At 39.0% G+C, this 890,498-nt stretch overlaps 3 protein-coding genes, 3 long non-coding RNA genes and 1 other non-coding gene across 34 annotated transcripts; 2 read left to right on the top strand and 5 right to left on the bottom strand.

Moving 5' to 3' along the window:
* Positions 1 to 124,422: 124,422 nt before the first annotated feature.
* Positions 124,423 to 649,268, top strand: DLC1 (DLC1 Rho GTPase activating protein). 7 transcript variants are annotated; one of them, XM_054561211.2, is made up of 18 exons: positions 124,423 to 124,506; positions 229,007 to 230,154; positions 326,805 to 326,954; positions 334,681 to 334,821; positions 424,202 to 424,235; positions 616,991 to 617,062; positions 621,824 to 621,905; positions 629,767 to 629,830; positions 631,849 to 633,272; positions 634,039 to 634,215; positions 637,358 to 637,517; positions 637,646 to 637,844; positions 639,781 to 639,994; positions 641,173 to 641,287; positions 642,136 to 642,354; positions 643,931 to 644,148; positions 646,167 to 646,340; positions 646,699 to 649,268. In XM_054561211.2, exons 2-18 carry the CDS (start codon positions 229,132 to 229,134, stop codon positions 646,817 to 646,819), a joined length of 4,587 nt encoding a protein of 1,528 aa, XP_054417186.2. In that variant the 5' UTR covers positions 124,423 to 124,506; positions 229,007 to 229,131; the 3' UTR covers positions 646,820 to 649,268. The 7 variants fall into 7 exon arrangements, with proteins under 7 accessions (XP_054417186.2, XP_024106753.3, XP_024106752.3 ...); XM_024250985.3 differs by lacking the exon at positions 124,423 to 124,506 and adding an exon at positions 213,608 to 213,806; XM_024250984.3 differs by lacking the exon at positions 124,423 to 124,506 and adding an exon at positions 214,327 to 214,665.
* C7H8orf48 (chromosome 7 C8orf48 homolog) lies at positions 160,809 to 162,304 on the bottom strand. The gene has a single exon (XM_063726513.1). It carries the CDS (start codon positions 162,103 to 162,105, stop codon positions 161,146 to 161,148), a length of 960 nt encoding a protein of 319 aa, XP_063582583.1. The 5' UTR covers positions 162,106 to 162,304; the 3' UTR covers positions 160,809 to 161,145.
* On the bottom strand, positions 414,293 to 419,606 carry LOC129060894 (uncharacterized). Its single transcript, XR_008527766.2, has 3 exons — positions 419,426 to 419,606; positions 418,940 to 419,087; positions 414,293 to 414,526 (listed from the first exon to the last, which is right to left on the bottom strand). It is a non-coding gene; the product is annotated as an uncharacterized LOC129060894 (long non-coding RNA).
* Positions 649,269 to 681,496: 32,228 nt separating the features above from the next.
* On the bottom strand, positions 681,497 to 693,945 carry LOC129060892 (uncharacterized). Its single transcript, XR_008527765.2, has 4 exons — positions 693,792 to 693,945; positions 690,599 to 690,748; positions 689,482 to 689,626; positions 681,497 to 682,750 (listed from the first exon to the last, which is right to left on the bottom strand). It is a non-coding gene; the product is annotated as an uncharacterized LOC129060892 (long non-coding RNA).
* Positions 687,600 to 687,706, bottom strand: LOC112134862 (U6 spliceosomal RNA). Its single transcript, XR_002916194.1, has one exon. It is a non-coding gene; the product is annotated as a U6 spliceosomal RNA (small nuclear RNA).
* On the top strand, positions 693,925 to 746,838 carry LOC129060891 (uncharacterized). 12 transcript variants are annotated; one of them, XR_010141050.1, is made up of 6 exons: positions 693,971 to 694,284; positions 694,377 to 695,313; positions 698,572 to 701,432; positions 701,913 to 701,967; positions 743,500 to 743,622; positions 746,058 to 746,838. It is a non-coding gene; the product is annotated as an uncharacterized LOC129060891 (long non-coding RNA). The 12 variants fall into 12 exon arrangements; XR_008527756.2 differs by lacking the exon at positions 698,572 to 701,432 and having other exon boundaries at positions 693,925 to 694,284; positions 701,910 to 701,967; positions 746,058 to 746,803; XR_008527758.2 differs by lacking the exon at positions 698,572 to 701,432 and having other exon boundaries at positions 693,995 to 694,284; positions 746,058 to 746,803.
* TRMT9B (tRNA methyltransferase 9B (putative)) lies at positions 707,935 to 780,815 on the bottom strand. Of its 11 annotated transcripts, XM_054561204.2 has the most exons (6): positions 779,635 to 779,762; positions 779,293 to 779,424; positions 740,414 to 740,580; positions 725,099 to 725,253; positions 718,947 to 719,120; positions 707,935 to 710,883 (listed from the first exon to the last, which is right to left on the bottom strand). In XM_054561204.2, the coding sequence occupies exons 2-6, from the start codon at positions 779,329 to 779,331 to the stop codon at positions 709,847 to 709,849; spliced, it is 1,572 nt and encodes a 523-aa protein (XP_054417179.1). In that variant the 5' UTR covers positions 779,332 to 779,424; positions 779,635 to 779,762; the 3' UTR covers positions 707,935 to 709,846. The 11 variants fall into 11 exon arrangements, with proteins under 11 accessions (XP_054417179.1, XP_054417176.1, XP_054417178.1 ...); XM_054561201.2 differs by lacking the exons at positions 740,414 to 740,580; positions 779,293 to 779,424 and adding an exon at positions 780,304 to 780,815 and having other exon boundaries at positions 779,635 to 779,930; XM_054561203.2 differs by lacking the exons at positions 740,414 to 740,580; positions 779,293 to 779,424 and adding an exon at positions 780,583 to 780,815 and having other exon boundaries at positions 779,635 to 779,930.
* Positions 780,816 to 890,498: the final 109,683 nt, after the last annotated feature.

Raw genomic sequence — 890,498 nt, 5'->3', positions numbered from 1 at the left:
TCCACCCATCCTGTAAATGTCATTTCACAGCATTCTAGATGTTAATACACACAGGCTAACTTTTCATTTTCTGAAATTCAACCATCATCTACATACTAAGAATTCTCACATCTATATCACAAGCCTAAAACTCACTCCCTATAGGTCTAAACCCAAGTTTCCAATGTTTCCCTCCATTTAAATGTCTCCAGCACATGTCGAATTTTACATTTCCAAAACTGAACTTTTTCTTTCACAAAACTTGTCCTTTCTTTGTGCCATGTTTCAGTAAGTGGCACATTTAGTTGCTCAAGCAAGAAACCTTTGTATAATACTTGACTCTCTCATCTTTCTTCACTTGCCAGCATAGTCCACATTTCTCAAATCCACAAACTTTTATCCTTACCATTGCTGTGCTACAACCTTAAGGTAAAATCTAAATTATGTCGATAGCCTTCTAACTTGCATCTTTGCCTCCAATACTATTCCAGGTCAATTCATTATCCACACTACAGCAAGACTAGTATTTTAAAAATCATGTAACTCTCATATTTAAGATGTTGCAAATTCAAAACCCTTTTGTAGTTCATAAAGCATCTTTTAATCTAGGTCCTGATTATTTTCCCAGGGTCCTCACTCTTTTCTAGCTCTACTTTATGCTACAGCTATTTCAATGCATTCTGTTCTCAATTTTGAGATGCTTCTGCTTTCTGTGGGGTCTTTATTTGTATCACTGCTCTCCGCCTCCCAAAGCCCTCTACTTCCCGTTGTGTCATTAGTCATTGCCCCTGATTTTTAATTCACTCATTATTATTTTTATTAATATTAAAGATGGGGTCTCGCTATGTTGCCCAGGCTGGACTCAAACTCCTGGACTCAACTGATCCTCCTGCCTCAGCCTCCCAAAGCACTAGGATTACAGGCACGAGCCACCACACCAGCCTATTTTTGCTTTCCAAAAAGGAAATTCCTTCAAAAAGTTTAAATTTTGAATTCCTGTCAAAATTAAGAGTGTGGATTTCTTTCAGATTTTGTGTCAGATTTGTATTGTTCCTATGACAAATTTCCACTAACTTAGCTCCTTAAAACAACATAAATTTGTTAGAGTGTTGGAGGTCAGTAGCCTGACCAGGTCTCACTGGTCTAAAGTCAGTGTCTACAGTGCTGTGTTTCTTTCTATAGTCTCTAAGAGAGAACCCATTTCTTGGCCTTTTATAGATGCTAGAAGCTACCTACGTTCTTTGACTTGGGTTCCCCCTTCCTCCATCTTCAAAGCTAACAGAAACTGATGGTATCTTTCTCACATTATATCACGTGACCTTGCTTCTGCCCTCACATCTCCTTCTCAGACTCTGACTTTTATGCATCTATCTTTCACTTTTAAGGAGTTTGAGATTACACTGAATCACCTGAATAATCCAGGATAATCTCTCATTTTAAGCCCTTTCCTTAAAATATCTATAAGGTAACATATTTACATGTTCTCAGAATTATACTGTGGACACTTTCAGAGCCATTACCATGCTTACTATAGATCTTCATCTCTTCTCTTACCAAAGTTCTGGGTGTTCAGTGTACATTCATGAATATTCAATGATGTGTTTTCCCACATCACTCAAGATGAAACCCTGCAAACAGCTCTGCATGTGTTTTAAGTACCTAGGGATATTAGCAGAGACTCAAAGTATCACAATTCATCATTTTAAAGAGAAATATTTATTAAGCAAACTTCTGTTTATGGCTTTATCTTTTATACTAAGATATATGGGCCCAAGCATTCTTGAGCAACCTTATATTCTGTATTTCAAATGTTCTATGTCATGATACTAACTGTACTTATTATTTGAAATTATGATCAATGAAAATTTAGGCCAAAAAATTTTAACTCCCAAATTTAAATATGTTAATTAGGATGTTGGAATTTTTTTGAAGGGCATGGTAGACCCACCTTCTCTAGCAAACTGTAAATGATATGAAGAAATTGAATACCATTATGAAAACAAAGCACTTTTGTATTACAGTCCGTTAGTTACCAGTATATTATAATGTGAAGACCAAAAATATCTTTAGGACATAACACAAAAATACATCCAGGTCCTCAATAAAAGTTAGCTTAATCTGAAAACATGCTAAGTACATAAAGTTCTGAATTTATAGGAAAATGTGATGCAAATAAATAACATTTTTGCTGCTGGTAATGTTTCATGATACAAATATATTTAACTTAGAAAAGAAATGCCCAGGAGATATCAACAATGGCATTCTTATATCTACCCATAGTATTTCACTGTCTGAAAATGACACAGGCTGTCATAGTTATAACTAGATTCAAACCTGAGTCCTCATTGGGACAATGTCTATCACTAGAAAAATAAAATACATAAACATTTAGAAACATAATTTATCACTGATAAGGGAATATGCAAAGAAAACAGTTCCCCTCTTCATGGTTTCATAACCCATAATCTTCTAAAATGGATTTTGCAAACAACTGTAATGTGTGAGGTTTTGTATAATCCATATAGGGCCTGAGCAGGATGGCTGCTAGAAACAGTTCTGCCCTCAAAATATGTTTTCCTTTGGTCAGCTGACCAATGCCAGTTATCTTCCACTTTAATTAGTCATTTATTTTTTGAAATATAGAATTTCTAGGCCGGGCACAGTGGCTCACGCCTGTAATCTCAGCACTTTGGGAGGCCGAGACAGGCGGATCACCTGAGGTCAGCAGTTTAAGACCAGCTTGGCCAACATGGTGAAACCCCGTCTCTACAAAAAATACAAAAATTAGCCACACGTGGTGGCGGACGCCTGTAATCTCAGCTACTCAGGAAGCTGAGGCAGGAGAATCACTTGAACCTGGGAGGCAGAGGTTGCAGTGAGTCGAGATCACACACTATTGCACTCCAGCCTGGGCGACAGGAGTGATACTCTGTCTCAAAATAAAAAAGAAATACAGAATTTCTAAATGCCTTCTTTATCACAATGGAGTAACACAATAACCACTCTTGCCTTTACTTATTTATTTTCCTGTTAATACTCAGCTCTCTAGGAAGGCATGCAAGGGACAATGAGATTTTCTAAGAATGATAAGTTGGGGAGGGCAGTGGAGTGAAGGGAGAGCTGGGCGATGAGGCTACCAAGTGAGGTCCTGGACACTTCAAGGGCACAGAAATTTCAGAAAAGAAGGTGAAGAGAGCTTGCCTACTTTGCAGTTTTACCTAGAGCTAGCCATGCCAGAGACCATTGTATTTGCTTTACTTTTTTTAACACAGGGTATTAAAAACAGAGAAGCTGGCCTGGACAGATCTCTTTAGATCAGGTTCCTTTTAATAGGACCCAGTACAGGTAGAGCAGCCACACCCATAGCAAGCCAGAATGATGTCCACCGGGTGGAGTCTGCTCAGGGCTGCCCCATCTGTGCTTGCCTGGACTGGCCAGAGAACTCAAGAAATTTCCTCTGATCATCTTTTACAATGGACAAATTTTAATCTGCTTACTGTGACTCAATAATGAAGCTACCAACCTTATAATTCTAATATTTAAATGGCACTTTCTTCCTAGACAGTATTAAAAAAATTAATATAAGATTACATTTTAGTGATTTTTCAAAATCAGGATCCAAATGTTCATGCATAAGATTCTTATGTTTGTGCTATGTCTTCTATATTAGTAACTCCTAAATTTGATTAAAGAGCAGTTATAGGCAGCTATATTTTATCTTAATAGAAATGTGTATTAAAATGCTCTAGTGACTTCAATGTGTATGGAATTCTAAAAATGCTTTTATATCTTCTTCTCCTAGAAGGAAGTACTTCAACAGTTACTCTTGAATGTCACTAAAATGTTTTTAGAGTTTATTTCAACACTCCTCAGCCTCAAAAAAAAAAAGACTTTTAAAACAGCTTGGAAAAAATATATAGTTTGGAAAAAGTTGTATGATACTGAAATGAAGAACAGTAGCTATGAAATATTGACACACTTGATGCATGCTTTTTTTCAAATTGCCTCAAGGCAGATGTGGTGCTTCAAACAAACAGAGTCTGGAGGTAATCTGAGTGGGGTGACTGAGTTATTGTCCTTGTTAAGAAAAGTGAATAAATTTACATCACTGTAAAATATTCAGCTTTATTCCAATGACTATCTTTCATATTCCCTTATCAATGATAAATTTTATTTCTAAGTGTTTGTGTTGTCTATGTATTTTTCTTTTCCGGCAATAGAAATTGTCTCAATGAGAACTCAAGTTTGAATCTAGCTGTAAATATGACAGCCTACATCAGCTACAGACAGTGAAATACAACAGGTAGATATAAGAATGCCAGTGTTCGTATCTCTTGGGCAGGCTTTCTTTTCCTTAAGTTAAATATATTTGTATCATGAAATATTACAAACAAAAATGTTATACAATGGATACCCATATGCACATGTTCAAAAGGTTACTAAATCTCATGCATTGCTATAATTATTTCATACTTTAAGTTACATAATGGAGGAAAAGAGTAGAATAGTGGTTAGCAAGGCTGGCAAGGATAGTAGGATGGTTGGATGGAGAGAGGTTGGTTAATAAGCACAAAAATACAGTTAGATAGGAGTAACAAATTACAGTGTTTGATAGTACAGTCTGATGAATATAGTTAACAATTTTTTCTGCTTTTTGTCTTTAAAGGTGCAAATTTTAGGATAAATGACCTAAATAAAGACATCACCTCTGTACTTAAACTGGACTGCATAATATTCGTTTAAATAGTCACACAGCTGAGAATTCTGTAATATTATCAAGAAGATGTGTTTCAAGATTCAGGAAATGATAAAGTAAAAATGCAAATCTAAAGTTACAAGAAAATATTATGGACTGTAAAAATGTGCAATGTTAACACTTTCAATTCATTGTTTCAATTCATCTGTAAAATGGCAATATTAAATTTTGGTAAATTTAGTATTTAACAAAATTGTTTTATAGAAACAAGAAAGCGCCACAATTTTTGACTCCATTTGATGAGAATAGCTTGAGGGCTTTATTTTTTACTGAATCTTGCAGTTTCTAGTTTGTGATTTTTCCTCATGTTATAAAACACTAATGATTTTTACAAGCACTACTTGAAAAACTATGAAGTTCTCTAATATTTAAAAAGCTTAAGTGTCTGAATTTCCAATTACATAGCTATCTTAGTTATTACATGAGATGTTTCTAAGTAAAATCATGATGGAAACAAGTTGAGAATTAACCATATGATTCCAGCATGGCCTGATGGCAACATCTGATACAAAGTGTTGAGAGCAAAATATTTCAATGGATAGCATTCTTTAAGTCTCCCCAAACAGAATTATATCCCCTTGTTTCTAAAATAATCTTTGGAATTAATGAGGTATAAGTGTGTACATATCTCCCAGAAATTGGAAAGGATGCTTAATGGCAAATTTTCAAATAAAGAAATCTTTATTTTGCATCTTTCTCCCTTCATGAAGTGTGAAGACCAATTGGAAACATAATACCACCTGAAATATCAAGATACAGATAGTAGGATATAATTTGGAGAGCAAAATTGGAGTTAGAGGGAAGATAGAGCAAGATGGCCAGATAGAAGCCTCCACCTGCAGGAACACCAAATTGAACAACTATCCACACGCACACCAGAAAAATGTTAATAAGAACCAAAAATCAGGTGAGCAATCACAGTACCTAGTTTTCTGATTCATATCACTAAAAGAGGCAGTGAATAGGGTAAGAAATATAGTCTTGAATTGCTGATGCCTCCCCTCCCCAACACCATGGAGGTAGCAACCGCGTGCCACGGAGAAGGAATCTGTACAATTGGCGGAGAGAGAGAGCAGTGATTATGGGAATTTTCATTGGAACTCAGTGCCACCCTGTCATAGCAGAAAGCAACACCAGGCCGTACTCAGCCGATGCCCATGGAGGGAGCATTTAGACCAGCACTAGCCAGCAGCAAATTGGGCATCCCAATAGTTGGAAGCTGAGTTCCATTAAATCTTACCACTGTGCGCTAAAGGGCTCTGGGGTCCTAAATAAACTTGAAAGGCAGTCTAGGCCTGCAGTTCCTGGGTTAAGTCCTGGTGTTGTGATGAGCTTGGAGCCAGTGGAGTTGGAGGCACATGACATAGTGAGAAACCAGCTGGGGCAGCCAAGGGAGTATGTGCCTCCCTTCTCCCAACCCCAGGGAGCACAGCCTTTAGCACCTGGAGAGACCCCTTCCCTCTGTTGAGGAGAGGAGATGGAAAAGTAAAGAGAATTTTGTCTTGCAACTTGGATACCAGCTCAGCCACAGTAGGATATGGCACCAGGCAAAGTCCTGAGGTCCTCAGTTCAGACCTTTGCTCCTGGATGACATTTCTAGACAGACCCTGTGCCAGAAGGGAATGCTTGAGGGGAAGGATCCAGCCCTGAAAGGATTCATCACCTGCTGACTAGAGAGCCCATGGGCCCTGAATAGTCATCAGTACCCAGGCAGTGCTCACAATGGGCTCTGGATGAGACTCAGTGATGTGCTGGCTCCAGATGAAACTCAGCACATTCCCAGCTGTGGTGGCTACAGGGAGGGACTCTTTCTGTTTGAGAAGAGGGAAGAGTAAAGGGGACTTTGCCTCGTAGTTTTAGTACTAGCTTGGCAACAGTGCAGTAGGGCACCAAGCAGGCCCTTGGGGCCCTGATTCCAGGCCTTGGCTCTTGGACAGCATTCCCGGACCTGCCCTGGGCAATAAGGGAGCTCACTGCACTAAAGGGTAAGTACCAGGTCTGGCAGCATTCACCTTAAGATGACTGAAGACCCCTTGGGCCTTGGGTGACCATAGGCAGTAGTCAGGCCATACTTGCTATGAGCCTGGGGTAGTGGTGTCCATGGAGAAAGACTCCTCTGCTTATGGAAAGGACATGGGAGAGTGGCAAGGACTTTGTCTTATGGCTTGGGTGCCAGCTCAGCTGCAGTGAATAAAGCACCAGATAGATCCCTAAGGTTTCTTACTCCAGGTCCTGGCTCCCAGACAGTACCTATGGACCTACCTGAGACTGGGGGAAACTCATCACCCTGAAAGGAAGGATACAAGGCTAGCTGGCTTCACTCCCTGCTGATTGTAGAGCCCTAGGGCCTATTATTATAGGCAGTATCCAGTCAGTGATTACAGTAGTCCCTGGGTGAGACCCATAGCTGTGATGGCCTCAAGTCTGGCCCAGCACAGTCCCAGTGGTGATGGCCACAGATGTGCTTGTGTCACCCCTCCCTCAGTTCCAGGAAGCTCAGCACAGAAATGACTCCATTTGTTTGGGGGAAAGTAAAGGAAGGGAAAGAGTCTCTGGTAATCTGGAGAATTCTTCCAGATTTCATCCAAGACCACCAAGGTGGCACCTCCCTAAGTCTGCAAGAGCCACAGGGTTACTGGGCTTGGGATGTTCCCTAATGTAGATATGGCTGCACTAACAAAAACCAGGTTACACTACCCATGTCCCTTCAAATACCTGGAAAGCCCTGGAAAGACTTCCCAAGAAGAATGGGTACAAACAAGTCCAGATTATGAAGATTATAATAAATACCTAATTCTTCAATGCCCAGACACAAACATACATCCACAATCACCAAGCCCATCCAGGAAAATATGACCTCACCAAATGAATTAAGTAAGGCACCAAGGAGCAATCATAGAGATACAGAGATATGTAACCTTTCAGACAGATAATTCAAATAGCTGTCTTGAAAACACTCAGTGAAATTCAAGATAAAACAGAGTAGGGATTTGGAATCCTATCATATGAATTTAACAAAAAGATTGAAATAATTTAAAACAATCAATAAGAAATTCTCAAGTTGAAAATACAATTGACACACTGAAGGATGCACCCAGTCTCTTAATAGCAGAACTGATCAAGCAGAAGAATTCGTGAGCTTTAGCATAAGCTATTTGAAAGTACACAGTGAAAAGAGACAAAAGAGAAATAACACAAAATAATGAAACACATTTACAAGAGCTAGAAAATAGCCTTAAATGGACAAATCTAAGAATAATTAGTCTAAAAGAGGAAGTAGAGAAAGACATAGGTGTAAAAAGCTCATTCAAAAGAATTACAACAGAGAACTTACCAAACCTACAGAACAATATCAATATTCAAATACAAGAAGGTTATAGAACAGTTAGCCAATTTATCCTAAGAGTAAGACTACTTTAAAACATTTAATAATCAAACTTTCAAGGGTCAAGGATAAAGAAAAGATCCTAAAAGCAGCAAGAGAAAAGAAACAAATAACATACAGTGTAGCTCCGATGCCTGGCAGTAGACTTTACAGTGGAAATCTTACAGGCCAGGAGAGAGTGTCATGACATAAAGTGTTGAAGGAAAAAATAATTTATCCTATCCTAATATATCCAGTGAAAATATCCTTCAAACATGAAGGAGAAATAAAGCCTTTCCCAGATAAACAAAAGCCGAGGAATTTCATCAACAGTATACATGTCCTAAAAGAAATACTAAAGGGAATTCTTTAGTCTGAAAGAAAAAGACATTAATGAGCAATAAGAAATCATCTGCAGGTACAAACCTCACTGGTCATAGTAAATGCACTGAAAAGCACGGAATACTATAACACTGTGATTGTGGTATGTAAATGGCTCATTTGTTGAGCAGAAAGACTGAAAGATGAACATACCAGAAATAACTATGACAACTTTTCAAGGCATAAACAGTAAAAAAAAGATTAATAAACAACAGCAAGTTAAACATGAGAACAAAGTTAAAGGGTAGAGGTTTTACTAGTTTTCTATATTTTGTTAGCTTGTTTGCTTGTTTATGCAATGAGAGTTAAGTTGTTATCAGTTTAAAATAATAGGTTATAAGATATTATTTACAAGCCTCACAGTAACCTCAAATCAAAACACATGCACAACAAATACACAGAATACAAAAAGCAATAAATTAAAATACACCACCAGAAAAAAATTGCCCTCACAAGAAAGAAAAAAAAGATAAGATCAAAAAAAAAAAAAAACAAGAACCAGAAAACAAAATGGCAGGAGTAAGTCCTTATTAATAACATTGAATGTAAATGGACTAAATTCTCCAGTCAAAAGATGTAGAGTGGTTGAATAAAGAAAAACAAAAGCCAATGATCTACAAAAAATATATGTCACCTATAAATACACACACAAACTGAAAATGAAGCAATGAAAAGATATTCCATGCAAATGAAAACACAAAAAAAGATGGGTAGCTATACTTATACAAATAGATTTCAGGACAAAAACTATAAACAGAGACAAAGAAGGCCATTATATACTGATAAAGGGTCAATTCGGTAAGAGGATATAACAATTATAATTATATATGCTCCCAACAGTGGAGCACCCATATATACAAAGCAAATACTGTTAGAGCTAGAGAGATAGACTCCAATACCATAACAGCAGGTGACTCCAACACCCTAATTTCAGAATTGGACAGATCATGAAGACAGAAAATCAACAAAGTAATATTGGACTGAATCTGCACTATAGACCAAATGGACCTCATTGATATTTACAGAACATTTCATCCCATGGCTGCAGACTACACATTCTTGTCAAGACCACATGTTTCATTCTCAAAGATAGACTATATGTTATGCCACAAAACAAGTCTTAAAAAAATTCAATATTATTGAAAATTATATCAAATGCCTTCTCTAACCACATTGGAATAAAACTGTAAATAACAACAAGAATTTTGGAAACTAAAACACATGGAAATTAAATAATACGCTCCTGAACATCCACTGGGTCAATGAAGAAATTAAGAAGGAATGTTAAAAATTTACTGAAACAAATGCTAATGGAAACACAACTTACTAAAACCTATGGAATACAATGAAAGCAGTACTAAGAGGAAAGCTTACAGCTATAAGCATCTACATCAAGAAAATAGAAAAACCTCAAATAACCTACCAATCAATTTTTAAAAACTAGAAAAAGAGCAAACGAAATCCCAAATTAGCAGAAGAAAGGAAATAAAAGATCAGAGCAGAAATAGATGAAATTGAAATAAAGAAAGATCAATGAAACTAAAAGTAGGTTTTACAAAAAGATTAATATAATCAACAAACATTAAGAGAGAAGATCCAAATGAATAAAATCAGAGATGAAAAAGGAGACATTACAACTCACACTGCAGAAATTCAAAGGATCATTAGAGGCTATCATGAGGAACAATAAAGTGGAAAACCCAGGAGAAATCCATAAATTCCTAGAAACACATAACATACCAAGATTGAATCATGAAGAAATCTAAATCCTGAATAGAACAATAACAGGTAATGACATTGAAGACTTATTGAAAAGTCTTCCAGTAAATAAAAGCCCAGGATCTGATGGCTTCCATGCTAAATTTTACAAAACATTTAAAGAAGAACTAATATCATTTCTATTCAAACTATTTTGAAATACGGAGTAGGAGGGAATACTTCCAGATTTATCCTACAGGGCCAATATTACCCTGATACCAAAACCAGGCAAAGACATATCAAAATAAATAAATCAGAAAATTACACATCAATATATCTGATGAAAACTGATGCCGAACTTAAAATATTAGCAAAACAAATTTCAACAACACACTGAAAACATCATTCATCATGGCCAAGTGAGATTTATGCCAGGAATGCAAGGATGGTTCAACAGACACAATCAATGTGACACATCATATCAACAGAATGAAGGATAAAAAACATATGATCATTTCAATTGATGTTGGAAAGCATTTGAAAAAATTCCACACTTTTTTGTGATTAAAAACCCTGAAAGACTCGGGTATATAAAAAACATACCACATCACGATAAAAACCATATATAATAGACCCACAACTAATATCATACTGAATGGGAAAAAACTGAAAGTCTTTCCTCTAAGGTCTGGAACACGAAAGGATGTCCACTTTCACCACTGTTATTCAGCGTTGTACCTGACATTCTAGCTAAAGCAATCAGGTAAGTGAAAGACATAAAGGGCATCTAAGTTAGAAAGGAAGAAGTCAAATTATCCTTGTTTACAAATGAAATAATCTTATATTTAGAAAAACTTAAGACACTACCAAAAAGGCTCTTGGAATTTAAATTCAGAGAAGTTGCATGATATAAAGTCAACAAACAAAAATCAATAACACTTCTTTATGACAATAGCAAACCATTTGAAAAAGAATTCAAGAAAGCAATCCCATTTATAATAGCTACAAATAAAATATCTATCAATTAGCCAGACAAGAAAGCCAGTATAAAAACTATAAAATACTGATGCAATAAGTTGAAGAGGACACAAAAATGGAAAGATATGCTGTATTCATGGATTTTAAGAATCAATATTGCTAAAATGTCCATGTTACCTAAAGCAAAGTACACATTAAATGCAATCTCCATGACCATACCAATGACAGTCTTCACGGGAGAAAAAAAACCTTAAAATTTATATGGTACCATAAAAGACCCAGAATAGCCAAAGTTATCCTAAGCAAAAAGAACAAAACTGGAAAATCGCATTACCGGACCTCACATTGTACTACAGAGCTATAGTAACCAAAACAGCATGGCACTAAAATAAAAAACCCATAGACCAATGGAATAAAGACTCCAGAAACAAACCCATACATTTACAGTGAACTCATTTCTGACAAGGTGCCAAGAACATACACTGGGGAAAGGACAGTCTCTACAATAAATGTGCTGGGTAAACTGGATGTCCATATACAGAAGAAAGAAACTAGACTCCTATCTCTCACCATAAACAAAAGTCAAATCAAAATGTATCAGACTTAAATCTAAGACCTCAAACTATAAAATACTAAAAGAAAACATTAAGAAAACTCTCTAGGACATCAGATTGGGCAAAGATTTCTTGACTAGTACCCTATAAGCACAAGTAACCAAATCAAAAATGGACAAATGGAATCACATCAAGTTATAAAGCTTCTCCACAGCAAAGGAAACAATCGACAAAGTGAACAGGCAACCCACAGAATGGGAGAAAATATTTGCAAACTACCAATCTGACAAGTAATTAATAACCAGGATATATAAGGAGCTCAAACAATTCTATAGGAAAATATCTAATAAGCCAATTTAAAATGGACAAAAATCTGAATAGACATTTCTTTAAAGACATGCAAATAGCAAACAGGAATATGAAAATGTCCTCAATATCACTGAAAATCAGAGAAATGCTAATAAACCCCAGTTATAATGGCTTTTATTCAAAAGACAAGCAATGCTGGTGAGGATGTGGAGAAAAGGGAACCCTGTACACTGTTGGCAAATAATGTAAAATTTTAATGCAAAATTTAATGGAAAAAAAGTGAGAACAAAGTGGATGAAAAAGAACAAAAACAAATCAATGAATGAAGGACTAAATGAATTAACAAGTGAAGCAATTTTAGAAAAGCATGTTAACGTAACAGATTAGCAAGCCACACTTCCCTCAGGCCTCTTATCCAGTAATATGATCCCCACTTAACAGGGAGCCCACATATATACATACATAAACATATATGCAGTCTGTATGCACATTTATAAAACCCACCTAGACCAGATTACCCATAACTAAGGAGACCATATATTCTGGTTTGCCTGGGACAGTTCTGGTTTATGCCTGTTGACCTAGTATAATTACTAATAGCATCCCTTTCTCAATAGTCCCAGTTTAGGCAATAAAACATATGGTGACTTTTCTATCCCAAACCAACATGGTTTATGAAAGACATGATGGTAAATGCCCATGTGAGCCTATAAGACAGCCCTAATAATGCCAACAATGACAAAGGAAAAAAAAGGGTAACGAGATCCTACAGACAGGGTCACATTCCATGAAGGGTATCTTGTTAAATAAAGGCAAGTTTTAAGCTCACCTTGTACACCAAGGATTAATTTGTCCTCAGCTAAAGATGACAAAATTCCAAACACAAACAGCAGGGGAAGAGGTGAGGCTTGCTAGAGCTAATGGGACCTGGGGAGGCAGCTCAGACCCTAGAAAATACAAATCTGTCAAGCCTCTCCAAAGATGCTGGGAAGGCTTAGGCCCACAGGCAGGCAAGCAACCACAATTATGGCCTTCCAGTATGTCTGGGGTGCAACCCACAGGCTGCAGTGGACAAGTGGCACATCTGCCCACTGTAGAGTCCCAGATTGGCCCCTGAACCAGGATTTCTTATTTCTTGTACAGCCAATGAACCTGCTGGGTCATCATGGCTCATCTTCAGAAATACATTAGCTGAAAGAGGCTTTATTAAAGGTCATACTTTGACCCAACTGAATACACTTTCAGACATGCCCTAGAGATGAGCCACTTGCAGCCTATATTTGCCTTAGATATGCCAGTTTTCCTTTGTAGATACCTATATTGAAGCATCAGTTTTCAGATGCAACCAGAGTTGGACTTTTTGTGAAGCTAATGAACCTTAATCTTCAGGGCCATTTCCAAGACCCTATACCTAGTTTTATATTCATATTCTTTTTATTGAAACATCTTTCTGAACAGGTGAGGCTTCCACCCACAAAATCTGGATCCACCCTTGGTCATGGCATAAACACTTGGAGAATTGTCACTAGAATCTGCCCTACTCCTGGTATGTGGAGAACCTCACATGTAAAGGCTGAGTTTTCCTGGCTGTGCCTCAGTGGACACAAATAGCTTACCCAGCCGCCTCTCCCTGAGCAGAATATCATCTCAGGGAGGTAGAAGGAAGCCAGGACTTGGTGCTGGAAATGCATAAAGCAAGCCAGGAAGAAAGGGGGAAGTGGTAATGGGAAGGAAGAAAGAAGAAAGGCGACATGAAAAGCAAACTATTTAGCAATAAATTAGCACAGCTTCCTACTGCTGTTAGTCAGGCAGTATGCTAGACTGCGAGCCCCTTGAGGGGAGCGCGGTGCATTCCTTTGGGTATTTCCAGTGCCCAGCACAGTGCTTCATCAACACTAAACGATACCCTTCCTTTCATCTAGTCATTTTTCATCTCCCATTTTACCAGGTAATATTCTCACGTTCTCAGAGGCTTGTAAACCAACAGAAGCATAGAACAATCAATGCTGCTAGTGCTTCCATAAATGTTCCCCTTTAGAGTGCAGCTGAAGGGGAAAAGCTCCTTTGCTGCTCATTTTTTCTTAAATCGTCCGTATACATCAGATACCTTCATTTCTTCACCCTATGACCCAGCCAGGAAAGCAGCAGCAACGACTTTGCAGTAACAACCTTCTCCCAACTGAGCACTCTCCATTCGGAATATGCAGGGTTGGCTTGGAAGTCTTTGTTTTTATTATTTTCTTATTTTTTTTTTCCTATTCCCCAGGATAGAGTCTCACTCTGTCACCCAGGCTGGAGTGCAGTGGCACAGTCTCAGCTCACTACAATCTCCACCTCCGAAGTTCAAGCGATTCTTGTGCCTCAGTCTCCCGAGGAGCTGGGATTACAGGCATGCACCACCACACCCAACTAATTTTTGTATTCCTAATAGAGAGGGGGTTTCACCTTGTTGGCAAGGCTGGTCTAGAACCCCTGGCCTCAAGTGATCCACCTGCCTTAGCCTCCCAAACTGCCAGGATTACAGGCATGAGCCACCACACCCAGCCTACTTGGGATCCCGCCTTAATTGGAGTCAAACACTCAACATATTAACATAGACACATGGAATTTGTCCCTTTTTACAGGTAGCACCTCTGGGGCACAGACTGCTTCAGGCTGCTATTCTGTTTACATTCACAGTAAAAACAGTAGACATGGGTTTGTTCAGGTTCTACTTCCATCAGTAAAGAAATGTCAAATGCACATGCCTGTGGTCCCAGCTACTTAGGGGAATGAGATGGGAGGATCATTTGAGCCCAGGAGGTGGAGGCTGCAGTGAGCCATCATCCCACCATTGCACTATAGCTTGGGCATATAGCGAGACCTTACCTAAAAAAGAAAAAAAGAAAAGCCGAACACTGTCATTATGGGAAGTTTATTACCCATTTCTCACTCTCTATTATAGGGATGCTTTATACGTTAGAAAAGTTTAGTGATTTTTTTTAGTTTTTAAAAATCAGTGAATATGTGTTACTTATGAAAATAATAGGAGAGGATATTCGTCTTTACACTGATGCCAAAATAAACATTTAGAAGTGTTTTAAAGCTTAAAGTTGTTAATAAAATTGAGCTCTAGGTAGGTTTGGAAAATTAAAATGAGTAACTATGAACACATTTTGCAGCAAGCCCACCAGACCAGCAGCTGCACCTATGGCACCACATGAGCTGCTGTGGCCACACTGATCAGTTAGGCCCAGCATCATGGGCTGGGGTCTTTGCTAGAGTCACACCTAACCCCTCCATGAAGCAGTAGTGACACTGTAAATGGAAGAACAAACACTGTTCTGAAAAAGAAACCTCATCAGTTTTGCATTCCAGCATTTATGGCTTTTATGTGTTTGCATAGAGACGGGTGACCCGCCAGGCCCAGGGAAACCTAGACCTGGGGTGGGGTAGGGGAAAGCAAGGCTGTTAAACACTGGAATCTGTACCGGCTCCCAGTCTGTCCTCACACCGTGTTATGAGAGAAGAGTCACAAGGTGTAACTCAAGCAACTGAACACATGAAAGTCTACAGCCCTCTCTTGGCATGTAAGTGCGCATGTGTTGATTCTTGTCCTTGCCTTCCACAGGGGCTTCTGCAAGGTGATATTGCAAAGCCTGTGACTGCAAGGCCTCTACCGCGGCCTTCAGTCAGCTGAAAGCATTGGTCTTCTCCTTCTCCAGTTCCTAGTGGTTTTCCACCACCTTGCACTTCTCCTCCTGGTGGACCCACTTCAGGTGTTCAATCTCCTCGTGGAGCTCCCTTTCCTTCTCTTTCAGCTCCAGCTCTGTGGGGAGGAGTGGTGTCGGGGAAAGGGGTGTTCAAAAAGGATAAAAAGCAAATAAAATAATGAAAGTGAGAATTTTCATCACTCTGAAAAAGAAACGCCATCAGTTTCGCATTCCAGTATTCATGGCTTTTACGTGTTTGTATAGAGAGAGGTGGTCCACCAGGCCCGGGGAAGCCTGGACCTGGGGTGGGGTGGGGGAAAGTAAGGCTGTTAAACACTGGAGTCTGTACCAGCTCCCAGTTTGTGAATTTTTATTAAAATAAATATTGAAAATGGGAGTTTTCATTATTTATTTGACCACAAATCATAGAAGCAAGAATGTCCAGAAAAGAAGTGGCTATTAGGTACCCACGTAGAAATATGGAAACAGAAACACAGCAATAGTGAGATATCTGTATTACACGGATGGCAGGCAATCAGCGAATGACCTCCAGGAGAGATCTTGTTCAGGGACTATGCTGTCCCACAGGAATAGAGACAGGGCTCATGAACTACCCAAACTTTATGCAAGTGAGCTCCTTCCTGTGGCTCATAGAACAAATAATTCTCTTTATTATTATCTACAGAAGAGAGTCATTTATCAGCAGCCAGCACTGCAAAGCATTCAGCCAGAAACAGTTGACATCCATAAGTGTTTCAAACTGCTGCATGCTTCTCATCTGAATTTCCTCCTGTGGGCACCTTTCCTCTCCAAGATTAAGGCTTATTGTAAGCCAAGAGGAGTCACAGTGGTACACTTAAGACCTAGTTGGCAGGTGGTGAGACTACAGAAACAAACTGAACCAGCTTGAGACTGTGTTGAGACTCTTTAACAATATACCCATTATATAACCACCGTGGGAATATATACCTCCAGGTGAGCACAGCTATTTATTCAGAGGTAGGAAAAGTCATAGGTGAAAATCACTGCTAAACATCTATATCTTCCTGGAGCAAAAATTTTAAGAACTTTGAAGAAAATATTAAACTATTTAATAGTGATAAAACACCAAATATTACCGCAGGTGCTTTCAAATTCGGCCTCGACTCTCCCTTTCCCTTTGGATTTTAGCTGCTGCTTCTCTGATAAAAGGATTCTTTAGTAAGAAAGTCTGGGCCAGGTGCCGTGGCTCATGCCTGTAATCCCAACACTTTGGGAGGCCGAGGCGGGTGGATCACAAGGTCAAGAGATCAAGTCTATCCTGGTGAACACGGTAAAACTCCGTCTCTACAAAAAATACAAAAATTAGCTGAGCGTGGTGGTGCTTGCCTGTAATCCCAGCTACTCGGGAGGCTGAGACAGAGAATAGCTTGAACCTGGGAGGTGGAGGTTGCAGTGAGCCAAGATCGCGCCACTGCACTCAAGCCTGGTGACAGAGAGAGATTATCTCAAAAAAAAAAAAAAAAAAAGGAAGTCTGAAAAATGACACTACATAGTAACAAATTGTGAGTCTTTATAGTATTCTTAATTGTCAGAAAAAATCGTTTTCAAAGTAGATGATCATGATGACGTATACCATAAAATAAACCTTGAGAGACTGTAAATATTTATATACATGTGAAACATTTATATAAATATGAAGCAGCATTTTATATTTTTAAGTGGAAAGTTACACCCTTTACCTTCCTGATTTAGGTAAAAGCCTAATAAAATGTAATCTGTATCAATGAGAGATCCGTTAGGAGACAGAAACCATACCAGTAATCCGAAGAGTGAAAACAGAATATAAGGAAATATGAATTCACAACAGGGGATTAGCCAATAAGAACAAAGGGAATCTAAAAAATATAGCCAAGGTGGGTGGATCACGGAGGTCAGGAGTTTGAGACCAGCCTGAACAACATGGTGAAACACGATCTCTACTAAGAATATAAAAATTAGCTGGGTTTGGTGATGGGCACCAGTAATCCCAGCTACTCAGGAGGCTGAGGCAGGATAATCACTTGAATCCGGGAGGCGGAGGTTGCAGTGAGCCGAGATTGCACCACTGCACTCCAGCCTGGGTGACAGAGCAAGACTCCATCTCAAAAAAAAAAAAAAAAAAATTATACAACTAGCAGATATAAGTGGCAGCCACTACCTCTAGGGCTAGAGAAAAGTATCCAAAAAAGAGATGATCTTAGAAGACGACCCTGGTAAAGTTGATATTTTGAACTGGTTAGAGAAGGTGCAGTTGTCACCCACAGGATGTCTGAGAATTCCACCGAAATGATGCACACCAAGCCTGGAAAACAGGAACCTGACCCCAAAAATTCCATTGACACTCACTGTGAAACCAACAGCTTCACCAGCCTCACCAGCTAGGGGGCACCGAAACTTAATGGGAAGCTACTTCTGGGATGAGAAATCTCACTAGAAAGCTGTTTCTGTGGTGCTGGCTGGCAAAACTCACTAAGAAGGCACTCACTGGGGTACACACTACTGGTGACCCTGACCAATGACAGCTCAGCTGCATGTCACTAAAGCAAAAGAGAAAAGCAGGACACCAGATTCAGAAAGAGAAAAACTCTTCCAGATCCCTCTACTACAAAGCTTAGCAGTATACTAACTATTAAAGGAGAAATGTTTACAGGATCCAGCTCCAGTATTACAAAGTAGGGCAAAAAAGGATAGTGTGGGCATGAGAAGCAATATAGTGATACCAAGCACAAGGTGCTTCCAAATAACTTGAGTTATTCTCTAGCCATAAAGAAATACCAGCATTCATCTAGAAACTCTGCATACCCTTCTATCATTTGTATATACGTTTCTGTGTGTGTGTGTGTGTAATTAACATCAAGAGTGTAAGCTTCTGGTAACCTCATTTCTTGGAGGAAGCTGCATGCCAATAAATTGAAGTGGATAGCATAGGAGCTTTGATAAAAATTTATTAAAATTGAGGTAAAAGGATGACTACATGCTGTTTTTATGTGATCCTGGAGCACCTTTTAACAAGTCCACTTAAGAGTCATCTACGTCTCTAGCAAAATCATTCTATGTACTGTTAATTTTGTTTCATTAAGTCAGAGCTCAGACTATACAATTAGACATTTAATTGAAAAAAATATAAAAGTGATGGTTGTCTAATAGATATGAGTATGGTAAAAAAGATAAACTCAAAACTTTATGGTTTTATTATCCTGCATAAGACATTATACCAGTGTGGCATGTAACTAAGCAAGTTGATTCTAGCCTATTTTATTTATCTCTATATCTCATATTAAATATTTTTATGGGAATATTTTTTAACATATTCAGAATTTTACTTTGACAGAAATAAGGCAAAATATGCTTATTTTTGGTAACAGTTTTATTGAGTATAATACAAATACTACTTTTGAATGTAATATAAATACTACCTATTGAGTGTAATACAAATACCCATTTGAGGGGCACAATTCACAGGTGTTTAGTATATTCACTAGCTTGTACAAACCATGAGTTAATTCCAGAACATTTCAATTACCTCAAACAGAAACCCTGTAACTTTAGGCTGTCACCTTTCAACATTCCCATTCCCTCCCCATGTCTTGGCAAACAGTAATCTTCTCTGTTTCTATAGATTTGCCTATTTTGGACATTTCATATAAATGGGATCACACAATATACAATACATGGCTTTTTATAACGGGCTTATTTCATTTAGCATATTTTCATGTATCAGTACTTCATTACTGTTATGGCTCAATAATATTCCATTGTATGGATATAAAATACTTTGTTTATCCATTTGTTAGTAGATATTTGGGTTGTTTCTGCCATTTGGCTATGAGAAATAATACTGCCGTAAACAGCAATGTTCAGCCTTTTATATGAACATATGTTTTCATTTCTAATAAGTAAATGCGCAAGAATTAAATTGTTTAGTCAAATGGTAAATGGACACATTTTTGAGGAACCAGCAGACTGTTTTCCAAAGTGGCTGCACCATTTCCCATTCCCAACAGAAGCACTGTATAAGGGTTCTGACTTCCCAGTATCTTTACCCAAACTGGTTATTATCTACCTTTTTATGGTAACCATCCTAGTGGATGTGAAGTATATCTCATTGTAATATCATTTGCATTTCTCTGATGACCAGTGACATTGAGCATCTCTATATGCTTATGGGATATTTGTGTATTTTCTTTGGAGACATTTCTATTTAAGGCCTGTTATATTTTTAGTTGGATTAGTTGTCTATTGTTGAGCTGCAAACATTATTCATGTATTCTAGATAAAAATCATTTATCAAATATATGATTTGCAATTTTTTCTCCCCACTTTGTGGCTATCTTTTCACTTTATTGATAGTGTTCTTTGAAGCACAAAGGTTTTTATATGTTGATTAAACCTGATTTATCCAATTTGTTTATTTTTGTGCTTTTGAGGTCATATAAAAAACAATGCCAAATCCAAAAGCATGAAAGGTTTACATATATGTCTTCTAAGAGTGTTACAATTTTAGCTCTTAAATTTAGATTTTTAATCCATCTTAATCTTTATGTATGGTGTGAGGTTGGGACAGATGGTGATTCAAAAGAAAATATGCAAGTGTCTTCTACATTTGCCCTCAGATCACAAAACAAATTACAATTTAAATGAGTTAATGAGTCATGCACAGCTAATATTTCCTGTTTTTTTAAAAAACTCCTGTATTCTAAAGGCCCAGTGACTTAGACATACTTAAAAGCCTAAATTAGTAAGTTCACAATGTTGTATGTTGAAAAAGCAGCAGTTGATATTGATGCAACAGAACAATATAGAAAGATTGCAGACCCATGTTCCTGGCTGATTTAACAGCAAGTTTATTTGACAATGAAGAAGTGAAATAAATGCCCTTTTAATGTATCATCCCAACATGCATTTCTGTTATTTCAATAGTCACAAACGTTGTTACTCTATTTCTCCAGTTTTATTATTTTTTACTTAGATATAAAAATCAAATACTATGTGGAAAAAAACAAAGCTTTTATGGAAAGCTAAAAATAGGTTTTATCTGAATTAAGCACCACTTCTCCTTTTACAACCATGATATCAAAAGCGATTTACACCCTGACCTTGCATTTGAAAGAATTCTGTATGTAGTGAGATAAAAAATCATCGAAGAATTTAGCAGACTTGTAAGTTCAGGCACTAGGGTCCAAAGGTAAAGATGCAAAAGCAAAAATGGAAAAAAAAAAAAAAAAAAACTACCAAGGCAGAATGACTCTTTCCCTCTGGCAAAATCATTGCCTCCCACAAATAAAATTTAACACTCCGATTCTTTCAAGTAAGACCCTCTGATTTTTTTCTTCCCATAGCCCTGGGGCCATACCAAAAGTCATCCTGTTCTTAATAAGGTATCAAGGTTACAATGAATATAAGAAATACATAAGGAACTGAAATATAAATGGGCATTCCTCTAAGCTAGAAAAGAGTAGTGAGAAGGACTAAAAAGTCAAGCTTAAAAACACAAAGAAGGAAATGTTGTGTAACTTATAAAGACTAAATTCAATATACCAGAAAAATTAGTTCTTTTTATTTTTGACACTTTGTAACCTAAAGCTAAAAGGAATCTGGGAGCTCATCTAATCCAACTTGCTGGTCTTCCAAATAAAGAAATTGAAGCTTGGAAAGGTGAGTACTTTTCCCAGTACGTTATTTTAAATTCTTCTGAACCTACATTTTTAGAAAGAATAGTGAACTATCACTGCACTCCAGCCTGGGCGACAGAGCAAGACTCCATCTCAAATAAAAAAAAAAAAAAAAGAAGAAGAAAAAGAATAAAGAATAGTGAACTAAGGAAAGAAAGTTAACACAGTTGAAATGGTGGAAACAAGTTTAAGAAAAGGAATTATAATAAAATTTAAAAGCTAAATTTAAATGTATATTACTTTGTAGGTATATCCTTACGTATTGAAAGAAAATTATTGAAGTGCCATTTTTAGACATTCATGATGGCTTATAAGAGTGTTTGTAGATTACAAAAGATGATATATCTTTGGAAAAGACTAATTGAGAAATGTAAAAATACTACATTTTGTTTTTTGACATGGCATTTATGGATAGTACCAGAACATTTTCACTAAGAAAGGATTAATTTTGAGTATCTTTTAAAAATTGAGCAAATAGTAAATGCTTATCTCTAACAGCTAAAATTGAAGAGGCTCATGAAGATTGTGAAGAAGATTCAACAATCTAAATGGCAGAAAATTGTTGCGGGAAGTCAGGGACCCCAAACGGAGGGACCGGCTGAAGCCATGGCAGAAGAACGTGGATTGTGAAGATTTCATGGACATTTATTAGTTCCCCAAATTAATACTTTTATAATTTCTTATGCTTGTCTTTACTGCAGTGTGTAAACATAAATTATGAAGATTTCATGGACACTTATCACTTCCCCTTGTAATTTCCTATGCCTGTCTTTACTTTAATCTCTTAATCTTGCCATCTCTTAAGCCGAGGTGGATGTAAGTTGCCTCAGGACCATGTGATAATTGCGTTAATGGCACAAATTGTAGAGCATGTGTGTTTGAACAATATGAAATCTGGGCTCCTTGAAAAAAGAACAGGATAACAGCAATGTTCAGGGAATAAGAAAGATAACCTTAAACTCTGACCGCCAGTAAGCCAGGTCAAACAGAGCCATATTTCTCTTCTTTAAAAAGCAAATGGGAGAAATATCGCTGAAATCTTTTTCTCAGCAAGGAACATCCCTGAGAAAGAGAATGCGCCCCTGAGGGTGGGCCTGTGAAGTGGCCCCCTTGGGTGTGTCGTCTTCTATGGTCGAGACTGCAGGGATGAAATAAGCCCTGGTCTCCCATAGCACTCCCAGGCTTATTAGGATGAGGAAATTCCTACCTAATAAATTTTGGTCAGACTGGTTGCTCTCAAACCCTGTCTCCTGATAAGATGTTATCAATGACAATGGTGCCCGAAACTTCATTAGCAATTTTAATTTTGCCCCAGTCCTGTGGTCCTGTGATCTCGCCCTGCCTCCATTTGCCTTGTGATATTCTTGTGATATTCACCTTGCGAAGCTCGTGATGTCTGTGACCCACACCCTATTTGTACACTTCCTCCCCTTTTCAAAATCCCTAATAAAAACTTGCTGGTTTTATGGCTCGGGGGGCATCACGGAACCTACCGATATGTGACACCTCCCCCGGACACCCAGCTTTAAAATTTCTCTCTTTTGTACTATGTCCCTTTATTTCTCAAACCAGCCAACGCTTAGGGAAAACAGAAAAGAAGCTACGTGAAATATTGGGGGTGAATTTTGCCCGATATCTGGCTGAATTTACCCCAATAGAAAATAATATATACTAAGATGGATAAGCCTAAGAAGATTATTAACGATAAAGGAAAAACAGTCCTCAATCGCATAGAAGACTTCACAGAGAGAATGAGTTAGTATCTCTTTACCATCAAAAAAAAAAAATACTACAGAATAGTTATTTGCAACAGAATAGAAAATACAGGTATCTGTGAAGCATTTACTAAAAGGCTTACATCCTCTACTTCATATAATTATTATGGAAATTTTAATTGAAAGAAATGAACAATTCATGCAAGTACACAGACATAGCCAGGTATATTATATTTTTGCATACCCTAAAAAAAACTTACAGTCTAAATCATTATTTTCCCTGAGGTATATACTGAGGCTACCTCAATAGAAATCAGATTGTGGTTATATTTTCCAGAATAGATATTAAGGGCATAGAGTAATTATAATAAATTATTTAAGCGCAGAGGAGCAAACCTCAAAAGCATCATTTACTATACCTATAGGTGGATTTTTCTACCCTCTCAGTTGTATCTTGAAAGTATGAAATTCTTTTGAAAATCAATGGGAATTTACTCACATTTAAAAAATCTGACCTGGCACACCATCTTCTAGATAGATTATAATTATCACATACCAGAAGTTCAGTAATATTAAATGAAGTCTAGGGCAAAGCAAGATTATTTATTTCCTATTTTGAAGGGTTAAAAGGCCCCACTTAGCTACAAGGAATGCTGAAAATGTGTTGAAACTGCACAAAATTTCTACAAAAAATGGAGTTCAGTTAGTAAATAAAAAGACAATGAATACTAGATAGGCATCTAGCATTCTTTGACACACACCTCATTGCAAAACAGCAGAATAGTCAACGCACTTTTTCACTAGCATCACTGCCTAAATTGTATCATTCTTTTATATTTTTATTATTCATATGAAATTATATCTAGTTCGCTGTTATCTGAAATGTTACAATTTTTCAATTGCTGCACTATAATCCACTTCACTATGGTAAACATCTGCATTTTATTAATTTTTCTCTAAGAACAAATTCCAACGTAATGACTCTATGTTGAATCATACTAGGTTCTTAAACTATTAAGTTATAATGCTCTGTGATTTAGAAAGATATCTCTTTATGGACCTAAAAGGAAGCATTAAGGACATAAGAAATCAGAGTCATTTGATTTGTTTATAAATACTTATAATTAATTCATTTCTACTTTTGCAACCACCACAAACAAAAAATTTACTGTTACTCACAGAAACATACATGTTACTGTGTACGTCACCAAATTTTCACAGAAAAACTATAGGATTAGGGTTAGATCAGCTTATATTCTAGCTTTATTGGTTATTGGGCAAACAGGCACTAGATTCTCAGAGCTTTACTTCTAGTATCTCAACAGATAAAATATTTGGGGCAATTTTTTTTTTTTTAGATGGAGTTTCACTCTTTTGGCCCAGGCTGGAGTGCAATGGTGTGATCTTGGCTCACTGCAACCTCCGCCTCCCGGGTTCAAGCAATTCTCCTGCCTCAGCCTCCCCAGTAGCTGGGATTACAGGCATATGCCACCACGTCTGGCTAATTTTGTATTTTTAGTAGAGACAGGGTTTCTCCATGTTGGTCAGGCTGGTCTCAAACTCCTGACCTCAGGTGATCTGCCCCCGTCAGCCTCCCAAAGTGCTGGGATTACAGACATGAGCCACTGTGCCCAGCCTGGGGCAGTCAATTTAATATGCACTAGTATGCCCATACATGTTGTTTACAGTCTGTATTACCTCTGGTCAGTGTTCATGCCATTTATACTGCTACATATTTTGAATTCTAATAGCTATATCAGGTTTTCTTTGATGAACTAGGCAGATTTTTTAAAAGTTTCAATAATTTCCTTCCTTGATCTATTATCACTATGTAATATACAACATACACAAACATGAGCTTTTTAAAGAAAACTGCATATTCTTTAACATAAAAATATTGGCTTCTTTCGATCAAGATGGCTGACTAGAGGTGCCCAACACTAGCCTCCTCCACAAGCAAGAATCAAAACAACAGACAGATACCCACACATTAAACAGAGCATCTAAGGGAGAATATTGGAATTCAGCAGCAAAATGACACTCTGAGGCAGAGAAACTTGAAATGTCAGCCTAGAAACAGAAATGAAGCAGCCAGCGGGATTGGCTTAGTATCAAGTGAGATTCTCCATTACAGGGAAAAAGTGAGAGACCTTCAGCACTCCACATTTCCACCCCAGGCGCCTGTAGTTCTATCTCAGGAGAGCCCCTTATTCCTCACAGGCCATGAACCTTCTGTAAGGAGCTGCCTGGAGTGCATGTGACTGCATTATTCCAGAAAGGATATTTACACTAAATCCCTGTCATTCCCCAGGACTCAAACTGATCTAACCTTAATCCTATGGTTTTTTCTGTGAAAACGCAGAAGTATACATAATACCATGTACATCTCCATATGCAACAGTGAATTTTTTTGTTGTGGTGATAGCAACCAAAATATAGCATAGAACCTTTTTGAGACCAGAGCCACCACAAGAGTATCACACTCTAAGGCTCAATAGGCCCAGAGTATCCACATTACTGAGGCCCCACCAGCATCCCTCCACATCCACCCATAGCATCACGGCATCTGCTGGACGCAAGGTGCAACAGTGTCCTTAGCACCCGAGCCCATATAGCACCCTACACTTCAGAGAATAGGCACTTCAGTATATCAGGGAGGCTGCCCCCAAAACATAGAGAGCTAAGGCACTCATTCACCAAAACCTGACAGCCACCCACCTAGAGTTTCAGCACCGCCAGCAACCCTGACCCTTCAGTGATGGGGCTCCCACACATTCCCCAGTGGCCCAAGGATTAGCCTGCCTGGCATTGCCCTCCACAATAAAGCCATGGCATAGCCTCCACAAACCACTACAACGTCACTTACTGAGAAACTTGCAGACACTGGTGATATGGATTACAGCCAAAGATATTGTGTGGAGACTATTATGTCCACTCAAAACCAAAGCCAAATCTACCTAATCAACACTACAAATATATCTACAGGGGAAAAAAGTATTTCCTGATATAAGAAATGTATGGTGGAACCAAGATGGCCAAATAGGAACAGCTCGGGTCTACAGCTCCCAGCGTGAGTGATGCAGAAGACGGGTGATTTCTATATTTTCCATCTGAGGTACTGGGTTCATCTCACTAGGGAGTGCCAGACAGTGGGTGCAGGACAGTGGGTGCAGTACAACATGCGTGAGCCAAAGCAGGGTAAGGCATTGCCTCACTCCAGAAGCACAAGGGGTCAGGGAATTCCCTTTCCTAGTCAAAGAAAGGGGTGACAGACAGCACCCGGAAAATCGGGTCACTCCCACCCTAATACTGCGCTTTTCCAAGGGGCTTAAAAAACGGCACACCAGGAGATTATATCCTGCACCTGGCTCAGAGGGTCCTACACCCACGGAGTCTCGCTGATTGCTAGCACAGCAGTCTGAGATCAAACTGCAAGGTGGCAGCGAGGCTGGGGGAGGGGCGCCCGCCATTGCCCAGGCTTGATAAGGTAAACAAAGCGGCCGGAAAGCTTGAACTGGGTGGAACCCACCACAGCTCAAGGAGGCCTGCCTGCCTCTGTAGGCTCCAGCTCTGGGGGCAGGGCACAGACAAACAAAAAGACAGTAGTAACCTCTGCAGACTTACATGTCCCTGTCTGACAGTTTTGAAGAGAGTAGTGGTTCTCCTAGCATGCCACTGGAGATCTCAGAATGGGCAGACTGCCTCCTCAAGTGGGTTCCTGACTCCCGAGCAGCCTAACTTGGAGGCATTCCCCAGTAGGGGCAGACTGACACCTCACACAGCTGGGTACTCCTCTGAGACAAAACTTCCAGAGGAAGGATCACGCAGCAGCATCTGGGGTTCACCAAAATCCGCTGTTCTACAGCCACCTCTGTTCTGCAGCCACTGCTGCTGATACCCAGGCAGAGTCTGGAGTGGACCTCTAGCAAACTCCAACAGACCTGCAGCTGAGAGTCCTGTCTGTTAGAAGGAAAACTAACAAACAGAAAGGACATCCACACCAAAAACCCATCTGTATGTCACCATCATCAAAGACCAAAAGTAGATAAAACCACAAAGATGGGGAAAAAACAGAGCAGAAAAACTGGAAACTCTAAAAAGCAGAGCACCTCTCCTTCTCCAAAGGCAGGCAGCTCTAAAGGAACAAAGCTGGACAGAGAATGACTTTGACAAGTTGAGAGAAGGTTTCAGATGATCAAACTACTCTGACCTACAGGAGGAAATTCAAACCAATGGCAAAGAAGTGAAAAACTTTGAAAAAAATTAGATGAATGTATAACTAGAATAACCAATACAGAGAAGTCCTTAAAGGAGCTGATGGAGCTGAAAGCCAAGGCTCAAGAACTACGTGAAGAATGCAGAAGCCTCAGGAGCCAATGCGATCAACTGGAAGAAAGGGTTATCAGTGATGGAAGATGAAATGAATGAAATGAAGCAAGAAGGGAAGTTTAGAGAAAAAAGAATAAAAAGAAATGAACAAAGCCTCCAAGAAATATGGGACTATGTGAAAAGACCAAATCTACGTCTGATTGGTGTACCTGAAAGTGACGGGGAGAATGGAACCAAGTTGGAAAACACTCTGCAGGATATTATCCAGGAGAACTTCCCCAATCTAGCAAGGCAGGCCAACATTCAGATTCAGGAAATACAGAGAAGGCCACACAGATACTCCTCAAGAAAAGCAACTCCAAGACACATAATTGTCAGATTCACCAAAGTTGAAATGAAGGAAAAAATGTTAAGGGCAGCCAGAGAGAAAGGTCGGGTTACCCACAAAGGGAAGCCCGTCAGACTAACAGCGGATCTCTCGGCAGAAACTCTACAAGCCAGAAGAGAGTGGGGGCCAATATTCAACATTCTTAAAGAAAAGAATTTTCAACCCAGAATTTCATATCCAGCCAAACTCAGCTTCATAAGTGAAGGAGAAATAAAATACTTTACAGATAAGCAAATGCTGAGAGATTTTGTCACCACCAGGCCTGCCCTAAAAGAGCTCCTGAAGGAAGCATTAAACATGGAAAGGCACAACCGGTACCAGCCACTGCAAAAACATGTCAAATTGTAAAGACCATCAAGGCTAGGAAGAAACTGCATCAAATAATGAGCAAAATAACCAGCTAACATCATAATGACAGGATCGAATTCACACATAACAATATTAACTTTAAATGTAAATGGACTAAATGCTCCAATTAAAAGACACAGACTGGCAAATTGGATAAAGATCCATCAGTGTGGTGTATTCAGGAAACACATCTCATGTGCAGAGACACACATAGGCTCAAAATAAAGGGATGGAGGAAGATCTACCAAGCAAATGGAAAACAAAAAAAGGCAGGGGTTGCAATCCTAGTCTCTGATAAAACAGACTTTAAACCAACAAAGATCAAAAGAGACAAAGAAGGCCATTACATAATGGTAAAGGGATCGATTCATCAAGAAGAGCTAACTATCCTAAATATATATGCACTCAATACAGGAGCACCCAGATTCATAAAGCAAGTCCTGAGTGACCTACAAAGAGACTTAGACTCCCACACAATAATAATGGGAGACTTTAACACCCCACTGTCAACATTAGACAGACCAACGAGACAAAGTTAACAAGGATACCCAGGAATTGAACTCAGCTCTGCACCAAGTGGACCTAATAGACATCTACAGAACTCTCCACCCCAAATCAACAGAATATACATTTTTTTCAGCACCACACCACACCTATACCAAAATTGACCACATAGTTGGAAGTAAAGCACTCCTCAGCAAATGTAAAAGAACAGAAATTATAACAAACTGTCTCTCAGACCACAGTGCAATCAAACTAGAACTCAGGATTAAGAAACTCACTCAAAACAGCTCTACTACATGGAAACTGAACAACCTGCTCCTGAATGACTACTGGGTACATAACGAAATGAAGGCAGAAATAAAGATGTTCTTTGAAACCAATGAGTACCAAGACACAACATACCAGAATCTCTGGGATGCATTCAAAGCAGTGTGTAGAGGGAAATTTATAGCACTAAATGCTCACAAGAGAAAGCAGGAAAGATCTAAAATTGACACCCTAACATCACAATTAAAAGAACTAGAAAAGCAAGAGCAAACACATTCAAAAGTTAGCAGAAGGCAAGAAATAACTAAAATCAGAATAGTACTGAAGGAAATAGAGACACAAAAAACCCTTCAAAAAATTAATGAATCCAGGAGCTGGTTTTTTGAAACGATCAACAAAATTGATAGACCACTAGCAAGACTAATAAAGAAGAAAAGAGAGAAGAATCAAATAGATGCAATAAAAAATGATAAAGGGGATATCACCACCAATCCCACAGAAATACAAACTACCATCAGAGAATACTAAAAACACATCTATGCAAATAAACTAGAAAATCTAGAAGAAATGGATAAATTCCTCAACACATACACCCTCCCAAGACTAAACCAGGAAGAAGTTGAATCTCTGAATAGACCAATAACAGGCTCTGAAATTGTGGCAATAATCAATAGCTTACCAACCAAAAAGAGTCCAGGACCAGATGGATTCACAGCCGAATTATACCAGAGGCACAAAGAGGAGCTGGTACCATTCCTTCTGAAACTATTCCAATCAACAGAAAAAGAGGGACTCCTCCCTAACTCATTTTATGAGGCCAGCATCATCCTCATACCAAAGCCTGGCAGAGACACAACAAAAAAAGAGAATTTTAGACCAATATCCTTGATGAACATTGATGCAAAAATCCTCAATAAAATACTGGCAAACCGAACCCAGCAGCACATCAAAAAGCTTATGTACCATGATCAAGTGGGCTTCATCCTCGGGATGCAAGGCTGGTTCAACATACGAAAATCAAAAAATGTAATCCAGTATATAAACAGAACCAAAGACAAAAACCACATGATTATCTCAATAGATGCAGAAAACGCCTTTGACAAAATTCAACAACTCTTGATGCTAAAAACTCAATAAATTAGGTATTGATGGGACATATCTCAAAATAATAAGAGCTATCTATGACAAACCCACAGCCAATATCATACTGAATGGGCAAAAACTGGAAGCATTCCCTTTGAAAACTGGCACAAGACAGGGATGCCCTATCTCACCACACCTATTCAACATAGTGTTGGAAGTTCTGGCCAGGGCAATTAGGCAGGAGAAAGAAATAAAGGGTATTCAATTAGGAAAAGAGGAAGTCAAATTGTCCCTGTTTGCAGATGACATGAGTATATCTAGAAAACCCCATTGTCTCAGCCCAAAATCTCCTTAAGCTGATAAGCAACTTCAGCAAAGTCTCAGGATACAAAATCAATGTACAAAAATCACAAGCATTCTTATACATCAATAACAGACAAACAGAGAGCCAAATCATGAGTGAACTCCCATTTACAATTGCTTCAAAGAGAATAAAATACCTAGGAATCCAACTTACAAGGGATGTGAAGGAACTCTTCAAGAAGAACTACAAACCACTGCTCAAGGAAATAAAAGAGGACACAAACAAATGGAAGAACATTCCATGCTCATGGGTAGGAAAAATCAATATCATGAAAATGGCCATACTGCCCAAGGTAATTTATAGATTCAATGCCATCCCCATCAAGCTACCAATGACTTTCTTCACAGAATTGGAAAAAGCTACTTTAAAGTTCATATGGAACCAAAAAAGAGCCTGCATTGCCAAGTCAATCCTAAGCCAAAAGAAGAAAGCCGGAGGCATCACACCACCTGATTTCAAACTATACTACGAGGCTACAGTAACCAAAACAGCATGGTACTGGTACCAAAACAGAGATATAGACCAATGGAACAGAACAGAGCCCTCAGAAATAATGCCACTTATCAAAAACCATCTGATCTTTGACAAACCTGACAAAAACAAGCAATGGGGAAAGGATTCCCTATTTAATAAATGGTGCTGGGAAAACTGGCTAGCCATATGGAGAAAGCTGAAACTGGATCCCTTCCTTACACCTTGTACAAAAATTAATTAAAGATGGATTAAAGACTTAAATGTTAGACCTAAAACCATAAAAACCCTAGAAGAAAACCCAGACAATACCATTCAGGACATAGTCATGGGCAAGGACTTCACGTCTAAAACACCAAAAGCAAAGGCAACAGAAGCCAAAATTGGCAAATGGGATCTAATTAAACTAAAGAGCTTCTGCACAGCAAAAGAAACTATCATCAGAGTGAACAGGCAACCTACAAAATGGGAGAAAATGTTTGCAACCTACTCATCTGACAAAGTGCTAATATCCAGAATCTACAATGAACTCAACAAATTTACAAGAAAAAAAACAAACAACCCCCATCAAAAAGTGGGTAAAGGATATGAACAGACACTTCTCAAAAGAAGACATTTGTGCAGCCAAAAAACACATGAAAAAATGCTCATCATCACTGGCCATCAGAGAAATGCAAATCAAAACCACAATGAGATACCATCTCACACCAGTTAGAATGGCAATCATTAAAAAGTCAGGAAAAAACAGGTGCTGGAGAGGATGTGGAGAAATAGGAACACTTTTACACTGTTGGTGGGACTGTAAACAAGTTTAACCGTTGTGGAAGTCGGTGTGGCGATTCCTCAGGGATCTAGAATTAGAAATACCATTTGACCCAGCCATCCCATTACTGGGTATATACCCAAAGGACTATAAATCATGCTGCTATAAAGACACATGAACACGTATGTTTATTGCGGCACTATTCACAACAGCAAAGACTTGGAACCAACCCAAATGTCCAACAATGATAGACTGGATTAAGAAAATGTGGCATATATACACCATGGAATACTGTGCAGCCATAAAAACTGATGAGTTCATGTCCTTTGTAGGGACATGGATGAAACCGGAAACCATCATTCTCAGCAAACTATCGCAAGGAAACAAAACCAAACACTGCATGTTCTCACTCATAGGTGGGAATTGAACAATGAGAACACATGGACACAGGAAGGGGAACATCACACTCCGGGAACTGTTGTGGGGTGGGGGGAAGGGGGAGGGATAGCATTAGGAGATATACCTAATGCTAAATGACGAGTTAATGGGTGCAGCACACCAACATGGCACATGTATACATATGTAACAAACCTGCACATTGTGCACATGTACCCTAAAACTTAAAGTATAATCATAATAAAATTTTTTTAAAAAAGAAATATGTAAGTCAAAAAAAAAAGTATTTCCTCATGAAAGCTATTCCACAATATTAGAATAAGTGACTGTTACGCCAGATGTATGGATATGAATGTATGGACACAAGAAATGGGAAGAAGCTATAAGATGACTCCTCCAAAGGAACACAGTAATTTTCCAGTAGCAGACTCTAAACAAAAGAAACCCTATGAAATGCCTGAAAAGAAATGCAAAAAAAAAAAAAATGCCCTAAAGGAAAGTCAGTGAGATACAAGAGAACACAAGTAGACAATTCAAAGAAACCAGGAAAGCCATCTATGATCTGAATAAGAAATTCAGCATAGAGATAGATATCATTAGAAAAAATTAGAAATGTTGAGACTGAAGAATTCAGTTAGTGAAATACAAAAATACAGTCGAGATCTTCAATATGCTAAATCAAACAGAAAAAAAAAAAATTCTGAACTTGCAGATAGGTCTTTTGAAGTAACCTAGACAAAAATAAAGAATGAAAAAGAATGAAGAAAGATTGCATAACATATGGGATGCCATTAAGTGAAAAGGTGTTCACATTTGGGGAGTTCCAGGAGAAGAGATGGGAACAAGGCATAGAACACTGATTTAATAACCTAATAGCTGAAAACTGACTAAATCTTGGGAAAGATATACACATTTAGATATAGTAAGCTCAAAGATGCTCAAATAGAATCAAACCAAAAAAGTCCTTCCTGAGACATATCATAGTCAAACTGTCAAAAGTCAAAGACATAATTCTAATAACAGCAAGAGAAAAGTGACAAGTCACATATAATGGAATTGTCATCAGACTAACAGATTTCTAAGCAGTAACTTTATAGGCCAGGAGAGATGGAATTCTATATTCAACGTGCTGAAACAAAAAAAAACTTCTGCTGAGAATACTGTACACAGCAAAGCTGCCCTTCAGAAATTAAGGATAAATAAAGCCTTTCCCAGACAAACAAAAGCTGAGGGAATCTATCACCACTAGATCTGCCCTACAGGAAATGCCTAAGGGAGTTCCACATCTCAGAGCAGAAGGATGATACCTGCCATTGTGAAAACATATAAAAATATAAAATTCACTGGTAAAGCTAACACATAAATGACAAAGAGAAAGGAATCAAATGTTTTTACTACAAACACTAACTACCTAACTGAAAAAATAAGAGAGTAAAAAAGGAACAAAGGATATACAAAACAATCTAAAAATTATCAAGAAAAATAACAGAAATAAGTCCTCACCTGTCAATAACCTTGAATGTAAACAGTTTAAATTCTTCAATTAAAAGATATAAACTAAATAAGTAAAAACAGAAGACCCAACTACATGCTGCCTGCAAGAAACCCACTTCATGTATAAAGACCCACATAAAGTGAAAGTAAAATGATGGGAAAAGATTCTACATAGAAAAGAAAAACATGCAGCAGAAAGTAGAAAGATTTCAGATATACAACCTAATTATGCACCTCTAGGAACTAGAAAAGGAAGAACAACCCAAACCCAAATTTAGTAGAAGAAAATAAATAATGATTGGAACAGAATTAAAAATAGAGACAAAAGATACAAAAGATCAACAAAGCAAAAAGTTGCTTTTTAAAAAGATAAAATTGATAAATCATTACCTAGACTAAGAAAAAGAGGAAAGACCCAAATAAAATCAAAAATGAAAACAGGAAACTTACCACTGATACCACAGAAATAACAAAGGATCGTTAGAGACTATTATGAGCAACTACATACCAACCACCTGGAAAGCCTAGAGGAAGTGGATAAATTCTTAAATATGTATAAACTATAAGATTGAACCAGAAAGAAAGAGAATACTTTGACCATAATAATTAAGGAGATTGAACCAGTAATAAAAATACTCTTGACAAAGAAAAGCCCAGGACTGTATAGATTTACTGCTAAATTCTACCAAACTTTTAAATAACACCAATTATTCTCAGACTATTCCAAAAGAAGAGGAATAAATTTTCCCTAACTTATTCTATGAGGCCAGCATTACCCTAATACCAAAGGAGACGAGGTCACAACAAAAAAAGAAAACTACAAGCCTATATCCTTGATGCACACAGATGCAAAACTCCTATACCAAATGCTAACAAACCAATTCCAACAGCACTTCAAAAAGATAATACACCATAATCATGTGGGATTCATTCCAGGGATGTAAGGATGGTTTAATATTAATAAATAAATACGATAAGTCACATCAACAGAATGAAGAACAAAAATTATATGATCATCTCAATAGATGCTGAAAAAGCATTTGATATAATTCACCTTCCCTTCATAAGAACTCTCAACAAATTAGGTACAGAAGAACATGCATTAACACAAGACAGGTCAAATACACAAATCCACAGCTAACATGTTGTTAACTTCTCCCTAAGAAATGGAACAGGACAAAGATACCTACTTTCACCACTGTCATTCAACATAGTACTGAAAGTCCTAGGCAGAGAAATTAAGCAAGAACAGGTAAAAATGCATTTAAATTGAAAAGAGAGAAAATGTGTTTGCAGATGTTAACCTAATATAAGGTGTTGCATTAAAGTGAAACTTAATTGCAGTGATTTGTAAAAAGATAGGCATATTAGAAGACAGTCATATTGCTTTAAGTATCTGAAAGCAATAACCACATTCTTACTAGCATATAAGATTTTTAAGATTAAAATTAATGTCAGTGGCTTTTCTAAAGCAACAATGTAAGTGGTTACTACTATGAAAAGAAAAATATATAAAAATATATTTTTACTTGAGAGTTAAGTAAAATTGACTTTTTGTACTCTACATATTAAATTACTTTAAATGGCTTGATAAGTCATAACAAAAACATAACAAATGTATTTTTCTAATTCAATTGATGGAGAAGTACTAACCTATTACATATCATACTTATTTCTAACTTTCAGAAAGTTTTATATGGTACCTCTTACATAAATGAATGTGTAGAAGAAATTTAAAAACGCAGATGTGTTGGAAATAGCAGCAAAGAAGGAATTTTAAAGTGTTGTTTGTCTTTTTAAAACTCAATGTATGTTGCAAGGATAGCAATTAACTGTAACAAGCAGAAAACTTAATTCATTATTTAGAGTTTGACTGCCACCTACAGAGGCTTTTTTAGTCTTTTTTTCTACCACTTCCAAATAATCAATATGACTAAATTTTCACTAACTTGATGAAATTTTGGGAAAAAAAGGGACCCGTGAATCATTTGATCCCATTAAAGACTTCTTTTAAGAAAATGTGGGCTGGGCACGGTGGCTCATGCCTGTAATCCCCACAGTTTGGGAGGCTGAGACAGGTGGATCACCTAAGGTCGTGAGTTCAAGACTAGCCTAGCCAACATGGAGAAACCCCCACTCTACCAAAAATACAAAAATTAGCTGGGTGTGGTGGCACATGCCTGTAATCCCAGCTACTTGGGAGGCTGAGGCAGGAGAATCGCGCTTGAACCTGGGAGGTGGAGGTTGCAGTGAGCTGAGATCATACCATTGTACTCTAGCCTGGGCAACAAGAGGAAAACTCCATCTTAAAAAGAAGAAAGAAAATGTGGATGATCACTCTTGAAATTCTATGTGTGATAGTGTACATTGATGTAGTGTACTGTGAAGATACAGACTAATCACTCTCCTGCATGGTAAAATGCTTAAAAGCTCATTTTAGGGCCACAGTATAAACCTATACATAAAGCAATCATAATTTAATGAAATAATTCCTATGAATGTTGAAAATCTTAATTTTAATAAAATTTCAAAATGCTTTAACTAAGGTTATTGCTACGTAGTGCATGAAACAAACATATGTTGTGCAAGAAATCAGCAGTGGTTTAAAAAAGAACAATAAAATTTTTCTTCGGAAATACAACAGTACTACTAAGACCAGGAGCTTAAAATTAATTTACCATAAACCAAATCAATTATACATACATTTGTCTAGGCACAGACAATCTAAGGTCACTGTGCAAACCACAAAAACATCAAACATCCTTCTGCACTGGTTAATGTGAGTGATAGCTGTTTCTTTACCAATTATAACTGTAGTATTTTTCTACTCTTCCCTTCTCCTAAATAAGATTAAGATACTCAGAATAATCCCTACTTCCTGGTAGCTCCGATCCAAAGCAAAATATAGCATAAGGTTCTTTAACCTACATACTATTCATGCCACAAAATGACTTTTTTCATGGCTTCATAAGCTTGCAAATGTTTTAAAAAACCTTTTCTTAAAAACCTGTACCCTTATATTTTTTGAAATATCCCTATCACTAGTAATATGGCTTACATAACTGCTATAAAAAGGAATATGGTTGCATTATCTTCTATGACATTTTCAATTAAACTCTAAGTTTGGTATAAAAGGTTACATTGATTTATATAATAAGGAAACAGGAACAATTTTTCAAAAAATCTTCATTGAAAGAAATTTGACAGACTCAAGTTATTCTCTTTTCTACAACTAATTTTTCTCCATTAGCTACCATATAGATTTCAACTTAGTGTTCTATATACACTATGACATAAACATCACTCAACAAGTTTAAGGGGATAATTTAGCTCAGAAACACATTCTGAGCTAAATAAATTATAGCTTAGCTTAACTTGAAGTTACAAAACAACAAACTTGGGAGGAACTTCATAGTTCAGCTAGACCACACAATTTTATGAAAAGTAAAACGAAGCCAATGGTAACACCAGAGAGCTAATATCCAGGGCATCTTGTTCAATATACCATTATGTTCCACTAAATACCCTGTCCTTTCCAAAAGCAATAGATAAGCAACAACCTAGAGAAGGGTCAAATGGCTATGTAGAATGGATACAGCTTCCCAAGTGGCTCCTCAGAACTGAGGCTCATGAAGCCATCTTGTAAAACATTCCCAGCTACTGCTGTCACAAAGAAAAATAATAATAAAAAAAAAATCTGTTTAACACACAAAATCTAAATGGGCATGTTATCCTCCCAGTCTCAATTTTAATTGAGGTGCCAAGAAGACGTAAAACAGCACATAAAAGAGAGGTTAAGAAAATGCAAGCATGTGCAGATTTATAAAGAAAATGGCCCTGAGAACAGGTCCATGTATCTTAGATACCTCAGTAAGATGAAGAATACAAACCCCTAATGGAGGAACACACAGAAGTTTCTGTCAGGAGAGTTTTAAAGAGATACCCTGGGAAGAACTGGGGGCCATAAATATTCCTTACACACATATACTCCTTTTCCAATCTGTCTCCTTGATCCTCTGTTAGGACAAGTGAGAAAATGTTACCAAACTCCAAGCTTTAGGGGGTTAACAATGAAGTTGAAAAATGCAGTGAACTAGTGTGTTTTGATATCTGAGAGAGTGTTAGTCCATTTTGCATTGCTATAAAGAAATATCTGAGGCTAGGTAATTTATAAAGAAAAGCGGTTTCTTTGGCTCACAGTTCTGCAGGCTGTACGAGCATGGCACCAGCATCGGCTCAGCTTCTGGTGAGGTCTCGGGAAGCTTTTACTCATGGTGGAAAGCAAAGAGAGAATACGTAGGTCACACGGACAGAGAGTAACCAAAAGAGAGGGAGAAGGTCCCAGACCTTTTTGACAATCAGATCATGTGATAACTCATTAACCACAGAGAGGGCAGCAAACCATTCATGAGGGATCCATCTGACTCAAACACCTCCCACCAGGCCCCACATCCAGGTTTGGGGATCACATTTCACCCTGAAATTTAGAGGGGGGACACAACCAAACTATGTCAAAGTGGAAGTGGAACTCTGACTGTGGACTATCCCGACTAAGCACTTTTGTGTTGAAGCAGGAAGTGCAGTGTTGCTTCGGGATCAATCCATCCTCCCAGAAGATGCTGGTACACGTGATGTGTGAGGATATCAAGTTAACAAGATGTAAGCTACACTGCAGAGGTGGGAGTCTTAACGTGAGGTCATCTCATGTCCTGAGCAATATAGGCTGTCTGCAAGAGCAAGAACACTTTAAAATAGAGTGGTTGGACGCACACTTCCACCTGTCCATGGGATCCGAAGAGTAACAAATGTCCACCTAGATTTATCTGCCCAGGTTAAAGGAAACTTTAGGACGGTGGGTCCTAGCCAGATACACTGCCAGAGTACACCAACTCTTTGTGAAAATAATAAAAATATATATATCAAAAGACACCTCTGTGGGATGTAGTCTTACATGATTCTTAGCAATTAAATGACATTTTTTAAAGTACCTTCATTGTCTGAGTGTGTGCAACTTTCAAACCAACAAATACTGTCAAGTGAGCAGATGTGGCCTGGAATTATGTTTCAAACTGCTCTTTCTGCTTAGCTCCTTTGTCTGCTCAAAATGAACAGTCAAAAGTGGGCACCCTGGGCCTGGCAGGGGATTGTAGAAAAGTACACAAAAATGGCATGCTTGTGAGAGAAAGATTTAGCTTGAATAAAAGAGGCCAGCCTTAAACATCTTCTAGGCCCAGGAAGCTGAAGCTAGCTTATGATTGCACTCCTTTACATAAAAAATGCAATCCCTCTGCCTATTGCATGGATTCAATTGTGTCTTCCCAATATTCAGATGTTGCAGTTCTAACTCCCAGTACTTCAGAAGATGACCTTCTTTGGAAACAGAGTTGTCGCACATGTAATTGGTTAAGCTAATGTAATCCTGGGGTAGAGTGGGCCCAGTATCCAATATGACTGATGTCCTTATTAAATAGTGCCATGTGAAGATACAAACAGAACACAAGGAAATGCCACGTGAATATGAATGCAGAGATCTAGGTAGTACATCTACAAGACAAGGAAAATCAAAGATCGCCAGAAAATCTCTGCATGGGAAAAACTCTCCCTTGTAGCTCTTAGGAGGAATTAACCCTGCCAACAGTTTGATCTTGAACTTCTAGTATCCAAAACTGTGAGATGGTAAATATTTGTTTAGGCCCCTCAGTTACAGTAATTAGTTATGGCAGCTATAGCACACAAATACACCTGTCCTCCCAAGTTACCCCTTAGACCTGGGCAGCTAGCTAGCAAGAGAGGAGGTGAGTGTGAAGAAAGTAGACAGCAGAGGATGATGCCCCTATCCCACTACAGCCTTCATCTCCAGCTGAAGGATGACAGCAGCTTTATATTAAGTTTAGAGTTTGATTGCCTGGACATTTTAATGATTGAATTGAGACTACATCTGTTTAAAGTGTCAATAGGTCTTAATCAAGAGTAAGCAGAAAAGCCATTGGATCTTCCAGAGATTTATCAAAAAGCAAGGGGAGATTAGTACCACTGGATAAAGCATAAAGAAACAGTAGGAGACAAAAATGAAGTCTCAGTGTGGTCAGAATCATACACGCTAGGTCATATTTGGTCCACATCCCCCAAGACAAAATAAACACTATGTCCTAAACTCCCCATAAGTGACTAAGCTAACTCCAAATCCGAGGGTGTTTTTTTTCCTTCAATAAATTACATTATCTGGTATTTCAAAAAGTGAAATAGTCTTTTTCCTTCAGTACATCTCCTACGGTCTTATTTCCATTGCCTTTTCTCTTGATCATTTCTAATTATTATACTATAATTGTTCTTTTGATTAATATTTCAGTGTGGTAGATTTTTGCAAAAATAGCTGAAGTTATTCATCTTCTTGTATACAAGCTCCTTTGTAATGGGACTTTTCAGCTCTTCCCATTCAGAGGTAGTTTTTTTTTTTCTCCTTCTTACCTGTTAACTGTCAGCTGTCCTTGTGACTTGCTTTGACCAGTGGTCATGTGCCATTCTCTAGTGTAAGTGTTAACAGATGTTGCACACTCCTGTCCTTTCTCTTGGAACCCTGCCATTGTCATGTGATCAAACTCTGGCTTAGGGGAGAATCAAAGACCACAGGGGGCAGACAAACCAGCCAGGCAGCAACCAGCCAAACTAGCAGCTAACGGCAGACACGTGAATGAGCTCAACCTAGACCACAAGAACAAAAGCAGAGGAATTCAACCCAAAATTCCACCCCCAAACCTTTGAGATAAAGGGTTGCTTTTAAAAACTAATTTTTATGATGTGTTACATAACAAAGTTAATTGATACATTCTGCAAATAACCAGCCGTATTTTACCACGATTATCATTTTACTTTTGATAAATTCATAATTTTATGTTTACTTATGTGGTAGTATATTATTCCTAAGTTAAGACAGAAGCTAATAATAGTGAACAGGTTGTACAATATATACTGCATGCTCATTAGTTGCCTTTGAATTAAATGATCACTATGAGAAGACAAAATGAACACACTTCCAAAGAAGAAGAATAGCTATCTGGAAAGTGTTTCAATAGCACAGGAAATAGACAATTAATATACGTGGCCACTGGCAGCAATCGACTCACTTGATTGCTTACTATTACCCCTGTTTCCTTTTGGTGAACTGCTGTGGTTTTCACTGTCTTATTTTCGGCATAGGATTTTAACATGTCAATAGAAATAAGTGGGCTGTAAATATTAATAAGTAAAATGATACATAAATAACATGGCAACACTTCTTTTATTCTCGAATGTCTTGGTTAACCTGGAATTGTCAAGCTATATTTCAAAAATCTTTAAACTTTTGAAACATAATATTTACATCATGATTATGACAACAACTCACACAGGCTTCTACAACCCACTGTGAAACCTAGACTATACAAAATGTGATGCAGAAATAATAATTATTCCTTGTTCTCTGCTGAGCAGATGGAGATAATTCAGGATGGGAAATATAAAATCTAAATGTTAAAGTATATCTGAAATAAATAAGAATTCTTGAGTTTAAAGCTAGTGATTCAATGAAATCTGTTCTTTTAGTATTATATGAATAAAAATAATGTATTTATTTTAGGAAGACAAGTTTATCTATTTGAGAGAATCAACCAAATGTTCCACTCTGTTTAGGCTCTGGCTCTCTCCTCACATATCCAACACCTCTTCTCCTACCGCCACTCTCAGATAATGTAATAGATTATAATAGACCTTATACTCTATTACATCTAGAAAATTGAAGCAATCAGAAGGGAACTTACACAAGGTCCCACTATCACATGTAATATCTCCTGTAACTGTGACCAAATGCCTTGCCTTCTCTTCTATTACTATGGATGAAGTCCTATTCCAAGCCAATTCTCCCAATTTCCCCTATAATCCTGCGGGCCCCTGTGAATTTCTGCTACATTTTCTTCTTTATCCAGAGTGAAGTCCTCTGACGTATGTGTGTATATATATATATACACACATATACGTATATAAATATACATATATACGTATGTGTATATACATACGTGTACACATATATATACACATATATACATATATACACATATATACATATATACACGTATATACACGTATATACACGTATATATACGTATATATTCGTATATACACATATATACGTATATACACATATATACATATATACGTATATACACATATATACATATATACGTATATACACATATATACATATATATATAGAGAGAGAGAGAGAGAGAGAAATTGGGCAAGGATATGGTTTTAGCACAGTAGTTATCAAACCACAAACCAACAGCAGCAACAGCACTTAGCAACTTGATAGGAACGCAAATTCCCAGGCCTTAGACCATGTCTACGAATCAAAACTTCCATGAGGGAGCCCAGTAATCTGTATTTTAACAAGCCTTCCAGGTGATTCTGCTGCACAGTAAGGTCGGAGAAACACTGCACTAGCAATTGCCCCCCATCTGTCCAGTGACCACAATTTTTCTTTCTCAGTTAGGTCTTACAATTAGCACATAATTATGTTTTATTTCCTAGCTTCATATCAAATAAAATCATTCTTGACCCTATGTGATTCTCCTTCTATACCATTATCATTGTTTTTCTTCTTCTCATAGAAGAATGTCATTCAATTTATTTATACTTGCTAGAACCAATTTTTCTTCTTTCCTTGCTACTGATTCCACTCCAGCAAGACTTCTATCAGTCTCAATCCATTGAAATAACATTTGTGAAGATCTCCACTGACCACTAGGTGACCAAACCTAGTGTGCAATTCTAAGTTCTCACCTTATTTGGACTACAACAAGATTTGACCTCGTTGTATATTCCCTCCTTCTTGAAACACTTTTTCCCCACACTGGGTTCATAGGACATCTCTCCTTGTTCTTTTCATAAATCATTGTCCACTATATCTGGTTTCTTTGCTGTTTCCACATCAACTCATCAACCACAGAATGTCCAAATGTTCCAGGGCTCAATTCTAGAATCTCTTTTTATATATACTCACTTCCCAAGTGACTGTATTCTGTTTTATGCCTTTAAAAGTTAGCTCTATGCTAACATCTCCCAAACTGTATTTCACAGACTTGAATGCTAACTTTTGAATGACAGAAAATATGATTAAATATACAATACACATTCTAGTTAAAAATGTTTATTTTCTCTAATTAGGAAATTTTAAAAAATTGTTTACTGACTTAAAATATTAAGGGGACTGACTTCTGACATAATGAATTGAATTCAATGAAACTGCTCCCCAATAACATACTAAGTATAGTTGGTATATTATCTAACTATAAAGCTAGATAACAGTGTCAAAACAAGTGTTTTTAACACTTCAAAAACAAACTTTTCAAAATAGTGCATTTATTCATGAAAACTACTGATCCTCAGGTAAGAATAGCATTAGTTAATGCAGTTCAGACCTAGGGCTCCAAAACCTCCTGCCCCCAGCTTTTGCCAGAGCAGTAGTTCTGTTAGGACAGGGAAGGTTACAAAAACCAAAAGCTTTGCTACCTCTGCAGAGAGAGATCACTTGATTTAGAATGTCACTGTTGAAGTGGCAATCTCAGTGACCAGTGAAGAGGAAAATCTAGTTTCAAACAAAAAACTAACTGGTGGACTAGCCTGATATTTAACAGAAATTATCTTGGGGGAAGACATCCACACAAGGCTTGATAAGCCCTCTGTATATTGCCAGTTGTCCAGGGGTTATACAAGTAAGCATCATCACAGACTGGAGTAGACTCAAACCTTCTATACATCTCTACCACGTGTGTGAAAAAGAAATACCAGCATTAACTAAAAGTCAAGGAGGACTTGAAAATGCCCTGTAGTTTGTGTTCCTCGCCAATATCGATCTATCAAAATAGCATGGAAGCCTTAGTGGTTTGAGGTATTTAAACACAGTCTCTGACTAATCTTTGGCAGAATATTATTTTGTGCAGACAAGGGGGAAATCCCAGGACATCGAAGCTCATAAATAAAACATTTTAAATTGAGCAGGAACATAAGTATTCACACTGTGGTGAAGACAGACATCAGAGATTTAATCCATGCAAGTTACTAAATAAACAAGCAAACACCAACGACTCAGAAAACCTTCAGAATCTAAAGTTGCTGCAATATATTATTTAATATGTTCAGTATTCAACAAAAATAATTACAAGAGTGCAAAAAAAACAGCTGGGTGTGATGGCTCATGATTGTAATCCCAGCACTTTGGGAGGCGGAAGCGGGTGAATCACTTGAGCTCAGGAGTTGGAGACCAGCTTGTCCTACATGGTGAAACCCGTCTCTACTAAAAGTACAAAAATTAGCAGGGCATGGTGGGGCAGACTTGTAATCCAAACTACTCAGTAGGCTGAGGCACAAGAATCATTTGAACCCAGGAGTCAGAGGCTGCAGTGAGCCAAGATCGCAACCACTGCACTCCAGCCTGAGTGACAAGGTGAGACTCTGTCTCAAAAAACAAAACAAAACAAAACTGCGAAACAACAAGTCAAACCAATATTCAGGGAAAAGAGGAGTCAATCAAAACTGTCCCTCAGTGTTCCTATATGGTTAACTTAGTTAACAAAGACTGCAAAAATGCTATTACAAACATGGACGTAGAGAAAAGAAACTATATCTAAAGAATTAAAGTATTATGACAATGACTCAGTAGAGAATATTAATATGGAAATTCAGATTATAACCAAAAAGCAAATGGAAATTATAGAATTAAAAAGCAAAATAAGTGAAATAATTCAACAAAGGACTCAAAGCAGATTTGAAATAGCAAAACAAAAAATCATGAATGTATTTAAAAGGATGAACAAATTTACATTCATTGAATTTTTGAAGACATTTTAGTATAGAAATAGTTTGTATAACTCCTATGTCTCTGCTGTCAAACTAACAACCTATCTGGAACAATAGTACCTACATATACGGACACATAACATAGTAAGTAGGCAATATTTGGAAATGTAAGATTTTCATATGAATATAATTGCATTACTTTAAATCATGGCAAAACAAGAACTATTGCAGGTATGCTCTGGCAATGCAACAAAACTTTTCTAAAACATTAATATATATAAATTTTAGAACTATAAAAGAGCTAAGAGATTATTTAGTCCACTGACTTGTGAAAAGTAAGCCTCTGAAATTTGATCTTTTGATACCCACCACCTAAATCAGCCACTAATAATCCTTTTGTATAATTTCCATTTCTTGAGTTATCTGATGCTGCAGGCATCGTCGTCTCATGTTTTATTTTGTATCTAACAGACTAATTAAATATTCAATTTTGGAATTTTGAATCTGAGACCTGTTGACAGAGATCATCAAATGCGGTAGCAAATGAAGAAGGTGTAACAGAGAAAGAAGCCAACAAGGAGAAGATGAGTTGTGAAGAAGTCTAAATTGCCATGTCACAAGTCACTGAAGTTGTGCTTGAGCCTCTAGGATTTCTGCTATACCCTGAGTCAAGCCTGACCCTATTGTTCTTCCTTGAAATCAAATGCACTTTGAGAGACAGGAATACTAGATCTCAGAGACAGTCAGTGACTTTGCCAACTTTTCCAAGGAATTAGAGTCTACATTAGAACTCAAATTATCTGGCTGGTAGTTCGGCCATTTTTTACCCATCACTAATTTACTTCTAATCATTTACTTTAAAAATTTTTATTTACTTATAATCATCTATCCATAAAATTACTTGATACTACAAAAACTTTATATCTCTGTTATCAAGAAGACTTCTCCTACCTTCATTTCTTAACACAGCAGCTATTTCTAACTGTTGCCTCTATGAAGTTTATTTTACTTTTCTATGGACTTAGAAAGATTGTTCTTAAAGCTTCTTCTCCTGGCTCTCCCCTGCCCCTAATGCTGATGAAATCTCATTACCCTTTACTGGTTTTCCAGGATTGTTTTGCAGATTATAATGTTAGGTTTTTGATTTTCATTTTTTTAACTGTGAGTTACTTAATTTTTAAGTGCAGCAATAAAATTAATGACAAGTGTTCACTGTCAGGATTTTAAGGTCTCTTGAGTATGTGCTCTCCTTAAGAAAGTGAATAAGTCTTAGTTTTTTATTCTTGTACTTGTTAGAAAGGCAGAAATGAAATGCATATAATGCTATGTTTCTGAATTCACAAAAGATAGGGATAATATTCATGTAGATTTTAGAAGACAAGCACAAGCATTCCTTAGCTCAGTGGTCTTCCAAATGTACTCTATTTTTCTCCTAAAAGAGTTTTGGAGCACCTTACACCCCATCATACAACTTAATATTTACAATTCTTCATTATTAATTTAAATCACTTCAAAAGTCTGAACTTCATGGATAGGGTAAATATTGGCATTTAAAACTAAAACTGATGCATTTCTTTAAACTTTATAGAAAAGACACTAAATTCATTTTAACTATGCATTTGACAGAATGAGACCACCACATCAACAGCTCAAAGAGAAAAATTAAATCCCATTAAGTGAAAAAGTTTTCTAAAGTTCAGGAATATTATGCTTGAAATTGTATGGGATGACATTTTGTCCTGTATCTGTTCACAAGTGGCAGTTCTGATTTTATGAATAAAGTTTATTTTGTCAAAATAAACAGCAAAACAACTGAAAGCCTTAGGACATGAGTTGGTGAGGGGCTAGCAACGTGCTAAATATGTTAGTTAAATATTGCTGGACATGATGGCTTATGCCTGTAATCCCAGCACTTTGGAAGGCTGAGGTGGGCGGATCACCTGAGGTCAGGAGTTCAAGACCAGCCTAGTCAACATGGTGAAACCCCATCTCTACTAATCACACAAAAATCAGCCGGGTGTGGTGGCCGGTGCCTGTAAATCCCAGCTACTCGGGAGGCTGAGGCACAATAATCGCTTGAACCCAGGAGGCAGAGGTTGCAGTGAGCTGAGATCACACCGCTACACTCCAGCCTGGCAAGAGAGCGAGACTGTCTCAAAAATAAAAAATAAAATTATATATATATGTATATATATTAGAATATGTATTATCTGAAGGTTAATACAAATCTATTAAGTACATGGAAGGAGTTCATGACTACGCAGAGTAATAGTTTTTGTTTGACAGCAAGCAGGAAGCATGCACCTAAAAAACTAAAAGTGGGTTTATTGTCTTCAGTAACCTATTAGAAAGATTAATAAAGAAATATTTCCACAAACTGAATATGTTTTTAAGAATAAAATTGATTTACTTCTATTATATGTTTCTTCTATTTCAAGAAGTAACACTGATCTGTTAATAACATGGGTATTTCCCCCCTCTCTACTTCTTGATAAGATGCTGTCTACAACTGAGATACAGATTAAGACTCACTAAATGCTTCCTTATGAGAATAAAAATGCACGGTATATTTTGTAGAAGATTAGTGTTTTGCATCATGACTTTAATAAATTTTAAGTGTTCCAGGATAGATATGTAGATAATGCATGGCAGCTTGCAATGAGCTTGCTTTCTGGTAGAAACAAGGAGCTTCTACTCTCTTTACTATTTCTTGGTAGTATTCTCCATTTTACTCCCATGAAACTTTTCCTCAGGAAGCCTGCATTCTTTACAGTAGTGGACAATAGAAGAGAATGGCTCATTAAATGAATATTGTTACCAAATATTGTTACCAGGACTTCCACTCCACTCTACCACATACCCCAGCCAAAATATCTCATTCTGTGAACTGATAGATGAGGGACAGACAAAATTTTGCTTTTTAAATTTTTTAATTTACTTCTAACCATTTACCATTTGACATTACAAAAACTCTACATGTGTCATCACCATAATCCTATGTAAAAGGACTTTTGTAAAGCCCTGTTATGTAGGATTATAGTGATGACTCCTATATTTCAAATTGGCCCTTTTTTCAAGCCCTACAGTTTCTTTTTTTTTTTTCCCCCTCACAGTATTGTTTATTACGCTATAGAGTAGTATTTTATACATTAGCTCATTTTATAGTAAAAACATCTATGTACAACTATAGAGAAACTGCTGCACAGATAGCTCCGACTTAAATTAGAAAATATTTTCTCTGTAGAAAATAGTAAAAATTATAACATTTACCAAGCTAGCCGAACAAGTTCATTTAAACCAAATAGTAGCTAAATACATTACACATTTATAAATACAGGTTGAATTCTGCAATCCAGGAGAAACTTCAGTTTCATTTATTGAAACAGCCATGTTTTAAGTTATGTGAAGTGAAATTTCTATTAATCTTCCCTTTTACTCTTAATGTATGCCCGATTGTTTTTCTTTATGCTAAATCCATAATCCACAACCAGGTTTTAGCTTTTCTCTTCTAAAGGACAGGTAACATATCCTTTTAATCTGCTTGATAAGGTACCCATGGCTATTCAAATAATGAAATTGTTCGATTGTTCTTAAAGCAGCCCCAGTATTTGGGCAAAACCAGAATCTAATAAATTACACTGTCACCTAATACCCATGGCTTGATGGGAAGCCATGAGGAACAAGGGTAAAGTGATAAAACCGCAAGTGGATCAAAGAATAAAAGCCAAGAGAATTCTGAGAGCAGAGGGCAAGAAACATCTAGTCATGACTGAAGGACAGAACTGAAGTTCAAATAGAAGAAGGATGTTACCTCAAGGATCAGGAGCTGAGCTGGCTGTCAGAGCCCCTACCACATGTTGATCAAATAAGGGGCAGTTAGAGATAAAGACTGGATTAAGCAAGAGAAACCAGGACCTAGAAAGATTCTAGGTGTTCACAATAATTAAATGAAAATGAGACAGACAATGTGGCTTTAAATATCCTAGCATAGTATGTTCCAGGATTCCCAATACAGAAAGAATCTCTGGAAATTAAGGCGAGAAGATAATGCCTCTCTTAAGCTCTTGAGCTATGTATAATGTTTCCCAGATAAATAATATCTGAGAAATCAGGCAGAGTTGTCTGGCCAGGAAGCCTTACAGTTTCTTACCCTCTAGAATAATGACCCAGTGAGAATCAGAATGGGTGAGAGATGTGTGAAAATGAAGAAAAGTATGGCTGCCCAACCACAGGTGCACTTTCAGGGAGATCAATGTAAGAAAAATACACATATCAAGTTCCAATAAGACTATCATTACAAGGTTGAGTTCTCTCAAAAAACAACTTTGAGATGAAGTTTGCGGTATTAGAAGTTTATTAGCAAATGTAATCAAAATCAGTGTGGGGAAATGGAAAGACACCAGATGGGGCATAGGGAAACACAGAGCTGTGATGTCAATTAGGCAACAGCCTCAGGCGACCATGCAGAGAACACTGGAGATCAAGTTCTTGCCAGTCCTAGGAAGGGTATGGCCCCGAGTAAGAGGGTTGCTTCCCAGAAGACAGGAAAACAAGCCTTTCCTCGACTGCAGATGTGGATGATCATGCTATGCCTGGAGCCCTTAAGAAAGTTGTTGGTCCCTATAGAACATGCATACTATAGTTGTGAATGCTACTGATAGCTCAACCTGCTAGAGAAAGAGGTATTTCATATTCCATCTGAGTATGAATTTAGGTTTCCTGGATTTAGTGAGTGACAAGACTAAATATATGTGGTACAAAAAGCAGGACCAATGTTGTGAAGAGGATAGCTTTGAACTGCAATTTCTTCTTTCTTTCTCTCCCTCCCTCCGTCTCTCCCCTCATCATCTTCAGTTTGACAACCATAAATCTGGCCTTAGAGCTAGGCAAAGACTAGAGTGGAAGACTACAGTATGGGGCCTTGAATGTAAGACAAAGGGTTAGCTTGACTTGAGAAAGTGGTTCAAGAGGAGGCGTAAGCATCAAGAATTGCTGAGGACAAGGATGTCCCCATAGGATTTTATACACAGGAGAAGAGGTAAATTTTAAAGACCTCAGGATTTATGTTCAGAATATAGTTATTTGAAGATTTTATCCTCACTATGACCTTATATGATATTTTTAACACATCTCCCAATGGTATGTAATATGGACTGAAAAAGATAAGTAAAGGCTGAGAAATTATGTGGCTATCAGCACTGGATCCAGATGAGCTGACAATAATTAGGACAGACAAGAGGATGTATTTGAATCAATAAAACTCAGTGACCTTTTGGAAATGGGTGGATAAATGACATGAGAAGTCAAAAAAAGATCTAAACTTGCAAACTAAACAGGAACAAAAATGTGGGAAAAAACACCCATTTTGAGGGAAATGTCATATGCCTACTTTCAGACACATTACACATTCAATGTAAGAATCAAGTCAAATGTTTACTAGGCATACAACAGGACACAGAAGAATATAAGACTGGAAAGACAGATTTCAATATAGTCATATTAAAGAATACACTATGTTTTTAAAATATTCTATTTTCAGATTATTTGATTTTACTCAGTTTATTTTTTTAAAAAATAATGAACCCATAAAGATGCCATTAATACTTTTTTTAAAATAGCTGTGCCCAACCTAATTTTACTTAGTCTTTCAATCCTTACATTTAAGCTAATTATTTAATTCATTATTTCATATTAGTATTAGCCACATTTTATCACAATTATACCCTCATATGTCATAAATCAGGATACATGTAAAATACATTAACATAAATTTGGTTGTATTACAAAGGGGGAATATAAGACTTTTGATTTTTACCAAGTGATGAAAGGTTTTAATATGATTGCAACTGAGTATATTTTTTGATAGCACTATAAATTTGCTCTCACCATGCATCTTAGTCCATTTTGTGTTGCTATAACAGAATATCTGAGGATGGGAATTTATAAAGAAAAGAAGTTTATTTAGCTCATGGTTCTGTAGACTGGGAAGTTCAAAGAGCCTGGTGTCAGCATCTTCTCAGCTTCTGATGAGAGCCACATACTGTGTAAAAACACAATGGAGATGGCCAAAGGGGAAGCAAACACTTGGGAAGAGGCAAAACCATCAGGGGGCCTTGTTGCAGGAAGTCAGGGACCCCAAACAGAGGCACTGGCTGGAGCCCTGGCAGAGGAACATAAATTGTTAAGATTTCATGGACATTTATCAGTTCCCAAGTATTATTTGGGAACTGATAATAACTTATAATTTCTTATGCCTGTCTTTAATCTCTTACTCCTGTTATCTTCATAAGCTGAGGATGTAAGCTCAGGACCACTGTGGTAATTGTGTTAACTGTACAAACTGATTGTAAAACATGTGCGTTTGAACAATATGAAATCAGTGCACCTTGAAAAAGAACAGAATAACAGGGATTTTTAGGGAACAATGGAAGACAACCATAATGTCTGACTGCCTGCAGGGTCAGGCAAAAAGAGCCATATTTTTCTTCTTGCAGAGAGCCTATAAACAGACGTGTAAGTAGGAGAGATATCACTAAATTATTTTCCTAGCAAGGAATATTAATACCCTGGGAAAGGAATGCATTCCTGGGGGGTCTATAAATGGCCACTCTGGGAATGTCTGCCTTATGTCATTGAGATAAGGACTGAGATATGTCCTGGTCTCCTGCAGTACCCTCAGGCTTACTAGGGTGGGGAAAAACTCCGCCCTGGTAAATTTTGGTCAGATGGGTTCTCTGCTCTCAAACCCCGTTTTCTGATGTTTAAGATGTTTATCAAGACAACACCTGCACCGCTGAACATAGAACCTTATCAGTAGTTCTGCTTTTGCCCTTTGCCTTGTAATCTTTGTTGGACCCTTTTCAGTAGTTCTGCTTTTGCCCTTTGCCTTGTGATCTTTGTTGGACCCTTATTAGTAGTTCTGCTTTTTGCCTTTTGAATCATGTGATCTTTGTACCTACTCCCTGTTTTACACCCCCTCCCCTTTTGAAACCCTTAATAAAAAACCTGCTGGTTTGAGGCTCAGATGGGCATCATGGTCCTACCGATATGTGATGTCACCCCCGGTGGCCCAGCTGTAAAATTCCTCTCTTTATACTGTCTCTATTTCTCAGCCGGCTGACACTTATGGAAAATAGAAAGAACCTACATTGAAATATTGGGGGCGGGTTCCCCTGATAGGGCCTGTTTATAACAACTCGCTGTCTTGGGAATAATCCATTTCCAAAAGAAATAACCCATTCTGTTGCAAGCATGAACTCACTCACTACTGTGAAAAAGGCAGCAGGCTATTTATGAGGGAGCCACCCCATAACCCAAACACCTCCCACTAGGCCCCATCTCCAATACCACTGCACTGGCAACCAAAGTTCAGCATGAGTTTTGGGAGAGTAAAGTATATTCAAACCATGATACCATGTCTTTTACCAAATTAATAAACAATGACTGAAATGAGTTTAGCTATAGCAATTTTTTTGGAATATTTGTATGAAATAATGACTAGAACCACCTATTAAAATATTCTGTATTATGAATGTAAAACAAATACTTTTCATTTTTTAAAAAAGGTATGGTTCTCTATATGTAGCTTACACATTTGATTAGACTATAAGAATATTTAGGGGTTCTAAACATTCTCACGGGTAAAATAATTTTAATTAAAAAGGTAATGTAATTTGTTGTCTTATAAGTCAAATTGTTCTTGATTGAAATAACGTATGATTCAGTAATGTAAAAATATATATTATTTATGAAGATGTAGAAAGTGTTTTTTGAGGGAAAAAAACTAAATAGTCATCAACATCCAAAAGTGGATTTACTGAGTCCAATATAACTTATATAGTGCAGAACTGGTATTGTTAGTCAGAACACACTTTTATGGCCTTATCTAAAGAAAGTTGAGTTAAGGAGAGAGAATTTTAGCTACTCTTCTGTCACTTTTCTCATCTCCTTTGACTCTGCAAAGCAAAGTTTTGCTAAGTCTGACCAGTTAAAAAATGAGAACTACATACAAACTCATAAAATATGACTGCTATATTCCAACGCAAGGGAAATAATATAGAGATGGATGTGTAGTATCAATGAATGAGAAGCTTAAGAGGAAACTGAGACTTCTGTAATCTGTATATCCATTCAGAAAAAGATGAAACTTCCCATTAAATTATGCAGCTCATTCCAGATGACCTGTAGCTCTAAGAAAAACAATACAACTTCCAGATGATAATACAGGAAAATAAGTTCTTTGTCTTGCCATAAGGAGAGATGTTTTAAAACAAATACAAAAAGCATTAACCTTAAAGGAAAAGACAAATAACAAGAACTACATTAAAAATATTAATGTCTGCTTATCAAAATATGCTATACAAAATACCCTATGCAACACATAACCAAGAAAAGCCTCACAACCAGAGTGTTTAAAAAATAACATATGAATCAATAAGAATATGTAGAGTCAACACAGTAGAAAAATGGGCAAGAGTTATGAAGAAATCAACAAGTGAAAATCTGTTCAAACTTCATTAGTCATCAGGATAATTCAAGTTAAATTTTTAATGAGATGTTACTACATAATATACCAGCAGGGCCAAAGTGGAAAGAATGGTACACCAAGTGCTGTCAAGAACATGGAGCAACAGGAACTGTTATACTCCTCGTAGGAGAATAGATGGGCAGAACTATTTGGAGAAAAACATTTTATTCACTACTAATTTGAACAGGTGCATGGACAAAGATCCCAGAATTCTACTCCTAAATTAGCAACAGAAATGTGCATATCTATCTATCCATACACACACACCCACATAATGATTCAAATTAAATATATTTCCAAGGCAAGGAAAAATAAAATATTATGTTAGAAGTCAAGATACTATCTACATTCAGGACTAAAGAGGGGCTTAGTATTTGGGAGAAGTCACAAGAGGTGCTTCTCAATGAAGTCAGCATTCTATTTTGACTAGGACATTTGCTACACAGGTATTCAGTTTATGAGAATTTATTAAGCTGTACATTTAGATTCCTGTTCATTTTTCTATTTTTCACAATAAAAATAAAATAAAATCCTGGGGGAAAGTATTTCCAAACTTGGAAGTTTGTTTACATTTTAACAACTTTGCATTTTAAAGAAATATGTTTTTTTCCTGTTTCCCAAATGAAGAGGATTTCTTGTTACCTGAGCAGGCAGATACTTCAGGTTTACAAAATATAGAACTCTTTTAGTACTCTATGTGGAATACAGAAACCCATGTCACTCCACAAAACCAAGCTCTATCAACTGAATTTCATTGGTTAAAAACTAAGTATAAGTGTTACTCATCAACAAAACAGTTGAAAACAATGTCATGCTGCGTGGAAGACATCTATGCCCTGATCTATATCATATCTTCTTTATAGAAATGTGTTTAATGTGAATTAAGGGTTGAATTAATATGAACTGAGGTTGACTTAAGAGAGTTCAATCTCAATGCTGCTTTGTTTTAGTAATTTATACTTGGAAAACCGTTGTGTGTACCTTGTATTATATGATGGAAATTCTCTTCTGAAAAAAAAAAAAAAGTCAGGTCTTAGGTAGAGTAAAGTTCCCTTGAGAAATACAAATGATTATTTTTAGAGGCCAAATTCCATTTATGTCAGAGCATAATGATAATAAGCATCATATAGGCAGCCTGAAACTTTGTACTTAGCAGATGAATCCGAGTCCTCAAAAGAGCCACACACCTCTGATGCTACTCCTGAACTGAATGCTGCTAGGATTCCAGGAAAGCAATTGGATGCACTGGGAACTAGACTTGTCTCTGAAGTAAGACCAAAGACTGAATTCTGCTCTGAGCAAAGAAAATCAATGTGAAAACAGTCTCTTTATTTTTTTATATCCCATGGGTAATGATAAAGTGTTGAGTGAAAGAAATGATGAAAACCTTTCTAGGTTATTAAACTACTTATATTGCCCTTGAAACACAGGAGCCAAAGTCAGTTATTTCTGTTGAAAAGAAAGTAAGAGTCTGGGCTTTGAATTCTGGGCTTAATAGAGCACTGCGAAATAACAAGGTAAGTGAAGAGCCAGCCAGTCATTGAGCATGTGCCAAGAGGGTTATTGGAAGAAATCAAACCTTGTCCATAGGAAGCACTGAAACCAAGATGAAACCAAATTGACTATCTGGAATGGCCCAGCATTGCAAAGAAGCAGAATTCATTGTACTTTGCTGTAGAGGCCCTAATAGCAAATCAATGAGTAAATTCCATGACCTTTCTTTTTTGCCCATAAAATGTAGCCTGCTGTGGTGCAGAACAGCATAAAACATAGAGAGAAATCGATTTCAATTGAAGAAAACCCTGAAGTGGAGTAAGAGAACCCTTGCTGTGGTTCATAATTCCATTCTGAGTTATCACCATGTTGCCTGTTCAACGTAGGAATGGAAAGAAAGGATGTATAACTTGGAAAAGCAGCATCTCTTGGGACAGCTCCCAAATAATCTGGGAAATGCAACTCCTCAGTCTCTCAGCCCATGTGGGCTTTATAGGGTTTCACTTTCCTTTAGGGATGGTAGGATAAGACAACTCTGCAAATTATAAGGTACTTGTCTGGATTCAACAAATTTCATGTGATTTTTTTCCCCTGAATTACCATCCCACTCATGATTGCCTTAAATTTCTACTATGGAAATACAAGCCTAGCCTATGTGCATGAACTGTTAAACACCAACTGTAGTTCTTACAATACATTAAAACTTTATTTAGTACACTACAGTAGACACCTCCCAAATTATATGTCATTGCTGTTCAAGACTTAAAAATCTACCCATTTAACTCTACAAATTAGATGTATCATTGTCAATTTATGTCTGATACTAGTCTAGGCTTAGCCACAGTTCTATTATTTTCTGGACTATTTGTCTGGCTTCTTAGAACTTTTTTCAAGGATTGTTTTTCCTTGACCACATTCATTAAAAATGCCTTTAGTATAGTCTGTTTAGTAATGAATTTTCTCAGTTTTTATTTGTCGGAATCTGGCTTTATTTCACTCCAATTCTTGAAATATTTTTCCCAAGTCTCCCACTCTAAGTTGATACTTATATTCTCTCACTCTTTTAAATTATTCTACAATCTTCTAGCTTCCTTTGTTGCCATTAAAAAGAAACATATCTAACTGCTCTTTATTTATGTATAATCTATTTTATACTCTAACAGCTTTTAAGATCTTTTCTTTTTCATTCTTTTGTTCAGTGCCTGTTATATGAAAATTGAATTTATCTTTATTTATACTGTTTAGTATTCATTTTCCTTCACATATCTGAGAATTATTATCTTTTGTGAGTTCTGGGTATTTATCAGTTTTTATGTGTTTGTATTTTTATGTATATTTTTCATTGTGTTTTCCCCTCATTTTCTCACAGAATTCCAGTTATACCCATATTAGACTGTCTCACTCTACCTTTCATTTCTCTTTATACTAATAGAAAACAAATAATTGTCATATTCAGATTAGACAAATTCAGAGAGATTTTGCATAAATATTAAAAGCTGGACAAATGAAAGGGAACCATGAGGCATACAGCAACCAATCTAGCAGCAGTGAATCTGTTACCATTACTAGGCCCTAAAGAATGAGGGGATGGAGTGGTTCCCAGAACTCAAAAGGAGAGTTATGTATTGCAGACCACATTGAGATAAGCAGTGACCTTCTATGGAAAGACAAAGCTAGACTAAGGCAATTTGCAGAGAGGTAGGAAGAAGATTAACTATCCTTACTTTATTCTTTTTCCCCCCTCCAGTCCTCTATCAGGGCTCTTATTAATTGCTCCCAACCAGAAGTGTAGGGCATGGGATAAGGTTCATAAAAGTCAGCAGACTGGAACAGAGACACGGGTGGAGTAGGACAAAAATGCATACAGAAAGGAGATAAAGTATCTCTCAGTACTTTCTCATTTTACATCTTTGTGTCTTTATGCTGGGTTCCACGTTATTTTCTTAGTTTATTGCCCAGGTCATCGGTTCTCTCTTGAGTTGTATCTAATCTTCTTTAAACATGTCCACTGAGATTCTGACTTCAGTTTTTATTGTTTTACTTTTGTAGTTCTACATGATTTTTAAAATCCTTTATCTTTATGTTTTAACTATGTAAAATACAATGGCTTTACATATCTGTTTTTGATCGTTCCAATATATAAAGTCTTTGCAGATTGTGATTCTGCTTTTTTTGACTGTCTTGTGATTGTGATTTTTATTGCGGGCTTGTGGTTTTTGAAATCCTGACTGTAGGAATTGTTGAAGCCTGTGTTTAAATTGCTTTCTTTTAGATAACACTTGCAGTTGTTTCACCTAGGTGACAATCTTTTTGGGAGGGAGACCTACCAATCTAGCTTGAGTGTGTTTAGCCCATATAAGACTTGTGAAATTTGATCCCCAAAACGCATACGGTTGGAAATTCTCAATGAATATATTTATTTTTTACTGCTTCATTAGAGACTAGGCTGAGACATACAACTACTCCACGATCTTCCTCTGCAAAGCAGGTTTTCTCCAAGTTAACCACATGGTCGTGTTCCCTTTTGGGGACTCAAGCTTTATTTTCAGGTCCCTGAGATCTCCTCCCACTCCACTGTACCTCAGGCTTAGTCTCCTTTGCTCTGTTCAGACCAAGGAAGTTTTAACAGATTTTCTCAGGGCTAAAGCTATATTCCATGGTTGGTAACATCTTAGAGTTTGTAATTTCTTATTTCTGACCTATAAGGAATTCCATTACATTCCTGCCCTTCTCATCTAGGCACTTATTTATCGTTTTAATATTTGTATTCAACATTTTTAGGGACACTAAAACGTCTCTGGGCATCCAGTCTGTCCTACCAGCAGAAATGGAAGTCCATATTTACTTTTTAAAACTCTAAGTGTATTTGTTAAAGATTAAAAAAAAAGAGAAATGGCTTAACACCCATCTCTACAATAAAAACTATATATTATACAAAATGGCCAGAAAATCTTTTAGTCCATAGTTTGTCACATTGGTCTTGTTCCATCAGGTCTGGTCTATCCTGATGAAGTATCACGAATAGTCACAGTTCCTGCTTGTTAGCCTCAATCACACAGGTGCTGCAACTCTTATTTTCAATCAAATGGCTGTAGCTGTGGCTTTTCTAACTATCCCACTCTCTCGTTGATGGTGGCCTCTAAAATGTGATCAGGAAATCATCTAAACCAACATAACCTGGGGACTCTCACAAAAAATGCAAATTGCATGGCACATGTATACATATGTAACTAACCTGCACATTGTGCACATGTACCCTAAAACTGAAAGCATAATAATAATAAAATAAAATTTTAAAAATGCAAATTGTAAGTTTATTTGGATTATGTTTAAGTATTGGGTCTAGAAATCTTCCAATTAATTAGGCCTGTGATCAAGATTCACCAATTTATAAGACAAAAATTTGATACTAGAATCTTCATTCTCTTTCCTAGTAGGTCCCTTGGGAAAGTCAAAGTAATCATGACTTCCTCCTATATGAAGCAGAAACTTTTAAGAGCCCTGTGATTTTACTGTTTAAAGTGATTAAATATTTCAGAGCAACTCTAAATTTATTTCTTTTAATCAAACATGTGGTTATTAGCTACAGTCTAAAATTTAAAAGCTACAAAAATATCAATTATATTATGTGATACGCCACTTGTTCATTTTTAAAAACATACAAATCACTGTAAGGTAGAATAGTGGGAAAGATTTCAGCAGGGTATTAGTCCATTTTCACACTGCTATAAAGAAGTGCCTGAGACCGGGTAATTTATAAAGGAAAAAGGCTCAACTGACTCACAGTTCCACATGGCTGGGGAGGCCTCAAGAAACTTAAAATCATGGCGGAAGGCGAAGGAGAAGCAGGCACATTCCCCACAGAGCAACAGGCGAGCGAGGGAAAAGCAAGCACTGCTGAAACTGCCCTTTATAAAACCATCAAATCTCGTGAGATTTACTCACTATCAGGAGAACAGCATGGGCAGACCGCCCCCATGATCCCATCATCACCTCCCACCAAGTCCCTCCCTCAACACCTGGGGATTACAAATCAGATTGCAATTCAATATGAGATTTAGGTGGGGACACAGAGCCAAATCATTTCAAGCAGGTAGTGAAGAATAAATGATAAGAAGTGAGGATGCGTGGGAAAATATATCAAGGAAAGGATCAGACGTGTGCAGCAGAGGCAAGGATGCTTGTGCAGAATCAGAAGGACTCCAGTTGGAGAAAAGAATCCCTGTTAGATTAAATAGAAGTATAGAAGTCAGGACTAGAAAGGTAAGTCAGGGCTAGACTGTGGAGAGACTTCTAGACTCGCTGGACCACTTTGGAATTTCAGGGTATGGAAGATACTGTGGATCAGCTGAACCACTCCTAATCTCAACCCCCTTCTCACTTGTCTTATTTCCACTAACACCTATAAAGAAGATAAATACTGACTATCCCAGCATCACAGTTAGATGTGGTCAGGTGAAACAGTTCTTGAAAATGAGACAAAAGTGAGAATCTCTGGGAAGTTTCAGGAAAAGCTTTTGCTTTCCTATGAAGTGAGCAGATGGAAGTACTACAGCCCCTTTTTGCTCCTTTTTCTTGTCCTGAGCTTTATACAACCTCTTTATCTGTCACGGCCCATCTTGTGGCCATAAGACTTAAACACTCAACAGGAGAGTAGAGTCAGCATGCTAAGTTGGTGGGAGACATTGCAGATCAGCTGAACCAGTGCCAGCGGCTAATCTCTAACCTTGATGCCTCTCATGTGAGAAAAATACATGCTTGTTGTTTAAACTGCTGTTGGTTGAGATTCCTGCTATTTGTAGCCAGACATGTTATTAATTATACCTAATGAATCTAGACAGTGTAGCTTTTTTTTTTTCTTGAGACAGAGTCTCACTTTGTTGCCTAGACTGGCGTGCAGTGACACGATCATGGCTCACTGCAGCCTCGGCCTCCCAGTACTCAAGTGATTCTCCCACCTCAGCCTCCCAATTAGCTGGCACCACAGACACGCACCACCACGCCTGGCTTGCCATTTATTTGTTCATTTTTTGTAGAGTTGGGATCTCCACTGTGTTGTCTAGGCTGGTCTCGAACTTCTGGGCTCAAGCGTTTTTCCCTCCTTGGCTTCCCAAAGTGCTGGGATTACAGGTGTGAGCCACCGCACCCAGCCTAAATGGTGTGACTTTTAATCACAACATTAGTATGAAAGAAATACCATTTTCCCTTTATTTTTGCAAATGGATATAAATGTTTCAATGCCTCAGATGTCTAACCGGTGGAGAATTCTACTTCAGTCTTGTTTGGGGGATGCCCTACTTCCACCTTTAGGATAATGCAAAACGTTTGGTGTTTTAAATAGTGACAAACATTAGAGGAAAGGACCTCATACATGCTTTGCTTAGTAGCTCCCAATGATACACCTCTGTCCATACTTCATTGTGAAACTCGGCCTTGAAATCTTTTGCCGTGGCTCCCACAGTTCTTACCGTTCAACCCTCTCTGACATTCTTCAACACACCATCCCGTGTGTGATCAGGAACAGCTCTGCATGGGATCAGACAGCTGAACTTAGAGTTTCAAAATCCATAGGTGTCTTGTCCGACTTTTAGGCATGAGATAAGGCCTCTAAATATTTCTAGGCCCAGCTACTTCAGGTCCCCAACCAAATAACTCCTGCCTCTAAACCATTCCTTCTGAAACAATTCTCCCTAAAACCTCTCAGTATGCATAAGCTTTGAAAATTTAGATATTAGTATAGCTTGCCTGGAAACTTCACATTTCGGCTCTATAACATAAAATCCCCTAAGGCAGAGGGCAAAAGCAGCTTTAGTTACCTTCTTGGGATGAGGGAATTGGTGATAGGAAAATTATACAGAGCAAAGAGAAGAAAACACATCATATCATTTTAAAAGGTTATTGTATCCCACCCAGGTTGTAGTGAGTCATCAAAGATTTTTAAGCAAATCAGTAGCATTTTTTAAATGATTAATCAGTGGTAGTAACGGTATGAATTAGGAAGGCTGACTCTTGTTTAAAGCCAAAAATAAGGTATCATTTAAAAGCGAATAATCTAAAATGATTTTGTAAATATGTTTCTTTCAGAGCAAAAAAAATGTTAAATGCATGCAAAAGACATACCAAAATATTATCACAGATGGGTGTTCTGATATACCATAGTTAAAAACTAGAAACATGTACAGGTGAATGGATGAACAAAATGTAAAATATTCACATAATGCACTGTTAGCAATAAAAAGGAATCATCTATCGATACTTGCACTAACATGCATGGATTTTAAAATAAGAGTGTTGAGGCTGGGTGCAGTGGCTGACACCTGTAATCCCAGCAGTTTGGGAGGCCGAGGCAGGTGGATCACGTGAGGTCTGGAGTTTGAGACCAGCCTGTCCAACATAGTGAAACCCTGTCTCTACTGAAAATACAAAAAATTTGCCAGGTGTGGTGGTGGGCGCCTGTAATCCTAGCTACTCGGGAGGCTGAGGCAGGAGAATCGCTTGCACCCGGGAAGCAGAGGTTGCAGTGAGCCGAGATCGTGCCATTGCACTCCAGCCTGGGCAACAAGAGCCAAACTCCATCTCAAAAACAAAAATAAATAAATAAATAAATAAATAATAAATAAATAAATGTGTTGAATGAAGAAAGGCCAATAAAGCATGCATACTGTATGATCCCATACACACACATGCATCACTTAACAACAGGGACATATTCTGAAAAATGTGTCCCTATGCGATTTCATCATTGTGCAAACATCATAGAGTGTACTCATACACCTAGATGATTGAGCTTTCTACACATCTAGACTGTATGGTATAGCCTGTTGTTTCTAGGTTACAGATCTGTGCAGCACATCACTGTACTGAATACCATTGTGTTACCAAGGTAAGTACTTGTGTATCTAAACACATCTAGGCATAGAAAAGTTACAGTAAAAATATGGTATAAAAGGTAAAAAAGTGGTTTACCTGTATAGGGCACTTACCACAAATGGAGCTTGCAGGACTAGCAGTTATTCTGGGTGAGTCAGTGAGTATCGAGTGAGTGTTAAGGAGTAGGACATTACTGTACACTACAATAAACCATAAACACTGGACACTTGGGCTGCACTAAATGAGTTAAAAAATGTTTCTTTCTTCAATAATAAATTAACCTTCACTTACTGTAACTTTTTTATTAAAAGTTATAATGTTAAATCTTTAAATGTTAAAATCTTTTTGACACTTTTGTAGTAACGCTTAGCCTGAAACATAAACACGTTGTACAACTGTACAAAATATTTTCTTTCTTTATACCCTTACTCTGTAAGCTTTCTTCTTTTTTTGTTTACTTTTTAAACTTTTGTTGTTAAAAACTAAGGCAAACACACACACATTAGTCTAGGCCTACAGAGGGTTAAAATCATCAGCATCACTACCTTCCACCTCCACATTTTGTCGCAGTGGGAGGCCTTTGGAGGCAGTAACATACATGGAACTGTCATCTCCTGTGATAAAAATGCCTTCTTCCAAAATGTCTCCTGAAGGACCTGCGTGAAGCTGTTTCGCAGTTAACTTCTTTTTTTAATAATTAGGAGGATATTGTAAAACAACAATAAAAAGTATAGTAAATACATAAACCAGTAACATACTCATTTGTTATCATGATCAAGTATTATGTATTGTGCATAATTATATGTGCTAGATTTTTATAAGACTAGCAGCACAGCAGATTTGTCTACACCAGTGTCACCACAAACACACGAGCAATGCATTCTGCTACAAAGTTAGGATGGCCATACGTCACTAGACAATAGGAATTTTTCAGCTCCATTGTAATCTCACGGGACCCCCATCCTATATGCAGTTCATCATTGACTAAAATGTCATTATAGGGTGCATGACTGTAAATATAAAATTCTAGACAATGCAGGCTAAGTGACAGTGACAAAAAGCACACCAGTTGATTGTGTGGGGCAATGGGAAAGTGTGAGAAGGATAAAATAAGAGCACAGGGAAACCTTCAGGGGTGACAGATGTGTTCCCCATTTTGATTATGATGATGATTTATTAAGTGTACACTCACGTCAAAATTTATCAAATTGTATACCTTCAAAGTATACAATATATTTGGATGTCAACTACCTCATTACAGCTGTTTAAAAGAGTATTTTGTTTGTTCATTTTTTTATAATCCGCACATAAGCTTTATAAACATTAACCATGTAAAACTTATAACAATACAAATAACAAATTTTAGAAAGTGGAGAGAGGGAGGAAGTCAGGAGGTCACGTGGCTGTACTAATTTATCTTTCACAATAGGAAGTAAATTGATTCTGTCCAGAATTAAAACAAGCAGTAAGAAAAAAAAAGAGAGCCCCAGAGTGACCAATGTCTTTTCTTTATTGCACTCAACATTATTTCACAGGGCCTCTGTTGTCTCGCCTTAATTTGTTAATACATTTCCACTTACAGCCAACCTATATGTTTTAAATAAGCATTTAATACAAAGCTTTTCCTTCCTTAGTACTTCTAGGATTTTGTTCCCTAATTCATAGACTAAAGTTGACCCAATTCCTGCTTTATTTTCTCATGACCTCTTTTATGTCCCTTCATTTTAAGTTAATTTGATTTCTTAATGTATCAGCAGAAAGGAAAAGGGGAGTTTTAGAAAACTTTGAAGACACAAGTCATTGTTGTTAATAATTACACACAAATGAAATGCTTCAATTCCGATCACTCTGCTAAAAGTTAGGCTGTAAAGGTGAATAAACCAGTCCCTACTGTGGACGTTATCGTTTAGTTAAACTGTTACATCTAAAACTGGTGTTTATTTTTCCTCTACTTTTGGATATACTTCCCTGTTGTGTTCATAGGTGCTGAAAGCAATATACACACTGTTGGAAGGATTATAACAATTATTTAGAAAAAATAAAACCACAAATAAAAACTTAAAAACATTAGTCGAAATATTTCTTACGTAGAAAGATACCTGGGGTCCCAAATTCACATTTTGAAAAGGATCACTTTCACATCCTAGTGTGACTTGATACTTAGAACTTGTACTTCGTTCTTGTAATTCTTTCCTAAGTCATTAAAAAATTAATTCAAAAAGTGTTATTACTAACATGTCTAAGGCATTTTGCTGGCTCTTGAGGCTATGAGGATGAATACTATATGTTCCAGGCTTCAAGAGCTCTCAAACAAGTGAGTGACGCAAATATAACCATCCTAAAAGATAGATAATAGGCCAAGCTCAGTGGCTCACATCTGTAATCCCAACACTTTGGGCAGTTAAGGCGGGAGGATCACTTGAGGCCAGGAGTTTGAGACCAGCTTGGCCAACCCGGTCTTCACTACAAATACCAAAAAATTAGCCAGTCATTGTGGCATGCCTGTAGTCTCAGATACTACAGAGGCTAAGGTGGGAAGATTGCTCGAACCCAGGAGGTGGAGGATGCAGTGAGCTGAGATCTCATCACTGCACTCCAGCCTGGAAGACAAAAAAAAAAAAAAGATAGATAACATTGTCTTCCTTATACAGATAAGAAACTGAGACACAGAGAAGTTAAGTAACTTTTCCAGAGCTCACACAGCTAGTAGTAAAGCCTTTTACTATGAGCTACTTACTATAATTATAAGAAAGAGACTTCATAGTATAAAATGTAGACCTGTAATTATTAGGAACCAAAGGCCAGAATATTTGAAACCAGCTTTATTCTGGAAAACTAGGGTTTATTGATATAGTAACTATACTAGAACCAAATTAACATCATTACTATAAAAAATAGACAAAATGTTATGGGGCATGAAGAAAGCAGTTAATAATACTTTAAAAACACATTTATTAACAATTTTTAAACATAGGCAAATGTAAATGCAAAACAAATGGCTCTAAAATCTCAGTATACAAATAATCTCAACTGACATTCAAAAATAAGGTAAAACAAAATAAAAGTAATATATGTGCATGATTAGAAACTCAAACAATGTGGATAGAAATAAATTTTAAAAAGACTCTCACCTTCACTAACTTTGTTCCAAAGTAAACACTGTTAAGAGTTAAAATGTCAACATGTACAATATCTTCTATGAAGAGTATGTAAATATATGCACCTACATACATATTATATTAGAATGAAAGCAATAATACAATTATATACATCGCTCTGCACCCTGATTCCTAGATGTTTTAATGAATCTTGGAACTACATGTATTTCAGGACTATTTCATTGCTTTAAATACCACATAGTATTTTGTTTCATGGATATATCATAATATATGAAAGAAGTGAGTCATAATTTCAAACAAAGTTTATGGTGATTTGTACCTAAGACTTAAATCATGTTTAATTGTCTAAGAAGAATTTTTGCTATGCTTCTTGGTTTTCAGTGACACCCTGCTGATCTTCCAGCAGATGGCGACATAACAACATGCCAGGAAATGCAAAGTAGAAAACAGGATGCTAAGGGGTATAAAGTCAGTAACAGGGCTGTCTCCTTTCCATAGAGAAAAAAAAAAATCAGAAATGACCATTTTTTCGTGGTTTAAATATGATTCCAGACAACATAAGTTTATATGTGCTTCCGTAGTTGAAGTGTTACTTAAAAGTCTTGCAGAAAAGCAGGCACCGTGGGAAATGGGTCAGAGGAAGGACCTGGGCACTTGTAGTGAAAACAGCAGCATTTTTTTGTTTGTTTTTTGTTTTCTTGAGACAAGTCTTGCTCTGCCGCCAGGCTGGAGCATAGTGGTGCAATCTCAGCTCACTGCAACCTCCGCCTACCGGGTTCAAGCGATTCTCCTAGCATCCCAACAGATCCTCAAAATGATTTTATGAGGTCAGACAGTCTAAGTTATCCTCAGTTACATTTAAGAAAACTGAAGTGTTCATGCATTGCAAAGGCTTAATGTAGAAAGAGAATAGGTCTTCTCACTCCAAAATATTGAGTTATTAATCCACCAATTTATTTTCTGGGTGGACTATTGCTTTTGTTGTTGGTTTTTCTTACGTGCTCATGCATGCAAACTATAATATGTTTAAGTTAAGAAGAGGTAATACATCAGTATTCAATCAACCCAACCCATATTAAATCTCACCCAATTGAGACAAGAGGAAAGGAAAGAAAAAAAAGGAGACATAAAGGAGAATTCAAAGGGACTACAAGGAAAGGAAAAGGTAATGAAGATGGAGGAGGCAGGAAAAATGGAAGGACTGAGATGCAAATACATTTGGACAGACTTTCAATTGGGTTTAGAATCACTGCTAAATACTGATTACACACTCTACATATTGAACTTGTTATTCATACTCCAGAAAAATATTTTACCTGCTCTAATTCTTGAATGTCTTTATGTAGGGAATATATGAGATGTGTGCCTGTGTAAAATGTTTGAAAGATACATATTACCGTATTTGAAGTTAATGTCACCCTGAAATGGACATGTCGAACTCCATTCTTCACCAGGTTTTGAATCCTATTTCTTATCTGCAAAACTGGTAATTTAAAAATGCAGCATTACTATGAGCCTTAAATACAATTGTCACATGGGAGATGCACAAATTGTTAATTTCATTTCAGCTGGTACCCAACGCCTGTATACCATGGAATTAAAAGCCCTGCCTGTGTGATCTGACTCAAGTGTATTTTCTCCAGCCTTCCACTGTTTCTTATTCTTCCTTCAGCAACAGCAACACGCTTCCAAGTCTTTGTTTTTTTTGTTGTTTTGTTTTGTTTTGTGGGTGTGTTTTTTATTTCACTTTGCTCTTTTCCTCATTAAACCTCTTTTTATGTGATTGGATTTTTTTTTGTTACACCTCATCTTCCTGCTAAACTGTAAACACCAAGAAGTTAGGAACCATTCTTGGTTCACCCCATCCTTGGGTGCACAGCTCAGAGCTCAGACACTAATATATTGCAACTAAACTGTGTGATGTACATTATGCTAGGAAAATTAGTATGGCTCATTTGGTCAAGGGAATAGTTATCCAATAGTTGAATTTTGTGTGGGAAATAAGGTGACAGCTTCAAAGTGAAAATGTTTTCTAATCCCTTTTATCACCCTCTCTTAGAGCAGAAATTTTAGGTGCAGAGTGTCATCTGCCCACTTTACTCTCAGCTTAAAGCAGGTTAAAAGAGGACATCCAATCACACACTAATTTGAGGCACTAAATAGGCAGGATTTTCTTTAGATACCCACAAAACAAAGCAGAATAATTTGCAGACAAAGAAGCTTGAAAAAAGAGATTCTTCAACTATACCAGTTTCCTCCTCAACATTATTTCTTCTTGGAAATGATGTTCACACATTTTGATGCATCTTAGATGAGCATAATTGACAAGTGTCATAATTGGATCATTCCAACTCTCCCACAAGAAAAGATACCTTTTAAAGAATATCACTGGGTAGATGTCAAAGTATTCATTTCTGTAAGAGGAGACTGGACTAAGCATCTCTCATAACTAATTTGGTTGAATTTTAGAAAAATCCTTGAGCTTGCTTCAATAAATGAGAAAGTCACTTTGTAATTAGATTCTTATTTCTATTCAATATGAGGGTCATGCCATGTTCCCTGACCTGGGATGGAGAACAAATGAGCAAAAGGAATAAACCTCCATCTTAATTGCAATTATCTTCTGCATCTCAATCATCTCCCTAAATTTATTCATTTTGATTCCAATGTTTTCAAACAAAAGAGAAATCATAGGGCTTATCTGCCTTACCTTCCCATAAATTAAACCAAAAAATTAATGAACACACACTGAGGTACAGGATGGTAGATTTTTTTGCTCTAAAATATGATGAAATTCTGGCGGGGCATGGTGGCTCACGCCTGTAATCCCAGCACTTTGGGAGGCCAAGGCAGCCAGATCACCTGAGGTCGGGAGTTCAAGAGCAGCCTGACCAACATGGAGAAACCTCGTCTCTACTAAATATACAAAATTCGCCAGTCATGGTGGTGCGTGCCTGTAATCCCAGCTAGTCAGGAGGCTGAGGCAGGAGAATCTCTTGAACCTGGGAGGTGGAGGTTGAGGTGAGCAGAGATTGCACCACTGCACTCCAGCCTGGGCAACAAGAGTGAAACTGTCTCAAAAAAAAAAAAAAAAAAAGGAAATTAATACTTAGGTTATAATTACCATTCCAAGACTGTAGTTGTTTTCTCTATCTTTAATAGAATGTTATTATAAGTTGTATATTTACAAATTTCAAAGATACACAGTGATTAAAATGCAAATTCATTAGGACACTTATGAAACCTTTAAAAGAACGCTGGGTTGCACTTGGCATAAAAAAAAAAGCCACAAGGTGGCACTCCTTCTTAATGTTAAACTCTTTAAAAACATAGATTATTCAAAATATGTTAGATTTCCAGACTAAGACTGATGTTTCACCATATTATTCTAATCTCCAATCATTGCATTAGCTTGGTGTTTTGTGAGGTTAGTTGATTCATTTTAAGTGACTGAAAGCAGTTATTGTACCACAAGTTTTAATAAATGCTTTTCATGGCAATGATGCTACCAGGCGTTTCTGAACATGAAGCACATTGGTTAAGGAAACATCTCAATAGACAAAGCACAGGCTCTGGAGCCAGAAGTCTCCAGTTTGGGTTTCATCTTTTTTAATTTATTCTCTGAATAAACTGAAAACATGCTAAACTTATTGAGTCAGAATTTACTCATCTAGAAAATGATTATCATTGAGCATTCCTCATCATTGCACATTGCCCTCTTCATTAAATTACATAATGTACAGAAACACTGAACATAATAGGCTTTTTGAAAGCTGTACCCTCATGCACACATACCCTAAAATGCTAATACTTGTGTAATGTGTCTTTACAAATTTTGTATATATTATCTGAAATAAATATTTTACAATGATTCATGTAAGGCTTTTTCTTTGAGCTGCCTGTGGTGTTGCATGCCTATAATCCCAGCTACTTGAGAGGCGGAGGTGGAAAGATGGCTTGAACCCAAGAATTTGAGACCAGCCTGGGTATCACATCAAGTGCTCATCTCTAAACAACAACAAAAAATAAAAATAAAAATAACACAAAGAAAACCTTTTCTTTGAATTATTAAACCAAGAAAAATATCTATATCATATTTAGGATATTATGAAAATCGACATGATATGTAGCCAAATTTTTGAGTGCCTACTATATGCCGGGCACCTGTACTCCAGGTGCTCAAGACAGTGAACAGAGAGCAACATCTGCCTAGCAGGAAGTAGTCAATAAATGGAAATGGAAATAGAAGACAAAGTCGTGTGATAGGCAGTGAAGTAGCGTAGGATGGCCAAGAAGGCTTCCTGAGAGACGATATTTGCACCAAAATCTCAATGCTGAGAAAATGACAACCTTGCTAAAATTAAGAGAAAGAGAAATTGAGGAACAAGTTGCTGCAAAGGTCCTGACAATGCAATTGTCTTTCACTGACAACAGGAAGAAAAGAAAGCTTGAATGTGGAAAGAGTCGCGAATCAATCAAAGAGTGGAGAGAGAAAAGCTGGAAATGTGGATAAGAACCAGGTCATACAGGCTGTTGAAGGCCTTATGAGCAGCTTAGATTGTATTCTGACATTAGATAGCTCTGGAGTTTTAAACTGAAGAGTGATTTAATTGTATTATTGTATGTGTATTTCGGATTCATAAACATGAACATGATATAAACAAATAATGATGAATTGATGATGAACTGCATTGCTTAGTTATATTGCTTAATAATTCCCAAACTGAGCTTGTTTATAACTAAAAACATTTTACTTTCTGAACATTGAAGAATAAACATTTGGTCTTGTGGTTTCATCATATTTTAACAGTTGCTTATAAGGGAACACACATCAGACCACATGGCACTAATGTCCATGTACTAATATGTATTTTCTCGTGTCTCAAAAATAATACCTAAAATGTAAAAATGTGTGCTTTCCCTTCCAGAAGGTGGAGGCCTTGGCCCAACCTATGTTGAATCCAGGTAAACCCATGTGACAAGTACTCACAAGAGAATGTGAACGGAAGTGACGTTTGTTTCTTTTGGGTTAGGGCCTTAAAGATGCTGACAAGTTTCCTTCATTCTCTTTTTCCCCTTCTTCCACCAGAGAGTAAAGGCCAATCAATTCTGTATTTGTCAAGCAATACAAGCATTTACAGGCCATTTTCCAATTATCCAATGATTGGCTATGTTTCAGAAATTATTTTATGTGGTTTTGGAAGCATATTTTTCTTTTGAAAGACAGCTATTCTTGGTAGAAAGTCATGCGCCAATTTATTTGTCCTAAAATTGTACTGAAATACTGAATATATCTAGTGGAAGAGATAAGGAATACAATATTAATACATAGATGGTATGCAGCTATTCAAACCAGAGGGGACAGGGAAGCTACAAAATGGAATGACTCAGTTCCCTAAACTGCTGGCTAGAAGAACGCAGCTCGGCAAACTGAAGCACCCTCTTTACAGGTCCTTTTCTTCCATGAAGTTCTATTCAATTCCCTCAATTGCTGGGTAGAAGAACGCAGCCCGGCGAACTGAAACACCCTCTTTACGGGTCCTTTTCTTCCATGAAGTTCTATTCAATTCCTGCCAGAAAACTACTGCCCTCAATGAGCCACTGCTCAAGACCACCCTTCTCTGTCAAACCTGTCTCCTGCATTCTATCTTTCCCCACAGAGAACCCATTGCCTCCCTTTACTGCCTGGAGAATTGGGACTGAGACATTGGAGATGGGGGAGAATGAAAATTTTAGTGATCATTTTCTCTGAGGGATTTTTCCCCCCCACACTCAGTTCTTACTTATTAAATGGATTTTGTATATCCTAGGAATAAAAAGCCATTCTTCCTGGGTGTCTTCTTCCTACTAGCAATGGAGCCCTAGCTGGTCTCATCAGCAATGAAGTCATTAAATCTGACGGGCAAGTTGCAGATTATGGTGGGGCCGAGAGACAACAGGTCAAGTTTTCGAGGGTATGTCCTCTGAAACTCAGGCAGGAGGTCAGGTAGTGACAATCCAAAAGCTATCAAAACCAGAAGTGGGCATTCTCCTTCTTGCTGAACGAGCTACTCATTCAGGAAAGCCAGTGTTGGTCAGAGATTTAATAAGGGCATGGAACAAGTAGCTGAAAATTTAGGAAGGTAACAAAGCCACTTCCTGAAGAAACCAAGCATTGGCAACAAACTGAGCAGGTGGAGGGAAACTGTTCAGATCTCATAAAGATGCTGTCAGTGTAGATTAGGTTAGAGCTCCCATTTTTAAAAGATTTCTCAGATTTCTGTCATATCCTCACTGAACGGTTTCTATCCTAATCTCAAAGGGCCTAACATGTTCAAGGAAAAAAAGATCAGGAAAGAGAAAGGAAGACATTAAAAGGGCATAGGGCAGGGACAATATCTCACCAGGGATTAATAATACCAGGTGATAAAACGTATAGGGTATTAATCCCTGCCACCAGGTTTAATATTAGATTTCACATAGTGTCTGGCACATAATGGTTGCTGAAACCATGAGTGTTGTGTGAGTGAATAAATGGGTGAGTGGGTGACGACTGAATGAATTAGTAAATCAAAGTATAAATATTTAGCTTCCTGGTTATGAATTTTAGGCAGAAAAGTGAAGATGGAAGTATCCAGATTCATCTGATGATCCTCACTCAAAGACTTGTCTTCCTGCACCATCCTCCTCCATTTAAGAGTGATTATTCGAGAAGCACCTTGCGATGTTGAAAAATAAGAGTTGAACACTGACAAGCTAAAGATTACTGGAGATTAAGGAAAGTGCGTGGAGTAAGATTTCAAGTCACCTGGAGCCAAGGATATAGTGAACCAATTGAGTACTAAGACATACAGCAAGAAAAAAAATCTACTTTTATCTTCAGGGAGATGAAAGAAAGAAGAAGGAAGTCTTGGGACAAAAACAATCAAATACTAGATTTGATGTTAAATAAAAGTCTCTTTGTAATTCAATGCCCACCCCACACTCACATTCTCAACCCTACTTTTTGGTTACCATCAATGCATCAATACTGTATTCCTTTTTCTCCATGAGAAATACTCAATATTTCCAGACAATTGCGTGATAAATAAATTGGCCTATGACTTCTTATTAAGAATAGCTGTGTTTCAAAGAGAACTATGCTCCCATAATCACTTAATCTCTTGGAGCATAGCAAATCACCACATCATTGAAATATGGCTGTAAAGACTTGTGTTTGCTTAATAAACACAAAATTGATTGGCCTAAATGGATTTTGTACTTATTTTAGGGAAAAACGGCAAAGGACAAAAAGTGAACGTTTTAAAAAGAAAGAACAATGTACAATTTTTGAAAATGTATGGAGAACCAGAGTATTTTAAAGATATTTTTACTGCTTTTGCTAATAGCAAATTTAAAGGGATATTGGAAACACCTATAAGCAATTTAACTGATATATGTTAAATACAATGGTGTTCTTAAAGTATGTTTTTAATTTACTTTATTGTCTCGCCTGAATCTAGATCTTGGCCAGGTCAGTTCTCTTAGAAGACCTCTAGAGGGCAATGTCTCATTTAAATTATAACTGAAGGCACTCTAAGGTTCTATAGGCAGTGGACCTTAACAAGTGAATCCTATTGAATTAAAGCGCCAGATAAGTAACCACTGCATATACAACTTGGCTTTTAGCAAACTGAAAAAAAAAAAAATCTACCTAACCAGCAAAGTCAAAATGAAATGCTTCCTTTGAGCCTGCATCGAACCACTTTGATGGTTTATACACCTTCAACAAATTCTCAGTCATTAGTTTAACCACTCTTAGACGCACCCGGCTGAGTTGGATGAAAACTTCAGTTTTGTGTTCTTTTCTTTTCAAGCTGCATGTCTATTCTCAGCATCATGCTTGTTATTTTTTCTTTTTTCCATTCTTACCAGTATGTCCTCATTTACAAAACAAAAACAATAATAATCAGAAATAGTCCTATAAAAATGTTAATTTTGTTTAGCCATTGACTGGTCTTGCTCTAACCTTAACATTTTGTGATTATTGACCTTTGTTGCACTTAACACCCCCCAATTATCTAGCCATTTCGAATATCAACATTATCCCAGTGTAATTCATTTTTTAATACATCATTCTATGTTATTGTTTTATGCCTTCATATTAGCAAAATATGAATTTCTGTAAAAAAAAAAAAACCCCTCTGATCATCTAAAAAATCCCTCTGCAGCAAAACACAATTTTTTTTTTTTTTTTTTGTAGAGACGGAGCCTCGCTCTGCTGCCCAGGCTGGAGTGCAGTAGCGCGATCTCGGCTCACTGCAACCTCCCTCCACCTCCCAGGTTCAAGCAATTTTCCTGCCTCAGCCTCCTAAGTAGCTGGGACTACAGGCAAATGCCGCTACATCTGGCTAATTTTTTTTTTTTTTTTTTTTTTTTTTTTAGTAGAGATGGTGGTTTCACCGTGTTGCCCAGGCTGGTCTCGAACTCCTGAGCTCAGGCAATCCAACTGCCTCGGGCTCCCAAAGTGCTAGGATTACAGGCGTAAGCCTCGAGACTGGTTTTAGAATTTCTAGTAATCTCAAAACTGCATAGCTGGACCGAATGTTGTCATTGATTACAGGGACTCAGACAAATATGGATTCACATTTGTGTGACCTTAAGCTAATTACTTAACCTCTCTAAGTTTGGTTTCCTCATTATTAAAATGAGAATAACATCTAACTCGAAATAGTTGTGGTGGAAATTAATGAGATGATGCAGTAAAGCAGTAAGCACAGTGTCTGACACAGTCAAAGCTAAATGGCAGCTACTATGACATCTCTTTCTGATTTTAAGTGTGAGCCCTGACAAGTTGCCACCCAAGAACTAATCTAACGCAACACCTTGAAATGCTCCTCTCTTCTCTCCTTCATTTCACCTGTTCCTTTGCAGTCTACATATATTCTATATGTATATGCAGTCTACATATATTCTTCAGGAGCCACCTAGAGTTTTTCTGTTGAAGAATTTTCCAAATTTCATGATCAATTTGAGTTGTCCATTCCCTTTGCTCCAAACAAACTCTATTGATCGTTCTGTTAGAGCTTTGATGTATTTTTATGTACCTGCACATCAGCATCTTCCAATAGGCCATGAAATTTGCAAAGTCAGAAACTGCATTTTATGCACTTTTGCCTTCCCAAAAGCAAAAGCATGACACGTAGTCTGTACTCCGTAAAGGTTTGCATGAAGGAATGAATGAATGACCCATGACTGACCTCACCTTGACCATGTTTCCAATCTCATGATTCCCACAGTCCCTTCTGAGTAGATTGCAAAATCAATCTGCTCTGCACTTTTCCCAGGGTGATGGGAGGAACTGCTTATCTAGTACCCTTTGATTTGGGGCCAGAAGGAATTGCTTTTGGGAAGATTGCCCTGCTGAAAACAGTTAAACCTTTTACTCTGTTATTTTTTCTTGATTTCCTTTTTCAAACTTTCTTTGTTATAGCAGGCTAATAAAGATTTAAGCCACGTTTCTGTGCCCACTAAATGCTTCTGCCAAAGGTCGGAAAGGAGATGCAAAACTGGAAATAGCCTTGCTAGATTTCTGGCATTATGGATAATTAAATTTTTACGGTGTTATTTAAATTTTACAATAAAGAAACAGAAAAGAACTGCCCATGGCTGAAAAAAAAAAAAAGTCCCAGGACTCTATTAAACCCTATTTTTCCACTATAGCAAAAACAATCTGACCAATGTGTTTAAAAGAAAAGTCATAAAAGATAACGGCAGTTACATAGCATTTTGAAGATTAAAGGACAGATTGATTTCTATTTTTGTTTTTGTGTTTTTACTTTTCAAATGAAAGTTGTGTGCTTTAGTTGATAAGATTCAATTATTTAGCTAAATAAAAAACATAATCTCTACATTCCTGTGTTCAAATAAAATCTTGAGTCACACTTTTTAAACAATTGAGATAATAATTACCTCTTATACCTCGGACCTACCCTGAATGAAATTCAAATCTATTATTTGATGGAATCGGTCACATTGAAGTACATCTTGGCCAAAATTTAATGGTGGCTTAGAGATACTGGAGAAGTTCTATGGGAATTTCAGGTGTCTAAAAGGTCTGAAAAAATAACGTATTCAAGGAAATTTCAAAAATTGGGATTATCAAGCAGAAGAGAATTTTGTAAGAGTAGGATAATAAGACATAATAGGATACCCTCAATACATAAAGTGTCACTAATATATAAGGCTTTCTCACCAGCTGTCTTCACTACTATAGAGAGGGGCACATGCTTGCCTGCCATCTTGGCCCAGGCAGAAGCCCAGGGAGCACCTTCTCCTATAAGGATCTAGTAAAGCTTATTGATTGTCTCAGCGTGTGCTTGCAAATGGACACTCCATAATGAGCAACGATTTAATCTTCTATAGATTTGGTTCTAAGTTTAAAAAATAATTTTGAGTTAAGGCGCTTTGGGGGCACCTCACCATTAACCCACACACTGCCAGCACCTTCTAACTCTAATTTGCAATCCTAGATGTCATACATGGAAAACATCTTATGAAGAATTAGCTTCATCTTCAAATAAGGAGTAAAGTTCTTGGCACATTCTCTACAGATTTCAGAAGCTAACTGCACTCTCAGATGGTTTGTTTGGGCCATATTTAATAATTCAAGCAGATTATCTTCATTAGCATAGTCTTTTCTTCTCTCCTTTTCTCTTCTTTCCTTCTCTTTTACCAATTCTCAATGTTTTCTCTTGTTTCTCTTAACCTCAAATCTTACGATTTGAGGTTATTAGTACCTAGTTATGTGGAAAAGGCTACAAATTCCACAGTAATTGGCTCTCATTTATATTACTTCAAATTGTGTTTCTCCATAGCACACAAAGATTGGGAATTTGATACAACTGAACTAAAAGAAACACAAAAATGCAGTTAATAAGTGTTAGTCTAGACTAGCTTCCTAGAGCACTCCCTATTTTTCCCATGCTCCAACCATCTAGTGTTTATGTGACATTCACAGATTTGGGGCCATTTACAATTATCTTCTATGTAATAAAAGTGGGTTACATTAAACATGCTAAAGCAAATTAAAAGGATCAGAATCAGAAAGTACCCTTGAGTAAACACTGGATAGTATGCATTTGGTAGTTGCCTGTTAAGAAAATTATTTGAGATTTGCATAAGTTTTCCATAGAGAGGGCAAAAATGGAAATTGTGTGACCAGCCAAAAACAAGGAAGTCAAATAGAAGAAATTAAGAGGGGACTCAGGACTACATAATGGCTTACCACGGCACGTTAACCAAAATCAATTTCAATATGCAACATCTTGATTCAAGGGCACATTTAAAATGCCTAGAAACTCAAAGTCAAAATTTAACACAAATCTACTTTTTTTAATGAAAAAGTAAATATATCTACTAAGAGTCTGCATGTTCCTTCACTTGGTCCCTCAGAGATGTAGAAGTTCTTGGGTTCTTTTCAAGCTCATGTCTCTAGAGTGACATGCTGTGAAAGTTATTATTAGCCAAGCAATACAAATGTGCCAATTCATTTTGCGTAATATTAGCGTTCTAGAATATAAAGATTGCCAAAAATATTAACAAATTGCTACAAATAATCTTGAATAATAAACATCATATTTCTTTAACTTTTATACAAGTTATTTCAACAAAAATTACTCAGAGGTTAACAGATAATCTGACATTAAGAAATGACAATAATGGTATGTGATTTATCACTTAAATCCACTGAATATTCCCAAAATGAAGTGAATTGAAACCTCACAATATTGAATAATTATTTAATGTTAACAAAGAACAGAGTATATTCAGATCTTGTGCAATTTATGGTGCATGTGATATTTATTAGTATTTGGCTGGCTAAGTCTATAATTCTTCCAATTTTTGTTTAACTAAAATTGTTCTGAATTGAGTTTAGCGAGCAAGATGAGTTCTGATTTTATTAACAAAGTTTCCAGCACTTAATAATAAAAATTTGTGATGTAATTTTAAAAATATCTTTATTGCCTAGCAATGAGAAAGAACATGCAACTAAGATAAATAAATATCGACTGAGGCACACTCCAGAAAATTACCACAATGTTTTCCTTTCATCAATTCTAAATCCATTACTCTTTTTTTAATAATCAAAGGTAACAGCACTATTTCTTTTTTTAAATTTTTTAAAATTATACTTTAAGTTCTAGGGTACATGTGCACAACACGCAGGTTTGTTACATATGTATACATGTGCCATGTTGGTGTGCTGCACCCGTTAACTCATCACTTACATTAGGTATATCTCCTAATGCTATCCCTCCCCACTCCCCCGACCCCATGACAGGCCCCAGTGTGCGATGTTCCCCACCCTGTGTCCGAGTGTTCTCATTGTTCAGTTCCCACCTATGAGTGAGAACATGTGGTGTTTCGTTTTCTGTCCTTGCACTGGTTTGCTGAGAATGATGGTTTCCAGCTTCATTCATGTCCCTACAAAGGACATGAACTCATCCTTTTTTATGGCTGCATGGTATTCCATGGTGTATATGTGCCACATTTTCTTAATCCAGTCTATCATTGATGGACATTTGGATTGGTTCCAAGTCTTTGCTATTGTGAATAGTGCCACAATAAACATACGTGTGCATGTGTCCATGTGTCTTTATAGCAGCATGATTTATAATCCTTTGAGTATATACCCACAATGAGATACCATCTCACACAAGTTAGAATGGCGATCATTAAAAAGTCAGGAAACAACAGGTGCTGGAGAGGGTGTGGAGAAATAGGAACACTTTTACACTGTTGGTGGGACTGTAAACTAGTTCAACCATTGTGGAAGACAGTGTGGCGATTCCTCAAGGATCTAGAACTAGAAATACCATTTGACCCAGCCATACCGTTACTGGGTATAATAGCACTATTTCTACACATTTGGATACAAGTATACTTTTCATCATGTTTATATTTTTTAATATTACTTAGCAGAAGTTAGGTGTATTAAAAATATGTCTGTATTAAATAAATTCATAATAATTAAAAGATTTCCAACACATCTAATATTTAAGAAATTCTATTCCTAGTTAGTAGTATTTGATCTTTACTTTTTAAGTTTATCAACGAGATACATAAAACATATATGACTTTTAAAAATTAAATATTTGTGAAAAACATCATTACTTTTCTCCACTTCTGCTTTCACAAGCAAAAACCATTTACCGTTCTGAATTCCTCCAGTAGTCATCTCCATAATTCTGAATCATGTGTTTATATTGATTTTTATTGGCTTATTGGATGAAGATATCACTTATTGACTTTGAGATATGATAGGGGAGAATTTACCTCACTGAAGCTACATTTTTTTGCTCTTTATTCCCAATGATTATTTCATTGTTTATGGATGCTCCCCCGGTTACCATTACAAATTTAATTAACTGACATAAACCATCTATTTTTGATTCCTTAGTGATAGTATCTCTTTTACTTTTGGCTGAAGAGTAAAAGAGATCCTATCCTTTCCTCCTTTCTCTTACATCTTCCATATACAATATGTCATCTATGGATTTACTTTTATATCATCAGATTTGGTAATATTTATATTCTGTTTTGGGTTGATTTGCAGAGACTCAAAAATTTTAAAATTATTATATTATTGTTGATAATGTTCACTCTGGAGCCATATAGTGTGTTGATAAGGCTTTCCTCCTTTGCAGGCCAAATGTCAAGACTTTTGTGCTTCTTAATAGCACACATATTATACTTTTTTGGGGTAAGCTTCATTTACCTTTATCTTCTAATCAAGTTTTCTAAAGTTTCATCTTTTTTCCCCCCCAGAAAGGTGCTTCCAGATGATTCCATCAGCTTTCTTCATTTTGGTGCTCTGAGCCTATGTGTAACATTATCTAGGATGTCCCATTATTTCCTCTTTGGGTTAGATCCACCCACTGTTTCCTGAATCACTTGTCTTTCTCTTACTTGGTTTCCTAAAGCTTTTCTCAAAAAACCTCAAAGAGAAAGTGTGCGCAGTATAAACATTCTGAGACTATGAATTTCTGAAAATGACTTTATTCTACCCTCAAACTTGATTAGTAGTTTGGCTGGGTATAGAATTCTAGGCTAGAGGGTGTGGTGGCAGGTGCCTGTAGTCCCAGCTACTTGGGACGCTGAGGCAGGAGAATGGTGTCAACCCGAGAGGTGGAGCTTGCAGTGAGCCAAGATCGCACCAATGCACTCCAGCCTGGGTGACAGAGCGAGACTCTGTCTCAAAAAAAAAAAAAAAAAAAAAAACAAAAAAAAAAAAAAAAAGAATTCTAGGCTAGAAGTAATTTTCTGTTCAGATTTTTAAAGGCACCGTTGCATTGACATTTAATAATCAATGTTGCTAATGAGCAGTTGGGCTGATATTGCCTGGTGCTTGCTCCCTTCAAAGTTATCTGCTTTTTCTCCCACTAAACTTTATACAACATCATTTTATGTAACTATGTTCTTCACTTTAAAAATATTTTTCATAGTTTGAAATTGGAATGATCCTCTACATCTCTGATATGGACTGAATGTTGTGTCCCCCCAAAATTCACAACCTTGAAATCCTAATCCTTAATGTAATAATACTAGGGGGTGGGGCTTTGGGGAGGTTATTAAGATGGAGCCCTTAGAAATGGGATTACTGCCCTCATAACAAGAGATACAATGGGATCATTTTCAGAACTATAAGAAATCAATGTTTAAACCACCCAGTCTATGGGCTCTGTTATAGCAGCCCAAGCTAAGATAATCTTTTATCTTTTCTGTCAATATTTCTAAGTCTCTATGTCTCTTTGTCCTACATTCTGAGAGGTTACCCTCATTTATTTCCCAAGACATCATTTTAGCTTGTAAATTACAGTATTTTTATTCATGAGCTCTTTCTTATCCCTTGATTATGCTCCCTAAAAAGTACTTAAGGATACATTATGTGTCAAAGCACATGGAACTTAAAAGGCTTGTACTTTATTGCATGCAAATTATACCTCAATAAAGTTGATTTGATAGCTAGAAACTATCTATTTATCTCTCCATCTACACTTTCAAACTCTCTCACTTTCTATTTATTCTGAAAAATGTTTCCTGGTGATCTTTTTCTTCTATCTGTATCAATCTTTCACTTATTCTCTCATCCAGTATTGATCAACTTTTAACACATAACCCAAATTATACTAGATGTCCCCAAGAATCAGATCTACACACCTGGCTATAGAGCAGAAGTTCTATTTATCGTCTGTCTTTTTTTTTTTTTTTTTGAGATGGAGTCTCGCTCTGTTGTCCAGGCTGGAGTGCAGTGGCACGATCTCAGCTCACTACAAGCTCCGCCTCCCGGGTTCACGCCATTCTCCCACCTCAGCCTCCCAAGTAGCTGGGACTACAGGCGCCCGCCACCACACCTGGCTAATTTTTTTCTATTTTTAGTAGAGACGGGGTTTCACTGTGTTAGCCAGGATGGTCTCGATCTCCTGACCTCGTGATCCACCTGCCTCGGCCTCCCAAAGTGCTGGGATTATAGGCGTGAGCCACCGTGCCCGGCCTATTGTCTTTCTCCCTGACCATCTTCATGAATTATGTCTCTTATTCATCAAGTTTTAATAATACATTTTTTTTGTTTTTGTTTTTGTAGAGTTTTGAAAGTGCCAATCCCTACCCTGCCCTCCTGCCTCAAGACTTTCTGCTACTTCTGCCTGGAACTCATTTGCTCTGGCTGTCTCCCACCTGACTATGACCTATACCTCATCCCTTCAAAGGGTCCTGTGTCAAGCCGTTTTTGCCTTGCTATAAAGATATACCTGAAGCTGGGTAACTTACAAAGAAAGGAGGTTTAACTGGCTCACAGTTCCACAGGCTGTATAAGCATGGCACTAGCATCCGCTTGGTTTTGAAGGAGGCCTCAATGAGCTTTTACTCATGGTAGAGAGCAAAGCAGAAGCAGGCACATCACATGGTGAGAGCAGAAGCAAGAGAGAGAGAAGAAAGATGCCACACACTTTTAAACAGCCAGATCTTGCTAAACCATTAATGAAAAATCTACCCCCACGATCCAATCACCTCTCACCAGGCTCCACCTCCAACACAGTGGATTACAATTCCTCATGAGATTTAGGGGGGACAATGTCCAAACTATATCAAGTCCTAACATGACACATTATGTAAAGATCTCGATTTACGTCTCTACTTTTACATGTTCCATATAGCACTTAGCACTATCTAAAATAATCTTGGCTGGTTGTGGTGGCTCATGCCTGTAATCCTGGCACTTTGGGAGGCCAAGGCAGATGGATCACCTGAGGTCAGGAGTTCAAGTCCAGCCTGGTCAACATGGTGAAACCCCATCTCTACTAAAATACAAAGATTGTCTGGGCATGGTGGCACTCACCTGTAGTCCCGGCTGCTTGGGAGACTGAGGCATGAGAATTGCTTGAACCCGGGAGGCAGAGGTTGCAGTGAGCTGCAATCATGCCACTGCATTCTGACCTGGGTGACAGACTGAGACTCCATCTCAAATAAATGAATAAATAAATAAACAAAATAAAATAATCTTATTGCATTTTCTGTTTCCCCTCAGCAGAAAAAAAGCCTCTATCAGTTGGGTTTTCTTTATTGACACACATAATATTTTGTAACATCCTTGTATATCTGCATTTTATCAGCTTCCACCCCAATAATATCTATATTAAACAACAGATTGCACAATCTTGATCTAAAAAAAAATCTAGACAGGCATGAATAGGTTTTGAAATCAGAAAATCGGAAAGACCTTTGGAAGAATTCTGGCTCCACATTTACTGAGCATCAGTGGTCTAATCAGTAAGATAAAGATTACAATATTTCCTGTGAACAAGACTCTTTAAAGAAATGATATGAGAGTTTTCCTGGAAGAGAAACATAGTAGATGCTCAATAAATTTAAAGCATCTTTCCTATCATCATGTATTCATTCCAAAAATATCGACAGAACACTTGCTCTCCATCATATTCTTGACAATTTTGAATCTCCATGAATGTTCCTAATGCAGGAAACTTAAAACCCTCCAAGAAAATCCATTCCATTGTGAATCAACACTAATGTTAGGATGTTTCATTTATGTTAATGGGGTATTTATCCTCTTGTCTTCACAGAGTCTTCTATATGGCAAGTTTGTGACAACGCTTCATCTCTTCCTCTTTGCTCCAGCTTAACTGTCCCCACTTGTCATAAGCAGTCCGCATATGACACAGCTGTTATTTTCTGGTTGAATTTCTGTTTGTCAGTTTTCCATGTAGTGCTTATGGCATAGAACGCCATGCAATTCCCCACGTGTTTTCACACCGGGGCATACTGGAAAAAGACAGTCATCTCCTGAGTTTATTTTACTCATCATCACATTAACTTGTATTTTTTCAAGTCGCATCATATGAAGATTCATGTTGAGGCCCCTTAATCTTACCACATATGTTTCTGTTAAATAATATTGCCTTCATATTGAACTTTTGCAGATGATTTTTTAGCTTAATTCAAGACTACAATGATTCTTAATACATTTCAGGCACAAATAATTTACCTATATCCTATGCCATCAATTTTTTAATGATTTTTTTAATGGGCACCAACTTGTAACAGTAGGGAATATTCTCAACTTTTTCCCTGGAATTTTAATAGTGTGAAATGCTAACCATTATGTAATTCATGTTTGCTTTCATCTCTGCTCATTAAAAATGAAGTTTTAAAAATATTGACATCTGGGCTTTATGCATGTATACTTGTACCATCTGGTGGATGTTATTTCCTTGTGGAATAAAAGAATTACATAGTATTTTAGGAAGGCAAATTTGGCACAGATAGCCATAAATATGGAAGAAAATGAAAATAACAAATTGGTCAGTTAATTCTAAATCTGAATTTATTAACAAGCAAGTCATAGATGTAAACATCTGGAATGTATAACCACTGGAGCAAATTTAAATCTAATTATTAAAAACATCTTAATTTCATGTCCATTAGAATTAATATCTTGGCAGAATAGACTCTCATATTTTGTATCTATATAACAAATTCAAATTATTTTATCAGGATAATTTTATGTTCCAACTAGACCATTCTCAACATTCAGCATCTTATAGGACAGAATTTGTTCTAAGAAGAGGAGGACTATGTCAGTTTTTAACTGAATCAAATTTTGTAAGGATAAGTATCCCTAGAGAGAGATTGAAGTCACCTTAATAATATGTTTTTCTGCTTTTCCTTAGCCCCTCAACCAAAGCATCCATATATAATGATTTTGCAACACAGTCACCTAAATTCTATTTGGAAAACTTTGAAAAATAAATTTATTAAATTACGGTAGATAATTTTTGTTCAGCCATTATGCACTCCCTCAGTTTCTGGTAGGAGAGTTTGATTTTCCTTAGGCTAACTGTATCTGCCTCACTTTTACTCCACATTCCATATCTCCAAAACATGGGAATGTAATGCTTGCCAGACTGAGGAGTTTATCTCTTCCTTACAGCCTTCAGGCACACAGAATGGCATTGATTTAAGTTAGAACAATGCATGTTATCCCTACCACCACTTTTACCGAAACAACAGAGAAAAAAAGACTTTTATGTTTACTGAGCTTACTTGATCAAATAGGATATAAGCCCAAAAGTATGGAAGATTATTTTTGAAATTACTTGGAAATAGTTACCTTAAAAGTGAAAGACTACATGCTATGAACTGAATGCTTGCAGCTCCAGACAATTCATAGGCTGAAATCTTAACCCTCAGTGTGATGGTATTTGGAGATGGGGTCTTTGGGAGTTTATGAGATCATGAGGAGGGAGCCCTTAAGATAGGATTAGTGCCCTTATTAGAAGAGACATCAGAGACCTTGCTTCATCTCTCTGTGCTCTCTGCCATGTAAGGACACAGCAAGAAGACAGCTATCTATAAGCCAGGAAGAAGGCCCTCACCAGAAGCAAGCCACGCTGTCATCTTGATCTCAGACACCCCAGCCTCCAGAACCGGGAGAAATAAGTTTCTGTCATTTGTTTTTGTTTGTTTTTTGTTGTTGTTGGGTTTTTTTGTTTTTTGGTTTTTTTTTTTGAAACAGAGTCCCGCTCTGTCGCCCAGGCTGGAGTGCAGTGGCGCAATCTCGGCTCACTGCAAGCTCTGCCTCCAGGGTTCACGCCACTCTCCTGCCTCAGCCTCCCAAGTAGCTGGGACTACAGGCACCCGCCACCACGCCCAGCTAATTTGTGTGTGTGTGTGTGTGTGTGTATATTGTTTTAGTAGAGACAGGGTTTCACCATGTTAGCAAGGATGGTCTCAATCTCCTGATCTCATGATCCACCCACCTCAGCCTCCCAAAGTGCTGGGATTACAAGCTTGAGCCACTGCACCTGGCCATAAGTTTCTGTCATTTAAGCCACCCAGACTATAGTATTCTGTTATTGCAGCCTGAACCTAAGATACCACATTCAGAAAATGATAGCAGACAGATAGACAGAGACACATTTATAGAAATATTGTTTAATCATCTGGATCTCGCTCTGCCTGAAAATCTATTTCTGGTCTTTTCAGTTATACGAGCCAATAGAAGCTCTTTTTTCCTTATACCATTTTTTAAATTGAGATTCTGCCCATTTACAATAGAAAGATAGTGATTAAAGCACATTTTGAGTTCTCAAACACTCCTGCCATTTCTCTCAAGCCCTAGACTCACATTGGAACAACATTTCAAGGGCAAGCAACTAGATGGCCATAATAGTTGTATATAGTTTTCACCCTTCTCAAAAAATATACATAGTAAAGATATGTCAATATGAGTGCTAATTTAACTACATTCAACTAATTACCATAGCAATGGAAAAAAAGCTATGGTACTTGTAAGAAAAAGACAATATAAGCAATCTATAAATGACTATTTCAGGGGGAGGAGCCAAGATGGCTGAATAGGAACAGCTCCGGTCTACAGCTCCCAGCATGAGCGATGCAGAAGACGGGTGATTTCTGCATTTCCATCTGAGGTACCGGTTTCATCTCACCAGGGAGTGCCAGACAGTGGGCGCAGGACAGTGGGTGCAGCGCACCGTGCACCAGCCGAAGCAGGGCGAGGCATTGCCTCACTTGGGAAGTGCAAGGGGTCAGGGAGTTCCCTTTCCTGGTCAAGGAAAGGGGTGACAGACAGCACCTGGAAAATCGGGCCACTCCCACCCGAATACTGCGCTTTTCCGACTGGCTTAGGAAACGGTGCACCAGGAGATTATATCCCGCACCTGGCTCAGAGGGTCCTACGCCCACGGAGTCTCGCTGATTGCTAGCACAGCAGTCTGAGATCAAACTGCAAGGCGGCAGCGAGGCTGGGGGAGGGGCGCCCGCCATTGCCCAGGCTCGCTTAGGTAAACAAAGCAGCCAGAAAGCTCGAACTGGGTGGAGCCCACCACAGCTCAAGGAGGCCTGCCTGCCTCTGTAGGCTCCACCTCTGGGGGCAGGGCACAGACAAACAAAAAGACAGCAGTAACCTCTGCAAACTTAAATATCCCTGTCTGACAGCTTTGAAGAGAGCAGTGGTTCTCCCAGCTCGCAGCTGAAGATCTGAGAAAGGGCAGACTGCCTCCTCAAGTGAGTCCCTGACCCCTGACCCCTGAGCAGCCTAACTGGGAGGCACCCCACAGTAGGGGCAGACTGACACCTCACACGGCCAGGTACTCCTCTGAGACAAAACTTCCAGAGGAACGATCACACAGCAGCATTCGCGGATCACGAAAATCCGTGGCTCTGCAGACACCACTGCTGATACCCAGGCAAACAGGGTCTGGAGTGGACCTCTAGCAAACCCCAACAGACCTGCAGCTGAGGGTCCTGTCTGTTAGAAGGAAAACTAACAAACAGAAAGGACATCCACACCAAAAACCCATCTGTATATCAGCATCATCAAAGACCAAAAGTAGATAAAACCACAAAATGGGGAAAAAACAGAGCAGAAAAACTGGAAACTCTAAAAAGCAGAGCGCCTCTCCTCCTCCAAAGGAACGCAGTTCCTCACCAGCAACAGAACAAAGCTGGATGGAGAATGACTTTGATGAGTTGAGAGAAGAAGGCTTCAGACGATCAAACTACTCCGAGCTACAAAAGGAAATTCAAACCAAAGGCAAAGAAGTTGAAAACTTTGAAAAAAATTTAGACGAACGTATAACTAGAATAACCAATACAGAGAAGTGCTTAAAGGAGCTGATGGAGCTGAAAGCCAAGGCTCGAGAACTACGTGAAGAATGCAGAAGCCTCCGGAGCCAATGCGATCAACTGGAAGACAGGGTATCAGTGATGGAAGATGAAATGAATGAAATGAAGCGAGAAGGGAAGTTTAGAGAAAAAAGAATAAAAAGAAACGAACAAAGCCTCCAAGAAATATGGGACTATGTGAAAAGACCAAACCTACGTCTGATTGGTGTACCTGAAAGTGACGGGGAGAATGGAACCAAGTTGGAAAACACTCTGCAAGATATTATCCAGGAGAACTTCCCCAATCTAGCAAGGCAGGCCAACATTCAGATTTAGGAAATACAGAGAACACCACAAAGATACTCCTCGAGAAGAGCTACTCCAAGACACATAATTGTCAGATTCACTAAAGTTGAAATGAAGGAAAAAATGTTAAGGGCAGCCAGAGAGAAAGGTTGGGTTACCCACAAAGGGAAGCCCATCAGACTAACAGCGTATCTTTTGGCAGAAACTCTACAAGCCAGAAGAGAGTGGGGGCCAACATTCAACATTCTTAAAGAAAAGAATTTTCAACCCAGAATTTATCCAGCCAAACTAAGCTTCATAAGTGAAGGAGAAATAAAATACTTTACAGACAAGCAAATGCTGAGAGATTTTGTCACCACCAGGAGTGCCCTAAAAGAGCTCTTGAAGGAAGCATTAAACATGGAAAGGCACAACCAGTACCAGCCGCTGCAAAATCATGCCAAAATGTAAAGACCATTGAGACTAGAAAGAAATTGCATCAACTAACAAGCAAAATAACCAGCTAACATCATAATGACAGGATCAAATTCACACATAACAATATTAACTTTAAATGTAAATGGACTAAATGCTCCAATTAAAAGACACAGACTGGCAAATTGGATAAAGAGTCAAGACCCATCAGTGTGCTATATTCAGGAAACCCATCTCATGTGCAGAGACATACATAGGCTCAAAATAAAAGGATGGAGGAAGCTCTACCAAGCAAATGGAAAACAAAAAAAGGCAGGGGTTGCAATCTTAGTCTCTGACAAAACAGACTTTAAAACAACAAAGATCAAAAGAGACAAAGAAGGCCATTACATAATGGTAAAGGGATCAATTAATCAAGAAGAGCTAACTATCCTAAATACATATGCACCCAATACAGGAGCACCCAGATTCATAAAGCAAGTCCTGAGTGACCTACAAAGAGACTTAGACTCCCACACAATAATAATGGGAGACTTTAACACCCCACTGTCAACATTAGACAGATCAATGAGACAGAAAGTTAAAAAGGATACCCAGGAATTGAACTCAGCTCGGCACCAAGTGGACCTAATAGACATCTACAGAACTCTCCACCCCAAATCAACAGAATATACATTTTTTTCAGCACCACACCACACCTATTCCAAAATTGACCACATAGTTGGAAGTAAAGCTCTCCTCAGCAAATGTAAAAGAACAGAAATTATAACAAACGGTCTCTCAGACCACAGTGCAATGAAACAAGAACTCAGGATTAAGAAACTCACTCAAAACCGCTCAACTACATGGAAACTGGACAACCTGCTCCTGAATGACTACTGGGTACATAATGAAATGGAGGCAGAAATAAAGATGTTCTTTGAAACCAATGAGAACAAAGACATAACATACCAGAATCTCTGGGACATATTCAAAGCAGTGTGTAGAGGGAAATTTATAGCACTAAATACCCACAAAAGAAAGCAGGAAAGATCCAAAATTGACACCCTAACATCACAATTAAAAGAACTAGAAAAGCAAGAACAAGCACATTCAAAAGCTAGCAGAAGGCAAGAAATAACTAAAATCAGAGCAGAACTGAAGGAAATAGAGACCAAAAAAAAACCCTTCAAAAAATTAATGAATCCAGGAGCTGGTTTTTTGAAAGGATCAACAAAACTGATAGACTGCTAGCAAGATTAATAAAGAAAAAAAGAGAGAAGAATCAAATAGATGCAATAAAAAATGATAAAGGGGATATCATCACCTATCCCACAGAAATACAAACTACCATCAGAGAATACTACAAACACCTCTATGCAAATAAACTAGAAAATCTAGAAGAAATGGATAAATTCCTTGACACATACACTCTCCCAAGACTAAACCAGGAAGAAGTTGAATCTCTGAATAGACCAATAACAGGAGCTGAAATTGTGGCAATAATCAATAGCTTACCAACCAAAAAGAGTACAGGACCAGATGGATTCACAGCCGAATTCTACCAGAGGTACAAGGAGGAACTGGTACCATTCCTTCTGAAACTATTCCAATCAATAGAAAAAGAGGGAATCCTCCCTAACTCATTTTATGAGGCCAGCATCATCCTGATACCAAAGCCAGGCAGAGACACAACCAAAAAAGAGAATTTTAGACCAATATCCTTGATAAACATTGATGCAAAAATCCTCAATAAAATACTGGCAAACCGAATCCAGCAGCACATCAAAAAGCTTATCCACCATGATCAAGTGGGCTTCATCCCTGGGATGCAAGGCTGGTTCAATATCCACAAATCAATAAATGTAATCCAGCATATAAACAGAACCAAAGACAAAAACCACATGATTATCTCAATAGTTGCAGAAAAGGCCTTTGACAAAATTCAACAACCCTTCATGCTAAAAACTCTCAATAAATTAGGTATTGATGGGACGTATCTCAAAATAATAAGCGCTATCTATGACAAACCCACAGCCAATATCATACTCAATGAGCAAAAACTGGAAGCATTCCCTTTGAAAACTGGCACAAGACAGGGATGTACTCTCTCACCTCTCCTATTCAACACAGTGTTGGAAGTTCTGGCCAGGGCAATTAGGCAGAAGAAGGAAATCAAGGGTATTCAATTAGGAAAAGAGGAAGTCAAATTGTCCCTGTTTGCAGATGACATGATTGTATATCTAGAAAACTCCATTGTCTCAGCCCAAAATCTCCTTAAGCTGATAAGCAACTTCAGCAAAGTCTCAGGATACAAAATCAATGTACAAAAATCACAAGCATTCTTATACACCAATAACAGACAAGCAGAGAGCCAAATCATGAGTGAACTCCCATTCACAATTGCTTCAAAGAGAATAAAATACCTAGGAATCCAACTTACAAGGGACGTGAAGGACCTCTTCAAGGAGAACTACAAACCACTGCTCAACGAAATAAAAGAGGATACAAACAAATGGAAGAACATTCCATGTTCATGGGAAGGAAGAATCAATATCCTGAAAATGGCCATACTGCCCAAGGTAATTTATAGATTCAGTGCCATCCCCATCAAGCTACCAATGACTTTCTTCACAGAATTGGAAAAAACTACTTTAAAGTTCATATGGAACCAAAAAGGAGCCCGCATCACCAAGTCAATCCTAAGCCAAAAGAAGAAAGCCGGAGGCATCACGCTATCTGACTTCAAACTATACTACAAGGCTACAGTAACCAAAACAGCATGGTACTGGTACCAAAACAGAGATATAGATCAATGGAACAGAACAGAGTCCTCAGAAATAACGCCACATATCTACAACTATCTGATCTTTGACAAACCTGAGAAAAACAAGCAATGGGGAAAGGATTCCCTATTTAATAAATGGTGCTGGGAAAACTGGCTAGCCATATGTAGAAAGCTGAAACTGGATCCCTTCCTTACACCTTATACAAGAATTAATTCAAGATGGATTAAAGACTTAAACGTTAGACCTAAAACCATAAAAATCCTAGAAGAAAACCTAGGCATTACCATTCAGGACATAGGCATGGGCAAGGACTTCATGTCTAAAACACCAAAAGCAATGGCAACAAAAGCCAAAATTGACAAATGAGATCTAATTAAACTCAAGAGCTTCTGCACAGCAAAAGAAACTACCATCAGAGTGAACAGGCAACCTACAAAATGGGAGAAAATGTTTGCAACCTACTCATCTGACAAAGGGCTAGTATCCAGAATCTACAATGAACTCCAACAAATTTACAAGAAAAAAACAAACAACCCCATCAAAAAGTGGGCGAAGGATATGAACAGACACTTCTCAAAAGAAGACATTTATGCAGCCAAAAGACACATGAAAAAATGCTCATCATCACTGGCCATCAGAGAAATGCAAATCAAAACCACAATGAGATACCATCTCACACCAGTTAGAATGGCAATCATTCAAAAGTCAGGAAACAACAGGTGCTGGAGAGGATGTGGAGAAATAGGAACACTTTTACACTGTTGGTGGGACTGTAAACTAGTTCAACCATTGTGGAAGTCAGTGTGGCGATTCCTCAGGGATCTAGAACTAGAAATACCATTTGACCCAGCCATCCCATTACTGGGTATATACCCAAAGGACTATAAATCATGCTGCTATAAAGACACATGAACACGTATGTTTATTGCGGCACTATTCACAATAGCAAAGGCTTGGAACCAACCCAAATGTCCAACAATGATAGACTGGATTAAGAAAATGTGGCACATATACACCATGGAATACTATGCAGCCATAAAAAATGATGAGTTCGTGTCCTTTGTAGGGACATGGATGAAACTGGAAATCATCATTCTCAGTAAACTATCGCAAGGACAAAAAACCAAACACCACATGTTCTCACTCATAGATGGGAATTGAACAACGAGAACACATGGACACAGGAAGGGGAACATCACACTCTGGGGACTGTTGTGGGGTGGGGGGAAGGGGGAGGGATAGCATTAGGAGATATACCTAATGCTAAATGACGAGTTAATGGGTGCAGCACACCAGCATGGCACATGGATACATACGTAACTAACCTGCACATTGTGCACATGTACCCTAAAAGTTAAAGTATAATAATAATTTTTTAAAAATGACTCTTTCAACTACAGCGGTAGTCAACAAACTATGGTTCATGGAACAAATCCAGCTTACCTCCTGTTTTTGTAAATAGTGTTTGTGTAATATAGCCCGACCCACTCATACTGCCTGTTTTGGTGTTACAGTGTTGGAGTTGAGTGGTAGAGACAAAGACTCTATGACCTGCAGTGTCTACAGTATTTACTATCTGGCCCTTTACACAAAAGATTGCAGACTCTGCTACTGTGCACCACCAATTAATGTGTGCACTGTAAAAGTGATCAAATGTATCCATTATAAGCCCATAAGTAGCATTTGCCTGATCTCTGGATCCCATAAATCAAAACTAGATTGAAAGTGTGAGCTTTTACAGCGTCCAAATCTGTCATACAAACATTCAGAGCCAGCCAGCTATTAGCAATGTGGATAACTCTTCACCTGTATGTTTTTGCACACACAATTTAACTATTTCTCAATGTTCCTTCTAGTTAGGTGTGGCCATGGGACTGAGTTCTGGCAATAAAATGTGATGAGTAGTGATGTGCACTGCTTAACCCTTCAAGATTGGCCCATAAACCCTTCTCACTGATGGGACTGTCATCTTCTACCAGCTTGTTGCAAAATGATTGCAGGGAACTTGTAAGCAACATATTTAATAAGGTACAACCATAATGTAGAAGGAACATGGACTCCTACATCCCCAGTTGAAGGAGAGTTATCTAGATTAGGAACAACCATTTGGGACTTTACATGTGAGATAAATAAATTTTTCTCATCTTTGAAACATTCTACATTTTTAAATTTCTTAACAATTAGTGTCATGTTAACTAATAGAGAGTAGTATTCAGGCTCTTAATTTTTTTTCTCCTGCATCTTTGCAAATATTATTGTTGTGCTCTCTGCACTAGGATGGAAAACTTTGCAAGATAAATGAATGAATAAATAAATAAACAATCAAAATGTTTTAATATTTACCTTCAAGTGAAGAGTAAAGTTAACCTGGTAGGTTTTATCTTTATGTTTGTTTATAAAATGTATATCTCACCTAAAAATTAAGAACACTTAATTTAAGACATCTATTTTTGTTTATGCTTGGTAAGCTATTAGGCATTAGTATCATGGAAAGTACATTTTCCTACAGGTACTATGGAAAGTAAATTTATGATTACAAAAAATTAATTAATATTACATTTTAAAACATTCTATGACTACACAGTTATTATTTCAGATTATTCTCTGTGATCCCAGTGTTTCCTCTATATATTGACTAATCTTTTACCTTTTTCTTATTATTATATAACAAACAAAACACTTTGGAATTAAGAAATAGAAACAAAAGAAAGAAACATCACTGCCTGTTTTTCCATTCACTTCTCCTGGGAACTTATTTTACAGGCAGCCAGGTTTGGAAAACAGGTTTCCATACTGTAACATAAAGCCATAAGACTATACATGTAGAACAATTTTCTGTCTCAGAAATATTGACCTCTTAGCAATATTTATTTGTAGGTTAAACATCACAGGTACATGTATGTTGAACACTAGGATGGTTAATTTTATATGTCAAATTGACTGGACCACGAGGTGCCCAGATATTTGCTTAAACATTCTTGGTGCATCTGGGAAGGTGTTTCTGGATGAGATTGACACTTGAATCGTAGACTGAACAAAGCAGATTGCCTTCCCAGTGTGGATGGGCTTCATTCAATTCTTTGAAAGCCTAATTAGAACAGAAAGGTTGAGTAAAGGAGAGTTTGCTCTCTCTGCCTGACTGTCTTCAAGCTGAGACACTGGGCTTCTTCTAGGTCTTGGAATGGAACCTACACCGTCAGCTTTCTTTGGTCTCCAGCTCACTGACTACAGATATTGGGACTTTTCAGCTTCCACAACTGCATGAGCCAATTTCTTACAGTAAATTAATCTCTCTTCCCCCTTTTGGTTATGTTTCTATGGAGAACATTGACTAATATAACAGCTAAAACAATGGTCATTTACTTAAATTTGTATTTTAATAATCACATCAAAATTTGTTAATCATAAAACTAATGGGATGGAAAAGTTTTACTGATATTTCAAGATATAAAAGTGCAATACTGTATGTTATTTAGCAATTGAATCCAGGACATCATATAGCACACAGTCAGAAAAATGTAAACTTTCATGGTGTCCAAATCCACCATATGAACATTTAGTGCCAGCCATTTCAAATGAGTTTTATAAACTCCAAAACCAGAAAAAAAGGAAATTTGCTTTTTTTTGAGGTTATATGTATGGTTATACAATCTAGAACTCCCCACATTTTTTGTATGTGGGGGAAAAAAGACTGAAAATTACTTATTATATAAAGGGTTTGAGAAACATAGATCACTGAGAGTTTCATCCCAGGACTTAATTCTTTTTACTTATATAATTTTGACAGTAAATCTGTCTATGGTGCAAAGATACATCATGACTCTCAAACACATTGTTTACAGAACAGACACAGATGCATTCATGAGCAGACCATGAAAATTTGTGTATGGTTGTTTTTTTCTGACTCTTATGCTTACTCTACTTGTGGGAATCTAGCTTAAGAAAGTGTCCAAACATGTCCCATTGATAGTTCTCTTGGGAAATTTTCTGCTGTCACCACTTAGGGGAGAAGAAGAAGTATCTTCTCCCCTAGGAGATTGAGCCCATAGACAATCAATCTTCTAATTTTAAGGTATATAATAATTACAATGATATTAAATATTTTCTCCCACATACCCATTTTCAGATAACCTTTTCCCAAATATTTTGATTCAGTGAGTCTCAGATATGACTTAGCCCTCTACATTCTAACAAACACAATAAAATGGTTCTGACAACAGGAGGTGGACAGCCTACGTTTTGAGGAATCCACCGCACAAACTTTCCTGCTTTCAATGTGACGAGTTTTCTTATCTGTTTATATCAGTTAGCTTTTTCTGGGTAACAACAACAACAAAAAAAATCTAAGTAGCATATAAAAATAAGCATTTGTTGATCACACGGCTGAAATCAACTGCGGTCTACTAAGCAGCTCTGCAGATAAAGACTGGGTTTGCCTTCCTGTCTAGGGGTAGGTTGGCTGATCTGCTCCTCCAGGCTGGACTCAGCTGAGTCACTCAGACACGTCCCCAGGATGATGGTGGAAATGCAGAAAAGCACGTGGAACAGCCTGGGTCTCTAGAGGCCTAGGCTCAGAACAGACCTGCTGCCACCTCCATCTAACTCTATTGGAAAAAGCCAAGTCATGTCGTCAAACTCAGAGTTACAAGCTCAAAAAATATTTTCTGCCATTTTAGTGGGAGGAACTGCAAAGTAACCTAGTGAAGGGTGTGGACACAAGGAGAGGTTACCAATTAAGGCTATTATTGCAATCAGCCCTTAGAAAGTACTGAAAGGCAAGTACAGAAAGTGAGCAGTATCCCCATGAACTTTATTGGGGAGAATATGGCCTGTGAATATGCTGATTCAAGGCCATTTCTAGAATTTACATCCAGTAGGAATAGTGCATTATACTTTATTCTGTCAAGATACTTATTTCAAGCCTGTGCTGTGTCTCCTTCTACACAGTGAAGTATGTATAAATTGCCGTGCAAGCTCACGAGTGCCATTTGAAAACTGATAACTTCTCATATGGAAAATATTCTTGATTAAGATTACACATTTCAGAATGCATGATATTCTCAGATAAAGTGTGCTCAAGCTTAACACAGCTATAACTACGATAAAACACAATTTTGGGTAGAGAGAACATACATTTTCACAGCAGGATTTGCAATGCTCATAAAACATAATTTTAGAATCTTTCCTTGATTGATAATAAGGTTATAGATGATATAACTATAGCTCATCTTTGCTTATTTATGAAATACATTATATAAAGACTTTGATCAGTAACAATCACACTCATATATATACATATATATATACATATATATATGAATGTGGAAGTAATAAAACTGGCTTTCTTCAAGCGTCAGAAATTGACACATCTTCAATTCAGCCTGATTTTTGTTAATTAATGTAGATCAGTGCAGTTTTATATTACAGAAATACCAATATATCTTTCTTTTAACAAATTACTACAGTGCTCTAAAAATTGAGACTTCTATATATATAACATGGAAATATTTAGCAGAAATAATTTTTGGCACATACATAAATCAGTGCTGGAAGAGTTACTGTTCTCAAAGTAAATACAGAGTGAAAAGATAAATTATTAGTCTTGTGCTTGCTCCTGTCATGGGAGAACATAAAAGGCCTCACTATAATAAATAGACCACTCTTTCTTTTAAACTCACATGATCTCAGACATTTATAAAAATAGAAATTTCTGTTGATAAATACTCTTGACTTGGAATGCCACAGAGACATCCTGCTTGGGTTTTTTTTTTTTCCAAAGTCCTTACTAAATCCTAGTATTCAAGGAAGTTTCTAAGGAACAAACTTGAGAAAGGCTGATAGAACTGGGGTCTTAAAAATAAAGGCGCTTATTTTTTATTATTATTATTATACTTTAAGTTTTAGGGTACATGTGCACAATGTGCAGGTTAGTTACATATGTATACATGTGCCATGTTGGTGTACTGCACCCATTAACTCGTCATTTAGCATTAGGTATATCTCCTAATGCTATCCCTCCCCCCTCCCCCCACCCCACAACAGTCCCCAGAGTGTGATGTTCCCCTTCCTGTGTCCATGTGTTCTCGTTGTTCAATTCCCACCTATGAGTGAGAACATGCGGTGTTTGGTTTTTTGTCCTTGAGACAGTTTGCCGAGAATGATGATTTCCAGTTTCATCCATGTCCCTACAAAGGACAAGAACTCATCATTTTTTATGGCTGCATAGTATTCCATGGTGTATATGTGCCACATTTTCTTAATCCAGTCTATCATTGTTGGACATTTGGGTTGGTTCCAAGTCTTTGCTATTGTGAATAGTGTAAAGGCGCTCATTTTAACAACATGTTCATTGTTAATAAGAATGAAGCGTTATTTGCTCTTTTTGTTGTTGTTGTTGTTTGTGTTAACCTAGCTGGAGTTTCTATCAACCTTCCAAAAATGCCAAAGGCATCTTCCAGTGATACAATAAAAAATGCTGATAGATGTTTGGACTCAGTCACATCAAAGCAAAATAAGCATTGTGAGAAGACCCCCGCTCATATTTAACTAAGCAGGGTTAAATGATGATTTAACTAAGGCAAGTCCTTATATCAAAAATATCAACACAAACTCCCTGTCAAATTGACATCTTACTTTACGTCTTGTGACTTTGAAAGGCTTACAATTTTTATTGTTTTTTTGAGACATTATTTTTAATATATAGTAACTCCAGAAGTGTCTCCTTTAAGCTGTTTTCCATGAGTAACAGTAATACTTAAGTTAACATGGTGGTACAGGATAGATTCCAGATTGGAAGGGAGGAGCTTCCAAGAAAGTGAGGTGGGCATACTCATCAGACAGAGGTGAACCAACAAAGATAAACTTTTCCTACATCCAATGCTAACTATAAAAAAGCGCTGATTCTATAGAAGGAGGCTTTTTTGCTGTTCATACCATAAACGACTAAGCTCTACTTATGTGCCATTTACCTTGGATATCCTTGAGGTATATCTGAAAGGGTGTGTTTTCCCACTGGCTGTATTACTAAGCAGTAAATGGCAAGTTTCATGAAGACAGGGAATTTGCTTGTTCACTTCTGTATAAACAGGAACGCAAACCCTTCTGGCACATGGGTTGTGCACCATTAAAAATTGAATAAGTAAATTATAAATTTTAGATAGTTTTAAAGTTCCTTGTAAAAATTGGCAGTTCTATTACAAAGGTAAGTTTCTCATTTAGGTGTGTGATATGATTGCATAAATATTGGTTTGAGACAAAGATCTAAGACACCCATAGTAGAACCTTTTGGCAACAGAGTTTGCATTTAATCTTGACAACAGTGAATATCTACACCTAATTCACTCCCTATTCTACCAAAAAAAGTTTTCAAATTCTTTTTCCATAATTATTGATTAGAAGATAAATCAAGTCCATCTTATTTGTTAAATAACAAGTTGCCTAAAATGTTATCTACCAACTCAATCCATATGTGGATGTCAGTAATGAAGTTTCTAAGTGTAAACATATCCTGCAATTGATACCTCATGTATTATTCCACTTTCACACTGCTATAAAGAACTGCCTGAGATTGGGTAATTTATAGAGGAAAGAGGTTTAATTGACTCACAGTTCTGCATGGCTGGGGAGGCCTCGCACAACTTACAAACATTGCGGAAGGCAAAGGAGAAGCATGCACCTTCTTCACAAGGCAGCCAGAGAGACAGAGAGCAAAGCAGGAGGTGCTACTTTTAAGTCATTAGATCTCGTGAGAACTCAGTCACTATCACGAGAACAGCATGGAGGAAACCACCTCCATGATCCAATCACCTCCTACCATGTCTGTCCATTCACACGTGGGCCACAGAGCCAAACCATATCACCTCATTAAAGCAATGTTAAGCTTATTTTGAGAGCTAAGGCTGCCCAGAGAAAATTTTCACAAATATGCAGATTAGGGCAGAAATCAACACTCCTAGAAATTCATTTATACTTCTAAACTATACCACAAAGGGCAATTGGCAACTTTTTAGAAAAGCCATTGGCAGATGGAGCAGCGTCAGTGGCTGCTTCCAAATGAAATCCCTCTGGGGATCACTTCTGCTCTTCTTTCATCAGTCTAGGGGCCAGAATCCGTGTATCCTTCCCTGCGCCTCCTGAAGGGCTCTGTCTTCCAGTGTTAAGTGCGCTAAAGGCCACTAAGGGCTCCATAGGCTTCCCAGGGCTCTCTCCAAACCTCCCTTTCACATCTTCCCTCTTTCTATACACCCTAGGCTTTTTTTTCTCAAGGTAAACTAAGGCTGGAAGAGGAAAACACAGTAAACCGCTTTGGAAAGAATTCACCTGCTTCTTCTTTTTTTTCAGTTTGTCCCCAAAAAGCTCCAAGCCAAATACATCTGTCACTAAACAACGACAAATAAGTAACTTTAAGAATTTCAAAATCAAATTCACAATAACTGATTTTTATTAAATCTCTTATACGACTCTGGGATGATTTTAAGTGAAAAAACTGCAATGAAGAATATAATAATTGCTTGTCTTCATGCCTGGACAATATTGGCCTATTTTGATTCTCTTTCTGATTCGGTTCTTTCTTCAAGACCAAAAATGCGTACTAATTTAGGCAGGAAATTTGATCTGTGGAGGAAATGCATAAGGATGCTGAGGGAAAAATGAGCCAGGCACTTGGATTAGCAAAATCTAGAAAATCTGTAGTGTGGGAAAACTAACAAGCAAAGAAAAACACATGATCCAAATATTTTGCAAGTTTAAGAGCCAATTGTTGACTGTGAAGAAATTCAGTCCTGGTAAATCTCCAAGCTTCTCTGCTTTCCATTTCTTCAGACCAAAAACAAACAAAACAAAACAAAAAACAAAAAACCCACAAAACAAAGAGGCAATTGGCAAACGTAAAACTCTAACACTATGTGTTTTTTTCTATAATCTACTATCATAATCGACATATTATTAAGAATGTACAGTCTCTGGTGCATTTTACTATATCATAGATTGTTCATTTCCCTGAATCTTTCTAAGATTATAAATTGAAAGTAGGTTTATAGTTTTCATAGTCATAGGAATATTTGTCATTCTTCACAGAGCAAATTATTTATTTCTGTTGTTTAGAAAGCTGACCGATCCCATCAGTTTTACTTGGATGGAGGAAATTCTCTTTACATAGGAGAGACGAAAAGAGCCCAGGTCCCCTGTGGCATTAAACAGTGTCTCCATTGCACTGCATCTTCTATTTGTCCCTGCAGATCCACTCTGCATTCTTCTCCTTCTGCTCTGAATGGACTACATCAAAGGATCCTTTGCCTTCTAACTTCAATTTAGTTTGAATGGAGAATACCAAAAAAAGAATAAAGGAAGGAAGGAGTGCGGGATCAGGTATTTAATGTCCCTTTTCTCTTCCTGGAGGATCATCTGGAGAATCCTGGAGGATATACAGATTAACTAAATCTTTCAACCAAAGGGATCATAGCTAATGTCAGGCCACCCTCTTAACACAAATCAATAAATCTCTATCTCTTTCTCCTCCTGTTTTCCTCCCCCTTCCTCCATTTCTGTATCTCTCTCTCTCTCTTTCTCTATCTCTCTCTCTCTCTTTCTCTATCTCTCTCTCTCTCATGACCATAATCTTAACAGCCTTGGGGTCTGATATGGTTTGGCTGTGTCTCCACCCAACTCTCACCTTGAATTGTAGCTCCTGTAATTCCCACGTGTGGTAGGGGAGACCCTGTGGGAGGTAACTGAATCATGGGGGTGGGTCTTTCCTGTGCTATTCTCGTGATGATGAATAAGTCTCATGAGAGCTGGTGGTTTTATAAAGGGGAATTCCCTTGTATACACTCTCTTGCCTGCCGCCATATAAGACACATCTTTGCTTCTCATTTGCCTTCCACCACGACTGTGAGTCCTCCCTAGCCATGTGGAACTCTGAGTCAATTAAACCTCTTTCCTTTATAAATTACCCAGTCTCAGGTATGTCCTTATAGCAGTGTGAGAATGGACCAATACAGGGTCCTTGCATGGCCTGCCTTTCACCTAATTTATACCTTTAAAAGTTGTCTTTTACTGAACTTGCCTCTAATTAGTCAATTTGAGTATGCCATCTCCTCCCTGCCAGGACCCTAAATGATACATTCACCTCTACTCCAATGATCTCTTCCTTAGCTCCCCAATTATTACTGCTTTCTTAGTTTTAGCAATCAATACGAGAAATTTATTTATTGAAAAAGTAATCTACCTGGTTTATCTACAAGCCCTCACTACCTGTCACTCCACTGACCCTGCTGTCACTCACTGAAGTCACTGACAGGCACAGTGCCAAATCCCTTACAAATAGCCTTCCTTATACTGCTGGTGCTCTTCAAAGCACGGGAGACTATTACTCACTGAATATTTTAGGTTCAGCTTCTTCTATGCCATTTTCTGCTTCTGTTTTCTTAAAAGCTCTTTTTGGTACTCCTGACTGAAATGATGTTGTTCTTCAAGTTTCTGTATTCAGTGTTCTAACTGTATGCAATTTCAGCAATAAGTATGACTTCAACTGCCATTTACAGGCTGAAGTTTCCTAAATCTATAATTCCAGATCTCTCTGTTAATTCAAGGCCCCTATATCTAATAAATTTATTATCAACTCTAATGTGTTGATCAAATCAAACGGGTCCATTTATTAACACATCTTTATTAACACATCTGTCTCTTCTTCTGAACTCTTTTGTTTTAACACATGTTAAAATCACCAGCCTGAACACGGAAGACAAGAACAGTGTGTTCAGGGCTGTGCAAGCTGAATCTCACCCCTAAGACTGAGGCCTGCATTTCCCCAGGTGCTACAGGAATGCTGACAACTCATTAATGTGTACTTCCCCAGGAAGTGCCCTTAGCTAAAGGAATCTCTTTTACCCAAGCTTGTATCCCCTTCCTGGGGTAGCCGACATCCAGTGATTACTAAATATGGAGAACAAAGGCTCACCCTCATTGTCTCTACTTGGGGCCACTCTTATGGGCCATTGCAACTCCAGAGCTCCATGCCGCCTCCAGTGCCATTACATCACACTTCCACATCTCCCTTTGCCCAATTCCACTTCTTCCCTCACCCTCTTATAGGTGTTATTCCTGAGTTGTCCTCTATAAACTCCCTGCACAAAAATCTCTGCCGCTGTGTCTGCTTCCTGGGAGACCCAACCTCAGCTAGTGAGAACTTAGGGTCATTCTTGATGAATCCATCTTCCTCATCTCCTTCCTCCAATGGATCACCCAGCCTGTGAATTCTCTTTTCTAAATAATCACCCTTTCTTTAAATCTCCACAGTCACTACCTTAATTCTGGTCTCCATTTAGTATCACAATTACGACAATTATCTGCTAATGGTCTGCTTCACTCTGGCTTTTCTTTCCTCCATCTTATAAGAATTCTGCTGCTACAATGATCTTTGCAAATACATTCCATTACATCATTCTCCCGATAAATTCCATCAGAACTTTGACAATCACCTTCAACTCTTCATAACTAAATTCTTGCCCATGTCTCTAGCTTCTCTTACTATGATGACTCCTGCTGCCACTATTCCTAGCGTTAATGCTGCTACTGCTACCACTCACACAGGCACTTATTAGGATATGTGAAGAAAAAAAGGGACCTCCAGCTAAAATTTTCCTAATAGTTATGCTTATTTATGTTTCCCTGTCTTTAAATATGTTATTTCTCTTATCCAATGTGTCTCCTCTAGCATACCCTATATTCCATCCACACGTCACACGTATTCCCTCTAGATCATCAATTCTCCTTTTTTTTTTTTTTTTTTTTTTTTTTTTTTTTTTTTTTTGAGAAGGAGTCTCTCACTGTCACCCAGGCTGGACTGCAGTTGCACGATGTCAGCTCACTGCAACCTCCGCCTGCCAGGTTAAAGTGATTCTCCTTGCCTCAGCCTCCCAAGTAGCTGGGATTACAGGCGCCTGCCACCATGCCTGGCTAAGTTTTTGTATTTTTAATAGAGACATGGTTTCACTATGTACTCCTGACCTCATGATCTGCCCGCCTCGGCCTCCCAAAATGCTGGGATTATAGGCATGAGCCACCGCGCCAGGCCACCAATTCTCAAACTATAACGTGGGGATCTTGTTAAAATGCAGGTTTCGATTTAGTAGAGCTGGGGCTGCAAAGCTGATGTTGTTAGTCCGGGGACTACACTTGTCACATCAAGGCTCAAGTTACCCCCTACTTAGTTGTCAGAAAACAGATATGGAGAGTATTAGTCATTATAGTGATATCTGAGTAGGGGGTGTTTACCCCTGCTACAATGTCTTACTGGATACTGTTTGCATTCTATTTGCCCAATAACACAGAACTTACACAGCCAGCGGGAAATATATCCAGGGTCTGGGAGGTACTTCATGGTAGCTGGTAATAGTTACTATTCTCCCAGATGGCAGTCCCACTCACTGTAAATTATTTTACAGTGACCGTGGTCCCTAAGAGATCATCCATCCTGTCTAACAAAAAAGCAAATAAATACACTAGGAAAATAAACACAGAATTAAGAATATCCCAGGGTAGAGTAGAGAAATATGCTTACTGCTTTCTTAAGTTGAGAAAGCAGTAAGTATATTTCTTGCTTATGTTTACTTCTTGTCACAGTTAAGCAACTTGTCAGAGCTAAGACATAGCAGTCATAAGAGATATCACGCCACATCTCTTCCAGAAATTAATGACCATTATCTGTAATTGTTTGAGTCTTACTAATATACCATCAGGCAAGCTTCTAGACTAATGTCATTCTTGGAAGCCAGTGAAATTCATGTTACAGATTTAAGGTCCTTTGATATAGTACCAATAACCCCTATATACTTCATCTTATTAAAACCATTATATATATTTCCCATTGAGGCTTTTATAATAGTTCTTCTATGTAAAAGAAAAAAGATCAGGAAAAGAATAAATCAAGAATATTATAATAATTGTCAAAGATGAAAATAATAAATGGTATTATCAAAAATAGTAACTACATTATAGTGAAATAAATAATTCACCAGAATATGAGAAAATTTTGAATCTGTATGCATCTCAAAACATATATCTATGATATACAAAATAGAAATGTATATACCCATCACGAGAAATTCAAAAATTGATTGTTATAGCATATTTATTAATGAAGCAAATGTGGGAATGATAAATACTAACTTCCAAACAATGTTTACTTAGGAAAAAGGTGGAAAAAATGTATTTTTAAAAATATTTCCTTAAAAATGCAAAGACATCTATTGCAAATAGTAGATGTTGGCATCTGTTTAATCTCAATGAAAGGTAAAGTAGATTTCTGTTATATCATTTTTTGAATACTTAAAATGTTTTATTAATTTTTGGAAGGAATGTATGTAAGGTGCTTTTGAATGGTAATATTAAAGCATTAACATTGCTAACTGTGTTTAGATTATCATTATCTAGATAGGACATCACAACTAGTCTTAAGAATCTGTAAGTATAGTAAGGCAATATCGTTTGGTAGTTAGTTGAGAATATTAGCAAGTTCTTATAATTCATTTTAAGCCAGAGATGGGTGTCAGTATCTTTGAGCCATGCCTTATTAAATTCCCCTCTTTTGTTGACACTATAGTGATGTGACAATTAGTCAGGGTTGATTACAGAATCCCAAGGCCCCTGGAGTGAGTCTGCCTGTTGGTGGTAGGCCTAAAGAGTTAGTTTTTTTGGTTGATGTTTTGAATAAAACCATCTGTAACTTTAGCTGGGGCCCCGCTGTGTGCATCTGGACTTCTGCCTTTTAATATAACCATTAAATGTTTTTCCAGTTTATTTTTGGTTAACTTATTCCCTGGCTTTGACTGGACTTTGTCTTTTTTTTTTTTTTTTTTTTTTTTTTTTTTTTTTTTTTTTTTTTAAATCCAAAGGCTGTTCTTTTTAGAGTGGCATAGAGAATAATTGCTGTGAGTCAGGAATGGATAGAGCAGATTGCTTTACAAATAATGGTTTCCTCTGCTTCCTGGGTGGGACTCAGGGGCTCAGAGGCTGCAACTAATTGGGGCCTTGATATTCTCTCTTTTCTTAAGCTTCTGTCAAATTAAGGGATCAATGAAAAGTGTCCTTCCTACAGGATGCTCTTGGTTCCTGTCCCACTACTCTCATCAACTCTACCATAAGGCCCTAGACAGACCCCTGACAGGTTCCCAGGGAAGAGGAAGCTTCTTGTGGAGTAAGGGAACATCTACCCACTCTCCTCTTTATATTCATACCACCCTGTTCCATAAGAATCGTCAGTGTTCCCATCGAAAGTTTCAGGGCACTCTCCCTTGAGTAGAGCTGCACTCATATTTTTATTGGAGATCCCACAACTACTGCTGCTTACGTGGTCTTTGTATATCACCACTCTATACTTTTCTCTATCACACTAAGCCAGGTATGTGGATTTTTAGTATTAATTCTGTCGTTAACTAGTTAGAACACATTGATTCAGTTATTTTGTCCCTCCATGGGAGGGAGAACTGCTCAGTTACTACTCAGGAATAGAAATAAAAACATCAGATTAGACTTTCACTACCTGCAACTTTTTGAGAAAAAAAGCTATAAAATAGTTCTGACATATTTCTATGGTTCATTTCATTATCTGTATCTTTTTGAGATAAAAAGCTATGAATAGTTTTAACGTACAAAAATGCATAAATAATAACATTATTAACAATTTTGTGTGCAACACCCAATGTTACAAATATGGTTGAAACTTCTCATATTCTATTTTCTCCATATAGTAGTAAGAACCTGAGGGAAAATTGGTTATGTTGTTCCTATGTTTGTTGTGTTGATTCCAGAAATCCTGCTAGATTTACTAATTTTGTTGGGTTTGAATTTCTTTTAATTCTAAAGATTTCTATATAATTTCTTCTATACCTATAAATTTGCCTGAGAGCTTCTTAGAACACCTAAACAGGTGCGTTTATTACCCATCTATCTCCATTTCTAGTTAACAAAACAAAAGAAGGTAAATTAGCTCAGCTGACATGGGGGAAGAAGGGCGATCCCTCAGATACCAAGACAAATCTTAGAATTAATAGATTTGTAAGGAGATGAGAAAGAAGCTGGATTTTGTCTCAGTAATTAAGTGAAAAGAATCTTGGTGAAATTTTTCTGCTCCTGAAGGTTTCATTCTCTCAGCTGGAAATTGTCTAATATATAAAATGATAGGTGGTGTACTATGGACACCACCTGATAGGTACAAATCCACAACAGGAGACCATTCTCTCATTTATCTGGGGGTCATACTGTCCCCTCTTTGGAATTTTGACCTCTGCCTTGACAGATGGATTTTACTTAAACAGGTTGCCAACACCCCCCCACCAACATATTTAAGACCCATAAAGTTGAATATTTGCAGCTAATGCCCTTTTCTGTCATCAACTTAAAAAAAAATTTGTGTGTGCAAACACAGACATAGTTTTCACTAATATGTGTCATCTAATTCATACATGCCTAGTACATAACACATGAACAACAAAAATACGTGTACAGCTCTTCTGAACTGAACGTGAACTGTTTAATTCCATGGGTAAAAAGATTTCCCCCTAAGCCTTTCTATCATTGGCAAAGGGAAACAATATATCAGAATCAGCCAGTGGCCATTTTCAATCAGGTAACTTCCTTCTGGGAACTTGAATATATCACGCTTGCCTTTACCCAAGTTTATGAAATCACAGCCATTTGAGCCACTTTTGCTGACAAATCTTTTTATTGACTATGTCAGGATAGAAAAAAAAGCTGATCTATTTTCTGATTCTGCTTTAATTGTAAGCAGTCAATTAAACTTCCTTCAGACTCAATTTTCCTAACTGCAAAAGGGGCTAAATGATCTTATTCTTTAACGTTCCTTAGCAATAGGAAATATTAAATCAGTGGAGTTTGAGTCAGATCCATGGTTTTTCATCCTAATTCTGTCATTAACTAGATAGCATTGATTAAATTATTTTCTCTCCCCAGGACTCAGTTACTGCTCAATAAATAAATAAATATATACATAAAAACATCAGATTAGACTTTTCTACAGCTCATTTCACTATCTGTATTTTCTTGATAATAAAAGCTATGAAGTAGTTTTGACATACAAAAAGGCATAAATAATAGTATTATAAACAACTGTGTATGCAGCACCCAAAGTCACAAATGCTGTTGAAACCTCTCTTGTAGGTTTCCTAAGTGTATGCCCCAATTTCCATCAGGGTTACCCTACAATGAGTTTAGTTTTCTCATTCCTATGCATTTCCTTGTCCTTTACTGCATGTGTTTGTATCTTAAAGCATATGTAGTACACTCTTTCATGCTATTAAATGTTCCCTAAATTATGGCATTCTGGAAAATTTATGGACAATTTTCTGTTCCCTTCATAATATTTGTGACAATCATAAGATTTGTGAGATTCATCCAAGACTATATACTAATGCTTGATGACTCATTTTTTATTCATATTTGTATTACTTTTAGTGTATATGCCCCAGTTTATCCACTCATTCTCCTATTGAAAACATTTCATTTTCCAGTTGTTTGCTATAACACACAATGCTATTATACTCATTCTTGTACATGCCTTCTTAATATGTATAATATATGATTAGGAGTGGAATTGCTGGAACAAAAATTATACACAACTCATATATGCCAGATTTTAACAAACTGTTTTCCATTTTGATTAAAACAATTTACATTTCCTTAGCAGTGACAAGAAGTCCTGTTTGCTGCTCCATATCCTCACCTGCATTTGTGAGTGTTGGACGGTTTACATTTTTCTCTATTTTAGGACTAACACGCTGTATCTGTTTGTGACTTTAATTTGCATTTAACTGTCTTCTAGAGTGGTTGGACATTTTTTCATATGTTTATTGGCCATTTGTATTTCCTATTCTGTGAATTGCCTTTTTATATATTTTTCCATTTTTCCACTGAGTTTTCTTTTTCTTTTTGATTTATAGTTTCAAACCTCTGTTTGGAATACTGACTTCGTTAATTTTTCACATTCCAAATATTGTTCCGTAAACTATCCTGGGTTTTTGTTTTGTTTACATTTAAAGTCTCTTGCTGCGCAGGCATTTGGAGTTAGGACACAGTCAAATTTGTTAATCATTTTCTTTAGACTTTGTTCTTTATTTCTCTTGTTTAAGAAATTCCTCCTCTTATCTGCAATATTTAAATACTCTCTTAATACTCTCTTTTATTTTATTCTGAATAACTTAAAAGTTTTACTTTTTTAAAACTTTTTTCTTTTCTTATCTGAAAAGACAACATTGTCATTTATTAACTTTCTGTAAGTCTGTGAGTCAATTCTTGGACTCATTCCTTTACTGTTGTTCTATTTTTCTGTCTCTTGTTCCATACTGTCTTCTTAAAATAAAGCTTTATAAGTCTTAACACCTAGTACAATGAGCACACCCACCTGACTTTTCTTATTCAAAATTTTCTCACTTCTTTAGTTATCTTTTCTGTGCATTTTTAGACTCTTGTCAAATGCTGATTAAACCCTAACAAGATTTTTATTAAAATTGCATTATGTTTATGAATAGATTTTATTTTAAAAATTGACAGTATTATTTTGTTGATATTTCTTTTGCATGAACATAAAACATGTCTCTGTTAATTTTAAGTTTTTATAAATTAATTTTCTGTAATATCCTTTAGTAAAATATACTTTTTTTCAAATACTTTCTCTGCACCTTATGATTTATTCCTAGGTACTTTATATTTTTGTTGCTATTATGAATAGTATATTTTGAAGTTTATATTTTCAAAATATTTTTACTGGGGTGTAGTAAATTAAATTATTTTTAGATTATTTTTTTCTTTTGAGATGGAATTTTGCTCTTGTCGCCCTGGCTAGGGTGAAGTGGTGCGATCTCGGCTCACTGCAACCCCCACCTCCTGGGTTCAAGCGATTCTCCTGCCTCAGCCTCCTGAGTAGCTGGGATTACAGGCGCCTGCCACCATGCCCAGCTAATTTTTTTGTATTTTTAGTAGAAATGGGGTTTCGTTGGCCAGGCTGGTCTCGAACACCTGACCTCAAGTGATCCGCCCACCTCAGCCTCCCAAAGTGTATTTTTAGATTTTGTACAAATCTGATGAACTTTTTATTTCTGGTAATATGGCTACAGATTCTCTGACAAATACTGTGGACAGATAAGTTTGTTTCTTCTTTTCCATGATCTATTCTTGTATCCTTTCTTGGTATTTTACTTACAAAGATCCTCAATAAAATCTACATGGGAGCAATAGTAGCAGACATCCTGGGTTGAAATGATTTCAGATGAAGTCATTTTAATATTTCATCATCAAGCATGATATTTGCATTAGGTTTTGCTAAATAGGCCTTAGGTTAAGAAGTTAAGAAAGTTTCTTATTTTAGTTTAGTTTGCTAAGATCTGTTGGTCAAGATATATAGATATATATATTATATATATCTTTATTATATATATACATATTATATATAATATAGATATATAATGAATGCCATATCACTAATTACATTTCTTTTTATTTCTGATATTAGTTACTTGTTCATTTTCTTCCTTTTTTTCCTTGCAAAACCTTCCAGAATTGACTACTGTATTAGTATTTTCAAAGAACCAACTCTGGCTTTGCTGCTTTTCTCTGTTGTAACTTCGTGTCCTATTTCATTAATGTCACACTTATTTTTTCTTATTATCTTTTTGTCTGTGGTCTTCAGTTCTATTTTGTTTCTTCTTATAACTTGTTGGCTTAAATTTCTAATTTAAAGTAAATCATTAGTCAACTCAACGATCTCTATCTCATAACCAACAAATTTAGTCCATTTATATTTATGAAGATTGTTGATGTTTTTGGATTTATTTCTACTACCATTACTTCTGGCCTAGGTTTTTTCTCTGATCTCTTTTATCTTTCCTGCCATATTTGCTGTTGGTTGGGTTTTCTTATTTCGGTTTTCTATATTTATTTACAAGTATGTTCCATTTCTTTTCTCTAGGACACCCCTCCTTTAGCCTTATAAACATTACCCACTTTATAGCTCTTAGAGATTTGTCTTACTTTTTTTGTGTGAAATCGGCTTTGCATTTAACTTTTTAATTTTTAATTTTATTTATCATATATGTGTTTTTCCTCACATTTGGGAGGGATTTTTCTCTTTACCAATTCATAATATTTGCAGAAATAAAAATCTCCACTATGTACTGTCCTTTCTTGTTTACTTCCCCTTCAAACTGATTAGCTGAAGAACAAGGAAGATACCTTCCACTGATGGATAATGGAAATGTTTAACTATTACTAAAAGACAGAAAGGAGAAACCCATCATTTCCTTCTTTCTGACTGTCAGTACTGATTTGATAAAGTTTATGTAAAGTATTTGTCTAAAATGTGTTCTACTCAGCTTCTACTGATTAAGTCAGTCACAGTGCCGTCTTGTAGACCTGGATTCTCTGTGGTCAATACGGATAATGTCCCACATTAATTTAAAAAGTTGCCAACCTCTCAATTATATTAAGCTGAAACAGAAAGTAGAATAATTGTATGTATTTTTCTGAGAAATCATCCTTAAAAACCATCGCCAGACTCCAGGTCATAGGTAGATGGCATTTTCTCGACTTTGCTACCGCCTGCTATATACTGACCTTCCCATTCTTCCTTCTCAGCTGTCATTCTAACAGTTTAGAGCTATGCTTAGAGGGCTGATTAGGGTGGCAGAGGCAGTTTACCACCAAAGTTTCAAGTTTCTCTTCCACAGTATATAATCATTTCAGCCTTGAGCAACTGGGGACTACATATCCGAATACCGTCTCCTTTACTTGCAGGTCGGGACCATACGTCTATTTCTTGCCAGTGGAATATGAGTGTAAGTGATACACATCCACCTCTTGGCTGAAGGAGTTATGTACCAAGTGTGTGAGGTTCCTCGCTCACTTTCTGCTTTTAGAAACTTGGTGAGGCAGGGTTTATCTTGAAACTACAAGATGGCAGGCTCAAAAGACGGAAATGTCCTGGAATTCTGTGTCGTTGGTTGGAAGAGCACTACCTAACTCACTCTAGACTGTGATATGAGCAAAAAGTATATTTTTTAATTATAAATCTACTGAGATTTGGGAGTTGTTTATAATATCTGTTGCCTTGTCCAGCTTATCCAGTGGCACTCCTTTTCTTTTCTTTTTCTTTCTTTTTTTTTTTTGAGACGGAGTCTCGCTCTGTCTCCCAGGCTGGAGTGCAGTGGCGCGATCTCGGCTCACTGCAGGCTCCGCCTCCCGGGTTCACGCCATTCTCCTGCCTCAGCCTCCCAAGTAGCTGGGACTACAGGCGCCCGCCACCACGCCTGGTTAATTTTTTTTTTTTTTTTTTTTTTTTTTTTTTGTATTTTTAGTAGACACAGGGTTTCACCATGTTGGCTAAGATGGTCTCGATCTCCTGATCTCGTGATCCACCCGCCTCGGCCTCCCAAAGAGCTGGGATTACAGGCGTGAGACACCGCGCCCGGCCCGGCACTCCTTTTCAATAGGCATCTTGTAGCTTAATTCTCTAAAATTTGTTTTCATTAGCGATTGCTTTCATATCTCTGTGCAGTACTTTTAATAGTGGAGATGTGTTCTCTATGATTTATTTCATATTATTTTGGCTTTTTAATTTTTATTTTTCTGGTGAACTCTACTCAAGTTTGACACAACTATGAACATACATTTTGTCAGAGGAAGCTGTGTTTGGCGTTGGACGTATTTTGTAGTGTGTTTGACTGTCTAGGAGAATAAATTCGTTATTTACATTAACATTCCCACTAGTCATCAATAGAGTGAATTAAATTATGGTTCAACACAGTGGTAAATAGAGCCAATTTCATTATTTTAAGTGGTACTTAAAATGCTTTTAAGTCTTCAATAATTTATTATCTTAAGGCATTAGATGAAAAATTTGTTAGTTCCTCATTTTCCTGTAAATTATGGTAAAAGTGAAGGAAAACTGTAAAAAATCAACTTTAAAATACCTGGTCTAATTAATTGTTAACTTTCTTCTTAACAGCTAGACAAAAATTAACTTCACCTTTAAGTAAACACTTCAAAATGTATACAGTTATCTCATGTCCAATCCGTAATTAGAATTTTATCTAATTGGAAAAAAAGACAATTTCAGGATCTGGGAAAAATATGGGGAACATCACACATGGCAGCCTGTCAGGAGATGAGGGGCTGGGAGAGGGATAGCATTAGAACAAATACCTAATGTAAATGATGAGTTGATGGGTGCAGCAAGCCAGCACGGCACATGTATATGCCTATGTAACAAACCTGCACGTTGTGCACATGTACCCTAGAACTTGAAGTATGATTTAAAAAAAAAAAAAACATTTTAAAAGGAAAACAGAAAATAAGAAAAAAAGATATTTCTGAAAAAAAAAAAAAAAAAAAAGGTAATTTAGTCCAGTAAGCTACTGATGTAAACATGGAACATCTGAGCTTTTCTCCAGTCCTGGGTGAAATGAGGGTGCAGGTTACATCACAGAGTACTCAAAATGAAACTGTTTACTTTTCTATCAATGTCATGACCAGATGCTATAATTTTCTACCAAATTTGTGCTCTGTTTTACAGAGCAGGATAAATCTCTGTAGCACTTAATCCACTGATACTTTGTAAATGAACCTGCAAAGAAGGAGCATGTGACAGTTGCTTAGAAATAGTACTTTTTGTAGCAAACAAGTACAGTGTACAGTTAGCCTAGTAATACACCTGATAACCTCATCTAAGTGAGGATTCATCTGTAAAAATCCATACATTTCCTAGATGGAACATGTTCACCCTTAGAAATATGTAAGAACATAGGTTTTTGTTATAATAAAGTGGATATATTAGGGCCTATATTATGATATTTGCTACCATTTATTAGGCTGTTGGTATGTGCCAAAAATTGTGATAACTACTTTTTATACATAATCTCATTTAATGTTCACAGCATTCTGCAAGTTGCAATCCTATTTTATTTAAGTAAACGGAGTCTCTAAAAGGATAAATAAATCCCCCAAGTTAACATGGCTACTTAATGGCAGAACTCAAATTTAAATACCGCTTCTAAAACAGGTGCATTTTCCACAGAAACTCACTGCCTGGTTTGCCACCTATTTGATAGATTTCTACTGTAAATGACATATTATATCTTTTATTTACACATAATTGAAGTACTTGTGAATGCACTGATCCTATTCCAAACCAGTGGAAAAGAAAAATACCATTATTGCTATTGTTGTTTCAGGAGCTGGAAGCTATGGTTTTCTGGGAGGATTATACATTAAACTACCACAAGAAAAAAACAAGTCTGCCTCTGAGCAGAAAGAATCCTAAGCAAGGAGTCTTATACAAATCTGCCTCTGAGCAGAAAGAATCCTAAGCAAGGAGTCCTATCTAATGTGACAGACCTTGACACTGGCTACTGCTTATTTAACAATAGCCTCCCTCCTTCCCTGCTCACAGCACCTGTGGCAGAGATTTTTTATTCTTGGAGATAGAAATGAACAGTACCCTTCCTCCAGGGGATGACTCATGAGAAGTGTAAACCAATTCTAGCAACTTCTTTCCCCTTTCACAAGTGGTTGGAGCTAAACCAGGTCTTCTGGATGGGGCTTTTAGAAAGCCTTTAGCTTTCCTAAAGCAGATGTGATTTTCTGAGATGCTCCAGTCTTATTATGGGTGTGAGGATGAAAGAAACCATGCTAAGGATGTGTATGCACAGAGGGTTAAAAAACCAGCTTTTAAAGCTGCTTGTTTAATTTTTTTCAGCTCCGGTTTTCTAGTAAATAGGTTAAAAAATTGTAATACCGGATTATCTTAAATGTACAGACACCATATACGCCTAGGGCTCTTTAGAAGATAAAATGAGAAAATACATAGACTAGTATACTTAGAGTTTATGTTTCATTATTCATTCAATATTTCAAACAAAATGTCCTTTGTATTGGTTTAATTTTCATTATTCTTTCAATGCCTCAAACAAAAAAACTGTAAAATTAAACAAGATTTCCCTGTGCCGTTTTAGAATACTAGGATTAAAAGCAAAATTTTGTATTCATTCTGCTTGCTTGGGGCTTTCCAAATAGGTCCCTCTAGGTCCTCAATAAATTGAGTTTAGGTTATTTTCACACATAATGGCTACATTCTATTGTCATTTGTCCCCTCTCTTCTATACCCATCTTTGCTCCCTCTACCTAGGGAGGCCACACAAGCATTAAGAATTAAATGATGAGTAGACAGTGAGTAAAGAGAGAGGAATTTTAACACACAGGGAATAGAAACTGAGGTAAGAAAAAATACTTTTAACATGCAGTTAACTCTTTAAATCCAATATTTTTTTTAAGTCATTAATCCTGCAGCTTAGTCTGGAAGGGGCACAGAAGACCACTGGAATAATAGGCTTTACTCCAACCTTTGGGCATAGAGGGCTTCCAGCAAACCCAGCACCATTTGCAAATGCTCTTGATGTTCTGTCTCATGAACAAAAGCCAAAGATGCAGTAACATGTTTGTGAATTTGGAGCTCTTTAGAATAAAGACGCCACGAAGTACTGATTGCCATTTCTAATTTTACAGTGCTCAGAGAAAAGGGCTTGACTTCAGACTTCCAGAAAATGTTCATTTGCCAAATATAAAGTGAGCCTTTTTCTAGGTGTATAAATGACAGGGGTTTCTTCTGGGATTCTGTTTTGTTTCTGAAATACTCTTTTCTTTCCTACCACTCTGCATATTGCATCATAAATTAGAATGACAGCTGCTAACCATGCAGAAAGGTTTTCCATTTTCAAGGAAAAAGGATTATTTTAATCCACCTCCAAAATGGAATAACATAATTTCATTAACATCTAACTATACCTTGTCCACTAATGGTAATGGATATCATGCTCCTTAACCAGGGTAAAGCACAGAAAATACTGCTGCCAGATTAAATCTCCCTAAAGGAGCAATGAGAAAAAATATATATCTAATCCATTTATATGAGGAAAAATGACCTGGGGCAGTAATGTTATTTTCTATTAAGGTAATCTGGAAAGTGGATGGAAACCAGTTAGACAGTAATTTAATATAAGCACAACACAGAACTCAGAAATGAACAAATTTATTCCCATACTGAGAACAGTTAAATGTTATCTTAAGCTTGTATTTGATCTGAGAAAATGATTTCCAAAGCCTGGAATATAGTGATCTTATAAACACCACTTCAAAGGTTATTTGAAAATACTTTCCAAAACAAAAATATGGGACATAGTCCTTTGTTAGTAATTCCAAAAGTCTTTAGAATGTCATCTCCTTAACTTCTAAATTTATAGTTAAAAAAAAAAGACCAAGTAAGTTTTTAAACCTTTACTTCTTCAATGAAATATCTGTACATCATATAAGTAACATTGTAGATCTCAGCATAGAAAGTTTCCCAACAGACTTTTTATATATTTACGTTTTTATATTATTCCATATTTATATTTAATCCTTTTCTTAGAAAACAAATGTGTTGTCCTCATAAAGGTGATTTTTAAAAGACGCATACGTCTATTTATAAAACTTGTGTTATTGGTGGTGTTTTGTTCATGTTCAAAGGTCCTTCTAGATCTAATGTTTATACAGGAGCTGTTCTCGCTTTAAGTGTCATTTCTCTGCACTCCAGCTAGTTTCTTCATTTGTAACTCAGAAAGGACTGAAGAAGCAGCAAACACAGCATGGGCTGGGCAGTAAAATGGACAAGAAAACTAGTCAACTTCTAGCTGAGCGTGTTTTAAGAGTGCTCTGTAGATATTCAAGAGTTGACCTTCAAAGCCCCAAATATTCCAATATTGAGTCCTTATCATGAGGCAAGTAAAACATTCTTTAAAATATTTATTGGCTGGCCAAAGTGACTCACGCCTGTAATCCCAGCACTTTGGGAGGCCGAGACAGGTGGATCACAAGGTCAGGAGTTTGAGACCACCTTGGCCAACATGGTGAAACCCTGTCTCTACTAAAAATACAAAAATTAGCTAGGCGTGGTGGCGGGTGCCTGTAATCCCAGCTACTTGGGAGGCTGAGGCAGGAAAATCCTTTGAACCCGGGAGGCGGAGTTTGCAGTGAGCTGATATCATGCCACCGCACTCCAGCCTGGGACACAGGGCAAGACTCCGTCTCAAAAAAAAAAAAAAAAAAGTACACATTGTTGCAATTGGAACACAAATTCAGTAAGTGTAAAATACATTTTTAATAAGCTCTTTAAAAGAGAAAAAGAAGCATATTATATATCCAGTTTTAACCAATCAAAAATAGCTTATAACTGCATTTCATCCATCTTAGTAATTCAAAGTATTTTTCAGTATCAGAATGAACATTTGCATATAAGCCTTCTCCAAATCGAGAGACTGGATTTGTCCAAATTGCTTTCCTTCTTTAGCAGCTACACCTGGTTGCAAAATTGCATTTTGCTCTATTGATAGGCTTTGCTCGTGATCTTGACCTCTTGAGCATACAGTGCTCCCTGCTTATCCACAGTTTCACTTTCCATGATTTTGGTTACTTATGGTCAATCGTCGTCCAAAAATACTAAATGGAAAATCCCAGAAATAAACAATTCGTAAGTTATAAATTGTACACCATTCTGAGTAGCATGATGAAATCTCTCCCTGCCCTGCTACAAATCATGCGGAATCATAAATCATCTTTTTCTAGCGTGTCAACACTGTAGACACTCCCTGTCCTTTAGTCACTTAGTTGCCATCTTGATTATTAGATCAACATTTGCGGCATCTCAATGTTTGTGTTCAAATAATCCCTATTTTCCTTCATAATGGTCCCAAAGCACAAGAGTACTATGCCATATTTGTATATTTATCATACATTTGTCATAGGTGTATATATAGGAAAAAACATAGTATGTAGAGAGTTTGGTACTATCCCAGGTTTCAGGCATTTGCTGGGAGTCTGGAAATATATTCTCAGCAAATAAAGGGGGACTACTGAGGGATTTTCCAATGTTTCCTATGGCTAAACTCATGGTTTTACTTTTTCTTTAATTAATTTATGGACCTCCAAAAATTAAACAACTTTCATTAGTAAGTTGATTCGTAAGCTTTTGATATGGAAATATTAAGTGTTTGTTTGACAGTTAATAAGGATGCATCAATTTGCCACATCAACCTTTTCTGTTTTCTGGAAAATAGGATGATGTACTCTAATCGATTTGGCAATTTCTGCTTTAAAATTGTTAAATTATTTAATTTCATAAACATAAGTGCCTTGTCATCATACATGATTCAAATAATGCAGGTATTTTTATAGCAAAATGTGATACTTCCCTACCACCCAACAGTTGTATTTTCCTCCTCTATATACTTGATGATTTCTACTGTTTGTCTCTGCTGCCTTTCTCGCTAGTATGATAGGAGATTTCTGCATGAACATTAACTTCTTATGGCAGTGCTGAGTCCTATAATTCTCCTTCAAAGAAAACTGAAGCTACAACTATGAATCCACATTTAAGTTAAAACTGTATGATACTAACATCTGGGAGGTAAAACTAAATTTGCACATGCACCAGTTGTGAAAACTCTACCTAACATGTGATCCATCTGTCTGTTGGGTGGCAAGTTTCTCCTGAGAGCAAGGATAAGATATTTCACAATTTCATTACAATGTTAATATAAAACATTGAGTCTATTTTATTGAGGTTATTGTGGAATTGAGGAAAGTAAGGTTACTTATTAAGCCCTCATAAATAGGTGGCATTATCACCATTTTATGCTTTAAGAAATAAAACTTTGGAATTTAAGCAACACATGCGTGATCTGACAGTAAGTGCCAGAGCTGGAGTTTCAACTATGCTGTTGTCTAATTGCAAATTACATTTTTCTTTCTACTGTTTGAAGCTATCTTATGGCAGTGGACAAAGGGTCTCATAATTTTATCTTTATTTGATGCTTTGCCTTATTTCCTTCCCCTCTATTTTGACCAAGTTTACATCTCTTTCCTCCATGGTAATTGCTGGTATTCTTTCCCAGATCAAATAACCCTGATGTCCTGCCCTAGTGTGTTCATTTTTCACCTCTTGAATAAATCCACTTCCCACATGCTCCCTGGAAGGTGCATCCATTTAATCATTGTTCAAACAGGAGCTGGGTTGTGCCACAGAAATAAACATGATGGAGTTTGCCCTCAGGGTGCTCACAGTGACCTATGAAGAGGTTCAAAATAAAGATAGAAGAATGCTAAATGCACAAAAGTTACCCAATTAAACTTGAGTAATTAGATTGCTTGCCAAATAGGTAACTCTTATGTTGAGCCCTAATGAAAGAATAAGAGTTAGCTAGGAAACCTAGGTGAGATTATCAGTATTCTTCTTTTATGTTTTATTGGTGATACCATAAAAATTCCTTCAGGAGATTTTTTCTCTGCCTCCTTAATTTGAGAGGAGCAAGATATTTTGAGAGTGGCAAGAGTTGAAGTTAGTGAAGGCAGGAATGAGACCTTCAGGATCTCGTATGACATGTAAAGGAATTTTCATGTTAGAAGTAGCAAACATTTTATATGTAGAAAGATTTGGGTTGAATTATTATGTCCCCACAAATAAAAAAATATGTTGGAGTTCTAAGCCCCTATACCTCAGAATCTGACTCCATTTGAAGATAGAGTCTTTACAGAAGTAATCAAGTTTAAGTGAGATCATTAGGGCAAGCTTTAATCTACTGTGACTGGTGTCTTCATAAAAGGAGAAAATTTGGAGACAGACATGGATACAGGGACAGCATCACGTGAAGATGGGGCAGAGATACTGGTGATGTACCCAAAGCCAAGGAACATGAAAGATTCCCAGCAGAGCAGCAGAAGGTGAGAGAGAGGCCTGAAACCAATTCTCCCTCAGAGGCCTCAGAAGGAAGCAACCCTGCTGACACCTTCATGTCAGTCTTCCAGCCTCCATAACTGTGAGACAATACATTTATATGATTTAAGCCATCCATTTTGTGGTACTTTGCTCCAGTAGCCCTAGTAAACTCACATAAGTGCTAAGCAGAAACAAGAGATAATTGGAACTGGCTTTTAAGAAAGATCTAACTATAGCTACTGAGTGGAGAATGGACTTGAGAGGTGAAAAATTAGAGGTGAGGCTATAATAATCAATCTTTACCACATCACTGCTGAGTGCCTGATTTAGCAGAGTAAATCATAGAGGATATGGGGTGGGGGCAGACAAAGAATAGGAGAGAATGAAGACAAGACAGATTTAGGAAGTAAAATTAATCCATCCAGTTTTAGCAGTGACTTACAGCTTATAAAATCAATATGAAGGCCAGGCGTGGTGGCTCATGCCTGTAATCCCAGCATTTTGGGAGGCCGAGGCGGGCGGTTCACGAGGTGACGAGATCAAGAACAACCTGACTGACATGGTGAAATCCCATCTCTACTAAAAAATACAGAAATTAGCTGGGCATGGTGGCATGCACCTGTAATCCCAGCTACTCAGGAGGCTGAGGCAGGAGAATTGCTTGAACCCGGGAAGCAGAGGTTGCAGTGAGCCGAGATCCCGCCACTGTACTCTAGCCTGGTGAAGGAGCGAGACTCTGTCTTAAAAAAAAAAAAAATCAATATGAAGTACAGTCTTTGCCGATAAATAGTAAAGGAAGGAGTCTCAGATCCAAAACCGCAAATGGTAGTGAGAAAAGTGAATGGAAAGGAAAAAAATGAGCAATTTGGAAACATGCTTGAGTTACATATGGTTAAATGAATTCCCATGCTGAAGAGTTTTCATGCCAACATATGGTGATTGTCCTCAAGTTTTGTTTTCAAATACTGGGAAATAAAGTATGCAGTATTTCCCAATATTGTTGATAATGAAATCCTACTTTTTATTACACGACTGTCTCCAAGAACTAGCATTATAAAGAAGAACAATGCAGAATGAATTACCCAGTGAGAAAAGATATACAATTGAAAGGTCATTTGTGGCCTAAAGAGAGGGCTTTCCAGGAATGGAAAGTAGAAGACTTACCACATTGGGTTGGAAGTACATCAGAAAAGAGGACAAGTACAGATAACTTTCACTATAATAAAACAGTGATCTGAAGTCGGAGGAAGAGAATGGGGATAGTGATTGACATTGGTGTAGAGATATTAGAGTTATACACAGAAGTGGAGGACTACGTTGAATGGGGATTATTTGTTCATTTGTTTTAAAAAGGGAAATACATGTTTGACAACAGGAAAGTCAGATGGAATAGAACCCAGTGCTCAGGTAATTTTAAGTACAGAGAACTTCCTTCTACGTGATAGTGTGATTTATCTCAATTTGTTTGAAGTTTATGTTGACAACACTTTCTCCTGGAATTTAGACCTTGTCTCAATATGATGAGTGGGTACTGAGTACTGGTAACTTTTTCAATATTGAGTATTTCACAGGTGCACACCTTAGTTTTGAAAGGTTTCATAGATAAAAGAAAAATGAAAATAGGACTCATATTTCATTTCCTGGTCTTCTTCTAATAGACACACACACACACACACACACACACACACACACACATTTATTTATTTATTTACCATAAATCATTGTTTGCCACTATCAGATCACAACTATTGCAATGACTATTATGCCTTCATAGGCAACTTAAAGGCATTCCAAGTCTATTTACAAATAATCCTGCACTGATATTTAATAAAACAATTCAACTACAAGGACCACTGAAAATTACCAAATGCTTTAATAATGTATGTTAGAATTTTCTTCTTCATTTCTCTTTCTTAATTGTGAAAGAACCAGACCCTATTTTGGAGTCTGTGTTACCTATACCACTTATTCACTACTTAAACTGATTTGACTGTATTTATCATTTGACAGTTTCTGCCAGGTTTCCCAACAGAACTGAAGATCTTTTGATGGCAAGTACATATTTATATCTGTAAATATCACCAGTAGCTCCCACTAAACTTGGCAAAGAACAATAAAAATTTATTCAAGAAATGATCATTAAGAGATATCTAAAACCAAAGATTTATGAAGTTTAGGGGATATAGCAATGAATAAAATGACTCTTTTTGTGAGGAGTTCTTTATCTGATTTAGGGATTTCAAATTTACCACGCGCAAGAGTTACACCAGGACCTTCTTAAAAATGACAATTTCCTATCCTTATCCCAAAAGAACAGTCTAGTAGCCAAAACAGGAAGGCATCACGGGAAATAATCACATGCAATGTAATAAGGGCTTCAAGAGTGGTATGAACAAAGTTCTAATGGAGCAGAGAAGAGCAATTTATTTCCAGATGATAGCTAGATTTCTATATTCCTCTACATTCTCTGTACTGATCTTAGCAGTCAACTACCTTCTATATATGTATTGTAATGATAAAAATAATAACACAAACAGAAACAGCAATAGGAAATTGGTAGAGTTGACTATTTCCCTTCTATTACATCCCCTTCATCAGCCAAATTACAAAGTAAAATCTGACAAGAAGTCAGACAAAAAGTTTTTTTTTTTTTTTTGAAACATGAGCTTTTATCCACTAATGTTCATAAGCAACCTTGCTCCCAGAGTTATTGTGGCTCAAAATATTATACAGACACTACAGTTTTTGCTTCAGCTTTATTTCACCTTTGAAATTTACTTATGTGTGTGTAATTTATAAATGTGGAGTTTAAATAATTTAACCAGCCATAATTCTTGTTAGATATGTTAAATATCCAAACACTTCACTGCCCATTGGTCATTAGCTACTGCCTCAAGTCCTCTGAGTACCGTGGTGCAGCTGAGCACCTGCCTGTGACTTCATTTCCCTGTAATCCAACAAATAAAATGAATGCTTGGCAAAGTAAGGAGCTCCAGAACTCTGTGTAAAGGATTTATTTCTCCAACTAAACCTGCTGTTAAATATTCTGTTTATGTAAGTATGATAAAATATGAATGGAAGTTGGACAGATGGATGGATGATGAACGAATGGATGGATGGATGGATGGATAGATGGATGGATAGATAAATACAAACACGGAGACAAACAGACTGATCTTCCTAGAATCCTAATAATATGCAACCAAAAACAAATGGGAACTGTTTTCAAACAATTACGACCTTGGTACTGTTCAATCTTTGATTGAATTACTGCTTTAATAGTTATTTAACTGTACTTGCAGATATATATGTTTACTTTGAAAAAGTCAGCTTAATAAAACATCTGAACATTTCAACTATTCTTAAACTACCCCAATCCTACATATACAACTCCCCTGCATTTGAACATAATAGCTCTCATATCACTTCCCATATCTTAAACCTATGACTTCCCAGAACCTTTAAAACTTTTAGAAATTGATAGAGGTCAAAAAGTGGGCAAAGGATATGAACAGACACTTCTCAAAAGAAGACATTTATGCAGCCAATTGTAGGGTCCAGCCCTACGGGGCTTAGCAGGTGGTCTCCCCGCATGTGGAGACTAGAGATTGTAAGAAATAAAGACACAAGACAGAGATAAAGAGAAAACAGCTTGGCCCGGGGGACCGCTACCACCAAGACGCGGAGACTGGTAGTGGCCCAGAATGGCTGGGCGCCCTGATATTTATTGCATACAAGACAAGGGGGACAGGGTAAGGAGGGTGAGTCATCCAAGTGATTGATAAAGTCAAGCAAGTCACTTGATCGTGGGAGGGGGGGCCCTTCCCTTTTAGGTAGCCGAAGCAGAGAGGGAAGGCAGCATACGTCAGCGTTTTCTTCTATGCACTTATAAGAAACATCAAAGATTTTAAGACTTTCATTATTCCTTCTACCGCTATCTACTACGAACTTCAAAGAGGAACCAGGAGTACGGGAGGAACATGAAAGTGGACAAGGAGCGTGAGCATTGAAGCACAGCACCACAGGGAGGGGTTTAGGCCTCCGGATGACTGCGGGCAGGCCTGGATAATATCCAGCCTCGCACGAGAAGCTGGTAGAGCAGAGTGTTCCCTGACCCCTCCAAGGAAAGGAGACTCCCTTTCCCGGTCTGCTAAGTAACAGGTGCCTTCCCAGACACTGGCATTACCGCTTGACCAAGGAGAAGCCCTTATGTGGGCGTGACAGAGGGCTCACCTCTTGCCTTCTAGGTCACTTCTCACAATGTCCCTTCAGCACCTGACCCTATACTCGCCGGTTATTCCTAGGTTATATTAGTAATGCAACAAAGAGTAATACTAAAATTGATAATTGTTCATGATCATCTCTATATCTAATTTGTATTATGACTATTCTTATTCTATTTTCTTTATTATACTGAAACAGTTTGTGCCTTCAGTCTCCTGCCTCGGCACTTAGGTAATCCTTCACCCACACCAACTATATGAAAAAAAGCTAATAATCACTGGTCATTAGAGAAATGCAAATCAAAACCACATGTCATACCACCTCATGCCAGTTAGAATGGAGAGTATTAAAAAGTTAGGAAACAATAGATGCTGGTGAGGCTGTGGATAAATAGGAATGCTTTTACACTGTTGGTGAGAATGTACATTAGCTCAACCATTGTGGAAGACAGTGTGGTGATTCCTCAAGGACCTAGAAGCAGAAATATCATTTGACCCAGCAAGCCCATTACTGGGTATATACCCAAAGGACTATAAATCATTCTACTATAAAGACACATGCACATGTATGTTTATTGCAGCACTACTTACAATAGCAAAGACTTGGAACCAACCCAAATGCCCATCAATGATAGACTGGATAAAGAAAATGTGGCACATATACACCATGGAATACTATGCAGCCATAAAAAAGAATGAGTTCATGTCCTTTGCAGGGACATGGATGAAGCTGGAAGCCATCGTTCTCAGCAAACTGACACAGGAACAGAAAACCAAATACTGCATGTTCTCACTCATAAGTGGGAGCTGAACAATAAGAACGCATGGACACAGGGAGAGAACATCACACACAAGATCCTGTCAGTGGGTGGGGAACAAGGGGAGGGAGAGTATCAGGACAAATACCTAATGCATGCTGGACTGAAAACCTGGATGACAGGTTGATAGGTGCAGCAAAGTACCATGGCAAATGTATACCTATGTAACAAACCTGCACGTTCTGTTCATGTATCCCAGAACTTAAAGTAAAAAACAAACAACAACAACAAAACGATAGAGGTCTCGGAAAAATGAGAGTTATGTATTGGTTTAACCATTTTCCGTCCCATCACCTGGAAATAAGCATTGGCTTTAATTAGATATGGAATTGAAAAGTGAAGTCTTGCTTTCAACAGAGGCAAATACTTTTTTTGTGCATGTTATTTCATTAAATTGACACTTCGTTTAAAGTCTTAAGCTTTTAATAGAGATGCAGAAGGTTTGTCGAAATGAACAGGGAGATAAAATTTTATAGTTAAAGAGACATAAATTAAGACCTGTAGGAAATTAGTGCTTCAGAGAAAGTTTGGCATATTTTAAGGAAGAAAACAGAGGGTTATTCAGAGTCTTGCAGAAACTTCCAAGAGATTATTTGAGGAAAGAAACCAGTTTTTATGCAGAGTATATTTTCTTATAATAAGGGTAATTAAGCCAATTGAATGGGTATAAATGGAGATCAAGAAAAAAATTTTCCATAGGGTCAATGCATTCTAGGATGGTAATAGACAGTTAATCATGGTGAATGTTAGAGGTCTTCAGGCTTTAAGATTTAAAATTAACTATGCTAATTAATGCAGTCAATAAGCCATTGTTAGAATAGACTGATACTTCTTTACCATTAGATTGGACTGATAATTCTACTCCATTAGATAGTCTGATACTTCTTTCCATTAGATAGACTAATACTTATACTCCATTAATGGATACTTCTATCCATTAGATAGACTGATACTTCTATCCGTTACATAGACTGATACTTCTTTTCCATTAGATTGGACTGATACTTCTTTTCCGTTATATTGGACTGATACTTCTTTCCCTTAGATGGACTGTTACTTCTATTTCATTAGATTCCGTTGGTTAGAATAGTCTATAAAATGGGGAAGAAAAGTAAAGCTTAAGCTTAATTAGTCATTAATTAAAAAAATATTTATTGAACTCCTATTCATCACAAAGCCCTGTCCTGGGTGTTAAGGTAAATCAGCAAATAAAGTATCCTTTCTCATGGAGTTTCCATACTATTGGTGAGATAAATAGTAAGCAAATAAACACTTAGATAAATAAATGTTGTAACAACATAAAGCAAAGTAAGGAGAATGTGGTAAAGAGGACGTCTGTTCTTTCTACAAGTAGTCAGTGAAGATCTCACAGTTGAACTGACATTTGAATGGAGATCTAAACACAGAGAAATTTACTCACAAAAGTGTATTTCAGGAGAGTAATCAGCAGGTCCCACTTTCTGAGGGAGGCGTGCACTGGACACCCTTGAGGAATGGCAAGAGGTCCCATGTACCTGGAGTACAGAGAGTGTGGAGGTAAGAGGAGGGAGGAAAAGTAAGTGTTAATTAAAGTTAGAGAGATGGGGTGAGGGGCCAGCTATGATAGGGAATTATAATTCTGCATTAGGTTATTAGGGGATTTTTGAGATCACGCTTAGGATGGATCTTACTGGAAGAGTGGAAGAATGACATGAGCTGACTCGTGTTTTCATAGAATCAGCCAGGCTGCCTTATGTAGTGTGGACTACAGGGCAGTGGTGAAAAGGACGGGAAGTTGATTAGGAGGATGAGCTGCAGATCTGTTATGCTAAGGCAGCGGTGTTCATAGTGGTGCAAAGTTGTTGTATTCTAGTTATACACTTAACACAGATGGACAGAATTGAGTGAGGAATGTGTCCAAACAAGTAAGGAGAAGTGTTTAGAGGAAAAATATCCTTCTGGAAAATGTATGTTTTAGACAGATAATCAACAAAATTATCTGATTTGTAATACAGAAATGAGATATACGAGTTTATATACAATTTGGGGGAAAATACAACGCAGGGATAACCATAAGATAAAGAGATGTCTAATAGGTAACACCGTCTGTCCCGCGTTCAATAAAGTGACTCCCAAAATAGTGAGCTCCACTCCCATCATCCACATTTCTAAGGCAGAGGCTCCATTATCCAGCTTCCTTCAGAGGACTTCCCTGTTTCATAAGGTAGGGGACTGAACTGCTTAGAGTTAAGCCTTTTTCCAATTTTCATCCCAATTGGGGAAAAAATTAAAAGGCATAAATACATTGTGGAAAAACTTCAAAGCAATTAAAGATCAATGTTGTTTTCATGTAATCCTTGTTTCAAAATATTCTTCATACCATAAACCTCAGTGAAATATATGGCAATTCCTTCCCTGAGGCATGAATACACCCACAGCTGATTGTAAACACAAAACCAGGGTCAACAAATGGAGAATGGTTTCATTGTCTGGAATTGCATTCTCTGATTGGAAATAGTCCCTTGGGAATTCATTACTGAGGACAAGTCCCACCCCTTGAAATTGCTGCTGAGCTCACTCATGATTATCAGACAAGACATTGGCAGTGAGTTCATCTGCTGTACTCTGCTTTAGAACAACACATGTGATTAACCAGGTAAAACTCTTTTCCTTCTCCTTTATACTTTGTGTCATATAACAATATACTATTTGCATTATTATGTTAGTAGTTTGCATGTTAAAGTCTTTCTAAAAATATTGTCACAATATTTTATTCATGAAATGAAGTTATAGAAGGAAAGAAAAATGTCTGTGACTAAATACACATAAAAGAAGTTGAGATGCTCAGTGTCACTGTCTGACATTGATTGAAACTATATTCATCCAAAAATGTGTAATGCTTTCTCATGGAAATATGACATATTAACAATAATTGATCATTGTAATGCTCTGTCACATAATTTTTTGGAAAGATGATTTCTGCTACATAGTTCAAAGTGAAAATATTTGTTAAATTTAAAGCAGATGATAATGTGTTGGGGTTTTCAATTTTACTTTTGTTTCTACCTCTATTATTTTATTGAATAATTTCAGCATATCATAAGATTATCAGTGCACTTTGGAATAATTTTATGTATGTTTACAGTTATGTTGATTAGAAAAAATATTTTTATATTTTCTTATAAACTTTTTCATAGAGTTTGATCAAAACCTATTAAGTACATCATTTACTTGTTCTGACAATTAGCTAATGTACCAAACAGACTCACGCAATCCAAGAGAAACATATTACCAAGGTTATATTCTCAAAAGGCATAGCTTTTTAAAAATTCAGAGCCGCTTAATCAACAAGGTTACAAATGAAATGATCGGTTGCCTTTGAGGTTGGGAGTTAATTGAATGAACAGATACCATGGCTTTCCTTACAGCAACCTATAACACTAATGGATAAGCTAATTTTTTCTTCCCTAAAGTAATTGCACAGTCATCTTTAATTTAAAATCACTTGCATTTACTCAGTTAGTTGGTTCCTAACAGGGCAAGGGTCTTGAACGTTTATACTGGGGAGATTTAAATTGCCAATATGATGTAGAGAGCGAAGACATTTTAGTAAAAGTAATTAAAATTTAACATGCACCTTTTTTGTTATATTGAATATGTTATCAGAGTTTGCAAGGAAGGTAATATCGGCACAAAATTAATCTTACAATACCCTAATTTTAATATTATTACATTTCTGTTGATTCAAGGACTTCTGTTTCCATATCAGCTAGGAAATTCTAAATAAAATATTAAAGTAAAAAATTAGTGATTCCCATTAATCAAACTCTGTCTGTATCAGTGAATTGTGTGTAAGAATTACCATTTTAATATTACCAAGACTCATAATGAATGATGATGTTAACATAATGAATATTATGTTAGAATATACTCAGAATGAACTGATATTAATCATAGTTAATGATGTCTAACATCATGATGTTAGAAACACTACATAGAAATGGATGACAGTAAAACCCAGCATTATTATTCCATGTGACTTAAGAGTTTTTTTTATTTTCAGAAAAAGATAATATTCTAAATTTTATTAAACAAAACAGCATGTTTGTGAACAATTTATTTATATCTTGATTATTTTTGTCATATCAACAGTTGGGTTATCTAAGGTATTGCCACCTAAAATCCCTAAAGAATTTTATTATCTGACATCTAAAATAAGTTTTCAACCCAGCAGAAAGACCTGTCCCTTAAAAATTCAATTATTTTATCACTACATGTTGAAAATTGTCCGATAACAAATAGAAATGTATTATCTGAAGATACTTTTATCTCAATAAATTCTTTTTAAGTAACAGGGAATAAAAAGTCTTTTCCTTAAAATCTTCACAGTATTGGAAAATACGAAAAGCCAAAATTCTGGGAAATATGATTTTGAAAAAAATATATGTTATTTTATTTTGTTTTGTTTTAGCAACTTGGGAAAAAATTATCTTGCCATAACTTTTTAAGATACATAAAGAATTCTGAACATATACAAAAAATGTACAGAGCAGTATAGTGAACTTCTAGGTACTCAGGACTGTTTTGACAATTAACACATAGAGTCATTCTTGTTTCATATACAGCCACTTCAACTTGTCCTAATTTCCATGTATTTTGATGTAAACCCTAGACATCATCTCATTTTATTTGTAAATATTTTAGTATTTACAAATCAATATTGTATACATCTCTAAAAGGTAAGCTCTCTTCTTTAAATTACTGGGATGCAATGATCACAGTTTAAAAAATAAATAACCTTAATGTCATAAAAATAGTAAGTGGATAACCATCTTATAGTTTCCTATGTGTCTTTTTTGGTATTTATTTAAATCAGCATCCAAATAAGGCCTACACATGGCGGTTGATTGATTCTTTGAGATTCTTTTAGTCTAAAAGTTCTTCTTCTATCTCTTTTCCTTCACACATCATTGAAAATAATCTAAATTTTTGTCTTATACACTTTTTCTTTCTGGATTTTGCTGATTGCAATACCACGGTATTGTTTAACATGTTCCTCTGATTTCCCTGTTTTTGCAAACTGCTATTTGAGGCTAGAGAATTGCTCAGATTCATGATTTATGTTTGGCTGGGTACTTTATAGCTGGCCTTGTGTTCATCCATCAGGAGGCACTTAATATGTAGTTGTTTTCCTTTTTATGATGTCGGTAGCCATTGGAGCTCAATGCCATATATTTTAATTGGAAATGTGAAAGCGTAGAATTAATTCTGAAAAATAGTGGACACATTAAAACAACTTATGGAAAAATGACCCAAAATGAAATATAAATATTGCATCTGGGTTATATAGCCAGCAAAATCACCAAAGAAGGGTGTTTTGCTGTTGCTGTTGTTGTTGTTGTTGTTATATATGACTGCATTTTCTAGAATTTGAAATTATATATAGTAAAAATTAATTGTCTCAGGTGTTTTAGAAAAGGCACACTCCAGTTGTTCCCCCACCCCTTTCTTCTGTTTTCCTTTTTTGTTGTCGTCGTTGTTTTGTTTTGTTTTTTTGTCTATTATCCTGGGTCTTTACTGGACTCTTTGACAAGTTAGCCAAGTTACCATCTCATATCCCAGCTTCGTATTGTAAGTCTAATTACTCTAACAAGTGCTTTCCAATGAATAGTAATGTGATGATAGCAATGATGTTTCCAGAAATCAAAAATAAGGCACATAGTCTGAAAAATCCTTTTTGACCCATCTCTAACAATCCAGGAACTATGGCTTGCATGCTGTAATACTGGCATTTCTTTAGAAGTTCTATTATTTATGGGACCAAATGGGTAGACTACTTTAAATCATAATTTTCTCAGACAGGGCCCTATACACTGAAGTATAAGATAGCATGTCTTTACTGGAAGACTGGAATTTGAGCTCAAGAGCTAGTCAGAAATCTGATTATGGAAATTAAAACATCACAGACAAGACCTAGAGAAAAGCTAACTTATTGGTAAGCTGACTGAGCATTATTGTATTAGAACTGCTTGACACTGCAGACTGAGTATTATGTTAGAACTGCTTGACACTGCCACACCTAAAATAATATTAATGGGGACGAAGGTGTGTCTTTAGGAGGGCTTTATATGACTTTACAAGATGGGATCAAAGTAGATACCCATTTTTAAAAAGTATATGAGACTCAAAATAAATGAATATGCGTGTGTTAAGAAGTACTGAATAAACAAATAATAAAATATAAATTAAATTGGGAAAATACTCATGATTTGGTAAAATGAATATTACATATAAAATGAGTATATGCCATTTGAAGTAGTAAATGACTCTACATTACAAATAGGCAAATATATACAAATAAATGCCCTGATCAGTTATGCTTATAAATCTATATTTGTATATTTCTGAAAATAACACTAATGAGAAGGAATTTCACTGTAGATAAGGTTCATGAACATCCCATTGCTTAATGCTAAAAAAATAAGATTTACTTTAAATAAAAATTAATTCTTCAAATACTAAGATTTTGAAAGGCATCAAAGTAAAATAAAATCTTTTCATTAGAAAGAAAATAGTCATGTACAGGAATGCAATGATCTATTTTTACATTGCCACTTTTTCTTTTTTCAACTGCATCTGTACCACATTGTGATTTGGGTGAAGAGGACTGCTGGAGAATAGTGCTAGTAACTGACAGAAAATGCAAAATGTCTTTGATGTTGCATTATTTTAAAGTTTCCTTGGACACTTTTCGGTTGTAACTAATTTTCTGGGGTCCAAATAACATGAATAACCATACATTTCTTTTAATGAAAATAACTAAAATAACAGCCTTACTGAGAAACTTTAATTACTTCAGGCCCTTATTTCCCCCAGAAATTCATTAATTGGTTTCTTCTTACTTAAAGTTTTGATCATTGAATTCTATATAGTCCATGCCTTGGAATAATTTATAAGTTAAATAAAAGACTATCTGAGAAACAGGTATGTCTCTTCATAGTGCACTAGCTTAAATCAAGATTCACAAAGAAATAATTGAGAATTACATAATTTGGGGCCCCTTATACCCAGAATTTTTGGTACAACTCCTAAAAGAAGGGAACCATGTTTCCTATTGCTTTCTAATGACACAGTTTAGGGTTCTTGAGATACCTCCATTCATGTCAACTTCTCCAGCTAACGAAAGTAAGTAGTGCTTCTGATTTCAGGCAAGGCTCATTTGATAATGGTGAAGGTGGTGAAGATGCTAAACCTGAATGATACTGTTCAATAGGTCCATACCTCATGCAGACTGATACATATATACTAAGTTTGACATTTTTTTCCCCTCTCAACTATATATTTTAGTTAGTTATCATACAAAAATTTGTATGTTTTTTCTTTCTTAAGAATTGCCTTGGCTACTAAAGGACCTTTGCATTTCCCTATTGAGAATCAACTTGTCCATTCCACACCAATGAGAGGTTTATATATACATTTGGATAGAGTTGACATCATTACAATATTGAGTCTTCCAATCCATATGCAAGGTATATGTGACCATTTATTTAGACCTTTGTTAATATCTCTCATTGTTTTACAATTTTCTTGATAAATGACTTCTCCAACTTCCGTAGTTTATTTCTAGATATTTAGGTTCTTGGTTTGTTCTTTGTTCATGCCTTCTTCATTGGGATTTGGTAATAAACTTACAAAAGAAATTAGGGCACTCTGTCTTTTTATTCATCTGGAATATTTTAACTAACACAAAAATGTTAGAAAGAACCACTTCATCCTAACATCCATTTTAATGACAAATCATTCATTAAAAATTTCCCATAGATATTGATTTGTACAGGTTTTCTTTCTTTATTAAAACAATTTTTAATAATTTATTATTGTTCTATGGCACATGCATTTTATCCGACTGTACATTATTGACACGGCTGGCATAATGATCTTTATAATTCCTTAGTATCTTCTATAATTGTGAATATATTTGCTTTACAAATTCCAAAATCATGTTTTTTTCTTCCCTTTGTCTTATTCACACATGTCAGGGGTATATTTTTATTCTGTGTCTTCCCATATAAGCAGACTTTTTTTCAATCAGAATGCTAGTTTGTTTCATAATTCATAATTTTCAGATTTTATCTTATTAATTTAGTTCTGCTACTTCCTTTTGCCTTCTTCTTTGGTACCTTAGTTAAATGTTTAAGTTACAGAAACAATTAATGCCATTATTTTTCTCAGAGTATCACTATAGGTTATTTTAGACTGTATATTACATATACAATTTCATTTTTTATTTAGAATAATGAAAATATTAGTTTTGAAATTTTAACATGCCTCAACAGCCAAAAAAAAGTTTTAAATTATTTTTCAGAATTTCAGTTCATTTATGGAATGAGGCAGAGTTGGTGTAACAATATGTACTAGGGAGTTGACTTGGAGTTGCTTTGCCACATTCTAAGGCCAATGCATAAATTGATTAATTAAATATTAATTATTAAAGCAAAGTTACAAAAGTAGTAATGCAATAATAGTAAGTATTACATTGAGTTATGTAAGAAAAATAGTGCATGCAAATGTAAATGTGTTAATCAGCTTATGGATTGAAATAAAACTTTCAAAGGATGGTAACTCTTTTGAGGTAATTTTACCATGTTTTCAAGATCGTAAGAGTAATAGATTACTAAAATAGTAGATTTTTCTAAAAGGGACATAAGGAATCATTTGTCAGTCACTCCTATATCCTATTTAACCAAGAAATTCTTTCCTCAAAGCAAACGTTTGTTGGCTGTGTAAACAATGAAACTGACAAAGCCTCAGCTTTTGTCTAAGTGGTCCCCACAGAGACAGGTAGAGACACCCTTGTTCTGTTTCCTCCCTGTCCCAGCCTGCTCAGCACAGGGCAACCCTAGAGAAGCCTCTGACTAGCAGCAGGCACTAGATGCTACTCTTACATATTTACGAAAATGAGACAAATTAAGAAAGAGATGATGAAATTTTATTTATATCTCATTTTATTTTCATACTCTTCAAAAATCTTTTTTACTTTACATTTTAATAATTTTAATTGTTTGTAAAGATTTGTACTATTAATTCAAAATCTCTAGAAAATAAACTTCTCTGCTGGATGAGAAAACTGAAGCCTAGTGGCGTTTACTTAGAAACAGGACAGACCACTACCAGTGGCGGAGCAAAATTAGTAATCAGACTCTTGATACCGATTTTATTTTCTGTGTAAACGTCTTCAATCCCAATAATTTATTCACGTCTGCATTCCATACAGAGGTGACTAAATTTAGTTGTTGCATAGATCCCTTATTCTATATATAATACAATTGCAAATCTTCCATGTAGCAATTCAAATTGAAAATAGATCAGCATGTGTCTATAAGTTTGTTTGTTTGTTACTCAGTCCTTCTGTGCAGTTATGAAATGTATTTTGAGTAGGGATTTGCAAGATAGTGAGATATTGACTTTAAATTAAAACAACTTCATTAAATATACACACATTTTCTATATCACAATGTCATCTGTTATTATGGTCAGTGCCTCCCATGTGTGTGCATCCCATAATTCCATTTAAGCATTTATCCTCCATGATATATACACACACGCTACAATGTAAAACACACTATGATCTTTATCTTATTGTAATTATACAAAATAAGACTTGCTAGCTTTAATTTAACTCAAAAGGGTAAAATACGCAAAGTTACTATTATGCTGACAAACATAGCTCAAGAAACGAGATGGTGTTTCAGGCTATTTTTTTTATATGCGTTTTAACATGCTATTAGAACTAACTCAAGTGGCCAAAGTAGCAGTCTGAACAAAGATTAGATGGTAAACTGTCGTAAGAAATGGGAGAAGCAATACGGATCATGTCTTCTGAAGGCCTAATCATGTCTTCTGTCATTCTTCTAGCTTCAAAATTGTCCAATGTCAGTTGCAATAAAATGTGAGATATAAGCTGACAAATCTGTCCATCTTTCATTTATTTTACAGATTAAGTGTGGGCATTCTGATTCTGAATGTTAGAATTATATCAATAAATTTGATAAGAATTTTGGCTCCTAAAGTGCAAATGTAATAGCATTAAATATATGGCCAGTAATGAGATGAAAAATATGAATTTTCTCGTCCTTGCTGCACTATGTTTTTTTTTTTTTTTTTTTTAGAGATAATATACTTTTATTACAGATTTTTATAGCAGAAATGAATATAACAGTTATGTGGCTCTCCAGATCATAAGATACTGAATTGTGCATTGTTGTCTTGTGCGTATTTTTCTTTTCTTTTTTTTTCTTTTATTATTATTATTATTATTATTATGCACTATGTTAAATGAGGAACAAGATGACACCAGAGTGCCAATCTCTCCTTCAAATAAACGAACATTGAAAAAACAAAAGAGTGTATCTATATCACAAGAACTTCCAGAGTTCTGAAAGCATTCTGATCCATGCTCCACAGGCATTTAATAATATAGAACAATTGTATGATTCTAAAATAATTACTTCTATCAAAATTTACATTATTAAGACATTGACTATGACAAGTGTTTTTGCTAAGAAGAATTTCTTGAGCTTCAACTTCTTAGCTCAACCCAGATTTGTGTGAAGTGTTATGTGTGATCATTTTTAGGCCCATAATGCCAGGGTTTTAGTTGGAGCCTGGAGGTTCCTAGGAAAATTTATAAAGTACAGAACTTTCATTTGAAAGACTCCCAAATTTATCTCAATAAGCATATCCATTCTCCTTTCTGCCTCCTTTCTAAGCTCACATGCTCTCATTCAAAGCACAAGCACTCTTTAAAAAACTAGTATTGTTACTCTGCTAATTTCTTAAAGAGTTAAAGAACTATCTTTTCCATGAAGTCATCAGTTACCTTTAAGAAAGGCCTCTAAGGAATCTGATTTTCAATATTCATAAACAGGACTGGAAAAGTTCCATAGACCCTCTATAGAAGAACCTAAAATAAAACACTTGAGGCTGAAGGCTGTTTCTTCAAGATGTTTAGAATCACAGGACTGAGGGGCTCTGCCAAGAAAAGCTACTTTTCCCTCCTTAAACTGTCTCCAACCTCGCCATTCTATTAATTCCTTCCAGAAGGCAATATAATAATAAAATGGAAAGCCATTTTTAAAGGTTCCTAACATCTTTCTATAAAGAACAAAATTTTGTGCTAAGACAGGCACCCAACAATTGACTATAAGATGTGATACCATTGAGATTAATATATTTAGCGTGTTAATTCTCTCTACATCACTCTTATCATTTTCATCTCAAAAGCACAAATCCAACTGAAACTTAGTTTAAAACTTATTTAATTCATAGAAATATTTAACTCATCATAAAAAAGTGTAGAAGATATATGTATATATGTTTGTGGGGATTGCATGTATAAAAGGAGGAGATTTCCTAATATGTTATTTTGTATAGATTGCTTTTGTGTGATATATTTAGAAATGAAAATTCTGATGTGGTAACGTGCAATTATCATAGGCTGCCTACAAGATTTATTGGAAACATTTTATTTAGGTTGATAACATTTGTGAGTCTACAAGAAAAAATAATGTACTGTTCTATTTAAAGATGTTCTTTAAGATAATGCAATGCAATAAACCCCAGGCAATTTTTGGCATTGTGTTAAAAATACATATTTTCACAATCAGTAATCTTTCTCTGTTTGAGAGAATGTTTATGTTTAAATATGTATCTCTAGTAGTTACCAGCATATCTTTCACCCAGATTTCTTTAACTCAATAAGAGTCGAAACTGTTCAACATATTCAGCATACGTTCCTCACTTTTTCCCTTAATCATAAAGACCTCAAGATTAAAGATAAATTTTAACTTTTATCTGGTTTTTATCTCATTAATGCCTAGAATATTCAAACAACACATGTGGGGCACATTGTCAAATTTCTTTTTATTCAAAATTCTGAACACAAAATCACTTTTAAATACTAAAAGATATATAATTTCTGTTTGCATACTATTATTTCCATCATGCAAAGATGCTATACTCACTGATGTTGGTAAGATAGTTCACACATTTTCATGAAAATGAACACATTTATAATAGCACAGTGGGAAGAATTGTCACCTGACATCTAAAACACTACTGTCTTTCAAAAAAAAATCCTTGTGATTTTTGTTGGCAAAAAAAATTAAATGTGCCTTTCATTTGAGAACAGGAGTAAGGGCCATTGCTGCCATTATTTTTAGTAATCTTAATGCTTGTGACTGTAGTAAAACAATAATTATTATAATTTCACAAGTGATCATTGGTCATTACATTCAGATTCTCTGGCGATCTGAAGAGAAAACTGCGGTGTGTGATCTAGGCTATTCCACTTTTTTTTCTCACAACAAGTGAAGAAGTCTATACAGAAATATATAGAAATTCACAAGAAAATAGGAATCAAAGATTAAGAATCAATCAATAGTCACATTCAACATCAACTTCCACAATCTCCAAAACCTGAAAGGTATGGTGAAATAAATTGTAACTTATACATGCCTTGCATAAAAATTAAAAATAAAATAAAAGCACCCTGAAATTAGATCATTTCTTCTAACTTGCTTGAAAAAAAACCTCTGCAACAATCTCCATATTGTAAGTATGGGTTTTAAAGGTGTTCAGTTGCTCTGTCTGTGAAGTAGCCATTCTTTTGTTTCTTTACTTCTCTAATAAATGTGCTTTCACTTTAAAAAAGAAAAAAGGTTTTCAGGATGTTGTCTTGAAAAGACGGTAAAGTCAGGAAGTTTAGGAGGAAAAGAAATGTAAAATGAAAAATTAAAATTAGGGTTACAGACATGAAGGAGAAGACTTATGCAGAAAATCGAAGAACTGATACAAAGCCCAGACTTGTGGTATTGTCTCAGAATGCAGAGGAGGGAAAAGAGATGAAAGTAATGTGGGAGAATCCGATAAAATGAAGATAGTTAGTAGTAATAGAAGCAAGGAATTACGTTGCCTCTGAAAAATCAATCAGAACAATGGCCATAGCAACAACAATTACAGAAAACTCTTCTGAACTGATACAGAGCTAAGTTGGCTGCATTGAAAGGTCTGTCATTGTCTCAGGCAAAATCAATAAAAAGGCCTATACTTCAGAAGGTCATGAGGTTTTCTGTTTGTTGGAATCAGACAGTCTTATATTTGTTTATTCTTATTCAGGTTTTATCATTATCATATAAAAAGAGGATCATTTTTCCTTCTTTTGAGACCAGGTCTCGCTCTGTTGCCCAGGCTGGAGTGCAGTTACAAGATCATGATTCACTGCAGCCTCAACTTCCTGGACTCAAGCGATCCTCCCACCTCAGCACCCCTGAGTAGCTAGGACCACAGGTGTGCACCACCATGTCCAGCTAACTTTTTATTTTTTTGTAGAGACAGGGTCTCACTAAGTTGCCCAGGCTGGTTTTGAGAAGATCTTTGCATTAGCATTTTCTTTTCATTTTCTTGGCCTGTGCTTTATCACAGTATTCTAATTTTACCTTGGTGTTCAACAATGCAGCCAGCATGAGAACACCCACGTAGATGAAATCTTTGTCCACACCACCTCAAGGATGTGCGAAATTGATTTCCTAATTTCCTGATTAATTTTCATTGTTTCACTTCTGAGTATAACTAATAACCATATGTCTTTCCTCTTCAAAATAAGTTTTCAAATAAGGTTGTTTCCATAGTAACCCACTTTCAGGTACCAATTCTGTATGAATCAGGCAGGGTTCCATTGCACTCTAATAATGAACAGTTTCTTAAGCTAGGTGACTCAATACAACAAAGGTTTCTTTGTCATTCAAGGAACACATCTCTTCACTCTTTCACATTAGCCTGTCTTTGGCATCCAGGTTATCTAGAACTGGCAGGTTGCTGAGTCAGAGCTGGTGAAGCGTGAATTTAATCTTAAGATTTCATCTAGAAGTAACACATATAATGTCCACTCAACATTTCACTGATCAGTGCAAATTGAATGGTTACACTCAGCTTCTGGGGAGCAAAGAATTGCAATCCTACTTTGTGCCCAGAAGAACTGGAAATATTTGCTGGGCAAAACCAATGGCTACCACATATTCCCAGTGGAACTGTAACAGTTAATTTCTCTGATACTCCTAAAATTGGTATGCTGATAAAGAAACCAAAGGATCCAGGCATTTGGAATTAGGGATGCTAGATTTCTTCTCCACAACACCTCTTAGCCTGCTGCTAATAAAATGGGTGATGGCTCTTATTAAAATTATCAACTGGAACATAGATTGGGTGGGGTGAGCTGAGGAGTATTGCAGTGTAACTTCAGAAGAAATTTGAGCAGCCTTGCTACTTCAGACTATAATATCTTATTCATACGCCAAAGCTAAATTCCTTAAACAGAAACTAGAGAAATTGCACTCAGGCTTGGAAATATTTGGAAGAAAAAAGGAAAGAGGGACATAAGGGTGTGACCCTGTTTGAAGAGCATGACTCAGTAAGATTTCTGGGATTAATTATAAGTAATAGAATCAAATAGAATAAATGGGACGCTAACATGGCAAAATGTGTTTAACAGAGATAAATCATTGCTTAGCCACAAAACAAAACAAAACAAAATCCTAGGGCTTTATAAACTGCACCAGAAAGAAACTGTTGGCTTAAGCACTGGTGTTCTCTGCTGAACACTGCTTCCAATGCCTTCCTTAAGGGCAGGACTCAGAATACCAAACACTGGAAATCCTCTTACTGGGGAGACCTTGGCAGGCACCAGATTAGCTATCCAAGACTTATCGTACAGTTTCAACAAATGGCTGCTCAGTTACCAAAATACATTTTGGATTAATTAAAGAGCTAAAGTTTTTTAAAAAAGGAATTTCTAAAATAGAAATATATTGGTCAATGTTAGGTTTTGGATGGACAAGAACACGTAAAGCAAAAAGTAAGTTAATAAGCTATATAGAACATTAAAAGATCAATACATTTGCTACAAAAAATGAGAGAAATATAAAACTATAAATCAAACAAATAAAAGACAAATAAAAATATAAACGAAACAACAAAATACAAATTTAAATATAACACAGAGGCTATGTCACTGATGTATAGTAAGATCTTATAGTTCAATAAAAAATCAAATATCTCACTAGAAAATATAGGGGAAGGAGGCAGAATACTTGAATCGAAAATTTCTAGAAGACATTCTAAAAGTTGATAAATATAAGAACTTTTACCCTTTACCCAATAAAGCTGCTCTTCTTCTACTTGCTCAGGCCTTTTGCTCTGTTTAAATTCTAAACGCTGGACTGTCCTGGGGCCCTATGTTCAAACTCTTTCTCTATCCACAGGTTTTCCCTAGGACCTTACCCAGTTCCAAGCCTTTAATTATGTCAGTGAATCCATATCTGATTGCAACCTCCAAACTCCAGATACTTGTAACCAAGTGCTGATTTTAAAACTCCACAAGAATATCCAAGGTACGCTGAACTTGACAAGGTCAAGCAAAACCATAGGTTTCTCTCTCCATTCCCCACATCTAATCCTTGTTTAATTTCCTCCATCTCAGTGTATTTCTATACAATTTGTTCCAAGTTGTTGAAGTCAAAATCTATTCATCACTGTGGATCCACTTTCTCTCAAATTTCATATCTGACATATCCATGAATTCTATCAGTTCTACCTCTAAAATATATCCCAAATATTTCCAATATTTCTAACTTTACTGTTACCAATAAGTCCAAGCCAACATCATTGCTTGCCTAGATTAAAAAAAAAAACAACTCCTAATGGTTATCCCCCTGTGTTAGTCTGTTCTCATGCTGCTATGAAGAGATACCTAAGACTGGGTAATTTATGAAGAAAAGAGGTTTAATTGACTCACAGTTCTGCATGGCTGGGGAGGCCTCAGGAAACTTACAATCACGTTGGAAGGGGAAGCAAACACGTCCTTCTTCATGAGGCGGCAGGAGAGAGAAGGAGTGCCAGCAGGGGAAATGCCAGATGCTTGTAAAACCATCAGATCTCATGATAACTCACTCACTATCACAAGAACAGCATGAGGGAAACTGCCCCCATGATTTAATTACCTCCCACTGGGTCCCTCCCATGATATGTGGGGATTATGGGATTACAACTCAAGATGAGATTTGGGTGAGGACACAAAGCCAAACCATATCACCCTCCTTGCAATAAAAAATGAGTGTGATAATCATTTTTCAAAGTACTTAAGATTGCTTCCATTCTATTTTTAATATCTCCCTAAAATTTCTCATCATACTTTGAGGAAAAATTCACCTCCTCACCATGACTTAAAAACCCCACACTCTGTGACCTGTTTCTTTTTCTCTAATCTCATCTTATATAAATTTCCTTCATCCATTATGTTCAATGTTAATTGAAAGTACCTCCATTTTACTGCTGCCTGGGAATTATAATGAAGAAAATATTGGCCAAATTTGTAAAAGCAAAAATATAAAATATTTTGATTTTGTCATTCCTTTTCTGGGAGTATCATTTTTAGAAAAAGAAAGGTAAACATATTTGTATTTGTGCTTAAGTAGTAAATGCAGCATTTTTAATTATATTGATAGAAAACAAACTAAATATTCTATGAATTGCATGGAGTAAATAAATTATAGAACTTTTAAATAATGGCATAATTAGCCATGAAGCTATTTAAAATCACTGCTACAATGAAATAGAGAAAACAAATATAAACTGCAAATTTTTGGACAACGCAAATACAGAGCCCACTCTGATTATTTTATTACCAAAGAATATTTTGAAGCTCCCAGAGTATTTTGGAAGGCTAGAAAAGCAAAATTCTGGAACTGAACAACAAAATCCATTGGCCAAGCATATTATGAGGGATTTTCTATTGAAAACACTGGTGTCTTCCTCTCAGCACCCAAGATGCTCAGAACTAGATATCCACCATTGAAGTGTCCAAAGAACCAGCTGTTTTCATGACCATAATTATGAGAATATTGATTTCTGCATATATGACCACCTTCTCACTCTGCTCACTTCTAAATACAATGTTCCTTCCAAAGATTCCACTTGGTGGAACCTAGGTGATATATCTATACAATAGCTGCAAAAGAAACTGGGGATGTGGGTTTTATGGCTTCTACCTTAGAAAGGGAGGACTCATAATGAGGGAAATCACCAAAATGTTGGAAAGATATTCAAAGATGTTGAGAGGCCACAAATGAAAAATGTCCTTAATACTGTAAATATAGGATTGGTGCCAATCCAAACATATATGGAAAAATATATGCATAGGAAAATAAACTTCAGGAGAAAATAAAACAAAATACAAGCGTATGCGTGGAGATTATATATATATATATGTATGTTGAGTTTCTCCTAAACTTTGGTAAGTTTTCCATAACATTTTACAATAATGCATGTTCATTGTTGAAATTTTGAAAGTAACATAGATATACAAAGAGGAAAAATAATCCTATAATACACAGATAGCAGCTGTGAACATATTTGGTGCAGTTTCTTTGCCTTTTTTTCCAAAACACTATGTTTATACATATATTTTTAGAATTTAGATGAGTATGTATTTCTTTTGTTTTATTAAAATATCTCTTTTTACCATTTATATTTTAATATTCTTTAAATTTAAAAAATTTACACAATCTCTGTTTGAAAAAAGATAACTGTTCCCACTGGTATATGAAAGCTTCCTAAATCTGTGAAAAAAAATACAGCATTCTATATAGAGCTGGGCAGAAAGGATGAACATAACAATTCACCAAATAAGAAATGTGTAAATAGCTAATCAACATGAAAAAAAATCCTCGAAGTTATTAAATAAGATAATTGCAAATTAAAGATGATTCTCTATGATATCATAGTTGAATTTTCGGTGGATTCGGCATTGCAAAATGAGCTCAACACAAGCCAACATTCCCCTGAATGTCACTTTCAGAGGGCTCATGTGATCTATCCACAAAGTGCCTATCTCAAAGCTGTCAGAAAGGTCTACTAGAATTTTCTCAGAAGAAATAGACAGTCATTGTGCCTTGCTGTTGTAACAGTGAATATTCCTTTAGTTTTTGCAAACATTCTTAGAAAGATTTTATTTTGTTTTTTGTTTTTCTAATAGCATTTTCAATAATTTTATAAAATACAAAGATCTCAATTCTATTATAACATTAAAGAAGCATACGTAAGCATCTCTGGGCTAAGAATGGTTAAGTTGTATAAACTGACGACAGCCTGTTGTTTGGACAGATGAAGGATAGCCTAATGAAGAATATGGATCGTGTGGTTAAAATACAAAGAAAAACTTGGCAAGAACTGGCTTTGGTATTTGACTTCTCACTGTGCACTAGCAACCCATAATTATTATCAGATTCTGTTTTATGTTGAATGGATATGGTCCAGAACTGTGAAAAATATCTTCTCTTATAGGAATGTGAGGGCAATGTGACTCCATCTGTCACCCATTTGACTGCCGTGGGGTAATGTAGCTTGTTAAACAGGTGACCTTCTCCCTCCTCACTTACCCCAAAACTATGCGCTTTGTTACAAAACAAAAGAACTCCCATAAACATAGAGCAGAAGAGTAGCCATGACCTCTCCCAGCCCCTATGCTTCTCCTAGTCTAATAAGTATCACTTAACCATGCATCCCAAGTCTATATCTTTAGTCTTTGAGAAGACAGCTGCTGAGATAGTCAAGTAGCCATAATTTCTGAATTGTCTTATATTGAGCCAAAAGTTAGAGGTAAATTGTACCAAGATTTTTATTTGAACTTTCATTTAAGATGATTTTCTGTCACTTTTATGGAATATACTTTAATTTTATTGCTGTATTATCCAGTAAAAATGGGAGTTTTAAATATGCTGTACCCCCAGGTTATAATTCTTGCAGTAGAATGAATTTATATTCAGTGTTGGATGAGCATGGCAATGATAATATTCTGCTGCCTCCTAAGTTTTTATCGGGCCTGTGCTCTCTTTCTCTGGCTCTCAACTACTGTGGAATGAATATATTCACCTAAATGTCATACACCAAATTCAAAATAATGACTCCCTCCTCATTCTGACAAACCTCTCCTTTTCCTGGATTCTCTCTCTTTGGTAATCCACCCAGTAGGCTAATATAGGTATCATGCTTCCTACCATTTTCTCTCTTCTAATCAACTGGGCACCAAGGTTTGTCTATTTTTTTAACCCCGTTCTTTTTCCATTGTTCATCTGTTTTCTCTGCCATTATGTAATTTCGGGCCTTCAAAAGTAATCAGTTGAACTAGAACCATGAATCCTTGCAGACTGTGCTTCCATTTGGAAGAACCGGGATTGGAACTGAAGACGGTCTGACTTTTAAAACCTGGGCTCTTAACCTCTGGTGTAAGCTGAAGTAGGGCCTATATAATAAAGGTCAAGGATTTTGGAATTTGATCTGTATACAATGGGAGTGATGTTATCCAAGAAGTTTTAAATGTTTTGTTTGTTTGTTTGTTTTGTTTTGTTTTGTTTAACATAATTTTCATATCGGATGTATTGCTGTAAAATCATACTGCCACAAGGGGAAGGGTGAGAAAGTTATAGTAATTGGGGCATGATATGATACAGGAGAAATTTAGAGAAAAGTGTGAATCTGAGAGTAGAGTACTGATAGAAACTTGAAAGATTGACTAGCACATTATTGTAGTTCTCTAATTGCTCTACTCAAATATCAACATATAATAAAAGACTTCATTTTTACTTCCCAGGTAAACAGAACTTATGGATTAAAGAGCCAATATTGTAGTTAACAACATTGCCCAAATATATATGTGTGTGTGTGTGTATGTATACTCTCTCTCTCTCTCATATATATATAGTCACATTTGTGCTGTTCAAAGGTTTATTTTTATGTTTGGAAAACACACCAGTGGTTCGGATTCTATAAAGCTCTTCAAACAAAAAGAGAATCGTACATGTAATGCATGTCTCCTCTACATTTATCATTTTGTCCAACAGAGGTTTGTTTGGAAAATGTCTGTGATATCCTAAAACAAAGTTCCAGATGGAGGAGGTGAAAACAGACATATGTTCCAGCTGTTTTTAATCTCTCTCTCTCTCTCTTTTATTTCTTGGCTATGGTTACACTAAAAGCACACCCTTTAAAAGACAGAATAATCACTCTCTTCAAATGTGAGGGGTTCATCTAATGGCCACTCACAAAATTTTATCTATTCTAATAAAATTTGCATCTGTGCATGTACAAGCTTGTGGTGTATATGTGCCACCATCTGTGGATAGGCACATGCGTTTGTGTGTGTGTGTGTGTGTGTGTAAACTATTTTCCCAACTAGAGCTTGTTTTATAGGTGGATTCGCTACCTACATATATTTCCAACTCTCTACTAGACATGTGTTGCATAAAACCCTAAGTTTAAAAAGTTCCTCAATGTCCATGTATTATTATATTGAGGTACCTGATGCAGGTGGGTCTTACTCAGTTGTTGCACATTTCTGGTACCTTAGAATGATCAAAACTAGGTAAAGAGCATGTCTTACAGAATGCCACTATAACAAGTCTTGCTTGAATACTATCTACAGGCACTTCAAACTTCATATATCCTTGTGGTGATGGAACTGTTCTGTATTTTGACTGGATTGATGTCAACATTCTGGTTGTGATATTGTACTACATAGTTTTGCAAGACGTTGCCTTTCAAAAAACTAGAGAAGCGTACAGTTGGCTCTCTGTATTATTTCTTACATGTATCATTTAACATGCAGATGTGTGTGTGTGTGTGTGCATGTGCATCTGCATTATTCTCTAAATATTTAAAAATGTCTAATTAAAAGAAACTCAATTCATTCAGTTACTAAGCTATCTCCCAAAAGAAATTACTATGCTCTCCCCAACGACAACACATTTCTTTTATCTTTACCATCTGCTGATGACACCAGCATGTACGTAATGAGAACGTATGAGCCATCTTTGACTCTTCCCTGCTCCCCTCCACCGTTCAATCGGTCATCAAGTCTTACTGATTTACTTCCTGTTTCTAGAAATCATCTATCTCCTCTTCTCCTTTCCTACTGCTGATGGCCAAGTTTCAGAGCCTCATTCTCTCTGTCTTGGTTAATGAAGCCATATCCAAATTGCCCTTCCTGCCTCAAGCCTTGCCACCTTAAAACAGTCATCATAAATGCAGCTGCATATTACAATCACTTGAGAAGCTTTTATACAACAATACTGCCAAGATCTCTATCTTAGGAAAATTAGCAGAGATAGACTATGAGTAGGGCCTGGTCATCGGTGTATTTTCAAAGCTTCCAAGATAATTATAATGTGCAGCCATGGTTGAGAATCATTCCCTTGAATGTCTGTTTTCAGCTATAACTCTACAATGATTTCACTAAAAATGAAAGGCTAAGCATTATATTTCTCTGCTTTATCCTCCCTCTCTATTACAGTTTGAATTATATCTCTCCAAAATTAATACATTGAAAAAGTACCTCAGAATGTGACTGTATTTGGAGACAAGATGTTTACAGTGGTAATCAAGTTGTTTAATACACCCAGTGTCCTTATAAAGAGGGAAAATTTGGATAGGGACCTGAACATAGGTAGAATAAAATATGAATGTGAAAGAAGAAATCAGGGTGATGTTCCTACAAGCCAAGGAACACCAAAAATTGTCAGCAAACCACCAGAAACTAGAAGAGAGGCATGGAACAGATTCTCCCTCACAGCCCTCACAAGGAACAAACCCTGCTGATACCTTGATTTTGGACTTCCAGCCTTCGGAACTCAGAGACAATACACATATGTTGTTTTGACATCCAGTTGGTGGACTTTGTTACAGCAGCCCTAGCAAACTAACACACCTTTACAAATTACAAAGTACAACTTAAGCTCATAGGGTTGCTACCCTATGGTTTGTTCTATAGGCATGTATCTGTTTTTAATTTCTTCATTCCTTTTTTTTAAATTTTTTATAGAGATGAGAGTCTTGCTATGTTTCCTAGTCTGGTCTTGATCTTCTAGCCTCAAGCAATCCTTTGGCCTCAACCTCTCAAAGTGCTGGGATTACAGGTGTAAGCCACCACGCTAGGCCTATTTCTTCGTTCTTTATGTTCCAGAAACACATCCATGAAGACTTTGCTCAGGGGTCACCTTGTCTTGAATAAATTCTCCTATACCTGCCAAGATCTCTGATTATATGCAGAATATTTTTGCTACTATATTGACCACATTGTATTACACATATTTGTTAAATATTTTTGCAATCTAAAAAGATGCTAAGTTCATTGAAGGCAGTGCCACATCTTAGTACTTAAATTCCTAGTATTTAGAGTTCCAGAAGTTCCTCAAGAATATCTTCATTGAGTGAATAAATGAATTATTTTACAGAGTGTACTGCATAGTTTGGGTACACCAAAATGCAGAAGCTAAAATGGGATTAGAGGTGCAAGAGATTTATTAAGAGGGGAGGAAAATAATAGACAGTGGGGAAAGGTTTCAGATTACAATGTGGTTTTGAGGCCTATTGCAGGAGAAAGAAAAGGGAGGATTGGGTAGGAAGAGCCTGGGTGTGTGCACAGTTCCAAGAAAGTTTCTGTTGAACCAACGAAAAGTTTTTGAGCAAAAGGTGCCCTTTGGAATATTCCCACATCTGAATGTGCCTACCTCTGCACTCCAGCTAAGCTACGGTATATACACCGGCAACAATTGCAGTTCTCTCATCAGGAATCTTGCACCCATAAAGCATGACTTCTACCAGCTTGAAGGGTAAATCTTTGTTCCATGCTGTTTTGCAATGTGTTTTTATTGTGCCAGGTACATATCCCAGAATCTCTCAGAGGAAAACAAGTGCCAAATTCTATAGTCAAATGATACCATCATGACAATTACAAAATGTGGTCAGTATAATTTTTTCGTTGATACTTTCCAAGAAATGATCAAGACTGCCATAGATGAGGGGCAGCTGCACCAATCTGGGCCTCCCACTGAGTCCATCAAGTACAATTTCACCCTGGTTCAGTAGCCCACCCCTGTCCAGGCCCACAGGCAGCAGCAAGACTAGCAGACCACCAGCGCCATGACCACCATCTGGCTCAGGCAGATCTTTACAGTGCAGCCTCAGAAGAGCCAAACACGGAAGCTGCAGGTTGGATAAGTTCAGCAGTTCGCACTGTCTAGATCCAGCCACAGGAGCAAATCCAGCAGACCCAGAATGGCCCAGGACAGAACATGCAGCTGATGCAGTAGAACAGTACCAACACAGCAAAGAACCTGCTGAAGCAAGACACCTGCTTGTCCCTGCTGGTATCAGGCACTCAGACACTTTCTACCAGTGCTCAACAGAACACACAGACAGAAGTCCAACCAGAACAGCAATCATTCAGCCAGCTCCTAGATGAACGGCAGCTCTCTTGGACCCTGTGAGTGACCATGATAGCTGTCCAGGATGTCATCCAGTGCATGTTTATCCAATAAGCCAGCCAGTTTTGCCAGGGCAAGCTCCTCGAGCGGGTGGTTACTGAGGGCCTGTACTGAAAAAGCCAAGGACACTCAAGACAATTTTCATCATGCAGCCTCAGGCATTGAGCACAGTCTCCATCTCCAAATACATTGAACTCAGAGCCACCAACTCTCTAACAGAAAGATGCAATGGTGTTTACTTCTTTTTTAATAAATATTTCGCTGAAGAATTAATAGGTTTGTCTTTGTTGTCCATCCTCTGACATGAAAATATTAAATAAAAGCATATCTTGTTTTATAGTGCTTCAATTTATTGTGCCTCACATATATTGCACTTTTTTACATATTGGAAAAAGTTGATTCCAACCCTCCTGGATGACTTTGAGGGGTTTAAGACTTCAGTATAGGAAGTTGTTGCAGATATGATATAAATAGCAAGAGAACTAGAATTACAAGTGGAACCTGAGGATGTGATTGACTTGCTGCAATCTTGTGATAAAACCTGAACCAACAAGAGTTGCTTCTTATGGACGAGCAAAGAAAGTGGCTTCTTGAGATGAAATCTACTCCTGATGAAGATGCTGTGAAAATTGTTGTGATGACATCAATGGATTTGGAATATTCCATAAACTTAGTTGATAAACAGCTGCACGGTTTGAGAGAATTGACTCCAATTTTGAAAAAAGTTCCCCTTTGGGTAAAATGCTATCAAACAGCATCACATGCTACAGGGAAATCTTTCATAAAAGGAAGAATCAATTATTGATGCAGCAAATTTCATTACTGTCTTATTTTAAGAAACTGTCACAGTCACCTCAACTTTCAGCCACCGCCACCCTGATCAGTCAGCAGCCATCAACATCAAGGCAGGACCCTCCACAGGCAAAAAATTACAACTCACTGAAGACTTAGATGACCATTAGCATTTTCAGCAATAAAGTATTTTTAATTAAGGTATGTACATTTTTAGACATAATGCTATTACACCACATATATATAGACCACAATATATTGTAAATATAACTTTCATATGCACTGGGAAACAAAAAAATTTGTATGACTCACTTTATTGAGATATTAGCATTACTGAAGTATTATAGAACCGAATCCACAAAATCTGTGAGTTCCTGTACTGTATTAGTCAGGGTTCTTTAGAGGGACAGAATTAATGGAAAATATATATATATATATATATATATATATGGAAGTTTATTAAGTATTAACTCACACAATCACAAGATCCCACAATAGGCCGCTTGCAGGCTAAAGAGCAAGGAGAAGCAGTTCGAGTTCTAAAATTGATGAACTTGGAGTCTGATGTTCAAGGGTAGGAAGCATCCAGCATGGGAGAAATATGTAGGCTGGGAGCCCAGGCCAGTCTAACCTTTTCACATTTTTCTGCCTGCTTTATATTCGCTGGCAGCTGATTAAATGGTGCCCATTCAGATTAAGTTTGGATCTGCCTTCCCCAGTCCACTGACTCAAATGTTAATCTCCTTTGGCAACACCCTCACAAACACACCCAGGATTAATACTTTGCATCCTTCAATCCAATCAAGTTGACATTTAGTATTAACCATCACATGTACCTATACCATATTAGTATAGTGGTGTTTTCTTGAAGAGAGTGTTTTCAAAATGTTTCATTTTGTTTTGTTTTTTCTCACTCCCACTTCCTTAAAAGAGAAAATCTCTGCAGGGATGTGCATTACCATATCCTGACCATTGGAAAAAGAGCTTAGAAGCTCTTTTTGATGACCTCCAGAGGCCATAGAAAAAAATGCATTTAAGAGATGAATTTATTATTCTCTAGGGGGAGTGGACTTTGTTTTTCCTCCAATCCCTTCTCTTGCAGAGACCCCATGGGACTAGAACTTTGTGTATCCATTCCTACCCCCTTCACACACCCACACACACACTCACACACAGAGTTTTTCTAACATTTTTTAAATGCATTAAATTTTTTTTCCTAGCTGCCTTTGATGTGTGGACTTCAGATTGCATGAACTACAGTAAGTCTTTTTTAGATAGGAAAACAAAACTGAAAACATGAAGAGAGTGAGGAGAAGTGAGGGAGAGAGAAGAAGGCAGAGGACAAATCACGGAGGACCTTGCATGGCCTGATAAAGAAGTTGGGTGTTATTCTATGGGAAGCGATAGAATAGATTCTGCCCAGTAATCTGATGCACATCTTTGAAAGATTACCCTACCTTCATTATGTAGACTGGATTACAGGGTGATGAACAGAAGCAGGAAGACCAGTTAGACATGTAATGCAATAATTTAAGCCTGAAATAAGGTGGGTGACAGTGGATATAAAGACCCTTAAATGGGGCTGGGCGTGGTGGCTCACGCCTGTAATCCCAGCACTTTGGGAGGCCGAGGCGGGCGGATCACGAGGTCAGAAGATCGAGACCATCCTGGCTAACGTGGTGAAACCCCGTCTCTACTAAAAATACAAAAAATTAGCCGGGGGTGGTGGCGGGCGCCTGTTAGTCCCAGCTACTCTGGAGGCTGAGGCAAGAGAATCACTTGAACCCGGGAGGTGGAGCTTGCAGTGAGCCAAGATCGTGCCATTTCACTCCAGCCTGGGTGACAGAGCGAGACTCCGTCTCAAAAAAAAAAAAAGACCCTTAAATGGATTGGATTAGATAAATCTTGGACGAAGAAAATACAGGGTTAGCTGTTGGATTGGACATGGTACCTCAGAGAAAGAAAAGCAGTGAAATTTAGTACCAAGATTGGTGCCTTGACTAAATGGATGGATAGATATTAGTTCTATCTACTGAAATGGGGAAGGCTGGAACAGAGACAGGATTGGGGGAACAGCAAGAGTTTTGTTTGGGACAGACTAACTTTAAGGTACCTATTTAAGAAGCAAATGGTTCCATTTTTTCCTCTGAATGATGTCATTTGTGTATGTATGTTTATTCAAAGTGCACTGATATTGAACAAATGGAAATTTAAGGAGAAAATGTGTGGTTAGCTGAGAGCAATTATGAGCTAAAACTGAAAGTGAGGGATAAAATTTGACCCTGACTGAATGAGATCTCCCAGGCATGCAGATGTCTTAATTCCTTGCAAAGAGTTGAGAGATTAGTAAATACTTAGCAACAGAGTCTGACTCCATTTTTGATGTTTGACTACTGGCAACTTTAAAGTTTCACCTCTTTCTCTTCTCCCACCCTACATGGGGGAAAGCTGATAAGAAAGCCGGGGTACCCCTTAGTTCAGTACTGGTGGGAAGCTCAAATCATGCAAGACTCAGTGCATGCTGGGAAGGCCTCACCCATCCTCACCCCCTCATCACAATAGAAAACAATCCATTCTCTTGCCATTTTTAGAGCCTGTCCTGCTTTTTCTCAGAAAGCCTGATTATGTGCATAGTAAACCTTTTCATACCCTCTTGGTGTGTGGGGGCTTCCACCTCTACTTTCCAGTTAAAATAGTTAATACTGCCTAATGTAATTAAAATAGGGTCTTAAAAGTTTGAAACCCATTATGCAAGACCTATTTAGAGAAGAGACGTTTATCCTTTCTGGTCTTCCATGAGCATGAATCATCAGTGTTGTCATCTCAACTATATTTTGCATGGGAGTCCATCTCACCTCTGCAAGATGACTTCTGGGATGGGCACAGTGAGCAGGAAGTCCAGGCAATGACCACCACCACTGAGGACTCTTGCTCTGCCTGCTAACTGGCTGTGCCCCCTTCTGACAAGCCTGTGCTTTCAACTGTGCTGCTTTGTGTAACCTTCAGTTAAAAATGTAACCAATCTGCCGGGTGCGGTGGCTCACGCCTGTAATCTCAGCACTTTGGGGGGCCGAGGTGGGCGGATCACGAGGTCACGAGATTGAGACCATCCTGGTTAACACGGTGAAACCCCGTCTCTACTGAAAAATGCAAAAAATTAGCCAGGTGTGGTGGTGGCGGGCGCCTGTAGTCACAGCTACTCGGGAGGCTGAGGCCGGAGAATGGTGTGAACCAGGGAGGCAGAGGTTGCAGTGAGCCGAGATCGCGCCAATGCACTCCAGCCTGGGCAACAGAGCGAGACTCCATCTCAAAAAATAAATAAAATGTAACCAACTTAAATTAGAAGCTGATAATTGGCATATGGGAATATGGGATGGGGGCCCTCCTTAAAGTGATCCTGGGTCATGTGTCTCAGCCTAGACCATGTGTCTAACATTAACTCATGTGTCTGGAGCCCAGCATAGTCCATGACTATGCTGATACTAGGCTCAGAGGAATAACTCCTATCCTGTCACCATTGTTGTTTGTCTCAACCAGGCACTGGCCACCGTTCTAGAAAGTGCTTATGGAATCACTGATACAACATGTAATATATGGGCATACTGGGTACTCACCTGGAGCACTCACAATGTGCTATGTTGAGGGCCACACTTCTAAAAGCAGTGGGCTCACTAGGACACTACAAAATGTTTTTGCTGCTGCTGCTACCTAAGCCGCTATTGCCCCAAAACAATCTCTAACATTGTGATATAATAAGATATATAAATATGTGTATATATTTTATATAATATATTAGATATATTATAAATATGTAATATATTATAATACACTATATTAAAAATATATAATATATTATAATGCATTATATTATAAATGTATTATAATGCATTATAAATGCATTATAATATTAATGTATTATAATACATTAATAAATATATAATGTATTATAATACATTAAATATATTATAAATATATAATATATTATAATACATTAAATATATTATAAATATATAATATATTATAATACATTAAATATATTATAAATATATAATATATTATAATACATTAAATATATTATAAATATATAATATATTATAATACAGTAAATATATTATAAATATATCATATAATACAGTAAATATATTATAAATATATCATATAATATATAAATATATAATATGATATATTTATATATATATTTATACATATTTATATATATATAAAATCAGACCTGTGGGATCTGACTTTAAGTCCAGGTATATATGTGTATATGTATATATGCTCCCAGTTCCTCAATTAGAGCTCCTTACACCTTTTACGTGGTGGTGCTAGGAGACTCTTTTGTTCTAATATTTGTTCTTTGACCCCTGGTTTCTAGCACAAAGCTCCTAAGACTGTTGTAATTTAATGAGTGATAGGAGAGTCTGGCACAGAGCTCCTAAATCCCTTAAAATGTCCTAGGCAATAGGAGTCTCTTTTGTTCTAGTGCAGTGACTCCTTGTGGGCTTCTGGATAACCTCGGAATGGGAGCTGGTTGCCAGAGGAGCCAACCTGTAATAAAAGGTTGGAACTTTCAGCCCCATCCCCTCAACCTCTGGGGAGGGGAGTAGGGCCGAAGGTTGAGTCAGTCACCAATGGCCAATGATTTACTTAATCATGCCTACGTGATGAAGTCTCCACAGAAAACCTAAAGGACAGGGTTTGGAGGGCTTCTGGGTTGTTGAACACATGGGGGTACCTAGAGGGTGGTACACCTGGAGAGGCCATGGAAGCTCCACACTCCTTCCTCCACACCGTGCCCTATGCATCCCTTCATCTATTCCTTTTGTAATATCCTTTATAATAAACCAGCAAATGTGTTTCTCTAAGCTCTGTGAGCTGCTCTAACAAATTAATCGAACCTGAGGAGAGGGTCATGGCAACCCTGGATTTATAGCAGGTCAGTCAGAAGTGTAGGTGACAAGCTATTAATATTACCTGCTATAGGAATCTGCAGTGGGGGCAGCCTTGTAGGACTAAGCTCTTAACCTGTGGGATCTGACTTTAACTCCAGATAGATATGTCAGAATTGAATGAATTCTAGGACACCCAGTTTGTATCCACTGCAGAATTGCTTGGTGTAGCAGGGAAAACCCCACACATATGGTGTCGTAAGTGTTGAGTGACTGTGTAAGAGAGTGTGAAAACAGTTTGTTTTTTCCTTCAGAATTGGTGTCAGTGAAGTGAGATTTGCTGGAATGGCTCTGACTTACTGAAACATGTGGCTTGGGATGAAAAAGGATAGCCTTTGATTAGAGAAAGGAGAAGTCATTGATTCCTGGGTGGCCATGTGGTCATCCTTGGTACGGAGCAGCAGCTGTGCTGAGTTACTGAAGGTCAAAGTGACCAATGAATTTGAGAAAAGGAGCCAACTCCCAAGGAGTTGGTTCACTGGACGCACAAAGAAATGCAAACTAATTTTTAAAAAACAAATTGTTGAGTGTGTGAGAGTAGGAATTACACTTTTTTTTTTTTTTTTTTTACTATTTCTATAGAACCTGATCCTTAGTGTTACAGGAATAAACATTCATGCTTCCACCCCCCATGTCCCCACCTCCTGTGGCACATCCAAGGACTTAATTTTAATCAACTGGCATCCTTAAATCCAATAAAACAACAATTGTCATGGGTGAAGCCCCTAACCTTAAAGATAATAATCTGAGACTCTCTAACAGGAAGAAGCTTAAAAATATGAGCAGGGCAAATATAACTCTCTCCCAACAAATTATATCCTATAACCAAATACACACATATATAAATCCTAGATACAAAGGAGGAAACAAAAACCCAAAACAGTGGTCATAATTTGACTCAATCAGGAATGAAAAATTTATTCAAATAATTTATATAACAAAAACATAAAAGTATTTGTTTTTCCCCTATACAATGTAGGTTCTAAATTAATTTAGCATCTAGTGAGATAGAACAATTGGCAAAATTTTATGATACTAATTAATACTGAATTCAAATTACAGTTATACTCAAGGATCCCATTAAATTTAACCAAGATATACCTAAAATCTGAAGAGAATTATTGAACATAAAAGAGAAATGCTTCACGGTAACCACTGCAAAAAATACATTGCCTAAATTCTTCATAATCATAGAACCCATTACTGTAAAACATGATCTGTGGACACGTACACTGACCCATCGCATAATAAGCTGTAATTAGATGGAGTCCTTGTCATGTATAATAGGCTTGGTAAGTTGGGGCTGTATAGACCTGCCTCCCTACTGTCCAGCTAAAATACTTAATACAAACTGATATAAATTAAAGCACAGTCTTTGAGGAGTGAAACCTATTAAAAAGTCCAATGTCGGAAGATGTTTATCCCCACCGTTTCTCCAGTAACAACCCAGTTAGGACTGTTCTTAAACCTAGAAAGAATTAATGGTGCCCCATGGTGGATTACCACAACCTTAATGCCATCGTCTCACCTGTGAAGGCCCCTAAGCCCAATATAAAGTCAGTAGATTACATCCAATCAGCAAGTGGTAAGCACTTTGCAGTCAGAGATATTACTAATATGTTCCTCTGTTCAGTGCCATTTTCAACAGCCACGCTTGGCCTTCACCTTCAAAGGGACACAATATGTCTTTACCAAGCTACTCATAGGGCACTTGCACAGCACTATCTTTGCACACAGTCCTTGCAGCCTAGGCTTTAACCACATCCAACTTTCTCCAGCAGCACAGATACAGCACTGTACTGATCATACCCTCCACTGGGGAGATTCATTTGACACACTCACTGAGGACATGCAAATGCTCCCAAAAAGAAGATAGGCATTTTTCTGCACATACCACAAGGCCCTGGACACCAGTTAAATTTGCGAAAATTATTGGGTAAGCTGAGGACTTCTCTATCTGTAAGAAATAGCAATCGACTCTCTCAGAACCCACAATGTTAAAAGAAGTTCAACTTTTAGAACTTTTCAGGATCTGGAGGCAACATATTTCTATGTTTACATTTTTTATATATTTTGATGTTTACATTCTCATTATAAATTTTACTGATGCCTATTTATGCTGTTTCAAATTGTTCCTTCTGGAATTGTGTCCTCTAAACCAAAGAACTCTAGAATCTGGTCAAATTGCAATACAATAGGCACCCCCATTGGTGATCCCTCTCCCCGCCCCAGAAAAATTCTTCACTGTAGAGGCTTTAGCGATCTCTTCTCAAACCTTCAAACCGCTTAACTACCTGGGAATCCCTTGGGATTTAATGAATGAACAGCAGTGGGGGTTACTACACTTTACATAGAGTATTAAAACTATACATGATGTGTCTTACTGAGGAGGTGCTGCTTTTCATCCCTTAATCCAGACATCCTTGATAAAGAGTGGGATCCAAGGGCCAGCATATTTAGCTGAACTTTAGGCACTCAATTTGGGCAACAATTGGCTCCATCTATGCACTTTTACAGGCCATTTCCAATGGTCTAGTCCTCTGGTTCTACCAATGGTAGCAACAACAACTAGTTATCCAAGATTTGCTCCTTTGAGGAAAATAACTGTGGGAATCTCTTGCCACATAGATACTCAAAATATGTTAAGGTTACACGTGTCTTAGTGCATACTAAAGCCACAATACAAAGTCTTCCTTTATACCCTTCAGAATTCCAGATATTGTTCGTAACGACCAAGGCACTCATTTTACTTCTCAAAAAACACAATGCTGGGCTCTCAAACAAGGTGTTCAGTGAACTTTCACTGCCCTTACCAGTTTCAGGTGACAGGCCTGAGAGAGCACTATTATGGTACACTGAAGCTAAAATTTAATTAAATGAAACATGATGTATTTCAGTCATCAGTCAAGCATCAGGGATAAATTGTAATAAAAATTAGGACTGCATTCTTTTTTTATGTTTAACAGCTGAAAGCTTTCAAGCCCCACTCTTCTGCCCCATACCTGTGCTAGCTGATAAGAAAGCCCATATGCTCCCTTATTTGGTGTGGCAGGACATTCAAAACATCCAAGCCCCAGCCCAGATGTGGGAATCCTCCCCTCAGCCCCACCCCCTAATTATAATAAAAGCCATGCTAGTCTCTTTCCTCACCTTCAAGCCATTTTCAGATCTGCTTGAAAGACTGCCCCTCGTACCCCACTCCTAACCCTCATTGCATGAGTAAATAAACCTTCATACTCTCTCGGTGCATATGTGGCACCATTAGTCCTGACATCCAGAGCAAATTTTGAGTGGGATAACTAAAACAAATTTTCTCCTAAATGTGTAATACGTCAACAAACAGCGGGCTCACCAAAATCAGGCCTTATGATTGCATAAGACACTTTGATGGAAGTTTGCAATTTTCACTGTAATTTGAGTCGACTGCAAGTTGAAAAATTTCTGAATTCTCTATTCCAAAGGGTAATTATCAATTAAGAACAGAAATTCAACTATGTTTTCGTTTTGTGTTTCTCAAATTAACTATTTGTGTATTTATTTTTCATCTGTCACTTTCAGGCAAAATTGAGGAAGAGCTCACACCTAGTCACAATCCTACTTCTTTTCAACCTGTTTACTATGCTGCTGCAGAATGAGCTAAGATTACACCAGGCTTCATCATGAAATAAACTAACATGTTTAAAATTGAAGGTATTCTAAGCTGGGTGTCCCAAACATTCCTAAACAGTTCTGAGACTGGAATTTGAATGACTCAGATGTTCAGAATTGAGCTTACTTTTCTCTCAGTCTGGCATCACCACTTACTTCTGTCTCAAGAGTTTCATTACTATAATGCTGTTCAATAAACAGAATTGTTTTTAGGCACAGAATTTTAGTCTATTTGATAATAAATCTAGAGGACAAAACATGAAATAAATATTTGTATGATTTGTATATTATAATCATATAAATTATACATTTGTATAATTATGTACTAGGTGGCTAGTACATCTTTAGTGTTGTGGCAACAATTAGGAAAATATGTGACTTCTTAGCACCTCATCTGATGAACTTTCTATTTCACCTGTATTAGAATCTCTTGGGTGCAGCTATGAAGTATTTGGAGAAAAGATATCCAACCCCCTTCGAATATATTCAAGGGCAAAAAATATATATCAAGTTTGAGCGTTAACAATTTTTATCCCATTTCAAAATTTCAGGTAGTCATCAAATATGTCTAAAATTAATAATAGATAACTTTCTACTTGAAACTGTGTATTGCCTAGAAATATATTTTTATATTAATTGTTTAAAGTGAAAAATGCATGCTTCCTGGAAGGATCTCTTATCAAAAAGCTTTACGCTAATTTGCCACTGAGGAAAAGAATGTGTATATATACATGCTGAAAGGGAATGCAACCCCTGGAGAGGTAAGAGTAAAATTACAGAAAACAGCTACTCAGAACACTGACAGATAACAGTATTCTAGAAGATTATTTTCTTCTTTTGGTGGAGAAGATACAATCAGTTTCATTGTTTGGAAGCACTTCTTTGTTATCCATGAAATTTTTATTGAGCACCATCACGTGTGAGGCACTATGCTAAACACCAAGGATATGATGAATGATGGAGGGAGTCTCTACACTTGAGTTGCTCACAAGTCAGAAAGAAAAGCATATTAATTAAGCCACAAGTGTCATAAAATGAACTTTTATATTAATGTCATATGTAAATTTTATATTAATGTCATAGAGCATACAGACTACTGACTTTAATTCTGAATAGTAAGTGCTTAAAGATCATGAGTGCAAAGGTGAGGTTATGAGCACAAATGTTGGATTTAAGCATATGCCAAACTACAAGATTATTTCAATGGATGCAGGAAAAAACTGACAAAATACCAAACACTTTTATGATACAAACATTCAATAAACTAAGAATTACAGAAAACTTTCCCAACATGAAAATGCCATATATGAAAACCCATAAGTAAAATCATCTCCAATGGTGAAAGACTACAAGTTCTTCCCTAAGATCAGGAACAAAACAAAGATTCCACTTTCACACCTTCTATTCAATATAGCACTGGAAGTGATAGCCAGAGCAATTATGCAAAGATAAAAAGGCATCCAAATTTGAAAGGAACACATAAAATTTTCTCTGTTGTAGGCACACTCTTATACCTAGAAAACCCTAAAGAATCTGTTTCTTTTCATTGTTAGAGCTAATAAATGAATTCAGCAAGGTTGCAGGATACAAAATCAGCACGCAAAAATCAACTGTATGTTTATACACTAGAAATGAACAATCCAAAAAGAATTTTTTTAAAAAATTTTATTTACGATGGCAACCAAAAGAATAAAATACTTACGAATACATTGAACAAAGGAAGCACAAAACTTACATGGTAAAGATCACAAAACACTGATGAAATAAATTTTTAAAAGACGTAAAGACATCAATGGGCATGAATTGGAATGCTCAATATTGTTGAGATGACAATATTACCCAAACATATATACAGATTAAATGCAATCCCTATCAAAAGTCCAATGACATTTTTTACAGAAATAGAAAAACCTATCCTAAAATTCATATGGAATCCCAAGGAACCATGAATAGCCAAAACAGTCTTGAACAAAAAGGATAGAGATTCCTTCCATGTTTCATGATTTCAAAACTTACTCAAAGCACAGTAATAAAAATATTATAGCACTGGAGTAAGGATAGACACAGAGACCAATGGAACAGAATTTAGAGTTCAGAAATAAACTCTTATTTCTATGATCAACTGATTTTTCACAAGGGTGCTAAAATCATTCAATGAGGGGAAAGAACAGTATCTTCAACAATGGTATGGGAAAGACTGTATCACCACGTACAAAAGAATAAAATTAGACCCTTAAACCATAAACCAAAGACTAACTCAAAATGGATTAAATACATAACTATAAGATGTATGACTAAAAACTCTTAGAAGAAAATATATGGGCAAACTTGCATGATCTTAGATTTGGTGATGATTTCTTACATATGACACCAAAAGCATAGGCAACAAAAGAAGAAACAGATAAATCGAACTTCATGAAAGTTAAAAACTTGTGTGTATAAAAGGACACTATCAAGAGACTGAAAAACCCACAGAACAAGAGAAAATACTTGCAAATCATATATCTGATAAGAATTTACTATCCAAAATATAAAAATAATTCCTCCAGCACTTTGGGACACCAAGGCAGGTGGATCACAAGGTCAGGAGATCGAGACCATCCTGGCTAACATGGTGAAACCCCGTCTCTACTAAAAATATAAAAAATTAGCCGGGCGTGGTGGCGGGCGCCTGCAGTCCCAGCTACTCGGGAGGCTGAGGCAGGAGAGTGGTGTGAACCTGGGAGGTGGAGCTTGAGTGAGGTGAGATCGTGCCACTGCACTCCAGCCTGGGTGACAGAGTGAGACTCCGTCTCAAAAAAAAAATAAAATAATAAAATAATAATAATAATAATAATCCTGAAACTCAATAAAATAGACAACTCAATTTAAAAATGGGCAGAGGATTTGAATAGACATTTTGCTAAATGAGATACACAAATGACCATTAATCACATGAAAAAGTGTTTAGCATCATTAGGCATTTGGAAAATATAAGTCAAAGTACAATGAGATGCCACTTCACAACTACCAAAATGGCTATAACTTTTGAAGTGGAAAATAGAAAGTGTTGGCAAGGACATGAAGAAATCCGAATCCTTGTAGCTTGCTGGTGGAAATGTAAAATGCCGCAACTGCTGTAGAAATAATGTGTCACTGCCTCAAAAAGCTAAACATAGAATTACCATGTGATCCAGCAATTCTACTTCTAAGTATAGACCCAAAGGAATCAAAAGCAGGTGCACACACAAATACTTGTATGCCAGTGTTCATAGCAGCATTATGCACAATAGCCAAAAAGTGGAAGCAATGCAAGTGTCTCTCAGCAGATGAATACACATACACGTTACACATACATGTTACATATACATACAATGGAATATTACTCAGCTATAAAAATGAGGTTCTGATACATGCTACAACTTGCATGAACCTTGACACTAAGCCAGACACGAAATGACAAAGACTGCATGATTCCACTGATATGAAGTATCTCAAATAAGCAAATTTATAGCAATAGAAAGTACATTTGAGGTGACCGGGTACTGGGGGGAGGGGAGAATGGGGAGTTATTGCTGAACGGGTTCAGAGTTTCTGTTTGAGGTGACAAAAAATTCTGAAAACAGTGGTGATGGTCGTACAACAATATGGATGTCATGCTACTGAATGGTACTATTAATAACGGTTCAAGTGGCAAATTTCTGTTATGTAGATTTTACCCCAAGAAAAACAAAAGGAAAAAAAAGCAAGGTGCTGAAGAGAGCACATAATAAACTATCTTTGGTGTTTGTATTTGCATAAAACAGCACTGGAAGAATACACAAAGAATTAAAGTAAGTGGTTATTTATAGGTAACATCAATATTCAGCCCCTACCCAATAATAAGGTTGTATTGGTTAAAGTACAGAAATACTTCTGGTGGGTAAATGTCCACTCCCTGATTCCGTGAGTTCTCTCCTCCTGTGCTCTCATCCCAAGATACCTGTCTGCACCATCGCCCAGCAAGTAAAGAGTTAACCCTGGCAGGACAGGGGTCTGGTAGGTTAGTCTAGAATGAGGTTGGATGGTTACAGGGTAGAGGGGAGACTCTACAAACTACACTTTCCAATATTCTTTCAACTTTCGAGTCATAAAGACAGGACAATAAAATTTGAGAGCTGAAGGAAGACGATGAAGAAGCGGGAGAGTATGCCAGGTGAAAAGGGAAGTTAAGAGAATTTAGGCGAAACAAATGTGCACATAGAAACCATAGTGACACAAAAGAGCTCAGGAAAGTACTGTAGAGAGGCTTGAATATAGGGGGGAGGGATTACATGAGAATAGAAAGGTAAAGTTGGGCCAGATGTTAAAGAACCACTGTGTGACCTTAATTCGTTTGAAATATTTCCATAGCAGAGATAAACGACTTAGAATTTTGTTTTGTTTTAAATCAACAGAATTACTTGAACAGATTTGTGTGTTAGAAAAATAATTCTGGGCTGCTGGGCACGGTGGCTCATGCCTGCAATCCCAGCACTTGGGAAGTCTGAGACAGGAGGATTGCTTGAGCTCAGGAGTTCCAGACCAGTCTGGGCAACATAGCAAAACTTCTCTACTGAAAATACAAATAAAAAAATTTAGCCAGGCGTGGTGGCATGCACCTGCAGTCCCAGCTGCTGGGGAGGCTGAGGTGACAGGATCACCTGAATCCTAGAGGTCGAGGCTGCAGTGAGCAGTAATTGCACCACTGCATTCCAGCCTGGGTGATAGAGCCAGATCCTGTCTCAATAATAAATAAGTAACAAATTTAAAAAATAATAATTCTGAGAACTGTATGCTGACATTTGGGAACTGTATGCTGAAAGCCTTGCTGAAAAATAGCTAGGGGTTGAGTTGAAAAATAAAAACGAAGAACAAAAGATGACTCAGATTTCTAGCTTGGTTGACTAAAAGGGTGGAGCATGACCTTTAATGGGGGAATTCTAAAGGGAAAATTATTCAGAATTTTGATTATGTAAAACATGAATATATTGAGATGTCAAAGATAAAGCATGACATAATATGGATTTCAAATAAAAGGTTATTATGAAAGTGGTAATGGTTATTTTCCATTTAGAATGACTTACTAAGAGGAAATATGCTAAATTTTATGGGGAAAAAATAGTATCTTGATACATAAACGAAGATCTTAACTCAAAGAGTAATAGTGAAGTGCAATACTAAAACTCTTCTGTGCTGATTTTTGCAAACAAATTTCTTTTTCACTGAGATAATTCAGGTGTTAGACACGTAGAAAAGTGACCTCCAGGTAATGCCACTAATTCTATGGTTTTATATTTTTATAGAGGAAATAGATAATAAATGGCTTCTCAGAATGCCATCTAACATTTTTCTCCATACATGTGTTTTCAAAATGCCATGGTATTCCTTGGGGAAAAATACTGTTCCCTCATTACATAAATTTGGATGAACAACAGAAGTTTCATAAAATCTTCACAACCAAAATGGCTATCTAGATAATTTGTTCAAGCGTTCTTCTCTCAAAACTCAACACCTACCCCCAGCTTTATTTCTTTTTCCCCCTACAGCTAAATTTTTCAAGGAGTACTCTATATCCATTCATTATTTACTTACATTTTTCCTCAACCTACTTTGTCTACCCCATTTGTATAAGTGAAATGGCATTTGCTAAGGTCAACAGTGCCCAATACATGACTAAATCATCTTTACATGGCCTATCTGCAGATTGACGTGGTTAGATAACCATCCTTCTTTAAATATTCATTCCTTAGCATCTATGACACCATACATTCCTGATTTCCTTCATCCACTTGATAATTTTTTTCACAATCTTTTCTGGTTTATTTTCCTCTACTTAGCCATTAATTGGCATTTCTCAGGAGTTGGCATCAACCCTGCTTCTCTTCTTATTCTAGTCGCTTCCAAAAAAGCTTGACAATCTATGGCTTCAATTTCCAGCTATATGCCATTGATCCCCACCCTTCCCCCAGCCCTCGCCAATTTATTTTTCACCTCTAGGCTATACCTTTCCTCTGAACTGCAAAAACAAATAATCAAATGTTTCCTCAAACTGTCAATGTATATGTCCCAAATGCACCTTATATGTCCAAATAATCATACTCTTCATCACTCCCATCAAACACAGTCCTCTTCTGGTGTTCCTATCTTAATGAAATTCATGATCATTCATCCGGGCGCACAAGTCAGAGCCTTAGTAATATTTCAAACATCTACTATTTATTAATTCCCCATAGCCATTTGATCGCCAAAGACAGTTATTACGTTTTAAATTTCTCTTACATCCCCACACTACTTTGCTTCTGCTCCATCAACATCCTGGCCCAAACTACCAACATAGCTCTCTTGGATTTTTGTAAAAGTTTTTGTAACTATTCCAACTACAACAGTGCCTTCTATAATCAGGGAAAAAAAGTGAAAGTTCTTAGTCCTCAAATCTGTGAAGGAAGCATAGTAAAGTCTTAAGTTAGTTTCCCAAGTGCCTGTAGAAATTATAGTAATTACTCAAATACACAACAAAGACATCTATCCACATTACACATTATCATTAACAATCACCAGCTCTGGTTTGATTAGAGTAAGTCGCTTGAGAAGTGGCAGAGAAAAGGGTAAATGGCATGCACTATTTCCATCTCGCTGCATCTCCTGCTCTGTCTCTGATCTTTCAAAACCAGAGTATCTGATATGACTTTTCTCAGTCAGTCTTTTCCAGATTATTCTGGGGTCATCTGAAAGCCTGGGAAAGTCTTGATGTGCTTCTCCAATACGGGTGAGAAAGTCTTTGGTATGAAGATGTTCATCTATTTTCTCTTGGAGTAGAAATGACTGCAGTAAAGTCTTCTTTTGTTTCAGAAAGGCAGATAGGGCCAGCTCCGCTCTTTTCCTGTTACAATCGGGACACTGAGAAGATATGTGTTGCTTAGCTGCTGCCTCCTGTTTTGGCGTTGTCCTCATGTTTTTAAAGTAGATTCTGTTCAAAAGTTCATCGGGTACAGTACAACTTAAGGCATCTCTCTCTGAAGCCTCTACATCCAATCCAAGATGCAGCTTTTTATGTCTGCTGCTCGTCTTCTTCTTAGAATCCCCTCTACGATGAATCAAATTTATCCTCATGGTGCAATAAGACTGCAAGGCATTCAATTCTTCATCGGATATCCGAGTGATTTCTGCTGGAAGTTTGGTGTCTGGTTGGTGCTGCTCAAAGTTAGAGTCTTTGCGCTTGAGGTAGTTGATCCATTTTTTACTCAACTTCTTTTCATAATTTTTGAAGACCAAAAGCTCAGATTGTGTGTCTCCTTGTTCCAAGCTTGGAGTCTGCTTCTCCCTCTCCAGTTTGCTCCCAGAGGTCAGGGGCGAGGGCTGCCGTCCTCCAGAGGAGCTGAATGAACTAGAAGTCTGTACCTCATGAGTAAAGTTCTTCAAAGTCTCAGTCTCATCAGAAAGGTTTGCCAGAGCACTTTTGTCCGTTTGGGCCAATTCTGGGCAGATGGCCATCACAATGCATCAGGCTCGGCTACTCATCTCCTTTGCCCAAGTTAAGACTGGCTCAGGAACCCGTCAGGAGCTGACCCCTCCGGGAATGGATCTCAAGGCCATCAGCTCTGCGGAGCTCGTCTTCCGGGAGACGCCTTCCCAGCTGCCTTGGCAACGCCGGCCGCTCATGCGCAGTGACTGGCCACCGTGCGGCGTCCCGCCTTTTCCTCCGCCCTCCCCAGCGTCCACTGCGCCTGCGCTGCTTGCTGTGGGTTGGCGATTTTGCCCTTTCTTCTGCACTCCTTCTTCTCTTTCGTGCTAAAGTCGAGTAGTCAAGGGGCAAACCATGCAAACTCTGTTTCCCAGGGGTCAGACCGGTGGCACACGTGTGTGAGACCAATAGAGTTAGGTGGCCTGTGACAAATCCGAACGTCTACGCCCGCCTAAATGCATCTAGATTTAAAAATCAAGCAAAATGCGCTGGACAAGATGCACAAGCAAAAACTTATCTGCAGTGTTTATAGCCAAGAGACACCTCCTTGTAGACTATATCTTTGGGGAAAAGTCAAAATACAGAAACCATTCTGTAAGAAGTAATGTTCTGTCCTCCAGCATTCTGACGACCTCGAAGTTTGGGCGGGGTCGGGGGGTGGGGAGCAGGGGCGGGGGAGGACCTGAATTTTCCAAATCAGTTTCTCTGGCCTTTTGTCCATACAGGTCCCCTCTGGCTGGCATATCCACGCCCGTCCTTACTCTTAATATGGTTAATCTATCCTCCTCCTCCGAGTCCCATTTCCTCAGGAAGGGCTTAATACCCACCCCTGCCCTAAACTCTTTCCAGCATTTTTTTTTTTTTAAATAGTGTCCAACAATGTGATTGTATGAGTATCTGATTATGAAGGCTGAAGGCAGAAATCATCTCGGTGTTGCCGACTAGTACTTGCCCAGCAACCAGCAGACACATAGCAGGTGTTCAAGAAATCTCTGTTGAGTGAATGGCTATGGAACAAATAAATCTTACCTTACACAGGTCCAGAGGATTTGGGGAAATAAGTACAATCAGCTCAGGGAAATCTAACCTTTTTTCTAACTGAATCCCCAAACTTAGGCTACTACTCAGGATATATTTTTTATTAATGAGTTTACTTAAAAAACACAGTAGAGTTTTATTAATTATTGTGAGAAATTATAAAATGTTAACTCTAGAGATGGACTTTTCCTAGGTCATAATAGTTCTTGAGTCTAGGTCTTAGTCAATGTGTAGGATAATTTTAAGAGCCCAGACACCCTTCTTTCTCAGTTTTGTCTCTCTCTCTTTCTTCCTGTGTTTGTTGGGGATTGGGGGATGTTATTCAGGTCTAGCCAGATATATTCCCCAAATGTTCATTTTGGCAAAAAGTGAAAGTCAAATATTCAAAAAGCATCTCTCAAGTATATGAGCCAGCTTCCTGTTGAAGATAAGGAGACTCCAACTTCATTTATTCAACCCAAATTTTATTTTATCATATAATGGTAGTCTTTAAAAAAGAGGTGGCATGTAATTTGTGATTAATTCCAAATAATTTCCAGTAGGGCTCAATATTTTCATTATTTATTATTTCAAATCTCTGCCTCATTCTCTGAATATTTACACATTCATATTTACACTATTCATGTTTTATCTATACCTTATCCATAACATTGAACAAGGGAGCTATACTTAAAATCTGTCTGTGTCTTCTAACATGCCAAATGTCTGGGGTAATCTGCCTTTTTTATAATAGTGTCTTAAATTTCTCTTGATTTTTAAAAATAACTTTATCCTAGAAGGAGATATATGTGGGTGGGAAATTCTATAATTAATTTCCTTGTAATATTCAGCGTGACCCAGTGGACAGTTTTACATTCTAGTAAGTGTGTTATCTAAGGAAGAAAATATCTCAATAGTACTATATTTATCAAATAAGATTCATGAAAACACAGGTCAAAGTTTGATTTTAAACAAATATGAAGAGTAATAGTTTTCCTTTGGAAATCCCAAGCTTCTTGCCATCTCTCAGGGGCTGTTGGGAATGTCAAAATGCTTTATTGACCAAGCTGTGGCAGAAGGCTGCTTGTGGTGGGGATTGGGAGATATGAAGAATAGAAGACAGAGTCCAGTCAGGCTCTCTTGGCCTAAACTTGCTATGCCCTTCCTGTTACTGTTCTGCAGCTACTTTCTCTTCTTCGTAGTTCCCATCAGACAGCAGGGCCAAGGCTCTTCTTCCAGCTTTTTCCTTAATGATCAAGAATGCTTTGCAGCTATAAGGCCAACCCCAGAAAGAAGAAGTCAAAACAAATTCGTGATTCCCCTTCTCTCTTGCTTTCCTTTCCTATGGAGGGAGAAAAGCAAACTTTCAGCATCTGTCACTCTGGCAAGCAATTCTCCTCCCAGATATCAGAACCGTTTCCTTGATGAGTTGGCATTTGGCAGGTACCTCTTCCGAGTGGTGTGCAGGGTACAAAGTGGGAATCTAGTTTAAGTATAAGAGAGACTACGATGACAGAGCCTTCAAAAATATTCCACCCTTTACATCAACTTCTCAAGTAACACTGTGCTTGGTTCTGTAGATCCAGCACGATGAAATGTTTAGCTGTTCTCCTAGGGGGCTAAGTTGAATGTGACAGGAATCCCACTGTAAGGGCCATTTTTGTGAAGAAAAGAATCTTATATCACTCAAGATGAAAAACGATGTTATTTATAGTTGTTCAATTTTTTTGTGTGGTTCAGTGGTTGTTCTTTATCTTTACAATGTTTTTACCTCACAATTATCTCAATCTTTCTATTCTGTTTTCTGCATCTTTGGTGTTACTATCTTTTTTTCTGAAATTGATCAATTGCCTTGTGAATAGCTGCCTTCTACTTTAATAGCTATATTTTGCAAAAGTAATAATATAGGTTTACTGCAGATTTTTAAAAAAGAAAATGATAAGCCACAAATACTGATTTTAAGCAAAAGCTACCTATATTCTGACTTCCCAGAGATAATTACTATAAACATTGATAAAGTGTTGTAATATTTTTCTTGAATTTCTTAATTAAAATCTAGATTATGTTGAATTTTGGTTTTATGAACAATTTTTTCCAGTTAGTAATAAAATGAACCTTTCCATTCATCATAAAAATTATTTTCAACATAATTTTAAAGGTGGTTTTGCATTATTTGATTCATTTAACAAATATATTCAGATACAAGGTATTTCTAGTTTTTTTGCTATGAAAAATTATTCCTTTAGCTAAATCTTTGTATACATTTGTAGCTATATGTTTAGGATAAATTCCAGAAATCATAATTCGTGGGTCAAAATGTATGCACATTTTTAATGCTTTTGAGATATGTTTCTCCTCTATAGATTAAATTGACAGATCCTTCAAAAATATGCTACCCTTTACACCAATTTTGCAAGTGCCACTGTGCAAGGTTCTGTGAATCAAGCAAGATGAAATGTTTAGCTCTTCTCCTAACAGACTAAGTTAAGGATGCCAGGACTCTCACTATGAGGAGCTGATTCTTTCTGGAGGAAAGAATGTTATATCACTCATGATTTTTAAAAAATTATTTTAATTTATGGTTTCTGTACATCATTTTTTCTAGGATATGATGTTCTTTTGTCCATAAATACTTCGTTTTATATCTCTTACAAGTTAGGCCTTTTTAAAAACAGCCACATTATGATCACATCTAGCACAAAACGATAAATCCTTAATATAATCTAATCATTATTCTGTGTTCAAATTTATCTGACTGCCTCAAGAATGGCTTTTTGCAAGTTGAAGTATTAGAATCAGGATCCAAACAAGGTCCACTGACTGCATTTGGCTAACGCAGTCCTCAAAGGTTTTACTTCCTAACAGTTCCAAAATATAAATAATTTTTATAAATGAAAAAGTAAAAAGGACCAGGAAGAGAAGTTTAGTTTTCTTCTCTGTTCTTGCCATTACGTTCTCTATAGATAATCATAACTTTAGAGTTTGTATCTTTCAAAAATGTTTTGAAAATATAAATATGTCTCTCATACATATGTGTTCCTCTCTTCTCATAAAAACAAATTGACATACTCTACACATTGCTTTATAGCATTTTTTTCTTAAAAATATATTCTAGATGCTACTTCACAACAGCATATAGACATCATTCTCATTTATTTCTAAGATTGCATAGTACTTCACTGTAGAAATGTATTTTATTCACACATTTTGATGGGCATTTTGCTATTATAAGAAATCAAAATTTGCTTTGTATCTGTGGAGATATATTTTCAATATGAATTTTAGGAGTGAGATTACTATTTCAAAGATGAAGACATATGTAGTTTTCTACTTACTTCCAAATCCCCCTCCACAGGCGGTACACATATTACATTTCTGCCAGCAATGTGTGGGAGCATCTGTTCCCAAAAGCCTGGCCAGCAGGGTATGTTCTCAAATGTATGGATTCTTGCCAATCTAAAGGATAAGAAATGATATCTCAGCGTAATTTTAAATTGAATTCTTCTTATTAGCAGTAAGAATGAACACCATTTCATGTGTATAAAGGCCACTTACATTTCTTTTTCTTTTTATGTGTACCATATATTCTTTTACCTATTTTTATATAAATTTTGTTCTTTTCTTTTCAATTCTCAAGGATCACTTCATATGTTGGAAATATTATTTATTTGTCTGTGACTTGGTTCCAAATAGCTCTTCTCAGTTTGTCTATTTGTCTATGCTGTGTTTTGCCATGTAAAAGTTTGATTTTTCTCTCATATATCAAATGTATCAATCTTTTTCCTACTTGCCCTTGGATTGTTTACACTAGCTTTTATTTTATTTTGTTAAAGTTATTTTTTATTTAAATTGACCCAATTATTTCTTTTAGTGTACAGCTCTGTGAATTTTAACACATATATAGGTTCTGTAACCACCACCAAAATCAAGGTGCAGAATCCCCTGTTCTATCTCCTTTTTTGGCACACCCTCAACCTACCCGTAACTCCTGTCTTTAGTACTTTTTCCATTGATTTTTTTCCTGTTTTCCAAATATATAATCATATTATCTATAAGTTAAGATAGCCTCTTGCTTTCTAATTTTTATGTCAGTAATTGCTTTGTCTTTGATATCTAATTTCTTTGACTAATACCTCCCACACAGTTTGAACTAGTAGTAGAGTTAATAACCTTACCTATTTTTAAAATTGGATATTTATCTTTGTCTTGGATTTATGAAACATATATAAAATTTATCATAGTTCTGTAATGTTTTGAACTTAAAAATTCAAGCAGTCAGAATTACCTGCGTGATATAAAATTGTCCTGTAAACTGCTATTATTGCAAAGCTCTGGTAGGTAGATAAGCAGGTAAATGAATAGACAGATGAAGAAATAAATAAATTAATAAAGAACAAACTTTCCAATTAAAGATTTTAAATAAATTTGCCATCTATGTTCCTTCAATATTGCCAGAATATTGTTTACTTTACCCAGTTTTGCATTAAAAAAATAAGTTTAAGCAAAATTAAATCCTGCACGTGTAGTGGCTTTTCATTTTTAAATAATTTCGACTTTAGGAGGATGAAGCAGGAGGATCTTTAAGAATAGGAGTTCAAGACCAGCCTGGGCAACACAGTGAGACCCCTTCCCAAACTTGTTTCTACAAAATGAAAAACTGAGCCTGGTGTGGCTGTAGTTGCACCAGGTGTGGCTGTAGTTGCATGGCTGTAGTTACTTAGCCAGGTGTGCACCTCTAGTCCTAGCTACTGAGGAGGCTGAGGCAGGAGGATTGCTGGTCAGAAGTACGAGGCTGCAGTGAGCTATGATTGCACCAGTGCACTCCAGCCTGGGTGACAGACAGAGCAATACTTCTGTCTCAAAAAAAAAAAAAAAAAAAAAAACAAGGAAAAACACTTTAAATATACAATATTTATCTAAATGTTAGACAAATTGATTTTTGTGTAACTGTTGAAATATGAACTAGCACACAAAGTTTGAGCCTAGACACTCCAAATGTCCCCATTTAAACCAACAATTTTTTTAATTAAAAAAATATATATAATCTCAGTGACCTTTTTGTAAAGGATATTATCACTGAAATCAAGGCATCAGTAGGGTTGGTTCCTTCTGAGGGTTGTGAGGGGAGGATCTGTTTCAGGCCTCTCTCCTTGACTGGTAGATGGCTGTCTTCATGTTCTCCTGATATTCTCCCTCCATGCATGTCTCTGTGCCCAAATTTCCTTTTTTTCCCCCCCACAGGGACACTAGCCATATTAGATTAACACCCATTAAAATGGCTTCATTTCAACCTGATTTTCTCTTTAAAGACTCTATCTCCAATAAGGCCACATTCTCAGATACTGGAGGTTAGGACTTCAACTTAAGAATGGTGGGGGAGGAGGAGTACAATTTAACCCATGATGTGTAGTTTATATGAAAACCAGACTAAACTCTAATTACACAATCTGCTTTTGGGGTCGACTTTTAGTATGAAAACTGCTGGTGATTTTCTAAGTGAGAAAAATAAAATTGTTAAATATGGGAACCTACCTGTTCATTAAGAAGTATCTTTATTTTAGGTGAACATCTGTGGGGGCCTTGTGAGGACAAGTTATATTCTCTGACCCTATCCCAAACCTGTCTGGCCAGGCTGTAGAGTGATTGCTCACATCACACACTTATGTAAGAAATTATTTTAAGAAAGTATTATTTTTATTTGAAAATAAGTGAAAGTTTTTTTTAAATTCTTTTCAGATTGGTATATTTCAGGATTTTTTAATGTTTTTAAGCACTAGGCAATGATTTCCTACTATTCCATCTGAGTATCCGGTAAAACTCAAAACAAATGTAGGTTCTACATTACTCAGCTATATTCAAAATGAATATGCCCAATATATTTAAGAGTAGCAATGCAACTTAACAGCAAATAATGTTAAATATGAATTTGAATTGTATGATCTCTTTTGCTACTTTGTCTTGGAAATTCTATGATAACAACATAATATCTAGGTTTTCTGACACTAGCCCAATAGACAGCTGCCTTATTTACATTCCCTTTATTGTAGTCCAGTTTCAGAATGGTTCTGGGCATCTTTATGCAATTTTATAAAGTTAAGTCCCTCAGCCTTTGGGCAGTACTATTGAAAGCTGACCTTGGAATCTAGGAAATGAATATAAATGAGATTCTAAATATAATGTGTTTCCTTTCATAGCACAGATGATGTATAAAATGAACACAGAAATGTGCCATTAATTTGAATTTGAGTTACATACTTTCGTGTTTTCCTTGGGTAGAAGGGTCTGTGATTACAGATGACAGAATTGGAATTCACAATGATTTTCCTGAAAACTACTACATAGAATTATTTTTCCACTACTCAGCATCTTTGCAAAGCATTTTATTGTAATTTTCCTACTTACAATGTAAGCTTTCACTGTAAAACGAATATTAATATAATTACATAGTGTTGAATGACATGGAAATTGCAAATTATTTTATTTGAGATGAATCTTTCAGTAAAACTATTTTATTAAAGTGTTCAAAGTAAGCATAAAAATATCACCCTGCCCTGGAAAAGACAGCTAATGTCATAAATGGAGCTCACAGGCTAAACTCATTTTATCTCCTTATTTTAGATAGGCATTTTCCAAAAACAAACTATGTCACTGAAGAATGCAAGACTGTTTCTTTAGAGCCTTCCATGCTTAACTTGAAAGCTGTCAACCCAGGAGGCTGAAACAGAGCAAGATTATGAATCCTGAGTGAATGGCTCATTCTTTGCGCCCATGCTTTTGCTGCATGCTGCCATGTGGTACAAGGCGGAGAGGTATGCACTATGATAGCTAATGAAGCACTTCCTTTATACCGCACTGACCAGAACTCTTATTTGAAGCCTGTATATTATGCCACTGAAATCTCACAATGTTAGCTTTTGTTCTGGCTAGCAGAGGCAGTTGCTTGTCCTTTCTGTAGCTAAATTTCATGCACTAAAGTTGTTAGACCCTTTACTAATATGTGTAGGTCTAAGTCATAAAACCAGCTTCCGCTATGTTTGCAAGAATGTTTTGTTTTGTCTGCCTTTTCAATGACAGCATCCCCTAAAGCCAATCATTTGTGACTTTGAGGCCATTGAGAGATAAAAGGCTTGAAGTAAAAGTCATTGGCCCTCCTGAAGTCACTCATCTATGTCAAATATAGTGATACAATTAACATTCTAAGAACAGAAATTGAGATGAAACTTAATTTAGGATGAAAAGAATGGCATCACAAAAAACACATGAAAAAATGCTCACCATCACTGGCTATCAGAGAAATGCAAATCAAAACCACAATGAGATACCATCTCACACCAGTTAGAATGGCAATCATTAAAAAGTCAGGAAACAACAGGTGCTGGAGAGGATGTGGAGAAATAGGAACACTTTGACACTGTTGGTGGGACTGTAAACTACTTCAACCATTGTGGAAGTCAGTGTGGCGATTCCTCAGGGATCTAGAACTAGAAATACCATTTGACCCAGCCATCCCATTACTGGGTATATACCCAAAGGACTATAAATCATGCTGCTATAAAGACAAACGCACACGTATGTTTATTGCGGCACTATTCACAATAGCAAAGACTTGGAACCAACCCAAATGTCCAACAATGATAGACTGGATTAAGAAAATGTGGCACATATACACCATGGAATACTATGCAGCCATAAAAACTGATGAGTTCGTGTCCTTTGTAGGGACATGGATGAAATTGGAAATCATCATTTTCAGTAAACTATTGCAAGAACAAAAAAACACCGCATATTCTCACTCATAGGTGGGAATTGAACAGTGAGAACACATGGACACAGGAAGGGGAACATCACACTCTGGGGACTGTTGTGGGGTGGGGGAAGGGTGGAGGGATAGCTTTAGGAGATATACCTAATGCTAAATGACAAGTTAATGGGTGCAGCACACCAGCAAGTCACGTGTATACATATGTAACTAACCGGCACATTGTGCACATGTACCCTAAAACTTAAAGTATAATAATAATTTTTTAAAAAATTAAAAAATAAATAAATAAATAAATAAAGGGAGATATTTGAAGAAAAAAAAAAAGAATGGCATCAGATGGACCAAAATTAATTACACTGTGTAATCCTCAATGTAACTGAGAAATATTCAGTGTGACCCATTTGTTATATTTAAACATATTATTATCATAAGGTATTATGTGATTAGGGCCTCCTTTCCTGGACTATGATTAGATTTTGTGTCTCACTGCATGCTTTCAGAAAGTGACCTAAAGAAAAATACATAGTGACTGTCATAACAATCTATGAAATATAGGCTTCGGTTAACCTAAATGCAAATAAGAAATATTTAAAAGTTCCTCAAAACTTATAAATTTTTAAATGAAAAAATTATGAACCACATTCTCAAACTTGAGGTGTATCAAGTCCTTCAGGGAGTCCTCCCTGGTTCCTTCCTCTCCCGCATTGACCACATCCCATCAGTCACAAAATCATCGTTCTCAGTAAACTATCGCAAGGACAAAAAACCAAACACCGCATGTTCTCACTCATAGGTGGGAATTGAACAATGAGAACACATGGACACAGGAAGGAGAACATCACACTCTGGGGACTGTTGTGGGGTGGGGGGAGGGGGAGGGATAGCTTTAGGAGATATACCTAATGCTAAATGGCGAGTTAATGGGTGCAGCACACCAGCATGGCACATGTATACATATGTAACTAACCTGCACATTGTGCACATGTACCCTAAAACTTAAAGTATAATAATAATAATTTAAAAAAAGAAAAAAAATACCATAACTACACATGCCAAAACTGGCGGCTGCTGTTCAATCCCTTCTCCAAGCCCTTGGTATAAGTAGCCACCATTTTTCACTGTGTGAAAGTTGATTGTACAAGTTGGGTCATTCTTGTAATATTCAGCTAAATCAGAATAGAAGAACCAGGGAAGAAGCACTCAGGACATATAGCACCTGCTCCAAGAATTAAATCTACCACAAGCCCAGCTGCTGAAACTGCCTGTTGGATCCTGAAACCAGTTTTTCTCTCATAGCTACTGAAACAACCTGCTATGAGCCTAAGGCCAGTTTTACCCACCACTGTTACTCATGAATCAGAGCTTGCCAGCTCCCCAGAATTTTACTAGTGCCAATGAACAAAACAATATGTAACATTTTTCCTTTTTAGAAAACCTCCAACCTTCTCCTTGTGCTTCAGACATACCAAAGATCATCTGGTTTGTGTGTATGCCCCGAGTTGCAATTCTTGCTTCCCAAATAAAATTTAGAGATTTGTGTCTAGATTGCATTTAACTTAGACACCTGGCTCTAACACACCTGTTATTTTAGCTTGTTTTCAGACTGCTATAAAGACATACCCAAGACTGGGTAATTTTAAAGGAAAGAAGTTTAATTGACTCACAGTTCCACCTGGCTGGGGAGGCCTCAGGAAACTTACAATCATGGCAGAAGGTGAAGGGGTAACGGGCACCTTCTTCACAAGGTGACAGGACGAAGTAAGTGTGAGAACGAGGAAGTGCCACACTTTAAAACCATCAGATCTCCTGAGAACTCACTGTCATAAGAACAGCAAGGGAAAACCACCCCCATGATCCAATCACATCCACCTGGAACCTCCCTTGACACATGGGGATTACAATTCAAGATGAGATTTGGGTGGGGACAAAGAGCCAAACCATATCACCTGCCTTCGGGCTGGCCTCACAACCTCCAGACTCTTCTCACATCCTTTACTTCCTTTCTTTCACTTAACCTGTTTTCCAAATAATTACCCAGACTGTAACCACAATGAAGCACAGCTGAGACACTGGCCCTCACCTGTTCCATGTCTGTTGCTGCATCTCACCATTTGGTCTTGTTAGAAAAAATTAACTAGGTGGGTTGGCTTTTTCAGACTACAAATAAAAAAAAGTGAAAGAGTCAGCATAACACAGTTACTAAAGGTTTTATGTAAAAGCACTTGAGGAAGAAGGAGAGAGGAAATTGATTAAGCCACTGAAATTCCCTAGAAATAGAATAACATTCAGAGTTCCCCAGCAGCTTTCCCCTGTCTCATATTCAGTTATCCTCGCTGACTTCTCACCCTTCAGACCCCTGAATATGCATATGACAATTACTACATTATAAATAAATTAACACTTGTAAAATAAATTGCTTACTGTCTGTCATAACTGATAGACTTTCAGCCCTACCAGGGCTGGAAAAAGTCTGTCTTCTCCACTAAGCTATGTGTCTTGCACATATCAGACTGTCAGTAAATTGTGAAAATAATAAATGAATTAAATAATGGATTTGATAGTCTAGCAACAGATCTGGCCACTCAGCAGTGTCTCTGAGAGCATCCACTTTAGAAACAGGCATATGTTTTCCCCACTTTCGCATTGTGTATCACTGTGATGCAAGTCCTTAAAGCAATTGACCAGCTAGGTCTCATTCAGAAAAGAGCAGTCCTGTCAGGCGCCCAGCCTATGTCTGTATCAGGTCCCACTACTTGGTACATAGTCTGTCCTGAGAAGCAGTATAATTTGGTCCATGCTTATGACCTCTGCCCAGAATCTCTTGAAAAGGAGACTGCAGGAAGCAGGCATCATGAAGGAGTCTTCAGAAGAGGCAGTGTACCAGGAAGGCACCTCGTCTGGACCCCCTGCAGGGTATTCAAATTTTGCTATACATTAGAATCACTTTTCAAAACCCCAGTGGCCAGATGAATCCCAATATGTTTTAAATCAGAATTTTTGGAAGTCAGATGCAGACATCAATATTTTCTAGTATTTCCAGGTGATTCCAGCATGTAGCCAAGTTACAGATGCCACACTCTAGGATTTTGTGACCAGTGATCCAGGACCAGGGACATTGGCATCTCCTGGGAGTGTTTTAGGAGGGCAAAATCATAGCTCTGTCCCAGATCTATGAAATCAGAATTTGCATCATAAAGCAAATCCCTTGTGTAGAGTTGTTTGAGCTCCTTATACATTCTGATAATCAATCCTCCTTGGTTACTATGCATGTTGAGGTGTGAGAAGCACTGCCCTAGCACAGAGAGCAGTTTCACACCACTAACTTACTCCTGGCCATTTTCTTTCTCTTTTGTCCTTCTCTCTTCCACTTGTCTCTTCAGTCTATATACCAGCCATCTAGAACTCCAATTACCTGGAATGCCATCTCTTTCTTTCTTAATAAAGTGCTTTTATTACAAAACCTTTAAACATTTAGAAAGTTCAGGGGAAAATGTGATGAAAACCTATGTATGCACCATTAATATGTAACAAAAATAAACTTACTATCATTGAGTCCTTTCTTATTAAAAAAAAAAAAATGCTACAAGGCCAGGCCCAGTGGCTCATGCCTGTAATCCTAGCACTTTGGGAGGCCAAGGGGAGAGGATCACTTGAGACCAGGAGTTTGAGAACAGCCTGGCCAACATGGTGAAATCCTGTCTCTGCTAAAAATACAAAAAAAAAAAAAAAAAAAAAAAAGATAGCTGGGCATGGTGGTGGGCACCTGTAGTCCCAGCTATTTGGGAGGCAGAGGCAGGAGAATCGCTTGAACCCAGGAGGAGGAGGTTGCAGTGAGCCGAGGTCATGCCACTGCCCTCCAGCCTGGGCAACAGAGTGAGACTCCATCTCAAAAAAAATAAAAAATTTTAAAAAATTAAAAAGCTACAAACATAAAACGAAAGCCACCTATTCATTTCTGTCTAATTTCACTCTGTTCCTCCACAAATGTGTCCATTATCCTGAAGTTGCTATGGCTATGTTGTCTTTTCCACCATTTTTTTTTCCATTTGAAATACCTTATTAAAAAAAAATACAAGAAAGCCTGTCCTCATGGAGCTTATATTCTGGTGTGTGGGCAGAAAACAAGCACAATGAGTAAGTAATTTACACTAGAAGATGGTATGTGATATGTAGAAAAATAAGCAGCAGAGAGTTCAATGGAGTTCTGAGGAGCGTTGTCATTTTAACTTCAGTGGTCAAGGAAGGCGTGCCTGAAGAGTTTATATTTAAACAAAGGAGTGAAGGAAGTAAGGGAATGAATCGTGAGGTTATTGAGCAAAAGTGTTACAGACTGAGAGAACAGCCAATGAGAAGAGCAAGTGTTATGAGACTGAGAGAACAGAAAGAGACGTGCTTGACATGCTTAAAGAAAAGCAAAGATGCTTTGCGGGCGGGAGCAGATTAATAAAACTGGAGGTTAACAGCAGAGAATGAGTGAAAACCCAATCATGCAGGACCTTGCAGGCAGTTGTAAGATCTTTGGAGTTTTCTTTGAATAAAATCAATAACTATTAGAATATTTGAGCAGACATCTTAACAGATATCTCTGGCTGCTGTGATAGACTTCAGATTGTGAGTGGGGAGGTGGAATGACAACCAGAGCATAAAGGCAGAAGCAAAAGTCCAAGCAAGAGATCAGGTTCTTGAACCAGACTGGTAGCAGTAGAGGTGGTGAGAAAGGACCATATTTCAGAGACATTTTGAAGTTTCAGGTTGAAAGATTTCTTAGAGGGTTTGGGAATGAGGTGTGAGAAAGAGAAAAGTTAAGGATGAGAAACTGAAAGGATTGAGTCAACATAAGTGGAAATAGAAAATAATTCAAGAAAAACAGTTGGAGGGAAAACCTGGAAGTGCAGCTTTTGGAAATTTTACCTCTGAGATGGCTTTTAAACACTGAAGTGGAGATGTAAAACAGGTATTTCAGTACATAAGTCTCAGACCAAGGGGAGGAACCTAGAAGGCACTATAGGAGTTTGAAAGTGATGAGCATATAGCCAGATGCAGTGGCTCATGCCTGTAATCCCAGCACTTTGGGAGGCCGAGGCAGGCGGATCACTTGAGGTCAGAAGTTCAAGACCAGCCTGCCAACATGGCGAAACCCCATCTCTACTAAAAGTACAAAAATTAGCAGGGTGTGCTGGTGGGCGCCTGTAATCCCAGCTACTCGGGAGGCTGAGGCAGGAGAATGGCGTGAACCCGGGAGGCAGAGGTTGCAGTGAGCGGAGATTGTGCCATTGCACTCCAGCCTGGGCCACAGAGTGAGACTCTGTCTCAAAAAAACAAAACAAGCAAACAAAAAGTGATGAGCATATAGCCATGGGAGGAAATGACGAGAGAAGTGTTTACAGATTATTAGAAAAACAAGAAGCCCCGCATACTAACGTCAAGGTGGCAGGGATGTTAGAAAGATCCAGCAAAGGGCACAGACAAAGAGTAGCAAGGGAGACATAAGAAAAATATTTTGAAGAGAAGAAAGTGTTCAAATATATCAAATGTCCTCAAGTAAGATAAGGGCTAAGAATTAACTACTAGAATTTTTAATGCGGAGGACTTGGGTGACCTTGACAAGAATCGTTTTGAAGGTGTAGAGATGAAAGACTGATGGGCATTTGTTCTAAAGAGAATCAGAGGACAGAAAATGGAGACAATAAGTGTAGAGAACTCTTTTAAAAATTTTGCCACGAAGGGGGACAGAAAAATGGAAAGGATGGGAGCAGTGGCTCATGCCTGTAATCCCAGTACTTTGGGAGGCTGAGGTGAGAGGACTTGTCAGAGCCCAGGAGTTTGAGACCAGCTTGGGCAACATAGTGAGACTCTGTCTCCACAAGTTTATTTTTAATTTAAAAATTAAAAACCAGGAAGAAAATGGAAAAATAGCTGGAGAAGCAAGTGTAATCACAAGAGGATTGTGTTTAATATAAGAAAAAACACTATGCTGGTATGCTGATGAGAAACTCAATGAAATGAAGATGAAATAGGATGAAAAATATAGAAGTGATACTCTACAACACATGAGAGAGAAAGGGATATAGTACATGCATGGAGAAATTGGCCTTATATAGGAGCACAGAAAGTTCATCTAAAACAGTAAGAAGAAAGGTGATATATATGTACATGACAGCTGATACGTATTTAATTTGTCAATATAATGACTTATAAATGTTACTTTATTGATCATTAGTAATCAATAGCACACTAGTGACCAACGCCGTCAATGTTTAGGTGTGTTTGCAGTCTGTGGGTGTTGATAACTATTGCATTAATGCAACTAATATTTTGTAAGCTGAAGTAACAAGCTTTTAGTATAATATTCCTATTCCTAATTCTGTGATTAACCAATGAAAGCTAAATTTCTTCAAAACATACTGCTTTTCCATAAAATTAAATAATTTATTCTAATGTACCAAATAAGAAGCCTCATTGTGAAATACATATTAATGCTCTCTAGAAAAGATTTAGTTTATGTGTTTTCTGTGATCATTTTCTTTCACTTAGACTTTGTACTTTCTTTTAATAAGAGAATATGACAATACATGTGAGTTTTTCAAAAAATAAAAATACAAAGTTCAATCTCATTTTCTTGCATTTAAAAAATATGACAAAACCCTTTAAAAAACATTTTCCTGTAGTAATTTTTTTGTTGCTTTTCTCTTATTCCATTGTTAATATTCTCAGAAATTAATACTCTATGAACATATTTCTAGTACATAGTATAGAACAGTGGTCTTTAATTAGTCGTTTATATAACTGCCCAACAGAACTTTGGAAAAATATATATTCACTCATATGTTTTTAAGGTTATAGCTGATACTTCTATCATAAGATTAAATAGTTGTGAATGATAGAATTTCTAGTTTTTTATTGTATATATGTTTTGATTTATTTTCATCAAAATATTGAATCTGAAAATTTTGCTTATTCAATTTATTAAAACTTTGTCCATAAATAATTTACTGGCAAATCCAATCTTCATTATTAACCAATCAGATCCAATAAACATGCTAATATGTTTCCTTTACAATTATTTCACTTCCAAGTTCTACCTCGTATATAGGTATATATCTAGACAGGTATGGGGGTATATATATATTTATATATACATATATCTATATATACATATATATCTGTCTAGACACCTATATACACCTGTCTAGAGGTACATATATACAGGTATGTATATACACCTGTCTAGAGGTACATATATACCTATATACTGTCTACAGGTACATATATATACCTATATACTGTCTAGGGGTATATATATATATATACACACACACACACACACATATACACCTGTCTATAGGTATATATATATATATATATATATATATATATATATACACACACACACACACCTGTCTATAGGTGTGTGTATATATATATATATATATTATATATATATACTTGTCTAGAGGTACATATATATACCTGTCATACACACATATACCTGTCTAGATATATACCTAGATATAGATACATATGTTTGATAGATACATATGTTTGATAGATATAACTACATATGTTTGATAGATACATATGTTTGCCTTGCCAAAAGTTTTTCATCTAGATAAAATAAGATGTCTCACCTTCAATCATTTCATACTGAACCTCTCTTTGATTTGTTCTCAAAGGACCTTAATATGCCTTATGTAGCACTCCAGAAGTTTTACAGTTGAGAGCAATGCACCTTAGCAACTGCAGATGAATGAGAGGTTATTTGTTAAGTGGGGAAAATGCTATTGTGAAGGAGGTTGGAGGGAAAGAGAGAGTAATCCTTTTCCCATGATCAACCCATAGACTTGTTCTTAGGCAAATTAGTTTTAGGAAACAGAGATATGGAAACTCAAAATCAAAATTCAAAATCTAGAACTAGATCCCTTAAAACTATCTGAACCCACATATATCTGGAAAATTTTTATGTACTCCCAGAGATATGTGTGCACATACTGAAGACTGTGATTTAGAACAATGCATGCTAGATTGAACATCTAAAACTACATTCTTTGTTTTGGCTGACTACAACGGACTTTTCTGTGTAAATCATTTAACTCACCAAGTATTAATTATAGTTTTGCAAAGTAAGGGATTTTGGCTAAGGTAATGTTTTCCAAAGAGTTTTCAAATGAATATTCCTCACAAAGTGTTCTTTGAAAAAAAAAAAAAGTGTGTGTGTGTGTGTGTGTATGTGTGTGTGTGTTTAAAGAAATCTGGGGAGTGCTGTTAAATGTGCTTTTTGTGGAAAGTAAAATACACATTGGTAGAGTAAATTCACTGAGAATTCTTGCAGGAGAAAAACATATTTAACTTCATTTAACCCATTGATTTCTAGGCTATTTGACCATACATGATTATTCTTTTTTATCATAGGTAATAGCACCATTAAGGGCTACTGTTCTAAGGAAGATACTTCAAGAATCTGAGCCAGAGTTTTCCGAGACTCTTTCTAGCCATACAGCTCCGTGATTTAATATGGAACATGTAGCTTGATTCCAGTAGTAACTGCAGTCACTGGTCTTCTTAAATGACTCATCCATTCAATAGTGTTTAAGCTTTAATTAAAGATAACACAAGCTGCTCTGGAAAGAGCTAAAATAATATACATAATAAAATTTTGTTTTAAGATTCTATTATTTTATTTCTTTTCTACTTATACAAAATGCTCCTGCAGAAAACCATATGCCTCCATATATACTTCTTTACTATGGGGTATGAGTGAGACTTATCTTCCTTTTGACTTTTAAAATTCAAATTGCCTATGTATAGCTCAAGAAAACCATGCAAAAATTCTGTATTAGTCTTCTCACATTGCTACAAAGATACGATTAAGACTGGATAATTCATAAAGAAGAGAAGTACAATTGACTCACAGTTCCTCATGGCTGGGGAGGCCTCAGAAAACTTACAATTATGACAGAAGACAAAGGGGAAGCAAGGACCTTCTTCACATGGCAGCAGGGAAGAGAAGCGCAGTGTGAGCAGGAAAAAAACTGCCATTTTTAAAACCATCAGATCTTTCGAGACTCCCTCCCTATCACAAGTACAGCAGGGGGGAACTGCCCCCCATAATCCAATCACCTCCCCTCAGGTTCCTCCCTTGACACATGAGCATTACAGTTTAAGATGAGATTTGGGTGGGGACCCAGAGCCAAACCATATCAATGTCTCTCTAGCCTATTGTAAGGATAGTTGCCTGTTTCTCAGACTAGAGTCTGGCAGTCTCAAGGATGAAGATACTTCACTGGTTTCTTCAATTTCAGTACCTGCCTTTCACATATAAGCACAACAAATATTTCCTAAATGACTTTAACTGTTTCTGCCTACTCACATGTATTTCGTAAACAAGCCAGAGAGCCACTTTCAAAAACAATGGAAAGGATACAAATAAAGGATAACATGTTGCTAGACCATCTCTTTAAGCTCTAGAATTTTCATGTGATCCTTAAAAATCCAAATGCATGACATGCCTGAGCACTTTGTCTTTTTTGGCAGCAACACCCTCAGAGTTCTTCTGGAGATTAGTTTAGCATGACCTTCCTATTTTGAAGCCAGGCAGGCCTATTTCAATCAACCTGTTCTTCTCCAGATGTTTTTCCTACCACATCCTTTAACAGGGTTTAAAAATTTAATTCCTCTGCTGTTTAATGTATCAGCTTTTTTTGGATTCGTTGTGTCACATACATGAGTTATGTGTGTTAGTTACACAGCAATGTTTCTGTGTCATATCACTGGGGTATTTCATGAAAATGTGGAAGCACAGATGGTGAAAATGTAATTGGAGGGTCGAAGCAGTTAAATTTGCTTACCTCATCTAGTGCCTTATAGAGTGTTTTGAAATACTTTTCAACTCAAATGGAAGTGCTTTCTAATACAGCTTGTAGTTTTCCTTGGGATAATGAGCTCCTAAAGAAAATACTTTTTTAAAAGTATTAAGTTTCTTTTCATACAATTGTTTTACTTGCCATTTAGTGATTTCTTCTATTACTCATGGACTTATCACCTCACTAAGACTGATTATTCAGCAGTGAATACTGCCTCCTAACTGACTTGAGCAACCTGACTTAAAGTAATTTCTACTTAAGATGTTATTTCCTTCCTGTGTTTTCACTGCTAAGTTTTGCCAGCCCCAGAGTAAGAAAATAAGTCATCTGTAGGTGGAGACTCATTTCCTGACTTTTAATGTAGTTGGTCAGTTATGGCTAAATGTAATGGAAGGAAAAATGTTTAAAAATAAGATAAATGTCTTATATTTTATAAATTGAGGGGACAAAGTACAAAAGAGAGAAGAATCCTTTCACTGAAATTCAGTAATTATAATTGATCTTCCACTGAATTCATGCCAACATTTTTCTGGAGCCCAGAAAAGTATTTTCTAAAAAGAGAAATTCTGTTATCAGAAACGTAAGTGATCTTCCGCATGGCTCAGCTAAGAAATTAATCAACAATAATACCCAAATAAACTTGATTTTGTTTCTTTACTGGTTATCTTGATGTTTATTAACCGGTGGTTTTAGAGATATATCTCTATGTTATCAAAAGGAGGTGTGCTCTTAAGTTATGATGTCAATTAAAGCCGTAGAATTGCCAAATCCATATGAGAGCTGATCAGGGTAAGGATAGTCTCCTAAAGTCTATTAAAGGTCCCACCTCTTAACAACGTAGTGGCAATTAAATTTCAGCATAATTTTCAAACATTCAAACCATAGCAATATTCCTTGTAGCTTTATTCATTTATTTAAAAATTATTATTGTTATTTATCATCTGCATACCTACTTCAGTATTCCAGACCCATGGCATATCTCTCCAAGTCCCACCTCTGTTTGACCTCTTGAAACTAATTCATTAATTCAATTTAATACTGGGTGTGTAGTACACATCAATGAACAAGATATAAAACAAAAGATAAATATTAGTCAAGTTTGTGAGTGTTACAAATGGACAATATACAAGTACATAATGCTATAGAAACATGTATCATTCAGCTAACCTAGTGAGGTGTAGGGTCGGGTAGGCGTGGGATTGTTAAGTTTAACATGAAGTACTAACAATAGCAACAAGATATTGAACTTTCCCTATGTGCTAGAACAAACATACTACATTCTTACTATGTTCTCGGCATTAGGCACTATATATTCCTTCAACAACATAACTCTTGCATTCAAATAACTCACGGTTTGAAAAGAGATTCTGATAGATACAGAGATAATTACAATATTTTAAGTGCTAATTTTAAATTCATCCATGTAGAATTATAGGTGGTTGAGAATAATTTTTAAAGGTGTTAAACTTGAACAGAATTTTGAGATGAAGCGATTTCATCCAGAAGACAAGAAAGAAAGAGAGATTCCAAGAAAGGAAACGCGTAAAATGGGTGCAAGATAAGTGTGTTTTAGAGAACTGAAAGTATTTCAAAATGATTCAACAAAGTCTCTGTAGAGAAAGGAGTTGGGAGAAGAGATTAGAAAGACAGTAGGCAGGGATATGAAGTTAGGGATTGATAGATGAGTACAGATAGAGGTTAAATATTTTGTTATTAGTCAAGCTAACAAATAGCTAGATAAAATGATGTTGTATTTTCTAACCTTGACAAATTTGTGTTCTTAATGCATAAACTGTGTTTGTCTCTGCTGCCGACAGAGGCAAAACCCATACACCTTTATAACATTGAGAGCAATAGGATATACTCACCTTTTGTTTGAGGACAGAGAACAAGAAGTGTAGAGAAGCATTATCCTGGGGCCTGAAGAGCATCCCTCAAGACAGTGACATTTCTGGTTACAGACTGTGTTGGGTGAGTAACAGAGGCAGTCATTTTCTTCTTTAATAAATGTATTAAATGTGATTCGTGATATGAGTGGCCCTCTGTGTTTTGAGTCCATTACAAGAGAACCCCTCTTACACGAGTCTATATGAAGGTCATTTGATATAATGCTAAAGGCTTTGAGTTTTATGCAAAAAGCTATGAAAATATTAATAATTGGTCAGTGATAACTACTAAAAATATTCAGAAGGTCATAAAAAATGTGTTCAGTTGTTTATTATAAGTTCTAAATTGAAAATACTATTGTTTCCCAATAAATTAAACTGTTCTTCATACAAGGTAATTCTTCCATCATTTCATAAGCTTTCCATCATATAGTGTGAAATTTTCCACATCATTTAAATCAAGCAGTCGCATGCAATAAAAATAGTTGATTTATCAAAATATTTTCAGGAATTTTATATCATAGACATTTAACATATGATTGTAATTAAACTAAGTCTATGTTTTTTATATATACAACTTAATTCAAGAAGAAAGAACTTCTCCAAAGACTTCTTCACTCTAGGATACATAAAATGTCTACTTCAGGAAATGTAGGATTGTTTTAACAATATACAGCATTCTAGAGACTCTTGCCAAGTTATGACAGAAACCACGATTGATGAGTAAAATACAGAAAATGGAAAGAAGTCTAAATCTGGGATTTAATATTCCAGAATGCTTAGAGCCAATTACTAAGACATTGAGTGTGTTGCAAGCATGGCCTGTCCTCTAACGCTGGTTTTCACCATCACTCACTATGGACTGAGTGAATTCTGGAATAAAAGGCCCAAGAGAGCAGAGGGCCCTAGTTTTTCCTTCATTTACATAAAACTTCAATGCTGAAACAGAATGACATGTTGGTGATTCATGGATAAACCAGTCATATTCTATAAATAAGACATCTGGAAGATGACTTCAAGTTGCACCTAAAATACAATCTTGTAAAATTTGTAGATAAATATGCTTTTTTAAAGAAAAATTTCCTCTGTTAAGTTCAACATAAAGCATGTAATCCAACCCTTTATGGCTTTTTAAAGGGTTCTAAAATATTTCATCATATTAAAACAGTTTTTCAAGATTGCGATTCATAAACATTTGACATTGCAACTGATTAAAAGAAAACAAATTCCTGAAATCTTGGTCTATTTTTAATGCTTGGACATTAAATTGAAGAACAATTTCAGACCATAAAATTCCATGTGTATTTAGAATTTATAGTGGTCTGTGATTATTGCTGAAACAAAGATTAATGACCAATATGAGAAAACCATCACATCCAGCAAGCTGACCATGAGCCCTATAAATAGCATATCCCTTACAAGATTTTAGAAACTATTTTTGACTTTATAATAGATAAGAATTCCAAGACAGCAAAAAAGATTGTTTTCTTAATCCACTTCCCCATTCTCTTTAACATATCCTGGAAGCCAATGCACACATCTAATAACTTGTGAATTATTCTGCTTGGCTGGTATCCCAGTGGGCTTTAAAATATTAATATGTTTAAGGCTGCAAAAATAGTTAATTTTTAATGTGTTTGATAGGGTTCTTAGCGTTTTATACATCATCATAAAATATGAAAACATTGGATTCCAAATTGTTTAATTGCTATCCATAATGATATAATAATTCTAAGATTCCTTTAAACATCGCAAACAAAAGACAGCAGGAAAATAGAAAGTCTTGTTTTTTTCAACTATGTCATTTATCTTAGCACAAACGGTTCAGCCAGGTGGAGAATTCTAATGTTCAGATTCCAAATTCAACACTTTGTCATTATTAGTATCATCATCTGGCTAAATGTTCTCTTTATATGGTATTAAACTAGAACTGACAAAGTATATTAAACAAATAGAGTTCAACAACACCACAAATTCAATTTACAATTGACTGAGCAGAGAGTAAGAAGAGTAAACCTTGTCATACAATGCATCATGATCCAATTTGGGTATGGAAAAAGCTACTCTGGGGCCCAATTTGGCCAGGAAAGAAAAGGTGAATATTGTCCGGCAAAGATGACTTAGGGGAAACAACCTAAGTTTTCCTGCATGACATTTATGCAGCTGGAGCTTTCCAACTTCTCTTCGTATATATATAGTAGCATATATATATATATAGTATAAGATCTTTACATTAAAGACCTCTCCCTATTACCTTTCCATAAAATATTATGCTCTAATTTGAGCAGGATATCCATGTTTTGTTCATATTAAAAATGAAAATTTTAAATGCAATGTTAGTTCTTTTGTGAACTCAAATATTTTGTTCATAAATGTTGCAGTTTAAATTTATTTACATATGTATTTATTCATAGTTAATTTTAAACTTTTATTAAATGCCTACTATGTGCCATGTACTGTTCTAGCACTGAGGATAGAACGAAAATATAAACAAAATCCCAGCCCCCGTGGACAGGGCTGCAGTACTGCACAGTTCCGGGGGGGTGGTATTAAACTTGGAGTCTATGTGAATAGTGTCCCCCGCCAAAGTTGGCAGAGTACTCACTGTGGCTCTTAAGTGGTAACTGTTCATGGATAGATCAAATTCTTTATTTAAGCAGCATTATAGAACAAAGAGACATTGAAGCATATTTTGAAGTGAATTTCCCAAAAGAAATGAAGCTTACTCCCAAAATTTACAAAATATTTTTAGCTTTTTTAACGGACAGTTGTGTAAAATGGATTGTACACTTTCATGCCTTGTTAAACAGAATATACTGATCAGACTTAACTTATTCTTAATGACTACATTTCTTCATCTCGAACACAGGCTATTAGACTGTGCTAAAGTTCTATGATTACTCTCAAGAGTAATCATATATATATATATATATATATCATTTTCTTGGTGTTATTTATAGATATATATCACATTTTCTTTATCCACTCAGTGGTTGATGGGCACTTAGGTTGGTTCCATATCTCTGCAATTGTGAATTGTGTTGAAATAAACATACATGTGCAGGTGTCCAAAGAACTAAAAATCGATCTACAATTTGATCCAACAATCCTCCTACTGGATATCTACCCAAAGGAAAAGAAGTCATTATATCAAAACGACACATTTTAAAATTCTTTACCTGATGACTGCACTAGCTATTAGGTCTAAACTATCTATTTCTGAACTTCAGGAAATTGACAATTCAAATATCACAATTCTATCACAAGGCACTACTTCACGAAAGACTACAAAGTTGTATTATTTTTATGGCTAACAATTCAAAAAAATATTTCCTACTTTGCACTATTTTTGTGAATTTGACTAAATTGAATATTTTAAATTGAATATTTATCTTAAAATAAATATTTACTAAATACCAACCACATGCAAGGTTTACTAATCACTGGAACAAGCAAAATTGACCTTTTCATAGTTGATTTATAAAATCATTGTCAAATACAGTTTGTCCATATGCAAAGCTAATTTATAATTAGAAAATAAATCAATGTGACTTATAACAGTGATAAAAATAAGACAAATCATATCATAATTTCAGTAGGTTCAGAAAAAGCATTTGCCAAAATATTGAAATAAAACTATCTTCAGTAATAGACTACGTAATTATCTAGGTAGAAAACTTATAGGAAATCAACAAAAAAGTTATTAGAACTAATAACTGATTTAACCATCTCTCAAATTACAATATAAATATAAAAAACTCAATTCGGATTTCTACATACAACCAAAAACACTTGAAATTAAGAAAAGCATCAAAAATATAAAACGTTTATGGATAAATTTAACAAAAATTATGTAAGGCCTACAAACTGAAAACTATAAAACATCGCTAAATGTTTAAAAAGATCTAAATAAATGTGGAGCTATCCCATGTATATTGATCAGAAGATCAATAGTGTTGAGGTGACATTTGATCTATCTCGATCAAAATCCAAGACTTTCTTTCGAAGAAACTGATGAAGTGTTTCTGAAATTTATATGGAAATTCAAAGGACCTAGATTAGCCAAAACAATTTTTGAAAAAAAAAATTCAGATTTAATATACAGTTACAATAGTCGAGACATTGTGGGTATATTTGAAAAGACAGATCTATAGACCAATGGAACAGAATAGCATGCCCAGAAATAGACCTAGGCATATGGTCAATTTAATGTCAGCAAAATGCAAAGGCAATCCAATGAAGAAAGAATTGTCCTTTCAACAATTGCTACTGAAAAATTTGTACATACATACGCATAAAAAAATCTTGGCTCTTCATATCATAGACAATCTGTAAATAGAACATAGGCCAAAATATAAGAGCTAAAGCTACACAACTTCTGAAAGGAAACAAACAAAAAATAATGTGGTCTTGAATTAAGTAAACATTTATTAGACAGCACAGAAAAATTCCAATCCAAAAAAGATAAAAAACGTTAAACTGGACTGCAACATGATTAGAAACAGTTGCCCCTCAAAAGATATTCTAAAGAAAATGAAAGAAAAACCACAGGCTGGGAGAAAATATTTGCAAAATACATACTGATCAAGGACTTATATCCAGTGAGTTGTAAGAACTCACCGGGAAAACACAAAACCCAAGTAGAAAATTGGGTAAAATATTTGATTGACATTGCATCAAAGAATATACATAAATTTCAAATAAATCAGCTGGGTGCGGTGGTTCATGTGTGTAATCCCAGCACTTTGGAAGGCCGAGGCGGGTGGATCACGTGGTCAGGAGATCAAGATCATCCTGGCTAATACGGTGAAACCCCATCTCTACTAAAAATACAAAAAATTAGCCAGGCTTGGTGGCGGGCATCTGTAGTCCCAGCTACTCAGGAGGCTGAGGCAGGAGAATGGTGTGAACCCGGGAGGCGGAGCTTGCAGTGAGCCAAGATCAGGCCACTGCACTCCAGCCTGGGCGACAGAGCGAGACTCCACAACAGAGCAAGACTCCGTCTCAATAAATAAATAAATAAATAAGTAAATAAATCCATAAAAAGATTCCCAACATCATTAGAAAAATGAAAATTAAAACCCCAATTAGATACCACTACACATTTACTAGGGTGACTACAATTAAAAGTATTTCCAGTATGTAGAGCAAGTGGATCTCTCAGAGATTGTTGTTGCTGGGTGTGAAAAATAGTTGAGCCACATTGGAACAGTCTGGCCGTGTCTTATGTAATTAAATATGCACTTATCATATAACCTGGGAGTTCCATTTCTAGGTATTTACTTAAGAGAAAGAAAACACATCTTTGTATGTGAATGTTCATACCAGCTTTATTTGTTATAACCAAAAACTAGAAACAAGCAAAATGCCTGCCAACCTGTGAGTGGATAAACAGGTTGTGGTAGACACACAAGGGAATACTACTCAGCAATAAAAAGTCTGAACAACTTCCATGCACAATGATCTGGACAGACGTCAAAAACAAATTGTACACCTAAAATTGGTTAATTTTCTTGTATGTAAATTATAACACAATAGAGCTAATGAAGAAATAGAAATAGCTGGTTAAATAGTTCCTATGACAGCAAAGTAGTGTGGAATATCAGCTACATGTCTCTCAAAGAGAATTGTGGTATGGCATAACAGTCAAGAACCTGCATTTATTATGTAAAAACTAATAGCACGAATTTTGCTAGTCTTGAGAGGACAATCTGAACTCCTGTTCTGGTGTCCTTCTGTGACCAGTGTCCATCCTGACGTTCAAAACCATGCTTGCAGATTGCTACTTGAACAAATCCCCAGATGAGTGATTGCCATGTCGAAGGCTTCAGTGACCAACGGGTTGGGGTTTTTATCTTGTCTTCATAGCCTCATTACTAATCTCAGAAATAATTAGTGCCATACTTCAGATCCAATAAGCATTTTGGTGATAATAGGAAATTGATTGATCTGAATGCATGCTTTTTGAACAATACTTGTAGGAAACATGTGATATAACCAAAGCCTACAGTTTGTACAGACACATCTTGTAAGAGATGGCACTTGTCTGGTTTATTCAGTTCAAGAACTGGAATTCTGAGTGGGGATTTTCTGTTTAATATCGGACGTTAATAACCTCTCCTTAATAATATCTAAAGAGGTTCATTAAAACTGGAATTTCATAAAGACCACAAAAATAATCCATTTTAAGAAGGATTAAAATTTTACTGTGGGATAGAAAATATGAACGGTTAGTTTAAATTTAAACCCATTTTTAAACATAACAGTACTTTACTAAAGTCGGAGTGAAATGCTTAACTGAGACCATGGAAATGATCATAGTGAATTTTGACCAGATCTTCACCAGCCATTGCTGGTTTGTGGACCACCTATTTATTGACTTATTTCTGATACCCGTGTTTTTTAATATCCCATACTTGCCATCCCATTATAATTCCCTTTCATCAGGACTGATAGAGTATCAGCACATTCTCAGAATCTGTGTGATTACTTGAAATTCAAAGTCTTTTGTGACTAGGTTTGTAAAGCTCTATTTATTTCTATTTTGTGCTGCACACATCTCTGTGAAATGTCTCCAGAGTTTTTAAAATATGCCTGTGTCTCAATTTGATAACATCTCCCTTCTCTTCACTGCTGCATTGAAAAAGTTTTGTAGCTTATTCTAGAATTGGTCAAGAAAAGTAAAATAATTGAATCAGCACTTCCTGGAGTGTTTTTTCTGTCCTCCACCCACCCTTCTCAATATTTAGAAATCATTTACTCAACATTGAAATTTTCTCAACATTCAAACTAAAATGTACACACACACACACACACACACACATTTCTTAATGCCTCATCTTCAGGAACAAAAACAGAATAAAAGCTACCAACATGCCCACGTGCACAGGTTATAATCTTAACCAGAAACATTTTCCCTGGGCAACTCCTGGCATCAGTTGCTGGTGAGGGACAGAAGCTCCTGGCCTCAAGGGGTAGATTGGAAAAAGGCCACTGCTCCTCCTCTTCTTAAAGGAGCTCTCAGCTTGCTGGTCTTCTCTAAGCTTTCACCAAAATATAATTTGCGGCCAGGTGCAGTGGCTCACACCTGTAATCCCAGCACTTTGGGAGGCCGAGGCGGGCAGATCACGAGGTCAGGAGATCGAGACCATCCTGGCTAACACGATGAAACCCCGTCTCTACTAAAAATACAAAAAAATTAGCCAGGCGTGGTGGCATGCACCTGTAGTCCCAACTACTCAGGTGGCTGAGGCAGGAGAATGGTGTTAACTCAGGAGGCAGATCTTGCAGTGAGCCGAGATCGCACCACTGCACTCCAGCCTGGGCAACAGAGCGAGACTCTGTGTCAAAAATAAATAAATAAATACATACATACATACATACACACAATTTGCAGATCTACTGAAAAAAGCAGAATTAAATATTGCCAATAATCAAGATAAAAAATGGATTATGACCAAATGTGATAGAAGGATGTGAAATTATTCAAAATAATAATATTTTACAAAGATTTAAGGATTCAGTCTTATCTATGAAGATGAAAAGAATTTAAGTGACTAAATAGAAAAATGATGACAGGTATTTAATCTACCAGATATTTTAAGAGTGAGAGAAAAATGCAAAGATAGAAAAAATTGTATTAGATGAACTTTTATTGGCAAAAGTAAAAAGATACTGATGACATTGTTATCTGCAGAACTGTGGGACAGTAGAGAGAACTATTTCTTCAAGCAATATTTTGCTCATATACGGTGAGGTTATTATAAGTGAAGAGTTGGAGTCAGCAGTCTGAGCTTGAAATCGGCTTCTACCACTTATTACCTGAGTGACTTTGGGCAAGATACATAGCGACACTAAGTCCACCTGTTTCTCCATCTTTAAAACAGGAATATTCATCTCACCCCACTATAGTGTTTCAGGAGGATTACTGGCTGAAATGAAGCCACACCCACTGATACGCCACACATACCCAGATAGAGTAAACTCCTCACTTAACTGGGTAAGGGCTCACAACGAAAATTCTGAAGCCAAAGAGCCAAGCCACACAGAACAAGAGGAGACACAGCTTATCTCAGCATCATATCTGCTTGTCTTCAAAGTTCCTAGGAGGAGCGCACAGCTGTTGTTGACACCATCTGTAAAGAATACAGTCTCACCAGATCTGAAATATTCGAGATGCCATTTTTTTTTTTATACTCAGTGCTGGCACCACTATTTTGGGAGGGACTACCCAAAATAAATGTTTTCCCATTTACACGGAAGTTTATAAACATTGGATTCTCCAAGTTCTTGAACCACACTCAATATCAGAGGGTCCCCTTGCTCACCTAGAGGAAAAAAACAGCATGAAAGCTCAGATGGTCCTCATATTATCTCTGCTGCCACTTTCCAGTATTTAAGAAGGCCTGTTTCTCCACAGAACCTCAGATAGTTTGTAAAAATTAAATGAGATAATTCTGTAAAGTTTCAACACAAAGTAAATATTCAATAGTAATTATTTTTATTATTACTTCATGGAGACTTTGTGAGGTTTACATAAAGTAATTGATGTAATTTGCTTAGCCCAAAGCGTGGAACGTGTTAACCTCTCAAGAGTTAGCTGTTGTTGGCTGGGCGCGGTGGCTCACGCCTGCAATCCCAGCACTTTGGGAGGCCGAGTGGGCGGATCACGAGGTCAGGAGATCGTAGACTATCCTGGCTAACACAGTGAAACCCTGTCTCCACTAAAAATACAAAAAATTAGCCGGGCATGGTGGTGGGCGCCTGTAGTCCCAGCTACTTCAGAGGCTGAGGCAAGAGAATGGTGTGAACCCGGTAGATGGAGCTTGCAGTGAGCTGAGATTGCACTCCTACACTCCAGCCTGGGTGACAGAGCGAGACTCCATCTCAAAAAATAAATAAATAAATAAAGAGTTAGCTGTTGTTACTATTACCATTAGTATTCTTATCATCCTAGTTATTATCACTGTCATCAGCAGTTACCGTCACTCTGCACTGATCCTTTACCTGTGTCTCTGTCTCGTAGCCCATGTCAGCTTTTACACTGAAACCTTAAGACTTGACATTGATTCATAGCATAAAACAACTTATACTTTTTTGGATAAATTATGTGGGATTCTCAGCTGCATTTCAGACATTTTCAGTGTTTCATCATGCTACAGAAATGATGAAAGAACACTCAGTGAGATTCATACGATATGTGCTAGAATGATTAAGTCTAGCAAACATGCAATGTCCCACATGATCACAGTTTATTGTGGAGGGCCTGAATGGCAGAAGCTGAGCACAACTACAAAACGTGATTCTTGATCTGTTAATAGAAAGACAGAGCTTTTATCTCTTTGATTTTATTTTCTTGATCTGAAAACAAGTAAGACCTTTTCTAGCACGAATTTCTGCTAATATAATAGCAAACCAGTGGGTTTTTTTAATGTACTGTTATGGTTTTTTACTACATATTTAATGTGCTTAAAGACAAAGATTCAGAAATATACAACCTTATTAATTTCATCACGCCCAGTTTTTACAGATCCTAAACAATATATTGGCTACTTAACAAGAAATATGTTAATGATTTGCAGATTTTAACATAAAATGCCCTGATCTCTAACAATATGCAATAGTGATATGTTTTCCAAAAATATAGTAATTTTGGAACAGATTATTGGATGCTCTGAGACAATTTTTAAAGTGCAGATGGCCTGGTACTTCATAGTTACAAAGGATTAAAAGGAAGGAGATTGAAGATTCTTTAAATACTTGTGTTATTTCAACATGTCATGTGGATACACAATATCTCTTTTCAAAAAAACACCATTGGCTAATGGTTCTAGATCACTGTACAAGGCTGGCCTATTACTTTGAAATCAAGAGACTGCTTGGGGCAGGAAGGAGCCTGTGACCAGGGGGAAAGTAACTCAGTTCAAATATTGCCCTGTAACTCATGAACACCCTGCCAGGGTAAAGATTATTTAACCTCTCAGAGCCTCACTCTAATCATTTCTAAAATAGGAGATGAGAGCAATTGCCTTCTTACTGGCATAATGAGAGGTTCCAATTAAATACTGAATATGAAGAAGCTTGTTTCTTATGACTTTCATTCCTCCTGCATAGTAACCACTTCTAAAAATATACACATCTTTCACCTACCACTCTGAGCTGCATTAAACCAATGCTTTGAACTCTGTAATTCAGCTCCATGATTATAACCTTGTGATTATCTAACCTTAGATTTCCCCACTCCCTTTCTCCAACTTTACCTTGTCACCTTTCATAGTGGAATCTCCTACTGTTATTTGTCTCTCCGCGGAACCTTTCATAGTGGAATCTCCTACTGTTATTTGTCTCTCCGCGGAATCAGATCAGACCTTCCTTCACTTTGTGTTGTGTATGAAGTGTGCCTCTCACTCTTCATTCATTATGACGTACAGCTTATCCTTAGCTTGATGTCATCAGTATACAAGGGGGAGCTGCTGTTCACCATTCTTTGCTGTTCTCCCATCCAAGTACTAACCAGGCTCAATCCTGCTTAGCTTCCAAGATCTGGCACGTTCAGGGTGGTATGGCCGTAGACTGTTGTTCTCCTTGGTGTTAAGATGAATCTCCTTTCCCCAAAGCTACGTTATAAACTACATGAGAGCCAGGATCACACCTGCCACCTCTGTACAACATCCAATACAGACATAGCATCCTGAATGTGTTAAGAGCTTAAAAAATTCTTGCTAACACTGACATAATTCTGTACCTCCACCCACAAATAAATGCATGGCTGGTTCCATTAGGCTGAAAAGGAACTATATAGGATACTGATTGGTCAAAATCTATTAAGTAGATAATCAGAGTTATAAATATCAATAGACATTTTATAAATATTAATATACTTCAAAATATAGCATAATGACTTCCATGATAATCTCTGATTTTTGAATCATTGTGAATAAAATTTTGAGGGGGGTTGTTGTTTTCTTTTTTTTTTTAATGAGCAATGACCCCCACGCCCTCACTTAAATCTTGCTACCATCCAGTTTGGCAGTTTCAGGAGACAGATGGGTCTTTCCAACAGTTATGTCCCTGAGGCTCACTTTATGAAGAGAATAATTGTTCAGAATGTAGTTTAATTTTTAGGTGTTAAAATTTGCCCTTGTCAACATTTTCTGGAGATACCTATTCAATTTCTTTATATACTACTATAGTAAACAAGGTAGAGCAGGAGATTCCATTTGTGCCTAACGTGTGTTAATCATAAGTTGCAGGAAGATCTAGATAAGCTTGTCTCACAAGATCTATAATTGCTTCTTTCTGGTTGTAACACTCCTGTCCCCACACTTTCATTCAAATATTGCTTTCTCATAGAGGCCTTCCTTCCTGACAACCTATCAAAAATAGCACACACACTCGCATCCACAGAGATGTACACATAACTATTTAGACCGTTGTCCCGACTTATTTTTCTTTATAGCAACTATCATCTTAATTAGTATATATGTTTTTTCTTAATGTCTGCTGTTAATTTAATACAATAAAGGTATCAACTGCAAAGGGGAAGGAACTTTGCCTCATTTTTGATCTGTGATCAAAACGTTGGTCAGTGTCTGGTGTATAAAGAACTCTCAACAAATATGTGCTGAAAAATTGAATTAGTGATTAGCAAGAGATAAGGACTCTCCTATATGTTAGCAGAAGGTGAGTGAGAGTCAGCTGTACTAGGTCAGTTAGAGGAGTGTGGGCCAGTGTTGCAAAGGGCAGATGTGATGTTCAGCAAAACACCTCTCAGATTTTTTTCCATTCCATTCCTCAAAGACTCATGAAGTGGCGCAAGAGTAAAACTTTTAAAAAATGTAAAGCAAACTCTTTATAGAAGCCTAACAACAAAATATTGCTGGTGTCAGTCCTGTGGATTCAGCAACTCAGAAGGTAGTGGCTTCAGAATTGACAGCAGCTGGCTCTGGCCATGCGAATGACAGGCAAACACCACCCAGTGAATATTCAGTGCCTGGTCAGCAGGAGCAGTGGCGCTTTTCCTGGAGATCAGTACTTTAACTTCCACTTAGGGTCTGTAGAGCAAAGAGGTATCTCTGCCTCTTATGAAGCAGAGAAGAAGGAAAATTGTCCCTGCCATATGGGAGCTGAGAGTCTGCAGGACACACACACCACACTGTGGGACTTCCAGAACAGTATGTTCCAGTTTTTATCCCTCAAACTGATGTAACTTGAAAAACCCAAATTACAATGTTCTGAGCCTTCTATTGAATTACAGTTAGTGAGGGGTGTGTGTGTACTTAAGGGGAAAAAAGAAAAATACAATATTAACAGAAAATACGATTCTTATTATTAATGAAGTAAAAGGTAGTGAGAACATGGGAAGCTTTAACATTCCTGCTGCATGGGTATCAGAAATGGGGAGGAGGTACAGTCAACTGGGTTGTTCAAGGAAAAGTCTTTGCAGAAATAAGTAAAATATTCCAGAAATTGCTGGCATAAATTTGACACTTCATAAGTGTCAAATGAACGATACCTAAACAGATTGGAGGGAAATTAGAGATAATATTCAAGAATATGACATAAAGAAAGGGAGACTTAGATAATCAGAATTATTTAGACATAGCACGTATTAGTCCATTTTCACACTGCTATAAAGAAATACCCAAGACTGGGTAATTTATAAACAAAAGAGGTTTAACTGACTGCCAGTGCCACACGGCTGGGGATGCTTCAGGAAACTTACAGTCATGGTGGAATGCAAAGGAGAAGCAAGTACCTTCTTCACAAGGCAGTGAGAAAGAGAGAGAGCAGGAAAAACTGCCACTTATAAAACCATCAGATCTTGTGAGAACTCGCTCACTACAGTGAGAACCCCACTATCCAATCACCTCCAACCAAGTCCCTCCCTCCACACATGGGGATTACAGTTTGAGATGAGATTTGGGTGGGGACACAGAGTCAAACCATATCATAGCATATAAAATAATTATGATGGAGGGGGTTTTAAGCATCTTGTTTGGAAATAAATGACTTTGATTCTTGGTCCTCAGCACCTGTCTGTTTCCCAAGGACTCAGAAACTCAACTTCCTCATCCAGAAAAAGTGAGCTAATATTGTCTACTTCTCATGATTATGGAGTAGATTTCAAAAGTTAATGTAAGTGAAAATTACAACATGCTACATATGAGTTGTAGTTCATATTGAGTCCCTCCCACTCTTTTAAGATGAGGGAACTGGGGTCCAAATAAGTTATTTTGTCTGAAACCACAGATATATTTGTTGACTGGGGCTTCAAAATATCTTAATTACTTTAGAATATACTATATGTCAAATATATTTTGTCTTTCCATTTTTGGAATATTGTCTTCTCACAATGAAAAATTCAGGAAATACTCAAAATTAGAAAACACAAAAAAACACGAAGATTATTCTACTCAATATATAACATTGTTCATGGTTATATTTTGATATATTTACCCAGTGTTTCTCTCTATGGATTGATTTTTTTGACTGTTTGTTTTACTTCATGGTGGTTTTATTGCCTCCAGCATATGTTAATTAGTATTTTAATGTAAGCATTACTAATGACACATAGCATTTCAACTAATAATACTCCCATTTTATCTAACAATTATTCCACAGGTTAGTTCCAAATTTTTTAATTGGGTTATGCTATCAAAAACAACTTGAATATAATTAGAAAATAATTAAAATTTAAAGTATGTATTCCTTTTATTCACTTTTATGCCTTTTAACTTATATCATTGGAACACTTGGGGTTAATGTGAAGAATTTTGCAAATGGCCAAGTACAGTAGGTTAGAGATGGGGGGATGAGGGTCTACAGGGTGAGAAATTATAATGAGAAGTATTACACAAACATACCAAAAGGCAGTGGTTAAGAGCTTTGTGCTTTAGCCTGGTGGCTCACACCTGTAGTCCCAGCACTTTGGGAGGCCGAAGTGGGAGGTTACTTGAGCCCAAGAGTTCAAGATCACAGTGAGCAATAAATGATTGCACCACTGTACACCAGCCTTGTGGCAGAGTGAGAATCCACTCCCATATCTGAGAGAAAGAGAGAGAGAGAGAGAGAGAGACTGTGCTTTGAAGTCTGACACACTTTCCCATGTGGGGACTTTGACAAATGAGTTAAGCATTCAGCCTCAGTTACTTCATCTGTACATGGAATATGTTAATAGTTCGTTCCTCTCAGAATTCTTATCAAGCTTAACAACAACATTTGCTGTGTTTTGCCATTCATGTTCTTATTCTTATCCCACCTTATGAAGCTATGTAACTCAGGGCCTATTTTCTCCCAGGAAGAGATGGGTAGAAGAAAGCAGGGAAAGCAAGCCTCTTCTAGCATTTGTGGGGTTTTGTTGTTGTTGTTGTTGTTGTTGTTTTTAGACAGGATCTCACTCTGTCACCCAGGCTGGAGTGCAGTGGTATGGTCACAGCTCACTGCAGCCTCAACCTCCTAGGCTCAAGCTATCCCCCTGCCTCAGGCTCCCAAAGTGTTGGAATTACAGGCATGAGCCACTGAGCCCGGCCTCTTCTGGCTTTTGAAATAAACCTCTTTTGGCTCTAACCTAGCCTTAATAAATTCAAGGTATATACAAAAGATTTTGGAGAAAAATATCATAAGCTAGACTTAGGCTTCTGCCTGGAGACTAGAAAACCTTTCCTTGTGCTGGGAGGGGGGAGTCTTGCCCCTAACTAGCTGAGTGACATAAGCAAGTTAAAGTTCTGTAACTGGATGCATTTTTAAAGTGGGAGAAATAAGTAGGTTTTTTTTTTCCTTTTGTAATATATGGTAAGCCTTTCCAAAAATAAGTATGCAAAATGTTTTGATTCATCTTGCTTAGAGATAGCTGAGCTGAGGATGGCTCGTGTTTTCATCAAACATAGCACTGATATTTATTTGGAAGGATAAGATTTCAGCCCCCATCTTAATTGACTTTCCCCCAGGAATTTTATTAGCAAGAGAGAAGAAATCAGTCCTCAAATTCCACCTATTATTCATGTTATTACTATTATTCATAAACATTGAGTTGCTAGTATTAAGGGTTTTTTGGTTTGTTTGTTTTTAGACAGTCTCACTCTGTCGCCCAGCCTGGAATGCAGTGGTGTGATCTTGGCTCACTGCAACCTCCACCTCCCAGGTTCAAGTGATTCTCCTGCCTCAGCCACTGGAGTAACTGGGATTATAGGCCCCCATCAACATGCTCAGCTAATTTTTGTATTTTTAGTAGAGACAGGGTTTCACCATGTTGGCCAGGCTGGTCTTGAACTCCTGACCTCAGGTGATCTGCCCACCTTGGCCTCCCAAATTCCTGGGATTACAGGCGTGAGCCACCATGCCTGGGACTAGCATTAAGTTTTACTGTAAATGTAACTCAATATAAAATGCTGTAGTAGCCTGTTCAGGCTGCTATAGCAAAGTATTATACACTGGGTGGTTTACAGGGCAGACATTTATTTCTCACAGTTCTGAGGCAAGAAAATTCAAGATCAAGATGGTGAGCAATTCAGTTCCAGGTGACAACCCTCTTGCTGAGTTGCAGCCTGCCACCTTCTTCCCATGTCTTCACCTGGCAGAGTGAGAACTCTGGGGTCTCCTCCTCTTCACATGAAGCCACTAAGCCTATCATGAGAGTCACTCTTTCCTAACTCATTTCAATCTAATTGTCTCCCAAATGCATCATCTCCAAATACCATCACATTGGGGATTAAAGCTTCAGCATGTGAATTTTGCAGGGAACACAATTTAGCTCATAGCAAATGGTAAAGTATTTGTATATAAAGAGTTTTTCACTTGTTTTTAACCAAGTAAGCTATATTTCATGACTCCGAAATTAAATGCTGTAATAGTCTGGATTTGTAACTAGATTTTGTTTGTATTCAAAAAAATCTTGACAGAACACACTCTTCCTTTTCTTATTAAAATATGAGTACTAATGTAAAATTGGAACAATATGTCATCTGATTTACTATACTCTAGGTCAAGTGGTGAAAGAACTATTCAGACAACCTGCCAGGTTCTGTTAGGTTACACCCAGAGTTTCATGGTTTAAGACAAATGCAGGCTGAAGTTTTGACTCACAGGCATGTGGTCTGGCTCAAGGATATACTACACATGTATCTGGAAACACACATACAGATGCACACACACAGCAAAGCCAAGAAACACAGAGATGTCTTTAGAGAATGAAAGCAAAAACCAGAAACTGAGTATCTTGTCCTACAAATTTCCCCCACCTCTTAGAGAAGCAACTTGGCATTTCCTTTGTGGTTTGCATTTCAAGGAATTTTTTAAAACTCAGCAGTAAATTTATTTCTGAATCTCATTATTCTATTTACCTTAAGAAATGGCTGTACTAATGGACATATTCGCAAGACCAGAAATTTGGTAGGCAAGCATAGAGGACTTACAGAAAAAGCATCTAAACAGATATGGGAAGAGAAAAGTAATATACTGGTCAGCTACAGAGAAGGTTGCAAAGCATCCCTCATTTTTAACTTTTGCCTTCCATCCCTCAGGTGACATCATGTTTCACTCCAGTTTCCCATAACTCCCAAAAGTCATTACAGACCTTCTTGCACAGACGTGCCCCTTGCTCTAAATTACACTCTGTTTTTCCCCCAACCCTCTTCACATCCTCCACTACTCAAAATTCTGGTTCCTTCCAGGATAGGGATAGAATCTAATTAAACTAATGCTTACATGTAATTTCCTAGTAGCCTTTCATCCCTTCTTACCATAGCTCTTCACAGTATAGTGTTAGGAATAGAAATAAACATGGCCTTGAGCTCACAATAGAAAAAATATATATTGTTATTCAACTTAGTATGCAGGAGAGCAACAAATATTTGTATTACAGGAAAAACTAAGATTTTGACTGTGACTTCCCCATTGATTTCTAGAACATAGTAGTCTTATCTTTCTGGAAGGATAGGTGCTCCCTTTTTTCTTATCTATTTGCTTTCTTCCATTCAGAGGCTCTCTCTCAGTTGCAAGGAATGACTTTCTTAAATATAAGAGATCAGTCTTTAGATACAACTGTTGAAATTCTCTCCTACAATATTTTCTAAGTATTCTCCTTTACAATATTTCCTAAATATGAGTCATGTTGAATAGAGGTATGAATTAAGTGTTAAGAGGATATACAAAAGAGAGTAATTAAGTATAACTTTTGGATCATCTGGGAAGGAATTTACAGAAAAGCAGACATTAGAGTTAGACCTTAGGATAGGAAGGTTTGGGGGAAAATGTTGAAATGACTTGTACTTAAAATGGAAAATAAAACAATCTCAAATTATTGTAGGGTATAATGCATGTCTAATTATTTATAGAAATTATCAGGTGACAAGTTAATTTTTATAATTATCTTTAAAATCCCTAATTACACTGTCTTACACATAGTAGGTGCCCAAAAACATCTGCTGTATTTAATTGGTCTGTTTTTTTCTTTTCTAATCAGCATTTGAACAGCAAGTAGCTTAATGGTAATAAAACTATTTGGCCCATTTTATTTTAAGAAAAACATTTCTTCTAATTCACTTATTCTATTCACTTACACATCGTATGTTCTTTGGTTTCTATCTTCTTCTCGTTAAGTAATAAATGTCACTGCTGTTACTTCCTTCGTCTGGAAGAGAAGGAAATAATCATCTTGGCATAGCTATTCAGACATAAGCTAAGGAAAGTGTTTAAGCATGCATGGTGGTGATAGAACAGTCTTAAGAACTTCAGCCTCATCAGATTGGCTTCACTGTTGTACAACCCAAAGAAAACAGTTATGGAGACCATCACCCAGGGGATTCTATCTCCAAGTTCAATGGGTCTGTTGCTCAAACTGACTTTGCATGTGGAGTTGTTTTTGTCCTAAACTTTAAAGTCAAATGTCTGTGTTTTTGATAGTTCACACCTTCTACTCAAGACCCAAAATATTATTTTAACTCATTAAAAAACTTGCAGCTCAGCAAGGCCCCAAATAAAATAGCTACTGTGTTTCTGTGATTCATTTGTCTACATAAGAACTTGGCAAATATAATCCACACTCTACTTTGGCCCACAAATAACTAATATAAGTAGAGGAAATTCTGTTATATTTTATTCCACAATAGGATTATTTTGGTAGTGAAATTCAACCTTCCAACATAAGGATAAAAGAAACCTTTTATAACACATGTTTTACAAACTCTTTCAAACAATTTTTCTAACATTTGAATTTTGGCAATGTTTTTGCTACTTGCTGCCCAACATATTTTTCTTCAACTTACAATGAGATATGTAAATTTACAAAATGTTAAATTTTAAAGTTTTTTAAATTTTCATTTTTATACTAAATGAAAACCTAGTCATTGAAATTCATGAAAGAAAACACTGTTGGTGTATTGTTTTATCCAAGATAATAATTAAGACCAGGCTGTAGAAGTAATATTGTATAAATGTGAATATGTTCAGTGAAATACTGAGAACACTGAACTTTTTAAGTGTTTCATAAAGCATTGTTTATGCTTTTTCAGTTATCATTGTATTCTTTAGTTCTTATGGTTAAGATGTTACTTCCACAGAGGAGAAAATAAATCATTATTTATCTATCAATAATGAGTTTTTTGGATGTCCATGTGTAAACCAACATGTTTACACTTAAAAATTGGCTGAATTCACTTGTCAGAAATGTGGCTAATAACTACTTAATACTTTTAAAATATAAATGATTATCCTACTGGTATATAGCGTTAAAACTGGATAATGCTTAAAATGGCAGAAGCAAGGAGACCTCTATTCCAAGAAAATATAAGGTTGCTTAGCGAGCATCCATTAAAGCTAAGGGTTCTCTAAAGAAATGCCCCCAGTTTATGTATAATAGATGCTGTTTCATACCTATTTGACAAAATAGTTGTGAAAACATTTCATTTCTCTGGACCTTGACCAGATACCTCATCTATAAAAACATTACAGGAAAATGTAATATTCATTCTTTTCTAGTGCATTTACCAAAATAACAGTATGATTGGCCATAAAACAAGACTCAACAGATTTAAAATAATTCAAATCATCCATAGTATGTTCTCCAACCATAATGGAAGTAAATTAGAAATCAATAACAAAGAGAAGAATAAAACAACAGACAGTTATCCCCTTTGAACATACATAGTTTTCCTTAATATCAGCAAATTAAATTCAATAATATATAAAAGATAATATAACAACGGATGGTTTATCCCAGGAATGCAATATTTGTCTAACATTCAAAAATTAATCAATGAAATTTGACATATTAACAAACTAAAAAAGACAAAAAAGCTTCATGCTGGCTGAAAGAGAAAAATCATTGAGAAAAGCATTTTTCAAATTTTCATATATTTTCCAATAAAAATTCTTAGCATACTAGGAATACAGCAGGATTTCTCAACTTCAACATCATCTACATTTTGGGTCTGATAATTTGTTATGAAAGCTGTTGCTCAACATTGTAATGTAGATTGTATCCTATGGAGTAAAGCAACAACAACAATCAGTCACTCAATCGATCAGTGGCTTTAAGTTATAAAATAAATAAAACTGCCTATTCACATACAATATGATCACCTATGTAGATCTTAAGAATCTTTGAAGTTCCTGGAACTAGTTAGCTTTGCAAGTCAGCAGCATACTAGTCAATGTTCCAAAATGAAATCTATTTCTACACAATAGAATAAACATTTAGAGGAATTTTTTAATGTAAACTTTTTTTTTAATTTTACTTTAAGTTCTAACGTACATGTGCACAACGTGCAGGTTTGTTACATAGGTATACATGTGCCATGTTGGTGTGCTGCACCCATTAACTCGTCATTTACATTAGGTATATCTCCTAATGCTATCCCTCCCCACTCCCCCAACCCCCTGGCAGGCCCTGGTGTGTGATGTTCCCCACTCTGTGTCCAAGTGTTCTCATTGTTCAATTCCCACCTATGAGTGAGAACATGCGGTGTTTGGTTTTCTGTCCTTGCGATAGTTTGCTCAGAATGATGGTTTCCAGCTTCATCCATGTCCCTATAAAGGACATGAACTCATCCTTTTTTATGGCTGCACAGAATTTTTAAAAATACATTTACAATAGTCTTCAAAATATAAAGTACTAGAGATAATTCTGACAAAGAATATACAGTATTCTTACAGTAAAAAGCAGGAAACACTACTGAGAAACTAGAAAACTCAATAAAAGAAAATACATTATGCTCATGGAATAGAAGACTCAATATTATCAAGATGTCAGTTTTCCTGCAATTGATCCAAATAATAAATTGATCAAAATCCCAACAGTCTTTTTTATAGAAATGGACAAGCTGATTCTTAAAGTCATGCAGAATTACAATGGCCCTAGATTATCCAAAACTACTTTAAAAAGGAATAACAAACTTGAATACTTAAAATACTTGGTGTAAAACTTATTGTAAAGCTATAATAGTTAATGCAGTGTGGTATTGTATGTGATAGACAAATAGATTAAGAGAATGGAATAGAGAGTTCAGAAACAGGATGACACATAGTTGGTCAATTGATTTTTGTTAAAGGTGCACAGAAAATTCCATGGGAAAAGAGTTGTCACAAATGGTTTTGGAACAATTGCATGTCCATACTTACAAAGAAAAAACTTTGATCCATACTTTCACCATATAAAAAATTATCTCTAAATATGTCATAGAACCTAGGTGTAAAACCTAATACTATAAAACTTCTAGCATATAGTGTAGGAGAAATCTTTGTGATCTTATATTAGGCAAAGATCTTTTTGCCATGAGACCAGAAACATGATCCATAAAAGAAAAAAAATACTTGAGAGTTATTTCATTTATCAAAATTAAAAATTTCTACTCTTCAAAAGGCATTTTCAAAAGAAAACTAAAAGACAAGCTAGACTAGAAGAAATATTTGCAAATCACCTACATGATAAAGAGCTTGTATGCAGAATATATGATCTCCCATAACTCAAAATAAGGAAACCAACAAACCAATTTTGGAAAATGGACAAAACACATGAAGAGATCCTTGATCAAATATATGCTGACAAATAAGCATGTGAAAAGATTCTCAACATTATTAATCATTAGGAAATGCAAGTTAAAACCACAATGAGAAATTACCATACATCTATTAGAATGGCTAAAACTAAAAAGACTCATCATACCAACTGTTGGCATGCATGCGTGACAATAAAAATTCTTAGAAATCGTTGGTGGTAATATACAATGGTATATCCACCTTAGAAAACAGTTTGAGAGTTAAAGGTAAAAATATGCCTACCAAATGGTCCTACCACTTACTACTAGGTATTTACACAAGGAAATTAAAGAATGTATACATACAATGACTTGTACATGAATATTCATAGCAGCTTGATTTGTAATGACCAAATAACAATATCCCAATGTTATTGCCCCAAATGTCCATCACCAGATGACTGGATAAATAAATCGTGATATATTCCTCCAATGAAATACTAATCAACACTAAAAAGGATAGATACATGCAACAACATGGATGGATCTCAAAATAATTATGCTAAGTGAAGAAGCCACAAAAGACACATACATATGATTTCATATACATAAACTTCTAGAAAATGTAAACCAATCTGCAGTGACAGAAAGCAGATCAGTGGTTGCCTTGGGAGCAGAAGAAGGGAGAAAGGAGCAAGAGGGAGAGATGGCAAAGAGGCAGGAGGAAACTCGACAGTAATGGATATGTTCATTATTTTGTTTGTGGCAATGATATCACAGGCATATGAATTTGTCAAAAACTATCAGATTGTTCACTTTAAATATGTAGAGTTTATTGTGTCAGTTAACTCTCAATAAAGCTGTTAAAATACATAAGAGAAATGCCAAAAGCAACTGAAGTCTGGAAGAACTGAGAGATGAGTTGAAAAAATGAAAAAGAAAAATTGGCAAAAGAGCTCAGAGATTAAAAAAAACAACAACAGCAAAAATATACTACCTGAAAATGAGAGTATACAAAAACAATGCCTTTCTTTGCAACTTTAAGAGATGGAACTGTTCTCCTGCACCCAGATGTATCATGTTTCATTGAGAGAAATACAGGAGCTGGTATTAGATAAAAAATCATGCAGATGAGCATTTGCCAAATTGTAAAACAATTTTTTGTTTCATAGATATCATGTAACCAATAGACTATTACGGTACAAATTTTAACATACATAGCGAAGAACAACAACAAAAACAATTTGTTTTAATAGAATAGATAGCTTACCCCTGTAATACCAGCACTTTGGGAGGTCGAGGCGGGTAGATCACTTGAAGTCAGGAGCTGGAGATCAGCCTGGCCAAGATGGCAAAATCCCATCTCTACTAAAAATACAAAAATTAGCTTGGTATGGTGGTGGGTACCTGTAATCCCAGCTACTCAGGAGGCTGAGGCAGGAGAATTGCTTGAACCCAGAAGGCGGAGGTTGCAGTGAGCCCAGGTCACGCCACTGCACTCCACCCTGGGCAACAGACTGAGATTCTGACTCAATAATAATAATAATAATAACAATAATAAATAGAATAGGTAACAACTGTGATGGTGGCTAGCTGAGATTAGCTGAGTGACTGAATCATGATATGTAATATCCACTAACATTTTCACATACATCACACTCCCATCTGAAATCAGTCCCTTTGCATTAGATCCCATCCCCTCTCTCCTACTTAATAATGCACTTCAACATTTCTATACTCTCCTCACTCTTCAACATCTCTATACTTTCTCCCCTCCCCCTTGGGAAGATACCATATTAATTAAAAAAAAAAACAGAACAGAACAAAATTTTGCAAATATACTGTTATTCTTCCATCCTAATAAAAGCATCTCATGGTCCCAGACAGTTACCAAGCCATGTATTTTCTCTCCTTTATTTGTGTCTCCAATCTTGGCTTTCAATTTTCTTCTAAACCATGCTAATTTTTTCCATATCATTCTTTGAACTTGTTCCTTTCAATATCAACAGGGACCTCTGCTTTCTTAAATCTAACAGCCAATTAGGTATTTGTCCTCATTTTACTTACACACGCTCTCTTGTCAATCTCATCTAATTTTGTACTTTAAATTGCAAATATGTTCGAGATTCCCAAATGTATTTGTCTAGCCCAGATCTCTTTTCCAAACTTGAATTCATATGTCCAACTGCCTCTTTAACACTTCTAGAAATTTCTAATAGACATCTCAAACACAGCATGCCCAAAACTAAAATTATGAACTCTGTCTCACAAGAATTGCTTTATCTCTAGGATTTCCTTTTTCAATTGATGATGACTCCATCTTTCAGTTGCTCAAAAAGCATTTTTGACTCTTCTTTTCTTCTTATATAGCAAATTTAATTCTTCAAAAAATATTGGTAGCATGAACTACAATAACAGCTTCAAACCTGATATTTCTGATTACCTTCACATGAGCCACTATCCATCATCTCTCACCTGGATTACCACAGTGACCTCGTCTCCCGGCTTTGGCTTTAAATTCTTTTCAAGTAATTTTATTAAAATCTAAAGTAGATCTTGCCACATCTCTGATCAAAATCTTTGCAGGGCTCTACTTTTCACTCAATGACATTGAAACTACTTACTTACAAGACACTACCTAACCTTCCTTCCTTAACAACTTGAGATATTTTTCTAGTTCTCTCCCTCTCTCTCCTTCCATTCTAGCCACATTAATTCCCTTGCTATTTCTGGAAACTGCCAGGCACACGCTTCCTTAGGACTGTGCACTATCTGTTCATTCTATCTGGAACTCTGTGATCCAAGATATCTATATTGTCATCTCCCTCACCTTTCCTTAAGTCATTACTGATAGGCCACCTTTGCAGTGAGGCTTACTCTAGTGTTTCTTATTTAATTATATAACATGATTGCCCCTCAACCCTCATTCCGCACCTTCCTTAGCATGCTCTGCATTTTCTGTTTTCACTAGCAATTGTCCATACAGTACATAATACTACATAATTTACTTATTTATTTTTATTTTTATTGATTGATTGATTGATTTTTTGAGACTGAACTTTGCTCTTGTCACCCAGGCTGGAGTACAATGGCACAATCTTGGCTCACTTCAACCTCCGTCTCCCGGGTTCAAGCGATTCTCCTGCCTCAGCCTCCAGAGTAACAGGGATTACAGGCACCCACCACCACAACCAGCTAATTTTTGCATGTTTAATAGAGACAGGGTTTCACCATGTTGGCCAGGCTGGTCTTAAATTCCTAACCTCAGGTGATCTTCCCACCTCAGCCTCCCAAAGTGCTGGGATTACAGGCCTGAACTACCGCGCCCAGACTTATGTTTATTCTTGATTACCAATTCCTTACCCCCCATTTAAGCTACATGAGGCCAAAGTCATTCCATTGTTGGTAAGATCGTGTTTAATGAGGCATCTCAGATTTCTTCTCCATTGTAAAAGCTCTTTTCTGGTTAAATCTCTGCCCTTTGAGATTCATTCTCAGCAGCTCCTGATGCCATACCCCACCATGCAGTACCAGGAAACATTCTCATCCCACCTTTTGGAGGTGGTGGAAGTAGCAGGTATAAAGTTCTGACAAAGGCTCGTAACCTTGAAAAAATATTTATTCCAATTTCTGTTAAAGTCCAAATTTACCCTTTTCCATCTTTTCTTTCAAATGGAACTATTTGAGGGCCTCACTTGGGAAAAAAAGGTGCAGCTGTGATATGACACATGTTGAATGTGGGTACTGAATTGACAATACACAAAAACTGGTGCTATGCACATAGTAAACACACAGTTAATATCACTTGAATGTGTGGATGGATATGAAGTATTTTTACTTGGTACGTATACTGAGGTTCTCAAATGGTTCCATTTGAAAGGGAAAGACAGAAAAGGCATATTTGTACTTTAACAGAATTTGGAACAAATATTGTTTCAAGGACACGAGCCTTTGTCACATTTCATACCTGCCTCACTCCCCCAAATGGTGGGCTGAGAATGTTGCACAGTGCTGCATTGTGAAGTATGGGATGAGGAACTAGTTAGAATGAATCTCAGAAGGCAGAGATTTAACCAGAGCAGAGCTTTTACTGAGGAGTAGGAATCTGGACACACATTTTGAGGGGACTGAAGAGAGGCAGTTGCACCTTCTATCCCAGGGGAGCAGAGGGTGTAGGAGAGAATGCATGGCCCCATTTGAAAGAGTTATAAAAGAAGCTGAAGACTGTGGGCTCTAAGCCAACCACGGCAAGGGAGCTTTTTTTTTTTTTTAATTTTAAGTTCTGGGATACATGTGCAGAATGTGTAGGTTTGTTACATAGGTAAATGTGTGCCACGGTGGTTTGTCACACCTGTCTACCCATAACCTAGGTATTAAGCCCCACGTGCATTAGCTATTTACGCTGATGCTCTCCCCCAGCCCCTCCAACAGGCCCCAGTGTGTGATGTTCCCCTCCCTGTCTCCATGTTTTTTCATTGTTCAGCTCCCTTTTATAAGTAAGAACATGCAGTGTTTGGTTTCCTGTTCCTGTGTTAGTTTGCTGACGATGATGGCTTCCAGCTCCATCCATGTCCCTGCAGTGGACATGATCTTGTTCCTTTTTATGGCTGCAAAGTATTCCATGGTGTATATGGACCATATTTTCTTTAACTGGTCTATCAATGATGGGCTGGGCAATCAGGCAAGAGACGGGAACATTTCTTCAACAGACTAAAGATATATGGACCCTTTTTTTGGCCATAAATTGAGGATTTCAGAGAATATTATGGTGTAATGTAACAAGGGTGGTGACTGGTGGATGGTACATGGTGATGTCAGCTTAAGTATTCACATAAAAAGGAAGCTTTGACAGAGGAAGAGACTCAGCCTCTACAGGCAGGGCACACACAGACCTCTAAACAAAATCTTGCATGGCTTGGAATCTTTGTGTTTCTGATGGTACCCTAGCCGTATGGGACAGGCAGGCAGACTCATTTCTTCTAAGACATATATGCCCTCTTGTCTGTGTCAATATTTTTTTTTATTTGCTAAGTTTCTTTTTTCTTTTTTTTATTATACTTTAAGCTCTGGGTTACATTTGCAGAACGTGCAGTTTTGTTACATAGGTATACACGTGCCATGGTGGTTTGCTGCACCCATCAATCCATCACCTATGTTAGGTATTTCTCCTAATGTTCTCCCTCCCTTAGCCCCCACCCCCCTACAGGCTCCAGTGTGTGATGTTCCCCTCCCTGTGTCTGTGAGTTCTCATTGTTCAACTCCCACTTACGGGTGAGAACATGTGATATTTGGTTTTCTGATCTTGTAATAGTTTGCTGAGAATGATGGTTTCCAGCTTCATCCATGTCCCTGCAAAGGGCATGAACTCTTCTCTTTTTATGGCTGCATAGTATTCTATGGTGTATATGTTCCACATTTTCTTAATCCAGTCTATCATTGACGGACATTTGGGTTGGTTCTAAGTCTCTGCTATTGTGAATAGTGTCACAATAAACATATGTGTGCATGTGTCTTTATCATAGAATGATTTGTAATCCTTCGGGTATATGCCCAGTAATGGGACTGCGGGGTCAAATGGTATTTCTAGTTCTAGATTCTTGAGGAATCGCCACACTGTCTTACACAATGGTTGAACTAATTCACACTCCCACCAACAGTGTAAAAGTGTTCCTATTTCTCCACATCCTCTCCAGCATCTGTTGTTTCCTGACATTTTAATGATCGCCATTCTAACTGGCGTGAGATGGTATCTCATTGTGGTTTTGATTTGCATTTCTCTAATGACCAGTGATGATGAGCATTTTTTTCATATGTCTGTTGGCACATAAACATCTTCTTTTGAGAAGTGTCTGTTCATATCCTTTGCCCATTTCTTGATGGGGTTGTTTCTTTCTTATAGATTTATCAAGATAATTTTGTTTTCATATCTATTCTTGGACTGTAATAATTTTCAATGAAGTGGGATAATGAACATCAGTAGTCCAAAAAGCAGGAATCAATGGTTTTGGAGAGCTTATATGATTTTGCTACTTTTGATAATTTAAGACCAAACTTAAGTGTGTTCCTTTAACGTGTGCTTTCAGGTAAATACTACATGGTTACCAAAGGTGGGTGTCAAAATTGTGACAAAATTGATCAAAAAACTAATAATGGGCATGATGCTTATTGAATATAAACTACAAATTATATGTGTTTTTTCTTGGTCTGGATATGTCTATCAAAGTGAACTTATTTAAAGAAAACACATGGGCCAGGCGCGATGTGGCTCACGCCTGTAATCCCAGCACTTTGGGAGGCCAAGGTGGGCGGATCACGGGGTCAGATGGAGACCATCCTGGCTAACACGGTGAAACCCCGTCTCTACTAAAAATGCAAAAAAATTAGCTGGGCATGGTGGCGGGTGCCAGTAGTCCCAGCTACTTGGGAGGCTGAGGCAGGAGAATGGAGTGAACCCAGGAGGTGGAGCTTGCAGTGAGCCGAGATTGCACCACTGCACTCCAGCCTGTGCGACAGAGCGAGACTCCATCTGGGAAGGGGGGAGGGATAGCATTAGGAGATATACCTAATGTAAATAACGAGTTAATGGGTGCAGCACACCAACATGGCACATGTATACATATGTAACAAACCTGCACATTGTGCACATGTACCCTAGAACTTAAAGTATAATAAAAAAAGTAAATAATAAAAAAATTCTTGATAACATATTTTAAAAATAGAAAACACATGTAAAACTTACTGAAAAAATAAATTTGAAAATCTGATAAATTCTACCTTTATTGCTTCCCATATAGTAACTTCAGTAAATTATAAGCAAATTGTTAGCGATTTTTAGAGGAATAATTTTCATGGACAAAGTGTTCTTACATTTATTACACTAACTGTATGCATGTAGATATTTCAAAATACTTTAAAGGCATTTATTCTCTTTATATATTAATTTCAAGTTCATTGCTATTATAAACCTATTCATTAACAGAAATGGAAAACATAAAAGCTGACTTCCACTCATAATATCACAAATGTCTAATGTGGGTACTGAATTAATGATGTTGCTACTTATTTCATAAAAGAGTAAAACACTATTTTCAAAGGATAGATCTTGCTTTACATAAAGTGTTCTTGAACTGCATTAGAGACACTGAATAATTCTGTACAGAAATCCAGATTAAACTTTCCTGAAAATGATTGGGGAATGACTAGATAAATGATCATAGCTAATGTTTATTGTTTAGGTAAAAGTACCTAAGTAGAAAAGTGATTTTTAGGCCAGGCACAGTGGCTCATGCCTCTAAACCTAGCACTTTGGGAGGCCGAGGCAGCCAGATCACTTGAGGTCAGGAGTTCAAGACCAGCCTAGCCAACAAGATGAAACCCTGTCTCTACTAAAAATACAGAAATCAGCCGAGTGTGCTGGTGTGCATCTGTAATCCCAGCTAGTCAGGAGACGGAGGCAGGAGATTTGCTTGAACCTAGGAGGCGGAGGTTGCCTTGAGCCAAGATCACCACCACTGCACTCCAGCCTGGGCAATAGAGCCAGACTCTGTCTCAAAAACAAAAACAAAAACAAAAACAAAAAAAAAAGAAAAAAGAAAAGAAAGAAAAGTGATCTTTAAAATAACATTTAATCCTCCCCCTGCTATTCTTCTTTCCACAGAGTACATAATTGTTCCACCACTATAATGGTTTCACATGTATACATTTAACTTGGAGTTCAATAGAAGAGAGAGAAAGATTCTAAAAATACCTGAAAGAGAGATGTAAACAATTAAAAAGGCAATAATTTAAGTGGTAAAAATAATTCTAGCTAATGTCTTTATAAGGACTAGCTTTTTGCATTGTGACAATTCTTAGTTATGGAAGCTAAGACATCCTTACCCCGGTTAGATAACTCACACAGGTCACAAAGGCTGTTAGTTTTGGAGCAGACTCCTATCCTGATACTTTGTTTTCAAGTTCTTAACTGTCTCTGTGCCTTTATTTGATTAGCTGATCCAGTGCAGAGTAATAGTCAAACATTTAAGGAAGTTGGTATTTAGATTTGCAAGTAGAAAGAAGGGGACAAATATTTTGAACTCCTTCAATGTTCCTGACACAATATTAAGTACTTAGGAAGTTTTCTCACTATCTTTATACTCATATTTGGTAAAGCCTTTATAAGACTATAAGATCTGAGATTTGTTTGGAATCAAGCAACTGAACAACGAAAAATAAATGTAAGTAATTACAGATTTGGGAAGTAATCCTATTAATAGAAGAAAACATAATGTATTTTTTGTGTAGAAAAGGGTACGTTTATGAGAAACTTACTAATAAGAGTTTCTAGATATCTAAAAGGCATTTGTGAACAGAGTTTTCTTGTTTTCCCAAGCCAATAGAAATAGAAACAAAGCTAAATTATATGGCGCAGGGTACAGTATTCATGAGTAAAATGTAGCTAAGAATTAGCACGATGCTGATATAATATTGAGTAACCACTGTATATCAGTACTAAAGGCAGAGACAGAGATAGAGATATCAAGTTATATTAGGAAAGATATAATATCAATTCTCATTCCTTTCTTCTCCACTGTTTTTCTTAGGGAAATAAACATAAATACACAAATATTTATGTATATAAATTTCATCCTGCTTTCCAATCTATAAGTTATGTGAAATTGTCTCTATTTTTAAAGAGAAACTATTAGAGTTTAAGAAGTCTTTCCAATTTCATAAAGAAATTAAGTGGAAGTCAAGGGAGGCAGTTTATGGAGAAAAAAATTAAAGCACAAAGCTTGGAGTTAGAATATCTGAGTTCCAGTGTGGACCTGGGCACTTTCTATCATTTGACTGTGAAAAAATTACTTCTCAATACTTTATTTGTAAAATAAAATGTAAGAATACACACAAAATTGTTGGAAAGATTAAATAGGCATAGCGTCAGCAGAAACACTTTGAATATGAATATAAATACTTTTTAAAGAATTTATGGAAGAACAGACTTCTTTCTTGGCCTATGGTTGAAGATTAAATTAAAGAAACCTAAATGCTCACGATTTTAGTCAATAAGACTTTGATCTAAACTTTTAAAACTGCTTCTGACCAAATGTTTTTATGTGACTACTTCTCATCTTCAAACTCATGCACAGTATAAGTCATTCTTGCCGTCTAACATGTGTCTAATATGGTTCATGATTTGCATTAACTTTGAGAGATTTTAGTTAACTAATAAGGAAAAAAATAGTAGTTAGAACACTGTGCATCTTTGAGTTATCACCTACCCAATATTATCAGAAAGTACTACAAGATGGCCCTTGTGATATACAGGGATGGAGAATAACAGTGAACAATGAAAACTACTGACGATTTCAGAGAAGAACAGGATGAATCTTAGGGCCAACAAGTTTAAAATGTCTTTTACCTCTTTCTATATTACTCATCACGTCCAACTGTAATTATTCTTGCACTTCTTATTATTGAAAGCTTCTAGAAATTTGCAAGAAGCACATAGACCCAATAATTAATCTGATCATCAGTCACCGAAAAAAAAAATGCTTGAGTCATAAATAGCAGCAGAATCCATTGATTGTAAATAAAGTAGAAAGGAGACATTACTGAGCCATTTCCACCAAGCAAGATAATTAAAGTCAGAGATGCTGTTTCCTGCTTCCCTGGTATAAACAATGAAGCTGCTCTACTGGCCTTTCCACAGCCTGGATGTCCCAAAGCCACCTCCCTCTTCTTTCCTTCCACATTCTCTAAAGAGGATTCTGGGTCATAAAGGAAGGAAAATTGGTGTAACTTCTTTCCTGAAACGACTTCAGCTTCCTCTGTGTTTGTATTTGTGACATCTTATTATAAGACGAGCTAACATCTATTATTAATTGATGCACTAATTAAAGCCATACTTGCAGTTTCCATTAGCTTATTCCCTAAATTCTCCAGAGTTGGCTGTCTGGTTTTAATCAAAACCAAATGGTAGTCCAAATTCCCAGCCTGGAGCAGCTAGGAGGAAGTCATTCAAGGGAGGCACAAGAAAGCAGAAAAGATAAACAGATGATAGTTCACAAAATTTGTGACGGACGAAGGATGCAGATACCATGAGCAGCTTTAGAGATGTGATTCAGGAACGCTGCCATGCTAGATGGAAGCAGTTGTAAGTGTTTAATGTCAGCAAGACTCTAATACGATCAAGATGGAGCCTGTCTTCTGCTCCAGCACTGGATTTTTGTAACTGGAGGATTCTGACTAGAGGTAATGCGCTGCTGCATTTGCCATAACACAAACTACTCTAATTCTGTGAAGGATTCTTGTGATCAGAGAGATCTGGAAGAAATCGTTCTATTAACTGGATGCTTGGGATTTTACTTACAGATGGTCTCAGGGACAGAATGAAAAGCTGCAGCATTTCCAATTTTAAGTCATGTTCAAAAAAGGTTTTACCATTTAGAAGAATTATGGTATTAAGGCTAAATTCATCTTGCTTTCTTAAAAGATCTTTTGAAATGAGAGCAAGCACGGGCATTTTGATTAAGCTGTGCATATACATTTAATATAGTGGAAAGGTTGTGGATAGAGAGAGAACTATGTTTTCTTTCTTTCTTTCTTTCTTTTTTTTCATAAGCAGTGTGGGATAGAAAAAGCTCTAGGACTTTATGACTCTCCAGCTAATCACCTCAAGAGCTTTGACAAAACTCACTTGAGTTCTGTGTAAAATCAGAACTCCTAAAACGCCCAGGCGGCTGGGCTCTCCCCTCCTCCCCTCTCTTCGTACAGCCTTTCTCGCATGCACACTCCTCAGAGGCAGGAAATACTTTCCAGGCAATCTGGGCCTGGTTGTGGAGGCCCCTTTTGCAAAACCTCAGTCTGAATTTAGTAGACAGAAGTCACTAGGAATGCCTTGACAGGATCCTGCCTTAGCTAAGGCTCCCTCCAGCTGCAGAGGGTGTTTTTGTTAGAATCACACACTGCGTGAAACTGCTCAGAATAGAGCCATGATCTCAACCACGAAATGGGAACTTAGATTTTGGAGAAACTAACGGGGACGGACTTCTTTCCTAGCCTGAGTGTTGAGCAGTGTCATGCCTTGGCGTTTCAGCTCCTCGTTGTCTAGGTAAGACGCTATGGACTATCTTTATGCTTTGAGGCGGTCTTTGAAGAGGCAGAAAGATTGAGATAAATGTTAGCATCTTGCACTGAGTTGGTGACTTCCTAGGTTTTAGAGCAAAGCCATAAAATCAGAAGTGGAAAATGTTTGATAAGTAGAAAATTGTGAGTCAATTCATTTTAGCAAACTGTCAGTTCTAAAGCAGGCTCCATATAGATTTAACTCTTTTCCTCCATAAAGTAAGATTTTATTTTTAACCCTTTTTATGTTTAACTTATTTATTAATTGAGCTGTCAGCCCAGTTTTCCTATTTCTTGGCATAACGTGAAACAAATACATTTTCTCACACATCAGTGTGAGGTGTAAATGAATTCCTCCCCTACCTTCCTTTGCCAACAGGGAGAGTAGAAAGCACCCGAGTGACTTTTGCTTAATAATCAGTCTCCAAAGAGTATTTTGTGTCTCATTTAAAACTACGAAGATTGAATTTCTTATTATTTTACGCAAGCCAGTTTCAACCATATGTCAAGCTTCTCCTGTACAGCTTAAAAGGCTCATTTTAAAAAAAAAAGGAAACACGTGAAATTTCAGGAATTATTTCTGTCCTAAATAGTATTTAATCTGAGTTTTGGAAATTTAAATGTCGGAATCGAATTTAGTTTATATTAATTTTCCTGGATTCACTGCTTGCTCCGGTCACATTTTGTGTAATATTTTGAATAACTGAAGTCAATCTCAATGACAGACACTCATTACAACTCTTTTAAGGCAGCCAGAAATCACTCCAGTCATATGGAAACTGTTTGTGTCCTTACTTTATGTAATCGTAAAATTACATTTCCACCTGACTGTAGTCTCTTTAAGGTAATCTTAAATGTTTAAATGTACAATATATTAGAAAAGAAGTTTAGTAATGACTGAAAAAGTATGGACTTATAATGCATAAAATACTGTTATATTTCTGAATGTTTATAATAAAATTCATCATTTTATAGAAATAAACTGGTACATAAAGGGAAGAAATATTCATGTACATTTTCAAATCTATTAGATGAATACAAAATATACTAAGTGAAAGATGGAGAGCTATTTTGACAGTTGGATCATAAGAAATGAAGTAAATGTTTTCATTATAAGTTTTTATATAGTACAAGGTGACCATCTGCTATATTAGCTATTCTCAAATTTTATGCTAGAATAACTTATACTGATAAATTTTAACTATTCACTGACAATTTGTGTTAAAACTTCTTAAATATGAGAAAAAGAATCTACTTTTATATATGTGGAAGATAAAATACTGACTGATCTAAATTATGATTTAATTAAAATCTCCAAATGGAATTTCAGAGAAGAAAAGAACATAAGAGTTCGTCTCCTCTAACAATGTCTTGAGGTTGTCTACAAGAAGCTGAGAAATGGGATTTAAAAGTGACCTGTCCAAGGTCACACCTCTAGCTAGTAGAAGAGATGACAGCAGAAGCACAGTGCCCTGATTCGTAACTCAGATACCTTTTTATCCCATCATCCTGCCCTCCCATAATAATTATGCATAATGAAGTATGAACATGTCCAGTAGAAGGGTGCTTTGCAGACAGAAATTTGGAGTTCCTCTAATTAAAAAAAAAAAGGGGGGTAAAACTGTCACCAATGTTACTTATGTGGGAAAAAAAAAATAACTTTAAAAAAAATCAAATTAGTATGCCTTCAATAAACACTTTACAGTAGTAACTTGCTTTATGACTATTTTATTATATTTGAGGTTTATGTCAAGAAAATCAATCCATATGCTAATAATTATATTAATTTTAATCTGGTGTTTCTTTAAAAATAGGGCTAGAAGAGAGGTTTTCTAATTTATATCCTTGTACTCAAATGATCATAATGAAACTAATCCAACCAATGACTTTCAGAGGCAATTTTACAGCAACCCCCCCAGACATCCTTTCTTCTGTCTGGCCTAAATCATTGTTGCTGTAGCTTATTTCAAGTTCTATGTGGGTTTTTTCACTAAATACATAAAAAGCCTAAGTTGACATATAAAAAATATGTTTACAATTCTCCAGCATGTTTGCAATCCCTTAATTGATTTGTACGTCTGCTCTAAGCCTTCTACAAAGTCATTTAATTGTAGAATGCAGAATTTTTACAGTATATAAATAAGTGTCTAATCAATGTGGTATAAAATGGGAGTGTTGGCTATTTCATCTGTATCATACTTCATACATGACAATATTTGTTGCTGTGTGTGCTGAAGCAGTATACCTTCTCAGACAAGACCCTTTCTCATAAACGTAACACATTCCATTTCTAGTAGCTGCCATTTCTTTAGAGAGAATGTGTCATGATGCTTTTTATTTTCCATTTTCATGACCAGATTGAGTTTCCTGATGTTATTACTACTTAAAAGAGACACCATTCAACACTTCCTTTCAATGTCACCACACTCTACATTATTGGAATGAGAAATAAGTGCAGTAAAGTGGTGGCCCTTATAGCTGACTGCATGATTCCTAGAAGGCCTAGTAAAAGAGAGCACATCACTTCATTTTCTTCACAAGGACATTATAATTTTAAAAAAAGAATTTTTTCTGTCTCTGTCTATACCTACCCATACCATATAACTCACTACAAATACTTATGGGATGGTTTAATCTTATTCATAGAGTTTTAGGTCTTACAGGCTTAAAATAGGTCAAAAATGGATCATCTGAAATTTGTCTTTTGTTTGTATTTTACTTGTTTCCTCTTGAAAAAATGAGTGATGTCAGTGTTATAAAATGAGAATCACTCTTCAAAAACTATTACAGTATGGCAAAGTTCCAAATGACCAAGATCTAGATCAGGGATTTTATTATCAAAATACAGACATGTCAAGAATTGCACATGAGAATCGGAAGAGGACAAGGGAACACTGAAAACTTTCAAATTTGAGGGAAGTAGTGTGAATATTGGGCCTGCTTTCCCCACACGAAAGATAAGCCCCTTGCATAAACAACATAGACCAAACAGAGTTACAGAGAAGAATGACTCTTGATTGACTTTGGTGTGATAGAGAAATACAGTGTTTACTTCTATGGTTCTGTTTTGGCTTTCAACTGATAGTTTACAGAGTTTTGATAAATAAATGGGCTAATTTTTAAGAAAGTTAAACAGGATAATAATGAATAAACTAGGATCTTGAGACCCAGTTAAAAAAGATTGTTAATTTTGATTCAGTGGATTAGAGTATATAAATGAACTTTAAAAGATTAAACAGTGACTCAAATGCCAAAAAAAAAAAGCTGAAAGACAATGTAAACAGCATGCATATGAACTTGCTCATTAATTGAGATAAATGGGTGGAAAAGACAATTGTATGTGTGAAAAGGTTGTTTCTGCATTAGCTTGAAATAACAAAGTGTTTTAGCAATGCAATTCAAATAATTCAAAGAGAAAATCAGTCCTGTTAATGGAAATGAGATAGAAAAGAAGTAGGAAGATCAAACAGCAAGTTTAGATACTCAATTAGTGTTTCTTTTATTCCCAGCAATTAGCAAAATACCTAGCATGTCAGGAATTATCAACACTTATTTGTCAATAAATGTTTGTGAAATGAATGGAAGGAAAAGCGAAGGAAAAAAAAAAAAAGAAAGGAAAACCAGGGTTGAGGAATGGTAATGTGTGGGAGTTGGACTTCTTTCTTATTTTCCAGACATCCTGTAATAATAGAATAATAATTTCTAAAGGGGAAAGAAAATAAGAGGTTGGCAAGAGTCATCAGAGCCTGGGGCCAGAGGTTAACAACACTCTCATTAGATGACATTTCATGTTCATTAAGCACCAGAAGGAAGCATAGGCATCCAGAAATGGTTTGAAATTAAAAGTTACATGAGGCCAGTGAGAACAGAGCACTAGTGAATTTTCCACAATTTAAATGGGGTGGTGTACCGAAAAAAACAATGGGCAAAGTTAGAAAACTGGCTCTGATTTCCTCTTTACCACTTGACGCTCTGTGATTTGATGCTTGCCCCGTAACTACTTTGAGTTTCTGCTTTTTATTAGTAAAGTATGGGATTTCCAGGTCATGTTGAGCATTAGATGAGATTTGATGTGTGCAAATTGTTTTGCATACAGTATAATCAACAAGTCCTTGTTTAAAAAGGCATAAGTCAATTAATCAAGAAAGAATATGGGAGGCCGAGGCAGTCAGATCACCTGAGGTCAAGAATTCGAGACCAGCCTGACCAACATGGTGAAACCCCATCTCTACTGAAAATACAAAAAACTATAGCTGGGCATGGTAGCAGGCACCTGTAATCCCAGCTACTCAGGAGGCTGAGGCAGGAGATCACTTGAATCTCGGAGGCAGAGGTTGCAGTGAGCTGAAATTGCGCCATTGCACTCCAGACTGGGCAACAAGAGCAAAGCTTCGTCTCAGGAAAAAAAAAAAAAAAAGAATAAAGAATAATTGCGTTTCACTCACATTTTGTTCTAAACACTCACCTATATTGAAATATCATGGACATAGAAGAGATAGTTTCAGCTCATACTCAGCCCTGGATTCTGCAGCTAAGATCAGTTGAAAGCTAAAGGAGTCATCATCATCATCACCATCATCGTAATCAAGTCACTTTACATCTAGTGAGTGCTTGAAATGTGCCATGGACTAAGTATTTTACATATATTATAATCTCATTATTATTAACTCATTATCATTTTCCCCTCAACAGTTTTTTCATTATTCCCATTATAGAACTGAGAAAACTGAGGTACATAGGATTTAGGTAACTAACCCTAATCACCAGGAAAAAAAGTTATTTCACCGACATCCTCACAAAAATGGGAGAGAATTCCTGCCTACCAGCGTGTATTTCACACTGAGCTAGTTACTCAGTCCTGCCAAAGTTCTTCCCTGTCAAATTAGAGCAAAAATGGTATTTGTTTCATACAATATTTATATTACTGCTAAAGGAGATAGCTTCTAAGTAACACACCAAATACAGTACTTGGCCCATAATAAGTGCTTAATTAATTGAAGGGTTTTTTTTTACTATAATTATCATTGTAAGTTTCTAATGCACTTAATATTTCTTAGGTAATAAGAAAAACACTTGGTGATAAAAATAAGCTGAAACATTTATAGGTAGATGACAAAATTAAGATGAGATGATAGAGATGTATGGAAGACAAAAGTTGATAGCAGAGACATTGACCCCAGGTAGGACACCAAGCTAATAGAAGTAATTAAGTTCCTAATGACATCTTGTTCCTGATTTCAGTGAAAATTGTGCTTACGGAATGACTAAAAATGTAATTCCCTACTGTCAACTAAGCTATCTGAGCACCTGTGTTGATGTAGCTATATCTGTTATTTACACTTAGTGATTACTCTGTCTACTGTTGGAGTGTTCTTAGAAATGATAGCAAAGCTAAAAATAAAGTGACCACTTAAAGCAAAACCACATCTCACCATGATGATGATAAAACATTATAATCTGTGTTCCTGGTTGAATAAAAATATCTTTTTATAATAAGGCAAACCACATTTCAATCATACTGCTTTGCCATCAGTAATAAAAAGGTCAGCCACACGTTTAATATCAACTTTAACCCTAGGCTATTTCCTGTTACATGAAAAATTTCAAGTGAAACAAGCTCGGAGGAAAGGCAATACTTTTCTTTATTGTAAGAGATTCTACAGAAAAGAGATATTAAGGCAAAGAAGATAATTATTCATTAATGAATTTATTTGCAGAATTAATCTAAGGTACAATGTATTAGTAAATGCCCAAATTATTCTGCATAGGATCAAACACTACTATTAAGAAGATTGCATACTTTAAAAAAATAATAAAACATGGAGATCCAAATAAAACATAGATACTTAGAAATTACTACATCCGGCCGGGCGCGGTGGCTCACGCCTGTAATCCCAGCACTTTGGGAGGCCGAGGTGGGCAGATCACGAGGTCAGGAAATCAAGACCATCCTGGCTAACATGGTGAAACCCCGTCTCTACTAAAAATACAAAAAAATTAGCCGGGCTTGGTGGCGGGCACCTGTAGTCCCAGCTACTCAGGAGGCTGAAGCAGGAGAATGGCGTGAACCCGGGAGGCGGAGCTTGCAGTGAGCTGAGATCCTGCCACTGCACTCCAGCCTAGGCGACAGAGCGAGACTCCGTCTCAAAAAAAGAAAAGAAAAAGAAAAAGAAATTACTACATCCATAAAGCAATATTGTCCCTCATAGCTGTGTTAATTCTGGGATCTCCTAGAAACCAATATCCCCAGAAAGATCTCAGTGATATCAGGGAAATATCATAAAGTATTCCTAGTTTCCTCAAATTACATGTGGGTTGCTTAAGAAAATGTTAAGAGAAAACTCCAAATCTGGCTGACTTGAGCCATAAAGTGGGTGTTAAGTCAAACGCTGCCAGTATCTGGTCTCCTTTCTGCAAGAAAATTAGACACTACTGGAAGCGACATTAAATAGCAGCAACCTGGACGTAAAAATAGAGCACCACTGAAATAATAGCTTGCAGTTTTGCAACACTCTGCTCTTTTCTCATGAGCTGACTTCTAGTGGATTGAAAGAGTTAACTTTCAAATTTGCCCGAATCACTGAGGGATAAGAATGAGAAAAAAAAATATTTTAAGTTGAGTAAAAACTCAGATATACCTAACAATGGGTTAACAATAAAATAATATTTTTCAGTTGGGTACCTATGCATTTTTCTTCTAAAGACTAAAACTGATGGAAGGTTGGATGTGTCTTTTGGAAAAAGTGATGCACTACTTATTCTCCTTATTTGGCTCATTATAGATGACTTATTCTTTAATTTGGTAAAGTTTTTGATGCTTTCCAGACAGCCTAAAGACATGGAAGCTACTTCGTATATAATATTTTAATCTCCATTAAGCAATTTGCCAATAAAAGTTTTAACAGGGATTCATGTTTTCCACCAACATGTAATGAGGTATAACAAGTACATTCCAGCATTAAACAAAGTATGTAAAAGTAGAGGAATAATGATTTTGTGTGAGATTAAGACACATATTGCTACTAAAGAAAGGGAATCTGCATGAAATCATATGGAGGTAAATTCTTGCATCATGTTATTAAAGGTTTATCCGCCCACAGTCTAATTCTAGTCTTTTCTAATTTAGATTAGATAACATGAATATTTTAAAGGAAAAACACTAATTGTTTTTTACTGAAAGTTGGCTGTCTGGACTAGACTCATAGAGATGCTTTTTAAAAATGTGCTCTTACGGTTTTTGCTATTTGTTTGTGTATTTACATAAAGGAATTAAGAAACATAATATCTTCCCTGGGCTTTCTGGCTGCTCCTAAGCATATGTCAATTCAGTTTGGCCGTAAAGAGCATTCCTCTTCATTTATCATTGAGCTGTGTGGCAGTGGGAAGGCGCCCAAATGTACACAATTTAGTTTGCTAGGTAATTTGTTCTTTGACATTATCATTAAGAAAATGGGTTTCATTTTGGCTTCCACAAATGCTCTTTGTAATGAAGATTTACTTTGACATGAGTTGAAGAACTATATTAAGTTGTGCTCCTGTGATCATGTCTGTTTCCAGGTTGTTGATTGTCTTTTCTAGTTGCCTAATTCAATTCAGTAAGTGTTTTGGGGACACATACGATGAACAAGTGTGACTCCCCAAGAGTAGGCTAAGATACAGTAAGATTTCATATCATTACCGGATGTTCAGGTTTCCAACGTATGCATCTTACCAAGGTGACCCTCACCACGTAGCAACAAAATGTGCCAAATGTAGAGGTGTCTTCTTCTTGGTTCATATGTCGAGAGAGCATTTTAGAAAGTGTAAGTTACGTTTAATTAACATGAGATTATTTCCCTTACATCTTCTCTTCCTTCCCACAGTGTCTAAGCACGTGCTATGTGATAGCTGTTTTATATATGTGTGTGTGTATATTTATATACATACATATGCACACATACATATTTGTGTGTATGTGTCTCTCTGTGTGTATATATGTATATATATATACACACACACGTGTGTATGTGTCTGTGTGTGTGTTTCCGTGTGTGTGTATGTGTATAAAGCAGTAGGTGGAGGAGAACATGACCTAGAAATTTAACATGGGATGGCTAATCAGGACGAAAAACTCTAAGGGAAACCAGAAGTAATTCTACCTATCTAAGGAAGAAGTAAGAAAAGAAAAGTAAAATGGCAGTACTGTTATGTCTTTATTTTCCCTTCCATTAAATATTCAGGATATTTAATAGAATATCCTAGAGTCAATCATGTGTTCATTTATTTATATCGATATATATGTGTGTACACACACACACTCACAACCCAGAAGTCAATAGCACGTTCATTTATATATGTATGTGTGTTTACATATACATATTTATGTGTGCGTGTATGTGTATACATATGTGTATATATGTGTGTGTATACACACATATATATCACATGTATTCTCAAAGGACTGCTTTATATATACACACATATATATATATCACATGTATTCTCAAAGGACAAAATAAGATACCTGCATTTGATGGGATGAATGCAAAAGTTGCCATCTTTCCAAGTACTGTGAGTGAGGTATTCAGGAAAAGTGGGAATTTGAGTGAGAATTCCCCATTTATGTGCATTTACTAATGTAATGCTATTTATATTTTATTTTATGTATCTTAAACTTCTGTTCAGATAACATTTTAGGAAAACTATGGCTTAGACAATTCCTAAGAATACTTGTTCCAAATTTCAGGAATTCCCCAGGAGAGTTGTGGAAGGAAAGGACACTCTGAAAGAACTGACCTAAGAATCTCATAGAAATTGTGCTGACATTGGTGACATAAGATAAATATCTAAACTGGCACCTTTTCTTTGCTACGTACATGAGACTGGTGTTTGTGTAATTGTGAGGGGATGGTGTGGTGAGGGGGAAGGGGCAAAAAGAATGGTTTGGTCCCACCAGACATACTGTAGAAGAACTGCAGTCGTGTTTATGCATCATCTTAACCTTAAAATTACTGCTGTAGAACATTTTAAAATTTAAATTATTTTTAGCATGAATTCTGAAATCCAGAGATAAGACTTTCTTAGCAAATGGCACACAATATCATAATACTTTAAATTATTTTTAGCTATGTCTTCTGATATTTATCTCTGTATTTCTAAACAATATGATTGTACTATGATTTTTTTCTATTTTAAACATTATCTGTTAACTTCCTGCTACAGAAAGTGACTATCTCCCTTAAATTATTTTCCCTGCTCTCCCTAATCTCACTCCTCACAGAATCCTATGCACTGAAAATCATTATTTCATATGTTTTGGTTAATTTAATGTTTACTGTTTGCATTATTTTGACTACATGAAAAAAATTAGCCACAGCTTACGGAGTGTGCTATAATTATATTTTCCTTCTTGGAAAACTATTTTTCCTGTGGTTGATAATTGATATCCCTAGTGTTCTCTATAACTATTAATAATTCTTCCATCCAAATTGCTTGACTTTATCATAAAATTTCTCTCAATAGGTCATATATAATTTATTATTTCCCTTTTTTTAGAGACATCTCCCAGAGAGAACTTTAGGATTTATGTGAAATGATTGACCACTGGACTTGCTACACAACTTCTATCCTGAAAATTCTATACCTTCCTCACTTGTGCTGAATCCTTGGCTTCCTTTTGCCATGTCTTTCCCACAGTGTTTACTTTTTAATTTGTGGGTAGCTATCTCTCCAGTAGATTTGAGAAGTGGTTAAAAAAAAAAAGTAAAACTTTTCATATAATTTTAAGGCAGACATAATTTCCCATCCAAATTTTGAAGTCGTATTTGTCTGTCATCTTCTCTGCACTGTTACTTTTGAGAAATCTGATACCATTGATTCTCAGCTCCTAATACATCATCTCTTTTTCTCTTTCTTCGATTACATTTAGAACCATTTGCTTATCTCCTATGTTCTGAAAATTCACAACGATATTTCTTACGTGGTCTATTTTTCTTTCTAGTACCATTGCATCCTCATGAGTTTCCTTCAATCGGAAGACTTGAATCATTTGTTCTGGGACACATGCTAAAATTGTTTTCTTTGAAAAATTTCTTCTCTTAATGTTCTCTGAAGGCTGGGCGCGGTGGCTCACGCCTGTAATCCCAGCACTTTGGGAGGCCAAGGTGGGCGGATCACCTGAGGTCAGGAGTTCGAGACCAGCCTCACCAACATGAAGAAACCTGTCTCTAGTAAAAACAAAAAAAATCCTGGCATTGTGGCACATGCCTGTAATCCCAGCTACTCGGGAGGCTGAGGCAGGAGAATCACTTGAACCCGGGAGGCAGAGGTTGCAGTGAGCCGAGATCACGCCATTGCACTCCAGCCCGGGCAACAAGAGTGAAACTTCCTGTAAAAAAAAAAAAAAAAAAAAAAAAAAAAAGTTCTCTGAAATGTTTCTGATAAATGTTCCCCTCCAAGGTAACCAGTGAGTTTTCGAGTTGCAAGCAATTCTCTGGAGTTTATTGTTACCTCTGCTATATTTTCCAAAGAGGTAATTCTAGAATAGTAGAAATCTGAAGCCAGAAAGAAAGGAAGATTTCTTCTATCCAGTAGGAAACTGTACCTCAAATACCATTTGACTTGAACGTCCTGGAGGCAGAAAATTTACCACAGATAGATAGATATTTACCACAGATAGATATCCATGATAGAACTTTAACTTTGGAACTATTATCCTTGTCTACAGGAGATTCTCCCACAAAATTGTAAGCTTCAGTAGCAAAGGTAGAATATATAATTTAGGTTTATATTCTTAATGTTTAGCCAAGTTTCTGCCACTCACTGGGTACTAAATAAATGCTTGATGAATAGTGATTATGATCTAACTACTGTCAGTTCTACAGACTGAACACTCGATTTCAGCCAGTGGTACTTCATCTGCACCTTGCTCTCTCAGGCTGTAGAATCAGCAATAGTAATTATTATCAAGCTCTTCTTTTCTAAGAACAATTGGCAGGCCAAATTATAAGGTGGTCTTCTATTTCAGAGACAAGTGCAAAAATAGAGCATGATCGTTTGATATCAAATATAGATCAGTGATTTTCAAACTAGAATGTCTCCAATTGTTAAATACGGTAGCATTTAATTTGTTTAATTTATTATTATTATTTTTTGCTCTATCACCCAGGCAAGAGTGCAGTGGTGCGATCATGGCTCACTGCAGTCTTGACCTCCTGGGCTCAAGCAATCCTCCCACCTCAGCCTCCCAAGTTGCTGGGTCTACAGGTGCACGCTACCACTCCTGGCTAATTTTTGCATTTTTTGTAGAAACATCATCTCCTGTGTTACCCAGGCTGGTCTGAAACTCCTGGCTCAAGTGATCCACACACCTCAGCCTCCCAAAGTGCTAGGATTACAGGCGTGAACCATCATGCCCAGTAATTTTGTTCAACTTTAATGTATATATTGTATGCTACAAAACTCTTATGTTAAGGCATGGTAAGTGTTACAAAATTAACCCAAACAATGAATTCAAAATCATGCACTAATATCACAAATTTGGAAATTTCACAAGTATTTTCCAGAATCATTGCATCATTAGAAGTACATACAGTCTCTTGTAATGTTAATGTCACAGTGCTTGAACACATGAATTTAAGAAGTGAAAAATCCCCATGGAAACTCACTTCATAAAACCAACATCCTGAAATGACCTACACTTTTCCAGATCCTCCATCCAAATCCTCAGCAACTGAGCTCATTCTGAATGAAACTACATGAATAGGATTACAAAAGAAATGTAATAGAAATCTGAAAAATAAGTGGTCAGTTTTTTGAAATGTAATTTTAAATAAGGCAGCTCAGTGAGGAGGCTCACAGGAGAAGTCAGTCTTTTACCAAGACTTCTCTCTATTAGGGGATAGATTATAATCAATTCAGATGATTTAGGAAATGAGACCTATAAACTCAGATGTGATTGACAATAATCTAATGCCCCTATTTATTAATAATCTGGTCTTTAAATCATAGAGGCAGATTTAACTATAAATCTTACAAATCAAAATTTAAATAGAAACTGTGGATAGGAGAGCTTGCAGACATTCATTTTTTTAAAAAAAACTATCAGACCACATGACATGGAATGAATGAAGATGCCAAATGTAATAATGATAGTTATGATAATTGAGAAAGTGTATATCTTAAAAATAAAAGTGTACACTTACAGAAATGATTTGGAAATGTTCAAAGCACCTAGATTAGAAATGAAAGCAAGAAGAGTTAATGTTTTATTGGATTTATCTTATTTATAGTCTCTCTTTGCAGTTAGATTGTCTCAGAACTTGTTGAACTATCTTCCTTTGATTTGACAGAAATACTTGTCAAGGTTGAGTGACAGAAATTAATGAATATTATTGTCAAGTCTTAAAGGCAAAATTTTTGTGTAATTCTCTTTTCCTAAAAAGTTAATAAAACTATATTTCTTCTTAGTAAAAGAAATGAAACCAGAATTCAGACTCAACTTAAAATATAAATGTGGCTTAGGAGTGACATCGTAATACCACCTGGCATTTCTTGAGTGAGCCTGCTCTTTCTACACTGGATAAAAATAAAGAGAGAAAAGTATCTAAAACCCTATTACATCCCAAATGTGCCCTTGAAAGCAGAAATTTTCTGGCTTGCATCTATGCGTTCTTTCCACTTTCCGTAGCCTCCCACGTTATAATGACTTATGCATGGAATTCAGAGACTTTATATTTTCTTTTGAGTGCAGAGTGAACGTCAACATGGAAAATGTGAAGGCTGACCACTTTTCAACATGGCCACAGACCTTTGAGGGAACCAAATAGTATCCAAAAAGATACTTGGTCAGGCTGGGATACTAAAATTCTAGCACATGTCAATTTCACCAGTTTTTACAGGGTGGAAGTGTTTACCTCTCAGGCATGTGCTTAGTCAGAATAGCTCGAAATTTCTGTTGGAGAGTCAAGGCCCTTTACAATAGAATAGACTAAAGAGATCCAAAATCAGCATAGCAGTTAATCTTGTTTATAGCAGAAATGAGTAACTCAACCCTTGTTGTGTGCTGACAGTTCTTGTGTGGAGTAAAAACTAAAAGTGTCTGCTCTGTGAATGGGATTTTTCTTTTACAGTCCAATAATATACTTTCATTGTGGGGCAAAATTTGGGTTAGTCATTTTTACAAGGTTGAGTTTACACTGGTACTATTTCTTTCCTTTAACTAAGGGTTTGAAGAATTCAAGGCAAAAAGTTGGATACCTGATATGTGTTTATATTCTGAGCTTATCTTATGCATGATTTTCTTGTTTACTTAAATTTTATGGCCATATTCTAACAGAAATATGCAAACTAAACTTCTTATAAGCCAAACAGAATGAGACTGAAGTTTCTGAAGAAGAGTCCCAATCGTCTTATAGTAATATCTTCCTTTATGTTCACTTTAATTCTTGCATAAAATATTTAGAGTTTACACATACTAAAGTTATGTGGGAAGAAGGGATGAAGGTAGAATCTCATAATTCCATGGAGACAATGAAGTTTGTTGACTATCTCAGTCTGGGCCTTAGAAGCAGGACCCAGTTTGAATCTAGGCTCACTTCCTACATGTATAACTTTAGTAAATTATTTAATTTCCATTAAGCTTCAAAAATACCAGCTTGCAAGCTAGGAGTAGCAGTAATAGGATGCATGTACAGATGTATCTGTCCTAAGGCATTGTAAATGGTATGTGTTATACTTTCTAATCCATGCATTGTGTGTTAATATGTGCTAAACTGGATTATTCCATGTTTCTTAGTCACTCCCTGGAGTAACCACGTACTGGTCATTTGGGTTCGGTGTTAGCTCCTTCACACACTAATACATTACACATGCTGTCTCTATAGCCCAAGTTTTGCATGAACAGTTCCCTGGTGGCTTTCGCTGTGATTCAAACCAAACAGTGAATAGATTTATTTAACAACTTGTGTTCTCAAAAGTAAATCAGGAAAGCATGCAAAGCTAGAACAACATGTTTCTTCCAGTGATTTTTATTAAGTATTGCATTTCACATATTTTCTTAACGGAGTTTTAAATGTTCAGTATTTGTATCTTTGTTCATTAATGGACCAATCCAACTGCCTTTAAATTCCTTTAAAAGTATTGCTGATGATTTTTATCAGAAATATTCAATGTAAAATTTCCTTCTAGTATTAGGCTTCTTAAAGAAATGACGTTATTAAAGCTACTAAACAGAAGCTTTATAAAATCTCTTAACTTTAATAGCATAGATTAAGTTTTCTCTTTTCTAAGATATATTTTGACTTTAGAAATGTATCTGTGACTACATATTTTTTTGAATTTTTTAATAGGTGGTGAAATGACAGAACTCATTCCCTTCTTTGATTGGTGATTTTGAAATAATCTTTCATCAAGTTCCATCTCCTTTACCCTCATATGGAGTATATCTCTCTGTCTGTTGTTAAACTATGATGACATGTCTGTAGCTATCAGAAAGAGAAGCTGGGAAGAACATGTGACCCACTGGATGGGACAGCCTTTTAATTCTGATGATTGTAACACAGCATGTCATCATGGACTAGTAGCTGACAGCTTGCAGGCAAGTATGGAAAAAGATGCAACTCTAAATGTGGACCGCAAAGAAAAGTGTGTTTCACTACCTGACTGCTGTCATGGATCAGAGCTGAGAGATTTTCCTGGGAGGCCAATGGGTCATCTTTCAAAGGATGTGGACGAAAATGACAGCCATGAAGGTGAAGATCAGTTTCTTTCTTTGGAAGCCAGCACAGAAACACTAGTGCATGTTTCTGATGAGGATACCAATTCTGATTTATGCCTTACAGATGATAAACAGGTTTTAAATACCCAAGGGCAGAAAACATCAGGCCAACATATGATTGAAGGAGCAGGCTCCTTAGAAAAGGCACTGCCCATCTTACAAAGTAACCAAGTTTCTTATAACTCCTGGGGAATAGCTGGTGAAACTGAATTAACACTGGTAAAAGAAAGTGGGGAGAGAAAAGTTACTGGCTCTATAAGTAAAAGCCTGGAGCTTTGCAATGCAATAAGCTTAAGTGAAATAAAAGATGCAACCAAAGTAGATGCAGTTGATACTTTGAATGTGAAAGATATTGCACCTGAGAAACAATTGCTTAATTCTGCTGTAATTGCTCAGCAACGAAGGAAACCTGACCCCCCTAAAGATGAAAATGAAAGAAGCACCTGCAATGTACTACAAGATGAGTTCTTGGATATTCCTTGTACAAACAGAGGACTGCCATTATTAAAAACAGATTTTGGAAGCTGCCTTCTGCAGCCTCCTTCCTGCCTCAATGGAATGTCAGCTGAAAATGGCCTGGAGAAGGGTGGTTTTTCACAACATCAAAACAAAAGTCCACCAAAGGTCAAGGCAGAAGATGGCATGCAGTGTTTACACTTAAAGGAGACCCTGGCCACCCAGGAACCCACAGATAACCAAGTCAGACTTCGTAAGAGAAAGGTAAGACGTATGCACAGATTCTCTGGCTTTTGAAATTTTGTAAATATCCTTGGATTCATCAGGTATCATTTTGCTTGGATTAAAAAGATATGAAGATGGTTCTTTTGCCCTGTTATGCAGATGCATAATTCAAAGACTAATCCACTTAGTCAAACCATCAAAATATGTAAAAATTAAAGAATAATAATCTATCCGTTTCACTAATAATACGTATAATGGTTTATGAATATTCTATTTCAGAATTGTGTTGAAAACAGGATTGGTATCCCTTTCTTTAGTTGGAATTAAATAGCCACCAGATAGCTCATAAACATGCAGTTCAAGGCATTCTGTAGAGCGATTTCCAATTTTTATAAAGAAAGTCATGGTACTGTTATAGCATTTATTTGGGCATATTTCTTTTTCTCTTCAAAAAGAGTATGTTTTCATAAGAAAAAAAGGGTGGTATAAATCACATATTTAAAATAATCCCTTCACATATACAAAGGCTAAACTACTCTCACTCCCAAAATGTGCTGATGCCATTGTAAGTGATACCCTGGTACAGTCACCATCAATAGATATATCATAGTCTCTGTTTCTTGCCACAACTGTTACTTAACTGCTGACCAGAAAGGGCTAATAACTGCAACTATGTTTTATGCTACAGCCCCTTTGACTAATTCTAAAGATGCCATCCTCCCGAGAAGCTTTCAGGTGAGAGAAGCAAGGGCTCAGACTGTGCTACCTGAATTATGGCTTAGCAAGTGAACCCTTGACCAAAACCTGTCTTTTCTATAGAATTTCCCCACATTTTTCCAAAAACTGTAGTGAGTTATAGTCCTGATGTAAGTCCAAGGACAGTTTCTTCTTCTATAAACCCCACATGGCCAGTGGCATGGAAGAAACCCTGCATTTTTGACACCGGTATGCACTGATTAAAACATACATCCTTGCCCCTCTCTTGATACATTCATCCATAACTGCAATTCTCCTAAACACAAAACTAATGTTCTTTGTTCTGTTAAACTGGGGCTATCTACCATAAGAAAAAAAAAATCTCGTACTTTCTTTGTAGTGAAGAAATCTGGTTTTCATAGACTGTGGTTTTGCTAACAAACTAGATCAGTAATGTGTCGTGAGTTAGTTTTAATGAAGTCAAAGACTTTACAGCAAAAATCAGTGTCCACAAGCTATATGCCAACAGAGCAATATTGTGCTTCTGGCAGACTCTGCCTTCCTTACATAAGTTTTATGAAAATGTTAATGCTCCATAAAGTTGTTATGATTAAAATGTTTAGGTCACTTTTTCAGAAACTTTCACATATCCTATCAAATCTGTTTGAGGGAATGCTGTAATGACATAAGACAGTATTAACTGACCAATGGCATAGCTCCCCTAAAATAAAACAAACTCCACCCAACTTCCAATGGAAACATTAAACATTCCAGAAACATATACTCACCACTTGAACATTTATATCAATACGAAGAATGCTGGAAAGAATTTACTCTTGGACATGTCACTATAGCATGGTTGCCTTTTGAGAGTTATAATTATATCTCATTAACAAGTTCTAACTTAAATATTCTATTTTAAGCATTCTGTCATTCTAAAGTGTTGTGACATTGCCTGATGGAATATTTACTTTAACTCTACAACCCATTTAGGATGCCTTCTAATAAATAGATTAAATGAAAACTTTTAGGTTGGGAATGTATCCTAGAAAACTACAATTATGGGAGAAGCCCTTAGAACTAAAATGTGTAAGAATTTTTGTTTTATGCATTATTGGATGAGTGTTAAAATACCATTGAATTGGCAATTCGCCATTTTTAGAAATTTACCAGAAGAAACAATAGAGCATATTCATAGAAAGATATGTATGAAGGTGTTCATCATTATATTGGATGTTACTGAAAGAGAAATGAAACAGTCTACATTTGCATCAATAAAGAATTTGTTTAGGCCAGGCGTGGTGGCTCACGCCTGTAATCCCAGCACTTTGGGAGGCCGAGGTGGGCGGATCATGAGGTCAGGAGATCAAGACCATCCTGGCTAACACGGTGAAACCCTGTCTCTACTAAAAATACAAAAAATTAGACTGGTGTGGTGGTGGGCAGTTGTAGTCCCAGCTCCTCAGGAGGCTGAGGCAGGAAAATGGCATGAACCCGGGAGGCAGAGCTTGCAGTGAGCCGAGATTGCACCACTGCACTCCAGCCTGGGCGACAGAGCGAGACTCTGTCTCAAAAAAAAAAAAAAAAAAAGAAAGAAAGAAATGGTCTAAGAATTTGTTTATTATTTATCTATTGTACGGAATACTATGCTGCCATTAAAAAGATAAGAGTGAGATCCAAGCACACTAACTTTTAAAGAGGCTCATAATATAGTATATCTGAAAAACAACAGTAGCAGACCAATATGTATAGATAGCCAAACCTTAATGTCAAAATGTGTATGTGTCTGTGCATGTGTGTGTGTGTGTGTATGTGTGTGTGTGTATATATATATACATACATATATATATGAATGTAGACAGTAATATAAACCTCTCTGTATGACTGAATAATATGTGAAATCCTGGCTAAATAGGCACAAAATTGTTAACAGCAATTACATTGGATGAGTGGAATTAAAAGAACAGAAGGACGGGTTTTCACTTTTTACCCCATATAATTTCTATAAAAGATCACAGAATTATGTATGAAATGCATATGCTGAACAGAAATACAAAAATAAAATAATATTTAGTATAAAAACTGAGGCATTTTCTGCATGGCACAAAACAACCTTTTATCTGCATTATTATGATGATTCTTACTGCTTTTATAAATTATAAACAAATATTTATAAAGTTTTTCACACTATTAACAAGAGTTCTAATCTAGCTGATGCCTAGTACTAGTGCAACTGGTTTAGAAGAGGTAAGTTTTTTGGAGGCACACATGTGCCACATTTTCATGTCTGTAGGGAATGTGGTGGCAAATGGTCAAGGGGTAGAAAGAGTTTGCTAATTGTCTATATATTTAAAACTGTTTGTCAGCCATAGTAATACCTGTAAGATAAGAACTTGGAAAAGTGAAATCGATTAAGGCTAATATCATTTTAGTTATGGAATTGGAATCAGCTCATTATCTGATAATCATGTGATTGAATCAAATCCTTCAAGAAATTTGTGCACATTGATTTCTTTTGTCAAGATAACATCAAGTTTCTAAGACTTGAAGAAAAAAATAAAAAAGCTTATAAGGGTGATCTTCAAAATGTATTGAAATAGTGATCTAGAGATATCATTGTACTTTTGATAAAAATTATCCTTCCTTGAAGCCCATAAATCTTGGCAGGCATTCATCGTTTTGCAAAGCTTAGTTTTACTTAGTTTCCGATGATATTTCAGACTATCAGAGTTTAGTCACACACATATTTATTAGGAGTCTCAATTGGATGGGATTACATTTGTAGTATACGTACAAGTATATACTATTATTTGTAGTATGTATGTAGTATATAGGGGATCACAAATATCGACCTTTTAAGCCAATAATTCCTCTAAATAGGATGAAATATATAATGAAATTGAAGCCACTGATATCAAAGGAAAACCAAACAAATTGTGAGCAAATGTAAGGGAATGCGCCATAAGGTTGGGTGACATATGACCAGCACTCACAGGGCCTGGCTGGTCTCTGGGGTGAGGCGGCTGGTTAAAAGCAATTCTGAGACAAATTCCAAAGTAGTCTGGAGGAGGGAGACAGTCTAAGAAGTGGTCTCTTTAAACCAGACGAGATGTGAAGATGGAAAACATTTAGGGAAAGACTTGAGGTTAGACATTTTTTCTTAAAGAAGTGGTTTACTAATTAGAGAGAGTCCAAAATTCAGTCTTCTGTAAAGACTACTTAAATAGTTCTGAATTTTTTGAATAACCATAATAAGTATATAAATGTCTGAATATATGTTTATTTGCTCACATAAGACAAGAAATAATCCATATTACAAAGCAAAATAAACTCAAAAAAAGATGCAAAGATAATCTGAACTTTAAGAAGACACCTAATTCTACATTCCAACAAAAGCCTCATATTCCAAAAACAAATTAAATGAATGTTAGGGTCTTAGTTTATCCCTCAGGTTTGTGTGTGTTTGTTTATTTCTTTGAGATGGAGTCTTGCTTCCTCACCCTGGCTGGAGTGCAGTGGTGTGATCTCTGCCCATTGCAACTTCTGCCTCCTGGGTTCAAACAATTCTCCTGCCTCAGCCTCCTTAGTAGCTGGGATTACAGGTGTGCACCCCCACATCCGGCTAATTTTTATATTTTTAGTAGAGATGGGGTTTCACCATGTTGGCCAGGCTGATCTCAAACTCCTGACCTCAAGTGATCCACCTACCTCAGCTTCCCAAAGTGTTGGGATTACAGGTGTGAGCCATTGTGCCCGGCCTATATCTCAGTATTAATTAGGCTATAGATTTGGCTGCTATCTCAGAAAGCATAATAGTGGTTCAAATGACATATTTCTCTCACACACATAAAATAGGGATAAGAAGTTCTGAACTAATATGTAGGCTCTATGCCTTCAGAATCCACACCCCTTTTATCTACCCTCTCTGCTCTCGAGTCCTCATCTGTATTCAAGTCAGTGGGAAGGCAAAAGGCTACAGGGGTGATCACACCCCTGTGTACAGGCAGTACCCAGCTCGTCGGCTTCACTGCAATTTCATGGGCTAGAATTTAGTTGTATGGGCACATCTAGCAATAAAGGAACTGACCATTGGAATCTGCTTTCTGGACAAGCATATGTTCGCTAAAAGTTCTATTATCAAAGAAGAATGGGACAATTTATATTGAGAGATAACTCATAACATAAATATTGAGGAATACACTCTAACATAAATATATTCCACTATATCGTGACATGTTGTGAAAGAAATAACCAAGCTGCATATACGTTCTGTGGTATTCTGTATAAATACTAGGTGCTTTAATTTCATACAACAGAATACCTTTCCTCATTATGAAACTATTTGATATATTAAGTGATGTTTATCAAATGCTATATCATTTCTCATAGAAAAACTGTCCAGGAATAAAACGTTATATTGTACATACTGTACTTTAAATCTCTGGAAAATATAATACATTGTCTATGCCTGATAAAAATCAAATATTTTCTCCTTATTCTATATTTAAAATATGCAAACATTTGGTAAAAGAACCCCCATAGCTGAAATGATACTTTCTTTCCTTTCTATCCCCTGAATGCTGATGGGGGAGACTTGTAGCAAGGGGGGGATAACATTGACCAATGGGTGACATAAAGAAGATAGTAAATTGTGCAGAAAATGGAATGAACCAAAGCAGGAGGCTGGCTGGGACAACATAAAAGGAAAGGAACTATTCTAAGAAAATAAGTTCTAGTGCTCTATACCTCTTTACGTTGTAAAGAGGTATAGAATGCATTGTAATTATATTTAACAATATAACAAGTATTGTAACTGTAGTTAACAATAATATATAGTTTCAAATAGCTAGAAGAAGGATGTTGAACGTTCTCAGCACATATGTTCTCAGACATGATCAATGTTTGGAATGATGGCTCTGCTAATTACCCGGATCTGATCACTAAACATTGTATGTATCACAACATCATCTATGTGCCCCATAAGTTTATAAACAATGTTTATGTATCAACTGAAAAATTTTTAATTAAAAAAATAAAGATTAAAACAAGAAAGGAAAACCTAAAAGATAGTTAAGCCAAGCCTCCAGACTAATGTAGCAAGATATGTGGAATGAAAGCAAGGACAATGAAGGAATTAGCTTGTGAATAAGCTTAGTATCAGCCAACAAGGAGGGAAGGAATGTAAAGCAGGGTAGGTATATATAGCTCTGCAGATAAGTTCATAATAATAGTATTATTTTACACTAAGCTAGCACTGGTTTCAATGACACAGGCCTGTTGAGAAGATTGTGCTTCCTAAATCCCCTTGTTTTGACACTTGTTTCCCTAGGCTAAAGATTGGAGCTGGCAATGAAAGCTTATTTCCAAGTGGTTAGTTTGTGTGTAAGTTCATAACAAGTTCCTGTGACAGTTCTTATCCAACATGTTCTAAGTGAGTTTTGTGTCCCAGGTAAAGCCAATAGCTTTGTAAATAGCTTATTTTGTGCTTCATTGGGCCACTGAAAACTATCAAATAATTTCATGCTTTTTAAACTGGTTTTTGCCTTATAAATAACCAGAAAGCCAAAAATATATTTGCAGATATTTGGGGCTCAAATAGATTGTCTCATGACAAATAAATATAAGTCTCCTAAAACCAACTCAAAATGCAAAAACATTTAATTGTAAGATAAAGGAAAACACTAGGTATAGCGTCTGGTAAAATCAATCAATAAATATTGAGCATTTTCAATATCCCAGGTGCTATTCTATGTGCTTGGTCCACCACCATGAGCCAGGTAGCAGAGTTTATTCCATTGCAAAGCATCTAGTCACTGAAATCCCACTGGAGATTCCAAGTAGGGCTTCCGTTTGACTGACTTATAGGGCTGGCACTGAAGAGAGGAGAGAGTAGTGAGAGAGGTGGAGGGAGAGAGAAAACAGAGAGAGAGAGAGAGAGAGAGAAATTGATAGAAAAAAAGGACAGGCTAAAATAGGATACCAAAAATAGCACTGGTCATTTGTAAAGAAAAAAATAAATACAAGTCTTTGACAAAAAGTGAATATGTAGCAGGCTGGAATCAGATTCAACTCTAACAGGATGATGTGGTTATCACAAGCAGGAGTTAGCAAAGAGACAAGGAACATGAACTTGACTCCAGGGATTATAGAGCTGATGGAGCTAAATCATTGCTATTTTTTTACATCAGGTGATGACCAGAGCCAGCCTTATGGGCTGCATCTCCAACAGGCTAGAGGTGGAACCCTCAGATAAGCTCATATTTCAAGATCCTCAAATGTTTTACTTTTTTTGGGGTGTTTACTTTCCCCAGTTTTCTCAGTCAAGTTAGTTGCTCAATTCTCTCTATACCCATAGAAGACTTATTACTGACATGATGTATATATTCCTACTATAATCCTATGTATAATGTATAATAAACAAATTCATTGGAATCCAGTTGATTCCACCACTGCTAACTAAAATGTAGCTCACTGAGCGCAATTATTCAACCTTGTGTCCACAGTGCTTAGAACCTGTTCATAAATGCTAGAATGAATGAATGTCTTCATTGTGGTAAGATATGTATTTTCAGAGGATAATGCCAAGTGTCATGAGCCCAAGTTATAAAGATGCAGAAGAACTTAAGTCATACAACCACCACCATTGGCCACATATCCCCTCTCTGTTTTGCCTGCTAGTTCCATGCTAAATCAGGATGTGAGGGAAGAAGAGGGACAAGGGAATCATGTAAAATCTGGATCTCTGAGGAAACCTTCAAGACTGAGATCATTATTACGCTGTGCCACAAAAGAACTCACTAATCATAACTAGTCAATAGCAAACGATGAGTACTAAATGTTATCCCGAAGATACTTAGCTGTATCCAGAGAGGAGTGGACAAGGATGAGTGTAGAAAAGGAAACTGTTAGAATATCCATTCACGTATATTTTATCATTTAATTTTATGTATGTTCTATAACATACATATTAATACACAAGTGTATGTGTTATTGTTTATAAGTAAGTAACATACACATGCTTGCAGAGGAGTCCATATCAAAAATGGCAGAGGCCACTGGTCTAGAAATTCCATAGTCTTCTGGTTAATGTCACTATAAGGAAGTTGGGGGTGGAGTGGAGAGAAGATGACAAGAAGAATAGAATAAGAGATTGAAAGACAAATGATTGGGGAGATTGAGAAGCATTTGTTTACAGAGTGTCAAACATTGACAAATTCTTTTTTAATTTTCATTGTGAAAATGACATAAAGTTGGGAGATTTGCTGCCAGATGCCTTTAAGGCTATATATATAAAAAATATTAAATCTGAATATATATATATAAAATATTAAATCTGAATATATATATATATTCAGATTTAATTACCCTCACTCAGAATATATATATATTCTGAATTTATATATATATATTCTGAATTTATATATATATATATTCTGAATATATATATATATGTGCATGTGTGTGCGTATATATATTTATATAAATTCTGAATGAGGGTAATTAAACCTGAACATTCCTTGTTCCAGATATTATTGGGAAAAAAAAGTAGTTACGATGTATGAGGGGCCTCTGATCTAATCAGTGATTGGGACCAAAATCGCACATTTACATCAGTTGTTAACAGGATCATTAATGAGTTCGCATTAACCCAACATCAGCTTTTATTGGAGAAAGAATTAATACACTTTTATGATATTATTTTAAATAATGAATGGTTATTTCAGAGCCATTTGTGCATTGGAGGCTATCATAATAGTGAAACTGATTTAGCTTGTTCCTCATGGATTTCTGTTACTATAAACCATGACCAATTTATTAATCTTTTAATACCAACAAAACCACCATAGGTTTTGGCTGTCTCCCTCGAAGAAATGCCAATATCCACACAAGTTGGGATAACTCACATAACCTATGTAACAGAGTCCTGCCTCTTATCTGGGCACCAGACACAATGGTGCCAACAGGATCTGTTTGTTTTCTGGCTCATGTTCTTACAAATAATGTACTTATCCCTTGCTGCCAACAAGATCTCTATTCCACAGATAATTTTCTAACTGTAAAGAAAATTATAGTGCTTTTTAAAGATAACCTCACCAATTTCAAAGGAAATATAAGCAACTGGGAAAAATAAACTTTTACTCTTTTCTTAGTTCTAGTTCTATATTGACATAGGAATAAAACTAGTGATTAACGAACTTCTTCAATTTTTTCACTTCTATTTTTTGAGCCAATGAAACTTCAAAAGGGTTTACAGCTTTTTATGCACATTAAAAATTAACCCAGAGGTTTTTGAAAATATTGAAAGAGCATCATTATTTGGTCTAGAAAATGAATGGCTTGGACTGAACTTGATTTTCCAGCCAAAAGAGTAAGCTGTGATGAGGAAAAAAAGCGCAACCTAAAGTGGGGGGTGTTATTTAACCTTTGTGAGCCTTTCATGCCCCTGGAAAATGGAGAAAACAGTCTCGGCCTTACAAGGTTGTTAGGAACATTAAGTAAAATGGAAAATCTGATTAAACATCTACATAGTACAGCACCTAGAACAATGGTATTTTTTAACCAGAATTCGAGATGAGGATCTGACAGCCAAACAAATGAAGTGCAGAATTATTATATCCGAAAATAATGCAAATTCTAGTAGAATCTATATTCACAGCATATATAACCAGCCAGCGTAAGCAGCTTCTTCAGTGGGAAATTTCTGGAGTCCTGCACTGCCCAGGGTTAAGTGTCCACAGATTCTTCACTATGCCTAGGACAAAATAAAGAAGCCAACAGCCTCTGAAGCCAAACTGCCTGGGTTTCAGTCTGCTTCCCTCACACGTATCTTTCTAATCTTGTAAGTTATTTAATCTCTCTATGGCACGGTTTTTTTTTTTCATTTGTATAACAGGATTCTCCATCTGTTGTTAGAAAGATTAAATGAGTTAATATATACAAAGTAGTTAAAAGTGTCTGTGTACACATAGTAAACACCTTGTGACTTCAGCTATTATTAATAGTAGCAGCATTTTGTGTGTGTGTGTGTGTGTGTGTGTGTATGGTGTATGCGTTTTACTAAATTGCCCTAATTATAGATCTGAGAGTTTCTTAGAAAAATCTCGGGGCCGGGGGCGGGGACTGACAAATTTCGAGAGAGAACTGAGAAAGTATGTCAACCCACATGGACATCTGAGCTATCAAATTTTATCATTAAATAGTAGAGCTGGCCAGGAATAGTGGCTCACGCCTGTAATCCCAGCACTTTGGGGAGCCAAAGCAGGCAGATCGCCTGAGGTCAGGAGTTCGACACCAGCCTGACCAATATGATGAAACCCTGTATATATTAAAATACAAAAATTAGCCGGGCACGGTGGCATGCACCTGTAATGCCAGCTGCTCGGGAGACTGAGACAAGAGAGTCACTTGAACCCAGGAGGCAGAGGTTGCAGTGAGCCAAGATCATGCCATTGCACTCCAGCCTGGGCAACAAGAGCAAAACTGCATCTCAAAAAAAAAAAAAAAAAAGTGAGCCTAGAATATGCATTCATTGGCTAAATAAATATTTATTAGCTTCTCTTTCCCATGCACTTTGCTATGTGTGGTGTAGAATAGGGATAAGAATATATATGCCTTCTTACCTAAAGGTGTTTACACATTAGTAGGAACAATGTAACACACAAATAACTAACTTTCATATTAAGTGTAATTAACTTCAGTTAGTTTTGAACTACAAGTAAAGTTATATCTTAATTAGGTTCCAACATAATTAAAGTTAGAAAGTATTCAGATCGTCAGAGATCGGGGTAAGGGAGGATCCCTTTCCAGATGGGGAGGTCAGAAAAGTGTTCGCTCAGATGGTGTCTGGACTGAGCTTTAAAGGATACGCTTTAGATTTTGCACTTGTGGGAATAAATGAGGGAAAGGGATCTCTTTGTGGCATTTTAACTGTTCTGTTTTCTGTTTCTGTCTTCAAACTTCTATTTTTTAGCTAAGTAATTTCTGGGCTCACCATATTTTAAAAAATTACCTAGATTTCAATATACTAATGAGTCCTGAAAATGATGCTGGCTTTATAGCTAATTTATAGTTAATTTGCTCCCTAGCTAGTATTTGATTAATTAATAAAAAGCTAAACGAAGATTGTGGAAATGTGCTTCGTGACTAAGGCATTAGCAGGAGATATATTAACAAAATGATTCAACTATGAAATACTGATATTAGGTATTCATTCCCACTAATTCTCAGTTCCCTCACTGATACATAAGAATCATGTACGGAATGTTTTTAATACATTGTTTTATATAGTTTTGACCAGTTATAACAAGGTGATTTATCAGCATAATTGACTGAAAGTATGAGAAGTAAAAAGGCATGAGAATAATTCCTCATTCATTAAAACTTCAATGTTGATCATATTTCATATTCTACTGACATACTGGCCTTAGGCATAATTAGAAATTTTCTGTAGTATCACTTTGAAGAGGTACCCAAAGGTATTTCAGTCAGAGTGTAAAGCAGACAAGAAATGTACTTCATAAATACCTGATAAAATGTAAAATTTCAATGGTCACCTTCTCTAAGTGTAAAAGAAGAGATTTTCAGGCCTGGTGCAGTGGCTCACGCCTGTAATCCCAGCACTTTGGGAGGCTGAGGCGGGTGGATCACAAGGTCAGGAGTTCAAGACCAGCCTGGCCAAGATGGTGAAACTCTGTCTCTACTAAAAATACAAAAATTAGCTGGGCATGGTGGTGGGCACCTGTCATCCCAGCCACTCAGGAGGCTGAGGCAGAGAATTGCTTGAACCCGGGAGGCGGAGGTTGCAGTGAGCCGAAATCATGCCATTGCACTCCAGCCTGGGCAACAGAGTGAGACTCCGTTTCAAAAAAAAAAAAAAAAATTTCTAACTCTAAGAACAGAAAATGGGAGCCTGCAGACCCTGTGAGTTCAACAACTCTGCTGTTCATCTTCTTTTGTTACAGGATAAACTTGGAGTGGGAAAGATTAGTGCTGAGGTTCAGCGTACTGTCTTAATTTTTACCATTATTGTATAAATTTTGAGATTGAACGTCAATTTAGGGCATACAATTCATTGATGAATCTCTGAATGAGATAAACTTTTTCTTAAGAGAATTATGACATGTAGATAGCCCAAACCTACGGCAGGAATATTAAGAATAAAGTAAATTTACTTAACAAAAATATTATGGATGTCCATTCATTTTCAGTACCTGTCATAATCATCCACAACTGGAAATGCAATATTTTGCTTCTTGCAAAAGTATACTCTTTATTGAAACCTGGAGTAGAAGAGGTGACAAGCACAAAAGAACCAAGTGGTCACTACCGCAGGGACTACATTAGTAAGTCGACTAATTGTGCTCTGATCCCACATTTCCAAAGGACTTCCAAAAGGAAACCGCAGCAGGCTTCCCTTAGAGGGCCTGTGGATAATTTGCCTCACCCCATCCACAAAAGCACAGGGAGATGGGACTTTGAGTCAGTATCACAGCTGACCAGTACCTACATTAAGAAACAATCTGCCAAGTTCTTGTGTACAGAATGATTATTTCTCACCCTAGGTATTTGCTGTTGTGTAGTTGGGACTTTAATTTCCAGTCCATTCATCAATCACGTCCCTTGCATTTTGCCTTCATTTTGTTGTACGATAATCACAAGATCTTGAATATCCTGTCCTATGTTCATTTATCCAACAAGCAGGTAATTGCTCAGTTGACTAGACCATGCTAGGTGTCATCTTACAAACAAATAAGGATGAAACACCCAGAATTTGCATTTCATAGGTTCATGGAATGTTTCAATTGGAAAAAAACTAAATACCCTTGCATTTCATTTGAACTAAAATAAAATGTGTGGGTATTGACAAGACTAAGGAGCTGTAACTTAGAATGTTAACAGTGGTATGTCATGGTACCAATGTGAAGTTGCTGCCCCACAGAGAAAATGCTGAGTTGAACATTATTATGGAAACTCTATAATTTAAAAGTAATCAGAAAGAATTGGCCAACATCGAATGTAACACAAACCTAATATTAAGGTTTTTTTTAATGATGAAAGGAAATGTTTCATGCCTCTTTCAGACATTTGTCTACTTTGTGTGCAGGGGGAAAAAAACATCTGAGAATTTAACTGCCATTTCAGGTATACGCTGACAAAAACATAAAATGGATTTTTTAAAGCAAAATGGAATGGAGTCTAAAATGAGCTTTGTTTTTTCTATGTTTCTCCTGGTTTCTAGTTGTGTAATAAAAATTTGCTTTTTCCTAAGGCATGAATTTTCATTTCATTCGATTATTCTGTACTCTTTCCCCATGGTCAACATAGACTTTTATCATAAATGTGATCTCTGTCCACTTAAAAGTTACAAAGTGCTTTCTCTCAGATGTTCACAGTGTTTGGATTGAGGCATGATAAATCTTAAACAAGCTGAAAAGTATTTCAAACAAGTCCCATGCCATGAGCAATTGTCAAGAGGGCAGAGGATAAAGGAAGTTAGCTAGCGGATTTCTGTGTACTCATCATGCAAATTTTTCTTTTAAACATGTCAATGATCACACAAAGCACTAAATTTTTATAGTTCAAATTCTGCTTAGACTGGAAACAAAAAGCATGCTAAGTTGTGCATCAGCCTTTCCTGGGCAACTCAAAATGGAAATAAATCTATTTTTGACATTTCATGCCTGATAGTTATTGGAATCCTAAATCTTCAAGCCTGACCATTGAGAGAATGTATCTTCTGATAGAGAATAAGGGAACAATAGTTTTGTGGGTTATGTGAAGTCTGTAGATTACGAGATTTAATTTCTAACTTTCACATACGGCTTTCCATTTTTAAGAGGACGAGATTTACTCAGGAGATGTCAGTAGATACGTTACTACATTGATACAGTGAGTGATGCATACAAACTGCTGCCCAAGATTTGCACCTCCAGTATTCCCTTCTAAAAACATAGCTGTGCAGTGCCAAGCTAGAGTTCCAGTTACTGCACAGAATGTCACAGCAAAATGTGGTGTACATAAGGTCATTTGAGAGAGCAGAAAATAGGGTAGGGTGGCAAGTAGCAACAAGAAGTGCATGTTCAAACAAGGACAATGCTACTGTCTCTTTTCAAGCTATGTTGAAGTCATTTTAAGCCTATTGTTTGTTTATGTTGAGAGAATAAAACCGAATATTGTGGCTAACAAAAATGGCTACACTATGGTTTTCTATACAGCATCAGGACTTGGGAAAGAAAAATAAAAGTCAGTCTCTATGTAGGAGAAAATAGTAGAATTGTGTTAATAGAATTCCAAAATCCCTGCTATTAAAAGAAAGTGTAAAGGGGCTACGAAGCCATGTTTAAAGTACCAAAGATTTAAAATAGCCACCGCACTTAAGGTGAATCATAACCTTGTCTAGGGATTTTTATTGTTGTTCTATGTTTCAAATCCTGGAGAGCTGTACTTGACATAGCATTTTCAAGTAATGGGTACCATTTCAACCACTTCATGAGTGCTTAATTCTGGAAAAATTATTAGCAAATAAGCAAATATTTTGTCCTAAGTTTCCTGGTCCAACCACTGTGAGTCCCAGGGTAATCTCTCTTCTGCTTGCTAGTCATAGCGCACATCCCTGTCACAGTCAGTAGGTACCCAGGTGAGAAGGACGAGATGGACTTTTTCTGTATATACAACAGATGGCCTCTAGGGACTGTTTATGTTCAAAGTGACATATTTACCTTCCCCACTGTTGCTGCCATTAGTTCCTTCTGGGCAGAATTTCATTGCCACTCTGATAACACCCTTCTGGATTTTAACAAGGATGTTGCGAAACTATGAAACCAAGAAAACTAAACAGATACATAGAATCAAGAGTGAGTTGTAAGCAATAGCCATCACTCATGTGTTCAGTTCCATCCTTTCCTTAAGGAAGGAGTTTAAAAGTCAATTTACTTTGAAGCAAAGCAAATTAAAGTGTATCCATCGCTCCAAAAACTAAAGAAAATCAGTCCAGGCATACAAGACTTATTTCAGAAATTAAACATGTTTATTGAGAATGGCTGCTAGATTCATATTGTTATCTGTGCATATGTACCTGTGGGCTAGTCATCGGTAGAGAAAGTTAAGCTAAAAAACAGAGACTGAGAATGAATCTTCACTTTAGAAACACTGTAAAAATGCATCTGCAAGCTTAGTCTTATTTAATAATTCTAATGAACATAATAATTTTATATCTTCACGATCTCGTACCCATTTCCTTTACCGTCTACCATCTTTTCCTCAAATTACTGCTACATTTTCTTAACTGTCCTCTTGGCCTTTGGTCCTAACCCCTTCCAATCCATATTCCATACTGCAGCTCAGATTGTCTTTATTTCATTATTTACTTTTTTATTTATTTTGAGATGGAGTCTCGCTCTGTTGCCCAGGCTGGAGTGCAATGGCGTGATCTGGGTTCACTGCAACCTCTGCCTCCCAGGTTCAAACAATTCTCTTGCCTCAGCCTCCCTAGTAGCTAGGACTACAGGCGATGCTACCACGCCTGACTTTTTTTCGTACTTTTAGTAGAGATTGGGTTTCACCCTGTTGGCCAGGCTGATCTCGAACTCCTGACCTCAAGTGATCCAACAGCCTCGGCCTCCCAAAATGCTGGGATATTACAGGTGTGAGCCACCACACCCCGCCCGAGATTATCTTTAAACAATGCAAATCTGTACTTCTCCCTTCTATTGATTCAAAATTCCAATATGGAAGACATGGTTTTCAAGGACAGTCACAATCTGGGCCCTGTTCACCTATGCCATCTCATCTTGAACTTCTCCTCATCCTACACTTTACAGCAAACTTAAACTTTTTCCAGTTACCTCTCACACACTCTCTCTCCCTGAAAGCTCTCCCAGCTCACCTCCCTGCCCTTGCCTAAATGGTTTTTGGTCATTCTTCAAGTTTCTTCTTACATGATACTTCACTTAAAATGTCTTCCCTGAACCCCTCAAAAACTGAATTGGGGCCACCTTCTAGGTGTCTCTGTGCATCCTGCAATTACGTGCCCTAGCATAGCCCCTGTCACACTGGATTGGAATCATCTATTCACTTATCCATACTGTAGTGATTGAATTGTGGCCCCTCAAAAGGTACATGCACATTGTAACCCCTGGAACCTGCAAATATGATCTTGTTTGGAAAAAAGGTCTTTGCAGATGTAATCAAGTTAAGAATCTCAAGGTGAGATCATCCTGGATATCCCAGGTGGACCCTCAATCTAATGACAAGCGTCCTTATAAGAGACAGAAGAGGACCAGACATGGACACACAGAGAAGGCCATGTGAAAACAGAAGCAGAGATTGGACCGATGCAGCCATAAGTAGAGGAGCGCCCAAAGCCACTAGAAGCCGGAAGAGGGAAGGAAAGATTCTACCCTAGAGCCTTCTGAGAAAAGCACAGCCCTGCCAACACACTTTGACTTTTGGCCCCTAGAATTGTGAAAAAAATTCCTGTTGTTTTAGAACACTTAAGTTTGTGGTGATTTGTTAGAGCAGCCTCAGGAAACTAGTATACAAACCTACAATTCAAACTGTAAATTCCTTGAAGACAGGGACCATCACACTCATTACTTAGTCACCATTCTCTCCTTAGCGCCTAGCATATGCCCGGTGTACAGCATGCATTTATTAAATTTCTGTTGAATGAGTGACTGAGTGAAGACAAGCACGGCACTTCAAGCATTATCTTATGTCACAATAATCATTAATCCTATTCTCTCTCTGTCTGTCTATTCCAGTTAAATCGCGTAATCACGTCAGGCTATATTGACTCATCTTAAGTTCTACCTAATATCTCTCAAGAAAATGCTAATAAAGGATAACTATGACCTATAGTTAATTACATGGGGACATCTCTACATTAAATGCACCTTATTTGGCTTGATAGAAAACATGATTTCTATAGCTATAATTATAAGAATCCAAGATTCCTGAATCAATTCCAAGCTTTAAATTATTTCACTGCTTAACCTGAATAAAGACACTTCTAGTCAGACAGCAGTGCTCTATTCATCGACTACCTATTTTTATCTTTTTAATATGTAAATGATACATGCACATGGCAAAAGAAATTATAAAATGAAAAGTTGAACTCTCTCTCTCTGACTTGTCCCATTCTTGCAGACACCATGATTAACTATCTCCAATCTGTGCATTAGCTATATAACTATAAATACATGCTTCCATTTATATACATACATATTAATTAATGACATTACATCAAATTTATTATGTCCACCTGTGAAAGATGGGGTATTTCCTTTGTTCATTTAACAAATATTCTTTGACTGTTGTATTCATTTTCTTGGGCTGTTGTAACAAAGCACCTTAAATTGCATGCTTAAAAGAACAGAAAGTCGTCATAATTGTGAAGTCCAGAAGTCTCAGATCAAGGTGTGGGCAGGGTTAGCTCCTTCAGTTGGCTCTGAAGGAGAATTGGTTCCTTTACGCTCCCCTAGCTTCTGGTGGTTTGCTGCTAATCTTTGGCATTCTTTGGCTTGAAGACTTGTAGGCATATTATCCTTCTATAGGCCTTTATGTTTACATGGGTTTCTTTGTGTGTGTGTGTGTGTGTGTGTGTGTGTGTGTGTGTGTGTGTGTGTATGTCCAAATTTCCCCCTTTTTTTTCTTTTTGAGACAGAGTCTCTCTCTGTCGCCCAGGCTGGAGTGCAATGGCGCTATCTCGGCTCACTGCAAGCTCCGCCTCCTGGGTTCACACCATTCTCCTGCCTCAGCCTCCCAAGTAGCTGGGACTACAGGCGCCCGCCACCACGCCCGGCTAATTTTTTGTATTTTTAGTAGAGACGGGGTTTCACTGTGTTAGCCAGGATGGTCTTGATCTCCTGACCTCATGATCCGCCCGCCTCAGCCTCCCAAAGTGCTGGGACTACAGGTGTGAGCCACCACGCCCGGCCCAAATTTCTCCTTTTTTTAAGGACATCAGTTGACTTGGAATACTGGCCTGTCCACCTCTAATATGACCTAATCACAACATGACTAGTTACATCTACAAAAACCCTATTTCCAAATAAAGTCACATTGTGAGGTACTGGGGATGACATTTCAACATATGAATTGGGAGAGGGGTCCAGTTCAACCTATAACCAGTGCTTATGTTTTGTGCCAAGCACAGTTCCATATAACAGAACAATGGGGCTGTAAATTTTCTATCAGAAACTTACATTCTAATGGAGTCTGGTATTCTCATACTTGCTCAAAACTTCTCCTTTGTAACAACGGACTTTTATTATTATGTCTGTTTTCTTCTTCCAGTATTTAGCTTTATGAATGTCAGTTATTTATTTTATTTGAAATGCTTATTCTTCTGTTTGTTTGTTTTATTTATTTATTTACTTTTTGAGACAAGGTCTCACTCCTATCACCCAGGCTGCAGTGAGTGGCACAATCATGGCTCACTGCAGCCTCAACTTCCCAGACTCAGGTGATTCTCCCACCTAAGTCTTTCAAGTAGCTAAAACTACAGGCATGCACCACCATGCCTGGTTAAGATTTTGTATTTTTTTGAGGAGATGGGGTTTTGTCATGTTGCCCAGGCTGGTCTCAAACTCTTGAGCTCAAGTGATCCAGCTGCCTCGGCCTCCCAAATTGCTGGGATTACAGGCGTGAGCGACTGTACCCAGCCTATTTGTTGATTTATTCATTTTTAATATTTTAGTTAAATTCATTGTCTTTCCATTTCAAAAGTGTAGAGAATCATGATCTCTCATACCCATTTCCTTTATTCTCTACCATCTTTTCCTCAAATTACTGCTACATTTTCTTAACTGGCCTCTTGGCCTTTGGTCCTAACCCCTTTCAATCCATATTCTACACTGTAGCTCAGATTATCTTTACTTACTTACATATTTATTTATTTATGTATTTTGAGACAGAGTCTTGCTCTGTCGCCCAGGCTGCAGTGCAATGGCATGATCTCAACTCATTGCAACCTCCGCCTCCCAAGTTCAAGCGATTCTCCTGCCTCAGCCTCTCTGGTAGCTAGGACTACAGGCAATGCTACCACGCCTGGCAAATTTTTTATACTTTTAGTAGAAATTGGGTTTCACCCTGTTGGCCAGGCTGGTCTCAAACTCCTGACCACAAGTGATCCCCTTGGTCCATCTCTCTTCTCCTTCCTACTTTGTATCTTAATTTTTGTTGGTTGTATGAATTTTGCATTTTTATGATTTTAGCATATGTATTCTATCTAATGACTATTATCATTCTGTGCTTCATCTATAGGATAAAGATTCAAAGACCACAGCAGTCTTTATGATACATAAATATTCACTCCAGAACAAAGCAGTAAAATTGGACCCACAGGAAGCAGATATAGCCTCTATCTTTAAAAGGGAGATCAGGCAGGCATCAAGTTCTAACAGATTTTCTTTTATGTTCTTTCTATTTTGTTCCTGTTTTCTATGTTATGCATCTTTCCCATGTCCATGTTCTTTATCTTTCTTCTTATTTTTCTGGTTTACATATCTCCCGGAATAACTTAATCACATTGTTGTGCATATATTTTTAAGCTTTTATGGGTCCTTGTTTGGCTCATATTTCAACCAATAATCAAACAAATTTAACTGTCTATGCTCTATTTTTTCCCTTGAGAAACTTGATGATATTTTTCAACTCTCCTGTGACCCAGTATTCTATATTAGAAGATCTATATGTCACACTGATGCCTGTCTTTTGTAAATAAGTTGTTTGTTTTTGAGACAGGGTTTTGCCCTGTCACCCAGGTTGGACTGCAAGTGGCGTGATCATAGCTCACTACAGTCCCTACCTCCTGGGCCCAAGTGATCCTCGTGCCTCAGCCTCTGAAGTGTCTGGGTCTACAGACATGCACCACCACACAGGCTGATATGTATACTTTTCTTCTTTCTTTCTTTTTCTTTCTTTCTCTCTTTCTCTGTTTCTCTCTTTCTCTCTTTCTTCTTTCTTTCTTCTTTTTTCTTTCTTTCTTCTCTTTCTCTTCTTCTTTTCTTTCTTTCTTTTCTTTTCTTTTCTTTTCTTTCTTTCTTTCTGAGACAGAGTCTTGCTATGTTGCTGGGACTGGTCTCAAGTCTCAATCAATCCTCCTGCCTCAGCCTCCCAAACTGCTGGGATTACAGGTGTGAGCCACCTTGCCCAACCAGTAGCTTGTTTTTAATTCTCTAGATAGTCAAGATATTTTTCCTCCTTGGAGTTATAAAAGTTATCAAAGAGCAGCTTTGTTTCTTTTGGATGCAACCTAATGTTAACTAAAATCTTTCAATCTGAGAAGCTATAATTTTTATCAGCTTAAAAAATATTCCTTCCAATATTTTATGAGCGTTGCCACCTCCCATTGTTTCTGTTGTTTCAGCCTAAAATTCCTATTAGAGGTTTTTTTTTTAATAACTTGTATCTATGTCTCTTAACTTCCACCCATTATGCGACTTTTTTTTTTGTATTTTTGCTTTACTTATTGTGAGATCTTCTTGACTCCCTGGACCAGATCAGCAGCTTGGTCTTCAGATATACCCATTTTATTATTCACTGTCCTTTGAAATATTTGTTGTTGGAGTCATATTTTTAACTTTCTTATTTTCCTTCAGTTACCTAGTCAACAAATAAATCTTAAGCGCTTAAAATGTACTGAGCACTCTTCCAGATGGAAGGGATACAAAATAACATCTTTTCTCCAAAGGACCTACTTTCTACAGGAGGGAAGCATAAAATACAACAGTAAACCAACTAAGGGGTGGAGTGAACTAATGAGAGAAAAGAATCAGAGTGGAATCCTAGAAGCTGGGTGAAAAAGCTGTTTCTGAAAGGAAAGTAAGATCAAATGTCTCAAATGCTATGGACAGACCCAAGTAGACCAGAAGAAAACTGGCATTTGATAGCAGGAGGCCCACAGGCCAGCTTGTTTAGGCAAGTTTTTGTGGGAGCATCTGCTTATTTTCAGAGGGTTCAAGAACAAAAAGGAGAACAAGAATTGAAGAAAGTGAGCAAAATTATGTATTAAAAATTCAATAATTGCTATAAAAGAAAACAAAGAAAGCCAGAGAGGTATTTTTTAATAATTTTATTGGGAGACATTTGAACATTATATTTGGAAGCTGATAGAAATGATTCAGTAGAGGAAATATTATTGATACCTGAGGAGAGACAGTTCTAGCAGTGATAGCCTTGAACTGATAAGAGGGGATGGGATCCAGTGCTCAGAGGAAAGATTGGGCTTAGACTTTAGCTAAGAGTTCATCCCTTAACAGGAGGTCTTGCATTTTTTAGCTATGAGTTCATCTTTGAACAGGAGGGCTAGACTTTAGCTAAAAGTTCATCCCTGAACAGGAGAGAAGGTGAAGAATATGGACTGACGTAGATTGAATATGTGTCCCTGTCCAAATCTCATGTTGAATTGTAATCGCCAATGCCAGAGTTGGGACCTGGTGGGAGGTTTTTGGTCATGGGAATGGATCCCTAAGGCTTGGTGATGCCTTGGTGATAGTGAGTGAGTCCTTGTGAGCTCTGATCATTTAAAAGTGTGTGGCACCTCCACCCACCCTTTCTCTCTCTCACTCACTCCTGCTTTCATCACGTGATGTGCCTGCTCCCCCTTTGCTTTCCACCATGATTGTAAGCTTCCTAAGGCCTCCCTAGAAGCTGAGCAGATGCCTATACCATGCCTCCTGTATAACCTGCAGAACCATGAGCCAGTTAAACCGCTCTCCTTTATAAATTACCCAGTCTCAGGTATTTCTTTATAGCAATGCGAGAACAACCTAATACATGGACGGTGTTCTCTGCCTGGTTTTCCCTAGTACCATGTTCATGTTTTACAGAGGTAATATTTTCTCAAATCTCTCTGAAAATACTAATTACAGGGATTCTCTTAGAGGTTTTTTAATATGTTATTGGTATTACCTGAATCATTTCTTTTTGTGTAGCAGTCTGTTTCTCTACTATTGATGTTTTTTTCTAATGATTTAGTGATCTTGGTTGATATTTCCTAGTTATGACTAAAGAAAATTGGTTGGTTGGTTAGGATATGATTTCTCCACGATTGGTGTAGGAATATATTATTTATGTGTCTTCCTTTCTCGTCTCCATCCCATCCAAATCCTCATCTCAGCATGTGGAGGTGATATAATAAATTGTTTGCCATCTCTCTGGATCCAGTATTCTCTCTTATACAAGCTCATTCTACACAGTCTAATCAGATTTAATCTTCCTAAGAAAGCATCATCACTGGATTATTTCCTTTTGTAAAAGCACTAACCTATGTCTTGGTTTTTTATCAAATGAAGATCATATTTCCCAGACTGCATTTTTTAATCCTCTGTGATTAGTCCTTGTTAAAATTTGAAGCCCTACTCTCACTACTATAGCAAAGTGTTATAGAAATACAATGTACATCCATGCTCCTGGTCTTCCACGGGCTCTTACTGCCTCTCAGTAGTGGTTCTACATACCTGATTACCTCACACCAGCACTTACCGCGCAACTGTTTCTGTGTCTTCCGCTTTCTTTAAATTACCAAAGCTACATCTTCCACGCTGTCTCCTTGAAGATATGCTCACTGAGGAAGGAAGAAAAATGAATGGGGATTAGTATTTTTTTTCATCTTGTTTGAGAATAAACCTGAGGCCCTGATTTGGGGTTACTACATGCTCATTGAGGGCAGAGAGCACGTGCTTCCTCTGTGTAGCTTCAGTAACTGACATGGAATAGTAAGAAATAGGAAGTTGTCTAGCAGAGAGATGGGTGAATAGATGTACAAATGAGTGAGTCCATATTCCCTAAGCCACAATCCACAATACAACTCTCTATTTTCAGTAAGGTTGATGTAGGAGAAAAGCACAACTTCCCTTGCTATGTGCCCAGAAAAAGAGAAAAAAATTCGCTTACTGTGCTGTCTTCTTATGTCCTTGGCACTGATGTTTTAATCATCTTCTTTGATTTCACATACATGAAAAGGTGTATCCTACAATAAAATTATGATAATTTGCATAAATATGTACATTTGTTAATTCAATCACTAATTCATTAATTCAGTGGTTTTTTTTTTACCATTGAACATTTGTCATTCTGTTCAAAGATGAACAAGATATTCAAAGATGAATAAATGATTGTCATTCTCCTCAAGAAACTAAAAAAAAAACTTGTAAGAAAAACATTCATAACTCTAACATCTTATGGCACATGCTCCTTTCTATTCATTCTGGTTTGTCTGGACCACTCTGGTCTGTGTCTGTTGTTTCCACATCCTGCCTGGTTAGCTCCCCACTTCCCTCTCTGGAATGTCCCAGTTAGGTGATAAATTACATGGTTGACTATGTATTAACCATACTAAAAAAAAAAAAAAAACTGTACCGTATGTGGATGTGAAAATGAAAATTTGTCTCATCTCCTCTTCAAACTTTAAACTTCTTAAGGGCATAAGAAAATTATGTTGGAATTACTGAAATACACTTGCTTATGTTTTCAATCTTCCTAATATTTTCAAAACCTCAATCTAGATTTTTTAAGAGAGATTAAACTTTGGATAATTAGCATAATGATTTAAAATATCACAAAACAAAGCTATTATCATTGGATGTTCACAGAAAGCCATTAAAAACTTTTATAAAGCAATGAGTGATGCTAATCAGGGTTCTGAAGCAGTATTATAAGCGCTTCTTATTTATTCTATCTAAAGCACAAAAAGTGTAAAATGCTTTTTGCTTACAACTGGATGTATTTCCCTCATCAAAATTAACCCCTGCAGTTTCTTTCTGCTTCATGAGGCAACCTACTTACTTTTCCTATGCCCTAGGAAATGGTAAACATTATCTTGTGGAAGTTTAGTTTCACAGGTTCAGTATTCAGTGGATAACTGGTTGTGAAATAATGACCCAAGTATGTGGGAACTACAGAAAATACCAGATTGAAGGGAGTGATGGCAGTTTAGGTTCATTCTCGTCTTAGAGTCTGCATAATTTCACTCTAGTTTTCCAAGATGGCATGCATAGTCTCCTTCCCATCACAAGTTCAGTTCTTGACCCCACACAGCCAACACTTGACACTCACTGCAGCCTCACTTTTAGCCTCATGTACCTCAGTCCTTAGTATGTTCTTCTAGGGATTTGAGTACCAGCCTCAGGGTTTGTATTTTCCCCAGTTCACCTCCAAGCTGGAATACACTGAGGAATCTCCTCTGGAAGAGTTTGTGGTGACAGCTATGTTCTTTTCGTTGTGAAACTACTACTGTTTATAATCTATATTTTCTATGGTCACTATTCAGAATAGGGTATTTTATTCACTTTCTTTCTCTAATTCACTAAGTAAGTCCAAAAATCTCCATGGCTTCTGGGCATATGCTAAGAATAACAGGAAATTTATTATTTTAACCACTGTGCTTACCCAGAAACCAAATATAAAAGATGACCCTTTACTAGGCCCTCAAAATCAGAAGACTAATGTCCTTTCGAACCAGAATGGAAAATCAATATTTTCTTCAAAGTAAAGATTTTTTGGAAACAAACTTTAATAATTAAGATATCTGTGCTATATCATAGGGAACACCTTTTTTTAAAGGCTGTTTTAACAAAATTCAACCCTGATATAAATGTTTGAGGCATGAAAGAAAAAACAGCAATCAATATTTAGAAACTTATTTTCTTTTTAAACTGAAATTATGGTCTGAGCCCTTTGGCTTATTTTTTTTTTAAATGTCATTTTGCTGGATGCAGTGGCTCACATCTGTAATCCTGGCACTTAGGAAGGCTGAAGTGGATGGATCGCTTGAGTCCAGGAGTTCAAGACCAGCCTGGGCAATATGGCAAAACTCTGTCACAACAACAACAATGAAAAATGCAAAAATTAGCTGAGCGTGGTGGAGCATTAACCCAAAAGTCCACAATCCTAAGTATCATCTGAGACAAGGCAAGTCCCTTCTGCCTACGAGCCTGTAAAATCAAAAGCAAGTTAGTTACTTCCTAGATAGAGTGAGGGTTCAGGCATTGGGTAAATTCAGCCATTCCAAATGGGAGAAATTGGCCAAAACAAAGGGGCTACAGGCCCCTTGCAAGTCTGAAATCCAATGGAGCAGTCACATCTTAAAACTCCAAAATGATCTCCTTTGACTGTATGTCTCACATCCAGATCAGGCTGATGCAAGAGGTGTGTTCCTATGATCTTGAGTGGCTCTGCCCGTGTGGCTCTGCCCATGTGGCTTTGCAGATTTTAGCCCTGCTCCCAGCTGCTTTCACAGGCTGGTGTTGAGTGCAGCTTCTCCAGGCACATGATGCAAGCTGTGGGTGGATCTACCATTCTGGGATCTGGAGGACAGTGGCCCTTTTGTCACAGCTCCACTAGGCAGTGCCCCAGTAGGGACTCTACATGGGGGTTCTGACCCCACATTTTCCCTCTGCACTGCCCTAGCAGAAGTTCTCCGTGAGGGCCTCACCCCTGCAGCAAACTTCTTCCTGGATATCCAGATGTTTCCATACATCCTCTGAAATCTAGGCAGAGGTTTCCAAACCCCAATTTTTGACTTCTGCACACCCACAGACTCAACACCACATGGAAGCTGCCAAGGCTTGGGTCTTGTACCCTCTGAAGCCATGGCCCAAGCTGTACCTTGGCTCCTCTTATTCATGGCTGGAGCAGCTGGCATGCAGGGCACCAAGTCCCTAGACTGCATACAGCATGAGGACTCTGGGCCTGGCCCACAAAACCATTTTTTCCTCCTAGGCCTCTGGGCCATTGATGGGAGGGACTGCTGTGAAGACCTGTGACGTGCCCTGGAGACATTTCCCCCATTGTCTTGGGGATTAACATTCGGCTCCTCGTTAGTTATGCAAATTTATGCAGCTGGCTTGAATTTCTCCTCAGAAAATGGGATTTTCTTTTCTATCACATTGTCAGGCTGCAAATTTTCCAAACTTTTATACTCTGCTTTCTTTATAAAACTGAATGCCTTTAACAGCACCCAAGACACCTCTTGAATACTTTGCTGCTTAGAAATTTCTTCCACCAGATAACCTAAATCATCTCTCTCAAGTTCAAAGTTCCACAAATCTCTAGAGAAGGGGCAAAATGCTACCAGTCTCTTTGCTAAAACACAACAAGAGTCACCTCTGCTCCAGTTCCCAACAAGTTCCTCATTTCCATCCGAGACCACTTCAGCCTGGACTTTATTGTCTGTATTACTATCAGCATTTTGGGCAAAGCCATTCAACAAGTCTCTAGAAAGTTCCAAACTTTTCCACATTTTCCTGTCTTCTTCTAAGCCTTCCAAACTGTTCCAACCCCTGCCTGTTACCCAGTTCCAAATATGTTTCCACATTTTTGGGTATATACAGCAGCACCCCGCTCTACTGGTACCAATTTACTGTATCATGACAGAAGGAAGAAGAAGCAAGTCACATCTTAGATGGATAGCAGCAGGCAAAACAAGAGAGCCTGTGCAGGGAAACCCCCGTTTTTAAAACCATCAGACCTCATGAGACTTATTCACTATCATGGGAACAGCATGGGAAAGACCTGCCCCCATGATTCAGTGACCTCCCACCAGGTCCTTCCCACAACATGTGGGAATTAAACATGAGATTTGGGTGGGGACACAGCCAAATCATATCAGTCACTAAAGGACTTCAAGAATTCTCTACTGAAAACCTGTCTTCCTGTTTCCATGCAGATGGTATACTCATAAATAGTACCTGAACATTGGGTGTCTCTTCCTGCACATCAAGTCTGCTTATCACCCCCTGACCTGCATAATAATAGTCAGCACCACAAACAGTTTAGTCCTTGGTGGTTCTCTAATTCCTTCTGTGTCTCTTCAACTATAACTTCTTAGTTCAAAGGTAGATATTTCTTTTTTTTCCTTACTCTTATTATGACTAGTATTCAGGTGCTCAGTAAATATTTATTTGTTAATTGATAGATTATCTGTAGTGCTGAGTGAAATGTTTACCCTACCCAAAAATAAAGAGGAAGAAGAAAGAAAATAAATTTATAATGGCTATATACTTACATAGCACTTGCAGTAATACCCTCATTAAAATGATTAGTGGTTATAACACAGTTTAATTATTTGATAGTCAATTCCTACATTTCTTCTGAATAGGGAATCCCTCCTACTAGAAGGAACATTTGAATCACTCTGATTTGGCAAATGGCATAGTTTTGTTTAAGACACTAGCATTCCCTGCCAATTGAGGCCCAAGGCTGTTCTCCCCAGTGAAACATGAACCAGCAGAGCATGAGGGGGTTTCAACTATGTCCTAGGGGACTACTACTGAAGATTTCTGGGGACACAGGCCAATTCTCACAGTGTGTCAAGGATTCTGAAAGATTAATGGTCATTTGTCCAAGATATGGAATGAATTTCTAAGCAAGAATATGAATCAATTTCAAACAGTTTGGAGTTAAGTTATAGAAAACTAAACATTGGATAAAAACATAAATATAACTGCAAAATTTCCACCTTCTCATTCCCTCACTTATTCCCCTCCCCCAAGAAAATGAATGAACCAACACTCCCTTCATTTAATGTACATATGTGTGTATACACGCATGTAAGTCTGTAGTGAGAACAGCAATCGTTTCTTCTGGAAGGAGACTCAGATTCCTAAGGGGAAGGATACTGCTCTCAGTCTCTCAATCATTCCCTGGGAAAGTTAAAAATAAGTCCCGCTGAAAAAAATAAGTTGGCGCTTGTTATTTGAGAAAATTGCTTTATTCCAGGAACTGCCTCATGTAGCAGAAATTTATTTACCATCTGTGTGGACTTTAAAAATTTTCCATCTTAACTGATACACAACTGAAATAGAAACAGACTTTCCGTGCGTAGGTTTTCCACAGGCCTCAATTTTTTGAAGGGTGTTAGCTCAGAAACTTTTGGGATTTTTGTGGTCCCCAGAGTGGGAGAGCTCCATGGCTGCTCCTCGGCCTTGAGATCTCCTTCTGGGGAAGAGCCCAGGCTGATGTCACCCAGTGAGCTTGGGAGTGGCTTCAGCGTGGGGATGGAAGGGAGTGAGATAGGATTTGCCAGGAAGCATTCCAGGGACTTTGCTAAAAGGCTTCTTTTCTTTTTTTCTCTTTCTCTCTTTCTCCTTTCCTCCCTTTCACCCTGCCCTTTCTCTCTCCTTTCTTTTTTTAACTTTTATTTTAAGTTCAGGGGTACAAGGGCATGTTTGTTACATAGGTAAACTCATGTCATGGGATTTTGTTGTGCAGATTATTTCATCACCCAGGTATTGGGCCTAGTACCCATTTGCTATTTTTCCTTCTCTTTCTATCTTTCCCTCCCTTCTTCCCTCCCTCCCTCCCTCCTTTCCCTCCCTCCCTCCCTTCCTTCCTTCCATCCATACTTCATTCCTTCCTTCCTCACTCTTTTTTCCACAACATACATTGTATATACCTAGGGTATATGACAGTGTTTTGCTCTATGAATACATTGTGGAATAATGGCCACAATCAATCTAATTAATATATCCATCACTTTATATAGTTACCATTTTCTCTTTTTTTTGGTGAGAACACTTAAGACCTATCCTCTTAGCAAATTTCAAGTATACAATTCAGTATCGTTAACTATTTTCACATGGCTGTACATTAGGTCTCCAGAATAATATTCATCCAGACTAATTAAAACTTTGTACCCCTTGACCAGTGCCTCCCCATTTCTCCCTCTCCCCAGCCCCTGACAACTACCATTCTAGCTACCATTCTACTCACTATTTCTACGAATTTGACTATTGTAGACTCTAAAAATAATTGAGAACATGCAGTATCTGTCTGTGTGTGGCTTATTTCATTTGCATATTATCTTCCAGATTCATCCATGTTGTAGCATGTCAGGATTTCCTCCTATTTTTGGCTAAATAATATTCCATTGTGTGCATACGCGTGTGTGTGTGTGTGTGTGTATACCAAGTTATCTTTATCCTCTTGTCCATTCATTCATTGATGGACACTTAGGTGTCACTTGGCTACTGTGAATAATGCTGCAGTGAACACGGGGTGCTGACATCTTTTCAAGGTACTGATTTCATTTCCTTTGTATATATACACAGTAGTGGGATTGCTGGCTCATGCAGTTCTATTATCCATTTTTTAGGACCTCCATACTGTTTTCCATATGGCTATATGGCTATACTTTTTTCCATATGGCTATACTAATTTACATTCCCACCAACAGTGTGCAAAAGTTTCCTTTTCTTCACACTTTCACCAACACTTATTCTAATAACCATCCCAACAGGTGGGGGGTGATATTTCATTGTGCTTTTAATTTGCATTTCCTTGATGATTAGTGATGGCAAACACCTCTTAATATACCTGTTGACCATTTATATGTCTTCTTTGGAGAAATGTCTATTCATGTCCTTTGTCCATTTTTTAATGAGGTTATTAGGAGGGGTTTGGCTCTTTGGGGCTTTCTGTTGTTGTTTGGTTGTTTTTTATTTTTATTGAGTTATATGAACTCCTTATATGTTTAGATAGTAATCTCCTAACAGATAAGATATATGGTTTGCAAGTATTTTCTCCCAATCTGTTATAGTTAGCTAGTACATTGTGCTTAAAAGATAAAATAAAAATAAAACCCCTTTGAGAAATAAATTACCTTATTTCTGAAGTGCTTTTAACTTATGTAGTCAGATAAGACAAATGTGCTTTCTTCCTTTCCAGCTGTATCAAAGGATTATTTTATTCAAATGTTTTATTAAAATATTCCACAAGAGGAAGTAATGGTTCACCGAGGGGGAAAAAAAATAAGGTTGAATGGGTGGCTGAGCACAAGGGAATTTATTGTTAGATGGTACTTTATATAAATGAAAGATAAATTGGGGGAAATCCAATTGCCACTTTCTATACAAAATAAGCTGCCCTGCCTGACTATTTTCTCACAATATTGAGTTATAATACCATTATTCTGGAGGGCAGAAACTAGAATTTCTTATATATTTAATTTTCTTCAAAATATGTGCTTTCCCTTCAGAAAAACTCAGAATTCTTGGGGCATTTGCATATCCACATAGACTTTCAGCAAAACAACATCATGTTTTTCTAGAAAGGCATTGTTAACAACTATTAGAAGGTCAAAATCATATCAAATTATGTAGTCTATATATCTCAATAATATCTTTCAATCATTCATTATTGCACATTTTTATGCTCATCTTAACATTCAAATATAGATTTCAATAAAACTTTTAGGGAATGAAAAATTATACAATGTATCTATAATTTACCTTTGTGAATATCTGTAATTCCTGTGATTTGAATATTTACTATATGTCAGCCCCAAGCCTAGACTCTTTATGTACAGTTTTGTATTTAATGGCCACAATGTATAAACTGGTACAAATTGATGAAAAACCTGAAGCCATGACAAATAAGCAACCTTTTCCAGGCCACAGAGCAATTCAGTTACAGCTATTACTAAGAGCTCAGGGAGTCAGAGCTCCAAAGACCATTATTCTGGCCATGGTACAGACCTCTGGAACAGTCACTAATGTGAAAACCCAATCTTAATGGCATATATAGAATTTATTTTTCAAAGCAGTATTGATCTCAGTTTTTAAGTCTTTATTTAAACATAGAAAAATTTAGAGCTTTATAATAAGAAAAATTTCCACCTTGAGCTAGAAAAGGAATGATACAAACTCAATTAAAATGAAGAAAGAAAATAATTAAGATACAAGCAAAAATCTGGGAATAAAAAGCAGACATAGGCTGGGCGTGGTGGCTCACGCCTGTAATCCCAGCACTTTGGGAGGCTGAGGTGGGCGGATCACGAGGTCAGGCGTTCAAGACCACCCTGGCCAACATTGTGAAACCCCATCTCCACTAAAATTACAAAAATTAGCTGGGTGTGATGGCACATGCCTGTAGTCCCAGCTATTTGGGAGGCTGAGGCAGGAGAATCACTTGAACCTGGGAGGCGGAGGTTGCAGTGAGCTGAGATTGCACCACTGCACTCCAGCCTGGCAACAGAGTAAGACTCTGTCTCAAAAAAAAAAAAAAAAGAAAAGAAAAGAAAAAGCAGACATAAAATTGGGAGAATCAACAACAACTAAAAAGCCAATTTTCTGATTTGAAAACTCTACAAATGAATGAATATATCAACTTCTATCAAGGTAAGAAAGAAAGAAGAAACAAATAATATTAGAAATAAAAAGTGGCAGACTGGCATGCTGATGCACATCTGTAATCTTAGCATTTTGGGAGGCTGAGGTGGGAGGAGTGCTTGAAGCCAGGAGTTTAAGACCAGCCTGGGCAACATAGTAAGACCCCATCTCTGCAAAAAATTTGTTAAATTAGCCAAGCATGGTGGTGCACATCTGTAGTCCTAGCTACCTGGCAGGCTGAGGGTGGTGGACTGTTAGAGACCAGGTGTTCAAGGCCACAGTGAGCTATGATCATAACACCATACTCCAGCCTGGGATCATACTACAAGACTCCAGCCTGGGCCTCAGAGCAAGACAGAAAAGGAGAGGGGAAGGGAGGGGAGGGGAGGGGAGGAGAGGAGAGGGGAAGGGAGGGGAGGGGAGGGGAGGAGAGGAGAGGGGAAGGGAGGGGAGGGGAGGGGAGGAGAGGAGAGGGGAAGGGAGGGGAAGGGAAAGAGAGAAAAGAAAGAAAAAAATGAACTATTATCACTGATGAAGTAAAGATTAAGAAGATAATAAGAGAACACGATGTAAATGTTTAGGTTAATAAATTTGAAAATTTAAATGAATTGGACAAATTACTGGAAAAGTATAACTTAGCTAAATGGAATTGAGGAAAATTATAATCTTCCAATACATTTTTCAAAAGTGTTTCATATTCTTCTATAAATAAAATGCCAAGCCCGGATGATTTTACAAGTGAATTTTAACCAGCTTTGAAGAAACAGATTCTTTCAATTTCTTGTAAACTCTTCTAGAGATAGAAAAGAACGAATGTCACTCATAAACATAGGTGCAAAAAACAAAATCTAAGCAAAATATTAAACAGATTCAGCTGTATAAAACCATTTAAACACCTTAACCAAATTGGGTTTATCCCAGGAATAAATGGGCATTTTACTATTAGAATAATCTATATATGTTATTTTAAAATTTGTATTATACTTATTAACAGATTAAAGGAGAACAAAATTATGATCATATCAAGAGATGCAGAAAAAGTATTTGGAAAAGGTTGACATCTATTGATTGATTAATTGATTTGGGACAGGAGCTGTCTGTGTCACCCAGGCTGGAATGCAGTAGCACAGTCACAGCTCACTGTAGCCTCAACCTCTTGGGCTCAAGCAATCCTCTCACCTCAACCTCCCAGGTAGCTGGGACCATAGGCACATATCATCACACTTGGCTGAGTTTTTGTAAAGACAGGGTCCCCCTATGATGGACTCAAGCAATCCTCCCACTTTGGCCTCCCAAAGTGCTAGGATTACAGGTGTGAGCCACCATATCCAGTCCAACATCCATTAAAAAAAAAAAAAAAAAAAAAGAATACAAGAAGAGACTAGAACTACCTTAACCTAACAAAGTGATAGCTAGAGAAAAAGGAGAGGGGAGGGGAGGGGAAGGGAGAGAAGGGGAGGGGAGGGGAGGGGAGGAAGAGAAAACTCTAACAAATAGCATTCCAAATGAGAACATACCATCATTGTCTCTCTTCAACTTGAATTGGAACTACATTCCAACAGGGGCAGGTGAAAAATCAAATTTTTGAAGATGATTGTCTACTAAGTAAGTCCTCTAAGAATAATCGGACAATTCTTTGGAACTAAGAAAAGGATTTAGCAAACCTGTGAAAGTTTAGGAAATGTACATTTTTAAGATTGTCATTTTCAAAAACAACAGGAACTGTAAGTTACAAAGGAGTAAATCTTTATGTGTTCTACGTTTGCATGTTATTTGTTGGTGTAGGAAACTAATGAAACATGAGTGAAACATATTAAAGAAGATCTAAAATAAGTAGAGGGATATATCTTGCTCACATATAGAGTCAATAATGTGGAGGGTTTTTTTTTTGTGAAGTAGTAGACAACCACTGTTAACTGACTCTGACATTTGATGTATTAGACTTTTCAGTTATTGCCAGTCTACGGGGCGTAAAACGGTACCTCATTATGACTTTAATTTGCATTTCTCTAATTTCCAGTAAGTTTGAGTTTTTAATGATTAAAAAACAAAGCCTGAAAAAATCTAATGTACATAGAACTTTGGTGTATGATAAAGGTATCCAGGAAGATCAGTGAGGAAAGAGACATCTTTTTTACCTCTAATTTGGTGTCGTAATTTCTCTTAGTAGAGTGGCAATAAACTCTAGCCCTGCTCTGATGGGGCTCCAGGGAAGATGGTTGTGGATGTTTACAATGTGCCTCCATGGGATACTTCATTAGGTAGACGGCCTAGTATCTAAGTATCTGACCTGTGACCAAGTATCTCTCCCACAGGAAATGTTGATACTGGCAGATATTCTTCTGGTTCTTGTCTAACGTGTGTTCTCTTTATTTCTACCAAGATGTGACTCTGTAGGAGAGCTCTGGCCAGGAGGAGAGTTAGGTTCGAGTGTGTCAAGTGAGACACAGAGGAGGCAACTCAACAAAACACATGAAACAACAGAAGTGTTTTATTACTCACAGATCACAGAGAAAGAGGGCAGCACCCTCGCAGGGCCAACAGGAAGTGGGGGGATTGCATCCAGAACACGCAGGCTCAACGAGCAGGTAGGTAGCAAGAGAGAGAGGAAGTGACCTGTGGATCATGGCCTTTATTGGGGCCCAGGGTGTTACCTCAGCAGGATTCCCATGGGGGTTCTAACTGGTAGGTTTAGAACAAGCAGGTGTGAGCTCTGTGGAGTCACACTGTGGTTGTGTGCTTGTCATTGCAGTATATCTGCCCCGTCTATGCCCAGTGAGGACATCAGTGGGGTGAGTCAAGTAGGTTGCGTCTAGCTGCCCCCTAGAGAGGAGGTCACCAGGAGGTGGTTGTATAATCTGTATAAAGGCAGATATCTGGATTGATCACCTTGAGGAAATGGAAGGTTGCAGAAACTGGAAACTGTGTCAAGGGTGACAAAGTCCTGATTCTAACTAACCCTGGTTCTGGTATGAGAACCAGGAAATTGGTTCTCATAGAACCAATGAGAGGCATTGGAGGGGCATATTGTAAGGAGTTAATAAATAACATAGAAAGAATACTAAAAAGTTATTTCTTAGGAAAGATGGATGTATTTGAATATCTTAAAATTTAGAAAACCTGTTTAGAGAAACACAGTATAAGGAAAGAATTTTTAAAAATAAAATGAGAGTAGAAATTAGCAACATTTAGAAACAAAGAATAGTATTCAAATACTATTGAGAATGTCCTTTAAAACAATAAAAAAATACAAATAACCCAGAAGAAGAAGGGGCAAAAAAAAATGGATATTTTATAGAACAGGAAACCCATATTGTCAATAAATAAATAAAAAGAATATCAAACTCTTGAAATCAGAGAAATGCAAATTAAAGTCATAGTGATGTACCATTTCACACTCTCTAGATTGGCACAATTAAAATGTCAACTACACCAAGTGCCAGAGTCGGGATCAACAGGAACTCCCTATACATTCTAGGTATCAATATAACTGATACCATAATATTAGGAAAAAAATTTGGCATTATCTCTTAAATGTAACCATTCACATACTCCAAAAATTAGGAACTTCACTCCTAGAAGTGTGTCCTAGAAACACTCGATTTTGTTCTCCAGGAAAGGTGGACAAGAATATTAACTGCATTTCTGCTCATACTAATTAAATACTACCAATAATCCAAAAGACCACAGACAACAGAATGGACAAATACTCTGTAGCATATCAATACAATGGCATATCATACAGATATGAGCTCACTTAAGTTATTCAACCTACAACACTAGAATTTTGTAAAGTAACATTGCAGGGAGCTATGCATGGTGGCATGCACCTGTAGTTCAAGCTACTCAGGAGGCTGAGGTGGGAAGATCAGCCCAGGATTACTAATAGCCTGAGCAACATAGTGACTCCCTGTTTTTAAATAATATTTATATAAATAGTAGTAGTAGTCGTGGTAATGATGCTGGGAATAACGGGGTGAGTTTCCAAGTATTATACATTTATATAGCTCTAAAACAGCACTAACTAAAACCTTATTTAAGCATAAATATATATATAAAAAACTTAAAATTCTATATTGTTTTAAAAAGCAAGTAATAAAAAACAGAACCAAAAAAATTAGTGGAGGGTTATTCCATGGAGGGAGGTGGGGACAGGAGAGGAGAGGAGCACATAGGTAAATGGAAGTCATTGGTAATGTTCCATTTCCATGGTGGGGTGGTGGATTCACAGGGGATCATTGTAATATTATAGGTTATAATTTACATATATGGGACATATGTTTCATGCATCAACTGATGTATTAAAAGCCAAAAATAGAAACATTTAATGTGATAACAAATGTGAATGTGTTTAACCATAAAGATTTAGGCAGTTTTTTATTGCTGTTCTTTAAATTGTTATTTTTGAGATTTAGGTTTCCTGATTAGATTGCAAACTGCTCAAAGGCAAGGATAATGACTTATAATTCTAAGTAACACGTGGTGAAGAGGATACATGAATGCATTAAGTCAGTGAAAGAAATAAAGAGTGGCTACTGTTGCTTTTGTGTAAATCTCAATTACCTCTGACCCTGGGCACTTGGCCTTCTTCACCACACATCTAGCCCTCCAGATTAAGAAGACAAAGATCCATCTGCCTAAAAAGCCCAGGGTTTTAAGAAGCTTCATTTCTCTGTGTCCTCCAAGAAATCCAACAACAACCCTGCTTGTTTCCCCCTGGCCTCAGCCCACATCAATGTGCCCTGAAATTTTTTCCTTGCTTTTTGCCTATATCTTGAGTCTTTCCTAACTCTGAGAAAACTTTTCACTGTGCTCAAATTTCAACTTTTTTTCTCTTCTTTTATTTCAGTTTATCTCCTTCACTTATTTCATCCCTGGGGCTGCAGACGAGAAAATAGGTTAGCTCCATTTTTCCTTCTGGCTCTTTCTGAGCTCTTTCGTGTCCCCTTGAAAAGAACTGCCACTCTCTCCCCAGATGGTCCTCTTTCCCTAACAGAAACTCTCTAGGGAAGGATGATAATCCCAGTCTTTAAAGACATAGGTCCTGGGAATCCGGCAAAAAGTCAGGTTCCTGTTTCTTCATCAGAGAATAATAAGCTAAAAATAATAACTATGAGTGGCTATTAGAACAATGTCCTTTCCCCATGACCAGAAATGACTAGCCCCAATTTGGAGCAAAGCAAGCACAAAAAAATTCCTGTGTCTATTTTATGAGAAATCTTTACCAAATTCACTATATTCAACAGGCCTATTTCAAAGGTAAACACAAGTAAAGCCTTTTCATGAACAAACATCCATAAGAAATCAATGGGAAAAACACCGTAGGAAATATTCTCTTAGTCTGAATATGTATCAGACTTTTATGTATCTTTTATTCCTTAAATCGGACCTGAAGAAAGGAATCCATGTCCTAACAGGTCTTATTTTTAAAATATTCTCTTTCAATGATTACTGTTACCTTACAGCAAAGCTGTTACAATCACCCAAGTATTATTCTCCTTTGCAGCTAATAGAATCTGAATCACTTGATCATAATCGAGATACAAATTTCGTAATTATATTCCCACAAGAACTGCAAATCTGATAGATATTCAGTCACACCTAGTTACTATGATAGGTAAGTCTGTTGTGTAGTTCCCTAAATGCCGGCAACCAGATAAAAAAAATAAAATAAATAAATAAAACCACTCATAAACTCCCTTTGCTTGTTTTTTGTTTGTTTGTTTGTTTGTTTTTTAAGAATATGTAAGAGGCTATGTTGGATAGTCAATATATTTCAGTTCGAAATTGCCAGATGCATGCTGCCTGTGATTCCAAAGTTTTAAGGCCAGTTACTTCTGATTTATTTTTATTCTTTGTGCTAATGATACCTATGCATCATCATAAGCAACGATAAAACCATAGGAGTAGCTATAGCAACCGATACACTATGCATTCAACAGTCTTTTTTAAACACTGCTGGAAGAGAGTGAGCTCTTCACTACCTTGTAGTTACCTTGATTCCAATCTGGTAAATGTCTTCTGTTTTCCAAAAGGTGTTTAACTTAGATATCAAGAACAGACACATCTGCAATAAGAACAATTTACCAAGAATAAGAATAGTAGTCCAGGTGTGGTGGCTCACGCCTGTAATTCCAGCACTTTGGGAGGCTGAGGTGGGCAGATAATGAGGTCAGGAGATCGAGACCATCTGGCTAACACGGTGAAACCCCATCTCTACTGAAAAATACAAAAAATTAGCTGGGCGTGGTGGCGGGCGCCTGTAGTCCCACCTACTCGGGAGGCTGAGGCAGGAGAATGGCGTGAACCCAGGAGGCGGAGCTTGCAGTGAGCCAAGATCCCGCCACTGCACTCCAGCCTGGGTGACAGAGCGAGACTCCATCTCAAAAAAAAGAAAAAGAATAGTAATGGTATTTTATTCCTCTTGTTCAGGAAACATTGTCAGCCAAGTTACGAAAGAAAAGTTTCCAGGTGGATTTAGGGGTTTTCAGACATCCTTGGGTCATATGGCATATGTTATTAGACACTACAGGATAAAATGACAAATGAAAAATTGGTAAATTTTCAATAAAAATTTTCTTGAATGAGTTTGGATAGAATTTGTACAAAATAAGTTGAAAATATATTTGGTGAACCATGAGGCATCTATGGCCTTGCAGCAGTAATTCTGTATCCTCCTAGAAAAAGGCTGGAGTTGAGCAACAGTAAGTCTCATTCTGCCCCTACTATTCCTATAATGTGCCCATCCCATTTGTAATACAAAGATGGAGCATAGAGGAACAAGAAGAAAGATTCTAAAACGGGGCTTTCTCTCCACTACTGCTAAGGTGAGAGGAGCAAGATATTACCAGAGATAAATGCCTCACTAATATTGTTGCTGGTAGATCCATGGAAGCATCACACAGCATGTCACAGGCTGCATCCTCAAATACTGTGCGTATTAGCTTACTTATCAATGAGGAAGATAGTACGGGGTAACAAAGAGCACTGGCATCAGAGAGGAGAGATGAGGCTCCCTCTGCCATTACTCAGCTCTGAGATCCTGGGTGGGTAAGTCATTGAATCTGTTCCCTACCCTGTAGAAAAAAGAGAGGGAATGGAACACTTTGCAGAGAGGATGGGTATGGCCTGGGACTATGTATAATTTGAAACTGATAATAAATAATAATAAACCAATAATAAATAAATAAACCAATAATAATTTTATGTCTCAGAAAAGGACAAAAACTATCATCATCATCATCATCATCATCATCATCATTATTAAAAACTATGGAAGATAAACTCAACAAAAATCTTGTCTGATGGAAGTTGATAGACTCCACAGTGTTTATCACCTAAAGGCAGAGGCCTGCCCTTGGCAGGGCAAGGACAGAAGGGGTCAGGCAGGGAGAGGCAAATACATTAGTGTTCATAAAGGGGTGGAGGGAAGCTCCTGTACATGTGTGTAAATGTTCAGACATATTGTGTGGATTGAAGTACCGAATTTTCATGTAAAGAAATGGAGAAATCACCATAAGACACATTGGTATGGGATAAAAATCCCCTGGCATGGTAGCTTCCCTCCGTATGTTATTCCTACACATATTTTGTTGTCATTGCTGTTGAAACAGGGTCTTGCTCTGTCCCCCAGGCTGGAGTACACTGGCACCATCATAGCTCACTGCAGCCTTGAACTCCCGGGCTCAAGCAAACCTTTTGCCTCGGCCTCTAGAGTAACTGGGACCACAGATGTGCACCACCATGCCCAGCTAATTTATTTTTTTGTAAAGACAGGGTCTTGCTCTGTTGCCCAGGCTCATCTCAAATTCCTGGGCTCAAGTGATCCTCCTGCCTTGGCCTCCCCAAATGCTGGGATTACAGGGATGAGCACTTGCACCCAGCCCTACATATGTTTTTACATCCATAGGACCCTGTTTTTCCCCTCACACTGTGAAATAAGCCACTATAACTCCATAGAGGAAAGAAATCTGTTTCCACAATCAATGCACAGAGCACAGGAGCTTATTGCACGCATTGCAATTCCTAAGAATGCCTGGCTGTAATATTAGACATAAGCCCCATATGTATAGTAACTCCTTTTACCTTTGCAAAGGCAGGAGAGCGCTATCAGGAAAGATCAGAAGAAGTGTCTATCTGCGTCCCTTTATTTTGATCCACAGCATCATTTCCCCCAAGAGTATCTCCTTGTCTTTTCTCTTGTCCTTTCCTGGAACCCTATACTACCACAGCTTCACTCTCATACCCTTTAGGGTGACACTTGTGGCCTTGGACTGTAAATGCTTCTTTACTTTGATCCTACCCTAGGAGATATTCCAGGATGGAGATCGATTTTTATTTGCCTTTGCAAAGCCCACGCACAATCAGGTCTAAATATCTTTTATGATGACTGAATGAATGAACGCCCAGAACACGAGCAGTGAGCTTACGGTGAATCTGTACAGAAGTCTTTTAGTAAGACAGTCAATGTTCATGGAGCTGTTGTAAAAAAGGAAGACATTTTGCAAGGAGCCATAGGAGATGAAAATTTGTACGCAGAGGAGAAACATAGTCTTTTAAATGCTGTGAGGCAATCAGAGAGATGGGCCTTTTCCAATGAGGACAAGCAGTGTATTTTAAAATCCCCCAAATGATACAGACAATACACATCAGGATAAGGCATATCAGGTAAGGATTCATGTGCTCATGTGCTCAACCGTTCTACTATTCTTGATGGAGAGCTTTATTGAGTTCCTAGCACTGCCTTAGATGCCAGTCCTGCAACAGTGAGCAGAATCACATGGGGAAGTTTCAGAGGGGGCAAGATGAAATAATTCAATTGAACTGAAGGGTAGGTAGATTCAGACACAGGCAGAGAAGAACCAGGAGGTCCTTCCAGGCACAATACACATAAAGCGATATTCGGCGAGATGAGGGCATGTCACCAGGCCACCCTCCTACTCATAAAATTATAAAAAGAGTTGTGCACAGAAACCTTTTTATAGCGTGTGTTACGTGGCATTTGTATTCTTCAAGTTTTATTATGCTTATTCACAGGAAGCAGTTTTTCCATAACATTTCCTTTTTTTTCTAAAAATCAAAGGGGTCACTATTTAGACCGGATGGGAAAGGGAAATCATAACAGCAGCCCTTCTGGAACTTGGCTGTGCCGGAGAAGTTGGCCAGAGAATTAGCATAGAGCATGCTGGAGTGGCAGAGCTGGGGGTCCTGGGGCCCAGGGCTCACCACTGTGCACTCCCAGCCCCTGTCCCCATTGGAACACAGCACAGTTCCAATGAACAGAGAGACAATACTTATTTCTCTAACAGAAAAACTGAAAAGCCTGGTAATTATCCTCAAAAGAGTTACTTGGTCATTATACAGCTATGAGGAAGGAGAGGGAAAAAACCTTTCTTTCACAACTTATTTATTGACACAATTATCTGAAAAATAAAATCAGGAAGAAAGCCATGGCTTGGAATCTTTTTGAAAAGACCACCTTCTGACATTGGGATAGATCCAGAGAAGGTCAACACCCTCCACTTCCTGTCCCAGAGAAAGAGAAAAAAGACTCAGAATGAAAGAGGGGGAGGGAAAGGAAGAAATCAGAAAAACACAGAACTTCACAGAGCTTAGAAATTCTCTAGAGATTAAGAAAAAAAGGAACTTTCAAGAGAACTAATTTTTAGCAGTTCTCTAAAAGTTCAAGAGAATTTTTAGAAGTGCTGCTTTTAGAAAATCAAACTATGGTTCATTGGGTTATTTAAAAATCATATTTCATTATTAAATATTATTCATTAGCTGGATGCAAGAAATTGATGTGTGGTCATAGAACTGAATCAAAATTTTTAGCTGGTTAGTGAGTTGGGCTTTAATCTACAAAAAATGCTGTTTATATCACATGAGGATTTATCTTTCATATGCTATTGGGCATAACTAATTTCCAAATTAAGAGTAAGTAAACTTTTTAAGATTTTTAACAATAGTCATAAGCGCCCCTTTTTTTTTTTCCAAATGAAGAAAGACTGTGGGCTTGGTTTTTTAGATTATTTTAGATTACACATATGGAGGTAGGATAGTAGTGACAGTGTCCCCAAATCTGGTTTGAGGGAAAGAAATTATAATTATGGATTTAGCCCTTATTTCAAAAGTTCATTTGAAGTATTTTCAACTACTGACATATGAAGTGACAGCAACATTTGTGATTTCATAATTGTAGTAGTGACTTACTATCAGATGACTGTTTTTAGACGTTGCACAGTGTGATCGCTGTGGTAACAGAGAACAAAGTATTATTTTGGAGTTTTTTCAAATGCCAACTTAGCATTTCAAATAACAAGGAAATTATTTAATGAGCTCACTCTATGTTAGAACATTTTGCTGACTGTATCTTATCAAGGCTCCAAAAAAATCAAAACTTCAACTAGTAGAAATATCAAAGGGCTGGGAGTTAAGAATTCTGCGCTTTAATTCTTACTCAGTTTAATTCCGGGAAAGTCACCTCATTTTTTGTGTCTCTTATTTATAAAGCAAGGTTAAAGTTTCTTCCAACTCTAAAATTATGGATCTTGCCAAAATTGCTCCATCAAAGTTACACAACTAACGGTAATAAACATAACATTCAAACTTTGGCTAGAATTAAAAATTTTTAACTCAGATAATTTGGCTGTTAAACTTCATGTATGACTTAAACATTGTGTTCTATAGTGTCTAGACTCGTTCTACTTTCTTTTATATAATGGATTGCCTACTGATTGCTTTAGATTCTAGCACTGACAGCCTTTAACTCTCACATACTCTATCAGTTTTTCAACTATTACTTTACTGTCCAACTTCGTGGTCTGTGTTGGTCCTTCTTGAACCCATTCTATACTTTAATAAAATATTTCAAAAAAGATAATAAATGAGAGTAATTTGGATCAATGATAAATAACTTCTCTTTTCAGCTATTCCCACACTACCATAATACAAAGGCAAAAAGTAAAGGTTAAAGAAATTCATGTTTCTCTTCCTTCTATGCAAGAAAAATGTGATGCTACTTTGGTGGGGCAGGGATCATGAGGAATGAGGGTTGCTAAATTGCATCATTGAACTAAACCACCTGACTCCAAACAAGGGATTGTGTGTCCTGTTTTTATTTCTTTTTCTTTTTCTTTCTTTTTTTTTTTTTTTGAGATGGAGTCTTGCTCTGTTGCCCAGGCTGGAGTGCAGTGGCGCCATCTCAGCTCACTGCAAGCTCCGCCTCCTGGGTTCACGTCATTCTCCTGCCTCAGCCTCCCGGGTAGCTGGGACTACAGGCGCCCACCACCGTGCCCGGCTAATTTTTTTGTATTTTTTTTTTTTTAGTAGTGGTGGGGTTTTACTGTATTAGCCAGGATGATCTCGATTTCCCGACCTCGTGATTCGCCCGCCTCAGCCTCCCAAAGTGCTGGGATTACAGGCTTCAGCCACCGCGGCCAGCCTGTTTTTATTTCTTTGTATCTTGGCTTGTTCTAGAAAACTACAGTTGTTTTTTATTCCTCTTAGTGTCCTTAGCATTGCCTGTAACACTAAATTATTAATATTTAAATTAACTGAATTGCCTTACTCTCTTAAAAATATATATTAGTTTTTTTTCATTTTTTCTCTCATGATTGATATATTTACCAAATAATTCCTACTTCATTTTATGTCTTTTATACGAAACACCATCTAACCTTTTTTTTTTTTTTGGAGTCTCATTCTGTCACCAGGCTGGAGTGCAATGGCACCATCTCGGCTCACTGCAACCTCTGCCTCCTGGGTTCAAGCAATTCTCCTGCCTCAGCCTCCCGAGTAGCTGGGACTACAGGCACACATCACCACACCCGGCTAATTTTTGTAGTTTTAGTAGAGGCAGGGTTTCACCATGTTGGCCAGGATGGTCTTGATTTCTTAACCTCATGATCTGCCTGCCTCGGCCTCTCAAAGTGCTGGGATTACAGGCATGAGCCACCGCACCCAGCAACATCATCTAACTTTATCTCTTCTGATTTTGTTTCTAAGAATTTTCCAGACATTATCAATAATATAACATAACATGACAGGAGCATATTTTATAATATATAGTAACATTTACTAAACAGAAGCATATTTTATATAATTCAACAAAATAGACAGTGGCTTTTAAAATAATTTGTCTTCATTCTTCCATTCAGTAAACATTTGTCAAACACTCATTTTGAGCACGGTATAGAACTAGTTTTAGGGAAAGTTCGCAATATTCTGACAAAGACAGACACATCTGAGAAAAATACTAAGTGCAACCAAAAGGCCGACCCACAGAAATAGAACTGAATCAAAAACAAAGAGCTGTAAATCCAATTTGTCAATGTAATACAGATTATCTAAGTGGTAATTAAGGTTGTGTTCTACAACTGGACGTTTTCTGTGATCACAACTACAAAAACAAGAGGGCACCATCTGACCACATTGATAACCCTGCCGATATAACTGATTTTCTCCAGCTTGATATACAGCTGGACCAGTCTTTGTCAGCTCCTGGAAAGAGTACTATAATCACAGCTCAGTCAATGGTAGTAGAATTTGTCTTTGGAGCTGATCTCAGCATTCAAACCAAAGGCCCTGCAAAGCAGTATATTATTGAGGGGGACACGGTGGCTCATGCCTGTAATTCCAGCACTTTGGGAAGCTGAGGCAGGTGGATCATTTGAAGTCAGGAGTTCAAAACCAGCCTGGCCCACATGGTGAAACCCCATCTCTACTAAAAATACAAAAATTACCCAGGCGTAGTGGAGCATGCCTGTAATCCCAGCTACTCAGGAGGCTGAGGCAGGAGAATTGCTTGAGCCTGGGAGGCAGGAGTTGCAGTGAGCTGGGATCCAGCCCTGCGCTCCACTCTGGGTGACAGAGTGAGATGCTCTCTCAAAAAATAAAAATTAAAAAAAAAAAAAGGAAGTAGAAGTATGTTATTGGAGATCTACCACCTGTCAACTCCCACAAAAAGAAATGTAGCACATAATTCCTGCTTTCAAGGGCAATATAGGCAAGGCAAAAAAAACTTTCACATATGAAACTACTGGCTGGCACCCAACACTCTGTGATGCTGATTGTGAAAGCAAAAATAATTGAGAAGAAAAAGGGCAGAATACAGAGAAATAGTAGAGCAATGCAACATTCAGTAAACATCTATAGATGCAAAGGCCAAAATGTTTAGAAACTAAACTGAAATTATTAGGGATCCATGGACCCCAGAGTAAGAAGCCCTAATCTAAGATTTTGCTGTTACAGGAAACTCTCTGCAAATCTCGAAAAGAAATGATGCTTTTCCCCTTTGACACAAAGCTTTTTAATTCTTTAGAACACTCTTTGGAAGACACCACTTGTTGAATTAGCAAATGAACAAATGAATGAATCAACAAAATTAACACAAATTTGGGGCTTTTTGACTGAACTTTGTTATCTACATTGTTTCAGTTCCATATTTGTATTTATTTTTCTTGTATTTATTTATTTTTTGAGACATAGGGTCTTACTCTGCTGTCACCCAGGCCAGAGTGCAGTGGCACGGTCATAGCTCATTGCAGACTTCAATCTCTGGGTTCAAGTGCTCCTCCAGCCTTGGCCTCTCAAAGTGCTGGGATTACAGGCGTGAGCCACCTTGCCTATCCTCGAATTTTTAGAAGATGCAACTTGACTGAAATGACAACTATTAAGTGAAATGACAACTGTTAAAAAGAGAAAAACTAATTTTAGGCACAGGGTGGCCAGAGAAGGATTCCCTGAGAGGTGATTTTGGAGAAAAGACTGAAAGAGATAAGGGAGACAGCCAATTTTCCAGGTGGGGGTGAAGGAGCTGTAGAGTCTTCCCGAATAGCTTGCAGGAGTTGCTTGAGATGGAAGCTGGAGATGCAGGTGTGTCTGGAGCAGAGGGAGGTAGATGAAGCCTGGAGGAGTTAAGGCCAGGAGATGAGCCAGCTGCAGCGATGTTAGGCTTTGGAGAATCTTTGGCTCTTGCTCTGAATGTCATGGGACCCTTGGAGGGCTTTGAGTAGAGGAAGTATATAATCTAACACATGCATTTTAACAGACCGGCCAAGGATGTTTCTGTGTAGGCAATTGTGTACAATGGATATATAATTGTGTGCATCTGTACATGTAAGAGTCTGCTTAAATGATACGTTACCTTTGTCCCTTTATCAAAGGCAAATATTTTCAATTCATTTGTAATATTTGCTTTAACAAATAAAAAAGAATCATTTTGTTTGATTTATACGAAAAGTGTCAGTTATGAACAATGGAGTCATTTCACACCTCTTATCTAACTAATTTATTTACTCATTAAATCATTCAACAAACATTTGTTGCAAGTCTACTGTGTATCAGGCACTTGGCACATGGAGATTCAGTGAGCAACAAAAAAAACCAAGATCTCAGATTTCATAGAAGTCCCAAACATGCTTATCTATCCTCCAAAATCTTTACCACCTATATACCCCACAACAAATGGTCCCAATACTGCATGTTCTACAAATATTACAAAACTCTTGGCCAGGCACAATGGCTCACACCCTAATCCCAATGCTCTGAGAGGCCAAAGCAAGAGGATCACTTGAGGACAGGAGTTTGAGACCAACCTGGGCAACATAAGGAGACCCTGTCTCTACAAAAATTAAAAAATTAGCTAGGCATGGTGACTCACACCTATAGTTCCAGCTTCTTGGCCAGCTGAGGCAGGATGATCACTTGAGCCCAGAGGTCAACGTTGCAGTAAGCTATGGTCACACCACTGCAGTCCAGCCTGGATGACAGAGCAAGACCCTATCTCTGAAGAGAAAAAACTAAACAAGAAACTCTTATATACCTCCTTCTTTATTATGTACCCATCAGGCACATTTGTTCCAAGTCTAACTCCTTCTTTCTCTGCAGTATTGTTGAAATTTAAATATTACTTTTTGCCTTATTAGGAACTTCGTGGAAATGATCTTTTAAGAAAATAATGTACTTTGTGAATATGTTTTATATATGAATTATAGTATTTTAGGAAGACAGGAACTTTTTTTTTTTCCCTAAGAGTTGTTTCAACCAAAAAAACCATTTTTTTTTCCAACTGCGTCTTCATTTTCTCATATTACATGCTGGTTTTCTTTACAAGATTTTTTTTAATGCTCATGAAACTATGACCTTGTATAAGTTTCCCAGGAGACATGATTCTCAGCATTTTGTTGAACAAACATTTGTTTTTTGTAACTACATGAACAAGCCAAATTGCACGTAGTCCAAAAAACAATTCTGGCCTTTTTCACTACACTCTTTTTCTTTTTAATGCCATATTCAAGGAATCCTAGTACAGTGGCAATTAAAACATTCTAATTTTGCCATTTAACCATGAGGAGGATTTACAGCCTTGGCACATATAGTAAGATAACACTCTGAGGAAGCTTTCACAGTATATTCTCATTTTAGTTGTCAGTTGAGTGGACATGAAGAAGGCATTTCTGTTTTACAACTTCAAATACATGTATTTACTTAAACAATATGCATAAATCAGAAACATTTACATCCTAATACATATAGTAGCAACTCATAAAGAAGACATTGTTATAATGAAATTTAACTGTAAAATAGTAGTTCTACAATTATAACAAAGTACTATTGAGTTTCAAATTATAGGACGTTGAATAAAAGGAAACCTAGCCAGGCTAACGTCATTTCTATAAATTCTTTTGAGGATAGTCATGAGATTTCCAATGAGAGATTGCTTCCTTAAGCCAGACAAATGAATTGGCTGCTCAACTTAGCCTCAGTAAACATTTCTATCTTAAAAAAAAAAAAAAAAAAAAAAATATATATATATATATATATATATATATATATATATATATATCCTGGGCCATCTTATTCTATTAGTAAACATCTAACGAATTTCTCTATTTTAATAATTATTACCAAAAACACTTCCTAAGGAATATCTATAAATGACTTGCCACTTTATTAATTTTTTGATAAAATGAATCTTTAGTCTTCTTAATGCTTATGTATCATTACATTACATTCTTCTTTAATTTTGTAAATAACTATATATTGTTGGAATTATTTAGAATAATTATATGTTTTTAGAATATTTTATTTTTTTGAGCCTGATGAAAATGCTGAAGATACTTATTCTGTCTTGGGCCAGTCACTTACCTATTTCTCATTTCTTCTATAAAATGAGGATTAAATTGCCTGATAGAGTTTTGTGAGGAAAAAATGAGGTTGTGACTATGAACTCATTCTGAAAGATTAAAACAACAACAAGAAACTGTGAGCTACTATTGTTATTTAATTACAATTACTCATATCATGGCCATTCTCATCCGGAAATTAGAGTCAGCACAGCTGTGGAGGTAGCTGAGCAAACAAGGGAATGTTAGAATATTTTGATGTTACAGTATCCCCTCGTGGAAAGTCAACAGTCCCAAAATGACCAAGCGTGTATGATTGTATGCTTAAACTAACCCTGAAACTAAAAATTTCATCAAGTGAGATCAGCATGGTCTGGATTAATCAGAGGGGTAGCAAAATTGCAAGTTTTGGTTACTATTTTTGCTATATGTGAGGTACCAGCAAAAACATATTTTAATTCTAAGACCATCTGAGATCATCATAATGTACTGAAGGAGATCAAGTCAGAAAACAAAGCAATACTTTCCATTAGCCACTCTATTTTCTTCTGATAGTTCTATGATAGTTATTTGTACCTATCACTTTAGCAAATGGTTGAAAAGTAAATACCTTAGTAGTTACAGCGATCTCATTGTAGATTTGGGCATGAGGATGTCTGAATATTTTGATGTAAAGTAGAAATTGTTTCAGTCTCTCCTCTAGCCATAGATAGGATAACATAAATTGAGTTACTTTTTTACTCTCACTGTGTGTTTAATTTATACAACAGATGTAACTATTGAGGTCAGTGGAGCTATAGGCAAGTATAGAAATAACCATGACTGAGTACAGTTTTTAAAAATGTTAGGTTTTCACCAAAAGCAATGGCAACAAAAGCCAAAATTGACAAATGGGATCTAATTAAACTAAAGAGCTTCTGCACAGCAAAGGAAACTACCGTCAGAGTGAACAGGCAACCTACAAAATGGGAGAAAATTTTCGCAACCTACTCATCTGACAAAGGGCTAATATCCAGAATCTACAATGAACTCCAACAAATTTATAAGAAAAAAACAAACAACCCCATCAAAAAGTGGGCGAAGGACATGAACAGACACTTCTCAAAAGAAGACATTTATGCAGCCAAAAAACACATGAAAAAATGCTCACCATCACTGGCCATCAGAGAAATGCAAATCAAAACCACAATGAGATACCATCTCACACCAGTTAGAATGGCAATCATTAAAAAGTCAGGAAACAACAGGTGCTGGAGAGGATGTGGAGAAATAGGAACACTTTTACACTGTTGGTGGGACTGTAAACTAGTTCAACCCTTGTGGAAGTCAGTGTGGTGATTCCTCAGGGATCTAGAACTAGAAATTCCATTTGACCCAGCCATCCCATTACTGGGTATATACCCGAAGGACTATAAATCATGCTGCTATAAAGACACATGCACACGTATGTTTATTGCGGCATTATTCACAATAGCAAAGACTTGGAACCAACCCAAATGTCCAACAATGATAGACTGGATTAAGAAAATGTGGCACATATACACCATGGAATACTATGCAGCCATAAAAAATGATGAGTTCACGTCCTTTGTAGGGACATGGATGAAATTGGAAATCATCATTCTCAGTAAACTATCGCAAGAACAAAAAACCAAACACCGCATATTCTCACTCATAGGTGGGAATTGAACAACGAGAACACGTGGACACAGGAAGGGGAACATCACACTTCGGGGTCTGTTGTGGGGTGGGGGGAGGGGGGAGGGATGGCATTGGGAGATATACCTAATGCTAGATGACGAGTTGGTGGGGGCAGCGCACCAGCATGGCACATGTATACATATGTAACTTACCTGCACGTTGCGCACATGTACCATAGAGCCTAAAGTATAATAATAATAATAATAATAATAATAATAAAGAAAAAAAGTTAGTTTTTTATAAATGTTAATTTTAGTGCATATTCATAAAGATATATAATTATAAAATAATTTTTATTTATTTTAATTATTAAATTAACAAACATTTTTCATTAGATAACTCTTCAAATGTTGCTAGTTTTATTGCATCTTTTATATAAGATTTTAAAAGACTATCTCTCAAATGAAATTGGATGTCAAGTGCAGCTAAAACAAGCCAGACTTAACGGCAATAAAGTCTGATTTAAAAAAATAGCCAATAGAACCCTCATACTCCGTTGGTGTTCATGGAAATTAGTACAACCACTATGGAGAACAGTTTGGAAGTTCCTCAAAAACTAAAAATAGAGCTACCATATGATCCAGCAATCCTACTGCTGGGTATATACCCTCCCAAAAAAAGAAATTAATGTATCAAACAGATATCTGCACTCCCATATTTGTTGCAGCACTGTTCACAATGGTCAAGATTTGGAAGCAACCTAAGTGTCCGTCAACACGTGAATGAATAAAGAACATGCGCTCCATATACACAATGGAGTACTATTCAGCCATTTAAAAAAAGAATGTGATCCTGTCATTTTCAACATGGATGGAACTGGAGGCCATTATGTTAAGTGAAATAAGCCAGGCACAGAAAGACAAGCATTACATGTTCTCACTTATTTGTCAGATCTGAAAATCAAAGCCATTGAATTCATGGACACAGAGTATAGAAGGCTGGTTACCAGAGGCTGGGAAGGGTAACGTCGGGGTGGGGGACTGTGGGGATGGTTAAGGAGTATAAAAAATAGAATGAACAAGACCTAGTATTTCATAGCACAACAGGGAGACTACAGTCAATAATAATTTAATTATACGTTTTAAAATAACTAAAAGAGTGTAATTGGATTGTCTATAACACAAAGGGTAGATGCGTGAGGGAATGGACGCCCAATTTTCCAGTATGTGATTATGAAGCATTGCATGCCTGTACCAAAATATCTCATGTACCTCATAAATATATACACCTACTATATATACACAAAAATTAACAGTTAAAAAATTTTAAAAATAGTCAATAAATGACTTTAATGTGGTCTAAGCCAGGCAAAAGACCTTTATACATCTTTGTTTTTTCAAACATATTTACTCTTCCTTTATCTCATTGTTATTTTAAGAAAATTTGACCTATATCTATCCTTTTCCTTTTTTTTTTTTTTTGAGACGGAGTCTCACTCTATCACCAGGCTGGAGTGCAGTGACAGGATCTTGGCTCACTGCAACCTCTGCCTCCTGGTTTCAAGTGATTCTCCTGCCTCAGCCTCCCGAGAAGCTGGGAATACAGGCACAGGCCACCATGCCCAGCTAATTTTTGTATTTTTAGTAGAAACGGGGTTTCACCATGTTGGCCAGGATAGTCTTAATATCTTGACCTCCTGATCCTCCCGCCTCGGCCTCCCAAAGTGCTGGGATTACAGGCGTGAACCACCGCGCCTGGCCTCTATCCTTTATTTTTATTGGGATGACAATTTTATTTGGAGAACTATGCTGATGGCTGTTAATTTTGCAAGACTTATTCATGAAAACTTTTCACTCTTAAAATATGAAGTCATCAAAATATCATTAAGTTATATTCTAACAAAATTTAAAAGTTCAGAAAATAAAGAGTACAATTTCAAGTAAAAATATAGTTTTCAATTCAAATATTGTTTTCAAAATAAACTTTCTAAGTTTGACTACCCCTAATTTTAAAAAGGTGTAACTGCAGAATTTCTCCTCGGTTTTTTTTTTGTTGTTTTTTTTTTTTTTTTGAGACAGTCTCACTCTGTTGCCCAGGCTGGAGTACAGTGGCACCATCTTGGCTCACTGAAACCCCCACCTTCCGGGTTCAAGTGATTCTCGTGCCTCAGCCTCCCAAGTAGCTAGGATTACAGTCACCCACCACCATGCCCAGCTAATTTTTATATTTTTAGTAGAGACAAGGTTTCACCATGTTGGCCAGACTGGTCTCAAACTCCTGACCTCAGGTGATCCACCTGCCTCAGCCCCCCAAAGTACTGGGATCACCACCCAGGCCACCATGCCCGGCCTCTCCTTGGTTCTTTAAAATAATTATGATCTATTTTACTCAATAAATTTATTTTACTTAATTTATTTGATTTATTTTAGTAAAATGATTTATTTTACTAAATTAAAAATTGATTTATTTTACTAAATAAGGAGCTAAAAACTGGTAATTTTAATGGTGCATACTACAACTGACTGCCACAATAATACAGAGTTGGGGAAGCCTGTAATCTAGTATTATAAAGTTATAGCTATCACCTAATTGAAAGTTTTCCTCAATTAGATAAGAACCCCACTGCTGTGTTCTTGATACAGATTTTGATTCTTCTTCACATTGCGTCACAGCCTGCCACCAACACGCAAAATGGAAACACAGGATTTTTTTTATTATACTTTAAGTTTTAGGGTACATGTGCACAACGTGCAGGTTTGTTACATATGTATACATGTGCCATGTTGGTGTGCTGCACCCATTACCTTGTCATTTACATTAGGTATATCTCCTAATGCTATCCCTCCCCCCTCCCCCCACCCCACAACAGGTCTCGGTGTGTGATGTTCCCCTTCCCGTGTCCAAGTGTTCTCATTGTTCAATTCCCACCTATGAGTGAGAACATGCAGTGTTTGGTTTTTTGTCCTTGCGATAGTTTGCTGAGAATGATGGGGGAAACAGGATTCTTTCCATCTGTGTCAGGTTCCTAAATCCTGTCTTATGTTTGCCAATGATGCATCCTATAGCCAGTACATAATAGATAAAAGTTTGCAAATTGCACTTTTTGAGTTAAAACAAACATCAACACAATCTTCTCTTTGAAACAGGTAATTATCCCTCATTTGACACTGGGAAATATTGCCCCACGCTTTCCAAAATGACCTTGCCTCATTCTTGTTTCAGAGACAAAGGTTCCCTCCATTTCTCTCTATTATATCAACTCTATGGGAGCTGAGCTGTGTGCCAATCTCCACATCTCCAAAGACTATTATTTACTCAAGTCCAACAATATATTTAGCTTTCTACATAAAAGGGGTCTTTGTCAAGCCCAGCGATCTTTGAATCTAGGTCATTTCACAATACTAGGATGATTTTTCTTAATTGCTTCATAAGGTTAACCTCTGGAATGATTGTGGCTTGTAAGGTATATAATATGCTCATTAAATTGTTTTTTTCAGTAATCCATGAAATGCCTGAAAACAGGCATCAGCTGACAGAGTTTCTCCTGTTCTCTAAACAAAAATGTCTAAAGAAACCCATAGCGGGAAAGAACAGATGCTCCAAAACCTCCTGAAACTGCCAGAAAATGATCCCGAAAACTGGTGTTTCCTTTGCTGCGAAATCTGCTAGTGTATAATACATTTGTGGCCGTATATTAGAAATGACCTAATCTGTACCAAAACTGTTCTAAAAGATTGTTTCTGAAATTAAAAGGCAAAGTTAAACACTGAACGCTACAGAGAAAGGAGAAACATGGAATTCATTTTTAAAAGGATAATGTAGACACTATTCTTAAAAGAAATTTTAGGAGGCTGGGTGCGGTGGCTCACGCCTGTAATCCCAGCACTTTGGAAAACTGAGGTGGATCAACTGAGGTCAGGAGTTTGAGATCAGCCTGGCCAACATGGCAAAACCCCATCTCTACTAAAAATACAAAAATTAGCCTGGTGTAGTGGTGCACACGTGTAATCCTAGCTACTTGGGAGGCTGAGGCAGGAGGATCACTTGAACCAGGAGCTGGAGGTTGCAGTGAGCCGAGATCGCACAACTGCACCCCAGCCTGGGTGACAGAGCGAGACTCTGTCTCAAAAAAAAAAAAAAAAGAAGAAGAAGAAGACGAAATTTTAGAAGATACAGCAAAGAAGCTATGCTTTCAGTCCTAGGAAATCCCATGACTATTGCTCGAAAATATACTTCTATTCCAGGGTTTCATGATTCATTCCCAACCTTTTTTCCATGTGAGTGTAAGCGGATACGCACAGGGACATCCCATGAACAGAACAAATGGCAGTGAGTCACCTGGGGAGACGCTTTCCCAACCGTAATCACTGATGTTGCCCAACTTGACTAAAAGTAGTTTCCAAGATGAGTTACAGTACACTCAAAAATTATACTCTTCAGCGTAGTAAACTCATTAACATTTAGTTATCCATGCTTCCAAATATTCTAGGCCTTGAGTGTTTCAGAGATTTTGTTGTACTGTGGACAGATTTCAGGAGGATTTGCACACACACGTCATCCTAAATTTTTCAGAGCCTCATTGAATGTGCATATGTGTTTCCTAAAAATGTTAAATTTAGAGTCAGGATATTTTCATGTTTTAGAATAGTTTGCAAAACAGTCTCAAAAACTCAGGAAAACTAATTTAGCTAATCTGGTAGGAAAAAAACACAAAGAACAAACAATAAAAATAAAGAACAACAGTAATAACACCTCCTACTCCAGCATAGAAGCAAATATTAGAAAAAAGTTTTCTTATATGACCTTGTACATTTAATCTTCACCTACCCTCTTTGTAAACCCAAGCTGACAAAATCTTTTCAGAAATATTTTATTATAACGTTTATTACCTAGAAGAACTAAAGACCTAATATCTAATGAACATTTTTTTCTTTTCTAAAATAGTATTGAGATGTAGATAAGTACAAAGCTCTAGAGGCAGAGAGGCTGAAGAAAAATCCCATCTCCCTTACTTACTAGCTGAGTGAATCTGGTTAATAACAATAAAATATTTGATAATGTGTGGCAAAGCAAGTCCCCACAGCCACATATTTGCCTGAACAAAACCTGGTTTATGCCAAATAGGTATTACTCAATGTCACATAAAGGGTTAGTGTCATAAATCATATGCCTTAATAAGAAAATATAAGAATCATGTAATATTAACAGTGAATGCACAAAAAATATTTAGTAAAAATCAGCATATATTTTAGTCTCAGTAAGGGAAATGAGTAGACTGCCAAGGTAAACATTTTGTAACCATAGAAAAATTAACTATATTCTCATTCCAAAAATCAACATTTGGAAAACAAGCTGTTAATAAATGGAGACTCATAGCATACATGTTAGCTAATGCAATGAAGGCTTTAGAGCTCTATACACAGGGAAAGTTTAGAGAAATTTTTTAAAATCACAAGAAACATAAGAACTGAGTACTAGATTTTCCTTTCTTTTCTTCCTTACTTCCACCCTTCTTCCCTTCCTTCTTCCTTTGTCTTTCCTTCCTTCCTTCTTTTTTTTTTTTTTTTTTTTTTTTTTTGAGATGGAGTTTCACTTTTGTTACCCAGGCTGATGTACAATGGCACGATCTTAGCTCACTGCAACCTCCGCCTCCCAGGTTCAAGCGATTCTTCTGCCTCAGCCTCCCGAGTAGCTGGGTTTACAGGCACCCACCACCACGCCTGGCTAATTTTTTGTATTTTTAGTAAAGACAGGGTTTCACCATGTTGGCCAGGCTGGTCTCGAACTCCTGACCTCAGGTGATCTGCCCACCTTGGCCTCCGAAAGTGCTGGGATTACAGGCGTGAACCACTGTTCCTTTTCTTATTTCCTTTCTTTTCTTCTTCCCTTCCCTTCCCCCTCCTCCTCCCCTTCCCTCCATTCCTTCCTTGTTTCTTTCTCTTTCTTCCTTCCTTCCCTTCTTTTTTCTTTTCTTCTCTCCTTCTTTCTATGTACACAAAGCCAAAGTTTACTGGCTCCAGTGTATGATGATATAAAACTTAGTCATGACTAAATAACAAGCCCAGGCCCATGTCTGCAATAACAGTCTTGCTCAGTGAGAAAGGTTTGTGGAACTCAAAAGGAAAACAAGAAATGAGTGTTATTTACATTTATCACAATCTGAAAATGGCAGAGAAAGAACAAGAATAGACTTCTTTAAATGCCCCAAAGTAGTATATTACACACGAGGTACATTTTGCAACAATTTTGCTAAAAGACATTATGTCATATACTTTCCATCCCCAAGGGATGTTGCCTGAGTGATACAATAAGAGCCCGATGAGCAAAGTCAAAAGTTCTTTGTTTTCTGGAAATTATATGACCTAGTTAGAGAAAGGAACACAGAGCGGGGGAAAGTTCTTTGTCTTGATGTGATTTTTCTGAAACGTAATTGGTATGTTACTAAATCTCTGCCCACACTGTTCAGGTAGTAACCGTGTATAGAAAGGATTTTGCCCGTGAGCTGATCACTATTTCAGTCACCAACTGTATGACCAAGTAAGGACTTAAGCCACTCCCTTACCCCTTTCTTAGGGTTATCGAAGTTTTTTCCTTAAAGATGAAGTATATTAGATTTGGGCCCAAGGGTCTAAAATGTCTGTTTCTTTGTATCTCTCAATAGCACATAGATATGCTTAAGCTTGGCTCCTTGGAGAAATTTCAGGTGCTAAGTATGCAGATTCTTCAGGTTTTAAGCTAATAACCTGGAAAGAAGAGAGATGTCTGGGTTACTTTTGTTTTGTTTTTCTTTCTCCTACAGCTGTTGTACTTCAGGGTAGGATGATATCACTCAAAAACTTGGGCCTCCCTATAATAAAGTTCAGTTAAGTCTGTAGTCACTGGTCTGTCATAGATACTAATTTTGTCCTCACTCATTACTGTGGCTTTTGTGGAATTGACCAAGTGCTCTGCTCTTTTTGGTTATTCTAATTGACAGCTTTAATCATTGGTGGTTCCTTACCTTGTGCCTATGCATATACCTTTGAGTTGAGGGTGGAATGTTGGATACTACAGCCTCTGAAGCTGTTGTTCCATTCTCTGACTTATAAGCTCTGTGAGGATTTAAACTATGTATCTGTGCTTTTCTCTCTGAAGTACAGACTTCTGTTTGTTAGTGCCTAGAGTTTCCTGCTTCCTTCCTCAGGTCATTCGTTTATCCTCCCACATCTCCTCCAAAACAATTCTGCTTTCTGTTCCCTGGTTAAAGATGTGATGAATAACAGCCATCTGTGGCCAACTGCCCACTGACTTTTGAACAGAAATTGAGACACCAAGAGCATGCAACAAGATAAAACCATGAAACCATTAAGTTTTTCTCTCTCTTTCTCTCTCCCTCCCTCCCTCTGTGCTCTCTCTTCCTTCCTCCCTCTCTCTCACACACTTTCTCTTTCTCACTCTCTTTCCCTCTCTCTGCTTCTCTCTCTCCCCTGCTGTGCCTCTCTGTTTCCCTCTCTCCTTCCCTTCTCTCAATCTCTGTCTCTCCTACCTTTCTCTTGTCTGCTATCATCCTGCCTTCTTCATTCTCTCCTTCCCTCCCTCCTTTCTTTCCTACATCTTCATTCATTCAAAAATGAACTTTGAAGAATACATGACTTCTTTATACATGAACGTTTTAGCACTTACACGTTTTTGTGGAATTTGTGGAGTCAGTGAAATGAAACAAAATCACTATTTTTCAAATTGCATAAAAAATTTCCTTGAACTATTATTGTCACTAATACTGAAAATCATCATTCTGAATCTCTTCTAACATGGAATGATATTTACTTCTATTCTTGTAATGTTAAAAGACAGCGCAGTGTGATAATATTTTGTATGAAAAATAACTGTCTCAAGACAAATTTGGGAAAAGAGTAGTACTGTAGCTTATATTTAAAAATTCAATATTATTTTGGTCTCAAAAATAATTAAAGATTTTTTAAAATTATACTAATGTTCTTTGTTCCTTTGGTAGTGTAGAATGTACCTAAACTTGCCACTTCGATCACTGAAAACTTCTCTTTGTCGCTCATTTAATGCGACCTTCTTAAAACCAGGAATTCTTTTTTTTTATTATTATTATACTTTAAGTTCTAGGGTACATGTGCACAATGTGCAGGTTTGTTACATATGTATACATGTGTCATGTTGGTTTGCTGCACCGATCGACTTGTCATCTACATTAGACATTTCTCCTAATGCTATCCCTCCCCCAAACCCCACTCCCAGACAGGCCCCAGTGTGTGGTGTTCCTTGCTCTGTGTCCAAGTGTTCTCATTGTTCAACTCCCATCCATGAGTGAGAACATGAGGTGTCTGGTTTTCTGTCAATGGGAGAAAACTTTTGCAATCTACCCAGCTGACAAAGGGTTAATATACAGAATCTACAAAGAACTTAAACAAATTTACAAGAAAAAAACAGACCAGGAATTCTAAACTTATCCTCTGAGCTTATGATTCTGAAATATTTTTGCTTTGCTTTTTGAGAAGAATACATCCACTTAGAGTTTAAGATATTGTTTTATTTACATCATAGCCATGATTCATACAATGCTTTGTGGATTTCAGCTCCAGGATATATTGCTGGCTAAATGCATACCTAAATAATGTCAGTAAATCCTGGATAATAGGGATGGGGAGAAACGCCAAATATGTGACATTTGTTTTAGGAACACAGCCACCTAATAGCAAAGACATGCCATAAAAATGCAATATAACCTCTGTGTTTTTGGATATTCATTATGCTACTTATCATGAAAAGCCTGGGGAAAGTATTATAACAGAGAAATCTGTTTGCCTGTGTGTAACATAATGCTTCCCTAATTATTTTTCTTTCTCTTTTTTTTTTTTTTTTTTGAGACAGAGTCTTGCTCTGTCGCCCAGGCTGGAGCGCAGTGGTGCGATCTCGGCTCACTGCAAGCTCCGCCTCCCGGGTTCACGCCATTCTCCTGCCTCAGCCTCCCGAGTAGCTGGGACTACAGGCGCCCACCACCACGCCTGGCTAATTTTGTGTATATTTAGTAGAGACGGGGTTTCACCGTGTTAGCCAGGATGGTCTTGATTTCCTGACCTCGTGATCCGCCCGCCTCGGCCTCCCAAAGTACTGGGATTACAGGCATGAGCCACCGCGCCCAGCCTCATTTGGGCAGTTTTAAATGTATTGACGATGAATGAAATTCTTCATAGTGGTAGTTTAGTAGACTTATCCCAGGTTATATTACAAGTATGAACTGTTTGGCTGTTAAAATCACATATCATTATTAAAGTTTGCTATCCAAGAAAGTGTGAATAAAACAGTGCTCATGAAAATAGTATTTCTAAGAATATATGCAAATCTAATAAATACTAAGTAAAGGCAGTTCAACATAAGAGTACTAAGTAGTAAAGTAAAAAGTTATTGCTGAAACAAAGTAGTATTGCTGTATTTGTCTTTTACATTTTATTTCCTTCTACTAGTTGCTGTATTATTTTGTTGTACTTTCTCAAGTTCTATGACCATTACTTTCTTTTTAAGCTTTTATTTATTTTCTTATTTATATATATTGCATACATGTGTAATTTTACATACATAAGCTGCATAGTGATTAAGTCAGAGCTTTTAGGGTATCCATCGCCTGAATAATGTACATTGTACCCATTGAGTAATTTTGCATCATCTTCCCCCATCACATCCTCTCCCTTCTGAGTCTCCATTATCTATCATTGCATTCTGTATGTCCATGTGAACACATTTTTTTAGCACCCGTATGTGACCGAGAACATACAACATTTTTCTTTCTGTGCTTGGTTTGTTTCATTTAAGATCATGACCTCCAGTTCCATTCATGTTGCTGAAAAAGACATAATTTCATTCCTTTTTTATGGCTGAGTAATATTCCATTATTACAATATAATTGAATATTCCAGTAACATGCAGTTGTATACACATACACACACACATATATACATATGTGCACACACATACATTTTCTTTATCCATTTATTCATTGATGGACACATAAGTTGATACCTTATCTTTGCTATTGTGAATTGTGCTACAATAAATATGAGTGCAGGTATCTTTGACATATTTATTTCTGTTCCTTTGGGTAGATATCCAGTACTGCGATTGCTGAATCAAATGGTAGTTCTATGTTTAGTTCTTTGAGAAGTCTCTGTACTGTTTACCATGGAGGCTTTTATTTCTTAAAATTCACTACTGTATTAGTCCGTTTTCATGCTGCTGATAAAGACGTATGCAAGACCGGGAAGAAAAGGAGGTTTAATTGGATTTACAGTTCCATGTGCCTGGGGAGGCCTCAAAATCATGGTGGAAGGCAAAAGGCACTTCTTACATGGCACTGGCAAGAGAACATGAGGAAGAAGCAAATGCAGAATCCCCTGATAAACCCATCAGATCTCCTGAGACTTATTCACTTTCACAAGAATAGCATGGGAAAGACTGTCCGCCATGATTCAATTACCTCCCCCTAGATCCCTCCCACAATAAGTGGGAGTTCTGGGAGAAATAATTCAAGTTGAGATTTGAGTGGTGACACAGCCAACCATATCAACTACCACGGCCTACTCTGAAATATTCCTATGTTGCATGGAAAGAGAATTGGATGTTTCATCTCAGAAAAAAAAAATGAGCAAAATATCTTCATATCTTTACCAAAATTTTAAATATGTAAAAGCAGTGTCACTCTTTCTAGACATTTCATTGACACATGTAGCTAATAAAGGAGAGCTGGGACAGGAAATTTGAGATTTTTATAGGCAAACTCTATGTCTATTTACGTTTGTTAACATGTTTTCAAATAATAATAATAAAAGCAGCTTGTATTAGTAGCATTTGTGAAACTTGGTAATACAACACCAACGAAGTCTCCAGAGACCATTAAATCATTTTTAGAGGGCATAGGACTTCACTGTTTCTCTCAACATGGATTTCACAGAACCCTATTTCTACAAGATACACTGCAGATAAAACAGGCTTCTATGATCAACATGAGAAACCTATGCGTACTCTATCTCCTTATTGAAAATTCATAATAAAGGAAGTATGAATGTCCTAAAAATCCTGCAGTAAAGAAACAGTATTTCCCAAATGTATTTGACCAGAAGACTTTTTCCCCTCCTAATACCTATTACCGTCTCACAGATTGAATGTTCAGTGAATAGGCTTTGAGGAACACTTAACTATTTTTATGGTCATTTCATTCTTCTGCTGGGAAGATGCTCTAAGCTTTTTCTTCTGCTGAAAAAGCTGATGATGATCAGAAAAAAAAAAATTTCACTTCTGTGAGGCGATTGTGTTTAAAACTATCAAAATTTTTCTCATCACAGATGAGTAGTGAAGGAAGCCATTGTTTCCTATGATGAGCAGGTTTAGGAAATATAGGCAGCGAGGGTTTTCTGGAAGCTGGTAGTTCATAGGACTCAGAAGGTGACATAATGCTTCTCTGTGGAAGTCTCGACCAACTAGTTGTGGTCCTTTGATGTCAGATTTGCTCTAAATCTCCAAAGTAATAGAGAATAATAACTGGTCTAGATTTTATCCGTGAAAGGATTGTTGACTACCAAAGAAAATACAGGTGTTATGTTTCCATTAGGATTCGAAAAACACAAGGATTGGTCCAAATACTAATTACATTTGAAATTTGCTAATTTATACTTGGTACCTTATTCATTAGGGATTAAAAAAAAAAAAAGAAAAGAAAAACAGAGAAAGTTGTATGAATAAAAGAAAATGGAGTGCTCAAACTTAAATATGTGGAAGAACCTCACTTACATAGCAGAGGTCAGTAAACTACTGCCTGTGGGACCAAATCGACCCTCTGCCTGTTTTTGTTTTTCTTTTTGTTTTTCTGACACGGACTCTCACTCTGTCGCCCAGGCTGGAGTGCAGTGGCACAATCTCTGCTCACTGCAACCTCCGCCTCCCAGGTTCAAGCGATTCTCCTGCCTCAGCCTCCTGAGTACCTGGGACTATAGGTGCACGCCACCACGCCCAGCAAATTTTTGTATTTTTAGTAGAGACAGGGATTCACCATGTTTGCCAGGATGGTCTCGATCTCTTGACCTTGTGATCTGCCCGCCTTGGCCTCCCAAAGTGTTGGGATTACAGGCGTGAGCCACTGCGCTCGGCCTCTGCCTGTTTTTGTAAATAAAGATTTATTGGAATACAGGCACAATTATTTGTATACATATTGTCTATGGCTGTTTTTGCACCATAACAGCAGAGCTGACTAGTCACAACAGAGTTCATATGGCACACAAAGCCTAAAATACGTACTCTTCAGTCCTTTATAGAAAAAGTTTGCTGACCCCTGGTTTGCAAAGGATATTGTGTTTCTCTTGATAAGCGCAGTGAATCAGAGTGGATGGAGAGTAATCATGGAAAGGAGGTGGCTGTTTTGGACAGAGAAGTTTCCACACAGAGATGACATTTGAGCAAAGAGAGAGAACTCAAAAAATTGGGGAAGTGAGCCTGCGAAAATCAGAGGATTAGGGGAGGCGTTTCCTAGGCAGAAGGACTCAATGTGGCAAGTTTGGAAAACAGCTGTGAATCCAGGGTAAGGAAAGTGACGTGAGTGTTGCGTGGGTGGTAGGAGATGAGGTCTTAGGGATATGGCCAGATCGCAACAACTTCTCAGCTACAGTAAATCAGGATTTGGAGTGATAGGAAGGTGTTGAATTATTCTGAGTGAGAGAAGTAATGTGAACTGACTGGTTTTACAGCGATCATTCTGGCTATTTTTTTCAAAACTGATTGCAGAGAAACAAAACAGAATGCAAAGGACAATTCCAAATTTAAAAAGAAACACGGTATTTATCCTGTCATTGGCTTACAAAAATATTATTGATTAAGCACCTGTTCATCAGCAAGGGCCATAAGACAAAGCAATCATTTCAACTCTGGCTGCTCATTAAAAATCTCCTGGACACATTTTTAAATATACCTGTGCTAGAGCCCACAAAGAGATTCTGATTTAATTTAATTGAGATGAGGCTTGAGCATCAGTTGATGGATTGTTTGTTTAAAAGTTCTCCAAATCTCTCTAATGGGCAACTGGAATTGGGAACCATTGCTTTAGAGAAAAGTATTGAAAGAGAGAAATATTAATTTTATATGATAACTAATAATATGGTACGGTAAAAACAAAAAGAGGCAGATCATAAACAACATGAATTATACAAGATTTCATTCTTCCTGGGGACCCTTATAACCATCTCAATTTTTCTTTTAGTTTCCTGGACAGTTTTAAAAATCAAATCAGGGACCCATTAGTCTGAAGCAGGCACAACTCTGCTTAGAAGCTGTGTCAGCATCAAATGGCCTTTAGAGATCTCAAGCAGCCTTTTGATTGTGTTATTTGAATCAATTTGTACTACAATTATGACCTGATGGTGTTTGCTGGCAGGGAATTTCACAGGTTGGGAGTTTTAAACACATTATCTGCACCCAGATCGTGGACTGAAAGATAGGCTCAGAGGCCCCTGCAGATCTGCCTACACAGTTGTCCCTAGGAGCCAGTTTCCAGAGAAATACAACAATATTATTCTCCATTCGTAAGCATGTGGACCGACCTTCATAGCCTCAGGCATAGCCATTACATGAGGTCATGTGTGCTGATGTGATTTGTTGAAAGACATAAACATAGAATTAATCAGGAGAAAGGAGACCTTATTACTTAATGCGAACATGATTCACTTGGCTTAGATCATGCATAAGATCGAATTCTATGTTTTGACTGTAGGAAAATAAAAGACATATTTCCACTCTCAAAAGATGCTCAATTGACTACAATGTTCACCAGCATGTCCTAGGAATAGAAGAAATCAACATACACCTAAAAGAAGGCTAAAAGAAGGCTAGCAGCATGTCTAGTGAAAATCAGGCAGCAGGCCTTAAATACACTGTCCCATCATCTCCTTCCCCTATTTGCACTTTACTTTGATTTATGTTTTCATTCAAGAGAAAACTAAGCCTGTTTTCTAGAGCCTTCACTTCTCAACTTGTCAACTTGAGAAACAGTAGGAATGGCGTAGACGGAGGAAGACGGCAAAATGAGGTAGCAACTATGTAAATATTGAGGAGAAAGTAGAAGTTCATTGGGCCATCAGATTTTTAGAAAATATTTGAGAGATGACTGAGAACTATTTTAATGTTTTAGGGTAGATGACAATATCAAAACCAAAGGTGTTAAATAAGCATAGATATTTATAAATTCATTTTTTCCCATTCCTCTTAGAAACGAAAAATAAGATTGATGGAGTCCCAGAGAGAAGAAAAATTCCATTGTTACAAATTAGACAGGGCATCATATTTAAGACCTGAAATGTGTGAGTACCCAGTAGTCAAATATTTGCATTTTAACATTATGTGATTTTAAAAAAAAAGAAAGAAATTCTATGCATTTTGGAAATATGCCAGATAAATGAATCATTATAGCATCAAGTATCTTTTATATGGCACCAGATCTTAAAACACAAGGAAGTAGAGCAGAGAGAGCTCTGGGAAAATACAATTTCCTCCTCCATTTGTCTGTTTTCTGCATTGTCCAGTTGCTGTGTGTTAAAATGCTGCTTAAAAAAATAAAAAACTGTTTTAGTTACTCCTAAAGGAACTTTTAAATTTGTAAAGCCCAATTGTCCAGACAATGACATTTTTTAAAAAAATCTAAGAACCTGTTTTATAGACAAGTCTGGAAAAGTGAAAATAATGAAGATTGAAAACGGTTCAGTCCTTTTGGTCCACTAACAAGGTTTCTCGTTTCAGGGATTAACTCTTGATAGGTAATTGAATACTGGACAGTAAAATTTGATATGATGTCATTTTCAAGAAAAGTGTAAAACCTGCTGGACTAATAATAAAGGAAAACCAAGGTGTAGAATTAGTCTCTTTTACCAATTTATCTCTACAGAGCAAAACATGTTTCCTACGCACATTCAGGCAGTAGGAAAATAATGATAGAATGTGAAGCAAGATGCAGGCATGTTTTGCAGATATTGTAGGTTCCATTCCAGACCACTGCAATAAAGCAAATGTCCCAGTAAGTGACTCACACAAGTATTTTGGTTTCCCAGTGCATATAAAAGTTATGTTTACACTATACTGTAGTCAAGTATGCAACAGCATTCTGTCTTTTAAAAAGTGCATATCTTAATTTAAAAATACTTTATTCCTAAAAAATGTTAACAATCATCTGAACTTTCAGCAGCTCAATCTTTTTGCTGGTGGAGGGTCTTGCCTTGATATTGATGCAGCTGACTGATGGGAGTAATAGTTGGGATGGCCATGGCAATTTCTTAAAATAAGTCAACAATAAAGTTTGCTGCATCGATAGACTCTTCCTTTCACAAAAGGTTTCTCTGTAGCTTGCAGTGCTGTTTGACAGCATTTTCCCCAGAGCAGCATATCTTTCAGAATTACAGTCAATTGTCCCACTCCTTTATCAACTAAATTTTTGTAATATTCAAAGTTCTTTGTTGTCATTTCAACAATGTGCACAGTATCTTCATCAGGAGTAGATGCCATCTCAAAGAACCATTTTATTTGTTTATCCATAAGAAACAACTCCTCGCAGGGCACAGTGGCTCACTCTTGTAATCCCAGCACTTTGGGAGGCCGAGGTGGGCGGATCACCTCAGGTCAGGAGTTCAAGACCAGCCTGACCAACATGGAGAAACGCCATCTCTACTTAAAATACAAAAATTAGGTGTGGAGGCACATGCCTGTAATCCCAGCTACTCAGGAGGCTGAGGCAGGAGAATTGCTTGAACCCGGCAGGCGGAGTTTGCAGTGAGCCGAGATCACGCCATTGCATTCCAGCCTGGGCAACAAGAGTGAAACTCCGTCTCAAAAAAGAAAAAAAAAAAAAAAACTCCTCATCCATTCAGGTTTTATCATGAGATTGCAGCCATTCAGCCACATCTTTAAGCCCCACTTCTAATTCTAGTTGTAGGGATATTTTCCACTAAAGTCTTGGACCCCTCAAAGTCATCCACGAGGATTGGAATCAACTTTTCCCAAATGCCTGTTCATGTTGATATTTTTACCTCCTTCCATGAATCATGAATTCTTCTAATGGTATCTAGAATACTGAATTCTTTCCAGAAGGCTTTTAATGTATTTTACCTAGATCTATCAAAGAAATTCTATCCATGGCAGCTATAGCCTTACAAAATGTATTTCTTAAATAATAAGACTTGAGGGTGAGCACGGGGCTCACGCCTGTAATCCCAGCATTTTGGAAGGCCAAGGCGGGTGGATCGCTTGAGCTCAGGAGTTCAAGACCAACCTGAGCAACATGACGAAACACCGTCTCTACAAAAAATACAAAAATTCACCAGGTGTGTTGGAGCAGGGCCTGTAGTCCCAGCTACTCAGGAGGCTGAGGTGAGAAGATTGCCTGAGCCTGGGAGTTTGAGGCTGCAGTAAGCCATGAGACTGCAAGTGCACTCCAGCCTGGGCTGCAGAGTGAGACCCTGTCTCAAAAAATACTACTAATAATAAAACTCGGAAGTGGAAATTACTTCTTGAAGCATCGGCTGCACAGTGAATGTGGTGTTAGCAGGCATAAAACAATGTGAATTTCCTTGTAAGTCACCTTGCCAAAACTTAACCTAGGTCCCCAGCCAAATCATCCTTCTTTGTGCCTCTTGCTTTCCCTCTTAAACATACATACACACATGTGCATGCACACACACACACACACACACACATTCTCAATACTAACTGTCATGCCTGCACGTTTTTATAGCTCCAAAGAAAACACTAATAAACTTTGTGAATTGAGATGGAGAAACTCAAATTACTGGTTTTCTTTATACAGCGTATGTTTAAAATCTAGAGCAGTGACATCTTGGGTTATAGAGAGTTATCTGATAAAAAGAGCAGTGGTTTAGAACTCACTGTTCTATCTCACTTCTATTGTTAGCTACTTATGACATCATCCTTATTTGTAAAAGTATGGCATTAAATAGTTTAATGGAGTTTGTTCTATTGCCATCAAACCATGATTGTGGCTGGGCGCAGTGGCTCACGCCTGTAATCCCAGCACTTTAGGAGGCCGAGGCAGGTGGATCACCTGATGTCAGAAGTTCGAGACAAGCCTGTCCAACATGGTGAAACCCCAACTCAATTAAAAAGACCAAAAAAAAAAAAAACAAAAACAAAAACGAAAAAAACAAAATTAGCCAACACATGCCTGTAATCTCAGCTGCTCGGGAGGCTGAGGCAGAAGAATCGCTTGAACCCAGGAGGCGGAGATTGCAGTGAGCCGAGATCATGCCATTGCACTCTAGCCTGGGCAATAAGAGTGAAACTCCGTCTCAAGAAAAACAAAAACAAAACAAAAGAAACCAAAACATGATTCTATAGGAACATCCACTTTTTGTTTTCCTCTGGAATGAACACAGTGTATTTGGAAAAAATTGTTGCCATTTTTTTCAGTATGTGTTCCCAAAAGAGAGATATAGTTGAGTCAACAGAACATGTCAAAATTTATAGGACAAAAATACCTGACAGTGTACATAATTAAAGACACCAGCCTACCTATAATTGCATGATCTCATTTCAGTCTGTGAGTTTCAGAAATTTCTTTTAAAAATCTGTTCCTTGCCACTTTGAGGAAGAAAGTTAAGAGACTTGTGGAACTTATAGTTGGATTTATCACTTTTTAAACATTTGACTGACCATTAATTAGAAAAGCCCACTTGGTTGCTAACTTTTTACATATGAGACAGGCATTTGTGATTGGTTTAGGTAAGTTTAGCTCTTAATCCATGCTTTTTCTTGATCTGTAACTACCTTAATAGAAGTTTCCACTATGGAAATGTAACAGTCCCCAACCCGTATTCCAAAGATTTCTTTCATCCTGTCCATTAAGCCTCACTGAGCCCCAGAACACCCTTACACATTTTCAGTAAGAGCCTCGCCATTTTTATCAAAGAGAAACTAGAGTCATGGGTCAAAAAACTCCTTCAAGTCCCTGTCCTCTCCTTACAAATGTGCACATTTTTTTCATAAATTCTTCTTCATGGAATAGGAATGCCTGTTCTCTTCAATAGCTAACACCTCCTGTACTTTGCATCTCATCTCATCCTACAGTTTTCAGTGGCTTTACTCCATCGTTCTTTTCAAATGTCTTTGCTATCAATAACTGTTCCTTCCAAACTGACTCTTTTCTTCAACTTACAAGTTAGATTCTGTCTCCCCTATGTTTGAAAAAGGAAAAAAAAAAAAAAAAAAGAAGAGAGGAACCTCCTCCAGCAGGACAGCACCCTTCCCCAGCAGTAGAGCACCACACAGCCACTACTCTTGAATGTGTTTCCCTTCTCAGGCCAGCTCCTTGTCAGCGCAGTCTAATGTCACTGTCTTCATTTTCTCACCTCCTGAGTAGACTTCATGTGACTCTGTCTTATATCTTCACCACTCTACTGGAACTACACTTAAAAATGTCACTAGTCGTCTCCTAGTTGCCAAAACTGAATAACATTTGAGTCTTTTTCTCACCTGCTTTTTCACTGAAGGCACTTTACACGTTCCCTACTCCTCTTCCTATGGGCAAAAGAGATTTTCCAGCCTCCATGGGTGTAAAGCAAAAATCAACCTTAAAATTGATTTAGAGTATTGCCTTTCTTAGTGCAAAGAATTTAATATTTCTCCAATGATGTTCAATAAAATATAAATAAACCTGTTATGTGTATATGAGTTATAATATTGTAGGATTAAAATGAGAATTCGAATGTCTCTATTAGCATGAGTGCATATAAGATATATTGTATCATTTAGTGCTTAATGATATATTGTTTTATCACTGTTCACATTTTGATTTTTCTTAGGTGCATGTTTTGCTCCCAAATTAGATCACCATTCCCATGTCTACCATTTATTTAGGATATCTCTCATTAGTATTTTGCATAGTCAAGGACATGCAATAAATATCTGTTCTGAAGTTGCCTATAGTTAGGTCTCATTTTCAATATAATACATTATTGAGTTCATGATGATACTTTGTGTGAAAATAGATATATTTTGGTTAGGATGTTGAAATTGTGTGATTATAGATTTTGTTTGATTTGCTCCATCATTTTCAAATATCAACCAAAGAATACCTTCCAATAAATAGATATTTTGTTCTTTTCAACAGATTTGATAGAGAAGCAGAAAACCACTGGCATAAATATAAACAAATACAAGAGTTGTGATAAAATGTCACTTACGAATTTCTAAGATCTGGTAGAAAAATATTTCTTTGGACTTATTTTCTATATTAATTACTGTAAGAAAACGATTACCTTTTATCTGTCCTGAATCTTTTTATGTCTCCATCTGCTCTACTTGGTTTTAGGAGGCTGTCACTTACATGGCCCCTATCCTCCACTCGCCACCCCACTTCCCCACCCATGTTCCCTTTCCCAAGCCCTAGAGAGAGGTAAGCACATCACCCATTCCAACCCATCAGTCCGTATCCCCCTGACCACAATTATACAGGGTTTTTTTTTTCTTTTTTCTGAGAACATTCTTTCTAAAGCAGGTAGATGTCTTGAATTTCAGGTAGCCATATTTGCCATGGCATTGAGAAATCTTACCTGGAAACAAAGTCATCACAAAGACGAGAGAGACAGAGATGTGATATCAATGCTTGATTCTTTTTTTTTTTTTTTTTTTGAGACGGAGTCTCACTCTTTCGCCCAGGCCGGACTGCAGTGGCGCTATCTTGGCTCGCTGCAAGCTCCGCCTCCCGGGTTCACGCCATTCTCCTGCCTCAGCCTCCCGAGTAGCTGGGACTACAGGCGCCTGCCACCATGCCCGGCTAATTTTTTGTATTTTTAGTAGAGATGGGGTTTCACCGTGTTATTCAAGATGGTCTCCATCTCCTGACCTTGTGATCCACCTACCTCGGCCTCCCAAAGTGCTGGGATTACAGGCGTAAGCCACCGTGCCTGGCCAATGCTTGATTCTTGAACACATCTGTGCCTCAGTCATCCTCTTGGACTTCTCAGTTATGTCACCAATACATTTTCTTTTTTGCTTAAGCTACTTTGAATAGTGTTTCCGGGAAGGACAACCTAAAGAGCTCACTCATGCCATAGCTTAATAAACCCTCAGTTGACTGACATGGAAGAAGCACTTATGCATTTTATAGATTATTCTCATTTATTGTTTTTAATTTTTCAATATGTTTCATGCAACTTCATAGGATAGCAATTAGCCATACATGCCATGTTATAACTCTTTTAAACTTCAAAATGTATTGTGAATATATTTCTACCTCAGTAATTATTCATGCATAATATAATCCATTATTAGAAATTTAGCAGCAATAAAATGCACTTTACAAATCTAGTAGTTTGTAAAATTCTGTGATTTATAAATATTTTGCTTTTAGATTTAGAATTTTAACCAAGAAATAAATGTTGATTCTTCTCAGACTTCCCATTGTCTAGATTTTTAAATTAATTACCAAATTTCCTAAACCAATACTTTTCAGGTAAATGTTCCAATCTTTTTATTCAATGGAGAAACTATGTTTTCAAGTTGAAAGTGTGTTCCCTTTTCACCTTCAAAAGTACAGCAGAGAAAAGGAAGACAGTGAGCACTACCTCAAAATATAACCCAAAAATCATTTTTTTCAAAAGAATGAAAATCAGGACAATAGATTTACTGAATTCAGGAGCTTCTTAGACTCTAATATATAATCATCACCTGACAACCATCATAGATCAAAGGTCTCCAATAACCATATTTACTAGTAAATGGTAATTAAGCAGCATTGGAAATAATGATCACATATTTACTTCTTGTACCATTTACTTTTGGATTTCTTTTTAGGATCTATTTGATTTTTTTCAAAGGCTTTTGTTTCTCAAAGGCCACTAATGGCAGAATCACATGCAAAATTCAGATAAACCTATTGGATCAGAATCTCAGTTGCAGTGGGGAAGGAAATTTGCCTTTGAATAAATTCCCAGAAGACTCATGCACTCTCCAATTTGAGAACTGTTGATCTAAGCAGGAACCTTGGCTTTACTTTGGACTTACTTAGAGAATTTTATAAAATACTGATGCCTATATCCCATTCCCACAGATTCTGACATACTATAATTGTTCTGGGGTGTGGCCTAGGTACCATAATTTTTTAAAAGGATTTCTTAAGGTGATTCGAGGTGAATCTAATATTTAGTCATGGTTAAGAGCCACTTATATGCTCACTCAAACATCAGATAGCATTTAAATATGATATGAATAACTTAAAGATATCAAAAACAAATGTGGATTTAACCTTTGAATTTTCTGTTACTCAGTAACTACATTAAAGTATGCATTATTAAATATCAGCATGTTTTCCGAACAAATATTTTGGCATTCTTTAAGTTATACGTAGCTGAAAATTTGTTTGTGTGTCTTTCTGAGCAAGAAGAATTATTTAAAATCTAGAGATTCTATCCAAATAGATACTAAGAAGAAATGCAGGGTTGCTTCCAATAAATAAAAATATACTTACTATCACTATGTTCCCTGCACTGAGAAGGGCATGGCAAAAGATACATAGGATAAAACTTGCCCTTTTTTGCTTTCACTACTAGGAAGCTCAATGCCAAACTTGCTGCTGCATGATGATAGTAGCTGTACATCTAAGCTTTTTGTATTTTACTTCTCCCTACACTATATCTGTGGTTTTCAACCACTACAAATCACTACAAAAAGTTTTTTGTTTGTTTTTAAGTATGGATGCCTAGACTTTATCCCAAATTTATTAAATCAGATCTTATGGGGTTAGTGGCCAGATACTTACATTGCATAAAACTCAATAGTTTATCCTTATATGCACTTCTATTTTAAATCACTGCTCTACATCACTGGTTTTCAAACTTTAATATTTGTAAGAATCATCTAAGGGATTTGATAAACTGCAAATGTCCAGGTCTTTTCCACTACAATTTGGTAGGCCTTGGAGAAGACCTATGATCTGTATTGCAAAAAAGCACCGCAGTGTTTCTGATACAGGTGTTGGTAAACCACACCTTAAACACCATTGAGGAATGTAGATTTTATCTTATAATTGTATTTCTAGGTCATGTTTTGTTCATCCCTTTAATCATAAACCATCAAAGTTTATCTAATAATTAAGGTCAATGTCTTTAGAGTCATAAAAGACCCTAGAGACCATTGAATCCAGTGGTTTTCAAATGATTCTATGGAACTTATTTAGGCAGAGATTCTGCCTTCCCTCACCCCACCAGGTTGCCCTGTAGCCTGACCAGAATCCACTTAGGTCTCTTCCATAATTGGGTTACTGTGTAAATATTCTTTGGAGAATTGGTTCTACATCTTCAAGAACACCCTCAGATCACCTAAAATGGCATACATTGAGAAAAACACAAAGGAGTCATAGCAAGCATGTAGTTCCATCATCACCCATCACATTAAATGGCAAAAAATCCATCTTGGATAGGTTAACTTTTAAACTCTTAGAAACTCAACAGATGGAGAGAGTGTACCCTACAATCTCCCAAGGCATATCTTTTCTTCTGAACTCAAGTACCTGGAGTAGTTGGGTCACCCTGGAGTAGTTGGGTCACCATTTCCCAAACTAGTGTTCTGTGAAATAAAAAAAAAAAAATAGATAAAAGGATCTTATGCTCAGATATGTTCGAGAAATGAAGGGTTAAATCAAACTAAATGTTCTTCTTTAGGATCTCTCAAAGCTTTCAGTTTGCTAACAGATATCATAATGATTCAGTAAAAACTTATAAAAGTTAAAAATCATAGAAAACAGAATGTTTGAAAATTTATTTGATTATTCAAACATTCTTCTCAAGTCATGCCTATTAAAATTAAAGTGAAAATCCTCTACTAACATCCTCACAATAACCTTTTTTAAAACATTAATATAAACCCACATGTATGCTTGAAATGAATTTATGATTGTATCAGAGCACACAGCGTCTCTTGCCATGCCATGATGTCTGTGGACCCAGTGAAGGTAATTGCACCTCCCATTCCTCTGTTCTCTTTTGCCACCTTATCTTTTTACACTAGTACAACACACACCCATACAAAAGCCTAGAAAGACTGAGATTAAGACTCCCAAGAAAAACAAAATGCCTTTCATTCCCGAGCCCTAAACTTTCATCATAGCCCTTCCCCTGCTCCCCGAAGCCATCTGCACAGAGGATGTTGTCTCTCTGAAAGCAAACTGGAACACCGTAACTGGATTTCTAGCCAGATGGTCAAGCAGTCAGAGTATTGAATGACCACTATATGCCTAACATTTTATTTCGTTCTGTGAGGGGTACAAAGGCAGAAGAAGATATTATTCCTGCATCCCAGAGCTTCAGTCTAATAAAGAAGTGAGGCAGAAATTGTAGAAGACTCAGAATAAAAGCATGCAATGTAAAGGTTTAAGATTCATTTTTTAATCTCAAGGACCTCACATTTTGGGGTGAAAATAGACATATATGACTATAATTGCCATGAGAACAAGGGGCCCAAGGTACAGTACAAAAGACTGGGTAATTCCAGGGGAAGTGGGATTGAGAAAGAAGTCATAGAGAGAGGGGGACCCATTATCCCCTGGAGAATGAATCAAATATTTCGAGGTAGAGTAGGAAGAGGTGACTGCTGAGCTGAAAAGCAGCATAGAGTTGAAGCTAACATAGACAGAAACAGATCCAGGGATGCTTTTAAATCTTCACCTATGTTAAGAAAAGGTAATTCTGTACAATGGGGAAGAATTGGTGTGAAATTATATGGCTCTCACTAGAATGATGATGCAGGGTCAAGGAAAGGAGAAATGAGTGGAGACTAGGGGGGAGCCTCAGGAGTGAAGCTGCTGTCCTGGAGCCATCCAGGAGGACCAAATAGAATAAGCCAGTGTCAAGACAGAGCCCCATGAGCCAGGAGCTGGACAGAGAACTGTGGGAAAAACTTGGAGGCACGGGGCAAGGCACTGATAGTCAATGACAGTTTGGGAAAACAACTGCAAACCTGGGGCATTAACCCTCCAGAGGGGCATGGAACTGGGTAGGCAGGGAGAGAGCCAAGAGCCCCTCCCACATTTGTATGAAGACAAATGTGTAAAAGACACATTTCTAAAAAGACAAAACAAAACAAGGCAAGGAGTGTGGAATCAGCAAACAGCAGGAACTCCCAAAATACAGGTTGAAAAACGGGCCACACCTGCATCAGACAAAAGCCAGGGGGATTCATACTTAAGCACGGCAAGTTATAGGCTTAAACTTGACAACATTAAGAAAAACTTGTGATATGACAAATTTTTCCAGTAGAGCATCACTGTAAGTAAACTTGAGGTAAGCTCTAATGATTGCAGCAAAAACTGGAGGAAATCCCAGGATGAGAGACAAATGTAGGCAATTTTAAAGAAGAGAAGGAAAAATATATATATAAGAACGAGACAATGGGACTATAAACACAGGAACCCTGAGGAAATATGAAGAACATAGAAAAATGGAAAGAACACAGATCTGCGAGGAAGAAGGACTGATTTCTAAAGCTATGCTGCCCCTACTAAGTCTCAATTGTCATATTTGCTTAAAGACGAGGATACTTTTAATGGTGTCAATTCTCACTTGAGCTTGAAATTCTGGGATCTTCTAAGAAAAGATGGCACAGGGTGAGAAAGGAGGCAAACAGACTAAAACTGAGGTTCATTTGAATTTAGAGTGTCAAGAGTTTTATCTGAGTTAAAAAGAAGGTATTTATTAAAATACAGAGGTAACTATTCAGATAACTAAAAGATATTGGTATTCAATTACTACTACAATGGTAGCTGCTACTACTAGTAATAAAACGTGTGCATCTATATAGGACAAGTGTGTGATTTAGAGAATACTATTAAGGCTTAGAAAATAAAGGAGAAGAAAAGTATTTGTGGGGTATCTACCACTTGCCAACTTTGATGTCAGATGTTTATATTCATAATGACTATAATTTCTCTATATAAAAAGAAAACTGACTGTCATTTAACCGACAATACTTGGAATATTAAGCGTGGACATCTTCTCAATTTGTATCCAATCAGATTCTTCCTTGCCAAAAAAATAATAATAATAATTGCCATGCGGAGTGGCTCACACCTGTAATTCCAGCACTTTGAGAGGGCAAGGCAGAAGGATTGCCTGAACCTAGGAGTTCGAGACCAGCCTGGGCAACATACCCAGACCCTGTCTCTACAACAAATAAAAAGACTAGCCAGGTGTGGTGGTGCACGTCTGTGGTCCCACCTACTCAGGAGGCTGAGGCCTTCAGTCCTTTCTTTAAATTGTTCTAAATAGAGGACAATCACTTGAGCCTGAGCCCAGGAGGTCGAGGCTACAGTGAGCCATGATTGTGCCACTGCACTGCAGCCCGGGCAACAGTGAGACCCCATCCCCCCAAAAATGCAAATTTTACATTTTAAAAACAGAAAAATAGTTTTTAGTGGGGAGGAGGAAGTTGGTTTTACTTTATATACATTAAACTACAATCAGTTTGACCATGATAATGTGATTTTTTTTTTTGCTGTGACACAGTATAATAATGATATTGACTCAATACTTCAAAAATGTCCACAAAATGCAACAGTCTCACTTATCAGGTAGGCTTTGTAACATCCCTCTCCCTGTCTGCCAAATACAGTCTCTCTGCCTCCCAGGGATTTCGTTAAATGAGACTGATAGAGAAAGCGAACCATTCTATCACCATACATTAGTCTTGAAGATGTCAGACAGTGAGTGTTAGCAGCATTATTCCCACTGCTGTTTGTTTTCTAAGTTTTCCTTTTCGTCTAAATACAAATACTCAGTCCTATGAACTCTGAGAGCAAGATGTGCCATTTTCTTGCCCTGCCACATGGCTCCATCAATATTGATATGAAACTAACCCTGCAGGGCTGTCTGTGTTCCTGGCAACGTTTCAACACTAACATGTGGTTAATTTTCTAGAGGATTTTTCTTCCCATCCTGTGCTCAAGAGGAGCCGAAGAGTTTGTGGGAAACAGCCGCTTGACTTGTGCATCTATGGAGCTTGCATATTTCCCTCAGAGATAATGACCCTTCTTTTTTTCACTGCACATTGTGTTCTAGGAACTTAGAAAGAGAAGCATATCCTAAATACTTAGCAGGCTTTCAAAACAATATTCCTGGACACATGGCATGTGGAAAAAAAAAAGTCATAGAATTCTCAGCATTTACTTCCTGTCAATATTTAGCAATAAATGCATATGATTATATTTATAGCCATTTATATTCCATATGCATTGGTACATTATAAACTAAGCACAGAGGTTGTGAGAAATACTGAAAGTAGGTTCATCTTATCAAATTACTAATTTTGTCATGCCTGTAATCCCAGCACTTTAGGAGGCCGAGGCGGGTGGATCACGAGGTCAGGAGATCGAGACCATCCTGGCTAACACGGTGAAACCCTGTCTCTATTAACAATACAAAAAAATTAGCCGGGCATGGTGGCGGGTGCCTGTAGTCCAAGCTACATGGGAGGCTGAGGCAGGAGAATGGCGTGAACCCGGGAGGCGAAGCTTGCAGTGAGCCAAGATCGCGCCACTGCACTCTAGCCTGGGTGACAGAGCGAGACTCCATCTCAAAAAAAAAAAAAAAATTACTAATTTTGGACAAAGAGCACAAGGAAGATCTTAAGGCAAATACTGGAGATCTGATTTTTATTTTATTTTATTATTAATTTTTTTGAGACAGAGTCTCTCTCTGTCGCCCAGGCTGGAGTGAAGTGGCGTGATCTCCGCTCACTGCAACCTCTGCTTCCCGGGTTCAAGGAATTCTCCTCTCTCAGCCCCCGGAGTACCTGGGATTACAGGCATGCACCACCACACTTGGCTAATTTTTGTATTTGTAGGAGAGATGGGGTTTCACCATGTTGGCCAGGCTGATCTTGAACTCCTGACCTCAGGTGATTGGCCTCCCAAAGTGCTGGGATTATAGGCGTGAGCCACCAAACCCGGCCATGATTTTTATTTTTATCATTACTTCAATTTTTTCCAGGTAGGACAATGAGTTATTTTGTTTTGTTTTAATTTCCGAAGTTCGTGAGACAGTCTGCCAGAACAGCATTGCTGTGTTTTTATTTTCAATAGCATAAGAAAATATCCCCTTAAAATTCTACTAAATAGAATAAAGACATTTCTTAGGATTGTTTAATTTACTTTCTATTTTTATAGCTGTAGTAAAATGCACATTTGGATTCTGTTTTGCTGAGCAAATAACAGAATCTTAAAAATAATAAGATCATAATTCTTATTTTCCCCTCGGATGGGCCTTCTAAGTCTGTAATGGATCGGAGCTTTCAGTCCACAAGGAAACGTTTAGAATAAAAATATTCAGCCTTTTCTTTAACTTGCTCTACAGAGAAGAATACGGATTTTGAATTATTTTATTACTAATGGTGACAGGGTCTGTTAAAAGATCTATACTTTCTCATGTATTTGTCCTTTTAGTCATCAGTAAACATCTGTGTTTGAATAAAATTTAAATAAGAATTTTATCAAATTGAACAATGGCACACATCAGAGCAGAAATCCGATTTCTGTTTAAATGGTCACAGAATGTTTAGGAAATGCCTAGAAATTAATCATAGTATTAATACTCCTTAGTACTGAAGATACTAATACTTCTTATAATTAGTATCATAATTCATTCTTTCTTCAATACTAAGAATCAAGGGTTACCCACAAATAACAGAGAGATGAAACTATACCAACCTAGCAAAGATCCCTCCCCATCAGCTTATAAAACATGTCTACTTCTCCAAATCACTTAAATGGCAAATTTAGGTTCACCTTGAACCAAATAAGGGCAATACTATGCCAGTACATGCCTCCTATAGAGATGGCCCTGTGAGGTAGTAGGGATCAGAGGAAGAGCAGAAAACGTTCATTTTATTTTTCCACTTTCAATATAATTTTACAAAAATGCATTTATTTCCTTCTACAAATACAATAATGAAGACCTGGAAAAAAGACATGGTGAGTGAAGAGAAAAATAGAAAGACATGCATGCCAAACTTGGCAGACAGGGCAAACCTGTGAAAATCAATTCAATTCAGTGACTCTTTGTGTGTTTAGTTGTGCCTTTCACTGTGCTTTGCATAAGAACTCAGCCAGAGCTAGAGTCTCACATCACCCCCCAACTCCTTCAGAATTCTACACCTATTTTGTTAATATGTCTATGTCCTATGATTTCTCATCACACTATGCGCTTCCATGACTTCCATCCTTCCATCTTACTCAAATTCAAGGCTCAATGTCATTGTCTTCTCTATGAAGCTGACCCTGGGCCATATCACCCAATCAGAATCTTTTTGTTTTGTTCGCTTTAATAGCACTTTGCTCAAACACTGGACTCATTCCATTTTTTTTAGCTAGTTGTTTGCATGTTGATCTACCAGATGTAGTATCAACTCCTTAAGAGAGGATTTATTTATCTCGTGTACACTCTATTATTGATCTAATAGTTGCTCGATATAGAAAGAAAAAATAAAATAAACCCCAGCACCCTCCCTTTAACCAGAACTAATGAAAGAAGTGACAAATTCGCTCCAAGGTTAGCTAAAACATTCAAAAAGAAGAGATTTATGCTGGCAAAACATCCATTTGTCAACTAATGTATGCAGTAAACGTGCAGAGTTTTCCAGGATATGTTTTAACCTTCCCTCCAGCTCCCTGCTCCTGCAGTCAAAACCTAGGAAGCCAATCATTTATTAATATTACTATATTATATAGACGACATACTCATTGGTAAAAAAAAAATGCAATCTCTGAATTCCTTTCTAGTTTTGAAATACTACTTTATGATCTGTTTCTCTCATATGAAAATAACATAGTTTTATCACTAAACACCATTTCATCTACCATGGGCTTCTGAGAACCGTAATACTGTATTGTCTTAAACGTCTTTTGAAAACACAGAAAGATTACTTTTAGGTATTAGTTTAAACCTCATTAAAATATATGTTATATATACCCTTCAAAACATAATATTTTAAGGAATCCTGAATCCCAAACTCATTTTAAAAGTCTGTTTAATATTTTTCTTAAGCTCTCTAACTCAAAAGACTTATCAGTCATAGTTTTATTTGTGCTTATACAACTGATAACCAAAGAATTACTACTCATGATGGGAAACAGGGACAAGTCAACTCCACAGAAGACTCATATATTAGTGACTATGACCATTTGAATTAAAAACCACAGAAACATATGGGTCCCTTTCATGGGTACATAGTTCATATGGAGAACAAGTTAGATACATATATAAATAAAGAAAAATTTCTCCTCCCTGTGCCAGAGAGATTCCCTAGGCAGAAATTAGGGTTAAGAGTTATTACCATATTGGGAAAGAAGAAGCCATTGTTTGGTTTCCTTATGCACAAGGAAAAGGCAAACAAACAGGTCTTAATGATCTCAGGGAATTGGAGGATGAGTAACCTCAATATTTTGGAAGCAAAAGACTATTTTTCAAATGTCCCTTTCCCTCAGAAATATTATACCACAAAGACGTTTTTGAGTTTTGACTAAGTCCTGCAAGGACACAAACAATGAACCAGTCTACTGCCAACACATTTTCTAATCAGTGCATCTGAAAAGTTATCTTCCATTAAAGAGAAAATGTCCTCATAGCTGTCTATGCTTTTTCTGTAGAAACTTTGACTTTTTTTAATCTCACCCATGGACTCAGGTCAGACTTTGACTTTTAGAGATTGCCAGATATATGTAGATGGTTATTAAAGATTAGGACTTGCTAGATAATTGCTAATTAATTAAAAAATATTTTTGAATCCTACTCTGTGCATAGATGCTACTGGGTACTTTAGGGGTTGCAGAGACACATGAGCCCAGTCTTGTCTCAGGCAGACTTTAAAAATTGCTTGAGGAGATAATATATGCATGAAAAGCTTAATAATATAAGGCAGCTATACTGACTACTTATCATCAAAAAGAGCTCAATGAAAGAAATAGTTATGTTAAAAATAAATGACATGTATCTGGATTTGTCATCGAGTTTTGGAAAAGTTACAAATGATGTCTTTTTCATGGTTAAGGAAAAGATTAACGAGGAATTACAGCTATGATGCTAACTCCCTTAACTTTTTAGTCAGAAATATGGGCAGTTATCTGTCCATACAGGAGAGACCCAACCAAGTTTCTCAGTATTATCTGTAAGGCGTTTAGAGAAAGCACCCAAGAGCTCAAATTGATGTTTCTCCTATAAACAGAATATAGTGGTCTCTCTGCCACATGGGGCTTACTGCATAGAAACTAGTCATTCGCATGGCCTAAAATTAAGCAGGTTAGTCTGTATTTGCCACTCCATTTATTATACGGAGCCACTTTAAAGGTCAAAAATGGTCAGGAAAATGTGGCACATATACACCATGGAATACTATGCAGCCATAAAAAAGAATGCATTCATGTCCTTTGCAGGGACATGGATGAAGCTGGAAGCCATCATTCTCAGCAAACTAACACAGGAACAGAAAACCAAATACCGCATGTTCTCACTCATAAGTGAGAGTTGAACAATGAGGGGAACACAAGGAGGGGAACATCACATACCTGGGCCTGTCAGGGGTTGAGGGGTTAAGAGAAGGGAGAGCATTAGGACAAATACCTAATGCATGCGAGACTTAAAATCTAAATGATGGGTTGATGGGTGCAGAAAACCACCACGGCACATGTATACCTATGTAACAAACCTGCAAGTTTGCACATGTATCCCAGAATTTAAGCTTAAAAAAAATAGTCAGATATTGGCAATTTCCTATAATTGAACTTAATTACTGTAGCCTAAGTCTCTACCAATTTCCTCCCTACTTTCTCCTTTCATGCTATTATGAGGACATGAGAAAATCCTTGGAGACACACACTACATTCTAGCATCAATGGAAAGACCCTACAATAAAAGTAGGTACTCATAAGTGCCCATCAGTCTGTTCCCCCATTTTTCCTTTCCTAAAAATCCCATCATGTTGCTTTAGTCTAGTACAGCTTGATCTATTTAAAATCATCTGATTAGAAATAATTGTTGACATGTTTCTGTTTTTTACTGATCAGTGATTTTAACTAGCCCGACTGCCCTCAAGAAATCCTCGGACTTATCTACCGATTTGAAATCAATCATATTCTTTACCAGCACAATACGAGTACTTTAACAAAGGCAGAAAACAGACTTCAATATGTGAAGGCATAAAGGACGGATAGAGGCAGTGAAAAAAAATGTTTTTTCTCACTATGTTCTTCATGGAGTTCCTTTATCAAAATCACCTGGGGTATTTACAAAGGGCAGGTTCCCAGGCCCCAGCCAAAAATTGTCAAACCAGAATCTCTCAAGTGTAAGCCAGGAATCTACATTTAAGTAATTAATTGTTCTAATAAGGTATTCACTATACTAGAATATACAAAGTATAAGATGACAAAACCCTATGTACCCATCACCTGGGTTTATGAATCTGAACATTTTCCTATTTGTTAGAGATTTTGTTTATACTATTTTGGTCTGTTTTATTTCTATTTGATTCTGAAATGAAACATTTCAGAGATGGTGCAGCACAGGTGGGAATCTCTCTGCTTCCACTTCCCTCCTTAAGTTCATAGGTAACCACCATCCTGAATCATCCAAAGTGGCCATATTTTGTATGTCTGCACTCAATAAAATATATATCTTTTATACGTTTTTTATATATATATATCTTTTATATGCATGTTTTATATGTTTAAATTTTATATCAAATCACATCACATGGTATTCATCATTTTGCAACTTCCTTTTGTGTTCAATATTAGGTTATGGAGATTGTTTTCATTGTTGATAATTTTAACTCAAGGCCAATTTTGTAAATTGCTATAAAGTGATATTTGCATATATAACAAGTTCTATGAGCAAATTTTATACACATTAAACTTAGGATGTACGAAGACAGTGAATCAGGACCAAAGTGATGAGTATAGAGAAGAATAACATGGAAGCCCGTAGATGCCAGCATCAGGGTACATGGGTACACCTGTCACTGAACATGTGAACAGTCAAAAAGAAATGACCCTCAACTGAGCACTGTCTAGGTAGAAAGCATACTGAAAGGCTTTTTCCCTTTTCACAAATAAGAAACTTATTTTAGGGCACACCAGTCCCAAGCCATATCCTAACTTTGGCATAGTTGTTTGAAACTTCCCAGGGGAAATTTTGAGAAGACATACAAGAACATTGGTTGGACTTCCTGGGGTGAAATTACATAATGCTACTTTTCAGAAATATTTTTTATACCTGTATACATTAAATAGTTCCATATTTATCAGTTTTTGTATATGTAGAGAAAAAAATCATGAACATACTATCCAGAACTTCTTCTTCAAGTTATTTAAAGGCTCTTAATGGTAAAAAAGAAATAATGTTAATAATAAGATAAAAATTAAATCAGCCGGGCGCGGTGGCTCACGCCTGTAATCCTAGCACTTTGAGAGGCCAAGGCAGGCAGATCATGAGGTCAGGTGATTGAGACCATCCTGGCTAATACGGTGAAACCCTGTCTCTACTAAAAATACAAAAAATTAGCCGGGCATGGTGGCGGGCGCCTGTAGTCCCAGCTACTCAGTAGGCTGAGGAAGGAGAATGGTGTGAACCCAGGAGGTGGAGCTTGCAGTGAGCCATGATCGCACCACTACACTCTAGCCTAGGTGACAGAGCAAGACTCTGTCTCAAAAAAACAAAAAAATTAAATATTTTACCCTGTTTAAAATATCATTGAGAAGATGAAGGAGAAAATTAAACATATCCTTATATGCTTATGCTTAAAGAAATAGTTTTTCACAACAAGTGACTAATAATATTTTTAAATTTCAAAATGTATTTACTTAAATCACTAGCAAATAGTGATTTATTTAATTTATTTAAATACTAGTAAATCACTTAAATCACTAAATAAAATCACTAAAGTGTTTTAAATTACATCAAATCACATTGTATGGCACTAGTTGCCATTGACTTAAAAAAAATAACATCATGACCAGGCGCAGTGGCTCACGCCCATAATCCCAGCATTTTTGGAGGCCAAGGTGGGCGGATCACAAGGTCAGGAGTTCGAGACCAGCCTGATCAACATGGTGAAACCATGTCTCTACTAAAAATACCAAAAAAATTAGCCAGGCATGGTGGCGCATGCCTGTAATCCCAGCTACTCAGGAGGCTGAGGCAGGAAAATCGCTTGAACCTGGGAGGTGGAGGTTGCAGTGGGCCGAGATTGAGCCATTGCACTCCAGCCTGGGTGACAGAACAAGTCTCTGTCCCTGGCCCCCCCGCCTCAAAAAAAAAAAAAAAAAACATCGTGTCAAATAAGGATATTTTTCCTAGTTTACTGCATGTATTGTATAAGCTAATTCACTGAATGTTTGCTTTAAATTACATATGCAGAATCTTCTAACTATATTTTATCTGCTCACTTATAAAGTCTCTTTGAATCTTATCTTTTCCATATAGAGTCCCATTATGTCACTTCTTAGAAAACGTCAGTTTAGGTTTATGGTAGAAAGCCAAGGTCATAATGCTATTCTTTTCTATCTTTGAGCTAAAAGAAACAGTGCAAATATTCAGGAATTTGTGCAATCTATGAGAAGAAAACTGTAATGCCGATGAGTCATAGGAAGAACAGATCATACATTAAATTGGTCAAGCCAGGGTTCAACATAGTGAGAGTGACGGTCACAAAAGGAGATCATCAACAAGTTCTCAACAAAATTAGCTGTGGGTTAGTTGTACTGGCAAAGATAAATTGTCTATACACATAAAGATGGAAATTATCTTAGGTATACTTTAGTAACCATATTTATTGAATATATGGACATCTTTTCATACCAATAATAAGGATACTCAGTCATTATGTTAAAGGCTTCAGCATATGTCAATATATGAACATACCAAAAAATGTTTAATCCCTCATAATTCAACAAAGTTAAAAAGATAGTATATGAAAAATATATTATAAAGTGTGTTATGCAGTTAAGGAATAAAATTTGTGGGGAGCTTTTTCGTGTTTGTGGTGTCAGCTTTTTACAGATTGTAATTTTTTGTGTTTTTGTTTTCAATAAGCATTTATTTTTATATCACTGATATAATTCACCATCATGTGCTTGTTGAAGTAATTTCAAACTGTAACATGTAAGTTTCTTTGCCCCTCTCCCAGCTCCATATTCAGCTCCCAGGGATGAATGCTGTATTAGTCTGTTCTCACACTGCTATAAAGATACTACTCGAGACTGGGTAATTTATAAAGAAAGGGGCTTTAATTGACTCAGAGTTCCGCATGGCTGGGAGGCCTCAGGAAACTTACAATCATGGTGGAAGGCTAAGGAGAAGCAAGTACCTTCTTTACTAGGTGGCAGGAGACAGCAATAGAGCAGGGGAAAACATCACGCATAAAACCATCAGATCGTGTGAGAACTCACGCACTATCATGAGAACAGCATGGGGGAACCTCCTCCATGATCCAATTACCTCCCAACAGGTCCGTCCCTCAACACCTGGAAAGATGAGATTTGGGTGGGGCACAAAGCCAAACCATATCAGATATCCTTCCAGATTTTTTTTGCGCATATATGTGTATATATATATATGTGTGCACACACACACACAGAGAAATAATTTTGCATTGGATGTGTCTGTATGTGTGCTCGTGTGTGTGTGGGGGGGGGAGAGAGAGAGAAAGAGAGAAATATATTAAGGATTTTATGCTGTAGAGCAGGGGTGTTCAATGTTTTGGCTTCCCTGGGCCACATTGGAAGAATTATCTTGGGCCACACACAAAATACACTAACGCTAAGGATAGTTGATGAGCTAAAAAAAAAAAAAAGAAAAAAGAAAAATCGCAAAAAAATCTCACAATGTTTTAAGAAAGTTTATGAATTTGTGTTGGGCCATATTCAAAGCTGTCCTGGGCTGCGGGTTGGAAAAGCTTGGTGTAGAGTGTTCTTTACCTTTATTTCTCTACTTAGCAAACTCTCTATAGAGCACTTTCCTTATGAGTAGCAGGGTCCCAAGTACTGTTGGGCAGGTTATGCCCCGCACAAGGACACCACACTAAAGTGCTGAGTGGGGGCTGATAAGCAACCTGTGTTTTGCTCATTAAACATGAACCCTAGCACATGGCTGCATCCATTCAAACGAGCATTTTATTTATTTATTTTTTTTTTTTGAGATGGAGTCTCGCTCTGTCGCCCAGACTGGAGTGCAGTGGCACGATCTCAGCTCACTGCAAGCTCCGCCTCCTGGGTTCACGCCATTCTCCTGCCTCAGCCTCCCGAGTAGCTGGTACTACAGGCTCCCGCCACCACACCCGGCTAATTTTTTGTATTTTTAGTAGAGACGGGGTTTCAACATGTTAGCCAGGAGGTCTCGATCTCCTGACCTCGTGATCCGCCCACCTCGGCCTCCCAAAGTGCTGGGATTACAGGCGTGAGCCCCCGCACAAGGGGACATTTTTCTAACTCGCATTGAAGCATTACGTAGGTTACTCATGGCCCTGTCAGTGCACGTGGATCTGCGTCATCGTATGCAACTACTGCATTGTGACCCAAGAAATAATGGTGCCATAACTCATTCAGTTAAAATTTTCTATTGATAGTAAGTTATTTCCAGTTCTTTGGCTACTAGCAAAAAATGCTACAATGAAGAGAGTATTGATTATACTATCTTTGCATGTGTGCAAGTAATTTTCTAAGACAGGTATCTAAAATTAAATTACCAGGTTGAAGAATATGTTCTACCTTATTTTCGATAGAGACTCCCAAGCTACTCTCCAAAGGGGAAAAAAATTCTATTTCCAAAATATTGTCAAACTTGAGTGTGGTCATGATTTCTTTTTTATGAAAAAAATAATAATTCTCATTCATAATTAATTAGTATTGTTTTAATTACCAGTGATGCTTTGAGGTTTTAAGTCATTAGGAATTCTTCTATTAATAGACTCTTTATATGCTTTGACCAATTTTATTTGGTTGTCTTTTTATAACTTCTTCATTCATTGTCATACATATGCTCTAAATATTTTCTCCCAGTCTATAATTGTATTTTAACTTTTATCAGTCTTTTCTTTGTGGACACTTTATACAGTGTGTTGTTTCATAGAACATTTGGATTTTTAAAAAAGATTTTACAATTTTGACTCCTTTTCTCTTGCAGATGAAATTTAAAATCAACTTATACCTAAGCATTTGTGGATGAAATTATATGGTCTCTGGGATTTACCTAAAACACTGATAAAAATGTGAAGAGGGATAAATGAGCAAAATATTGGTCATTTTTAATCTGACAGATAAATCAAAATTTATTATTTTTCTGTATTTTGTGTGTATTTAAAGATATCCACACTAAAAATTTTCTAGTCTCTTTCCATTTTCTTTATTTTGTTTCATATTTTTAATGGCCTTTTTAAAAAGCAGTTTTAGGTTTCCAGCAAAATTGAGTGGAAGGTACAGAATATTTTATATGCCCTCTGCCAATAGCCACCATCAACATCCAGCACCAAAGTAGTACATTTGTAACAATCAATGACTCTACAATGACATGTCAGTATCACTCAAAGTTCATAGTTTACATCAGTGTCCACTCTTGGTGTACATTCTATGGGTTTGGATTAATGTATAATGACAGGTATCTACTAACATATAATCATTCAGAATAGTTTCACTGCCCTAAAACTCCTCTATGATCTGGATTTTCATCCCTTCCTTCTTGGTAGTCTTTTTACCGTCTCCATAGTTTTGCCTCTCCAGAATATCATATAACTGGAATTATTCAGTAGATAGCTCATCAGACTGACTTCTTTCACTTAGTAATATGCATTTAAGTTTCCTCCATATTTTTCCATGGCGTGATAGCTCATTTGTTTTTACTGTTGAATAATGTTTTTTGTCTAAATGTACCACTGTTTATCCATTCACCTACTGAAGGGTATCTTCGTTAGTTCAAGCTTTAGCAAGTATGAATAAAGTTGCTATAAACATCTGTATGCAGGTGTTTATGTGGACATACATTTTCAACTCATTTGAATAAAAATACCAACAGGTATGACTGCTGGATAATATGTTTCTTGGTCTTCATTTTCGTTTTTGAAGAATCAGCTCTGCAGGTGGGTTCATTTTTTAAAAACCCGTAAAACCCATGAGGGTTTCATTTAGACTCCTTTGAGTTTTTAAATTAATTCAAACAGAATATTTTACTCATTCATTCATTCATTCAACAAGCATTTATTATGTGATGATTATGTGCCACTGCTGTAGATTCTTTGTTTGCATCAGTGAACAAAACAAACCGTGATTACCCTTGTGGGGCTGACAACCTAGTGGGGAAACAGAGAGTACACATAACAAATTAGTTGTACAGTATGTTGGAACTTTCCTCTCCAGAGCAAGTATATATCTTTCCATTTATTCAGTCTTTTACATTCTTTGGTGACATTTTTGGGTTTTTTTTCATAATGGTATTATTTCTTTTTTTAGTTACTTCTAGGTATTTTATAGTCTTTTTTGCTACTGTGATATGAGGGTTTTTTCCTCCTATTCCATTTTTTAAATGATTAATGGGAGAGGACAAGAGTAGTCTTGTGTTTTTCTTTGTTAAGCCAAATTCTTTGATTTGTTTAAATTATCAGATTGTCAGATTATTCTCTTGGATTTTTGAGGTACACATTTTCTTCCTTTGTAATATAATCATCTCTGTTTTGTTGTTGTTTTTTTTGTTGCGTTGGGCAGAACCTCAAGTGTAATGTTGAGTAGAATATGTGATAACAAGCATTCTTACTTTTTCCTAGTTGTATAGAAATATTTCCAGTGTTTCCTCATTATCCTCAACGCTTGCTCTAAGTGTCTTAGACTCATAATCAGGTGAAGAACATTGCCTTCTAAGTCCTTGCCACTTAAAAGAGGTTTTTTTTATTTTAATTTATTTTGTTGTTTGTAATCACTATCGAAAGATTTCAAATCAGTTTGAAATGTTATAAATGCCCTTTTTGATATTTATTTGTCGTATTTTTTTCTTAAATCTGTTAATATAGGAGATTAATGAAGTTCTTCTTGTGGAATTACACTAGGTGAGACTCTAATTCTTGTCACCCTAATTTTCATCAGAAACCATGTAATGGTTTTCTCTGCAATCTATTAAAATGTTCCTCAAACCTAGCTGTGCTATGAATACATCAGTGGAACTTTTTAAAAACACATAGCTTAGCCTCCCCATATGCCTACCAAATCAGAATTTGGTCAGGGGAACCTTAGCATGTAGAAGTGTCCAAAGCTATACAAGTATACTGATAATCTGCCGCTATTGAAAACTACTACTCACCGAAGCTGTAAAATTAAACATAAAGAGACAAATACTATTTATTAATTCAAAGAAACAAGCCTTTGAGAGACCCCTCCATTGGAGTCACATTGCCCTTGAAGCCAAGGGTTTCCTCTGATATACCCAGCAAGAAGCGTGTTAAGCGAAAAGAACATTATGACATGAATGAAAACTACAGTTGCCAGATAAAACATAAAATACCCAGTTACATTTTAATTTCAGATAAAAATGTTTAGCCACAGTATGTCCAATGCAATATTGTCTTATGCAATATTTGGATCTACTTATACTAAAAAATTATTTTTTGTTTATCTGAAATTCAAATATAACTAGACATCCTACAGTTTTATTTTCTAAATCTGCAAATTCAAATTGCAAATGAGGGAGAAGATGACATACTTGAGAAACCAAAAGAAGCTTTCTACTTGTAGTAAAGCATTTCCTACAACATAGTATGGCTTAATTGAGATTACATCAGATAGCATAAAGAATCTCTATTTTGATAATTTTGTAGTCTCATATGTGTTAGAAATATAGCAGATTACATATTATATAGCATGTATATATAATATTAAAAATGCAGCTATAAAGTATTAAGGAAGATACAGTGGTAAAAATAATAAATACAAATTATTGAGGAAAATATAGTTGTTGGACTCAGGATGATTGACATTTGCGGGCCACTGGGCTGAATCAGAGAGTTACAACAGTGCCGGCAGAAAAGTAGACAGAAGTCAGGTCAATACAAGACTTTAAAAAAAAAAAAAAAAAAAAAGGGCTACTTTTTATGAAAAAGGAATACATGTTTACTTATGTCTTTTTTTTGTTGTTCATGGCAAAGCAAGGATCATCATAATATTCCTAAAAACAATTTATGGAATTTCAGTGTTAAATAGATATTTTTCTTATGTTTTCAAAGCAAGAAAAGTCTTGTCTGCTTTAAAACCTGAGCCAAAGCAAAGAGTTACTGAGTATTGTAAAAAATAAAAATAAAAAAGAGTCACAGGAATTGGCAGATACCACATAAGCATGATAGTATGGAATACATATCAGCTCAACAAGACTATACTATATTCTATAATGTATTTAGTGACCTGAACGCCAATCTTTAATTTTAGCACTTAACATGAAGACTGGTTCCCACATGCTTACGAAATGATTTAGGTAGAAATTATATCCCAGTCCCCAAAATGGGCCTTTGAAGTGCATGGAGGAAGCCATGCGCAGATTTCCCTGGGAGAGGGAGGAGCTGCTGCCCACCCAGTTCTCCCCCTGCTTCACACCTGCCACTTCTGAACACTTCTCAGGACGAGCTATATCAATATCCTTTGAAACTATTTGGACGAGCTATATCAATATCCTTTGAAACTATTTAGGAAACTGTGCAGGCAAGTTACAAAAGTTCTGGCTAATCAGTGCTCTGTTTGAAGCCTAGTTGGAGTTTAAAAATCTAGCAAAAGAGAAACCAATTTTCTTCACCATGTCTTAATAAGTGGAAGCAAATTAATAGCAGATACATTTAAACAGATAATATAAAGCCATGATCGCTAACTAATGATTACATGTCAGTTAAAAGATTGCTTGTTGCAACTTTAAATAACAATATTATCTATCCATCGTCATGACCTAATATTATAGTCATAGTGGCACATGTTATTAATAGAAGATAATATGCCTATAACTTGGAGTTGAACGGAATATATCTAGCAAACAGGAAATAGTTGTTGTTTTCCTTCCTGCTAGTCTACCTAAGTTTCAAATTGAAACACAGTGGAATAAAAATTAAGACTGACTTATTTAACTTGCCTAGAAATTCTGACTTAGGATAATTACATTATCATTAGCTTCTTAGTGTCAATTTACATGAAAATCTTCACTGCTCTAAAAAAAGAGATTTAATAACTTTCTGGTTTTTAAAACAAGATATTATTTTAAGAAAGGAAAGTCTAGAATGAGAAATTTATTGTCAAATGAAACATATAACGCTAATATGAGATTTTTACACTAGTCCAGCTGGCCAAAGATCAAATACTTCAGGATGAAACTAAGCCAAGTCTTTTGCTAAAAGGTCCCTTTCTTTCACGGGTGAGCAAGGAGTATTACCAGCCCAGAATAACCAGTAAGACACATATGGAATTGAAGACAGCACAGGGGCCAGAACCTTGTGTCAGGAAGTTTCAGTTCTATTCCCGGTTTAGCATTTAATTTATCATGACTATGTGATGCCACCGTTCATTGACAAGCAAAGTGTTCAAGCAATGCTATATTTGCCAAACCAATCGTCCACTATTTGGAAGCGTCTGGGTATTTTACTGAACTTTTTGGTTCTCTTCCAAATGCTGGCATTAGGAAAACAGAGCCTGTGTCTCTCTAGAAGAGGCACACTCTTTTCTGGACTTTGTATTTCTCCAGTCTGCAAAATGTCCAGTAATTTGCACCTCCTCCCCAACTGCCTTGTGTGTGTCTGCTGTGTTTGTGCTGTTCAATTAAGAGCATTTGTAGAAAGAGGGGTGTTGGGATTATCTTTCCCAGATGGAAGGAAAGAAGCAGAGAGGAGACTCCTGTTGTTTAAGCCTCACAGAATCTGACACTTTCAGGAAAGAATGATTCTCTAAAAACCCTATTCATCTTCCCCAGATACCACTGCAATCAAAGAGGCTTCTCTGCCCAGGAACTAAATAGCTCTTCCAAGTAAATTAGGAGCTTCTTTCAGATTTCCAGGTTACCACCATGGGCTTGGACATCTTAGGTTTCTGACAGTAAATCAAATTGAATTGAAATTTCTCTCCTAATTTGCCTCGTATCTATTGATCTATGTCTGAAAGAGATACAACTGCAAATTTCTTCCACAGCAGCTACATATATTATCTAAACTTTGACAGCAGCTGGTTGCGGTCCCAAAGCAACAGGATGTTTCTGTTCTTAGCACTACACAGGCACATAATGGGAAAAAGAGACATACATCACAGCATTGACTCAAGTTCAGCTCACAGTCAACTAAATACGTTTTCCTCATTAAAAAAGCAGACTGTGGCTATTCCGTTAAGAATAGCCTGTTCATGTTCTAAACAGGCACAAAATTCTTAGGCTGCTTTAAAGAGGGTATATAGAACACAGAAGCACTTGCCTTGTCTGCCCTGGTCAGAGAACACATAGAGTAATATATTTAATTCTGGGCACCAACAGTTAATTGAGTCATTGACAGAATTATATCATATCCAGAGAAGAGTAAACATAATTACCGAGGATTTGAAAACATGTCATATGAGAAATAATTAAAGGAACTGAGGATGATTCACCCAAAAATGAAAGAACATGGGCACCACATCATTCTTCAAATATTTGAAAGGCTGTTTCATGGAATACAGACACTGCTATTTCTGTCTGGTTCTTGTGGGACAAGCTGAGAAGTTAGAGGAAGGCAGAATTGGACACTATAAACTTTTTAAAAATTTATACCTGTACAAATATGAAATAGGTTGCTTCCTCTGAAACAGTGTATAGCACATAGTGGTCAATAAACATACCTTAAATGATTGCTAAATAAAAGTTTAAAGAACTGGGCAAGGTCAGGCGCAGTGGCTCACGCCTGTAATCCCAGCACTTCAGGAGGCCGAGGTGGGCGGATCACGAGGTCAGGAGTTCAAGACCAGCCTGGCCAACACAGTGAAATCCCGTCTCTACTGAAAAAAAAAAAAAAAATTAGCTGGGGATGGTGGCGAGTGCCTATAATCCCAGCTACTTGGGAGGCTGAGGCAGGAGAATCGCTTGAACCTGGGAGGCAGAGGTTGAAGTGAGCCAAGATTGTGCCAATGCACTCCAGCCTGGGAAACAGAGTTGGACTCCATCTCCAAAAAAAAAAAAAAAGAAAGAGAGAGGAAGGAGGGAGGGAGGAAGGGAGGGAGGGAAGGAAGGAAGGAAAGAGAAAAGAAAAGAAAACAAAAGAGAAAAGAAAAGAGGGCAAGACGACTTCACAAGTTTCTTGCAATTAGTGTTGTAGTAATTGGTGTTCTTCAAAAACACAGTTTCTGTATATTGACAGGAAGAAAAACCAGGATGCAGAAGTTGAGGAGAGAATTCATGATACCCAAGTGGGCATAAAATTTAAAATATTTAACATGGAGGGAAACCAACATGTAGAACTGGAAAGCTAACAGGAAGGGGAGTGGGAAGAGCCAGGCTCTAGTCTCGACTTTACCAATGGATTTTAAAAACTCCCTGGAGTTCAGTTTTCTCATCTGTAAAATCAAGGCACTGGAACCTTGAACTTTTATATTTCCTAATTATTTGGTGTTGAGTGAAGTATCCAAATGACCTATCAGTAACTTAAAGAATTGTGTTTTGACTTAAGTATAAATGTCAATATAAAAATATGTTAATTGTTGGATACTCATAGACATAAAGATGGGAACAATAGACACTGGGGACCACAGAGGGGAGAAGGAGGGAGGGAGGCAAGGGTTGAAAAACTACCTCTTAGGTATTATGCTCACTACCTGGGTGACGGAATCAATCATACCCCCAGACCTCAGCATCACACAATATACCCATGTAACAAGTCTGCACATGCAGTTCTGAGTCTGAAAGTTGAAATAAAAAATATGTTAATTATAATAAATTTTAAAGAAGTTTACAAACATAAATAATAAATAGAGCAAGGAAGAGAGCTAAAGGAGCCACTACTAAAAAAAAAAAAAATCCTCCAGAAGTACACAAAATTAATTAATTAATTAATTAATTTATTTATTTATTTATTTATCTATCTGAGATGGAGTTTCACTCTCGTTGCCCATGCTGGAGTACAATGGCACGATCTCGGCTCACTGCAGCCTCCACCTCCCAGGTTCAAGCGATTCTCCTGCCTCAGACCTCCCAAGTAGCTAGGATTACAGGTGCCCGCCACCATGCCTGTCTATTTTTTAAAAAATTGTATTTTTAGCAGAGATGGGGTTTCACCATGTTGGCCAGGCTGGTTTCCAACTTCTCACCTCAAGTGATCCACCCACCTCTGCCTCCCAAAATGCTAGGATTACAGGCGTGAGCCACCATGCCTGGCCCAGAAGTACACAGACTTGAAATCTACAATTCATACTAAAATTTACCTGGGCAACAAGGTAAATTCCTTGTTGCTCACGTAATTCCTTAGTAATGTTAATCCCTGTTGCCCAGGGAGTTCCTTCCAATATTAAGGAAAATAAATGTATTTAAAAAATAAAATGTGTTATTTTAATATGTTATTATGTTGACTAAACCATAATTATAACTATATATGTAACTATCAATGTTTCTGTTCAAGTCAAAATCTAAGAAGAATTCTCCATCCTTCTGGCCCCTACCCCAGTGTGCTTTGGAGTCACCATATGCCAGCTGACACTGGTTCACACCAGCTCGAATGGGCCAATTATGCACATTTCTTCCAACCCTGAAGTCAGTAACATCTTGTTGGCAGCTTGAAATGGGTCAGGGGAATATTTACACCACAGAAATCCACAAATGCTCCAAATAAGGACTTTCATTTTATTTGGAGATTCAGTTGCTAAACATTTACCAACATGCCATGGCCCACCCATTTCCTGCTTCTAAGAAATATGCTCCCCAAACAGTACCTTTTCCTATTCCACTTTGATCTTAAAATGTATGAGGCCTTGTAATAAAATAACCTGGTATTTCTTTACAATCACTGAATATGTGTTCAATTTAGACTTCAGCATAACAAGACCAAAACTAGAAAAAATAACCTTAGGATAAAGAGCACGCATTAGTCATGGGGCATTGCCGGGTGGAAACTATTGTAAGGTTTCAAAAATGTTTGATTCACAATATGTATTAAGAAACCTAGGCCGGATGCAATGGCTTACACCTGTAATCCCAGCACTTTGGGAAGCCGAGATGAGAGTATCTCTTGAGTTCAGGAGTTTGAGACCAGCCTGGGCAAATCCTGTCTCTACAAAATCCCGTCTCTACAAAAAATCCTGTCTCTACAAAAAATGACAACAACAACAACAACAAAAAAGCCAGACCTGGTGGCACGTGCCTATAGTACCAGCTACTTGGGAGGCTGGGATAGAAGGATCACTTGGATCCCTAGAGATCCAGGCTGCAGTGAGCCAAGATCGTGCCACTGCACTGCACTACAGCCTGGGCAACAGAGTGAGACTTTGTTTCAAAAAGGGAAAAAAGGAAGGAGGGAGAAAGAAAGAAATCTAAAAGTTTATAAAATGTACTAAACCACTCCTTTGCTTACATCTTGACAGTGGCCTCCATTACACAAAGAATGAAACTTACCACTTTATAGCGACCTTTAAAACAAAAAATGGTGTCTCCTATTTAAATCCAGCCTCATTTTGCACTAGCACTCACTCCTTCTCCCTCTCACTTCCTCTCATTCAACTTTTGTATTCTTTTTTCTGATTCTTTTATTAACCAAACCCATTTCCTCCTTAACATCACTGTGTTACTCTTCACTCTGCTAGAACAGTTTTCCCACTTTTCCTCATCTTTTTGACTTCTTTGCAATCACTGCTCCCTTCCTCCCCCACTTCTCCTCTTCTTCCTTTTCCTCCTCCTTATTCTCTCTCTTTTCTATCTTTATCTCTGCCTCTCTCTCTCTATCATCTCCTCCATCTCATCCTCCATCTCTCCCTCAGCATGGTTTAACTACTCACTTCTGCAAAGAGCTCTTTGCGACCAGGCTACAACCTTGCAGTTACTGTGTATCTCATTACCCTACTTATTTTCTTCTTAATTTGTTCCCATTTCAAACTATATACGTAAGACTCTGTTGATTTTCCTTATCTTCCCATGGTTGACTATAATATTCAGGAAAACAGAGATTTTATCTGTCTTTCTTGCTGATAAATATTCAGTCCCTTGGACTAGTGACTGAAGGGAAGAAAGAAGAAAAGATGGGAGGGAAGAGAATTTAGCATCTTGGTCTTGATTTACAGAGGTTAAGTTACTGAAATACTAATTTCATTAGTAGGCAGCTTCACTTGTTAAGAAGTTTTTCTTCCTGGACTATAGTGACAGGGAGTTTTTTAAGTACACTGTAGATGTCAACTTAGACAAAATCTGCAAATATGCTGCTCTGTTTTCAGGCATGAAAACATTTGCTGGAGTATAGCCATCAACATATGAAAGGTTAAAACTTTGTGAAATATTAATACTGGGGCTTTGAAAATGAGAGCAATAGTGTTTATCCAAAGCATCAGGTTTGCAGTCATTCTATTTTGTGAAGTTTTTTTTTTTGAATGTGTAATATATGATACTGGTCTGTGTACTTGACCCTTCAGGCTAAATGTAATGGATGGTGAATAAGGATGCATCCAGGAAGAAAAAGGAATCAAAATAGGCTTATTTATCTAAGGGAATATCATAGAGTAAGAATGTTTGGTTTCAATCCTTTTGGCAGATCATTTGAAATAATTTGATCTTCATCCCATGGATTTGAAGATGTTTTTAAAGCACAATGTCAGCATCCAGTTAATTCAAAGACAAATTGTTTCTGAGACTACTGCTGATCTGTCTAGGATGGCTGCAGGATATACTGCTTTATCCAACATTAACGTAGTAGCTGGAAAATATCAAGAAATATTTTCTAAGGCTTTGGGAGGTGTTATTTCAGTGGCTCCAATTGATTTCATTATTATTATTCCTGAAAATGGATTGCATGAGCAGTATATAACTTAACTCTATGCCTACCGGGCAGTTAAAAAATCGAATCTTTGTCTTTGAGGACATAACTGAGAAAGGAAAGACAATCACACAAAATCATATGTGGACATAGAGATGCAAAGATCATCATCTTGTCAAACACAACTTTGGTTTAAAAGAAAAAGAAATTATATAATGAAGCCCATGGGAAGAGTGATTACTGGGATTTAATTACTATTTAATCAGATTTTTCCATTATCTGGAATACTCGGGAATTAACCTAAATAAGTTATAAGCACAATCATACTATCAATAACACTTCTTTGAATGTAACAAAGCTCTGTGGCAGTGAGGGATAGGATACATGGAAAAGATCAGGTCTGTTTCTTTGCAAATATCATGGACCCCTTTATAAGAATAGTTTATAATGACAAAAAAATGTAGTTTTCTGTCCCAGTCTTGTTTCAAACAGCAGGGACAATAGGAGGAGACTGAAGTAATAACAACAGCATAGTATTCTGAAGGAATTAGCATACCTCAAAAAATTCTTAACATATTCTCAAAATTAATCTGTCTTTGTGAAAACAGGGCTAGCTGTTTCAATTTGCATTCATCTGTTAAACCATGCACAAGTTCTGTTTACTTAAGTAACATATCCAATGTTAGCTTAATTGATTGTCTGAAAAATTTAATCTGATTAACCAATTATCTGACATGTGAAAGATAATGCCTCTGTAATATTAACAATCTGCTCTTGCTGTTTAAGATATACAAAGTTCTATAAAATTAGATTAACCCACAAAATTATCCTAGACCCTGTTCTTTGGGGGTGCCTTTTAATGGTGGCTGGGGGAATTTAGAAGGATTAAAATAGATGGCAAAAAATTTTAAAAATGAAGTTGTGATTCAGGCCATCATCAATTTCATCTCACAAGGAACCATCACCAAAGTGAACCCTCAATCTGCCACCATTGTATCGATAGCCCTCAGGCTTCTGTCAAGATGTATGTTTCCACTGTTGGTCAGCCACTGTTGGTCCTTTTAAAGCTGATTTCACCCAGATCAATATAATCTGATTTCACCCAGATCAATACAATCAGATAGATGGAGAGGATGGCAACATAAGTCACAAATGATGACTTGCCTCAAAAGAGCCGACCCTGCGTGCATGATATTTCTCTGTAGATGTTGCTTTTGAAGAACCTAACTGTGCTTTCTACGGTTTTTTGTTTTTTTTTTTTTTGTTTTTTTTTTTTTTTTTGGCCAATACCTTACCCTATCCTAATACCTTGCACAACACAGGGAATCTGGAAGATTCCTAGAACTACTTGACTTGACTTAAACACACCAGAATGGTTGCGTCATGCCCAAGTAACTCTATATGCTCAATGAGAAGCTTTAGCTACTCCTATGACTAAAAATATTTCTATCAACATATGTCTGTAGTATAGAGAACTGAGAATAAGTAATTATACTCATTTACAAAAATACAAATTGTTGCAGGAGCTGTTTTATAAAAGTGTGTAAAATAAAAGAAACTCAAGAGAAGAGATTTTAGTAAGGATATAGCTTTAAGTAGCAGTGGCTAAACGGCCCCATGCCAGGAAAACTGTTCCCCTGCACAAACTGAAAACTTGCCTCACTTAATTCTTTTCCAGTGTTTTTACTATACTGCAAAAGAGTCTTCCAAAAATATAATCTCATATGCATCCCTAAATGTCTAGCCACAAATAATTATTAGTACCTTTTAAATAATCAATTTGTACTGTGAAAAAAGAAGAAAAATATATAACCCTTCCCAAAAATAAGTAGTGGGAAAATAGTAAATACATGCCATTACGCATTGTTGTTATACTTCTTTTTTCATTGCACTTAGCTTTACAAGACATATATTTAATATTCATGTAAAATGCTTTCTTGGCACTAACTCAGTATCTTCCCAATGAAGAGCCCATTGATGATACAGAATGGAACTTCTCTTCTAATTAAAGACTGCCTATTATCCAGTGTCCCTTTTGTCACATTGAAGAACAGGGAACTTTTTATTCTTATTAAGAAATGGCCTTTCAGATTCAGTAACAACATGTTCTGTTTCTCAGGAAATAAGAGAAGATCGAGATAGGGCGCGGCTGGACTCCATGGTGCTGCTGATTATGAAACTGGACCAGCTTGATCAGGACATAGAAAATGCCCTCAGCACCAGCTCCTCTCCGTCGGGCACACCAACAAACCTGCGGCGGCACGTTCCTGTGAGCTTTCCACTTTCTACTTCTTTTCCCATAGGAGTCGTATCTCTTAACCTTATACAGTCCCTCTTGCAAAGGAAACACCCTTGTTAATGGCATCTAACAACCTATAACCCCAGTACAGTACCATAAAAATAACCAAAATACTTCTATGCCTCATGCATACATTCTATGCAGAGTCCACAGAGAAATGGGTGATACAAAAGAACATGTTTATCATTAAACAGGAAGGAAAGTCACCTTGGGAAATTATGCTTTGTAGTGATCCAACCTTCCTTAATTGTCAGTCTTCTCTGATATGAGAGAGACTCTGTTAGCAAGCACTATGTCTATGACTGTCCCACAAATCTGTATCGCATATAGAAGAATCTTACTATAGGTTTGCTACATGAGTAAATGGATGGATGGATGGATGGATGCCAGTTGAACTAACCCAGCACACTACAAGAAGGAATTTAGATGAGATTAACTTGAGAAAACTCTAAAATTCACTTAGTGAAATACAGTGAAAGAGACAGAGCTGAGAATTTTATTTTATTATGCGTCAATTTTACATAATATAGACACTCCCTTAAGAGTCAAACACTCAAAATTTGGAAGACAGATTCTAGGATCAACTATACGCTTTACATATTTACTATCAGCATCATATTAAAGGCCTTAGTTTGTGCAGATCTAGGATGGTTGAGTTTACTTATAATTAAGCTATGAATCACTTTTCAACTCATCTATTATTTGTGTTATTCAATAATAAACATATTAAGTCAAGAAATTTGTATTTACCTGAGATCAAAGCAGTAGAAAATCATATATATAAATTTAAGCACCTACTGAAATATAACTGTGGCATATCAAATTATTTGATACAAATTCTGCCTTTATTTAAATTGTAAACTGGGTTTTATATTGCACACATTAGCTCATGGAATATCACAATTGTTAGCTCTGTAAATAGAGATGTATTCAGAATAGGCAAAATAATACAGTGGAAACATTATGAACTTTGTAGTGTAAAGGTCTGAGTTCAAATGCCAGCATTATACCTGACTTTCTGGGAACATCAAGTTATTTAATTTCTCAACTGCAGGTTCATGTGAAAAATGGAGATATTATTTCCTAACGAATGGCTCGTTGGGAGGCGTAAATAAAAAAATGTATGTAAGAAGTACCGCACGGATCAAGCACAGAGTACATATTTAGTGATGGTCAGTTCTCATTCCTTCCCCTTATACTAGATTCACTCACACCAGGCCTTGAGCTAGAGATGAATAAGACATACCCCAAAACCCTCAAAGCTCCTTTTTGATCTTTATGATATTCTAGGTCACCTCTTGTTCTTTATTTATGTTCCTTGGAATTTAAAGCTAATTTTAACATTCTTTCACCATCAAATTTTTTTCCACAGAACTTTCCACTCCTTTTGATAACTGTGTGGTGGAATAAGAGGATTATAATGGCAGAATTAGGACCCGGACCATCTACCAAGGAGCACTGACCCAGATACAGAGGACAAACTGCCTCTGCCCCACCCTCACACTTCACTGTGAATTTATAGATCAGCAGGAAGAACAAGACACACAGTGAAACACTCACCACCCCCCAACCCCACCCCAGTTTGAGAATATTTATGAGAAAATGCCAGAATAAGTTCTGCATATAATAAAAATTATCAAGAATAATATAGTCTTTAAGGATGTCTTTAACATAAAAATAAATTAAAGCACAGGTAGAGATAAAGGTTTAAGGAGGCTGCATAGATAAAACCTTATAGATTGGCTATGGCCTGATGAATCAACACAGCCCAGGATCCGGTGGTTTTATCCAGGCACTCAGAGTGTGCCAGTCTCTTAGGGCTTGCTGAGATAGCCAATCTCATAGGATGAATGCGGGTAGGGGATGAGATCAAGACTAAGTATTTAGTGAGTGCTAACCTTTATGTAAGTTACTTCATTTAACCTCTTGACAGTCCTACCATGAGAAATCTGAGCTTCAGAGACAGAGGATGAATAATTTCCCTGTGTTCACACTGACAGAGAGTGGTGAGTTATTTACCAAAGGTCACCCAGCAGGTGAGATTTGTTTGCATCCACATCTGTCAGACTCCAAAGCCTATGCTCATTCTGCTATATTAGAAACCTTCCCAACATGCCGATTTTTTTTTACAATGAGATAAGTACCATTTCCAGAACCAGAATTCCCTGGTTGTCAGACAGTCAGAGCATTTTCTTCATCATAGTGACGTATTTTTTAAGTTTGAATTAGGAATAGTCTTCTAGTCAATGTGTAATTAAGGGAATGCTGACGGTCTCTTGGGATATTTCATTGATAACATAGGGAAGTTCAGACACACACAGGCCAGAACCACTCTACCACCTTTGATTGGGCCTCCCCTGCTATTCTGCAGTATCTTTTGGTCTCCTTGGATTTTCTCCCACATTTCAAGATGGCTATTCAACAATTTTACTTGCACTTATCTCTTAGCATCCTTACCTCTTAACACCCTTGCGTTCCTCTTCTCATAGAAAATTGAGACCATTGAGAGATGTCCGGGCATCACACCTGCAAATAGCTATAGGTGCCTCTTTGCTTCTTTCTCTCCTCCAACATCAATGAAAGATGTGTTGCTCCTGTCATCTAATACTGATCTGTCTCCATCCTCATCTCCATTCCTTCCCACCTCCTGCTTTGCTCTACCAGTTTTTCACACTCTCACTTAGGTTCAAATTCCATTGCTCTGTTCCTACTAGTCCTCACCCTTTTTCTCTTTAGCAAGTATAGTTGGAATTACAGGCATGCATCACCATGCCTGGCTAATTTTTTTTTTTTTTGGTAGAGATGGGGTTTCTCTATGTTGCCCAGCTCTATGTTCTAGGGCTCCTGGCCTCAAGCAATCTTCCCACCTCGGCCTCCCAATGTGTTGGGATTACAGGCATGAGCCATCACACTCAGCCTCTTTCTTGATTTAATTATTGGCTATTGCTCCATCATTTCTCCCCACACTTTCTCTTATCTGACAGATCCAGCAGTGCCAGTGCAGTCTCTCACCACAGCATTCTGTATTTTCTCCACCACCTACCTATTCAATAAATCCTTCCTTAGTTTGACTCTGCTGTTAGTGGATAGGGAGAAAAGATGTGGATGGGGAAGAGTGAATTGTTTTTTTTCTCTTGACACTCTTTCAGGTATTGCCCTAGCTCATCCCTTCCTTTATAAGCCAAACTTTAATCTCCTCTTTGTCTTATATTTCTTTCTTGATTTATAATTTATTTTTATTTTTTAGAGACGAGGTCTTGTTCTTTTTTTTGAGATGGAGTCTCGCTCTGTCACCAGGCCAGAGTGCAGTGGCGCAATCTCGGCTCACTTCAACCTCTGCCTCCCAGGTTCAAGCGATTCTCCTGCCTCAGCCTCCCAAGTAGCTGTGATTAAAAGCATGCACTACCATGCCAAGCTAATTTTTGAATTTTTAGTAGAGACAGGGTTTCACCATGTTGGCCAGGATGGTCTCGATCTCTTCACCTCGTGATCCGCTCACCTTGGCCTCCAGAAGTGCTGGGATTACAGGCGTGAGCCACCACGCCTGGCCAGGCTCCTGTTCTTTTAATTTGCATGCTTAATATTTGTTGCTCAGGCTGGAGTGCACTGGCACAATAACTCACTGCGGCCTCAAACTCCTGGGCTCAAGCAATCCTTCTGCCTCAGCCTCCTGAGTTTCTGGGAATACAAGCACACATTACCATGCCTGGCTAATTTTTTTTTTTTTAATTTTTGTAGAGATGGGGTTTCTCTATGTTGCCCAGGCTGGTCTAGAGCTCCTGGCCTCAAGCAATCTTCCCACCTCAGCCTCCCAATGTATTGAGATTACAGGCATGAGTCATCATACCCAGTCTCTTTCTTAATTTAATTATTGGTTATTGCTCCATCATTTTTCCCCACTCCTTCTCTTGTCTGACAAATCCAGTAGTGCCAGTGCTGTCTCTCACCACAGCATCAGATGCGATTGAACTGCTTCTCTTCCTTGACTTTCACTCTGCTCCTGGCTTCTGGCTGCCCTCCTGTTTTTCCTTCTATTCTTCAACAGTTGTTTCCAGACCCTTCAATGGCTCCTCTTCCTATATCTGCCCCTGAAATCTTATATCTAGATTCTAGACTCAATTCTCCCTTTGTCTGGCTTTGAATATTCTCCCTGGGAATCACCACGGCTTCCATTCCCTTCTCTATATTGAAGGTCACCAGTGAGACCTTTTCTTGTGATCTCCAAATCAGAACAACCAATGGATCACAAGATGCACCCTTCCCTGGGCCAGAGTTGAGTGGTATAAGCACTTCTTGCACACATCACACTGGAGTCCCTGCCATGATAAAAACCTCACAGAGAGCTCTATATTCCCAAAGACTGGCATAATTGGAGGCATAGGGTAAAACTGATAGATGGAGTCTTGCAAGAAGATGGCCTGTAGGATTAATTACACAAAGAAAGGTGAGGTGGGGGGTCAGGTAACAGGAAAATTATGAGTGGCAGTTGTAATGATTACCCAGGGTTTATTCACTGCTTGGTTTTCTTATGGTAGCAGTAGAAAATTAAAGGAGGGAGCAGATGTGAGAGATCTTGGGAGAGCTTTTGGGTAATTTCTCAAATTGAACAGAGGACAGAAGAGAAAATAATAAAGATTTGTACTAAACTACACATTGATGGTCCTATTAAAATTACTTATTTAGTTGTGTTTGCGGCCTCTGCAGAATATCATGGTGGTTACTTTAAAAAGTTGAATTCTGGGGTCAGGCAGACCTGAGCTCTAACGCCAGCTCTATCTTGGGATATGACTTTGGTCAAGTTATTTACCTTAAGCCTTGGCTTCACCCACCATCTCTCGTGTGATGATGGTACCTTCCACATAGAGTTGATGAACACTGAAGCAGATAATGGTTGTAAAGCCTTGTCTATGAAAGGTAAAAATGCAATAAATAGTAGTTTTTAAAAGTTATTATTTCACCTTGGAAGCATTATATGGTTCAAAAGATACAAGATTACTCTGTTATTTATCTAATCAAATCACAAACAGGAAATTAATGCAAGGCCGGGTGCGGTGGCTCACGCCTGTAATCCCAGCACTTTGGGAGGCCGAGGTGGGCACATCACGAGGTCAGGAGATTGAGACCATCCTGGCTAACACGATGAAACCCCATCTTTACTAAAAATACAAAAATTTAGCCAGGCGTGGTGGTGGGCACCAGTAATCCCAGCTACTCAGGAGGCTGAGGCAGGAGAATGGTGTGAACCTGGGAGGCGGAACTTGCAGTGAACAGAGATGGCGCCACTGCACTCCAGCCTGGGCAACAGAGCAAGACTCCATCTCAAAAAAAAAAAAAAAAAGAAAAAAGAAATTAATGCAAAATATTTCTGATATACCTAAAGGTCAAATATAAATGGCTTATAAATTACCTGCTACTTATGATTATGCATTTAATTTTTATAAATTATCTGCTATTTAAGACTACTTGATGTTGATCCAATTTGAAATTCTAATGAATCATATTCTTAAGGTAAAATGTTGTTTGTCTTTTCTATGCCAAAAGAAAAAAAAAATAAAAGAACACATGGCCCTGATCCGAAATCATTCCAGGCATCAGAAATTTAGTCGGAGTTATGTCTTCTACACACATGCACACACACACGTGCACATACATTTAAAGAGTGTAACATTACTTTTTGCCGCATATGTCTTTTGTACCCTTCCAACTGGAGAAAATTTAGTTTCAATGCTTTTGATCACATAATTTTATAGCAGAAACTATAAAATTACTTCTATTGTGAGAATTAAGAAAGGAAAGGTATTAATATTTGTCAGTCTAGTTGTTTCTTCATAAAACTGTATTTATTGATCATGTTCTATCTGCCAGGCACTGTTCTAACACCTGGGGACACATCAGTAAACAAGACAGGTTAAGTCCCTGCTCTTGCGATGCATAGATTCTAATAGAGGAAGACAGACAAGAATTATAAAGAGGCCGGGCGTGGTGGCTCACGTCTGTAATCCCAGCACTTTGGGAGGCCGAGATGGGTGGATCACGAGGTCAGGAGTTTGAGACCAGTCTGGCCAACATAGTGAAAGCCCGTCTCTGCTAAAAATACAAAAAATTAGCTGGGTGTGGTGCTGTGCACCTGTAATCCCAGCTACCCAAGGAGGCTGAGGCAGGAGAATCGCATGAACCCGGGAGGTGGAGGTTGCAGTGAGCCGAGATTGTGCCATTGCACTCCAGCCCAGGCAACCGTGTGAGACTCCATCTCAAAAAAAAAAAAAAAAAAAAAAAAAAAAAAAAGGATTATAAAGAGAGATGGATGCATAGATGGATAGGTAGGTAGATAATTTCATAGATTATAGATAGATAGATAGATAGATAGATAGATAGATAGATAGATAGAATATGTAGTAGATTAACAAGCAAACAGGATAGCAAAATAGAGAATGATATGTTATAGAGGTTGAAGGGAGTCAAGTTCTTTGGTTTGAAATGTCAACGGATGCTTCTCTGAGGTAGTAAGATTCAAACTGAGACCGGAGTGACAAGAAGGGGCCAGCAAAGGGAAATACTGGGACAAGAGACAGGAAAGAGCACAGGGCCTAGTCCCTCCTGTAGACACCAGCTTACTGTATTAAAAGACATCATCAAGAGCAGGTAGGACCAAGAAACAAGAGAATGGCAAAGCTAAGACCGGAGAGTTGGGATGTGGGACATGATATTTGACCATGTGAACCACGGCAAAGTTGAGATGTATAAAGAGGACACATAGAGATATTTAACTCATAGTTTTCTCAGATTAAAAGCCTAGAGTGATAGGTGCCTTTGCTCCATCCCCTCTGCAATTTCCCCCTCCCACCTTTCCTCTGTGCAATCAAACCATCTATAACTCAAAGAAAGCATATGATATTTTAAATGCACAGCATTTGCAGAGGTTACCAGGTAATTCTATCCACTCAACAGACATGTCTTGACCTCACACTATGTAGTAGTTGCTAAGAAAACATAACAATAATAACAAATTTATGGGAGTAGCTAGCATTTAATGAAAATTATTAGGAGCCAATTACAAGCACTTTATGCTCATGAAACTCCATGAGTGTCTACTTTCATTATACCCATTTTTAAACAAGGGAATTGAAGGACACATGACAAAACATAATTCCTGCCCTCAGTTTATTAGATAGACATTTGAGCTCAACTATTCCAGGCCACCGTAATAGCTGTCACCATAGAGGTTGAACAGGAACATAGAAGAGACTGAGGTAAGGAGAAATGAGAACTCTCTTTGTATTTGAAATCCAGTGGCCTTGTGAGGAACTCTGGGTAGCACTGTATAGTCACAGGACTGTCAGTGAGTGATTCAAGGTCACACAGTAAGGAAGGTATGGCTGTGGGCTTCTGCCTTCTAACTTCTCTGCAGGGCCCTAGCTAGCCACACTCCTGGCCTTTCCAATGCACACTAAGCTGTTAAATTACCAAATAGTATGTTACCTCTTTCTCAAGTATTTGCAGACCCTCTGATGAGTACAATGGTTCTTACAAAATAATGCACGGTTATGTGTGACACATCAGTGTCAGTTGTCAGCAACTTTTTAGTGTATCAGTGTGCATTGGGAGAAAGAAGAAGTGAAAAAGTGTTGGTAGTAGGAAGAAGGACATTTGGGAACATTCACATGTCCTTCATACCAGTGCATTTGTTTTTTAATAGGATCTGGAATCAGGATCTGAAAGTGGAGCAGATACCATTTCAGTAAATCAGACACGAGTAAATTTGTCTTCTGACACTGAGTCCATGGACCTTCCACCTTCCACCCCAGTGGCCAATTCTGGAACCAAACCCAAGACTATGGTGAGTTCTAAATAATAACACAGTCTCTACGTGTAAATGTTGATGATCATCAGGTAAGAGTTGATATGCATTCAATATAGAAGAAATACTGTTGGAATCTTAGCCGTAGTGACTTAATAATATTTAATTTATGTAATTAAGTACAACCCTAGAAACATGTTGTTTGTTTTATAAATGATAACACAAGTACTTCACTGAAACAGGTCATGAATCAAGAATTATTCGAAACATGCTAATTAAATATCATTGCTGGATACTCAGAGCTTTAAAGAGCCAAGAATGCAAAATCTGGAGATGCCTTTCCCTACACTATTATCCTGACAGCATTGCTTACCAGTTAGAAAATTGTTTCTCTAAGATGTGATGAATGATAGACGACAGATGATGATGAATGGATGGATGGATGGATGGATGGACAGAATGATTGATAAGGAGAAAGAGATGATAGAGATAGATGTAGATGGATAGATAGATAATAATTAAAGATATTTAGATTGATATAGACAGACATAGATAGATAGATAATAGGTTTATATACAGAGATATATAAAATCATCCACAACAAAAATTTTCTGTGGGAATTAAATGAAAGAGCACATATAAAAAGTGCTTAGTGAAATGATCAGTGCAGAATAAGTACTGAATAAATGTAAGGTACTATCATTATTATTATGATACGTAGTAGACTTTACAATGTTATTAAAACAAATTATTCCACATGGAATAATACACCATGAAAGGAGGAAACTGCTTTGGTTTGAAATGCTTCATGTGTAGATTGTGAATAAAAGACATTTTCCTTTAAGGAAAGAGTTGAACTGCAACAGGAAAATACTATTTGACTCTAAAAGGTAACACTTATGGAGGAAGTAATTACTACTTCAAATATCTAAAATCCCAGTAGTTCCAAAATAACCTTTCCTAGTTTAGTGAAAACCATAGTGTCGTATTATTTTTTATGCCCATGTTAGCTTAACACAAAGAAACAAGTTTGGATTGCTTGTTCACTGCATTTAAAATAAAAGTCAAGTCTAAAATAGGACTCAAAAGATAATACTCTGATTTTAAAACATGACAGATTTGCTGCAATTGCAAGAATGAAAATATGTCATTTAAATGACAGATATGCATGGTTTAAATATTTACATGGAAATTATGTTCCCTGTGTTATTTATATCTAAAACATTTTTATGGAATAAATATTTATTGAACATCTACTATATGCCATGCACTAGGCTACATGAAAAAGAGTTGGGGAGGAATAAAACATATTCCCTGTCTTTAAACAGCTTACATTCCAGCAAAAGGAGGTAAGAATGTAAACAGTGAAATGCAATGAAATGCTATGCAGGCTATGATAATACTGCATATATTGGGAATAGGAGGAACTGGAAAGATACTGCACAATGATCTTTTGAGGTAAACTGAAAAATCAACAGTAATGTGTGCCAACAGGCATACTGAAATGGAATGTTGCTCTTCGTTTTCATAATGGGTAAGGAAGGTTGAGATGCAAAATTAAGATAAGAAAATGGAAGATCTCATTTTACCATATTCTGATTAAAGAAAATGTTTTTCTTAAAAAACCTTCTCAACAGTTTTGACTTGAAGGTTTTGTGAATCATTGACGCATTGGCTTTTTTTTTTTTTTTTTAACATTGGGGACAGGTGTGGGGCTCACTTTTTGAAGGTATGTATTATTTAATTCACTTTTTAAAGCACCTGTTAGTATCCTGCAAGGCAGTTCTTTTCTCCCTGATATAATTACCAGTGGTATCCACTTTCTCTCCTGAAACATACACATTTCAGTGAGTGAGTGTCTTGTAATTCATAACAATGAGTTGAAGAATGTGTGCAGTTGCTTACTCTTTCTTCAGTTACCCATGTGTTTATAAATGTGGTCAATATAGTTACACAGAAGTGCGTATACATTTTTATGGTAACCATTTTGGGTAAAAGTTTTTTATGAGAAACATAAACTCATCAGTTTTCGCAGTGTTTTAATTTGTTAGAGTGATGGAATCTTTCTTCAATTTTTTTTTATTTTGCCATCAATTGACCACCCCACAATCGCAATTAAGAAATATTGAAATCAATTATTGAACAGAAAAATATTTGTATATACTCCAAATCAAATATTTTCTGAAAATAATGTTAACTTTGAAGCAAATTGGATGCGAGTAGTATCCAGCTGTTCAGGTGTGACTTGTCATCTGGGAATACAAGCAGAGCTTTCTAGTCATGCCACAACTCATCAGCCAGTGAGCAATGAGAATCGTCATGCAGTTGACTCAGCCTTCAAAACAATATTCCTCTTCAAGACCACCAAACACTGCAAAATAATCTTGACCAGCAGCACAGGTGGACTTAGACAACTACACATGCAGCTCTGTCCAGCTACTGGACTATAATTTAATAAAGTTCTCTAGCACGCCATGAGAAGTACCCAGAAAGAAATACTCCACCATCAAAGACAATCGACTTTTAGGAAATTTCTTTTTTTAAAATGGCCAATAATAAGAGTAACTTGAAAAACAGGCTATTTTTTCTTTTTTTTTTTTTTTTTCCGAGACGGAGTCTCGCTATGTCGCACAGGCTGGAGTGCAGTGGCGCGATCTCAGCTCACTGCAAGCTCCGCCTCCCGGGTTCACGCCATTCTCCTGCCTCAGCCTCCCGAGTAGCTGGGACTACAAGCGCCCGCTGCCACGCCCGGCTAATTTTTTGTATTTTTAGTAGAGACGGGTTTTCACTGTGTTAGCCAGGATGGTCTTGATCTCCTGACCTCCTGACCCGCCCGCCTCGGCCTCCCAAAGTGCTGGGATTACAGGCATAAGACACCACACCCAGCCTATTTTTTTTAAGTTCCGGGCTACATGTGCAGAACGTTGCAGGTTTGTTACATAGGTATGCATACGTGTGCCATGGTGGTTTGCTGCACCTATCTACCCACCATCTAGGTTTAAGGTGGGAATGTAAATTAGTTCAACCATGGTGGAAGACAGTGTGTTAATTCCTCAAGGACCGAGAATCAGAAATATGATTTGACCCAGCAATCCCATTACTGAGTATATATCCAAAGGAATATAAATCATTCTACTATAAAGACACATGTATATGTATGTTTATTAAAGCACTGTTTACAGTAGCAAAGACATGGAACCAACCCAAATGCCCACCAATGATAGACTGGATAAAGAAAAGGTGGTACATATACACCATGGAATACTATGCAGCCATAAAAAGGAATGAGACCATGCCCTTTGCAGGGACATGGATGAAGCTACACTTTTGTTTTGAGGGGAATAATTGTTTCAATTTGTGTGTGGGCATGTTATTTTTTCTTGTTATTGGTGTTGTTATTCTTTTAGGTACACTCTTTTCACTACAGTTCAAAAGTAATTCTTGGGCCATGGATCAATTTTACGGTTGGAATATCAGAATGAAGAATTTTGTCTATCAGAGATTAAACAGATACTTTCTCCCACAATTTGGAGCTTAAGGAATAAATGATATGTAATAACAGTCTAGATACTTTATGAAGGGAGAGAAAACTGTAATATCCTACAGAGCTGTTCTTTTTACCATGAACAAAAGTTTTAATTTTAAGTAGAAATATGAAATTCTAAGAACACCTACCTAATACATCCAACTATAATGAAATAACCCTCTGCTCTGTAATGACACAATTTGACAGCATGCCTACCTTCATTCCATAATTAAGGTTACCTTTGATTTGCTGCTATGAAATCTATTTATAGTGGTGACCACAGTAACAACCACAGAAATTTGGCTTTCCTTTTGTGTGTAAGGTCTCTGGGTTCCTAAGTGCCTATTTTTCAATAAGATTATTTTTCTTTTAAACTTATTCTTAGAATAGGACCAATGAGTCATCGTCAGATTTTTCATTAATTCTATGTATAGATCATGCTGAAAATTAAGCATTAATATAGATTTCTGAGATGTATTTCATAAAAAACTGAAAAAGTTAAAATGTAGAGGTTATCCACTGTCAAAAAACACATCAGAAAAAAGAAGAGGCCTTTTGTGTCATGTTACCAAGCTCATTAATTTCTCTCCTAAATTCTGTTTTGTTCTTTTGACACAGTCTCACAACGACTTTCATACTAGACTCTTCCATAAACAACCCATGAGCCCCTGTATCATGTTATGTAAAGTGCTTTGATTCACTGTACAGCAGTACACTGATATGACTCTTCAGTGGCTTGAGTTGTTCCTGGTATTAATTAATATAGGATTGTTTCACGAAAAGTTTTAAAGCTGAACATTAAAATCTCTGAGGTTTTGTTGTGGTTGTTTTTCCTAAAGATACTTTACTTATAAGTGCAGATATTCATTAAATCTCTATTAATCTAATATTTATGAAGAAAAGAGCCAAGCCCCAGATAACAAGAAAAATTCCTATTTGTAAAATAAGAAACTGAAGGAACAAGGAGAGACTAGCATCCTACTGTGTAGAATAACCAAGAACGTCACCAAGAGTACACAGGATATGGCACCCAGATCCTCAATGCTCCTGAACACTGTACTATACAGTGATTCACAGGCTCAGCACCTGGATTCAGAACTAATATAAATTGGCTTGAGCTGTTATTATATCAGAAACAAAATGTCACTAATATCTGAATGCTCAATGTGCACAAGAAAAGTTTTACTGAACAATAAAAAAAATGGCTGGCTCCTCAAAGCATAGTGTAGGTTACATGCTTCTAACATCATTTTCTAAATCATACATCCACCACAGATTTTATAGATATGTTTACATATGTGTATGTGTAAGAATGAATGTGTATATATGTATACATATAAAATAGATTATGTATGCATATATTTGTGTCCTTGTGTGTGTATATATATTCACATCAGATGTTATTTTTCAAAAATAGCGTGATATTATTTTCTGAAGTGTTATTTTGACGTTATTTTCAAAAAGCCTGTGTTGAATAATTCTTAACTATACAGTAGAATTTTTAAAGGGAACCAAATTAGTAATTATTAAGTTCTTATGTAGTCATACAATCTTTCAGTATAAATTATATTTATTAATTATGTATAAAACTTGCTCAGGATAAACACAGAAACCATAAATGCTGATTTATTGTTACCAATGTATAGTGTGGTTTTTTTTGTATCTGGGATAGGAGTTTCAGCTCTGGAATGATCTGAGAAATAGTTTCAAAACAGAAAAGCTCCTAAGGTAGAAGAACAAAGGTTAATGGGCACCTTTTACAAACAATAATCAACTTGTTCATTATTGCCACTGAAAAAGTAATGGTGGCACTACTTAAAAATAAAAATTATAATCCCAATAAAATACTATTTCAGTGGAGAGTTATTTATTAAAGATGTCTAAGACAGTCTGATTGGGAGTATGACATTAATCCATGATGAATTAGCCACAAGGGATTAGGAAAAACAATTCTTATTTTAGAATTTATTAATCAACTAAATTCCTGAACCTGTAAAATTATATTTTAAATTATGTATGCATAATTTATGTATGCATGCTTTTACATATTTTATCATAATTTTAAAATGTATACATTTACACATTTCTGGGAAGACTGTCAAGAACTCCATCAGACTTTCAAAGACTGTGCAAATCCCCATGAAGAAATGCTACATTTGAGTTTTCATGGTTCAGTCAGTTATTCAGTGAAGGAACCCAGTGTTGAACACGTGAACGTCTTTGCTACAAATAATAAATATGCTGCAGGTACATTGACATTTGGGTTTATTTCCTAATGGATCGTTGCACGGTATTACCTTTGCAATAAATTAGGCTATACTTTAGGTACATGTGAAAACAGATTCTTCCATGAAACTATAAAATGTCATTTGCATTTGTTCCAACTATACTACATATAAGCAAAAATAAAACTGATCCAAAAACAAAAGAAAAACCACCAAGGTTTTCCCTTAGTAATTTCAATGTAAACCAGGTTTTATATTTCTAAATCCAATCACATATCCCATACATATGATCATTAAACTGAAGTCACTGTGCTTGTGATATATTAGTGAAAGGTAATAAAATTGAAAAAAAAATCTTGAAATTCTACCTTTCACATCATTTTAAAGTATCATTTAAAATTAAATTTAAAGGCAAAATTTTAGTGATAGCTTTATTTTGTTTTACCATGTTATGATATACTATATGTTTGCTTAAATGGTTATCGGATGAATTTTTTAAGAAGACTGGTGATTTTCCCCAATGCTGTTCAATACTTAAAACAAAACAGAAGGATAAGGTACTGTCTTTTACAAGTAGAAACTGGAAATGTTTATTTTCACTGAAGTCTTGGGGAAAGAATTCAAGGTATTATATAAAATTGGCTAGAATTTAAATAGTTTTTTATGTCACATATGTTATTATTAGCTTTCATATCCTGAGGAAAGAAACAGTCAACATACTAAAGGAAAAAATGATATACATGGAATTTTTGAGGGAAGTTTAGACAACTTCTTCAGAAACATCAAAAAATTTGAATACAGTTTTTAATTAAAACATTTAAATACAAATGTAATAGTCTTAGAAAGAATGTCTTTTGATGTCATGCTTTTGAATATGGCAATTTTATTTTGACACGACAAAGCAATCACATTAAAGTATGTGAATTTTTAAAGAAAGATTTGCTTCTGTTGGTAAGATCCTCATTGTTTATTACAAAGAAAAATAGGCAAAATTTATAGCTTTTTAAAGAAGAAATGAGTCACCAGAGAGCTGGAAAAAATGTTTCTAAAAAGGAAATTGTTCAATGATTATTATGTGATATTTCTTAGAATTCTATGATTTAAAAGCACAGAGGATTTCATTCACCTAGTCTGGATTTTGAAATAATAAATAAGTGTGCAATTCATTAATTTTGGACTTTGAAAAATAGAAATATTTCCACAGCCATTTACTTTTATATTTAAAATAAATTCAAAATTCTCTCATTTCTTGTTGTTTTCAGATACTGACGTCTGTTTCCAATCCATTTACATGTTAACTCAAGACAGTCTTGTCTGCGATGGGTTATTCCATCTTCACAGTCACCTCCTCATATGCATCTTTCCACTTTGAATCTTGGAATTTCATTCTGTCGAGAATAACTTGTATCTTGATATATATAATACTTAGAACTGAACACATGATACTTAAATAATTTTGGGGGCTGGCAAACTTGTTTTTCTCCCTTGTGTTTAGTTTGTAGTAATCTGGTTAATTAAGTGTCTGGAGCACAATTTATAAAACCAAAAGAAATATGGAAAAAAATGAACACATATGAATGATAGGTTAGAATTGAATAGATTAATAGCATAAGAAATAATATTTAAAAATCATTCCTGCAACCTAAGACTTTAGTCATATGAACAGTACTTTGCATGTTATCATCATTACAATGAGAAAAATTTAGTTTTTCCGTGGACCAATGTGACTTCTTGAATTCAACTCATATTTTCGTCCAAGAGAAATAACAACTGCCAGTTACTTCTGGGCAATATAAAATGGCAAGCCAACAGCATGCCACATCACAGCAACCAAGAGTATAATTCATAGCACTGAGGAATAATAATAAGTGGTAAGCCATTTTCACAGTCTTCACTTTATTCATTTCAAACCTAGTTGTCTCCAAGCTCTAATTACATGTTAAATATTTTCCCATATTTTTCTACCTTCTTGCTAACAGATTGATAATTAAGTCTGTCCCAGGCATTTGATGGCCTCTGTGCTCACGTCTTAAAGACAGTTGAAGTCATTTAAAGGTTTAAGCAAGGATTTCATGTGAACATACAAAGTTTACACACAGGGCCTTCTTAACTATAGTTTTGAGCTGAATCAACCACATACCAAATTTCAAAATGAAATAATAAAAACATAAGCCAACCATCTGAGTAGTCTGAAAATCACATATATAAATACTTGGAATCATGTAACAGAAATCTGAAAGTAAAAGAATTGTTTACTCTGTATCCTCATGGAGTCCTAAGACACCATCACTTGAAAACCTCCTTTATCCTTGACTGTTTTGGTTATTTAATGAATACTTTATGTGCTCGTTTCATTTATTTTTAAATCAATCATCTATACTCCTTAGATTTTTGTTGTCATTGTTCGGTTTTAGCAATTCTCTAGTCTTTCTACTTTAGCCAGCTGGTATAATCCAGATGACCTCCTGAATCAGCAGATTCCTTCAAAGGAAAATCCACTGATGTTATGAAATTGACTCTAATTGTTTCCTCTTTACTGTAGATTGCTTTATACACGTTCTGTTGTTCTTGTTTTGTTTATTCATTTTGAAGTCCTTATCTTTGTATCAGGACTGTAGTAATTTACTAGATAAGTATTTACCAAATTAGTTATGATATGAAATGCAGACAATGATGCAAACAAGCACTAATAACCAAATAAATCAGGGCTGCTCCCACCATGCACTCTCAGGCACCCCCAAAAACTGCCTTCCTCTACCTGTCCCAGCCAAGCTGACAGGGCTTTATCTCTTTTATATATTGGCCTTCTTTATAAGATGTTCTTTGAGTAATCCATGACACAAATCTCATTTAAATTCTAGACTAAACGAATTATAAGAGAGAGGAAAATGTTGACAAATATTTTTTTTTTATGTCCAGGCAGCCTCTAGGATAAGCCTGTTTCATTTCCAGGAGCATCCCCACGAAGTTGCCGCCAGTACTTCCCTGTCAATAAGGCATTGCATTGATTTCTAAGGTTTCTTCATCAGTGAGTTCTGAACCCTGGACTGGACGGACAATAAGAAACAAAAACAGAATGTAAAAGACAGCAGACTCCAGATTAGAGCAACTTAACTTAGCCCGGGTCTAGGGTTCTGCTGGCCCAAATCATTGAGGTCTTAATGTAGAACAAATACAATACTTTAGAACACAGGGTTTTAGATAGATCATTGGACATTATTTTTTACATTTTTTCTTTTGTGGAATTAAGTCAGAATATTAAATGATTTTTTAGAAGACGAACTTTAGAATTGAAAACTAGTAGAATTTCCATTTAAAGATATTTCCCAAGTAAATATTAACCAAATATTTAATTTCACATTTAGCATTTTGTGGATATATCAAAGTTGTGAGATCATTCTCCTACTTAATGTATTTGTAGTTTTCTTTTTTGTATTTTGTATTAAGTCCAATGCTACATAAACACACACAGACACAGACACACACACACACACTATGGCAGGAGGTTCTACATACTTTGTGATCTGCATTTCTAATATTCCCTTATGTACTGATGTGGAACCAAAAATGAATTGCATGTTTGTTAAAGGACCTTTTTTATTACTAGAGATGTCAAATGTTTCTTATACTTATTAGATAATTGAACTCCTTATTTTAAGGTAAGATAATCCAAAGGTAAAGAACAAAATTATAAGACATGTATAATATGGCTCTTTAATCTCTTTATGTCTTTATATTATTCTACATTTTTAATTAAACAGAGCCTTCTCAATTTATAATGTAGTTGAACTCAAACACTATTAAGGTTTTGAACATTATCATTATTAGATTATGAGACCTAATCCACTTTTTAAAAAAACGTTATAAAGAACCAATTAGGGTTATGCATAAGCCGCTGTGCCAGGTATTGAGATAGAATTTTCAAAATATAAAAAGGGGGCATGACGTGATTGGAATTCCTGGAATCAGACTGTAAAACCAAGAATTTCCTGGAAAGGTGTATTGGTGAGTGTTCTCAAGAGATATACATGAGTGAATGTAAGGAAGGTAGACCGAGGGGGAACAGAGTTGGACTGAGCTGCCATGCATTGACAGTTGCAGCCTGTATGTATTCCTTGGAAAGCTCTGAAACCTGGGTGACCTTTCAGAGTTGTTGCAAATTAAGGCGAGGAGGCTGGACCTCTGCATCCTGCACCAGCCAACCATGACCTTAGGCTGATCCTAGAAAGTGCTGGAATGTTGAGTGGGGCAGTTATTTGAGGCCCAGAGCCTTTCCCAACAGGGAAAGCAGCCACAGCCATTGGCATCCACTGTTCCCAGCTGCTGGGGAATTGGTTCCCTGGTCCTGAGAGGAGCCTGGGAATAGCTCTGCAGGCTCCACCACACAAGCCAGGACTTCACCTTCATGGGCCACATGCTGTGACACGAGCAGCAGATACCCAAACACATGGTTATGAAATGGCATTACAGTGAGTACCAAATTAAACTTATTACCAAATGATTAAATGTTAAAGACATGTATACATTATGTTAGAGACAGTGGGAGCCTGTAGTCCCAAACACTCAGGAGGCTGAGGCAGGAGAATTCCTAAGGTCTGGAATTCAAGGCTGTAGTGTGCCATAATCATGCTTGTGAATAGCCACTGTACTCTAGCCTGGGAAACACAGGGAGACCCTGTCCAAAAAAAAAGAAGAAGAAAGAAAAGAAAAGAAAAGAAAGGAAAAGAAAAAGGAATGGGAAAGAAGGAAGGGAGGGAGGAAGGGAGGGAGGGAGGAAGGAAGGAAGGAGGGAGGGAGGGAGGGAAGGAGGGAAGGAGGGAGGGAAGGAAGAAGGGAAATAAGGAAAAGAAAAAATGAAAAACAAGAAAGGAAAAGGTGAAAACCCTCAGGTGGTAAGATATCCCAGAGAAAATGACAATGAAATGTGACCTTCAACAGGAGTTTCACAGGTGAAGAAAGGGGAAGAGGAAGAACATGTAAAAACATCAGAGAGCAAAAAAAGTAGTCGGTTCCTGGGATATTGGGTAACCTAATTTGAATAAAGTATGCTGCACATAGCTCCAACTGGCAGAAAATGTAGCTAGAATAGCTTTTGGGAGAGTTTGTGGAGAACTTTCAATGTTTTGTTAAAATAAAAATACACCTTAAGGGAAATGTGGAGATGGCTTTTCAACAAGAAAACAAAATGATTTTATTTATATTTTGAAAAAACTAGAATTCTACAAGTAGAGTGGAAAAATGGACTCAGATTGTGGAGGAGAGAAGAGATCGAAGGGCAATAAAAAGATAGGATGTTTGGCAATGATGGAAGGAAAGACAAAGGCTAGCAAAAAGCTTTATTGAGGGAAGTTTGATCATCCTTTCCATTGTTTCGTTGTTCTTCTAGAAATGTAGCCTTATGTTAATTGTGCATCACTTAATGGAATGCAATCACAAAGAAAATTTATTTTTTTCTTACACCTACCACTAGGAACATCCCATGTCAGCTAGTTTGTCCCTCCCACTTAGACAAAAACTCAGGAACTCCCATGATTCTTACCAGGTATTCTTCCCGAACACAAATATTTTAAATTTCAAAATATTATAGTCTCAATTCAGAAACTAATATGTTCAATATCTATAATAATCAATAGTTCAGTCTTCCTTTACCTGTAAGACTTCCCAAGCAAATATTAACCAAGTATTTAATTTCACATTTAGCATTTCGTGGATATATCAAAGTTGTGAGATCATTCTCCCACTTGTATTTGTAGTTTTCTTTTTGTGTTAAGTCCAAAGATACACACACGCACACATACACACACACCCACACACACACACACACACACACAGAGTTTTGTCTTCCTTAAGGTAGGTGTCTACCTGCATCCAGGGAAGATTGTGGGGTGGGAGTGTTCTGCTTCCTTTTCCTTTCTAGCTCATTCTATACATCACTTGCTAGTAGCTTTGTGATGGGGAGCAGAGGCCTGGCAAGAACAGGAAAGTTCTCACTGGATGAAAATATGCAATCTGTAGGTCTACAAGATATTAATCTCTTCTCTGCTATATCAATTATCTGTTGTTGTATAATAAATTATACTTAAACTTAGTGGCTTAAAGTAACAATAACGCAACCTCATGAAAGACCTTGCCTGAACAAACCACTCCTGAATTTCTGATACATGCACACCATGGAAGATAATTGATGATTAGTACTGCTTTAAGCCATTAAATTAAGAGGGGGTTGTTATGCAGCAAATCTCACGGTTCCTAGTATGTCAGAAATTTGAGAGCAACTTAGTTGTATGGCTCTTTCATGAGGTTGCAGTCAGTTGTCTGCTGGAATGCAGTCCTCTAAAGGTTTTACCAGGGCTACAAGATCTACTTCCAAATTGGCTTATTCGTGTGGCTGAAATATTGGTGTTCGAGCATTGGCTCTTCTCTATGTCATTCTTCTCAATGGGGATGCTTGAGCGTTCTCATGTGGTGGCACCTGACTTCCACCCATGCAAGTGAAAGAAATCAAGGAAGTCAAACTGTCTTATCTTCTGTACTGTATTGATCACACAGACTAGCCCTGTTCAATGTTGGAAAAGCTCTAAACAAGGGCATGTTTATAAAAAGAATTATTGAGTGCCAACTTGGAGGCTGCTTACCACAATGTGCCATGTCTCTAATGCATGCAAAAGCACTGAGCTGCTCCAAATGGCCCCCAAAAGATAGCATCTGTTCAAAGTTCAAGATTTTGTTAAATAAATCAGATCCAGGGGCAGATGAGACTCTGCAGGTCTCAGGTGCACTTCCTGAAGCACAGCCCCTCAGGTATAGTTCCTCTTTCTCTGAAGATATGCAAACACACCCAACATACAGTGGTATGGCAGATACGGAATAACAACTGTAGACCCTCTCATTCAATAAAAGGAGGAAACAGAAGGCACGTAAGTGTCACTGGTCTGTAGAAATCCTGAAAAACAACAGGGCACATATTTGAAGGTCTTTGGCTGGAATCATTCATACCACTTCCTGGGTTTGATCCACCAGTTCCTTCCTGTGAGATGTGCCCTTTGAGTCATTCTTCCTTTTTCTAATAAAATGCCCCATGTTTGCAAGTGAGATGATTTCTCATCTTGTTTTCTGACTGTGATAATTTGGTGGTCCAAAGGCCTCTTTTAATTTTTCACTATCTCTGAACCTTTTGAGCCAAGCTAGAGGTGTTTCTGCTAATATGATCTCTTTAAACTTTATGTATTTGTTATGTATCTTATTAGGGCTCACTCCATTACACAAAAGTCACAGTTACAAAATTCTTCAAGATATGTCTTTCTCTATCTCAGGCATCTATTAAGGCTTCTGAAAGACATTGTCTTCATAATTGTTTTAAGCCCTGCTTTCTAATATACGGGATCTGTGAAGTATCTTTCAAAAATTCTAGAGGACTTAGAACTGCTTGAATAGTTCTCTGAAGTATCATCTCAGGTATTTCTGAGGTCTTGGCAAAGGATTTTATTTTGAGACCATATTTTCTTGAGTGTGATCTAGATTTGTTCTTAATTATTTTTTATTGTAGTATCATTTGCTGTCAGAAAGGCTGTGAAGAAACAAAGTTTTATTTTTGAATCCAACAAATTCTGGCACCTTTATATTTTAACACTCCTTTAGCTTATCTCTCTCCTCTTTCATTTCAGTATACGTAATAAGAAGTCAGAAATTACCTTTAACCAAACCTGGAAATCTTCTTATCTAGATCGTTATGTTCTTTAGGTACATTATTTACTTTCTCCATTACCACAACAATATTGCTAAACTTTTTTCCTCTAAATAGGAAGGATTCCGTTTTTCTAATAACACTTTCTTCATTTTTCTTTAAGCTTTCACTGAAAGCCCCCTCAAAAGCTACCTGGCCTATGCTAACAGTATGTTTGATGTCCTTTCAATAGTACTCTGTTTCCATCTGTCTAGCATCCACCTGCCCCCCAATCTCAAAGTCCCTATCATATTTTGTCAGTTTTTAGTTTTTCTGTTATGGTGGCCTAAAAATCCATCCCAGCCATCTATTGCTGCATAACAAATCCCCCTTAATTTAATGGCTGAAAACAGTACTGATCATCTATTATGTCCCATGGTTTGCATGTATTGAGAATTCAGTAGTGTTTTGTTCAAGCAGTTTTAGGACAGGGTCTCTCATGAGGCTGCAGTTGGGGGTTGACTGGCTCATTTCCAAAACAGTATACTCATGTGGTTACAAATTGGCTCCTCTCCACCTGGATCTCTCTGTGAAGCAACCAAAATGTTCTCACATCATAGCAGCTGTGTTCCTCCAGAGTGAACAATCTAAGAGACAAAGACAGAAACTGCCATGCCTTTTATGAACTAGCTTTCAAAGTCACACACCAAGATGTCTCTTGTATTCTACTGGTCATATGAACCTATCCTAATCAATGTGAGAGCAGACTCTACCAGACACATCTACCAGGACACGCAGATCACTGGAGGACGTATTGGAGATTAGCTACCACACCTGTAATTTCCTTAACGTGGCCTTTGCAAGTCTTTTTTTGCAGGTCAGTTTCTTTTTCCACAACCCGTAGAGATACGTGAACACTTTCATCTTCTCCCGGCTGAGGCTTCTTTATATCTCTAGTCAACCCTAGGGATAGACCCTTACGTGATGCCATGTGATACATCTCTGGTCTGTGAGAAACACAAGCACTGCCAGTTTCCAGCCAAATTTAAGAATCCAGCTCATACTAATACAGCCATACCTCCTCTGGCTTGTCACCAGCTAGACACCCCAACAAGCCAGGTCAGGCTCCTTTGTCTCCCACACTGCAGGGACTCATGTCAAGCCCTCTATGTCTATAAGGTCCCTTTGAAGTCCCTTTCATCAGCCTTGAAATGAGGGCAGGCACCATATTAACCCTTCCCTAGAGGGCAAAGTGTGTTGGAGGTGGATGTTTTCATTGCATACAAAAATCCCAAATCACTTTTTCCCAAATCGTTTGATTCTTGATCCTATTATAACCTCCAAGAAGGCAGGAGAATTGAGTTCTTGAATGCATTCTCCTCCAAATGCTTCTTGCAAGCTCTGCAGCTTGGTCTATCTCACTACTTACTTTGATATCGAATTTGTCCCCTTAGGGTTTGGGTCAAAATTTTAATTTTAACATCCAATCACAGGGAGCTGTGTCCTGGGCTGTGATTATGAATACCAGGAGCACATTTCATCTCTGCTCCCATCTGAGAGATAAGAACACTTTCAGGAAGGTAAAACTGCAGAATCAAGGTTATAGTGGTACTTTTGTCATTCACTAATACTATATTTAAATAGGACTAACGATGGGCACATACAACCCAAAGGGGGATGACTACCACCCTATGGTTCCCTAATTGGTCCTGATAAAAGCAGAGTTTATATCCACAAAAAGGTGGAGGAAGGGGAATATTAAACAACTGGTTTTCTTTAAAACATTAAATTAGAACACATAAAATGGTCAGATGACATGTTAAAACACTACAAAATAGTTTGAGTGTTGACTTACAATGGAAACAAATACAAATAAATTTGAACACAATAAAAAAGTGATGACGACTCTGCTTTAAAATGGGTCCAAGTAGTTTTCCGGGGAGAATAACATGTAAGTGTTTATTAGTTTGCCTAGACTCTAACTCGTTTCTTATTTGTGGTCTTTATGACATAATTTTCTATTATGGAGCTTGATTCCTTCCTCAGTTCTAACAAGTGCTAATGAAACTTCTTCATCCCAGTCAAACTTTTATGGGAATGGTGGTGAGGAAGAGATCCAATGACAAGGAATGAATGGTGCCTGGCCAGAAAGGTTTTGTAAAGTTCAGTTTGCTGCTGAGATCCAGAAACTTCAGCAGCTTTCTGGGATTAAGAAGGATGGATTTCTCCTCCCTGTGTCTATGTGTTCTCATTGTTCGGCTCCCACATATGAGTGAGAACATGCAGTGTTTCGTTTTCTGTTCCTGTGTTAGTTTGCTGAGAATGATGGTTTCCAGCTTCATCGATGTCCCTGCAAAGAACATGAACTCAATCTTTTTTGAGGATGCATAGTATTCTGTGGTAAGCATTAGGACAAATACCTAATGCCTGAGGGGCTTAAAACCTAGATGATGGGTTGATGGGTACAGCAAACCACCATGGCACATGTATACCTATGTAACAAGCCTGCACGTTCTGCACATATACCCCAGAACTTGAAGCAAAATAAAATAAAATAAAATAAGGATGGATTTCAGCAATAAGTAAAGAGGGTCCCCAATGATTTGACTTAGAATTTTTTGACATGCGCATGATGTAAAAGCAATAAGTTTTCAGTATAGTATTCAATAAATTACGTGGGATATTCGACACTTACAAAATAGGCTTTGTGTTAGATCTCTTTGCCCAACTGTAGGTTAATGTAAGTGTTATAAGCACATTTAAGACAGGCTAGGTTAAGCTAGGTTGTTCAATAGGTTAGGTGTATTAAGTGCATTTTTGACTTAAGATTCTTTTCAACTTACAATGGATTCATTGGAACATAACCCCATTGTAAGTCGAGGAGCATCTGCACTGTTGTGGGGTCTCAAACGGTCAGATCAGGAATGGGTGAAGGGAATTAGGCCAGGCTGACTCCAGGGAAGTAAAAAGAACAAATTCTGACTTTTCAGCTGCATGGACACAGGAACAGGCCCCAAGGATACCTATTTTTATTCAGATTTAGACTAAAGGACTATTTTTCTTGACATTTCAGAAATATTAGAATACTAAATGCAATTTTTCTGACCAAATACCTGTGAAAACTTTCATTAAAATGTTATCATCAAACCAGAAAACATTTATTGCATCTCTGATGCCATTTAAAAGCTTGAGGCAAAAACTTAAAATTATTTCAATATCTTTCATTACTGTTAACATTATATATTTATTATTTATCCTGATTCCTAGCATATCTCTGAGTTACACAGAGTAAACAACATAACCCATTAATTGGTTTAAGAATATTGTCAGAGTGGATTATTTGTAATTATATTTGCTGTATGAATTGGAAGGGACATCACAAGGACATGAACTATATGCTCTTTTCTGCATCTCTAGAACTAAATTAAATCAAAGTTTTAATAAGTTAGGCACATAACGGAAGTTCTGTTCATCTTTCAGGCTGATGAAAGACTCTCCATATTGTTACAAACAAAAGGAATACATGTAATCAGGTGTCTGAATTTAAAATAGTTTTAAGATAAAAATATATAGTTTTGAAAGGTTTGTAAATAAGTGAAATAATTCAATAAATATGTGTATAATATCTGTAGAAGAATCTTTTCAGGTTTTTTTAATTGCATTTTTATACAATGTATTTTATAGTGCACAAGAATGTTACTCCACCCAATACAGATATTTTAGGGAAAACTCTAACATACTTAATCTCTTCTTGGATCACAAATTTGATTGTCAAATGTAGTCTTTTCAAACATTATATTTGAATCCTAGAGAGAATTAATACATCACTAACTTAAAATTCTATCGCCTTTAGATAACTGTGGGGCCTTTCAAAGGACTTTCTTCTCTGATGAGAAATAGGACAGGTAGACTTTTACAATTACTAAGATTTTTTTCCTGGAATTAGGACATCTTACACCTTGAAAAGAACTTTAAGTTTTAGGGTACATGTGCACAATGTGCAGGTTTGTTACATATGTATGGCACATGTATACATATGTAACAAACCTGCACATTGTACACATGTACCCTAAAACTTAAAGTATAAGAATAATAAAATAAAATTACAAAAAAAAGGATAATGTCCAAAAAAAGATCAATGCTAATTAAAATAGTAAAATCATTAACACTTAAAAGAGTACTATACTTCAAAGGTACTACTACACTTAACATGTTTTTATTCTTTGATAAAAACATGTTAAGTGTAGTAGTACCTTGCTTTTTGTTTTCCTGTTTTTGTTTTTTCTTTCAGAATGCTGCCATCTTCTGGTCAAATTATATCACTTCACAAACACAAGACTAGAAATAGGAGGCCAATAGATTTACACAAATTTCCCTTTTATCATTAGGCGCCACCTATTTAAGATTTGTGCCTCCAATGTTCCAAAACAAGAGACCTTTAAACTATCGTTAAAAATTTTTCAGAGGTTAAATCCACAGAAGACGTTTCATGACTTGTAATGTTATGAAAATATATACATTTCAGGGCTTATAATGTTATGAAAATGTGTATCGCACAGTAAATGCATAGGAAAGTATACATAAGGGAATATTTGACTTTGTTCTATGTCTATAAAAATTGATGTCTTAGGATAAGGAAGCAGTTTTGACGTATATTTGCTGTTTTCATTTCTACAAACTTAATTTTCAAGGTAACTCACCTTGAAAGAGTATGTTTATAGTAGTTTATGAAAGCCCTTATTGAATAACTGTCCTCCTTACAACAAAGCAGACACTTGTGGCTGGCAAATTTCTTCTTGTCATAGAATTGTTCATATTTGTGACCACCTTTAGATTATTTATCAAAGGATATGTAATTTAAAGGGCTAGTTTTTATATACATATGCACGATTACTTGCAAATTCCACACTTCTAAACTCATTCCTTTTCATTCACTCATTCATTGAACAAACATTGGGAATCTTATATGTGTCAGTCTTTATGCTAACCACTAAATTCAAACAGAAATAAGATGCTGCCTTTGGACTTGAGAATTCACAACTGAGTGGATTCCTTTAGCCAAGCCCTAGAAATCCTCACTGAAACACACTGTTCTTAACTTACTCCACCAAAGAGATTTTAATCTACCCAAACCAAGAACTAGTAAATCACAGTGCAAAAGTGTGAAGCATCCAAACGATTCATTAGCTACTGCTTTTTGTCACTGGTTTCTACCAGATTTTTTTCTTTCCCCTCTTTATATTTACAATCTGCAGACATATATAATCTACACCAAATAGCCATGAAATCTGCCACAGTAACCAATATTGAACAGGTGAAGAATCCTGACCCAGAGAGACCCATGGACTAGAGTCACTCATCAAGAGCTAGGATTAAATGTTGGCTCAAAAGAGCCATCTGATCTTGCTTCAGTCACCTCTAACAAGGGTGAAAGCAGGAATTTACTTTTCCAAAACTTTGAAATGTTACCTGAAACAGAATTCTACAGAAAGACAGAAAGTATACTGATAATTCTAAATTTCAACTCCCCCTTTGCTACTTATAAATCCAAAAAATCAAATCACTCCTCCTGAGCTACCTACCTGCCTTATTTCTTAACATTTCTAACTCTCCGTTCAACAAAATCACACATTCTACTCTAACCATATTGCCTTTCCCATATTCAAAATTGCCTGATCGAAAGGGTCGGTTGCATGCAGGGAGAAGAGGAGGGGTTTCTATGCCTCATAGATGGGTGGGATTCTGGGAGTCAACCATGTTTCTTATAGCACCAAGTCACGCAGAAGATTTGGTCACCAGAGTGCTTATTTAGAGGAATAGAGGAAGGAGAATGTTTGTCATTAGCAAATCCTTCCCGTTTGGACTTATTTCACTTGCAGCACCCTGCTGTTTTTCCCATTATTCAAAGAAAGCAAGTAAATAACTGCATGCATTGCTGTATGGTGTTGACTGGACAATGAGAAAATGGGAGCCAGTACACAGACATGAAGCATAAGAATTCATGTGATCAGTTTTTCATGGCCAAACCATTTTCTTCAGCTAGTGGATGCTACGAAGGCAATGTGGGAACACGTTTTCCTCTTTTTGGTGATTTTTCTTGGAACAGTAATTGGAGCAGCATGATTTAAACTCTTTTCGGTTCGTGCATGTGAAAATATTAGGAGAAAATTTGAAAATCTTACAAGTCACTCTCACAAGTATCCTAGATCTCCTTATTCCTTGATATTTTGTAGCCGATGTTGACTATATAGAGCAATATATGTTTTTTTCTCCTGTATTCTTTTAACAAAAGCATAATACTCTGCCAAATATTACTCCATAAAGTGGCACCTGTAGTTTATGTTCTTCTTTGAATTCGAATGATGGCTAAGCTTTGACAAATATAAATGATTCCTTTCTCATCTCACGGCAAAAAAAAACAAAAAACAAAAAAAAAAGTCATCAGTGAAAATATCCAATTTAGATAGAAGATACGTATCTCAAAATAATAAGAGCTATTTATGACAAAAATATCATACTGAATGGGCAAAATCTGGAAGCATTCCCTTTGAAAACTGGCACAAGACAGGGATGCCCTCTCTCACCACTCCTATTCAACACAGTGTTGGAAGTTCTGGCCAGGGCATTCAGGCAGGAGAAAAAAATAAAGGGCATTCAATTAGGAAAAGAGGAAGTCAAATTGTCCCTGTTTGCAGATGACATGAATGTATATTTAGAAAACCCCATCGTCTCAGCCCAAAATCTCCTTAAGCTGATAAGCAATTTCAGCAAAGTCTCAGGATACAAAATCAATGTGCAAAAATCACAAGCATTCTTATACACCCATAACAAACAGAGAGCCAAATCATAGTGAACTCCCATTCACAACTGCTTCAAAGAAAATAAAATACCTAGGAATCCTACTTACAAGGGATGTGAAGGACCTCTTCAAGGAGAACTACAAACCACTGCTCAACAAAATAGAAGAGGACACAAACAAATGAAAGAACATTCCATGCTCATGGATAGGAAGAATCAATATCGTGAAAATGGCCATACTGCCCAAGACGGAGTCTCGCTCTGTCACCCAGACTGGAGTGCAATGGCACTATCTTGACTCACTGCAAGCTTCGCCTTCCAGGCTCAAGCGATTCTCCTGCCTCAGCCTCCTGAGGACCCAGGATTACAGGCGCGTACTACTGCTCCTGACTCATTTTTGTATTTTTAGTAGAGATGGGGGTTTCACCATGTTGGCCAGGCGGGTCTCGAACTCCTGACCTCATGATCCACCCACCTCAGCCTCCCACAGTGCTGGGATTACAGGCATGAGCCACTGTACCCAGCCTGGGGTGACATCCTTATAAAAGATGATTTTGGCCCCCTTCCCTCACTCATATACACTCTCTTGCCATGTAATGCCTTCCACGATACTATAAAACAGCAAAAAGGCCCTCACCAGGTGCAATGCTTGATCTTGAACTGCTTAGCCTTCAGAAATGTGACCTAAGTAAAATTCTATTGTTTATAAATAAAAAAAAAAAAAAAAAGAATTTGAGATAGATTTGGCATGACCCTTGACCTCCTTTGTCAGAAGATAAGTCGAAGCTTGGATTCGGAGAGCTCCACTGTAGCAGATTTGAATCCGTAGCAAACTAAACAACCATTGACATTGCATTTTTATGCTAAGACCTATTTCAGGAGGCTCAGATTAAATATCAAAAATTATACATTAAATGCAGATACAGTTCTTTCACTTATAGCATTTCCACACATGCTTCCTAAGCAGAAAATATCACATTATGAGCCCCTATAATTTGTCCTTCATTCACACTTTTTCTGCTTTATTAAATGCTTTTGGAAAACAATCAAACTTAGATGACATCTTTGCAAATCTGGAAATTATGCCAAATTGTCCATAAAATGAAATAATACCGGATTATAACATTATGAATATTTTATGAAGTAGAACATGCTTTATATATGAATGCAAAGCTTATAAGTTTTTCTCTTTTTTATTTGTACTAAGCCAGCTTTAAAATATTTATATTTTAATTAAATAATTGAACTAGCCCCTTTTAACGGCGTTCATGAAGATTCAGTGAGGTTATGGAAGTAAATCTCTTAGCAGAATATTCAAGGCACAGGGAGCCCTCTCCCAGTGACCATCATTTTTATATCTCAATTTATATAATAGATGTACTTTCTGAAAGTCATATGTACAATTATTTTTGGAGAATTGAATAAAATTTTCAATAATGTTATTTGCATGTTGTGTAAATCCTATGGCAAACTGTTTATTGAGCTGAATCAAATTCTGATATTTTCTGTACTAGGGTGTATTAAACAGACACATATATAATTGAGAAAGGGAACAGATCAGGACAACTGGGTTTAACAAGATGAGGAGATCACCAGCCCAGAAAGGACAACTTTGTCCTGTACATCCTAGAATAAGATAAAGAATGATTTATAATCAAGTATTCAGAAAGCCTAAAATATTCAACCTCAGGGAAAACCAAAAGTTGAAGAAGGCTTTTATCATCAGGGAAAAGCCGACAACACACTTTTGTATTCAAAATGACACTAATGAGTGTGGTCATTATCTGGGAAGACAAGGATTATGAAAAAGATTCATAATTCAGTCACCCGTTTGCACCCATCTTAAAAATTCTCATTTGGGGCCAGGCTCACCCTTGTAATCCCTGCACTTTGGGACACCTAGGCAGGAGGAATGCTTGAGCTTAGGAGTTTGCAGCTGTAGTGAGCTGTGATCAAACCATGGCACTCTAGTCTGAGCAACAGAATGAGACCCTGTCTCAAAAATAAAAAATAAAAATAAATTGTAATTTGGGTTTAGGCTCAGCCATGTCTGCTGCTTTCTGTAGCTGCTTCCTAGCTGCTGTTCTCTGAGCCAACCCCTGGTGGATGCTGGGCATGGTGTTTGATGGCATTCAACTCTGTTGCCTTATTAGGAATATTCCAAAGAAAATTTATTATAAATTATAAAGATATATATTTCTGGCAAATTTGTTTCCCTGCATTCTAAATAACTTATCATATAGGCCCTTTTCTATATAAATAAAACTCTTGTGCTAAACAGAATATTAAGATGAGTTAATATAACTATTTCTTTTTAAATGGGATGCCTTGAACTTTCCTCTATCAATGACATGTTCCTTTCTACTCACGAAGATGAGGAAATAGTTCAGCTCTTAGTTAGAATATGACAGACAGTTCATGAACTGTATCTGATAACTGTAGTAACTCAGATGTCAGCAAGTCAGCCCCAGTGTTTCATCAGTGATGAATGCAAACACTTAAAGGAAGGATTTCTGCACTGTGTTGGCGTCTCTGAAGAACTAATGTTCTTCCATGTCAACACAGAAGAATTTGTTTGGACATTTTCTTGGAGTGCTAGTGAACTGACCACCAATCCTCAAACAGTTCTTCTGTTTGTGTACAAAATGGTTGTAAACAGGCTACTCATGGAAATGATCCTTTTTATTGATTGCAGTTCTCTCTATAAGTGTTTGATCCTTATGAGCAATTAGTAAGAAAAGCATGATTTTGAACCTTTGGCTTGGGATTTTCTGGGACTTTTAGAATAACCTCTATATAAAACTAAATTATATCTATTTGGCCCCATTTTTTCCAGACATTTAGTATTCTATTTCCCACTGTCAAAGCCACACACACACACAATTTTTTTTAAGAAATAACAAGTGAAATGTAAATGGTAACGAGTTGTGACTATTTCCTAATAAGCAAAATCTCATTTGCAAGTCACATGCACGATGCCCCGATCTATTTTAATGTGTTTGGTGAATGCATTTTCAAGAGGATCTGGCTCTTGAGAAGGTACCATTATAGAACCACAGTTTTTATTTTATCTTTTTATGATATACTTCCTCAGTAGTGAACATGCTTTCAAATGCCCAATATTACCTTCTGGTCTGTATATTACATTTACTCATTCAATAATTATTGAGTGAGTGCCTACTGTGTGCCATGCATTGTGCTGGATAGTGGAGCTACAATAGGCTTCCTCAAGGAGCTCACAGTTAAACAGGAAACACACTAATGCACAGCCAACTCTAACTCAGGAAAGCCTGGAGTGGGACAGCACCATTCGTTTTGAGGGAATCAGCTGAAGGTGTTCTACAATGGGTGCTCAAAAAATATTTATTGGATATTTAAGGACAGATGGATCTTTCCTGATGTAGAATGCCAAGGAAATAACTCTCCAGGCAAAAAAGAAAAAGTCATTGTGAGCCAAGGCGTGAAGGTGCAAAAGTCCACCGCACGTTTGAGGACTAGCAGTCAGCTCCAATTGGCAAAGGTGCACGGACTTACATGTTCAGAGCTGGGGAGCAGAGGCTGGTTGGAATCAGATCCAAAAGTGTCTTCTACACCGTGACAAAGAGGAACTTTAAGAGAGAGAGAGAGACAGAGACAGAGAGATAGAAACAGAAAGAGAAAAACATATGTGCATTTTTGGAAAATCTCTTTTGAATGGGGACAGAATACGTCGAAATGACTCCAGAGAAGGAGACGATTTTGAAGGATATTCTAGAAATCCAGGGGCAAAAGTATGACGCTGGAACTGTGGTAATAGCAAAGAGGAAGAGGAGGCATACATGGATTCAAGATACACATTAAGGAAATAATAAAGTAACTTATTGGATATACAGAGTAAAGAAAAGGAAAGAAACAAGACCACAGAATCACTGAGCAACTAGGAAAATGATGGTGCTTACCTTTGTCATCCATTTTTCCTTGATCTGAAAACAACCCAAATTTCCATTTGAGGATTCCCCCAATAACACTTAGTTCGTATGGTGTGGCAGGGCTACCCTCAAGAAGAGAGTACGTCACCCACATCAGAGCCAGTAAACTCTGCAGTTCCCTCGGCCAGGATCATGTGTCAATGTGACTGTGTGGCTGTGTTGTGGTGGGGAATGGGGAAGGCAGGGATCCACTCGTCCTAAGCTAGTCCAATGAGGGTTTGAACATCAGAAACTGCGTGAGAGGCTGTCTCCCTTGCATTGGATTTAGAGCAACAAGAATATGAGGCTTGGGATGCTGTACACATCTTGCCACCCCAGAAAGAAAACCCAAGAATGTAGCCAAAAGAAAAGCAGAGCTTAGTGACAGAACAAAAAGGAGCACATTTTGGTGACGTTAGCTGAGCCCTGATTTCAGCCACACCTGAAGCCAGCCCTACAACTGGACTTTTCAGTTATGCACATTAATATGCTTAGGCCCTTTATAGGAGGAAGAGCCCTCACTCACAGGAACATCAAGGATAATTCCTGGGAAGCAATTTAAATATCTCTGTGTGGAGCTCCAAGAAGAAATCTGCCGTGGAGTGTAACCCACAGACAGGTGGTTTTAGACATGAGATGATCACACAAGTGGCACGAATAAAACACTGAGAGAAAACTTAATGGGGAGCACCAGCATTCAGTCAGTCGGTCACTCAACAAATGCTCATCAAACACCTGCTCTATGTCAAGTACTGGATCCGTGAACAGAATGGACATTAATTATGCAAAATCATCATTTTTAAATCCCTGTTTTGTTAGAGCTTATAGTATATTGAAGAAAAAACAAACAAAATATAAGTAAAATATTCAGTGCCTTTACTAACGATATGCTCTAGGAAGAATGGGTGAGCTGTGGCCTTTAGACAGAGTGATCAAGGCAGGATTTACTAAGAAGTTGACATTAGGTTTTTGAGTAAAGATTGGAAGGAAGTGAGAAAACAAACAATGTACATACCTGGAGAAGGGCATACCGGATGTTCCGGGAAAAGCCACAGGAGGTCATTCTTCTGGGGCCAAGTGAGTGAGGAGGAGTGACCAGTCACAAAGACCTCAGAGGCCTTGTAGGGACTTTGACTTTTTTTCCTTTTTTTTTTTTTTAAGTTTTAAATCTGACTTTGACTTCTATTCTGAGTGAGATGAGAAGCCAGGGGAGGGCTCTCAGGAGAGGTTAGGAGAGCCAACTTGGGCTTCAGGTGGACCACTTGGGTTGTGTGTTGAGAACAGCCTATGGGCACAAGAAGGGGGATATGGGAAACCAGGCAGGAGGCAAGTGTGACCCTCCAGGCCAGAAAGGATGGTGTCTGGACCAAGGAAGTAGCTAGCAGCAGTGCTGGTAAAATTGTTCTTATTCTAGATGTATTTTTAAGGGAGAAAAAAACAGGGGTTCTGGTGAGTTGAACATGGCCCATAAGAGAAAGAAAGAAGCGAGGGATGACTTCAGGGCTTCTGCCCGAGCTACTAGAAGAATGAGAGAACTCATCAAAGGAAACTGAATTGGAGTGCCCAAAAAATTAGGAGAGAGTACTGTTGCAGAAAACAATCATTTTGATGAGGAGATGAGAACCAAAAATTGCCCATGTGATTTAACAACAACAGAAAAAGCAGCTCTCTGATGACTTTGGTGAGAACATTTGTAATCTTTTTTTTTTTTTGACCAAGCCAAAAATACTGGATGTGCTAGACTATGAAAGGAGGTATCAATAGGTTAAATAGAAAAAATGAATCTATTAGAAGTTCAACCAAGTTCCACAAATCCACTCTATGGCATGACAGGAGAGAGACAGAAGGTTAAGACACAGCACACGTTCTCTAGGCCTGTAGGCACTTACAGACTATGGAGGATGCAGGATGGACATATGAATGGAAATAAGGTGAACCGTGTAATCATAGCACTGCCCTGAATGTTCTTATTCTCTAAACATCATCAGAGGCTAAGGCAATCAGATCATTTGAGGTCTGGAGTTTGAAACAAGCCTGACCAACATGGTGAAACCGCGTCTCTACTAAATATAAAAATTAGCCGGGCATGGTGGTGAGCACCTGTAATCTCAGCTACTTGGGAGGCTGAGGCAGGGGAATTGCTTGAAACCAGGAGGCAGAGGTAGCAGTGAGCCAAGATCGCACCGCTGCCCTCCAGCCTGGGCAACAGAGTGAGACTCTCTCTTAAAATAAATAAATAACCACCATCAGAAATGGATTGAGCAGGAAGAACATCACTAACATCCATATCACTTATCCTTACTTGGAAGAAACTTGTTTATTCTAGAAACTGGAAACCATAAACATCCTTCCCTTCCGCGAGGACTCTCACCTAACAACTCAGAGTATCTGTGTTTGCACCAGGCTGCCAAGGTTAACCTATTAGGAATGATGCATGTCAACTTGATACAAATAAGTGTGGCTCAAATGGAAAATGCTCTCTGGCAGAACATTGACATTCTGTAAGAACTTTTTTCTCTATGCAGAAAAAAAAAAAAAAAAAAAAAACTTAACTGCCTTGCCTTGCATTTTCCCTTGGGTAATATCTCACTGCAGCAACCTCAAGTCCTTCATGATTTCCCTGCGGCAAATGAGAACTTGACCTTCTTGTTGTGCTGCTGCCTGAGGTGCAAGGCAATGCTTTAATCAACAACAGACATCTTTACTATGAAGAAGATGCCAAGTCTCCAGAAAGAAGGATGGAAAGCGGGGGAAGGGAAGAAAGGAACGTATGAATTTGAGTTTGGTAATGGAAAATATACTGTCCTAGGAGATAGAAGACATGGTGTCTGAGGGCCCTTTATCAAGTTTGAGACATCAATCTCTTGACTTAAAGTGGGGGTCAAATCTAATCTGTTTAAAAATTCCCAGTGATGTCTTTCAACAGAAGAGCTCTAACTTTCTTTTCCACTTTACATATTACTGGATTAAATTCAGCTGTTTGGAACACAACGGCCTCTTGAAGCCAGGGTCAAAGATGTAGTCACTGCTTTAAACACAGAACTTCACCATTCCAGAAACCATTCCCAGCTCCAGAGGTATAGACACTCTTCCAAACCCCACACAATTATTGGTCATAATCGGGATTTGAAGAGTCTATGTTTATTTCTGTGAAATTCCTGCCTAAGCCGAAAAACTTCTCAAGGCTCTTGTCCTAATCTTACTATATCATCCTCATTTGCAAATGTAACTTGAAGAATCTCTTGAAACCTCTCCTGTCTCCCTTCCTTGCCCTGGTGCTGGCAGACTGGCCAAGCCTGCTGAATTCATCCTGAAATTGCCCCATTTCAGATGAAACAAAACACTAAAGAGAATAAACCGCAGAGTACTTCACTTCTACTACAGAGTATTTCACTAAACATCACAAAGTGGCCGATATGACGACTTCAAAGGATACAGGAAAGATTCAGTGTGCTAGACTATGTAAAGAAAACACACCCTTCTCAAAAACAAATAAGCACATCTTTGTCTTATTTTGTTTTGTTGTTGTTGTTGTTGTAATCAAGAAACAAGGTTGTACAAAAAAAAACAATTCATGGGAGGATCTTCGGTAGGTGGGGGCTGCTTTTTGCTTTTCTTCTATTGGGCCCCCTAATGACGATTGAGATATGCAAGCTAACATGTAGGCAGCACCCAAGAACAGGAGGCTGTCTGTACTACAGGATCTTTAAGGACAGTGTAGAATCACTGCCAGCAGTTCTCTGTGTCACGCTTCCTCACAGTTCATGATCTGGATGGATTGAGTGAGACGCATTCCACGTCCTGAGTTACAAACCCTGCAGGTCCCCTTCTCCTTGTAAATCTGATCAGATCTAGCCTTGCAAGACCCAAGGGATGACAGCAGCCAGAGCGAGTGACCAGGACTAAAGTAGAAACCCAAAATTAGAAAAGAGTAAAGGATTTTAAGGAGAGAGAGACAAATATACTGAGTGTTATCTGGCCTCTATTCTCATTTTTAGCATTATAAAATACAGAATACAGCCTCCAGGGAGACATGGAGAGGAAAGGGAAAGGAGGCAAAGCTCGTGGTTGGGAGAGTGAGTAGACAGGAATGAGGGTTGAAAAGTGTGCCCCACGCACACAAGACAGGAAGGAAGGAAGTGATGCAACACATCGAGGAATGCAAGAGCCCAGCAATTCCACAGAGATGAGTGTGTGTGGGAGAACCCGGCCGGAAGGGAGAATGACTGATGGGAAAGCTTCTGGAACAAAGTACAGCTGGGTGGCCTTCGACCCAGAGGGAAAAGGGAGACCTTGGTCTGGAAAGATCTTTCCTGTGTCTGAGGATGAGCATAGAGCCTTCACTGAGTCCTGAGAGGGCATCCGAAAGTAGAGAAATGGAGAGAAGACCTAGTCAGGGGAAGTTTCTGGCCTGAAATTTATATCTGCTCTAACCGAGCAGATTTCTAAATTTTTTGTTGTTTGAATTTCTTGTCTGAACTTGGGAAAAAGAACACTGAAGTATAAGTCAAGACCTCTGGGCTCTATCCCCAGCTCTTCTGTTAATTCGTTGTGGGGCTTTAACTTGTTGGATTTATTTATCCTCAAAGGCTAGAATACCACTCACAGTGTTAGCCATAGAACCTCCCCATTCACATACCTACCATGTGCCCACAAAGAACCTTCCATAGACTGCAAGTTTCATGGGGCCACGGGCCATGTCCATCTTGATCACTATGACATCATCATACTTAGGACAGCACCAGGCATGTAGTGGATGCTCAAAAGACATTTTCTCGATGAATTAAAGTAGATTACAATCCAGAAAGCAGATGAAAGCAGAGTTGTCCTGGCAGAAGCAATAGGAAGCCCTATCACATTCACTGCCCCTTCAGCCCTGGGCTCCCTATAGGAATTCCAGGACTAGGAGGAACCCAGTGTTGAACAGCTAGCTGGACGAGCCGTAGAGGCTTCTCTTCGAGTCTATAATACGGTGGTCTCTATGCAGCACTTGTTGAGCTGAAAGCGTAGAAATTAATCTTGTTTGGTCCAAAATCACCTGACTGAAGGATCACTTTTCCCACTTCACCTTCTAAAGTCCTAGTCTTTAAACCTTCTGGCTGGTACATTTTCCCCTCTCTTTGTGGAAGATGAAAGCATTTTTCCAGACAGGCCTGCTGTGAGTGACTTCATGGAAATGAATATCTTGGGTCACTTAGGTGCCTCTCATATGGGAAACTCCTTGTATATATTTATTTTTAAGAATAGGGCTGAGAGGTTGACATTTCCATTAGCAGTTGAGTGATTTTTTTTTTAAATAAAAACCCTATTCCTCGGTGAGACATGCCTCACATTCCGCTCTCCCCACTGTAGGCAGTTATGTGCTGCTAAATATGCAGTGGAAATGACACATGTCTGGAAACCCAGAAGGAGCACCGTCTCACCACGGCTCGCTCAGTGGCGCACAATGAAAGTGTTGTAAGTGCTTCATTAAGCAAGGTGGACTCCAACGTTCTCAAAAGAGAAATTGGTAACATCTCATGCATCTGGCATTTGTCCTTCCAATGCATTCACAGGTGTCTTCTGTTTGAACTCTGGTCACATCTAGAGTAGGATAAAGGCACAGGGTCACCTGACTTTCCAGAATATCCTGGAACTATCATAGTATCTGCAAGTGAATTGAGGCCAGGAATTCCTCCTTCAAGGAAGGGGAGCTGTGCAGTCACTTACCACTAAAGGCGTGGATCAGCTCCACATGCACCTTAGATAATAGGAAGCCCTGTGAACATCTGACTCACTGCATTCAATAGGCTAGCATGCTTTTATTCTAAAGGATAGATATAATCAGTCTAACTCAAAGTATTTTTCTCCTACTTTATGTCCACAAAGGGATCCCTACAGGGTATTCTCTTGACCTGTGCAAAGTCCAGTAACAGGATAGAGGTTGTGATGTGGAAATTTAAAATGGAATTGGATTTCTAAGGATTATACTACTGGAATACAAATTGGATTAAATGTAAATGAAGTATTAGAACAGGAAGACATGTGTCCCAGTTGAAGAAAGTGTTGCAAGTCTGTGGGCACAGATTTACCATGCAATCTCAAACACACCAAGAATTTAATCCTTGGCAAAAGATGAGGGTCCTTTTAAGGACAGAAAAAAAACATTGCAATTACATTTTAATAAACTCAAATGAGTTTCTTACTTGGCAATTTATTTTTATTGTTTTGATGGTTTGTGGGTAAATGAGTTAGAAATATGAGACAACTTTCCTTAAAATATACATGTTTTTACTAAGTTAGGGGAAAAGTTTGGTTTCGATTGGTCTTTGAAAGGCTGACAAAGATGTCTATAGTATGTGATAATTTTAAAAATCACCTATTTGTAGTCCAAAAAAGGGAATCCATGTGAGCTTATGTGCTTGCATGGTTCATGTACCAGTATGTAGGGTCAGTAAACAAAAAGGGAGATAGAAGTGTCATTACGCAGGCCGGGTGTGGTGGCTCACGCCTGTAATCCCAGTACTTTGGAAGGCCGAGGCGGGAGGATCACCTGAGGTCAGGAGTTCGAGACCAGCCTGAGCAACATGGAGAAAGCTGTCTCTGCTAAAAATACAAAATGAGCCTGGCGTGGTGGCACATGCCTGTAATCCCAGCTACTCGGGAGGCTGAGGCAGGAGAATCGCTTGAACCTGGGAGGTGGAGGTTGCAGTGAGCTAAGATCATGCTACTGCACTCCAGCCTAGGCAACAGAGCAAGACTCCATCTTAAAAAAAAAAAAAAAAAGTGTCATTACCCAGAGACCTGGAAACTTAAAAATAGCTTTAATTGTGAAGAGGGAGCAAACTACGTAAGCAGATCTGAAGAGGAAGATGATGGGCTGACATTCTATGTAGAGTTCAGTGTGTCACCGAAGAATCTGGACAAGAAACCTCTTGTTAGTTGTTCTCTGGCTTTCCTTGAACTCCTTTCTCTCTTTCATTCTCCTGCCTCTTTTCTCTGAAGCTGAAGTCACATGCATGTGTGTGCATGTGCACACACACACACACACACACACCTACCTCTCCCTGCTATCACTCAAGTTATAAGAGACAAAGAAACCACTGTAAGAATTTCACATTTCAAAGAGCTTCTTAGAGCGCAGAAAGAGTTAAGGGAGTGTGTACCTTTATACCTGGTTTTCTTTAGCCAAGTAAAGCAAATGCCACACAAGCATACAGCTTTTCTTCTTGATGGTTCAAGTTATCATTTTGGTGCCAAATCTAAGATCCAAATGAAATCCAGTTTTGCAATCACCAAATACTGAGAAATGTTTCAGCATGCTTGGCGACCTTAGATTTTGCTGGACCTACAATGGAAAATAAAGCTGTAGGAAATTTTTGCATGCTGGTGATTTTTTTCATTTCGTTTTTTTGTTTGTTTGTTTGTTTTTAATTTTATGGGGAGAACATGTGAAAATACCTTAACCAATGACTTTAGGTTCTATATTATTGTAAAACAATCTACAATAATTTGCTCTTCACCTCTCTCATGCCTTCTGTGTAATAGAAAGAACAATAACTGTTGGAATAAGAGCTAGGTTCAGTTTCCACTTCTGTCACCAGCTTTATGACCTGAGACCACTTTCTTATCTGTGCTTCAATGTTGTTAATCAATTAAACAGGCATAATGCTAGGTTCTCATGGACAGCATGAAGTTTAAGAAAAAAAAAAAAAAAAAACACTGCAAATGCTTAGCATTCACGTATTCAATGACATATACTAAGTCTCCACAATATGCGTGCTCTGAGAACACAGTGCAGAAACAGACAGAAAGCAATGACTCTGCCCTCAGGGAGCAAACACACAAGTGGGAGACAGATAACAAACTACAAAGAAATCCAAATTAAAACACAGAAATACTTGCAGGTTAGTTCCATGGGATCTCATGTGTAGACATTAACAGAATTAGTAATTTACAAATATTTGTGTGATGATTATCTCATTAATGTTTACATCGCCCACAAAGTGTAGGCTCTGTGAGGGCAAAGACCAATATTGTATGCCCATATCTTGCACACAGTAGAAGGGTAATGCACAATTACTGAATAAATGAATGCGCACATTGTGATAAGGAAATAGAAAGATGTAATCGAGAAAACAGAGATGTGGGGAGTAACATTGGTAGGATGGTCTAGAAAGGCCTGTCTAGGATGCTGGAACACTTAAGTGATGAGAAGAAGCCAGCCATGTGGTTGAAAAAAAACAAAACAAAACAGAAGAGAATTCTAAACAGGAAATATCCGGGGCAAAGGCCCTGAGACAGGAAAGACGGTAGGATGCTTAGAGAACAGGAAAGGGCCGGCGTGGCTGATGCAGAGACCAGAGACAGAGATTATGGTAAATTTGAGTTTTATTGTAAATATAATGCAAGTTCCCTTTCCCTCTTCCACACCCCCCTTGTTTATAGTTTTGTTTCAGTAACAAGATTAACATCCATTTAAAAATTAGGCAACAATACTAGATAATAGACCATTAATTATGAATTGCAAGAAACAGATGTCCACATTCAGGAGTGGAAGGGATGTGAGCTAATACACGCAGGAAAGGTTAACCGAGATAAGAGTTTCACTCGAATTCCAGGTATGGCCTCAAAATCATTCCGCTATTGGGCACTTGGATCCCCACCATACAGAGTGCCCGGGAATCTAACTGCAACCAGACAAATGTCCTAATTTCACGCTTTGCTGCCTCCACATTGGCAGATGTCAAAGAAATTTTTCCAAGCCAGACTTTATGATGCCCCAAAAACACTGGGCTCTTTCTCCTGTTTTACTGGTGAACTTCCAGTAAGTCATCTAAGCTGTATTGCTCAGCTTCCACATCCTATGAAGTGTCATCGAGGTCATCTTCCCTGCAGATGTTGTCTTCAGCTTCCCAGACTCACTCTGTAGACCATTATGTGCCAACTCATCTCTGCCTTGCAAAATGATTCCAATTAAGCCACTGCTCCTACTTTCCTCCTTCAGAGACTGAGGCTGGAAAGTTCTGCTGTTTTCTCAGAAGTTTAGTGGTTGACATCTATTGTGTCTGGCCACTCTTTGACTCCACTTTTGAATTTATTTCTTTGGTTTTGGGAAATTCTGTCCTTCCTCTTCTTGCTGCCTTGACTGTGTGGGAAATCTGTCTCAGCTTGGCCTAGCATTCAGATCACTATTTAGCCCAGTGCCCAGCACCTAATGTCATGACTTACTTATAGAAGATTATTGATATATGTGCTAAATAAGAAGTTAGGCAGCAATGCCTACTGTCAGCCCTTCCGAGTTCTTCCTTGAGCAAGAAGCTTGATTCTACTTTTCCTTACCCTAACGGAAGGGACATTAGATCTTGGTAGGGAAAACTTGCCTAAAAGTTCATAAATATCTTGTCCAGACCTATCTTTGAAATATAGGAAATAATATGTAAAGGGGACTTTTTAAACATATTCTACTTATTTAAAATGATACCTAAAATGTCCATTAAGTAACATTGAAAATACCTGCACTGGAGCAGGGCGTGGTGGCTCACCCCTGTAATCCCAGCTACTTGAAAGGCTGAAGCAAGAGGATAGCTTGAGAACAGCAGTGCAAGACCAGCCTGAGTAACATAGAGAGACCTTGTCTCAAAAGATAAAGAAATAAAAAAAAAAATTAGTAGAGAATGATAGCATGCCCCTGTAGTCCCAGCTACTCAGGAGGTTGACTCACGAGGATTGCTTGAGGCCAGGAGTTCAAGGCTACAGTGAGCTATTAGTATGACTGCACCATTTCACTCCAGCCTGCGCAACAGGGTAAAACTCTGTTTCTTTCTCTCTCTCTTTCTCTCGTTTTGTTTTGTTTTTCCGAGACAAAGTCTCACTCCATCACCCAGGCTGGAGTGCAGTGGTGTAATTAAGGCTCACTGCAGCCTCAACTTCCCTGGCTCAGGTGATCCTCCTACCTCAGCCTCCTGAGCAGTTGGTACTACAGGCACATGCCACCACACCCAGCTACTTTTTGTATTTTTTTGTAGAGACAGGGTTTTGCCATGTTGCCCAGCCTGGACTTGAATGCCTGAGCTCAAATGATCTGCCCGCCTCAACCTCCCGAAGTACTGAGATTACAGGCATGAGCCACTGCACCCAGCCAATCCTGTCTCTTTAAAAAAAGGAAAATACTTGTTTTCTAATATTAAAGTGAAAAAGAAAAAAAATAATGTGTATAAAACATAAGCCCAGCCATGCAAAACAATTAGCATTGAAAGAAGGAAACAAACCAAACTGTTGACAATGTTTGTATCTGGGTAGTAAGATTATGAATTTTATTTTTTATTTTTTTCATTGTTTTCTACATTTAATATTTTCTAAGACATGGATAACTTGTATGATCAGAAAATTACATTATTTATAAAAGAAAAAGAAATCACACTATGCAACCAAAAAACACAGAGTAAGTGTTTTCTTGCTGATTCTCAGTGGTTCTCAACCTCCAGCATATTAGGATTAACTGGAGAGTTTGTAACAATCCCAATGCCGAAGCCCAGCGCTGTATCAATTAAATCAGAAACAGAAACCCAGGCATCAGTATTTTAAGTTCCCCAGGTGATGTCAATGTGCAGCCACGGTTAAGAACTACTAGTAGACAAATTGGGTAGCTTAGATCAATGGTTTGCAATCCTGGCTACAGTGATAATCTCATGGGGGGCTTTTATAATACCAATACATGGTCCCTAATACATTTCTGATTTCAATTGGTTTGAGGCGAGGCCCTGGCACTGGTAGATTTTAAATTTCTCCATGTGATTCTAATGTGCAGGATGGTCTATTGAGAGTTCATTCTGTGCAGAGCTCTGGACTGTTTTATGTACATTACCTTATTTAATTCTCAAAATAGTACAACCAGGTGGGAATTATCTTCATTTTACAGAAGAGGAAACTAGAACTCAGACACATGAAATTAATGTCTCAAGGCAACTCAGCTTGCTCGAACCCAGCTTGTCTGTCTCCTGTGGGGATAGGCAAAGGACGAATTCTACCCAGTTGTGTGGAAAGCTTTATAACTACTATAATGCGGAATCCAACGTACTCACTTTTAAAATGTCGATGGAGTAGCTCTCTATAAATCTTCCAATTAACAAGTGTCCCATTTCTGTCAAACCCTGTCAAGTGTAAATGCATCTGCAATATCCTCAACATTTATGATTTTCATTCCATAATGGCCTGAATAGCATGAGAATTTAAATAACTTCCAACTTGTTCAAAGTTACAATCACATCTCATTGCTTAACTTTACAACACCACCCAACTTCTCTAGTGAAATCACAGCATGGTTCCTATTCATTTTATTTTATATCATTTTATATCATTATTATATATAACAAGCAATTAAGTATACTTTGAAAATTCCTTAAATGATTTTGCAAGATTTCTTAAATAACTGGAAGCATTCTTGGATATCACGAAACCACCCTTATGATTGCTGTTGCAGACAAATGTCACATCACTGGATTTGTAGTTTCCTCTCCAATGCATCATTTAGATTGAACTGTACTTTGCTAAACCAGCTTAAAGTAAACCTCACCTCTTCCGATAGTCAAGATTCCCACTAACCTCAAGCAGAGCTGCAGGTGCATATTATTAGCAGAACTAGACTCTTTTCACTTATAATTTGAGTCCCAAGTCTTTTGAAGTAAGACCCATTTGCCCAGATTTGTATAGCATTACCTGAGTGTAACATTACCCAATAAAGCCAAATTGATGGGTTAAGGATACAAATAAGGAATTCCAAATCAGCTTATGAGGCAGGTTTTGTGAGAGAGGAGAGAGAACAAATACTGCTTAGAAAAAAAAGTCTGTAGGCCGGGCGTGGTGGCTCACGCCTGTAATCCCAGCACTTTGGGAGGCCAAGGCGAGTGGATCACGAGGTCAGGAGATCGAGACCATCCTGGCTAACACGGTGAAAACCCATCTCTACTAAAAATAAAAAAAATTAGCTGGGCGTGGTGGTGGGCACCTGTAGTCTCAGCTACTTGGGAGGCTGAGGCAGGAGAATGGCGTGAACCCAGGAGGCGGAGCTTGCAGTGAGCCAAGATCGCGCCACTGCACTCCAGCCTGGGCGACAGAGCGAGACTCCATCTCAAAGAAAAAAAAAGTTAGTAACTGTCTTGCTTTTGCAGAATAAAATAGGCATTACTTCTCAAATAGTGTTGCCTAGGGATACCTTCCAGCATTCACAAACATGCTATGTAACATAGTCTGATTTTTAATAACTTTGTCACTGAGTATAAACCTAAAGAGAAAGTAAAGAAAATGGCCATCTCAAGTGCTTGGGTTCAAGTAACAGGACAATTTTTTCTACACACCTCTTCTTTTCCATTTCCTTTATCTTTGTTAGCATTTTTTTTTTTTGGCTCTTAGCAGAAATATATATTTTTTTTAGGGTACTAGAAAACTTTTGTGATGGGATTATTTAAGACAAACTTTAATAGATAAAATGGGAAAATACTTTAATGTATATTTTTTAAAAGAAAAAAAAACTTTTCTTACATTTCCTTCCCCTACTGTAGACTAGAAAAATACTAGGTGGCAAATTAATAATCGCCTATGCAGTTAAGCAGCACAAAACCGAAAATACTTACCCAGAGTAATCAAGCACTTTTTTTGGACAAATGCAAGTCAAAGGCCATCCTTCACTCTTCTACCCAGAGAGCGTATACCCTTTGCAGTCTCACTAACCTGGGGGTGACAAAACTAGTATTTTGAAATCAACATCCAATTTAGTGCTTTCATGGTTCTTCAAGTTGCTTGTTCATAAAAGAAAACTTTTTTGTATGTGTATTTTTCTCCATGTTTGTAGGATGGAAAAGAGGCTTGCTATGATATAATTTGCTTCAGTTAATTAAGTTAGAATCTCTGACTTACGAGCTCTTTTTTTTCCAGAAAAACTTAAGGTGAATAGGAAAATATTTGTTATAAAGCAAAATAGAATAGCAGGATTAGCCTTTCAGGTTTTTATCTGCAGGTTTTCAGAAAATTTTCATCTCTTTTTAAGATCATACCTAATTTTATACAGTTTTATCTATCAATTTAAAATTTAAATCAAATGAATAAAGACAATACCTAATTTATGAGAACATATATACAGGCATTTTTGTAAAATCTATACCATAGGCAGAATTTATATTTTTTGTGATCCAGAGGCTCTCTTCTAATTTCTTCCAAGAAATTTTACGTATTCAGAAAACTGCAAAATTTCTAATATGTTATTAATTCTGGATATTCACACAGCATTGAAAAAATTAGGTGTCTTCATCCATCTGGATTTTCATAAGAGTTCAACATATCTATTGCAAACATATCTCAACTATTGTCATTCTCAAGGAAGAAAATCTGAAGATGAAAAGAATTGGGATTTGACTCATGAAAGGAGAATTCACCACTCTTCTTGTAATTTCTTGAAACTGTGTTCAGAATTTCACAACCCTTGCTAAACCAAAAACAAAGGGTCACATGCAGTAAAACAGCAGAAACCCAATAAGAATGTGCCAGAGTTCAGAGAACAATTACCCCAGGCTTAACTTCACTGACCTTTAATCTGTTTGGGTCATCAGTGCTCTTCTATATAAAGCATCTCACAACGTGCTGGGGCTCAGGCCTTGCACAGCTCTGCAAGCTGGAGTCCTAGCAGCAAAAGTCAAACTGGGGTAAATGTGTCCAAAGACATATAAAACAGTTTTCTCTGACATGGTGCATTTGAAACACATAGGTGTCAAACAGTGAATTTGGATGTAATCTCTGGACCCAGGGCAGGACTTTTCTTTCAGTTTGTTTGTTTGTTTGTTGTTTTGTTTTTGAGACAGACTCTTACTCTGTTGCCCAGGCTGGAGGGCAGTGGTACAATCTCGGCTCACTGCAGCCTCTACCTCCCAGGTTCAAGCGATTCCTGTGCCTCGGCCTCCCGAGTAGCTGAGATTACAGGCACACATCACCATGCCCAACTAATTTTTTTGTATTTTTAGTAGAAATGGGGTTTCGTTATATGGGCTAGGCTGGTCTCAAACTCCTGGCGTGAAGTGATCCGCCTGCCTCAGCCCCCCTAAGTGTTGGGATTACAGGCGTGAATCACCTCGCCAGCAGGGCAGGACTTTCCTGAGGCTTCTCTGAATTCGTACTTGTAAATCCTCTACCCTACAAGACTTTCTGCAACCCTAACACTAACATCTTAAGAGTGAAGTAAAAAAAAAATAACAAATAAATAAATAATAAAAAATAAAAAAATAATTTAAAAAAAAGAGTGAAGTGTGGTCCAGGAATAGAAACAGCATTGATCAGGAATTAAGCAGACCCCAATTCCTGTTATTGATGTGTAATTTAGTTCATGACCAGGTCTAAAAGTCTAAGTAAGATTACATTCAAAGTTCAAGGGGAAATGCCTTATATAAAAGTTGGCCAAATGCTATCAATTCCTGTAAAGATAATGCCAAGTCAGTCGTTATTATTCGAATTAAACTCCCCTGCATCATCAAAAAAGTACTTAAATAAAAATAGAAAATAAGATTTTTTTTTTTTTGAGATAGAGTCTTGCTCTGTCACTCAGGCTGGAGTGCAGTGGCACGATCTCGGCTCACTGCAACCTCCGCCTTCCGAGTTCACGCCATTTTCCTGCCTCTGCCTGCTGAGTAGCTGGGACTACAGGTGCCCGCCACCATGCCTGGCTAATTTTTTTGTATTTTTTTTTAGTAGAGATGGGGTTTCACCATGTTAGCCAAGATGATCTCGATCTCCTGACCTCATGATCTGCCCACCTTGGCCTCCCAAATGCTGGGATTACAGGTGTGAGCCACCACGCTGAGCCAAAAATAAGATTTTTAAAACTGAATCAATACAACTTTGTGTTAGAGATGCCAAAAAATACACTTTCCAGGACTTCAAGATGAATTACTTCAAATGTTATTCTACAGTGATTGTGCAATGGAATGAATTGGGTCCTTGCAAAATTCATACATTGAAGCCCTAACCCCAAATGTAATTGTTTTTGCTGTAAGGAAGTAATTCATATTAAATGAGCTCATAGGGCGGGGTCCTGATCTGATAGGATTCTTGTCCTTCTAAGAAGAGCCACCAGAGAGGGGCCACCTGCAAGCCAGGAGGAGAACCCTCATGAGAAGCAGAACCCTGCCAGACCTTGATATGAAACTTCCAGTTTCCAGAACTGTGAGAAAAAAATTTCTGTTGTTTTAGCCACATAGTGCTTGTTATTTTGTCATGGCAGCCTGAACTGGTGTGAGATTACAGGCGCACATCACCATGCCTGGCTAATTTGTTTGTATTTTTAGTAGAAATAAGGTTTCGCTATATTGGCTAGGCTGGTCTCAAAGTCCTGGCCTCAAGTGATCCACCTGCCTTAGCCCCCCTAAGTGTTGAGATTACAGGCGTGAATCCCAACTGAGCTGACTAATACAGATAATAAGTTTTAGTTTAAGTATCAAAGTCTATTAAAAATTTGATCGTAATATTTAGACTATTTGAATTATTAATTCTTTATGGTATATATTGTGCTCTAAAATGATGTATTTTTTAATTGATAGTGCAGCAAGATGATTATGACTATAACTCTCCCAATAATGTTTCATTATTTCATTAGAAATGAGAACATTCATTGATTTAAACTTTTTTTCTTCCTTTTTTTTTTTTTTTGAGCCAGTGTCTCACTCTGTCACCCAGGCTGGAGTGCAGTGGTATGATCTCGGCTCGCTGCAGCCTCAATATCAATATCCCAGGCTCAAGCGATCCTCCCATCTCAGCTTCCCCAACAGCTGGGATTACAGGCACGTGCCACCATGCCCAGCTAATTTTTTTTTAATTTTATTTTTTGTAGAGATGGGGTTTCACCATGTTGCTCAGGCTGGTCTTGAACTCCTGTGCTCAAGCAATCCACCTGCTTCAGCCTCCCAAAGTGCTGGGATTACAGGTGTGAGCCACCACACCTGGCCCGATTTAAAATTTTCATTTTTGCACATAGCTGAACTTTATGAGTGAGCTAAGTATTAGTGGCATTCAAAAAAGTGAAATGTGCTAATGAGCTTGATGCATGAATGGATTTTAACCAAACAAGTTCAGTTATTTTTTAACTTCTAAAGGGATTCTATTTATTTGCATACCCATACTAAAATATTTTATAATTATTTTGTCATCCACTCTACATAAATCCTCTCAGCACCTAGTCGTTGCCAGACACTGTTAGGCCCTGGAAATAACTAAGGTGAGGAGGATAGTCTCATTCCCCACTTTCACCAAGCTCGAAGTCAAGCCTGTAAGACAGTAAAACTAGAAGTCACGGACAATAAAGTATATTACAGATTAAGACAGAAGTACAAATTTCTGCAGGAGCTTTGGCTAGTTAGAAGGCCATGAAAGTCTTCCTAGAAAAAGTCATTTTAGCAAAGCCTAGAAAAAGGTTGGCATATGTAAGATCTTAGCAACTATGTGAAATGAACAAATATTGATCAATAGGAATGAGCCAAGCAAAGACATGGGGTAGAGTAAACATTATGCTTGAAGGTCTGAAGTGCAAAAGCACAGCTGATTACAGGAAAAGAAAAAAAAAAAAAAGTTCAATACGTCTGGATGGCAGAGTCCCAAGGGGTGGAAATGTGAAGAAAGTCAGTGGACCCACAGAAGGAACCCATCAGCCTCTTTCGCTTTCAACCATCATTGAATAAATCAAGAACTATGCCATTGACTCATAGTGTGGCACATTAGAAAGTATTTGAGAAAAAAATTTTTTTTTTTTTTCCAGATCAAGTCTCACTCTTGTCCCGCAAGCTGGAGTGCAGTGGCACAATCTCAACTCACTGCAACCTCCATCTCCTGGGTTCAAGCAATTCTCCTGTCTCAGCCTCCCGAGTAGCTGGGATTATAGGCACCTGCCACCACGTCCGGCTAATTTTTGTGTTTTAAGTAGAGACAGGGTTTCACCATGTTGGCCAGGCTGGTCTTGAACTCCTGACCTCAGGTGAGCCGCCCGTCTCTGCCTCCCAAAGTGCTGGGATTACAGACATGAGCCACCGCGCACGGCCTGTTGTTGTTTTAAGAACACAAACAGCGAAGTCTTTTACAGATATTACAGGAATTCAAACACATTTTCCTCTTCTGACTCAGAAGAAATGCCACATATGTAGTTGAGGAAAAAAAATCTTTAGATGATCTAAAACTTTTGATCAAAATGTCCACCTCCATTTCCTCTCCCTGGGTATTCGTCTTGCAAGAAATGGGCAGGGCAGGCCTCACCTGGGTTTAACTTCTCTAACCTGCCTCAGTTGCAGACAAGAGGAAAGCCACCTATAGCCACCTTTCAGCCACTTTTCAGGTTAATTATGTTACTAAGAAAAACTAAGGAAGCAGAGTAACATCATCTGGGACTATATATATATGGTATTTTAAAATCAAAAGGGCTAAGATTCATAAAAAATTCATTTACGGTAGGGCTTTGTTTGTTAGTGTTTTACTAAGATGGATTTTTTTAAGTATATTTCCACATTGTAATTTCAGATTTTGTTTATCCTCTCCACAGAATGAGGTTATTACTTGGGTATTTTAAAATACTCATGTTCCTGGTAGGTGTGCATTCAGTATTGTAAATGTTTTGATCACTAGTTTAATTTATATTTTCCTTAATCACTGTTCTCACAGTTGCTTAACGATTCTTCCTCTCCAAAAAAACACTGTATTATGCATATTAACATAATAATGACTGAGTTAATCTATTATTTTTATACCTTAAAAGTAAATTCAGGAAGGTAAGTAGCCCCCTCTGTAGTCCCAGTTACTAAGGAAGCTGAGGTGGGAAGATCACTTGAGCTAGGAGTTTGAGGCCAGCCTGGGCAACATAGGGAGGCCCCGTCTCTACAAAAAACAAAAAATGAGTCCGGCATGGTGGTGCATGCCTGTAGTCCCAGCTACTTTCGAGGCCGAGGTGGGAGGACTGCTTGAGCCCAGGAGGTCAAGGCTACAGTGAGCTGTGATCACCCCACTGCACTCCAGCTGAGTGACAGAGAAAGACCCTGTCTCAAGAGAAAGAAAGACCCCATCTCTTAAAAAAATACAAAATAAAATAATAAATTTAAATTTAAAAAATAAAAGCAAATACACTTATGAAGCTAAATGGATCAAAGCCTCTCCCTTTACTTTCTGTTGCTTTTGCTGACTTTCTAGGCATGTGCATGTGACGATGAGGCTGAGAGGGCTGTGCCTGTGTTCGGCACAAGCGCATACATGCTCACCATGTGGCCGCCAACAGCGATCACAATGACTGATGCTTTCATTGAAGAGTGTCTTGTAAACAGTTGTCTTAACTCAGAAGCTACCCCCAAAAGCTACATTTTTAAAATAAATGAATGTAAACAAGACATAAACGTTATTTTAAATAGAGACATATGGCTGGGCACCGTGGCTCATGCCTGTAATCCCAGCACTTTGGGAGGCCAAGGTGGGCAGATCACCTGAGGTCAGGAGTTCGAGACCAGCCTGGCCAACATGGTGAAACACCATCTCTACGTTACTGCATTAATGGATATGTTATTATATTCATGACAATTAATTTCATTTTAAAAAATCAAATTGTTATGATAGAAACCATTGAAATTGGTTTCCTTTGGAATTTCTTTTGAGAAGTGTGTCAGAACATAGACATCCCGGGAGTTACTATTTTTCTTAATCAGGACTTGGCAGACTTTTTCTATAAAGAGCCAGATAGTAAATATTTTAGATTTGTGGGCTCTCCAGCCTCTGTCCCAAGTATTCAATTCTGCTGTTGTAGTGCAGAAGCCACATAAACAATACATAAACAAACCAATGTACATGGATGTGTTCCAGTAAAACTTTACTTGTGGACACTATGATTTCTATTTTGTGTAATTTTTATGGGTCACAACATATTCTGTCACTTTTTTTTTCCAAACATCCAAAAAATGTAGTTCACAAGAGATATCAAAACTGGGGAAATGGCAGATTTAGCTGAAGGCATGTTTGCAATCCTTCTCTAAGTAATTATGTAGGAAAACTAACATTGCAATGACAGTGTGGCATATCACCAGTGTGAAGTCCGTAAACTTCGGACTGAATCCCAACTCTATTTCCTAGTTTGTGACATTAGTTACTTAAATTCTTTGTGCTTTAGTTTCTTCATCTATAACATGAGGATAATAATCCTTTTCTCCTTGGTCTATTGTAGGGATAAATGAATCAATTCATATAAAGCACTTAGGAATGAGCTTGTATAGAACAGATACTATACACGTTTGCTGAATAAATAGCCTCGTTATTTGAAAATATTTAGAAAGAATTTTGAAGCCAATTTACAAACCATGGAAGAAAACCTTATTACCTGAGAGCCATCTACCTTATTCAAGAAAACTGTCCCTAAATTAGGCTATTTCAAAAATCCAAATCAAAACCAGGCATCTGTATCAAAAGTCTACTTCAGAAAGTCTACTTCAGGAAATTCATCAGAGATTTGAGGTTTAAAAATATAAATGTATTCAAAAGGACAAATATTTCAAAACAAGATCTCAAAAGAGTGAGTATTATGCTTGAAAACAAATTTGAAGAGAGGCTTCTATGCAAGGTGTGAGCAATAGAATCATTAAAGGCGACCACCATCTAAGCTGACTATTCTAATATCAACAATTTCCATTTAGAAACAAACCTTCTGGTGTTTCTCTTTATAGTTATTTATTTATTTATTAAGATGGAGTCTTGCTCCATGGCCCAGGCTGGAGTGCAGTGGTACCATCTAGGCGAACTGCAACCTCTGCCTCCCTGGTTCAAGCAATTCTCCTGCCTCAGCCTCCCGAGTACCTGTCATTACAGGTGGCCACCACCATGCCCGGCTAATTTTTGTATTTTTAGTAGAGACAGGATTTGGCCATGTTGGCCTGGCTGGTTTCAAACTCGTGACCTCAAGCAATCCACCTGCCTCGGCTTCCCAAAGTGCTGAGATTACAGGCGCAAGCCACCGCGCCTGGCCTGGTGTTTTTCTTTATAGTTAGCACTTCATACTTTCACATAAGGAGCTTACAGTCTTGGAAAGGAGATAGAGCAAATACACAAAAAAACTTCAACCACTTGCAGTAAATGATAAAGAACAAAAAAAAAATGATAAACCTGAGGTGTTATGGAAGAACACTAAATGATATCTAGATAAGGGAGTTATAAAAATCTATCGTTAGCGTACATTTGAAAGTGGGCCTTAAAAGAAGGAAATAAATTTTGTAAGAAGAAGGAATAGCTGTGGCATGTATTATTTTTGTCCTCTAAGCACTTCAGGTAACAGATCCAGCCTCTGGCCACAGAGGGGTCATTTGATCTGGCCAGGATCATCTTAATGTCACTAAAATTCTTCAGACTCATCAAGCAAGACTATTTTAGTTTCTGATCACAGACTAAAGGACTTAATTCCCAATATGTCTCCAGCCATATCCCCCACTGTATGGAAAAGCTGGTCTCAGAGACTAACGTCAGAGGAAAAAGAGAAAATCCATATGCAGCTGGATCCAATCATCCTGTGGCCACATTCACCCCCAAACCCATGATATCTAAAGTGCAACTCACTTTATTTTTCCTCCTCATGTCTCCCCACAAGATACTTGCCGCTTTTCTAGATTCTCCTTCCTGTTGCCTAATCTAATAATTCACTTGGATTGATCATTTATACTAGAATTTGTTCAGCTTTCCTTTACCCTCCTCACCTCACCAAACACCATCAGCAACAAATCCTTTCATGTTAGGGACTTTCCTTATATACCTGGTGAGCTCTGGCTATGTGTTTCTACATAAAGATAAGTCATTGAAAATTGACTGATGCTTGTGTTGAAGTGAGGCTGGAAGGGAACACTCTAAAACGTGATCCCTGGTGGCTAGTGATCTGGTTGAGACCCAGGTCTGTTTGAGAAGTTTCTCAAATGCTGACATCTATTGGTCTTTTCTCTTTGGCTGATGAGTTTCCCTAGAAAGGAACCCTCCAGAAGCGCTTGCTAGATAATAGGGGAGGTTAATATCTGGCTGTAGAAATTCAAGGAGCTGAGCTGGAGAATGGAGTGTGGTGATTTTCACTTGCTCTGTGAAAGAGCAATTGAAAGGTTTGTGTTACTTCTGTGTCTTCCTGTTACCTTTGCTTCCATTTTTTACTTTGTGTATTCCATTTTTTTCTTTCTTTCTTCCATTTTCACTATAATGTGTTTTGAGAGGGCTCTAAGATAGGAGAATCTGCTTACTCTGTGATTTCTAACCAGAAGGATCTAAACACTTTTTACATCTAAAGCCATGCCCTCCATTCCTATTAATATCTAATGATGGTCTTCAAAAGGTCTTCTTCATCTTTCTTAGGGACTCCTGCAACAACTCTCTTAATGGTATTGCACTGGTATTTCCCCCGTTGCACCTCATCCGGCCTTCAGCTCTGCCCAACATCCTTGGGTCCACAACCTGTCTGATTAGGGTCTCCAGAAAGTAAACTTCCTGTCTCCTGTGGAATTGGCGGACAGGAAATTGACTGTGCAGGCTGGGGTTGGAGATCTAGGAATCTTAGTGCTACATATAAAGTCACTTCTCTTTTCATCTCCCTATGCCTGTCGCCACCTTCCAGAGCGGCTGCTGCCTCCAATTTCTGAGCACTTTCCGTTTTCCAGCTCAAAGAATATGCTTCCCTCTTACTGACTTCCCATCCCCACTGCCCTCCTCAAGAAGGTTGAGAATACAGCTCTCTGCAGCCTATAGCATAGCTGCCAACGGCCCACCTACTTTCCAGAGAAATAATGCTATTGGTATGGTTTGCATTACATCTGTGTCTTCCTGTTACCTTTGCTTCCATTTTTTCCTTGTGTATTCATTTTCTTTCTTTCTTCCTTCTTCACTATAATGTGTTTTGAGAGGGCTTTAAGATAGGTGAATCTGCTTATTCTGTGATTTTTTAAACAGAAGGAACTAAACACTTTACATTTAAAACCATGCCTTCCATTCCTATTAATATTCTAAAGGTGGTCTTCAAAAAGTCTTCATCATCTTTCTTATGGACTCTTGCAACAACCTTCTAACTGGTATCCTTTCCAGTTTCTCATCCCTAAATCTACTTCCAACACATTTCCCAAGTCATCCATCCAAAACGCAAATCTCTCACTGTTACATGTTTAAATTTCAATAGGACCCTGTCCTCTAAAGAATAATATTTACCTTCTGTGTGGCTCATGGCCCTGAATGAGCTGGCAGCGCCTATATCACTAGTTTAGTTTTTCACCACTTGCCACATAGTGTATCTGAAACTCCAGCAACATGGAACTTCTCAAGCCCAACCTTCAACCACACACATATTACTCACACGGAAGCCAGGCTGTATCCCACCTCCTGGCACAAATACCGTTTTTCTCTCCCTCCACATATACACAAGATGATAAAATCCCCTGCAAGTGGTATCTTCTCCAGGAAGCATGTTTTAATGCCCTTTCCCTGGAAGACTAAGGGCCTCTACTCTGTATTCTTATAAAAAGCACCTTACCTATACTTACTTCATAAGCTGAAATGAGTTCTTCATGCTTCTTTGCCCATATAGGGGAGTGACTGTGACGTGTCCATCTTTCTCAATTTGTTTATGGCCCAGACATCCTGGAAATGACTAGAGAAAAACTACAGCCACTTTTCTTTATCTTTCAACTCCACCTTCTGGTGCCTAGGACTATCCTCTAACCCTCAAACTAATTTAAGTGTTAAATATACACAGGAAGAATGGTCAGTATATGGAATGGGCTGTATGTGGCAGAGGAGAGGTTAAATTCCCAAGCCTGCCCCTCTCTCATGCCCCATCCCCGACACCACTACTCAAGGAGTGTCCAGCCCTGTTGCTCCCATCCCCCAGCACCTGCACATGCTTGAGCTCTAGCGATGACATATTTAGGGCTCTCTGTGTCAGGTGTTCCTCAAAAATGTAGATAAAACTTTATTCGTCACCATTATTACTGAATGTGGTTTTGTTTTTCAAAAAGCAAGATAGAGATATGGACTAGAAAGATTGATTTGATAGCCACATAATTGTTTCTCTCTGTTTTCCAAACTGATTAGAAAATACCCAAAATAGTATACATTAGTCCCCCATTCTCCAAAGGGGAACATATTCCACGATCCACAGTGGGTGCCTTAAACTACGGATAGTACCAAACCCTGTGTATACTATGTTTCCTCCTATACATACATCATATGATAAAGTTTCTAATTAGGCACAGCAAGAGATTAACAATAGTAACTAATAATAAAACAATTATAACAATATGCTGTAATAAAAGTTATAGGAATGTGGACTCTCTCTCAAAATATCTTGACTGTACTCACTATTTTCAGACCACGGTTGACCACAGGTAACTGAAACCGGAGAAAGTGAAACCATGGATAAATGGGGACTGCTGTTGTCTGGGTTTTCATATATATCCTCTTGTTTTGGATCCAAGAAGAGGTAGAACCTTGTCAGAAATATCTGCTACTGTGGGAAAAGGGAAGAAAGAGAGCCAATAACAGGGGCTTGAAATAAAAAGGAGAGTGAGAAAGGGGGGTTTTCATTGGCAAGCCCACCCCAGCCCTCTGTCACTTTCTCTAGACACATCCCTGGCCTGGACAATGGGATGTGTTCCTTTACATTCGAGGAACTACGCTCGCTGTGCCATCAAGCTCTTGTGGCATCTGTCACTCAAGTTACAAAGAACTAGAACAATTAAACTTTACATACGTGATGGCTTAAAATAGATTTTGTGAACAGACTTGGCAATCTAGCTACCATGGTAGTTTTTGTCGTCTATGAGAAAATGATTTCAGAGTTCCAAAGAGCAGATTTGAAAGTGAACATTCAGATGACAGCTTGTTTGCAAATTCACACTAGCCTACTTTTTGTTCCTGGTGCTAACTGAAAAATATTAGACTACAATTATGAACAAATGTTTTTCCCTCCAAATTAGCAGACTTGAAATATGGTTAATAACCTCAGCTGAATGGAGAAAGCCTCTTCTGATACAATTGTGAATCCCTTTACACCAAAAAATTGTGTATACTCAAACTGTAACCAAGTTGTAGAGACAGGTAACATAATATTAACCAAGGGTAAGGCTATCTAATCCCAAAGTGCAAAACTCAAGTAAGTAATAATTTCTGAAGAGCTTTTCTCATATCTGAAATTCTTATAAAGTCATTTCCTAATGTATTGACAAGTATCTAGCTTATGAAACCTGAAACGACAAATGCACAGTGCAAAACTTACAAATCACAAAGTTGCTTACAAAACTCCCAGTAACAAAGTTTTCTAATTTTTGTATGAACAATGCCTTCAACACAACCACCAAAGGATTATGAGCCTTCCTAAGATAAAATAAAAACTACCTTTTTTATGCTAAATTGTTCTTGCATTCAAAAGTGTGAATGGCCAGATGCGGTGGCTCACGCCTGTAACCTCAGCACTTTCAGAGGCCACAGAGAGTGGATCACTTCAGGTCAGGAGTTTAAGACCAGCCTGGCCAACATGGTGAAACCCCATCTCTACCAAAAACATAAAAAATTAGCCGGGCGTGGTGGCAGGTGCCTGTAATCCCAGCTACTCGGGAGGCTGAGGCAGGAGGACCGCTTGAAGCCAGGAGGCAGAGGTTGCAGTGAACTGAGATGGTGCCACTGCACTCCAACCTGGGTGACACAGCAAGACTCTGTCTCCAAAAAAAAAAAAAAAAAAAAAAGTGTGAATGAAAAATTTCAGATAATCCTCGATTAACCACATATGCTCAGCATCTCTTCCAAGAGATCCCTGGGACTCCCTCAGCCCCAACTGAACTGGCTCCTGGCTCCTTCCCTCCCTCATTGCCACTCCCAGGTAACCTTTATCTATTGATTCAAGGAGAATCATTTTCTTTACGTTCACTGCAATGGTGACTCTCTGTTTTCACTATAGGGGAATTGAATCAACTCTCTCCTTAATTCTCAAGTTGCTTGTTATCACAATAACTCCTGACATTTTAGGTACAATACATGACAGTTGGGGAAGGAGAAACAGGTTTACAAGTCCCATCCCTAAAGCTTCCTCTATATTCCTCATATAGAATTCAATTCTATATGAATTTCTTCCACCAGCCAACCATATCACACACGGACAAATGAGTCTCCTGCCAGAGTATTACAATCCTCGTCTGCAAAATAAGTGTGTGTGTGGCAGGGCCAGGGAAGGGACTGGACGCTAAAATTCATTTTCTACTTCACTATTCTGGAATTATATGATTCTACGTGCATCTTCAGTCTTCCAGAATAACTTGTTTTTATTGTTCCCCTTTATCCCCTCATTATCCAATTTGATTAAATAATCAAACAATTAGAAATTGACTAAACTTATTAGGTTAAAAGTGTACACACAATTAGTTTTTTTTTCCTTTCACACTACATGCAAATTATAGTTAATTACAAAGTGAAACCCACTGTGGTTATTGCTCTCTTTCCTTTCATTCTGACCCACAAGGAAAAAAATCTAAATATTGTTATACACACATGCTTTCCTAATAGTTCATTCTATCTTGTGTTATAATCACTGTCATCATCATAATAGTGATAGACACCTTGTGGTTAGCCTTATGCACCACTTCATCAGTAACCATTCCTACCAGCTTTTTTAGAGAACTCATTTGCGGGTGTTGCTTTGTGGCAAAACACCAAAAGCCACTTGTCACTCTCTACTCTGTATTCTACTTATTTAGTAGAACTTTCCCTGTAGATTGAAAGTATTTTGTTTTGTTTTGTTTTGTTTTTTTGAGATGGAGTTTCGCTCTTGTTGCCCAGGCTGGAGTGCAACGACGTGATCTTGGCTCACCGGAACCTCCACCTCCCGGGTTCAAGCTATTCTCCTGTCTCAGCCTCCCAAGTAGCTGGGATTACAGGAATGTGCTACCACGCCCGGCTAATTTTGTATTTTTAGTAGGGGCAAAGTTTCACCATGTTGGTCAGGCTGGTCTCGAACTCCTGACCTCAGGTGATCCGCCTGCCTCAGCCTCCCAAAGTGCGGGGATTACAGGTATGAACCACCACGGCCAGGCTGATTGAAAGTATTTTAAAGGTAGGAACTATAGCTAATTCATCTTTGTACTTTCTTCAGCACAAGATACAGAATTTTGGTGTAAGCACTGAATATGTATTGAATGAAAGAAAAAGGAGCAAATAAATGAATAGTTTGTAGGACAATAACATAGGTTCAGAGAATATCAAGTCAAAAGAAATCCCAAGATTCTGAGAAATCCTTGCCAGTTTCTCAAAGCAAATGATACTAACCTAGTAACTTGATGGATTGGACCACTGATGCCTTGATTCTGGAAACTTAAGCAACTAAGTATTTCAGATTTGGGTCCCTAAAGACGTCAAAATGATAGGAAATGTTAGAGTCACCTACTGTAGGCTTATTTTCAGACCAATGGCCAGAAAAGGTGCCAACTGTGAAAAATCAGGATCACCTTTCCATCAATTGAACCAAAGGCCTTAAAACTATGTTTAGGCTTTTAGAATGCTGACTTTAACCAAGAGGCGATCCAGTGTAGGAAAAGAGGACAGGCTTTGGAATAAAATATGACTTAAATCCACATTCCTCCATTTACTCACAGCTTGACTTTGGCAGGTCACTTAATATCCTGGACCCTCTTTTTCTTGTAGAGAAAATGGGGATAACAACAATATCTGCCGTACAAACATGTTTAAAAATCAAATAAGATTATATAACCAAATTACCTAGCATAGTACATTCTTGCACAGAGTAGACACTCAATACATTTCTTTCCCATCTTGTAACTTTTATTTCAGCACATTAGCTCCCAGTGTAAAGAGACATGTAATTTTAATGCTTTTTTCCATTCAGTTATAACTGATTGAGGACACAACACTGCACAATCTCAGGAGTTATGCAGAATGACAGCCCCTGTACATGCTGTTCCTGTCTCAGGACTATGAGCCATCACTTTCTGCTCAGAATAATTACTTGGTGTATCTACACTTAAGGCTGCAAACAACACGAACTGGAGGAAGCCGGGTATTCATGGATGACCCAATCTCTGACTCAAATAAATCAAATCACTGAAGAATCATAAATTCACTTTTCTTTGTAGCTTCCAAGCCAAAGGAATTATAGAAGTCACAAGTGCGCCTGTTTCACAAAAATATCAGCAGTATATAGCAAATAAGTATCTCTGCTTTTCAATAAGTAAAGGGTGGAGATGATTAACGTTAACGGGAAAATTAAATTACTCTCAAGCAGTCAGAAATTACTGTTTGGTTCACCAAGTCACACAAAAAACAGTCTGAAGTCAAACAACTGCAGCTAATTCATCTTGTCATTGATGTATGTTGTATTAGTCAGGATTCTCCAGAGAAACAGAACGAATGGATATGTTGGAGGCAAAGAGAGAGAGAGACAGAGAGAAACAGAATCAATGGATATGTTGTAGGCAAAGCGAGAGAAACAGAACCGATGGATATGTTGGAGGCAAACAGAGAGAGAGACAGAAAGAGAAAGAGAGATTTTAATTTGGCTTACATAATTGTGGGGCTGGCAAGTCCAAAATCCATAAAGCAAGCAGTCAGCCTGGAAGTTCAGGTAAGAGTTGATCTTGCAGTCTTTACCCCATTCCTTGAATTTCCAAGCAGGATTTCTATGTTGCGGTCTTAGGGCAGAATTCCTTCCTCTTCAGGAAATCTCAGTCTTTCCTCTTAAGGCCTTCAACTGATTGGATGAGATTCACCTGCATTACAAAGCCTACTCTGCCTTACACAGAATCTACTGATTCAAATACTAATCACATCTGAAAAATACTTTCACAGCAATATCTAGACTGGTCAAACAACTGTGCACCATAGCCTTGCCAAGTTGACACATAAAATTAACCATCATATATCTCTTGCTTGTCCAAACGGTTTGCTTTTCTTGCTATTCTAATCATATAGATATTTTTTTCAGAGCTTTCTCCAAATTTTCTACATATTTGAAACATTTTTTTCTAAAATAGGAGGTGACTGTTTTTTAGTGTAAGCATTAAATAGTTTGTAAATAAAGTAGTTCCTATTACCTGTCATGTAGTTCATATTTATTACACAGAAGAAAATGCAGAACTTTAATTTCTTGATACCTCATTGGTCATGGTTAGATTCTTCAAGATCCGAAATAGTTTTTATTTTGGAATTCACAGAGTGAATGCATATAAACTCTTTTAATTCACACTGGCCAAATGTAGCCTCTTGATCTGATGCATTTTAATTTAAGGAGCATCTTTATTACTAAAATAAATACTACCTAGCTTGTAGAATAGAAAGCAGTTTAGGCATTTTGTTATTTTTACTTACTGAAAGATTCTTCAGCTGATTTGCCTGATTTCATGTTCACCGGTGATTAGAGAATCTCATGGATGACATTTTATCTCCTACACCGTGGCCACAGATACAATCAATCTGCTCTTGGCTAGCCTTGATGGGGCCTGTTCTTCCCTGGGGCACCAATCTAAGAGCTGCACAACGTTTAAAAAGCACCTTGCATCTCAGTAGCTGCATACCAGGAAGATGAACCTGCCTGTTTTGCCTACCAGAGTCACAACCTGGCCACTTTGCTTTCAAGGCTTTCTGCAACGTGTCCTTACAATATTCTAACTGCTGGGACATCCTCTGAAGCCCAGCAGCGGTTCTCCCATCTGGGTTACCTGGGAATTCTCCAAGGCACCCTTTCTCAAAACAGACTCCGGCAGCAGCAGCATCTCCGAGGAACTGTCAGAAATAAAAAATTCCCAGGCCCGTCCCCAAACCTAGTGAATCAGAAACCTTGTGTAGGGCCTAGTAACCTGCATTTTAACAGGCCCTCCTAGTGAGTCTGACGCACTCTGGAGTTCAAGAACTGCTCAAAGCTGAAGGCATAGCACATGTCCATACCCAAAGCTCCAAGTGACACTCATAGCTGCATTCCTGTGTCATGATTTTCATTTCTAGACTGGACAATTCCCAGTGGTTCTTTTATATATGGTAGGATCATCAAGCTTTGCAGTTTCGTGAGGGCTTTCTTTTCTCTTCTTTTTGTGTTTGTTATGCATTTGTTACTGGTGTTTTTTGCTCAGTGTTGTGGTTATAAGCTAAAGAAATTAGTTCAATGGGAAAAACAGTACTTTTGCTGAAAACTGATCCTCAGCGCATTATTTTAAATCCTCCCTTCAAATCCTACTGAACACACGTTTCTCCCCACCATGAGTCTCAGTATTGACCCTGAATATCCCCATAGCTCGATGTGAATATGCCTTTGTCAGCACCATGACATGGGAAATCTAAATCTTCAGACCGACTTAGATGCTGGTAAAACTACCCCAAGGAATAGGAATAATTCCCTTGCAATTGGGCGCAGCCATAGAGCATGGCTGAACTTTCCAAGCATTATATATCTGTTAGATTTTTAAGTTCTTCCAAAGCCAGGGCATATATTTTACTGTTTTGTGAAAATTTAGTGGATGAATTAGGGAATTTATGGCATAGGCCAGACTGTTACTGAGTTTGGGAGAGCTTTGAAACCTGTGAAGTTTATAACAATAAAACAATAGCCACTACACATGTTAACGTTTTGAAGAATCAGCTAGTCAAACATCCTTGTTTAGGGGAAAGGAAATTAGGAGCAGAAATTTACATCCATTGGGCCTGTGAAAGAAAAATTGTTTGTTTGTTTTTAAGTAGCAACAAAAAGTAAGCAAGACCATATGCAAGAGAAAAGTCAGCATTAAAAAAATTAAAGATGAGGCCAGGTGCAGTGGCTCACGCCTGTAATCCCAGCACTTTAGGAGGCTGAAGCAGGTGGATCACTTGAGGTCAGGAGTTCAAGACCAGCCTGGCCAACGTGATGAAACCCCATCTCTACTAAAAATACAAAACTTAGTGGGGCATGGTGGCAGGCACCTGTAATCCCAGCAACTCAGGAGGCTGAGGCAGGAGAATCGCTTGAACCCGGGAGGCAGAGGTTGCAGTGAGCCAAGATGGTTCCCCTGCACTCCAGCCTGGGCAACAGAGTGAGATTCCATCTCAAAAAAAAAATAAAAATAAAAAATGAAACCAAGCTTCAAATAGTGCCTGCAATGCCCTTCACCCAGATATGAGAGTGGCTTTCTCCTGGACTTCATTCCAGCCTGTTCCCCAGGACCGCCTTCCCTGATCTCCTGTCTGAAGCCCTAAGCCCACCCCACTCAGAACGCTCCACTCAGAAGGGATCTGCTTCATATCCCTTCCTCACTTTTACTGCTACCTGATTTTCTACTTCAGTCAGTTGCTTATTTGCCTGTCTCCCGATGAGTATGGCAGGAATTTTATGTTTTATTTATTGCTGGATTTTCCCTGCTTTTAGCACATAGCAGACATTCAACCAATATTTGCTAAGTGAGTGGATGAAAGAAAGAAGAAAGAAATGAATACAAGTCCTTGAGCCATGAGTGAAAAACTTTGTAAACTGTCTAATTGTTATAGGCTTTCTATACAAGTAATTTTAATTTGGAGAGAATCACAATCTCTTTGTGTATTTTATGAAAGCCAGGGATTATTTTCTTAACAAAAAAAATACATATGCACAAATAAACTTGGCATGCAATTTTAGAGGTTCTGATTTTTAAGTAAATTTTCTGAAGATGAAAGACATCTACTCTCCTTATTTCAAAACAGGCGACATAATGACAGGGCATCTCTGCCCTGTGTCCTGCCAGAGACCAAATGTGATTTTAAAACAGCAAACTAGTATCAACAAAATATCTAAAATACTCACCTGTAATCTGTTGCCTGGTGTGATGATTCCTAGAAATGTAGTCTCTAAAAGGAAAATATGGTAAATTAAAGCTAGAGAAGTGAAAGATGATGCTGTATTTATTGAGCACTAGCTATTTGCCTGGCACCCTGCTAATTGCTTCACAAGCCTCCTCTTGTTATTACAAATACCCTAGAAGGTTGTCGCTGGCAGCCAGAAAAATCACATATTGTGCCTTGTCCTCCGTGAGTTGGAAGCCAATTACTCTATGACTTGCATAGTTGTTTTTAACTTTGAAACTTTTTCTTACGTGCATCATTTCAGTGTCTTTTAATCTCATGGCAACTCATGACAAAAGTAGTTTGGTTTGCAAAATTCGTATTTGACAAGGAAGGGAATGATTCAGTTAATTAATTCATTACCAATCATTCTGCAAACATTTACTGAGCCCGTATTCATAGAAATTACCTTTTCTTGTTACCAGATACATGCATTGTTATATATGAAGTGCTTCTGGTTTAAAAATTCAAATCAGTATGTGTGTTTTATTTAATTGCTTGGTTAACCTACACATATTTTGTGTGCAAAATAATTAAAGGGTACAAAAGTAAAATTATCTATGTTTCTAACAATTACTGATTTCTGTGAAATTCTTTGATTTCTGCATGCAAAAGACAAAGGCTATTTATTGTTACTCGATTATTTCAATAATTGTGTAAGCTGAAGATTCCAGGTTGCTAGTTGGGCAGGTAGCTCACCTCCTGTGACCTGGGTGTGGAACCACTGGTTTTTGGGATGGGGTGAGCCCTTCAAGACCATCTGGCTTATCTTCATGTACAGATGAGGTGTGGGGACACGGGAAATAGACTTCTCAGAGTCAGGAATCAGGGCTTGTTCAACTTTGTGTCTTCACAAAAAGAGTCATTGGTAAAGAATAAATAAATGCTCACTAAATATTTATTTGCTTAATTAGTATCTAAACTTGGTTTTTATAATATGTAATATGTTCCAGTACAGTAAGGAGAGTTTCTCTATTTTGTAGCAGTAATTGCAGAATGATTTATTCTTTTCTAATAAAAATCAAGCAAGGGCCCAATGCAGCAGCTCTTAACTTCAGGATTTGAGCTCAGCTAAGGTGCCAGCTACAGCTTCAACCACAATTATTTCCAGTTAAACTAAAATAGTGTTTTTTTCAAACCATGGCTTTGTGACTCTAATTTATTTTTAACCACCTGTAACATAAATTGTCTCACTTGATTTTCCCACAAGGCTGTGATTGGTTGAGACTATCATCCCAGTCCCCGAGAGGTGGATTCTAAGGGAAAGACCAACCAAGTGTCCCATCTAAGGTCAAAAGCAAGTGGGGGCAAAATTGCAGCAAGTCCAGGTCCTTTCAATTGCACCGAACTATTTGCAAAGCAATGTTATGGCAACTTAGAGGAAAACTCTCCATTTAACTACCATATTAAGTTCCTCTAGCTATACTATCTGGCTAGGAACACTGAAGTATACTACTCAACGTATGATAGGGGATCAGTAAATATTGGTAGAAAGAATAAATCAATGAAGCGTAATAAATTGCATATACAATTCATATATGGGGATTTTTTTTCATGGAGTTTATATCACTAGCAGTACAAAGAGTGGAATTACTCACTTCTTTACACTCTTGTTTAATTATTTAGTTAATATGGTATTATACTTTCTTTGTTGCTCAGAATCTATCCCTGTTAAACAACAGTAATGGTATATTTTCCAGCTTTATTGTACCAAAACGGATGGGAAAGATGCTCTGTAGGTAAAATTACATATGTACATATCCTCACATATACATTATCTTGGAAATTTAGATTTCTTATAAGTTGTCTTTCCTACAATTTTGTCTTATCCTCCTAAATTCTCTGATATACACACAGAAAATTGAGCAGTGTGGATAGGCGTCAGAATCTGTGCCCTAATTTTTCCATCTATTTACAATTCATGATGTTAATGTGATTGTCAAATCAAATCAAGGCATTAAAAATAACTACAAAATACATATTTCCTAGAATATGTTGTCATTCTGCAACATGACCTTTGAAAATATTGGACTAATTATTTTTTTGTAGCGATGAGTAAATTCATCCTTAATTACAAATTAGGTAATCCATTATTCTGATATCGGACAGATAATGAGTAATTTCATTTAAAAGTAATTGTAATTGAATCAGAAATATCTTTACTAACTCAGAAAACATACTGCCAAATCTAATGTGTGTTATGGAAATGATATCCACATTCTACATTTTTCATATAGGCCACCTTTTGTGTGCTGCATGATCAAGATTTTAATAGAGCAGAACTGTAGAGAAATTAAATGCTCTTGTAACAATCTGGAATTTAAGTCTATGCTAAAGGCATTGTCAAGCAAGTATTTGAACACATCTTCCTTCTATTTCTATTTTCACCCCAGGAAGGAAGTTATACTTTTCCTTTTGCCTTTGACCAGAAACAATTGATTTTGTTTTACTTGGTTTATATTTTTCATTTCATCTGCTTTAGCTAACTATTAGTAAGTCATTTACTTCTTAATTATTTCTATATCTTAACAATATTAGGAAAAAAATGACAAATTTGACATCAGTCTTAATGTGTTAATTTTGTTTCCCTGGGTTACCATCAATGTCACATAGCAATAATATCCGTTTATATTTGGGTGGCATACATTATATTATTAATATATTATGTACATTATTAATTGACTAATTAACACTATTTTGTACTAATCATCACAACAACCCCACATGTACTATTCTTATACTCATTTTATAGATAAAGAAGGGGAGGTTGAAGGCAGGAGCATGTAGCTAGTACATGACAGAGCTTATATTCAAACCCAATCTTCTGATCTTTCCAGTTTTTTCTACCACACAATGGATGCCATGATAAAACACATGGCTGAGTTGTGTGGGCCACCACAATTGTTTAACCTTGATGGCTTTATCTTGGTTTAGTCTCAGTAGCTACAAACTTAACAATAAAAAACAAGCTAATCTCATGCTTTGAGAAAAATAATACTTCTTTGTTTGAGAGTTGAAAAACTTTTTTTTTTAAGTGGAACAAAGTTCTTTATTATAACAGAGTTTTCTAATTATTATTGGGATATAATAAAAAGGCTATTTTTATGTATTGTTTTTGGGCATTATTGAACTTATATTCTAATACTTTTTGAGTATTGGATTTTCTAGATAGTGATTTCATTTATAATTGATCATTTTGTCTCATTTCTAATATTTATATCACCTTTTTTGTTATGTAGCAGACTATCTCCTTTAGAACATTATTAAATAATAAATAGCAGGCTTTTCCTATTCTTAAGTTAATAGGAATGCCTCTGGTGCTTTATCATTATTCATATGTTATTTTATGTTGCTAATTTTTGTTTAAACATGTTTCCTTTTAGCTTTTATGTTTAAATTAAACTTTTTTTATTATTATTATACTTTAAGGGAATTGTGACTTTTCGTAGTCTGAAAAATTAATATAGTTTAACAAATATTATTTTATGACATATATTGATACATTAGAATTTCTACCATTGTAATTCTACCTTTGATCTCAATAATAAACCATAGTATCTCGGGGTCGAGCAATTTCACCTTAGGACTGGGTTTATGTTAGAAAAAAAACTTTATTAAAGGTTCTACTTTCCTAGACTTCAGCAAATAATGGAATATGCTTCAAAGACTTAGATGAATGATCTTCAGCTCATATTGGAAGATTTACAAGGAAAATAATTAATTCAATTATATTTTCAAAAGAAAGATGAGCCTTTAGAAATATGCCTTCTGCCCAGTTTTTGTAAAGATTCTGAATATCAAATCTTTTCCCAGTTAAAATTCCAGTACAATATGTAATAAATAGTACCTTCATAAGTGAAAATATTATATAAATTAATGTTTTATAATTTGTAAAAAACAATTTTTATGAAAGAAAACTTATTCCTTGCAAAAAAATCATGTTTTGAAATTTACAAGTCATGATTATACATGACTTAGTGTAGGTACAATAAATAATAGTTGATTAATTTTGCTTTTTATAATGTCAAGCATAGAATCCTGGCAGACTTTATATACCCATGCTATATATACCCATGCTATATAAAGTCTGCCATGATTCTGTGGAACAATAGATCCAGGTTTGGCTTGAGCATTTTGTTTGTTATCAATATTTTCTATAGGGCATAATATGTAATATACATTATCCTGCACTTCTTGGAGATCTATTCTTATGAAGGACAGGGGCTTCCATCAGCTTGCCCATAGGATGACTTTACCATGAGGAAAATGAGGATGTTAGTTTCATATATGCTTTGAGAAACTTCAGTCGAGGTTTAGAGAACCCTCCCTTAATTGTCTTCCACTCTGCATCAGGAAGTCTCATGCCTTGACAATAAATATGAGCTGATCTAGAAAAGACTTTTTGTGTGCTCACATTGATTTCTCTACAAATATTAGTATTCCATAGAGAAAAGTGTTGATCAGCATGTCCTTGGTTTCTATACCCTCTGAATATAAGTCCCTTTCTTAAAATTTAAAAAAGTAGTTTATAGTTGAACTCTACTGTACTTTAGTCAAGTTCTCTACCCATTTGCCTGATTTCCTTCAATCCTGTTAGCTGTTATTTCTCACACTCCTTTGCTCTTCCTCCTCCAAGAGGCTTCTAAATTGTGGCAGACCCCAAGGCATTATCTCCAGCCATCCTTTCTTCCTGTCTCTTTTCTCTTTGGAAGATCTCATCCTGCCCCCATGGTCTTAAAAAGACCTTGTAGGCTGATGATTCTAAAATGTATACCTGCAGCTTGGACCTCTTCCCTGAGTCCAGACTTATCTCTCCCTCCTTGGCTTAGCACAGTGACAACGAGCTAGAGCCTCTGAGCCAGATTTTCTGTGGGCTAATTCAGACTCTGCCATTTATTACAGCCTTAACAGTCACCATAGCAGTCCCTATTTCCAGATAAAGTTAAGAGGCATAAATGAGCTATTGCCCCTAAAAGGGCTTAGAGCAGGGCCTGCCACATAATAGGCATTGATAAATAATAGCTATGATTATGACTTAAATCTCTACTTTGGACATCTAACAAGCATCTCATTTTTAACATGACAAAACCAGGACAACTGGTGTCTTCCCTCCATACCTTCTGACACACCAGATTTTCAGCCAAGATCAAACACCCAGAAGGAATTTTTGGTTCTTCTCTTTTCTTCAAATGACTCATCCAGTCCATGCATTAGTAAGTCCTGCCCACTTTATCTACAAAATAACTCCTGATGTTTTCCTCTTGCCTTGTCCTTGCCCAGAGACAATTGATGTCTGTCTTCCACAAACCTGGTTTGCTCCCCATTGTTTCCTAGCGGGTCTCATGCCTTCTCCCCTGCCTGCGCAGTCTACCCTGTGTGCACAGTGATCTTTCTGCATATTAATCCACTCATGATACTCTACTTGCTTAAAACTTCCAGATGCTCCCCATTGCTGCCAACATAAAACTCCTCCAGGCGGGCTCACAGATCTGGCCTGTCCCTGCTCCCTGACCTCTTTTCCCTCTCTTCTCCCCCATCTTCCACTGTGCTAGCAGTGTCACTAGCCTTGTCTCTGTCCTTTGAGCACACCAAGCTCCTTTCCCTCCCAAGGGCCCCACATCTGCCACTCCCCCTGCTTCTCTCCTCCGTGTCAGTCTTTGCAATGCTATCTCCTGGTTATTCAGGGTGCAACTCAAATGTCACCACCATGAGAGCTGACGTCCCTGGTAAACTTGGCTAAAGCCACTTCTCACCCCCTCTCCAAGCATCCCTCACTCTCCACCATATGGCCTTATTTTCTCTTCTTCCTAACAGTTACCTCAATATGACATTGACTTATTTGTTTTCCATGTCGTTAGGCAATCTTCCCTACTGGAAGGTCAGCCTCATGAGCAAAGGGGCTTTTCAAGTTCTGTTCATCACTGTTTTCCCAGTACGTATAAGGTGCCTGGCACACAGAGAAGACACTTGAAAATTTTCTGTGTCTGAATAACTCTGGGTTTGCTAAGATCTTTTAATGCTGTCTACTGTATTGTAAAGCCTCATAAAATAAACATGTTTGTAGATATCTAACAAAGTGATGTTAGGTAAAGAAGGAGAATGTGTCATTTGAAACCATTTAGGGAACGCATTTAGTTTGAGTTACTATAAATTTTGTTGTTTTGTTGTACACATTCTAAATGAAACTATACTTTAAATAAGGGAGTGGGGTGAGAACACATGAAAAGCACTTCTATAACAAGCAGGAGAGCCATTTCCCACTGCATCTTGAAATGCCCTTGTTAAGCAGTTTCAGTCTTAGAAAATGTTTATTTTTGCCAGGCATGATGGTTTACACCTGTTAATCCCCACATATTGGGAGTCTAAAGCAGGAAGATCACTTGAGTGCAGGAGTTCAAGGCCAACCTGGACAAAACAATGAGACCCTCATCTCTACCAAAAAAAAAAAAAAGAGAAAAAAAATCAGCCGGGCACAGTGGTGCTCACCTGTAGTCTCAGCTACTCGGGAGGCTGAGGTGGGAGGATGGCTTGAGCCCAGGTGTTCCAAGCTGCAGTGAGCTATGATTGTGCCACCGCACTCCAGTCTGGGCAATAAAGGAACACCCTGTCTCTAAGAAAAGAAAAAATAAAGAATGAAAATTTTTATTCTGTATCTCAAAGAAAATCTTGTATAACATTGATAGGTAGGGAATATTTTACAAAAATGTATTCATGCATGCAATAAGGACAAAGAAAAAATAATTTAAACAATTTATATAAGTAGTAAGTGCAATATGAAAAAACTGTAATATATTTTTTAATTAAATTCAGTTAGTTTTTCTAGAATCATAGTGTTGCCACAATTCTAGAGAGGTAATTTAATCCATTCCTCTGCCTTTACGGAGGATAAACATAAATTTTATTTTCTTTAAATATTTGGGCAGGAGATTTTAGCATCCAAGAACCACTCTTAAGAATCCATTTCAGCAGTGACTCAGTAAAATACAAAAAAAAAATCACATTTTAATATATTGTTCCAAATAAACTATATTAATTCTGTAAAATATCAATTAACCTAGGTTAATTAATGGGTTAATCAAGTAACCCATAATTTACTTCTTAAAGAAAAAGCAAACTCAAGAAAATCAGTCAATAGTGGGCCAGACATGGTGGCTCACATCTCTGGGAGGCCAAGGCGGGCGTTTCACTTGAGGTCAGGAGCTCGAGATCAGCCCAGCCAGGCCAACATGGAAAAACATACAAAAATTAGCAGGGCATGGTGGTGGGCATCTGTAATCCCAACTACTCAGGAGGCTGAAGCAGGAGAATCGCTTGAACCCCAGAGGTGGAGGTTGCAATGAGCCGAGATCGTGCCACTGCACTCCAGTCTGGGCAAAAGAGCGAGACTCCATCTTAAAAAAAAAAAAAAAAAAGAGAGAGAGAAAAGAAAATCAGCCAATAGTGAACATTCAGTGTTTCCAGCAGCTCCCAGGGTATGCTACGTGTGCTCTGGCCATTCTCTGACTCTCAGGTATACTTCTTGAAACCAAGGAATGAACAGTGTAGCTCAGATAATTTGGAGCTGGAGGCACTGCAGGAACCAATCTTTATAGAAAGATTGCATTGTGTTCATTATGCTTTATTCGCTAAGGCAGGAAAATATGCTAATGCACTTTGCAATGATTTTCAAATGGTTGAAATAAGGTGTTTTGTGTTTTGTTTTTAATTTAAAGGGGCATTAAGAAAAATAAGCAATTTACATTCCATGTCCAATCAAGGTTTTACTGTATGTGACTTAGAGGTCATTAAAAATGCTGAAGCTAATGTATCAGTTTAAAAATAATAGTTTGTCATTTTGTGGAAGCTGACATCAACCTAACATGGTTTGAGTCTTTGTGTGCAGAAGTTACATACATTGTCCCCTGGTCACCTTCTCAACGTGTTATGTCAAGAAAAAGCCTAAGAAAAAGAAAGAAGGCACAGAAAGGATCATATTAATGCCACTTAAAACAAGGAGCGAGGACTGACTCAGTGCCAATATCAATATTTTATTCCGTTTGGTAGGCAAAAATTTTTGTGCTTCTGAAATCTTAGAAACTTCAAAAAATAGGTTGTACTTTTAAACAGAAAGTAGAAAATATAGAGTTTCAGGTTTTATGAAAAGTTTCTTGGATTTGGTGGGGATTTTTTTTATATTTTTTGGTTTTGGGTTAGTTGGGGGTTTCTTCTGATGTTTCTGTCTCCATCATTTCTGAATTTGATCACAGACATTTTAAATTTGAGAGCATTATATGGTGAACAGAACTCAGCTATGTGACAAAATTACACATACTGATTCTTTCCCTTTTTTGATCCTCTGTAGCAATAGCTATTTTAACAAAACACTATTTATCCTCATAATAACCAGTCCTCAACTTGGAAGTTCTTTACTCAGTCTTCTTTGGAGTGTTGCCTTTTATTGAGCCAGACTTATTAAAATACTATTCGGCTTAGAATTTGTTCTCTATACTTTTAAGCCATGGATTCATAGCCTCAGATCTCTGAGCAAAAAAGAATCCTACCAACTGGAATTGCCACCCAAAAGAATACCACGTTTACTCCTATCAATCATTATTTTCCAAAGTAGCCAATGTGGTGCTTACAAAATAGCAAAAATTAAAAATTGAATTAAAAGTTTGGGCTTGTTTACAAACCACCAATCTGTATAGTGTCCCAGTAAAACCACTGTGACCATTTATTTACTAGAAGGCTGCAATAAGAGACCAGGAATCCACCCAAAGGAATCAGAGGAACCCGGCTCCGGGGGAATCATGAAGAAGGTAGTGAGATTTTCTCCTCCTGGTTTGGGTAACCTTGGTGCTCATTGTGAGCTTTCTGAATTTATTCTTTGCTTTATTTTTTTTCCTCTTCATGTCTATCCATTATGTTTATTTTAACCTAATTTCAAGTGTGTAAACATTTTGCAGAGGGTGGAACACCTACTTGTAAGGCTAACCTGTTTTCAGGCTCGTGAAAATGAGCCTTGTAAGGAGAGGTATTTTGAGTCATGTTGGGTTTGTAGAGGCACAGAGAGTCTGAAGAAAAGTTTAACAAGTAAACAAGATTAAAAAATTCAAAAGGAAGGTAGTGAGGAAAGACAGATGTAGTAATCCTAACCCCTGGTCACCTCATCACCTCTCACTGTGTGTTTTTTGTCTATACCTGTGACCTGGGGCCTTGAAACATGATGCAGAGACCACAGCTTTATGATAGGAAGGCCTTGATTAGCAAAGAAGACGTAGAGGAAGGTAGCTAGTGACTGGTTTGAATGTGCTGGCCTATATAATTATCTAGAATTAATATTTGCTCAGAGCTCACAGAATACACAACATTCTGCTAAAGGAGGGTGGCATGGAAAAAGAGGCAGAGATCAACAGACCTGTAACCTAGCTCAGCAAGGTAGACCTTTGTGTTCAGTCAAAAGTTCATGAGGATTCCATTGAATACTCAAAACATGTGTGTACACAGTTTGCTAACGTTCCACCTCTGCCAGGTTGTGCTGGGTTCTTTTGATATCAGATGAGTCAACCAGCCAAAGGCAAAAAATTGGTCTTGTTTTTGAACACTGGATAATAGGCTGGGTGCGGTGGTTTATTCCTGCAATCCCAGCACTTTGGGAGGCCGAGAAAGGGGGATCACTTGAAGACCATCTTGGGCAACATAGCAAGATTCTGTCTCTACAAAAAAAGTTAAAATTATCCAGACATGGTGGTGTGCATCGGTAGTCCCAGCTACTGAGGAAGTTGAGGTGGGAGGGTCACTTAAGCTAAGAGTTAGAGGCTGCAGTGAGCTATGATCGTGCCACTGCACTCCAGCCTGGGCAACAGAGCAAGATTCTGTCTCTAAATGTAAAAATAAAAATAAAAAATAAACACTGGATAATGAAGCAAATGTTCTTTTCTCAAACTCTACAACAAATAAAACCTGAGCATTAAACATGGACTTCAAGTACTTGTGTATATATAAATCAATAACCATTACTTACTACATGAAAGATACCACACTGGCATAGAGAGGACAAAAAGAAAGAAAATATATACACAGCTCCTGTTCTTAAGGATCCTAAAAGTTTTGCTGGAGAAACAGGGCATGACATTCTAATGTATATATAAGGATATGCAGAAAGATTTTAAATCATAATATATGTCAGAAAAATTCTACATTAGTGGTGAAAATATTTCCTAATCATAGGACAGATGAGGAGTTTAAAATAGCCCTAAACCAAGTCACCCCACAATTTAGTACAAGGAAGTCAATATTTCTAGAAGTCATTTCTTTCTTCTAGCTTCCCTGAACTGTAGTCGCGATGGGAAGAAGGTAGCTATTGATAGAATTTACCATATATAGATTAGGTGATGACTGGGGTTAAACCAGTCTGGGGATGACTAGATTCCATTTATCCCACAGGCGAGAAGCAACAACTGGGATATATCCTAGTAAATTCTAGGATACAACTTCAACCTTGACCCCCCTTCTATGCATCCCCACGATCTGGACCAATATTATCATTTTCTATGAATGTATGTATTGACGTGAAAAAATTGGAAAGCTCTATAGGACCAGCAGATAGTCATAAATCCAGAAAGTAATACTTGTTTTCAAAATCAATTTGGGAGAGGGGATGAGGAAAATGTATTTACTCATTTGGTCTCCCCATCTAGACCGTGATGAGCCACTCCAAGGCAGGACTTGATTCTTCATCTTTTTCCCAGAGCTGAGTCGCTGCTCCTGTGATATTTGTTCAAATAATGAATTGGATGAATCAATGTCTGGATCAGTGATTCAATGAATAAATGTCTTTGCTTCCTACCCTCCAACTTGCTCTTCAACTCACTCTGATCCAGCTTCCCATCCCCCTCACATTTCCATATCTACCCTTGTTGATTTTTTTCAGTGACTTCCACATTGCAGGATGAAATGATCACATTTGCATTCTCATCTTACCTGATCCCAGATCACTCCAGCCTGTTGACTGTCCAGCTCATTTTGGAAGAGTCAGTTCCTTCTGCTACTGTGACATCACACTCTTCTGGTCTTCCCCTTTCACCTCTGGCTGGTCCTCATCACTTCACTCTGCTGGCTCCTCCTCAGTTGGGCCCTTGAATACCTGCATCCAGTCTCAAGCCCACTCCCATCCCATGTCAAAGTCTCCAACTATAAGGTCCTCATCTTCCCAGCTTCAGATACCCTCACACTTATATTTCAGCCCAGACCTCTATTCTCACCTCCAGACTCCTAAAACCAGTGGTTTAAAAGTTTCACAATTCTCTCTAGTTGAGCTCGTCCAAAAACAAATTCAGCTCCTGTGACCACCTAGTCCACTTCAGCTGCAGTCTTCTCTACCTATATAGATGGTACTTTCATCTTCTCAGCTTCACAGGGCAAGAATCTGAGAGTCTTCTTCGACTGAGACGTCTTCTACACTCCCGCAATCAACCCAGTACCAAAATATACCTCTCTCTTCAAAATATAACTGAGGCGTGAATACTTCTCCTCATATGCATCACTAGCAGCCCAGCCTAATCAGCAGTCGGTTCTTTCTTGAGCTGTTACCACTTACCTGTCAATGCCATCTCTACTCTCATCCCCTTCTTCCAGATATATCCTCCTCATGGCAGCCACAGAGATCTTTTGAAACCACAAATCACATCATTTATCTACTTAAAACCCATGTATAGATGCTCAGTGCTTATTAGCATCAACTACAAGGGCTTGCATGATCTAGTGACTGCCTCAGCAGCATCATCTCGTGCTCTCCTTTCCATCACTCACCAGATTCCAGCTACTCCTTTCTATTTTAAGATCCTACCTTGGAACTCTTGCCAAGATTTTTACCTAGAACTTTTGCACATGTATTTCCCAGTCTGAGGAGTGCTCTTCCACCTATACTTTGCCTAGTTCATGTTTAGGTGTCAAATCAAATGTTAGTTCCTCAGAAAAGCTAAATGAAGTTACCCTCTCTGAACTTTTCTTTGTAACACTCTCCACGGTGTTTAATTAATTGCCATTCGTTTAATTATTTGTTTAACATTGACTTCCCCCACTATGCTGTGAGCTTCATAAGGCCAGAGACAATGTCTACCTTTGTTCACTGCTAATATCTCTAGTGCTTGGCACAGTGCCTGATACAGAGTAGAGGCTCAGTACATTTTTGTCAAGTGGGTGGATGGATACTATGCAGTGGATATAGGAAACAGAAAATAGGTTTCAGCTGAGGACAGTGGCTTAAGCCTATAATCCTAACAATGAGAACCTGAGGCAGGAGGATCACTTGAACCCAGGAGTTCAAGACCAGCCAGGGCAACATAACGAGAACCACCTGCCCCCACCCACTCTACAAGGAAAAAAAAATGCCAGAAATAAAAAATTAAAAAATAAAATGTTTTATGCTTTAATAAGTATGGGCACAAAACACTAGCAAAATGTAATTGCATTATTTGTAAATCCAGCAATTTCTATCTGAATTCTAGAAATAGTCTTTCTTGGTCAGATCCCATTCGGGGCATTATTCTTTGATGCCTACTCTACACTACCTAAAACTGTAAGTGTGGCCGGGCATGGTGGCTCACGCCTGTAATCCCAGCACTTTGGGAGGCCAAGGCAGGTGGATCACGAGGTCAGGAGATCGAGACCATCCTGACTAACACAGTGAAACCCCGTCTCTGCTAAAAGTACAAAAAAAAAAAAAAATAGCTGGACATGGTTGCAGGCACCTGTAGTCCCAACTACTCAGGAGGCTGAGGCAGGAGAGTGGCATGAACCTGGGAGGCAGAGCTTGCAGTGAGCCGAGATCATGCCACTGCATCCCAGCCTGGGCAACAGAGCGAGACTCCATCTCAAAAAAACGAAACTGCAAGCGGTCTCTGTTTCTACTGATCACAAAATCACCTTGGGTGCAGCCATATGCCACAACAGTTCATTCAATCACACCGGCGTGTTCTCCTAGCTCAGTACTCAAAATATGATTCCTAGAGCTGCAGCAGTGCTGCCTGAGAACTTGAAGAAAATATAACTTCTTCAGCCCCACCCTTGATCTAGTTACCTAAAGAATCAGAAAACTTTGAGAGCAGGCCCAGTAGATGATTCCAATGCACGCTGAAGTTTGAGAACCACTGTGCTAACTAATCTGGAAAGGGAATACCTAGGAGTCCCAGGTTTACCATTTTACAACTTAGACATTCCTGATTTGTCAGGCTCTTTTGGCAAACTTGGTGAAGAAAAGATAATTTGGAGCCAATGTTGGTGTCCAACTTAATAAGCTGGCTCCAGTTGAGGTACGGAAAGTAGTAGGCAGCTTTTGAGTTATGAGTGGCAAGATTATATGCACAATTATATGTCCTTTTCTTAAAAAAATTATAAATACGTAATAGTTGTATATGTATTCTTTTTGGTCAGCCTTCAGATGTTCTACTATACCATGTCCCCAACTCTTAAGTAGAGGTCAGCTGATGTATATAGGTCTATGCTATAAATGCAAGCCTTCCATAAGTAAAAAGCTAGATCCTCTTATGGTCAAATGTTTCTCTCTTGAATCTTTAGTGAAATTTGCATGTGGATTAGTTTTCTGTCTCTTAGATCTCATTTTTCATAATTTTTAATATCCTCATCATTGCCTTGCAATATAGTCATGCATCCACTTGACAGCAGGGATGCTGTCTGAGAATTGCATCATTAGGCAATGCACATCCTTGTGCAGACATCACAGAGTGGACTTACACAAACCTATATGGTGTTTTTTTATTTATTTTTTTATAAGAAAAACCAAATAGCCCAGCACCATTACTGAATGTCAATCATTTCCTCTACTATGCAATGCCAATATCAAGTGTCATATATCAGGTTTCTATATATGCTCCTTTATAATCATATGGGACCAACATCGTGTATACAAAATCGTCGTTACAGTGCATGACTGTACTAAGTCTTTATTATACATTGGATGACTGATTAAAAGAGCTATTTTCTTACTTTAATTGGAAATAAACATAAAGCGCTACATGTTTTAACATGTGATGCAAGAAGACAATCTTTTCTCTTAATGCCCATTTTTCCCAGAGAATATTCCGTCCTGAACTTCATCGGTGATAATGCCAAACATTCTTTATTCTGTATAAGTTCTTAAATCGTTATAGCATTTTCCAAATGCTTTCAGAGGTTGGTCTTTACATGAAAGACCCATGGAGACTTGTTCTTGGACAGCATGCTTTGTTTATGTCTCTACCTTAGGATCAGTCTTCAGAAACCACCCACCCATCAACCACCTTTTATATTTTACACCAGCATATATGGCCCTGTGAGATTTTCTGTGTGTGTGTGTGTGTGTGTGTACAGAATTATTGTCCCAGAACATGTTTACCTGTTTGGGAAGTGTTGTAGTGTTGTGCAATTTAGTAGGAATATGGGAAGCAAGAAAAAAATTTCTTGTACGTATCACATTATCCCTTTTAGCCATCCGTGAAATAATCGAACAGTTTCCTCAACGGACTGGCTCTGTTCTGAAAACCAAAAGCTCATTAGTCTCACTCCTACTTCCTTTCCAGGCCTCCAGAGCTCTGAATAAACCATACTAGCAAACAGCCTACACTGACCAACTTCTGAGATTTCTCTTTTCCTCTTTTTGTTTTTACCTAGTTGTTTTATACATTGCCACAAGTTACAGAATGCTAAAAAGAAACCTTTCTGTTGTGAGCTTTACCTCCAGTACCTTTGTTATATCTGTTTTCTATGTGATGCATTTCAAAAAGTGTGTAATTTTAAGAAACTTGGGATGTATTTTAGCATTCAGTGTTTAAAAACACAAACAAAGTAATCATTTGGATTATTTTATGGTACATGATTTTTGCACAGTATCACCAAAGTGTTGTCAAAAGTCTATTTAATCTCCAATAGTCACCCTAGAAATACAGACAGACAGACACACACACATGAAACGCCTTCAAGATTCATTAAGGAAAATACAATTGCATTTTGGTTGGCTTAAATCCAACATTTTCAAGTTTAGTAAAGACTCTTCAACTGCTTGGTATGCAATAAGACTCTAATCTTAAAAAGTATATTTTATATTTCATAAGTAAAAGTACATGGTTTATATTTAATGTGGAAGCTGAGCTTATGAAGGTTAGCACAAAGAAGAAAAAGTAAAATAAAACTATATCATGTTGATAAAGTTAGATCTTAAAATCTTTTTTTTTTTTTTTTTTGAGACGGAGTCTCGCTTTGTTGCCCAGGCTGGATGGAGTGTGCAGTGGCGCGATCTGGGCTCACTGCAAGCTCCACTCCCGGGTTCACGCCATTCTCCTGCCTCAGCCTCCCGAGTAGCTGGGACTACAGGTGCCCGCCACCACGCCCGGCTAATTTTTTGTATTTTTACTGGAGACAGGGTTTCACCATGTTAACCAGGATGGTCTCGATCTCCTGACCTCGCAATCCACCCGCCTCGGCCTCCCAAAGCGCTGGGATTATAGGCGTGAGCCACCACGCCTGGCCGATTTTAAAGAATTGCACTAGAGACATGTCTACTACATATGCCTCAATAATATGAACTACCAAAAACCTTGAGTTTGCTTTTTAGTGGTATTTCTGGAAATTCTTCTGTTAGCACATTTGAAAAAAATCTGCAGCAACAACAACAAAAAAATTAAAAACACCTTCAGATCTCTTTCTGATGCAAGACTCAAAAACAATCAGTCTGATTGGTCAATTCTCAAGTAACAGATCTGTCCCCAGCAGGCTCAGTGGCACCTCCTGGCAGGCTGTAATTCAGCCAGGGCATTGGGGACATTGGGACACATTAGCTGTCTCACGTAATTCATAAGCCAGTTTGCTGAACTGATTTACACTAACTCCTTGCTGGAGCATCTTTCCAAATTCTCACTCTTTAAAATACTTTTATTTTAGAATCAGAAAAATATTTATTTTCAAAAGAAATAATACCACTAATTAACAAAATGCTACTTTATGTTTCATAGGATTGCTGTGAGGATTAAATATGTAAATATTCCAAACAATAAGGTATTCATTTTGCTGGATTCTTTTATGTCTATGTATATATAAAAAGGGCACGAATACCACATGCCTGACTATGCATGCTCACCTTAATATTTATTGTAAAATCTAAGTTCCTTAATGTTAGAAATCAATTTTTATTATTCTGTATATAGTTCCTATTTTCACTTAAAATATACAAGAGAGCTCAACAAATATAAATTAATAAAGGATGACCATCAACCCAAGCAAAATACTTAACTCCAAAGAATGATGGAAGAGAATAATAATAAAGAATAGAGGCCCACTTTCTGCCTATTTACATTTTGTCTACTATGAAAGAAAATGTAATGTAACTGTAGCAGGACAAATTTTTAATTTTTATATTGTCTTTGAACACAAAACCATCTTCTAAAGGAGCTTTAAGAAAACCTAATTCCCTAGGGAATAAGATGCACTTTTAGTTGAGTCATAGTTTTACAGATGTATATAAAATATAGTCATAAGTTCCTCATTTAAATATATAGGCAAATGCTTTTGTTATTTTTTGCTGCATAGCAAATTTCCCCATAATTTAGCAACTTGAAACCATCATGAACATTTATAGTCTCACACAGTTGCCATGGGCCAGAAATTCAGGAACAGAGCTTAGTTGAGTAGATGTAGCTGAGCCTATGTCATAGGGTTTTCCACAGACTTGACTAGGCCTGGAGGGTCTGTCTTCAGTATGGCTCACTCACCTGGTTGTTGGAGGCCTCGCTTCCTTGCCATGTGACCCACATGGAGCTGCTTGCATATCCTCATGACATGGCTGCTAGCTTTCCCCAGTACAAACCTTCCAAAAGACAGAGCAAGAGGGAATCTGCAGTGCCTTATGGAATAGTGTCAGAAGTCGCATACCATCACTTCTGCCATAGTCTATTAAAGAACGGAACTAGGCTTCACCTTTTAAAAGGGATGGTGTTAAAGAATTTGTGGACACATTTAAAACTCATCATAGCAAGCTCTATGAGAATTGCCATCCCCACACAGTAAAGAAATATTACTTCTTAGAACTGATTCTAGTTTGACTCAGCTTTTTACTGACACACTTTTCCAAAAGAAACATAGCATATTTCAGCACAGATTAAAAATTATTTAAAATTTGGGACTTTAAAGATAAGCTAAAACTTGGTAACTAAGAAAACTGTGATCTAAAGTGTTTAACCTTCTTAAGGTTATAGGACTAGATCTGAGGTCTCTAGATACCCAGTTTAAATTCTCAGCTGAGTTGAATTATATGTTATAATGTCAGATGTATATGAAATCCAAGGTTATAAGTAAAATTCAATGTAATAATTTGTGTCCAACAAAGTAAAAAAGGGTTTATGGGGGTACAAACAAATATAAATGCTATCGTACTTGCCCCCAACACACTTGTACTTGAAATAGAGTTAGAAGCTTTCAAACAAGTAACTAAAACAATTAAGATTATATTATTTGTTTATTTTAGCAACTGATATATTGTTCTTTCAAAGCTAAAATGATCAAAGATATTCAACAGCAGTGGGTACTCATCAAAATAACCAATAGATAATATTATAAATGTTTTAAGAAATTAACACATTTAATAAAAGCAATTTTGAAGTATTTTCTATTCTAAATTTTTCTTGTTATGAAGGAAAATTTATTACAGTTCTTAAAAGAAAAGTACATGTAAAACACCAATGTAAATAATGCATTTGAATAGAAATATTTTTCAGGTCTACTTCAATAAATCTTTAATTTTCTATTATTTAGGGTTCTCCAAATAGAGGATCTATGAAAATGCAGCATTTGTTAATGGAATTTTGACCCAGATACTAAAAAAAAGATTTGCAGGAATTAAAAATAGACAACATAGAATGTAGCACATTTATTGAATTCCAGTAACAGACACATAAAAAATAGGTCAGCTCTCTCATCTGGCCTATGTTGATTTGGTGTGAATTATTATCAAGACAGCCTGCAAATAACAGCCAATTTTACAAGTATATTTGGATCTCATTTTACAAAATGATAGAAAATTGAGAAAACCAGTTTTCCTTAGAACTGGATGAATTATCCTCCTGATTCAAGGCTTGTATGATGGTGACTTCCTGCAGAAAAGAATGCTGCTGACTGGAAAGAGGACAAGGCCTCATTACATTGGGGACATTCTCTTTGCTACTAAAATGCTCTAAACTGTTTAGGTTTCTTTTTTTTTTTTTTTTTGAGACTGAGTCTCGCTCTGTCGCTAGGCTGGAGTGCAGTCGTGCGATCTCAGCTCACTGCAAGCAACTTCTGCCTCCTGGGTTCAAGTGATTCTCCTGCCTCAGCCTCCCAAGTAGCTGAGACTACAGGCATGCACCACCACATGTGGCTAATTTTTGCATTTTTAGTAGAGATGGGGTTTTACCATGTTGACCAGGATGGTCTCCATCTCCTGACCTTGTGACCTGCCCGCTACAGCCTTGCAAAGTGCTGAGATTACAGTCATGAGCCATTGCGCCGGGCCAGTATCTCATTTTTGATTCACTTAATACTCTCCAGTTTTTCTATAGACTACTTCTCTGTTTAGCACATAGGTGAATAAACGTAAGTATTTTTTTAAAAGTTCTTTCCTGATACTAGATTTTGTATTTTAAGTAATTGGGATCTGCTTAGTCCATTTGTGTCGCTATAAAGAATACCTGAGGGTGAGTAATTTATACAGAAAATTGGTTTATTTGGCTCATGGTTCTGCGGGCTGTACAAGAAGCATGGTGCTGGCATCTGCATCTGGTAAGGGCCTCAGGCTTTTCCACTCGTGGCAGAAGGGAAGGGGAGCCAGTGTGTGCAGAGATCACATGGCTAGAGAGGAAGCAAAAGACAGCTGGGGAGAAAGGTTCCAGGCTCTTTTTCAAAAATTGATTAATTTATTTGTAGAGATGGTGTCTCTCTCTCTTACTCAGGCTGGTCTAGAACTCTTGGCCTCAAGCAGTCCTCCTGCCTTGGACTCCTGAAGTTCTGGAATTACAGGCATGTGTCACCACGACCAGCCTAAGTTCTTTTCAGCAACCCGTTCTCACAGGAACTAATAGAACCAGACCTCACCCCACCCACCCCCAAGGAGAGCCTTAATCTATTCATGAGAGATCACCCGATGACCCAAACACCTCCTATTAGACCCCACCTCCAACATCGGGGATCCAATTTCCACATGAGATTTGGAGGGGACAACATCCAAACCATATAGCAGGAGTATAGTAGTTGTGTGACTTTGAGACCCTGCTCTATTATAATCCTTGAAAAAGAAAAAAAGACATTGTTTTCATGTTTTTATTTTTAAATATGCTACAAATACTTTCTTTTGTTAATTCCAAAAGATAGATAATTAGATGAAGTTGTAACAAAGTTTAGAGTTATGCAAAGAGGATCTGAACTTCTCTTAATGAAGAGTTAACAGGCAAGTTTTTAACCCATTTCATAGAGAGCAGAAATCATAAGACCAAATATCCCAAATGGATATTAGCAAGAAATTTAAGATAATAAAGCAGCATTTTATTCTAGTGCTCATATTTGAAACTAGAATTCATTTGCATAGTGCCAATTTAATAACTTAAAACCCAAACCAGCCTTTTGTCAGCCCTAATAATAAGGTTATAGAATTAAATAATGGGCCAGGCATGGTGGCCCACACCTATAATCCCAGCACTTTGGGAGGCCAAGGCCGGCAGATCATGAGGTCAGGATCCTGGCCAGCATGGTGAAACCCCATTTCTATTAAAAATGCAAAAAATTAGCTGGGCGTGGTGGCGTGCACCTGTAACCCCAGCTACTTGGGAGGCTGAGGCAGGACAATTGCTTGAACCTGGGAGGTGGAGGGTGCAGTGAACCGAGATTACACCACTGCACTGCAGCCTGGGCAACAGAGCGAGACTCCACCTCAAAAAAAAAAAAAAGAGAATTAAACAATCGTTGGAGAAGGATACTGAAAAAAGTTGGTGTATTAATCCGCTCTTGCATTGCTATAAAGAACTACCCAATACTGGGTAATTTATAAAGAAAAGAGGTTTAATTGGCTCACGATTCCACACACTGAACAGGAAGCATGGCTGGCGAGGTCTCAAGAAACTTACAATCATGTCAGAAGGCAAAGGGGAAACAGGCACATCCTACATGGCTGGAGCTGGAGGAAGAGGGCAAGGGGAAAGGTGCTACACACTTTTAAACAACGCGATTTTGTAAGAACTCACTCACTATCAGGAGAACAGCAAGGGGGAAATCCACCCCCATGATCCAATCACCCCCAGCAGGCCCCTCCTCCAACACTGGGGATTACAATTCGAGATGAAATTTGAGTGGGGACACACATCCAAACCATATCACTTGGGTGGGAAGAAACAGATGATAATGGAAAAGTTGTGGAGAGAATGATGTTTGCAAGCATTCTTTGCCAGTGGAGGGCGGGGCAGGGAAGGGAGGCGAAAATGGGATCTTAATTATAATGCAAAATTTATCTTTAAGACCAGGTGTCTTTTACATGCTTACAATATGTTACTTTCACTTTTTTGAGTGTTTTTTATTTTGTTGATGTGCTTCTAATCAGAAACAGTTTTATAAACTACACAGCTACTAAACCAATTACGTTTGAGTCTGATGAAAGGTATCCCCATTATAGGTATAAATAGACCCGTTAGCCTCACTGCTGATTGATGAAGAATTCCAGGTCTGCAAAAGCCAGCTCTATTTTAAGTGCTCCTTGTCAGCACCCAGCTTCGGAGTTAACCTCACTCAATTGTGCTTCTTTGCAGGAGAGAGATTACATGAGGCTAAACCACAGAGCATTCAATCTGTCTTGTGAAAGTATATAAACACTTTCTAGTGTGGTCATAAAAACTATGATTTCTCCCTTTATTCTGTTAAGTGCACTCTTAGCTAGCAAAGGTATTCAGAAAGAAGAGAGGGAAGGTTCAGCCGGCCAAGGACTGACATGTAGAAAGGGAAAATGTGTCCATGGCTTACCTTTGTGTTAATGTTTCCTGCTCCCTTAATATTAATCATTAGGCATCTCAAGGATGATCAGTGTTCAATTACTTCTTTAAGCCCATGTTCCAACTAGGAGTTTTGTTTGTTTGTTACTAGTAATTAAAAACCATACCAATATCTTTAGTTTCTAACTTCCTTTTTTCCTACTGTTTTCTATGGTAAAGGGTATGTACAGAAAAGCGAAAATGTGAGCCCTAAAGAGTCTGTGTAGAAGAGAAGGGGAGAACATGAACTTAACTAAGTTAAAACCCTCGGTTCATAACTTGACATGGACGCTTACTGATGGTGAGATCTTGGTCAATTAGATGACCTTGTCTCTATTTGACTTCATTTCCTCACACATAGAATGATATAGTAACATTATCCCTTTGGTAGTTATTAAGATTATATTAGTTGGCCAAGCACAATGGCTCATTCCAGTAATCCCAGCACTTTGGGAGGCCAAGGCAAGAGGATCACTTGAGGCCAGCAGTTTCACACCAGCCTGGAAAACATAGCAAGACCCCTTCTCTGAAAAAAAAAAAAAAAAAAAAAAAAAATTTAATTAGCTGAATGGCTGAGTGTAGTGGTGCACGCTAGTCTTAGCTACTCAGGAGGCTGAGGCAAGAGGATCACTTGAGCTCAGGAGGTTGAGGTTACAGTGAGCTATGATCACACCACTGCACTCCAACCTGGGTGACACAAAAAGACCCTGTCTCTAAAAATGAATAAACCTAATTTAATTTAAAAAGATTATTAATAAGTTAATAAGTGCCAAGTACTTAGAAAACTGCCTGGCATAGAGCAAGTGCAGAGTTACAGTGACTGCTAAGTAAGTGTTCCTATTCCCCAATGTCACAGAAGCAACTTACCATCACTTTTCCTAGTTAGTCACAAAATGCTGGCCACTTTGAGGACTATAACTGGACTCTTGACTACAAGTTATTTCTCTGACTTTGCCTTCTCAATCCTCTTTCCACTCTCCTCAACTTCTGCCTGCCCTTGAAAATACAATCCTCTTAAAGGTCCTAATTTGAACTTCTCCCTTTCCTTCTGTACTTTCTCCCTATTTATCACCTCCCAGTGCCTTTAATTCAGGCCCTCCCTACCCCTCATTCCCCTCACCACACACCAGACACAGCCCAATACAGATGCGATCTTTATGCCTCAGTGATATTGGTCAAAAAAGTACTGACCATAGCCATTTCATCTCTATCTTTTCTCCCAGAATTCGAATTTATTTCCTTCTCCCTTCATCTCCTATCTTCTACCCAGGTTTTGATAAATAATTTTGAAAATATGTTTTGTAAAATGTTTAGTTAGCAAAGCAATCTCATCTAACTTCTAAAGTTGTATGTAAATTTCAGTTAACCATGCTACGTCTATAAAGTCTATGCTTTTATGTTGAATGTTCAAATTATTTAATGGGTTTTCTAGAGAAAATTAGTATTGAAGCAATTCAGTCTGGACACTAATGTTTTCATACTTGCTAGTTAATTATCCTCCCATCTATGTTTACAAACAAAAATGCGGCGTATTGCTAATGTTATTACTTAACCTTCCTTATACTTGATTTGAATCTTTTGAGCATTAGTCTAAATTGAAAATATGTCAGTGCTACAAACTACACCTCACAGAAAGCTCAGAATTCATTGACCCATTTTGAAATATAGTTTTCTGGAGCCAAGATAGACTTTAATCATACATAAATGATTTGTAAGACTTTCTTCACTTATTACAGTCTATGCCTCACATAACTCTCCGCATAGGAAGAGAGTGGGGAGAGAAAGGAAATTTCAATGCTCATTCATAGAAGAAAAAAAAGGAATAGATTCAATTAAGAATCCAATAGAAAATACAAGAAACCCTTAACATAAGATTATTTGAGAAGGGATTAGTTATACAGGGACTATTTGCAAAGTTGTATGATAGGAGAAACACAAGGGATACTACAGTCACTGGGGGGTTAGTAGCAGCTGAGCTGATCACCCAAGGCCCAAACGACCAGAGAAGGAAGCAAGTAACAAAATGCAGAGAGGAGAAAGTCTGCAAAGTCAGCTGCCCTAAGAAAACCAATGACCTTAGGTGAAAAGTCACAACCAGTTCCAGGCAATCGTGCCAGATGGGATCCAGAGGAGTAGATAATCCAACCTTACTCTCCTCCCCTTCTGTCTCCTTCTACGGCTTGCCATGGGCCAACCTACCTGGAAGCCAAGAGGAATAAGGACCCTGTTGATGGAATCCATATAAAGCATTCTCATATAAATTATCATCCAGACTGGGACACTTTTGAGGGTTAAGAAAGTTGTTAAAATTAATTACCATTATTGCAAAAAAAAGAAACATGCTACTCAACAATTGTCTAACTATATAACTGTAGCTTTATACAATACAAAAAATGGCAAAACCACGATAGCAAGAACTCACCTATGACTCTGTATATACTAGGACAAAACTGCTGTACCTCTGTTTGTCCTGCATATCTCACATCCACCTAACCCACATTGCCCTTCCATCTTGTCAGACTCTGTGAGTCCTACAGGCTGCTGCAGGCACCAGACCACACTGGCTGGTAGATCAAGTGGCTGGTAGGGAGGCATTGTTGGACACTTCCATCACCAGCAGAAATCAGAAAGGGTTAGCTGTCCCCAACCACTTGTGTCTGAGAGCACTTTGTTAAGCCAGCGGGCAACCTGCGTGCTGTTCTTGAAAGGGAGGTGTTGGCTAGATTACATACGAAGGGGGTCAGGGAAGGAGAGGTTGTTTACCACTTAGTAGTCTTTCAGATTTAACCCCATATTAAAGCGAGAACTTTGTTCTCTGCACATGCATCTCATAAATACTAGACAAGACTATAGAAGCTGGAAATACAAACCCACTCTGAATAATTTTGATGTAACTATTAACAACTTTGTCATCAAAAATGAACATTTTGAGACAAATGTTAAACTGATCAAGAGATCTGTTAAACCAAGATTATCCCAGGCAAACCTGAGCATATGACTCCCTGTCTCCATCCGGGTCACCCTTCCTGCACAGAGGATGGGATAGAAAGGAAATCTGGGTGAGGGGGATGGGCAGCAAATGGAAATTAACAAACAAAATACGGGGACTTACGTCATCAGTGGAGTAGAAGAAACTGAGTTGGGCTCCTGTGATTTAAGGAGAGAGGTCACAGAAGTTACCATGTTACCAAGCGCAGGCAATTGAAAGGCCCCAACATCAAGTTCATCTCTAAATTACCCTTTCTGACACCATAGAGCAGCCTCCTCTTACATTTTATAGATAGATTCAGACATGTACCTCAGAGGTGCCAACAAGGACATCTCTTCTGCCCAAGCATTTGTCCTCAAAGAGCAGAATGTTTATAGACATCTCAATGTTAACACAATTTACCACTTTGAAAGCACCAAATGTTTGGCTATTATTTGATTATCATCCTGATTCCAAAAACCTCTCGTGAAATTTTTGATCAGTTTCTTTTTATTATTAACATTTATGTATATATGTATGTATGTGGAGACAGGGTCTCACCATCTTGTTCATGCTGGTCTCGAACGCATGGGCTCAAGGGATGCTTCTGCCTCAGCCTCCCAAAGCACTGGGATTCCAGGCATCAGCTACTGCACCAGGCCATTCATCAGGTTCTGTTAGTCTTCTGTGTCATAAACTTCTTCCTTAGTTTCCAATCACTTACAGTAGATTCTGCACACCCGCAGGCCTGGAGTGATGAGTTTCATTAGAGCTGCAGAACATTAGAATACCTTTACTTTCAGCCAAAATAAAACCTATATTTTACTGATCCTGGTATCATGGTGTACATTTTAGGTTAGACCACGCATAATATATATCAAATTTGTGGGTGGTTACCACTACAATAAATATCTCCCTGTAATAAAAATGTTTCTGGGCTCCAGCCAAGAGCCCACTTTATGAAGTCATATTTGATAAGAATAAATTCCAATTCAGTGAACAAGATTACGGTTTGTCATAAAGAGATTTACGTATATCATTTAAGCAGTTTTAATCTGTATTCTTTTTGTGGTTCTGATCTAATGGTTTATGTTTTGAGCTTCTACCGGAAGCCTGGATCTACCAAAAGTTTTTAAGTTGGATGTTATGAAATGGTAAGAATATCAGCAAATGTTTGGTAATACAGATGAACATGCAGGCATTGAATTATTAAAATGAAACTAAGCTTATATTTGAATATAATTGGTAGTAATTAACCTGACCAAGATGGATATGAGTAAATGCTTTATCTCTCAGCTAAGAGACTAAGTGAAAATACACAAAACAAATAGATTGACAATATATGTTATTTTGTTTCTTAGCTAGACATTATATGCTATTCTGTTAAACTGTAAACCAATATGTTACCTCTATTTTTATCCAAGTCTATTGACCAATATTATATGTATATTACACATATATTTATAATATACATATTATATTCTGATTAAATGTGAATATACATATATACATATATAATATGTATACACATGTATATTATAAATATATGTGTAATATATGTATATCTATATATGTATATTATATGTATAATTATATGAATATATTTCAATAATTTATGAATAGTGCATGGAATTCATTTTAATTTGGGGAAACTTCAGTAAGTGATAAATCTCATGAAGAGTTCTGATTAAATGCGAATGGTGGTCCCAGGGATCTCCTACAATTCAGAAGTCACCCAAAGGTCACATGAGTGCAGAATATAAATGTTCCACATTTTCTGGTACAGGGATCACTTCCACTTATGCCCTCAGGTCCTGCTGCTCCAAGACATACAGAACTGGGAGCCTGCTCCTCTGTATGGAGACCCAAGTAGAATATCATCACTGGCTTACCTAAAAGGACAAAGAATAGGCCCACCTAGTAATAGCTAGTTTGGGGTGACAAACCTCAAATAAAAGGTGAGGGAGAAGGATTATATCCTCCACACTGAGCTTTATAAAACTTAGGGAAAATAGCTGAAAAAAAAGAAAAATGTTTTTCAAAATCTCACGGAAAATAATTTAAAATTGTTCAAAATAAATAAAGGAGAAATAAACATGCGGAAACAAGTTAATCAGACTGGAGGAAGAGGAGGACTCAGAGGCAGACAACCTATACTTGTTTTGCATTATTTCCTAATAAATATATACAGTAGTTGCTTTTTAATCTCATATTAACAAATACCACAGTAGGAACAGTTCACAATCATGGAGCTGTGTGATAATCCCTTCCCATGCAGCAATTTCATTTAACCCTCACAAATAGCCCCAGGATGTAGATACTATATCTACCCCTATCTCACTGAGCTCAGAGAGTTCTAGAAAAGTGCCAAAAATCATCACGCTAATTAATGGCAGTAAGAAACCTTGTACGTGTTCATATTCACCTCTAATTTTTTGTTTCAGTCTTCAGTGTGGATTCACAATTAGATTACTTCTTTTCACAGCATGTCTTCAATTTCTTTTCTGCAATTACTGCACTTAGCAAAAGACTGTGTAGGTAGTGAGTACTTTGCATGAGTCTTAATGATTAACTAGACCTAGGCACAAGAGGATGAGGTTCTCAGAGCACATTACTACAGAATGAGCATACTAGGAAGAAGAAAGAGAATCACTAAAGCATTTTAAGGAAAACAGTGCTGTGAGTAAAAATCTTCAGCAGGGACGCTGCCTTAGTAATGCCCAGGAAATCCTGTGAGAAGGAGCATTTCGCACCAGCAAAAAGCTACGATTCAGACTTCGTGGACAAAATGAATCATTATGAGGAGTGTAACATTGAAGGGGAGATAAATTGCTGGTTGACATCATCCAACAAAAAGGATAAACAGCCATTTTGAGTCAATTGCTCTCTGAATAAGTTAATTATCTTGAGTATCATCTTCACTGGAAATAAGCCAACATGTCTACATTACTCCTTAATTGTGAACTTTCATAGATCAGACTTAAAAAACAAAAACTACCATGAATAGTCAGTATTTCTAAGTGGCTACCACAGGCAAATCATTATACAGAACAATAAAATAATAATTTTGAAGAATTTGCAAATTTAAGGAGATATATATAATATAGAGACAATGAATATATTAATATGCAGTACTTAAATATATTCATTAATTTTAATAGGCATTTTTTCTATTAGCAATGTTCAATTGGAATAAACTTTAATAGTAACATAAAGACATGATTTATTAAATTCTGAAAAGAATTCATAAGATGAAAATATATCTGAAGGATATGTCATGAATAAGTCATCAATTGTAAATTTCTTACAGATACAAAATATTATCATTAAAAATTCAATAAAGACAGAGAAGAGTTAAGTTAATGTGGCCCAGTCATGGGGCTCTTTCTGTTTATCTAACTTGCTAAAGAAATTATTTTAAAAAAAACTTCGAATAATGATTAGTATTTATTTTAGACCATATTTCCAAATAAAAGTGGCCTCAACCAGAGCTTTGTCAGTCTGAAATTCAACATTTAGCTATCTGAAGACAGCTTAGAGTAACATATTCTGCCAGATTTGTTGAAGACAGAGTCACCAGCTTTAAATACAGTAAATGTCAGTGTTTTGAGAAGGAAAAGAAAAAATTTTCAAGGTCAGAATCCCAACTTTCATTCTTATTTAGTGGAGGGTCATCTCATCTCTGCTAAAGATAAACTACAGACATACCTGTGAGCAGCACCAAAGTATCTCTTAAGAATCCGGGCGCGGTGGCTCACGCCTGTAATCCCGGCACTTTGGGAGGCCGAGGCGGGCGGATCACGAGGTCAGGAGATCGAGACCATCCTGGCTAACACGGTGAAACCCCGTCTCTACTAAAAATACAAAAAAAATTAGCCGGGCGTGGTGGCGGGCGCCTGTAGTCCCAGCTACTCGGGAGGCTGAGGCAGGAGAATGGCGTGAACCCGGGAGGCGGAGCTTGCAGTGAGCCAAGATAGCGCCACTGCACTCCAGCCTGGGCGACAGAGCGAGACTCCGCCTCAAAACAAAACAAAATAAAAAGAATCAACTTTGCCTTTGTTCAAACGTTCAAACAACTATTTAAGCTGAGACCCCAAATTTCTACACCGTATAGTATAAATAAAGTCATAATTTCAGTCTACAAAAACTGAAAGACAGTTGTTAAAGCCAGCGATTTTAGGGGGGGAATAAATCTCAATATTGCTGATAACTTTTATTAAATAAGATGTGTCCTTTTTTTGGAAATAAGGATACACAGCATGAATGACATTTCTCAGATAATTGTTCATGCATTTATTAATATTTCACTTTGGTTATAGATATTTGTTCCTTGAAGGCAATCCTTACGCCAGCACATCATCTCTTCTTTCTGAAACTGAATTTCCATTGTCTTCTATGATCTGGTTAAGAAACTAAGTTAAGTTGGAATCATGAACACTAGGAGGGATGAAGCCATGAGGACCTTTGGCTTCATCAGTCTTATGAAGAATGGTATAGTAGACAGGGTTATAAAGCCACATTCTAGTCTAGTTTCCATCTGGCTACAAAAAGCCCTGTAGTATTGGGCAAGTCACTTAACCTGTCTGGGTCTCAACGTCCTCATAAGCAAAATGACAGACAAAGAGCTAAATCAGTGTTTTGCAAAATATAGTACATACAGTACTAATGGTATATCAGCTGATACTGGGGTAAACATTCTGAATTTTTATAATTATGTATCCTAGTGTGTATTATGAGTAATACAACCCACAAATCAAACCCATAAATGTATGCATTTCTATTATTTAGAACAAGTAAAAAATAGAAAATGTATTTAAATTTGATTTTATTAAATTATTAAGTAAATAATTTATAGATGATACATGTATATAGTAAAAATTCTGAAGGTGGTATTTGAAGAACTGAAGATTGGGAAACACAAATGAATGATCTCTAAATCCCTCTTCATCAAGAAGAGACTATATTTTTAATGAAAGAATGATGACCGTCAAAGCTAGAGAATTACTTTGTAAACCAAAATAGATGATATCAGATTGCCAATCAGACACAGCTTTTCAATAAAATTCTTTGTTCAAATGAAAGCAGACTGAAATCATTGACTGGCTAACAATATTGCAGAATGGCATGATTTCAAAAGACTCTTTAAAGGAAGAAGAGACGAAAACAAACTCATTTTCCCATGTACCTTATTTTCTTTCATGCTGTCTTTCATGTCTTCCCAAAAAATGTGAATCCCAAAACCCTTCCTGTTGCCCACGTGCCCATGATGGGCTCTTGCGCTCTCATCTGAGACAGAGGCTGTTCCATCACCGAAGGATATTTTCTTGCAATTCCTAAGGACAGAATTACTTATTTTGGAATTTCTCTGCAATTATTTTTCTGTGGAACATATTTTTGTGGGCAGAAAAGTGAATGTTTTAAAGGGAAAGGAGTAAATTACTCTGTCACTGATTTTTCTATGAATTAAGCCACTTTTTAAAAGGCAAATAAATAAAATTTCTATAGACTTAAACAGTACTCCAAACACTTCTGTGTGAACATCTTGAATATTTGAAATCAAGTAAAAGAAAGCTCTGACTATAAAAAGAGAAAGCACAAAATAGATAGCACTCGTTTGTGTACTGCAGGACAAAAAAAATAAATTTGCTTCATGGAACATAGGAGAACTTACATACTATCATAGCTGCCAGTTGTCTGAAGAGACTGGCCTATATGGTCCTTCTTGATGTTAGTATTCTATGTTCCTGATTCTAAAGAACTAAGAGGAAAATATTTCATACAAGTGAGGAAAATGGCGTAATAAAAATGACATGTTAAAGAAAATTAATAGAAATATTTCATTTCATTTCTAAAATAGAAAAACGTATTCCTAAAATCAGAGAAAATAGAAAAAAAGCGTATTCCTAAAATCATCACGAAGAAACTGGTTCAATTAGAATGTTTCAATTGACAAGACATTCAGATTGTCAATTGTCATGGATTCAGATATGATGTCTATTATTTATGATGCTATTTACGTTAGCAGCTTCTGTGCGGTTGGTGTGAGTTCCTAAAAGGTGTCCATCTGAGGTTCTCCTGGAAGTGCAGAAAGCCATTTCTGCAGCAGACCAAAAGAATCAACATATGTTTAGAACATTTCCATGTGGCATGTCAAAATCAGCATTTCCCCAACCATCTTCCACATCCAAAAACACAAACAGGCATGCACACAGTCTAAGCTCCCACATACAGCTTTAAAAGGTCTCATTAGAAGAAAGCAAATTGTTTCCTTCTCTTTTGCTAAAAAAGCTTTCTTAAATGGCTTTTTAAAAATTTGATTGTATTAATAAAACACCTTAATTGGCCGACTTCAATGAAAATCTTTACATGTGGAGAACTATTAAAGGGTCTCAGTATAGGGGGTCGGAGTGGTTGGGAGCCATAGAAAAGGTTGCTATCTTATTATTTAAATATCCTAGAGAAGAAAAGTAAAAGACTATGGATGATTTTTCTCCCCTTTCATTTGGAAGTCATTTGTAGACTTTCCTTTGTTCCATTGAGAAATAAGAGAAAAAAATATATAAGTTACAGTGAACCCATATGGCCAGCAGGAAAATCCTGTTTAATTGCTTTATTGCAAGAAATGTTAAATCACTTCCTGAGGATGCAGTTTAAATGAAACATATGGCAACTATTAGCAACAGCCCCTAATGAATTCAAAAATATGCCTTTTATTGAAGCTTTCTCATAAGCATCAATCATACATGTTATTTAAATTGTATATACAAATAGGCATTTGGTGTCTTAGTTCCACAAATGTGGATGAACACCTACTCTGTACCATACTATACAGTCAGCTTGTGTGAAATGTAATTTCTGAGCCCAGAAATAGATATGACGTGATGGGACCTCAGGACATGGACCCAAATCTATCCAGGTCTCTTCTCAGAAACCAACGACAAGAAGAATCCCCCAATCAATGCCTCCTGCTTAAGGGTTTCATGCCCAAGAAAACCATTCCATTTCTACTTGGATGGTTCTAATGATCTATATTCTTTGCACTCTTTTTAATGCCACACCAATGATGTGACTAATCATTCGCGTTCAGCATCCATTCTTTGCCTTTTTTGTAACTTCTTTGATTAGATTGTGAATTCCACAAAGAAGAAAACTTTGCTAAGAGTTTTTTTATCTAGGATAATGTGAGGCATGTAATTAAGAATTAACAATCAGCTTTAACTAACTGTGGAGCAAGTGTCAGCATTTTTTAATTGTTTCTAATGTCGTTCATCTCTGGAAAATTTCAGAATTTAACAATTTAATATATTCACAAACAACTTTCTAGAGAGACAATTCTCCCTCAAATTCAAAGATAAATCATTGGAGGAATATCCACCTGTTATCACTATGTGGCTTTACTCTTAAAAAGAAGTTATAAAATTCTAGGAATACTACACTTTGACTATCCTTTCTCTACATTGTAATATAGTCTTTGAAGTTATGTAATGGAAGTGAGCTTTGGTAGCTTAAAAATCACGCAGAGTGTGGTGAGATTCTAAAGTAATTGGCATTGGCTACATGAAATATGGCCATTGGCCATAAGGAGGCTAAAATGTATTTTTGCTTGATACCCCAACTCACTGATTATCATTTTTATTAAATATTTCCTTACACATGCTTGGTTATATACTTTTGAAATCAAATAAAATATAGAAAAGGCTTGTTTTTGTCACTGGTCAACTTGTGATTTGGGGCAAAGCATTCAACTTGACTTAAATGCGTTTGCCATGAAAAGAGAGGGCTTCTTTAGACAATGTCTAAATGTCCCAAACAAAATATTCCTGTACAGGTATTTTGTGTTCTAAGTAAATGTCTTATCATAAGACCAATCCAAACTTTTTTCCTCCTTCATTTCAAAATAATTCTGTTTAGTGTGGCTCAGAGGCCAGCATGCCTGTGTTGTGCCTTGCTTCCGTTAGTGACAGTATGACCTCACAAAAGTTACTTTACCTTCCAGGATTTTACAGGGTGTTCTAAAGATGTGGTGAATTTCTGCAGGCAAAAGCTTAAAACTGGGTCGTACACATACTAAGCACCCAGTAAGCACTAGCTATTTTTATCCTGAGGAACTTTCTCCAGGAACATTCTTTAATTACCTGTCACCAACTTTTCCAGTCTTGTTGATAAAAGAAGGGTTTCTGTTTTATTTTTCTGTTCATTTGCTTTTCACAAAAGAGAGAATGTATTTTAAAACCCCCAATCAGGGGTAGATTTAGGGGCTAGACTTAACATTTAATACATAGTTTGGATTTAATTCTATTTTTAAATATGTTTTAAGAGACACATAGAAAGTAAACAAACATTACCAAAACTGTAGGATCACTTGTAAAAGGAGGAAATTGCTTTCCTCTAGTATCGAATCAGAGAAGTTCTTGAAGAAGAAGAAAAGTCAGATGACTTTTTAATAAATGAAAGAATGCCCAGGAAATGCTGGCAGCCTATGCCATTTGTTGGAAGCCCTGATCTCTGGGTCTAATCCCCCAAGCTGCCATTTAATCTATACGTCTGCATCTTTGGAAGCAAGCGGAGACACGGTTCACACCCAGAGAACAGTGCTGAACAACTAAATGTAGATTGAGATTGAGTCAAAATATGCTTTCAGTATAAATTAATCTTGCCAAAGTAACCCCCCCATCTCTACTTTTTTTTTTTTTTTTTTCTTGACAGAGTCTCGCTCTGTCACCCTGGATGGAGTGCAATGGTGTGGTCTCAGCTCACTGCAACCCCTATCTCCCAGGTTCAAGAGGTTCTCCTGCCTCAGCCTCCTGAGTAGCTAGGATTACAGGCACCTGCCACTATGCCCAGCTAATTTTTGTATTTTTAGTAGAGGCTGGGTTTCACCATGTTAGTCAGGCTGGTCTCGATCTCCTGACCTCAGGTGATCCACCAGCCTCGGCCTCCCAAAGTGCTGGGATTACAGGGGTGAGCCACCGTGCCCAGCCTCTACTCTTTATCCATAAGGAAATCTTTACCTTAGTTGAATAATTGCATCAGTCACCAAATCCCCTAAATCCCAAAGGTGAAGATCTCAGCAGTAATCAATATTTCACAAGGATATAGACGTCTTGATATTTGCTATTTCTAGAAATGAAGATTGATACTCTTTTCTTGGGCTGATCCAAAACAGAGGTGCACTTGGGCCTCTCTCTCTCTCTCTCTCTCACACATACCCATTTGAGTGTGCTTTTCTTACTTCAACTCTGAGGATGTTGTCCCTGAAGAAATGAAGAAATACCACCTTTGGATCTATCCTGTGGTCAGTGGTTATGGAGTAGAAGGCATCAAATCCCAATGGGTCAGTTAATACATCCTCAACTATATTTTATACTTGAGTAACTGAGATGAATGAGAACCAGAAAGCCAACTTGCTTCATTTGTTTAGGGGTATCCACAAACAGTAGAACTAGACAGTTAAGCTTTAAGTTCTTGGAAAGATCTCATTCTGAACCCTATTTTTAAAAATCATAATAGTGATAAATGCTGGGGATTGAGCTTCTAAATCTTTCACATCAGTCAACTAACCCACTGGACCAAGGTCCATTTTAATAAATAGTAAGAGTGGCTTTTCCCTGAATATCTGGTACGCTTTATAGAGGCTGCTTCCTTTAGTTCTTTCAGCAATCCTCTGAAGTAGATGTGATTATCTAGATGCGATTAATAAAGAAGGAACCTGAGCCTTGAGAGGTAAGATACCTCACTCACGTGCACAGAAAAAATAAGCAACAGGGAAGAGATTTGAAATGCCCGGAAACTAACCAATTTGCTTCTGTCTCCCAAGAATAGGACCAGAAAATTTTAACTACAAAAATTCTACCCTAATTCAAAGTGTTTTTAGATTCATTTATTGCCAATGTTGTTTGTTCGTTTGTTTGAGATGGGGTCTGACTCTGTTGCCCAGGCTGGAGTCTGTAGCATGATCATAGCTCACTGCAGCTTTGAACTCCCTGGGCTCAGGTGATTCTGCTACCTCAGTCTTCCAAGTAGCTGGGACTACAGGTGCATCACCATGCCCAGCCAAGTTTTGTATTTTTTGTAGAGATGGAGTTTCACCATGTTGTCCTGGCTGGTCTCAAACTCCTGGGCTCAACCATCCACCTGCCTCTGCCTCCCAAAGTTCTGGGATTACAGGTGTGAACCACCATGCCCAGCCTATTGCCAGTGTTAAAGATAATATGGATGTGCATTCGTTTGGGTCTGTCTTCAGACAAGAAAATAATTAGAAGATGATTTACAGTTATCAAAGACATATCTAGTGATTTTACTGATAGTTCCAAAATGCTAATTTTTCTATTGGCAGGCTCTATTTAATTTTTGCTTCATTAATTGTACCTCATTTTATTTCTAATGATGCTTTTTGATGTTTCTTCCTAATAATACCACAATTTTTGTGTCTTTTTTTTTTTTTCAGGCTATTCCAGGTATTTCAGAGAAGGAAAAGGCTGGTAAGTTGACATTTTGGTTATGTTTTCTTGCCAATCTATTTTAGAATAAATTTCACCTTAAAATAGGCATTTTATTAAATATATAAAATGTATACATCTCATGAATATCTGGGAAAATGTTGTTTAAATTCTGTAAAAGGAACTTGTTTTGCTCAATATATAAGAAAAATATATGTGGTTTTCTGACATAATGATATTGTGTTAGAATAAGATATGTGTTTCTTGGGGTCTTCCTTGTAACTGCAACCACAATTTTTTTCTTAAGTAAAAGAATTAGATGTTGATCAATGTTCTGGGGAATGAGTTTGGAAATTAGTTGTTAATAATTACCAAGGTTTATTTTTACTCTTAATGACTTAGTAGCCACAGAAAAAGATGTAATTGATGCTTAAAGTTGATGCTATACTATCAAAAATATAGTGATGTAGCAATGTGAATAATTGTATTGAAGAAAAAAATTACAATATTTTTCTATGTTCTGTGCTTTAATTATAATTATTTAACAGTATTATGGGAAATGGACAAGGACTGATGAGAAATGAAAATATGAAAAATTAGACTTGGATTGGTAGATCTATGTGTTTTTAAAAAATCATACTGTCTTATGTGTTCTGTGTAATGAAAACAAAAACAGATTAAACGTATATTATCTAACTTGAAGTACATCACTTAGTTTGTTGACATTTGTGATTTTTAAGAGCTATATTAAAAGTTTACAGTCTCATCTTAGAAAAAATATTAAAATTTCAAGTGCCTTTACACTAAAGCATTAGAGTTTGTCTGGCGGGGGTGTTTGCTGTCTATGTCAGTGACCTTATTTTTGCTGCTAGGTAGTTTTTACACAGAATTTTCCTAGTTTGTGTCCTTCTGTCAGCTCAACTTTTCTCTCGTGTTTAGGCTGTATCTCGTTTTTTCACTTTAATAATGTTGAAAAGTATCTCTTCAGAATAGGGGGAAAATATTGAAATATTGAACTGGCATCATATGTCAGCTCAAGAGAAAAATCACACAACATAACAATGTACTAATATCATAAGGATTAATATCAGGTTGGTGCAAAAGTAATTGTGGTTTTGGCCATCGAAAATAATTGCGGTTTTGGCCATTACTTTCAATGGCAAAACTGTAACTATTTTTGCACCAATATATTTACCATATATTGAATGGATTTAAAGTTTTAAATCTCCAGTATCTTAAATAGCTGTCCCCATGATTCGCTGCAATTTAAACAAAGTATATAACAGAACAAAGTTGTCATCCTATTCCAGAATGTCAGCAAGTTTTTTCACACCCCAAGAAGAAAATGAGGATGTGAGTTGTTGGCTGGTCAGGAGAGGAAAGAAGGAATGGAAATGCCGTGGCTGGAGGAGACAGGAAGGCAGAGAGTTCTCTTTCTCCTCTTCCGGTTAAATGGCTTAAGTTTGACAGGGAGAAGTGCTTCATTCTGTCAAGCTTCTCAAATATTTTGAAAATATTTTTATTTTTATTTTTATTATTTTTTTTGAGATGGAGTCTCACTCTGTTGCCCAGGCTGGAGCACAGTGGTGTGATCTTGGCTCACTGCAACCTCCACCTCCCAGATTCAAGCCATTCTCCTGCCTCGGCCTCCTGAGTAGCTGGGATTACATGCCTGCGCCACCACACCCGGCTAACTTTCGTATTCTTAGTAGAGATGGGGTTTCGCCATGTTGGCCAGGCCGGTCTCAAACTCCTGAGCTCAGGTGATCCACTCGCCTCGGCCTCCCAAAGTGTTGGGATTACAGGCGTGAGCCACCGCACCTGGCCTGAAAATATTTTTAAAACAAAGAACTAATTAGAGAACATAAATATAATGTAACCACTACTTCTTATCATAATCCTGGAAATTTTCCTCCTTAAGAACAACAATTTTTTTTAATGAAATCCACTGTCCCTCCTTACATAATCTTTTTGAGTCATTTCTATATGGCTGAGGCACACATAAAAGAGTCAAGAGATTAAATTTTCAGAGGTTCCATAAGATGACATATATGATCTCCACAGGCCCCAGGCACCTGGATGCCCCATCTCAGATACCTAGCAACTCAGGACGGACTGAATTGAGCAAAATCTGACTTCTGCTCTTTATGAAAATATTAGAATGATTGGAATTTACTCCAGAATGAATTTCTATTTAGATTTCTGGAGGATATGCTGATATATTTAAGAGAAAATGCAATTTTGTTTGATCATTTAAGTATAAGACAGAAAGGATTTTTTTTTTCAAGGCAGTGAATTTACCTGTCAAGACAAATGCTCATGTTTGAATATTTTATGAATCATGGTAACAAATATGACAATTCAAAAGAGAATGTGATTTATTTCAAAAGTTTTAAGTACCATAACAGTCTAAGCAATCTAATTCTTGTATTTCTAAACTTTATTATTTGAAGCGTTAAAAATATTTTGAGTGTTCTATATACAAATATAAATCTTGTTTCTTTCATGTCTTTTTGAATCTCTGTTTGTAAGCTTCCACTAGACAGAGGAATGGCCGTGAAAGCAGGAGACCCACTCAATCTTCTCGGGGTTAATTGAGTTCTTAAATAGGATTAAGCTTCATACCCGCCCCTAAGGCCTTTTTTTTTTTTTTTTTTTTTGTATCTTTCTAAATGAATGTAGCCTATTGTTCTTTATTAAGAAAGTCTATTTTTAATCTGTGTGACCTCTCATCCAAGCTAACTGGAACCAACTCTACCAGGCTTTGTGAAGCTCTAAATGAAATCATTTGGGACACATTCCATTAATCATCCTTGAATTGCAGTTGTGTGATTGCTCTGTGTGTGCTGTAAGTAGCTATCTTCTATTCTGATCCATGTTGCTATGATAATACAGCTCAGTGGGATCATTTCTGCTGCTTGTCTCCTGCCCTGTGATGATAAAAATCTTCAAAGGGAGGCAAGTTTGAAACAGCTTTTTATGGATTCAGTCATTTCACAAATACTTACTGAACAGCAACATGTTCTAGGCATTCTATTAGGTTCTATTGAGGAAGCAATTATGAATAAGGCATGGCCTCTGCCCCGTAGGAACTCAAACTCTAGTTGGAGGATATCCCATCAGGCAGGCATCCCTCCTTCTCCTCTTCTCAATTGAGAATTTCTTAACTCTGCTTATTCAAAAAGCTTCCCAGGCAAGGAATCAAATCAAAGTACTGTCTTCAGGAAACTCTGGATGAGAATGAGCCTTCTTAGGATCTGAGACAGAATCCAACCAACTTCTTTTTTAAATAATCAGAACTGATCACACAAGTATCGATATGTATAATTGTATCCAATAAATATCATTTTCATATAACTTCCATCATGTCGCTGGAGTCTGTATGCCTCAGCCTTTTTTGGCACCAGGAACCAGTTTCGTGGAGAACAATTTTTCCACGGAGTTGGGTCGGGGATGGTTTCAGGATGAAATTGTTCCACCTCAGACCTTAGATCATCATAAGGAGTGCACAGCCTAGATCCCTCACATGTGCAGTTCACAACCGGGTTCATGCTTCTCTGAGAATCTAATGCTGCCACTGATCTCATCAGAGCCAGAGCTCAGGCAGTAATGTTTGCTTGCCCACCGCCCATCTCCTGCTGTGCAGCCCGGTTGCCAACAGATCACAGACCGGTACTGGTCCAGGGCTTGGGGGTTGGGGACCCCTGCTCTAAAGAGTGTACCAGTCCCATTGGAATATCCTCCAGCACATCTGCTTCCTATCTGTATGGCCTTGAGCAAGTCACTTAATTTCCTCATCTCCCTCATTTCCAGAACACAAATCAAGAATCTGCCATGTTGTTGATGTAAGGCAACAATGCTTAGTACAAACTAAGTCCCGAAAAGTGGTAGCTGTTTTTTATGATAATTAGTTGGTGCTTACAGGACAAACAGACACTGGCTGCATCACTGATGTCCTTGTGTGTTCCACAAGTCCTAAAATGCTTACTCATGGTACTAACAGCTGAACAGCTGTCCATGTGGAAGAAGATGATCACTTTCTCCATGAGTCTTCCGAATGAATTAATTCAAAGATTGTCACCGTATAGACAGAGGTGATCACATTTTAACCTCCCTTTAGAGATTTTTTTTGTCTATTAGACTGAAATTCTCTCTTGGAAACAGATATTTGATTTTCAAAAAAAAGATTAGTTTCAGAGACATGTTTATGCTGTGTGCCATTTTCCCGTGACTCCATTATCCTCCCGTATCCACAGTCCCTGAGGTCATCAGATCTTATCTACCAAGCAAGCCAGCTAGGCGCCTGGGTTCTCCTGCTGCTCCCACGTTCCTCCACCTTCTGCAAGCGGTGCTGTCAGCACCACCCTCTCATCATCCTTGTCCATTCCTCTGGCCACTGCTTTCATGCAGGGCTTCACTTTCCGCTGGACTTTCACAAAAGCTTCCAGAACTGGTTTCTCTGACTTAACCGATTATTACACCAGTCTATTATCTGCACTGTCACCAGAGTTATCTTTGAAAACATATAACCTGATCATGTCAGTTCCTGTGCCAACATTTTATCTGTCTCTCTGTTAGCCACAGAGTAAAATTAAACTGTCCTGGCTGGCCATTTGTCCATTCAGGAGTGACCTGTCCATACATGGCCATTTGTCATTCAGATGCAGTATCATTCATTGGAGCGGATACATGTCTGTGTTGCCCCTCAGGTCCACCCTCTGCCCTACTTCTCCCTGCCTCTGTGCCCTGGGAGGCGGACCAATGTGAACTAAATCAAAGGACTTCCCTCCTTTCTGTCTTCCCCATTAAGCCATAAAGAGGACGAGAAGCTCTAGCAGGAGACTGGGGGAGGGGGATGGTGGGACAATGAGGTTGGAGAGTTTGTTTTTAAATTTAATGTAGTTTTACTCTATTTTATTATGTGCTGCGATACATGTGCAGGATGTGCAAATTTGTTAATAGGTAAACGTGTGTCATGATGGTTTGCTGCACCTATCAACCCATCACCTAAGTATTAAGCCTAGCATCCATTAGCTCTTTTCTCTAATGCTCTTCCCACACCATCCTCCCCCAAAAAGGCCCAGTGACTGTTGTTCCCTCCCTGCGTCCATGTGTTCTCATTGTTCAGCTCCCACTTATAAGTGAGAACATGAGGTGTTTGGTTTTCTGTTCCTGCTTTAGTTTGCTGAAGATAATGGCTTTCAGCTTTATCCATGTCCCTGCAAAGAACATGATCTCCTTCCTTTTTTTGGCTACATCGCATTCCATGGTGTATATGTATCACATTTTCTTTATCCAGTCTATCACTGATGGGCATTTGGGTTGATTCCATGTCTTTGCTATTGTGAATAGTGCTGCAGTGAACATATGTGTGCATGTATCTTTATAACAGAATGATTTATACTCCTTTGAATATATACCCAGTAATGCAATTGCTGAGTCAATGGTATTTCTGGTTCAAAATCTCTGAGGAATCGCCACTGTGTCTTCTCCAGCTTCTGGGAGTCACTGTTGACTTCTCTTACTTAGGCTGCCATTTGCGCTAAGCTTCCAAATTCTGACAGCCATTCTCTCCTCTGGCCCTGTGGTTTCCCCTTATAAATGGTCCTGTTATTAAACTCCCCTCAATGTGCCTAATGTGCATTTGTTTCCCGCAAGGAGCCTCACTGATATACTTCCAATATTTTCTATTTTTTCTTTTTCTTCATTTTGTTTGTTGGTTGCTCAAACTATAATTACCATAGAATCCCTTCTAGCTCTCTGCTTTCGTCTTCTGCCTAGATCTGTGGCATGCAACTGGCACATGATGATAGGTGGAGATAGAGAGAGGCAGAGTGAAAGATGGCTTATCCAGAAAAAAAAAAAAAGATGAGGAGCTTTTTTTTGTTTTTCATTTTTTGAGACGGAGTTTTGCTCTTGTTGCCCAGGCTGGAGTGCAATTACACAGTCTCGACTCACTGCAACCTCCACCTCCTGGGTTCCAGCGATTCTCCTGCCTCAGCCTCCCAAGTAGCTGGGATTACAGGCACCCACCACCACACCTGGCTAATTTTTTTTGTATTTTTAGTAGAGATGGGGTTTCACTATGTTGGCCGGGCTGGTCTTGAACACCTGGCCTCAAGTGATCCACCCGCCTTGGCCTCCCAAAGTGCTGGGATTACAGGCATGAGCCACCCCACCCATCCACATCTTTTTTTTTTTTTTTTTTCCAAAGTAAATGAAAATAGTTTCATTTAATCCCATGGGGAAGAAATATAGCCTTATGACTTATAATGTGTTCTCTCTTGGAAAAGTAACACTGCATTTTAGTCACTAAAATGTCACTTTGAGAATATTTGAGAACTATTAATATGGAGTAACATGAAATCTGTCATTCTAAAATTAAATCAAAGAACACTTCACAAATTTTGTCAGGCTATATAGCAGCCCATGCAAAACAAAGCATTATCATTAGCTAAAAATGGCTTAAAAAAATAGTTTCAACCGTTTTTTTATTCAGGGGGTACAAGTGCAGATTTGTTGCATGTGTATATTGCTTGATGCAGAGGTTTGGGGTCCAGCTTTCCCCATCACTCAAGTAGTGAGCATAGTGCCTAATAGGTTGTTTTTATCACGTCTTGAAAATCCTACTTGCTTCATTAGAACCAACAATAATATCACTTCCTTAATGACTTGTTTCCCAGGCAGAGCTAATCTTAGAGCTTATTCTGTGCTCCTAAAAAGCTACGTCTTTTCTGTTACAGTTTTATTATCTTGCTTAGCTGTGTGTCTTCTCTAGATCACGAACTTTTCTAGGTTAAGAATATTGTCTGTGTGTGTCCTGCAATTAAAATAGCTATTAAAATATAGATGTTCTGTAAAACAGGTGTTAATCAAGAAATTGTAATTATAAAAATGCTCTGGCTACAATCGTACTGACTTAGAGTTAATACAATTCTAAAGCTTTTTATTTAACCTTCTCCATTACTCCTACTACTCAACGCAACGGCCAAATATGTCAGCCAGGTCTTGAATTAATGGTACTATTTGGGGATCTGTGCCACATAAATGTGTAAAGGGGGCCATTGAAAAAGATGACTTAGAGCCTGACTTTGGTTGCTTTCCTTGGTCATTTTTCTCAGAATGTTTATTCTCCTGCCTGGAGGTTATTTGGTTGGCCATAAAACGTTAAAAATCAAGATAATGAATAATTATAGCCTGAAATTCTTGTGAAAGATAGCTTTCAGAAGCATATACCAGAGTCACAGTCTCTCCAAACTTTGTGTTGTGGTCATAAGACAGAAAATAGAAATCAAACACTTCTTTGTGACAAATGTGTAAGGGAAAAATCAGAATTTTCATAATTTTATTCCAAGCTCCTTATAAACATACTAAATAACAAAGCCCAGACTTGATGCATTTTGGTATTAATTTTCTTGGCTGCTTTTCATCCCTGAGAAAGGAAATGCAAATGAACAACAACAACAACCAAAAAAAAAAACTAAAATGGAAAGACACTTCCACTTTGTCCAGTCTGATCATCATTGCTTGGATCCAGAGAATGATTAATGTGATATATCCACTCTGAGCCATGCTCCAAGATCTACAAATCCAAGAGATTTGCTGAAAAAATTAAAACAGGACTGCTCTATTTCAGACTTCTCTTTGGAAAGACTCTGCTCTATTTTGTGTCTTCATTTTAGTATGGATCCGATTGGTTTTACTGCTGTCTCTCCCACTAGGCTGTGAACACGTTAAAAACATAATTTTGTTTCCTTCATCTCAGTACTCCCAATGCCTGGTATTATGGTAAAAATCAGCAAATGTTTTGCTCTATTTGCATGATACTCCCAAAGCCAAATGTAGAGTCTTATCTTTCTATTCTAAAGGAAGCTCTTCTTGTAACAGCAAAGACCCCCAAGCTGTTTTATGGGGTTTAGCAAGATGTGAAAATTGTCTTTATCTGGACAGCCTGGGCCTTGACCAACATTCCAAATTCTTTATTCTCTTTCACTCTCAGAAAGTGAATTTCATTATTTTTACACTAATGGCTTATAAATACTTGCTTCAGTTTTTTTTTGTTTTTTTTGTTTTGTTTTGTTTTTTTGTATGAAGGTCTCTGCTTGCCTGCTTCTTTATGAGGAAAGAATTTAGGGTATGCCCACACATAACTTCTCAGTGTTTCTAAAACTTAATGTAAACTAATCCATGAAAAGTTGGCTGTGGTTGACTAGGCTGTTGAAAGAAAACACATTAGCTTTCAGGTATCAAGGAATTCATGAAAAATATAAGTGATCTATTCTTCAATGCCAAAGACCTTGAACTCATAGGATTTTTAAAATACAGATAATTTTCCAAATATTTCTTCATTTTCTGTTGGTATTTTTGCTATTGCTAATTAGGTGAGACAAATCTACTGTATTACCAGACCCAACAGTACATATTTTCTTTTCCTCTCAATTATATTTTAAGCAACACAGATAGATGATAATTTCTCTTTTAATACGTTCTGATTCAAATGTTTCCTCCCACATTTGAAGTGGTCTTCCCAAGTCTCTGCAGCTGAAAGTGGCACTTTGTTGGTATATTTATTATGGCATTTCACGTTTTCTATGATGCATTTCTGTTCATGAATTTTATGCTATATCAGGCTAAGCGCTCCTTGAAGGCAGAAACCTCCCGTTTTGTTTTTTGTCACCCCGCATGCAATGTGATATCTTGCACAAAGGAGGTGCTCAAGAAATAGTTTTGAATCAATCTGTTTATTTGGAAGATGAAACAACTCATACAGGCATTCAGCTAACCTCAGGTCTATCCATGTCCAGGACTTTTCACAATATTTGATGGACTTTTAATTTCTCCTTCTAAAATGTCTTATGCACATTTTGCTCCTCCCATTATTTCTTGGAAAGAATGGCTATCAGCAGCATGAAGAGGTGGCTATGAACTGCCAGTATGGGCCAATAAGACAGATTTGCATTTCAGTGCTTGAATTGCCATTGACCTCTTATCAGTAGAAAAATTAATTTGTTATTTTCAATCTTCTCTGAAGAAAGACAATTTATGAAAGGGCCCTTTTGTGTCCATTTTATCAAGAAAGCAACTAAAGATCTTCCATTTAGTTCAAAATCTGGCTGGGCATGGTGTTTCATGACTATAATTCCAGCACTTTGGGAGGCCAAGGTGAGCGAATCACTTGAGGTCAAGAGCTCGAGACCAGCCTGGCCAACATGGTGAAACTCTGTCTCTACTAAATATACAAAAATCAGCTGGGCATGGTGGTGCACGCCTATGATCCCAGCTACTCAGGAGGCTGAGGCACGAGAATTTCTTGAACCTGGGAGGTGGCGGAGGGTGCAGTGAGCCAAGATCGCTCCACTGCACTCCAGCCTGGGCAACAGAATGAGACTCTGTCTCAAAAAAAAAAAAAAAGAAATCTTATCTGATCATCTCTTAGATGTCTTCAAATTTTTACCTCTATTGAGTTTCCAGTACACAGTTTGCAGTTTAATTTTATTAATAATGTGAATATATACACAGATACATACCCACAAGAAAAGTGTTGATTGATCCTAGTTTCTTTGGAGAGGTATGTTTACTTTGGAAAGTTACATGTAACAAGGTATTATTACTTTGACCTCACTGAGTATTCTGCTGGCATGACCATACTTCTCGTATTGACCCTCCATTGGCTTGAAGCACTTTGATTTGTTTTCTATAGGCAAGTTCAACATCTCTTTCAATAGATTCCATAGACATTTCTATTATAGAATTAAGACATAATTTTTTAGATGTGTTTTATCAAAGTAGGAAACCTAAAGAGTTATTAACAACCATAACAAATTCACCAATGCCCAATAAAAGGCTGCTGCCCATCTTCTTGTCTGCAGGCTGTGCAGAAATCTAATCTAATTCAGGAGAAGTGTGGATCATGGATTTAAGAAACTATTTTGTCCTGACTACTGTAATGAGGTAGAAAAGTTCTCACAGAGTTCTTAAATTTCTACTTAACTGAAATACTCACTAAAGAGTGCTGATGCACACATAATAGGGTATTATATTTGTTTTTAAAATTTCCCAGCCACGTTTCTGTGACTCACACCTGCTAATGTTATAAACTTCTTGTTAATGTAAATGTTAAATCAGTTCTTTTCTATGGATTTAAGGAAATAGATAAATGGGGAAAATAACAGTACAGTTCATCACTTTTTAAAATTTCCCCTTTCTCTTTAAGTCTGTGATCCTCTTGGATATATTTATCTCAAAATTTTCCCCACTGAGCTGTGATTTCCTAAAAGGCAGATCTTCCCCACACCTTGGTAATGCCAGCCTCTTAACAGATGTTTCGGTTGAAGTTTGTGGAATTAATAACTGAATTGGTAATAATAACAAGAATTTACTCTGTGCCTGCACTTTTCCAAGCACTTTATAGACATGAACTCAATTAATCCCCTAGCGACCCTATGAGGTAGGTGCTATTGTTATCTACATTATACAGGTGAAGAACCTGAGACTCAGAGAGGCTCCCTAAGATATCCAAAGACACACTGTGGCCAAATCAGGATTCAAAGCCAGCAATGCAGACAACAGTGCATGCTCTTAGCCGCTGTGCTATATGTAGTGGTTAAATGCCAAGACTTCTCGGGCTGATGAATAAATTTTTTCCGTAATCTGGCGTTACCCTTCCTTTTCACCCTTATTTTCCATCCTCTTCTAGCATGCACCTTCCGCTGTAGCCACGGTAACAACCTCACTTTTCTCCTGAAGTTGCTTCTGCATAACTTGACCTTTGCTCCTCCTGTTTCCCTTCCAGAAATTATCTACCCCAACCCCCAATGACTCATTTGTGTCCTGGCTTCCCAGTGAAGGTGAAGTCTTCTACGATAACTCCTGCTCACATTAATGTCATACTTTCTGAAATGATATAACTACAGCACATCGAGTCTGAACTAGTCATTTTTGTACTTGATCACTGATGGACTGTCATTGTCTTCTGAGTGTTCCATTTATCTCAGCAATGCTTTCCAACAGCTTTTAACAATCTTTTAAAACATCATGTAGCACAGTATGGTGCACCTAAAAGATGTTTATTTCATGAATAATTAGGCTTTATTTTTAGAGCAATTTTAAGTTCATGGCAAAACTAACCAGAAAGTATAGTGCAAACTGTATGATATTCTGGTAAAGGCAAACTATGGAAACAGTCAAAAGATCATTGGTGGTCAGTGGTTTGCGGAGACAGAGGAATGAATGGGCAGAGCACAGGGAGTTTTCCGCATAGTGAAACTATTCGGTATGACACTATAATATTAATAGTACAGTATTGGTTTTACTCCGTAAAGCCTTGCTAGAACTAGGTATATCCCGAGTGTTAGATAAAATTATAATTTTTCACAACATTACCCTTTTTGGCTATAGAACTATATTATTTTATAATTCTGTTGGAGCCCAGAGAACATCTTTCACCCCGTCTCTTTCAGCCTCACTCATATAAATCAGTGCCATCGTAGCTGACATTTTTAAGATTCATGGATTTTCTTTTTCCCCTTGACTAAATAAATTATCTCCTTTTTAAAACCACTGAGTTTATCCTGAACATGTCATTTGGCTATTAATTCATTTTTAATTAATTTATTGTTTTAGAGACAGGTTCACGCTCTGTTGCCCAAGCTGGAATGTAGTAGTGCAATCATGTCTCACGGCAGCCTGGAACTCCTCGGCTTAAGCAATCTTCCTGCCTCAGCCTCCCCAGTAAGTGGGACTATAGGCATGCACCACCATGACCAACTAATTTTTAAAAATGTTTTTTAACATAGAGACAGGATCTCACCATATTGCCCAGGCTGGTCTCGAACTCCTGGCTCCAAGAGATCCTCCCACCTCAGCCTCTCAAAGTGCTGGGGTTACAGGTGTAAGACGCCATGACTGGCCTGCAATTTGGTTTTGAATTTGCATTATAATTTGTTTGGGTCACATGCTGCTGCTCTTAACAATTTGATATTTTCAATAGACTATATTCACATCCCCTCATGTTTAAATAAACATTTGTTTATTTGAAAAGGAATATAAAAACAAAAAAAGTGACACAATTGATGCATTTTTAAAAATGAAGACTCTTAAAGAGAAGAAAATGTCAGAATTCTGTTAGACTTAACTTGAATTCTATCACTTAGCTTTTTTCTATTTAAAAAAATACACTTGTATGTAGGGCGTGGGGGGCGTGTCCATGGTTTTTTTAAAATTATTATTTCTAAGGCCTCTGATGGCTGTATCCCAGCTGCAATGATGAACACAATAGCGTCCATCTATGCAAAACAAAGATCAGCCAGGTTACTCAAAGGGGGACATTAAGGCCTTCTTCTTTTATGACTTTAGCAAAGTGGAGAGCTGGATTATTACATCCAGAAAACATTATTTTGTAATATTTTCGAGCACCAAAATTTAGGGCCTTAAAAAAGAGTGACCTGGGTCTAACTTGTGACCTTGACTCTGAGATGGTACTCATCGTTCCACAGCTAATCAGGAGCCATTCTCCTAAATGGTCCATGACAACAGAATATAAACAGAGCAGTGACCGCTCATCGCCACATGTAGGGAGAGGCCTGTCCTTTCTACAATGTGGACAAGAGGACTGTGGGGTGGAGACACATTCAAAATGTCTTTCCAAAAGGAGATACTCCAACACTCATACAAATTCCTTCAGGCATTCCAACAGCATTCCCATTTATAATGGAAGCCAGCTTTTTACAAAAAGAAAACAAAACAAAACAAAACAAAAAAACTGCAGATCACAAATATCAAGACATTTTCCTGAAGAAAACAAAATGTAAAATTTCAGCAAAGTCGGTTTAGTTAGATTACAGACAGAAGATAGAAAAAAAAAAAAAAGAAAACATTGCATTTTTTGTTTGTCTGTTTCCTGGTAGAACCTGAGCGAGGCAAAATAACAGCATTAATGTGTAGAAAGAATTCCACATCTGGAAAACCTTTGCTTCGTCTATGGTAGCTTTTCAGCCGCTTCCTCTGTCTCTATTATTTCCCATGACTTCAGCTTACCTTGCTTTTGTTTTCTTTAGTGAAATTATTTAACCCTTAGGGGTTTCAGGCTTGGTCTGGTTTGGTTGGTTTGGTTTTTAAGGGAAAGAGCACACTACATAATATTTTTGTGATTTTCTAGAATTTACCTTATTTATATTTATTACTGTCTATGTCACTTACATTTACTAAATGTAAGTGATATGTCTGCATATGGCCAGGCGCAGTGGCTCATGCCTGTAATCCCAGCACTTTGGGAGGCTGAGGCGGGCAGATCACTTGAGGCCTGGTTAGGCCAGGAGTTCAAGACAAGCCTGGCCCACATGGTGAAACCCTGTCTCTACTAAAAATACAAAAAATTAGCCAGGCGTGGTGGCACATACTTGTAATCACAGCTACTTGGGAGGCTGAGGCAGGAGAATCCTTGAACCCGGGAGACAGAGGTTGCAGTGAGCCGAGATCACGCCATTGAACTCCAGCCTGGGCAGTGAGAATGAAACTCCAACTCAAAGAAAAAAAAATATGTCTGCACAGTCTCCAGCTCTGGCCACTCTACCAAACTACACATCTCATTCCAGTTGCCCCCTAGTGCCATCACAGGAATGCTCACGTTCTCCACAACCTGCACTTTCCTCCTCAGTGTTTCTGCTAATATTGTTACCTTTTCCTGAAATTTCCTTTTATATCATCTCCAGATGTCCATATTTACTTTGCCTTTGAAGATTTCCAGGATATCCACTATTCAGCAATTGGCACTTTTCCCCCAAACACTCCAGTACTCTATCTGAACTTCTTATAAGGCTGGTATCCTTTTATACTCTTTATTATTATTATTAAGACTTTTTTCCCCATTATATAATAAAAACTATGTGTGAATTATCTTTGCATTTCTTGCACATAAAGGACACTCAATAATTTTTTTCAAAAATTAAAAAATTCAAAGAAAGGGAAATGACATTTTTAATTAAGAAAAAAGGCATATCCTTTAATGCACTGTTTGCTAAAATGTGCCCCATAATTTTCTAGAAAACTTGTTCAAAAATTCAGATTCCTGGATGCCTCCAGGCCTGCTGAACCAAAATCTCTTAGGCTCAGTAACCATAAATATTAACATACTCTCCAGGGACTTGTTACGAATACTAAGTTTGAAGACCACTGGTTAATATCAGTGGAAATTTCACATCTATTACTCTTCCTCTACATGCATTTCATTGCAATTGGTACTTCAAAGTGCGTACAGCAAAACAACATCTTAAGGCTTAAGACAGATTATCATGGCACTGAATGACTACCAAAAAGTCATATTTTATTTTAAATATAACCAAAACTATTTTTAAATATGTATTATTGCCATACAATGCACTAGGCTCATAAAACTATTGAAGACACTACCTGTACAGAACTTATAGTCATGGTAAAAGAAAAGACACAAAAATATGAAGTGTATTGAACAAGCAAAATACTAAAAGATACCCAAAGTGTCATATGGTTGCACATATTTGCCATTAGCCAACCTACTCATTATCCAGTCTCCCAAGGACAACAACCTTTTAAGGTAATGAAAATAATTCCATATGCAGACATGGCAGGGAGAGAAAAAGAGAACGGGGCTGTGCAGCGAGAAGCTGGGTGTCACACCACTCACATTCAATAAGTAGATGTTTATTGGATCAAGGTTCTTATTTTATTTACAAAATTCTGTAGAGTTGTACACCCCCTTCTCCTCCCCAGGGCTAAATTTTATTCACATCTTGGAATAGCCTAGCAGGTGTTACCAAGCACCCACATAAAAGGAATTTTTGTCTGGCCACAGTGGCTCATGCCTGTAATCCCAACAATTTGGGAGGCCAAGGCAGGAGGATTGCTTGAGGCCAGGAGCTCAAAGCCAGGCTGGGCAACATAGTGAGAGCTTGTCTCTACAAAAAAAAAATTTGAACGATTAGCTGGGCATGGTGACACCTGTCTGTAATCCCAGCTACTCAGGGGCTGAGGTAGGAGGATCGCTTGAGGCCATGAGTTTGATACCTGCCTGGGCGAAATAGAGAGACTCCAACTCTATGAAAAAAAAATTAATTTAACCAGGTGCAAAGGCACACCCCCGTAGTCCTAGCTACTCTGGAGGCTGAGGCAAGAAGATAGCTTGAACTCAGGAGTTGGAGCTATGATCACACCACTGCACGCCAGCCTGGGTGACAGAACGAAACAATGTCTCTAAATAATAATAATAATAATAAAAGAAATTGTAACTCTATGAGATGGAGGGTATTTGGGGGTGAAGGAATTATAGAGCACTGGGTATTTGGAGGTGAAGGAATTATAGAGCACTGAGTATTTGGAGGTGAAGGAATTATAGAGCACTGGGTATTTGGAGGTGAAGGAATTATAGAGCACGGGGTATTTGGGGGTGAAGGAATTATAGAGCACTGGGTATTTGGGGGTGAAGGAATTATAGAGCACTGGGTATTTGGAGGTAAAGGAATTATAGAGCACTGGGCATTTGGAGGTGAAGGAATTATAGAGCACTGGGTATTTGGGGGTGAAGGAATTATAGAGCACTGGGTATTTGGGGGTGAAGGAATTATAGAGCACTGGGTATTTGGGGGTGAAGGAATTATAGAGCACTGGGTATTTGGGGGTGAAGGAATTATAGAGCACTGGGTATTTGGGGGTGAAGGAATTATAGAGCACTGGGTATTTGGGGGTGAAGGAATTATAGAGCACTGGGTATTTGGGGGTGAAGGAATTATAGAGCACTGGGTATTTGGGGGTGAAGGAATTATAGAGCACTGGGTATTTGGGGGTGAAGGAATTATAGAGCACTGGGTATTTGGGGGTGAAGGAATTATAGAGCACTGGGTATTTGGGGGTGAAGGAATTATAGAGCACTGGGTATTTGGGGGTGAAGGAATTATAGAGCACTGGGTATTTGGAGGTGAAGGAATTATAGAGCACTGGGTATTTGGAGGTGAAGGAATTATAGAGCACTGGGTATTTGGGGGTGAAGGAATTATAGAGCACTGGGTATTTGGGGGTGAAGGAATTATAGAGCACTGGGTATTTGGGGGTGAAGGAATTATAGAGCACTGGGTATTTGGAGGTGAAGGAATTATAGAGCACTGGGTATTTGGGGGTGAAGGAATTATAGAGCACTGGGTATTTGGGGGTGAAGGAATTATAGAGCACTGGGTATTTGGGGGTGAAGGAATTATAGAGCACTGGGTATTTGGGGGTGAAGGAATTATAGAGCACTGGGTATTTGGGGGTGAAGGAATTATAGAGCACTGGGTATTTGGAGGTGAAGGAATTATAGAGCACTGGGTATTTGGGGGTGAAGGAATTATAGAGCACTGGGTATTTGGGGGTGAAGGAATTATAGAGCACTGGGTATTTGGGGGTGAAGGAATTATAGAGCACTGGGTATTTGGGGGTGAAGGAATTATAGAGCACTGGGTATTTGGGGGTGAAGGAATTATAGAGCACTGGGTATTTGGAGGTGAAGGAATTATAGAGCACTGGGTATTTGAGGTGAAGGAATTATAGAGCACTGGGTATTTGGGGGTGAAGGAATTGTAGAGCACTGGGTATTTGGGGGTGAAGGAATTGTAGAGCACTGGGTATTTGGGGGTGAAGGAATTATAGAGCACTGGGTATTTGGGGGTGAAGGAATTATAGAGCACTGGGTATTTGGGGGTGAAGGAATTATAGAGCACTGGGTATTTGGGGGTGAAGGAATTATAGAGCACTGGGTATTTGGGGGTGAAGGAATTATAGAGCACTGGGTATTTGGGGGTGAAGGAATTATAGAGCACTGGGTATTTGGGGGTGAAGGAATTATAGAGCACTGGGTATTTGGGGGTGAAGGAATTATAGAGCACTGGGTATTTGGGGGTGAAGGAATTATAGAGCACTGGGTATTTGGGGGTGAAGGAATTATAGAGCACTGGGTATTTGGGGGTGAAGGAATTATAGAGCACTGGGTATTTGGGGGTGAAGGAATTATAGAGCACTGGGTATTTGGGGGTGAAGGAATTATAGAGCACTGGGTATTTGGGGGTGAAGGAATTATAGAGCACTGGGTATTTGGGGGTGAAGGAATTATAGAGCACTGGGTATTTGGGGGTGAAGGAATTATAGAGCACTGGGTATTTGGGGGTGAAGGAATTATAGAGCACTGGGTATTTGGAGGTGAAGGAATTATAGAGCACTGGGTATTTGGGGGTGAAGGAATTATAGAGCACTGGGTATTTGGGGGTGAAGGAATTATAGAGCACTGGGTATTTGGGGGTGAAGGAATTATAGAGCACTGGGTATTTGGGGGTGAAGGAATTATAGAGCACTGGGTATTTGGGGGTGAAGGAATTATAGAGCACTGGGTATTTGGGCGTGAAGGGATTATAGAGCACTGGGTATTTGGGGGTGAAGGGATTATAGAGCACTGGGTATTTGGGGGTGAAGGAATTATAGAGCACTGGGTATTTGGGGGTGAAGGAATTATAGAGCACTGGGTATTTGGGGGTGAAGGAATTATAGAGCACTGGGTATTTGGGGGTGAAGGAATTATAGAGCACTGGGTATTTGGGGGTGAAGGAATTATAGAGCACTGGGTATTTGGGGGTGAAGGAATTATAGAGCACTGGGTATTTGGGGGTGACGGAATTATAGAGCACTGGGTATTTGGGGGTGAAGGAATTATAGAGCACTGAGTATTTGGGGGTGAAGGAATTATAGAGCACTGGGTATTTGGGGGTGAAGGAATTATAGAGCACTGGGTATTTGGGGGTGAAGGAATTATAGAGCACTGGGTATTTGGGGGTGAAGGAATTATAGAGCACTGGGTATTTGGGGGTGAAGGAATTATAGAGCACTGGGTATTTGGGGGTGAAGGAATTATAGAGCACTGGGTATTTGGGGGTGAAGGAATTATAGAGCACTGGGTATTTGGGGGTGAAGGAATTATAGAGCACTGTGGAGTGGTGGCCCTGGGAAGCCAGATGGCATGAGCACTGAATGCCTTAGGAAAAAGGAACAGGTTACAGGAGTGAAGTTGGTGAGAGAATGAAAGTGGAGAATGGTGTCACACACACAGCACCTAATTTGCAGTTTTGTAATTCCTAAAAATGGCCCAAGTAACACTGCAAAAATCACTGCCATATAAAAGGCCATATATAAATTGCCACATAAAAACTGATATAAACTTTGGTTAAGTCCACAACCTTTAGCTTCCCCTAAGTGGAATCTATGATCCCTACGCTGGGTTAATGCAAGTCCTTCCAAATGTCAGCCCATACAAGTCTCTTCCTTATCCACTTCTTACTTCTTCTTTCCTCCCCTAGAAAGTTGCAGGCCAGCAATAAAGGGGGAAAGGGGCAGGAGCTAGTGATGTTGATAGGGGCTGCCTCTCCAGTTTAGTTGTCTGAGGATCTCCTTATTCTAGACCTGGATGGCACATCCTTTGAGGATGCTGATAGCCTGCTGAGCAAGATAAGCAGTAACAGCTAAGTGGTAAGATACTCAAGAGTCTCTGGACATTTAGCTGAGGAGGGAAAGAAAGCGTTGAAATACTGGAAAGGAAGATCTGAGGCATTTCTAGGCAAGGAAAATAGTGTTGGCAAAATTAGAAGACTGGGAAATGCACGAGGCACAGTGATGCAACTGAGCATCCCAGCCAGCTGGAGCCTAGAGTTTGAGTTTCGAAGGAGAGAACATTGGAAAAATGGGATGGGTCCAGACTCCAACAGGCCTCAAAGAGTGATTATAATTTTTACAAAGAATACTAATTCTTATTAATCAGTTACATCACCCCATCTGCAAAGATCTAGACATCCTTATTCTTAATTCTGTATTAAAGGAAGACAAAAACAGTTATTTTTAAATGATACACTATAATACCAGAAACTCTTTAGATAACAACTGAGATCACTATTGACAACAAACTTTTAATAAGTATACACTTCATGGGATTTAGTGACTAGGTTAGAAAAAGAGTCAAAATATTTTGAGGTAGGCTTTTGGTTTTGGTGACACACTTTTAAAAACTGAGCTCTGATTTATTATAATTCAACCATTGCTCATGATAATAAATAACAAGTGACACCATCATTATAAAGATAACATATGAATTTAAAGAACTAAGAAAATAGTTGTTTCTAAAGATCTCCAATTTTCCAACTGATTTCTGAGCAAATAGTCTCCTAAGAAATTCTATTTCCTAAAAAAAAAAAAAAGCTAGATAAAAGGAAACTCTACTCTATAATAATTATATTTTACACTTAATTGGCAAAATTGCCTGTTTTATTTCCTGTCTCCATGTATCCTTTCTTTTTCTTCGAATATTTCACTTTTCGATATTCTTGCATCACTGGCGATCTAGTCTTGGTGCCAGATGTGAACCACTCAATGTGCACAAAATTACAAAGGCAAAAATACCTCTGTTTCCTTTGGAGGTTTGTTTTCCGATTTCTAATTGAAATGTTAATGATGTTTACTACTGCTGCTTTTCCATGTATATAACAAATAATGAGAGATGTACAAATACCAACAAGGGTTTAATTCAGAGGCTGATTTTAAAACTTCACAAAACAGTGGCCTTTTCTCTCCATCTAGAGCTACTCTTATACTTTATACTTATACTTCAGAGCAGGGTTTTCCAAACTACTTATGGTGATTGATTTCTTTAACCCATACCATTTTAAAATATAATGAGAATAAAGTATTAGAAAAATAAAATTGGAAAAGAAAACATAAAATAGAAGCCAAAGTTTTTTTATCGTTAGATTCAACAGACATAAAATTAAGAAGTTTCTGAATGCTTCCTTTCCATTTCTGCACTCATCTCTGACCATCTATCTAGACCCTGACCAGCCATACACTGAACTGGCCACACATTGATTAGTTTCAGAGGCCAGAAAGCCCAAGCCAGTAAGAAGTGGGAGGGAAAGTTAGAGTCGGAGTTTCCCAACTGTCTAGTTGAAGAGATTAGGAAATCAATGAAGGTCTCAGGTTTCTTTGATTCCCACCACATTTCTTAAATTTATTAACGAGAGTCCCCCAACACATATACACACAAAAGAATCTGTACAAAAGAAGCATTTGCTAAAAATCTCCACGGCCTTTCACCATCTGCATTTGTGCTTCAGTCTCTACAGTGCTAAACCTTCACCTCAGATCCCCTCTTTCCCGTGAAGTTTGCAGACTGTCATCTCCCGTACAGTTTCAAGTCATGCAAACACATCATGAGGTTCCATCTCCCACAATTCTATTTTTCCTTTTATCAAAGGCTTTTTTTCCTTCTTCTCCTCACTTGTCTTTCTTTAGCATTTTTATGCCAATCAAAAGAGTAAGAGTTTCACTTTTTTCATGTGTTTTTTTTTTTCTATTTTGTTTCCTATTTCAAAATAGTTAAGAAAAGGTTTTTGGCTATCAGAGAGACTGTGAAAATTTACATTCTTTTGCTGCTAATATTAGCAAAATGCCTGCTCACTTTAATAAGTATTTTTTCAGGTTGCATTCTGTGCCTTGAAAAGGAATATATATCCATACAAACAGCATATTCTCATATAATAATGTGGTACAATAGAAACATCATTATTGAGTTGACATGTTTTTATACTTTTATAATGAATGAATTGGTACTAATAATGATTCAATATAAAGTGACCCTTTCATGAAACCACTAAAATACATTTTATTATTGACATTTAAACCACTTTATTGTAATAAAATTTAATCCACTTAACACAACACTGGGTATGTCATTTTGATATACGCATACTCCAAGCCAGTGATCATTCCTTAAAAAGCAATTTTTTTCTCTGGTGATAGAAAAACCACCACCTCTCCACCTCCCTGTGAAGTCATACATCTAATTTTCAGAGATTGAAGGTTCTGATGGTTTGCTTTGGTTAGGGAATTTTTGCTGATATCAGATTTTGAACACTGAGCTTCTTTTACCCAATTCTATCACTTCTATATGTTCTGTGAAATCTTATTCATAAATCCATTGATTTTTCAATTGGATTGTTTCTATTTTGCTTTTTGATTTACAGAAGTGCTTTATTTATTACAGATAATAACACTGTATTGCATATTTATGGTGCAAATATTTCCCCAGTTTATCACTTTGCTTTTCATCATCACGCCTAAAAATTCTCTCATGTACCAAGTAGTTAATCTCATCCCACATTTACCCCATTCGCAGACTCTGGCAAGAACTGAGCTTATCTCTGTCACTATAGCTTTGCCTTTTGTAGAATTATCTATAAGTGGAAAAAGGCATTTGTACAAACATACATTTTTATATATCTTTAGTAATTCCTAGGAGTGGAATTCATTGGTAGGGTACGTTTAACTTTGTAAGAAACTTCCAAACTGTTTCCAAATTGCTTAAACCATTTTACATTCCCACCATCAATGTGTAAGAATTCCAGTTGCTCCATATTCTCTCCAACACTTAGTATGGTCAGTCTTTTTAATTTTAGTACATAATGGTGTCTCAATATGGCTTTAATTTGCATTTCCCTAATGACTTATGAGGTTGGGCATTTTTTCATGTACTTATTGGCCATTCATATATCTTCTTTTGTGATGTATAGGTTTAAACTTTTTGCCCATTCGTTAAAATGTGGTTGGAGGAAGATGATCAGAAAACTTCCACAAGTCTTACAGTTTTACTCCTACATTTAGCTCTCTGGTCTACGTTCTATCTAAAGTTAATGCTTGTTTTAGGCGTGAGGTAAAGCTCAAGGTTTCTTTTTTCCATATGGTTATCCAACTGCCCCAGCACCCCAGTTGTTGATAACCTATTTCAGGTAGATTATCTCCCCTCCATTAGCTAACTTTAGCACCATTATAAAAAAAAATCAACTGACCATATAGTATAGATCTATTTCTGGAATCTTGGTTCTGTTCCATTAGTCTAATTTCTGTTGTTAAATCAATACCACCCTGTCTTGATTACTGTAGCTTTTATAGTAAATCTTGGAATCAGGTAGTGTAAATCCTCCAACATCACTCTTCACTTTCAAAATTGTTTTGTCTCCTTTAGGTCTTTTGTATTTCCATATAAATTAGAATCAACTTGTCAGTTAAACAAACAGACAAACAAAAAACCTGCTGGAATTTTTATTGGTTTTGTGTTGAATCTATAGTTTGGAAGAACTAACAACCTAGCAATATTGTCTTCAAATGCATGAACGGTACATCTCTATTTATTTAGATCTTCTTCAATTTCTCTTAGCAATATTTTGTAGTTTTTCAGTGTACAAATTTTTGTACAAATATTTTATTAAATGTATCTCTAAGTATTTCATACTTTTAATAATGCATGGTATTGTCTTGTTTTAACTGTGAAATGTTCATTTCTAGTATATGAAAATACAATTGATTTTGTATATTAATCTTCAATCCTGTGATCTTGCTAAACTCACTTTTTACTTTTAGTTGATCTGACTAGAGATTAAGCAATTGTATTGATCTCTTCAAAGAACCAGCTTTTGTTCTTCTAAACTGTTTATTGGTTTTTAATTTCATTGCTTTCTGTTGTTATTTTTATTTATTTTTATTTTTATTTTATTTTATTTTTTTTTTGAGACGGAGTCTCGCTCTGTCGCCCAGGCTGGAGTGCAGTGGCGCGATCTCTGCTCACTGCAGGCTCCGCCCCCTGGGGTTCACGCCATTCTCCTGCCTCAGCCTCCCAAGTAGCTGGGACTACAGGCGCCCACCACCTCGCCCGGCTAATTTTTTGTATTTTTAGTAGAAACGGGGTTTCACCGTGTTAGCCAGGATGGCCTCGATATCCTGACCTCGTGATCTGCCCGCCTCAGCCTCCCAAAGTGCTGGGATTACAGGCGTGAGCTACCGCACCCGGCCTATTTTTATTTTTTATTTATTTATTTTTTTTGAGATGGAATCTTGCTCTGTCACCCAGGCTGGAGTGCAATGGTGCGATCTCAGCTCACTGCAACCTCTGCCTCCCGGGTTTAAGCAATTCTCCTACCTCAGCCTTCTGAGTAGCTGGGATTACAGGCGCCCGCCACCACACCCAGCTAATTTTTGTATTTTTAGTAGAGACGGGGTTTCACCATGTTGGTTAGGCTGGTCTCAAACTCCTGACGTTAGGTGATCCACCCGCCTTGGCCTCCCAAAGTGCTGGGATTACAGGCATGAGCCACTGTGCCAGGCCGTTATCTTTATTATTTTTTTCTTTCTTCTGCTAACAGGTCCAAAGCAGTCTTTATTTTAGGACTAATTTAGCCCTGCTACTGAGGCATGACTCTTCTGGGGATTATACCTAATGCTCCGTATTTCCTGAGGTCTCTTCATACTCACTGGTAAGAACACAAACTAATGCCAGCCTTGTGTGTGCTCCAGGAAGTGACTGCATTTCTACTGGACTGGAAGTGACTCTAGTCCACCCATTCCCAGGGTTTCTTTCTTAGCCTTGGAGAGTTCCTTCCCATGCTGGCGGCAATCCGTATTCAGCCAAAGGCTTGGGAAGACCCCTCTGCAGATCTCACTCTTTGTTCTGCTCCATCTTCTTTGATACTCTGTCCTACAAATTCTAGCTGCCTCCATTCCCCTAAACTCTGATCTCTGTCACCTCAACACTGCTAGGCCATGCTGAGTGGCTCACATCTGTAATCCCAACACTTTGGGAGGCAGAGGCAGGAGAATTGTTTGAGCCCATGAGTTTGAGGCCACCCTGGGCAATATAGGGAGATCTGATCTCTACAAAACCTTAGAAAATTAGCCAGGCATAGTGGTGGGCACCTGTAGTCCTGGCTACTCAGGAGGCTGCAGTGAGAGGATTGCTTGAGCTCAGGACGCAGAAGTTGCAGTGAGCCGAGATCACACCACTACACTCCTGCCTGGGCAACAGAGTGAGACCTTGTCTCAAAAAAAAGAGAGAAAGAAAAAGAAAAAGAAAAAGAACTGCCAGGTTATATTTGGTTTTCCTCTCTCTACTCTGTAGCTCCAAAATTGCCCATATGCAGAGTTGGTATCAGAACAGTGGTCGGGCTTATCTATTTTTTTTTTAAACCTTCTCTCAGAGATTACAGTACTTCACAATGTATTGTATACTTTCTGAAAAAAAAAAAAGTTGATTCTTTTTCTTTGTGTGTGTGTGTGTGTTTCAGTAGGATCCCTTGGTACACAGAAGTCGACCTGCAAATACCTTTCTACGGAAACATTCAAGCTAGTTGATATTGCAATGTTTTGAGTCCTATCATAATATATAACATTTATTAATACTATGGTCAAAAAAGTATAATCAACAAGTTATGTTAACATAGAGAAATATTTGGGTTCCTGTTTGGTCTGACTTTTAAATCATCCCTGAATGTATATGCCTGAGTATATTATGCAGCCATTATCCAAAACTGCTTTTCATCTTATTATTAGTGTAGGTATGTTATTTGAGATGGTTGATAATTGTTATAATCCAAAAGTAACAACGTCTGTCATTCTTTATGGACTTTTATGGCAATGACTGTATATGAAGGTAAAATAATATGTGAGTTTTTTGGATTTTTTCTCAGAAGGAAGTCTTCTAATTTAGAAACAGCAAGGGGTTAATACTTTTATTTCAATCTCAACAAAAAGATACATAAAACAGCTAGTATGAATTGCAATAACCACAATTTAAAAGCAGTTCAAGTAATCATAATATACTTTAAATCTGAGTGAGCAGAGAAATTATAACTCTGGTTCTACGCTGCAATGCTGAGCTTCTTTACTAACACTGTAATTTTACATGGTGAAAAATGAAAGGATAAAAGAAAAAATTAAAATATAATAGGAATAAAATAAAATGAAGAACAAAATAGGGAAATTATTTCACCCAGAAGTTTTAACTGTATCTAAAATTATTTTACTATTAGATATTCTGTTCTTGCTAAGGTAATATAAGTTATAGATTTTTTGCATTATTTTTGGTATACCATTATTGTTGATTTTTCTATAGAAGTTGCAAATGTTTAACCTTTTGAAATTACAACATAAAAGAAAACCTGAAATCATGACATAGAAAAGAAGTTCCTGAGGGTATCTCTACGTCCTCTTTCCTTTTTCCAGTATGTTTTATTTCCTGCCTCTCTGCTAAATATTTTCACCTCGAAAACTATAGTCAACTACAGAGAGTGGAAAAGAAATGATCGAGAGGATTAAACCCAAACAAACAGCTCCAGAGAGAGATGTTCAAAGCAACTTGAAATAGCTTGAGGAAAGCATTAAAATGGCCAATTATATATACTAATAGCTAGAATTCTGCTGAGGTATTTTTCTGAAGTGGAATGAGACCATCCAGCCCAGTAGAGTTGTTTAAACTTTTCACTCCACTTTAACAGGAGGTATGAGTCCCCACCCTATGTAATTCTGATATCCTCTTCTCTCACCCTCGAATCTCAACCAGAATAAATGATCTAGTCAATACCCTCATTAGCAAATGAGAAAACAAAATGCTGTCCCAAGATCACAAAGCTGTCTGGCAAGGGGCAGAATTGAAATTAAGTCCTCTTTTTCACAGGCAAGGTGACTTTTCATAGCCCAGGTAGAGATCTTTGCTTCAGAAAGCATAAATATTTACTGAAATTCAGCAGTCAAAAAGAAATAAGATATTGTTACATGACTCAAGAAGAAAAGGAAGTCCTTCTCTCTTCCCTAACATTCAGTTCTTGTTTTATTGCAGCCTCTTCCCGTATAGATATATTCAACACTACGCCCTCCAACAAGTTGATTTTACTCTGAGAGATAGTGTGATTTTGGTATATATCAGAAGTTGTAGAGCAAGTCTCTGAACCTTGATCACCAGGCCTATCAGTAAAGCTTTCTGAGCATAGAAACCCAGTGTATACATTTATTTATGTATAAATTATATCTATAAATCATGGTACTTATGTGCTTTGTACATTATACAAAAATTGAAATATTTAAAGAACTATATGCGTAGATAAAGATATAGATACCAAGATTTTCTCCCTGCCTTCCAAGAATAATTTTGTTTGCCCCCAGGTCAGAGATAATCAATTTGAAGAAAATCATCATTGTAGTTTGTTGGTCTATCAAACATCAATATACACCTAATAGTGCAAGCCACCTTGATTTGAGCCCTTTGGTCAAGAACATTTCATAGAGTTTATCACAAAGAAGATTCTCAACCAAATTCAGTGGAATCCTTAGGGTTCCAAATGTAGAAGCAGATTAACAAGTAAAATTGCCAGTTGCCAGAGCAAATGCACTAAAGATGATTATATTAACTAAACATTTCGAAACCAAAGCAGTCCTCCACGGCATGTAACCCACATGCTAGATGCCAGTTATCACAATGAACAGAAACCATTTAGACATCCTTCAGAGTTACAGAGGCTTCATTCTACGAATACTCCTTGTCACGGACTATTGGATACCTACACAGTGGAGAACATCTTCTGTGGAGTTACAGAATTTTAGGCAGATATATTATGCTGGGACAGGCACTGCCATTCATTAAGCCTGCCGTCCTGTTTCAAGGGCTGGATCACTCATAGGACTTAACCAATGGGGTTATAATCATTTTCTTTCTGTGCCAAAGACCCAGATCCAAACATGGTATTAACTCTTAATAAGCTTTTCATTTCCCATCATCATTCACATTCTTTTGAAAGGATCTTCCAGCACTTTAGGTAGTCCTAAATGTTCTCATTGGTCCAAAGAAGGCTTAAATGAGTTTCATCAGCAACAGTGGCCATAAGACCAAAGTGGATTTATGTTACACAGACTTGGAAAAGAAGAGGTCCCTAATATTAAATCAGAGAAGATGGAACCTAGAAACACTATAGAATTAAAAATTTTGTTTGCAGTAAGATAAAATGTATAAATCAGACAAAATTAAATCAGTAATACATTAGCAAAGCAGGATGATTTTCTTATATGGAAATATTAGGGACTTACTTAAACCAGAATCTCTAGCTTAGGATACAGACTAGAACCTCTGTTCTCTAGGGATCTGGAAGAGTTTACACAGCTTCCCTGGTCAAACAGCACCTCCACCAATGGCTGAGACTAACCCTTTATCACAGAAATAAGAAACTGCAAACCTATCAAAGCATAATGTCGTTATTCTCATTTTTCTTTTTTTTTTTTTTTTTTTTTTTTTGAGTCGGACTCTCTATTGCCCAGGCTGGAGTGCAGTGGCACGATCTCAGCTTACTGCAAGCTCCGCCTCCTGGCTTCATGCCATTCTCCTGCCTCAGCCTCCTGAGTAGCTGGGACTACAGGCGCCCGCAACCACGCCAGGCTAATTTTTGTGTGTGTGTGTGTGTATTTTTAGTAGAGACGGGGTTTCACCGTGTTAGCCAGGATGGTCTCGATCTCCCGACCTCGTGATCCGTGCACCTCGGCCTCCCAAAGTGCTGAGATTACAGGTGTGGGCCACCACATCCAGCCTATTCTCATTTTTCTTATGATTCCCAGTGGGATCTTGAAAAACCAATGAACTCATATTTCCACTTGTTCTACCTGCGAAACTGAGACAACACTAATTATCACGAACTATTCTCACCTCTCAGAGTCATAGAAAACTGGGATAGTTTGAAGTTTGTGGAAATACAACTTGAGAAATTATTGTACAAGTGGCAGATTCTAAGCAGCACCTTTTCTGTGTGTAGCATTTCTAGTGGCCTACAAAGAAAGCAAAATGTAAGAATAATTTAAAATTGGTTGTGTATTAGAATGGTCTTTACACTATGCCCATAAAATGTAGCTGAGATTCATCCATAAGCGGTTGAAATACACTCACAGTAAAATTCGGACTTAATGAGTTGTCAGAAATGAGAGGGCAAGTTGTCAGCTCTACGTTGGCCTATGGTAAAACCTATAATTAAAGTTTGCCTTGCTCAAAAATGCTCAGCTGCACTTCCCCTCCTGAAATACTCTGCCAAGAAAATTTACATTTATGCCATGAGGTTTCCTTTGAAAAAGACAAACAAAACATAAAATCCTCTTAGATAGGTGAAGTCTGTGGGTCATTCTACCTAATGCAACCTGCACTAGGAATGGGCAGGTGTTTCTAACACCTACTGAGATGAGCTTCACTGAAGAACTGTTAAGTATTGTCCTAGAGAAAGTGTGTTGCTAAGAGGAGGAGGGTTGTTTTATAACACTTTGGTGATTAGACCTGCGTGCTCTACTGTTAAACAGTGTGTGTTGAACTAGACCTTGGTTCTCTTGGCTCATTGCCTTTAATTTCCATAGTCGGGATCACCTCAAACCCATCTGCAGACTCAGGATTCTGCCACACCCTAGGTCCTGTTGGTTATTTTATTTTGGCTAAGATTAAAGAGCATTAGCTCATAGCTTAGTATCGACTGAGCTAGATAACACTAATGGGTCACTGTCATTACTATTGTCATTAATTTAAGACCAACCAAGTTGATTAGGAAGCTAATGAGTTTTTGAGGCAGACAGCTCTGGGTATGAATCCTGGTTATGCCACTTACTATCTAACCTTTTCAAATTTTTTATTCCTAAGCTTCAAGTTTCCTCATCTCTAAAAAAGTGATAATAATACCTATACTGGATCTCTGATGATTTGCTAGTCTATATACAACACTAGAAGACTTTATCATACATTGTAAGGACTTAATGAATGCTTATTTCCCTTTACTGCTCCCCTTCCCTTCTGTGTTTAGGTATAGAAAAGCTTCCTACCATTATAGTCAGTCACTTTGCATGACTCAGACAATCAGCTGTTGATATTCATGCTGGCAGTGATTGTGTGTCCCTAACTTTATCATAGATCTAGATTGGAAACTCAGGTGAGGTCAGTGCCTAGGAGGAGTTAGGAATCCAGGCTGCATTTTCCTCTGCGTTCCTATAACATTTTGCATAACACTTTGAACATGCTTCTACCTTGAAACGTATCACATTATTTTGGAATCATTTTTGGTCGATGTGATATTTCCTCCTCAAAGACAGAGTTGAGGTCTTATTCATCCTAAAGTTCGCAGGCCTAAAACAGCATCTGGTGACGGGCACTACCCATGCCATGGGTACTTCATGCCATTCCTCTGCAAAACAGGTCCAGATGACATGATTCAACATGCTTCAAGGTGCCCAGACCTCTTTGAAGGAGAAACACACACAAACTTTGGGGACATTGTTTTAGAATGGAACAAGGTATTAGGCAATGATATTTTCTGAAAATCTTTAATAGAGGATTTTCATTTGGAATCGGCCCCTGCAGGCACAGAGGTCTATCTACTTCAGCAGTTAGCATGCATTCTCTCCTAATCTATGTCCAGTCCAGTGATAAGGCAAAGACGTAGATATCTACCATGAAGTACATTCCCAATGGGGGACATTTATGAGCTTTAACAGTTTGGGAACAATACAGTTTAGGACATATGGGTTATTAATAAGCATTGGTACTAATGTTAGTTATAATTCAGGAGCACAATCTCACTATTTTCATAATCATCCTTTGTATAATTAAGTTGTTAAAGATATATGTGAAAATAATGCACGTTGTAGAAATTAGAAGACTCAGGAGATCAGTGTGGGTTGAAAATGACTTTGTGTGTAAAAATAATTATGGTAATAATCAGCATTTGCATGGCTTCTTGCAATTTACAAAGTGTTTTTACAACATATCTCATCTTGCAAAGGTTATGAACTGGCCTTTAGATGTCTTATGCCAATATTAAGCTTCCCTGCCAAACCTTGTGCATTATAAGGTAGGATTTGGTAGACAGAAAAAAAAAGAGGATTAATAATGCATTTAAAAGGCAAAAAAATCTGCCAAATTTATTGGCGTAGAAATAGATTTATTTGGCACTTTAGAAACTAAGGCGCATATCTTGTAAAAGAAGCAGTTGGCTCATATTTTGATTTCACAGTGCTTGGCACTTTTTTTACATTTTGGGGGATGAGTTTTTGATGTGCAATTGTAATGAGGAAGTTCACTTACTTGGAACTAGAAGATTCATAAAATCAGGGGATATTTGAAACTTTTTAAGGGGCAAAACCTAGAGTGACTTGATTAAACCACTGTAAGTAGAAGTATGGTTAGAGAGAAAATGTGAGGAGCTGATCAGTATTTTGTTTAAAACTCAGGTGTCCATTTCCTTATTTTATTTATTTTAGAGACAGGGTCTTGCTCTGTCCCCCAGGCTGGAGTGCAGTGGGGGTGACCACGGGTCACTGCAGCCTGGAACTCCTGGGCTCAAGCGATTTTTCCCTCTCAGCCTCCCAGGTAGCTGGGACCACAGGTGCATGCCACCACACCCGCCTGATTTCTTGTAGGGGTGGGGTGTTGTTTGCTGCCCAAGCTGTTCTCAAGCTCCTGGCCTCAAGTGATCCTCCAGCCTCAGCCTTTCCAGGTACTGGGATTACAGGCGTGAGCCACAGTGCCTGGCCTCTCAGGTCTCCATTTCTTAGAGGGAATCCGGATCGATCTGTAAAATGCTCCTTCCAGCCATATCTTCCTTCCCACAACCACAACTAAAGGTTGAACTTCCTATCTCATCAACTGCCTAATCTAAAACCATGAGTTAATGAGATAAAAATGAGTTACTAAAATGCAAACGTTCTTGAGAATCAACCTTGAAAGTTGAAGACAAGGCCACCTGCCAGCCCCACCCTCCCACCTCCCCTGCTTCCTTGCCTGCGGCGCTGCGTTTCCCTTTGAAAACGCGAGGTCACCTGGACTGCCCCTGAAGGGAAGACCTGCTATGTGACCGAGGAGCAGCCCGGCGCGGACCCAGGTGAGTCATTGGATTACACAGGAAGCGAGACGCCTCCGGATAGCTGGGCTGCAGCTCGCGCGCCCCGCGAGGGTGTCGCCGGCGCAGGGTAAGCCTTTCCAGATGTGGCCGCCGCGCGCGCTTGGCCGCGGGCCAGGAGGCCGCCTGCAGTCGGCGCTTCCCGGGGCCGCAGTGCCAGCCGCAATGCCGGCCTCCTGAAGGCAGGCGACAGCCTGCGGCCGGGAGCACAGCGCGGGGCGGAGGACGGAGGCATGGTCGCGGCGCCCGGGCTGCGCTGAAGGCGTCTGCGAGCGGATGGGGGAACCCAAGGCCCACGTGATGGCGCGCCCCCTGCGAGCCCCTCTCCGGAGGTCCTTTAGCGATCACATCAGGGACTCCACGGCCAGAGCCCTGGATGTCATTTGGAAAAACACCAGAGACAGACGGCTGGCAGGTGAGAGGCGGAGGGCGATTGGAGACCGGGGTTGAGGGGTATTAAAAAGAAAACAATTTACTGCGAAGACGCCGTGATGAGCTTGGATCGTGAATGATCTCATCAGCTGGGTGAAGTTTCATTCTTGTCATGGCAGTGTGTTCGGTCTCCCTTTCTCTAGTATTTAACGTTGATGGAGTGTTGAGATTTTTGTGTGTTTGTTTTGTGTAACGCCGCTGTGGTTACTGGTCTGATTATTTCTAGATAAGGAATTATGAGAGTTGTGGGGTTTTTTAACCTTGAAAAGAGAAGCAAGGTCCCTGTGACTGTCAGGAAATCGGTAGTAATGAACAACTGCCGCAAAAGCCCTGAGCTCCGCGGGGCTGTCTCGGGTCAGCTTTGGAGCTCAAGCTGATCAGGTGTGAGGTGCCCTGGCGTGTGCGCAGGAGAGGGGCCTGGCAGGTCTGTGTGTCAGTGGAGTGATGGGTGCTGCCCAGTGAAAGCCTGCTGGTATTTCCTCTGGCAGCCTGGAGCTACTCTCGGTTCCAAGACGGTGTCACGTATGCCAGAGGCAGGCGTTTGAAATATAATAAAACAAATACAGTGGTGCAATTCAAGTGCTCTAGGGCTCATGTGACAGCCACCAAATGGTAGACTGTGTTTGCAGGGGTCCAGTGAGGAGACAGGGACTTCTGTCCGATTCTTACGTTGGGATAAAATAGCATCTCACTACGATATGAAAAAACTCTCCGAATTCGGGTAGGGTTTCCCAATAGCGTTTATGGTGCCTTCTTGTTTGCTCTCTAAGTCTGTGTTCCTATGCCATCTACATGGATGGGTCAAAGACTATGTTTTCTTAACCTTTTTGGTCAATCCAGTTGTTTTCCATATACTGAAGGAAGGTCTGAATTTACAAATATTAGAGGTGGCCTCTAAGAGTCAATGCAGAGTTCTGTGCTGTGTTCTTAATAAAAGGTCTTTTGATTTTCACATAATTGTCCTGATATGACTTGAAGAGGGGAAGTTTAAAGTGTACGATTGTGATAAAGCAGATTGTGAAGATAACATCCTAGTTTCATGCCCTCATAGACTCTAATTTGTTCTGAATGCACATGAAAACCTATCTGTCTGTTACACTAAACAATATTCCCCAGGACTGACGGAGAAAGTAAACAATGTCTAGTCGAACAATTAGGTAGCGGAGGAAGCAAAATATTTTAAATTTAACCATTTTATTATTGTTTAGAGGAAAATGTGGCACCCTAAAGAAATACAACTTTCCAATATGATTTTTTATTTAATTCTTCAAAGTGTATGATCTCATTTGCAATTAACCAGAAGAAGTTTAAGATGTGAGATTTGGGAGTAAAAAATTCACAACTATAATTGGTTGACAATGTAAAAGAAAAGGTAGTTGCTTCATAGTTGTCTTGTTTAATAAACAATGCTGCAAATGAAAAGATTCTATAAATAATATCTTACTAAAGATAATGCAAAAATATCTTGTGGTTTAACATTTTAATTTGAAAGTAAGACTAATTCAAATATTTATGCTTCTGAGATTTCCTCTTACATTTTCATAAATAGCCTTTGACAGCTGATGAGAATAATAATATCCTCCAAGAATAAGAATATTATCCCTGGAAAGTTGTTCTCTTTCTTCTTATTTGTCTGTTATATATTAATACTATGTTTGGAGTCAAAACATAACAGCAAGTGTAAATGAATGAAAACACTTAGAGAAAAACGGTTACTTTTTATGTGTGATGAAAAATCAAATGTTTTCACAACTCTAGCAGCAAATAGGATTTTTACTGCTCTAGGTCCATTGAGAGAAATAATTCTTTATGTTGCCCAGGTTTTCTAAGAGCAGTATGGACCTCTGAAGTAATTCACACAGTAGAGAATCCAGATACCGTGCCTGAAAGCAAAAGACTTTGGCTATGACAACTGACTCTGATTTTGGGGGACCTGGACACTTTTGGTGTCCTCCTCACTCTTGGCTCATGGCTGGAAGCTCAATTAGTCAAATGAAGATTGACTTGGTGCACAGCCAAACCTCAAGAGCACTTGCTTCCATCCCTTTCCCTCAAGCTTCTCCTCTGCACTCAACCCTTCCACTCACCAAACGTTAACTAATGGCTGCTAATGATCCACAAAAAGTCACTTCTCTGAACACCAGAGAAAATCTTTGTTATATGTCATACCACCTTGCCTTCATGTGCAGAATGGAGGGTAGTAGAAAGTCCAAACCCTTTTCTTTATGTTGTGAAATTAATGAGGTAACAGGTAAAAAGTGTTTTTTAAGTCTCTGGAAGAGAATACTTCTGTTAATAGTACCTAGAATGTTATTTCAGTGACGATTATTGCCTTCCTGCTTTTCATCAGGTTTCTCAAAAACTAATCTGAGATTTTAGTTTCTTTCACCTAACCAAAGGGTTTGGTCGTGGGATAACATTTTAAGTTTCCTTGTTAGGTATATTCTCATTCATTCTCTCTCTCTCTCTCTCTCTCTCTCTGTCTCTCCCTCCCTTCCTCTCTCCCTCCCTCTCCCCTTCCCCCTTACACACACACACACACAGACACAGTTCTGCTATCCCAAATGATGTCATGTACAAAAATCATCATTTACATCTCCTTGTCTTAAACTCCCTTCTACATGAAACAGGGAGTCTGTCTGTTATTTTTAAGCATCTGCAGCCTTTTATAAACAATATACAGAATTGTTGCTAGGAAAAGGCCTTCAGTTTGTGAGGAAAGACAGATCAGATTGTCTTACTTGCATTCCCCTTTGTATATGATCCACTTTTTCTGCCCAATTACATCCCACAGGAGTTTCTCTTAATCCTATTCTCTACAACCATTATTCCCAACCCCAAGGTACTCTGTCTTCTTTGCTAAAAGCAGAGGATGGTGGTATCGAGTTTTCAGTGAATTAGAACTTTGAGGATGACAGTGGTTGAGTGATGCAGGGGACAGCTTTTTGCTGGATGAACAGTGCTTCCTTCTTAAAGCTCCTCTGTGCTCTCACCCCCTCCACTTTGATTCATGGACATCTTGTCAGCAGAGCACATCACATTCCTGAAGGGCAGTTGCCTCTTAATCCTTCCACAGAGGGCCTTGTAGCCTGCTTTTGTGCCCATGGATCTCTTTATCATTCCTGTGAAACCTATGGATCACTTCTCAGAATAATCTTTTTAAATGCGTAAATAAAATATATAGAATTATAGAGGAAACCAATTATAGTGAAATATAGTTATCAAAGTATTCAAAATATAAAATTATGATGTACTAGTATACCGTGAATGAATTATATAAAAGGATAATGCCTTTAAAATATGGAGAAGTAAGTATAAGTTAAAAGCTATTTTTGTTTGTTTTGTTTTTTGTTTTGTGACGGAGTCTCGCTCTGTCGCCCAGGCTGGAGTGCAGTGGCGCGATCTCGGCTCACTGCAAGCTCTGCCTCCCGGGTTCATGCCATTCTCTTGCCTCAGCCTCCCAAGCAGCTGGGACTACAGGCGCCTGCCACCAAGCCCGGCTATTTTTTTTTTTTTCTATTTTTTGTATTTTTAGTAGAGATGGGGTTTCACCGTATTAGCCAGGATGGTCTCGATCTCTTGACCTAGTGATCTGACCGCCTTGGCCTCCCAAAGTGCTGGGATTACAGGCATGAGCCAGGGCACCCGGCCAGTTAAAAGCTATTTTTAAAGGTATCGTGAACACACTGTTGTAATTTAACTCAACTAAGAATGTCAAGTTGTGCATTAACCTGGTCTTTGACTCATCTCCTTGTCACTCACCATTATAGACAGGGAATCCTGGGAGGCAATGTCCACAGCTAGGTCACAAATTTGTGAACCTACAATTTGACTGCTTGGTGGCTGAATGACCACAAGGCACAGATCCGCCCAGTAGCTGGCCAGTAAGGTCACGTGAACACCTTAAATGTGTTATTCACCCAGACCAGCCTGGGTAAACACTTGTGGACAGAAAAATGCCAATCATGTACGATCTGGAGTAGGTCTAATAGTGACCATCACTGTGGAGTAGGGATGAATGTAAGTGATATTCTATGATATCTACAACAACTGTAAACTGATATGCAAATGTCCAGTTTCTATTGGTGGCAAAGTCACAGAGACAACTAAGACCATTGAAGGGGGGCAGGATAATTTGCCAACATTTATAATTGGAGGAAATGCTAAATTTCAGTTAGAGCTTAGTGACAATGCAAACATGTTTCTTCATCCAAGTTCATAGGCCCCTGAATCTCTGTTTAATACTTGCTGTGGCTTTTAAATACCTGTAGTCAAAAATTCTCAGACTGAGATGCTAGGCTCTCCTATATGAGCTGGCTGAAATTCCTTGATGTACGTTTGACAAAGCTCCACAAACAAGTTTGGACTGATAGACTGATAAGACTGCCTATAAGGAAAAATAAAAGAAATTAAAATTGAGGCTAGAAAGAGTTAGAGAGCCTGGAAGTCAGGCAAAGCCAAGACTACACATGCACAGCTTTCTTCAGTTTAGACAGTGGAATGAACAAATAAGCTGAAAGAAATTAAATACTAGTCTTTTTTGTTTGTTTGTTTGTTTGTTTGTTTTTTGAGACAGAGTTTCACTCTGTCACCCAGGCTGGAGTGCAGTAGCGTGATCTCGGCTTACTGCAGCCTCCACCTCCCTGGTTCAAGAGATTCTCCTGCCTCAGCCTCTCGAGTAGCTGAGATTACAGGCAACCACCACCTCACCTGGCTAATTTTTGTGTTTTTAGCAGAGGCAGGGTTTCACCATGTTGGCCAGGCTGGTCTTGAATTCCTGACTTCAAATGATCCACCCACTTTGGCCTTGCACATTGCCGAGATTACAGGCATGAGCCACTGGGCCTGGCCAATGCTAGTCTTTATTTAACAACATCTAATAAAGTAAGAGCTACTAAATAGTATCAATGACACTGACTTTTTAAAAGAAGTGATTTCTTCTCTCAATTTGGGGAACATGACATATAAGGGAAAAAGTCTAAATGCCTCCACCTGATTATGTGGTGTCACATTATTTCCATAGCTAAACATTTAAGAGTCTGGGTCCAGTGGCTCACGCCTGTAATCCCAACAATTTGGAGGCCCAGCAGGAGGACTGCTTGAGGCCTGGAATCCAAGACCAGCCTGGGTAACAGAGCAAGACCTTGTCTCTACAAAAAATTTAAAAATTTAGCCAGGCGTGGTGTTGCCCACCTGTAGTCCCAGGAGCTGAGTCAGGAGAACCACTGGAGCCCAGCAGTTCAAAGTTACAGTGAGCTATGATCATGCCACTGCACTCCAGCTTGAGTGATACAGCAAGACCTCATCTTCTAAAAAAGAAAGTAAAACAAACAAAAATATTTAAGAGAAAAAAGAAAAAAACGAATTGCCTATGAAGAGGGCAAGAAAATTTAGGCAAACCTCTATGCAAGTGAGAGTCAATAGACATAAAATAAATTCTTCAAGTAACTACATTAGGTTGAAATCCCCTGAGGTATTTTGTGGTGTGTTCAGGATCATATGTCTTCTGCAAAATAGATTTTTACATTGCAGCTGATCAGTCCTCCAATTCACTAGCAAAATGAGTGCTGGACACACTCTGTGGTACGTTGACTCTCAGTTCAGTGGGGCATCGGGAATTCTGGCCCACTTCCAAGGAAGGGCAACCACAAACGTTGACTCCTGTGAACTGTTCTCTGCTCCTTTGGTTCACAGTGAAAAGCAAGTAAGGGCATATGTAATGCCTTTTAACCATGAGTGATGTAGGCCTCAAAATATGCAGCCTCCTCTAGTAAACAAAGACTTTTCCAATCATAGGCAACACCAGAGATTTTTAAAGACAGACAACCATTAGGGAAGCTTCATGAGATATTCCAATGTGAACATGTATCTAGATTAAGTTAAATGATACTGTTTCGATAAAAAGAGGAGCATGTTGATGTCAAGGGTGGCTTTGATGAGAGAATATATTATATAGTGGCTTAGAGAGTTGCCTGCAACCTCAGGCTGCCTGGGGCTGAGTCCTGGCTCTTGCACCGGGTAGTATTAGGCAAGTCAGCGTTCCTTGCCAATACAAAGAGGATAACAGTACCTATGTCATGAAATGGTTTTAAGGATTAAATGAGCTACTCTGCAAAGTGCTTAGAAGAGTCATTGACATATACTAAGCATTCCATCAGTTTCAGTTCTTGATACCCTACTTCCTGAGGGTCTTCGCCTTGTTAGCATGACACCTCTATAATTGGCTTAGGGCTTTCGGGCAAAAGTGGTTCAACCAGTCCAAAAAAAAAAAAAAAAAAAAGAAAAGAAAAGGCAAAATGTCAATGGCAAATGGAATAGATTTCTGTATTTCTGGAGAGAAACAAAGAAGGATCTACTGGAGGTGATTTTTGTGCAGTTCTTTGTGGACTCCAAAAGGAAATGACTGGAGAATAACTGATTCCACACATTGAGGAGGGAATCAGTCCTTGCATATGAGCTTGTCAAGCTAGATATACAATATCTGAAAGTTTTCCTAAGCACGTTGGGACCTGCTTTGAAAATTGCTGTATAGATGGAGCCAAACATGGAAAAGAGCAGCAGCACCAGCAGGCCTGGGCTTTCAAGCACGTGGCTCAGCTCTGGTACAGGAAAAAATATGCTAAATGTCAAGGCTGCCACTTGAAAGGGATGTTTCACACACCTCCCTTTCTGCAACAAGACTTCTGTGACTTTTTTTATTTAAAGTAGTATGCATGCACGGTCTGCACATTTTAGCAAAGGCCACTGTAATTACAATACCTAGATATGTCCAAAATCAAAGGCCTGGTAGGAGGGTCATATTAATTCGTCACACATCTACTTAAGGATCTGAGGCTATCTCATAAAGCAAAGACTGGATTTAAAAGAACATTCCTCTGGAAGTTCTCTATTCCAAATGAATTATTTAGGTATAGTTGGAAGTTAAACTTCAATGTTTTTTAATTTCTTTTTTTTTTTTTTTTTTTTGAGACGAGGTCTCTCTCTGTCGCCCAGGCTGGAGTGCAGTGACACGATCTTGGCTTACTGCAAGCTCCGCCTCCCGGGTTCACGCCATTCTCCTGTCTCAGCCTTCTGAGTAGCTGGGACTACAGGTGCCCGCCGCCATGCCCAGCTAATTTTTTTTTTTTTTTTGTATTTTTAGTAGAGACGGGGTTTCACCGTGTTAGCCAGGATGGTCTCAATCTCCTGACCTCATGATCCACCTGCCTCAGCCTCCCAAAGTGCTGGGATTACAAGCATGAGCCACTGCGCCTGGCCATGTTTTTAAATTCCTTATTCTAATTACTTAGTTTTAATAATAATGTGTCTTTTTTTTTTTTTTTTTTTTGACAGAGTCTTGCTTTGTTTCCCAGGTTGGAGTGCAGTAGTATCATCATAGCTCACTGCAGCCTTGAACTCCTGAACTCAGCAATCCTCCTGCCTCAGCCTCCCCTCAGCAGCTAGGACTATAGGGTTGTGGCTAATCTTTTGATTTTTGTAGAGGTAGGGTCTTGCTCTATCACCCAGGGTGGTCTCAAACTGCTGGCCTCAAGTGATCCTCCCAGCTGGGATTACAGGCACAAGCGACTGTGCCCAGCTTGTCACTCTTGAAGAAAGAGGATATGCCATTCAGCTGGCATGTGCTGGAGTTGTTTGTGTGTGATGATGATGGATTTGCATTGATCCCTCTGTGCTCTTCCCTGTAGCTCAAGGACAACCACTGACATTTCTGAAGCTGTAGTTATTAATGAAGACCTAGCCATGGAAACGAACACAGTTATTCAGCCCCACAATTGTCAAACTCACGACTATACTACTGCTTTTACTCTTCTTAGGCACAGCCAAAGACAAGGCATGTGCTTTCTTAGAATATGAATGAGGCCGGGCGCGGTGGCTCACACCTGTAATCACAGCACTTTGGGAGGCTGAGGCGGGTGGATCACGAGGTCAGGAGATTGAGACCATCCTGGCTAACACGGTGAAACCCCATCTCTACTAAAAATACAAAAAATTAGCTGGGCGTGGTGGCGGGCACCTGTAGTCCCAGCTACTCGGGAGGCTGAGGCAGGAGAATGGCGTGAACTCGGGAGGCGGAGCTTGCAGTGAGCCAAGATTGCACCACTGCACTCCAGCCTGGGCGACAGAGCAAGACTTCGTCTCAAAAAAAAAGAATATAAATGAAATGTGGAACCCAGCAGTAGGTGGCTGTCATCATTTGGACATGCTCTTCTTGATGAGTGTCTAAGTGCCAGAACCTGTGTTAAAAGCTCCAGAGGCATTTTCTCATTTAATCTTCAAAATAATTTGAAGAAATAGGTACTATTTGAGTCCCACTTAAGTTAGGACATTTTTTGCTACCTTAAAATTCCATTAGTAAATGTCCGTGGAGAAAGATCAGAAACTTCCAAGCTTCTCAATCGTCACTATGTAATCCCACAAGGATTTATTGAGCATCTTTTGTATGTAGAACACTGTGCTAGGCACTGAATGGCGAACACAACAGACACAACCGTTGCCCACTGGCCACAAGTGTGACCCGTCGGCACTAACTTGGAACTCTAGGGAGCAATAGCTTTTTATTAAGGAAGAATTGTACAATGTCTCTTGGTCACTGAGAGGCATCTGAGACTCATCACTGAGTTAAATCAGCGATTCTCAGCTTGCAAGGGGGCAATATCAGAAAGGGGCATAGGTAGCTTTTAAAAATATATTCAATCAGCATATTGTATTAATAGCACATGCTGCACCTTGCAAAATGCTGAAGATAAAGAAAGGAAGCGGCCAGGCGCAGTGGCTCATGCCTGTAATCCTGGCACTTTGGGAGGCCGAGGCGGGCAAATCACGAGGTCAGGAGATCAAGACCATCCTGGCTAACACGGTGAATCCCCGTCTCTACTAAAAACACAAAAAAAAATTAGCTGGGCGTGGTGGCGGGCGCCTGTAGTCCCAGGTACTCGGTAGGCTGAGGCAGGAGAATGGCGTGAACCCGGGAGGCAGAGCTTGCAGTGAGCTGAGATCGTGCCACTGCACTCTAGCCTGGGTGACAGAATGAGACTCCGTCTCAAAAAAAAAAAAAGGAAGGAAGCACAGATGGGAGGGGTAGAACATGAGTACAAAGGTTGAAAAACAAGGGTTTAAATTTACCTGAAGATGCTTATGGGCCCCACTTCCCCTCGTGGAGCCAAGAGTATCCTATAAACACACAAAAAGAAGTCAGAAGTTCTGGATGCCCCCATACAGCCAAGGAAAATTTTCTCTGCAAACAAGGCTGGGCCAGGTGGCTTATACCTGTAATCCCAGCACTTTTGGAGACCAAGGTGGAAGGATCACTTGAAGCCATGAGTTCAAGACACCTGGGCAACATAGCAAGACTCCGTCATTACAAATAATTTAAAAATTAGCCAGCTACGGTGGCATGCACCTGTAGCCCCAAATACTCGGGAAGCTGAGGTGGGAGGGTTACTTCAGCCCAGGTGTTTGAGGCTGCGCGCCTGTAGTCCCAGCTACACGGGAGACTGAGGCAGGAGAATGGCGTGAACCCGGGAGGCTGAGCTTGCAGTGAGCCCAGATCGCGCCACTGCACTCCAGCCTGGACAACAGTATGAGCCTCTCTCTAAAACAAAAAGAGTCAGGCAAGTCAGTGCATCATCCTTAATGAACTGGCCATTCTCCTCTTTATAAGACAGAAAGACTTGTTATTCCAAAGTGCTATAAGGTTATATTTTTAATCATATTTTTTAAAATGACATACTGACTTGTTTTCAAAGTTTAAAAGTACTAAAGTCTAAAATATGCCACTATCTAAGATAGAGTGATCTCAACTGATTTAGAAATCAGAATGAACTAAAATTGGAAGTTATACTTTAAATATTTCAATTTACACATGAGATTACCCTGAGAGTTTAGCACATATGGGCTGTAGAACTGAAACACATTGTCCTAAGTCATTGTTGATTCCACAGAATTTCAGCCAACAACAGAAACACTCTTAATAAAAACAAATTATCAACTTCTGACAATCAAAATCACCAAGATATAGTGAAAAGACATGGCATATTATTGCTTGGTGAAATCTTGGTTGGTGATTTTTGAAAGCCCTGATACCGTAATGTAACCCTTCTCTCTTGGTTCTTTATTTACACGAGCACATCTAGGCAATCGCACACATATACATGCACACACACTCCTCAGGAATCACATGACTTCAAAGAACTTTTCTTTATAAAAGATTGACGATTCCTAAGTTATAGGTTGCTGGTGTAAAAGTCATAATATAACATCTGATTGTTGACACTAGGCAGTGGGGGGAACAGCACATTTTACGGTGTCTAGACTTTGTTTTATCTGGTTGATTTTTGGTGACATATTTAGCTTTTTGTAGACAATTCTCAAATTACTGACTCAGCATTCAGTGTGGTTCAGTTTATCATGATCCATCATCTCTAATCTAGTTTTGAATAGCAGGATGTTGTAGGTCCAGATTGAAGTGTGACCTTTGAATGTTTTTCATTCATGGTTGATTACTATATCCTAGAGGTCTAGACAGTGTTATTGGTTTCTCACCAACATAAACATCTGGCAGAAAAAAAAAGAGCTAAACTAGATGAGTAAGAACATTCCTAATCTACCTTTACGATATGCTATATTTAAAATATAACTTTTTGCAAAATGAAGCCCATCTCAGGTCTAAAAGTATGCCATCAAACATACTGTTTTTCAGCTCTGATAAGACTGTCTTTGGACTCTAATGTTTCACTGATGAAAATAAGTTTGAACATGTAATTTCAGGCTGCACTAGAAACATCTTTCTTTTGTGATGTTACAAGAAGCTAGAATTTCATTTAGTGAATTCCAGCCAAGTGAAATTAGCACGTGCATGTCAACTCATATGTAGCTCATGGCTGGACAAATGGGTTGGTAAACCAATGAAGATGAGGAAGACTGGTGATGAGGCCAAACCCAAAGCACATGGGCATTAGTTATCAGGCCTTCTAATGTTATTATCAGGCCTTCTAAATTTTATTTCACCTAAGTTGACTTTAAGATTCTAACAGTTTTTTGTTGTATTAGAACTATGCAAAGGGCTTTCTTTTTTTTGTTGTTGTTTTTTTAATACTAAGTCTTGCTCTATTGCCCAGGCTGGAGTGCAGTGGCAGGATCTCAGCTCACAGCAACTTCTGCCTCCCAGATTCAAGTGATTCTTGTGCCTCAGCCTCCCAAGTAGCTGGGACTACAGGCACCTGCCACCATATCTGGCTTATTTTTGTATTTTTAGTAGAGATGGGGTTTCACCATGTTGGCCAGGCTGGTCTTGAACTCCTAACCTCAAATGATCCTCCTGCCTCAGCCTCCCAAAGTGCTGGAATTACAGGTGTGAACTACCACACCCAACCCAAAGAGCTTTCTTAACAGCCAGAACTTCCCAGGATAGAGTAATATGCTACTGAGACAAAGGGAGAAACTAGGCCTTTTTCTTTATGTTGGGGCTACCAACCCCATCCAACCAAACAACATGCAAAACATGACCAGAGTCATGAGTACCAGGTAAGAGAATGTGGATGATAACATCACAACCCAGAATGCTTCCCTTGTAGATGGAACACACATCAACATCATGACACTAACACTGGAAATTTTATAATTAGAATATTATAAGTTTATAAAATATGCATTCAGCAATTAATTCCAATTTATGTACAAGAGTTACCTCATAGTATTTTTTTCTTCCTTTTTTGTTTGCTAAAGAAAGAAAGACAGAGAAAGGTTTCCTTTAGTCCTTCAGTGATTATGTGTATAAATTGATGACTTAGAACTTAAGACTATGTTTCCAGCAAAGCTCTTTGGCTCCGCATAATCATTGCACAACTGAAGATAAACATAGAGGGTAAACAGCAGAATAATTATATCAAAGCCGTGCCTGAAAATCCATTGTAAATGCCCTTTGCACTATTTTAGACAATCACAATATTGTGTGACCAGCCACCCTGTGTATAACCCAAGGATTAGCATATCATAGCCAAGTGTTAATAAACTGGAAGACAGAAAAATTAATTTAAATTAAAACATTTAACAAGGAAGGAGGGAAGGAGGGAGGGAGGAAAGGAAAGGAGGGAAGGGGAGGGGAGGAGAGGGGAGAGGAGAGAAGAGGAGAGGAGAGGAAGGGAGGGAAGAGGAGGGGAGGGGAGGGGAGGGGAGATAAGAGGAGAGGAGGGAAGGAAGAAGAGAAGGAAGAAGGGAAGGAAAAAAACTCCACAGCCTATGAAGGACATTTGCAGGAAGATGATGGTAAATGGCTGCATGCTGTCTTGGAGACTATGACAAATGGATCAAAACTGGACACCCACTTTCTCAGCCACTACCACACACATTCCGAGCTCCCATTCTTGTGAGGCCAGTTCACAGAAAATGTTTTTATTTCTGTGACCCTGAGCGCGACTCCCACTTTGCTGCATAAAGTATTTTCTGAGTGAACCTTCGTGGCCTTCCATCCTCATTAATCTCTACCACCTACCCACACATACTCCCACTCTCAAACTTCTTTTGTGATTGCCTACTATTTTTCTTTACCTATTTTTTATTTAAAGTAAGATATCGAGTGTAATAAGCTCATAATGTATAATTTGTCCTTGTGTGTAAATGCTTTCTTTGCCCTGTTCCATATTTCTCTCCCTATTCAAACTTAAAAATACTTTAGTGAATTTAAAAAAGACCATAATTTAAGCTATCTCCCTGTCTCAAAATAAAGTCCATGTTTTTAAACCACATTAAGTAATGTCTCTGTATTTAAATGGAGCTTAGGAAAATAGCATTTGACAACTTTTATTACTATAGGAAAAAACTGACCCATACCTTGTACAAATTGAGCTCTGAGGGTCAGAAGCCAAGTGCTTTTAATAACTTTTGAAGAGTAGGTAATCTCTGTTCACTTTGAAGACTGAAGTGTGTACTAATTGCTTTTGTAAAGTGAAGGTGATGTTGCTCTAGTTAATGGGCCATGCAGTTGTATCCCGGGACATTTAATCCCAGTGTCTCATGTGGCTTAAGTTGCTGTTTTCATAACATACTCATTGTTTTTTTGATTCAATATCATTTGGTTAACACTTGGAATTGTTATCTTTGCTTCCCAAAAATCTTTTCTCAAAAAATATCTTTAGATGGTTTATCAATTAACTAATACCAAGACTATTTTACTAAATATTTTAAACATCCAAGATTCTCATGTATCTACCACTAACTTAAGTAATAAAACATTGCAGTTGCTGTTACAGCCCCACATGTGCCCCTCCTGGGTCACATTTCCCTCCTTCCCTCCTCTCCCACTCCCCCTGAAGTTCTCCAGTCCTGAACTTGGTGTTTAATCACTCTTATACTGGCTTTATACTCGTTACACATTTAAGTGTCCCCAAACAATATTATTTTGCACATTTAAAAGTTTTAAGTGGCACCATACTGTAAATATCTTTCTGCAGCTGTCTTTGCTCAGAATTATATTTTTGAGATTATTCGTGTTTGAACATAAAGTTCCTTATTCTGGGCTGGGTACAGTAGCTGACACCTGTAATCCCAGCACTTTGGGAGGCCGAGGTAGGTGGATGACCTGAGGTCAGGAGTTCGACACCAGCCTGGGCAACATGGTGAAACCCCGTCTCTACTAAAAACACACACAAAAAAAATTAGCCAGGTATGGTAACTGCTGCCTATAATCCCATCTACTCGGGAGGCTGAGGCAGCAGAATGGCTTGAACCCGGGAGGCAGAGGTTGCAGTGAGCCAAGATGGTGCCACTGCACTCCAGCCTGGGTGACAGAGCAAGACTCTATCTCAATAAATGAATAAATAAATAAATAAATAGTTTCTTATTCTTATTGCTGTCATGTAAATATGCCATAATTTACTTATTCATTATCCTGTTGAAAGGCATCTATGTTGTTTCCAACTATGTGCTTACATAAGTATTTGCTGTTATGAATATTATTGTCAATATCTCTGTGTGCACATGGGTAGAAATTTTTCTGTGGTAGACTAATTCATCTGAAGATGGAATTTCATAGTCTAAGATATGTACATTTTATATGGCCAAAGTTCAACATATATTACACATCCACCAATGGTATATTAGAATGCTAATCATTACAGAAAAGATAATTTTTCAAATGCTGTAAAAGTGGTAGAATATTTTCTTTAAAAAAACATAAAAATAAAAATGGTATGAATAAGATATTAACAAAGTCAAGTTTACATATTTTTATCTATTATATATACATATAAATTTATATATACATGCACATATATATTTATATATACATATGTACAGATATAAATTTGTGTTATATATCATATATAAATATATGATGAATAGTTTTTGAATTACTATTTGAATTCAGCAAAGACTGATGAATAAAGTTTGAAATGAAACACAAATAAGTAATAAGTAATATTTCTCTCATCTTACTGTGGTTTCTTATACAGATCAAGCTAAAATGTAACTAAGTGTCTATTTAAAGATGATAATAACATAAAGTTCATTACTTGGGTATAAACACAGCTGAGGTAGGTGCTGAGGATAGGAAATGGAAGGAGAGACCATCTGAGAATTAGAAAAAGAAAAAAATGTAATTCAGAGATAACCACTTCACAGTAACTTATATTAAGTAACACTGATAATAATACCTAACACAATATTTCCTCCCTCCCAAAAAACTCTTGCAGGCTTCCATGGAGACAAAGGGTTCCCTTGAACAAGTGGACAAACCTGCCATAGGGGACCGACTATTTGAATATCATTGAAAAAGCAATCTTTTCCCCAAATATTGGATAAATTATCAAGTGGAGGAAGCATTAATTTGCCAAAATCAACATAGAATATATATTTTTATTCTACTCTATTAAATGCCCTAGTAACACTTCATTTTTAAAATGTCTTCCATAAGCAAACCATCATGTCTTAGAATAACACGCATGTTAAAACCCAGTGTCTCTATCTCAGCATCTACAAAGAGAGATTCATAACTAGTGATGGTTATTCTGTTTTGAAGTTCAAACTACTGCCTGTGGAGACGATGACCTCTGTACTTGCATTTGTCATCCATCAAGTAATCTTTCTTCTGATCATATTGGTAAGTTGGGAGCAATACACTTCATTATGTTTGAATGTCATCTTAAAAATGGTGGTTCATGAGCCAGGCGCAGTGGCTCACGCCTGTAATCCCAGCACCTTGGGAGGCTGAGGCAGGAGGATCACTTGAGCCCAGGAGCTCGAGGCTGCAAGTGAGTTATGATTGTGCCACTGCACTCCTGCCTGAGTGCCAGAACAAGGCCTCATCTCTGCATAAAAATAAACAAAAGATAAAAATATGGTTCAATCAACTCCACATAGTTTCCTGGCAATATTGGTGAATTTGCAATTTTCTTAGTTAAATGACCTCTTTTCATTTTACTAAGTTGTCCATATATCATTGCTTTAGAATGTCAAGTCCAGGAGGACACAAGTCATACTTTGTAAAAAAAAAAAAAAAAAAGGGAGTTTCCCTCAGGATCACGTGATTATCAATTTTCCTCCTAATTTTAATGGCTTTTATCATTTCTTATGAAATATGTTCCCCTTGAGCAAGTCTTTAAAATTGTTCTCTTCTTCAAAATATAAACCCCTATCTTTTTTTTAAGTCTCCTAAGTTCAGTTAGAACTTCTCTCTAATAATTACCCCATTTGTATCCTTCATTTACATATTCAGTCACAACCAATACAGAAATTATTTTATTTTTAGCACACACCATAATTTGACATTTAGAACTAACACTGTCCCTTACTACACCGTAGCACTCTACCCCAAGAGAGGGGTCAAAGAAGAAAATATAACAAGCGTTTTTAAGCTGATTTTTTTAAGACTCAGAAAGAAGGTGAGATTGACATTTTGCCTCAACTTCTTGATATCTAAGCTAAACACCTATTAGACACATTCAATGCGTTAGAGCTTTTCCTGAATTATTATTTAATGCTTAATAACTCTGAAGTAGATTCTGTTATCATCCTTGTTTTACAAATGCTGAAACATGTCCTGAAAGTTTAAGTATCTTGCTCCAAATCACATAACATGTCAAAAATTGAGCTTTTTGTCTTTTCAACAAAATTTGTGTTTTTCATCTCCATTCACAGCAGTTAGTTTTGTCTCCTCTCTTCTTTCATACCCCACATTTCTTCCATCAGCCAATCCTATCATCTGTACCTGCAAATGCATCTAGACGCTGACCACTTGGCACCACCCTCACTGCCACCACCCTGGGCCAAGCCACGGTTGCCTCACACCTGTGTTCTTACAGTCACTCCTCAACTGGCCTCCCCACCTCCAGCCTTGCCCCACCTTCTGTAATTCATTCCAAACATGGCAACCAGAGTGATATTTATAAACATAAACTATATCCTGTCACTCCTCAACTCAAAACCCTCCAATATCTTTCCCTCACACAATAAAATCCCTTCTATGGCCAAGAAGTCTCTGCCTGACCTGGGGCCTGCCTACTCTTCCCACTTCACCTTTTTCTATCCTTTCCCCTGTTCACTCCATTCTATACACTCTGGCCTCTTTGCTGTTCATGACAATTGCTGTTCCCTCATCTTGAAAAACTCTTTTCCCAGACAGTCACATGGCTCTCTCCCTTACTTCGTTCAGGTCTCTGCAAAAATGTTACCTCTACTGAGAGGCCAGTCAGGACCACTCTATTAAAATGGCATTCTCCTCTGAACCAATTAAGATCCACTTCTGGCATGTTACATATGTTCGTTTAGTGTCTCTCTGTCCTTTCAGAATGTAAGTTCCCCTGTGAGGCCAGGAACTTAGTATTGTGCGTCTTCATATTCCTTGTGCTTAGAAACGTGCCTGACACATTAACCTTTGTTGAATGACTTAATCAGTGGACACGTATATAAACCAAAAGGCATACACACAGATTGCCAAATGCAAGAATGCCTATATTAACATTATATGGTAAATTATGCAAGCACACCTTCTAGAGAACCAACTAAAAGATAAAATAGATATTGGGAATTTGAGGCAAAGCATCTATCTCACATTTTTTCTGAATCAATCAAAATACCCAGAAGCTGTTTGAATCAGTTACCCCTCCCTTATATATCACATACATTTTTTTCTTAAGCTATCTCTAAATTATGTTCTTTCTTCTATGTTGCTAATTGCTGAAACTCAAAGTACCATATATATAAATGATATAATAGTTACACTTTTATCCTTCCAGCATCAGTTGGATATTTCTTCCTTCCTTCTTCTTTCCTCCTATCTTGTCCTATCCTCACCTTTAAACTCTATTTCTATATTTCCAACTGTCTATTGGACATTTTCCAGTAGATGGGTATCATGCAACTTCACATTAAAATGGAATTAACTTCATTATCTCCACAATTAACTTCATTATCTATTCTTTCGTATCCGTTCATCTTCTACAGGGGGCCTTACCTCTCCTTCATCCCTCATGTGAAGTCAATCACAAAATCCTGTCCTGTCCACCTTCTGTATGTCTCTGCGTCTGCCTTTCCTTTCTAGTTCTACGTCCACTGCGAAGGCACAAACTGCCATCATTCTTACCTAAAGTTAGGATCTTCTGAGCTTGTCTCTATGACCTTAACACCTGCCACTTCAATCCATCATTCATTCCACTGCCCTCTTCACTGTTTCACTGTTTTTGCTCAGAAACGATCAAGATCATGCAATTTCCAGGCATATCAAACCAAAGCACCTCTACCCGCTTGGGAAGATTTTCTGTTATCTGGAAACGTTCTATTTAGCCATTCCTGTCTCCTTGCTGTTCCGCTAAAGCACTGTGTTCATTCCTCCTCTGCTGTTTGTGTGTTTTCCTTAACAAATGTACCATGATCCCCTTCATCCGAATTCCTTCTGCTTTTCATTTCTTTTGCTCTTGGAATGTCTAGAACAATGTCAACCTTTACTGATGTCCATTTCATCTGAAGTCTTGTAGCACTTACTGATTTTTTAAAGTTTGTAATTAATTACATGCTTATTTTTATTTCTATTTTTGGCTGCTATTTCATATTTTAGCCTTCTTCACCTAAGTAGATAGGAATATATTTAAACAGAAAAAAAAAAACCCATCTGTTGTACTTGTATATAGTGCTGGTATGCACCCTCATAGCCACCAGTATTGTTTTTTTTCAGGTTGCATAACACACTCCAGTTCAAATAAGCCAACATTTCTATTGCTTTCTCAGATGAAACAAGTCTACATTTCTTAGAAGAACCAAGCCTACAATTTAAGTAGGGCAGGTAGAAAAGAAATGAAGGAAATAAGACAGATATGGAGAAGCTGTGAAAATTTAAAAGACTATAGTATCTTTATTGTAAAAAAATGTTAATAATAAAGCACTTCTTCCCCACACCCCATAGACAGAGGTGGATTTATCATACAGCTGATGGACTTTCAGGATCTATCACTTGCATTGACTCTTCCAAGGCCCTAAGGGAGCCTTAGCACTCTGTTCAGGTGTTTCTGTAAAATCTGTAAAATTAAGATCGTGTAAAATTTTAAGTGATTAAAATTCAAATCACTGTGGTTCATTATGATTCACAGCACTAGATAGTCTGTGGGCAATTTTGCATTTATAATTTATTGTGTTGGATGGCCTTGGGGCGGCCAAGTCCTTTTGTATTTATTTTTCATGTCAGGTGCCACTGGAGTGATGGAGTGGGTATTTCATAATTGTAATTTTTAATCTTTTGATTTTCTCTTTTTTTTTTTTTTTTTTTTGAGACGGAGTTTCGCTGTGTTGCCCAAGCTGGAGTGCAGTGGTGTAATCTTGGCTCACTGCAAGCTCTGCCTCCCGGGTTCACGCCATTCTCCTGCCTCAGCCTCCAGAGTAGCTGGGAGTACAGGCACCTGCCACTACGCACAGCTAATTTTTTGTATTTTTAGTAGAGACAGGGTTTCACCGTGTTAGCCAGAATGATCTCAATCTCCTGACCTTGTGATCCACCCGCCTCGGCCTCCCAAAGTGCTGGGATTACAGGCGTGAGCCACCGCGCCCGGCCTAATTTTCTGTTTTCTTACTTGAAAATGAAATTGAGTATTCTAGAGTCTAGCTTTAGACAGTCTCCCACCCATATGAGAAATAACAGACCCCTGTACAAACAGGAAATGAAATACAAAGATAGAAACTAATTTTCATGGAGGACATACTATGTTCCACAGGCTACATAGGCCATTGATACCTTTGAGTGCTGTAACAACCAACTTACAGCAGATTTCATCTTCCGCATTTACAAAAGAGAAAACTCAAGCTCAAAATAATAGGTAACTGGTCAAAAGTCACATAACTAATAACTTAAATGTGGACGTGAGCTTAATTCCCCCGAATCCAAAGTCCATTGTGTTCTTGTAACCTTACAGGGCTTAAGTGAAAATCAGGAAGCAGATATTATAAGTAAATAGGGATATATATGGGTAACTATTTTTAGAAACAAAAATCTAAATTCTTTCTTATCTTCCTATGTTTTTCAGAGCCTATTCTTAAACAAATAGTAAAAATATGATTACTTTCCTGTACTTCTCTGTATTCTGTTGATCTATTACTTCAAGAGATTCAGAGTAAAGCCGCAGTTTCCTTAGTGAAGTCGAGGATTTATAATTTGTCAGTCCCTAAAGAAGAATGTGAAGGAGGGGGTATTTGAAAGATCTGAAGAGTTCCGAGTGTGACGCTTAGACTGTTAATCTTCAGGGACTGGAATGTTTTGTTTCTCTCACCCTTGCACTTGTGATTTGCTGGGTGATTCAAGTTGAGATAGCAGCCATTCTAAAACACTATAAGGATTGAAACTTGCTGTGTTTAAGTAGTTACTTAATTGTGGCTTCTTGCCACTTTATAGCCTTGGAGAAGTCCGCTGTTGGTACTTACATGTATTTTATTTCAAGTTGGCTTTTGATGACTTCCCGCTTATATTTTCCTAGGCACTTTTGTAGCTAGAAAACAGCTTTTTCATTGCTTCGGTAAAATGCATACAAAGCTTGCTCCTGACTAAAGACGTTATGAGAGAGAGAGATTGCTGTTAAGTTCCCATGCACTCCAGCAAGGACAGCTGGTTAGGATTAGAACATTCTACCGTCAGCACGCTGCTTTCCCACAGCCTTTATTGTGTTTATGGTTTTTTCTTCTTCTTTTCCATAGCTGACATAAACAAAGCCGACATCATATACTGAGTAGAGTTAGCACTCTTGATGTAATCAGGAAATTCCACTAAATAATTTTTAATGTTGAATACAACAAACATTTTATTATTCGAGAATCTGCATTTTAATGAACACATACATTCTCATGATGACTGACATGTATAAAAAATAGATTATATTGGTCAAGATCATCTCTACCAATAGCTATAGTGCTATTCACTTGTTCAATGCACATGTCAGAATTGTTGCTTTTTTTTTTTTTTTTCCTGAGACAGGGTATTGCTCTGTCACCCAGGCTAGAGTGCAGTGATATGATCATGGCTCATTGCAGTCTTGAACTCTGGGGTCAAGTGATCCACCTAAATCAGCCTCCTGAGTAGCTAGGATTACAGGTATGCACCACCTTGCTCAGCTAGTTTTTTAACTTTTTTGTAGAGACAGGGTCTCATTATGTTGCCCAGGTTGGTTTCAAATGCTTTTTTTTAATGATAAGCATATGTAGTCCTGGGAACTGTGTGAAATTCTAGTAAAGAACATGATTTTGTGACACAAGTCATGACCACCATGGACAAATATGTGTGGCATCCTGATTGCAGTGCTACAGAAGTTTAGGGTGGAACTTGGTCTCGATCATATCTTCCAATAAAAACAAGACAGTGCACAGATTGCAAATAAAAAAGAGGGTCAGAGGCTGCAAAATGCATATAAAGAATAGCCTTCACTCTGCACACTAATAGTATGTACTGGTAGTTACAATTACTCCAAGGCAGTTCTGCCTATCTCCCAAGATCCTGCCTCTGCCTTTTTATTTATTTTTTTTTTTGAAGTTCTGGGATACATGTGCAGAACATGCAGGTTTGTTACGTAGGTATACATGTGCCATGGTAGTTTGCTGCACCCATCAACCAATCATCTAGGGTTTAAGATCTGCATACGTTAGGTATTTATCCTAATGCTCTCCCTTCCCTTGCTCTCCACCCCTCAACAGGCCCCAGTGTATGATGTTCACCTCCCTGTGTCCATGTGTTCTCATTGTTCAACTCCCACTTATGAGTGAGAACATGCAGTGTTTGGTTTTCTGTTCCTGTGTTAGTTTGCTGAGAATGATGGTTTCCAGCTTCATTCATGTCCCTGCAAAGGACATGAACTCATTCCTTTTTACAGCTGCGTAGTATTCCATGGTGTATATGTGCCACATTTTCTTTATCCAGTCTATCACCGATGGACATTTGGATTGGTTCCAAGTCTTTGCTATTGTGAAAAGTGTTGCAATAAACATACGTGTGCATGTGTCTTTATAGTAGAATGATTTATAATCCTTTGGGTATATACCCAGTAATGGGATTGCTGAGTCAATAACTAGTTCAACCATTTTAAAAATCAGTGACAAGAAAAGTCATTGTTCTTGCAATAATTTAGTCTATGTAAGACCTTGTTTGAGTTCCTAGAAAGTTTGAAAGCTTGAGTTACATAGTAACAACTACTGTACATTTCATAACTTATAAACCTCCTTTAGGATTTTTTTGGCCATATACTTATTGCATTCATTCAATTGAAAATCATGAGTCCAGAAGTCTACCTTATAAACCTTAGTCTGGGTCTCAACTACCTCTTGAGACCTTGGGAAAGTCAGTAATAATCTACATCATCTTTTTGTTCCTCATCTGTAGACATGGGGTTAAATTATGTTATCTCTAAATTTTCTTCAAACCCAAATATGCTATGTGCCTAGATATTTGTTCATTACTATGCTGTGTTGTAGCAAAATGATATAGCATACAGGCCCTGCTTTCAAGACAGGTACATTAAACAATAAAAAGGGCAATGGACAATATTCTTTCATTTAACAAATATTAAGTGTGTACTTCTTATGTGTTAGGCACTCTTCCAATTGCTGCAAAGACGAGCGTGGATAGTAACTGCTGTGGGCATTACAAAGAGGCTATACTGGTATTGGATGGAAAGTATCATGATAGAGGTGGGATGAGATTGGGTTAATAAATTCAGGCAAAAGTAGGAGAGAAGGGAACAGCATGAATCCTGGTGCAGGGTGAAGAGACAGTGAAAGCTGGCCATGCAAGGTCAACAAATCCAGAGTCATCTTGCTTGGCTAAAGTAGAAAGCTGTTGTTTTCAACCCTCACATCTGTTCATTTACTATTTTTTTCTTTCATTCCATTCATTTCATTCATTCATATATTCAAAAACTATTTGCTGAGTACTTAAGTTAGTGGATATGAGGATACAGAGATGTGCAATACTTATCCCTGCCTTTTAAATGACAATAATGTCACATATGGAGTTCCTTTTATATAGCAGACACTGCTATAGGCTTTTATAAATTTATTAGTGATTTGCACAAATTGCAATGAGGTATAGGTCTTACTATCCCCATTTGATAATTAACAAAATTGACACTTAAGAGTACCTTAGGCATGGCTCAGTGGCTCATGCCTGTAATCCCAGCACTTTGGGAGGCCTAGGTGGGCAGATCACTTGAGGTCAGGAGTTCGAGACCAACCTGGCAAACATGGCAAAAATCCATCTCTACTTAAAAAAAAAAAAAAAAAAAAGTTAGCTGGGCGTCGTGGTACATACCTGTAATCCCAGCTACTGGGGAGGCTGAGGCAGGAGAATCACTTGAACCCAGGAGGCAGAGGTTGCAGTGAGCCGAGATTGCGCCACTGCACTCAAGCCTGGGCAACAGAGTGGGACTCCATCTCAAAAAAAAAGAAAAAAAAAGAGTACTTTAAATAACTCTTCCAAGATCATATAGTAACTCAAGGAGTCAGAATTAAAATCCAGATCCCCAATTTCCAGGATCGGTGCCCTTAACCATCACTATTGTGCCTTCTGAGTATTTGTTAAACTAAATCTTATGTTAAATGCTAAATGATTTTTAATCATATCACACACCAACACATGGAACATGTACTATGCATGAAACTTTTATCTACTGAGTAAGTCAGAAATCTATACTCTTTCCCTACTCTCAGATATCCTTTTTTTAACTGTCATTTGGATCTTTCTATCATTCTTCAGTTAGTAGTTTCCAATAATATCTGACAACTGGGGATGGGGGTGGGTTAGGATAGAGATAATGAAATTTTGTTCCTTTTTATTTCAGTCATCAAAGATAAGCCCTGTGGCATTAGCTTGGTTAATTATGCAACTGTGGAAGATCTAGATGGCATCAATTGCATTCATGCAATATAATGATCAAAAGTGGAAAGATATAGGTTATAGTTTGTTTCCAACTGCATTTTAATAAATTTTCTCTTGTTCTTCAACGATCTAGAAGATGTGAAAGGGTATACATAGAAAACAGAAACCCAGAAGTTCATCCTTGCAGGCTACAACTGGGAAAGGCAGCTGACCCCTGAATGGGTAGGAGGCGTGTTCTGGCCTATGTCCCTATATTTCTTAAAGCTCAAGACTAGTTACTTCTCATTTTTATAGTCACAGTTTTCCCCATTGCTATTCTTTTCAAGTGCTTTTTGTTCTTTTCTTCTCTTTTTTTTAAATTTTATTTAGGGGGTCGGGTTGGGGTGGGGGAAAGGAAGGAGAAGGATTTCCAAGGAGATGACCACAACATTCCGAGAAGATGAATACACCTATAACCCTAAAGCAGGTCTTCTAAATATTTGGTAGACTACTTATATCCCTAAGCTGTTATGTCTTCAAGGATTTTTGCAAAAAGGATTTTGCCAATTAAAAGAGACCACATCCACCCAAATGTTAGATGGTTACTCTAGTTAACATCTGGGCTGCGTCCTGATGTCAGGGCTGTGGTGATGAAGTCCAGATGTTATAACTTAACAGTGTTTTTGTTACTCCTAAGCATTTGCTGCCTTTGTGTTTTTTTCCCCAGACTCTAAGTTACTAATACATGAAGGTTATTAAAAAAGAGGGGGAAATGAAATTAGCATATGGCATTGACTCAGACTAACTGAATTCCTCCTCTTCCTAAGCCCACTCTCCAGCCATCACAGGATGTGCAGCCTGGGGAAAGCAGGCTCCAGGACTTGCTAAGATTAAGATGTTTGCATTCAATTGCTATTTTCGGTTAAAACAGGTGAGATGATTTACTAAGTCTTTTCAGTTTAGTATGATATGGTAAGGAAACAGAAAAAGGAATAAAATCAGTGGTAAATATTCCACATTTTTGATAGTTGTTTTCCTTTTAATCTGAATTTTGTGTCATATGTCCATGTGCATACACCTATGCACATATCTAAACACCACACATAAAATCACACACACACACACACAATATGTATTTTTTCTAGAGGAGAACCACCACTTACACAAGAAGCCATGTTAAAGCAAGTCCTCTCACAATGAACGAGGACATCCAATGACAATTTTTAAAAAGGCATTGTTACTCTCTGACATCTGTGCAAGAAGCAAATTACCAAGAACAGCTTCTTCCTTCAAATCCCATTTTAGATCTATGTCTATTAATTTATCTAAAAAATTTGCATGACTATTCTTCTTTTTAACTGATTTCACTTCTTATGCTAAGGAATTCCATATGAACTTTATTACTTGATATTAATGGCTCAACTTTAGTTCTTACACCAGTCTAAGAGTTAACCCAAATTCCGTTTATGTTATTGCAAGTTTTGGGGACTTGATCATACGATGGCTTCTCATTTCCCTTAATCCACTGGATTGCTGTTTGTGAACCTGTTCTAGCTTCATTATAATGTATTTTAAGATACATGATACTTTAAAAGTGAACACAGAAGGGTAGGGTTAGCTTTCTTGTTTGGGTTCTTGATAAAACTTAATGTTTTCTATAAATAAGTTCTGAGCCAATTTAATAGATGTGGCTATAGGTCAAGACACTCTTCTTACTTCCTTTCCTGTGTCATTACTATTTGGTCAGAGACCTTAAGAGGGCATGTGTAATGGAACAGTTCTTTGGAGCATCATGTAAATCTTTTGCTCATTTTTCCACATGATGATCTTTCAAATATTTGAAAGCAAGCAAGAGAGATATCCTCTTAAACTCCAGGTTATATATCCATTATTGCAACATTTTCTTACTGAGAAAGATTTCTAAACAGTCCCTTCTAGATACTTTCTAGTATTTTAATAGCCCTTAGTAAATAAGACACTATACATCTGCTCTGAGCAAGGTAGAATACGGTAAGATTTTTTCTTCCCTTATTCTAAACCATATGACCATATTAATAGTCTATAACAGCAACATATCTGTTGTCTTTGTATCACCTATACCGCACTGATGGTTCATGTTAAGCTTCTTAACAATGAACAAGAGTTCTTAGACCTTCCCTCTTGTGCAGCAGGGTTTGGAGGTCTTTCTAAAGCCTAAACGTGAGTTGCCCTTTGTCCCAGTTATATCTAATGCTGCTCATTTTACATACTCTTCTCCTTACCCATCACTGGAGACTACTGAGATAATTCTGAGTCCTTCTCTCTTCATATATTTGTTCTTTGTCTTAGTTTTGTGACACCCATAGACTTTATAAGCATGTCACTTGGGACTTTTAATCAAGGACTTTTTATTTAATTTAATCAAAATGTTACTTAGGACAAGTTCAGTGACAAAATTAGAGAATTTTCTCCAGGCACACATCCATATCCAGTCAATAATCAACAGTCTTAAAGGTCACTTGCTCAATAAAAATATGACTTTATTCAATGTCCCAGCATCAGTCCTGTGTAAAAGAACATCACTAAAGCTTAGTAAAATGGTTTGCTGGGATCCCATTTCCCTTATGTAACTTTATAAAAATGTATATTATTAAGAAATTATTTTTCATCTAATTCATTCATGTTTCAGTACTTTGAACCCAACTATGTTGTCTCTAATAATTATTATTATAGCTTATATTTGTTTAGTGCTTAAACATAAATCACCCTCATGGAATACTTTCAAACAGATTAGGGAAACATATGGGATTATCCCCCATTTTAAAGATGAAGAAACTTTGGTTCAGAGAGGTGACTAGAATTTAGATCTCATGATTTTGAGCTCAGTTATTTTTATTTCCGTGACACCACAGCTGACAAAATTCAACTGTATTTTACTCACATAGTTAGGTACTCAATGAATATTTTTGAATAGTTGGATAAATTTATCCAAAAGGTCCTGTATCCAAGGACCTTGCCTCAATGCATTTTGTCATGTAAAAGAGGTGGAAAGTTGTTGCCAGAATAAAAATTAAAATTATAAATAAAATACATAATTTTTAGAGACTTTATATATGGCACATACAATGATTAGGGCTATATTTCCCAAATCCCAAATTGATACCAGATTGGTATCAATCGAGTATGAAATGGCCAATAATCAGCAGCAAAATGAGAAAAACAAGGGCAATTGTTACGGGCTGAATTGTGATTTCCCACCCTGTCCCCTCAGCCTGCAGTTCATGTGTTAAAGCTCTAACCCCAATGTTACTGTGTTAGGAGATAATTGGGGTAAGTGGAAGGTATAAGGAGGTAAGTGAGGTTAAATGAGGTCATAAGGGTGGGGCCCTAAGCCAATAAGGATAGTGTCCTCACAAGAAGAGAAAGAGCCAGTAGGAGAGTGCACATACAAAGGAAAGGCCATGTGAGAAGACAAGAAGGTGGCCGTCTATAAGCCAGGGAGAGAGGCCTCACCAGATACCAACCTTCAGGATAACTTGATCTTGGACTTTCAGGTCCAGCACTGTGAAAAAACCACTAAATCTGTGGCATTCTGTTATGGCAGCCCCAGTAGACTTACACAGCAATGCACTGAATTTTCTTTTAGTATTAAATGTAGTCAACTTAAAGCCTTGTCCATTATTCTATCCTTCTTGCTTTTGTATTATTAGAATATCCTCACTCTTATGAAATTATGGTAATAATAGAAGCTTGTTTGGGATGATGTGGACTAAAGTAAGTACTTTATTTTTTCTTTCTCTCTCTCTCTTTCTTTTTTTCTCATTAACAGCAACTTCCCCTCTGCTTAAATACGTGCTTAAATCTCTTCTATCCTGGCATTCTGTTATTGGAGCCCCAATAGACTTACACAGCAATGCACTGAACTTTCTTATAGTATTAAATTTATTCAACTTAAAGCCTTATCGTTATTCCATCCTTATTGCTTTGGTATTATTAAAATATCCTCAGTCTTATGAAACTATGGTGACAATAGAAGCTTACGATAACAAAAATTACCCATCTAATCCTGTGCCTTTAAGGGTTTATAAATTTTATGAGTCTAGGACATCCAGAAGTCTAGAAGTCATTGGAGAAGAGCATGGGAGTGAAGAAATGATATTGTGTGGGCCAGCTGACTTCAACCATGAGAACCCTTTGAACTGTAGGGAACTCTCCAAGGTCTTTGCAGAAGCTTAGTGGAGTAGATGGGGACAATATCGTTCTATCAGAAAGCGGCAATATGTTGGTTAAAAAGTAATCAAATTATATGAAAGCAATAAAGAGGCAATATGAATGGAGAGTCATTTGGTAGACGTTTATATGGAAATATTTATTTAACAAGTATGTATTGATCCTATTCCATGTTCCAAGGATTGTGCCAGGCAATGGGGAAACAACAATGAATGAGATCCATTCCACACCCTGAAGGGTCTCACTGTCCAGTACTGGAATAGAGCAAGGGGACGTCAGTGATGGAAGTGGCCACAATATCCCGAAGCACTTCAAGGGAGAGGCCCCCCAAGCCATCCTGAAGGGTTCTGGCAGGCAAAAACACTTCAGGAAGAGTGGATGACAGGTGGAAAGACAAGATATGGGCAAGTGTGTGAAGGAAGTGGTAACCTGGGTGGAGACTTGTCACATGGAGACATTCTCCTGAGAATGAAAAAGAAGGATCAATGGAGAAAATTTAGGATGGGAAAGGATGGGTTTATGGTATGCTGTGGTTTTCTGTTCATTGTTGTTCTTGTGATTTTGGTTTGGGTTGTTTCTTAATCAGGATGGAAGAGACTTTAGCATGTATTTAAGCAGAGGGGATGTTGCTGTAAAAGAGAAGACAGAAAGAGAAAGAGAGAGAAAGGAAGAAACAGGTTGGAAGTCTGAGAAAGGAATAAGAAAATCGTTGAATCACTAATTCAGAAGACTGGGTGAAAGGCACAAGTGAAGAGAGCCTTGGCTAGGAGGAGGAACCACCCTGAGACTGATAGAAATGGGATCATGGTGGCAGTGGGTACTGTGACAAGCAGTGCCTGGAAGCTGAGATAGAGGATACCAATAGTCTCAACTCTCTTAATGCAGTGGAGACAATACAGTCTGCTGAAAATGAGTCAGAGTGGCCGGACGTGGTGGCTCACACCTGTAATCCCAGCACTTTGAGAGGCTGAGGAGGGTGGATCGCCTGAAGTCAGGAGTTCGAGACCAGCCTGGCCGACATGGTGAAACCCGTCTTTACTAAAAATACAAAACAATTAGTCAGGTGTGGTTGCAGGTGCCTGTAATCCCAGCTACTCAGGAGGCTGAGGCAGGAGAATCACTTGAACCCAGGAGGCAGAGATTGCAGTGAGTGAAGATTGCGCCATTGCACTCTAGCCTGGGCGACAAGAGCGAGACTTTGTCTCAAAGGAAAAAAAAGAAAAATAAAGGTTTGAGATGTGTGGGGAAAGTTTAGAGGCATCACTGAGGAATGGAAAGAGAGGAGTCTAAGAATGAGTAAAATAGCCCCTCTGAGATTGGAGAGTAAATGAGTAAAATAGCCCCTCTGAGGTTAGGGAGTTCCAATTGGTAATGATTTCTATCTGCAAAGCTGTGGGAGTTTCCACAGTGGTAATTAGTCATCCCAGGGAGGGGAAAAAAGGGTGAATTGCAGCTTTAATTCAATGTGGAGGTTTTCCTGGTTGAAGATATCAAGGAGCCAGGATACCAGGGAATGGAGAGTGCGCGATCAAGAGTAAAAGACTGGCTCCACCCAGCTATGGAGAGGGAAACATGGGATGGAAGGATGAGATCAGAATGCGTTTTCAGGGTTGAGGACTTCTGAAGGAAGCACCTCAGGGGATAAAAAGATCCAGACTGCTGCTCAGTGATGGTGCTGGAATTGCAGGGTTACACCAAGTGGGGGATGTCTGCAGAGACGTTGCCTTCCGCGGTGAGGCTGCCAAGGTTGGAGTTAAAGGGAAGTATGTGAACAAAGGCTAGAATCTTTAATAAATAAGGGGGAGTAACTGGGGATTGGATTGACATGAACTTGATGGCCTCACTTCAAAAGAGTTGGGAGAATAAGGATTGGGAAGCAGCTCAGAGTCAGAGAATCTTTCTTCCTGCAACTCTGCAACTAACCTAATAGAATATGGAAGCAAAATGAGGCTTCAAGGAAAGAGGTGTGCTAAGGGGGAAGTCAAGTCTCCAATAGGACCAGCAGGTGCAGAAGCTGCTGCAAAAACTGTGGATATAAGAGAGTGTGTTATCAATTAAATATGATGTCAACGATACAGAGAAAGGGGCTGGGAAGAGAAGGGGAGCAAAGAAACAGAAGCAAAGTAGTGCTGGACAACATCACAAGGAGGTGGTTCATTTAACAACTGGGCAGCTTCTCTGTGCAAAAGCACACTGAAGACCAAGACTAACCAGGTCCCTGCTTTCCTGGAGCTTCAGTTCCAAATGACTTGCACTTTGTTTTGTAACTAAAGATTATAGAGAGTCGATGCATGGTTTCAAGCAACTGTAAAACTACAGCTAATCATTTACATATTATTTATTAGACTCACTGTAAACAACATCCCGTTAAAATGAATATAGAACTGAAAATGCTTTTAACTTTGAGCAGTTATGGGTAGTACTATGGGGCCAGCTATAATATTAGTAAAATAACACATGGTTTGGTTAGGAAATTCTTGTAGCACGATGGTGAGCCTCAAGTCCGTGATAATCAGCCTGGAAGATAAAGCAGTTCTATTTTTTGCACTTGTTTGATCATATTTTCCACATATCTTCAAAGACAGGCATTTGCATGGTGTTAGGGCAGTTAAGCATAGTGGTTATGGGAAACGGTATCATGCGACAATTGAGAGCATGGATCTTGGAAATAAACCTGTGGGATTTAGATCCCTGTTCTGTGCTTAGAATGTAGGGAATTATGGGCGGGATACTTAACCTCTCTGGGCTTTGGGGTCCTCACCTGTAAAATGGAAATGATATGAATACATCTGTCTCATGAGGTTGCTGCAAGAATCAAATGAGTCACTAAAAATAAAGCACTTAGAATGCTGCCTGGCACATTGGAAGTCCTAAATAATTGTTAACAGCTACTGTAATTGCATATAGCTTGCCTCTCTTTGAAAGGTATGTGTCTTCTATAGTTGATACTGCTTTGCAAAGTGTTGGCTGTACTAGTTTTGCAATTGTACTTCTGACCTAGTAACAACTGTGCCAAATTGCACAAGCAGATAGTAATGTCTGGCAGTGTCTGAAGTTTTCACTGCTAATGGAGCAACTGGAACTGACTTTTACTTGGCATCCAACCAATGAATTCTTGCCATCATTTCAGCAATATTTTTGCCTTTTGTCTCTAATATTTTCAGTGGCCATGCACTAAATACTTATAAAAAGCAACTTATTTCTTTCTGGGCAATAGGCGAAGCTCCTTACAATGTGGTTGAGGGCAGAGGATGGCATTCTTGTTAACAGAGGAGTCTGTTTCTTCCTGTATTTAAGAGAGACACTCAGTCTGGGTTTTGCTCATTACAGTTTTGCAATCCAGGGTTACTTCTAGGTGGGGCATTCTACTGACAACAAAACAAGAATGAACAGTATTTAAGATCTAAATGATGGGGTGCATTGGCCTTATGATACTGCTCTATTCATTCAACAAATATTAAAAATATGTCTCAGACCCTCTGCTAGATCCTGGGTGACAGCCCTACTCTGTAGACTATCTCCAGATATTTAAATAGGAACTCAGATAAATGTGATAAAGATGTTAGTGAAGCAATGACATGCAAGTGGGTGTCAGGTGATGGAATGTGGTCACATAGGAAAAAAAGAAAGCATTTGTTGTACTATACCTTTGTAGGTATCTTTATTATGAACCTGATGAGAAACTGCATTGATATGAATTGCTGTGAACTCTTCATTTTCAAATGCTTTCTGAGCATCAAATTCTATTTCAGATGATCACACATACACACACACACACACACACACTCTCCCTCTCTCTCTGTAAGACTGCCACATAAGTGAATCTACCCAGAAAAAAGAAAAACACTCTATATGTTGAAACATTAATAACTTCACACTACACTAATGGTATCATCATTGACACCTTAATGCCTAATTTTCTTTTGGGCAAATCAATCTCTTCTGAACACCTGGCAATCTTATAAAATAAAAGAAGTGGAAGATATTTAAAAGACATGCTTTCCGACTTTTAAAATCAAAGTTATTTTCCTCCAAATGAAAAATATTCCATAAATAAAAATGTGTATTTAATTCAATTCCTTCCTGCCTTTAACTCACCATTATTGCAAACAGCCTCTAAAACTCTTCTCAGTTCTCTGTGGAAGTGTTGCTGCACTCTCTAAGTCAGCCCCATTGCCTTCTGTAATATTATGTTGTCTCAGGACCACCACCGTGGTTCATGTTTTATCCTTCTCTTCAGCTTGTTTAAAGTGTTCTTGTTTAAAGCATTTTAAAATAGTTTGTGGTGGAGCACGGTGTCTAACACTTGTAATCCCAGCACTTTGAGGGGTTGATGTGGGTGGATCGCTTAAGGTCAGGAGTTCAAGACCAGCCTGGCCAACATGGTGAAACCGCATCTCTACTAAAAATACAAAAAATTAGCCGGGCATGGTGGTGGGCACCTGTAATCCCAGCTACATGGGAGGCTGAGGCAAGAGAATCGCTTGAACCCAGGAAGCTGAGGTTGTAGTGAGCTGAGATCATGCCACTGTACTCCAGCCTGGGTGACAAGAGTGAGCTCTGTCTCAAAAAACAAAGAAAAATAAAATAAAAAATAATAAAATAATAAAAAATTTGTAAAAGTTTGCATTTATCTAAACAATTTCTGATGATGGGAGTGGTACAGTATCTTAACGTGGATTTCCCTAAAGAAAAGTCCCTGAGACAAAGATTCAGGTGGCGGTAGCTCATTTAGAATGTGTTCCCAGGAGGCACAAGGAAGAATGAGAGGGTGAGAGGAAGAGCCAATAAAGGGTTAATGAGCAGATTTCTGCTGCGGCTGTGCCTGTTTCACTATTGCTGCAAAACCACCTCAAAACCTAGTGATGTAAAACAACCACTTATTGTGCTCACAGCTTCTGTGGGTCAGAATTGGGATAGGCACGGAGTGCCTCTGCTACACAATGTCTGGGATATTGGCCAGGAGAGTTTCAAAGGCTAGGGTTGCAAGACAGCTAGAGGCCAGAATCACATAGAGGTGTCTTTAGTGCCCACTGGTTGATGCAGACACCTCAGTGGGGCCTCAACGGAGCACCTACACCTGGCCTCTTCCGATAGCCTGGGCTTCCTCACAGTGTGGCCACCTCAGGGCAGTCAGACCTCTTAGAACAGGGCCCCCAAAACAAATGTTCCAGGGAACAAGAAAAAGTGGCATCACTTCTTCAACCTAACCTTAGAAATCACACAGCTGCATTCTGTTGGTTACAAGCAAGTGATACTCCTGCCTTAACATAAGGGGTGGAAAAAATAAAGCTCAACTGTTGAAGGAAGTTATGTCAAAGAATTTCCAGCATTTGTTCTAGAAACAAAAACAAGAACAACAAAATGTTGGCATAGTATAAGCAACCGTCTTCCTTCTTGCCTGGAATGGTTAAAGTGAGTGAAGAGGTGTGAGAGGGAATATGAATTAACAGATAATTACAATATACTATAACATACAGGTGATAAGAAACAAATATGCCCAAACTATAATTGGATCACAGAAGAGAGGCATGTTTATCTTGGCCATGCGATTCAGGAAAGGTGGGTGAGAGTCAATCAGATGAAGAAATGTAGGGAGGAGATTTTTAAGTGGAAGGAATAAAAGCAATCTCTTGGTGTGTGCAATTTGGTAAAGTGGGCGGAGGAGAGTGGCAGATAAATGTGGAAAGGAGGCCAAGAGTGGTGGCTCGTGCCTGTAATCCCAGCACTTTGGGAGGCTGAAGTGGGAGGATCACTTTAGGCCAGGAGTTTGAGACCAGCCTGTGCAACATAACAAGACCCCATCTCTATAAAACAATTAAAAAGGTAGCCAGGCATAGTGCTGCACGCCTGTAGTCCCAGCCACTCTGGAGGTTGAGAAGAGAGGATCACTTGAGTCCCAGAGTTCGAGGCTGCAGTGAACTATGATCGCACCACTGCACTCCAATCTGAACAACAGAGTGAGACCCTGTCTCAAAAAAAAAAAAAAAAAAAAAAAAATGGAAAGGGAAGATCATAAAAAATCTTGAATATCATATTGACAGGCAGAGATCTGATTTTTAGGCAATGGAGGGTCCTTAAAAGTCACTGTGAGTATCTAAGAGAAAGATTATGATAGCCTGAAGGAAGGAAGTATAGCTGAACAGTAGGGAATGGGTTTGAAAAATATTTGGAAAGTAAAATAATTAGTGCCTGGGGATCAGTCGAGTGTGTGAAGCACAGGAAAGGGAGAAGTCAAGCTTCACACCAGGTTCCTACCTTGGGAAGGAATAGTGGTTCCCCCAGGTGAGGAATTTCCTAAGGGAAGCAGGTTACAGAGGAAAAGAGTGGGTATGAGGTGCCTGCGACCTCCACAGGCACACAACCCCAGGACAGGTGCATATATGAGTCTAAACTTCAGAGAGAGGGCCAGTCAAGAGATACCAATTATGGAGTCATCAACAAATAGGAAAAGAATGAGACTGTCCAAGAATATATGGAAAGACAGAGAGCAGCTCTTTTGGCCTTTAGAATGCAGATGTTGCTAGTAACTTGATGTTCGCAGCCGATGACCTCAATTTTCTTGATGATAAGGAAGACTAAGTTACCTCTTGAGAGAAAGTGGAACCCAAATACTGATGATAATTTTTAGTACAACAGTGATAAAGAGAAACAACACATACAGCTCACAATTTAGAAAAAAAAGAAGAAAATGTGTTCTATTAGTATTGTGCAAGTCTTTATAATTGTTCCTATTGTTAACAGGCCCTTTCCTTGTACTCTAAAATTCTAACCCTAGGTCTCTGTATTAATTTTTCTCACATGGCTGTACAAAACTACCTGAGACTGGACATTTTAAAGAAAAGACTCAGTTTCACAGGCTGTACAGGAGGCATGGCTGGGGAGGCCTCAGGAAACTTACAATCGTGGCAGAAGGTGAGGGAGAAGCACATCTTCACGTGGTGGCAGGAGAGAGAGAAAGAGTGAAATGCTACACACTTTTTTTTTTGAGACAGAGTCTCGCTCTTGTCACCCAGGCTGAAGTGCTGGAGTGTAATGGTGTGATCTTGGCTCACTGTAACCTCCAACTCCTGGGTTCAAGTGATTTTCCTGCCTCAGCCTCAAGAGTACCTGGGATTACAGGCATGTGCCACCATGCCGGGCTAATTTTTATATTTTTAGTAGGGATGGGTTTTTGCCATGTTGGCCAGGGTGGTCTTGAACTCCTGACCTCAAGTGATCTGCCCACCTCGGCCTCCCAAAGTGCTACACACTTTTAAACAACCAGATCTCATGAGAACTCACTCACCATCACGAGAACAACAAGGGGGAAATCCACCCCATGATCCAATCACATCCCACCAGGTCCCTCTTCTAACATGTGGGGATTACAATTCGACGTGACATTTGGGACACAGCATCAAACCATATCGGTCCTACTCACTAAACTGGTAAAAAAAAATTGCTAAAAATGTTAAAGTCATATTTTCCACAACCTTGGGCACCCTCATAGTTGATTTCAATTCCTTCCGATTTACACACACATTGAATCATCACTAAGCAAGAAAGTATAAGCCTTCTCCAATGGCAATACTTATATAAACCTATTGAGGAGACCAGGCACAATGGCTCACACCTGTAATCCCAGCACTTTAGCAGGCTAAGGTAGGAGAATCGCTTGAGCCCAGGAGTTCAAGATCAGCCTGGGCAAACAGCAAAACTCTGTCTCTACAAAAAATAAAAAAAAATTACAGATGTGGTGGCATGCACTTGTAGTCTCAACTACTTGGGAAAGTGAGGTGGGAGGATCCATTGAGCCTGGGAGGTCAAGGCTGCAGTGAGCTGTGGTCATGCCACTGCACTCCAGCCTGGGCAACAGAGAGAGACCCTGTCTCCAAGGAGAAAAAAGAAAAAAAAAAACTGGTGGGGAGATATTTTCTTTTTTCTTTTCCTTTGATGTTTAGCATTCATTATTCCAAAACATCTCAACAATCTATGTGTGTCAGGAATGGTTTCCAACAGACAATAGATATAGACTCCTCCTATCAACCTTCATTACCACAAGAAATTCAGACTATTAATGCTCTAGGAAAGATGCCTTCCCAAGAGAAATTGGCAGAGGAACAGAATGAGGACTAAGAAGACAAGATGAACAACCTGTTTATATGAGGACAACATTGCCTTACTCAACAGATACTAGCAGTGTAACTATGGTTATGTTGGAGTGCATGAGTGTTTTACCTGTAAAAGAGATCCTCCTAGTTAAAAAGAGTTGAAAAGCCACTGAGTTAGATAATCCTAATCCATGGATAATCCCCACGTCTTCTTTTAATGGCTTCATTTGCCACCCCCAAGAAAGCTTCCATCCGAGCTCTGAACGTGAGCCAAATGGGTAGATCTGAGTTTTGCCCCCTCTTAATGAAGCATGGTAAATGACCAAAAGGCAAGCTGCTAAGAGGGGAAATGAAAGGACCCCAGGGTCTGGATATACCAAACTGGCTAATTGGCCCCTGAAAGATAGTGAGCAGAGTGTTAATGCCTCTTGCGTCCTAACAGCACAGCAGGATCTCCATGGAAGAATACCTCTCCAACTGGGAGGTCACCATAAAAGCAACATTCTCAACCGGCATCCTTTGTCCCTGTTGAAAGCCCTGAAAACATTTCTGCACAGTGTTACTTTGCCATTTAGAGGACTTGGATGCAGGGTGCAGAGAAGGAAAGGGAAGGCTTTTCATATGTTTTCTCCGCTACATTCAGAGACTCTTACTGAAATATTAGTTTTAAGATCTTCTTTTTATAATCTACCTTTGAACCTGACCTAGAATACCAAACGCATAAAAAAGGTATAAGGGGGATGGAAAACCAGAAACTGAGGAAAAGGAAACCAGAGGGAAAAAAATGTACCCCAAATCAGGTTGGAAATGTTAGCGTGGGAAAACTCGTATACATGTGTGATGTTGCCTCACATTTGCCCACACTAAAGAGTTTACAGTATGTATTTGCATAATATTATCTCCCTAAGTGGCCTTTTCTTAATGCTTAATTGAAAGCACTTCTCACCTCTGGATAATTTCTAAGCATCTACTTTTATTCCAAGTGAGTAGATCAAAGTGTACATATAGGGATGTTATGAATCCACAGTTTGGCCTCCAAAGCCTCCTTATTGAAGCGCGGTATTCTTCAGCTAGACCTTGAGTCCATGCAAGAATGTAACTTAAGTGTAGAATGATGTGACTGCAGCAAAGCTCAGCTGCTCCCCTTCTTTTCTCCCTGGCTGTCTCCCTTTCTGTCTTCAGGATTTATTCCCCTTCTCTCTCAACCCCTTCTTTGGCCTTCCTTGCTCTCTCCTTCTTAGCCTCCTGAATCTAGTTAGAACAAAGAGCCAAATAGTGTCCAAACACTATTCATAGTTAAATACACATATCACCAGGAAAGGCTCAGATTTTATACATTTAGATATTTTCCTCATTTAGAGCAAAGATATTTCTAATTAAAGAAAATATCTATATTTCCATTTGAATAGAAATTGGCCATCACCAGCTTAGCCAGTGAAAGTTACTTTAAGAAAACATTGGCCAGGCCAGATGCAGTGGCTCACGCCTATAATCCCAGCACTTTGGGAGGTCTAGGTGGAAGGATTGCTTGAGTTCAGAAGTTTGAGACCAGCCTGGGCAACACAGGGAAGCCTTGTCTCTACAAAAATCAAAAAATACAAAAATTAGAGGGGCATGGTGGCGTGTGCCTGTAGTCCCAGCTACTCGCGAGGCTGATGTGGGAGGATCCCTTGAGCCAGGGAGATGGAGGCTGCAGTGAGCTGAACTGTGATCATATCACTGGACTCCAGCCTGGGCAAGAAAGACACCCTGTCTCAAAAAGAAAATGGACATAAATGTGTATATTAGTTGAGTGATGATTGCATTCTTTTTCTCCACCAAAGTTAAAAACATCTTGAGGAAGACATATGAGGCAGATGAAGGTTATTGTCACGTTTCATTGTTATGTTCCTTTGAACTACCAGCCCTTTCTTCACCTTTGAATCCGGGCTAAATCTCTTGCTTCTACAGCTTCTTCTGTGGTTTAAAGGAGGACACTCCTGCAGGAAAAGAGCAAGTCCATCCTGGTAAACTGCACAGAGATATGCCCAGGTCTCCAGAGACAGCTACTTGAGGTGTAACTTCCACAGTACGCTGAAGTTTGTTCCTGTGGAAGTTTCCATAAGGGGCTAAAAAAAAAAGTTCCCCTAATCTTGTTCCCACGTGTCTACTGTGCATTTGAAGATGAAGATTATTTATGTTTAGAGAGCACTGTAGCCACTTAGATACCTCTCCAGCGGGCAGAGGTCTGAAGGGTGCGCTAATGTTTATCACTGGCACCAGAACAAGCATTAGAGAAATGCAAGCTCCTTGGCTTAACTCCCAAATTCTGCTTTCCCTTCTGATGGACTTCAAGCCACTTTGTAAATTGCTTTGTTGTTTGAGGAGTGCATTTCTCTCTGGGTTACAATTCTGCTGGAGTCAATATTTTGACAGTCTTCTTCTGGAAAACTCCCCATTTCTAATACTTCACCCCATTGGATTCTCCTTTGAAGTTGGAGAACACAGCCCAGGCCTGAGATTACATATCAGGATTATTTCCCTCTTGAGGTCTGTGCCCCTGTATGAGTGTGCATATGTGTATATCTGAGCTGGTTAATTTTTTCGTTGGTTGCTTAGAGCATGGTTTAATGTTGGCCTGGATCCTAGACTCAGTCCCTGAACATTACACAGTGAAAAAAGTTGATCATAGCCACAGATCTAACTCACCCGTGACCACTCACTTGGCAATTATGTACCTGTGATCAGTCGAAAGGATGGAATGACGAACCCTAGTCCAGGCTTGCCTACCTGTCTGGCCCTTTGTAACCCAACTCAACACCCTGTCTCAATTATCCTGGACTTTTCACTATGCCCCACATATCTTGTACCAATTCCTATCTTTGTGTTTTGAACTACACAGCATCCCACTACTGTATTATTTGCCCCGTTCTTCCCTGAGGATTTAATACTATGCGATATACAGTCAAGCTCTTACTCTAAGAAGCCCCCCCAGCTATTTGCACCTAACAACCGCTCTTGTTGATTCTCCACAGTAAGCGCTAGATATAACATATTGCCAGTTGTTCTTCATAGACTGGAGATAAGAAACCTATGACCCCAGATAGGCACAGTCAAACTCTTTTTACCCAATCTCCTTTTTATATAAAGCAAGAAAGACAAAAACCAAGTGATTGTATATTCAGAACCTGACTTCCAAATCACATCACGCTGCCAAGTTTTGTTTCAGCTTTCCAGCTAGACTGTGTGCCCTGACGCCAGGGACTGTGCACTTTCCCCCTATACCCCCCCCACGCCATCTGGCAGAGTCAGTGCACACAGTAGGCTCAGCAAATGCTTGCTCAGCCTCTGATTGTTCCCAGGTAAGCCCATGCCCCTCCTGGAAGCACGCCTCAGAGAGCATACACATCACTTCAGAGGAATGATTTTTACAGCTTTCAGGGAATCAGAGTAATTCCAGTTGCTTACTGTGTAACCCAGGGCCACAGTTGGGCAGGATCTGCCCCACTCAGTGACTCCCAGCCTAGGGGAGACCTGGGAGTGGAAATCTAGGCTGGTCCTCAGATCGCCAAGTCCTGGAGGGGAGCTGATTAAGGAAGAGAGGCCTTTTTCTAATTGTTAAAGGGTACTGATACTTCCCTAAGGCACACACCCACAGGGCAAAGGCTCCTGAGAGAGCACTTTTTTTTTTCCTTATTTCTTTTTTCTTTCTTTTTTTGAGACAGGGTTTTGCTCTGTCACTCAGGCTGGAGTGCAGAGGTGTGAACGTGGTTCACTGCAGCCTCCACCTCTTGAGCTCAAATGATTCTCCCGCCTCACCTCCTCTGTAGCTGGGACCACAGGTGTGTGTCACCATGCCCAGCTATTTTTTGTATTTATTTTTAGAGACGAGATTTCAGCCATATTGCCCAGGCTGGTCTTGAACATTTGAAGAGGAAGGATGACCAAAATTAGTTTGTTGAGCTAATAGGCTTTAGTTTTATATTGTTGCAGAGTCTAGGGAGGGATTTATATTTTAAATTTCCCTTAAAATCATGAAATACATGCCTTCAAAATACATACATATGCTAACATACGCATATATGTACACATGCATATGCAGGCACACACCAACATACACACATGAGGAACTTGATTTAGGATAACAATGGGGATAAATGCAAAGCTAAATGTTTAAAAACATAGAGCTACCAATATTTGTTAATTTACTCCAAAGGATGTTAGGATGGCATTTTTACCTGTTCGTTTCTTTCCTTCTTTTCTTTCTTTTTCTTTCTTTCTTGCTCTCGCTCTCTCTCTTTCCTTCTTTCTTTCTTTTCTTTCTTTCTTTCAATATATGTATTAGGTAAGTACTGTTTTTAAATGATCTGTTATAACCCAGGAAGAGATATGAGACTTCATATTCTCTGGTCTAGAGATACTACAAACATTTCCGCAGTGTGGTTAGAAAAGCCAACAGCATACTAGGAAACCTGAACAATGGAAAAAGCGTGACCGTCTCCCGGAATAGCATACGTGCATCCTCTCGTAAGTGGGAGCTAAGCTATGAGGACGTAGAAACATGCACAGTGATATAATGGACTTTGGGGACTCAGGTGGGGAGGTAGGGAGGGGGCTGAGGGATAAAAGTCTACACAGTGGATACACTGTACATTGCTGGGGTGATGGGTGCACCAAAACCTCAGAATTCACCATAAAGAACCCATCCGTGTAACCAAAAACTACCTGTACCTCAAAAACTATTGAAATAAAGAAATAATCATCATAATAAAAGTAAATTGGAAAAAAGAGTATATACGATATGAACTCATTTAACTGAAGTTCATAAATAATCACAAATATATATCTGTGTGTGGTGTGTGTGTGTGTGTGTATATATATATACACACAGAAGCTGATATATATATGTATATATGATGTATATATTTGTACATATATACACCTATATACTCACGTATATGTGTGTGTGTGTATATATATGTATACACACTCATATATACACACACACACACATCCTCCCCAGGATCATTGTGTATATTTTTTTTCCACTGCATTGCTGGTCCTTTGAAAAAGAGTAAGCAAAACAACAGAAGAGATATAAGCACCTCTGTATGAGAATAATTTTTATATAATCATAAAAAGTTAAAGTTGGAAGGGACCTCAAAGCCATCTAAACATCAGTCTTCTCCTGTCACAGAGAGAAATTTGTAATCTGAAAAGGTTCAGTGATTTATATTTCATTTCTTATTTTAGAGACACCAAGTTATTTTCAGGATCTAACATGTTTCCTCTTTCCTCCAGATTCCTGGAAGCCAGGAACACCTAGCTATAGCTTTGTTTTTCTAGCACTGAACGTTTCCCCTTGGGCAAATAGCAAATTCACCCTTTTAGATGGATATGAACTTAGAATATTGATCTCAAGTTGTATTTATTTCAATAAGCTCATAATAAAAAGTTGGAATCATTACGTATCACAGAATTTATCCCAAATAGCCCTAATTTATTTTTTTGGATCTCCAAAGCAAGTACAGTAAGATTTACCTGTCTCAGAGTTGTAACAGGAATATTGACAGAGTTCAGTAAGTTCTTTAAAGGACCCAGAAATCTGTGGTTTAATACAATCAAATACATTGCTATTTTTCTTTTGTTCACTATACGTAATTATTGTCCATAATTTCCTGTGGAAATGGGTTAAACGACTATATGGACAAGGTTGATAGGCTAATTAGTGAATAAGAGATTTTAAGATTCAATTCTGTTTTCAACGCCAATTTACAAAGAGGAGCAGATAGAATCTCGTAATCATATCTCCCATTACTTAAAGTACAATAGCGCTATTCACTGACGTCAGATAATCAACTTGAACTAAGATTGTTAAAAGAATTAAGTTGATAAATATAGTCATTAAAGTCTATAGAAAATCAAGCATATGTAAAAGTAAGTGTTGGAAAAGTGAATGAACCTTAAAGAAAGTATATCCAAAGAAAGTTTTATACATTCCTTGATCTTTCAAAATTTTATACTGCCAAAAAACAATAGATTCTGCCTTCAGTATTCTTTTAATCCTTAATGATTGTTTCTATGCAGTTTTAAATGTTTTATATTCACCGAATATATTTTAGATTTGTATAGAATTTGAAAAATGGCTTCCATACTAACTTCAGAAAATTTGGTTAATATCTTAATTATAGTTTTTTTAAAATTTCACTTTGCCTTCTATTACTTCTTCCTGCTTCTTACTAGTAGTGTTTTATATAATAAGTAGCAAAGGTTCTAGTCTTCAATCTCTCTGAAAATAGATGTCAGCTATTTATAGTCTCTTCCCTTCCATCTTGCTTTAATGGACACTTTTAAAGCTGTTAGAAATTAAAGGTCACCATGGCTGAATGTGTATGTCGCAATTTGTCCAAATTAACTTATTACTGTGGTCTTGTGAGTGAACATGAGCCATCTGGCTCCATTTCTTAGGAAATATCTTCCAAGAGAATGATTTCTGGGGCAAGATTTAATTATCTTTCACCTAAAAAAAAAAGCTCTATAGTTACCCTGTGAGTTAAACCCATGGATTAATTATTATTAAATTTCAGTTCAGGAGGATCTTTCTTCCATGTCTCATCTGTTTTCATTTGTACAAGAAAATAGACCCAAATCTGCCTAGAATAGCTACTTTTAGAAGGAGGTTTAGAATATCACACATTGAAGAAAGTTGTCATTCTGCTAAATTGAAGAAAGAGAGATATTGAATATACACATTTTCTTTTGGCCGTAAGCTTTGAGGAGAATGTAATCCATTCCCTCCACATTTTCCTTGTATTTCCCAAATTGTAAGAAGGTACCAGCTTTAAACACAGCTTTTAGTTGTTACTATCTCACTATGTAAATATAAACAAAGACCACTGTTGTCACTGGCCTACTGAGTGGCCTCCAAAGTCAATATGACACTAGGCAGTTCATTTTCACCTGCAAAATAGAAGTAAAAGATAATCATACCTGTTCTTTTAATTGCCTCCCAGCTTTTCACAGCTAAATAGATATAAAATGCAACCAAATTCAAATGTGCTTTTATTATTAATTGGATAAGACTCTATCACAATACAAAAATCACCAAAAGATAACAGCTGTCATAACTAAATTGATTGTAGTAAAGAAAATGAAAATAGTAACAAATTTAACAGACAGAGCTAGTCAGGGCTCCAGGCCCTAGAATTCAGTCGTTGCTCTCCATACTTTTACTAAGGGTCTCAAAATATTTTCTGACTTAGTTTCTTTTTAAAATAATATGATTCGTAAATCAGTTGTTTCATTTTGGTTTTCTGTTTTGTTTTGTTTCTTAAAACAAGTCTCTCTTTTCTTTGCCAAGATCCCGTACCAAAAATAATCCCCACGAAATTTAACTTTTCAGCATTCATGAGCTTTATCCGATTTAATGTGGCTTCAAATTTTAATCCATATACTCTTCAGTGTTCATTTGACAAATGTAATTTACATGCACCATTATTTTATTTCAAGTAGAACCCTAGACAAGATGTTTAAAAAAACAACCAGTAAAGGTGTTCTACCACTTAACAGATGTTCCCCTGGCTAGATTCCCTCACTCTAAAATGGCAGTGCTAAGAAGTAGTTTTCTTCATTTGTAATATCTCCTTCAGATTTCCTAGGCCAAGTGCATTGTCTTAAATTAGCTACATTGCCAAAATAGAAGACTAATTAAGGCTGATTTCAGGATGCTAATCAGAATTAAAATAGGATACTTATGTAAACAGGAAATAGGCTTGAAATAGACCTATTTCATTTTTTATTGAACCTGCATTTGTCTTCAACTAGTGGATGAGGAACCAGTATCTAGTTTAGAGTTAATGCCATGCTGCTATCAGTGTTTTTTTTAATACAAACAAGTTACATGAAAAGTAACTACAGCATGATCCAAAGATCTATCTTGACTTGGCCTTAAGCTTGAGGAGAATGCAATGCATTCCCTCCACATTTTCCTTGTATTTCCTAAATTTTTAAAAAGGTACCAGCTTTAGACCCAGCTTTTAGTTGTTACTTTCTTGCTTTGTAAATGTAAACAAAGACTACTGTTGTCATTGGCCTACTGAATAGCCTCCACAGTCAACAAGACACTAGATAGTTCAATGGACTTGTACATACTCTGTTTTCAAAATAAAGAAGAAAGAAAAAAGATAAACACTGAAAACATTTGCTTCTTATAGCTCATGAGTGGTTGAGACTTTTGAGACATTTAATGTTATACTAGCCTCAGAGAAAGAGAGAGAGACGATAAACAAATAAAATCCATCTCCCTGCAACCAGATCCCCAATTCAAGACTCTCTAGCCCTATGGATTTGTGATACATGAAGGTTGTATTTATTTAATACCCAAACAGCTGATGAAAAAGAATAATTTAGGCATATCCAAATATCAAACCATTGTGTTGACAAAATATCCAGGTGGCAAGCCAAATTGTTTTACTTTCATTCATGTGTTTAAATGTTCTATTGAAATTGAAGCAATGTGATAGAAGATGTGGTACATATTGACTATGATATTATAGCATCTTTATTTGAAATTTCTCTGGAGTACATTCTTATCCTATGCAGATTCTCTTTTGTAGAATATACTCCATGATTGGAATAAAATATTAAAAATAATATTTGGCCCTTAAAATATCTTATTTTTGGAGGAAAAGAATTTAACTGTTGGGGAAAAAACATACTAAAATGTATTGAAATTTCTTCCATATAAAAATAAGAATATCTGTCATGAAATGAGGGTAACAATGGCCAAGGGCTGTAAACCAGAGTTTTCAAGTATCTATTTTGCAATAGTCACAAGTGTGAATATATACTACTCTTTTTTTTTTTTTTAAGACAGAGTCTTATTCTGTCACCCAGGCTGGAGTGTAGTGGCATGATCTCAGCTCACTGCAATCTCCGCCTCCTGGGTTCAAAAGATTCTGGTGCCTCAGCCTCTCGAGTAGCTAGGATCACAGGTGTGCACCACCACACCCAGCTAATTTTTGTATTTTTAGTAGAGATGGGATTTTGCCATGTTGGCCAGGCTGGTCTCAAACTACTGGCCTCAAGTGATATGCCCACTTCAGCCTCCCAAAGTCCTGGGATTACAGGCATGAGCCACTGCACCCAGCCACAAATGTGAATATATACAACATTTTTAATGATTCATTTTGTTCAATATTTCATTATTTATTCCAAAAATATTATTGATCCGTCAGGGAAAGCAAACAAACAGAAGATCTTTATTTCCTTTGTGTTTTTAGGAAAAAAAGTTGAATCTATCAAAAGAAACAATGTAATGAGAAAAATAATTATTTCTAAGAACTCATCTGAGACTATAGGATATTTTCATGGATGAAATAATTTGTATTTCAGTCTAAAATTCCAGAATTGATGAAGTAAACATCAGTCTCTTGAACTGCCAAGGCAATATTAATGTCACTTGAAATGAATGTGAATGACAGAGAAGCATCCTTCTAGCTAGGGCTCTGTTGTTGTGCCAAGACTGTAGCAGAGGCTGGGCTCCAGTGGCTCACGCCTGTAATCCCAGCACTTTGGGAGGCTGAGGCAGGTGGATCACGAGGTCAAGAGATCGAGACCATCCTGGCCAACATGTGAAACCCCGTCTCTATTAAAAATACAAAAATTAGCCGGGCATGGTGGTGGGCACCTGTAGTCCCAGCTACTCTGGAGGCTGAGGCAGGAGAATCGCTTGAACCTGGGAGGCAGAGGTTGCAGCGAGCCAAGATCGCACCACTGCACTCCAGCCTGGGTGACAGTGCAAGACTCTGTCTCAAAAAAAAAAAAAAAGACTGTAGCAGAATCATCAGGTTGGAATGGCAAGGAAGTCAAAATGCTTCAATATTTACCCTGTGTGTGTGAGTGACTGTGGAGGAAGAAAACCTGAATCCACACATCCGCAACCCAGTCTTCAGCATCATTGGTAGAGAGCCGTCTATTCCCCCATGCTTCAAGCCTGGTCATTCCCTTTGTGACATTGTTTTGCCACTGACCCTAAATTGTCTCTGCTGCAGACGTCAATGGCCAAGTGAAATGAAGCCACCTCCTTATTTCAGAGCACAACTGCCACCACACTGACCAAAGAACTGAGAAGCCATGAATGATTCATGATGGTTCATGAAACAGTCTTAAAGTGAACAAAAGTAAACAAAGTAGGCCTCACTGGATGTGGCAGGTATACAGGGATTTCAGAAAACATGAATAATGTTTTCTGGAGACCCCAACAGCTGGACACAGGGGCCTGTAAAAATACTCATTGAGACTCAAAATATAATTAAGCATATCTACATACAAGAAACGATGGTTCTAAGTCCATGCTTTTGCAGAGACCTTTTAAAGATTTTTTAAAAAGCAATTCACGAACAATTAGAGGACAAGACATTTTAAAACTAATCTGATCACATTGCTGTGCTCAATAATGGATGCCTTGTGACTTTAGACAAATCCTATCTCAGTCTCGTCATCTGTTAAATCGAGGTGGACAAGGTAAGTGCTACAGAATTTCCCTGCTCTAACAATCTTTGACTTGAAATGCACAAGAATATGTAGAATTGTGGACCAATTGAAATGAAAGAAAAGTTCAGCTCTTTGCTTGTCTGTCTTCTATAAGTTTTCTCCAAGGGGCATGTATTCCTTTTTTAAATTAGGAAGTAATAACTGATTTGAATCATTTTTTAAAATGTAAAATATACAGGAATAGAAACTCTAGAAATCATCTCATTTAACAAAGGAGATCAGAGAAGAATAAGAAGGTTTAGTAATTTGCCCAAATGCACACAGTCATCAGTGGGAAATCTAGAAGCCTGACCAAGTTCCTTTGACTCCAAGGTTACTGCACTTTGGTGACACATCAAAACATTAAACATAAAATGGCAAACGTTTCCATCAGTTAAGAAGAATGAAAATCCCGCACTTGATTTTTTTTTCCATCTTCCTGTCAGGATTTAAAAGGCATTGAGGCCTAGAAATAAAACTAAGAATTTAAAGAACTTGAAGGCTAGGGACTTATTTGTAACGTATGCAACTCCTGCAACAGATCAAGCCCCACTTTTGCCTGTGCTGTACGTACTGGTCCAGATTCCAAAGATCTCTTTCCTCTCTTCCCAGCTAGCCATACAGGTGTGTGACACAGTGACCTGCCATTCCCTTCTCCACACCACAAGTAAAGTGACAAATGCCTAAATCCCTTTGGTGTGATGTTTCTTCTCAAAGCAATCCTGAAAATCCTATCGATCAAAAATCTATATCTGGGCCAGGTGCAGTGGCTCACACCTATAACCCCAGCACTTTGGGAGGCCGAGGCAGGCAGATCACCTGGGGTCAGGAGTTTGAGACCAGACTGGCCAACATAGTGAAAACCCATCTCTACTAAAAATACAGAAATTATCCAGGCATGGTGGTGGGCCCTTGTAATCCCAGCTACTCAAGAGGCTGAGGCAGGAGAATTGCTTGAACCTGGGAGGTGGAGGTTGCAGTGAGCTGAGATCACACCACTACACTCCAACCTGTGCTACAGAGCGAGACTCCATCTCCAAAAAAAAAAAAAAAATCTATATCTGGATTGAAGTCACTTTTATATCCACTCCATTTAGGCAGCCTCTCTCCCCTAAATGCCCCAAGTTATCAAAACCTGAAAGAGGAAGAGTGATATTAGCTTTCCTGGATTCGTGCCACCTAATCTTGCTTTATCATTTGCTTTTTAAATTTAACAATATCATGAGACAAACACACCCTGACTTTTGAGGGAAAAGGTGTAATAAACTAGCAAAAGCAAATTGCTGTGCAAATCTGATTGGACCTTACAAGATGTTCTTGACTCTTAGCTGCTACCCTTTTTACTTACTCTCTGTTGACACCAGCAGATCTTGAACAAGATATTTATGAAGATATCCTACAATCACTATTTACTGGCTACGAGTACCAGAAATGGTTTATTGGCTAGTATTAGGAAAACATCAAAGTTTTCTTAGAAAGTGCCGTTTCCCGCCTGTTTGGTGTGCATGAAATCAGTGAACCTCATAAAGTAGCAAAGGCTCATTAGGAAGAGCAACAAAGTTCCCAGTGTCCTTTATGAGCCTGCAGCTACCACAGAAGAGATCAAAGCCTCCATCAGTAGTGTCTGTGCATCTGTTTTCTTTTTATCCAACGTGTTATTTAGTTAGTAGTTTGACAACATCAAAGCTTTGGGCCATTAGACTCTTTGGTCCACATGGGACTAAATTTATTTTTACAAATGCATCTGGTCCAAGATGGAAATGTTTCCGATAACTGCAGGTCACCTATTTGAGTGCAGTGAACACTTTCAGAATTTATTGTTAGATTTTAGGGGCCAGGTTCTATTCATCAGCCTAGAGGTAGAGCACTTCTTAGCTCTTTGTAAAGTCACCCATTTTCATGGCGGAAGTGTCACATAAAATTTAGAATCCAAGAAGTCTCTCTCTCTCTCTTTCTCTCTCTCTTCCTTCTTCTCTCCTTCCTTCCCTCTATCCCTCCAGCTTTACTGAATTATAATTTATATACTAAAAAGTTCACCTATTACAAGTACACAATTTGATAGTTTTTAATGCATTCATGGAGTTGTGTAATTTTAGAGCATTTTCATCACCCTTAAAAAGAAACCGTATACCCATTAGCAATCATTTTCCATTTTCCCCAAAACTACCCCCCAACTGAGTCCTAAGCACCCACTAATCTTCTTTCTGCCTCTATGGATTAGCCTATTCTAGATATTTTATAGAACTGGAATCACAGGATATGTGGTCCATTGTGACTGGCTTCTTTCACTTAGTATAATGTTTACAAGGTTCGTAATGTCGTAACATGGGTCAATATTGTATTTCTTTGTATTGCCAAATGATATTCTGTTGTGTGTATATACCACACTTCATCCATTTATCCAAATGTCCAGTTGGTGGACATTTGGATTGTTGCCTCTTTTTGGTTATTATGAAGAAAGCTGCTATGAACATTTGGGTATGGACTGTTGTGTGAGCATATATTTTTGTTACTCTTGGGTATATACCTAGAAGTGGATTGCTGGGGCACATGGCAACGCCACTAACTTTTGAAGAACTGCCAATGTGCCAAGGCAGCTGCACCATTTTATATTCTCACCAGCAATGCATGAGGGTTCCAATCCCTCCACATCCTTACCAACACTTGTTATAGTCTGTCATTTTTGTTATAGCCATCCTGGTAGGTGTCAAGTGGTATCTATTTGCAACTTTGATTTGCATTCACCATTCTGTATGCATGGCTGATGCTGTTGAGTATCTTTTCATGCTCACCGACCATTTGTATGTTTTCTCTGAAGAAATGTCTATCCGGATCCTTTGTCCATTGTTTTTAAAGAGACAGAGTCTCGCTCTTGCTCTGTTGCACAGGCTGGAGTGCAGCAGCACGACCATAGTTCACTGCAGCTTCCTGGGCTGAAGCAATCCTCCTGCCTCAGCCTCCCTAGTAGCTGGAACTACAGCCACATGCCACCATGCTGGGCTAATTTTTTTATTTTTTTTGTAGAGACAGGGTCTTGCTTTGTTGCTTAAGCTGGTCTCAAACTCCTCCCAATCCTCCCACCTCAGCCTCCCAAAGTGTTGGGGTTACAAACGTGAGCCATCACACCTGACCCTTTGTCCATTTTTCAACTGGTTTGTCTTTTTATAATTGAGTTACGAGAGTTTATTATGTATTCCAGATACAATTTCTTTATCAAATATATAGTTTGTGAAATATCTCCCTCCTTTTACTTTTATTTAGATGTTCCCTGCTAAGTGTGTATTTCCTTTTTTTTTTTTTTTAATGAATGGGAAACTCCTTAAAAAGTAATGAGTCACAATAGAGGAAATAAGGCATATTTCAGAAGCATCTCTTTGCTAAATATACAAAATCCCCCCAAAAAATCCCCTAATAAGAATATTAGAATAAGAGCTTAGTTAGTAAAGCCATCATGCCCACTTGAGTTTTGTTCCAACAATAATGATTCCCGTTTATATACAGATTTACAGTTTACAGGATACCCTGATATACATAGTCTCTTGTAAGCTTCCTAATATTTCTATGAAATATTACCATTATCCCATTTACCAATAAAAAAATGGAGGCAGAGTGGGACGGGTGATAAAGACATTCAGTAAACTATCTTGCCGCACTTAAGTTCAGCCTAAATAGCATCTATGTAAGTGTCAAAATATTCAGACCAAGATTCATTCAATGAAATATAAAAGCCACCAAGCCAGTTATGGGAATTGATTTTTTTATTCATTTGTATGTGATGCCTAAATGTGAGATGAAAAGTAAAACAAGTGTCTATGTCATAATAGACTGGCCATAGTTATAATTACATGACATCAGGAATCCAGAAACTTAATTTATCTTTCGTCATATCTTACAACATGTATGTCTAACCCCCTGAAAAGATGCATTAATATAGGGTCTATGGTCACACAGTAAATTAGTGGAGGGGTCAAGTGTATATATGTTACCCTGGCAGAGGCTACCACTAATTTACTGTGTGACCATAGACCCTATATCAATGCATGGAGATAGCCTATATCTTGAATTTTCAGCTACCAGTGAAGCATAGGTACCCTCGACCCTACCACTAATGTACTGTGTGGTATCAGGCAAATCACAAACCTCTTTCAGTCCATACTTCACCATCTAGGAAATCTACTAAGATTCCCAATCCAAGTCTCTCCAGTTTATAGGATTCTGCTGCATTAAGTGATCTGGATTTGGGCTGAAATAAAGTATGAGACATAAAAGATATGAGCACCTGGCACCTAAATAAGAGAGAAGTAGCAATAATGAGATGGTGATACAGTTCTTGTGGGCTAGTCACTAGGCGAGACTACACTTGGAAGAAGGCAATTTGTTTTTATTAAGATTATCACTAATAACAATTATCACTAATAGTCACTAATATTATTAGCAATAATATTAATAGTGGTGGGAGGATCGCTTGAACTCAGATGCTCAAGACCAGCCTGGGCAAGCACAGAATTCAGAATAAGCTCAGTGGTCAGTCCCTTCCCCCGCCCCGTATACCATACACAGAGTAATAATGAACTATTTCTCATTTGTGCCCAGTTTTGTGCAGAAGTTTTTTAAATGGGGATTAACCTCCTCACAGTATCAGTCCATGGTGGTTCCAGCATAGTCTGTACCCAAAACCATGTTTAGAACCACTTGAGGGAAGCTCAGAACCAATCAAGGCTATACCCAGGACAATCTACTAAACCAGAATCTTCCCTCAGGTCAAAGGTCTTATAAGCATTTTCCAGGCTCCCAAAGCTACTCTGAGTCAATGGAACTTACAGTGATGTGTGGCAGCAAGTCAGGGTAGCCTCTGATTCCTATACAGAGAAAGATGTTTTCTGAAACAAAATTCAGGTCACACTTTCTGACAGTAGAGAATATTGCATACATACATAGATCACCCTGGAAAATCCAGGTCCTACAATTGCCATATTTTTGTAACTGCCAGGTGATGCTATTAACACCCCTTAAGGACAGACTAGTGACCTGCTAAGAGAAGATCACATCTCCAGAATTTAAGTTTTGAGCCTGTCCATGTAAACCGGCCATAGGACCAACTGTGGGAAAGGATAACTGCTAAGTCAATTTTCGCCCATATATCAGTACTTATTAATGTTCAATGAAGCACTAGGATAGATCTCTGTAAAATGCTATGTGGTTATTTGTTTCATTCATCATGTATGCAGCACTACTTTATCTGTGTCTCTACCTGAATATTACACAGGTGAATATAAAAGTATATCTGAAAGTATTTCTAATTTTCTAGAGAAATTTCCAAATATAAATCTAAAATTATATTAACCAAAGAGTATTACATTCAAATTTATGAATCAGGCTGGGCATGGTGGCTCATGCCTGTAATGCCAGCACTTTGGAAGGCCAAGGTGGGAGGACTGTTTGAGCTCAGAAGTTCAAGACTAGCCTGGGCAACACAGCAAGAGCTCCTTTCCACTCAAAATCAAAAAAAAGTAGCCAAGTGTGGCGACATGTGCCTCTTTCCCCAGCTACTCAGGAGACTGATGTGGGAGGATCATTTGAGCCCTGGAGTTCAAGGCTGCAATGAACCATGATTGTACCACTGCTGTCCAGTTTGGGCAACACAGGGAGACCGCTCCTCAAAAAATAAAAAAATAGGCCAGGCGCGGTGGCTCACGCCTCTAATCCCAGCACATTGGGAGGCCAAGGCAGGCGGATCGCAAGGTCAAGAGATGGAAACCATCCTGGCTAACACGGTGAAACCCCGTCTCTACTAAAAATACAAAAAATGAGCTGGGCGTGGTGGCGGGTGCCTGTAGTCCCAGCTACTCGGGAGGCTGAGGCAGGAGAATGGCGTGAACCCGGGAGGCGGAGCTTGCAGTGAGCCGAGGCAGCGCCACTGCACTCCAGCCTGGGCAGCAGAGTGAGACTCCATCTCAAAAAAAAAAAAAAAAAAAAAAATTAAATAAATAAAAAGAAATCGATTAATCAATTTTTGTAAAAGAAAATCCTTCAGCCTTGGGATAAGAAAAGCATATCTCTGCTGTTTTGCCAAAATGGACTCTTGGACATGGACACTTCTTCTCCCATGTGCTACATATTTAACTTAAAGTTCTTAATTCCCTTCTAATCAGCCGTGAGGTCAGAAAGACCTTTTCAGGGGGAAGGGGGTGAATGAGATATTTGCCCTCCCTGGTTGTAGGTGCCAACCGGTTGTTCACATCCACTCCTGAACTCTGACAAATCTCTTGACTTAACTGGGAAATCTTCAAATGTAAATGTGTTGATTACACAATTTTGAGTGCCTAAAGAATGAAGCCTTTTGAAAGTGTTTTGGGGCTACTTCAGCAATCCCACTGAAACTTGTTGTCTGTCAAGAACCACTTTTAAAAAGAAGTATAAATTTTTTTAAAAGGCAGCACACCCACTTTTACACAAGCCTATCAGCTTCCTATTTAAAATGGCACTGAGGCAAGGAGGGAACAGACATTTCTGCCCTATGCAACATCCTCTAATGAGTTGAGATTAAGTGGCTGGGATCTCCAAGAATTCTTCAGGCTGGCCTTTCATTTCCTGGTAGAGATAGGAAAACTCACTGAAAACCTAGCAAAGAAAAAAATGACTGAGCCCCTAAGTGAAGAGCCCATCTTCCATAATTACCTAGAAAATTCCTACGGAAGCTTCCAACTTTCTACAATTTTTTTAGTTCTGCCCTTCGTGGTTAACTAACATGGTGCATAAGACTAGCTTAGGGTAAGTGACTTGGCCTTTGTGGGAGGTGTAACTACAGTGAAGAAGTAGGAAGAGAAAAAATCTGTAGGCGCTCACTCTTGTAGACACTATCCATATCTAGCCCTTCCTGTGCACACTGTCCTGTGCTAATATTGAGGAGAGGGGAAGTATTGTTTAGAAGGAAGTAGCTCCTCAAGGAAGGAAGTGGCCAGTACAGGAAAAACAAAGCAGAACCTTCCCAGAATAGAATTCACCTTTCACCTTTAACCTTTGGCCACCCCTTAGGGCTCCCTACCCCACATCCAAGTCCTGTCAGACAGTGATACACACGTTAAGACCTGTGCCTTTGTCTAAGCCTGCCTTTGTCCATTGTTGAATCATGTATATTTTTCCAAAATTAATGTCACTGGCATTTGTAGCCCTCAGATACTGCTTGGATTCTCAAGCCCTTAATAAACAGTTGAGACTGTGCTGTTTGGTCTCATGATGATCATGGACAAGTTCTTCTGACCAACAGGACTGAAATCTGCTCCTCAGCAATAGGATCTTCTAGAAAATGACTCCCTTTAGCTTACATGTCTCAAACAACCAATATCATTGCTATTTTTGTAAAAGCTTTGTGGTTGCTTTATAGAGCAAACAATTTTAATTTTTATTTCTCAAAAGAATTTCAGTAGCCTCATGAGGGTAAATGAATAGTTATTCTTCTGTTTACCTGGATCTCAGTTAATTGCTTAACAAAGAACGATCCCAGATGTTTTTGTCAAAAAAAAAGTTGTTTTTGTGTGTAGATATCATACTCCCTCAGAATCTGTAATCATTCCAAAAATTACATAATCTGATCTTGACAACTTAAGGTAAAATCATTGCAAAAAGAAATAGCTTCTTACACATACTCTATTTGCCTTTTTGTTAGAGTTGGTTTCAGACATTCTTCACATTTTTAGGAAATCTTTTGATTTGTTTCTGTTTTAGTGTGTAATGTAAAACTCTCTACCTTTTACTGAAACGTATTAACCACTGAAAAATTAAAAACAATATAAAGGTAGGAATAGTTGAAGCCAGTTTTAAAGACTTTAAAGCTAAAATAAATTTTTCAATTTATAATGCTCTACTTCCATACATATGTAATCCTAACAGACCAATAAAATGGAGTGCTTGTTGTTTATTGGAAATTGACATTCCAATGGTGTTAGCCAACCAAGTATAATTCTTTTTTAAAGTTTCCTGCACAAAAATGTGTACAAAGGAATGTTTTTATACCAATTAATGTTTACAGTTTGTTTTGGAACATTAAGTTAAACTAAGGTGAGTTTTATGTGTTCTCTTTTTACCATATTTAATGAATATCACTGGTGGTCAATTTTTCTTCTAGGGTTTTTAATCTTTGTTCCGTTTCAGAATAACAGCAAGGGAAAGATAAAAAATAAACACAAAAAGAAAGGCTGCACAGAGGCAAACAGATTATTGTATTATTTAAAGTGAGCATTTAATATTCTTTAAAGAAAAGTACAGCTAGATTATGTGCGAAGAGGCTGCACAAGATATCAGCCACCAACTGAAAAATGTTGCTGGGGGCGGGGTTGTTCTAGTCTAATGGGCCACAGGAAAAATTTTTATTGAGTTCCAACTATGTGTGCTGCTCTCTATGACAGGATTTTTATATGTAGCATTTCACATTATCATTTAACAAACCTACAGTGTTCTTCTCTCCATTTGGCAAAGAAAAAATTGAGGCACAAATATTTAAGAAGATTGCAGGAAGTCACATAACTAATAACTGATAGAACTAGAATTTCAAAATAAAGGTCTGGCCAAGCATGGTGGTTCACACCTATAATCCCAACACTTTGGGAGGCCGAGGTGAGAGGATCCCTTGAGCCCAGGAGTTCAAGACTAGCCTGGGAAATATACCAAGACCCCATCTCTACAAAAAGTAAAAAGAAAAAAATTACTAGCTGGGTATGGTGGTGTGTGCCCATAGTCCCAGCAACTGGGAAGGCTGAGGTGGGAGGATTGCTTGAGCCTGGGAGGTTGTGGCTACAGTAAGCTATGATTGCACTGCTGCACTCCAGCCTGGGTGGCAGAGCAAGACCCTGTCCCCCGACCACACACACACCCCTCAAAAAATTAGGTGTATTTGAGTCCAAATCCTGAACTCCTCTTGTTATAACCAAGAAGGACTCTACCTAGACAAGAGGATGGAGTATCACCTGAAAATAACCAACAGAAACTATAGCAAAACTATGGTGAGAAGCAAGAGTGCTGGAATCACCAGGTCATGCTTAGATTTGGGAGAAAGTTTTGAAATTTTAGCAAATAGAATGTGAGAACTTCTGACAGAGGAGCAATCAGACAGCAAGGTTTCCAAGGGAAAAATCAAAAGAAAAAAACATAATATGTTACTTACCTTTTAAAAGGATGTGTCTAACCTACATAAAACAAAACATCAGTATAATCAATGAAATACTGACATGGAATGTAATGTCTCAAACACTTTTAGCAGAATAGCTCAAAATCCAATACAGAATAATGTATTCACACCACTGTTACAAGGCTTAATTTTTCTACCATAATCTGAAGGAATTGAAAATGTGGGTTTCTCTATCTCTTTTCTCATTTATGATAGCAAAAAGTGAGTGATTAAATGATTTTATATAAATAATGCTTTTGGAGTGGCCCTAAATTTCTTGACGTAAAATACCTCTCTGTAATATATTCTGTTACACAGAAACATGAACACCAAAGTTTGCCAAATACACATGAATTGATGAAAATAATACAGAGGTCTTCTTAGAAGTCAGAATTTCAACCTTTGTTCTTAGAAGAACAGCTAAGTTTAACTTCTCACTTGGCAATGGTTTATAATATTATATATATTATATATTATATAATTATTTATATATTCTATAATATATAATTATTTATATATTCTATAATACATAATTATATATTCTATATGTTATATAAAAATATATATTTATATATTATATATTATTAATTTATATAACTTTTTATATATTATATATTTAATATATAATTATATATTAATATATTTTATATTAGTATATATTATATATTAATATTATATATAATGGTTTATTATATATTTTATTTATATATATATACATATATAAAATCTTTGGGGCCAGGCATGGTGGTGCACACCAGTAATCCCAGCACTTTGGGAGGCCAAGGAGGGCAGATCACTTGAGGTCAGGGGTTCGAGATCAGCCTGGTCAACATGGTGAAACCTCGTCTATACTAAAAATACAAAAGTTAGCTGGGCATGGTGGTGCATGCCTGTAGTCGCAGCTACTCAGGAGGCTGAGGCAGGACAACAGTTTGAACCCAGGAGTTGGAAGGTGCAGTGAGCTGAGATCACACCACTGCACTCCAGCCTGGGTGACAGAGCAAGACTCCGTCTCAAAAAAAAAAAAAAAAAAAGAAAACCTTCGGAAGTAGTTTTTCCTGTTGAGTAAAATAGGCCCCTGAGCAGGGATCCTAGTTGTCAGCCAGCTTTTGAGGCCTCTTCCCAATCTAGATGTCTCCATTTGGGTGTGCTGTCTGCGCAATCATCCGGGTCAGTGGTGTCTAACATCTTCCGTGGAGAGAATGCGGTGGTGACACCCAGCATTTGTTTAGTTTGTAGGGAGAAATTGTGAAAGCTAATGACCTTAGTTTAAGGCTGAGAAAACCCAATGAGTTGAAAGTGGCTAAAAACTGAAGACTCAAAAGATATTCCCTTTATTTTATTGTGCACTGAAGTAACCTCTAGTACCTCCTTGGCAGAAGCCTGCACCATTAAATTTAAAATGTGATCACCTAACACCCTCATACTTGGGGCTGCATTTCATCACTCAGCCCACAGCCTGTCTTGCTGACATTCTCGACTGGCTGTGAGGCTGTCACTGAGCTTGCCTGGCAGGGCCCACAGTCACCCTTTCCAAGGCTATTGATCTCTACGTGAACAGCTGACAATTCTAATTTCAAACTCTGTATATTTCGAGTTGCACTTTGATGCTGTAATAAATCCAAGGCAAATTACACATATTTCGTTCCTAAAGTAATGATGTATGGATTTACGTTGGATATAGAAAAAATAAATATGCTGTGCGTGTCCCCACTTCTTTCCTCCACAGTAACGTGGTATTTGTAAAACAAATGCCATGAAAATTGAGCTGTGAGTGATCCCAAGAAGTATCTGTTTCTTTTCTTAAAGGCATAGGAAAATAGTGTTTAATAATAATATCAAGAATATAATGTTCTACTTGATGTGTTTACTTATTGATAGTTATATTTAATAGTTGGGGAACATTTGGTCTCTGTTGAAAATATATTTTGTGCTTTAAATTAATTCTTACTTCGATCAAATTTGTAGACTCTAAAGAGACATTACTCAACAATTCCACCTGATCACCACTTGTTACACAAGCCAGGCTGCTCAGGTTTCTATCTTTACCTTTACGTGGGGCACCTTTATCCTTTGCTGCAAATTCAAATTCGGATTCAAATTCAAATTTCCTTTGTTCTCAGAAGCCCACCTTCTTCAAAAAAGCCTTGGCAATATCCCTTGCCTTCCCAGAGACCAAAATGACTCAATGTTATTTATTGTGGTAAAATATACATAGCATAAAATTCACCATTTTAATCATTTTAAAATGTACAATCCAAGGGCATTTTGTGTATTTACAATGTTGTGCAACCATCACCATTATCTACTTCCAGAACGTTTTAATCGCCCCAGAAGGAAACCCCTGTACCCATTAAGCAGTCATCCCCGCCAACCCCTCCTCTTCCCAGGCCCTAGAAACTACTAATCTGCTATCTGTGTCTACGGATTTATCTATTCTGGATAGTTCATGTAGTGGAATTAGGCAGTATGTAGCCTTCTGTGTCTCATTGTTTTTACTTGCTGTAATGGTCTCAATTCATCCATGTGTGTAGCATGTATCAGTACTTCATTCCTTTTTACAGCTGAATAATAATTCATTGGATGGACATACCACATTTAATTTATCCACCCATTAATAACGATTTGGAATGCTTCCACTTTGGGTTGCTATAAATAGTGCTGCAATGAACATTCTTATACAAGTTTTTGTTTGAAGACCCATATTTTATTTTTTCAAGTTTTTGTTTGAAGACCCATATTTTATTTTTTCAATACAATTCTTGGAGATATACATATATATATATAGATATCTCCAAAAATATCTCCAAGGAATTCGTGAAGGCTATTTTGAAGAAGGTGGGCTTCTGAGCACACAGGAAATTTGAATTTGAGTCAGAATTTAGATATATAAATATAAATGTATATATATTTAAGATAATTTGGCAGTTTCTTAATAAGTTAAATATATAATTATCATATGACCTGGCAATTCTATTCCTGTTTATATATTTTGTAAACATTTTATATATTATAATTATATAAGTATAATTATATGAATTATGTAAGTATAATTATATGAATATAACTATATAAGATTATAATTACATAATCATATTCATATTCAAGAATATAATTGTAATTATATTCATATTCAAGAATATAATTATAATTATATTCATATTATAATTATATAATTATATTCATATTATAATTATATAATTATATTCATATAATTATATAATTATATTCTTATATAGTTATATTCATATATAATCATATTATATTCTTATATAATCATATAATTATATTCTTATATAATCATATAATTCTATTCATATATAATCATATAATTCTATTCTTATATAATCATATAATTCTATTCATATAATTATATAATTATATTCACATATAATTATATAATTATATTCATATATAATTATATAATTATATTCATATATAATTATATAATTATATTCATATATAATTATATAATTATATTCATATACAATTATATAATTATATTCATATACAATTATATAACTATATTCATATATACTTATATTCATATAATTACAGTCACATAATTATATTCATATATAATTATATAATTATATTCTTAGTTATATAATTATATTCTTATATAGTTATATTCATATATAATTATATTCTTGTATAGTTATATTCATATATAATTATATTCTTATATAGTTATATTCATATATAATTATATTCTTATATAGTTATATTCATATAACTATGAATATAATTATGATATATATTTATATTATATATATTATAAATATATATAAAATATATAAACAGGAATAGAATTGCTGGGTCATATGATAATTATATATTTAACTTATTAAGAAACTGCCAAACTATTTCAAAAGACTTAATCATTTTTACATTCCCATTAGCAATGTGTGAACCAGTTTCTCTACCTCCTCACCAATACTTGTGATTTTCCTTTTCTCAAATTATGATAGCTGTCCTAGTGGGTGTGAAGCATTACATCACTGTAGTTTTGATTTGCAATTCCCTAATGGCTAGTAACCCTGAGCATCTTTTCATGTATGTTAGGCATTATCATCTTTGGAAAATGTCTATTGATTTGCAAATTTTTTCTCTTATTATTTGGGTTGTCTCTTTATCAATAGTTTCCTTTGATGCACAAAAGCCTTTAATTTTGATGAAGTCCAGCTTATCCTTCTTTTGTTGCTCATGCTTTAGGTGTCATATCTAAGACAGCATTGCCAAATTCAGTATCATGGAGATTTTCATCTATGCTTTCTTCTAGGAGTTTTATAGTTTTAGCTCTTAAATATAGGCCTTCAATCCATTTTTAGTTAATTTTTGTATATGATGTAAGGTAAGGATCCTAGTTGATTAATTTGCATGTGGCTAGTCAGTTGTCCCAGCACCATTTGTTGAAGAGACTATTCTTTCCATCACCCATTGATTTTGAAACTTTCTAGTGGATAGCATTTTAGTTCATTATTATATATTGCTTTTTGTTGTTATTTGATACATGTATGTCTTATTTCTACAAGTAGAGAGGACTCCATTCAAGGGAGGGGACTGGCTTCTGTCATGTTTCTGGTATTTTATGTAAGGGCTAAAATGGTTCCCAGAGTGAGCAAAAAGGAATCAAAGAGGACCCAAGCCCTTGACCCAAGAAAATCAGAGTATTTTATTTAAAGAACAACTTTTAGTTGGTTGGTTTTTTTTTTAATTTTTAATTTTTTATTGTTTTTTTGAGACGGAGTCTTACTCTGTCACCCAGGCTGGCGTGCAGTGGCGCGATCTCGGCTCACTGCAATCTCTGCCTCCCGGGTTCAAGCAATTCTCCTGCCTCAGCCTCCCAAGTAGCTGGGACTACAGGTGCCCACCACCACGCCTGGATAATTTTTTTTGTATTTTTAGTAGAGACAGAGTTTCACCATGTTAGCCAGGATGGTCTCGATCTCCTGACCTCGTAATCCATCCTCCTCAGCCTCCCAAAGTGCTGGGATTACAGGCGTGAGCCACCATGCCAGCCAGTTGTTTTTAATTATAAACGAATATGACGGAATCTCTTCCCTCAAAATGTTCACAGCCTAATGGGGGAAGCCAATGCATTTAGTAGCCATTAGACATAACATGGCTATTGAGTGGCTCAGATGTAGATCATTCTAGTGAGACATGTCATAAGAGGAAATGCACACCTTAGTACAAGGAGAAGAATACCACACACATCCTTCATGAACTGTTGATATTAATAACGTTGTAAAATGATATTTTATATATTAGATTAAGTAATAAAGTCGTAAAATTGATTCGGTTCTTTTTACTCTTTTAATGTGTCTTGCATTATATTTCTATTGGATAACACCGGCATAGACAAACGGAAAAGCAAGCATCTCACAGCTATACAAATTGTAAGAGAAATGATATTTATATCCATTTCTTCAAATTTTAGAACTTAGGTTTTTATTTACTGTACTGTACAACTCAAAATTAACCAGGAGTATTAAGATGTGATTGGTGGCTCCAATCTGAAACGAGGAAGTGCGGCTTGGATTCACAACCTGTATTCAGTTCTATATAGTGCACAGATAACCTTAAAGGACACAAGCAAAAGACAAACATGCTGCCTACAGCATCAAGTTTCAGGGGAGGCACACCTGTCCCACATCACCCAATTAGAAAACAATTACAGGCTAAGCCAGTGGTTCAAAACCAGCAGTAATTTGGTTTGGTTTCCCGTGGAACACTTGGCAATGTCTAGAGATATTTTTGATTATCACAGCTGGGGGTACTACTAGTGTCTACTAGATAGAGGCCCAGGGATGCCACTAAATGTCCTATAATACACAGGACAGACCCCCCCCCCCCCACAACAAAGAATCAGTTGACACAAACTGTATATAGTCCTGAGGTTGAGAAACCCTGGGCTAAACCATTACTAAGGGAAGTATTTCAGAGAAAGAGCAGGTGATTGCATGCTGGAGCTCTCAGGGGAAATGACACGAAGGAAAGGACCCTTAGGCAGACTATGAAGCCTTGGCACGTTCTGCTGGGTAGAGGGATGGGGTAAAATGGGCAATAAGAGCGCTGCCAGTTGGGGAGGAGTGTGGCAAGGAGTGGAACTAGAAATGGACTTGAGCCCTTTGGAGTAGAGTGTGTCATGAAAGGAAGCAGTGACTAGAGAGGTAATCTGCAACTCAGAAGAACTGGACTCTAAACCTGATTCTTCTACTTGGTAGCTGGGTGGCTTTGAACAAATCACGTGAGTTTTCTCAACTTCAATATAGTCCTCTGTCAAATGAAAATAATTGTAACAACTTTGACTCTTTCTAAGTTTTGAGTATCAAATGAGACCTTTGGTGTAAAATAATTCATACTGAAAATACAAAGCATTATTGTTGACTTTATTGTTGTGTTTATTGCTAAATTGAGTTGATGCCAGAGTGTGGAACGCTGGCAAGGAGAGGAAGCTGGGTCTGATGAGACCATCTGGAACAGGACAGCAGTGAGGACAGTGACTCTTTGGAAGGTTCACTTTGATGCAATATGTAGGAAAGATGGGAACTGGGAGAGAGTGGAGTTAGAAAAATCACCTAGGAAACTTTTCTGGGGAAACACCATGAGTGGATGAGAGGGACCTGGTGGGCACTAATGGATTTGAGCAGCCACTCCCAGCGGGGCACACTGGGGAGATGAGTTGTAGCCTTTTGTAGAGGTAGACAGAAAAATCAGTAGATTACTCCACAGGTTTGCGCACTAGTCCTATCTAATGTGAAAGATTACGGGTGAAAAATATATGTGGTTTCTAAGACTGGGTGTTTAATATTTTATAATCAACACAGAATATTAAGGAAATATGGATTATGAAATTTCCCTGAATATGTCTCATCATCAATAGTCCTACAATGGTAGTATGTTTTAAAGTTTGCTTCCCTAGTAGGATGTACTTTCTAGCTCTTTGTTTGAATTTTTTTTTTCACATTTAATATTTATTTTTGTTTTTTGAAATGGGGTCTTCTCTGTCACCCAAGCTGGAGTGCAGTGGCGTGATCTTGGCTAACTGAAAACGCTGCCTTCTGGGCTCAAGTGATCCTCCTGCCTCAGCCTCCCAAGTAGCTGTGACTGTAGACATGCACCACCACACCCAGCTAATTTTTGTATTTTTAGTAGAGATGGGGTTTCACCATGTTGGCTAGGCTGGTCTCAAACTCCCGACCACAAGTGATCCGCCCACCTCAGCCTCCCAAAGTGTTGGGATTACAGGCGTGAGCCACTGTGCCCAGCCTTCACATTTAATATTTAAATTCAGAGTCTTTCAGCCTGTTACTCAGGCAGATAACTACTTATATTAATTTTTTTAGTTAAAATTATTTTTTGTAAGACATTTGGGAAATGATCTAATAGTTTTACTCTATCATAAGGATGTAGAGAATGTAGAAAGTAGACTCTGTTAGCATGTAAGCTTCCAAAGGGCAGGGATTTGGGGCTGTTTTGTTCATGGCTATAATCCTATGCTTAGAACACTGCCCAGCACATGGTAGCCTCTATAATTATTTGCTGAATGAATAAATGAACAAATGAATTAATAAGAGGCACATATTGTGTGTGTACTCCTCCTGGATGGTTATGTGGTTAAATGGGCACTGTGTGCATTTTGTGGTGCTGAGTTTGACAATATCTTATTCCCAGTTGTGGACCAAGGTGCTTACAAAAGCCCTGTCATGAGACCCATCTATTGCCACTGATTCATTGCCACCAGCACTCAAATCAATCATTTTCTCCTCTCCTTTTTACCTCCCCCGGAACCCAGCAGCGGTAAAATCAGTAAAGTTGGAAGTGGATGAAGATAAGAGCACAAAGAGATCCAATCTTTCCAACTTGGAAGTGGCAATTGGTTTGTCTCCTTACACCTTTCCCCAAAAGAGGCTTTTCCATGTTGCTGGAGAAGAAAACATCGCCTAGGCGGGTGTGTGCCTGGCAGAACACTGCACTCCAATCTCCTCCGGCAGCCACACAAAAAAAAAGGTGGGGTTGACGCCGGGGGGCAGCTCTTCAGTAAGATGTGACAATATGCCAGTTTCACCAATGATAAGAGAAGCCTAAGACACCAACAGTCAGCATAGGCCACAGGTCATGTTTGACAGTGCAAAGCTGCAAGGTCCTTCAGACAAAGCAAATAGGAGAGTGGGTTCCAAAGCCTGCCAACAGGGTCCCGAAAGCTAAAAGGGAAACTTTCCTAAAGAACCCGGGAAACAATGTAAGGATGCTAAATTGGTCATTTAAGGATGCCCTCCCTGGTTAGAAGAAACTCCCTTTGCATACTTTCCACTCTCTTTAACCATTCTGAGGATTTCCTAGCCATCCATAATGTCTGTTCACTTTCTGCATCAACTTGCAATTTGTTCTGTACCACACTTGAAATCTTCACTTAGAAGAGAAAGAGAAGCCCTGGGATATTGTACTCAGAATATATCTTCTTATAAAGAAAACAAACAAACAGCCAGGCCCAGTGGCTCACACCTGTAATCCCAACACTTTGGGAGGCTGAAATGGACGGATCCCTTGAGATCAAGAGTTCGAGAGCGGCCTGGCCAACATGGAGAAACCCCATCTCTACTAAACATACAAAAATTAGCCAGGCATGGTCGGGGGGGGCGCCTGTAATCCCAGCTATTCAGGAAGCTGAGGCATGAGAATCGCTTTATCTGGGAAGGCAGAGGTTGCAGTGAACTGAGATCACGCCACTGCACTCCAGGCTGGGCAACAGAGGGAGACCCTGTCTCCAAATAAAACGGAAACAAAGATAACATAAACAAAACACTTATGAAAAAAGGAAACAAACATAACATAAACACTTATGAAACGCATCAAGTTACCAAATTCTCATTAAGCATTGGTTTGAAATTTTATTGTACAGTTGGGTCCATACAGCAGACGTGGCTAAGATACATAAAAGATGAGACCGCATTATTGAAGAGGCGTCAAACAGGGAAAAGGAAGTTGCTATGTGGTTTCTTTCGCTGGAAATGAAAGCCTCTCAAGTTTCTTATTTAATTCACGCAAGAAAACAACTAATTAGTGTTTTTTAAATAGCATATATATTCAAATGGTATATCTGTGGATTTAAAACCAATCATTTTCTAACATCTTTTCAAGATTCTGTAGTTTATGGGTTCACTGAAAATCTGATGAGTCCTGATTAACTTAGGAAGACATTATTCTTTAATCTGTATGTAGAAATGCAGAGGCTTCTGTTGTTATTTCTATATATTTCAAAGATGTAAAGTGTCTTATAGGTGAGAATAATGCCCACAGAGTTGTGTAATGCACAATTGTTCACCTCTATACAGTGGGCCCAGGTATATGTACACATCTGTGTAGTCATTTTGCTTTCCTGAGCTACATACAGCCAAAAATAATGTCTGAAGAAAATTCTGTTTTCTCAGTGCCTGTAAATTCCTTATCTATGGATATTTAATGTTGATATTATCATGCAGAATTTTTATTAAGTCTTTCACTTTATCTTTGAGCGAGACTAAAATGAAGAGCAGTCCATTAATGTCTGTCTTAAACTCCCACTACATTCAACATCTCTTTTTGAGATGTGAGGATTCCAAAAGAAAATTAAGCCATTTATAAGTCTATACAATAGCAAACAGAAAGCGATACAAATAAAAAATGTAAATGGCGCCCTTCAGTAAAGCAAATTTGGATGAGATCAAATGAAAATGAGCGAAAGCTTAAGCTAGAAACAAACATTTAGTCAAACGGAAAACATTTCTGGACTTCTGCTTTTCAGACCTGTCTGCCTCCCAAGCTGTTATATGGTGATATTGAAAATGCTTTACATATCACAGAGATAACTGAAGGATTAAAGGCGTGTTTGAAGTTCTTGGAACTATTCTAAGAAAGCCACTCGAGAAAGCACAAGCACCGTCAATGATAGTGTGCAGTCCATCATTAAAAACGGGCAATCATTTGTCACCCATTTCATCTTTTCCTATTTTCTCACATTAAACTATCACATTATAGTTAACATTTTGAAAATCAATTTTGTGTTGCATAATGAGTGCCCAGAGCAATACCAAAACCGTATAAACCAAGACAAGCAGAAAAAGATGGTCTTATGAAATGAACAAATAAGAATTCACTCATGTCAAGCATTATGCTAAGCACTAGAGACATAGCAATAAATGCAGACGCAACCCTGCCCTCATGACTAGCAGAGCAGAGAGTAATTCCTGATTCTTCCAAAAACAAAACAAAACAAAAGCAGTGTGCCATTAAAATGTGTATGCACACAGGGACCTAACATAGTCTAGGGGAAGATCAGGAATATAGATAGGGCAGAGGGAATTGTGGAAGCTGGGAAGGCCATCATGGCTGGTTGGTCATCCTGATATTTTTAAAAAGCCATGTATGTTGTTGAGAGGAATGGAAGCCTCTGTAATTTAAACTTAATAACATAACATAAATTTCTTAACAAAGAAATTCTCTATGGAGTGTTTACATTTTTATACCATAACTTGTTGAAACTGGGGTCAGTGCTCATTGTTTTGTCTATCAGGGACAGTACCAGCTGCTTTCATGCATGCCTTTTCTATGGGGTGTTAATGTCCTGGTTATGATTTATTTAATCTCGTTGTTGACCAGCTTTAGTTTGTCAACATTTGACATAGGAGTTGTGTTAAAATTTCATTCTAGCATGCTAACATATACAATACACAGTTATTTTACCTGCCAGGATTTCATGTATGTTTCCAAAAAAAGCCACTACTCTTCCTCAGTTTGGGGGTTTGTTTTCTTTTCAATTCCAGCCTAGTTTTTATTTCTACTTTATAGTTATCATGCTGTAACAAATAGTTTCAATTAAAAGGAATTAGGAAAAAGAAATTGACATTTTCACCTACCAAATCCTGGTAAGGTATTATTGTGTTTTATATCTAATAGAGGAAACATGACTAGCATTTGTTGATAACTGGTACAGTGGCTTGCAAGGAGTTTTAGAAAGAGACCAATATTTACCTCAAAAGTTCCCTACAGAAGATATTGCTCTCCTTCTCTTTCTTCTCCACACCCAGCTGATGCAAGCGAACCCCAAAGGTGGGGCTCAGCCTCAGAGGGTTCTTGGCTTCACTCAGGAAAGAATGCAAGTGTGAGCTGACAGTGAAAGAAAGCAAGTTCATTAGAGCAACAGTGTACAGCAAAACGGTGCTCCACAGACAGAGCGGGGATACCCCTAGGCAAAGTAGCACAGAGTAGCCCTTGTGCATTGATGGCTAGCTATATTCATGCTCACTCCTAACTATATGCTAAATGAGAAGTGTATTATTCACAAACTTTCTGGGATATGGGGCAAGGAGTTCCCAGAACCACATAAGGTAACTTCCAGGTCATTGCCATGGCATTTATAAACTGTCATGGCACTGGTGGGCATATCTCAAGCAAATACATAATAATTCCTAGTCCTGGCTGGTTTGAGGCACTTTCTTTGCTACATCCTATTTAGATCAGGAGGGTCTTGAAAACAAGTCCTGCTCATCTCCTACCTCACCCCCCCTATTTATTTGTTTAGTAGTTATAAGTCTAGAAGAATGAGAAAACTAACACTCTATTCATTTTAAATTTTCATTCTATTCCTACAGATGAAATGATTTAAAACTAATAGATTATTTAAGGCAGAAGAACTTCAGACCAGAGAAAGAGACTTAAAAGCGGCAAGAACAGCAAATGCTTTATTTGGTTTTCATTCTGAAGATAATAAGGGCTAAATCAATTTCCTCAAAAGATGTCAAAGTATGTATTTAACTATCAAGTCACTAAAAGTGGAAAACCTAAAGCGGTTCTATTGAACCACCAGGTGCCAAATAACTGATGAGGACCAACAGCCTTACAATAACAAAATATCAATTTTCTTCTTTCCAAAAGTCAGAGAAAGTATTTCTAAAATTGATTTAATGTAGTAAATGAATTTTCAATAGAAAGGTTTTTGAAAGATAGACCTCTATAAAAGAGCAAATCTTATTGCTTCTGTTTCCTTTATGATGCAATTTTACACCTATTAGCAGGGTTAGCATACTTCAATTGATTTCTTCTAAACTTTTGTCTCCAGTAAAAGTTTGTTGACATTGACATTGACAATGACAATGCCTCCAATAAAAGTTTGTTGGGGGGAGGGGGGAGGGATAGCACTAAGAGATATACCTAATGCTAAATGACGAGTTAATGGGTGCAGCACACCAGCATGGCACATGTATACATATGTAACTAACCTGCACATTGTGCACATGTACCCTAAAACTTAAAGTATAATAATAAAATAAAATAAATAAAAATTAAAAAATTAAAAAAAGAAATTGCTTTGTAAATTCCAAAAAAAAAAAGTTTGTTGACAATGACATTGTTGATGTCATTCAGTGCTGTAATCTTTGATCTTCCCCCTTTAATAAATATTCTGGTCTTCTTAAAACAGTAAAGATACCCAGAATTGAGGGTGGAGGTGGGAAACCACATTTGCTAAGCACAAAAGAACAGGATAGAACTTTTGGAATATGCTGTGTTTTGTTAGCTATTTAAAAAAAAAAAAAGCAAGAAATTAGCAAGAAATCAGTATTGACAGATGGGCAACAAGTTTGCGATTTTTTCTACCCTTGCTCCGGTAGGTAGCATTTAACTATAGAAATTTAAGAGGAAGAAAAAAACATTTCCTCTCTACTCTGTAACCAACACCAAACACCAAAATTTAGCAACCATAATCTTAATATTTCAAAGGTCATAACTGATTTTAGCTTATTGCCTAGACTTGCCATTCTCATATTTAATATTTACAGGGTGTGTTAGGCTGTCCTTGCATTGCTATAAAGAAATACCTATAAAGAGACTGGGTAATTTGCAAGAAAAGAGGTTTAATTGGCTCCTGGTTCTGCAGGCTGTACAGAAAGCATAACGCCAGCATCTGCTTCTGAGAAGGCCTCAGAAAGCTTACAATCATGGCAGAAGGTGAAGGGGGAGCAGGCATCTCACATGGTGGAAGTAGCAGCAAGAGAGACAGGAGGGAGGTGCCATACATCTTTAATCGGCCAGATCTCATAAGAACTCATTGACTATTGCGAAGACAGTACCAAGAGGATGATGTTAAACCCTTCATGAGAAATCCACCCCCAAGACCCAAACACTCCACCAGGTCCCACCTCCAACATTGACGATTACATTTCAACGTGAGATTTGGGCAGGGACAACATCCAAACTGTATCACAGGGTTTTGCTATTTTTTCTATTTATGAGCAATACCATATTCTATAATTTCAAGTAAGCTTTGATTTTGTCAGAGAGACTGATGAGCAGAAGTCATCCACTAGTGAGTGAGCTTAGCTACTTTTCCTGTGTCCGTATCTCATCATGATGTTATTGTTCTCTAGTTGCACTAACTCTCCAAAGGAATTATGTTTTTATAGTGAAAATTATATGCAGTACTGGAAATTAAGATTGCATGGACTCTCAAAAATCTTGAGATGACTCTTAATAGATATCTATCTATAGATTTATAAGGATACATAGGTTGATAGTCACAGACGAACATCATACATCAATATATATCAAATAGCTACAGGAATTATTAGCAGTTTCTGTAGTCTTGGTGAAAAAGCAGTTCCCCAGTCCAAAGATCTTTTCATCAAGGAAGTATTTGTTTTTCTGGAATCTACAGGCTTTAGAAGGAATCGAGTTAGAAAAATCAAAGTCATTAAGTTATTCTTAACATTCGTTTTATTTTCATCTTCTTTAACATTCGTCATATTCTATAACATCAACTAAAATAGTCATGTGTGGAATACAATTAATCACACATTATAAATGATATTTTCACAACTTAAGCTGCAAATAATAGATGTTAGGCCATTCATTTTTCTCTTTTGATAGAAACATTTTCTGATTTTTCTCACATCATCAGCTCTTCCAAATTTTAAGGAATTGCTTGTAAAACTATCTTACTTCTTAGCATTTATTAGGGGTGTGTGTGTGTGTGTGTGTGTGTGTGTGTGTGTGTGTGTGTTGTGTGTTTCTGGTCCTACATTGAAATACCTATTATCTTTTTAATTTTATAACTTAATCCTTAAGTCACTGTTCCAAAGTCATGACTCATAGTTGATCTGAAATTCTGGGCATTGCAGAAAGGAAGCAGAAGTTCGATAAAATATCACATAAGAAGAACTTTTAATCTAAAAACCCTGCACCAAAGAAAGGAAGACTAACTGTAGCAGCCTTTAAAACTGATACTGTGATTTTGCTTCATTTTTGTAAAATTTAATAGTTTCTACTATTAGACGAAGTGATAAATAATAAAAATTGTTTTGTCTTCATAATGTTCTTGGGAAGACTGGCCAAAATAGAGGCAAGGAGCCTGATAACAAAAATCTTTAGCTGTGTTTCTAAATTTAGGCCTTCTCTGCCTAGAAACTGATAGGTAATAAGATATGAATAAGCTTCATGCAATTTATTTGCATGTCCACATTTTATTAAATTTCTTGAATTCTGTGACAGTATACATGTATAACCTCATGAAATCCTGATGTTTTAAACAGTTTAGTACCTTAAAACATTAACACCAACAACAAAAACAAAAGCCAGCCTTAAAGATATATACATGTGACATTGCTCACTGAGAAGTCCTTTTCTAGTCAACCCATGGTTTATAATTCACAGAGCTAAACATAAGATGGATTTTAAATCAAAATACTATGGTGAATTAAAACAAATACTAGACATTTTGCACTTTGAACCAAATAGAATCTCAACTGGTAATTCAGCTTCTCAAATGTCATAACTTACAGTGGCCTCCAAACTGTTTTAAAATGGGTATACGTAAGTAAAATACTGTCAAGTACACGCTGTGTATATCATAATCACTAAAGCATGGTTTCTCAACCTCGGCACCATTGACATTTTGGGCAAGATAATTCTTTGTCATGGAGAACTGTACATTATAGGACATTAGCAGCATCCCTGGGTTCTACCAACTGTATGTCGGCGGTACCTCCCCCAGGTGTGACAGCCAAAACCTCTCCAGACACTGCCAAATGTCCCCTAGGGAGAAAGATCACTCCAATTGAGAACCACTACTCTAAATAATGTTCATGTAATACTGCACTAATATATGGTGTAAAGCAAACATGAAAAAATGTCTATTTATAAGGTTTATTTTTTAATAGGGCCAAAAGAAACTTTCTCTATAAATGTTATAATGAATAACTTTTAGGATAAAAAACATGACAGAATATGCTTGAAGCTGCTTTTTAAATCTTAGCCTAAAGAAGAAGGCACATCGATTCAAACTGCAGTTTAATACTTGATTTTAAAGGCCGTGAAGGTAGAAAAAAACATGTAACTCCAAACGGACAAAATACAACTTTTTTACTAAGTCATGATGTAAAATTTTCATCTAGCCTAACAGTAACCCAAAGGAGTCTACTGAAATTTTACTAGTAAATATATATGCTTTGATGTCTGGAAAACAAATCGGAAATTACATTTTTATATTTTGAATACGTATATTTGAAATTACCACAAGTGCAATTATTAATTTGTCAAAAATTTTAATGGATTGGAAAACTGTATTCAGATTTTTAAAATTTCTGTATGAGAGTTTTAATAGGTAGTAAATACACATCATTTTCAGTAATAAATTCATATAACAATATACACATTTCCAAAATATTTTTAGAATGATTTATACATAACACAACTTCTTTTATAAAGCACTTACTTGCTCACTCATTGTTTAAGTGCCATCTTTATCTTGGAGAAACAAATTATGTAGTGTTTAAAAAAATGTATTCTCAGTAGCATAATAGTGACAACTGCTTATCGTCACTGAAATGTCAGTAAATTTGAGTTATTTGCTTTTTGTAAAAAAAAAAAAAATGAGTAAGTAATCTCTTGTTCCAGTTCTTTGCTCTGAGATAACCAGCAAACCTCTGTATGGTAACAAATGGTGTTTGTGGCCACTGCCTACCTCATTTCAAATATTGTAAAGAATTCACTTTTTACTAATTTGGGTTTTTTTTAAATGAAAATATTAGAATATCAATGTCAGTCTATAGCATTTTGTGCACTTTTAGCTTTAACTTTTTGCTAAAATAGCTCGTCTATTAATTTTGCAATGCTATCTTCATAAACAGCCTAGAATTCTTTCTGTGGTTACATTTATAGTTTTTAGATGAAATATTATATTTATTAAAGGAGCCATTTACTGTTGAGACATCACCTCATTGGTCTTTCTTCCCTTTGGTGGCTCATAATGAAAGGGGGAAGGCAATCGTTCATATTCCATCATTGAAACAAAATTTAGCAAATACTATAAGCCAAGACCTATTAGAAACATCTGTGCTTACATTTACTATATATTCCAAACCTTTTACGTGACATAATTTGTTATAAAACTTGTTTATTCAGATCTTTTGCAATGTTGACTGTGTTTTTACCAGAAAATACATTCAAAGGAATGTACTTTAGCCTGGTAACCACGTTGTTTTCCAAGGATTCTTTCAGCCATTTTTACTAAGGCAAAATGAACATGTTTCCTCAATGTGTCTTTAGGTCATTGGCTATTCAGTGAAGTTTTTCATTAAACATTAATTGGGTGTTACATAACTAAACATCACAGGAGAAATCACAGAATATATTTAAAATGTCTTGCTAACAGTGATGACTTTGCTCTATCCTTAGCTAACATCTCAAGGCACAATTTTCCTCTAGGTCAAGGTTCACTTTGAAAAAGAGTAAGTGGATATCTATATTTTAATAGTCTTCCTGATCCTTCCATGGGGGAGAAGGTGGAGGCAGAAATTTTGTCAAATGTGATTAGATTTTCAAAACATCAATAGCTCCTAATAGGACTCAGAGAAATATCAATGGTCTCTTGCTCTTCACTTTGTCTTGACTTATTAGCATTATTTTAGTCAAATTTCTTTCAAATGAGATAATATGTCTTTAAACTCTCTTATGTCTACTTATGTTCATCCATAAATGACTTGAAACATTTAAATCAAGCTTGTCCAACCCACAGCCTGTGGACTTCATGCAGCCCAAGACAGCTTTAAATGCAGCCCAACATAAATTCATTAAGCTTTCTTAAAATATTAGAAGAATTTTTTGCTATTTTTTTTTTTAGCTTATCAGCTATCATTAGTGTTAGTCTAATTTATGTGTGACCCAAGACAATTCTTCTTCTTCCAATGTGGCCCAGGGAAACCAAAAGATTGGACCCCCCCCCTTATGTAAATGATGAAAGCAAAAGAATGATTGAGAGAGACTTGGCCAACTCATTTATGCCATGGAACCATAATCTCCCCTTAGCAGACTTTGAGTATAGGTGACACATGCCATGTGGAATGAAGTAGGAATCAGCATTAATCTACTTAAATTAAATATTTGCAAAGCTTAATTTGATTCTTCAATTAAAAAATAAGATATAAATAGTAGTCATATTTTCTCCAATGGATCATCTTGCACAATTGCCGGGGGTACCAGACCCCATTTTCAGAAGCCCTGCCTTAGAGTGAGTACCAGCTATTCTTAGGGGTGCAAATGATATTTATTAGCCTGTTCTGCAGACTGAAATAAACTCTATTTTCCTATCTAAAATCAAAATTTGCAATGTAGTTTTTTGGCATTTTTTTTTCCTAGTGTGACCACCCAATAATGCCATCTGGTCTGTACTAGCCTCATTTTAACATGGGATTGTAAAATGCCACGTTGCAAGACTGGCCAAATTCAGGCAGTATGATCAAGAAGGTGTTAAGAAGCAAGCCAATTAGTGTCATAGTTACAGTTATGGGGCAAAATGTAAGACAGGTGCTTGTACCAGAAACTGATTGAAAAGCTTTCTCTCCACTTAGTTATATGTAAAGGCAATGAAGGAATTTGACCATAAGCATTCCCATAAATATTTAAAAACAGTTTTCTGGCTGAGTTAATAAATGAATGGAATGGTTCAGAATTTCCAACCATAGTGTGACAAGTAATTGGTGAAATCTGCAAAATACCTAGTGCCTATTTAAAAAGATGTTATGTTTTCAGATCATTAAAATACTGCATTTTATTTGCCAATGATTTATTTTATTTGTAAAGTATCTTACTCATAATGAAATGAAATAGCCATGACTTTAGCTCAATAAAATATTTTATTGCTTCTAAAACCTATGACTCTGTGTGTGTGTATGAAGTAAAAGAGTTGAAATTACCCTGAAACTGTCTCCATCCACAATTATTTATTTTTAGATAAAAAGATTTCTTAAAATCTGAAATTTAAGCCTTGCTCATTAATACTCATCAGCAAAATACTAAAGCGGACTTTAAAGTCTAAGGGAAATAGTGTACTTAACCTTCACCTATGATAGGGGTTCTCATTACGTTGGCCGGCAGGTAACTGAAAGTGAATAAGCATTGTAAAGACAGCTGCTCTTTTCAGAGTTTGGTGCTGCACTGCGTCTCTCTGTTTTCCACCCATCCAGCCCACTCAGCCTCTATGTATTAGCACATCCAACAGAGGTCATCCAACCGTGGGTCCCGTCATCTTAATCCTTGGAGATTACTAGACCTAATGAAGACTTCAGGAATATTTCTGGCTTGACAGTAATATTTTCCTTAACAGAACAGTCTTCTTTCCCCCTGAGCATTTTTGTCCTTCCAAACTTCAAGACTTTCTTCATAGTCACCTCTGACCCCAACAGCACACACCATGAGTACTACAATGATTCTGTTGACACAAAACACATCAAAGACCCAAGAAGTTACTAATGCTATGAAGTCTGTGCATGGCTTGTCATGGTGTCTCCCTCCAGGGTAATAGCAATGGCAGGGAAGTGAGTCAGCAAAAACCATAAATGACACTTCCAATGAAGAGAATTGATCTAAAATTAAGGTGAAACTATAGAGCTCTTTTCCTATCATGGTATTTTCCATCCATTCTGTTCTGTTTCCCAAAAGGTTTATTGCATGTAAAAGACAAGAATCGTATCACAAAGCTATTTTAAAGAGAATTTCCTCTTCTGTCCATAATCCTGAGGAATATTTGCCTTAAAAACTAAAAGCCTATGTTTACAACCAAATACACCACAGAGGGAGGGGGAGGACATTCATAGAAGAAAACTGACAAGAAGAGAGGGTGGGAAACTAGCCTATCAAAACACTTCTGTCCAAACGTGTCACCAGATGCATAGTTCAGACAGGATTGCGCAATCTCCAGGTTTTCTTCAACTTCTTCCTATTCATAGGAAATTCAATCTTCATTTCATTTTTGGTAACTTTCCAGGGTTAGAAATACTCATCTCCAACAGAATTCTAAAACCCATAGAAGAAATCTAGATACTTCCTGTTACGTCTTATTTCCCTTTTCTGTTACTAATTTCCCACTGAAATTCCCTATTCATTATTTTGGCTGAGTAGCCCAGGTATTGGTTGAAAAAAAGAAATCATTCAAATAAACATTTGTTAAAAAATCATGGTAATTATCGACACTTAATGCTGAGTTTTCTCCAGCATCTTCCAACCTAAAATAGAAAATGTAGAAACTAGTGAGTAATTGAACAGCATGTAAGTGAATACAACCTAGATACTATGAAGTCAACACTACCTTAAGTTTAAGGAAAGACAAAGATAGGTAAAGTGTGCAAGGTGAGTTTTCAGAAGAAGAGGCATAGGACTGAATCCCACTTTCCTACTACTCGGTTTTCATGAAAGACTAACTAAAGCTGAAATCTCAAGCTAATTTTGATAAAGAAAGGAAATAAGATGTGTTACAAGGGGGAAGCTAGCCAGGCATGGTGACTCATGCCTATAATCCAGCATTTTGGGAGGCTGAGGTGGGTAGATTAGTTGAGCCCAGGAGTTCAAGAACAGCCTTGGCAACATAGTGAGACCCTGTCTCTACAAAAAATAAAACAATTAGCGAGACATGGAGGTGCATGCCTGTAGTCCCAGCTACTCAGGAGGCAGAGGTGGGAGGATCACGTGGGCCTAGGAAGTCAAGTTTGCTGTGAGCTGTAATCGCACCCCTGCACTCCAGCCTGGGTAATAGAGTGAGACCGCATCTCAAAAATAAATAATTAAAAATTAAAAAAAAAAATTAAAGGTGGGGGAAACTTCAGTTTTGATAAAAGTAAAGTCACAGTGTGGGAAGCGAAATAGAAATCCAATGAATAAGTAAATAGGAGGGAAAAGATAAAGCCCAGAGCGAAGCCAAGAAGACAGGCAGGCTTAGAAATTCTGCAGAGATGGTAGAAAGATGGCAATTTTACTAAGTCTGGAGAATAAAGACCCAGCTCATTGGCCTAAATATCCAGGAATAAAAACTTGATATAACATTCTCACTGCAAAGAAATGGCAAGTGTTTGAGGTGATGGCTCTGTCAATTATCTGATCTAATCATTATACAATGTACATATGTATCAAAACATCATACTGTACCCTGTAAATATGTACAATTATTGCGTCAATTAAAAACAAAACTTATTAAAACGTTTTAAATTTTAAAATACCCTACTGGGGCCGGGCACAGTGGCTCATGCCTGTAATCCCAGCACTTTAGGAGGCCGAGGCCGGCGGATCACGAGGTCAAGAGATCGAGAACATCCTGGCCGACATGGTGAAACCCCGTCTCTATTAAAAATACAAAAATTAACTGGGCTTTTTGGCGCGCACTGGTAGTCCCAGCTACTTGGTAGGCTGAGGCAGGAGAATCACCTGAACCAGGGAGGCAGAGGTTGCAGTGAGCCGAGATCGCACCACTTTACTCCAGCCTGATGACAGAGCAAGACTCCGTCTCAAAACAAACAACCAACCAACCAAAAAAAAAAAAAAAACTGTTGGGTACTAGACTTAGTACCTGGGGGAGAAAATAATCTGTATGACAAACCCTGTGACATGAGTTTACCTATATAAGAAACCTGCATATATATACCCTTGAACATAAAATAAACGTTTGAAAAAAATAAAAATTTAAAAATACATTTTGTACACGTTCATGATGCATTTTAGAGAAACTATCAAAGATTAGGAGTTCAGTATTATAAAAGCACAGAGGAAAATGTCCAGAATCTACATTTGGAGATTTTGGAGACTCCAAAAATCTCAGTGGCACGAAATTGCTCTTTCTCCTGAATCATTACATTGCAATAGTATTTAAATAACTTGAATGGTGACTGTGGCTTTTATTCTAATATACTAGAAATTAGGAGCTTTTCTTCTCTAACCAATTCTCAGCTATATTTTATGGTTCTTGTAGTTGTTCAATACTGCCTTCTTAAATTTATTTTCTCAATAATCTAAATTCTTATAATGTATTAGCAGAAGGTATAAAATATTTGTATTTGTTCTTATGCTTTTTTAATGTAGGTTTTACACTCAAAGTGATCTTTACAATGTGAACTGTAATGAATATTTTAATTTTTATTATTACATGCAAAAAATCATTAAAATAACAGTTTGACACAATATATTTGACAATTTCATTTTTTCATCTCTAAGTTATTTCAAAAGTGAATTCCCGCTTTGAACACTCTGAAAATGCAACTCTGAAAGATTCCCAAAACCTTGGATCCAGTCCCAAACAAATCAGAAACAGGCTGTTGGCTTTTTTTTCCCTTGTTTTCTCAATTGCCAATTTGTTTTATTATTTGAAGGGTAGAAGGAGAAAAAAGTCCAAAAATAAAAGCCCTGCTTGTTTCCTAATAACTATCCACATGAAACCCACTGTATTCAGAAATCTGAATCAACTCCATTTTTTTTGTGCTCTGTAATTATAGTTGAGGCTATAAATGGAGATTCAGAGCCAAACCTAGGTTCTATAATATGCGTAGACTCAAAACTAAAGGGCTGGGTGCAGTGGGTCACCCTTGTAACCCCAGTAGTTTGGGAGGCCAAGTCTGGAGGATCACTTGAGGCCAGGAGTTCTGGACCAGACTGGGCAGCATAGCGAGTCCCCATCTCCACATAAAAACAATTTAAAACTTAGCTGGGCATGGACCTGTAGTTCTACCTACTCAGGAGGCTGAGGTAGGAGGATCTCTTGAGCCCTGGGGTTCAAGGCTGCAGTGAGTTATGATTGTACCACTGCAGGCCAGCCTGGGCAACAGAGTGAGACTCTGCCTCTCTAAAAAAAAAAAACCCACACGACAACAACAACAAAAATTATAATCAGTCTTGTAGACAGTGATCGTGTACAAAGTTCTATTTAGGAAAGAAAACATCAGTATTTAAGTCTACTTTTATTAAGAATGTGGGTTCCTAAACTAATTCGTCTGGTTAGGAATCAGCTCTGCCACTTTTATCTGGGTGGCAAGCAAGTTATTTAATCATTTGATACCTCAATTTCCATACCTGTAAGATAAGAATAATAACAGTAAATTATTGGCCAGGCACAGTGGCTCATGCCTGTAATCCCAGAACTTTGGGAGGCCGAGGCAGGCAAATCACGAGGTCAGGAGTTGGAGACCAGCCTGGCCGACATAGTGAAACCCCGCCTCTACTAAAAAAAAATAATAATAATAAAAAAAATTTGCAGGGTGTGGTAGCATACACTTGTAATTCCAGGTACTCAGGAGGGTGAGGCAGGAGAATCGCTTGAACCCAGGAGGCGGAGGTTGCAGTGAGCGGAGATCGCGCCATTGCACTCCAGCCTGGATGACAGTATGAGATTCAGTCTCAAATAATAATAATAATAGTACTTCTCTTATAGGGTTGTTATGAGGATTAAGTGAATTAATACATCTAACTCAGAACATTGCCTAGTATACTATAAATACTCTATACATGCAGGCCATCAGAATTTGCCTTAAAAATTGTAATTACCATTGTTTTAACAAACCAAAGCAATAGCGATACTTGTAATATTTCGTGAAACCAAGCATCATAGCATCTTATGAAAAGCCATGCTGTGGAGTAGACAGAGCCTGACTTGGAGATGGAAGATCTAGTTTCAAACTCAGGCTCTAAAACGTATTGACTCTGGTTTTACCCATTTCCCTCACCTCTATGTTATCATCCATAAATACATAGAAATAACATCCTCCCCTCACCATCTTATGAAGAAGTCATTCATAAAAATATTTTAATATAAGAACTATTTTATATAAGAATTTTTAATATACAGCAAGAACAATTGAGTTGAAGTATATTAAAAATACAATAGAGAGAAGGGAACACTAAGTGCAGAACAACACAGCAGGTAGGAAATCTTCCCAGGGGGCATGATGTTGCAGTAGGGTTCTGAAGAATGAGGAGAACTCAGGGCCCAGTGGCTCAAGCCTGTAATCCCATCACCTTGGAAGGACGCGAGAGGATTGCTTGAGGCCTGGAGTTCTAGACCAGAGTGGGAAACATGGCAACATCTCCATCTACAAAAAAATTTAAAAATCAGCCAGGCGTGGTGGTGCATGCCTGTATTCCCAGCTATTTGAGACGCTAAGGCAGCAGGATTGCTTGAGCTTAGGAGTTCAAGGGTACAGTGAGCTATGATTGCACCACTGTACTCTACCTTGGACAACAGAGCAAGATCTTGTCTCAAAAAAAAAAAAAAAAAGAAAAGGAGAAGGAGACATTTACTAGTGTTTAGAGGTATTTTTAACAGCATGTTTGGAGATCAGTGAATTGAGATGAGATTATATGCAAAGTCCCTTTTAAGCTGTAAGTTGCTATTAGATGCAAATGTTTGTGGAACTCAGTGATCAAAATGTTCATGCTAGGCCGGGCATGGTGGCTCACGCCTGTAATCCCAGCACCTTCGGAAGGGCAAGGCGGGCACACCACCTGAGGTCAGGAGTTTGGGACCAGTCTGGCCAACATCGTGAAACCCTGTCTCTACTAAAAATACAAAAATTAGCTGGGTGTGGTGGTGCACATCTGTAATCCCAGCTACTTGGGAGGCTGAGGCAGGAGAATCACTTGAACCCAGGAGGTAGGGGTTGCAGTGAGCCAAGATCGCACACTGTTCTCCAGCCTGGGTGACAGAGCGAGACTCCATTTCAAAAAAAAAAAAAAAGCCATGGCAAGGAGTTGTGACCTTATCTGTAGGTTGAGGATTAACAAGAAGTTGTTTACATAAAGCATACTTTATGAAATGGAAAGAAATAAGCAACATTTTCCATTTTAAAGAATGATAAACCTAGAAATCTCAAAGCCAACCCAAAATCTAGAAGCAAAATTTGAATTCATATAGGAATAACTATTTTTTGTAAAGTTTTTGATTTGTTTTACTTGTATAGAAAAGTATACCAGACACTTAGGAAGAAAACACACAAACATTCTTTCACTCGGGAAAACTGTCCTGAAATGACTCTACAATGCAAAGAGAAGGTCAAGAGCTTTTGTTCAATTGGGAGAGGTAATGTCTGGAACCGGCTCAGCATCTCTCCTTTGCCTTTGTAAATGGTACCAATTCAAAACAAATGGAAGAACTATGAAACTGAGAATTACTCATTTGAGTTTGGGAAATGACTGTCCTTTCTTTGTCCTCTTATCAACACACATTTTGTCTATCACATATTTTAAAATTTAATTATTAGCCCAGATTACACTTGTGATTGTCACTTTCTTCTAAGACTGAACTTAGCTTCCAAGAGATTTCTTCAATCTAAAATTAACTTTTTTTTTTTTTTAACCTTTTTCGTTTGTTTTTTTGAGACAGGGTTTCATTCTGTTGCCGGGGCTCAGCAACTTTGAGTTCCTAGGCTCAACCTATCTGCCTGTTTCTGCCTTCCAAAGCGCTGGGATTATAGGTGTGAGCTACTGCACCTGGGCAATCTTTTCACTTTCAATGAAATACTTTGTTCTTAGAAGGATGTATCATCAGTCTAAAGCCAAGATCAGGCAAAAAGAAGTTTAAACTAATATGTCCTTGTCATTACCTCTCCAATAGGGTGTATTTTGGCTGTTCCTGAAGTCTCATCAGACTAGTTTTAGCACGTATTATATTCAAATTTTTATAGTTCCCAACACATTTTTTATGCCAAATCCTTCTTTTTTTGTTTATCCCTATAAAGCCTATATTCTGGAAATGTTAGTCACAAAAATGTATTTGTTAAGCAATAATTTTTACTCTTTAAAAAAAATAAATCGGCCTGGCACGGTGGCTCACACCTGTAATCCCAGCACTTTGGGAGGCCGAGGTGGGCAGATCACGAGGTCAGGAGATCGAGACCATCCTGGCTAACATGGTGAAACCCCGTCTCGACTAAAAATACAAAAAATTACCTGGGCTTGTTGGCGGGTGTCTGTAGTCCCAGCTACTCAGGAGGTTGAAGCAGGAGAATGGCATAAACCTGGGAGGCGGAGCTTGCAGTGAGCCAAGATCACGCCACTGCACTCCAGCCTGGACGACAGAGCGAGACTCCCGTCTCAAAAAAATTAATTAAGTTAAAAATTAAAAAATAATAAAATAAATCAAGGGCTTAAATAGTTACTAATTAGGGAATCTGATCAGCATAAGAGAGCTTCTATTAACAAATTATGTTGATATAATTCTAGCCAAGAGCAAATAAGTTGAACATTTTAAGATTTCTTGAAGCTTTCTGAAATTTTGAAGATCATTCAATGACATGTTATTAATACTACCTTTACTCCACTAGACATCCTCCGACCCCCAGGTAGGAAACTATTTGCAGGATTAAACAAAATGTATGAAACAGACAAAAACAAGAACCAATATAGGTTCTCATGCATTCATTCATCAGAAAAACAACTACTGGATACATATCATTGATCAGGTACTTCATCTTGCATAAACATACTTTCAAGAAGACATCAAGAAAGACCCAAGTCAAGAAAAAATAAACTGTAGAAAGTTCTAAGATAGATTTTAATCCCTCTGAAGTAGTAGAATCAAATTCACACCCCACTGTAGCTCCATTTCAAACATCCCTACCACTAGAAATCTTTTCATCTCATTTGAAGCCATGATTAGAATTGACTTCACAGGAGAATTGAAAGATATTTGGTTATGAGGTGTGCAACACTAGTATGTCATGACTCTCGTGACATAAATGAGATGTTCTCTTAGCCCCGAAGGATTATAAGCACAGATGATCACAGATGATCAAGGTTTCCCTGGAGAACTTGTTTCCAGTTTCAGAGGAAATGTAAGATCTGAAAGAAATTGTAAAAGAAGTATCTGTGAAAAATTAAGTATCATAGAACGACAGAATCACAGATTTAGAGGAAGCATAAGCACAATTCATGGTTCATAGTAAGCCTATGAGAGACAGTTGATAGATGAATAGTCTCCTGTCTCCCAAATAATGGCCTATGTGCAGTAATGAGCAATAGACCTTACACGGGTACGTGTTGAAACGAGAAAAATAAAGGCGATGTAGTAAAGTGTCTTCTTGTTTTGTTTGAGAGGAATGGGCAATCCCTTTGAATAGAGAAAAATACACAATAATAAAATATTTTTTTCTTCCTGCATCCAGAAATAACAAATGAGAACATTTTAGCATATTTGTGTTGTTTTTTACATAAATAAATTATTGTAAAGTTGAAGTCCCTTTTAAACACCTCTCCAGTCCTATTCTCCTTCCCCTAATCAGAGATAACCACTCTCCTGTGTTGATATTTCTTCGAGTTCACTGTGTGTGTGTGTGTGTGTGTGTGTATCCATACAGAATGTAGAGCATTGGTTGTGTTTTAATTTATATAAATGTTATATATTGTATAAAGCTGGATTTACTTACTCTTCTAGAATGATCCTTCATTCTTACATTATTTCTTTTCTCTTCTTGAATTATCCTTTATTTTGTAGTAATTATAAATGGCAATTTGTATATTATATTATACAATATATACATTTGTATATTATACATGTATATTGTATACATGTATACATTATACATATATACATTATACAGTATATACAATTTGTATATTATATTATACAATATACAATTTGTTTATTTTGTATATAATATACAATTTGTATATTATAATTATATTATAATTATAAATGGCAATTTGTAGTAATTATAAATGGCAATTAAAATGTCCTAAATTGGCAAAATTAAAAGGTGACAGTTTATATTTCTATAATGACCCCTTGCTCATTTTTTTAAATGATTCCTAAAATCCAGGAGAAGGATAATACTGCTATAGGTCAACCACGATATTCCTGCCACATGGCCATCAACCCTCTTCTTGAACACCTCTAGGGATGGGCATGTTACTTGGTAATGTGGCACCATCTCTAAGGAGCTATGTTAGAAAATAATCTTCCAAGTTGATCTGAAATCTGTTTTTGTATGGCTTCTACCTATTGGCAATATTTTATACTTTGAGGTTACACAAACCAAAACAAATTTAGTTCTCCTTCTTCACAGCAGTACTTCAATCACACAAAGAAGCTACAAAATTTTCTCTGAATCTCCTTTCCTAGAAATTAAGCATCCTCATTTCCATCAACTATACCTCATATCATACAGATCTAAGTAGCAAAGAGCTGTATTCACACTCGCTTCCACTTGATCATTCACCATTGGCAGGAGCTATTTATTTATACAGGAAGGCTTAAAATGTCGATGTGACTGTTGCTACCTGTAAGAACATGATTGATTGAAACAGCTCATCTGCTTTTGATCTTGCAACAGAAGGATTGCCATCACCAATTGCTGACAAAATACATTTGTCAAGTTCAACAGATATCCCAAGGTATCCATGCAACTCTGAAGCTACAGGGCTAATTGGTGATAAATTTGGGATTAGAACCCAAATTTGAGCTTTGAGATTCTAGCTATTCTTTCCCATGTGATGGAATATCATATAGTATCAGTTTGGGCCAAATAAATGAGAAATAGCCAAATCAAAGGGAAAAACCATGCTCAGTATTTTTCTCAGTGTATTTGAAGCATTTTTTAAAGGAGAGTTTGGTTTTCCTAGGTTTACTTTCTTTTGCTGTTTTTGAGACAGGATCATGCTCTGTCACCCACACTGGAGTGCAGTGGCACAATCATAGCTCACTGTAACCTCAAACTCCTGGGCTCAATCCACCCTCCCGCCTCAGCCTTTCAGCTAGCTACTACCACACGCACAAGCCACCAGACCCAGCTAATTTTCCTATATTTTCGTAAAGATGGGGGTCTCTCTATGTTGCCCAAGCTGATCTCAAACTTCTGAGATCCAGAAATCCTCCCACCTCAGCCTCCCAAAGTGCTGGGATTATAGGCATGAGCCGCCATGCCCAGCCTGCTTTCTTATCCATAACAAAATGGAACGTTTGGGGCCTACAGTGTTTCTTCAAGTTGACTATGAAAAGGTTAAAAATTAGTTCTGTTATTTTTTTTTTAATCCCCAGAATGGAGTCCTTGTGCTTTTGCCAGTACTGCTGGCCTCTGCCTGTGGCTTTCTTCCAAATCAGGTGTGTTGACTCAGCTTCCAAACAGCATTTGCAAACATTTTTGGAGTATATCCAATTCCAGGATACACAGTTCACCAGGGCCTGCTTTCACTCCAGGACTGCCTGATGCCATCAGGAAAAGCATTCTTAACAAAAATGCAAGCTGTTATTTTCATATAATATTCCAAGGAGATCAGTAACAATATGTGTAAAGGGCAGGGGATGATTCATAGCTGCCCACTCAGCTCCCAAGGAAGTTTCCGAGGCTGATGTTGAATCGTTCCACATAACCATTGGCATAAGGGCCTTGGAAGCTGTTCTGATTGCAAAAGCAGTCCTCTCAGTTTCCTGAGGATGGTGATGAATGTCCCCGCTTGAGGACCTTAGTTCACTGGAAAAATATGGCATTTGATAAAAATTTGAACACCGGTATGTTTTCTTCCTAGGAGATTAAGTGCTCATTTCTCTGTGGGTAGCGAATGCAGATTTTGGTAAACTGAGAAGTTTCTTTTATTCTGAGACCAAGCCCTAGCCACTCTCTATCATCAACTCTCTAATAAATTACTATACAATTTTTAGTGCACATTTAAGCCTGAATTTAAAATGCTAATAAAGAAGCACAGTTTTATGAAACTCTATCAAGCATGCATGTGGAATTTTTAGGGGCGTCAGATATTCCCTAAAAGTTACCAAAATAGGTGCTCATTTCCTTTGATGACTTCTTTGAAATGGATTGTTGGTTGAAATCCAACGAGTACTGGCCGATTTCCACCTCCCAGAGAGGGCTATGGTAATTACAACTTGTTGGCATTCTTTTCAGCAATTTCAGAAGGGATACCAAAAATTAAGCACTCAAAGAGGTTGAATCATCCTTTCACCCTTGAATGTACTCACTTCCTTTGGTTCTGGCCAGAGCTTTTTTGGAAGATATTCCTATGAACTTCCGTTGCTGGTGTAAGCAGTAGAAAAACAGAAGGCAACAACCAGAATTGGGTTGCCACAACAGAAATAAAGATAAATGCTTCTAACCCACTGAGTTAGTAGGAAATGGTGGGAGGGGGTAGGGGATTCCAGCCATAGTTGTTAGACTCTTTATATCTGTACTTAGCACAGATGTGGCACTAAACTATTAGAGGTGTGGTGGATTCCTACTAATTCCTACTTTAGAAATAACATTTTTAAGACTTTTTTGGTCTTACCGTCCATAGCCCTAAATGGGTCTCTTCTCCTCTAACTCAAAAAGCATCACTCAATTTTTTTCTAACAGTTGATAATAAGATGTTCTCCCTGATAGGCTTCAAAACACTGACCTGATGAGGAAGAAAAGATATGATCTTTTGAAAAGTAAAAGTAACAAAACAGGATAATAATATAAGAGCTGTGGCAAGGAAATTCCTATTTGTTTCCCAAATGAATGACAGTCAATAGGTGTCAGTGTGTTCTAAGATTGAGAGGTCTCTCCATAAGGAAGACTTAAAGAAGAAAAGTCCTGAGTTGGATTGGATAGGAACAGAGAGGAGGGAGATGGTTTGGGACAAGGGAACAAGACATGAAAGAATAAAGTCCTTAGGCAGAGGAAGATTCATCAAGAGGGTCACTGTATTAGTTTGCTTGGGCTGCCGTATTAAACACCACACACTGGGTGGCTCAAACAACTGAAATTTATTTCCTCATAGTCCCGGAGGCTAGAGGTCCAAGATCAAGGTGCCAGCAGGGTTGGATTCCTCCGAGGCCTCTCTCCTTTGCTTGCCGATGACCACCTTCTCTCTGCTTTGCCCTCAGAGGATCGTCACTTTGTGCACTGTTGGTGTCTCTTCCTCTTCTGATGAGACCAGTCATATTGGATCAGGATCCTACCCTAACAGCATCATTTTAACCCACTCACCTCTTTAAAGACCTTATCTCCAAAGTCAATCACATTCTGACTACTAGAAGTTGAGACTTCAAAATATGAACTTTGAGTGCTACAATTCTGTCCAAAACATTAATGAAAATTACAGACTAGAGACCCTGACTTAGATGGGTTGCTGTGAGTGAGAGGATTTGCAGTGTTCAGGGGAGAGGAGAAGCTGTGTTAGAAACAGGAAACATTTCTATGTATGCATGTGTGGGAAATTGCCAAAAGAGATACCACACAAAAAAGACTTGAATCTTTAAATCTCTGGTAACTTCTTGAGATTTCTTTTCTCGTTCTAAATCAATATTCACTTTCATCATGAATTTTGTATTAGTAATTTTGACATCTCATTTTTAAAAAGGGCATCACCCAAAATTGCACAGCATCAGGTTTCACAAACTCAGCTCCATCCTGACATACAAGAATAATCAGGCTGGCCGGGCATAGTGGCTCACACCTGTAATCCCAGCACTTTAGGAGGCCGAGGTGGGCAGATCACCTGAGGTCAGGAGTTCGAGACCAGCCTGGCCAACATGGTAAAACCCTGTCTCTACTAAAAAATATACAAAAATTAGCCAGGCATGGTGGCATGTGCCTGTAATCCCAGCTAGTCTACGTGGGAGGCTGAGGCAGGAGAACCTCTGGAACCCGGGAGGCAGAGGCTGCAGCGAGCCGAGATCACACCACTGCACTCCAGCCTGGGCAACAGAGCAAGACTCCATAAAAAAAAAATAATGATAATAATAATCAAGCCACTCCCCTTGAAGCGGAGGAAAGGAGACGAGAGAGGTCAGAGTCATAGGCACTGTAGGCAGAAAGGACTACAGAGTTAGTACTGCCAAGTCTATTATTTCACAGATGAAGAAACTGAGATCCAGAAAGGAGAATGGTGTGGCCACAGTCACACACAGCCTGGACACCAGGAAAAACAGAATCCTAGGTTTTGACCCTCAGTCCTGTGGTTTGTCCCGTAGATTTAGGCTTTATAAAATTGAGGAACACAGAAGTGGATTTAACATTGTGATTCATCATCTGGGCTTATATGGGGAAGCCTCCCATGACCAAATTCTCGGGGCATCTTAAAATACTGTCTTCAGTGCACGCCACCAGGCACATACTTTACTTTCTCCTCCTTACTGTTCTGGTCATTAAGGGTTTGTTGTTGTTGTTGTTTTTGAGACAGAGTTTTGCTCTGTGCAGTAGCACAATCTCAGCTCATTGCAACCTCAGCCTCCCAGGTCAAGTGATTCTTCTGCCTCAGCCTCCCAAGTAGCTAGGATTACAGGCCCAGGCCACCACACCTGGTTGATTTTTTGTGTTTTTAGTAGAGACGGAGTTTCACCATGTTGGCCAGGCTGGTCTTGAACTCCTGACCTCAGGTGATCCACCCGCCTCCACCTGCCAAAATGCTGGGATTACAGGCATGAGTCACTGTGCCTGGCCAATAAGGGCTTAATAGCAATGCAAGCAAACCCCCAATTTATCTTTGGCTTCCTATAAATCATGTGGCCACGAAGAGGCCTCAGGAACTCCACTTTCTTTGCTATTACCAGTCATTTGTAATTTCCTTTCTCAACTTTCTTTTGAATTTTCTTGTGGAGCTGATGAAAACCCATTTCTACTTTTCTACCTCGTTATCTATCTCACCCCCAAAATAATCCCCCAGCACTCCCCCAAACATATACTACAGTGTGGAGCAAGCTTATCATTTAATCCCTCTTCCAGATTTTTCCCCAGGCCAGTGATTGTTTAGGGGAACATTTTGGTGAAGAAAGGGTGGAAAGGGAGTTGGTGGCCCAAGGATACTCCTTCAACATCCCCCCACACTTGGCAACTTCATCTTCATCTCTAGATGAGGTCAGCATCACTGTAACCCTGCTTGGTTCTTGTCCCCTGTACCACCCTTCCACTCACCTCTCAGGCCCACGCCTCTTCCTCCACTCCACCAGTAATCTGAAACCTTCTCCTGATCCCACAGCCCACAGCTTCTGATCTGCTAAATCCTGGTACTTCTCTAAACATAACTGCATCTTAAGTTAGTTTTTGTGTACCTGCAAATTCATTATTTGCTACCTATTTATGACTTTTGCCTTTCCCAAGGGCATTCAAAAGATACTTTTGAATTATACCTTTTGAATTATACCTGTCAGAATAATTCATTGTTTTGAATTATACCTGTTGGTATAATTTAGCGATTGTTTCAGCAATCACTAAAACCCTTCATAAATCCTAAAAGGGGAATGTGATTCCAAGATCCACACAGAGAGAGAGAATACTGCCTGCAGACAGATTTTATTATATGGCACTGACACCAGAGAAGAGAGGAAAACCTCACCAGCCATGGGTGGTGACAGTGGAAAGGGAAACAGGGACCACAATCCCTGGCTCTCACCAGCAAGCTCATACCAGAGGCACCCCATAGATATCCCCAAAGCCTGCACTGGCCAACAGGGTAGCCGCAGCTACTCGTGGCCACCAAGCACTAGAAATGTGGCCAGTACCACCTTGGATGAAGTATAAAATACACATCAGATGTCAAGCACTCACCTTGACATAAACAATGTAAAATACTTTGTTAGTCTTTACATCATTTACCTGCCAAAATGATATCTGGAATACATTGAGTAAAATAAAAAATTGCATTACAGTTAATTTCATCTGTTTCTTTTGATGTTTTTTGCAGTGGCTACTAGAAAATTTTAAATTACAATGATGGCTTCACCATATGTCTATTGGATCCTTCTAAACCTCTGTCCATGCGCTGGGCTCTCTCTCACCTGGCTGAAGGCTCTGGCTTTGTGGGAAGCCAGGGCCAAGAGTGCAGCTGCTTTTTTTTTTTTTTTTTTTGCGGGGGGGGTACTGAGTTTCGCTCTTGTTGCCCAAGCTGGAATGCAATGGCGCGATCTTGGCTCACTGCAACCTCTGCCTCCCAGTTTCAAGTGATTCTCCTGCCTCGGCCTCCTGAGTAGCTGGGACTACAGGCATGTACCACCACACCTGGCTAATTTTGAATTTTTAGTAGAGATGAGGTTTCTCCATCTTTGCCAGGATGGTCTCGAACTCCTAACCTCAGGTGATCCACCTGCCTCAGCCTCCCAAAGTGCTGGGATTACAGGCATGAGACACCGCGCCCTGCCAGAGTGCCTTCTTTTCTCTCTATGCTAATCACATGCCTAATTGGATCTGAATGCATTTTTACTTAATTACAGTTGCATTTAGTGGTTAGGGCCTGAGTATTGTCACTACACTACCTTGAATTCCATAGGCTTTTTCTTTTTTGTTTGCTTGGGTGGAGTGCAATGGCATGATCAGAGCTTACTGCAGCCTTGAACTCTTAGCCTTAAGTGATCCTCCTGTCTCAGCCTTCCAAAGTGCTGGGATTACAGGTGTGAGCCACAGCACCCAGCAGGCAATTTCTTTCTTGGCTGGAGTTCCACTTGTGTTGGTGCAAAGAGGAGAATATTTAGAGTTCAAAACAAATGGTTCATAAACAAACAAACGAAATGAATCTGTATATAACCTTAACAGGAAGAGGCTATTTTAGCCTCTATTGTTGAATGACCTTACATAAAAGCTTTCCGCAGAGAGAGTTGAAATACTTACAAATTATTTTATCACGAAAAACTATGTCTTTTAATGCTACTGAAGTAACTTTGTTGAGTCTAAATCTAACACATACTAAAGACTTTTGATTGCTTGAGAAAAGGCTTGGTCCATAGGGATTTTTATTTGTTTAAAAATATTTAATAAAGGCCGGGTGTGATGGCTCATGCCTGTAATCCCAGCACTTTGGGAGGCCGACGCAGGTGGATAACGAGGTCAGGAGTTCAAGACCAGCCTGTCCAACATGATGAAACTTCATCTCTACTAAAAAAAAAAAATATATATATATATATAAAAATTAGCTGGGCATGGTGGCACACACCTGTAATCCCAGTTACTCGGGAGGCTGAGGCAGAATTGTTTGAACCGGGACCCAGTTGGAGGAAGTTGCAGTGAGCCGAGATCACACCATTGCACTTCAGCCTGGGCTATAGAGCAAGACTCTGTCTCAAAAAAAAAAAAAAAAAAAAAACAGTAATAGACATTGTATAGAAATATACAATATATGAAAAATAATAAACTTCCTTGTACTCACCATCCAGCCTAAGAAATCTAACGTCTCCAATACTATAGAAAGTCCCTCTCAACTCCCAAAAGTAACTGCTAATCTAAATTTCATGTTTATCATTACTTTTCTTTTTTTTTTTTTTTTTTTTTTGAGACGGAGTCTTGCTCTGTCACCCAGGCTGGAGTGCAGTGGCGCAATCATTACTTTTCTTTTAGTTAGAATTTTACTAACTAAATTTAGTTAGTTAGGATTTTACTAACTAAATTTAGTTAGTTAGGATTTTACTAACTAAATTTAGTTAGTTAGGATTTTACTAACTAAATTTAGTTAGTTAGGATTTTACTAACTAAATTTAGTTAGTTAGGATTTTACTAACTAAATTTAGTTAGTTAGGATTTTACTAACTAAATTTAGTTAGTTAGGATTTTACTAACTAAATGTCTACCAAAGTAGACATTTTAAAAGCTGGCTGAGACCAGCCTGGCGAATGTGGTGAAACCCCTTCTCTACTAACAATACAAAAATTAGCTGGGCATGGTTGCCGGCACCTGTAATCCCAGCTACTCTGAAGGCTGAGGCAGGAATCACTTGAACCCAGGAGGCAGACGTTGCAGTGAGCTGAGATCACACCATTGCACTCCAGCCTGGGTGACAAGAGCAAGACTGTCTCAAAAAAAAAAAAAAAAAAAAAAATTGCCGCTGTTGTATGGACCTGCTTAAAATAAATATCCTGGATTCTGTATAACAACCTAAACTCCCAAAACAACTATTCTATTTTTACAAGTACTTTTCCATTAAAAAGAAGGAGGAAAAGAGAAGGAGAGCAAGAGAAAAAAATTACCTTATATCTCTGTCTTCTTATATAAGAAAGTGACACCATATAAAGAAACACTATTCAGGCTGGTGCTAGAGGGTTGGGGAGCCAAGAAATCCCTGGGGAGCAGTCACAGGGAATTCCATCCAAAAGTCCAACATGCAGCGAATATCCCATAAATGTTAATGGCACCTCTGCAGAGGTAGCAATGTTGAATGCCTCAAGTATTCCCGGATGATTTTGATTAATTTCCTCATTCCTTTTCTCCTGAGTCCAGATATCCCCAGCATAGATTGCGCCCACATAGTATCTCCAATTTTATGTAATGTATAGTCTAATATCTGTTTCTTTATTGGCTAAATGTCTTTCTCTGCGTCTCCTCTATATCATCAATAGTCCTCTGTCATCTTTCCGCACATCTTGGGATGCAGTCCTCAAAGAATCACAGAGTGTGTTTTCCTTCAACACAATTAATGACCACCTAGCATTTTCAAGATACCATACTAAAATCTGAAGATCAGAAAAATTAACATAACATAATCTCTGCCCCAATGGGACCTATAGTCTAGTGAAAAAAGTAGGGAGGTTAAAGATCTTTCATTCAACAAATATCTATTGAGCACCTATTGTATGCCGATTATTTTCTTATGCTCCAGGGACACATCAACGACTAAAGCAGATCAAATGTCTGCTATCATAGAGCTTACATTCTACAGGTGAGAGGAAAACAATAGAGAAAAAAAATTATACATTCTGTATGGATTCTTACATTGGAAGGTAATAAGTGCTATGGAAAAAAAAAAGTAAAGCAAGGAAGAGGTGGGGAGGAGAAGGGGAATGTGAGTGACATTTGAAATACGGCCACCTGATCCACAGACACCTCATATAGGTGGCTGCCCCTCTGGGATGAAGCTTCCAGAGGAAGGATCAGGCAGCAATATTTGCTGTTCTGAAATATTTGCTCTTCTGTAGCCTCCGCTGGTGATACCCAGGCAAACAGGGTCTGGAGTGGAACTCCAGCAAACTCCAACAGATCTGCAGCTGAGGGACCTGACTATTAGAAGGAAAACTAACGAACAGAAAGGAATAGCATCAACATCAACAAAAAGTTCATCTACACCAAAACCCCATCTGTAGGTCACCAACATCAAAGACCAAAGGAAGATAAAACCACAAAGGTGGGGAGAAACCAGAGCAGAAAAGCTGAAAATTCTAAAACTCAGAGTGCCTCTTCTCCTCCAAAGGATTGCAGCTCCTCTCCAGCAACGGAACAAAGCTGGATGGAGAATGACTTTGACAAGTTGACAGAAGTAGGCTTCCGAAGGTCGGTAATAACAAATTTCTCCGAGCTAAAGGAGGATGTTCAAACCCATTGCAAGGAAGCTAAAAACCTTGAAAAAAGATTAGACGAATGGCTAACTAGAATAAACAGCGTAGAGAAGACCTTAAATGACCTGATGGAGCTGAAAACCATGGCACGAGGACTTCATGACGCATGCACAAGCTTCAGTAGCCGATTCGATCAAGTGGAAGAAAGGGCATCAGTGATTGAAGATCAAATTAATGAAATAAAGTGAGAAGAGAAGGTGAAAGTAAAAAGAGTAAAAATAAATGAACAAAGCCTCCAAGAAATATGAGACTATGTGAAAAGACCAAATCTATGTTTGATTGGTGTACCTGAAAGTGATGGGGAGAATGGAACTAAACTGGAAAACACTCTTCAGGATATTATCCAGGAGAACTTCCCCAACCTAGCAAGGCAGGCCAACATTCAATTTCAGGAAATACAGAGAACACCACAAAGATACTTCTCGAGAAGACCAACCCCAAGACACATAATTGTCAGACTCACCAAGGTTGAAATGAAGAGAAAAGCGTTAAGGGCAGCCAGAGAGAAAGGTTGAGTTGCCCACAAAGGGAAGCCCATCAGACTAACAGCGGATCTCTTGGCAGAAACCCTATAAGCCAGAAGAGAGTGGGGGCCAATATTCGACATTCTTAAAGAAAATAATTTTCAACCCAGAATTTCATATCCAGCCAAACTAAGATTCATATGTGAAGGAGAAGTAAAATCCTTTAGAGACAAGCAAATGCTGAGAGATTTTTGTCACCACCAGGCCTGCCTTACAAGAGCTCCTGAAGGAAGCACTAAACATGGAAAGGTACAGCCGGTACCAACCACTGCAAAAACATGCCAAACTGTAAAGACCATCAATGCTAGGAAGAAACTACATTAATTAACGGGCCAAATAACCAGTGAACATCATAATGACAGGATCAAATTCACACATAACAATATTAACCTTAAACATAAATGGGCTAAATGCCCCAATTAAAAGACACAGACTGGGCCGGGTGCCATGGCTCATGCCTCTAATCCCAGCACTTTGGGAGGCCAAGGCAGGTGGATCACGAGGTCAGGAGGTCGAGACCATCCTGGCTAACACAGTGAAATCCCGTCTCTACTAAAAATACAAAAAATTAGCCGGGCATGGTGGTGGGCGCCTGTAGTCCCAGCTACTCAGGAGGCTGAGGCAGGAGAATGGCATGAACCCAGGAGGCAGAGCTTGCAGTGAGCCAAGATGGCACCACTGCACTCCAGCCTGGGCTACAGAGTGAGACTCCATCCCAAAAAAAAAAAAAGACACAGACTGGCAAATTAGATAAAGAGTCAAGACCCATCAGTGCACTATATTCAGGAGACCAATCTCACGTGCAAAGACACACATAGGCTCAAAATAAAGGGATGGAGGAAGATCTACCAAGCAAATGGAAAGCAAAAAAAAAAAGTGGGGGTTGCAATCCTAGTCTCTGATAAAACAGACTTTAAACCAACAAAGATCAAAAGAGACAAAGAAGGCCATTACACAATGGTAAAGGGATCAATTCAACAAGAAGAGCTAACTAGCCAAAATATATATGCATCCAATACAGGAGCACCCAGATTCATAAAGCAAGTCCTTAGAGACCTACAAAGAGATTTGGACTCTCACACAATAATAATGGGAGACTTTAACACCCCTCTGTCAAAATTAGACAGATCAATGAGACAGAAGGTTAACAAGGATATCCAGGACCTGAAATCAGCTCTGCAACAAGCAGACCTAATAGACATCTACAGAACTCTCCACCCCAAATCAACAGAATATACATTCTTCTCAGAATCACATCACACTTATTCTAAAATTGACCACATAATTGGAAGTAAAGCACTCCTCAGCAAATGTAAAAGAACAGAAATCACAACAAACTGTCTCAGACCCCAGTGCAGTCAAATTAGAACTCAGGATTAAGAAACTAACTCAAAACCACATGACTACATGGAAACTGAACAACTTGCTCCTGAATGACTACTGGGTAAATAATGAAATGAAGGCAGAAATAAAGATGTTCTTTGAAACCAATGAGAACAAAGACACAATGTACCAGAATCTCTGGGACACATTTAAAGCAGTGTGTAGAGGGAAATTTATAGCACTAAATGCCCACAAGAGAAAGCAGGAAAGATCTAAAATCAACACCCTAACATCACAATTCAAAGAACTAGAGAAGCAAGAGCAAACAAATTCAAAAGCTAGCAGAAGGCAAGAAATAACTAAGATCAGAGCAGAACTGAAGGAGATAGAGACACAAAAAACCCTTCAAAAAATCTATGATTCCAGGAGCTGGTTTTTTGAAAAGATCAACAAAATTAGTAGACAGCTAGCAGGACTAATAAAGAAGAAAAGAGAGAAGAATCAAACAGATGCAATAAAAAATGATAAAGGAGATATCACCACCAATCCCACAGAAATACAAACTCCAATCAGAGAATACTATAAACACCTCTATGCAAATAAACTAGAAAATCTAGAAGAAATGGGTAAATTCCTGGACACATACACCCTCCAAAGACTAAACTGGGAAGAAACTGAATCTCTGAATGGACCAATAACAGGCTCTGAAATTGAGGCAATAATTAATAGCCTACCAACCAAAAAAAGTCCAGGACCAGATGGATTCACAGCCAAATTCTACCAGAGGTACAAAGAGGAACTCGTATCATTCCTTCTGAAACTATTCCAATCAATAGAAAAAGAGGGAATCCTCCCTAATTCATTTTAGGAGGCCAACATTATCCTGATACCAAAGCCACACAACAAAAAAAGAGACACAACAAAAAAAGAGAATTTTAGACCAATATCCCTGATGAACATTGATGTTATTTATTGAGGAAAAATCCTCAATAAAATACTGGCAAACCGAATCCAGCAGCACATCGAAAGCTTATCCACCACGATCAATTCAGCTTCATCCCTGGAATGCAAGGCTGGTTCAACATATGCATCAATAAACGTAATCCATCACATAAACAGAACCAATGACAAAAACCACATGATTATCTCAATAGATGCAGAAAAGACCTTCAACAAAATTCAACAGCCTTCATGCTAAAAACCCTCAATAAACTAGGTATTGATGGAACGTATCTCAAAATAGTAAGAGCTATTTATGACAAACCCACAGCCAATATCATACTGAATGGGCAAAAACTGGAAGCATTCCCTTGGAAAACCGGCACAAGACAAGGATGCCCTCCCTCACCACTCCTGTTCAACATAGTGTTGGAAGTTCTGGCCAGGGCAATCAGGCAACAGAAAGAAATAAAGGGTATTCAATTAGGAAATGAAGAAGTCAAATTTTCCCTGTTTGCAGATGACATGATTGTATATTTAGAAAACCCCATCGTCTCAGCCCAAAATCCCCTTAAGTTGATCAGCAACTTCAGCAAAGTCTCAGGATAGAAAATCAATGTGCAAAACTCACAAGCATTCCTATACACCAATAACAGACAAACAAAGAGCCAAATCATGAGTGAACTCCCATTCACAATTGCTAAAAGAGAGTAAAATACCTAGGAATCCAACCTACAAGGGATGTGAAGGACCTCTTCAAGGAGAACTACAAACCACTGCTCAAGGAAATAAAAGAGGACACAAACAAATGGAAGAATATTCCATGCTCATGGATAGGAAGAATCAATATCATGAAAAAGTCCATACTGCCCAAAGTAATTTATAGATTCAATGCCATCCTCATCAAGCTACCAATGACTTTCTTCACAGAATTGGAAAAAACTAAAGTTCATACGGAACCAAAATAGCCACATTGCCAAGACAACCCTAAGCAAAAAGAACAAAGCTGGAGGCATCACGCTACCTGACTTCAAACTATACTACAAGGCTTCAGTAACCAAAACAGCATGGTACCGGTACCAAAACAGATATATAGACCAATGAACAGAACAGAGGCCTCAGAAATAATGCCACACATCTACAACCATCTGATCTTTGACAAACATGACAAAAAACAAGAAATGGGGAAAAGATTCCCTATTTAATAAATGGTGCTGGGAAAACTGGCTAGTCATATGTAGAAAGCTGAAACTGGATCCCTTCCTTACACCTTGTACAAAAATTAATTCAAGGTGGATTAAAAACTTAACTGTTAGACCTAAAACCATAAAAACCCTAGAGGAAAACCTAGGCAATACCATTCAAGACATATGCATGGGCAAGGATTTTATGACTAAAACACCTAAAGCAATGGCAACAAAAGCCAAAATAGACAAATGGGATCTAATTAAACTAAAGAGCTTCTACACAGCAAAAGAAACTACCATCAGAGTGAACAGGCAACCTACAGAATGGGAGAAAATTTTTGCAATCTACCCATCTGACAAAGGGCTAATATCCAGAATCTACAGAGAACCCAAAAAAATTTACAAGAAAAAAACAACCCCATCAAAAACTGGGCAAAGGATATGAACAGACACTTCTCAAAAGAAGACATCTATGCAGTCAACAGACACAAGAAAAAATGCTCATCATCACTGGTCATCAGAGAAATGCAAATCAAAACCACAATGAGATACCATCTCATGCCAGTTAGAATGGCAATCATTAAAAAGTCAGGAAACAACAGGTGCTGGAGAGGATGTGGAGAAATAGGAACACTTTTACACTGTTAGTGGGAGTATAAATTAGTTCAACCATTGTGGAACACAGTGTGGTGATTCCTCAAGGATCTAGAACTAGAATCACCATTTGAACCAGCAATCCCATTACTGGGTATATACCCAAAGGATTATAAATCATGCTACTATAAAGACACATGCACACGTATGTTTATTGCGGCACTATTCACAATAGCAAAGACTTGGAACCAACCCAAATGTCCATCAATGATAGAATGGATTAAGAAAATGTGGCACACATACACCGTGGAATACTATGCAGCCATAAAAAAGGATGAGTTCATGTCCTTTGCAGGGACATGGATGAAGCTGGAAACCATCATTCTCAGCCAACTATCACAAGGACAGAAAACCAAACACTGCATGTTCTCACTCATAGGTGGGAATTGAACAATGAGATCACTTAGACATAAGGTGGGAAACATCACACACCAGGGCCTGTCATGGGGTGGGGGGCTGGGGGAGGGATAGCATTAGGAGAAATACCTAATGTAAATGACGAGTTGATGGGTGCAGCAAACCAACATGGCACATGTCTACCTATGTATCAAACGTGCACTTTATGCACATATACCCTAGAACTTAAAGTATTACTAAAAAAACAAACAAACAAAAAAAAAGAAATACAGCAACCTGAGATGGTGACAATTGAGTAAAGATGTGAAGGCTGAGGCAGCAGCCATGTGCTTGCTTGGGGAAGAGCTTTCCAAGTAGAGCAAACAGTAAGTGCAAAGGTTTTGGAGTGAGAACAAATCTCAGGTCCCTTTAGTTCCTGGGTTTCTTTTCAAGAAACATCAAGGGGGACACCATGGGAATAGGAGAGAATGAGGAAAGGGCAGTTGGAGAAAAAGGCCAGAAAGGTGACAGAAGCGACATTGGTAGATACTGGTAGATACATATATATTTGAATTAAGATAGGACCTTTTTGCTGATAAATTTGAAAATAGATATCTTCAACAGAAAAAAAAGGAACATTATATGTCAGGTGCTAAATAGTGAAACCAATGAGTAAGAAGTAGAAATTCTGAATGAGAAAGTAAAAATTAAAAATTGATGCTCATATATACTTTATGTCTGATAGTAAAAGTTAGAATGTACCTATTTGAGGCAACTCTATTTTCAACATTTAAAGGAGACAGATGTTATATTTTTGGAAACTTAACTTCATGTGATGGTTTTGGTTTTCATTGAATTCTTATTGAGAAACTGGTGAATATAGGATTGTATAGGCATGTTAAGGACTGAGATTAGTTGTACAATGAATAACGAAGTTGTAGTGGGTGTTCATATGTGATTAAATTGATTTAGTGACCAGTTCTACATGATGCACTGTAAGAACCTCCTAAATTCAACATGATACTTCTCGGTGAAAGTTATTGCCAGAATTGTGTTCTTTCTACCCATGGTCTATTATATGTTGGCTTCTACAAGTGCTTAGTTTGGGATTTATAATAATTAACCTTTATTTATAAGAGCTAACCTTTTGATTTTTCACAGTGTCTGGCTTAAGCAGGCCATGAACTTAGAGTACTACAGACAATCTAACTAACGTTTCTTTGATATTTGGGATGTGATGTATAAGCCCTGTGCTGTGTAACAAACACAAAAAAAGGTGCTTCCCTTCAAGGGCTAATGATCAACTGGATAAGAGAGATACATATACAACCACTAAAACTTCATATATAATGGAGTAAATGCTTTAACAGCAGTAAAGACAAAACACAATGGAAGGGCCAGGCAGGGAACAAGTAGTTTCACTGCACTAAAGACAGTAAGTCTGCTTCCTTTCATGGGAACCTTGACATATGAATTAAGGGAGTAAAAGAATGTCTGTAAACACCATCTCCCTTAGATAAGTACCTGGATTGCTAATACTACATATGATTCCACCACAAGATCAAGGCTTACATCTAGAGCAACCACTGATATCACAAAGCCAATGATGTGTTCATGTTTTAAAGAGAATTAAATCAAGTAGGCATAACAAGTATGCCTATTTGAAGAGGTAGCAATGCCTCAAGTATTCCCAGATGATTTTCATTAATTTCCCACATTCCTTCTCTCCTGAGTCCAGATCTCTCCGGTATAGATTTATTCCCAAATACTATCTCCAATTTTATATAATATATAGTTTAATATCTATTTCTTTATTGGTTAAGTGTCTTTATCTGCCTCTGGTAATTAGCTTCCTGGGGTTTTTTGTGTGTGTGTTTGTTTTTTTGAGACTGAGTCTTGCACTGTGGCCCAGGCTGGAATGCAGTGGTATAATCAATGCTCACTGTGGCCCCAACCTCCTGGGCTCAAGCAATCCTCCTACCTCAGCCTCCCAAATAGCTAGGACTACAGGTGTGAGCTACCATGCCCAGCTAATTTCTATATTTTTTGTTGAGACAGGGTTTCTCCATGTTACCCAGGCTGGTCTCAAACTCCTGAGCTCAAGCAATCTGTCTGTCTCAGCCTCCCAAAGTGCTGGGATTACAGGTGTGAGCCTCCGCAACCAGTCATTAATTCTTTATTAAAAAATACATATACAGTGCATGTGTAAGTGTACAGCCCAATGAAATCTTTAGGGTTAGGGTTAAATGAACATACCTCTTTAACTAAAACCCACATCAAGAAACAAAACATTATCAACCAACTCTGCAGACGATCCCTTCATGCCCCCACCCCCCACCTCCCAGTCACTACCACTACCTCCCACCAAGGCTCCTGATTTCTAACAGTAGAGATTCGTTCTGCTTTCACATAAATACAGTCATACAGTGCACACTATTTTGCATCTGTATTCCCTCACTGTTATACTCATGAAATTCTTCATATTATTTTGCAAAGTTGAAGCATGTCTGTTTTCATCATTCTGTAGCATTCTATTGTATTGCTCTACTACAATTTATCTGTTCTACTGTTGATGGGCATTTGTATCATTTTCAATCTGGAGCTATTATAGATAATGCTGAAATGAACATTTCAATACATGTCTTTTGGTAAATAAATGTACACATTTCTATTTGGTAAATTGGTTTGGCAGAATTGCCGTATCACAGTTGATAGATACTTCTAGTAATCTTCCAAACTGTACTAATTTATACTCCTACTAGAAGTTTAGAAGAGTTTCATTTGCTCCACATCCAACTCTTGGTGTTTTCCATCTGTTTCATTTTAGCCATTCTGGAGGATCTGTAGAGGATTATCTGTCTTTTTTCTACTGATTTTTAGTTCTTTATAAATTGGGGATACGAAAGCATTGTCGGTTATATGTCTTGCAAAAAAACCTTCTTCCACTCTCCTAATGGTGTCTTTGGATGTATAGAAGTTAATATAGAACATCTATCTATTTTTTTTTTTTTTTTTGAGACGGAGTCTCGCTCTGTCGCCCAGGCTGGAGTGCAGGGGCGTGATCTTGGCTCACTGCAAGCTCCGCCTCCCGGGTTCACGCCATTCTCCTGCCTCAGCCTCCTGAGTAGCTGGGACTACAGGCGCCCGCCACCACATCTGGCTAATTTTTTGTATTTTTAGTAGAGACGGAGTTTCACCGTGTTAGCCAGGATGGTCTTGATCTCCTGACCTCGTGATCCGCCCATCTCGGCCTCCCAAAGTGCTGGGATTACAGGCGTGAGCCACCGCGCCCGGCCTATTTTTCTTGTATCGTAGTTTTTTTGGGGGTTGCCTTTTGGGTTGTCTATGAAGATTTTGCCCATCCCCAGGTCAGGAGCGAGTTCTACTTTTCCTCTAAAAGGTATATTGTTTACTTTTCACTTCTACATCTGCAATTCATTGAATTGATTTTTTTTAAATCGATGATGTGAGGGTGTTTTTCCCTATACAGATATATGATTGACCCAGAACCATTTTACTGAAACAGGGAATTATTTTTAATTCATTTAAGATGTATTAGAGCTACTGAAATAAGAATCAAATATACCTTATTATCTTAAATATTTCCTATAATCTGAAATCTTAGTTTAAGTGTCAAGTCCACTTTATTTTGGGGTCTAACTCAAATTTCCACCAAATATGGAAGGAATAAGAGAAGAAATAAGTTCATTTCACTACTATTAATCTATTATCCAAATATTAAATTGGAATAGTTCCACCTGATTCTGCATTTTCCATTCTGTCCAGGTGTGGCACTGGTTTTTACATGATTCTCTGTCCAAGAACCAAAATTTTTTCTGGTCACCCTCATGATTGGAATACTATCTGAAATGTAAAAAAGCAAAAATGAATAGAAATATTGGCATTTTTGTCCTAGATTACCACAATTTCATTTGCAGACCTCACTATTGCTGTATGTTATGTCCTTCAAATTCCACTGGAAAGAGTGGTCGTTTTGTAATGCATATATCAATAAACCACTAAACCCAAGTGTATTACCACATCTCTTATGCAGGAATGTGAGGGAAGTAAGATTGAAGACTATGCACTTGTGAAATTCTATAAACAATACACTCAGTTTGCTGAGAAGTGCTATATTTAAATAACATAAGGGTCCTTTTAGTTCTCTATAGTTCCTGGAATTACAAAAACAATGAAAAATTTCATTTCTGAAAGTAAATGGATGACATATAGGAAACTAGTGACATATCACTAATATCTAGCTTTTTCTAATAAAATTGACACTTTTTAGCACAATAGAAAAGATATAAAATATATTATGAAGTTTCACAAGACCCAAGAAACCCCCCAAAAATTGTTCCTAAAACAAAACTTTGTCTCTCATCTTTCAGAGTCAGTAGACTCAATGGCTGATATATCATTGTCACATAATATTTGGTTATGTTCTGACAATCAACTATAAACAATTAAAATTTAAAAAATTATGGGAGAGTTAAGAAATGTAAACACTTGGTTATATTATTATAAGAAACCTATGATTAGATAGTTTAGATTAGATTCAAGATGGCAGCAGGGCTGTACCCCTTCCTGGAGGCTCTAGGGGAGAACTGTCTCCTTGCTGTTCCCAGCTCCTGGCAGCCGCCCACCATCCTTACCTCACCTCCATCTTCAAAGCCAGCAACAGCCAGTTCTTCTCATATTGCTTTACTCTGACCTAGTCATCTATCTCATTTGTTCACATGTAAGGACTCTTGTGATTACATTGGGCCCACCTAGATAATCCAGGACAATCTCCATATTTGAAGGTCAGCAGATTAGCAAATTTAATTCTATCTGCTACCTTCATTCTTCATTGCCGTGTAACGTAACATGTCCATAGGCTCCTGGGATTAGGATATGGTCATTGTCACTGGGGAGTTGGGGCTCTGTGTGTGCATTAATCTACCTACCACGACTACCTTTTTTTTTAATCAAAAAGAGAGGGTTTTGTTTGTTTGTTTTTTTGAGATGGAGTCTTTCTCTGTCGCCCAGGCTGGAGTGCAGTGGCGTGATCTCGGCTCACTGCAAGCTCCGCCTCCCGGGTTCACACCATTCTCCTGCCTCAGCCTCCCGAGTAGCTGGGACTACAAGTGCCTGCCGCCACTCCCAGCTAATTTTTTGTATTTTTTAATAGAGACGGGGTTTCACCGTGTTAGCCAGGATGATCTCGATCTCCTGCCCTCGTGATCCACCTGCCTCAGCCTCCCAAAGTGCTGGGATTACAGGAGTGAGCCACCGCGCCCGGCCAAAAGAGAGTTTTTATTAGAAGGCAATTTTCATCCCTCTATCAAGAATTTAAATCTACTTGTTTCATTTCTTTTCCCCAGAGGAAATGGAGAACAAATGAAAAACATATTAAAAATTTGCTTTAGAATGCATAAAATCAAACCAGGTCCTGACCTGATTATAATATATTTTATGTTTCTGAAATAAAAAAAGAAGTGTATATCCAGAAAAGCAAAGCATGAACCTAGAAATGTAATAAAGATCTAGGAAGTGAAATTTGTTGAAATCTGTGTCCAAAAAGTAGATAAATTATTCTCTATTTACAATACAGATGTGCTACATACTATATGAATTTGTTTATATAACATTCTGTAAATGAAAAAATTATAGAAATGAAGAACAGATAAGTGTTTGCAGGGATTGGAGAAGAAGAGGGAAGGTATGACCAGGAAGGAAAGCAGGAGGGAGTTCCACTGTGGTGAGGGAACAGTTCTGTATCGTAATTGTGCTGACATGACAGATACAGGAATATACATACATACATGTGTTAAGAGTATCACAGAATTATCTACCAAGACAAGAAAAAAGAAGAACATGCAAAATTTGGTAAAATATGACTCAAGTCTGCAGTCTATTACTTAATTGTATTATGCCAATCAATTTCTTGGTTTTGATAGTGCACACTGGGAGAAGTTGAGTGATTGGTGTACTACTTTTGCAACTTTTTGTGAGTCTATAGTTATTTTTTTAAGTTGAATTTTAAAATATGTGTTTAAAAAACAACAGAGAAATGAGAGCACAGACGGTTAAAAGTTGAAAATGAGCACTTAAACATCTATCTGCAATGTTTAAGGTAGAAATGGTGAACTTTCAGATTCAATGCTATTCCTATCAAACTACAAATGTCATTTTTCACAGAATTAGAGAAAAACTACTCAAAACTTCATATTGAACCAAAGATGAGCCTGAATGGCAAAAATAATCCTAAGCAAAATAAAAAAAAAAAAAGCTGGAGGCATCACATTGCCCAACTTCAAACTATATTATAAAGCTACAGTAGCCAAAACCACATGGTACTGGTACAAAAATAAACACAGACCAATGGAACATGATAGAGAACCCAGAAATAAAAGTGCACACCACACCATCTGATCTTCAACAATGTAGACAAAAGCAAGCAATTGGGATAGGGACTCTCTGTTCAATAAGTAGTGCTGGGATAACTGGCTAGCCATATGCAGAAGAATGGACCCCTACCTTTCACTATATTCAAAAATTAACTCAAGATGGATTAAAGACTTAAATGTAAGACCTTAAACTATAAAAATCCTAGAAGAAAACCCAGGAAATACCATTCTGAGTATCAATTCTTTGCCTTGGCAAAGAATTTATGACTAAGTCCTCGAAAGCAATTGCAACAAAACCAAAAATTGACAGGTGGGACCTAATTAAACAGAAAAACTTCTGCACAGCAAAAAAAAAATTATCAATGGAGTAAACAACCAACAGAATGGGAGAAAATATTCATGAACTCTGCATCTGACAAAGGTCTAATATGCAGAATCTATAAGGAACTTAAGTCAGCAAGCAAAAAACATATAACCCCATTAAAAAGTGGGCAAAGGATATGAACAGATGCTTCTTAAAGGAAGACATACAAGCAGCCAACAAACATATAAAAATGCTCATCATCACTAATCATCAGAGAAATGCAAATCAAAACCACAATAAGATACCATCTCACAGCAGTCAGAATGGCTATCATTAAAAGGTCAAAAAGATAACAGATGCTGGCGAGGCTGCAGAGGAAAGGAAACACTTATACACTGTTGGTAGGAATGTACTTTAGTTCAGCCACTGTGGAAAGCAGTTTGGAGATTTCTCAAACAACTGAAAATAGAACTACCATTCAACCCAGCAATCCCACTACTGGGTATATACCCAGAGGAAAATAAATCATTCTATCAAAAAGACACATGCACTTGTATGTTCATCACAGTACTACTCACAATAGCAAAGACATAGAATCAACCTAGGTGCTCATCAACAGTGGGTTGGATAAAGAAAATGTGGAACACATACACCATGGAACAGTATGCAGCCTTAAGAAAGAAATCACATCCTTTGCAGCAACATGGATGATGCAGCTGGAGGCCATTATCCTAAGCGAATTAATGCAGGAACAGAAAACCAAATACCACAGGTCCCCACTCATAAGTGGGCCCTAAACATTGGGTACATGTGGACATAAAGGAACAACAGACACTGGGGACTGTAATAGGGGGAAGAGTGAAGGAGGGAAACAAGGGCTGAGAAATGACCTATTGGATACTATGTTCACTACCTGGGTGATGGGATCAGTCATACCCCAAACCTCAGCATCATACAATATACCCAGGTAACAAATCTGCACACGTACCTCCCAAATCTAAAATAAAATATGAGATTTAAAAAAGAAAAAATGGACTAATTATGATTTAATATTTGGTATAGATATGGGTCAGGTAAATTAGTAAAAGATCCAAAAATTCATTCCAATTCTCAAACCATTCCAAATCTGTAGTTTTATATGTAGTTCTAATTCAAGCAACTAAATAGTTTTATCCTTAATTTAGTAGCGGAAAAAAGGGGGCAGAACAGGCCGGGCGCGGTGGCTCACGCCTGTAATCTCAGCACTTTGGAAGGCCAAGGTGGGCGGATCACGAGGTCAGGAGATCGAGGCCATTCTGGCCAACATGGTGAAACCCCGTCTCTACTAAAACTACAAAAATTAGCAGGGCTTGGCAGTGCATGCCTGTAATCCCAGCTACTCGGGAGGCTGAGGCAGGAGAATCGCTTGAACCCAGGAGGCAGAGTTTGCAGTGAGCCGAGATCGCGCCACTGCGCTCCAGCCTGGAGACACAGCAAGACTCCATCTCAAAAAAAAAAAAAAAAAAAAGAGGGCAGAAAAAAGAAAGAAGCATTACTTGGTTTCCATAGACGCATCAAAAGTTAAATAATTAGACTGCTCTCGAAATGAAGAAAACATAGAAAGCTTAAATTCCCACCCCACGTGAGCTCTGAAGAGATCTGGATCCTGCCCAGAGGAGACTTTCCTCTACTGGTTTGCAAGAAGCCAAACCTCTGATGGGGAACTTTAAAAATAGGGCTCAAACATTTGTCTACTTCAAGATATTCAAGATAATTCCATAAAGCATCTTTCAAAAATATGTTAACGTTTAAGATATGGCTGTTCACTCTGATTCAAGAAATTTCAAAACAGTCATCCTAACTGTGCCAGGACAAAATGCTGTATCAATAATCATTACACATAGAGAAAAGAAAACATTTTATATACCCTAATGACTTTTTGGTTACCCAGTAAGGGTCTGTAATCAGAAGCAGCAACATCAACTACAGAAAGATGGAGACGCAGCAAAAATTAAGGGCAGACAAGGAACTCGGGATGAGAGTAAGCTAGGATTTGATAAATGAATCTTGCAGCCTCTGGAAGATTTTGAGAGCTGATTGCCATGTTCCTTTTGATAGAGGACTTTAAAATCTCCTGTTAGATCAGTGAAGCTACTGAGGAATAGAACTTCCATTTTCCAATACTAAAACAGAAACAACCACACAAATCTATATTCAAAGCTTGTTCAAAACAGTACATGTTCCTAACTGAAATCTGGCAAGTTCAAATCCCCATCCTGCCACTTACTGTGTGAGTTGAGGAAGTCTCTAAAATAAACTGAGTCTAAATTGCAGCATTAGTAAAAGGGAATTATAATAATGGTTAACATTTATTGAGGGGTTGCTATGTTCCAAGCCTTGATCTGAGTTTATGTATATGGATTCATTTAATAACACTTATTGAAATCCTACTACTTACCTCACAGGAAATGATCAAATGTGAGGGATAAATGAGCTACAAAGTGTAAAAACCCCAGCACTATGTGTGTCTGAAACATACAAGGTACTAAATATTTGTTGGCTTCCTTTCTTTGGTTTTTCTTTTTTGGAAGTTTCCCTCGCAGTGGTTTTAGTATTGAGGCTCCAGCTGACCACACCCTATCAGGGGTCTCTGTTAGTGAGGTTGAAAATATAGTACTGAAGTATTTGCAGAAGCACCCATACAAGGCTAGCAGATAGCTCTTAAATAATGACCACTTTAATACTTCAGACTCCATCAATTAATTATAAAAATAGCTACCCCCAAATGACATCTATAAAATGTTCTGTTATCATAAGAATAATGCCATATAGATGAAGCACAATTATTGCTCTTTTTGGTTATTATAATGATCAACTTCTTAATGGTAGTGATGGCGTGTAGATGTACTGATCTTCTTAGTCTTGGTTCTGAGCCCATTAACTAATTCTGAGCTCTGCTCTGCCATGGATGAGCATTCAGATACCTGTAGCAGTAGGATGCATTTGGAATTCACTTTAGAACCAAACCTTTCTTCCCTTCTCTCTCCAATTGACCCTCACCTGGGGCATTGCCTTCACTGGAAACACTGACTTCCCCAAGGGTTTTGAGCCTCCAAGTACTCTAGCTATACCCTCCGCAAGGCCTTGATTAGATGTTATATGTTCGGCTGTACATAGAAGCCCACTTTCTCCTCTGTGTAAGCTACTTTTTAAAAGAAAGTATGAGCCGGGCGTGGTGGTTCACACCTGTAATCCCAGCACTTTGGAAGGTCGAGGAGGGAGAGGATTTCTTGAGGCCAGGAGTTTGAGACCAGCCTGAACAACCCTTGTCTCTACAAAAAAGAAAATAAAAAATCAGTGGGACATGGTGGCACGCACCTGTAGTCCCAGCTACTCAGGAGGCTGACACAGGAGGAGACAGGAGTTTGAAGCTACAGTGAGCTATGCACTCCAGTCTGAGTGACAGAGCGAGACCCTGTCACTAAATAAATAAAAGGAAGTAGGGCACCTACAGAAGCTCAGTGAGTTATTTCAGTCCCTAGTGACTTTGTGTCTATTAGAATTTTTTTTAATCATATGAGTTGAGAATAAGAATAAACAGGTTGACAGAGCCTAAATGGCATACATCATAACAGTCTTGAAAATTGCAGTTAGTCCTTAATCAAAACCCTTGACACACGAATTCAGTAGCAACTCTTTCTTTCTTTCTTGCCCAGATCTCTAATTGCAACTAGAGGGGAGGAGGTATTCCCTTTTTTTCTCCTGCACTTTAAGATTACCAAATCTTTGATCAGTTTAGCAATTTAGTTTCTCTCCCTGATTCAGCAATTTCTGAGATAGCTCCACATACCATGTTCTAATAATCAGTAAACATAACGTGAGTTATATTTGTTAAATCACAGAGCTTTGGTGACCTTCAGTCACAAAGTGGTCCCTTGAGGATTTCAATACTTTTGAGCAAGATTATGCAAGTTTAGACCTTTAGGCTAACTACCCAGTTTAAAAGCCCACAACTGAGAACACCTCTTCCATTCTTCTCACCAGACATCCTAAGTGACTCTATTCTTCTAGCATTAGATGTCTGGAAAATAATGTTAGCTCACGTTTTCTGCAACACACATTATACAGAAACATTTTTTCTTTTTTTCTTTTTTTTTTTTTTTTGAGATGGAGTCTCGCTCTGTCGCCCAGGCTGGAGTGCAGTGGTGCAATCTCGGCTCACTGCAAGCTCCGCCTTCCGGGTTCACGCCATTCTCCTGCCTCAGCCTCCTGAGTAGCTGGGACTACAGGTGCCCGCCACCATGCCCAGGTAATTTTTTGTATTTTTAGTAGAGACGGGGTTTCACCGTGTTGGCCAGGATGGTCTCGATTTCCTGACCTCGTGATCCGCCCACCTCAGCCCCCCAAAGTGCTGGGATTACAGGCACGAGCCACTGCGCCCGGCCTGGAAACATATTTTCGAAGTGCTTTTCTGAGATAAGTAATGTATGTCATTTACGTGTTACTAATGCTCAATTCAGAAGACTACTATTAATTTCTAGTTGCTGTGAAAGACTGTTTAATGGATTTTGTTCTCAATGATTGTGACTGCATTTTAAGTAAGAGTTCTATTGTAATTACTGCATCAAGAACTCTTTGGCTCTTCAAATATTAAAGAACATATAGAAATGTATCCATCACAACATCTCCATCTCTAAAGAATTTTAGTATACATCAGTGGCCTTCTCTAGTATAGCATGTCTTAACAATTAGCCAAAAAATTATATGCTAAATAAACTTGAAATTAGCTTTATTTCATAAATCACAGAATTTTCGAGCTCAGAGGACCTAAAGCATGAAATATTCCTCTATCTTTTTTTTCTTTTTTTTTTTGAGACAAGGTCTTGCTCTGTTGCCAGGCTGGAGTGCCATAGGGTGATCACAGCTCACTGCCACCTTGACCTCCCAGACTCAAGTGATTCTCCCATCTCAGCCTTCCCAGTAGCTAACTGGAACTACAGGCATGAGCCACGACATCTGGTTTTTTTTTTTTTTTTTTAGATGAGGTATTTCTGTGTTGCCCATGCTGGTCTCAAACCCCTTGACCTTAAACAATCCCCCACCTTGGCCTCCCAAATTGCTGGGATTACAGACTAGAGCCACTGGGCTCAGGCTCTCTTCCATGTTCTTAATCTATTTGAGAACGTGATAAAAGGCAATAACACCTGCAGACTTTTTAAAAAAGAAAGTCCTGATTTAGACCACCTCTTTTATTTTTCAGATGGGAAAACTGAGTTTCTGTAGATTAAGACTTGGCCAAAACCACAGAGCAAGTTCTAAGGCTCAAGGGTGAACTGAAACCTAAGTACCCCCTCACTTGACCAATAGTGGTTTTTATTAGGAAAAAAAAAGCTGTTCTTTAGTGAATTTCTGCTTTAAGCCAGGCAATATTTTGAGATATTTTATCCATATTAGCTCTAAAGTTACAAATGATAAAACCTTACAAGATAGGAATTATTTCCCCATTTTACAAAAACATTCACATTTGAGAGATTAAATAATTTTCCCAAGTTCTCATACGTAATTCAACAAGAAAGCCAGGATTTAAATCCCTGAATATCCAAACTCCAAAGCAAAAACAACAACAACAACAAAAAAAAAACCCCCACAGTATTACATTCAGAATAGTATCTTTCATTGGACATAGTTGATTCATCTATGAGGACATAGTTGATTCATCTATGAGAAAGGAACAAACCAATCAAAGTTGAAAAATGAGTAATGTTGAGTAAGTTCTAACCTTGAGCTACATAGTAGTAAAGCCCCCAAATTTCCAAGTACCATATATCACATTTCCTTCTGATCCATAACAAGGTGAAGATAAAGATAGATGCCTATGTACTATTTATGGCTGCATAATAAACTTCACAGAAAATTCTAAATCACATTTCCTATACCCATGACCTTTTCTACAATGCAAAGAGGACTATGTGCTCCCCCTAACATTATGATAATAAATTAGACTCTGCTGTCCAACGGTCATAACCACAGGGCCACCATCAGGAAACACAGAATTCTAATCACCGACTTCATTTCCTGACTGCTGTGGGGAATTTTGACCGTTTTAGGAACACAGATAGATGTAACAACGAGAAGGTCACCCGTGTGTCCGTTTGACGATCTAATGCCCGTCGATAATCCGTTTGGTGTGGACTTCACTTTGAATTTTAAACAGCAAATGCAAAACAGCCAATTGTTTCTCCTTATTCCAAGGGGAAGATCAAAAGGAGCCTTATCTGGACTAGAGACAGTTTATTTCCATCTCCGAACAAAAGACAAAAGATACTGTGTCTTTTCCTTTCCTCTGAGTTCCTTTCCACTCCCTTTCCTGATTGGCAGTAATATCCTGACCATTAATCTATGTATTTTAAGCATAAAATCAATTTCTGGGACTTGTCTCGTTTATTTTCATAACAGGAACAATGGAAACAGCACCAAGTTGCTACTGAGAGTAAAAGAGACTTAAAATACTGCGTTAGGCTCTCCTTTCAGACACATGATGATATGAGGAACTGAAGTACAACTGGAACGAGATCTAGATGCAGACCTAGAGCTCTGGGAAGAATAATTTCATTTAGGAAAATATTGGTCATTCCTCTTGTTAAAATTTTGAGAATCCAGACAATATTCAAATTTATAAACTTCTTTCTTGGGAAGCCATTCTAATCTAAAGGCTATTCGTGCTGTCTTCTTCACTCAGCCAAAGCCTTGGAGATAGGTGTTTTATGTCTTAGAAGTGGCCTCATGAGAAAGATAAGAAATGGAGAACAAGTACAGTGTGGCTGCACTATTAGAGATATCACTGTGGCTTAGAGAGGCCAATCTGAGACAACATCTAGCCTGATTCTTTATACGCAAAAGCTTAATTTCCCCAAGAACACAGAAAATGAAAAAAACATGCAGATTTGTTTTTTAAGAACACTCTCAGGGACTAAGTATTCATAAATGGTACTTGGTGTACGTTGTCAGCCATAGAAAGCCAATTGTATGATTGAGTGATCTAAAAATAAGTTTAGTTTTTGTTTTTGTTTTAAATTGCGGTTTAATAAAATAACAAATGTGAGTTATACTTCCCAGTTGGAGTTACTTAAGGCTAAAATAATCCATGCAGGTAATGCCATTTGCAAGACTGTACGGATCAAATACATACTGTTTTGTGGGACTCCTCCCAGAATTAAGTGACTGATCCAATGAGAATTGTTATTAGAAATTCATTCTCATTTTGAGAATCCATCCAATATTCAAATTAACAAATTTTGTGGCTGTGCAGGTGCCTTTCACATAGCAAGTCTGTGCTCTTCCCGGGATCTGTACTCTGATCTCAGGCGTCACCCATCAAGCCACAAAGAGCCACAAATAGCAGCTTTGAGACCCGGTAGATAAAATACCGAGGTTTCCCCACTGAGAAGCCATTCAGTTTTAATCCATAATCCCCAGGGAAATGAGGGACAGGACCTCAGCTAAATCCAAAAGGAGGCATGGTCCAGATCACACACATAATATATGCAATTCTGTGTAATCAGAGTCGCTTACTAAAGAGTCCCCAAATCCCTCATATAAAGATTAAGTTCCCTTGCAAGCTTTCAGAAAGGCCAATTAGACTTAAGAACACAGGAAATGTTAAGACAAAAGGAGACTTGAGCAGAGTCAACTTTAGTTAGTATTTGTGCCTTTTACCCCCTTAACTCCCTTTGTAACCATTTTCTGAATTATCTTCTTGCTGAGTGTTTACCCTAGAATGTACACAGATTGTTTCCACTAGAAAAGGTATTTTGTTCATTTCCTCTAGTTGCCTAGTTCAGCTCAATATATACTGGGGCCTTTTTCATGTTCATTCAGAATTCAATCCATTTTCTGGGTTTTGTTTCCTTTGAAAGGAGATGAACTAGGCAAAATTTTTCTAACCCCGCTTTCTTCGTTTGCATCGTAGGGAAATGGGTCCATCTCTCAGGAAGCTTCTTTTTCTGCCAGCTCCAAAAAATTAAGGTATTTTCTCCAGGGCCACAGGGCACCAATTCCCAGCGTCCTCTAAACTCACCTTTCAGGCCCCACCTGGGTCCCAGCACCTGCAGTCTTTCTCTCTGATAGCTGGACTTGGTATGAACTGGGATGTCATTAAAGAATTTCAAATAGCCAGATACATGATCAGAGGTGTGCTAAAAAATATATTCAGCAGTTTAAATAAGTTGGCTTATTTAATCCATTTAGGTAAGTTTGACTTAATCCATTTAAATAAGATGGCTTAAAGAGAAATCGGGCCTGGAGCCGTGGCTCATGCCTGTAATTCCAGCACTTTGGGAGGCCACTGCAGGTGGATCACTTGAGGTAAGGAGTTCGAGGCCAGCCTGGCCAACATGGTGAAACCCCATCTCTACTAAAAATGCAAAAATTAGCCAGGCGTGGTGGCACACACCTGTAATCCCAGCTACTTGGGAGGCTGAGGCAGGAGAATAGCTTGAACCTGGGAGGCAGAAGTTGCAGTGAGCTGAGATTATGCTGCTGTACTCCAGCCTGGGCTACAGAGCAGACCCCATCTAAAAAAATAAATAAATGAGAGAGAGAGAAAAAAATCAGACACAAAGTGATTAGTTAATGGTCCATAGCCCTGATCAAAAGGAATGATGGCCTGAATTAGGGTAATGGCAGGAGCAACGGGAGACACACTACAGAGAGAAAATGTGCTGGGCTTTGGAAATCATCAGCATTAGGGGAAGAGAATCATGCAAAGGAGTAAGTGGTCAAAAAAGATGCCAGGGTTCTGAGCCTGTGAACGGGGATGGCAACCTGTCATTAAGGAAACACCAATAGGAAAGATGGTGAGTTTCACTGGGAATAGGTTTTGTGGCCATATACTTTAAGATGTGGAAATACAACCTCTTTCCAGTCCCTCTGGCCCCCAGTGGTGGAATTAGTGACATAGTATTGACTACTGTACCCCTAGGAGGAGTCATATCAGTGACCCTGGATTAAACACTTTCCCAGATCTGCCCTTCTGGACTCATCTAGCCATCTGAGTGACACGATCCAGAGAGCCAGTATATGGGTCTGTGCTTGAGGAAATTGACCCAAGGAAGCCATTCACCCTACTGCTAGTCAAGGCCACATGACTGAGTGGAAACAGAATCATTGCCACTCATGTGTGGTCAGCCCTTTTCACCAGAGTAGGGGAATACAGGAAGGTGTAGAGGCCGATGTTTTGATTGGAGCATCCACTGCTCTGGCTATACTCTTCAGGAAAACGTAGTTGAAGGAGCAGCTGTTTAAGATTTCAGGGATCCTGGCCAAATCTTTCCAAAAGAGCTATAGCCAACAGAAATCCTGGCCAAGTGTCTGCCTTCAGCACTAACAGCATTGTATTAGAGATGGAACAGAGCATGAAAGTACGGACCACGAGGTGACTGTTGCAACTTTGGGACTGGAGCACTTTGTGTCAAGCTCAGAATGTCTCCAGAAATGCAAAAATACTGCTGCTCAGTCCACATGTCATTTACCTACCAGCTACCCTTTCCGTGTGTCATGCCAAAACCTCTTCGAATTCCTTGCCTACTTATTCCCTTTCTGAAGTAGGCCGCTTGCTTACCTTTCTTTCATCTCCTTCTTTCTTTTAACTGAACACTTAGAATCTCATTAAGACTACTGTATAAAGTGGGATTGCTAGATCTAGCAAACAAATACACAAAACACCCAGTGAAATTTGAATTTCAGATAATTCTTTCATTATATTTCAAATATTGCATAGGACACAGTTATACTAAAAAGTATACTTGCTATTTATCTGAAATTAAAATGTCACTAGGTAGCACGCATTTTATCTGGCAACCCTAGTAGAAAGAGAAACCAACCAGAAACCAGTCATAGAGCCATCCATATCCATTCTGCAACTTACCATATTCAGATGACAATTTCTTCACTGATCTCTGGGGCTACAAAGGTACTTCAACTCCCACACACAAAATGCAGCAAAAGCCTCCAGAAAATGGAAAATGGAGATTCACAATCTCTGCTAATTCAGATTCCATTTCATAACCATCACAACTCCATTTTCACTAATATAGTTTAAGGCAATTCCACTGAATTACCAGAGCTGACAAACAATTTTAGTACAATGCCATTGACAGTGTCTGGGTAGAGCATTTGTGAAAGCTCTGAAGGAGGTGTCTCAGAGGTAAAATATAATTATGACAGAGGAAAGAGCTTTCTCACTCCCTTCCCATCCCACCCCACACACATAAGTGCCTGTGACTGGTGCTGTCACAGGCACTTCGTTGAGCTGCCTAAATTCATCCTTTCATTAAAATTTGGAGGAACCACTTATTCTCCACCTTAATGCCTGGGAACCCTAGAACAGGAGCCTCCCAACCATTTTCAAAATTATTTCATGATCCTAGGTACTTTCCAGAAGGTCTTGCACTGAACACTAGATGAATTATGTTCCTTTCTCCCAACTTTGATCAGCTGATCATGCAATTTACCAATCAAACAATCCAGTACTGAGTGCAGGTAAAAATGTGTCTTAAAGGTGTGAATTAATATTTTTATGATATTGCAACTTTAACTTATTAAAGAAGTGTGGTAATATTATAACACGATGGACTCTCGCTATGAGCCAAGTAACATATATTTAACGTTGAGGCTAAAATCGTGGGCCACCAAGCTGTCCTTCAGCCTCTTCATGTATGTGTGCTGGTTGTATGCCTGCCTGTACAGGTGTCTCAAAGTCCTACTTAGAGAGGCTACATGGTGTCAACAAGTACAGACAATGGCAATGACTTTAGGAAAGATCCTCAGTCAATTTGATAAGTATGTAACAATCCTCAAGCCCCACTGTTTACTTTATTCTTAGTTTTAGAAACAGGGTCTTCAGACTGGAATGTAGTGGTGTGATCCTGCAGCCTCATACTCCTGGGCTCAAGAGATCCTTCTGCCTCTGCTAGGAATACAGGAGCATGCCACCACACCTGGCTTTTTTTTTGGGGGGGTGGGGGGGTGTAGAGACGGGGTCTCACTATGCTGCCCAGGCTGGTCTCCAACTCCTGGCCTCAAGTGATCCTCCTGCCTTGGCCTCCCAAAGTGCTGGGATTACATTTGTGAGCTGTACCCACTGTACCAGCCAAACCCAGTTGTTTAAAAACTGTAGCCTACTGGCTGGGAGCGGTGGCTCACGCCTGTAATCCCAGCACTTTGGGAGGCTGAGGTGGGCAGATCGCCTGAGGTCAGGAGCTCAAAACCAGCCTGGCCAACGTGGTGAAACCCCATCTCTTCTAAAAATACAAAAATTAGCCGGGTGTGGTGGCAGGCAGCTGTAATCCCAGCTACTCAGAAGGCTGAGGCAGGAAAATCTCTTGAACCTGGGAGGCGGAGGATGCAGTGAGTTGAGATTGCGCCATTGTTCTCCAGCCTGGGCTACAAGAGCAAGACTTCATCTCAAAAAAAAAAAACAACAACAAAAAAAAAAAACAAAAAACAAAAAACTGTAGACTACTATCATTGAGTTGCCAAGACAATAACTGCTTTCATTTTTATATTCTTCAAGTTCCAAAATGGTTTAGTTCATCTGCCAAGGCCATAGAATTGTTTGCCTTTCCCTGAACTCCTCTTTTGTTTCTCTTAAGTAGTCAAGCTGTTCCAAGAGCAGTGACTATATATTGAGGCAGCCACTCTATATAGCAGTAGTTTCCAACCTTTCTGCTATAAATTCTTATGAAAGTCAAAAACTTTCATAAACCCCTACAGAATTGCAGCTGTACTTTTATTCTCTGTTGATTGAAATATGGTACCAAACAGCTGCTATGAATTTGGTACATTTTGAAATTAATTTGTGTTTTATTTATCACAAACCCTCTACCTATATTTTAATAACATAAAATGTGTACATATCTGCGTAAGATATTTTGTCCTTTATGTCTACAGATACTACGAATATTGATTTATGGCCCTTTTAACAAGAAGCACAGGGCTCTTAACATGAGTTCACATTGCACAGGTTAAGAATCAGTGTATTGTTCTCTATGTTCTGTAGCATCTCAGAAAAGACATCCACAAGGAAGCGTTCTCTCCAAGGGATGTGAGACATTTCCATAAGGAACAGAGGTACATATAAACCAGTTACCCTCAAACCAGAAGGGGCAGGGACAGGGAAAGTAGTTTAAGTTAGGATCAGAATCAAGGGCTTGTAATCCCAAGACTTTGGGAGGCTAAAGCAGGAGGGTTGCTTGAGGCCAAGAATTCAAGACCAGCGGCAACAAAGCAAGACCTGTCTCAACCAAAAAGTAAAAAATTAGCCAGGTGTGGTGGTGCATGCCTGTAGTCCCAGCTACTCCGGAAGGCTGAGGTGGGAGGATGGCTTGAACCTGGTGATAGAGGCTGCAATGAGCTATGATCATGCCACTGCACTCAGCCTGAGCAACAGAGTGAAATTCTGTCTCAAAAAAAAGAAAAAAAAAAAACCCGAATGACGCTGATCACTTCCCTTTCACTGCATTCCATGCTGCTCTTAGAATCGTCAGGTTTATTGTGGCCGCAGTTACTGTGCTCGTGTTGTTCCTGCACGCCTTCATCTAGGTTTCATATCTGCTTCACGTACACATAGGTGGTATATTTTGGGTGAGGAAAGAGATTAATTAGATTAGGTTACCTATGGGATAATCTTTTGTAGGCCTACCTCTCCCACCCCCCACCTCCCTAAATCTTTTTGAGACGGAGTCTCGCTCTGTGGCCCAGGCTGGAGTGCAGTGGCGCGATCTCGGCTCATTGCAAGCTCCGCCTCCCGGGTTCACGCCATTCTCCTGCCTCAGCCTCCTGAGTAGCTGGGACTACAGGTGCCCACCACCACACCCGGCTAATTTTTTATATTTTTAGTAGAGACGGGGTTTCACCGCCATGATGGTCTCAATCTCCTGAGACCTCGTGATCCTCCCGCCTTGGCCTCCCAAAGTACTGGGATTACAGGTGTGAGCCACGGCGTGCCCGGCTCCACGTCCCTAAATCTATCTGATCCCCACCCCCTCTTTCATATGGTAGTTTCACAAAAGCATTGAAGGATATTATCAATCATTACCTGCTCCCTGCTGTCCCTAATCAAAGCCCTCTCTTTTAACATAGAGCTAGGATGCATTAAGGTTTCTGTAGTTTAAAAGCCAAATCATTCTGGTGGTTTAACCTATGCCAGGTAAGAGGGAGAGAGGAAAAGAGGAAGAAAGTAAGGAGAGATTCCTAAGGCCCTTGCTCACCCTGTGGAGTGAAGTAAAGCAGAGATGGGAATGCCCAGCCTTCTAGCCACCACATCCAAGAGGACAGCGCCTGTGAAAGCCCAGTGGGGATGATAAGAAACATTGCAAGGATTTAAATCAAGCTGGAACAGGTACTGGAATATTCTCTGAGTCAAACAGCATTCAGTCCACTCATCAGAGTCATTCTTTATGACTCAAATGTTTATGGCTTCAAGTTAGCACCACAAAGTTAGTGTCTCCCTACCGCCTTTTAAATTTTTTATTTTTTTAGGCTAGTCAAGTAAAGCAGCATTTGGAGTGGAGAAGGAACAAAAAAATCTGTAACTGTTTGTGATCAATTCGTTGTAGACACCATTGCACTTGGACCAGCCCCCCTACTCACCTTTTTTCCAAGACAGAGTCTCACTGTTGCCCATGCTGGAGTGCAGCGGCACAATTTTGGCTCACTGTACCCTCCACCTCTTGGGCTCAAGCGATTCTCCTGCCTCAGCCTCCTGAGTATCTGGGATTACAGGCGTGTGCCAGGACACCCGGCTAATTTTTGTATTTTTAGTAGAGACAGGGTTTCACCATATTGGCCAGGCTGGTCTCGAACTCCTGACCTCGTCATCTGCCCACCTCAGCCTCCCAAAGTGCTGGGATTACAGACTTGAGCCTCCACACCCGGCCTCGCCTTTTTTACCAGGTTTCCATTCCATGCCTCCATCCATCCCTTACCTTCTTGCCACTTGCCCTTCAGATTCACACACCCCCTGGAAGAACATCCCCAGGAACAAGCACCAACTAAGCCATCAAGGGCTACTGGGTGGAGACAGACTTTGCCCTGGATGCCGTCTAGAGAGACGGTGGACATGTGTGGGCTCTGTTCTGTAGTACCTGTGCCAGCTCACCCAGGAAAGTTATGAGATGATGGGGTATGGGGAGAGGAAAGCCCCGGTCTGGGTTTATAATTGAGGTGATACACCTAGAGGTTGCACAATAGTAAACAAAAGAGGAGGTGTTGAATGAGATGGTGCCTTCAGCAAGGGAGAGGGTTTTAAGGCTTCATATTGGGGCACAGAGCCAGGAGAGCCAACTAAGTCCTCTCTCCACCCTTAGAAAAACCTGAACGTGAGAATGTGCAGCTGTCTCCTGATCATTCAATAAAGTGCAGTGCCCTGCAGTCCTTCAGAGTGACCCAGTACTGAGCCTCTGGGGTGGCTGGCACCACTGCCTAACAAGGGCAATTTTACGAAATGCCCGCTTGGCATCCCGTGTGATACTCTCAACTTAGGAGCTTCTGTAGCTTGGCAGAAACTGGGAACCCAAAGCTTTAGGGAGTGGACGCATGAGAATTTTCTGGCCTCAATCGCTTACAGTTTCTTGGGCTCCTGCCACCGTACTGGTATTTGATTTAGAGGCCTAAAAGGGAAATCAGTCCCACGTGGGTAGATAACAAAACACTCTCCACCTTGGGCTCATGGAGTGGAATTTGAATATGAAGCCAAAACTCCTATCTTTGCCTGCTTCGCTAATTACATAAATTTCCTTGCTACATTCTGCAGCTGTTTGTATGAATACAGCGCTGGTTCCCAGAGTGGTCCATCTCAACACAAAGGTTCAGGGGCTCAGGGCACTCATCCCTGGACTGCAACCCAGACTCCAGTGTTAGTTGTATGTCTGTTGGGTGTACCAAGGGATCCTGGCTTTACTTCTGTCTTTCATAAAATGAAGCTAAACAAACTGCCTAAACTGTCTTATGATGCAGAGGTGTCAAAGAAAAATAAGACAGAGAAAGAAAGAGGAGACATATGTGTGGGGATGGGGTGTTGGTTGTGAACATTAACTCTAGCAATAAAGATTACTGAGGAACCTTATTGAAAAGCATTGGAAGAAAAGCAGGGCTAGATCTGGAGGAAAGTATCCGTCCCTCCCTTTAAAATGTTCCAGATTTCACAATGGGAAAGCTTCACAGATATCACAAGATACTGTTTGACCCGAGGAAGAACAAGCCCATATTACGGGATGCATTTCCCCTTCTCTTACCTGTCTCAGAACCTCTCACCAGCCTTGTGTGACAAGATTCACCTTTGTTTTCATAGGTATAACAAAGTTAGGGTCAAGGTACAATTGAATAATCATGAATTTTCCCCAGATACACAAATGATTTCAACACAACCGTTTCTAAATTAAAATCAACCCTGGTTACTCCAAGAAGAGCAAATGCATTGTAAAATACCGTTTCTTTTGTTTATTACGTAGAAAGATGAACAAGTTTCACTGACTATGGCGCCCATAAATAAGTGTGCACTTAACAAAAGTCAGACTCACAATTAACCCCTCTTGATGATATGGGGTGATTGGGCGGGGACCCCAGAGATACACTATAGTTAAAAACATGGGCTTTTATATGACACATAGATGAACCAATAAAAATGTGACCTCTTGACATATATAAAAAAAGCTATCTTGAATTTCTCTCAGTGAAATATCTGAAGGCTTTAAAACTTTAAACAAAGCCCAGCTGGTTTGTATGCACAAGTTCCAATCCCTGAAATATTCCCATGATATCTAGTTTCAAAGAATTCTACTACTGTAAACTAGTGAGTAAACTAAATGAGTAAGTTTTCCCTTTTAAAATGTGCTTTATTTTTGTTATAAAGCATGTTGTGTGGTAAATAGAAATTGAGAGGAAAAAATGTCAGTTGCCCTAGTGGAAGAGGAAAAGAACTATTATGATTCCAAATGTAATAAAAATTATAAAAGCTAAGTTTCCATTCAGAGTGTGAAAGAATCTCCAAGGATTTACATTCAGATAGAATTTAATTATAGCCACCCTGTTAGCATTTAAATTCTGGAGCTCAGTATAGCATTTTTGAAGACATCCCTTTTTAGACCTCTGCCCTGACAATATAGTTGTTATTTTTGTGAGGCAACAGGCTGCTTGACCCTTCTTCAGTCATCTTAGATTAGTTCAGTTAGTCTATGATTTGGGAGCCAATAAAAAGTAGGTGTGTGGTGATTACCAAAGATTTCTTATTTTTCAAATGCTAAATTATGCTTAATCACTGCCCTTTTTTGTTCCTCCCCTGCTTATTCCGATTGTCCCCTCTGAAGCTATGTATTAGCAGGCTCTCTCTTACAAAAACACATGTTCTTCCCTGTGGTAAATTTTCTTCTCTTCCCCAACTCCTTCAAGACTCAATTTCACTTTTTGCTCTTGTACTTTCTCTAACCCCGCCTACTCAAATTGCACGTAAGTTTTTTTTTTTTTAACTTTTTACCATCAAAGATTCTTTGAGTCCTTAATGTCATAGAGTGTTTCAGACTTGTTTGCTTATACCAAAAAAGGGGAAAAGATAGTTTCACTGGGTAACCGGTTTTGATTTGTAAGTTATGGTGCAGAGAAGTAGGCATCCTGCCTCTTAACGGCTTAGGTAATTAAGTTTGCAAGGTCAGCGTGACACGCATGACAAAGTTCCAAAAAGTCCCTGGTAAATCAGTTTCAAGGTTCTGCGTGAACACCATCCGCACAATTGTTTACACTTCCTGAATGAGAATCAGATTTCAGTCGTTTCAGTTAATCCTGGAATTTTACTCTAACCTTCATACCTTGGAAAAAAAAAAAAAAAAAAATCAAAGGCGATAGACAGTGGCTATTCTGTCTATCCCGAATGTATTCTCGGAAAATATACGTTAACTTTAACAAGGTTTCCATTTTCAAAGGGGCAAAGCATAGGGTTGCCCCTGGATAAATCTAGTAGTTATTAGGCGCTGGCTGGATCCTACCAAGGGATGCTCTGAGCTAGCCTTCCACCTAAAACCCCTGACTTTTTGAGTTGCGAACATTCTCTTTAGGCAGATCAGATACAGGGACACTTGGAATTTTCATAACCTTTCATTCTAGAGTTTATAAATGTGGAAACCACCCTTTCCTCCGCCTGACCAGTAAGTATGATTACGCCCTGGAAGGAAGGGATGGGAAGTATGAGCAGGCGCAGCCCACCAATGACTCAAGAGTCAGAATTTCCGAGAGAAAATATTTGATGGGTTTTGCCAGGCTTTGGTGGGAAGGAAAAGAAGGGTTTTCCTCAGGGCAACTCACACAGCAGTACAATGTAAAGCACAGTGAGTGCTAATATATAAAAAGCATCTGGTACACCCAGCACACTCTCGCCTTGTAACCTTGTAATTATTTAGCACAGCAGGAAGAAATTCAGAACAAAACAAAACTATGTACTCAGGATACTGTGTGTGAAGTAACTTGGATCCTTTGGGATGACATTTTGGTTATGATATTCATGGTAGAAAGTTGCTATAGGACTCAGCTTTGAGTAAAGGTTAGAACAGTTAACAGTAAGCTTAATAATATATTAAGCAAGCTAACTTCCCAAAAGAAAAGAATAATAATCTATTTTAAAGATTATTAATCTTGAATACTATAGCCACATCTTTGCTGGGTTGATGGGTTGATGTACTTGTTGATTAAGCAATAAGAAAATAAATTGTCACATTTGTCTCCAGTTTTATAAGTTGGCAAATGAGGGATATGTTTAGAATAAATTTAAAGAACAGATTTTTTCAAATATCTAAAAAATCAAGACTCAGAATGAAAAGTGAAATAGAACGAGTTTCCAGTGCATTTATTTAAAAATATTTCACTCTTATAAAATGAAAACTAGTTAGAAGGTTTCTCATTTCACTTTATGAGCTTTTGGCTCATAGTGAATATATTCAGCTAAAGTTACTACCAACCTACAGCTCTGGGTTCTTTTATTCCTCATGTGAACTATTAAATGTGATCTTTATTGCATTTTCATTAATAAGTAATATTTACCAGGAGACCTCAGATTTGGGGGTAATTCTAAATTAGCAAAATTTTTATCAGAGTCATAATGAAGACCCTCAAATTGCAAATTAGTATAGCAAACAATATTACTTTAAAATATATGGGAACTTATCAAACAAATATTAGAATGTTTAAGTTTTATTTAACTAAAAGCACGTATCTCAATATTTTATTAAGTAACTTCCTGAGGCACTGAAGATACCTACTTTGGTGAACATGCTTTTTTAAAAAAAATAGATTTAAATTATTGTTTTAGCCTAAAAATGTATAAACTAGAACATTTATTATAATTACAGTACTTAAGATTCTAAGACTAAGAATGTTAATGTCCAACCATATAGTTTTTTTTTTTCATTTGCTTTTTGGTGGAGGTGGTTTTGTCATGTGCTCACCATATAAAACCTACAGGCACCAGGATATTTACTGAAACAATAAAAAACTGGATACATTATAAATGACCATCAACAGAAGACTAGTTAAATAATTAGGATATAGCCATATAACAGAATTCTATACATACTTTAAAAGAAATTGAGTACTTTTATACACTGATATGGAGACATTCGCTTAAAAAAAAAAAAGCAAGTTGTAGAAAGTTTGCATAGAAATTAGTGAAGAAAAAGGGTGTGTTTATATACAAGTATATACATTACAGAATGAAAATGCATAGGATATGACAGTAATTGCATAGAAAATGATTTGAATGATACTACCTTATATACAAAAGAGTTTCACTTTTGAGTTTATTCAACTCCATATTATTTTAATTTTAAAAACATAAGTTTTTTAAATTTATAAAAAAGTGATTGATATAATAGGATTCCCTTATCTACCTATCAAAATGCTAATAGTGCTTATTTCTAAGTGAAAAATTGAGTTGCTTTTCTATTTTTTCTTCCTTGATCATCTATATAATCTATTTTTTACATTAAATATGAGTGTGCAATAAAGTATTGAGGGTGACAACGTGCTAGCAGCCCTCGCTCACTCTCAGCTCCTCCTCAGGCCTCAGCGTCCACTCTGGCCCCGCTTGACCAGCCCTTCAGCCCGCTGCTACACTGTGGGAGCCCCTCTCTGGGTTGGCTGAGACTGGAGCCAGCTCCCTCTGCTTGCTGGGAGGTGTGGAGGGAGAGGCCCCAGCAGGAAACGGGGCTGCACACCAGCACTGGGGGACCAGTGCAAGTTCCGCCTTGGGCGCAGCTCGGCAGGCCCTGCACTCGGAGCTGCCGGCCGGCACCGCTGGCCCTGGGCAGCGAGGAGCTTAGCACCCGGGCCAGCAGCTGCGTAGGGGGCACCGGGTCCCCCAGCACTGCCGGCCTGCAGGCGCCACGCTCCAATTCTCGCTGGGCCTCAGCCACCTCCCAGCAGGGCAGGGCTCCGGACCTGCAGACTGCCATGCCCAAGCCCCCACCACAGTGGGCTCCCACGTGGCCTGAGCCTCCCTGATGGGTGCCTCCCACTGCTCCTTGGCGACCACCCAAGGGCTAAGGAGTGCAGGTGCGTGGTGCGGCCCTGGCGCAGGATCCACTAGGTGAAGCCAGATGGGCTCCTGAGTCTGATGGGGACTTGGAGAACCTTTATGTCTAGCTAAAGGATTGTAAACACACCAATCACCACCCTGTGTCTAGCTCAGGGTTTGTAAATGCACCAAATAGCACTCTGTATCTAGCTAATCTGGTGGGGACTTGGAGAACCTTTATGTCTAGCTAAAGGATTGTAAACACACCAATCACCACCCTATATCTAGCTCAAGTTTGTAAACACACCAATCAGTGCTCTTGTCTAGCTAATCTAGTGGGGACTTGGAGAACCTTTATGTCTAGCTAAAGGGCTATAAATACAGCACTCAGCACTCTGTGTCTAGCTTAAGGTTTGTAAACACACCAATCAGCACTCTGTGTAGCTCAGGGATTGTAAACGCACCAATCAGCATTCTGTGTCTAGCTCAAGGTTTGTAAACGCACCAATCAGTGCCTTGTGTCTAGCTAATCTAGTGGGGACTTGGAGAACTTTTATGTCTAGCTAAAGGATGGTAAATGTACCAATCAGCACTCTGTGTCTAGCTCAGGGATTGTAAACGCACCAATCAGCACCCTGTCAAAACAGACCAATCAGCTCTCTGTAAAATGGACCAATCAGCTCTCTGTAAAATGGGCCAATCAGCAGGATTTGGGTGGGATCAGATAAGGGAATAAGAGCAGGCTGCTGGAGCCAGCAGTGGTGACAGGCTTGGGTCCCCTCACACACTGTGGAAGCTTTGTTTTTTCACCATTTGCAATAAACCTTGTTGCTGCTCACTGTTTGGGTCTGCACTGCCTTTATGAGCTGTAACACCCACTGTGAAGGTTTGCAGCTTCACTCCTGAGGCCAGTGAGATCACAAACCCACCCAGAGAAATGAACAACTCTGGCTGGGAGGAACAAACAACTCCAGACGCACCATCTTAAGAGCTGTAACACTCACCGCGAAGGTCCGTGGCTTCATTCTTGAAGTCAGTGAGACCAAGAACCCATCAGAAGGAAGAAACTCCGAACATGTCGGAACATCAGAAGGAACAAACTGTGGACACACCATCTTTAAGAACTGTAACACTCACCGTGAGGGTCCGTGGCTTCGTTCTTGAAGTCAGTGAGACCAAGAACCCACCAATTCCAGACAGAGAATGAATCTTAAAAATTTTAAGGCAGAGAATAGAGTATTCCAGCAAAGCGAAAATATGTGGAGGCAACATGCTAAGAAGAAAATACACCTTAAAGTGTGTCATGGTCAAAGTAGTTATAAAGTTTCATTAAGTCATAAACTTAAAATAAATTTTTCTAACCAACTAATTCTCTAAAGCAAAAATGGCAGCAGCTTTTCAGATAATTGATAAAGTTATGGTTGGTTGCATATGTCTTTTTTTTTTTTTTGAGACAGGGTCTCAGTCTGTCACCCAGGCTAGAGTGCAGTGGCAAGATCATGGCTTACTTCAGCCTTGACCTCCCCAGGCTCCAGTGATCTTCCCATCTTAGCCGCCAACCCATCCCCACATAGCTGGGACTACAAGCCCAAGCCACTGTCTCCGTCTAATTTTTTTATTATTATTATTATTGGTAGAGGTGGTGTTTCACCACATTGCCCATGCTTCCATTTCTTAAGCATAAAGAAAATACAACATTCATTTTTAAAAACGTATATTTGAATGGCATTAGCACAACTTCTAAAAGGTTACCTCAATATTTCATGGAAATTAAAACCATTGTTTCATTAACTAAGAATAATTCATAATCTGCTAAATAAAGATGCTTTAATTAAAGTTTATTTGAGATACCATTGACATTATTCAAACATATTGAGTCATTTCTTTGGGTTATATAAACTCAGAATTATAGCGTTTTATCCAAAATCTTTGCAGATGAACCCAAAAGAATGATTTGTGTCTATCAAGAGAAGCATGCAAACTTGTCAACCACTATTAGCAATGACTAGCTGGTAGCTCCTGGGCTACCAGGACTCTTCTTACAGACTTTGGAAAACCTGGCACTGTTGCCACTTTTTGAAGGCTCTGGACTTTGTCTAAAGAACCAACCTGTACCCCACAAAGCATGCCTAAACTTACAAGTACAGTTCTGCACTCAAAGCAACCCTGAGACCGTATTTAGTTAACATGGAGGGGAAGTTCACACTGTCCAATTAATATGAAAATTAAAAAATGGGCAATCCGTAATATGACACAGCAATAGATACAACACAACCATATTTTTCTGGGATACAATAAATCCCAGAGATCTGTTCCTGCAGGAACAGGGTCTGAATGCATCAGCATTTATTCATAACATGTAGTAGGCAGCCTTACCACTTTTTTAAAAAAAAATAACTTTTACCGACAATAAATGTAAATGGTATAAAATTTTAAAGGTGTAATATAGTATGGAATAAAAAGTCTTTCCCCAACCCCTGTCCTTCAGTCACTCAGGTTTTCTTGACATCGTTTTCATTTTGTTTTCTACTTTTAAATCTTCGATACATTCGAAAAATACTTGGGTACAAAGAGTAGGCTGGGGTCAACTTCATTAGTTTCTGGATGGCAATCAAGGTGGCTCAAGCTCAGATACTGAATAATCATTTGTCTTTTCTTCCATTGATATACAAAGCTACAGTCAATTAAATCTAAATTCTTTTCTCTTTTTCAGTCCATTTCTAGACTGACTAATTCCATTGATTTGAAAATGCAGATTACACTTAAGCACATACAGAGGCTTTAGAACCTGAATCCCTGGGTTGGAGTCTCAGTTCTACTGTTTACCACCTGTATGACCTTAGGCAAGTTGTTCAAATTCTGCCTAAATTCCTCATCCATAAAATGGTGATATTAATAATCATAAGATTGTTGTGGGGACTAATAGCTGAAAACACTTCAAAAGTGCATACATAGTACTGAATGTGTATTATCATTATGCTTAAAATTCACTGTTGGTGTTTTTACTGATATTTCATTAAACTGACAGAGTGAGGAAGACTGACATCTGTAAATGCTGAGTCTTCCCATGTAAATATCATATGTTTTATGTTTTCGAGTCCACTTTCTTCAGACATCTGCCCACAGATCTTTACTCATGTTTTATAAGGATTCACATTCTCCTCTTGTAATTCATCTTCCCCAGATATTTCATCATCATATGATTCCAATTCCTGTAATTCCTAGTCATTACTTCCCAACTACCCTGTTCCATCTGTAGACATCTCTTATCCAAGACACTTCACTGAGGGCCTTGACTACAACCTGTCCCTAATAGAATGTAGCAAGTTGTATTTCTTTAAAACATCTGAGCTTCACTATTACTTATGAAGCTGCATGCATTTTTAAGACCAGTATTTTCTCCAGGGAAGAAAGTTCTCTGTTGAAATATTTTTCTGGATGTGAAGTCTGTTTGTAGAAAGCATCTTGAGAAATCAGACCCCTCAATAAGATTTTATGCTTGAAGCCTTTATCTGAGTTTTTGTTTCATGCACATTAAACTGTTACTGAAGAGCCTGGGTCCTTTAAAGTTCAGGGGGAAAGTGTTTAGAAAGATCTAAGACTGAGTTAAAGACAAAGCCATAGCCAGAGGCCTGGTTTCCTGCAAAGGAAGAAGTCCCCACTAATCTGTCAAGCTTCTGTCTAAGAGGATATTAAAGCCATCGCAGGCTCCTGTGTTTACTGCCAGTCATGTGTCTCACAATCCCTGTCTGTACCAGGGAGTCACATGATAAGGGTTACACACCATGGCTCATCCATAGCTCCTTGTTAAGGGCAATACAGTGAGTAATTAGAGTATTGGCGACGAAGAAAAAAAAAAGAGACAATGAAACCCTTATTAGTTACCATCTCCCAATCACTGTCTAATGTAATTTGAAGCAAAAAAAAATACACCTTGAAAGGAATAATTAAGCCTGCTGGGCAAGCCATTGCAATACTTAATTTTAAAAGAAAACACTCATTAAACTTTTTTCTAATTAAAAAAGGGCATTAAAAATAGATGTAATGTGAGAAGCCATAGGGCCTCCCCAGACCCAACCCATAGTGCTTTCTTCTCCATTTCTTTTAAGCTGTCTAAGAGGGCTGGAGAAACATATATTCACCCGCACATACACATATATATGCATCCCAGACCACAAAGGACATTCAAGTGGTGTTGGTTTTATGGGCAATACAACACCCTTCAGAGACAAATGGCTGATTTAATACTGGCCCAGAGCTGACAGATCTTGAGAAACGCCTATTATTTCCTTGGGAAGATTTCTTTAAACAAAGTATGTGGTTACCAGCAGAATGAAGTATCAGTTTTGGATTTTGAGAGTAATTCACTTAGGCAAGTCTTCCCCAACCCAGTGCAAACAAGAGGCCTGATACCCCCAGGAGCTGTTCTTGGAGCTTTGGTCTCACAATCACCTGTTTTATTCCAGCCTTAGTCAGTGGGGACTAAAGTTTGTTTATAGCTCATTCTTTCTTATGTACAGATGTTCTTCCAACTGCTAGTAAGGCTGGCCAAGTACATAGGTTCTCTTCGCCTTTCTGAAGATAGGGGGAAAGTCATCAACTATAAAAGAGAATGTGAAAAATATTAATGTTGGTCATGCTTGGGCAGGAAGAGTGAAGGTGCAGATGGGTCTGGATAGAGCTAGGAAGAAGGACCCTGATCAGATATTATAGACTGAGATGAGGAATAGACACAGAGAGGGCAAATACTATATTTTTATGACCTGACAATTAGCAGGGGATTGGCTCAATAAAGGGCTAAGGAGCAACAAAAGATGTTGAGTTAAATAGTTTGTCTGAAGCAAAGACACAGACAGCTTCAGAGCAAGTTCTGGGGGTAGGAAATGAGAAGAATATTAATGCCCAGGATACAATGAGGCACCGGAGTTGCCGTTTTAAAATTTCAGTGAAAGTGAAGGAAAAGAACAGAGCTCATATATAAACAAGGAGCTAAGAAAAACAGCTTGATTCCGGGGTGGGATTTGAATTAGGAAGGGCAAATGGAGGAGTTTTGAAAGTTTACTTGAGTTAAGTCCTGTCAAGATAATAGAATTGAGATTGTGCCTTCTGTATTTTGATTCTGCTGAGAGATTTCCAAACAGTATCATAAAAATATTATCAGCCGGCGCGGTGGCTCACACCTGTTATCCCAGCACTTTGGGAGGCCGAGGCGTGCGGATCACGAGGTCAGGAGATCGAGACCATCCCGGCTAACACGGTGAAACCCTGTCTCTACTAAAAATACAAAAAATTAGCCGGGCGTGGTGATGGGCACCTGTAGTCCCAGCTACTCGGGAGGCTGAGGCTGGAGAATGGTGTGAACCCGGGAGGCGGAGCTTGCAGTGAGCCAAGATCGTGCCACTGCACTCCAGCCTGGAGACAGAGCAAGACTCCGTCTCAAAAAAAAAAAAAAGAAAAAGAAAAAATTATCACCCCATTACTGGCCAGCTAGGTGTCTGCTATCAAGGAAATGCATAGAAGAATGAGAAGGGAGAGCATAGAGCCTAAGAACTTTAGGTTAGGCTTTTGGACAGAAAACAACAACAAAAATAACCCTCTTAAGCCTGCAGATGTTACCAAGGAAGAAATGCCAGCATGCCTGTGTCCCATTTGTGTAAAAGACACACACACATACACAGGATTTAGTTGGTCAGGCTCTCCCTACAGGCCCTGCATAGCTGTTAGTGGCCACGAAAGCAAAATTGTGTGTGCTCCATGGAATACTATACAGCCACAAAAACGAACAAAATCCTGTCTTTTGCGGGAACGTGGATGGAGCTGGAGGCTATTATCCTCAGCAAACTAACAGGAACAAATACTGCATGTTCTCACTTGTAAGTGGGAGCTAAATGATGAGAACTTATGGACTCAAAGAAGGGAACAAGAGACACTAAGGTCTACTTGAGGGTGGAGGTGGGAGGAGGGAGAGGAGCAGAAAAGATCACTATTGGGTACTGGACTTAATTCCTGGGTGATGAAATAATCTGTACAACAAACCCCTGTGAATATGAGTTTACCTATGTAACAAGTTTACCTATGTCACCTGCACATGTACCCCAGACCTAAAATTAAAAAAAAAAAAAAATCAAACATCTTATCACACACATGCAACACACAGCACAACACAAAACAGTACCTCATTTCTATAGAGAGGGAGAATACAACAGTGGTTTGTTGTCAAATCTCAGGTTAGTAATAAATGCCTTTTTTTTTTTTTTTTTTTGAGATGGATTCTTGCTCTGTTGCCCAGGCTGGAGTACAGTAGTGCGATCTCTGCCACTGCAACCTCCGCCTCCCGGGTTCAAGCCATTCTGCCTCAGCCTCCCAAGTAGCTGGAACTACAGGTGCCTGCCACCACGCCCAACTAATTTTTGTCTTTTTAGTAGAGCCGGGGTTTCACCATGTTGGCCAGGATGGTCTCAATCTCTTGACCTCATGATCCGCCCGCCTAGGCCTCCTAAAGTGCTGGGATTACAAGCGTGAGCCACCATGCCCAGCCAATAAATGCTTTTATGTGGCTAGCCAAAAAAAAAAAAAAAAAAAAAAGTATGCTGTACCTTGAGATCCCACACTCTCAAGCTCAGAGCATGCTGGAGAGTACTGTTCAAACCTTGGTCCTGGTTAGAGTAGAACTGCTTCATTATACACTTAAATTCCAGATAAGAGTGCCTGCCCGCTCCAGAACTGTGAAATATGCAGATTCACATGGTCAGTATCAGCCACAGATATGAAAATCAGTATGAAAGAACTTTCTTTTCCAATTTTCAGATTTGAAATGAGTGGAAGAAGGAACACAAGTTACTGGGATAGAAGAATGTGGCCCCAATGCTGTTAGTACAGAGAAATACTCAATTCACTTGAAAAGGGGAAAAAGAAATCCACACATACTAATTTAGGGAAGTTCACTGGTGCTTCATTCATCATTCTTCAGTTTTCTAGTGGAGATTTATTTAGGTCAGAGTTTTGGGTGAGATCCCTTGCTCCCCCAGGAGACTGGCAGTCTTATTTAGAAACTAGGTTCTAAGGAAGAATCCAAATGATACAACTGATAGATTCAGTTCTGTAATGGCCTACCAAGGAAAAAGAATATTTTTTTGTTACTGATGAATGGTTCCTAGATACAGTTAGACAAACCAGGGCAAACGAAGAAAAATATACATACATTGTGAGCTGATTGATTTAATTTTCAACACGGTTTAGAGAAGCTTTTGTCTTCTACTTGCCTAAATTTAGATTGACCATCCCAGAGAGATTTAAAATTTATATTACATTAATCAGCATTCCTTCATTCTTCGTAAATGCCATGCAGATGTCAAAGCATTATTTAGAAACAGAGCTCTATTCCAGCCCAGTCAACTCAACACTAACCAGAAATGTCCTTTGGTTTCTAGATTAAATTTCCTGGTTTGCTTTTCCCTGTGACTTTCTGTGCTGAAGAATATTATAAACCTTCCCATAACTCTTATCTTGGACTTTATCCTCTCAACTTTAAGCATTCTAATAGCACAAGCAATAGTAATAATATCAGCTTTTTAAAAACACAGAACTGAAATAAATATGGAAGCCCCCTGTCTAAGATGCCATATAATAAGAATAAAGTTGATATTAATACTGGAAAGTAGATATTCCTTTACAGATCAAATTACTATGACTACTGTTATCATTATTAATAATACTAATATTATTTGGCTTTGATAATACAAAGAAGAAAATAAGGCCAATTTGGTGATTATTTCTAATAACTTACAAATTTAGATATTAAAAATTATTACTTTCAGTATCACTAGCTCACTAGTTATGGAACTTTTCAATAATAACAGTACAATAGAGGATAACTAGTATTGATTAAAAAAACAAAGAGTCCTTTTAAAACATAAGCAAAATAGCAGTGTGATATTACTACAACTATTACATATTACATGTATTTTTTTTTTTTTTGAGATGGAGTCTCGCTCTGTTGCCCAGGCTGGAGTGCAGTGGCACAATCTAGTCTCACTTCAGCCTCCACCTCCCGGGTTCAAGCGATTCTCCTGCCTTAGCCTCCTGAGTAGCTGGGACTACAGGCACACACCACCATGTCCAGCTAATTTTTTTGTATTTTTGGTACAGACGATGTTTCACTATGTTGGCCAGGCTGGTCTCAATCTACCTTGTGATCCACCCACCTCAGCCTCCCAAAGTGCTGGGATTACAGGTATGAGCCACCATGCCCGGCCCTACAGTATATTTTAAGAGACTATGATATATACATTATGAGGCACAATAATACAACACCCATTAACCCATCACCCAATGAAGAACTGGAATATTCTTTCCTGTTAAAGTTACCCCCGTGCTCTACCCTAACCAGTTTCCTTGGCTTGCCCCAGAGGAAATCATAATCCTGAATATTGATCTTATATTCCCTTCATATTTTATTAAATTTAAAATTATGTAAGCTCTTTATTTTTAGTTTTTATATTTCATTCAACATTGTTTCAAAGATTTATCCATGTTGTTGTATGTAGCTATGGCTCATTTATTTTCACTGCTGTGTAATATTCCACTGTGAAAATATACAATTTTTAAAGATCTATTCTCCATTTGATGGATATTTGGATTATTTCCAGTTTTTCCTAATATAATGCTGCTGTAGATATTTTTAGTTGTTTGGAGTTTCTCTAAAGAAACAGTTTCTCTAGTACAGCCCTTAGAGTAGAATTACTAGATCATAGCATAGTTAGTGTTTAGCTTTAATGTGAATGTAAAATCGTTTTCTTAAGAAGTTGTAGTAATATACTTTCTATCAGAAATATACATGAGTTCTCATCGAGAACTTAGCATTTTAAAGTATAAACTTAGTATACGTTTATTCACTGTATGTTTTCTATGCCCGGTCATATCTTTTGTCTAATTTTATTTATGTTCTTTTACTTTTAATTCTTTGTTTTGCTTTGAGTTTATTCTTTTGTGCTTTTTCTGAACTGGGTGCTTAGTTTTTAGCCTTTCTTCTTTGCTAATATAAGCTATTAAGCTTATATATTTCATCAGATACTGGCTCTGCTATCTCTCATAAGTTTAAATAGGTACTACTTTCACTATCATTCAGAATTTTAAAATTTTCAATATGATTTCTCCCCAGTTCGTGAGATATTTAGTACTTTTTCAAATTATAAATGAAAGTATTTATAATTTATAAATACTTTTGTTTTTGATTTTTAGTTTATTGCATTTGGTCAGAGAAATATGGCCGTTCTAATTATCTGTTGCTGCATAACAAAATACTTCAAGGCAATGGCTTAAAACAACAGCAGTCAGTTGTTTTGCTCATGGATCTGAGTGTTTACTGGTCATGGCTACGCAGTTCTTCCTTAGGGGTATTAGTCAAGGTTCTCCAGAAAAACAGAACGAGTAGGATAGATAAATAGATAGATGGATGAGAGAGAATTTATTTTTATTTATTTGTTTATGAGGCAGAGTCTCGCTCTGTTGCCCAGGCTAGAGTGCAGTGGTGCAATCTCGGCTCACTACAAGCTCTGCCTCTCTGGTTCACACCATTCTCCTGCCTCAGCCTCCCGAGTAGCTGGGACTACAGGCACCCGCCACCACGCCTGGCTAATTTTTTGTATTTTTAGTAGAGGCGGGATTTCACTGTGTTAGCCAGGATGGTCTCAATCTCCTGATCTGCCTGCCTCAGCCTCCCAAAGTGCTGATATTACAGGCATGAGCCACTGTGCTGGGCCCGAGAGAGAATTTATTATGGGAATTGTCTCACGCGATTACGGACGCTGAGAAGTCCCATAATACACCATCTGCAAGCTGGAGAACCAAGGAAGCTGATAGCATGGCTCAGTTCAAGTCCAAAGCCTCAGAACGAGGGAATCTGACAGTGGTAACTCTCAGTCTGAGGTTGAAAGCCTAAGATCCTGTAGGGGCACTGGTGCAAGTCTGAAGGCCAGAGAACCTGGAGTTCTGACGTCCAAGGCATGACAAGATGGTGTCCCAACCCCAGAAGAGAGCAAATTTGCTTTCCTCTGCCTTGTGTTCTATCTGGGTGCTCAATTGATTGGACAGTGCCTGTGCAAATTGGGTGAGAGATCTTTCTTAGTCCACTGATTCAACCCTAAGTCTCTTTCAGAACCACCCTCATAAATATACCCAGAAATGATACTTTGCCAGCTATCTGTTCAGCCCTTTTTACCCAGTCAAGTTGCCACCAAAAATTAACCATCACAGGGTCTCTCTGGCCGCTGCAGCCAGATGTTAGCTGGGGTCAGGCTCTCTTAAAGCCTTCTCCATTCACATGTGCCTGGCCTGGGAAAACTCAAACAGCTCTGGGCAGAAACGGCTGGAACACCTTGGCATGTCTATGTCTCTCTGTCTCTCAGCTTTTCATTTGGTGTTTCAACATCAGGGCGTCAGAGCAACCAAACTTCTTAACATGGTAGCCGAAGATGCCAGAATGATTATCCCAAGAAAAAGTCACTGATGCTGGGTGTGGTGGCTCAGGCCTGGAATCCCAGCACTTTGAGAGGCTAAGGTCAGAGGACAGCAATTTAGTGGGAAAAAAAAAAAAAAAAAAATCAGGGTGATGGTGCACACCTGTAATTCTAGCTACTTGGGAGGCTGAGGTGGAGGGACCACTTGAGCCCAGGAGTACAAGGCTGCAGTGAACTGTGATCACACCTTTGCACTTCAGCTTAGGCAACAGAGCGAGACCCTGTCTCAAAAAGAAAAACTCACTGAAGTTACCTGACCTTTTCTAGCCTACCTAGGAAGTAACACAAAATCACATATGCCGTATTTTGTTTATTAAAGGTCAAAAAGGATCACCTGGGTTCAGGGGAAGGCGACATTGACTCCACCTTTTGATGAAAGGGTTACCAAAGATTTTCTGCACATGTTTTCAAACCATAACAGCAGTCAATATGATACCACCTATTTGAAATTTGCTGAGATTTATTGATGGCTTAGTATATGGTCAGTGCTTTTGTTTTTTGTTCTTAATATCAGTAGCTTTGAAAATGTGTATGTTCTAACTGATGGATACAGATATCTATACATGATCATTAAAATGTTTTTATTGGGCTTTGTCTGCACCCACCAATATGATATTGGTTAGTTTCTCCCTCTAATTCTGCCTTTTTTTTTTTTTTTTTTTTGAGATGGAGTTTCACTCTTGTTGCCCAGGCTGGAGCACAATGGCACAATCTTAGCTCACTGCATCCTCCGGTGTTCAAGCGATTCTCCTGCCTCAGTCTCCAAAGTAGCTGGGTTACAGGAATGTGCCACCACACCCAGCTAATTTTGTATTTTTAGTAGAGATGGAGTTTCTCCATGTTGCTCAGGCTGGCCTGGAACTCCCAACCTCAGGTGATCCACCCACCTCCGCCTCCCAAAGTGCTCGGATTACAGGCGTAAGCCACCTTGCCTGGCCTGCCAGTTTTACTCTGTATATTTTGAGGTTTTGTTAGGGGTACATGGGTTCAGAATAGCTTTCTTTCCCTATTTTAGTTAAATAAACTTTTTAGTGTTGTGTAATAACCCTCTTTACCACTTAAAGTCTTTTTTGAATTAAAAACTTTCATTTCTCATAAATGTGTAGTTATCCTAATTTTCCTTTTCCTTTTAACCTTCTTATATCATAATGTTATGATGTAGCCCAAGTAAGCATTATATAGCTAGATTTTTATTTTTATTATTAGAGATTCAGATATCTAGAGAATTCGGTTATAAAATTTAACAGGCTTTTCTAATCCTTTGTGTTGTTTTTGCCTTAATATATTTATTTTGTTAACCCTCTAAAAGATGACAACAACCAGTAGAGAAATAGCTGTTTGTTCAGCAACAGAAAATCTGTATAATAGAGATCAGATCTAATCCTTTCTCTACTGATAAATCCTTAAATATTAGTCTTTCACAACTCATTAAGTTGTATTAGTCCGTTCTTCACACTGCTATAAAGATATACCCAAGACTGGGTAATTTATAAAGGAAAGAGGTTTAATTGACTCACAGTTCTCTGCAGCTGGGGAAGGCTCAGGAAACTTACAATCATGGCGGAAGCTGGAGCAGAAGCAGGTAATTTCTTCACAAGCTGGAAGGAGAGAGTGTGTATGTATGAGTGTGAGAAAAGCTACCATTTATAAAACCATCAGATCTCGTGAGAATTCACTCACTATCACGAGAACAGCATGGAGAAACCACCCCCCGTAATCCAATCATTTCCCAGTAGGTGCCTCCCTAAATACCTGGGGATTACAGTTCAAGATGAGATTTGGGTGGGGACACAAAATCTAACCATATCATAAGCTTTGTTGCTAGGTCTGTTTTTTAAAATGTGTAATTCGTTGCCTTGCAGTTCCCCAAAGTGCAGCTTAATTCAACTGAATCAATAAGAGATAACTGAGTTAGTTACACATGAAAAGCCAATCTTGGAAGATAGACGGCAGCTCCATTCTCCTGCTGACTGTTAAAGTAAGTTAATGATCTGGAGCTGTGTAGGGGTTTCCAGAAATAGCTCTATAATGGCCATCATGCTGTAGTTACCAGCGAAGAAAGGGAACTGTGTTTTATTTTCCAGGCAATTGCCCAAACCCACCCCATAGCATCTTTATTTTAGAACCAATCCACCAGAAAGAAAGAGCAACATACGGTTCAAATGAGCACAAAATGTCTCCTTAGTGGAAATAAACTCATGAGTGAGACCATTCTTTTTTACTGACAAGGTGAAAGGCTGAAAATAGCCATCTTAGCATTGTACTAGCTCTTGAAAAACTCACAGATGTTCCAGGATTGATTTATTAGTATTAATGGATATATATCTGCACACACACATATATTGCACTTACAGAAAATTTAAGTCAAAACATTTCTTAAAAACTCGGTGCCCTTAGATCTCTGCTAGCTTTTTAACAGCAGGCTTTTTTTTTTTTTTTTTTTTTTGAGACAGACTCTTGCACTGTCATCCAGGCTGGAGTGCAATGGCGCAATCTCGGCTCACCGCAACCTCTGCCTCCCAGGTTCAAGTGATTCTCCTGCCACAGCCTCCCGAGTAGCTGGGATTACGGGCATGCGCCACCATGCCCAGCTAATTTTGTATTTTTAGTAGAGATGGGGATTCCTCCATATTGGTCAGGCTGGTCTCGAACTCCCGACCACAGGTGATCCACACGCCTCGGCCTCCCAAAGTGCTGGGATTACAGGCCTGAGCCACCGCACCCGGCCACAGCAGGCTTTTATAAAGGCCTCACTCTAAGCAAGGCATCTATATGTGATACTAGGGGAGAGAGAAAATAAGACAGCTAGAATATTTTTTGAGTACATAATAAAACCTGTAACTAAAAATAAAGCAAAAACCCTATCTAGTAAATGACCTGTTTTGTAAATTAAATTTGTGTCTTAGCATTTCTGGGGTCAAGCCCTATAGGAAAAACTACTTAAGTAAACTCCTAGTTAATAATTGAAAAGAACAAATAAGTAAGACCTTTACATTTTGTTTGAAGCTTGTTCATTTTTATCATAAATTAATAAACTTAAAAGGCAGATGACATACTAGTAAAATATTTTTATAAGAAATGACAAATGGCTAATATCTCTAATATATGTAATACTTACGGATCAATAAGCAAAGACAAAAATGCTTCTTTGAAAAAAAAAGTTGGCCAGGCATGGTGGCTCAACCTGTAATCCCAGCACTTTGGAAGGCAGAGGCAGGCGAATCGCTTGAGCCCAGGAGTTCAAGAACAGCCTGGGCAACATGACGACACTCCATCTCTACAAATAATATAAACATTAGCCAGGCATGATGACGCCCATTTGTAGTCCTAGTTACTCCAGAGGCTGACGTGGGAGGATCAGTTGAGCCCAGGAGTTTAAGGCTGCAGTGAGTTATGGTCACACCAGTGCGCTCCAGCCTGGGCAACAGAGCAAGACCGTGTCTTGAAAAATATATAGATAGATATAGATATAGATATAAACTTGTTAAAAAAAGAAAGAAAGAAAATATTTAACCATTATAAACCAGACACAAAGGGGCAACTGTTGTATGATCCTGCCTATAGGACATACCTAAAATAGTCAAATTCCTAGGGACAGCAAGTGAAATAATGGTTACCAGGGGTTGGGGGAAGGGGAGAATGAGGAGTTTATTGTTGAGCTTCAGCTGGGGATGATGAAAAAGTTCTGGAGATGGATAACGGTGATCGTCACACAATAATGTAAATGCACGGTACTTAATGCTACTAGACTGTACATTTAAAAATGGTTAAAATGGTAAATTTTATATTATGTATATTTTACCATGCCGTTTAAATTAGTTAATTCAGTGGGAAAGTAGCCTAGTTGCTTTTATGAAATAAAAAGTGATCGCAATGTTTTACTTTCCACTTGTTTGATTTTTGTGTAGTCAGGGGACACACGAAAGAATCAGAGCAGTCCTTGGTAAAGATCAAATGGTTGTTGGGGCTGGGAGCCGGCACTTTTGGGTTCATTTTCTGGCAGGGAGGCCTTGAGCTGATGACTTTAAATGAAATAGCCCTTAAAAGGAATTCCTACTGTCAATATAGTAAGTATCTCAGGAAAGCATGCTGGTTGATTTATCAAATCAGGACTAAGAATTCAGTACGTTCAAGCCCTCCACGGAGCTCCTTACAGAGCGCTATTAACAGAGCTGTGTCCTCCAAGTACCCTCTTCATGTTCATTTTAGTTTTGCCCAATACCCTGCCTTTTCTAGGGTTCAGTAAATATTTGTTGAATGATGAAGGTGCTATGCTGCGCTGGTTCATAGTTGGGGTTTAAAAGATTATCCAAAAATTAGACTTAGATCACATTTTCACAGGCACAACAGACTCTCAGACTCTCATTTTTTTTCTTTTCCTTTTTTTTTTTTTTTTTTTTTTTTGAGACAGGGTCTCACTCTGTGGCCCAGGCTGGAGTGCAGTGGCACATTTTCGGCTTACTCCAGCCTCGACTACCCGGCTCAAGCAATCCTCCTGCCTCAGCCTCCCAAGTAGCTGGGAACACAGGCGAGCAGTATGCCCAGCTAATTTTTTTTTTTTAATGTTTTGTAGAAATGGAGTCTCCCTGTGTTGCCCAGGCTGATCTCAAACTCGTGGGCTTGTGATTTTCCCGCCTTGGCCTCTCAAAATGCTAGGATTACAGGCATGAACTACTGTGCCCAGCTTCTCTCTCTTAAAAATATCACTGGGCAACTAAATTAACCTTCCCTATATTTTGAACTTGCATTATTCAAAAGTTGTAATCAATAGAAGGTCTGAGTGAACAAGAGACATACTCCAGTTAAAATTAAAGGGGGGTGAATTAATTTTGCTGCCTAAGCCCTTTATTATTCTCCTCTTTCTTCATTCTACACTCCAGCATTTGGGTTTTGACAAATTCTGAAAAGGCTAAATACCAGGTAGGGTAGAGAGTGGGGGTAGGAGGAGGACCCAGATTGGGGTCACTAAAGCTTAAAAATAAATGAATGTTTTAAGGACAGCCATTCAATTTCTAACTTAGTTACTTTCCTTAATTGAATACCATTTAAAATTATTTTCAAAACTTTCTATTCTTTGTCATATGTCCTTTGAACATTACAAATAAAAATAACCCCCCCAGTAATTTTGCAACGCTGCATTAAACACAAATTATAACATTTTCCAAGTGCAGAGGAGTCTGTTATTTCCTCAGGGAGAGAAATCAATTTCCAAAGAGATTGCCTGGCTCATATCACTAGAGCAGAGGTTTAAACTGGTTGCCCTAGGGCTAAGTAAAGCCCAAAGTTAAAATTAAGTGGATGGATTTCCATTTTTTTAAATTAGTTGCCAGCATCTAATAATTGAGAGATTTCATACACAAATATAAAATTATAGGGGTTCTGGAAAAAATCTTTCAGCTCCTGTTAAGACAGGTCAACAAGCCAGTAAGTCCTAATGGTGGCTGTCTTCTCAGAGGGGTCCTGACCCCCCCAATTCTCACCATCCCACTAGGGTCAACTTTACTCAGTATCATTGCCTGCCTAAGTGCCTGTCAATGCTTGAGTGTTTTTTAACATGTTATAGTGGGAAAAATGCAAGTGGGTATCCTTGGACAGTATCAATAATAACTAATATCAATTATTAAAACAGAGTAGGAACCAAAGCCAGTGGACACTCAGCCTTCTGTCATTCAATTTAGGAGTTAACTACGTAATCTTTCTTTCCATGCTAATACCACAGTTGAATGGGAAAACACCCAAATACAGTGGCCACGGATAACCCTGTGAACAGTCTCCAAGAAAGTGATGTCTGGCCAGGTGCGGTGGCTCATACCTATAATCCCAGCACTTTGCGAGGCTGAGGTGGGCAGATCACCTGAGGTCAGGAGTTCGAGACCAGTCTGGCCAATGTGGTGAAACCCCGTTGCTTCTAAAAATATAAAAGTTAGCCAGGCATGGTGGCAGGTGCCTGTAGTCCCAGCTACGTGGGAGGCTGAGGCAGAATTGCTTTAAACCAGAGGCCGAGGTTGTAGGGAGCTGAGAACGCACCACTGCACTCCAGCCTGGATGACAAGAGTGAAACTCCATCTCAAAAAAAAAAAAAAAAAAAAAAAAAAGTGATGTCCAAGCTGAGGAAAGAGCAAAAGAGCATGACAGGAAGTGAATAGCACAGGTCTTGGTGCCAAATCATGTTTTAAAAATCTGCCATTGAGAACAAATAAGTAACAACACCCCATATAACTTGTGATGAGTTCTCATTTTGATGTATTGAAACGGTTTCAGAGGACCCTAAGCTGTTGGCACTGAAACAGGCTACATTGAACAGGTAATTCCTGCCTCTTAGTTTAGCATTTCAAATCAAAATCTCACTTAATGCAGCTCAGCTACAAAATCCCTTCTAACATTATCTAACATTATCTAACGTTAACTTCTAACGTATGACAGAGACAGATGAAACCTTGGGTGATGAGTTGAAGGTTAAATGAAGAGGAAGGACACTGAGGGGCCTGGGGACCCTAAGAGGTAAAGCACTACTGTTTGTTGACACTTTACATGATTTTTTCACTCTTTCCTTCCCCCCGCTTGTAAAGGTTCCTCAGATTCACAAAGGGTAATGCCAAGGTCTTATTTTGTTTTAATCTTCTCCTGGATGGTGATTTAAATAGGAATTTCATGTTTTAGTTCTAATAATAGTGGCTAACATTAATAAATGGTTATTATGTGTTAAGCACTTATGTACATTATTTTATTCAAGCCTCATAAAACCCTCATGAGGTATGCACTATAACAACCTTCTTTTTTAAAGATGAAACTAAAGTTTTGAGAAGCTAAATAACATATTCAACTACACAGCCATGAAAAAAAGAATGAAATAGACCAGGTGTGGTGGCTCACACCTGTAATCCCAACACTTTGGGAGGCCAAGACTGGCGGACTGCTTGAGCCCAGGAGTTCAAGACCAGCCTGGGCAACATGGCAAAACCCTGTCTCTACAAAAAATACAAAAATTAGCCAGATGTGGTGGCACGCACCTGTAGTGCCAGCTACTTGGGAGGCTAAGGTGGGAGGATCGCTTGAGCCTGGGATCCTCTTGTCCTGAGTGGGATGCACAGACGTTCAGCTGCAGTGATCTGAGATTTCACCACTGTGCTCCAGCCTGGGCAACAGAGTGAGACTATCTCAAAAACAAGAATGAAATCATGTCCTTTGAAGCAACGTGAATGCAGCTGGAGGCCATTATGTTAACCATATTAACACAGGAACAGGAAACCAAATACTCCATGTTCTCACTTATAAGTGGGAGCTAAACACTGAGTACTAATGAACATAAAGATGGCAACAATAGACACTGGGAACTACTAGAGTGGAGAGAGAGGGAGGAAGGGGAGAAAGAGTTGAAAAACTATTAGGTACTATGCTTAGTACCTGGGTGACTGAACCAATCGTACCCCAAACCTCAGCATCATGCAATGTATCTGCACATGTACCCCCTGAATCTAAAAGAAAAGTTTCAATTATAACATAAACAAATAACATATTAATCATAAAGCTAGTAAGTGGCCTGCTCTAAAAGTCCTGTTTTCAACCACTATTCTCTTAAGCGTAGCAGCTTTCAAAATGTAGCATGTCCATTTCTAAGAAGAGTGGAATTAAAGCTATACAAATTGGGGCTTGGCCCTTGTCACACGCTGTGTCAATAGACCAAAGATTGGAAGAAGATGAGATTCAGGGAAGGTCAAATGCAAACCAATGCGTCACCAAGAGAAAGGATTTTGGAGTTATTATTAGTATTATTATACAATGAGCAAACTACATAACACAATCTCCAGAGAGATGTAATGAAATTAGAAAAGATCCAGGGACAGCGGCATCAATAATCAAGGAGAGAGGAATGGGGATTGAATAAGAAGAGAAGTTTTGCCTGTTTTATTGTGGAAAGATGAATGCTAAGTGGAATAAAAAGACTCCTGGCAACCTAATTAAATTAGAATACAACTTTAACCAGCAAACAAAAAATATTAAGAACTTATTCTGAGAATTGGTGTATTTGGAGGGGAGATATTTAGAATATATTTTTAAAGTTTGAATTTTTAATAAATAAGATAAATTAGTGTGTTTTGAAGGTGCACTCATTTTTTAAGTTTGAATATTACACTGCAGCCTGAGCGATCTTTTCAAAATGCAAATCCAATCACGGGATGCGTTCTTCCATTAAAATGGCTTCTCGGCCGGGCATGGTGGCTCATGCCTGTAATCCCAGCACTTTGGGAGGCCGAGGCGGGCGGATCACGAGGTCAGGAAATCGAGACCATCCTGGCTAACACAGTGAAACCCCGTCTCTACTAAAACTACAAAAAAATTAGCTGGGCGTGATGGCGGGCGCCTGTAGTCTTAGCTATTTGGGAGGCTGAGGCAGGAGAATGGTGTGAACCCGGGAGTTGGAGCTTGCAGTGAGCCGAGATCGTGTCACTGCACTCCAGCCTGGGCGACAGAGCGAGACTCTGTCTCAAAAAAAAAAAAAAAAAAATGGCTTCTGGCTGTTTATCACTTCTAAGGACTTTCCTTAACATAGTCACGCAGGGGATTGAAAGTTCTTGCTTTTACTTTCCTGGCCTCCTGTTGAATCACACTCCCCCTTGCTGATGACGGTGGGCTCTTGGGCAGCTCCTCCGGCTCGGCTCCCACACTCCTGAGGGCAACTGCATCATCTTGGGCCAGGTCAGATCTGCATTTCCTGGGCCCTCACAGCACCGCTTTTTCATACACCCCTGTTAACTTCCTCCCACCAGGCTGTAGCCTTTGCACCCTCAGCGGTTACAAGTAGGTAAAAAGCCTGGACACATCTGTTGAACGGAGGAGTCCCATACCCTTTAGAGCTGAATTCTGCTTTGGGTAAATTAGGGAGCCAGTAGTGGAGTTAGCTTATTTATTTATTTATTTATTTTTGTACAGATGGAGTCTTGCTATATTGCCAAGGCTGGTCTCAAGCTCCTGGGATCAAGCAATCCTCCCACCTTGGTTCCCAAAGCGCTAGGATTACAGGTGTGAGCCACTGCATTCACCCAGCATTTTTATTTTGTTTTATCAAAATTTATGAGGGAAAGGGGCGAAGAGTCTTGTGTATGTAAACTAAGATATGGCTATGAAACCAATACGTTTTAAACTATAATTAAGAGACTAAATTCTCCTATTTGTATTTGCCCCATTTAAAAACAAATTGTGCCCTTCCCCAACTCCAATATTACCTCCCTGCTTTATGTATCTCCATCAAACATACTCTATATATCTCATTTATTTTGTTTGTTATGCATTTTTTCCACGAGAAAGTAACCTCCAGGAGCGAAGGGATATTTGTCTCTTTTGCTCACTTCTGTATCTCCCAGTCTACAGCTGTGTTTGGCACATAGTAAATGCTCTTTCTTTATTTGTTGAATGAATGAGTTTAGTTCACTAGTCTTCCTTGCCCAGAGATAGCAGGCAAAAAGCATCAATTAACCCTGAAGTAAATTTTCATGGAATCCAGTTCTGGGTTTTTTAAAGACTCTTACTGCAACTGTATTTAGCTGTGATCTCTTCACATTAGGCTTCCTAATACATCAGGGGTCCTCAAACTACAGGCCATCAGAATCATCTGAGAGCTTGTAAAAGTTGCAGATTCTCATCATCAAAGATTGGAATTCTGCAGTCAGGCGCCAGCCAAGGACAGTTCCAGGAGCTGCATTCGGACTGTGGCCCGAGGGCCAGTTTGAGAAACACGGGCTGTGACCCCCAGCACGTGCCGAGTGAAAGCTCAATTCCTCTAAGGCAGTGTTTATCACCTACATTCGCTCCGTACCCATGCGGGTTTTAACAATAAATAACCAATGTCCAAGGGACAGGTACTCTTCTCGCGTTTTCACAGATCTGGAAACACTAACCATCCCTTCCTCTCCGCTTCCCCTCCGTTCCCGCAAATTTACGCGGTTCCCGCCAGGATAAAAGACAGGTAAAAAGTGCGCAGAGCTACCAAGAAGAAGCAGGGAAGCTCAAGGCACACTAGGAACCAGCCCGGACACCTCCGCCAAGTAAATGCCTTGTGACCTTTGCCTTTGCACCCGGGGCCAATAGTTGGCGACTTTTAGGCGCTTCCCGCTGGGAACGTGGAGGCCCGTGGGGGAAACATTCCAGCCTTGGGCGGAGGAGGCGCGGGGCGGGGCGTGGGGGGGGAGGGGACCCAGGGGACGGGACAGAGGAGGGGCGGGGCCTGGGCGGGGCGGGGCTAGAGGGCGGCCTGAGGCTGCGGCCACGGGGAAGAGGCGCAGGGGGGGCGGAGCCTGGGAATGGGGCGGGGCCGGAGAACAGCCCGTCGCTAAGGCCTGCGACCCAGACCCCGGGGAGGAGGCGGTGCCGCCCTCTCTGGCCCCGCCCCTCGGGGGTGGGCCCAGCGGGAGGGCGCGGCCGGCGGGGCGCGCGGGAGACAGTTCGCTCCGGCTGCCCGAGCGAGGGCGCTTCGCTCCCAGCCAGGACATGGCCGCACCTCCCCGCAGCAGGAGCGCCGGCTCACGGACTTCTCGCCCAACTCCCTGAGCGCTCCCTCGTTTCGATCTTTAGAAAACCCCGCTTTTTTTCTGGGGCCGTGACGAGGGGCAGGGAGCGGCGAGCAAGGATGCGTTGAGGACCGCGAGGGCGCGCGTCTTGGGTGCCGCCGTGGGTCCCAACGCGGAAGCCGAGCCGCCTCCGCCTGCCTCGACTTCCCCACTGCGCTTACCCCGCCGCCTGCCGCGCTTGATGTGCAGAAAGAAGCCGGATACCATGATCCTAACACGTAAGCTAGACTTGCGCGTTGCCGTCGGTCCGGCCGCGGGAGCTGGCTGCAGAGGGGACCCGCCGCAAGAAAGTGTCACCCCGCCTTGTCAAGTCGGTGCCTGTTGTTCTGTGCTCTTTAAACGCTTTCTGCAGAGTCTCCGGATTTTCTTGGAGGTGGTGTGGGGATAGCAGGGCTCGCAGTTTGGGGAGGGAGTTTGAATTTTGGAGGAGTGACCCTTGATTACCTTTTGCCTGGGGACCGCGGGCCAGCGCACCAGGCGGGCTCCGGATCGGCCGTAGCCCGTGAAGGGCAGCCCTGGTTCACTTTCCTCCTTGAGCCGGGCGGGGGCTCGCGGCTCTGGCTCGAGGGGCGCGGCGACACCGCCTTCTACCTTCCTTTCCTTTGGGGACTGCTCTGCGCTCTTACTGACCTCCTGTCATTCACCACGTTAGTCCAAAATCAGAGTGAACTCCGGGAGAGTTTACTGTTTGGGAACGTTTTAGACCCTAGTGGCGCTTGGAAAATTTTTTTTTCCATCACTGCTTGAAAGTCAGTTCACCAAAAACTTGTTTTCCTTTTCAACCATTTTTGGGTCAGATACTTTAAGCGCTGGGAATTAACTCAGACCTGGCCAGGGAAGTCTTGGTTTGGTGGCCGCGGGTACCTGGAGAGTGTTGGGGTAGTTTAGCAAGCCCCGTGGCTTGCAAAAGTGCTTCTTGCTAGGAAAAACACACACACACACACACACACACACACACACACAGTTTTGTTTTGTTTTGTTTTTCCCGGAGATGGGTCGCTGAATCGTGTCCCTGAAATGCCTCCTTGGGGATGCCCACGCCCTTGACCCCGACATGGAGGCCGAGGAGCGAGTTCCTGGGCCAGAGAGAGGAAGGAAGCTCGCCTCCCGACCCGACTATTTTCGTAACAAGGCGACAGCTTCTTGGAAGCCTGCCCCCACTCCATGTCGCTGTCCCCACCTCCAGAGTCCTGGGCCGAGCCTTTGATCCCTCCGAAGGAGGTGCACCCTTCCTCTCTGCAGCACCCTGCTGCGTGTAGTTTGCTGCGTCCGCGAGCGTCCTTCAGCGCACAGCCCCTGGGGCGAGGAAAGTGAGAGGGGACACGGGGTCAGGCTGGTGGGGTCTGATCCTGGTCAGCAGCCTTGCTAGCTGGGCGAACTTGGGCAGTGACAGGACCTCACTGTGCCTCCTTCATCTGCAGCAAAGGGGTGATAACTGTATTACCTCCGCGCGGGGAGGTTGTGAGGATCAAATGAGCTCATGCAAGTAAAGTGATTAGCAGGATGCCTGTTCCCGATATTCAATAAATACCCAATGTGTGCTAATCACTGCAGAAGGAAACCCCTGCTTGCAGTCATTAATCTGCATTTAAAGAAAGCTTCGTCCCACTCCCCACCCTTCCCCATCCCCAGTCTTGTTTTGAGTGAGTCTTTTTATACCCAATATGGGTGAGCAAATGGATTCATTCTCAGGATTCAGAGGTTGTTTCGGCGATTACTGGTGAGATAGAGGAATGCAGCCTAGGCTGGTGGCATTGATGATGTATTTGGAAAAAAAAATTACAGCTCGGGAGAAGGCAGAATACTGAGTCTCAGATTACATTTTTTTTCTTCCAAAATTCTGTTTGCTGAAGGGATGAGGGAAAATGATAGTCCAGCAGACTGCAGCCCTCTGAATGTAAATCTATCAGCAGCTCCAAGAGGTTGACTAATTCGCCATCCATCTGGACTACAGACTGGTCCTCGGTAGAGATAATTTGCAGACTCTAAGTGTAGAATTAATGGAGGTGCCATCTTGGCTTGCAGACGGCAGCAGATGGTCAGAGGGGTGCCCTGTAAGGCAGCAGCCCCTCTAATCGAAGAACTAAAGTCCTGGGGAACCAGTGTCAAATGGTTAGCAGATGTGTGCACAAAAGTTATTTTGAGACATTTTCTGAGAAAATGTTGGCTATTGCATGTATTCACATTTCTTGTGGCATGCCAGATTTACAGCGTGGCCTGAGCACAGATGCATACTTTTTGCATTAGTACTACTGATCAGAGTTTAAAATGAAGCACAGCAGACTGAGTTTCTCTCCTGGCTGTTTTGAAAAGTTTGCTTTTGACAAATACTTATTTTATTTTAATTCACACAGAGTAGCACCAGACACCAAACAGCCTGGAAGTTCAAAAAGGGGACCGGGGGATAAATAGTTTCCAACTTAAATCTTTCCCTGGAGTGGGTGAGAAAAGTGGTTCTGGTGGCTTGTGTCATAACTTCCCAATTGCAGATTTCATGAGAAACACCACTCATTCCTTAAACAGTGAATAGTTGAGCAATTAACTATTGCTCACTATGAAGGCAGTGTTTCAAATTTTAATGCACTGGAAAGATTGAAGGATTTTCTTAGGGCTCTGGAGTAAAGGTGAAAGGCAGGTTACCCTTCAACCTTAAGTCTTTGTTTGCATGTTTTTTTTGTTGTTCTGTACTGTAGTTCAGAGAGCAAAGACTAAGCAAAGTTTAAGAGCATTTCTACATTAAAACAGGTGTTTGGATGCTTCTGGAAAATATACCAGACCAGTAGAAAGACATGTTGTGATTCAACAAGCTATTACTGTGAAGTGAGTTTAAAAATGTATATAGTACTTAAACTCTTATTTGTAGAACTATTACGGGACTTAAAGGGGATATGGGAGGCCCCAGTTGAGATGCCTTCCAATCAGAGGCTTGGTGAGATTCCAAGAGGTGGTTTCAAATACAGAAATAAGTACTTGGGTTTCCCTTGGTGTCCCCATGGAGATTTTAAGCCATGACGCAATGTTTAAATCAGAGTGGTATATTTATGACTTAAGCGGGTAAATATGCAATTTGAAAATATTCAGGGAATGGTGATTTGGTCCAGAAGAATGGGGGCATCCAGAGTACAGTGGGTGAAATGGATCGGACTTTTTTGGAAGAGAGCCTTGTGCTGGACAGGATGGTCCAGTATTGTCAACACAAGTTTCTCATGCTTCACTCTCCTTCCTAGCAACAGGAAGACGGAAATGAGGCCATGCAAAAATAAAAGACCCTGAAAGGCTCCAGACAATACCTGATCCACCCTACCATTCACCCTGTACAGCCAGAAGACTTTTACAAAAGTAAAAATAACTTCAGATGTTTCCCCTTCCTCCCTGCCTATTGCCAAATCATTAAAGACTGAATTCTCAGTGCTTTACAACATCACAGCAAAACCTGGCCCCATGGTGTGACTGGCATCCAGACCCACATCATGCCAAGCCTGTTCTTGAGATTATAAAGCAGATGTGGGGAGAAAGGTGATTTTCATTTGTAATGTTTGCACAGTCCAATGATTTGAATTACATGAGTTGGGATCTAGTGGGAGAGAACTAATTCCTTTAAGTGTCTAGACTAAGTTGTATCTCTGACTTTTCTCAGAATGCTCATTTTATCAGGATCTGCCCCTAAAATTCTTAGTTTGGAGTTGTGGGGCTCTAATGCAAAGGAGTAATCTGTACATCATTCAAGACACTAAAAAATAGATTCCTTCATGTTGTAGTCAGGGTGAATTAATGCCCAACCATAGAGTGTAAATATCCAGTGTGTTCTAGAAAGCACAATTCGAAGATCCTCTTTTCCATGGCTGTGAAATTAGAAGGAACATGCTTTTCTGGAGCACCTTTCACAACTATCTTTATTACTGACTCTGTTGCCTTTGCATGTGGATGAATGCAGAGGGAGGTGAGTGCTGTTCCTCTTTGAAGGAAGACAGTGCTGTAGGGTTGAAGTATGTTTTATAGGAATGGGTTACTGCATTCAATGAGCGCCATCAGTGGTGTTTTCTTTCAACCTCAAATTAGAGATCCAGTTAATGTAAAAGGCTTTAGATTCCCAGCTGAGAAGGGCTCCTTCTGTCCTCTGGCCCTTTTCCTTCTTTGGGACCTTGTGTTATTAGGGATTACCATGATCAGTGATAAGAACTGCGGAGTCCTCCCGGGGGCCCTCTAATTAGGTCTACTTTGTGGTAACGTTTTGTTCACTTGCCATCATAATTTGTTCTGCCTTGCCATCATAATTAATGGAGAACAGGAAGAAAGGCTTCACATTAAGCTTATATATTTTCTTTTTTTTTTTTTTTTTGAGACGGAGTCTCTCTCTGTCGCCCAGGCTGGAGTGCAGTGGCGCAATCTTGGCTCACTGCAAGCTCCGCCTCCTGGGTTCACGCCGTTCTCCTGCCTCAGCCTCCCGAGTAGCTGGGACTACAGTAGGCGCCCGCCACAATGCCCAACTAATTTTTTTGTATTTTTAATAGAAACAGGGTTTCACCCTGTTAGCCAGGATGGTCTGGATCTCCTGACCTCGTGATCCGCCCGCCTCGGCCTCCCAAAGTGCTGGGATTACAGGCGTGAGCCACCGTGCCCAGCAAGCCTATATATTTTCATAGTGTCTCCCAGGCAGCAGCCAGACTTCTCTATTGTGGCCCTTACGGAGACTTACAGTTACTTTGTAATTTCCTGGGAGGCTCGTGTGCATAGGTAGGGAGCTATAATGTTAGAGTCCAGGAATGACAAATTTTTTGTGAGTCCCCTCCATGGAGGGGAGTCTAGTGAGAGGAGACTTGGGGCTCTGTCTTTAACATTTGGGGGAGTGTTCTGGGATACCATTTTCTAAAACTCTGGCCCGCGTTGACTGTACCAAATAATGTTTTCTTCAGTGAAAGTACTTTCAAATATTATTTCTAAAGGAAACTTTTCTCCCAAATGTGACTGAAAATATGTGAATGCCTGCCTCTAAGGAAACAGAGTTTTGAGCACCAAAAGGTGAACTATTATATCCTTCTAAAGTGAAGCCAAGACACAGTGGAAATCAGTTTCTCTTAATCATTCATCAGCCTTGGGGTTTTTTGGTTGTTTTTTTGGGGGGGGGTTTGTTCTACTAGACTTACTTTCGTCGTGAAAAGTGTGCTTATTTTCATTTTATACATTTCTCTACTTGGTGCCTTTTGGTGTCTACCCCTTCCCCCATCGGGGAAAAATCAAAAGCTCATTGAAGGCTGAGGTCAGTGAAGTTGAGTCCTCAGATGCCTTTGGCACCTCCCATCCACATTTTGTTCTCTGCCCTGCCCCACCTTTGCGTGTCCTGTGGAGAGGACTGGAGGTCACTTCCTGAAGCTTGTCAGAAAGGCGCCTTCCTTCTCCTCGCAGGAGTCTCTAAAGGATGTTTAAGGGACAAAAGTTTTCCACACCCTGGGGTGGTAGCATTTCCCAGGCTGGCAGCACTTTAGGAAGCCACGGAAGAAGAGACTTCAGAGGTGAAATGGCCTGTGGCCCGTGCACGGGGCTGCGCCACAGCCACGCTGTATCCCTCCTCACACTCAAGTGACAAAATAGAAGATGCTGAAACTGAAATGATTTTTACCTCCTGATTCTGGAGAAACCATAAACTCATAAGGAATCCAGTCTACATACAGTTCTCTTTTTCAAATTGTATAGCACAGAAAGGGCATTTTATATAATGCTTGGACATCTGTAAAAGTCATTTTCATGGGAAGTTCCAGAACTTGGCAAAGGCAGCCTGGAACACCAGTGCCTTTTCCCTACTGAGGGGCGGCTGAGATGCTGAGAGGTTCAGTGACTAGTCCAAGATCACATGTGAGTTGACTGGAACCTCAGACCGCTTCCAGTCAACATGTGTAAACAAAATGAAGGTCTTAAGTTGTTTGTAGGAACCTGAATCAAAATTTGACCATTAGATTAATTTCTGTTCATTCGTTAGTGTTCATTTAGGGGGCTGGGTGTCCCAAGCAATACTGGTGAAAATAATTCCTTAGCTCACCTAGAACACAGCAAATCTTACTTTTTTCTCATACTTTTTGGCACAGAACTGAGAAAGTCTAGTTGAATAGTGTTTCCTCTTTGAGGTTTGACATAGAAATGGCTGGAGGTGGCTTATACTCCTAACAAGTACCTGCCGTATTTTCATTGTCATTGGTCTTTGATAAGGCAACTTGATATTTCATTCATTTTCTTTTTTCTGTTAGAATGGACGAAAATATGGGTGAGCAGTTTTTTTAATAGATGTTCCTGCTATCACCTTGATTTCTAATTTAAGATTTTACAGTATTGCAATTTGCACACTGTTTTATTTTCTCCTGTGCTATAGCAGAACTATAAAGCAAAAGCCAATGTTGCGGGAGATGCCTCTCGTAGAATAAGCTTTGCTAACATATGTAAAAGAAAGAGTTTATTTGTATGCCAACTTTTTATAATAGGGACAGGGTTACTCTAGGTTTGTAACCAGATATTTTGCCTTGAATAGTAAGTTTAAAGAGGGAATGGATTATATAATCTTAAAACACGTGCTTCATTTCACCAAAAAAAAAAAAAAAAAATGAGACTCAGAAAAATAAGGACCCTTAAAACTGTATTAATTAGTTAGATACTTTTCTTTCTTGAAATTCTTAATCTATACAGTTATCATCTTCAAAGGACTTCATACTTTATGAGCTATTTCAAATCACTGTTGTTAGTGCATAGTTTGAAATGCATAAATATTTGACATAGAATACTAGAAATACGTATACGTGTGTGTGTGTGTGTGTGTGTGTGTATGTGTATGGATAGAGAGATATGTGTGTCCTTGTAGCAGCGATTTATTTTTATCCTACCCCAGGTTGAAATGAAATAGAAAGATGTGATGATTCAGTATCCATTTCCTTCTTAGTTTATTTTGATTTCAGTTTGACCTCTTTTTGCTGGGTAATAAGTGCCAATTTTTGATTAGTTGGGAGATATTTTCTGTTCTGGAAATAACTGGATCCGCACAAGGCTAGAGGGCCTGATGGAGCCATATCCCTCATGGGCTCAAATTCATCCAGAGCTGTTGCCTTTGCAAGGGAAGAGCACATATTTTGATGTGAGCTACTTGCCTTTTCCTGGTTTATGTGTTAAAAGGAGTAGTTTGCAAACTCTTGCACTAGATGATCCCCAAAGAGGATTTCAATTGGTTTGAATTCTACATGGCTGAAGTGTCACTTGCAGGGCTTCATCCCAGGTATAGCCTTGCAGGGCCTGTCTCCCAATGTTTCCTCCTTTCAAGGCAAAACCATTTATTAAGTTGTCATCACATCACAGGGAAAATGGGTCCTTTTTCCCCTCCTTTCTATAATTTCTAGGAATGTTCTTTACTAGAAAGCTGTATATGTATGTCTCCAAACCTCAAGCAGAAGACTAAGAGAAAAAAAAAAAAAAAACGAACAAAACTTAAAAAGAAAACTCCCCAAAGCTTCCATTCCTTACTAGGACTGAAAACCTGTATGGTGATTTACAAATGAGGGCACTATTGAAATAGGCAAGAAGGGCTCTAACCTGGGGATGAGAGCTGAGTAGCTTTAGCCCCTTCAGCAAATCACCTCAATTCCGTACCAGCTTCCTCATTTGTAAAGAGAAAAGATGAAAAGCTTCAAGATGCATTTCAGCGCCCAAGTCACGGATTCTTTGGAAGATAAGATGCTGCTGTAAACATGAAAGATCAATAAGGAAAGTAAAACTCTTAAGAGCCTTCTGTGCATTGAAGTGTTTTCTTCCTCTCAAGTTGAAATTTAGAGGGCCATAGACACACACAGAAGCAAGCATCGTTGGTTTTGTGTTCTCTGTAATGTGAATACAGGCTTCATGAGACAAATCAAGAAGTCGATCTCTTAAAAAAGCAAATTAGGCCAGGTTTGGAGGCTCATGCCTGTAATCCCAGCACTTTGGGAGGCCAAGGCGGATGGATCACTTGAGGTCAGGAGTTTGAGACCAGCCTGGCCAACATGGCGAAACCCCGTCTCTACTAAAAATACAAAAATTAGCCGGGCGTGGTCGTGAGCACCTGTCATCCCAGCTACTTGGAAGGGTGAGGCAGGAGAATTGCTTGAACCCGGGAGGCAGAGGTTGCTGTGAGCTGAGATTGCGCCACTGCACTCCAGCGTGGGTGACACAGTGATACTCTGTCTCAAAAATAAAATAAAATAAAATAAAGGCAAATTGGAAATGTTAGCTTTTAAAATAAAAGCAATTAAAACTTTCGTAAATTTACAGAATTGGGGATCTCTCATAGCAGTTTCTAGTGGTCCAGTTTTTTGAGGGAAGAAGAATGTCTCCATGTAATTGATAAGAAATCTGGAAAATTAACAGTGGGCATGGAACCCTTTCTAGAGGTGGTGTTAGAGAGAAGGTGAAATGGGCATAAAGGAAATATTAGAGTCAAAAGCTTAGGGAGTTCACAAAGCCACTGGCAAGCCCAGGTTTTATAGATGAAGCAACAGGACCAGAGAAATTCTTTTCTTAAGGCCACCTATCTAGGCAGTGGATTCTTTCCTGGAGCTATTTTCCTGACTTGTTACAGTAATGCTTTGTCCTCTGTGATAGAGTATCAGAAGGACTTCAGGGCACCCAGATGCAAAGCTGTTTTACATCTGAGGAAATAATGTTGGTTGCTCATTGTATAAGCAGGCTGAGAAGGTGCTTCCATCTGATCCATGAGATAACTTACTTTCTGCTCCATACTCCTGCTTTTTGCTCTGTGTTGTAGTAAATCCAGACTGCATTCCTCCCAACACTTCTGCTTCCCAGCTTACCTCTTACTTCATTCAGGGTCCTTTACACCAACTCCCTTCTCCTGCAAGCCAGTTTCATATCCAATATCATCATAATGCTTCCTTAAATAAAGGAGCACAGACTGGGCCCAGGCAGACCCCACTTGTCCACTAGCAAGAAGGGACACCTCTCCCACTCTGATGTCACACATGTCTTTCCTATGTCATATCACATTCCTCTTCATACTGTACAGAAGTTCTTCATGCTTAGAAGAAAAACTATGCATGAGAATAGTGCATTTCAAATTGGTCACATTGGTAGATAACGCAGCATTTAAAAATATATAAAAATGTAAGACTGCATCACTTATTGTAGGTTTTGCTTAAAACTTCTTTTATAATAGTTACATGTACAGACACGTGTTTATATGCATGAATGTACTTATATTTATACACACACATATACATGTACATACATGTATATATGTGTACCATGTTACAACGTAGAATGTATTTCTTATTGTGGATCCTGGTCGGAAAAATTAAGACCACTTACTAGAACAAAAATTGTATGAGTGGTTTATTTCTTTATGTAATATTTATTGAGCAACTACTGTGTGCTGTTGTAGGTGCTTGGGATATATCAGAGAATAAAATAGACAAAGAAGCTTGCCGTCGTGGAGCTTACAAAGAGGAAAGACAGAAAGTAAACGTAATAAGTTTTGTGGAAGAAGAAAAAATAAAACAGGAAAAGGGGGAGAGAGGGCCCAGGTGCCATGACCCATGCCAGTGATCCCACACTTTAGGAGGGAGGCCGAGGCAGGCAGATCACTTGAGGTCAGGAATTCGAAACCAGCCTGACCACCATGGTGAAACCATGTCTTTACTTAAAAAAAAAAAAAAAAAAGAACAAAAATTAGCCAGGCGTGGTGGCGGGCGCCTGTAGTCCTAGCTACTCAGAAGGCTGAGGCAGGAGAATGGCTTGAACCTGGGAGACGGAGGTTGCAGTGAGGCAAGATTGTGCCACTGCCTTCTGGCCTGGGAGACAGAGTTGAGACTCCTTCTCAACAACAAAAAAGGCGGTGGGCGGGGGGGGTGGTGAGGGGTGGGAAGTAGAGGAAGAGGACATGGGAGGAGGCCAGTGTGGCTGGATCGGTCAGAGGGAGATGGGGTGACAGACGGGGTCCTGACAGGAGCCAGGACATGTGGGACATGGTTAGGAGTTTGGCTTTCACCAATGAAAGGAGCACTCACTAATGTTGCCTGTACAGGGTCACTTGGGGCTTAACAAACACGTGGACCTTCCTGCTTCAAGTCAGGAGCTTGTGTCTTTGATTTTCCCTGAGAGCTGCTGGCAATACGCCTAGTTCAATCAATAAATAGTGAAGGGGAAAATGTAGGATGATTAGCTTCAGCTAAACATAGGACTGTACTAGAATATACCTAATGGTAGATTTGAGTTAGCTATTGTTAAGCCAGATAGCCTAAGAAACTGACTTAGTGACTGACTGGTCTCCCAGAAGCTTCTTGTTTTTTTTTTTTTTTTCAGACTATGCATAGCAGATGTTTGGAATTTTTTTAGGCACCTGAGGGTAGGAATGCTGTCAGTGGCTGGTAAAATCTTCACTGTGATTAGATAACATTAGAGTTTAATAAATATTAATATATGAAGTCTGCTGTCTGCCTTAACCTTACTAGGAATTTATTTTACATAGATAACTCCTGATAACCAGTCTTTGGCAACTGTGTATGTTTAACATTTGGTTGTTTTTTAATTGCAAAGAGCAAGAGATTCAAGTCATCGTTCTCAGTCTGCCTTTAAAGAAAGGAAAATAGTAATAGATTTTTTTTTTCTTTTCTTTCTTCACACCAGCCTATCTGTAATTCCTTTGTGCAAAAAGTTGTCTTTCGGGATATACAAATGAATTAAAAAGTGAGAAGTTGGTAGAGTGAAGAAGGGGGAATTCATTTGAGAGAACTCAGGGCTTAAGGTATGAGAGCTTAGTACGTCCTCAGAACTCCAAGGAGTTTGGAAAGCCTGGAGCAAGCTTACATTTGGAGGCCTTCCAAGAGCTGAGTGGATAGGCAGATGCCAAATTGCGAAGGCTGTGGTCTTTGCTGAGGAGTTTGGATTGTATTTGAAAGGCGGTGGAAAGTCACTAAAGAATTCTAAGCAGGGGAGTGACATAATGAAGTATGTGTTTCATAAAACCAGCCCAGTGGCTCGGGGATCCTTGAAGGAGGAAGGATTTGTTGGGGGCAGGGAGGGGTGAGGTTTATCAGAGTTCAGTGAGGAGGCTGTTAGGATAATCCAAGGATGAAAAAGTCCAGGACGAAGGAATACAAAAAAATGTTATCTGGCTTAGTGGTCCTCAATCCTGGCTGCCTTTAAACTTAGGGAGCTTTTCTGAAATACAATGTCCAGGCCCTACGTAGACTGAGCGAATCAGAATACTTGGGGAGGGGATGGTCGGTGTTTTTAGAAAGCTCCCTGTCCAGGTACAGCAGCTCACACCTGTAATCCCAGCACTTTGGGAGGCTGAGGCGGAGGATTGCTTGAGCCCAGGAGTTTGAGATCAGCCTGGGTAACATAGCGAGACTCTGTCTCTACAAAAAAAGTATAAAAGCTTAGCCAGGCATGGTGGTACACACCTGTAGTCCCAGCTACTTAGGAGGCTGAGGCAGGAGGGTTGCTTGAGCCCAAGAGTTCAAGGCTACAGTGAGCTGTGATCGTGCCACTAGACTCCAGCCTAAACGACAGAGTGAAACCCTGTCTCAAAAAAAAGAAAAGAAAAGAAAACTCCCCAGTGCAATGCCTACCTACATCCAGGGTTGGGAGTCACCAAGATCTCCTCACCTTACTACGAGTGTTTGTGGTCGTGATTTGCTTCTCCCGGTGAACTCCCTCTGGAACCCACCCATCAGGTAAAGATGGGTTGTAATTAAAGCCATCGTACCCACCTGCACAACATTTCTGCCAAATTGGTCACCTTGATGTCGTCAGAATTGATAAGCAGTATCTTCCTTCCCATTTGAAGGAATCTTCATCACCGCGGGGAGGAGAATGCATCTTGGTTTGGATCAAAAAGCACCACCGGCCTGCACACAGCTGACACGGTTCTCTAGCAATAAAAGCATCAACTTTTTCATGAATCTTTGCCCATATGTCTATCAAATTTTAGGGAATCCAGGGAATCTGCAAAGTGCTTGAATTTTCTTACATTCCTTTAATGTCTTACAATTGCATTTTTTTAAAAAATTCACTGTACCGTTTGCATCGAAGCCTGATTTCAGTATCATGTTATCAAAGAAGAGAAGAAATCCACAAGTTCCCCCTGTGAAGCTAGAGCAAATGGAAGATTGAAGTAATCATATCTTGTTTAGACCCAATTACTGTTGCTCAACCAGCTAAGTTAACAGAGTTCAACAGAATGATGCTGGGGGTGGGGAGTTTTTGTTCAGCTTACTGTTGAGGGGTAATGGGAAGACAGGATCATCCCGTCATGCCAGGAAATGTGCAAATATGGCCTAATGGTTCCCAGCCATACACAAAAGGGTGTCCGGGACCTCATCCATCTAATGTCCAGAACTGCTTTGTGAAACGACTTTGACTAAAGCTGTTTCCAATAAAAATTTCCTGTTTCCTCCTTACGGCATCTGCCTGTTGTTTGCTTAGAGAAAACCCAGGTATAAAAGTTTCATTGTATTTCCATTGTATTTTTAGTTTCTAATGGCATTTTTGTTCAGTGGGGAATGTTTTTTAAAAAAAATCATCCTCGTAATTTTCACATCACCACCCACATACATTGAAGGGAAAATCACACACTCAGAGCTGTGTTAGAAGTCCCCCAAAACAAGCATGGGGTAGGTAAAGGTGTCCGAAGTAATATAATATATATGCAGTTCTCTGTAATATTTTAAATTTTGTTCATTGTTACACAATATATGTATTTGTTACGTAATATACATTTTTTATATATATATGTGTGTGTGTGTGTTTTTTTTTTTTTTTTTGAGACAGAATCTCGTTCTGTCACCCAGGTTGGAGTGCAGTAACCCAATCTCAGCTCACTGCCACCTCTGCCTCCCAGGTTCACGCCATTCTCCTGCCTCAGCCTCCTGTGTAGCTGGGACTACAGGCACCCACCACCACGCCTGGCTAATTTTTGTATTTTTAGTAGAGACGGGGTTTCACCATGTTGGCCAGGCTGGTCTCGAACTCCTGAGCTCAGATGATCTGCCTTCCTTGGCCTCCCAAAGTAAAGTGCTGGTATTACAGGCGTGAGCCACCATGCCAGGCTGTTACATATAATATTTTTAAAGGGAAGAACCTGTCTTGCAGGAAGAACCTTGCATTTTTGTAAGTAATTGTTCCTTCTCTCACTATGGCATTTGAATGTAGAAATCTCATTTTTAATAATTTTTTTTATAAGTTTTTTTTTTTTTTTGAGATAGAGTCTCACTGTATTGCCCAGGCTGGTCTTGAAGTCCTGGGCCCAAGCAGTCCTCCCACCTCAGCCTCCTGAGTAGCTGCGAATACAGGCAGAAAGCTCTTTTTTCTTTTTACATTTTTTGTAGAGATGAAGTCTCGCAATTATTGCCCAGACTGGTCTTGAACTCCTGGCCTCAAATGATACTCCCACCTAGGCCTCCCAGAATGCTGGGGTTGCAGGCGTGAGCCACCTTGCTTGGCCTCAGAAAGCTCATTTTTAAGGAGAGGTGGTTACTTCTCTGTCTGTTTCCTCATGTGTTTATCTCAGAGATATTAGTAATCCACATTTTAGGATCAGTGTGAGGTGTAAATGAACTAATATGCACTAGTGCTTAGACAGGGCCTTATGCATATTAAGCACTCAGTAAAGTGACCCATTGATATAGAACTTTGAGAGGCAAATGGGAAGACTGCATGGAGGAGGTGCCATTTGGTTGGGATCTTGAAGGATGAGTGAAATTTCATCTTGAGCATTTCAAGCCAGATAATTCACTGAAGTGCAGTGTGTGTGGAGATGAGCACCAAATTTACTTTGGCTAGAGTGCTCGGGTACAGGGAGCTGAACAACTAGGTTGGATGCCAAGTGGAGAGCCTTGAAAACCTTGCCAGGGTGTTTAGACCTTTTTTTTTTTTTTTTTTTGTTAGACAGGGTCTTGCCCTTTTTGCTCACATTGGAATGCAGTAGTGTGGTCACGGCTCACTGCAGCCTCTACCTCCTCGGCTCAAGTGGTCCTTCCACCTCAGCCCCTCAAGTAGCTGAGACAACAGGCATGCGCCACCGTGCCTGGCTAATTGTAGAGATGGGGTCTCCCTGCGTTGTTCAGGCTCGTCTTGAACTCCTGGGCTCAAACAGTCCACCCAACTCTGCCTCCCAAAGTGCTGAGACTACAAACGTGAGCCACCGCACAGAGCCAAGACCTGATTTTTAGGCATGGAGCTCCAGCGAAGTTTGTGAAGGAGAGAGAAGATGAATTGTAACTCAGAAAGTTTGATGAGCCGGGATTGGTGGACAGATTCTCTTAAGAGAGAGGGGTGTTTACAGACCCAGAGTTTTATTAATAGTTAGGAGATTAGAGCAAAAGTGATGGCTTGAATCAGGGAATGAAACTGTGACTCACATGTAGATATAGGTTCATTTCACATTAAAAAAAATAAAAATAATTGATTTTTAAAAATCAGTACGTACATTGGATTGTTAGTACTTTCTCTTGACCTATGAATTGGAAAGTGTAGGCATGAGGTCAACAAGTATTCCATTTTCTAAAAAATATGTGACAACTTTTTACAGTTTTCTAATTCTGATTTCTACAAAAACAGTGGGTTAGGGTCTCATTTGAATGCAGCCTAAGTTTTCAGAGTGGACTCTTTGTGTTGGTAAAATAGTCATATACTTGTCTATTTCCCATGGTTTCATATCAAAAGGAAAGACAAATTGTCATTTTTTTTAGGGTGAAGAAAAGAAAGGATAAGATGACTGGATCTCTGCCGTTTGGGGAGTACTGCGTTTTAGCCATTGTATAAACTGTTAATTAAATTATCTGCTGAAGAAGCAAACCTTCGCCTGTTTACATTCTTTCTAACTTAGTGGCCCTAAGAGTGACTATTTTGACACAGCTTTTCTGATCAGTTTATGATCATTTGGAGTCATTTTATTTCTTAGACAGGGCCAGTAGAAAATAAGAGAGACAGCCAGGCACAGTGGCTCCTGCCTCTATCTCAGCTACTTGGGAGGCTGAGGTGGGAGGATCATTTGAGCCCGGAAGGTCGAGGCTGCAGTGAGCTATGATTGTACCACTGCCCTTTAGCCTAGGTGACTGAGCAAGACTCTGTCTCAAAAAAAAAAAAAAAAGAACAAGAAGACAGGAATATGCATTTTTGTGTTCCTGAAATCACATGGGAACTTAAATAAATACTTTGTAAAGTTATTATATAAAAAATATAAAGATTGCTTAAAAAACTAGTATCTTACATCTTCCATGCCTCTTGGCATGAAACTATTTCTCTTAGTAAAGCAGGAGCGTGCTCTGGCAGGATTGGCTAGTGAATTGGTATCTAATTAAGGCTTTTGTACGTGGGCTCACCTAGTGCCGTGTCTGACTATCGTCAAAAAAGGGCAGGCATTGAGAATTTTTGGTTACTCACCACTTATTAAGTTAAATATTAAGAAAGCAAGCACATTTACTTTTTAACAATCTGTTGTTCAATGTCTAACAATCTGTTCAATGAAAATAACCTCTAAGTAGCCAAATGAAATGAGTTTTAAATATATTTTTAAAGACAGCCTTTTTTCTTTTCATATCTATCTTTTGTGGGAGGGGGCGGGCACACAGATAGGGCAAAAGTAATTTCCTCTTTTTTTTTTTTTGGTTACAGAGTCTTATTCTGTTGCCCAGGCTGGTGTGTAGTAGTACCATTGAGGCTAACTGCAGCCTCAGCCTTCCAGGCTTAAGCAATCCTCCCACCTCAGCCTCCCAAGTAGCTGGGACTACAGGAGCACGCCACCACGCCTGACTAATTTTTGTAATTTTTTTCTTTGGTAGAGACAGGGTTTCGCCATTTTGCCCAGGCTGGTCTTCAACTTCTGGGCTCAAATGATCCTCCCACCTCAGCCTTTCAAATGGAGGGATTATAGGCATGAGCCACCACACCCAGTCTAATTTCCTTATTTTTTAAAATAAAATGTTGAGCTTGTATATGTTTTTCCAGCAATATAGTTTTCTAGGAAGTGTTTATTTTATAATTTTATTTAAAACATCTTTATTTCCTTGCTGAGACAAAATGTGGATATACACATACAAAAAAAAAGTAAGCTCAAATAATTGACTTTAGACAATTCTACACTTTTATTCAGTGCAAACATCGAAGTTCTTCCACATTGATGTCACTATCTATCATTCGCTCCCAATTCAGTCCTAAGTCTTGGGTTGAATAATGCTGCTTTCACTGCTACACTGAAAAGATTCATGAAGTTAACTTTGCCATGCTATTTATTTCCAGGCTACTGCCATAATCGTTTTTAGTTTGGGTATTAAGTAACTCATCAGGAGATGGCAGGTTATTTTTTTTCTCTTTCCTGTGCTCAATGAGCAAATTCCCACTTGCTTTAATGAATTTGGATTTTCTTAATTACCTTTCTTCAAAGGCCAAGGAACTCAGGAGCTAATAGGTGAAAAAGTGCTTTGAAAACATAAAGTTACTAGACAAAAATAAGATGTGTTACACTTCTAATATGAGCTGTTAGTCTCCCACTTGCTTGAGAGAGATGCTTAATGAAGATTTGAATCTGGCATAAATTATGCAATGTTGAGACCTTTATAAATGAGTGAACAGACTTGTGTAACTGAGTACTCTCATGGCCTGAGGAAGGTGGGAGGAAGAGTTGAAAGGAATATTCTTTGTGCAAGCAGAGACACTAACTAATGTTCCCAGGACCTCCTCTGTGAGTCAGTTTTAACGGGATTGTAAATATGTGCTCCAGTGAGTTTTAACACTGTGTCAGTTGCTCTTGGCCTTTCTGTTTATCGATTCTATCTACAAGATGTTAAACCACAGGGAGGTAGAAGCTTTACTAGCCATTTCTGCCTGCCAAGATTGTGGGATTTACTGACTTCGTGCCCTCCATGTTCCTTGACAGCCTGGGGCTCTCCTACCGGATTAAGACCTGATGAGTACCTGAGCACTCAATAGTGAAACAACACAAGGTCAGGGGCTTTTGAAACACCCAACCCCTGGGTGTCAGAAAGCCTGTGACTTTACTCAGATAAATTCTATTTTAGCGTGTTGGTGGAGGTACTTTGTGGCCTTCTGTTGAAGTGAAAAGTAGTACAATAGGCCGGCCAGGCTTCAAATGAGTTATTAAATCTCTCTTCAACTTTCTCATGATGCCTTATTTTCATAACCGTTTGTAACCAGAGCACTTCAGAAGCAGCACGAAATGAGAAACTTACTCCCAGGACCCCATTTCTATTTTTCGTAAAGGGAAAATACATCCTCATGTATGTGTGAAAAAATCGGAAAAGATGCATACAAAATGTAAACCATTTGAATTAAGCGTGTATGTCTGTTTGCTTATCCATATTTTCTATGGCAGTCATGTTTTGCTTGTATCATAAAACCAAAGCTTATTCAGGAAAAATAAACATGCCGAGGTACACACGGCTAATTTTGTCTTTCTTGTGTTCTGTTCTAGAAATTGAAGCCAAGGAAGCTTGTGATTGGCTACGGGCAACTGGTTTCCCCCAGTATGCACAGCTTTATGAAGGTAAGCTGAGATGCCACTTTTTAAAAGTTGGCATAATCATAATCCCTTGTTTGCGAATATTACTGATCTATGACTTATTTTCAGCAGTTTTATCGTTTAAATGTTTTATTAAAAAAAAAATGTGGTAAGCATGCAAGACCCCCACCACTGAAAACAAAAGCTAGCACCTTGATAACACGGCCATGCCACTCCCCCGTCTGCTGCCTGCCACTCCCTACCCAACGTAATCAGCATCCTGAAGACTATCATTTTCTTGCTTTCTTTTTATATAATTCTACTGCATTTCCTGAAAAGTACATTTTTACAAAGTAATTTTTACCTTTATAAAAAGGGTACTGTGTCGTATGTAATTTCGTGGGGTTTTTATTTTTCACTTAATATTGTATTGTTAAGATTCTTCTATACTGTATGGGCCTGTTATGCATTTGCTTTGGCTGCTGTGTAATACACCATTGTGTATTACACAAGAAACCACAGTTTATTCATATTCACACTCTGGTTGGTGAGTATTTTGGCTTTCTCTGTTTTGCTTTTATAAGCTGTGCTGTTGTGAACATTCTTGCATCTATCTTTTGTGGTACGTGCATAATGATTCATCTCGCTTCTATCCCTAGGAACAGAATTGCTGGGTAATAAAGAATATGTATGTTCAATTTTACAATGCAAGCTTTTCGAGAGTGCCCGTACCAATTTTCACTCTTACCAATCTGTGTATCCACATTCCCTCAACACTTGATATTGTCAGACTTTAATTTTTGCCAACCAAATGGATATAAAATGATATAGAGATTTTGACTGCCATTTCCCTAATCCTTCATGGTAATGAGCATTTATTCATGTCACTTGGCCACATTTGTTTGCTCACATTATGCTTCTCTTAATGATTTGTAAGAGCTCTTTTTATTCTAAATACTAATCTTTCATTGGTCACATGTTGCAGATATCTTTCCCACCATTTGTAATTAGGCATTTCACTTTTCTCTAGGTTGTCTTTTAATGAATATTGTGTTTTCTGTGGCATTCAGTTTTTCAATTGAGAAAAATAGTTCAAAAAAAAAATAGGATCTGGGCTGAATTCTTAACATCTCATTTTCTTATCAGTGCCCTGGGGATTGCTTGGATACTGAGGTCATTCTCTCAGCTTCTGCGTAACCTGGGGAGTGCTTGTGCTCCATGTATGTCAAGATAAATAGGCTGTTCATTTATTTGTTTATTTGTTTTGAGACGGAGTCTCGCTCTGTCGCCCTGGCTGGAGTGCAGTGGTGCGATTTTGGCTCACTGCAACCTCTGCCTCGAGGGTTCAAGCGATTCACCTGCCTCGGCCTCCTGAGTAGCTGGGATTACGGGCATGTGCCATCATGCCTGGCCAATTTTTGTGTTTTTAGTACAGCCGGGGTTTTACCATGTTTGCCAAGCTGGTCTTGAACTCCTGACCTCAGGTGATCCACCCACCTTGGCCTCCGAAAGTGTTGGGATTACAGACATGAGCAACCATACCTGGCCTAGGCTATTCATTTAAATGGGAGTTTCATTATACTCTATATGAAGTCGGTTTAAAATAATTACAGCTATGAACTAATGCATTCCATTTTATGGGTAACTTTCAGACAGAGGTTGGGTGAATAGCAAAGTGATTCCCAAGTTAGAATATCCGGTCTTCCTTATATAGCCTAGATTGATTGTGATATTTTTTCCAAGAAGATGGATTCTGAATTGTTTTATTGTTAGACCGTGTAAAATGTCTTACTGTTTCTTCATTCCAGAGAATATTTCCAATTTCTTTTGATTAATTTGCATGCTTATTTTGGTGGAGTTGCTTGTCTTTCCTTTAGAGAGAAGTTTTAACCTGTTAAGATTTAGAAGGGCTTTGGGGAAAGGGGGACCAGCATTCTATTGGATTTTCAATTCATAGCTCTACTGGAGATAAGGAAAGACAACTGCATTGGCAGTGATACCAAAGTGGCTGTCCTTTTGTTCTCCTATTTAGAAATTAAGTTTTCTTCAATTATGCTCGTTTTTGGCATTGATTTGCTGCCAGATAGCACTTTCTTGTGATATATATGTTTGCTAAGACCCAATTCCAGTCCCTGTGTCACTTCTTTCCTAATCCTAAAACATAGGGTACATTTGCACAAGTTACATTTGGGGTCCCTTCATGTTCCCAAGTCTTTTGAAGCATAAGCCTACTTTTGGGGTACACTGCGTATTGTTCTGGGCCATCGCCTCCCCCCGATTTTCCTGCCACTGTGTGCTGGGTGAGTACATACACCATATACACCCCATACCAATCTACACACGTCCTCCTGTTTAGCTTGATTTGGGTACTTGGCAATTTATACTTCCTGCCTTTCAACCCACAGTGGAAGTTGAGTTCGGAGAACGTCTTCTATACATCAGTAAACTATCATCTTTTAAAACCAGTCCTTTCAGAAAAGAGTCCAGGCAAATAAAAGAAAATTACTGATTTAATTCTTACACTTCTTACTTGCATTTAATACCTACCAGATTTTTTAAAAATTGTTAAGGTAATTTGGATTAGAAAAGGAATCTAAAATATGGCTCTGGGTATACTAACTTAGAAATTCCTAAAATAACACAGTTACTTTTTCACATACAGGTAACAGGCATATGAAAATTTCAATTTCCATTTATAGATCTGATGTTATACTCTGTAAATATTAAAAAAAATCCCTTAATATCAGCTCTGTTATTTAATCTTGGTGTGTATTCAGAGTCAAATACAGGCCAGGGATGGCGGCTCATGCCTGTAATCCCAGCACTTTGGGAGGCTGAGGTGGGAGGATCGCTTGAGGCCAGGAGTTCAAGGCCAACCTAGCCAACATAGTGAGACCGCATCCCTAGTTAAAAAATTTAAAAACAAACAAAAAAAAGCAAAATACAGTGTCACAACCTTCAGACAATGTTACAACCTGTCTTGCTTCATTTAGTAATGCTCTAGTTTCCATTGACTATAAGTCTTTCTATTTCCATTATAATGGTTCCACGAATCATTTGTCTAAGAGAGACTTGGTCTATAAATTAGTGAAGAAATGTCATTCTGTGATACTAAATTTTATGTATTCACAAATCTCTGGACTATAGCCACTTCCTTGGTCTGCCTATATTATCATTTAGGGAACAATGTCAGTAATCCAACTGTAGACTTCAGAAAAAAAAGGATAGACTACAAGTTTATACTCATTCTGATATATTATCTCTAGAAAATAGATTACTAAGAATAAGAAATTCCATATCATTCCATAAAACCAGTGATCATAAGAAACAATAAAAACATAATGAGCAGTTGTGCACCCACAGGAGCTGGAACAGGACTAATTACCTGCATCTCCAAAACTGCTGACAGCCATGTCTATTCCACTGTGTGGCATTAGCCATTTTGAAGGCCAAAGGGATTTTTTATTTTTTATTTTTTTTCAGACAGGGTCTCACTCTGTCATCCAGGCTGAAGTGCAATGGTGTAATCAGAGTTCACTGCAGCCTCAAACTCCAGGGTTCAGGTGATCTTCCACCTCAGCATCCCATGTAGCTGAGACCACAGGTGCGTGCCACCATGCCCAATACATTTTTTTAAAAATTTTTTTTGTAGAGACAGGGTCTCGCCGTGCTGCCCAGGCTGGTCTCAATCTCCTGAGCTCAAATGATCTTCTCTCCTTGGGGCCTCCCAAAGTGCTGGGATTACAGATGTGAGCCACAGTGCCCAGCCAAAGAGAATTTTTTAGCTTGTGGTGATTCTAGTTTCCTGCTGTGATGACTGATTTCACCCAGGTCTGGTCCAAAGAGTTAACCCCACACCGAGACACTCCTCTTCGTGGTATTGTAGTAGCATTCTACTGAGGAGGCCCATGATTTGCCCTCATAGCTGGAACTCCAAGAGGGTGATAACTTGCCTTTAGCCAGTGGCAATTTCAGAGCTGTTGTAAATTTCCACAGTGGCTACCTCCGCTCTCCTTTTCTTGGGTATATTTACTTACCAAGAGATCTTTTTAGGCAGTCCAGAGAAAGGAATTCCTTCATTGAGTTGACTGTTTTCCCCCTCTCTGGTTTTCAGTTCTGATACAGCTTCTTCATTGTCTTGAGAGAACTGAATGAACTCTTCTACAGATTAAAGGATTTGAGATTCTGTTGTCCTGTAGCAACTTTACAGCTAGCCCTTTCTTTTTAGGGGAGTTATATCAATTCCTGCAAGGCCATATTGCTGTGCTAATATTTGTTTTTAAAAAGCATATCTTGAATTCTCCTTAGCTCTTGATGCCATGTGAGTGGATTACATTCCATTTCCTACCACTTTTCATTGTTCTCTAGATCTTTCTGTGGCTCAGTTTTCCTTCCATGACGTTTTCCCTGATCACACGTGAGCAAAGACACACACACATACACACAGCCCAGCCACATTAAAAGGGAGCATTCTTCTGACAGCCATTGTGGCTTAAATGATAATTTCTACTGGGGATTTATTGCCTGCTTTGTTTAAAGGTATAACAATGTTCTGAACCACTTCTCCTTGACCAGAAGCAATATTTTGAGTTTCCCCCACTTTAAAGCTGAAGCTCCTTTAGGACAGTGATGCAGGATTGGCTTGAATTGCCTTATAGTCCCATAAAACTTGATGGGGAATGAGGTGTCCTACAGTAGGTGCTCAGTACATTGCTGAAGAGTTTTTTCCCTGCTTTGGTAAACTGGGCTATTTGGCAAATTGGGTTTTAGGTGCTCAACAAATACATTTGTTTATTTTCCTCATAGATTTCCTGTTCCCCATCGATATTTCCTTGGTCAAGAGAGAGCATGATTTTTTGGACAGAGATGCCATTGAGGCTCTATGCAGGTAAATGGACACGTTTTGAGTGTTTTCCTTTTTGATTTTTTAAGAACACAGTACTTATCACTAAGATAGGCTTTGTTTGCTTTTGTTCTTGCTAATTGTGTTAGGTCTTTATTGGCAAACCATATAGTGATCATAGACCTTTTAATTAAAAATTAAGTAAAATATTGTTATTTAGTATTGCCATTAAAATAGCATCCACACTGTCCTAGGAAGTACTCAAACAATAGCATTCCATATTTGATATAATTGGTGTAACAAGTAACAACTCTCAGGTGGTTTGGAAATTTGGATTAAGGTTTCCTAAAAGGGTACGATGGAAATTTAGCATGTTCAGAGGAATAAATGGGGGATGGCATATAAAGACAGGAGCATCACTTGAATTCCAAGAAAGCTCCTCTCAACCTCTTCAGTTTCCCCTCGTATAAAATAATTATAGGACGAAATAAGACTGTAAAATAGCACGGTCTTTAACATATAGGCAACAGACAGTTAAATGATGTGAAATTGAATAAAACTTAGAAATTCTTGATCATTGTGCTTTTGGGTCTTCAAGCTGAGAGGCAGCTTATAGGTTTTAGTGAAGTGGAAGTAATAAAACCTGTAGCAGACGATGATGGGACATTGATAATCCTTTCAAGCTCTTCTTGACTTGTCTACTCATTTTAACTTTTTCATCCTTTCTGATTTTTCTCAAAAGCTAAAATCCCTAAAAGATGAATTCTGGGGGAAAAAATTATACACAGACAAAATTCACATAGGTTGATTTGATTATGAAACTAAATAAGTATTATTTTAATTTCAGGGTTTTTTTGTTTTTGTTTTTGTTTCTGTTTTTTTGAGAAGGAGTTTCGCTCTTGTTGCCCAGGCTGGAGTGCAATGGCGCGGTCTCAGCTCACTGCAACCTCTGCCTCCCGGGTTCAAGTAAATCTCCTGCCTCAGCCTCCCAAGTAGCTAGGATTACAGGCACCCACCATCAGGCCCACCTAATTTTTTGTATTTTTAGTAGAGACTGGGTTTCACCATGTTGGCCAGGATGGTCTCAAACTCCTAACCTCAGGTGATCCACTCACCTCGGCCTCCCAAAGTCCAGGGATTACAGGTGTGAGCCACCACACCCAGCCTGGGTTTTTTTGGTTCTGTTTTTTATTTTATTTTTTATTTTTAAAGACAAGGTCTCACTCTGTTGCTCAGGCTGGAGTGCAGTGGCACAATCATGGTTCACTGCAGCCTTGACCTCCCAGCTACAGGTGATCCTCCCACTTCAGCCTCTGGAGTAGCTGGGACTACAGGTGCACACCACCGTACCTAGCTAATTCTTGTATTTTTTGTAGAGATGCGGTCTCGCTATGTTGCTTAGGCTGGTCTTGAACTCCTGGGCTCAAGCTGTCATCCATCTCGGCCTCCCAAAGTGCTGGGATTGCAGGAGTGAGCCACCACATCCCATCTCAGCATTTTTTTTTTTAACTTGGAGAAACATCATGAAGGTAGAATGACATCCAGTATTTCTTTCCTCTTTGTAGGCAAAGAAAGCAGTGGGAGTTCTGTTTTCTGCCTTTCTCATATAATACAGTGTTATTTGAAGCAGCCAAAGTAAGCAGTGGTTTGGGGCAGATAGATGGGATATTTAGAATAGTGTATGGACTAGGCTAGTTCTCATGGTTTAAGAGAGGAAAAAACAAACAGTCGTCTTAACCACAGAAACACTGTCACTTTTCTAGTCTAATTAAATGACTGATAGACATGTACAGGGTATGAACCCATTTTCTGAAAGAAACCTAATTCCAAGAACTTCACTGTGGAGTGTAATATCATAACTATATCATCGGGAATGAAAAAATGTCACAGATGCAGTTTCGGGAGGGGTAAGAGTCCGCATCTGGAATATGAACTACTCCAGACATTTTTTTAATGTTTTCATGCTTAGCTGTGGAGCAGAATTAATCTGTTTTCAATCCATCACTGGTGATCATGCATATGCATGAGGTCACTTCTGAGATGCATCTTGGGAAATGTTTAAGCATTACGTCATTTCACACATTTTAAACCAGTTAGAGAGTGGGCACTCTGGACAGCAGCAATAGCTTAGGAATTCTTGGGTCATAAAAATATCACTCCAGCATGTCAGGCCAAAGGGTCATGATTAAATTCTTGAATGCTTTTTCAGAATATCAGTTTGAAATGTTGTTTTCCATTTCTGGGAGAAAAAGTATCCTCTGTACTTTGCAATTTACACTGGCTCTGAGTACCTTTTGAGAAGCCACCTTTCTTTGAAGCGAATAAGTCTGTGCTGCTAGATCTCTGGTGAAAAGAAAAGCCTAGAAGAAGCAGACTCTATGCTAGTTGGCCTTCAGTTTTCTCTCCTGAATAGAATAACATCTCATAGGAAATGCAGTGATGGATGTCAGAGTGCTTTAAAAATTAAATTATCAGGCCCCAATTTGAGTATGTGCAGAAAGGCCTAGGGTTGGATTTTCTTTTTTAAAAAAGGAAATTCTTCAGAATTCACAGTAATAGTCATCAACTGGTTTGTAATGGAAAACCCCAGGGCTCTTGTCCACATGTCCACGTAAATGGACTTTTCATGAAAATGATGCCCCTTTCGAGAGGCCTAAACAAATGTTCAGAAGAAAAGGGACCTCTATCGGGTGTACTTCAAGCACCTTCCTTTATTTTATTTATTTATTTGTTTTTTTGAGATGGAGTCTCACTCTGTCGCCCAGGCTGGAGTACAGTGGCGTGATCTCAGCTCACTGCAACCTCTGCCTTCCGGCTTCAAGCAGTTCTCTGCCTCAGCCCCCTGAATAGCTGGGATTACAGGCACTCACCACCACACCCAGCTAATTTTTTGTATTTTTTTTAGTAGAGGTGGGGTTTCACCATACTGGCCAGGCTGGTCTTGAACTCCTGATCCACCCCCCTTGGCCTCCCAAAGGGCTGGGGATTACAGGCGTGAGCCACCACACCCAGCCAGCACCTTTCTTTAAAACACGTTACAAGTTCTGAGCTGTCAGCTGCATAGCGTAGTTGAGATGCCTGTTGTGCTGATTATGTGATAATCACTTCATTTGCTAGACCTGCCTCTTCCAAATACCTTCTTAGCCTATGGAATTCAAGGGCCAGCAAATAACGAAGCTACAGTATTATTTGAAATTCTGCCCTGTGATTTGGAAGTTCTCTCTAGACTGACAGACTTTTTATAGACTTTTGTCTTTGCCTTGTTGATATTTTCTGAACAGTTGATTTTAAATACATGTGGTAATATGGTTGCAGAAATTCAGCTTAAACATTTTACAAAATCTTTCCCACCTACCTCCTCCCCTTGTACTGGGACCATATTTTATGCAGGGATCTTATAAGTGATCTCATATATACTCTAGCATTATTCTTAGTTTAGAGTGTTCATGTACCCGTGACATTTACAGATCTTACAGCTCCTTTGGTCAAGAAGTAAGTAGGAGCTTCTTTTTCTACTCGGGGCAAGAAGATTTGTAGACTTAGTGGGTTTTATGAGAACAATGACATTGTCTTAAATATAAAGTTTGGCAATAACCAAAAGTTACAAGTGTGGGACTATAGATTTTTTGGATTTAGATTGCTAGCCAGCATTTTTACATTCACACTGCAAGGGGTTCATGGATCTGTTCCCTTGGAGAAATGGCTTTGGCCTGATCTTGCTAGCTTTACTACATAATGCAATTCCAATGATAAGACCAAGATTATGAGAGCTATACTCAATAGTAATCCTGGAGCAGTGATTCGCTTTGTCTTGAAGCACGTGCAGGCAGTATTGTGAACTGTGATTCACTACCAGGATACCTCTTGTGAAATGTTCTTTCTATTGCTTGCCTTTCTACAGCTTCTGAAAACTATTCCAAATTGCTATTTTCCCTTGGAATTAAAAATGACTCCTTCTATAAACACAGCAAAGAATTATGTACATCAAGTGACAGTTGTATAATGAAAAATAGATTTCCACACTGTCATCTGCAGTATTTACTTTGTTGTAAAGCAGTCCATCAGATGCCTGAGCCATGCAAAGCAGCCCACCTTAGAGCAGATTTTAACTTTGTCACAATTTCTGGTCTGTTAAAAGGGAAGCACGTAGCCAGGCACAGTGGCTCAACAATTTGGGAGGCCAAGATGGGAAGATCCCTTGAGCCTCCAGGAGTTGGAGACCATCCTGGGAAACATGGCAAGACCCCATTTCTATAAAAAATAACAAAAATTAGCCAGGCTTGATGGTGCATACCTGTAGTCCCAGCTACTTGGGAGGCTGAGGCGGGAGGATCCTCTGAGCCCAGGAGGTCCAGGCTCCAGTGAGCCGTGATAGCACCATTGCATTCCAACCTGAGTGAACCTATCTCAAAAAAGAAAAGAAAAGGCTGGGAGTAGCATGTGATTTTTTAAAGCAATTGCACAGATTCCAAGAAAATATCTTTAAGAATTGTAACCATTTTTATTTGTGAGAGTCTTAGTTGGAAAATTGTATCCTTCCCCCTTCTCCCTCTTCTCGTCTTTGTTTTTGGCTTGTTTTTACTTTGAATACAATGGGGCCCAGGACCCCACCTGCTATGCTTTTATCTGGGTTCCTGAAGCTCCATGCAGAGAAGCTTTTGAACCTTTCATAGGCCAGCCTTGCGCTCCTCCCTCTTCAGAGCAGGGTAGAAGTTGCCCAGGAGATAACAGGGACACATTCCTGTGGAGCCCAGCCTGGGAGTGTCCTTAGGGGGATGGGAAAGGCCCAGGCTTCTGGACGGATGGGTTACGCCCAGCATTTCAGCCACTGTGTGGGGAATCCCTTAGGATATAAGTTGCTTTCATTTATTACTACCATTAATATTTATTTTAGAAAGGAACACAGATTGCCGGGCACAGTGGCTCATGCCTGTGATCCTAGCACTTTGGGAGGCCGAGGTGAGTGGATTGCCTGAGCTCAGGAGGTCGAGACCAGCCGGGCAACATGGCAAACCCCCACTTCTACTAAAAATACAAAAAATTAGCTGGGCATGGTGGCGGGCGCCTGTAGTCCCAGCTGCTCAGGAGGCTGAGGCATGAGAATTGCTTGAAACGGGGAAGCGGAGGTTGCAGTGAGCCAAGATCGCACCACTGCACTCCAGCCTGGGCAATAGAGCAAGACTGTCTCCAAAAAAAAAAAAAAAAAAAAAGAAGAAGAAAAAGAAAGGAACACAGAAGTTACTGGGTTTGAGAGCCACCATGTTTTAATCGTGTGGACTTAGACAAGATGTGTGACCTCCCCAAGCCCCATTTCCTCCTCTGTAAAATGTAGGTTAATCATGATATCTGTACCATAGGGTCGTTGGGAAGATGAAGGCATACATAGGTAGTGCCTAGCATAGTGCCTGGCCCGCAGTAGGCCTCGTTTGTGTAGCTGGAACTATGATTTGATATCAGTACTGTCTCTGTAAGGAAATAAGGTCCCAGCAGAGTACATTCTTTGGGGGTCCTCCGGGACAAATGAAAACCACAGAAACCCTAGGGTATAACTCTGGGCTTTAGGTCTGTAATGCTGTTAGCTGGGTGCTACCAACATAAAAAGATAATGTTGACCTTTATAGAACTGGCCTCCTGGGTCTTTTTCGTTTGACTAAAATCTGGAGTTGGTGAGGCTAAACCCCTCCCCAGCCCCATAGGCCTCTGTGGCTAGTAAATTTGGTTATAAACACCATTCAACCATTAAAGCCCAAATGAAGTCAAGTGAGTATTTGATTACAGGTTTGATTAATGGAACCCAGACCTAAGACTAACTGTAACCATTCCGGATTCTTTAAATCTTGAAAGCATTTGAGAACTAAAACAGTGTGGGTGTAAGTCATTTAAGTAATTGACACCCCCAATAGAGGGGCCTTATATCCACTCATTTTAAAGTATGCAGACTTTTTCTTAGTTATTTGTTTTCTTTTCTTCCCCATCAACAGAGAGAACTTTTCTGAACCTAGGCGCTCTGTGCTATCTTTGTTTATTCTATAAACAGGCTACCACCTAAGCTATGAAGGCAAAATCGGGCTTATCAGGCAGGCGAAAATACTTTCTATTCTGTTGCATCAACATTGTTAGGCAAAAGGCAAGAACAGGATCAGGAAGATAAAGCCCTGAGGAGGTCTCAGGTTCCCAGGAATTTGTGTGAATTAAATGATCTGATCTTATGAAAATGTAAGAATTGCAATTGGTAGGAAAAACTGGAAAACTGGTGACAGATGGCAAACAAGACACATTACAGGTTCATTTGAGGAAGACTAAGTGATGATCATCTGGGAGATGGCAGGAAAATTGGGGCCTTGAAGGGCTGTCATTCATATTTGTACATACCGTTTAGTTCAGCATATTTAAAGTGTTTCTTTTTTCAACTATTGCATTATTTCTCCATGAGGTTTTGGGGTTTGTTTTTTTTTTAAGTATTTTATTTTCAACGAAACTAAATTTCCCTAATTTTAAATTGATATTGCTGTTTGGCAGAGGTCAAAGTATTGGTATCAAAATGACAATAGGATGCCTGTTGCAAAAAGAATCTTACCTGAGTGCTTAATTTTGAACCTGGTAAGATTTGGATCCTTGAAGTTACAGTACGCAAATTCTTTAAACGATCATTTGCCCTATTGCCGTGACTATAGCACACATTATATTGTCCTATAACAGGAAGCTGTTCTAAATATTGGATATTAAAGAGGGCTTCAATTTCCATTCTGTGCAAGGACTCTAAAATTTTAAACAGGCTGTCCAAGATTATGATTCATCAGAGATAACTAAAACTAATTTTTTAAATTTGAGTTTTGATTTGAAATACAAAACACTGTTTATTTTGCCAAAAACTCTACTTGGTTCTTTGTTGCTGTTTTGCTGTTTCTATTTCTATGAAAGGAGACATCACAAACTTTTCTTTTCTTTCTTTTTTTTTTTTGAGATGGAGTCTGGCTCTTTTGCCCAGGCTGGGGTGCAGTGGCACAATCTCGGCTCACTGCAACCTTCACCTCCCATCCCGAGTAGCTGGCATTACAGGCACCCACCACCACCCCCAGCTAATTTTTGCATTTTTAGTAGAGTTGGGGTTTCGCCATGTTGAACAGGCTGGTCTCAAACCCCTGACTTCAGGTGATCTGCCTGCCTTGGCCTCCCAAAGTGCTGGGATTACAGGTGTGAGACACTGTGCCTGGTCACAAACTTTTCTTTCTTGGCACCATGTGTGGCAGTCCATAATGGCTCAACCTAAGAGTTATTGGAAGAATGATTTTTGTTAGTAAGAACAACTCATTGAGAGTTGAAGAATCAGGGAGACTTGACAGTATCATAGCTGTGTGCCATTTCACACTAAAATATAAAAATTAAAGTGAAAAACTTACGAAACATAAAGGTATTTTTATATTTATTTATTTATTTGTTTGTTTGTTTGTTTGTTTTTGTTGGGACAGAGTCTCACTCTGTCACCCAGGCTGGAGTGCAGTAGCGCGATCTTGGCTCACTGAAAGCTCTGCCTCCTGGGTTCTCCTCAGCCTCCCGAGTAGCTGAGACTACAGGCGTCCGCCACCACGCCCGGCTTGGTTTTTTGTATTTTTAGTAGAGTCGGGGTTTCACCATGTTAGCCAGGATGGTCTCGATCTCCTGACCTCGTGATCCGCCCGCCTAGGCCTCCCAAAGTGCTGGGATTACAGGCGTGAGCCACCGTGCCTGGCCAAGGTATTTTTAAATGACTCACTTTTTAAAGAAGTTTCTAATACTCCTGTAGGTATTAGATATTACTGAGTTCCAAGAAACTCCTTAAATATATGAATTGTTTAAAAACAGGTGTTTATCGACTCATTAGAGAGTGGTTGCCTATCTTTGCTAACGCTATTTCTTTGCTCTATAGGCGTCTAAATACTTTAAACAAATGCGCGGTGATGAAGCTAGAAATTAGTCCTCATCGGAAACGAGTGAGTATACAAATTGCATAACAGAATGGGAGGAAAGGGGCAAACAAAAAAGTGAATGATGTGTTTTGTAATAGGTTTTGTTTCTCAAACTCTTAGTTTCTTGTTCCATAAGCATCTACATCTTGAATGGTATCGCCTAGACTTGATAGCCTTATGTAGTTGAAGCCAACAGTTGCAACTAGCCCATTACATTATTTTATCTATTGTTTTTGACCTGATCACATCAGCTATTATTTTGCCTAATTACTAACTCAATGCCTATTATATAATAAAGGGATCATGCTTAAGGAATCCCAGTGGATTTTGCATTGCTCATAGAGGAAATAAACTGAGGTTTATTTCCAACTCTTCTGTCTTCCCAAATATAACAGTAACTGTGCTTCAAATCTGTAGAGATGAAAGCAAAGGCCGATTTGTGCAATATTGAAGAATAATAAGAGATTTGGAGGGAGGAAAGGAATTGGAGGAGGAAGAGGAGAAGGCAGGAAATCCCACACAGTTTAGTCAAATTGTGGTACAGAACCGAACTGGATGGTATTTTCTTCTGCGTGTGAGTTGTGAAGACTTTTTATGAGATCTTAGGAGAAGAGGTGGGTGTAGTACTGGGAGTAAGTGTGACAAATTAGAGTAAACAGGAATGAGTTTGGTCAAAGAACATATTTCTGACTTCCGGGTTCAAATTTTAATTATGCCAGAATCCCTGACCTGCAAAAAGTTGCCTTCTTGGGGAGTCAAAGCTTTTAAACAAATGAACTGGAACCTCAGCGCCCACTGAGCTGTGCAGAAGAGCCCTAGAAGCCAGCGCTCCATGCTTGCCACTCATTGTCCTGTGAAACTTGGGCTGTAGGATATTTTCCACACCAGTGGAAAAGACATATATCATACTGAACTGTGCCCGTTGATATCCTGCCGAAAAGGCCAAGATGCAGTAGTCCGTGTGACAGCTTATCCCTGAGTCCTGTACATAAATCGGACATAATCAGCAAAGACGTTCCTCAGTGTTTATGAATGCCGCGAGCTGTCAGGGCTGGGTATTTGTGAAGCCTTGTTCAATTGGCTGGAGCATGACTGAGGTTGAAACTTCACAGGTCAGATGTGGACTGAGCGCTAGGCCTCATGTCTTGTGGGGGAGGGGAAGAAAAGGTACCGGTAAGAGTCTCCAAAGCACTGATAGTGGGACTGAAGCTGCTTGATGACCCACCTTGATCCAGGGCCCCTTTACTCCAGTGGGAGACCTTATACATTTTTAGTGTCGAGAGATTTAAGTTGCCACTCTTCTTAGTGTTTGAAAACTACCTTTTTAATTGCAAGAGGGAATATAAACATACACCAACAAAAGACAGCACAACGGAAGGCAGCCCAGAGGCAGTCCTGCTCATTGCTGACTTCAGTTCAAAATATTTTGCATGCCTGGAATTTTCACCATCTCAGAGGTTTCCTCTGTGAGCAATTAAAGAACAGCCTATGGATCCCAGAGTTTCCATAAAATAGTTCTTATTTAACTTGCAACATTTGGTCAGGCACTCTCCTGTTAAATTCTTTAAATACATCTTTGTTCTTTAAAGAACAAAACAAAACACCGGGCACTGTGGGTCATGCCTGTAATCCCAACACTTTGGGGAGCCCACGTGGGAGGATCGCTTGAGGCCAGGAGTTTGAGACCAGCCTAGGCAACATAATAAGACTACTGCTCTCTACAGAAAATTTAAAAAAGGAAAAGAATATGTAAGTGGGGCTGGGCACAGTAGCTCAACCCTGTCACCACAGCACTTTGGGAGGCTCAGGTGGGAGGATCACTTGAGGTCAGTAGTTCAGAACCAGCCTGGGCAATACAGCCTGGACAACAGAGTGAGACCCTATTTCTAAAAAAAAAAAAAAAAAAAACTTTAAAATTAAAATCATGAAGTACAAGGGGGAAATTGGTACTACTGGCATATTATGAGCAGCCTCCTGTTCATGCCCTGCTCCCTGCTGGCTGCCAGCCCCAGTGTGTGAATGGCTCCTTTCTGTCTTTGCAGAGTGACGATTCAGATGAGGATGAGCCTTGTGCCATCAGTGGCAAATGGACTTTCCAAAGGGACAGCAAGAGGTGGTCTCGGCTTGAAGAGTTTGATGTCTTTTCTCCAAAACAAGACCTAGTCCCTGGGTCCCCAGACGACTCCCACCCGAAGGACGGCCCCAGCCCCGGAGGCACGCTGATGGACCTCAGCGAGCGCCAGGAGGTGTCTTCTGTCCGCAGCCTCAGCAGCACTGGCAGCCTCCCTAGCCACGCGCCCCCCAGCGAGGATGCTGCCACCCCCCGGACTAACTCCGTCATCAGCGTTTGCTCCTCCAGCAACTTGGCAGGCAATGACGACTCTTTCGGCAGCCTGCCGTCTCCCAAGGAACTGTCCAGCTTCAGCTTCAGCATGAAAGGCCACGAAAAAACCGCCAAGTCCAAGACGCGCAGTCTGCTGAAACGGATGGAGAGCCTGAAGCTCAAGGGCTCCCACCACAGCAAGCACAAAGCGCCCTCAAAGCTGGGGTTGATCATCAGCGGGCCCATCCTGCAAGAGGGGATGGATGAGGAGAAGCTGAAGCAGCTCAACTGCGTGGAGATCTCCGCCCTCAACGGCAACCGCATCAACGTCCCCATGGTACGAAAGAGGAGCGTTTCCAACTCCACGCAGACCAGCAGCAGCAGCAGCCAGTCGGAGACCAGCAGCGCGGTCAGCACGCCCAGCCCTGTTACCAGGACCCGGAGCCTCAGTGCGTGCAACAAGCGGGTGGGCATGTACTTAGAGGGCTTCGATCCTTTCAATCAGTCAACATTTAACAACGTGATGGAGCAGAACTTTAAGAACCGCGAGAGCTACCCAGAGGACACGGTGTTCTACATCCCTGAAGACCACAAGCCTGGCACTTTCCCCAAAGCTCTCACCAATGGCAGTTTCTCCCCCTCGGGGAATAACGGCTCTGTGAACTGGAGGACGGGAAGCTTCCACGGCCCTGGCCACATCAGCCTCAGGAGGGAAAACAGCAGCGACAGCCCCAAGGAACTGAAGAGGCGCAATTCTTCCAGCTCCATGAGCAGCCGCCTGAGCATCTACGACAACGTGCCGGGCTCCATCCTCTACTCCAGTTCAGGGGACCTGGCGGATCTGGAGAACGAGGACATCTTCCCCGAGCTGGACGACATCCTCTACCACGTGAAGGGGATGCAGCGGATAGTCAATCAGTGGTCGGAGAAGTTTTCTGATGAGGGAGATTCGGACTCAGCCCTGGACTCGGTCTCTCCCTGCCCGTCCTCTCCGAAACAGATACACCTGGATGTGGACAACGACCGAACCACACCCAGCGACCTGGACAGCACAGGCAACTCCCTGAATGAACCGGAAGAGCCCTCCGACATCCCGGAAAGAAGGGATTCTGGGGTTGGGGCTTCCCTAACCAGGTCCAACAGGTAAGAACTTTTCTCCTCCCTCCAGGTGTGGGGCACGGGGGGTCAGAAAGAGATTGCCTGTGCTTGTTCTGTGGGAGGAAATGGGATTAAGTCTGGCATTCTTAGCCATGTCCATTCCTAAGGAAGCTGTCAGACCAGGAAGCACCAAAATTCAAAAAAATGGGTATGATTGAATGGGTATAGAGTTCCGGTTGGGGAAGATGAAAAAAGTTCTGGAGATGGTTGGCAGAGATGGTCACACAATGAGAATGAACTTGGTGCCACTCAACTGCACATTTAAAAATGGTGAAAATGGTACACTTTATATTGTGTATATTTTCCCATAATGGGCATTAAAGCATGGGATAGAAATCAAGTCCTCTCAGTTCCTAAGATAAGATGCCAGCAAGCAGCCCATTGCTAATGTTGCGTCTACCTATTAAAAAGCCTTTGGGCCAGGTACAGTGGCTCACACTTGTAATCCAATACTTTGGGAGGCCGAGGTGGGAGGATCATTTGAGGCCAAGAGTTTGAGACCAAGCTGGACAACATAGGGAGACTCTATCTCTACAAAAAATTAAAAAACGAGCAAGATGTGGTGGCACAGGCCTGCAGTCCTGGCTACTCAGGAGGCTGAGGCAGGAGGACCACTTGAACCTAGGAGTTCAAGGCTGCAGTGAGCTATGATGGCACCACTGCACTCCAGCCTGGGCAACGGAGCAAGAGAAAATAAAATAAATAAAATCAAATAAAAAGGCTTCACACTCACTTTCCTCTCCTCTCGCAGGCACCGACTGAGATGGCACAGTTTCCAGAGCTCACATCGGCCAAGCCTCAACTCTGTATCACTACAGATTAACTGCCAGTCTGTGGCCCAGATGAACCTGCTGCAGAAATACTCACTCCTAAAGCTAACGGCCCTGCTGGAGAAATACACACCTTCTAACAAGCATGGTTTTAGCTGGTAAGAGTTTAAATGATCAGTCAACTGTCGTTGAAAATGATATTTTTGGTCAGCTCCTCAAGGTTGTCCCCACAGTAAAAAATGACACTTCTCTCCTTTATTAATATATTTCATCTGTCATCCTATGGCAATCACTCTCTGCGTTTTTGTTTGTTTGTTTGTTTGTTTTGAGACAGGGTCTTGCTCTGTCACGTAGGCTGGAGTGCAGTGCAGTGGTGCGATCTCGGCTCACTGCAGCCTTGACCTCCTGGGCTCAAGCGATTCTCCCACCTGAGGCTCCAGAGTGGCTGGACTCCTGAGTAGGTGGGACTACAGTTGCTCTCCACCACACCCGGCTAGTTTTTTTTTTTTTTTCTTTTTTCCTTTTTGTAGAGATGGGGTTTCACCATGTTAACTAGGCTGGTCTGGAATTCCTGGGCTCAAGAGATCCACCCACCTCAGCCTCCCAAGTTGCTGGAATTATAGGCGTGAGCCACCACGCCAGCCACTCTCTATATTCTTGAGGCCACATTTGGTATTGTTGAAGCCAGTGGAGTCTTAGGAAATTATCAGCGTGGGTTGATTGATTGAATTTTCAGCTCTTTGAGTGACAGATTGCCAGTTGATGGGGTGAGAATGTGTTACTCTTGCATCACGTGGTATAGGCACCTCCTTCCCAATATTAAGAATAATCCACTGTAAGTAAATATATGCACAGTATCAGATCATATTTTTGTATGGAGGAAAAGAAAAACAATAAAATTTTATGAGACCATCTTTGAAATTCTTGATTTACAGTACCTGGTCTTATAACTCTATTCATGCCTGTTTTTAGAAATCATTTTGGGGCGGGTGTGGTGGCTCATGCCTGTAATCCCAGCATTTTGGGAGTCTGAGGCAGGTGGATCACATGAGGCCAGGAGTTTGAGACCAGCCTGGCCAACATGGCGAAACCCCATCTCTACTAAAAATACAAAAATTAGCTGAGTGTGGTGGCATGCACCTGTAATCCCATCTACTCAGGAAGCTGAGGCATGAGAATCCCTTTAACCCAGAAGATGGAGTTTGCAGTGAGCCCCAAGATAAGGCTACTGCACTCCAGCCTGGGCGACAGAGTAAGAGTCTGTCTCAAAAAAAAAAATAATAATAGTAATAAATTTGGGTGCGAATATTTGTAGCATCTACCTGTGCTAAAGAATTCAGGTTACTTTTTTTCTAGCAAAGACTGTCGAACAGTGAATAACTATTTTAAGGAATTCACTACTCTAACATATTATAGACTCAAATGTAGAGATGAAATGCATTGTACAAATTGTTCATAATTACTTTGAAAAATATAGCTCCTTAGTATATAGAGTGTGAGGGGTAGGCTGTAAGGCTAGATGGGTCATGGATATCACCTAATCTGGGTACATCTTAATTTTTCTGCTATCAGTGCCAAGCAGAGAAATGTTTCTAGATTGACATCTCAGTGCATTTTTCAGTGTCAGCTGGGAATCCTTAAGTCTTTTCAGTAATCTGAGTGTTTATTATCCAGTTGCACAACTACCGTATTTGATAAAAATGGAGAAGCCGCCCATTTCATTAGTAGCGCTCTGTAGCGAACCCAAGTTGCTTGAGAAAGTCGGCAAAGCAAGGAAACTGTTCTTTCTGTCTCCAGCTCCTCCTCTCCTTAGGACTCATAGCAGATTTAACTTCAGCATCAAAGCACCTCCCGTTCAAAGGCTGTTATTATGTGAGCCTTGCTAAATACAGAAGTTGTTTGTTCTGAATGACAGAAATAAGTATTGACCGGTTTATCCTCACATGCTTCAGATTCTCGGTGGGGATCGTAATGTGTTCTTTTCACATTCCGCCGTCGGGCTTTTCTCCCCCGACAAAGCGAGTATTATGCACACTTATAGCCATGATACCATATACTTAACTGTATGGAAATACAAACTTAACTCTGCTCTTTCGTTTTACCTTTCCTGGAGCTATAAACAGTAACATGCCATGGCTGCTGGTGAGCATTCAAAAGGCAAAGCAGTCTGTCTTCTCTGGAGTTCCTCTGTGCTTAGAGTAATATTTTCCCTGCTGGCTATTTAAAACTGCATATTTTAGATTCTCATTTCTGAGTTTCCCACCCCCATCCCACCAAACCCTCAAGAATCTGAAAGTCCATAATACTTCTTGAGTTCTGGTCAGTGTTTCCAGTGACTCAAAACCAACTGTAAAAGCCTCACATGGTGGGATCTGTGAAGCAGGGAGGAATTCTGCACAAGGTTCTTTTCCTGTTTGGCCTTGCCCTTTCGGGTCCTGTTCAGAGAGGTCATTTGGAGAGCTGGAATTTCTGCTTGACAGCCTGAAATGCATGACATGGGTTTCCTGCTGTTGCATATACTGCTGGGGTGGACCTGGTTTCAGGACACCAGGGAGCCTGGGGTGGGCTCACAAAACCCCCATTGTTCCTTTTCCATCTTCCTTTAGAAACCTAAAGATGTAATGTTCTCCGGGTCATCAGCAGCAGAATTTATTTTGACTTCAGGTCATTCACTGTTGAGCTCTGGAGTAGGCTCCCATTGTGTTAGTCTCATTGCTCTTTTCTCATCATGTATTATCTGCACCTTTTGACCCTAAATGCTTTCGATCTCATCAAGAACTCAGAAGTGATTCTTATCCTTTTTTCAAGACAAAAGGGACCTTGTTTTTCAACTCTATCAGATGCCCCTAATTAGGGTATTATATGTTGTTTTCTGCTTGTTCCTTCCTATACCGCCATTCTGTAAGGAAATCCATCAGCTTCCTTAAGACTGTAGACCCCAATTCTTCAGGTTCAAAGTGGAAGGACACTCTCAACTGAGGAAATGAGACTGGACCTCACAATGCCCACTCTTAGAAGATCTAGAACAGCACTGTCCAGGAGAACTGTCTGGATGATAGGAATGTTCTTTATCTGCACAGGCCAATACAGTAGGTACTGAGCACAAACGATGAAGGAGCACCTGAAGTGTGGCCAGTACCACTGGGGAACTGAATTTGTCATTTTGTTTAATTTAAATTTAAGTAGCTACCATATTAGCACAGATCTGGAGCCCATAGGGTTTACCTGCAGAAGTGGACAGTGTAGACAGACAAGCGAACATGTCTCCCCTGACACCACCATCTCTGTGTTCTTTAACAGGGCCGTGCCCAAGTTCATGAAGAGGATCAAGGTTCCAGACTACAAGGACCGGAGTGTGTTTGGGGTCCCACTGACAGTCAACGTGCAGCGCACAGGACAGCCGTTGCCTCAGAGCATCCAGCAGGCCATGCGATACCTCCGGAACCATTGTTTGGATCAGGTGAGAGCGCTGCCTGCGGGTCCGCGTACTCAGGGGAGCTTGGATCACATGCAGCTTCTTCTAGTTGTGTGGTGTAAACACTGCATCCGTGTGAATGTACCCCACACTTAGTGTTGTTCTTCCGACAGGTTGGGCTCTTCAGAAAATCAGGGGTCAAGTCCCGGATTCAGGCTCTGCGCCAGATGAATGAAGGTGCCACAGACTGTGTCAACTACGAAGGACAGTCTGCTTATGACGTGGCAGACATGCTGAAGCAGTATTTTCGAGATCTTCCTGAGCCACTCATGACGAACAAACTCTCGGAAACCTTTCTACAGATCTACCAATGTGAGTGTCCTTTGATCTTCAGATTGTTTGCGTTGGGGAAAAATGGGACCAACTGAAGCTTGTAGCTTCCTTGATAGCATTCTTTTTTTTTTCTGAGATGGAGTCTCGCTCTGTCACCCAGGCTGGAGTGCAGTGGTGTGACCTTGGCTCACTGCAACCTCTGCCACCTGGGTTCAAGCAGTTCTCCCACCTCAGCCTCCCAAGTAGCTGGGACTACAGGAGGGCGCCACCACGTCCGGCTAATTTTTGTATTTTTAGCAGAGATGGCGTTTCACCATATTGGACAGGATGGTCTCGAACTCCTGACCTCAAGTGATCCTCCCACCTCAGCCTCCCAAAGTGCTAGGATTACAGGCGTGAGCCACCACGCCTGGCCTCGATAGTGCTCTTTGACAAGAGGGTCTGCATGGTGACCTCCTGGAAACCCATGTCATCACTTTCTTCCTTGTCCCCTTGTTTGTGGAACAGGTTTCTGTGTAGTTATTGAATGATGCGAAAATAAATTTCCCAGTCTCTAATGACTGATGCAATTGTATGTTTTTACCGGCAGATCCAAGTTAGGCTTTCATTAGTTTCTAGAACAGTGTTATCTAAGCTGGTCAGATAAAGATCAGGTACGAAGATCTCTATCTGTCTCCACCTTGTCTACAGAAATTTCAGTTGCTTCACACCCCTCTTGCAGGGCTGTTGGATTTAAAATTTCACAGGTGTCTGTGTGTTTTCTCTTGCTGTAAAATGAATAAATAATCTTTTTCTGTTATTCATCTCAGTCTCTGCCAGAAATACTTGGGAGAACAATACCCATGCCCTTCTTACTTTTATGTAAAGCTTAAAGAAAACAGTTGTCGAAATTAATGATCAAGATCAGGATTATGGCTTTTACAGCCTTGTGTTTTTCTTGGCTCAGTGTAGTATTACAGCAACGTAATTTAAAAGCAGCCTCTCTTAGCGCTCAAATTGTCTCTAGGACTGGCACAGTGGGCTTTATTTTATGAGAAATGGAGCTGGTCTGGATTATTTCATTAGTTGTTTCATCCTTTCATATTTTATAAAAACACAGGTCACATTTTCCTCGCCAAGGTATTTGTTATGTGTTGTAACCATGGAGCTGTTTAATCAGTTTGTCCTATGGAGCTACATTTGAGTGACTTGATTTTTCCACCACGTGCTCTTTTAAAGAGTTGTCTATTCAAGGAGACCTGAAGATCTGGATCAGCATTTTCTACATGTAGATTGTTTATGGGTTTATTTGCATTTTTATGTATTTGCATATTCATATGCATTTTTATAACAGCCTCTCAAGCATGCTTTCTAAAACTTAAGAAATTACTAATTCAGTGTATTTTATGTATTAATTGAACTGAACTGAATATTTTCATTTCAGTTCAATTCAGAACTGAATATTTTAGCAGCTTTTCCCACTTCAAGAAGGAACAAATCAGTTAAACTCATGCAAATCTCCAGAGATACTGAACATTTTGTACTCAAGGCTGAGAGATCTCCGTTCTTACATTCTTGTACATATCTCAGATAAGATTTTTCATCAACACTAAACAAAAGTGTATAGTGTTTTCGGTAATTGAGATTGATAAATTAGGGATTTTTTTTTTTTTCATGCTTAGGAAAGAAAAAACTGTTCTGTAAACTAAAAGAACAGGCATCCTCTAGAGCCGAACTCTGAGGTGGATTTAAGAGTGTTTGGGTGTTGTGGGTGTTTAAAAATTTTTTCACTCCTTCACGAGGCAGGAAATGCTTGAGGATAGTGACGCCAGTGGCAATTCATAACTTTTACCGTATTAACCTCTAGTACACTTTCTACAAGTGCTTGTTCAGTACTGGGCTGAGGTATTTGATGCCGATATTTGCTCTGGGACATTTCCTCGCAATGTCCGTGCAAATTTACCAAGCTGATGGGGAAAATGCTGGTGTCGTGCAGATGTGCCCAAGGACCAGCGCCTGCAGGCCATCAAGGCTGCCATCATGCTGCTGCCTGACGAGAACCGGGAGGTTCTGCAGACCCTGCTTTATTTCTTGAGCGATGTCACAGCAGCCGTGAAAGAAAACCAGATGACCCCAACCAACCTGGCTGTGTGCTTAGCGCCTTCCCTCTTCCATCTCAACACCCTGAAGAGAGAGAATTCCTCTCCCAGGTACGGGCTGCATGGGAGGTGCGTGCACACGGGGGGCAGCCTGCATTCTTCCTAGGACTCTCTGTAGCTGTGGGTTTGTGGGACTCTTTCCTGAAACAAGCAAGAAGGTTAGACCGCTGGATTAGTCCATTGTCACACCGCTAATAAAGACATACCTGGGAATGGTCCGTTGGGGTGCATGAGAAAATAGTCTCACTGGACTTAACCCCCACAGACTAAATCCATCGAACTGATCGTTTTCCTCAGCTCTAAAGGAACTTGAAAAGTATTTCTTAGCTAGAGGCCTGGGGCCTAGTTATGCTAGTGAAGGTTAGGTTGCTTCTGAAAGTCATACAATGTTTAAATGTATGTTTAAATAGTTCTTTTTGAGACGGAGTCTTGCTCTGTTGTCCAGGCTGGAGGGCAATGGCACGATCTCAGCTCACTGCAACCTCTGCCTTCCAGGTTCAAGCCATTCTCCTGCCTCAGCCTCCCAAGTAGCTGGGACTACAGGTGCCTGCCACCACGCCCGGCTAATTTTTGTATTTTTAATAGAGACGGGGTTTCACCATGTTGGCCAGGCTGGTCTCGAGCTCCTGACCTCATGATCCACCCGGCTTAGCCTCCCAAAGTGCTGGGATTACAGGCGTGAGCCACCGCGCCCGGCCACATTCAAATAGTTCTTAAAGTTGACTGGGGCATTCCAACTGCAATGGGATACAGAGCTAGAGTGAGTAGAGGAGAGAAATCAAATAAGATGAAGACAAAAGCTCCAGGAAACAATGGACTTAGCCCTCACCTGTGGGAGGAGCCCTGTGTATTCACGCAGGTACAGATGATGACACCCTTTACTCCAACTCCCAGGGGCTCCTTTCCCACACTCCTCAGAAGCTGCTCCCCCACCTTGCAAACACAGCCCCTACAAGCTGCCCTGTTCCCAGTAGGAACCTATTTAATAAAATGGTTTGAATCACCTGGATTTCATCAAAAGCATATCTCTTTAATGTTTTTTGTGTGTTGTTGACAAAACTCTGAGATACTCTGGTGACCAAAGTAAAAACACTCTTAATCCACTTAACAATAAACAGATTCCTGTGAAAATTTTTTTTTTCTCTCTTCTTTGGGTTTCCTTGAATAATACCTTGATGAAAAATATATAAATATTTGAACTGTTCCTCTCCTGTATTTCTTCTACCTAGGGTAATGCAAAGAAAACAAAGTTTGGGCAAACCAGATCAGAAAGATTTGAATGAAAACCTAGCTGCCACTCAAGGGCTGGCCCATATGATCGCCGAGTGCAAGAAGCTTTTCCAGGTAAGGAATTGAGAAGGTTGGCTCCTTTATTAAGGATAATGTGAATAGTTACAAACTCTTAGGCTTGATCCTTGTTCATGTCTTACCTGAAGACCTTTTTCACAGCTGGAGATGGTATAAATAGCCTGAGAATGCCTTATTTACATATATTATAATGTATCAGCTAGAGTTAATCATGTTTAATGAAATTGTCCCTTTACTTGGAAAAGCAGCCGGGCGCAGTGGCTCACACCTGTAACTCTAACACTTTGGGAGGCTGAGGCAGGTGGATCACTTGAGCTCAGGAGTTCAAGACCAACCTGGGCAACATGGTGAGACCTCATCTCTGCAAAAAAAAATTTAAAAATTAGCCGGGCGTGGTGGTGCGCACCTGTAGTCTCAACTACTTGGGAGGCTGAGGTGGGAGGATCACCTGAGCCCAGGGAGGTGGAGTTTGCAATGAGCCAATATTCTGCCACTGCACTCCACTAGGTAACAGAATGAAACTCTCTCTCAAAAAAAAAAAAAAGAGAAAGAAAGGAAAAAAAAGCAACAAATTATCTGGAATTAAACTTCTGTATCCACTTCCATATCTGAGAAACCTGCTTTGATCAATGTAATTCACTCCCCCTATCTAACTTTCCAAAGACCTTACATGGGAATAAGATTTCAGATACATTTATGGAAGCGATCTGTTCACATCCTCGTGATACCACGTGAGGTCAGCATGATAGCCCACCTCTGGCGGGAAGATGCCTGCACTGCTTTAAGGACCAGGCCATTGTTCCTACCCAGTCTTTTCCACTGATGGGCATTGAGATTGAGTACAGGTGGACTCACTTCCTTTCTGTCTGTCATGTTCCGCATAGGTTCCTGAGGAAATGAGCCGATGTCGTAATTCCTATACCGAACAAGAGCTGAAGCCCCTCACTCTGGAAGCACTCGGGCACCTGGGTAATGATGACTCAGCTGACTACCAACATTTCCTCCAGGACTGTGTAGATGGCCTGTTTAAAGAAGTCAAAGAGAAGTTTAAAGGCTGGGTCAGCTACTCCACTTCGGAGCAGGCTGAGCTGTCCTATAAGAAGGTAAGGCTTCACCCTGTTCTTGGCTAGTTGAGTCCAGGAGTCGAAGCTTGGGTCCATCAGAGATAACACGCTTTTGCCAACTAATCTGTCTGGGGATCTGTAGCCCACAACCTCCCTTGTAGAGCTGGGCACCCGGGTGAGTCAGATCCCCCTGGTGAGAGTGCAAACCTGGCAAAGGAAGAGTAATTTTCATCCTGTGTAACACTTGGGAGAGGATTTCAACTATTTCTAATGAAGTCCTTTGGCTCTACAGAATCACACTAGACTTCCCTAGAATGTTTTGCTAATGGCATTGAGCTGCGGAACATCCTATGACACGCTTCGATTTTTCCATAATTTGGTCAGAATCCCTTTGCACTCTTCTCTGTTCTTAGTTACTGTTCTCTTGGCCCTTTAATGAGCAGGGATCCCTTAGGGGGAAATTAACTCCAGTTAGGACTGGTAAACCTCTTGAGGGCAGAGGCATCTTGTAAGGCTCAGCAGGATCGGTCCGTCAGAGGTATATGTTGATGCCGCCTCTACCATCTTGAAAATAAATAAACAATGGGAGTAGGCTGGGTGGCCTTGCAGGCTTTGGAAATGAGTGCAAATGTCTGATGTTTTTGCTTTTATTTATTAATTTTTTTTTTTTTGAGATGGAGTCTTGCTCTGTCTCCCAGGCTGGAGTGCAGTGGCATGATCTCGGCTCACTGCAACCTCTTCCTCCCGGGTTCAAGCGATTCTCCTGCCTCAGCCTCCTGAGTAGCTGGGACTACAGGCACCCTCCACCACACCCGGCTAATTTTTGTATTTTTAGTAGAGATGGGGTTTCACCATATTGGCCAGGCTGGTCTCGAACTCCTGACCTTGTGACTGCCCACCTTGGCCTCCCAAAGTGCTGGGATTATAGGCATGAGCCACCATGCCCAGCCAGTGACTGATATTTCTTTATTGCATGCACTCTGATATAGATCCCAGAAAAACAAAACAAATGTCATCATTTTTTTCTTTTTTCTTTTTTTTTTTTTTTTTTTTTTTGAGATGGAGTTTCGTTCTCATCACCCAGGCTGGAGTGCAGTGGTGTGATCTCGGCTCACTGCAAAGTCTGCCTTCTAGGTTCAAGTGATTCTCCTTCCTCAGCCTCCCGAGTAGCTGGACTTACAGGTGCCCACCACCACGCCTGGCTAATTTTCATATTTTTAGTAGAGACAGGGTTTCACCATGTTGGCCAGGCTGGTCTTGAACTCCTGACCTCAGATGATCCACCCACCTCAGCCTCCCAAAGTGCTGGGATTACAGGAATGAGCCACTGCGCCTGGCTCAAATGTCATCATTTTGACCAGAGTTGACAACAGCTTTTGTTCACTTTCTGGCTTGCTCTTAAATAAGCTTGGGGACAGCAGCCTATTTAAGTCATAGATTTATTAGCCCCCAATATTTATTTATATACTGATTATATAGTATTATTTATATCATTTATATAATCAATTAACGTTGATTATATGTAACTGAAATTGTTAGTCTAACTAACAATTCGACTTCAAAAACTAGGTGTGTATGGATTGCCTTGGCACTGAAAAATACATCCTCTTTCCAGGTGAGCGAAGGACCCCCTCTGAGGCTTTGGAGGTCAACCATTGAAGTCCCTGCTGTGCCAGAGGATATCTTAAAGCGCCTACTTAAAGAACAGCACCTCTGGGATGTAGACCTGTTGGATTCAAAAGTGATTGAAATTCTGGACAGCCAAACTGAAATTTACCAGTATGTCCAAAACAGTATGGCACCTCATCCTGCTCGAGACTATGTTGTTTTAAGGTGAGCGCTTCCCAGTTGTTTTTTTGTGACAAGGATGACTCCATATATGAACGAAGCCTATATGTCACTGATCTTACAAGATAGTATAATTATTTAAAGTAGAGGCCAGGCATATGGTGGCTCACACCTGTAATCTCAGCACTTTGGGAAGCCAAGGTGGCAGGATCACTTGAGGCCAGGAGTTCAAGACCAGCCTGGGTAATATAGCAAGACCCTATCTCTACAAAAAAATTTTAAAAATTAGCTAGATGTTGTGGTGCATGACTGTAGTCCTAGCTACTCAGGAGGCTGAGGCAGGAGGATCCCTTGAGTCAGGAGGTTGAGGCTGCAGTGAGCTGTGAGCACGCCACTGTACCTCAGCCTGGGCAACAGAGCAAGACCTTGTTTCTAAATAAACAAAACAAAACATATGCCTCCAGAAAAGTAGTGAACACCTTCAAATATGGAAAACAGATCTACATTTATTCTGGCAGTGTGTTCCTCGCTGAGAATGGTTTGAACTCTTTGGTAACTGAGCTCAGAAAGAGAGGCGTCTTCCAATGAATATGCTCATTGGTAGCAGATTTTTGCCCCTTTTAGGATAGATTTTCTTGTCAGAAACAGCTAGTGAATGAATAAGCCAGGAAATAACATTTGAGTCCCAAGGGAGATGTGGTTAAGGCTGATTTATGTGTAATTCATAAATTCTCTGGAGATATTACCGAAAGAAGAATTCCAAAAATCTTTGCGGAAATGTCACGTTGGAAATCCAGTCCTTTTCAAACAGCCAGAGCTCCTTTAGGTATCTGTGTTCCAAGACATTTGTGAAATAGGAAAATGGTTTTAAGCTACACTTCAAATGGGCTCTTTTTTCAAAGAGGAGACTGTCTGAGCACATAAACCCTCTGTAACAGCGGCTCTGTACAGAGTTCCTCATTCAGGAGTCCTTGTACAATGTGTTCATACATGTAATGCTGCTCTAACAGAATATCACAGACCAGGCAATTTATAATGAACAGATATTTATTTGGCTCATGGTTCTAAAGGCTGGGAAGTCCAAGATCAAGGAGCTGCATCTGGTTGGTTGGTTGTTTGCTTGATTGATTTGGGGACATGGTTTCATTCTGTCACCCAGGCTAGGGTGCAGTGGCACACTCATGGCTACTGAAGCCTTCACCTCCCAGGCTCAAGCAATCCTCCCCCGTCAGCCTCCCAAGTAGTTGGGACTACAGGCATGTGCCATCACGCCTGGCTAATTTTTTTTATTGTTTCTGGTAGAGACATGGTATCACCATATTGTCCAGGCTGGTCGCAAACTCCTGGGCTCAAGCGATCCTCCTACCTCAACCTCCCAAAGCGCCGGGATTACAGGCATGGGCCACCATGCCCAGCCTAGTGAGGGCCTTTTTACTGTGTCATCCCATAGTGGAAGGGCAAAGGAGAGCAAAAGAGCAAATGCGCAGCCTCAAGCCATTTTTATTTATATATTTATTTATTTTGAGATGGGGGGGGTCTCACTTTGTTGCCCATTTTTGAGTACAGAGGCATGATTACAGCTTAAGCAATCCTACCACCTCAGCCCCCGGAGTAGCTGAGACTACAGGAGCACACCACCATGCCCGGCTAATATTTTTTATTTTTAGTAGAGATGAGGTCTCACTATGTTGCCCAGGCTGGTCTTGAACTCCTGAGCTCAAGCAGTCCTCCCTCCCCAGCTTCCCAAAGTGCTGGGATTACAGGCGTGAGCCACGGAACCCAGCCTCAAGCTCTTTTATAATTGGCATTAATCCAGCTCCCATTAGGCCCCACCTCCCAACACTGTTGTATTGGACATTCGGTTTCCAGCACATGCTTTCTGGAGAACACGTGTACACTATAGCAAGTAGTTTAGAGGATGTCATTTACCTACGCCTGGGTCGCACAGCATGGCCACTGAGCCTGACCCGTCACCACAGTGCAAATAGTGAAGAGTGAAACACGATTTTAAACTTGGCTTCTATGAAATTCCATCATTTCCGCCTCTGGTTTTGTCTCTACAGAACCTGGAGGACTAATTTACCCAAAGGAGCCTGTGCCCTTTTACTAACCTCCGTGGATCACGATCGGGCACCTGTGGTGGGTGTGAGGGTTAATGTGCTCTTGTCCAGGTATTTGATTGAACCCTGTGGGCCAGGAAAATCCAAACTCACCTACATGTGCAGAGCTGACTTAAGGTATGTTCTGATTCTGATGTTTTTATATGGTGAGAGTCATGAAGGAAATTCTGACTTTTTGTCTAATGCAAAGAATGCCTTAAACGAACACATCATTTTTTCTTGGTGACTTCATGAAGAGTGGTGTTTAGAAAGTAGCATTTCATGTTTGTTGGTCTTTCAGCGACCACTTCCTAATTTGGATCCCTTAGAAAATGTGGTTCTAAAGCAAAGCAAATATGGTAGCTCGGCTGTGAATTCAAACGCATGGGAAATGATAGATTTTATGCATTTGAACTAGCAAACAGATGTTTCTCATCTTATTGCCGTGCTTTCTAACTTAAATAATTCATCAGCTTTTCTTTCTATTCTCTGATAGGGGCCACATGCCAGAGTGGTACACAAAATCTTTTGGACATTTGTGTGCAGCTGAAGTTGTAAAGATCCGGGATTCCTTCAGTAACCAGAACACTGAAACCAAAGACACCAAGTCTAGGTGATCACTGAAGCAAAGCATCCGCTTCCACCACTATGGTGTTTGTTTCTAGAACCTTTGCCAATCCTTGAAGAATGGGTTCTGTGTCTAATCCTGAAACAAAGAAAACTACGAGCTGGAGTGTAGGAATTGACTATAGCAATTTGATACATTTTTAAAGCTGCTTCCTGTTTGTTGAGGGTCTGTATTCATAGACCTTGACTGGAATATGTAAGACTGTGCAAAAAAAAAAAAAAAAAAAAATGTAGGTGTATTCTTATTCAAATTGCTTCTGAGAAGCAAACTCTTTAAATACATTATAGAAGATAATGAAGATACTTCATTCTCTTGTGATATCGGTGTATGTGTACCTGTGTCGCTTTATTTGCAGTGTGTTGAGGGACTGGTGTATCCACTGGAATAGTTGGTACTCTGACATGTTTTCTCACCAAGATGAGCAAAGAAAGGTTTGCACAGAGGAGTGTGAATGTGTGTTTGTTGCTGGCTGAATGGCAATAGATGTCTAAGGTGGATTCAGTGTCTGGCACACTGAGACACCTCCAAGAAGGAGATTGATGCGTCAGGTTCAGTTTAACCTGGAATATCTGACTACCCCTGAATCCACCCAGAAAGGGGGCCCAACATCCTTGTCCATTTATGGGTGTTTTTTTTTTTTTCAAAGTTATTAAGCATATTCCTTCTCCACCAACCTCTTCTGTACTTTGATTGTAATAGATTGGCTCTTACACCCATTCCAAATGCAGTTTATTTTTAGACCCAATTGCAAATAGTGATGTAGTTTTAACCAGTATGTATTAGTTCAGGGATGAACTGCTCCCTCCAGCCTTACTGGCTCTGATCCACAGGGTTTTGTTTTGTTTTGTTTTTTGTTTAAGTCGAGATATAAAAACTGAACACGATAACACTTACTCTTAAATCAAGCATCAAAACTTTTTCCCTGTTAGAATTCTTTGCATTTTTGTGTTTGTAACAGAAACGCCCTAAGACACTATGTTTGGGAATATAGGAAACTATGTGTGTCCCAAGGAAATCCCTGTAAATTTAACCCACCTACAAAAGGCTATTTCCCCCGCCTTTGGTTGTTAACGGCATTCCTGAAAGCCACATGTGTTTACTCATTGGGCTTGTTCTTATCAGCAAATAGGTTTTCTGGTTTTATGACTTTTTGTCTTATTTTATTTTTCCTACATTTCTTTTTTTTTTTTCCTTTAGAATGCCCTTGAAATATATTTAAGTGGTAATGAAAAATAGTAATCATAGTAAAACACAACAAGAAGAAAACCAATCCAAACCAGTGAAGTTTTTTAGAACCTTTAGAAGGGTGGTCTTTATTCAGGTTTTACTGTAATGGTAAGGATTGACTCAAGAGACAGTATTAGCAAATTTATTTTGTATGGATCAAAAGTGAATCATGTATGAATGAGAGCTGTAAGAAGGATTTTTATTTTGTTATAATGTAGTTACCATTTTCAGTGTTATTTCAAAGGTTCTTTGAAGAATTTTGGGGCAGGGCGTCAGATTAGAGTTTTAAAATTTGAGTATTTTGGATATCAGTGTTCCTCATGAAGATATACATGGATATTCAATTTTGATGGCTTCCAGATTTGTAAGATTGTATGTTGTATATACCATTCTATTAAGAAACATGTCCACTGTGCTTTCAAACATAGATAAAGCATGATAAAGATTATTATTTAAGATATACTTGTATTTATACCTCAGATATTCTTTTGGGTTTTGTACCTCAAGGCTTTTTTCTTCTTATTGTAAATACACTTTACGTGAATACAGTCTAAGTGAAGAAAATAAATAAAAGGAAGAGGTTTATAACTTGCTCTATATCTGTACAGAATATAATCAATAAGTGCACTATTATTAAATGTTTAAAGTAAGGGAAAAGTCTGGGCTGCCTTCCTTAATATTGCATCTCACTCCCACCCTTAAAACCACAAATTGCAAAGCATAGCATTTTAGCATCAACTACAATCAAAAGCGATTTGCTGAAGGAAAAATCGGACTGCAAATCATTCCAAGGCCAAACTGCAACTGAGCCACCCACCCCCAAACAGGAAACCCTAGTGAAGGTTCAGGAAACACGGAGATTCTCTCCAAACAAAGGTCCAGTTAGGAAACGATGCTGAGAGGATGACGAGAACGTGCAAAAGCAGAAAGATGCTCGCAAGCAGAGTCAGGGTCACCGATGAATGCCACAAAAGGTCTCTTTCCCACTGTTTAATTTGACAAGAGAAGAATTTGAAGGTTATGAACATTTTCAAGAACTCTGCTGGGGTCACTTATAGCACCGTCACAACTTATTTGTGTGACTAATTGCCTAGATTGTAAGCTCTTTAAGGGCAGGGCTCGTCTCCTACACATCTTTATAATCCCCTGCAGCGGCTTTCAGTATTTTGTACTTGTAGGCACCTAATAAATTTATTATTTGCTAAACTGAACTGATGGGATTAGCTTCTGTTACTGCAAAGGGAAGAGCATCTAGGATCCCGATCATCTTAAAGCCTCCTTTTCATTCACTGCTGATTTTCAGATGACAGAGACTGGAAATTGTCCAACTTCATGGGACTTTTTTTTTTTTTGAGACAGAGTATCACTCTGTCGCCCAGGCTGGAGTGCAGTGGCACGATCTCGGCTCACTGCAAGGTCCACTTCCCGGGTTCACGCCATTCTCCCGCCTCAGCCTCCCCAGCAGCTGGGACTACAGGTGCACGCCGCCACGCCCGGCTAAGTTTTGTATTTTTAGTAGAGATGGGGTTTCACCGTGTTAGCCAGAGTGGTCTCGATCTCCTGACCTTGTGATCCACCCGCCTCGACCTCCCAAAGCGCTGGGATTACAGGCGTGAGCCACTGTGCCCGGCCACTTCATGGGATCTTAAGTTTTAAGCTGAAAAAGACAAATTAACCTGTTGGAGTCTTAAATTTAAACTGATGAAGGTGACATAGATAATATATATAGATACTATGGCTACTGATTTTAAACAGTTTGTGATGGCACTTTAACAAATCACATGTCTCACAATGTGATGTCTATCTTAGAAGAGGTTGTATTTCAACAAATATTTACTTTGGGCATAGAAAAAGGTCAGTGGGGGGGGGGGGGCTAACCTTATAATTTGTTTTGTTTTTTTGTTTTGTGATTTGTTTGTTTTTGAGACAGGGTCTCACTCTGTTGCCCAGGCTGGAGTGCAGTGGTATGATCAAGGCTCAGTGCAGTCTTGACCTCCCTGGCTCAAGCGATCCTTCCAACTCAGCCTCTCAAATAGCTGGGACTGCAGGCGCCTACCACCACACCCAGCTCATTATTGTATTTTTTGTAGCAATGGGGTTTCACCATGTTGCTGAAGCTGGTCTCGAACTCCTGGACTCAAGTGATCCCCTACCTCAGCCTCCCAAAGTCCTGGGATTACAGGCATGAGCCACCATGCCCAGCCTTCCCCTTATCATTTTTTAAAAGACACACACACACACATACACACACACACACACACACACACACACACATCAGAGACTTTTTTTTGACTCTTCAGACCTGGTTTGTTCAGAGCTGTATAAAATAAAGATCAAATTGTCGTAGGCCTGAATACCTAATACTTTATTTGAAGAGATCGGGAGTCATTGGTTCCCAATAGTTTACAAGGTTACCAAAGAGGGAGTAGCCACCCTCACAAGCCCCCAGTGTGGGTTTAGATTGCTCTTATCACACCACCTACTACTTGCTTAATCAACGCATTTTGTCAGTTTTTCACCAACTATGTACCCGACACGAGATCAAGCTGTGAGCAAGGACAGCATCACCCTGCCCTTGCAGAATGAAAACCTGCCCTCACAGATTTTTAAAATAGACATGTCAGTGCCACGTGGCGAGCACTAGGACAGGTTCCTATGCACTCAGGAGGAGAAGCTAAGGGCTTAACAAAGCTCAAGGTAATTGTTTTACACACTCCAAGCATCCTATCTACCAATTTAATGGAATAAGTTGGGAAAATCTAAGAACATTACATGATTCTTTAATAAGAGATTTGTTTTCAGGGCTGTGGAGACAACTGAAATTTTTGAAAAGTAAGATCTAAAGAAAAATGAAGGAAGACAATAATCCGATGTAGGTACTTTCCAACATCACTAGATAGGGGAGTGCAGAAAGAGAGAGGTTATAGGGGTGTGGGGGATTTTATAGCTGCATTGATGTGTCTTTACAGCACTTTTATCCTCTTTTCATATGCTTACTTAAGCCTCACACGCACCCCGTGAAGCCTACGTGTCCTCACCATTCTATGGCTAATTTTTGTGTTTTTAGTAGAGACAGGGTTTCACCATGTTGGCCAGGCTGGTCTCGAACTCCTGACCTCAAGTGATCTGCCTGCCTCGACCTCCCAAACTGCTGGGATTATAGGCATGAGCCACCGTGCCCAGCCCCCTACCTGCTCCTTTTCTCTTGCAACTTATGGATTTAGTAATACCCTCCCTCTTTCCCCCACCAACCAGCTTTTTCCCTTTAAATACTGAAGCCTCAAAATCATCTTTGGAGAAATTCACAGACCTGTCTTCCAGGCATTGTCCTTAACTTTGGCAAAATAAACGTCTACATTGATTGAGACCTGTCTCAGATACCTTTTTGTTTATGCCACCTTAGTCAGCATCCCAAGGAAATACTGTCACCCTATTACTAAGATGACAGGAGAATTTAAATCGGTGAAGATAAGTAGGAGGAGAAAGTTTCATTTCAGGTTGATGGTTGAAAGAATTTGTAGTTCTGTCTAGCAAATCAAATATATGATTTGAAATGTACAAAGACTCCGCTTATCCTCCTTGTGACACGTAGGACCTGATTCTCCCCTTGGGCAAGAACAGAACAGTTAATTACACATGTGGTCTGATCACAGCCCACCCATTCCCTCTTATCATGCATTTCTTAGTGGGTACACGGGAGCATCTACTGACAGGCTTCTTAACTCGCTGCCCCGGACCAGAATACCAGTCTTGTAACTCTTTCTGCAATACCTCATAATGCCCTCGCCACCACACAAGAATATCAGGAAGTGCCACGGAGATATTTGTGAAGGTGCTTTGAAAAGCAAGGGTTATTCAGCTGTAAGGGAACACTCAGGAAAGCAAAGTGGAACTGAGCCCAGCTGCTTTCCCTCCCCTGCCTGTTGAAGCATACGTTAATGACTCTAAAGCAGAAATCCCAAACAATGAGATCATGGCATGCGTGTCATCTTGGTGTTCCATCAGGATGAAATTTGCCTAAGGAATTTAAATTCCATTTGCCTAAGGAATGCAAATTGTAACAGATCTCAAGGAGCCTGTGGCAGGAAAAGCTCAGGTAGGTTTGCACAGTTGCAATGAGTATGGGCCCATTCTCTAGGGGATGATGAGACTTTTGCAGGCAGGGTGTTTGCTAAATCATGTTGGTAGCTGTAGCCCAAAGTAATTACCTTTGCTGTATATACACAGGCCCCATGAGAGCACCTGGCTTGTCTGTCCGGACTCAAGGCTGTGTTGACACCTATAGTAATAAACACCTTTCTGCACAAATTTTTCAACCATTGGATTTTTTTTTTTAAAGGAGAGGGGAGTTCAGGGCTAAAAGTGTTACAACTCATAAGGTCTTCTCATTTCCTTTTTTCTCTCTTTTTTTGAAAAGGAATCTCACTCACTCTGTCACCCAGGCTGGAGTGCAGTGGCATGATCTCGGCTCACTGCAACCTCCTCCTTCTGGGTTCAAGAGATTCTTCTGACTAACCTTCCAAGTTGCTGGGATTACAGGCGTGCACCACCACACCTGGCTAATTTTTGTATTTTTAGTAGAGACGAAGTTTCACCATGTTGGTCAGGCTGGTCTCAAAGTCTTGACCTCAAGTGATCCGCCCACCTTAGCCTCACAAAGTGCTGGGATTACAGGCATGAGCCACCTCGCCCAGCCTCTGTTTCCTATTAAGATACAAAACATCAGCCAGGAGTGCTGGGATTACAGGCGTGAGCTCACGCCTGTAATCCCCGCACTCCGGGAGGCCGAGGCAGACAGATCACGAGGTCAAGAGATTGAGACCATCCTGGCCAACATGGTCAAACCCCGTCTCTACTGAAAATACAAAAATTAGCTGGGTGTGGTGGCATGCTCCTGTAGTCCCAGCTGCTCAGGAAGCTGAGGCAGTAGAATCAGTGGAACCCGGGAAGGCAGAGGTTGCAGTGAGCCAAGATCATGCCACTGCACTCCAGCCTGGCGACAGAGTGAGACTATGTCTAAAAAAAAAAAAAAAAAAAAAAAAATACAAAATATTGTGGAAAGGAAAACCCTTACTCTTTTTATGACTCTGAGAATGGCACTCACCAATATGATAAGTGAGGTGTTTCTGCAAAAATAGTCTGATTTACAAGGAGGTCATTTCAAAAGCTTTTTGGATTACAGGCACTTTTAAAATACAAATGTGTTAGGCCCAAGTCTGAATGGACATGCTGTCAGCTACCATTTATTATAATATGATAATGTGCGGGTAAGAGAATGTGTGCTTTGTATACAGTTAATATATCATCTCAATTTCATAGTACCAGGCGTGGTGGCTCACACCTGTAATCCCAGCACTCTGGGAAGCTGAGGCAGGTGGATGGTTCCAGCCCAGGAGTTTGAGACCAGCCTGGGCAATATGGCAAAATCCCATCTCTACAAAAAGTACAAAACTTAGCTGGGCATAGTGGCCTGCCTGCAGTCCCAGCTACTCTGGAGGCTGAAGTTGGAGGCTTGCTGGAGCCTGAGAAGTGGAAGCTGCAGTGATCACGCTGCTGCACTCCAGCCTGGGTGACAGAGTGAGACCCTGTCTCAAAAAAAATAATGAATAAGTAAATTTCATATCAGCCTTTTGAGGGAGAGAACTTATTAGCCTTATTTTACAGATGGAAAAGTTTAAAGAGATAGGAAAGCTTAAAGAAATATAGCAGCTACATAATATTTACAAATGGACTCAAGAAATTGTAGGGCGGAACTTAGAACATTCTGCCATGCTGGAGATGTTCCTTATCTGCCCTGTCTAATATGGTAGCCACTAGCACATGTGGCTGCAGCTAGTGTAACTGAGGAGTTGAATGCTTCATTTTATTTAATCTTTTATTAATTTAAACCTAAATAGCCTCATGTGGCTAGTGGCTACTGTATTTAGATAATGCAGATGCTATTTCAAAGATCTAAGAATATTTCCAAGCAATCTAACCCCTATCACTCTCTTGGCCTATATAATAATGCTCTTAAGAAAGAAACAGGATGGGTGTTGTAGCTCACACCTGTATCCCAACACTTTGGGAGATGGAGGAAGGAGGGTCACTTGAGCCTAAGAGATCGAGATCAGCCTGGGCAATGTAGGGAGACCCCATCTCTACAGAAAAAAAATTAAAAATTAGCTGGGCATGGTGGTTCACATCTGTAGTCCCATCTACTTGGGAGGCTGAGGTGGGAGGCTCGCTTGAGCCCAGGAGTTTGAGGCTGCAGTGAGCTAGGATCCCACCACTGCCCTTTGGCCTGGGCAACAGAGTAAGACCCCATCTCAAAAAAAAAGAAAAGAAAAAGAAAAAAGTAAGAGAGAGGAGAGGAGGAAAGAAGAAAGAAAGGAAAGAAAGAAGGAAAGAAAGAAAGAGAAAGAAAAGAAAGGGAGAGAAAGAAAAAAGAAAGAAAAGAAAGAGAAAGAAAGAAAGAAGAAAAGAATGAAAGAAAGAAGGAGGGAAGGAGAAAAGAGAAAGAAAGAAAATAAAAGGAATGAACAGAAATATGGTAAATATTTGTAAAAACCTAACTGGCCATATTTCAGGTCAGATAACATCAACTCAACATTCTGCCTCCCACAAGACTAAAACGGCATCTCCACCACCTATGGCCAACCTCCACATTTCTCAAGCCAGAGTTGGATGACCTCTTTTCTTTGCTGCTAGGGGATCTACACATCTCCAAACTAGAGATAAAGGTGCAGCTGATCCGAAAAGAATGCCTAGAAATTCAGACTATTCTCGGCTTGCTGCGACCCTCGCAGACATTGCCGTTCCAGCAACCACAGCTATCATTTTGTGGTCTGTTCCTGTTTGTTCTTGTCATTTTGTATGTCTGTTCCCTTGTCTCTGGTATCGTGGCTTCTTTTCATGTTGGTAAGACTGGCCATTCAATGGCAGCATTCAGAGCCCAGAGTCAGCTTTGATGGAAGGAGTTCCTGATCCAGGTTTGATAAGAGAGGTCTGCACCCAAAAGGCAGCAGTAACAATTCTGAGACAAAGACGCATCTTCCATAGCGGTTTCTAGACTTCCACCTCCAAAGGATCTTTGTTATATTCCTTAACCTGCTCCACCTTTTCCACAGTTTTCAAATATTTCTCATATTACGCAGTATAATTGTTCGAGGAAGTAATGTATTCATTTTCTTATTTTCAGTGTATACACGTATTATTTATAACTGCTAATCAAGGCTAGAAGCCTCTCAGAAAGAAGTGTGAAATAACTTTTATTGTCACACAATTTGAGTGTTCTCAGTGAAAAGCAGTTTTCTAAGGCTTTTAAAACTGAAGGCTGTGGGATCTTAAAATCAAAACAATTGAATTCACGGGTGTAGTAGGATTGTTTCCAGAGGCTGGGAAGGGTAGTGGGGAAAAGTGTATATGGTTAATGGGTATAAAACAAAATAGTTAGAAGGAATGAATAAGACCTACTATTTGATAGCACAACAGGGTGACTATAATGAATAATAACATAATTGTACATTTTAAAATAACCTAAAGAGTGTAATTGGATTGTCTGTAACATAAAGGATAAATGCTTGAGGGGATGGACACCCCATTCACTATGATGTGATTATTTTACATGGCATGCCTGTATCAAAGCAGCTCATGTACCCCATAACTATATACTCCTACTATGTACTCACAAAAATTAAAAATTAAAAACTTTTTTTAAAACCTCAAGACTGTCCAAGGCCATTCACTTCAACGATCCCAAGTCTGTAGCCCAGTGAAGGTTCCTGGCTCTCTCAAGCACTCGGCACAGGAGGTGATTAATCAAGGAAATGGAGGATTTAACATCTGTCCCAGAGAAAACAGTTTTCCTTACTTCCGGGGCCAACAGATAAGTTGTATTTTCTTTCAATAACAAAGATAAGCGGAGCTCTATTTTGTTGCAGTGTTTCAAAACATAAACATATAAATAGATCATTAATATCATTCCAAGAAAGCAGGAAATTCTGAGTCACACAGTCTGTAATGATTATTAAAGCAAGAAGAAAATGCTGAAATGTCTCAAAGAGCTAGAGAATATTTCACCCCAAGATGCAGAATACTGAAAATAGAATATGTTTCTGAGCTACCTTATGGAAAGGAAAGGAGATACTAAAATTCTGGAAGAAAGCAGATCTGGCTGGTAAGGCAGGATGAGGGTAAAGCTCTTGGTTTGGTGGGCGTTTGTGGTTGCTTTTTGTTTTGTTTTAGCAGCCTAATCCCACGAACATTCTTGGATCAGATTAATATTTGCCATCATGGGTATATCCCATAACCCAGTGGCCTTCTACTCTGAGAGACTTAACAGCTCCATCCCTTTTGGATGAATGACTTCAGTGGCTCATTCAGCCTAAGGTCAAGCTGCCTTTCAGACGACCGGCGGACATTTAAATTTCAGAATTGCACTTTTTGGTGATTTTTGAACAGAGCCATTTCATGACATAGGGGACCTAACAGAATAAGAAAACCATTTCAAAGGCTAACTCCTTTTGTTTGCTTTCATTCACTTCCTAGTTTCCTCTGATTCTAAACCCGTTTAATCCCAAGAAAAGAACAAATAGAGATAAAATCAGGAAATATAAAAAACAGCATCCTCCAAATAAAACAAGACTCTCATTTAAGCAACAAAAAAAGAAGAAACAGTTCCCGAAGGAAGCAAACAAAAGGAGGACCAGGATAAGGTTTATTTTTCTTTTTCTTTCTTTCTTTTTTTTTCTTTTTTTTTTTTGGACAGGTTTTGCCATGTTGGCCAGGCTGATCTCGAAAACTCCCGGGCTCAAAGAGATCCACACACCTCGGCCTCCCAAAGTGCTGGGATCACAGGCTTGAGCCACAGTCCACGGCCCAAGGCAAGGTTTCTCATGATCAAAATAGACTTGCAAAAATTCCTAAGTCTATATCACACCTCTGTGATAAGAAAGAGCTGGACTTCCTTTCTTAGGCTGCCTGAGAGAATGCGATTTCTTATTTCAATTTTCACACTGACTCTAGGCCTTCTTTTCTCATCTTCTTGGTATTCAGGCTTTCATTATCTGGCCCACGTTCCTTCACAAAAATGCCTTCTTTCTCTCTGTGACTTTTTCTCTCTTGCCTCCTTCCAGCCAACTTTAGGACTCCAGGGCCCTCCCAGGGCCTCAAGTGGTCCCTGCTCCCTGTGTCTTCCCTCCATCCTTTCCTTGATTTTCTCTCTCTTCATCTTTCACACCTCCATATACCTTCCCTTCCTATCTCCTGATCGCTAAACAAACAAACAAACAAACAAACAAAAAAGATGTTTAGTTTCAGCGGATCGCAGTGGCTCACGCTTGTAATCCCAGAACTCTGGGAGGCTGAGGCCAAGGCTGGCAAATCACCCGAGGTCAGGAGGAGCTCGAGACCAGCCTGGCCAACACGGTGAAACCCCATCTCTACTAAAGGTACAAAAATTAGTCAGGCGTGGTGGCACATACCTGTAATCCCAGCTACTCAGGAGGCCAAGTCACGAAAATCACTTGAACCTGGGAGGCAGAGGTTGCAGTGAGCCAAGATTGTGCCACTGTAGTGTAGCCTGAGCGACAGAACAAAGACTCTGTCTCAAAAAAAAAAAAAGATTTGTAGTTTCTTATAGTTTCTGAGGCTCCCATTAATTTGCAAATAAGAAAAATCACCTTATGTTTCTTATGTTTCTATTAATTTAAAAGTATTCATAATCCCAGCATCGTGGGAGGTCAGTGTGGTTGGATCACTTGAGTTCAGGAGTTCAAGACCAGCCTGGATAAAGATGGTGAAACCCCATCTCTACTAAAAATATGAAAATTAGCTAGACTTGGTGGTGAGCACCTGTAGTCGCAGCTACTCGGGAGGCTGAAGCACGAGAATCACTTGAACCTGGGAGGTGGAGGTTGCAGTGAGCCAAGACTGCACCACTGCACTCCAGCCTGGGTGACAGAGCAAGACGCGTCTCAAAATAAATGAATATATAAATAAATAAAAGTACTCAGACTATCTCTGCTAGATAGGCTAAGGAATTATTTATCTTTTGTCTCCCTTAAGAAGGGAGAACTGGCAGGGTGCAATGTTTCATGTCTGTAATCCTAGTGCTTTTGGAGACTGAGACAGGAGGATTGCTTGAGAAGAGGAGCTGGAGACCACTCTGGGCAACATAGAGAAGATCCCTTCTCTACAAAATATTTTTTAAAAGTTAGCCAAGAGTGGTGGCAGGCCCCTGTAATCCCAGCTACTCAGGAGGCTGAGGCAGGCGGATCACTTGAGCCCAGGAGTTTGAGGCTGCAGTGAGCTATGATTGCACCCCTGCACTTCAGCCTGGGTGACAGAGCAAGATCCCATCTTTTAAGAAATGAAAGTAAAATAAAACAAAAGTATTCAGACTATCTCTGCTAGATAGGCTGAGAAATTCTTTATCCTTTGCCCCCTTTAGGAAGAGAGAGCTATCTAAAGTCATTATAGAGGGAATACTGCAGGAGGCAGTTGGGTGATAGGTAGAGAGCCAATGGGCCTCAATAAATTAGACAGATGAAGACACAGCTACAGGGTGGTGGTTAGAGAAAGTTGATTTGGGCAACATTTTCTTATGTTCAGGGGCCTATATGCAGTTTTAAAGACAAAGGACATTTGCCAATGGAGAGAGAAACAGCAAAGATGCCATGGGGAAAGTAATAGGCAGAGCATCAAAGTCACGAAACATGCCTTCGTTTGGAACAGTAGAGAAAGATAGGGTAAGAAAGTATCTTCCTATGCAAGAGACTTGGGGGCCATGGAATCAGAGAAAGTTGAATTGGATGGCATTTTCAAGATGGCCAAATCTAAGCATCTAATTTTCTAGAAATAGAAACAGGCTTAGAGAGGCTGAGATTTTATTTATTTTTGTTGTTTTGTTTTGTTGTTTTTAGAGATGGGATCTGGCTATGCTGGCCAGGCTAGAATGCAGTGATTGTTCACAGGCACAATCACAACACACTGCAGCCTAGAGCTCTTAGCCTCAAGCAATCCTCCCACCACAGCCTTCAGAGTAGCTGAGGCTACAGACAGGAGCCACCACACTGCTTTGCCCAAAGGATTTTTTTTTTTTTTTTTTTGAGATGAAGTCTTGCTCTCTCGCCCAGGCTGGAGTGCAGTGGCACGATCTCAGCTCACTGCAACCTCCACCTCCTGGGTTCAAGAGATTCTCCTGCCTCAGCCTCCTGAGTAGCTGGGATTACAGGCAGGTGTAATGCCTGTAATTAGCAGCTCGCCTGGCTAATTTTTGTATTTTTAGAAGAGATGGGGTTTTGCCATGTTGGCCAGGCTGGTCTTGAACTCCTAACCTCAGGTGATCTGCCTGTTTCAGCTTCCCAAACTGCTGGGATTACAGGCATGAACCACCGCGCCCAGACCCCTTGCCCAAAGGTTTTAAATGACAGCAATAAATGGGCTAGAATTCAGGTTTGGATTACAACAGTTATTCTGGAGGAACTTTAGGTTGGTTCCCCGCTGCCCAGCAACATAGTAGATGAGCGCTTCAGTTGTAGTCATTTTTCTCAGGGTTTACCTCCACCAAGGTGCCCTGGTCTGACTTTCATTCAAAACTCAGATTCTCCTAGGGCAGGGCCCTACTTCCTACCAGCCAGCGATGTGTCTTCTTTCTCTACTTTTACTCCCCTAAAGCTATGACTATCCATTGGGATGCATGAATAATGTTCATTTAAGCAGGTAGGTCTGCACAGTTCTAATTTTTCCATGTATTATCTTATTTAACCCTCACCACAAAAGAAACAATGAGATTGGAGGTCATATTATTCTATGTTACAGATGGAGAAAGCAAAGTACAGCTAGGCTAAGTTATCCAGGGTTCCCTGTGAAATTAATCACACAAAGCCTTAGGAACAGCCCCTGGCACATGCTAAGCCCCGGTATCTGTTAGATACTATCTTTATTGTTGTACTAGAGGCCATGTCAGGTAGCAGGTGGGAGGGTGGACTCTGGAGCCAGATTCTCTGGGGTCAAACCACCATTTATACTAGCTATGTGCTCTCGAGGAAACAGAGGTAATAACAATAAAGAAATTAGTACTCAGCCAGGCGCGGTGGTTCATGCCTCTAATCCCAGCACTTTGGGAGGCCAAGGTGGGCAGATCACGAGGTCAAGAGATGAGACTATCTTGGCCAACATGGTGAAACTCCGTCTCTATTTAAAATACAAACAATTAGGTGGGTGTGGTGGTGGGCGCCTGTAGTCCCAGCTACTCGGGAGGCTGAGAATCACTTGAACCCGGGAGGCAGAGATTGCAGTGGGCCAACATTGCACCACTGCACTCCAGCCTGGCGACAGAGTGAGACTCCATCTCAAAAAAAAAAAAAAAAAAAAAGAAATTAGTACTCATAGTAACTAACACATCAGGATCGCTATGTATTATTACTTCTAAATGTGTTTCTTATTCTTTCTTAGTTTAAGCACATGCCTAAAACAAACTATACACACCTATAAGATTCATATGAATCAAGATTATTACCATTCAAGCTTGGGTGGCTCTCCCTATGGGTGAGGTGGGAAAGGCCTGACAGCTTCCTCTCCTTATGGAGTCTCTGGAATTCAGCAGCACTGGATTTCTAGATTTTTTACTGAGTTAGTCATTCAACAAACGAGTATCCGCTATGACCAACAGAGGAAAGCCACAGAAATGTAAGTCAACCCTCCCGACTAGGAGGTGCTGATAGTCTTTCCAAGGAGACGGACAGAGAAATAATTTCAATACAATGTGTTTTAGTGGAGACCCTACCCAGTGGCCCAGAAAAAAGAGAGGACACTTAAACCAGTTGTTGAAGGATGATGGGGGAAGGGGCAGGAGTCATTCCAAACAGGGGCAAGCTGGGGGCATAGGCAGCCTGAAGGAGTCTAGGCTGGCAGCAAAGCAGGGAGGGTCCTGCATGGCTGGAGGAGGCTGTTCTGGAGGCTCAGCAGGAGAAGCGCCTGCAGAAGGAGGCAGAGGAGATGGGAAGATTGAGAAGAGCCTCACATACCATTCTAAGGAATTTGATTGTCATGCACCAGGCAAATGGGAAGCTTTGAGAACCTTTTAAGGAGGGAAGCATAGAGTTAGAGCTGTATTATGAACCCAAGACAATTAAAAATTTTAAAATTAAACTGCAAAGAGGCCAGATGCAGTGGCTCACTTCTGTATTCCCAGTACTTTGGGAGGCCGAGGCGGGAGGATTACCTGAGGTCAGGAGTTCAAGACCAGCCTGGCCAACATAGTGAAACCCTGTCTCTACTAAAATACAAAAATTAGCTGGGTGTGGTGGTGCACGCCTGTAATCCCAGCTACTCAAGAGGCTGAGGCAGGAAAATCGCTTGAACCTGGAAGGTGGAGGTTGCAATGAGCCAAGGTGGCACCACTACACTCCAGCCTGGGCAACAAAGCGGGACTCCATCTCAAAATACAAACAGACAGGCCAGCCACGGTGGCTCACGCCTGTAATCCCAGCACTTTGGGAGGCTGAGGCGGGCGGATCACGAGGTCAGGAGCTCGAGACCATCCTGGCTAACATGGTGAAACCCTGTCTCTATTAAAAATACAAAAAATTAGGCGGGTGTGGTGGCGGGCGCCTGTAGTCCCAGCTACTTGGGAGGCTGAGGCAGGAGAATGGCATGAACCCGGGAGACGGAGCTTGCAGTGAGCTGAGATCATGCCACTGCACTCCAGCCTGGGCGACAAAGCGGGACTCCGTCTCAAAAAAAAAAAAAAAAAGAAAAACACACAGACAAACAAATGAACAAACAACAAAAAAATTGTAATGAAAAAAAGTCAAACAAAAAAAATTCAACTTAAAATGAGGTCACACTGGATGGGGTAGGCTCTAAACCCAATCACTGGTCTCCATCTAAGAAGTGACACAGATGCATGGAGTCATAGGCACATGGGAGAAGTCTATGTGATGAGGAAGCAGAGATTGGAAGGATGCATCTGCAAACCAAGGAGCGCCCGCAATTGCCAGGAACCACCAGAAGCTACAAGAGGCAACGAAGGGTTCTCCCAGAACCTTTTGGAGGGAGCATGCCCAGGTGACATCTTTTTTTTGAGACAGGGTCTTGCTCTAGCTCTGTCATCCAAGATCAGAGCAGTGGCACAATCTTGGCTCGCTGCAGCCTCCGCCTCCTGGGTTCAAGCAATTCTCTTGCCTCAGCTTCCCAAATAGCTGGGAACACAGGCGCCCGTTACCACGCCTGGCTAATTTTTGTATTTTTAGTAGAGACAGGGTTTTGCCATGTTGGCCAGGTTGGTCTCCAACTCCTCGCCTCAAGTGATCCTCCTGCCTTGGCCTCCCAAAGTGCTGGGATTACAGGTGTGAACCACTGAGGCCGGGTGCAGTGGCTCACTCCTGTAATATCAGCACTTTTGGAGGCCACAGCCCAGCCCCAGGTGACATCTTAATTTTGGACTGTAGCCTCTAGACTGTGAGAATAAATTTTTATTGTTTTAAGTCCAACCACAAAGAATTGGATCTGATTTTTTAAAAGAAAAGTCTGGCCAAGTCACACTTGTAATCCCAGAGCTTTGGATGGCTGGGGCGTGCAGATTCTTTGAGGCCAGGAGTTCAAGATTAGGATGGGCAATATAGTGATACCCTATCTCTACAAAAAAATAAAGAAAATTAGCAAGGAATGATGGCACATGCCTGTAAGTCCCAGCTGCTCCAGCCACTCGGGAGGCTGAGGCAGGAAGTAGTTTGATCATGCCACTGCACTCCAGCCTGGACAGAGTACGATCCTGCCTCTAAAAAAATAAAGAAAATAAAAACAAACAAAATAAAAGCCCGCAAAGGGTGTGGAGGCTGGATTCATTGGAAAGGATTTAGGCAAGGAGAGCCTTACATAATACCCACAAAAGATCATAAGTGCCCAAACCGAGAGAGTGCTGTGGGGAAAAATAGCAGGAGGCGAGGAACAGAGAGAATGAGGAGGGAGAATCCCTGGCACGCAGCTGCAGCCCTTTTAGAATGAGAGATGGGAGATAAGGATTGCACTCCAGATCACAGCTGCACCGCCCATATGAAGGGGGATGCTGCTGTCTGAGATAAGCAGTGCAGGAGGAGAAACAGGTTTGAGATGAAGGAAAAGGGTGGTGAGTTAAAGTGGGAGTCTACTGAGGCTTCTGCAGGAGGTCTAAGTGGAGTTCTGGCCCAGCCCATGGAAACAGGGAACAAGAGTTCCTGGGAGCAGATGCCTAGCCAAGGCAAAGATTTGTAAGAGTAAAGGGTAGCTGAAGCCCTGGATGATGCGGAGATGTCCTGATCTAGGCAGAGAACAGAGAGGTCGCTACCAGGCTGCCTGGGATCAAAGTGCTAGCTACCTGCCTGGAAGTCACCTCATAAAAGATTCCAGGGTCACAAGACAGGGACTTGAGTTTCTTGGTAATTATCAAGAACCTACATTTGCTTGTTTTTTTCTCAGCTTGATGTTTTAGGTTCCTGAATTTCCTAGCTTATTGGAGACAATGAATGCCATTTGGATGTCTTCCACGAAGAAGCTGGAGGCGTCGTGGAGAATTGGAATGGCTCACGCTTGTAATCCCAGCACTTTGGGAGGCCAAGGCCGGAGGATTGCTTGAGCCCAGGAGTTTATGACCTGCCGGGGCAACAGAGCAAGACCTTATCTCTACAGAAAATTTAAAAATTAACAGGGTGTGGTGGTGCATGCCTGTAGCCTCAGCTACTTGGAAAGCTGAGGTGGGAGGGTCACTTGAGTCCAGGAGTTGGAGTCTGCGGTGAGCTGTGATCATGCCATTGAACTCCAGCCTAGACAACAAAGGGAACCCCTGTCTTCAAAAAGGAGAAGAAAAAGAAAAACAAGAGAAAAAAGAATGACTGGTGTCAACCAAATAATTAAATGGAGTAAGTGTGCCCGCTCATGAATAAAAAGTCACAAATTATCCTAGGCTATCTAATAGTCAGGCACAGTCCCTGATAAATGAAGTTAGAGTTGAGTAGCGTGAAAGAGCTGGTTGTTTTCTTTAGTATCTTTAAAATACAAAAAACAAAAACAAGAAAGACAAGCTCAGGCTTGTGCAAATCTTGTCCCAGCACAAAAGGGCTGCACGCAGTAATCAGAACATTTTGCTGATTTCATAAGGCACCACATTCTCCCTTGGGTATCCTATAATAATCAAGAGCTTTGATTGGCAGTTATATGTGTTTTTTATAAACTCTGAGAAAGCAAATTAGGTTGATTTAGTCAATGCACTTTAATTGCCAGACATCAATTTTCAAAACCTGAAGTTTCTAGAGATTAAAAAGTAAAACAAAATTAAATGTTATCCAGAGAGGTCCAGGCACGGTGGCTCACGCCTGTAATCCTAGCACTTTGGGAGGCTGAGGTGGGCAGATAACGAGGTCAGGAGATCGAGACCATCCTGGCTAACACGGTGAAACCCCGTCTCTACTAAAAATACAAAAAAAATAGCCGGGCGTGGTGGCAGGCGCCTGTAGTCCCAGCTACTCGGGAGGCTGAGGCAGAAGAATGGCATGAACCTGGGAGGTGGAGCTTGCAGTGAGCTGAGATGGTGCCATTGCACTCCAGCCTGGGCAACAGAGCAAGACTCCGTCTCAAAAAAAAAAAAAAAAAAAAGTTATCCAGAGAAGTGACAAGTTTGGGACCTCACGGCAAGTGCTCAGCCCTTACTCACTGTCCTTGTTAGTGAGTTGGGCATCACCAGCAGCTCCACCAGCATCCTCTGTGGTGAGCCACAGTCCTGCCAGCTGCAGCTTCCAAACACGTCTGTCAAAGAGGTGAGTGGAAAATTTTAAACCTCCCTAGCTAATTCCAAGGGACTCTTCAAGTGATGGTTCCTCTAAGAAACCCCCCACGGTAGGGACTAAGTAAGTAGCCTTCCTCTGGGCTCGCTCTGTTTGGCCACATTATTTTGTATTGTCTGGGTCTGCCTTTTGTTTTGTGTTACTTTGTTTTGGTTTGGGTCTGGGTCTGCTCCTAGACAATAGCGTCTTTGAAGGCAAACATCGCCTTCTTCCTCTCTCTGTCCCCAACACCTAACATAGTACCTGGCATATTTCCAGGGCTCCAAAATCATATGGACCAGAAGACAATCTGCTTTACAATCAGACATGCCTCCGAAGACAAGAGGGTGAAGAGAAAGCAGTGGGAAAGGAGGGCCACCCCAAGATCTGAGGCAGCTGAATAAAGAAACCTCTGGGCCGGGCACAGTGGCTCATGCCTGTAATCCCAGCACTTTGGGAGGCTGAGGCGGGTGGATCACCTGAGGTCAGGAGTTCAAGACCAGCCTGGCCAACATTGTGAAACCCTGTCTCTACTAAAAATACAAAAAATTAGCTGGGCATGGTGGCAGGCGCCTGTAATCCCAGCTACTTGGGAGGCTGAGGCAGGAGAATTGCTTGAACTCGGGAGGCGGAGGTTGCAGTGAGCCAAGATCACGCCATTGCACTCCAGCCTGGGCAACAAGAGCGAAACTCTGTCTCAAGGAAAAAAACAAAAAAACAAAAAAAAGACCTCTTTCCTGCCTTGAAGGACCATCCCTGCAGCACCCAGCAAACACAGATACCTACTACCTTCAAGGCTCTAGGATGACACGTGGCCTTTGGTGACTTGAAACCTCCATCTAGTTAGAAAACAAAATCCAGCAACCCATAGAGTAAGTATTTTTTTATTTCAATAGGTTTTGGGGGAACAGGCGGTGTTTGGTTATGTCCTGTCATGGTGATTTCTGAGATTTTGATGCACCCATCACCCAAGCAGTGTACAGTGTACCCACTCTGTAGTCTTTTATCCCTCACCCCCTTCCCACCCTTTCCCCTGACTCCCAAAGTACATTATATCATTCTTATGACTTTGCATCCTCATAGCTTAGCTCCCATTTATGAGTGGGAACATATGTTTGGTTTTCCATTCCCGAGTTGCTTCACTTAAAATAATAGTCTCCACTTCTATCCAGGTTGCTGCGAAAGCTATTATTTCATTTTTTTTTTTTTTTTGGCAGAGTACTATTCCATGATACATATACAGCACATTTTCTTTATCCACTCATTGACTGATGGCCATTTGGGTTGGTTCCATTATTTTTGCAACTGCGAATCGTGCTACTATAAACATGCGTATGCCACTATCTTTTTCGTATCATGATTTCTTTTCCTCTGAGTAGATACCAGTAGTGGGATTGCTGGACCAAATGGTAGTTCTACTTTTAGTTCTTTAAGGAACCTCCCCACTGTTTTCCATAGTGGTTGTACAAGTTTACATTCCCACCAGCAGTGTAAAAGTGTTTCCTTTTTACCACATCTATGTCAACATCTATTATTTGTTGATTTTTTGATTATGGCCATACCATGAACGTGAATCTTGAGAGCCCAAGAAGTTCTTCCTTAATGAGAGATGCAGGAAGTGGAGAAGGAGCTGGAATCTGAGTATCTTTTTTCTCCTTATCTACTTAGACCCTGTTAGACAATCGATCTAAATACGCATTTATCTCAGAGCTAAGTCTAGTGGGCACTGCAGGAAATTTAAATCAGGACAGGTGTGGACAGAAGTGTTTGCTGTTTCTTCTCCTTTCTTTTACTTTTTTTCTTTTTCCTCTTGGCAAAGGGCAAGAGGAAGATTCAACTCCAAATGCTCACAAAGTATGTTTCTCCTTCATTGTAATTAAGGTTTCAGTCACCCATGGCTTTACTAGAACTGTACGTAATTGCATTCCAGGTCTCCTCTTCAAATGACTCCGGCAATCTTCCTGGAGGACTCTGCTTTAGGTATGTCTTAGTAGGTGCGAGAACTGACTTCTGAAATCATTTATCTACTTACTTACCCAAGCTCTCCTCCTTTAAAAAATAACAAGCAACAGAGTCTTAAGATATTTATTTCACCTAGCACTAACGGCTCACAAATAGAAATTCAGACTTTGAGGGGGTGATTTCAAAAGGCAACCTTTAATCTCTTTTAACTGTCAGCCATCAGTCTGTAAGAACAGGAAATGTGCTGTATGTAATTGAATCACCACCCTGTTTTCCATCCTCCATTTCTCTTCCCTGATAAAGAGTCTCTCCTCACATTCCTTTATCTTTGCCTAATGCCTCACCTCTGGGAGAAGGAGCTAGGAGCAGTAAAGAGAATTAATTTGGTTGCAACAATCTGGGGGAAAAAAGCATGCAAATGAGGTTGAAGGCAGGAGGTTTTACTTTCAGAATCCAGTTGCTATTCACACTTCCTTGTGCTTTGTAAGTGCTTCCAAATGTCAACCTTCAGGGTGAAGGGAGGCGGCTGCATCTGGTTTCAAAAATGTGGTTTCACACTTGGATTCTCCAGTCTACTCCACAGGGGAATCTGGGATTCCGCCAAGCCAGGATGAGACCTCCAGACTTGACAAACCCCTTCAAATGAATCCTGGGCGTGGGTGTGCTCACAGTCTACTGTCTGGTCATTTTCAGCGTTATCTTTTAGCACGTGGTTGATCACAGGCGTAATACGCTGCTTAGAAATCAGCAGAGGCTCTCTGCTGAGTGTCGGGATGGGAGGGAGAGAGGGGAGGACTGCATTTCTTGGTAGAGATACCCAATTCAGTGATTTGTTTTATGACACTCCTCAGATGAAATCCACATCATGAGAGTAAAGGCTAAGAAGGAACCTTAGCCCTTTGGGGTCACCCCAAGCTCTGACCCCCTGCACGGATTGTCATGGCCACACTGCAGCGCTTGAGAGTTTCCATTTCTGTGGAGGCCGAGCTCACAGTTCTGCAGACTGTGCTTTTTGTAAGGTGGAGGGGGAACGGCGTGATACTGCTGTTACCCAGTTAATATTCCACATATGGCTGCACTTTTCATATCTCTAAGCATGGGGAGTTGGGAGTAGCAGGACATGATTAATAGAAAAAATGAAGTGGAATCAGAATTCTTGGATTCTAGTGCTTTTAGCTATTTGAACCTCTGTCTCCATGTCAGGAAATAGGAAGGAGAAATGTCACCTAGACTAAGAGTCAAGTCAACATAAAAGGGCTTCAGGTACATCAGTCTCCACAAGGGACTTAGGTGACACATGACTTTTTGTCCATACAAATGTGGGCATTGGTGGAATTTTTTCATGGGGTGGTGGACGCGAGCTTTGAAAATTTTCCAGGATGAAATCACCTCTAGCCCTCTCTGGAGAATAAAGCTCTGACTTGTTCATGGGGTAGGGTGGACCCTGAACTGTTTCCTGAGAAATTCCTGGCTTTGCCTTCAGGTCCTCCCCGCCTTCCATCGCGACATAATAAGGTTTCAAGTCTACAGATCATTCTTCAAATACAGACACAAAATAACATCTCTCTAAGCCCTTGAACTGATGCCTTCCAACTCTTATCCAAAAGCTGCGTGACAGGAAGTTCCCTAGGAAGAACTATTTAAAAATTATTTAGTTCATTCAGTTTTCTTAGTACTTTAGGATTTTTCTTTGGATACAGCTGGACATCAGTAAAGTAAACTCCTAGTAGTTAATATTTGGGTTCCAAACAAAACTACAGAGTTACATTTTCATCAGGGAAGCTCTGAGAGCCAGGGGAGAAAGCATGAAGCATTTGGTTTGGACCTGCTCACATTGTGGAGCACCTCCTGCACCTCCTGCATCTATTCTAAGAAACCTCACATCCAAGGCCATATGCAGTGGCTCATGCCTCGGCCTTTGGGAGGTCAAAGTGGGTGGATCGCTGGAGCCCAGGAATTTGAGACCAAGCTAGGCAACATAGTGAGACCAGTCTCTAAATAAAATACAAAAAAAAATTAGCCAGGCTTGGTGGTGCACACCTGTGGTCCCAGCTACTTGGGAGGTTAAGGTGGCAGAATGGCTTGACCCCGGGAGGTGGAGGTTGCAGTGAGCCAAGATCACACCACTGCACTCCAGCCTGGGTGACAGAGTGAGACCCTGTCTCAAAAAAGAAAAAAGAAAAAGAAAAACTTCTCATCCAAAAGGCCTTTTATTTGTCATGGCTTCAGAAAGCTTTCTCTCCCCTGAGTTTACTCTCATTACTGATTTTATCTTCCCTACCCTACCACCCTCCCCCAACCCTGGGATTTTTTTGAAATGAGAGTCTCAGAATCCAAATGGAAATGCAATATAATTCCATGGCCCCTTGTGTGTCCTGCCTGCTTGTGCCACATTACTTTTCAGACCTTGCTGTCTATCCTGCTTGCCTCCTGCCTGAGTTTTGCATGTGCTTTGGTTTAAATTGTCTCAAGTCCTTTTTGAAAATTAAGTCATCATGCCGGGCACAGTGGCTCACACCTGTAATCCGAACACTTCGGGAGGCCGAGGCGGGTGAATCACAAAGACAGGAGATCGAGACCATCCTGGCTAACATGGTGAAACCCCGTCTCTACTAAAAATAGAAAAATTAGCTAGGTGTGGTGGCGGGCACCTGTGGTCCCAGCTACTCAGGAGGCTGAGGCAGGAGAATGGCGTGAACCCAGGATGTGGAGCTTGCAGTGAGCCGAGATCACACCACTGCACTCCAGCCTGGGCGACAGAGCAAGACTCCATCTCAAAAAAAAAAAAGAAAATTAAGTCATCACAAGCAAATGTGTTTGTATTGGTCTGTTCTCACGCTGCTAATCAAGACATACTCAAGATTAGGTAATTTATAAAGGAAAGAGGTATAATTGACTCACAGTTCAGCATGGCTGGGAAGGCCTCAGGAAACTTACAATCATGGTAGATGGGGAAACAAACATGTCCTTCTTCACATGACCGCAGCAAGGAGTAATGCAGAGTGAAAGGGGGCCGGGGGGAAGACCCTTATAAAACCATCAGATCGCCTGAGAACTTACTCACTACTAGAAGAACAGCGTGGAGGTCCCTCCCATGACACATGAGGATTATGGAAACTATAACACAATTCAAGAAGATATTTGGGTGGGAACACAGCCAAATCATATCACTGTTTAAAATACGTTTAGCAAAACACCTGTTTAAAATAATCAATTTCACATTATATACATGTTACAAAATCTCTCATGTACTCCATAAATTTGCACAAATAAAAACTTTTTTTAATTAAAATAATCAGTTCGAGAGACTGATGATCCAGGTCATAAATTGGCCAATCTGTTTTTGTCTTCTTTCCTTCCAACTATCCTTCCTCTAAACAACTTCAGTTCTCAATAACACGGATCAAGTAACAACGTTACAGTTTAAAGTAGTAACTCTAAATGACTTACAATACTCAGCACAGAGTCATGCCAATTAGAGGGTATTGGATAAATGTGAATGAACAACAGAAAATCTGCAAAGATCAGAAACTCAGTTTTGCTCTAGAGCTTGAAAATTCTTTCCACATTAATTACTTGAGTTTCTACCCCATAATTGAAGTTGTTTTGCTTTTCCTTTTGAGCTCCCTCTGGTTTGGACATTGTTCGTGACTTCCAGTGCCTGTTTCATTCTCCTTGGAGGAAAGGTTGAACAAACTGGAGAGCAGGGGCTGGCAAACATTTTTTTTTTTAAGGGGCACAAAGCAAATACTTTAGACTTTGTGATCTGTATAGTCTCTGCTGCAACTACAGCTGATCCTCATTATTTGTGGATTCTGTATTTCTGAATTCACCTACTCACTAAAATTTATTTGTAACCTCAAAATGAATACTCATGGTGACTTTGCACTCATTCCTGGAAAAACATGTGTCACTTGACACCCACGTTTACAGCCAATGCTGAACAGGGCAATGTTCTATCTTTTTGTTTCAACTCTCACACTGTAAATAAGTTGCCTGTTCAGGATCTACTTAGTCCCATGTGTTTTGCATTTTTGTGCTTTTTGTTAGTGATTTTGCATTTCAGTGACTCCCAAATATAGTGCTGAGGTCCTGCCTAGAGTTCCTAAGCACAAGAAGCTGTGAGGTGCCTCAAGGAGAAAACCTATGTGTTGGATGAGCTTCGTTCAGGCCTGAGTTCCAGTGCTGTTTCCATGAGTTCCATGTTAACAAGTCAGCAATGTATAGTAAACAAAGTCCCTTTAAACAGAAGCACATATAAAATATAATTACGTATTGATCAGTAGACAAAAATGTGACCGGAGGCCTACAGGAAACTAACCCTATATTTCCCCTAGGAGCAATGGTTCAGTATTACTAATTCAGTATTAACGGTGACTTTATGGAACATAAATGCTGCCAATAACAAGAATAGATTGTACTCAATTCCCCAGATGCCATGCGAAAGCAGCCACAGACAATATGTAAACAATGAGCCTATGTTCCAGTAAAATGTTATTTATGGACTCTCAAACTTGAAATTCATATAATTTGTATATCTAACAAAAGACTCTGCTTCTTCTGAGCTTTCCCCCAACCATTTAAAAATATAAAACTAGTTTAAACCCGCTGGCCATACACAAACTGGTGATGGGCTAGATTTGACCCATGGGCTTCTGTTTGTCAACTCCTGCTGTAAAACCTTGTTTTCAATGAATCTCACTGCTTTGGAGCCAGATGATGGTCAATTTGGGAGGCCCATAATCTTATTCCCCTCTGATATGGTTTGGCTCTGCGTCCCCACCTAAGTCTCATCACAAAATGTAATCCCCATGTGTTGAGGGAGGTGATTGGATCATGAGTGTGGTTCTCCCCATGCTGTTCTCATGACAGTGAGTGAATTCTCATGAGATCTGATGGTTTTATAAGGGGCTCTTCCCTTTCTCTCACCTGCCACCATGGAAGATGTGCCTGCTTCACCTTCCGCTACGATTGTAAGTTTCCTGAGGCCTATCTAGTCATGCGGAACTGTGAGTTAATTAAACCTCTTTCTCTTACAAATTACCCAGTCTTGAGTATTTCTTTATAGCAGTGTGAAAACAGACTAATACACCCTGGAAGTCTCTGCCATCTCAGTGTCATCACTCTGATAGGGCCTAAGAACATTCATGATGTTTGGGTCTGTGTAACAGAAGGAAAGACTACTGAAGTTGGACTCCAGAGAGCTGGTTTTGAAAGCCAGGGGTCTCATTTTGTCACCCAGGCTGGAGTGCAGTGGCACGATCATAGCTCACTACAGCCTCGAACTCCTGGGCTCAAGGGATCGATCCTCCCACCTCACCTTTCTGAGTAGCTGGGACTACATGCGCAGCTAATTTGTTTAAGTTTAAACAAACTGATCACACCTGGCTAATCTCTTTAAACTTTTTTTTTTTTTTTTTTTTTTTTTTTTGGTAGAGACAGGGTCTCCCTATGTTGCCTAGGCTGGTCTTGAACCGGCCACAAGTGATCCTCCCACCTCAGCGTTCCAAAGTGCTGGGATTACAGGTGTGAGGCACCCTGCAGGGCCAGGTATCACTTCTTAAACGTTTGACTTGAGGCAACTTTACTGAGCCTCCTACAGAAGGCAGAGAAAGACACCTGTGAATCTCCCAGGGCTATAATGCAGGTTAAACCACACAGCAAGAGTAGGCTTTGCAGATGGGACTCCTGATTGCGCCTTCGCCAGTCCCACCCCTTTCCAGTTAAGAAATTTGACCCCTGAGGTTCCTTGGAAATCATCCAACTCATGCGGAGAGCAAGCAGATACCGACAAATCTCATCCTTTTCTACCCTTCTCAACATTTTCAGGGGTCAGGGATACCATGCAATGTCATCAAAAAATGAGCAGGAAGATTTTTCCCTAAAAACTGTAGCCTTCATTTCCATCCACTCACGACATGCTGTTTAGAGTACCAGGGAGGCATCCTCAGATCGTCCCCACCCTTGTTTAGGCTCATGTCAGTCAGATAATTCTCAGGCTTGGGCAGAAACCTGCTGGTGAGAAACTTCTCAAGTGTCACTGCTTACAAAAGAGGGAAGAAAACAGAAAAGTCTGTTTATTTTTCTGACCTAAAAGATAACATTGCTTTGCCCTTTCCTTTTGTTTAAGGTTAGATCGGGAGCATTCCATGAAAGTTGCCCAAGAAGAGATTCTCTCAGCCATTTTTTCCTGGCAATTTGTGTTTTCATTCAAAATGGATTACTTTCAGTAATAACCAGGATTCATATTATAAGAAACAACGCTAATTTCCTCATCTGTAAGATTGAAACAGTGGCTCAGATCCCTGCCTATCTGATCACTTAAAGTGATCTGTAAACTATGTAGGAATTTTTTTTTTTGACAGAGTCTTGCCCCGTGGGCCAAGCTGCAATGTAGTGGTGCAATATCAGAGCTTACTGCAGCCTCGACCTCCCAGGCTCAAGCAAGCCTCCTGCCTTAGCCTCCTGAATAACTGAGACTACAGACGTGTACCATTATGCCCAGCTAAGTTTTTAAATTTTTGCAGAGACGGGGTCTCACTATGTTGCCCAGGCTAGAGTACAGTGGTGCAGTCATAGCTCACTGCAGCCTCGAACTCCTGATCTCAAGCAGTCTGCCTGCCTCCATCTCCCAAATTACTGGGACTACAGGCATGAGCCACCAAGCCCAGCCTGAGTATTGCCATGCTATTGGATTACAGAAACCGTGGGCAACAAAATTAACTCATCACCTCTATCCCAAGGAATTCATGGCACTTTTCAGACATGGTATCATTAATTTTTTTTTTTCAGAGTAAAATGTGATATTCATAAAGCCATAGCCTACACCTGAGAGCTGGAGGGGACCTCAGGGGGCTCATCCAAATCCTTTGTCTATGATGGGGAACCCGAGGCTCTTAGGAGCCTGAGGGGCCCTGGAGGCGGGGGACTCGCGCTGCCCGGTGGCTGGGCCAATCCAGCCCAGTAGGGGCACATCCCAGGGCAGCAAGGGGCATTGTGAGTGGGCAGTCACGTAGCTGCGAGTCTCCACAAGCCAGGCCAGGTCGTTCTGCTCCACCTAAGGACTGCATGACTCCTGAGGTCAGCATTTTATTACCTAGGTATGACCCAGGTTTCTCATAACCTTAGTCGCAACTTGATAGAAAATGGCAGTCTGGCACACTTGTATGCGTTACACTTTTCAAAGAAAAAGAAATGTCACAGTGAGAGGTAACAGGGTACCCAGAGAGCGTAGTTTCTCTCTTGTTTTGCAGATAAGAAAATAGATTTGGCAGGCCGGGCGCTGTGGCTCATGCCTGTAATCCCAGCACTTTGGGAGGCCGAGGCGGGTGGATCACAAGGTCAGGAGATCGAGACCATCCTGGCTAACATGGTGAAACCCTGTCTCTACTAAAAATAGGAAAATTAGCTGGGCATGCTGGTGGGCGCCTGTAATCCCAGCTACTCAGGAAGCTGAGGCAGGAGAATGGCGTGAACCCGGGATGGGGAGCTTGCAGTGAGCCGAGATCGGGCCACTGCACTCCAGCCTGGGCGACAGAGCAAGACTGCGTCTCAAAAAAAAAAAAAAAAAGAAAAGAAAAAGAAAATAGATTTGGCCAAAATCCAATGGTCTAGGAGTCCTCCACAACCTTCCCTTCCCCATGCCCCTCTCTGCCTTCTCCTCTTACCCCTCCACCCAGGTTTCAGGTTCTGTACCCTTGCTTCTGCAGTTCCGTACCCTTGCTTCTGCAGTTCCACAGTTTTTGTTTGTTTTGAGACAGCGTGTCACTCTGTTGCCCAGGTTGGAGTGCAGTGGCACGATCATGGCTCACTGCAACCTCGAACTCCTGGGCTCAAATGATCCTCCCACCTCAGCCTCACTTCCACTATTTTCATCTTAGTGGGTTTTTTAGGACTATAAACAACCCATCAAAAGCGTCAGAGTTGGAAAGCTGACGTCACCTGTTCTGCTAACTGAGTGTGTGTTTTTAGTGAATTGCTTTACCTCTTGGGACACAGCGATTGCAACAGGAGCTGATCTCAGGTGTGCTGCCGGGAAGGGTGACTTGCTATCATGTGGAAGGTAGCAGTATTCTCTCTTGCTAAGCCTTGACAAGGTTTGAGCCCTCCCCAAAGCCCAGGGTTGGTTTCTGCAATTCAATCTTTTCCAGAAAACCTACACACTTTTACGGGTTGTAAAAGGGCCCTGCCCTCCTGCGAGGAGAAAGGAGAAGATTCCACTTGGTTATTATTATTATTATTATTTTTTGAGACAGGTTCTCACTCTGTTACCTAGGCTGGAGTGTAGGGTGCAATCATGGTTCACTGCAGCCCTGACCTCCTTGGCATCAAGTGACCCTCCCACTTCAACCTCCCTAGCTGGGATTATGGGTACCAGCCACGATATCAGGCTAATTCTGTTTATTTTATAGAGACAAGGTCTCTCTATGTTGCCCAGGCTGGTCTCAAACTCCTGGCTTCAAATGATCCTCCCGCCTCAGCCTCCCAAAGTGCTGGCCTTGGTCATTCTATAAGACAGCAGCTTTCGGTGCCAGCAGACATGGTTTTCAAAATTCCGGCCATGGAGCACAGCTTTCCAAGGAAGGACCCATCGGAAGCACAGTGTGTAAGCCAGCTCGTGCTGGGCTGCCCTGTCTCAAACAGGGGTGTGCTGGAGTGGAGATTAGAGCCCAATTTAATCTTCTACACCTTGCCCTCATCAGGTGGCCTGGCAGTGGTGAAGCCCTGTGGTACAGTTTGATTGTGACAGGTTGAAATTTAACCTGAATGTTACAGGTTAAAATTAAGGCTCTTCCAGGAGTTTGAGGCTGCAGTGAGCTATGATCCCACCACTGCATTCCAGCCTGGATGACAGAGACAGACCCTGTCTCAAAAAAAAAAAAAAAAAAGAATGAAAAAAAAAAGCTAAAGCTCTTTCACATGCGCCTCAGCACTCAACACTGTTTACAATCTGGCCACAACCATTGCCCACCCTCCACCCCAGCCCATGGTCCACACACATCAGAATGTGCCCCTGTAGGGTTACTGCCTCTCTCCTGTTCCCAGATTGACCCATCAGGACTCTGTTCAGATGTCACCTCCTCTGTCATTGCTTCCTCGATGCTTTCTCCAGCGCCTTGTGCACATCTGGAATATAGCATTATTTACTCTGTTGTCTGAGGTCGGTTTCCCCCAGTGGATCATGAATTCCTTCAAAACAGGAACTGGGTCTTACTGTTGGAATGTTTAAGGGATGCTTGAAGAACACTTGAGTGCTGGGGGATGGGGATGGAGTTGAAAGGGGAAGCCTGACCCTCACGGAGCTGACATCCTGGAGAGGAGGAAGACAGACAATAAACACGATAAACAAGAAGGGGGGGTAGCTTATTATAGAATGAGCAGTGCTGTGGAGAACAAGCAGAGATGGGGACAGCGAGTGTGTGTTAGGTGGGAGGAGGGCATTTCAGTTGCAAAGGGTGGTCAGGGAAGGCCACCCACAATGACCATGGGTATCAGCCTGAAGGTAGCAAGGGGGAGAGCAGTGTGGCTATTTGGGGGTAGGGGCATAGCAAGGTAGATTATAAAATGTGGTCAGATTGTGGACGTATTTGACCTAGCATTTCTGTCCTAGGAATTTATTCTAAGGAAATAGTTGCACAGTTGGCAAAGCTGTAGCTCGCAACAATGTTCATCGCAGCTTGTTCGTGATATTAGTTTTGCAGAAAATGTAAATTTACAAAAATGGCAATCTCACTGAATAAGTTATCAATAATGAAATAGAAAATTATGTATCCACTAAAATAATAATGTAGAAATATGTTCACTGATGTGAAAAGATGTTCACATGATATTATTAGATGAAGCAAAATGAAAATATAAAATATTTTTCATTTTATTTTTAATTGTGGTAAAATACACATAATATCAAATTTGCCATCTTAATCATTTTTTTTTTTAGACGGAGTCTTGCTCTGTCGCATAGGCTGGAGTGCAGTGGCGCTATCTCGGCTCACTGCAAGCTCTGCCTCCCGGGTTCATGCCATTCTCCTGCCTCAGCCTCCCGAGTAGCTGGGACTACAGGCACCCGCCACCACGCCTGGCTAACTTTTTGTATTTTTTAGTAGGGACGGGGTTTCACTGTATTAGCCAGGATGGTCTCGATCTCCTGACCTCATGATCCACCTGCCTCGGCCTCCCAAAGTGCTGGGATTACAGGCGTGAGCCACTGCATCGGGCCCATCTTAATCATTTTTAAGGGCAAAGTTCAGTAGTGTTAGGTACATTCAGACTGTTGAGCAACAAGTCTCTATAACTCTTTTCATCTTGCAAAACTAACTCCCCATTTCTTCCTCCTGAATTATCTGGGGACCACTATTCTGCTTTTGTCTCTGTAAGTTACTCTACACTAGGTATCTCATATAAAGAGGATTATGCCATATTTGCCTTTTTGTGACTAGTACATTTTACTTAGCATAATGTCCTCAAGGTTCATTCATGTTGTATCATGTGTCTGAAGCTCCTTCCTTTTTAAGACTGAATAATATTCCATTGTATGGATATACTGCATTGTGTTTATCCATTCATCCATTAATGGACATTCAGGTTGTTTCTTCCTTCTAGCTATTGTGAATAATATCTCTATGAACAGGGGTGTACAAATATTTATTTGAGACTCTTGTTTCAGTTTCTTTGGATATATACCCAAAAGTGGAATTGCTGGATGGTATATTAACTCTATTTTTAATTTTTTTTTTAAGACGGAGTCTTGGTCTATCACCAGGCTGGAGTGCAGTGGCACAATCTTGGCTCACTGCAACCTCTGTCTTCCTGGGTTCAAGCGATTCTCCTGCCTCAGCCTCCCGAGTAACTGGGACTACAGGTGCATGCCATCACGCCAAGCTAATTTTTGTATTTTTAGTAAAGACAGGGTTTCACCATGTTGGCCAGGATGGTCTCGATCTCTTGACCTTATGATCCACCCACCTCAGCCTCTCAAAGTGCTGGGATTACAGGCGTGAGCCACCATGCCCGGCCTATCTTTAATTTTTTGAGTAACCATCAACCTCTTTTCTAGAAAGGCTGCATTGTTTTACATTGCTATCAATAGTGCACAAGGGGCTGGGCATGGTGGCTCACGCCTGTAATCCCAGCACTTTGGGAGGCTGAGGTGGGTGGATCACGAGGTCAGGAGATCGAGACCATCCTGGCTAACACGGTGAAACCCTGTCTCTACTAAAAAAATACAAAAAATTAGCCAGGTGTGGTGGCGAGCACCTGTAGTCCCAGCTACTCGGGATGCTGAGGCAGGAGAATGGCTCAAACCTGGGAGGTGGAGCTTGCAGTGAGCCGAGATAGCGCCACTGCACTCCAGCCTGGGTGACAGAGCGAGACTCTGTCTCAAAAAAAAAAAAAAAAAAAAAAGTGCACAAGGGTTCCTGTTTCTCCCCATCATCACCAACAATTGTTATTTTCTGGTTTTTGATAGTAGCCATCCTAATCGGTGTGAGGTAGTATCCCATTGTAGGTTTGATTTGCTAGAAATGCATTTTTATTGTAGAAATTATTGGCATTCAGTATACGTGGACTGGCTAAAATATTTTATAGAGACATTCCCGAAGATAAAAATAATATTCAAAGATTGCATTAAAAGTAAGCAAAGGACACAGAGACATTCCTCCAAAGAAGATATTCAAATAGGTGATAAACACAAGAAAAGATGCTTAACATAACCAATTATTAGGTAATGCAAATCAAAACCACAATGAGATACAGCTTCACACTCATTAGGATGGCCATTCTAAAAAATAAAATAAAATAAAATAAAATAAAAAGTGTTAGTGAAAATGTGGAGAAATCAGAACCCTTGTGTACTGCTGATGGTAATGTGAAGTGTTGCAGCCATTGTGGAAAACAATATGGTGGTTTCCCAAAAAATTAAACATAGAATTACCATATAATCCAGCAATTGCACTTCTAGGCATATACTCCAAAGAACTGAAAGCAGAGACTCCAACAGATATTTGTATACTCATATTCATAACCTCTTTATTCTCAATAACCAAACAACCCAATTGAATTGAATTGAATTATTCTAAATTTGAAACAACCCAAGTGTCCACTGACAGATGAATGAACAAAAAAAGTGGTATGTACATATAATGGTATATTATTCAGGCTTAGAAATGAATGAAATTTGGACACATGCAGCAACATAGATGAATCTTGAAGGCATTACGTTAAATGAAATATGCAGGATGCAAAATGACAGATATTGTATGATTTTGCTTATATGAGCTACCTAGTAGTCAAATTCATAGAGTCAGAAAGTAGAATGGTCATTGCCAAGGCTAAGGGAAAGTGAGGATGGAGAGTTACTGTTTAATGATTTCAGAGTTGCTTTGGCTTGGGTTGTTGAAAAAGTTCTGGAGATAGATCATGGTGATGGTTGCACAACAATGGAAATGTACTTAATGTCACTGAACTGTATGGTTAAAATGTTACATTATATGTTATGCATATTTTACCACTATTTTAAGAAAATCTGTTTAAAAAAGGAACCTCTTCAACTCATCTGAGGAGACCAGAAGTTGCAGTGTCTCTCATATTCTCAAGACTTAAATTTTGCCCTTTGACTATCAGAGTTAGAATAATAAAGTCTAATCTCTACATCGTTCAGCTGAAGAAATAGTGGCTCAAATCCGTCAATTTGTTGAGCACTTAATTCTGTGTGATGTTAATTTTATGTGTCAACGTGGCCAGGTTATAGCACCCAGTTGTTTGGTCAAACATCAGTCTAAATGTTGCTGTAAAGATATTTTAAAAGATATGGTTAACATATAAGTCAGTAGGCTTTGAATAAAGCAGATTACCCTTTATAATGTGTGTGGGCCTTGTTCGACATTTGAGGGCTGTAAGAAAAATAACTGAGCTCCCCTAAAGAGGAAGGGATCCTGCCTCCAGGCTGCATTCAGACTCAAGACTGCAATAGCAGCTTCTTCTGGAATTTCCATTCTGCTGGCCTGCCTTGGAGATTTTGGACTTGCCAACCCCCACAATCGCAGGAGCAGATTCTTCAAAATAAATCTCTTTCATTGGCTCTATTTATCTGGAGAGCCTTGACTAATCACCATAGAAAGGGCCGTGTGGGATGTACAAGTGGTTCAGACCTGGCTTTCAGGCCTTTTGACTGGTTCAACATCCACTTACCAGACTCTAAACCAGAGCAATTGTTTGGTTCACAGACATGTAATTCATAACATTGCTTGGGAATAAGTGGTTTTCCTGACACATTCGGTTTTTGGTGTGACAATTTCAAAACACCATCAGCCAAAACCAAAATTAAACCCTTTGAATTTACTATTCTTCCCACTGTGCCACACTGATCCTCTTAGGAAAGAGCCTCACCAAACTTAGGCAGTTTATTGCTGACACGTCCCATCTGTTGTCCTCACAGTGTGAATGCCATGTGTTCGTCAAGTTCACTTGGATTTCTCCCACACACTCACACTCTGCATTCTGGGAATTAAGCTGAGGAAAGTATCCTCTTCCTCACCAGCAACTGCTAGAGTCAGCTTCCTTTAGTAAACAATGTCGGTGCAGTGAATGTTCTCAGTAAAGTCCTCTGGATGCGTTCTTTGGCTGTGTAGAGCCAAAGAAAAAAATACCTGAAATGTGCAATCTCAGCATTTTTCTGTCTAATATTATCAGCGCTCAGTCTCTTCCATGGAGATCCTGTGTAGATGGCTATGAAACAGGATAAATTTTTTGTCTTAAAAAATGAGCTGATATTACATAATGGAAATTATATATTGGTTAGGATTTCAGCTCCTATTCCCTTCTCCATGAGCTCCATTATAAGAAACCAAACAAAATAAAAAGGAAACATTGAAGGAAAATATTTGAACAACTAAGGTTTGGGACACACACACAACTTTCTTTGAATTCACTTAATGTTGCTTTTAAACAAGAACAGCTTTTTGATTACATCTTTCTGATTGCAGTCCTCTTTCCCTCTTCCATGATGAGCACTAGCTCCTGGTTCAGCCACGGGTGATGGAGCCAGTGGCTTAACAGGGTTCTCAAAGGATAAAAGGAGACACTCAAACCACAGGGTTGAGAAGACTTGAGCCAAAAAGCAAGCTGGGTTTCAAGTAGCTAAGAGGTGAATCACATTTGCAGAAAGCAAAGAGAACTTGAAGTAGAAATTGAAAAGCTGGGCCACAAAGCTAGAATTTAGGATGAATCAGATAAAGTGACCAGCTAGAATGCACCCTCGTTTTCCTAGCTTTACTTTGCGGTACGTGCATTTACTGTAGAGTAGAGGGCTTTTTGAAGAATGAACAAAGGAAAACTATTCTGCTTTCCTTATCTTCTCTGTAATTTCCTGCTAGTGCCCCCACCCTTAGCTACCACCCGCCCCCATACTAATCCAATCAGCAGACTGGCAAGGCTCATTCCTCATGCATTATTTAGAGCGCATGCTGGTGGTGTTAGAACTAGGTTAGGCAGCTGTGAAAACCTAGAGGCTCCTTTGCGATTCTGATGTGACTTTTTCTGATTCAACTGTGTTGTTCCCTTGTGATGTCCCCCAGAGTCCAAAGTGAAGGCTTGGGATGATTCCTGTAATTTTTAAGGTGAAAAATGTCCCTGTGATAGAGATGCAGGACCAACCATTAAAGTTTATGTGAGAATCTGTTTTTAGGAGACAAAATGTACCCAAGATACATGTAAAAGTTGGAGAGAGAAGACAAAACAACAATGATGAAGGTGTGGAAGACAGGACAAAAGGATACTGAAGCTGGGAAAAATATGATGAAGCCCTTCAGGCTTTTATTCCCAAGATACTTGTGATGAGATCCCATACAGCTGCTATACGGGGATTATAAATTTGGCTTTAAACACTTTAGAAGCCGGGCTAAAATGGGACCATATAATAAATTATGTGACTGGGGGAGGGGTGGTTAGGACAGAAGTACTATTGCTCTTGAAATAGAGATTAGAGAAAAATCCATTCTCCCACCGCCCTTATCAGCCACTCAAAACTCTCTCTGGGGACAACATGAAGACCACAGAGGCTGACTGTGGTGGCTTATGCCTATAATCCCAGGACTTTGGGAGACTGAGGCAGGAGGATTGCTTGAGTCCCAGCCTGGACACCTGAGCCAAATTATCCAGGGGTGGTGGTGCCCGCCTGTAGTCCCAGCTACTTGGGAGGCTGAGGCAGGAGGATCACTTGAGCCTAGGAGGTTGAGGCTGCAGTGAGCTGTGGTCATGCCACTGCACTCCAACCTGGGTAACAGAGTGAGCCCGTCTCTAAAAATAAAAATTTTTTAAAAAAAGCAACACTACTGTGCAGTAGATTTTCTAAGCAAATTTTCTAATGTTCTTACAACGTAAGCATCAACCTTCTCCAAAGGCTGGGACTGTAGGGATACGAGATGAAATAATAGACTTGCTTTCAAGAATTTTCTGATTTAATGAGAAGGGGGAGTATGTTATTATCTAATTGATGGAGGGGATTGAATGGATGGCTTTGGGTGCGCATTTCTGTAGCAGGGAGGTTTTTCCACATTGAAGTAGGGTGCACATGATCTGTCTACAGTGCAGTTCTGCACAGAGACCTGTAGCCACTCCAGGACATGTCTTCTGGAAAACACGAAGTGGCTAAGAGAGAAATGACCTGTGAAAGGGATCAAATGTGCCTCTGTTTGGGGTTACAATAATTCATACTTACGAGAAAAGCGTGAAACCCATGAAACCAGATCGTGGCTCCTCAGTGAAGCATGGAGAAGAGCATTAACTCCCAGAGAACAGATAACAGGGAAAGGCGGAGTGAAAGGCTGATAGCCCATGTCCCAGGACTAGAGAGAGCAGCTGCATCACAGAAAAACACCAGAAGCTTGCCCAGGAGATGCCGCCCTACTGCAGAAGACACATTCCTTCAGCATGAACAACAGCAGCATCTTGCTGGGCTAAAGGAGAGAGAAAAACAAGGAAAGAATTAATTCCAGGGAAACTTTCTCAAGTGAGTAGCATCATATTTATTTCCTCCATGGCAAAGTGCTTTTCAAAGCAGCCACCACACCTGGCTAATTTTTTTTTTTTGAGATGGAGTCTCGCTCTGTCACCCAGGCTGGAGTGCAGTGGCGCAATCTTGGCTCACTGCAAGCTCTGCCTCCCAGGTTCACGCCAATCTCCTGCCTCAGCCTCCTGAGTAGCTGGGACTACAGGCGCCCGCCACCACGCCCAGCTAATTTTTTGTATTTTTAGTAGAGATGGGGTTTCCCCCTGTTAGCCAGGATGGTCTCGATCTCCTGACCTCATGATCCGCCTGCCTCGGCCTCCCAAAGTGCTGGGATTACAGGCGTGAGCCTCCGTGCCCGGCCCACACCTGGCTAATTTTTATTTATTTTATTTTATTTTTTGAGACGGAGTCTCGCTCTGTCACCCAGGCTGGAGTGCAGTGGCGCAATCTCGCCTCACTGCAACCTACACCTCCTAGATTCAAGCGATTCTCCTGCATCAGCCTCCTGAGTAGCTGAGACTACAGGTATGTGCCACCAGGCTTAGCTAATTTTTATTTTTATTTATGTTTTTTAGAGACAGGGTTTCATTCACCATGTTGACCAAGCTGGTCCTGACTCCTGACCTCAAGTAATCTGCCCACCTCGGCCTCCCAAAGTGCTGGGATTACAGGTGTGAGCCACTGCGCCTGGCCTTACCTGGCTAATTTTAAAAATGTTTTTGATAGAGATGGGGTCTCACTATGTTTCCCAGGCTGGTCTCGAACTCCTGGCCTTAAGCGATCTTCCTGTCTTGGTCTCCTAAAGTGCTTGGATTACAGGCGTGAGCCACCATGCCCAGACTATTTTTTACTGTTATTTGTCTGGTTTTGCCCTAGATACCCAGGTTAGGTGAATACTGGTACAGATGAAAAATATTAGTATGTCCTAGAAGCAGCTCTGGAATGCCCCAAAGCAGGAATAATAGGCAGCTCCTGAGTGTCAGTGTAAGTTGGGTATATCCATCAGGGTAATGGAAACTTTACATTACAAACAGCCCCAGTTCCATCCTTGCCCCCTTCTGCCACCATCCTCAGGCAGAACAAGTGGCAGCTAGGAGCATCAGCATCCCACGTTGGCCCCCAGCAGGACAGAGTGGCTTCTTGTCCTGGCCTCAGCTTTTCTTAAGTGATTTCCTCCCAGTAACTTGCTATTCCCCCTGGGAGACTGGCCAGGCTTCATTCTACCCAGAGCCCTTTCTTTTTTCTTTCTTTTTTTTTTTTTTTTTTTTTTGAGATGGAGTCTGTCACTGTCTCCCAGGCTGGAGTGCAGTGACACAATCTCGGCTCAGTGCAACATCTGCCTCCTGGGTTCAAGAGATTCTCCTGCCTGAGCCTCCTGAGTAGCTGGGATTACAGGCACCTGCCACCTCGCCTGGCTAATTTTTGTATTTTTAGTAGAGACAGTGTTTCACCATGTTGGCCAGGCTGGCCTCAAACTCCTGACCTCAAGTGATCAGCCCGCCTCAGGCTCCCAAAGTGCTGGGATTACAGGCATGAGCCACTGCGCCTGGCCAGGAGCACCCCTTTCAAATACAAGCAACCTTGCTTTCTGTCCTCTTCGTCTTCCCCAGCTTTCTAGGGCTATTGCAATTCTACGGTAGACAGATTCTCACTGGAATCTTCAGTCATCCCACTTATGATGTACTGTTATGCATGCCGGATGCACAAACGTGACACCTGTTGGGTTGGGGCCACCTGGCTACTGGCTCACCCCGTCATGCTCAGTCGCATCGGTTTATTTTTATGGTTATCACATCACTTAACATTGTTGGAAGTTATCAATCACCTTGTATGTTGATTCACTTACAAGTTTACTGTCTATTTTCTCCCTCTAGAATAGAAAGTCCACAAGACCAGTGACCGTGCTTATCTCATTGACTTCTGTATTTTCAATGCTTTGAACAGTGTTTGGCACATATTAGGTACTCAATAAATTTTTTTGTTGTTGTGAATAGAGGATATAGTACATTCTATTTTATTTTTTGTTCATTTATTTATTTTTGAGACAAGATCTCACTCTGTCACCTAGACTGGAGTGCAGTGGTGCAATCATGGCTCACTGCAGCCTCCATCTCCCAGGCTCAGGTGATCCTCCCATCTCACCCACCGGAGTAGCTTGGACTACAGTCTCACACCACCATGCCCGGCTAATTCTCATTTTTGTTTCTGTTTTGTAGAGACAGGGTCTTGCTATGTTTCCCAGGCTGGTCTTGAACTCCTGAGCTCATGCAGTCCTCCCACCTCTGCCTTCCAAAGTGCTGGGATTACAGGCGTGAGTCACCACACCCTGCCAGGATATAGTAAATTTTAAATCAGAGAACTTAAAGAAATACAACTCTACTGAATGCTGCAGTAGGGGAACTTAGAGTGGACAAAGGCCACCAGGAGCTGAAGAGCTGAGGAAACAGGCGTGCAAAGGTATAAAAAGATGCCGAGAGCAGTGGTTCTCAAAGTGTGCCTCAGACTGCTGTGGGGTGGTATCCCTGAGACCACTCCAGGGAGTTTGTAAGGTCAAAACTACTTTCATAATAATATTAGGATACTATTTGCTTTTTTCACTATCTTTACATTTCCACTGATGGTGCAAAAGCAAAGACTGTACCTTCAGGGGTCATTTCTGTAGTTCATTAATATAGTTTTCTGAGCATTAGAGCACCAAAAAAATAAAAATATATATATTTTAAAAAGAAAAAGGGGATAAAACTGCTGTCATTTTAGCATGGCGCCAAATTATTACCACATACTTATAGTAAAATGAATGGCAGTTTCACTTAAGAATGTCCTTGATACATCAGTACTAATTAATTTCATTAAGCCTTGATCTTTATGTTCATATCCATTTAATATTCTGTGTGACCACATGGGAAAGGCACAAAAGCAGTTTTGCTGAACAGTGAAGTATATTAGTTTTCTTGAGAAAAAAAAACACTTGGTAATTGAATTGCGAGTTAACCTAACCATTTTTTTTTCATGGAACACTGTTTTTACTTTAAATTATGTAAGACAAACTATGGTTATTTTAGACTTAGATATTTCATAAATGCTTCCTCAAAAATGAATAAAGTGAGATTCTCACCTCAAGTAAAAACAGAGTATTTGTTGCCAAAGATAAAATTTGAACTCAAGAGAAAATAAGAACTATAGAAAACTTATGTCTATCCCAGTGAGTTTGACAGCTTCCTTATAGAGACTATTCTGATGAGATCGGTGGTAATATTGTTAAAAATGATTTTTGATGTTGTATAATAAAATATGTTGAAATTGGAAGGTCTATATAACTCAGTGAACCAATATCTTCCAAATGTTACAAAATCATGCATAGATAAAATGTATTCAAAGTGCAAAATAAATCAATGGATTTCCTGTAACAGAGGAAAAACTCCATTGTTAAAGTTGCAGAAAACTCCATTGTTGAGGTTGCAGATTCCACACTGAAATTCACTTCTAAGAAACTAGTACTTACTGAACTTAGGTATAGTATCACACCGTAAGCACCAATACCTGAAAAAGCTATTAAAATATTTCTCCCATACACAGAGGCTGATTTTTCTTCACGAACTTCCACTAAAACAAGTTATTACAACAGGCTGAGGGTAGAAGCAGAGTGTATATGAGAATCCAGCTGTTTTCTATTAAGCTAGACATTAAAGAGATCTGTAAACTGTAAATGACATCACTCTCCTCACTACATTTTTGTTTTGTTTTGGAAAATACATTTTTCATAAGCTGTGTTATTTATATTAACATGTAATACATTACTTTTACTTTTACATGAATAAATAATTTAAGACTTTCTCAGTATTGTTATTCTATTTATTTTATTTTGAGATGCAGTCTCACTGTCGCCCAGGCTAGAGTATGGTGGCACAATCTCAGCTCACTGCAACCTCACCTCCCACGTTCAAGCGATTCTCCTGCCTCAGCCTCCCAACTAGGTGGGATCACAAGCGTGCACCACTATACCCAGCTAATTTTTTTAGTTTTAGTAGAGATGGAGTTGCTCCACGTTGGCCAGGCTGGTCTCGAACTCCTGACCTCAAGTGATCTGCCCACCTCGGCTTCCCGTAGTGCTGGGATTACAGGCATGAGCTACCATGTCCAACCCTGAGTGTTATTTGTGAATATAGTAAATATCAATAACCCAGACTTAAAAAGCCATTTGGAATCCTCAATTTTTAAAAAAGTAGGTGGGTTCTGAGACCAAAATACTTGAGAACTTCAGATATAGATTAGGCCTAAGAGAACTCACCAGTGGCTCCACTGTAAATGAGGCATTTTCTTCTCACTTTTCTCTTTGAGGCCCAAGTCCGCACAAATTAAACAAAATAGAACAATTAAATGGGGCCGGGCGTGGCGGCTCATGCCTGTAATCCCAACACTTTGGGAGACCGAGACAGGTGGATTGTTCGACTCCAGGAGTTCAAGATCAGCCTGGGCAACATGGTGAAACCTCATCTCTACAAAAAATACAAAAATTATCCGTGTGTGGTGGCGTGCCTGTAGTCCCAGCTACTTGGGAGGCTGAAGTGGGAGGAACACCTGAGCCCAGGGAGACTGAGGCTCCTGTGAGCCATGATTCTGCCACTGCATTCCAGCCAGGGTGACAGAAGGAGACCCCTGTCTCAGGAAAAAAAAAAAAAAAGATATATATATATGTATATATCTGAAAGAAATGGCTAATATTTACTGGTGTGTCTTCGTGCCACAGAACATTGACTCTTTTTTTTTCATATGTAGAAAAGAGGCTTTATTAAGAAAAAAATATGGAACGCTTCACGAATTTGCGTATCATCCTTGCACAGGGGCCATGCTAATCTTCTCTGTATCGTTCCAATTTTAGTGTATGTGCTGCCAAAGCGAGCACAGAACATTGACTCTTATTTTCACCTCAGAACTATTCTGGAAGGCAATAGTTAATCAATCTCATTTTGATAGAAGAAGGAAGAGGCTCAGAACAATTAAGCTGCCCAAGGTTACAGAGCTAGTAAATGGATAATAGCCCCACAGGTTTTCTCAGCATTTCCCACGAGACCAGGATGCATCTGATGATTATTGGAAATATTTAGGTCCAGAATACTTTCGCCTAAAGTATAAGCACAATTGAGGTAAAATATGGCTTTGATTTGTTTGAATTATCCCCATAACTGCCTTGGTACGGCTACTTTCCTGGGCCGGTGAAGACAATGGCATCACAGAGGTCCCCAAATTTCCTGCAAAATTCTATAAACCAGCTGGGCCTCTCTTTAAACTTCTTGGTATAAATCCTCTTCCAAAGGAAAAGGATGGTTGGAGTTATTTTTTTTTCTTTTCCGTCTGTTTTTGTTCTGGCATTCTTTTGTGAGTATGGAACTGATTACTAAATACGGTCAAACAGCTTGAGTTGGGCTTCCTGTGTGAATGTGAACAGTGCTGATTTCCAGCCTTGCATTTGATATGTTATCTGTGGCGGCTGTGCCCGATGTTGAAGTTTCAGATGGCTTCCTTCAATTTCCTGTATTGTTATAATGGTGGCTGTGTGTGCACATGCGCACGTGTGGACAGAGAAAGCAGTGGAGACAGAAGAGAGGATGTTTCTCTGTGTTTACATGGATTTTGTGGAAGGTTTTTAGTTAGATATTGAGAGGGCCACATGTTTCAGTGGAAAGAGCCCTGTTTAGCAAAAATGAAGGTCCTCTCTTGTCTGCCACTAATTGCCTGTGTGGTTTTTGGCAAATATTTAGTCCTTGGGCCCAATTCTTCTTCCTTATAAGGTCCCTTCCAGCTCTGAAGTTTTCTAACTCTGGTTTCTACTCAAAGATTCACTTTCCAACTCCCCACACTTGGCTGTTCTAAAACATTTGTTTTTCCTCCTGATTTTACTTTCCAGGACTTTTTTGTTCTCCTCCACTTTCCATTACTATCCCATAGCCTTTTGGATTTAAGTTCTAGAAAAGTTCTTCCTTTCTCAGCTCTTATTTTTCAGCTTCCGTTGTCTCTGAAAAAAATATTACGAATGGTCGACTTTATCTTGGAAAGAAGATCCAGAATGTGTTGGCTTCCTGTTTTGTTGGTGAGATGTCTAGAGCTTGGAGATTGCACTGTGGGTCAGGATTCCCCACTAAGCCTTATATGAGATAGCTCAGAGCTGCTGGACTGGCAGTCACTTCTCTATCTCTGCTCTATTTTTATTAAACACAATTAACTGTAAATATGCAGGATAGGCGAGGCGCGGTGGCTCACACCTGCAATCCCATCACTTTGGGAGGCCAAGGCGGGCGGATCACAAGGTCACGAGTTCGAGCGAGACTAGCCTGACCAACATGGTAAAACCCCGTCTCTACTAAAAATACAAAATTTATCCGGGTGTGGTGGCGCGCTCCTGTAATCCCAGCCACTCAGGAGGCTGAGGCAGGAGAATCGATTGAACCCGGAGGCAGAGGTTGCAGTGAGTTGAGATCCCGCCAGTGCACTCCAGCCTGGATGACGGAGCGAGACTCCATCTCTCTCTCTCTCTCTCTCTCTATCTCTCTCTCTCTCTATATATATATATACACAATAAAATATAAATATATATATATATGCAGGATAATGGCATATCTAATTCATCTGCTTTTATGGCCCAGTATGAACGTTTAAATGGAACCCGGAAATGAAACTTACCGTTTTTCATCAGCTTCTAGTCCCACGCTGATATCGCCCCCAGAGCCTCCACAAGTGGGTCTAGCGCCATCTGGTGGTAGGATGCGCTGATGCTTTGCTGCGTGATGGACAGACAGCACAGTGCTTAATGAAGAAAACCTGTTGACTGAAATACACGCAGAAACTTAAACAAAGGACTGGTGACATTTGCAGCAGATGACTCAGTGGCCCAAAAGTTCAAATTTGTTATTAAACATGCAAATTTGTGAAAGTTAAAAAATCTTTGGGACCATGCAAAGTGAAGATTGATAGGTGTGTGCACTTTAGGCATGAGGCATGTTCAGTTTGTAACTCTGTAGTGAGATGTTTGTGTTCTTAGTATGGAATCCAGATGTTGTCTGCTGGTAATTTATGCTCCTGTGCAAAACATGGGCAAATTGATTATTTTTTATCAATCTCATTTCATCTTGTTCTCATCTGTAAAAGATCATGTCTAAGGACCCTTACAACGCTTTAAAAACTTTCAAAGAACCTCAAACATCGCAGTATTCTGATTTCCTCTAGTGATTGTATGTGCTTCACATCCATGCTTTCTTCCATCCTCCAAGAGTTTAATGTTAACAGGAGGTGTGGAAGTAGCATGAAGAATTGTCATTTATTGGATGCTGCTGTTTTTTGTATTCTCTTAGGTAGTTAAACATTTTTAAAATTCTGGCTGACAAAACTCTGCAAGATAAGTATCACTGAGCTCATTTTACAGATAAGGAGTGTAAAGCTTATCGCACCCTGCTTTCCATGTTTACAAACGAAAAGACAAACAAGAAACAAGGAAGAAATATGCTAATTGTCTTTATAATTCAGCACAACACCATTTACAGTGCATTTACAGCTCAGCGCAATTTGCCACTTTCCAACAATACAAAATGTCAAGTATCCAAACCACATCATTGCTCTATCGTCACATACTGATAAAGCTGCTGCCATACTGCAATTGTAGGAACAGTTTTAAAAATGCATTTTCCAGGGAGCCAGGGGGAAACAAATATTTGCCGAGACCAGAGCTGGTATTTCACAGATCTCTTTTCTGTGAGCTGAGGAATGAGGAGAGGTGGAGTGACAGGCCGTCGAGTGTAATTACCATGTCCCAGATGCTGATGCAAGGATGGCGAGTTGCAGAGGACTATTGGCAGGTGTCTCGAGCATGGCACCACAGCAGCACTCTGTTTCTGTGGACCGGTTTGTTTGGGTCTTCCTTTTAAAAGTTGGGCATCCTTTCCCAAAGAGTGCTCTGTAAGGTGTTCATACATTTTATATGGAAAATAAAGATTTTGAGTGAAATATTATGAGAAACAAGGGGCTGAATACAGTTAAATGGGTTTCTTTGCTCTAGTATAGGACTTCTTGAAACCTTTCATGTTTCAACATGTACTTTTAACATAATTTATAAATTAAATGTATTTTATTATATAAATTAAATACAGGTGATATGGTTTGGCTGTGTCCCCACCCAAATCTCATCTTGAATTGCAGTTCTCATAATCCCCATGTGAGTCGGGAGGGACCTGGTGGGAGGTAATTGAATCATGGGGGTGGTTAACCCCATGTTGTTCTCATGATAGTGAGTTCTCATGAGATCTGATGGTTTTATAAGGGCCTTTCCCGTTCTCTCAGCTTTCATTCTTCTCTTTGCTGTTGCTATGTGAAGAAGGACGTGTTTGCTTCCCCTTCCACCATAATTGTAAGTTTCCTGAGGCCTCCCCAGCCATGCAGAACTGTGAGTCAATTAAATCTTTTTCCTTTATAAATTACCCAGTCTCAGGTATGTCTTTATTAGTAGTGTGAGAATGGACTAATACAACAGGTCAAGGTTAAATAATTCAAATAACCCCAATAGCTGGAGATAAGGCAGAAAATGTAACCTTTCTCCCAGAGCTAGGAATCCTTCAACCTAACTATTTTAGCAGACTTGTGTGTGTGTAAATTTCCAAAAAATATCCTAGTAGCATCACCTCGCTTATGTGGCGTAGTGCATTAAACCTGCTGAATGTTGAAATAATGCGCTGTAGATGTCAAACAGCAACCCTGGTCCACACTTACATAGGACAATAATGAACTCAGTAACAGCTTCTCTTTTGAGAACGGCTTGTGCTCTCTAGGTGGTACATCCCTCCTGCCATCCCACCCTTAGGTCACCCACCTGGCTCCTGGAGGCATTGGGGTTTGTTTCCAATGGTTGAAATGAATGATCAAACCCACACTGACTTGATATCCAGACAGGCTTTCCTATATCATAGATATTAGTCATCAAAATTTTAGGGCATAAATTATATGTTTCAGAAGTCTATTGAGAATTCCTAGGCTGCTAAACACTTGGGAAAATCCTAGACCAGGACGCGTTGCATCTTACCATTTTTTTGTTTTGTTTTTTGTTTTTTGAGATGGAGTCTCGCTATGTCGCCCAGACTGGAGTGCAGTGGTGTGATCTCAGCTCACTGCAACCTCTGCCTCCCGGGCTCAAGCAACCCTCCTGCCCCAGCCTCCCGAGTAGCGCCCACCACCACACCCGGCTAATTTTGTCTTTTTAGTAGAGATGGGGTTTCACCATCTTGGCCAAGCTTATCTTGAACTGCTGACCTCGTGATCCACCCGCCTCGGCCTCCCAAAGTGCTGGGATTACAGGCATGAGCCACCACGCCCAGCCACATCTTACTGTTTTAATAGCAACATCTTTACTTTGTGCCTGGAACTTTACATGCAGAAACTTGATGCATCCTCCCAGCAGCCCTATAAAGGTTGGGGCATGTAACATCTTTGATGTGGAGAAGATGAACTGAGTCAGAGAGTAGTTAAGCAACTTTCATCTCTACACAACTTCTGGAATCTCTTAGTGACTCCTACTGTTTCCCCTAGTTAGCCTTTGATTCTGTCCATGAGATCTGCTGTCAGAACTTCAGCTGATCATGATGTAGCCTTACTGATCTATGGAATTTCCTTTCATTCTCCAATGCTCACCTCTCATTAGGACCCGTGGGTCATTGCTCTGAGCATGACACACTGGGGCAAGTGTCTCTGTCAAACTTTGTAAGACATTTCTATATTAAGATGTAAAGAGAAAGAAGCAAAAAGCAAACTTTTATGTACACTCTGACTTCAGTTATGGGAAATGCATGGAAAAGAAGGCTGGAAGGAAAGAAAGTGATGACATTGCATTAGAGTTGTAGGGCAATGGATTTTTTTTCTATTTTCTTAGTTTTACGAAATATGGTATATCAGTTATTAAATGAGAAAGGTTTACCTTTTTACTAATTTAAATATTTCTTTCCAAAAACTGAAATACATCTATCAACTCAGATGGTTACCATGCAATATCACAAAATATGCAATAGTCTTTTTTTTTTTTTTTTTTTTTTGAGACGGAGTCTTGCGCTGTCGCCCAGGCTGGAGTGCAGTGGCGGGATCTCGGCTGACTGCAAGCTCCGCCTCCCGGGTTCAGACCATTCTCCTGCCTCAGCCTCCTGAGTAGCTGGGACTACAGGTGCATGCCACCACGCCTGGCTAATTTTTTGTGTTTTTAGTAGAGATGGGGTTTCACCGTGTTAGCCAGGATGGTCTCGATCTCCTGACCTCGTGATCCACCCATCTCGGCCTCCCAAAGTGCTGGGATTATAGGCATGAGCCACCGCTCCCAGCCAATATGCAATATTTTTTGAAATAGTTACCATTTATCAATTGCTTAATAATTGCTAGGTATCTTACATATGTAATCTTGAACCCCTGTAAGAACCGACCAAAGCAGCTATTATTATTATTATCATTTTTGAGATAGAGTCTCACTCTGTCGCCCAGGCTGGAGTTCAGTGACACAATCTCAGCTCATGGCAACTTCTGTCTCCTGAGTTCAAGTGATTCTCCTGCCTCAGCCTCCTGAGTAGCTGGGACTACAGGTGCGCGCCATCACGCCTGGCAAATTTTTGTATTTTTAGTAGAGACGGGGTTTCACCACATTGGCCAGGCTGGCCTAGAAGTCCTGACCTTGTGATCTGCCCACCTCGGCCTACCAAAGTGCTGGGATTCAGGTGTAAGCCACTGTGCCCGGCCCAAAGCAGCTATTACTATACACTTTTTGAAGCTGAGGAAACCAAGGCCTAGAGAAGGGAAGTGATTTTTTCCAAGAACACGTTGCTGGATTTACATGGCCAGGCTCATCTTACTTCAAAGTGATCATCATCAACTAATCATTCATCTGGTAGAAACTTATTATTTCCATTTTCAGGGTACCCAGAAATTTTTTTACTGTATCAAGATCACAGGAAGAGTGTTTGAGACATCACCAGAATCTACAGCTTCTGATGGTGCTCCTGGGTTCAGCTTCTAGCTTTACAAGTGTGCTAGCTTGTCTCCAAGATGGTGCCCACGAGCCCTAAATTCCTGGATTGATGCTCTTGTCTAGTCCTCTATTGTATCATATCAGGGTTGTTCTGAGTAACCAATGGAACACAGCAGAGGTGATGGCATGTCACAAAGTTAGGTCATAAAGTACATTATGGCTTCCATGTTGCTTGCATCCTCTTGGATCACTTCCTCTGGAGGAAACCAACTGTGTGTTGTGAGAAGATTTAAGCAAATCCAGGGAGAGGTTCACATGGTAAGGATCAGAGGCCACCAGCCAACAACCATGCTGGTGAGGGATTTTTAGAAGCAGATCTTCTAGCCCCAATCAGGCCTTCAGATGATTGCATCCCACGTTGACCCCAACATTGTGAAATGACACTGAGTCAGACTCACCCAGCAAAACCACCAAACTCCTGACCCACAGAAACAGAGGTAAATGTTGTTTTAAACCACAGAGTTTTGGGGGTAGTTAGTTACACAGTGACAGATAATTGATGGACATTGCAGGTAACTTGTCTCTTCAGTCCACAGGACTTTAGACACAGAGGAGCTCTACTTGAAGATCTATTCTTAAAGAACTACACCTGGTCAGGCATGGTGGCTTATGCCTATAATCCCAACACTTTGATAGGCCGAGGCAGGATGACTGCTTGAGCCCAAAAGTTTGAGAACAACCTGGGAAACATGGTGAAACCCCATCACCACAAAAAAAAACTTTAAAAAGTAGCCAGCCATTGTGGTGTGTGCCTGTAGTCCCAGCTACTTGGGAGGCTGAAGCAGGAAGATTGCTTGAGTCCAGGGGTCAAGGCTACAAGTAAGCTGAGATTGCACCACTGCACTCCAGCCTCGGCAACAGAGTGAGACTCTGTCTCAACTAAAAAAAAAAGAACTACAGAACTACACCTGAGAAGACTTCTCTGTATTGGGATCTGATTTAAATAATTACATCCTGGACTTCAAACCTGGACATCTTGTACAAGTTTGAGACTTTTGGGAGGAGTTGAGAGGAGTGAGAGTATTTCACATGTGGGAGAAATAGAAATAATTTGTGGCCAGATGGTGGACTGCGATGATTTAAAATACGTCCACAGATTATTTAACATTCCTTTCAAAAGATGGTACCTAATTACCCTCCACCTGAATTTGGGCTGGTCTTAGTGACTCATTTGTAGTGAATAGAATGTAGAAGTGATTGTGTGTGATGTCAGAAACTAGGTCATAAAAGTGATGGTGTCTTCCGGCTTACTCCTACTCTTGGATGATCTGCTCTGGGGAGAGTTGTGAGCAGGCCTCCAGCCCACAGCCATGTGAGTGAGCCTTTTGAAGAGTGGATCTTCCAGGCCCAGTCAAGCCTTCAGATGACTGCAGCCCCAGCCAACATCTTGGGAGACCCTGAGTCAGAAACCCCCGCTAAGTCACTTCCAGATCCCTAAGTCTCAGGAACTGTGAAAAAAAAAAAAAGTATGTGGTTCTAAGCCCTAAGTTTGGGGCATAATTTGTTATGTTGCAATAGATAATATGTCTGATACAGTGTAACTGTGGCCCCACCCAAATCTCACCTTGAATGGTAGCTCCCATAATTCCTTCATGTTGTGGGAGGGACCCAGTGGGAGATAACTGAATCATAGGGGGGTTCCCCCATACTGTTCTCATGGTAGTGAATAAGTCTCACAAGATCTGATGGTTTTATAAAGAGAAACCGCTTTCGCTTGGTTCTCATTCTCTTCTCTTGTATGCTGCCATGTGAGACGTGCCTTTCACCTTCCACCATGATTGTGAGGCCTCCCCAGGCATGTAGAACTCTGAGTCCATTAAACCTCTTTTTTTTTTTTGGTAAATGGTCATGTCTTGGGTATGCCTCTAGCAGCAGCATGAAAATGGATTAATACAATGTCATTGCTGAAAATTTACCTCATAATATTTTCATATTTGGATGAGAAAAAAGATTTTGGATAAATCCAAGCAAACTCTTTTCATCCTAAGGTAACAGAAACAGAGTAATTTGCCTTTATTCTTGCTCCTATTTTGTCCAATATAAGCCCAGAAATGCCTTTTGTCTTTATTGTCTAATTTTTTATTGTAGAAATTTATTTATTCAATCACTATATTTAGTTTAGAGAACTTTGCTATAAACAGAACGTTCAAAATTTTTTTAAATATATATTTTCCGAATAGCTACTTTATCATGTACACTGGGCATCCCGAGGCTACAAAGATGAATGAGGTGCAGTTCTTGTCTTCATGGAATTTTACCTATTCATGGACTATTAAATAATTAAAAAACAATAATATATATTAAAGTATCAAATGACATATATCCATATATTCTAAATTGTCTATTACCCTTTTACTCCTGTCTTGTCAACTTAGCCCTTGCAAGTGAATTCTTTGCTAAATTTTACGTACATTTTATTAAAAAAATATTTTAGAGATGGAGTCTCACTATGTTACCCAGACTGGTCTTGAACTCTTCGCCTCAAGCAATCCTCCAGCCTCAGCCTTTCAAAGTCCTGGGATTATAGGTAGAGCCACCGCACCCAGCCAATTCATTTATTTAAAGTTGAATATACCACCAGGTGTGGTGGTGTACACTATAGTCCCAGCTACTCCACCTACTCAGAAGGCTTTGGCGGGAGAATCCCTTGAGCCTAGGAGTTCTGGGCTGCATTACAGCCTGGGAGGCAGAGCAAGACCCTGTCTCTTAAAAAAAAAATATATATATATATATTATATAAACACAAAAGCTCACATATCAAAGTGTGTACTCCTGAATTCACACAGTGACACACCCATGTATCCACGCAGTGACCCACCCCTGTATCCTCAATTAGATTTGGGAGCAGAACACTACCCAGCCCATATCCTGAGGAGCTGTTACTCTGCCTTCCATCGCCATACGAAAATTTTGCCAGTTTTTGAAATTTGTGAATGGAATGATATATGTGATTTTTGGTTTGGCTTCTTTCACTTAAGTTATGCTTGTGAGATTTACTTTTGCTGTTCAGGGTAGCAGTAAATTCCCATAGCTCTATTACATTAAATGATAAGAATACACTTATATAAATACACTTGTCCATTCTACTATTGATGTATAATTCGGTGATTTCCAGGTTTGGGCTATAATGAAAAGTACTGCTAGGAACATACATGTACATATCTTTTGGTAACATAGAACTCTTTTTACCTGGTCTACACTGGCAGTGGAATTGCTGGGTCTTGGCGTACTGTCTTAGATTGGACTTTTAGCTCAGCTCTGTCTCCCTCTCTGTGTCCTTGCTGTCTGGCTTTGTGGTATCTCCTATTAGTGGAGTTTCAAGTTTTTCCACCTCTTCTTCCACATCTGCAACAACATTTGATATTGTAACACTTTTTTTATTTGGGATATTCTTGAGTGTTTTATTATCTATTTCTTACCTAGGTTTTCTCCTGTGCTTGATAAGTCTGAAGGAATTACAGAGAGAGACCGTGTAAAATATAAACTGCTTCTGAGTCTTAAATAGGATGCATTAGAAGATGTAACAACTTGTTTGACAGACCCTTATTCTCCCCAAACAACCAGATTTGTCCTACCTGGTTACCAAGTTGTTAGTTACCAGTTGTTTGTTAGTTGACTAGTTAGTATCAACTACTTAGTATCAACTCAGCATCAGTCGGTTCTGTATGGATGTATAGGTATATATATAAGATATATATTTAAATATATATAAGGATATATATTTAAATATATATAAGGATATATATTTAAACGTGCTGATGGCCGGGTGTGATGTCTTACACCTGTAATCCCAGGAGGCCAAGTTGGGAGGATCGCTTGAAGCCAGGAGTTTGAGACCAGCCTGGGCAACATAGTGAGACCTCCTCTCTACAAACAAACGAAATAGCTGGGTGTAGTGGAACACACATGTAGTCCCAGCTACTCAGGAGGCTGAAGCAGGAGCATCGCTTGAGCCCGGGAGATCGAGGTTACAGTGAGCTATGATTGCATCATTGCACGCCAGCCTGGGCAACACAGCAAGACCCTGTCTCTGAAAATAATAATAATAATAATAATGATAATAATAATAATAATAATAAATTGTCCTGGGCAGATGAGGACTTCGATTCAGCATCCGGCTTTTATTCTCCAGAAGAGGGCAGCCTTGTTCCATGTTTTGTCTGTAGGCCTCCCTGCAGACACCTCCCCGCTCCTCTGTTTGTTAAAGGGCATGCTTTATTTGTTAAGCACATTACAGCCTCCTGGGCAGCCAGGTGGGAACTTGAGAGGTATTTTTTCTCTTTGTTCTTTCTGGCTCTCTAACCAGATTCTAGTTAATTCCACCTGAGGTCTGGACGTGTCCTAGTTTCATTTCTAGACCTGCTGTCCCAGCTCCCTACTGTGTCTCCCAACCTCCTGCTGCAGACCCCTCAAATCTCAGACCCTGCCCTCCCCTCCCTCACCTTCTCCCTTTTCCAGAGGAATTTTTCCAAAGCATGTGCTCCAAAACGTTCAAAGGCTCGCTAGCATTCGAAGAAATAAATACGTGTGATTAGGTTGAAGTCTAAATCCCCCGGTGGCATTCTTGGCCCCTAAGAATCAAACTGCAATCCGCTTCTCCACTTTCCTTACTTGTACTGCCCTCAAAAAACTCACATTTCCATGGAGTGAGCAGAACTAGGGTTTGAACAACTCTAGGTCTAAGTCTAAATGCAAAGCTCAATATCTTTACTTTCCATCCATAGGACCGTGGCAAGGAACTTAACCTCTATGAACCCTGGTTTTCACATCAATAGATGGGGCTCAGTGGTACCTACCCCTCATGGTTGGTGTAACAAATAAATGATGCTATGAATATAAGAGTTCCTGGCATAAAGTGACATGATAAATGGTACTATCATTGTCATCATCATCATCAATTTACTTAATTTACTCTGAGCTTCGCTTCTTCTCATTGTCCAAATTCCCTACCCTCCTACCCTACTGAGATTTCATCTTGTGAGGTCCAGCCTTGTGTCACCTCCTTTATGATAACCCTCTTCGTTCCCCAGGGTCCCAGCGTTCACTGCTACTTCTGAGCACCCTCTTTTAGAGCCAGGTAAAAATTCATTCACCCAAGTTTACCGTGAACCCCCAACAGCGCCAGCACTATGCCGGGTACTGTGGGTACTACGGTGAAAGAGGCAGACAAATCCCTGCCATGGTGACAGGTATACTCTGGCAGAGAAATATGCTTAAATAAATAAATAAATAAATATGCGCGATGAATTTCAAAAGGAAATTCACATAACTCTGGAACCACAGAGCAGGAAAATCACTTAGTGTCTCTTCTGTATTAGGGGCAGGGGCCCCAAAGGCTTACCTCGGAAAGGCACATCGAAGCTGAGATGGAAGCATGATGAAGTCAGGCCAACTGAGGAGTGGAATAATATTCTAGAAAGAGAGAACTGTGCCCATCTTATCTGTCCTGCCAATTTTAAATTCTCCAAGATCAGACACTGAATTTTTTTCCCATAAAATCTCCAACAGCACCTGGAAAGTCCCTTGCCTATAGGAATTGTTCAGAAATTGTTGAACAAAAAATGCAAAGAAATGGCAGTTTTTAAAATTGAAGTCTTTAAAATGATAGGGAAACAAGTTATTTCTGTTCCTGTGTTTTCTGTTCCTTTCTCGGGGTGGTTACATATTTTGAGTCCCAAGATGATATGGTAGTGAAAAACTCCAGTTCTTCACATACCGCCTCTTTTGGGGGCCGAGAGCTCACAAGATGGTCTGGGTGAGGGTTACTTCACGATAGCTTCTCACCCCCTGAAGCAGGAGAGTTCTTCCTGTGTGAGGTGTGCAGGTCACTTTATCCATCACACTGAAGTTCCTTCCTTAGCCAAACAAAGGAGTATAGGGTTGAGTTAGATCCCCTAAAAATCAACTTCTCTTGGAGTCATTTTATTTCATGGAACTTTGGGGTCCAACTACATTTCATTTAATGAGAAACTTTTAGTTGCCTCTAGGGTGGGGACAGTGATCTCCCATGCAGCAAGAACCAGGCCTATGGAAGTGGTCCCCCTATGCAGTTTGAAGGTGGCAGCTCCACTCACTCCATGCCAGGCATGGACACGGGAATCTTTGCCAAGCTTCCCAGGCAGGCAGGCCAGTGCTCAGGCTCAGCGCTACATCTGGGTCTATTCCAAGTCAGGTTTCTTCCACTCCTGGGCAGCGTCTGGGGGGCTCAAGTTCACTGCTGCAAACAGCTGCTGGCTAGTGGGGCTGTTCCCACTCTCCCCTCCATGCAGCAGCCTCCCTGGGTAAACCCTCTGAGGGCCCTGGCCTCTCAAAGATGGGTGGGGTTCACTTCAAAGTGGCTGCGAGTTCTCTTCTGGAGCAAAAGAGCTCTAACAGAGGTCTGCCTACCCTGATTTTTCAGGGGTGGGGTATTGGCAAGGAAGGGATATCTCTATCCCAGCTTACCATGCCCTTCATTTTCAGTTATTATGAGCTGTTTCTTTGCAAGAGAAAGAAAAACTTGTAACTGATGGTCAGATACCGTTCACTGGTGGTTTTCATTTTTACACTTGGACGATTAACCCCGAGGACCAAGCCCACATGATTAGTTTTCATCAGTATTCAAACAAAAATCTAGCAAATAAATAAAAACATATTCTTCACACCTGAGGTCTCAGAGAAGGCTGAGAGACGGGACTTGGACCTCAGGGCCTGAGAGGAGAGGTTATCTCCTAAGATGAGACTTACGATGCAGGAAGTCAATGAAGCCGGGACATGACTCTCCATTGCCAGCTGATCCCAGGAGCTGAGTGCCAACAGCCAGGGCCGGGACTCTTCCTCCCTACAATGCTGAAAGCAGGCAGGGAGTCTGTGGTGGATGGGAGAGCTCTTCTGTTGCTCATTTAGAGTAGGTCCTTTAAAATGGCAAATGATTGTTTGTTTCTGGAGGTCAGGGATGGGGTGACATGGAGGATAAAAATACTGTGGTCCCTCGATATCCATGGGGGGTTGGTTCCAGGACGCCCTCGGATACCAAATCCATGGATGCTCAAGTCCCTGATATAAAAATGATGCATAGCATTTGCATATTACTGACACACATCCTCCCTTATATATTAAATCATCTTCAGTTCTTTATAATACATCACACAGTGTAAATAGTTGTTATACTGTATTGTTTAAGGAATACTGACAAGAGAAAATGTCTGTACGTGTTACCACAGACACAATCTCCTTTTTTCAAACATTGCTTGAATCTACAGAGGTGGATCCCAGGGATCTGGAGGGATGACTGTGCTAGGTAGAAAAGTGACTGGAGCTGGAATGGCCCTAGTCAACTATCCCTCTTAACAAAAAATTGGTAGAGACATAAGGGAAAAATTGTGGATGATGCAGAATGGTTTTTTAATTGGTAAATTGTAAAGGTGTAAAACGAGTAGTGCTGTAAAATACCCTAAATGCAAAGGGCGTATGGTGAAGGAGGAGAAGATCAATGCGGAGCTGTGGGATCGGGGCATTTCTTTGAAGATGGGACCTGAGTGGGCTGCAGTGTGACAAAGATCAGGATGAATGCATACGACAGCTACCTGAAGGAGTGCAAACACAGGTATGTGTGGAGGAATGCAGAAAGAATCATATGGATCTGGTTCTTGGCTTTGCAAGTCACTCCTCGGAGTCAGTGGCTCCCAAGGTTCCTGGTATCCCAAGCATCTGCTGCTTTTCCTTGCACACACGTGCACTTGCATGGGGATTATCTTATGTGCCCTGCATCCGGGATGGGGTGGGGAGTGAAGTGTTCTGACGTTGACACTTTCCTTCTGATTTCACCCATTGAGAAAACTGTAAAACCCACTATACATCTGTTAAGTATATAATTTTAAAGCTAAATTTACGCTTAGATATTTCAAAAATAGAAAAGGAGCACGAAAATGGAAGAAGGGATGGCTTCTAAAGACAATAACTAGCAGTTTTTAAACTGGGAGGTTTCTGGCAGAGTACAAAGCACAGGACTGAGGTCTCACTGATTCTTGCCAAAAGGTCCGCACAGAGTGTATTTTATTTGTCATCGTTTTTGTCTTTCAAGCAGCCACCTGAGGGCCAAACTGATGCTCAGGGAGATGGAGTATCTTCTTCCATCACAGGTGAGGAGCCGTCAAGCTGCCCCATGCCAGGACACCATCTGCTGCAAGATTGCATCCCCTCTGAGTGGCATGAGAGCCACAGCAGGGCGGGCACAAATCCTCCCTCACTTCACACCCCCATGCTGGTAATGAGCTGACAAGCTGCAGATGGAGCAGGTCAGGAAAGAGAACAAACTTGCCTACCTCCCAAGCAACATACAAAAATGACATCCTTTCTAGATTAGGACCACATTTGCACGCATCCACTTTAGTCTAATACATCTTTATTAATCTCAAAATATGTCTTTTTGGTCAATAACATTCTTTTAATAACCATTAAAGGTAATCTATTATTAAATGGTTAATTTTGCTTCCCTTAGATAAAGATAACAGAATTCAAATACGAACTTGCCCCGTTCTGTTGAAGTGTAGTGAGAGCTGACTGTGTGAACTGAATAATGCTTGTCCTGTACAGAATGGTGAAGAAAAGCAAAGTTTTGTTCACCTGGGAACATTTTTTAAAAATACATTGATACCTAATTGAATACATATCATAAACATACAAATTACACTATTTAAAATATACTTACTACAAAAAGATCCTGAACATTATTGGTTAATGCAAATAAAACTTCTTCACATTATTATAAAAGTCAAAATATTTTACCGCAATTTGTGCTTTTAAAACTATTGCTAGCTTCCCCTAGGAAAAGTCAAAATAACTGTATATTGTAGAAAAAAGTGTTTGCACTTTTGACCCAAATACACGTATCAACACAAGAAGAGGCAAATTAACATCTAATAATTGTTTTAAATTTTCCTGAAACAAACAAACAAAACCTATTTATTCAATGAAATACATTTCTATGGTAATTGCTAATTTAATGTTTTCACGCGTGCACAAAAGAACTACTTTTTCTTGGTCACTAATGATAGCAAACACTAGATGTCTAGGAATATATATATATGTGTGTGTTATATATATATTTACATACATACATATTTAAGAGAGCATATAAAGAAAATAGGACAGTTTGCACATACATATTCAAAGCCTCTCAGAAATTCCACTTAGGTCCACATTAGTGAGCCTTAATGTATTGCCAGCGTTCTGTGTAAATAACCAGAGAAGTAAAACAAACTTTAGTAGTGGAGTCCCTCCTTGTACATTAATAGAAAATCTAGTTAGAAGTGGTATGATTAGCTCATAAGAGGTCAGGAGTTCAAGACCAGCCTGGCCAACATGGTGAAAGCTCGTGTTTACTTAAAAAAAAAATACAAAAATTAGCCAGGAGTGGTGGCATGTTCCTGTAATCCCAGCTATTCGGGAGGCTGAGGCACGAGAATTGCTTAAACCTGGGAGGCAGAGGTTGCAGTGAGCTGAGACTGCACTACTGCACTCCAGCCTGGGCGATAGAGTGAGACACTGTCTCAAAAAAAAAAACAAAACAAAAAAGAAAACAGAAAAGTGCTTATCACTTAACCAAATTCTTGCTAAGGGAATGTAAATAAAATTGTACGTTCTTCAGGGAATTCAACATCAAGGTACACTGGCTTAACTGCAATGACTCACTGGTTTTTCAATGTGGAGGTAATATTCATAGAAAAATCAATATTCCATGTGGAGAAAATGTATTTTTCCTGTGGATGTATTAATGATTAATTGGGTTGGAGTAAACTTTACTTTCTGCAGCTCTAGTATTTATTTGTCAAATGAAGATCCAATTTGACAATCAGCTCTTACAAATGGTCCATCAGATTGGTCAGATAGATTATTCTATGGCTCCAATCCCTCCCAGATAAAGTCATTGATTATCTGTGTATAATCAACCGGGGAAGACCCGCATCACAAGAGGACAGAGTATGTGATGTAACTGAAATGATTCACACCTCTGTTAATGTGTCATAGACCGTAGGATCCCTGGGGAATTAAAAAATAGGACAATTCAGCTAGAATCTTCTCTTTGATCAACTCTCTTCAGTTTCTGATTGCGCTCTCATGCTGAGCCCTTTCTATTTGCAATACAATTTCAATCCTTGGTTGGTGAGAGTTCTTTTTAAATGTTTGCACTTCAGTGTTGTGGATAACTGAGGTTGCAGATATGGAGTTTATACTATCAAAACAATCATCAAATAATCAAAATAATCATAATTCTGAGTTAGGATTGGAACAAGAGGAGTTAAGCCTTACGGTCGGTTCAGGGTCTGTTAATGCTTCTCTGATTCCCTTCCACATCCGTGGTTTTCCCATCTGCTGGACGGGTGTGTAATAACACTTACCTCATATGCCTCCTGATGGAATGAAGCCTGTATCGTGCATTTTTCTTTGGAGAAAGATTACAATTATGGCATTTGAAATCCAAGTATATATCTAGGGAATGTGGGAATTACTTGTCATTATGTAATTTCTTATGAAAGCTTTGTCTGAAATAGCAGATTGCAGAACAGAAAAAATCGGGTGCAGTTGCAGGAAATGAGACTGAAAAATAATTCAGAGTTAGTTTATGAAGGGCCTGAATGCCATCCAAAGGAGTCTGCATTTATTCTGTAAGACATATTATTTTCTGAAATATATCCCACCAAACACTTGCACTACAGGATGTTAACATGTCTAGGGCAAGCTAGATTAAGTCCAAGCTTTAGGGTAGTCCTTAAATATGCTAATATGCATCGTGATTCTCTAACGGAGGGTTGTTTGTTGTTTTTCTCAAACTAAACAATATAACTTGGTAATAGGTACACAGGGAATATGAAGAATGTTCCAGCTTGGCACCTTCAGGTCAGTTAATTCTAATACTCTGGGTACCTTCAAGATGCCAGATAGTCATTACCTTGTATCATATGTATCCAGCACACAGCAGATTGTGTATCCAGCACACAGCAGGGCTTAGTAAACAAATGGAGTGAATGAAATATCTGAATAGTCCTCAGTTGCCTTACTTATAAAATGGGAAAACAATAATATAATTGTTGAAAGTTTGAAGAGTTGGAGAAAAGTGGTCCCAGAATATTTTGCAACCAAGAACTGTTTTTTAACTCAAATCAAATTGAAACAGATTTACAAATGAAAAAAAGATAAAAGGGAAAATATGTAAGAGACTACTATTGAATTATTGTCTAGCTGTGTAATCTTTGCTTAACTTTTCCAAAGCTCATTTGGAAAGGGGATAATCACACTTATCTTGAAAGGCTCTAATACTCTGCCAAGCACATGAGCTGGGCCCAGGGGTGGGAGTACATGGTGGTGTGGTTAAGAGCAGAAGCTAGGAGCCAGACCTGGGTTTGAATCCCAGCTCTGCCTCTAACTAAATGTGTGATACCTACTATGTGTGTAACCTTAAGCAATTTAATTTCTTTCTGCCTCAGTTTTCCTCATCTGCAAAATGGGAACAATAAGTATACTTATCTTGGACGGCTGTGGTGAGGACTGCATATAAAATAATGAATGTGGCATTTAAAAAAAAAATCCTTTTATTACTCTTTTTTAACAAACAGCCCCAGGGACAGGGGACCAGGGGAAGGGGAAGGAGGGGAAGTGAGGCCCCAGCCCCACAACCTCTCCCCCACACCCCTTTCCCCCTTATATATTTATAATCTATATACAAGCCCCGGGGGTAGGAGGCAAGAAGAACTCCCTCAGCGGGGTCACAACAGGCCCCGGTGTGTGATGTTCCCCTTCCTATGTCCATGTGTTCTCATTGTTCAGTTCCCACCTATGAGTGAGAACATGTGGTGTTTGGTTTTTCATCCTTGCGATAGTTGAAGGTTGAATATTAAGAAAAGTTCACACCTATTCTCATTTCAGATTTTCTATGTAATAGGAAAGAGATGCTGAGGCCTGCCCTAATTTGTTCTTCTTAGACTGCAGCTGCTTGGCTGGTGGTTGGTTCCCATTTCCTCCTTCCTCCAAAACTGGGTGCTCACAGCTCATATTTAACATCTGCCCTCCCCCACCAAGTTCAACTACTGAGTTAGAACTTCTGTTCTCCTCCAAACTCGTATATATGTATTAATTTAATTTAAAAATCCACCAGTGCTTTTTTTTTGGCCATTAATATTCAGGGGCATTCATGTTCTTAGCTGGTTTATATTTGGATGGTTTTTTCTCTGGATTACTCTAGATTTTTGCCTATTGAATTGATGGTCATTTAAAAGACAGAGGAATTACTGGCATGTAGAATTTGGAAGGAAATAGAAAGGCAAATGAGAATTAAGAATTAGCACTATTCTGCACGGAGATCTGTGATGAGAAAAGAGAACCAAACCAAACTCCAAGATGTTTGTGTAGCTAGTTTGTTAGTTACTTTGATATGCTGGTGTCATATCATCACTATACTAGCAACTGGAAAAAATTTAAATAGGTGCTTGAATGATTCTCACTATAACATTATTTTGATTCCATCCTTTGTCCATGTTAATGCACTTTCCCCCAAATCCTTTGAAGATTCTGTGGAATTCCTCAAATAGACAGTGAGGCATCAGGAAGCCAACAAAGTTTTGTTTTGTTTTGTTTGAGATGGAGTTTCGCTCTTGTTGCCCAGGTTGGAGTGCAATGGCACAATCTCGGCTCACTGCAACCTCCGCCTCCCAGGTTCAAGCGATTCTCCTGCCTCAGCCTCCCAAGTAGCTGGGATTACAGGCATGCGCCACCAACCTGGCTAATTTTTTGTATTTAATAAAGACGGGGTTTCACCATGTTGGTCAGGCTGGTCTCAAACTCCTGACCTCAGTTGATCCACCCACCTCAGCCTCCTGAAGTGCTAGGAGTACAGGTGTGAGTCATCGCGCCCAGCTGCCAACCAAGTTTTTAAGAATCCTCCAATAACCCCCCAAACTCTCCCTTCTGTTTCAAATAGTGGGACTCTGTGCTGATGCCAGTAAGTAAAGAAGGAATAAGAAAGACACTGTGTAATCTAGTATTAATAAAGAAGTAAGTGATCAAATTACTCCAGCTAGGTCAGTAGAATCTATCATCAAGCAAGTTGAGGCCGACAGCATTCACAAATCAACTGTCTACGTTTATACTCACTGATGACTTGTGTTTCCTTTCAAGGACAAGTAAGCTTTTTAAATGATCAAGATGTTTACGTTAGTTTTGCTCTTCAATGGCTTTTTAAAAAAAATCCAAAGGCAGAAGTTAAATTTAAAAGAGCTTTCCATGTGACTTCTCCAAAGAGAGATTATCAATCACCAAGTTAAATATTTGTATACAAAATAATATCTGGATGCATAGATTCTTATGTTCATTAGATGAAGAGTAAAAGACTTATTAGTAACCATGCTTTATTTACACCCCTGTCAAACTTACATGAAAATATTTCTCTCCAAAGAACCGTTCTAGAGAACCCTTTCATACAAAGTGGTGTGTGTACATCTAAGAGGTTGCTCAGACAGTTTAGCTCAAAGGCTAAAGAGTCTAGTAAACTGAGTTCCACCACGTCATGACTTTTAAGTGGTAGGCTACCAGCAGAAAGAGAGGACTTCAAGCACAGATTTCTAGCAGCAAAGCCAGGATTAAAAACCCATGTGACAACAGGCTTCAGAGAGAGGAACAATCCATTCATAATTCAAAGGCCATCAAGCCCGAGTTGTAAGAACATTTTGACTCTGAGAATCTTTTCTTTTTACCAAGAAAATCCCTTGCAGTCATGGTTTAATGTCCTGAATTAAGAAATAAAAGAAACAGGCTGGGCGTGGTGGCTCACACCTGTAATCCCAGCACTTTGGGGGGCCGAGGCGGGTGGATCATGACGTCAGGAGATCGAGACCATCCTGGCTAATGCGGTGAAACCCCGTCTCTACTAAAAATACAAAAAACCAGCCGGGCATGGTGGTGGGTGCCTGTAGTCCCAGCTACTTGGGAGGCTGAGGCAGGAGAATGGCGTGAACCCAGGAGACGGAGCTTGCAGTGAGCCGAGATAGCGCCACTGCACTCCAGCCTGGGAGACAGAGGGAGACTCTGTCTCAAAAAAAAAAAGAGAAATAGAAGAAACCAAATTATTTTTTAATTTATACTCCACTTACATATGTTTTCAATCGTCCACTACTGCAGGACGTACACTGAACAGTACAAGTCATATGCATCATTTTCACCAGACAACCTCCTCTACCAAAATAGTGATAACACAATCTTATTTTGAAGCCAAAAGAGAGTTATAAACATCAATAGTTTTCATATGCTTTAAAAATAGTTCTTTAAGTTTGTTCAAAAGTAACATCATTATTTTAAGTTACAGCACAATCATTAAAGGAGAAAAGAACCCAAAAACAAATGAAATTTGTATTATTTTAGTTACTTTTAGTGGAAAAAATAAAACAAGATTTGGATTTTCATCCAGCATAAAGTAAAAAGATTCTTGTCAGATGTCAATTTTCTCATTAATGAACTACTTGAGACTGTATGTCTGGGTCAACTTATTTCTGCTTCTCCTGTCTCTAGACCTGTCTTAATTATATTTTTGTCTCAGGATCCATGACATAGATTTAAACAGACCCATGGGCAAATCTAAACAGTGACCACACAGTGTCCAGTCTATTTGTTTCTCTACAAAGTGACAGAAATTCAACCTTTAATCAGTAGAAGTTGATTCTACCTAAATTCCCAATATAACTAATAAAATGTAGTCACCTTCAATAAAATAAATGCCCAGATACTATTTTAAAGGATACAGCAAACCCCAGTCATACCTGTACCAAGGGTAACTATGCTGTACCTTAATTTGTTTGTTCTCAGAGCTAAAATCAGTGCTTCACCTAGATTTTCCTTTCCTAAAGAGTCCGTCAACTCAGAAGAAATGCGTAGTTCTTGATGCAGACTCATCATTAGTCAATCTTGGTCTTGGATATTCATGCTTCTAATAAGATTGGAAGAATACCACTTGGGTACTTGCATATAACTCCTAGCACCTACATACTCCACTCCTTACAAGCTAACAATGCCTTTATTATTATTATTATTTTGAGACAGTCTTGCTATGTTGCCCAGGCTGCAGTGCAGTGGTGCAATCATAATTCACTGCAGCCTTGAATTCCTGGGCTCACGTGATCCTCCTGCCTCAGTCTCTTGAGTAGCTTGGACGACAGGCATGCACCACCACACCTGGCTAATTTTTTATAGTGATGGGGTCTTGCTATATTGCCCAGGCTATTCTTGAACTCCTGGGTTCAAGTGATCCTTCTGCCTCGGCCTCCCAAAGTGCTAGGATTACAGGCATGAGCCACCACGCTCAGCCTAACAGCGCCTTTAAAAACCTCCTGGGCTACATTGAAAACCTTGTTATCACATGTCAACTTATTTTGAAGCAAGTTTGCTTATAATTTAGAAAAGTCCTTGTAACACTTCTTGGTTCTCTCCACTGTCACTCAGTTTTCTGAAAACTTTAAGTAGAAGCAAGGCCTTGGCAACAAGATAACTCATCGCATGGTTCAATGTGTATCTGTGCAATGGATCAAATTTACCTATTATCTTGCACACTGCTCTCAATTATAACCTGAGAACCAGAAATTATCCCCTCACTTTATAAAAATACTGTTTTAAAAGATTATTTAACAGCATAATCTTTTTAAATCGATGTTTAATACTGAAAAACACTATACATGTATTTTATCTCTCTGGGGTTAAAAAAAAAAATCTGAGCTGTACTGAAGGGCATTTTCTGTTGCTCCTTCAGATCTTTTATATTAACATTTAAGCACAAATACCCTTTGTCAAGTGCTTTCAGTGCCAGGATCTGTGCTTATTCAAAGATAAAAACAAAAACAACCAAATAACTAATAGTCTCTGCAGACCAAAGCATAAATGGATTAACAAATAACACTGAATGCAAATTCAGGTAACCATATCAAACCAAGAGAAAAGAATGTGGCTCATCTTTTGGAGGAGTTGTCTAAAAGGTTCCAATCAATCACAACTTCCCTTTTTCTCTGCAATGATACACCAGTTACCATGATCATTCCCAGAACTCAGGATACGGAGCTCTGACACATTCTCCTTGAGCAGACTGCAGAGCTCCCCTTCTCGAAACACGTGGTAGTAGCGCATAAAGGCTGAGGAGTCCAAAATATCAGGCTGTGGATCTTCCACAGACATTGTATCATCTGGGTTGGAATCTGTGGAATCGACTGCAGAAATCCTTCTCAATATTTTACTAGCAGAAGGATTATCATCTTCTAAGTTACCTGCATCCACACAATTCACACCGGTATTAGTGCTATCCAGAAAATTTCCCCCTCCATTTCTTCTCATTTCTCCTTGATGGCCTCCATTTAAATGATTCAGGGTACTTGGTGCTCTCAGCCACTCCAAGTGTTTTCCAGAAGAAGATTCCACAAACACTTCCTCATCTAGGCTTTGCTCTTTTGTTGAAAATGGCTCTTGGTGATCAAAGTCTAAACTAGAGTGTCTGGAAGGCTGGATTGTTACAGTGCTATTGGCCCAAACTTCTGTGTTTTTCAAGGGTCTTACTCTTTCAATTTGCTTCCTCAGAGTCGATTCATCCAAAGATCTGGAGAAAAACCAGGAACGAAACGATTTTCCTAATGTGCTGTAGAATCCATATTCTTCCTCGCCTTCCTTAGAAATATTTGCAAAACAGGTTCTTGCCATAGCAGGTTCATAGTCCACACTGTGGGACCGTTTTGAACCACACTGCTCTTTAAAACAAACAGAACAGCTACACTCAGAGCAAGGAGGATGGTAGGGATGGCCTCTTTCTGGGTGTCCACTCTGCCTCTTCCTCCCAGACTGGCTGGACTCTGAGAAGAGCTGGGAACACAGGGCCCTGTTCCATGGAACAAGCACGTCTTGCTTCTCAAAGCGACGGTTCTTTTGTTCCATTGCCCAAACATATATCATCAGCTGGCCTCCAGGAACTAAGACCCTGGCCATTTCTTTTATTGCTCTGATTCTTCTTTGTTTTGTAGAAAAATGATGTATGACTGAAAAAGACAAAACTGGATCTCAGTGTGTATGCGCACACATAAACCCACACACGTATACACTGGTGTTTACCATATAACAATGATGAAATTTTGACATCTAATAAAACCTTCTTATTTCCTCCATGGCAACGATGATGACAGAAATAGCACAGGCCTGATTTTAGGAGAAACATAAATTTTAGCTTTGGCTCCTGCACTTTAATATTAGATGGCTGATCTTGGGCAAGATATTTAAGTTATACAGATTTTAAGTTTCTTCCTCTGTAATAAGAAGTCTAGAGTCCATAAATCCATAAAGTCTCTTCAAGTTCCAAAATACTACGGATTTTTTTCAACCAGAAGAATGGTCAATGTGAATTACTAAAATTTGAAAGGGATATTAAATGTTCCCTTTGAATTCTATGAGGTAATTCATTGTTTTAATGAATAATTTGTACTTCTAAAGTAATAGCTGAGAAGTAGAGAAATATGTTAAAGATTGTTTCTCTGTCTAGATAATGCAAAGATCAGCAGCTCACGCCAAGTCCAATTGATTGCTTATAATAAGATACAAAATAGTTGTGTCTATTAAAAAATCCATCTATAGGTCATCACTTCACTTCCAATTTCTGCAAAGCCAAAATGAGCTTCAAGTAAGACTGCCTTTATCAAGTCATAAGTGTGTTATTAGGCATAATTTTATCCACCAATAGACAGAAAGTGCTAGTCTGTTAGTTCTTGAGGGAGTGTAATCACAGTACTGTGTCAAGAGAAAACTTCAAATTGTTTTTCCCCACACAGACCCACCAATACATCAGGGAGGAAGTTAATTTCAAGCAAAGTTGGAAGACTCTTGTTTTGATATGAGCTGTGAGGGCAGAGACAGAGCCCGAAAGGGTTGCTCTAAGGGTCAAAATAATCCAACTGTTAGTAGATCTTTGTAGTTTACCTGCCACAGAGACATATTAAATATCAAAAATGGGGTTTGTGTACAGATCAAACTAGTAAAGAAATATCACTCAACAGATACATTTTGTATCGTTACCAATCAAGTTTTCATTCCTATCAACAGCACACAAACCTTGGTATCTCTACCATGCAGCAATGTAAGAAAGCCAGAGGTGTGAGGGTGAAATGGGTTTGAAGAACAACACACCAGTGTATTTCATTCTAGATCTTTCGGTAACTAGTTTTGTGATCTTTGACCAATCACTCTCTTCCTGGCCTCAGACTGCCGCCACCCACTCCCCAAAAGAAGAGTCCTTTAATGTGGCTCATTTGAAAGCACACCTTTCTAGAAGTAGAGTCCTGATTACTAAGCTAAGGAGGTATAGCAGTCAGGACTGAGAAAGACTCAATCCACTGCTAATGCTCACATTTATCCGTGGTTACTAAGAGCCATTAATATCTCCCGTGCTGCGTGCAGTGGCTCATGCCAGTAATCCCAGCACTTTGGGAGGCTGAGGTGGGCGGATCACTTGAGGCCAGGAGTTTGAGACCAGCCTGGGCAACATGGCAAAACCCCATCTCTACAAAAAATACAAAAAAATTAACTGGGTGCAGTGGTGTGTGCCTGCAGTTCCAGCTACTCAGGAGGCTGAAGTGGGAGGATCATTTGAGCCGGGGAGGTCGAGGTTGTAGTGGGCTATGATCATGCCACTGCAGTCCAGTCTGGCCAACAGAGTGAGACGCTGTCTCAAATATATACACACACACACATATATATATATATATACACACACACACGTATATATGTATGTATGTATCTCCCATATGTATGTATCTCCCATAACTTGCACCTAATTCACTTTAGAGCTTCTTCTATGGATGTATTTTCTAAATACAATCCTTCTTCATTATTCATGGATTCTGTATTTGCCAATTTGCCCACTTGATAATCAATTGCCCCCAAATCAATACTCCCCAAATTGTAATCCCCCAAATCAGTACTCCCAGACTTTCACGGTCATTCACTGATGAATGCAGAGGGGCAACTTGAGCCTCTCAATGCACATATTCCCAGCTGAGATGAAACAAAGCAATGTTCTTCCTTCTTATTTCAACTCTAATACTGTAAACAAGGGTTCTTTTTGTGATCTATTTTGTGCCACATTTTCTGCATGTTTGTGCTTCTTGTTGGTGATTTTGTTATTTGAAATCGCCTGCAAACATAATGTTGAGGTATTATCTAGTGCTTCTATGACTTGGAAGACTGTGATGTGCCTTACAGAGAAAATATGAGTTAGATAATTTCGTTCAGGCATGAGTTGCAGTGCTGTTGGCATGAGTTTAAGATGAAATAAACTGTCTTTAAACAGAAACACACATAAAACAAGGCAATATATTGTTCAGCTGACAAAAATGTTGTGACCAGAGGCTCACAGAAACCCAATCCTGTATGCCGCTTGGGATTCTATATTCCACTGAATGTATTAATTCAGTGTTCACAGAGAGTTTATAGAACATTACTACTGTAGATAATGATAATTGACTGTATTTTTTGGGGGGTGGTATAAGACCAATTAAAAAAACCATTAAAATGGGACTATTTTAATAAAATGGTCTCGTTTTAGTAGACTCATACGTCAACATTCAGAATTTTATTGGGCTTCAAAGTAGGTTTTTTTCTTTGTTGGTTTTTTTTTTTTTTTTTTTTTTTTGAGACAGGGTCTTGCTCTGTCACCCAGGATGTAGTGGCTCCATCTCAGCTTGCTGCAGCCTCTGCCTTCTGAGTTCAGGTGATTCTCCTCTCTCAGCCTCCTGAGTAGCTGGGACCACAGGTGTATATCACCACACCCAGCTAATTTTTGTATTTTTTGTAGAGATGGAGTTTTGCCATGTTGCCCAGGCTGGTATCGAATTCCTGGGCTCAAGCCATCCTCCTGCCTCAGCCTCCCAAAGTGTTGGGATTACAGGCGTGAACCACCACGCCTGGCCAAGTTTTATTTTATTTTATTTTTTTTAAGAAAGTCCTTATTTATTCATTTATTAATGCCTAAGTGACCATTCCTTTCTAATCAGATGTAATAGCATAATTTCACCCAGGAATATCAGTCTTTTATATTATGTTTTATATTTATATTTAAAGTGTAATAAGTAACAGCCTTTAAGACAAATGTTCTTAAGAAAAAATAGGTGGCCGCAGATGGTGGCTCACATCTGTAATTCCAGCACTTTGAGGGGCTGAGGTGGGTGGATCACTTGAGCTCAGGAGTTCAAGACCAGCCTGGGCAACACAGTGAAACCCCATCTCTACCAAAAAAAATTAAAAATAAAAAAAAATTAGCTGGGTGTGGTGGTGCGTGTCTGTGGTCCAAGCTACTCAGGAAGCTGATGTGAGAGGATCACTTGAGCCCAGGAGGCAGAGGTTGAAGTGAGCTGAGATCACGCCACTGTACTCCGACCTGGGTGACAGAGTAAGACCCTGTCTCAAAAAAAAAAAAAAAAAAAAGCCTACAAATGATTACTTCATTACATATTAAATGTATTAGACATGTATACATATACATGCTCTATTAAGAAACATTGTAAATATATCTAAAATGAGAAGTAAGAATATATTTATCTGAAATATCAATGTCTGGAAACTATATTTAATTTTTAAAAGTCCCTTTTCTTTAAAAAATCATAATCACGGCTTGTAAAGGCAAAAGTAGTACTCAATATATGTATCTTAAAGCAATATTTTCCTGCTGAGAGCCCAGACAGTAGGTAGGTTGAATTCAATTACTGGATTCCAGATGAGGAGAAGTTACACATGATTTCCTTTAATATCTTGTTATATCTTGATATTTTATCATTTATTGACATTTAACTTTTCAAGTCTCGCCTCTCTAACCTTCAGCATTCAGAATCTACAGGTTTACTGTAAAGCAGGCTTTTTTTAAATATCAGTACTATTGATATTTTGGGCTAGATAATTCGTTTTTTGTTTTTTGTTTGTTTGTTTGTTTTTTAAACGGAGTCTTGCTCTGTCGCCCAGGCTGGGGTGCAGTGGTATGACTTGGCTCACTGCAACCTCCGCCTCCCGGGTTCAAGCAATTCTCCTTTCTCAGCCTCCCAAGTAGCTGAGCCTCAGGCATGCGCCACCATGCCTGGCTAATTTTGTATTTTTAGGAGAGATGGGGTTTCACCATATTGGCCAGGCTGGTCTCAAACTCCTGACCTCGTGATCCGCCAGCCTTGGCCTCCCAAAGTGGGTAATTCTTTATTGTGGGAGCCCACTTTCTAGATGACATTATACATACACACATACACACATCCAGTTGTGACAATTAAAAATGTCTCCAGACATTGCCCATGTCCCCTGGGGAAAGGGGGAAGGAGCAATATAACCCCCAGTTGAGAAGCACTAGCCTGAAGGGCATTGTTGATTGCTGCTATGTTAATACGCCACCACTTTTCCCTAGGATGTTTATCAGACTATTCCAAAGGTAAGTACAACAATGTTTCTTTTTCCAATCTGCCAGCAAATGAAGGTATAACCAGGTATGATGCTTATCTCACATTATTATTAAAAGATGTGGAAAAGCAAATATATATATACATATATATTTCTTCCTGTTAAGCAAGAAGTGCCAACATACAGAATTTTAAATAGAGAAGTAAATATATAGGGACATAAGAGAGACAGTCTATTGAAATTTCTCATCGTATACTTCCTTTTATATATATTATTTATATTTATATATATATTTCTCATAATATAGGTCCTTATCTATGTAATATAATATGAGAAATTTCAATAGACATGTCTCTTATACCTCATCTAGTTATATAAACACACATATATATTTTATATATATAAATATACATTTCATATTTATATTTATATATGTTTTTATATATACATGATTTTTAGGGACAAGGTCTCATTATGTTGCCCAGGCTGGACTCAAACTCCTGGACTCAAACAATCCTCTCACCCCAGCCTCCCAAAGTAGCCGGGACTTCAGGTGCCCGCCACCATGCCTGGCTACCATAATATAGTTCTAAGTGTGAAATTGAACTGAAAATAACCACATCACATTAATTCATAGTTACAGATCATAAAAACGCATACTGTTTTTCCACTCAAGGAAGCATTTTTAATTCGAAGATGGTAACTAGGTGTGCTCCATTTTCTCTGAGGGCAAGGCATGAGATGTAAACTGAAAATAGAGAGGACTTAGCCAGATATGCATGGAGTGTTTCCCAAGCATAGGAAAGCTGGTCTATATCCCCTTCCTTCACCAGTGGCTCAGTGGCATCGTCTGGATGTAGGTGGCCTTGCAGACTAAAACGAACTTAGCCTGGGCATGGTGGCTCATGCCTGTAATCACCACACTTTGGGAGGCCAAGGCAGGTGGATTTGTTGAGCCCGGGAGTTCAAGGCCAGCCTGGACAATATGGCAACCCCATCTCTACAAAAAAATTAGAAAAAAATTAGCCAGACATGGTGGTGTGTGCCTGTAGTCCCAGCTACTTGGGAGGCTGAGGCAGGAGGATAACCTGAGCCCAGGCGGTTGAGGCTGCCACTGCACTCCAGCCAGGGTGACAAGAGTGAGACCAATAAAAAAATTGGTCTCACTTTACGCTAAACCTGCGGATTCTAAATGCTGAAGGTTAGAGAGGCGAGGCATGTACACTTGAAAAGTTAAATGTCATCAAATGATAAAATATCAAGACGTAACAAGACATCTCAAAAAAATTTGTCTCAAAAAATAAAAAATAAAAATAAAAAATTCTTGAACCACTAAAAAAATCCAATAACAATTTGAAGGTTTAAATAGTTAAAAAAAAAATAATAAAATGAGTGTAGACAAAAGAAGAGCAAAGAGTCCACACATTTCTTTGACTTTCTATTTTATTTTATTTATTTATTTATTTATTTATTTATTTATTTTTTGAGATGGAGTCTCACTCTGTTGCTTAGGCTGGAGTGCAGTGGCATGATCTCGGCTCACTGCAACCTCTTCCTTCCAGGTTCAAGCAGTGCCCTGCCTCAGCCTCCCGAGTGGCTGGATTACAAACGCTCGCCACCACGCCCAGCTAATTTTTGTCTTTTTAGTAGAGATGGCATTTCACCATCTTGGCCAGGCTGGTCTTGAACTCCTGACCTTGTGATCCACCCGCCTTGGCCTCCCAAAGTGCTAGGATTACAGGCGTGAGTCACTGCGCCCGGCTCATTTCTTTGACCTTTCTCCAATTTCTAGTTAAGTGGAATGACCAAGCCAAAACCTTTTTCCACTAAAGATTCAAAGCATTGTATAGTGTTGCTTAATTCAACAAGGTTTTTTCCTGGTTATAGACTGAATGTTTGTGGCCTCCAAGACCCATATGTTGAAGCCCTAACCCCCAGTATGAAGGTATTAGGAGGTCAGAACTTTAGGAGGTTTAGATGAAGTTGTGAGAGTGGGCCCCCATTATGGGATTAATGGCCTATTTATAAGAAGAGACCAGAGAGCTTGCTCTATCTCTCTCTTTCTCCCCTTCTCCTTCCAGTCTCCTGCCACACTCCACGTGATGATACAGCAAGAATTAAGCCATCTGCAAGCTGGTAGGAGGGTCCCTTACCAGAACCTTACCCTGCTGGCACCCTGATCTGAGATGTCCAGCCTCCAGAACTGTGAGAAATAAATGTCTGTTGTTTAAGCCAAGTCTATGGTATTTTGCTATAGCAGGCTGCAAAGGCTAAGACAATCCTCTTAATGCTTACAACCAAAATGGATCTAACAGTTTCAACTGCAAATGAGACTATCAGAGAGCAAGTTTCCATGGCAACCATCTCTTGCCAGTCTTTACTAGTTCCAAGGTTATGGCTTCCAGGTCTGCCTCCCTTCACCATATGAAGAAATAGTCCCCACCTAATGTTGGATAAATCAATCTTTTATCTATTTTAGGAAAAGAGCAAATCATCTTATTCTAAAATTTTGTCATGAATAACTCCATTTTATAAAAGATCATCTTTCTTGGATAAAACTTGTTATTCAAATAGGTTTTTTTTTTGAGATGAGTCTCACTCTTGTCATCCAGGCTGGAGTGCAGCGGCGTGATCTCAGCTCACTGCAACCTCCGCCTTCCAGGTTCAAGCGATTCTCCTGCCTCAGCCTCCTGAGTAGCTGGGACTACAGGCGCTTGCACCATGCCCGGCTAATTTTTGTATTTTTAGTAGAGATGGGGTTTCACCATGTTGGTCAGGCTGGTCTTGATCTCCTGACCTCATGATCCACCCACTTCGGCCTCCCAAAGGGCTGGGATTACAGGTGTGAGCCACTGCACCCGGCCAAATAGGTTGATTTTTAAGAGTGTATTGGGACAAGAAATTTGCTTTGCAAAATATTTTTCCATTGCAAAACAAACAAAAAAAACCTTGTCACAGGATTCCATTAAATATCAAGTTTCCCTGCATATTTAAATATGGCAGGTGTCATGTATTCCTTACCTGCATGTATTTCAGGCATGGATTTTTTTCCCCCATTTTTTGGCATGTGTGTTTTCTGGTCACACTTGTTGGGAGGATATGAGAAACACATTCCCTAGACTCATGAACGATCTCTGGCAGTAAATGAGCAGAGTGGCATTATAAAAACAATGCAATCCAAGACCAGATGGGACCTATCTTCTCCATGAACTTGAGTACCAGTGAGTGGCAGATTGGTCCAGGTGAAATTAGGTGTGTTAGCCCTAGAATTCTCTGTTAACAAAGGCCACTATTTTGGCCTAAAAAATGGTAATATAACTTCTAAATATCTACTTTGCTTTGGATTAATCTGGCTTCATTTAAATATAATGAAGTGCTATTTTCAATGAGTAAGATTCCTCTAATCCTTTCTTACTCATAAATAAAAGAAATTGGAATGAACCATAAAAAAACTGCAATAACAATTTGAAGGTTTAAATAGTTAAAACAATCATATGTGCCATAAATACATTTTGGAGTTGAGTCAAATCACTCAAGTAGTTAAAACAATTTTTTTAAATTAGATAAAATAAATTACATTGACATTTCTACACAGAACGGATGTTGAGTCATGAGAACGGACTAAACCACGTCAATTATTCTCATGGCAAAGGGTGAATGTGTGATCCGGCTGCCTTACCTCCTATGGAGATGATGGCATCAAAGCCCTCATCCCTAAAGGGGAGATTAAGGTTGTCACATACCAAGGCTTCACATCCTCTATTCCGGGCAATCTCTACCAGTGGCCCACAGTAGTCACAGCCCACGGTATGTACCTGGCTGTTCACTTTAAGATACTTTCCAGTCCCACAACCTGTAAGAGAAAAACCTGCGTTACACGCTATCCTCAATGGAAAGTGTGAAATAGTTCATTTGTCTCATAACAAGAAATATAATTAACCTTTTATTTATTTTTTTTTTTTTTTTGAGACAGAGTCTCGCTCAGTCACCCAGCCTGGAGTACAGTGGCGCAATCTCGGCTCACTGCAACCTCCGCCTCATGGGTTCAAGCAATTCTCTTGCCTTAGCCTCCCGAGTAGGTGGGATCATAGGTGCGTGCCACCATGACTGGCTAATTTTGTATTTTTAGTAGAGATGGCTTTCTCCATGTTGGTCAGGTTGCTCTTGAACTCGCAACCTCAGGTGATCCGCCTGCCTTGGCCTCCCAAAGTTCTGGGATTACAGCTGTGAGCCACTGCACCTGGCCAACTTTTTTTTTTTTTTTAACTAACCAAGACAGAATACAACATGGTGTGAAGGTATTCACAAAAGCAAAAGAAAAGCCTTCAGCGAATACTTACATATTCTCATATAGAAGACAGAAAGGCAGTAGGAAAAAAATAACATTTATTGAATATTTAATGAGGTAATGTCCACAGGGGTCAGTACACTGGCGCAACCAAGGCATGTTAGCTGGTCCACGGCAAGAAAGATAGTTCGAGTATCCCAGAGACCGTGTGTAGCCTCTAAGCTCACATCCATATTTCATTGTGTATATACGCATGTTACGGCCTTTATTTTCCTGTTGTCTCTGCAAAGATCCTTGCCACTTGCTGACTGCAAAACAAACAACTGTCAACAACTTTTCAATTATTTATACACTAAAACGTGCCTTTCAAATTTTTAAAATTTGAACTTGAATTAGAAAAGAATTTTTAACACTGTTTTTATCCAATCTCTATTCATTGCTACATTTAAAATGATCTCTATGGGTCCAGTATACAACTCAGATTATAAAAACTACTTTTTTTCTTAAATAGACGACTTTTGATGTTCACTTTCCAGTAGCAGAGACCTAAGTAATTCAGGATTTACAAAGCCCAAAGATTTAGATCTTTGAGGTCTTACTGAGTTATGATTGAAGAAGGTAGTAACATGAATGAATAACCACCTTGAAACAAAGCCTTCTACAATCTAATACTTAGTATTATATTCTATCACAGATATATAATCTAATTCCTTTCCAGAAATATTAAAAGAAATCATTAGCGCCTATATTTGTACCTATTGGCATTACCTATAAAATTTTTCTACCTGAAAAAATATCTATCACTATTCAAAGATGATTAGTTTGCTGCTTCTGAAATACATCTGGACACTAATAACCCCTCCTTACTAGGCACTTTCAAAATTATGATACAATAAAAGCAAACTTAAGATTCATTAATGCCAGCTGAGACAGTGGAGAATATATGAATAAAAAATAAAATTTGGGGTCTGGCGCGGTGGCTCATGCCTATAATCCTAGCACTTTGGGAGGCTGTGGCGGGCGGATCACTTGAGGGCAGGAGTTCGAGACCAGCCTGGCCAACGTGGTGAAACCCCTCTCTACTAAAAATACAAAAATTAGCTGGGTGTGGTGGCAGGCACCTGTAATCCCAGCTACTCAGGAGGCTGAGGCAGAAAAAATCACTTAAATCCAGGAGGTGGAGGTTGCAGTGAGCTGGGGTAGCATCATTGCACTCCAGCCTAGGTGATGACAGAGTTAGATTTTGTCTCAAAAAAAAAAAAAAAGAAAAGAAAAGAAAAGAAAAGAAAACAACTCCAGCATTATTATTTCTATGTAAATGTGACCATATTATTTCTAGGATATTATTTCTTTGATCTCGTAGCCACACGGTTCCCAATTAATGCTTATGAGAAAAAGTACCCACTATTTGAAGGCAATCATGGGGAAAATATAATGCACAAAGTATTTTAAAATTAAAATCCTGTGTATTTCAAAAGACGATGGTCCTATTTTAAGAAAAATAACCTTGCAATTCATTTGCTTTTTCATTTGCTTGAGGGATAGTTTAGGAGAAATGAAAGGGAAATTTACTTCAATGATATTAATAAAATCAGACTCACAGATCTTTAGAATGAGGACAGCCTGTTCAGAGAGCATCTTGTAATAAGGAGGAAACAGAGGTCTTTTCTCCTGACATGCTTCCAGTGCCCTAGAACTCTTGATTTGCCCCTATTCATTTCTAATGGCATTCATGTTTAAATCTTGAATTGGAACGAAAAAAGGATTTTAAATATTTTTTAATCCAAACTATTGTCTATTCATCAAACAGCTGATGACTTTAGCTAAGTGGAAAACCTAGCAACAGAAACCATTTCCTTTAGAGGACAGTCATATTACCATCTGTCTTTTCTTCTCATCCCTTCGAACTTCTTTCTTTTTCATTTCTTTCTTCTTTAACTTCAATTTTATTAAAATGTATCTTTCATTTTGGAATGAAAATACGACCATATTTATTGAATAGTTTAAAAAATGTATATAGTACAAAATTCAAAAGATACAAATTGGCAAAAAGATATTTACTATAGATATAGTTGTTGATCTGCACAGAGGTATTTAAAGAATATTATTTGTAAGACTTTTTTTTTTTTTTTTTTTTTGAGATAGAGTCTCACTATGTCACCCAGGCTGGAGTGCAGTGGCACCATCTCGGCTCACTGCAACCTCTGCCTCCCAGACTCAAGCGGTCCTCCTACCTCAGCCTCCCAAGTAGCTGAGACTACAGGCATGTGCCACCATGCTCAGCTAATTATTTTTATTGTTGTTGTATTTTTTGTAGAGATGGGGTTTCACCACATTGTCCAGGCTGGTCTCGAACTCCTGAGCTGAATGATCTGCCCATCTCACCTCCCAAAGTGCTGGGATTACAGGTGTGAGATACCGCGCCTACTTGTAGTGTAATTTGTAGTGGCAAAATACAGCAAACAACACATATTAAATGTTAATATGGCACTATTAGCATAGAAGGCTAGGCAGCTTTTAATACTGGGTAGCTCTATAATAAATATAAATATGGAATGATTTCCTCAAATATTAAAAGTATAACAAAAGCTAGGTGTATAATTGTTTTTATAGCATATTACCATTAGTGTAACCAAAAAAGGGAAATTACCCATCACACACTCACAGGCACAAATATGCTTATATTTACATAAAACATCTCAAAAAGATCCTACAAGAAGCTAACAGCACCAGAGGCCTCTGGTGTGGGTTGCTTGGCTCCAGGGACTGGGATGGGAGAAGATTTTACACTATGCATTATTTTGTGCTTTGTTGCTGAACCGTATCAGTGGGTTACCTATTAAAATACTTTTACACATTTTGAACCATTTGTTCACATCCTTTCACTATTTTTCTTGTGACTTGTTGGTAGTTTTCCTTTTTTTTCTTTTGAACTTAATTGCTTCTGTTTGATACTCTGAACCTTTTAACAAACATCTTACCATTTCCTACACTTACCCCACCCACTTCCACATCCCAGCCCCAGGTAACCACCATTTTAATCTCTCCTTCTATGAGTCCAACTGTTTTAGATCCCATGTGTAAGTGAGATCACTGGGTATTTGTCTTTCTGTGCCTGGCTGATTTCACCTAGCATAATATCTTCCAGGTTCCTCCGTGTTGTCGCAAATGACAGGATGCTGGTTTTTTTTTTTACAGTGACATTGAAGAATGCTTAGTAGGTTAAAAAAATTACCGGCCGGGCGCGGTGGCTTATGCCTGTAATCCCAGCACTTTGGGAGGCCGAGGCCGGTGGATCACGAGGTCAGGAGATCGAGACCATCCTGGCTAACACAGTGAAATCCAGAATGGCCTGAACCTGGGAGGCGGAGCTTGCAGTGAGCCGAGATCGGGGCACTGCACTCCAGCCAGGGCAACAGAGCGAGACTCCGTCTCAAAAAAAAAAAAAAAAAAAAAAAAATTATCTAGATTTCTATGACGTGTTGCAGATATTTTTACTTAGTTTGATTTTGGTCTTTTGAATTGTATGTCTGTCTAGATTTTTGTCTTGTGGAACTTTTCCATTTTTATAAGGTCAAAGTTATCTGTCAATATAGTTAATCCTCATAAATTACAGCTTCCATATTTGCAGTTAATCTACCTGCTGAAATTTATATGTAACCCCAACATCAATACTACAGCCTTGCATGGTCATTATTAGACTTAAATACTCACAGTGCAGCAAAATATTTGAGTCACCTGAGACCCACATACCCAGCCTCCTTTTTTCAGCTCCCATACCGTAATCAAGTGTCTTTTCCATAATCTACTTAGGGCCACCATTTCTCCATTTGTCCAGTTTTTACTGGTGATTTTGCTGTTTCAAATGGCCTAAGGATGGGGCTGAAATGCCGTCTACTGTTCCTGAACATAAGAAGGCTGGGATGTCTCTGATGGACAAAATATACATGTTAGATACGCTTTGTTCACGAAAGAGTTATAGTGTGTTGGCCGTGAGCCCAATGTTTACGAAATAATGATATATAGTAAATAAGGTGTCTTTAAACAGAAACACATATGCAACAAGCTTACACATTGGTAAACTGACAAAAATCTTGTGACCCGAAGCTTACAGGAGCCTAATCCAATATTTCCCCTAAAAACAATGATTCGGTATTTGCCAATTCAATGCTTATGATACATATATGAAATTTAAGTACTGTGAATAATGGCAATCAACTGTATATTCTTTTATGATTTCTTTTTGTACGTATATCATACATAGGCATTTTGCCTCTGAGAATATTTTAAATAATAATCTAGTTGTCATTTAGTCCTTTAAGGAGCTCATTTTCTTATACTTAAATCTTTGCTTCATTTGGAATTTATTTTGATGTAAGGTGTGAGAAAATAACTCTCTGATTATATATGTCATTATCCCAAAGCCATTTACTGAATAGTTCCTTTTCCCCACTGATTTTAAGATCCTGGTACATGGTTACTTAGATTATAGGTGGTAAGAGCGCCAAACTCACTGCACATTCTGAAACTAGATTTATTATTTTTTAATTTACATGATAGAGATCTTTTTCAAAGACTCCCAATTTCCATGTGACATGCACCCCTTCCCCAGATTCCACATTACTCATACCATCTTCAGCAAGCCATAAGTTCTGGTACGTCTGTTTCTCTTACCAGTATTTAGAATGAATATCAAACTAGACAGACTTTGCAGCTACAGACTTACGACTCATGGGTGCAGTCAGCATGCAATTGCTAGAACGCAGTTTTAGATGGGTAGGCCTTGAGTGAGATTCCAACCACATCTTAAGTCTTAGTCCTAGATCTACTAAGCTGTGGTTTACCAGTTCTTGATTTAGGAGGATACTGAACCAACGTCCTCCAGACAAATAAGTTATTATTAAAATACTGTTTAATTGAAGAGAAGCTCCTATAATGAAACACCTACAGAATAATTAAAGGAAAGGACCCATGAGATTCATAAGATATTACTGGACCTCTTCCATAATCCCACAATTCTATAGAAGGCATGTGAGCCACTCAAAGTAAGCCACCAGTGGAGAACACATTTGGCAAATGTGAATATCTTTAAATTTACAATGGTCAGTTTCACAAGCCATCATTTCCATCCTGATTTACTCAATCAATGTCAGGTCCGTTTTGGTGGAGGATGTACACAAAGGCCCTGAAAAGCCACTGTCTAAATGTAAAGTTTGAGGCCAGGCACGGTGGCTCAAGCCTGTAATCCCGGCACTTTGGAAGGCCGAGACAGATGGATCACCTGAGGTCAGGAGTTCGAGACCAGTCTGGCCAACATGGCGAAACCCCATTTCTACTAAAAATACAAAAATTAGCTGGGCGTGGTGGCGGGTGCCTGTAATCATAGCTATTTGGGAGGCTGAGGCAGGAGAATCAATTGAACCCGGGAGGCAGAGTTTCTGAGGCTGCCTGGTCACCTATGTCAGCGATGAGGCTGCCTGGTCACCTATGTCAGTGATGAGGCTGCCTGGTTACCTATGTCAGCGATGAGGCTGCCTGGTTACCTATGTCAGCGATGAGGCTGCCTGGCTTCTGCTCTTGCAGGAACTGGCGGACACGAGGCCAGGCTTTGCTCTGCAGGTCACTGAAGTAAGGGGCTGTGCTCTCGTACACATTGTGCACATGCTGCTTCTCCAGCTGGGCGGCTTCATGATCCATCCTGGAGAAAACAGGACCAACCCAAGGCATGCAGGTCAGCCTATGCACCATAGATGGCTGAAGGAGGATGCAGATTTCCTAAAATCTGGAGCCTACAACTGCAAAAGTCATGCTGTTTGCACACTTTCTTATAAGCTGCAAAGAACAATACCTTCACTTTAACCTCGCTATAGTTGCCAAAAGACTAGCAAATGCATGGTTTTTACCTGCTATATTAAGGAAAACAATGGTTTGAGACTGAGCTAATTATTGTAAGTTCCTGTACAAGATGAATTCTTAATTTTGGAAGCATAGCCAAAATTCTTACCAAATGGTTTACTTTGGATAAGACCATTGTATCTGATGCTAAATAGATTTCAAAATTTCATAACAGGTAGCTCACCATTTCAACCCAATAACAAAGCCCTATTAATTCTCCCTTTTTAGTGTTTGGGTTCCAGCCATGTCTCTATATCACTACTGCTTTTATTTTAATATAGGTGCCCATTTCTGTACTGAATTACTTCAACAGCTGGCAAACAGTTCTCTTGCCCTTCAATGCTTTTCCCAATTTCAATTACATCATAATTATTTTTGTAAAATATAGGGCTGGTTGTGTTCCTTCTTATTTATTTATTTTTAATTTTTGTGGGTACGTAGCAGGTATATATATTTACGGAGTACATGAGATGTTTTGATAACAGGCATACAAGGCATAATAATCACATCAGGGAGAATGGGGTATCCATCGCCTCAAGCATTTATCCTTTATGTTACAAATAATCCAATATACTTTTAGTCATTTAAGAACGTACAAATAAATTTTTTTTTACTATAGTCACCCTGTTGTGCTAGCAAATACTAGGTCTTATTCTATTTTTTGTACCCATTAACAATCTCCACTTCCCTCCCACCTCCCCACTACCCTTTGCAGCCTCTTGTAACCATCCTTCTACTCTCTATAACCATGAGTTCAATTATTTTAATTTTTATCTCCCACAAATAAGTGAGAACATATGAAGCCTGTCTTTCTGTGCCTGACTGATTTCAGCTAACATAATGACCTCCAGTTCCATCCATGCTATTGCAAACGACAGGATTTCATTTTTTTTTTTTTTTTTTTTTTTTTTGAGATGGAGTCTCGCTGTATCGCCCAGGCTGGAGTGCAGTGATATGATCTTGGCTCACTGTAACCTCTGTGGCAAGTTCCCCCAGGCCGTGGGCAGCTCTAGAGGTGCTGTCTGGGAGCCAGGGACTGGAGTCAAAAACCTTAGAAGTGTACTTAGTGTTCTATTGTACTGTGGCTGAGCTGGCACTCAAGCCATGAGATGCAGCCCTTCCCACTCTTCCCTCCCCTTTCCAAAGACCCCTTCCCCACTGTGGCCGAGCTGGTACCTAAGGTGCAAGGTAAAGTCCTCTTTTCTTGTCCCTCCACTTTTCTTAAGCAGGAGTCTTGCCCCATAGCCACCACAGCTGGAAATGTGCTGAGTCGCATCTGGAGCCAGCAAGACTCAGAGTCTCACCCAAGGCCCACAGCGTACCACTTGGGTATCACTGCTGGTTATTCAGGGCCCAAGGGCTCTTTAGTCAGAAGGTGATGGGTCCTGCCAGGACTAGGTCCTTCCCTTCAAGACAGCAGGTTGCCTTCCGGCCCAGGGTGTGTCTAGAAATGTCATCTGGGAGGTAGGGCCTGGACAGAGGGCCTCGGGACTCTGCCTAGGCTCTATCCTACCTCAGCAGAGCTGGTATCCAAAATACAAGACAAAGTCCTCTTTATTCTTCCCTCTCCTCTCCTCAAGAAGAAGGAAGGGCTCTCTTTTGGAGCCAGGAGCTGTGCAGCCTGGGTCGGGGAAGGGTAGTGCAAGCACTCCCTTAGCAGCCCTAGCTGGTGTCTCAATAGGTGGCGTTCCCTCCTCCCCACCTAGTCCACTGGCTCCGAGGCCAGTTCAGCAGGAGGACTTACCTAGGAGCTGCAGTGCTTGTGGCCTAGACTGCCTTTCAAGTTTATTTAGTACCCCAGAGCCCTTTAGCCTACAGTGGTGAGGTCTGCAGGGACTCAAGTTCAGACTGCTGGGATCTGCAATTCCCCTCTGGCCAGGGCTGGTTTAAATGCTCCCTCTGTGGGCAGGTGTCAGCTGAGTTCAGCGGCATGCTTTTGCTTTCTACTGTGACAGGGCAGCACTGAGTTCGATACAGTGTTTCACAAAGGCAGCAGTCTCCCTCCCCTAAGCACAGATTCTCTCTCTCCATGGCACATGGCTACTGCTAGGGGGTTGGAGGAGGGACGGCATGCGCAATTCAAGACTGCCTTGCTCGCCCTCTTCAGTGCTTCCTTTAGTGATATGAAGTCAAAACCAGGCACTGTGAGGGCTCTCCTGATTTTTGGTTCTTATGCAGGTGCTTTTTTTGTGTGTGAACTTTGGTCCTCGTGGGGAGGGTGGCGGAGCGGGGACACACCATCAGTGGAGCCTTCCATTTGGCCATCTTGCTCCACGCTACCCCCCTCAGTTCTTACCTTCAACTTCTTCAGAGGCATTTTATAGCTTGTCCCATTGGGTTCAGCTGGCTTAGGCGGGCACATAAGGCTCTTTCTGATCTGGCCTCACCAGACCTCTTAAGGGTCATTTCTCACCATCTTTCCTCAGCATTAGCTGTAATACCAAATGACCCATTGTTTCTCAGCAGTGGCACACTCCCTCTCATCCAGGGGCCTGAACAGATGCTGTGCTTTACCTGGCTAAATTCTAGTCATTCTTGGAAAAGGCATCACCTCCTCCAGGAAGGCTTCCCTGACCTTCCAGGCAGGATAAGGGTAACAGGGAAGGAGTAAGAAAAGCACAAGGGCAGGTCCCGTTTTGGGCTTAACCCTGTAATTATTCTATTCTATTTTGGCATGTGAGTGAGTGGTATCCCAGGGAAGTGGCCCGGGGCTCGGGTTGTGGCTTTTACCTATCAGTATGAAAGTATTTTCAATCATTTAAGAACCCATTTGGCCCTACTGATGGCTATCAGCTATTGCATCCCACGCATACCTCTACAGGGATCACAGAGTCCTGTAATTGTTGAATTTAGATAACATATTTTTCTCTGGCAGAGTCTGCTGGAAGACTCTGGAGAACAAGGACTTGTCTTATTTAATACTGAGTCCCCAGCACTTAGGACACAGCAGACCCCCAGCAAATGATCAAATAAATACACATAACGAGAATGGAATCTGGCTCTGAGTACAGAGGGTAGTCTTGGCTTTGGTTAGCAGAGGGAGTGATCACCCTGAGGAGCTGGGGAAGGGAGGGGACTCTACACCTGCAAACTGGCAGATGGGAGTGTAACTAGAGAGAAGATACTGTCCCTGGACAGCCTCTGACCCCGCACCTCTACCCCATCCTGGGAAGTGGGAAGTACTTGGGTAAGATGGTGTCTGCCAAGTTACTTCCCTGTATGGAGAGAGACTTTGAGACTATGCAAATATTGTTTCTTATTTGCTCACCCACCAGTTTTACCATCTACCAATGATTCTTGCCCCAATTATTACTACAAGTATCACCAAATGATGATAATATAATTCCATCATTCCTTCCGTTTCAAGGAAGAGCTGTTCAGGATTTACACTTAAAATGTAATAGGTTGTCTTTAATTAGTGTGAACCTACCCACAGCCCCTGCAAAAAATCCTAGCAAACTCCTAACTGAGTATAAATCTAATTTGTGAGGTCTGACTAAACTTCCACCCAGATTGAAACAGCTTATGTTGCACCTTCAATTGAAATTTACAAAGTAAACATATGGCTGGCTATAACTGCCCACACAAGAGAAAAACAGAAACACTGTGTGCTTTTCATTTAAATCAAAATCTCAGTAGATTTTAGTCTATTTACGTTTCCCCTTCCTCAAGGAATCGATCAAGCAATACGATTTAGAGAACACTAGAACAAGTAAGTTTTTCTTTATTGCGCTTGCAAATGTTAAGTGGTAACCGACATAAACTGGGTTGCTTGCAATATGAAGTTTAAAAATGACTCCAATTTCAAGCTCAGAATTTGTAGTATCTGAACAGCACCCCCTGAGATCTTCCCCTAACTTTTCTATGGCCTCTACTATAATCAAGTAACCTAAAAGAGAGTTATTTTTAAGTGTATAAGCAATATGAATCTATTTTGTTTTTCTGATATTTTACAGTTAACTTTATAAACACTGCAGATTTAAATTTTAAATGCTGCCGATTTAAATTTCCTACAATAGTTTCCACATGAATTTTATGTATATAAGCAAATTCCTTGTGAGTTTGAAAGTGTGACTAAGGTAATAAGACTAGTACTAAAACAAGAGCATGGGATTCCAGATGAAGCGAGAGATAAAGGGTTTGGATTAGCCAGGATTCCTAATCTGTGTGCTCTCAAATTCCAGACCCATAAAATAATCCACATAAAAAGTCAGTATTTAAAGCCTCATATTGTGTCCCTCCTTTGAGATTCAAAATGCACACCAGCACACTACGAGTTTCGAAAAATCTTGCAGAAAAGAGTCCTGGTTGATGTTTTAAAAATCTGGCTTTTTTCTCAGAATTATTGGGTCTATAATACTCTTTCTGTCTTTAAACACCTCTTGTCTTTTTAGGAAATAATATTCTGCAGAAGACACTTTGGAAATGTTAATTTAGTGTTTTCCAATTTAAGAAAGTCCCCAAAACAAAGGAAGCATTTTTCCTGAGCATCCTTTTTCATTCATGTAGTTTTAGTGAAGTATGTTATCTACAAATCATAACTTCTAAGATGGTTTATAAAAAGACTAAAAGTATGAGACGGTAAACATTTTAACTAGAAAGTCAGAAAGATGCGCATCAGAGTTGCTCATCATTGTCGATCCAAGAGAACCTGCTTCTGAGCCTTGTGCCTCCTCTTTCCAGGGATCCCCGCCTCACTGAGTGGACCCAGGTTAAAAACCAGACCTACAGTGAACCAGTCCATGGGTGAGACTGACCCAATTTTGAGAATTTGAACTGAAAGACCTGAATAGTCAGATGACCGCAAGTGGTTGGTTGTGATCACTTGGAGTCTGTGTTAGGGAGTCCATTTTTAGCCATGCACATATGGATGAACCAAAAGAATATTTTTCTGCAAAATAAATGTAGCTGTAGGGAAAGAAAAACAAGATGAGAATCCGTGATGCTTCCTAACATGGCGGGGGGAAAGGCAGAAGGACTGGGGAAGTCTAGTAGATGATATTCTAGTTCTAGTTCCTATATAGGCTCTAGACAGGGTCTCAGAGTCACTCATCTCCAAGAAACCTGTTCATTTTGGAGTACCAGCCTTGCGTCCTGAGGTACTTCATTTCCTAACCTTGAATCTCAAATGCATACCCTGTTCTAGCCCTAAAATATTCTTCACTTGAACTCATTTCTGTTTCTTACAACCACACCTTTCCCAAGGCAGGCAAACTGCTTTTTTAATTAACATTTTGAAATGATTATTTTACACTTTAAATAACTAGTGTGCAAGGATGCTGACACATAGTGTTGTAATATCTTACCTTTATTGCTACTTTTCAAGCAACTTGTAAAGTTTACAGTGTAACCTTAAAACAAACCCCCAATATTGAACGCTAACAATCAAAAGAAATCATAAATATGAAGACAAAAACATAAATAAGACTGAGTAGAAAAAGATACAACTAACTTTGCCAGGGGGAAGCTGACGTAGGCACAGAAGAGGAGACCTCAGACATTGAATCATCTTTGTTCCTTCCCTTGCCCCACAAACTCTGCCTATTTCTAGCATTTATTTCTTGGAGGATGGAAGAGAGGACAGAAAGTGACAGAAAACTAACAGGAGAGTTAGTGGCCTGGCATGTTTCCCAAGGCTAGAAAAACAAAGAGAAGGACATTGGCAATTCCTGCTTCTAACAACAGGGTTCTATTGAGAAGTCACAAATGTTTAGTTTTCCTGCCCTGGGCATGTGATTAGGCTAACATTTTTCTACCTACTTGAATTCAGGTAAACCCTATGTGACTTGCTATGGCATAAATGTCATCTGAAAAGATCAGGATTACCCCAGTGTGTTGCTTTCCAAGTTCCCTATCCCTTATCTCTGCAATGAAATGTTCCTTGTCCTGGAGGCATCAGCCTGCGTCCCTCAGAACTCTTGATGGAGAGATATCATGGGTATTCTAATCCCACCCACCAAAAGGAATAAACAGCTCAGTTCATCATATGAACTGCAGAATATCTAGATCATGAAAAAATAAGAAGTATACATCAGTTTTTATTAGATGACAACTTGTTACCATATAAGTTCCCCCTTTTTTCTTCATAAAGATTAAAAGTTTTCTTTTTCATAGAGATATATTATAATAAAATTGAGAGAAAACTGGATACAGTTTTGCATCCTACTTTTTTGAACTTAATATTGTGAGCCAAGTGGCAACTTCTACCTACAGGCTTCTCCATCTTCTCAAAGAAATATAACCTCCACACTCCCTAATTCCACAGCACTTGAAATATATCATGTGCTGTAAAGTATTATAATGGCTTAAGTATTTCTACTAGATTCTGAACTTCTAAAGAAGAAACAAGATTTCATACACATCTTTGGTTAGCCCATAATATCTAGCACTGGGCCTAAATGTAATAGGTCTAAATACGTTTAGTGAATTCATGAATGATGGAACTCTAGCCAATTAAACAATATTTCTTTTAAATTTTTACATCATATTTTAACAGTTTTATTTAGGTATAATTGACATATAACAAACTGCATATATTTAAAGTATAAAATTTGATGTTTTTACATACATATGTGTGTGCATATGTGTGTATCTGTGAAACCATCAAGACACTCAAGATAATGAACATATCCTTCCCCCAATAAATCACCCCTCCCATCTTCCCCCACCCTGAACAATCTTTCTTTTTTTTTTCTTTTGAGATGGAGTCTTCCTCTGTCACCCAGGCTGGAGTGCAATGGCATGATCTTGGCTCACTGCAACCTCCGCCTCCCAGGTTCAAGCGATTCTCCTGCCTCAGCCTCCTGAGTAGCTGGGATTACAGGCATGTACCACCATGCCTGGATAATTTTTGTATTTTTACTAGAGACGGGGTTTCACCATGTTGTTCAGGCTGGTCTTGAACATCTGACCTCATGATCCACCCGCCTTGGTCTCCCAAAGTGCTAGGATTACAGGTGTGAGCCACTCCACCCAGCCCCTGAACAATCTTTCTTAATGCTATATTTCTGGGTAAAGAAACAGGGATAGAGAGGTGGGCATTGACATATATACCCAACAGCCACAATTTCAAAGGCAACTTTGAGTATTTGATGTGTCGACAAATAAAAGTAAAAAGGTTGTTTCCCAAGTTTTTCCAACTTCTTAATGATCACTGGAAAGCTACACACATATTGACACCCAGAGGCAAATAGTAAAAATATTCCGAGGATCTGAAAAGGCTTCCAGGGAAAAGCTTTTTCTACTGTCTCATCAAGGAGATGAGACTCTGTACTTGACCCACAGAAATCTAGCGAACTCTGAGAAAGAAGGCTTTGCGTTGTCCAGAGGAGTGGCTACTTGTCCCCAGGGAGGAGGTGCTATAACTAAATGTCCTCAAGACGGTGGTTTTTATATCCGCTCCTCCTAAGAAGTTAGCACAGACACGGGGTAATAGGCTATAAGCACTTAGCCCTATCATCAGAAGGGATTTCTCATTTGTTTGTGATGGGAACTTCCATTACCTCTATCTTGAGTTTCTTTCTGTACCACACTTTTCCCTGTAGTGAGTCCTCTATGTTTTAGCTCAATGGAAAACACACGTGGCTTTAAAACAGTTCTGTCTCCAAATACTGACATACATTTATGAATTAAAACCTTTCTATCATATAGAACAATAAAGCTTTTAGAGGAAAATACAGAACATCTTCATGACCTTGGAGTAAGTTAAAATTTCTTACAAAGGGTCATATAAAGTGTTAACCATAAAAGGAAAAATAAAGTAGACTATATTAAAATGAAGACACCATGAAGAGAGGGAAAATTCAACCCAGAGTGTGAAGAAGTATTCATAGTACATACAGCTGACAATTGAGTAGTATCCAGAATATAAACAATTCTTACAAATCACAAAGCAGTAGAAGACAACACAATTGAAAAATGGGCGAGAGACTTTAACAGACATTTCACAATGGTCAGGAGACAGGCAGGAAACACACACAAAGGGGCTTAACTTCACTAGTATCAGGGAACTGCAAATTTAACCCACAATGGGATCCCACCACCTATACAAAAGAATGGCTAAAATGAAAAACACAAAGAATATCTAGTGTTGGTGAAAACATGGAATCGGTGAGTTCTAATACACCGCTGGAAGAAATGTGAATTGTTTCAGTCTGTTTGGAAAACTGCCTGGCAGTAACAACTAAAGCTAAACATATGCATAGCCTATGGCCCAGCAACCCCAATCTTAAAGGTATATACATATATCCAAAAGAAATGGACACCTATATTCACCAAAAGACATATGCTAGAATATCCAAAGAAGCACTCTTCGAAGTAGCACAAATGTGGAAACTGCACATGTGCCCATCATCAGTAAAATGATCACATAAATTGTGGTATATTCATAGAATGGAATGCTACCAGAGTTAAAAGAATGAAAGTTTGCAACCATATGCAACAATATGGATCAATCCCTATATTAGTCCATTCTGTGTTGCTGTAAAGGAATACCTGAGGCTGGGTAATTTATAAGGACAAACAGTTTATTTGGTTCATGGTTCTGCAGGCTGTACAAACATGGCACCAGCATCTGCTTGGATCCTGGTGAGGCCTCAGGAAGCTGTTACTTATGGTGGAAGGTGACTGAGGAGCATGTGTGTCACAAGGTCAGAGAGGGAGCAAGAGAGAGGGGAGGAGATGCCAGGCTCCTTTAAACAACCAGCTCTCATGAACTGATAGAGCAAGAACTCACCCATTACCATGAGGAGGACACCAAGCCATTCCTGAGGGATCCACCCCCATAACCCAAACACCTCCCAATGGTCCCCACCTCCAACACTGAGGGTCACGTTTTAACATGAGATTTGGAGGGGACAAACATCCAAATGATATAAATTCCATAAATATCATATTAAAAGGGAAGTCCACAAAAGAATACACACTATAGGATTCTATTTATGGAAAGTATAAAAACATGAGCCCATAGATAGATCAGAAAAAATAAAAAATAAAATAAAATAAAATAAGGAAGGTACAAAAACAGATAAAACAAATGTGGGCCATTAGAAGTGGGACAGACGCTGCCTGGGGTAGCACCTGGCAGGGAATACTGGGGGTCGGGAGGTGGTCCTGGGGCGCCTGTAATGTTCTGTTTCTTGATCTGGGCTCGGGTTACATGAGGGTGCTCAGGTTATGAAAAATTCATTCATTTATTTGTACATTTATGATATATGTACTTTGGTCCATGTATATTTCAATTAAAACCCCGTTTTGCTTTGAGGCAATTGCCTTGTTATGTACTTTAAACCATGTTAGAACTTGAAACTGAGCAGAGTATCCTCTCTCATCTGTGTTCTGCCATTCCCATGAGGGATGAATGCCATCCAGTCGGTGCCTTCCAGGCAGCCAGAAACTGGAGATCACTGGGTTCAAAGATCAGGTGAAATGTCAAAGCAGTATCCCCATTCAATAAGATTATGTCATAGCAAATACAGAAACTGCTGAGAGAGTTTTAGCTCAGAAGAAATCTAACTGAAGAAATACGTAACTTAAATGAGATCATGTCCAACGCCAGATTATCCAGTAACCAGCCAAGAATAAAGTCCATTTGCTCCCAGTAAAGAAGTTGTTTCAGTTAGGGCAGCAGGTGAGTGACTCATTAGTATGATGAGAGGAAGGAAATTCATTTTACCTACCTTATTGTGATCTTATTACACATTGAATAGCTTTACTCAATAACTCAAAGTGAAATTAAGGATGAATTGTGCCAGCCACAGCTTCCAAGTAGCACAACTATAATAATGTATGAGGATTACTGATCTCAATAAATAGATGGGAACATAAATTGTGTAAAGGTCCAGGAAGGAGGCTACATGATCCTCAGCTTGTAGCAGCAGGTGGTTGCTATTGCTGCTTACCTTCATTCTCTAATTATCTTGCTGTTTCATGGTTACTGGTACTCGTTAAGACAATTCTCAGTTACTTCAGTACCTTATGAAAAATGTATGGACAAACTAGTGTCCTCATTTATTACTCTCATGTGGATCATCTGTAATATTTAGTCTACTGTTTATGTGGCTGTTTATATGTGCAGTTATTGGAAAAATCTGCTGAGCTTTTTATTCTGCAGAGAATAAAATCTTTCTGAAAAATGTTATAATATTTATAAGCCTTAGAACCTAAGACAACAATGACTTGGGCCTAATTGGTATCTGGGTGATTAATCTCCCGAAACACACACAACTCATAGAAGAATCAGTGTTCCCTCCCCAAAAACCAAACCCAAAACAAAAACAACACAAAGAAGACAAAAATATGTATCAGTAAAGTTTTCTTTATAAAAATCAAGAAAAGGATCAAGACAGAATGACAAGGAAAAGAAGAAAGAAACCAGGGGAAGTGAAAGGAGAAGAAACGGGGAAATTAATATATGTATTGAATGATCATCATGCGGTTCATATATGTTAGTGCAAAGAAAACCAGAAATGGAGAATAAGGAAAGCAGACAAAGAGCTAAGAGCTATGACTTAATATGTATAAAGAATAGAGAGAAGAAAAGAAAAGGTAAAAATATATAATTTTGTATATATTTGTTTATATCTACTCCAATTAGCACTCAAACTAGATTTATATAATCAAATATCAATTGCTCATATAACTTTTTACACATTTATCACTAATGGAAATTACATGTTGACGACTTCTAACTGCAACTGAAACTTGCTTGAACCTTTGTGTTAAGAAACTAAAATCCAAAATAATGCCAAAGGTTAACAATTCTTGCTCTAGAAAGTCTAGAGTTGTATTGTGTTGCAGTTTATTATGTTCATTTCCAGAGTATTAGGAAATTATTAAAAAGGTAAATTTTCAGTGAGCCCTCTGTGTGTGTAAGCTGACGCATCTTCAAATGAATGCATGAGAAGTCGAGAACTGCGCCTTGGAACTCAGCCTAGAAGCGTAGGCAAGATTTGAAAATGTTCTTTTCAGCCACGCGCGGTGGCTCACGCCTGTAATCCCAGCACTTTGGGAGGCCGAGGCGAGTGGATTATCTGAGGTTGGGAGTTCGAGACCAGCCTGACCAACATGGAGAAACCCCGTCTCTACTAAAAATACAAAAATTAGCCGGGCATGGTGGTGCATGCCTGTAATCCTAGCTACTCAGGAGGCTGAGGCAGGAGAATTGCTTGAACCCGAAAGGGGGAGGTTGCAGTGAGCCGAGATCGCGCCATTGCACTCCAGCCGGGGCAACAAGAGTGAAACTCCATCTCAAATAAAAAAAAGAAAATGTTCGTTTCTTGTCATTTAAATTGCACTTGCAAGAAGAATCAATTCAAGGGTTCCCAAAGGTGGACAAGTCACTGTGCTTTTAAGGTCCTCTTAGCCTGCTTTTCAGGGAAAGTAGCAAACTTGAGAATTCCAACATAACTAATGCGTATAAATTAAGTCACCTCGGGGCACTTGACGTGTCTGAAGAGCTGACCGCTACAGAAGAGAAGAAACGAAAGGGAGAAAGAGAAAAGACACTTAATCCATGTAGCTAGAGGCATGCAGGCATGAAGGTATTGCCTAGTCAATACCTTCTAGTCAATATCAGTATCTTCTTAAAAAATAAAAAAGCTTCTAGTCAATATCGGTATCTTTTAAAAAAATAAAAAAGACATTAGTTTGAAAGAGCAGAGGGTCCATCAGAGGTAGTAGTGAAAAGTAATTTTGGAGATCTAAGATTCTGGGGAATATCTCATCCATTCCCAAGCCTGAGACCATGTACACACACATGACCACTATTTGCAATCGCAGACGTTTTAGAGATTAAAATACTTTTAAAAGCCTCTGTTTATCCTCTGTTCCTTTGGGGAACTACATCTCTCTCAGACCCCAAGTGTCTGCGGGGCCTGCCAGGCACACTGACAGTGGCAGTGGGGTGGGCACATGATCCAATCTTGGACAGTTATTCTCCCTCGCCTGGGAAATTGACAAGAGGTTGGAGCAGAACTGCTGATGGCTCAGCCCTGAAGAAAAGATCCTCATGCCTCATCCCAAGTTGTAACTTTCCCGAGGTTTGGTTTGCGGGAGTTCCTTTTATTGTGCCAGCTACTTAAGCACTCCCAACAAATCCTCCTTCTTGCTTTAGTTCTTTTTGACATGTATAGCCAAAGGACTAAAGTATTACAAACTTGAATTCTTCTTCACAACCACAGCATGTACCCCAGTGGGGGCCACAGTGAAAGAGATGTACCATGGCCACTAGGGTCGCCAACAGGACCCATCACAAATGGATGAAGGGACTCTTGTTGGAGCAAAAGAATCTACTGAGATGGCAATGTGCTATTGGAATGCCAGCCTAGAAGATCAAAGTTGTTACAGTGCTGGCACCTCTGCCCCCTTTCTGTCTTTCTGTTTGTACTGCCATCCCCTAGTATCTCAGCTAGTGTAACTGGTCTGTCTGTTCCTCTTGCTGTCTCTGCACCCCCCACATCTATCCCCTCTAATATATTCATAAACATGGGAGTTGGCAACACAACCTTCTCTGTTAATGTCCACTTGGCTGGAGACACAATACATTCCTATAGTAAAAGGTAACTGTGTAAACCACATAGCACGTGTGCCATTCCTGGTTTGCTGGCTACAGTTCATGACTTTCCTTCTATGAATTCAAGGAAAGTTGGTTAGAATCTCTATTTCATGGCAGTGCAGAGTTAATTTTTCTATACAACCTCATTGGATAATATTCACTCCTTCTTGAAAGCCCTTCAGGGCACCTCTGCTGCCTACAGGATAGCACCTGCACACCTCAGTCTGTCATGAAAACCCTCCCTGACCTGGTCCAGTCCACTTTTGCAGACCTATATCCTGTAACTACAGTACCTCAAACTCTCAGCTGTACCCACACAAATCTACTCACTTTTTCCCGAGTGGGACTTGCTCAGGACCTTATTCAGGTCTTTGCTGAAGCCAGCAGTCTATTCTCTCTCACCGGCAATGCTCTCCTATCACTTACTCCTGCCAAAATCTTCTGGTCTGCAAAGTCTAGCATAGTTTCTTCCTCCTGCATAAAGGATTCATGGATAACTACAGATAAAAATCATCCATCCAAGGACTTATTTTTAGTTTTTATTTTTTTGAGATAGAGTCTTGCTCTGTCTCCCAGGCTGGAGTGCAGTGGCACGATCTCTGCTTACTGCAATCTGTGTCTCCCAGGTTCAAGCAATTCTCCTGCCTTAGCCTCCTGAGTAGCTGGGACCACAGGACCACAGGTGCACACCACCACACCTGGCTTTTTTTTTTTTTTTTTTTTTTTAGTAGAGATGGGTTTTCACCATGTTGCCCAGGTTAGTCTCAAACTCCTGAGCTCAGGTGATCTGCCTATCCCGGCCTCTCAAAGTGCTGGGATTACAGGCATGAGCCACTGCGCCCAGTCAATGATGCTGTTTAAATGAAGTTCTCCTGAGCTTCGTGACCATCTGAGTTTGTTGTCCTTCAGATACCACAGAGACAATATGCCCAAGTCTAAAACCTACACCTCCTATCGCATTTCCTCTGATGGTGAACCACTGCACTGTCTACCTAGGCCTCCCAAAGTGCTTACAGGTGTGAGCCACTGCGCCCGGCCCCAGGACTTCTATACACTGCAAATTTATTATCTCTATCACTCTTAGGGCATTTTTCCAGATACTGTCATGAACTCTCAACTCTGTATATGTTCCCAACTAGACTATAAGGTTTTGGAGGGCAGAGATGGAAATGTGATGTTTTTATATATCTATATCTATGTCTCATCTGTACATCATAGAGCCTAGGATAGTGCAGAACACAGAGCATCACTCAATAATTAATTGTAGAGCCAATGAATCAAGGAGCTGTTTCTTAGCTCCCTCTGCAAAACAACAATACTTTACTCTGTACAAGCTGGTCCTTGACTCTTTGGTTATAAATCCTAAAGAGCCAGCTGTGAGTCAATGGGCACTTGGAGGAAAGCAAGACTGAGCTTTTCCAGTTTTATTTTGTGTTTTCTGATTTGCTGCCCCAGAGGTCTGTTGTTGTTGTTGTTTTTGAGACAGAGTCTTGCTCTTGTCGCCCAGCCTGGAGTGCAGTGGCGCAATCTCGGCTCACTGCAACCTCCACCTCCTGGGTTCAAGCAATTCTCCTGCTCCAGCCTCCCGAGTAGTTGGGATTATAGGCGCCCACCACCACGCCCGGCTAAGCTGTGCATTTTTAGTAAAGACGGGGTCACCATGTTGGCCAGGCTGGTCTTGAACTCCTGACCTCAGGTGATCCACATGCCTCGGCCTCCCAAAGTGCTAGAATTACAGGCATGAGCCAACACGCCCAGCCAGGTCTGTATTATAGGAATAATCTAGGCATACAATGGTCACTTTTTCATAACTAAAAAGAAATATAAATATTGGAAATGGCTCTCCTATTATAAATGCCGTAGAAGACACAGAATTAAAAAAGAGACAGCATAAAATTCTGCTTTAAATTTCAAAGACACACTTAAACTACAATTCTAAAGTAAAAATGCAAGTTGGTCCAAACAGTTAAAAGACAACTTACATTATAAAAAAGACCTAATTACAAAATGCATAGCTTTTTAATTTTACTTTTCAATACATGCAACTTCACACTTAACATCTATATATCATTTCCAAGTACAAATGATATTGTAAACTTTTGTGTGACAAAAATCTCATTTAAAAATATGTTTAAGTCCTACAAAATTATTTTGCTTTCTAAAAATGCTAAATATGTTCTTATAATTTTTACATACCCTGTACAACTACTTTCAAATACTGTTTTCCACCTCGTGCAAAAATAAATTCCAACTTACTTTATATCACATTGTCATAAATTTAAAACTATAGGGATTGGGAAGAATTAGGTTCACTGAAGATGCGCAGTGCTAAAAACACCTCATGGTATGTGAGTTGCAGAAGGGCTGAAAGCTACTAACCTGAGTCATCCTGTGATTACAGGAAAATTACCTCTTGTCTTTGTGAATCACGGCAGTCTCCACCTCCAGAGAGTGACAGTTGCTTCTCATAACTTTCTCAATGTGTAACATAAATGAAAACTTGTAGGAGTGAAATGAAATAGTGCGGTCCTTCTCATGATAAACCACTTGTGTGAGTCTCTGAAGGGAGCCCAGGCCCTATCAGGAAGAAAACAAATACTAAATGTCATTTCACATGATAAATATATGGAGCCAGCTACAGCCCAGGCTGACTTCCTGACCTATGCATAAATTACCTAGCCAAGTAGGGATTGGAAAGAATTGTTAATATGTGGAGTGTGCCAGAATTATAAGAGCAGTTCAAATCAATAGGCCAATAAATCAATTCCTAAGCTTTCTATAAAAGATACGATACTTTCTCCTAAAATTAAATTGAATGATTTCATCTTGTTCCTGGGAAAATTGCTAACATCGAGAGTCATCTCTGATTCCAGGGGCTTAATTAAATGTATACTACCTAAGACAATATTACTGAATTGTACTGAATCATTCCAGTACAATTGGACTGCTCAGTATTTTCCATATTACCAGCTACTTTCATGTCACTCTGACAAGTACTCGTAGTTATTCATCATTGCTCACATTTTTCTTCCTGTTCATAAGAGTTTGTCATGAAACCTATCAAAAGGCTTTTAGTTATTAAAAAATGCATCAAAAACCACTTTGTAATATAGAGGTCTTGTGATATACAATGAGATCCCGAGAGATGCCTGATGTGATAGGAAAAGCCCTTCCTATAACACCTTGGACCCTAATTGCTTGTCTGCAAGTGGAGTGAATGGACCATAATCTAAGTCCCAGCCTGCAACCATTATTCCTAGTTTCCTTATCACTTGTTGTTCACCACACTGCCACGAACTGTACTTCTCATTATACCCAGTGATTCTCACGATGGCAGGGTGCGTGTGGGCTTTCTACTCAGAGATGCACGTGGCTTCCCCCAACATTCCCCTACACCAGCCCCACCCTAGTCCTGGCCCCTATTTAAGAATCATTGATCCGGATGTGCTTTGGAAAGCTTCTCTCTAGTCTTCAGAACTTGCCTATAGATTTTAACCCCAGCTATGTCTCACTCATAGGTAGGCACATGATCTGTGCCACTGAGAACCACAGAAGCTAACTTTTTAGAAGTGCATTTAAGAAGCATTTTGAAAGAGCTACCTTTCAAAGATAAGCATCTTATCTTTCCCCATGCAATTTTAGAGCCTGCCTTAATTATAAGAGAGATGATGTTTGCTAACTGAGTCCCTATGACAGGGTGAAGCTAAAGACTCTCCGTTCGGACTTACCCTGCCAGGCTCTGACCTGGGCAGTCGACTGTCATCAGACAATGTGGTTGTCTATGCGCCTTTCCTTCAGGCATTTGTGCCTAAATGTGTTAGACCCCTCAGATAAGCTACCGAAGGCAAAGTCTTCAAAGCCCGCATCAGTAAAAGTACCAATGAGAAGAGGAATTGTAGCTAGTGTAGAAGTAGGAGGCATATGTGAGCTACCTGGGCAGGAGGCTTGTCTATATGCCCAAATCAGACACCCAAAACACCTTCAGATATGACTGATTTTGCTTCATTTTCCTAAATTAGGATCCAAATTTGCCTCTGTGTAAAGTGCATGAATCATATCACCTTCTCCAAGAAGTTGTTGGGCAATGATAGAATGGGGTCGTATATATCTAAAAGGAGTTGAATTCCAATTGAGTCTTTTTATTAAATCAGTCATATTTAGTGTTGAAAGAAACACATTTCTTCTTCTCTTCTCTTTGACTAAACAGGAGGCCATCTTCTAGGGCAAGGTCTGACCTTAAATCTTCTGAAATGAGCCATGCACGTATTTTCCTGGGAAGAGGGTCAGCACCTCAAACCACAGCTCGGGGCAAAGCCAGATTTTTGAAAAAAAAATAATTTTCTGTATTAAATTAAAAATACACATTCATCTTTTCAACAAATATTAACTGAATCTCTGGCAGATGTAAGGCACTAGGGATAGAGATAAAACAGCTCTCACCCCATTCAGGACCCCAGAATTTAATATTTGAAGCATACAAATAAATAGAAAATTAAAGTGTAGTAGAACCTTACTTCTGGGATGGATACATCCTGAGCTAATGTGATTCCCCAAACTCATGCCTTGCCTTATTTAATACCAAGAATCAAGATTATTTGATATAATCATCTACAAAATAATAGAATTGATATGGTTTGGCTGTGTCCCCACCCAAATCTCATCTTGAATTGTAGTTCCCATAATCCCCATGTATCGTGGGAGGGACCTGGTGGGAGGTAATTGAATCATAGGGGTGGTTACCCTCATGCTGTTCTCATGATAGTGAGTGAGTTCTCACGAGATCTGATGGTTTTATAAGGGACTTTTTTCCCTTTTGCTTGGCACTTCTCCTTGCTGCCGCCATGTGAAGAAGGATATGTTTGCTTCCCCTTCCACTCATGACTGTAAGTTTCCTGAGGCCTCCCCAGCCATGCTGAACTGTGAGCCAATTAAACCTCTTTCCTTTATAAATTACACAGTCTCAGGTATGTCTTTATTAGTAGCCTGAGAACGGACTAATACAATAATCATACATTCATACAATCATTATAAAATAATCATTTTGTGTCATTGCAAACTATTAAACATCATGGACCTTTAGGTCACTTACAGTGTTCAAAATCACAATGTCAATACCCCTTATCTGGTGTGATGAATGTTATGATGTGGGTGTGCACCGGTGCTACAGGAGCACATAGGAGACTAATCCAGCCTGCAGTGGGAAGGGGGAGTGAAGGCTCCCTCAAGGGGCTGATACCTAAACTGAAGTTCAAAAGATGAGTGGGGTCAGCCAGGTGAAAAGGAGAAGTGGGTGATTCCAGACATGTGAAACAGCATATGCAAAAAGAAATACACAAAGCCAATAAATGAATAACAACAGCAATAACAGCAACACACACACAGAAATATATACAGATGGTCCCAGACTTATGAAGGTTTGACTTTATGATGGTGTGAAAGTGATATACATTCAGTAATAATTGTGCTTTGAATTTTGAATTCTGATCTCTTTTCCAGGCTAATGACATGCGGTGGGATCCTCTCTCACAATGCTGGGAAGCCACAGAGAGCCACATCTCCCAGTTGGCACACCATCATGAAGGTAGACAACTGAGATTCGACAGTGTTCCCTTTTGCCAGGTGATTTTGCCCAGCTGTCGGCTAATGTAAATGTTCTGAGCACGTTTAAGGTAGGCTAGGGAGGTAAGCTATCATGTTCTGTAGGTTAGGTGTATTAAATGCATTTTTTTTGAGACAGGGTATTCATTCTGTTGCCCAGGCTAGAGTGCAGTGGCACCATCGCAGCTCACTGCAGCCTTGACCTCCCAGATGCAAATGATCCTCCTGCTTCAGCACCCCCAAGTATCTGGGACTATAGGCGTGTGCCACCACATCCTGCTAATTTTGTTATTTTTGTAGAAATGGGGTCTCCCTACGTTCCCCAGGCTGGTCTCAAACTCCTGGGCTCAAACAATCTCCTGCCTTGGCCTCCTGAAATGCTGGGATGACAGAAGTGAGCCACTGCACCAGGCCTAAGTGCATTTTTGACTTATAATATTTTCAACTTGTAATGGGTTTATTGGGATGTAACCCCATCATAAGTGGAGAAGTGTCTGTATTAATTATTTGCTATGGGCCAGGCCCTGTTGTAAGCATTTAACACATTGACTCTTCCCAATAACTATATAAAATAGGAACTACTACTTCCCCCATTTTACAGATAAGAAAAATGAGGCACGGAGGACCTAAGTGACTTTCCCAAAGTTACATAGCTAGTAAGTGGCAGAGCGAGGATTTGAACCCAGGCAATTTGACCCTAGAGTTCGCACTCTTAACTATACAGATGGCGAGGAGAAAGGGAGGCAGGGAAGCAAATGGTGAAATAAGAGGCTGGAAGAGAGGGTAGAAGTCAGATTATATAGGACCTAGTCCAGCTTCCGAACATCATGGGGAACCACTGAATTATTTCAACAAGAAGAATGACAAAAGTTGATCTGGGTTTTAGAAATTGCCTCTGGCAGTAGTGTAGACTGGCACTGCATGGATGGGTCCACAATGAAGACAGAGAAAGAACTTGGCTAAATATCTTAGCAAAGAATGATATTAATAATGCTTAGAAATGATTCAAATGAAGGGATATTAAGGAGAAAGAACCAAATGAATAGGACCTGGTGACTCATGCAGAGTTAAGGCAGGGAACATGCTGAAGATGAAGCTCTGATAATAAGCCTGATACTGTACAATGTACCACTACTATCCTAAAATAAGGAAGAAGAAAGAATACAAGGTAAAGCAAAGGAAACTTTAGTAATGGCCATATATAAACTCTAATAAACCCTTCCTTCGTAATGCATGTGAATACATCCAAATTACTTTACTTAAGATGTATGCATTTGCGGGAAATAGGATGTAAGAAGGACTAGATACTGGTAACTGATTTTGAAATGTCATAATGGTCAGCAATGCATTGTATTTTATATTACAGTATGAGCTGTTTGAACATATCTTCCATAATTGACGGCAGCACTTTCTAGACAGGGACAATATGTCTTATGATCTCTGCATCTTTTTTGGTATTTTTACAATGTTCAATAAATGTCTACTGTATAAATACGTGAAGAACAGATAAGAAGGATGGCCCCAGGGTAGACAGTACACTGGTTCACCATCAGATGAAATGCGATAGGAGGTGGAGGCTTTAGACTTGGGCATATTGTTTCTGGTATCTGAAGGACAATAAACTTAGATGGTCAAGAATCTCAGGAGAACTTCATTTAAACATCATCATTGACTGGGCGCAGTGGCTCATGCCTGTAATCCCAGCACTTTGGGAGGCCGGGATAGGCAGATCACCTGAGGTCAGGAGTTTAAGACAAGCTTGTCCAACATGGTGAAACCCCGTCTCTACTAAAATTACAAAAATTAGTCAGGTACGGTAACACGTGCCTGTAATCCCAGCTACTCAGGAGGCTGAGGCAGGAGAATCCGTTTGAACCTGGGAGGTGGAGGTTGCAGTGAGCCAAGATCACGCCACTGCACTCCAGCCTGGGCAACAGAGTGAGACTCCATCTCAAAAAAATTAAATAAAAAAAAAAATCATTATTCTAATACATAGCCCATTAGGAAAATTAGAGTATATTAAATCAAAAGAGAATACACACAGTAAGAAAAGAAATGAAGCTAGAGGAGGAAGGATCACAAACTCTTAAGTCCCATAGATGTTAGCATTAGAGGAGAGGCTAGCCATGTATGATAGAGCTCTATTATAACTAAATTTAATTTGAGAAATGTTGACTAAGCACCTACTAGGCAACAGATGCTTTGGTAGCTGTAAGACAAACAAAGATGGGTGGTCCCTATACTGTCTCAAAGCTACAGACTAATTCAGGAGTAACACAGAATAAGAGCTGAATAAGCACAGCCAGGGGTAAACATATGACGGGTGGATACAAAAGTATAGACAGCAAGCAATATTAGCTTTTCTAGATTGGGGTGACACTTTGACTCTGGTTCCTACTCCCTTTGAATAATGAAGCCAGTAAAACAGCCTCATAAATATTTTCTCCTCTACACAGAACTCCTTAATGATACACCAGAGAGATTACAATGGAAATGCTAAGGAAAGGAACAGCTGGCATCTCTCCTTGAAATCCTATGAGCAGAACAAATTCAGAGCTTCAAAACAACAAAATATGTTGCATCAGGAGAATAAAATCCTCTCTGGAATCCCACCAGAGACTAGAAAGTTACCCCCGATAAACATGTTGAAAGAAAGTGAACAACGTGAGGGGCGTTTATCTTAGGGGAAAGAGATCAAATACTCTCTGAGAGCACTTTGTTTTCCTCGAAAAATGTCAAGGAGTATGTGTCTAAATGGACTGTTCACTAAGAGTAGAATATTAGCCCCCAAAACGAAATAGGGGAAATGAACATGACAACATCTGGGTGGGGAGTGAGAGTGTGTGTGTGTGTGTGTGTGTGTGTTGAGAGGGGTGGTTGTAAGAGGATAATGTAAAAATTAGGAAAAGAGAGCTCACAGCTTAATATTGATCATGAGATCAGTTACCAAAGGCCGTCCCTCCACAGGCAATGACAAGGCCATGTTCATTGCAACTATATTACAATTCATTTTGATTTTGTAGATGAGAGAATGTCAGAAATGAACAAGAAAATCAAACACGAGAGTGAAGAAAAATGAAAATATAGCGCCTGGCTTCCCCTAGGCATTAGCTGCTGGTGTCAATTTGACAAAAACAGCTCTCAGTTTGTGTTGAGGTAAAAGCAATAGGTCCCCCAAAATAGCAGCGTGGAAGAAGACTGCTCTGCTATTACATACGAAAGGCACTTCCAGAGAAGAAGTGGAATGTGTATTACTCATCCTCTGTTCTCCCAGGAAGGAAGGTTTAGGTAGGATAGAGGACAAGTAATCCCAAGGTCATTTTACTGAAAAAAGGTTGCTCAAGAAAGAGCTTTTAAATGAAGATCATGGTTTTCAACCATAAAGCTATAAGTCATCTAATGATTTTCCTAAGGCTGAATTAAGGGGAAATGTGACGATGAATTATATATTAGTGTATTTCATAAAATAAAATAACACAATTGATCCCAAAGAGGCACTCATGGGGTTATTACAGTTTGAGTATCCCTTAACCAAAGTGCTTGGGACCAGAAGTGTTTCAGATTTTGGATTTTAGAAGATTTGCACAGACAGAATGACATTTCTTAGGGATGAGACCCAAGTCTAAACACAAAATTCATGGATGTTTCATAATACCTTATATACATAGCCTGAAGGTAATTTTATACCACATTTTTAATAATTTTGTGCATGAAACAAAGTTTGTGTACATTGAACCATCAGGAAGAAAAGGCGTCACTATCTCAGCCACCCACGTGGACAATCTGTGGTTATGTGACCTCACCATCATTCCTGACTATAAATTTATATGCTTCTGATAAGCAATCATGTTCATATACTTATTCACACTTAAATACTTAACAGTAAAAATAGGACATATCAGTAATACAGTTTTAAAAAAAAAGTATTCAGGATAGCCAAGCAGCACAACATCAGATACCTGTGTTAGCTGTTAACAGCAACAACTAAGAGCAGGCTTTCAGTCTCCATCTGCAATGCTGTTTTGATTAAAAGGCTACTATACACTGTATTTTATTTTTCAAGGCAAGAAGAAACATCAAGCAATTGAGAGACCAAGAAGAGGGGCCTCTAGGGATGAGGAGACATTCTGCTAGAAGGGTTTTATTATTATTGTTTTTTTTTGAGATGGAGTCTTGCTCTGTTGCCCAGGCTGGAGTGCAGTTGCACCATCTTGGCTCACTGCTACCTCCGCCTCCTGGATTCAAGTGATTCTCCTGCCTCAGCCTCCTGAGTAGCTGAGATTACAGGCACCTGCCACAACACCCAGCTAATTTCTGTAATTTTAGTAGAGACAGGATTTCACCGTGTTGGCCAGGCTGGTCTCGAACTCCTGACCTTAGGTAATCCGCCCTCCTCAGCGTCCCAAAGTGCTGGGATTACAGGCGTGAGCCACTGCACCCAGCCTGCTAGATGGCTTTTAAAAAATATTTCCTCCAGAGTCACCTGCCTCATTAAGAACTTTTTTCTTTGTCTTGGAACTCTCTCTTTGATTTTATAAACTGACATGATTTCTTGTGTTATGGCTGCACACTGCTCTAGTCCTTCAATAAGCCCATCGCACTTTTTCACCATGCCATCGACAGGCGCTTTTTCTGCAGTGTTGACAATGTCATCTTCATCATCACTACTATATAAATGCTTCCTTTTTCTCATCACTCTTACTCATAGGGATATCTGCAGGTCTTTTTGACATTTTCAACAATATCTTTACACTATAGAGCAGGAAATTAACAAAAGACCACACTGAGTAATGCACGCAGGTATTGGCCCCATGTGGGGCATCGTGAGGAACCCGTCATTGGTGCCTGAACACATGCCATTTTGTTACACTTTGTGAGCGTGCTTGCATGGGGAAGTCTGGGCATGCGAGGAATACATAGATCACATCCGAAGGGGGATGGAAGGGCCTTTTGTCCCCTGGAGACGCTGAAGAAACCATTTGTCCCGTGGCTGCATTTTGACCGCAACCAGTCACATGAAGTCAGGCGTGACTTCCACTTGTGGCATCATGTGGGCACTCAAAAAGTTTCAAATTTTTGAGCATTTTGGATTTGGAATTTCAGACTAGAAATATTCAACCTGTACTAAAAAAATAAACTAAATAAACTCTGATTATGATTTTTTTTTTTTTTGATGGAGTCTCACTCTGTCACCCAGGGTGGAGTATAGTTGTACGATCCTGGCTCAATGCAACCTCCGCCTCTTGGGTTCCAGTGATGTTCCCACCTCAGCCTCCCGAGTAGCTGAGATTAAAAGTATGTGCCACCACACCCAGATAATTTTTGTATTTTTAGTAGAGACGGAGTTCACCATGTTGTCCAGGCTTTTCTTGAACTCCTGACCTCAAGTGATCCACCTACCTCGCCATCCCAAAGTGCTGGGATTACAGGCATGAGCCACCGTGTCTGACCCTGATTGTGTATTTGAATTTCAGACAGAGTCCATGTGTATGCAAAGCATAGTAGAATCTGGTCTGTCAAGGATCTCACGGTGTGGATTCCAGCTCTGTCATATCCCTCTTGTGAGTACCCCTGCCCCTTCCCTATCACCTCTGCCTGGGGTTAAGTCCTCACCTGGTCCAGGATTTCCCACTCCTGCAGATTGCACAGTCCAGAAAAATCTCAAAGGGACAACTGGAGAACTAGAGGGACCAGCTGATTTTTTACTTGAAGGCAAAGACATGGATAGGTATGTAGACAGATAGATGTAACAGATAGATACAGATATTGTAAAGCCTATTATTTATTGTTACCATAATTTCATAGAAAAATGGACAATTTTACCCTCATAAAATTTAGGAGGTCATGATCTCAAACCAAAGGAGAGTCCTTTAAAGTTGAACAGAATGTATGAAGAACTGACTATATCATGTTTAATTTTCTCGTTTCACTACAGAGTGATGAAAACGTTGTCACCTCCCAACACTGGCTTTGGGAGGCTGAGGCAGGAGGATCACTTGAGGCCAGATGTTTGAGATAAGCCTGGGCAACTTAATGAGACTCCTGTCTCTATAAAAGATTGAAAAATAGCTGTGTGTGGTGATGCATGCCTATAGTCCTAGCTACTCAGGAGACTGAGGCTGGATGATCACTTGAGCCCAGGAGGTTGAGGCTGCAGTGAGGTATGATCACAACACTGCACTCCAGCCTGGGCAATAGAGCAAGACCCTGTTTCTATTAAAAAAAAAAAAAAAAGAAAGAAAGAAAGGAAAGGAAAAAGAAACCAACACTGGAATAAAGAACTGAGTTTGGAGAAACAGATAATATATTGGTCTCCAATCTCACACGCTCCGTGCCGTCACACTCAAGTCCCGAAAGTCATCCTCTACGTCACCATTGTATCACTCTCCAGCTCTAAAGAGAAAGTCCAAATACCTAAGCATGTCACCTAAAGCCCCCCACAATCTGATCTGCATCTTCACTCATGATGTCCCACCCCCAATTCGCGCCCTGTGCTCTGCCAGCACCATTTGAAGTAGCCAGCCAATGACTTCTCTGTGACAACGAGAGGAGTTTGCACCAGAATGTAAATCAACGGGTTGCTTCTATCATGGAGGAACTCTTGCAGTGATCAAAGAAATCAAAGAAAAAGGAATCCGCATAGTGACTTCGTGGATTTATATTCCAGCACAAGCTCCTTATCTAAATCAATGTGTTGCTTCTATTATGGAGAAACTCTTGCAGTGATCAAAGAAACAAACAAACAAACAAAAAAAGGAATGTGCATAGTGACTTCCTGCATTTATATTCCAGCACAAGCTCCTTATCTAAATCAATGTGTTGCTACTATCATGGAGAAACTCTGGCAGTGATCAAAGAAACACAAACAACAAAAAAAGGAATTCGCATAGTGACTTCGTGGATTTGTATTCCAGCACAAGCTCCTTATCTAGTGCCACTGCTCTTCCCTCTGGACTTGAAATTCCCTGAATGCTTTGGACATGATACCTTTATGCTTTTTGCTCGTCTGTTCCCTCTCTGCCTGGAATTTTCTTTCTCCTCTACACCACCTAACAGACCCAAGTATCTTTGAAGGTTCAGCTTGTGTCACAAAGCCTTTCTTGTCCCCCATGTAGGATTCGTCTGCTGTGCTCTCTTCTACCTCTCCTGTGTTATATGGTAGGCTTTGGCACTAGTGCTGTGGTTGCAATCTTGATTTATTTTGGCTTTAATATCTCAGGACATTTTCTGCTCAACTCTGTAGTGTGCAGTGCTGGTAGGATGCAGAGCCTTGCCTCTCACCATAGACATGGAAGCAGGCAGATTTTCCCACTCCCTGTCCCGTGAGATGGCGTAGTCACACTGTGACATGCCCACATCCTAACCTCTGGAACCTGGGAATGTGACCTTATTTGGAAAAAAGGGTTTATAGATATAATTAAAGATCTCAAGGCGAGATCATCCTGGGTTATCTGGGTGGACCCTACATGCCAATGACAAGTGTCCTTATAATAGACAGGAGAGAAGACAGAAGGCGGAGATTGGAGTTACACTAGCACAAGCCACAGAGTGCCTGGGCCCACCGGGAACTGGAGGAGGCAAGGAGGAATTTTCCTAGTGGAGAATTCAAAGGGAGCAGGGCCCCGCTGACAACTTGATTTAGGACGTCTGGCCTCCAGAGCTGCAAGAGAATACATTTCTGTTGTTTTCAGCCACCCAGTTTGTGGTCATTTATTACAGCAGCCCCAGGAAACAAATATAGATGCCTGGCCCTATGACCTAGATTCAATCAACCATGAACTCTCATCCTGGACTCTGAATGCAAAGCAAGTCATTCAAAGGCAAAGGCGGGGTGACAGTGTCCTGGCCACATCACTCCCACTAAAAGGGACCCTTGTCCTTCTCAGATGATCAGGGTTCAAACCCATTTTCCAGCCCAGGTTCTCCTGATTCTGTACAGTCCCTACTGTATTCCAGAAAATGTTTTCTCTGCTTAAGATATCCAGAATTCCTTTCTGTTGCCTGCAATTCACAATTTTAACTAAATTTTAAAAAACTTGTTGGTCATTGTTCTGGCCATTCCAAGAGAAATAGGAAGATTCTGAAAAACATCATTAAGTCCAGAATGGGACTCTGGCAACCAATGGCGTACAGTAGCAGAAAGCTCATTTAACTAATCAACTGTTTGCGGGAATTAGGTATCCAAGTAGGGCAAGGCTTTGGGAGTTAACATCATTCTCACTGGAGAATGCTACCAAGGGCATGAGGAATTCAAGAAGGCAGAAAGGCATTTGAATGAGCTTAAGAAAAAAAAAAAAAAACTCAAATCATTTTTATATTTATTTATTTATTTATTTGAGATGGAGTCTTACTCTGTCGCCCAGGCTGGAGTGCAGTGGCATGATCTTGGCTCACTGCAACCTCCCATTTAATTCTTAACTCAACACAGGCTTGATTCTCTTATCTCTTGAAGCTGTAGTGCTAAGGCAGCTGAAATATAAACTCCAGGTTAGTGAGAATCTATAGGCTGCCAAATTACTTGAATTCACAGCCTCCCCAAATATTTTATGTGAAAGTCAGGGCATTGCCTGTAGGGGTCAAAACTGGGCCCTGAGAACAGGAATGAGAATTTTTGGATGCAGCACTCGGTCACTCCCCTGAAAAGGACAACCCTTACTTCCTCATAGGCCTGCCATTCTCCCGCCAGAGGGAGTTTCCTGTAACAGGGAGAGAGCTCAGGCCATTCCACACCTCCACATTCCCTCCCCTTCTCACTGTCCCTAAGTCTGTAACTGGCCACTTTCCTGCATGTTCCAGAGAAAAAATATTACAAAGTCAAACCCAGAAGGTTTACACACCAGAAGATTTACAGCCCATTGAATTTAGAAGGCAAAGATCTGGGGTAAGTATCGACACATATGGATTCTGAAGGTGACTGCCAAAGACAGAGAAATGTAATTATAGACTATACTGAGTTTATCAACATGGGTGAGCTTACCAGGGAGGCTGGACTCCATGTGCCAACCTGGGAGACTGAATGCGGTTCTAGGAGCTTGCTCATCTGTCAAATCAAAACCTGGACTCAGTGGTGGCCTAACCAGAGTTGAGATGCTGTGTATTTCTTGGTTAAAGATAACTAAGGTGTAGCAAGTAGGCCTGTTTCATGTCCTGCAGTGGCTACTATATTGGCCGGTTAGTGACACAGAAACAGTGTGGAGAAGAGTCATATAAATGAACTTCTCAGAATTGCTCATAGCGCAAGAATCTATCTATCTATCTATCTATCTATCTATCTATCTATCTATCTATCAATCATCTGTCTATCTCTCTGTCGTGGGTTAGCAGGAACTGTCTGGGCCAGTGATGCAGGGGTAAACAAATTTACCAAGACAGTTGTAGGTAAAGAAAAGCAGATTTATTAGAGAAAGTTGGAAAATAAGTTGCCAGGTTGCAATGGGCACAAACAGCAGAAGAGGAGCTGACTGCCAGGAAACAAAGGCTTGCTGGAGATTTTATAGAATGGTTCTTGGGCTGATCGATAATGCCAAGGTAGCAGGGAGCTCACCTGCATTCTTCCGTCAGCCAAGGAGCTTGATGATAAATCGAAGTGTTTGATGATGAGCAGGAAGTTTGTGAGTTATGCACATTATTTGCTCAGGAGAGCTATATGTCCTGGGCCACGAAGAAAGGCAGACCTATAGCTTGTTTGCTTTCTCTCTTCGCTTTCCCCTGGTCCTGTCAGCCTGACTCCTTTTCCCTAATTAAGACTCCACACTACCCATCTACTTTTTTTGGAGACAGGGTCTCACTCTGTCACGCAGGCTCGAGTGCAGTGGTACAATCGCAGCTCACTGCAGCCTTGACCTCCCGGGCTCAAGCAGTCCTCCCACCTCAGCCTCCCCAGTAGCTGGGACTAGAGGCACATGCCACGGCACCTGGCTAATGTTTTTGTATTTTTTTCTTTTTTTTATAGAGATACAGTCTTGCTATATTGCCCAGGCTGGTCTTGAACTCCTGGCCTCAAGCCATCCTCCTGCCCCGGCCTCCCAAAGTGTTGAGATTACAGACATGAGCCACTGCACCCAGCTGCAAGAATATATTTTGTTTATTTGTTTGTTTTTGAGACAGAGTCTTGCTCTGTCACAAGGCTGGAATGCAGTTGAGTGATCTCAGCTCACTGCAACCTCTGCCTCCCGTGCTCAAGAGATTCTCCTGCCTCAGCCTCCCAAGTAGCTGGGATTATAGGCACGTGCCACCATGCCCAGCTAATTTTTGTATTTTTAGTAGACATGGGGTTTCATCATGTTGGCCAGGATGGTCTTGATCTCTCGACCTCATGATCCACCCGCCTCAGCCACCCAAAGTGCTGGGATTATAGGTGTGAGCCACCACGCCCGGCCAGGTTTTGATTTGACAGATGAGCAAGCTCCTAGAACCGCATTCAGTCTCTCAGGTTGGCACATGGAGTCCAGCCTCCCTGGTAAGCTCACCCATGTTGATAAACTCAGTATAGTCTATAATTACATTTCTCTGTCTTTGGCAGTCACCTTCAGAATCCATATGTGTCGATACTTACCCCAGATCTTTGCCTTCTAAATTCAATGGGCTGTAAATCTTCTGGTGTGTAAACCTTCTGGGTTTGACTTTGTAATATTTTTTCTCTGGAACATGCAGGAAAGTGGCCAGTTACAGACTTGGGGACAGTGAGAAGGAGAGGGAACGTGGAGGTGTGGAATGGCCTGAGCTCTCTCCCTGTTACAGGAAACTCCCTCTGGCGGGAGAATGGCAGAGTTAAATATTTTTAACTCAAGAAAGTAAGATGGTCATAGTGACCTCCTTGCTTGACACTCTAGGGCTTGCTCCACTGGGGTCATGAACAGGTTGACGGCTATCTGTGTGCACAGTAACACATTCCTCTCCTCTCCAGGCTGATCTTGCGATTGGCACTGCTGAGTGCTCCATCGACCAGCAGAAGTAATAAATCCTGAGCTCATGGCATTATACAAAGCTTCAAGGGAATCAGCCATCTGTCTGACAGCAGGCTGATTGTCTGGGGTCACCTTCCATCCTGGAGGGGGCAGCAACTGGAGAGGGATTCAATAGAGTAGACATTTAATCTGCATTTGAATTTTCTCTTTGCCCACTATGCTTCTATTTGCAACACCATCTGCTAGCTACACCTCCAGGAGGCTCTCCAAGGAAGCTTCTTTGCCCTCAGGCCTCCATCTGGGGCATGATCAGGCATAGGCAGGATTTGGGAGGAGGCAGCAGGAGCAGAGGTCAAGTTATGTATTACCCCAACTGCCTCCCAGATAGGTCTGGGTTGAACAATGGCTTTGTCCTTTGCCTGTAGGTCACAGCTCCTGCTGGGGTTAAAGTTATGCCAAGTTCTGGAATCCAGTCTTTCTGCTTTCCCTTTCAGGCTAAGGATGGTAATCCTGTCAGTGCTGACCCCAGGATGCTGTGCCATCCCTGGTTAGTTTTCTTAACCTTGCTGACACTTTGTGAACGGGCCTTTTACTAAACTCTCTTTAGTAACATCTTTTGAATATGCCACTTTTTACAGAAATCTGTACTGATATGTTATTTTTATTTTATTTTTTATTTTTTGTATTTTTAGTAGAGGTGGGGTTTTACCATGTTACCCAGGCTGGTCTCAAACTCCTGACCTCAAGTGATCCGCCCGCTTCTGCCTCCCAAAGTGCTGAGATTACAGGCATGAGCCACTGCACCTGGCCCATATGCTATGTTAATGTAACTAATATATAGTATCTCACACAACGTTGCTGCTGACCAAGAAATTCACTTTATAGTGAAAAAAAAAAAGTAAAGCATAAACAATGCCCCATTACTAATCCTACCATGTATTCATCCCCTAAAAATCCCTGGCCTTTTACGATGGTGAAATGGTCTCTAAAAGGCTCAGTCAAGCTGCAAGTGGGAAAATCTTCGGAGCTGGGAAAGTGGCTTTGTACATATAGTCCTCCCTTTGTACATATAGAACTAGGGCAGGTGCCGAGTGTGGCAGCAGGAACTCGCCAGTGGCCCCGAGTCCTGGTCCGACTGACTGTTGTACCTACGACTCCTGGCATGGTGGAGCTTCCCTGGGGCACATTTATTTTCCAAGTCTAGTTCTCTGGCTTTCTATGTCCTTCATATTTCAATAAATTCCTGATCAGTCCAAAGATCACAAGTCAGTTTCTGTTGCTTGTAATCAGCAACCATGGCTCATACAGAACTGAGAAAATATTATCGTATTCATTTGTTGGTGCTTGTTTATTGCCCCCGACTTTTACTCTTTATGGACAATGACCATACCTGTCTCATCTCTTTATCCGTAATGTCTGTCACCATATCTGGCAAATATGTTGGTGGTGGATTATCATCAATTGAAGGAATGAATGCCCCCAAATAGCTAGAAGCATCAATTTATTTATTTTTATTTTTATTTTTGAGACAGTCTTGCTCTGTCGCCCACGCTGGAGTGCAGTGGCACCATCTCGGCTCACTGCTACCTCCACCTCACAGGTTCAAAGGATTCTCAGATCTCAGCTTCCGAAGTAGTTGGGATTACAGACACATGCCACCGTACCCAGCTAATTTTTTGTATTTTTAGTAGAGACTGGGTTTTGCCATGTTGGCCAGGCTGGTCTCGAACTCCTGGCCTCAAGTGATCTGCTCGCCTCAGCCTCCCAAAGTGCTGGGATTGCAGGCATAAGCCACTGCACCTCCCCTAGAAGCATCAATTTAAAAGCATTTTTTTCCTTTCCTGCTACTTTTAGAAGAAAGGAGCAAATAATAAGTTCTAAATTTTATTCTAGGGTCAGTCTATATATGTTCAACAATTATATGATCAACAAAATATTTGTTATCTATATCAAGTATATCGTTCAGGGGAGTGGACCACTTTGATTCCCATGGGCTTATACCAGCAAATCTACTAATCTATTTGTATCTCTTCTCATATACTCTTTCTTCCTGGAAGAGAGATGAGGATGAGCTATCTGTACTTCTATAATGCAAACCCTACTAGCCGTACATGGAATCCTATGTTCTGGACAATTAACAGCTTCTCTCCTGTAATTTTCTTCTCTCTCTTCTCAATCATTGATTTGAGTTCAATATCTCAACTAAAAAAAAAAAAAAAATCTGCTTATGTATGACCATAGACCATGATCCAGTCTCAACCCTAACTTCCCTGCTTCCTTTTATGGCACAGTTCTCTATTTGTTGGTTTTCCTTTGATCTGAAAACTTTAGCTTTATGATCTTTTAGGGGATCATAAAACACCTGTCAACCTCAGGAGTGAAGAGCTGCACCTAGCAAGCTGTGTAACCAGGTGAGCTACTTTAAAAAAAAAAACAAAACAAAACCCTGCCTGCTGCTGTCCCGCCTCCTGTCCCTTTTCATGCAAGAGAAGTGAAATGCTTTTATTTTACATATAATGCAGTCGTTTACTTTTCATCAACCTCACAACATTACTTTCACTGCAACACAGGCAGTACTCCAGATTGCCACGTTTTGCTTCCAGCCTTCATCGCCACTTGAAACATCTATTGGCCAACCTGTTGTCTGGAACGAGCAGGACTTCTAGGTGACTTCATATCCCTGGAAACTTATTCTGTTGGGGCTCATTCTTCCATTGCCCTTGAATGAAATTCCGGCAGGCCCACAGATTTTTCATAAATTTCAATAATAAGTAAATGCTCTCCAGATCACAAAACATTCTCACTTCTGAAATTGATTTCCCGTCCAGTGTAAAATCCAGGCTCCACGTTTCATCACCATTTGAAACTTCTCATCTCCAGCTTGCACCTGCTGCTATGAGGAAGCTTGCAGTGGGAAAGATGGTTTCTTCTCTTGTTGCATCCTTCATTCCCAGCTCAGTTGTTAATGGGACAGGGTCGCAGTGGTGGTGAAGGGAGCCGGCAAGGAGAGGTTAGGGAGCCAGAAAAGTCCTTTTCTTTCCTTTTTTTAAGAGACAGGGTCTTGCTTGTCATCCAGGCTGGAATGCATTGGTGCGATCTTGGCTCACTGAAGCCTTGAATTCCTGGGTTCAAGCCATCCTCCCGCCTCAGCCTTCTGAGTAGCTGGAACTACAAGTGCTTACCACTATGCCTGGCTTTTTAAAAAAAATTTTTTAAATATATTTTTGGAGATGATGTCTCACTATAATGCTCAGGCTGGTCTCAAACTCCTGGCCTCAAACTCCTGGCCTCAAGCGATCCTCCCATCTCATCCTCCCAAAGTACTAGGATTACAGGTATGAGCCACTGCATCTGGCCAAAATGTTCTTTTTGACTGGCACTGGTGTGAACTGAGTTCAGTGATCTCTGGGCACAGTGGGAACTAAAGGCTGTTCTCGTTCACAAAGTGTTTTGTGGACCTCATGGAATTTTTCACTGGCTCTGTGCAGATGCTCATGGCTGAAGTCCTTTCACCAGCAGTTTTCTGAAATGGATAATCCACTGTCCTGCTGGCTGCCTATGACAGTTCCATGTCATCCACCCCTACACCTCCAACATGTTTCACCTGCCATCTCTTCACCTCTCCAGATGAGATCCTAGCCAATGCCATCTGTCTTTCGTGGCCCACATCTAGTCCAAAGAAAACAAGCGCCTTTGTTCTCTCTTCAGTGAAAGTAGCAGTTACTTCCCAAACAATATCCACTCTCTGCTGCCATAAGTTGCTTCTACCAGCCTTTAGACTTTTTCAGGCATAGCTCGGTCCAGACCACTGTGTCTGAGATCTCATCTGCAGCGGCACATAGCCAGCTTTCTGTGTGGTCCTCCTGAAGCCCCAGTCACTTGACTTGAGGATGGGGAGAAATACCTTCTTCTCTCCTCCCGCGATGCTGTGCGTGTGTTGGCAAGGGAAGGGGCACCCAGAGCATGCCAAAAAAAACTTCCTAAATACATCTTCTCCCCAGTGTCCAACTGGGTATTGGACTAAGGGTCACAAAACCAGATTTCATATTATTCAGCCTTAAAAAGCAATGCAATTCTGACACATGCCACAAACACGGATAAACCTGGAAGAGATTATGTTCAGTGAAATAAGCCAGACATTAAAGGACAAACACTGCATGATTCCACTCATGTGAGGTTCCTGGAACAGTCAGATACATAGAGACAGAAAGCAGAATGGTGGCTGCCAGGGCCTGGGGAGTCAGGGTAAAAGGTGCTTAGTGTTTAAACGGGCTAGAGGTTCACTTTGGGAAGATGAAAAACTTCTGGCGATGGATAATAGTGATGGTTGCACAAGACTGTTAATGTATTTAACGCCCCTGAGTTATATAATTAAAAATGGTTAAATGGTCGTTTTTATATTATGCATATTTTACTACAATAAAAAACATTTCAGTCATTTCTTCTGCAAGTCCTGCTGAGGTAGTCTAGCAACTAGCTTCAGAACATGAGAGTCATTGTCACCTAGCGTATTTGGGACCATGCGTGTTATCAAGCCATTGTCTCTCTCCTCCAAACACTCCCTCCTACACACCGCTTTGTGTGGAGAGGGCGGGACTCTGTAAACAGCACTGCTAGTTTACTAAGTGTCTCTGCTGACAGGGGACACCATAGGGAGCCTGGAAGGACAGGGTGTAAGAGGGGACCGGCTCCTCTCTGTTTGCTTCCTGTTCCTGCCAGAGTTGACCAGCAACAGCCCTTCACCCTGGCAGCGGCATTTGTTTCCAATAGCGGTCGGTTAGTTTCCAGTTTCTTTCACTTTCCCAGGACTAGCTCTTTTGCACACCCGTAAAAGACACCTCACCCACAAGCAAGGCTCCTCCCAAGAGATCTGCCTCCCAACTCCTCAGGGACTCTCCTCTGAGCTTTCAAAGTCTCCGCACCAGCCGGCCAGCCCCGCCTCCTCGGGAGTCTGGGTCGCAGCTCTGGGGACCCGTGGTCCAAGCTTCTAGGTGCTGAGAAGCTCATTCTCTTCTCTTTGTCCCCTCAGCACAGGAGGCAGCTGCTTCCTGCTGTTGTTCTTGCCATCCTGCCTCATTTGTTCCCTCTTTGCATTGCTCGTCCTTTAATATCTGTCTAACCAATTCCTTATATTAAATTTTCTCTGTTAACATAACTGATGGGGTTTTCCCTCCCAGACTCTACCTAACACTGCTGTATTTTTGCACTATTGTGCAAAACATGAAAACAATAAAGAGTTCCTTTTCAGTATTTGGCTAGAGTTATTTATGGCTTGTCTCTCCCAGTGAGTTTATAAATTCCATGAAATCAGGGTTTTTTTTTTTTTTTTTGGTTCACTGATGCTATGTTCTGCATTCTAAACACGGCCTGGCCCAAAGCAGGCACCCAATCTTATCTGTTGGACAAATAAATAGGAAATATTTAAACGTTAAAAAAAGTAATTTTGGTCATGAAAATATGCTTATAATATGTAAAAGTGACAACCACATCTAAATATATTCGGAGAAAAATAAGTAGCTGAACTCTTTTTCTGAAAATTTTAGCAATATCCATTTTCTGCTTCCCCCGCCCCCCATTTTCTTGTTTGCTAATTTTTGTCAGTGGTGTTTCTCCATTTTTTTCTTGTAGATTAGGGCAAGTTATCCACAAGATAGTCATTCAGTCAGTAAAATACTTTTTAATGTCAACTGTATACTGGATATTGCACTAGATGCTGTAATGACAAGTTCATTTTAAATCCAGCTAATACACAATTTGAAATTGGCACACCAATACAATATGTTAAACCTCACAAAGAAAACTTCAAAAGTAGAACTCAGAGGATTTCATTATTATGAAAAAATGCTGTACCGGGAGAACCCTGAGGTCGTAGGCCCAGGCCCGTCGTTCCCTGGCAAAGTGACCTTGAGCAAAATATTTAGCTTCTCTGGGTACATGCTCTTTCCTCTTAGAAATAAGTAAATATCAAAATGAAAAACAAAACAAAAAAGAAAAACAATTGAAAAAAGGGGAAACAAAAAGAAAGAAAAATAAATAAATACCAGTATTTGATACTACACCAGGGAAACGACAGTTAACAAAACTTTATTGTCTATTTCAAAATAGCTACAAGAACTGTAATGTTCCCAAGGCAAAGAAAAGATACAAGTTTGAGGTGATGGTATGCAAATTACTCAGATTAATCATCACATATTGTATACATGTGTCAAAATACCACATGTACCCCCAAAATATGTACAACTATGATATAACATTTAAAAATGCAAAAAATGAAGAAATACAGATACTTTCTAAAGTGCCTCTCCTCTTTTAAGACTGGGCCTTCATAGAGAAATGTGTTTTAACATCCCCCAAATCACAACAGAACTTTCGAGCATTGGCAGCCAATATGCAGACTTGAATTTCTTCTTATCACAGTTCCCAAACATGTTACCCTGTACAGACTAAGAGGCTAGAAAGACATGAAGTGACTGACAGGGAGCCAAAAATGTCATAAAAAGCCTTGGTGCCAATTCCTATTTCCAGTTCCAAATAAAATTGTGATTTTCTGTAGTGATACTTTTTAAACTTGGCTGGATATTTTTAGGACCTTAATCCATGGAATAGTATTAATATTGACAGCTGCATTAACCATCTCACACATGTGAATACATTGCAAGCCTCAAAAAAGGTCAGCAGAGCCGGCTCATCTCTTTCACTGATGTAAATCTGTAAGACCGCCCAGAAGGCGTCTGCTCTAGATCTGAACAACGGAGTCCACGTTTACCAAGAGGCCCTGCATCAGGCCATGAAAGTGGATTGGAATCATGGAGCACTGAGAAGAGGAAGGCATCTGCCATAATGTGCTCTCTTCACTGTTAGGTTGGGATGGAGAATACTGAATACATGACAACCTAAAAGTTGGGCAAATGCTACTTTGGAAATAAGAGTGAATAAATGAGGAGAAATAGGCTTACATAAAAAACAGGACCAAAAGTTCAAGGACAGTGAAGGAAGACATTGGTCTGTTTAATAATAACAGATGTCTACAAGCTAACGAAGTAAATTTGTTTTTTGTTTCACATATTTTTGTTCACAGAAGTGAAACACTTTACACATACCTGGAAGAAAACCAAGTGGTATTGGAGTTATCACCAGGAGAGGGCTAAAGGGAAGGGTTATTCAGCAACAATGAGGTCACCAAGGAGCTCTAATAGTTCTGCCTCGTTATGCGTGGTTGGCCGTCTGTATCTGAGTTCCACATGGGCCAGTCTGACCAACTGTGTATCAAAAATATTTAAAATCAGAATCATGCCTGTAATTCCAGCATTTTGGGAAGCTGAGGTGGGAGGATGGCTTGAGGTCAGTTTGAGACCAGCCTGGGCCACATAGCAAGACCATGTCTCTACCAAAAAAAAAAAAAAAATTAGCTGGGTGTGGTGGTGCAGGCCTGTAGTCCTAGCTACTTGGGAGGCTTAGGTGGGAGGATTCCTGGAGCCCAGGTGCTTGAGGCTGCAGTGAGCCGTGATTGTGCCAGTGCACTCTACACTCCAGCCTGCGGTATAGAGCGAGACTCAGTCTCTAAAAAAAGAAGAAAGAAACAATAAAAAGAGAATTTTTAAAAAAGAAAAAATATTAGGAAAAAATAAAAAATAATACAAATAAGATATATTATTACAACTACTTAGCACTTACATTGTATTAGGTTATTGCAAGTAATCTAGAGATGATTTAAAATAATGGGAGAATGTACCCAGGTTATATGCAAATACTATGCCCTTTTATATCACAGAGTTGAGCATCTATGAGTTTTAGTACAGGGGTGTGGGGGTAGAGTGGGTCCTGGAACCAATCCCCTTTGGATGCAAAGGAGTGACTGGGTATGTATGTATACTTATTTATATATACACAACACAAAAACGTAAGAAGGTAGATTTACAGATCTCTGTGAGCCCAAAGGTAGCTAGCACTGTCCCAGAGACTAGGATGGATGGAAACCTGTGCAATCAAGAGACGGTGGGCCTTTCAGTATTTTTTTGTTTGTTTTTAGACACAGTTTCACTGTCTCACCTAGGCTGGAGTGCAGTGGCGCAATCTCAGCTCACTGCAATCTCCACCTTCCAAGCGATTCTCCTGCCTCAGCCTCCCGAGTAGCTAGAATTACAGGTGCATGCTACCACGCCCGGCCAATATTTTGTATTATTAGTAGAGATGGGGTTTCACCATGTTGATCAGGCTAGCCTTGAACTCCTGACCTCAGGTGATCCACCTGCCTTGGCTTCCCAAAGTGCTGGGATAACAGGCATGAGCCACCGCACCCAGCCCACTTTTCGGTTTTATATAAATATGTGTAAGAGCAGGCTTATGTGACCACTGCTGAAGGCCTGCAAATGTGTTGCTTCTCCATGGGGTGAGTCAGGCCAGGCCTGTGTAGATAATGAACAGCATGGCTCTCTACCCACCACACTTCACCTCTTCTAGTAACTGACCTTGTCAAACAGGACCACACCTCCTGTGAGAGGTAGGGGTGCACTCTTGCGACTCAGGGAGGGGACTTATGGGCTGCCAGCTGCTCAGGCTGTCCCTCCCACCCTGAGGACTGATTCCTCCCAGAGTGGGGAGCTGAACCTGGAGTCCACGTGGCCATAGGCTCACAGCTCACGCCTCCAAATGTCACTGTCTTAAGATTCCAGTTAACCTGATTGCATTCCATTAAAATGCAGACCTCCAATTAGAAAGCATTAAGGGATTTTGGTAATTTATTTAAAACTATGTAGCTCTTTACAACAAATATACCGGAAATTGCTAAAATGTCTGTCACTGGATAATGTCTGTTTATGAAAGGAAAAGTCTCCTTTTGTAGTAATTCCAACCAAACAACAAGCCTGAGGCTTTCTAGATTAAAGGGACAGAAACCAGGAAGATCCGCCCACTTCCTCACTCTTCTTGACCTCATCCCCATCACACAGGCCACATGCCCAGAAAGTCACATATTCCTGTAGAACTTTATAGTCCCTTGGGATGTATGTCTTCTGTGACTTGAACAGTATTTCATTTAAAATAGCACTTTTGGCCAGGTGGTGGCTCATGTCTGTAATCCCAGCACTTAGGGAGATCGAGGTGGGTGGATTGCTTGAGCCCAGGAGTTTGAGACCAGCCTGGGCAACATGGTGAAATCCCATCTCTACTAAAAATGCAAGAATTAGCTGGGTGTGGTGGTGCGTGCCTGTAGTCCCAGCTGCTCAGGAGGCTGAGGTGAGAGCCCAGCAGGTGGAGGTTGCAGTGAGCCAAGATCGTGCCACTGCACTCCAGCCTGGGCAACAGAGCAAGACCCTGTCTCAAAAAGTAAATAAGTAAACAAATTAGAAGACTGTTGTCTTTTTTAGCAGCTGTATAATAAGGACCTTCAGCCTGTCCAAAGACATGGGAAAATTAAACTGTTAACAATGCTTCAAAACCCATTTGTTAAGCTTTGTCCCACTGACCACTTTCATACTGACCATTACTATATGCATAAAGATGTATTCAATACTCTCCTGACATTCTAAGTGGATGAGTAATTATAATTCTACTATAGAAGTGACTACTCACTTAAAAAGAAAAATTGAAAACTCAGGAGGCTTTGCCATTGTTAAGGAGCTGCTTTAATTAGAAAGGATGCATTTAATTATTAGTTCATTGGTGGAGAAAAGCTAAAAACAATCTAATTCCCTAATTGAAGAGGGTCTGAGCTGGTCAAATACTAACTGGAGAATGTCACCCTTTTTAATGTCAACTTTAACCCAAGAAAAATCTCTGGGGTAAACAAATCATCGTTGTCATCATCCCTGCCATTTCATTATGGTCTGGTGAGGTTCAGTCTTTGTAGGGGAGCTATAGGATGGAGTAGTAGTTCAGAAAAGGATTTTTCTAGACCTATAGTCCCAAGGTCAAGTCTCAGCTGTGCCACTGTCTAGTCCTATGAAATACATTTGTTCCTAAAACATTTGATGACTTTTTACCTATGCCTTTGAACCCACTGGTATTGAACTTAACTGATCAAACATTTCTGGACATTGTGCATATCTTTGGATGATCATTTCAGAAAGAGAACAAATTCAGGAGATGACTTACCCAGGATCCTAGAGATATGTCTTGTTTGGAAATGAAGCTTGTAAAACATTTCTGCTTCTCAATTTGAATTTTGTGTACTCTTAAAAAATACCTATAATGTCATTACCTATCCTTCCCACACCATGGGAGTATTCACCGTCGGTGTCTGCAAGGAAGGTGAGTACTAGAGTACTACCTAGCCCTAAAATGCTTTTGGATTATAATATCGTAATGTAAACATGGAAAGGAACACTGTAAAATGGAAGCAAGGTAATAAGAATGTGGTAAAGCCTATTTTTTTGCTCCTCTGGGAAAACAAGGCCTGCAGACTTCCCCACTGCACCCAGCTCCTCAACAAACCCTACGAAGCCCAGGTCCCATCTCGAACAGGATGGTTCCCCTAACCCTATGCGCTAGAAATGAGGGTGCTCTGTGAGTTCCCACAGCATCCAGTTCTTACTCTCATACATTGGATGGTATTCATGCATGCCATCTCCTGTATTAATCAAAGAAGTCCCAGGCTAAATAAATGGACACTGAACTAAAAATTTAGACCAATTTAAATAAATGCTGTGCCACATGGCTAAACAATAGAAATAGCTGTATTATCATGGAAATCTTTCCAACACATGCTTTTATGTCTATCTAAATAGTCTATAAATAACACATTTTTTATTGGTAACATAGGAGCTAATTATGACAATGTATTACAGAACAGCAATGTCTAGCTTGTAAATAACACATCTTTATTGATAACATAGGGGTTATCAATAAAGATGACAAAGTATTACACAGTAGCAATGCTTTCCAGGGTTAACAAAGTGTCTGCATCCACACTAAATGGCACATGGCTGTTATTTGTTTGGAGTATTTCTTCTCCCCGCCCCCACCCTGAGCACAGAGACAGCGTCTCACTCTGTCACCCAGGCTGGAATGCAGTAGCTCCTGAGTAGCTGGGACCACAGGGATGGGCCGCCACGCCAGGCTACTGTTTTTTTTACTTTTTGTAGAGATGGGGGGTCTTACTATGTTGCCCAGGCTGGTCTTGAACTCCTGGGCTCAAGTGATCCTTCTACCTTGGTCTCCCAAAGTGCTGGGATTATAGGCGAACATCACCATGTTCATGCCTGGCCATGGAGTGCTTCTTTTTTTTTTCTTTTTGAGACAGAGTCTTGCTCTGTCACCCAGGCTGGGGTGCCGTGGCACTATCTTGGCTCACTGCAAGCTCCGCCTCCCAGGTTCAAGCAGTTCTCCTGCCTCAGCCTCCCGAGTAGCTGGGACTACAGGTGCCCGCCACCACACCTGGCTGATTTTTGTATATTTAGTAGAGATGGTGTTTTGCCATGTTGCCCAGGCTGGTCTTGAACTACTGAGCTCAAGCAATCTGCCTGCCTCAGTCTCCCCACATGCTGGGATTACAGGCGTGAGTCGCTGTTCCCCAGCCTGCCCCACCTTGCTGTCGGCTGTCACTTCTCACTCTCATTGTGCCTGTCTCCACAAGCTCCTCCACTTTCTAATTTCCTGCTTGTAGTCTACCTTGGGCTTAAAAAAAAAAAATCAGACAACTAAGCCTTTTGGGATCCTATCAAAAATATGAAGAAAAAGACTTTCGGGTCATCAGAGGGGTCAGCTTTGGATAAATGAGTTTGGTGACATCCTGTACTGACAGCTCACAGGCCACCTTGGTTCTGGACGGGGATCTGGGTGCTGGGGAAGGCTGGCCACACCGTGTCTTCCTACTAAGCCCTTGGGTAGTTGGCCTTCTGATTGCCGGCCTTCTGCTTTTTAGCCAAATCTCCCTGCCACCATCTCTATGCTCTGTGTTCACTGTGGTGCTAGCTCTGTTTCTTTCAAACTGAACTCCTCAATAGCTTGGACTTTGTAGTTCCCTCCAGAGTCTCCGAATCCACACCTGCTTAATACCTACAAAAACCAATTCAGCCATATGGCTTGAATGCTTATATCACACACAGAGGCTTTTGGTTCTGAGTAAGTGCCACAATTATGAAAACTACACTGAAGTAGGGAATAACACCAGTTGAAAGAATGGCCTCATTTGCAGGCAGCTTGCATGTATTTTATAAGAATGTGTTTGATATTTTAAGCCTTCCTGTGGCAGCAAATTGTACTTCTCCTAGTGGGAGGGGTTATTAAGTCTGTGACCAGAATAAACCAGACTGTTTTGGAAAGTTTAATTTTTTCAGTTTTCATATTCCATTTTATGACTGTGTTTGTTTTTTCAGAGATAAGCCTGTGTATAAGAAAACCGTCTTATCTCTGAACCAAGCACATGGCTCACACCTGTAATCCCAGCACTTTGGGAGGCCGAGGTGGGAGGGTCATTTGAGGCCAGGAGTTTGAGACCAGCCTAGGCATCATAGTGAGACCCCATCTTTACAAAAAAAAAAGAAAACATTAGCCTGGTGTGGTGGCATGCTTATAGTCCCAGTTACTCAGGAGGATAAGGAGGGAAGATCGCTTGAGCCCAGGAGTTTGAGGCTACAATGAGCTGTGACTGCGCCACTGCACTCCAGCCTGAGTGACAGAGACCCCGTCTCAAAAACAAACAAGCAAAAACAGAAAACAAAAAGCACAGTCTATTATTTAGAGTTAAAAACTACAAATATTATTTTTTAACCTCAAGGAGTTCTATCATAAACTGCTTTAAAAATAAAAAACAAATTAAACAAGAATACAGAACTCTGGCTCTAAATTTAAAATTACAAAATAAATAAGACAAAGCATTCCACCTGAAGTGTCTGCGGCAGGATGGAAATGTTCTGGTAAATGACTATAAAACATTTCACAGAAGCTAGGAGGCCATCTGTTTTGTAAAATACACAACTATTTTACTTATTGTCAAGAAAGATGAGGACGTGTTATCAACTGTAAGATGTACCCCATGTCAATGATGTTGAAATGTAAAATAGTGTTTTTCAAAAAGATGAAATACAGTATTTTTGAAAAACAGCTTTAAAATAACAAAAGTCATGTCACAATAATGACATGAGTCTTTTCGAGTTTCCTTAGAAAAGCCAATATTCTACTCTGATCATCAAATCTCTGTTTTAGGGCATCCTAAATTGTTAGAAAATGAGGTTACACAGTTCATGTACGAGAAGACCAGAGTCAAAAACAGGTGAATGGATTACAAAACCAAAGCTGATGCGATTGGTGTCATTTATAAATATTTGGGAATCAACCAGTATGGAAACAATATCATTAGTTTCTTGAGGAGCAAGGACTAGAATCCATATGGACTGATTCCACATGTCCACATCTATCATACCACGCTGCAGTCTAGTTTAAATAAACAGAAAACAGGAGCTACTCAGGCACAGCTTAAATGAAAGTAGCCACTGCACCAGGTTTTTAAAAACTTGTATACATTTTTGTTTTGTTTGAGACAGGGTCTTCTTCTGTTGTGCAGGCTGGAGTGCAGTGGTGCAATCATGGCTCACCACAGCATTGACCTCCAAGGCTCAAGCAATCCTCTCTGCTCAGCCTCCTGAGTAGCTAGAACTACAGACACACTCCACCACCCCCAGGCTAATTTTTGTTTTCGTAGAGATGGGGTTTCTCCATGTTGCCCAGGCTGGTCTTGAATTCCTGGGCTCAAGCGATCTGCCTGGCTCTGCCTCCCAAAACGCTAGGATTACGGGCATGAGCCACTGTGTCCTGTCAGTATACATGTGTTTTTTTGTTTTGTTTTGTTTTGTTTTTGTGACAAAGTCTCACTCTGTCTCCCAGGCCGGAGTGCAGTGGCGCAATCTTGGCTCACTGCAACCTCCACCTCCCGGGTTCAAGTGATTCTCCTGCCTCAGCCTCCCGAGTAGCTGGGACTATAGACGCATGCCACCACTCCAGGCTAATTTTTGAATTTTTAAAGTAGAGACCGTGTTTCACTATATTGGCCGGCTGGTCTCAAACTCCTGACCTCATGATCCGCCCACCTTGGCCTCCCAAAGTGCTGGGATTACAGGAGTGAGCCACCACGCCTGGCCGCCAGTATACATGGTTTAGTGATTACTATTTACCTGTAATAAAAAGCTCCACGTAAAAATATAACAATTTTTCCTCTGTTTTTTAGTTATTCAATTATTCTTGAATTTCCTGCTTTAATGGATAAATCATAATACTCAGTGGACTGGGAAGAATTCAAACCCCCAAATCATGTGGCCACAGGTTTTTAACTTGACAATTGAGTTGACAAGCCCTACCTCATCTACAGCACAAACACATAGCCACAGCGTGAAGTCAGTCAGCTGTTAGCTGCACCAGTGGTAGGATTTCTAGTAGGTTCTGCCTTTCAAAGATTCACTCTCATTCTAAAGTGGTATGCTACACATAAAACCATCAGTCTGGCCAGGCACAGTGGCTCATGCCTACAATCCCAGTACTTTGGGAGGCCGAGGTGGGCAGATCACTTGAGCTCAGGAGTTCTGGACCAGCCTGGACAACATAGCGAGACCCCGTCTCTACAAAAAATATAAAAATTAGCTGGGTGTAGTGGCACACACCTGTGGTCCCAGCTACTTAGGGGGCTGAGGTAGGAGGATCACTTGAACCCAGGAGGCAGAGGTTGCAGTGAGCCAAGATCACACCACTGCACTCTAGCCTGGGTGATAGAGGGGGACCCTATCAAAACCAACAAACCAACAAACAAACAAAAAACAATTTTATGCCAGAACACATCATCTTAAGAAGAACAAAAATCTTCTGCGTGCACATATTGCCAACACATTTTAAAAGGCCCACATTTTAACAAGTAGAATAGACAAATTATCAGACAAGAGATCATAAATTATTTTGGCTGACAAAAATCGTTAAAATTATCTAACTCAACATTCTGCATGTAGGTTTCTACACATAATGTATATGTATGGGTGTGTCTACATAGCTTTCTGAAGGGAATGGCATATGATGAAGCCCATTTTTCCATAGTTATGATGGTGTGCTAGCAAAGCAGGAATATCAAGGTCTGCATTTCTGCCAACTCAACGCATAGCCCCAAGAGCTTCCTGCAGAGGAAAGCTAGCATGGAGAATACAGTCCATGTCTGTAAGACAAAACATTAATGGTAGAAGGTTGGAGAAACTTGTGGATCGTTGGCATTGCAGCTTCAGGGCTGGCATTCTCTCTGGTTTCAGGTGTGTCTGTTAATGGATTCTGTGGTCTCTAACCCAAGTCTTTAACCAATATGAAACTGGATGGCAAGGAAGTGGTCTGCTGAGAAGTCTGATTGAATATATTCTCCTCGCCTGCTAAAAGCTTGGGTGAAATATCTGCACTGAAGGTGCAGTGTAGCTGATTAGATGTTTCCTCTGGGATTAAGGCAACAGAGCTGCTGTGTTTTGTTAATTCTCTTGACTTGGAGCTATGTAGCCTACCATTTGACCTGCCATCACTTGGAGCCCTGAAGGTAACGTTTTCTTTTTTCTTTTTGACATGGAGTCTCACTCTGTCACCCAGGCTGGAGTGCAGTGGCGTGATCTCGGCTCACTGCAAGCTCTGCCTCCCGGGTTCACGCCATTCCCCTGCCTTAGCCTCCTGAGTAGCTAGAACTACAGGTGCCCGCCACCACGCCTGGCTAATTTTTTGTATTTTTAGTAGAGACGGGGTTTCACTGTGTTAGTCAGGATGGTCTCGATCTCCTGACCTCGTGATCCGCCTGCCTCGGCCTCCCAAAGTGCTGGGATGACAGGCGTGAGCCACCGCACCCGGCCGAAGGTAACGTTTTCTACAACTCCTATGCTAGCATCAAGTGAGGTATTTGTTAACTTTAAAAAATATATATGATTTTTTAAAAATTAAAATATTGCATTGGTGTGGTACTTGGGTTACAACTGATGAACCACTATCGATATTTATTATTAATTAACATTCATAGGCTGATTCAGGATTCACTCTTTGTATTAGACAGTTCTTTGTGTTTGCCAAATGCGTAATGTCACATATCCACCATTACCATATCACACAGAATAGTTTTTTGTTTGTTTGTTTTGAGATGGAGTCTCACTCTGTCACCAAGCTGGAGTGCAGTGGTGCAATCTCGGCTCACTGCAACCTCCACTTCCCGGGTTCGAGTGATTTTCCTGCCTCAGCCTCCCGAGTAGTTGGGACTACAGGCACCCGCCACCACGCCCAGCTAATTTTTGTATTTTTAGTAGAGACAAGGTTTCACTACGTTGGCCACGATGGTCTAGATCTCTTGACCTCGTGATCCACCCGCTTTGGCCTCCCTATGTGCTGGGATTACAGGCGTGAGCCGCCATGTCCAGCCTAGTTTTATTGCCCTACAAATCCCTTGTGTTTAACCTATTCTTCTCTTCCCCCCACACTCGACCCATGGCAACCACTGATCTTTTTACAGTCTCTAGAGTTTTGCCTTTCCATACGTCAATTAGCTGGAATCACACAGCATTTAGCCTTTTTCAGACTGGCTTCTTTTACTTAGTAATATGCATTTAGGGTTCCACCGTGTCTTTTTGTGACTTGAAAAATCATTTCTTTTTAATCACTAAATAATATTCCATTGTAAGGATATACTAAAATTTGTTTATCCATTCACCTATTGAAGGACATCTTGGTTGCTTCCAGTTTTTGGCAATTAGGAACAAAGTGGTTACAGACATTTGTGTGCAGGTTTCTGTGTGGAGTTGCCTGTTCATTTTTCAGTCTTCGCCCATACAGGTACAGTCCAAGGAGAGGAGGCCTGGGAACACTGTCCATTCTGGGCTGCCGTAAGATACTCTGTGGGCTCCATTTTTCTGAAAGCTCCTTAATAACTGTTTGGTTCTCAGCTACCATTTCTGATTGTCAGGTAGCTTCTGCAGATGTATTTTCTTAAGCTCGGTTACAACTAATGACTGAAATGTAACTATTTCCCTCAAGGCTGCCACTAAAAATGAGCAGATTTCCTCTGTTGACTCCTTAGAGTGCCAAAACTGGCTCAGAGAATTAAACAGGGGGAGCAATTCCCATATAGTAAATGCAGCAACTCCTTATTTGTCCCAGAAGCCTGGACATTACTTTCCAGGACTGTAAAGCTCCAGTGGAAATTGTGTTACTTAAAACTTCCAATGAAGAGTTGCATTTTGATGTCTCCACTTCCATAAAGGGATTGTCCAAATTGAGATCAGCTGCACGTATGTTCTTGACACTGGCATTCAGGTGTCTACTTCCACAGCCAAAGGAAGAATATCGGTACCTGGAAGCTCCCTATTCTGCTGTAGCCTGTCTCCTTTCATCTCAGCTTCCAAATCAACAGATACAGATTAAGTATCCCTTTTCTGAAATCTTTGGGACCAGGCCAGGCGTGGTGGTTCATGTTTGTAATCCCAGCACTTGGGGAAGCTGAGGTGGGAGGATCGCTTGAGCCTAGGAGTTCAAGACCAGCCTGGGCAAAGGAGGCTTTTTGCGAGACCCAGTATACACAAAAACTAAACAAAATTAGCTAGGTGTAGTGGCATGAACCTGTGGTCCCAGCTACTTTGGAGGCTGAGGCAGGAGGATCATTTGAGCCCAGGAGGTTGAGGTTCCAATGAGCTATGATGGTGCCACTGCACTCCAGCCTGGGCAACAGAGCAAGACTCTGTCAAAAAAAAAAAAAAAAATGAAGGAAAAAGGAATGGAGAGGAGAGAAGAGGAGAGGAGAGGAAAATGCAAAATGCTTGGGACCAGAAGTGTTTCCAATTGTGGCATATTTGCATGGACATAAACACAACATTCATTTATGATTTATAGACACATACCTAAAGGTAATTTTATACAATCTTTTAAAATAATTGTATGCATGAAACAAAGTTTGGACTGCGTTTTGACCGCAATCTGTCAAATGAAGTCAGGTGTGGGATTTTTCCACTTGTGGCATATCATATTAGTGCTCAAAAATTTTTGGATATTGAAGCATTTCAGATTTTGGATTTTCAGGTTAGGGATGCTCAACCTGTAGTTGTTAGACCTGTTCCCTTTCACCTAGGAAGTTCATGATCCCCTGTGTTACAAAGATGTTCTTGGTCACATGGAGAATTCTTTTTATTATTATTATTATACTTTAAGTTCTAGGGTACATGTGCACAACATGCAGGTTTGTTACACAGGTATACATGTGCCATGTTGGTTTGCTGCACCCATCAACTTGTCATTTACATTAGATATTTCTCCTAATGCTATCCCTCCCCCAGCCCCCCACCCTGAAAAGCCCCGGTGTGTGATGTTCCCCGCCCTGCATCCAAGTGTTCTCATTGTTCAGTTCCCACCTATGAATGAGAACATGCAGTGTTTGGTTTTCTGTCCTTGTGAGAGTTTGCTGAGAATGAAGGTTTCCAGCTTCATCCATGTCCCTACGAAGGACAGGAACTCATCCTTTTTTATGGCTGCATGGTATTCCATGGTGTATAGGTCACGTGGAGAATTCTTTTGTTCAACCTCATGCTGGTTCTTTGTGCTATTGAAGGCCATCATTCACTTTGTTCAGATTCTGACATTCTAGATGCTAGCCTTGTTCATTTAGAGACATACATCTGTGGTAAATGCATCATGGTAGTTGTGACAGAAAAACTAGCTTCCTTTCTTGTACGGAGATGAAATTTAAGATCTCGGGTGCTTTTTCAGCAGGTAGTTTGTTTGAATTACCTGCTTCTTCTGATGAATCCTACAGAGGCATAGCTGGGCACCAATCTGATGCAGTACTACGCTGGAGAAACAGGATCAGAAACATCTTACAGAAGAAAAGAATGCTTTTCTTTTCCTTCCATTTTTAATTTCTTCATTTAAAAACCAGTACTTGGGTATATACCTAAAACAACTGAAAGCAGGGACTCCAAGAGATATCTGTACACTCATGTTCACGGCAGCATTATGCACAACAGGCAAAAGGTGGAGGCAAGCCATGTATCCAAACTGTAGCTGAATGGATAAGCATAACGTGGCATAAACAGACAATGGGGTATTATTCAGCCTTAAAAAGAAAGGAGATTCTGATATACACTATAACATGGATGAACCTTGAAAATATTATACTACGTGGAATAAATTAATCACAAAAGGACAAATACTATATAGGGATTCCACTTATATAGTATATTAGTCCGTTTTCACCCTGTTGATAAAGACATACCCGAGACTGGGTGATTTATAAAGAAAAAGAAGTTTAATGGACTCACAGTTCCACATGGCTGGGGAGGCCTCACAATCATGGCGGAAAGTAAAAGTCATGTCTTACACTGGCGGCAGGCAAGAGAGAGAAGCTGGTGCAAGGAAACTCCCCCTTATAAAACCATCACATCTCTTGAGACTTATTTACTATCACAACAGCAGGGAAAACACCCACCCCCATGATTCAGTTACCTCCCACTGGGACCCTCCCACGATATGTTGAGAATTGTGGGAGCAACAATTTGGGTGGGTGCCCAGCCAAACCATGTCATATAGGTTCCTAGAATAACCAAACTTATACAGACAGGGTTATTGCCAGGTACTGTGAGGAGGAGGGATGGGGAGTTATGGTTTAATGGGTATGGAGTTTCACTTTGAGAAGATAAAAATGTTCTGCAGATGGATAGCAGCGATGGTTGCACAACAATGTGAAAATAAATGTCACTGAACTGTACACTCAAAAAACAGTTAAAATAGTACATTTCATTCTATGCATATTTTATTACAATTTTTTAAAATCAATGTTGCAGTTAATGCAATCAAGCTATAATACTAGCACCTTAATCTTGAGTGACCGTTAAGTCCTGGTCTCCCCTGGGTTTGCTGAGGCAGTCTCCATTTATGCTTCTGTATTCAGGGCAATCACTAATCATTCCGTCTTCACTCTCAAAAGTGTCCTGGCTTGAACAAGAAGTCATCTGATCACCCTAGATCTATTTCATAATTGTATAAGTCATTGAATTGCCATCTTTGTATGCAAATGTCTTAACATTGAGAATGTACCTGTATTTTTTTAAATTACTCTAATCATAAATTTGATGTCCCATGGAATGTTATAGGCTCTGATAAAATTTTAAAGGCTTCTGATTACTTTCTGAACACTGATTAGAGCACCAAGAGCAGTCCTCATTTCTTATAAACACTATTTCTCTAAACGCTAAAACCCTCTAACATTTGTCAAGCTCACCTACTTCACTAGCTCTGTGTTAAGGGGAACAGAGAAGACAAAGACATGGGCCCAGACAGTTGCTACTTCTTGCCTCTCTTGGCTACCTTTTTGTTGTTGTTAAAAATATCAACAAATAGTCTTCGAAGTCAGAAATATGTTCATGTTTCAATTATTTCCATCTTCCACCTCACCATGAGAGAATACACCACTTTCTCTTCGAGTAAGCTACTGTTCTGCACTTATAATAAAAGTACCATACTATCATAACCTTATTGTTATCCACCCCCTGGACGAATATCTTCTCTCATTTTCTAACTCCAAACATCAGAGGTAAATAAAACACGATTTTGTTCAATAATCAAGACCATCCCTTGATGTGCTAATGTAATTTGTGAGTGCAAATAAATTGGTAATTTATTGCTTAAAAATAGAAGAGATCCAATCATATCTACTTCAATAGTTTGGAAAAAAAGGAATCTGACAAGCACCAGGGTATGAAATAAGTAATTAAAGTGAATTCAAGCATACTCTTATGTTATTCTCCAATAAACAAGTCATGTCTATTTCTGTAATCCTTAAAATGAGCATGCTGAAAGTTACAGGGGAGAGAAAGATTCGGGAAAAACACAGATAATTCATCTAACGAAAGAACTAACAAGCCAGGTGCTATTATTTCTCTCTTAGGACATTACTTTCTTCCTTTGTATTGTGGTTCATTAAATGGGTAGACTATCTGTGGCTTTGAGAAGGAAAAATAATTTTTAAAAAATCATTTTCCTAATATTTTACCTTGATTATGAAACCAAACCTAAGGAACATTATTTCCATTCAATTAGTTCTATATGCAGAGGCAGGCACTTGGTAATTTTTAGTTATTCATTTGCTTGATGTTTTTCCAGCAATTTCAGCTGCAAAATGATAACATCCATCTGTTTGAAAAGGTAACTGGTTAGCAACTAGCTCCTTTAAAAAATTTTTACAACATATCCTCTTACCTTTCCAAAGTCAATCTCTACCAGCTTTAAAAATAAATATCCTGGCCAAATCTAGGATGAAATATATTTCAGATATGTGTTAGGCATGATGGATTGTTACAGAACATTCACTCCTATCTCCTTCAAGTGTGCATCCCTCTACCTTTGAGGCTAGAAACCTATAAGCTGCATTTCCCAGAGTCCCTTGCAGCTAGGGTTCTGGGCACAGTGTTCTTCCAGGGAGATGAGCAGGGTAAGAAGGAAAGTGGAGAGCATCTAAGGAAAACATTTGCTTTCTTGTTTTTGTTGTTGGTAGCAATGTTCAGTCACTAGCTTCCTAGGGTGGAGAGGCATTTTGCAGCAGCCTCTCTGATCAATGGAACACAGCCCAAAAGGTGCACCCTTGATGTTAGCAGTTCTAGTGGTGGTTCTGATTCCCAGCTCCCAGGCTGTGGCAATGACAGCAGCAACCCTGGGGGCCAATCAAGCTTACTGCCTGGGAGCCAATGCATGAGGCTCAGGCCAGATCCCCTCCTCTACTTTCAGTTGCAACCTTCATTCCAACCTTCTTGTGAGCACCTAATTCTCATATTCAACCCCTTCCTGCTCAAAATAGTTAGGATAGTTTCCATTATCTGCAACCTAACAGAGAAGAAAGAGAAGGTAGAAACGAGCACATTCAATACAGCAAGATGGGACGTAACACCCCAGAAGAAGCATGGAAGTGGCAAAGGTTGTGCTGATTTGACATTCACAGTTACACCTTTAAGAACAAGAAGTTCATAGGCTGCACCTTCCAGGACTACCCAAATCAGGACTAAGAACCCTTCAGGGCCTAGGGTTGATGCTGAGACATATTAACAAAAGCTGGGAAATAATCGTCGGGACCCCTCGAGAGAAAAGAAGGGAGGATAGAAGGGAACAGGGAAAAGCAAAGAGAATAAAAACACGCATATGTGTGAAGAGGATCATACATCAAACTCCTCAAGTGCCCTCCCCCCCACCACCTCATCGTCATCTCTAAAAACAACCACAGGTTACTTCTTTAACCTAGCTGAGTCAAAGGCCTGTCTAGGGTGGAGGAGATGCAAGTGTGACAGCCTCTGGCTCCCAAAGGACACTGATTACTAACAGTACAGCATATTCTATACTCTATGCTATAGGAGTATACTAGGAGTATATTCAGTATACCCAGATGGGGGATTGAACCAGTGACCCAAATATTCAGTTCTAGAGTCAATTAGGCAGCAACCTCTCTGCAGCCTCCAGGAGATGATATTTAGTCAACACACTCCTACTTCTTGTTATAAATCCCTCTTTATGACTGCTCACAATGTGCCAACTGTGTACTCAGCATTTTACACCTATTCATTTGCTCCCCACAGCCACCTGGGGAAGTGTCATTATCTCCATTTCACAGACAAGGAAATGGCTCAGAGCTGGGCTTTTTAATCCAGGTGATCTAGTTCAAACTCTTAAAATGTCTTCTTTGAGTGGTTAGAAGTTTCTCTGGATGAGAAGGGAGTACCCAAAATGAATGATGTTAACTCTTTTTGAAGATGTCTCAGCTAGGAGTTCTATGCAATGTACTTTCTTTATGGCATCAAGAGAAGTGAGTCACAAAAGCTGAAGGACATTTAACTGGCCATTTGGCATCACTCTTCAGTCTGTCCTTGAATTCTCCAGTTATCTTAATGCTTTCACGCCATTCTTTTCAGAAGAATTCCTAATTTATCTACGAGTAAAAACATAAGATGGCACAGACAAGTGCTGACAGCCTAATTTCAATAATGCATTATACCAGGGGCTTAATTGCAATGAGAGCTTTCACTCAATTCCTGTTTAAAAATACAAATGAGAACAGTGACATGTAGTAAACACAGGCATTTAATTGCATTTTGCTCTCAACATTATGAGCCTGTATAGTGCCAAATACGTCTTGCTTGTGTCTTCTTCAAAGCAATGATAGAGCCTTCTTCATAAATGTGTTTCAGATTTTGGAGACTAGTTCTCTAAAGGAGCATATAAATTCTTTACAAGTGAAATGCATTTAAGCATCCACATATCCACCTATCAGAAATACTATAAGGTCTGGTCTCTTCTTCACAATCCTTGCAATCTCCGGTAAGATTTGGCTGTCAAAGATACACATACACAGAGATTTAAGATTTACTGGGAAGATCCCCACTCCCATTGACCTTCCAATTTAAGGCAGAGTTAACCATCCACCCAGGGTATTCCCAATTTCACATCACTCTGGTAGTAAAATTTTATTAAAACCTTTGAACTACCTTGGAACTTTATCCATATTAAGATATACACGCAAAAAGGCACATTTCCAAAGAATATCATTACGGTAATTGAATCTTTCTAGAAACAATATTTCTTTGGAGTTGGAAAAAGAGTGTATACAGAGCTCCCTTTTCAAATCTGATCAAATGCATTAATAAAGCAGCAGTTCTTTGACACAATTTCCTCAGTGACAAGATACGTCCCAACTTCTCAAAGGTCTTCTTTAAATAAGTTATAGGTAACCAATGACCATCTGAGAGCCACTTCCATTCTCCCAAGTGATCTTCTTGCTCTGAGCAACTCTAAGGCACCACTAACAATACTGGACAGTTCTTTACCCTGTATTCTCAGCCAGCCATCAAGGACAGAGAAAGCTCTAACTCTCCCTTCCCCAAACTTCAAACAAGTTAACCATTCATTAGCTAAAAGATAAAGGCTTCCAAGGTGGGTGGATCATTTGAGGTCAGGAGTTCAAGACCAGCCTGGCCAACAAGGTGAAATCCCCCTCTCTACTAAAAATACAAAAAAATTAGCTGGGCATGGTGGTTTGCACCTGTAATCCCAGCTACTGGGGAGGCTGAGGCAGGAGAATCGGTTGAACTCAGGAGACGGAGGTTGTAGTGAGCCAAGATCGCACCACTGCACCCCAGCCTAGGCGATAGAGTGAGGCTCCGTCTCAAACATAAACAAACAAACAAATAAATAATAAAAAATAGAAAGATAAAGGCTTCCATTTGCTGATGTCACATGAATAATAGCACTTTTAATTGCTGAAACAGGGTGAAATGCCAATGGTTAGCTGCAATATTACCAATAATCTTAACCTCAAAACAATACAGATATATTTTAGCTCTTTCTACACACTAAATTTTCAATGTACATTTAAATTCATGCCTACCACCTAACATAAAGCTCTGCAAGTAGACGTTTACAGCCTTATCTTCTACATAGAGCATTGTGGGCTCACATCATTTATCACAAAGAATCCATGTAGTATAAAAAGAATCAGCCGGGCCAGGTGGCTCAGGCCAGTAATCTCAGCACTTTGGGAGGCCGAGGCAGGCGGATCACGAGGTCAGGAGTTCGAGACCAGCCTGACCAACATGGTGAAACCCTGTCTCTAGTAAAAATACAAAAATTAGTCAGGCATGGTGGCGGTTGCCTGTAATCCCAGCTACTCAGAAGGCTGAGGCAGGGGAATTGCTTGAACCCGGGAGGTGGAGGTTGCAGTGAGCCGAGATCGTGCCATTGCACTCCAGCCTGGGTGACAAAGAGACTCCGTCAAACAACAACAAAAAAAAACCCCACATATAGCAAGTAATATCATACAAATCCTTACCTTCCTATTTTGGCATTCCTTCTTAAACTGTATTTTCATCGTGAGCTTTGAAAACTTTCTGGCTTCAAGTTTTCTTAGTTCTTTGCCTCTTACTAATTAAAAATCAGTTCCCCGGGGAAAGATACACGTGCACTCCATGAAAAAATACAAATCCATTTTAACCTTTAAGGCACTAGACACGTCCTTTATCTCTGAATTCTGATTTATCCAATCTCACACCCAAAGCACATCCCGCAATCCCTTACTGCATGGCTGTCTCGCCTGTTTTGGTCGTATCTAAGTTTGCAAGGTAAACAGGCCACCCTGGGCTACTGGAAAGGCAGGGGACGAGCAGGAACTCACCCAGGCGGCCAGACCCGGGCGCGGGCTCCGGGGCACGCGCTAGACGACCTGTCGCACCCCCTCCTCCCTGCGGGCGGGCGCCGAGGCAGCGGATCTAGGGCGGAACAGAGGTTTCTCTCCGCTCCCCTATGCAGACCATTCTCAGGGCCCGGGTCGCCGGCGCTTTCTGCACGGTGTGGGGACGGGCAGCAGCTCTCCCGAAGCGAGTAGTCACAGCGCTGTCCCGCAGCCAGGGGCAAAAGCTGCTTTTGCATCAGAGCCGAGGGCTGCACCAGGTGTAACTTCCACCCCTTGACCTATTTTGGAGTGTGAGGATGAAAGGAAGAGGAAAAAAATAGACGGAGGGCGCGCGGGGGTGCGGGCGGCAGGGTGCGCGCGTGGCCGTGGGGGAGCGCGCGCGCGGGCCCGGGCTCGTGTCGGGGCTTCCGAAGAGAAGTTGCAGCGAGGCGCCCCCCGGCCTCCGGCGCCTGGGCCCGCTCCGGGGTGCTTCGCTAGCCCCTCCTCCCACCGCGGCCGCAGGCCAGCTTGGCCCGCCCTACTCCGGCGCCCCGCGCGGGAAGCGCAGCTCCCGGGGATCGGGGGCTTTGGGCTGGCCCCGCGACAGCCGTCGGGAGACCGCCCGCGGCCCCCGCCCCCGTCGCCGTCCCCGCCTCCCCGGGCCGCCTTCACCTTTCGGGAGGCGGCGCTCGGGCTCAGCTGTCCGGGAACCCAGGCCTGCGGCGCCTCCGGGCAGGGAAGGCGGGCTGGCGCGCGGCGGAGCCGGGGACTGTCGCCTCCCCGCCTCGTTCCCTGCAATCGCCCCGCCCGAACGTGCCCGGGAAGTGAGGCTGGGCCGCGCCCGCCCGGCCGGGGACAGGGGTGACCTTCCGGCCTCCCGCCTTGCCCTTGCTGCCTGCCTCTCCCGGCGTGGCCCTTCCTGCGTAGGAGAAGACGCCCCGGCGGGCGCACCTGGTCGGCCCGCAGCGCATCCGCGCAGTACCTGGGGTGACGACGACGCTTGGCTTTAGCGCGGCTCTTCTCACTTAATTTTTACAGCCCGGGACTTCAGCGGAAATGCCCCCTTGGGGTCGGTCCATTGGGATAACTGGAGATGGGGGGGTTAAGTAGGGTGCCACGGCTTACACGCTCCAAATCATTCCACTACACAGCATGCCTTATCTGTTGAGTTTTGCAAAACGAGCCCCATCAAAAAAGCATCCATCAGAAGGCGGGGTGGAACTTAGAAGTTTTTGCCCAAAACCGGACACAAACCTTTCCTCCCCCCATTGCTTCTGTGACAATAGCGTTAACTACTTTCTTCCAGGTCCCTAACGTAATAGTATCTTCAACCGCCTATTATTAAACAACTCCGTTATCATCAGGGATCTATGCACTTGAAAAATGCACGTTCTCAGTGACGAAAAATGAGCACATTTAGTAACCGCTCTGCCGCCCTTTGTATAGAGGTTCGTGCTCCTGATCCCCTGCGTAGGAGGCAGAGTTCATGTCGAGCTGTTTTTTCCAGTCCAGGTTATTTATGGGGACCCAACTCTAGGTCTCACATAGACGCTGGTCTATAACAGGTTGTTTGTGAGGACCCAACTACAGGTCTCACATAGATGCTGGTCTATTTCAGGTGCTACTAAGAGGGCTAATGGAGATCAGCATATAGTTTCTGATTCTGGAATGGTTTTTTAGTGTCACAGTATATTGGGTGGGGTGGAGTGGGGAAAACCTTTGTTTGGGCTTCTCTTTATCGTCATGCCCTAGATAATCAGATTGACATTTTCTTTTTCTGTAAAGGCCTCACATTCAAAAAGAAAGAAAGAAAAAACAAACACGAGTCTGGTTTTACGTATTCTTGAGCTGAATGCCAGCTACAGAAATGCAACTGCTCATCCTTGCTTCCATTCATTGGAACTGCAACTACAATATGTCTTTGGACACAGAAGACGTATTGGAAACTGTGATGTTCCTTGTCCTCTTCTAACAGTGCATTAGGAGACAAAGCATACCTGAAGTATGGGATAGTGCCTGGCAAATAGTAGGACCTGATAAATACTTGTCCAGTGATTGAAAGACTGTGATAAACAGGAAAGTAACCTAGCTTAACTTTTGTAGGAAAACATGAGGGAAATCAGTTATAGGTGATATCGTCAGGGAAGGCATCCTGGAAGTGGTGTCCAATATCTGATTTAGATATAAAAAATTGGCTAAGGACTAGGTGAGGTGGCTCATGCCTGTTATTCCAGCACTTTGGGAGGCTGAGATGGGAGGATCGCTTGAGGCCAGGAGTTTGAGACCAGCCTGGGCAACATAGTGAAACCTCATTTCTGAAAGAAATACAAAACATTAACTGGGCGTGGTCGTGCGTGCCTATGATCCCAGCCATTCAGGAGGCTGAGGCAGGAGGGTCACTTGAGCCCAGAAGCTTGAAGTTGCAGTGAGCTGTGCTTGCACCACTGCATTTCAGCCTGGGTGACAGAGACCCTGTTTCAAAATAAATAAATAAATAAATAAATAGAATTAACTAGGGAGTGGAAGTGAGAAAGTATATTTGATATGCTTTCAAGATAAAATAGACGCAGAGATTCTTAACCTTTTGTAGGTAATAGGCCCCTATGAAAATGTTGATAGAAGCTTTGAAACCCCCTTACATAATAAACAAATGTAAAATATTTGCATATGTTTTCTGAAAGTTCACTGACTGGCTGAAGCAGATGTGTAGAATCCCTAGAGACTTGTGAACTATGACATGAGTTACCAATTTCTTTCTTGTTTGGAGGCAGGTAGAAAAATAAAGAGATTTTTCTAGTTGAGGCCATCATAAGAGGCATTTCAATGACCACCAGCAGAATTTGGGTAATGGTTGTGGGAATGGAAAGAAAAACGTACTGTAAAGAAACTTTGTACACTAGAGAAACATAGCTAGACTTTTAAACCATTTATGTTATTTTTGTACCTGAGAATTTCACTTTCATATCTCAGCAAAAAGGGGGAAGGGATAAAAAATGACTGTCAAAATACTGACAGTTGCTGATGCTGGGTGCACACATGGGGGTTTATTGTATTATTTTCTCATTATTTGTGAGGTTTAACATTTTCACTTTTTAAAAATTTCATTGGATTTTTACTCTTGGTAGTCATAACCAATCCTATAGCATTTCCTAACTTGAGTTCTTAGAATGGAGATTTTTGTATATAAAAAAAGAAAGAAAGAAAAGAAAAAGAAAACGATACAAATAGGCCAGTGATGCCACACATAAGATTGTTATTAATAAGTAGAGTCTATGTAGAAACAATACGTTTTCTCTGAGGAAGAATTATAAAGTGTGTTGGCCATAGTCTCAACAGAAATTAGACAACTATGAAACGTTGAACACGTGTTTTTCTGGGTTTTTTTTTTGTTTGTTTTGTGGGGTTTTTTTTGTTTGTTTGTTTGTTTGTTTTTGAAACGGAGTCTTGCTTTGTTGCCCAGGCTGGAGTGCAGTGGTGTGATCTCGGCTCACTGCAAGCTCCGTCTCCCGGGTTCACGCCATTGTCCTGCCTCAGCCTCCCAAGTAGCTGGGACTACAGGCGCCCGCCACCATGCCCGGCTAAGTTTTTGTATTTTTATTAGAGACGGGGTTTCACCGTGTTAGCCAGGATGGTCTCGATCTCCTGACCTCGTGATCCGCCCGCCTTGGCCTCCCAAAGTGCTGGTATTACAGGCGTGAGCCACCGTGCCCAGCCTTCTGTTTTTTTCTAACATTACACTTAACTTCATTGTATGTTGCTTAGTTAACTAAGTTTCTTTATCATTACATTTTATTATTATATCATGCATATAATTTATATATTTATATATTCTTATGCAATGTACATATATATGCAATATGAATATATATTCATATGTATTATACATTTTAATATATTTATATAATATAAATTATTGTATTATGTGTTATATACATACATATATTTATATATAACAGAATATATTTTATATATATTATATATATAGATGTTCCTTGAATTACAATGGTTCATTTACAATTTTTCAACTTTATGATGATTTGAAAGCAATGCATATTCACAAGAAGTCATACTTCTAGTACTCATACAACCATTATCTTTCATTTTTAGTACAGGATTCAATAAATTACATGAGATATTCAACACTTTATTATAAAATAGGCTTTGTCTTAGATGGTTTTGCCCAATTGCAGGCTAATGTAAGTGTTCTGAGCACATTTTAACAGTAAGCTAAACCAAGCTATCATGTTCAGTAGGTTAGGTGTGTTAAATGCATTTTACAACACTTTCCATTTACAATGGGTTTATTAGGATGTAACCCCCATCATAAGTCAAGGAGCATCAGTACTATATAATATTATTATGACCTTTCTCGGTTAACTCAGTTTCTTTATTAGTCAACTCCCTGGGTCTGGCACACACCTCTTGAGGCTGCAGATGGCCGGCCATGATTCTTTGAGTGCCTGCCTTGCTCATGACCTCTTTCTGAGCAAGGCAGCCCCAGTGCTTCCTTATACATAGGCTGCACACTTTCCAAATGTGACCAATTCAATCAACCAAAGGAGCTATCTAGCATGTCCTGTGGACTACAAGGCCGTTGCCTAGCAAAGCATGAAATTTCTCCAGCTTATGTAATAAATACTCTACACCTGAAGTCTCTTAAGGTATGGCATTTAAGTAAGGAATTCACGTAAGTTCTTTTCCTAGAGCTTTTGACCATTATTTTACTTATCCTCATTGGCTATCACAGTCCTTGGCACTTAGAACTCAATGCACATATTTGCATTAATATGCATGTGTTGCCATATGCCTCAAAATGTGCTGCATGATGCTTATGTCACTATTTCATTCACTTCAGCATTGACCGTCTATTTTATTCAAGGACCTGGTCTAAGGTACTGGCTCTTAGCCATTGAGGGTGCTTACCTATTATTAGCATAATGGAGACTTACCAAAAAAATTACTGTATTTTTACCCTCTTTTCTCCACCTTTCCAAGTCATCCCATATTTTTTTTAGTGATTTTAGCTAGTTTAGCATGATAACATCTTGATGCATAAGGAAGTGGAACCATCACCAGGCTGAATGGTAGATCCGGGCGAGCTTAGCTTCAAATTGCAGGAAGAAATTGTGAGGTGTGTTCCAGTCTCCCAGACCGATCTTTAGGAGACTGGAGACAAAATATTCCAACAACAGGGACAGGCAAAGCTCAAGCTTTATGGCCTCATTGGTTTTAAAGGATTCCCCGCAGTGACCCAGTCAGAATGGACTGAGAATCAAAGAGCTCACAGCTGTTTATTAGTCAGCACAATTTAGAGACAGACATGCTAACCAAGAGCTGTCCTTGTCATTTTGGGATGTTCATGGGCTGGAGTCCCAGTAGCCATCTCCTAAATCCTAAACCCTTCAGTTCTTCAGCCATTTTGCTGCCAGAGAGTGTGTAGCTGCTGCCTTTATCCAAGGAACTGATATCCTCCACACCTGTGAAACCTGGAACACCTTCTCAAGGTACATAGGGAACTTCCTGGCATTGGGAATAGGACGGTTTCTTCTCTCATAGGGTTTTATGCACCAAAAAGAGAAATGCCACTTCTCTGTCTTCCTGAACTTTTAAAAAACTAGTCCTGCCAAGTCTCATCATTTCTCAAGCACCTGTCCTTGGTCCTCTGCTTTTCTCTCTACATAATCCCCCTGGACAACCTCATCCGCCTTTCTAACTGCAAGGAAAAATGCTGTGTAGATTTCTCAAAATTCTGTATCTCTGAATTGGTCTTCTCATAAACCTGCAGATCCCATGCTCGCATCTTGCTTGACATCTCCATCAGGGTGACCTCAACACATTCGAACCTGAGGTCCTTTGCCCTCCGTGTACCTAAAGCGTCTGCCTTTTTCTTTCTTCTACAGTCTCCGTCCTCCCAGTCACCTGGCACATTCTTAGACTCTGCTTCTTCTTGCCCTTCATAGCCCATGGGTGACCACCGTCTGACAATTTTGTATCTGTACTGCTTTTATTTATCAACTCTGCTCCCTTCTTATTGTTTCTATTCTAGTTGTTTATGTCCCATTACTTCCCACCTAGATGATTACAATAATTGCTTAATCTGCTCTTCTGATTGTCAAGGCAGTTTCTTCCATAAAAGATAATTCCAGACAAAAAGCTTTTGTCTAGATTAATCTTTCTGTCCTAAGAATTTATCAGTTCTTGATCTAGACCCCTCTTACAACATTTATCACTAACCTTTGTATAAAGTATTATTTTATTCAACAAAGATTCATTGCTGAGCAGTCTGTGAGAAAAGCAATGGGGAGCAAAACAGATATCTACCCTCATGGCACTTATAGTCTCGTGGGATGACAAACATTAATCAACTAATCACAAATATCACAACTAAAATGTGCAACCCCAAATTGCAACACATACCTTGAAGGAAGACTGCAGAGTTGCTAGGAGAGCTCACAAGTTTCATCACTCTCTCAGAGGGAGGACTGTGTAGGATTCAGCCTTAGATCCTCAAAGTCTAGTCCAGAGCCCTGCACATGGAAGTGTTGAATAAGTTTCTGTTGTAGGAACATATGCATCAAGAAAAAAAAATTCAAAACAAACTAACAAACAAAAAACACAAAAAAATGAAAAAAGAATAAAACAAAGAAAAAAAAAGCCAGAAGAACATATGCATCTACTTCTGACATATACGTGTGTGACCTTTTCTGTACTACACAATACTGAATAAAACACACACCGGATGTTCCCTCAAATACTGACCTCAACACATAGCCATGTTAGCTGTTTGCTTTTGTTTCCATGACCACAAGTCTGTGGGGCATCTAATCTCTAAATATACCCTATTTTCTTTGCCAGCATGACAATATGTAGAAACTTGTTATCCTGGTAGCATTACCAAGAATAATTGTTGCTTTATGGTGAAAGTTCTTAGGTACGCTTTAATACTTTGCTGTTATCACCAACACAAACCCATCATCCCTCTTCCTTATAGTTTGGAATGTTTGCTGAAGATGTCAAACAACATTGTTTCTTTTGCCCCATGGGAAACTGGGTCATCCTTCAGCTGTCCTTTGTGTCATTCGCCAGCTTCCTCTCCATCTCCAAAGCTGTTTCAGTATTACCTCTTCATCCTCTTGCTCTTACCTTTTGTCTGTCACTCTTTCATCATTCTGCTATTGTGATCATGTAATTTTTGGAGTCAGCTTTTCACTGGAACACTGAGTGACACATATCACTTGGCTTATTTTATCTCTTTTTTTTTCTTTTTACAATACTATTACATAATTTGTTTCAAGAAGCACTTTTGTGGATAGAATCTCAGGTCTGATTTGGGTGTGTGTGTTGTTTGTTTCCGGCTTTGAACAAACAAGGACTGGAAAAGATGAGCTTATTGTCATGGCAGGAAAAGAAAAACTGCAAAAAAATACAATAAATTTCACCAACAGAGAATGTGTTATATAAATAAGGGAGCAACTACATGTCAAAAAACGCAGAGCCATGATACTGAAGACAATTTAATGACCTGGAGATACAATGCAGTGTTAAATAAAAAGCAGTTTCACCCCAATATTTTAACATTATATAGTATATTTACATATATGTAGGGGAAAATGCTGGACAACCATACAAAAACATGACTAGTGATTTTCTCTGGGTGATGGAATTTTATTTTCATATATATATATATATATATATATACTTTTTTTTTGAGAGAGGGAGACTTGCTCTGTCCCTCAGGCTGGAGTGCAGTGGTGCAATCTCGGCTCACTGTAATCTCTGACTCCCGGGTTCAAGTGATTCTCCTGCCTCAGCCTCCCAAGTAGCTGGAATTACAGGCGCGTGCCACCAGGTCCAGTTAATTTTTTTGTATTTTTAGTAGGGACAGGGTTTCACCATGTTGGTCAGGCTGGTTTCAAACTCCTGACCTCAGGTGATCCACCCACCTCGGCCCTGCAAAGTGCTGGGATTACAGGCATGAGCCACCGCACCTGGCCTCTTCTATATATTTTTTAAAGGGAAGGGGATTCTATGCAGTTTTCGAGCAAAGCATATCCCTATTTATAGCCACAACTCTTGTCTCATAAATTTTATTGCTAGTTCATCACTGCTCTTACCAATCAAATATGTGAGGAGCAGTACCAACATAGTACTCTTTTGTTCTTTTTATCATTATTTTAAATTCTCAAGTGCAAAAGTACAAGAAAGTCCAATTGTTTCAAGTGTAGAAGTCACAATGACCTCATCATTCTCATTGTAAAAAGCTATTTTATGTCTATGTCAAAAATAAATTACCTATTGTATTTACATCCTGTTTGTTAGGTGAAGGCAAATGTTGGCTCCCTGGCTAAGTGTCTTGATTAGATCTACCTATTAGTAATGGTAATCTTGGGTTTGTATGAAAGTCAGCTCTAGGAAAAATGGAGAAATAGGGTCACTCTGTGTGTGTGTGTGTGTGTGTGTGCATTGTGTGTACTTGTGCACTCACCTGCACTCGTGTCATCCCTAGAGATTTGATTCTGGGGAAAATAAAGGGTGAATTTTGAGATGGTTGGTTTTTATTTTTCTCTGGAGATATTTTTTGAACTTTTTGGGGGATACCAGTTTTGAGATATTTTCAAATAAATTAATACTTAAGATTAAATCCTAATGTATGTTACTAGAAGTTAACGTATTGTAAATAGTTTCAGAAAGCTGTGCCATAAGAAAATTTTGTTCGAAAACTATTTGCAGTTGTCAAAGCACAGCTCTTATCTTCTGAGAGCAAGCAAGACAATACTAATCTTCTTCAGCCTTCCTCTCAGAGTTCAAATAACCAGAGTTCTGTGACACTGATCTTAATCAAGACCTCTTGGCCTTAAGTTACTTATCTAAAAAGTGAGAGCATTGAGTTAGATAATCACTGAGATCCCCCACGGTTCTTAAAAGAAAATGCATTTTTGCTTAGACCTGGAGTGAAAATCATTCCATTGTAAAAAGCTATTTTATGTCTATGTCAAAAATAAATTACCTATTGTATTTACATCCTGTTTGTTAGGTGAAGGCAAATGTTGGCTCCCTGGCTAAGTGTCTTGATTAGATCTACCTATTAGTAATGGTAATCTTGGGTTTGTATGAAAGTCAGCTCTAGGAAAAATGGAGAAATAGGGTCACTCTGTGTGTGTGTGTGTGTGTGTGCATTGTGTGTACTTGTGCACTCACCTGCGCTCATGTCATCCCTAGAGATTTGTAGAGTTGTAAAATAAAGAAGGAATTTGGTGCTTTCTTTATTGCATTCATTTATAATCTAAAGGTTCAGTAGGAAAATTTCCCATTTTCCAAGCTGCATTTCAAAAGACTGGGTGTGGAGTTAATAGTTGGTAGAAGCTTCTATTTAATTCATCCAAAAATTTTAGGAAGAACTTGTGAGATGGAAGAGGAAGGAGACTTTTCTGAGATGCTCCAGAGGGCAGACTTGGACCAGTGAATGCAAGCTATGAGGAAGAACATTTAGACTAAACTAGAGGAAGAGATTTCTAAAGTTTGAACTGCATAAAAGCAGAGCTTTTGCAAGAGGCACAACTCTTTGTCCCTGGATCGGTAGAGGAAGAGGCCAGCTCGTTTACTGGTGATGTTTGTAGAGGGTACCCATACATCAGACAGGAAGTCGTGCCAGACACCTCAATGTCCCCTCCTGGGCTGGGGTTCTTTGATGTGATGTGACAATGTACTTTGGGAAATGGCAGAATACACAGTCTTTTCAGGTGTTTGGAGAAAGAATGAGCCTAGTATTTTCACAACACAGCCTTTGCAGCTCTTATTTCTCTTTCCTGCTCCGATGGTGTCACCTTCTGTACTGGTGATGAAACTGGTTATGTTTGGAATAGGAGTCAAGTCAAGGTATAAGTAACGCGAGAAAGAGATGCGAAGATTGGTTTCATCCAATTTATTTGAGGGATCCAGCTGAGACCAGAACAGGGAATCCGCCTTGGAGACCACGAAAAATGTTTGCATAGATAATCCAGGAAAATGGCTTCCTAGTTTCGGCATAAGACTGCACATACCTGTTGAACTGGAATTTGTACTTTCTTCTTCCCATTTAATGTGAAAGAAGAAAAGGAAACAGAATAGGCAAATGAGAAAGAAAAGAAACTTTATCTGAGGAATGCAAGCCTCCTGTAAATGATCAGGCCCAGAGAGGCAAAGGAATGAGGCAGCAGTCAGGCTCCACTTCTCCCCTGGAGCTAAGCTAATCACTCTTGAATCTGCTTGCTCTAGACTGACTGTCGCCACATTAGCTGTAAATTAACCTAACAATGCCATGCACTGGACACCATAACTAATATCCTATAGTTCAAAAATATATAGCCAATTACTAATCATTGTCATTTCTGTAAACCAATGGGAATTCCTGACAACTTGTCTGCCTTGTTGCCTTTAAAAACCTGCTTGTAAGAAAGGTTGAATGAAGCTCATATCCAAAGTTACTTGGGTCTGAGTCTTTCAGGCAGCTGTCCTCATCTTGGCTCAAGTAAATGCTTTAAAATTATATTTTGTGCCTTAGCTTCTTCCATGAGGTTGCCACAAATAATGATTACCAGTAGGAGGATGACCAGAAGCATTTTAAAAATCCAACTGAGCAGTCAAAACAGCCACTAAAGGTCAGAGAAGGTATTTTTTCTTGTAGTTTGTCTAAAAGAAAAATAAATTACCATCATGACACAAAAGCAACAAAACAGGAGAAAATGCCATTCGCAGGAGAAGATTGCAGGTGAAACAGCACAGAGATTGAAGTCACTGCTCAGGGCCAGACATGTGGGAAGTTTCCTTGGCTCCTCCATTATTTATTTATTTATTTATTTATTTATTTATTTATTATTATTTTTTAAATTATACTTTAAGTTCTAGGGTACATGTGCACAATGTGCAGGTTTGTTACATATGTATCCATGTGCCATGTTGGTGTGCTGTACCCATTAACTCGTCATTTACATTGGGTATATCTCCTAATGCTATCCCTCCCCCCTCCCCCCACCCCACCACAGGCCCCGATGTGTGATGTTCCCCTTCCTGTGTCCATGTGTTCTCATTGTTCAATTCCCACCTATGAGTGAGAACATGTGGTGGTTGGTTTTCTGTCCTTGCGATAGTTTGCTCAGAATGATGGTTTCCAGCTTCATCCATGTCCCTACAAAGGACATGAACTCATCATTTTTTATGGCTGCATAGTATTCCATGATGTATATGTGCCACATTTTCTTAATCCAGTCTATCATTGTTGGACATTTGGGTTGGTTCCAAGTCTTTGCTATTGTGAATAGTGCCACAATAAATATACGTGTGCATGTGTCTTTATAGCGACATGATTTATAATCTTTTAGGTATATACCCAGTAATGGGATGGCTGGGTCACATGGTATTTCTAGTTCTAGATCCTTGAGGAATCACCACACTGTCTTCCACAATGGTTGAACTAGTTTACAGTCCCACCAACAGTGTAAAACTGTTCCTATTTCTCCACATCCTCTCCAGCACCTGTTGTTTCCTGACTTTTCAATGATTGCCGTTCTAACTGGTATCTCATTGTGGTTTTGATTTGCATTTCTCTGATGGCCCATCATTTTTTTAATTGCAGGAGAAAATTTATCCATGATTTTGGACAGTGGCTCTTTTCTTTCCCCACAGCAAAGCTTTTCTGCATTTACTATTCAGGACACATACAGGCAACCGTAGGTAACATAGGTCACTTCTCTCAATTCCATCTGATTACAAATCGGATCAGCATAACCTGGAGCACACAATTTAAGAAAAATGTCAAGCACAATTTTCCTATATTCAAACTTAATACATGTTAAAAGAAAATTTTGTTTACACAAAGATTAACTTGTAATTTTATAATCAAGATTCAAGAAATGTTCATGCACACTGTTTAGCCAAAAAAAAAAAAAAAAAATGGCAGGCAGGCACAGAGGCTCACACCCGTAATCCCAGCACTTTGGGAGGCCAAGGTGGGGCAGATCACTTGAGCCCAGGAGTTCAAGACCAGCCTGGGCAACACAGTGAAACCCTGCCTCTACAAAAACAAACAAACAAAAAAACACACACACACGCATGCACACACAAAATTAGGCTGGTGTGGTGGTGTGTGTCTGTAGTTCCAGCTGCTCAGGAGGCTGAGGCAGGAGGATTGCTTGAGCCTAGGAGGTCGAAGCTGCAGTGAGCCGTGATCATACCACTGCATTTCAGCCTGGGAAACAGAGGGAGACCCTGTCTCAAAAAAAGAAGATGAAAATCCTGCCATTTGTGACAACATGGATGAACCTGGAGGGTATTGTGTTAAGTGAAATAAGCCAGGTACAGAAAGACAAATAACATGTGATCTCACTCATATGTGGAATCTAAAAAAGGAGTTTAATCTAAATTCCTTTTGTTGCAATTTGGTGGTGGGGATATAGGTCAAAGAACACAAAATGTCAGACAGGAAGAATGCCTTCAAGAGATCTATTGTAAATATGATGACCATAGTTAATAACATCTTCTATTGTTGCAAAATGCTAAGTTAGTGAATGTTAATTGCTCTCACCACAAAAATGATAACTATGTGAGATAATGCATATGTTAATTAGCTAGATTTAGTCATTCTACTATATATATACTACAGACAATTTTATCTGTCAATTAAAAAATGTTTAAAGAAATGTTCATGCAAAAGAGAAAGCTATTTAAAATGGAAACAAAAATGAACAGTTTTTCTCAAGATTGCAATTTATACCTAAATGTATAAAGCCAAATAAATGTATGCATTCTGTATACTTTAGCTTCAGCTATAAAGAAACTCTGCAATGGTTTGGGGTTCTAGAGTTTGATATCTCCAATTGTCATGTTTAAATGTCAGTAAAATTTAACGTTAGAAATTATTTGGAATTATTCCAATATGTATTCATTCGGGATCCAGGAAATGTTAGAGAAAAAAGGGGAAAAAATGAGGATTTGAAAAGGTATGTTATGTTTTTACTATTGACTAAGAAAAAAATTAGAAACAAACAAACAAACAAACAAAAAACCTATTTGCTTCTCAGCAGATGAATTTTTAATGTTGCTGGCCAATTATTCTAAGGCAAGAGCAAAGTCAGGAGTTTCCTCGGGGATGTCTTGTCTTTAGGAGAAAATAACAGATGGAACCACATCATGTTAATAAAGCAATTATGTATGCATACAAAGTTTAAGAGATGTAAGGGATTTTAGAAGTAATATGATGCAAATAAAAGAAACAAATGTTTACCCCTAAACTTCTGAAGATTCAGAATTGTATAACCCGGAATATAAAAACATCCACAATTGTACCGCCTACAAACATCATTGTTAATATTTTGGTGCATTTCCTTTCTGTCTATCTGTGTCAATCAATCAAAGTTGGGATTACGTTGTATTCATTTTTACTTTAAATTGCATTTTTTGTGCAACATATCGTGTTGTTAAATAATCTACAAAACATTGATTTTTAACATCCTCATAATCTTTCATTTAAAAAGTATTTATCATGTGCCCTGTGGTGGACGAAATACAATGGTGCTGCAACTCATGTAACTCTCAGGAGATCCTGAGGAAGTATTAGTATTATTATTGTTATTATCCCTATTTTTTCACAAATGGGGGAAACCGAGGTTAAGGGAGGTTAAGGAACTTGCCCCAAGCCAACAAACAGCTGGGCTGTGACTTGAAATGATTTGCATCTAACTCTAATGCCAATATTCTTAATGATTAAGGTAAACTTTCTGTATGTGAGAAATGTAAATGATGCAAATGAATGTCAAAATCTTTTTTTTTTTTAACTTGTCAAGAGATCAAGTAACTTTTTTCAGGTGTACTGACTAAATTGCCATGACAGCTGTGTGAATTGTATCTTTCCTTAGAGAGTAAATAATACTCTCTGTTTATCAAGGTCTTCAGTTTTCATTTGCACTTGTCTGATTTTTTTAAAGGCCAATATATTTTGTCTATGCTTGGAAAATACGATAAGCCTACATTAAAACTATGTAAGGAAATCCAAATAACAATATATTTTGCTTCTTTTTCAGAATAGCATTATATGAATCCTAAATTAAAATCATATAAAGTGTTGCTTTGTATATTGTCATTTACCATATGCCATATTGTATTGTAATTCTCTCACACTGTGTGTCCTCTCCCCTGTCTAAATTGTAAGCACCTTCAGTAATTATATCATTTATTGCATTTTCAGAGTCGAGTGCATCTTGTAAAATAGTTATTCAATATTTGCTTCCATCCAGCTACTTGGGCGGCTGAGGTGGGAAGATCTCTTGAAGTCAGGAGTTTGAGGCTATACTGTGCTATGACTGTGCCTGTCAATTGCCATTGCACTCCAGCCTGGGCAACATATCAAGATCGTGTCTCTTAAAAAAAAAAGAAAATTAAAAAAAAGTTGTTTGCAACATACATAATTTTGTTCATGTTTCATGTATCAATAACTAAATACAAATTACTTAAACACTAAACAATAGTCCTCTTAAATAAATTGGTCTTTATAGATAACATTGTCTCTGTGGCAGAGATACTATTAAGTGATCAACAAACTAGGCTCAGTTACCTCTTGGGCACTCAGGAGACTACATAGCCCAGTCTCCTTTGTGTTTAAGTGGGACCACATCCATGTGACTTAGTTCTGGCCAATAGAATGTGGGCAGAAATGATGCATGGCAAGTTCTAGTCCTTACTCTGTACAGCCTCCTCTATGTCATGATCTCTCTTTCTTGCTCTTTCATTTTCTGTCTCTCTTTGTCTGCTGAATACAGGTAGAATTAGGAAGAGAGACCCAAGAGATTCGTGAATCTCCATGTAGAAGATCACAGTCTGAATTCTAAATTTGACTGTGATGTGAGCTATTGAGATTTAGGGGTTGTGATAGCCTCTAGCATCCTATTGTGTTTATCATGTATTGAGTTTCAGTTGTGCCTCAGGTACATACCAACACACCCTCTACTATCACATTCTCTTCCTTTCCCTCATACTGTTCTCTCAACCTGACATTTCCTCTTTCCATATTTTTATCGATTAAAACTGTACTTATGACAGAGTTCAAATGCCTCTTACATAAAGCTTTGTTTCATATCACAGGCAAAATAACCTTGCTCCACTGTAACCCATCACAGAATTTTCTTCCCTTATTCCACATCCATAGTTGAGTGCTGGTCACCATCATATCCCTAATGCCCAATGGTTGGCACTTACAATACTTATCCAACAAATGAATGAATTAGTGCATTTCATTTCTCTCACAGGTTTGATACATTCCCTGTGTGTAGGATCATGTCTCATTCATCTTTATACTTCCCAGTGACAAGCACAGAACTTGGAACATAGTAGATACTCAAAAAATGTTTGTGGAATTGCTAAAGTATTATTAATGATGATTGAGAGAGGTTCCTTTTTTAAATATAAGTGTTCATAGTTTTATAATTCTTCAAGTATTTAATAACTTTCACAGAGGGGAAATTTGTCATTAAATTTAATCTAAATTCCTTTTGTTGCAATTTCAAGTTTTTAGTGATTCTTGGTTACCTTCAGTCACGCACTTCTGAGCAGGAAGAGACTCAGTTCTCAGAAGCTATTTCTGTCTTGACAGATATATTTACAGAAGGGGTGGTAATGATTCAACTGCTCTAAATCAATACTGCTGAATTATTTCAGGAAAGACAGGGTTTTTGGACACTTCTCCCTCCGTATATTCTTTTTCCCTTATGGTTTCTATAATTAGTCACAAATTTATGCTTGTATGAAGGTGAAAAATTGAATATCATTAGTTAGGGAGAAGTGAGGGAGATGGCAACTGGTGACGCCTACTCTATGCTGAAGGCTCAGTAAGTAGTACTCTAAATAGAAAAGAAACTAGGCCAGGCACGGTGGCTCATGCCTGTAATCCCAGCACTTTGGGAGCCAAAGAAAGAGAAGCACTTGAGCCAAGAGTTCGAATCCAGCCTGGGCAACATAGTGAGACCCTGCTTCTACAAAAAAATTTAAAAATTAGCCGGGGTGGTGGCCTGTGCTTATAGCCCCAGCTACTCAGGAGGCTGAGGTGGGAGGATCACTTTAGCCCAGGAGTTCGAGGTTGCTGTGAGGTATGACTGCACCACTGCATTCCAGCCTGGTGACAGAGTAAAACCTGGTCTCACAAATGAAATAAATAAAATATTTATTTCCCAATTATAAAATCAAGACATGTATATCATATGAGCAAAATGGTAAAAATAGCATGGAATTAATTATCAAGAATTTGTAATTCTTCTGATTTCAGAAAATACATCTAAGCATTGAAAAAGCCCACCATGGTTGTTACTGCACTGAAAAGGCCTCCAACCATACCCTGAAATGCAAAAATATATGTTTATTGCTAACTATTATAAAGACAGCAAAATAAGATTTTATAGTTTAACTGTACAGCTAATATCCAAATATATTTTTGTAAAAATTCAAACAATAGGGAAGATGTACAAAAGAAAGGGCCCTTTTGACAACCTCCTTCTCCCCTCACTTGCACTTTCCTTCCCAGAAGTAGCCTCTGTTAAGGGTGTTTTATTCCTCTAGATTTCTGTGCAATTGCAAAACAACTATATCCTTATACAAATAGGATGAAAAGTAGCTTTTATTTAAATATCACTGAAATACTTTGGATATCTGTTCCCCTCCAAATCTCATGTTGACATGTAATCCCCAGTGTTGGAGGTGGGGACTAGTGGGAGATGTCTGGATCATGGATCATGGGGGTGGGTCCCTCATGAATGGCTTATCACCTTAGTGATGAGTGAGTTCACGCAAGATCTGGTTTAAAGTGTCTGGCATCTCCCACTCTCTCTCTTACTCCTTCTCTGGCCTTGTGACATGCCTGCTCCTGCTTCACCTTCCGTCACTAGTAAAAGCTTCCTGAGGCCTCCCCAGAAGCCAAGCAGATGTCAGCACCATGCTTACTGTAAAGCCTGCAGAACTGTGAGCCAATTAAAGACTTTTCTTTGTTAATTATCCAGTCTCAGGTATTTCTAGCAATGCAAGAACAGTTGAATATCATTGCCTGCTCATTTCACTTCCCCGATTTCATAGAGTTGGATATCTTTTTCTTACTGATTTGTAAGAGTCTTTTTATTAATTCTAAGCCCTCCTTTTTTTGCTCTAAATGTTGCTAAAATTTTCTCCCAGCTATGAGACTTTTAAATTTTATTTATCTTTTGTCATATAAAAGTTTTCAGTTTTTAGGGAGTCAAGCCTATTAATCATTTTTATACAGCGACTTCTAGGGTTCATATTCTGTTTTTGAAATCTTTCTCCTTCCTATGATTATAAAAACGCTTGCCTATATTTTTGTGTAATGGCTTTGTTCTTTATTTATTTTTGCTATGGTGAGAGATAAGGATCATGTCATAAAAGCAGTATTTCTCAATGACCATTCTGACCTTCCAGACTTCCATAGAACCAGGGTTTGGGGATGCGAGTCTCATTCTACCAATCAGAGGTTCCCACAAGAGACTTTGATTTGAACTGAGTTATTTTGAGAGAAAGAAAGGGCATGGGGCATTCACTTTGCAGGTTTGGGTCATGGCAGAAGTAGCAAGGTCTGAAATCAACAACTATGGTGGCCGCTTCTCATCAGGCAGATGGATTCCTGTTTTGACAGCTTCCTGAGAAGTGGTGTGGTTCTGAAGTCACTGCTGTGGTAGAAACTTCTGATTTTTGCAGCTTCCCCTTTTGTAGTACATGCACCAGTTCCTTGGGCTGTTTAGTTCTGTGGTTTGGTTTTGCTGGTCATTCCTTAAAATAAAGACTGGAATCTTTTTCTTCATGAATTCCCTGCAAGGATTGTGTACTCCACGTACCCTCTAACATGTTCCTTTTACCTTAAACTAGTTTGAAGGAATTTTATTTTTTGAAACTAAGAACCTTGACCAAAACAAGATATGACATTCTGTTTTTGCCCGGAATCTATTTCTACATCATTTATTGTATAACCTTTTCCCTACTTAAAGGCCTCTTTTCATAAGTCTTCATAATTATATTTGAAGGATCAATTTCTGCATTTTAATCTATTTTATTGATATGTTTATCTACTTTTGTACTGATTCCACACAGGTTCGTTTTGTTTTGTTTTGTTTTGAGACAGAGTTTCGCTCTTGTTGCCAAGGCTGAAGTGTAATGGCGCCATCTTGGCTCACTGCAACCTCTGCCTCCCAGGTTCAAGCGATTCTCCGGCCTCAGCCTCCTGAGTAGCTGGGATTACAGGCGCGTGCCAGCATGCCCGGATAATTTTTTTTTTTTTTTTTTTTTGTATTTTTAGTAGAGACAGGGTTTCTCCATGTTGCTCAGGCTGGTCTCAAACTCCCGACCTCAGGTGATCCCCTGCCTCGGCCTCCCAAAGTGCTGGGATTACAGGCGTGAGCCACCGCACCTGGCCAATTCCACAGTTTTAATTGCTATTTTTTTATGCTTTATATGATGGCTTAGTATGAGTAGGGATGTTTCTTTCCATTGATTGACTTTTTCAGAATTTCTTCAGCTAGTCATGAACATTTTCCTTCCCAAATAAACTTCAGAATTATTTGGCTGAGTTGCATAAAATGTACCATCAACATTATGATTTCATTTACATTAAATGTAGAGTTTAATTTGGTAAGATGCTTTAAAACAGTGGTTTTCAAACCTTTTGGTGTCAAGACCCCTTTATATTCTTGAAAATTAATAAAGATGTTAGAGAGCTTTTGTTTATGTGGGATATATCAGTTAATATTTATCATGTTAGAAATTAAAACTGATAAAATTTAGAAATATTTATTAACTAATTAAATATAATGATAAAATGTATTGTATGTTTATTAGGAAAATAACTATATTTCCCAAATCAAAAGTATTAGCGAGAAGAGTGGCATTATTTTACATTTTTGCAAATCTCTCCAATGTTTAGCTTGATAGAAGAGACCTGGATTCCCATATTGGTTCAGCAATCAATCTGCTGTGATATGTTGTTTTGATTGAAGTACATGAAAAAAATCAGCCTTACACAGGTATGGAATTGGAAAAGGAAAGAGTGTTTTAATAGCCATTTCAGATAAGTGTGGATATTTTTCTTTGCTACTGCACCAAAACTTGATAAGTAGTATTTTCATAGAGGTTAGCTAAAATGTTGAATCTGAAAATTTGTCAATGAAATTTTTTTACCCCGATACTTTAAAAGCCATTGATCTGTCTTGTACTTTTAATTAGATATTTTATTCATGCATTTTGTAACATGATTCACTGATCATCTGGCAAACATTGGTTCACTGAGTTATGGTGATCTTCCAAATATTAACACATCTTATTATACGAAATCAAGATAGCACATTCATTAATATTACCACTGATCTGATTAGAAAAGTCTTCAATCATTGAAAAGCTGACAAGCTCATTATGATAAATCCAAGTTACCGAAAATTTTAAGTTTCATTTAAAAGCTTAAATTTTTATTTTATTATTATTATTATTTTATTATTAGAGATGGGATCTCACTACATTACTCAGGGTGGTCTTGAACTCCTGGCCTCAAGTGATGCTCCTGCCTCAACTTCCGGAGTAGCTGGGATTACAGATGTGAGCCTCCCCACCTGACAAAAGCTTAAATTTTCTCATTAGCAATAAATACGGTCAGTTTTGTTTTCTTTGAAGCAACAGTCTCACTTCATTCCCTTTTTTTTTTTTGAGACTTAGTCTCGCCCTGTCGCCCAGGCTGGAGTGCAGTGGCGCGCTCTCGGCTCACTGCAAGCTCCGCCTCCCGGGTTCGCGCCATTCTCCTGCCTCAGCCTCCCGAGTAGCTGGGACTACAGGCGCCCGCCATCACGCGCGGCTATTTTTTTTTTTTTTTTTTTTGTATTTTTAGTAGAGACGGGGTTTCACCGTGTTAGCCACGATGATCTCCATCTCCTAACGTCGTGATCCATCCGCCTCGGCCTTCCAAAGGACTGGGATTACAGGTGTGAGCCACCGCGCCTGACCACTTCATTCCCTTTTTTTAAAGAAAATGTCTGCCCAATAGCCAAGAGTTTTCTGTTATTTGTTCTTTCAAGTAAAAACAGTATTCTATGAAAAAAAAGAGAATACATTACCAGAAAGAAAAATTTTGTTTAAACTTTGATAGAGCTTTTTGGAGGTCAGAATTGAGAATAAGGAAGGGTGGACGTGAATTACATTTACTTCATTACTGATTTCTCCATTTCATAGTTCACACCCGGGGGCTTATCATGATGGAATGAATAATCCATTTATTCAGAAAAGGTCTTCAAGCAGTGGAAAGTGGACAAGCTCGCTAAGGTAAATTCAAGTTATCCAAAATGTTAAGTTTCACTGAAAAGCTTGACTTTTGATTTTACTATTTTACTTTATTTGATGGTTTTTCCTGCAAAATACATATGGAGCCCCTGCCATGGACTGAACCCTGTTCTTAGTCCTGGGTATAACTAAACAAAGTTGCAACCCTTACGTTTTGATGAGGTTGAGAGGTGACAACGTGCTAGCAGCCCTCACTCGCTCTTGGCGCCTCCTCGGCCTCGGCGTCCACTCTGGCCGCGCTTGAGGAGCCCTTCAGCCCGCCACCGCGCTGTGGGGGGCGCCTCTCTGGGCTGGCCCAGGCCGGAGCCGGCTGCCTCTGCTTGCAGGGAGGTGTGGAGGGAGAGGCGCGGGCGGGAACCCGGGCTGCGCGCGGCGCTCGAGGGCCAGCGCGAGTTCCGGGTGGGCGCGGGCGTGGCAGGCCCCGCACTCGGAGCTGCCGGCCGGCCCCGCCGGCCCCGGGCAGTGAGGGGCTTAGCACCCGGGCCAGCAGCTGCGGAGGGTGCGCCCGGTCCCCCAGCACCGCCGGCCCGCCCGCGCCGCGCTCGAATTCTCGCCCGGCCTCAGCCGCCTCCCTGCGGGGCAGGGCTCGGGACCTGCAGCCCGCCATGCCCGAGCCCCCCGCCCCACCCCCCAGCCTAAGTAGGACAGCAAGCAACATGAGCACTGGGGCAGAAACCTTTCTAGGCAGAGTGAACAGCAAGTGTTCTAGAAGCAGGCGTGTTCTAGCAGGTTTCAGGAAATGAAAGAAGGCTAGGGTGGCCACTGAAAAAAAGAGCAAAGAGAGTAGAAGCAGAGCCTGCTGGCAATCAAGTCTGCTAAGGACTTGAGATCTTTTTCTCAGCAAGATGGCACCCTGTTTGAGGAGGGCCGTGAGCAGGGAGGTGACCAGCGAGGACTGTGTGTAACAGGGTGACTCTGGCTGTGGTGTGGTTAAGTAGGGGAGGGCAATGAATGAGTCCTGAGGTCTGGCGCTCAGGATCCATTCCAGCCTCTTTCTAGAGTGCTCTGCAGTCCTGCAGAGACCAGAAAGGGAAAATCACATGCCCTGGATTCCTGTGTAGCTGGGGTTCTGGATGGGACGGATGTAGGTTCCACCAATCAGAAGCACTCACAGGAGATTCAGGAAGGTCAGTTCTCCCACCTCAGCTTTCTGAGTAGCTAGGACTACAGGTGCACGCCACCAGGCCCAGCTAATTTTTGTATTTTCAGTAGAGACCGGATTTTGCCATGTTGGCCAGGCTGGTCTCGAACACCTGACTTCAAGTCATTTGCCCGCTTTGGCCTCCCAAAGTACTGGGATTACAGGTGTGAACTACCATGCCTGGTATTATTTTTAAAACTCAATAAACATTTACTTCACCTCCTAATGTCTCTTCTCAGTGGCCAGCCTGTTGTTCCTCCCTGGATGATTCCTCACACAGCCTCTTCTTCCCCTGCAGATTTTCCTCTACTCTTCTAATCCTTTCTATTTCCCTCAGCCTTTCTTAAGCAGGGCAGTTCAGCTCTAGCATCTCTCATATGTAATATGCTTCCACCCCATCTCAAGATCAGCAAACATCAGACCCTCAGGTGACCAGAATTTATGCTCCCTAGGTAACATTTGAGGGGCTTTAAAGGACAAAGACATTTTTCTTATATCATTCAACAATATCATTTACGGATATTTGGAGAATTCAGTGAGATATCAAATGTGATCTGCCTGGCTTAGTGCCTAACACATAATATGTGATTAATAAAAATCAGGCCTTTAAGAAATATATAGACAGGGTCTTACTCTGTCACTCAAGCTGGAGTGCAGTAGTGTGATCCTAGCTCACTGCAACTTTGTACTCCCACCTTAACCTCCCCAGTAGCTGGGACTACAGGTACGTGCCACTACACCTGGCTAATTTTTTTACTTTTTTGTAGAGATGGGGTCTCACTGTGTTATCCAGGCTGTGCTCAAACTCCTAGCCTCAAGTGATCCTCCCTCCTCGGCCTCCCAAAGTGCTGGGATTACAGGCGTGATCCACTGCACCTGGCCAGAAATCAGTTCTTGCTCTTCCTGACCTTCAGTTCTCATTAATTATGATTTATGATTTTATCTTTTTTATGTTTTAAGATAATAGAAAACAGCTAATTCACAATTGGAAATCATTCCCAGGGAAGCAAAGTTTGACTCCTGCTGGTGTTCCCTGCCCTGTCGGCACATGGACAGGCACATATTAGGGTTCAGTGCATGCTGGTTGACAAGGACCAGCAAGTGGGTTGTGATTATTTAAATTGGTTGCCTTGGGAGCCAAACATAGGGGACTATGCTGATGTATCAAAGCACAATCAAAAAGATCTAAAAGTCTCCTTTGTTATATTTTCATGCCTATCTCACTGTCCTTATCAGCCAGTTCCCACAGAATAGCTAAGAGATTAAAAAGCTTAAATTTAATTTTCTTGCTTAAACTCAATGTTCCAAGAGCCTTCCAACCTGACAGCCCTAAAATATTTAAGTCTATTAGTCTATGGTTCCAGGAATTTCAGAGAGATGCTTGTGTCAAATGATTTCCAGCAAGGACATATTAAATTGCCTTTATCTCATCTGTCTGGGAGGATCTTGAAATGGCAGCTGTTTATTGGAGGGGTGCAGCCAGACGGTCAGAGCCTTTTTTGAAGTCCTCATCATCCAGTTCTTAGTTTATGACATTTGAAGCACTTACTTGCTGACAGAGAGGGAAGTTAGCTATTGATTCAAATGATTGGCAGTACTTAGCAGGACTAGGTACATGTAACTCAGACACTGGAATGGATTTTTAAATTAACCTCACTACTGGATCTGCTATTCAGCCCCCAGATCTGGGAAAACACTCCCTTAAGAATCAAATGTTAAGATTTCATTTTAAAGCTGCACCAACCTATTACAGTTCCAATCTGGAAATGTTGCCTTGCTAAATCATATTCAGCCATCACTCTGCATATGTCTGCCAGCCACCAAATTACCCCAAATATTGCTCCCTTCCTTTAGTTCAGATCTGTCTCCACACTCGCTTTCTTTCTTTAGACAGAGTCTCCCTCTGTCACCCAGGCTGGAGTACAGTGGCATGATCTCGGCTCACTGCAACTTCTGCCTCCCAGGTTCAAGCGGTTCTCCCACCTCAGCCTCCCGAGAAGCTGGGATTACAGGCACGCACCACCATACCCAAATAATTTTTGTATTTTTAGTAGAGATGGGGTTTCACTATGTTGGCCAGGCTGGTCTCGAACTCCTGACCTCAAGTGATCCGCCTGCCTCAGCCTCCCAAAGTGCTGGGATTACAGGCATAAGCCACCGTGCCAGGCCTTCCACACTCCCTTTCAAGATAGACCAGCCTTATTCAATTTCCTAGCCGCCATAATGCACTTGCCTTACCTGTGGCAGAAAGAATTCAACAAATATTTAAGCATAAAGAAGAAATTAAATATGAGATCCAAAATTAGGAGTCCACTGAAATTGTTTGCAACTTTGAAATATGATTCTTGCATTTAGGTTTTAACATCCCAGGAAGCCGATTGAAGCTGTTTGTGGAAGAATACCCCGATTACTCCTCCCCCAAAATCTTCTGTTTTCTCATAGGAAAGCAAAGTGGCCTCAGACAATGCTTCACTAAATTGTAAATATGGCCCTGTGTTTAGGGCTATCTATCCCACCTCCTAAACATCACTGTACCAAGTATAACATGCTCCTCTGAGTCCAGGGTCCAGAAGTTTGGACCAAGGGCCATGGTCTGATTGTATTTTCTCAGTAAGGAAATTCTCAACCCAGTCAACATGTTCTATAGCCCATAAACCAAACTCCGCATTCATAAACAGGCCCACCAGGATATAGCCATGTAGGGGCCATAGAATCAGAATAGTGAAGAGACATAAACATCTAGTATATTACATTGCAATCCACTGTCATTAAGAAGTCGGATTAGGCCAGGCATAACTTTAATGATATGGATTGATAGTAATGATGGCTAAGAAATCCTCTTAATTGAGCTGGGGTTCTTTTCCCCTTCCTTCCCTTCCTTTCCTTCCTTCCTTCCTTCCCTTCCTTCCTTCCCTTCCTTCCTTCCTTCCTTCTCTCCCTCCCTCCCTCCCTCCCTCCTTCCCTTCCTTCCTTCCTTCCTTCTCTCCCTCCCTCCCTCCCTCCTTCCTTCTTCCTTCCTTCCTTGCTTTTTAAATCTGTAGAAAGAAACACATAAAACTGTATTACTATGCCGTGCTTGGGAGCCGTATGCATTCGTCCGATCATAGCCTTCTTGTTATTGTGATGCAATTTTTTAATGAGCAAAGGACATAGTATTCCTGGTGGATTCCTCTGACCAAGATTTCTATTAAGTTAATAGAAGAGATTAAATCAAGGTAATTGAAAAGATTTGTACTCTCTCTAATGCAATCACTCATTTGTAAATCTAATTACAGTGATGAGCGCTGGGCTTGAGTCACCCTTCTCCAACAGAGAGGTTTTAGTGCTAGGCGGGGCCCACCCCTGAGGAAGGCAGAAATGTCAGTGGTGTTTTCAGGCTTTGATTTCAGTAAAATAGATGCAGTGGAAGCAGGTTAGCACCTTCGGGTGTTCATCGGTGGTAACTACTGAAGAGATCTTGGAGGAGGGAGGGTCCTTCCTGCCCTCTCCTCATACATTCTGCAAATGGATAGGCTGACATACAGAGAGTTCCCAGCTGAAAAATTAAAAATATTGCAGAAATAACCATACCATCCAGGCTAGCGGGAACATTTCAGAAAGGACGGCCTTGTGTTTGAGGCGGATGATGGGGTTTGGAGGAAGTAGGGAAGGGCTGCCCTCTGACAAGGATAGGGGGTGGCCTGGAGTGGGAGAGTCTCTCCATTGCACACCCACCTGTTCAAAAATTGTACTTGACTTGTCTCCTCTTTCTCTTTCTATCAGTTGGAAATTAGTTTGCATGGAAACATTTGAAATGCAGATAGCTCTGGGAGTCTGTAATCACTACTGTATCCGTGGAACTTACTCTAATCACTTTAATTTCTCAATGCGATGGGGCATTCGAGGCAGGGAGAGGCAGTGGAAGGTAGTCTAACTGTGTATTTCTCATCTTTCATGTAGATACTAAATTTTTCCTTCAAAAAATCAATAAATGGATATATTAAGTTGTACAATTTACCACCAAAAACACTGTCAAATAGAAACTGGAGAAAGTGGTGCCTTCGGGGGAATGGAACAAGATGAGGCGATTCTAAACTTTCCCTTTTAGAAGCTTCTAAATGGCTTGATTTCCTCTTCCTTCTGTCACATACAGGTATCACTTTAATGAAAACAAAAGAACTAGTTTAAAATAATTTTTAAAAGTTCACTCTTGTTAAGAAGTGGAATTGCTGTGTTAAAGGGGTATGTACCTTTAAACATTTTTAAAATCCTGCTCAATGACCTGCAAAAAATGACTATAATAACATTACTCCTACCAATACTGTAAGAAAGTTCTTATTCCACATCATCAATGTAAGATGGTTTCAATTTTTAAATTGCCACTTTTCAGGTCAAAAAAAAAATGTTGTTCTGTATATATTTCATTGTATAAATTTTCCCTAAATATTTGATGATGATTGATTATTTTTTAGCCTGGTTAGTGAGTTTAGTATTTTTTGTTAACCCTAGCTTATCTGCAGAGTTTGCTAAGAAAGTATGGGATGTGCTGCTGGGTCTCAAAGCCAGTAGTTGGACTCCTGGACATGAGGACTGATGATTCTGTAGTGTATTGGTTGGTGCAATTGGGGAGACAGGAAGTGGCCACCTGGCCTAGATGATCTTTTTGCTGTGCCCCAACTGTTATGTTTATGGTTGCCTCCCTCTCTCTCCTGCTCTCCCATCAACACCTCTAAGCTCAAGGTACGTTGCAACCCAACTCCCACTCCCGTGCTCTGTTACTTATGTTTTAGGCTACGATCCGCCAGTCAAACATTTCATCTCTTTTAGGCATTTTCCATAACTTTTGTTCAATTGAGACCATACTGTCTTATTTACTGGCATATTAAAAATATGTACTTAATGTTATTTCTAGGGCATTAGATGCAGTGGGTGTATGAGTCCATTTTGCATTGCTATAAAGAAGTACTTGAGGCTGGGTAATTGATAAAGAAAAGATGCTCACCATTCTGTCGGCTGTAAAAGCATGGCACCAGCATCTGTTCGGCTTCTTGTGAGGCCTCAGGAAGCTTTTACTCGTGGTTGAAGGTGAATGCAGAGCAGGTGTATCACATGGTGAGAGGGGGAGCGAGAGAGAGAGAGAGAGAGAGAGGAGGAGTTACCAAGCCCTTTTTAACAATCAGATCTTGCAGTGACTGATAGAGCAAGAACTCGTTCATTACCACCATGGGGAGCATACCAAGCCATTCCTGAGCAGTTTGCTCCCATGACCCAAACATCTTCCCACTAGGCCCACCTCCAACATTGGCAGTCACATTTCAACATGAGATTTGGAGGGGACGAAACATCCAAACTATATTAGAGGAATAGGTTGCTCAGTCTGCCATCTTTCTCTAATCTCCTGGTGGTACAATGCCATCCCGTCAGGGGTGCATTTGAAATACACAGATAGATGGGTAAACGCATATTGATTTCAAACCATTCCAGTCACAATCTACTCAATGATTGTCTACTCAAGGGTGAGAACAAAGTGGGAATTGAAAACCAAGTGGCCCACAGAATGAGCTTCTGGCTGTGCTCAGTGTGAGTCTAGGGTTTTAAGATGTGTACTTTTTGGGGTGACCTCTGAATGCAAACCAACCACTTCATCTGGTGCTTAGCTGAAGAAACAATGACCTGTTCCAACGTGGAGGAACAGCTATGCTGGAATTACACAATTACCATAGGTCACTCTTCAATGTGGTGGCTTCCTACAGAGTTCTCAATGGTAGTTTTGACTATACGATATTTCACCTTTACACATTGGCTTTAGAACCCACCCTCCACCCACAACATGAAAGGCATAACTCTATTGTATGAGCATGATCATTTTGAAAATTTGAAAAATAATAAAGTATTTGAGAAAAGCATCTAGTCAAGATCATTGTAGAAGAAAATTTTGCTCTGAGGGCAAGATACGTAGAGAAATGAGATAGGAAGTGATTTGGGACCATGAAAACAGTAAGTCAGTGAGCAGTGGCAGGTGGAAACTGACAACTCAGGAAAGGAGTTGAGGTTCCCACCTGCAACCTAATGGGAGTCCTACCAGACGCGAGCTAGGGTAGCCCACAACTCCAAAATTGACCAAATGGGACTTTGGGGCTTGGTCTGAAAACCATATTACAATCTTTTAAATTTAATTTTGTTTTTATTTTTTGTAGATAGGAGGTTTGGCTGTGTTGCCCAGGCTGGTCTCATACTCCTGGCCTCATGAAATTCAACTTCCTTGCCTTCCCAAAGCACTGGGATTACAAGCATGAGCCACCACACCCAGCCCATATTATAATCTTTCATGTTATAGTTATTGAAAAATATATTCTAAGTTCTAGCAACCGTCTTTATTTAGTCAAAGTATTGGCTATTTGTGTTTTTGTTTGCAGATTCCTGTCAGCAATTTAATATTGATTTTTGCCATCTGTCACTTAGCTGTGTCTCTCAGATTTGTTTCAACTATGAAATTGCTACAGATGTACTTATCTAAATCATAGATAAAAATGTTAAACAAGGCAGAACAAAGATGAGAATTGTGTGATGCTTTGCAAGAGGGCACTCCACCCCCTGTCGTTTATAACCTTTAGAATTTTTTGGAATGAAAGGATTTTTCAGAACACTGAATGCAACATACATATTGCTGAGACACAAAGACCTAGAAAGTGGGTTGACTGGTTCAATGTCATACTACGTTGTTTATGTAGTTCTCAAAGCCCCTGACATGGTTTGGCACTGTGTCCCCACCCAGATCTCATCTTGTAGCTCCCATAATTCCCATGAGTTGTGGGAGGGACCCAGTGGAAGATAATTGAATCATGGGGGAAAGTCTTTCCCATCCTGTTTTGGTAATAGTGAATAAGTCTCATGAGATCTGATCATTTTATAAAGAGGAGTTCCCCTGCATGAGCTCTCTCTCTCTTTGCCTGCTGCCATCCGTGAAAGATGTGGCTTGCTTCTCCTTGCCTTCCACCATGATTGTGAGGCCTCCCCAGCCAAGTGAAACTTTAAGTCCAATAAACCTCTATTTTTTGTAAATTGCCCAGTTATGGGTATGTCTGTATCAGTAGTGTGAAAGTGGACTAATATAGCCCCTATGTCACTTTTATCTATATGTAACGATATCATGGGATATTCTATGAAATATTTTGTTAATATTAAGAAAAATTTGTCTGTATCCTTCTCCTGCCCTAATAAATAAATGATTATATGGACTTAACTTGACATTGCTTGGATATTAATGGATTTGTTTTTCACTACATCCTCAGTCCTATTCCATTCTGTTATTCATTAAATTGAGGAAATCTTATCCATTGTGATGATTCCCAGAAATATATCCTCAGCCCCTATGTTTCCTCAGAGATTCAAGCTTTTCTCTTGCTATCTGTACTACAGACCTGGTAGAGTTTGGATGTGTGTCCCCTCTGATCTCACATTGAATTGTAAATCCCCAGTGTTGGTGGTGGGGCCTGGTGGGTGGTGATTGGATCATTGGGGAAGACTTCTCCTGAATGGTTTAGCACCATCCTCTTCGTGCTGCCCTTGTGAAAGTGAGTTGATGAGATCTGGTTTTTTGTTTTTTGTTTTTGTTTTTGTTTTGAGTCAGGGTCTTGCTCTGTCACCCAGGCTGGAGTTCAGTGGAGTGCATGGCTCACTGCGGCCTTAAACTCCCAGGCTCAAGTGATACTCCCACCTCAGCCTCTACAGTAGCTGGGACTACAGGTGTGCACCATCAGGCCTGGCTAATTTTTGTATTTATTGTAGAGATGGGGTTTTACCATGTTGCCCAGGCTGGTCTCAAACTCTTGGCCTCAAGTGATCTGTCTGCCTTGGCCTCCCAAAGTGCTGGGATTACAGACGTAAGCTACTGCACCTGGCCAGATATAGTCTTTTCTGCTTTCTCTATGGGAAGTGCCTGTTCGTACTTCACCTTCCACCGTGAGTAAAAGCTTCCTGAGGCCTCCCCAGAAGCAGATGCCAGCATTATGCTTCCTCTACAACCTGCAGAACCATGAGCAAATTAAACTTCTTTTCTTATAGATTACCTAGTCTCAGGTATTTCTTTATAGCAACGTAAGAATGGCCTAACACAAGACCTCAAGCTCAACACATTAAAAACTAATTATCTTCCCTTTGCCAATCCCACTTCTAGATCTCATTTCTGCTATGGTACCATCAAAGCTGACCCAATTGTTTAGGCTAAAAACCTGTTTCAATTGCCTACTTTACCTATTTGCTCATCAAGTTGTATCAATTTTATCTTCAAGAAATTGTAATTTAGATGCCAATTTTATCTCATTTTGATAGCCACAGTAGATTTTAAATTGATTTCCATGTTCCCATGGCTCTACCCTCCATTGCCCTCTCCAGAATGTTCTTTCTACAACATCAACTCAGTTTTTGCTAAACTGGGCACCTCTAAAACCTCTAAAAATTTTGAAATATGCTAAAAGATTTTCCATTAAAAAAAAAAGGCAGAATTTTAAGATGGATCTCCAAGATTCCTGACCCCTGGTTTCTTAATCAAATACTAATCTACTTACTGCTGTGAAGGGATTTTGCAGATGTGACTAAAGTCTCAAATCCATTGGCTTTAAGATTGAAAGATTATCCTGGTGGACCTGACCAAATCACATGAATGCTTTGCAAGCAAAGTTTTCCTCATTGGTCAGAGAAGGAAGGACAGAGACATGTGCTCTGGTCAGCCCAGAACGTAAACCTCCATACTGCGAAAGGGGCCTCTAAGAGCTGAAATCAACCCCCAGCTGACAGCCAGCAAGTAGATCGAGATTTCAGTTCTACAACATCAAATAACTGATTTCTGGCACTATTCACAATCGAAAAGATTTGGCATCAGCCTAAGTGTCCATCAAGGCGTGAATGGATAAAGAAAATGCAATACAGCCGGGCTCTGTGGCTTACGCCTGTAATCCCAGCACTTTGGGAGGCTGAGGCAGGCAGATCACCTGAGGTTGGGGGTTGGAGACCAGCCTGACCAACATGGAGAAACTCTGTCTCTACTAAAAATACAAAATTAGCCAGGCGTGGTGGCACATGCCTGTAATCCCAGCTACTTGGGAGTCTGAGGCAGGAGAATCACTTGAACCCAGGAGGCAGAGGTTGTGGTGAGCTGAGATTGTGCCATTGCACTCCAGCCTGGGCAACAAGAGTGAAACTGCAGAAAAAAAAAAAAAGGAAAAAGAAAGAAAGAGAGAGAGAGAAAGAAAGAAAGAAAGAAGGAAAGAGTGATATATATGTATTCTTACTTATAAGTGAGAACTAAACATTGAGTACACATGAACGTAAGCATTGGAATAATAGACATTGTGGACTACTAGAGGGAGGAGAGAGGGAGCAGTGATAATAAGGTGATGTCATCTAAAATAAAAGAAAGAAAATGTGGTAAATAAATATATATCTATATAGTGTGGTGTATATATATATACACATGTACATATATATACAGTGTGTGTGTGAGTATATATATATATATATATATATACATATATACACATTATCTTAAGTGAAACAACTCAAAAACAGAAAGTCAAATACCGAATGTTCTCACTTAGAAGCTAAACAGTGTATACACAAGGGTATACGGTGTGGAATAGACACTGGAGACTTGGAAGGGTGGGATGGGGTGAGGGATGAGAAATTACCTAGTGGGTACAATGTACATTATTCAGATGATGGCTACACTAAAATCGCAGACTTCACCACTATGCAACATATCATGTAACAAAGCTGCACTTGTACCCCTTAAATTTATACAATTAAAAAAAGAGAATGAGCTTGGTGGTGAATTTTCCCCCAGAGCCTCGGAACATGAACTCCCCTTGGCCCACACCTTGATTTTAACTTTGTGAGAATCCCAGCAGAGAAACCCATGGTGCTGTGGCAGACTTCTGACCTGCAGAACTGTGAGCTACTAAGAGAGCTTTTTTTTTTTTTTTTTTTTTTTTTTGACAGAGTCTTGCTCTGTCACCCAGGCTGGAGTGCATTGGTTCAATCACAGCTCACTGCAGCCTCGACCTCCTGGGCTCTATTGATCCTCCAGCCTCAGCCTCCTGAGTAGCTGGGACTACAGGCATGCACCACCACACCTGGCTAAATCTTTTTTGTATTTTTTGTAGAGATGGGGTTTCACCATGTTGCCCAGGCTAGTCTCGATATCCAGGGGTCAAGTGATCCTCCAGCCTCAGCCTCCTGAGTAGCTGGGACTACAGGCATGCGCTACCACACTTGGCTAAATCTCTTTTGTATTTTTTGTAGAGATGAGGTTTCACCATGTTGCCCAGGCTAGTCTCAAAATCCAGGGGTCAAGTGATCCTGCAGCCTAAACCTCCCAACGTGCTGGGATTACAGGCATGAGCCACCATGCCCAGCCACAGGCTTTATTTTAAGCTGCTAAACACGTGGTCATTTGTTACACACAAATAAAAGACTAATAACTACATTTTATACATACTGAGTTAAGCTTAACACATTTCTTTATTTCAAAAATTCTCAAATGTATATTGATGCTCATTAATGTTCTTATGAGTTTCCGAGAAGGCAATCCAGTATGACATGTTTCCTAAACCATACTGACCAGAGCACTGGGAAGGGACACTGTCCTACAAACACCATTGTGGGAAACTTCCCGTAGAATCATTCTCCTTCCCTTAATTTAATACCTGTGATGACTTTCTATCATTTGCCCAATAATATTCAAATATCTTAATTTGGCTTTTGGGGACCTGCACACTCTAGTCTAGTCCCAGCCTACATTTCTAGCTTTGGCCCCTCTCATTTTCCCACGTCCAACTGGGCTCGCCTTTCTAGACCAAGTTGTATCAGTTCAAACTTCTCTGACTTTACCCATCTCATTTTTTGAGACACATTCAAATATCACTTTTGTGATACATCCCCCACACTCCCAGGCGGATAATGTTTGCCGTGCTTTTAAAGCTTCCCTTATGCTTTGCATATAGAGCCCTTATGTTCATGTCGTGTTGTATAATAGTTACAGTTCACCTCCTCCTACCCAACTGTGAGCTCCTTTGGGGAGGAGACTCTATTGCACTCATCTCGGCATCCTTCATGACGGACACGGACATGAGGCTTAATTATCTGTCCCTGGATATATTCCTTTTTCCTTTATAAAAATTGAGGTAGCATTAACTTGTCTTTAATCATCTACCTCTTTTTTCCCCTTGAATTAAATTTTCAAGGTTTTTCTTTTTTTTCTTTTCCAGTGGTGACCAACTAGGAGAAGTGGGTAAAGTAGAGAAATGGAGAGAGAGGAATATTGAGGCAATCTTAGGGAATAAGAATGAGGGAAAGATCAACTTGTGAAAAAGAGTTTCTTTTTTTTTTTTTTTTTTTTTTTTTTGAGATAGAGTCTTGCTCTGTTGCCCAGGCTGGAGTGCCATGGTGCCATCTCGGCTCACTGCAACCTCCGTCTTCTGGGTTCAAGTGATCCTTTTGCCTCAGCCTCCTGAGTAGCTGGGATTACAGGCACCCGTCACTGCACCCAGCTCATTTTTGCATTTTTAGTAAGATGGGGTTTCTCCGTGTCGGCCAGGCTGGTCTTGAACTCCTGACCTCAGGTGATCCACCTGCCTAGGCCTCCCAAACTACTGGGATTGCAGGCATAAGCCACCACACCCAGCCTGAAAAAGAGTTTCTGAAACTGAAAATCTAACTACTCTTGTCCCTTTCAGAAATGCGTCCCCCTTGAGCATTGTTCTCTCTTTCACACCCCAACTTTGCTGCCTGTTTTCTTTTTGTCTCTTGCTTCACAGGGGCCATGCATAACTTTGACTTTATTTCAGGCTCAGCCCATCCCCACTGCCTGTTCCACACGTAGCCACCTAAGAGTGTTTCACATGTTCTGAGTAAGAATCAGTGCCCTTCTGACATTCAGTGTCAAAGCCATGTCAAGCAAACAGAAAGGGTGCACTATTAAAATAATCCTCTTCCTCCCTTGTTTTTCTATTTTGAAGACTTATTTTAAATGCTTCTATCTAACATAGAAGCTGATGATGCTGACCACACCTCCGTTGACTTTTCTACATGCCCGGCTTCCTTTGCAGTTAAGCTGGCTGTGAGCCTGCCCATTAGAATCTGGGGAGAAGTAACGAAAGTTGCTTTAAGTCTTGGTCTATAAGAGATCCCATACACTCCTTCTATCCTCTCTTCCCCTGCCACGGTGGACTTGGAGGCCCTGTGTTCCAGAAAGCATGGTGGCTCACACCTGTAATCCCAGCACTTTCGGAGTCCAAGGCAGGCAGATTCCTGAGGTCAGGAGTTCGAGACCAGCCTGGCCAACATAGCGAAACCCTGTCTCTACCAAAAATACAAAAATTAGCTGGGTGTGGTGGCACATGCCTGTAATCTCAGCTACTTGGGAGGCTGAGGCAGAAGAATCGCTTGAGCCCAGGAGGTGGAGGTTGCAGTGAGCAAAGATCACGCCACTGCACTCCATCCTGGGTGACAGAGCGAGACTCTGATTCAAAAAAATAAATAAAATAAAATAAAATTAAATTAAAAAAAAATAAATGAGCCAACTGATCTAAATGACTTTGTGCAAAGCTATTACTGATTTAACGCCACCAAAATTTGGTGGGGGGTTGTGGCTCACACCTGTAATCCCAGTGCTTTGGGAGGCTAAGATGGGAGGATTCACTTGAGGCCAGGACTTTGAGATCAGCCTGGCAACACAGGGAGATCCCTTCTCTACAAAAAAAAAAAAAGTTTAAAATTAGCCTGGCATGGTGGCACGTGTCTGTAGTCTCAGCTACTTGGGAGGCTGAGACAAGAGGATCACTTGAGTCCAGGAATTCTAGGCTGCAGTGAGCTATGGTTGCACCACTGCACTCCAGCCTGGGTGACAGAGTGAGACCCTGTCTCTTAAAAATAAAGAAGTAAAGCTGCTGAAATTTCAGGGTTTTGTCATTCATATAGCAGAGCCAAGCCACTTTGATCTTAGCCTGACTTATACATTTAAGTAAATGTACACTTATACTTCAAAATCGTCCAAAAGAATTCACTGGTTGCAAATAAAAAAAGTAAAAATAGAAGATTACTTGGAAAGAAGTCATTCAAGAATCTCTGCAATTTTTTTTTCAAGTGAAGCTTTGTTGTTAAAATTTAAATGCTAAACAAATGCTGTAGACGCTCCAGATTACAATTAAAGCATCGGAAGGAAATAGATTTCCCACGCACAGATATAAATTTATCCAAGAACTAGGTTGTACCCCTTCCAGTATTCTTTCAAAACTCTTAATTATAGAGATTACTAGCTCAAGGAACAGGAGGCTAAACATCTGCTTCCTCAAATGAAGCCAAAAGCCTGAAACAAATTGGCTGAATCATACTTAAAGGAAAGAATGTGAGGCTAAAATTAAATGTCTTCACCAGCATCTCATGCTTCTTCTGATGAAATAGTCTTATACATCAAGTACTTAAGGGAGAGGGGCACAGTTAGGTGGTAGGGGCACCTTTGAGAGAAGCCTTCATGAATCAGTTTATTCTGTTTCTCTCTTCACATACACAGTCTGATCATTTCGCCATCTTTTGTGAACAGCTTATAGTAGTTTCAGACCTGAACCCTTGTCTGGCTCTCGTCCTTTGAGAGCCTTGCACCAGAGACAGCTTTTTCTACACTGCGATTAAAGAGATAGGGAATGCACTTCGTCCTTGGTTCCTTCTCTCTCTGGCCTTCCTTGATCTGGTACCTGAAATGTCAGTATTTATTACTTTGGTAAAAAAAGTTAAAGGTTTTTGATTTCTTTCTTTCTTTCTTTTTTCTTTCTTTCTTTCTTTCTTTCTTTCTTTCTTTCTTTCTTTTTCTTTCTCCTTTCTTTCTCTCTTTCTTTCTTTCTTTTTGTTTCTTTCTTTCTTTTCTTCTTTCTTAGATGGAGTCTTGCTCTGTCAACTAGGCTAGAGTGCAGTGGCATGGTCTTGGCTCACTGCAACCTCCACCTCCTGGGTTGAAGTGATTCTTATGCCTCAGCCTCCCAATTAGCTGGGATTACAGGCACTCGCCACCACGCCTGACTAATTTTTGTATTTTTGTAGAGACAGGGTTTTACCATGTTGGCCAGGCTGGTCTCAAACTCCTGACCTCAAATGATCCATCTGCCTCAGCCTTCTAAAGTGCTGGGATTACAGTGTGAGCCACTGAGATTGGCCTATGATTTTTGAAAGCTATGATGAGAATGTGTGTATCACTGCCTGTGAGTTACACATCACAGGAGATTTCCACCCATCTGGACTGGTACCTGAAACAGAAGGCTAAACAGGAATGCTAGAAACAAGGGAGGGAGGGCAGAGAGAGGATGGAAAGAACAGGAGGGGGGAAGGATGAAGGATGAGGATGATAAAGTCAAATTCTTGCCTTTCGCAGTCCTACCCTGGGATTTGGAGTGTGATGGTGATGTGCTGCCTGTCCCAGAGAAGGGCCACAGAGCTGTCTCCTCAATGTTGAGTCGTGCTTTCCTTTGACACACCTATAGGTTTGATTTTCATCATGGAATCTCAGAAATACCTCAGACGCAAAGGGCTGGGATTACAGGAGTGAGCCACTGTGTCTGGCAAAAGACTACATATTATTCTCACAGGCTCAGGAGATAGGAGGTATGGCAGGTCATGCAGCGTCATGTGGGGAAGCCTCAGGGTGGTCAGGAGGTAGAACACAGGAGCAGGGGGAACGTGGAGGCTACAGCCTTATTGGACTTCTGCAGGAAACTCAAGGCAGGGAGGCGAAACAATTTACGACTGGCTAATTGGAAAAATTTCAGCAGCTCTGCCTATAGGTTATAGGGGTGGTCCTAATTGCCTGGTGCTTCTCCTGGGACGATTAAGGCAGAGGAGTGCCACCTCCTGAGTTGGAGGGGTTGGATGGAGGAGGGTGGTGGCTCTGGATTGGTTAGTTTGAATAATAAGGGCATGCTCTTCCTGGCTGACCTTTGCTGTCTCTAAGAACTGACTAGCTCTGGAAAGGGCAGTTTCTCCCCAGCCAGAAAGGTTTTTAAGGTGTCAACACATCCTAATATACTGAAAATAAAAAAGCATAGAAACAACACAAAATCAAACAATACAGAAGCCTAAAAATGAAGCATGAACAATCTTATCCACACCCTCCCCAATGCCCGTATGCAATTCCATCTCATCTGAGGTTAAGTTGGCGCTTGAATGTGTTTTCTTGCACATATGCTCTGTGCAAACACAGGTGCACAAACATGTTATACCCAAATGTAGGTTTTTAAAATAAAAATGAGTTCACACCCTGTACACCTCTCTGCTACTTACTTTTCACTTGAGTTTGTTTCATGAACAGCCCTTAACGTTCATACAAGTAGATATAACTTTACTTTTAATCGATGCTTATAGTTTATAGGGTGGATATCCTAATTTATCCAACCATTGTCTCTTTGCAGACATATAGGTTATTTTCAGGTTTGTTTCTTTTAAAAAATAACTACACATAAGCTTCCATAAATACCTGTGTTCATAAATCCTCATGTTCTCATGCCTCCCTTTTCCAGTGGGATTGTTGCATCAAGAGTGCATTGTAAATGTTGATTGATAGAGGAGATAGTGACAGATTTCTTCTCCAGAATGTTTTAGCAATTGAACCTGAGGTCAGCAATGTGTGGAAGTGCCAATTTTTAAATTTTTTATATTTTTTAGAAGAGAATCTAGCTCTGTCACCCAAACTGGAATGCAGTGGTACAATCATGGCTGACTGCAGCCTCCAACTTATGGGCTCAAAGGATCCTCCTGCTTCAGCCTCTGAAGTAGCTGGGACTAAAGACACATGCCATCACGCCCAGCTAATTAAATAAATTTTTTTTTAGAGACAGGGTCTCACTGTATTGTTCAGGCTGGTGTTGAACTCCTGGTTTCAAGTGATCCACCCACTTTGGCCTCCCAAAGTGCTGGGATTATAGGCAGGAGCCACCATGCCTGGCTCTGAAAGTGTCAATTTTATTAGTTTTACCATATCCTGGTTATCACTGGATGTTATAATGTTTTAATGTTTACAAATCTGATGCATGATCATTTATAATTTTTCTAATTTACGTTTTTCCAACTACTAATAACACTGAGCATCTCAGGCAAAAAAAATGAATAAATAAAACAAAAACAAACAGAAAACAAACAAAAAAACCCTTTCTCCTTAATTATAGCTTATAAGACCTATGAGAACCATATTTTTCTTTTCTTTTTTATTTTTTTTGAGAAGGAGTCTCACTCTGTTGCCCAGGCTGGAGTGCAGTGGTGTGATCTCGGCTCACTGCAACCTCCACCTCCTGGGTTCAAGTGATTCCCCTGCCTTAGACTCCCGAGTAGCTGGGACTACAGGTGCGTGCCATCACACCAGCCTAATTTTTGTATTTTTAGTAGAGATGGGGTTTCACATGTTGGCCAGGCTGGTATTGAACTCCTGGCCTCTGGTGATCCACCTGCCTTGGCTTCCCAAATTATTGGGATTACAGGTGTGAGCTGCTGTGCCTGGCCAAGAACCATGTTTTTTCTCTTTATTTATTATTTATAAGAGGCCAAGAGAAAAATAAAGTTTATTTGCCTTGAGGAAGCTGCATGTGTTACTGCATAGCACATGTAAGTGCAGATGCTTGCTTTTGCCTGACATGCCTGGGTTATACAGCTTCCGTCTTCCTGGAATAAGATGAAATAAAACTGGCTATTTCCAAATTCATTTGATCCAGGCTGTGTACAGGATATTTCAAAAATTCTGTTTGTTATTTTCCCATCTTGGGAGATAATGAAAAGACAACAGCTATCGTTTTCTTCCTTCTGACTATTGTAATTTATTTTCTTTGAGGAATTAACATTACGTTGAATCTGTTTTGCTATTGACTATAGTTTGGTTTACAGCATGCCATAATTTTGTTCTATCTTTGAGACCTGATGACACCAGTGGTCTGTGATTCTCGGAATTGTTAAACCCTGTCTCATTACATAGTGTGAACCAGGGAACAATAAAATTAAGCCCTGGTTTCTCGGAGTGAGTCTAAGGGCAAATAAACCTGTGAGGGCTAATCCCTTAGTTTCTGATATAGTGGCCTTAGGGGGGATATTAACGAGGTGGTAGCAGCCCTCTTTTAATAGTCAGGAATAGTGCCCGAGATCCGTGTAAGATGGTGGGATGCGGGTGGAGGATGCTTAAGTGGTTGTGAGGCAGGAGACCGGCAGGATTTGTTTTCCACCCGTGACCCTCCTGACCAGAACAGGCTCTGGTTGAAACACGGTGCAATGAAAAAGGCAGATGGCTATGAAAGTGACCTCTAGTTGTCCTCCCTGCTCATTAGCATAATGAGCTACACTCCCACTAGCAACATGACAGTATACAAATGCCATGGCAATGACTCAGAAGTTATCACCCCTTTTCTAGAGATTTCTGAATATCCCCCCTTAATTTGCATGTAATCAAATGTATGTATAAATACAGCAAGCTACAGCCCACTGGTACTGACTCTGGGCGCACTGCCTATGGGTTAACTCTGCTCTATGAAGAACAGCATTGGTTCAATAACAGATGCTTTCTGTCACCACCAGCTTGCCCTTGAATTCTTTCTTGAGAGAACTCAACAACCTTCCTAAGGCTAAGCTCTAATTTGGAGGCTCCCCTGCCTTGAATCTGTTGTATCAGCCAGGGGTCTCCAGAGAAAGAGAATCCAATAGGATATCTATCTATCTATGTATCTATCCATGTATCTATCTATGTATCTATCTATGTATCTATCTATGTATCTATCTGTCTATCTATCTATCTATCTATCTATCTATCTATCTATCGTGAGTTTTGTTTTAAACAACCTGCTCATATGATTGAGGAGCTGGTAAGTCTAAAATATGTAGGTCAGCCTAGCAGCCTAGAATTTGAGGCAAGAGTCAATATTGTACTCTTGAATCCAAAGGCTGGAAATTTGAGCAGAATTTCTATGTTGCAGACTAGAGGCAGAACTCCCTATTTCTTTCTTAGAAACCTCAGTCTTTGTTCTTAAGGCTTTCAACTAATTGGATGAGACCCACTCACATTGTATAGGGTAATCTGCTTTACTTAAAGTCAACTAATGATAATTGTTAATCACGTCTAAAAAATACTTTTACAGCGACATCTAGGCTAATGTTTGACCAAACAACTAGGCCCCATATTCTAACCAAGTAGACACATACAATTAACCACAATAGCAGAATGTAGTTTATTTGCTTCATGTGAGTTCAAATGATCCAACTGCTATGCATTTCTCTGTTGACCAAGTAACTTAAAATGGAGTCTTGTTATAGTCATGCTATCATCCAAGAAGGATCCCTGATATCCCAATCATTTTCAGCACATGTATTCCCATGAAGAAAAATTGCTGAGACCATGAGCATAACACGCTTCAGGAAGGGAGCAGGAAAATATGTGGAGAATGCATGAGTCTCTTATTCTTCAACCTTCCTTCTTTTTCTCCTTTGGCCACTTAACCCAATAAGTTGACCTCCTTTTTTTTTTAAGTGTCTGGTATTAAGAGAGCTCAGTTGAAATGAAATAATTCATTTCCTCTTGGCACAATTCTTCTGGCTGATGGAAAAAGGCATTTTGGAACATGTGAACAAATTTTAAGTAGAATTTGCATCTGATTGTTGGCCTTTGCATTGATATTGATTAAACACATTGAATAATTTTTAAATGTCCATTTCTTTTTCACGTGTATAATTTAAAAATAATTTATTAAGGTAAAATTCACATAACAAAATTAATCATTTTTAGTGAACAATTCATTGACATTTAGTACATTCAAAATGTTGTGAAGCGCCACCTATGTCTAGTTTCAAAACATTTTTGTCTCTCCAAAGTCAAACTCTTGCCTATTAAGCAGTTTCTCCCCATTTTCCCCGGCAACCACCCACCTGTGTTCTGTCTGTGTGGATTTATCTATTCTGGACCTTCCATATAAATGAAATCACACAATATGTGGTATTTTGTGTCTAACTTCTTTCACTTAGTATAATGTTTTGGATGTTTATTCACATTGTAGCATATATCAGTACTGCATTTTTTCCGTAGCTGAATAATATTGCATTTTCTGTATATACCACAATTTGTTTATCTCTTGTCTGCCGGTGAACATTTCTGCTGTCTCCACATTTTGGCCATTGTGAATAGTGCTGCTATGAACACGACCTGCTAGTTTCTTTTGGTTCTTAATACAAGGCTCTCTTATCTACCCAGGACACATCTATGCTTAGAGAAAATAGAAAACCTCCTCTTCCGAATCTAGCCACTTTATGTGAGTTAGATTAAAATGAACATCAAAGCTAATCTATGGTAAATGCAATCTAGAGCATAAAGATTAGTAAAGAAGACAGCTGGAAGTGTCCTAAACACACAATAAGCACTCTGACTGGTAAGCTGGTACAGATTGCATTTCACATCCAGACAGCAACTATTACTAGCAGTCTTTCTTTCTCAATTTGGCATGAACCCCTTGAAATTCAAAGCCCAGAGAAATGGAAGTTTCCTAATTCTGGAATCACTTCCCCTTGAATCAGTGTAAGCCCAGTAAACATGTCTTTTTTTTTTTTGGAAAAGAGTCAGTAACAATCACAACCAGGAAGGAAAACCCATTGGATAAAATAAATTGAAGATAAATATTTTCTAATTATCTACACATTTCTCACTATTGTGAGACCTCAGTTTGAGAAATCTTTACAGGTAGTTGAAAATGATAACTGACCTGCTTTGGACCTTAATCTTTTTCTTAGCACTGATTGCAAAACACAAAAACCTCCTGCAAAAGTGGAACATGTTGTCATGCCGTACTGAATACAACTTCCTTGCATTTCCAAATAATGCTGTTTCGCAGAAGAAATTAAGTTACATGGTTTTTGTTTCTTAGCTAAGTAACAATATGCGTGAACGTGACATAAAACCTAGCTTCTGGAGAATAAATGCAAATGAACACCGAATCTTTTTGTGAAACCAATGCTAGAATATTATTCATACTTTAGTAAACTTTAGTCCTAAAATCCATCAAATTTCACGAGAACAAATTACTAGAGGGAAACCTGGGAAACAAAGGTTAATAAAACAAAACAAAACAAAAAACAAGAACATTATTTGTAGCATAGTTCTTTAACATTGTGAGAATATTTATTTTCAAAATGGCTATTTTACCAGGATGGCAGAAACAACTTTTCAAGTCTTAAGGAACATTTTATTATAAATACTTAGTAGCCATCATAAGTGAAGAAATTGAAGATAGAGTGAAATCAAATCAAAGGTGAAATTATCAATGTGACTTACACAAAGTTCACATATTTGCATTAACCCAAGTATATGGAAAATCAGTATCTGCTGACCTTGAGTTTGAAAATGACCAATAATGTATCTTTAAAAACTGAGGACATCGAGAAAACTATTTGCAATAATAAACATATTCCTATTATTAAAAAAGGAAAGAAAAAGAAAAAAAAACAGTGTCTTCTATGGAAAAGGTGCTTTCCCATAGAAAAGCACTTATTGTATAAATCGTTATTTTAATTTTAAAAGTGAAATTGCTTATTAATTGTTCATCCCTTCATCAAACAATTTTGAGTAACTCCAGTGGGCTAGGCAATATTTTTTATTTTTATTTTTAATTTTTGAGACAGGGTCTTGCTCTATCACCCAGGTTGAAGTGCAGTGGCGTGATCATAGCTCAGTACTGCGTTTCTTCCATAGCTGAATAAAATTGCATTTTCATGTACAAATTGCATTTCATATCCAGAGAGCAACCATTACTAGCAGCCTTTCTGTCTCAGCTTTGCACGAAACCCCTCAAAATTCAAAGCGCAGGGAAACAGAAGTTTCCTAATTCTGAAATCACTTCCCAAATTTTCTTTTTAGTTCATATTTTTAATTGACTCAAATTACAAAGATCCCCCAGGAGGTCCTGGAGGAGGGTAACAGCCTTGGAGAGGCAGAGATTCACTGCAGCAGCCCAACCCCACCTGCTACCCACTCCCCAACAAGGGTCCCAAACTCTTTCAATAATCCTAAAAAACCGGATGAGAGCGCAGGCAGATAAGGGCTCCTTCATCTTCACACAGGTGACAAGCCACCCTGCCCTGTCCTGCCCAAGGCCCTGGCCCTCCCCAACCAAGTCAGGCTCCCAGCCCAGACCCTGACCCTGGCAAGGCGGGGGACAGCAATCTGCTCCTACAGGAGGTGGGGCCGCCATCCCCTCAATCCCTTGGGTTCAATTGATTCTTCCACTTCAGCCTCTTGAGATCCTGGGACTACAGGCATGTGCCACCGGGTCCAGCTAATTTTTATTTCTTTTTTTGTAGTAGAGACAGGGTTTCACCATGTTGTCCAGGCTGATCTCAAACTCCTGGGCTCAAGACATCTGCTCCCCTTGGCCTCTCAAAGTGTTGGGATTATAGGCGTGAGCCACTGTGCCGGATCACGCCAGGCACTTTTAGAAACTTGGAGAACATTAGTGAACAAAACAAATAATCACAGCTCTCATGGCCTGTATGTTCTAGAGGGTGGTGGGTGGCAGACACAATAAACAATAATAAATAAGTTATATAGGATGTCTGAAGGTGATAGATGCTTTGGAAGAAGAAGAGCAGACTGGAAGAGATCGGAAGGGGGAAGTGGTGGGAAGTGAGGGCAAATTGCATTTTATTTATTTATTTATTTATTTACTAGAGATGGGGTCTTGCTGTGTTGCACAAGCTGGACTTGAACTCCTGGGCTCAAGCTATCCTCCCTTCTCAGCCTCCCAAATAGCTGGGACTCCAGGCATGCACCACCACACCTGGCTTAGGCTGTATTTAAATGCAGTAGCCAGCAGAAGCAGCAGAGGTGACACTGGAGCTAAGATTTGAAGGCAAATGCCAGCCTCGCGGGTACCTGGGGGAGTAATCCCAGTGAAAGGAACAGCAAGCACACTGAAGGCAGAGGAGAAAAGATCTGAGCGGCAATGAAGTGCAGTCCATATCCCGGAGTGTCTTTGGCTTTCTCCAAGGGAAACTGGGAGCCCTTCAAGGGGTTTGAGCAGAGGAGTGATGTGATCTGACTTAAAAACATTATATATACTTAAGATGCACAAGAGGTTTTGATACACATATACATATTGAAATGATTACTATAGTCAAGCAAATTAATATAACCATCTCCTCACATAGCTGTCATTTGTGTGTATGTAGTGAGAGCATTTGAAATCCATTCTCTTTGCAAATTTCCAGTATGCAGTTCAGAATTATTAACTGTGGCCATTACACTGTTCATCAACTTTCTAGATGTATTCATCTTACGTAACTGCAGTTTATACCCTCTGACCAACACCTCCCCATTTCCCCCATTCCCCAGACCCTGGAAACCACCATTCTACTCTCCTCTTCCATGTATTCATCTTTTAAAAATTCCACATGTAAGTGAGCTCATGCAGTATTTTTCTTTCTGTGTCTGGCTTGTCTCCAGCTTAATGTCTTCCAGCTTCATCTATGTTGTTGCAAATGGCAAGCTCTCGTTTTTTAAGGCTGAATAATGTTCCATTGCACAGAATACATATACTGTATAATATAGTATATACACATGTATGGTATATACATATGTATGGTACATACATAGATCTTTTACATTTTCTTTCTTCATTCATCCATCAACAGACCCTTAGGTTGTTCCCATTATCTTGACCCATGCTGTAGTAAACATGGGAGTACAGATCTCTTTGAGGTGTTGATTTTATTTCCTTTGGATATTTTACCCAGAAGCAGGATTACTAGGTCATATGGTAGTCTTTTTTTTTTTTTTTTTTTTTTTTTGAGACAAGGTCTTGTTATGTTGCTCAAGATGGACTGTGGTAACAAAATCACAGCTCACTGCAGCCTCAAATTCCTGGGCCTAAGTAATCCTCCTGCCTCAGCCTCCTGGGATTATAGGCACATGCTGCCATGCCTGGTTAATTCTTCTTTTAGAGATGGGGTCTTGCTATGTTGTCCAGTCTAGACTTGAACTCCTGGCCTCAAGCAATCCTCCTGCCTTGGCCTCCTAAAGTGCTGGGATTCTAAGCATGAGCCCCTGGACTTGGCCAGTAGTTCTATTTTTAAGTTTTTGACTTTCATTTCAGAAAGGATCACTCTGGAGACTGCAGTATATAGAAGGCAAGGACAGAATCCAGGTGACCAACTGAGGAGCTGCTGAGATTCTGCAGTGGAGAGATGAGATGGCTCAGAGTAAGACAAAACCGCAGGGTGGTGCGGGAGTGCTCAGATTCTGGAAGGATCACTAAGGCCCATGGTTGCCCTCCTGCTTCAACACTAAAAAATTGAGACCAGACAGACTAAGTCACTTCTGCACAACTGTTAAAGAAACTCATCTTGAAAGGTAAATGTAACAAAAAGAAATTACTTACAACTTTTTTAGTTTGAATTTTACAAGTTTTTAGTAAGAATTTGCTCTTCTGAAATTTTTTTATTTTTATTTTTATTTTTATTTATTTATTTATTTATTTATTTATTTATTTATTTTGAGATGGAGTCTCACTCTGTCACCCAGGCTGGAGTGCAGTGGCGTGATCTCCATTCACTGCAACCTCCACCTCCTAGGTTAAAGTGATTCTCTTGCCTCAGCCTCCAGAGTAGCTGGGATTACAGGCATGTGCCAACATGCTCAGCTAATTTTTGTATTTTTAGTACAGACGGGGTTTTGTCATGTTGTCCAGGCTGGTCTTGAACTCCTGACCTCAAGTGATCCACCTGCCTTGGCCTCCACCTGCTCTTCTGAAAAATTGATACTATTCTGATAATGCAGTCATCCTAAGGAAGACCAGTTTTTATTTCAGAAATTATTAATTTTTTTGTATTCATGCATCTGAATTAGTTATGTATCTATTAATGTGAAGACATAGTCTATATCTACAAAAAACTATTTGGAACAACCTAGACTTCATAATTGATTTTTTGGACAGTTTGACTATTCATATTGATCATATTCACCATATATTTGTCAACTTTTTTCTTCATTTCATACTATTTATTTGCTTATGTATTTATTTAGAGACAGGATCTTGCTCTGTCGCCCAGGCTGGAGTGAAGTAGTGTGATCATAGCTCACTGCAGAAGAATCAAGTGATCCTCCTGCCTCAGCCACTCCAATAGCTGGGACTACAGACACATGCCACCACACTCAGCACTTTGAGCGGCCAAGCGGGGGTGAATCATTTGAGCCCAGGAGTTAGAGACCAGACTGGGCAACATGGCAAGACTTTGTCTCTATAAAAAATACAAAAATTAGCCAGGTGTGGTGGCATATGCCTGTAGTCCCAGCTACTGGGGAGGCTGAGGTGGGAGGATTGCTTGAGTCCAGGAGGTCAAGGCTACAAGTGAGTCATGATCACATCACTGCACTCCAGCCTGGGTGACAGAGTGACACCCTGTCTCAAAAAAAAGAAAAAAAAATTTTTTTGTAGAGACAGGGTCTCGCTGTGCCACCCAGGCTGGTCTCAAACTCCTGGCCTCAAGCAATCCTCCTACTTTGGCCATCTCATACTATTTAGAAACTACCATAGTTAGAAAGGTGAAGATCCTTTTTTATTATTTATTTGAAGAACAAAATGACTGTTATAGAAATGTTTTACTTTAAAATATTTACTCATCAACAACTCCAGAGCCACAAAATCATGAAATTTACAATGAAAAATTATGGTTTTTCAATTCTGTAGTTCTTTTATCATTTTATTTTCTAACATATTTGCCTCTGGCCTACCCAATCTATTAGGCTGGTGCAAAAGTAACTGTGGCTTTTGCCATTAAAAGTAATTTAAAGTAACAGCAAAAACCACAATTACTTTTGCACCAACCTAATAGTTTACAAGTATTTGACAAAAAACCACGATTGTCTCAATAGATGCAGAAAAGGCCTTCGATAAAATTCAACATCCCCTCATGCTTAAAAACTCTCAATAAACTAGGTATTGATGGAATATATCTCAAAATAATAAGATCTATTTATGACAAACCCATAGCCAATATCATACTGAATGGGCAAAAGCTGGAAGCATTCCCTTTGAAAACTGGCACAAGACAAGGATGCCTTCTCTCACCACTCCTATTCAACATAGTATTGGAAGTTCTGGCCAGGGCAATCAGGCAAGAGAAAGAAATAAAGGGTATTCAAATAGGAAGAGAGGAAGTCAAATTGTCTCTATTTGCAGATGACATGATTGTATATTTACAAAACCCCATGGTTTCAGCCCAAAAACGCCTTAAACTGATAAGCAACTTCAGCAAATTCTTAGGATACAAAATCATTGTGCAAAATTCACAAGTATTCCTATACACCAACAACAGACAAGCAGAGAGCCAAATCATGAGTGAACTCCCATTCACAATTACTACAAAGAGAGTAAAATACCTAGGAATACAACTTACAAGGGACATGGAGGACCTCTTCAAAGTGAACTTCAAACCACTGCTCAAGGAAATAAGAGAGGACACAAACAAATGGAAAAACATTCCATGCTCATGGATAAGAAGAATCAATATCGTGAAAATGGCCAAACTGCCCAAAGTAATTTATAGATTCAATGCTATTCCTATTAAGCTACCAATGACTTTCTTTGCAGAATTAGAAAAATGTAAATTTCATATGGAATTAAAAAAGAGCCCATATAGCCAAGACAATCCTAAGCACAAAGAACAAAGCTGGAGATATCAGGCTACCTGACCTCAAACTATACTACAAGGCTACAAACAGCATGGTACTGGTACCAAAACAGATATATAGACCAATGGAACAGAACAGAGACCTGAGAAATAACACCACATATCTATAACCATCTGATGTTTGACAAACCTGACAAAAAAAAAGCAATAGGGAAAGGATTCCCTATTTAATAAATGGTGCTGGGAAAACTGGCTAGCCATATCCAGAAAACAGAAACTGGACCCCTTCCTTACACCTTATACAAAAATTAACTCAAGATGGATTAAAGACTTAAATGTAAAAACCATAGAAGAAAACCTAGGCAATACCATTCAGGACATAGGCATGGGCAAAGACTTCATGACTAAAACAGCAAAAGCAATTGCAAGAAAAGCCAAAATTGACAAATGGGATCTAACCAAACTAAAGAGATTCTGCACAGCAAAAGAAACTATCATCAGAGTGAACAGGCAACCTACAGAATGGGAGAAAATTTTTGAAAGCTACCCATCTGACAAAGGTCTAATATCCAGAATCTATCTACAAGGAACTTAAACAAATTTACAAGAAAAAAACAAACAACCCCATCAAAAAGTGGGTGAAGGATATGAACAGACACTTCTCAAAAGAAGACATTTATGCAGTCAGCAAACAAAAAAGAAAAGCTCATCATCACTGGTCATTAGAGAAATGCAACTCAAAATCACAATGAGGTACCATCTTATGACAGTTAGAATGGCAATTATTAAAAAGTCAGGAAACAATAGATGCTGGTGAGGCTGTGGAGAAATAGGGACACGTTTACACTGTTAGTGGGAGTGTAAATTAGTTCAACCATTGTGGAAGACAGTGTGGCAATTCCTCAAATATCTAGAACCAGAAATACCATTTCACCCAGCAATCCCATTACTGAGTATATACCCAAAGGATTATAAATCGTTCTACTATAAAGACACATGCACACATATGTTTATTGCAGCACTATTTACAGTAGCAAAGACTCGGAACCAACCCAAATGCTCATCAATGATAGACTGGGAAAAGAAAATATGGCACATATACACCATGGAATACTATGCAGACATAAAAAAGAATGAATTCGTGTCCTTTGCAGGGACATGGATGAAGCTGGAAGCCATCATTCTCAGCAAACTAACATGGGAACAGAAAACCAAACACCGCATGTTCTCATTCATAAGTGGAAGTTGAACAATGAGGACACATGGATACAGGGAGGGGAACATCACACACTGGGGCCTGTCAGGGGGTTGGGGGCAAGGGGAGGGAGAGCATTAGGACAAATACCTAATGCATGCGGGGCTTAAAACCTGGATGACGGCTTGGTAGGTGCAGCAAACCACCATGGCACATGTATATCTATGTAACAAACCTGCACGTTCTGCACATGTACCCCAGAACTTAAAGTAAAAAAAAAAAAACTTGGGATGCCTAAGGGAACAAGGTGTTTCGCATGATTTTTGTGATTAAATAAGTTCTAGCTTAGAAAAGAAAAAGCAGAGGAGGGCTCATTTTAGAAAATCTAGCTTTCAGATTTGCTTACATTTATTATCACATTCTCAGTAATTCTTTATCCATCAACTGCTGTTTATAAAGCAACTACTCTACGCCTGTAATCCCAGCACTTTGGGAGGCCGAGGCAGGTGGATCACGAGGTCAGGAGATCGAGACCATCCTGGCTAACATGGTGAAACCCCGTCTCTACTAAAAATATAAAAAATTAGCTGGGTGTGGTGGCGGGCCCTTGTAGTCCCAGCTACACGGGGGGCTGAGGCAGGAGAATGGCGTGAACCCGGGAGGTGAGGCTTGCAGTGAGCTGAGATCATGCCACTGCACTCCAGCTTGGGCGACAGAGCGAGACTCCGTCTCAAAAAATAAAATTAAAAATAAAAATAAGGACCTACGCTGTGTCAGGGACTGGATGGAATGAACTGGGAATAGCTGTGAATAGATGAAAGAACTTGTCCTATGATCTGTTTTTAATCATTAAGATTCTACTTTCAAATACAAGGATGCTATACTTCGTTAAAAAATAATTTGTGCTTAAAAAATGGTTATAAGCAGATTCTGATTTTTGTCAACCGAAATGTCTTTTCTTTCTTTTTCTAAACCAAGACAGAATATACTAAATTGCTAAGCAGCTAAACTTTTTTAGTCATTGATGAGAAAGCAAGCAGGTTTAGCAATTGAGAGAACAGAAGATTTTGGATATTAAAATCAGGGATCAAAACAATTCCAGTATTAACCACTGAGTGTTACTAATACAAAGACTCACAACAGCAAGAACACTACTAAAATTCAAATGATTGTATTCGGCTAAGATACAATTCTTATAGAGCTTACCTATGAATCGCTCAAACATATCTGTAGACACACAACTCCTGGTTGAGAAGCATGGGTGCTCCATAGATTAAATATGATGATAAATGTGTACCGGTTAAGGGTCCATTAACTACTGATAGAAGAAAACTTGAAAACCTTGGTAGCCTAGCAAAAGAAAAGTTTATTTTTTCTAATGCAGAAGTTGTAAGATTCAAACTGGAGCTACAGAAGGCCATCAAGAGAGGACTCTCATGCATGATTTGCCTGATAACAGGAACTATCACAGGAAGTTTTTCTGCTTTTTTTTTTTCTTTTTTCTTTTCTTTCTTTCTTTCTTTTTTTTTTTTTAAGACGGAGTCTCCCTTTGTCGCCCAGGCTGGAGGTTTTTTTTTTTTTTTTTCTGAGATGGAGTCTCGCTGTGTCTCCCAGGCTGGAGTGCAGTGGCACGATCTCTGCTCACTGCAAGCTCCGCCTCCCGGGTTCACACCATTCTCCTGCCTCAGCCTCCCAAGTAGCTGGGACTACAGGCGGCTGCCACCACGCCAGGCTAATTTTTCGTATTTTTTAGTAGAGACGGGGTTTCACCATGTTAGCCAGGATGGTCTCGATCTCCTGACCTCGTGATCCACCTGCCTCGGCCTCCCAAAGTGCTGGGATTACAGGTGCGAGCCACTGCACCTGGCTTTTTTCTTTCTTTCTTTTTTTTTTAAGACAGAGTCTGGCTCTGTTATCCGGGCTGGAAAGCAGTGGCACAACCTCAGCTTACTGCAGCCTCTGCCTCCTGGGTTCAAGCGATTCGTGTGCCTTAGACTCCTGAGTAGCTGGGATTACAGGCGTGCACCATCACACCCTGCTAATTTTTGTATTTTTAGTAGAGGTGAGTTTTCACCATGTTGGCCAAGCTAGTCTTGAACTCCTGACCTAAGGTGTTCCACCCGCCTTGGCCTCCCAAAATGCTGGGATTACAGGCGTTAGCCACCGGGCCTGGCCACAGGAAGTTTTTCTAAACCACAGCTTAGTACATGAGTCACACGAGCACAGCTAGCCACATATACCAGAACATTTGCCTGGCACACTGTCTCACAAACCCAATCCAAAACTTCAAGGGCTTATTCCTGATTTATTTGGCTATCAGGCCATAACTAAATAAGATAAAAGGTCCTACCAGCAACTTCCGACATTTGCCAATCAAAACTCGCCAGCCCTTGTAAGACTCTGCCAATGCCAATAAGCTTTCTTTCCAAACAATTTACACACCTATTTCCCCAAGATAAACTTAACCTTATCCTTTGTTCTCTGGACATACTAGAGGCCACCACCATCCATATTTATGTCCTGGATTTCAATCCTTCTTCTTATATATTATGCCCAAATAACAACCTTTTTACTTGGAAATTCACCTCTCTCTGTTTTCTATGTTAATACTAATACAAAGTCTGGTTGAGTCTTGGAATTACTGAGTCTTTGTCATTCAAAATCTTTCCTTTGAGTTTTAGTTGTTACTGTTTGTGGTCTAGAAATAGTCAACTTTTCCAACTCTGCAAGGCCCTACATTTCTAGACTATAGTCTTCCATCTGTGAGGGGATGAGTTCCAGGACCCCCGAGGATACTAAAATTCTCAGTTGCTCAAGTCCCTGATATAAAATGGTACAGTATTTTCATATAACCTATGCATATCCTCCAGTATACTTTAAATAATCTCTATATTACCTATAATACCTAATACAATGTAAATGCCATGTAAGTGGTTGTTATACTGTATCATTTTTTATTTGTATCCCTTTTATTGTTACATTGTTATTTTTTATTTTGGGGGGTTTTAAAGAATATTTCTGATCTATGATTGGTTGAATCCTCTGATGTGGAACCCACGATTGTATTCCCTCTTATTTCTGCTTGAAAATTGGCCAATTTACCTATTTCCTATACTGTTATGCTAATCACAGCCTGTAATAACCAGCGCTCACCACTAACATTCTTATTGTCCAACCTCTTTGCTTCAGCGGGCTAGCAGGCTGCGTTCTGGGTTATCATAGGCAGTGATTAAATGTTCTGCCCTGCACAGCACAGATCTTCAGTTTGTCAGTCTCCATCCTCATATGGCAGTGTCCTCACCTCCCACTGCCTGAACTCTAAGACAAGCTTTTAGGTTTTTGTTAAAGCAGCACTCCACTTATAGGCACGAATTTCTCTATTAATTATGGAGAGATGACTGCTGCAACACATAACACCTAAATCCTGGTTACTTAACAGAAGTCTATTTCTTGTTCACATGAAATCCATGAAAGGATAAGTGACAGTTATGGCTTGCTTCAGAAAGAAGTAAGGAAGATTTTGAATCCTACTCACTGTGTTGGATTTCTGAAAAGAGCCTGCTTTATCCCAAGTTCATAATTTCTTTCTTGTGATTCATAGTTAATCCAATAGCTTCAGGGATCTTGGAAGCTGAATAAAACGCCAGATCTCATATAAATTACTTCTAAATACAAGCTTTTGCTATACTAGCTTCCTCTCATTCTTTGTAATCATTAGGATAATGCGATTGCCCATGAATATTGGGAGGAATCGCTGATTGTGAAGCAAATAATGAACACAGTGTAGCAACATTAATTCATCCATGCTTATTTGAAGCAAGACAGAAGCTCCACTCATAAGAGGTCATCATGGCCTAGTGTGGAAGAGGCTGAGCTTTGGAGTCAGATAGAGCTGCACTCAAACATCCGCTGTTTACGAGCTCATTATCCTTGTTGCATTTCTTAGCCTCTATTTATTCATTGCCTACCTGCGGAGCAAAGGGGAAATTGAATCATACATTTCAGGTCTTTATCCTGATGTTTGAGAAAAAAAGCGTAGGCAGTGCTTTTAAGAAATCACCTTCTGAGCCAGGTGCGGTGGCTCATGCCTGTAATCCCAGCACTTTGGGAGGCCTAGGTGGGCTGATCACCTGAGGTCGGGAGTTGGAGAACAGCCTGACTGACATGGAGAAACCCCATCTCTACTAAAAACACAAAATTAGCTGGGCATGGTGGCACATGCCTGTAATCCCAGCTACTCAGGAGGCTGAGGCAGGAGAATCGCTTGAACCTGGGAGGCAGAGGTTGCGGTACTGAGGTCGCGCCATTGCACTCCAGCCTGGGCAACAAGAGCGAAACTCCGTCTCAAAAAAAAAAAAAAAGAAAAAGAAAAGAAAAGAAATCACCTTCTGGATGCTAGGTGTAAGCTCATTGCTCCTGAGATCTCATTGATTCTAGGCTGTCTCAGCAGACCAAGCCAGGATATCGATGTATGTATATACAGTCATACAGATATATGTTTGTGCATGTATGTGTGTGCACCTGCATGTATCTTGCACATAATTTCAATGTTTCCACTGACATGCGCACCTGGATTCATTATAGCAGGATTTCTGCTTCATTTTGACAGGCTTTTTTGCATGTAACACATATTCAGATAGCAAGAGTTCAATTAGCAAGGAATTAGGAGGTGTCTGGTGCATAGTATCAGATAAACATTTCCTCATAATTTATCATAAATATGGGTGGTATAGATTAGCTCTTTGTCCTTCGTTCTCAGGCATCATGTGTGTAAATAATTTGAAGGATGTGATTAACTAAGGGCTACAAAGTCTGTCACAGAATGGAATCTGTGATATCCTTCTATTATATCCTGCAACAGTAGTTATTACATACACGAAGCTAAAGAAATATAAATGGCTGGGCATGGTGGCTCATGCGTGTAGTCCCAGCACTTTGGGAGGCCGAGGCAGGCGGATCACAAGGTCAGGAGTTGGAGACCATCCTGCCTAACACGGTGAAACCCTGTCTCTACTAAAAAAAAATACAAAAAATTAGCCGGGTGTGGTGGTGGGTGCCTGTAGTCCCAGCTACTCGGGAGGTTGAGGCAGGAGAATGGTGTGAACCCGGGAGGTGGAGCTTGCAGTGAGCCGAGATCACACCACTCCACTCCAGCGTGGGTAACAGAGCAAGACTCTGTCTCAAAAAAAAAAAAAAAAAGAAATATAAATATATATTAAATATGCCTAAACCTCAGATATTGTCCTTTTGTCTAAAAATAAGTTGAGATTTTTGTCTGGAGGGTGACATGACATCCAACTTGCTAAAGTGCCTGTCATTTCTGGACAGAACATGAACCTATCAATGGGCAGATTTTTTCTGGTATTATTCCTAGATAGGGTATTAGAATACTTTTGCTTTGATTTTTTTGAGACAGGGTCACTCTGTCACCCAGGCTGGAGTGCAGTGGCATGATCTTGGCTCACTGCAGCCTCGACCTTCTGGGCTCAAGCAATCCTCCCATGTAGGCGTGTACCACCATACCTAGCTAAGTTTTGTTTATTTTTTATTTTTTATTTTTTGTTTGATTTTCTTTTTTTACTTTATTTTTTTTCTTTTATTATTATTATTATTATTATTATTATTATTATTATTATTATTATTATACTTTAGGTTTTATGGTACATGTGCGCAATGTGCAGGTAAGTTACATATGTATACATGTGCCATGCTGGTGCGCTGCACCCACCAACTCGTCATCTAGCATTAGGTATATCTCCCAATGCTATCCCTCCCCCCTCCCCCCACCCCACAACAGTCCCCAGAGTGTGATGTTCCCCTTCCTGTGTCCATGTGTTCTCATTGTTCAATTCCCACCTATGAGTGAGAATATGCGGTGTTTGGTTTTTTGTTCTTGCGATAGTTTACTGAGAATGATGATTTCCAATTTCATCCATGTCCCTACAAAGGACGTGAACTCATCATTTTTTATGGCTGCATAGTATTCCATGGTGTAGATGTGCCACATTTTCTTAATCCAGTCTATCATTGTTGGACATTTGGCTTGGTTCCAAGTCTTTGCTATTGTGAATAATGCCGCAATAAACATACGTGTGCATGTGTCTTTATAGCAGCATGATTTATAGTCCTTTGGGTATATACCCAGTAATGGGATGGCTGGGTCGAATGGAATTTCTAGTTCTAGATCCCTGAGGAATCGCCACACTGACTTCCACAAGGGTTGAACTAGTTTACAGTCCCACCAACAGTGTAAAAGTGTTCCTATTTCTCCACATCCTCTCCAGCACCTGTTGTTTCCTGACTTTTTAATGATTGCCATTCTAACTGGTGTGAGATGGTATCTCATTGTGGTTTTGATTTGCATTTCTCTGATGGCCAGTGATGGTGAGCATTTTTTCACGTGTTTTTTGGCTGCATAAATGTCTTCTTTTGAGAAGTGTCTGTTCATGTCCTTCGCCCACTTTTTGATGGGGTTGTTTGTTTTTTTCTTGTAAATTTGTTGGAGTTCATTGTAGATTCTGGATATTAGCCCTTTGTCAGATGAGTAGGTTGCAAAAATTTTCTCCCATTTTGTAGGTTGCCTGTTCACTCTGATGGTAGTTTCTTTTGCTGTGCAGAAGCTCTTGAGTTTAATTAGATCCCATTTGTCAATTTTGGCTTTTGTTGCCATTGCTTTTGGTGTTTTAGACATGAAGTCCTTGCCCATGCCTATGTCCTGAATGGTAATGCCTAGGTTTTCTTCTAGGGTTTTTATGGTTTTAGGTCTAACATTTAAGTCTTTAATCCATCTTGAATTGATTTTTGTATAAGGTGTAAGGAAGGGATCCAGTTTCAGCTTTCTACATATGGCTAGCCAGTTTTCCCAGCACCATTTATTAAATAGGGAATCCTTTCCCCATTGCTTGTTTTTGTCAGGTTTGTCAAAGATCAGATACTTGTAGATATGTGGCATTATTTCTGACGGCTCTGTTCTGTTCCATTGATCTATATCTCTGTTTTGGTACCAGTACCATGCTGTTTTGGTTACTGTAGCCTTGTAGTATAGTTTGAAGTCAGGTAGTGTGATGCCTCCAGCTTTGTTCTTTTGGCTTAGGATTGACTTGGCGATGCGGGCTCTTTTTTGGTTCCATATGAACTTTAAAGTAGTTTTTTCCAATTCTGTGAAGAAAGTCATTGGTAGCTTGATGGGGATGGCATTGAATCTGTAAATTACCTTGGGAAGGATGGCCATTTTCATGATATTGATTCTTCCTACCCATGAGCATGGAATGTTCTTCCATTTGTTTGTATCCTCTTTTATTTCATTGAGCAGTATCCTCTTTTATTCCATTATTACCTTATTAGACAGAAAACTTGCTGATATTTCTATAATGCTACTGTTTTTTATTTGTTTGTTTGTTTGTTTTGAGACAAGGTCTCACTCTGTGGTCCAGGCTGGAGTGCAGTGGCATGATCTCGGCTCACTGCAACCTCCACCTCCCAGATTCAAGCGATTCTCATGCCTCAGCCTCCCAGGTAGCTGGCGCTACAGGCAAGTGCCACCATGCTTGGCTAATTTTTGTATTTTTGGTAGAGATGGGGTTTCGCCATGTTGCCCAAGCTGGTCTTGAACTCCTGGCCTCAAGTGATCTGCCCGCCTTGGCCTCCCAAAGTGCTGGGATTACAGGCATGAGCCATTGTGCTGGGCCCCGTATTACATTTTTAATGTTAATGAAGAGAACCACAAGCTTTATAGCCAGGGTTATTATTATTACTTTTCACAAGTAAGTTGTGTTTGTATATTTCAACAAAATAATTTCTATCATTGAGTGTTGATATTGGAATCTCACGTGCACAATTAACTGTATTTGGTAGTTGCAGTTTACAGCAAGGTTGTCTTGTGGCCAGAAAGAGTTAATGGAGTTTCTGTAGTGCCCAATCTATTATAGAGAATCATTGAATTACCTCTGTGTGGCATGGAATCAAGTAATCTGAGAATATAATTTACCTAAAGTTGCTCTAACATCATTCTATAACTTAAAAAATGAAGGAATTTACATTCAGAAAGGTGACGTGACTACCTCAGAATCAAAATTAGTAGAAGTAGATCCAGAATTCAGACATGAGATTCTGGTTCCAAGGGATTCATGCCTAGTGAGCCCTCTTTAAAAATATGAGAAATGAGCAAATCAACTATACAGAATCACATTCATCTATCAGTTACTCTGAGGCTTGTCTAGGAAATTATCAACTAAGCAAGACTTCAGCATTGATAACACTAAGAAGCCTCAGAAAGTAATTCCCAGGAGAATAACAAAAACATATTGACTTGCATTTGGCAACTCTAATGTTTCTTTCTGTAAGATTAGTTAAATCTGTAGCCATGGCAGCCCTAACTGTAATATTAAAAATGTTTTTACAGGCAGGGATTTTATTTTTCAAATGGCTTCATTTTGTAACCATGTTATTAAGCCACAGTACATTTGCTCTAAATATAATCTGTTAAAATTTTGTTTTGATCCTTTCTTGTTTTCTGTTTTGTTGATTGATTGGTTGTTTGGTTGTCAGGTTGCTTTGCTCGTGATTTATTTATTCTCTTGTTTGCGGTTTGCGGTCTAATATCAGTGCTATGTAGGATATGGTGAGCTTGCAGTTAATGCTAATTAAATGTACATATTTCGGGATTCTTTAATCACTGATCCTTCACCTTGATGTTGAACTGCTCATTATACCCTGGAGCACAGAAAAATGCTCCTTTTTAGACATCAAGTACATCCACTTAGTACTGAGAATTAGCGTGGGTTTAGTTCTCTTTAGGCATTTTATGGTCAACTGTATAAAAGCACAATGAAAATAATCATAAAAAACCTGGAGGGTTTTTTATAGAGCAGAAATAATGAGCCTGGTTCTCTGACTCACAGGTCACAGATGAATCCCACTGTCAAGTCAGCTTGAGAGGAGGAAAGCAGGAAAAAACTTCCTCTTGCCTAGTGGTTGGTCTTGTTTCTTAAATCCCAGGACCTACTGTGTACCTGAAACTGAGCTGCCCATCAATCCCCTTTGCTCTGGCGCTACAGACTGATCACTGTTCAGAGTAGCTTTTGCAATCAGCACAGAGAGCTCCAGGGTTCACCAGAACCCATGCCCTACAAGAGCTACCAGGCAAAGCCAGGCTTCATTCCTTCTTCTTTTCCTATGTATAGGAGGGGCTTCCCTGAGCTCATGACACTGCCAAAGTCTTTGTGATGGTCATTTCGGATAAAGGAGCAAATGAGTTTTTGTTCGTTAGTGTTTACTGATGATTATTTTTAATATTATTTAGGACAGAATTGATTTTTGGTTTTTTGTTTTGTTTTATTGAGACAGGGTCTCTCTCTGTTACCCAGGCTGGGGTGAAGTGGCACGATCACGGCTTACTGCAGCCTCAAACTCCTGGGCTCAAGTGATCCTCCTGCCTCAGCCTCCCAAAGCTCTGGCACCATAAGCATGAACCACTGCGCTCAGCCTAAGTTTTTAAATTATAGTTCGATGACTATGAGGAAGCTAAGGACCAAAAGGCAGGGCCTTTCCCAAGGTCTACAACCAGCAAGTGAGTGGCAGGGTTTGCATTCATTCCTTTTTCTACCACTTCAGCTTTTATTCCTTTTTCTCCACAGCATGTAGTACTTACTGGTTACTCAATACATTGTTACTGGATTAGTTGTGTTTTGTTTTTTTTTTTTTTTTTTTTGAGACAGAGTCTCTTTCTGTCACCCAGGCTGGAGTGCAGTGGCATGATCTTGGCTAACTGCAACCTCTGCCTCCTTTGTTCAAAAGATTCTCCTGCCTCAGCCTCCTGAGTAGCTGGGACTATGGTCTTGCACCACCACATGGCTAAGTTTTGTATTTTTAATAGAGATGAGGTTTCACCATGCAGGTTGGTCTTGAACTCCTGACCTCAAGTGATCTGCCTGCCTCAGTACCAAAGTGCTGGGAATACAGGCGTGAGTCACTGCACCCTGCCTGTTACTGGATAAATTTGATTCAATTAAGTTAATCATCATATTAGTTGACTTAGTCTTTTGGGTAGACAGGTATGTTTGCTTCTCCTTCTGTCAGTTTTTTACAACAAAGTCTTTTGCATAGGAAGCAATGACATGTTCTGCAACATTTTTTTCCTGGTAATTTCTCAGCACCCAGAAGTTTTTTAGTTATAAACTTCAAAACATATTTGTTTATAGGAAAGAATAGAATGTCAGAGATCTCAAGCACAGACATTACTTACAGTTTTGTGGTAGGCTACAGGAAGCGTTTTTACCCATCTCAGTGAAGTAAGGGCAGATAGCACAGCATGGCAAATTCAAAAGTGTTATGACACAGCAAAACCAATTTCCAACCTTAAAATATTGGAATGAGTAGAGAATGTCAATTGAGGTCAGTTGCTGAATTTTGGAAAGCATATTATTAAGGAAAAACAAGTATTGAAAGGGGGCTATAAAATCTCTTATGACCTCATTCATCCCACCGCAAATCATCTTACATAAATAACAAATTTGAAATACAATATGGAGCTTGAAAAAGAGGTGTGATTGGGAACCAGAGGTCTGGCTTCTAGCACTGGCCCCCACTAACCTGATGTTTGAACTTAGGAGAAGCACTCTGCCTCTTCCAGTCTAGGAAGTGAGAAAAATATTGAAACAAGGTATTTGCTGGCTTTCTTCTTTTACACCCTAGGATTTTCTAACCTAAGAGCACACACACTCAAGAAAGTGGAGACTATTATTCCTATCAAAAGCCAAGATTTTAAAAAGTTACGTCCCTCCCTTTTTTTTCTGTTTTGTTTTGTTTTGTTTTAAGGAATGGAGAGTATAATAGTTAAGAAGGAAGGGAGAAGACAGAAGGAAAAAGCTCCCCCATACAGAGAGAGTGAGGGGGGCTCCAAAGCCAAAAGAGGAGGTCCCTTTTTTTCCCCTGGTATATGGCCATTATTGTTGTGTTTTTCTAAAAATTGAGTATTAGATTTGAAAATTATAAAGAATATAAATTATAAATTTATATAAAATATAAATTATTTTGGCAATGAGTTGGATGTGCAGAACAATGAAGACTCCAAGGTTTCCAGCTTGTGCAACTAAGTGGACAATGTTTTCATTTACAAATACATGGAATCCAGGGGAGAAAGAGGTGGGCGCTGGGGATCATAGTTCAGTTTGGAACATGATAATTGTGAGGTGCCTCTGAGGATGTCAGAAAGATAGTTAGATGTACATGTATGAGCTCAGAGGTAACTTATGGGCTTAAAATATGGTTAAAATATACTCAGCACTTGCTAGGCCTTGAAGGTGGTGATGAAAACCTTGTTGGAAGTTCACAAAAGAACTTCAAATATTGTTAGGGATTGCTGTGGTTTCAGTTTTTCCCTACCAAAACTAATGTTGAATTGGACTCCCATTGTAGTGGTGGTGGGTGGTGGGGTCCAGTGGGAGGTGTTTGGGTTATGGGAGTATTTCTCATGAATGGCTTGGTGCTCTTCTCACAATAGGGAGTGAGTTCGCACTTTCAAGAGACTAGATGAGCTCTTGCGGGAATGCTCCTACAAGAGTAGGTTGTTATAAAGCCAGGACACCCCTCAGATGTTACCTCTTCACATTTATTTGCTTCCCCTTTGGCCTCTCCCCATGTATTGACCCAGCAACAAAAGCTCTCAGCAGAAGCCGAGCAGATGCCAACTCCATAATTGTTGAACTTCCCAGCCTGCAGAATCGTGAGCTAAATAAATCTCATTTCTTTATAAATTATCAAGTCTCAGCCATTCTGTTAGAGCAACACAAAAGACAAAACAGGGATTTTAAAATAACATCTACAAAAAAGGTTGTGTCAGTGGTTCCCAAACTTTCAGAAATCGCAGATGAGTAAAATTAAAACAGACAAACAATTGGGAAATTGGTTAAAAGTTGCAAACTTCTGTTAACTAAAGACACTAAAAAGGAAGAAAAATCCGCTGTCACCATAATGTCATAAAAATACCTCCCAAATAAATAAAATTAAAAAATACATATCCCTACATTAAGTAATTTGTTTAAAAGGATATACTTAACTTGGTGAAAAAAGTCACATTATCCTTATTTTTATTATTTTCTGTGAGTCTTATATCAATACCGTAGACCTATGGCCTCACTTGGTTGATATTTCAGTGTTATGTGAAAACAAGGACAAAGGTTGGCGTATTCATTATCTCTCATGTAATCTACATGAGGCTTCTGCAGCCCCCTCGCCCATCTGTCACTGTCCCTCTCCTGCTATTTGGCTCTGTTGCCCTGGCAGTAGCCCCAGTTCAGGACACAGATGTTCCTTCCCCAGTTCTCTGCAGGCCTGCTGGAGCTGTGAGAAAGCTCAGACTTCCATCCCTACATTGTTGAGAACTAGCAGTGTTAGAATAAAGAAGAAACCCCTCCGGACTATCCGACCAAACATTTCATCTCTGAGAAATGTTCGCTCACCCCAGCGTATGGAGCTGAAAGTCAGTCAGTCTATCCAATTGATCAAGAGATATTTCCTGGGACCTCCTATAGGCTTGCTACAGTGTCAGGCACTGCAGATGTAGATACACAAGACATGGCTCTCCTTCCTCCAAGAAACTCAAAGGATAGAGCGGTGTGTCCGGCCAGGGCCAACCTTTCTGTAGGTCTGATGAGCACAACTCAAAATTGCCTCCTCTGGTTATAGGTAGAGCCTGGAGTGCCCAGTTAATGTTTTAAAGGCAAGTTCATGAACCGCCCATGAAGTTCATGCCTAGTGATGTCTTGTGCTCACCCAAGACTCCTAATTGGGGCACTCCTGTGAGGACCTGGCAAGCCAGTGTGTGGTGAAGCCACTTAATTGATGATTATGTACAACCATATCTGTTACACAGCCTGGCTACTGGTTGGAAGGTAAACAACAATAAAAGCAACTTAAATCCTAGTTGTCATTCTTTCCTATGATGCTGAACCAGCTGTTTGTTGCCTGGTGCAGTTGATTTGGAGTCAGCAGGTTGGCACCATGACTTGTGCCCTGGTGGAGAGTGGGAAGAGTGGACAGCATGTGAGCTCTCTCAGCCACTGTGAAGGCCTGCTGCGCCACGGTCATCAGTGACAGCTGGGCTCTGTGCCCCAATGCACATGGATATTTTGGGAGAGAACTGAGGTGCACCTATTGCCACAACCAGGTTCCTTTCTGAGACTGGCACTAACTAGGCCAGTGCCCAACAGAACCAAAACACAGATACATTTGGAGCAAGTTTGGAAAGGGGAGAATATGGCTCATGTCCCATGGGGGACAGAAGCCTGAGCCCAGGTGCTAGTGGCAACAGTGACCCAGCACCTGCCTGAACATTGTCACAACCATTCTCTGAAATCCCAGGGGTCCCCTCACCACTGCTTCATTCCATGGGTATCTTCGAGGTAGGGACCCCCACAGTTATGACCATCCCTCTCCAAGGACTAGCATTACTTCTAGGCAGGCACCCAGCAGCTAATGCAGTGCTGGTGAGAATTGCCCACTAGCACTAGAGCCTAGGACATGCTCGCAGGCTCATGCAAAGCCTTCCATGACAGCAGGGGTGCTTAGCATGTTAGTCACAAACTGAGCCCTGGCTTTGGAAAGAGGCCTGAACCTATTGCTAGTGCAACAGGCACAAAGGTGGCCCTGGTGATGTAATCTAGGCTGCATCCAACGAAGCAACGGAAGGATCCAATGCTAAGGAGAGTGTGTCCCTCTTCCCTGGAGGCAGGTGTGGGAAGTTCCTTTGCAAAATGAGCCTGTGCTAAGGAGGACTGGACCTGCAGTTGTCCCCTGGAAGTGGTTGGCCAATGATAGGTGAGCTGAGAGGCTTGCTCTGTGGTCCCAAAACTGAGGACTGAGGGGACAGTGGTGGTGCATGTGCCTTGCCTGGTATGAGGCAACCCCTTGAGTACTCACTTAGAGTAAGCCTGTGGTTCTGAGCTCTACAGCTTGCAGGGCTTCTCAACTCTGGGAGATGCAGGGTCTGTGTCATTCCAGGTGCACCTTGCATGTAATAAATAAGGTACCAGGGAGCTGCATCTGCTTACTCAATTGTACCTTTATTCTGAACATCCTGTGTCCTTTTGCTGGCCCTGAAACCTGGACTGAAGTTTTGAGGTCTGGTGCAGCACACAGGGGAGACAGAGGCTTAAAGCACAAAACGATTCAGTGTGGTAAGAGCAGGGTTAAAGTTGGATGCATGGTTTTATGGAGGCACATACCGGGGATACCTAATCCAGCATGAGGTGTGGGATCAAAGGCTTCAACTCATGTGCTCAATTATAAAGAATGAAGAGATGTTATTCACAAGAAGGTCGGTGGGGAGGGATGTGTAGAATAAAGACATCCCAGGCAGAAGGGACAGTGTGAACAAGGGTATGGAGTTTAGTGAAGTAATGGATAGGTTGTGCCATCATTAATTGCAAAGTTGGTAAATACATCCCAAGATTCTGATGTAGAGTTTGTCTTTTCCTTCCTTCCTTCCTTCCTTCCTTCCTTCCTTCCTTCCTTCCTTCTTTCCTCTCTCTGTCTTTCTTTCTTCTCTCTCTCTTTCTTTCTTTCCTTTCTTTTTTTCTTTCTTGGTCTTGCTCTGTCACCCAGACTGGAGTGCAGTGGCATGATCTCGGCTCACTGCAGCCTCTGCCTCCCAGGTAGAGTTTCTAAAGAGAATTGTCTATTAATGCATTCAGTCATTCAACAAACATCTACTGAATGCCCACCCTGTACAAGGCAAATGCGGTCAAAGATCAATAAAGCTTGTTTTTTGTCCCCAAAGAACTCACAGTTTAGGAATTATTGTTTATAGAGACACAGGTGCTAGCATAGATGTTAAAACAAAATGTTATAAGAACATGAAGAATGGAAGGATTACTTGTAATTAAGCAGGTCAAGAAGGCTTCACAGGGGAAGAGATTTTGAAATTATTAAATAGAACAGAAAAGGGCCATTTGTTCAGAGAAGTATGGGCAAGATGTTTAAATACATTTGTATCTATTTTAGTTTGCCCTATTTATAAGAATGCTTCAAATGTTGAGATGCTTATAAATTAGATGTTAATTAATTAAGTGAAAATGATACAGGAAGAGATGCAGATTTATGTAAAAATAGCATGATGGAATTGGGCTCTGTGCTAAAGTCAAGTTATGCAAATACAACTGACTGCATTGATAATTGTAAGAGAATTTATCCTTCTAAGAAGGGAATGTTATTTAAATATGTTAAATATATTCTACCAGATAGTGAATATTTATAATACCAACTAATTTTCTATTTAAGATGATGTGTATTTAATGTTATGCATTTCTAGTTCTTCTTTTGAAATAATTTTACCTTCAATATTAGTGCTTTTCTTCTCTTATGCATGAGTATATAGGTCTCATATTTGTTATAGAACAATTTCTCAAACTTAATTTTAAGTTTAAATCTTTTGCCCATTTTTGAAAGTTAGATTGTCCTCTTTTGTCCTTCCTTCCTTCTTTCCTTCCTTCCTTCTCTCTCTCTCTTCTTTCTTTCCTTCTTTCTTCTTTCTTTTTTTGACAGAGTATTTGTTATAGAACATTTTCTCAAATTTAATTGATGCTTTTATTTTCTATCTTTGCTTTAAAAAGCGATTTTATTTAGTTTTAATGTACACACCTGCACAAATCTTAAATGCACTACTTGGTTAATTTTTACAAATGTATATATTGACATAACTAACATTCAGATCAAAATATAATACATTTGTAGAACCTTAGAAGTCCCCCCCATACCCTCTCCCAATTCCTACTCAACCCTGCAGAGGTTACTGCTGTTTTGATTTCTATTGCTGTCAGTTCGTTTTGCCTATTTTTGAACTTTATGTAAGTGGAATGATATAAGTTATACTCTTTTGGGCCTGGCTGTCTTCCCTCAATACCACGTCTCTGAGATGGAACCATGTTGCATATGGCTTGTTCTTTTTCATAGATGTGTTATTACATGCTGTTTATGAATATACCAAAACTTATTTATTTCTAGGGATGGACAGATTTCCAGTGTTAGACTACTATGAATAAGTCTTACAGATTAATTGGGTAGACATATGCACTCATTTCTCTAGAATAAATAGGAGTGGAACTCCTGGGGCATAGGATAAGCCTATATGGAACCTTAATAGATATTTTGCCAAATAGCTTTCTGAACTGTAACTGTTTAAATTCATGACAGCAAGATATGAGAGAATGGGTATTGTCAGCCTTTCGAACATTTTAGTCATTCTGGAGAGTGTATAATATATTGTGGTTAAATTTGCATTTCCCTGATGATTAATTATGTTGAGATTCTTTTCATATGCTTGTTGGTCATTTGGATATCTTCTAGTGAAGTGCCTAAGGCCTGTATAAGTCTTTTGCCCATTTTTGAAAGTTGCATTGTCTCCCTTCCTTCCTTCCTTCCTTCCTTCCCTCCCTTCCCCTCTCTCTCTTTCTCTCTTGCCTTTCTTTCTCTTTTTTTTGACAGTCTCACTCTGTCACCCAGCCTGGAGTACAGTGGCATGATCTCAGCTCACTGCAACCTCCCTGTCCTGGGTTCAAGCAATTCTCGAGTCTCAGCCTCCCAAGTCGCTGGAATTACCAGCACGCGCCACCATGCCCGGTTAATTATTTTTGTATTTTTAGTAGAGATGGGGTTTCTTCATGTTGGTCAGGCTGGTCTCAAACTTCTGACCTCAGAGGATCCACCTGCCTCGGCCTCCCAAAGTGCTGGGATTACAGACGTGAGCCACCATGCCCAGCCTGGATTGTCTTTTTCTTATTAAACTATAGGATTTTTATCCCAAACATGAGTTTTTTTGACAGATATATATGCTGTGAATATCTTCTCCTAGTCTTCAGTGTCTCTTTTTACTCTTTGAATGGTGTCTTTTTGTGGTTAAAAATAAGTTCTTAACCTTCGTGAAGTTTAGATTTGTCAATCATTTCTTGTATAGATAGTACATTCCATGTCCTGTTAAATAATCTTTTCCCTCCCCAAACAAAAAACCATCATGAACTGGAAACAAAAGTTTTGACATTTCTCATATAACCTTCAATCTTCCACAAATACATATTTAAATTCCCACTTTGACTGTAATCCTAGCACACTGGGAGGCCGAGGAAGGTGATCACTTGAGGTCAGGAGTTTGAGACCAGCCTGGCCAATGTGATAAAACCTCATCTCTACTAAAAATACAAAAATTAGCCGGGCATGGTGGCACACACCTGTAGCCCCAGCTACTCAGGAGGCTGAGGCAGTAGAACCTGGGAGGCAGAGGTTCCAGTGAGCCAAGATTGCACCACTGCACTCCAGCCTGGGTGACAGAGCAAGAATATGTCTCAAAAAAATAAGTAAATAAATAAAAATTCCCACTTTGAGAGCCATTGCTGTACTACATTGTTATAGAACATCTGTAAATAAATAGCTTGTAAATAAATAGCTTTCCTTCCCACAAAACACCAAAATACCTACATGGGAGTACTGAATTTTAAGCTCAATTGACAAGGAGTTTTAACTTTAGAGGAGTAGTTACTCAGAAATTGTATATTAAATAAATATAATGTATATATTATTACGTATATATTAAATAAATATTTATACTCTACTGTGTTTCAAAGGTTCAGTAATATTAAAAAATTCTAAACAAAGGAGTGTAAAATAAGGAATTAATTCACTTAAAAGCTTTGGAGCAAATCCCTGCTCCTCCCTCTGCGTCGATGCCCGGTTGGGACCACTGATTTCTCCCCTTGACCCACTTTTTATCACCACACAACACACACACACTCACACACACACAAACACACAGAGACATTAGTCCCAAGGGAAGAACACACACAACTGAAATATTTCAATTAGAGCATTTGAAACTTGCTCTAATTGGACAGACCACAAACACAACAGATGGCTTATAATGACTGAACTATTGTTGAGTTTGTCTTTAATGATTAATTACATGCCCATTTTTTAAAATAAAAAAAACATGGAGAGTCATTATTCCAAACAAAGGAATGTGCTTGCATTTTCACATTCTCATTAATCAGATTATCATACAATTACATATCTATACATATATATATGTATATATATATGAGATTTCAACTGATTAGGCATATTAAAACATAATTACTAGGCCAGGTGCAGTGGCTCACACCTGTAATCCCAGCACTTTGGGACGCTGAGGCAGGCGGATCGCTTGAGGTCAGGAGTTCCAGAGCAGCGTGGCCAACATGGCAAAACCCTGTCTCTACTAAAAATACAAACATTAGCTAGGCATGGTGGCAGGTGTCTGTAATCCCAGCTACTTGGGAGACTGAGGTGGGAGAATCACTTAAACCTAGGAGGCAGAAGTTGCAGTGAGCCAAGATCATGCCATTGCCCTCCAGCCTGGGCAACAGAGTGAGACTCCCTCTCAGAAAAACAAAACAAAACAAAACAAAACAAAACAAAACAGAACACCCCACAAACAAAAAAACATAATTACTGAACCTAACTTTTGTAATTTTTAAGGCTCTAAAAAGTTTATAAACATTGGGGTCTTAGGTAGTAGCATGCCCTTATTCAGTAGCACCCCAAAATTCGAATTAGTCTTTCTACATAGCTTCTATGTATAAATGGGAATTTACCCTGTAATTACATACAAAAGACTTCCCTCTCCAATGAAGTTCTAACCACAAATAGAAACACACTAAGGGTTAATGTGCCTCACTAGAGTCAGAGAAAATCAATGAAATAGTTGACATTCTATTTAAAATCTTAGAGTTGAGAATCTTCCCTCGACGTCCAGTGATGAGAATTCACAATACCAAGAATATGTATTTTCTGAGTGTGGACGTTTTCCAATTTCCCGTGATTATTATGGAAAAACCCTCAGGGCAAGAATATTAGGTACAATTTTCTGCTTGTTCATTCCTTTTCTAATGCCTTATTTATGAAAATTTTTGTTCCCCTGTGAACAATAAATGCAGCAAAGGATTACAGGTGCTTTGCTAGAAGGGGCTAAAGAAAGCAGTGCGCTGCAGATTGAGAAGGTCAGTTCCACTTAGGGTGGAGAGTGACTCCAGAAGCTTTCCGTAGCCGTACAGCCACTTCCGAAAGCAGAGCAGCCTCAGTGCTTCTCCTTCATGTCTGCTCTTCCTCTATGTTATTTTCCTGTTCTCATCACTGTTGTTCTGTTTTCCAAAAGTGTTTTCTTAGCTATTTTATCACTAGCACAACCCAACCAGTCAGCACAGGGTAACTCTACAGGAATACTCTCACAGCTGTGAGAATATGGAGGTGGAAGGCAGTAATCTGGAAGACTCTGTATTACTCCATTTTCATGCTGATATGAAAACATACCTGAGACTGGGTAATTTATAAAGAAAAAGAGGTTTAACGGACTCACAGTTCCACATGGTTGGGGAGGTCTCACAGTCATGGTGGAAGGTGAAGGAGGAGCAAAGGCATGTCTGACATGGCAGCAGGCAAGAGAGCATGTGCAGGGGAACTCCCCTTTATAAAACCATCAGATCTCATGAGACTTATTGACTATCTTGAGAACAGCACAGGAAAAATCCACCCTCAAGATTCAATTACCTCCCACCAGGTCCCACCCATGACAGGTGGGGATTATGGGAGCTACAATTCAAGATGAAATTTGGGTAGGGACACAGCCAAACCATATCAGATTCCTTTAGTATCTGCCTCGCAAAATTCATGTCTGCCCTGGGCTCAAAGTCAACAGACCACTGATGAATAATAAAGTATCTAAGAGACTGCTGAGGGGGTATGCTTGCAAGAAGACCTCAGACCAGAAAGATACCTTATAGCTGTGGGAAAGCTCTAGAAGCCTGACTTAGGTGGCAAAGGTACAGAAAATTTAATCATCTGTGCTTTAGCTTTAGAATCCTAATAAAGGTTGGATTTGCAGTGATCCATTCTGTGTTGGAATGTTCCCTCCTGTTCTTCAGTACATTTCATTCTGTTCTATTTGGAGCAGAACCAAAGTTCAAATAGCAAGAAGCATTCTAATGCTATATTTTAAACAATTAGATCTCCTTAGGAGATTTTGTGCAATAATTAGGATGGATATGAAATGGAGTGCTGGTGAGCTGCTCTCCTTCAGCTCACAAAAAGTGTGTCTGTGTGCTGGGTTGGATTCCAAGGAGGTTAGGTTTCCACTAGGTTTTTTTTCCTGCTTTTCCTGAAACTTTACAACTAATACTTGAACACCATCCTCACCAGAGCAATTCTGAAAACTAATTTATATGTATTTACATAAGAAAAATGAAGAAATATAGACAGAACACTGAGCCAAAGAAATTATGCCTTATGCATTTGACAAAAACCTCCTAATTCCTTCTAGCATAGTGTGCTAGACTTGTCAATCCTTCCAGCTTATTTTTGTTTTTTTAATTCTTTCCCAAAAGGTTATACTTATTTCTTTATTGCACTGGGGCAAAAAATATTTCAAGATTATTTCTCAGTAATTTTAAATTTGGAAGACATTTTTATTAAATGGGAGGGAATTTGGGACTTTTTGAAGGTTTGAATCTCTCAGTGGGAAGGAAAAAAGTAGGGAGTGAGAGAGGGAGAGAATATGTGTGTGTGTGTGTGTGTGTGTGTGTGTGTTGTCTTAAGAGATACAGGGGTATGGTATGGGGGAAGAAAGAGACCTTTGCAAGGAAATTACAATCCTTTCTCCAGTGTGAATTAAAGCAGTACAAATCTTCTTATGGTCTAATACTGCCTAGATCTGGGGTAGTAAGCTATTATAAATACCGGTGCCTGAAATCCCTGATTATTTCTCTGTGTGAGACATATAGGCTCAAGTGGAAACTATATAATTTTGTTATAATTACTTTGTTCAAAACGTGTCTTTACCAACTATAAGTCTATTGCCCTAACTTCTGATGTTGTCTTTTAAGACCCCCAAATTAAAATCCCAGTTCTGTAGACATTGTTACCAGCAGATATCTTTTTTCTTTTCTTTTGAGAGACAGGGTCTTGTGCTGTCAACCAGGCTAGAGTGTGGTGGCACAATCATAACTCACTATAACCTCGAACTCCTGGGCTCAAGTGATCCTCCTACCTCAGCCTCCCAAGTAGCTAGGAATACAGGCATGTACCACCACATCTAGCTAATTTAAAAAAAAAATTTTCTGTAGAAACAGGGTTGCCCGGGCTGGCCTCGAATTTCTGGCCTCAAGCCATCTTCCTTCCTTAGCCTCCCAAGTTGTTGGGATTACAGGTGTGAGCCACTGTGCTTAGCTCACCAGCAGATATTGTGATGTTTCCACAGATAAATTGTCAAGATTCAGGTGCCCAGTGTGGGTGTAAAAGGTAAGACTCATGCTTAACTGAGCTTATACTTATTAATATTTTAGTGTACAACTCCTGACATTTGTTCTGATTCACTAGGTCTCTGAAACTGTTATAGAACACGTGAGATAAGACATTTTTACCCACACATGGGTGAAGTAGAAAACCACCTAATTCATGAATTTAAAGCTCAAACATTTCCCTACTTTTAAACATTTTCTGTGTTGGTTTGAATTGTTTTCCTTGTTGGGGCTGACATTGTTGTCTTGTGGTTATAATAGTTTCTTGAAAGGCTGAGTTTGTTAATTGTTCTGTTTCCTGTATGAGCTTTGTTTCCACAGTTGTCAGCTCTTCTGAGTTTGGTGCCATTCTTTCATGATACTGATTTTTCCAAAATGTTTGATGATTTTAGTTGTTTTTTCTCATATTTATATTTGCTTCTGTGTAACAGGGGTGAGTGTTGGGGGAGCTGAAAAGACTTGTCCTTTGGACAGTGGTTGTTGGTGCTGATAAATATATGTGAGATTCGTCAAACTCTTATCTGTACATAAAAAAATTGAGAATATTTGTTCCAATAATTTCATTGTTTTTTATAACCATCTGTCTTGCTGTCGGTGTTCTTTATGCTGTCTGTTTTGGTTTAAGTGGAACTTACCATTCTCAATAAGAGAAAAATATTCTACTTACTGAAGAGAAGGGTTTGTTGAGATGCATTTGAGTGAATATGGGAAGCACAGACAGAATACATGAGTAAAGTCTAATTGTTGGCATGAAACAAGACTCCCCCTCCTAAATAAAAACACTGTCTTCTTTTTCACCACTTCTTTCTAGTGAGATGTTTCTCTGCCTTACCCTTTTCCAGTGTCCACTGGAAACTTAACAACTTCCAAGTCTATTATTAAAAAGTCAAAAACTAACAAATGTTGGTGAGGGTGCTAAGAAAAAGGAATGCTTATACAGTGTTGGTGGGAATGTAAATTAGTTCAGCCACTGTGAAAAGCAGTTTGGAGATTTCTCAAAAGAACTGAAAATAGAACTACCACTCGACCCAGAAATCTCATTACTGGGTACCCAAAGGAAAATAAATAGTCCTACCAAAATGACATATGCACTTGTATGTTCATGACAGTGCTATTCACAATAGCAAAGACATGGAATCAACCCAGGTGCCCATCAGTGGTGGACTGGATAAAGAAAATGTGGTACATATACACCATGGAATACTATGCAGCCATAAAAAAGAATGAAATGATGTTCCTTGCAGCAACAGAGATGCAGCTACAGGCCATTATCCTAAGTGAACTAACACGGAAACAGAAAACCAAATACAGCATGTTCTCACTTATAAGTGGGAGCTAAATCTTAAGTACACATATACATAAAGATGAGAACAGTGAACACAGGGGACTCCAAAAGGAGGGAAGGAGGCAAGAGCTGAAAATCTTCCTGTTGGGTACTATGTTTACTATCTGGGTGATGGGATCAGTAGAAGCCCAAACCTCAGCATTATGCAATATACTCAGGTAAAAAACCTGCACATGTGCCCTCTAAATCTAAAATAAAAGCAGAAATAAGAAAAACAAAAACCTGACTTCTTGCAATGGCTCATGCCTGTAATTCCAGCACTTTGGGAGGATCACTTGAGCCCAAGAGTTTGAGACCAGCCCGGGTGACATAGTAAGACCTTGTCTCTACAAAAAATACAAACAATAGCCAGGTGTGGTGGCATGCGCCTGTGGCCCCAGTTACTCAGGAGGCTGAGGTGGGAGCATCACTTGAGCCTGGGAGATTGAGGCTGCAGTGAGCCATGATCATGCCACTGCACTCCAGCCTGGGCCAGAGAGTGAGACTCTGTCTCAAAAAAATCCCCCAAGTGGTGTCTCACGCCTGTAATCCCAGCATTTTGGGAAGCCAGGGCAGGTGGATCACGAGGTCAGGAGATTGAGGCCATCCTGGCCAACATGATGAAACCCTGTCTCCACTAAAAATAAAAAAATTAGCAGGGCGTGGTGGCACGTGCCTGTAATCCCAGCTACTTGGGAGGCTGAGGCAGGATAATCGCTTGAACCTGGGAGGTGGAGGTTGCAGTGAGCCAAGATCGCGCCACTGCACTCCAGCCTGGTGACAGAGTGAGACTCGGGCTCAAAAAAAGAAAAAAAACTCCCCCAAAACAAACAAAAAACCCTACAAGCCTCATTGCTGAGAGACTGATGCTGCAGTATAATACTCTCGGTAATAGTGAGGACCTTTTTCTTATGTTAGGATTCTTTCCTACACAAACTTCTTGAAATATATTGGGTGTCACCTGGGACACTTTAAAAAATGACACCCAGAGGCCACCCAGCTTAGTTACATCTGAATCTGGGACTGAAGTTGGTAAGGGTCTTAGGGCCCACGTCTACTGTTTCATCTTTCCATTTATAATTAATATAAACCAAGTTCTACCGTTAGTGATTTTGAAATCACTGAATCTTGTATCTGGACTTAGAGTTGTGATCATAAACTTTATCTCTCTGCATCAGGTTTTCATGGGGTGCTCCTTGTTAAAATGCAAATTCATGAGGCCACACCCACAGCCGCTTGGATTCAGCGTAACTGGAGACAGGTGCTGGGTCTGGGATCTCCTTTGATGAAGGAGTACTCCAAAGAGTCTTTTGTAAATGGAATTTGGGTACCATTGATCTAGTGATTTCCTCCCTATCTCTGTCAGTTAAACATCAATTTGGTTGACACTTCCAATGGGGGAACATAAACTCTTTTATTTAATATGGAGTCTCCAAAGAGACTTCTACAAGAGGCCAAATCACGTAGAATTTTCAAAGCCAAGGGAGAGAGTTTGGATTTTAAAGTGTGAAAGGAAGATTTTTTGAGGTTTATACACAAAAGAGTGGTCTGATTCAGGGCTTGTCTAACACCCTGCACCTAATTTTCTTTTTGTAATTTTATATTCTTTCACTTAAAGAAGATCCGCAAATTGGATATGTTTTTGATTCCCCAAATCCTGGATCTGCTATGGCATGTAAAGGGCCTAGGAGGGTACTTGGCACACATGAGATCCTCAGTAAATGGAGGTTTTCTCTCTTCGTCTCTTCTTCTTCTTGAAAGTCATACCTCACCTTATTCCTTTGTATCTCCAGCTCAGTGACTGACACCAAGGGACATTCTTTTTATTTTCTTTTCTATTTTTGAGGACAAAGTCTTGCTCTGTTGCTCAGGCTGGAGTGCAGTGGTGCAATCATAGCTCACAGCAGCCTGGAAATCCTGGGCTCAAGTGATCCTCCCGCCTCAGCCTCCCCACTAGCTGGGATTATAGTCACGTGACACCATGCCCAGCTAATATATTTTAAAACATTTTTTGTAGAGATGGAATCTCACTATGTTGCCCAGGCTGGTCTTTAACTCCTGGCCTCAAGTGATCCTCCCACCTTGGCCTCCCAAGGTGCTGGGATTCCAGGCATGAGCCACTGCTCCCAGCCTAGCACCCTTAAACAGTTACTAAGTGACTGATAGAAAGTAGGACAGGAAGAAAAGAGAACTGACTTTTTGCTGTTTTCCTTCTCATGCCACTGAGTATTATGTTAAAAACTCTTTGTTTATTTTAACTTCAGTAAATGCAAAAAAACTTCAATTGATAGACAGTAGAGCCTTCCTGACGTGCACAACTGTAGTTTTTTATTTTGTTTGTTTGTTTGCTTGTTTGTTTGTTTTTGAGATGGAGTTTAGCTCTTGTCTCCCAGGCTGGAGTTCAGTTGCGCAATCTCGGCTCACTGCAACCTCTGCCTCTCAGGTTCAAGCGATTCTCCTGCCTCAGCCTCCCAAGTAGCTGGGACTACAGGCACCTGCCACCACGCCCGGCTAATTTTTTGTATTTTTAGTAGAGACGGGGTTTCATCATGTTGGCCAGGCTGGTCTCAAATTGGATGGAATAAGTGATAGATATCAATTTTATGGGGAATACATTGTTCCTCATTTTGCCAAAGTGCTGGAAGGAAACAAGAAACTTGGAATAAATGCTCGCTGTTGTGTTGATTGTGAAACTCATAGGCTGCTGACATTTTGAGAAAACCTTCACAGGTTTTCAAAGATATTAACTGGAGGAAATGTGAAAACTTCTATTGCTTTTTAACTCTGCATAGCAGATATTACATACAAAAATGCACAAGTTTTGGATATTTTGCAAACAGCAGTCAATATTGCTGGATCTTAATTATTACCCTGAATAAAAACTTTAAAAATTACCCTCTCTTCATAATATATTTACAGAAATGCCATAATCATCTCAGCAGAAATATACATTCAATTTTTTTTTTTTTTTAAAAAGAGGCTTCCTTTTATCTTGACTTCTGGGATCCTGACTTCCTCCTACCTTTCTATTTCATCTCAGTCTTCTTTATGAACTGCTATTATTCTTTTTTTCTCTTAAACCCTACATTTTTCAGGTTTATGTCCAAGTTCTCTTTCTTTTTATGTTCTCTCTGGAAAACTTCACCATCTTTCTGGCTTCATTTGCCTCCAGTGTTTCCAGATTTTTACCTTGAGCCCCAGGCCCTTTCTTGATTTCGTGAGACTTACAACCGAGTGTCCCTGGAAGGCTAGGGTACATATTGGAGAGGTTCATTCACCATGCTCAGAAGTCATCTGGTTCAAGACCTTGGAGAACGAATACTGTGTTCTAGTGTTAGGGCCCCTGAAAGAGATAATGCACAGAAGTGAAACCTTGCAAAGCTAAAAAGGTCTACAAACAAATTGTCCAATGGAGACACAATAAAAGGTGGATAATACTTCCTAATTAGTTTCTGTAATTGAAAATGATAAAATTAAGATGAATTGATTATTTCTATTTTCACTAATTTGGTGGATTACTCCCCATTAATCTGAAAGAGAGTGGTTTTTACTTCTCAGAGACTCTCCAATCCCGGGACATGAAGAGGTGTCGTTTTAAAAGCTCCCCTCTGTCTGATGTATGGCATGATTAGGTCCAAGGGTTCCCTCTCCTCCAGGCTCTGTGCTCAGCATTTTATAGATACTAACTTTACCAGTTCTCACACTGACCATGAGGAATGTGACTATGAAGAAACAGATTCAGAGAGCCTAAGCAATGTGCTCAGGATTACACAGCCAGCCCGGAGCCAGGATTCAATGACAGTTCTGTCTGACTCCCAAAGCCTGGGCTCTTTATACAACATCACACTGCTTCTCAAAGAAAGACAGTCATTCTTTTTCTTCTTTCTGTTTTTCAACTTTTATTTTAAGTTCAGGGGTATGTGTGCAGGATATGCAGGTTTGTTACATAGGTACATGTGTGCCATGGTGGTTTACTGCACAGATCATCCCATCACCTAGATATTAAGCCCAGCATCCATTAGCGATTCTTCCTGATGCTCTCCCTCCCCTAATACTGTGGACAGGTGTCCAGTGTGTGTTGTTCACCTCTACGTGTCCATGTGTTCTCATCAATCAGCTCCCACTTATAAGTGAGGACATACAGTGTTTGGTTTTCTGTTCCTGTGTTAGCTTGCTGAGGATAATGGCTTCCAACTCCATCCATGTTCCTGCAAAGAACATGATCTTGTTCCTTGTTATTTATTTATTATTATTATTTTTTGAGACAGAGTCTCACTCTTGTCACCCAGGCTGGAGTGCAGTGGGACGATCTCGGCTCACTGTAACCCCTGCCTCCCAGGTTCAAGCGATTCTCCTGCCTCAGCCTCCCAAGTAGCTGGGATTACAGGCACCCAACACCATGCCCGGCTAATTTGTGCATTTTTAGTAGAGACGAGGTTTCACCATGTTAGCCAGGTTGGTCTCGAACTCCTGACCTCAAGTGATCCAACCGCCTTGGCCTCCCAAAGTACTGGGATTACAGGTGTGACCCACTGCTCCTGGCCAGTCTTGTTCCTTTTTATGCCTGCATAGTAACCCGTGGTGTATATGTACCATATTTTCTTTATCCAGTCTATCATTGATAGGCATTTAGGTTGATTCCATGATTTTGCTATTGTAAACAGTACTGCATTGAACATATGTGTACACGTATCTTTATAATAGAATGATTTCTATTCCTTTGGGTATATACCCAGTCATGGGATTGCTGGGTCAAATGGCATTTCTGCCTCTAGGTCTTTAAGAAATCACCACACTGTCTTCTACAAGGGTTGAACTAATTTATACTCCCACCAATATTGTAAAAGCATTTCTTTTTCTCCACAACCTCACCAGCATCTGTTGGTTTTTTTTTTTTTTTTTTTTTTTTTTACCTTGTAGTAATAGCCAATCTAATTGGTGTGAGATGGCATCTCATTGTGGTTTTGATTTGCATTTCTCTAATGAACAGTGATACTGAGCTTTTTTCCTATGTGTGTTGGCTGCACGAATGTCTTGAGAAGCATCTGTGCATGTCCTTTGCCCATTTTTTAATGAGGTTGTTTGGTTTTTCTTGTAAATTTGTTTAAATTCCTTGTAGATTCTGAATATTAGACCTTTGTCTGATAGCTAGATTGCAAAAATTTTCTCCCCATCCTGTAGGTTGTCGAAAAACAGTCTTACTATCCATATATGGGGAGGTAACTTCACAGCCCAGTACTCCCATGCTTGAGAGAAAAATGGGGCACAATTTAAATGGCATTGCCTTTTAAGTTCTCATGTATCCCCCCAAAATGAAATGCATTCTTAAATTCCATTCGTGTATATATAACATATGCTATCGAAATGAGCTAAAGTTTCCATATTTTAACAGACATAGTAAAAAACTCCATTGTGGTCCATAAATTTAAAATGAATTGAATTTCAAAATTGTTTTAAATGGACACAAAAGACACTATCTCCAAATTGAGCTGATTTTGCCAATGGTTCTGAAAGGTAATGGATACACACGACTGTCTGAGACATGTTCCTCTATTACAGCACTGTCTTTCCAGGGTTAGTAAAGCAGCCACGGAATTTGCTCACCCTTTCTAACCAAACATACCTATGAGGGATGGAGCAAATTGTCTCTTGGTGCATCTCACTCCTGTATCCTTGAGAGGCATTTAAGTGAGTCTCAGAACCTGAAGTCCTGATGGCTACGCTCTAGTAGAAATTCAGTTTTTTCTTCAAGGCACAATCATTTTACATACTTTCGGTAAAATTGGATTGCATAGGTTGTATCATGTGAAAAAGATAATTCAGGAAAGGCAGGCAACTGAAAAATCTAAAAGACAAGCAGCTATAGTTGCATTACAGAACAAAAGCAAAATAGGAATCAAATCTTGCTTGGAATCACATATTGAAGAATAATTCTGAGTAAAGAAGAAAACGTGGTGTTGCAGAAAGTGATTTATTAGCTCTCGGCATCTGGAGACTGCTCTCCAGAGATACTTTCCTCTCTTCTTCCCACTGGGTAATTAAATGGGAGGAGGGTGCCCACGCAAGGAGAGCTTGCAAAATACTTCATAACCCGGACCATTCACCAACATCAAATAGCATTAGGGAATGGCTGACAGCCACACATGGGAACCTTTTAGTCCAACCAAACCAGGAAAGGGCTCAGAACATCAGCTAGTGAGTGGAGTGGAAAATCTCAGAAGTTGCGAAGATGTGCAGGTTTATTTCACAGAGCCCTCCCTGAAAAGCCAGAGCACTGACCAAATCAAAGACTCCCATCTGAAAGAGATTGCCAATAGGAGTTTTCAAACAATAATGTCTACCAGTGGAATGTATTTAAGAACAGAAATAGGAATTTAAGTTAAAATTAAATAAGTAAGTAGAGAAAAAGTATACACACTTAGAAATAAACTAACCTTATGCATAACATGTTCAGGAAGCAAAATATAATCAACAGCAGATACAAAGCAAATTTTTGGCTGTCAGGAACAATACAATATCCAAAAAGTAAACGAGAATGCACTAATAGCTTAGTAACCTTTGTTATTCTAGGGTCGTGTCATAAAACCAGTTAAAATTGTATTTGTTTGGCTGTTCTAGTCCAAATGCTCCACTAAGAAAATTTCTCTCCCAAGCTAAAGATGTGAAGGAACTTGCAAAGTGGCTATTAACAATTATTGAAAAGTAATTTGTAAATGTGAAGGAACTTGCAAAGTGCCTAGTAACAATTATTGAAAAGTAATTTATCGTTTAAAAAGCCATTGATTACAAGAGACATCAAGATGCAGTAGGAATGATTAAGAGACATCTTCTCAGATGGATGGGGAAATTAAGCAGAGAGGCAAGAATGAGCCACCTGGAGGGCTTTCAGATCAAAAGAGTCCGTGGATTTAAAGGATCACTGTATTTTTCCTTCCATGGAGATTTATTTGAAACAACAAAGCTGAACTGAGCAAATGCGAGAGAAAAGGAATCTGGAAGACACCAGTGAAACAGGGACTGATTAAAAAAAAAAAAAAAAGAGTAGGGAACGAATGTGCTGCCCCGGACCTGGGTGATCAGCCGAGCCTACCCTGGCTAACATCACTGGAAAGAGGCCTTGCTGCTTGGTAACAGTGATGCAGTGATTGGGATGTCTAGTTGTGAGAACACAGAAGAGAGAGGACCTTTCTAAAAAGTCCTTAACAATTTTTTAAAGGGGGAAGAAGAAATATGAACATTTAGGACTAAATAGGAATAAACTAGCCTACCTATTATTTACAGATGAAGAAAGGAGATCCAGGGATTTGTTAGAGCTACAAGCTCGCTGTGCTGTTCAAGGACATCCCACCTACCCTAGCCATGTTTTCTTTCTACTACAGAACAGGTAGTGCTAAAGAAGCCTTTATAATTGGTAGCTTGAAAGGCTAAAAGTGATCTGTTTCCATGTCATATGCCTTGGGAAAGCACGTTAATTATCTAACTTTTCTCCAGTAGAATATATTACAATCAAAGCTCCCATACCTTTGCACAAGATAACGACATCTGTGCTTTGAACATCTTCTCCTTCTTTGTCTGCCTGGAAAACTTAACTTCTCTTTATTAAAAATTCTGCTCAAGAGCCCCTCTCTCTGATGCCTCCTCCAATCCTCCCAGTCGGAATTCACATCCTTCTATTCTAGGTATCTTAAACATAGTTCTATTTTGTATGTATCACTTCTTTCTGTTGTGTTTATTTGCATATAAGTCTGTCTCCTATACTAGACATTGAGTGTCTTGAGAACAGACATGGTATTTTATATACATTAATATGTCCGGTACATTCCATGGCTCCTGGTAACATAGGAACTGTTCAATTAATGTTTGTTAAATTGAGCTAACTAGGACTAACCACCGATTGTTTCTACTCCAGGCTCCCCAGCTCTAGGCACAAAGACTTTGATCCTACAGGCTTAGTCCTGCCACAATATCCTCAGGGCTCCATTAAATGTGGGATCCCACTTTAAACTTCCATATGTCTCCAAATGACCCTCCAGGGGAAGAAGAGTCATGTGTTACATCTCAAGCAGTGTGTTAGTGGCCTGTCACCTGCTAAGATCTTGCATCCCCCATTCCTTCGGGAGTTTTATTCTGTCTCGGTTCCTACCAATGACTTTTCAGAACTGTGCTGCTAATGCCCATATGACCACGAGTGCTGCTGTTTGAGACCCCTCTTGACTCTCCCTCTACAGCCTGGATTCCCTGGCGTATCCAGCAGCTTGGAACACATATGTATTGGCCAAATTGTGCTGAATACTGCAGTTTACACTGGGGCTCTTTCTCTCCCCGCCCTTATCTCTTCTCCCCCTCCCTGTCCCTTCTCCCCACTCCTAATAAAGCCAACTCTACACAGATTCCATTCTGAAAGTATCAAAATCTAAACATTCTCAGCGTCATCCATTCACACAATATCCAGTGAGTGCTTCTGTGCTAGGTACTGACCTGCCAGTGGGGAAGTAGCAGTGAATAAGGCAGTTGGGGTTCCCATCTTCTGCGACCTTCAGGACTACTCCCTGCTATTAAGGATGCTCAGTCAGCCCATGTGGGTTAGGAGATGAAGTCTTGTTTCTTTTCTCCCATTCAGAACTCAGATTTTTGAAATGCTGGATCACATTCACTTTCCCCTTTTCTTTACCTTCCAGTCACTTCTTAACCCACTATAATCCAGCCCTTCCATTGAAATTTTGTTTTCCAAAGTCATCAGTGTTGGTTTTTAAATTGCTACATCTGGTAGGTATCTTTCAGCTCTTTTCTCACTTGACTGCTCTGCAGCATTTAGTAGAGTTGAGCACTTCTTTAAATATGGTCACAGGCCTTTAAGCAAGACCCTTTCCTGGTTGCCTTTCCTACCTCTCCAGCAACCCCTCAACTTTCTTCAAAAATCTTTCTTACTGTCTTAAAGGTATCTGTTCCCTGGGGTCAGTAGCTCTATATTCTTCTTGCACTATGCATTCTCCTGGGATAGTTCTCATTTCCCTGATTTCAGGGCCACTGGAGAACAGCTCCAGGGAACACCATCTCTGCAGTATTCCAATGCTTGACTTGAACTTCCTCTAACATTTTGTGGTCTCCCTATTTCACTTTGGGAGTTTTGCACTTCGCCCACCTGGAATGTTCTGTATGTGCAATGCCCCACATTCCTGGGAGGTGATGCATTTGTCACTGCTGACCTCTCCATCTGGGAATCACTCCTATTTTGACCACTATGACCAGATCTTCTCTTGATTTTCTTCACACTTCCCCAGAAGCAGCTTTCCAATCCCCTTCATCCAGCCTTCTACCTTGACACAATCTGAAAGCACTTCCCTTTTACTCACCACTTTTATGAAACTGACTGGAAAACAAATACCCTTCTCTTGGGTCCATCCTGTAAAGTCTAGTTTTAAAAAGTCAAATTCATGACTATTTTTAGGTTCTGCAATTTTTCTCCGTAACAACAGTGGCCCTAAGGTTTTAAACTATGCAGTACCTAAAAAGATTTTTAATGAGAAATAAGTGGTGGAGCTATGATTTTGACCTTAAGAGGCTTTCAACCTTTTAATCCCAATGAATGAGTCATCCAAAATGGCTATAATGATCATTCTTTTGTATGTCCTTTTACGGTAGAATTTAATTGCTTACTTTCTAAATGAATGGTGTGTGGAAGTGATTGTCGGGTGTGACAGACCTTACCATGGCAACCCTCCCTAGGGGAAATTGATGGCTGTGTAAATAGAGGGTTTCTGTTAGGAGCATAACCACCCCCAGGCTGTTCTTTTGGATGCTGTAAGTTACTTAGGGTTTCAGAGGAGAGATAGTAAATCAAACATTTTATCAGTTTGGAAAGGCTCACCCACAAAATATGTATTTATCACTTCAATTTGTTCTTCGCCTGCCATGCCAGTTTAGCACTATCAATTTTTTTTTTTCCTGTCTGTAGCATTACGGTTGAGATCTCTGATCAGACACTTACTTCCTCAGTCAGTGCTAAATGCTGCCAACTCACACCTGCCAAACAGTGAAAAGGCCCTGCCCTCTCTTCAAAGTTTTCCCCCCTTATAGGACTGGCTACATAATTTGAGGAGCCCAGTGCAAAACAAAAATATGGAACCATTTGTTGAAAAATTATTTAGAGTTTCAAGGCTGGGTGCGATGACTCACACGTATAATCCCAGCGCTTTGGGAGGCTGAGGCAGGTGGATCACCTGAGTCAGGAGTTTTCGAGACCAGCCTGGACAACATAGTGAAATCCCATCTCTACTAAAAAAAAAAAAAAAATTAGTCAGGTGTGGTGGCACGCACCTGTAGTCCCAGCTACTTGGGAGGCTGAGGCAGGAGAATCATTTGAACCTGGGAGGAGGTTGCAGTGAGCTGAGATGGCACCACTGTACTCCAGCCTCGGTGAAAGAGCAAGACTCTATCAAAAACAAAACACAAAAACAAAACAAACAAACACAAAAACAGAATTTCAATAAGTGACAGCAAAACTGTAAATCAAGCCCAAAGTCCTTTGGAGTAATTGCCCAAGTCCCAGCCCATGGAGGAAGGCCCCCTACTCTCCCGTCTCCCTCCCTTCTCTTTTCCTCATCCAGGCTGAAGTTTTCTTCTTTCCTGCTCATTTGAAAGAGTGTGAAAGTGGTGAATGCCTTACCTGTGTAGTAGATTCTTCCCTGAGTTCTCATGTCTTCAAGGTCAGAGAGGAAAGCCTTGCAGATTTGGTGGTGAAAGTAAACCACTTTGCTGAGCACTAAGTACACAGATTATTAGCCTAAAAGAGCCAGAAAACATTTTAATGAAAGTAGCTCTGCCCTACTAAGGATTAGGCGAAATAGCCTTTTGGTATTATTCCATTTCTAACATTTTTAGAAACTCTGAAAATGTGTCAGTACATCACATACTTATGTACCAAATCTAGGCTCTGTTTTAGTCACAGAAGAAACATATCTATTTCTTATAACAAACCATTGTCTTTTTCCTTCAAATATATTAACATTTCTTTTAAAAATCATTTAAAATTCTTTAAACCATATGAGAACCAGTCCCATCACAACACTGTGGGGTATAGATACAAGAAAAGCAGCCATGGTTGAAGGATTTATTGCTCCGACGGAGGGTAACCCATTATTTCCCTAAATATGCCCTGCAGGTTGCTACTTTTGCGTGAAGAAAGGACTCCATATTCAAATAAGACTGGGTAATGGTGCTTTAGAAACCCACATAAAAGTTTCCTAGATGCCCTGCAGTTAAAAAAGGAAAAGGAAAACGTAACTGCTCCAAGCCAATCTTGTTCAGCTTTTATGTAACAAAGTTGGGAGTTGTTTTTCAGTTGCCATGGACCCTTAGGCCACATAAGCTGAGCATGCCCAGAAGAGCCAAGTCTGCACCAACCGGGGGAACCTAAGTGCTCTGAATTAAGGGGACTGAATTAAGAACTAGATGAACACGGTATGGCAGGATACAGGATCCAATCAGATTGAGCTCTGGCATCACCCCATGGCAGGATCCAGTCAGATCATGCCACCCGAAATCACCTTGTTGCAAAATCCAATCAGATCATGACTTATTATCCTATGCTTATAAGACCTGACCCAGCCCCCAGCTCAGGAAGACGCTGCTTTGGAAACTACCCCAAGGTGTTCTCTATGCTTGTTACAAGTAATACAATCCCTTTGCAAAAGCCTCTTTGGTTGTGGCCATTGGGTTGGTATCCACCAAGTGACTGAGCCCCCCTGTTGTGTAGGTAACAAAAACACAAGGGAAGTCTATGATCTATTTATCTTTGTATAAGCCAGTTTTGCCCAGATATATTTAATCACAGAAACGTTTCTTTGCCATAACTATTAAAAACTGGTAGCGAGCACGCTTTGGGGAATGCTGATTTAACTGCTCCTTTGAGATTATAGGAAGGGAATTAGTATTGTTGAGCACCTTCCAGATTCTATGTGCTATTTAATTGGCATGACTGAACTCAATTAATAGAACAATCAGCCCTTGTATCAGGATCCCTATTTTATATATGAGGTTGATATGTTAAGGAGCTCTAATGGACATGCAGTTTTAAGTGGTGCTGAGACTTTAGGCCAGTGTTTGACTCTAGAGCCCAGTGCAGCATTCAAAATGAACTGACAGCAAAAACAAAATAACACAAAGTATTTATAACACCTTCAAAATGCATGCTCTCAGTTCTGAAGGTTGAGCCTTTCATAAGATAAAAGGAATTTTCTTGGTGGATTTTTCACCAATGAAATAATGAATCTGCCTTCTCATGTGGCCTGCCATCTGCTATGAGGCCCAAGAGACACATTTTTCTATTCCCTACAAAGCTAGGCTGAACAATTGTACCAAATAACTAAGATGCAGGAGGCAGAATCCCTTTGTGGAGAATCAGAGCTCATGATGAGCTCTTCAAATACTGTTAAATTGAAACAAATATTCAGAATATTATAAATCTCACTAGATTCATCTAGAGATATATGTGTTGGAAATGTAAACTTTAAGAGAAATTTACAGACTTTTATTAAGCAGCTAACAGAGGCAGCCAGATCTAAGTCAAAGCAGACTGTCAGGTTTGCATTAGGTTCTGATCAGATTCTAAATTACAATTTATTCTTAAAATGAATGCTGAAATTTGCTGTTGAGCTTCTTTTTCACTCTGTATGAAATAACTCAGTATTTTATACCTGCTAGTTTTTCCATATTTTCAGGAAACACTGAATCTTTAATGAGTGAATTGTTACATCTATTAATATTAAAGAAAGCATTCCATAAATAAAGTCAATCTGGAGTTGAGGCTGCATTACAATAGGGACTGTTGAAAGCAAACAAGAAGAAATAGAAACACTTGGTAAAATGAGGTAGACTAAGAAGACCGCTTTTTTAACAAAGGACCATGACATCTCTGAAGAAAGGAAAGAAGAAAACTTTGAGAGGCCAGATCTGCAGATCAAATAACGTAGCCTCCAGGGAAACTGAAAACACCAAAGAGCGGAAAGGGAAAGCTGGTGTTTGTGTTCTTTGGGGTCTGCCTTAGGCGCATATTTAGCAGATTTGGAGACAATCTATAAATATTTATGAGGGAGACCCCAAATGCATGTGCAGTGGGCATGCAGGCATGTAACATACATTCTCTGTTCATTTTAGGGTGGAATTTTAACATTAAAATGAAGCAGAATTGGGCTCTTTACCATCAAAAGGTGAACTGTAGGGCATAGAGGCGTTTTGCAGGCAAGGCTAGTTTCTGCTCAATTATCGGAAACAAGACCTTATGACAGGAATACAGGGGTTTGTGGCCAACCCCTCTCTGCTACGGCCGCTTGATTTCATCTCTGGTGTGCCTCATTTTAGCCACAGGGAGTTTGTTTCATCTGTTAGCCGGGGGTCTATTTTAACAGCTCTCACAGATTGAAAGAGAGATTACAGTGAGAGAAGACCCGTTCGGAGAAAGCTCGATTCATGATGGCAGCACTGGAGGGACCAGTAGGGATTAACTAAATACATCTGGTGGGTTGACCATGACGCAGTCTGTGTGGAAACACAGACACACCAGCTAGTAAGCACTAGAACCAAGACTAGAAGACGAACTACTTCTCCTAGCAGTGGGAGGGCCCGGTCGGTTTCAAAGAGCAATGTCTCTTTCCAAGGGCCGCGGGAGGGTAAAAGTGGTCACCCATGAGGACTGCTCTCAGAGCTACATATAGTGTGGTACCCTCATAGGTATAAGGTGAGGGTACCGCACAAGAGGCAATAGCACCGGGGTCAAGATTAGGAGGCTGGGGAGTGAGAACCAGAGAAACTCATTCTGGAACACACAGGAGAAGAGCTCCTGAAAACTCTAGAAAGAGCTGGGAGAATCTCTGAGGGTGGCTGATTTCTAGCAATCAGTCAACTTGAGACAACGTAAGATGCTTAACTCTATGTGACAGTGGCAGGCTGAGAAGTCCATTAGAAAATGCAACACTGCATAATGATGTAGGGTTGGATGTATTGGTAATGTTGCCAATTGCTTGTGTTTACCCAGCAGTCCATTTCTCCTGTAACAAAAATTCGCTTCATCTGATGATGATGGGAGTGGGCATATGACCCAAGTGTGGCAGATCACCGTATGTGGTGCCCATGGGTTGCTGTGATTTGTACAACCATGAGCACATAACTAAGAGCAAGCCAAAGAGACTATATCCTTGAACTTAATTGAGTCTGCTTCAAATAAATAGTAACAAAGCATTTATAATGTAACTGGGGAAACTGAAATGCTGACTGGATGTTTAATGATATTAGGCAATTGCAATGAATATTTTGGGTACACCAGTAATATTGTCCTTATCCTTTATATGTACATACTGGAATTTTTATGAATAAAATGATTTGAAATTTCATATTTGAATCAAAATAACAAAAATAATTCAAGAGACTGTGGGTCGATGAAACAAGCTTGTCCATGTTGAAACAGGATGGTGGATACATGGGGGTGGTTTAATTATACAAATAAAGCTGATCACATATAATCCCTTTGCATAAAATGTGTATTTGTTTTTGTAATTAAATGTATATTTCTATGCATAGAACAAAACACTGAAAACTACACACACACACGCACATATAAATATATTGCATTTAATATATTTCACATATATAAATATCAATATTGCATTTAAATCTTTAGACCATCTGCACTTTATTTTAGAACATGGTGAGAAATATTAGCTTTTTCTCCCCGAGTAATTATCCCAGCACCATTTACTAATTCACAATTATTTCACCAATTTGATATGTCATGTTAATCAAATTCTAAATACTCACAGATCTGTACAATCTATTCAATTTATTTGATCTTATACTTTAGCACATGTCATATTGTGTTAATTATTATGATATGTAATGTGATGCAAAATCTGAAAGTTCAAGTTTCCTCTTGTAGAAGTTATTCTCATTTTTCAGTGTTTTAAATGCCTTCCTACTCCTTTACTCTTTCAGATAAAACTTAGAATAATCTCATCAAGCTTTTAAAAATTCCCATTGAGTTTTAGATTACAGTTGCATTTCATTTATATATTATTTGGGAGAATTTTAAGAATCTTGAATGTTGTGAATCAGCTTTCTGAAAATTGCATAGCTTATATATTTTAAAAGGCCTCAATAGGAGAATACAAAATGCATAGTACTTACTTCTGATTTGCTCTTTAGAAACAGTGGTATGATCTTTCAAAGTTCTGGGTGCTTCATTTTATGTTTCTACCAAATTTTTTTCTTCTAGCCCTAGTGGAACACATCCTGATTTATTTACTTAGTTTTTATTTATTTTTATTTTACTTTAATAGGTTTTTGGGGAATAGGAGATGTTTGGTTACATGAATAAGTTCTTTAGTGGTGATTTTTGAGATTTTGGTTTACTAGAATTTTTAAAAAACGGGGTGTTTCCTTATGTCCAGCATCATGGTTAATGCAGAATCAGGTAATATTTGTTCTGCCAATATAACTTTATTGAAGCATTCTATTCATTTCTATTTATTTCTAATGTGTGGGTTTCTGACAAATGTTATCCTATATTTTTCATTTTGATCTCTGCTGTATTCCAAAAAAAGAAGGCAAAATGCCTATGTTTGGAAATTGGGCTCCCCCTGCTGGTAGATTTAGCACCTTTATTGCCTCCAATTCTCAGAGCCTGTTAAAACCCATTTCTATTTTATAGCGTCTTGGACCTAAGAGATTAAAGTATTTGCTAACTCCTATGCTATATTATCTGAGTGAATAAGACCTATTGATATAAAATTTAGAATATCATATAATTAATTCTAATATGCGCAAACCAAGAACTAAGAGAGATGAGAGATCAGTATAGTTTAAAGGCAGCAAGTGGTGTGCTGGTAAATGTTTAACAACCAGGCTCTCTGAAAAGCCTGATTTGTAGCATTTGCCAACTTTTGTGGTGTAAATAATTCTACAGTGGCTCATTACAAGTTACCAACGTGAAATCACTGAATGTGGAGTTGGGAAAATACTCATTTGCTGCCACAAGCTGGCTCCAGCATACCTCTGATTGAAGATGAGAAGGTTTGAGCTGGATTTTATATTCTGCAAAGAATATGTAAGAGGTAATAGCTCATAGTAGAAAAACCATGTGCTTAAAAGTTTGATAGATCCAAATTTAAATCCAGCTCCACTGCTTTCTAGCTTTTAGCAATGTGGTTTTTGAATCTAAGTGTTAATGTCTTTAAAATGAGCTGATAATACCTACCTTGCAAGGTTATTGAAAAATTAGAAAGCATAATGTATATAAATCACCTCAGCAGAATGTATATTTCTAATAAGTGGTAAGCTGACTATCCAAAGCCACCAGAGGACAAGATGATCAGGCACAAAGATGCTGAAATGGGGGCTAGCACACTGAGCAAACTCTTGTCCTCTAATCTCAGAGAGTTTATATCTAAGAAGAGCAGTCTGCTTAACTGGCTATGAGGAAGTCATTCTGGTCATAATGAGAGATACGTATTGGAGGAATGTGGAGCACTAATATCAGATAAATATTGCATCTCGATTTTGGTTTTCTGCATAGGAAGCAAGAGAAGGAAATTCATTGTCAAATAATAGAGAACACATTGCTTTGGGAACTCTGGTTCTGACCTAATGGCAGAAGGAACAAGGCATACCTGTCTCCTTGTTGTCTCTTTCTGTTGGAGTGGATTTGTTTCTAGTCTTTACTCTTAACAGGGAGCAGTACTTTGAAAGTCCTGACTTTATGTAGGCCCCTTGGTTCCAATTTCCCATCTGAGAAAGACTCAAGGCTTCATTCATCTCCCCTCTTCTTTTTGGCATTAACAGAGATGCCCCAGGTAACTGAAGATCAGCAGATTCCTAGATTGCTGAGACTAACAACCTGTCCTCTGGAAGTCAAAGCATCACGGCTCAAAGTTTCTCACTGTGGTTTTAGTTCCAGGTTCATTTCTGAACTGTGTCTACATTAGATAATAAAAATATATTATATTTTAGCCAGTATTTCTAGGTGCTTTTAGTGGAAGGATTTTCAAATTCTGTCTTCCACAAGCCATATGGATTCATGACAGCTGTCAAATAAGTTTATCCCTCCAATCCTATAGGCCAAACAATCTCCAGTTCTATCAATTAAACCTCCCATTTCAAACCAGCCCAAACTCTTGCCCTCCTACTCAACTCCCAACCTGCACCACATTTTCAACCTCAGTTTCCCCAGGTCTATCCAATCCCCCTACCCTCTGATCAAACTAGAAAACACTCACTATGATCTAACAATCCACAATGCAAATACTGCATGGTTCAAAGTCCGTGACAGTAGATGTTTTTTTATTTGAAGAAGAAGAATAGAAGCATCAAGAATCCTCGCAGAAAAGTTTTTAAATGATTTTTAAAGGATTCATTTATAAATGATTTTGTTAAGACCTTCCCATAGTAATTTCTAATATTTATAAAACCCAAACTTATGCCTGAAAGTTTCAGTAATTGAGAACAAAAGTAACATCTCAAAACCCCATTACAAACAAACAAACTTTTTTTTAGTATAAAGTCTTACACTAGTATAAAGTTCTTAGTCTTTAGTGTTGAGTTCTTGATGTAAAGTCTTAACTGGTTTTCTTTTTTCTTTTTTTTTTTTTTTTAGAGATGGGGTCTGATTATGTTGCCCAGGTTGGCCTTGAACTCCTGGACTCAAGTAACCTCCACTTTGGCCTCTCAAAGTGCTGGGATAACAGATGTGAGCCACTGTGCTCAGCTTCTGATTTTTAGTGTAAACTTAGGGTAAAATCTCCTATTGTAGAAGCTTCTATAGTGGTCAATGTAATATGTCAAATTGACTAGGTTATGGTACCCAGATGTTTGGTCAAACACTAAACTGGATGTAGCTGTGAAGGTATTTTTAGAATAAACTTAACATTTAAATCAGTAGACTTTCAGTAAAATAGACTACCCTTCATAATATGGGTAGGCCTCATTCAATCAGGTCTTAGGAGAAAAGACTGAAGCATCCCAAAGAGGAAGAAACTCTGCCTCAAGATTTCAATATAAAAACACTGCCTGGGTCTCCAGCCTGCAGATTTTGGATTCAGGTCTTCAACTTCATCTCTTGCTGAATTTCCAGCCTGATGGTTTGCTGTACAGATTTTGGACTTGCTAGCCTCTATAATCATCTGAGATAATTCTTTAAAATCAATCAATCAACCCTTTCTTGATTTCTGTTTCACACAAACACACACACAGTTGCATATATATACGTTCTATTTCTCTAGAAGATTTTGACTACTAATACAATCTTTATTTTTAATATTAAAACTTTAAAAAGGTAAGTATCAGTCTACCTTTGAAATGAAAATGTGAGTGTGTTGAGTGTGGTATACATTCTCCAGAAGAGCCAGGACCTAACCTTGCAGGGTTTTTCTAAAGGGAGTGCTCCCTGCATATAGCTCCTTGACCTAACTTCATGTGAGACTTTCCCCCGGATGCTTCCTCTCACCCCTTGTCCCTAGCATGGCTTTATTCCAGAACCTCTGTCAAGATATACTTTATGGGTGGCTCCTCTGGTTTAATGAAGAGATAGAGATGACAAACTTCTCATCAAGTCATATTTGTTTGGCTCTCCAAAAAATGTATTAAGCTATTAATATATTTTCAGCACTGGAGCCACCTCAAAAATGGGTTAAAAGATGGGTTCTTCTGGCAGGGCGTGGTGGTGCATGCCTGTAATCCCAGCACTTTGGGAGGCTGAGGCGGGTGGATCACCTGAGGTCTGGAGTTTGAGACCAGCCGGACTAACATGGTGAAACCCCGTCTCTCCTAAATACAAAAAAAAATTAGTCAGCCATGGTGGCACGTACCTGTAATCCCAGCTACTCGGGAGGCTGAGACAGGAGAATCACTTGAACCTGGGAGGCAGAGGTTGCAGTGAGCTGAAATCGTGCCATTGCACTCCAGCCTGGGTGACAAGAGTGAAATTCTGTCTCAAAATAAATAAATAAATAAATAAATAAATAAAATACCTTCTTCTCACACTCATTAGGAAGGCTAGTATCGAAAAATGGGAAATAAATGTTGGTGAGAATGTGGAGATCTTGGAAGCTTTGTGCACTGCTACACATGCTACAACAGAGATGAGTATTGAAGACATTGTGCTATATTCTGTGAAATAAGTAGGTCACAAAAGGACAAATAATGTATGATTCCACCTATATGAGGTATCTAGAATAAATACATTCTATTCTATTCTAGAGACGGAAAATAGAATAGGGGTTACCAGGGGCTGGGGGGAGGGATTAATCAGGAGTTATTATTTAATGAGTACAGTTTCTGTTTGGGATGATGAAAAAGTTCTAGAAATGGGTGGTGGTAATGATTGCATAACAACGTGAATGTACTTAATGCCAATGAATTGTACACTTCAAAATGATTTAAATGTAAATTTCATGTTAACGTATATTTTACCACAATAAAAATGTACATTCTTCTTTGAATCATGCACATGGGTCTAGATAAGCTTACATTGCTGGTAGAGATGATAAAAGAGAAAATAGTGAGAGTCCATAATTCTATTCCGAGGAGGGGACTAGTCAATATTTTCCTCCAGTTTGGCTAAAAATTTGAAAACATTCAAATTTGTTTTGACATGTATTAAGCGATGAAAATGATGGGATGGTACAGTCAAAAAGGCAGAAATTAATTTTTTTTTATACCTTAAGTTCTGGGATACATGTGCAGAACGTGCAGGTTTGTTACATAGTTATACAAGTGCCATGGTGGTTTGCTGCACCCATCAACATGTCATCTACATTAGGTATTTATCCTAATGTTTCTTCTCCCTTCTTGAAGTATTGGACAGTTTTGTATTTTCTTTGGCTCTGAATGCATGCAGTCTTGAGAGAGGCAGACCCATCTACTTCTGAAGGTCAGGTTGCTTGTGGCAGCTCAGTTGTTCAAGTGTGCAGTGTGAAGAAGGAAGGAGACTGGATACAATAATCACTTCAGCACTTACTAGTTTCTTGACCAGAGTTAAACCGCTTAATCTTCTGTGCCATGGTTTCCTAGCCTGCATGTCTTCTCGCTTCAGTTTGTAAACTAAGATTGGCCCTAAATCACAAACAGACACCCACAGTATTAAAAAGTATTACTCATTATTTTACATTGTGGGTTTTTTGCTCTTTCTGCATCAGATTTTGACTATTTATATGGCTGACTCTGAAAGCTCTAGACAGTTGCTCAAAGTGAGTATTCCTGTCTGCTCTGGTTATAACCTCATCCCCCTCTCTTTGAGAAGCAGATGCCAACTTGGGGTGAGAAAGGGCCACCACCCTCTCCAAAATTCATCCCTTCGTGACCATAAAGCCATGTCTTTACAGCAGAAATGACTACTTCCCCTAGTTAGCTCTATGTTTCCTATAAAATATTTTACTGTTCAAGATCAAGCAGAGCAATGTTGTTTTATAAGTTTGTGATTTGCCTCGGAAACCACAGGGGTTGTGTGAGAATTTATGTTCAGAACATTTATAACTTTATAAAACATGAGGTAAAAGCTCTCCTTCACAAAAGAGGTGAAAATCTTGACCTGTGCTGAGAAATGAATAGGAATGGAGGATCTGTGCGTGTGTAAAACGGCACTTTCAACTAATATTTTAGTTTCACACCATGCATCAGACAAATTCAAGGCAACCAAAATGCAACATATCAGAGATGAGGAGAAATCTTTATCAGGCTATAAAAGTAACCCTCTGCACACTTACAATAGCCCATCATGGGACACCCAAGATGGATTCGTACCAAGAGTAAAGATTATTTGCACGTTACAACTCACCTAGGTGGTACTAGCTCAAATTGGGACCAGTATTCTCTTTAACGATATTAAAGTGTGAATGTCACATAGACGTGATAATCAAACAACTTGAGTTTCAAAGACGCTTCTGAGAGTGGTCAAAACCATTAGCTAATTCAAGAAATTGTGGCTATTGAAGATTTAGTGAACACTATCTATACCCTGTTGGTTAATTCAGAAGTTGAGGTTGGTCCTATGAGAGAATATGGCAACTAACAGAGACAGCAACCGATGGGAGAAACATTCAATAATCAATTATTAAATACACTACTGATACAGTTTGGCTGTGTCCCCACCCAAATCTCATCTCGAATTGTAGTTTCCATATTTTCCATGTGTTATGGAAGGAACCTGATGGGAGCTAATTAAATCATGGGGGTGGTTTCCCCATACTGTTCTCATGGTAGTGAATAAGTCTCACGAGAGCTGATGGTTTTATAAGAGGTTTCCCTTTTCACTCAGCTCTCATTTCTCTCTCTTGCCTGCCATGTAAGATGTGCCTTTTGCCCTCCACCATGATTGTGGGGCCTCCCAAGCCATGTGGAACTGTGAGTCCATTAAACCTCTTTTTCCTTATAAATTGCCCAGTCTTGGGTATGTCTTTATCAGCAGTGTGAAAACAGACTAATACAACTACTACTTTTCTTGTTCTTGCTAGAAGTAAGCATGGCTTAAATTTAGCATTTTCATCCTTAAAAGAGAAAGCTAAATAAAATGTTCACCAAATAGAAAAAATTGCAGCTGTTAAGGCCTGGCAAATTATATCCAGAAGAGAATGGTTTAAAATAAATCTACCAAACATCTTGTAACTTGATTCAAAACAGCTAAATGATTCTGAATATGTGAATGAACAGCTAATTCAGGGAATATCAGCTCCATTCTTCTGAGCCAGGGGTGATTTCTCTCATATCCTCCGTGGTAACCAATGGTTCATCTGTCCAACAAGATGAAAATCATCAAGACCCACTGGGGGTTTGAAGGCCCAGTATTTCCCAAAACTCACCAGCTAGGACCTTTGAAAATGAGAATATGCTAAAAATATAGGCAACCTGTTATAGGTGTTTCTGTCCATGAATTGGGAACTTCTCAGTATGCTAAAGAGCTGTGAAGGACTTAGGCCATTCACAGGGCTGCAGACTCTGTTGGTGATACTGAATTCCAGTTTATAAATCGACAGAATGAGTTCCTCTCTCCACATCCTGGGAACCAGAGTGAAGCCATTCAACATTTCATGAATGAAATTCAAGTAAAATAAGTCCTGATCTTGTACAACTATGATTAGGGGTAGGAATATATGCATCAGAAGTTTTCAAACTGTTAAAAATAGCAAGCTATGTTATTGGTGAACATAATGAAGATTAGCCCCTAGCTCTCACTTCAGAAGAGTTACAGTGACTCTTTAAGAGAAACAATGAGAAAAAAATTGGAGGGTGAGTTACATGTGTTTACAATCTAACTTATTCCTAGGTGATGCCGCCTGAACTTCACTTTGAGGAAATGAATCTATGTTTTGATGCAACATTATTATATCCTCAAGCTCAGCTTCAATATGCGTTCTTAAGATTTTATGCATAGATTTAACTGAAAGATGTTGTGTTTTTAGAGAACTGATGGGGATGACTATAAAGTCAGATCATGAAGGGAACAGGAAGTTTTACTGCTAGTAGATGAATGTGACTCCCAAATTATTTTCATGTTATTGCAAAGTGACAGAAATGCAAGGAGTTTAGGAGTATAAAAGACATGTATGAAAACTATCATGCTATTTAAGGGCATGATAGAATGTGGCTGTGTGTATTTTCTCTTTAACTGAAAATTATCAGTTTGCAAATGCCCCAGTTGTAAAACTGTTTGTGAGTCAAAGAAACTATTGCTCACAACAAGGCCTAGGCAGTTAAGGGCAAGTTAGAAATCATGGAAGGAAGCAGAATTATATTTGTTAAATATTTCTCCTCTCAAAGACCCAAATGGGGTGGTTTGTGCTGTGGCAGGTTGAGAATGAATCCCTAAAGATGGCGGGCATTTCTGGACCCCATAGATAGTGACCCACAGAGAAATAAATAGTCTAGGACTTTAAATGTATGCAAGAAAAGGTTCTATACCACAAATTTCACTGATGCTGTATCATTAATCAAAATGGTCTTGAGGTAGAATTAGATGATGCAGAATGTGTTTCAGTGTATCTGGATTCTTACAGCCACTGCATTGTGAATTTCTCGTGCATTGCCTATAATTTAAAATGTTGTGACAGCTATTTCATTGTGAGACTACTGTTTCTTGTCACACTGATTATTTTATACAGGTACCCAAATTTTAAATTCTACTGTGTGCACTCTTTAAATTTCCTTTAAATGAAACTGATCAGTACTAAAATACAACAGGAGTTTTCTGAGAGTAAGCTGCATGTATTAGTTTGCCAAGGCTGCCATAGCAAAGTGCCCCAGACTGAGTGGCTTCAACAACAGAAACTGATTTTCTCCTGGTTCTGGAGGCTAGAAGTCCAAGATCAGGGTACTGGCAGGGTTGAGTTCTTCTGAGGCCTCTCTCCTGTGCTTGCAAATGACTGTTCTCTTGCTGCCTCTTCACCTGGTGGTCCTGATATGCACATGTGCCCCTGGTGTCTCTCTCAATGTCCCAATCCCCTCTTTTTATAAAGACATCAGTCAGATTGGATTGGATTAGGACCCATCCATAGGACCTCATTTAACCTTAATTACCTCTTCAAAGCTCCTCTCTCCACATACAGTCACTTTCTAAGGACTTCAACAGGAATTTTTTGTGGAGAGGACAGAATTCAGTCGACAACAGCACACTTCTTATATTTAAGCAAACTGCACAGGATAAGAATTCTGTGAGGCCCGTGCTGCATCTGAATACGAGGGCCCTGATTACCTGATGCGTGGCAAGAGGAGTAACTTAGCCAAAAGGTACAAGGAGGAGACACGGAATGACTTTGATCTCCAGGGAGAGTCCCAGCCTTGCTCTAAGCAGGTCAAGCATGTCTTGAAGTCGGGTTGTACTTGTACTGCTCAGAGGTTTTGACAGTGATCTCAAAGGTTGTTTTCAGAGAAGAAGAGGGTGACCATATCATGTTTGTGGGTCAAACATTGAACCATACCTGCACAGTACACAGTACACTGGTTTCCATCTACTGGCTTTACCTAAGTTTGAATCTTCTTTTTCTTTTTCTTTTTCTCTTCTCTTTTCTTTTCTTTCTTCTTCTTCTTTTTTTTTTTTTTTTTTTCTTTTACAAGGTTTTTCTCTTTTGCCCAGGCTGGAATGCAATAGTGTGGTCATAGATCACTGCAAACTTAAACTCCTAGGTTCAAGCAATCCTCCCACCTCAGCCTCCTGAGTAGCTGGGACTACAGGTGCGTGCCACTATGCCTGGCTTTTTTTTTTTTTTTTAATTTTTGTAGAGATGGGGGTCTCACTATGTTGCCCAGGCTGGTCTTGAACCCCTGGGCTCAAATGATACCTCCCATCTCAGCCTCCCAAAATGCTGGGATTACAGGCATGAGCCACCACACCTGGTCTAGGTTCAAGTCTTTGTCAAAGAGTCTGCCGGTTCATTTTTCGTCATTGCCAGCGGCCTCATGCCATCCCTTCCAATGGTTGAACAATACAGCTGGCCAAGAAGGGTTGTCTGAACAATACCCTGCCAATTGAGAAGAGGCCATGGGCCCCTATTTGGGGACTAACCTTGCTATGATTGACAGTATGAAGGTCACCTTTGAGTTTATTTTAATTTTTCCTCAGTTGCCCCATGAGCTACTATGAGAAGGAGCCAAAACCTGAGTCAGGGACTTGTGAGCAGCTTTGCAATAAAACCAAGATCCAATGACACCGTCTGCAGAGGTACAAGTTATCTGGGAAGAGGAATGGAAAAGGCAGCTCATGCTGCTCTCAGCTATAGGCTTTCTGGGAATAAAGGACCTGCCAACTCTTGTAACCCCCAGAGATGTCCTTTTTGGCAGTTGTTCAAATGCTATATCTGCTGAAGGTGTCTCAGCCTGGGGAAAAAATAGCACTTCTATGACTAGACAAGCTTGTACCTGTTAACGAGAATAAGCTCTGTCTCATCAGCTATTGGGAGATTGTTTATAATGGATATGGTTATATTTAAGCCTGTTTCTCGATGGAATAAAGAAAGCTGTGTAAAACAAGGGGGATGTTTTTTCCATCTTGCCATTCGAGTTTGATAGTAAGTTGAGGTCCTTTCTCTGGTGGGTCCCATTCGGAAAGCATCAGTGGACTCTCCCTCTGATAGATGCAACAATATGAATCCAGCCTTAACAGGGACCCCAGACGGAAAGCAAAGGATTGCCAAGACATGACAAATAGCAGTTTATAAAGTTTTGTATCAGACTGTAACTACAACAGACAGGAGCCTAAGACTCCCAACTTGGGGCAAGACACTGCATCAGGAGGCCCAATGTATTGAGTTCTGTCAACAGAATATACTCCTGTGCAATTGCCTGCATCCTGCCAGGAAGCAGATGGTCAAGTCTGTTTGAGTTCATTACACAGTACATTTGCATAATTTTGCAATGTTACCAGCACTACACTGATTAGGAATAGGCAGAGCTGTTTGTGTCTTTCACCTTCCCAACAAGTTTGTATTGTGACTTCGTGGACAGCGATATAGAAGGCGTATGCCAAAGGTACACTTTCGAATGCTAAGAAAGACATGTAGCACCTTCATACCAGCTTTGTCACTGCAGTGACCCCTTGGAACTTTAAAGATACTATAAAGAGATCATCAACCTAATATTGACTCTAGTTTGCAGCAACAAAGAGAGGAACCTTGTTTCTTCTTTTGGTAATACCAAGGAGAATTCACAAGCAAACTGCCACCTGGGGGGCCTTTTTCAAAGACTGCATTTACTTGTCCCAAATCATACACCCATAAAACCACAGATGACAAGATGGTGCCAGAAAAAGGCCAAAGCTCAGTTTTGAGAGTATAAACAAGCTTGTTTTACTACTGCTCAGAGAGGAAGTTAAACCATCTAAGATGGCTATACAGGCAGGGACGTCATTCCTAATACCTGTGAGTAGATGTGAATTCCGCCATACCTAACAAAACCCACCTAAAAACTGCTCATTTCATACCAGAGAGGTCTTTTCTATTGTTAGAAAACTTTGGAAAGTTCTAAGAAAGCTAACCTTATGGCTGACCCCATTGGCCAAAACACCTCTAGCACTACAGTCATGTGTGAGCTTACGCAGAACAAACTAAATGCTTTGCAATCATCTCCAACAAAGGGAAACCACCCTGTGTGGTGCTTCTGATGATTTTGTTTATGCAATAGCTAAGATCACTCTCAACACAATGAAGGTGATACCCTGCTGTCTCCATAATGCTGGATCTCCATATTGAAGAGCAGGCACAGGGAGATAGGAGTCATGGTGTCAAAAAGGTCATCCTTAAGATATTCGAGAGAGTGTTGGCCAGGCGTGGTGGCTCACACCTGTAATCACAGCCCTTTGGGAGACAGAGGCAGGTGGATCATGACGTCAGGAGTTCAAGATCAGCCTGGCCAAGATGGTGAAACCCCATCTCTACTAAAAATACAAAAAATTATCTGGGTGTGGAGGTGGGTGCCTGCAATCCCAGCTATTCAGGAGGCTGAGGCAGAAAATTGCTTTAACCCGGGAGGCGGAGGTTGCAGTGAGCTGAGATCAAGCCACTGCACTCCAGCCTGGGCGACAGGGTGAAACTCTGTTTAAAAAAAACAAAAAAAGAATGTCTGGAGCCTTTTTTAAAAACACAATTTCTCCAGTCATTAGACTTTTGATCAGTTGTTAATGAAGTAAACAGAGAGGCTGTTGCAAGTCCTATGAAGAACATCCCTAATTTGCTGAATAGAACACCATCACAACCATGACTCAGCAATCAGATGCAAGCATGACAGTTCCCTACGCCATTTGGACTTCAAAGATGTTGAGATGATAAAGAATTATGTGATTTTGCTTCAAGGATCTCACATATACATGGAAAGGGCAGCATAAGGAGGAAGAAACCTCTTCTTCATGAGGATTGAGCCTGAGCTACTTAACTGGGACCCTAGGAATTATCCATGTGGGATCCTGCCAGCCAAGAAGTCTTGTTCCATGGGAACCGACAGTGTAGAAAGCTAAAGAGCCCCAAAACTTGTCCCTGAGTAAGTTGAAACAGCTTAAAATTGTGATATCATGACCAGAGGATGGGTCATTTGCGGATAAGAATCTAACCTATCTAACCCACGGTTTTGCCACCCATACTGTTAAGCCCCAGTCTAAAAGACAGGGATCAATATTCCATGTTCTGTCCTCAGGAAACCAGCCCTTGAGTCCCGGTAGGTCAGATGATATTTGGGCTGCCTCAGGGTAAATAAAAGGGATTGTCCAGCCACCTTCTCCCCAGCAAATCCATTAATAAAAAGTGAAATATGGTATTATCTAAACTTACAATTTCAGCCGGGCATGGTGGCTCACGCCTGTAATCCCAGCACTCTGAAAGGCCAAGCGGGGTGGATCACATGAGGTCAGGAGATTGAGACCAACCTGGCCAACATGGTGAAACCCTGTCTGTACTAAAAATACAAAAATTAGCTGGGTGTGGTGGCCCATGCCTGTAGTCCCAGCTACTTGAGAGGCTGAGACAGGAGAATCGCTTGAATCCAGGAGGCGGAGGTTGCAGTGAGCCGAGATCCCACCACTGCACTCCAGCCTGGGTTACAGAGCAAGACTCCATCTTAAATAAATAAACTTACCATTTCAGAAAAATGTAAGCTCTAATTGTAAACAAAGGTTAACTTCTCTATTTATTTATTTTATTTGAACTTTGGGTGTGGAGGATTGAGTTAATCATGCCATACATTTTACATTTCTATCACAATCTTTCAGCTGCTTAACTGGCTCTGAAACCTGTCACCATGAGAGGTGAAGCCAGCTGGACTTCCTGGGTCAAGTGGGGACTTAGAGAGCTTTTCTGTCTAGCTAGAGGATTGTAAACGCACCAGTCAGTGCTCTGTGTCTAGCTAAAGGATTGTAAATGCACCAATCAGCATTCTGGGTCTAGCTAAAGGATTGTAAATGCACCAATCAGCACTCTGTAAAAACACACCAATGAGCACTCTGTAAAATGGACCAATCAGCACTCTGTAAAATGGACCAATCAGCAGGACGTGGGCAGGGCCAAATAAGGAAATAAAAGCTGGCCACCCCCCAGCCAGCAGCAGCAGCGACCTGCTCAGGCTCAGGTTCTCTTCTGCACTGTGGAAGCTTTGTTCTTTCACTCTTTACAATAAATCTTGCTGCTGCTCACTCTGAGGCCACACTACGTTTAAGAGCTGTAACACTCACTGTGAAGGTCTGCATCTTCACTCTTGAAGTGAGCGAGACCACGAATCCACCGGGAGGACAACTCTGGACGCACCACCTTTAAGAGCTGTAACACTCACTGCGTTGTTCTTTCACCTGGAGGAAGAAACTCTGGATACATCTGAACATCTAAAGGAATGAATTCTGGACACACCATCTTTAAGAGCTGTAACACTCACCACAAGGGTCCGTGGCTTCATTCTTGAAGTCAGTGAGACCAAGAACCCACCAGAAGGAATAAATTCCGGACACAACCACATCTGTATTGATAAATATTTCCTTGATATTATTTGCCCATTCTCCTTTACAGCTCTTTTCTCATTTAGATATTCTTACATGTCACCTATTTTTAATATATGCATTCCAAACCCCTAAAAAATGTGTAACAATTTTATCTATAGGACTTTTGGAGAGTGTATGATGGTAGAAAAATTGAGGCTTTTGATTAAAAAAAGATTATCAAAATGTTCTATGTGTTGATTGTGGTGGTGGTTACATAATTGTACATAAAATGGTTTGTTTTATTTTATATAAATTATACCTCAATAAACCTGAATTTAAAAACAAAGTCAAAATAATTCCTAAATAGGATTATTCCTTGAAAAAATTGTTATGGTCTTAATAGTCATAAAATTAGATACAGTCCTTAGAGGTGACTGTATTTAATAGTACCAAACAGTTCTACAAAGGTTAAAATTATGGTGTAATCTAAACCTTATTATTATGTTTTGTACTAACATTTACATTTTTATAAACCATTTTTGGTTTAAAAAGGACATAATGTTCTTTGTACATGTACCTAGCTAATGCACTCTCCCTGCCTATTTATAATAGCTATCTATCTATAGCCTTATTTAACAATTTAACATTTTAAATATTTGTTCTTTCATAAATAAATTTAGTGAATAAAATATTAGTTTTCACATTTCTCATTAACTTTCACCACATCTTACTCTTGTCATGATAAATACACCTTTATGCACCAACTGTCTGATGCATATCAAACTCTAGAGTTTGATATTCTAGAGTTATATCTAGAATATTTGCCTATGTTTGAAGATAAGAATGACTTGCTTGAATTACTGATGTTACACTATTTGGATATGATGATAACCTACATGATTGGCAGATCATGGGTCAGTGATCAACACCGGAGTTCAGGGATACCAAATGTGATGTTGAAGCAGACATTCTGCTATTTTGTTTTCCAAAAGCCAAATTCAAGTCAAAGCCAAAAAGGCAGATTGAGGGTATAATCCTATTTTATGTTCATCTTATGTACCTACTGTCAGTACACAGAATAATCTTGGGAAGATTCAATGGATTTTTAAAATTCTTATGATGACCATCACTGATGCCAAGCAGGAGTGGGATGAGCCGCCATTTAATCAGCCATTGCACTGGTGATTTTTGGTCCACTAACAAATCAAAACTAGAACAGCTCCCTGTAGCCATTCCCAAATAACCCTGAAGTGATGTGAGGAACTTAGGCTTTTGAGAAGCATGGAAACTGTTCACTGTATGGCAATGGTCTTGAGGCACTTCAAACTATTCCAGACAGAAAAAAGCAACATGTTAAGGCACATTTCTTTAAATAATTTTTGGAAAGATTTGCATGTACATGTATGTGCACATTCATATACAAGCTTTGAATTTGTATTAAGGTGAAATTCACATAACATAAAATGAACTATTTTAAAGCGTACTATTCATTGATATATAGTACATTGACAACGTGCAAGCAGCAGCTCCATGTAGTTCCAAAACGTTCTAATCACCCTCAAAATCAGCTACTCGGGAGGCTGAGGCACAAGAGACCCCGTACCCATGAACCAGTCACTCACCATTGCCGTTCTTGGCCATAGCAACCACGAATCTGCTTTTTGTCTCGATGGATTTACCTACTCTGAATTTTTCACGTAAGTGGAATCATACAATATGTGAATTTTTATCTGACTTCTTTCACTTAGCATAATGTTTTCAAGGTTCCATACAGTTGCTTTGAAAAAACTAAAGTGAAAACGGAGGGCACTTCACTTTGCTGAAACGTACATGGGCTCTGAAGAGTTTTTTTTTTTTTTAGTTGGCCCTTCAGCCAGACTTCAGGTGTGTTTTCAGACATAACCACACATTTTTGGTGAAAAAATTTCAGAAAGATCTCCATGGGTGTCCATTAGCCACTCCATCACCCGGCGTCTCTGAAATGTCACCAGAAAATTGCAGGGAATGCTTTCAGGAAATTGAGAAAGCCTCACCAAACTTAGACATAGGCCTGGTCTTCTGTAAGTTTACTTTTCTCACAAACTTAAACTCACAGAGTTAATTAAAATATCTCTTTCTCCTCTAGTAACTGTGTTTTATGAAACAGGAAGTGGATTTCGCGGATTCTTTTTCCTGGGAGGAGTTCTTGCTGGAGAAGCTTAAAGAACACTAAAATGGACTTACTTGTACACCCCAGCCAAGTTAGAAAACTTTTTTTTTTTTTTTTTTGGAGACGGAGTCTCACTCTGTCGCCCAGGCTGGAATGCAATGGCGTGATCTCAGCTCACTGCAGCCTCTACCTCCCAGATTCAAGCGACTCTCCTGCCTCAGCCTCCCAAGTAGCTGGGATTACAGGCACCTGCCACCACAACTGGCTAATTTTTGTATTTGTGTAGAGATGGGGTTTCATCATGTTGGCCAGGATGTCTCAAACTCCTAACCTCAGGTGATCTGCCCGCCTCGGCCTCACAAACTGCTAGGATTACGGGCATGAGCTTCATAGGATTTTGTTTTGCTTTTTTGTTTTTAAGAGATGGTGTGTTGCTATGTTGTTCAGGCTGGTCTTGAACTCCTGACCTTAAGTGATTTTCCCACCTTGACCTCCTAAAGTGCTGGGATTTCAGGCATGAGCCACCAAGCCCAGTCGGGCTTGCTGTTTTTGTGGCTTATTTTATTTGAAAACGTTGTTTAAAAACGGAGACTAGAGGACTTTAAACAAATGACATTTCTAAAAAGGCCCTCCTTTGTCTTACTCGCTACTTCAAGCCCAGAAACTTGGAGGAAGGTTTTTGTAAAGAAAAATGTGTTGCTTTTGGACTTTAGTTAGTTAGTTTCTAACTGGAAACTGAGGCTGAGGCTTTAAACATGATTTTTTTTTAAGTCATGTCTAAATTTTACAGAAGAATCTTTTGCTTCTAATTTTATTCTTCTTTGTCACAGAGGGTTTTAGTTTTCTTAGCTTTTGCCTGTTACTTTACTTTGTTTTATACTGGAAACTGTGCAAGGAAACTTGAAGCAGTAGCACATATTGGAAAACTTTTTTTAAAAAGCCACTTTAAAATTATAGAGACAGGCTTCAGACTGCATATTTCTACTAATTTTGTTTTACTTTAAAGCCGAGGCTTTTAATTGCTTGTTGTGTATTTATACCATATGGTATTTCAGTGTGGATAGTGGCTAAATTCATTCATCCTTTATTTTATTCAAGACATATTTACTGAAATAAATTCTGTCCCAGACACTCTAGGCTTTGGGAAAGAGCAGTGAGAAAACAAAGTTGCTGGCTTGATGATATTTGGATTCAAGTGGAGTCTAGGTAGAATATTCTGTTTGAAAGTAGGGGACAGGGTCTGTGGCTGGGCAGTACATTTGGAGAATGAAGGGTATGAGAGTCTAGTTATGGGTCCAGCAGGAGCTGGGGGAAGGGACTATGGCTAGGAAGAGTGGGCTAGAAACAGGACACTCAGGCTGGGGGGAAAGATGGAGGCTGGATTTGGATCATTGGATTGGGGGCTAATAGGATTAGAATGTTACTGTATGCCATCCAAGGGATGAGGGTGTTAAAAGAAAAACTTCAGACAAATTAAATTTAACAGACTTTAATTGAATAAAGAACAATGCATGAATCTGGCAGCTCCCTGAACCAGAATAGGTTCAGGGATACTTTGCTGCTGCTGTGTGGTCAGAGAGGACTTACGGACAGAGAAGGAAAAGTGATGAACAGAAAACAGAAATGAGGTGCAGAAGCAGCCGGATGGGTTACATCCCCACGTTTGCCTTATTTAAGCATGGTGTGAACAGTTGGCCGCCTTTGATTGGACAAAACCCTGTGACTGGCACAAGAGTAGGTTGCAGTCTGTTTACACATCCACTTAGGTTACAGTTCAGTATGTATGGAGAAATCTTTAGGCCAAACTTAAAATATGTAAGGAGGCAGCTTTAGGTTAAACTTAATTTAACAAAGGGATAGAATGCACCACCATTTTTCAGATAGTGTGCCTGTAATGCTGACTAGACAATCTGAAAAGAGTCCCACCGTAAATATGTAGAAATGCCTTTCTTCCAATACACATATACACACATGCATATGGCAGGGGGTGGATTCATTCACACATTTTTGTTTCATTTGGCAAATATTTACCCTGTGCCAGGCACTTTTCTAGGCTTTGGGATATGACAGTGAACAAATAAAATCCTTGGCCTCATGATGTGTTGGTTCAAGTGGGTGTATATCAAAATAAATACCTTAAAAATGCATAGGCTGGGCAACATAGAAAGATCCAGTCTCTACAAAAAATTTTTTAAAAATTAGCAGGGTGTTGTGGTGTACACCTGTGGTCCCAGCTACTCAGGTGGCTGAGGTGGCAGGATCACTTGAGTGCAGGAGTTCAAGGTTGCAGAAAGCTGTGCTTGCACCACTGCAATCCAGCCTGGGCAATGGAGTGAGACTCTGTCTCTTTAAAAAAATGCACAGCTGAGCTAGAATTGGGTCTAGACATTAAGACAAAATATTAAGCTAATACCATTGCTTTGCTGGGATGTCGGGCTCAGTAGTATGGGGAGTTGATTTTAATGCTTGGGTTTGGGTAGAAGAGAAAACCCTGAGCCCATGCAAGGAGAGATTTGTAACTGAGACCCCTCTGTAGAGTCATGCCCCTTAAATTGGACCAGAAAAAAATTCGCACACTTGTCCAGAAAGACAACAAGGAAGCTTATATATCTCAGTGTAGAGGAAAAATTCAGCTCTATGGATTCAAAGCCACAGAGCAGAACCTCACCTGAATTTGTGAATTGAAATTGCTACAGCCAAGTCTTCTGGAAAAACATTCAGAAACTTTAGTAGTAGCAAATGTAACACTGTCCTAAAATTATGTTCCTACAAACCACACCACAGAAGATTCTCACAAAAAACCAATCCTGACAAAGATGAGCTCATTATATCTATACAATGTAACTCACGTGACATGACAGAATAAGTGAGAGTAAACAGAAACAAAGAGTAAATGTACAGCTCCCATAACTAAGTTTAATGGAATGTCAATCTGAGAACTGCTCCTTTAAAAAATTAAAGACATGATTTGCCTTTAATTTTTTAAAGAAACAGTTCTCAGATTGATATTTTGTCACTTAGAATAATATGTACTACTACTTGAGTGAGCTCTTTTGGAAGTTATATAAAGTGCTAGTGTTTGCTTCTTAGTAACTGAACCGAATTTACAGTTCTGTCCTAGATATTTTGCACTAAAGTAGCCGAATCCATTCTTGTGTCTTTTTGTTAATGTGCTCTGTACCACTGGTGAGTGCTCCATGGTTTCCTTACCTGCTGCTGCAGAATGTTATTTTACATCCCTATGGCTATTGCCAAGGCTACAAAAAAGAAAAGCTATATTTGTATGCAACATTAACCCTTTGACTGCTAATGTATGTTTCTGCTTGCTGTGCCTTGTTATGGCTGCCTTTTTTGTGCTAATAAAGTATGTTTGGTGTTCTCAAAAAAAAAATAAAATAAAAAATTAAAGACATGAGAAGCAAACAAAGCCCTTAAGAAAGAACAAGACCCTGTGATGCGAGGCAGGCAGATTTGTAAAATCAACCAATCGGAAGTCCCAGAAATAAAGACAGGCATTGAAGGTTAAAAAAAAAAAAAACCATGGAAAATGAGATGAGGCATAAGCAACGAAAGAATTAGAGAACTGGAAGATTAGTATGAGGAAACTATCTATAATGCAGCAGAAAGAGAAAAATACATGGAAATATGAGAGATTAAGAGATATGGCAGTTAATAGAATGAAAATTGGCGACACAAATAAATTTTAAGAAGAAATAATAGAGAGAATTAGGAGATAATATGCAAGAAGATAATGACTGGGTTCTTTCCAGAATTTAAGAAACATGTGACTCTTCAGATCAAAGAAATAAATGAATTTCTGCTTAGACAACAGTGTTGAAACAAAGACTAATTGTTCCTATCATAGACAAAGAGTACATTTCTTTTTTTTTAAATTTTAAGTTCAGGGGTACATGTGCAGGTTTATTATATAAACTGTAAACAGGTAAACTTGTGTCATGGGAGTTTGTTGTATACATTATTTTGTCACTCACATACGAAGCCTAGTATCTGCTAGTTATTTTTCCTGATCCCCTTTCTCCAGCCACCCTCCATCCTCAAGTAGACCCCGGTGTGTGTTGTTCCCCTCTATGTGTCCATGTTTTCTCATTATTTAGCTCTCACTTCTAAGTGAGAACATGTGGTATTTGGTTTTCTGTTCCTGCATTAGTTTGCTAAGGATCAAAGTCTCTAGATCCATCCATGTTCCTGTAAGGGTCATGGTCTTGTTCTTTTTTATGGATGCATAGTATTCCTATGCAGGAAGTGAAGAATATCATCTACAAAGGAATGAAAATCAGAATGACAGACTTCTCAGTAACAACCATGGAAGCCAGAAGACAAGGCTTCCATGGTTGCTATGTGTCTGTCCTAATTCTCACTCAAGATTGAGGTCACAATTTTTTTTTTTTTTTTGAGACAGTCTCGCTCTGTTGCCCAGGCTGGAGTGCAGTGGCGTGATCTCGGCTCACTGCATCTTCTGCCTCCCAGGTTCAAGCAAGATTCTCCTCCCTCAGCCACCTGAGTAGCTGAGACTACAGGCACCTGCCACCACGCCCAGCTAATTTTTGTATTTTTAGTAGAGACGGGGTTTCACCCTGTTAGCCAGGATGGTCTCGATCTCCTGACCTCGTGATCCACCCGCCTTGGCCTCCCAAAGTGCTGGGATTGCAGGTGAGAGCCATCGTGCCCACACTTTTTTTTTTTTTTTTTAATTGAGACAGAGTCTTGCTCTGTTGCCCAGGCTGGAGTGCAGTGGCTCGATCTTGGCTCACTGCAGCCTCCACCTCCCGGGTTCAAGCGATTCTCCTCCCTCAGCCACCTGAGTAGATGGGACTGCAGGTGCGTGCCACCACGCCTGGCTAATTTTTTGTATTTTTAGTAGAGATAGGGTTTCACCATGTTAGCCAGGATGGTCTCTATCTCCTGACCTTGTGATCTGCCCGTCACAATTCTTAAAAAATAAATAAATAAACACAGAGAGAATTACCAGCCACATCTTCCCAGATGAAATCACTAAAGGAAACACTTCAGAAATAACATTAAACACACACACACAAAAGAAAAAAAAAGACACAGAAAAAGAGCATTCCAAATTAAAAAGGAAGCATAACTGTAAATACTGTAGCAAGTTTTTATCTTTAAAAGACATAAGAAAACACTATGAACAACTTTAGGGAAAATAAATTTTAAAAAGTAGACAAAATGGATTATTTCCTAGAAAGATATGACTTACAAAAATAACTCTAGAAAAAAATAGTAAGCCTCAGTCCAGCTTCATAGGTATGTTTTATTTAAATGTCTTAAGGAATATTATAATTCTTTAATAAAAAGTTTAAGGAATATTATAATTCCAGTATTTTACAAACTGTTACACATCGCATAGAAAATCAGATCTCATTTTCTACTCTTTTTATGAGGCAAAATAACCTTAATACCAAACTAGGCAAGCACATTAAGAAAGAAAAGTTATTAAGCAATCTCCCTCTTATACATAGATACAAATAAAATATGTCACAAACCTAAGAATAAAACTGTTATATATGTATATTTTAAAACCCATCAGAACCAAGTAGATATCTTCTAAGGAAAGCAACATAATATATCTTTATCTTTAAAAGACATAAGAAAACACTATGAACAACTTTAAGTAAATAAAACTCATTGTATTAATGAATATGGAGAAAAAATAGATTCAAAATAATTATTCTGCCGAACTTCAACACCCATTTTGATACAATCTTTAGCACACCAAGAATAGAGAAATCTGCCTTAACTTGTTAAAGCATATCTATTTAAAAAAAAAAACCTACAACAAACATCCAAATTAATGCTGAAATTTTTAAAATATTTGCTTTAATGGAAACAAGATGCTTCATCTCTGTTTTTAGTTAACATTTTATTTTAGTTTGTTAGCATGATAAGACAAGGAAAAAAATAAAAGGATAAACAAAGAAAAAAATTATTATCAAATGCATATGTTTGGCTACTTAGAAATTCCAAGTGAATACGCTGAAATGTATTGGAATTTATGAGTTTACCAGCGATGACAGAAACAAGATAAATGCACAAATAATTAATAGCATTCTAAAATACCAACAGCTTGCAATTATAAAATATAACTCAAAACAGAGTTACAATTTATAATAGGAACAAAAATTAAAGTATAGAATAAATCTAACAAAATATGTTTTTAAAAAAGAAAATTATAAAGATTTTTAAATGCCATAAAGTACACTCAAAATAAATGAAATTGAAGATTTATTATTATGTAGATCACAACTGTCCTTACATGAACCCCAGTGACACTCAATAAATTCAGTGAAATTTCCGTCATAATCTGACCAGTATTGCTTTTATTTGTTTATTTTGTAGAATTTGATGAGCTGATCCAAAAATTCACACAAAAAATAAAAAAGCAAGACATTAAAGAAAAATAAGAAGAATAGAAAATTCACACTACCAGACATCTGGATTAACAAATAAGCTTTTTGTTTATTAGAGCCATGTGATATTGTCATGGGAATAAACATGTAGACCATTGAAAGAGAGCAGAGAAACAGAACTCTAATGCTCCTTTGCATGTGTCTGTAATGACACAGGATATACTATATGAGTCAACTGGGAAAGGATGCAACGTTGAATAAATGATGCTAGCCAAATGGAGAAAGCTAAATTAGATCCTTACTATATCCCAATCAACAAAACAAAGATAGATTGAAAAATCATCGTGAAAAACAAAACTGTGAAACTTTCAGAAAAAAACATAGAACAACTTCATGACATCAGAGTGTAGAAAAATTCCTTAAGACCTCGATATCACCAGAGTTTCTGTGCAGAGGACCCAGGCTCCAGCTGTGGCTACCACATAGGGTTTTCATACCAAAAAAGTAAGGTGAATTAAAACTGTTTAAAAAAAAAAAAAAGAAAAAGGACCTCAAAAGCCCAAGCATAAAAGAAAAGATTTAAATTTAAACTTCTGGTAACAAAAGATGTTCAAAAGTGAAAAGTCAAAGCATGAACTTGGAGAAGCTATGTGCAATCTAATGACTAACAATAGATTATAGAGGTTGCAAATCACCTTACTTAGCTTTGTTAAAATGCCATCTTCTCAATGAAGTCTTAACTGACCACCCTGTTTAAAATTGTAAACTTCTCACTTTGCTATTTCCTAGCTGCCTTCCTTCCGTTATTATTATTAGTAGTATTTATTTATTTATTTTGAGATGAAGTCTCGCCCTGTCGCCAGGCTGAAGTGCAGTGATGCAATCTCAGTTCACTGCAACCTCTACCTCTGAGAGTTCAAGTGATTCTCCTGCCTCAGCCTCCCGAGTAGCTGGGACTACAGACGTGTGTCACCACGCCCAGCTAATTTTTGTAATTTTAGTAGAGAGGGGGTGTCACCATGTTGGTCTGGATGGTCTCAATCTCCTGACCTTGTGATCTGCCTGGTTTGGCCTCCCAAAGTGCTGGGATTACAGGCGTGAGCCACCACACCCAGCCTCTTGCATTATTTTTTTCTGTGCTATGCAGTTTACTTGTTTATTTATTGTTTCTTTCTCCCTACCAGAACATGAACTCCATGAGGGTGGAGATTTTTGTCTGTTTGGTTTACTGCTGTATTCCTGGCCCCCTACAATGGTTTCAGGACCATATACATTCTCAACACATATGTTTTTAAACAAAAATATGTATTTGTATTTGTATTCAGAAATTTTTTTAGAGTCCTACTAATAAGTAAGAAAAAGTCAAGTAACAACATAAACACGGACAAAATATATGAATAGAAATTCAGAGAAGGAAACCCAAATAGTCAGTAAACATGAAATATTCAACTTTACTAGAAATCAGCAATTAAACTAGTAAGTAAGGAAATTAGAGTCACCAAAAGTAACGCATAAGTTCACATGTTATGCCAATGATGTTAAGGAATAGGAACCCTGAGTACTCGTTAGAAGTTTGAACCGGTACCACTTTGGGGGATAGCTTGGCAGTATCTGATAAACTGAAGATTACACACTGGGCATTTCAGTAATTTCACTCCTGAGTGTATACTCCAGAGCAGTGGTTCTGAGAGGGGTGAATTTTACCCCCTAGAGAACATTTGGCAATGTATGGTGACGTTTTTAACTATCACTCTGTGGGGGTGGAGGATGTTACTCGCATCTAGTGGGCAGAGGCCAAGGATGTTGCCAAACACCCTACTATGCACAAGACAGACCCACAAGAGAGAATTACCTAGTCCAGGCCAGGCTCATTGGCTCATGCCTGTAATCCCAGTGCTTTGGGAGGCCAAGGCAGAAGGATCACTTGAGGCCAGGAGTTCAAGACCAGCCTGGAAAACATGGTGAAACCCCAAATCTACAAAAAAATTAGCCAGGCATCATGGCACATACCCGTAGTCCCAGCTACCTGGGAGGCCAAGCGGGGAGGATGACCTGAGCCCAGGAGATTGAGGCTGCAGTGAGTTGTGATCACGCCACTGCATTCCAGCCTGGGCAACAGAGTGAGATCCTTTCTGGAAGAAAAAAAAAATTAGTCCAAAATGTCAATAGTGCTGAGGTTGAGAAATCTTCCCCCAGAAGCATGCTCAAACATGTTCATCACAGCACTATTTGTCATGATAATAATAAAACAGAAACAGACATAATTCTTAAGATGGAGGGTCATGCAAGATTCACTTGAACAAATTACAAATTAAGTATCAACACGATACACCTCAAGATAAGATAGGATGGAGAAAAGACAAATTGGTAATGGATATGTACAAACACAATTTTTATAAATCTATAAGCCAAAACAATGCCATAGGCGATTCTCACAACAACTTGGCCCATGATGGAACACAATCGGCCATAGACACCTGACCTTCTCAACAGGCCCTCTTGGTTTCACTAACGTTATGGCAACAGGGCCTCATGTTTTATCCGGATTCCTTTTGTTTTTGAGAAATAAAACATGACAAATAGAGTCAGAGAACAATCCATGTTTTTCCATTCCATCCGTCCCAGAGATAACCATGCTAGTGATGTTGGAGCATATCATTTCCATGTATTTTTCTTTTTTACTTTTATCATGTGTGTATGTAACAAAAAACAAACCTTGTTTTTTTCTTATATTTTTTCTTATATTTCTCTGTACTTGAATAAGGTAAATTTTTCTCCCACAGTCTTGTTTATAGCATTACTCTTTATAATGATAATTTTTTGTTCATTTATAAGAAAATAAATGTAGCTTGTAAGGTTTTGTTGAATAGTGACTCTTGGATATTCCAGAGGTGAGAAGTAAGATACCCTGACCTTCTTGCTCCATCCCTTCT

This window comes from Pongo abelii, chromosome 7 (assembly GCF_028885655.2).
Source record: "Pongo abelii isolate AG06213 chromosome 7, NHGRI_mPonAbe1-v2.0_pri, whole genome shotgun sequence".
In the NCBI taxonomy this organism is placed as follows: Eukaryota; Metazoa; Chordata; class Mammalia; order Primates; family Hominidae; genus Pongo; species Pongo abelii.
Note: the sequence above shows the minus strand (reverse complement) of the source record. Positions and strands in the feature narration are given on the sequence as shown.

Bases quoted from the DNA above. Each gene is read 5' to 3' on its own strand.
- C7H8orf48 (XM_063726513.1), bottom strand. From the start codon at position 162,105: ATGGCCATCTGCCCAGAATTGGCCCAAACGGACAAAAGTGCTCTGGCA.
- DLC1 (XM_054561211.2), top strand. From the start codon at position 229,132: ATGTCTGTAGCTATCAGAAAGAGAAGCTGGGAAGAACATGTGACCCAC. The intron at 326,955-334,680 runs GTGAGCTTTCCA...GTTTTTTAATAG, and splicing joins ACCTGCGGCGGCACGTTCCT to GATCTGGAATCAGGATCTGA. The intron at 637,518-637,645 runs GTGAGAGCGCTG...TTCTTCCGACAG, and splicing joins GGAACCATTGTTTGGATCAG to GTTGGGCTCTTCAGAAAATC.
- TRMT9B (XM_054561201.2), bottom strand. From the start codon at position 779,888: ATGCAAAAGCAGCTTTTGCCCCTGGCTGCGGGACAGCGCTGTGACTAC. The intron at 725,254-779,634 runs GTGAGTTCCTGC...TGTTTTCTCCAG, and splicing joins GCCCGGGTCTGGCCGCCTGG to GATGGATCATGAAGCCGCCC. The intron at 719,121-725,098 runs GTAACCAGGCAG...TTTCTCTTACAG, and splicing joins CAGCCTCATCGCTGACATAG to GTTGTGGGACTGGAAAGTAT.